This window comes from Capra hircus, chromosome 7, assembly GCF_001704415.2.
Source record: "Capra hircus breed San Clemente chromosome 7, ASM170441v1, whole genome shotgun sequence".
NCBI lineage: Eukaryota > Metazoa > Chordata > Mammalia > Artiodactyla > Bovidae > Capra > Capra hircus.
Window position 1 is genome coordinate 87,153,290 of NC_030814.1, and position 975,243 is coordinate 88,128,532.

Consider the following 975,243-nt stretch of genomic DNA (forward strand, 5'->3'; position numbering starts at 1 on the left):
TTATAAATATTTGGAAATTTTTACTGGTGAACCATTAATAACCTCAATCAGTAGAGGTTTTGTCATGAAAAGATTAATTTTTACTGCAAATTTAATTTTTAAAGTAAGTATAGAAAATTTTTAATTTTCTGAATCTTCTTGTGTAAGGTTTGGTGCATTATACATTTCAAGCAACTTGTTCTTTTTATGTGAATTTTTAATTTAGTGGATAAAGCTAAATATCTTCTTTTGATCCTTTTAATTTAGTGCATAATGAATCTGGAATGATGTGTTACAGATGAAATGATTCATTTCTCATTTTGGTAATATGTTTGTTCTTTTTCCCTTTTAAATATTTTGCTAGTAACTTATCATTTTTATTAGTCTTTTCCAAAAAATCAACTCGTATTATATACTTTTGTTATATATTTCTTTCTATTTTATTTACTTCTGTTCTCAAAATTATTATCTCCTTTTAACTTCTTTCAGTAAAATTTCATTTATTTTCAAACTTCTTCAGGAAAGATACTTAAATAATTAATTTCAGGATTTTTCCCTTCATATATTTGGTACTATAAATTTTTTTCTAACTGTATCCAAAAAAGTGATATATTTTCATCATTTTTCAGTTTAAAATTTTCTAATGTTCATAATTATTTTCCCATTGATTTAATAAGATATATTAAATATTTTGAAGTATGTTTGTAGAAGTAGTTAGAAATTTTCTCGTTTTTTTGATTCTGTGTGTGCTCCATCTCTTAGTTATGTCTGGCTCTCAGCGACCGCATGGACTGTAGCCCACCAAGCTTCTCTGTCCTTGGAATTTTCCAGACAACAGTACTGGAGCAGACTGGCATTTCCTACTCCAGGGGATCTTCCCAACCCAGGCATCAAACCCACATTTCTTGCTTTGGCAGGTGGATTCTTAAATTTAGCTTAATTCCACAGGGGTCAGAAAACATATCTGAGTTAGTTCAGTTTTTTAAATTGCTGTGACTTTTTCCCTGTGGCCCACCATTTTATCAATATTAGCAAGCTTTTCAGATGCACCTGGAAGGAATGTACACTCTGCCATTCTCAAGAGTAACATTTCATACATGTCATATCAAGTCTGTTAATCTTGTATTCAGATGGATCTTGTCTTCACTGATGTTATCTCATCCTAACGCTTTGTGAGAGAGGTGTGCTAAGCTTTCCTGTTACGTTTGCATATTTGTCTATTTCTGTTTTTAGTTCTTTTAAGATTTACTCTGGTATAATTTGCCTTACGTGTTTTAAAGTTTAGAATTATTACATCTTCCTGAAGGCCTGAACCTTTTAACATTATAGAATGACTTTTTTTAATTTCTAAAAAGGCCTTTTGCTTCCATATTTACAGTTTCTACAATGGTTTTCATTTGGCTTTTTAAGTTACTATTTGTGTTATGTTCCCCTTTTGCCTTTACCTTTTGTTGTTGTTGTTCTTAAGCAACACATAGTTATTTTTAATCTTATCTGAAAAATGTTTGTCCTTTAATGAGAGCATTTAGACCACATACAATTGATGTAATTATTAGCATCTTTAGGCATGTCTACTGCCAGTGGTTTAATTTCTCTTGTTCTGCCTTTACATATTTCGTTTTTGCTTTGCTTTTATTAAACATTATCTTTTTTAATTTATTCATTTTAATTGGAGGCTAATTACTTTACAGTATTGTAGTGGTTTTGCCATACATTGCCGTGAATCAGCCACGGGTGTACATGCGTTCCCATCCTGAACCCCGCCTCCCACCTCCCTCCCCATCCCATCCCTCTGTGTCATCCCAGTGCACCAGCCCCAAGCACCCTGTCCCATGCATCAAACCCGGACTGGCGATCTGTTTCACATATGATAATATACATGTTTCAATACCATTCTCCCAAAACATCCCATCCTCGCCCTCTCCCAAGAGTCTAAAAGACTGTTCTATACATCTGTGTCTCTTTTGCTGTCTTGCACATAGGCCCATCATTACTATCTTTCTATATTATCTTTATTAAGTTCTCTTGTTACACATCCTTTTACTCCTCCTTTGCTTTACCTATATTCTTTATATTTCTCTTTATTTTCAGTAGAGGTTACAACATGAATCCTTAGCTTTATTTAGAATCTAATATAAATAAATATTTTTGCCACTTCCTAAATATTTTCACAGCCTCAGATCCTTCTATTACCATTTACTACAACTGCCTTTTAAAATTAGTATTCCATTGAATTTTAATTTCTGTATATATTTTAAATCCTGCCAAATATTCTTACTCTTTTGTGTGATCATATTTATTTTTATCTGTGAATATTTTTATTCATTCTCTTGGTCTTTATTTCTTTCTACAGTCTTGTATTTCCATCTAGGATCAGGACCGATTTTCTTCTCCCTGAAGAACTGCATTTATTATGTCTTTTAGTACTCTTGCCTGGAGAATCCCAGGGATGGAGGAGCCTGGTGGGCTGCAGTCCATGGGGTCTCTGAGAGTCGGACACGACTGAGCGACTTCACTTTCACTTTTCACTTTCATGCATTGGAGAAGGAAATGGCAACCCACTCCAGTGTTCTTGCCTAGAGAATCTCAGGGACGGGAGAGCCTGGTGGGCTGCCGTCTCTGGGGTCGCACAGAGTGGGACATGACTGAAGTGACTTAGCAGCAGCAGCAGCATATCTAAAGAATATTGGCATCCTGGCTCATATCCACCTCCCATAGCAGCCTAAACCTCAAATTCTGTCTCCGTATTCCTGAGTTTGCTTAAAACTCTGATTACTTCTCCCCCACCCTTGTTCTGTAAGCCTGATACAGGTTTCTAAGAATTGGCAAATCCCCTGAGAGGAAAAGTGGCCTGAAGGAAATTGTGCTTCTCATCTTCTGCAGTGTAGATCCTCTTGTCTTGGTTGATTCATCCAGTGGTCATGTATGGATGTGAGAGTTGGACTGTGAAGAAGGCTGAGCGCTGAAGAATTGATGCTTTTGAACTGTGGTGTTGGAGAAGACTCTTGAGAGTCCCTTGGACTGCAAGGAGATCCAACCAGTCCATTCTGAAGGAGATCAACCCTGGGATTTCTTTGGAAGGAATGATGCTAAAGCTGAAGCTCCAGTACTTTGGCCACCTCATGCGAAGAGTTGACTCATTGGAAAAGACTCTGATGCTGGGAGGGATTGGGGGCAGGAGCAGAAGGGGACGACCCAGGATGAGATGGCTGGATGGCATCACGGACTCGATGGACGTTGAGTCTGAGTGAACTCCGGGAGATGGTGATGGACAGGGAGGCCTGGTGTGATGCGATTCATGGGGTCGCAAGGAGTCGGACACAACTGAGCGACTGAACTGAACTGAACTGAACTGATCCTTCAAATCATTTCTTTTTTGTAGCTTTTTTTTTTTAGTTTTTCTAATTGTTCTCAGTGAAAGCATTGCTCTTCTACAAGCTACTCTATCAAGCCAAAAGCAGATGTCTGTATAGTTACATTTTTTCCTCTATGCATGTTTCAGTTAACTAATGAGTTCTGAAGACTTTATTGTTGCTCCAGACCTCAGGACTCCTAAATGTTCTCTTTGCATAAGAGAGTAAGAGATAATAATTCTTTATAGAACTAAACCCACAATTGCAGATACTGCTCAAGAGTGCCATTAAGGATGTAGGAAGGGTCAGAAGGAAGGCCAGTATTGCCTCACGACATAGGCCAAGAGGGGACATTTGCCTTTCCAACCTCCTGTCTTTATCTTCTATGCTTCCTTTTACCAAACTAATTAGTGTAGTGTCATTCTTTCCAAATTTTATCTTCTAGGGCACAGCCTAGTCTTGGTGACAGGAGATATGTTAAAATTTTTACTTATATAGAGTATTTTCCAACAGATACCAGTTACATAGATTATAATATGAATGGGAACGCCAATGCTCATGCAGTTCAGTCCAGGGTTTTCCTTACTTAGATCATCCTAGCACAGTGTTCTGTGCCCCACACCATGGTCCTTTATATCAGTTCCTCCTTGCCCCTTCCCCTGTTCCTGTCTGTACTTTGCCTTTTGTTTGCCAGTGGCTAGAAGGTTAAATTCTGTAGCTAATAGATAATGTAATCTTAATAGGTTAATATGTTACACTTCTCAATTTAGTTTTTTAAAGAGTTCCATTGATAGTTGAAAATTTTACAGTAAAAAAAAATGACTTTCACATTATCTGATTTTTATCCTGCATAATGATGGAGACAGTAAAGGCTTTAGGTTGAATTTAAACGGTGACTATGTAATCCCAAATAATTCCAAGTGGCGTTAATGGTAAAGAACCCACCTGCCGATGCAGGAAGCTTAAGAGATGTGTGTTCAATCCCTGGGTCAGGAAGATCCCCTGGAGAAGGAAATGGCAACCCGCCCAAGTATTTTTGCCCGGAGAATCCCATGTACAGAGGAGCCTGGTGGGCTACAGTCCATGGGGTCACACAGAGTCAGACATGACTGAAGTTACGTTGCACATTTAATCATACTGGCAACCAATTATGCCATATGTGTCTCTAAGAACTAGCAAGAAGATGGATAGTTATCTGTTTTTAGTTTATTTCTCTTCAGTTTACTTTATTTCTTTTCAGTTCCCAAACAGTCCAAACAGTTGGATTTAACAGAATTTTACTTACAAATTTTTGAGTATGTACGGTAATGTTTAGTTTGTCATATTTTTTACTATACTAAGCATAATAGACATTTATTTTTGAATATTTTGCAGCACATTTGTCAATGTTTGTGATATTTTTAATCATTCCAGTCAACTTTTCAATCACTTGTCCTTCTTTATCCTAGTACTTAATTATTCAGAGTGTCGGAAACTTAATTTAATTGCTGTACAAGGTAAAATTGAATCACAGACTTCATGAGAAGCATATTATGAATGTCCTATTGCATTTAATAAAATGAATAACCTTGTAATCAATTTTGATGGCTTCTGTAAAGAATTATTTAGAACTATTTTTAAAAAAACAGCTACATACAAACCACTAAGTGAAGTAAGTCAAAGACAAATATCATATGATATCACTTATATGCAGAATCTAAAAAAAAAGTTATATAAATGAACTTATTTACAAAACAGAAACAGACTCACAAATTTAGAAAACAAACTTACCAGGGTGGAAGAATGGGGAGTAGGGATAGATGGGGAGCTTGAGATTGACCTGTATACACTGCTGTATTTAAAATAAATAACCAACAAGGACCTACTGTATAGCACAGGGAACTTGGCTCAATATGCTGCAATAGCCTAAATGGGAAAAGGATTTGAAAAAGAATAGATGCATGTATATGTATAACTGAATCATTTTGCTGTATACCTGAAACTAACACAACTTTTTTAATCAACTATATTCCAATATAAAACAAACAGTTTTAGAAAATAGTTGGCAACAACACAAATACTTTATCTAGTTCTATATGTAAATAACAAATGAAAGAAATCGTGTCATCAGAAGTGTATATGCAGATATCTTTTAGTGAATCTGGAAATGGTATGTACCTTAATGTGGTGACATAGGAAGGTACTGAATATCAGGAAAAAGATGGTAAGATCTTTTCCATTCTTCTGAAGGTCAGTTTTCTGCAAAATTAAATGTCGATATATAACCTTTGATGCATATTTATTTATAAAACCATTTTTAAAACACAGATTAAGAAGATTAAACATAGATTAAGAAAACAGCTTATAGCATAATGATTATAATATTATGGATTTTTATAATGCTATAACATGGATTGTTATACATAACATAATGAATTGTTAAGAGGTGAGCCAATGCAAAGATCAAAGAATAGAGCTTTCGCAGCCATTCCAGAAGCTCTCCACATTCTCATTATCAATCACAAATCCTTCTTTCCTTCATAAAATTTACCTGTATTCTGGTTTTCATAGTGAAGCAACAGTTAGAACTGGACATGGAACAACAGACTGGTTCCAAATAGGAAAAGGAGGACGTCAAGGCTGTATATTGTCACCCTGCTTATTTAACTTGCATGCAGAGTACATCATGAGAAACGCTGGCCTGGAAGAAACACAAGCTGGAATCAAGATTGCCGGGAGAAATATCAATAACCTCAGATATGCAGAGGACACCACCCTTATGGCAGAAAGTGAAGAGGAGCTAAAAAGCCTCTTGATGAAAGTGAAAGAGGAGAGTGAAAAAGTTGGCTTAAAGCTCAATATTCAGAAAACGAAGATCATGGCATCCGGTCCCATCACTTCATGGGAAATAGATGGGGAAACAGTGGAAACAGTGTCAGACTTTATTTTTGGGGGCTCCAAAATCACTGCAGATGGTGACTGCAGCCATGAAATTAAAAGACACTTACTCCTTAGAAGAAAAGTTATGACCAACCTAGATAGCATGTTCGAAAGCAGAGACATTACTTTGCCGACTAAGGTCTGTCTAGTCAAGGCTATGGTTTTTCCAGTGTTCATGTATGGATGTGAGAGTTGGACTGTGAAGAAGGCTGAGCGCCGAAGAATTGATGCGTTTGAACTGTGGTGTTGGAGAAGACTCTTGAGAGTCCCTTGGACTGCAAGGAGATCCAACCAGTCCATTCTGAAGGAGATCAACCCTGGGATTTCTTTGGAGGGAATGATGCTAAAGCTGAAGCTCCAGTACTTTGGCCACCTCATGCGAAGAGTTGACTCATTGGAAAAGACTCTGATGCTGGGAGGGATTGGGGGGAGGAGGAGAAGGGGACGACAGAGGATGAGATGGCTGGATGGCATCACGGACTCGATGGACATGAGTCTGAATGAACTCCGGGAGATGGTGATGGATAGGGAGGCCTGGCGTGCTGCAATTCATGGGGTCGCAAAGAGTCGGACACAACTGAACCACTGAACTGAACTGAATGTCTCTGCATTTCTTTAAACATTTCTACCCGAATGTGTGTCTGTGAACACTATAATTAATTTTGCCCATTTTAAAAACAGTATTTAAAAGTATTTCTTAGTCTAAATATTCTCCCCACATCTCTTTTTATGTTCTTTATTAATTGGCTAAACCTAGATTCTTTGACCTGTAGAGATCCTCCACTCTAGATTTTGCTGATTACAATGACATGTCCTTGTTTTGGTGTGTTAATTGCTTCCCAGAATGCTGTTAGGCAATTTGGAAGAGCTGTGAACTTTGGACTAATAAAAGAAGCCATTCATCATTCACTAGCATCTATATATCGTACAAAATCTTTTTGCCCAGTCACTAAAAAGCAGCGAGTGTGATTCAGATGGTCAGTTTGTGTGACACTTTCCAGCAATCCTTTTGTGAGGTGATCATAAATGAATACGATCAATGAAGCTTTCAGTTTAATAAAAGGCTAAGATATGTGTGCTTATGCACATGGACTTGATTTTCTGACTCCCCCTTCTTCCTGGCTGATTGCTCATTGTGTCAGTTAGGGAGACAATAAGAAGTAGATTAACAGAGTGAATTAATATCCCCCGGGACAGTATTTCTCAAAATGTGTGTTGGAGAACACTAATGGCCCTTGGTATATTAATACATGGCCCCCAAAAAAGGGCATCTGTTGTTAAATAAGTTTGGAAAATGCCAAGTGACAGTGCTCTTGAGCATATTAATGTTGCTGAAAAATCCTGCATTAAATAAAATTGTTTAATTTTGGCTAACTTATTTTTCCAAATTTCTTTGGCCAGAAAGGGCTTTGTTTGTCTGTTTACCCTAATTATCTCATGATATCTTATGATACACAAATTAACCATAAATTCAGTTGGAAAATTATGATCAAGATTGTGTTGAATCTATAGAGCAAGTTGAAGAACATGGCCATTTTACCAATATTAAATCTTCTGATCCATGAACACCAGCCTTTCCACTTATTTATATCTTCTTTAATTTCTTTCAACAATGATTTGTGCTTTTCAGGCTACAGGTTTTACACTTTTAGTTAAGTTTATTCCTACATATTTTATTTTTTTTTGATACTCTTGTAAGTGGAACTGTTTTCTTAATTTTCTTTTGGGATTATAAATTATAAGTGTATAGAATCACAATAAACTTTTTGTGTGTTGAGAGTCTTTTCTGCCTCTTTTCAACCTTTTGGACTTACTTGTTGTAATGATTATTAAACAGTTCCCTAGGCTTTTCTATACACAAGGTCATGTCGTCAAGAATGGCATTTTATTTCTTCCTTTCCAATCTGGATGTCATTCACTTCATTTTCTTGCCTAATTGGCTTCATTAGGACCTTCAGTGTAATGTGGCATAGAGGTAATGAAAGTGGACATCCTTGTCTTGTTCCTGATCTTGAAGAGAGAGCATTCAGTATTCACCATTAGGTATGAATATTTTAGCTGGACTATATTCAGCTTAGTCATGGTATATTATCCTCTTTGTGTATTGCTGGACTTAGTTTGCTGGCTATTCTGTGAGTAGTTTTGTACCTATATTCTTAAGAGATACTGGTCTGTAGTGTTTTTCTTGTGATTTTTTTGTCAGGTTTGGATTACTAGAGCTTCATAGAATGAGTTGGGAAGTGTTCCTTCCTGTTCTATTTTGTATGAAGAATTGATATCAATTCTTATTTAAACATTTGGCAGAATTCAGCAGTGAAGCCATCTGGGCTGGGGCTTTCCTTTGTGGATAGTTTTTTGGTTACTAATTCAGTCTCTTTACTTGTTATAGATCTATTCAATTTATTTATTCCTTTTTGAATCAGCTTAAGTAGTTTTTATCTTTTCAGTAATTTGTCCATTTCATCTAAGTTATCTAACTTATTAGCATACAAGGTTCATAGTATTCCATAATAACCACTTTATTTCTGTAAGATGAGTAGTAATGTCCTCTGTGTCATTCCTGATTTTAGCGATTTTAGTCTCTTCTCTTCATTTATTAATAAGTCTTGCTAAAGTTCTGTTCATTTTTTCTATCTTTTTTGAGATATGATTGACATACAATATTGTATAAGTTTAAGGTATGCAGTGTGTTGATTTGATATACTTATTTATTATAAAATGATTACCACAGTAGCATTAGCTAAGATATTCTTCATATCACATAATTATCATCTATTTTTTGTGGTGATAACACTTAAGATGTACAGTTTTAGCAACTTTCAAGTGTAAAATACAGTATTAATAACTATAATCACTATGTTATATGCTAGATATCCATAACTTACTCATTGTGTAGCTGGAAGTTTGTACTCTTAAAGGTTGTCAATTTTGATCTTTTCAAATAACCTACTTTTGGTTTCATTCATCTTATGCATTTTTTTCTATTCATTTCTTTTTACCTCTACTCTGGTCTTTATTCCTATATTCTGTTTGCTTCGGGTTTAGTTTGTCTTTTCTCTCGAGTGTCTTAAGGTAGATGGTTATAGTACTGATTTGAGATCTTTCTTATTTTTTTATTATAGGCATTTATGGCTATAACTGTCTCTCTAAGCACTGCTTTTACAGCTGCGTTTTGTTAGTTTTGGCATTCTGTGTCTTCATTTCCATTTATCTCAAAAGTATTTTGTAATTTCTTTTTTGACATATTGATTATTTAGAACTGTGTCGTTTATCTTCCCTGGTGGCTCAGAGGTTAAAGCATCTGTCTGGAATGTGGGAGACCTGAGTTCGATCCCTGGGTCAGGAAGATCCCCTGGAGAAGGAAATGGCAACCCACCCCAGTACTCTTACCTGGAGAATCCCATGGAGGGAGGAGCCTGGTAGGCTACAGTCCGTGGGGTCGCAAAGAGTCGGACACGACTGAGTTTTGGCATTCTGTGTCTTCATTTCCATTTATCTCAAAAGTATTTTGTAATTTCTTTTTTGACATATTGATTATTTAGAACTGTGTTGTTTAATATCCATGTATTTGTGAACTTCCCAAATTTGTTTCTATTATTGAATTCTGATGTTATTTTATTATGGTTAGAGAATATTATGAGGTTTATTTTATAGCTTAGCATGTCACCTACCCTGAAAATGTTCCGCATGCATTGGGAAAGAATGTATATTCTGTTGTTGTTGAGTGGGGTAGTCTATTGCTAAGTCACTTCAGTCGTGTCCAACTCTGTGCGACTCCATTGATGGCAGCCCACCAAACTCTGCCATCCCTGGGATTCTCCAGGCAAGAACACTGGAGTGGGTTGCCATTTCTTTCTCCAATGCATGAAAGTGAAAAGTGAAAGTGAAGTCACTCAGTCGTGTTCGACCCTCAGCAACCCCATGGACTCCAGCCTTCCAGGCTCCTCTGTCCATTTCCAGTCAAGAGTACTGGAGTGGGGTGCCCTTGCCTTCTCCGGGGGTAGTCTATCAGTTCAGTTCAGTTCAGTCACTCAGTCATGTCCGACTCTTTGCGACCCCGTGAATTGCAGCACGCCAGGCCTCCCTGTCCATCACCAACTCCCGGAGTTCACTCAGACTCACGTCCATCGAGTCGGTGATGCCATCCAGCCATCTAAACCTCGGTCGTCCCCTTCTCCTCCTCCCCCCAATCCCTCCCAGCATCAGAGTCTTTTCCAATGAGTCAACTCTTCACATGAGGTGGCCAAAGTACTGGAGTTTCAGCTTTAGCATCATTCCTTCCAAAGAAATCCCGAGGCTGATCTCCTTCAGAATGGAGTGGTTGGATCTCCTTGCAGTCCAAGGGACTCTCAAGAGTCTTCTCCAACACGCTTCAAACGCATCAATTCTTCGGCGCTCAGCCTTCTTCACAGTCCAACTCACATCCATACATGACTACAGGTTTAAACCATAGCCTTGACTAGATGGACCTTAGTTGGCAAAGTAATGTCTCTGCTTTTCAATATACTGTCTAGGTTGGTCATAACTTTTCTTCCAAGGAGTAAGCATCTTTTAATTTCATGGCTGCAGTCACCATCTGCAGTGATTTTGGAGCCCAAAAAACTAAAGTCTGACACTGTTTCCACTGTTTCCCCATCTATTTCCCATGAAGTGATGGGACCGGATGCCATGATCTTCGTTTTCTGAATGTTGAGCTTTAGGCCAACTTTTTTGCTCCCCTTTTACTTTCATCTAGGGGTGGTCTATAGATGCCTCTTAAGTCTAGTTGCTTTGTAAGTGTTTTGATGTTCTCATTTCCTTGTTCATCTTCTGCCAGTTATTTTATTCATTATTTAAAATGAAATATTGAGGCCTCTAACTATTATTGTTTAATTGTTTACTTCTCCCTTATTTTCTATAAGTTTTTGCCGCATGTATTTTGGTGCTCAGTTACTAGGTACATATCTGTTTATAATTTGTTGTATATGCCTGATGGATTAACCCTTTTATAAAAGAATTTACTCTTATAAAATGCCTGTACTTATCCCTAGTAATATTTTTGTTTTAATGTATATTTTGACTATTAATATAGCCACCTTAGTTTTGTTATGGTTGCTGTTGCATGGTATACAACATGCAACACACCTTCACCTTTTAATCTATTTGTCTCTTTAAGTCTAAAGGATGTCTCTTGTACATAGCACATAGTTTGATATTATTTTTTTATCCAGTTGTCTTTTGCATGAATTGTTTAATCCATACACTTTTCATGTTATATTGATATAGTTAAGATTTGCATTTTCAGTTTTGCTTTTTGTTTTTTGTATGTCTCATGTCTTTTTGTTCTTCTACTTCTTTACTGCTTTCTTTTGCTTAAACATTTTCTAATGTAATGTTTTCATTTCTTTAATGATTTTTTACAGTCCTTATTGGGGTTTTCTTCTTATTTATTGCTGTAGGGCTTAATATATACATCTTAAGATGTCAGCATCTACATCAAATTTATGTTAACTTAATTCCAGTGAGGTACAGAAATTTAATTCTAGGAAATCTGGTTTATTGGTTAGGCTAGTAATTAAGCTACTAGCTTGCTCTTAACTGCTTTCCACCAAAATCTCCATCATTTGTGAGCGCATCCTTAGGCTTAAATTTACTCACATTCTGTCTCAAAAAAATAAGTCCTCTTGGGTAGAGCTTCAGCCCTCTCTAGTCTGTGGCCTGCCTCTTGCCCAGGGCAAAAATCTCTGAGCCATGCGCTAGAGCTGGGTTTAGGGACAAGTGGTATGCTTTTTCTCTGAGTGACACTCCTGCTTTAATGGCTGGGCACTGGATGGAGGGTGGTAGCCTCTGGTCCTCTTTGTTGCCTTTCCTAGTCTAGAACCTCAGACCTATGTATGAACTGGGGACCTAAGTGTTCTTAGGGTGTCATGCATACATAAGTAGGGCCTCTTCCCATGAGTAGGAGCTGGACAGAAAAAGGGAGGCCCCAAATTCTTGCTGGCACTTACCAGGAACTTAGCTATGCCACAAACATCTGTGAGGTGGGATGGGAAATGTGGCTGTTCTGCCCTCCTTGGAAAGACACTATAGCCCTTGACACGTAGCTGCAGCAAGAAGGAGTCCTGTGCTCCTGGCTGCCTAGAGTGGAATTTCTGTTACGTTGGACAGAGAAACAGGGAGAAGGAAGTGGGTTGTGGTTCAGCTAGCACAGATAATTGCTGTTCTTGCTGAGTTTTAGTAGATTTCTTGAAGAAATGATTTTTCCTTTTCTGCATGTCTTTAGGATCATTTTTAGCAACTTTAAATGTTTTTTTCCTAATGACTTCAATAGTATATTGAACACCTATGCCTTTACCAAGAAACCTAAGAATTAAAACATTACAGAGGTGATCATAGTCTTCTCTATTCTTCTTCCTAATCCCATTTCTCTCTCTTTCTCCAGAAATAATCAATACCTTGAATTTAGAGTTTCGCATTCCTAACATATGTTTATCTTTTATTGTATATGTATACATTCTGAAACAGAAAACACATGATTCTTTAAGGTTTATGTATGTATAAAGATATTGAGCCTGTATCATTAAAAAAGAGAAAGAAATTCAGCTCTTGCTTTATAAAACACAGATAAACACAGGAATATTAGCTGAAACTATCCCTTCAAATAAATTGAGCCTTAAAGTTCATCATTTGTGACCTAGAAGTAATTGTCTCATTGTTACGTAAAAATATCTGAAATAACATGATAACCTGCTGTCACTAATTGATAACCACATCTGGACTGTGAAGTGGTAGAGGCTTCCTGGAGTTACAAGGCCCCAGGATGACACTATAGATGGTTAATATGCATCTCTCTCAATACCTACCCAGCAAATTCCACTTTACATGGACACATGAGGCCTCAACATAGCAGTACTAACCTGGGAAAGTGGTGGGTGATGGTTTTCTAGAATAGAAAGCCATTCGAGGGAGACTTATTTTAGGAGGTAAATCAAGCAAGAGAGGAATGTATGGAATTTCAGAGTCAGAACTTTTGAAAAGCTTGAGTTGAGAACCAGAGAAAAAGGGGGATAAGAAAATGACTTAAGATCTCTCTGTGACCTTATTAACCTGTGACATATTAACCTGGCTGAAAAGATAGATGGAGACTGGAGAAGAAAGAAGGTCTATAGTTTGCTGGGCATTTTATGTTTAAGGAAAGGGATGGGAGTCAGTAGCAAGTTCACTGGGAGGGGCCTATGATAGACCTGAGATAATGACCAGTATTCTATTCAATCCCCTAATGTGTACAGAGAAGGCAATGGCACCCCACTCCAGTACTCTTGCCTGGAAAAGCCCATGGACGGAGGAGCCTGGTAGGCCACAGTCCATGGGGTTGCTAAGAGTCGGACATGACTGAGCAACTTCACTTTCACTTTTCACTTTCATGCATTGGAGAAGGAAATGGCAACCCACTCCAGTGTTCTTGCCTGGAGAATCCCGGGGACGGCAGAGCCCGGTAGGCTGCCGTCTATGGGGTTGCACGAAGTTGGACACGACTGAAGCAACTTAGCAGCAGCGGCAATGTGCACAGTGTGAATGGAACCTGTTCATACGATGAGATATTGCTCCTATATTATATGGAAGAGGTGAAGAAATTTTGCAAATGGGCCTGACATTATTAGGTGATCCACTTGAAAGCAAGCTCCCCTGCTGGCCTTGAAGAGGCAAACAACCATATTCTGAACTGCCTATAGAAATGGGTGGCCTCTCAGAGCTGAGGACCTCAGTCCTATAGCTACAAGAAGTTGAATTCCACCAGCAACTTGAGTAAACGAGAGAGGACTCAGCTCCAGAGGAGGATGCTTCCCAGCCAACATTTTGGTTGTAGGTTTGTGACACCCTGAGCAGGAGACCCAGTTAGATTATGCCCAGACTCCTGACCCACAGAAACTGTGAGATAATTAGTGTTGTTTTAAACCACTAAATTTGTAGTAATTTGTTACATAGCAATCAAAAACTAGCACAGATCTCTTTTAAGAAGTTTGCTTGAGACATCAAAGTACCTAATCAGGCATCTAGAAAAAAATATCACAATGACTTGGATCATTTTGAAGTATATTTGACCTATGTGATTATCCCATTGGCCTGTCTATTCCTTTATTCCCAAGGCATGAGAAATGCCAATCTTGAGCTAGTTTTTGAGACCATGTTTTAATTGCTTAGTTTTGTAGTGTTTTACCTATGGCTATCGACAAAAGGTTTCAGAATTTTATAGTAATACTGTATTTTCTATTTACTAAATAATGGTATTTAAAAGTGGTAACTTTATGCCAAGTTGGTTTTTCTTTTGTCAAAGGCTGACATCTTCATTTATGTAATTATATTTTCAGTGGTCTCTCCTGGCTTCTTCCACTCACCCAATGGGTTCTGTCCTACAGCCATTGTTATTGAAGGAAACAAAAGTAAATGTCTTAATGATTTTCCCCCTTAGCACTTCAGGCGATTCTAAGATGGATGGTGGAGAGCTTGGATAAAGACACAAATTCTTGGTGCTGATAAAATAAAAAGAGATATGTGCTTCAGAAATTACTATTCAAAGGATGGTTTCATTCACTTTTACCTTTAATCTTTAAAATTGGATTCTTTTACCCAGAATCTATTGGAAGCTTAACAGTCCCTGTATAACTTTATATATTTAATATAAGGAAGTATTCTTTAATTTGGGTTTTTCATTCATTTGGTATGTGAAAGGAAAACAGGTTTTTCATTAAGGAATAAAGGGATCAGAAAGAACCAGACTTGCTCTGCCCTTTATATCATCTCCTCTTAGACCAGTGAACTAACTTCCAAAGAAACAAGGTTAAACAAATTTCTCTATTGACGAAAATGGTATATTTAGATTTGTCAGGATAAATCTTATGTTTTAAATTTAGACATTTACTGCATGCTGATGACACTGAATGACACTGAATTGAGAGGAGGCTGCTCCATCTATGGTGAGGTTGCTCATGAGTAAAGCAAGTTAACAAGTGGAGTGGCCAGGCATATACAGTTTATATGTGGCTGTCTGCTCTTCCTTCTTTTCTATACCATTTCTTGCAAAGAAGTAAAGGTGGCAAAAATATCTCAAGATCTAGTGCCCCAAAATGCAGTGCAGAATGGCAACAGCAGCTCAGAAAAGCTCTGAGAGGTAGAGGGAAAAGTGCTCAGAAATGATGCTAGATTATCAGCACAAGAATTTTGAGAGAGTCACTAAATTGTAAAGCTGTTTCTAATGCTGCAAGGATTTTTCGAGTTGTAGTTGGATGACTTAAAGTGACATTTGTGGACACTTAGGAGGCATGTGACGGAGAAGGCAATGGCACCCCACTCCAGGGTTCTTGCCTGGAGAATCCCAGGGACGGGGGAGCCTGGTGGGCTGCCGTCTATGGGGTCACACAGAGTCGGACACGACTGAAGTGACTTAGCAGCAGCAGCAGCAGCAGGAGGCATGTGAAACAATTGTCATTGTTAGGATCTTAAAGAAGTTGCTGACCTGAGTACATGTAACCCTCTCATTAGAAAAAAATAAAATAAAATCACCCCAAGTGATCCAGAGACACAGCCTTTCTCTCCAAGGGAAAAAGATACAGCAAAGACAGTGAACTCAAGAGTCAGAAGGTAAGCTGCACCAGAGAGAACTAATGGAGCAGAACAGAATCTTTAGAAACAAGTCCCTGTTTGTTATTCTCGAGTTTCAACAACTCATTCTGCTTCCTTCCTACTTTCTGGTGCATTGGTAGAGACGAAGAACTGTGCCTTCGAAATAACCTGTGAAATAAATAGTTCAGTACCACTGAACTAAATTCACTGCAATTTGTAACAGGTAACATTCTTTGCCAGCCTGTCCTACTTCAGCCAGGAGGATTTAGTGCACTAGTACATATCACGTCAGACCACCTAGAAAGCAATAGTTTAATACTGTCAATGAAAATAATCAATAAAAAACCTATACTAGGAGTAGAAAAGAGTTTGATCTGAGCCACACTGAGGAATATAACTCAGAAGACAGTCTCTCAGAAAATTAGGAGAGTCTACCTCAGAGAAGCATTTTCAGCAGTTTTATATCTTATCAGAACTAAAGAACATCAAACAAGTCAAGAATACATTCCTTCGGGGCTTCAAAAAAAGGAAACACAGATCAACATGTACACAACATTGGCACTGGGGAAGCTAGTCTTATAATACTGAAGGAATACCAACATTGGAATCTCAGGAAGGGAGGCTTTTTATATTTATTTTCAGCATGGATATTCTTTACTTCTGGCCAATGACAGCATATGTACAATGTATGTTTGATAGACCACAAACAGACTGCTTTAGTTAACATAAAATTCAAGTTAATTCATGTATTAGTCAGAATGACTTTCTTGTGCCTCAGTATGTGAACATTTCTTTTATCCATAATACAAGTAGAAAATAAAATTATACTTAGGACTATAAGTACATAAATGTTAATATTTGTAATACTCAAAGATCAAATTAGAGATAGCATGTCAGTCAACTTAAAAAGCTCACAAAAATACTTCATTTCAGAATTTGCATAGCAGATAAAGAAACCTCATTTTGTTGCCTCCCTTTTCTGTGTCCCAGGACAGTAGAGATACATAGAACATCCCAAACCCTAACTTGGTTAGTCAACTCAGAGTGCCTCCAACACAGTGCATCTTGAACCCCAGAAAGAAAACGCCTTGCTTTTTTTATTGTATAATGTTAAGGCTTTTCTTCTCTTGGCATTCTTCAGCTAACAGTGTTGGAAATGACTTTGTTTAGGTAATTTACTTGCTATCACCACGGAGACAACTTGAATCTAAACTTGAATTTTGAAATAAACTTCAGTCTTTATTTTTTGACTTTATCTACAAAGTACACATATTGGATCCAAATAATTGTTTTTTCCTTGATAACATAGGTGAAATGCTTCTCTCTTCATAAATATTAAATGAAAGAAGAAGCCCAATGATGAAATAAATCAGCCATGTGTTTAAGCTTCCAACTTTGTCATTATGTTTTATCACATCAGGATCTTTTCCCAAGAATTCTTTCCCATTTTTATCCCCATGTCAACTCTAATTAATTTATTCAATACAGTTTGTAAAATGTTAGGAGGAAAGGACTTTTCTGGAAGCAGTTTTAGGTTTACAGAGAAATGAATGGAAAGTAGAATTCCCATATACGCTCTCACCACTCCCCTCAGTTTTTACTATTATTACCAGTTTGCATTGGTATGATACAGTTGGTACAAGCAGTGAGACAATGTTGAGACATTATTGACTGAAGTTTATAGTTTACATTAGGGTTCACCTTTGTGTTATACATTATGTTGGTCTTAACAAATATATAATGACGTATCAACCATTACAGTATCATAGAAGGAATCCAGGTATGACTTGAGAGTGTCACTTTTCTGGTTCTATAGATACTGTAAAACTTGTAAACAACAACAACAACAAAAAAAAACCTATATTTGTTGTGATCAAGAAGAGCTATTGTCAAGTTACCTCCAAAGGTTAACTCCAGCACTGTATATTGCTTCTGTTCAATGGAGCAAACACTGATGTAAAAGGAATGATTTTTCTCTAGCTTTTTCTATGCTGGAGATGAAAGCTACCTTGTGTAGGTTATCAGTTCAGTTAAGTTCAGCCATTCAGTCATGTCCGACTCTGCGACTCCATGGATTGCAGTACGCCTGGCCTCCCTGTCCATCACCAACTCCCGGAATTTACTCAAACTCATGTCCATTGAGTTGGTGATGTCATCCAACCATCTCATCCTCTGTCATCCCCTTCTTCTCTTGCCTTCAGTCTTTCCAAGCATCAGGATCTTTTCCAATGCATCAGCTCTTAGCATTAGGTGGCCAAAGTATTGGAGTTTCAGATTCAACATCAGTCCTTCCAATGAACATTCAGGACTTATTTCCTTTAGGATAGACTGGTTGGATCTCCCTGCAGTCCAAGGGATCTGAAGAGTCTTCTCCAACACCACAGTTCAAAAGCATCAATTTCGGTGCTCAGCCTTCTTTATAGTCCAACTGTCACATCAATGCATGACTACTGGAAAAACCATAGCTTTGACTACATGGACCTTTGTTGGCAGAGTAATGTCTCTGGTTTTTAATATGCTGTCTAGGTTGGTCATAACTTTCCTTCCAAGGAGTAAGTGTCTTTTAATTTCATGGCTGCAGTCACCATCTGCAGTCATTTTGGACCCAAAAATATAAAGTCTGTCACTGTTTCCACTGTTTCTTCACCTATTTGCCATGAAGTGGTTAGGACTGGATGCCATGATCTTAGTTTTTTAATGCTGAGCTTTAAGCCAACTTTTCCATTCTTCTCTTTCACTTTCATCAAGAGGCTCTTCAGTTCTTCTTCACTTTCTGCCATAAGGGTGGTGTCTGCCTATCTGAGGTGATTGATATTTCTCCCAGCAATCTTGATTCCAGCTTGTGCTTCATCCAGCCCAGCGTTTCTCATGATGTATGCTGCATATAAGTTAAATAAGCAGGGTGACAATATACAGCCTTGATGTACTCCTTTTCCTATTTGGAACCAGTCTGTTGTTCCACGTCCAGTTCTAACTGTTGCTTCCTGACCTGCATATAGATGTCTCAAGAGGCAGGTCAGGTGGTCTGATATTCCCAACTCTTTCAGAATTTTCCACAGTTTCTGTGATCCATACAGTCAAGGCTTTGACGTAGTCAATAAAGCAGAAATAGATGTTTTTCTGGAACTCTCTTGCTTTTTCGATGATCCAGCAGATTTTGGAATTTTTATCTCTGGTTCCTCTGCCTTTTCTGAAACCAGCTAGAACATCTGGAAGTTCACAGTTCACATATTGTTGAAGCTTGGCTTAGAGAATTTTGAGCATTACTTTACTAGTGTTATGTAGGTTATAAACAGATAACATGAGAATTAAGAAGAACAAAACCATCCCCAAGAAAAAGAAATGCAAAAAGGCAAAATGGAGTCTGAGGAGGCCTTACAAATAGCTGAGAAAAGAAGAGAAGTGAAAGGCAAAGGTGAAAAGGAAGGATATACCCATCTGAATGCAGAGTTCCAAAGAATAGCAAGGAGAGATAAGAAAACCTTCCTAAGTGATCAGTGTAAAGAAATAGAAGAAAAGAATAGAATGAGAAAGACTAGAGATCTCTTCACATAAATTGGATACACCTAGGGAACATTTCATGCAAAGATGGGGACAATAAAAGACAGAAATTGTTTGGACCTAAAAGAAGCAGAAGATGGTAAGAAGAGGTGGCAGGAATACACAGAAGAACTATACAAAAAAGATCTTCATGACCCAGATTACCACAATGGTGTGACCACTCACCTAGAGCCAAACATCCTGGAGTGTGAAGTCAAGTGGGCCTTAGAAAGCATCACTACGAACAAAGCCAGTGGAGGTGATGGAATTCCAGTTGAGCTATTTCAAATCCTAAAAGATGATGCTATGATAAAGTGCTGCGCTCAATATGCCAGCAAATTGGAAAACTCAGCAGTGGCCACAGGACTGGAAAAGGTCAGTTTTCATTCCAATCCCTAAGAAAGGCAATGCCAAAGAATGTTCAGCCTACCACACAATTGCACTCATCTCACACTCTAGCAAAGTCATGCTGAAAATTCTCCAAGACAGAATTCAACAGTGGATGAACCAAGAACTTCCAGATGTTCAAGCTGGATTTAGAAAAGGCAGAGGAACCAGTGATCAAATTTCCAACATCTGTTGGATCATAGAAAAAGCAAGAGAATTCCAGAAAGACATCTACTTCTGCTTCATTGACAACACTAAAGCCTTTGACTGTGTGGATTAAAAGAAAGTGTGGAAAATTCTTAAAGTGATGGGAATACCAGACCACCTTACCTGCCTCCTGTGAAACCTGTATGCAGATCAAGAAGCAACAGTTAGACTGGTTCCAAATTGCAAAAGGAGTACATCAAGGCTGTATATTGTCACCTTGATTATTTAATTTATATGCAGAGTACATCATGTGAAATACTGGACTGATGAAACACAAGCTGGAATCAAGATTGCTGGCAGAAATATCAATAACCTCACATATGTAGATGACACCACCCTTACGGCAGAAAGCGATGAAGAACTAAAGAGCCTCTTGATGAAAGTGAAAGAGGAGAGTGAAAAAACTGGCTTAAAACTCAAAATTCAAAAAACTAAGATCATGGCATCTGGTCCCATCACTTCATGGCAAATAGAAGGGGCAAAAGTGAAAGTAGTGACAGATTTTATTTTGGGGGCTCCAGAATCACTGCCGATGGTGACTGCAGCCATGAAAATACAAGACGCTTGCTCCTTGGAAGGAAGGCTATGACAAACAGATGTATAGAGCAGTCTTTTGGACTCTGTGGGAGAGGGAGAGGGTGGGATCATTTGGGAGAATGGCACTGAAACATGTATAATATCATACAAGAAATGAATCACCCAGTCTAGGTTTGATGCAGGATACAGGATGCTTGGGGCTGGTGCACTGGGATGACCCAGAGGGATGGTATGGGGAGGGAGGTGGGAGGGGGGTTCAGGATTGGGAACACATGTACACCCGTGGCAGATTCATGTTGATGTGTGGTAAAACCAATATGATATTGTAAAGTAAAAATAAAAATAAATAATAAATAAATTAAAAATAAAAACCAGACACATCACTTTGCCAACATAAGTCTGTATAGTTAAAGCTATGGTTTTTCCAGTAGTCATGTATGGATGTGAGAGTTGAACCATAAAGAAAGCTGAGCACTGAAGGATTGATGCTTCTGAACTGTGGTGTTAGAGAAGACTCTTGAGAGTCCCTTGAACAGCTAGGAGATCAAACCAGTCAATCCTAAAGGAAATTGATCCTAAATATTCATTGGAAAGACTGATGCTGAAGCTGAAGCTCCAATACTTTGGCCACCTGATGCAAAGAACTGACTCATTGGAAAAGACCCAGATGCTGGGAACGATTGAAGGCAGGAGGAGAAGGGGATGACAGAGGATGAGATAGATGGAGGGCATCCCTGACTTGATGGGCATGAGTTTGAACAAGCTCCAGGAGTTGATGGTAGGCAGGGAACCCTGGCTTGCTATAGTCTGCAGGGTCACAAAGAGTTGGACAGGACTGAGTGACTGAACTGAACCAATTAAGTCTTGCTTTGCTTATGTGAGGCTTAGTATAAGTGAATCCACTTTGGTCCTGTTATTTCTTTTTAGAAATCCTCCCCCACCCCCACCCCCAAAAATCCTTCCCTTTTGTTCAGACCCTCAACTCAACTGCGAAATGCAATCAAATTATAAGGCAATAGGGGCACTCTCAGCTACTGTTCTGTAGTTCTCAAAGCTTTTGTTGATCCTTTATGTGGTATCCACTGGTCATGACATTTCGCTTAATCTCTGTAATAAATGACAAGCCACAACTTCAGGTTTTTTAATACGGTCATTCTCTTTGTTCTATTTTTGAAGTTCCAGTTATGGAGATCATTTGCTTAGAGGCCAATGGCTATGAGCTTACATTTAAAACCTTTAAGAACCCACAAACTGACAGAAGGTTACTGTGTTTCTTATAAGCAGGATAATTCCAATCTGGATGCAGTTTGGAGCCATTGTCCCCAAGACCCAAACCAATCAAAATCAAATAAGTCAAAGGAAGTCTGCATTGAAGGAGTCACCTTTATAAGCCATGTGACTTGCTCAGTGATGTTATGAAACAGCTTTATCTTGCCCAGAAACATTAAACCAGGTATAGCAGGTAGTATTGGCCACGGCATATATAACTGCTTATTCAGTTAAAAGATAATCAAGGGCTATTGTATTATCAAGAAAACTTAGGCCAGAGAGTCTAAGGATTTTGGGGGTCATTTGTTGCTTTACATTCAAGATTCTGCAAACTTTCAAGAGTTAAGAAAACGTTCCTGGTTATAGCCTTATTTGCATTTACTCCAAACTAAGGAAGTAGGGCCCTGCCATCGGGAGCAAATCCTGAATCATGAATGCCTTGATAATTTCTGTTTAAACCTATGACTCAGGACTGGAAAGGAGACAGCCATGGAGGCCATAAAATTTTAAGGGTCTGTAAACCACACAAGCAGATATCCCTGGTGGTCCAGTGGCCAAGACATCTGTGCTCCCAGTGCAGGGGGCCTGGGTTCAATCCCTGATCAGGAAACTAGATCCTTCTTGCTGCAATTAAAGATCCTGATCACTATCAACAACAACAGAATGATCTCGGTTCATTTCTCATAACTAATTTTTCAGCATGCCACAGAACATATTTACTGATAGATCTTTCTACTTCCCTGTAAAAGGAAAACAAAAGTGGATAAACCTGTGTTTAGTAATTAATAACTCATTTGGAAATGATTTGTATATTTAATGACTTGTTGTTCAGTCCTTCGGTCATGTCTATCTCTTTGTGACCTCATTGATGCCAGGCTTCCCTGTCCTTCACTGTCTCCCAGAGTTTGCTAAAATTCATGTCCATTGAGTCGACGATGCCATCCAACCATCTCAATATTCTCTCGCCCCTATCATTTAATTTAACTTAGCAAAACTTTGTTTCAGGATCTTAAAAAGATTTGTGAAAAGTTCACCTAAAACTCTTTATCGTACTTACATCTATTCAGTACTTGTTCTTCAGCAGTTATGTTTATGTTACCCACAAAAACTTCATGAGCCATTAGACAACATCAGCAATCATCCCAAGTTTTTTGTTGTGTTTAGTTTGACTCACAAATTTTCTAAGCTCTGACATGACCTAATGGACTGTTAATAAAGCTAGGTTAGAATGAAAGTTGTATGTCAGAATTATTTTTAATGTTGATAACCCTAAAGACATACCTATTTAATTTAACCAACAAACAAACTGGCTCTATTTACTAAAGCTTATCATCTCAGGTCATGTGAACCTGAAAAGTATTGGACTACGTTTTATTGTATTTTTAAGAATTTTGTGAATATGTAATTCATATAAGCATTTAATTTTCTTTAGAACAGTTAAATACCTTTACAGATTAGTTTTGGCATTACCAAGCAGAAGTAGAAAATACCACATATATACAACACATATGGAGACACGTGTGAGCATATAGATGCATGAAGAGACCTCATAGCTTCAGTACACTTAAGACATCTCATTTGCCCATGTTTCAAGTGACCTTTCCCCAGCCTCCTTTTCTTTCACTGATAAGAATTGCTTCCTTGAAGTTTGTACTTTATTGTTTACATCTCAAAGGTACAGGGTAAGAACTCAGGTTATAAGTCATTTAAGAGAAATAGAGGAGGTTTTGAAATTGGTGAAAAGGAACAGGTAAACTTTGGATTGCCTCTGCAGCTGCATTTCTAGTTTTGCAAAGATTTTTAAGGACCGTTGCTCTCAATTCCTCAAGGAATTGGCTTGCAACTTAAATGATATCATAGGTTGACCCACCCATAAATTCTTTTACAGGGGCTTTGAAAGGTTTCTCTTTCCCTCTGGATATGTAGTTTTATTTTAGCTTAAGAGAGAAGGCTTTTAAAATGTTTCTAGTAGGCTTTGCAATTTGGCCAATTTCTGACCGCAGAGCTACTTTGTAAGTTTTTTAGCTAGGACAAACAGTAAATATTTCTGGCAGTACTAAACAACTCTTTGGACTCAAGAGGCATTCCCAATGAGGTTGCAAACGATATTCTATTTTCTTCTTTCTACTGAGTACTACAGATAGAGACCCAGGAGAGCTGATTCTGGTAAGGAATCTTACCCTTAGCTGGCTTGTCAGTTTTCTGAGGATCCTGTTGGCAGACTTCAGGCAAGTAAGGTTTAAACTAGGGGGTGTAGCTTCAGTGTTCCAGAATTCAACAAAGTTCTTCATTAACTTTTAGTTTACCTTAGCTGTTTAAGGGAATACCATAGCAATTTACCAGAAAAATCTCTCAGAGTTGTATCAACTCTGAAAGGAGCCAATAGGAAGGTTCTCCTTTGAGGGTAGATAAGAAGGCATGTGAATCTGATGTCAAAAAATTTGCATAACCCTTGGAAGATAATCTCTTTTCATGAGTTCCAGATGATAATAATCGAGACATTGATCCCTGGACCAGCATTTTAAAGATCAACCCCTTGGAGTGTGCAGTGTTGGGGATCCAGGTGTTAATTTTAAGTGTCTGACGGAGCTCTTGTAGCTGTAGAGTTAATGGCTTGCTGCACTTTTGTTTCTGATCTTGTATTTTAAATTCTCATTAGCCTTTAGCAACAAACTTTCTAATAAAGTTCTTTGGGAGTATTTCTTTTGAAATTTTTTGTATACCAATTAAAATAAGTATTTCATTCCGTTTAATATGAAAGCCTATAAAGTACTTTCAGGTACACTACTTAGGCCAATTATCTTGTATATATGAAATATCTACTACTGTGGGCAAGAATCCCTTAGAAGAAATGGAGTAGCCATCATAGTAAACAAAATTTTGAGTCTGACATGCAGTACTTGGATGCAGTCTCAAAAATGACAGAATGATCTCCATTCATTTCCAAGGCAAACCATTCAATAAAACAGTGATCCAAGTCTGTGCCCCGACCAGTAATGCTAAAGAAGCTGAAGTTGAACAGTTCTATGAAGACATACAAGACCTTCTAGAGCTAACACCCTAAAAAGATGTTCTTTTCATTATACGGAACCAGAATGCAAAAGTAGGAAGTCAAGAAATACCTGGGGTAACAGGCAAATTTGGCCTTGGAGTACCAAACGAAGCAGGGCAAAGGCTAATAGAGTTTTGCTGAAAGAACTCACTGGTCATAGTGAACATCCTCTTCCAACAACACAAGAGAAGACTCTACACATGACATCACCAGCTGGTTGATACCAAAATCAGATTGATTATATTCTTTGCAGCCAAAGATGTAGACGCTCTATACAGTCAGCAAAAACAAGACCGGGAGCTGACTGTGTGGCTCAGATCATGAATTCCTTATTGCCAAATTCAGATTTAAATTTAAGAAAGTAAGGAAAAACACTATTCAAGTATGACATAAATCAAATCCCTTACGATTATACCCTGAAAGTGACAAATAGATTCAAGGAATTAGATCTGATAGAGTGCCTGAAGAACTATGGACGGAGGTTCATGACATTGTACGAGAGGCAGTAATAGAGACCATTCCCAAGAAAAAGAAATCCAAAAAGGCAAAATGGTTGTCTGAGGAGGCCTTACAAATAGCTGAGAAAAGAAGAGAAGTGAAAGGCAAAGGAGAAAAGGAAAGATATACCCATTTGAATACAGAGTTCCAAAGAATAGCAAGGAGAGATAAGACAGCCTTCCTTAGTGATCAATGTGAAGAAACAGAGGAAGATAATAAAATGGAAAGACTAGAGATTTCTTCAAGAAAATTAGAGATAAAAAAGGAATGTGTCATGCAAAGATGGGCTCAATAAAGGACACAAACGATATGGACCTAACAGAAGCAGAAAATATTAAGAAGAGGTGGCAAGAATACAGAGAAGAACTATACAAAAAAGATCTTCATGACCCAGATTACCACGACGGTGTGATCACTTACCTAAAGCCAGACATCAGAATGTGAAGTCAGGTGGGCCTTAGGAAACATGACCACGAGCAAAGCTAATGGAAGTGATGGAATTCAAGTTGAGCTATTTCAAATTACAAAAGAAGATGCTGTGATAAAGCGCTGCACTTAATATGCCAGCAAATTTGGAAAACTCAGCAGTGGCCACAGGACTGGAAAAGATCAATTTTCATTCCAATCCCGAAGAAAGGCAATGCCAAAGAATGTTCAGCCTACCACACAATTGCACTCATCTCACACACTAGCAAAGTCATGCTGAAAATTCTCCAAGCCAGGCTTCAACAGTATATGAACCGTGAACTTCCAGATGTTCAAGCTTGTTTTAGAAAAGGCAGAGAAGCCAGAAGTCAAATTGACAAAATCCACTGAATCATTGAAAAAGCAAGAGAGTTCCAGAAAAACATCTGCTTTATTGACTACGCCAAAGCCTTTGACTGTGTGGATCACAACAAACTATGGAAAAATATTCAAGAGATGGAAATACCAGACCACCTGACCTGCGTCTTGAGACATCTGTATGCAGATCAGGAAGCAACAGTTAGAACTGGACATGGAACAATAGACTGGTTCCAAATAGGAAAAGGAGTACGTCAAGGCTATATATTGTCACCCTGCTTATTTAGCTTATATGCAGGGTGCATCATGTGAAATGCCAGGCTGAATGAAGCACCAGCTGAAATCAAGATTGCTGGGAGAAATATCAGTAACCTTAGATATGCAGATGACACCACCTTTATGGCAGAAAGTGAAAAACAACTACAGAGCCTCTTGATGAAAGTGAAAGAGGAGAGTGGAAAAGTTGGCTTAAAACTCACTATTCAGAAAACTAAGATCATGGCATCTGGTCCCATCACTTCATGGGGAATAGATGGGGAAACAGTGGAAACAGTGACAGGCTTTATTTTTCTGGGCTCCAAAATCACTGCAGATGGTGACTGCAGCCATAAAATTAAAAGACACTTGCTTCTTGGAAGAAAAGTTATGACCAACCTAGATAACATATTAAAAAGCAGAGACATTACTCTGCCAACAAAAGTCTGTCTAGTCAAAGCTCTGGTTTTTCCAATAGTCATGTATGGATGTGAGAGTTGGACCATAAGGAAAGCTGAGCACTGAAGAAGTGATGCTTTTGAACTGTGATGTTGAAGACTCTTGAGAATCCCCTGGACTGCAAGGAGTTCCAATCAATCCATCCTGGAGGAAGTCAGTCCTGAATATTCATTGGAAGGACTGATGCTGAAGCGAAACTCCAATGCTTTGGCCACCTGATGAGAACTGACTCATTGGAAAAGACCCTGATGCTGGGAAAGATTGAAGGCAGGAGAAGAAGGGGATGACAGAGGATGAGATGGTTAGATGGCATCACCTACTCAATGGACATGAGTTTGAGCAAGTTCCAGGAGTTGGTGATGGACAGGAAGGCCTGGCGTGCTGCAGTCCATGGGGTCACAAAGAGCCGGACACTACTGAGCAACTGAACCGAACTGAACTGATTTGAAATGTTTCACATAATGGGTGTAGTTTCTAGGTTGTGTCCTTGGTAGGCCTTTGCCATGTTTGTAGATATTTCTAGCTTTGGGGACTGTAGTTCTTAGACAAAATAAGCAGGTGTGCCAGCAGGTGGCATACTTAACATTTTGGATTTTGAGGATCCCATTTTTCACTTTGTTATTATTGTGATTACTTTTAGCTAAGCCTTTGTGTCTCTCAGAGCCAAACTAATACCTTAAAGTGATGTGCCACACAATTAGGAATTGTGTGATGTTTCACAGTTTACCTGGCATGGAAATTTTCTTCAAGTTGGCAGGTGACCTAGGATAAATCCAACTTGTTTCATGACCAACTTATTGTATGTAGTGAATGCTCTATGAACTCTTAAATACTCAACCAGTGCCCCACTTTTGTGGTTTTTTTCCCCAAAGATTTCCATTAACAATAGACCTTGTCTAGACAAACCAAGACAAAGAAACATGCACCTTAACACACCAACAATAATGAAGATGTTAGTGGACTAGACAAGAGAAAACCAGACACACCACCAACAATTTCCAGTGTGAACCAAACCAGCATTCTCCAGCAAATGTGGCCTGGAAACTAAAACTGGGGGAGTTCCAATCCGACTGAACCAAAGGTTTGGGACTCAGATTGCAGATGGAACTGTCTGCCAGCTCAAGCTGATCCGCTAAGCCCTGAACTGGAAAGACAGTTAGATCAGGAGCTTGACACAACAGAGTGGAGCTCAGAACCCTGCTGAACTTAGCCATGGTCCTAGAAAATGGCGATAATAAAGATAGTGAACTCAAAACGGGGTTCTAGGGTGCCACACCTGTGTTTCTCATTGTCCTTGAATGCCGTAAGAAGTTCTCCTTGGATGCCATTGCTGCTACCAAACCTGTTAACAAGAGAAATTCAACTGAATAAAGATAAAATTTACTTCATTAAATGATTCGGGAATGGGGCAGCATCCCATATAGCAAATAGAGAAAGACTCCACCAAGCTGAAGGAAAGGAAAGGCTTTTAAAGGCAGAAAGGGATTGAGTGTAACAGGAAATTATTAGCAAAAAAATGCATTGTTTCAGGCAAGGTCACCCTTCTCAAGGGAATGGGAGGAATCTTTTGGGTAGATTATCTTACTAGTGCTGACTGGGTAATTCCAAGTTGACTGGTTAAAGGTTACATTCTTGACATGGGCTGAAACAGCATTTAGGTTAGGTATTAAGTCTTAGTTTCCTCATGTAGGGCTTAGCAAAAGTGTCTCTGTTTGGGCCTCTTATTTCTTTTTAGCACCATGTTTTATTTTTAGCTTTATTTTCTTACGGTCAGCCTCGGCCAAGTTTCAATATTTCCTTCTGTAAAGCTACTGTGCAAATACCTGTCAAGTTTAATGTGTATCCAGCTCACCTAGATATCTTTTTTAATGCAGATTATGTTTCAATAAGTTTTGATACATGTCTAGCAAGTTCTCAGATAATGCTGATACTTCTGGTTCATAGAATACATTTTGAGTAGCAAGGTCCCATTCCATTATTTCTATAGATTTGATAATAAATCCTGACCTTCTCTTTACCTGTTCCTTACTAAGTGGTCCCAACTTACGTTCACTATAACAGTAGCTAACAGTTTGGTGTTTTTTTAAAAAGGCTCAATCTTATTTAATCCTCACAGTACCATCTCTGGTAGATTGGCAGTTTGGTTGGGTTGCCCAGTGAGAAAAGTGAGCCCAAGAGTCCAGTGACGCTTTCCAGGCCCTTCTCAACCTTGGCTTTTCTCTCATACGTCTCTGTACCAGCTGTTTCCGAAGGAACTGTGGACATGTGCAGAGCATGGACAACTCCACTTGAGGTAATTTGCCTGAGAAGACTGTTTCTCTCAGTCTGTTGTGTCCTTATTTATCTCATGAGCTTGTTCTGTTTGCCTTTGGTGTTTTTTCTTTCAGATTGAGGTGGAAATTGGCTTGACCTCCCATGAAGCCCTCTAGTGACAGTTTTTCTGGGTGTTGATTTAACATTCGGGTGTCTCTTTCCAGCTGACTGGTTGGCATCCGTGAAGCTCCATTTTTTTTTTTTTTTTTTATTACAGCTTTCTCTAGTGGGTTCCTAATGTGTGTTAATATAATGCAAGTTTAAAGAAATCTTCAGTAAAGAAATCCGTTTCCCTATGTTGAAACCTATATATATTTTTTAAGCTTACATGGCCATATAACTCTTGGTTTTGGTGGCAAACACATTCTTTTTCCTTTTGCTAATGTTACTATGTTTTATATACAGATACAAACATATACTTACCAACCACTTTTCTAGATTCTCATTAAGTAACAAACATTATAGTAAGTACTTTAAAAGACATTATGTCTTTTATACTCACAATCACCCTCTGAAGTATTATAAGCTCTTTTTGACAGGAGAGAATTAAATCGAGGCTTAATAACTTACACAAAATATTTAGCTAATTCAGGACAGAGTTTGAATTCAATTTAGGATGACTGGTTCAAGAGTGGTTTATATATCTCTTGGGAATACCTTAGTGCTTTTCAAGTACCCAGCATTGACCCTTTCCTTAGGACTAGGACCATTCAGCTAATTCTGACATTGTTTAAAATAAAAAGATGTCAGGGTGGAGGTACAGTTAGTGAGAGTTGTGGGAGAATATTTGAGCTTTTGAGCATACTTGACTGATAAAATGAATGCCCAGAGGGTGTTTGTCACATAGTAAATGTGGCTCGGTCCCAGAGAAAAATCATTCTCAGAAGAGTTTTTAATGCATTTTGCAGGTGTTTCTCTGCTTGCCATGGCTCTTTCCCAGGGCACCTTTGCAAAACTGATGAATAAGAGGTGACATGGCTGGGGATGTCTGACTGGCACACCTTATGTGAAAAGATGGAGAGCTCTGCTCTTAGCCAGTAAAGTCACATCTAATTTCTAAAAACTAAATAAGAAAAATAGTGACAATAAAAGACCCAGAACACTACTTTATTACAACTCACAGTATTTATAGTTCTTGGCAACAACAGGGGAAAAAAAATCCTGCAATCAAATTAGGGTGATCTGCACGACAAAAGTATCAGCCCAAGACAGCAGAAGCAGGAAATTGTTGATGGTTTTCGTTATCTGTAATACTGCTGAGAGCTTAGTTTGTCTTCACCTTGAAGCTTTGGAAAATCTGACTCTCCTTGGCATCATTAGCTTCTTCGACTGAACCATCTTGCTATTTAATAAGCATCAAGCCCTTGAGGTTCCTTTGGAATGTTTTCCTTTCCCGGTGCCTGGGGTTTTCTGTTCCTAAAAGAGATACATTTGAGAAAATCTGGGAGGTTCTAGGTGCTGTTTATTATTTAGATGAACATTTTTTAAATCACAAGATTCCAGGGAACGTGAATGGGATTAAGAATGTTGGCTTCAACTGCAGTGTCTCACATTATAATGAGAAATGCTGGGTAGTTAACCTGATCTTGATTTCCTCCCTGTGATGTGTGAGCATAGTACCTATCTCACTGGGTCGTGGCAAGTATTTGAAAGCATCTCTGTGATATCTCCAGCCACATTAGGCGTTCCATGATTAGTCACTTGTTTCTTGTAACAAGCCTAGTGAAACTGTACTGAGCGGAAGAACGTGCTCTGTTCTCCTGGACAGAGCTAATAGTCCAGATAATGGCCATGCTTTAGAGATGAACTTGGATGGTTCTTACCAGCTGGTATTTCTGTTTTTTCAGAGGTCAGAGATACGTATATGAGCCAGTTCTGGGAGAAAATTGAATGCAAGAAGAATAAGCAGTTATCAAGATTGACCAGAGAACTGGTTTTACACATATTGGACAGATATTCAGATTACTTTTTGTATCATCTTTTGGGTTATAAGTCTTTACCATTCATGCATTAATAAATTTGTACAGAAGCAGAGTTTTTTCATGATATCTTTCTAAATTTGAAGTTGTCACTATCATAGCATTGGTTTAGATGTAATTAAATGTCTCAGTTCCTTTCTGTTTTTCTACTGTCTCTGATTGAGTTTACCAAAGTTAATAAGGCAGGATTGAAAAGGATGGTTCTAGATAAGATACTCAGGTAAGCTAATTTCTAGTCTTTTTCAACATCTTGCCTTTTCTTTCTATTTTCTAACTTTTGAACATCACAGAGCTCCCTTCTGGGATACAGTTCTTTAAATTATTTATTCTCATTTATCTATAATTTGGGAAACTGTCTGATAAGGTCTTTTTGGCTTAGAGTGGTTCTTTTTCGGAGGAGGTGGTGTCTATCATACCCTCCTCTGCTGCTGCAGGCTGGCCCCCAATTAGCCAACAAAGGCAGAAGAAACTTATACTTTTCATCATTGGAAAGCATGGGCTGAGTTGGACTATCACTTGAAACTGGAAGCTCCTACTTAGCAACTGAAATTTTTCACATGGATCACAACCACCAGAGCTGAGGGTGGGTGTTCCTAGGCCAGATGCTTAGAATTATAAAGGGAAATTTAAAAACTATATTAGGATCCTGAGAGATGCAATAAGATTCTGCTCTTATTTATGGGCTTGAAAGTTCTTCAAGCCCTTGTAAATCCAGATGTTAAGTACCGGAGTGCCTGTATGTGTGTGTACATGTACATGGGTGTGTGGGGGTACATGTACATGAGTGTATGTGTGTACATATGTGTACCTGTATGTAACAGTGTATGAAGTTGGGTGTGTGTACATATGTATCTCTCAGCATGTGCATGGTCCCATATAATTGACCTGTTATTTGGAAAGTTTAAGCTCAGAAGTATCATAAACAGTCCATCTCTGATTCTGAGTATTTACTTTCTCTTTCTGATAATTTACAGTAATTACAAGTATTTCTATGGTTGTTTAGTTTTATGATATATCAGGAAATCAGAGTCCTGTGCCCACCACAGCTCTATTTAGCAACCCCTTTTGCCCCAATATTACCAAATTTCTATCCATATTATCCCCTTGGGAGGCCACATAGCAGTAATGTGTGTGGTCTGTGCCTCGGAGAGCTCTGTGTTAAAATCTCTGCTACTTAATGGTTGTATAATCTTGGACAGAGGTTCATTCATTCTTTACTTCATTAAAATTCACTTTCTTCATTTTCAGAACAGAGGAAAAACTTGCTGTGAATTCTACATTAAAAAAAACCATATAAACTAGCAGAGTGTGGCATATATTAGGTGCCTAATAAATGTTAATTGGACTTCCTAGGTGGCTCAGACAGTAAAGAATCTGCCTGCAATGCAGGAGACCAGGGTTCAATCCCTGGATCAGGATGATCCCCTGGAGATGCCTGGAGAATTCCGGGGACAGAGGAGCCTGGTGGGCTATACTCCCTGGGGTCACAAAGAGTTGGACACAACTGAGTGACTAACAGAAACAACAATATCAAATGTTAATTAACTGTCTCCAATCTCTCTCTGGTATTAAATTTAAACTCACGGAATGCTAATTTTTCCCATATCTTTTTTCCAAAAGGTTAGTTGAGGGTCAGAATGTGTAAGTAAATTTTCCAAGGCCACACAACTTGTAAGAGGAAGATGGATGATTAAAACTGAAGCTTGTCTGATATGAAAGGTTTCTGGTGGCTAAAATGCTGGTCTGAAACACAAACTTAAGGAGTACATATTTACATCTCCTTTTTCAGCAGGCCTATACCTACGCGATCTTAGCATCTTACCTCCCGCTCCAAAGTCTGAGAACATTAGACACAGTTAACCGCTTGCAGATGCAATGGAAGAGGGAGAAGAAAACACTTTAACAAAAGGAATTAGGAAAGGGAAATCAGAATTTAGAGAGAGGCTTTTTTCTGTTTGTTTTTCATTTTCAGTTTCTACAGTCTCCTACTGTTCATTGCTAAAGATTTTCCGCAAATACTGAGAGTTGTTTTTCCCTCCACAGATCTTGTTCACTCTCCATCCCAGTAAAGAAGTATCCTTCTATTGTATTATTTTGATGTATACTTTGAATATGCTTGCATCTAAATACCAGATGCTGTTCATGATGTTACATAGACAGAAGAATGTTTAGTTCTGACCCAAGGTGAAGAACTAGCACTAAAACCTAACTTTTAGGGGGATGAATTTAATAAGGCTGGAATGGCAAGTTAAACTGTTTGTTATCAATTTCCATGGGAAGAAAGAATACCTTTTGTCAGTTTTTGTTCTGTGTCATCTTTAGGTGACAATATCTTTGATAAAGGCATTTTGGTTCTGTTTTCCTGAATTTAATCCCTTCTATTGCCAAGGAGAATCACCAATATGTTAAATGGTAGAATTAAATAGAATTACTCAATTGCCAAGAGTTGCCAATATGTTAAAATAGTCTTTATTTTTGCTTTTTACAATTCTACTTCAGTAAAAAAAAAAAGAGAGAGAGAGAGAAAGACAAGGTTGCTGATAGTACCCAAATATAATACTCTGGTACATAAATATGTGTTTCAAAACAGCCTTTCACAGTACTTTGGTAAGCCTGATATGTATCAGGAGACTGCAGAACCCTGCTAGGTGCGGCTGGGCATTCCCAGTAGACTGTCCATCTCTAATGGTGACTTGTATGTGCTCAGTCATGTCCGACGCTTTGTGACCCCATGGACTGTAGCCTGTCAGGCTCCTCTGTCCACAGAATTCGCCAGGCAAGCAAACTGGAGTAGGTGCCATTTCCTACTCCAAATGGTCACTTGGGGCCAGGAATATTCCTGTGATATTAAGTGTTGTGGAGAGGCTTGCATCACCTGTGAATGTAGTTTTTAGGACGTGGGGTCATGCGGGATGTTACCCTTGAGAGTGGCTAGAAAAGGAAAGCCTAGAGCCAGTGGCTGACCACTGCTAACTTATTGCCTGACCCTACCAGCAAAGTCACAGACTCCTCACTGGTCATAGCATATGCCTCCAAGTGCCTTGGTGTAGCTGAATCCTGGATCCAAACCTCCGGTCAGCGTTTGCCAAGAGAAAGTACTAGAGTTTGGAATAGGCTAGCCTCCAAGGAAGCTTTTGACAGCAGCTCTGCCCATGGCCATGCTTCCTGCTTCCATGTCAGGAGGTGCTTAGGGAGGAAAGGGCAGGAACCTCCTGGATTTCTGTCGCTGTCCCTTTTCTTCCCACCTCCGTTGGCCTCCTGTTCTCTGGGAACTGAAATAACTAGAAATTTGCCTTAAATAATTGATTTCTTTTATTTTAACCCATTAAAGAATAAGAGAGAGGTCATAGTAGTAGGTAGTGGGAGATGTAGGAGAAGGGGAAAAAAATCAGTCTTTGTTGCATTCTTGCTGGTTGTCACACATTTTACATACATGCTTATTAAGGTCTCATATAATGTAGGTAAGCATTCATTCAGTCATCCATTCATCTACATTTATGGTGTGCCTGTTGTATGCCATGCACCACTTTAGGCGCTGATTACTAAAAATTCTAAATTCAAAGAGTAAGAATCTGAGAGGTCAAGTAACTTTTTCAAAATTATACAGATAATAGTGGAGAAGCAAAATTCTAATCCAGGATAGTTCTTTCAAATGACCCCTAAGGATCTCCTCTCTTAAGGTGAGAGGCAGTAATTGTTAAGAAATTGAATGTGAAATTTAACTTGCCTTTATACAAGTTATAAAGACCCCTGTTAGCTGGATCAATTTTTCCTGAATGCTTAAAGCTGAAAAGATATTTCCACGTAGTTTATGCAGTGTGTGAAGAACATGACTGCTTCATTTTCTTACTTTGTTTTCAGTTTCCTTCTACATCATCTCCACTCTCCTGATCTCCACTACTAGGGGCATCTGTGTCTTTAAGACCCCTCAACATCCCCCCATCAACTTTCCATTTCTTCTTCTTAGATGATGCAGATAGGTCACAGATTCTTAATGGAGTACAGAGTGCTTTGCAAGCTTAGCTTCAAGATCCCCTTCCAACCATATTATTAACCCCTAAAACCCTTTTGGGTAGAAGTTTGGAGATCCTATTATGAATTCATTTGACTGATTCACCGAATAAAGTTCCATATCAAACTTTTCATTTAGAACCAAAATAATTTGTAATTTGTTGCTGTGCTGTGCTTAGTCTCTCAGTCATGTCTGACTCTCTGCAACCCCGTGGACTGTAGCCCGCCAGGCTCCTCTGTCCCTGGAGATTCTCTAGGCAAGCGCACTGGAGTGGGTTGCCATGCCCTCCTCCAGGGAATCTTCCCAACCCAGGGATCAAACTGGGATCTCCTGCATTGCAGGTATTTGTTAAGCAAATAATTTCTGAGTCAAACTTGTTGTGTGTTTGAATGATTCTTCTATTGACACTTTTCATCTGTAGTAATAATACTCACTGTGATTTGTGACATGTGGAGAAACGTTAGACAAGTTTTTTTCTGCTTATGTTGTAGAAGAAATGAGATATTTTGTTCACTGTTTTTAAATTTTTTAATTTAAACTCTTGATGCATTTGCTTGGTTTTGATATTACTTATTAGCTACTCTTTCTAGATTAAAACCATTTGACCATGTTTTTTTAATGGATTATTTATTCAGGATTTAGAAGAATGGACCTATTGCTTAGGCATATTGAATAACACAATGACACAGTCAGTCCTTTAAAATGGTAACTTTAAAAAATTTCTTTAGAGATTTAATGGGATTTCTCAACTACTCTGTTTTAATAGCATATCAAGAACAGCTTTGGTAGTACAATTCATAAACAGTTCTTTTATGAACCAAATGAATTTTTTATTGCTTTCAGAAATGAATCTCCACCCAGGAAACACTTATGGTAACAGAACAAATGAAAATTCAGTGTTTTTGAAGTAAAAATGCAGTGTGGGAATAGAACCGTATGGTATTATAGTGAAGGTAAGAAGGTTCCTTAGCATCTAACATACAACAGTAGTTCAAGTTGTTTGACTGTTGGAGAAGAAACAATGCTTGTGAAAAAGTTCGCTGATTCATAAAGCAAGAAAAGGCAGGCAGGGCCTTCTGCCTCAGCTGGAAACCTGAAAGGGACTCTCTAGGTTATTTTTAATTTTTCAGATAAAAGTTATTTTTCACAAAGAAACAGGCAGGTGGTGAAGAACATAGATTTGCCTTGATTTTGCATATCACTTGCATCTCTGTCACACTTATCTCCAGCTTCTGATCCTATCCTACAAGCAATGCTTACGTCATTGCTAACCCATGTCTTTACCAACGCATTAACACATTCTTTATTTCCCCAAACCACCATCACTTGTAAAAGAAATAGAGACCTCCACCTTCTTCTCTGTTGGTCATAAATATGCCACAGTAGCTTCTGAAATATTATCACTGAGACAGGCAATAAGTGTTTTCTGTTATTTTATTCTAAGAATGTTAAACCCTAACTGAATGTTATTATATATAGTATTCATTAATTAAAAGTGAGATATTAGAAGTTTCTGAAATGAACATCTGCCTAAAACCAATATTTAAGTTGTAGTCTGTATCTATTCCAGTATCGTACAGTTTAGATACAAATCCTTCTTCTGTTGACATGGAAGAAATTTTGCCATTCAGTCTTTGACTAGAGTAAATGGAAATCTTCAAAAAGTAAATACAAGGAATTCACAGAAAACATTCTATTTTCTAAAGAAATTAAGCTTATCTTTCTTAACCTAAATTTCTCAATTTGGAATATTCTCTGTGGGGTTTAAATTTAATCAGTAGAATTTTTTAATTTATAAAAAGCTATTTTGGGGGTGATTTTGTCAGGTGACCCAAAGAAAAACTACAGTTGCTTTTATACATTGGGTTAATCTTTTAGGATAAATATGTAGAGTTTGGGAAAGGGTAGAGGAGAGAAAGGTGAGCCCTTACCTCACATCTCATTAGATCTTAACGTGACCTACTGTAGGTGAATTACTTAAGTTCTTATTTTAAACAGAATGAATATTGAAAAATGCTTGCTGAATAAATTAATTAAATACAGGACACAAGCCAATGAGATGTTTGCTTAACTCCATATGACTTATAAAGGGATTTTTTCAGTTTTTTTTTGAGGTGAATAGCCCTTTACGCAAGATATATCACTAAGCTAAAATAAATAAATTTAAAAGGTTTCATATAGACCAACTCTAAATTACTGCCCTATATCCTACCCTTCACTGTATACATAGATTACTGCAGACAGTGTACAATGTTGGTGTTGTTGTATAGAATCAATAATAATTGGATCTGAATATAAAGCACCAAAAAAGATACATAAGTGCACAAGCAGAGGTGTACACATACCCAGGCATGTGTAAAATATGTATTCTCTCCATGTAAGTACATACAGATTACATAGCTGTCATATTTTTCACATATATCTGAATCACTTTATACCAGCATGAGCCTGGCTCAGCAGTTAGGTTGATTTAGACAGCCAGTCTCAAGAAAGTGAGCATTCACTTGGTAAATTTCTGCAGATCCTAGGATAATGGTCTGCATTATCATTTCTTAAACCTAACTGCATACCAGGGGACTTCTTAACATCACAGGATGTTTAGTGATTGGAACCTGGGGCTCTGGGTATTAAAAAAATCTCCAGGTGACCTGGATGCACATTATGTTTGGAATATTTTTTATATCATATCTGAGAATTCTATGAATTCCCTCTTTGACTTCATTTTTGGCCCCTATTTCTTTTGGGGGGGAAAAGGGATCAAATCATTTTAATGAGGGGCTTTGGGTAAGCTCAAATGGCTGGGAGGATAATGAGATCTTATGTCCTCAGCCTGGCTGGGATCTCCCAGCTTCATTGTTGCTGTAAGCCCCTGACCATTTCTTAGTTTCTTGGCAGATCAGGGAAGAATTTATACGGATTAATATTTATTTTCCATACTTTTTTCTTATTTTCAGTGGCCTTGGTAGTGGGCTTGGTACTGATAAACATAGAAGTCTAAGCACATATTCTTGGTGTGCTACCACAGATCGTTTCTGTAGATGACTTGAATGGTGATCTAACCACCTTCCTGGGATGGAGGAGGGGGAATACTTAGGGACAGAGCATATATTTATATTTCACTGAATTATTTAGTCTCAATAAAAATCATAAAAGGAATGAAAATGGCACACGAGAGCAATAACTTTTAGAAATTTGCAAGTATTAAAAAAGTATTAAAAGTATTTAAAAGTATTTCAATCAAAAAAATTAAAGATTAGGGAAAAGAATCATCACTTTATGTGAGTGATGAGAATATTCCCTCAGATCCTTCTTTGTGGCTTCCTTTGGTGTTTCTATTCCAATGTGGCTTGAATTTGTCACATACACGAATTGCTGTAAGTTTTTTTTTATTCTCCACTCTTCATCAGACTTTCTCCTTTTGGCGCCATGTGCTTATTTTTTTTCCAATCTTCTGCTTCCTTTTAATTGATTCTGCTTAAAATTTACGGGGAAGGAGGAGGGAGTGGGGTTCAGGATGGGGAACACGTGTATACCTGTGATGGATACATGTTGATATATGGCAAAACCAATGCAATATTGTAAAGTAATTAACCTCCAATTAAAATAAATAAATTTATATTTTTTAAAAAATTGGTCTCTCAGTCAGTTTCCTTCTCTCTGCCTGTAGTAATTCTCCTTCCATTTGTTTCCTTCTCACTCACAGACACACTAGACAGACAGCTTGATCAGACACTTGCTCTTTCCCTTACCCTGTCTCCAACATCTTTATACTTCTCCTTTTCTTGGAGGAAAAAAATGATTTTTATAGAAATGTTTCTCCTCCTTCTCAATAAAAAGCAGGCAGCATGGAAAAAATCTTAGAAACCTGAAAAAAAATTAAAATCTTGCTGAATAACAGTTATTTTTAGAATGAAGAATGCCTGATAAAAGCACAGATCTCTCAGATTTCAGAGAGTGAAATCAATAGTTTTCTCCATGCTGTTTCAATGTGAAGGTGACAAAAACAAAGATCTAAAGTAACAGCAGCAAGAAGAGAGCTCACGGAACAGAATCGATTCTTACTGCTAACAGTCATGTAAACTGAAATGGTTGCAGGCCTCTGAAAGGATCTTGAAGAATATGGATCGATGCTGAGAGGCAAAAGTGAAAATACTGGACCACCATCTTTGGTCTCCTTGAGAGTAAATGCATTTCTAAGAGTAAAATGTGATTTTAAAAAACTACAATTTTGTGGAATCTTCTGTATAAACATTTAGATGTTTACGGTACTTTGCAAGTCATCGCTGAATTAACACATTTAATTCTCACAGCTACTCCTATAAGACAGATTGTTTTCCTCTCCATTTTTCAGGTGGGGAAACTAAGGCATAGATCTGTTTGCCAACTTACTCAGGATTATGAAGCTGATAGGTGGAAGTGCCAATATTCAGACACAGGTAAAGAAATAGCAACCCACTCCAATATTCTTGCCTGGGAGATCCTATGGACAGAGGAGCCTGGTAGGCTATAGTCCATAGGGTCACGAAAAGAGTCAGACATGACTTAGAAATTAAACAGCAGTAACTGCCTGACTCGTCTCTTCATCAAAATGCTGCCTCAGTCTTAAACCAAGGGTAGAAAAGAAAATGGCATCATGGGTGATGAGTGATTTTATGCCTTCGCACAGGATCGAGTCCTCAGGTGCCATATTTAAACTTAAATGGATCTTAGAGCAAATCTTGTCAGTCCTCATTTCATAGACAAGGAAAATAATTCTCAGAGACTAGAAAGAATTAGCTCAAGGATGTCCTTTGTCTTTGTGAGATTAAAACCCCGAATCCCTCTGATGACAAAGCCTTGACTTTTTCAGGTCCTGTTCCCTGTTCCTTCCCACACACTATCTTCTCCATTGATTTCTTACAACACTAGAAAGCCCACCACTGAGAATACTTTTCAATAAAGGTAGTGGCATTCAGAAATCTTCAACTGACACATGGATTTGTTACCCTGAGGGAACCGCACAGAGTTATTGTTTTTCTCTGGGTTTATAGTTCCATCAGAGGGCCTCTTTTCTGTTTTACTGGAGAAAGAGGCAAGGGAGGACACCCTGGGCCTTTACTGTCCCCCTCCACTCACAGATTTCCTGCCTTGGAAAAAAAAAAATGTACCTATAGTTGCTCTCTCAGTGAACAGGTTACTTGTTGCAAAATTGTTCTTGAACATTCAGAACATTGTGCTTTAGAGAATGGTAGCCTCTTAAGTGCAGGCATTGTACTGCTTGGGTTTTGCTTTTTGTGTTGAAGAGGTTCTTTATTATTGTTTTCAGCAACTACACAGATGAAGGTACAACCAATTCATTCTCACTGCATGACCCCACGGAGAGCTGGAGCATCCATGTTCAAAGAAAACTCTTCGAATTGAGTCCACAAAGACTTCCCTCCAAGGAGACAGAGCTCTGTAAGTTGAACTTTCTGTGTTCACGGAAAGTTGTGAATCAAGTGACATCTTCCAGTGACTTTCTCTGACACCCTCATACTTCCCAAACTTTGTTGGACCTCCAAAGTAGTCGTTTTTTCTATTATAGCTAAAGATGCCAGCCGTATATCCAACAGAAACCAGTACTGTCAGGAAAGGTGCTCTCTGTGGATCTGAGGCTCTATCGTTAGGCCTTTTAGATGGGCAAAGGCATTTCCCAATCAATGGAATGTCTTGATAAAAAGTTCTGACATGTACCAGGGAAACATTCACCAGTCATGACTCCAGGGAGTAGATTTTTACTTTACTTAAATCTGTATCAAGGAATCTGCAAGTTATCCCATATACTCATATACATACATACATCCCATATACTCATTTTTCTTGAACCACTTAGGTAGAATAATTTACATGGTGAGTGAAGGACTAGTTTAAACAGTGTTCTCCTTAGAACTATGACTGCTAACAACACTGCAAAAACAATACATATTGACTCCTTTTTTTGTTGTTTTTTTTTTTTCCTTTTGGCAGATTTCAGCAGGGTAAGATTCCTTCACAATAAAAATGTGATTGAATCATTAACCTTGCTCCACTCCACAGATGAATGTCAGTTATTGTCTGCTCCCAGAACATTGCTAAAACGTCTGAATTACTGTAATTTGGCACTCATCTTTCACAGCCATTCTTCAGGGAGCACAGGGCCGTGGCCAAGGGGCCTCGGCTTCCCTTGAAGAGAAGCACGGGCTGTGGCAGCGAGGCTGAGGCGCTGAGCTCTGTGTTTGTGGTTCCCTTGAGAGCTGCGATATTATCCTCAACTCTTCCCAATTTAAAGTGAAAAGGCCTGCTTTTAAATCTGCGCTGTTGTTGATTTCAGTTCTTTTAAATCCACTAGAGCAGGGATTTTCAAAGTGTGCCCTGTTTCTCTATATGTTGGATTAGGGGAGTAGGAAGAGAGAGGGTCCCAGGAGAATCATTCTGTGAGAAACTACATGTTTACTATATCAATGTATGTATAACTTTTTCTAATAGTTCAAAGTCACTTCTTTTTTATCTTTTTTTTTTAATTTAGGTACACATCTACAGTTTAGTTTTTATCCTATAGCAGACATGCTTAGAATAATCGAACACCACCAGAAAAAGTATAAATAGAGTCACTTACAGACAAGAAATGCAATATTTGTGTGTGTGTTTTTGTTTGTGGGTTGTGTGTGTGCCTTTGTTTGTGGGGTGTGTGTGTGTGTTTGTTTGTGGGTTGTGTGTGTGTGATTCAGATAAAAAGGTTTGCCTTTAACAAGTTGCCAGTCTCACCATAGAGTTTACTTAATATGTAAACTTTTCTTATAAACTTTTCTATAAAATTTTCTTTCTTCTATTATTTCTCTTTGTTTTCCTTCATTTAAAGAAAATTCAGTTCACCCCTTTACAATGAGTCATTGGCTACAAACTATTACTTTATTATGAGTTGTTATACATGTTACTTAAATGGCAATAGATTTTTTAAAAACCTATGTATATAATTAGAATACTGTGGCATAATCAAGTTTCTGAAGACATTTATTTCCAACATAAGGGAAACATTAAACAGTTTGAAAATTCTTGGTCTACAATTCATGTAACTATAGCTTTGGTCTCACAGTCTCTAGTTTAGAAACTTTTTGCACTGGTCTGCTTTCTTTTCACAATCTTTTACCACTTCCTTCTCCATCAAACTGACCTTTTATTTTAATGGGTTTTCCAGAGACAACTTGCTGTAATAGAGGCAATCTATTGTTGGACATGATTTCAGATGACAACTTTGCAATTTTGATGTACTTTATGTTACTTAATTGAACAGGAATAGACAGTTTAATGAGGCATTCTCTATATTATTTTATTTTTAATTGGCAAAACCAGGATGACTCACACCCAGGTTTTAGGTAAATATTAAACTAAAGAGACAGGAGGAGGTTGAAGGAGGAGTGGTTTCTGGTTTTGCCAAGATGATGAAATAACAGGTTTCAAGTTCTGTCCTCCTAAATGAATGCTGGAGAAATCATAGAAGCACAAGGGAACTATGAATTTAAGGAACTAACAGAGGAGAAACACTCTCCCCGGCCTCAAAGATGGAAGACCTTCTGAGAACTAGTCTGCACAGGATAATTGGGTGGTAGCAGCCTGGAGCAGAGGCAGAAAATGGGAGAATGGGATAGAACAGTGGTTCTCCAACGTGCTACAAAGACCAATAGCATCAGTATCCCCTCAAACTTATTAGAAATGCAAATTATTGACTAATTCCAAACTTACTGAATCAGAAAGCTGGTAATACCCAACTATTTATGTTTAAACACGCCTTCCAGGTAATGTGATACATGCTAAAACTTGAAAAAAGAAAGTTTTTATTGTTTATTTTTTTCCCTGTTGAGCTTCACTTGCCTTTTACTTGCTTTGAAGGCCTCATGTTGTGTTTTGCTACAAACACCTGCCTTTCCCTGGCAGCTCAGAGGATCGGTGCTGTTGCCAACTCAGGGAGTAGTTCAGCAGTTTGAGGAAGGCCTGCTCCAGCCATGAGTTACTCACATAGGTGTGGACTGGCCAGCTTTTCTGCTGCATTTAGTTCCCTCTTAACTCTTCAGTTTTCAGCCTCGAGAGCAGAGTGAACCTGCCTCTGTTGATTCACCTCTATCATTCACTTTAAAGAAACCCTGATTGGAGTAGCTGCCAGCTGGAGGGCCAGCCAAAAGGTCACCAGGGATTCTGTATAGCCTGAGATACTCAACTGGGGGGACTCATCTCTGCCTCCTGAACTCACCTGGACTGATGGATTCAGTGTGTAATCTTGTGCCATTTTTCATAAACCAGACAGAATAGCTGATACCCTCAGGAAGACCTGGGTTCAGCAGATCCAAGAATGAGACCTCTGGAGAGTGATGTCAGCACGATGGTGACACAGGTGGTTTCTGACTTGGCTGTCCCTCAGGAGAACTGCTGACAGCTATTTATGAACAGGACACCCCTGAGAAAATCTTGAAACATGGGAGCGTGACACTGAAGCACCCCGCTGCACCACAGAGGCTGAGACAGGCTACATTCCGAGATAAGAGAGGCGGCTGCAGGCTCACCACACTGCCCCTGTTGTGGCCAGCACACGCCACATGGGGAGCTCTGCTCTCAGTCTCTGGAGCCTTTGGGGCACAGCCAGCCCCTAGCCCTGCAGGCCGCATTGAGGGAGTCTCTACCGATGCTGGCCTCACTCCAGCTGGGACTATAGGGGAATCTATGATGGAGACTTCCAAGAACGGGTGGATCCAGGATTATGAGCCCTGTAAATTATACCAGTTTATAGCTTACAAAAAAGAAAAACAAAATTACAAATACACAAAATCAGGTGTGAAAATGATTATCTGTTTAGGCTGATACAAGAAATAGCAATAAAGTACACATATTTAAAAACTGACAGATAACACAAATATCACTAAATCTCAAAAAATAATTTATGTTATTTAACCATGGGTTCAGTCCCTGGGTTGAGAAGATCCCCTGGAGAAAGAAATGGCAGCCCACTTCAGTATTCTTGCCTGGGAAATCCCATGGACAGAGAAGCCTGGCAGACTACAGTCCATGAGGTCACATAAGAGTTGAACATGACTTAGCGACTAAAGAACAACAATAACAGCAATAACTAGGAGACATATTCCTATAAAACTGGTTTGCTTTTTTTTGTTTGTTTGTTTATTCTCTTCATTCACCTCTTTGTCAACAATTGAATTATCAAAGATAATTGCACTCAAAAATAAATATATTTTATCCTTTTCTATATGATTGTTCAAATTTTGATTTTCTTTTTGATACCTGGCCATAAATCATACAGCTTCACAAACTTGACATGTTTTTGGTACTGCAATAGTTTGTGCGTTATAGTCACAGCACATCCGATTAATCCTATTTTGCATGATTGTGTCAAAAAAAGATAAATTGTATGCTGCACTTGAGATTATGTATTTTGAATTTTCAAGTATATTTCTAAGAACAGAGAGCTTCCATTTTGACTAGGCAGTCATTGGAAAACAAATTCTCATATAATTTCACATATCTGATGATTGGAGTCATTGTTCACATATTATTTTCTAGATTTGTGTACTTCAGACCACTTCCTTCATATTCTCAGTACTGGACACTGAAGCACGTTCTCACATTACAGCACGACCTTTTTCACGTCATGATACAGACAGGATGAGTTGGCATGGTGCACTAACCTAGTATTCCCAGAAGCTTTTTTTCTTTTTAATATTTATGTATTTATTTTTGGCTTTGCTGGGTCTCCATTACTGCGTGCGGGCTTTTTATAGTTGTAACACCTTGCAGTGTGAGGGCTTCTCATTGCAGCAGTTCTCTCACTGCAGAGCACAGGCTCCAGGGTGTGTGGTCTCAGTAGCTGGGGTGCACAGGCTCAGCTGTCCCCCAGCATGTGGGATTTTCCTGGACCAGGGACTGAATTATTAACCACTGGACCACCAGGGAAGTCCCCCAGAGCTACTTCTACACAGGTGTAGCTAGTAATGACTGTTCTCAGGATTTATTGTGACTCATATGTTTTAGAATAGAAATGGAAAGAGAGGAAAGAGACAGAACTCTTATCTGGTTCCATATTATATATCTTACTTTTTCAAGATGTACAAAAATATACAACCATTTGGTAGTGAGAGTCCATGACTCAAGCTTTATTAGTGTATTAGTCAGGGTTGAACAGAGAGGCAAAATCCATAGGAGATAAGTATATATGGAGAGGGGGAGAAAAGGGGTGAGAGAGAGAAGAGAGAGTAGGATTTGTTTTAAGGAACTGACTTACTTAATGGTGGAAGCAAGCGCATAATTGGCAGAGTAGCCTGAAGACCCAGGGAAGAGCTGATGTTGCACTTTGAGTTCAGAGGCTGTCTGCTGATGGAATTCCATCTTCCTATAGGGAGGTCAGTCTTTTTATAAAAAGACCTTCAGCTGATTGGATGAGGTCCACCCACATTTTGATCTATTTTACTCAAAGTCTACTGAATTAAATGTTAACCTCATCTTAAAAATTTCCTTAGAGGAAAACAATAGAATGCAAAAGATTAGAGATCTCTTCAAGAAAATTAGAAATACCAAGAGAACATTTCATGCAGAGACAGGCACAATAAAGGATAGAAATGATATGGACCTAAGCAGAAAATATTAAGAAAAGTGGCAAAAATACCCAGAAGAACTATACAAAAAGATCCACATGACCCAGATAACCACGATGGTGTGATCAATCACTTAGAGCTAGACATTGGAATGCGAAGTCACATGATCCTTAGGAAGCAACACTACAAACAAAGCAAGTAGAGGTGATGGAATTCCAGTTGAACTATTTCAAATCCTAAAAGATGATGCTGTGAAAGTGCTGCACTCAATATGCTAGCAAATTTGGAAAACTCAGCAGTGGCCACAGGACTAGAAAAGATCAGTTTCATTCCAATCCCTAAGAAAGGCAATGCCAAAGAATCCTCAAACTACAGCACAGTTGCACTCATCTCACACGCTAGTAAAGTAATGCTCAAAATTCACCAAGCCAGGCTTCAATAATACGTGAACCATGAACTTCCAGATGTTCAAGCTGGTTTTAGAAAAGGCAGAGGAACCAGAGATCAAATTGCCAACCTCCACTAGATCATCAAAAAAGCAAGAAAGTTCCAAAAAAAATCTGCTTTATTGACTACTCCAAAGCTTTTGACAGTGTAGATCACAACAAACTGTGGAAAATTCTTAAAGAGATGGGAATGCCAGACCACCAGACCTGCCTCCTGAGAAATCTGTATGCAGGTCAGGAAGCAGCAGTTAGAACTGGACATGGAACAACAGCCTGGTTCCAAATCTGGAAAGGAGTACAGCAAGGCTGTATATTATCATCCTGCTTATTTAACTTGTATGCAGAGTACATCATGCAAATGCCAGAATGGATGAAGCACAAGCCGGAAACAAGATTTCCGGGAGAAATATCAATAACCTCAGATATGCAGATGACACCACCTTATGGCAGAAAGTGAAGAGGAACTAAAAAGCCTCTTGATGAAAGTGAAAGAGGAGAGTGAAAAAGTTGGCTTAAAATTCAACATTCAGAAAACGAAGATCATGGCATCTGGTTCCATCACTTCATGGCAAATAAATGGGGAAACAATGGAAACAGCTGACAGACTTTATTTTTGGGGGCTCCAAAATCACTGCAGATGGTGACTGCAGCCATGAAATTAAAAGACACTTGCTCCTTGAAAGAAAAGCTATGACCAACCTAGACAGCATATTAAAAAACAGAGACATTACTTTGCCAACAAAGGTCCATCTAGTCAAGGCTATGGTTTTTTCAGTAGTGAGGTATGGATGTGAGAGTTGGACCATAAAGAAAGCTGAGCACTGAAGAGTTGATGCTTTTGAACTGTGGTGTTGGAGAAGACTCTTGAGAGTCCCTTGGACTGCAAGGAAATCAAAGCAGTTAGTCCTAAAGGAAATCAATCCTGAATATTCATTGGAGAACTGATACTGAAGCTGAAACTCCAATACTTTGGCCACCTAATGCGAAGAGCTGACTCACTGGAAAGCACCCTGATGCTGGGAAAGACTGAAGACAGGAGGAGAAAGTGAAGTGAAGTCACTCAGTCGTCTCCAACTCTTTGCAGCCCCATGGACTGTAGCCTACCAGGCTCCTCCCTCCATGGGATTCTCCAGGCAAGAGTACTGGAGTGTGTTGCCATTTCCTTCTCCAGGGGATCTTCCTGACCCAGGGATCGAACTCAGGTCTCCCGCATTCCAGGCAGACGCTTTAACCTCTGTGCCACCAGGGAAGATGAGAAAGAGATGCTGGGAAAGACTGAAGGCAGGAGGAGAAAGGGACGATAAAAGGATGAAATGGTTGGATGGCATCACCAACTCAATGGACATGAGTTTCAGCTAGTGCCTGGTGTTGGTGATGGACAGGAAAGCCTAGTATGCTGCAGTCCATGGGATCAGAAAGAATCAGACACGACTGAGCGACTGAACTGAACTGAACTGAGAAACCTCTAGAATAATGTTTGACCAAATATCTGGGTACTGTGGCCTAGTCAAATGGGCACATTGTTAAGCATTACAATGGTGACCCTTCCTCTTTACCTGACAGGTTCAACTGCCTCAAAAGGAAAGCAATGAATAGAATAGTATATGTAATCTGAAACATAGGCACTGTCACAGAAGGACTCTAGTGGTACGTAATGTTCATCCATATCAACTTCTTCCCTCCAGGTAAATAGAATAATTGCCCATTTCCCCCTTTACAGTTAGGCAGGATCATGTGACCCGTCCTGGGCCACTTCTTTATAAGTCTGAGTTATGATTTATTACTTCTGTATGAAGCTTTTAATTGCCAGTTCAAAATTCTCGAGAGCTCTTTTCCCCTGCTGTGCTGGCCAAATGGATTGCATGCTCTAGACAGTACAACTGCATGGTGGCCAAGCCTCCATCCCTCGGGGTTGGTGAAACACCACATGCTGTTGCCTTGAAGCCCTGTTGGGGCTTGTAATGGACTTTGCTTGCGTTTAACCACTGGGGCTGGGACTTTTTACTACTGCATCATAATATGTTCTAATACATGAACCAATAAATTAAATAGCCATACTAATTTTAAAGAGATAAAGGATGACAATAGCAGTGTAAAACACAACTAGAATTATAAAAGGAGTAACCAAGTAGAAAATTTAGGTATAAAAAAATGAAGTATGGAACCTAATGTATGGGATGAATGTATCTGGTGGATATAGCTGAAGAACAATTTAGTTGAATTGGAAAATCAAATTCAGCAGCCCTCCAGAAGTCATTTGTTGTTGTTATCTAGTCTCTATCTCCAACTGTTTGCGACCGCATGGACTAGAGCACATCAAGCTTCCCTGTCCTCCACTGTCTCCTGGAGTTTGCTCAAACTCATGTCCATTGAGTCGGTGATGCCATCCAACCATCTCATTCTCTGTGGCCCCCTTCTCCTCCTGCCCCCAGTCTTTCATAGCATCAGTGTTTTTTCCAGTAAGTCGGCTCTTCTCATCAGGTGGCCAAAGTATTGGACTTCAGCTTCACCATCAGTCCTTCTAATGAATATTCAGGGTTGATTTCCTTTAGGATTGGCAGGTTTGATCTCCTTGCTGTCCAAGGGACTCAAGAGTTTTCTCTGGCACCACAATGTGAAAGCACCAGAAGTCATTAGGAAACAATAAATAGTTGAAAAATGTAAAAGAAAAGGATGAAAAGGTATGAAGGATTGGAATAGAAGATATAATGGAGGCTTCAGAAGGAAGAAGAAAAAGTAAAACTGGAGAGAAGAAAATATTTGAAGAAATAATAGAAGTAAATTTTCCAGAATGGAAAAAAAATAAGCTTCAGATCAAAAAGGGTTCTATAGAGCATCAAGAGAAGACATAGAGAAAATTGACTATACTAAAGAAACCAAGAGAGTTAGTAATAAGTTTGGATAGTAACAATTTTTACTTATCCCTCTACAGTTTGTTTTTACCTGTTGCTCTGTTTATGTTTCTGAGGTCCATAGATTTTTTATTTTTTCAACACAGGATGAATCCATATGCCCAATTTCTCACTATTTCTGCAGTGGCATGCAGCCTGCCTCTCTCTCTCTCTCTCTCTCTCTCTCTCTCTCTCTCTCTCTCTCACACACACACACACACACACACACACACACACACACACAAATAATGAGGCCAATTATATTTATTTTCCTATCTGGATGATTGGACTGAGTTGAATTCATTTCCATGTGCCCACAGTTAAAGGTTTTCAGACTGACTTGACCCCTCCTTGTCTCATTGAATACATTTATTTTCCATTTAAAAAAAATTATCTATTTATTTTGTCTTTTTGGCTGTCTGAATCTTAATTGTACCACCTTGGATCTTTACTTGCATCATGCAAACTCTTCGTTGTGGTATGTGGCATCTAGTTCCCCGGCCAAGGATTGATCCTACACCCCCTGCACTGGAGACATGGACTCTTAGTCATTGGACCACCAGGGGAATCCCTCCATTTAATTTTTAACGCTAATTCAACAAGACATCAGGGAAGCCAATGAATATAGTTAGCTTCTGAGTGAAAATATTCTCACTAGAGTAGTGAATATAAACCAACCACGGGAACTGCTATAGGGAGTCCTATGTATAATCACTGCAGATATCTGTAATTACAGATACTACTCTATAATCACTATGTGACTACTGTAGATGCTTGCTACTAATATTAAAGGCAGATAAAATTTTTAAATTTATATCTATAAATTCATATAAATACAAAATAAGTAAACAAATATATGGAGAAGGCAATGTCAACCCACTCCAGTACTCTTGCTTGGAAAATCCCATGGACGGAGGAGCCTGGTAGGCTGCAGTCCATGGGGTCGCGAAGAGTCGGGCACGACTGAGCTACTTCCCTTTCACTTTTTACTTTCATGCATTGGAAAAAGAAATGGCAACCCACTCCACCATTCTTGCCTGGAGAATCCCAGGGACGGCAGAGCCTGGTGGGCTGCCATCTATGGGGTTGCACAGAGTCGGCCACGACTGAGGTGACTTAGCAGCAGCAGCAGCAGCAAACAAATATATATAAATTCATACTTTTTATGGGCAGAGAAAGACTGTTTTTGTCAATTTATAGATAAGCAAATTGAAGTTCAGAGTGGTTGCTTTCCTAAGAGTCCAGTGTGAATATAAGACTTTCTGATTTCGAGTTTGATGCTCTTTATCATGCTGTGATTTCACGCAAAGTAGATTGAATATATTTTTACTACTTTTGACCTTTCAAGCCAAATTTAATCAATCTTTAACATTCAGGTTTTCGTTTAAATCTGTGTCTCTGCGACCACATGTGTAAACACAGGCACATACACACCTACACATAAGTTCACATTCTGCCTGAATACATACCCAGAAGATGAAGAGAATGCATAATTTACCTAATGATTTTTTTCTTCCTTTATAATGAAGACCATAATTTACCAGGTGACTTTATATGCCAAATGCTTTATATATTAAATAATTCTTCTATAATCTTAATCCTATATTACTTATAGACATTAAGTCACTTACTCAAAGTCTTTAAGCTAATAAGAAGCAGAGCCAGAATTCAAATCAGTACTGACTCCAAATCCCTTGTGTTTAGTAACTTGGTCCTGCAACCAGCTGAACATAAATATAAAGCTCTGGGGATCAATTTTGTGAATGAGTTGAGAAACAACATACTCAAGAGGTGAGATTTGGACTTGGTCCTAACAGCGACAGTTCTAGGATAAGCCTGTGGCCTGGGCCCTCACAATCGCTGGCATAGACTTAGATCCATGCACAGAAGAAATTCCAGGGTCTGGGCATTGGGACAGAGATAGTGGGGCACACAGCCTGTGGCCTGGGCCCTCACAATCGCTGGCATAGACTTAGATCCATGCACAAAAGACATTCCAGGGTCTGGGCATCGGGACAGAGATAGTGGGGCACACAGACTTTAGGTAGCATGTCCTCTTGGGCCCATGGACTCCTTGCTTTGTAGAGAGAGGTGCAGTCACAGAAGGGCCAGGACCAGTTTCCAGGATAATAGGGGTACATGGTAAATATTTCACTGTCCGATTTTTACTAAATAGAAGGAAATGAGATTTCTAATTCCAGGTGAAAAGACAACTTAATGGGGACTAAAATATTTTAAATTTTTTTACTTAAAAAAACTTCATGTTGTGAAGTTTTCATGTGAAAACTAAGTTTCATGTGAAACTAACAATGCTGTGTTAGTTTCAGGTACACAGCACAGTGATTCAGTTATACATGTACACATATCTATTCTTATTCAAATTCTTTTCCCTTTTAGGTTATTACAGAATGTTGAGCAGAGTTCCCTGTGCTATACAATAGGTCTTTGTTGATTACCTGTTTTAAATATAGTACTGGGTACATACATGTCAATTGCAAACTCCCAGTCTATCCCTACTCCCTAGCTTTGCCCCTTGGTAGCTAGTTCTTTCTCTAAGTCAGTGAATCTGTTTCTATTTTGTAAATAAGTTCATTTGTATCATTTTTGGATAGACTATTTTATTTTATTTTTTTTAATTTTTAGTTTTACTTTATTTTACTTTACAATACTGTATTGGTTTTGCCATACATTGACATGAATCCGCCATGGGTGTACATGAGTTCCCAATCCTGAACCCCCCTCCCACCTCCCACCCCATATCATCTCTATGGATCATCCCCGTGCACCAGCCCTAAGCATCCTGTATCCTGTATCGAACATAGACTGGCGATTCGTTTCTTACATGATAGTATACATGTTTCAGTGCCACTCTCCCAAATCATCCCACCCTCTCCCTCTCCCTCTGAGTCCAAAAGTCCGTTCTATACATCTGTGTGGATAGACTATTTTAATTTCAAGAAATCTTTTTTGGAAATTAGATAATCAGAGATAGAACATTTACCATATATAAATAATCATTAAGATAAATTAACCTCATTAGTGATGAAAGAAATGTAGATGAAAGCAATAATGATGTCATTTCTCCTCTTTCAGATCAACAGTCTTCTTTAGAATAAAACTAAGGCTTCCCGGGTGGCTCAGACAGTAAAGATTCTGCCTGCAGTGCAGGAGACCCAGGTTCAATCCCTCAGTTGGGACTATCCCCTGGAAAAGGGAACAGCAACCCACTCCAGTATTCTTGCCAGAGAATCTGATGGACAGAGGATCTTGGTGAGCTACAGTTAGTGGGGTCACAAAGAGTCAGACACTACTGAGTGACTAACACTTTAACTTTCAAATGCTAGTGAGATGGAAATGAGGCTGTCACTCAAATGAAAAATTAGTAGAAGAATTATCGGTCATAAATTCATTTGGAAGGTAATTTGGGAATTTGAACATGTCTGAAAATTTCCCTTGTTTTTTGGCCCAATAATTTCACTTATGAGATGTAGCCTAAGAAAACTATCTGAAATGCCTAAAACCATAATATAGGTAGATATGTGCACCATAGTACTATATATAATGACTTAAAATGGAAGTAACCTAGTAAATGATAATTAGTAAGTAGGTATATAGGATTTAGTAAACAAACTAAAAGATGACTTATAAAAGTTGTTAATAATGAATATTGATATTCTAAATTTAAATTTCAAAAGCAATGATAGCTCTTTTTGTGTACAATATATATCTACTCCATAAAGATATTGATAGATTAAAAAAACTAGAAGCAATTATATTAAAATCATAAATAAAGAGGATAATAATTAAACTCCATAAATGGTGGCCAGTGAAGCAGTTGTGGATCATGAAGTCTGTGTTTTCCACTGTTAGGTATCCATGAAATAAAGAACATATTGAGATTTTAATTTTGTGAACAACAACAGCAACAAAATGGGTGTACTACTAAACATTTAAGCCACTTTAATCATTAGGATAAGTTTCCATTGATTTGTATAGGATGATGTATGAGAAATGATCATTTTTATTGCCTATTTGCCTCTTAGAATAAGGGTTTCATGATTGATATCATAGATAGCAAGCTACCCTTTATTTGCTATTCATATTATACCGACATTAAAGCCATTGTAAAAATCCATGTTCTTTGACTGTTGAAACTTTATTTAAAATTTTGAGACTAGTTGGTCTTCAGTAGTTTTTATTATTTTATTCAACAAATCTTTATGAATATTTAGCAAATCTTATGAAGCATTACATTCCAGTTACCTATAAAATACAAACAGAAATGGTCTGCATATTTTGGAACTCTTTAGAATTAATCTACCAAATGTAAAACTATTCCTAATAAGCTCTGTAATCGTATTAATTATTCCTCACAATTGTTTGATAGTGTCACATTTTGTGGGGACAAAAATTACCAGATGAAAACTGCCAGGTGTCATGGTGGGCAGAGAGAGGTGGTCTTGTCTGCCTCACTCAAAGGCAGTAGCTTCAGCATCTACAGACTGGGCTTCAGAGAGATTGCTTTTTCTTTTAATTAATTTATTTAATTGGTGGATAAGTACTTTATTATATTTGATAGTTTTTGCCATACATCAGCATGAATTGGCCATGGGCGTACATATGTCCCCCCTCATCCTGAACCCCCCGCACCTCCCTCCCCACCCTAGCCCTCTGGGTTGGCCCGGAGCACTGTGATGGTAATGAACTGGCTACTGAAAAAGACAGAAAACCTTGATTTTTTGTTGTTCATAAGTGACCTTCACTGTGATCTTTTTTAGCTTGAGTTCCTCCGTAAATCAAATCTGTAAGTATATATCAATAAAGAAAAATTTTTTAGAAAGCTGAAGGGAAATATCATAAATGAAATTATTAATTAAAGCATGAAAAAGATCTGGAAGAGTGGTAATTTTTCAATGATTCAGTTCTTAAAATTCAGTGTATTCTCTATGTGGATGCTCTATGTATTCGCTATGACTTTCACTACGTATATTCTTCACTACAGTCTGAAGCTCTAAAAATGTGACATAATTGAAGCATCAAAAACAATTTTTAACCATTTTTATACTGAAGCATAGTTGATTTACAGTGTTGTGTTAGTTTCAGATATACAGGAAATTCAGTTATACGTACCTGTTGTTGTTGTTGTTGTTTAATTGCTAAGTCATGTCATCTGCCATGCTCCTCTATCCATGGGATTCCCCAGGCAAGAATACTGGAGTGTGTTGCCATTCTCTTCTCCAGGGGATCTTCCTACCCAGGGACTAAACCTGCGTCTCCTGCATTAGCAGGTGGATTCTTTACCACTGAGCCACCAAGGAAGCCCTATACATACATACATGTATATATGTTATTTTCAGATTATTTTCCATTTGACATTATTAAATGGACTTTATACATATTAAATATAATGCCTTGTGCAATACAGTAGGTCCTTGTGGTTTTTCTATTTTTTATATAGTAGTTCAGTTCAGTTCAGTCGCTCAGTCGTGTCCAACTATTTGCGACCCCATGAATCGCAGCACGCCAGGCACCACTGTCCGTCACCAACTACCAGAGTTCACTCAAACTCATGTCCATCGAGTCAGTGATGCCATCCATCCATCTCATCCTCTGTCATCCCCTTCTCCTCCTGCCCGCAGTCCATCCCAGCATCAGGGTCTTTTCCAATGAGTCAACTCTTCGCATGAGGTGGCCAAAGTATTGGAGTTTCAGCTTCAGCATCAGTCCTTCCAATGAACACCAGGACTGACCTCTTTTAGGATGGACCTCTTTGCAGTCCAAGGGATTCTCAAGAATCTTCTCCAGCACCGCAGTTCAAAAGCATCAATTCTTCAGTGCTCAGCTTTCTTCACAGTCCCAACTCTCACATCCATACATGACCACTGGAAAAACCATAGCCTTGAGTAGACAGACCTTTGTTGGCAAAGTAATAGCTCTGCTTTTTAGTATGCTATCTAGGTTAGTTATAACTTTCCTTCCAAGGAGTGAGCGTCTTTTAATTTCATGGCTGTAATCACCAAAGTTTAAGCCAACTTTTTCACTCTCCTCTTTCACTTTCATCGAGAGGCTTTTTAGTTCCTCTTCACTTTCTGCCATAAGGGTGGTGTCATCTGCATATCTGAGGTTATTGATTTTCTCCCGGCAATCTTGATTCCAGCTTGTGCTTCTTCCAGCCCAGCATTTCTCATGGTGTACTCTTCATAGAAGTTAAATAAGCAGGGTGACTGTAAACAGCCTTGATGTACTCCTTTTCCTATTTGGAACCAGTCTGTTGTTCCATGTCCAGTTCTAACTGTTGCCTCCTGACCTGCATATAGGTTTCTCAAGAGGCAGGTCAGGTGGTCTGGTATTCCCATCTCTTGAAGAATTTTCCACAGTTGATTGTGATCCACACAGTCAAAGGCTTTTGTGGTTTTTCTATTTTTTTTACAGTAATATGTATATGTTAATCCCAAACTCCTAATTTTTCTCTCTCCCCAACCCACACCCCCGCCTTTTTCGCTTTGGTAACCATAAATTTGTTTTCTATGTCTATGAGTCTACTCCTGTTTTGGAAGTAAGTTCATTTATATTCTTTTTTTCAGATTTCTCATATAAGTGATATCATATGATATTTGTCTTTGTCTGACTTGCTTCACTTAGTATGATCATCTCTAGGTCCATCCATGTTGCTGCAAATGGTACTATTTCATTCTTTTTATGGCTGAGGAAAATTCCATCATGTATATGTACCATGTCTTCTTTATCCATTCATCTGTTGATGGATACTTAGGTTGCTTCCATGTCTTGGCTAAAAAACAATTTAACATTCATTTTCTTAATATTTGTTACTTCATCTAGCAATGATAAGAGAGTAAGTAGCCCTTTTATTTTTTAATTTTTTAAAAAAATATTTCAAATGATTAAAACATACTTAATGATTTCTTTGGTATTAACATATTCTAACCAAGTAGTTACAAATGAAGTACTAATTTACTTCAGAGGAGAAACTTAGATTTTTTTGTCTCCAGCAAGGTGGAACAATAAACTAAATTCCAATTTTTTGGCAGTTCAATGATAAATACATTTACTCAGCAAAAGTATATCGTGTAGCTGTGAGTGTAGCAGAAGTTATGCTGCTTGTCAATTTAAATCATATTATTTGAAGAGCTCCTACATTGTGAAATTTAGAGTGTCATAAGTTGGAATAGTTTATTTTGAAATAAAAGTAAGTCTCATCATTGAAATATCCTTGTAAGCTCACCAACAATATTGACAAAAACAAACACAAAAATAAAAGAAAAACCCTAAGCTTTTTCCCTATTGAATTGACTTCTTAAACTATCATGAAAGAATATTTTTTGTGAATCATATCTTATCACAATTACTTGGTAGAGAGTCATGACACTTTATTAATAAGCAGATGGCACAGCATTAAAAAATATGCATTTTATACATACACAACACACAGAGCTTAGTGATGAACACATCTTATTAGTTGAAATTCTATTGAACTGAAACTTTTAAGCTCTTTGGTATTCATCCAGCTTCACCCATTACATCTTTTTTTTTTTATGAGTTATAAACATTTATCTACTTCTCTAAATGAGATTCCTTTAAAAACACTGCTTGTAGTCAATTTTCATCAATCAAGTTCTATGTCTTTCTTATCAGTTCTCTCCTAAAAAAAAAAAAAACCATTATTTTGGATTACATTTGGTTCCTCTCAAAAATGTAATCACTTAAAGGAATTTTTTTTTGCTAATTTTTTTATTTTTTTATTTTTTTAATTTTAAAATCTTTAATTCTTACATGCGTTCCCAAACATGAACCCCCCTCCCACCTCCCTCCCCATAACATCTCTCTGGGTCATCCCCATGCACCAGCCCCAAGCATGCTGTATCCTGCGTCAGACATAGACTGGCGATTCAATTCTTACATGATAGTATACATGTTAGAATGCCATTCTCCCAAATCATCCCACCCTCTCCCTCTCCCTCTGAGTCCAAAAGTCCGTTATACACGTCTGTGTCTTTTTTGCTGTCTTGCATACAGGGTCGTCATTGCCATCTTTCTAAATTCCATATATATGTGTTAGTATACTGTATTGGTGTTTTTCTTTCTGGCTTACTTCACTCTGTATAATTGGCTCCAGTTTCATCCATCTCATCAGAACTGATTCAAATAAATTCTTTTTAATGGCTGAGTAATACTCCATTGTGTATATGTACCACAGCTTTCTTATCCATTCATCTGCTGATGGACATCTAGGTTGTTTCCATGTCCTGGCTATTATAAACAGTGCTGCGGTGAACATTGGGGTACATGTGTCTCTTTCAATTCTGGTTTCCTTGGTGTGTATGCCCAGCAGTGGGATTGCTGGGTCATAAGGTAGTTCTATTTGCAATTTTTTAAGGAATCTCCACACTGTTCTCCATAGTGGCTGTACTAGTTTGCATTCCCACCAACAGTGTAGGAGGGTTCCCTTTTCTCCACACCCTCTCCAGCATTTATTGCTTGTAGATTTTTGGATCGCAGCCATTCTGACTGACTGGTGTGAAGTGGTACCTCATTGTGGTTTTGATTTGCATTTCTCTAATAATGAGTGATGTTGAGCATCTTTTCATGTGTTTGTTAGCCATCTGTATGTCTTCTTTGGAGAAATGTCTATTTAGTTCTTTGGCCCATTTTTTGATTGGGTCGTTTATTTTTCTGGACTTGAGCTGCATAAGTTGCTTGAATATTTTTGAGATTAGTTGTTTGTCAGTTGCTTCATTTGCTATTATTTTCTCCCATTCAGAAGGCTGTCTCTTCACCTTGCTTATATTTTCCTTTGTTGTGCAGAAGCTTTTAATTTTAATTAGATCCCATTTGTTTATTTTTGCTTTTATTTCCAGAATTCTGGGAGGTGGATCATAGAGGATCCTGCTGTGATTTATGTCGGAGAGTGTTTTGCCTATGTTCTCCTCTAGGAGTTTTATAGTTTCTGGTCTTACATTTAGATCTTTAATCCATTTTGAGTTTATTTTTGTGTGTGGTGTTAGAAAGTGATCTAGTTTCATTCTTTTACAAGTGGTTGACCAGTTTTCCCAGCACCACTTGTTAAAGAGATTGTCTTTACTCCATTGTATATTCTTGCCTCCTTTGTCAAAGATAAGGTGTCCATATGTGTGTGGATTTATCTCTGGGCTTTCTATTTTGTTCCATTGATCTATATGTCTGTCTTTGTGCCCACTTGAAGGAATTTTAAAGAATATGAAAGAATTTGTTGTGAGCTTCATCCATGGTAGATTTGACTACAAATAATATACTTTTATAAAAACTCTAATTTATTCCAATACATTATGCTATGGTAGACTGGATTATTAGTCCAGCTCCTCACTTAGCATCTCTCCCATCCCTGCTCTGGCTGCTGCCAGTTCCCGAGAGGGCTGTACCTCTTCATCCTTGGCCACAGTACTTTTCAGTGACACCTCCCTCTATGACTGGAGTATATTTTCTTATCCTAGTGATGCTGGGATTGAGCATGTAACTTGTTTTGGCCAATAGAAATATTTAAAAGGCATCATGTGTTTTTACTTGCCCTCTTATGCCAAGGTCATCACCATGAGATGGACATTCTTTAGTTAATTCACTGGTCCTGGGAAAAGGATAAGAATGAAGCAGAGCCATCCCAATTGACCTGCAGAGCTGTGAGAACAAATGACTTGTTTTAAGCCACTGAAAACAAGTGGGTAGTTTGTGGGTGGTTTCTTTCACAGCATTCTTGTGGCAATATCTAACAGATTCCCTTGCTGATAAGCAACATTGAAGAAATTTCTGCAGTGTATTTTTTCTTTCGGTAGATATTTTAAGTAACCCCTTTCCATGGAGTTTAAAAAAAGAGTAACTTTTAGGAAACAAGGGACCTGGATTCTTGTCTTTTCTTAGAAAATAAGTGGGGTGATCTCAGCTAAGTCTCTTAATCTCCCTTTGCTGCACTTGTAAAATGGAGATAGTAGTACTTTGCCATCTAAAGGCCAAGACCCTAAATTTGGTGATGTCCAGAGACAGATTTTGTGACTTGAATATTTTTATGAAATGAAGCCATATTGTTATTTAAGGACAGTCCAGCTCTGTTACTTGATATGGTTGCATAGCAAATTAGTCTTTTGGAACTGCAGGAGTCCCGAAGCAAGACTTCAGGGTGGGTGTGAAGTAGGAATACCCACCAGATAGGGCCAACCACAGACATTGAACTGAGATTTAGGGAACCAAGGTGAACAAAACTATTCTGGTGTCTGTTATAAGATCCAAGATCAGATTTGGCAGGAGGAGATATAGTTTTCTGAACCTTGCTTCTGACACTTCCAAATCTATGATATATGCTTTCTTAACTCCTGTCTCATCTCAGAAGAGCATGGATGTCTTCTGAGAAGTATATTGTAGCAGAAGATCATCTTTAGAGTTACAAAGCTGATTCCAGACGTGTTTCCTTTTTTTTGTCTTTTTGGTTAAGGTTCATGGGAAGAAATGAGCGTATATGCATATGTTAAGGTAAAACAAACTTATTTTGCCAACCTCCATCACCCCTTGTTCCAGAGGTCAGGCTAATGCGGTTCTTGGCTGAAAAGTAAGATATTACCATCTTTCTGATGACCCTATATGCGAGACAGCAAAAGAGACACAGATGTATAGAACGGACTTTTGGACTCTGAGGGAGAGGGAGAAGGTGGGATGATTTGGGAGAATGGCATTAAAACATGTATACTATCTCGTAAGAAACGAAGTGCCAGTCTATGTTCGATACAGGATACAGGATGCTTGGGGCTGGTGCATGGGGATGATCCAGAGTGATGATCTGGGGTGGGAGGTGGGAGGGGGGTTCAGGATTGGGAGCTTGTATACACCCGTGGTGGATTCATGTCAATGTATGGCAAAACCAATACAGTATTGTAAAGTAAAGTAAAGTAATAAATAAATAAATAAATAAATAAAATTTAAAAATAAAAATAAAAAATTAAAAGACACACAGCAAAAAAAAAAAAAAAAAAGATATTACCATCTTTCTAGGCTGGTATATCAAAGAGGTAAGCTTACAGATAATTTTTTCACATATATTTATTCATCCTCCATTAGATTTTGTAGAAGATTTGAGGCAGGGAATTGCCACACGTTAGGGAGACTAGGGAATATAGGCTTTTAGCTAAGTGGCAAGCTGCCCAGATAAAAATGAGCAGGAAAGGAGAATGGGGATTGAAAAGCAATTAACCATTTCTTCCATAGTGATAAATCTCTTATGTTTTGCTCCTAAATTTATGGCACTGTAAAAAAAGAAAAAAATCTTACTTTGCTCTGACCTAAATTTCCATTTATTCAACATGTTCATTCTTTCAGATTGTAGCAGTTCGTAAGGGTGCACACCTACGGTGCTATATTCTTATCCTGCATAGGTACTTCTCATCACACTAAACACATATAAGAGATGCCTGAGCAAAACAGTCATTCAGGTTAGGACTTTTTAAGTCTTTTGTAGCACACTATAGACATTTAGCTAGGTGACTTTATTTGCGATCACCTGCAGAGTGCTAGAAACAAAAGGAGGTTACCTGTAGCCATTTAATAGACATTATGAATGCTAAAGGCTACCGTGTACATTGGTATAATGCAGGCAGAGCATAAGCCAATGAACTGTTGATTTTCTAACTAAATTGTGGAATAATTTTACAGTTTGACCCACTACAGACAATTGTGAAGAGCCATTCTTTTCCCCTAATTTCACAGGGGAGATTTCTCTTCCCTCTGCAAGAGAATCCTAAGATGTTATACCTATCACACAGTCTCTGGTTTAGTCTTATGAAATTAATGGCATGGGACAGAAAACTCACATTATAAGCAGTGAAGTTATTGTAGGAATGTGCTCTAGGATACTTCCAATATAGGACAAGTTAGGAAAGGCTTTAGGACACCATGAAGCACAGCCTTAGGAAAGAACATGGTGCAGTAAAAAGCTGAAAAAGTGTAGTAGATGTGATTTTGATTGCTTTGTGAACATGGAGAGGGGTGAGTCCTACAAACAGAAATGTGGGTCTTGTTCTAGATCAGTGTAGTTACCCAGAACGGCAGTAGTAAATAACTTAATACTACTTTACATGTGTAAGAGTCCTTTCACATATATCATTTCAGGTTATGTGTTGTTATTTACAGATCACAGCTAAGGAAATTGAGGTCCCTTGCCTTTTCCAAGATCATGTAAATATCAACCAGTGCTTTGACAACATCTTGCCAAAATAGAGCCAGCCAGTGCCCAGGGTGCCTGTTGAAAACACCAGGCACCAGAGACTCAATCTCTTGCAGAATTAAGTTTTATCATCCTGTGTCTTTTCGGATTCTGAACCCCAACTTTTATCTACACAATTTCTGGCTCTCCACACTGAACTTCCATAGTAACTCAGTCCATTGCCCCCGTGGACTCTGGTGCTATGCCTTCTCTCCTGCTCCCCAGCCCAAGCTCAGTGAGCACTAGGTGCTTTCGGACCTTTTGTGTCTGTTACCCTACCTTTTTGGCACCAAAGACTGGTTTCATGGAAGACAGCTTTCCACAAACCAGGGGTTAGGGGATGTTTTCAGGATAATTCAAGCACATTGCATTATTGTGCACTTTATTTCTATTATTGCATCAACTCTACCTCAGATCATAGGCATTGGATCCTGGAGGTTGGAGACCCCTGTGTTATAGCATTAGCTACAAAATGATTAAGTGAAAGAGCTAAGCACCGACCCAAATCATAAACACCAAATCTGGTGTTTTTGCTGATTTATCATTATACTTTTCCGGGTCAGCAATATGATTGCCATTACTATTTTAAACAGAAGTATGACTTTGAGCAGATTTTGATTCACAGATGAAGGCAAACAATTATGCATTCTTATGTCATTTAAGTTGAATATCCTGCCGTTGCATTTTCAGTCTTCCAGTCTATCTTTTTCCCCTTCAAAGTAACATTTTAAATGTTTTTGAAATCAAGTCATGATCAGAGCCAAAGCCTGCATTCACTTAATCACTCATGTAGTTACCTATCACAATTTATATTTTTGTTTTAGTCAGTTTCCAGTTTTTATTCCTTTTTGAAGCTGTATTGTATTCCATTGTATAGATATGCATAATTAATATCATCAGTCTCCTACTATTGAATATTTAGATTGTTTTCTTCTGTTTTAGCTGTGAATAATGCTGTACTGGTATATGTATAAGATAAATTCCTAGAAGTTAAATTTCTGGTTAAGAGGGTATATGCATTTGTATTTTTTAAAGGAATGCATTTTACTTTATTTTTAGATGGAATATAAATTTGTCCTTTATTCTTGGATGAGATATAAATGCATAATATATAAATTCAAAAGGTTAACAAAAAAGAAATAGTAAAAATATTTCTAGTTCTTCTTTTGACAAGCAACCACTGTTACCAGCTCCTTAAATATCCTGACAGAGATAATCTATGCAAATACAAACACTTATGTATATTAGGAATTAGTAAACTCCTCTTGTTTTGAAATATTTATGTTTTCTTCTGAGTTGGGCTTGTGAGAGCCCAAAGGGTCTTGCTAAGACGTTGGCTGAGAGAGAAGTACTCGGGCTTTTATGTTGCCATTCAGTTAGAAGCATATTTCTGTATTGTTTCATCAGTCAGTGTCTGACATACGTCATAATTATTGAAGATCCGATTTTTTAAAGTTGATCCACTGATCTGCACTATATCTGTCTATTCACTCTGGAGGGAAGGATGGCCATGGATACAGGGAGCAACAATGCTTGTCCACAAGTTTTAAAACATTGTCCAGGCTAGACTGTTCTCTATGGCAGATTCTATATACAATATCACAAAGCCTTCTTTTCCTTTCTTCAATAATAGAAGAATTTAAACTGGACACATTGTAGAGCTAGGAAGTATATTTTGTAAGCTCACTTCTGATAGATGTGATTGTGTGACTAAGTTATTACTTACGGTCTGAGAGTGGAAGTGAGATGTGTAAACGACTACTCTAATTGTTTAATCTGAATTTATGCTCATTCTCTCTCCACAAGCTAATACATAGATATATCCTCAAGCTTTGAGTGTTTAGAATTGTCCAACAATCTGGATGAGCAACAAGGCAGATGGAAAGAGGGTCCCTGTATGACTGTGTGAAGCACAGATGTTCCACCAACCTTCATTGCTCAACTTGGAGTGTTACATGGGAGAGAAATAAATTTCTGTCATTTTAAGGCCACTATATTTGGGAGACTAGTTTATTACAGAACCCATCCTGTACCTTAAATAATTCAGAGCCATGCCTGGTTCTCAGCGGACAACCTAGGATTCATTTGTCTCTGCTGTATCTCTCTTAATCTGCTTCCTCACTTTGAAAGTGGAATGCAAAATATTGTCATTGTTTTTGTTTGTGCATGTTTGAAAATATCTTTATTTGACACTTCTACTAGGTGGATAGTTTGATTAAGCCTGGAATTCTAGCTGGAAAATGATTTCCCTTCAGATTTGTGAAGTTATTACTATTTTCTTTGTTATTCTAGAAAAGTTCATTTTGATTTATTAATCTTATTTCTCACTTTAATAGGAGGTTTCAAGATCTTCTTATTCTGAAATTTCTTGGTACTATATTTTAGTATGGTTCTATCTTTATCCATTGTGTTTGGTGTTCAGTGGGCCCTTTCATAATGCCCTTTAATCCTAGGAAATTGACTTTAATTACTTGATGGATTATTTTCTCCTGTTTTCTTAGTTCTTTCCTTCTGAACTACTATTTTTTGGATGTTGAAACTCTTAAATTGCTCCTATTTTCTTAATTTTCCCTATCCCTTTCATCTCTTTGTCTTTTTTGCTCTACTTTCTATAAGACTTCCTCAAACTAACCTTCCATCCTGTCCGTTAATGTTTTTCTTTTCTGTCATCAAGTTTTTAATTTCTAAAATCTACTTTTCTGTTCTTTGAGTACTATTCCTTCCTGATTATTCCCTGATGTGGTCATGCCATCCTTATATTTAACAAGGTATCAGTAATAGTTGTTTTTCTTTTGTTTCCTTTTCCCATACAGTTCTTGTCCTCTAAGTGGCTTTTTTTCCTTAGTGATTATGACTATTTGATTGCTAACTTCTTATTTGGAGAAGGAAATGACAACCCAGTCCAGTATTCTTGCCTGGAGAATCCCTTGGACAGGGAAGCCCGAGGGACTACAGTCCACGGGGTCGGAGTACAGGCATGACTGAGCAACTGAACAACAACTTCTTGTTCAGTTCAGTTCAGTTCAGTTCAGTCGCTCAGTTGTGTCCGACTTTTTGCGACTCCATGAACCATAGCATGCCAGGCCTCCCTGTACATCACCAACTACCAGAGTCTACCCAAACCCATGTCCATTGAGTGATGCAATCCAACCATCTCATCCTCTGTCAACCCCTTCTCCTCCTGCCCTCAATCTTTCCCAGCATCAGTGTCTTTTCAAATGAGTCAGCTCTTCGCATCAGATGGCCAAAGCATTGGAGTTTCAGCTTCAACATCAGTCCTTCCAATGAACACCCAGGACTGGATCTCCTTTAGGATGGACTGATTGGATCTCCTTGCAGCCCAAGGGACTCTCAAGAGTCTTCTCCAACACCACAGTTCAAAAGCATCAATTCTTCGGCGCTCAGCTTTCTTTATAGTCCAACTCTCACATCCATACATGACTACTGGAAAAACCGTAGCCTTGACTAAATGGTCCTTTGTTGACAAAATAATGTCTCTGCTTTTTAATATGCTGTCTAGGTTGGTCATAACTTTCCTTCCAAGAAGTAAGCGTCTTTTAATTTCATGGCTGCAATCACCATCTTCAGTGATTTGGGAGCCCAAGAAAATAAAGTCAGCCACTGTTTCCACTGTTTCCCCATCTATTTCCCATGAATTTATGGGACCAGATGCCATGATCTTTGTTTTCTGAATGTTGAGTTTTAAGCCACCTCTTTCACTCTCCTCTTGTACTTTCATCAAGAGGCTTTTTAGTTCTCCCTCACTTTCTGCCATAAGGGTGGTGTCATCTGCATATCTGAGGTTATTGATATTTCTCCTGGCAATCTTGATTCCAGCTTGTGCTTCTTCCAGCCCAGCGTTTCTCATGATGTACTCTGCATATAAGTTAAATAAGGATGGTGACAATATTCAGCCTTGACGTACTCCTTTTCCTATTTGGAACCAGTCTGTTGTTCCATGTCCAGTTCTAACTGTTGCTTCCTGACCTGCATACAGGTTTCTCAAGAGGCAGGTCAGGTGGTCTGGGAATCCTTATTCCTTCAGAATTTTCCGCAGTTAGCTTTCCTTAAATGTTTGAGATCCTTTCTTGTCTACTTACAAAATGAGGGTTTAAAAGCTGATGGAATGCTGTGAGTATGGGAACGGAGCTTGCAGATTTATAGTTTCACAGTAGGGTGGTCTTGACAGATCATTAGCTGCCAAGATCCAGATGTCAATGTCTTTATAAATTTCCTTCTGAATTGAGCAGATGTCCCAGAGAAAGATCTCCCAGTCTCCAACCTAGATGTTAGATTTAGCTGCCAGAGTTCTGGGAGGTGAGGAGAGGATGAGGGCAGGGCTGGTGTTTCCAGCATTCAATAGTCTCTGTTTATCCTCCACTTAGTCCCCCTACTCTTTTATTTTATTAATTTTTTTATTTTAACCATGCTGGGTCTTCTTTGCTGTGTGGACTTGTCTCTAGTTGCAGCGAGTGGGGGCCACTGTCTAGTTGCACGGGCTTCTCACTGCTGTGGTTTCTCTCACTGCAGAGCACAGGCTCTAGGGCACGCAGGCTTCAGTATTTGCAGTGTGAAGGCTCAGTAGTTGCAGCTCTTGGGCGCTAGAGTACAGGCTCAGTAATTGTGGACCGCAGGCTTAGTTGTTTCACAGCATGTGAGATCTAACCATATTGCACATTGAACCTATATCTCCTGTGTTGGCAGGTGGATTCTTTACCACTGAGCCACCAGGGAGGCCCAGTGCCCCTGCTTTCATTATTTTCCAGGCCCACAACTGTGCTGAGTATGACCAGTCCAGAGATCCAGAGATTCTCCACTTAAAACTTTTCTGAAGAATAATCTTTCATATTTCTGTTGGGGTAGGGGAGGTGCATTCACTCTATAGAGTGGAGTCTGGAAGGACATCTAGGGTTTTAAAAGATTCTCAACTTTTGCCATGTTTTTATTGCATTCTTTCACCCACTCAATGTTCCCTTCACTGTCATTTCCAGAAACACTGGAGGTCCCTGACACTGCCAGTCCTGAACCTTTTGAGTGTAAGTTAGATATGTTTCTAGCTATTCTTCACTGCAGCTTTTGGAGTTTGTCTGTATTACATCTACTTAATTAGTGGCCATTCATTTATTTGACTTTCAATTCAAAAATTAGTAGCTATTTTCCTGACATCCTTTTTGTTTGTATTTGGGGTTTTGGTTGTTTTTTTGCTGTTGTTGTTTTTAAGATCCCATTTTGTTCTACTTCAGAAAGGAGTGAATTTAAGTATGTATTTTCCATCTACCATTTTAACCTAGAACCTTAGTTATTGCTTTTATTAGTCATTCATTTTTCTCTTAGACTAGCAGAAAAGTTTAAAATGATTTACGTTGCTTTCCATATATTCATCTATGAAAAAAGAAAGTGAAATTTTATTATGAAAGCTGATGGAGAGTATTAAGTAATAGTTATGTTCTCTTATTCAGAGAATTAATTTTGGACAAGAAGAATGCTATGAATGGGGATGATAAAATCTTAATCAATCTTTAATAACTTTCAGAATCTACCATTTAGTTGTCCATTTATTTAAAAGGACAGAACTTGTGCTAAACATATACTTGGGATAAGAAATGAAACCAGAAGGTTGACAGTAAACTGGCCAAATACAGAAATTCACTCAGATAAAAATTATGTAAAAGAAGTTAATCAAATGGATCAAAACTCAGAAAATGGGTTTGTTTGCAGGCAGTAGTACCTCTACAGCTGACAAATTTGCAATAAAGTCTAAAGATATTGGGAATGCTTTCTCTGTTCATTAGTAATGTGCCTTCTAGAAAGAGCCTACCTGTATGGATCCAAGTGAAAGAGAACCAGATCTATTTCTTCTACTTTTCTCTAAATTTTTTGTCTTTGTTAGTATTAGCACCTAAATGTTTCTCTGTTTTAGTTCCATGGTGAGGCTACTGAATCACACTGACCAATGGAAATAAAGTTTCCATATCCACTTGCTGCTTTCAAATGAGAGGTTCCATGGTGTTCAGAATTACCTGACTTTCTGAAACCCATTAAAAAGCATGTGAGGTAGAGAGGCTGTAATCACCCAGGTCCAGTATAATGAGCTGTCCAACTACTCACAGCTTTAACAGCAGCTATGCCCCCACTGCCTCCTTGCTTCTGAGAAGCCTCTCTGAGGATCAGTCACATCTGCCAGGCCAGGAAGGAGAATGGATGAACTGGACTGTAGTGTGCAAGCCAGCTATCCCGCACAGGATGAGACCATTTCTAACAGAGGAGTAGGTGGGCCTTCTGATATTTGCAGGCTGTTAACCATTGGCATATTTGAAGTGGGCTCTGGGAACTTGAAACAGAGAAACCTAACATGGAATCCATTTACAGTCTCATTCCAGGCTTTTGAAGTATCAGTGAAGCGTAGTTCATCATGATAACACTCTTTCTAAAACTGTATGAATGATTCACATGATCATTCAATAGGACCCACTAGAATCTGTATTGTGTCCTGTTAATCCCCCTTTCCTGTGAGTGTTGTTCCAGAAAATCTGGCTACTTGGCTACTGAAAGGAGATAAAGTATAATTCAAAAGGACCATTTGCCTTCAGGAACCCAATATATTTGGTGGAATATTTAGAATATTTGGAACACAGAGACATAGATTATGCCACTTGGAAAGACATTTTTAACCCAGACCTACCATAGTATTTTGTGCTTTTCAGTGCTTCAAGGTCTAACAGAACCTATTTACTGGTGGCTCTGACGGTAAAGAACCTGCCTACAATGTGGGACACCTGGGTTCAATTCCTGGGTGAGGAAGGTCCCCCAGAAGGGAATGGCTACCCACTCCAGTATTCTTGCCTGGAGAATTCCATGAGCAGAGGAGCCTGGCAGGCTATAGTCCATGGAATTGCAAAGAGTCGGACATGACTGAGCCACTAACACTCACTTTCAGAGTCTATTTCCAGCAATCTTAGAACAGTTTTAACTAATCCCAGGCTGGCACCATCTGGAATGAAAAAGAAAAACAGCCTATACTTTTCACCATAGTAGTCTGCCCTTGTAGGTTGTCCAGGGTTGAAGAACCTCCCTTTGTACCTTGTGCAGACTGGCTTTTCCCTCTCTCTCTCCTTCTGTGACCCCTATAGCGTGAATATTAGTATAGTCGATGTCCCAGCGGTCTCTTAACCTGTCCTCATTTCTTTTCATTCTTTTTTCTGTTCAGTTTCAGTGACTTCCACTACTCTGTCCTCCAGCTCACTGATCAATTCCTCGGTGTCCTCTAGGCTACCATTAATTTCTTCTAGTGTACTTTTCACTTTAGTTATCGTGTTCTTCATCCCCATTTGGTTGTTCTCTATATTTTCTAACTCCTTGTTTAAAACTTCTAACTTCTCATTCTGTACATCCATTCTTCTCCTGACTTCTTTGATTTTCTTTACGGTCATTACTCTGAACCCTTACTTGGGTAGATATCGTATCTCCACTTCACTTAGTCCTTCCCCTGGGGTTTATCGTCTTCCTTCATCTGGAACCTATTCCTCTGCTTCATCATTTTGTCTGCACTGCTATTTATATTTTTATGTATGTATGTGTTAGTTACATTTCTCATCCTTTTATGTATGTGTTAGTTACATTTCGCAACTTTGGAGAAGTGGCCTTCCGTGGGAAAGGTCCTACACATCCATGCGGTGCACTTTTTTCCTCTTGTTGCCCCAGGTGTATGCTCTATGGGTTCCCCTTATGAGGACTATGTGGGTCCCTCTATTGTGGTGGGCTGACTAGGTCGGTGGTCTGGTAGGCTTGATTGGCCCTGAGCCTGGTTGGTTGCCAAGCCCTGCCTTGTATGGATGCTGCTGGCTGCTGTTTAGTGGGGCCTAGTCATGAGGCAACTGGGTGCAGAACCCTAGGAGGCCAAGGGGCTAGAGCTAGCTCACTGGTGGGAAGAGTCAGGGTCCTGAAGACTCTGGGGCTGTTGTCTACAGACTGGCAGGTGAAGCAGGACCTGGGGTTAATGCTGGATTACTGGGATAAAGACTGGTTGCAGTGCCCGAAGATCCCAGAGTTCATTTCAAGTCATCAGGGATTGCAGAGGGAGTTCCTGACACAGTTGGGCATGAGGTCTGGGATATCCCACTAGAGGACAAGGCCAGGGCCCAGCTGGTCCTAAGGTAGGATCTGGCCTGCTGTGGACAGACTGTGTGCGCAGGCTACAGGATCACAGCTTTCTTGTGTCTAGTTTCTACCCCCTGCTTTGTGAGGCTGGTCTAGAGTCTTGTGCAGGCTTCCTGGTAGGAAAGGCCAGGGCCTGCCCACTGGTAGGTGGTTCTGGGTCTTGGTCCTCTAGTGGGCAGAGCTGTGTCTAGGGTCATGTCTAGAGGTGTCTGTGGGCTCAGGAAGTCTTCAGGCAGCCTGTCTGCTGATGAGGGGGACTGTGTCCCCACCCAGTGAGGTGTTTGGCCTCAGGTGTCCCAGCATTGGTGCCTATAGGCTATTGGGTGGGGCCAGCTCCTGGTGCTAATGAATCAGTACAGCAGGAACCAGCAACAGTATTCACATGGTAGAATGGTCCTACGTATGGCTGCCACCAGTGTCTGTGTCCCCAGAAAGGGCCACAACTGTCCCTTATCCCTCTGAGAGACTCTCCAAAGACTAGCAAGTGGTCTATCCCAGACTTCTATCAAATTAATGCTTTGAACCTGGGTCCTAGTGCTCATGAGATTCTGTGTGTGCCCTGTAAGAGTGAAGTCTTTTATTTCTCCCAGTCCTGTGGGGCTGGCAAAATTAAGTCCCACTGACCTTCACAGCCAAATGTTCTGGGGACTTGTCTTCCCCGTGCAGGATCCTTGGTCTGGGGAGCCTAATGTAGGGCTCAGAACTCTCACTTCTATGGAGAAACCTCTGTAATATAATTATTCTCCAATTTATGGGTATGGGATTTGATTATATCCCAAGTCTACCCCTACCTGTCTTATTGTGGCTCCTTCTTTATATGTTTAGTTGTAGAAAATCTTTTCTGGTAGATTCTGGTCTTGCTCATCGATGGTCATTCTGCAGAGTGTTGAGATATTCATGTGCTTGTGAGAGGAGTTGAGCTCAGGGTTTTTCTACTCTGCCATCTTTGCCATTCTCTGTAATGTGATAATTTGAGGCTGTGTGAATACCTGTTCCTCAACAAATTTCCATTCAGTGGGTTGAGCATTCATTAAGGAGGACTTTCCAGAATCCGTTATCAAATTAGTAGCTATAAAACTGTGATTTTATACTTTATCATTTATTGTATATTTATTAGTTTATATTCTTCTGTAAGTAACTTTTTCATCTTACTAAGACTCATGAATTTTTTTATGCAACATGTCATAATCTATTATTCTTTTTTTTAATATTCAAATTGTCGAATAGGAGCTCTTACAACAGAATTCCTTTGCCCTTTTGACATCTCTTCATCAGTGTTTTGACACTGCCTTAGTTTCTTTACAATTTATTTCAGGCTTACTTTTAACATTTCCTATCTCATATCTGGTATTAATTCCAAGGGGTCCTGGTTCCTTTTAGTGAGGCATTATATTTAGAATCATATATATATATATATATTTCACAACTTTCTTGCAGAAGAGATAGAATAAAGTTTGATCCTTTTTCCTTATATACTTTGTTTAAAAATATATTCCAGCAATTGCTTTGTTTCTGTTCTTAGAGATCATTTTTATTTTTATATACAGCTGAACTGCATCCCATGAATCATAGTTTTTTCTCCTGTGTTTGGGCTTTTAGGTTATTTCCAATATTTTTCTATCGCAAATAAACTAAAATCAGTAAATATGTGCTGCTAAGTCACTTCAGTCATGTCTGACTCTGTGCGACCCCATACATGGCAGCCCACCAGGCACCCCCATCCCTGGAATTCTCCAGGCAAGAACACTGGAGTGGGTTGCCATTTGCTTCTCCAATGCATGAAAGTGAAATGTGAAAGTGAAGTCGGTCAGTCATGTCCGACTTTTAGCAACCCCATGGACTGCAGCCTACCAGGCTCCTCTGTCCATGGGATTTTCCAGGCAAGAGTACTGGAGTGGGGTGCCATTGCCTTCTCCAAGTAAATATGTACATAAGTATTTTTAGATTATAGAAGTTACAAATCATCAGTTCAGTTGAGTCGCTCAGTCGCTCACCGACTCTTTGTGACCCCATGAATTGCAGCACGCCAGGCCTCCCTGTCCATCACCAACTCCCAGAGTTCGCTCAAACTCGGGTCCATCGAGTCGGTGATGCCATCCAGCCATCTCATCCTCTATCGTCCCCTTCTCCTCCTGCCCCCAATCCCTCCCAGAATCAGGGTCTTTTCCAATGAGTCAACTCTTCACATGAGGTGGCCAAAGTACTGGAGTTTCAGCCTTAGCATCATTCCTTCCAAAGAACACCCAGGGCTGATATCCTTTAAAATGCACTGGTTGGATCTCCTTGCAGTCCAAGGGACTCTCAAGAGTCTTCTCCAGCACCACACTTCAAAAGCATCAATTCTTCGGCGCTCAGCTTTCTTTGCAGTCCAACTCTCACATCCATACATGACCACTGGAAAAACCATAGCCTTGACTAGACGGACCTTTGTTGGCAAAGTAATGTCTCTGCTTTTCAATATGCTGTCTAGGTTGATCATAACTTTTCTTCCAAGGAGTAAGTGTCTTTTAATTTCATGGCTGCAGTCACCATCTGCAGTGATTTTGGAGCCCAAAAAAATAAAGTCTGACACTGTTTCCACTGTTTCTCCATCTAATGTCCTGAAGTGATGGGACCAGATGCCATGATCTTCATTTTCTGAATGTTGAGCTTTAAGCCAGCTTTTTCACTCTCCTCTTTCACTTTCATCAAGAGGCTTTTTAGTTCCTCTGCACTTTCTGCCATAAGGGTGGTGTCATCTGCATATATGCGGTTATTAATATTTCTCCGGGCAATCTTGATTCCAGCTTGTGCTTCTTCCAGCCCAGCGTTTCACATGATGTACTCTGCATAGAAGTTAAATAACCAGGGCAACGATATACAGCCTTGACGTCCTCCTTTTCCTATTTGGAACCAGTCTGTTGTTCCATGTCCAGTTCTAACTGTTGCTTCCTGACCTGCATATAGGTTCGCAAGAGGCAGGTCAGGTGGTCTGGTATTCCTGTCTCTTTTAGAATTTTCCAGTTTTTTGTGATCTACACAGTCAAAGGCTTTGGCATAGTCAATAAAGCAGAAGTAGATATTTTTCTGGAATTCTCTTGCTTTTTCCATGATCCAGCAGATGTTAGCAATTTGATCTCTGGTTCCTCTGCCTTTTCTAAAACCAACTTGAACATCTGGAAGTTCACGGTTCACATATTGCTGAAGCCTGGCTTGGAGAATTTTGAGCATTACTTTACTAGCGTGTGAGATAAGTGCAGTTGTGTGGTAGTTTGAGAATTCTTTGGCATTGCCTTCTTTGGAATTGGAATGAAAACTGACCTTTTCCAGTCCTGTGGCCACTGCTGAGTTTTCCAAATTTGCTGGCATATTGAATGCAGCACTTTCACAGCATCATCTTTCAGGACTTGAAATAGTTCAACTGGAATGCTATCACCTCCACTACCTTTGTTCGTAGTAATGCTTTCTAAGACCCACTTGACTTCACATTCCAGAATGTCTGGCTCTAGGTGAGTGATCACACCATCGTGATTATCTTGGTCATGACAATCTGTTTTGTGCAGTTCTTCTGTGTATTCCTGCCACCTCTTCTTAATATCTTCTGCTTCTTTTAGGTCCCTACCATTTCTGTCCTTTATCGAGCCCATCTTTGCATGAAATATTCCCTTGGTATCTCTACTTTTCTTGAAGAGCTCTCTAGTCTTTCCCATTCTGTTGTTTTCCTCTATTTCTTTGCACTGATCACTAAAGAAGGCTTTCTTACCTCTTCTTGCTATTCTTTGGAACTCTGCTTTCAGATGCTTATATCTTTCCTTTTCCCCTTTGCTTTTCACTTCTCTTCTTTTCACAGCTATTTGTAAGGCCTCCTCAGACAGCCACTTTGCTTTTTTGCATTTCTTTTTCTTGAGGATGGTCTTGATCCCTGTCTCTTGTACAATGTCACGAACCTCCGTCCATAGTTCATCAGGTACTTTGTCTATCAGATCTAGTCCCTTGAATCTATTTCTCACTTCCACTGTATAATCACAAGGGATTTGATTTAGGTCATACCTGAATGGTCTAGTGGTTTTCCCTACTTTCTTCAATTTAAGTCTGATTTGGTAATAAGGAGTTCATGATCTGAGCCAGTCAGCTCCTGGTCTTGTTTTTGCTGACTGTATAGAGCTTCTCCACCTTTGGCTGCAAAAAATATAATCAATCTTATTTCAGTGTTGACCATGTGTAGAGTCTTCTCTTGTGTTGTTGGAAGAGGGTGTTTACTATGACCAGTGTGTTCTCTTGGCAAAACTCTATTAGCCTTTGCCCTGCTTCATTCTGTACTCCAAGGCCAAATTTGCTTGTTACTCCAGGTGTTTCTTGACTTCCTACTTTTGCATTCCAGTCCCCTGTAGTGAAAAGGACATCTTTTTTGGGTGTTAGTTCTAAAAGGTCTTGTAGGTCTTCATAGAACCATTCCACTTCAGCTTCTTCAGCATTACTGTTTGAGGCCTAGACTTGGATTACTGTGATATTGAATGGTTTGCCTTGCATATCATGGTAGGGTCATAACTGTGGGATTTATGGGTGAACAAATACATGTTTATCTAGTTTGCTAGATATTTCCAAGTTCACCTTCATAGGAATTGCACAATTTGTACTCCAGCAAGTACATATAAGCAAGTGCTGTTTCTTTACAACCTAATCAGCAAAATGTATAATCAAGCTTTTAAATTTTTGCTAACTTGATAAGTGAGAAATGGTATTGGTGTGGTTTAAATATGCATTTCTTTTACAGTGGGTCAAGTGCAGCAGCTTTTCATATATCTGAGCTATCTGTATGAAGTATAAATTATACCATACTAGAGATCTTTATGGGACTTTCAAAGTGGCACAGTGGTAAAGAATATGCCTGCCCATGTAAGGGGCAAAGGTTTGATCTCTGGGTTGGGAAGATCCCTTGGAGAAGGAAATGGCAGCCCACTCCCAATGTTCTTGCCTGGAAAAGGAGGCAAGGTGAGCAGCAGTCCATGAGGTCACAAAGAGTCAGACATGACTGAGTACAGTGTACTTGCCAACACCAGCATTTACTTCTAATTAAACTTAAAAGCTTTTGCACAGCAAAGAAAACTATAAACATGGTGAAAAGACAACCCTCAGAATGGGAGAAAATAATAGCAAGTGAAACAACTGACAAATGTTTAATTTCCAAAATATACAAGCAGCTCATTTAACTCAATACCAGAAAAACAAACAACCCAATCAAAAAGTGGGTGGAAGACCTAAACAGACATTTCTCCAAAGAAGACATAGAGATGACTAATAAAAACAAGAAAAGATGCTCAACATTGCTCATTATTAGAAAAATGCAAATCAAAACTACCCTATCTTACTCAAACTCTGCCAGAAAATAGCAGAGGAAGGTAAACTGCCAAACTCATTCTATGAGGCCACCATCACCCTAATACCAAAAGACAAAGATGCCACAAAAAAAAAGAAAACTACAGGCCAATATCACTGATGAACATAGATGCAAAAATCCTCAACCAAATTCTAGCAAACAGAATCCAACAACATATTAAAAGGATCATACAGCATGACCAAGTGGGCTTTATCCCAGGAATGCAAGGATTCAGTATTTCCAAATCAATCAATGTGATACACCACATTAACAAATTGAAAGATAAAAACCATGTGACTATCTCAATAGATGCAGAGAAAGCCTTTGACAAAATTCAACATCCATTTATGATAAAAACCCTCCAGAAAGCAGGCATAGAAGGAACATACCTCAACATAGTAAAAGCCATATATGATAAACCCACAGCAAACATTATCCTCAATGGTGAAAAATTGAAAGCATTTCCCCTAAAGTCAGGAACAAGACAAGGGTGCCCACTCTCACCACTACTGTTCAACATAGTTTTGGAAGTTTTGGCCATAGCAGTCAGAGCAGAAAATGAAATAAAAGGAATCCAGATTGGAAAAGAAGTAAAACTGTCACTGTTTGCAGATGACATGATCCTCTACATAGAAAACCCTAAAGACTCCCCCAGAAAACTACTAGAGCTAATCAATGAATATACTAAAGTTGCAGGATATAAAATTAATACACAGAAATCCCTTGCATTCCTATACACTAACAAAGAGAAAACAGAAAGAGAAATTAAGGAAACAATTCCATTCACCATTGCAATGAAAAGAATAAAATATTTTAAGTAGGTAGGAATAAATCTACCTAAAGAAACAAAAGACCTGTATATAGAAAACTATGAAACACTGATGAAAGAAATAAAAGATGACACTAATAGATGGAGAAATATACCGTGTTTGTGGATTGGAAGAATCAATACAGTGAAAATGAGTATACTACCCAAAGCAATCTATAGATTCAATGCAATCCCTATCAAGCTACCAACAATATTTTTTGGAGAACTAGAACAAATAATTTCACAATTTGTATGGAAATACAAAAAACCTCGAATAGCCAAAGCAATCTTGAGAAAGAAGAATGGAACTGGAAGAATCAACCTGCCTGGCTTCAGACTATACTACAAAGCCATAGTCATCAAGACAGCATGGTACTGGCACAAAGACAGAAATATTGATCACTGGAACAAAATAGAAAGCCCAGAGATAAATCCACACACCTATGGACACCTTATCTTTGACAAAGGAGGCAAGAATATACAATGAAGAAAAGACGATCTCTTTAACAAGTGGTGCTGGGAAAACTGATCAACCACTTGTAAAGGAATGAAACTAGAACACTTTCTAACACCATATACAAAAATAAACTCAAAATGGATTAAAGATCTAACTGTAAGACCAGAAACTATAAAACTCCTAGAGGAAAACATAGGCAAAACACTCTCCGACATAAATCACAGCAGAATCCTCTATGACCCACGTCCCAGAGTAATGGAAATAAAAGCAAAAATAAACAAATGGGACCTAATTAAACTTAAAAGCTTTTGCACAATAAAGGAAACTACAAGCAAGGTGAAAAGACAGCCTTCACAATGGGAGAAAATAATAGCAAATGAAGCAACTGACAAAGAATTGATCTCAAAAATATACAAGAAGCTCATGCAGCTCAATTCCAGAAAAATAAATGACCCAAGCGAAAAATGGAACAAAGAACTGAACAGACGTTTCTCCAAAGAAGACATACAGATGGCTAACCAACACATGAAAAGATGCTCAACATCACTCATTATCAGAGAAATGCAAATCAAAACCACAATGAGGGACCATCTCACTCTGGTCAGAATGGCTGCTATCAAAAAGTCTACAAGCAATAAATACTGGAGAGGGTGCAGAGAAAGGGGAATCCTCTTACACAGTTGGTGAGAATGCAAACTAGTACAGCCACTATGGAGAACAGTGTGGAGATTCCTTAAAAAACTGGAAATAGAACTACCGTATGACCCAGCAATCCCACTGCTGGGCATACACACCGAGGAAACCAGAATTGAAAGAGACACATGTACCCCAATGTTCTCTGCAGTACTGTTTATAATAGCTAGGACATGGAAGCAACCTAGATGTCCATTGGCAGATGAATGGATAAGAAAGCTACAGTGCATATACACTACTCAGCTATTAAAAAGAATGCATTTGAATCAGTTCTAATGAGGTGGATGAAACTGGAGTCTATTATACAGAGTGAAGTAAGCCAGAAAGAAAAACACCAATACAGTAAATTAACGCATATATGAAATTTAGAAAGATGGTAATGATGACCCTATACATGAAACAGCAAAAGAGACATAGATATAAAGAACAGACTTTTGGACTCTGTGGGAGAAGGCGAGGGTGGGATGATTTGAGAGAATAGCATTGAAACATGTATATTATCATATGTGAAATAGATCACCCATCCAGGTTCGATGCATGAGACAAGGTGCTCGGGGCTGGTGCACTGGGATGACCCTGAGGGATAGGATGGGGAGGGAGGTGGGAGTGGGGTTCAGGATGGGGACACATGTACACCCATGGCTGATTCATGTCAATGTATGACAAAAACCACGATAACATTGTAAAGTAATTAGCCTCCAATTAAAGTAAATAAATTAACTTACAAAAAAAAAAAAGACTACAAGGAGATATCACCCCACACTGGTCACAATGTTCATCATCAAAATATCTATAAGCGATAAATGCTGGAGAGGGTGTGGAGGAAAGAGAACCTTTTTGCACTATTAGTGGACATGTAAATTGATATACTGTTTTAATTACAGATAATTTCTAGCTTGCTTTACTATCTTACAAGGTTAGTCCTAGAGTTTGCCTACCTTTTCTCATATATTTTTTACACATGAAATCACAATGAATCTGTTCAGATCTAGAAAAAATAGTATTTTTATTTAGATCACAGAAAATTCATATATAAATTCAGGAATAATTGCTCTTTTTATGATGCTGAATCTTTCTGTCCAAGAAAAAGGAATGCATTTATTATATCTCTCAGAAGTGTTTCCTAGTTTCCTCATTAACTGTTATACATTTCTTAAGTGTATTTCTAAAGATTTTCAGTTGGTATTGTAAATGGGATTTTTTTTCTTCTTTGTAACTTCTAATTGATCATTTTTCCATAAGTGAAGGCTTTTAGTTTTTGTATGTTAAATTTATACACTTCTAACTTAGTTAATTTACTGAGTAATGTTTACCTTTGATTTGTTGAGTTCTCCTGTTAGAATGTCATATCATCTTCAAAGAGATCTATTTAATTCTTCATTTCCAATTCTTTTTCCTCTGTTTTTTTCTTATTTGATTTCATTGATCAGTACCCCAAGTACAATGTTTAATAGAGACAGAGATGGGGAGTATGCTTACTTTGTTCCTTACTTTAGTAAGAATGACTGTTGTTTCCCACTAAGTGAGGTACCAACATTAAATAAAAAGTCTCTAAATCTGGCTTTGTATAAAATCTCCATTTCCACCTCCACCTTTATTCCTATACCTATCTCTACCCCTGTCAGTATTGTCCTCATTGTCTTCCTTCTAAATGGATAGATAATATCCAGAGTGGGATTGTAAAAGCATGCTCTATACAAAGTGTAGAACCTATGCAGTAAAATTATTAATAACTAAAATAGTGTAGACAATAGCAAAATATAGGTTCTGTTTTTGGAATGATCTGAGACTGTCAACACAATCCTCAAAATGTCCTTTCTCTCCCTTATAAAGGTGTCTTCTGGTTTGGATTTAGCATACAGACTTTTAAGCAGCGTATATGTAACATTACTTGAACAGAAAATCATTTCAGCCAAAGCAGACCCATCGTGTGCCCCTTTAAGTAGCTTGTGTAACTTTTTCCAATAAATCATGCCCTACAAATCCATATCTGAATCGACATAAAATAAACAGTTATTCTACTGAAAGATCTATTCTTATAAAAGTATTTTATAGATGAAGACTCTTTATGGTCTTTTTGCTAGGAAGTACCACAGTTGTGTTTGTAGCAGATCAGCTTGTTGGCTGATCATTGGCTGAGATTGACTGGGTCACTTTTTTTTTTTCCTTTCTCAAAAATCTCCAGTAAAAAAAGAAGAATATGGTACAAACTTGTTGCTTTTTTTTTTTAAACAGGACAAAGAAGTACCCTGTTGTTGAATGCTTCCATAAGGAATAGATGTTGAATTTTTTCAAAGACCTTTAAGCATCTTTTCAGATAATTATCTCATTTTTCTCCTTAAGTCTCTTAATTTAATGTATTAGTAGACTTCTACTGTTGAACTGTAGTCATTATAATTAGTTCATTGTGTGTTAATGGTGTTTGTGTGAGTGTGTGAGAGAGGAGATCTTACTCGAGTTTAGGTATTAGTGTTATATTAATATTAGCTTCATGGAAGGAATTTAGGAGTTATTTTTCATTTTTCTATCCTCTGGAACAATGTTTAAAATGTATTTTTTAGTTGTTCAGTTGCATAGTCATGTCTGACTCTTTTGTGACTCCATGGACTGCAACACGCCAGGCCCCCCTGTCCCTCACCATCTCCTGAAGTTTGCCCAAGTTCATATCCATTGCATTGGTGATTCCATCCAGCCATCTCATCCTTTACCACCCTCTTCTGCCCTCAGTCTTTCCCAGCATCAGAAACTTTTCCAGTGAGTTGGCTGTTTGCATCAGGTGGCCAAAATACTGGAGCTTCAGCATCAGTCCTTCCAGTGAGTACTCAGGTTCCTTAAGATTGACTGGTTTGATCTCCTTGCCTTCCAAGGGATTCTCAGGAGTCCTCTCCAACACCACAGTTCAAAGGCATCAATTCTTTGGCACTCTGCCTTCTTTATGGTCCAGCTCTCAACAACCATACATGACCGCTGGGAGACCATAGCCTTGACTATACATACCTTTGTTGGCAGAGTAATGTCTCTGCTTTTCAACACATTGTCTAGGTTTACCATATCTTTCCTGCCAAGAAGCAATCATCTTCTGATTTCATGGCTATAGTCACCATATACCATGATTTTAGAGCTTCTAAGAAGAGGAAATCTGTCACTGCTTCCACATTTTCCCCTTCTATTTGCCATGAAGTAATGGGGCCAGATACCATGGTCTTAGCTTTTTAAATGTTTAGTTTTAAGCCAGTTCTTTCACTCTCCTCCTTCAACATCATCAAGAAAGTTCCTCTTCACTTTCTGCCAGTAGAGTGGTATTATTTGCATATCTGAGGTTGTTGATGTTTCTCCCACCTATCTTGATTCCAGCTTGTAACTCATCCAGCCCAGCATTTCCCATGATGTGCTCTGGGTATAAATTAAATAAAGGGTGCAGCAGACAGCCCTGTTGTACTCCTTTCTCAATCCTGAACCAACCAGTTGTTTCACATAGGGCTCTAACTATTGCTTCTTGACCTGCACACAGGTTTCTCAGGAGACAGGTAAGATGATCTGGTATTCCCATCTCTTTAAGAGCTTTCCACAGTTTGTTATGATCCACACATTCAAAGGCTTTACCATAGCCTATGAAACAGAGGTAGGTGTTTTTCTGGAATTCCCTTGCTTTCTCTGTGATCCAGTGAATGTTGGGAATTCACTCTGGTTCCTCTGCCTTTTCTAAACCCAGCTTGGACATCTGGAAGTTTCTTGGTTCATGTAATGCTGAAGCCTAGCATGCCAGATTTTAAGCCTGACCTTACTAGCATGGGAGATGAGTGCAACTGTCTGATGGTTAGAATATTTTTTAGTACTACCCTTCTTGGGAATTAGGATGAGGATTGACTTTTTTCCAGTCCTGTGGCCACTGCTGGGTCTTCCAGATTTGCTGACATGTTGAGTGAACACTTTGATAGCTTCATATTTTTTAAAACTAGGTTATATTTCCCTGTGAAATCATCTGGACCTTGTGCTTATTTGGTAGGGTAGAAATTTGATAACTTTATTTCTTCTGTGGAAAATGATTTGCTCAAGCTATCTTTATTGGACTCAATTTTAGTAAATTGTACTTTCTTAGACAGTCATGGGTTGTTTTACATTGATATTAATTTTTTGCATAAGCTATATAGTCTATTTTGATTGCTTTATAGCATAGAAATTTCCGATTTTATTACCCCTTTTAAGAATTATTTCACACAGTGCTTCCATCAATAAACATCGAAGAATTTTCTGATTTTGTTATTAATTTTCTGTTTTCATTGCATTGTCATCAAAGAATTTTTTTTCTATTTTTTTTTAATTTTATTTTATTATTTTTTAAATATAAATTTATTTATTTTAATTGGAGGCTAATTACTTTACAATATTGTATTGGTTTTGCCATACATCAACATGAATCCGCCACAAGTATACATGTGTTCCCCATCCTGAACCCCCCCTCCCCCCTCCCTCCCCGTACCATCCCTCTGGGTCATCCAGTGCACCAGCCCCAAGCATCCTGTATACTGCATCGAACCTGGACTGGTGATTCGTTTCATATATGATATTATACATGTTTCAGTGCCATTCTCCCAAATCATCCCACCTTCTCCCTCTCCCACAGAGTCCAAAAGACTGTTCTATCCATCTGTGTCTCTTTTGCTGTCTCGCATACAGGGTTATCGTTACTATCTTTCTAAATTCTGTACATATGCGTTAGTATACTGTATTGGTGTTTTTCTTTCTGGCTTACTTCACTCTGTATAATAGGCTCCAGTTTCATCCACCTCATTAGAACTGATTCAAATGTATTCTTTTTAACGGCTGAGTAATACTCCATTGTGTACATGTACCACAGCTTTCTTATCAATTCATCTGCCAATGGACATCTAGGTTGCTTCCATGTCCTGGCTATTATAAACAGTGCTGCGATGAACATTGGGGTACATGTGTCTCTTTCAATTCTGGTTTCCTCAATGTGTATGCCCAGCAGTGGGATTGCTGGGTCACAAGGCAGTTCTATTTGAAATTTTTTAAGGAACCTCCACACTGTTCTCCATAGTGGCTGTACTAGTTTGCATTCCTACCAACAGTGTAAAAGGGTTCCCTTTTCTCCACACCCTCTTCAGAATGGGAGAAAAAATAGCAAATGAAGCAACTGACAAACAACTAATCTCAAAAATATACAAGCAACTCCTGCAGCTCAATTCCAGAAAAATAAACGACCCAATCAAAAAAATGGGCCAAAGAACTAAACAGACATTTCTCCAAAGAAGACATACAGATGACTAACAAACACAAGAAAAGATGCACAACATCACTCATTATCAGAGGAATGCAAATCAAAACCACAATGAGGTACCATTTTTTTCTATTCTTATGTTATGGAACTTACTGAGATTTCTTTATGACTTGATATTTAGTAAATTGCTGTGCATATTTCATTTGGGTTGAAGAAAAGATATTCACTATTTGGACTTGAAAGTGAAAGTGAAGTCGCTCAGTCGTGTCCAACTCTTTGCGACCCGTAGACTGTAGCTCACCAAGCTCCTCTGTCCATGGGATTCTCCAGGCAAGAATACTGGAGTGGGTTGCCATTTCCTTCTCCAGGGGATCTTCCCAACCCAGAGATCAAACCCAGGTCTCCCATATTGCAGGCAGACGCTTTAACCTCTGCACCACCAGGGAAGCCCTTAAATACAAGAATATAGTCTCTCAGAAAACCTCCTATAGAGACACAGAACTTCAGATCCAAGTACTAACATCAAAGATTTCAAGGGAGGAAAGGAAGCCAGGTTGAAAGAAGAAGGGAGAGGAGGCGGGAGACGGGGGGATGAAACAGGTGGCCTTACAGACATCTCCTGCCACCTACAGATACCCAGGCATTATGGGACTTTTCCCTGGGCCTCCAGAGAAGGGAGGACTGGAACTCGGCCCTACCAGAATTCGAGTTCTCTGCCAAGAGGAGGTGATCAGTCTCCAATCCTCAGCTCAGGCTGAGGGCCCTTCGACCAGATTCCTGCATCCAGGACTGGGGGACTAGAAAAACAGGGAAGAATAGGAAGGGTTAAAGAGAGGAAAGAGAGAGGGAAGGGGAGAGAGATCAATAAAGTCTCTTGTTCCTTACAGATCGGAGCATTCTGGCCAGTTGTCCACGTCAGGAGGAGACCAGGGACAAAAGGGTCCCAGTTGTGGCCGCTGGGTCTGGTCCATTGGCAGGCAAGCTGGTCCCTGAGTACCCCAAGTGGTCAGGATGTTCAGTGTCAGCGAAGAAGAGTCCCCGCCAGAGTCGCCATTTGTTGCAGGAAAGGGGACCCATTCCAGGGCCTGAAACTGGGTTCTTGTCTAACACTCAGAAATTAATTTTCCGAGGAGACACATATGCTGACAAAGCAAGAGATTTTATTGGGAAAGGGCACCTGGGTGGAGAGCAGTAGGGTAAGGGAACCCAGGAGAACTGCTCTGCCGCATGGCTCGCAATGTCGGGTTTTATGGTGATGTGATTAGTTTCTGGGTGGTCTTTGGCCAATCATTCTAATTCAGAGTCTTTCCTGGTGGCGCATGCATCGCTCAGCCAAGATGGATGCTAGTGAGAGGGATTCATTTGTGTTGAAGAAGAGATATTCTCTATTTGGACTTACATAGTATCTGTTCTAATATGTTGACAGTGTTGCATAGGTCTTATGTATCCTTACCTACTTACTGTCTACTTGATTTTAGACTGAGAGTTTAGACAGGAGAGTTACGACACTCCCCTTTTTAGTGGTTTCTCTCTGTTTACCCTTTACTTCCTTTCAATTTTTGCTTTATGAAAATGATTTCTGTGTACATAGATTTCATGATTATTGTATCTTCTTTATGAATTTTGGCTTTTAGTTTGTCCAAAAAAAGTTCAGAGAGCTTTGCTTGATGTGAATTTTTTATTGAGCAAGGAACAAACTGTTCACAAAGAGGAAGACTTTAGATGGGAAAGTGGTATGAACTTCAGAGGCTTGTTATTACAGGATGGCTTATAAAATGAAAATGAATAACGTATTTAACTTCACAGTGATTGCTTTTCAGAATGATATTTCCAGACAGCAAAGAATTGGTGAAAAGTGATTTTCTTCTATCACTTTAGGCTGATGACTTATGTTTCCTTTGTGATTGTCAGAGGTATTTATAAGAAATAATCTAAGTTCCACTTTCATTCATTTACAGTAACCTATGTAAGTTTCACATGCATTAATTAGATTAAGTTTTGCATATGTGGCTAAACTAGTTTTGTCTGCTTGTGGGTCTTCAAGCCTAATTTCCACTTTATTTTAACAAGTGTTACATGTTGAATTTTTTTAATTTCCAATGCCTTTTGGTCTGAATTTTAGTCTATTTGACTAAAATAGACTATTTGACTAGTCCTTTCCTGATGGAAACAACTCCTATTTTCAATTGTTTTCATTTATCTTTCATACCTTTGTTCATCACTTTAAGCATTCTGAATTACTTTATTAAGGGTAGTATCTCTTACATACAATGTGAAGTTGGGTTTTGCTTTGCAAAAATTCCATGTTTTATTAAACAGATATCTAGGCAGTTGTCATTTTGTCTTATGGCAAGGAGGTGTAGGGAATTGCAGGAATCCTGATAATTGCAGGGTTATCAATTACTTGCACTAAGAAGAATGCATTATCTTACCACGTTGCACTGTTTCTTTCCCTTAATATATGTTATGTACTTGGTTTTAATTGAGTCAATTTAAAGGCAGAGTGAATTTTTTTAAGTTTTCATTTTGCAGGAAAATAAGCACCCAAAAAAAAGAATGAAAAATGGATTTGGAACATATTGCTCTTTTATATGAATATAAGGAGCTTAGAATAAGGGTGAATCTCAAGGGATATAAAGGGCTTGAAAGTTGGGAGATCAATATCTACTTCTGTACTCTCTATTTACTATCAATAATCTTTGGATAATCACTTTAACTCTCTAAACTTCAGTTTCATTATAGAGAAACTGAGGATAAATTTTGTCCTGCTACCTTCCTTTCAAAAAGTGTGTACCCAACAAAATGTCCGTGCTCGTTATCCATTTTTCTTTTCTTTTCTTTTTTTTTTAAGGTGTCATTCGGTTACCCAAACTCAGGTCTGGCTGCTTGCAGCCCAAAAATCAATACCTGAGAGGCAGTTGTTGATCGAGAGAAAAGTTCACATTTCATCAGAATGCCAGCAATCTAGGGGAGAAAGGTAGACTCATGCCCCTCAAAAAAACAACTCCAAAGATTCTACTCAGCCATGAAAGTTTTAAAGGGAAAGGGGAAAGTAATCTCAGCTAATCGTCAAGACAGAGGATCAGACTGGGAGCCATCTCTCACTGCATGGAGGTTTGTGAGCTCCTCACCATCTTTATTTAGATGCTGTCCCTCGTGGCTTAGAGGATAAAACGTCTGCCCACAGTGCAGGAGACCCAGGTTCGATCCCTGGGTAGGGAAGATCCCCTGGAGAAGGAAATGGCAACCCACTCCAGTACTCTTGCCTGGAAAATCCCATGGACAGAGGAGCCTGGTGGGCTGCAGTCCATTGGGTTGCAGAGTCGGACACGACTGAGCGATATCACTTCACTTCTTCACTTCTTGTTCACACAGTTTGTTCATGAGATTACTGAAGGGGAAGTCTGGGAAGAAAATTGATCATCTGTTAATTACTTATTCCTCATTTCTACTTCTTTGATCGAAGGGAAAAGTCAACAAGTTAGGCAAGGTATTCTGTGATCAAAAGATTTGAAAACTATGTTTGGGCCAGACCTGAGTGGAGTGTGAGAGTGTCTGGTTTAAGGTTAGTCATAATATAGCTTTGCTAAGGTGACGGGAGAAAACAGGTTTTCTGCTGAGGGTGGTTTCCTGCAAACAGCTGCTTACAAGTTCCTCCCATCAGATATCATTCCTGTGGAATGGAGGAATTTCTGTGGGATGAGGATGAAGGTATATCTTATGTAGCTGTTAACTGCTTCAAGCTGAGAAAGGACATTGAGGTCTTAGAGCGAAAGATACTGACATGGGTTTGAGGCATCTCTTTGCTGACAGTTTTAATTGCCCACTTAACATACAGGCAGAAAAAAAACTACAATTATTTTGATGCCCACAAAGGTATAGATTGTCATGAGTAGTGTTAATCCCATTCTCTTAACACCAGTTCTTAGAATTGTGCTAGGCACAGATGCAGTACTATTCAAGATGGAGCAGTTTATGTCATGGCTATCATCTGGTCAACTTGCAGTTAGCTTTTTCCCTCTGGTGGCAGTTATATGTGTGCTCAGTCACTTCAGTTGTGTCCAACTCTCTGCTACACACTGGACGGTAGCCTGCCAGGCTCCTCTGTTCATGGGAATCTCCAAGCAAGAATACTGGAGTGCGTTGCTTTGCTCTCCTCTATAGGATCTTCCCAACCCAGGGATCAAATCCACAGCACCTGCATTGCAGGCAGATTCTTTACTGCTGAGCCACCAGGGAAACCAAGTGGCAGTTCTAGTATCTATAAAATAACTCAGGAATATGCATCTGTGATTCTGTTTTCCTAACCATTAACTGCAGTCCACAACTGAGCAACTTCACTTTCACTCTTCACTTTCATGCATTGGAGAAGGAGGTGGCAACCCACTCCAGTGTTCTTGCCTGGAGAATCCCAGGGATAGGGGAGCCTGGTGGGCTGCCATCTATGAGGTCGCGCAGAGTTGGACACAACTGAAGCGACTTAGCAGCAGCAGCAACCATTAACTGCTTGAGCCTGCTCTTTTGTAACTCAGGGAGGCCTGGTAGATTTCAGCTTTTCTACAAACAACGGGCCAGGGAACATAGAGGCATAGAGGGCCTTTGTAACTAGTCAGGGCAGGGTGGTGGGGAGCGGGTATGTTGGGAGTTACAGGGTTCCACTTGGTTCCAATTCCCCAGCAAAGATTTGGTCATGCTACTCATCAATCTCCTATAATGACTTTCCTTTGTCCTTATGTGTCTAAAAAATTAAAATATTTTTATGAAGTAGTAAATCTAAACACCTTATCCTTGGTAATATTCTGCTTTGCACTTTTTCTGAGCTCTAGTCCTCTGGAGGTAAATAATCAGAATTTTCTGTTTTTAGTTTGGGAGAGGCAGAAGGGGTGCTCATTTACCTTCATTCCTCTAAGTAATATAAACATACTACTATACTTTGGCTTATCAGTTGGAGATAGTTGCTTCCTATTGCTTCTCTACTATGGAAAATGAGGTTTAACTCAAATGGAATAACATTTTTCCTTCCCTTCCCAATATTTAATAGTTATAATATTGTTTTTATTTTTATTTTTCCTACTTCTAACTTTAAATAATGTGCTTATATCTCTCCTTATTGCTCTATCAGCTTATAGGCACAGGCAAACATTTTCCTTGCTCCCTTCCATTTACTGTCAGCATCCCTTCTGAATTATGTCTTCAACTCTTTCAGCTCTACCAGCCACAAATATTGTTATGGTTGATACAATCCACATTCTCCTCTGTTATCATAAATAATTATTTATGGAAGAGTCTTAAGAAGAGATTGTTTTTAAAGGATGAGCTCAGATGAACAGTACTTATATTATTGCCGTATTTTTATATTAGTAATATGTTCCAGTTACATTCCCTTTGCTGGGTTCTAATACTTGTGCATCTCAAAGGAGCATGTTCCTAGCATCAAGGTTAAATACTCTTTTCTTTGAAAATCTTCTTTCTTAGCTTGCTTCATTTTTGGACTAGGAGTTTCTTACATTTCTGTTTTCTTGTTGAGAGAAGTGATTTTATTGTATCCCAAATATCTTCCAGCAGTTTTTCAGGAGTTACCAACTGTTTGACTCCATTTCATCTTTCTTCTTGAACTTCACTTTCTCTTCAAAATTGGATCCATTCAAAGCTGCTGTTCACCAGTACAACTGTACCCATTTTAAAATAATAAAATACTTGTGTATCAGAAGCAAAATACTTTAACAGTATCCATAAAAAATGGTAAAATTAGTTAGTAACATAAGTTTACATACAAATGCATTAATTCAAGCATTGTCACGAATGTTGTGATAACCACTGTAAATGGACCTGCCTTGTATCAGAGCAACATCTAAGAAGCTGCCTGTCGCTCAGACCCAGGTTGGCAGTATAGCATTCTTTACATATGGTTTAAGCTAATTGTTCATTTTTATATTCTAAATAATTTTATACTTTGTGTGTTAATATTGTAATCCTGGCACAAAATTGATAGTGAATTGTTTTAATATTTGTAAAATCATTAGAAAAGTACTGTATTTTCCATTTTTTTTTTTTCTTTTTTTGCCTCCTGGGTTAGTGCCACCATTTCACTTAATCTTCAGATTTTCCTTTTATTTTCCAAGAGTATACCTGAGGTCTTCTCTTCATTAAAAAAAATGAATAGATGATAAAATCTGAATCTTTGCTTTTTTGAAAATGTTTATCAAATATTCAAACAACTGATAGTGGGCTAAACATAGAATCATAGGTAAAATATCTTTTTTTTTCACACTCTAAAGGTATCACTTCATCATTTTTTAGCATCCATTGTTGGTAATTCTCTTAGCGGATCCAGACTGTTTACCTACTATATTTTAGGTGCTGATGCTAATCTGATCCTGATGGTTTTGATGGCATTGCTCAATGGGCCCTTTCAGTATAAATATTATGACTGAGATATTTTCTTGTATTCAGTTCAGTTCAGTCACTCAGTCGTGTCCGACTCTTTGCGACCCCATGAATCACACACAGCCACGCCAGCCTCCCTGTCCATCCCCAACTCCCGGAGTTCACTCAGACTCACGTCCATTGAGTCAGTGATGCCATCCAGCCATCTCATCCTCTGTCGTCCCTTTCTCCTCCTCCCCCCAATCCCTCCCAGCATCAGAGTCTTTTCCAATGAGTCAACTCTTCGCATGAGGTGGCCAAAGTACTGGAGCTTCAGCTTTAGCATCATTCCTTCCAAAAAAATCCCAGGGCTGATCTCTTCAGAATGGACTGGTTGGATCTCCTTGCAGTCCAAAGGACTCTCAAGAGTCTTCTCCAACACCACACTTCAAAAGCATCAATTCTTTAGCACTCAGCCTTCTTCACTGTCCAACTCTCACATTCATACATGAACACTGGAAAAACCATAGCCTTGACTAGACGGACCTTTGTTGGCAAAGTAATGTCTCTGCTTTTGAATATGCTATCTAGGTTGGTCATAACTTTCCTTCCAAGGAGTAAGCGTCTTTTAATTTCATGGCTGCAGTCACCATCTGCAGTGATTTTGGAGCCCCCCAAAATAAAGTCTGACACTGTTTCCACTGTTTCCCCATCTATTTCCCATGAAGTGATGGGACCGGATGCCATGATCTTCTTTTTCTGAATGTTGAGCTTTAAGCCAACTTTTTCACTCTCTTCTTTCACTTTCATCAAGAGGCTTTTAGTTCCTCTTCACTTTCTGCCATAAGGGTGGTGTCATCTGCATATCTTGTATTACTTGTTTGATAAATTCCTCCCTCTTTTTTTCTCCCTTCTTTCTTTTAGACTTCCTAACAGTTGAATGATGAAGTGAGATCCTATCTCTCATGATGATATATTTCTCAATATTTTCATTGTGTTTCAGTTCTTCCTTCACATGCTGAGAAATAGGTGCCATGAAATTATCCTGTTTTTTGTTAAATTTTTCATTTTGGAAATCATTACTTCTAGTTAATTATCCACTTTCTCATTGTCCCCTTTCCACAGCACAATGTAGAGATAAGCAGTAGTCCACTTACGTGCTACCTGAATTTGAAACCAGGCCACAAGTCAGCAGAATGAGAAGTATCCTAGTAAGAGTGTTTCACAACTTCTTTTCTTATGCACATTATCTGCTTTTCCTTTTCATCTAACTCCTTCATTTACTCTGCTTTTTAATTTTTTTTTCTTTCTTCATCTAAGATCTCTAGTTTCCTTTCACTCTCTATAGAATTCTCTTATCCATTTTTTTTTGTTTATTTCTTTAATGTTTGCACATAGTGGAATATCATGAAATCCAGAGTAGTGGCTATCTTAAAATCATTATGTATTCTGCATTTTATTTTTTTAGTATAACTTGACACAGCCTCTTCCTTTTTCTCCTTCCTCCTTTCAGTTTGAGTGTGAGTGAATCTTTGTGTGGAATTTTAGGCTTCCAGTGTCCCAGTGTTGTTTTGCAAAACACTTAGCAAATTTTCTGTAAAAGATGACTTAAGGACAGTTATAATATACATACTTTAGGTAACCTAAGGAAGCTTGGAAGCATTGAAAATGAGTACTGTTTGGGACTTCCCTGGAATCCAGTGGTTAAGACTCTGTGCTTCCAGTGCAGGGGGCACAGGTTTGATCCCTTGTCGAGGAACTAAGATTCCGCATGCCACACAATGCGCAAAAAGAAAAAATGAGTACAACTGATTTTAGATTAATTGTGAATCAGGAAGGGCATTTTCTGTTGAAACAGTGCATTTAATTTTAGAAGTTTGAGTCGTTTTTAACTCTGTTATCATGCCTTTGGAAAATCTGAATAAAGACGTAGGAAGTGACTTTAATAAATTGAATTTAATTATACATATAACTTTTTTATTTTCCTGGAAAAGTCATAATTATCTATTGAATATTATCTTCAATTAAGAATAGTTTTTTTCCCATTTCTGTCCACATTAATTTACATCACTGTTTTGCAATAAAGTAAGATCAGAGAACCACTGAGGAGAATAATCTTTTCTAACATACGTTAGTTGAAAATTGCCTTAATTAAGTCCAAATTACATACCTAAACACAAAATGACAGGTATCATAGCAGGCCTAACTGAAGGCCAAATGCAGTCCATGCATCATAATTACTAAATGTTGGCGTTCAAATGTCTCCTTCCTTTCTTTCCCTCTAAAAGTTGTTGCTCCTTTGATGGTCCTTCTGCAAGAGGTGAAATAAATGCACCAAAAAACGATTCGATAAGAAACCAACCTTTTGACTCCACTGCTTCACAGAGTGTTAACAGGAAAATTCACAAGAAAGCAGTACCATTAATCGTTGCCTCAAATGCCTCAGGACCCCACCAGAGCCTGCCAAAGGTCATCGTAAAGAACATACATCACAGTGCCATCTGATATCTCTTTATAGCCTGTTAAATAGAAGTTACCTATTTCAGTTGAGCCACAAATTCAATTCCCTGCAGTAATTTGGGATAAATTTCTTTAGTGCTCCTTTGTATTTTCCCCAGTTTGTCATTTAAGACAGAGCAAAGAGGAATAGTTTGTGTAGCTGAATGCTTGGACAAATTTAAAATGAGGCAATGTATATGATTATTCCTCCTCCATTTGTGATATCGTCTGGCCCACAAAAGATGGTAATTCTTTGCTAGTTGGAGCCATGAATTCTGCCACCAGATGAAAACTGCAATAACTGTCTGATGGACCCATCACCCAAACCTCAAAAGAGATGGAAACACCTTTCACCCCCAAGGTCCTTGAAATGTAATAGAGATACTAGCTGAGGGCATAGGTTTCTTTGTATTGTTTTAAGAAGAAAGATGTCTTTCTTCAGGACAAAGATGAGGGGAGTTTGTAGCACTGTGATCTCTTACATAGAAACTGAAAAACTTATTTCCTAGGGTACAGGGAAAGGGGAGTAAGAGAAAACTTGGCAAGAATCAGTGTCTGTGTTTCATAACTCAAAGAACAAGATGCAGTATCTTTCACTAGAAGATAAATGATTAAACTACCACTGCTCCTTTCTCTTCTCTTCATCTGGGTTCAAATTAATTATGGTTTTAGTTCAGGTCTATGATGCAGTGAACCTAAAATTCTCTTATCTACAGAGTCAGGCATTCAGGTCTAGGGTCTGGTGAGAAGTGCTTATCATGCTATATATTTCTCTTTAAAACCATCTGTGCATGTGTGCCAAGTCATTTCGGTCATGTCCAACTCTTTGCAACCCTATGGACTGGAGCCCACCAAGGTTCTCTGTCAGTGGGATTCTCCAGGCACGAATACTGGTGTGGGTTGCTGGGCCCTCCTCTGGGGATCTTCCTAGCCCAAGTATCGAACCCACATCTCTTAATGTCTCTTGGGTTCTTTAAATCATCTGTATTCATTTCAAATTTAGAGATTCCCCCCCTCCACCAAGATTTTGCTGGTCATAATTCTCAGGTAAAACCCCAGTCAGTGCCTATTTGAGCATCAGATAATCATATGAAAACCTGGGCACAGGGATTTTCAAACTGATGATCTGGATACGTTATCACTACAGACACACTGACCACATTGAATGTTTCTACCTCACCCACACTGACAAGTTTAGATGCCATAGGCCTGACCTGGTAGTTGATGCCAAGCATCCAGTATGAGTGTCCCCTGGACAGTAAGGGGAATCCCTTCCTGTCTCAGCTGGATCCAACACCTGATGTTGGAGAAGTTGTTGAGTCTGAGATTGCTCAAAATCTTCAGGAGCACAACTTCTCTCTATTTGTATTTGTAGAGAAAAAAAAAATGTGGTTCTCAGTTATTCTAGGCTCTGAATGCAAAAGCCTCCAGGAATCACATGAAAACAGTGCCTGGTTTTCTTTCTTTCTTTCTTCTTTTCTTTTTTATTAAAGTTGCTGCTTTCAGGACTCTGACAGGTAGTGTTTGGCTTGAGACATGAGTACAATTCAGAATATTTATTTATTCAGTCTTTTAGAAATCAATCTTGGAAGCTTTATGAAGATGACTCCTATTTTAAACTTAATGATACTTAAATATAAGAATTGGGTGTTTTTGATAGAGACTCCTCTGTAAATTGTTTTTAATAATGGAAAAGTATATGACCCTATGTCAAAATTTTAATCATTGGACTCAAATGTGATGTCTTAGAAGAATTACATTGCTGATTGTGTTTTTAGTGAAATATATTCATTCACTTATTTGATTAATATTTAGAAAGCAGTGAAATAAACACTTTTTGTTTGTGTACTATGCTAAGTTGCTTCAGTCATGTCCAGCTTTTTGTGGCCTGATGGACTGTCACCTGCCAGGCTCCTCTGTCCATGGAACTTTCCAGGCAAGAAGACTGGAATGGGTTGCCATTTCCCTCTCCAGGGGAATCTTCTTGACCCAGGGATTCAACCCATGTCTCTTGTGTCTCCCGCATTGGCAGACTAGTGGTTTCTTTAGCGCTAGCGACACCTGGGAAACCCCGTAAAGAGCTCTAGTATGGGTATAATTTCTGTTTCTTACAGGTAGCTCAGAGGAACCAATTCGAGCAGCAATTGCTTTCTGTTTGCTGTACCATCATTTCATTTCTTTGTTATAGAAGGAATTATAGGATCCCTGGCAGACCTTCATCAACCTCGCCCACGGAATACTGACTGCTTTGCTAGTAGCATGATTGGTATTACGTTTAACATGTTTGATGAATTCTAGCTGTGACAACTGAGTTTTTATGTTCCTGTAAAATGGAAGGTCTCTGTAAACAGAAAGATGATTTGTTCTGTCTGAGAAGGAACAGACAAATGTTTTCACAGGCCTTCTTTTTCTTTCTTCTTTTTCTGAGTGGGAATGAAAAAAGAAACTGCCTAGGTGGGTGCTGTTCAGATTACACTGCCACCATTACCCTGCATACTCTCAAACTCAGGTGCGGGCATGCATGTATTCTTGGCAAGTTAGAGCCAGTATCACCTAGCTGAGTACTGCTTTTCACAAAATACAGGGATAAAACAGCTTACCACCTTAACTAACTTCCTAAGCAAGAGCATAAACACATGGCATAAATAGTAATTCAGAATTGACCTTCACAAAATATCTCTATGAACTAATGCTTCACCCAGATGTTCTAAATTTAAAGATCAAGTGGTTTATAGTAACACAAAAGTACTAGACTCTGGTTAAACATTAGAAATCACTCATCAAGTCTATTATTCTTTCCCATCCTAAGAACAAATAATTTAGATCATGTTCTTGTTCCAGCTTCTCTACAATACGATCTCTAGGATATCTAGTTTTACCTCCACACATAGTAAGAGCTCTCTCTCAAGGCACGTCAGAAAGTATTTTCTATGAAATTTTGTGATAAACACTGTAATAGAAATTCTGTTACTGTAATAAGGATAATAGACATCTTCTAGTTGACAACTCTGATGTATTAGTGGGAAAATGAATTGTGATTTCGAGTACAGTGAGTTAAATCAGCTGTAGATTTGACTTCTGTTTGCTATGTCACTGAATATTATTTTCAAACAGTATAAATTACTAAGAACAACTAATAATTTTAAAAGATTTAATATCATACAATGACAGGAAAAATACGGAACATGTTTAATGGCTCATTCATTTGTGCTGAATTCAAATTGAATTCTGTAAGAATCTACAGATTCATTGGGGAGTTGGTTTTAATCTTTGCCACCATAGTGAATGAAATAAATCAATGATGGGGCACTGAGGATGCTGTCACAAGTGTTATTATGTCCTATAGGAAAGCAGCTGCTCATGAAAAAAATTTCTTTGCAGGCAAAATGAAATTCATAATTGACAGCAAAAAGGTAGAAAGAAAGACAGTGTTTTGGAAGCCTTTTGCTCAGAATTCTAAATTAGAAAATCTTTCCTACCACACTTTAACACCGTGGAACCTATTGAACCTCTATTTTTGTATCTGAAGTTCACTAATGGGAAGGTGCTGCAAAAAAAGGTAGAAATTTAGACTGCAAGTTTTAGGACAGAATATTCACATACATGCAGAGGCAAACAAATGCAAAGCATTTGAGGGCAATTGTGAGAGATTCTGGCTATCAAGCAGGCCCTACTCTAAGGTCAGGCCCTTCCAAGGAACAAACGCACCTCTTTGACCCCAAAGTTCTGACTTCTTTCTTCTGATCCCATCAGCTTTTAAAATTTGATTAAAACTGGCAGGCCATCTCTCCTTTCTGTGATCAGACTCCTGGATTTTAATTTGTTGTCCTGTTCTCTTTGCTTCCCTTTCTTTGTTTTCTCTTGAAAGTCTTATCTGTCCTTGACCTGATACAAACTCATCCGCTCAGATTCTTCCTTTCCAAGGAACCTGTGCCTCTGACCAGGTGTCTCTACACAACTATGTGTATGGTTGTAGCCACTGGGGCTTCCTGTTCTCCTCTGGTATCTCCACCTCTCTTGAATGAATTCTTCAGGCTTAGTTTGGTGTTAACTCTAACTACACAAGGGTATAGCTGGAAATGAGAAGCAACTAATACAAAAATAAAGGCTTGTGGGAAAGATGTGTAAATTCACTTAGAAATGTTAAGCAAATGTCAGTTTATTATTTTAAGCTGAAATGCAAATACATCCCTTCTTGATTTCACCTTAACCACTTGCTGAAACTTAGTGAAATTACTGGCATGTTAATGGATTTTCTGGCAGGTATTTCCCTTCTTCCATGAAACAACCTAGGCTATTAAAGCTTTCAGTAAATGATTGTGAGTCACTTACACAGGTTTAAATATGCATAATTAAGGCTTTTCTTATACTACATGGATTGCATAGAGATATAGGTATAGTTGGCAGTTTAAATATTCCCTGAGTGGTTCCTTTATGAATTAGGACAGTGATAACATTTTCACTTTGAAATGGAGAGGAACAAACCTCACATTCAGCCATTGTTTTTCACTCATTTTGAGTTTGTGGATCTGTATGTTTAGTATTTTGTAAGAATAAAAACAAAGTATGAGAAAAAAGCTTAACAGGGAGGAAAATTAAAGAAATATTTGCTACTAGTAAGTTAGTTATTTTCTGTAACAAATGTATACATATATATTTTTTTAATATATGTATTTGTTTGTCTGCGCTGGGTCTTAGTACTGTCATGCAGGATCTTTGATATTCGTTGCAGCATGCAGGCTCTTTAGTTGTGGTATCTAGTTCCCTGACCAGGGATTGAACCTGGGCCCCCTGCATTGGGAGCATGGAGTCTTAGCCATTGAACCACCAGGGCAGTCCCTAGGTATATATTTTAACAAGCTTTCTCAATTTAAACTCACCATATAAAACTTATCAGTTCAGTTCAGTTCAGTCGCTCAGTCGTGTCTGACTCTTTGCGACCCCATGAATTGCAGCACGCCAGGCCTCCCTGTCCATCACCAACTCTGGAGTTGGCAAAGTAATAGAAACTGACTATTTCTGGAATATATCCCAGGATGGTACTTACTAACATTTTCCTAGGAAAATCTGTTTTGACTTAAGCCTAAACTCTGGATCAGATATGTCTAAAAGCTATGAATATATGGATTCTTTGCCAGAGTAGGACTTTTTAGAAGTTGTACATACATAAATGTCCCATCCTTCATACATAAACCTGAACTGAAACTAAACCTGCAGGGTATTCATGACAATTCATGCAGTCACAATTATGCAAAAAAAAAAAGTGCACCCTTGCATACTAAAAATGGAAAACACTGTCTCTACCCAAGTCCCTGCTCACTTATAAGACAGGCAGCCTTTAGCAGTAAAAAGCTTTTCTTAAAGAAACTCAATATGCTTATTAAGCATCTGCACTTGGTGTCCCTTAGGGAAAGTTTACCTTCTTAGACTCCTCCTCCGTCTTCCTTCAGATTCTTAACTCTTCTTGATTACTTTCCCTCATTTTTCTGGGAATGTGCTGATTTTTTTCTGCCTGTGCATTTTTCTCAAACCATATGGAGTGCTTCATCATTAAAAGACCTGCTTATATTTTTCCTCTACCATGAAGCTCTGGCAGATCAACCCAGAGCTTGTTCCCCCAGCTGCATGGATGGGCTCCTGTGGTCTACGCAGATCATTTATCGGCCCTTTATCATTAATGCCTAAGTATCACTAGATGTTTTGGCATTAGATTTTCTCTCCATTCAGATGGTAAAATTCCTAAAGTGGGCAAGGATCCTGATTTTTAAAATCACCACCACCTTCTGTTATAGTGCCTTATTTGTTATGTATACAGAATAGACTCTAGTTTTTTGATTGATTCCAAGAAAGGATTAAAAACACCCTGACCATGTTGAGTCTAGCTTGAACTCTGCTTAGACTAAAATGTTAGGTATTTATTCAAACCCTGTGTGTGCAGTGTTACTCCAAGAGTGCCCTGCAGACCCCTACCAGCATGAAGGGTTTGCTAGCCATCCCCACCTGGATAAGGAGCTTCATCAGAATGTACATAGACTATGTCACTAAACACACGGTAGTGTTCAGCTAACTTTTTTTTTTTTAAGCAGGACTTTCTCAGTGAAGAAAGCAATGACACACTGAGATAGAAATTCTGCTTTTATAATGAGGATAACAGACGCCCTCTAGTTGACAATTCTGATATATTAAAGGGACAGTGAATTGTGATTGATTTGATTCACATTCCTGAACAGACTTAGCTCATGGTGAACCCATAATAAGTGGTTCACCACTGCCACTTGAACAGCGCTGGTCTTACCTGATGAGTGCACTAGAGGGTGAACATACCACGTATAATTTGCACAACGCTGTGTGTAAATTGTACTTTCTTGAGTGTATAATTTCTTAAACCTCATTTCTTCATCTGTAAAATAAGGATAATCATACTTTCTTTACAGAATTTTCTTAAGGATAAATAATGTTTGAATATGTGAATAGCTTTTAGCCTGGGATCTGATATGTATTAACACTAAGTGAATAGACTCTATCTTTTTTGATTGATTGCAAGAAAGGATTAAAAATACCCTGAACATGTTGAGCCCAGCTTGAACTCTGCTTAGACTGAAGTGTTAGGTATTTATTCAAATCCTATGTGTACAGTGTTATTCCAAGAGTAACACTAGAGTGTTACTATGATTACTACTATTATTATTCATCATAACCTATGATTATTATTCAAGTTATATCCTATGTGCCATGTGCCATCCTAGCAGAATATGTGTTAGTTATGGAATGTTAACATATTTATTATTATATTTAATTATTAACATAATTAAAAGAAAACATTTAAGTCTACTGAATATGCTTTTGAGAAATCAGTGAACGGTTTCTCACTGCAAGATACATCCTTTAGAATATGTGAACAGATTCCATCAAATCTTAACCTTGTTTTTATAAAAAGGAAATCCTGCCATATGCAACAATATGAATAAATTTGGAAGACATTATACTAAGTGAAATAAGCCAGTCACAGAAGGACAGATACTACATGATTCTACTTACATGAAGTGTCTAAAGTAGCCTTACTCATAGAAATATCAAGTAGAATTGTGGCTGCCATGAGCTAGGAAAAGGGGAAGTGGAGTGTTGCTGTTCAGCAAGTATGAAATGTCAGCCTTGCAAGATGATTTAGTTCTAGAGATCTGCTGTGCAACATTGTGCATATAGTTTAAAAGACTTTATTGTACATTTAAGATTTTGTTAAAAGGGTATATTTCATGTTGAATGTTCTTACCACAGTTGTTTTGAAAGGTGTGTACAGCATTGTAGGCACCTTTATGCAGTACCTCAGGTTCAAAAATAGGTGAAACTATACTATGTATTGTAGAAATTCTAAAGTAAATTTTTAAATTTAATTTTTATTTTTAATGAGGTATGATTAACATATAGCACTGTATCAGTTTCAGGTGTACAGCATGATAATTCCATAGTTGCAGATATCATGAAATGATCACCCCAGTAAGTCTAGTTAACATCAGGTTAACATCCATTGCCATACATAGTTATAGAATTTTTTTTCTTCTGTTAACCTTTAAGATGGCTCTTTTTTGTACTTGTATTGCAAATTTCAAATATGCAGTACAGTATTATTAGCTGTAGTCACCATGCTGAATATTATATCCCCATGATTTATTTACTGCATAACTTAGACTTTTGTACTTTAGACTCCCATCACCCTTTTGCCCCACCCCCCACATCTAGCAGCCATCAATATATTCTATATATCTGAGTTTGGTGTTTTGTTACTTTATTTAGATTTTACATATAAGGGAAATTGTACAGTATTTCTCTTTTCTCTGTCTGACATTTCATTTGGCACAGTACCCTCATAATTCCATCTATGTTATCACAAATGGCAAGATTTCATTCTTTTTATAGTTGAATAATATTTCATTGTGTATGTGTTTCTGTGTATGTGTGTATACACACCACATCTTCTTTATTCATTCATCTATTAATGGACATGTAGGTTGTTTCCAGATCTTGGCTATTGTAAATAATGCTGCAGTGAACATACAGGTGCATATATCTTTTTGAATTTAGTTTTTCCAAAAGTGGAATAGCTAGACTATTTGATAGTTCTATTTCTGATTTTTTGAGGACCTCTATACTGTTTTTCTGCTTTATTGACTTTGCCAAAGACTTTGACTGTGTGGATCACAATAAACTCTGGAAAATTCTGAGAGAGATGGGAGTACCAGACCACCTGACCTGCCTCTTAAGAAATCTGTATGCAGGTCAGGAAGCAACAGTTAGAACTGGACATGGAACAACAGACTGGTTCCAAATAGAAAAAGGAGTACATCAAGGCTGTATATTGTCACCCTGCTTATTTAACTTCTATGCAGAGTACATCATGAGAAACGCTGGACTGGAAGAAACACAAGCTGGAATCAAGATTGCTGGGGGAAATATCAATAACCTCAGATATGCAGATGACACCACCCTTTTGGCAGAAAGTGAAGAGGAACTAAAAAGCCTCTTGATGAAAGTGAAAGAGGAGAGTGAAAAAGTTGACTTAAAGCTCAACATTCAGAAAACGAAGATCATGGCATCCGGTCCCATCACTTCATGGGGAATAGATAGGGAAACGGTGGAAACAGTGTCAGACTTTATTTTGGGGGGCTCCAAAATCACTGCAGATGGTGACTGCAGCCATGAAATTAAAAGACACTTACTCCTTGGAAGGAAAGTTATGACCAACCTAGATAGCATGTTCAAAAGCAGAGACATTACTTTGCCGACTAAGGTCCGTCTAGTCAAGGCTATGGTTTTTCCAGTGGTCATGTATGGATGTGAGAGTTGGACTGTGAAGAAGGCTGAACGCTGAAGAGTTGATGATTTTGAAGTGTGGTGTTGGAGAAGACTCTTGAGAGTCCCTTGGACTGCAAGGAGATCCAACCAGTCCATTCTGAAGGAGATCAGCCCTGGGATTTCTTTGGAAGGACTGATGCTAAAGCTGAAACTCCAGTACTTTGGCCACCTCATGCAAAGAGTTGACTCATTAGAAAAGACTCTGATGCTGGGAGGGATTGGGGGCAGGAGGAAAAGGGGACGACAGAGGATGAGATGGCTGGATGGCATCACTGACTCGATGGACGTGAGTCTGAGTGAACTCCAGGAGCTGGTGATGGACAGGGAGGCCTGGCGTGCTGCGATTCATGGGGTCGCAAAGAGTCGGACACGACTGAGTGACTGAACTGATCTGAACTGAATACTGTTTTTCATGGAGAAGGCAATGGCACCCCACTCCAGTACTCTTGCCTGGAAAATCCCATGGATGGAGGAGCCTGGTGACCTGCAGTTCATGGGGTCGCTAAGAGTCGGACACGACTGAGCGATTTCACTTTCACCTTTCACTTTCATGCATTGGAGAAGGAAATGGCAACCCACTCCAGTGTTCTTGCCTGGAGAATCCCAGGGATGGGGGACCCTGGTGGGCTGCCATCTATGGGGTCGCACAGAGTCGGACATGACTGAAGCGACTTAGCAGCAGCAGCATACTGTTTGTCATAATGGCTGCACCAATTTACATTCCCACTGACAGTGCACAAGTGTTGCGTTTTGCTCCACATTCTCACCAGTAGCTGTTATATCTTGTCTTTTTGAAGATAGCAGTTGTAATAGGCGTGAGGTGATATCTCATTTTGATTTGCATTTCTCTGATGATTAATGATATTGAGCATCTTTTCATGTTCCTGTTTGCCATGTGTATGCTTTCTTTGAAAAAATGTATATTCAAGTCCTCTCCCCATTTTTTAATCAGATTGTTCAGGTTTTTTTCTGGGCCATGTGTGTCCTTTATGTATTTTGGATATTAGTGCCTTATCAGATATGTGATTCTAAAATATTTTCTCCCATTGGGTAGGTTGCCTTTTCATTTTGTTGATGGTTTCCTTGTCTGTGTAGAAGCTTTTATAGTTTGATATAGTTCTAACTTGTTTATTTTTGCTCTTTGATTTTGGTGTCAAATCCAAAACAATGTATTGCCAAAGGCTGATATCAAGGAGCTAACTGTCTATGTTTTACTTAGAGGTTTTATTGGTTTTAATACATTTTGAGTTAATTTTTGTATATGATGTAAGACAGTGATTGTTTCTTTCTATTGTATGTGTTGTATGCTTAGTTGCTCAGTCGTGTCCGACTCTTTGCAATCCTGTGGACTGTAGCCCACCAGGCTCCTCTGTCCATGGGATTCTCCAGGCAAGAATACTAGAGTGGGTTGCCATGCCCTCCTCCAAGGGATCTTCCCAACCCAGGGATTGAACCCAGGTCTCCCACATTGTAGGCGGAATCTTTACCGTCTGAGCCACCTGGGAAGCACAAGCACAGCACACATTTACTGAAGAGACTGTCCTTTTCCCATTGTATTAGGTTCATTAAAGAAACACATACCCAATATGTCTGTGTATCTGAAATTGCTGGGTAACCATCATGCCTCAGACATTTAATGTGTATAAAGCAGACATTGTATAATGCCTATCAGTGTGGCTAGACTGGTTGTTATGTAGAAGGTAGAGATTTAATCATAAGATATTTATTGAATACCTATTCTGTGCCAGGCATTATTCTGGGACCTTCCTAGTGAATAAAGTCCTAAGTCCCTTCCCTCACACAGCCACTCTCATCATTTTTGCATCTGCAGTGGGTTACGGTGGCCACCAACAGCCCTTGCGCCTAGACTCATTAGTGTCTGGAAGATTTAGCCTGGGCTAGTGAGGTTTGGGCCTTGTCTTTGTATTTCTGTCTGTTCGGCTACTAGGCCTGGATGAAGTGTCCTTCTTGGCTGGTGGGCTGGTGGGACTGTAGACCAAAGACAGCCATTGCTGGGGTGTGGGGATGGAGGTGTAAGGCTTCAGGTTCCCACAGGGACTCAATTCCATGCCTTCCCTGTCGCATCCACTTAGCTCAACCCAAAGCAACCCCTTATTCCCAAATCAAATTCCTTTAGTCCTTTTCTTTTTGCCCTAGTGAAGGTTAAAGTACTTTTTCAGGTGGCCATTTGTAGACCATATCATCTCTTCTAATGCACTGTATTTGATGATATATGATTATGTATACTGGCTCCTGGATGTTTTAAGGATCATGCTTTGCCCCACAGAGCAGCGGTTTGATGGTATATTAAGCCCATCAATGAGATCAGACTAGTTATTATGTAAAAGTAAAGATTGCTTTCTTTGCTAAAAAACAGTGTTTATTTCCTAAGCCAATGGAATCTCTTGGATTTTAAGTCTATTCACATGAAATCACTAGGAAGTAATATCTATGGATATATATTTGTATCTCCATTGTGCAATTTAGAAAATTGATAAACATATATATACATACAGAATTTCTCCCTCCATGCATATTACATCTTGTCCAGAACTATTGAAAATTTTATTTTACAAGTCAACTATGAATCAAATGCTAGGATACAAGAACCTAGGAGTAAGCATGTGTTTCTCTGATTTCTAGTTGGTTATAATATTTAAAAATATACATTTTAAGCTGTAAATAAATTACTGCAGTGATTTTGTATGTTTTCCCTTTGTAACTGAAAATTTTTAACTTGGGTAAATGTCATCTTTGCTAGTTTCCTTTTCTCTCCTTATTGGAACATATGTCACACACTCAAAGTGAGAGACTCCTCAAAGAAGATACATGAGTATCTGTGGCTTACCTCCAAAAGTGTGACAAAATCTGTGTTAATGGACGTCTCTGGTGACAGTTCAGGGAAACAAAATAAGTAGAATATTGTCAGATAGTGTGTTACAGTCATAATGATACTTTCAGAATTACATAATACCAAAGTAAATGTCATTGTAAGCAGGGGGATAACAAAGAATGAGTATCTACTTTTTCATTGGTAATTAAACAAAATCAAAGTCATTGAGATCTCTGGGGATTATTATAGGCTAGAAGCACTGAAGACTAGGTTACAGGAACAGGCTGATTAGAATTTTAAAATATCTAATTACCAGTCCTGTTGTTACACTGCATACTGCCGACACACATCCACCAAGTTTTAGTGTTTCTTTACAACAAAGCAAAACCATAAAGGAAATAGGAAGGTATTTACAATCTGTGTTAAGGACTCTGATACCCAGAGATAGACTCTAAGCTCAAATGCCAGGGCCTTGACCAAGCTGTAGATAACATTTCACACATTTGAGAAGTTCCACCCAGGTGCAAGTGTGTGTTTCAGCATCCTTCTAGAAACATACGTCCCTCAAGGAAATCATGACATTTATGAAAAGGACTGCTGTCTGATATGCTCAAGTATAAACAAGGTAGAATGAGTCACCCCTGGAGGATGAGTGACTGAGGGGCCATTTGGAAGAAGGCATAAGAGCATGAGTCGTTTGTGGGTGTCTTGGAAAAGGAAGAATACATCATATGAGGTCCTAATTTTGAGACCTAGAATCTGACCGCCGCAGATGTTGCTGTCTTTTAGCATTCGCAGTGCACCACTGCAGTCTACCATAAGTCAGGATTGCTTTTAGTCATCAATTTTCAATCCTGAGACTCACACTCTAGCACACAGGATTTAAATCCAGTCTTCCACTGGGTCCTAGGTGGACCAGTCTTCCACTGGGTCCTCCTTTTTTTCCACTTATGGAAAATGCAGGAGAAAGCCTGGAAATTCTTGAAATACTACCCTGAGAGTAGCAGCAAATTTGAGAGATCGGTAACCCTTAAATATAAGGTCAAAAATATGAGCCTCACCAGATAAGTTGTAGAGTGTATCACAAAATAAATTATGATTAACATCCTTAAGTGACTCAGTAATGGCATGCTGCATGCTGAGCTCAGTCGCTTCAATCGTGTCCAACTCTGTGTGACCCCATGGACTATAGCCCACCAGGCTCCTCTGTCCATGGGATTCTCCAGGCAAGAATACTGGGGAGTGGGCTGCCATGCCCTCTTCCAGGGGATCTTCCCAACTCAGGGATTGAATCCACTTCTCCTGTGTCTTCTGCATTTGCAGACAAATTCTTTACCGCTGAACCATCAGGGAAGCTCCAGTAATCCCATATATGTGTGCAAATGGCACATTATTATCCATATTCCACATTATTATTCAATTTCCCTATCTCCGCTCCAAGCCTAACTGGAGAATATTCATAACTCAGCAACTCAACAACCACACTCTCTCTTCTCCTGTTCCTGGGATCCCTGAAACACCTCACTTATGCTCCAAGTCAGCAGCCTCATGCCCTCCTTTCAGTGATTACCCCTCTACCTCCCACTCCCCAGGTGCTGAATAATGCACCACCTTGTCACCTTCCCTCTGCTCCTGGAGCTGTCTTGCATTTGATTTTTTTTTTTTATTTCTCCTATCTGATTTCAATGGCCACAGTGTTGCATTTGATTTAGAAATGGGACAGTGGCTGCCCCGAAGTTGCTCTTAAGCTTGAACCCTTGAATTCCAAAGCAGCATGGGCCCTGAGTCTGTTGTAAAAAAAACCTTCATCTGCTTACTGCTCTCTCTGAGAATCAGACCTAGTACCTGAGACCGCCTAGTGGTCTTCATGGGCATAGCTTCCTTATCTGTTACCTGGCATCCACACACTAATGACAGATTTTACCCAGGGACCCCCTTACCCCCTGCTCACTAACTGAAACCAAGTTGGGCCCCAGTGATACCCTGCTGTCAGTTCAGCATAGTAAGCTGATGCCACTGAGCCTACACTAAGATGTAAAATCCACAGATCCATGTGGACCAGTAAACTTTTGTTGTGGCTGGGGTTAGGCAAGCATGGAATGAATGAGGAAGGAGAAATGATAAAATATGGGGTGAGAAAATGAATTAATTTGAGGCAACACTATTAAGGCCTTGAACACCATGCTGTGCTTGAATATTATATCTGGTAGATAAATGGAAATCATTAAAAACTTTTCATACAGGTAACTATTATGGTTAATTCATTTTTCGTTAAAAAAAAAAAAAGAAAGATATTCTTGGCAGCAGTGTGAGAATGATTAACCTGGGGACATGGAAGGAGATTAATACAAATACTTATGTGATAGTGCAAGTAACAAATGATGAAATTTGATAAAAGGCATGTGTTTGTATTAATAAGAATGCTGATATTTATTGTTTACTACATGGTAGATATCAAGCTGAAAGCCCAAAATAAAAAATGAAGGGTAGACTAGGTTTGAATTCTGGCTGAACAGAATTACTATTTATGTGACCTTTGTCAAGCTCTTCAACCTCTGTTTATCAGTTTTCTAACCTATAAGATGAGATTATCAATAGGATCTATCTCATAACTTATAATAATTGAATTGATATGTGTGAAGTATTTAGAATAGTGCCTGGCACAGAGCCTCATTCTTATTTGTATTCTTATTTTAATTATTACCATTATTTCCCAAGATCATGTAGCTCATAAACAGTGGGACTGGGATTTACATTTTGGTTGTCTTGATTTCAAGTCTCCACTCTTAAATCCTCTGCTTTATAGTAAGACAAATCAGAGAGAGAATTAAAGTAGTAACATACACCAAATATAAAACCTAAGCCAAAGGGAGGTGTCCTGAATACCTTAAGGTTTCTTATTTGGGCGGCTTTCCAAAAGATAAGTGAAAATAGAAAACCAAGGGGGGAAAAATACTCATTAAAAAATGAATTGATTAACCATGTCATATGCAGTGGCATATGGCAAGTTCAATTAGTGCTAACAAGTGACTAGATTTCCGAAAGGATAGATGGAAAGAGAAGTAGGTGTCCTTGATCAAAGAATCCCATTATATGTATGTATACCATGTTTTCTTTATCTGCTGATGGGCATTTAGGTTGCTTCCATGTCTAGGCTATTATGAATAATGCCGCAGTGAACACGAGAGTGTGGATAGCTCTCTGAGATCCTAATATTAATTCTTTTGGATATATCCCCAGAAGTGGGTAGGCTAGATCATATGGTAGTTCTATTTTTAATTTTTTGAGGAATCTCTGAACTGTTTTCCATAGTGGCTGCACCAATTTATATTCCCACCAAGCAAATTATCTTGCCACTTGCATTGTTTTTGTAATGAACCCTCATGAGATCTTTAACCATAGCCATTTTAAGTCTGATGTCATCCGCAGACTTTTTTTACTCTGATGTTTCCCTGAATTTGGACTGAGTCCAGATTTCCTTAACTGTAGTAGAGATGCTGATGGGCTCATGAGAATGCTAACCTAGGACAAGAATGCTAACCTAGCAGGGCAAGAATTAGTTACATAGTACTGAATGAACTGATGAAGGAAGGGTTTTGTTTGGAATATTGTTGATATTTTCATGTTCTCTTTTCTCTTAATCTATCTGTAACATAACAATTTAGTAGAATATAGTTGTATAAACAGAAAAAAAAATTCATCTTTCTCTCCCTGGCTGATTCCTCCAGAATTCAGCAACTCTTATTGAGATTACTTATTTTCATTGCAATATAATTATTTTCATTGGTTCAATAAGAATCTGTCATCCTTGTAGCAGGACATAATTGGAAACATTGGTTATGTAACCAAGGCTTTAACTGGAATGGCAAATCTGAGAATGATGTGCATAGAATTAGATATGAACAAAGATATTTAAGAAAACAGGGTTTACTTTATGGAGCCAATGCTTACAAAACTCTCTTAGGAACTCTGGCCTGGTGTCTAGCTTACAGGATGCCCAGCCTTAAAGTGAGTGAGAAAGATCATTTCCTCTCAGGAACAGGATTCTTAGGGTATTTAGGGAACCCCAAGAAGAGAGAGAGTCACCCAAATCTATAGGTGCGTGCATGCTAAGTCACTTCAGTCATGTCCAACTCTTTGTGACTCTATAGACTGTGACCCACCAGGCTCCTCTGTCCCTAAGACTCCCTAGACAAGAATACTAGAGTGGGTTGCCATGCCCTCCTCCAGGGGATCTTCCCAACCCAGGGATCAAACCCATGTCTCTTAAACCTTCTGCACTGGCAGGCAGCTCTTTACCACTAACTAACGCCACTACTGCAGGTGAAACCTAGTGATAAGTTTTTGCTTAGCTTTCTAGTCTCACTGCTTTAAAAGACCAATCTGAGAATTTTTTGTGACAAATCCCAGGAAAGTAAATTTTAAAAGGTCTATGTAGTCAATTACATATGGGAATACCAGAGCACCTGACCTGCCTCTTGAGAAACCTATACACAGGTCAGGAAGCAACAGTTAGAACTGGACATGGAACAACAGACTGGTTCCAAATAGGAAAAGGAGTACGTCAAGGCTGTATATTGTCACCCTGCTTATTTAACTTATACGCAGAGTACATCATGAGAAACCCTGGGCTGGAAGAAGCACAAGCTGGAATCAAGATTGCTGGGGGAAATATCAATAACCTCAGATGTGCAGATGACACCACCCTTATGGCAGAAAGTGAAGAGGAGCTAAAAAGCCTCTTGATGAAAGTGAAAGAGGAGAGCGAAAAAGTTGGCTTAAAGCTCAACATTCAGAAAACGAAAATCATGGCATCTGGTCCCATCACTTCATGCCAAATAGATGGGGAAACAGTAGAAACAGTGGCTGACTATTTTTGTGGGCTCCAAAATCACTGCAGGTGGTGATTGTAGCCATGAAATTAAAAGACGCTTACTCCTTGGAAGGAAAGTTATGACCAACCTAGATAGCATATTCAAAAGCAGAGACATTACTTTGCCAACTAAGGTCCGTCTAGTCAAGGCTATGGTTTTTCCAGTGGTCATGTATGGATGTGAGAGTTGGACTGTGAAGAAGGCTGAACGCCGAAGAGTTGATGATTTTGAAGTGTGGTGTTGGAGAAGACTCTTGAGAGTCCCTTGGACTGCAAGGAGATCCAACCAGTCCATTCTGAAGAAGATCAGCCCTGGGTTTTCTTTGGAAGGAATGATTCTAAGGCTGAAACTCCAGTACTTTGGCCATCTCATGCAAAGAGTTGACTCATTAGAAAAGACTCTGATGCTGGGAGGGATTGGGGGCAGGAGGAGAAGGGGACGACAGAGGATGAGCTGGCTGGATGGCATCACTGACTCGATGGACGTGAGTCTGAGTGAACTCCGGGAGTTGGTGATGGACAGGGAGGCCTGGCATGCTGCGATTCATGGGGTTGCAGAGTCAGACACGACTGAGTGACTGAATTGAACTGATATAGTCAATTACCATTCTTGCTGCATCTACACAAATAATCAAATCTAATGAGACTAGACTTTACTTTGAGGATAACCTTACTTTATCTTTAAATGAAAGCTGGACTGTCAAGAGAAATTTTATATTTCAATGGAAAAACTATAGCTTGCCCTTGTGAGTTATTAAATTCTAGTCCTGGTCATTGCCTTTGATCTATTATTTACCTCTCTGTAAGTAAAATTATTTTGTTACCTACCTGTACATTTTACATGAATTGTCAATTCTTATCAAATTTATATTTTTTACAGTTGCCTTCAATATCAGACTCTAGGTCTACAGACTGATGTTTCCAAATTTTCTCCCACTCTCCTGACTTGGCATCATTGAGAACTAAAATCTGCCCAGATCTTTATTGGGATTCTGTAGTGTTTCACAGCTGGCCTGTCCCTCCAAGACCAGAAGTAGTCCTGAGAACTGAAGCTGGCTGACTTGAGGTTTATATCAGAGCAGATCACGTAAGGGCAGATTTTATGCCTGAAGTTGCTGTTCTGTGGGCCACTCAAGAAGTCCATAGGAACTGTTTGCATCTTCCATTCTCTGCTGCAGAAAACCCAGGCCTCTCTGATGTTTCTGTCCTCACCAAAAACTTTCAGAGTGCAAATCAGAAAATGCACTGAAGCACCACTGAATCTTTTCAACTATGTCAGCTTTGGTCTCCAAAACTAGGTTTGTTTTTTCCCAAACTTTTAACTTTTCATTTTGTACTGGGGTATAGCCAATTAACAATGTTGTGGTAGTTTCAGGTGAACAGTGAAGGGACTCAGGCATACATACGCATGTATCCATTCTCCCTCAAACTCCCCTCCCATCCAGGCTGGCACATAACATTGAGCAGAGTCCCATGTGCTATACAGTAGGTCCTTGTTGGTTATCCATTCTAAATATAGCGGTGTGTACATGACCTTCCCAAAGTCCCTGACTGTCCTTTCCCCCCGGCAACCGTAAGTTCGTTTTGTAAGTCTATGAGTCTCTTTCTGCGTTAAAGTTTGCTCCAACCACTAATGCTTGTTTTTCATTGAATTTCTACTGAAACCCCTTCATTAAATGCTTCATTGCTTGTACCATCCAGCAAATATTCTCTACTATCCGGGCTCAGCAGATGGTCCAACTAGGTCCTCAACAACAGAAATGTGCTGAAATCAACTCCATGAACTAGCTTTTCTCAGAAGTTCAATGGGGAACTTAAATTCCCTTGAGCAAAAAAACGGGACTAACCAAGATGATATTAACCTTCTCCTCAGCTTGGCCAGTCTTTGGATAGGATTTTTTTCTGCCTCTAGATCCCTGACCTCTCTTTGCTTAGAGCATTTACTTCAGAATACTGATAATTTTAAATTATTTTCTGTTCCTTTAAGTTGTAAATATTATTCAAAAGCCTCTTGTCAGTTTTACAATCCAGAACTGTCTTTCTCAAGGACCTGGGAGTCATCCTTTTGAAATGTAATCATCAGTGAAGATAGCAAACTATTTTCCAGTGAAGATAGAAACTATTTTCCAGTTTCTGTGGAAGAGTAGGAGCCTGACTTCGGTTATTACTTTCATTCAAATTATAAAACTACTTTCTGTCACAAAGATGCAAGAAAGTTTATTTTTCCTTTGAGTAAAGTCAGTTAGCAAACACAGCTGGCCAATGTTCTGCTGCTCACCTCAACATTTAAAAACCCTCCTGCCCTTTATTTCAGTAGGGGTGAGTTCAGACAGCTTGTGGTCTCTCTTCCATATTGGTAATAAACTTGAATAAATTCTCTCTTGCCTGCTAACTTTGTCAACTTTTGCTTTGACATCATGAAACCCACAGGACCTTTTGGTTGTCCTCAGATGTCCTTAGGTGTTATATCAAACATATAAATTATTTGGGATCCTCAAGTCTAGAGTTTAAAATTTAGCCAACTATAGGCAATGAACATTTCTAATTCAAATAAAGGAAATTACTCACAAGACAGGTAATTTTTTTCTTTCATTTACTTGTGGCTCCATATTACCATATGGAGTGCTGTTTTTCAATCCAAGCAGGATTCTTTGTGATTTGGACAAAAATATTTGTACTTCCTTTTTTCTCTAAATGATGGGGTTGAGGTTTTTGAAACCCTGAATGCTGCTTCTTCATAAGCATCACCACCCACCTGGGTCCCTGAAAATCCTGTGGGATGTGATCACATACCTGGACTCCTACTTTGGCTAGTTGTGATGGCATATATATATATATGTATATATATGTATGTATGTATGTATATGTTTGTATGTATATATATAAGCCCCGATTTTTCCTTTCAATCTTGATTATAAAGCTTAACATGAAGGCAGACTCATGAAATCAGCCTTAAGGTTTAACACCAGCAATATACAAAGGATAAGGGAGCAGGTAGGTGGAATGATGCAGGAGAGAACAGTAGGGGAATGTATACTGTGCAGTGACATAGCTCCTTCAGCTCAGTTCAATTTATAACTCATTTCCACTGCCCCCTTCATTTAACACCCAGGCATAATTTCTTTTCTGTAAGGGTTGAAAGTTTGATTTTGTAGAATGCATCATGAATAACATTTGAACAATCTTCCATGAGAAACTACTTCTAAGACTTTTGTAATAGTAATATTCATTACCTGTTTTTAGTGTTTCGTGTTGTTCTTTAATGCTTAATTTTCTGTCCTAGCTTATACCCTCTTAAATTTTTTACTTGCTCTACTCCATCTTCTGAATGCAAGATTTTTTTCACTGTTATTTAGTTATATTAATTGAATCCTAAAATTAAAATGAATTTTTCTAAATGTTATTTAGTATAAATATAAATTTGGTTTTCCCATAGGTGTTCATAGGAAAGACTACATGATCAATGCTTTATGAAAAAAAGTCAGCATAATCAAACTACAAATGCCATTCTAACAAGCAGCAAGGCAGCTGCAATGATTCATTCCCTTGAGAGTGGAAATCTTCACAGAATTCAACACTTGCCAAGAGAGACTTTGAAAGATATAGTTTTGTTTTCTTTGCAGCTTTATTTCTTAAACTACACAAACTACTTAAGCAATTATTCATTGCTTCTTCACAGCCATTTCCTTCTTGATGAACAGTTGACTTGTCTGATAATTTCATTAGTCAATGCATTTAAATGGACATGCTTTGAGAAATATTAAAGGAAAAAGCCAAACCAAATGATTTTTCATTGATTAGCACATTGCTTTCTCCTAAACTTGTTGATCTCATTCTCTTCCTACCTCCTCTCCTATTTTCTTGTAATACCTATTTATACCGTGCAGTTATAGTATTCTAAAAAACATGCTTCTGGAAACACTGAATTAGATACAGTCAGTCAAAAAATAGAATAACTTCAGGCACATTTTTTCATTAACATTCTTTTGTTGAAAATATGCAATTTCAGTTCAAAATTACCTGACAGCATTGTAGCAAAGATAGTAAGGAGAGAGAAAAACACAGTGCATTTGTTACGCAACTGTGACTGAATCTTCAGGGTGTTTGTACTTTACTGGGAAACTAAAGATTCAAAATTGGATCGTCAGCATTGTGCATTCAGTTGTTCAGTTTTATCAGCTTCATTCATGCCCTGTGAACATGAGTCACATGACCAAGCTCTTGAGACTTCAATTTAGAAAATGAATTATTACTCATAATTAATGATATATTTTTCTAGTTCATAAAAATGCTTTATATAATACATATTTTTCAAAATGTTTCTTTTATCTATAATAAAAACATTTCTTTATTAAATGATCCATTAGAGATTTTATTTCATTAATCGCACTGTGATTTTCCAGGAAGAAATATCAAATATGCAACTTTAGCAGTTTTTGTGGGATAGACTAGAAAATATCTCTGATAACATTTGGGAGTTAAAGAAGTCACTGATGTTAACTTCAGACCTTTCTTTTCATTTTTGTCAGTGAAATTAAATCTGAAATCTAAGGCCTAATTAGAAAACAAAAATTAGAATGGGAAGTAGTCCTGTAACAACTGGCATGACATTTTGAAAGGCCTTGAGAACAAAATGAGGCAGGCCCCAAGTAAACTTATGGCCTTCCAGATCAAAAAGGTAGGTGACCCACTTCCTAACAGACCACCTGTTAACTAGGACAGCTATAGATATTATAAATAAAAAGAGCACTAGGTAAAAAACACTGATCCATTTTACAGAAGAAAACCAAGACAGAAAAATCCCTCAATTCAGATCAATGAGAATACTCCAGGAAAGGAAAAAGCACCCAACATACTGCCTTCATCTGATACACTTAGGTGAATTAACTATAAATGTAAATGGTCAGCTTCATCAGTACTTGGTAGATACTAGCACTGCTCTTTCTATAGCAAATCCTGCCCACTTTGCTCAAGCTTTTCCTTGGAGTAAACATACCACACAGGTCATGGATATTTTAAATAACCCACAGACCCTTCCTTTTTTCTAAGTCCTTGGGTAATGACTAAAAAATATTTCTTTCTGCTTCATGACAAAACTCCTCCAATAGAGATAGGCTTGCTTTGCAAATGGAATTCTCACACTAGCTACACACCAAAGGGATTGTTTCTAGGGGTTCCAAAGGACTCTTCTATCCATAGTCAAATGTGTCTGCTTTGTTTTCTTTCTTTCTTTTTTTTAAGTTTATTTTTTTGGCTGCAAGGCATATGGGATCCTAGTTCCCCAAACAGGAATCGAACCCACACACTCTGCATTGAAAGTGTGACATCTTAACCAGTGGACCACTAGGGAAGTCCCAAGTGTGTCTGCTCTGGATATACCTTTGTCTTCTCAATTACATTTGACCCCTGTTGTTGTTCATCTGTAATTACCCTATTTCTCTTTTCTTTTCTCTCTCTGCTAACTGTTAGGTCAGAACAGAGTTATTCTAATGCCTTTCTTAGATCATCCCAAACAGTAGCCACTACTTTTAATCTAACCAACTGCTGGATATGCCATCAGACCCCCATGACAAGGGGAAAAAAAAAAAAACTGCACAATTCTGGTCCCATTAAATGAGACCACAGGAAATTGTAGCCAGTAGCATTTCCACTTGCACCTACATAAACAAATGACCTTAAAAATCTACCTGTGGACTTTGATGGTGACCCCCTCTCAGAAAATGGACCAATTATTACAACTAATCAGTTAGAGGTACTTTTAAATCTCAGTTCAACAACCTCCACTGAATGATGAGCCAAGAAATTGTCGCTTAGAACAGACTAATAGAGATCCAAATATGTAATCAAATTAGTGGAAGGCCCGAGTTCTGATCTCATGTACGGGACAGCTCCTTTTCTCCTGTGCTCCTCCTGGCTACCAATTCCTTTACAGCCAGAACCTCTGGTCCAGTTTGCCTCAGAGTAGCACCTCGTGTGCTTTAGGAACACTCTGAAATGTAATTCTATAAATCACCAAAGATGAAAATTCCGACTTAGACGTGAGTTCCAAAATGTGACTACCCCTGATTATTCAGACACTCTACCTGAAGGAGTTACTAACTCAGTGTTTGTACGGTAAGAGCAGCATTCCCAGTGGTGAGCATCTTACAAATAGAAGAGTCTGAAAGAAACTTGTCGCGAAGTCTGGCAGAAGTTATTAATGGTACCACCTCTTCCTTAGATGGACTATAAATCATTCTCAATGGATTGGCATGAGTAATTCTAGATTTCTTGTTGACTAGTCATGGTGACATTTGTGCCATTGCTAAAATTTCTGTGGTGGTTGGTCCGTTAGGAGCTTACTCTGATATGCCAAAGAAGACACTCCTGGAATAGATATACTATAGATTGGAGATGCTTAGATTTATTATTTTTTCATTTGTTTATTAATTGTTCATCTGAAGTTTGGGGAAAATACTGTTCTTTTCTAGCTGTTCTGGAGTGAAACAGCATATAGACTAACCCTATAGGTGTTTGTTATTTTTTATTCAGCTTCTTATTCTGTTTTGTTGTTCAGTTTATCAATGCTCATTTAATATCACACTGTCATATTTACAGTGAATGTCATAGTCACTTTCTCTTTGCAATAAGTCTTGATATCTGGAAATACAATATCTCAAGCTTTATTCTGCTTTTTCAGGGTTATCTTTATTCCTTTTAGTCCTTTGCATTTCCATATACATTTAGAAAGAGCTTGCTAATTTCTGCCCAAAAAAATCCTACTTGGATTTTGGTTGAGATTATACTGAATCTATAGACTTCTCATTTTTGAATCTCCCAATTCATGCATCTGGTATATCCATCTAAGTCTTTGGTAGGTTTTTTAAAACTATGTAGTGTCTGTCTCCAACAAACTACCTTTATTTTCCTTTTTGTTGACTTATTTTTATATGTCCTTCTGCTGAAAGTTTAAAAAGCTGATTGAAAGCCCATAATGAGTAAATTAACTTGTGGAGTTTAACCTTTTTAAGTGCAGTGATCTAAGAAGTTGTTCACAAAACTCTGATGTACAGTATTTGTTGTTGAGAGACACTTATTTGTTTGTTGAGATCCTCTGAGGTACAGTATTCCTTATATTTAGGAAAATGGATTAGGCCTTGCCCAAATCAAACTCTGGGCCTAATCCGTTTTCCTAAATACAAGACTTTTACCTTCTCTTCGGAGGGTACAGTGCTGTCTATTAGAGTTCTAGGGGATGAGGGAAATTGAGGTCTCAGTAAACAATCTGCATAAGATCACTTAAGCTACCTATTTTTGTTACGGTCCCAATGCCATTAACTCTGCCTGATGTTCCCTAGGCTAGAGGCCCTGTATTTTACTCTCTCCAGTCCTGAACTATCGTGGGTAGAGTGGAATCCATTGCCCAGAAGCATATAATGGTAAGTTCAGAAATATCTTTTTCATTCAGTTTTCATCAAATCAGTATTATTTAACATTCTCTTTGAGCTCCATTTCAGAGGTATTTTGTACTTCCAGTTTATGAGTCTTTGAATACCCTGCAATGAAAATCAGATTGTTTCTCAGTTTTTGCTCTTACTGGCTTAGTATTCAGCTCTGTACTCTGCTGAGTTGCTTACCATGTATCTGTCTCTTTTCTAGCTTCCAAAATTTTGTGTATGTTTTCTCTTTTCTTTTGTTCTCACTGTCTTTCTTTATCTTTTAAATCCCTTTAAAGCATTCCTTGCTGTTTAAGCATGCTAAAAAAAATGTTAACCCCTTACTGAATTTTTAGTTGCATTTGAGGAAGAGTAAAATGTGATACCTTTGTTCAGTTAGCCGCCTTAATTTGGAATATAACATCTCCATTATCAGGGATGTTCCTAAGACTCCTTACTGAGATGTGCTTAACATCCTAGTCATACCATTGTTGTGCTTACAAATTGATGTTTAAATTAGCTATATTCTTTTAACAGGGAGTCAGATATCCATATTACAATCACCTCTATGCTGTTTAAAAGGGGACAGTTTCTGACCTTTCTCTAAAATTTCAGATGTATGATGAGGTTAGCTCTTATATTTCCCTCAGCACTGCCTGCACACTCACACACCAACACACAGACGCACACACACACACCCCATATAGATTGTCATTTTTGACTACCACTTACTTTTTAGTTTTTATTGCTATTGTAATTATATGAGATTAAATAATCATTTCAGAGGTCACTAGTATTAAAAACATACTATTTCTGAAGTAAATAAATAATTGATCAAATCATAGTTGTTTATATTATTTACACATAGCAAGAGTATGTCATATTGAAGATGTTGAGTTATAATTGTCCATCAGTAATACTGTCTTGTTTAACAAAGTAGTGATTATAGAGGTCAGGATAAAAAATTATATAAGATAGATTATAAAAGGCTTTCCTCATAACTCAGTTGATAAAGAATCTGCCTGCAATGCAGGAGACCTCAGTTCGATTTCTGGGTCAAGAAGACCCCTGGGAGAAGGGAACAGCCCACTCCAGTATTCTGGCCTGGAGAATTCCATGGACTATACAGTCCATGGGGTCAGAAAGTCAGACACGACTGAGCAACTTTCACTAAGATAGAAAAAAACGTAGTTTGGGCAAAGAGTGAGGTGGGCAAATTCAAGAGGTATTTTGGAGGTAGACCCCAAAGTATTTGCTGATGGATGTGGAAGGTGATAAATGGAGAGAATACAAGGATAACACCTAGCTTTTAGTCCTTGCCATTGAGGGGACGGTGCTACCATTTATTAGAATGGAATAGACTGTGAAAAGATAACCTGGGAAGGGATTAAATTAACACTTTGTTGTACTGATAATTACATTTAATGTGCTTTTTAGACACTAAGAGATGTGAATAAGGATCTTAGGGGAATGGGACTGGAATTTAGAGACAATCTCCTCCTCTCTTTTTCTCTCTCACCTATGTATGTAATATATATATAATACATATAATTTGCTGCCTTTATAAGTATATTAATAGAAACTACAACTTCTGTCTTCCCACACACACAAGAGACAGCTTCCCAGGTGTGGTAAATCAGATGCGGTGCTACTCAGAATAGCAAAACCATATGAGCACACAAGCCCGAGGAGGGTGACAATGATATATAATGAGGCAAATTTTAAAAAAGGAAACTGCTCCCACACACAGTCACTGTTTGCCTAAAACCAGTTTTCTATGTCCTTTAGTACAGATCAATACAAAGTTTATATGAAAACTTTAACAGCAAATATCAGGCTGAGTTTCAAGCAAATCCTGCATCGTGAGATCTGGGCTGATAATATAAAACTCATTATTGTTCTAGGAGAAAAAAAAAATGAGAAGTCCCCCAAATCTGCATGCATCAGATGAGTTTAGAATCAGTCTTGCCTTGTCTCTTATTCCTCCATTTATTTGACTATGTGAATTATAAAATTTATATTAATAACTTCAAGTTGAAAGCAACTAACTTGTGATTAAGACATATTACAACTACTGGCATTTAAGACATTAAAATAGATCCCAATTTACACAATAAAAGTGCATTTATTCGTTCCTTTTACAGCTAAAGAATAGAAATGAGTACGGTGGCTGTACCTACCTTTTTGGTTTTTACTGTTTAGTATTTCACTCTTTCCGCACATCCAGAGTTTTATGGTTACTCACTCCAGATAATTGCATAGACTAAGAGTTAAGCACAATTCCCTGAAAAATAGTTATAACCCAAGCCCTTCCTCAAGCCTGATTCCAACACCTTACTGGGCTAGGATACTTCTGTGGAGGACTGCTGATCTAGGTGAGAGAAACAAGCATGTAAATAATTCCAATAAAGTGTTAAAAGTTCAAGGGCATTGCAACCAAAATCAATAGAATCTCTCAGCCCAGCCCACTTAGACATTTCTGGCATGTGCCTTCCCTCCCTGCCACTTCAACGCTGTTAGACAGAAGCAAGTAATAAGTCAGGGTATGGGACGAAGAAATCTGACCAGAAACTCATCTACAGAAGCATCTGTGGAGCTATGAGGGAGCTGGGGAGTGAGAAGACTGCAAAAGTGGCTTGTCTGAAAAGCAGTCCTATGGATTTTGAATTGAAAGTGAAAGTTGCTCAGTTGTGTCCAACTCTTTTCAACCCCATGGACTATATACTCCATAGAATTCTCCAGGCCAAAATACTGAAGTGGGTAGCCTTTTGCTTCTCCAAGGGACTTTCCCAAGCCAGGAATCGAACACAGGTCTCCCCCAATTTCAGGCAGATTCTTTACCAGCTAAGCTATCAGGGAAGCCTGAATTTTGAATTGGGTCTCCTTTAATGTTCTTCTTGAGACATAAATGAAGATTCAAAGTAATTTCCATTACTTCTGGTTGATCCAGTTCTTTGAATGTAACAGTGCTGAGGATGGCAATGAGGAGCCTTTGGATTCATTCAGGTTATAAAATAAATACATACGAAGGTCTAGGACATGATGAAGAGAAAGAGTGGAAAGGAAAAGTCAAGAAGAGCAAGTCAGGTTCTTCAACATGAGCAGTGGCAGAGGCGAAGAGGCAAAGAATGGTGAGCTATGACTCAGCTTCATGGTTCATGGCTCAAGCCAGACACAGCGAAAGAGATAGGGGAGTAACAAGTCAACAAGCCTAGCAACAATCGATAATGTTCCTTTTCCCACCTCCTCTTTAGAAAAGCACATATTTGAGTGTTCTGGGAACACTCTAGACTTAGCAAGAAGCCAAGCCACCTAGAAGGACAGATAGTGGAGACAAGCATGGGTGAGACTAACCTATGTCTATTTGATTGCCCTAATCCACTCCAGTACTCTTGCCTGGAAAATCCCATGGGTGGAGGAGCCTGGTAGGCTACAGTCCATGGGGTCACCAAGAGTCAGACATGACTGAGCGGCTTCACTCTTCACTCTTCAGTGTGTTTTAACTAGAGCATTTGTAAGCCCGACAGGACAAACTCAGATTTTGCTCTTCCTTTGAAGAAATAACTCTCTATAAAATACCAAAAACTCATTGGAGAATGAAGAAGAAACTAAAGTTCTGTCTCTAGAGGAAGCTAAAACTGCTGTAATAGGATCCTGGGCATCCATCCCAGTTGCTTTTAATGGCACCAGGAAACAAAGATAATCCTCTTCCTCCTCACTTTGGCTAATTTTACCAGCCCTGAGTCTTGCTGAAAACCAGCCCTTTCCACTTTTGTCCAATAGCATTTCTTTGTGCTTAGCTGACCAGTTTAGGTTATTTCCTACCTCCTTGGGATTTCTCACTCCAACTCCCCTATAGTTTTAAAATTACATTCTTACAACCAACATTTATCTTTCATTTTCATAATCAACTTTTATTCACACTTTACACCTAATCACACAAACTAGAAACCAAAGAGTCATCTTTGCCTTGCCTTTCTCTGTTGCTGGACTTCTTCAGTCAAGGGAATTTAACCTCCTGAGTATCTCAGATTTATCCCCCTGCCCCCACTGCCTTGATTTAGTTCATCATTGCCCCTGGTCTGAATAGCTGCGACACTGTTGTTGAGTGCAGCCACAATCATGTCACTGACCTTTAAATCCTCTAATACTCTCCCACCCTACAGGGCAAAATCTCAGGCCTGGTCCCTGTATCTTCTGACACACTCCCTCTGTGAGTCAGTAATACTGAACCTCTGGAGATTCTCCACGTGCACCCTGCTCCTTCCTAAGCCCTGTGCTTTTGCACATGCTCTTCCCACAGCCCAAAGTGCCCAGCCTCAATTGTCTGCCTTCAGGTGACAACTTAAAACCAGCCTAGTTGCTCAAGTGGATTTAGGAATGTCCCCCTGAACTCCTCTCACCTCATGTCTACTCTGCTGCTGCAGCACTCGTCACCAGTGGTGTCATTATCTGATTGTGAACTTGGGTTTTTCTCGCACCGTGACCTCCTTAAGGGCAGAGACAGCGTGCTGCACAGCACAGTTGTAGACTGAGTAAATAAAAGCAGAAAGGGGAACACATAGAACTCATAAAGGCAGTTTTATCACAGACCCAAAGCCTCAGTTCAGAGTCCCCAGAGATCAGTGACACATCAGAGTGATGGCTTAGGGTTGTCCCTATGTCTTTAAGGAATAAAATCTAGACAGATGGTCTCTGACATGAGGTTCTATATGGCTCTTGTTTGAGTCTATTAGATCATTTTTATGGTCTCTTGTTCCTTGCTCATATTTTCAGGTCACCCTTTTTTTTTTTTTTTTTGAGGGAAAATTTATAATAAAAACATACCTTGTCTCTTCTACCTGCTGTAGCAATCACAATAAAAGTTCACAGTCACTAAGGTTGAATAGATTCCTTCAGGCTAAACCACCCCCCAGGATTTCTTCTTTCACTTTATTTTTTGGCTTCTTGGATTTTTTAATTTCTTGCCATCTCAGCAACTCGTTTAACATGGTGGTTGTGTTTTATTATGTAGTTTTGCAGTCATTTCATTGGAAAACTCCTTTGGATAGCTAATCCACAAGCTTGCCTTCCATTTATCCTTGTAAACAGACCCAGACCATCCTAACCGTGGAATAGACACATAACTGAGACTGAGACACATAGCCATGGGATAGACACATAACACAGACTGAGACTTAGTCTCCAATCTCTGAGCCCTTGATTGCTCCAGACTGAGTATGTGTCCCAAGTGGAAACAATCAGAGACCTTCCCCAGGAATTTTCTAACCCCGGCCGAGAGGTAAAGGATGTTTTTTTCCTTCCCTCTTGTTTTAAGCTGTGAGAATGTGATACCAGTCCTTTTGGTACTCATGTTTCCCCTGCCATGAGACATCATTTAGCAATATATACATATATCAAATCCTTATGTTGTGTATGCTTTAAATGAATACAGTGTTACTTGTCAATTATATCTCAGTAAAACTGGGGGATAAAGAAAATAATTTAAAAGCTTTTTCTAAAGGCTCAGGAAACTTCAGACTAAAAACTTCTTTTGCAATCTCATATTATATATGTGTATGTGAGTCTGGGATAAAAAAGACAGGGATTTTTTTTCTAAAAGTCCCCAGGCAACCAAAATAAAAAATAAACTGTAACATAGTATATGTCTAAGAGGCCTTTTACTGAAAAAGCATCTACCAAGAAAATGGACAGAGGAGTCTTACAGGCTACACAGTCCATGGGGTCGCAGTCAGACATGACTGAACGGCCAACGCAAGAAAATGTGAATATTGCTAAATTGAGAGGGACGGGAAGCCCCACACAGTAAGGCAGGCAAGACAGGTTTGGCCCAGGAAATAATAGGAGGGGTGGTTTGTAAGGGGTGCTCAGGGTTCTTGATGGGCACCACAGGGAGAAAGGCTTGTTTGATCACCAACGTGTAAAAGGTGTGGGGGGGGGGGGTGGTGCGGGGGGTGGCAGCAAGAAAAGAACTACTAAACAATTTGTGAGTGAAGCAATCTGACCGTCAATCCAGATGTTTGTCCTACGAAATTGCTTCTGAGTGAGGAATAAGGCTTTGCATAACTCTAGGAACTCATTTTGCGTAAATGTCCATATTTTACATAAATCACAAGAGACTATGAAGTCTATGAAGACTTCCATTCACAGAGAAAGGAAGAGAAACAGTACGGTTGATGATCCTAGACGAGAACCCAAAATCTCAATTACTCTAGATTGGTACCCAGCTACTTAAGCTTGGAAAAGAAATGAATTCTATATTTCATGCTGTCCAAATCTGTGGGAGAGCAAACTGTCCCATAATAGGATTTTTACTGCATTAAGCTTTGTTGCAATCCATAAGGCTAAGCAATTGATGTAGGGTGTGTGTGTCGTGTTTGGGGAAATAGTGCAAACCTACTACATGCAGAAGCAATTTGAGATTTCACAATTTGTTGTGGATAAGTCATGGATTGGATAACAAACCTACTGGTAATTTTGGTTTGGTTGTCTTAACATTTCCAAGGGCCCATGAGAGATTGGGATAAAATTACTATGGAAAGTTGAAATTAATAAAATATATTGGTTCAATTGCAGGGGCTTTGGGTTTTGTTTTTCTCCTTTCTATTTCAAGTATAGAAATAGGATATACTCTTTTTTTTCTGGTGTACATGCTTAACTCCACTTCTTTGATGGGTAATTTTCACCTCAAAAACATCAAAGGACTTTCCCACCCCATCTAAAACTAGAAAACTTGTAACCTATGTTTTCAGAGATTTTGAAGTATAAACTACATCCAGCTGTAGGAGCAATGTGGAAATGGATTGATCACAGTTTGAAAAAATCAAGCTAGAAAAATCTCTAGCCAAAACCTGTAGTTGATTCAACTGTCCCATTGGTATTATGAGCTGTTAAAAAGTGAAGAGTCTCCCTGACTGCAAAATAAGTATGCCAGTTCCCCACTTCATTCCATTTCTGGAAACTTCACAAAAATATAAATGCACAGAGGGAGAAAATATAATAAATGTGCTCCCTTGGTGAGAATGGAGGAAAATTTAGGCAGTAAATAACTCAGTGAGTTCACTGTAAATAAAACCTCTCAGAATCATATTCTTTTAAATGCAAACTCAAAGCAAAAAGGGAAGTTTATCTCAGATTTGTCATTCATGACAGCAGTATAGGGGGATTAATAGTGTTATGAGACTTCCTGAAAAATAAAGGCACTTTTCAGAGTGAATAAAAAGTACTTTTAATAGATACCATTTTCATCTAAGTTTTGGATTTCCCCCAAGGTGAATACAGAGATAAAGGAGACAGCCAGGATAAATAGTTGTAGTATATACTCCAATATGAGTGGCAGTTCAGGGGTTCAGTTTTCAGTATTAATTGACATTGTACCTTCTCCATCTCCACACTCCCTGTTTCTAACAGCTTCTCCCTTCTAACCAAGTTGATGCTTGAGAAGTGAAGCCCAGAACGCTTGCTTCAAACCTCCACATATATTCTTTTTTGAGGTGGTGTGTTGCATAGAGAAGTTTTGCAAACCTCTGGACCACATAACGATTATCCCCGTGGCCTGGGATCCTTGCATGAACATTCTCACCTCTACGTGAGGCTTTGTTGTCAGCTCAAATGAGGCTTGTTAGTTGATTCTCTGCAATTTAAGCCTGTGGTCTCAGATGGAGGACTCTTAGAGCTCTTTTTTTTTTCTTTTATATTCTTCATGATTTAATGTCACCAAATGAATATGCTTCAGTTGCATGGAACTTTTACTTGCTTACTTTGGGATGCATCTGAAGGTGATTCATTACTGTCTTTATTTTCTTCAGAATATTTACTAACATGTACCATTCAAACATCCACGTAAACCCTCTTAGGAGGGTTTTTCATGTATATATTTCAATTGCTTGGGAATTATTCCAAATTATACAGAGCCAAACAAGATCTGCTAGTGTATGACAAGGTCGGTATGGGGCTGAAAGGCTCAGTTATCTAAGAAGCATTCTTGAAGTACCAATACACCCTAATTTATTGCATATTTGTCTCTTCTGTAATCTTTCTTGAAATTGGTATGTCTGGATTCATTCATTCTCACTCAGGGGAAAATTGAATTGGGTGAAGCTGGAAAGGAGTCACTGTGAGTGATATTTCCTGCTTATGTGGAAGTAAAGCAACAGATAAAACAGCTTAGTGAATACAACCCATAAAGTCAACTTATATGTTTTTGTATACATATTTTTAGCATGATGTAATCTATATGCCATAAAATGCACAATTTTAATGTGTGCAATTCAGTAGTTTACTAGCACATTCACAAAGTTGTACAACCATTACCACTATTTAGTTCCAGAACATTTCATCATCCTAGACTTCTTTTTGACAAAGTATACATGCTTTGCAGTGGCTTAGGTAGAAGATCGTGTTTTTGAAAAAGGATGCACCCCACCCTAAATGTCTATGCTCCTGATTCCCAGAGCCTGTGAAGGTGTTAGGTTACATGGAAAAGGGAGGTTAAGATTGCAGATGGAATTAAGGTTGCTAATCCGCTAACCTTGAGTTGGGGAAATTACCCCAGTTTAACTGGCATGGGCCCAGTGTAGTCATGAAGGTTCTTAAAAGTGAGAAAGGAAATCAGAAGAGTCTTTGTCAAAGTCAGAGAAGATGTGATGACGAAAGTAGAGGTCAGAATGTTGCAGTTGCTGATTGGAAGATGGCTGGAGAGGCCAAGAACCAAGGAGGACAGGTGACCTGTGGAAATTGAAAAAGCTGAAGGGAAATATTCACCTCTAGAGCTTCCAGAAGGAACGCAGCCTTGCCAACATCTCGGTTTCTTCCAGCAAGGCCCATTTTTTGATCTCTCACCTGTAACATAACACATCTGTGTCATTTTTAGCCACCAAGTTTGTGGTAGTTTGTATAAGAAACCAGTACCAATGGGGAAGAATAGTAGGTGGGAGAGCAAAGAAAGGAGAGAGAGAGACAGCGTCAGGTACTCTTTGCATATCTAGCCCCTTTGATGATGTCCCAGACTAGGAGCTGGCTTTGTCTTTCACTTAATCCTGTGGATCTTTGGGAGAGTGCGCAAGAGTAGAGTCACTTTCTTCATAGGCTTGTAGATCATTTGATGTGCTTTGCCTGGTGAGGGTGTAGGAACTCCACAAATGGTGGTGAAAAATGAACTAGAATTTTGACTGGCCTTGAGCATTTACTGGATCTCTCAGAAGCTGTTAGGAAATTGAGCAAATTAGTCAAGGAGAAGAAAGCGGTACACACTTCCGTCTCCACCTACTGACTCCACTTCATGTGACGCTAACTGCACGAGGGAAACCCCTGACAGCATAGGGGGTCAGGTAGCTAACTTGATTATGACACTGTGACTCAGTTCATCAACTGTCTAAAACCTCAAATCTGAAAAACTTAGACTTAGGTTAAACTTAAAGTAGAAGCAATGTGACTACTGATGTAATGTGCTTCTCATTTCTTTTTGAGAAAATCTGAAAGGCTTTGTGAAAAATCTAGTGTTCTTTTTTCTAAAAGCAAAAAAGAAAAAAAGGAATAATCTTGAAATTAATTATTTATATACTTTTGAAAACATGTTAAATATTCATCATGAATCAAGATAATACTTAACAGTCACCATGTTAAGTGAGTGGTTGAGATGGCAACAAAGTAAAGAATCTACAAAAGGCAGAAAAACAGTGAAAGAAGAAAATATAAGGAATGATTTAGCCTGAAAAAATTCGTCTGAGCCTGGTGATCTAGTGCTTCAAACAAGCATACTGGGTTAGGGAAACTAAGGATTGCAGGAACCCAGGCTGACAGCATCAGAGCTGTTATCAAGGGGTGAGGACAGTAAAAGGTTAGCAGAACCCAAAGAAGAAAGAATCATGAAGAGGAAGCCATTCAGTGGAAGCAAGGACCTTAGTTAAGGCACATAGCCCTTGCAGAAAAGAATCCATGTGAATAATTAGCCTCAGTCTCTCTCTCTGATCTCCAAGTGAGTCTTGGTCAAACTCTACTGAAGCCAGTGGGTATGGGAACACTGTTGAAGTAACTCATAATCAGTTTGGACACAAAGAACAAGTCAGGTTATAAGGTAAATCTTTAGGGGCAAACAGAAGATGTTCAGTACATATATGTCCTAACTGGCCTGTTTCTAACCTTCCCTGTTCCCACATCTTAACAGCAACCAGAATGATCTTTCAAAATAAAGTTTACTTCCTACCATAACCCTGATTAAAACCATTAGTCTTTGCGTTTTACCTTGAATTCCATAAAGAGCAATTTCTATACCTTGTCCTTCAAGATTCAATAAACATAATTTAGATCATCCCCACTTTTCCCATTTCCCTTAAGATCCAGCTTATCCAGTTTCACTTTTCCTTTAAGATCTTGGGAATCTTTTCCTTGGCTTTTCACATGTCTAGCTTCTTTATAGCCATCAAGTCTCAGTATAAATGTCCTCTCCTCAGAGAAGTCTTCTGTGACCATCCAGTTGAAATGTAGAATTATTTCCTTCATTTCAGTTCACTTCAGTTCAGTCGCTCAGTCGTGTCTGACTCTTTGCAATCCCATGGACTGCAGCACACCAGGCCTCCCTGTCCATCACCAACTCCCGGAATTTACCCACACTCATGTCCTTTGAGTTGGTGATGCCATCCAACCATCTAATCCTCTGTCATCACCCTTTCCTCCTGCCTTCAATCTTTCCCAGCATCAGGGTCTTTTCAAATGAGTGAGTTCTTCCAATCAGGTGGCCGAAGTATTGGAGTTTCAGCTTCAAAATTAATGAACACTCAGGACTGATCTCCTTTAAGATGAACTGGCTGGATCTCCTTGGAGTCCAAGGGACTCTCAAGAGTCTTCTGCAACACCACAGTTCAAAAGCATCAATTCTTCAGCACTCAATTTCTTTATAGTCCAACTCACATCTATACATGACTATTGGAAAAACTATAGCCTTGACTAGACAGAGCTTTGTTGTGAAACAACGTCTCTCCTTTATAATATGTTGTCTAGGTTGGTCATGATTTTCCTCCCAAGGAGTAAGCATCTTTTAATTTCATGGCTGCAGTCACCATCTGCAGTGATTTTGTAGCCCCCAAAAATAAAGTCAGCCACTGTTTCCACTGTTTCCCCATCTATTTCCCATGAAGTGATGAGACCAGGGCCGTGATCTTAGTTTTCTGAATGTTGAGTTTTAAGCCAACTTTTCCACTCTCCTCTTTCACTTTCATCAAGAAGGTTTTTAGTTCTTCTTCACTTTTTGCCATAAGGGTGGTATCATCTGCATATCTGAGGTTATTGATATTTCTCCCAGCAATCTGGATTCCAGCTGTGCTTCATCCACCCAGAGTTTCTCATGATGTACTCTGCATAAAAGTTAAATAAGTTAATACAGCCTTGACGTACTCCTTTTCCTATTTGGAACCAGTCTGTTGTTCCATGTCTGGTTCTAACTGTTGCTTCCTGACCTGCATACAGATTTCTCCTGAGGCAGGTCAGGTGGTCTGATATTCCCATCTCTTTCAGAATTTTCCACAGTCTTTTGTGATCCACACAGTCAAAGGCTTTGACATAGTCAATAAAGCAGAAATAGACGTTTTCTGGAACTCTCTTGCTGTTTTGATGATCCAGTGGATGTTGGCAATTTGATCTCTGGTTCCTCTGCTTTTTCTAAAATCAGTTTGAACATCTGGAAGTTCAGGGTTCACGTATTGTTGAAGCCTGGCTTGGAAAATTTTGAGCATTACTTTGCTAGCGTGTGAGATGAGTGCAATTGTGCAGTAGTTTGAGCATTCTTTGGCATTGCCTTTCTTTGGGATTGGAATGAAAACCGACCTTTTCCAGTCCTGTGGCCACTGCTGAGTCTTCCAAATTTGCTGGCATATTAAGTGCAGCACTTTCACAGCATCATCTTTCAGGATTTGAAATAGCTCAACTGGAATTCCATCACCTCCACAAGCTTTGTTCATAGTGATGCTTCCTCCTAAGGCCCACTGACTTTGCATTCCAGGATGTCTGGCTCTGTTAGTGATCACACCATTGTGATTATCTGGGTTGTGAAGATCATTTTTGCATAGTTCTTCTGGGTATTCTTGCCATCTCTTCTCAATATCTTTTGCCTCTGTTAGGTCCATACCATTTCTGTCCTTTATTGAGCCCATCTTTGCATGAAATGTTCCCTTGGTATCTCTAATTTTCTTGAAGCGATCTCTAGTCTTTCCCATTCTATTGGTTTCCTCTACTTCTTTGCACTAATCACTGAGGAAGGCTGTCTTATCTCTCCTTGCTATTCTTTGGAACTCTGCATTCAAATGCATATGTCTTTCCTTTTCTGCTTTGCCTTTCACTTCTCTTCTTTCCTCAGCTATTTGTAAGGCCTCCTTAGCCATTTTGCTTTTTTGCATTTCTTTTTGGGGGATGGTCTTGATCCCTGTCTCCTGTACAATGTCACGAACCTCCATCCATAGTTCATCGGGCACTCTGTCTATCAGATCTAGTCCCTTAAATCTGTTTCTCACTTCTACTGTATAATCATAAGGGATTTGATTTAGGTCATACCTGAATGGTCTAGTGGTTTTCCCTACTTTCTTCAATTTCAGTCTGAATTTGGCAATAATGAGTTCATGATCTGAGCCACAGACAGCTCGATAACACATAAAACAATGTGGAGTTATCTTATTTATTCCCTTCCTGCCTGCCTATAATCTAACTTGCATGGTACAGCATAGATCCATGAAGGCAAGGAATTTTCTTACTTTATTCAACATTGTATCCCCAGTTGCTCTAATGGTACTTGGCACAAAGTAAGTGCTAAGGAATTATTTGTAGAATGAATGAATAGATGATTCCTTGTCAAAATGATTATCTTTAGTATCCCATACTTTGTGTCAATCATTTATTAATATTGCTGATTTTTTCATGTGCTTCTGTCACCATGATGGTGCTGATATTAAGCGGTCATCTGTTTCAAACTGACAGACTCATCAGAAATCATAGCACCCTGGAAATCCTTCAAGACTAGGAACCGTAGTACAGTTCTTCAGGAAGATTTTTTTAGAGGAAGAGGCTGAGCAAACACATTGCTTTTGCTTGGGCTTTAAAGCAGCAGCAAAAGCAGAGGTTCAGATACAGTGACCTTCAGTGAATTTCCTAAGAAAAGGAAAATTTACAGGATCAGAATACCTGCTGCTGAGAACATATAAATCATGTATTTATTCTTTGTTTATTGTGGAAGCCCAGCCTCACACTAATTATTGTCAAAGTGTCAATAAGGGCTCCTTTCCTTCCCAAACAAGAAATGTGTGAAGGGGGAAAGGAAATCCCCTTTATCCCACTGTATAGAAAGGCAGCATAATTAGAACTCCTACAAGTCAATTTATTCAATCAATAACCTCACAGATCAAAGCAGTGCTGCTTATGAAAAGTTGGCCAAGGGGAAATATCCTAACCATGTACACAGATAACTGGTTAGTAATGGAATGAAGATCTTCAGTCAGATTCTTTATTTCCGTTTTGGAACCTCAGTACAGTAAAACAATCTAAAAATTAAATAGAATAAAATAACTTTTTAATATTTCATCATGCTTACTCTATACAAACGTACAAGCCTAAATGATCAATAAAGAAGATGCAAAGTAAGTTAATCAAGTTCCCTTTCAATCCCATTACCCTTATGAAGTTATTCAGCAAACGTTCATGTACTCTGTGGACTGCTATGGTGTGCTAATCCAGGCAGATAAACTCTTAGCCTTGTACCCTAAAGTAATTCTCATCACACCATGCCCTTGGACATGGCATGCCCTAATGACAAAGTGTTCCATACTGAAGCTGACAGCTCTAGTGATGAGTATTCAACACAGGTCAGTGGATTTTTGTCAAAATTTCTTGACCGAATGCGGAGGGAGGCTTGGTGCCTTCATGGTAGAGGCATTTCCCAGAAGCCTGGGAAGAAGATCAAGGATATTAAATTTTGGTTTTTGATTTTCTGGGCAGGGCAAAGGCAAATCTTGAGCTCTTTATTTCTCTGTGAATGTTTTGTATTCTTTGCTGATTCTTCAGAGACTTGAGGCTCAGAGAGATCTAGGACTACAAGTATTCCTTGGGCACTCCAGCAGAAATTTCCTAACTGACTCCCCAAACCTTTCATTTCCTTCAGAAGAACGGGTGATGCCTTCTTCCTGACTTGATTACAGTCCAGTCAAAGCATTTGGGGAAAACATAAAGCCATTCTTGAAGTTTTAAGTGGTCAAAATCATATGCAAGACTTTGAATTCAAGTCAGTTTAGCCTAAGTCTTCATTCATTTTCTTTCAGTTGGCTGATCAACAGGTACATGCTGAGAGCTGCTTTATGTGCAACAGAGGATATAATGAGCGATGGAAAGTCTCCATTTAAATAGGAGAACTATAAACATCATACATACCAAAAAAAAAAAAAGCCATATATAAGCACAGGCATTGCTATTGATTCTGCCAATGGGAAAAGATCACTGCAAACAGAGCGGTTAAAGAAGATTCAACTGACTTCCCTGGTGGCTCAGATGGTAAAGCGTCTGTCTACAATGCGGGAGACCTGGGTTCGATCCCTGGGTCGGGAAGATCCCCTGGAGAAGGAAATGGCAATCCACTCTAGTACTATTGCCTGGAAAATCCCATGGACAGAGGAGCCTGGTAGGCTACAGTCTATGGGGTCGCAAAGAGTCAGACACGACTAAGCGACTTCACTTTCACTTTTCACTTTCAACTGAAAAAAGCAAAAACAAAAATGATACCAGGGATCTGCTTGGACAGATGATTAATATGTAAATGCAGAGAAAAAAAAACAACAGATAAGCAAAATGGGGAAGAGTTCTAGGGCACGAATGTGCTGTCAGACACGTTGCAGAGAGTCCTGATGTGGGCACAGTGGAGGACAGTATTAGAGATATGTGTTGGAACCAGACTGGAAATCCTTGAATGCCAATTTACGCTTGATCTTCTAAATAACAGGGAAATTCTAAATGTTCTTGAATAATGGAATTATAGTATCTTTGAACTAGAGGTACCTTTAGAAGTCTAAGTAGTGCTCTCAGAAGATTGCTGTGAAAAGGATGGCTAACGAGATTAAAGGACAGAGTGGAAGTGAGGGGATAAGACAGATGATAGGAGCTTAAACTTAGAGTGGGGACTCCAGAAGTCAAAAGGAGTCTAATACGAGAGAAGTTGTGAATTAAGAATTGACAGTCTTTAATGACAGATCATGAGATATAAGGAAGAAGAAGGAGTCTAAGATAACTCCAAAGTTTCAACCTTAGATGAGTACAACAATGGTAGTACTCATCATCAGAGAAGTCTGTTGGGGACCGGGGCTGGGGGCAGACAATAATGATACTTATAGTAAGTTCAGCTGAGGTGAGCAAGGATATCCAAATGTATTTCCACAGAGTGGTTGAATCTTTTTACTGGAATTCAGATGTGTTCAAAGCTAGGGATGTGGATTTGGAAGTCATTTGTGTGGAGGATTGTGCCAATATTGAAATTACAGTCTGAGAATAACCTCTGACTTCCAAGAAGCCACAGATATTGTGGCTCTCTTATGTGGACACACAAGAGAATCATTTCCTATGTTTTTGTTATCCCAAGAGAGAGAATAGTAGGTAGAGTATATTCCACAGTTAGTACTTTTCCTTAGAAATCACAATAAATACAATAAAGTCAATACATATTATATAGAATAGTAAAACCTATTTCATATTTGTCTTTGCATTCCCTGTACCTTGTACACAGTATGGCCCCCCAAAAAATGTGTTGATTAACTGAAAAGCTAGCTTTTAAGATAGTATACTTTGAAAAGGCATTAGGAAGGGTTTACATTGCTCAGTTTTTATCCTAAGTACTTTTTGTTGAGAATATAGTAAAAAGTCCACAGAAAATGGAAAAACTCTGGTTATTTTTTCCAAACGGAATGAGAAATATGAAAATTCTTTCTTTTACATCTTAATTTATAGTTAGTAAGAGTTTGAGGGGCCAGAAAAATCAACCTTGAATCTTTATTGTTACTGTTAATTTTCCACGGTAATGCTAATGCTTTGCCATAAAAGTTAGGACCTGCTTATATATTCTTTTTATTTGCCCTATAAATCATAGAATCAAAATTTTTGAACTGGAAAAATCTTAGTGCTTGTCCACTTTCAATGGTAAAAAATGTAGAATGCTAATAAATGTTTGACATCTATAAGACTTACCTCCTGTGTCTTATCTCTCAACCCTAATCTGGACATTTTTAAAGTCTACATTCTTTGCTTGTTTGAAACCCCCTGTATTAGCAGTGTATTTAATACATGGTGTTTAACAAACACTTGTTGACTTGTATGCAAGTCTGCCAGACAGGCCCTAAACATGTAATCACACACATACACACCAGGATACACACAGTAAAACTTGCCCAAAATAGGGACTAGAAAACCATTAAGGGTGGCTTTTAATTAAACAGTAGTAAAATACTGTTGGTGTCAGTGAAGGTCCTAGACTTTTTGGAGAACAGGGTAGCAAATAAAACACTATCTTTCACAGGAACTTTTCTGAAAGCATTGCCAAGCAGGATTGAAAAAATAAGTTTCATGATATGGTTTATAGCTTGTCATTGAAAAATTTTGCCCATATATTTTCATTTATATAGTTACTTTTTATTTTTTTTAATTTACCAGTGTTTCCAGAGAAACCTACCTACAGATTGCTCTAGAAGTAGCAAGTTGATAGTTTCTCAAACGAATGCTCTCAGTCACAAAAGCAAAGGCAGTGGCTCTCCCAAGCATGAGGCCGGGTTTCTGTTACCTTCCATGGAGGATTGCATCAGACAAAATGAAAGGCAGTTCTACATACTAAACAGTAAATTGTCGTCCTCTGATTCTGTTGAACATATACACACACAAAATGCTCAGAGGGTATGAACATTTTTCAGAAGGACCTGTGACTTTAATAAGCACAGCTTCAGACAAAGCATTTGCAGGGTCTCCTATGAGCCTGCAGAATCCAGTAAGGTGAGGGCCAGCCGACACGTGTTCTAACGGCTCAGCCTGACTAGTGTTCATTTTATGGTGCTGCTCTGCCCTGCTGTGGGAACACTGAGAAGTACATGAGGGGATGGTGCTCAGAACTCGGAATCAGTGAAAATAGATGCCTTTCGTCAGAGACAGAGGCAGAGCACAAATTAAAAAACAGAAGCTTCTCTTTTAATCAGAAATCCACACTAAATATTCACATTTTCTGAGTATAGTATTACTATATGCAAAAAGATAAAATACAGGTAACTTAGAGGAAAAGTGATTTGCCAACATCAGATGGCTTTTAAGTCAGCCACTTACAAAGCTGAATTCAATGTTCAACTTATCTTCTGATTTTCCCAAGGTGAAATGTTTTTTGATGGTGTACAAAACAAGGTATGGGTTTAAATGTAAGAAGTAAGGAGAATAAAGATAATTAACGTGTGCTGCACAATGGCTACACATCAGGCACCAAATAAATGCTAATTTGTTTAATCTTCACAGCAAACCCATGAGATGAGTACTACCTCTCTGTACTTTTCCAAGTGTTTTCACTTAAGTGTTTCCTGTTGCTCCGTACACAGTCCTCTGAGGGAGATCAAGAATCTCATGGTGCACAAGACACCTCGAAGACCCTGAGACAAATAAGTAGGACCCAAACTTGCCGTGAGATTCCGAATCTGAGTTCCGGTACCCTAGTTCCCAGCGCAGCATTTACTTAACTTACACCAAGATGTACGGTTTACAGCCCTGAAGAAAAACTGTTTACCAGACTATCTTAATTAGGAAACACCTATCAAAATCAAATAAACAAAAAGCATTATGACTGCATCTTACATGTTTTCTGTGTACTATGTTTAATTTTTACCATTGTCGGAAAAATGATGCAGACTAAGCTATGAAAACAGTAAACCATAATTATTTATTTATTATTTACTAAGCAGACTTGTTTTCAGGTAAGTTAAGTAGCATTAAGTCCCATATAAAGGCCAACAGTAAACTTTTGAACTTTCTCAAAGCTCCTCCCCCCGCCCTATTAGTCTGACCTATTTACTTCAACCCTGTTCCTAAAATCTAGACATGAGATTTCCAAGGGACTAATATGGCTTGATGCTAACCAGCTATTCACTTCCAACCTGGTTTTTGTTGATTTGGAGGTTTGTTTATATTTTTGTTTTGTTTTGGTTTGATTTTCTGTTGCATTGGAATGAACAACTACCACCGTTTAGATTTGTAACCTTCAATCTTGTGGTAATTGTATTTGAAAACTGCATTCTAAATTTAGCTTGATTTCACCAGCAAGCTTCTCAAGATCAAGATAGTTTATATATTTTCAGACAGACTGTGCTCATGTGAGAGTTTACAGTGACAGCCACATATTAACAAATGTGAGGGTAAGGATCAAATTAACATGGACTTGACAGAGCAGGGTTCCGCACTTATAACTGGGTTATGAAAGGTTATCTGCAGGTTAACTGTATGGAAACTGTTATGTGTTTCCCACCTAAAAGTTAGTATTAAAAAACATTTATTTTAGCATAGCATTTTGTGTTACAAAATTATTAACCACTGGATCCCTGCAAGACCTCTGCAACAAGGGGCCCTGTGTGAACTCTGAACCTTCATTTGGTTCACCTTTCTGCGAGGGGCATGGAGCAATGTGTCCACAGGGCCACGAGGATGAGCCCACCCAGAGTCTGTTACCGTCTACTGGTACCTGGCTCCCAGTTCACTGGGGATGAGGGTGAAGGGATCTTTGTAGGGAGGTGGAAGGAGTGTGGTTATGAGAGCCAGGGTATAGACACCCTGTGCACTGCCTCAGGGGAAAAGGGAAAGAAGTGGGAAGCCTGTAGACCTAAAGCCAGGCTGAGGACCAGCCCTCCATGCAGTGCCACGCTCTAGGAAACTGAACTTAGCCTTCCAGGTCCTTAGGAAGGTGTATCAGCCAAGAAGAAGGCCAGAACAGAATATTTTGTTGAAATTTTATTAGATTTTAAAAAAAGGAGCAAACCAACAAAACTTGGCAAAATACAGAACCAGGCAACATACATTAGAAGCACTCATAATACCTAGTAAGTACATAAAAATGTGTTCAACCTGGACAAAGTGCAATACGAATCAGTCAGTGAGACACTTTTTCTGCCTATCAGATTGGCAGCAATGAAAAGATTGATAAAATATAATATTGGAGTGAAAATACCTCACTCAGAATGGGAAAAAAATATTTGTAAGCCATATATCTGATAAGGGACTTGTATCCAGAATGTATAAAGAACTTAAAACTCACTAGTAAAAAGATCACCCAAATGGTCAGCTGTCATTGAGGGGTGTATGTGTGCTGTGTAATCAGCAAAAAGAAACACAGGAATACACACAGTAATAAGTCTTAACTAGGTTCATTGGCTAAAGTACCTGGTAATAAGCAATTCATAGTGGGGGAGAGAAGAGTCCCGAATCTGCCACTTAGCCTCTGAGGAAGAGGAGGAAGAAAGTAAAGGTGACCAACTGGCCAGATGGGCAGCCTCGGGCGAGCCCCCCGACCTGGGCGTGCTGCGTGTCTCCCCGACGTTGTGGGTCACCCAGGTGAGCAGCTGGTCCTGCACCCCTTCCTTCCTGAGGTTTGCTCCTCTATTTAGTCTCTCACTTGAACCTCACAAGATGCTACATTTCTAGCCTCTTCTCTGAAGAAAAGCAGAGGTTAATTACAGCTTCCTATCAGATCTAGTAGTGAGGAGCCTGGCAGGCTACACCCGTGTGGTCACAAAAAGTCAAACATGACTGAGAAACTAACACACACACGCACACACACATGAAATTTAATGAGACCCCAAAGTACATGACTATGGTTTATGAATAGCACTCACCAAAAGTGTACTTGTTCTGTATAAGAAGTGGCCTACTAGAGCTTCTAACCGTATACTGCACTTGGAAAAAAATTACACTCTAGAAAATTGACACTCTGCTACAAACTGTGAACAAAATAAAGCCTTCTTTGCTCTACTTTGAGTTATATCTTTATTAATTATTAAGGCTCAGTCTTCCAGTTTGCAGCGGAAGCAGAAATTCTCTAACCTCATTAGCCATTCGGGGAAACTAAAGGAGTTCACAAAGCCTCCGGGGATGATTCCCTCCATCTAAAGACTGGCGTTATCTATAAGGTGAAAATCACTGTTGACAAGTGAAAAGATGTCTATAACCTGCAATGCAATTGATATAACAAGAAAGATGTCCTCTCGAGGCACAGACACACCCTCTCCGAGATAAGAGCTCCAGAAAGCATAGGGCTTCCCTAGTGGCTCAGTGGTTAAAAAAAAAAAAAAAAAAAAAAAAATCTGCCTGCAAATGCAGAATCAAACCCTGGGTTTGATTCCTGGGTTGGAAAGAGCCCCTGGAGGGAGGCATGGCAACACACTCCAGTATGCTTGCTTGGAAATCCCATGGACAGAAGCGTCTGGTGATGCTACAGTCCATGGGGTCACGAAGAGTCTGGCTTGGCTTAGCGACTAAACAACAAGCATCAGTTCAGTCACTCAATCATGACCGACTCTTTGTGACCCCATGGACTGTAGCATGCCAGGCTTCCCTGTCCTTCACCATCTCCTGGAACTTGCTCAAACTCATGTCCACAGAGTCGGTGATGCCATCCAACCATCTCATCCTCTCTTGTCACCTTCTCCTCCTGCCTTCAGTCTTTCCCAGCATCAGGGTCTTTTCCAATGAATCAGTTCTTCGCATCAGGTGGCCGAAGTTTTGGAGTTTCAGCTTCAGTCAGCATCAGTCCTTCCAATGAATATTCAGGACTGATTTCCTTTAGGATTGACTGGTTGGATCTCCTTGCAGTCCAACAGACTCTCAAGAGTCTTTTGAACACAACAGTTCAATAGTATCAATTCTTCGGCACTCAGCCTTCTTTGTGATCCAACTCTCTCATCCATACACGGCTACTATAAAAGCCATAGTTTGACTAGACAGACCTCTGTTGGCAAAGTAATGTCTCTGCTTTTTAATATACTGTCTAAGTTTGTCATACCTTTTCTTCTAAGGAACAAGGATCTTTTTTAATTTCATGGCTACAGTCACCATCTGCAGTGATTTTGGAGTCCAAGAAAATAAAGTCTGTCACTGTTTCCATTGTTTCCCCATCTATTTGCCATGAAGTGATGGGACCAGGTGCCATGATCTTAGTTTTCTGAATGTTGAGTTTTAAGCCAGCTTTTTCACTCATCAAGAGGCTGTTTAGTTCCTCTTCACTTTCTACCATTAGGGTAGTTATCATTTGCATATCTGAGGCTGTTGATATTTCTCCCAGCAATCTTGATTCCAGATTGAGCTTCATCCAGCCTGGAATTTTTCATGATGTACTCTGCATAGAAATTAAATAAGCAGGGTGACAATATACAGCCTTGAAGTACTTCTTTCCCAATTTGGAACCAGTCTGTTGTTCCATGTCCAGTTCTAACTTGCTTCTTGACCTGCATACAGATTTCTCAGGAGGCAGGTAATGTGGTCTGGTATTCCCATCTCTAAGAATTTTCCACAGTGTGCTGTGATCCATACAGTCAAAGGCTTTGGTGTAGTGAATAAAGGAGAAGTAGACGTTTTTCTGGAACTTTCTTGCTTTGTTGATGATCCAGCAGATGTTGGCAATTTGATCTCTGATTCCTCTGCCTTTTCTAATTCTAGCTTGAACATCTGGAAGTTCTCGGTTCATGTACTGTTGAAGCCTGGCTTGGAGAATTTTGAGTATTACTTTGCTAGCGTGTGAGATGAGTGCAATTGTGCGGTAGTTTGAACATTCTTTGGCATTGCCTTTCTTTGGTATTGGAATGAAAACTGACCTTTTCCAGTCCTGTGGCCACTGCTGAGTTTTCCAAATTTGCTGGCATATTGAGTGCAGCACTTTCACAGCATTGTCTTTTAGGACTTGAAATAGCTCAACTGGAATTCTGTCACCTCCTAGGGCCCACTTGACTTCACATTCCAGGATGTCTGGCTCTAGGTGCATGATCACACCATCGTGGTTATCTGGGTCATTAAGATCTTTTTTATATAATTCTTCTGTGTATTCTTGCCACTTCTTAATATCTTCTGCTTCTGTTAGGTCCATACCATTTCTGTCCTTTACTGTACCCAACTTTGCATGAAATGTTCTCTTGGTATCTCTAATTTTGTTGAAGACATCTCTGGTCTTTCCCATTCTGTTGTTTTTCTCTATTTCTTTGCATTGATCACTGAGGATTGCTTTCTTATCTGTCCTTGCTAACAAGCATAGAGCCCAGTATTAACAAATCATCCTTCTATGAAAGGAGACAGGAATTCTGTTGCTGACTATCAGAAACATCCTTGCAAAACGTACAAGGACAAGATGCTGAACTGTCAGGGACACTGGGCCCGTCTCCAAAGATCAACCTCAAGAATGTAGAGAAGGAAAATTATGAGAAATCCTTTATAGCAGGAGTGGTTTAAACTGGCCAGTGCAGGGTACAGTGGCTTTAGCCTTAAACAGAAGGCAGCCCCAAATGGGACACATTAGAGCTCTGGTTCTATTATTATCTCCTCTGCTGTTGTCTTGGAAGAAATACTGCACATTCCCATGCCTGAAGTGACTCAGATCCACTGGTGTGCTGAAGCTGGTACAGTGGTTCTCAATAGCCAATTGTTAAATTGTCAGTAATTTTGCAAACTAGTTTTTAAACACAGCCATTGTTAAAAATTAAATTATACAAACTTACAATTAAATAAGTTATATTAAAAACAAAGGCAACACTCATGTTCATAACAGCATTATTTACAATAGCCAAAAGTAGAAACAACCCATGTAGCTATCAATAGTTTATGTATAAATAAAGCATGGTATATACATGCAATGGGATAGTATTCAGCCTTAAAAGGAAGGAAGTTCTGACACATCCTACAACATGAATGAACCTTGAGGACATTATGCCAGTGAAATATGACCGACACAAAAAAGACAAATTCTATCTTTTCTGCTTAAGTGACATATACAGAGCAGTTGAAAAACCATCGCATAGAATGGCTTGCCAGGGCTCAAGAGGTAAGAGGAATGGGGAGTTGTTGAATGGGTATAGTGTTTCAGTTTTGCAAGGGAAAAATTCTGGGGATTGGTTACACAATAATGTGAATCAACTTAAAACTTACTGAACTATCCACTGAAAATGGTCAAAATACTGTTTTCTATTATGTGTATTTTCCAGCAGTTAAAAATTTAACAATTTTTTAAAAGCAAAGGTAATACAATCTCAATTTCCTGGTTTCATAATAGTTGATAGTTATGTAAGGTATTACCTTGGGGGAAATGGGTAATGGGTACACAGAACCCTCCTCTGCTATTTTGCAACTTCTGTGAGTCTATAATTATTTTTAAAAGATTTTTTAAACAATATATACTCAAAAGTTATCACTTCCTAATTATTATACTACAGTTTGCAATAATCTATATTCTTGAGATTATTTATAACTAGGTGGAAACTCTAAATGTAATGCTACTGCACCTCTCAGTTGGCAGCTTAAAACTGGCCCTGATTTTACACCATGAAAATCAGCAAACCCTACTGATCAGGGCTTCCACCTATCAACCCCTAACTGGTTGTTACACCTTTACCAGCAGCCCATGGTCCAGGGGCCCTCATATGAAGTCCTGGGCTTTTAAGAGGATGAGACAAATAAGGGGACTAACAACCTCAAGCAGTTGCTTAGAAACTTCAGAGTTGGAGAATTACAGCCAAGTTAATAGTTAATTAAGCTGTGATAGTTAATTCTGTGTGTCAACTTGACTGAGGTAAGGGATGCCGAAAGAGCTGAAAAAAAAAAACATTATTCAGGGTGCATCTGTGAGGGTGTTTCTGGGAGAGACTAGCATTTGAATCAGAAGACTTAGGAAAGAAGACTCTTGCTCAGGTATCATTTTATCATATCATTTTTCAAGAATTCTCTCTCCTCCTCTATCTTTCCCATCTGTCTACAGGAGCTCGGACTTCTGTCTTTTCCTGCCTTTGAGTGTTAGGCTATCAGAGCTCCTGGTTCTCCAGCCTTTGACATTGGGATTTATACCAGTCTCCCCCTTGTTTCTTAGGGTTTTGTATGCAGACTGAATCATACAGCCATCTCAGTGGTTCTCCAGCTGGCAAATGACAGATCATGGGCCTTCTCGGCCTCCATAACCATGGTGAGTCAACTCTTATATTAAATCTCCTCTTAATCTCTTTATCTACATATATTCTATTGGCTCTGTTCCTCTGGATGATTAGTAGAGGCAAAAGAGAAAGACCTGACAAGCAGGTTTGTGACAGGTGAGGGCCGACTGACTGTGGGTTTTCTCGGCAGTGGGTTTTCTCCTGCTCAGAGCTTTGTACCCTGGGGCTCATCCACTCCCTACCCCGACTTCACTGGCACTAAAGCAGTGTATCTGGCTTCCCCCTATTTCCTGCTTTTGGAGTGGATATAATCTTTTTAAAATTTTGGTTATGATGGGGCCTATGGACACTTTCGGAGAAGGCAATGGCACCCCACTCCAGTACTCTTGCCTGGAAAATCCCATGGACGGAGGAGCCTGGTGGGCTGCAGTCCATGGGGTCACGAAGAGTCGGACACGACTGAGCGACTTCACTTTCACTTTTCACTTCCATGCATTGGAGAAGGAAATGGCAACCCACTCCAGTGTTCTTACCTGGAGAATCCCAGGGACAGGGGAGCCTGGTGGGCTGCCGTCTATGGGGTCGCACAGAGTCAGACACGACTAAAGCGACTTAGCAGCAGCAGCATGGACACTTTAAACTTTCTAAAGTAGGAGATTCAGGAGAAATTTGGCTCTGAACAGGGATTATTTCTGAAATTCTGAAGAAAATATACTCCTTCCATGAGAGCTTCCCAAAACCATAGCTATAGAAGGAACCCCAGTCCTGCTCAAGCATCTAGTCCCTCACTAAAACCAGCAGGAAAAGAAACTTGAATAATTTTAAACTTTGTGGACTTTTAAATCACAAGACCAAGAGATTTGATTTTGGGTTTTAATTCCTTTATTCAAATTGTCTCTGGGCTTAAACTTATTAGACTTTCATTTCGAGAATTTGATAAGAAAAGACTAATATTCACATTATATATAGTTCCATATTTTTAGAGTTTTTATTATTAGAAGACCTTACTATTTTTATTCAGTCTTATGCAGAACCTCTGATGTGCTATGTTGGCGATATAACTGGACACAGTTTGGCATGGAAATATGAAATTATTTTCAGCCTTTGAAATGAATTATCTTTAGTGTTGACTGATTAGTGTATTTTCTTACCCATTTCCTAGCCTTCTCGGATCAAAATCTACACTCCCACCAACAAATCCAGAATAGTGCCTAAAACAGAAGTAGTTAGTTTGGCAAGAGCAGCTTATGAAAGGGCAACAAAACTGCGAACAGCCTATGGTGGACCACAGGCTTAATAATTCAGCCAGTGGATTAGAAAAACAAAAAGCCAAGGAACATGGGAATGGAATTCCTTTCTTCTACTCCTGGCTTCCATGAGGAGGGCTGAGGTTGGAGCGATTTCTCTGATTGGTAAATCTGTAAATAACCACTAATGCAAGTTCTCAGCTCTGCTGTTCTTCCTCTTACAAGCCAACTGCCCTCAAGAGGCTCACATCCCCTGCTAACCCACCAAATCCCTTTAACCCTCTTTGGGTTAATCTCCTTAATTGTGGGTTAAGTATTAGCAGGGATACATGGTTACAGACCTAGAGCCACATCCTCCAACCTCCTCTCTAACAAAAATGAAGATGTGATTAAAATGTTGGCCTCTATATTTACTCTTTTGTTTTCTCAGTTTGCCCAAAAGTTGGGCAAGGGAAAGGGGTGTTAGTTATTTGGAATCCTCTAGGGAACTTAATGCAAAGTATTTCCTATCTTCCAAAGAGAAATGCTATTCATTAGGCTTTCAAGAGAGTAAATAACAAAAGCTATTATAGAATCATAAATACACCTCGTAACTGAATCTCGACACACAGTGTCTTGAGTGAGAAGGGTTATGTCCTCCATTTAGCAAACATGAGCTTTCTCTGATAGCCATCTTCTTTCTCTGAAACATTTATAACATATTTAATGAAATAATATAAACTGCAAAATCATCCTACATGCAGAATATGCTTAATTATTTCCAACAGAAAAAAAAATCATCCTTTGTCTTCTGCCTAACCATAGTTAGTAGGAAACAAGTATTTGAATGAGACATTTCATAAACTTTAGAAAAGAAAATGCAACTCCTATTTACTAATAATATAGCATATTTTTTTAAATTCACAGCATTAACAAAAGTTCTGAGAAAGACCTTTTGAAGTAGAACATAATTTATTTTAATAACAAAAATGTGCTCCATTAAAGTTTTACTGAATGACAAAATGCAGTCCACCAAAAACCTTAATGCCCTCCTGAATCAAACCTGTACTGTGTGGCCAAATATAAGGTGATGTGATAAAATACAATTTTAAAAGGATAAACTCTTGCTCTCAAGAGTAACACTCTTATCAGTCTCATAGCTGGTGATGACCTTTGGACCGCTTTATTTTTAGATGCTGCTGATGCTGTTCACAGAAGAGCAGATACATCATATAAAGAGGAAACAGGAGAAAGAATAGTGACAGGATGTCTTTTTAATTTTATTGGAGTGTAGTTAATTTACAGTGTTGTGTTAGTTTTGGACATAAAGTTACTCAGTTATACATATACATATATTCATTCTTTTCAGAGTCTTTTCTCATATAAGTTATCACAGAATACTGAGTAAAGTTCCCTGTGCTACACAGTAGGTCCTTGTTGGTTCTCTCTCTTACATGTAGAAGTGTGTGTATGTTCATCCCAACCTCCTGCTTCATTCATCCCCATCGTGCTTCCCATTTGGTAACCATGTTTGTTTTTGGTATCTAAGTCTGTTTCTGTTTTGTAAGTAAGTTCATTTGTGTTTTTAAAATTAGACTCCACCTATGAGTGATATCATGTGACATTTGTCTTTGACTTACTTCGCTTAGTATGATCATCTCTAGGTCCATCCATGAGCTTGCAAATGGCACTATTTCGTTCTTTTTATGGCTGAGTAATACTCCATTGTGTATGTGTACATCTTCTTAATCCATTCCTCTGTCAGTGGACATTTAGGTTGCTTCCATGCCTTGGCTATTGTGAATAGTGCTGCAGTGAAATCACATGGTTTTTATTCTTCAGTTAATGTGGTTATGTCATGCTAACTGATTTGCAGATATTTAAGAATCCTTGCATCTCTGAAATAGAATTAAATCTCACTTGATCATGGCACATGATCTTTTAATGTACTGTTGGATTCAGTTTTCTAGCATTTTGTTGATTTTTTTTGTGTCCGTGTTCATCAGTGATATTGGCCTTTAATTTTCATTTTTAGTGGTATCTTTGTCTGGTTTTGGTATCAGGATGATGGTGGCCCCATAGAAGGTCATTCTTTCTTTCTCAGATGTTCAGCAGTATTAGAAGCAATCACAACACCTGTACAATCCTGAATTCTGCTCACCTTTCATATCTTCCTGTGGCAGTAGGACGTGAAGTCCAGTCTTGCCCTCATTTGACATATTTAGTACAGGTGCTCCATGGAATGTTTTAGCTATTTTAGTACTAGTTACCATGGGCTGTGAAAATCCATTTTGTTAATGGTATCTGGATTCTCCTTGTCTTCATCTTAAAATTGGCCAAGTAACTAATCTCAAGTCTCCACCACCTCACCCCATCCTTCCTTGAGTATCTACTGCGTGCAACCTTTCATGGCAAAAATTTCTCCAACATTTAAGTACGTATATCAATTTTTAATGGCTAGCTCACAGATTACTGGTAAAACAGGCAAGAATCAAGAGAACCTGTGCAGATAATACCACAGCCAAAAACAGAGCCAGAAAGGTCGTCTGTTGGGGCCCTGCTGCTGCTGCCACTGCACACAGGAACTGCAGCTTGCCCTGCTGTCATTCCTGGATCTAATACTGGATCCGACAGTTGGCAGCACAAACACTGTTGTGTCTGCCAACTGGATGCTGCTGCCACTGACACCAGAAAGCAATCTCCACTGTCTTTGTTTCTTTGTGTCATTAGTTTCAAATTCAAAATCTCAGGTGAATCCATCTGATTGGCAGGGCCTAAGTGAAGGGCTTACATCCTAGCTGGCAGAGGAGCTAGAATACTAGATGTCTTTTCACTTGGGAGATAAGGAATCCCTTAAATTCAAAGGGAGTTCAACTGGTGAACATCAGAGATTACAAGTATCCATTACGCATTTGGGCTTCCCCGGTGGCTCAGAAGTTAAAGAACCCACCTACAATGCAGGAAATCTGGGTCTGATCCCTGGATCAGGAAGATCCCCTGAAGAAGGGAACGGCAACCCACTTCAGTATTCTTTCCTGAATAATACCATGGACAGAAGAGCCTGGTGGGCTGCAGTCCATGGGGTCACGAAGAGTCAGATACAACTGAGCAACTGACACTTTCACATTACACATATAATTTCTGAGTAAATGCTGCAGGATGTAATAAGATGAACACAGTTTGGTTTTTATCAATAATATATTTAATACATAGAGCATAGTGCATTATCTTGTTGGTGGTGGTGTTCAGTTGCTAAGACCTGTCTGACTCTGTGACTCTGTGGACTGTCGCATGCCAGGTCTCCCTGTCCCTCACCATCTCCCAGAATTCACCCAAGTTCATGTCCATTGAATCAATGATTCCATCCAACCATCTCATCCTCTGTCGTCTCCTCCTGCCTTCAATCTTTCCCAGCATCAGGGCCTTTTCTGATGAGCCATCTCTTCACATTGGTAGCCAAAGTATTGGAGCTTCAGCATCAGTCCTTACAATGAATATTCAGGGTTGACTTCCCTTAAGATTGACTGGTTTGATCTCTTTGCTTGGACTCTCCTTGAGGGTCCAGCACCACAATTCTAAAGCATCAATTCTTCAGCGCTCAGCCTTCCTTATGGTCCAACTCTCACATCCATACATGACCATAGCTTTGACTATACAGACCTTTGTCAACAATGTGATGTCTCTGCTTTTTAATACACTGTCTAGATTTGTCATAGCCTTCCTTCCAAGAAGCAAGTGTCTTCTAATTACATGGCTACAGTCACCATATGCAGTGATTTTGGACCCCAAGAAGAGAAAATTCGTCACTGCTTCCACATTTTCCCATTTGCCATGAAGTGATGAGACCAGATGCCATGATCTTAGTTTTTTGAAAGTTGAGTGTTAACCCACCTTTTTCACTCCTCTTGCACTTTCATCAAGAGGCTCTTTAGTTCCTTTACTTTCTACCATTAGGGTAGTTATCATTTGCATATCTGAGGTTGTTGATATTTCTCCCAGCAGTCTTGATTCCAGCTTGTACTTCATCCAGCCTGGCATTTCACATAATGTACTCTGCATAGAAGTTAAATAAGCAGGGTGACAGTATACAGCCTTGACATACTTTTCAATTTGGGACCAGTCCATTGTTCCATGTCCAGTTCTAACTGTTGCTTCTTGAACTGCATATAGGTTTCTCAGGAGGCAGGTAATGTGGTCTGGTATTCCCATCTCTTTAAGATTTCCAGCTTGTGATTCACACTATCAAAGGCTTTTGTGTACTCAATGAACCAGATGTTTTCTGAAATTCTCTTGCTTTTTCTATGATTCAACAGGTGTTGACAATTTGACCTCTGGTTCCTCTTCCTTTTCAAAATCTAGCATTGGAGAGGGAAATGGCAACCCACTCGTGTTCTTGCCTGGACAATCCCAGAGAGAGGGGAGCCTGGTGGGCTGCCGTCTATGGGGTCACACAGAGTCAGACACGACTGAAGTGACTTAGCAGCAGCAGCAGCAGCTTGTACATTTGGAAGTTCTTGATTCATGTACTGTTGAAGCCTAGCTTCAAAGATTTGGGGCATTATTACATTTCAAAATTTTGTATTTTTATTTATGTGGGGGGCTGCACTGGGTATTTGTTGCACGTGGCTTTTCTCTAGTTGGGGGGGGGCGGCTACTCTCTAGTTACAGTACACAGGCTTCTCACTGTGGTGGCTTCTCTTGTTGCAGAGCATGGTTTATAGGCACCTGGGCTTTAGCAGTTGTGGTACATCAATTTAGTTGTTCCGCTGCATGTGGGATCTTCCCAGACCGGGGATTGAACCTGTGTACCCTGCACTAACAGGTGGATTTTTTAACCACTGGGCCACCAGGGAAGTCCCATCATTATTACATTTTTTACAGTGGCACAAATCCCTCCAAAAGTCCTCCCCTACCCTAGACCTTCCCTCACAAAGTCAGTCATAAAAATACATAAAGCTATACAGTATCAGGGGAAAAAAATTTTTTTTTAATAAATCCTCCTAGAGTGGGAAAGACTTTTAAAAATGTGAACTGAATTAAAATTTGATACATTAACTTTATATTTTAAATACCATAAACAAAATAAAAATGACAGAAAAAAATTCCCTTGTAAGATATACAGCTAGTATCTCTAATCCTCCCCCCAAATTTTTTTAAATCACCAATAAATTAAAAATCTAGAAGAAAAACAATTTGTAATAAAATGTGTCAAAATCTACTAAAATGGTCTTGGGGATTAAAAATGGAAGGAACTTATAAAGAAAATGAGCAAAGAGACAAAAGCAGACAAGGAATATTAAATAAATTTTAGAAGCTGGAAAGTGCCTATGTTAAGGAAAGCAGAGAAACAAAGCCATCTGCCCTGTACAACCTCAGAAAGGCTAGGGTATGTGGCAAGACCAAAAATAAGTGTCAGTCTACATAAGATCTCAGATCCTGAGATTTACCTACCTCAATTCTACGTAGCCAGATTCGTGCAAAACTTAAAAATATTTTTGCTAGTGTGCACATATACATTCAAAACAATGAGTTTTCAATTTGGAGAATTAATTCTAAATAATATATTTTCAAAGTCTTTATAATAAATACTCAGGGTAATAAGGAAACACTACTGTATACCTTCATATGATCATCAAAGTTTCTGTGAGAAACCTACTTTCATCCCTTCCAAATTATCTCCAATAGTCCGGGGAAAACATGTGAGCTGGACACCAAGCATTTGTAGTGCCTCAACTGTCACTTTCTAGATCAATCACATCACTTCCTTTGTTCTTAGAAAAAAAAAAAAAATTGGATTAGATAATCTTCTCCTGGACTGATATTTTACTCTAAAAAGCATATTTCAAAGATGAAGCTAAGTTTATGAAATTTTTTAATTTGTCTTCAAAGATCAGTCACACCATTATAACCACATACACAATGCTGAGTCCTCCCTGGGGAGAAGAAACAAAACCTTCTCAGGTATGAACTCTACCTTCAAACATTCCAACAAACATATTTTTAAAAGTAAGTCAAATACAGAATTCAGGCCATGCAATGGTGTCTTTTATTATGTATGGGTTTTTTTAAATTATTTTTGCAATATCTCCATACACAGGCAGAAAAAAAAAATTGTTTAGCATATTGGAACTTGCAAACCTGATCACTGCCTAGAGAAGGCAAAATTATCCCTATAGCACACTTAACCAGGAGGCCAGTTCATCTGCCGACCTCCTAGAACATGGAGATGAACATGATAGACAGACTGGCCCCCATCTGAACCTTCATTCACCACCATTCGATAGCCCTTCTTCAGGCCCAGATCAGCAGCACATTTCTTGCCAACAATCATCAAATGCCCAAGAAGCTGGAAAAAAAAAAAAAAAGTTTCTTAAGCACTAGTAATTTATAGCTTTATAGTTTCTTGTCCTCATGTAACAAACTACCAAGTTGAAAAATTTAAAAGCTACTAAATTGAAACAGACTTTGGGCAAGTATTTGGAAACATTTTTAATCCTAATATAATCCTATTAGGTATTTATTAATTACTAATTTCAATAAATTACAGGCATAAATCTGCTCAATTAAAACAATTTTAAGATCATACTCCAAGTGGTAATTTACATGTTCTTAGTAAAGCAGACACCTTGCTTGCTTGTTATGGGAGCATATTATCAGTTGGGACAGATTTGGTTATGCTGTGGTAACAAACCACCCAAAAACCTGGTTTACATCAAAGATACATTTCTTGTGTTTACTCCATGTTGATCACAAGTTGACCAGGCTATATATTGCAGATCTTTTTCACTTTGAAACCCAGGTTGATGGAACAGTCTCTATATGATCACAGTGGCAGAGGTTACAGGGAATACGGCAGACCAGGTATTAACTTCTTTCAAAAGACATGTATCACTTCTGCTTGTACTCATTGGTCAGATTAAGTCACAAAACCAGGCCCAACATCAATGAGGCCAGAAGTATAATGCACCCCTACAGAGAAGAGTGAGCAGTTATGAACAATTACATGATCTACCACAAAGAGCACTAAGAAAAATTTTAATTGAGGCCTGTACATCCTGGTAAAGTCAAATTAATTTTCTTTCCTTTAATGGCATTAATAGAAGAGCTATTGAACTCTCTCCTGTATGATACACTATTTCTTATTAAGGAAAAATGAGTCTCACCAACTAATCCTTGCTTAGAATCCTTTTTGTTTAAGAATTTGTGGTGACAGATGTTAAGAAGACTTGCTGTGATAATTTTGTTGTATATACATAAATCAATATGTTGTATACCTAAATCTAATATAATGTCATATGTCAATTATATCTCACTTTAAAAAATGACACTATTTATACATTGCATTGAAATCCTAATGATTTTCTATTTTTCCTCAGTATGCCCTTAGAAAAACAAACATGTGACATAACCTTAAGGGCGATATTTTGTCTCCCAATTTAAAAAGCAAAAAAAAATTAATGATGTTAGTAAATGTACTTACACTTTCATCATCATCTTCTGCTGCAGAAATCTGGGATATATATTTCTTGGGTATCACCAGAAAATGTGTTGGTGCTTGAGGGGAAATGTCATGGAAAGCAAGACACTGGAAAAAAAGGGGGAAACAAATCAAAATTTCCATATATAGTCTTACAGCCTAAATTTATCACTTTCACACTAACCCCATGGGAGAAACTCTGGGGTTCCCCAGTGGTAGGAGATCAGAAGTGGACATAATACTTTTCATGGAACTTTTCATGGAACTTACAGTCTAATGGGAAGACTGACTTTTTTTTTTTAACTTTATTTTACTTTACAATACTGTATTGGTTTTGCCATACATTGACATGAATCCACCACGGGTGTACATGTGATCCCAAACATGAACCCCCCTCCCACCTCCCTCCCCACAACATCCCTCTGGGTCATCCCCGTGCACCAGACCCAAGCATGCTGTATCCTGCATCGGACATAGACTGGTGATTCGATTCTTACATGATAGTATACATGTTTCAATGCCATTCTCCCAAATCCTCCCACCCTCTCCCTCTCCCTCTGAGTCCAAAAGTCCCCTATACACATCTGTGGAAGACTGACTTTAAACACATAAAAGTACACTTAACCAAAGTTTCGACATGTTAACACATAAAAGTATACTTAACCAAAGATTCGACATGTTATAAAATACAACAACAAAGATCCTACAAGTTACAAAGGAAAAGTAACAAGTTCAGTAAATGATTATCACAGAAAAACCTAATTTTGATTGGGTGGTCAAGGGCAACCATTCTGAGATAGCTACATTTTAACCAAGATCCAAAGGTTAAGAAGCAATTAGGCATGCTAATCATTGTCTACTATTCCAATATATTCTCATGCAACTTTTCCTGCTCAAGTCACACTGTCCACCTCTCTCCACCCTCAAGGCTTTCTCAACTGATTTTCCCTCTACTGCGAAGATCCTCTTTTTCCACAACCCCAACTTTTGTCTAACTTAAACTACTATTCATTCCTCAGCTAGTAGCATATACATCATTTCTAAAGGAGATTTTTTTTAAAATTTTGAATTTCATATTTTTTATTGTAGTTTGGGGGGGGGGGGGCTTTCCTGATAGCTTAGTTGGTAAAGAATCTGCCTGCAATGCAGGAGACCCTGGTTCAATTACTGAGTCAGGAAGATCTGCTGGAGAAGGGATGGGCTACCCACTCCAGTATTCTTAGGCTTCCCTTATGGCTCAGCTGATAAAAATCCACCTGCAATGCAGGAGACCTGGATTCAGTTCCTGGGTTGGGAAGATCCTCTGGAGAAGGGAATGGCTACCCACTCCAGTATTCTGGCCTGGAGTAGTCCATGGACGTATAGTCCATGGGGTCACAAACAGTTGGACAGGATTGAGCGACTTTCACTTTCACAGTTGATTTATAGTGTTGTGCCAGTCTCTGCTGGACGGCAAAATGATTCAGCTATACACATACACATTCTTAATACTCGTTTCCATTATAGTTTATCCCAGGATACTGGATATAGTTCTCTGTGCTATACAGAGTAGGACCTCGTTTATCCATTCTAAATGTAACAGTTTGCATCTACAAATCCCAAACTCCCATTCTACCGCCTCCCTCCCCTCTTCTCCTTGGCAACCATAAGTCTGGATCTCTATGTCTGTGAGTCTTATTTCTGTTTTGTAGATAGGTTCATTTGTGCCATATTTTAGATTGCACGTATAAGCGACATCACATGGTATTTGTCTTTCTCTGACTTAATTCACTTAATGTGGCGATCTCTAGTTGCGTCCATGTTGCTGCAAATGGCATTATTTCCCTCCTTTCGTGGCTGAATAGTCTTCCTTGTATATACATGCACCACATCCTTATCCATTCACCCGTTGATGAACATTTAGGTTGTTTCCCTGTCTTGGCTACTGTGAATAGTTTTGCTATGAACACAGGGGTGTATTTATCTTTTTGAATTATGGTTTTGTCTAGGTATATGCCCAGCAGTGGGATTGCTGGATCATATGGTAATTCCATTTTTAGTTTTCTGAGAAACCTCCATACTGTTTTCCATATGGCCATACTGACAGTCTAAGACAGTTCCCTTTTCCCCATACCTTCTCCAGCATTTTTCACAGAGTTTTTAATGACAGTCATTCCGATTCATTACAGTTTTGATTTGCATTTTTTAAATACTTAATGATGTTGAACATCTTTTCATGTGCCTACTGGCCATCTGTATGTCTTTGGAGAAATGTCCCTTAAGGCCTTCTGCCATTTTTTGACTGGGGTATTTTCTGTTGTTGAGTTGTATGAGCTATTCGTCTATTTTGGAAATTAAGCCCTTGTCAGTTGCATAGTTTGCAAATATCTTCTCTTAGACATAGGTTGTCTTTGTTATGGTTCCTTTGCTACACAAAAGCTTGTAAATTTGATTAGGTTCCATTTATTTTTTTATTATTTATTTATATGGTTGTGCTGGTCTTTGCTGCTGCATGCAGGATCTTTAGCTGCGGCATGCAAACTTTTAGTTGCAGCATGTGAGATCTGTTGTGCGTGTGCTTAGTCACTTAGTCGTGTCTGACTCCTTGTGACCCCATGGGCCCCATGGACTACACAGCCCGCCAGGCCCCTCTGTCCATGAGGATTCTCCAGGCAAGAATACTGGAGTGGGTTTCCATGCCTTTCTCCAGAGGATCTTCCCAACCCAGGGATCAAACCCAGGTCTCCTGCAATGCAAGCAGATTCTTTACCATCTGAGCCAGCAGGGAAGCCCATTCCCCGATTAGGGATCAAACCCAGGCTCCCAACATTGTGAGTGCAAAGTCTTAAACCACTGTATCTGTTTATTATTTTTATTTCTATTGCCTTGGGAGACTGACCTAGGAAGACATTGGTATGATTTATGTCAGAGAATGTTTTGCCTATGTTCTCTTCTAGGAGTTTTATGGCGTCATGTCTTAGGTTTAGGTTTAAGTCTTTTAATATATTTTGAGTTTATTTTTGAGTATGGTGTGAGGAGGTGTGGTCACCTTCATTGATTTACATGCAGCTGTCCAACTTTCCCACAGAGTCCAACATGACTGAAGCGACTTAGCAGCAGCAGCAGCAGTCCAACTTTCCCAGCAGCACTCAAAGCAAATCTTTTGATTCCAGTGCCCCCCTTCCAGAGGGTGGGAGCCCTAGTTGTGCAATTTCCTGGTTTTTTCCTTTATGGCAGTGGTCACTTTTATAATGAGAAATTTGCTGATTATCTAACACTGATTTCTTCCCACTTTACTCAACTACTTAGGAAATATATCTATTTTGTAGAAATGAAGAGGATAGATAACATTTAGACTAATTACATACCCCTTGAATAGTTTTGAATCTTGTTCTCTAGTGAAGGCAGAAGCTTCTTAATAGAACCTTTTCCTGCTTAACTGTCTCCAGGTAATTATACTTGGTGCTCTGTACAAATATGCTGTATCATGATTGCTTCTTGCTGTTATACTGTTGGAACTCAGATGATTCAAAAGTCAGTATTTCAACGATCACTTATTAAAAGCAACCAGAAGTATTTTTGGAGAAGGCAATGCCCACTCCAATACTCTTGCCTGGAAAATCCGATGGACCGAGGAGCCTGGTAGGCTGCAGTCCATGGGGTCGCTAAGAGTCAGACACGACTGAGCGACCTCACTTTCATGCATTGGAGAAGGAAATGGCAACCCACTCCAGTGTTCTTGCCTGGAGAATCCCAGGGATGGGGGAGCCTGGTGGGCTGCCGTCTATGGGTTCGCACAGAGTCGGACACGACTGAAGCGACCTAGCAGCAGCAGCAAAAGTATTTTTAAAGAAATACACATTTTCTAAAACAAAAGCATTTCCCTAACAGATAAAAAGGGTATTTAAATAAATTCACCTCGAGGAATTACAACTTAGGTGTTTTGAATCTAAGAACACTACTAGTAGCATGTTTCCTTATAGTCTGTATTTCATAGTGAATTTATTAAAAAGTTTACAAAACTTTTATGTAAATCAGCCATCCTGTCCAGCTTTATCTGAGATCCAAAATATAACCTCCCACCAAATATTTTACACAACATGTCTCAAAGTCAAATGAACTCGGCCTTTCTAAAACAATTTCAACCTACAGTAAGGTCAAGAAAAACGACACTCTTAATCTTTTGGCATAAAACTACTTCCTGTAAAATACTGAAGGAATACTTCGGTATTCCTTCCTGGGAGGGACTAAAGGAAAGCAAATCCCAGAAGCAGGTTCACTCTTGGGAGTTCGAGGCCCGAGAAGAGGAGGGGAAGGAGAGTGGGGGTCAAGGGGTGGCTGTCGGTGAGCGTCCCTCGCGGAGGCCCAGGGCGTCTGCGCCGCCCCCAGGCCGTGCGCCCCCGGCCTCTAGCGCAATGCGGCGGGGAGAGGCGCCCGGAAACGTCCCCGGCTGTGAGCGGGAGATCGCGGAGATTGGGCCCGAGTCAGGGTGCGATCGGGTTTCTCCCTGTCAGGCAGAGCGCTGGCGAGATTGTCAGATTCCTTAAACAGTCGAAGTACGAGGCAGCCCGGGAGCCGGCGGGCGCCCATGCCGAGGACCCGGAGCGGTCCCCCCACCCCCAGCCCAAAGCGCCCAGACCCCGCGTTGCGGGCCCGCGAGCGCCCGGCGGCCTGGCCCGCGCCCCGGGCTGATAACGCGTAACCGGAGCGCCGGCACGCGCCGGCCGGCCACCTCGGAGCGACCGCGGCCCTGCCCGCTGGCTGGGGGCCCGAGGCCGAGGCCGCAGGAGAGGGCCCCGTGTCTTCCCTTCTCCCCGGCGCCCGCCGACCCTTCCCATCCCTCCCCTCCGCGGGAAACCCGCGTGTCCACAGGCGCCTGCCCCGCCTCAGCCCACGAGCGCGGCGGCGCCCGGAGCCTACCTGGTCATCCTCATAAATGATTTTGGCTGGGATTTCCTTGCGAATGATCTTCCCGAAGATCGTGTCGCCGCCAGGCCGGGCGACCTGAGCCTTGGCAATCTCATCTGCCATCTCTGCCTCCCTCCCGTGCAGCCGGCGGGGGAGAAGGCCGGGAGGAGGGAGGAGCCGAGGGCGCGGGCCGAGGGCGGGAGCGCGCAGACAAGCTTGCGCAGGGATCGCCGCTAGCACGCCCCAGCAACTCGTGCGCATGCGCACTGGCGACTTGCGCTTGGGTGTTGCCTTGCGCGCCGGAGCTCTAGGGGAACCCGGGAGTGAGACCCAGCCAAAGAGAGGTTCTCGGTGACAGGACCCAGCAATCGGCACCAAGGTCGTTTTTCTTTCTTCCTTTCTTGTCTCTCGAGGAGCGTAGTTACTGCAGTAAGCCCCTCGCTTGTCTTATGGACGCTTGTAGGAAAAATTGGATACTGTAACTGAAAAGATTTGAAACCTAAGCAGTGCTGGCCGTTTTTGCTGGCAGAGACACCGTGATACTTGGTTTCTCAGCTACATAGGTCTTAGCTCCAGCAAGTAAGCCCCCTGCATTAATTTTCCTTTTCTAGCAGTGGTTCACGACTGCACGTTACAGTTAGCTGGATAGCATGTAAAAAAATCTCTGAACTTCGCCACACCCCAGATGAGTTAAATCAAACTCTGGAGGCATCAGTAGTTTGTAAACCTCCCTAGGTGGTGGTGGTGGTTTAGTCACGAAGTCTTGTCCGACTCTTGTGACCCCATGGACTTAGCCCACCAGGCTCCATGGGATTCTCCAGATAAGAATACTGGAGTAGGTTGTCATTACCTTCTGCAGGGGATCTTCCCCACCCAGAGATGGAACCCGTGTCTCCAGCGTTGCAGGCAGATTCTTTACAGATTCAGCCACTAGGGAAGCCAAACCTCCGTGGACTGTTCTGCAAAGAATTATTCCCAGCGGTAATCAACATAATGTAAGATGCCCCACCGTAAAGGAGCAACACCTTTCTTAACCCCCACATACCCCTCCATATCTTTGCTCCTTTTAGGAAGAGTTTTCTATATATTGTGTCTACTTTATAGTTCTTTTTTGAAATTATTTGCCTTTTATCAAGATCACTAAGGACCTCCACTTACAATATCCTATTCAGTTCAGTCGCTTGGTCCTGTCTGACTTTGCGACCCCATGGACTGCAGCATGCTTCTCTGTCCATCACCAACTCCCAGAGCTTCCTCAAATTCATGTCCATAGAGATGGTGATGCCATCCAACCATCTCATCCTGTCATCCCCTTCTCCTCCTGCCTTCAATCTTTCCCAGCATCAGGGTCTTTTCCAATGAGTAAATTATTTGCACCAGGTGGCCAAAGTATTGGAGTTTCAGCTTCAGTATCAGCCCTTCCAATGAATATTCAGGACTGAATTCCTTTAGTATGGACTGGTTGGATCTCCTTGCAGTCCAAGGGATTCTCAAGAGTCTTCTCCAATACCACAGTTCAAAAGCATCAATTCTTCAGCACTCAGCTTTCTTTAGAGTCCAACTCTCACATCCATACATGACCACTGGAAAGACCATAGCTTTGACTATATGGACCTTTGTTGGCACAGTAATCTCTCTACTTTTTAATATGCTGTCTAGGTTGGTCATCGCTTTTCTTCCAAGGAGCAAGCGTCTTTTAATTTCACAGCTGCAGTGATTTTGGAGCCCCCCAAAATAAAGTCAGTCACTGTTTCTCTTATTTCCCCATCTATTTGCCATGAAGTGATGGGACCAGATGCCACGATCTTCGTTTTTTGAATTTTGAGTTTTAAGCCAACTTTTTCACTCTCCTCTTTCACTTTCATCAGGAGGCTCTTTAGTTCTTTGCTTTCTGCTATAAGGGTAGTGTCATCTGTGTATCTGAAGTTATTGATATTTCTTCTGGCAATCTTGATTCCAGTTTGTGCTTCATCCAGCCTAGCATTTTGCGTGATGTACTCTGGATATAAGTTAAATAAGCAGGGTGACAACATACAGCCTTGACGTGCTCCTTTCCCAATTTGGAACCAGGTCACACAACATCCTATAGGCAATTCCAATTGCCATTATACTTGACCTCTTGGCAACATTTGCCTCTGTGACCATTCCTTCTTTTCAGCAACAGCCTTTACCCTCCTACCTCTCTGGATGCTTTTTTTCCTTCAGAGTGAGCCTTCTGTTCCAGGCCTCTCAGTGTGGATTCCATTCCTGGCCCTCTTCTCTAGCTAACCCTAATCTCCAAGTGTCCATATTATGAAAAATTACACCTTTACCACTTTGCCCTGGTGAAATTATTGATGGTAGCCCTCTTTAATCACAAAAGTGTCTCATTTGGTATTTTTGGTATCAAAGACATTCCTGGAACAATTTGTGAAAGCTAAATAATGTGTACCAATTAGGAAACAGTTGTTTTGAAAATCTTGTGAATTTTCCCACAGACATACAGCAAAATTATCAAAATCAGTTGATGTGGGGTGGGGCCCTGTAATTTATTAGTAGGTTTCTAACAGTTTCCAGGTGATACAGTTGCTGCTAGCTTGGGAACTACACTTTGAGAACCACTGATGCCAGAGAATGTCTTTTTTTTTCTGTCAGAAAGACACCTACTGAAGTGTTTAGAAGTAGAGGGGTATGGTGTGTGCAATTCACTGTACAAACAGTGAAAGTGTTAGTTGCTTAGTCATGTCCAATTCTTTTCGACCCATGGGCTGTATTCCCCGAGGCTCCTCTGTCCATGGAATTCTCTGGGCAAGAATACCGGAGTGGGTTGCCATTCCCTCCTCCAGGGATCAAACAGTAAAGACATCCTCAAAAATGTCAAGAAACAGATAAGTAGAGAGAAGAGGACAAAGCAACTGTTGTAAAATGTTGACATTAGGGAAAACTGAGGGAAAGGTGTTTGCACATTCTATCATTCCTGCAACTTTACGACTGAAATTGTCAGAGTTAAAAATGGAAGAGTTTGTACGGGTTTGTGTAATAAATATTATGGTCGTCTTTCACTAAATCAGAGGCTTTATCATCTACAGAGTAATGACTGTCTAGTATTTATCTCCCAACCTCTTAATTCCAGATTGGTGTATGAAGCATATTTCTGCCTACTCACTACCTTCAGTAGGATGTCTGCCAAGCACTTCCAATTTATTTTTACTCCCTCCACAACAATCTAAAAACCTATTCCAGCAGCCTTCTGCCTCTGCTGTAGTACCATTCACCAAAGATTGCTCAAGCCCAAATCCTTGAAGTCATCAACTCTTCTTTGTGGATTTTCGACATAGGTGAATCTAATCACTTCTCACCTACTCTTCTCACTCCTTCTTTCCAAGTCACTACCATATCTTGCTTCAAGAGCCTCCTGGTTTGCCTATTTGCTTCTACTATAGTCCATTTGCTATATACTACCCAAAATGATTTTTATATAATATAAATCATGATGTCAGTCTCTTGCCTGTAAGGCATTTCATCATAGAATTAAATATAAAGTCCTCAACTTGGCTAATAAGCTCTTAAGTGATCAGGCCCATTGCTGCTTCTCCTACTTCATTTCCTTCCATTTCATCTTTATTGATAAGCTTCTCCCAAACTGGTATGGTAGGCACATGATTTCCATGTTTTAATCCCTGGAGCCTGTGAAAATGTTACTTTACATGGTAGAGGGGATGTGCAGATACAATTAAGTTAAAGGTCTTCAGGTGGGGAGATTCCTCAGTTATCCAGATAGGCCAAATATAATCACAGGGACGCCTTTAAATAAAAGAGGGATACAGGAGAGTGAGACTCAGACAAGGAGATTTGATGATGGAAGCAGGTGTGAGAGTCAATGATTGAAGATACTCTGCTGTTGGCTTTGAAGATGGAAGGGGCCACAAGCCAGTGACATTCTGGAAGTCAGAAGTTCAAATTGGGTTTTACTGGGCTTAAAATCTTGGTGTCCACAGGGCTGCATTCCTTCTAAAGTCTCTAAGGAAGAATGGTTCTCTTGCCTTTTCTGGCTTCTAGAGGCCACCTGCATCCTTCTTCCACTTCCTCCATCTTCCAAGACCACAGGGGAGCATCTGCAAACCTCTCCCTGACTCTGCTTCCTGCTTCCACTTACAGGTATCCTTGTGATTATTACATTGTGCCCATCAGACAACCCAGGATAAACTTCCCATCTTAGCACATTATCGACTGGGGATTTTTGCAGAAACTAACTTAACGCCTGTAACCAGAGATTTATTATGAAAGTGAATATTGAAACACTCCAGTCAGTAATGTTTGGGTAACCAAAGGCGTCATAATATCTCTCTGGTCAATAAGTTGTTAAAATACTTAATCATATCTGCAAAGTCCATCTTGTCATGCATGGTAGTAATATATTCAGAAGTTCCTAGGATTTAAAGAGGGGCATCTTTTGGAGGCCATTATCCTGCCTACCACATAGTTCCATGACTTCCTATAATTAATATGTTGGAATTTCTTATTCAGTTCTGGGTCCTACACTTAGAGATGCCAGCAAACCAGGACCTATTCCCAGAACAAGCAGAATAGTCATCTCATTTATGGAACAGTTCAAGAAACCATACAGATTTACTGAAGAGAAGAAAAGCTTGAACTGAATTGATTTGGGCACTATGAAAACTATACTTTCAAATTTTGGCACATAAGTAGTTTTGAGTAACTGAATACAGGACCCTGCTGCAGCTGCTGCTAAGTCGCTTCAGTCATGTCCAACTCTGTGCGACCCCATAGAGGGCAGCCCACCAGGCTCCCCCATCCCTGGGATTCTCTAGGCAAGAACACTGGAGTGGGTTGCCATTTCCTTCTCCAGTGCGTGAAAGTGAAAAGTGAAAGTGAAGTCGCTCAGTCGTGTCCAACTCTTAGCGACCCCATGGACTGCAGCCTACCAGGCTCCTCCATCCATGGGATTTTCCAGCCAAGAGTACTGCAGTGGGGTGCCATTGCCTTCTCCATACAGGACTCTAGTTAGCCAGAAATTATAACAATAAATTATGAATTTCAGGAAACTGGGCTGTGATTCTAGACTGAAAATGAAAATAAGCATCTTTGAATCATTCATTAGCAATCAAAAGGCAGTACTATACAGTATCAGAAGATCATCTAATTTATTGTTTCCTGAATAAGACTGTATTCAGTATATTTGGCTTAATTGCTTATGGTTAAACACTCTTTTGCAACTCTGGTGCATTTTATTTTTAAAAAAATAATATTATCTTGTTATTCTCATGATGACTTGCAATATTCTGTAAAATGACATAAATCACAGAGAAGGAAAGGGGTCTTAAAGATCCATTGGTCCAAATCTTCATTTCTAATAAAAAGCCAATTTTACCTAAAGGTTAAGCTGAAAAAAAGTTAATTTTACCTAAAAGTTTAACTGCAGGGAGTAGGCAAGACAATGATTATGCAGTGGGAGAAAGGTTGAGATTTTTTTTCTTGATGCTTGCAAAGTCATAAGTTACATGTAGTTAAACGTTTTATGATATTTTATGATCGTGATGCTTCTAATAAACTATTTCCAACCTCTTGACCAGCAAAACGGAATAGGGCATGTTGAGTAGAGAAGTAACTCAGACTCACCCTCTAGAGGAATGAAGTGGGATAAAGTGTGAACAGTGCTTTTGGAAGCCGGCGTTCCAATCAACACCTGCGATAGTTGTTAGGGCTTGGCTCTTATTTGTGCACTTTTGCAAAGACAAAATCTGAAACTCCGAAACGTTAAAATAATGGTTCCTTAATAGATTACCCCAACCCCCAAACAAGAGGTAAGGTCATAAAGGTACCGAAGCTATTTATCAACCAACACTCTACCACGAGAAGTTGCTTCAGAAACGGCCGGAAGTGCCTCTGCCCCTAACTAATATGGCGTTCATTTTATTTCCGTTCTTGTCTTTGCCGTAAATAAGCTCGGCGGCTTCTCGCGGTTTTCCCAGAGGCCACGGTCTTACCCAACTCCCTTAGCCTGTTCCTTCGCGGGGGGGCGGGGCTACGAAGGAGATGCTTTGTGGTGATTGGTTGCGGTGAGTTAGGAACAATACTACGGGGCGGGGACCGGCGGATGATGAGCGGTGATTGGTTGCCGGGAGGCGGGGCGACTCCACCGCTGGAGAAGTGGCCGCAAGCGGAGGCGAGAGCCATGGGTCAGGCGGCCAAGGTGACTGGGTTCGGGGAGGGGTTGAATGCGATGCCAGTGGGGAGGGTAAGAGAGCGGCCTTGCGAACATAGTCTGTAGTCTCTGTAACTGAGGTTCAGGACCCTCCGCGGAGGATGTGGCCTTTACACCTGAGAAGCCTGTAACCAGCCCTGGAGGGCAGGCGAGGGTTTGTGCAGGTGCGGAGGAGGGAGGGCGGTACAGGTAGTCCTACTTCCTCGTCTACCAAGTACAGAAGGTTTATCCGTGATGCACGCCAGTGACTTGGGTCCTGCCCCCTTTCCATCTCCACACCGGGCGTTTCTGTGAGGGACCCATTTCGCGTCCTTGCGAATTGTACAGGACCCCAAAGTCCTACGCTGAAACCATCAGATGAGGTAAAAGATTTCGTCAAATAACCAAAATGTGCATAGGTAACCAAGGATACCGAATCCCGGCAAAAACACTTGTCTAAAGTAGCACTTAACGAGACAGAGCAGAGACCTGAGATTCCTGAGTGCTCTGAACGAGCTTTGGGAGGTGATGCCCCCTTCAGGATCGAGATCGCAAGTTTCTTATCAAACTGATGCGCATTCCTGGCCAGCGTACAATTCTCTGGGATCAGCCATCCCTAGCCAACATTAAGTATTATCAGTATGGCCGGTTGAGACATAAACATGGAAAAGGGAAATTGACCTGTATAGTGAGAAAAAAACAAACAGTGCTTATAATTGGTTGGTCAATAACAGGGAGCTGCCAAGAGTTCTCTTATACTACTGAACTCTGTTCCTAGTACATTTTAATATATGTCACAGGACTGATAGAATTGTAAAGGGTTATTCTTTCAAAAAACTTTCGGAGTGTCCATAATAGCTTTTAGTAGCACTTAATGGCCAGCATTTAGCTTGTACTTTCTAGGCATGGTGGATGCAACAGTAACTTCATACAGAAGTCTGGCAGGTAGGAAGAGTTTAAACAATTACTTAATTACGAGTATTTATTCACTGTATTTTGAATTGAAAATACAGTGTATTTTTGTGAGCATACAACAGGTTTATCCTGTCTGGAGAGATGCAAAAGGAAAAAAAAATCCCTCATGTAAATTGAGACCTGAAGTGTTATTAGAAATTAAGTAGGACTGGGAGAGAGGTTTAAGAGGGAGGGAACATATGCATACCTATGGCTGATTGATGTTGATGTATGGCACAAACCAACACAATATTGTAAAGCAATTATCCTCCAATTTAAAATAAATAGTTTTGGGGGTTTTTTTAATAAATTACCTAGGAGAAGAGAGGAAGGAGTATTCTGTAAAGAGGAAGTAGCGTATGGACCATCCTTTAAGTGGGAAGTTGCTTGGAAAACTTGAATACAATGAAATTAAATAGAATTCATTCCTAAAGTGCTTTTGATGAGAACGATCTTGTGTAGAAGACACTTGTGCTAAGTGGAAGATACAAGGTGACTGAGAAGCCTTTCAGGAAGTAGGGGACACTTCAAGAAAGTGTAGTAAGTGCCTAGTACTGTGGATGTATTCATGAGGGGTATATAACCCATACTTAGAAGACAGAAATGATAACCAGCTAAAGTGAAACCTAGTACAGAAATTATATCACCCACCCTTAAAACTAGCCTATTATTCAAGAAAATTGAAGCAAAAGGCTAATTTGCCTAAGCTTAGAATAAGTGGTAACGTCAGATTTAAACTGATCTTACTGCAAAGAATTGACTTTCCATATACACTACCTAAATTTGTCTAATCAATATAAGTACATCAAAACAAGAAGACAGTCTGACCTAGGTTTCTTTACTTTAATAAAAGTTTATTAACTCCAAGGTGATATTAGTTCCAAGGCGGTAATGAAGACATTTTCTTAATAGTAGTTCTTAAAGTAGGGATACTGGTTGTTGTACTAAGTGAATTACTTTCTTTTTTCCCTAAATAGCATGTAAAATAATTAGGCATACTTACTTTTCACCTCCTTCTTAATCCCTTGCAGCCTCTTCGACTACTCTTGTAGTATTAAACTCCCTGGTTTTCTCTGACGTTCCACTACCTTTAACAACCCTGTGTTTGCCAACAGTCTTTTTCAAGATAATCTCGGCCTTCACTATCAACCGCCTCAAAAATTTTCCTGTCTCTACGTATTGCTCAGTTTCAAAGTCACTGCTACATTTTTAGATAGTTGTTAAAGAAGCATCCCACTTCCAGTAGTAAAATATGCATTAGTTTCCTATGGCTACTCCAACAAGTTACCACAGTTTTTATCTTGAAAATACAAAATAAGGTCACATTTACGTGTACTGAGGATTAGAACTTCAACATGTCTTTTGTGGGGACACACAATTCAAGCCATAACAAAATAGATACACCACATTTTATTTATCCATTTGTGAGTTGGTGGACATTTGGGTTCTTTCATGCTACTATGTATGAACATATGTTTTCATCTTGGTTGTATACCTAGGTGTGGAATTGCTGGGTCATATGATAACTGTGTTTAACTCTCTGAACAACTGCTAAACTGTTTTCTAAAGCAGCTGCAAGGTTTTCCATTCCTATCAGCAATGTGTAATAGTTTCAGTTTTCCCACATCTTTGCCAACACATGTCACTGACTATCTTTTTGATTGTAGACATTCTACTGGGATGAAGTAGTATCTCACTGAGATTTAGATTTGTATTTTTCAAATGGCAAATTATGTGGAGCATCTTTTCATGGCCTTAATAGCTGTTTGTCTGTCTTCTTCTGAGAAATGTCTATTCAAATCCTTACCTGTTTTTAAATTAGTTTTTTTTTTTTAAAGTTCTTTATATGCTCTATGGATAGTAGGTCGCTATCAGATATATGACATAAATATTTTCTTTCATTCTATGGGTTGTCTTTTCTTTTTGTTGATAAGTGTCCTTTCTCTTTCTCTTTTTAAATTATGTATATTTTTAGTTTTTATAAAGGAAATAAGTGTATAAAATTTAAGAAGTCAAATGGTGTTATGCAGAAACCAGTAGGTATCTACTTCTTTCTATATACTCCCAATTCCTGCTCCCCAGATAAGCACTTTTTAATCATTTTAGTTATTTCTTCTTAGATTTCCCTCCATGTTTATAAATAACATGTTTAAACTACTATTGTTTTTTTTTTTTCCTCTTTGGAGTTATTTACTGACCTTTGTCTGCAAAAGTTGAGGATTTTGTTGTTCAATTGCTCAGTTGTATCTGACTCTTTGTGACCCCATGGACTACAGCACACCAGGCTTCTCTGTCCTTCACTGTCTCCCAGAGTTTGCCCAGACTCATGTCCATCACTTCTCTTCCAAGTGATGCCATCCAATGATCTCATCCTCTGCTGCCCCCTTCTCCTTTTGCCTTCAATCTTTCCCAACATCGGGATCTTTTCCAATGAGTTAGCTCTTCTCATCAGGTGGCCAAAGTATTGGAGCTTCAACTTCAGCATCAGTCCTTCAAATGAATATTCAGCGTTGATTTCCTTTAGAATTGACTGGGTTTGATCTCCTTGTAGTCCGTGGACTCTCAACAGTCTTCTCTAGCATTACAATTCGAAAGCATCAGTACTTTGGTGCTCAGCCTTCTCTATGGTCCCACTCTCACATCCATACATGCCTGCTGGAAAAACCATAACTTTGAATATGTGGACCTTTGTTGTCAAAGTGATGTCTCGGCTTTTTAATGCCTTGTCTAGGTTTGCTATAGCTTCTCTTCCAAGGAGAAAGCGTCTTTTAGTTTCATAGCTGCCATCACCGTCTGCAGCGAGTTTGAAGACTGCTGCTCCTGCTAAGTCACTTCAGTCGTGTCCGACTCTGTGCGACCCCATAGGTGGCAGCCCACCAGGCTCCCCCGTCCCTGGGATTCTCCATGCAAGAACACTGGAGTGGGTTGCCATTTCCTTCTCCAATGCATGAAAGTGAAAAGGGAAAGTGAAGTTGCTCAGTCGTGTCCTACTCTTAGCAACCCCATGGACTGCAGCCTACCAGGCTCCTCCTACCCAGGCTCCGTCCATGGGATTTTCCAGGCAAGAGTACTGGAGTGGGTTGCCATTGCCTTCTCCATTTGAGGACTAAGTTCCCCCTAATACCCTGTTTCTCTCAGTATACAAATTTTGGTGAATCTGTTTTCATCTTTCATATAATTATACAAAATTTGTCCAAAGCTGAGCCTTCTAATATAAATATATGATTATGTTGACTTTTTTTCCTAAGTTTTAGTGTTTCTTGAAGTTAATAACTGCTTTGTTTTTATTATTGGTTTTCCTTCTTATCTGTTCCCAAACTATGAGCAAAACTATTATCTACTAGCTTCATTTTTTTTCCTAGCATCATCATTTCTGAATCCAGTCTTTTGCTCTAGTCCAGAATAGTTGCTTTCTTTGCTGGCTACACAAATGCTGACCTATATTTGTCCTTTACCATCCTTTGTCTCATTTGTGTTGGATCACCTGTCTCCCTCATTCCCACTGTGTGTGTGCCCGCGTGTGTGTGTTAGAGAGAAAGAGAGAGCCCCTTGTTTTGATGGAGCACAGTCGTCTTCTATAGCATTCCAAGAAAGAGCATATAGCAAATAAGAGACTTTGCATTTCTGAAAATAGCAATTTGTAATTGTAGTTAGGTGATAGTTTGGATATGTAGCTTGAAGATTTTATACCATTGTCTTCTCACAGTGATGCTGTTTAGAAACCAGGTGGCTTTCTAATTTTCTTTTTTTTATACGTGGACTGTTTTTTTCCTCCAAGATGTCTTTATTAGCATTGTGCTGCACTTACATCATGATAGGCTGCAGCACGGGTTTGTGTTGAGCACTTGGTGGAATCTGTGTTCTCTGTTCTCTCTTGTTGGAGATCCTGTGACTGTAACTGTTGGGCCAACTCCTTTAATTTTATTGTCCTTTCCTCAACTGCCCATTCTACTTTCTGGGCAGTTTTTCTGAACTTAATCCTTGCTGTCACTCATTTGATATCCAAGAGCTTTGGGGCATTTTCTGAACAATCCTTTTTAGATTTACTATAACTTCTTTTTGTTGTTATTCTGTGTTTGCAAAAACTTATGTTTCTGAGAAAGTTCTTTGGTTAATCTTTGTTTAATTTTTATGTTTTCTGCCTCCTATTTCTCTTTTGGTATCTGCCTATGATGCTGTAAGTTTTCTCATATACGTAAAATGCTTGAATAGTGCCTAGCACATAGGATACACTCAGTCAAGTTTCAGTATTGTTATCTGGTGAATGGACTGGGGGAAAGGAGGGAACGGTGGCAGAGTGGCAAATCTTTGTCAGTAGTCCAAGCACAAGATAGGGAGAGATCTGAATTTAAATTGTTTTGGGTGATGGAGAATATCCAAAAGATTAGAGAGAAATCCCTACGATTTCTCCGTGAGGAGTAAGGTAGATTTAAAGAATGACCTAGAGATTTCTGGCTTCAGAAATTCATTGTTTTCCATACTGAAATTGAGAAGACAGAAGAGAGAACAGTGTTGGGGGGACAGTATTGCATACGCTTTTGTTGTTATTGTTTAGCACAGTCTAAAATATTCAGAAGTCTCAGCATTCTACTTCTCTTTTGAGAAATCACAATTAAACTTTCCTAAATTATCTAAAACATCTTCCTTCTGGGCTCTTTTAAGATGTAGTATATTCTTGAGTTTGTATGCATGTGTACATGACTTTTACAGCAGATGAAGGTCTATGTTAAGAAAAATGAAAACAAATACATACCACACTAGCAAAGTTGGTTACCTTAGCAAACTAATTTTGGCAGGGGGATCATTAACTTTTTAACCATTCTCATATTATTTTGTTTGAAAGAATTTTGTTTTATTTTTGTAAATACATAAGGCTAATTTTTTCTTAATCTAAAGATAAATAATCAAGGGAGTTATTTTGACCAACTCTTGTTTTCACCAGCTACTTTGAAAAATAATCTAAGAAATAAATGCTGTTTAATCCTTGTAATTATGTAAAATGTGAAAATTTTTTCTTTTGAGGTGTGAATTCTGATTTTCTTTCCAGGTTTTACAGCTCTTTAAAACATTGCACAGGACCAGACAACAGGTTTTTAAAAATGATGCTAGAGCATTAGAAGGTAAGTTTATACTTTGCCACTATGAAGCAAGTCCAATTTTCAGTTGGCTGCTAGTAGTCCAAAGAGACCCTGTATGGTTAAGACCTGCCTTGGGCGATGAACCTTCACTATCTCTCTCTTTATGTTTGTTTTAATGAGTTTATATTACACTTGTTTGAGAAGTATTTACTTAAAGAAAAATTGTAAAAGATCATGTTTTCATAAAGAATAAGGAAAAAAAAAAGGATCAGAATTTCACTGTGCTCCATTGCTTACCTTACATTTAAGCCATGAAACTCATTTCTCTATTATATAATCAAATTTTCACATTGTCTAGGACCAGATACTACCATATTGTTAATGCCTGTGTCTTTCTAGAAGTGGCAGCAGCTATGAAACTATGAAAGGGAATCTATCACAAATGGTTCCAGATTCAATATTTCACTGTTTAAAGTGGTTTCTGTCTTTTCTGGAACTCAGAGCTCTAAAGTTTAAGTTCTATGTTGGTCATACTCAGTTTCTAAAGCTGTTTAAGAGGATACCTTAGGAGGGAGAGTATATAAGTTGGGAGATTGTTACTGACATATGCATACTACTGTATATAAAATAGATAAATAATAAGGTATGGGATAACTAGTATAACACAAAGAACTTTACTCAACGCTCTGTAACGACCTGTATGGGGAAAGAATCTAAAAAAGGGTAGATACATGTATGTGTATAAGTGATTCACTTTGCTGTACAGCAGAAACTAATATAACATTGTAAATCAACTGTACTCCAATAAAATTTGTTTTTAAAAATTCAGCCTCCATTTTAAAAAAGGGAAAAAGAAAAGGGCATCTAGGTAAAGTGTCCCCACTGTCCCTATGAATTCAAGTTTTTGTAATTTACCAAAACATTTCTTGAATATTAAAGTATATGCTTCATATTATATGTATGTTACACAAATTCCTTATTTAACTCTTATCACAGACCTGTTAGGTAGTCACTATTATAATTTCTAGTTTTGCAGATGAGAAAACTGACAGTAATGCGAAAAGATAGGTGGAGCTGGGATTTAGCCTCAGCATTCTGGCTCCAAAGCCTGAACTCTTAACCACATTACATGTTGACATGTATTGAGCATAAAAGGAAGGTTCCATGGCTTATCTCCATCACCATAGCATATTTTTGTGCCTTTAAATGTTTTTAAGTGAAATAATTATAAGAATAGCTAACAGTACATATTTACTATCAAATGCTCACAGCAGTAATATAAGGTAATTTATCACTTATATTAAATTATTCTGCTGTAGTGATGCCAAAGCACTGGATTATATGAACAAAAGTTTCATTTGTTCATCACTTTACTTGTCAGCCAAGGCACTCAAAATTATTTACATATCCTCTTTGCCGCCGTATCTTCATTTTAAGTGTTTTGGAGGAGGGATAGTTAAACATGCTTATATGTATTGAGTTTTGCCATCTTAGAAACAAAAAGCATTTTAATTCAGATCCTTATATTTACAAAAGCAAAGTATTAATTTGAATTTATTAGGATCTCACAGCTAGAGGGTCAAATGAAATTAGAAATAAAAAGCAGGAAACAAAAATATTAGAATGCTGAAAATATTTATTAGGTTTAATTACAAATTGCCAACCTGTAAAAAGCTCTCCAAAAGACTTTTAAAATAAATTTCTTAGTTTTTACTTTGTTTTACACAGGGCAAAATTACTTTTTTCTGTTAGAGAAATAATAGATATATATGTATATAGCATATTGTACTGTAATATAATGAGTACTATGTAAATTATTGGGACAGGAATTAGAAAAGCAGATAACTATATGCATATTTTTTTCATTTTTCTAGCAGCCCGAATAAAGATAAATGAAGAATTCAAATGTAATAAAACTGAAACTTCTCCTAAGAAAATAGAAGAGGTACAGTATTAAATGTTTCAATTACAATAAAACTCAAATTTTAGCAACTAGAGGAAATGATAAAAACGGAGAGACTTTATGAAATAAAAACCATTAGTTGGTAGTTAAAGCCATCACAACTATAAATGACCTTCACTTGTTTGGTATGGCTCACCTCCTCAAGGGTCATGTGCCTACAACTATAAGATAGCAAGTTGCCTAGTGAAAGGAACATAAGTGTAACCATGATCAAAGCCAGAACGGCTGAACCAACCTAGAAACTCACAGAGATGCTCTCTTTGTCTAAGGCAAGTGACAAACCAAGAAGAGTGAGTGTGATAACTCTCTCAAGTTATGCAGAGAAAACTTCTACTCACTTAGCTCAGCTGGACAGAATTTTTTTTAATTCATATCTTCGCTGTGGAAGTTGAATAGCCAGGGTTTATGAACTGTTCTCACTTTACCTTCTGTATTTGCGTTTTAGTCACTTCCTTAGTGGAAGATAGTCTACTAACATTATTCTGTGAGCTCCCTAGTATTCCCAATGCTTGTTCATTGAAAAAGTGCACACTGATTCTTTTCTTGTATAAAGTCATATGCATACATACATTGTCTCTGTCTTAGGAAGGAACACTGCTTCCTAAGTGGTCCTGGACCTAACTTTGTATAAATGTAGGGGAAAGGACCCTTAGGAAGAAAATGAAAAATTATTTGCTGGGTTAATTAAGATTCCAAGAATTGGTTTAGTAAAGAAGAAGGTACAATTTAGAGAAATTCTTCTATGTTTAATAGAATTTCCACATAATGAAACAAAAAATTTTATGCAAATACTTTTATACTTAGTAGAGAAAATGCTATTTTTGAAGTAGTGAATATCTGTAATACAATAATGAGACAAAATGAGATAGCCTAAGGATTTCTTTCCCTTTAACACAAAACAGGAGAGATTTAACCTAATCTTATGATAGGACAAATGGGGACTATGTAATTTTTATCTATGGAAGCAGTTAAAATGACATTATAATCAAGTCATGACTTGAAAAGAAGTTTAAAGATGTATGCCAAGGTTTGTACTATTTTGCTGTTCAGAAAACTGATTATTAACAATACGGTACATGTATACCTCATTTTATTGTGCTTTGCTTTATTGCACTTCACACAATCTGCGTTTTATACAAATTGAAGGTTTGGGGCAATCCTGCATTGTCAGATGCTGGTTAGCATTTTTTAATAATAAAGTGTTTTTTAAGTAAGATATGAATATTGTCTTATTTATTTAGCCACGTCAGATTTTATTTGTGGGATCTTTTATTGCAGAGCGCAGACTTAGTTGCCCCAGGGCGTGTGTGATCCTAGTTCCCTAGGGACGGAACCCACATCCCGTGCACTGGAAGGTGGATTCTTAACCACTGGACCGCCAGGAAGTCCCCATTATTTTCTTTTACACGTAATGCTGTTGCATACTTAATAGACTAGTGTATATTGTAAATATAACTTTTATAGACAGTTGGAAACCAGAAAATTCATGTGACTCACATTATTGTGATATTTGTTTTATTGTGGTGGTCTGGAACTGAACCCACAATATCTCTTGAGATATGCCTGTGTTTCTAAATTTTGAGGTCATGATTTTAAAAATACTGCAGTCAGTTTATATCAACTAAACTGGAAAAGTGAACTATAATCTCCAGATTAATTTCACATATAGAGCACTAACAGTAAGCACTCTTGAAATTAGATACTTGTTATATGTATATATATATACACATACACACACGTGTGTGTGTACATATATGTATATATTTTGTACTTTCATATATTACATATTTAGTAATTTGTAGGTAATTAATTACATTGTCACATATTGTGATGAGGTCTTGGCACCAAAAGGAATCCTAGGTGGCCTCTCAATCAGCAGTTTTCAGACTTTTGGGTCTCAAGACCACTTTACCTTCTAAAAAACTGAAGACTCCAAAAAGTGTTGTATGTATGTTATACCTATCAATATTTACCATAATAGAATTTAAAACTGAGAAATTTTTAAAACATATGTTAATTAAATAATTAAAATTGATAAGTTTATTATATGCTAACATATACAGTCTTCATGAAAAATAACTATTTTCAGAAAAATATAGTGAGAAGAATGGCATTATTTTATGTTTTTGCAAATCTCTGTAACGCCTGGCTTAATAGGAGTCAGCTAAATTCTCGTATCTGCTTCCTTATTCAACCTGGTGCAATGTGTTTTTCAGACTCAATTATGCAAAGAAAATTCAGCCTTATATAGATACATAGTTGGAAGATGGTAGGTGTATATATTATCCTTTTCAAATAATTGTGAATATTCTTTGATACCATACCTAAACAAGCAGTAACTTTCTTCAAAGGTTAGTTGCAGTGTAGAACTCTGTTATCTGTTAGACCAATGGATGGGTGTGCGTATTTACTTCCTTGGCTGGGGGGGTTGGGGGGGAGTTCCAGTTCTCATACATAACCACATCCTGCTTATCCCCTCTCTTATCCCCTAATCCCTTGTTTCTGATCTAGCTTTGTTTCCAGCCTTAAACCTAAACCTCAGCTCAATTTATGCACCTCCAGTTAGTGAGAAGGCTCATTGTTTTGCTTTCTCTACCCTACTAAGCCCCTTCTCAGGTCTGTCAGGAGGTGAGGCTTTGCCCCCTACAGCATTCTCCATGTCTATTAATGGCAGCTCCCTCCTTTTTATGTTCAGACCAAAAACCTTGGTGTTCTCTTTTGTGACTACTTTCCTTCTCTCACATCTACATACAATCTGACAGCAAATCCTATTGACTTAACCTTCAAAATATACCCAGACTTTGACCATTTCTTATCTTCCCAGTATTATTTCCTATTTCAAGCCACCATTATTTCTCACTGGATTTTTACAACAGCCTCCTAGCAGCTGTTATTGCTTCTGCTCTAACTCCCTGCATCCCAGTCTCGATACTTAAAGACAGTGAGCCTTTTAAAAAGGCATAGCCCATGGCTCCTCATCCCATTCAAAGTAAAGCCTAAAGTCTCTGCCAGCCGTGACCTTTAGCACTGCATCATCTGACTCCTGTTAACTTCCCACCTCAACTCACCACGTACCTTACTCATCCAGCTTAGTGCCTTCTTTGAGGATGCTTTAATTTACCAAGAGCTTTCTTGTCTGAGGCCATTTATGCTGTGGCTTCTTTCTAGGATATTCTTTCATATGTCCTCATGTCTTCATTTCGTAGACCAGTAGATTTTAATGTTTTTCCTGTTGAGTGGGTCTTTTACCCATGCATGGCTTTGTAATGTCATGCACTAATGATTTGAAAAACATAGGTTTACCACGTAATGCAGACCTTCCAAATATTGACATAGTTCAGTATGTAATATTTTTAAATTGCATCTGTTAATATCCATCTCATCAGAAAAATCTTGAAGTATTGAGAATTTGTCAGCCTTAAAATTACAGATAGAAGTTCTCCAGAATTGTGATTTTTTTGCTTAAAAGCTTAAATTTTGTCATTGTAAGCAAATGACTGTCAGTTGTTTTCTTGAAGTAAGGTACTCATATCACTCATCTTCAAGAAAACTTCTGCCAGTTACCCAAATCTGAATAATCAGAGTTTGTCTGTCAGTGGTTCATTCAAGTAGAAATGGTTTTCCAAAGAAAAAGCTCTACTGCTCACAGCTCAAACAGTACAGATGGCTCTAGTATTATGAGAATAATTTTGACATTATGCCTTCCCTGAAAGGGTCTCAAGATCCTCCCAAGGATCCACTGCTCTGAGAATCACTGTTTTAGCCCATTCTTCATTTTGGGATGATGAGGTCTGAAACTTAAAGAGAGTAGATATTAACCCACGGCCACACACTCAATGACAGAGCCAGAGCTGGAGTCCAAATATTCTGACTCCTAATACAATGCTTTTATTAGTGTTCAGAACATCCAACTCTATAGTATAAGAAAGATTCAGATGCACTCAAAAGAGTAACAAGAAAACTGCACATTTTAAGCGTATTGTAAAATATATGTTATAACAAAAAATATTCCAAATCTGTTCTGGATCAAAATATGGAATGGATAGATAAAAGGTAAAAGTATATGCATGTCTAAGCTTTCTATAAGCTTGGAATGGTTACAGAAAGTTAAAGGCAAGGAAATTCCCCGTCAGTCCGATGGTTAGGCTCCACACTCCACTTTTGGGGACTTAGGTTTGATCCCTGGTGGGGAACTAAGATCTCACAGGCTGCAAAGCACAGCCAAAAAAAAAAGGTTAAAAGCAAGTATCACCTAAAAAGAAATTGTAGTAGTAAACCTGTAGTTTTCAAAAACAGTACATTAATGTGAACCATTGAAAAAATATGCAAAGGATTTATTCTTTTTGTTTTATTTTCTTAACAGCTAATAAAAATAGGTTCTGATGTTGAATTGATACTCAGAACATCTGTTATACAAGGTATTCACACAGACCACAATACACTGAGTAAGTAATATTAAAAAAGAATGTTGCTTGCAATGCATTTTAAACTATTGAGCAATTACAGTGCTTTTAATGCTAATTAGTAAAACAGTTTGATTTTGCCAGTGTGGTATATATTGTACACATTTGTAAGGCTATATTTAAAAGTGCTAAATTACGAAACTTTGCTTTACTAGACATTTTTCTTTTTCTTTTGTTGTTTTTTCTTTTTAATCTTAACCACTGGTTGTATTGCAAAACTTCAGTTACAAAGACAGTACAGGCATACTTCAATTTATTGTACTTCCCAGAGAATGCATTATTACAAACTGTCAAGCAGGCTAGTCAAGTAAGTCTGCTGGTGCCATTTTTCCAACAACATTTGTTCACTTGTGTCCCGGTGTGACATTTTAGTAATTCTTGGAGTATTTCAAACTTTTTCCTTATTAACTGTGTTTGTTATAGTGATCCATGATCAGTGCTCTTTTATGTTACTAATACAACTTGCTGAAGTCTCAGAATATGGTTAGTATATTATAATAAAGTCTTTTTAAATTAAAGTATTTGGACATAATACTATTAGACATTCAGTAGACTATTAGTATAATGCAAGCATAACTCTTACATGGTTCAGGAAACCAAAAAATTTTTGTGATTTGCTTTATTGAGATACTTTATTTGTAGTGGTCTGGTACCAAACCGGCAATATATAATGGGTTTGCCTGTAGGACTGTTTTTGTAATAATTTATTTGGCATTCTTAATTTTCATAGTATAATTTGTCACCTATCTAGACTAAATCTGTTTCTTTATCTTTTCTTCTGTGATTCAAGTTATTTTAATTTAGGAGAATTGGGGTTATACAAAATGGGAATATAGTTGAGGATCCTCTATTATACCTCCGGACTCCTGGTGGGGCTTCTCATTTTATATAATACTTGGTTTTCTTGGTTTTCATTCCTTAAAGTATTTGAGGGGACAATAGCAAAGATACAAACAACATAAAAACAGAAAAGTACACAGTTTATAATAGTACAGCTCAGTGAATTTTCACAAACTAAGATGCCTATGTAACCAATCTCCACATCAAGTTATATAATGTTACTGCTATCCCCAGAGACCCCTCATGCCCCTCTAGTCAGCCCTTCCCCCGCAAGTATAACCACGGTCTTGACTTTCAACAGTATCAGTTTTTAACCCAATATAATAAATTGGAATCATATAGGATTTCTATATTCTCTGGCTTCTTTCTCTTTCTTTGTGCCATTCATCTTTATTATTGGATATAGCAACATTTCTATGAATATTATATGAGTGAAATGTCCGTGTCATATGGTATATGTTGATTCAGCTTGAATAGATACTGCTGACCAGCTTTCCAAAGTAATTAGACTAATTTACATTTCCAGGAGCAGTGTCTGAGAACTCAAGTTGCTTTATATCCTAACCAGCTCTTGATACTGCTGGTGCTGCTGCTAAGTCACTTCAGTCGTGTCCGACTCTGTGCAACCCCAGGGACGGCAGCCCACCAGGCTCCCCTATCCCTGGGATTCTCCAGGCAAGAACATTGGAGTGGGTTGCCATTTCCTTCTCCAATGCATGAAAGTGAAGTCGCTCAGTCTTGTCCGACTCCTAGCGACCCCATGGACTGTAGCCCACAGGCTCCTCCGTCCACGGGATATTCCAGGCAAGAGTACTGGAGTGGGGTGCCATTGCCTTCTCTGGCTCTTAATACTAGGCATCTCTTAATTTTATTATTTCTAGTAGTTGTATAATGGTACCACATTGTGATTTTAATTAGCATTTCTCTGGTAATTAACAAAGTACTAGCACTTTTTCAGGTGTTCAGTTGTCATTTGGATATGGCTGTTCAGGTCTTTTGTTCGTTTTTCTAAGAGGTTACCTGCCTCTTTATTATTGCTTTGAAGGAATTCTTAATATGTTCTGAATATAAATCCTTTGTTGGATATATATATATATTACAAGAATCTACTTTGAGCTTTTTCATTTTGCTATTTATTTTTTATTTTTGTTCTCTGTTTTTTATCTTTTGGCCACACCACATGGCACGTGGGATCTTAATTCCCCAACCAGGGATAGAACCTGCACGCCCTGCGTTGGCAGCACGAAGTCTTAAACACTGACCGCCAGGGGAGTCCCTTGTTTTGCTGTTTTTATCTTTTGATGAGAAGTTCTTAATTTTAATGTAGTCCAGTTTAATCTCATTCTTCTTTTATGGTTTTTTGTCTTGTTTAAGAAAATTTTGTCCATCTCAAGCAAGGTCATGAAGTGATCATCCTGTGCTTTCTTCCAAAGCTTTATTGTTTGATATTTTTCATTGGTTGTATCAACTAGCGTTGATTTTTTTATATGGAATAAGATAGGAATCAAGATGTAGTTTTTAAATATCTGAATATTCAGTTGATCCAGCATTATTTATTGAAAAGACCACTCTTCCACTGCACTATAGGGTCACCTTTAGCATAAAATCAAATAATAAATATTTGTGCGTCTGTTCCTTGACTTCATAATTGCTCAGTTAGTTTGCTTTTCTGTCCTTGTATCGCTCCCGTAATGTCTTGATTACTGCAGCTTGATAAATCTGAATGGGCTTCCCTGGTAGTTCAGTGGCAAAGAATCTGCCTGCCAGTGTAGATGTTTGATCCCTGGGTTGGGAAGATTCTTTGGAGAAGGAAGTGGCAGCCTACTCCGGTATTATTGCCTGAGAAATTCCATGGACAGAGGAGCCTGGGGGACTGTAGTCCACATAGTCACAAAAGATTTGGATACAACTTAACTAAACAGCAACAGTAAATCTGAATGTCCAGTATTCTAATTCCTGTACAGCTTTCAAAGTTATTTTTAGTTTATGAGCATCATCAGAAATTATTTGATCTAAGTAATATTTCTAAGGGCAGCAAACATGGTTAATCCTAAACTGAAAATTTATAGTCATTAGCTTTAGTCTTAATAATAATCTTTAGAGTTTCTGTGTACTATAGCAATTATAGCAAAATGTAATCTTTATTATATGAATAAAAGTTTAGATAATATCAGATAGCTAAATTTGATAACTATATTTAAGAAGCCTAGTTTTAAGAATGATAATATTCGTTTAAATTTCTTTTTTTTTTCTTTTACCTTTCTGTATATTTAATTTTCCCCCAGGATAGAAAACTTTTGACTCTTACATGATTATAGGGTATAATGCTATATTGCCTTAATAATGTCCTCCTTCTTTCTGTTAAATTATATATGGATCTCTTCTTTCTACTTAATGCCTGTGGGTTCAAGACAGAACAAATTTGATTCTCTAATCTCTGTTTTAAAAAGTTACTCTAGCCATGAAATCATTCATTTCATGAACACCTTCAAGAAAACAGTGGTGCTTTTTTATAAAGCTGAAGTTCTGAGTGAAGCACGCATTCTGAAGTGGTATAAAGATGAACGAGAGGAAGTGACTGGTTTCATGCTTCTGCATGTGACTGTCCAGTTTCCCCAGCCCTGTGCATTGAGGAGACTCTTCTTGCCCAACTGCACATTCCTTACTCCTCTGGTGTAAATGAATTGACCATGTATGAGTGGGTTTATTGCCAGACCCTCTGTTCTGTTCCATGGATCTATATGTCTGTTTTTATGCCAGTACCATACTGTTTTGATTGTGACTGATTTGTAGTAAAGTCTGAAAGAAGAAGTGTGATGTCACCAGTCTTGTTCTTCTTTCTAAAGATTTGTTTTGGCTTTTTAGAGTGTTTGTGTCTCAAATTTAGGATTGTTTGTTCTGTTTCTGTAGAAAATGCCATTGAAATTTTGATAGGGATGGCATAAAATATGTAGACAGGTTTTGGTAGTGTGGACATTTCAATAACACTATTAATTCTTCCCATCCGTGAAAACACAGTATCTTTCCATTTGTTTGTGTTTTCAGTTTGTTTCATCAGTGGCTTATAGTTTTCAGGTTAATAGTCTTTCACCTCCTTGGTTAAATTTATTCCTAGCTATTTTATCCGTATGTACGTAAATAGAATGTTTTTCTTAATTTCCCTTTCTGATATTTATTCTGTTCATTATTAGTATATAGAAATGCAGCAGGTTTTTTTGGTATTGTTTTTGTTATCTCACAACTTTACCAAATTTATTACTTCTAACAGTTTTTTGGTGGAATATTTAGGATTTGCTATATGTTATGTCATGTCATCTTCAGCTAGTGACAGTTTTACTTGTTTCCAATTTGGTTGCCTTTATTTCTTTTTCTTGCCTGTTTACTCTGGCTAGGACTTGCAAAATTGTATTGAATAAAAGTGGTGAGAAGGCATCCCTGTCTCATTCCAGATTTCGGAGGGAAAGCTTTTGGGTTTTCACCATTCAGTATGATGTTAGCTTGTCATACATGGCCTTTATTATGTTGAGGTTTATTCCCTCTTTACTCACTTTGTTGAGAAGTTTTTGCATAAATGGATGTTGGATTTTGTCAAATGCTTTTTTGGCGTCTGTGGACATGATCATATGATTTTTATTCTTCATTTTATTAATGTGGTGTATCACATTGATTTATTTGTGGGTATTGAAAAATCCATGCATCTCTGTAGTAAATCCCTTTTGATCATGGTGTATGATCTTTTTAATATGTTTTATTTTGGATATTTACTAGTTTTTAAATAACCTTGTTGTATTTCAGGGATTTCCATCTCTATGAGTTCTAAATTCCCAAAACAGAATCTAGAATATTCATTTCCTTAGTTCCCTTTGCAGCTCAGGCATGGATATGTAGCACACTACATTACCCTTATTCCTAAATGAGCTTGAGAAAAGAAGCTTGGCACAAAACCCATTTTTCTGGCAAGAGTTAGCGTCAGTGGTTGCAGAGTCAAGTTACTGTTCCAGAAGTGTCATTGGTATAGCAGGAACAGATGTATTAAAGTTGAGTTTCTGGCAACATCCTAAATATAGTGAGTTGTGCTCCATGAGCACAGAAATGGTGGTAGTTTTTTCTAGTGCCCTGTAGGCAGTAGCAGTTTTCATCATCAGGCCAGTTCGTGGTATTGCTTTGGACAGTGTTCCTGAAAGCTTAGCCTCAAGCCTGCCTGATTCTTAAGCCCTCACAGTAATTCCTTGAGTTAGACCAATAAACTGTTAATAAATGCCTTTTCTGCCTAATTAGCCAGTCAGCTTTTGTTACTTTTAACTAAGAACGGTAAAAGTTGTTGCCAAGAAGTGAGATACTTGAGATTACACAACATAAAATATGAAATGAAAGCAGGGGTTGGGGGGAGTGTTGTTAACATGGACCTGACCATCACAGGCCTTAAGCTGGTGGCCCTTGTTATGTAGTGATGAACATACCACTTCCTGTTTCTTAGGAGTACAGCTAACAGCAATAAGCAGTGTAATCAGAATGTCAGTATGTGCTCGTTATTTCTTTCTACTTTCAGCAAAATATTGAAAAAGAGGATTAATGCAGATTAAGCTAGTCAGTCTGTGAAGCAAAGATGAAAAGAAGTACAGCTTTGCTGAGGGACATTTCTCGCCCCATCCTAAACTCTAATTGATTGAGAGCCCTTATAATTTAGAGCCTTACAGGCCTGAAAAAATGCCAGCTGCTACAAAACTAAAGCCAGTACAAGCAAGGGACCTCTTAGCTCTAATATGAAATAAGATCGGTATCCCAAATCTTTCTCATTTGCTGGACAAAGATCAGATATAGGGTACATTTATTCACCTGAGCCTGTAGATTTTCATTGTGTTAAGACATGTCCATTAAACGACGGGGTAGGGAGGTTTGGGACAACACAGAGACCATTGCCAAAGGATGAAAATATTCATGCTTAGTAATTGTCAGGATGTTTGCCTGTGGCTACTTGTACATGAGAATGACTGGGAGAAAATAGATGTGTAGCTTATAAAATTTTTGAGTAAATTGTGTTGTCAGAAACCCCAAGCATAGCTAGGTCTCTTCAGCTCTTAAAGGCTATCCTGATCCCTTAACTCATATCAACAGGACGTAAACTATGAAAACTTCCGAGTGTCAAAGAAGAGCATTTTCCCTAATATCCCCGCATCTGGATCCCCTAGAAGACAGACCAGGAGCCTTGAAGGACAGTGGATAATAGAGGGTCTTTGGGTCTCCCAGAAAACAGGATGAGCTATTGCCAGTTTGGCTGACCAGAATTTATTGCTTTGCCATGAGCAAGGAGCTCTTGCTCTTCCTGTCCAGAGGATTTAGGATTTGCTATGGAGCAGTAACTGCCATGTATTTTCCATTCCAGGTTTTTATTGCTGTGTCCTGTTTGTTCTTTACTGTGGTCCAGTAGGCAGCTACTGTGTGAACCACAGCTGGACCTAATGGAAAGGCCATAGCACATCATCTGCAGATCCTGGTTTTGAACCTGGATGAGACCTTAGGGGTCAGGTAGCAAACAGATGTATCTTTCTGCGTATGGGAAGAAGGGTGTCTATTCACGTTGTGCAGCCAAAAGGGTGGTAGACTTGTTGCCTCTCCAGTGTCTATTCTTTCTTACTAACTGAAAAACTGTGTTCAGAGTAGAGTATGACAGGCAGGGAGAGGAGGGGGATGATTTTTCAGACCATGTAACACCTTTCTGGCCAGTGCAAGCAGCTGTCTGCTGAATGTTGCTTCCAATAAAGCTATTGTTTTTCAGTTAAAAAGGCATAGGCCAAGCCAGCACTCCGCTTTTTGGCCTTTCCCCCCTTCCTGCCTGGAATGCAGAGGTGATCTGGCAGCAGCATTGAAGGCAGACACCACACACGAAGAAAAGGAAGGGAGCCTGGGTCCTTGGAGGTGGCACTAAGGACCTGCCTTAGCCTAGGGTTGCCTTAATCTGTATTTCCTGATAAGTGAGAAAATTAAATCTCTTACTTACTTAAACCATTTTTTGTTGGACTTTTGGTTAATCTGTCTTTTCCACTAGCTTGTGAACTATTTAAAGCTGAGGAGGCTTTTTTTTAATATATAATTGAGGTATAGTTAACATGTAACATTATATTAGTGTCAGGCATACAACATAATGATTCTATATTTATATATATTTTGAAATAATCACCACAATAAAGTGAGTTAATCTGTCCCCATACATACTAACAAAATTTTTTTTCTCATGATGAGGGCTTTTAAGACTCTCTTAAGCAAGTTTCAAATATGCAATACAATGTTATTAACTGCAGTCACTGTGCTGTACTGAGGTGACTATTATATATTCATCTGTGTATCTTTCTTTCTTGATGAAATGCCCAGGAAAAAATAAGCACCTATATGTTTGATAAGTGAAACAATTCACTGTCGTTAAAAAGTTAAAACCTAAACTGTAATATGCTCTCTGATGAAAGCTGCAAAGATTTGGAAGCAGCAAGTGAGATATAAAAAATGGTTAAATAACACTTATTTAACGGGTTCTCATTTCAGTAAGCCAGATTTACCATGTGGCTCATAAGAGTATTTTCTCTAGTCAGATCACTTCTCTTTTTTGTAAGAATTTCAGTTTTCCTTTTGAATTGAATTCATTATAAGAGTTTTTTAATGATTCAACTTTATAGAAAAGATACAAGAAAAGTTGAAGAATATGTCCATTCCCTTTATCCAGATTCTACAAATTCTAGCAGTTTACCACATTTGCTTTATCATCTCGTCCTCATTTTTTCCCTGAAGTTTCTGAAGGTAAATTGCAGACATAATGTGGCTTTTTTTCCCCCAAATGAGCATTTTTCAGACCATAACAGCCTGCTTGAGTTTAGAGCTAGAGAAATACTTCAGTGTATATTTCTTTAAAATACTTCTTTGTGTATTTCCTAAATTAGCAAAGGCATTCTCTTACATAACAACAGTATAATTATCAAAGTCAGTATATTAATGTTGATTCAGTTCTTTTATTCAAATTTTTCTGTTTGTCCTAACAGTGTCCTTTATAGCAGAAGAAAAAAAAAAATGGATTGGATAGATCTCTGGTCTAAGATCCAGTTGAGGATCACACAAATGGCATTTAATCATCATGTTTTTTAGTCTTCCTTTAATCTGGAGCAGTTCCTTGGTCTTTCTTTGTCTTTCACAATCTTGTTGTTTTTGAAGAATATAAGCAAGTTACTTCATAGAATTTGGTGTGAGCAGCTTTGATTGTAACAGTTCACTTGATTCCACTTGATTCAGTTCTTCTAAAAGTTTTGTATCTTACAGGCTTTACCTCTGTTGACTTCAGCAGGATGTCTTACCTAGGGCTCAGCATTCGTTGTCATCATCATCATCATCGTTGTTGAACAGTGTTTCCCAGTCAGGCCCTACTGTCATTTTAAACAGCGAGTTATTCACTCCACAGCCTGTCCCGCACATACCTCGCTCCTCCCTGCTAAATTCCAGGAGCACTCTTCAGTTACTATGACCACCCAGAACACCTCCAGTTGAGAGCCACAGTTCCGTCAAATTTGCAATTGCGTGTGGGATCTTAGTTGCACCAGGCAGGGAAGTGGCACCCTGCAGTGAAAGTGCAGAGTCCTAACCCCTGGACTGACAGGGAATTCCCTGAAATCTTTAAATTAGAAAAGTCGTCGTGCTTTTTATAGAGTTGGTACTATAAACTAATTTTCCAGTTGATAGTTTTAATTATCATTAACCTGCAATCTGCTACTGACAAGGTGTTTTGTTGTTATTTAATTATAGTTAATAATGATAAAACGTTAAGTTGGCTGTGTATGTTTTTATATAACCTGAAATGATAATCCTATTAAACTATCCATTTAACATAAAGAACACCACCTTAGAAGGTAACTGAAATAAAATATCACTGGGAAGACTTATCTTATAACTAGATATTTTACTATTACAAATTTTAGAGTTTATTTGAATTTAATTTTAATGATATTAAACGCTCTCTTTGTTTTTCTTTCAGAATTGGTCCCTAGGAAAGACCTTCTTATAGAAAATGTGCCATATTGTGATGCACCAACTCAGAAGCAGTGACTTTTACTAAAAAAAAATAAAATTAAGTCTTTGTCGTTTTTTAATTTTAAAATATACAACTCTAACCAAACTCCTGGAAATGCAGATATTTTCCTCTAAAATGGCATATTGAAAATGAGTGAATTATAGTTTCATAACTAGCTTTCATGTTGAAAGGACATTGCTGAAAACTGTGGAACATAGTTAAGTATTTCTAAAGAACATTAGGTAAGAAGACATTTCATTTTCATTGAAAATCAAACTGCATAAAGTGAAATATATGGCTGGGGAGTTATATGCACTTCTCTTTGACCTTGATGAGCATTTTGGTTTTATCATAGCTATTTGAGAATGAAGTGTTTTGGCAGCCTGGTGGCTTTTTTCCCACGTGAACGGAAACTATTAGATTAAAATTACTAGATTAAATGAATGTTTAGTCTCCCAAAAGATTAAATGGGTCTAAAAGTCACAGTTGTGCCAACACTCCATAGAAGGTGGCCTTTGTTTCCTAAAAGACTGAAGTTATTTCAGTAGCTAAGAAATAACAATACAGTTTCGTTTTAGAGACAGAGTGTATCTCTGTGTTCCTAAAAGAAAACTTTGAATCAGTCTTCTGAAGATAGATGAATAAAATGTCAAAATCATGTATGATAAAAGGAATAAAGAAATCCTAATTTCTTAAGGAAATAGCGGCCCTTGATCAAACTACATAATATAGGCTTAGTAGAGTTAGCTGCACTTAGACCACAGCTAGACCTTATTGTGAAAATATAATATGTGGTACATCCTCTTCATTATAATCAATAAGATCTAAATAGCTTTTTTTCTTCAATGTGTTTCTTTCCTGACAAGACTGACAGTATCACACAGCAGCTTGGCATCCTACCATCTGATGGTAGGAGCTACAGAATTGTATTTAATATTCTTCTTGTTTCTCTTTTATCTGTACATCTTTACCATTCTGTTTGCTCAGTGAACAGTGTGTTCTCTTCATTCACTGGTCAGTTCTCCCGTTTGATGACACAGGGTTTTTAATTTTTACAAGATTCTTAATGCAAAATGCTTTGTTTGTTGGCAAAAACATATTGGTGTAGTCATACTGAATATAAATGTCATATTTTGAAAATTATTTAATTTTAGTAAGTAAATTGTTGAAATTATTTTGACATAGGATGCTTAACAGTAAACCAGAGACTACCCTTTATGTTACCTAATAATTTGAAGATTAGTTAGTATATGAAATGAATTATATAGAAGATTCATTACATAATTTTTATCTCTCATACATATTTCTTATTGTGTGTGTGGAAATTAAACCTACATAAAAGTAAAAGTTGCTTCACATTTGAAATTTGCCCTTTTAAGAAGATGCTGAAAGTCTTCTTATACAATCACTGAATTCTCTGACTTACTATTATTATTACCATTATTATCTCTCTAAATGTATTTTATATATTGGGGAAAGTTGAAGAAGTTTGATATATATTTTCATTGTTCAGTATTATTTAACATTTTTAGAAGTTTCTATCTAGCTTTTTTCTTTAATCTGAATCCCCTTGTTCTGTTCTTCACTCATGTTAATTTAAATATCTCATCAAAAAGTAGTTCTTTATTTTGTAGTTTGCATTAGGAACAATAGAGATTAATAATTAACATGTAAAATAAAGTAGTCATTTAAATGTTTATTAAAGGTAGTAGCTTAGACATTTTAAGACATATACTATATGTGTATAATATATTCATCATATATATGTATATACATTACATATGTGTGCATGTGTGTATATACATGTGTGTATGCATTATGTCTCTGTGCCTTAAGACTCTGCCATAAATTTCATTTGTAATAGACCAGGATATCAACAATAGGTTTCACTGTCATGAAATTTTAGACTTGGCACCCCATCCTTAAATAGCATGTATTTATATTTCAAATGAATTTTAACATTATTTAATAGTTTTATTAGTTCAGTTAAAACAATTTATGAGATTTTGGCCTGTTGTGAAACAAAGATTTTCCGTACTCTAGAGAGAAAATTTTGAGAATGATGAATATCTTAGTGCCTCACTTCTCAGGTACGATGTCAAATTTAATTAAATCTCTTTTAGTTAGTTTAAAAAAAACTTCCTATGTTTCCAAAGGGAATTACCCACATCTAACATTTCACTTTGACTGTTGAAACCTATTGAAAGAAGATGGTACAAACTCTGATTGCAGATATCTAGACTCAGAGGCCCAGCAGGACTTTGTAAAACAATCTTTTGGCAAAAGTTAGAAAGGGTGTATGGCAGGAGAATCAGATTTGGCAGGCATGTGTGAGGAAGAATCCTTCACTAAAGATTTGAAGCTAAGGGAAATACGAGAGAGAGCTTGCATAACATTTGGTCCAGAACATTGAAATAAAGACTTGAGTCTAATTGTGTTTAACTTGGTCCTCATTTTGCCTGCAGTTGCACATTTTAACATTAGTACAATGTCCAAAAAAATGCAAAGTAATAAGAATAGATAGAATAACAATCATTTCCCTGTAAGCACAAAGCCATAGATCAACAAAGAAATGAAAATTCTAATTCTTAAGCAGAATTTTCTAAAGTGAAAGTAGATAAATACAACATTAATTTAACTTTACTATATATCAGGAGTAACCTATGAGAAGTGAAATGGAAAAAAGATCCTATTTATAATAGCAAACAAAACTATAAAATAAGAAGCAACTTAAAATATATATATAGAACTAAAAAATGAAAGACAAACTCTGTATTCCTAGATGGGATAATTTGTAGTTGGTGGATATCATTCCCATACTTATTTTATACTTTTATTAAATGTGTGTGTATTTAGAACAATATGTAGTTTTGTTCTGTGGCTTTAAAATGAAAATGAATAGTGTTATGCCTCATATATTCTGCAGCTTACTTTTTACCACACATTAAGTTTTGAGATTTATCTATATTGTTGGATAAGTATCTAGGTATTTCAGTTTTATGTCTTATTCCATTGTAACAATAAGCTAATTTATTTATCTATGTCTTTTGATAAGCAATAGCATTGTTTCTTTTTTTTTTTTTTTTGATATTGCAAACAAATTTGCTGAAAATGCTGGCACATGGATTCTTGCACCAATGTAAAAGTTTATCTGAATATATACCAAGAAGCAGAACTGTTAGGCATAGTGTATGTACATATTTTAGTCTTCTAGGAATTTAGTAACTTTACCAATTGATTCTCCAATAACATGTGTAAGATTCCTTTTCTCCATATCCCCACTGTTGTTATGTATGACTTTTCTCGCTTTTGTCAAACTGATACATATGAAAAGGTATCACATTGTTTTAATTTGCATTTCTGGATTACTGATGAGGTGGATCGTCCTGTCATGTTTATGGTCATTACAGTTTTCCATTATGAATGTGTACTCGTATCCTTTGTTCACCTTGCTCTGTTGGGCTATCTGACTTTTCTTACTGCTTCCTTATATACTCTTGCTATTACTCCTGTGTTGGTTATCTGTGATGCAACTGCCTTTTTCCAGTATGTAATTTTTCTTTGAATTCTATGATAAGCCTGTAGTTTGGGGCTTTATTTTTAGTGTATTCCTTTAAAAAATATTTTCCTTTATTAATTTTGCATTTATAGCTTTTTAAGAAATTCTTTTCTACTCCAAAGCCATTATAATGTTCTAGTGTACGTTTTCCTATGAATATTGATATTTTGCTTTTTATGTTTGGGCCTTCCATCTAGAATTTATTTTTGTTTATGATATGAGCAGGATATATATATATATATTTTTTTTTAATAAGGTGACAGTTTGCTTCACCATCATTTATTGAATAGCCCCCTTTTTTTTCTGGTACCATGTAAAACTACTTTGATCATATCCCAAGTTGCTATTGAACTCAGTCTAACCCTCTTAGCTATTCAGGGACTTTGCTCCTACAATTCTCCTCTGTCCTTTGCCAAATATTTTTTCCCCTCTGTTGACTGGATTGTTCTCAACAGCATTCAACAATCTGAAATATTTCCCATCTAAAAAATTTTTTCTTGAAACCCACCCTCAAGCTTCAGTACCACTATTCTGCTCTTCCTTGTCCTAAGAAGTTTCTATATTTACTGTCTCTTCTCCATACCCATTCTCTCTTACACAGACCTCAGTCAGAATTTAATCCCAACCACTCCACTAAAACTCTTCTTGTCCCAGTTACTGTTGACCTCTGCTTGGAAAGTCTAAAGGTCAGTTCTCAATTCTTATTTCATTCATTCTATCATCAGCAACTGGCATCAGTTGGTCATTCCCTCTCTCTTGAACAAAGACCTAGACACATGTCTATTGTAGACTTACCACAAGTAGGATACAGCCATGAACCAAAGCAAAAAAAATGCCTACCTTGTCATCTGTTTATAATTTTAGATATACTCTCAGCCTTTCTTGATGCTGCTCTTAGCCTTCTCTGGGAAGAATCACCTGTATGAACTGCCTGAAATGGCTCCTGTACCCTATGAGCTGTGGTTGGTTCAGCCAATGGGGGACCCTGAACCAGAGATCAGAAGGAGGGAAGAGAGCAACGGCAGGTATTTCTTTTCCTGGCTCTGTCCCTGAGAGATTGCCTCACGGGGTGTCCCTCAAAGTTTCTCTCAGGGCGACCTCTGTGCAGTTCTTTCCTTCCTGCTTGGATGAAAACTTCCCTCTCATCTTCAGATCTGGGGGAGCAACATCTTATCTGCTACTATCCATGTGAGTTCCTTTACACATACAGTTTTGTAAACAGTCCCTTTATAAATAAATCTTCCACAAACATATATACAAGTAATCATTATTTCCTTTTGAGACTGTCACTAATGCACTTCCCTGGGAGAACTTAACTTTCTGTAGGTGAGAGACATATAATAAACACAATTTTAAAATAAATCAGAAGGTGATAAGTAATATGGAGACAGATAAGGCAGAAAAGGGAGAGAGGAAACCTAGAAGAACAGTGTTGCAATTTTAAGTCCTGAGATCAGGAAAGGTCCAACCAAGGAAGTGATAGTTGAACCAAGATGAAGGATCTGAGAATCGAGCCCTGCAGATATCTAAGGGATGAGCTTTCCAAGCAGAGGAAACTGCTAATACAATGTTCCTGAGACAGGTTCTCGTCTGCTGTGTTTTAGGAGTCAGGAGCAAAATGATTATAAGTGGGGAGTAGTAGGAGACAAAGTCATAGAAATGATACGGCCGAGGAGAGTAGATGCCAGATTATATAGGCCGTTTTTAAGGACTGGTTTTTGCTCTGAGTGAAATGCAGAGCCATTAGATGGTTTGGGGAAGAGGAGCAATGTGATCTGATTTTAAGTTTTAAAAACATCATTCTGGCTGTTGTGCTGAGAATAGATCATGGTGGCAAAGATGAATGCAGGGATTCCAACTAAAAGTTTCTCACATATTATTCTAGGTAAGAGATGATAGTGGCTTATACCAGAGTGGCAGTATTAATGGTGGTAAGAAGTGGCTGAATTCTGGGTATATTTCAATAGAGCTCCTAGATTTACTGATGGATTGAAATGAGGCGAAAGAAAGGAGTCAGGCCTGAATCCCAAGGGTTTTGGCCTGAGCAGGTGAAAGGATATTGTTGCCATCAATTGTAATGTTGAAAAAGAACAAGATTTGTGAAAAAAAGATGAGGTGTTTCATTTTGGGCATGTATTAACTGGGTCAGGAAGATCTGGAGTAAGAAATGGCAACCCACTCCAGTATTCTTGCCTGGAAAAATCCATGGACAGAGGAGCCTGGCAGGCCACAGTCCATGGGATTGCAGTGTCGGACACTACTGAGCACGTGCATACATTATTCTTTGAAATACCTGAAAGATGATCCAAGTGTAGATGTTAATAAGACATTGGGTTAAGATCTGTAGTTCAGAAAGTGGTCTGGGCTGGAGATACAAATTTGGGAGCCATTAATATAAAAATATTTGCAATCATGATACTGCATATAATCACCAAGAAATTGATTTTATATATATAGAAGAAGAAATGGAGAAGGAAATGGCTACTCACTCGAGTATTCTTGCCTGGGAAATCTTACGGACAGAGGAGCCTGGCAAGCTATAGTCCATGGGGTTGCAAAGAGTCAGACATGACTGAGCAACTGAGAACGCATGTATAGGAGAAGAAAAGTCAATGATTGAGTCTTTTGGGGCACTCTGATGTTAAAAGTTAAAAACATAAGAAATAACAAGCATAAGAGACAAAGAAGTTTCCAATAAGGTAGGATGAAAACAAAGAGAATGTAGAGCAAAAGTTATCAAACTATGTCTCACAGGGGCCAAATCTGACCCACTGTCTTTTTTTGTAAATAAACTTTTATTGGAATACTACCAAACCTAACTCATTTACATCTTCTCTTTGGCTGTTTTCATACTACAGTGGCATAGTTGAGTCATTTCAACAGAAACTGTATGATCCACAAAGCCCAAAATTGCTCTCTGGCTCCCTTACAGAAAATGTTTGTTGGCCTCTGGTGTATAGAATCTTGGAAGTCAAGTCAAAACAGTGTTTCATTGAGAGGGAGTGACTGCATTGTGATCACGATTAAAATTCCATTAGAAAAACCAACATGGAGCTGACTTTGGTGACTTCAGCAAGATAGTATCCGTGAAATAATTGGAGAAACATACTCTTTTTGATTATTCCCACGTCTCTAAATTTATTGTAGTCACAGTTAAAATTGCAGTAGCTTTTTTGTAAGAAACTGGTAAAATTTACTCAACTTTATGAGGAATAATAAAGGTTCTTAATCAGCTAAATCAGCTATGACAAAAGAGTAAAATTGGGTATCTATATGCAAAAAAATGGAGCTCTGGTCCATGCTTGGCACCATATACAAAATAATCTCAAAATCAATCGTAGATCTAAATATGAAACCTCAAACTGTAAAACTTACTGAATTAACAGGAGGAAATCTTTGTGACTTTCTTTAGGCCAAGATTTCTGAGCTATGACACCGAAAGCACATACATAAAAGCAAAATGAATGGAATTTTGTCAAAATTTAAAAAAAACTTTACTTTGTAAAAGATAGCTGTTAATGAGAGAAAAAGCCACAGACTGGGAGAAAATATTTATAAATCATAAACTAATAATAAACTTTTATCCAGAAAATATAAAGAACTTTTAATCATAAGATAATAAAAAATATTTTAATAAATATTTAAGTAGATACTTCATCAGAAAATATATAAATGGAAAGCACATAAAAAGATCTCAACATCATTTGTCATTACAAATTAAAATCAATGAGATACTTCTACATATTTAGAAGAGCTAAAATTAGAATGACTGAACATATCAAGTCTTTGCAAAGATGTGAAAGAACTGAAATCTTCATTACTGGGAGAAATATAAAGTGGCAGAACAACTTTGGAAAAATATTCAGCTATTTCTTACAAAGTTAAATGTTCACTTCCTTTATAAGTGAAACCTCTCACTCCTAGATACTTACCTAAGAGAAGTGAAAGCATAAAGATTTACATGTTTATATTACACCACAAAGGAAACCATCAACTAAATAAAAAGGCAACTTCCAGAATGAGGGAAATGTTTACAAATAATTTATTGATAAGACGTTATAATATAAAGAACTCCTACAACTGAATAGCAAAGAAAAGTAATTTTAAAATGGGCAGTGAATCTGAATGGATGTTTTTCTCCAAAGAAGACGTTCAGATGGACAACAGGTACATGAAAAGATGGTTTGGGGGGGGTTTTGTTGTTGTTGTTGTTTTTGCTGAGCTATGTGGCTTAAGGGATCTTAATTCCTCAACCAGGTTTGAGCCTAGGCTCTCATCAGTGAAAGTATGGACTCCTAACCACTGGACCACGAGGGAATTTCTGAAAAGATATCCCATATCACTAATCATCAGGGTAATGCAAATCAAAACCACAGTGAACTATCATCTCACATCTGTTAGAATAGCTGTTAACAAAAAGGTAAGAAATAGCAAGTGTTGGCAAAGGCAGCTCTTGTGCACTGTTAGTGGGAACGTAACTTGGTGCAGCCACTACGGAAAACAGTATGGAGGATTCTCAAAACATTAGTACAACTGTATGACCCAACTACTACATTTCTGGGTATTTATCTGAAGAACATGGAAACACTAATTTGAAAAGATACGTGCACCCCTTTGTTTATTGTACCGTTATTTATAATAATCAAGATATTAAAACAGCATATGTGTGTATCAGTGGGTGAATGGATAAAGATGTGACTTACATATACAAAGAATGAAATCCTGTTGCAACAACATGGATGGACATTCCTTGAAGGTATTATGTTAAGTAAGTTGGAGAAAGACAAAACACTTATGATTTCACTAGTATGTGGAATCTTAAAAAGTAAAACAAAAATGAACTCCTAGATACAGAGATTAAATTAGTGGTTACCAGAGGGAAAGGGGGCCAACTTATGGTGATGAATGGTAACTAAATTTGTGATGGTGCTCATTTTGTAGTTTATACAGATGTTGAAGTATAATGCTATACTCTTGAAGTGTATATACCTTTTTAAAAATAGGCCTACACCATATGATCCAGCAATTCTGTTTCTGGATGTTTATCTGAAGGAAGTGAAAATGCTAACTGGAAAAAAATATACTCATCCCCATGTTTGTTGCATTATTTATTATAGCCAAGACATTGAAGCAACTTAAGTGTCTTTTAATGAATGACTGGATGAAGAAAATGTAAATATGTGTATATATGTACATGTGTGTGTGCATATAGACAATGGAATATGATTCAGCCATTAGAAAGAAATCTTGCCATTTATGAAAACTTGGGTGGACCCTGTCTGCTGAGTCAAATGGAGAAAGACAGATATCAGATGTGCTTACTTATATGTGAAATCTAAGAAGAAGACAAAAAACTCAAACTCATAGTAATGGGTTCTTGGTTTGAGGAGTGGGAGAAATGATTGAAGAGAATCAAAAGATACAAACTTAGAGTTATAAAATAAACCATGGGTTTGTAATGTACAGCATGGTGACTATAGTGAATGATATCGTATATTTGAAAGTTGCTAAGGGTATGTCTTAAAAGTTTTCATCACAAGAAAAAAAGAATCTGCAGCTATGCATGAACTTATATGTACAAACTGAATCATATTGTGTGCCTAATATTAGTATAATGTTGAATATCAATTATATCTCAATTTTTTAAAAAAAAACTTGCTTATAGCAACTTTGTTTGTAATGGCCCCAAACTGGAAACAATACAAATATCCATCAGCAGATGAAGAAAGAAACAAATTAGTATATCTATACACTGGAATACTTCTCACAAATAAAAACAAATGAACTATTGCTCAGTTCAGTTCAGTCACTCAGGCATGTCCAACTCTTTGCAACCCCATGAACTGTAGCACGCCAGGCCTCCCTGTCCATCACCAACTCCTGGAGTCCACCCAAACCCATCTCCATTGAGTCGGTGATGCCATCTAACCATCTCATCCTCTGTCATCCACTTCTCCTCCTGCCCCCAATCCCTCCCAGCATCAGAATCTTTTCCAGTGAGTCAGCTCTTAACATCAGGTGGCCAAAGTATTGGAGTTTCAGCATCAACATCAGTCCTTCCAATGAACACCCGGGACTGCTCTCCTTTAGGATGGACTAGTTGGATCTCCTTGCAGTCCAAGGGACTTTCAAGAGTCTTCTCCAGCACCACAGTTCAAAAGCATCCATAATTCTGCGCTCAGCTTTCTTCATGGTTCAACTCTCACATCCATACATGACCACTGGAAAAACCATAACCTTGACTAGATGGACCTTTGTTGGCAAAGTAATATCTCTGCTTTTTAATATGCTGTCTAGATTGGTCATAACTTTCCTTCTAAGTAGTAAGCTTCTTTTAATTTCATGGCTGCAATCACCGTCTGCAGTGATTTTGGAACTATTGCTATAAACAAGAAAATAGATGAATCTCAAAATACTTACCCTGAGTGAAAGAAACCAGACAAAAACAAGTACATATTTTATGATTCCATTTATGTAAAGTTCTAGAAAACGAGAATTAATTCGTAATCACTGAAAGCAGATCAGTAGTTGCCAGAGAAAGAGCAGGGAGATGGGTGGAGGGAGGGATTGAAAAGGTTCATGAGGAAATGTCAAAGGGTGATGGATTTTTTTATTTTGATTGTGGTGATGGTTTCATGGGTGTATGTACATTTTTAATATGTACAGTTAGCTATTTCAATCATAATAAAACTGTTTAAAAAGTACTGCAAAGGTGTAATGATCTTTTTTTTTTTAAACTGTAGTCTTGGTGAAAGAACTAAAGAATGGTTAAGCAGTTGACCAGAAAAGAGAGCTCAGGGGTAAACTTATATACTCTCTTTCTGTACTAATATATACATTTTATATTCTATACATTGTTAATAGTTCTTTCAGTGAATCTGTATGTGAAAACATCTGTTTTCACCCTTCCTCTTGAATAATAGTTTCACTAAGTACAGAATTCTATGGCACCATTATTTCCCTTAGCACTTCACAGATACTGTGGCATTGTCTTTTAAACTCTTATTTTACTGCTGAGAAGTCTATTGGCAATCTAATTGCAGTTCGTTTTGGCTAATTTGCCCTTTTTTAATGATTGCTTTAAAGATTTTTGCCTTGTCTTTGGTAGTTTAGGCAGCGATTTTCTTTTCATTTATCCTGCTCAACACTTGGTGTACTTCATCGTTCTGAAGATTGATGTGTATCAATTATGCAAATTTCTTGCCATAATATATTCAAATGCTGCCTCACACGCACCCTCTCTTTCCTCTTACTGGAGCTCCTGTGAGGCCTCTCGTGCTGTGCTTCCCTCTGGTCACTTTCCTTACTTTCACTGGTTTTCTCTCTGTTCTGGTTCACTACCGCTTTCTTCGTGGCTCAGAGGTTAAAGTGCCTGCCTGGAATGCAGGAGACCTGGGTTCGATCCCTGGGTTGGGAAGATCCCCTGGAGAAGGAAATGGCAACCCACTCCAGTACTCTTGCCTGGAGAATCCCATGGAGGGAGGAGCCTGGTAGGCTATAGTCCATGGGGTGGCAAAGAGTCGGACACGACTGAGCGACTTCACTTTCACTTTCACCGCTTTCTTCAGCTGCAGCTGTCTTATCTGGTGTTTGTCCACCCCATATATTTCTCTTTTAATTTCAGTAACTTTATTTTTCGTTTCTAGGCACTGTGTATGCTTTTTATATCAAATGCATTGTTCCTTTTTCACAGTAATATGTTCCTTATATCTTTTACATCTTTCATCACTTAAAGATAATTTTGTACTCTTTCAGAACATACTGTTTTGTCAAGCATTTAGGTTGTCTCTTTCCTCATGTGTTTTATAGTTTTTGATCGTATGTCTATCTTGAAGAGCGATTCCTAATTCACTGAGGATCCTATATGGAGCTGTGGGCTGTGATATAGGTGCTAGAGATTCAAAGAGAAGATAGTTTAGCAGGAAAGACTCTCAGAAGGTAGACAATTACAGTGTAATTAATGCTACACAGGAAATAAATAAAAATTTAAGAATATAAATGTATTAGTGGTTTGCAAAATATACAAGATAGTACACTTTTAATCTCTTAAAGAAGTAAATGTAAAATAACTCATACCTAACACCGTTTAAAATATATAAATTGGAATGAAAAAAATAGATTTTGTGAGGCAGGCAGAAGTTTGGGGGAACCTTAAGCTTTATGCCACAAACATCTTTTGTACCTTTTTTGTCCCCTTGTATCTTTTACTCTGGCAACAGAGTGAAAAGCATACTGTTTTCAGTAAGATTTCCAGAGAAACAGATGTCGAGACAGATGTTGAGGCAGGAGGTTTAAATTAGAGAGTACAGTCAGGAATAACCTCTGTGAGAGAGTGAGAATAGCAAGATTGGGCAGAGGGAGTTGCTGAATTCTGCAGTGCAGCTACACTGGAGGCCTGGAACTAAAGTGGCTGTCAGACTTGTTCTGAACTAAGGACTGGGCTATTATTCTTTAGTATCAATAGTCATTGAAGGTGGGGCAACGCCAGGGAAAAGAAAAAACCTTAGTAAGGCAGTTTCCTTCAATGGGACAACTCCTAGAAAGAACAGTAGCTATTAACAGCCCCAGAACTAGGGAAAAGAATGCCTCCTTCTGAAGGGGACATCTGGGCCATGCACAGAATCCACTATACCAAATAAGGCTTTTCCGTAATTAGCTCAAACTGCTTGAGCAAGAGAGGCAAAATTCTAAAGCTGGGTGTTTCTCTTCTGAGAAATAAGTATCCCAGGGATAGTTTAGTACCTATTCAGACCAAAAGAAGATGGCACGCCCATAAAAAGAAAAAAAGCTAATTATGAGTTGAGATTCAAAGTGAGATAATGTATGGGGTCATTATTCATTTAGCAAATTATCTAACATCATCTGGAGATAAGCCTACTATAGAGTGAACAGGAAACTAAGTTCTGATAATAGCTCTTCCAGTGAAAATTGGGTCTTTGAATAAATCATTTATCATCCCTAATTTCAGTTTTTTTGAGGAATCGCTACTGTTTTTCATGGCTGCGGTATCAATTTACACCCTACTAAAAGTTTTTAAGGGTTCCCTTATCTCCACATCCATGCCCACATTTATTTGTCATCTTCTTGTTGCTAGCTAGTCTGACAAGTGTGAAGTGGTATCTCAGTGTGGTTTTGATTTGCAAAGTGATTAATCATCATTTTGATGATTAATTATTTCAAGCATTTCTTCATGTGCCTGTTGGCCATTTGTCTTTCTTGTGTGAAAAAAAAAAAAAAACAAACCTCTTCTGAGCTTCTGCCCATTTTTATTTCATTTGGTTTTTTGATGTTGAGCTCTTTGAGCTGTTTCTACATTTTGGATATTTGGGTATTGGTCATATCATTTGCAAATATTTTTTTCCCATTCAGTAGATTGTCTTTTCATTTTGTCAATGGTTTCCTTTGCTGTGCAAAAACTTTCAAATTTTATTACGTCCTATTGGTTTGTTTTTGCTTTTCTTTCTTTTACTTTAGGAGACATGCAAAAAAATATTGCTACAATTTATGTCAGTGTTACACCTATCTTTTTTCTAGGAGTTTTATGGGTCTTTATCTCAAGTTTATTTTTGTGTATGGTGTAAGAAAATGTCCTAATTTCATTATGCTACATATTTTCCCGGAACTTCTTATTAAAGAGCCTGTCTTTTCTTCATTGTATAGTCTCATCTTTGCTGCAGTTGAACTGATCATAAATGTGTGGATTTATTTATTTCTATCCCATTCCACTGGTCTGAATTTCTGTTTTTGTGCCAGTACCATTCTGTTTTGATTACGGTAGTTTTGTAGTCACTCAATGGCTTATTATTTTCTCTTTGTGATATACTTGTCTGATTTTGGTATGAAGGTGATGCTGGCCTCGTAGAATGAGTTTGGAAGTCTTCTTTCCTCTGCAGTTTTTTGGAATAGCTTGAGAAAGATAGGTGTTAACACTAAATGTTTGGTAGTGAAGCCTTAACCTGTGAAGCCTTCTGGTCCTGGACTTTTGTTTGTTGGGAGTTTTTCAATTACTGATTGAATTTCACTATTGGTAATTGGTCTGTTCGGATTTTCTGTTTCTTCTTGGTTCAATCTTACAAGATTGTACATTTCTAGGAATTTGTCCATTTCTCCTAGGTTGTCCATTTTATTGGTATATAGTTGTTCTTACCAATGTCTAATGATCCTTTGTATTTCTGTGGCACCAGTTGTAACTTCTTTTTTCATTTCTGATTCTATTGGTTTGGGCCCTCTTCTTTTCTTGATGAGCCAGGCTAAAGGTTTATCAATTTTGTTTGTCTTTTCAAAGAATCAGCTTTTAATTTCATTCATCTTTTATATGTTTTTTTTTTAGTCTCTATTTCATTTGTTTATGCTCTGATCTTTATTATTTCTTTCCTTCTCTAACTTTGGATTTTGTTTCCTGTTCTTCTAGTTTCTGTAGATATAATGTTAGTTTGTTTATTTGAATTTCTCCTTGTTTGCTGAGATAGGCTTGTGTCACTATGATAAACTTCCCTCTTAATAACTGCACACAACATAAGCAGAAATCCATGAGACACTAAAAGGCCCATGGAGTTTTGAGGCTACTGCTGGCTCACTGGTGGGCAGACCAAGGCCCCTGGATCTCTGACTTCAGGATCCCAGGGGTCCTGGAGCTACTGTTGGTCCACTCGTGGGCTGGGCAAGTTCCTGACACAGCTGGCTGCAGAGTCTGAGTGTTCTGGAGCTTCTGTCAGCCCACTAGTGAATGAGGCCAGGTCCTGGGGCAGCTGGGTGAGGACTCCAAGGTGTCTCAGAGCTGGTGTTGGCCTCTTGAAGGGTGGGCTAGGTCCTCTCACAGGAGGCTGTGGGGCTGTAGTGGTCCTGGAATCAGTGTCTGCCTGCTGGGTGGGGCCTGAGCCCAGGAAATCCTGGGCCTGGTGCCTGCCAGTGGTGGGTGGAGCTGGGTCCCAGGCTCTCTGGCTTCAGGGCCCATTGCTGGATCAGGCTGAGGCCCGAGGGTCTAATCCCAGGGTTACTGCCACCTTGCTGGTAGGCAGAGGAGGGCCAGATCCTATAGCTTAAGCTAGAGGGAGGATTCTAAAGTGGTTCTTGCCGGAACCAGTGTCCACGTGGTTGAACAAGCTCCCCAAAATGGCTGCTACCAGAATCTCTGTCCCCAGGGTGACTCCAGTTGCCTCCATGTGTCTCTGGGAGACTCTCCAAGATCAGCAGGTGGGTCTGACCCAGGCTCCTTTCCAATAACTGCTTCTGCCCTAGCTCCCTAAGCATGTGAGATTTTGTGTGCATCCTTTAAGAAAAGAGACTTATTTTCTACAGCCCTCTGAGTGTCCTGAATGTAAGCCCCACTGGCCTTCAAAGTCGAACGTCCTGGGGATTCATCTTCCCGGTGCAGGACCTCTGGAATGGGGAGCCCAGTGTGGTGCTTGGACCACTCACTCCTTGAAGGAAACCTCTGCAGTTGTCATCATCCTCCCATTTGTGGGTCACCTGCTCAGGGAATGGGTATTGACTATTCTGCATCTCTGCCCCTCCCCTGCACATCTTGTTGTGGTTCCTTTATAACTTTAATTGTAAACCATCCTTTCTACTAGATTCCAGTCTTTCTCATATTGATGAGAATATGAGACTGATCTCATTCACAGCTGCTCTGTGAATAGTTGTCATTTTGCTGTGCCCATGACAGGAGGTGAACTCAGGGTCTTCCTACTCCACCATCTAGGCCAATGAAAGTTTTTATTTAAAAACAAAAAAAGCACAAGTATGTTACATTGTAAGTCCCTATGATCTTGGCATAGTGACTTGAACATGATGTAGTTTAAAAACAAAAGAAATTGTTGTTATTAATAATGGTGACAAAATAATGATGTACATTATACCAGTAAGTGGTCAACTCAACTATATCTATTATATAGATATAATCCTGCTGTGTTTCAAAATTTTAAAATAATAAATTACCATTCAACTAGGTCTGGCACCAGGAAGCTCCCTGATTGATAGCAGCTTATATATAAGCCCACATTTGTTTCTAATTCTGAATGTATCTCAGTATCCCCTTTCTGAAGCCTGAAGTTCTGACCTTTTACATTAAAACATAAGGTCTGGCCATTTTTCCAGAAACTAGAGATTTATTACTTCCCTCCATAATAGCGAACCAGTAAGGCTGAAAAATAAGAATTTGGTGAGATGGGTCAGTAACAGTTGTATTCAGGACTTAAACTGCAATAGACACCATTTGCAAACACGTCTTGTTATAGCTTTGATACACAGTGCAGGAAAAGAAAAGCTGTGGGTGGCCACAGCATCTATGATGTTAGTGTCAACTGGAATAAGATCTTGATTAATTCTGCTTATGATTTCTCTAATTCATCTGTATTTTATATCAGTGTGGCTGCGTAATGTTTGGTACAGGAATTAGTTAGAAGTACTGAATTTCTGTAAACGAAACCTATCAGCGCATCATGCTCTGATCACATGCTTGCATTTAATGATGTCATTTGTTTTAGGAATAACCCAACTTAAAAAATACTTTTGACTTTTTTCTCGGAAAGTATTTCCAAGCAAGCAGCACATAACACTTCATCTGCAGTGGCACATTTAGCTAATGTGACTTTCAAGCACCTTTATAGAACATCTAATTATAGATATAGAAAATGGGGTAGCATGGCGGGAGATAATAAATCATTTAAGATCACAAAGTGAATCAGGGCAGAACTCTGTTGCTGGTTTTGTTCAGGACAAGCCATTCTCAAAGTGGTAGTTTGTGAAACATGTCCGATGCCTGATCGCTTGAGCGGAGGTCTACGTTATCCATGCCCCTGTGTATTTGACTTTAATCGTCAAGTTGTACACACTTTGTGTGTCTCCAAGGCAGAAGTATTTCCAGGAGTGCCTCACTTGAGACTTAAGTGTTTTGCTCATCCAATCTTATCCAGTGTAAATTAGTCAGGGTTTTCTAGAGAAATAGAGTGATACATCTAAATCCTGATATTTATTATAGGAATTGGCTCATGCCAAGTTATGGAGGCCAAGTCCCATGATCTGCCATCTCCAGGCTGGAGAACCAGGAAAGCCGGTGATATGGATTCAGTCCCAGTCCAAAGGCCTAAGAATAGGAGTGGGAGAAGCATGTGGTGTCAGTCCAGATTGGAGTCTGACCAGGACCAGGAAGTCCGTGTCTGAGGACAGGAGAGGATGGATATCTCAGCTCCAGCAGAAAGCAGATTCGTCCTTCTACCTTTTGTTCTGTTGGCGCCTACCTCATTGGTAAGGAAAACCATCTTTACTCACACTGCCGACTCAAATTCTAGTCTCTTCTGGAGACATCCTCACAGAAATACCCAGAAATAGGGTCTTACCAACTATCTGGACATCCTTTAGCAAATCAGGTTGACCCTTGAAATTAATCATCGCACCCAGCCAACTCAGCATTTATTAACTACACCCTCTCCTATGCAAAGTACCAGATACTATGCAAAATATGCATGAAGTGAGAAATGTAAACCTTAATTACCCTCAGAATTTACAATGCAGTACCCCTTTGTGTGAGCGCACCATCAGTGGAAAAAACAGTCACAAGGCCCAGAATACCCACAGTTTCCCCAGAAAATGACCCTTTCATGAACTGCTTGTGTTACAGGCAGGAGGAGCTTCATGCCCAGCAGAATATCCCCTGACTTCTTTGTTTCGTTTTTCCACCTCTATCTATAGTTTATAAGATAGGAAAATATTTTTACTTACTTGCAGAAAATGAGCTTTTCTTTCTCAATTTTTTTCCTCTATTTGTAGCCGTCTTTTTTCCCCACTTGGCATCAGTTGTTTTCCATAGGTGAACTGCGTGAATTTTAATGTTTTATTAATTGTTAAATACTGGTAATTGAAAAAACACAGCAAGTTAGCATTGATTCACATGTATACATAAAGTCAGAAATAGTTTGAATAGTTAAACTGCACCTGAAGCATTATTCACAATAAACGTTGTACCACATTGTAAGTTTAGTGTGATAATTAGCAATATAAATAATGTGTCACCCCCAAACCTTTCAAGCAGTTCTGACTCATCATTACATAAGGCTCACAATGGTTAACACTCCCAGAAAATTGTTTGGATGCATAAGAAACAGTTGCTAAGTTTTTCTACCTTTAAATCTCGGTGAAGACAAGAAATTTCCACTCAGTCAAATTTCAGTATTAAAGTGGAATCTCATAATACAAACATAAAACAGATTGTTCACAAACCCACAAAGTAGTAAGAAGTTCTTAGCAATCTGGAAGTCCCTGAGTCCTGAGATAGACTATTCCAGAGTAGATGAGATCACTGGCTTTTGTCACTAGGCTGCATGGACTACTCCCAGCTTACCCACCAGCTCTGCGTGCAGTGTCTGGTTATCTAACCTCTCTGTTCCTCAGCTTCCTCATCTATAAAGGAGAATAATGGTCCTACTTGGAATTAATTAAATACATTTTAACTACTTAGAGCAGTGCCTGGTGCTGTTCCTAATATGTTAGCTGTTATTTGTGTTATTTGATGACAGTTAAAGAGAACAGAGCGATTGCTAAATTAAATTTTAAACAAGATAAATGCAGGTGAAGACTCACACATCACTGCACTTGTATTTGCATTTCTACTCTTTGTCTGTTGCAGATGAGTACCCTGTGATCCCGTTTGGTATCAGATGACATACTGTCTGCTTCTTGTCCAGATCTTGTACTTCGTCAGGCTTCTTTAACAGAGTGACGGTGACTGGCATGAAAGCAGGGAGGACGTGAGTGTGGGGCACAGCACCCTTCACTTCTCAGTACCGTTTCCAGTGTTTCCCTCAGAAAGACAATTACAGATTGCGGTGTCATTTTCTACCTTCATCCTACGGCTTATCCAGCCTTGGCTTCTTACTCTGCGTGCTACCAAGCTTCTAGATTTGTCCAAGACTCAAGTCTTCAGGCCTCTCTCCCTGAAAGGTACAATAGCACTGACTGGTTCCTTAGCTAATGTGATGATGTCATTGTTGCCCCATCCATTTTCTCAAAATAGCAGGTTATTTTCTTTCCTTCCTAGCAGTGTTTCTTAGCTAATTTATTGACTCATCATCACCCTGTCTATTTACTTAAAATAGAAAATTGTTTCTTTCTTCTTCCTTTCTAGTCCTAAATGGAACTCAATTGACTGTAAAACTTAAGTGTTTCTCTCCTCGTTTTCACTTGATGTTTTAATCAGCTCAGGAGCATCTTCAAACCAGAAGTGAATGTCAGTGTTCACCGTAAAGACCTTTCTTTGGCCTTCCCTAAGTGTGCCTGGGGCCTCGACCTCCCCTCCTGGAACTGGGCATGTATGTGCAGGGTGAGTGCTGGGGGAGGGTGTGTAGGGGCACAGCTGCCAACTTGAAAAGCTGACTGTCCATGGATCTGACAAACACTCTGCTTGCTTAGGACCAGTAGGATAAACCATATTTTAAAAATACAATTTTCCATATAAAGAAAAATGTCCTCCCCAGTAACTTATTACCATAGATGAATTATTCATGCTCTGTTTGAGTCCATTCCCTCAGCTTATGCACCAGGTCTTATTCCCTCTCACCCAATAAAAGATATCATGCTAATAGTTTCTGTTCCCAAGGCCCTGTTACCAACTTTTCACTCTCTACTAAGTCATTCCCATAAGCCTACAAGGGTGCTAATATTTTTACTGTCTTCAATAAAATGAGCAAAACACCTTTGACCTACTTTTCCTTCCACCTGTCCAATTCTCGTCACATTTCTTTACGGTTAAACTCCTCAATAGCCATTTGTAGATTCCCTCTAATTTTTCCCTTTACACTCTGTATTGAGCCAACTTTTGTGAAGGTTCTGCCTACACTACTCCACCAAAATTGTTCTTGTCGAGGCCATCCAGTGACCTCATATTGATCATTCCACTGGTCAATTATCAGCCCTCATCTTTCCTGACCAGCAGCATTTTATGGCACTGGTCACGCTCTTCTCTTTGAAGTACTTTCTTTCGGCCTCCAGAATACCACAGTCTCTTAGTTTTCCTCCTACCTTCCTGGCTATTTCTTCTCAGTTTCTACCCAAGTTGATGTCTTCTCTCTAATCTTGTAATGTTGGAGTGCCCCAGGCTCAGTTGTTGGGCCCTTTCTTCTTTATCCAAGCTCACTACCTTCATGATCTCATCTGTTCTCTGGGCTATAAATGCCACCTCTTATCTGACAACTCCCAGATCCCTCTCTTCAGCCCAGTTCTCCCTCCTGAGTTAAATATCCAACTGCCTGTTTAACATCTGCCTGAATATCTAAGAGGCATCTCATACTTTACAGGTCTCCAACAGAACTCCAGATTTTTCTTTTTAAACTTGGCCTACCGGCAGCGTTCCCAGTCTTGGCATCTTGAAAGTTCATGATGGTGCCTTCCTTCCAACTGCTCAGGTAAAAACCCTCGAGTTAGCTTTGACTCCTATCTGTCTCTTATGTCCAGGTTGTTGGACTATGTGACTATCCCTTCAAATATTATCAGAATCTGAGTGCTCATCAGCTCTTTGGTTACTCCCTTGGTCTGAGCCATGATCCTCCATCATTTGGACTAATCTCATAACTTCTTCACTCTCTCTCTTCCTATAACCTGTAAACCTCACAGTTAGAAGCCAGAGCTTTAAAAAATGTAAGACAGATTATATAATTTGCTTGCTCAAAGCCCTCTAAAACTTCCCATTTTAGTCAGAGTAAAAGTGAAAAACTTTATAACAGGTTCAAGGTCCAGCTAAAGCTGGCATCCCGTCCTCTCTCTGACCATGTTTCTTTCTGCTCTGCCCTCCTCTCTGCTTCCCTCCTCTTCACCAGCTCCCTTGCTGTCCCTCCGTTACTCCACACGCACGCTCTTGGGGAATGACTGCTCCGGCTGTGCCCTCTCCCTGAGATGGTCTTCTGAGCTAACTTTCTCTTTTCCCTCTTGTCTTCCCTCAGTGAGGGAATCTTCTCAGTGAGACTTGCCCTAACCAGGTGGTTCACTACTGCAGGTCTGTCTGTGCATGCAGGCACACACTCACACACGTGTACACACACCGCTGGCACTTCTGGCTATCCTTAACCCTGTTCTACTGTTAACATTTTTTTCTACATCCATCAGCTACTAATACATACTCTACTTATTTATGGTTGTTGTTGCTGTTTAGTCTCAGCTGTGTCCAGCTTTTATGATGCCATGGACTGCAGCATGCTAGACTTCCCTGTTCCTCACCATCTCCTGGAGTTTGCCCAAGTTCATGTCCACAAGTTCATGGTGATGCTGTCTAACCAGTCTCATCCTCTGCCACCCTCTTCTCTTTTTGCCTTCAATCATTCCCAGCATCAGGGTCTTTTCCAATGATTCGGCTGTTTACATGAGGTGGCCAAAGTATTGCAGCTTCAGCTTCAGCATCAGTCCTTTCATTGAAGGACTTATTGCATTTGTTATTTATTGTCTGTATTCCCACTAAATGTAAGCTCTTTTTACATAAAGAGCTAGTAAGATGAAACAAAGGTCTTTGTTTTGCTGTGGATATACTTGGAGCATCTGTCACAATCCATGTATTTGACAAATGATTGTTGATATACACACAGATAGACATACACACACATACATATAAAATACAGTCATTTCCTTCTGATAAAGCCTAATGAGAGTTTCAGATCCCACTGTGGAGTGATTGTCCATATTCTAGAGTGGAGCGAGGCCCTCGCACAGCACTGGGTCTGTTTGTATACACTGGCATCTTCGAGGACAAGCATTTGAATTGTGTTCATGACGGGAATTCAAAGTGAGTAGAAAGTAGGTAAAAGAGAAGTAGGTTATGCAGCTCCTGTTAAGAAATCTGGCGCAGTCTTAAAGGAAAGAAGCCTAGCACAATAAACTATGCTCAGTCATAAGTGAGTCAACCAAACTAAACTAAACTCAGTAACAAGACCTGTGATTTCAGGAGGATTTCTGGCTGTAGCGCAGTGCCTCTGACACAGACTCCCCACAAGCTCTACTGCTGTCCTGATAACCAGCACGATTACCCTGTCCATGTCACCGTACAAAGACAGGGAAGTGCGCAGATAACACCGAAGACGTCTTAAACCGTTTCACACCTCAGGCCCCAAGCAGCCGTGAGGCAGGATTCTGTAAGAGGACAGAACACAGGCAAGAGGAAAGTGTTTTTCTGCCCATTTTATACAAGGTGGGTACTAGCAGCGTAAGGCAGGTTGGCGAGGACAGTGAAGGGTGTTGACTGGCTGCAAAACACAGGGTGACCACAGCAGAAGCAGGAGCCGAAGCCGGAGGCCCGGCGGTGAGTAGGACAGAGCAGCAGAGCACACAGAAGGAGCACAGCGGGCCCAGCAGCAGCCCGCATGGAAAGGCCGGCTGCACCAGCATGAACAGCAGCCCAGGGGAAAGGGCTTGGGTATCTGGGGGAAGCAGCTATGGCAGGCAAGACAGTGTGTGAGGACTGGCCCCGTGTCATCAGTGGCTTAGGGGGAGCTCAGGGCGCTTTCAGAGGAGGGCCGCGGTGCCAGCTCCAGCCGCAGTCTGCTGGGAGTATGGCGTGGTGGCCCAGAGCCAACTGAAAGCAGTGCCACACACAGTGGCCAAGCATGCCTTGTGACACTGTGTGACAGCCTGCAAAAACCCCAGAGACATGTCTGTAAGAGAGAACCTCAGCAGAGGCCCAAGGTTTTACAATTATATATGTGAGAGCTTTCAAACTAGGGGAATTTGGTTTTTAATATTAAGGTAACTGTTTCTACAAGCCAGGGAATTCTAGGGAAGTTCAGAATTACAAACTTGTTTATGACTGTCCTGAAAGAAACTCTATCTCATGCAGAAGCAAAAGTTTCTGAATTTTTTCTGAAAAACAAAAGGCTAATCCTGTGGGTAATTAAACTAGAAGGCAAATTGAACTTATCACTCTCATGGGGTCTATTTTTGTTCAAGTTGGAGCATTGATTGGGAAGAAGAGGGACTTTGAAAATTGCTAAAGAGGCTTAATGGGCAGATTTGAATGAAACTTAGTCCACGACCTTTAAATTCTGCCATACCTTCTATTCTAGTAGAAATAGCCCTTCTTTCTGCACAAGAAGGTCAGTCTCCCCTTGCCCAAAGAACCTGAGAGAGTGGTTTTGCAGGAGGCAGAGCCTCCTTAGGACTTATCCCCACCCATCCCTCATTGTTTCTCAAAGTAGATTTAGACTATAATCCTGGCAGACCTCAGGAGGTCACGTATAAAATAACCTATAAAATGAGGTCAGTTATAACATGAGAAAGAACCAAAAACACCAAAAGAATAGCAAGATTTTGCCAATTTCAACTGATAAAAATGTAGAATATGTTTTGGATTCTAAGTGTTAGATCAGGGTTTAAAGAATGTAAAGAAGGATCAGGTCAAATTTATTAATTTGGGTGTACAAAGGAGACATTCTGGATCTGATTTGTTAGGCTAAGAAACTAAGAGTGTTATGGGGAGGGAGGTGGGAGGGGGGTTCATGTTTGGGAACGCATGTAAGAATTAAAGATTTTAAAATTAAAAAAATAAAAAACTAAAAAAAAAAGAAAGAAACTAAGAGTGGATTTCCAATAGGTGACTCATTGGTTCACTAAAACCTGGAACCAAAGGATGATAGGATGAAATGACAATGCTTCATTGCCAAAGACAGGGTGGGCATGGTTAATATAAAAGGTGGATGTGGTTAATATAATGGCAGCAAAGCTCAAAGCAGTCATCAGAATGAGATGACCCCTAGAGATCTTTGTGTGCCTGTGTGCTAAACCACTTCAGTCGTGTCTGACTCTTGGCAACCCTATGGACTGTGGCCCTGCAGGCTCCTCTGTCCATAGGATTCTCCAGGCAAGAATACTGGAGTGGGTTGCCATGTCTTCTCCAGGGAATCTTCCTGACTCAGGGGTTGAACCTGAGTCTCCTGCATTGGCAGGCGGGTTCTTTACCTCTAGCACCACTTGGGATGCCCCATAGAGATCTTTGGTGTTGGCTAATTGCTCACGGTGTCCTTCAGTCAGAATTAGATAAGCAGTGTACTGAAATCTTCCTTCAGTAAATTACTGTCATTTGTATTTAATATGATTTGGATAAGCAGGAAACTCTAGCTCTGATGAGTCAAAGTCACCTAATACAGAATCTTGGCTCCTGAAGCAATCCCCAGACCTGAGCCAATTCACAGACCCAGAGGCCCTTAAATAAATGGAAGACCAGGTTCCCCTGGGAACAACCCTAATACACAGCCAAAATATACACTGTAAATCTTGCTCCTAAACTTACCCAAAGGGACCTGCAGTCATTTACCAGGGTGATGTGCATTGAGGAAGGTGAAATAATGAAACTTTCATTGGCTCTGAACTGTCACTAATTCTTAGAAAACCAAAGTACCAACTGTGGTCCATCAGTCAGAGTAGGGGCTTGTGAAGGTCAGATGTTTATTGGAACTGGGTCTCTAGTCCATTTCACTGCAAGCTCAGTTCAGTTCAGTTCAGTCGCCCAGTCGTGTCCGACTCTTTGTGATCCCATGAATTGCAGCACGCCAGGCCTCCCTGTCCATCACCAACTCCCGGAGTCCACTCAGACTCACGTCCATCGAGTCAGTGATGCCATCCAGCCATCTCATCCTCTGTCATCCCCTTCTCCTCCTGCCCCCAATCCCTCCCAGCATCAGAATCTTTTCCAATGAGTCAACTCTTCGCATGAGGTGGCCAAAGGACTGGAGTTTCAGCTTTAGCATCATTCCTTCCAAAGAAATCCCAGGGCTGATCTCCTTCAGAATGGACTGGTTGGATCTCCTTGCAGTCCAAGGGACTCTCCAGAGTCTTCTCCAACACCACACTTCAAAAGCATCAATTCTTTGGCACTCAGCCTTCCTCGCAGTCCAACTCTCACATCCATACATGACCACAGGAAAAACCATAGCCTTGACTAGACGGACCTTAGTCGGCAAAGTAATGTCTCTGCTTTTCAATATACTATCTAAGTTGGTCATAACTTTTCTTCCAAGGAGTAAGCATCTTTTAATTTCACGGCTGCAATCACCATCTGCAGTGATTTTGGAGCCCCCAAAAATAGAGTCTGACACTGTTTCCACTGTTTCCCCATCTATTTCCCATGGAGTGATGGGGCCGGATGCCATGATCTTCGTTTTCTGAATGTTGAGCTTTAAGCCAACTTTTTCACTCTCCTCTTTCACTTTCATCAAGAGGCTTTTTAGTTCCTCTTTACTTTCTGCCATAAGGGTGGTGTCATCTGCATATCTGAGGTGATTGATATTTCTCCCGGCAATCTTGATTCCAGCTTGTGTTTCTTCCAGTCCAGTGTTTCTCATGGTGTACTCTGCATATAAGTTAAATAAGCAGGGTGACAATATACAGTCTTGATGTACTCCTTTTCCTATTTGGAACCAGTCTATTGTTCCACGTCCACTTCTAACTGCTGCTTCCTGACCTGCATGCAGATTTCTCAAGAGGCAGGTCAGGTGGTCTGGTATTCCCATCTCTTTCAGAATTTTCCACAGTTTATTGTGATCCACACAGTCAAAGGCTTTGGCATAGTCAATAAAGCAGAAATAGATGTTTTTCTGGAATTCTCTTGCTTTTTCCATGATCCAGCAGATGTTGGCAATTTGATCTCTGGTTCCTCTGCCTTTTCTAAAACTAGCTTGAACATCAGGAAGTTCATGGTTCATGTATTGCTGAAATTCACTCTATGGTTATTTCTTCAGTTCTGACATGCACCATTGGAATAGACATACTCAGGTGCTAACAGTAGCCCCACTTTGGTTGCTGTATTCTTGGAATAAAGACTGTTGTAGTAGGAAAGGCCAAATGGAAATCCCCACAAACTCACCTCTACTTACCAAATAGATACTTACTGGTTTGCTTGTCTGAGCAAACCCTAACTTATACAATTACTCAGACCACTTTAAAGCTGACTTGGAATGCTAACATTATTCTGGCTACATATATTTAGAATATCAGTCAGCTCAGGAACTGGCCATTCAGAAGGGCACCATTACCATCAGTAATGTGGTATTTTTAAAAAAGATCCTTTTACAAGATGTGGTCTTATAAAGAAGTAGTACTTTATAGTTATGAAATCTAACTTCTATATTTGGTAGTTAATGACTCGTCATCAGGTTGAATACATTGCTTTATAAAAACTAAAACTGAGCATTAATTTATAGACTTTTATTTTGTACTTTTGTATTTGTCTCCATTAGCAACCTTTCTCACCAAGTATAAAAGTGAAAATTTCTGTTTATTTGAATTATTAAAATCTTGTGTCTTTCGAATATGGTATAGTTCACCAGTTTCTAGAATCCTGGAATTAAAGGTAGTACAAAGAAGTTTGGAAAAGGAAACTTTAGAATTAGCAATAGCAGCCACTGTTTTACTAATATTATAGTAATTGTGAGTAAGTTGAATATTTGTTAGAAGTTCATAACCAACTTCGTGGTTAGTAACGGTGTTAAACGTGTCTTGTATTTTCTGCCCAACCTACAGCACCGTATAAAGCTGCTCCATAGACTGTAAACGTAGAGCAGCCCTGGTTTCTGGTGGCTCTCTAGTTCCCATGAAATCCATTGGAATTTTGGCTTTGGTCTTTGGTTTCTGTGAGACTTACATCCTTTATCTGAGTTATTCAGGGTCTCTGCTCCCTTCAGTAAAGGACACTTGCCTCTAAAGGTAATAAAAAAATTCCTTAGTTTTAGAGTGCAAACACAAACAGCCTAGCTCCTTGCCCGTTTTCAGGGCACATATCCTTGCTATGATTGTGTCCCCCTCAAATTCATACTGATGCCCTAACCCCTGGTGTGGCATACTTAGGACCTCTGAGGAAGTAATTGAGGTTGAATGAAGTTATCGGGGCAGGGCCTTGATCCTGTCAGCTGTTTCCTAGAGAGCCCCTGTGCTCCCCCTAATCACTAATGGTGCTTGTTGCAGAGTCTGGTGGATACCTGTATCAGTTATTAGTCAATTTGAAAAACAGAAACTAGTTAGGGATGTTCAGAGGGACGTTAACATGGGGAACTAATTACAGAATTTTTGGAAAGGTTAAGGAGCAAAAAGGTGAAAGTGCTGTTAACTCAGAGCCCAGGAATGCTGTGCTTCTGGGCAGCTGGACTCCAGCTGTTCCAGCTGCTCCTGCTGCTAAAGCTAGAAGCAGGAGAAGGAAACAAATAGCTTCTCTCGCTTTGCCCCCTTTTAAATCCTCACCATTGTCTCCATTGGCAGAATCTAACCAAACCACAGCAAGGGTGCACAGGAAATAACAGTTGTCAGTCTTCCAGCTCTCCTGTGATATAGAGAAGAGAAGCAGGAATGAAGCTAACAGCTAAAAGTGAGAAAAGCTGTACAATGTCCTTACTGAGATTAGGAAAGTTTCTATTTATTTATAGTCTTCTAAGAGTTTTCTTTTCCTGCACCTAATGAGATAAAGTGACTTTAAAAAAAAATCTTTTAATGAGGACAATAATGAATTATGTTAAAGAGTTGTCATTGTTGAATCTGCTTTGCATTCTTGCTATAATATCGACTTTCTCATGATAGATGTATAAACATATATACACATATATTAAGGGTTCGGTCCCTGGGTTGGGAAGATCCCCGGAAAAGGAAATGGCAACCCACTCCAGTATTACTGCCTGAAAAATCCCACAGACAGAGGAGCCTGGTGGGCTACAGTCCATTGGGTCACAAGAATTAGATATGACTGAATGACTAAACAGTACACATATATATGTTTTCTGTATATATATGTGTGTGTATGCTAGATTTTATTTGCTAATATATTGTTTAGGACTTTTGCATCCATGTTTATCAGCAGAATTGACCTTTAAGTTTTCTTTCTCCATATTCTTCTTGTTTAAATTTATAACAAAGCTACACCAGTTATACCAGGTTGTGCCTTTTCCCTACTTTTTAATTCTCTGGGAAGTAACTGTTACTGACTTTTGATTTTTTAAAAATCTCATGTAAACTCTAAACCTAGTGTTTTGAATGAAGATACATTTTTAGATTAATAGCTTATATTTGTTTATAGTTTCACTTTCTTTTTGAATCTGTTTCTGGCTGGAATTAATCATTTTCCCCCAAATTGTCTTTTTTACAGATTTTTAAAACGTACAAGCACAAAACTGTGACAAGTATTTTATTATAATTTTTAAAGTCCGAACTCTATAACTTCTACTGCAAAACATAATGGCTTACCATATATTATTGTTCTGATTTGTGGGGACTTTTCTTGCATCTTTGGTGATTGGCAGCCTGCTCAATCAAAAAGAGCCTATTTGAAGTTACCTTGTCTTCTGCTTGTGACTTTCCATCAGCTCACACTCATTTTGATTTCTGATATATTTGACTGTATTACTACCAGTCCTATTCTGTCCCTTTTATTTGGTTCTTCCTTTTTGCCTTCTGCTGAAGTAATTAACCTTTTTTCACTCATTTTCTACTTTAAAATTGTACATTTTATATCTGTTCTTAGCAATTGCCTTATAATTTTATCCCGCATACATGTCTTTAAATTATTTCAGGTTTAAAAAGGTGTCTACTCTCTTCTTGGTTCTTTCTCATAACTGCATTTCTGCTTAACTCCCACCATCTTTCAAATTATTATTGTCTGGTATTTTCGTATATTTTTACATATTTTGTTTTGACTAGGATGTACGTAATGAAAATTTTTTTATTGATTGTTGGCTGTGCTGGGTCTTCTGTTGCTGCGTGCAGGCTTTCTCTAGTCGTGCTGCGCAGGGGGCTACTCTCCAATTAAGGAGCATGGGCTCTTGGACACGTGGGCTTCAGTAGCTACAGCCCCTGGGAAGGCTCAGTAGTTGTGGCACATAGGCTGTGATCCTGGACCAGGAAGGAGCCCGTGTCCTCTGCACTGGCAGGTGGCTTCTTAACCACTGGCCCACCAGGGAAGTCCAAAACCATTTTTTTTTTTAAAGCTACCAAAAGCTATACAGTGAAAAGTTTATTCTCATCTCTGCCCCTTGCCTTCTAGGACCCCTCCCTAGAGGCAATTGTTAGTATCAGTTTCTTGTATATCTATCCAGAAGCAATATATGCATATACAAGCATATAAGGTGTGTACACATTTTTCTTTTTTTTTTTCACTTTACAATATACATTTTTCTTTCTAATGTAAATGATAGCATATTACCCACACTGTTCTGCATGTTGTTTTTAATCTGAAAAGATTTCTTTGAAATTATTTCACATCAGTACATATTCAGACCCTTCATTCCTTGTAGTGATTTACATAATTATTATTTATAATATAAATATATATATTTCATACTAATTATATAAATATAGTATAATGGCTTTGTAATTCTTATAATAGCCATCAGATACATGTATCGTAATATATTGAGCCAGTCACCCTACTTTGGATATTTAGGTTGTTTAATGTTTTTTGCTACTGAAAACAATTTTGTAGTGAGTATATTTCTATAGACTTTGTTTTCCACATGTGTAAATATAGTATAAATTCTATGATATTTCTGTAGTATAAATTCCTCTAAGGGCATGCATTGACAGGCATGTGTTTTTTTAGTTCAATAAATTCTTCTCCAAAAACATTTAATTGTCTTCCTATCAGTGCCCCATTAAAATGCCCTATTGTGAACTGAATGTTTGCAAACAGTCAAGATTTGTTAAGTTGAAAGCCTAATCTCAGTGCAGTGGTAATTGAGATGAGATTTGGGGAGGGGACTGGATCATGAGGATGGAGCACTCATAAACAAGATTAATACCCTTATAAGAGCCCTGAGAAGTAGCTCCCTCTTCTTCTGCCATACCAGAAGTGAGCCATTTGGAATCCAGAAGAGGGTCTTATCAGAACCCAGCCACGTGGGCATCTTCTTGATCTCAGACTTTGCAGCTTCTGGAGCTATGAGAAGAAAAATTTTGATGCCAAAGTCACCCAATATATAGTATTTTGTTAGAGCAGCCCAAGCTGGCTAAGACATTTCCCATTCAGTCTTCTCCATGTTCTTTCTGCTTTCTTTGGCTGGGTGTCACTACTCCGGGCAATTTGGAAAGCCGCTTTTTGAAGAAACAGAATTACTGTCAACCTAGGTCCCTGAGTGACTTCATGAATGATCAGACCTCCACTCCTTTACCTCCCTTGCTCCCCTCACTAGGAAATCCTGCACTGGACTATTTCATGTATAAGAAGTATACTTCTCTTGTAAGAAAATGAAATTATGGATTCTGTCTGAAGCAGCAATTAACATTTCCCCATCAAGTTACTTTCAGTTTATCAAGTACATTTTAAGCAGAAATGAAGGAATGAATGGATAAAAATTTAAAAAACAGATTTACCTATTCCCTTGTTAACACTGTGCTAGAAACTCTTTTGTTGTTTACGAATTAAATAGGCAAACAATCCATCATATAAATTTCAAGTTGCATTTCTTTTATTATAACTCAAGTCAGAAGTCTTTTTGGGAAGTTCCCTGGTTCAGTGGTTAAGACACCACACTGCCAATGCAGGACGCCTTGGTTCCATCCCCGGTCAGGGAACTAGATCCTGCAAGCTGCAACTAAAGATGCCGTCTGCTACAACTAAGATCAGATGCAGCCAAATAAATAAATAAATAATTTAAAAGTTTTTTGTATGTTTACATATGTTGACAACCATTGGAATTTCCTTCTCTGTGAGCTGTCAGTTCACGCCTTGTGGCCATTGCCCATTTTTCTATAGGATTGTTGGGTTTTCTTTTGTTTATATGAATTGCAGGTATTTTTTTCCTGTTTGTCACTTGTCTCTTTATGTATTTTTTTAATCAATTTCTTTTAGTGTCTGAGGTGTTTTTTTTTTTTTTTTTTGTCAGTTAAAAATGTCTTCTCCACTTCAGAGTTTTTAATAAGTATTCTCTCATATTTTCTTAAAGATTTTTTTTTTCATTTTGGTCACACTGCACGGCATGCGGGCTCTTAGTTCCCTGACCAGGGGTTGAACCTGTACTGCCTGTGAAGTGTGAAGTGTGAAGTCTTAACCACTAGACTGCAGGTAAGTCCCTCTTACAGTAGTTTTATAGTTTATTTTTTTTCACATGGAAATCTTTGATCAACATAAATTTTATTTTGCTGTGGAGTTTCAGGTAGATAGAAATTGAGTTTATTTTTCCCCGATAGCTAACAGTTATTCTTGCACACTAATTGTTTAATCTCGCTTTTCCACAAGACTTAAAGTGCTACCATTGTCATATACTGAAATCCAGCATATGATACAGCAGTTTCTGTGCTTTCTAATCTGCTCCACTGACTTGTCTGTGTCACATTATTCTGTTATCTCTATGATAATATTTGAATGTCTTGTAGAGTGAGTTCCCACACTGTTCTTCTACTGTATAATTTTACCAACTCTTTTGGCTTATTTTCCATATAAACTTTCAAAACGGTTTATCTAGTCATCTCAGATGCTAGTAAAGTAATGCTCAAAATTCTCCAAGCCAGGCTTCAGCAATACGTGAACCGTGAACTTCCTGATGTACAAGCTGGTTTTAGAAAAGGCAGAGGAACTATAGATCAAATTGCCAACATCCGCTGGATCGTGGAAAAAGCAAGAGAGTTCCAGAAAACCATCTTTTCTTCTTTATTGACTATGCCAAAGCCTTTGACTGTGTGGGTCACAATAAACTGTGGAAAATTCTGAAAGAGATGGAAATACCAGACCACCTGACCTGTCTCTTGAGAAATCTGTATGCAGGTCAGGAAGCAACAGTTAGAACTGGACATGGAACAACAGACTGGTTCCAAATAGGAAAAGGAGTATGTCAAGGCTGTATATTGTCACCCTGCTTATTTAACTTCTATGCAGAGTACACCATGAGAAACACTGGACTGGAAGAAACACAAGCTGGAATCAAGATTGCCGGGAGAAATATCAATCACCTCAGATATGCAGATGACACCACCCTTATGGCAGAAAGTAAAGAGGAACTAAAAAGCCTCTTGATGAAAGTGAAAGAGGAGAGTGAACAAGTTGGCTTAAAGCTCAACATTCAGAAAACGAAGATCATGGCCTCCGGTCCCATCACTTCATGGGAAATAGATGGCGAAACAGTGGAAACAGTGTCAGACTATTTTTTTGGGCTCCAAAATCACTGCAGATGGTGATTGCAGCCATGAAATTAAAAGACGCTTACTCCTTGGAAGAAAAGTTATGACCAACCTAGATAGCATATTGAAAAGCAGAGACGTTACTTTGCCGACTAAGGTCCGTCTAGTCAAGGCTATGGTTTTACCTGTGGTCATGTATGGATGTGAGAGTTGGACTGCGAAGAAGGATGAGCGCCGAAGAATTGATGCTTTTGAGCTGTGGTGTTGGAGAAGACTCTTGAGAGTCCCTTGGACTGCAAGGAGATCCAACCAGTCCATTCTGAAGGAGATCAGCCCTGGGATTTCTTTGGAAGGACTGATGCTAAAGCTGAAACTCCAGTCCTTTGGCCACCTCATGCAAAGAGTTGACTCATTGGAAAAGATTCTGATGCTGGTAGAGATTGGGGGCAGGAGGAGAAGGGGATGACTGAGGATGAGATAGCTGGATGGCATCACGGACTCGATGGATGTGAGTCTGAGTGAACTCCGGGAGTTGGTGATGGACAGGGAGGCCTGGCATGCTGCGATTCATGGGGTCGCAAAGAGTCGGACATAACTGAGCGACTGAACTGAACTGAACTGAACTGAGTTCTCGAGAAAATAGCACCTGTTTTTTTGTAAGGGAGGGGGAGTCACCTTATTTTAAACATCCAAATTAGTGATTTTTGTTGCTTTCTTTGGTCAACTGTTTCCAGTCCTTTGATAACTGTTATTTCTCACATCTTACTCTTCCTTAATTCAGTTTTCTTTTTTGTTAACAAAGTTCTTTCTATGAGCCTCTGTGAGAGGCAAACGCCCTTAACCCACCTGTCTAAAATGCCATTATTTCTCTTTCTCTTGAGAAGAAAAGTCTTACTTGATAGAGACTTGTATTCTGACAGTTATTTATCTTCAAGACTTTGAAAGTATTTATTATGCTCTGCTCTCTGGTTTTTGTAGTGGCCATTGATATATCATTTGTCAATGATATTGTTCTTCCATTGCCTTTCAGGGTTTTCTTTTTATCTGAGAAATTTTGTAGTAATCATTTATCTCTTTTGTACTATCACTGTTACGTGTCTGGATATGATTTACTTTTATTTATTTACTTTATTTATTCTTCATCAGTCTTCTCTGATTTGGAAATTTATATATTTCATCATTTCTGGAAAATCTCTTCCACTATGTTTTTATATACAGCCTCTCCTGTATTTATTCTGGTCTCTCTAAAACACTTTTCAGACTGTATTGGGGCTTTCAGTATATTCTTCATGTCTCTTAATCCCACATTCTTACTTTCTATCCTTTATCACTCCATAACATATTTTGAAAATTTCCCCTACTCCATCATCCATTTTGCTATTTTGTTTCAGCTGTGTGTAATCTGTAATTTATTAACAACAGTAATAGTAAATGTATTGCATTTTTCAATTCAAATGACTGTTCTTCATTTCTAGAAATCATATTTTTAAAATCAAAGTTACCCATTCTCTTTCATATGTATTATCCTATAATTTTGGTTCATGTTTTTTCTTTAAAGATTCTTTATTATTCTTTAAAAATTAATTTTATATAATTTTTAAAACACTTTGAAAGGTAATAGTTTTGCAAAATATTTTTCTGTAACTAAGTTCATAAGGTTGCTTGTGTTCCTGTTTGTTATGTTTTTGTAAACTGTAATCTAATTGCATATGTTTTGTCATTTTTTATTGTGAACGCTGAGTGCAAATATCATGTGACCACTGTTGCAGAAGCATCCTTGTAGAGTGATTTGGGGTTTGTTACTGCTGGACATGGAACAACAGACTGGTTCCAAATAGGAAAAGGAGTATGTCGAGGCTGTATATTGTCACCCTGCTTATTTAACTTCTATGCAGAGTACATCATGAGAAACGCTGGACTGGAAGAAACACAAGCTGGAATCAAGATTGCCGGGAGAAATATCAATCACCTCAGATATGCAGATGACACCACCCTTATAGCAGAAAGTAAAGAGGAACTAAAAAGCCTCTTGATGAAAGTGAAAGAGGAGAGTGAACAAGTTGGCTTAAAGCTCAACATTCAGAAAACGAAGATCATGGCCTCCGGTCCCATCACTTCATGGGAAATAGATGGCGAAACAGTGGAAACAGTGTCAGACTTTATTTTTGGGGGCTCCAAAATCACTGCAGATGGTGATTGCAGCCGTGAAATTAAAAGATGCTTACTCCTTGGAAGAAAAGTTATGACCAACCTAGATAGTATATTGAAAAGCAGAGACATTACTTTGCCGACTAAGGTCCGTCTAGTCAAGGCTATGGTTTTTCCTGTGGTCATGTATGGATGTGAGAGTTGGACTGTGAAGAAGGCTGAGTGCCAAAGAACTGATGCTTTTGAACTGTGGTGTTGGAGAAGACTCTGGAGAGTCCCTTGGACTGCAAGGAGATCCAACCAGTCCATTCTGAAGGAGATCAGCCCTGGGATTTCTTTGGAAGGACTGATGCTAAAGCTGAAACTCCAGTACTTTGGCCACCTCATGCGAAGAGTTGACTCATTGGAAAAGATTCTGATGCTGGGAGGGATTGGGGGCAGGAGGAGAAAGGGATGACAGAGGATGAGATGGCTGGATGGCATCACTGGCTCGATGGACGTGAGTCTGAGTGAACTCCGGGAGATGGTGATGGACAGGGAGGCCTGGGGTGCTGCGATTCATGGGGTCACAAAGAGTCGGACACGACTGAGCAACTGAACTGAACTGAACTGCCAGGTGCCCTCAGTGGTTTTCACTAGGGTCCAGCTCCAGTGTTAATGTCTCAGCAGGGAGTTTCCACACTACAGGTGTAGAATAAATTCAGATTCCATATCTGAGAGAGAAGCTTAGCTTCATTTTGCTTTCTCAGTTGGGGAATGGGATCTTTATCCCAGAGTCCTGCTAAGAGTAAACTTCCTTCACTCTTCTCTGATATGACAGTGTTTCTACTCAGAGAGGAAATCCTTCTGCGGGTCGTTGCTTTTTTATAGGAAGCACCAGTTTCACAATTCTGCTTTGAAAGGGTGAAGGCGTCTGTTGTTGCTACATTCTCTTATGATTATTAAACCTCAGTCTCTGGTTATGAGAGTCAGCATTTTTATCCAGTAATCTGCCTTAGTATCACTTAATACACTTCCCACTCTATACATGAGTTATCTTTAATTTCTGGCACCTGGAAATTTCTCTCTCTGTGTTATAAGCTTAATTACAGATTTTAAACATTTCTCTGTTTTATGCAACATTTTTTCTGAATTTCAAAATTCATGTTATGGATTTTTATTATGTCCTGTCTTAGCTCAGAATATAGTAATAAATACTTTTTAATTTTATTCTTTTATTCATAAACACAGCAGAATTATGTTTTTCTACTGTTAACATTCCTTTGTGTGTTTATTTTTGCCTAGTTACCTCTCAAACTGCATGTATAATTTTTACTGACAGTTTTTTTCAGGGACGTTATAAAAGCTATAAAAGTGCATTTATATATACTGAGGGGTAACTGGCTAGATCTTATTCAGAATTTAGGAAGATTCTCTAAGAGTAAACACTGCTATATTGTGTGATCGTCACAAAACATGTGACTTAGATCCTTGTTTACCTGTAATCTGATGTTGTGTCCTCTGGTTTATAAAATTTTATATACCAATTCCCTAATTTTAATTAAATTATGGTAAAAATACTATCTATTATGTTATCTAATTCCCCTTTAACATAAAAGGCTTATGGTAGATTTGTCCTACAGTTAATTCTAACAAAATAAGTACTTATATCAATAATTTTACATATATTCTTATAGAATAAAATGAATAATATATGCCATAATGTATGTAATTTTTGCCTTCACTGCCAGGGACCATGGAATCCACACCAGCGTTTATCGACAATAAATAAATTTCTGTTGCATGCTAGATAATTTCTGCCCCCTGAATTTCCTTTATATATTTTATGTTTTTCTTTTTTTGACTTAATGTTATTGTAAAACAGTTGACTTACAATGTTGTGTTGATTTCTGATATATAGCAAAGGATTCAGTTTTATATATACATATATATACTCTTTTTCATATTCTTTCCCATTATGGTTTATCTTAGTTTCCTATGCTATGCAGTAGGATCTTGCTGTTTATCCATCCTATATATACTTATTTGCATCTGCTAATCCCAGACTCCCAATCCTTTCCTCCCCCATATGTTTTTCTTTAGATTATAAAATTATGGTCTGATTTTACGTGATGCTTCTTTTATAAGCTGTGGTACTAATAATTCATTAAACACTGTCTTTGCCTTTATTATTCTCAATAAGCTCATTTTTCCTTTATTCCTTTCCTTATTCTAAAGTCAGCTCTCAAATTATATATTCTTATATTATTACCTAATGCATTTTCTTTTCTCTACTAATATCATCCTTTTTTCCTTGGCCTTTGTCTTAGGTCAGATAGGATTAAGGTTGCCAATATCACCTTAACTCTGTATGAAAGTCAGTAATCTACAATTCCCCTTTTAATTCTGAATTCATTTTTAGGTCAATTTCTCTGATCTCAGAAAATGAATTGTCTTTCTCTTTACAGGGCCAGATCCTTAATCTATATGTCCCTTGTTCCACGCCCTTACCCCCTCGCAGACCATCTTTCATGATTTATCTCTTTTCTTTCAATCTCTTCATATCCACAAACGTACTCAAAATTCTCATAGTACCTACATCTACTTCAAGCATTTCCTCAAATGTCATCTTCTCAGTAAAACCTACCTTGACTATCACCCCTTTAATCCTTCTTTGCTTCCTATTCCTTTTAACTGCTTGTTTTTCTTATCACACTAATATCTGATACATACATTTATATACCTACATATATGTGTAGTGGTGGTGGTTGTGTTGTTGCTAAGTCATGTCCAACTCTTTTGCGACTGCGTGGACTGTAGTTATTATTTCCACAGTGAAATCCAAAGAAGTAGTAGCTATGGGGAAATGTTTAAAAAAACATAATTGAATTCCAAGATATTTTTTCCTTCCACCTTCTACTAAGTGATAATAGTTGTAGTAAATTAATCTCTTCACCTCTTTAACATTTCTGCTTATTTACTGTAATTAGGATAAGTTGTCTTCTGAAGTCAGTAGCTGAGAATTCATTTGTGTATTCTTTCTAGAGAAGTCCATGTATGTTTACAAGAAGGTTATCAATTGCTTTCCAAAGAGTTTTATGACACATTTTTTAGTATCAGCTTTCTTCTTTGAATTTCACTCAATTCCTAATGGAACAAATGGCTCCGTTTGTACAGAAAGGGGATTCAGCTCAGCAAGCAGTGTCCATCTCACTCGGGGCCAATCTCGTGGTATGCATCCTGTACAGTCACATAGGCCCCGTGTTCAGAAGGAGGCTAAACGTGGTTTAATGTTCTGCTGTCACTGTCTTGATATTCTTAGTTTTTTAACAAAAAGTCACACATTTTCATTTTGCAGAGGGCTGCACAAATTATGTAACCAATTCTGACCTCACAACTTAGTCATTTCTACCATATTTGTTTTTCTGGTTTAGCTCAGCAGGCTTATTATAACTTTAGCCCATAAGAAAGTACATTTTTTTATCTATGAACGGTTGTTCTGAATTGTCTGCTGCCCAAGTTTACACCTGCAGTGTTTAGCCTTTAAAGGAGCCACAGTTAGATCCCTACAACAACAGTAGTCAGCAAACAATGAAATGATAGATTTTATGTACTGATCCAAATAGCTGTTAAATTAGAATTCAATAAACTCCCATTGTTCTGAACAGAGATCTTAACGTTGAAAGCAAAATAATGGCAAAAGTTAGACCATACAAATACTAACCAAATGAAAGCTGATGTAGCTTTAATATCAGGCTTTAAAACAAAAAGTACTACTAGAGATAGAGATACACTACTTAACGATAAAAAGTCCAGGCCCCGTTTGCTAAGAAGTACACCATGACTTCATAAGGGACAATCAAAGTTATTCCTGTAATACACAAAAAAAAGAGAGAGAAAGAAAAAAAATTGACTATTGATGACTCCAACTTGAGCCAGCCAAATAGGTTGATACAAATAGCTGGAATGGATTTTGTTGCTTCTGTAGAGCACATCCACAGACAAGCAAATAAGCTGATGGGAAGACCCAGAACAGAGTAAGAAAATTATGGGACTAGGAAAGAAAGGACAAGGATTAAGTTAGTCCTCAACTCCTCTTCTTCCAAGAGGAGACCGCAAAGACATTCTTAAATTTGAAATTTGCTGGATACCAGGGCTTACAGATGATTACCTCTGTGTTTTTGTTTGTTTTCTAACTTATTTGATTTTTGGTCCTGTCTATGCTCACTGTTTCTTTTTTTTTTTTTTAATCAGTCTCCATGATATGGATGTTCCAGATATAGGGCATACTGTTTGGATTTACTCATTGTAACTCTTATTGGTGATTTTTATAAAACTGTCCAGATTCATAATCAAGAACAGCTTATTCTTGCCAAGATTGTATACTAAAATAATATCTCATACAAAGGAGGAAAAAATACTTAGTTTTCTCATACAAGATTTTACTTATGGATTGTTACACATTGGTATCTCCTTGTTCAACTGCCCGGAGACTGGTAGAAATCAATAGTGTTTGATGTACTTACCATGTACAATTGAGGCTTGAAAAGAAGAGTAAATAACATTATTCCCATAGTTCATAGTGGTTCCTAAATCTAGCTACCTATTAGAATCACATGGACACATTTTAAAAATTCCCAATGCCAGATGAATTTTCTTAAACATATTACTTGAGTCTTTACCTTTTCCCTTCCTGTCCCAACTGAAAAAGCAGTTTAAAAGCAGTTGTACTTCTCTTGCTTTTATACCTGAAAAGCAATTTACTGGGCATAAAATTCTTGAGTCACACTTTCTTTCCATAAGGACTTTGAGTTCTTGAGGACATTATTTTACTGACTTTAATCAGGGCTATGGAGAAATCTGAGACTGTTATTGTACCTTAAACTTTTGTCTGGCAAACTAAGGTTTTCTTTCTTCATCTTTGATTCTCAGTAACTTTTTTGCTAGGAATATGTCTCATATTATTTGATCCATAACAGTCAAAATACCTTTTATTTGGAGAAAAAGTTGTCTTGATTTATGTCTTTAAAAACTTAGGATGGTCATTTGTGGGGGAAGAGTTTTTAATCTTTGAGGATGCCAATTATATATATGTTGGGTATACTTTCTTATCTTCCTTAACTTGATTAAGAGTACTATAGATGATCTAATGGAGAAGGCGATGGCACCCCACTCCAGTACTCTTGCCTGGAAAATCCCATGGGCGGAGGAGCCTGGCAGGCTGCAGTCCATGGGGTCGCGAAGAGTCGGACACAACTGAGCAACTTGACTTTCACTTTTCACTTTCACGCATTGGCTAAGGAAATGGCAGCCCACTCCAGTGTTCTTGCCTGGAGAATCCCAGGGACGGGGGAGCCTGGTGGGCTGCCGTCTATGGGGTCGCACAGAGTCGGACACGACTGAAGCGACTTAGCAGCAGCAGCAGCAGCAGCAGCAGATGATGATCTAAAGCAAGCATCAGTCCAAGTGGAAAAATATGAGAAACATTCCCTTACAAAACAGGTATAGAAAAAAATGTTTTTCTCTGCTAAACCTTAGACTGGTAGTCCTAAGCAGTGTGGAGGCATAAGAGTTGGCAAGGAAGAAATTAAGTGGTCAGTTGATATGCCATTAATATGATTATTTACGTAGACAACCTAAAATAATCTAAAATTAACAAGATGTTTTATGTAAAAATGAGTTGCATTCCTATATACTACTAGTAGCAAACAACTAGAAACATAAAGAAAAGTAACTTCTAATGTAATATTAGAGAATATCAAGTGTGTGTGTGTGTGTGTGTGTGTGTGTCTGCGCATGCACTCAGTTGTGGCCGACTCTTTGCTACCTGGTGGAGTGTTGCCCCCCAGGTTCCTCTGTCCTTGAAATTTTCCAGGCAAGAATACTGGAATGAATTGCCATTTCCTAATCCAGGGGATCTTTCCGACCCCAGGGATCAAAGCCTCATCTCTTGCATTGCAGGCAGATTCTTTCCTGTTGAGCCACCAGGGAAGCCCTAAGGAGTAAAACTAACAGAAGGTATCCAAGAACTCTTAAGAGAAAAATTTAAAACTTTGTTGAGAAAAATATCATTCGTAACAAATTACACCACACTAATGCAAGGTGTTAATAACAGGGGAAGCTGGGGTGGAGGATGAGAACTACATGGGAACTCTGTAGTTTTCAGTCAGTTTTTCTGTAGCCCATAAAAGAAAAAAAAAGCTCGGTTAATTTTTTTGTTGTTCATTTTAGAAATGCACTTTTAAAGACTATGTAGAGATGCATAAAACAAAGAGAAAAATAATGAATAAACATAGCTGCTTATCACAATTCTTAACAGTGACTTTTAATATTTTGTATCTCTTTCTTATTGATTTAATATATATCAGTTAATGGAATATAAAAGTAGAACTGAGTAATTTTTGATGAGCAAAAGAATATGTTGGGCAGATCTTGTCTGGAGCAGGAAGGTGTAATTAACATCTTTGAGTCTCTTTCACTTTTCTAAACCAGCAAATGACTATGGAAATCATTCTTTTTATTAAGGATAACTAGAAAAAGGAAACAAACTTTCATTTTCCCCAGTTGAGGAAATTCCCATGAATTTGTCAAATGGCTAAGATGTTAATATCACCCACCCCCAAATAAGTTAGTTTTCTTTCTAAGATACCATTCTCTTTTCAGAGAGTCTCATATTTTTTTTCTATTTGTATTTAACCTATTTTTAATAGAGTATGCAATTTATACCATGATAGAAGAGAAAAATGAAAAAGAAAAAAAATGTCTAGGAGACAATACATGAATAGCAAAGTAACTCATGGAATTGACATTGACCCCTGAATTTCAGGTATGTACAATTATTGTTCATAAGGAGACAAACGTTAGTTAATAATAAAAACTGTTCAGATTAATGGGAAATTAGGAAGAAATCAACCTTCACACGCTTTTTTAAAAGCAAAACAGATAAGCATGAAATAATTGTGTCGGTACTATAATTCCATTTCAGGTTTTCACATACTGCCCTTTATGAGTAAATGCTACATGCAGCTTGTCAAGTAAGTTATCAAAACAAGGATATTTTGAAGTTCAAAGGTTATATATGATACACTGATGATATGTCCATATATGTAAACTTTATTCTTTTAAAGCAGCATCTTTGGTACATTTTGTCTTTCTGCTCTACTTCTTATCATCTTCTGAAAAAATCCAAACTCCTTCACACGCTCTAGCCTCTTTCGGTAGGTCCAGAATCATTTCCTCTCTGTGCCCACAGTAACCCTTCTCTGAACTGCTCTCATTCTCTGGTTCCCTAAAGGCATCGTACTCTCATCTCACCCTGATTTCAATCAGGTTGTTTTTCTATGCCAAAAAAAAAAAAAAAAAATCTCACCCTTCCTTTCATTCATGGATAATTCTTCTCAAGCATCTGCTCTTTTTGGAATTCCTTTCGTATCATCACAGGCTGAGTCAAATGTCCTCCACTAGAACTATGTCTGTGATAATACTTAGCAAACTGTGCCCAACTTCCTCTTCACACCAGGGTAATGCTGGAGCCGGAAGCTGTGGTGGCAGCTTCTTGCTTCTGTAGCTTCCTGACTAGAGCTAGAGCCGGAGCTGGGGGTGAGCACAGTCTGTGTGATTGCATGGTGAGGGATCAGAGGATGAAATACCTCTTATTCTGGAATCCCACATCTTATTCTAGATGAAAGGTCAGAAGCAGAGAAAGAGATAAGAAGTTGTTTGTAGGTTCCAGAGGCAGAGCCTTGAGAGACTTCAGAGGCCGAGGGACGTCAGAGGCAATGTGAGATGGAGAAAGTGATTGGAATCCAGAGCAGTGCTGTATTGCTGGTTTTACTTGTCCTGTACCATTCCTCACTCCCATCCAGCTTAAATGCAGACTTGCATCAATAGATCCTCCCTGCCTACAATGGTGCCTGCCACACAGTAGGTTGGCAACAAGTATCTGTTGAATTGAACCCTATTGACCATCCTTTAAAGACCATTCTTTAAAACCGCCCACAAAGAATTCTTTGCTAGGAAACCTTTCCTAATCCCCACCGAGAAGGATTCTGTTTTTACCAGTACTTGTGGTGTGTTTTTTGGGTATCTCTCATTTTCTTGCCGTGTTATACCTTGTATTATATGTGTTTGGCTATATCCTGTTTCTTCCTATGTATCTGCTCTAGGAGCAAGATCGCTGTCTGGATCATCTTTGAAGATCCTCGTAGAAGTGTCACAGAGTTCTGGCAAGTCCTTCCATGGTTGCTGTGCAGTGCCTGCTGGTTTCTATAGTTCTGATTTGCTTTAGTCCTCATTCTCACATAACAGAGACAATGACTTGGAAAGGAAAAAAAAAAAAAGCTTCTGTAGAATCCAAAAGTCTATACCATTGTCTTCAGAGAAAAAGCAAAGGAAATAAATATATAATCTTTTATTAGAGTTACTTTGAAAATCAACAAGTATTCTTTTATGTGAGATAGGTTTTTGTTTTAACCCAGTTCTCATGGTTGCCCGGTATTACTTTGACTGTGTAGCTCTGATTTGTGGTATGTTTTGGAATTTAAAATTAGAAACCCATGCACCACTGATACCCTGCTCCGCTGACTGAAATATGACTCACTGCAACTAAGAACTGATGGTAAAACAACAATGACAAAAACCCAAATCATCTGGGTTTGGTATGTGCCAGAGTATAATGTATGTGCATATATGTTCTCATACCTCTGTAATTACCTATCAGTCACCTATTTATGTTTATTTTAGATTATTCCAAAGAGTAGAAGAGAACTAAGTGAAATATTTATTTAGAGGTCTAGTACTGAGCCTTCCAGCACTGTAGCCACTGGCTACACGTTGCTATTGAATACTTGAAACACGGCTGTACTGAATTGAGATGTGGTATTAGTTCCATATTTTTGCTTTTTTCTTCATGTGACTACTAGAAAATTTTAAAGTAAAGTGTGGCATGCATTATATTTCTGTAGGATGGCATTAATTTCATATATGCCATAATAACTAGAAACATCGCAAAAGGCACTGTGAAAAGGGTGGCCAGTGGTGAAAAAAATCCACCTGCCAATGCAGGAGACACTGGTTTCATCCCTGGGTCAGGAAGATTCCCTGAAGAAGGAAATGGCAACCCACTGCGGTGTTCTTGCCTAGAGGAGCTTGGCGGGCTACAGTCCATGGAATTGCAAAGAGTCAGATGTGACTTAGTGACTGAAAAACAATGGAGATAAACTATTGATAATCTGCTGTGCACAGGCACTGAGGTTTTACATGAGCTATTTTGTTTAATTCTCCCCAATCTTATTAGATACTTATTTACATACTTTAAGATAAATAGTCTTGGGTTTGAAGAGGTTAAGAACATTTCCAATAAGTCCATGATCAGACAGCTACTAATCTGCAAAACATACTCATATCCACTTGTCCCAGGAGATCATTCTCTTTTTACTGGAGAACATCACCTTTCCTCTGTCTTTTCTTTCTCTTATGCTACCTGAAATTCTAATAGCACCCAAAACTGGTATTCTCACCATCTAGTTATTTCAAAATAAGGTCATATTTCCTTTTTTACCCAAGTGAAAATAATATATAAGTCCCTCCCAAGCCAAGTTATCAGGAATTCCAATCTTTTCCCTTAATCCCCCTCCTCGTATATTCATAAGTGACACAGGCTTATTTACTAATGCCTGAGAATTGATCCATTTGTCTGTGGATTGACCAGTGGCAGTTCCTAGAGTCTTGAGGCTGGAGCCTGTCTAGAGAAGGGTTAATTCAGTGACAGGCATTATGTTAGTTTTCTATTGCTGTGTAACAAATTACCATTGGTGGCTGAAAACAACACTCATTTATTAGCTCATATTATCTGTAGGTCAGAAGTCCAGCATGGTATGGGGTTGCTGAATTTTCTGCTCATAGTATCACACAGCTGAAGTCAAGGTGCCTGCCAGTCAGAGTTCTCATCTAGAGACTTGAGGGGGTGGAATTGTTTCAAAGCGCATTTGTGTTGTTGACAGAATTCAGTTTCTTATGGGTATAGGACTTAGGTCCCTGTGTCCTTGCTGGCTACCAGCCAGGGGCCACACTCTGCTTCTAGAAGCCTTCTGTATTCCTTTTCTTTTTTTAAATTTTTTTATTTTATTTTATTTTTTTGTATTCCTTTCCATGTGCCCCATTCCCTGTCTTCATGCCAGCAATGGCAAATTGAATCTGTTTTGTGCTTTAAATCTCTCTGGCTTCTTTTTCTGAAACCAGCCATAGAAAATTCTTTGCTTTTAAGGGCTCAGGTAATGGGATCAGGTCCACCCGGACTGTCTTACTTTAAGGTCAACTATGACGTAACTCCCAGGTAGTGCAGTGGTAAGGAATCCGCCTGCCAATGCAGGAGATGCAAGAGACACAGGTTTAAACCCTGGGTTGAGAAGATCCCCTGGAGAAGGGAACGGCAACCCACTCTAGTATTCTTGCCTGGAGAATCCCATGGACACAAGAGCCTGGAAGTCTACACAGTCCTTGGGGTGGGCCACAGAGTCAGACGTCACTGAGCATCCGCGTATGAGGTGTGACATAACATCACTGTGGGAATGATATCTCATTCTGCTTACAGGCTCCCAAATTTAGGGAATGGGATATTGAGGGTGGAGTGGGTGATGTGTTCTCAGCCAACTGCCTGCCTACTACAATCCCAGGGATACACAGCACATGGACCCTACTACAGAGGTAATGACAGAAAGCAAGCAGTGAGAGTCCTCCCAGCTGCTTAGCTTAGCTAATCCCAGGGCCAGAAGCAAGAGCTGAAACACTATTAGGCAGTAACACTCACTGGAGGAGAATGGAGGATGGGATGTGAAAGTTCCTAGCTTGGCCACCTTCTATTTCTTTCAGCTATACTGCCAAATTTTACTCATCACAACCTTTCTTTATGAAAACACACATAGTTCTCTGTGCTAGGGGGGAGGTGTACCATGTCTGTCCTGCCTATTTTAAGTGCAGCAGTGTGCAGGCACTTTGAGGTATGTGGAGTCTCCATGTCCCATCTTGCTGGAGCCCTGATAAAACACAGAGATGGGAGTCCCCCTGGTGTCTGCTGAATGGCTTCCCAGCAGGTTCCGGGGGCCAGTTCTGCTAGTTCCTCTGGGCCAAGGAGCTTCCTCCAGGTGCAGAAGGAGCACTCCCCCGGCCTGTGGCAGACTTCACCCCCTCTAGGTTACCCGAACTTTGAAATCTTGCTTTCTTCATGCTTGCATGCCAGTACTCAGCTCAAGATTCAATATGGCTCCCGCTCTCCCTGGGAACACACCTTTAATGTGCCAATTACGGAGCCTTGGCTCGCCAAGCTTTGTACTCCCTAAAATGCCACATCCCCTTTCTCTTTATTGCCTCTCTTGTTGACTTGAGAGATTTCTTTTAGCTGATTCATATTTTAACCTTAACAGACATATAAAAGAACCTTTGATCGCTATCACATGTGGGAAGTCTGAATTACCTGCCATATATAACAGTTATCTATAAAAGAGAAACAAAAAAAGAAATTCTTCATTCCTTGTGGTCTCTCACCTGACACAGCAGAGTGATTCTCAAAAGGTTCCATTCCTCCTCTCTGGTTGTCCCTAGAAGGCATTTCTATTACAATTCCTAGCTCTCTTTCTGTTTGTTTCTGTTGTGTTGTAAGCTAAGGAGCTACAATGTGATTATATTACAGGCTGCATATTGAAGCTCTGTGAGCTGCATGTATCCCAGGCTACTTCCCCTCTTCTTTTTACCCCTACCCCTCTTAAGTGTGCTACCTGAAGTCATCTCCCACACCACCAGAGATATACAATCCACAGTTTAGAAAACACAGACCTGGCCTTTCTTCTTCCCAGAGACGCACCTCAAATTCCTCTCCCTCTAAGAAACCGATATAGACCTCAGCGATCCCCTCAGCTACTACACTATCTAATTATTAAAATGTTGCTATGTGACATTTCATTAAGGACAAAGACCATGCTTTATACTAAGTTTCCCCACAGCATTTGGTATGCCACCTGGCAAACAGCAGGCATGCAACGGATATTTGTGGTTTGATGAGCAGCAAGGGTCAACTCTGGGTAAGAGTGTGAAGCGGGAGTCTGACTTAGGTTCCTCTCCTACCTGGTTGCTCCACTCACAGAAGGGCCATGGCCTGTGGTCCTCCTTTGAGGCATATTCTCCTTTCTCAGTAAGTTCCGTGTGCTTTGTGATTTTCCTCAGTCTTCCCAAACCACACTTTGTGTGCTGTGTCCCATTATCTTGTTGACGAATTAGCTAAGGAATGTGGTGTTGACAACTAGATTTTATATTGCTTGATTCTGTCTTGTAAATCTTTTTGGTATCCTCTATCACACCAAAGACAGATCACATATACTTAGTAGATGCTCAATAGATATTTGTTGTGTAAATAAATGAATACCAGTTGTGTAGTTCATGTTTTGGAGTGTCCATGATATACCTTCAGGAAAAAAATACAAGATCCTCAAGCTAAGTCATATAACATTGGTCAAAGGGATTCCCTAAGTTTGTTTACAAGTATGGAAAAGTTTTGACTCAAAACAGAACAAATGAAATCTTCCCTCTGCCTCTTCTCCCTCCTTTGATCCACTTCGCCAAGTTAGATATTCATTTCAAGGAGCTAAAGCCTCTTCAGCTTTACATGAAACTTATGGTTCCTTCTCTGTACACCAAGCAATTTATACATGCTTGTCATTCAAACCTGGACGTATTGAGAATGAGAGTGAGCACAAATAACTTTTAAGCCAGGTCGAGAAGTACACTGACCAACAAGGAAGTATGGCCATACTATTTTGAAAGTAGTTATTTGGTAGTGGTATGTCTCCTTTCAGTTAACCGTTAAGCTATTCCAGGTCTGGGCCTTATTTCTTTTAGCTTCTTTTGTTGCCTAGAACTGTGCCTGGGATGTAGTGGTGGTAAAAGAAATGTTAGTGCAGTTTTTAAAAATATTCATGTAATTGCATATAATGCTATCTTGATGTAGAACTCAAACAGTCCCATTTGGGGCCTATTATGAACCATTTTCTCAGTATTACAAATATAGGGGAATGAGCTTAATTACATGCTTGTGTGAGGATAATAGCTAGCATTTACCAGCACTGAGCATGTGCCAGGCCCAGGGCTAAGAATTTTGCTTGAGTTTTCTCATTGATTTCCTGCAACAACTCTTGGAGGTAAGTACTACCCCCCATTAAATGAGAAGAAAAGACAGGTTTAGAAAGGTTAAGAACTTTGGTCAGGGTCACCCCGCTAATTATGCATCAGAGTTTGAACTCCAGACTCTAACCCTATATACCATCTCTCCTATATGTGATAAATAGCTGGTACTGAATTTTGGAAAGCAGTTAAAAAAAAAATACTAGTATACTTCTAGGAAAAATCTACTTCCTGTAAAAATTTTAAAGGAAAATTTGCTTAACTAAGACATTGCATCATTAGGCTAGTGTGGTAGCTACATGAGCTCATGAGTAGTGATAGCAGTTCGTTAGACCAACAGATTGCTTTCTGTTGTCCTTGGTATTAATGTTTCCATTGGTTAAGGCACAAATACACCATGTTAGTTTTGTTGAGATCATTTTCTTGTTTGTGGACTAGTACGTGTGGAAAACATTTTATTTTGTACTGTAACAGTTGCATTTAACTTTAGCAGTATGTGGATGAATTATGAACACTGTCTATTTTCTATTGTGTCTTTTTAAAATTTATTTTTGGTTGTGCCATGTCCTCATTGCTGTGCAGGCTTTTGTCTAGTTGCAGCAAGCAGCCGCTACTCTTCCTTGCAGGGAGCAAGGTTCTCATTGCAGTGGCTTCTCCTGTGGCAGAGCACGGGCTCCAGAGTGAGCTCAGTAGTTGCAACCTGGGGGCTAAGAGTTCCCCGGCTCAAGAGCGCAGGATGAGTCATTGTGGCGCAGGGGCTTAGTTGCTCCAAGGCATGTGGGATCCTCCCGGACCAGGGATCAAACTCTCTTCTGCATTGGCAGGTGGATCCTTTACCGCTGAGCCACCAGGGAAGGCCCCTACTCGGTCCTCTTCAGATAAGCTTTTACTTGTCAACAATTTAAAGAACAGTACAGACACATCATCATAATGACTTCAGAAAAAATTGTTTGGTACTATTGTAATTACAAACCATATTTTTACATTAATGAAATATAAAATCAGTGTTTTTTCAAATAAAAGCAGTTTATTCAATTTTATATAAAAGTAATCTAAATTATAAGGGATCATCTGTAGCCTTAGTTTTAAATCAGAAAGGATAAATTATATACATGAAGAGACTATGCCATAAGTATAATACTGAGCAAATAATCATGCACAGACTTTCATACAAAATGTATCCTTTGATTGAATGGAATTGTCTTCTTAACTAACTTTTTTTTCTACTGGCAAGCGGTATATAGGAATAGCTATAGCAACTGAAATTGTGTTGATATTTGATCACACATGATGTGTTATAAACTAAGTATGAAATATCTGGAAATAAATAATTTTACATAATAATTTTACATAATAAATTCTATCATGAATAAATGATAGGAAATGTTATTACTTAAGGCCTTCACACAAAATGACTACATTTGTAATTCAAAGGAAGGATTATAAATGTATATATCAAGTTCAGGAATTAGCTGTTTTCTTTTTGTCATAGGACTTTTTTAAATTTTATTTTTTAATTGAAGTATAGTTGATTTACAATGGTGTGGCAATCTCTGCTGCACAGCAGAGTGACTCATATATATATACACACACACACATATATATATACATATATATATTCTTTTTTTAATATTCTTTTCCATTATGGCAAGATATGGACATTTTTACAATTAATATGTCTTTTTAAGTTTTACACCAGAAAGTTTCCTCTAATTTATGTTTGTCTTCTCCAGTGAAATAGGATACCATGATCTCAGTGGTTAGAAAAACTGCATTGAAGGTCAAGTCATCACTGTACTCAGAGTAATCAGAAAATCAAAATGCTTGTTTTATGATGTAGATAGGAGTCTTCTGGTTAATTGATATAAACAGGAAAATATAAAATTGGTCATTTTTTGATGCTTTGTACTTTTTATTACCTAGAAGATTTTAATTTTTTTTTTTCCATTTACTCTAGGCCCTTGGGATAGATCAGTTGAACAGAACAGACGAAAATCTCATCTTCTGTTGGGGAAGACAGACATTAAAAAATAAACATACATAGATAAATTATAAAGATTTTTGTAAGATTTTAAGTGTCATGGGAAGAGAAGGAGCAAGCTGGGAGGATTGAGAGTTGGGTTTGAGGTGGTTACAGTTTTTTTATTTTGGCTGCTCTGGGTCTTAGTTCTGGCTTGCCCGATCTTTACTTGTGGCATGTGGGATCTCTAGCTGCGGCATGCAAACTCTTAGTTATGGCATGTGGGATCTACTTTCCTGACCAGGGATCAAACCCGACCTGCTGCATTGGGAGCATGGTCTCTTAGCCAGTGGATAACCAGGAGAATCCCTTGGTTACAGTTTTAAATAGTGTGGTCAGGCTAAGCATCATCATTTAAGATAAGATTTGAGCCATGGGAAGAATGTTACCTGCTGAGAGAAAGCTCTGCCAAAGACCCTGTCCTGGAGTATACAGGCGATTGGAACTGGAGTCAGAAAATAAAGCAAAAGACCAAATCTAAGGGCTTTGTAGGTCACTGTAAAGACCTTAGCTTTTACAGTTTAGGAAATAGGGAGGCAGTGGAGGATTGTGACCAGATGAAACAGCAGCTGACTTTTCCTGTAGGAGGATATTCTGGTGGTGGTGGTCCTTGTTTTTTAGTTCTACCAGTTTATTGCTACCAACCCAAATCCCTCCAACCCTCCTCAGGCGTGCCTGCTCAGTCGCCTAACCCCATGGACTGCAGCCCCGCTAGGCTCCTGTCCATGGACTTTTCCAGGCAAGAATACTGGTTGGGTTGCCATTTCCTTTCCATTTGTCTCTCTCTCTTTTTTTGGTGGTGGTTGTTTTTAAATTAATTATTTTGACTGCCTGGGCTCTCCATTGCAGTTTGTGGGCTTCTCTGTGTACCAGCTCAGTAGTTGCCTGGGCAGATTTAGTTCCCCCTGTCCTATTTGAGCGTGGGACCTTAGTTCCCCTGCTGCTGGCTGCTGCTGCTGTTAAGTCGCTTCAGTCGTGTCCGACTCTGTGCGATCCCATAGACAGGGGCCCAGTCTCTGGGATTCTCCAGGAAAGAACACTGGAGTGGGTTGCCATTTCCTTCTCATGAAAGTGAAAAGCCAAAGTGAAGTCGCTCAGTCGTGCCTGACTCTTAGCGACCCCGTGGACTGCAGCCTACCAGGCTCCTCCCCTACCAGGGATCAAATTCTGTGTCCCTGCATTGGAAGGTGGATTTTTAACCCCTGAACCACCAGGGAAGTCCTTTTGATTGTTGTTTGATAATAGACTGCAGTAACAGTGGGCAAGAAGATCATGTAGTAGGCCACCAAAATATAGGTCAGAGAAGATAAAAGTGATGCAAGTGAGAAGTGGTCTGAGTCTGATTTATTACAACCAAGAGACCTTCATGACAGTTTGGAGCTGAAGAGAGAATGAGGAGCCAAAGACCAAAGTTTTTGACTTCAGTAACTAACCAGAAGGACTGCAGCATCGTTTTGAGTTGCTTTTTGAACAAGGGAGAACTGACTATAATTTAGGGGGAAAAGAAAACTCATGTACTAACATCAGTCAAGATGGGGAAGACGTACTACGTTATATTCCAAGTATTGTAGGCATTTTGGTGGAGGGTTGGCTGCTAGAAAGGGGCACTCTTGTGTTTGATTTCTAAGACATATAAAATATTACAGATAAGGAAGTCTCACAGATCCAGTGTGTGCGTGTGTTCGTCACTCAGTCGTGTCCGACTCCACGAACTGTAGTAGCCCCCCAGGCTTCTCTGTCCGCGGAATTCTCCAGGCAGAAATACTGGAGTGGATTGCCATTCCCTTCCCCATTGGATCTTCCCGACCCAGGGATTCGACCCTGGTCTCCTGCATCGCAGGCAGATTCTTTTATCCCCCGAGCTACAGGGAAGTCCTAATTTTATGCATATCAAATGCCAGGTGGATATTCTCGGCCTTAAGACAGGTAATGATGGATGCAACAATTCTTAAGTTTCCTTTTTTTTTTTTTAAAGCGTGGTTTAGTGATTTCAGGGCATGTACCTCTCAACTGCTACTGAGAGGCAGACGGCTCAGCGCCGACCCTCGCCCGCCTGGGAACGTCTGCACTACGAGTGCAGGCGCCGCCTCTCCGCGCTGTCTGGGGAAGGGGCGCGAGCCGCCGCTGCGGGCCGCCGGCCTGAGCGTGGGGAGGGGCTCTCGAACGTTCCCACCCAGCCCCGGTCGCCATCTTCCGGCGCGTTCTTTCCCGCGCGGGCTCCAGCCCGGACTCTGCCCTCTGCTTGTCCAGGAAGGGGCTTCTAGCCCGCGGAGGTCGCGGGCGGGGCGCATCGCGGAGGTGCGGGCCAGAGCCCATCCCCGCAGGCGGGGCAGGGGGCGGGGCCAGCCCGGCGGCAGCTGCGCGGCGGCGCGGCCCTCCCGCGGCTCCCGGAGCGCGCGCCGCCTCTCGCCCCGCCTGCGCGCGAGCCTGGGCGTGGAGGGAGGGGCCAGGAAGCGGCGAGCGCGCCGGGGAGCGCAGCTGCGGGCGTGGGGGGACAGCAGCCGCGGAGCCGGCGCCTAGAGCGGCTGCTGCCGGAGCGAGCGGCGGAGACAAAAGGCTACGGTGAGTGCATCTCCGGCCCGGGGCGCGCCCCGGGCCTCCCACCTCGCCCTCGCGGCCCCTGGGGCGGAGGCCCGACGCCCCGAACCCCTACTGCCTAGGGCTCCGGGGCGAGTGCGGCCCGGCCCTGCCCGCCGTGCGCTGCGGGCTGAGCCTGCGGCTCCATTTTCAGGTTTGGGCGACGTCCTCCTGCGGACCCTGGCTTTGGTTTTTCTTCCATTCCTTCTGGGAGAGGGTTCCAGACTCTGTTCCGGATTCAAGACTGGCGGACGGGTGAGAGCCCACTGCCCCCCTGTTGTAAAATGGAAATGAGGGCTCCCCCTCCCCCAAACTTTGCGGGTCTGGAAGTCGGGAGGGTGGTGCAGGGGGCGGGTGGAGAGGGCCCGGGTCCTCCAGGTGAGAGTTTCGGCGGGGCGGGGCCCGCGGCTCGGAGTCGGACTCTGGCCAGGGGCGTCCGGCGCGAGCCGCCCGCGGGTCTCGCCGCGGTTCGCTTTGGGCAGCGGAGAAAAAGCCCTGACCACCTCCGAAGAGGAGCTCGTCCTACTCTTACAGGTTGTTTTACCCAGCGCTTGCCGCTTTGCTAGTGATTTTTTGGTAGCGGGTGTGGTAGTTAGCGGCTCGCTGATGCCGCATGAATAGTGAAAAGAGCCTCGATACATTGACTTAAGGTGTACCGGAAACATTGAGAGTCCTCTTTAGCTGCTGCTCTTATTTTAAGTGACACATTTTTAAAGGGGACTTTGGTGCTAATGTTCAGTTTACAAAATTAACATTTTGTTAAAGGGCCTGACGTATAGTAGATATTCAGTAAAACGCATGAAAGTGAATTTTGAAATGTCAGACAAAGCTGATCTCATAGCTAGTAAAAATTTAGGCACAGAGCCTCTAGCTTCAGATGAAGGAAAAAATTGGCAAACACGTTATTTTGGTTTATAAGCTTGTTTTTTTATTTCATCCAAGATAGTGTTGAAAAATCAGTTATTTTCAATATTAGGAGCGTAGAGAATACGTTTGAAATGTGAATTTTTTTTTAATTTTGAGGAAAGTTTTGGTAGACATTTTGATATTTCTTAAAAATCAGCATTATTGATCTAATTTTGTTTTGAAAGAATAGAGAAGGTGAAGAAGAGTGGCTTGTTTTCTATTGATATTTGATTCTTTTGAGACCCAGCTTTATATCTTATTATGAATAGAGAAGTTTATGTGCTTTTGAGGGAATCTGGCATGGTTTTGAGTTGCTTTTTTGAGCAAGGGAGAACTCTAAAGGGAAGAAAGCTAATGTTGCTGTAATATAATTAAACCTCACCACTTACTCTACAGATATTCATTAAGCACCTATTTTATGCTGGCACCTGTGTTGGGTGCTGATTCTTCGGAGCAGACAAAACCCACAATTATCTTTTTCTTAAGCTTAAGCTGAGTGTGTTCTTTCCTCATTATTGATGTTGCAAGGACTGTCTGTCTTACACCCTTAGTGCCTATTTAAAATTGGAAAAGATGGCAGGTGAACAGGAGGAAGTGTAGATTCATAGCAGTCTATTTAAAGGTTAATAAGTAACTTTATAGGGCTAAGATTATTACTGGGTTACATTTTCCTATTGTCAGTTTAATAAAATACATGTTTTTTTAATGAAGGGAAGAAGACTTTTAACAAACTAGTATTTCTATTCTCTATCCCATATTAGATGTTTTTGATACAGTGTATTTACTGAATAGTAATATATTTCTGGTTCTGTTTTCTGTAAATAATCTTTGCAGTACAACACGTTCTGCTTTTAAAAATCTCCCAGGGGCACTAGTGGATTCCTTTTCTATAAGAAGTATTTTTAAATAAAGCACTTTTTCAAAAGTTTTATTTTGACGTTTTGTTTGCAAATAAATGTAGTATTGCATTGATAGTAGTGACAAGTGAAGGACTCTGAGTAATGATTTGTGGTTCCACATTTGAACTTTCCATCTAGTATTAAAACTGGTGAAACGTGCTAAAAAGAGAATGATTTGTAGTATTGCATTTATTAATTCTAGAAAAGAGAATGGTAGTACTGCATTTATTCTTAACATAAAGGTTGTGTTGTCTGCCTTTTTCTTATTTACATATAAGAAGAAGGTACTTATTTTTATTTGGATTCTTCAGAAATCCAAATTAATGTGGTGCAAAGTCCGCCTTGATAATTACAGTATAATTATCTATTAATCTAATCTATTATCTATTAATTTTTTTTACAGATAACTTTTGAATTTAGGTGGACATTTTTGATGTGTTAACACCTTATTTGTTGAAGATTTTGTGTGCATTTAAATAGAATTTTCAGATTTTTAGACTTTACTGATAGTTTTTTATGGTTCCTACACATAATAGGGAGAGTAATCTCTTAAACTTTACTGTTAGAGTGGTGTATTAGTTTTTCTTTAAATATGTAGTTCTTACAGAAAGAATGAGTTGGTAATGCACATGTGTACTCCTTGTAGTCTGTTGAGAAACCTAGTGACAAATGATAATAGTGACGGTAGGAATAATGTAAGCATTATATGTTGAGCAAAAAGTGCTTACTCTATTTTATTTGGGGTAAGAATTTTATCAGGGTTCTTGACAGCAGCATTGAGACACGTTAAAATAATTTTACCAGTAAATTATAACTCATAATGACTGGGTTTTTTATTGTACCTTAAAAAAAATACTGTATTTTCAAGGCATTATTCCTACCTTGGAGTAATTTATAATGTTTTCAGGCTAAATAAATCTGAGGATCATTCCGCTTCATAATTGTTGGAACACTTGAAGTGTGTTGATGCTTTTTTCGTCAAGATATGTTCGGCTTGTAGGCAGTTGTCTTTTTTGTTGTTGTAATATCCTTTAGAATAATTTAGAAGGTGTGTTCTTTATCAGATGTAGTTAGTAAAGTTATTAAGAAGCACACTGGTGAGACATTGCAACTGTGCCCATGTTGTCGGAATAGATTGTGAGAGACTATCAATTAACATTCATAAAGTGCTTTAACCTGATGTCACATTTATTCAGTAGGATCGGTTGTTAGTGTGTTTTTAGGTCCCAGTTGTGTCTATTGTGAAAGAAGATAATCATGAAAGATAACGCGTTTAGATTTCTCATCTGCTCTAGATGAGTCTCAAATACTTTGTTAAGGCTCCATAAGACTTTTCTCTCAGTTGCAATATTGCTTTTCATCTATTTCAGTGTTCTTAATCTCAGTTCTTATGAAAATAATATTTTAACATTTATTGAATGTTAATTGTTAGTAAAGTTTTAGGTCTGTTTCAGAGGGGGACGTTATGGGTTCCGTGTGCATTCTTGAGAGGAACTGAGTGAAACGTGGTGCTTATCTTCAATAGTTTGGTGAGGGCTTTTATTCTTATTTTTTTCGTACTACCTGGAAAAACTTGGAATTTAGCTTGTTAATTATTAACTTTATACATTCTGCTACCTCAGTTCAAAGCTTAAGTATAGTTGCACTTTCTATAATACTGACAAGTAATGAACAGGGCAAGATTTAGCTGAAACTGCTCTGGGACCTCATCCAAAAGGAGTTTTTGAACGGAAAGCCCCAAATTTGATGATGAGTTATCTTTATCATGACACCATTAAAATACCTGCAAATCTGTTTTAGTCAAAATGGATTGTAATAGAACAAACTCCCTCTTTTTCCTAGAAAGCGTTAGATAATGCCGTATTCAGTTCATCAATTTAGGTGTATTTGAGGATGACTGAATTTTGAGCACTGTTTCCATTTGGAAGCTTACCCAGAAATTCATGCTAAGATTGCCTTTTTTTTTTTTGAGTCTGTTACAATTTCTTAAATAAGTATTGATTATTTTATTTTTTAATGAGCATTTCTTTTTTTAAAGTTATTTCCTTATTTATGTGCATCAGGTCTTAGTTGTGGCATGCAGGATCTTTAGTTGCAGCATGTGGGATCTGGTTCCCTGACTAGGGATCAGATTCGGGCCCCCTGCATTGGGAGAGAGTGTCGTCTCAGCCACTGGATCACCGGAGAAGTCCCAACAAATAAGTATTGATTTTAAATGTGTTTAAATTAAGCTTGTAATTCACAAAGTTAGAAAAATAACAAAACAGTTTCAAGAAAGGAGAAGACTAAGATTTTTTGTTAAATCTTTAGAATTGAATATATGTAAGCATCTTGTACTAAACCAAAATCGTTTTGTTTCATTTAATTTAGTCTGTGTTTACTTTTTGCTCAGTAAAGCAAAAATGAATTTTTTGGATATATTTAGTACCTAATAGTGGGAGCCCTTGGATATTTGTAGGGTTGCAATGGATGGGACTTGATAAGAGTTTAAGCAGAAAACAACTTTACTTTCTCTCACTGTACCTTCAAGGCCTCCCTAGAGATTGTCTTTCCCTGAATTGCCGGCCCTTAGAAAAACCAGGTAGCTTGTCTAGTTCTAGGTGGTAAAAAGTCTGCTTATTTGTCAGTAATAGTCTTATTTTAGGGGCTTCCTTAGTGGCCCAGACAGTATAAAAGCTGCCTGCAATGCAGGAGACATGGGTTTGATCCTCGGATCAGGAAGGCCCCCTGGAAAAGGGAATGTCTACTCACTCCAGTATTCTTGCCTGGAGAATTCCATGGACAGGGGAGTCTGATGGGATCGCAAAAAGTCGGACATAACTGAGTGACGAACATGTACACAGTCTTATTTTTGTCATTAGAAGCCGTGTGTTCAGAATAACAATGTATTCAAACTCTTACATGCCATAGAACTTTTCTTCGTGGCTCCGAACTGCTTCAGAGCAAGAGGTCTACTTTGGAGGAAAAGTCCTGAGAATCAGCTTCTCTTTTTTACTTTGCCAGTTCCTCTTTACTATGCTGTTGGAATCACCTGTCCGGGGTCCAGCTCAGTGGGGAAAGGGGCCTGGGGGGACAGGTGTGGTTTTCATGTGGCCGCTGTGCCTTCTGAGTTGGACCGTTTGTTAAAAACTGGCTCCAGAGGAGTGCTGGAAATGGTTTTCTTGGGGATTCCATGTGTGGGAACCTCCAGCTATGATTCCTGTGGTATTCTTCAGCTCCAGTCCCTTAGGCTTCTAGTTACCCTCATCTGCAGGCTCACTTTGCCTGGGGAGAGGTTTTGCTTTAGTCTTTAAAGTAGTTCTGTTACATTTTAACCAGACCCGCCTGTACTTTATTATTTCACGGGACACACTTTCAAGCATTCCATCAGGGCTTCAGCCTGCTCTCTCTCTAGCTCCTTCTGTTGAGGACCCCCCAACTTGAACTGTACTTCTGTGTCTGGGACCTACGATTCATTGCTGCTGCTCCCTTTTTAAGTGCCCTGAGCCCCTTTCTTCTACATGCTTACTTGATTATTTACTGTACTTTGAATCCATAGTCCACTGTTAAATTTTTCGGTTTTGTATATCAGTTATCTTTTGGACTTCCCAGGTGTCAAAGAATTCACCTGCCAATGCAGGAAATGCAAGACGCGTGGGTTCAATCCCTGGGAAGATTCCCTGGAGGAGGGCTGGCAACCCACTCCAGAATTCTTGCCTGGAGAATCCCATGGACAAAGGAACCTGGTGGGCTACAGTTCATGAGGTTGCAGAGGGTCTGGCACGACTGAGCACGCAGATCCAGCTCTTATTTAGCGCCTCTCATTTCATGTGTACCTGGTAATCACCAACCTCCCTCCTCCCCCCCCCCGGCCCCCCCCGCCCCATCCAGTTCTCCTTCCAGTCCAGCTGATACCTGGCAGGTGGGCTTGAATCAAGGAAGACATTCCTATGCTGACTTGTTCTCCATTTCTGTTGGCCAAGGAAGGTCCTTTGTGCTTAATCGTAGTATCAATGGATCCCTGGTGGAATTACTCTGCCAGCTGCCCAAATGACTATTTTGCACATCTCCACAAACCTTTGGTGCCTCTTTTCTCTTCATTTTCAGCTGATGACCTTGTTTCCTGTGTATTAAAAATGAAAGCAATCAGGTGAAAACTTTGCATGTCTCCTCGCATCGATACCCAGGCTGTATGCACTTCCTGTTTGCTATGATCATCGCCTCTCTTGCTCTTGGTTCTGTCCACTTCCTGTCAGGGCCATTGCATTGCCTCAGGATTCATCCCATTCTCCTGCCAGCCAATGAGCTGTCTCATTAGTGTTTCCCATTTGTATTGCATTATTCCTGTCAGCATGTAGATACGCTAAAATATCTCCCATCTTTAAAAACAAATGTACTCCAATAGCACATTTTTTTTCAGCTGCTGTTCCTCAAAAGAGTTGTTATTTGTGGCCACCAGCACTCCCTCTCTGTCTTGGATGCAGCACAAAATTTCTATCTTTTTTTTTTTTTTCCATCTTCCCTGCTACCTAAACAGTTCTTGTTGAGATGGCTTACTGGTGACCTCCTTGGTAACAAATTGCCTAGTCCTCAATCTTAATCTCACTGGATGTAGCAGCTAAAGCGTTCTTTGAAATCTTTCCTCCCTTTGTTTCTGGGGCACTACTGCTTATTTTCACTTTCTTTAACTGGTTCCTTTTTGTTGCCCCAACTTCTGAAAAATAAGGCAGTGTCCTAGACCTCTATGTTTGGACCTCTTCTGTATTTATACATAGTCTTCTGTGATTTCATCTCAGCCTCTAGCTGGAATTATCATGTATTTCAAGCTAAGAATGTTATCTCTCACCTGGATCTCTTTCCTAACCTTCAGCTGGCTAGTCAACATTTTCAGTTAGATATCCCAGATTTAACCTGTCAGAACTGAACTCCTCATTCTCCTTCTCCCTCTCCCACTCCAGTGGTTGTTCGTATTCCAGTTTGCCTTATTTTATTAAATGTCAACTGAATCCAAGCCAGGCTTCAACAGTACATGAACCGGGAACTTCCAGATGTTCAAGCTGGATTTAGAAAAGGCAGAGGAACCAGAGATCAAATTGACAGCATCCGATGGATCACCAAAAAAGCAAGAGAGTTCCAGAAAAACATCTACTTCTGCTTTGTTGACTATACCAAAGCCTTTGATTGTGTGGATCACAGCAAATTGTGGAAAACTCTTAAAGAGATGGGAATACCAGACCACCTGACCTGCCTCTTGAGAAATATGTATGCAGGTCAGGAAGCAACAGTTAGAACTGGACATGGAACAACAGACTGGTTCCCAGTTGGGAAAGGAGTATGTCAAGGCTGTATATTGTCACCCTGGTTATTTAACTTACATGCAGAGAACATCATGAGAAATGCTGGGGTGGATGAAGCACAAGCTGGAATCAAGATTTCCGGGAGAAATATCAATAACCTCAGACATGCAAATAACACCACCCTTATGGTAGAAAATAAAGGAGAACTAAAGAGCCTCTTGATGAAAGTGAAAGAGGAGAGTGGAAAAGTTGGCTTAAAATTCAACATTTAGAAAACTTAAGATCATGGCATCTAGTCCCATCACTTCCTGGCAAATAGGTGGGGAAACAGTGGCAGACTTTATATTTTTGGGGTCTCCAAAATCACTGCAGATGGTGACTGCAGCCATGAAATTAAAAGACACTTGTTCCTTGGGAAAAAAGTTATGACCAACCTAGACAGCATGACAAAAAGCAGAGACAGACATTACTTTGCCAGCAAAGGTCTATCTGGTCAAAGCAATGGTTTTTTCAGTAGTCATGTATGGATGTGAGAGTTGGACTATAAAAAAGCTAAGTGCCTAAGAATTGATGCTTGTGAACTGTGGTGTTGGAGAAGACTCTTGAGAGTCTCTTGGACTGTAAGGAGATCCAACCAGTCCATCCTAAAAGAAATCAGTCCTGAATATTCACTGGAAGGACTGATGTTGAAGCTGAAACTCCAGTGCTTTGGCCACCTGATGGGAAGAGTTGACTCATTTGAAAAGACCCTGATGCTGGGAAAGATTGAGGGCAGGAGGAGAAGGGGGCGACAGAGGATGAGATGGTTGGATGGCATCCCTGGCTCAATGGACATGAGTTTGAGTAAGCTCCAGGAGTTGGTGTTGGACAGGGAGGCCTGGCATGCTGCAGTCCCATGGGGTCACAAAGAGTCTGACACAACTGACTGAAGTGAACTGAATCTTTAGTTTCTCTGACTGTAACCTTGTAGACATTCTTGATTCCTCTTTCTTACACATTCACGCTAATTCAAAATAGTGTATCACGAGAATGTGTCCTTTATTTACCTTAAAATCTACCATAAGAATAAATATGGGAACTTCCTGGTGATAACAGTGGTTAAGAATCCTTCCAATGTAGGGGATGTGGGTTTGATTCCTGCCCCGGGGGAGTAAGATTCCATATGCCATGGGGCCCATGTGCCACAATGAAATTTTGTGTGTTTTGCCAGTACAGCAAAAATACAAAAAGACTTTTTAAAAATTAAAAAATAAACATGACCACAGCTTTCTGTCTTCATCTGCGCCCCCCCCCCATCCCCACCCCCGCCCCGAACCCCTCGTCTCTCACTGTGTTATTAGTCATCTCCTGTCTGGTCTCCCTGCTGCTTTTGCTCTTCTCTTTTCTCATGAACATAGCAACCTGGGCAGTCCATTTGAAATGAAAGTCTAATTATTTTGCTCCTGTATTCAAAACACTTTGGTGATTTTCCCATATCATTTAGAGTAAATGCCAGAATACAACAGTGCCTACCAGGTCTTCCATCATCTGTGTGGCTGACCTCTCTGATGACGTGTCCTACTAGTTTCTCCTTGGCTTGTCCCACACGAGAAATGTAGGTTTCCCGGTACCTTCCAAGCACAACCCTGTACCTGATGGGCAGTCACATTTGCTAAGTGAATGGTTGCTTGTTACTCATGTCTTTGATAACAGTTTATATGTATGTTTCTCTCAAGTAAAAGTATTTCAATTAAAAGTATTTCACCTAAAACCATATAGTCCCATCAGAATTAAGTAAACACAAATTTAGATACAAGAGAAAATGGTAAGTTTGAAATGAATTTTTATGTGTAGAAGGTGAGAATACCCAGGAAAATGGTAAACAACAGAGGCGATGAGAACGGAATGGAGAGAGAGTAAGGTAAATGGAATAAAGAAAAGGAAAGCCAGATTTCAAAGTAGGGACCCACTTTAAAAAGAAAACTATTGTTGGCTTGCCGCATATTTCTTTTGGGCTTCCCTGGTGGCCTGCGGTGCAGGAGACACAGTGCAGTGTCCTGCAGTTAGAAGACACAGGTTCGATCCCTGGGTCGGGAAGATCCCCTGGAGGAGGAAATGGCAACCCACTCCAGTATTCTTGCCAGGAAAGTCCCATGGACAGAGGAGCCTGGTGGCGTGCAGTCCATGGGGTCGAAGAGAGTTGGATGCGACTGAGCACGTATTTCTTTAGGCTTTGTTTCTTGAATGCTGAGTCTTGTTATTTACGTGGATGTAGACACTGGGACTGCACTTACCTTTGTCTTATCAGGAATATGGGCTCAAATGAGACTTGAAGCCAAAACTAACTGTTTTTCTGTTGCCAAACTCCTTTTATTAAAGGAAGGCAGTTGCCATTACCAAAAGAGTAGTTTTCCTGATAGTATTCTTAGCTCTTTTTTTTTTCCTTCTGTAGACCGCTCAAGCAGAAATCTCAAGATTTGCAGGAGGGATGTTTAGGGTACAAACAAAAATTTGCTACTGGGTCTTCTCCTTTCGGTACTGCGCTGCCTGTTTACTCACCCTCCATGGCGAGGGGGAATCTCTCAGCACCGTTAACTGTATTCAGTGGTAAAGCAGCAGCTAGGTATGTTAGTCATACTATATGTATATTTGTGTTCTTAATGAAAGATACTGAATATATTTAAACTTCAGCTTACCTGCTATTTAGGTAGGAAATGAGAGTTCAAGAGTATATGCAAACTATTTCATTCTGATGAGACAAGATTTAAAAAGAATTTTTTTTTCTGAGTTACAGGTCTCATTTCCTATTGATTTAAAGAAATCTTTTAAAATAAATTATTGAGATAGGTGGCTTAGATGCTCCTGAATGAGTAATTTTTTATGTGCAAGCATATTTTCCCTATAGACCAGTCTTAATTTGTGTAATATGTAGTAATTTCTGTCTTGATTGTCTTGTCTGACAGATTGTTCTGTGGCCAATAATATGGAATTAATTTTCATGATCACAGAGGTGTAGACATGTATGTATCTTTACAGATTTTGTAGTATGCAAGTATAATTTAACTTGTTTATGCTTGTTACATACTTTAACTCCTAAACAATAATATCTATAAATCAGGCTTGGTATTTTGTTTTTCTTTCACATTAAATATGAAATTAAAATATAATTTATACAAACACATACGACTATTATAATTTTTTAAAAACTTACCTACTGTGTAAAGTCATTTCAGATGACATGCTAGCAAATGTTTTCCTACAGTACTGAATTTGTCATTCTGTACTTTTAGCAGCTATCTGAATTCATGTTAGTATTTCACATATGAAATAACCGTCTTGGATTAATAAGATAATTATTTCTGAACTGATAGATAGTCTTTTTTGTTTTGTTTTGTTTTCAACTTATTTCTGATGGATAGTCTCAACCACTACATTTATTTCAGCTATATTCATAGGTTGATGCCCATCATACTTACACTGCTTTAACTTCATAGCGTTCTACATAGATTGTAAAGTAACCAGAATGATTATATTGAGAAGGGTAATAAGATTAACAGGCTTTGACCTAAGTCTCATAAGGGATTGTTAAAATGATTCACTGAAGTGTGCGTTCATTCATTCTTTTAACATTTATTGAACTACTGTGTGAAAGTGCCTCCAGTCTACTCAGTAGAGTACAAGCTGTACTCATCCGGGAAAGAGAACCACGCTGTGTATACGCCGCAGCCCTGCCACCCTCTCAGGAGTATTTCATCCGTGCTCACTACATGCTTGCCACGTTAACGCTTGTTTTCTTAAACATGTCCTGCTTGTTCTTTCCTTATTAAGGCTTTTACATGGGTTGTTTCCTCTGCCTGAAATAGTCTTCCCCCTACGGTTGGCCTCTTATCTTTAAGATCTCACTTAAATATCAACTCATTTCCTCACTGCTCAGTTTAAAATAGCCCCTGCCCCCTCATCACTGTTTTACTTTCTTCATAGCATAAGTGGGAAACTGGATAATTCAGGCAACAGATTGTTTTAGAGAAGGAGAAGATTTTAGGAGCCATGCTGATGATCCTTTGATCAGAGCATTCGGTGGAACCAGTGGTGTTTTGGAGCTGGTGAACTGATGGTGTGATTGTGTATGTCTCTCCAGCTTCCTGTTCAGTGATGGTGTATTGACAAGCTACAATGGAAAATGGGCAAAAGCTATAAACCAGGGCCTTTTTTCCCCCAGAGAGATGGTTGTTAAATATCGATCACTAGACCTCTTGAGTGGGACCATATGAAATTGCTGTTTTCATAGATTTTTTAAAAATGCTTGAATATTGGCAGTTTCTTATGGTTTATCTTAGTGGAGTTACTTCTTATGGTTGAAAGATATTTTCTTTATGTGAGTCAATAAAATTACCTTTGTGCTTTTACCCTGTGTGTTTTTTCAAAATTGGGTTCCCTTCACATCTGACGATTACTTCTAGATTGATTTAATATGTAAACATTGGCTGTTTACATGTTAATTGCTTAGCTGTTTACCTCGTTTTTAACTAGTTTTTTTCCAAAAGTAGGCACAAAAGGTCTTGAGACATTTCTTAGGGTGTTGTTGGCTCTGCTACTGAGTCTTAATTGAAAGGCATGCTTTTTCTGGTGAAGAAACCAGAGTTGGTTCAATTTGAGTTATAAATTTTTAGATAATTTTTAAAATTTGCTTTTCAGAATGATTTGCATAAATATACAGGCATTCTGTTCTTTCTGGCTTTTTCTTTTTCCCATTATCATCCTGTAGGTATTTACTATCTCTAATTTATTTATTTTCTGCTCTTCTGTGATTTCCTTTATGAATCAGTGTCTAAATCAATGAAGATATTTTGTCTTGTTTCTCCAGTGTTAGTAGTTTTTCCCTATGGTCTTCCTTATCTCTGGTCACCTGGGCATTCCAAGCCGTTTTCCACCTTTACCCCCCCAGTTGTAAACACAGACATGAAGTTACATCTTTCTTATAGGCACCATTTTCCTGTTTGAAGGAATTTATTGTTTAAAAACTGAACCTTATTGACTGAGGAGATTTCAGTAACATTTCTTGAGTTGCATCATCTTAACTCTGAATATGTGGGTTTGAATTGGTGGTATTGAATAAAATGTGGCTCACAGGTTTCTTTTAATTCAAATTGTTCTGTGTTATGAACAAGCTTAAAAAAATAACGTGTTAAATGCAGATAATCAGAATACACACAAAATCTAAAAAATAAAAGCACATCCATAATCCTTAAGATAACTGCTAAGATAACTGTTACTTAGTCAACATAACTACCTGAGATATCTACTAGTTTTGATGAATGTCCTTCCAGACAAATCAGCAAATAAGTATTTTTCTACAAAAGCAAGATCTTAGTACATATACTATTCTATAATGTCGTACGTTACCAGATAGTGTGATCTTTATAAAAGCATTACTTTTTATTATTTGTTTGAAAGGATCTCACAGAGTGGAAATTTTGTTGATACAGGGTACAGCTAAAGTTGTGATTGAAAACAGTGGTGCTTATGGAGAGTAGAATGTAGAAAGTTACCTCAAGACAAGAATTATTTCAGCATTAATTTTTATCTTAAGAGCCCTCTTACCATTGCACAACAGCCTGATTATATTATACCAGCTCAGGAAAACAGTACCTGAGTCTATGAATTATTTTAATAATAGCCCTAGTATAAAGTAGGGGGCTGTACATAAGTTCCTATGTTTTGGTTTGCCCCAAATCATATTGATACTTTAATACTAAGATATTTTAAAAGAAAAATGTGTTTTATTGAAGGACTTCATCTAATTTTATCAGATAATGCTACCCTTTTTAAATGAAGAGGGAATGAGTTCTTGGAAAATGAAAATGTTGGTATATGGACTCTTGTCTTAATGCTCAGGTTACTTTTTTGTTTCATGAGTGTGAAAATCTTTGTGGGATTGTAAACTGGTGTCTTGTATCCTTTGGATGTCAGTCCTACTCTTGTTAGGTAGATGGTTTGGTCTTAAAATAGCAGTTTTTAAAGCTAATGAAGGGTCCTGTAAGAGCTGTATAATTCAAATGGCTTCTCCGTTACCACAGTGGTATCCGTTACGTAGGGTAGAGTAGATGATTTCTTGGTTTGATTTTGTTCCTCTCGACCTTGTCCTGTTCTGTGTTGTGTTACTGCTTGCTCACCAGGCCCTGAAGTCTCTATCTCTTAGGTAGGTAATGTAGCCATTTCTGCTTCTCCACACGGTGCTACTTCCTGGATGGCACATATATTGCTGAAAACATCTGTCATGTGGTAAAGGAGAATAAAAAGCAATGTAGTTGATGTGGCTTTTTCTGCTGAAAAAATGATGCATTGGTTGGCTACAATGAGCACTGGCAGTCAGTCCCTAAAAAACGGTTTTTCACTGAGTGATCCACATGTTTGTAAATGGATATGCAAGGACCTTTGCTTGTTGGTAGGTATCTTGAATCTTGATAAATTCAAGAAAAGTGTTTAGAATTATTCCATCTTTCTGTTTTAAAAATTAGTATTTTTAAAAAGTTCCATTTTGCAGTGAGTTTTTAAACCTCCCATTTTTATATTTGTTTTGTGACTAATGACTTTGTTTTTGTAAAAATTGTACATATACACTGAGGAAGCTTAGAAATAATTAGTCACGTTGTAATTGGCAGAACTCGTATTCAAAGTCTTGTCTGATAGTGAGCTTGGGAAGAGCTATAAAGTGGCACAGAGAATGTGGACTTTAGAATCAGGCACACCTCAGTTTGATTCATAACTTTGCTGTATATTTTCTGAATGGCAGGATCTTACCCTGGATTTTTATGTTCTTTTTAGATTAAGTGAGGGTAGTAGGTTTGTTAGGATTAAATGAAGTACACAGTACTTCTGCTTTGGCCTGTAGAAGATGTCAATGGTTTTTTCTCTTTTACTGCTCGGTATTATTTGAGAGTATCTCTGCAGGTCACTTTGGACAATTACCTTAACAGTGATTTGCGTTCAGGAAAGTGGAAATACATGTAATCCAAGTGAACTCACGTTGTAGTACCACATCATCCTGCCTGTTTGAGGGGGAGAGTGGTTATTGCAACTTTTTTAAGGAGTATTTTGACCTCAGTTCAGTCGCTCAGTCGTGTCCGACTTTGCGACCCCATGAATTGCAGCACGCCAGGCCTCCCTGTCTATCACCATCTCCCGGAGTTCACTCAAACTCACCTCAGGGAAAACTTTAAAGTTAAAGGCTGAAGTAGAACTCAGGATGAGTTAATTATTGCTGACCAGAATGGTAAGAAAGTAACTGATTTCTCTGTTTAGTGAGAAATAAAAATGTTTATGTGTAACAGTTGCATACATAAAGATGTCTGTATTAAAGGCCAGCAACTAACCAGCTGACCCTTTGCAAAAGAAAAATGTGACTGAAATAGGGAAGAAGTGTTCAACTTTAATAATAATCAATAGCCAGTCTCTTTTTTTCATCTTTGAGAAATGGTGCTTTTTCACCCCAGTGCAGTGACGTAGATACTAAATACTTTGCTGGAGAGAACATATAAATCTGTAGAACCCTTTATGAATACAGTTTGGCACATATCATATTTGCTAGTCGTATTTCTGCCTCTAAGAGTAAACCCTCAGGAAGTAACCTTCCTTTAACGCCGCACCCTTTTTTTTTTTTTTTGGAGGGAGGATGTTAATGTCTTTTTTTGTAACAGCTTTATTCGGATACTGTGATTTGTAATAAATATTTATTTGGTCTTAGTCCCTGTTTCTGGCACTGAGCTCCTAAAACCATTGGGATTTCGAAGAGTGAGGAGAGCGGGTAAGGTATCTTTTGTTATGTTAATGAATGACTTTGAAAGGCTTGTGAGGTTGGGGACTGGTTGCCAGGGAAACCGAAGGAGTGATTAGAGGAGGGTTGGAACTTTCAGTCCTACACCCCTCTGACCTGGAGAGGAAGGGGGTTGGAGGTTGAATCACCAGTGCCATGATTCAGTCAATTTCCATATAGTGAAACTTCCATAAAAATCTGAAAAGATGGGATTCGGTGAACACGTGGAGGTGCTGAATGCATGGAGTCCTCAGAACGTGGAAATGCTGTGCCCTTTGCCCCATGACTTGCCCAGTGTATCACAGGACGGTTCTTGAATTATACCTTTTTTTTTTTTTTTTTTTTAACAAGCTGGTAGTCTAGTAAGTGAAATATTTCTCAGAATTCTGTGAGTAGATCTAGCAAATTAATCAAACCTTTGAGGAGTTTCGTGGGAAGCTCAGAAACACAGTGACAACCAGGGTTTATAATTTGGCTTCTGAAGGGCAGGGGAGCCTTCTTAAAGAACTGAGCCCTTAACTCACAGGGTGTGATGCTGTCTGTAGGTAGATGCTGTCAGAATTGAAAGTGTTGGAGAATTGCTTGATGTTGGTGTTCTCTTCACATTGCAGTTGGTGTCAGAATTGTAATTTATAAATCATAATTCACCTTTTAAGAGTATATATGTAAGTTCTGTGCGTGTATCACCACTATCTAATTTCAGAATATTTTTATCACGTCTAAAAGAAGTCAGCAGTCATTCCCCATTCCCCCCTTCCTCCCAGCCGTGACAGCCACTAGTCTGTTTTCTATCTGGGTTTACCTCGTGTGGACATTTTATGTGAGTGAGTTCATACCATTTGTGGCCTGTTGTGCGTGGCTTTCTTCACGTAGCGTTATGTTTCAAGGTTCATCTCTCCTTACCATGTATCAGCACTTCATTCTCTAATATGGCTGAATGTTACTCATTTGTATGAATCTATACCACATTTTGTTAATCCGTGCATCAGTTAATGGATATTTGGTTTGTTTCCACATTTTGGCTATTATGAATAATAGTGCTATGAATATTTACTTCGAACTTAGTGTGGATGTATGTTTTAATTTATCTTAGATATATACTTAGGAGTAGAAATGCTAGGTTATGTTGTGACTTGATGTTTAACATTCTGAGGTACTACTGAACTTTTTCAAAGTGATTGTACCGTTTGCGTTTTTTATAACTGGCTTCTTTCATTTAATGTTTGTTTTTCAAGGTTCAGCCATGTTTTAGCGTGTGTAAGTAATCATCCCTTTTTGTAGTGAATATTATTCCTTTGCATGGATCAACCATGTTTCTTTTATCCTGAAAAAAGCTTTCGATCCAAAAATGTTCAATGATGCATTATTTATATTGAAGAACATTGAAGATTACCTTAGAGTTTTAGTAAAGAGAAGTGGTTAAATTAGGTACACCTCATGTACCATCTATTTTGGAGCGTTTCAAGGGGAAGTCGTCATCAGAGTGCTATGGTAGGTACAAGGTTGTACACGTACAACTGTTATTCAGTGTCTATAGCTTTGGGGGATAGTGAATACCAAACTTTAAAACATTTCTGTATTTTCACAATATACAATAAAAAGTATATTTCTTTACTTATCATAGCATCTATTTCTTTATCAGAGTAAAAGAAACATTAGAAAAAAATGACCATAGCTATAGCTCTGTATGTTACTGATACAAATTTGTTCAGCCAAGAAAAGCAAGATCACTCACTGTTTGGAATGTTACTGTTTTGTGTTCAGCCAGTATCATATTATCATATTATAGCATTTCAGACTACTGTTAAAAAAGAACTTTTGATTCTTCATAATTACACCAGATTGTTAATTCATAACTGTAGTGTGGAACAACTCTAATTCTTGGGAATTTTATTTCTAAAATGGGGAGGAGGAGGATAAATATAGGCTGTGCACTTGTTTGTTTATTGGCCACACTACTTAGCCTACAGGAATCTTAGTTCCCCAACCAGGGATTGAATCCATGCCTCCTGCATTGGAAGCCTGGAGTCTTAACTGCTGGACTGCCAGGGAGGTCCAGGCAATGCATTTTTAAAAAGAAATTATTGGAGTATAGTTGATTTATAATGTTGTGTTAGTTTCTGCTGCACCAAAGTGAATCGGTTTTTATATATATATACACACACACTCACACACATATCCACTCTCTTTTAAAGATTCTTTTCCCCACCTGTGTCATTAGGGAATATTGAGGAGAGTTCCTTGTGCTATGCAGTAGGTCCTTATTAGTTATCCATTTTATATATAGTAGTGTGTATATGTCAGTCCCAATTTATCCCTCCCACTGCTCTTTCCCTCTTGGTAACCAAATAACAAATACAGAAAACAAACAAATGTAAGTGTGTTTTTGACAACTGTGGCTGTTTCTATTGATATTTTGTAAATAAGTTCATTTGTACCATTTTTTTAGCTCCCACACCCATGGTATTTGTCTTCCACTGTCTGACTGACTTCTCTCGGTTTGACAGTCTCTAGGTCCATTCAGGGAGAAGGCAACGGCACCCCACTCCAGTACTCTTGCCTGGAAAATCCCATGGATGGAGGAGCCTGGTAGGCTGCAGTCCATGGGATCGTGAAGAGTCGGACATGACTGAGAGACTTTACTTTCACTTTTCACTTTCACCCATTGGAGAAGGAGATGGCAACCCACTCCAGTGTTCTTGCCTGGAGAATCCCAGGGACGGCGGAGCCTGGTGGACTGCCGTCTGTGGGGTCGCACAGAGTCGGACACGACTGAAGCGACTTAGCAGCAGCAGCAGGTCCATTCATGTTGTTGCAAATGGCATTATTTTGTTCTATTTTATGGCTGAGTAATATTCCACTGTATATATGGACTTCATCTTTATTTCTTCCTCTGTGAAAGAATTTAACTTGCGTCCATATCATGGCTGTTGTAAATAGTGTTGCAGTGAACATCGGGGTGCATATATCATTTTGAAGTTACGTTTTCTCTGGATATAGGCCCCAGAGTGGGATTACCTACAGTTCTATTTTAGTGTTCTGTGTTTCCTTTTTACTTTTTGCTCTTCTCCATAGCAGTTGTACCGGTTTACATTCTCATCACACTTTCCCCAGCATATTTTATTTGTAGATTTTTTGATGGGCATTCTGATTGGTATGAAATTATACTTTCATGTGCTTTTGATTTGCATTTCTCTCATAATTAGTGATGTTGAACATCTTTTCATATGCTTTTTGGCCATCTGTATGTCTTTGGAGAAATATCGGTTTAGATCTTCCACCCATTTTTTGATTGCACTTTTTTTTTTGTTTTTGTTTTTTTTAATATTGAGCTGTGTGAGCTGTTTGTATATTTTGGAGATTAATCCCTTGTCAATTCCTCCATTTTCACCCATCCTCTGGGTTGTCTTTTCGTTTTATTTCTGGTTTCCTTTGCTGTGCAAAGGCTTTTAAGTTCAGTTAGGTCTCATTTTTTGTTTTGTTTTTATTTTCATGTCTCTTGGAGGTGGATCAAAAGAGATCTTGCTGCAATTTATGTCAAATAGTGTTCTGCCTTTGTCTCCCTCTAAGAGTTTTGTAGTATCCAACCTTTATTTCAGGTTTTAGTCCATTTTGAGTTTATTTCTGTGTATAGTGTTAGAGAGTATTCTAATTTTATTCTTTCACGTGTAGCTGTCCAGTGTTCCTAGCACTGCCTGTTGAAGAGATTGTCTTTTCTGCATTGTATATTCTTACTTCCTTTAACCATAGGTGCATACGGTTATCTCTGAACTTTCTATCCTTTTCCATTGATTTGTATTTCTGTTTTTGTGCCAGTACCACACTGTCTTGATCACTGTAGCTTAATAGTGTAGTCTGAAGTCAGGGAACCTGATTCTCCAGCTGTTTTTTTCCCCCCCTCAAGATTGCTTTGGCTATTATTCATGGCCTTTTGTGTTTCCATACAATTTGTAAATTTTTAAATTCTAATTCTGTGGAAAATTAAGCAGTGCATATTTTGATCTTGAAATACCATATGCATCAGAGTTCGTCGCAAAAAACAAACACTATTTGCTAACAACCTTGACCTCATGGGTTCTGCTGACTCATTTTCATGGAAAATGTTGCTATGAAACTTGTTAGTCCTTGTTGTCAAACCAGCCAAAGTGGATATGTTTTCTTGTCAGAAATATCTACTTTTTCAGTTTTAATAAAAATGACAATTTCTGCACTGAACAACCACTGGATAACTACTTTCACTTGTGAATTCTAACACTGATTGATTAGGTAAGGAGTCTTGCCATTAATTGATTGATCAGGTAAGGAGTTTTTTGCCATGAGTTTCTTTCAGTATTTCTTGCTTTGCTTATATGAGACTCTTCCTTATCCTCCCAGTTATCCCTTTGGTGCCCTGGCAATTTCTTGGAAGCAAAGTTCCTTACTAAGCTTTATGACAGGTAAAAAGTATGACTGTCTTCTGTCACGTTGGGAGAGCTACTGTGAAAGGGGAGGTGGTAAGAGAATGAATGATGCGCATCAGGTTTAGGAAAGGGTACAGGAGGGAGTTGGAGATCTGGAGATTGAGTTCCTTAAAGCTGTCCAGGCCTGTGTACCTCCTGGAAAGTACCACACCTTGCGCTAGGTTGCAGATCCTTGAGTTAGCAGAACAACATTATCTTCTGCTTTAATTGGTGTTGTGCGTTTATCCTTCTAAGTAAATTATCTCATTTGCTTTAAAAATTTGCCTGGAAAGCTTTGACAAATTTATACTTGACCTTTATGGTGAGATAGAATAGTCTTTATAGTAGTTCATGGAGCATTACTTTCCCAACAAAGGTCTGTCTAGTCAAGGCTGTGGTTTTTCCTGTGGTCATGTATGGATGTGAGAGTTGGACTGTGAAGAAGGCTGAGCGCCGAAGAATTGATGCTTTTGAACTGTGGTGTTGGAGAAGACTCTTGAGAGTCCCCTGGACTGCAAGGAGATCCAACCAGTCCATTCTGAAGGAGATCAGCCCTGGGATTTCTTTGGAAGGAATGATGCTAAAGCTGAAACTCCAGTCCTTTGGCCACCTCATGCGAAGAGTTGACTCATTGGAAAAGACTCTGATGCTGGGAGGGATTGGGGGCAGGAGGAGAAGGTGACGGCAGAGAATGAGATGGCTGGATGGCATCGCTGACTCGATGGACGTGAGTCTGAGTGCACTCTGGGAGTTGGTGATAGACAGGGAGGCCTGGCGTGCTGCAATTCATGGGGTCACAAGGAATCGGACACGACCGAGTGACTGAACTGAACTGATGGAGCAGTGAACATGGTAATCAGAACCTCATGGAAGAGATTGCTAAAATAGAAAAATTAGGAGAAGAAGAAAAGAAACTGGATCTCTACCTCATATGGGACAGCAGGATGAATTTTTGATTTTCCAGAGATGAGTATAAAAAAAGAAAACCTTAAACATATTAGATGGAAATGTATCAGCATAAAAACTTTTGGGTGTTGGGAAAGCCTTCATAAGCAATCCAGTACACTCCTTTTTCTCATCAAAAAAGTCTCTAAGTTATTGTTATGTGGCCATAATTGTTTTCAAAAATATGTGAATTATTTTTCAGAAATCCAATTTTCAGAATGCATATGAGATCAAGATTGTCGTTTACATCTAAGTTACCTTGCAGTTTCTTATATCATGTTTTCCCTTCTGCTCTTAAGCATAAAGAACTTTTCAAAGTGCTGCTGTTGTAATAAACATGACCCAATACCCATGAACCTTCCTAATGATTGCTTTGCTAGATCTAGGGGTTACTTGGCTCTTGGTTGCAGACATGATTGGTTGTATTTGTGCAGAAATGTGTGGAATTAAAGTTGTTAGGAAGCCAGTCTGCTGCATTCTCTTGAAATAAACTATTGGTTGCTGGTCTTCTTTCAAATGGAGATCTTCGTAGTAAATAATAATAATATATATACCTATAAAGTTGTATATTGGACAGTTGAACCTTTAGAGAGTTTTATAGTACAAGCAGCAGGTTTGTCAGATTTTAATCTAAAAATGGCTAAGAATCTATTTTCCGTTTGTTGTTATTTTTGTTAAAAGTCTCCTCCTGGCCCCCACAACTTTCAGTTCTCAATGAACAATTTGTTGTACTTTTAGGCCCTCGTGTGCTTCTCTGCAAGACAATGATGCGATTTATCACATCTTCATTCCTTGTTAGGCAATTGGGACAAATTAAAGATGTACTGACTTTCTCAAGATAAGTTGAGATTTCAGCCCCCTCTGCATTTACCAGAAATAATACCATACTGAGTCACTCTCTGAGAAAGCACAGCTGGTAGAAGAAATTGCATGCTAATGATATTGTCAGTGGAGGAGGGCCACTGCATATAGCGAAGCAGGCTCAATTAAGTGCCTGTTATTTGGGTTAATATTCTGAAGGGGCAGAAAACATTATCCTTGGTCAGATGGGCTCAATTAAGTTCACAGGGTATATCAAATCTGAGTCAAACTGAAATGTAACAGTTTCATTTGACACTATGGAAAATTAATACAAGATAAAGAGGACAAGTTACTGATGAGTTTGGGAACTGTGACTTATTTTGCCTTGAAAGGAAGATGTAGTTTCTAGTTACATAGTGGTTTTTTTTTGGTATATGTGCTCCCTAAGTGAGCACTGTGTTTTTCTTATGTGGGCTTAAATAAAACATTCAGTTATTCAGTAAACACTAACTGCTTTAGCTGTGTGGGAGTCACTCAGGTATTAGGTGTTCAGCTGCAAACTATAATAAAAATATGTCTCTTCATAAGACCCTACATTCTGGGGGGTGATGAAAATAAGTGAGTTGTATTTAATACATACATTATATATAATGCATTTATAGTGCCAAACAAAAATTAAAGCACTGTGAAGAAAAAGGAAAGCATAGGAGCAAGATAAGGAGGGCCAGGCTAGGGAATAGGGAATGCCATTTTAAATAGGCCAGCAAAGAAAGGACTCAGTGGAAAGATAATAGAAATGGCATCATTTGTGATTACTGTTGGAGACACTGGCGGCGATCTAGATAGCTGTCCCTGTGACATTGGTTGCATGTGCGGTGCATCTGTAGAGTGGAGTACTGCGCGGCAGATAAGTCCTCCATACACAGAACGATCGCCACGTGCACGAAGCAGTAAGAACAAGGTGCAGAATAACACGCGGAGTAGGTTACCATGATGTCCGTCAGGTTCATGATACATTTTTCCGAAAGAAGGGAGTATCAGAGGAAAGATACATAACCGATTAATGGTCATCTTTGGAACGAAGGGTGTTCTGTGGGCAGGAGAATAAGGGTGAAACACGTTATATCCCATTTTACTATGTATTTGTACCGTCTAGTCAAAATAAGCGATTAAGATATAAGTACCTGGAAAACTGTCCAAATAGAAGACGATGGAAAAACACACACATTTGTAAAACCTAGTGGCCTAGATAGCCATCTCTCCTAGATGATGAGTAAATAGGATAGTGAATAGAAACGTGCGTTCACTTCTGTGATGAGCTGGAGACCTTGTTGACGGTGACTGTTCAAAAGGAAGGCCAAGTCCTGTTTTAGTGGGCTGATGAGTTACAGTGATTATGACTGTAACATTGAGCTTTCTCTTGACTTTTTTCACTCTTCTAATCAAATGGAAGCTATATTTATTTCCTGGAGTTTCCACAGTGAAGTATCACAGAAACTTGTTCTCTCACCATTGTGGAGGCTGGAGGTCAAAAATGAAGGTGTCAGCTGAGCCACGTTTCTCCTGAAACCTGTCGGAGAGCCCTTCCTTGCCTTGCCCTAACCTCTGGTGGGTTGCTGGCAATCTTTGGTATTCCCCAGGCTTGCAGTTGCATAATTCAACCTCTGATGTCAGCGTGTGGTTTTTCTGTTAGTGTGTCTTGTTCCCTTCACAAGGCCAGCTTCTCATAATGACACTGATCATATTGGATTTAGGGGCCCACCCTACTCCAGTATTACATCACTAACAACCCTGTTTCCACATAAGGTCACATTCAGAGGTACTGGGGGTTAGGACTTCAACATATTTGAGGTGGGAGGGGTGGGCTTAGACAGAGAATGGGACAAAATTCAACCCAAAGCAGTCTTTCCCAGTGTAGGTTGCTTCTGTGTTACAGCCTGTCTTATATGCAGAAGTGTTTTGGAAAGTTGTACAGAAAGATAATGTTTTACAGTTTATTTTACTGTAAAGTTGTTCTCGTGGAGAGAAAAAAAAAAATCTCATCATGCTTAAGAGTGCAGCATATTTATTGAAGCTGATGTTTTCATGAAAATAAATTTTTTTTCCTATGTGGTAAAAGGAGAGTATGGAGATTATAAGTAGTAATGCGGTAAACATGACAGTGAGTTACTAACTTAGACATTCTGTGTGCTTTTTTTCCTTAAGTCATACCATGAGGATAAATACCTTATATTCTTTTTTTGCGTTTTTATTCTCACTCATGCAAAAATGGCTTCCTTTTCAGAAAGGACAAACCCCCTCCCCCCCCATTCTTAGTAGTTTTTCTTGTGCCCATAGCCATTACACTTCTGTGAAACATTAGGAAACCTTTTAAAATTCTCCCTTGCCTTTTTCCTCTTTCCCGTGTATAAATCAGAAACCAAATATTTGTTAGCCTCCAAAATCTTCTTAAAAGTTAGTATGTCCCAAATAAGCCTTTTTAGATGCTGTTTTACTCTTGGAGAAATGTGTTGTATATAAACAGATTGACAAATTGGCATTTCGGTGTCTTTTTTTTTTCCACAGAGTCAAAAGAGAAAGGAGATTCTCCTTTCTTTCATTGTAATTGAAAATGTCTCATTTTTTTCCTTTAAAAAGTTCATTTAAAAACAATGTATTTAGTTATTTTTATGATTAATAATTTCTCTGATTTTTTTTATGAAACAGGCAGTTAAATCTCACGTCTTAGAAAGTTACTCTTATTTGGGAGGGCTAAGTAATGTAGTTTAATTCAGTTGCTACCTAGTGATGTTCTAAATACTTTATGAATTTAGGTGTCTTAAAATCTTGAGGATTCATTTGGTCTTTAGATATTGTCTAGTCTGACATGTAGGAATATTTTTAGTGTCCCTGATCTATAAAACTTCTAGTGACTGTGAATTCACTACTTCTCTAGACAACCCAGTATCTTTTGGAGGCCTCTCTGAAACTTGTACGTTAATGGCTCTTGATCCATCTTCTTTGACAGTCAACCCACAGTAAGTCTTTTTTTTCTCTTTTCACATGCTGTATACTAAGACCCATGATTATTTGAAGGCTGTCGTATCTCTCCCTGTGCTTTTTGCCAGGCTCTCTTACGTGACACAGCTTTCAGACTCTGCACAATCCTGCTTTCTCTTCTTTGGATGCATTCTAGTTTGTTAATGTCTCTGAAGATGGGGCACCCAAAACAGGATGGCATGTTCTCGAACTTCTATATCAGAAATTCTGGGCCTAAGTAACACCTCCTTTCCCAGTTTGTAGATACAGCCAGAACTGATAAACTCTGCAGTGTAAGTGCCCACATGATACATGGAAAGAGTGCCCATCATAGGTTTGGAGGGTTGGAGAAGGCTTCCTAAAGGAAGTGATGGCCATGTCAAGTCCTGAAGAGTATGTCCTGCAGAGGTGGTCAGCAAATATGATGCTCCAGAAGCGAGCGAGCGAGAGAGTGAGCCTAGTGTTTTTGAGAAGCAAAAAGAAATTGAGAATGGTTGAATACTGAAGAGGCAGTAAATGAGGTTGAAGACCAAAATGGGGACCAAATCATAAAGGCCCTTGGAAATCATATTAAGGAACTGAACTGTTCTTAAGGATAATGGGGAGTCATTAAAGGGTGTATTAAAGTAGGGAGAAAACACAATCAGACATTGATTTTAGAAGGATCATTCTAGCTGAAATGGGAATGAATTGGAGGGACCGAGACAGGCAACCAGGAGATCAGTTCGCAATTATTATGGAACTTTTCAGACATAGTGGTGGTGCCCAGACCTTGACTAGTGGCTTTGGGGTTGAGAAGAAACAGGTTAGAAAAACAGTTGAGAGGATTTGGTGACTTGGCTCTGGAGGGAGAAAATGAAGGGCAGGAGGCAAGGATAATAAATACCCTTGTTTTTGATGTGGGGAACTGGGTAGATGAGGGAGCTGAGTGGGAATGCAGTAGAGCTGGCAGGGAGGAAGCTCAGTGAAGCTAGAGGCAGGGCTAAAGCTGGGTATGTGAGGCTGCAGAGCTCTGTGCTGGAGATGGGACTTGCATCAGTATCTAAATAGTAGTTGAACTCGGGAGTGACTGAAATGACCAGGGGAGCGTTTGTAGCATGAAAGAAGGAGGGCCCTGGACACAGCCGTCAAGAACTGTTGTCTAGTATTTGAGCTGCAGCCTTTGGTGTCTTTGGATTATTTGGGAACCTGCAAAGAAGGAGGAAATCCAGGCTTATGACATATGTATTTCGTAGAAACCCACCTAAATTTTTTGATTTGTGGAAAGAAAATGGTCCTCAAATGATCTTCCCTACTCACCTGTCACAGTTACTGAAATTCATGTTATTAAACATTCTCTACTTTGGATTAAGGTATCATCTCTCTAGGAGTTAAAATGCAGATATCCCTAAAGAGCGCTAAGGTTTTAATACTTTGGTGGTGTTTTTAGGTTCTTCAGTTCAGTCGCTCAGTTGTGTCCGACTCTTTGTGACCCCATGAATCGCAGCACGCGGCTCCCTCTCCACTGATCTCCAGTAGTGTGTTGGACACCTACTGACCTGGGGAGTTCCTCTTTCAGTATCCTATTATTTTGCCTTTTCATACTGTTCATGGGGTTCTCGAGGCAAGAATACTGAAGTGGTTTGCCATTCCCTTCTCCAGTGGACCACATTCTGTCAGACCTCTCCACCATGACCCGCCCGTCTTGGGTTGCCCCGCGGGCGTGGCTTAGCTTCATTGAGGTTTTATTTATTTATTTTTTAATTAAAAAAATTTTTTTTGGCCGTGCAGCTTGGCATGTGGGTTCTTAACTCCCCTGACCAGAGACTGAACCACCACCGCTGCAGTGGAAGCACAGAGTACTAACCACTGGATGGCCAGGGAAATCCCAGCTCCCCAAGTTTGGCTCTGGAATTCAAATCAGAAGAACAGATAGGGATTTCAGAAAGATTGGTATCACGAAGTGTGACCTTGCTGAGGTGTATGAGACCAGAGAGGGAGCGGGACTTGAAGCACTGAGGTCACCAGTCACTTGGATAAGGAGATGAGAGCCTGAGTGAGTGCGTGCGTGTGTGCGTATTTGTGTGTGGAAAGTGGATGGTGCTTTGAATAGCAAAGAGCTAGTGTCCCTAAAAAGGGAATAAGGGCACATTAAGAGGATGAAGATCTAGATAGAGGGAAAATGTTGAAAGTATTTTAGTTACATATTAGGGTGATCATATAATGTATCATCTAAACTGGGACGTACTGAGATAGTTTATCATCTTAAACTGGGACATACTGTGATAGAAAGGGGAGTGGCTTTTAATAATTACTTTGTGAAAATCTGTGCAAACTGGGACAATCTAAGCAAATAAGGACTGGATGGACAGTTAGTAATGCTCTAGTTGTAATGTGCCCACACAGTATATACATATTATATATATGGACCTGTATACAATAATAGCATAATGAGATAGTATCAGTTTGTAGGCACCATGTGCCAAGCGTGTAAACACTTGATACGTGTTATTTCATTCTTACAAGAATTCTCTGAAGTGGCCTTGTCCCCATTTATAGTTGATGAAACTGTCATGAAAGTAAAATATTTTGCTGCAGTTCCCTATGGCAGTCAAAATTGAAAATAATGAAATGGCTCAATACTAACCATAAACAAAATACAGGCAAGCTCTTATCAAACACTACATCCTACTGCAGTTGCTGCAAATCTGTATATGTATTTAAAAATGTCCTGTGACTTGCTGGGAAAATTACTCTCGTAATGTTGTATCCTGTGTTAAACCCTGTTCCCCTCTGATGTCCACATTCCTGAGGGCTTACTTTATGCCAGACCATGTTTCAAGCACTTTACTTGTATTAACCTAATTGAGACTGCAAAATTGCCTTATGAATTATACCCTATTTTACAGTTTAGCAAAGTGAGGCATGGTGAATAACTTGCCAAAAATCAACATATCTAATAAGTGGCAAAGCCAGAACTCAAACTTTGACAGTTTGACTCCAGGATCTATTTTCTTATTGAAGTGTAATTGATTTACAGTGTTGTGTTAATTTCTGCTGTGCGTCAGAGTGGTTCAGTTACACATATGTACTTCTTTGTATTCTTTTCCATTACGACTTGTCATAATGGAATTACGACAGGACATTGAATGTAGCTCCATGTGCTGTGCAGTAAGACCTTGTTTATTCATTCTGTATATGACAGTTGGTGTCTGCTGATCCGAGCTCCCAGTCCTTCCCTCTCCCATCCCTCCTCCCCCTTGGTAACCACTAGTCTGTTCTCTGTGACTGAGTCTGTTTCTTCGGTATGTTCACGTGTATTTTAGGTTCCACATATAAGTGATATCATGTGGTATTTGTGTTCCTGTGACTTACTTTGCTTAGTATGAAATCTCCGGGTCCATCCGTGTTGCTGCATGTGACATAGTTCCTTTTTATGGCCAAGTAATACTCCATTGCGTATACATTACCACATCTTCTCTATCTGCTCACCTGTCAGTGGACATTATACTGCTGCAGCGTCTTGGCTGTTGTGAGTAGTGCTGCTGTGAATACAGGGGCCTGGATATATGCTCATGAATGGGATTGCTGGATCACATGGTAGTTCTGTTTTTAGTTTTTCGAGGAACCTCTGTACTGTTTTTCATAGTGACAGCACTAATTTACATTTTTACCAAAAGTGTAGTAAGGTTCCCTCTTCTCAACACCCTTGCCAACATCTTTTAATGGTAGAATTTTTGACGATGGCCATTCTGACTGGTGCGAAGTGAAATCTCATTGTAATTTTGGTTTGTATTTCTCTAATAATTAGCAATGTTGAGCATCTTTTCATGTGCCTGTTGGCCATCTGTATGTCTTTGGAGAAATGTCTGTTTAGATTTGTTCTTTTTTTATTGAGTTGTTTGTTTTTTGTTGTTGTTGAGTTGTATGAGCTGTTTATATATATTTTGGAAATTAAGCCCTCAACGGTCACATCATTTGCAAATATTTTCTCCCAGTTTGTAGATTGTCTTTTTGTTTACGCTATGCAAAAGCTTGTAAGCTTGATTAGGTCTTGCTTATTTAGTTTGCTTTTATTTCTATTGCCGTGGGAGACTGACCTAAAAGAATATTGATATGATTTATGTCAGAGAATGTGTTGCCTCTCTTTTCTAGAAGTTTTTGGTGTTTTATATTTAAGTTTCTAAGTCATTTCGAGTTTTTTTTTATGTTCAGTGTGAGGGTGTGTTCTAACTTAATTGATTTACATGCATGAAATATATATATATAACTTCTGAAAGAGTTATTTCTGAAGAGAGATTGTGACCATACTTTTCTTTCTTTTTAGTTTTTCTAAAAAAATTTTTAAGTTTTATATTGGAGTGTAGTTGATTAACAATGTTGTGTTAGCTTCAGGTGTACATGTGGCCATGATTTTCAAACTTAATGCATTAAAAGGGTTCTATTTTTCATATTAATCAGTCTTGCTACCAATTACTGACTTGCAATGAATTAATTTATCTTAAAATTAATTACATATATTGAAAGTATGCCATTTGGTTAATTTATACACACACACCCACACCCACACACACCTTCCCCCCCCCCCCCCGCCCCATGAAACTATCACCACACTCAATGTAATAAAAATATCTCCAGCAAAAGCTGTTTGTAGGCCTTTCCTCTTCTCTTGGCCACATACCCTGCCTGTTTCCAGGCAGTCAGCTGAACTGCTTTCTGTCACTTGTGGTTCTGGAATTTTATATAAATGGATTCTATACTGTATACTCTTGGCTTCTCAGCGTAATAATTTTGAGATCCATTCATGTCAGTGAATGTATAATATTTTTTACTGCAAGTAGTACTAAATTGAATGTCTTTATATTTTGTTTATGTACTCATCTGTTGGTGGAAAGATGATGAGTTTCTAGTTTTTGGCTCTTAAAAATAAAGCTGCTTTGTAGATGTACACTTTTTCTTAGATAAATACCTAGGAGTGTAATGGCTGGGATATAGAGTGAGTGAACAAATGTTCTATAGAAAAGAATTGATTTTTGAGTATTGATTTTGTATCCATTAGTTCTGGTCATCTTTCTGTTTGCTTAATTATTCAAATTAAGCATAATGACCCATCTTATTGTCAGCTTAGCTTCCCTGGTGGCTCAGATGGTAAAGCATCTGCCTGCAGTGTGGGAGACCTGGGTTCGATCCCTGGGTTGGGAAGATCCCCTAGAGAAGGAAATGGCAACCCACTCCAGAACTCTTGCCTGGAAAATTCCATGGACAGAGGAGCCTGGTAGGCTACAGTTCATAGGGTCACAAAGAGTCAGACACGACTGAGCGATTTCATTTCACTATAAGCTTATAAAATGTAATGTGTCACTTTGATATGTAACATCCCCAGTATTTTCTTTTTATGGAATACTAAATATTCCTTACAATATAGGACCTTGAAATTTCAAGCTATCATTATTTAAATAGTTGAATTTATAGGCAGTTTCAAGAAGGTAACTGATTCTGAGGGAGGAATTGCTGTTTGTTTTTATGGTTTTTATGAGACTCTTAGAATCTGTTCAAATTATATATCTAGAGAATCAACCATTTTGATGATTTTTGGGAGGATGAGGGAGAGTATACGATAAAGACTTTGAGGTTTGCGTCTGGAACTGAAACTGCAAGGATTCCAGGCCAGTTTACTGAAATGAGAAAGACTGTCAGAAAGCAGTGGATTTGGGGTTACCAGTTCAGCCTGGACATGTTGGATTTTAGACCTGTTGTTTGTTGACTGTTCTAAGTGCTTATATGTTTATTTGGAGGACTATAAATGAAGAAGTATATACTTTAGGTTAAAAACAGACCTGAGATCACATAAATAGTTACTTTGCAGCATTAGATCTCAAACCTAGCGACCTCTGACTCCCAAGCCAACGTGGTTATTCTTATGCTGTATTGTATCCACAAGCAGAAAAACAGATTTGGCTTTGATAGTAATAAATATTTCCCATGAGCTATTATAAATATATAGCAGAGTTTGCAAGTTCAGATGCTAGCAGACTCCAGACAGATAACCGTGAGCTGGATTATGATAGAAGAGAGTGATGACATGTATGCTGCTGCTGCTAAGTCGCTTCAGTCGTGTCCGACTCTGTGCGACCCCACAGACAGCAGCCCACCAGGCTCCCCTGTCCCTGGGATTCTCCAGGCAAGAACACTGGAGTGGGTTGCCGTTTCCTTCTCCAATGCATGAAAGTGAAAAGTGAAAGTGAAGTCGCTCAGTCGTGTCCGACTCTTAGCGACCCCATGGACTGCAGCTCACCAGGCTCCTCTGTCCATGGGATTTTCCAGGCAAGAGTACTGGAGTGGGGTGCCATTGCCTTCTCCGGATGACATGTATGGAGAACTGCAAAACCCATGTCTCATCTGAAAGATTAGCTGCTGATCAGCTCCAACAGATTATTACCAGGTGGGAAAGTGGGCCCAATATTGCCAGATCTTCTGGGTTTTTTTCTTTTTTCCTCCAAGAGAGATCAGATAATTTGATTTTTATGTGAAGTCTTCTAAGTGTCGGCAGCTCTCCTTTAGCCCCCTATGTAAGCCAACCCTGTGTGCTGCCACCAAACACAAATGTGTATTGGATTCCACCCGGCACACGAGAGTTCCACCTGGTATATTGTGGACACTACAGTAAATTTACATGATGGGAAAGGGTGGTAACCGTAATAAGCACATTACACCCTTTGAAGTATAAGTTGCTTAGTTTGAACATTGGACTTCGTGAATCTGGTGTTTAAATTCAGTTTTCACGTGGATCAGTTAATCATAGGTGGGTGGGGGAGGAAGGAATTGCTCCCGGCAGCTTTTTGCCTCCTAATTGCATGCTTTCATTTGCAGATAGGACCAGCTGTGAGTGTGTGGATTTTTGAGTAAAACCTCGAACCCAAATGAACAGAAACCATCAAGGAACAGCTCCCACTGACAGTGAGTCTGCAGTCATCTGTATGCATAATACGGAATGTTCTCAACCCAGAGAGAGCTCTTTTGAAAGGAGTGAGTGGTGAGTCTGACTATCCCCACTGGTGATTAATCTAAATCCTTCCCATAAAGAGAGGGCTACTCCTCGTGCATGCTTAGCGTTTACTGACTGTCGAACAGTAAGCTAGTTTTTGTGTTACAGAGAATGACTCCAGCATGGTTTAAGAGAATTCTTTACTGCTAACAGTATGTTTAATGTTTGTTTGCAATTCGACTTTCTTTTTCAGTTAGACACATCCCTTCCTTTGCCTGTGTATTTTCTGTCTTTTTTTTTTTTTTTGTCACCAGTCCAAATCATACCATCTTCCAAGGCTTGTCTTCTTGATATATTCAGCCATCTTTAAAGAGATGGTCCTCATAGTTATAGCATCCAGTCTAATCTTCCTTACGTAGGTCTCATTGCCTTGGGAAGTGATTGTTCCAAAGGACTGGGCATGAGATCCAGTTTTGGAAATAAAAGGAAAGTCAGAGAGAAGCTATTGGGAAAGGTTTTCTTGCTTTTGAGAAAAAGGAAAAGAAGTGGTCCCTCCTCCAGAGTTTGTTTTGTTTGAATGTGGCATCTGGAACTGTTGCAGCTCTTGTGCTGCCAGCCTGAAGGGTTATTCTCTTACCTGAAGGAGGGCAGAGTTAGGAGAATTACAGAGAAGTAGAACCGGGCCACCGGAGAAGGCAGTGGCACCCCACTCCAGTACTCTTGCCTGGAAAATCCCATGGACGGAGGAGCCTGGTGGGCTGCAGTCCATGGGGTTGCGAAGTCGGACACGACTGAGCGACTTCACTTTCACTTTTCACTTTCCTGCATTGGAGAAGGAAATGGCAACCCACTCCAGTGTTCTTGCCTGGAGAATCCCAGGGACAGGGGAGCCTGGTGGGCTGCCGTCTGTGGGGTCGCACAGAGTCAGACACGACTGAAGCAACTTAGCAGCAGCACTGGGCCACGTTCACTATTCCTTCACATTCAGTACTCTTCACAGTAGACTCCTTTATTATGTGGTAAAGGAAACTGTCTTATTGTTTAAGCAGTTGTGCTTTTAGATTTTCTGTTACTTGCTGTGGAAATCATCCCAGTTCACTGATTCTCCTCTTTGTTTTTACGCACTGGCATTTATACGTCATTATGTTCTGAACTGTCTAGTAACGTTTGTGTGTATTGCCTTTGTAGCACATTACACGCTCTGTGATGTCAAGGACTGTGTTTATGTCCCTGATGTGTGTGACACATTTATGTTGTCTTAAAAAAGTCATCATTGTACATTTAACTGAACTAAATTATTTGAACAGTAGAGAATTTGGAAAGTCAGTTCATAGATTTAAATCATTATGTTCTTTTTATGCACGTTTCTTTAACCACACTTCTTTTCTCTAGTGAAGTTTGGCTTATGATTTAAGATGACTTGTGTGTAACACATTTCCAAGTGGTTAGTTCTACTCAATTTGCTGTTTGTTTTTATTCAACTTTGCCATGAAAATCACCTCCTCTCTTATATGTTTGGAAATTGGCTTTTAATCCCATGAGGTGAAGAGGTGAGGTCGCTCAGTCATGTCCGACCCTTTGCGACCCCATGGACAGTAGCCTGCACCAGGCTCCTCCATCCATGGGATTTTCTAGGCAAGAGTACTGCAGTGGGTTGCCATTTCCTTCTCCAGGGAATCTTCCCGACCCAGGGATTGAACCCAGGTCTCCCGCATTGTAGACAGAAGCTTCACCATCTGAGCCACCAGGGTTTTGCGATCTTCTCTGTCAGTAGAGATGGAATCGTTTACCTTCTGTTTTCTGTGCTAGTTATAGGAATGAGACATAGTAAGAACATCATAAATGAGGAATAATTTGCATTTGGCTTTGCAATGCACATTGACAAAAAGACTTCATGACGTGTGCATCTCTGTTCTGTTTTTGTGCACAGGGATTGAGGAAGGAGGGTTGATGATGATCTAGTGTCTTTGAGGAGCCTTGAGTCACAGGATGGAGTATTTAACTGATTCTATTTTAAATTTATTTATTTTATTTTTTAATTTTTTGGCTGCTTCTGGTGGCAGGCAGGATCTCAGTTCCCCAACTAGGGAACAAACGTGTCTCCTGCAGTGGAAGTGGAGTTTTAACCACTGGACCCAGGGAAGCCCCAAGATGATTCTATTTTAAAACTCATTAAAACCTCCTTTCCTCCTCCTCTAACTCAAGATATCCATGTAGTTGTTTTCTTTAGATTCTGCTATTATAATCTTGAAAAAGTGAAATAAGAACCTTGTTTTCTCCCTGAAAATCTAGTTTTGATTTCAGCTTTGTTAAGGAATATCATAAACCTTTGTTGTAATCTGCCAATATATTCTGAATCCTTCAAAATGATTTATATTCAGGGAAGAATTTACTTTTTTATTGTTGTTCTGTGATTAAATGGGGGGTAATAACTTTTTAAGAAGATAGGGAAAGTTGAATAATGTGCTTGAACCATCATTTTTAATTCAATAATGTCATTATTTAGTAGAATAAGTTCAGATCACCACAGTACTTTATTTCATGTAGGAATAAAACGTGTCTTAACTTCTGGCAGTCATGGCAGACATGATCGAAATCAATCAGAATGATCTTCGGACATTTGCTAGAAATACTGGGGTCAAGGTCCCTTTTTTCCTGCTGAATTTCAGCCCGGCAGCTATCTTCCAACCATAAAAGGAAAGTGAGTTGAGTAAGAAGCCAACTGGGAAGGAGGAGATAGAGCAGAAACACACCCTGATCACCTTTGTTGAGATGCTGAAGCAAGTCTTTAAAGATAGTGTGAGTGAAGTTGCTCAGTCGTGTCTGACTCTGTGACTCCATGGACTGTAGCCTACCAGGCTCCTCAGTCCATGGAATTTTCCAGGCAGGAGTGCTGGAGTGGGTTGCCATTTCCCTTTCCAGATGGTTTACCTAGACTTTATTCAGTTACATGCGCCAATAAGTCCCAAAGCATTATAGCATCAGTTCAGTTCAGTGCAGTGCAGTTTGGACTCTCTGTGACCCCGTTGACTGCAACACGTCAGGCTTCTCTGACCATCATCAACTCCTGGAGCTTGCTCATACTCATGTCCATGGAGTCGGTGATGCCATCCAACCATCTCATCCTCTGTTGTCCCCTTCTTCTCCTGTCTTCGATCTTTCCCAGCATCAGGGTCTTTTCCAGTGAGTCAGTTCTTCACATCAGGTGGCCAAAATATTGGAACATACACATCATAGCATATACATCTTTATTATAACCTAGTCTATACCATATAATGATAACTCAAAGGACTTGCTAAGACTTGAATTGTGAATTAGGCAAGTCTCTGATACGGGTGTGCAAGGTGGCAGATAATGCAGTCCTTTCTTTGGTTTTTTTCAGGTATTAAGTACAAGAGTTAAGGTGGTAAACAAATATGTAATGTGTACCATTACTGGTGGAGCTTAATGTGACAGAAAGAGGCTGACAGTATCAGAACAGCCTCCTAGTGAATAGGTTCCTAACTGTGGTTTAGTCCTAGAGGAGAGGAAGTAGCCATCATCCATACTAATTTAGCTCTTTGGGGGAGACACGTGCTGAACCCTTGACTCCTTTGGAACTGTAAAACAGTTGTGCAGAACCAGGGTTTTGGTTGACTTTTAAAAAAAGTAATATGTTGTTATTGGGTTTTTTTGTAAGAAGACATGAGAAGCGTACAGGACAATCCTTTATTCCAGATCTTGGGGCTAGCTATAGTTTGAAATTTTGTACTTCTTTAGATTTTAGAAAGGTTCGTGTATGTTTAACGTAATACCTCTTTTATTTATGGAAGGGACATGTAGCTTTCTATTATTGATAATACGAATAATAATGTCTTTCATTAAATGACAGGCTTGGTGTACTTTTCAGCATTGTCTTAACTGTTTGATAAATTATATTCATTTTTACACTTGAGAAAATTAAAGGCGTTAGGTGACTTCAGCTAGGAAGTAGTAGAGTTGAGATTTCAACTCATACCTGCTTGACTCTGAGGTCTGTGTCCTTAACTACAGCTCTACTGTCCCTTTAGTGTGCTATTACAGCTTAAATTTTTCTGTGTATTGCTAACATTAGGAAGATTATTACTTTTCGATAAATTTCATCTGTTAATTAAATTCATTTAGAATTTCTGATACACTTAGCTTTTCTGGGAGTGCAGTCCTTATTTGTAATGAAACATAATTTGCTTTGTCCTTTCCAGATTTTATATCTTACGTGGTTTGCTTACCAGCTGCATTGGCTGGAGCTCATAGAACATTGTGATTACAATGAGCATCTTGTCTTGTTCATTAATTTAATGCCTCTGATGTTTCACAAAACATTGCATTAATTGGAACGTCTGCAGTGTTCACCACTGAGCATGAAGCCAGCCTTTTGGTTTTCTTTATAAATCAAATGTTAAAGAGATCAATTTACTTCCATTTTATTAAGAATTTTTTAAAATTCTGTTTTAACTTCTGTAAGGGCCATATTTCAAAGTGTTGATTGTTGCCATGTCATAATTGCTCAAAATTAAAAGTTCAGTTATTTCTATCTACTTACCCTGTGTTTCCATTTTAATCTCTGGTAGTCTTTAAACGTATCTTTGGTAAATTATTAGTATGCATTAAAAATGTTTATTATACTTTATAATTTGCTGACTTATATTTACATATTGTTTTTTAAATATGTGAGCCTAGCATATAATAGGAGCTCAACAAATATATGTTGAATAAGTTAATTTTTGTGATTATCTAATTAGTGAGGCACCATGATAGCATGTTTTCGTTAGTGATAGGGAAATGTTATATTAATTTTACCGAGTGAAAAAAATCAAGAAAATACATGTTTAATATTAAATTGTGGTTTTCTGATTTTTTTGTTCATGTGACTGATTTCTCATCCTATAATTTTCATTCTGAGTGATAGCACCTTGCTATAGGGTACTAGCCTACTTGAAACTGTCAGGTGGTTTTAGGAATCACACACACACACACACACGAGGAATAATTTGCTCACCAAATGTGAAAGAATGAAGAAATGTGTACATTATAGAAAATGATTAAGCTGTGAAGGTTGAATAGTATATTCATTTAAACAGTGCCTCTGAATGGCTCCAAGTTTCTCCTATAACTTGCAAATATCAATCAAGAAGGAGCTTAGGTTGCCTGGAAAATCCCATGGACGGAGGAACCTGGAAGGCTGCAGTCCATGGGGTCGCTGAGGGTCGGACACAAATGAGCGACTTTACTTTCACTTTTCACTTTCATGCATTGGAGAAGGAAATGGCAACCCACTCCAGTGTCCTGCCTGGAGAATCCCAGGGACTGAGGAGCCTGGTGGGCTACTGTCTGTGGGGTCGCACAGGGTCGGACACGACTGAAGCGACTTAGCAGCAGCAGCAGCTCTTCAGTTTTGGCAATGGGAGCCAAAATATCTATCCTTATTTTCGGCTAGAAAATATTATTGAAAGTCTGATTAATTTTTTTTAGTTTTGGGAAATGGCAATTGATACTAAATCTCTAGTATTTTGGTTAATGGTCCAGGTATAAGCACCCAGAAATAACTGCCATCTGAGGCGCAATGCCATGCTTATGTAAATAGAATTGGTAGCCCTAATGTTGGACCACTTAGCAACTAATATACATATATATAATAAGCCTTACCACAAGAGAAGACTCTACACATGGGCATCACCAGATAGTCAACACCAAAATCAGACTGATTATATCCTTTGCAGCCAAAGATGGAGAAGCTCTATACAGTCAGCAAAAACAAGACCAGGAGCTGACTGTGGCTTGGATCATGAACCCCTTATTGCCAAATTCAGACTTAAAATGAAGAAAGTAGGGTAAACCGCTAGACCATTCAGGTATGACCTAAATCAAATCCCTTGTGATTATACAGTGGAAGTGAGAAATAGATTTAAGGGACTAGATCTGATAGACAAGAGTGCCTGATGAACTATGGACTGAGGTTTGTGACACTGTACAGGAGACAGGGATCAAGACCATCCCCATGGGAAAGAAATATAAAAGACGCAAAATGGCTGTCTGGGGAGGCCTTACAAATAGCTGTGAAAAGAAGAGACGCCAAAAGCAAGGGAGAAAAGGAAAGATATAAGCATCTGAATGCAGAGTTCCAAAGAATAGCTAGGAGAGATAAGAAAGCCTCCCTCAGCGATCAGTGGAGAGAAATAGAGGAAAACAACAGAATGGGAAAGACTAGAGATCTCTTCAAGAAAATCAGAGATACCAAGGGAACATTTCATGCAAATATGGGCTCAATAAAGGACAGAAGTGGTATGGACCTAACAGAAGCAGAAGATATTAAGAAGAGGTGGCAAGAATACACAGAAGAACTGTACGAAAAAGATCTTCACAACCCAGATAATCACGAAGGTGTGATCACTCACACTCACCTAGAGCCAGACATCCTGGAATATGAAGGCAGGTGGGCCTTAGAAAGCATCACTAGGAACAAAGCTATTGGAGGTGTGGAATTCCAGTTGAGCTATTTCAAATCCTGAAAGATGATGCTGTGAAAGTGCTGCACTTAATATGCCAGCAAATTTGGAAAACTCAGCAGTGGCCACAGGACTGGAAAAGGTCAGTTTTCATTCCAGTCCCAAAGAAAGGTAATGCCAAAGAATGCTCAGACTACCGCACAATTGCACTCATCTCACATGCTAGTAAAGTAATGCTGAGAATTCTCCAAGCCAGGCTTCAGCAATATGTGAACCATGAACTTCCAAATGTTCAAGCCGGTTTTAGAAAAGGCAGAGGAACCAGAGATCAAATTGCCAACATCCGCTGGATCATGGAAAAAGCAAGAGAGTTCCAGAAAAACATCTATTTCTGCTTTATTGACTATGCCAAAGCCTTTGACTGTGTGGATCACAATAAACTGTGGAAAATTCTTCAAGAGATGGGAATACCAGACCACCTGACCTGCCTCTTGAGAAACCCGTATGCAGGTCAGGAAGCAACAGTTAGAACTGGACATGGAACAACAGACTGGTTCCAGATAGGAAAAGGAGTACGTCAAGGCTGTATATTGTCACCCTGCTTATTTAACTTATATGCAGAGTACATCATGAGAAACGCTGGACTGGAGGAATCACAAGCTGGAATCAAGATTGCCAGGAGAAATATCAGTAACTTCAGATATGCAGATGACACCACCCTTATGGCAGAAAGTGAAGGGGAACTAAAAAAGCCGCTTGGTGAAAGTGAAAGAGAAGAGTGGAAAAGTCGACTTAAAGCTCAGCATTCAGAAAACGAAGATCATGGCATCCGGTCCTATCACTGCATGGGAAATAGATGGGGAAACAGTGGAAACAGTGGCTGCCTGTATTTTTCTGAGCTCCAAAATCACTGCAGATGGTGATTGCAGCTATGATATTAAAAGACGTTTACTCCTTGGAAGGAAAGTTATAACCAACCTAGATAGCACATTAAAAAGCAGAGACATTACTTTGTGAACAAAGGTCCATCTAGTCAAGGCTGTGGTTTTTCCAGTAAGTCATATATGGATGTGAGAATTGAACTATAAAGAAAGGTGAGCGCCAAAGAATTGATGCTTTTGAACTGTGGTGTTGGAGAAGACTCTTGAGAGACCCTTGGACTGAAAGGAGATCCAACCAGTCCATCCTAAAGGAGATCAGTCCTGGGTGTTCATTGGAGGGACTTAGTAGAAGCTGAAACTCCAATACTTTGGCCACCTGATGCGGAGAGCTGGCTCATTTGAAAAGACGCCAGTGCTGGGGAAGATTGAGGGCAGGAGGAGACAGGAATGACAGAGGATGAGATGGTTGGATGGCATCACTGACACAATGGACATGGGTTTCGGTGGACTCCGGGAGTTGGTGATGGACAGGGACGCCTGGCGTGCTGCGGTTCATGGTGTCGCAAAGAGTCAGACACTGCTGAGCAACTGAACTGACAGCACCTGGGTTTTATTGTAGCTGTTGCTCTATGTCGTTAGTGTAAAGGCCGTGATTTCCATGAGGAAATCAAAAAAGCAGCCCTCCTTTGGTTTTGATTAAGGAGTGTTTTCTGGCAGCATGAGAAAATACACTCTTCTGTGCTTTATGGATGGAAGACATCCATTTCTTCTTTGAAGAGTAGTCATGCAGGATACCTATTTTCATTTATCACTACTATTTGTGAATGCTTTTAGTGCACATGTTTGCTAAAAAATGCTTGTAGGGAATGATACTAAATGAAATGTGTTAATCTTAAGGTAGAGATAGGCATTTCCTGTCCAAGATCGTATTCCCATGGTTCTCTATTTCTGTAGTTCTCTTTAAAGATGGTTGCCTTAAAAAATAAAAAGTTGATCTGTAAAACTCAATGAAAAGTTCAGTGCTGTATATTGTCATTGAGTTTTAATGCCCAATAAGAAAGACTAAATATTGCAGCGCTTTCATACCTAATTATTTAACATCTTTAGACCTTCAGACTTAACTGTTCTCTGATTCCCTCAGGTACTTCAAGCAGTTAACAAGACAAGATTTATCAGTAGAGCAGACAAATCTTTTTAAAATTTATAATTCTGAAAAGTTTTAATAAATTAAACTTGGAAATTTAGCATATCAAATTTTGTTGTCTTTCAAATATCTTAGTAGATAGAGCATAAAGTACGATAATAAAAATGTTACTACGGATACATTTAATAGCACGTGACTATTAATACTGATTGATTTCTATACTTTCCCAGAGTTAGAGATTTATCCACCCAAATGTAAACAGTTACTGTCTTAGGCCAGTTAAATCAGTTTGATTAAAAATCATAACTATGATGCTGATGTAAATAAAACTGTTTGGGTCAAAAACTATAGAATAAGAGTAGATTTCTGGGGAAAGAAATGTGAGACTAGCAGAGGCCTAGCCAAGACTTAGCTGGCGATTGTTAGGATGAGTGCTTTTCTTAGGCTGCAGATCAACCCTTGTAGTCTTACTCAGAATTGTAGATTTTAATTTTATGGAACTCAGTATATTTACCTGATATACTGGTGTGTTTTTTTCGTTCTCCAGGGAAGAAGTTTTTTTCCCTTTAAAATGCTGAAGTCAGGGGAGCCTTTTAGGATTGGTAATACAGATGTTCTAATGTGTTGCTTTTTTTTGTTTTTTAATGTATTTGTTAATTTTTGGCTGCATCGAGTCTGTGGCATGTGGGCCTGTTAGTTCCAGGGATTGAACCCAAGTCCTTGCACTGGAAAGGCAGATTCTTAACCACTGGACCAAGGCAAGTCCCTCTGATGCCATGTTAGTAGGAGTGTATGTATGTACATTTTCTTAGAAGAAGATTTGGAAAATATCTGTCAAAACTTAAAATGTCTCCCCCAAATTAAAATATATAAACAGACCCTTTGATTCATCAGTTTCACTCCTTGAATTTATCCTAGAGATAAATCCCACTGTCTCATATCCCACATTTGTGAATTTACAAGATGATTTCTTGCAGCAGGATTGTAGTCGTAAAAAAAATTAGAAACAACACAACTTCTCACCTGTTGACAGTGGGTTACACCTGTAAGATAAAATACAGCCTTTCAGAAGTGAGAGAGGCAGTATTTTTTAAAGTTTCTGAAACTGCCTGATTTCCAAGATAAAGCGTTGAATCAAAAAGCAGGGTGACAAATAATGTATTTGGGCCCTTGAAAATATGTTTTAAAGGAAAAAATATATATTTATATTCTTGTGTATCATTAGAATTTCTGTGAAAGGCTATTTATACCAGAAGCTAATATTGGCAGCTGTGTCTTGGGAAGAGAATTTTTGTGGCTAGGGATAGAGATGAGAAGAAAATTTAGTTTTCATGATATACTTTTGTTTCCTTTGAGTTTTATACCATGATGGTATATTACCTACATACCTGACCAAAAGAAGCAAAAACCCAGATTAATATGCAGTACTTAGTTTAAAAAAAAGTTCATTCCATTTTTCATGTTTACTAACTCATGAAAGTCTGTAAGGATGAGACCTCCAATTACTTTAAAAATGCTTTTTATTGTGGTAAAAGACATGTAACATAGAATTTACCATTTTAGTTTTAAGTGTATAGTTGAGTAGTGCCAAGTATAGTCACATTGTTGAGAAAGAGATCTCCGTAACTGTTTCATCTTGCAAAGCTGAAACTCTAGCCCCATTAAACAACTCCCTTTTTCCTCCTGTTGCCAGCCCATGGTAACTACCATTCTTACCCGTTTTCTGTGAATTTGACCATTTTAGCTTGGGCCTGGGTTCCATCCCTGGTCAAAGCGCTAAGATCCTACAAGCCATGCACGCAGTGTGGCCAAAAAGAAAAGAAAACAAAACAACTTTGAGTATTTTACACCTCGTGTAAGTGGAATCAGATGGCATCTGTCTTTTTACGACTGGTTTATTTCACTTAGCATAATATCCTCAAGCTTCATCCATCCATGTGATAGGATTTCCTCCTTTTTAAGACTCCTCTGTATGTTTGTATATATCACGATAATACTTTGTGTATATCGAATTTCGTTTATCTGTTCATTGGCTCAAAGACATTTGCCTTGAGGCAGCCTCTTGTCTTAGGTGAATAGTGCTGGTAACAACATGGGTGCACAGTACTCTTCCAGATCCTGCCCTCGGTTCTTCTGAATACGTGGCCGGACGTGGGAGTGCTGCACCATACAACAGAATTATTTCTACATTTTTGAGGAACCGCCTTATTGTTTACCATAGGAGCTGCACTGCTTTGCCATTTTACTAACAGTGCACAAGGGTTCCTTCCAGACTTTTCACATCCTCATCAACACTGTTGTTATCTGTTTAATTTTTTTGATAGTGGTCATGAAAATGGACATGAATTGATCTCAGGCAGCATTTTTTAACAAGTTTAAAGTCGTTATATAATGTACTTCTTCTGGTACATTTATTTAATTTCAGTTCAGTCATCAAAAATGAAACGAGTGGTTACTTTTTAGAACTCTTTTTTCTTTTTTCTCCAATGTGATTTGTTGCTGTAACTTCAGGTCTGTGTTGTATAATGAGAGCCTCAAAGGTCTCTGCCTCCCTTTCTGCCTCCCCTATTTTTTTCTCCTATTTAACCAGGAATGAAATACGCAGGGAACAGACTAGCTATGTTAACCCCAATGAATTTTGCTAACTTTACTTCTTTTCTCTAATATAGTTAAAATTTGAAGGTTCTGCATGTTACAAGAATCCCAATGGTGTATCAGCATTAAAAATGTTACGTTTTAATTTTAAAAGAAACCTCAATTTTACTTTGCAACAGACTGACTAACCACTCTTAATAGTTTTCATTGAAAATAGTTTTACCTTCATGATCTTGACAATCTTGTGTTAACTTTTCTCATAAGATGAATTTAGTCATAAATTGTCTTTTAAAAGTACAGTTAAGCAGTGTTTAAGCAGGGGATTTTTTATCCAGAGCACGAAAGTACATGAGATTCTATTCTAGTAAGAAAAGGAAAAATAGTGTAAATTGTTCTTCAGGTTTTTTCTTCTTTTACAAAAAAATTTTAGAGGCATGAGTAGTTCTACAACAAAATTAAGAAGAGCTAATAAGGTATTTTACAATTTGAGTAAGTTACTTGCGGTTTTTTTCTTAACTTGAAGTTTCTGAAATTATCATCACATAAGTGTGTATTGTCTTGCAAATGTTTGTTCTTTAGAATTATTTAGTAGTAGTGTTTAGAAGTGTTATTACTCACATTGTGTGAGTATCCAGCTATATAATTACATCATACTCACTGGAAGTCACTTTGAAATAATTATTATACATCGTATGTATTTGAAGTCATTTAAAAGTATTTTTTGCTAGACATTAAGTTCTTTATTATGCAGTTCTACTCCTTTATGAGTTATTTGAGTTATTTAAAACAGCTGCTGCATTTGTTATATTTGATGTGTGAGTTGATGGAGAAGGCTGCTAAGTAGTGGAATGGCTTGGAAAGGTTGGGGATGTAATCCTCGCTGTGAGTTTTGAGAAAAGATAATGAAATCCTTTATGTCCCTTTCCATAGACCTGCATTTCAAAGACTTACATTTTAATAAGAATTGGTTGTGCAGCTGCAACCCTGGCAACAAGGCCTGGGAGAGAAGAATTGGGGCAGCCTTCCAGAAATCGAAGGCAGGCAGTAGTCTCGTGTGGAGCCGAGCTAATGAAAATTATAAAACTATAAAGCACTTGGTAGAAATAAGACCAAGTACTTTCTTTGGCAGAGTAGATGTTGAAATTTTCCATACAGTATTTTATTAGTTATAAAGTCCAAAAGCTGCCATAAGCTACTCCTGTGCAATAAAGAGTAGCTATATTATATTCTCCTTTAGTATAAAGATACCATAAATACTTTCAGAAGCTAATGTTTCTGTAAATTCTATCTGAAATACGATTGTTATTGGCTGTTTCTTGATGAAGTCTAGACATTATCAAAACACAAGCTACCAAGCTTATCAGATTTTTAAAAGCAAACTTTTAAGTTTTAATAATTAGAAAATTAAATACTCATAGTAGTTTTAATGTAAACTTCTCATGTTGTTTGGATTTTTTAGATCCCACTCAAATAGTAAAATTTGTTAGACATACCCTCTTTTCAACACTATGACGATGGCTATAAATACATCCTTAAACCATGAATTATTGCCTGGTTGTTAGGTATTTAGGTTGTATCTGGGAGTTTCCCTCTTACCGTAGTAAGTATTGCAATAAAACATTTTTTGACATATAGGGTTGTTGTTTTTTTTTCTGAATTACTTGGGATCACTTCCGGATTTCCAAAAGTGATATTTCTGTATTACATGTAAACTTTTAAAAGTACTGTCAACTCACACAGTATTCTTAATATTACTGATGGCTCAGATGGTTAAAAATCCTCCTGCAGTGCATGAGATCTGGGTTCGATCCTTGGGTTGGGAAGAACCCCTGGAGAAGGGCATGACAACCCATTCCAGTGTTCTTGTCTGGGAAATCCCATGGACAGAGGAGCCTGGCAGGCTATGGTCCATGGGGTCTCAGCGTCAGGCATAACTGAGCAACTAAACATTTGCACTTTCAAGCTCAATATTTCTAGGAATGAGCTTTTTTCTTACATGTTTGGCTCTTGACACACCTAAATCTTCACTTCTGTCTTTAATTCTGGGAAATTTATTCTCATTGTTTCCTAATATGTTTGTTGTTTTTTTTGAAATGTTTTGTTTTTTCCCTTCCTTCTGAAACGCCTATTATCTTGATGTCGTCTTTTCATACTCAGTACTTCCCCTTGATTCTTCTTTTTTCTAAGGTTATCTTTTAAAAAAATATTATTTAATTTGGGTACTCCAGTTCCTAGTTATGGCACTCAGGATCTTTTATCTTTGCTGTGGCTCTTGGGATCTATCTTCTCAACCAGGGATCAAAGCCGGGCCCCCTGTGTCGGACATGTGGAGTCTTAGCCACTGGACCATTAGGGAGGTCCCTCCACTTGATTCTTTTCCCTAGATTCTTCTGAGTTCATACTGCTCATATCCCCCCTCGGTCTCTTCATTCCTGGAGCATCTAATCCACTAATTCTGCATTAGTGGTTGGGTTGTTTGGTGTATTATATGCCTTTTATAACTGTTTTATGGCTTGCTCCAAATACTTACTTTAGCTAGTAAGCTAATAATTCTTTGGGAAGGAATATTATCCACTTAGTCTAATAATATGGATTAGGGAATGGCCAACAGCCAGACCTTCGTTTGTGTTGGTCTGAGTGAGTTTAAGAGAGGAAGGGCTTGATCTCGGGTCAAATAGCCACCTGGCATTGAATTGCTGTTGTTTTTCTGTTGGCTGCTACTGCGTTAGGCTGCTTCGGATCGGGGTTTGTTTTTTAAACTCTTAGAAATTTTAAGAGGTAGTTTCCTTGTATCCTAATTCACCGCCAGTTCTCTAGTGTTTTCTGAGAGGAGAAGGACTGAGAAGAGTAAATGGCTTCAGGGTAGTCTGTTTGTACCAGTTTTCATGAACTTTCCCCTCATAGGCCTTTTGTGCTGTCCTGATTTCACCCTGCTGACAAAGATATGAGCTGTTCTGCTAATTTCTGGTAAGGGGCAATCAAGGGAAGGATACAGGCAGACTGAAAAAAGCTTTTTAGTTTTTTAAAAACTAAAAAAAAACAAAAACGAAAAATCTTGCCTTTTGACTCCTGCCGCCCTTTGCTCCTGACTAGAGGACTCAACACAATCAGTGGAAATTTATCCCCATCAGTTTTTGTGCTTTTTGTTATGCTGGTCCTGGAATCCAGACTGACTGCTTCTTTCTTCCCTCAGGGCTTTATTTTGGGGGGATGAGGCCAGTAGCACATGATGGTTTGTCATCTTGATAGAAATTGGGTGACCTCATCTGAGTTAATAACGATAAATTTTGAAGATCTTCTTTAAAACATGTGAAACTCTTCAGTGGGAAGGTAGAACTTCGCTAGTACTCCAGTGATGGTGAGTCTGCCTGCCATTGCAGGGGACGCGGGTTCAGTGCCTGGTCCAGGAAGATCCCACATGCTGTGGGGCAGGCAAGCCCGCACGCCACAGCGGCTGAAGCCGATGCCCCTAGAGGCTGAGCTCTGCAGCAAGAGAAGGCACCACAATGAGAAGCTTGTACACTGCAGCTGGAGAGCACTCGCACAACTGGGAAAAGCCCGCGCACCGTGGTGAAGCCCAGCGCAGCCGTAAATCAATAAGTAAAGTTGGGGAGGCAAATGTCTCTTGGGGGGAAAAAAGAAGACAAGTATATGCATGAAAAATAGAACAAATTATGTGAAAACAATTTATCTGAAACCTTAGTGGTTTAAAATGACAGCTATTTTATTAAATTTAGAGGATCAGGAATTTGAGCAGGTCTTGGCAAGTCTTCTCTTATATGAGGCATCAATGAAGGTCATTGGATAGTCTTAGCTAGCACGTGGTCTGGACTGGAGGCTCATCCACCTGTTGCTCTGGCTAAGGAGGCTGGCAGTCCGGGCTCAGCTGGGACTCCTAACCTCTGTGCCTACACTTGTGGCCTTCCCAGCATGGCAGTCTTAGTGTTGTTGGACTTCTGAGCACAAGGTACCAGGCTTTTTGTGACCTCATCAGTTCGAGATCATGCCATCAGCTTCATTCTTTTGGTGAAAGAAGTCACCTAGGTTGTTTGAATTTAAGGTAGGGAATTTCTTTCTCTCTCATTTGGAGACATAATCAAGAACTTGCCATCTTTACTAGACCACATAAAGTTACTCGAATTTTGTGTTGCTAATTGTTGTTTTCAGGAGTATTTATCATTAGCGGCTTGGCTCAGGAAATTTTGCCCTTCTCCCATCTCAAGGGGATTCTCTAGAGTAGAGAAAATCACATACTTTTCCAGTTCGTTTTTATAATTCTTTTACCTACAGCAGTGGTTCTTGAATACTCCAGTCTCCATCATTTTGACTGCAGACAATTTGGTTGTCACAACTGGTAGAGAGGGATGCTACCAGCTTTTTGCCAGATAAGGGCTAGTGAAAGTGAAAGAAAGCGAAGGCGCTCAGTCGTGGCCGACTCTTTGCAACCCTATGGACTGTAGCCTACCAGGTTCCTCTGTCCATGGGATTTTCCAGGCAGTAGTCCTGGAGTGGGTTGCCATTTCCTTCTCCAGGGGATCTTCCCCCAGGGATCGAACCTGGGTCTCCCGCATTGTAGACAGACACTTTACCGTCTGAGCCACCAGGGAAGTCAGATAAGGGCTAGAGACGTTGCTAAGTGCCTTTCAGTGCACAAGACAGTACCCACCCCCACCAAAAAAAAGAATTATCTGGCCCCAAAAACAGTAGCGTGGAGGTAGAGAAACTAACCCTTTGCTGTTGTTGTTCAGTTGCTCAGTCGTGTCCTTACTCTTTGTGCCCTATGGCTGCAGCACGCCAGGCTTCCCTGTCCTTCATCTCCTGGAGCTTGCTCAGACTCGTGTCCATTGAGTTGATGATGTCATGCAACCATCCCATTCTCTGTCGTCCCCTTCTCCTCCTGCCTTCAGTCTTTCTCAGCATCAGGGTCTTTTCTAATGAGTCAGTTCTTCGTATCAGGTGGTCAAAGTATTGAAGTTCCAGCTTCAGCATCAGTCCTTCCGGTGAATATTCAGGATTGATTTCCTTTAGGATTGACTGGTTTGATCTCCTTGCTGCCCAAGGGACTCTCAAGAGCCTTCTCCAGCACCACAGTTCAGAAGCATCAGTGATTTGGTGCTCATCCTTCTTTATGGTCCAACTCTCACATCCATACATAACTACTGCAAAAACCGTAGCTTTGACACTGTGGACCTCTGTCAGCAAAGAAACCAACCCTGTCTCACAGTAATCTTGAGTGTTGGTATAATCCTTATGAGAGAGAACTTTTAACGCAGAGAGGTTATAGACTAATGCCACTCAACTAATAAGTGGTAGAACCTAGTTTTAATTCATTGTTGTTTGGTTTTTTTTTGTAAATATTGGGGCGCATTACCATGTTAAGTGCTATAAGAGATAATAGTTTGGAGTCTGTCTTGATGGAGTTTACAAGAATCTGTATGTCATAAATGTTATTTAATACAGCATTAAACTATACCTTAAAAAAGTAAGAGAAAGTGGTCTGCCATTAAGTTACTTAACATATCTGAGCTGTGGTTTCTTTATTTCCAAAGGAAGGATGATACTTAACCTCTTAAGATTATGGAAATTAGATAGTGTTTATTGAAATACACAGTGTAATATCTGACTAGTGCTCTTTTTTCTTTTCTTTATTAGGGGTTTACAATTTAGTTGAACCTTTCTTTATAATTTTCTATCAGTGATTTTTCTTATATAAAACAAAAACAGACTGGAAAAATCCAAGAATATTGAATTTCTCATGTATGACCTGCTATGATTTAAGTTTATGGACCAGAAATAGTCCAAATTTTTTTCATTTTTTAAAAAAGATTGAAGTATAGTTGGTTAACATTTTTTTTGGCCGTGCCACACTCCTTGTGGGATTTCAGTTTCCCATTAGGGATTAAACCTGGGCATGGCAGTGAGAGCCCAGAATCATAACCACTAGGCTACCGGGGATCTCGATGAACAATATCACATCAGTGTCAGGTGTACAAAATAGTGAATCCAAGAAAAAGTAGTGTTTTTATAACTTGAACTCAATTTAAAGTCACTACAAAATAAAGCTATATTTCCCTGTGCTGTTCAGGATATGCTTGGTGCTTGTCTGGTCCATGTTGTTGGGTGGTATTTTCTGTTTCTGAAATCATTTCCATCATCATACCATCGTTATGAAAGCTTCTATTATTACGTGCTTTCCTTTGAATATAAAAATGAAGATATTGTTTTAAGCGGAAGTAGAAAACTCCCGCCATTACTGTTGAGAGTTATTTTATAAGGTGATTCAAAAGGTTTGAACATTTTAAACATTTATTATTTAGTTACCGGTGTTATACTTCGGCAAGTAATCACACTTGTACTAAGGAACTACCATGGTTTCTGTAATGCTCATTCGGTGCCTTGTGTGAAACACAGCACGTGGCTGTCCTGTGGTCTGATTCCTCTCAGGCTTCTTGTCGGTAGCACATGACCTTTGATGGTTGAAATGGCAGCCAGGTTGAAGGCCTTCAGTTCCTCAAGTCTGTAAGGAATATGTGGTCCCAACTCGATGGTTTTCTTTTTACATATCCCCGCTAGAAGTATGGTGTAGTAGTTGTGAATGCTGATGGCTGTTATTTCAAAGGCAATCCAAACTGTGGATCAGAATGGCCAGTCCAGCGTGATGATGGGTATTCATTAAAGAGCCCCAGGATTGTGTGAGGCAGGAGAAATTTTCCTGTTGGAAAATGAAGTTGTGGAGACTTACATAGTCGTAGAAAAAAAATAGCATTTTTTTTTCTCATTGTGTTTTTCTCTACAAAAAAGAATGATTGAAAACCCAGCATGCAGTATTACATGGCCCCAAAGCAGTAACTTTTTGGTGAATTGCTTGTATGCTCAGTTGCGTTCAGTTCTCTTTCATTGCCACATATGCAGGTATTCTGGAGATTTACTTGTCCCCTTAAATAGAGCTTTGTCTTCTCTTTGAACCTTGAGCAACCCTACAGTTATCCATATGATTTTTATCTTATCTGACTCCATCAGGGGCTGAAACAGATGGGAATACCAAGAATTCTACGTCCGTACTTTAGTGAATATGCCCCAACTGTGAACTACTTGAATGCCTAGCTCTCCTTGTCAGAGTCCTGGGACTTAACCGAATAAAACCTAAAAGTGAATTAGAAGCAGAAGGCGACCCTGCAGTTTGGTGCTTACTGCGTATTTATGTTCAGCCTGGTTAGTGAGTAATAAAATTTTTAAAACTTTTAGTTCTGTTCTGACTACTCCCTTTTGATCATTACCATGTTCAGAGGGCCTAGTACATAGCAGTTGCTCAATAGTATCTGTCAGATACAGGCATGTGGTCAGTTGACCCTTGAACATGGATTTGAACTGCTTGGGTCCACTTATATGGGGATTTTTTCCCCAGTAAATATGTTCTACATGATCCATGGTTGACTGAATCTGTGGATGTGGAATTGTGTATGAAGCGCTGAGTCTAAAGTTATACTCGGATTTTCTACTATGGGAAGGATCTCAACCCCCTAACTCTTTGCCTTGTTTAAGGGTCAAATGTATTATATCAATAATACATGTATCCGTGTATGGTGAAATCCTGCATTCAGAATGCATGCTAAAGTTTATTTCTGTTATTCAGTTAACAGGTGTTATCACAAAGTTATTGATTACCTGCTTTAATTTGAAGAAAGAAATACCAAAAAAAGAAGCTAAATGTACATGTGCTTTTTAATTTCCTTATGGTTACACTGCACTTACAGTTTAATAGAGCAATGGAAGACCCTTTTTTCAATAGATAATACACACAAGTATTATAAATTTTCTTTGTGGCAAGGTGTTCTTTGTGTTGCCCCCAAGTTGAACTACCTTCACATTACATTTGAGATTAGCATTCTTTAAGATGACCTGTTTTAAAACATCATTCCTGTATTTATGTTTACATGTAAACTGTTAACACTTTTTATAGAAATATATTAAGTTTCATTCTGGACCTGGAAGATAAAAAGGTGATAGAGAAGTATTTTTACCTTACATTGTTTTGTTTAAGCAACCAAAAAGACTTTTAAACCATCAGCTGGAACCCCACATAGATATATTTTCAACTTTTTGTTTAACGTCACAGCACTAACTTGTCCGTAGTCAAGTCTGTGAATGCTTTCATAAGGCCTTTCAAGTCTCTTTTATATAGTATGGATGCTCAGTGTTGGTTTATGTAAATTCCTTTTTTTTAGTTAAAAGTACACCTTATTCTTGAAATTCTGTTTGGGCTTAGCAAGGAGAATAGCAGATTGGTTTAATAATTTTTTTCAAGGTATTCTGAAGATCATTTAAAATGTGAAAATACCTTATTTTAACTTTTGGGAATGTTATTTTACCCTGTTTTTTAAAAATAATTATATAACTTGACTTATGGTTTTGATAAGAAAACTTTTAAAAGCTAAAATAACAGCAAGTTTTCCCCTGAAGAGCTTAGTGATTCTTCTTTTGGAGAAACACAAACTCATTCTGAGTAAGGGCAGCCTATTTCTTCTGTGTGCACCTTAGAACACAGGTCAGAATACCAGGTGCCTATTCGTAATTGAAAGCATTGATTCACATTTTCTCTGGAAAATTCCCAAGGGGTTTTGGTGTGGTATTTTCTAGATTTTTTTTTTTAACCTGTAGATTCAGTTCTGTATGTATGTGTGGATACTTTCTTGTTCCTTTTTTAAAGTCATTTGGCTCTTTTAAACTGTAAATTTTATCTTAGTACTTGAAGCAGTAGTCCAGTGACCATTATTGATTTTGTTTGAGGATTCTAATGGTTTGTATTTGCAATCAGAGTTTGACTTATTTTGATAGGTTTTATTTGTAGTGAAGTTAATGGCAGTGTATTTGTTGAAATCTTCTGAAATTTTCCCCACTTGTCACTTCAGTCCCATGTGACTCTACTAAGGGCTTATTTTTTCTGCATTGATTATCTTTCCTCCACACTAAGAATAGGAAAACCTGTTTAGTCTTAAGGATAAGCTTGTGGAGACCTAAGCAACTGTGGGAAAAAATGATAATTTATGGTAAGTTTGAGAGCGCCAAAGCTGTATGTAAATTGGTAGTCTGACTAGTCTTCAGCAAAGGACATATGTTTGTCTTGGGTATTGTCATTGTTCATCTGTGTGAACTGTATAAGTAAAATGTATTCTATGTGGCTTTTTTGTTTGTGCTAGACGTTTGGCTTGAGAAGAAACTTGATAACCTAATAACCTTAGTCATCTCTTGTAGGGTATTACAGCCACTTTGATAATACAGTTTGAAGCTAATTTTTGTGGCAGTGTTGGAGCGAAGAAATTTGAACAACTAAGTGTACTCTTTAGCTTGACATAGTTCTGTTATTATAACAAATCATGTAAACTTTTTTCTCAGCCAGAAAATATCACTGGTTGCTGAAAATATATCATCCCACCTCCTCCAGGAAAAATAGCAGGTTAACAAAAAGTCCCGAGGCAGTAGTCCCAAGGCAAGTAGCAGTCAAATGGAAATCACAGTGAGGTTTGATGCTCTCTGGGGATGAATCTGAAACACCGTATCAAAGCCTGGTCTGAACCTTACCTTGTTCCACACCCAGATAAATGATTGTACTTTGTGCCTAATCAGCTTTCACATTCCCAAGGGATGGATGGGGTGGTACTCCATGCTGGACCAGGAAGCTTGGATTACATACTCCTCATTCTTCAAGCCTTTAATTAACTGCCCTCCTCCTCTTGCAAAACAGACAAGGCAGCCAGTTCAGGTAGTAAGTAGGTATTGTATGCATTCCCCTCAACAAGTTTAATCTTCTGATATACATAGCCTTCTACACTAAGTGAAAAACCTTACTAAATATAATTTATTATGAGTGCACTTTTTTTGTACTTAGTAAGTGATAGGTAGAGTAAGGTAGAATTCCTTATTCAGCTATCAACTGAAAACCCTCTGTTGTTAATCTTACTGTGTGCTCTACTACCTTAGTACCGCCTTTGCTTTATTTATCTTAATACTTGCCCTCTTAAATATAAAATTGTAATAAACATACTCATGTAGTTCTGTATGCATGCTGCTTTGTCTCAGAAAGATAGATGAACTAGAAAATCTTTGTCTGCTTGCCTAGAGAAGCATCAAGGAAACTCGTCTCTGCTCAGTTCTCTGGGCCTCCCTGGTAGCTGAGCTGGTAAAGAATCTGCCTGCAGTGCAGGAGACACTGGTTTGATTCCTGGGTCGGGAAGATCTGCTGGAGAAGGGATAGGCTACCCACTCCAGTGTTCTTGGGCTTCCCTTGTGGCTCAGCTGGTAAAGAATCTGCCTGCAATGCAGGAGACCTGGGTTTGATCCCTGGGTTGGGAAGATCCCCTGGAGAAGGGAACGGCTACCCACTCCAAAGAGTCGGACACAACTGAGTGACTTTCACTCTCACTGGGGGAAGGGGAAGAAAGAATGATGCAGTTGTGATGACAATGATGATCATTTGTTTTTTGTTCAGTTGCTAAGCCATGGGATTCTATGTGACCCCCATGGACCGTAGCACTCCAGGCTCCTCTGCTCTTCACTATCTCCTGGAGTTTGCTCAGATTCATAGCCGTTGAGTCAGGGATGCTATCTAACCATTTCATTCTCTCCTTCCCCCTTCTCCTTTTGCCTTAAGTCTTTCCCAATATCAGGTCTTTTCCAGTGAGTCAACTCTTGACATCAGGTGCCCATAGTATTGGAGCTTCAGCTTCAGCAACGTCCTTCCAGTGAATATTCAGGGTTGATTTCCTTTAGAACTGATTAGCGTGATCTGATCATGCTAACAGTGAAAACCTATGCTGTTTTTTTAAATTTGCTGTATACGAGGCACTATTCTAAGCAGTTTAAAGTTATTCATTTAATCCTCACACACACCTTTAAGGCAGATAGTTAAAAACTCCATTTTATAAAATTGTGAACTGAGATACACGGAGGTTACGTAACCTGCCGAGGATCATTCATCCAAAGCATGGAGGAATGCAGGATTCCTATGTAGCTCTCTAGTATCTGAGCCTAAATTCTAAGTCACTACATTATTACTCTTTATGAGCTTGCATGTAGATAACAGTGTGTAATATGAATGTGACTGTACATGTGATGTGAGAATCTCAAGCTGAGAAATTAAATTAAAAAATGTAAACTTGAATTTTATACTTCACTTTATGGGTTTCTAAGCACTAGAAAGTGCGTACGGTGTTTCATGGGTTGTTCCTCAACCAGGCAATGCTAGGCTTTAACAGAATAATCTGAAAAACACTGTAAGTCTAAACTGTCTGAATGAAAGACAGACACTGAAGGAAATTAAAATTGTGATTATTGAAATGAAAGTCACTAGCTGGGGGAAAATATTAATAGCAAAAGTTAAATAGCAGTAGAAACAGGTAAAAGAATCATACATATATAGAAATGAATCTGAAGCTAGAGAGTCAGTGAAATTGGAGTCAAATGCAGACAATCTTAAGCGCCTTCGTAGCGAAAAAGTAAATTTATGTTTAAAGGATGGTAAATTAGATTGACAGTTGACTTCTCATCAACAACAGTAGTGGTCAGAATAACATGTGTAAAGGACTGAAGGAAAAACACTGTCAGCCAAGAATTCTGTACTTAGCTAAACTGTCACACCAGACTAAGGACAAAATACAGATCTTGAGTTAACAGTGTCGACTGAGTGAAGGGTACATGACATATTTCTGTTCTGTTTTAATAGTTGTATAAATTATTTCAAAATTAAAATGAGAAAGAAAATCCACAGTGTTAGAGAGACAACTGAGAAGCTTACCACTTGTAGCTAGATATTTAAAAAGATGTCCTTCCCAGATGGCGTTAGTGGTAAAGAACCGACCTGCCAATGCAGGAGACGAGAGGTGTGGGCTCAGTCCCTGGGTGGGAGATCCTCTGGAGAAGGGCCTGGTAACCCGTTCCAGCATTCTTGTCTGGAGAACCTGATGGACAGAGGAGCCTGCTGGGCTACAGTAGAGTCTCAAGAAGTGGACACATCTTAAGAGACTTAGCATGCACACACTACTGGAAAAAAAGTCTTAAAGCAGAAGAAGGAAGTTGAAAGGAAAAATTGGGAGGCAAGAAGAAATGGTGATCTAAAAATTGGTAAATGTGGATAAATATTGATAATCATCAATATCATTTACACCTACCTATGCTAAGCATGGGCTTCCCTGGTGGCTCAGAGGTTAAAGCGTCTGCCTGCAATGCAGGAGACCTGGGTTTGATCCCTGGGTCGGGAAGATCCCCTGGAGAAGGAAATGGCAACCCACTCTAGTACTCTTACCTGGAGAATCCCATGGAGGGAGGAGCCTGGTAGGCTACAGTCCATGGGGTCGCAAAGAGTCGGACACGACTGAGCGACAAAGTGCTAACTACTATGCTAAGCATAAGTACTTCGTGTAATTCTCTCAACAACCATGTAGTATACTTACTAATATTTTTCTTCAGTTTGAAAGAACTCATCCAGTTCCCAGCACAATGAATGAAAAGGACCAAACCAAGTTACATCGCTGAAAAACTTGAGAATTCCAAAAGTAAAGAGAAAATATTTCAACTTCCCAGAGAAGGGAGAAATATGTCACCAGAAAAGAAAAGACATTATGTCCCCAGACTTATTAGCAGCTACTCTTGAAAGTAGTTAATAGTGAAACAATGCCTTTAATATCCTGAGTAAAAGATCCTTAACTTGATATTCTGTGTTTAACCAGTCAATTAGATGTCAAATACAAGCGTTTAAAGTGTTTTTCTTCCCGGTACCCTTTCTTAAGAAGCTACTAGAATGTGTTGTTCACTCGCCAAGTCATGTCAGATTCTTTGCCACACCACGGACTGCAGCATGCCAGGCTGCCCTTCACTAGGGAGATAGTGAACTGGAATGTGTGATTCTCTACAAAATAAGCTGAGGAGGATGAAAAAAAGGAAGAGGTGCTTCTCAGAAAGAGGCCATCAACCTAGGAAGGGGACCAAAGGAAGTATGCCTGGAGAGCAGCTAGTAAAGACTGAAGCAAGAGGCTAGATAGTCACGTGACGAAATCGAAAGAAAGTTTGACTCCGTGCATCTACTCACATGTTCAGGTATTTGGAAATTACAGGTCTTGTGGAGAGCTAATTAAAGTGTTTAGCAGTCCCTGGTGCCTCAGTGGTAAAGAATCCTCTTGCCAGTGCAGGAGATGCGGGGTCAATCCTTGGGTCAGGAATCTTCCCTGGGAGAAAGTGGAAACTGTTAGTTGCTCAGTCGTGTCTCTTTTGTGACCCCGCTGAGCTATAGTCTACCAGGCCCCTCTGTCCATGGGATTTTCCAGGTAAGAATACCGGAGTGGGTAGCCATTCCTTCTCTAGGGGATCTTCCCCACTCAGGGATCAGACCTGGATCTCCTGCACTGCAGGCAGATTCTTTACCATCTGAAGGAAATGGCAACCACTCCACTATTCTTGCCTGGAAAATCCCAGAGAGAGAGGGACCTGGTGGACTACAGTCCCTAGGGTCACAAAAGCATTGGACATGACTTAGTGACTGAACAGTTCTGGTATATGTACATAGAAAAACCAAGCAAACACAAATTCTCAGGAGTTATTAACCACAGAAAAAACAATGATTATTTAAGAAAAAATAGCTAATTCTAATAGATGACTTGTTTCAGCAGTGGCAGTTCTAGTAACAAACATTGATTATTGATTCAACCAAAAACTATTAATTATCAGTGTTGATAAGTAAAAGGGTGCTTGAGGGTAGGCAGTGATTTTAAAAAAGACATATTCTAATCTATTTTAACAGAAAATCAGGTTAAATTATCTAAAAGTCAATAACAAGAATTAGCAGTTGTCGTCTTATTCATAAATACCAGAAGAAACCCCTTGATAACTTAAAAATGCCTACGAACAGAGAGGTACGTGCTAAGCCGCTTTAGTCGTGTCCAACTCTTTGTGACCCTGTGGACTGTAGCCCTTTCAGTCTGCTCTGTCCATGGGATTCTCCAGGCGAGAATACTGGAATGAGTTGCCATTTCCTCCTTAATCGAGCTCATATCTCTTATTTCTCCTGCGTTAGCAGGCAGGTTCTTTACCATGAGCACCACCTGGGAAGCCCAAAGAATTGTATTAGAACATTTCCTATGCCATGACTGTGAAGGTGAAAGTACTAGTTGCTCAGTCGTGTCCTACTTTTTGCGACCCCATAGCTGTAGTCCACTAGGCTTCTCTGTCCATGGAATTCTCCAGGCAAGAATGCTGGAGTGAGTAGCCATTCCCTTCTCCAGGGGGTCCTCCCAGTCCAGGGATTGACCCAGGTCTCCCGCATCGCAAGCAGATTCTTTACCATCTGTGCCACCAGGGAAGCCCATGAAGTGTTGGTCGCTGTATGTCATGCTTGCCATTTTAAACAGCTTCTTATTGCTCACCAATACTTTAACGATCTTTGCGCTTGTATTAATTTTTTAGTAAGAGTAAGGTAATATGGATGTGCTCAGTCGTGTCTGACTCTCTGCAACCCCATGGACTGTAGCCCACCAGGCTCCTCTGTCCATGGGATTTTCCAGACAAGAATACTGGAGTGGGTTGCCATTTCCTTCTCCAGGGGATCTTCCCAGCCCAGAGGTCGAAACCATGTTTCCTGCATTGACAGGTAGATTCTTTACAACTGCGCCAGCTGCGAAGCCCTGAATAAGAGTAAAAATTTGCTTAAATATAAGAAAGTATTTTACAGTATGATTTTTAATTCCCTGAACTGCTGGTAGTCGAATAGAATTTGAGTATGTATTGGCTTGGTAAACCTTGTATGATGATGCCACCCACCAAGAAAGGTAACATAGGCACAGATGTGGGGGGAAAGACAGTGAATTCAGTGTCACAGATAATGTTAGCAAGGCGACCACAAGAGATGTTCATTAGGAGGTGGGTATAAATATCTACCTAGACTCAGGAGAAAAGATAGCTTTCAATCCATGAACTAATAACTGAGAACCTACTCTGTCACAGAATTGTTATTTCTAACTCTGTATCGCTAATGAACGGTTTTAGGACAATGGATGAAGAGATAGAAAAGGGAGAGAGAGAAACTGGAAAAAGGAAAGAAGGAGCGTAGCAGGAAAGGAAAAGGAGGATTTATTGTTAAAGCTAGAAAAGAGGGGCGTGGTGTTTGTTCTTATATGAGGGTGAGAGGTGTGGGCGTTCAGAAGGGAACAGTAGTTTTCTTGTGTATTTCTCTGTTTACATCGCAGACTGTGTCAGGTTTGAGCCAACATAAGAAGCCCTCCCGTACATATGTATATGTTTAGGTTAAGTACTTGAGTTTTAATTAAGGGGAAAAGGAAGATGTCAGAAAGGAAAAGCCTGGGTAGACTGAAAATGCTAGCTAACTACACCTGTAAAATATTGATGTCCGAGATAATTTGTAAAAGTAAACCTAAATGAAACTATGTGGGGTGATAGCTTCATTATCCTGGGAAAGGTAAAATAAACCAATTCATGATGAAAATTTGTCAAAAGTAAGATAAACCCCCTAATCTGTCATGAAAATCAACTTTTGACTTTCTGACTGTCGAGCTTTCATACGGAGAGTTCCCTGGCTGTCCAGTGGTTAGGACTCTGCACTTTCATCCAGATTCAGTCCCTGGTCAGGGAACTAAGATCCATAAATTACACAGTGCAGCCAAAAAAGGAAAAAGAGAAGCTTTCTGAGGAAGGCTGTAAACAAAGTTCAAAAAACAAAAGTGATGCAACGGAAAATACATAGGAAACCTGTACAGTCCACAGACTTTTGGATGCGCCATGTTAACGGACTGCTGTTGTTTAGTTGCTGAGTTGTGTCTGACTCCTTTGCAGCCCTGTGAACTGCAGATGCTAGGTTCCTTTCTCTCTGGAATTTTCCAGGCAAGAATGCTGGAGTGAGTTTTGCTCTTTCCTCCTCTAGGAGATCCTCCCAGCTTAGGGATAGAACCCATGCCTCCCCCATTGGCTGGTGGATACTTTACTGCTGAGCCACCAGGGAAGCCCCGTGTTAATGGTTTAGATACTCAATATTGTTAAAATGTAAATTTCCAAATGTCAGGAAAAAATGCACTCTCAGATTCAGAGGCGATTTTTTCTATTTTAGACATTGACAAACTGATCCTCAAACGTGTATGGAAATGTGAAGCATCTAGACAATCCAAAGTAATCTTGTAAAAGAATGCTTGGGAAGATTCATCACTGTCTGACTACAGTCGTAGTATAAAACTACAGCGGGCTTCCCAGGTGGCGCTAGGGGTAGAGAACCTGCCTGCCAGCGCAGGAGGCATAAGACACAGGTTTGGTCCTTGAGTCAAACCCTTGGGTTGGGAAGATTCCCTGGAGGAGGGCAGAGCAACCAACTCCAATATTCTTGCTTGAAGAATCCCATGAATGGCGGAGCCTGGCAGGCTACAGTCCATGGGGTCGCAGAGAGTCGGACACAACTGAAGAGACTTAGCATTCGCAAACATGTATCAGAAAGGCAGTCTGGTTCTGGTATAGGAATAGGTCAATGTAATTAATAATCAGCCCAGAAATGGACCCAAACTTAACAGTTATTTGATTTTCAGTAAAAGGTACCAAATCAAGTCAATAGGCAAAGGGATGCATCAGGAAATGATCTGGAGCAATTGTATATCCATGTCAAAAAAAGGAATCATTAACCTTTGCTTTGTACTACCACTAATAACTAAAAGAGGATTATAGACTGAACGTAAAAAATGAAAGTTGTGGGTGAAAAAATAACTGAAGAAAAGCTGTTTGGGGGAATATGCAAACATTTCTTAGAACACAGATCATAAAAGATGAAATAGATAAACTTGACTTTATTAAAAAATAAACTTAAACTGTCTGAGATCTCTTGTTTTTTGAAAAGCGGAAAGACAAAGACCAGGAAAAAAATACTCACAATATACTGTCAGACAAAGGACTAGATCTAGAATATGGAAATAGCACAACTGAAAAAACACATAAATTTAAAAAATGGGCAAAAGATCTGATTATACCTAGCCAAAGAAGAAAATATATGAATGGCTTGCTATCACAGCAAGATAGTACCTCATACACAGGGAATGACTGAAATTAACAAGATTAACGACACAGCGTGTTGGTAGGAAGTGGAACTCTCATACGTTGCTGGTACAAATGCAAGATAGCCAATCCATTCTCAAGGAGATCAGCCCTGGGATTTCTTTGGAAGGAATGATGCTAAAGCTGGCCACCTCATGCGAAGAGTTGACTCATTGGAAAAGACTCTGATGCTGGGAGGGATTGGGGGCAGGAGGAGAAGGGGACGACAGAGGATGAGATGGCTGGATGGCATCGCTGACTCGATGGACGTGAGTCTGAGTGAACTCCGGGAGTTGGTGATGGACAGGGAGGCCTGTCATGCTGTGATTCATGGGGTCGCAAAGAGTCAGACACGACTGAGCGACTGAACTGAATAACCGAATTGGAAAACTGGAAAACAGTTTAAAGTTCAAACTGTTCTTAAAATATGACTCAGTAGTTCTCTTTCTAAATATTTACCCAGGAGAAATGAAAATTTCTGTTCACATGAATATTTATATATACTAATTCATAGAGGCATTTCTAATAGCCAAAAACTGGAAATAACAAGTAGAAGCAGTTACATTGTGCTGTGTCTATACAGTGGAAGTCTATATGAATTGGCGGGTGGAGGCATCATGGAAAATCTCAGAAACGTGCAGAATGAAAAAAGCCAGATTTTTTTTAATACTATGTGATTATATTTACATGAAACAATGGGAAAGAATAAACTTTAATCAGTCATTCTAAGAAGAAAAACTAACCTTACTTCAGTAGTTGCATATGCCCCCAAAAGTGTGCCTTTTATAACTGAGTTCAGGGAACAGTGGCGTAATTTTGAACTTTAGCCACAGAATAGTAGGTCTGTGATAAATGCATAGTTTGAAAGTTCTTTTCAGAATGTTCCCCCCTGCCCCCCACCCCCCACCCCCCACCCCCCACCCCCCACCGCTGCTGGAAGAACTTTGTACCACGAGTCACTATCCAAAGAATGATTTTAACTAGATTGAGACAGATTCAGTGCTGGTGAAGCTATGATATAGCTTTACTAAGAACTCAGACTTGGTCATGGGTTAGTAGGTTCTGCATTTCTGTTGGAGACCTCTTTGGCATCTGGTAGAATTTCAGATCTTACTACCCCTCTCCCCACCCAAACATCCCAAATTTTACCAGGTCCTTCAGAGTCTCTAGTAAGGATGTTCATTTTTATTTGATATATATATATATTTTTTTTGCATTTCCATGACTCCCAACAACTTAAAATTGTTAGTACTTTCTTCTTTTACCTACATATTTAAATTTTTATTTAAAGATATATGTAGAAGATTGCATGGACCATAAATGTACATTTAACACAAAATTATAAAGCAAGTACTTGAGTAACTACCACCTAGATCAAGAGGTAGAATGTTATCAGCATTCCAAGAGCCCTTGTGCATTCTTCCTATTCTTAATTCCTGCCCTCGGCCGTAGAGATAGCCACTTTCCTGACTTGCATTGTAATTTCCTAGCTTTCCTTTTTACACTTCCTTATGCATCTCTACACAAAATAGTTTAGTTGAAGTTTTCTTTTTGAACTTGTGTTTTGAAATTCATATACATGAGGTCTTTCCATGTGCATTATTTTGTCCTCAGTAACATGGCAGTGAGAATTGACCAGTGTGTTAGATGAAGCTACCACTTATTGTAGTATTCTTTTGTATGAATGAAGTACAGTTCATTTTTCTTCCAGTTTTCTATTGAGGTATAGGTGATTTACAGTATTGTGTCAGTCTCTGCTGTACAGCTAAGGGACTCAGTTATACGCAGTTACATATTCTTCTTTATATTAGTCTCCATTGTGGTTATTTAGGATGTATAGTTCCTGCGCTGTACAGTAGGGCCTTGTTGTTTATCCTTTCTATGTGTAATAGTTTGCGTCTACTAACTCTAAAGTCCCAGTCCAGTCCTCCCCAGCCCCCATCCCTCTGGCAGCCACAAGCCTCTTTGTGTCTGAGTCTTGCGACATAGATACGTTCGTTCGTACAGTGTTTTCGGTTCCACATAGAAGCGATAGCATACAGTATTTCTCTTTTTGACTTACTTCACGTAGTGTGATGATCTCGTTGTGTCCGTGTTGCTGCATTTGGCATGATTTTGTTCTTTTCTGTGTCTGTAGTATTCCATTGTATGTATGCACCACGTCATCTTTACGCACTCATCTCTCGATGAAATTTTGGTTGTTTTCATGTCTTGGCTATTGGAAATAGTGCTGCTGTAGAGATGGGAGTGCGTGTGTCTTTTTGAATTATAGTTTTTTCAGGTATATGTGCAGGAGTGGGATTGCTAGATTATATGGTAATTCTATTTTTAGTTTTCTGAGGAACTTCCATACTGTTTTCCGTAGGAAAGTGAAAGTGAAGTCGCTCAGTCGGGTCCAACTCTCTGCGACCCCATGGACTGTAGCCTATCAGGCTCCTCCGTCCATGGGATTTTCCAGGCAAGAGTGCTGGAGTGCATTTCCGTTTCCTTCTCCAGGGGACCTTCCCAACCCAGGAATGGAACCTGGGTCTCCCACATTGCAGGCAGACACTTTACCGTCTGAGCCACCAGGGAAGCCCGTTTTCCATAGTGGCTGTGCTAATTTGCATCCTTCCTACAGTGGAGGAGGGTTGCCTTTTCTCCATACCCTCTCCAAAGTTGGTAGCCTTCTTGATGGTGGCCATTCTGACTGGTGTGAGTTGGTGCTTCACTGTAGTTCTGGTGTGCATTTCTCTAATGATAGCAGTGTCAGGCATCTTTTCATGCACTTATTTCCTGTGCCTGTGTTTCTTCTTTGGAGAAATGTCTCTTGAGTCTTCTGCCCATTTTTTGATTAATCTGTTTTTGTTGTTGTTGAGTTGTATGAACTGTTAGTACATTTTGGAAACTAAGGCCTTGTGGGTTGCATTGTTTGCAAATATTTTTTCCCACTCTGTAGATTGTGTCAGTTCTTTAAAAAATTTTTTATTCTTTTTTTTTTTTTGGTGTGGTGGGGAATGTATACTTTCAGGTTGTTTGCTAAAAATTCACGACTGTTACACATTCTTTTTGTTACGTCATTGTACTGTTTGCTATTTTAATTTTCATAACAAGTAAGAGCATCTTATATCAGTGTAACTCTTTGTAATATATGCACTACCCTTACGTACATCCTAATTTAGCCCTCATTTCAGACCTGTGACATTGGCAGTGTAGTATTCCATTTTTATAACTAACAGAGTTTGTCAGTTCCTCAGGCTAACATTGTGAAAAATTAAGATAGCTTTAACAATCGCCACCGTTATTTTATTTCAAAGTCTGAATTCTAAATTTTATCCAATTCTGTTTCACACAAACTAAGCATGCTCTGTACCTCAACTGAGTCAAAGTATTTCACAAAAAAAGGAAAAGAAATTATTTGGTTAGAAGTATGCCTCATTGCCTTGTTTTTATTTTTCCGAGTCATGGCCTTACTGTTTCTTTGGAAGTTGACCTAAGAAGTTTTGTTTTATTGATTTGTGTGTAGGATGTTGGGATATAAATTCTTTAAATTGTCAGCAGTGACACTGTTGACACAAGTATGAAGCTTATATCTGCAGCATTTGATTTAGGTGTGGAAAGGGAGGACAAGGGGAAGGGGCTGAGGAGGTTATATTTTCGCCGGAGCATACTGCTTACTTCTATACTTTTTTTGCTCAACACCAGTCTCTGAAAGTCAACAGACTGAGCTTTTAATGCAAGGAAGCTCTGCAAATCACTAACTAGCCTGACAGTTCACATAAGCTTTTCTGAAACCTTGTGTCTAATGAAACTATGGTTTGTGAAATGCTCTGGTGCTGTAGTCCAGTATGACCCCTAATTTATGTGTGGAATCTGCTGAGTTGTGTTTAAAGCCAAGTTTAGTTGTTGATGTTGCGAAGTGACACGTCTTTTGTTATCTTAAGGTATTAAAAGTAAGGTTTTCAGTGTGGATGTGATTTAAGCAACACTGAGCTCAGGAAGTGAAAGTAACTATGAGTATATTTATTATTAGTGTCTGGAAATTTTTGTGACAAATTCAGTACTTCTCTAAAAGTGTTATGTATAAATGTGTTTTAAGAATATACACATTTGTAAAAAATTCTAAAAAGAACTTTTGTTTAGAAAAGCAAGAAGATGGAAAGTATATTGGTATGATATTCCAAGGCGTGTTTGAAACATTTTTAGACTAAAATGTTTACTTAACAAATAAAAACCTGTGGAGCTGCAAACATCCCCTTGGTTTGAAAATATATTTCATCCTATCTGTTTTCTAGGTGATACATTTAAGTATCTTTTATGTCTTATCTCTAGCAATACAAATTCTTATACTTTAAGCAGTCATTCTTCAACTAAACATTAAGAATTGTTGTGAATATCACTTTCAGAGTAGTATATGTAGTGGGAAAATGTGTATTTTAAAATTTTCAAAATAAGGAATAGCTTTACTCTGGGAAGGAAATTCAAATTTGTGGAAATGTGGATTTCTAAATAGGGAAGCCATTGATTAATTTTAAGTGTTAAACAGAAGGAACATTTACTTAGTTAAAAGGTGAAGAAAATAAAACACCTTCCATTGTGAAATTAATTTGACAGTGGTTTCTGGCAAAGATAAATTATAAGTAAAAAAAGGGTGTTGCCTGGCATTGTATGTATGTAGATGAGAAAATATGATGATAAAATAAATCATATAATAGATTTTAAAACTTCAGATTTCAAATCCAGTAGAGTTGAAACATTAGAGTAATTCAGTGTTTGCATGTGCTACAATAGCAATGGTGAGCATAAAGAATTTCGGTGTCAAACAAAGGCATGTTTGTTTTCATAGAATTGGTTAAAAGAGATTTCACAGTAATTTTTTAATGGCCAAGATCTTTGATTCAGGGTGGAATTAAGCTTGTCAAGTAAATAATAGCTGAAATAATGTTGATGATGTTGTAAGTACAACCCTTTGCTCTAATACTCTTGCTGCGGAAATACACGCACTTTTCTTTTGAGCTTATAAACCTTGATAGTATTTACTCGCTTCATTGGACAGAGTCAGTTGCAAGACTGCTACTTCTTTGTTTCAGAGATTGGGAGAGGTGAGAAAAGTTCCTCTCTCCTTGAAAATGCATTCCAGTTTCTGAGTTTTAAGTGTGGTGATAGCGTATGTTTTCTTCCTTCTTATCGTCTCTGAACATATGCTTAAAACTTAATGTGTCATTTTCCTATAATATAAGGCACGTCCTCTGGACTGTGTAGAATGAGGGTCCCAAATTCATGCCTTGTTACGGCCTACGTTTGTGCCATTGAACGTGTATGCATTAATCTTCACTGAAGATCTTCTATGCAAATATAAAAACAGCAGTCATTTATGTCTTCCTGGTTTAGAGTCATGGCTTTGGGAAAAGCTTTTATAGCCACAAAACAGAATGCTCTGTGAAGGCAAGGATTACTGTTTCCTTTGAGTTCCTATGTTACTAATACACAACACTCAGTACTTAAATATTTTTTTGTTGAGTGACTTATCAAAGTCTTGATTTTTTTTCAGTGTTTAGTTTTTTTGAAATATTTTTAATTTTATAAGAGATTTAAGAAATAAGCTTCTAAGGATAAGTAAAGTAACTTGTTTTCTTTCCTTCTTTTTTCTTTTTCTAGACCACCTGTTGAGGCCCTGAGTCAAGACAACAATTTTTATACTTTTCCTGGTGGTTCAGAAACAAGTCTCTGTAGAACCAGAAACAAAGAAAGGAAATAATCTGACCTTTTCTTTATTAGACTGACTGTAAAAGATACTTGACTTCCAGGAACAAGCACAGAGAAGTAATAATTATTTTGGCATCATTGGACGTTGATCACATTGAGAAACGTGCTTTGTGAAGCTTCCCGAGTTGAGATTTGGAAACCTCATTGGTGCTCGTTTATAACTTGGACTATCAGCATGAGTGAATTCTGGTTGTGTTTCAACTGCTGTATCGCAGAACAGCCTCAACCCGTAAGTATGAAGTGATATACATACAAATTGGGTGGGGTACTTGTTATGCGTACTGTCGATTCTGAGGTTAAAACCAGGATCCCAGTAGTGATTGCAGGGCAGTTCCAAGGCCTGTCAGTGAAATCATAAACATCTGGTTAAAGAAAGAAAAAAGTAAGTTTGCTTTTGAGTAAATGCTATGTGTGAAGAACTGTGCTAGACTACCGTGTGTGATTGAGAAGTTGTAGACCACCTTCTGGTGGACCCGTGGGAGGGGAGGGAGACACCCTGCGGCAGAACAGCCGAGTCGGCTTCGGAGATCAGTGGCTGGAAGACGGCGAGCCAGGACTGACCGTCTCCTCTTCCTCACAGCAGTTCTCGGGGGAAGATGCCGTTACCCTTATTTCTCTGTAGACGTAGGTTCCAGTTTTTTTGCCCTGAGTGGACAGTAAGTTGTCTTCGCTGGCCATTTCTTGGTACCTGCCTCACTTTTGTCCCTTCTGACCTGTGCATTTTGTCACCTCTACCAAAATTCTTCCTCCCCCTCCGGTGTCCTCTTCATCTTTTAAGATACCTGTGTCGAATGTCAACTCTGTGAAATCTTCCCTAGCCTTTTCCTGACGTAGGGGAACATCCCTCAGCAATATTTCCAGCAGCTCCTTTAGTTCATTTTCCTGTGCTAGGATGGAACTTCTTGCACAGTAACCACCTTGGTCTCTTCTTTAGGGGCTCTGACCATGTTTACCCTGTGTCTTCAGGATCGCATCTGATGCCTTGGAGAATGTGGTCATACATGCTAGCTGGTTTGCTGGCTGACTGGCTGAATAAATGAATTTCTATTGTATTCTGCTTGGCTTAACATTTGTAACAATGTGAAAGGAAGAATGAGGTGTAATCTTAAGGTCTCTTCAAATCTTTTCTGAGCCTTTCCCTGGTCATACATACACAGTCACTTTTTAATTTTCCTTGTATATGCGATTGTTTTTGAATGTCCTAGTCTTTAATGTCTGGCTCTGGAAAAGGGAAAATATGAAAAAGTGAGGGCAGGGAGGAGAAGAAAGGGCACTGGCTTTTTAAACCCTCTGGAAGTCACTGCAGCTAGAGGATGAGGGTCTTGCAGCAGTTGCGGAGTTGAGCACCAGCAGTGGCGGCCCATCTGCTGGTCTGGTCCTCTGCGATCAGAAGCGGAGATGTTGGGAGGCCAGGCTCCTTTTTGCCCACCCTGGCTCCCCAGAGGTGGTGTGCAAGCTCTGCAGAGACCTCAGCTATAGGAGGAGGGGAGCCCTGCTCTGCTCCTTTGCTGAGAGCTGACGCCGACTAAAACTAGCTGCAATTTACCTTTCAAGTTTTCCCCGGAAGTTGCCAGCCTTAAAGAGACTCCAGAGTTCCAGAATAGATACAGCAGAAAGATAATGCCTGTACAGTGGTGGTGGGGATGCAGATTCCACCATCTTCCCTTTTACTACTTTCGTAATACTGTTTTTTACATTTAGTTCTTTGGTCCATGAAGTATGGAGAGTTGCTTTGTGTGGGATGAGGTAGGGGTCTGACTATTCTTTCATGTTAAGTCAGCTATCTAAAAACAGTTTATTAAATAGCCAGTCTTTTTATTAGAGATATGAAATGTCACCATTATTATACACTACATTTTCATACATTTAAAGAGGCTACTCTTAAAGCCTGTTCTGTTCTTTTGGTTACATATGTTTACAGCTGTGCCATTGTGCCTGCTGCTGTTACTTAGTACGTAGCTCTTCTTTTTAAACTATCTTGATATGTCTTATTTTTAAGCTGGATTGTTATGACATGGGTTTTTGCTGTGTTATGTTTTGTATTTTTTTTCTTTGAATGAGATATATCATGCATCTTTTAAATCATTTAGGTGTTTACTTTAGACTTGCATTGAATCTAGATGTAATTGGATGAGAATTGACACCTTTCAAATTTTGAGTAATTCCATTGAGAAGCATAGCATACATCTTCATTTGTACAGACCTTTTCATATTCTTTTAGTAAGTTAAATTTTTCATCATGTAAGTTCTGCATATTTCTTGCTCAGTTTTTTATAGATTTTTTAAAATGAATTTTCCTTGCTATTCTGAATGAAATTGTTTTGCTATTACATTTCCTAGTGGCTTTTTTTTTTTTACTATTTTGTAAGCAGTTAATTTTATACACCAATTTTTTATCCAGATACTATAGTGAGCACTTTATATTTCTTAAATTTCTCTATATAGTGACACTTTGTCTGTCTTAATTCTCATATGTAAACTTTTTTCCCTATTGAAATCTTTCTGCATTGCTTAGACCTCCAATATAATATTGAATAGTGTCAATGATGGTAGAACGTTCTTGCTTCTCCTGACTTTTAATGAGAAAGGTTCAAATTTACTTAAGCATAAAATGAATATTTATTCCAGTAACCACGTTTACCTGTGCATTTGTTATTGTACATAATTTATCATTTATGACTTATATTACCAATGGTTGCATTTTCAGCAGTTCTGAAAGATTTTAGAATGCTTGAATCCTGTCACTGTACTGTTTTTACTATGCCTTGTAATTTTTGTTGAAAGTCGTTTGTGATAATATGCTGAGTGAAAGAAACTGAGGGAAACAGGTTTTTATATTTATCTGCGGGGGATTAGGCTTTGCTTATTCTTTGCCGTAGTTGTAGGTGTCCCAGGATAACATTTTCTGTGGTGTCCTTGCTTTGTGCCCTGTTGTCTTAGGTTTCCCTAGGACTTCTCTCTAAGGAAGGTCTGAGAGGTCCAGCGCTTTCGGTCGTATTTCCCTGCATTTTCACACAGGAGTGTTGTTGATGTACTGGTGAGGTGTTGGAGACGGGGAAGCGTGACACTGCTCTGGTTAGGTCTCAGTCTTTTAGTGAGCCTGTGCCCCTGTACTGTGACCTACACAAGAGCTTCTCAGTTTTGTTTTTTCACTCCTTAGTTGAGACAGGCTGGAGGAGGCTGCAGTTGGATGTTTCCCTTCCCCAAGGCTGGTTAGTTTCTGATACAACCCCAGTCAATTAGGAGCTGGCAAAATAGGTTTAGACGGGTGTTACATATTACGCTTCCCTGGTGGCTCAGTGCTAAAGAACCTGCCTGCCCATGCAAGAGACGTGGGTTTGGTCCCGGAAGGTCCCCTGAAGAAGGAATGGCACCTCCCTCTAGTATTCTTGCCTGGAAGAGTTCCCATGGACAGAGGAGCTTGGTGGACTACAGTCCGTGGGGCTGTGAAGAGTCGGACACGACTGAAGTGACTGAACAGCAGCAACGATTGTAAGTTGCTGTGAGAACCCTACCTAGGGCCTGTGTGTGGCAGTGGTCTAGGTGTGGTTTTTAGGTGTGGGCTGAGTCAGAGTTCAGGCGAAGTGTCAAACCTCCCCTGATCGCCTTTAGTTCACTGAGAATATGGAGATTGGATTGGGTGAAGTGTTAGCTACCTAAGATGATGCAAGTTAGCCTAAACCGTAGTGGCTTAAAACAGACTTACTACCTCACAGATTCACTTAGTTGGTGTTAGTCGCTGAGTCTTATCTGACTCTTCGCTGCCCCATGAACTGCAGCCTGCCAGGCTCCTCTGTCCATGGGATTTCCCAGGCAAGAGTACTGGAGTGGGTTGCTAGTTCCTTGTCCATAACTAAGATGATGCAAGTTAATCTAAACTATGGTGGTTTGAAACAGACTTTCATTATTTCGCAGATTCTGTGGGTCAGGAATCCAGGCAGTGTGCAGCCAAGTCCCCTGACTTAAGGTATCTTTGAGGTGACAGGGTGTCAGCTGAGGCCATAATTACCTCAGGGTTCAGTGCCAAGTGGACCTGCTTTCTAGGTTACTGAGCAGTTATTGGCAGGGTTTGCTGCTGCTACTGCTAAGTCACTTCAGTCTTGTCTGACTCTGTGTGACCCCATAGACGGCAGCCCACCAGGCTCCGCCGTCCCTGGGATTCTCCAGGCAAGAACACTGGAGTGGGGTGCCATTGCCTTCTCCGGTTGGCAGGGTTTAGTTCCTCTCTGAATCCTGACAAGAGTCTCGGTTGGAATAAGGGCCTCGGTTCCTTGTTGGCTGGAGGCCTCCCTCAGTTTGTCGCCCACTGGTCTCGCCATCGGAGAAGGCGATGGCAACCCACTCCAGTACTCTTGCCTGGAGAATCCCAGGGACGGGGGAGCCTGGTGGGCTGCCGTCTGGGGGGTCGCACAGAGTCGGACGCGACTGAAGTGACTTAGCAGCAGCAGCAGCAGGTCTCGCCACAGAACAGCTCACAGCGTGGTGACTGGCTTCCGCTAGCGTGAGGAAGAGGGCAGGCATGGTAGACGTCAGAATCTTTGTGACTTGCCACCACTTTTTGCTGTACTCTGGCCTGTAGAATTAACTTGCTAAATCTAGTCACACCCAAGGGAAGGGAGTAGACAGAGGCATGGATTCCAGGAGACGGGGATCGTTGGGACCAACTTCACAGGCTGCCTACCACAGATTCCCTCCAAGGCCCCTCCCAGCGCTCACATTCTGTGAATGCTTCCCTCTCTCCCCCAGAAAGAGGCCACACATTCCGTTTCCAGCCCCAACTTCAGAGACTCCCAGTCAAGTGCCTGGATAGCTGTGACACATTCTTTAACTGTAGCTAGCCAGCATGAAAAATGTAGTCAGAGAAGAAAATCATCTTATCTAAAAGAGTTAGACTGTGGCAGGATAGAGGTTGGATCTGATCTGTTTCAGTGGCATAGCTCTCATCACAGTACTCTCTGCATAGAAAAAATACCCTTTTAGAGGAGACGGGGAAGGTAGGCCTGTCTCTGTTCAGATAACAGCAGAACCAAGCGCACTGAACCAGCGTATAGTGTTGTAGCTTATTTTAAAATGTCTGCCTTCCCCTCCACTTGGCTGAAGGAGAAGGAGAGTTTTCTCTGGCATTCACTTTGAGAACACGGTCGAGTTCCTGGTGGTGAAACTCGCAGGAGCTTGGGGGCTCTCCTGAGACAGGCCCTCCTAACGGCTCCAGCTGCCCGCATTCCTCACCCAGCAGCTCCTCAGACAGTCTTTGGCTGTCCTGTGCTGGTTCTGCATGACCTGGAGGTTTCCACTCTAGACCCTGGTGGTTTTCTGTGCAGGCCTGTCTCTCCAGTTCTGGAGGCAGCGGTTGGTTCTGTGATCTCAGTTTTCTAAAGGACCTGAGAATTGTTGATTTTCAGTTCAGCTTTTTGATTGTGTGGATTGGCACGACATCTTCTAAGCCCCTTACATGTCAGACAGGAAACCACAAGTTCTGTTTCCATATTGTTTAAGGTTGATTTGTTTATTGCCAGCATTCATAATGCGTATAACATTCTGTTTTAGAGGTATACTCAAACTAGAAAGGTACAGATTGGGAATTTTAAAGAGTGGGCGCATGAGACTTTAGAATTGTAAGTACAGGACATTAGAAATACATTTTCTGATACACAAAGTGTTTGCAGTTTGAGTGTTTCTGTGCACATATAACATGTCTGTCTTGTGTTATTGTTTAATAATATGTAATTGTTTGAAACATTCCACATTTTTGACTCGCTGAGAAAAATGACAACACTTCACGGGGCCACATGGTTACTGTAGTGGAAAAACAGCTGGCTTGTTGGCATTAGGAAAAAAATGGGTGCGTTAATAATTTTGTGTGTGCTTAGAGCCTACAAAAGCATACCTTGCAGCTCTAGTCGACAGTATCAAGAGTGCCTTATTGGGAAGCTGCTTGGTCATCTCTAAAGCTTCCTAAAGTCTGTACCAAAATCGAGTGCTATGCGCCGACTCTCCCACTCCGTTACCACCCCTGCTCTTGCGCATTCCATGTGTGGAAAAGGAACAACTCAGTATTGCGAAGAACTTGGAATGCATTTTTCTGAGTAGTAGCATAAGAATCATACTTTCCCTTCCTACTCTTTAGTTTTAGCACAGTATAGTACAGCATAAAATAGAGTCCCATTTTTTTGAGCCATCTAAACCTTTAAAATTGGCGTAGTGTAAATGCTGCGGTTGTTGCTGCTACGTATATGCTAAGGTAGGAATCTTTAAATGGTTGCTGCTTTGCACCTTAATCTTTTTAAAAAACAAGATCTGTCAGCTGTTTACAGGACTTTAGTGAATTTTTCACCTACTTCTTATTGTGCTTTAAAATGCTAGTGGACTTTTTCACCAGCTTTTTTTGGAGTTATAGTTGGTATAGCCGAAAAACTGTGCGCAATTACTGTATTCTATCTGAGTGTGAATGTATGTACACACATGCTGCCATCACCATGGTTAAGGTAATAAACTTCTGAGTTATCCTCAGAAACAATAAATACTGATTTACAATCTCCCCCCTTTCTATTCACATTATATGCTTTCCCTATATAGTGTTTCCCCACACGGTACTGATGTTTTGTAGTGGTGTTTATCTCTGAAATGTGTTATTTAGACACCTATGCCAGTCGTCATATATTAACACCGATACTTTTCCAGCAAGCCAGGTTCTGGTGAAATAACAGTGGGCAAAACAGACCTTATGACTTAATTCACTGTCATTCTAGTGGAGGAGATATTCAGTGAATCGATAAGTGTCTGTGATGTCAGGTGATGGTAAATGTTCTGTGGGAAAAGAAAGCAGAAAAAAAGGTAGAGAAGGGGAAATGGGGGAGGGATTAAGAGTGTACAGGAAAGACCTCTTTGATGAAATGGTATTTAAGCTAAGATTTGAGGCACACAGGTAGGTAGGGAAGCGCGTTTCAGTCTGAGGGACTTGAGAGTACGAGAGTTCTGGAAGCGCAAGGGTTGTAGGTATAAGAGGAATATCAAAGAGGGCGGAGCGGCTGTGAGCCAAGGCCGCAGTGGTGGGAAGTGAGGTCCGAGATAGTGAAGGGCCACGTCATGTATGGCCTTCCAGGCCACGGAAAGACTGGTTTTTACACTTTGGAAATGGGAAATCATTGGATGGCTTTGTTCTTTAAGCGGAGCGCGTGTGCTTTTCTCAGTGGTTTGTTCCTGTGTGCCCAGACGGAGAGGCAGCGCTGCTTGACCGTGCTGCGTCCTGCAGCAGCGCGTTACCTGCTCCTCCTGCGCTGCCAGCCAGGGAGTCCTCGGCTGCCGTCCTCAGTCGTGTGCCTAGCATGTTCTGAAATAAGATTGCTTATTTCCTGCAGTAACTTTTCTTACTTCCACCTTTATTGTTATTTTGATGTGCAGTTCTAATCCATAATAGTAGGGGTTGTGAATGTAAGTGATGAAGTGGTTACTGCCATTAAAAAAAAAATGAAGGACACTGTTCTCTGTGTATTAGAGTCTGAGGTTTCTTCAAGGGACATAGGTGAAGAGTTGGAGGAAGATGGGGTGGGTCAGTAGACAGAGGCTGCTTGCAGACCTTAGACCTAGAGGAAGAGCCAGTAATAGTTCAATGAAAGGTGGCTAGAGGAAGCTCTCAGTAAGGGCACTCTGGAATTCCAGAGGATTTATGCCAGGCAAGACTGTTTGCTCAAGTGTGATGCGTCTCCATCAATACTGTGCGATGATGACCCCAGATGGCATGATTCATGTAGAACTTCCTTTTTCAGGAATCACATTCCCAAACACCCTAAATGAGGTGTGAATTTGATTGATATGGTGTCATTTTTCCCTTTTCTGAAAATGCACATATGCATGCTCTTAATTTGTTCAACTAAAAAATTCACATGTAACTCTAGTCCTCTCAAACCATTTAACAGATGAAGTTATGTAAATGAAAATTAAAAATCACCCTTATCAGGAGAAAAATAAAAAAATGTTCCTATGTTGTAGAAAGGGAGTGCAGAGGACTGATTCAAATGTCTTAACCATCTGCTAAACCTGGAAATGAAGCAAGATTATCTTACTCACTGGAACTGCCTGTCCTGTCTGAGGAGCAGCTTCTGATTTCCTCCTAGAGACAGTAAGCTGCTCTCAGATACGGTGGGTGGTACTCCCTGTGTCCTTTCATATACCTGTGGGGAAAGTGTGGATTTGTGTACATAAACTTTGAGGACAAACCAGAAAGGCTCTTGGCATGAGGTGCCCCTGTCCCGTTTTGTGCCGAGAGCACGGTCAGGAAGTGCTCAGTTCGTGTCCCTAGCATTCCATGTGGATGCCAGCTGGAGAAGTGCAGGGGTGCTGGCGGGTGAGAGGCGGGAGGAACATGGTAGCAGAAGGCCATTTTTCTTAGAAACTAGAAGGCCTTTATGTTTGTTGATGTCAGAAAGGAAATTGTTTTCTTTAATGCTTTTATTAAGCTGCTCTTGATTTAATTTCAGTTGGAGTTTTTTGATATATACAAGAAAGTAAAGCAAGCTATTCCTTAGCAAGCCATGAGGTTGCTGCCATTTATCATTTCTTAAAAAGTGACATCAGCAAAAATAATAATTCAAAAGTAGACGGTGGTATACTCAACCTCATGCACTCAGCTTCAGCAACATCCGTTCTTATCTGATCAGTGCATCTGCTTTGCCTTGTTTATATTTTGAAGTCAAATTCCAAGCATTATTTCATCTTACCTATAAATATCTATAGTTTTTATCTCTGAGGTAATGACTGTTGTTTAACATAAGCACAGTAACATTATCATACCAAAAAATAATTTAAAAGTTTCTTTTACTTATAAATGTACTATATAATAAACAGTTATAAAACAATTGTATTATGAATCAACCCAAGTCAGAAAGTGGAGCATTGCCAACACCCCTGGAAGGACCCTAACATTCTCATTTATATCTCTTCTCCAACACTTGGAGGAGCTGCTGCCCTGCTTCTTATGGAAATCATTTCCTTACTGTGTTTTATGATTTTACCATTTGTGTGTGCCCTGAACACTATAGTTGGTTTACCTGTTTTAACTTTAAATGAGTGGTGTTGCACTGGATATAATTGTGTTTTCTTCTTTAATTCAATATTAAATTTAAAAGACTAATCTGTATTGAGATCGTTCAGTTCAGTTCAGTCGCTCAGTCGTGTCCGACTCTTTGTGACCCCATGAATTGCAGCACACGAGGCCTCCCTGTCCATTGCCAACTCCAGGAGTTCACGCAAACTCACGTCCATCGAGTCGGTAATGCCATCCAGCCATCTCATCCTCTGTCATCCGCTTCTGCTCCTGCCCCCAATCCCTCCCAACCTCAGAGTCTTTTCCAATGAGTCAACTCTTCACATCAGGTAGCCAAAGTATTGGAGTTTCAGCTTTAGCATTTGTCCTTCCAAAGAACACCCAGGACTGATCTCCTTTAGAATGGACTGGTTGGATCTCCTTGCAGTCCAAGGGACTCTCAAGAGTCTTCTCCAACACCACAGTTCAAAAGCATCAATTCTTCAGCGCCCAGCTTTCTTCACAGTCCAACTCTCACATCTATACATGACCACTGGAAAAACCATAGCCTTGACTAGACGGACCTTTGTTGGCAAAGTAATGTCTCTACTTTTGAACATGCTATCTACGTTGGTCATAACTTTCCTTCCAAGGAGTAAGTGTCTTTTAATTTCATGGCTGCAGTCACCATCTGCAGTGATTTTGGAGCCCAAAAATATAAAGTCTGACAGTTTCCACTGTTTCCCCATCTATTTGCCAAGAAGTGATGGGACCGGATGCCATGATCTTCGTTTTCTGAATGTTGAGCTTTAAGCCAACTTTTCACTCTCCTCTTTCACTTTCATCAAGAGGCTTTTTAGCTCTTCACTTTCTGCCATAAGGGTGGTGTCATCTGCATATCTGAGGTTACTGATATTTCTCCTGGCAATCTTGATTCCAGCTTCTGTCTCTTCCAGTCCAGCGTTTCTCATGATGTACTCTGCGTAGAAGTTAAATAAGCAGGGTGACAATATACAGCCTTGCTGTACTCCTTTTCCTATTTGGAACCAGTCTGTTGTTCCATGTCCAGTTCTAACTGTTGCTCCCTGACCTGCATACAGGTTTCTCAAGAGGCAGGTCAGGTGGTCTGGTATTCCCATCTCTTTCAGAATTTTCCACAGTTTATTGTGATCCACACAGTCAAAGGCTTTGGCATAGTCAATAAAGCAGAAATAGATGTTTTTCTGGAACTCTCTTGCTTTTTCCATGATCCAGCGGATGTTGGCAATTTGATGTCTGGTTCCTCTGCCTTTTCTAAAACCAGCTTGAACATCTGGAAGTTCACGGTTCACATATTGTTGAAGCCTGGCTTGGAGAATTTTCAGCATTACTTTACTAGCATATGAGATGAGTGCAATTGTGTGGTAGTTGGAGCATTCTTTGGCATTGCCTTTCTTTGGGATTGGAATGAAAACTGACCTTTTCCAGTCCTGTGGCCACTGCTGAGTTTTCCAAATTTGCTGGCATATTGAGTGCAGCACTTCACAGCATCATCTTTCAGGATTTGAAATAGCTCAACTGGAATTCCATCACCTCCACTAGCTTTGTTTGTAGTGATGATTTCTAAGGCCCACTTGACTTCACATTCCAGGATGTCTGGCTCCAGATGAGTGATCAGACCATCGTGATTATCTGGGTTGTGAAGATCTTTTTTGTACAGTTCTTCTGTGTATTCTTGCCACCTCTTCTTAATATTTTCTGCTTCTGTTAGGTCCATACCATTTCTGTCCTTTATTGAGCCCATCTTTGCATGAAATGTTCCCTTGGTGTCTCTAATTTTCTTGAAGAGATCTCTAGTCTTTCCCATTCTGTTGTTTTCCTCTATTTCTCTGCACTGATCACTGAGGAAGGCTTTCTTATCTCTTCCTGCTATTCTTTGGAACTCTGCATTCAGATGCTTATATCTTTCCTTTTCTCTTTTCTTCTTTTCACAGCTATCTGTAAGGCCTCCCCAGACAGCCATTTTGCGTCTTTAATATTTCTTTCCCATGGGGATGGTCTTGATCCCTGTCTCCTGTACGATGTCGCAAACCTCCGTCCATAGTTCATCAGGCACTCTTGTCTATCAGATCTAGCCCCTTAAATCTATTTCTCACTTCCACTGTGTAATCACAAGGGATTTGATTTAGGTCATACCTGAATGGTCTAGTGGTTTACCCTACTTTCTTCATTTTAAGTCTGAATTTGGCAATAAGGGGTTCATGATCCGAGCCACAGTCAGCTCCCGGTCTTGTTTTTCCTGACTGTATAGAGCTTCTCCATCTTTGGCTGCAAAGAATATAATCAGTCTGATTTCGGTGTTGACCATCTGGTTAGGTCCATGTGTAGAGTCTTTGCTTATGTTGTTGGAAGAGGGTGTTTGCTGTAACCAGTGTATTCTCTTGGCAAAAGTCTGTTAGCCTTTACCCTGCTTCATTCCGCATTCCAAGGCCAAATCTGCCTGTTACTCCAGGTGTTTCTTGACTTCCTGCTTTTGTATTCCAGTCCCGTATAATGAAAAGGACATCTTTTTTGGGTGTTAGTTCTAAAAGGTCTTTTAGGTCTTCATAGAACTGTTCAGCTTCTTCAGCGTTACTGGTTGGGGCATAGACTTGGATTACTGTGATATTGAATAGTTTGCCTTGGAAACGAGCAGAGATCATTCTGTCGTTTTTGAGATTGCATCCAAGTACTGCATTTTTGAATTTTTAGTTGACCATGATGGCTACTCCTTGAGGCAGTTAGCTGAACTTAATTTCCTCTTCTCTAACGTGTTCTGTTGTATGACTACACCATGTACATCCATATAGTCCTTTTGAAATTCTGAATTGTTACCAATATGGGGCTATTATGAATAATGCTCTTTTGGGCCTTTTTGAATGTGTTGCCTGGTGAACACATGTAAAAGTTTCTCTAGAGTTTAATGGGTGAAATTCCTGTTTCTAAAGTCTTAAGGACACTAGTGTTTACCATATAAGACACAATTGTTTTAAATGTTATTGTTGTTAATTCAAGTTGCTAAGTCATGTCCAGCTCTTTGTGACACCATGGACCGTAGCATGCCAGGCATCCCTGTCCTTCACTATCTCCCAGAGTTTGTTCAGTTTCATGTCCGTTGAATCAGTGATGCCATCCAACTATCTCATCCTCTGTCACCCCCTTCTCCTCCTCCAGTCAGTCTTTCCATATCAGGATCTTTTCCAATGAGTTGGCTCTTTGCATCAGTTAGTCAAAGGATTGGAGCTTCAGCTTTAGCATCAGTCCTTTCAATGAATAGTCAGGGTTGATTTCCTTTAGGATTGACTGGTTTTATCTCCTTGCAGTCCAAGGAACTCTTAAGAGTGTTCTCCAGCACAATTGAAAAGCATCAATTCTTTGACGCTCAGTGTGGTCCAACTCACACATCTGTACGTGACTACTGGAAAAACCAGAGCTTGGACTATTCAGACCTTTGTCACCAAAGTGATTTTTAATATGCTATCTAGATTCATCATAGCTTTCCTTCCAAGGAGCAAGCATTTTTAATTTCATGGCTGCAGTCACCTTCCTCAGTGATTTTGGAGCCCAAGAAAACAAAATCTGCCACTGTTTCTAATTTTTCCCTATCTATTTGTGTTAAAGTGATGGGACCAGATGTCATGGTCTTTTGTTTTGAATGTTTAGTTTTAAGCCAGCTTTTTCACTCTCCTCTTTGACCCTCATCAAGAGGCTTGTTAGTTCCTCTTCACTTTCTGCCATTAGAGTGGTATCATCTGCATTTCTGACATTGTTGCTATTTCTCCTGGTAATCTTAATTCCAGCTTGTGATTCATGCAGCCTCGCATTTTGCATGATGTACCCTGCATGTAAGTTAAATAAGCAGGGTGTGACATATGACCTTGATGTACTCCTTTCCCCGTTTTGAAACCAGTCTGTTGTCCTGTGTCTGGTTCTAACTTGCTTCTTATCCTGCATAAAGATTTCTCAGGAGACAGGTAAAGTGGTCTTATATTCCCATCTCTTTAAGGATTTTCCAGTTTTGTTGTGATCCACTCAGTCAAAGGCTTTGGTGTGGTCAGTGAAGCAGAAGTAGGTGTTTTTCAGGAATTCCTTTGCTTTCTCTATGATACCCAGAGGATGTTGGGAATTTGATTTCTGGTTCCTCTGCCTTTTCTAAACGCAGCTTGTATATCTGAAAGTTCTTGATTCATGTATTGTTGAAGCCTAGCTTGAAGGATTTTAAGTATTACCTTGCTAACATGTGAAATGACTGCAATGGGGCAGTAGTTTGAATATTCTTTGGCATTCCCTTTCTTTGGAACTTGGATGAAAACAACCCTTTTCCAGTCCTGTGGAAAACGCCAGTGCTGAGTTTTCCAAATTTGCTGGCATATTGAGTGCAGCACTTTAACAGCATCATCTTTTAGAATTTGAAATAGCTCAGCTGGAATTCTATCACCTCCACTAGCTTTGTGTATAGTAATGTTTCCTAAGGCCCACTAAGCTTGACACTCCAGGATGTCTGGCTCTGGGTTTTTGACCACACTGTCATCATTACCCAGGTCATTAAGGACTCTTGGTATTCTTGCCACCTCTTCTTAATCTCTTTGCTTCTGTTTTAAATGTGTTTTTACCAAATTTCGTTCTTGCCAGCAGTTTGAGCAGACCAACCATTGTTCCATAAACTCATCAAATGCATGATATTTTCAGACTTTCAGTTTTTATCAGTCTGAGAGGAAATGTTTAATTTTGCATTTTAATTTGATGAGAATGAAAAGTAACCTGATTTTTTTTTTAACTTCTTGTTGTGAGTTTCAGGATTATACATAAATCAGAGATTTCTTGAAATAAAATTCTCCGATCTAGCTCTTCCACACTGTCCCCTCTGCATATTGGTATTATACCATGAGTTCTTTGAGAGTACGCAGGAAGACACATTTAGATGATTTGAAGCAGAGTAAGTCAAGATATTATGCTATAGGAGCTTTCATTCTTTCATTCTTAGATTCAAGTATGATTAAGTATCAGTCTGAGTGTGTTCTATTTACTGTGTTTCTAGTAACTGTTATAGAAGTGCACTGAGAAACCACCAGGCATGTCTGTCATCCTGTATACCAAATATTAGTAAAATTTAATTTAAAAAAAAAGATGAAAAGTAAAAATAGAAGGTTAAGTCTTTCCCTCTAACATTACAACACTCCCAGGTGAGCGCATTCACATTTGAGACCTGAATACAGAACAAGTCAGGACGTGGAGCTCTGGAGGTGAGAAGCTGGATAATTTTACCTTTTTTGTGATAAAAATAATTATCACTGGGGGAAAAAAATAGGAAAGAAACTCAAGGAAATATTTTTTCGTGGAGTAGGAAGAGAAAAAAATATTGTGGTCAAATAGTTAAAAAAATATATATATATATAATATATATGTATGGTGGATAAGTCCTAACAATGTTTTTCTCTATGCTCATTACAAAATACTGCCTCTATCTTCATAAAGAAAATGTTCCTCATCTTTGAGGTCATTTTTTTGGGGGGGGGGAGGTCATGTTAAGTAGCTATCGTGAGTGAGCGCCTATGAACTGGCAGCTTATGTGAATGCTGAAACATTTCTTAAAAGATCCTTTTTGCAAATCATCTCACCACCTGAGAGAAGATAGGAAATCCTTTCTTCAGTACATGGTCTGTCGTTTGTGTAAATGCTGTGAAAGTCTGCATCTTTTCATAAGGCATGGAATTTTTAAAATGGCTAAAACTAAGGTTCTTCTGAAACGTCAGTAGCATGAACCTCTGCATTGTTTTGTTTTTACTGATTATTGGGTTTTATAAACGCAGAAACAGCAAGGATAAAGAGGATTAAGCCTTTATTTGTCCAGAGTTGGTGGTTTGGGTCCTGATTCTCACATGGCCTTGGTATATACAAATGGGATAGAAAGTTAAGGGCCTCAATTGTATTATTTTTAAAATCAGAAGAAAAAAGAAAGAAAAGAAGGCAATGGCACCCACTCCAGTGCTCTTGCCTGGAAAATCCCATGGATGGAGGAGCTTGGTGTGCTGCCGTCCATGGGGTCGCTGAGAATTGAACACGACTCAGTGACTTCACTTTCACTTTTCACTTCCATGCATTGGAGAAGGAAATGGCAACCCACTCCAGTGTTCTTGCCTGGAGAATCCCAGGGACAGGGGAGCCTGGTGGGCTGCCGTCTATGGGGTCACACAGAGTCAGACACGACTGAAGCGACTTAGCAGCAGCAAAGTCTAGGTAATAAACTGTTCATAGTTGTAGAAGAGTAAAATGTTTATGCAAACTTTATATAGTTTGTGGTTAAAGAGGAATTAGAATTTAAGTAATTTCTGGGACCTCATATTGTACTGTAGTAATATTTTAGTAATTTATGGGACATATTTATAAGTACCATGTAAGACCTTTTTAAAAGCACTTAATCTGTTCATCTGCGACATAAACACATAAAAGCCATTCTGTTTTTCATCTCTCTCTGCTTTAAACATGTTTATGATGGGTAGAAAATGCTACAGATCAATTTTGTTAGCTCTTGTATGCAAAACAGATTCTAAGATCTCACCCAGTAGCCCCTTTCAGTACTGAGTGAAGTTTGGTTTCTTATCACCTTTGTACATAGCGAAAGTGCTTCCCGTTTTTTAGGAATTCCCAGGGCTTGTGTGCCACCTAGTCTTGTGGACTCACCATTCTTTCAGTTGTTTGAAGAGGTGTTTCAGTGCTTATGTCCCTGTTTTAACTGGTTGGACCACATTTGTTTTATTTTTATGTGTTACTTGTCACTTGTTTTCATTTGTGAGTTGAGAATAATTTTCATACAATCATAAAATTATATGCACTACACACAGATTTGGAAACTACTAAGTGAACTAGTAGACTGGATTAAGGCGGGTGAATTAATGGGCGGAACCCTACCATTTTCAGACTAGTTTTTTACTAGTATGTGTTTCAATAAATTAAATGGAAGTTATAAACACATTGGATATCGACCTTGAGCAAATTAGTTAAACCTCAGCAAACAGAAATATTGACATAGTAGACTTCAGTATATTAAAGTAGATGTTGTATTTGTGACCCCATGGACTGTAGCCCACAAGGCTCCTCTTGTCCACGGGATTCTGTAGGCAGAAATACTGGAGTGGGTAGCCAAACCCTTCTCCAGAGAATCTTTCCTGCCCAGGGATCCTTATCTCCTCCAGCCCCCGCATCGGCAGGCAGATTAAGTACTTAGCATAGTGCTTGGCTTGCAGTTAAGTGCTCTTTTGTTTTTCTTAATCTGTATTTATTTGGCCGCATCAGGTCTTAGTTGAGGCAGGCTGGATCTTTGTTGCGGTGTGCAGGCTCTAAGAACTGGGGTTCAGTAGTTGGGCTGCATTGGGCTTAGTTGCCCCGTGGCACACGGGCTCTTAACTCCCTGACCCCGGGGATCAGAGCCGCACCCCTGCGCTGGAAGGCGGATTCTTAGCCCCGGGCCATCAGGGAAGCCCCATTAGTGCGCTTTTTATGGGTGTTGAGTTGATGGATTGTAGTTTGCTCTCATTTTAAATAATGGTTGGTTTTGTTTTGTTGTGCTTTAAATCTCCATTGGTAATTTTCAAGCACATTCTATCTGAAATGAGTGGGACCTTCAAAGCTTGAAAAATTGGCCTCTTTCTAGAAGTATTTTGCTTCGGTTTGGTTTTCAGTTACCAGGAAGGGAGATCCAGGTATGTAACAGAGAGAGGATATTGGACCAAACACATACACACTCAATCCTCTCCCTCCTGAAACTGCACTTTGTATGACAGTAAAGGAGTCTGAGGACTTCCCTGGTGACTCAGTGGTAAGGAACCTGCCTGCCCACACAAGAGACACAGGTCTGATCCCTGGGTTGGGAAGATCCTCTGGAGAAGGAAATGGCAACCTACTCTAGTGCTCTTACCTAGGGAATTCCGTGGACAGAGGAGCGTGGAGGTCTACAGTCCACGGGGTCACAAAAAGTCGGACTTACGGACTAAACAGTAGTGACCACAGAGGAGTCTAAAATACAGAATGGAATTCTTTTCCACCAGGAAGAGAATTCAGAGACAGCAGTAAGCATGAATGAAAGGTGATAAAACAGATGATAGACTGGGAGTTTACAGAACATAGCCACACCCAGTTGTCTGCAGAGAGGGATACTGACCTGAAGCAAACTGGAGGCTTTAACTGCCTTGTTCCTTCAAGGCCTGAGCTAGGTTTGAGCTGCCCAGGCTGGCCTGAAGCAGGTTGTTCCCTAGAGAACTGACTCTACAGAAAAGACCCAGTGATGTGTGTAGTTGTGGACTCCCCAAAGGAAAAGTCAGTTCACCATTATTTCATCTGTTGTTGAACTCAACAGTCAGCATGCCTAGAGCCATGTGTACTAACCCTCGTGCACGGCCCAAATAATCCTCAGGCATGAGGAAAGCTAAAGGAAATTCACTGAAAGCACGGAGGAAATTGATGATACAGGAAATAAAAAAAGAACTACAATGAAACTGTCAGTATTCCTCAGATGATTGAGATGTTAGGCCCATGAAACAAGAACAGTGTGCCTCCAAAGGAGGGAGGGCGACGAGAGAAAGAACAAGTTGAGAAGAACACATAGTATTTGGAAATGATCACTATAGCTGAAGTAAGCCTTGTAGGAGGACTAGAAGATAAATCTTTTTCTAAAAAGTAAAAAGTAGAAACACAATTTAATAAAAAGAAATAGGTGGGAAGTACAAGGGAAAGGTTAAGAAAATTAGATGATCAATCCTGAAAGTTCAAGTCTGCCACAGAATTGCACAAAGTAGAAAATAGTCATTAAGGAGAATAAGTTATCAAAGTAATAATACAGGAACATTACCCTGAAGTTTTTTTTTTTTTTTTTTAAGACGTTTGGGGCCTTTTTAAAGGTCACTTGAGTGAAAGATACTCATTCATTTAGTGAAATTTCAGACTATATGGGTTAGTTGTTTAGCGTTTTAACTGCAAGAAATTTGTGGATGGTGTTGAAACAATATGTTGGTTTCATAGGAAGTTAAGCAAATAAAAAGAAATTCAACACAAAACGTAGTACAAGAAAAGTAATTAAAGAACATTGCTTGACTTAATTGTGAATAATATTTACAAAAAGTTAATGCAAGCATTTTATTTTCTTTTTCTATTTTACATATATGTTTGGGGGGATTACTTGACTGTTTCTGAAACACCAAGGTGTTTACTTTTGAGTAACTGTGCATGTGGTGGTGGAAAGAAAAGAACAGAGGACAGGGGAGACTCCCAGACCTGCTTTCGTTGCTGTGGGTCCTTGGCCAGCGCTATGCCCTCTCTTGGTACAGTATTGTCCTGTGGCTTGCAGTAGGGGATTATCACAAGCTTAGTGGCGTAAACAACATGGATTTATTATCTTTACTTCCAGAGGTAAGAAGTCCAGTTAACGGTTCACTGCTGTAATATCAGTGTGTTACTCCACGTTTTCTTTGCTCAGTATGCAGTCATTTCCTGAAGTTAGCTCTTCTTGGTTAGTTGCTGAGTCATTTCTGACTCTCTTGTGACCCCCTGGACTATATCCCCGGGCTCCTCTGTCCGTGGGGTTTCCCAGTCAAGAATATTGGGAGTGGGTTGCCATTTCCTTCTCCAGGGGATCTTCCTGACCCAGGGATCAAACTTGTGTCTCCTGCCTCGGCTGGTGGGTTCTTTACCACTGAGCCACCAGGGAAGTAACTATGTAACTCAGATTGGGACTCCAACCTGGCCAAAACCCACACACCCGATTGCAGGACTTAATGAAGCTGAGGTTCTCGGTTGTCTCATCGCAGAAATAATTCAGTAAGAAACAAAGTGATAGGTAAAAATGGATTTATTTAGTGAGAAACATACTCCACCGACAGTGTGGGCCATCTCGGAAGGTGAGAACATCCCCGAGATATGGCTGGTTAGTTATTATGGGTTGGCGTGGGAGGATTATCCCCACTGTTTCAGGGAGGGGGGTAGCGGGGATTCCCAGGAATTGGACCACTGCCCACTTTGATTAGCCTCGAAACTGTCGTGGCATAGGGCGTCAGTTAGCTTGCTGATGCGTTACAGTGAGCGTACACTGAGGCTCAAGGTCGAGTGAAAGCTGACTCGCCTGCCCTTCTGTACCTGTTTGGTTCTGATCAGCTATGTCGTGTCCTCAGGCTTTACCAGTCTTCTGATGTGCCTGCCCTGCCCCCTTCCCTCCTATCGCTTGCGCATGCGTGCGCTCACACGCACCCCCGTATACATATGCTTACATGTACAGGAACAGTCTCAGGTGGACGTGTGGTAGCAGAAACCAGTGTAAAGACTTCAGCACTCTTGAGATTGCAGAGTATATCACTAGTACTTAGAAAAGCTGTTTCAGGCTTGTTTTGAAGCCTGTTTTGAGTTTCAGTATTCATACTTGCAGTGTGTGGCTTAAGCCAGACACTAACTGAAGAGAAAAGGAAGTCACTGTTCACTTGAGGTTTCTCACTGAGAGATGAGAACAGCCAATTCCTCCAGTTTTGCATTTAGCAGTTCTGCCCTTGAAAAGATCCCTGTAAACTCACCTTGAGATTCCCTATAAAAAACAAATTTGGGGGCCTCCTGTGAACTTCTCATCTGTTACCAGCTTTGAAATTTATACTAGGTGGGAAAAGGCTGTTTCTCTGCTCAGCTCTGAAGGGCCAGATGAAGACAGCACTGCACTTAGGACTCTGAATTTTGAGTGTGTTACCAGCAACCCACCTGTCCCTTGCCTTTCTGTGCCTTGGCTTAGGTCTCAGTCCCTGTTTGTACCGCTAGCTGGGAGTTTGGATTTCTCTGTGGTGATTGATGACATGCCTCTCATCTTCTGCAGAACTCGCTCTTACGTAAGCCTCTGCACCTGAGGACCACTGCCGGCGTTCCAGCGAGTGCGCACACTCTGGAAACCAGCGAAGTAGAATTACCGCTTATTCCCAGAGTGTATCTTCATACAGTACAAGTCGGCATTCCGAAAAGGTTTATTATTTTCTGAAACTTTGGCAGATTTTTTTCCCTTCAGTCTTTGCAGTCTACTGCTTGCTTCTCTCCATTTTTCTTACTTATCAAGGATCAGTACTAATTCTGACATATTAATTAGAGATTTTTCATTATGATCTTAGAAACCAAACTCCCATAGGTGGTGGTATCAGTGTATAGACTACCCACAGGAAGGCTGGATCTAGCTACCTAAACATTTGTTTAAGAAAAAGAAACATTTGTTTAATAAGAATCCCCAAGACCTGGGGCTTCTCAACACTCTTTCTTGATTCTTTGCACTCTGGGTTCTTACTTTCTGACAAGAGGCGAGTGTTCTGTTTTCCATGGTTGCCCTCAGCTCCAGGCTCATCATCTCATTTTAGCAACCATGAGGAGGAAAGGGCATCTCCCTGCTGGATAGTCCTTCCCGGGGAAGGATTCTGGCGCAGATTGTGTCCTGTGCACACACCGTGGTTATGGTTGTGGACTGCTCTGGTTGACACCCTATCAAAATCGTATGGTTGGAGTCAGGAAGAGGTGATTTCTCCAAAGGAAAGGAAGTGGGTTTTTGCTTCTAGAAGAAAGTATACAGAAAGAAATGGCATATGTCCACAATAAAGACTTATGCTTATTTATGCAGGATAGAAATAAAATGTCACTTTGTTGGTCTAAATATCTATTAACTATTCTGGTAAACAGATTATATAGGGGACTGGAATGCAAAAGTAGGAAGTCAAGAAACACCTGGAGTAACAGGCAAATTTGGCCTTGGAGTACAGAATGAAGCAGGGCAAAGGCTTGTAGAGTTCTGCCAAGAGAATGCACTGGTCATAGCAAACACCCTCTTCCAACAACACAAAGAGAAGACTCTACACATGGACATCACCAGATGGTCAACACCGAAATCAGATTGATTATATTCTTTGAAGCCAAAGATGGAGAAGTTCTATACAGTCAGCAAAAACAAGACCGGGAGCTGACTGTGGCTCAGATCATGAACTCCTTATTGCAAAATTCAGACTGAAATTGAAGAAAGTGGAGAAAACCACTAGACCATTCAGGTATGACCTAAATCAAATCCCTTATGACTATACAGTGGAAGTGAGAAATAGATTTAAGGGACTAGATCTGATAGAGTGCCTGATGAACTATGGATGAAAGTTCGTGACATTGTACAGGAGACAGGAATCAAGACTGTCCCCGAGAAAAATGCAAAAAACAAAGTGGTTCTCTGAGAAGGCCTTACAAATAGCTGTCAAAAGATGGGAAGCGAAAAGCAAAGGCGAAAAGGAATGATATACCCTGCATTTGAATGCAGAGTTCCAAAGAATTGCAAGGAGAGATAAGAAAGCCTTCCTCAGCTATCAATGCAAAGAAATAGGGGAAAACAATAGAATAGGAAAGACTAGAGATCTCTTCAAGAAAATTAGAGATACCAAGAGAACACTTCATGCAGACATGGGCTCGATAAAGGACAGAAATGGTATGGACCTAACAGAAGCAGAAAATATTAAGAAAGGTGGCAAGAATACACAGAAGAATTGTACAAAAACGACCCAGATAATCACGATGGAGTGATCACTCACCTAGAGCCAGACATCCTGGAATGGGAAGTCAAGTGAGCCTTAGACATCACTACGAATAAAGCTAGTGGAGGTGATAGAATTCCAGTTGAGCTACTTCAAATGCTGAAAGATGATGCTGTGAAAGTGCTGCACTCAATATGCTAGCAAATTTGGAAAACTCAGCAGTGGCCACAGGACTGGAAAAGGTCAGTTTTCATTCCAGTCCCAAAGAAAGGTAATGCCAAAGAATGCTCAGACTACCGCACAATTGCACTCATCTCACAGGCTAGTAAGGTAATGCTGAAAATTCTCCAAGCCAGGCTTCAGCAATACGTGAACCATGAACTTGCAGATGTTCAAGCTGATTTTAGAAAAGGCAGAGGAACCAGAGATCAAATTGCCAACATCCGCTGGATCATGGAAAAAGCAAGAGAGTTCCAGAAGAACATCTATTTCTGCTTTATTGACTATGCCAAAGCCTTTGACTGTGTGCATCACAATAAACTGTGGAAAATTCCTTAAGAGATGGGAATATCAGACCACCTGACCTGCCTCTTGAGAAACCTATATGCAGGTCAGGAAGCAACAGTGAGAACTGGACATGGAACAACAGACTGGTTCCAAATAGGAAAAGGAGCACGTCAAGGCTGTATATTGTCACTGTGCTTATATAACTTATATGCAGAGTACATCATGAGAAATGCTGGGCTGGAGGAAGCACAAGCTGGAATCAAGATTGCCAGGAGAAATATCAGTAACCTCAGATATGCAGATGACACCACCCTTATGGCAGAAAGTGAAGAGGAACTAAAAAGCCTCTTGATGAAAGTGAAAGAGGAGAGTGAAAAGTTGGCTTAAAGCTCAACATTCAGAAAACGAAGATCATGGCATCTGGTCCCACCACTTCATGGGAAATGGATGGAAACAGTGGCTATTTTTCTGAGCTGCAAAATCACTGCAGATGGTGACTGCAGCCATGAAATTAAAAGATGCTTACTCCTTGGAAGGAAAGTTATGACCAACCTAGATAGCATATTAAAAAGCAGAGACATTATTTTGCCAACAAAGGTCCATCTAGTCAAGGCTATGGTTTTTCCAGTGGTCATGTATGAATGTGAGAGTTGGACTATAAAGAAAGCTGAACACCATAGAATTGATGCTTTTGAACTGTGGTGTTGGAGAAGACTCTTGAGAGTCCCTTGGACTGCAAGGAGATCCAACCAGTCCATTCTAAAGGAGATCAGTCCTGGGTGTTCATTGGAAGGACTGATGCTGAAGCTGAAACTCCAGTACTTTGGCCACCTGATGCGAACAGCTGACTCATTGGAAAAGCCCCTGATGCTGGGAAAGATTGAGAGCAGGAGGAGAAGGGGATGACAGAGGATGAGATGGTTGGATGGCATCGACTCAATGGAGATGGGTTTGGGTGGACTCCGGGAGTTGGTGATGGACAGGGAGGCCTGGCTTGCTGCAGTTCATGGGGTCTTGCAGAGTCGGACACGACAGAGCGACTGAACTGAACTCTGGTAAAATGTTATAGTGAAAGTGAAAGTGAAAGTCGCTCAGTCATGTCTGACTCTTTGCAACCCCATGGACTATACAGTCCATGGAATTCTCCAGGCCAGAACACTGGAGTGGGTAGCCTTTCCCTTCTCCAGGGGATTTTCCCAACCCAGTATTGATAGCAGGTCTCCCACATTGCAGGCAGATTCTTTACCAACTGAGCCACAAGGGAAGCAAAAAATGTTACAAAGTTGCTTCAAATCCTTTAAGAACTATTTAAAAATTTTAATCACTGTAGGTCTAGAATACCCTAAGCTATTGTTTAGGTGTAAAAAATAAAATGAGAAGTTAATCCAAATCAGTAAAATAAATTAAAAAACCAAGGCTATGAGAATTATACAGCTTTAAGAAAGAACAGTTTTGAATGTCAGAACGTTGAATATCTAGCAAATGCTGAAGTAAACATGGATAGAATTGTTCAGTTCTAAGTTGTGTCTCTTTGTGACCCCATGAATTGCAGCATGCCAAGCTTTCCTGCCCTTCACCATCTCCCAGAGTTTGCTCAAGCTCATGTCCATTGTGCCAGTGATGCCATCCAGCCATCACATCCTCTGCCGTCCCCCTCTCCTCCTGCCCCCAGTCTTTCCCAGCAGCGGGGTATGTCCTTTGTGTCAATGACACCATCCAGCCATCTCACCCTCTGCTGTCCCCTTCTCCTCCTGCCCTCAGTCTCTTCCAGCAGCGGGGTCTTTTCCAGTGAGTGGGCGTTTCACATCATGTGGCCGAAGTATTGGAGGTTCAGCTTCAGCATGAATACTCAGGGTTGTTTTCCTTTAGGATTGATTAGCGTGACCTCTTTCTGTCCAGAGGACTCTAAGTCTTTTCCAGCACCTTTCAACGCAAGTTGAAAGCATCCAGCCTTCTTTATGGTCCAAATCTCACATCCATCCATGACCGCTGGGAAAATCGCAACTTTGACGATACTCACCTTTGTTGGCAAAGGTGTGTCTGCTTTTTAATATGCATTCTCGGTTTGTCATAATTTTTCTTCCAAGGGGCAGCCCTCTTCTGTGTTCATGGCTGCAGTCACCAGAGTGAGAAGTAAAAGAGGGCTGTATTCAGTGCTGGGTATGTACAGCCTCATCAGCATTCTAGCTAAGCTCAGGTCCATAAGCAGTTACTTCAGTTGTCTGTTGGCTTTCGTGCCCTATTAATTAAACTTGATATAAAGATAATGAGCAAAAGGTAGAGGCCTATATTAAGCTGTTTCTTCACATGGTTTTCATCCTCTCCCCCAAATCATAACCACTGCATGTCATTTTGAACACTCTTACCAGAGCTCATCAAATATTAATAGGTAATAAAATCCTCTGTCAATCATTTATTTTTGTATATTTAAAAGTCATGGTAATCATGTCTTTTCCCCACAGTACTTTATTATGTCTAATGGTTTTTTTATGTTTCCTTTCTCTGTTATAATATGTTTTGCTTACTATTTATAGAATATGAGATAATGTATTTTATATATTGCCTCCAGTGTTCATCAGACTTGGCATGAACTTGGAGTTTGTGGACACAGATAGGAGATAGTGAGTTTAGTAACTCAAGTCATCACTGATACCTGTAAATAGATACATGAACTCTGTAATCATCTTGGTATGCTTAGGACTTATCCAGTCGTTACTGGAATAAAACCATGACTCACGCTTATGGTGTGTTTGTAGAAATCTTGGTAGAGTCCAGAGGTAAGGAATGAATATGGTGAGAAGCAGATCCTATGAGGGTGATGGAGCTAAAGTTTATTTCACTACTTCCGATCTGTAAGTAGGACAAGGTCCCCACATTCCAGTTTTATTGAAGTAATTAACATATAGCATTGTGTTTGTTTAAAGCGTACAACATAATGATTTGATATATGAATATATTGTGAGATGCTTACCACAGTAAATTCAGTTGACACTCAACACCTCATATAAATTTTTTTTTACTTTTTATGACAACTTTTTAAAGATTTATTCTTAGCAACAATCAAATATGCAAGACAGGATTGCTAATTACAGTCATGTGCTGTGCTTCATATCCCAGAACTTACAATGGGGAGTTTGTACCTTCTGGCCCCTTTAACCCATTTCTGCCACCTCCACCCCCACCCCCGTCCCTAACCTCCTGCCTCTGGCCACCACCAGTCTGTTCGCTGTTTCTGTGTTAGTTTTTTTTTTATTTTCAGATTTCAGGTAGCAGTGAGATTGCACAGCACTCATTATTTCTTTCTAACTTAGTTTCACTTAGCATCATGGCCTCCAGTTTCGTCAGTGCTGTTGTGAGTGGCGGTGTTTCCATCTTCTGTTTTATGGCTGAATAAAATTCCAAAAAATCATTGCCAGGAGTGATGTGAAGGAACTTATTCCTGGTTTCTTCTAGAGTTTTATGGCTTCAGGTCTGGCATTCAAGTATTTAATCCATCTTGAATAGATTTTTGGATGTAGTGTAGGGTATTGGTCCAGTTGGATTCTTGTGCATGTGGCTGTTCAGTTTTCCCAGCACCATTCATTGAAGAGACTATCTTTTCCATTGTTCCATTCCCCCGTTCATAATTTGCTTATGAGTTCCAGCAGTTTTTTGGTGGCGTCTTTAGGGTTTTCTGTATATAATATCATGTCATTTGCAAATAGAGACAGTTTACTTTTTCCTTTCCAGTTTGGATGCCTTCACCCCTCTCCCCTTGCCTAATTTCTCTGCCTAGGATTTTCAATACTATATTGAAAAAATAGTGGTAAGAGTGGGCATCTTTGTCTTGTTTCTGATCTTAGAGGAAAAGCTTCTTGCTTATCACCACTGAGTAAATGTTAGCTGTGGGTTTGTCACCTACAGGCATAATAATGGAAAAATATATTGTGAAAATTGCCAAGATATGATACAGAAACACGAAGTGAACAGATGTTGTTGGGATAATGGTGCCAATACATTTGGTCAATGCCTAGTTGCCACAAACCTTTAATTTGTGAAAAATGTGGTATCTGTAGGGTACAGTAAAGCACAAAGTACAATGAAATGAGACATATCTGTACAGTCTTTTTTATGTCAGAGTATGTTCTTGCTGCTTACCTACTTTGTTTGAGTATCCCATCATAAATGGATGCTGAGTTTTACCAGATGCTTTTTCTTCCTTGAGATCATGTGACTTTTTCCCTTCATTTTGTTAACGTGGTATGTCTTATTTTGTGATTGCAGATGCTGAACTATCCTTCTGTCTCTGTAATAAATCCCACTTGACTATTGAATTCAGTTTTTTAAGATCTTTACATCTGTTTTCATCAAGATTATCGGCTTATAATTTACTTCCCTTCCTGGCCTTGTGTGGTTCTGGTATCAGGATTATGCTGGCCCTGTAAAACGAGTTGAGATGTACGCTTTTATTTTTTTTTGAAGACTTGGAAAGGATTGATATTGATTCCTTTCGCTTATTTTTTAATCCACTATTTGCTCTGGGCTGTGTTGGAGCACGCAGGGTCGTCTGTGGCGTCGCGCAGCCTCTCCGGATGTGGTGCGTGGGCCCAGTGGCTGTGGCATGTGGCCTTAGCTGCTCCAAGCCTGTGCGCTCTTACTTCCCTGACGAGGGATCAGACCTGTGTCCCCTGGATTGCAAGGTGGGGGCTTAACCACTGGGCCACCAGGGAAGTCCTGGTATTAATTCTTTTTAAATGTTGGTAGAGTTCACTGGTGAATCATCTGGTCCTGTAGTTTGTTGGGCGGTTTACTGATTCAGTCTCCTTACTTGCTGTTAGTCTGTTTGCTGCTGCTGCTGCTAAGTCGCTTCAGTCGTGTCCGACTCTGTGTGACCCTGTAGATGGCAGCCCACCAGGCTCCCCTGTCCCTGGGATTCTCCAGGCAAGAATGCTGGAGTGGGTTGCCATTTCCTTCTCCAGTGCATGAAAGTGAAAAGTGAAAGTGAAGTCGCTCAGCCATGCCCGACTCTTTGCGACCCCATGGACTGCAGCCTACCAGGCTCCCCCGTCCACTGCTTAGATGTTCTGTGTCTTCATGTTTTAGGCTTGGTAGATTTGCATGTTTCTGGGAAGTTACTCGTTTCTTCTGGGTTGTCCAGTTTTTTCACATGTAATTGTTCTTAGTAATCTTTGTGATTCTTTGTATTTCTATGGTTTCAGTTGTGATGTCTCCTCTTTTGTAACTTTAATTCTTTTTTTGGTAAGTTTAAAGAGTTTCCTATTTTTTAAAGTAGCTCTTTGTTTTGCTAATCTTTTCTGTTGCCTTTTTATTTTATTTTTCATCTATTTCCACTCTTATTTCCTTCCTTCTGCTAACGGTGGGCTAATTTATTCTTTTTCTAACTACTTGAGGTGTGTGTGTGTGTGTGTGTGTGTGTGTGTGTTGAGTTGCTCAGTCGTGTCCAAGTCTTTGAGACCTCATGGACTGTAGCCTGCCAGGCTCCTGTGTCCATGGAATTCTCCAGGCAAGAATACTGGAATGGGTTGCCATTCCCTTCTCCAGGGGATCTTCCCAACCCAGGGATCGAACCCTGGTCTCCTAAATTGCAGGCAGATTCTTTACCATCTGAGCTACCAGGGAGGTGTCTCAGCTGGTAAAGAATCCACTTGCAGTGTGGGAGACCTGGGTTCGATCCCTGGGTTGGGAAGATCCCCTGGAGAAGAGAACAGCTACCCTCTCCAGTATTCTGACCTGGAGAATTCCGTGGACTGTATATTCCATGGGGTCTCAGAGAGTGGGACACGGCTGAGCGACTTGAGGTATAAAGTTACTTTATGTGTTTGAGTTCTGTTGTTGTTAGCGTAGTTGTTTCTATGAACTTTTTTCTTAGTACTGCTTTTGCTGCATCCCAGAAGATTGGCATGTAATATATCCATTTTTGTCTCAAAATGTTTTTTGATTTCCCTTGGAAAAGTTTTGTAAAATTTATTTTGTTTTGACTTTGCTAGGCTGAGCCTGGCGGGCTACCTTCCGGGAGGGCTTATTCTGGCTGTGGCAAGCAGGCTCCTCATTGTGGGGGCGGCTTCCGTGGCGCACCGGCTCTAGGCGCGTGACTTCAGGAGCTGTGGGGCCTGGGTTTGGTTACCTTGCGCCATGTGGCACCTTCCGGGGCCAGGATCCAGTGCCACCTGCGTTGGCTTGGTTTCTCTCTCAATTTTTTCGGTGACCTGTTGGTTAGTTAGTAGTATGTTAAGTGAGTTTCCACTTTTTTTTGTAATTGATTTCTCATTTCATATTTTCATGGTCAGATAAGAATGCTTGATAGGACCTCAGTCTTTTTAATTCATTAATACTTGAACTGTGATGTAACACATGACCTGTCCTGTAGACTGATCCATGTGTACTGTTAGAGAAGAACGTGTGTTCTGTTACCGCTGCATGGAGTGTCTGCAAAGGTCTGTGAAGGCCGTCGGACCTAAAGGGGCATCTAAGCCCAGTGTTTCCTGGCTGATTTTCTACCTAGGTGATCTCTCTATATTTGAACGTGGGTTATTGAAGTCTCCTACTATTATTGTATTGCTGTTTCTCTCTTCAGGTCTGTTAATATTTATATATTATAAATATATATAAATTTATATATAATATAAATAAAGATTTATATAAATATATTAAGCTTTATATATGTTAGGGGCTTCCATGTTTGGTGCATAAATACTTAGAAGTATTGTATCCTCTGGCTGGATTGACTCCTTTTAATGACCTTCTTTGTCTCTCATAACAACCTTACCTGTTTTGTTTGATATAAGCATAGCTATCCCTGCTTCCTTTTGGGTTTTATTTGAGCAGGACACCTTTTTCTCTTCTCACTCTCAGAGCTGAAGTGTTCTTGTCACTAGTATATAGCTGAGTCTGTGGTTTCTGTTTTCTTCAGCTCCTCTGCGTCTTTTGACAGGAATGTTTAGTTCATTTACATTTAAAGTAATTATAGGCATGAACTTAGTATTGCCATTTGGTGGTTTTCTGGCTCTTTCATAGCTCTGGTTTCTTCTATTTCTCTTCCTTTGTGACCTGATGATTTTTTTTACAGTGCTGTGCTATAGATCCATTCTCTCTCTGTCGTGTGCATCCATTGCAGGGTTTTGTTTTTGGTTTGTGGTTATGATGAGGCTTGTTTAAGACATCTCACATTTATCACAGTCTGTTTTAAGCAGGTGACGACTGTAGACTGAATGCATCCTAAAGCCTAATATTGTTTTTCTCCCCATTTTATGTTTTTGATGTCATAATTTATATATTTTTACCTTGCATAATGTTTTAAAAATTATGATAGTTCTAGTTCTTTTTATTAATTTTGTCTTCTAATGTCTGTACTAGATTTATAAGTATTTATAAGTATAAATTATTGGTTTATCCACCATCATTAATCGTGTATTTACCTTTACCAGTGACAATTACACGTTAATATGCTTGTCTGTTAGTAGCTATCATTCTTTTGTTTCAGCTTTAACAACTCCCTGTAACTTCTTTTTGTCTGTCCTAGTGATGATGAATTTCTGCAACTTTTGTTTGACTGGAAAATTCTTTGTCTCTTCCACTTCTGAAAGACAGGCTTGCTGGTAGAATAGTCTTGGTTAACGGTCTTTTGTTTTTTTCTTTTAGCACCTAAAATATACCTTCCCACTAGATTCTCTAACATTTCTATAAGGGATGGAGGACTTTATATTACAAGTTGCTTTTCAAAAATAATTTTTTTGGGGGGGGGGTTCTTGCTCCTTGTGTGTATCTGTATGTCTTTAAGGTTTGGCAGTTTAATTGTAATATATCTCAGTGTGGGTCTTTTTATATTAATTTATTTGCAGCTCTCTAGGTTTCCTGCATCTGGATATCTGTCTCTTTCACCAAGGCTGCAGACTTTTCAGTGTTTCTTCAGATAAGCTTTCTGCCTTGGACTCCGTCGTCTTCTGGCTCTGTATAACACACACACTGGCCTGCTGGATTTTGTCTCTTGTTCATTAATCTGTCTTCACTTTTCCTTCCTTATTTTCTTCTCCTTCCGTCGAATTCCACTGCACTGTCTTTGCGTTTGCTGATCCCATCTTTCACATGAGCTTGTCTTTCGTTGACCCCTTCTGTTGAATTTTTCAGTTTAATAATTGTGTTCTTTCAGCTTTGTGATTTCTGTTTGGTACTTACATTTTCTGTTGCTGTTAAAACTCTCACTGTTTTTCGGTGCTGCCCTCCTGATGTCAGCCAGCGTCTTTATGACTCTCAGTTTGAATTCATTATCAGGTAACTCACTTATCTCCATTTTGCGAAGGTCTGTTTTTCGGGTTCTACTTTGCTGTTTTCTTAGGGACACATTTCTTGATTTTCCTGGACACTCTTGGTTTCTTCGGTGCGTTTTATGCCGCCTCTTCCGGGTGTGATGTGCTGGCCACGTGCAGGGGTTGAACATTATCCTCAGCCTGGTCCAGGTTCTTGGCTGGCTCTCAAACCTAGCGATTGTCCAAAGCCAACATTCTTTGTTGTTGAGGGTATGCCAAAACCTCTCAGTGTTCAGAGGGGAGGATCTCAGTCAGCACCTCGCAGTCACCTGGATGCAGGCAAACTGGAAGTCAGACCCTCAGGCAGCATCTTCTGAGCTACAGAAAAGCTGGGAGCTAGGGATCTGTCTGTTCTCTATGCACTGAGACGTTGCGGTGATAGCTAGGAAAGAATTAGTCGATTGCTTTCTTGTTCCGGGACCCACGACCTGGAGCCCAGCTGGCCACCAAAGCCAGGCAATCAAAAAGTGTGTCCTCTGGGAGACACTTGGGCCTGGAACAGGCAAGAGGAAAACTGTGGAGATGGTGCCCACTGGCCTCATTTCTGAGCAGTATCTTAATCTGTCTGTGTGTGTGCTAAATTAGAAGCTTGACCCCCAGGTAGCAGCTGTTAAAGTATGCAAGTAGCCCTCTCCTCGGGAAGGACTTGGGAGATGGGCAGGCCTGACTGCTGCCTGCGCCCTGAGCCCTGTGGAGTCCGCAGGTTCGGAAGTGTTTCTTTGCTACAGTGAACAGGCTTTTCTTTTTGGTGGAAACTGTGGATTAAAACACATTCTTTGGTGGCTAGGTTCTTGTTTTTAATGAAAAACACCATTCAACCCAATGGCTTTCCAAATAATTTAAACACACACAAACTTTAAAATAGTGTTTAAGAGTTCAAGGGGTTAACTAATGTGAATATAAGGTGGGAACGTGAGCGCTGGCCGAGAGATTCCAAGTGAGGGTTTGCCAGAGTTTCTTGGATTTGAAGGGAGTGTTAAAACGTAGCATACTTCTTTTCAAGGTATTATCAGATGAGTTCCTGTATTTAAAGTGCTTAGAAATATGCCTAGCATATAGTAATACTCTTAAGAATTGCCTATTGTTTTAAAATATTCAGCTGTAAATCTTCAGAGTCAGTATTTCTAAACCATTGAGCCATTGATATCACTGTTAGCCTTGAACGTTCCGGGACCTGCCCCAAACTTGGTGAATCTGAAATTCTGCAAGGAGAGGTCAGCAGCCTGTGTTCTAACAAACCCTCACAGAGATTCTGATGCAGAGTAAAGCTTGCTTTCCTATTAATAGCCAGCATAAAAGCTGAGACAGTAATGATGGTGCAGCTACTCTCTGGGAGATAGCATTATTGTGACGCAAAAGCAAAAACCCCAACAAAACAGATAAGTAATTTTCTTGTGTGGAAATATAAAATCCACTAGAATTTTCATCTTTTTTTTTTTTTTTAACATCTTCCATATGTGGTAGGTCCTTGAGAAATATTTGGTCATACTATTGGATAAGACAAACAGTTTTTAGAGAACTGAGCTGACATTGTTTCTTTAAAATCCTTTTATTCAGCAGCCATTGTCCAATGTGTCAGGCACAGCTGTGGTCAAAGAACTCTTAGCATGGTAGGAGAGTCCAGCTGTGGGCAGATAAATTATAAGCAGTATTTTTAAGCATTAAAATTGAAATAATGAGCCTTATGCTCTAAATGCTTAGACCAAGGAACGCCCAGCAGCCTCATCTCCGAAGGTCGTGTTTGAGCTGAGTCTTAGGAGTGAATAGGCAGTGCCACACAGCGGGGGTTTGGGAGAGGGCGTTTCACATAGTTCGTTGATGTTACCGCCGTAGCTGCTACTTTCATTTTTGTGTGAGACCCACTAGTAAAATCATTTTCCTTCACTATAAAAAATACCAGATCTCTTTTTGTGTTACAGCTTTTGTGTAGCTTTCGTTAGTTGTATAAACTGGATGGATAATAGGGTGTAGTTTGAAAGTACTTAGGGCATCATGTACTGTCAGTGGCATCATAGGAAAAGTTACTGTTTGCTTTAGAAATGCCCAGTGCCTAGTGACATTGTCGATACTTCAGAAGGTTAACTTAGCTTATTTCAGGGGCTCCCAGACTTTTGTTTTTGTTTCCCATAACACTTCAGTAATTTTTTCATGGTGTTCGCAGGGCATTTGCTTATTAGGTTTGGTCTAAACAACTTAGTATTTATGTTCTAAAAACTGAGCTGTCATTTGAAAAAGTTATACACATACATAGGAAGAAAATAAGTTTTTATTTCCCTCCCAAATAACCATGATTACTTACGTGTGTGCGTGTGCGGCGTGATAGAGCTCTTCAAACTCTGGGATCAGATGGAACACCACCAGCGCCTTCTCCAGTTCCATACCTACTTCTCTCCAGTACTGGACTTCATGCACAGCAGCTGCTGAATAACTCTGCTTTGCACATACATGTCATTGTGAAAAGTGTGTGCTCTAAGATTGGAATTTTGAGTTATCTTGGACTAGTTCACACAGCGTTGTACATATGTTAAGTATCATTGTGCTTCCCTCACTCTGAAGATATCCCACGGGGCCCCTGGATGTTTGCCTACTGCTCAACACAGTCTGGGAATCATGGGTTACTTGATACATTCACAGGTAGGGGATTTGGTTATACTTCTCTCTCAACTTTCTCTCTGCAGGTCATAAAGTTAAGTCAGTAGTATGTCTTTGTCTTTTAGCCTTCCGAATACTTAGTCCACATTGGGTCAGTGATTGCTGTCTTACAGCCTGAAAGGGCGAGCCTTTTTCGCCTGCTCCGGATGGCAGGCTCTCGTGTTCTTCCTTCATATTTCGTGTGCGTTTCCTGAAGGACCCGAGGCTCTTCCACCTGTGCTTTTGCCTCAGGCCTCCTGTTGCCTCTGGAACCTGGCCTTCAACTGCTCCTCAGTGGCATGAGTTTGTGAATGAAGCTGTCCAGAGAAAAGTCTTAGAGGGACTAGTAAGTGATTAATCACTTCCTGGAAGCTATATTTGATCAATATGGGCTTCCCAGGTGGCGCTAATGGTAAAGAATCCACCTGCCAACGCCGGAGCTATAAGAGAAGCAGGTCCGATCCCTGAGTCGGGAAGACCCTCTGGAGGAGGGCATGGCAACCTGCCCCAGTATTCTTGTCTGGAGAATCCCATGGACAGAGGAGCCTGGCAGGTTACAGTCTGTGGGGTTGCAAAGAATTGGACACGACCAAAGGGACTTATCACGCATGCATGCACATAGAAATGTGAGGGAGGTGGGACGTTTTCATGACTCCAAAAATGTTTAAAAAGTTAGGCCTAAAAAAGCATGTGATTGTGATGTTTATATATTCATAAAAAACCATGTAACTGTGATGTTTATATAGTCATAACAGTATTCATTCAGAAAACGTGCGTTGATGAGTTGCTCTGTGCTGTGGATGGCGCTGGCCCTCTCCGTGAGGAACACATGTGCCATCCAGTGGACATTTTAAATTTGGTGTGAGATGCAGATTTCACTTTGGTAGAGGTGAACACAAGGTTCTGTGGGTACAGAGAGGAGGAGCATGGAACCTCAGAGCAAGGGTATAGAGAAGAGGTGCCCGAGTTAGCCGCGGAGCAGTAGGAAGGGGCCTTCAGGTCGAGGGCAGAGAAGAGAGAAAGTTTGACCATAGCGTATTTAAGGAACTTCGAGTAGCAGACCGAAGCTTAGAATGCAAGAAAACATGAAAGGATGAGGCTGGAGAGAGAAACAGGATTTCATAGGCTTCGAGATTTTCAGTTTAGCCTGCAGGTTTCGGAAAGCCATCGAGGGATTTTTAAAGTGGTGTGTGCCGTCAGTTTTGTACTGTGGAAAGGCAGATCTAAGTACAGGGCAAGGAGCGTCGGGCGGGAAGGCAGGCTGTGAAGCTCTGGCGAATCAGTTAGGCAGCGACTGCGGCGATGTAGGTGGAAGGCGGTGGGGGCTGAAGGAAGGCTCTGGCAGTGCCGGGGGGGTGGGGGTGGGGGTGGGGGTGGAGAGAGTAAGGGGAGCCTGGAGTCGCATCCCCAGGATGTGCTGTGACCTGATGATGTGAGGAGGAGCAGGAGCGAGGCAGAGCCCTCAGCCCCGGCTTGGAGTGCTGCTAGGAGTGTTGCCTACCCCAGGGGGCATGGAAAGGAGGGCCAGGCTGCAGAAGCAAGGTTACACGCTCACTTGTGGACACCGGACGAGATGGTGGCCCCCTCCAGCATCCTCGCCTGGCAATCCCACAGACAGAGGAGCCTCGCGGGCGGCGGTCCATGGCGGCGCAGGAATTGGACACGAGCTAGTGGCTAAATCACCATCACAAAGTGGGATTCCCTGGCCACTCAGGGACCCTGCCTGCAATGCAGGAGACCCAGGTTTGACCCTGGGACATCCCCTGGAGGAGGGCATGGCAGCCCACTCCAGTGTTCTTCCCTGGAGAATCCCATGGACAGAGGAGCCTGGAGGGCTGCCGTCCGTGGGTCACAAAGAGTTGGGCATGACTGAGCGACTAACGCTTTATGCTTTTTGAACATAGGAAGTTTGAGTATCCTGTCAGCATTCACACGGGCGTGTCCAGTAAGCAGTTGAATGTGTGTCTGATGCTCAGAGAAGAGAAAGCAGACTCATGAATCACCAGCGTAGAGTTAATAAGGTGAAGACATGGGGAGGAGGGAAAACGGACCCTAGGACACCCTGGAGAAGGCCGCCGCGCACAGGGCGCACAGGCCGCACAGGCGCAGAGGGACGGAGCGGGCATCAGAGACGAGCGGGAGAGCAGAGAGGAGAGATCCTTTGGAAACATAGTCTCAGCATGATCCTTTGTCCGAATTTTATATTCCAGATTTTTACTTTTGTATTGGCCTGTTGCTGCTGCTGCTAATATTGGCCTAGTAATTTTTATTTTCAAAGAAGGAACATGTGATGGGAGTGCGTGAATGATGCATATAGATAGCAGCGTTTTAAACTAAATGGGTACTGCAGTTCACCGTGTGTTGATGTGGTAGCTCCACAGTGTATTTTTTAAAAACTTCAAATATATCTCCTAAATATCTATATGTCTCTTAGAGTTAAGGGAGGAAGACAGGAAGTGCATAGTGAATTTTAGAATTGTAAGGCCTGAGAAAGAGTACAGATAAGATTATGTTCTAATGAAAATCAGACCTGAAAGTAAATGTTTACTGTTCATATTTGTGACATAACCATTTTTGCTAGTACTCAGTGCATACGTTTTTATGTAAGTTGTAGACTAGGAGGAAGACAGAATGAACCAGCACATCTTTTTAAAAACTTATTTTTGAAGACTAATGAGGGAAAGGAGCGCCTCCCCCCACCCACGTGTATGTCCAGCTTCAGTTGTTATTGATGGGGGAATCTGGTTTCACCTGTGAACCCTCACCCACTCTGGATACATAAAGCAAATTCTGGATATCACATTTCCTTGAACGAGTGTTTAGGATGTAGGATTTCGTCTCTAAGATTGAAGTAAAGGTGGTGGCGGTAGTGGTGTAGTCGCTAGCCATGTCTGACTCTTGTGACCCCGTGGCCTGTAGCCTGCCAGGCCTCTCTGTCCATGGGATTCTCCAGGAGGGACAGAGTACTGGAGTGGGTCGCCATTCCTTTCTCCAGGGGATCGTTCCAACCTAGAGCCCAAACCCGGGTGTCCTGCATTGAAAGTGGATTCTTTTATCAGCGGCGCCACCAGGGAAGTCCTGAAGAGGTTTGATGAAGCGTAGTTGACACGCATTGAATGGGAAGAGACGTTTTCCCTAATACAGCTGCTGGTTGGTTTTACCCTTTGGGCCTTGGCCTTACGCAGAATAACAGTTAATATTTTAAGGGTGGCAGGAATTATTCAGAAGGTTGACAGTTTTAGTAAAGTTCCCTATAAGGAATAAAGAAGAATAAAGTGTTTCCAGGAAAAACTGTGACTCTGCTGCTGACAACAGTGAGTGCGTACTGAGTGGGGCACAGCGTTTCCTGTTTTTCTCTGCAGAGGCCTGACTCTGGAATTCCCCGTTTGCCCACGGTTTAATCCTAGTCTCTGCCCTGTGCTCTCAGCACAGCACACCGGAGCAGTGGGCTTTTCTTCACATGTCTGACTTGTGCCTGAGAAATATTTCAGTTTTGTGTCTTTAAATATTTAGTTATACTCAGAATCTAGGTTTTTGACTCAGAAAGTAGTAACAGAAGTCTGAACAACACCTCAGCCCGGGTCTGGAACCTGTCCTTCCTACCTTCTCTGGAGCACTTATAATATTGATAACCCTTCATTTTTCTTTACCTTCTGTTTCTTTTCTGATCTATCACATCAGAAACGAAGCAAAATCAAGTCTTTCTCATCTTGAAGGGAAAAAAATCCAGTCTGTGCTGGTTTCCTCTTCTCCCTTGAACTACAGCTGTCTCCTCCCTGTTCAGAGGCCAGACTCTGTCCCATCCTCTGTGTTGGAGTTCTCATTTCCCCGTCTCCTCGAAGCCCCTCACTCCCCTGATGTCTGGAGCTCCCGTCACTGTGGGCACAGGATCACTGATGTGCTGAGTAGGTGCTGAGTCCAGGGAACATGCTTCTCTTCACCTGACCTCCCTCCAGCTTTGCAGCGTGCCACCTAATCCCCCCGTAACGCTTGGAAGAACCCACATCTGACTTTGCTCCTGACTTTTAGACTGTTCCTTGCTGGCTTCCTTTAATGGCTTATTTTCCTCATCCAGCCTTATAGGGAGTGTTTTCTGTGCACTTTTCTTCCTGGGAAGTCTCATCAACTCAGAGCGCTTTATTCTGGCGACTGCTTCTCATCCATCTCTAGTTAGCCCTTCTCAGAACCCTGTATCTGTGTACTCAGGGCACTTGAACGTGAGGCTCGCTGAATATCGTTTGACAGGCCTCACTTAAATGCCTCAGATATCTCAGACTCCGTGTGTCTTTTCTTCCCATTTGTTTGTTTGGCTCCCGGGTCTCAGTTGTGGCCCGTGGGATTGTCCGTCTTCGTTGCAGCGTGCGCAGTTTTTGACTGTGGCACGGGGATTCTTGGTTGTGTAGAAGCTAGTTCCCTGACCAGGGATGGAGCCCAGGCCGTCTGCACTGGGAGAGCAGAGTCTTAGCCATGGGCCCCGGGGAAGTCCCCAATTCAGTGCGTCTTAAACGGAGTCTTTCATCTCCTTCCAGTGTGACCCTTCCGGCAAGGCTCTCCCAGTCTTATCTAATCCACTGAATCCTGTGCTCTGTATTCAGATCTGAAAGCTGTGCATCTTTCACAACTCTCACCTTTCCCTCGTTCTCAAATCCAGTCAGCAACCAAATGTTTTTGATTTTAGCTTCAATCTGAATTAGTTTCAGTTTCTGCTACTGTTAGTTGAAATTAAGCAATCTCCTTTAACCAGCATCATTATAATGACTTTTCCGTTGGTGCCCTCCACCGTGCTTTCCGTTATAGCTATCATGGAGTAGCCTTGTAGAACCATTCTGACCATTCATTCCCCTGCTTAACAAGCTGGGCTCCTTCTAGCCTTTAAAGAAGGGAGGACTGAAACTTCTGCTTTTTTACCCTAAAATCAAGGTTAGACTAGATGTCATGAAGTAAAGTCTAAAGGAAAAGTGTGATGCCCAGCTCCATAAAGTTCAAGTTGAAAAGTAGTCATTATTTTCAGATTATGAATTAGCCACCCAACATAATTACTATGATACAAGCAGGTTGATGTCTTCCTGTCCTTTGAGTCAGTTCAGTTGTCCCCTCCTGAGCCTCCCCTTTATTCAGCATGCCTGTGGTGTCGCTGTTTATGAGTGCATATTACTACACCTGCTTCAGAAGCACACCGATCTACAAGCACACTGTTCACTAACCTTTCAGGGGACGTTTCTGGGTGAGATGGCTGGTGGCCTCAGTGCACCATGGCGACTGCTCTCTCCCTGCATCTCGCAATAAGTCAGCTATTGGAATAACTCACGTAATGTGGATTCATGGGCCCGGTGTAGCCACCTGCTAAGCCCCAGACACACCCTTCTGAAGGAGAAGATGTGGATTCGGAACTTGAGGAGTCTCGTGTATTCCTGGGGCAAGAATGATATGGAAGTAGATCTTACTCTCTGAAATGCACCGGTCTATTGCCTGCTTTAGAGGGCCCTCTGGCTGAGCCAGGTGGCACCCTCTGTACTTGGGAGCTGCGGCCCCTTCAGGCTGGGGTCTGCACAAAGTCCGCAGTCCCCAGATGCCACGAGTCCAGCGAACGTAACTGCTGACCGTTGTCTTCATCTGTAGACATCTCCCCTTTCCTGCTTATGTCTGGAGTGTGCCAAGAACCTGGAAGCCGCCTACTTTACTGTCAGTCAAGGGGCATCCTGGGGAAGAAACCCCAGCAGTTTGTCCTGATCTGGTGTCAAGAAAGTTCGTGTCCTGTTCTGGTGCAGGTGCACTTGGATGTAGAAACATGGTTTTCTAAGAAGACGAGTTTACTGAAAACGTAGCAGTGTATTATCGAGAAAAAATAGGCACAAAACTAGTATCTGCATTGCCTTTTCCCTTCCTTAATCCCAGGAGAGAGAGGCAGCACCCCTTCTCAAGGATCAGTCAGGGACTTGCGCTGTAGCGTTTCGGATGGGAATAGTATGAGGGGAACTTGTTGAATTTGGTGGATAGAAATAGACTCAGAGTCTAGGGGCAAAATAGGGAACCGGGTGGAAGAGACTGCGTTGTGGCACTTGGCCTCTCGCCTCGAAGGAGGGCTGCGGGTGCCAAGTCTGTGGTCGGGGCGTCTGTGAGCTTCCTTAAGTGGCACTGCATGGAAGATAGCAGCAAGGTGGTATGTTTGCCAAGAAATAGAAGATTGAAGAACACAGACAAAGGCTCTAGACCTGTGTCTGGCTTGCTGCCAAGCCTTTTAACCTGAAGTCTCTGTATAACCCCAGGGGACAGGGCCCCAAGGATGGATCGACTCTTAACCCTTTAAAAGGGGGCTAGGAGTACTTAAATTCGGAGAAGTAAAGGAATGGATATTTGACTCCTAGGTGTTACTGTTGTTGTTCAGTCGTGTCTGACTCTTTGCGACCCCGTGGACTGCTGCGTATCAGGCTTCCCTGTTACCAGCTCGTCTGATCAAACTCATGTGCATTGAGTTGATCTTGTCATCCAACCATCTTACCCCCTGGCACCCCCTTCTCCTCCTGCCCTCAGTCTTTCTACCATCAGGTTCTTTTCCAGTGAGTTGGTTCTGAGGTTGTTATAGTCTGTAATACCTATTGTTACAGACTCTTAATTTATTCAATCAGGCATTTTTGCAAGAAAATCGGAAATCATATAATACAAAGTCTCAGATTAGAAAATAACTGCAAACAAAGAACTTCCCCCCAAAATTATAATGGAGAAAATAATAACGTATCTACCACTGAAAAAAAATCCTGATCTAGGGCTAAGGCCACTAAACCAGAACTTGCGAGCCACCCTTTTTTGTGCTTAAAAGTTAAATGGAGCACTGCTACTCTCACTTGCTCTCTCATTGTCTCTAGCTCCTTACCTGCTGTGATAACCGCGGGGTCAAAGCTCTGGCAGACTGTGTGGCCTGCAGGCTTGAAATATTTACTCTCTGGCCTACAAGAACACATGTGGATTCCTAAAGAGGATGAAGTGGAGTTATTTTCTAATACAGTGAAATACACAAAGGACACAAATAACTGATGAAACTAGGAAAATCACACACACTCTCCCTTCCTCCTCACCCCTGCCCTCCTTAGGCACACAAGCACATTCAGATAACAGAAGCTCTAGAAATTGCAAACAAAGAACATAAGGAGAAGTATCAAAGGAACAAGAAACTTTCGTACACTGTAGCAAAATTTGTGTGCAACTAGAGAGGGATCCCCGTATGCCATGCAGAATACTGGAAGGGGAATCGGTGAGCCTGGAGACGGTCGAGTCACTGTTGAACTCCGAGACTTCTTTTGGGATTCTGTGGCAGTACAACGCAGAGACGGTAAAATAATGCCTATTCCAGCTCTAAAAGCGACGTGTGAACACGCCACTTCCGTGGTTCTATAGAAAGTCACATTCTGGCCCTGAAGAGCTGTCACTTGGATAAGTTTTTAGGGTTTATCTCATGCATAGCAACATTTCAGGGGATGGCGACATGAAATACTATGTTCGGAGGCAGCCTGACCTAGTTCCACTAGTTTGCAACTTGCCTGAGTTTTGATGCAGGTGATGTTTTCAGGAGAAGTATTCTGTTGAAAGGGAAGAAGATGGGGCTACTCAGAGTTGGCACTGGGACACTAAGCGAGCTGTGCCCATGGCCTCTTTCAGTCGATCACAGAATCTAAGGTGTCATGGAAAACTTGGGTCTACTTTAAAATTACCTTCATTTCTTGAAAAATCTTGCATGGTTCAGTTGAACACAGCAGCAGGGTGAGGAAGTGTCCCTAGTGCGGTGGAGGGCGCGTTGGTGGAGCAAGGACGGCCGCAGCCTGCAGCTGAAGTCCTGGGGGGCTGCTGGGACGCGGGTGTCAGGAATGCAGGGGAGGCGGTTCGTAACTTAACAGCCAGAAGAGACTGGAAGTCACTGGCTGGACTAGAACCGAACCCCGGCCGCCCCCCCACCCTGCCCCAGCTGACAGATTCACTCCAGCAGGAAAGGGCAGTTGGCTACAATCTAAGTAATAACCATCAGAATAGCTCAGTGTTTAATGATGGGATGTAGAATTAAGTACTTACATCATACTGTCGTCTTTGTTATGAACGATGGTTACAGATGATACTTTTACATATCTTTTTTTTTTTTAGGAGTAAAACTTAAATGGTTATTATACAAATACATAGATGGCCAAAGTTAGATCAAATAATCTATTTTAAATTCTAAATAGTACTTTGCTTTACCTTTTATTTATTTATTTTTTTTGGTGCATATATTTCTCTTGGGGGTTCACCGTAGGAGATGGTTGTGGTGATACCAAGATTTAGGTATTTTTCTGTCCTGGGCAAAAACATTTTTCATAGAGAGTCATTTGTGCATAAAGTATAAATCTACCAGAATAAGTTTTTGTTAACAAGACCATTTTCTGAACATTATTTCTTATATTTTAGAAGAGGCGCCGGCGGATTGACCGAAGTATGATTGGAGAGCCCACAAACTTCGTGCACACAGCTCACGTGGGGTCAGGTGACCTGTTCAGTGGGATGAACTCTGTAAGTACAAGGGTGGAACAAGGGGGTGGGGCCTTGGGGCGAGGTCACATGTGCCTGTCTGGCAAGTGCGTACATTCTTAATGACTGCACTGTGCCCAGTGAGTTACAGACGTTTACTACACGTGCTTAATGTGAGCGTGAAGAGAAGGAAATGAACAGTGGGGAAATCTCTTATTTAGTTTGCAAAGCCATGTGTTTTTCTGTTTTTACTAAATTCTTTGTAGCTACATTTCTTCTGAATAACTGCTTTAAAATTTTTAAAGGATTTGAGTTCAGAAAGGAAGTTACTGTCACGTGGATTCTCATGCCACCATTCCCCCATCCCTTCTACCCCCCACCCCCCCAGCAACTTTGAGGTCAGCTTTTTAGTAATATTTAAGCTCCTTTTTGTTCTCTTAAGTTCAGTTGGTTGCCTTTGCAAATGTGTTTGTCCCATTTACCTTAGAAAATACTGGCCTTTATCTGATGTTACAATGCTTGCAACTTATTTATTACTGTAACATGACTTCTCGTGCACTTAGCAGAGGATTAAAATTTGTACATATTTGCTCTCTGTTTCAGAGGTTTCGGTGGACTTCAGAAGAGACTTTAGATACACTCAGTTGAACTCTTACTCCCTAATTTGCATCTAAGAGAAACAGAGAGTAGTAGTACAGAAGCCAGTCTCTACTGGGGTTTTGATCGGGGCTGTGCCTCATCCTTGCCCTGAAGCAAATGACCGTGTATCCAGAGCTGCTTTCCCCCCAGATCTCAAGTACACACGTGTCTGAATGTTCCTCAAGTGTTTAGCACCAGAGTCAGTAAGCCTTTCCTAACACAGATACGCTGCATTGTGTGCTCACTGCCTGGACACTGTTCACAAAAAACTGAACAGGAGAACAGACTTGTAAAATAGGTAGATGGGTATCCTGGATACAGCAAACAAGTTGGTCACTGCAGTTACTGAGTAAGCTAAGGGATGACATTTGTAGCTTCCTGGAAAGGAAACAGCTTGTTTGTTTTAAGTCTGTAGGAAAAGTACACTGAACGGCGTTTGTGGAAATGTAAGAGGCGTCAGGTTGCTGTTAAAATACAATTTAGTAGCTTTGTTTCCTGGATCAGTGTGGAATGATGAGCCGTTGTTAATATTAAGGTCATTGTGACAAAGATAAATAGAATGAATGGTTTCAAATGTTTTATAACTGATGAATTTTATTTCTCATCAGCACGTCTTCTTCCCTACTTGTGTTCATAAAAATCTAACTGTGTAGGCAAAAAAGAGCTTCCCTTGTAGCCCAGTTGGTAAGGAATCCACCTGCAGCACAGGAGACCCGGGTTCGATCCCTGAGTCAGGAATATTCCCCTGGAGAAGGAAATGGTAACCCAGTCCAGTATCCTTGCCCGGGACATCTAATGGACAGAGGAGCCCGGTGGGCTCCAGTCCACGGGGTCGCAGGAGTCAGAAGAGCCCAAGAAGAGGAAATCTGTCCTGTCCCTGCTTCCACGTTTTCCCCTTCTACCTGCCATGAAATGATGGAACTGGGTGCCGTGATCTGACTTTTTTTAATATTGAGTCTTAAGCCAGCTTTTTCACTCCTCTCCTTCATGCTCACCAAGAGGCTCTTTAGTTCCTCTTCACTTTCTGCCCTTAGAGTGATGTCATCCACTTACCTGAGGTTGTTGATATTTTTCTTGGGAATCTTGATTCCAGCTTGTAACTTATCCAGCCCGACGTTTCACAGGAGTGATGAGGGTTACCTATTGGAAATCCAAAGTCTTTTGTTTGAAATTAAAGAATTGACTTTTGGAAGAACCAAGTTTGTGCCACAAAACCTGGTGTTCACAAAACCTGGTGTTGCCAAAAAGGAGCAGAAAGTGAACTGGCGGTGGGCCTTAGCCTCCTCGGGCGGAGCAGGTTTGCTTAAGCAGCCCTGTAGATTTTAGTTTCTTTTTTAGGGTACTCTTACCTAAACTAGTTGTTTAGTCATGTGACTATAGATGTTGCAGTAACTCATGTGGTATCACTGGAGTTAATTCCACATAAGTGAATTTTTCTGTAAATGAGTGCACTTACCCATTTAAGATCCAATCACATGTTCTCGCCTTAAACATACTGGACCCGAATAAGCTGTGCACTTTATGTCCTGTTATTATCTTCAGTTAGAATGTGTTTAAACCTGCCTCACTCTGAATCTGTTAGGCCATCACCTCCTGTTCCTCCTGCTCCTAGCAATCTAGCGTGATTCTCATTCTCTGTTTCCAAAAAGCTTCTGACTGATAACAGACTAAGATAGGATATACTAAGAGCACTTTCGAGTTTGCAGATAACCTTGTGCCTTTGTTTTGGTGAAGTAAGAAAATACCCCACTGGGACTTCCCCGGTGGCCCAGCGGTTGAGACCCCACTCTGCCACTGCCAGGGGCCATGGGTTTCATCCCTGCCTGGGGAATTACGATTCCATGTGCCACACAGCACGGCCGGAATAAAAAAGAAGATAGCCCAGCATTTTTACATCTCACTAGAATGGTTAGGAGAGATTATCATCTTTAATCACTTTACAACTAGGAAACCTGATATTCACAGAAGATAAATAGTTCATCCAGAGTTACAGTATTAATGAATAAATCAGGATTACAGTTGAAGTCTTTGGATTCTACTTTTGGAGTGTAGTTGGTTTACAATATTCTGTTAGTTTCGGGTGTAGAACGAGGTGATTCAGTTATATGTATATTCTGTTTTACAGTCTTTTCTCGTATAGATCATCATGGAATATTGAGCAGACGCCCCTGTGCTGTTCAGTCGGTTCTTGCTGGTGACCTGTCTTAAATACACTAGTGTGTGCGATTTATCCTTTCCTCCTGTGTTTCCCCTTTGGGAACCATTAGTTTGTTTTTGGTATCTGTCAATCTTTCTGTTTTATCAATAAGTTCATTTTTTTAATTAGATTCCACATGAGTGATAATATTTGTCTCTGATTGACTTCACTAAGTATGATAATCTCTTGTCCGTTCTTTGTACTGTGAATGGCATTATTTCATTATTAAAATTACTTTATTGGAATATAATTGATTTACCTTGTAGTAGTTTCAGGTATACAGCAGAATGAGTAAGTTATACACATATCCACTTTTTTAGATTCTTTTCCCATATAGGCCATTATTTTTAAGTTATCTATTTTTTACATAGTCCCAGCATCCCAGTTTATCCTTCTCGCCCCCTTCCCCCTTGGTAACCATAACATAGTTTTTTCTACACCTGTGACTGTTTTGTATATAAGTTCATTTGTACCATTTTTTAAAAAGATTCTGCATATAAGAGATAGCATATGCTTGTCTTTCTTATTTTGCTCAGCATGACAATCTCTAGGTCCATCCATGTTTCTGCAAATGGCAGTTTTATTCTCTTAAACGGCTGAGTAATAAAAATCCGTTGCACATATACACCATGTACTCAGTACCCACCCCTGTCAGTGGACACTCAGGTCGCTTCCGTGTCTGGGCTGTTGTAAACGCTGCTGCTGCGGACACAGGGGCACATGTGTCCTTTTCTGCTCATCTCCCCGGGATAGATGCCCAGCCGGGGGTGGGGTTGCCGGGCCACACAGTAGCTCTGCTAGTCTCCAAGGAGCCTCCGTACTGGCCTCTGTAGTGGCTGTGCCAGCTTACATTCCCATAAACAGCAGGAGGGTTCCCTCCCCCCACTCCCTTCCCAGCAGTTATTGTTTGAAGACTTTCTCCAATGATGGCCATTCTGACCCTTGTGAAGTGGTAGCCTCGTTGTAGTTTTGATTTGCATTTCTCTGATAGTTAGCAGTGTTGAGCACCTTTAAATGTGCTTTTTGGCCATCTGTGTGTCGTCTTTGGAAAAAGGTCTGTTTATATCTTCTGCCCACTTTTTGTTTGGTTGTTTTTTTTTTTTACATACAACTGCATGAGCTGTTTGTATATTTTGGAAATTAATCCCTTGTTGGTTGCCACATTTGCAAATATTTGCTCCCATTCTGTGGTTGTCTTTTCATTTTGTTTATGGTTTCCTTTGCTGTGTAGAAGTTTTTGAGTTTAATTAGTTAGGTACCATTCATTCATTTTCTTTAGAAGGTGGATTCAAAAAGATCTTGCTGCAATTTAGGTCAATGTTCTATCTTTTCTTCTAAGACTTTTATAGTGTTTGGCCTTACTGCATTTAAGTCTTGACCCATTTCCAGTTCATCTTTGTGAGCGGCGTTAGGGAGTGTTCTGATTTCATTCTTTTACGTGTAGCTGTCCAGTTTTCCCAGCACCACTTACTGAGGAGACTGTCTTTTCTCCAGGCTGCACTCCTGCCTCCTGTGGTGGATCAGGTGGCCACACACGGGTGGATTTATTTCTGGCTTTTTATCCTGTCCCACTGATCTGTGTTTCTGGGCCGTGCCATACTGCTTCGATTACTCTTGCTTTATAGTATAGTCTGAAGGCAGGGAACCTGTTTCTTCCAGCTTTGATTTTCTTTCTCAGGATTGCTTTGGCTATTTTGGGTCTTTCCTGTATCCATATAAATTTAATAACTTTGTTACTAGTTCTGTGAAAAATGACACTGCTAATTTAATAGGAATTGGATTGAATATGTAGATTGCCTTGGGCAGTATTCTCATTTTGACAGTGCTGATTCTTCCAAGAACATGGTACATATCCTTCTATCTGTGTCATCTCTGATTTCTTTCATCAGCATGGTACAGTTCTTCGAGCAGAGGCCTTTTTTCTCCTTAGGTGGACTTACTCCTGTGTTTTTCATTGTTTTTGATGTGGTGGTAAATGGGACTCCTTATTTTCTCCTTTTGGTCTTCGTTGTTGGTGTATGGGAATGAAAGAGATGCTGTGTGCTCCCTTTGTACCCTGCAGCTTTACTGGACTCATTGATGAGCTCTAGTAGTTTTCTGGTGGCATCTTTAGGATTTTCTGTGTATCATGTCATCTGCAAACAGTGATAGTCTTACTTGTTTTCCAGTTTGGATTCCTTTTATTTCTTTTTCTTCTCTGTCATGGTTAGGACTTCTGAAACTATGTTGAATAAATGTGACAATGGATTGTGACATAGATTTACAGATGTTTAAAAAGTCTTTTAACCCTGGGATAAATGTCACTTGATCATAGTATATGATCCTTTTAATATAGTTGGAGTATTTTTGCATCTGTGTTCATCAGTGATATTGGCCTGTAATTTTCTTTCCTTTTTTTGTGTGTGGTATCTTTGTCTGGTTTTGTTATTAGGGTGAAGTTTGCCTCATAAAATGACCTTGGGAGTATTTTTCCTCTCCATTCTTTTGGAAGGAGTTTCAAAAGGATAGGTGTTGACTCTTTTCTCAACATGTGATGTAATTTGTCTGTGAAGCCATTAGGTCCTGGACTTCTGTTTGTTAAACATTTTCTAATCATTGTTTCATTTTCATACTCATGATTGGGTCTAAGGTTTCCTTGCTGCTGCTGCTGCTAAGTTGCTTCAGTCGTGTCTGACTCTGTGAGACCCCATAGATGGCAGCCCACCAGGCTCCGCTGTCCTTGGGATTCTCCAGGCAAGAACACTGGAGTGGGTTGCCATTTCCTTCTCCAATGCAGGAAAGTGAAAAGTGAAAGTGAAGTCTCTCAGTCGTGACCCCATGGACTGCAGCCCACCAGACTCCTCCGTCCATGGGATTTTCCAGGCAAGAGTACTGGAGTGGGGTGCCATTGCCTCCTTAGACAACCACTTTGCCTGGCTGGATTTCTTTTTCTTGGGGATGGTTTTGATCATGGCCGCCTCCTGTATGGTGCTACGAACCTCCATCCACAGTTCCTTAGCCACTCTGTCTGTCAGATCTATTTCTCACTTCCACTGTATAATCTAAGGGATTTGATTTAGGTCATACCTGAATGGCCTAGTGGTTTTCCCTACTTTCTTCAATTTAAGCATGAATTTTGTGATCAGGAGTTCATGATCTGAGCCACAGTCAGCTCCTGGTCTTGTTTTTGCTGAATGTATAGAGATTTTTCCATCTCTGTCTTTCATTACTTTGAATATATAATGCTACTCCCTCTATATTGAAGAATCAGTGGATACATTTACGGGGGTTTCCTCATATAGCATGTGTTGCCCTTCCTTTTTGTGTTGATATTTTATCTTTTGTCAGTTTGATCAGTGTGTCTCAGTGTGTTTCTCCTTGCGTTCATCTCCTGTGAGCCACTCTGCACTTCCTAGACGTGAGTGTCTCCTTTCTCATTAGGGAAGTCTTCAGCTATAACGTCCTCGGGTATTTTCTCAGGCTGTCTCTGTCTTCTCCCTGTAGCACCCCTGTAATGTACGTGCTGCTGTGTTTTATGTCCCAGAGGTATCTGAGACTCTCCTTGTTTCCTTCCACTGCTTTCTCTTCGGTTTGTTCCTTAACAGTGATTCTTACCATTCTGTTTCCAGCTATTTATTTTTCATGCCTCATTTATCCTGCCGTTGATTGCTTCTAGTGTATTTTTCATTCCAGGTATTGTATTCTTTGTATCTTTGTCTTTACATCTTGTAGCTCTTTGTCAAACATCTCTTGTAAGTTCTCAATCTGTGCCTTATTCTTTTTCCAAGATCTTGGACCATTTTCACCATCATTACTCTAAATTCTTTTTTTTTTTTTGGTAGTTGTCTCTTCATTTAGCGGTTTCCTGTTTTTATCTTGTTCCTTCATCCCAAACATTTCTCTGCCATCTCGTTTTGTCTGTGTTGATGGACTCCTTTATGCTGGCTGCAGGATCATAGTTCCACTTCCCCGAGTGGTCCTGAGGCTTGTGGAAGCCTCCTGGCGGCAAGACCGGTGCTTTCCGCCTGGTGGGTGGAGCAGGGGCTTGTCCCTCTGGTGGGCAGGGCTGTGTCAAGGGTTTGTCCTGGAGGGTATATGGCACACCTGGGGCCACACAGCACGGTCACAGGTAGAGGGAGTGTGCAGGCCTAGGGTTCTGCCTTTATCAGGGTTGAGGGTAAAATGCCTAGGCTTTCACAGGTTCACTCTTCACTGCTTCCCCTTGGCACTGTTGTGAGGGTTACATGATGTCATATTTTGAAGGGATTCTGTAAACCTGAGAGCAGCCTATTCTGAGGGGATTAACTCATTATTGACTAGAGATGTTTCAGTCTTCTCTTACATAACCAATTGCTGGCCACAGGTTTCTGCAGGAATGCCCCAGTGTATTAAGGAGACATCATAGGCTCAGCAGAGGATGAGTCGAATAAAGTTCAGGGGCTCTAATCATGTGATAAAAGCTGGAGAGGATGATTCCCCTGGGCTCAGAGGAGAAAAGGGTATACCACTCAGCTCCTCAGTATGCAGACTCGGCTCTTGGGGTGTGGCCTCTGGCTAAGCTTCTTTTGAATATTCCACGTCTTTGAATCCTCATTTGAATTCTTACACTTTTTCATTGTATTAATTTTACTGACTATATTAGGGCTTCCCAGGTGGCACTAGTAGTAAAGAACCCACATACCAATGCAGGAGATTCCTGAGAGATGCAGGTTCGATTCTTGGGTCGGGAAGATTCCCCTGGAGGAGGGCATGGCACCGCATGCCAGTATTCTTGCCTGAAGAATCCCAGGGATGGAGGAGCCTGGCAGGCTGCAGTCCATAGCATTGCAGAGGGGAGGACATGACTGAAGTCATTTACAGAATAAGAATACTTCTATTATGTGAATTTTACCACGTGGATTTTTAAAATTTATCTTAGGTTCACTTTCCTACTTTATTTTTGTATCTGATTCTAATCCAAGAAATTGAGGTGATTGAATATGTGAGGTGGTTGTAAATTAAGGTGGTTGAGGAACAAAGTTGAATTCATCAGTTCATCTTTATCCTTTTGACTGGTTTTGAAATGTAGCCAAGTACCTTGTGAACTACAAAACTTTTTTGTAATAGGGAAGTGGAGTTGGGGGCTGTTTCGGCAAAAAAAAAAAAAAAAAAAAAAGTTCAACCACCAGCACTCCCCATATAATGAAAACAATTTCTAAGTCTATAAAAAGATTTTATATATATATATATATATATAAATTTTTTTTTTTTTTCTATAAAACGTACCCTTCTGGGAAAAGCAGCCCAGCCAAACTGTTAAAAGCACTGACTGGTTACACTGGCCCCAGTTCCTGACCCGTGCTTCTCCTTTCTTGTCTCAGGTTAGCTCCATTCAGAACCAGATGCAGTCCAAGGGAGGCTATGGGGGTGGCATGGCTGCCAACGTGCAGATGCAGCTGGTGGACACGAAGGCCGGATAGCCCCGGACTCCTCCTCAGTGAGTACCTCAGAGCCCCATGGCCCCTGACTACAAGGAGAAGCTTGGTTCAGACTCCAGCTCAAAAAATAAAAGTCTTATTAAAAAAAATTTGTGAACTTACTGGAAAAGGCAAAAACAGTTTGTTCATAGTCAGTTACAGCATTTGGGTATTAGTTTCATATTGTTGTTTCCCTTATGAGAAACTTTAAATGCTTTCAGATGTCTTGCTCTGAGGGAGCCTCTGACTGAGATTCTAGTGACAAGATCTCTCTTATGTGTTCTTTAAAGATGAATGAAGTTACTGAGTGAAATCCCATGTGTGGTGAAGTAATTTTATATTTAACACCATTATGGTAAATCATTCATAATAAATTTTTCAAATTTAAAAGACAACTTCTAAATGGAAGTGTGAAACCCCTAAAGTATAAAAATAATTTGGCTTTTTCTTTTGGTTTTATAGGTCATTGTGAATTTCTGTGTTTTGTTCCAACTGTTAATTTTTTTTTTTGTCACGGTTGCTTTTCTTTCAATTACAAAAAAAGAAGTGTGACGGCGTCTTGTTCACCCTGTTGTGATTGCTCCAGTGACACGCTCCTGTTCTGCTCTGAAGAAACTTGTCAGAAGAATCCTGCATTTCCTTCAGCTGGCATGCATGCCTTTGGACTCATGGACAGAGTTCTTTGGATTGTGGCTTAATTCTTGATTTTTATGAATATGGGTCTGATTTTAGCATGATCTTCTTTTGTGAATGCTAGCACTGTTTTGCATTCTTCCCCCACATTTTTCTTTCCGCCCTCAACCCCTCTGCCTTATTGATTTTATTGGTAAGCAAAGACCTGCTTTTATTTGTTAATTTGTCGTCATTTATGTATATTTTGGAAGGTATGCGGCCCGTAAGCACAATGGTCATTTCTATTCACATGAAACTGCAGCAGAGTAGCGTCTGCATGCTCTATGAAACTGCTTGTGTGGGACCCCACAGGATGCCAGAGAGGGAGAGTGCCTGGCGGCCATGGGTGGATGATACTGCTGCTATTAGAGAAAGGTGAGCTGTGGCACCGAGTCACATCAGTTTCACAGAAAAAGGCAACTTGTAGCTTAGTTTAGAAGTATGACTTTTATTTAGTTAGAATTATAATAAAAGAAAAGCTTGCATTCATAAGGCATTCATTCTGTTGTAAATGTTCGATCTATTTATTTGTGAGCAAGGACCTGGGATTGTAAACAAGTGTGTTTGAGTGTGTGGTAATACCTTCTTCCAGTCTGACTCTGAGCATCATGTTCTTAGTAGCTGTCCATTTCTTTGTGTGCTTGGTCGCAGTTTTTACTTGTTTATGTTGAATACTGTGGTATCCAGCTGGCTTCCAGTAGCTGAGTTTCTTAGCCTCCACTTCTAAGCACGGACCCTGGAGTCACTGGCCTCTCCATGTTCACATTTTGGGACAGTGGAAATTGCCAGGAGCAGCGGTTGATCTGGCTGTGTGGTTGCCTGTGAGAACAACCTGCCTGGTGGCTTAAGGTTTTGCCAAGAATGCTTGGGCTTCAAAGTGTGTGTTCTTCACAAATTGTATTTCTATAAATGCTCCTCCTAAGGGTGTAGTGCTAACCATTAGAAATTTAAAACCCTATGTCCAGAAAACAGTAAGGAATTAGGTAACTGCATAGAGCGAGATCGATCTACATCTGTTCTCTTCACCTTAGTCATAAGTTCTTATTAAATAGGTAAGTGAATAAATACTGGGTTTATAGAGGTGAAACATGGCAGGGTTTCTTCCCCCAGTTCTTCCAAGTTACCCTACACAGCAGGCACTAGATTATTCAGTCCTTTATTTCTGCAGTTTTGATCTCCATAGGTGTCAGTCTCAGAGAATCTGTCAAGAAAAAACATTTATGCTTAGCAATCAGAATAGGCATTTTGCAATTTAATAACTTCTAAACTTGAATTCATTTAATGCCATCAGTTGTGTTGATACGACGTTCGGGATGTTGCCTGACTGCCAGTGTCCTTGTGTCCAGCAGTCAGGGTCCTGACGGGGACGCTGCAGTGTGCGCGCTCTTTGGGTTGTTTTAGTGTTGTCAGTGATAATGCTAGTCAGTCTGCTTCTGTTTTGACTTTAATACAGAGTTTATAATTGTGTAACTCCTAGAACAGTACAGGGAGCCCTGGTCCCTTTTCCCTACTTGATGATTTGACGTTAGTCTTTTTCTCAATCGCTCACTTTCCTGATTCTCCAAGGACCAAATTCTCCAGTGAGCACTGGAGTGTGTCTCCATGGTGAGCCGAAGGCTGCACTCTTCAGCCTCCAATTGTTCTGCAGCTGCCTCTGGCAGGCATAAGTAGCCACACTGTGCGCAGGAACACATGCCAAGGAAGGTGCCAATAATGACTCAAGAAAATTACCAAGAATTTTAAGATACTAACCTTGGACACAGTTTTTTAAGGGAGTCCACTTTCCCCTGTTGATAAGTAGGTTTTTAAACCTTGGGATGTCATTTGCTCCTGATAACAATGTGTCTCCTTTGAAAATTGAAGCTAACTAAATAGAATTGACTGTTAATATTTTGCTGAAACATGTGCTAACAACTGTTAACTAATGACAGCATTCTTAAAAGAGGTGCTTTCCTGTGATGTAGGCGTGAAGTGGTGCCAATGAGCATAGAGTGGAAATGTGAACTGTGCTGATTGGGTGCAGCATTATCAGTGGGCCTTTAAAGATACTTTGTGAGTATATATTAGCTCTCACTTTTGTTATTAAATTATAGCAGTTCTATTATAGAAAGCAAGTTTGCCTTGATTTTGTTTAAAATGACTTCTGCTCAGCACCCAGGAGATAAAATTGACATATTTTTATAATATAAGCATACTTTTTTTGTACATTGTGTTCATTCTTGAATAAAGTAAGTTCAGTGTTGGCTTGTAGATAATAAAAAAGTATTTGATTTTGATTCAATAAATGTTTTTCAATCCTGACTTGGTTATTTTCTTTTTAGGAGATAAATGCTGAAACGGTGCTGTAAGTGAATTTTGAGTTAAGACTACTAAACAAGGTAGCTACCTCAGTGTTTCATGCTGAAGCATTTTGTCCTCACAGTATAAATGTAGGATTTAATAGTAAAGGTAAGAATTCTATTTCCCAGTCACATTATCGTATTAGAGAGTTACAGAATATTTCCATTGTCATAGAAAGTATGGGCAGTTTTGAAAATGGCTGGAGGTACTTTTTGTTGTCGGAGTGCCCTAGTTGGGAAACTGTGATTTAAAACAGAGCACATCTATATACTCACCAGATCCTGTTAGAGAATCTTTAATGTGTGGTTGGTCAGGTATTGGGACCAGATCACTTAGGTGTGCCGTATCATGATATTCTAAAATAAAAGCATCAGAAAATGGTTTCTCAAATCTTTCCTCATCTCACGGCCAGGGACTCTAAAGGGAAACTGGGTTAAGTGAAAGGATCTGAAGAAAGTCCTGTTGGTATATTAATGAAGAACTCTATTTGGAGTGCATGTTTTCAAGGCATACGCATAACATGTGTGCAAAAAGTAGGACAATCTATAAACAGTATCAGAATGCAAAATTCTTACATGCCTTCTGCTTCAAAAGATGCTTTTAGCAGACTGGTGAAAAAGCAATTTAAATTTCACCTTTAACTTACTGTCTCCATCCAGACTGGTCCAGTAAGAGAACATAATCTGACTATTAATATTTAAGCACCTAAGCTTTGAGGATGTTTCTGAGACGAGGGTTTTGTTGTTGATACTTTTACCAGCTACAAGGAGCCTGTGGGTTGCTTTCGCCCCTACCCTTCTCTTCTCCATCTCCTCCTCTTGATAGTTTTTTTAGCTGATCTGTGTACTACAGGATCAGAAGATCTGAGTGTTTGATCTGGGACTTAACACTTGCTGTAAGAATGGTGATTCTGGTATTAAAGGATGGTTTTAGGCTCACTGAAAGGTAAGAGCAAGAGAATAAACTCAATTCTAACCCCAGATTCTCTCCTCTGTAAATCCAGGCTCCTGAGTTCACTACACCTCTGTTCACCACCTTTAGACCAATGGTACACTGAACACCTAGGCACTGGTTTTTACTCCTTTACAGGAGCAGAAAGTAAGATGCTTTTCTAGAAAGAGCTTGGCCTGATTACCTTTTTTTGTAAAGTTGCTACTAGAAGCCATCTAAACACATCCAGCTGTTAAAAATCTGTGTGCCTTGCCAATGTCTTACCTTTACCCCAGCCCACCCACCTCTGAGGAGGTGCCAGGAAACATTAAAAACGTTGTACTTTTCAGAAATAGCAAAAAAAATTTTTTGTTAGGGATCTTGAAATAACCTAGATTTGGGTGGCTTAGGAACAAAGTTACTTCTTACAGCTCTGGAGGTGTCCATGATCAGGGTGCCAGTGCAGTGAGGGCCCTCTGCCAGGCACTAACCCCATTCTTGAGAGTTACTTATGACTGAAGCACTCCCAAAGGCCATACCTCAAGAACTTCAGTGTGAGCTCCAGGGACGGGGCACACTAACATTCAGATCATAGCAAAACAGGAATACCAAAAAAAAAAAAAGGTTAAAAAACTCAAAGTAGGATACAGGAAAAGGCAAAGTTAACAGCTCTCACATCACACATGGCATGATCTGGTAAGTAGAAAGTCCTGACAATCAGATCACACACACACTTGTTAGAACAAATAAAGTGACAGGATACAGGATCAACACGAAAATTATGTTTTTGTATACTAAGGAATAAATTTAACGAAGGAGGCAAAGCTAGTGGAGGGGATGGAATTCCAGTTGAGCTATTTCAAATCTTGAAAGACAACGCTGTGAAAGTGCTGTTCTCAATATGCCAGCAGTGGCCATGGGACTCGAAAAGGTCAGTTTTCATTCCAATCCAGAGAAAGGCAATGCCAGAGAATGTTCTAACTGCCGCACAAATGCACTCATCTCACACATGCTACTAAAGTAATGCTCAAAATTCTCCAAGCCAGGCTTCAACAGTATGTGAACTTTCAGATTTTCAAGTTGGATTTAGAAAAGGCAGAGGAACCAGAGATCAAATTGCCAACATCTGCTGGACATGGAAAAAGCAAGAGAGTGCCAGAAAAACATCTATTTCTGCTTTATTGACTATGCCAAAGCCTTTGACTGTGTGGATCACAATAAACTCTGGAAAATTCTGAAAGAGATGCGAATACTAGACCACCCAACCTGCCTCTTGAGAAATCTGTATGCAGGTCAGGAAGCAACAATAAGAACTGGACATGGAACAACAGACTGGTTCCAAATAGGAAAAGGAGTACGTCAAGGCTGTCTATTGTCACCCTGCTTCTTTAACTTCTATGCAGAGTTCATCATGCAAAATGCCGGGCTGGAGGAAGCACAAGCTGGAATCAAGATTGCCGGGAGAAATATCAGTAACCTCAGATATGCAGATGACACCAGCCTTATGGCAGAAAGTGAAGAGGAGCTAAAAAGCCTCTTGATGATAGTGAAGGAAGAGAGTGAAAAGGTTGGCTTAAAGCTCAGCATTTAGAAAACTAAGATCATGGCATCTGGTCCCATCACATCATGGCAAACAGATGGAGGAACAGTGGTACAATTTATTTTGGGGGGCTCCAAAATGACTGCAGATGGTGATTGCAGCCATGAAATGAAAAGATGCTTATTCCTTGGAAGAAAAGTTATGACCAACCTAGACAGCATATTAAAAAGCAGAGACATTACTTTGCCAACAAAGGTCCATCTAGTCAAACTATGGTTTTTCCAGTTGTCATGTATGGATGTGACAGTTGGACTATAAAGAAGGCTGAATGCTGAAGAATTGATGCTTTTGAACTGTGGTGTTGAAGACTCTTTAGAGCCCCTTGGACTGCAAGGAGATCCAACCAGTCCATCCTAAATGATGAAGCTGAAACTCCAGTACTTTGGCCACCTCATGCAGAGAGTTGACTCATTGGAAAAGACTCTGATGCTGTGCTGGGAAAGATTGAATGTGGGAGGAGAAGGGAACAACAGACGATGAGATGATTGGATGTTATCACTGACCCAGTGGACATGAGTTTGGGTAAATTCCAGGAGTTGGTGATGGACAGGGAGGCCTGGCATGTGCAGTCCATGGGGTCGCAAAGAGCTGAATGTGACTGAGTGACTGAACTGAACTGAAGGAGGCAAAAGACTTGTATGTTGAAAACTACAAACCATTAGTGAAAGAAAGTTAAGACTCGAAGAAATGAAAAGATATCTTGTGTTCATGTACTCTATAAAAATCGATCGTTACATTCATGTGGAATCTCAAGGGACCCTTGAGAGAGCCAGAATAATCTTCAAAAAGAACAAAGTTGGAGGTATGATACTTCAAAACTTCATACAAGTCTACAGTAATTACCACAATGTAGTACTATCATAAAGCGAGAGATAGACCAGTAGAACAGGAAGCCCAGAAATAAACTTTCCTGTCTGGTTCAGTGACTTTCAACAAGGATGCTAAGGCCAGTCTTTTCAACAGATGGTGCTGGGGAAGTTGGATATGCATACAGAGAAGAAAGGTGAACCATGTCAATCTGTTCAGGCTACTACAGCAAAATACCACAGACTAGATACCGTATATAAACAACAGAAACACATTTCTTACCGTTCTGGATGCTGGGAAGTCAAAGATCGGTGCCAGCATGGCTCCTGCTGAGGGCCCTCCTTCCTGGCTCACGGCAGGTGCCCTCTTCTGCATCTTCACGGGGTGGAAGAGCAAGGGATCTCCCTGGAGCCTCTGAGAGCAGCAGTTCCATTCAGGGCAAAGTCCCCAGGATGTAAACAATTCCCGAAGGCTGACCTACTAATACCCTCACGTTGGGCATTAGGGTTTCAGCATACCAATTTTGAGGAGGACACAAGAGTGGACTATCAAATACACGACACACAGAAATTGGATCAAATACATTAACCTAAGATCTAGAACAATGAGACTCTTAGAAGAAAACATGAAAGAGAAGGTTCATGGCGTAAATTTGCAGTGACATTTTTGGGTAAGACAAAGCTCAGGCAACGAAAGTAAACAAAAACCAGACCACTTCAAAATTACCTTCTGTATATCAAAAACATACAATCAACAGAAAAAAGTAACCTACAGAATGGGAGAACATTGCAAAGCTTATATCTGACAGAAGATTACATCCATTATATACAAAGAAGTACAAGTCAATAACAAAAAACATAAAAAGCGGTTAAAGAGTAGACATTTCTCTAAAGATAAATGGCTAATAAGCACATAAAAAGATGCTTAACATCACTAATCATGAGGGAAATGCAAGTCAAAATCATGAGAGAGCACCTCACACTCAATAAGAAACATGGCTTTGGTTAAAAACAAAATTAAAAAACCCAGAAAATAATGTGTTAGTGAAGATATGGAGAAATTGGAACCCTGTGCATGCTGCTGGGAATGTAAAATGGTGCAAATGCCATGGAAAACTACAGAGGGTCCTCAGATAAAACTCGAAAATACCACTGTATGATCTTCTGGTTACATATTCAGAAGAACTGAGCAGAGTCTCAGACATATTTGCACACAAGAATATAGCAGCATTATATACAACAGCCAAGCTACAGAGGTGGCACAAGGGTTCACTGACAGCTGAATGGAAAATGTGCAGTATATACTAAACAAGGAAACACTCAGCGTTAAGGAAAAGCCTGACACATCCAACCATGTGAGTGGACTCTGAGGATGTGACCCTGAGATTGTAAGTGACTGAACTGGAGCAGGAGCCACTGGGGTAACCAAACAGCGAGCAAGGGCACCGCCAAGTGGGGGACAGGCTGCCCACGTTCTGCCTGCTCTCCAGTCCATGAACCTACCTTGGTGTTGCTCCATTTAAGGACCCAAGCAGCTCCTCCTGGGGAGGCAGGCAAGGATATGTTTCTTGCTTTGACTTGCTTGTGCTACAACGTGAGCTCTGATAAAGCCTTGCTTGAAATTCTCTGGCCACTTACCAATGTGAATTGATTGGAGTCCAAGAGCCCAGGTTGGTAACAATTTTCACTTAAGCCAGTTGCCTCAGGAACTCCGTGAGTGGCATGTAACAGACCTTCTTGACTTGGGTTTTACAATGCGGGCCATTCATTCTGTCCCCTGATGCTGGCTCCTCTTTCTCTGCTTGGTAGTGGTGACTGCATCCTGCCTCGCAGCCTCTGCTATGGCTCTCAGATACAGCCACCACCCAGAGAGCAGCAGGTGTGAGAGTCTAGCTCAGCGCCACCCTTGGTGGTTCTCAGAATGAAGGACTTACCAGGCTTTGTATGAGAGAAAGTCAGTAGCGTAGGCTTCCGGTGAAATAGGTGGTAAAAACAAAACTATGATTTCTGTTTTCTTGCCAAATTTAAGAAACATACAGGTTCAATTTTTATCTTACCTATCAGACTTCAGTTAGTTCCAGATTGCCAAAAGCACTTTACATTCCTAGCCTCACAGGGAAGGGAGGATGGTCTGGCTGTGGGTCTATGTAAGAGGATGGGACACTGGAGGGAGAAGCTGAGGAGACATTTAGTAAATACTGGTCGCCTGTTAGGCTTGGGCTTGGCTCATTCTCCAATCCATCCTCGTACAGAGTTTTACTCTTCCAATGTCATATATAGGTGATGGAACGGATGATTACAGGATAAATGACTTGCTCAAGGTCAAATAGCCAATAGCTGGTCATAGTTATCTTACCGTTTCTGATTCAACATCACGGGGTCACACAGAAAACTGGTCTTGACCTCCAGGCTAGGAATTCTAAGGAACACCTCACACAGACCCGCATGCAGCCACACACCCACGTGTGTGTATAGGGGCAGGTGACTTTGACTCAGTCCCACCCAAACCCCATGGACTGGGAAAAGAATAGTTGCCTTTAAAAGAATGGAGAGTTCTAGTAAGACAAGCACAGGAAATCTTGTAGGGCAACATGCAGGAGGGGGTTAAGACCTTATCTGCCAGCTGTCTGTTAGTGCTTGTTTCAAAGGAGACAAGATTTACAGGTGAGAAGAAAGACAAAGAGGATTCTAAGCTACTCTGCTGGACTCTCAGCTCTCCCTCCCTGTCACCTGGATGAAAAACACCCAGCTCTGAGGCCTCAAACCCTTTGCTTCTCAGGAGCCCAGATCTAACACTGTATTCAGACCCTGGAGACCTGGGAAGATGTCATACTCTTTAAACCAAAAGGTATCAACAAGATAGGGTTCAGGATGTACCAATGCAAAATATTTTTTAAATTGGAAAATTAAAAATACTGAAAAGAAAATGAGCAGTAACCCAGAATGCCAGGAACCACCTAGCAGCTGAACCTACCCTGAGTTCCAGGTCGCAGTGGGCTTGCCAGCTGTGGGAAGGTCAGAAGCCAGAAAGGAGGCACAGTGTTTGGGTGCCAGCAGTGAGAGAGTCCACACGGGATCCCCAGCCTCCCACCATGCTGAGCACTTGGGTCCCCAGCCAATCTCCATACGACGACTCAACACCTACCCCTTGTGTGCACTTCCTGGGACAGAAAACCGTTCTTTAGTTCATCTTGCTTATTACTCTGCCTCTCAAAGGAAGTCGTGAGCTCAAATAGGATTTAAATATCTAACATTGGTGATGATAGAAAAATACTGCTTTCAGGTTTATTGGCTCCTCAGCATTATGAAGCCCCAGGGTCTTAGTGAAATGAGTGCTTGACAAGCTGAAGTTAAAACCCAAGGTCAAATTTCCCTATGAGTTTTGGCCCTTGCTGCAAATCTCAGTGCTGACCAGCAACTTGATCTCTAGTGCCCTACAGATTTTATGGATGAGACCCAGGAGGAGAGAGCGTTTGGGGTTTGGATTTATTAGGTGTATACAAACTGCCCTTAACATACTTCTGGTCTCCCAGGAGTTGAAACCCTCTGTTAATGCGATGAGTTTTCCTCTCCTCTAGCAGCCACCACAAATATTTCATTTGTTAATCTTTCTTGGGTCAGATTTTAAGGGGGCATTTTTAAAAAAACTGGTAAAATACAATCTGATTTCGGTGTTGACCATCTGGTGATGTCCATGTGTAGAGTCTTCTCTCGTGTTCTTGGGAGAGGGTGTTTGCTATGACCAGTGCATTTTCTTTGCCCTGCTTCATTCCGCATTCCAAGGCCAAATTTGCTGGTTACTCCAGGTGTTTCTGGACTTCCTACTTTTGCATTCCAGTCCCCTAAAATGAAAAGGACATCTTTTTGGGTGTTAGTTCTAAAAGGTCTTGTAGGTCTTCATAGAACCGTTCAACTTCAGCTTCTTCAGTGTTACTGGTCGGGACATAGACTTGGATAACTGTGATACTGAATGGTTTGCCTTGGAAACGAACAGAGATCATTCTGTCGTTTTTGAGATTGCATCCAAGTACTGCATTTCGGACTCTTTTGATGACCATGATGGCTACTCCATTTCTTCTAAGGTATTCCTGTCCACAGTAGTAGATATAATGGTCATCTGAGTTAAATTCACCCATTCCAGTCCATTTTAGTTCGCTGATTCCTAGAATGTCGACGTTCACTCTCGCTATCTCTTGTTTGACCACTTCCAGTTTGCCTTGATTCATGGACCTGACATTCCAGGTTCCTGTGCAGTATTGCAACAAAAACAAGACCAGGAGCTGACTGTGGCTCAGATCGTGAACCCCTTATTGCCAAATTCACTTAAACTGAAGAAAGTAGGGAAAACCACTAGACCATTCAGGTATGTCCTAAATCAAATCCCTTATGATTATACAGTGGAAGTGAGAAATAGATTTAAGGGACTAGATCTGATTGAGTTCCTAATGAACTATGGACTGAAGTTCATGACATTGTACAGGAGATAGGGATCAAAGACCATCTCCATGGAAAAGAAATGCAAAAAAGCAAAATGGCTGTCTGAGGAGACCTTACAAATAGCTGTGAAAAGAAGCGAAGTGAAAAGCAAATGAGAAAAGGAAAGATATAAGCATCTGAATGCAGAGTTCCAAGGAATAGCAAGAAGAGATAAGAAAGTTTTCCTTAGCGATCAATGCAAAGAAATAGAGGAAAACAACAGAATGGTAAAGACTAGAGATGTCTTCAAGAAAATGAGAAATATCAAGGGAACATTTCACACAAAGATTGGTTCAATAAAGGACAGAAATGGTCTGGACCTAACAGAAGCAGAAGATATTAAGAAGAGGTGGCAAGAATACACAGAAGAACTGTACAAAAAAGATCTTCAAGACCAAGATAATCACAATGGTGTGATCACTCACCTAGAGCCAGACATCCTGGAATGGGAAGTCAAGTGGGCTTTAGAAAGCATCACTATGAACAAAGCTAGTAGAAGTGGTGGAATTCCAATGGAGCTGTTTCAAATCCTGAAAGAAGATGCCGTGAAAGTACATATGCCAGCAAATTTGGAAAATTCAGCAGTGGCCACAGGACTGGAAAAGGTCAGTTTTCATTCCAATCCCAAAGAAAGGCAATGCCAAAGAATGCTCCAACTACCACACAATTGCACTCATCTCACATGCTAGTAAAGTAATGCTCAAAATTCTCCAAGCCAGGCTTCAGCAATACATGAACCATGAACTTCCAGATGTTCAAGCTCGTTTTAGAAAAGGCAGAGGAACCAGAGTTCAAATTGCCAACATCTGCTGGATCATGGAAAAAGCAAGAGTTCCAGAAAAACATCTATTTCTGCTTTATGGACTATGCCAAAGCCTTTGACTGTGTGGATCACAATAAACTCTGGAAAATTCTGAAAGAGGTGCGAATACTAGACCACCCAACCTGCCTCTTGAGAAATCTGTATGCAGGTCAGGAAGCAACAGTAAGAGCTGGACATGGAACAACAGACTGGTTCCAAATAGGAAAAGGAGTACGTCAAGGCTATTGTCACCCTGCTTCTTTAACTTCTATGCAGAGTACATCATGAGAAACGCTGGACTGGAAGAAGCACAAGCTGGAATCAAGATTGCTAGGAGAAATATCAATAACCTCAGATACGCAGATGACACCACCCTTACGGCAGAAAGTGAAGAAGAACTAAAAAGCCTCTTGATGAAAGTGAAAGTGGAGAGTGAAAAAGTTGGCTCAACAGTCAGAAAATGAAGTTCATGGCATCCGGTCTCATCACTTCATGGCAAACAGATGGGGAAACAGTGGAAACCGTGTCAGACTTTATTTTTGGGGGCTTCAAAATCACTTCAGATGGTGATTGCAGCCATGAAATTAAAAGACGCTTGCTCCTTGGAAGGAAAGTTATGACCAACCTAGATAGCATATTAAAAAGCAGAGAGACATTACTTTGTCAACAAAGGTCTGTCTAGTCAAGGCTATGGTTTTTCCAGTGGTCATGTATGGATGTGAGAGTTGGACTGTGAAGAAGGCTGAGCGCTGAAGAATTGAGGCTTTTGAACTGTGGTGTTGGAGAAGACTCTTGAGAGTCCCTTGGACTGCAAGGAGATCCAACCAGTCCATTCTGAAGGAGATCAGCCCTGGGATTTCCTTGGAAGGAATGATGCTAAAGCTGAAACTCCAGTACTTTGGCCACCTCATGCGAAGAGTTGACTCATTGGAAAAGACTGATGCTGGGAGGGATTGGGGGCAGGAGGAGAAGGGGATGACAGAGGATGAGATGGCTGGATGCCATCACTGACTCGATGGACGTGAGTCTGAGTGCACTCCGGGAGTTGGTGATGGACAGGGAGGCCTGGCATGCTGCGATTCGTGGGGTTGCAAAGAGTCGGACACGACTGCGCGACTGAACTGAACTGAAGGTGTCAGCTGGGCTGTGCTTAATCTGGAGGCTTCACTAGGGGAAAAGCCACTTCCAAGTTCAGGCAGGTGGTTGGCAGGATTTATTTGCTTGTAGAACTGAGGGTCCCAGCTCATCGCTGACTGCTGGCTGAAGAGATACCTGCCTCTCCATCTTCATTGCAGCGTTACTGACAAAAACTGCCAAGATTTGGAAACAACGCAACTGTCCGCTGACAGACGAATGGATAAAAAGTATGGGGCACGTGTACGTAGTTTGCTGTGCATACACACAGTAATGTTATTCTGCCTTAGAAAAAATCCTGCAATTTGTGACAACATGCTTGAACCTGGAGAACAATATGCTGAGCAAATAAGCCAAGCACAGAAAAATCCTGCATAATGTCACTAACATATGCAATCTGGTGTTTACTCAGGGGTGAGGGGTGAAGGGAAATGGAGATGTTGATCAAAATGTGCAGAGACTTAGTTATGTGGGATGAGTAAGTTCTGGAGTGGTTCTGTATACCATGATGACCACGGTCACTACTACTGTGTTACATACTTGAAATCTGCTAAAGAGTTGACCTTGAGTGTTCTCACCACACACACAAACGGTAACTATGTGAAGCGATGGATATGTTAATTAGCTTAACTATAACAATCATTTTACAATGTATACATGTATAAAATCATCACACTGTACAGTGTACACTGCTATACAATAAATCTTTGTGACTCCTGCCCCCAGTTTCATATGTTGATATCCTAATCTCTGAAGGTGATGTTAGAAAGTAGGGCCTTTGGAGGTGATTAGGTCATTATGGTGGAGCCCTCATGAATGGGGTTAGTGCCCTTTATAAAAGAGGTCACAGAGAGATCCCTCACTTCTTCTGTTCCCTGAGGACATACTATTTATGAACCAGAAAGCAAGTTCTCACCAGACCCCAAATCTACCAGCATCTTGATCTTCGACGTCTCAGCCTTGAGAACTGTGACAAATTTCTTTGTTCATAAGCCATCCAGTCTGTAGCATTTTGTTACACCAGCCCAAATGAACTAAGACACACATCTAAAGCATACACAAATATTTATCCGCCAAGTATTTAACTCAATAAAGCAGGACAAGAAAAAAAATACTTCGAACACTTAAAAATAAATCTTATATGAGAATATGAAACCCTTAACCCAAAACAGTTAGAACAGTGACAGCAATAGCAAATCTGCGTAAATGGAGACATACACCGGGATATGGGAGACTACATTTTATAATGATGGCAATTTCCTTCAAGCTGATATACAATTTCAGGAAAATCCCACTCAAAACTTCACACGCTTGTGTGTGCATATGTATGTATATAAGCTGATAAGCTGGTTGTAAAATTCATTTGGAAATGCAGTGATACAAGAATAGCTAACATATCCTTGAAAAAGAACAGTGTCAGAAAACTTTCTCTACCAGGTATTAGTATGTATTATAATACTAGAGTAACTAAGACAATGAGGTATTGGGAAATGGAAGAACAAACAGGCTGAGAAAAGAGAACACACCCCAGATGTATTCTCATATACATATGGACAGCTGACGTCATTCAAGTGCCAAGAACTTATCTTTTCAACCTGGCCTCTACCTCACAATACACACAAAAACCTATTCCAGATATATTTCGGAGCTAAATTTAAAAGGCAAAACGTCCAAGTATCTAAAAAATACAAATATGTTGGAGTAGAGGAAGACTTCTTAAACAGACCACAATGCACTACCCATAAAGGAGAGTAAATTTCTCTAGTCCAAAGTTAAGAACTTCATCAAATGACACTATTAAGGCTATGAGAAACAAGCCGAGAGTGAGCGAGGATATCTGCCACAGATATAACAGATGAAGCAGCCATATCCAGAAACATATATATATATATATATATATACACATAGAATAGTTACGAATTGATAAGAAAAATACTCACAAAGCAGTTCATAACAGTACAAATTAAGTGGTTCACATAAATATGAAAAGCTCAACTCCGCTAACAATAATGGAAATGAAAACTAAAACCACAATAAAACACCATTACATACCCACTAAAATGGTCAATGTTAAAAAAATAAAAAATACCAAGTAGGCAGAACAGATGAGCAGCTGCCAGGAGTCTGTGGAGATGTTGGTCAGTGTAGATTTTTAGAAGTTTAATTGGCTCCTTTGTCTGCTTCTCATTCCTGTTCAGAGTTGGCCATTTGTATTTTCTGGAAAATTTCCCTTGGGGGGCCTGGAAAAAACCACCACTCATTAAATATTGCAAGTCCTATGTTTAAATGTACAAACTGTATTAGGAAATAGCTATATTCACTCACATTGACCATTATCATCTGAAGATTATCCAAACAGAATATCTAAAATTCTGTATTTCCTCACTGGAAATGCTTTATTTCATTACCTCTGTGAAGAAGTCTTCTGAAATATTTCACTACGGAACACAGACATATCTGGAAACATCATTAAGAAATTACCTTGTTCTACCTTTTTTGTTTTTGATGAATTACATCACTTAGCAAGCAATCTGAGGAAGGTGAGCTTGCTAAAGAGATGAAAAAATTATTAGTGTATGTACACACACATTTTCCTTATCCATTCACCCAGGAATAGATACTTAGCTAGTCTCCTCCTACTGTGAATAATGCTGCAAAAACAAACAAAAACGATAACTATGTGAGATGATGAAATGTACTGACTGTGGTTATCCATTTCCCAATGTGTATGTAAATAAAATTACATTATAAACTTTAACAATTCACACTGCACAACCTAAAATAAACAAACTTAAATATAAGGACAAGTCTGGCTCTCACTTTTTTAAACTTAAGACCCCAGGCAGAGTCACATTGTAGCGTGGCGCCATCTGGTGGTTCCTGTGCACTGTACAACATCCCCTAAATTTAGCCCTGTTACTGTTTCTTCCAAGAGTAACTTTGGACTCACCATCAGTTCAGTTCAGTCGCGTCCAACTCTTTGCAATCCCATGGACCGCAGCACGCCAGGCCTCCCTGTTCATCACCAACTCCCAGAGTCCACCTAAACCCCATGTCCATCGAGTTGGTGATGCCATCCAACCACCTTATCCTCTGTCGTCCCCTTCTCCTTCCGGCCTCAATCTTTCCTAGCATCAGGGTCTTTTCTAATGAGTCAGCTCTTTGCATGAGGTGGACAAAATATTGGAGTTTTAGCTTCAGCATCAGTCCTTCCAATGAACACCCAGGACTGATCTCCTTTAGGATGGACTGGTTGGATCTCCTTGCAGACCAAGGGACTCTCCAGAGTCTTCTCCAACACCATAGTTCAAAAGCATCAGTTCTTCTGTGCTCAGCTTTCTTTATAGTCCAACTCTCACATCCATACATGACCACTGGAAAAACCACAGCCTTGACTAGACGGACCTTTGTTGGCAGAGTAATGTCTCTGCTTTTTAATATGCTGTCTAGGTTGGTTGTAACTTTCCTTCCAAGGAGTAAGCATCTTTTAATTTCATGGCTGCAATCACCATCTGCAGTGATTTTGGAGCTCAGAAAAATAAAGTCAGCCACTGTTTCCACTGTTTCCCCATCTATTTCCCATGAAGTGATGGGACCAGATGCCATGATCTTAGTTTTCTGAATGTTGACCTTTAAGCCAACTTTTCCCCTCTCTTCTTTCACTTTCATCAAGAGACTCTATTTTTTGTTTAATGGAATGCATTTTTTAAAATTGGAGGTTAATTACTTTACAATATTGCATTGGTTTTGCCATACATCAACATGAATCCACCACAGGTATACACGTGTTCCCCATCCTGAACCCCCCTCCCACTTCCCTCCCCGTACCATCCTTCTGGGTTGTCCCAGTGCACCAGCCCCAAGCATCCAGTATCATGCATTGAACCTGGACTGGCGATTTGTTTCATATATTATACATGTTTCAATGCCATTTTCCCAAATCATCCCACCCTCTCCCTCTCCCACAGAGTACAAAGACTGCTCTATACACCTGTGTCTCTTTCGCTGTCTCGCATACAGAGTTATTGTTACTATCTTTCTAAATTCCATACCTAAGACCAGAAACTATAAAACTCCTAGAGGAGACCATAGGCTAAACACTCTCCGACATAAATCACAGCAGGATCCTCTGTGACCCACCTCCCAGAATATTGGAAATAAAAACAAAAATAAACCAATGGGACCTAATTAAATTTAAAAGCTTCTGCACAACAGAGGAAACTATAAGCAAGGTGAAAAGACAGCCTTCAGAATGGGACAAAATAATAGCAAATGAAGCAACTGACAACTAATCTCAAACATATACAAGCAACTCCTGCAGCTCAACTCCAGAAAAATAAACAACCCAATCAAAAAATGGGCCAAAGAACTAAATAGACATTTCTCCAAAGAAGACATACAGATGGTTAACAAACACATGTAAAGATGCTTAACATCACTCATTACCAGAGAAATGCAAATCAAAACCACAATGAGGTACCATTTCACGCCAGTCAGAATAGCTGTGATCCAAAAGTCTACAAGCAATACATGCTGGAGAGGGTATGGAGAAAAGGGAACCCTCTTACACTGTTGGTGGGAATGCAAACTAGTACAGTCACTATGGAGAACAGTGTGGAGATTCCTTCAAAAACTGGAAAAAGAACTGCCTTATGACCCAGCAATCCCACTGCTGGGCATACACACTGAGGAAACCAGAATTGAAAGAGACACGTGTACCCCAATGTTCATCGCAGCACTGTTTGTAATAGCCAGGACAGGGAAGCAACCTAGATGTCCATCAGCAGATGAATGTACATATACACAATGCAGTATTACTCAGCCATTAAAAAGAATACATTTGAATCAGTTCTAATGAGATGGATGAAACTGGACCCGATTATACGGAGTGAAAAAAGCCAGAAAGAAAAACACCAATACAGTATACTAACGCATATATATGTAATTTAGAAAGAGGCTCTTTAGTTCTTCTTCACTTTCTACCATAAGGGTGGTGTCCTCTGCATATTTGAAGTTATTGGTATTTCTCCCGGCAATCCTGATTCCTGCTTGTGCTTCCTCCAGCCCAGTGTCTCTCATGACGTACTCTGCATAGAAGTTAAATAAGCAGGGTGACAATATACGGCCTTGACGTACTCCTTTTCCTATTTCGAACCAGTTGTTGTTCTATGTCCAGTTCTAACTGTTGCTTCTTGACCTGCATACAGGTTTCTCAAGAGGCAGGTCAGGTATTCCTCTCTTTAAGAATTTTCCACAGTTTATTGGGATCCACACAGTCAAAGGCTTTGGCATAGTCAATAAAGCAGAAATAGATGTTTTTCTGGAACACTCTTGCTTTTTTGATGATCCAGCAGATGTTGGCAATTTGATCTCTGGTTCCTCTGCCTTTTCTAAAACCAGCTTGAAGATCCGATCATCTGCCACCAAACTTTAAACAGGAGGCAGCATGGCTAATACTTCCTTCATCATTAATTCCAAACTTATACAGAGCTTTTCATTAGAAGACTAAGCACTTCTTCATGTTTATTGGACAGTCTTGCCTCTTAATGAAGTGCTTATTTCTTTTACCCATTTTTTTTTTAATTTAGGTGCTCTTCTTTTGATAGAAAGAAGTACTTTATATATTTTGGATACCTGTGTGCTGAAGTGGAGAAGGCAATGGCACCCCACTCCAATACTCTTGCCTGGAAAATCCCATGGATGGAGGAGCCTGGTAGGCTGCAGTCCATGGGGTCGCGAAGAGTCGGACACGACTGAGTGACTTCCCTTTCACTTTTCACTTTCACGCATTGGCGAAGGAAATGGCAACCCACTCCAGTATTCTTGCCTGGAGAATCTCAGGAACGGGGGGAGCCTGGTGGGCTGCCGTTTATGGGGTCGCACAGAGTCGGACACGACTGAAGTGACTTAGCAGCAGCAGCAGTATGCTGAAGGGCATATGAATTACAATATATTTTCCAACTCTGGCTCTTTGTTCTTTTAAATGGTTATTTTTTGATGAACATGTTTTTAAGACAGTGAAATATACCATTTCCTTTATTGTTAGTACTTTCTCATGAGAATCTTGTTTAAGAAATCCCTACTGTCGCTGAGATTTTGTTAGCAATACCAGTGTTCCTTCTAAGTGTTGGGTTTAAGTTACAGACAGTGCCATCCAGGACAAGTTTTCTCAATGGAAAAGCTTTTAAATGAGACTCAACTTTAGCAGTTATGGGCAAACTGAATTTTCCTTATTACGGTGTTGCTAACTTTTGTTTTCCTGTGTTTATTTCATCCACATTTTATTCAAAGTGTCTTTCTAATGACTATAATAATGTTTTGTTTCTAACATTGGTTTTGCCTTTTTTCTTTTTCCTTGATCATTCTCACCAAGAGTTTAGAAATTGTATCAGTCTTACTGCTTTGCTGGTCTTTTTTTGTCATGTTACATATTTCACTAGTTGCTATTATTTTTTTCCATCTATTTGAATTTAATTTGCTATTATCCTGGCTTCTTGAGGTTTTGCTAATTCATTTTTAGCCTTTCTGCTTTCCTAATATGTGCACTTTAATGCTACACTGTTCCCTTTAATCACATCCAAAAGGTTGTGACTTGATATTCCTGTTTTCATTTGGTTCAAAATAATTTCTACTTTCTCCTGGTTATTGGGAGGTATATCCTCTTTAACTTTCAAATTTTGTCATTTTTGTTACCAATTTCCCATTAATTCTGCTGCAGCGAGCCTTCTCTATGAGAATCCAATTCTTTGAAATTTGTTAATAGTTTCTTTATGGCCTAACGGATAGTCAGCTTTGATAAATGCTCCATAATCACCTCAAAGTAATTATCCTTACACTTTTTTTGGGGGGTGGTGGTGGGGGAAGACTGTGTCTGCTCTCATTTACTGAGAGAGCTGTATTAAAATTTTATTATTTTTATATTTAAATATGAACTTCTGCTTCTGATCAGTATGGAGAAATTAGCACTTTATCTTCCTCCCTAAAACAAAATACTAGACAAAATATATAAAACAAAGCCACAACCACTTAAGACCCTTGACACGAGGCACTAAAGCATGTAATCCTTCAGCGCATAAGCCCTCCACAGCCCCAGCTCACTACCTGTAGAAAATTTCCAGGAGAATACAGAAAATTCAGAAGACTCTAAAAGCTGCTAGAATCAATAAATGAATCGAGCAAGTCATTATAAAACAACTGTATTTCACTACATTAGCAACAAATAAAAAACAAAAGACCTAGAGACACCTCACAAAACACAGTATCCAGATGGCCAATAAATTTGAAAAGATGTGGCTTCCCTGGTGGCTCAGAGGTTAAAGCGTCTGCCTGGAATGCGGGATACCCAGGTTCGATCCCTGGGTTGGGAAGATCCCCTAGAGAAGGAAATGGAAACTCACTCCAGTACTCTTATCTGGAGAATCCCATGGGAGGAGGAGCCTGGTAGGCTACAGTCCATGGGGTCACAAAGAGTCGGACACGACTGAGCGACTTTCCTTACTTTTACTTTACTTATTAGCATTACTAGTAATTATGGAAATTAAAGTTAAAACCACATAAAGATAGCAGTACATACTTACCAGAACTCGTGAAAGTAGAAAAACAAAAAATATTAAGCGTGGCAAGCACGATAGCAAATGTCCCTTCTGTAAACACTTGGAAACACAACAGGCTGACCAGCCAGTTGGAAAGGAAGCCTCTGGGCCTCTCTTACCTTTGTTTAACAAATGCTTCTTGAAGGCAGTGAGATGGGGTGGTTCCCGTGGTGTACTTATGAACACTATATCCTTTAATTTAGACAAAACCAGTAGCAGCCATTAGTTTTCTAGGGTGGCCATTAACACAACACAGAAAGCTGAGTGGTTAAAATAACAGGCCAGAAGACCAACAGCAAGGTGTTGGCTGGGTGGCACTTCCTCTGAGGCTCCAAGGAGGGATCTCTTCCTAGTTTCTGCTCCTTCCTGGTGACTGTAGGCATTCTTCCACCAGTGGCCACAACTCTCTGCAGACTTCAAGTTGCCTTCCCCTCTGCGTTACCTTCCTTTGCCTCTCTAAGGACACTCAGTACGACAGTTTTGAGGTGACAGGTAAACAGAAATTATGCAAGTGGAGTTCTTGAAAAGCTGTTTTGCTAATAAAAGGGACACACGTTTGCACCTTTGCAGCAAATCCTTTCTTCTTGAAACACCTGGTGGCGTCCTCAGGTGTCTCAATAGCATGCAGAATCTCTGTACCAGCCCAACAGAGTCCGCTGGCAGACTCTTCTGTTATAAAAGAAAAACAAGCTCCAACAGGGTTTAAGCCACTGATAGAGCTGGTTTGTAGTTGAATACACTTTTTAAACCATACTTGGCTGCATCAGGTCTCAGGGGCACCATGTAGGCTCTCTGGTTGAAGGCATGGACTCTCTAGTTGTGGCACGTGGGCTTCAGCTGCTGTGGCCCTCGGGCTCTGGGTCACAGGAGCTGAGCAGCTGTGGTGCGTGGGGTGCGTTGTTCCCCAGCAAGTGGGATCTCAGTTCCCTGACCAGGGGTCAGACCTGTGTCCCCTGCACTGCAAGGTGGATTCCCAACCACCAGACCACCTGGGAAGTCCCCGAACACACTTTTAAAAAACTAAACAACAGCTAGGTGTTTGACAGATACCATAATGTCAACTGTAATTGGACAATTCCAATTTCTCTGGAGACTAAAAACAAAAAATGCCTTCATACCAAGGCAGGTCCCAGACTGGTCCTCTTGAGTGACTGGGTGTAATTACCTGACCGGCTCCCACACATTAGCAATAACGTGCAGAGACGACTGATTAGATTCTTTATTGATTCCACCAACGTATTAGTAGATATGATAATAAATGGTACTTTTACATTCTCTTAACCAAAAATATAACAAATATTTACACTCAATAAAAATACAAAAAGCATACAGAGGCACTGTCTTTCTAAAAGACATAAGTTTAAGAGGTATCAAAAAATAGGAGACAAACATTGCTTGTTACAGGATACTTTACAATCACTGAATTGTGCAGTATAATTGCTATTTGATTATTATGACTGTGCAGTTTTGTCTTTTGCTGATAAGCTCACGTTTCAATTTTAAAAGGTCAAGTACAACTGCATTCTGTGTATCAAAAGAAGCCTTAAAAAAGCACAACAAAAATTAAAGATGAACTGGGGTTCAAATTTGAATCTGAAAGTGTACTTTAACACTTTTGAAGATTTATCCCTTTGCTCTAGCCTTTATGGTAATACTAAAGGGATACATCTATTTTAATATCACATGTTTTAGAAACATTTATCAGAATAACAATCAGTTTTAAATACACAAGGAAACTCTCCCCTTCTTCTTGAAGGGGAGAGAACACTTTATAAAACTTAGGTTTGGATATCTCCATGATTACTGTCAGATTTCAAGCCTGGGAGATTTTCAAGGTGGTTATGCAGACTCATCACCCTCACAAAAAATCATTTAAAGGTTTTTCTCTCCCCAAATATCATACTGAAAGTAATCATTTGGAGAAAGTAATAATCTACTAAATTACAATAAACTTTTATGGAAGTACATATTGGAGTTATTAATTCTCCATATCTTTCATTATGAAGAGTTTTTTTGTTGTTGAAATTCATTATTTGGCAAAAGTTGCAGCTTCAATATTCCTGGCTGATTCAGAGTTGTGGTGCGATGAGGGCACAAGTCTCTTTAGTATGCTTATAAATTCATAACATAAAAACAAAAACAAATGGGGACTTAGAACTGGAACAACTACAGTTTAAGGCTTCTCTTGTTCTAGTCATGTGACAAACTAAGAGAAGGCAGGAATGTACCCGATATCAAAACATAAAGATCAAAATGCCATGACGTTTCTAAGGGATACATACATATCAAACTACAGAGCATTTGGCTAGTTCCTGATCAATGTGATCAGCTGATCCAAACACTCACAGTTCAAGCTACAGGAAAACAAAGGCAGCTACAAGGTGCAAGTCCAAAACCACAAGCCTCTGACTCTGTGCAAGATGATTATCGATAACATTAAGGACAACAATTTGAAAAGACCTGTTAAAAAAACAGATACTGTGCAAACAGCACATTTTTCTGGGGAGTGGATACAAAATGGTGAGAATAAATACCTAAACTTGAAAAAGATGGTTATAGCAAAAATATCTCTCACTTTCTTTGTTTTGTTCTGGACATGAAAATAATATTGTATAAACCAGTGAAAGAAAAATTTATGATCAAAGGACCACTGTTTATAGATCACACCTTTACAGTGTGACTTTCAAACTATTATTAGATTTTTGATCCAGGTTACTTTCCATTTCAATGGGCCAAGATAGCTATGGAGCCAACTAGCCTCATTCTAACATACCTTAAATTTCTAAGGCTTAAGTTTCTGATTTACAATTTTTTGCCCATGGTAATTTTTCAGACATGTGATCTTTCCTAAGATGAAGAAACTGTCATCTTGATAGAAAAGATGGGACTCCTGCCATTTACCAGCTGGAACTGATTTATGATTTTAAAATAAAGGAAATAGGAGGATGATAGAAGGGAGAGAGAGCTAGGAAAAAAATGAGAACAAACTTTTCAAAAGGAAGTCATAAGACAACTAAATCCTATAAATTCACATATGGACAACCACTCAGAAGGAAACCTATTTTTGGTTGCAAGTTGATCCGGGTAGTGCACATTAATGGCTTTGGCTTTTGTTTTTTTGGTAGTCACAGAAGTTTCTTAAACTTTCATTTGCCTTTATACTAAAAAACAAATGAAAATATGTAAACTAAACATATAGAAAACATTATACCTAATTTTTTTAAATGTTGGAAAGTCTGCTTCATCCAGTAAACAATTACTGAAATTTTAATTAAATATTTAAGCGTGTCATGCCCAACAGGAGATACATTTTATATACATATACATGTGTATACATATACATTTTGTATGCATATTATGTATATATGCATATAAAATGTATCTCCTTCCTCTCAAGGCCTGAAGTGAGAACCAAGAAATAATCATTTCCATAATTCTAGCTCCTCTTTCCCCCACAAAATTTTCAACCAATCATTGGCTCTGGCATGCTGAGCTTTATCTACAGTCAGCTGGGAGCTGCAGTGTTTACCAAGATTGAAAACAGCCTTGTGCTTTGAGATGGGGGTGGGGGTGGGGAATGATGCAGAACACTTAGCACAAAGCTAAATTGATCTTCATGATTACTCTGCCAACACTAACACATCCATTAAGAACGAACTCCATATCTGAGTTGTAAAAAATTTTAGTTACAGGTTCCTACAGAGTGGAACTGTCTAGAACTCAGTTTCCATTTATTGGATTTATACTTACAGTTAGATAGAGCATGACGTTCACTTCAGAAAGAATTTCTGTACGTGTTACGTAAGATAAAAATTTCATTCTTTGGAAATTAGAATTGCTACACATGCCATCATACCCCCTCCTTTTCCTAAAACGCTGTTGACTCTGTGGTAGCTTCATTTGGCTTTCCAAATCCTAACCAGCAGATGGCAGTATTTTTCCTTCCTAACATCTCAACAGCAAAAGGATTCCTGTTCCATTCAAACAGACCCACACTGCATTGGTGCTATACATGATTACATATAGTCAAAGGTATTATCATCCTGTAAAGATGGCTTCTGTTTGGTCAGATCAGAGACAGTTTTATGGCCTCAAACGTGAACATCAATTAACAAGAGCTCCCAAATACAAAGAAAACCAGAAAACTTCAAATAATAAGTTACTTTTCAAATACATAAAAATATCCTTGGCATTGGCAGACATTCTGAATTTGTCTGTTAACCCAAGCTATGGCTGGAAAATACTACCACTCTACTATCTTAAAAATAATGTGTTAAAGGAAAATCTATAGTGATATATATATGGGGAGGACTCGAGTTTGAATTTGTTCTAGTAACTGTGGTCCCAAGGCAGATCTGGTGTGCAAAGCGGAGACTGGTATCCAGGCACAACATCCATAGCTGAGGAAACTATGCATCTGCAGGGATTAAATAAAAGGAAGCATGATTCAGGTTGTCTCATTGCTCAGAGTACAGGAACAAAACCTCTGGGTTAGCAGCAGGAGCAGCGTGCTATGGGCTGGCAACGGCCTGCAGAATCACGAGATGGTTCTGCCCACTCCTTCTTCCAGGACTTTCAGTAGACTTCAACCAGGTCAATACAAAGGCTACACTGCTGAAACTTGTTCATTTTCTGAAAACCAGAGAAACACAGTTAAGTGGTAGATCCACATATTAATAAAGGTCAACTAACAATCTAGTTATCTTTTAGAAAATTAGTCAATTTCAACAAAGAAATCTTCTCAAATATCCCATCAGAGGCCAGATTTTACTGTAATGTCGTTTTTGAGTTCTGACCACATTGAAGACTGACAATCAATTGGAATTCCAAAGTGCTTTGTAACCACTTTATTACTACAGTTTAAAAGGATAGAATTCATTTATTGCCAACTTTGTCAAGTCAGTCAAGTTTTGCTAATAAGAGGAACTCTATCAAACAGCACGACTTCAGATAATTTGACATTGTGATACTTGCAGTTTCAAGTGCCCAAGCATTAACATATAATACAACTCCACCAATGTCATGTGTCTTTTAAAATTATCCCTTTTGGCTGAGCTGCCATCTGAAATATAAGAATACTCCATTTGAGCTGGGAAAAGGGTATTGGGCACAGAGAGACAACAAGCTTATTCTCTGTTTACAAAAACACACCATCATATTTAGGCTTTTCTCTTTTTTTAAACAGAGATTTCTAAAGCAGTGAAGAAAACATTTCTGATTACATGAATACCAGAGTAAAGATCATTCAAAGTGTTAAGCAATTTATTTAAGAGCTACTAAGGTAGTTTGTCAACATACCATCTGCTTCACTATCTGCATCAGTCACATCTGGTTTATGCCTCTGAGGCTGAATTACAATCTTCGATGGAACACAGGCCACAGGGCTGCTACTGAGAGAAGCTGGTGGCAGTCTAGAGAGGCTGTTATGCATCATCTTTGACCTCTGCACAGCCACACTATACTCTGGAGGTTTTAGGTGGAGGTGGGGTCCTTCCTTTAGGTCCGCTAAAGAAATCCCCATGTATCCTGGAGGAGTGGGAGGTGGCTCCCTATACCTATCCTCCTTCTTGGGTGAGGTGACACAGTACACTGGCATGAAAAATAAGCAATGGAAACGTTAATGAAAAACAGAAGAAATGAAAATAAAAAACACAAAACTTATTACGATGATAAAACAGAACTTAAAAAACTGACAAAATGAATATATTTGAACACAATGGCAGTAGATTAAAAACTTTTTAATAAGCTTAATAAACTTGATACTTAAATGTGTTTAAAATACATAAATTACACTGGGTTTTACAAACATTAAACAGCGAGACAGTTGAAAGCGATGACCCTGACGACAAACTTCTTCTTTCACAGGTCGGCCTGCGAATCACAGAGGTGCGTGACAGACTCCTCAGGACACCAGCCCCAAAGGGAGTCAGAAACACTTACGAATTCATCCTGAATATCTAAAGTGCATTTAATGGGGAGATGTTCAGAGAAATGACATTTAGGCTCTCTACTTCAGTGCTATTTTCCCCTTTCTCTGACATGAAACACAGTTTCCTGGCACTCCAGGGTAGATAAGTTGTCATTGCTGGCATATAAATAACTTTAGAGAGGAACTAATTCCTTCTAGGACCTTATTCCTAACCTCTGCTTTGTGCTTAAGTGAAGAAGAAAAACCGTAATTTTAGGAAATCTACTTTAAGTTAACTTTCTCTGATTTTCTCAGTGGGCATTAAAAATAATAGTGACTTAAAATCTTTTCCCCTACGTTTGTACACCCTCAGTCTAAAGCAAAGCTTCAAAAAGCACCAGAAATAGGTTAAACAGGAAGGTTTCATGAAATTAAGACCAATCCGTAAGACTCATAGGACCAGTAACTCTGAATGTCTTGATGATATCAGTAACTTTTAAAATACAAACACTATCTATATATGGGGAAAGAAATGGCTGCCTACTCCAGTATTCTTGCCTGGAGAATTCCAAGGATAGAGGAGCCTGGTGAAGAGTCGAAAATAACTGAGCGACTAACACAAATCTATATGCAATAAGAAGAGACTAAATTCAAAAGGATCATTAAAATCCTCCCTACAGAGAATCAAGTTTATCCATGCTGAAATTTCTACAACTCTACCAGTAAAATCTGCAGATAATATCAAAGTCAGAAGGATTTCCATTCCCATCTGAGGAGAATGGAGTGAGGAGAGGGTAGAGAGGTTGTTAAGAGAACACAAGCATGAAGAACATTAAGAGATTTGCCCAGAGTCAACTAGAAATGAACAACAACAAAAGAACACAAAAAAACATTTTAAATCTATTTTCCCAAATGGATAAGAGAAAGATTTTACATCCATGCACACACATGCTTGCATATCAGTACAGTGGTTACCTAAAAGGCTTTAATAAAAAAAAAAAACCCTTGGAAAAATGAATGAACTAAAAACCCAATGTATAATGAAATGAGCAAAAAAATATGCTATAAAAACCACATCTTTTACATTTAGTAATTTAAATTGATACCATGAGTATGACATAAAAGAGTTGATTATAATATTGATTCAAAACAGTCACTTCACACAAAAGAAAACCAGGTGCTATTATGTCCCAGGACTTACATAACTCAAGAAAGAAAGGGGAAAATGTATTTGATAGGCAAATACTACAAGAATACACCAAGAAAGCTGTGTGCAGTTACAACAGAATCCACCACAGGAGTTGGCACAGGCATAATATGCACTAGGCAGGTATAATGAAAAATGTTTTGGACTTCTTTCTTTGCTTTTGTTGGCCACGCTGCGCAGCATGCGCGATCTAAATTCCCTGACCAGGGATCGAAACTGTGGTCCTTGCAGTGGAAGCTCAGAGTGTTGACCACTAGACTGCCAGAGAAGTCCCTGCTTCAGACTTCTTTATCACACATTTTCCCCCACCTGTAATACCTAGAAGTTTTATCAAATTCAAAGCTTCTAACCATGTATGCAAAGCAAGAGGGGTTCAAACAATTTAAGAGGTAGCAAAGAGAATAATCCCTTTATTACTACTGCACAGTAATGTAATATTTCTTAATGAAACCAAAGCCCTTGAGAAATCATGAACTTTTTGAAAATAATTTGCATATGGAGGGAGGAAAGAGAGAGTAGAATAAGAGAGAGGAATTTTGCAAGAATAAAGTTCTGGGCCAAGGTCACGGTTTACCACTTAAATTCTAGACGCCACACATATGACAAAGAACACATAACTTACCAATCAAGCCCTTTTCTGTACTTGAAGTAACAGTTTTATAAACTGGATCGATGCCCTCTTTGTGGTCCAAGCCTTCAGATGATTCAGCTGGGGTGTTCTCCAGCACTCTCCGTTTAACTGTCCCATAGTTTGGTTCATATGTGTCAGACAGAGAACTAGAGGAAGCCCAACTCTGTCTCATCTGATTAGTCTCTAGGCTTCCTTTACACTGACCACAAGTTCGAGAACAGCCTTTGGGACAGCTGTAGTGCTCACAGTCAGCGGGTTCAACTTCAGCTATGGGACCATCCAAATGGGTAGGTCGGTAAGAGTTCAAAAACTCCCAGCCTTTGGGGTTTGGAAGACTTTGGAAGTTGTCATGGGAACTGCTTGAGCAGGAAGTCCAACTTCCACGACCACTATCAGCTGTTTCTATAATGATGTGCTCATGAGAAATCTCTTCACTGCTCACAGAAGATGAGACAGCAAAACTCTTGTTGATTAGAGATTGCTTTGAGAGTGTCCACCTAAAATCAGAGACACACAATTAAAAGTAATTTACTGGCTTAAAGGAAAAACTGCCTTCTAACAACTGCCAACAAGAGACTATAGAACACAGATCACAAGTCCTTAATGGCCACATAACCTTGTGAAAAAAATGTCACTGTAATCAATCATCACTTAACTTCTACTGGCATTAATGTTTATACTTAGCTAGAAACTCAAATACTTAGCAAGGTTTCCTCAGCATTCTTCTTGAATAAAATTAAGTATACATTTTCATTCTGGGTCACACAATGCTAGATTCTCTCTATGCACACAGAATTAAGAATTTCAATTACAGGAACCACGTTTTATTTTTCAGCATGTCTCTGAGGTACCAAGTAAACAGCAACTTCCCCAATTACCTACTACTAAATGAGTTCTATCATTTCTAGCAAGGGTTCTCAAACTTACATTCATGGGCCAAATTCAGTCAAGACTGTTTTATTATGGTCTTGGGCAAAGCATGGGGTTTTTTTTTACATTTTTAAACAGTTTAAACAAAATAGAACAAAATACTCCAAAGATTTTGAGACAGGGACTGTCTGCAGTCTGCAAAGCCTAAAATTTGTACTCCTTTAAATGGGCGTTTACCCGCTCATCCCGGATAAGGTTTGTGAAGTCCTGATATTTGGTAGAGGATAGACCAGGATCTGCAAAGTGGAGCCCAGGGGTAAATCTGGGCCTCAAAACCTGCTTTTGCATATAAAGTTTTACTGGGACACAGTAAAACTGTTTGTTTACAAACTGTCAAAGGCTATTGTGATCCAACAAGAGCAAGGTTGAGCAATTGCAACAGAGACCTTACCACCTGCTACGTCTAATGTATTTACTAACTTTTACAGAAAAAGTTTGCCGATTCCTGGTCTAGATAACCACAGTTTAGAAACCTTACAAATATGATAACGCTTTACTATTTAAAGTATACCAGATTTAACAATATCAATTTACAGTAGACTTTCTCAATGCTTTCTGAAGACTTCCATTTTGTTTGATTCGAAATAGAAATTTAGAGTTCACTTTTTTTGGGGGGGGGATTGCCTTTTCATAGCTGGTAATTCTTATGCTCCAAATCACACTTCGCAATAACAGGGATCAAGGACTAGTCCTACTCTCCCAATCTGTCCACAGTGTGTATAGCACTTTGAGGGTACTTCCCATTACACACTCTGTTTCCGAGCAGTCTCTAACCTTACAGCCAGAATGCAAGACACTTCCCACATACCAATAGCATCTTCACATGGAATTCTTGTGGATCAAAAAAATATGTGAGTTATGTGATTTCGGTAACACTTAAAAAATGAGCACCAACACATCTTTCAAAACGGTACTTATTTTCATACAAGTATATATAAGATATCCCCTTTGGCGGGGGCGTCCATGGTCAAATTAGGGAGCACTACTTGCTGTGGCCACTTGGCTTGAGTTTCGTGATGTGAACACAGGCAAGGATGTTTACCCAGGGCCAAGCTGACTATGGTCTCCTATCCCTGAGGAGTGCTCTGTCTTTTCCAATGCTCCAGTGGATTCAGGGACTGCCACAGCCTGGGAGGAACACCGTTCATCCTGTAGAGCTGTAGACATGGAGTCAACAGAACAGTTGCTCACAATGCTGGACCGTGAAGAAATCTCACTGTGGCTGGAGTCAGACAAGTTGTCAGATTTAGCTGATGGTATAAGTGTATAACCTGAATGAGAGAAGACAGCTGATCAGACTACAGAACAACTGAACTGGAGTGGGGAGGGTCAGGGAGAGGATTAAAAAAACATAAAAAAGAACAAAAACATAAAGTGAGTATCAGTGTCAATTTCCATCTACGCAGAAGCAATGGTGCCAATCTTCTATCCATGTCCCCTTACATATCCATTCACCTACCTAACTTCATGGCACCAATCTAATTCAAAATTCAAGAAACAGAACATTAAAACACAGTATTACTGGGAAAACTAGTTCAAAGGTAAATCTGCCCCTGGCTCTCACAGAGCTACAAGCATTTAATAGAATAAGAGGCATTAAATATATTACAGAACATTAGAAAGAAGACATCCTGAACGTCTCAGCTTCTTCTTAACTCTATGTCCCCTCCCCTATGATTAACATAAATATTTCAAGGCCTGACTTAAGTGTTCAAAACACCACCTTGGGCTGGGGGTATGTAAGGGGAGTTAGGACTCAAGGGAAATAATTTTTTTTTTCAAACTGCAAATACTTACCCTAGATACTTTGCTTTAGTCACCTAAGAAGTCGTGCCCGAGCTGAAAGCCACTTGTTTTAGTATTTGTAAAGAAATTGTTTTAGATTTGTATTAATTTACACCTAGTTTCCTTTTTCTTCACCAATTTAGCAGAGTATTAAACAGCTGAACTGACAGATTTAGAAAAATGCATCATGAAAAAAACCAGCATCTACCTGTTTTAATTAGTTCTATGACTTACTGCACAGCAGATATAACTAGAGAGATTTTCTTTAGTGTTTCCTGGAATGAAGGGGTGAAGATGGAGTAAAGTAGAAGGATCCAAAATCAAATCTGCAGTGTGATACTTAATGTACTCAGTCATCTGTTTTGGTAATTGTTAGGAAAGTGCCAAACTTCTGTTGTTGTGAAGTAAAAGAAAATGCTGTAGTAATCCCAGCAAGGAGTAGGTCGCAAAGAAGTAAGCAATTATCTTCTGGTTCACTATGAGAATGAGGTTCTATTAGATGCATGACCTTTGGGTCCACTCCTAGAAACCTTAAAAACTATAGCCTCTATACTCACATACAGTTCAACAACCAAAAAATGTGTTAATCAATAACCTAATTAAGTAGTTTCTTTAACTATTTCAAAAAAGAAAAATTAACACTCAGAAAATGCATGCCAGGCACAGGACAAGCCAAGACAAGTCAATCATTTGACTCCTCCCCAGTTCTCTGATCATGGGATCACTGCTATTCCTCAGTGTCCCTCATGAAGTGATGGGTCAATTTTCAAGAGGACCAAGAAAATGGATGTGGTAAATTAAAAACAAAATTAAAAAATTCTTCCTCAAAAGAAAAAGTCACTATTCTTTTATCCTGGGGCACAGACTTGCTCTACTGTTTTAAAAATAATTTCATTCCTATGTCTGTTAGATCAGTATTTCTCAAATATAATTAATTTTAAGAATCATCTGGAAGGCTTATTAAAATACACATTCTTGGGCCAACTTCTAGCAATTCAAATTTATGAGGTCTGCAGTGGGATAGTAACTGTATTTTTTTAAAACAAGTCTCCCATATATTTTTTAACTTGCCAGGTTAGACTATCTCCTCCTCCTCTGACCAGAGTGTATATGAAAAGTGGATGATTAAAACAAAAAGTTTACGTGGACAAGATATTATATAGTTTCTTGCCTTCCAAACACTTCTCTTTAGCTTATAACGTAGTTGCAGTAATAAGAAAGCAACACACTTATGCAAGGCAAAGGTTTTGATCAGATCATTACCACAGTTTTAATGTAAAAGTAAATACTGGTTCCTAGAAAGCCTCCTCTACTTGCTGCACTCACAGACCCAGCTGTTACCAGTAGAAAATAAAGCCAACCACAGAAAACGAGAATATTAAGTTTACTAACATTAGCAAAATAACATACATACAAATAAGGCACTTTAAATGAATACGATTTGGTTGCTGGAGGATACTAATCCATAAAATGCTCAGAGAAAATATTTTAGTAGGTTGGCTGCCTCAGCCTTGTTTGAAAAATGACTTAATTTAAGCTACATTTACATTAATAAATGAAAACAAATTTCACACTAAAATTAAGTAAAGAACTTCATCAGAGTGTCTTTCTCCTTTTAGACGTGAATCGCGTATAGAAGCAGTTTAAAGTGTTACTGTTGCCTCGGCTATTTGAATTGAAGACGTCATTCCCTTTCTCATCTTTGATGTTGCTTCCAACATCCTTCTCTTTCTCATAGCTTTCTGTAGCTTGATTGTGATCTGCGTCCTCTTTTCTGCTGTTGGCTAGTCTCTCCCTTGAAAGAGTTCTTTCCCTAAATCTTCTAAACGGGGATGTCATTCTTTTTCTGGCTGTGTTCTCACAGCTTGTCCTGTCTCTATTCTCCTCAGTGGCCTTCTCAGTCCTGTCTGTTCTTTTGGCTGTGCTCCTGGTAATCTGAAGGATTTTCTTTTGCAAGTAAACCCCACCTATTCCGGGGCAGTTCTGGCCACTGATGTTGGTGCTGGACTCACGGGGAGGGGATGAGGAAGACCCTGAGAGGCGCAGCAGGATGCTGTGATCAGATAGGATACTGCCAACTGGAGGGAGAGATGCAAAAACCCTGTCATGGTCAATTAATTCTTTCCAATTAATCACAATTTACCTGGTTTATATAACATTTTACTATTAAAAAATTTTAACATCTTGACAATATCTGAAAAATTAAAGTTTAGTAACATACTTATACTACATGGAGTCTCTACTACATAGCATAAATAAGACAGAACACAGGAGAAAGGTTACCTTGATTAGAATAAGCTGGTAATAAAAAACTGCTGAAAGTAACCCAAGCTGCTAAAATCATAAGCTAAAATATGACAAGAGTACCCAATAACCAGAAATATTTCTTGAAAGTAACTATGTCTAGAATTTCCAGGCAGATTCTACTAACAAAAATTAGACAGGACTCATCAGAGTCTCTTTCTTCTTTTAGACTTGAATCGTGTATAGAAGCAAAAATCAGAAAAGATATATAAACAGGACATACAATATATGTATTTATAAAGCACAATGTCCGATCCAATTTTCTCTCCAAGGTGGAGAGGTTCTCTGCCTTAAGCATCAGGGAAGATAAAGGTTAAGGCCTCTTGACGTCTCACTTTTTCAATTCTTTGTTTAAATTCTCCTGTTAAAAATCATGAGTGTAGGCCTTTTCTCTTTTTTTTGGTTGAAAAAAAATTTTGGCTTATTTTCTCAATTGTTGGAAAACAAAGAACTATTTCAAAGCATAGCAAGAACCAAGAACAGATTCTAATAACGTTTAGTTTAATGGCATTAGTTTAATTCTAATACTTTTAGTTTAATGGCATTTTTGTTCAGTCACTGACCACTGGCAAAAATCTGTCTATGGAAATAAACCACCAGAAATCGTTTTGAAGAAAAGAGTTTCTTCAGATTTCTAAGACTTTGAAACATCACTATGTTTCTCACAAATCTATAAATATCATGGTCACAAATCTATAAATATCATGATCAATTGTTGGCCACCCACTGAAAGATACAACAGAGAGAAGCCTTCTCTATTCCAGTGGTTAAAATGGATTTCTGTTGGGAATAAAAGCAGTGGGGAAATTCCTGTTCTTGACCTCTTCCCTCAAGTCACACTGATGCATAAAACAAAAAATCCAATTCAACTAGTTTCCCGGTTAGAGAATTGTCTATAATGAGACCACTGGAGGGTGTAAAGGTGTTCGTGAAAGAGCATTAAAAGCTTACAAACACTGTTCATCTGGACCATGTGTGTGAATAAGGCACTGTTCCCAGCCCCAATCCTTGGGACCTGATTACCCACTCGATATTGCCTGGAGAATTCCTTGGACAGAGGAGCCTGACAGGCTGCAGTCCATGGGGTTGCAAAAAGTCAGACACAACTGAGTGACAAGTGCTTTCACACACACACAAGGGATACTCTGGCCAGGAAACACACACAACAGGAGAGGAAAGAGATCTGTGTACTTTCCTAAATCATATACAAGCTACATACAACAGGAACAGAAAACTGTGCTTTATAAACACATCTATCGTGAATACTTTTATATTGTCCTATGTGATTTTTTACTAAGTTTTTCTTAGTAAAATCTGAAAGAAAATTCTAGCCAGTCTCAGCTATGCGAAGAAGGTCAGTAATGGAGTTATATTGCCCTGGTGTGGCAGCAGTGATAAAGAAGAGAAATTCCAACTTACTAAATACCCATCATCTATCAGACATTACAGGTATTATTTCATTTAAACTTTAAATAAGGTCCCTAAAATAGGTGGTCCCTATCCCATCTTGCAGACAGAAGACCTGACCTTATAAATCTGTTGTTTCTAGTAACACAGCTATGACCGGGGACAGAGTCAGGAATCAAACTAAGGTCTGACATCACTTTACCACACTGCTGTCACAGAGGTAGCAAAAATAAAAAAGAACCCTCAAAAGTGAAAGGAAACTTAGAACACAGGAGCTAAGGAAAGCTCTGCAAGTTTTCCTTCCTGCTAGAATTCATAAGCTTGTCCTCCCTCTGACCATGTACTATTCTGTACTGTGATTATTCAAAGATGTAAATCTTTTATATCTGTGAAATTCCCACAAATCATGTTCATGCATATACACCAAATCCAATTCAACTAGTTTCCGGTTACGAAACTAAGGAGTCTTTTCACCAGGGTACACAGAGAATGTGGAGGGGCCAGTGGAAGAAACATACACATTATTTAGAATGCTACATTTGGAGCTGGTGTGAAATGGCTTCTTACATTCATACTACCCAGGCTAGTCAGAAAAAAAAAAAGAGCAAAGCCTCGGTCTGAATTATGACAATATAGGTAAATAAGCAAGAGAAATTTCACATTTTTTTTTAAACTCAAGAGGTTCTATATTAGCATAAATGTAAAAATCCACAAGGGTACTGTGCAGATTATTGTAAATTTTGATTAATAAAAAAGACTAATGACTTCTAATCCATTTTAACATGATTTTATATTCAAAAGTGATAAGTAAAAAATGTCCTTAGAAAATTATACTGAAAATGTTAACCTGATTTTTCATTAAAAATTCTTAAACCTAAAAAAAAAAATAAAATAAAAAAAAAATAAAATAATATTTACCAGATGCCAAAAAAAAAAAAAAAAAAAAAGGCAGCAGTAACACTCCATTAGAAAGAAAGGAATGTATTACCCTAAATATTAGTTTCATTTCCTAAATCTTGTAAATGGGTTATAAACAATTTCCTAAAGAAATTCTTACTTTAAAATACTTCATAGAATTATCTGAATTAATTGGTAATTTGAATAACAACATCAAGAATCTGCACAGACCAAAACAACTGACTTCTGTCCTCATTCTTATCCATGCTTGTCCTCTACCAAAGAAGGACCGCACGCTGAGTGCAGGAGTCCTAGCTCCACGCTGCACAACACCTGGGAGCCATGGAAATGATGCAGTCCAAAACATGGAAATTCAGGAGGTATTATGAGCTTCACTTTTCTTCACACTTTCTAAATATTATCACCATAGACCAAAAGCAAACTGTGTGCCCCACAGTGTTGTCTGGTGTTAACAAGAGCTCAAAGTGTTTTCCCTCACCTTTGCGGGGGGAACCCTGAGGAGACACAGGAGGGCTGGAATGTAAGGACGATGCCACAGAAATAGTATCTTCTGTGTGTTTCTTACCACCACTTACTTCTTCAGCTGTTCCTAAAACTTTCTGAGGTAAACCTGCACCTAAAAATGAAATCAAAGAGGTAAATAAGCATCACTTCACAATTAAAATGTCTACAGTTGCCTCAATTACTACATAACTAAAGCCACGATCCACAATGGCTAGTGCAGTCAACTGAAATGCGTACATGACAAACGGGACTAAATGACTGGGTAATGGCACACAGAGATTCTCACCTCTAGGTCATTTGTTCAAATTCAGCCAGTCAGCACAGATCAGATTAGAATAGCTCTTTCTTTGCTTGTTGTGCGGCATAAGGGACATGGATTTAACAGTCTGGGTATAGTGTGCCACCCCCCACCACTGACACACGTGTTGGAAGTCTCAATAGAGAATGAATAGATTCAGACTCTTCCTTCCCCTCTAGAGGTGGCCTCTCCAAGTCAGGGCGAGGCATGTGGCAGGGGCAGCGGAGGGATGTTGGCACTGTCACTACCTGTGGTGCATCTGTGCTGTGGGGATACAGAAGAAGCTGCAGGGCTGCCAGTCCAGCCCTTTTCAAGAGCACTAAATTCACACTACAGGAAAGAAGTAGACAACAGAAAGAATCATGAATTTATAGGAAAAGAGTATGGAGCCTACTGGAAACATTCCTGCAAAGTTCTGTCATCACTCCTGTCCAACAGCTGGTCCATTTTGGCATAGGTCAAACTTACCAATGTTTCCACTGTTGAACCAGTAAAGAAAGCCCAACTCTGATGAGTACCCAGCATAGTAACAAGCACTCCTTTAATACTGAAAAAATTTAAAACTTGGTATACTAACACTACTGTTAGTGAAGTGCCATTTTAATATATTTATCACATAACTAATAGGCATATTATAGGAAGAAGGAAGATGGCTACCTGGCACAAATTATTCTGCCTCTCAGGTGATGACGTCTAAGTAAGAAATCAGAGTTAGACTATTCTCATCACCAAATCAACTTCACCCATTTTGCATCCAATTTTCTCTTCATATCCACAGTCACCAAACTAGATCAGGTTTTGGTCAACTTCCCATTGCTATATCAGCTTTCCACTCAGACTCCCCATCTCCAATCTCACGCCACTTTCCTACTATACACCTCCTGAAACATAAACTGGACCAGACCCTGCCTTGCTCAAACTGCTTCCTATAGGTATCTATTGACAACTTTCCTTCAGCATGTCATGTTCTAATTCTGGCATGTCTATGGCTTGACTTCTCTTCATCCTGGGACACTGTTTGTTTAGTACAGTGTTAAACGTAAGGACTTTGAGCCAGTTAACCTGAGCTCAACTTCCAGTTCCATCTCTTACTGAGGATGCTTTAAGTTATTTCGATCTTCTATGGAATGAGAGTATTCTTTATCTTTAGAGTTCTTAAGATTCAATGAACATATATACATAAAATAGTAAATGCACTTGAACTGTGTCTGGCATTCAGTAAGTGTTCTCTAAGTGTTAGCATTAATTATTATTGTCCCTCAACACTCTGCAGCTTGGTACTCAGAATAAATCACCTGTAGCTCCATGTAGCTATCAAATTCTTCCTCTGCCTGAAGCAACTTCTCTGGAATTTTTGCTTAATTACCTCCTTCCTAAGCTAAGCTAAGTCACTTTAGTCGTGTCCGACTCTGTGCGATCCCATAGATGGCAGCCCACCAGGCTCCCCCGTCCCTGGGATTCTCCAGGCAAGAACACTGGAGTGGGTTGCCACTTCCTTCTCCTCCTTCCTAGTCAACCTTTAATACTCTGCTTAGGTGTTACCTCCAAAAAGTCTTCTCTAGAGCACTGTCTTACCTCTCTCAACCCTAAGAGCCCGCTCTCTTTTGTTCTTTTCTATGCTCTATACATGCTCCTGTGGACACATCACATATACTGAAGTTATCTATTTATGTGAATGTCTTTACCACCAGACTGAAAACCTGGCAAAGGAAGAGGAATTCCTTATTTACCTTTGGATTTCAAAGGAAAATCAAGTTAAATTCTCAAGGTTCTACTGAGTATATTCTATGTATAATGCATGGGCTAAATGATAATATTGGGAACCAAATGTAATCTAGCTTTCCACCTGAAAGCTAAAATAGTGATACTGCTAAAACAAGTAATGAAAGTAATTTGGACAACATCTTGTGGTCCAACAGAGGAAAAAAGAGTGTGGCCTATACTTTGTGTATTTTACCCTTGCTTCTTTCTTGTTTCCTAGCTAGGTTTTCATAAGTGGTCATTAATGAAAAACAAACATACAGGCTTTTTTTTTTTTTAAAGAAATAAGCAATTTCATTCTCACAGGTTGCATTTTCATTAGATAACTGAGTATATATACCACTAAAAGCAGTAAGCCCTTGGTACTCAAGTAAAAATAAGTTTTTGGTTGATATAGGAACTCCCACATCAACATTTAAAATATGCACGCAGTCATCAAAGACTTATAGGCAAAAAGAAGCATTTCTTGACTCATGAGTGCTGCTTATACTACACAAACCATGACAGCAGATCTCCAAAGCATTTATAATTACTTTCCAAACTAACCTGCCTGGAAATTTCAGTTAAATGAATGCAGTATTAATTGTGTATACTCACTCAATGTGGCAGGGTCTTTTCCTTGGCCCTTCTTCCTGATAGGGTGCAAATTTACAGCTGGCACCTGAAGCACCTGGCTTACTCTGTGGGGCTGATGCAAATGAGCTTTAGTTGTTTGGCCAGCTGACCTCAATGGCACCGGAGACATTTCTGATGACTTCATTGATTTTTTCTCATTTAAATTCTTGGTCACTAATAGGAGAGAGTAACAAAAACATACCTCTGTACTTTATAAGGCCAAGTTATATGGGATGTTTTTGTGGTGTGGCTCCTAAACTTGGGCATGTGTGCACCAAAGCCCTGAAGCACTTGAGACCCAAGTAGTTAACATCTTCTCATTTATACTGTTGAAATGCTCTTTTCACTCTATCAATTCTAGCATGCCTTCAAGCCATTCTCCATACATCAGCATGATGACCCTTCCATCATGAAAATCTGATCTGATAATGCTACTTTCCTTCTACAAATGCCCTGCACAAACCTTCAGATGACTTGCCACGGCTCTCAGGATAAAGACAAATCCTTAAAGCAAGGTCTATTAGACCCTGCATGATCCAGCTTCCGCAATAACCCACACTCTGTTCTCAAGACATCCTGAATCCTTCCTTCACAGCACTGATAATTATAATACAATTATCTGTGCAATTAATCAATCAGTGCCTCTTCCCTCCACAAGGCTATAACTAACAAGGTTATAAGGATGGTATATCTTGTTTACAACTGTATGCCTATGTGTTCAGTGATACAAACAGATGTTCAATAAGTAGGTACTGAATAAGTGAAATTATTTCAACAGCTATACACAGGAATACCAAATTTGCTAGAAGTGTTCAAGATATTGTTTTTATAACAACATTTACTGAATGGCTCATTACCCTACATTTGAAAGTTAACTGTGAATCTGAATTTTAAAACCACTACTTAGTTGTATTTCCATTTTATCTTTTCTACTCTATTGACATACTTGTCCCATTACTATGCAAATACTATACCATTTATCAATCTCAGGGTCAACTCATGATGACTGCCATTTCTCCCTATTAACTAGGAACACGGAAATAGAAAATCTGAACCTACCCGCCCCCTATACTCTGTCAACACTTAAATCAATTTCTATCCATTATATTGGGATTTTCACTGGTGTAACATTTAATCACATATCCAGATAAGTAACACTCATAACAGATGTACGGTCTTTGATTTCTTCTTTCACAACTCATAATGTCTTTGACCCAGAGATACAGGCATTCTACTGTTTGTACTTAATTTAAATAACTGAGTATTGAGAATAGGATCTATTTTGTTCATCACATTTTCTATTCATAAATAACATCAGAAAAGCTAAGATTTTTCTTGTTTTTACCTTCGGTACTGATACCTAAAATTTATTGTATTTTTTCAGTTGGTAAATATCTGTAAAATTCTTAGTAGAGGGGAAATTTTCACTTATTTTACTCTTCATTTAGGGATGAAAGTAAGAACATTCTCAAAGAGAAGGACTCCTCTATAATGTTTCAGTCTCTGAGATTTTATAATGCTTTTCAAAGAACTCTATTTAGATTCCATTTCCTGCACAGAGAAACCATCAGGAATGGATAAGAATTCAGTATCTGACTAACATGATGACATGATGCTTGAGGTACGTCAGTAAACTTTTGTGAGCGAAAGTTAATTTTCTTGGGACTTCAGCATAATACTAGAAAAATAAATTTCTATTTTGCTGTGCTGTTTAGTATCACATAAGTGAAAGCCTGTACTTACAGGTACCATATGCAGGCTCCCACTGCAATGACATCATCTGGAACTTCTCTTCATCTGTCTCCACATCCAGACTGGAAAGATACTGCTTCACTTTTCTTGCCATTTGGGCATCTTCATAAAGCTTCTTGGCATTAAGCAGAGAGCTACGGCGTGCCCTCTTTTTGTGACCACCTCCCTGAACATCCAGCATGTTTGAATTTGTGCTGCCTTGACTCAGTGACCTATAAGATGAAGATCACAATAATGGACTATAAAGATGAGAATTAAGTATGGCAGACTGAAGATTAAAAGAACTCTGTTCTGTTAATGCGATTGCATGCTGATGCAAATGAGTTAAAAGATGAAAAGCATTAATGCAAAGTAATATGTCACACACGGCAATGTTCTGAGTTTTAAGATTCAGCAAAGTGAAGAACTCAAAAGGATAAGTTGACAATCCCCCACAAAGCAACAAATTCCATCAGACCTATGTTTGGTGCCTTCCAACCCATAGGACAATTGTGACAACTGAAAGCATTCCTTGGCCCTGTGGCCATCCACACTCTGAAGATATGTCAAGAGCCTAACTGGGCAAGTGCACCCTGAGCCAGATCTCTGCATCAGTGTTCTTCGGCACGGGAGTTTCTAGAGTAGCTCTGGTTGTATGTGCTGCTTTGGACGTGCTACTGCCATCATCATTTCTGTGTACAGCAGACCTACTCTGAGCACGCTCCAATGTTACCTGTAACCAGATTTTGGCCAAACTTTAAAGAGAACAACCAATAAGAAAAATAACACCAGTTATAGTCAAGTCAATATAGTCAGAGATCAGAAATAGCAGTAAAAAGCTATTCAACATTTCCACTCACATATGAATTGGTGAGGCAACATGTGACCTCTAGGGCTGGGGATATGGGATCTTTCTTCTGTAGTGCCTCTAAATGTGATGGAACTACAAGCTGGGTAGGAATTACTACAATTCAAACAACCTAATAAAGTTTCACATACAACTCTACTGTTTTCAGCAAGCTTTCTTCTACAATAACTATATCTAGAACCACAGGAAAACAAGAATTGCAATGCTATTTGTCCTTTGTAACAAAGATAGCAAACACAAGGTTCTAGATGATTTTTATTTTAAAGGCAGTTGCCGTTCTAAAATAATAAAGGTATCTATGGGTTTTCAATGTTAGCCTCCCAATTACCCAAAGATATTAAAAATTGGACCACAATCATATAATGTTTTTTCCGTGTTCATATAGCCCATTTTAAAAACACACTAAAATCCTAATATTTTCACTTCAGATTAAGTGAAATAAAGCTGTAAAAAATGTTATTTTTTCTTTCACAATTTTAAGATCTTTAAAAGACTGTCTTACAATGGATGGAAACTTGGAATTGTTACTGGTCAGGCAGAAACTGTGACATGTTTGTTGCTACTTACACAGCAGAAATTTCAAAATCTGCAGAATAGTTTGGAAAAAATCCAACAGCATTAGTGAATACTCCCGTAACCTTCAGGAACCAAAGGATTATAAGGCTGTAGTGACTCTAAAGTTCAATAAGATTCCTGAATCAAGTGTCAAAAGGAAGCTAGCCCTGAATATTTGCAAAGCCAGCCTAAGAGCCCAGCATCAGCAGCTTTTTGTTCTTTTACGGCTTGTTTAAAGAAATGTGGCATTACCTAGGGCTCTGATGGCACAAAAGGCAACACTGTGCATGGGAAAAAACCCCAGAAACTAACAACTCTAAAAGTGATTCAGAAGATTCATATTCTAAATAGCAAAAAGTTTTAGAAAGACCTAAACCAATTTAATTTGCTTAATTTTTCCTTTTTATTAATGCAAAAAAGGTGTTATGTGACAAAAATACACACCTAATTTATATAAGAACTCTTAACAAGTAAAAAATTCTCAGTATTAAGAAGGCATTGCAGTGATTTTTCTTAGTGGTACATAAAATAGTAGTGGTCCTGACAACTGATGTTGTCTTAGATTCAAAGAAATGAAGTAAAATCAATTCCCAATATTTGAGTACAAATTTTAATACAAATATTTAATAATTTTACCTAAGTTGATATAAAAAGGTGCCTAGAAATCTAGGATACAGACAAAATTTCAATAAATGAAACACTGATAAATGACAAAGAAACGTCTTTTAATCTACTTTCAAAATGCTTTGATATAAAAAAGAAAATGTCCAGTGTCTGTAAACACCATACAATGCAATCAAATGTTGAATGAATAGTGAGTGTGTTACACAAGTCACTGAAACATCCCAAATACCCACTAAGATACAGTGTCCAAGTATTCTTCTTCATCACAGTAATGTTAGGAATCAATTTCTGTTTTCAATTAGAAGAACCAGAAAGACCAAGACATAAATGTACAGTATAGAAGAAAACACACGAGAAACACACAAAGAAGGGAAGAAGAAAGAAGAAGAAAATTCAAGTTTACCAAGCTTCAACAGAAAACAAAAGACCACAAATAAGACAAGACTCAAAGTGGCTCACAAAAAACCCTTCATATATGTATTATAAAAGCATCTAACTTCATGATTCACTGTAATCTTAAAATAGCACATTCTTATTTAATCCATTCATCCACAAAACCCATCTTTTCCTTCAACTGAAACTGAAAAGACTAGATATATGACTTATAAGATACCTAACGAACTATGACAGATCTGTAAGTGGAGATCCGAAACTACTTGAAAAACAAAAGGTGTCATTTTCTCAATCTATTTCAGTTTAAAGAGAGGTAAGGGAGCCTTTAATTAAAAGTGGTAGGAATTTAAAATAAAATTCTATCAATGCTGTATATCTCATAGTATTAGTGGATCTGAGAAATTAAAATAATCTTCTATTTCAATTATTTACTATCTCAATTCTATAGTATAGTTTGGATAAAGGCTATAGCTGATGGAAAACATACCCTTTATAAACAACTTTCTTATCCATTTTAATTCACTTAAATATTTATTTTTATAAACATGGCATGTGAATAAAATGGTGTGGACTCTGGAATCAGACTATCACCAATAATGAATTAGAATCCACTATAGTGAGCACTAGGAATTAGGACAATTCTGTCTTCCCCAATTGTACCACGGGAATACCAGTATCTATTTCACAGAGCAGCTACAGAATTCATATAGAGTGCTTAGAAAAGTATATAGGAAGCACACAACAATGTATGCTATCATCATCATAGAACTGACCGCTAAATTAGAATCTAAAGGGACTTACGGGGTGTCAATAATGGAAAAGTAAAGGGAGAAAAAAGCTAGTTCTGTCACTGTGTTCTCCTTGTTAGCAAAAGGCATTTGGTCAGGAAGGTAGGTTGACAGGGTTAATAGAATACATGCTACTTTACGTGCGTGCATTAATGAAGAGGATGCAGGATGCGTTAAGAGCTGAGCAACCTTCATCCCAGGTGCATTCATCTCTACACTTACCCCAGACTCCGCCACCTCTTCTTCCTGTAAGCAAGAGCCACAAACATTGAAGCGTGTGTTTGAATAGGAAAGCACAGAAAAAAGACAACAGTTGAAAGTCAGAGAAACTATGGAGACAGAACAGAACAGAAAAATTTTACTAGAAAAAAATGGTAGCTTAACAGTTAAATGACTTTAATGGAATACAAGGTGGTAAAATGAATTATGACATGTACTGAAGGCCAAAAAACTCCACAATATTTAAAAGTGTGCTTTTAGACCAATTATGTTTTTAATACCTAATTAATTTAGAGGCTTATGTTAATAACAAGCTTAACGGAAAATATTTATTACAAGTTTCCAGGGAAACTTTAAAAGCTAGAACTTTTGAATTTTTTTCAAAGGTATTTTTGAGCCATTCATTTAAGTCAGAGGATAAAATTACAAGGAACATAAAGATTTATAATTTCATTTTTAACTGCAGAAATTTCTCTGACAATGTATTTGTTCAAGAAATTTTGAACAAAGCCAACTTAAAATGTAAGTATTAATATATCATGAAAATCTTTATGATCCTGTATCTCCTTATACTATAATTGGGCTGAATCAAGATTCTTTATAACATTTTTCTCATTTTTTTGGCACTTTCCTCTCTACCACCTGATTGGTCTGAGCATATCCCAGGCTTGTACCCAATAAGCTTCAGCTGTGGCCAGCCCCAAATCTGTTTTTCCAGTCAGCACACTGACTACTGTTGCGTTACTTTGTCCACACTATATATTACCAAAATGGCCAAATATTTGCTTAAAGAAAGCTACACGTTTCAGTACTAGCTGACAAAATCAATTTATGAAAAGCTCAGTCTAATCTAACTATAAATGTTTTATTTTTTCCTATACTGTATTCTACTCTAGGCTAGGCCATTCAAGGGAACAGTCAAGTTTATTGATTTTCTCCTTTGCTCATTTCTGAGACATAGCTGGTACCTAGAAAATTATCAACTGGTCTGGCAGGCTCACAAATTCATTCAGGAACCAGGCTGCTAAAATACACGAGTAGACGAATGTCTGTGTAAGGTAACAGGGAGCGGTGGAGCCACTGTACAGGGACATATAACAGAAACAAAAACTCAGAAACAAAGAAACAAACAAATCCTCCAGGTTTGCTTTGCCCTGGTTCTTAAGTCTTCTGCTTCTACGCTGCTGAGCAATGGCACCTCTCATTACATGCAGTGATTCTCAGGGGCAAAAGTGGGCAACCGGGTAGGGATGAGGAGACATGACACACTCCTTCCTTCATACTTTGAAGAATTTCTACACTAGAGCAACCATCAGGTCAACTACTCCTAAAAACAGACTCCTGAACTGTGTTTAAACAAAACAAAAATTAAGAAAACAATCCTGACATACGCTGATTCTACCTGGTTACAACAACTCCATGTCTAACTTTTTGTTTCCTTAGCAGACTGTATTTATTTTAAGCCACTGAAATTGTGTCTGCTCTGGCAAACATTTTGTTTTTAAAGTCCTTAGATACTAAAGCTATACACACAGGCCCAGAAGAAAATCAGATAAAAAATTAAAACCCTAGTATCTTTTCATCCTGAAAATTACTAGGAAAAATAATTTAAGTTTTATATAATTTGAGGAGGCATTTGTTACTACATGAAAGGTGAATTTTAAAAAGCATTCATAGAAGATCAGGTTAATAGTGAACACAATATTTTCATTTTTATTAAAGATACAGCATCCTTAAATCTGCACTTTCTAAACTGCTGAAGAATTTACATAAGCACCATGACTTGAGACAAAGGAATATATTTTAGAAGAATAAAGCAGAACTTATATAGATATGGAACTTTAAAAATATTTGATAAAAATCAAAGACATGCAGACTAATACTTCACATATTTGGCTAGAACCAGATGAAAGTGTCTGTTTTCTCTGACAACTTCAGTAAAGATCAGCAACTTACTTATATTTAGGTTAGATGACATTTTAAGTAACAATAACAATACAGAACTATCTATGTACTCAAAAAAATTAATAGAGAAGCAGGGTTCAAATCTCAGTAATTTATGTCATCCTGGACACATTATCTAATTGCTCTGAGCTTCAGTTTCTTTGTATGTAAAGGACAGGCCAATACTACCAACCTTTAAAGGTTTTTATAATACACTATTATTTGAGATTGACATCTATAAAGCACTTAATACAGTGCACAATAAAAGGCAGATGGTCAATAAATGAAAAAGATCACTTTCAATGCCACTCTGTAACACTTACACACTTCAGTGCCATACCTCTGTCGGAACATCATAGCTGGGTCCATGTTAGCAGAAGTCATTCGAACAACCTGACGAATTTCCTTGGCAATCATTCTGAGTTTCTCAAAATTTACCAAACCATCAACTTTGGAATCATTTCCTATAGAATAAAAGTAATTTTTTTAACTCCCAAAATTAAAATATCTATATAAAGGTAGCAGAAGTCAAGTCATTATTCCGGGAGGCACAAATCAGAACCTTTATTAAACTGCCACTTTTGGGTTTAAGAATTGATAAACCCATATATGGTTTAATCTTGCTCCCAAGGAATGACCTAATAGGAGGAATTCTATTCCAATGGAAATAATGATTACGAATATTGGAAAGTGTTGAACTGTGTATAGCTTCTAAAAGCCATTTCTTCACTGCATTGCAGGCACACCTAGTAAAAACTGCAGCTCCTCAATTCTAGCTCTCCAGATGCTTGGCTCACTCAGGCAGGTAACTGCATCTATTTTTTTGGCAGCAAAGTTAATAAGCACTTGAAAACTTAGGTTTCCATCAGGGGTCATAAAGAGTGACCTTTGGGCTTACCTAGTCCAGTATGGTTGCTACGGTTTACAATGATTTAAAAAATTGTAAAATGATTTGTCGACAGTTAAGAAGTGGAAGGTATGCCATGAAAATAAGAATTTCTGCGTTATATGGAAGAAAAAGAGAGCGGAATGTATGTGGGGGATTAAATAATAGTACATCTGTTTTCCAAGTGGTAATAATTTGTTAAAATTAAGAGAGGGATGGCTCATAGGGACAGACATCTTCAAGTCTACCATGCACATGCCCTTCCCCAGAATTTGAATTTACAATCATGACTTTAACCATTAAATACAAATTTGCTTGTTCATAAGTTACATAATTTTTGTTTATTAAGTAGTTCTCTGAGAAAAAAATTCACACAACTTTCAAAATGGTCTACTTTTCTTTGATAAGAACAGGAATGACACCAGACTTAACCCACACGTGGGCTTATGCAGTTCAAACCACAAGGCAAAATATTATATGTTCAAAGGGTAATCTAACTGTCTTTTTTCCACACCTGTCTTTAACACTTGGTGTGACCCTATTTATTTCCCATGGTGGGCCCTGAGGTGTCCCTGTGGAACACCAAGTCCCTGAAGCCAAGATGGAAAAAGACATGGGTCTGAACACACGTGGGCTCCCTTTTTGTAGTAAATGGTACCTATCTATTGGACATATAAACTGTTCAGGGTCTCAAAATGAGATGGAAACAAAATGACAACGCAAAATACTTTCAAGTCATATAAACATGTTTTGAGGGAACATGTAAGGAAATATATATTTAAAGCCTCTAGTAATATTTTCTTAAGAAAAAGAAGTAATAATGAAATTAGGGGCAGTATAATTAGTTAATTGGTACAACACACCTGATGAGAACAGTTCAAAAAGTTCAACAAAAATAGAAGAAATATGCTGAGTCATAAAAAAAAGCTGTGAAGGCAGTGAGGATCTGAAGAAATAATGAGGACGTGTGGCAAGTCGAGCATTTCCAGTGCTCCACCTACAGGCCTCTGCTGATTTCAGAAAAGTGATCCTGAGCTGCAAAACTGAGCAGTGCCACCCTGACTTCTGAAGTTAGGGAAGAACTGAAGTCTAGATAAATCTTCAATTCTTTGGGTTGGGGTCTTTAAGAGATACACACACACACACACACAGACACACACACACACACACAGACACATACACACACACACACACAGACACACACACACAGAAACACAGACACACACACACACGTATATCCTGGAACTAAAGAGTAACGAAATGTAGACTGGATAAAAGTTCAGTGTTACATTATCTCAAAATGTGAAAATGGTTTAAAGTGATTTTTGCGTTGCTAGCACTCCTAGCTGCCTGGCAGAATCAAGTTTTAATTCTCTTTGGAGAAAGAGAATATTGTCTGAAATCCTAGATTATTTCTGTAATTTTTTTTATATACAACATCCATTTGGCCAAAAATAACCAGGTACATTTGGTGAAAATTTAACATGATTGAAATGCAAGGGGGAAAAAAAAAGACAACAGAAAGACTCATTAAAAAAAAACACACACACCTAGATTACGGAGTTACTAGAGACAGACATTAAAGTAACTGGTGAATATGTGCAAGGTTATAAAAAACAACACTGACAACTCTGGTAGAAAACATGAAGATAAAAAATGAATTTAAATTTTAAGTCTGGGGGGAAAGCCCAATAACTTAAATAAGGAATATGATGTTGAATTTAACAGTAAGTCAGACATAGCTGAAGAAATAATTTAAAAACTGGTTATTAGGCTAGGAGAAAATTCCAGAATAAATAAAAATATCCAGGTGAGACAAAATCAAAGTGCTGTACACAGTCATATAATAGCAAAACTAGAGAAAAACAGAGATAGAGAGAAGAGAATATTTTCAAGCAGCTATTAAAGGAGGGTCGATTATTGTCAAAGGAACAACAAATAAGACTGACAGTTGACTTCTAAAAAAACAGTGGAAGTCAGGAGATAATTTTGTTATCTTAAAATGTTGAAAGATAACTGCCAATCAAAATTGTGCCTTAAGAATGAATATTAATTAAAGACATTTTTTCAGATAAACAAAAACTAAGATCTTATCACCAGCAGACTTGCATATAAGAAAATAATAATCAGTGTTCTTACAGGGAGAAGAGTTCTCAACCATAGGCAAACTCTGAAATTCAAGAAGGGGAAAAAACAGTAATAATATCATCACACTAAATAAATATCGACTTTACTAACCAATATTAGTACCAAGTGGGATTTAAAGGCATGGCAACAACTGTATATAAATTGAGAGGTGACAGAATGGGTATTTGAATGGTCTAAGTTCTTGCACTGCCTGACACACAGAAAAGTACTAATGGATACTACTCAAATTAGTATAAGTATCAATGTTGTAATGTATAGTGTAACACTAGAAAATTAGCAACATAGTGTGTAGTCAGCAAGTTAATGGAGGACAAATACCACTCACAAAAAAACAATTAAGAGAAGTATAAACTACACGGCTGACTCAGTGGACATGAGTCTGAGCAAGCTCCAGGGTTTGGTGATGGACAGGGAAGCCTGGCATGCTGCAGTCCATGGGGTCAAAGAGTCAGACACAACTGAGCGACTGAACTGAGACTACATGGCAAAAGACTAACGAATTAGGTTTTTAAAACTCAAAACGTGTTGTTCATCAGAAGATAATCTTAAGAGAGCTAAAGGCAAGTCATACTATATATATATATACACATATAGGACTTACACAAAATCCTTAAAAGGTGTATTAGAGAAAGAGAACCTTATGAAACATAGGCAAGAAATTATATAATTTTGTTAATTATATTGAACAAAAATGCATGTGTACTACGAGATATGTGAAAGAATATTCACAGCAGCATTATTTGCAACAAGTAAACAGTGGAAGCTATCCAATGCTCATCAACAGATTGAATGAATCCACTGTATTGCATTTATGTAATGCAATGTCAAATAGTTTTGAATAATGAATTACAACTGCACTCAAAAACATGCAAGAATCTCATCACACAAGTCTAATGTTCACCAAAATAATCCAGAAGCCAAACCAAAAACTAAAAAAACAAATGTACTCTGTGGACATATAAAGCTCAAGAACAGGTAAAACCACCGTATTAGAAGTCGACACAAGTATCTTTGGGGAAGATGAAGGTGGTAACTGGAAAGGGGCACAAGTGGGGCTGCTGGGAGGGAGGCAATGTTTTTTCTTTACTGGGTGTTGGTTACCCGGGTGTTTGCTTTGTCATAATCCATTAAGTTGTTCACTTGTTTGCGGTACTTTTCTGTATATGTTCAGTAACTAAAAAAAGAAGTTGGGAGTCTGATCTTGGTTATGTGTGAACTGCATTGGGTAAACACCGACATCTGTTCTTATCAATAATGTGGGTTTTTCCTAAGATTTACTACATTTAATCGGGTAAAGCTTTTAGTGACTTATAATCAATAGACTGAAAAATATATTAAATACATTATAATTCTGTAGAACTAGCTGAAGTTAAGCATGCTAATTTTCAAGTAACTTTCAAATACCTTCATGTAGAAATGTCATATCTTTCTTGACAACAGGGAAGAGTGGAATAATTGGAGGCTGCATGCTTTGACTACTAAGAATATTTCTGTATTTTGCCATGTTTCTGGATGGATCAAAAAGGTCTTGCAGATCTTGGAAGTGTTTCTCATACTTGCTTGGTAACTTTTCCCAAGTACCTCTGAGTCGTGCTACAGATGCCAAGTTCAAACCACTGCCAAAGATGAAAATAAAAACATTAAAGAGAGGCTTGCAAGAGAGGCAGGACGCAGGTCAGGTTAAGTGGATAAAGCAATTTTTTTGAATGAAGCTAAAATAAGTAGACACATTTTATATAAACAGTAGAACCATAAAAATAAATAAATAAATAAAAGGGACCCCTTGATCTTAAAACAAGAAAAACTTTCTTCAAAGGAACTACATTATGTGCCAATGGTTGTATATAGCCTTTTTTTAAGGGTGCATGTAAATGACAAATATGGTAAATCCATTAAACATACATTTAACTTAAAAATAAACTTCAAGCATCACAATGTTTTTGTATGTTTTACTTAGGAATAATTTTATGGAGACATTATTTATTTGAAAGTGGTATAAGCGATAACAAGTGCTATATAAATATAAGTGAGTCAAGTTCTGAGACTGAAAACCTTTCTTTGAGATTTTGGCCATTCATGTCCCTGATTTCAATACTTCCATAGGTTTTAATCCTGTTGTCTGTCAGGCGTCTATACACTCAATGTCTCTTTTGTTCTTGGCTACCTAACTTTTACCTATACCACAGAATTTAAAATGTTCTCTTGACTTATGATTTTAAACTGTGGAATTAGGATATCTTTGTTTCCTCTGTTTCTCAGAAATCATCTCAAAAACTATAAGGATGAAAAAGAGAAATGCAGACTTCATTTCCACCAAAACTCAAGAGATATGTGTAACTCCTAAACACATTAGAATGGCTATCAAAAAACAGTCAAGTCAAATCTAAGTATGCAAAATGCTGAAAAAGGAGGCCTGCCGCTGAAGATTTCAATGAAAGCTATTAACGATAGCGCTCCAAAGCAGGTAACTTACTCCAAAGACAAAACCAGCAATCCCCTATTTGGAACAACAAAGCAGGGTCCACAGACTGATAGAATTAGGAAGGGGCTGGACTCTTGTTCTTCCCCAGGGAATGTCAGGAAAAGTAAGATTTAAAACAGTGTAGGCAGTGATATAACATCTTGGCAAGAAGCAGTTTAATAGTGACACAAGACAGCAGAGAGAAACTGAGTTGTAAGCAGCCACAAAACTGTGTATCTCCATTTGCTGAAGAGAAGTTATGGGTAAAAAAAAAATTCACATACAAGCTCTACTTCTGCTAGCCTGGAATACTTCCCTGGCTCTTCTCCCATGTGAATCTCCTGCAGATAAGATGGTATAGGAAAACTCACGTCCTTCAAAAACAAAGAATGAATAAAGGAGCCATAACATGCTGCTACGAGGAAAAACACAGACCATAAAGAATCCGACAATAAAAACTGGAACTGACTAATGACCCTAGTATCCATGATTCAAATGAATTAATAAAGTAAACAAAGAGCAATGAAGTAATATAAGAGTTTAGGGAAACTATTGATTTAAAAAATTAACAAGTTCAGGAAAAACTGGAAGAAAAACCACAACTATCAGAAAAATGAAGGCAATACTGGAACCTACATAAAGAAAAAGATACTGCTAAAATCTTGAGCAAGTATCTTAAAAGGACTGACAAAACCAATCAATGGAAATGGTCAGAGTTGAGAAGAACGACAGAGAAAATGGGCTTCACTGGTGGCTCGGATGGTAAAGACTCTGCCTGCAGTGAAGCAGACCTGGGTACGATCCCTGGGTCAGGAAGTTCCCCTGGAGAGGGAAACAGCACCCCACTCCAGCATTCTTGCCTGGAGAATCCCATGGACAGAGGAGCCTGGCGGGCTACAGTCCATGGGGTTGAAAAGAGTCGGACACGACTGAGTGACTAACACTTTCACTTTCTTTTCAGAGAAAAAATAATGGATATGGAAGACAAAGGCAATCTAAAATTTATATAATTGGTATCCTTGAAGCAGGAAACAAAAATAAGGGAACTGAAAAAAATCTTCAAAAGTACAATTTGAGAAAACCATCCAGGAACAAAAGAACTTAATCTATAGAATAGGTACCACAGTTTCAGAGAACCTGACACAGAACTAAATGAGATGTAGAAACACCCATGTGAAGGTAAATGACTTCAGAGATAAGGGAATAAAATGAGAAGTAAACTCTGAAACCTGCACAACTATATAAAACACTAGCTGTAGAGCAATTATCTATGAGGTTCCCAAGAAATGACAAGTTAGAAAAGAACTTTAAAGCCAGATAAAGTGACAGCGAAGTTCAAAAGCAACAGAAAAATATTTTGAATATGCTTAGGATAAATCATTTCCAAAAGCACTTTTAAGAAATCACTAGAAAACAAAATCCAATCAGGAGATAAGGGGAGAGAGTGATGTCAACATTATAGTGTCATAAGACATCCCTACCCCAACAACAAAAATTGAGCATCTATCCACGAACAGTGGGACCCCGAAGCATGGACCAAGGGACCGGAGAGGAGACTTACCCCCCAGTGTACTGGGTAATAGGCAGGCAGATTTGGGTATGGGAGTGGGGAATCTAGAGGAGATTATGAAATGGTTCTGGCCCCTTTCAGCTATGGACTGGGAACATACGCAGAACACTGACTTGGGTGGTCACCTTCAGACAAGAGGGACTTCGTGAAGTCCAGGTTTCCAGAGGAGAAGTTTGAGCACTCCGCTGAAGTAGACCAGAACAGAAGAGTGTGAGTGCAACGGGATAGGAACAGCTTGACTTTGTTGGCATCACTCCTCACCCAAGAAGCATTATTGTTGTTGTTCAGTTGCTTAGTCATGTCTGACCCTTTGCGACCCCATGACTGCAGCACGCCAGCCTTCCCTGTCCTTCACCACCTCCCGGAGCTTGCTCAAAATCATGTCCATAGAGTTGGTGATGCCATCCAACCATCTCATCCTCTGTCGGCCCTTCTCCTCCTGCCTTTGGTCTTTCCCAGCATTAGGGTCTTTTGTAACGAGCCAGCTCTTCTCATCAGGTGGCCAAATTATTGACGCTTCAGCATTAGTCCCTCCAATGAATATTCAGGATGATTTTCCTTTAGGATGGACTGATTTGATCTTGCAGTCCAAGGGAGTCTCAAGAGTCTTCTCCAACACCACAGTTCAAAACCATCAATTCTTTGGCACTCAGCCTTTTTTATGGTCCAAATCTCACAATTGTACATGACCACTGCAAAAACCACAGCTTTGACTATACGGGCCTTTGTCAGCAAAGTAATGTCTCTGCTTTCTAATATATTGTCTAGGTGTGTCATAGCTATTTTTCCAAGGAGCAAGCATCTTTTAATTTCATGGCTGCAGTCACCATCTGCAGTGATTTTGGAGCCCAAGAAAATAAATTCTGTCACTGATTCCACGTTTCCTCTTCTATTTGCCATGAATTTGATGGAACTGGATGCCATCTTAGAGTTTTGAATGTTGAGTTTTAAAGCCCACTTTTTCACTCTCCTCTTTCACCTTCATCAACAGGCTCTTTAGTTCCTCTTCACTTTCTGACATAAAAGTGATGTCATCTGCATATCTGAGGCTGTTGATCTTTCTCCCAGCAACCTTGATTCCAGCTTGTGCTTCATCCAGCCAGGTATTTCACGTGATATATTTTGCATATAAGTTAAATAAGCAGGGTGACAATACACGGCCCTGATGTGCTCCTTTCCCAATTTGGAACCAGTCTTTTGTTCCATGTCTGGTTCTAACTCTTGCTTCTTGACCTGCACGCAGGTTTTGCAAGAGGCAGGTAAGGTGGTCTGGTAGTCCCATCTCTAAGAATTTTCTGGTATGTTGTGATCCACACAGTCAAAGGCTTTAGTGTAGTCAATGAAGCAGAAGTAGATGCTTTTCTGGAATTCTCTTCCTTTTTCTATGATCCAATGGAGGCTGGCAATTTGACCTCTGGTTCCTCTGCCTTTTCTAAATCCAGCTTGAACATCTGAAAGTTCACATACTGTTGAAGCCCAGCTTGGAGGATTTTGAGCATTATTTGCTAGAATGTGAAATGAGTGCAATTGTGTGGTAGTTTGCACATTCTTTGGCATTGCCCTTCTTTGGGACTGGAATGAAAACTGACCTTTTCCAGTCCTGTGGCCACTGCTGAGTTTTCCAAATTTGCTGGCATATTGAGTGTAGCACTTTAATACCAGCATCTTTTAGGATTTCAAATAGTTCAGCTGGAATTCCATCACCTCCACTAGCTTTGTTCATAGTGATGCTTCCTAAGGCCCACTTAACTTTGCACTCCAAGACGGCTGGCTCTAGGTTAGTGATTCCCACCATTGTGGTTATCTGGGTCATTAGATCTTTTTAATATAGTTCTTCTGTGTATTCTTGCCACCTCTTTTAATAGCTTTTGCTTCTGTTATATCCATACCATTTCTGTCCTTTATTGTGCCCATCTTAGCATGAAATGTACCCTTGATATCTCTAATTTTCTTGAAGAGATCTCTAGTCTTTCCCAGTCTATTGTTTTCCTTTATTTCTTTGCATTGTTCACTTAGGAAGGCTTTCTTCTCTCTCCTTGCTTCTCTTTGCAACTCTGCATTCAGATGGGTATATCATTCCTTTTCTCCTTTGCTTTTTGTGAAAGGCAAAGCAAAAGGCAAGAAAGCATAACTCAAGCCTAAACTAGATGGCTCTTGATCTCTCCAACAGGGGAAGGGGAGAACAAGTTGGGAATGTCTGGCTGCTCAAGCCATGTGGGGTGTTGCTAAAGACACTCATTCTCTCTTCCAGCATCCAGAACACTAAAGCGGGAGCTCCATGAGTGGGAGGAGGGAACAGATCAGAAGAGTAGCAGGTAAGATTCCAAAAGGATATTAAAGGAATGAGGTTCCTGCTAACTGCCTCTGGATTCCAACAGGAAGCCCATCCAGAAGACACAGAAAGTGAGTGTTAGCTGCTCAGTTGTGTCTGACTCTTTGCAACCCTAAGGACTGTAGGCCACCAGGCTCTTCTGTCCCTGGGATTCTCCAGGCAATAGTACTGGTGTGGGTTGCCATTCACTTCTCCAGGGAATCTTCCCGATCCAGGAATTGAACTCAGGTCTCCTATTTCAGGCAGATTCTTCACCATCTAAGCCACCAGCGAAGCTCCCCAGGAGACACAGGAAAACCTCAATTGTAAATCCTCCTGATGTACCCAAGAGTAACTGCAGCTCACTGTGCTCAAACCCACACCTTCCACCCCTCTGATACTGGCTCCTGTGCAAGGTGCCAAAAGAAAGCTCTGGAAGAGAGGAAAAACATACAGAAAACAGGCTGGAGTCTGTGGGTGAAGAAGAAACCACAAATCTGAGCTGTAGCAATACCTTTAGGAAAATAAAAGAGACATACTGGCATTTGACATGGTACATCCTAGGATACAGAGAAAACATACAAGGTTCAGAATTCTGCCCAAGAGGGAACAAGAAGCCTGGAGCAGGTGTATCTACACAATGCCAGAGAGAAAGTCTCAGAATCTGTATTAGGAATGACAAAAGGATTTTTTTCTCCTGAAGGCAACTCATAAAAATTAGAGAAGATGAAAGCAATTTCAAATGGAGAAAAAGCAATGCAAAACTCCCTGAAACATGAAAAAACAAGGAAACATGACATCACCAAAAGTTCACAATGATCTTCCAGTAATCAAAGGCACGGCAATCCACAATTTACCTAATAAAGAATTTAAAATAGGTGTTTTAAGAAAACTCAATCAGCTATAAGAAAACAGAAAGATGAGTCAATGAAATCAGAAAAACAATACATAATCAAAATACAGACATCACAAGAAAGAATCATGTGAGTACTCTGGAATGGAAGATTCAGTGAATGAAATGAAAAAAACTGCAATAGAGAGTAGCAACATCAAGGAGACCAAAGAGAAGGAAAAATCATAAATGATAGGAACTTTGAAATAACTCAGTGTGAGGAGGGAAAAAAGCATGAAAAAAAGAAAAAAATGAAGAAAGCCAATGAAGAGAAAAAAGAAAAAGAATGAAGAAAGTTGGGAAACCATTATGGAAGAAAACCCAAAACACCCAAGATACAAACCCCTGGGGTTCCAGAGGGAGAAGTGAGGATAAAGAAGACCACTAAAGAGGCACAGCTGAGAAATCTCCAAACCCGGGAAGAGGCCTCGACATCCAAGTTCATGAACCTAACAGATGACCCCATTATTTCGATCCAAGACAACTTTCTCCAAGACACATTATAATAAAACTGTCAACGTGAAAGAAAGAATTCTACAGGCAGCAAGAGAAAAGAAGACTGTAACTTACAAGGGAACTCCGGTTAGACTACCAGTAGACTTTTCAGCAGAAAACTTACAAGCAGGAGAGTGGACTAATACACTCAAAGTGCAGAAAGGAAAAAATTATCAGTCAAGAGTACTCTATCTGGCAAAGTTATCCTAGAGAAACAGAAGACTTTCCCCAGAAATCAAGAGCTGAGAAGTTCATAATTACTAGATCTGCCTTATAAGAAATGCTAAAAGAAGTTCTTAAAATGAAATGACACTAATAATGTGAAAACATATGAAAATATACAAAGCTCTGATAAACATAAGTATACAGTTAAGTTAAAAAATACTCTCAACAATGAAATATGATGTCATATTAACCACTAAACTAGAGAAAAAAGGTTAAATGATGAGAATATAAAAAACAACACTTGCTATTACAATCTGCAAATGAATACACTACATAAAAAGGCAAACTGTGACAATGAAAACATAAAAGAGGGGTAGAGTTGGATGTGACTGGAATTTTATCAGTGTCAAATAGACTGTTACATCTCTAGGAGGTTTCATGTAGGTGTCATGGTAACTAACCACAAAGCAAAAACCCACAGTGGATTCACAAAAGGTGAAGAAAATAAAATCAGAGCATACCACCAGGAAAATCAGTTCACAAAGGAACACAGCAACAGAGTAAAGAAGAAAGAAGGGAATTACAGAACATCCAGGAAACAGTACGATGGCAGCAGGAAGCGCTTACATAGCAACAGCTGCTCTAAGACCCCCCAGCAATGCAGTGGGCAAGAATCCACCTGCCAGTGGCGGGGACTTGGATTTGATGACTGGTCTTCGAGGATTCCACATGCTGCACAGTGGCTGGGCCTCAGCGCCACAAATACTGAGCCCACGCTCCAGAGTTGTGAGCCTCAGCCATTTAAATCTGCTTGCCCTCCCATGGGCTCCAACTACTGAGCCTGTGTGCTACAACTCTGAAACCCACGTGCCCAGAGCCTGTGCTCCGAAACAAGAGCAACCACAAGGAGAAGCCTACACACGGCAACAAAGTGCAGCCCCCACATGCTGCAATCAGGGAAAGCCCGCAAGTAGCAGAGGAAACTAAATCCAACCAAAAATAAATGAATAAATAATTTTTAAAAATTACTCTAAATGTCAGTGGACCGAATTTTCCAATCAAATGGCACAATTACTGGTAAATAAAAAAGGATCCAACTATATACTGCCTACTCAGCTCAGCCCAAAGGATACAATCAGGTTCAAAGTGAAAGGATGCAAAATTATATTCAATGCAAATGGAAACCAAAAGAGAAGACTGATTTATACCAGATAAAATAGACTTTAAGCCAAAAATGGTAATTCGAGACAAAGAAGGTCATTACATACTGATAAAGGGGCCATCTCAGCAAGACATAACAAATGTAAATATGTATGCACTCAACAGCACAGCACCTAATTATCTTAAAGCAAATACCAACAGATCTGAAAGGAGAAAAAAACAATACAGCAATAGCAAGGGACTTCAACACCACACTTTCAGCAATGCATCAATCACCCAGACAAAAATACCAACAAGGAATTGCTGTGGATTTCAGCCGTACTCTAGATCAATGGACCTATCGGATGCTGGAAAGATTGAGGGCAAGAAGCCAAGGGGTCGACAGAGGATATGATTGGGTGGCATCACCGACTCAATGGCCATGAGTCTGAGCAAACTCTGGGAGACAGTGAAGGACAGGGAAGCCTGGCGTGCTGCAGTCCATGGGGTCACAAACAGTTGGACACAACTGAGTGACTGAACAACAGATACATAAAGGGTATTCCATTCAATAGCAGCAGAACACACATTCTTCTCAAGCACACACAGAACATCTTTCAGGTTAGGTCATGTAGGCCAAAAACAAGTCTCAGCAAATTTAAGAAGACTGAAATCATACCAACTATCTTTTCTGACCACAATTTGTGAACTAGTTAGTAACAGCAAGAGGAAAAATAAAACATCTACAAATATATGGAAATTAAACAATACTCCCTTGAACAAACAATGGGTCAGAGAAATCAAAGGGGCAATTAAAATCGGGGGGATACTTCAAGAGCAGTTCCAGGACCTCAAATAAATTACTTAACATATGTATCAAGAAAAAGGAGAAACTAAGCCCATTTGAGAAATAACAAAAATCCAAGTAGAAATAAATAAAAGATCAGAAAAAAACAATAGAAAAGATCAATGAAACTAAGAAAAAGTTATCGGAAACAGTAAATAAAACTGACAATTCTTTGGCTAGACTTAGGAAAACGAGAACTCAAATAAATAGAACATGCTATAAATTCCAGTAATAGGTGACTGATTCACCTGTTTCATCTCAGCTGTAAAGTTAATATGTCCTTTATATGTTGTAATGCATTGTGATATAAAATGTAGGAATACTAAGCAATTAACTTTACATGAATTTAATGTTCTTCATAACAAAACCAACCTAACCGAAACAAAGCTTCCTAACCAAAGGTCTGGCCTTTTTTATACCCATCTTGGGGCTGCTCTCCACCATCCTCTCTCATTCTACTTCCTTGATTTTAATGACACTATCCTAACTATGCTGTCTACTATCTCTTGTATTAGTACTCTAGTTCTTTGGATGGACTCGCTTCTTTACCCTCACCTTGAGGATGGCCTCTAAGATACGGTTTTTAGCCCTTTGCCATATTCTTTGGACACTCTACACAGAGATCTCTTCTGGAGACAATCAGGTTTTTTGGGGTTTTTTGTTTGTTTTTTTAATGGAGTACTCCAAAACTGAGCTGGTAACTCTCAGATTCTTTACTCCATGTTTCCTATACGAACAGTTTCAATTTCTACCCTTCTAATTGTTTTATCGATGGCGTCTGTGTTCCCTTGTTTTAGACTCAGCTGTTAAAAACTGTGAGGTAGTTGGTATAAGTCCTGAATTCCACAAATGAGAAACTGGTCTTCAGTTTTCCCTTGACACACCGCTACCACATGGAAGAGGCAAGATTCAAATACAGATGCATCAGATTCTAAAGGCCACTCTATTAATCTCTAGTCAACACTTCTTCCACAATGTCTAGTTCTACTGCATCCACTGGTTAAATTTCATAAAGGAATTTTCTATTACCATGACAGATTTATGATTTAGAAGTTGCTATAAAGAGTTTAATTTTATCTCTTATGAGTACTAGAAAGAAATCATAAGTAATTTTTGGGAGAGTGCGCACAGATGGGATTAGTTACAGTAGTTATTATGCTACCACATACAAGTACATGACCTTTAAAAGGACCACACTACTACTACCGTCCACCTTTAAAATTAGACTTGTTTTAGGAGGAATCCTTCTGTGATCAGCACTGTGCTGGATGAGGGTCAGAAAATAAAGTACCTACACCTAGATTCTCATAATAAGTGAAGAGAAGGAGGAAGGTTCCTAGAAGCTCATGTAACCACCCACACTTCCTGGGTTTATAAACTTTGAAGGATTTTCATAATTCTAATGGTCCAGCTTGTCTAGTCTGTGAGAAACAGGAAGAGGTCACCAAATGGTTACCGTTATCATCTGTTGCTGCTGTGGTCACTTCAAAATAGCAGTTTTAAATTAGTGCATTAATATCAACAATTTGTAGTGCATTGATTTTTCAATGTCAAATCACAGTGAATCAGGTAATGCCTCATGCACAGTACAGAAGTCTGATGATAAAGACCAGGTATCGGGCATATACCCAAGAGCGTATAATCCCTCACGGGGGAAAAATGAAGAACACTGGGCAGGGAACCACCTATACTTACCAAAATTGTTTAAGTGACTGAAAGATGGAAGAAACAAAAGGAGAAAAAACCAGTATCGCCAAAGCGGAAAATATGTTCAATCTAACAACACTTATATAAAAATATATTCATTGAACTTTTCTTCTCCTGCTCATTTAATACCTAAGAAGAAAACCAGCTTCAAGTTCAGTATCATGACAAAATCATACAGAAATATTTGTACAAACTTACCTTATTATTGCAAACATGGAATTGAAGTTCTTACATTCTCGACAATGAAGTGCAATTTTAATAAAATGTTTAATAATCTTCATTCGTTTAAGCTGATTTGATTCAGTTAAAATTTCTGAGGCAACCCAGAATGTCTCTTGGTTTACAATGTCTTCAAATTCTTTCAAGTGAGTATTTCCTGTTTTGGACTCTAACTTAAAAAGGTCATCAATATATTCAGTAGGCTCAATATTACGAAATAAATCAAAGTCCCTCATTGACAGCTGAGTGGCCACCTCAATAGTACTTAGTTGTAGCATGGATAGCTGGCTTTCCTTAACTAGTTCTTGAGCATCTTCATCTGAACATAGGGTTTCTGTTTCCATATTATTTTTCAAATAATACCTAAAAGGAAAAAATTGCTTTTATAAGTGATTTCACATTTATAAGGGCACATTTCCTCTTTATCACTGTTGTCAAAACATCATTATACTGTTAATGACTTTTTGTCAGAAATGACAGCAGAATATTTATTTTAAAATAAAATGGAAAATTAACATTTTAAATGAGAAGACTTTGAAGAAGTTATTCTCTTATTCTACCATTTAACATCTATGAATTTAAAGTGTAAACGTAATGTTGATTACACTGTAAAACTTAATGATTTTAAGAAATTATTCACATGTTGTGTGAACAATCACGTGTATACTCTTGAGAGCCAAAGTTTTAATGAGGGCTCTCTAAGGATGCAGGACACATAATAGGTACTGTACAAAATACTTGTTCATGGACAGCATGAGTAAACTCCTGAATCAAGACTGTCTACAGCTCTATTTGGAAGGTGTTGCTACGCTCACTTTCTTCTTAACTTTAAATTTTCAAGAAAAGCAAAGAAGAATAACACCCATACAGAACGGAAACTTCCACTACTGATTTCTCCCTTGATAAATCCAAAAATTCATTCCAGCAAACGGCATTGATTGGTAGCCATAAAAAAGATCTTCATTTGCCTTTCATCTTTTTAGATGAACAATTTTATGACACTTAAAAGCTAAGAGACAAGTAAAGAATTCATAATTAGGAAATATCTTCTACAGGACTGTTGCTGCAGAAGAGGTTACATTTTGTATCACAAGTGGTTTTTACTTCATTCTTTTCTATTAATAATATACAACTTGATCTAAGCCTGAGTTGTGTCCATCTATTTTATACTGTCAAGGAACTATATTTATTTTTCTTCTACCTTTTAACTATTCACATGCCTAAGAGATTACCATAAATAATGAGTTGAAACTCATACTGTAGATAGTAAAATCAGATCTAATTATGTTATGTTTATTAACTCAATTCTCTTAACATTCCTCTGCAGTTGGTTCTATTACTATCATCCCATTTTATGATGAGAAAATTCAGGCACAGAGGAACTAAATAACTTGCTCAAGATCACACAGCCAGACCAGGGATTTGAATCTGGGCAGTCTTGCTCCAGGATACAATCAGCAAAAGCAGAGTTAACCTATTCTCTCTTAACAGCAACCACGATGGATAGTCATTTTAAGGCTTCTAAGGATCTCACCCTACATATGAATCTGGGTTCACTAAAAAAGATTGTATTATTGCCAGAAAAAATCACGAAAATACAAATGTTACTGCAACTATTTCCAAGTTGATCAAATAATTTTCAGAGCACATTTAAAACATTTTTAGAGTTTTCATATATTCATAAAAGGAAAAATACTTAACACAATTATGTAAACTATGGTTTCTTTTCCCCAAAGTACATACTGATCATTTAAAAAGCAAATGTATAAATTAATATACATATATATTACTCAGATACATATAATAAAGATATGTATCATCTCCCTCTGTAAAAAACAGAGTTTGGACTATACCACTGGTTCAAAGACTTTATTTTAGCAGGAGGGCTAGAACATTTTGATCCTTTCTCTCACTTCTGGGTAGCACTTATGAGTGCTAACACTCTTAAGATCCTATTTACATAATCATGGAGACAACAGAAGGCTAATAAAAAAAAAACTACTATGTTTATTTTAGAGAGAACTCAGTGGCCCTAAAACATGATGTTCCTATTCAACATTATGTCTTTTAACATGGAATCTTCAAAAACACATGCAGAAATGAGTACATTCATTAATAAGCACATTCACCTTCCATTGAGCTGAATTCTATCAGCTAATTTGGAGAATTGGTCTGGAAGTCTTCTCTGTTTTATAACACCCTCAGGAGTAACAGAAACTTCACAGAGAGAGTATGTGTCAGATGCACCAGTCAAACCAAATTCATGAATAGCTTGACAAACAACTTCTTTAGCTGTAGTGTCTTTACTGATGATAATGTAGCAACTTTGCTGATCTGCTTTGAAAACTCTTATAACTTGATCAGGAATATCTGTATAAATACAAAACAGAATTCTGTTATTTTACAGAAAATGACTCAAACTCTTCAAAACATAATTTAGAAAACAATGATCTCTCTAAACAGTTAAATATATATTTCTCTTTCAAGGACGTTAAAAGAAATCATAGCTGCACTTATTAATAAATCAATGTACCTTTTCTGGTGTCAAAATACTAGTGTATGTTCACAGAAAAACACCAAGAAAAACAAAATAAAGCCATACTATGCATATGATTTGAAAGCCATGAAATTTTCATTTTTAGAAACATTTTATGTCATAAAATATTCTTCAACAAAATTTTTTATGGAGGCATAGGACTCCACAATCTGTATTTCATAATTTGAAATGAATCAAATCCTTAATCACAAACATTTAGCTTGCATATCACATTCCTTTATCATAAGTAAATTATGATAAATAATTTCCCTCCATCTCAAACTCTCCCTGTAGATAAATCTTTGTAATCAATCTGATTTATTTCCTCAGGGAAAATCCAAAACAAAGAGAAATGTTGAGTTAGAGGGCATGCATACTGTTACGGTTTTGGAAATATACTTCTGAACTGTTCTCAAAACATTATAATGTTTTATCATCCTAGGGTATAAAGACAGCAATTTTAGTCACATTCTTACCAAAACTGTTTATGAATTTTTTTTTCCCATTTTGAAAGCCCTATGCATTTCTGCCCTCCAAAAATGTGTCATTATTTTGTATTTCACTTCTTTGGTTCATGGTGAAACTCACTGGTTTAATGAAACATTATTCCTTTTTAAAAATATTTTTTGTTATTCTTTATGCTTTTTCCTACCGAATTATACTAGGTGCCAATAGAATCTGCTATAAAGTGGCCAATGTCTTTTCAGATTTTATATTTATATATTTTAACACAGGAACATTTAAAATATTCATGTGGTTAAATCTCAGTGTTTGTGATGTTTGCTATTAGTAGATTAATCCTACTTTAAAATAAATGTTCATGCAGTACAAACATGTAAATAATGATACTCCCCCTTCCTACTCTACGTTATTGCTTTTTCTATTCATATGGCATTGGCTAAAGCTTCCAAAACAAAGCTTCTTGAACAATTAGCCCATATGATGACAGTGGGCTAATTTTTAACATAATTAAATTGAAAAGTGATTTTACAACACAAACAACTGCTAAATATTTCTTCATGATGATAAATTACAAAAATTTCTTCCATTTTTAATTAGGAAAAATGTATTGTTGTGGATATTCATATCATGTGTGTAATAGCGATGAGCTAGGGATATTTTGGTGGCTCAGGTCACTGTATATCATTTGTGTAGCATTACCTTCTTAGCACTGTATACACTGTAAGAGGAAAAGAAAAATTAGAAATTTGTCTCAAAACCACCAGAGGCATAATTCTAGCTAAATGAAAGAGAAAAGTAATGAAACAGATGTGGGAGGAAATAATTTCACGGAATAAAGTTCGCAGTGAGGCTACCACACAAAGACTGACCCTCAGTATTGGAAGAGTCAACTGAATACATATGAATACAATTCCAGGAAAAGGATTCTTAGCTGACAAATGTTGAATGTTCTGGGTTTACTGTCAAACTGGAAGCACAATGCTTCATCTATTCAGGCCCCTTTTGTAAGATATACGCGCCAAACTGCCTTTTTTTGAGGCATGCAAAGATCTGAGTCACCAAACACCTCTTTGCCTCCTGTTCATACATCTCTGAAAATGAGTCAGTCCTTCAGATGTTGCTGACATTATCAGGTTTCTAAGTCTACAGGCATAAGGTAGGCTCTTATGGCATGCTAACGAGATTGCTTCTCTATTCTGGGCTAGAAAATGCAGGAAGTTGGAAATTTCAGTTTTCCAAAAGAAAGATACTGGACAAGAGTTTCATTATCCCTTTTAACCCAATAAAAGATGTCAAAAAACTACTTATTATCTGTATTGTTCCTATCCTCTTCACAAAAATAGGTCTCAGTTGTCCAGGGCTTAGAGGTACATTTGTTTACTAGGTTTTTAGGGGTTGAGCATCTGCCAGCCAAACTGGCTGACCATGAGGGAATGAAGAGATGCTCTGATTCCTTTTATTAATTTCTTCAGAGAAATTTATTCAAACAGACAGATTGGGAGTTTGCACACATTTCTTCTCTTGCTGCTAACATACTACGACATCAGGGAAGGAACCTTGTGCATCCTTCCAAACGCTGTATTCTGTTACATTCTCTTATATTCACACTGTTAAAACCACTTGTTTCACATGCAAAGGACAAACTGTCATAGAGTCATATAAGAAGGATTCAGGCATCATAAATGGATAGCTCTAGAACAGATCTGCAAATGGAATTACCCAAAGGATATTACATAACCCAAATCCCGGTGAATTTGCCAAGATAATAAATGCCAATTTTGAAAACCAAACTTGAAAATTTGAGACACATTAGAGGAAAAAATATCTCCACACTGATATCAGTGTTGGGGTAAATCTCTCTTTCCATTTTAGAACTGTTACCTGTATAATACATATATTTTCTTCACAAAAGTATTAGTGGGAAGATACCATAATTAATGCTAAACATAATATTTGAAACACGGCAGACACTCAAACATTAAATGATTAGTTAAATGATAAATATGAAGTTAGAATAAAGTTGAATCAAGAACAAAAATGATCTAATCATTTCAAATTTTAGGTATGAAGCTACAATACACATAAAAATATAATCCTGTAAGGAAAACAGACATTTAAAAACAATCTTGGAGAAGTACAGCATTTATTAGTCTTATGATTAATATTCGATACTAAAATTCTTACATAATAGGTAAATGAATTCAAGAACTGAAATTCACATATATCCATACTTTCAACCCAAGGCAAAATTTCTAGTGTTAAGTAAAATTTAAAAGTGAGATAAGGACACATGTTTTGACCCTGTTGTTATTTAGTTGCTAAGTCGTGTCTGACTCTTTTGCAACCCCATTGACTGTAGTCTGCTGATGACGTAACAGGTACTCCATAAATATTTGTATAGTGATTAACAACTTAAAGCAGAATGAAGAGGCAGTCTTTTGCTGTATTTTTTTAAAGATCATCTAAAATACCTAAAAAGTTCTTCTATTTTTAGTGTCTGACCCTGACATTATACTAAAAATGGAAGAAGTTTTTAGGTATTTAAGATGACCATTAAAAGAAAAACAAAAAAACAAAGGAATACCTCTTCATTCTGCTTTAAACTGTTAATCCCTGTACAAGTATTTATGGAGTACCTGTTACATCATCAGTGTTCCAGATGATGAAGCCAAAGTAACAAATGAGATGGAGAAAGTCTCTGTTTTGCAGAGATTTTCTTATATTCAAGAGAGTAGGTGGTAGTTCAAGGAAAGACACAATAATGAAGTAAATAAGACAATCCATACAGTAAAAAGTTCACAAAGCAAACACAAGGTACAAGTATAATGATATGGTTTAAGGACTGGCAAACTCGTTCTATGAAGGGTCAAAAAGCAAATATTTTAAGTTCTGGAGGAACTTAGATAGATAGATAATATTTCATAGATACTTATATAACAAGAAAGAAATTTATGACAAGATTTTTGACAAAATTCAAAGTATATTAATAATGTAAATCTAAAGCATGTAAAGATATGTAATCCCAGAGGTTTAGGCAAACATCCACTAAAACAGAAATGGTTAAACAGAATGTTCAAGATATTGTGGCAAAATACATCCTGCTGCAGAAAGGCATTTAGGGTATATTACTAGGTGAAATGGGCTAAATGGAAAAGAAATTATATCATTTGGGGTGAAAGAAACAGTACATACATTTTATGTGCTCTGAAATTTCTGAAAGGATATAGAAGCAAATGAACAACTGTTAATTCTGGAAAGCAGAGACTTTTATATTTTATCCTTTCTCTGCAAATAAAAACTGTAATATATGTTCCTTTACAATTAAAAATTAGTTAAAATAACTCAGACTTGCAATGCAAAATGAGTATGAAGTTTACTGAATATTAAAAATGTCAAATTAAAAGTTTGTGCTATTAAATGAAAAAGAGTAAGCAAAAAGTTCCATATGCAAACTTAGAAAAAAAAATCAGTTTTCAAATCCTTTTAGCTACACTCTGAATTATTTTAGGCCTCATGTCACATTAAACCCCAAAATTCTGAAACACTTTTTACAAGTTACAGAACAGCATGTCTACTCTGAGTCAATGGGTATAAAAGACATATATATTCAAAGAAAATGGCTGAAAGAATATATGCCAGTTTACACGGGCAACCTTTGCAGTGTATGGAGTTCTGATGCCTACTTCATTCAATTCTGTATCATTTGACTTTTAATCATATAGTAAAACACTACACACAAACATAAGCAAGAAAATACCAAGTCTTCAAGATACTTACAGTACAAACCAACAGCTGTAGGCAGCAAAAACAAAGCAAAACCATAAAATAGTCAGCAAACAAAAGCAAAGTATTAAACAGTTCTGTAGCTTTGTCCTTACTTTCTAATAACAATTTAAAATATGCAGCAAAAACATAACTGAGATGTAGACCGATAAAAGTTAGTCATACTTGGCTGATGTCACACATGTACTACAATATACATATGTGATGTACACAGCTAAACTAAAATTCAGTGCTGTCATTTATGATTCACCAAGCTGAATTTGGAATTAATTGGTAATAAATATTTTATTTTCCATAAATATAAACAGCACTGCAGAAGGCTTTAAATAAAGTTGCTCATCTGGAGATTTAAAAATATAATTTGAAGTTAAATTCCTCTTCTATGTGTTCATTCATATTGCTGATATGGACAAAGGCTGCAGACTGAGCTTTGCAGACTGACTTTCTCTGAACAGACAGTAAAAGGGCATCTCCAACACTTTCAACATGTTCTCAAAGAAGGAATTATGCCATCAATCTTGAATAGTATATCCTCTTCAGAGATCAGAACTTCAGTGCCATGGGGTTTACAGTTTCTCAATTTTAATAATTCCAATCTCTTTCATTTCCCTAGCTAAATCCCCAAATTCTCTCTCTCCTCTCTACCCATCCTTTACCTCCCACCCTGCCTCACTTCTAAACACACCAGTGGCAAAAATACAAATGTATATCAATAACTGTAAGTCAATCAAGTTATAAATCATACATCCCTTAATACTTGTCTTATGAAAGTACAGATGAATATTTAATTTGTGCTTTGGTAGTATTTAAAATTTTATTTGTGAATGCAGTTTAAGAAATACTGCTATGGAACATATGCACACAGACACAGAAATAAATTCCCATACTACCACAGGACAAAGTCAGACAGACAATGATAATTTGCTAGAAAAGGAGAGAGCAATTCTGCATCAGAGGAACCTGAGATCCCCAGATGAGGTAACCCTTGGGCTCAGCACTGAGGAATAATAAAAATTTCCTGGGATATGCAAGGAGAAAACACTAGAGGTAGCAAACAATATATGCAAAGGAAGAGAGTTCTGAAGGTACGTCCCATACTCAGGAGAGACAGAGAAGTAACAGTTTGGAGAACGGTATAACAGGAGGCTAGAAAAGGGGTTTATAATTATCCTGTAAAAACTGGATACCAACTGTTATTAAGTTACTGTGTTTAGGCTCCAAACCTATAACTACCCTGCTACAATGGGGCTGGGACTCTGCAAACCATATTTTTTTCTTGCCAAAAGGGGGCACCGAAGGTAGACTGCAAGGTTAAAGGACGCGACCTGCTGCCTTATTTTCTTACGTGTGGGTATGTGGCTCCTGTATCGTTCAAACGATACTCCTTCACCCTGGTGGTGGCATTTCCTTCATGCACCAGAAGCTGAATCCACTTTGCAGCTTCCTCACTGTGACACTTTAGTGCTTGCTTTCTTACCTTTTTATGTAAAACAGTTTACTTTATACTTGGTAACAATATCTGATATTAACTTCTGATCAAATACATGGAGTGGTTTCCATCTCATGACTGAATCCAGAACAAATAAAAATCACTAGACATTTCTAAGTCAAGTAACAGCTCATTAAAACCTTCATTCCAGAACAGGGGTCCTCAGCCTCCAGAACCTAATGCCTGATGCTCTGGGGTGGAGCTAATGTAATAACAGAAATAAAGTGCACAAAAATGTAATGTGTTTGAATCATCCCATAACCATCCCTGCCCCCTAGTCTATGGGAAAACTGTCTCCCACGAAACCAGTCCCTGGTGTAGAAAAAGCTGGAGACTGCTGCTCTAGAAAGGATGCTGGTAGTCACGTAGAGAGTAGGATGTATCAAAGACAGATCATTGGGCCTAGGAATCTCTCGAAAGAGGTGAAGAATAACAGAATTCTTCCCTTTTCCCACTAGCTGTTAGAGCTTTAACATCAAAACTGAAGCTTATCATAACTATATGCATCTTTGAGGAGGTGCTTTTTTCCCTCCTCTCCTTGGATCAAATATATGCTTCAGTTTTTAATTGTATGCATCTTTTATTGAAAGCCATCTCAAACCCATTCAAATAGTAGATATATAAATAAATCTTCAAAATGTTCCATCCTTATAAAGAAATCTTAGGCTACATAGTTAGATGACAATTTCTGCCTCTGAGCGTAAATAGATACAGAGAAATAAACTCGATGCCCCACACCGAAAGTCTGAACACCAATGAAAAAGATGCTACAGTACTTTAACAATATTGGATGTAAAAAAAACGTTGCAGGTAGTGGAGAGAAAAATCAGTGTTTCTAAAAAACTGTTAACACATTTCTGTACATCGCAGAGGAAGGTAAGTGAGACAAGTTAGATTAAAATAATTTGCTTTATTCCTTTCCACACTCTGGGTAACATGTTTCTTGATTGAGAAGAAGTATCCCTGTTTTCATCCACTGCTTGGATTAGGGTTACCAAAAGATATGTACTTCTCTTTCATACTGAAAGTACCATCACTCCAGTTTAGAGAAAAAGGCATCATCTTTTTAGCGTTTCTGCATTAAGTCAAAATATGGAGGTGAAAAAAGAGGGCTGCCAGCAAATCTAGTATTTGTTACACATAGCTCAACCATCTACTTATCTATTCAGTACAAATATGGCTGTCTAAAATAAGCAACAATTACCTGAGGGATTAGAAAAATCCAGCATGCTGGTGGTAGGCTGGAGGAGGTCGGGGCTGCTGGACGAGAGTGTTCCAGGGATAGGCATTATGGCCAGACTGTGCCTGCAGTGTCTCGTCCCCACAATGCTGTCATCCTGTGACTGGCTCAGGCCTCCATCACTTCAAAAGAATGCCACATATCACTTTAAAGTATTTGAGGAGCCTTAATAGTAAACATTTTTGTTCTCTGTGCACAAGGCATAACAGGACCAATTCAAAGTGGTGATTTTAAAAAAAAGGCCACCCCAAACGCAGCAATATAACCAAAAAAAATAAATAAATAATAAATAAATAAAATAGTATAGCAATTAAAAAAAACAGGACAGGGATAATACTGAAAACAACACTAAATTTTTTTTAATAATTATACTCAAATAAAATTTTATTTATACATCTAGATAATTCTATTATGGCTGACCCCTGAACAATCCAAGTATGAACTAAGCAGGTCCACTTATGCACGGATATTTCTCAGTGGTAGTCAACATTACAGTACTACACAGTCCCTGGCTGGTTGAATCCACAGATGTGAGGAACCACAGGTGAGCAGGGCCAACTATAGATTTTACATAATTAACTCCTGTGTTTTTCAAAGGTGGGATCTACATGACACAGAAATGCTTCTATTTCGTATTTAGTTTCTGCTGGTTTTGGTAGAGAAAATGAACCTGAATAGGAAGTTCTTGAGATTTGCCAGCTTCATTAGACACTAAGATATGTATCCAACAATGCACAGCCACACCACTGCAAGGTTCTTCCTTTCGAAGGAAAAGCTTGGCAACCTTTGAGGCAAAGGATAGAGCTGGTCTGAACCCAAGACAAAAATATGGCAGGTTGTAGAAAACAAGGGGGCTAGGCTCAAGTGACAAAGTAAGATAGGTCTTCAAACATATGAGTAACCTGGGAACCGCTTCAGTCACCAAGTACAGAGAAGAGAAAACAGGAAGATGACACAGAGAACAGCAGCAAAGGACAGTGGCGGTATATGTGACAAACCGAAAGCAGAAGAGAAAAGGCGACCAAGAGAGAGAGACACGAAGAGTTTCACAGGCTCTAGCTTATTCTAAGGGAGCATTATTTCTTGTGTGATCTCTCAAGTCTAATTACTTGGCTGTTCCCTAGATGACACGATCAAAACCAAAGCAGAAAGCCAGCCATTGAAAGTTAATTCCCTTTAAAGGTTTCAAAAACAAGTAACATTTATTAAATGGCCATGTTAAGCAAATACCCTTCCTTTAAAATATTTCAGAGGTGTTAAACAGGCAATTCTAAAACCAAGAGAAAAAATAAAACCGAACATAACCCTGTTACTTAAAGTTTAGATACCCCTCAAATTCTATAAAACACAGGGTAAGAAAAACAGTTCTATACAAACACAGGACAGTAGTGAAAAGCAGATTCCATTATCATCAACAAGCAAAATACTACTTATTTCTAAGCACTGGTTAAAATCAATGTTTTAGGTTAATATTAATTGCCATCTATGTATTTTTTTTTTCAGTGTAGCATTCTACCCAGTATTTGCTACATATACAAATAATTATCACAGAATACTTACCTATGATCTTGGGATGGATTAAGATCTGAATAATATAGGGTACTTCCCAGATATGTTAGGAGTTAAAAATAGGACTTAGACAGATTAGAAAATTATGCAAGATGGAATTTAGAGAATTGCTAAATAAACAGCTAAAGGACTGTTAGTAGCCAGCAAAGGAAGAGAGCCAGGATAAGACAAAGAGAAGTCAGGGAGAAGCATGAGAACACGGAAAAAAGCAGTTAAGTGTCTCAAGAGCAAGCTATGTCAAACAGACCTAGGTTATTAGCTGTGTGACCTCAAGGAAATTTCTTTGTTTCTTGGTTACCTCATCTAAAATTGTGAATACTACTACTGATCCCCTAGGACTACGGCAAAGATTAAATAAAATAATGTAGGTGAACATTTTGGCACAGAGAAAAATAGGATTCCTACTTTTTAGAAGATAGTAGCACTTTTACTGAAATGAAAATAGAACAATACATATCTAGAAAGGATTTTACCTAATTCAAAATGAAAAACGGAGGGGGTAGTATGTGCATAACAGGTAAAGGCACTACAGAGAGAGGAAATGCTTTCCTGGGGGGAAAGAATGCAGTCTAATCTTATGATAAGGCAAAGGGAATCAAATTTCTTATTTGATAAGAAATTTTTATTTCTGCTAAGTTGGTTCCTTATAATTAGGGGTATATCCCTAAAGATCAGAGCTAAATAGCTCATGATAAGAGAAAATACAGGGGGGTGGGGCTTTCGCACACATCTTATAGTTTTGTTTAAATATTTCGGCAACAATTCACATTTGCTGCTGTTGTTGTTTAGTTGCTAGGTCATGTCCAACTCTTTTGCAACCCCATGGACTGCAGGCTGCCACCAGGCTCCTCTGTCCATGGGCTTTTCCAAGCAAGAATACTGGAGTGGGTGGCTATTTCCTTCTCCAGGGGATCTTCCCAATTCAGGAATCAAACCCATGTGTCCTGCATTGGCGAGTGGATTCTTTACCACTAAGCCCAGGGAAGCCCTACAATTCACATTACATAAATAATATAGAATTTTAAAAAATACAAGTCTTTCTTTGATTTCTGAAAATAACCTGCCAGTTCTTGGACATAGTCAGGTTAACTAAATCCAAGGAAGGAAACTGTTAAAAAGATTAGCTGTTTCTACTAATAATCAAAGTCTAAACAATTTTAACAATATTAAAAAGTTACAATTTACTATTTCGGGAATTGGCTGTCACTTGCAATAAACTCAGAGAAGGCAATGGCAACCCACTCCAGTACTCTTGCCTGGAAAATCCCATGGATGGAGGAGCCTGGTAGGCTGCAGTCCATGGGGTCGCTAAGAGTCAGGTACGACTGAGCGACTTCACTTTTTTTTCACTTTTGCAATAAACTAGAATTTACTACAGAGACTAAGAAGTACATGAAATACTAAAAGTCTTTTTCTCTCTTACTGATGTTATTTAACATTACTTTTGCTTTTTAATAAGCAATAGATATGACATGGAAAAGCTATAATAAAGTAAAGCTGGTAACAAATTCATGGTAACTAAGGTGAAAGCATATACAAATGAAAACTATACTAATGTTATGTACAACCCATGCTATGACATGAAACAGTATCTAATTGGCAAAATATCCATGCTTGTTTGGAAGCTGAATTAATAATGCCTATTTGCAAACATGTCATTTCTTACCAAAACAGTCTCCTGAGAAGATGATGCAGTAACAGAAACAAGATAGTTTTGAAAAATTCCTCAGTAATTCTTGATACTGAATTTACTTAAAAGTATATTTTAGTTTCAGAGTATGAAACCAAAAAGGCTGCATAAACATCAACAGTTTGCAAACAAAAATAATACCAATATTAAAAACAAACACAGAATGAAAGCTAACAATAAATGGAGAGGAAAAAAGTAATTTCTAATAACCAAACAAGGCAATCTACTTCTGGGACTGTTACAATGAATTAGATACTTGATTGGACAATCCGTGATTAAATAAAACAAAATAAAAGCTATAATTAAAAAAATAATAGATCATCAGATTTCCTGATTTTCAGGCCAAGAAAATTCACATTGCTATGTCTTAATTTGAGGATATTATTCAAAATCAGTTAGACCTTTTTTTCCACCTGTAATTTTTAGGAGCATTCTTTCATTTTAAAATGTCATGGTTAGCTATTTGGGGAATTACTGAGTCTTATCTCAACTACTCACTCCTTCCTTATATTCAGTATCCTTACTCCTCTTACAGATGTGGACATTCTCTCTTACAGTATTTCTATGACAACTCTCGTGCTGCAAAAGGCAGAGCCAAGTGCCCATTCCAGAAAGTCCAGACACAGAGAAGCCATACTGGAAACTGTGGAATTAAACTCATGAAAAATTCTTCCTAATTAAAAAATAAATATTCAAACCAAAAAAAAATTTTAATACAAAAAACAAGGAAGCAAGCAAGAAATGGAAAATTTACCTATAAAGCTACTTAGAGAAAACTATAATCAACCTTTTTCCTTCTAGTCATTTCACAGTAAATAGCACAATTTAATTTAACCAGTTTCTTGTAGCTGGACATCTCCCGAAAATTTTGCAATTTTATTATACTATGGATAAAGAACAACTAATGATGACGATGATCATTTTAATTTTTTGGCCTTGCTGTGCAGTTTGTGGGATCTTAGTTCCCTGATATGGGGTTGAACCAGGGCCCAGAGTCTCAGGGCTGTGAAAGCGCTGAGTCCTAACCACTGGACCACCAGCAAATTCCCTATTCTTGATTATTACTGATGCAGAACATCTCATTCGTGTTCTGTGCCTACTGAACTTCTACTCATCTCCGTGTGTGCATGTGTGTGTAGCAAAAGAGGTTGTCTGAATTCATCTAATGATTAAGTACCAAGAAATATGACATATATAAGTATCTAATCTAAAACAAATTCATTTTCCCTGCAAAATAGGGTCTAGTAGAAAACTGTTATGATTGCTACCAAAATAATCTGGTTTTTTGGGGGGTATTTTTACAGTTGAAATTATTAGCATTATGTTTAGAAGAGATGATCCGTTTAATGTTAACTCCTGAAAGGCAGCATTTTATTCATATTTTATTCACAGCAAACAAACTTCTGCTGCCACAAGGGAGAGACTCAATAAATGCTTGCTGACTAACAACAAAAATCCCTCTGAGTTTAAGTAAAATAATTTTTACTAGATCTTTCATTTTGGAGGGGTCCTAATATAAACAAACAGTGCTTGAACACACTCAAAAGACTGCTCCCAGCCAACTCAATTTCCATGCCTCCTGCTGTAGGCAAAGATAGACACCAACTGGAGTAACCAATTCCCACTTCCTGAAGGAAACACTATAGAGATGAGATATTGATTTAGATGCCTGACAACTGAATATAGCTGGGTGAAACGTGACAAACTAATTGCAATCATGGTGTTCTCTGGCTTTTGATGACACATGTCACAACTATGCCACGAAGTGCTCAAAATGAGACTCTGTTACAGGAAATACATGTTTTCCAGATCAAACACCCCAAGGGCTTCTGGAAATGGAACTCTGGGCATTACTCCTGAGGAACGCCCTGTGTGAATTCTTCTCCCTTCTGACCTTCCACTCCTTTTCCTTTTCCTCAGTGTGTTCATGCAGACTTCTGGTCATCCCAAACTGTCTCCAATCTCTTCAGTGTGAGCTGGTCCCTCTAATAATTTCGTTATTGAAATCTCATTTATGAGAAAAAGTTTAGTCTTATATAAAAGTGTTTCCCATGCTGCTATCATACTACAGTATGCTCATATTAAAATAATTTTGCTAAAGTTATGATTTTTTAAAGCCTCAAGGAGAACAGTCACTCAAAAAAGAATGACTAATAAATTTTATAAAAACAAGAAACATTATGAACACAGCTCAGGATGTTTCAATTTTCTGTGAGCTCCAAATTAAATGAAGAATAAATGTGTTTCCCAGAGTTGAAAATAAAAACTGATGAAGCATTTTCTGATCAGAAAATTCTTAAACATTTTTAAGTAAAAGATAAGAGCTGACATTCACCTCGTTCCTAATTAATCTTGCTGTTATTGCTATACTGTGTTGCACTGTCAACCCCAAATCACTACCACAGCTAAAAGATCTTCAAAGAGTAAATCTTACCACATCACATGTCTTTGATGGCCCCCTATTATGACATGAAGTCCATACCTTTAGCATAATATTCAGTCATTCACTAACCTATCTATAATGCTTCATCGTTAGGTATGCACTGAGAAACACAGTCTACCCAAATCTGCCAAGCTTGTTTCTGCCTTTGTACGTATCAAAATAATTACCACCCTGTAATGGACCACTTGCTCATTTTCCGTTTTAGATGACCAGGTCTCACAAGGGTAAAAAACTCATTCTACTTTCACTATTTCTATCTCTGGATATTGTGCCTAGTTTATAATAAATGTGTGAAGAATAAAAGGTTCCTGCTATGAATCCCCTAAAGGCAGGGACTACCTCTTTACAGCTCTGTAATTATCACCTGGCACAGTACAAGGTACTCTCAAGAGCCAAACTCAGTATTTTCTTTGAATACGCTTTCTTTCCTTTCACTGATTCATTGCCTTACTTCAGCAAATATTGAGTGACTACTATGTGCTAAGTACTTTATTTGATTTTAACTTTTCTGATTACTTTAGAAAGTGGACACTATAAAATATACACAGATATAATATATATTACAGTAATTCCCAGTCATGACACTGGATTCATTTTATCAGTATTTTAAGAATTTAATCTGCATTTAAAATCCTGAGGTTCTACTCAGATTTGGTGATATTTTGTTTTGAAAACAGAAATAGATTTGATATAAAAGGTTAGCTTTAGAATTCAAGAGGGAATAAATAGTGCAATAAAAGAAAGATTTGAAAGACAAAAAAAAAAAAATAGTAATATCAGTGAATATGTCTCAAGTTTGAAGATGTCCAAATTTGTAGATCATGGGACTGACAGTGGACCAAATGTATACAAAAAAAGAGATTTCATAAAATAAAATGAACAGTCTTTTCTAAAATTCAGATCAAGGTTAATGGAAGACTATATAATCTAACAATGATAACTTCATGGAAGTAATGAGACATTTAGAATTTATTCTTAACTATTTATGGATTGCTTATAGATTGCATGATGCAATAGCTGTATAAAAATTAAAAGTGACCCAACTTCCCTTTTTCCATAAAAAACTTTATAGTCAATAGGAACATGCCTACATTAGAGATTGTCATTACCTACCTAAACAGTTTTGGAGGCAAGATACTAAATCGTGTTTTATCCAAAATTTTCCTGATTTTGTTTCTTCCACCTGAAACAGTATTTGCTTTTATTTTCTTATTTCCTTTCTCCTGTGATGTCTGTTCAAGATCTCCTGGTACATCCTGGATTGAGTGGCGATTACTTTTTTTTTCAGCAATTTTGGGAATATGAGGAACACCAGATTTCTCTTGTTCAGTCCTACTAAGTAACTCTTTGAACACTGTGGAAATAAATTTAAAAAACTGTCATTTCTTTTCATTAGAAAGTTTTTATATCAATGACAAATTTTAGATAAACATAGTTGTTTTCTATCATCTGGCCTTTCATAGCATTATTCATTAAATCTCACTGCATTATAAAATTTATACTCACTCTTCATTAATCAGCTATATTCACTTTTCATCTTTTATACCTGACTGCAATTCTGATGCTGACCAATAGTGATAAAAGAAATTCACTGGTGAAAACAGAAGTGAAGTGGGCAGATTGCCAGCATGTTTCAAAAGCCCAAGGTCTCCTATTTAGGTAATGAACAATTTAATTGCTAATCAATTCAGATTTTATAGAAGAAGGTACTTAGATTCTATGATTTATATTTTATCCCTTATCATTTGAGATGAGATGTAAATACTACAGTCAGGCCTCATTTTGCAAACTTTAACCATCAAAATACAAAAAAAGAGGAGGAGCCCTTCTGGACCTGCTTTTACCAGAAACAAATAATACTAAATTTTGTAATATATGACAATTTCCTCAATGTAACATCTGTGAGACTTAAGTCACTCAGCAAAGTGAAAGTCACTAACAAGCATTTACTATAGTGGTCTGAAGTAAAAAACCAAGCATTTGTAGATAACTCTCTATCAATCCTAAGTCTGGTGAGTTATATTTCATCCTCAAGGAGGGTGCAAGCACAGTGGAGAACTTGCCTTTCCAGCAATCTCTTTGCTGAGATCCAGTTTTTCACCTTGTAAGAGGGCCTGTACCTCCCTGGGATGAGATAAAACAAAGATAAATCTTTATAAAGCTCTATATCTAGAAGTTTTAGGCATCTCATTTACCAGTTAGGAAAATCTATGTGAACTGCTTTTCATTAACTAATGTCACAATAGTTATTCTTTGGCTGTCCTGTCCTAAATGTGTTCTCAAAGAAGACAGATCAACTGCTACAGGGGAAGGAAAACAACAACAACAACTAAAAAGATAAATGCTAAAGTAGAAGACAACAGTCCTGAAGACTGATGATACCTGGGAGGGATGGTGGCTGCATACTTTTGAACATGCAGGTCTTTAGCCACCTAAGACTCAGACCTCAGCTTAACAGGAAGTACAGCTATGAGTAGTATGACTCTGTACCTTTATAAAAGAAAAGCTATAAATTATATAAATGTACCCACTGAAATCTCAAACACAGAAAATTGTCATCTTTTCTGTTGTTTCTGGAATAAATCCATAGTTTCCTAGAACATCAAAGGACTTACTAGTAAGACTCAAGTAGAGAAAGCCACTGAAACATTACAACATGAACAGCTTGGTATTTAATTACTGACGACCATTTTAGAAAGTTTCAACCAGGATGATATCACATTACCAAAGTACATTGAAAGCTTATGAAAAAGCACGTTTTCTGTCTTCAAGAAGCTGGAAACCTTTAGGAGTCACCTTTCAAAGATAGGTCAACTTCTAGAACTAACACCAAAAACAGATGTCCTTTTCATCATACGGAAATTGGAATGCAAAAGTAGGAAGTAAAGAGATTCTGGAGTAACAGGAAAGTTTGGCCTTGGGAGTATAAAATGAAGCAGGGCAAAGGCTAAGAGAGTGTTGCCAAGAGAACACACTGGTCATAGCAAACATCCTTTTCCAACAACACAACAGAAGACTATACACATGGATGTCACCAGATGGTCAACACCAAAATCAGACTGATTATATTCTTTGCAGCCGAAGATGGAGCAGCTCTATAACAGTCAGCAAAAACAAGACTGGGAGCTGACTGTGGCTCAAATCATGAACTTATTGCAAAACTGAGACTTGAATAAAGTAGGGAAAGCCACTAGGTCCTTCACGTATGACCGAAATCAAATCCCTTACAATTATACAGCGGAAATGACAAATAGGTTCAAGGCATTAAATCTGGTAGACAGAGTGCCTTAAGAACTGTGCATGGAGGCTCATAACACTGTGCAAGAGACGGTGATCAAAACCATCCCCAAGAAAAAGAAATGCAAAAAAGGCAAAATGGTTATCTGAAGAGCCTTACAAATAGCTGGGAAAAGAAGAGAAGTGAAAGGCAAAGGAGAAAAGGAAAGATATACCAATCTGAATGAGGAGCAAGGAGAAATAAGAAAGCCTTCCTAAGTGAACAATGTGAAGAAATAGAGGAAAAAAATAAAATGGGAAGATGAGAGATCTATTCAAGAAAATCAGAGATAGTAAAGAAACATTTCATGCAAAGATGGGCACAATAAAGGACAGAAATGGTATGGACCTAACAGAAGCAGAAGATATTAAGAAGAGGTAGCAAGAATACACAGAAAAACTATACAAAAAAGATCTTTATAACCCAGATAACCAAGATGGTCTGATAGCTCACCTCGAACCAGACAGCCTGGAGTGCAAAGTCAAGTAGACATTAGGAAGCACCACTACAAACAAAGCTACTGGAGGTGATGGAACTCTAGTTGAGCTGTTTCAAATCCTAAAAGATGATGCTATCAAAGTGCAGCACTCAATATGCCAGCAAATTTGGAAAACTCAGCAGTGGCCACAGGACTGGAAAAGGTCAGCTTTCATTCCAATTCCAAAGAAAGGCAATGCCAAACAATGTTCAAACTAACGCACAATTGCACTCATCTCACACACTAGTAAAGTAATGCTCAAAATCCTTCAAGCGAGGGTTCAACAGTAAGTGAATGGAGAACTTCTAGATGTTTAAGCTGAATTTAGAACCAGAACCAGATGTTTAAGCAGAAGAACCAGAGATCAAATTGCTAACATCTGCTGAATCACAGAAAAAGCAAGAAAATTCCAGAAAAAACATCTACTTTTGCTTCAATGACTATGCTAAGGCCTTTGTGTGGATTACAACAAACTGGAAAATTCTTCAAGAGATGGGAATACCAGACCACCTTACCTACCTTTTGAGAAACCCGTAGCAGGTCAAGAAGCAAAAGCCTGAACTAGACATGGAACAACAGACTGGTTGAAAACTGGGAAAGGAGTATGTCAAGGCTGTATATTGCCACACTGCTTATTTAACATAAATTCAGAGTACCTCATGTGAAATGCTGGGCTGGTAGAAGCACAAGCTGGATTCAAGATTGCCGGGGGAAAATAGCAATAACTTCAGGTATGTAGATGACACCACTCTTATGGCAGAAAGTGAAGAGAAACTAAAGAGCCTACTGATGAAGGTGAAAGAGCAAAGTGCAAAAGCTGGCTTAAAACTCAACATTTAAAAAACTAAGATCATAACATCTGGTCCCATCACTTCATGGCAAATAGATGGGGAAACAATGGAAACAGAGACAGACTTTATTTCTTGGGCTCTGTTCTCTGGAAGGAATGATGCTAAAGCTGAAACTCCAGTACTTTGGCCACCTCATGAGAAGAGCTGACTCATTGGAAAAGACTCTGATGCTGGGAGAGATTGGGGGCAGGAGGAAAAGGGGATGACAGAGGATGAGATGGCTGGATGGCATCACCGACTCAATGGATGTGAGTTTGAGTGAATTCCGGGAGTTGGTGCTGGACAGGGAGGCCTGCCGTGCTGCAATTCATGGGGTCGCAAGAAGTCGGACACGACTGAGCGACTAAACTGAACTGAACTGAAAGTCACTTCAGATGGTGACTGCAGCCGTGAAATTAAAAGACTTGCTCCTTGGAAGAAAGCTATGACCAACCTAAATAGCATATTAAAAAGCAGAGACATTACTTTGCCAACAAAGGTCTGTACAGTCAAAGCTATGATTTTTCCAGTAGTCATATTTGGATGTGAGAGTTGGACCATAAATCAGGCTGAGCGCTCAACAACTGATGCTTTTGAATTGTGGCTTTGGAGAAGATTTTTGAGAGTCCTTTGGACTGCAAAGAGACCAAACCAGTCAATCCTAAAGGAAATCAACCCTGAATAGTCACTGGAAGAACTGATGCTGAAGCTGAAGCTCTAATTCTTTGGCCACCTGATGCAAACAGCTGACTCATTAGAAAAGACCTTGATGCTGGGAAAGACCAAAGGCAGGAGGAGAAGGGGATGAAAGAGGACGAGATGGTTAGATGGCATCACCAACTCAATAACATGAGTTTGAACAAGCTCCGGGAGAAGGTGATGGACAGGGAAGCCCTGCATGCTGCAGTCCGGGGGTCACAAAGAGTCGGACACAACTCAGCAACTGAACAACAACAACAATGCAGTTTCTAAAAAAAATTCACTTTAAGCCATGTGGTAAAAATAAAAATGCTTTTTTGAGCTAAAGTCAAGATACTGATTCATTCCAAAAATATTTACTGACCTTTGAATAGTCGAAGACTATGCTTGATGTTTGCAGATTGTTTCAGTTATGAAACATACAATCAGTCAATGATAAATGGATTGGACAGAACACAACTAGAGGAACTAGTTAAGACAGCAAGAAAAAGAAAATCTTCCTTCATTAAGTCACCATGTAAGAAGAGATCAGGAAAGTGAGTTGATTTTAACTAGGCAAAGGGAGTAGGAGGAGTAATTCTAGGTAGAGGAAATCTCAAGTTTAAAGCACCTGTGGCAGAAGGAAAGTTTAAGAAAAAAGATGACTGAAGAACAAGGAAGAAAAAGGGCCTGATAAAGTTACTGTAAGGTGTTTGAACTTCCTGTTAAGAGCAACAGGAGTTTGCAGGCAGCAGATATCGCTGGCTGCAGAGTGTATGTAAGGTGATTCAAGAGTTTACAAGGTAGTTTGTATCTTTACTGGACTTACGTATATAATATTAAGTAAAAATCTGCATCTTTTGTGGATAAAGAAATGATTATGTTAAACTAAAAAAATAGTGAGGAACAAAAATTAATGGATGGAAAACTAACATAATTAGAAAACATTAAGCATCAATATTAGATATAATATATGAACGTAAGATGAAAGTGTCCAAGAATAAACGAAATGCTTAATAAATTTGACTATACAAAAACTAAAGATTTCTTAGTGTCTATATATATGTTTATATGTATTTATACACACAAACCAAAACAAATGAACATGGAAAGTCAAAAGATAACCTGGGGAAAATATGTGCAACCTACAGACACAAGAAAACTTTTCTTTACTTATTAGACATTCAAACAAATCAATAAAAGATGAATAACTTAACATATAATGGACAAGTCAAAAAGACTGTTTGTAAAAAAGAAATGTTAACACATAAAAACAGAGAAGGCAATGGCAACCCACTCCAGTACTCTTGCCTGGAAACTCCCATGGACGGAGGAGCCTGGTGGGCTGCAGTCCACGGGGTTGTGAAGAGTCAGACACGACTGAAGCGACTTCACTTTCACTTTTAAAAAATTTTTTTATTTATTTTTTTAAATATTTATTTATTTATTTGGCTACAACATGTCTTAACTACAGCATGTGGGATCTTCAGTCTTCACTGCAGCATACAGGATTTTTTAGTTGCAGCATGTGGGATCTAGTTCCCTGACCAGGGCTTGAACAGGGGTCCTCTACATTATGAGTGCAGAGTCTTAACCACTGGACCACCAGAGAAGTCCCCACTTTCACTTTTCACTTTCATGCACTGGAGAAGGAAGTGGCAACCCACTCCAGCGTTCTTGCCTAGAGAATCCCTAGAACGGAGGAGCCTGGTGGGCTGCCGTCTACAGGGTCGTGCAGAGTCAGACACGACTGAAGCGACTTAGCAGCACATAAAAAAGGTGCTCAACTTCCCTCATTATTAAAGGCAGTAATATGAGAAATTAAAAAGCTTGTTAAACCCACTGCAGAGGCATTCTTATACACTGATGAATGAAGTTTATAAACAGATTGGGGAACTTTAACAAAGTAAAACCAAAGTAACTATAAAGGTAATTCCACTCAGAGAAATTTATCTTATGTCTATATCTACATAAACATAAAAGATAAATACAAAGGATATTTATTACATCATTGTAAACAGGAAAAACTATGAACAATCCTAAAACATCCAGCAGCATGAAACACCAGATCAATAGATTATGGTATCAGTGTGATGGAATTTGATGCAGTAACAATTATAAAAGAAATAAACTGGTATAAACTACTGTGGAAAGGTATAACACACTGTATACCCAATATGGTCCCACTGGGTGTCTTTCTTTAGTATAATCTGTAAAACATGTATGTATTACTTTTACTAAACGATTAAAATGCTTATCATAAATTATCTGAGTGGTGGGATATTTACAGATGTTAGAAAGTTACAGAAAGTAAGAGGAACAGATGAATGCAAACTCCAGAGCAGGAAGAGGGTAAACAGAGACTGCCAGCTGTTTTCTTCTCTGGGGACATTTGCTGAGTCTAAACATAAACAGCAGGTGAGGATCAGGTAGAGGGACTCCTAGAGGCAAAAGAAGCTTTGATGGATGCAAGTAATGGCAACAAAACTGGAACACAGAGAAGCACCAAAGCAGCGTCACTTCTCTTCATGAAATATCTCTACTGTAAGACAAGGCATGAGGCTGGAAATTTCTTAGAATCTCATGGTACTCGGGAAACAAAATCATACAACAGGGAGAGACGACCAACAAACACACAACAGATTTATTGGCTTGGGGTGGGAGGCTGAAGAGCTAGGCTCAAAATCTCTGAAGGAAAGAATTATGAAAAAGGAGACAAAGCTACCAGATTCTGAATCAAGAGACTGGAGGTGGGGAAGTGGTTGGGAAGACAAGGGTGAAAAAGCAGTGAAATTTTTCAGTCTCTGCTTAGAGACCAAGTTCCACTAGAGAAGGGGCCTACATCAAGCACATGACAAGTTTGCTGTCATCTTGAAACCAATGGACACAGCCTAAGTAATTCTGCAACTCAGCCTGACCCAGCTCAATTCCCCTTACTCTATGTGATTAAACAAAGGAAATGGCAAATCCTATCTGTGAAAACATAACTAACTTTACTACTAAGGTTTCTTTATATACAAAGTACAGCATACAGTAAAAAATTTTAAGATTCAAGGAAAGAAAATAGCCAGAGGGAAAAAAAGAGTAAAAGATAATCCAAATGTTAGAGTTAATTCACAAGGACTTTATAATCTTTACATTGAAGAACACAGAGGAAAAGAGATAAAATGGATTAAAAGATGAAGAAGTGCAACAAAGAACTGAAGTTTATAAGAGATTCAAGTAAATATTCCAGAACTGAAAAATATCTAAAATTAAATTCAAGGCATGCATTTATCATCAGACTGGGTACAGCAGAAAATGGTGTAACTTTCTTAAACACAGGTCATTAGAAAATATCCAAACTGAAACACAAAGCTAAAGTTAGAAAGAACAGAACAGAATGTAATAAATAGTTGGGACACAAGTCTCCTATTATATCAGTGACTGATTTCCCACATGCAAAGGAAAGAAAGAGGGGCAGTAGTAATTAATAATGGCCATGAAATTTTGAAAACTGATGAGTAACATCAATGCAAAATTCAAATGCTGAGCAAACCCCATATAAAATAAATACAAAGAAAACTGTAACGAGGACTCCTTGCTACTGTCAAAACTGCTGAGTCCTATTTGCAACCTATGGAAAAATGTGGGTATTTTTGCTTAGCCTCCTTTGAGTTGCGGTCCACTGTTTAATTTTCAAACCCACTGCAGTGCTATACAGATGAGTCCACTTTGTACCACCTAGTGCTCAGGTGGGGACCTAAGTAGAGGTCTGCTTGTGCCAGTTCTCAAAGTCCATGATACGCTTAACAGAACCAGATTCATGTACCTATACCACGTGGGTGAGCCTAGGATTTCATAAACAACTTTATGGGATTGCTTCCTTCTTGTCAGTTAACAACCTGGTACACTTTCTAGTTCCTTAGGCCTCCAAACTGTCTGCTGCAGTGCCTCAGGGGCCAAACAGAAGAGGACAGTGTGTGTGTGTGTGGTGGGGGGGTGGGGCGGGGGGACAGGGGGGCGGGAGGGGGTGTGAAGGGGGAGAAGCAGTGACCTTGGCCTTGCTTTCTTGAAGCCTCAGCTCCACTAAGGGGTGAAGAACATTTTGTGAGGCAATGCCACTGGATTGCTTGGAGGCTGGGGCCTGAGAGAATGGAAAAACAAGAGTCGGGGAAGGAAAAAAAAAAAACCTGTGGGAATTTTCTAACTCTGTCTGAGCTTTAGGAGTTTCCCTTCCCATTCCTTGTCAGGCTTCTTCTGGGTCCTTTTTGGTCTGCATTATAATATTCACATCCGGGTTTCATGTTGCCTTGAGTATAGCCCTGGGGAAAAAACATCCTTTTGAGGGGGAGTGTACAGTCTTAGACAAGTGGTTAACAGATCAGACACATCCAGTTGCTTTTAGCAACTACAGGATTCAAAATCTTTGCCCTTTTCCTGGGAGTCTATTGCTAAAAAAAAAAAAAAAAGGCTCGGTCTCTTAGTTGCTTTCCCTGTATTATACTGGTAAATGCTCTGCAGCAGATTTAATGGCTCCAGTTTACCTCTCTGAGGTCTAATTTCTCTGTTTAATAACACGTAGCTCTTCGCTAGCCAGCCCTTTCAGTTGTTCTCAGTCAACACCAGAAACAGTAAGTTGACAAGTTTTTTTAAATTAATTTTGCTCAGATTACAGGTGGCTCTTTGAATTGGGAGTCACGTCCTGATTTTTCATTCTGACATGGCCTCTGCCATTGTTTTCTAAATACTTTCTTCTTCATATTTTCTTTTAGATCTCTTGGAATAGTACTCAATTGCATTTTGTATTTTTTTGTTCCATAAAGGTGATTTCTTCAACTCATCTTTTCCTTCTATTCAGTGTCTGTCTTTTTTTACTAAAATATGTCTCTGCATGCTTTAAGACTTATTTTTCTCAGTAACTGTCTTTCATGTAATGCCAGAGTTACTGGGACTTTATTCCAGACATCACAGCCAGACTAAAATACTTCCTTTCAGCAAGTGTTTTACTTATATTACTTTGAGATACTCTTCAGCATTCTGCATGGGGAGAACGTTGGCTGACTACACTCTGGCTGGGGCAAGTAGGGAGCTCTTGAGGGTATGGGCCGCCTTCTGTGGCACCACAGAACTCTCACGCTCTGCAACATTCAGTCTAGGGTTCTTTGGGCAATTGTTTCTCACTATTCAAAGAGTTCGGAGGCTGTGGTTTCTCTTCCTCTTGCATCCTTCAGATCAATTTTGTTTCCCAGGGTCTATGATGTTAACCACTACATTATACTATCTCCATGTTTTTATATACAACCACATTTGATACTAGTTAATTATTATATGCCAGGAACAAAAAAACTTTAAAAGATATTGATGTTTTTAAACCTATGAAACAGAGCTGCAGAAACGGAATTGAGAAACTAATTTGTTTTAAGTGTCAGAATAACCTCTGCTTCCATATTTTTCAAAATTAGAATCCTTTCAGTTTAACCCAAAAGATGGCACTTCTAGATACTAGCCCAAAGTCTAGGAAATTCAAAAACTATGAATTTTTAGCATAGGTTTATTATGCTAAAAATAAGTAAGCTTATACAATATTTGTAAATTCCTAATAGACTGCTATATGCCAGATTTAGCATGATGTCATTTAATAAAAGGGACTCAAGTAAAAAGAGGAAAACCACCAAATGTTTCCTTTTCCATTATGACTAAGTGCAGTATTAGGAGAAGCCAAAGTAAGGGGAAACGTACACACACACACTTTTCCATAGGCAGAGCTTTCAAATTCAACTCTTATTTCTCAAAATTCAACCTAAATAATGTAGAGAATTTTTTCATTCTTACTACATAAAGACTCTTAAATTTTCTTTGATAGTTTCCAACTGTTATATTGTTTTTACTGTTGCCCTTCTCAAAATTTGAGAGAAAATCCTATGAAGACTAAGTTGCAGTCTTTCTCAAAAGCTTAAAAAAAAAAAAAACAAAAAAAACCACCACCAAATAGATTAAGTTAAAAGCAGAAGCTTAGACTTGCTGAATTCAAATAGTTACAAAATCAAAACACACTTAAAGTACCATACTGAAATCAGATTGATTATATTCTTTGCAGCTAAAGATGGAGAAGCTCTATACAGTCAGCAAAAACAAGAACAGGAGATGATTGTGGCTCAGATCATGAACCACATGATCTGCCCAAATTGCCAACTTAGGACTTAAATTGAAGAAAGTGGGGAAAACCACTAGACCATTCAGGTATGACCTAAATTAAATCCCTTATGATTATACAGTGGAAGTGAGAAATAGATTTAAGGGACTAGATCTGACAGACAAGAGTACCTGATGAACTATGGGTGGAGGTTCCTGACACTGTACAGGAGACAGGGATCAAGACCATCCCCATGGAAAAGAAATGCAAAAAAGCAACATGGCTGTCTGGGGAGGCCTTACAAATAGCTGTGAAAAGAAGAGAAGTGAAAAGCAAAGGAGAAAAGGAAAGATATAAGCATCTGAATGCAGAGTTCCAGAGAATAGCAAGGAGAGATAAGAAAGCCTTCCTCAGCGATCAATGCAAAGAAATAGAGGAAAACAACAGAATGGAAAAGACTAGGGATCTCTTCAAGAAAATTACAGATACCAAGGGAACATTTCATGCAAAGATGGGCTCAGTAAAGGACAGAAATGGTATGGACCTAACAGAAGCAGAAGATATTAAGAAAGGTGGCAAGAACACACAGAGGAACTGTATTAAAAAGATCTTCACGAACCTGATAATCATGACGGTGTGATCACTCACCTAGAGCCAGACATCCTGGAATGTGAAGTCAAGTGGGCTTTAGAAAGCATCACTAAGAACAAAGCTAGTGGAGGTGATGGAATTCCAGTGGAGCTATTTCAAATCCTGAAAGATGATGCTGTGAAAGTGCTGCACTCAATATGCCAGCAAATTTGGAAAACTCAGCAGTGGCCACAGGACTGGAAAAGGTCAGTTTTCATTCCAGTCCCAAAGAAAGGCAATGCCAAAGAATGCTCCAACTACCACACAATTGCACTCATCTCACATGTTAGCAAAGTAATGCTCAAAATTCTCCAAGCGAGGCTTCAGCAATACATGACCCGTGAACTTCCAGATGCTCAAGCTGGATTTAGAAAAGGCAGAGGAACCAGAGATCAAATTGCCAACATCTGCTGGATCATCAAAAAGGCAAGAGAGTTTAAGAAAAACATATATTTCTGCTTTGACTGTGTGGATCACAACAGACTGTGGAAAATTCTTAAAGAGATGGGAATAGCAGACCACCTGACCTGCCTCTTGAAAAACCTGTATGCAGGTCAGGAAGCAACAGTTAGAACTGGACATGGAACAACAGACTGGTTCCAAATAGGAAAAGGAGTACGTCAAGGCTGTATATTGTCACCCTGCTTCTTTAACTTATATGCAGAGTACATCATGAGAAATGCTGGGCTGGAGGAAGCACAAGCTGGAATCAAGATCGCCGGGAAAAATATCAATAACCTCAGATATGCAGATGACACCACCCTTATGGCAGAAAGTGAAGAAGAACTAAAGAGTCTCTTGATGAAAGTCAAAGCAGAGAGTGAAAAAGTTGGCTTAAAGCTCAACATTCAGAAAATGAAGATCATGGCATCCGGTCCCATCACTTCTTGGCAAATAGATGGGGAAACAGTGGAAACAGTGGCTGACTTTATTTTTGGGGGCTCCAAAATCACTGCAGATGGTGATTACAGCCATGAAATTAAAAGATATTTGTTCCTTGGTAAGAAAAGCTATGACCAACCTAGACAGCATATTAAAAAGCAGAGACATTACTTTGTCAACAAAGGGTCATCTAGTCAAGGCTATGGTTTTTCCAGTAGTCATTTATGGATGTGGGAGTTGGACTATAAAGAAAGCTGAGCACCAAAGGATTGATGCTTTTGAACTGTGGTGTTGGAGAAGACTCTTGAGAGTCCCTTAGACTGCAAGGAGATCCAACCAGTCCATCCTAAAGGAGATCAGTCCTGGGTGTTCACTGGAAGGACTGATGTTGAAGCTGAAACTCCAGTATTTTGGCCACCTGATGTAGAGAGTGGACTCACTGGAAAAGACCCTGATGCTGGGAAAGATTGAGGGCAGGAGGAGAAGGGGACGACAGAGGACGAGATGGTTGGATGGCATCACTAACTGAATGGACATGAGTTTGAGTCAACTCAAGTTGCTGATCGACAGGGAGGACTGGCGAGCTGCGGTTCATGGGGTTGCAAAGAGTCAGACACAACTGAGCGACTGAACTGAAGTGAACCAACAGTTTGACAAAGAAAGGCAGAGTATATTGCTCTTAAAAATCAGCAATTCACTGATTAATTACTTCAATGTTTTACTCTATTCATTTCCATAAAACAGCTAACTGGCACTGATACTGCTATTTCACTAGAGGTAGACTGATTTGCACTTTAGCAGGAAGAAAAAAAAGCCTATGACTTCTATGTTTCATTGAGTATTTCCAGGCGAAGTACAGTCCATAATACTGAGTAGACATTTTATAAATGACTAAGTGCAGTTGTATACTTATTTTAACGAAGAATTCAAAATAATTAAATACAAATAAAAAATGAAAATTCTAGAATACAGAATATTATATTCAAACATTAAAGATCCTATAATTTTCAAAAAGCTTAGATGGGAACATGTTTTAAGTATTTTTACTATCCTCCTTATCATTGTTGACTTTTTCTATTACCAAAAAAAGGGCTCAAATAGATTTTTACAACAAAACTCACCAAAAATGTTGGTCTTTACAGTAAGTGCAAGATGAGTATTATTCCTCAAAATTTCAAGGGCCTTCACAAACGTTATATTCTCAAAATTTTGTCCATTTACTTCCATTATCTTGAAGAAAGTGTTCAAAAAATACAAAGAAAGACAGAAACAGTATTAGTTATTTCTGCAGCCTTAAGTTTAATGGGTAAAAAAATAAAACTTAAATAAAATGTACCTATATGTGAACAATAGTTATCTGTGAGAAGTTGAATTACTGTCTAATAGCTTTTCTCTATATTGTGGTATTTTCCTAAATCTCTACTAAAAACATTTTTTTTTTTTTCAGTTCATTTCCTCTGGGATAATACTGGAAAAAAATTTAAAACATAATGTTATCAGCTCATAAAAATTATCACCTGTGTGTATGTGTATACAAATTTTAGTGAATTATTCTAAATGCAAATTTATTGCATTTAAAAAAAAGGTAAATTCATTTAAAAGTGGTATTCTAATTACAGCTCATACCATTTCCTGCCACTGACTGAATCAGGCAGTCAAAAAGCAACAAGCACAACTGTTACGGGCTCTTGTTCCATCTGACATTGTTGATCGTTCATACCGGGGCTTCACAAATCTAGCTGTACCTCAGAATCATCAGGAGTTTATTTAAAAAGTACTGATTCCAAGGAAAAAGGATAAAGAGACAAGACATGATGAGGGAAAAAAAGGCAGCACAGAGGATAGATCTTGAGGGCTGACACAGAGATTTCAAAAGGATAAAAAGGAGTGAAAAAAAATATTAGGAAAAGAAAAAGAAAAAAAAAATCACAGAAGTTAAATTTCCAGAGTTTAAAAAAGTCTACATACTGTCATGGATCATCTAATATCAGGGAATAAAATAAAAAGATCTATTTTTTTGTTTTTAACAGATCACTTGAATATTCTGAATTCCAGGGACTTAGAATAAAGACTCTATAAGCATCACTCTTGGGGATTTGTGGAGGTGGCCAAAGGCACCTAAAAAAGAAACAGAATGGCTTAGGCTTCTTTGGGACCATATTAAGATGATGTGATACCTTTCTGTGATATCAATATTCTGAGAGAAAAATGACTGTGATCAAAGATTTTTATCCTTCATTGAACAAAGATATCATTAGACATGTAAGGGACACAAAGCTAGAGTACTCATTCGCCCTTTCTGAAAGAAGTCCTAGAAAAGGTTACCAGAAGTACAGGAAGACAACTATGAAATAAATAAAAATAATGGCACCATGTGGCATAGACGAAGTAGAGGTGATCAATGTAAGCAGTAAGCAGGTGCAAAATGATTCTTAGTAATAAGCTTATGAAACTTTATGCAGATGCCAAAGTACTCTTAAAAAAGAATATTCACAATATTAAAAAATGACTTATTGAAAATCTCAGATAATTTCAACCATACTTGGCAGGCCTGAGGGAAGAAGTAAAGTAACAATAAATTTCTCTCCTCTCTCAGGAATGAAACTGCTGAAGTATTCTTTTCTTTTTCTTCTTTGAAGAATGAGATTCTTCAACATATTTACCAAAAAATACTTGACCAATAAATATATGACTCCAAATTCCTGGCAACTAGATATTCTTAATGAGTAGTCTGAGTAAAGCCCAGAAATCTCTATTCTAAAAAGCTCCCTTAGAGGAAGGAGAGTATCATTAAAACTTTGTGTCAGAGTTTCTTTTTTAAAAGTATATCATTTATTCTTAAATTTTAAAGTATTTTATTATAACATATGATTCACTTATATTAGTTTCTTAACTCCCTGCACTACTGATATTTAGATACTGATATTTGGGCTGGATAACTGCCATGTGGCTGCTTTGTCACGGGGTGTTCCTGGCTATTCAGCAGTATTCCTGGCCTCTATCCACTACATGCCAGTAGTAATTCCCAAGTCATGACAATCAAAAATAACTCCAGACATTACCAAATGTCTCCTGGGTGACAAAATTACTGCTGGTTGAAAGCCACTGTTTTAAAGTACAGAACTTTTAATAATGTGAATGCATGCCTGCTTGCTTGATTTATGTCATGCCATGTGGCATGTGGGATCTTAGTTCCCTGACAAGGGATTGAACCTGTGCCCCTTGCAGTAGAAGCACAGACTCTTTTAACCAGTGAACCACCAGAGAAGTCCCTGTGAATGCCTTCTTAATTAAAAAACAAAACCCACCACGGTGTGGTTATAAGTAAAATAAAGTCACATTCTAAATGAATGCATAAACAAACAAAAACTTTAAGTGGAAGAAAGTCAGCTTTCCAAATGATTTAGCTAGAAGAGAAACCACTCTGGTATACATGAGACTTTGAGAGCTTTGTTCAAAATACAAATGCCCAGTCCTTAACTCTGCAGAATGTGATTACTATGATTACTAAGACTGAGGTATTATATTTTTTTTAGTAACAAAGTTGTCAGCAATTTCATTTTTGAAAATATATTTTTCTATAGTTTACTAATGCCTCCATGGAGAGAATAAATCCCTATCTACTTACTCCCAGTATCTCCCCTTCCTTTTCCTAATCCTTCAACCAGCTCACTCTACTTAACGGATGTACCGAATAGTTTTGTTACCATATGAACATTATTTAAAACAAAACCATCATTTATGATAAATCTTTGGCCACTTAATTTTAGAGTGGTATGGATAAAAGTGCTTACTCCTTTTAAACATGCAAGGGTGCTAACTCTCTTACTGATCTTTCTGGAATACTGCGAAGTTGCCAAATGACAGAGTTTCCTAATACTAGGAGGATGGGCAGGACCATTCAGATTGATAGTGGCCAGACTACCAGGCTGTTTCTGGACCTGCTATATCGAATTTTCCATTAAGAGTAATAGATATATGACAAACACATTTTAAAAATAAACCATTTAAAAATACCACCTCTAAAAAAAGGTTTCAAAGGTATTTCCTTAAATTGATCATGCTTACTAGAATATTATCATATAAGAAAAGTAGCACTCCTATTACTTATAAAAAGGCTTTAAATGGTTGTTATTTACTTACTTGATCACCACGTTTCAGTCCTGCATCAGCAGCTTTGCTACTAGGTTCCACACTTTCAACAAAAATACCAAATCCCTTCTCACTCCCTCCACTTAGGCTGAAATGCAGAGGTGACTCCCGGGAAGCTTTCTGCAGAACAACCTGTCTCCATTTAGCCTTTGCAGCACACGCAATATTCAATAACCGGAGATGACCATTCATTTTCTACAAAGTAGAAAGGGGTAACATATATATATATATAAATGTATATTATTTTTTTCTATAGGCTTTAAAAAATATAACCTAAAATTATTACAACTAGAGTAAATAAAGAATATATAAGTATGGGTAAATAAAACTGAAAGAAAGAAACCTTCCACCCTAGAGCACTCTCAAGAATAAAGATCCCTTGATATGGTTTTTTAAAATTTCTTGATAATCACAAGTTAGAAAAGATTTCAAAGTGATGTCTTACTCAGATAGTGATGACAAAAAAATTTCTTCATTTTCTGAATCTAATAACACATTCTGTATTACTATCCTGCTTATCTCCTAGCTGTTACATAAAACCAGAATATTTTTACACTTTTATTTAAAACCTTAAAGGACTTCAACCACCTTCCCAAACACTGTCTAATACTCACACACATGCAAGTCTCCATCTCTTTCAGAAATATTATTCTTATAATTTAGATCTTCCTATATTATTTTAGATCTTCATTAAACTCAGCAATATTTTAACTTTCAAGTTCTATATCACGTTAATGTACCAGCTGAGAATTCAACTATTCTCAAATAGTGTATCAAATTAAATCTCATGTCCATAACAAAAAGCTAAAGTTTTTCTCAGGGTAGAAACCAAGTTTTACACCTCTTCTGATCCTATATAACAGCTTGGAGTATACAGCAGAATTCAGTAAATATTTGATGACTGACTTAATAACTGGGGGAAAAAAATCCCATGATTGCAAGATAGTTTCTATTTTTCATAAGTCCCTTGAATATTTATAGAGCCAGCAATGGAAGCACCAAATGATGTTGGTGAGCCTCAATGGGCCTCTTAATCAAGTTCCCTGTTCACTCTCCCCATTTTGCATAGAGCAGATGTGCTGCTGAATAGGCTACAGGAACCAAGAGGTAAGGAAAGAGACAAAACTATCTGAAATTTCCCCTTCTTTATTCAACTTAATCCACTTCTACTCTGTAATAACAATGGTGCCGCGCCAGGTTTTGTTTGCAGATTCTTATATTCAGAGCTCACTATAACCCTCAAGACAATCCCAACAACCTAGAGGCTACTACCCATAAAATAAGACAATGGAGGCATATAAGGTTGGACAATCTTTCCAAGTTCACGTATCTACCAAGTGGTAAAGTCTGAATGTTGTTAATTCAGGCAATCTAACTCCTGAGCTGCATTATTATTTATTTCCTAAAAATTCAAGTTGCTTGGAACAGACAACTGAGTTGCAGTTCAAAATTTTTATATCTAATATGAAGAATAAATAGATTTACAAACAGCTACCATCAAAGTTAAGAAGACCTTGAGGGTATTATCTGAGGTGTTGTATATTAAAAACAAATGAAATCACATGCAGAAGGGAGATTTAGAAAGTCTAATGTAGGTCTGATAAATATGTGTATTTGAATGCCTAAATCAGTGAAGACTCTGGAAGAAGCATGATCTTTGTTTGGGTTGAAGCAGCAGAGGATGAGCCCAAGTTTAGAATACAAATTTGAAAGTTCTCAGAAGACAGGAAAAGATGAAAGCTATTCTGAGTTGCAATTCTTCAGCAGGGGGACAGAAGAGATTGGTAAGAATCCCCAAACCCTGAAGAAGATAAAATTCGGAGCCTTACTGTATCTTCCAGATTTTTTTCAAATTCCTCTAGAAATCGAGTCATAGCAGGATCACCTTCAAAATCATTGAAATGATTATTTACCCATAATAATACAATCCGTGTCACCTGTGGAAACATGGAAGAAGCAGCATACGATTATATGAGAGGAATTCTTCCTGCAAAAATAAAGTCCTAAAAGCAAGTCCTAAACTGAGGAACAACTGAGCTTTATGGCTAAGCCCTCTGCCCACCCTCTCACATATGAAAGGCTCATTCTAACAGAGAGGAACATTTTAGTTTGAGCTTTTGCTTCCTTATATAATAGAGAGAACCAAGCCTCTGCTTTCACTGAGAAGACAAGCCTGTATACTAACATGTAAGAAGTACATGGGAATGCAAACTTCTAAGGGCAGGCAAATGTCAAGTATTTCTTTAGCTGAGACCATTTCACTGAAACTATAACAAAAATTTGAAATCTCCTTAGTAAACACTATAATTTTCAAAGTTGGGAATTTATTACTTTGTTAACCTGTGTTACAGATTAACAAAAAAGTTAAAAACAAACAAATTAATGTTCAATTAAATAATGTGCTTACAGTGAACTCTATCTACTCAATGCTCTGTGGTGAACTAATATTGGAAAGAAATCCAAAAAAGGGGGAGATATAGGTATACTTATATCTGACTCACTGTGCTGAATCAGTACAGCAGAAACTAATACAACACTATAAAGCAACTATAGTCCAACAAACATAAAAAAAATTAAGAACATTAAGAAACATTCTGAGCATTAAGAAAACACAGGAGCCAAGATAAATCTAAAGAAATAAAACCAGAGATTTCTCCAAAATCTAAATTTTAAAAAAAAGTGCCTAACAATAGAAATAATTTAAGTCATACACTTTAAAACTGTGGTAAAATAACACATAAAATCCACTATTTTAACCATTTTTAAGCGTACAACCCAGTGGCATTTAGCCCATTCTCAGTCGTGGACAGTCATCCCCAAGTGACCTAGTTCCAGAGCACTATCACCACCACAAAAGAAAATCCCATTCCCAATAAGCAGCCACCTACCATTCTGGCCTCTTTCCAGCCCAGAACAGCTTCTGTTTGCTTTTCTGCCTCTCTGATTTGTCACTCAATATGTGATCTTTTATGACTGGCTTGACTTAGTACATTTTCAAGGCTTATAACATGTTGCAGCATGTATCAGTATTTCATTTTTTTTAATGGTGGTGGTTTAGTTGCTCTGTGTCCAACTCTTGTGACCCCATGGACTGCAGCCCGCCAGGATCCTCTGTCCATGGGATTTTCTAGGCAAGAATACTGGAGTGGGTTGCCATGTTCTTCTCCAGGGAATCTTCCCGACTCAGGGATTGAACCTGGGTCTCCTGCACTGCAGATTCTTTATCAACTTTTTTATAGCTGAATAATATTTCATTATATAGTATGCAATATTTTGCTTATCCATTCATCAGCTGATGGACATTTGGGTTGTTTCCACCTTTTGGCCATCATCAATAGTGCTACTATGAACACTTGTTTACAAACTTTTGCTTGCACACCTATTACCTATTTTGGCTATATACTTCAGGAGTAGAACTACTGGATTACACCGTAATTCTATGCTTAACTTTTGGGAGAACTGCTGAGCTGTTTTCCATAGCAGCTATACCATTTTACATTACTACAAGCAATGTATGGAAATTTCATTTCCTCCACATCAACATCCTCGAAATCATTGGTATTTCCTTTAAGTCATCTTAGTAGGTATGAAGCAGAATATCACTGTGGTTTTGATTTGCATTTCCCATGTCTAATGACACTGAACACCTATTGCATGTGATTGCTGGCCATTCATATCTCTTCTTGGGAGAAATACCTATTTGAGTCCTTTGTCTATTTTTAAATCATACTGGCTTTTTGTTGTTGAGTTGTAAGAGTTTTTTCATACATTCTGAATACTAGATCCTTGTCAGACATACGATTTGCAAACATATTTTCCTATTCCATGTGTTGTTCTGCTTTTCCTGATAGTTCCTTTAATGTGAAAATGTTTTAATTTTGATGAAATTCTATATATCCATTGCTCAAGTCTGTGCTTTGCACTAAAAAACTATCGTTTAATCCAAAGTCGTTTTTTTTTTTAACTCCTTCTTTTCTTTGAAGAATATTATAGTTTTAGCTCTTACATTAAGTCTCTGATCCATTTTGAGCCAACACTGAATATGGTATAAGGTAAAGGTTAAACTTCATCCTTTTACACATGAATATTGAGCTGTCCCTAAGTCATGTTTTTGTTCATTCTCTAGCATGCCTTTATTTCCTCAGCAATCTAAGTAACTATATATAATTTCAAAAACAAGGGAAAGGCAAGCCTGTAGTTTTGGACACTTACTGTATCTAACGTATTTCCTTTAAAGTATAACTCAGAGCTTCCCAGGTGGTACTAGTGGTAAAGAACTCGCCTGCCAATGCAGGATACAAAAGAGATTAGGGTTTGATCCCTGGGTTGGGAAGATTCCCTGGAGGAGGGCATGGCAACCCATTCCAGTATTCTTGCTTAGAGAATCCCATGGACAGAGGAGCCTGGGAGGCTACTGTCCATAGGGTTGCATAGAGTTGGACAGGACTAAAGCGATTTAGCAAAAACTAGAACTCAGAAAGATATGCCAGGCAACTATGGCTCTACTTTTATTTTTCTTAAAATAACTAACTTCCTGAGGTAGTTTATCGGTAGTTATGTACCAGTAAGCTGAAGTATTACTAGTTTTTCCATGAAAAGTATAAACACTCCATTAAAAAAGTTAAGATAATCTATTTAAATGTTAAATGCAAAAAAAAAAAAAAAAAATCCTCAATGCCACAACTAAATGTGTTACAGCAGTGATAAACTAAAAAAGATAAAATTTTTAAATGATTATGAAGTCTTTTAACTCAGAAAAATCAATGTTTTTCTATTTAGATTGTTTCTAAGCCCTCTTGAAAAAATGTACTTGGTGAATATTCTTTCTAAACTTTTAAATGTTTTACTGATTTCTGAAACCACCAAGTATTTTGATTGCTGCTGCTGCTAAGTCACTTCAGTCATGTCTGACTGTGTGTGACCCCACAGATGACAGCCTACCAGGATCCTCCGCCCCTGGGATTCTCCAGGAAACAACACTGGAGTGGGTGGCCATTTCCTTCTCCAATGCATGAAAGTGAAAAGTGAAAGTGAAGTCACTCAGTCATGACCGGCCCTTCGTGACTCTGGACTGCAGCCCATCAGGCTCCTCCATCCAGGTGATTTTCCAGGCAAGAGTACTGGAGCGGGTTCCCACTGCCTTCTCCAAAAGTGCAAGACTATTATCCTGCATCTTCTGAATTTATAACTACACCACAGCCTGATTTCAGTTTCTGCCTTTTAGAAGGCAAAATAATCTACTTTTTACAAGCTATTTTGTCATAAAAGTAACCAGATATGTCTACTGATTCACTATTTTTTTAGGTGAATTGAATCTTATCAAAATAAGCATTTAATTTGTCAACTGCAAAAGGTTTTGGGGGAATATAAAGGTTAAAATCACTTTCATGCCCTTTATAATACCAACCTTATCCCTTAAGCTGTCAATTTTAAACCATTCCAACAGTTTGGTCCCAACATCCAAAGGACTTGCAAGAAATGTTCTATAAGTTAATAGGAAATCTTCTATATAAGTTGGGTCCACAATGGAATGTTCTTCTATTAAATGCATGATGAGACGCTCAGGTGTTCCCTAAAAATCAAAACAAAGAAAGAATTAGAAAATAAAAAAGTAGCTCAGGAACCAAGTAACTCCTATTGATTACTTCCCTTTGTAGCTCTCGATTATAAAGTCCTCAAAGTAAAGTTTCATCTTTAAAACTCTCAGCACTGGAAGCAGGTAGTGTCTCTAGGTTGTAGACCATCATCACGGAGAAGTTTAGAGAGAAATAAGGCAGAGGAATAAACATGCACAACAGCATTACCTTGGCTGTAGCGGTTTCATCCGTATTTCATTATAGCTATGGGGTGATGATATAATGACTATCTTGAGTAAAGAGAAGGAAGAGGGACGCCTCTGCTAGTCCAGGGATTAAGAATCTGCCTTGCAAAGCAAGGGAAATCAGTTCAATCCCTGGTCTAGGAAGATCCCACATGACATGTTGCAACTAAGCCTGTGCACCACAACTACTAGCCGTGCTCTAGAGTCTGAGAGCCCTAACTACTGAACCCACGCACAGCAACCGCTGAAACCTGTAAGCCTGCAGCCTGTGTTCCACAACAAGAGAAGTCACCACATGACAATAAGAAGCCTGCACGGAACAATGAAGGGCAGTCCCCTACTTCCACAACTAGAGAAAGCCCCCGTGCATCAACAAAGATCCTCCACAGGCAAAAAGTAAAATAAATAAATAAGAGAAGAAAGAGGTGAGAGTTAAAGAAAATAAATAAGCAAAGCTTTCTTCCGAATTTAATCATCCTAAATTCCCTTCTGTTCCAGGTTATGGGAACACACAGTTCAAGACAGCTTGTTTTATTACTGTCACTTCTTGAACAGAGGTTTCCTCTTCTGTGGTTTCTCCATTCCCGTTTGCCAGAGGAACCAGAAGTCCTACAGACATTTTTTACATGCACTCAGTTTAACTGCTTGCCTGTTTCCCAATTTATAAAAAGGAATGAAAGTAAAATTTATCTATTGCTCCTCTCTGAATTCCTGAATCACTGTTAAAATTTATTACCCTAGCAGCATCTTAAAAAATGGGTATGCAGAACAAATACAGAAATAAACCAGGTATTAAGCCAAATATAAAAACCAATTGTTGCCCATAATGTGAGATTTCAATTTGGTGCATTCATCCTAACGATTTCATTGGCCAGAATTACTGCATGACAAATATACATTACTACTAACAATGTTCTTGTTTAAAAATTTATTACAAGATTAAAAAAGGGTACCCACTGCCAATCAGGTATGTAAATCATTTCTCTAGAAGGAAGTCAGAGGAAAGGCTCTTCAAGTTACCTATTTAAGGGACAAGACAATCACAGGTCATTCCTATTCTTCTCCCACCTTCAAAAACATTCTAAGAATTCCAAATTGTGTCTGTCATTCTGGCAAATCACAATTTGACATCACTTAAATCCGGTTCTCAGATCATACATAGCTATGCCAGTGGTGAAAATGACTGACATATTAAAGAAAAGCTGTTATTCTGATTAAGTAAATAACTGAGGAGGGATATCTGTGGAGATTAGGTTGTATTTTAAAAAGCAGTATTTAATGCCAAGTTCCATAATCATGCAGAGGCACCTACCAAACTGCTCACTAGCATCCAATACGGTGGGATGCTGGGAGACAGGTATGCCAAGTGGGCAGGTGAAGGAGATGGCTAGCTGGTAGGGTTTGGTTACGATGAGCAAGCAAGTAAATATACAGAGCATAACAAGAGTCACTGTTATTTACAACGAAGGAAAGGAAAAGGCTACAAAACTGACTCTGTGGGACAGTACTAGAACTGGGAGTCCTGGTATAAGCTCATGACTGAGACAGACAGATATATAAAGGTACAGATGTGCATGAATTTACAGCAGTTAGATACATATTCCTACCTCCCTGAGGAAAGGCTTTAGAAGTAATGACACCACAGTAGCAGTGAACAGAGTGAGTGCCCCGATTTAGGTTTTTAAATGCTATTAGCTACTAGGAGGATCCAGGGCTCTTTGGAGCAATGATTGATTTCTAAGCAGGGGCAGGAAAAGTAAAAGATGACCCTGGAACATCTTGTTTTGCCAGGTAACAAAGAAGCTCTCAAAAATGATGGGAACATATCAGAAGAATATAGGAATCAACAACCTTAAGAGGGTCCCACCAGCTAAATCTGGGACAATCAGACAATCAGAACAATGCTGATGGTAAAGAAATACATGAGGCCAATATAATCAAAGAGGAGAGAATGCCCATTCTTAGAGCAGAATGACAATAAAATAATGGAAATAGAAAATCACCATTTCAGGCAGGAGTAGTCAATCTAAGAAAGACTGGTGAATAGAGGTCTGCAAGACATACTGACACTATCCTAGAACATAAATGCTTCAAATGTTTATCAATTACAATGGGTAAAATGGTGATTTCACAGTAAGGAAACTTGACAGACACCAACAGGACCAGGTGATTAAGATTAACTTCACTAGTGGTAGCAGGGGTGGACACTGTGCCCCCTGAGAAGATGTACTGAGAAGAGCAGGACATTATTTCTGCAGGGTTCCAGCCAGGAAAGTATAACTTTAGTCTGGGCATGAGGAAACACCGCACAGATCTAGTCGGGGATCATACTGCACACTATAAGGTCTATATTCATCAAAATTGCTGAGAATGTGACAAAGGAATAACTATTCCTGGAGTAGACTTAAGTGACATGACAACTAAATGCAACTGTGTGCCTGGATGAGACTGAGCCAAAAATGAAAAAAACCCATTTTGGGGAGAACTGGTGAAAATCTAAACGCGGTCTGTGGGCTGAATGGCTTTACTTTATCAATGTTCATTTCCTAACTTGAAGGGTTCCATGGTGTTTATGTAGGAGACTGTTCTTCTTCTTAGGAAGTACACAATGAAATATTTTGGATTAATTATGCATCACATTTGCAGATTGCTCTCAAAAGACTGGAAAAAAAACTGATGAAAATGGAGAAAATGCAAGGAAATGTTAACAGTGGGGGAATCTGAGTCAGGATACTCTATACTGTTCTTGCAACTTTTCTGTAAGTTTGAAATTATTAAAAAAAAGGGGGGGCCTCAACATGCGCCTTCATAAAGAGACAGCCTGTGACAATCCACACATATATTCGAATTTTTTCCTACACAGAAAGCTTACACTCATCAGCTTAGGAAAAGGAGTGTTTAGAAATAGCCTGACTCTTAAAGAATATCTGATCTGACCAACCAGTCCCTCTTATTGTTAAATAAACAGCTGCACTTACAATGAAAAATAACACATTTAGTTATTTTGCAACCAAGACTAGCTTGAAAAGAAAAAAAAAAAGGTCAAGCATTTATTTCCTGTCTTCCAACTATAATTGCTCTATTTTACATCTGTGTGTGCTCAGTCATGTCTGACTCTTTGTGATCCATGGACTGTAGCCCGCCAGGCTCCTCTGTCCATGGTATTTTCAAGGCAAGAATACTGGAGTGGGTTCCCATTTCCTTCTCGAGATTCAGATGCCATTAAGACAGGCAGATGGGAGAGTGGAAGGCAAGGGGGCAAGGATCAGAGGGGAGAGGGCATCAGAGAAGGGAAAACAACATGGGTATTAATACTTAGACTTACAGCATGCTAAGGCTTTTGATTTGCCACATTTAGCCCTAATAAAGACCTGCCATAGCATCCCCATTTTCAGATAAGAAAACTGAGGTTCAGAGACGCTAATGTCTGTTTCAGTGACACAGAGATCCCATAAGCACTCTCCATCTTCATCTAGGATTCTTGTACGCTGATGGCTGCTCCTTTCAATTTCTGTTTTGTTTCTAAATATTGCTATCTTTGATGAAATTAACTCCCATTATTGATGAATCATAAATTTGAGAAGGAAAATTTTGACTGGTATATTCTAAGTAATATCCTTTCATACTGATATTACATGGCAGTGCCTTCCTTACCCAATAAAATACTGTGAAAAACCAACTAAGAAAAAGTCAAAATTTCACATTTATATACACTGGATCCCAAAGTTAGTGAATTACCTTGCACTACTTAATAAGCACTTCAAAGTCTTTTAAACAAGATGAAGGTTTTATTCTATCAATAAGAATAGTAAGTAAAACACACTCACCTTAATTACAATGTGTCCTTTCCTGGTTCCACTTCGATCCAGTTCACGATGCTCATGTACCATAACAATTTCTCCCTTTTCCTCAACTTTATGGGTATTTTTTTCAACATGATTCAAAATTCTCCAATAATCCTGCTGGGCTATGCAGACAAACTGTCCAAGAACAACGTGGGGACAATTAATAAACCTATAATACATAAATATATCACTATGCACCAAGGCAGAGCACAAAGGTAAGAACTCAAGTGACATCAGTTCTTTTTTATTTATCCCCTTTACTCCTTAACAAAAATCAAGGTAAAAAAGAAAAATAAATCATGCACAAAGAGACCAAAGAAGTTAAATCCGTGTGAATTCTGTTCTAAAAGGAGAAGTAAGCATATACTTCTTTCAAAACTGACACTATGCAAAGAAAACATGAAGCAGGAGTAAGTTAGAAACAAACAACTCAGAAGTTCCTATTTCTTCCTCTACTGGAAAAAAACAAAACAAAACAAAAAGGAGACTGAGCTGGCTAATATCACATAGATATTTAACAAATAAATTATTGGGTATACTCTCTTTAAAATATGTATAGTTTAATTCCACAAATATTTGGATCAGATATAAAATCTACTTTCCTTTATTAACTGTGAGTTTTTCAAACTTATAATTCTCAAATCAAGCTATTTTATTTTGAGGAAGGAAAAAGGCTCAGCCATTTAAAATCAAGAAACAGGAGAACCAAAAAAAAAACCAAAACACCCCAGAAACAAAAGAACATACACTGCTATATTTAAAATGGATAACCAACAAGGACCTGCTGTACAGCACAGGGAACTTGGCTCAATGTTATGTGGCAGCCAGGGTGGGAGTGCAGTTTGAGGGAGAGTAGATACAACATTTATGTGCAACTGAAACTATCCTTCACTGTCTACCTGAAACTATCCTAAATAATCCCCTTTACTCCAATATAAAATAAAAAAATTAAAAAAAAAAAAAAAAGAAACAAGAGAACATGACCAGAGATAAGCTTACCTGACAGTCATCTACTTTAGTCCTAACAACTCCATGCATGTACTGTTTATCCAGAGTGGGTGTGATTCCAAAACTATTTCCCATAAAGAGATTGTCAACTTTTCCATCTGGATAACTGATTTCCACAGTGCCATTTAAAATAACATACCATGAATCAAGCTATAGAGAAGACGACAGGTTTTAAGAATCGTTGAGAAAAGATGATTATATGTTAACTTTGAAAAATAATCAATACATATAACTCGTAAAATTTATAAAAGATCTCATTATATTATCAAATATTCCATCAGATCAGAATATATTACTAAATAACACCCTGTTTCTGTTAAGGAAACGACTACAGTTTATTTTACTCTTTCTTCTTTTAGTCACCCAATGAAATCAGGGACCCTTATAACTGACCAAAATACTCTAAGACAAAATAACGTTATGGCTAAGGCCACAGTTTAGTCACTTAGTCTTGTCTAACTCTTTGAGACCCCATGGACTGCAGCATGCAAGGCTTCCCTGTCCATCACCAACTCCCGAGCTTGCTCAAACTCATGAGCAAGCTTATCACCATTGAGTCGGTGATGCCATCCAACCATCTCATCCTCTGTTGTCCCCTTCTCCTCCTGCCCTCAATCTTTCCCAGCATCAGAGTCTTTTCCAGTGAGTCAGCTCTTCACATCAGGTGGCCAAAGTGTTGGAGTTTCAGCTTCAGCATCAGTCCTTCCAACAAATATTCAGGACTGATTTCCGTGAGGACTGAGTAGTTTCATCTCCTTGCAGTCTCAAGAGTCTTCTCCAACACCACAGTTTAGAAGCATCAATTTTTGGTGCTTTCTTTATAGTCCAACTCTCATATCCATACATGACCACTGCAAAAACCATAGCCTTGACTAGACGGACCTTTGTTGGCAAAGTAATGTCTCTGCCTTTTAATATGCTGTCTAGGTTGGTCATAGCTTTTCTTCGAAGGAGCAAGTGTCTTTTAATTTCATGGCTGCAGTCACCATCTGCAGCGATTTTGAAAATCACCAAGAAAATAAATTCTGTCACTGTTGCCATTGTTTCTCCATCTATTTGTGATGGACCGGATTCCATGATCTTAATTTTTTGAGTGTTGAGCTTTAAGCCAGCTTTTTCACTCTCCTCTTTCACTTTCATCAAGAGGCACTTTAGTTTCTCTCCACTTTCTGTTATTAGGGATGTATCATTTGCGTATGTGAAGTTATTGATACTTCTCCCAGAAATCTTGATTCCAGCTTGTGCTTCATCCAGCCCAGCATTTCACAAGATGTATTCTGTATATAAGTTAAATAAGCAGGGTGACAATATGCAGCCTTGACAGACTCCTTCCCATTTTGGAACCAGTCTGCTGTTCCATGTCCAATTCTAACTTGCTTCTTGACCTGCATACAGATTTCTCTGGAGGCAGGTAAGATGGTCTGGTATTCCCATTTCTTAAAGAATTTTCCTCAGTTTGTTGTGATCTACACAGTCAAAGGCTTTGGCATAATCAATAAAGCAGAAGTAGATGTTTTTCTGGAATTGTCTTGCTTTTTTGATGATCCAACAGATGTTGGTCATTTGATCTCTAGTTCCTCTGCCTTTTCTAAATCCAGCTTGAACATCTGGAAGTTCAGGGTTCAAGAACTGTTGAAGCCTGGCTTGGAGAATTTTGGCATTACTTTGCTAGCATGTAAGATGAATGCTATCGTGTGGAAGTTTGAACATTCTTTGGCACTACCCTTTTTTGGGATTGGAATTAAAACTGACCTTTTCCAGTTCTGCGGCCACTGCTGAGTTTTCCAGATTTGCTGGCATATTGAGTGCAGCACTTTCCCAGCATCATCTTGTAGGATTTGAAATAGCTCAACTGGAATTCCATCACCTCCACTAGCTTTGTTCATGGTGATGCTTCCTAAAGCCCACTTGACTTCACATTTCAGGATGTCTGGTTCCAGGTGAGTGATCACACCATCGTGGTTTTCTGGGACATGAAAATCTTTTTTTGTATAGTTCTTCTGTGTATTCTTGCCACCGCTTGTTAATATCTTCTGCTTCTGTTAGGCCCATACCATTTCTGTCCTTTATTGTGCTCATCTTTGCATGATATGTTCCCGTGGTATCTCTAATTTTCTGGAAGAGATCTCTAGTCTTTCCCATTCTATTGTTTTCCTCTACTTCTTTGCATTGATCACTCAGGAAGGCATTCTTATCTCTCCTCCTTGTTTCTGGAACTCTGCATTCAAATGGTATATCTTTCCTTTTCTCCTTTGCCTTTAGTTTCTCTTGACATACTCCTCTGGAAGTAAGGCCACAAACTCTTGGAATTTGAATCCATTGACCAGCTGAATGAGTCTGGGAAAGTTGCTTCAGTTTCTCTACTGCTATAATGGGTGTAACAATATCACCTATCACAGAACATTTGTGTCAATTAAAAATGAGTTTATTACAAATCAAGTAATAAATAGCAATAAATTCCAGACTGGAATAATGTCTGGCAACATTATTAATAGCAAACATTGAAAAGGAAAAAGAAAAAAAGGAGCTACTGATTAAGAAAAGCTATTAAAAACCTGAATTTTAAGGTATACCTAAAAATATATCAAAAATTTCTAATGTTAAGAAAATACTGCTCTCAGTTTATACCAAAGTATTTAATGCTCTAAAGAGACATATTGTAATGCCTACTGCATATCCATGAAAGACTACTTGTTCTCATTTAATATCCCTTTTATTAGTCTAAACTTTCAACAATTTTAATGTGATTTAAGGAAAATCTGGATTATCAATTCTTAAGAAGAATCAGTGGCAACAAGAAATATTTTTTCAAAACTGTGGGGTTTTGTTATTTCAAATATAAAATATAATTATTGTGAAATTTTACAATTATACAAATTACTTAAGGACAGGGCCCGTGTTGGGTTTTCCACCACTATCCTCAGTGTTTAGAATAGTAACTGGCAAAAGCAGGCACACAACAAAGTTTTGCTGACAGAACTGTAAAAAATTAAAAGACAAAATTTGTGGAAAAGCTTTTTAAAATCCTACTGTTTGTATAGTTGTCATTAAAAGCTTAGTATTTTCCTCCTATGCTTATCTTATCTCACACTGTTGAACTATTTATTCTATGCTTTGAAAAAAATTTAATACTATATTCATTTAAGCTTTTTTTTTTTAGTATATCCCATGTGCTAAATGTTTTCTAGGATACGGGGAGAAAGCATGTAAATGAAGCTAGAGGTAAGGCCCCACCTTCAAAGACTTCTATCAAATCAAAGATTTCTATTATGATAATTTGAAAATCTATATGATATTATAACCTTGGCCATATACTCATTTAGTTAACCACTGCTTATTTGGGGGATATATTTTGGTTATTTTCAATTTTTAATATTATACATACGTCACAATGAATACCTTTTGCCATAACTGAGTTTTATATTGTCTGGAGGAGAGACAGTCAGAAGGGTAATAATAGATCAGAGACTGTTAAAAGCCCATGTTAAAAATTGCTAAATGATTTTCCAGAAATACTGCTTATATTCCTATTAACAGTATCTATGACAATGTTCACTGACTGATATCTCACTATCAATTTTTATCAGTTCAATAAGAAAACCAGTGAAGTGCCACCTAATAGCAGTAACACATTTCAATTCCTCTGAATCCTCCCCTCCACCCATCCATAAGCTGCCATCCAAGCATTTTTGAAAACAAAACTGCCACATAAATGCCTCAACTTACAGAAGTTCACTAGAAGGCACAGGTATGAATACACTTCCTTCGTTTAAAAAGAAAATGGGTAAAATAAAAACGGTAAGGAGATTAAATATTTGATAAACATTTAATAATACTATAAATATACTAATAAAATAATAAGTAAGAATATCTTCAAGTCCTACAACTTAATTTGAGAAGTTAAAAACAAATTTGGTCTAATGAATAACTGAACATCTATTCTGTGTAAGGTCCATGGCCAGGAAATCGAAATTTAGACAAAATCAAACAAAATGAAACTCATCTCTTCAGAAATTGTAACTACCCCCAAATCAGCATTCATTTAAAAAACTGTATAACTTTTAAGTCAAGATTTATACAAGTTTATGAAAATTAAACATTCTAAAAATTAGCTCCCACAACCAAGTTATGTGTAACAGTTATTTGCTAACCTACCTCTTGCCCATCTTCAAGAATAACAGCTCCAGCCTGCTCTACCACTTCAAAAATCATCACTGAGCAGAGTTCTCTCCTTACAGACATAGTCATATTTGCAAAAGCAGGGAGCTGGTGCATAAACTCCAGCAATTGCTCTGTTAAAACACAGAAATTCTAGTTTAGTGCTCATCAAGGACTACAGTTTAAAGATACAATAAAATCTAGAATCCAATACCCAATTTCCTAATCAACTTAGGAATTCATGATGCTTAACTAGAGAAGCCAAGATGCAAGATGACTGTTGCTTAAAAAAGTCTGGTTAATGGATACATTCTGACTCACACAAAAATATAGGCATAATGGAAGACACCAGAATTCACAACCTCCAGAGAAAACCTGGAAACTACAGGTTCAAATGAGGCTGGAGAGTTTAGCTAATTTTCCTTGCAGGAGATGCTATTTCATGGTGGTTAGCTTTAGTGATACCCTTTGAGCTAATAAATTACTGAAAAGAGCTTTTGTCTGTTTCTTATGGGCTAGAGTTTTAAGTAGTTATTAATAAATGTCAGTAAGTAATTAAATCAGGGATAACAAATGTGAATACTACTCTAAGATTTGTCAAAGCAAATACAAGGTAACTGTCTAATTTAACCAAGAAATGTTTGAGTGCCTGAGTCCCTTTCCTTGTATAGATATGTGAGCAATAAAGACAAATATAAAGAAAAAAAAGATACATTTAAGCAGTCAGCTAAAGCTGAAATAGAGGAAAATTATAAGAAGTTATCAACCCACAGAAAACTGTAAGTTAATTATATTTCATTTTTTAAATAAACCTTGTAAAAAGTGCACAGTGTACAATTCTTTATCACCACTGAAAATGCACTTACAGTTTCTGTCCAGAAAGCATTCACAACATGAGTCTCAACTGTAGGCTGCATAACTATATGTTATTACCATGATAAGGAATGTTTAAACGTACTGATCTTCACTCCCAGACTATAATTATTACCAGCAGTATTTCCTGATTTGAATCACAGCAATATAACTCTTTTAAAAGAGAAATCTAGGATAAAATCTTAAATGAATCATAATATATAATGATACTAAGTAATCTTTGTCCTTAAAGATGACATTAGCATCTTTAGTATTATTCACTCTCTAATGTAAAGTACAAGAAATTAAAGAAAAATTCATAAAATTTGAGCTGGAGAGGCAAAACTATGATTTCTTTTTTTAAATAATATTTGAAATCTTTTAAAATTCACAGACACTGGACATTGATGTCCTGTGTTGTAAATGTCTTATGGACATGAAAGGGAAAACCACTTTAATGCAATCAAAGCTTTTGTTTTATAAACTGGGGCAAACAGAATGTTAGGCCTCTCATCACCCAAAGATCATCAGGGTTGATTCAGCTGATCTGGTTGTCCAGGCCAAGTGTCCCCTTCCTCCCTCACCGCTTCAAGCATGTGTCCCTCCTGAAGTTGTATGCTTAGTCAAGCTGCCCGATACAGGAGTATCTTGAAGAGAACATTCCCTGACAAAGGGGAACTGTCCTTTGGTTACGGGTAGAGGAGGAGCTGTGTTCCACAGCTATTACCTCCGAACAAGCTCTCCTATCAGGGCAGCTAGCCTCAAAGATGTCCCTAAACAAATCCGGCCTCTTGATGGTCATGTCTGGATGCAGTCCCCTCCCTTACTGCATGAGGGTTGCTTTGTGTGACAAACATAATTGGGAAGACGCAATGACGTGTCATTCCTGAGGCCAGATCAAAAAAGACACTGTGGCATCTTCCTACTTCTCCCCTGAATTATGGCTTTGGGAGAAACCAACTGCCATGTTGTGAGAATTTTTAAGCCATCTCTGGAGGGGCCTGCGTGGAGAGGAACTGAGGTTCTATGACCAAAGCCATATGGGCACCCACCTTGGAAGTAGATCCTCTAGCTCAGCCCAGTGAAGCCTCAGATGACTGTAATCCCTTCCACATTCTGACTACAACCATATGAGACAGAATGAGCCAGAATCACTCAGCTAGGCTACTGCTGAATTTCTGACCCACAAAAAATTTTCAGCAATAATGTGTCATCCACCAACAGGTTAACTATATATAAATTAAACTATAAAATTCCTATTGTGAACAGATGTATTTCTTACCAATGTCATCATCAGTTTTATCTGCAGGTTCTTTTTCAAGACATTCTCGGACAAGATCCCGCCCCTGCAGAGGATCTGTTCGATCAATGTCTTCATCTTCCTCTTCTTCATCTTCAGAATCAACAGGTCCTTCTGGAAGACGTGTTAAATCGACATCTCCTACCTCACTTTCGGTAGCCTATAGGAAGAAATCTTGATCACTTATCACTTCATGTTATAAAAATTATGTATTACAATTATGAATAAAATAAAACTATCCCTTCCACTAAATATCATCAAGAATTAGGCAACACTGTATGTTGTACCAAAAACAAAATACTTATTAATAAATGGTTCTCTGCCCAAAATATAGGCCATCATTTCAGTGTGACATCTAAATTGATAAGTCTAAGCCAGTAAGTATAAAATGGTCAAGAGATTAACACATCACTAAATATATTAATACTTTTTTCCAAAAAAACACTTATATTCCTTAAAAGTACATTTCTTAAAATATGAAGTAAAAGAAAAAGACAGTTTACTAACAATCATTTTAGGAGTACCTTGTTAGTTTACGTTGGCTATTTTAAATAAGGTTATTATTCTCTCACCACAGGTTTAAAGTCTAGTAGAGGAGGAAGTCACATAAATTAAGTAATAAGTATAAAACAGGTAAATAACAGTACTGAAAACTGCTAAAATGCAACAACTATGAAGGACTGAACAAATACTTATCTCTTTTCAATACCTTATTACGCAATCTAATAATAAGCGCTACTCTAGGCAATCTTGAAGAAAATAAACTTATACAAACAAGCTGAACTTTGCAAATATACTAGTCTCAGATATATTTGTAAAAGGATTACCAGATTGTAAAAAAAACTGTAAATTTAAATGTCACTCATAGAAAACAATGAGAATGTATTTTGGGAAATAAAACTCTGCTGAAGTGGACTATTTGGCAATATTTCTAAACATTATACTCACTTGATTCATATTATAACTGAAAAAGCATGAATACTGAAGCAGATATGAAAAAAAGTGAGTAGAACATACAGGAATTTTCATAACAAATAAGCACTCATATATGAGTATTAACTGAAAACTACAGAACCTTCATTCAAATATTTAAGTCTCATCTCCTGTGTCAAACATCCACTCACTTGTTCCTCTCCAACTTAACCCACATATTTCAAAAGGAAACAGTGCCCTGTTTCCAGCTAGGTAAGCTAAGGGAGAAAGTCCTTTCCTATGGATTTTTGTAACTGGAGCTGGAGAGTAGAGCATCTTTTTTTCCCTGGTTGATGAACTGGAAGAATGTGATGCAGGGCAGCCCACAGCCACATGGGAATGCCTTTCTGTGGTAGGAGAAAATGGAATCAGCTGGCAGAGAAAGGGGTAGAGGAAGGCAGAGGAAGAACATTGAACAAGAGAGCAGACAAAAAAGAAATCAAGACAGACACAAAGCAACAAAAATAAAAAATAAAAAATGTGTCATGCAGGACAGAGATGGACAGAGCAGAGCATGTGCAGCAAAGATGACCTCTGACAGCAAATGTCACAGAGGGCGAGGGAGGAAGAGCAATCAAGCTTCCGGGATGAAACGACTAGACAGACAGGGGCAGACACACTTGCAAGCGTCCAGGTTCCTTGAGGTCGGAGCTGCCTCTGCTTTCTCTGGGGATCAATAAATTATCCTTTCTGGCTTTTGTTAATACAAGTTAAGGCTCTGATACCTCCAACTGAAAGAGTTCTGATTTGTTTTATAAGACCATGTTCTATACTTCCTGCACAGCTTTCAGTAAAAGTTTTAACGAACAGTTAAACTAGATTAAAACACTTAGCTTGAAATCTTTAAGATTAGACAAGCTGGCTCTTAAGGATCATAGAGGGGCAATCCAATCTTACATTGACTAGCATGTTCTCTTAAGTCATTTTGACTATGAAATGTTAGTATTCAAGTGAAATGCATTTCTAAATGGTGTATCTTTGGAACTAAAAACTTGCTAGCAAGTTACAACCTCTTTTCAAAAATAAGTAGTTTTAATTTAAATGTGTAGATACTAAAATGCCTTTTCCAAAACCCAATCTATTTACAAACACTGATTTTAACCTAAGAAATGAGTGTTAGAAAACCACTGAAGTAATATTTTTCAAACAATTAAATTTTTCAGAATTTAAACACTCACCTCTGGTATAATAGTCTTTTTCTCTTCTATCAAGTTTTAAGGATAATCTACCTTAAATTTGAGTTCTTAACTACCTTGTCTTCAACTCAAGCTCAGGTTTTCATCCTCTGATCCAGATTATTTCAACCTCATCTCATTCTTACCTTTTAGATTTTTTGTGATAAATAGATGGATAACTCACAATATTAATAAAGGCAAGATGCAATTCAGTTCTGTGGACAACAAGTAAGTCACTTGCATCACTTGCATGAAAAATGAAGGTACTAAGGAAAATAACTTTTTAGGGAGAATGAAAATCATGGGTAGGGATTGGGAGAAGGCTACTAAGATAACTCTTCAGAACTTTTTAAGGCCATCTGAAAAGGAAAGAATATAACCATTTTATCATGTCTTCTTTTACTTGAACAGTTTTTCAAAAGAAAAAGAATAAATAAAATTGGTTAAGAGAATATATTTAACTGCTAAAGCATTCAGAGCCTATAAGAGGGATGATGTGGTAAAATAAGAATTAAGAATAAAAAATAATCAAAGAGTGACCAGAAAAATGCTAGAAAATTACAAAGGTTTTCTAATAAGCAAACAAAAAGTTCGATGTAGAGTCCAAGGTCTTAATCCCTGACTAAACAAAGAGAACCCAAATCTTTAAGGTAAAGGTAGGTATGATGACCGTCAAGACTGGAAGTCACTATATGATGCTGCTCAAGATGCAGTTCCTAGGAATGAAGTTTCTTTAATAATTAAATAAGATTTTTTTAAAATGTAGTATCCAGTGTCCAGCATACAATATAAAATTATTAGACAAATGAAGAAGCTAGAAAATGTGACCATAACCTGGAGAAAAACCAACATAAAAATATCCAAGAATGATGAAATTAGGAGACTTGAATTTTTGACATTTAAGTAAATTCAGGGATTTAAGGTCTGGCCTTTGAACTATTTTATCCCAGCAGCTGGGATATAGCAGACCCTCAGAAAGATGATGATAAATGGATTAAGCCCAGGGGGAAAAAAGGTATATTGGTCAAAGGGCTAAAAAGTATTACACGTTTTATGTTTTTCTTTTCTCATAGTATGAATGTGTCTCTGTGTATATGTATAAATATAATTTGGTGAGGTAGACAGTCTGAGATGGTTTTCTCTTGACTTGGCCTTCTCCAAATAAACCACCAGAGGATATTCTTTCTCTGTCTGCATCTACATAAACAAGAAGCTACTATGAGAAGAACAGATTAGAATGAGAAGTTACACAAATTATAGAAGCCACATTTTCAAATTTAGAGCAAAGATTAAGCAGAACCTGAGATTTTCAGTGCTTATCTTTACTGAATTCCCATTTGCAATATTTCATTCAATCTTTTTCATGGATCATTTACTCCTTAAGTTTCCTCTTAGTCTTTCTAGTCAGGGCAACATGAAATTAATCCTTCACAGTAATGCATTCTAGGCTGGCCCAGTCCAGTATCTCTACAACAGGTCAGGTAGGAAGGCAAGGTCTCCTTTGTTCTGGATTATCAATCAGTTAGTAGTATCCTATGCATTTTCCCTGGAAACAATATTGATTTCTATTTTCAAATGTAATTCAACTAAAAACATTTCTAAATTGCTTCTTAACTGCCAACACTGTGCTTAACTCAGCATGAGATACAAAAGGAAGAAACTGCACACTAAAAATAAATTATGATGATGAAAAGATCAAGCTTACAGGTCACTACACTAAAAAGTTACACTATAAAGTTTCATATAGTCAAACCTATGGTTTTTCCAGTAGACATGGACAGATGTGAAAGTTGGACCATTAAGGCTGAGTGCCAAAGAAATGAGAGTCCCTTGGACTGCAAGGAGAGTAAACCAGTCAATCTTAAAGGAAATCAACCCTGAATATCCACTGGAAGGACGGATGCTGAAGTTCTAATACTCTGACCACCTGCGGTAAAGAGCTAACTCATCGGAAAAGACCCTGATGCTGGAAAAGAACTGAAGGCAGGAGAAGGGGATGACAGAGGATGAGATGGTTGGATGGCATCACCAACTCAAGGGACATGAGACTGAGCAAACCCCAGGAGATGGTGATGGATGCCAGGGAAGCTCGGTGTGCTGCAGTCCCTGGGGTCGCAAAGAATCAGACTCAACTTAGTGAATGAACAACATCAACAACAGCAGCACAACATAAAAAAGCAGAGTGAAAAAACTGATAAGACCCACAGAAAAACTGCTGTGGGCTGCAACATGTGAGAGGCAATACAAAAATGTCATCTACATGGAGCTGCAGGAAGGACAAAATTACAAAAGTAGGACTAGGTAAAGATAAGCTCATTCGGGGAATAGCATATGTATTTGTCATGGACTAGAATTTAGAATGTGTTAAGTGGAAAACAGTGGAATATAAAACCAGACTTGCAGATTGTGGTTAGAAATTTTGAACTGGAACTGAGGCTTGTGATTTGAATACAAATTTAAAATGAAGAGTGTGAATTAGATAATGGTGAAGCACTGAAGATTTTTAAGTAGAGAAGGAAAGTCATGTTCTTCTTACAATGAAAGTGGAAGTTTAAGAAATGGAGATAGGCAAAGGTAACTGAGACTTTGACACAGATAATATTCTTCATAGAAATATTAAAGACAAGTGGAAGAAAACATGTAGCAGCTCAAAGTTAGCTGAAGTATCAAGGAACTTCCTGGTGGAAATGTGGCACCAGAGTTTTGGAGAGACTGGCAGCAGAACTCTGAGTTAAGGAATCATGCTGCCATGAAGGGGGATTTTAGCATCACATTTCCTTTCTACATCGAAATCAAAAAGCTAAGTGGGGGATGTATGCGTACCTCAAGTTATTTAAAAATAGACTGATGCAAAGTGGTTTAGTTCAATAATTAACTTTTATATTCATCCAGCTCTTAGAAAAGGAATCCAGAAGGTAACACTTACACTCCTTATTTCTCCTCAGTATTCTTTTAAGATACATAAAATACTCTATCCAAGAACCTTCTAACATCTTAATGCATCCTCTTGGCTAAATTTTAAGTTAATCTGATTAAAAACATATTCATACTGAACCAATTACTTGCATTTTTTCCAAACTGTGATAAATGCTTTATTTTGAACTTTGAGACCTACGAGCTTTTTATTTTTAAACAAGAACACATGAAAGCTCTCAAGGAGGAAATGCATAGGTACATAGTCACTCATTCAGTTCAGTTGCTCAGTCGTATCCAACTCTTTGCGACCCCATGAATCACAGCATGCCAGGCTTCCCTGTCCATCATTAACTCCCAGAATTTACCCAAACTCATGTCCATTGAGTCAGTGATGCCATCCAGCCATCTCATCCTCTGTTGTCCCCTTCTCCTCCTGCCCCCAATCCCTCCCAGCATCAGGGTCTTTTCCAATGAGTCAACTCTTCGCATGAGGTGGCCAAAGTATTGGGGTTTCACCTTCAGCATCAGTCCTTCCAATGAACACCCAGGACTGATATCCTTTAGAATGGACTGGTTGGATCTCCTTGCAGTCCAAGGGACTCTCAAGAGTCTTCTCCAACACCACAGTTCAAATGCATCAATTCTTCGGTGCTCAGCTTTCTTCATAGTCCAACTCTCACATCCATACATGACCACAGGAAAAACCATCGCCTTGACTAGACGGACCTTTGTTGGCAAAGTAATGTCTCTGCTTTTTAATATGCTATCTAGGTTGGTCATAACTTTCCTTCCAAGGAATAAGTGTCTTTTAATTTCATGGCTGCAATCACCATCTGCAGTGATTTTGGAGCCCAGAATTATAAAGTCTGACACTGTTTCCACTGTTTCCCCATCTATTCACACATTAGGTCATAGAAAATGGTATAAATGATGTTCCTGTTAAGAACTGTTCTTAGGAAGTATCTCTTCTCTTTCCCTCATTCCTCCAAATTAAAAATACAGCTGACTCTTGAAACAAGACTGGTATTAGTAGCACCAATCCCCCCACCCCAATTTGAAAATCTACATATAACTTTACACTCCATCCCCTGTATCTGCGGTTCAGTACATGTAGCATCTATTTACTGAAAGAAAAAAAAAAAATCCACTTATAAGTGGACACGTGTAGTTCAAACCTATTTTGTTCAAGGGGTAAATGTACCTGCACATTTTGAAAGGCTCTGCTTAGACTGTTACAAGCCATGACTGATAGAGGAACTCACTTTTAAAATCTCTCAAATGCTGAAATTTGGATAACCAGGAAAACTACTTCACATGATGTTGGCCAAGTATATCAGGCAAAAGTCTGGGCTAGATGAATCACAAGCTGGAATCAAGATTGCCAGGAGAAATATCAACCACCTCAGATATGCAGATGACACCATTCTAATGGCAGAAAGTGAAAAGGAGCTAAACAGCCTCTTGATGAGAATGAAAGAGGAGAGTGAAAAAGCTGTCTTAAAATTCAACTTTCAAAAACTAATATGGCATCCAGTCCCATCACGTCACAGCAAATAGATGGGGAAACAATGGAAACAGTGGCTGACTTTCTTTTCTTGGGTTCGAAAATCACTGTAGATGATGACTGTAGCCACGAAATTAAAAGATGCTTGCTCTTTGGAAAGAAAGCTATGACAAACGTAAACAGCACATTAAAGCAAAAATACCACTTTGTTAACAAAGGTCCATCTAGTCAAAGCTATGATTTTTCCAGTAGCCATGTCCGGATATGAGGATTAGCCCAAAAAGAAGGCTAAGCGCCAAAGAACTGATGCTTCTGAACTGTGGTGATGTAGAAGGCTCTTGAGAGTCCCCTGGACTGCAAGGAGATCACACCAGTCAATCCTAAAGGAAAGCAACCCTGAATATTTACTGGAAGAACTGATGCTGAAGCTCCAATATTTTGGCTACCTGATTCAAAGAGCTGACTTGCTGGAAAAGACCCTGATGCTGGGAAAGACTGAAGACAAAAGGAGAAGAGGGTGGCAGAGAATGAGATGGTTAGATAGCCTCACGGATTCAATGAACATGAATCTGAAAAACTCCAACGAGAGAGTGAAGGACAGGGAAGCCTGGTGTGTTGCAGTCCATGGGGTTGCAGAGTTGGATATGACTTAGTAACTGAAAAACAACTATAATTCCACAATTTTATTCAACTTTTATTTTTAACTATATACTCTATGCCCTCCTTAAAAAATTTTAAATGTAAAAATAATAAAGTCCATTGAGAAAAATACAAGAAAAGCTCAAGAAACATACTAAAGACTATCCACAAACCTACCATTAGCAGAAAACAGGTATCATTCGGTAACACATCTCTTGAATTCATATTTACATTCCATGTATATAAGACAAATATGTATATACTTAAGATTCTGATTTCTTTTCCTTCTGTTTTTATTTTTGTACTTTTGTTTAGTTTCAACCTTTACACTGTTTCTATCCTTTGGCTACTATTCTGTGCTTACCTTCTTTGGCTACACTTCAAAGAGCTTATCTTACATTTTTGCATATCTTACTTTAGTATAGTTTTCTTCTTTAAAATTTCTGAATTTCTGGTTTAGTTCTTGACTTTCATTATTTTGGCTCATCTGTTTACTCTCCCTCAATTATTAAAACTTATCTTATTGGTTACTTTCTTTGTTTCCAATACCATCTTTTACCTATGTTTTCATTTATGTGACCTTCTGGAAAATGTTAAACTAAAAGGGCAGAATACAGATTGATGGCTGCCAGCGCTGAGGGATCAGGAGAAGGAACTGAAAAAAGGAGAATACAAGATACTTTTTCAGGTGATAGAAATACTGTATGTCTTCATGTAGGCTATACTACAGAGGGTAAATTTTGTTATTTGTAAATTATATCACGGCATCAATCATATATACAAACACACTGATGCAAGAAGAAGTTATATAACTTAATGGTGAATTATGATGATCAGGGGATGAGGCCAACGCTAACTTTCAGGTTTCTGGGGACATGAAATGGTACCTTCTTCATTTTGCAATGAAGGGACTTCTTTGCTGTGCAGGAAAGCTGGCAAAGGTATCTGTCCACATTTTATGCTATGTTAAAATGAATCACTTTAAAGGTAGAATGAACTGTGGAAAGTACTACTGAGGAAGGAAAACATACAAAAGGTTGAAGCAGGGCAGCCATACTCATGGTCAGGGTCCTACAGGAGAAGACTTCAACCACCCAGCAAACAGGCTCTAGCCCCAGCCTCAGGTGGGCCATTCTGTAGGCGAACATCCTATAGATGCTCATGTAAGCACAATTCTTCAGAGGCTCCTCCAAAATCTTGCCAACGATACAGAATCCTGTTGTGTACAGCCCATCTTTTATTAATAGCTCAGGGTAAAGAACTGGTCTTTCCAGGTGACCTTGAACTTCAATTTGGTGCACTATGCTTTTGTCCCTTTTCTCATAACCATCGAGGGCTCTGCTCCTTGCTCCAAAAAGGGGATCACACCTGGTCAGAGATGGATATACTAGTGAGATCAGGTATCATTAACACTACATCTCTGCTTTATGGTCTCTTTTTGCAAGGTCCAGACATTCTCACCAATCTTGAGAAAAATCTACAACCACATCCCTTAACTTCATTAACCCAGGGTCAATCTTCCTTAGGGTTCCTTCTCTAGGAAAAACAGAGTCCAGAGAAGCACAACTCTACTCTGACTTTTAGGTAAGCAACAATTCTAACTTAATGCACAAGATATGTCTTTTTGGGAGAAGGTGGGAAACGCACGAAATCCAACAACTCCATGAACACAGTAAGTGGCCCCTGAACCACCACACTGTCTTTAAGGTAATTTTTTAAAAATTCCCTGTTCTATCTACAATAAAATGCTGAAGAAGGAGAATTCCTTGTTCTACTAATAAAGGGCCAAACAATGGGACATAGATGGCAAGATCACAATAATCTTTGTAGAGAAAAACCTCACACGAATCAAACACAGAGGCTTTTTTCCATTTTGCACCTGCCTGAAAACTTCCCTTAACAGAGGAATGTAAATTTTCAAAAAAAAACCAGCTAAATCCAGGTAACTGAACAGAACCACAGTCTAAAACGTTTCCCTTAGATAGCAATGGTTGTATTTCAAAGATCAGTACTATATGGTAACCATTAGTCACATGTGGTGCTCAAAATGTGCCTCATCTGAACTGAGACATGCTGTACGTCAATATTCTTTGCCTTTTGAAGACTTAGTTTGAAAAAAATAAAGTATCACATTCATAATTCTTAAAAACTGATTACATGTTGAAATAATAATATCCAAATTACTATGCTAAAAATATATATTATTCAAATCAATTTTATTTGTTTTAAACTGTAGCTACTACAAAATTCAACAGTCTCTACAATACAAAGGCAACTCTAATTTTCTTCATGACTTTACTTACGGAAGACTTAAATAAATCAACTATCATAAAAATCAGTCTTTTTATAAGTTCAGTTGTCTCAAGAATCATTTTCTAATGAAAACAAATATATATTAATACAGATTCACCTGGGTAGAAGAAATTAAGAACACTATATTCACATACTGTTGGACCATATTTAATCACTTTCAAAAGATAGATCACCTCTTTCATTAGGCTTGTAAATCTGAAACGTAAATAAAGCACATTTTCTCAAATACTTTATCTCTGAATTTCATAATCTAATTAAAAGATACATGAACACCTGAGGCATAAGCACAAGGTATTTTTCAGAATTTAGAAAAAACATAAGCATAGCATATAAACTCCTAAAGTATTACCTGATAGATATCAGATAAACTGCTGCTTCCAGAGTCACTGGCGATGCTACAACCAGACTGACTAGAAGACACATGAGTCACCTGTGGATGAGGGTTGTCTGCAATGTGCATCTTGGTAAGATCGGCTGGAAGCTGAAGACGAAAAAAAATAGTTTACAATAATCTAAATATCAAACATTAGCATTAGAGAGTTCTTGACACACTGTGTAACTTCTGCAACAAATTTATATGTACATTTCTCTGCAACCTAATTTCTAATCTAAATTCTCCATTTTTAGAAAAATCTCAAAAAATGGTAAGAACCAAATTAGTATTCTATTAAGCAAGCCTACAGTGGAAGCTCATTGATCAGTTTTCAAAGAGATTACCATAAATAAGGGTATTTTAGAGGGAAAAGCTGCCTTTTCCTTTTCTTCAAATAAAAATAATTGGCTGTTGCTTCTTAAAGTATAAGAATACTATCCCGTCCCCACCCATAAGCACACACACCCCTAATACAAAATGGTTGGAATACCAGAATAAAATAGCAATATCTTGGATTAAAGTACAGCATCTAACATCAGGACTTCAGAAAAGCAAGCATTCAATATCCCAAAATTTTAGTAAGCCTTTTTTTTCATTTAATACTGTATTAGCTTATAGTTGGCCCCTAAAAAAACTTGTTAGTAATCATAATGATGTAATGAATGTCTGTGCTAGGTATATGGCTACAGAGACACAGAACTCAATGCTTAATCCCTCCATCTCATCTTTCATATGATTATGCTTTTATCAGGGATTAAAGTTGTACAATATAATTCACACCATAAAACATTAATAAAAAATTTTTACAAAATAAATGCTATAGGAATTGAGACAAGATACAAACCACTGCGCTCCAAAGCAGTGAGAGCTTTACACTGCAATTTGATGACATATTTTCCAAATAATTTCTCTGCAACTTGCTATTCAGGACCATTGAGAGAAATCTACATTTTAGAGCAGGGTTTCTCACTGCTTTATTATACAAAAATGTTAAAGAAACATGTGAATGATAGTGGAAGCTAAATATACTCTAAAGAAGAAAACGTCCAAACCTATGGTCAAATACTAAAATTTACACACAAAAAACCTACATCACTAATGTCCCCTGCTGGGACAGGTGATACAGATGAATCCTGTAATGCTTTGGATTTGGACCCCAGGCGCTATTTGTTGCTGTTGTTTAGTCGCTATGTCATGTCCAACTCTTTTGTGACCCCATGGACTGTAGCTGGCCAGGATTCACTGTCCATGCGATTTCCATGGGGTGGGTTGTCATTTTCTTCTCCAGGGGGTCTTCCAGAACCAAGGCTCAAATCTGAGTCTCCTGCACTGGCAGGCAGGTTCTCTACCACTGCAACACTCAGAAAGCATGTTATACCCTATCTGGAACCAAGATTGCTAGGAGAAATATCATCAGTCTCAGACATGCAGATGATACGACCCTTATGGCAGAAAGCAAAGAGGAACTGAAGAGCCTCCTTCCTGATGAAGGTCAAAGAGGAGAATGAAAAAGTTGGCTTAAAACTAAACATTCAAAAAACTAAGATTATGGCATCTGGTTCCATCACTTCATGGTAAATGGATGGGGAAAAAAATGGAAACAGTACCATTTTTTTAATTGGGCTTTATCTTCTTGGGCTCCCTGCTGTTCATGACTACAATCACAAAATTAAAAGACATTTGTCTGCTCCTTGGAAGAAAAGCTATGACAAACCTAGACAGCATATTAAAAAGTAGACATCTCTTTGCTGACAAAGGTCTGTATACCCAAAGCTATGGTTTTCCCAGTAGTCATGTATGGATATGAGAGTTGGACCATAAAGAAGGCTGCGTACCGAAGAAGTGATGCTTTCAAACTCTAGTGCTGGAGGAGATTCTTTAGAGTATCTTGAACTGCAAGGAGATCAAACCAGTCAATCTCAAAGGAAATCAACCCTGAATATTCATTAGAAGGACTGATGCTGAAACTGAAGCTCAAATCCTTTGGCCACCTGATGTGAAGAGCCAACTCACTGGAAAAGACCCCGATGCTAGGAAAGACTGAGGGCAAGAGAAGGGGGCAGCAAAGAATGAGACAGTTAGATAGCACCACCGATTCAATGAACATGAGTCTGAGCAAGTTACGGGAGATAGTGAAGGACAGGGAAGCCTGGTGTGCTTTAGCCCATGGGGTCGCAAAGAGTTGGACATGACTTAGTGACTGTACAACAAGAACAAAATAAGTGTGATCCAAAAGAAAACTAATGTTCAATTTAAAATCATCTCAATCCCTGATTTTGAATTAAAGTTACATAGGATTAATAGTGCTTCCAGTTAGCTACTGAAAGCAAACACAAAACTTCACCGTAGGAAAAAAAATCATCCTGGGCTATCAAGATAACAGGACTGCCTGGTGGCTCAGCTCCTCCAATGCAGGAGGCAGTGGTTTCATCCCTGGGTTGGGAGATCCCCTAGAGAAGGAAAAGGCAACCCACTCCAGTATTGTCTAGAAGATCCTATGGACAGAGGCGCCTGGTGGGTTACAGACCATGGAGTTGCAAAAGAGTAGGACACGACTTAACAGCTAAACAACAGGCCTCAGATTAATTAAAAAAAAAATTCATGCACAATATCCATTGCTCAAATAAAACCAGGCACATTAAGAGACAAGATGGCATTCATGCAAACTAAGTAATAAAATCTAGAAATCCATGAAGAAAAAACTTTCAAATAATGGAGTTATCAGATACAGATTCTAAAACAACTGTATTTAATAACATATCAGGGGTAGACAGTAAAAGCATCTGCTAGCAATGCAGGAGACCTGGGTTCAATCCGTGGGTCAGGAAGATGCCCTGGAGATGGAAATGGCAAACCCAAGCAGTTTTCCACTACTCTTGCCTGGGAAATTCCATGGATGGAGGAGCCTTATAAGCTACTATCCATGGGGGTCGCAAAGAGTAGGACATGACTGAGCAACTTCACTTTCACCTTCACCAGGGGTTGGCAAACACTGTCTTTAGAGGACTGAAGAGTATGCATTTTAGGTTTTTGTAGGCCACGTAACAACTCTGTGGCATTACTTCTTCTGACATTTTTTTTTTTTTTTAAGAAATCAGCAAAATGGAATTCCGATTTACTGTTGAACAACATTGTCTCACAAACACATCAAACAGGCCCAAAAATAGAAGGCAACTTCAGAGACGAAAAAAAAAAAAAAAGAACCTTTTTATCTTTGGCCTTTCTAGCCATCTCAGACAAACTAACTACTTATTGTACAGCTAAGTACATACACAAAATGCTCAGAATAAAACTGTTTTGTTATTGCTTTTTTTGCTTTTTTTTCACAAGATGTTTTTCTCCTCTGAGATCATAATGAACATGATCACACCACAAGTGAAGTCAGAGGTAGGACAGAGACTGCTCCTAAGGCTGGTTTGGTCATCCGGGGTCATTAAAAATGACTCACTCCTAACAACATGATCAAAAATATAAAATGTAAATGAAAACACAAATTTTCCTTCAAAAAGTACTTTAAGAAGAAAAGCAGGGCCTTGGAAATTTGGGTTCTTTTTTCCTTCCCTGCTGCAGATTCATGTTACGGTTTTGGCCGGGTTGGAGAGAACGTGTGTCACCTGCAGGGGGCGCTGGCATGGCAGGAGGGCAGGCCGGCAGGACTCTACTGGAAGCCGACCATGTTTAGACTGAGACAGGAAGTGGAGGGTGAACAGGTAGGTCATGGTGGCCTGTTTCTTTAAACTTTTGGTTTTTTTTAATGTGGACCATTTTAAACGTTTTTGTTTTTTAATTGAATTTGTTACCACCTCACTTCTGTTGCTTATGTTCCAGGTTTCTGCCCTGAAGCATGTGGGATCTTAGCCCCCCAACCAGGGACTGAACCCATACCCCTTGCACTGGAATGGAGAGCTTTAATCACTGGACCACGAGGGAAGTCTCACAGGTAAGTTTAACTTTTCCTTTTTTTTTTTTTTTGCTGTCTAGTCATCCTCATCAGTCTTGGTGTCAACACCATCCTCCTCATCATCTTCAGCTGCCCCTTTGACGGTAGCTGCTTCAGCCTCCTCACCTTCATCTCCTTCCTCTTCCCCACCGTCACTTTCCTCCTCCTGCTCTCCCCTCCACACCTTCTTCCTCTTTTTCATTTACCTCTTTGTCAACCTCCTGCTCCCCACTTTACTCATTAGCAGGTGCTTCTCCCCCATTCTCTGCCTCCTCCACAGCTCCCCTCTTCTACTTTGAGTCCCTGTTGTTATGCTGAAGCTGCTGTCCACAGCCACAGCTGACATGATGGGGCAGGCCAGTGATCCTATGCAGTGGTTTAAGAGGAAAGAAAGCTAGAGTCTGAGGAGGCTCTCCAGAAAGCTGCTGGAGGCCAAGGCAGAGGTGGCTGAAGCACATGCGAAATCAGACAAGGGAACAATGTAAAGATGGCATTTCAAAGCAGCCAGTGGGGCAACATATTTTTTTTAAACAATCTTTAACAAAAAACGAAAAAAAACAACTTGGCTGTGCCACGCAGCATGTGGGATCTTAGGTCCCTGACCAGGAATTGAACTTGTGACCCCTGAATTGGAAGAGAGGAGTCTTAAGCACTGGCCCACCAGGAAAGTTTCATAAACAACCTTTCAAAAACGTAAAAACTGGGCTTCCCTGATGGCCAGTGTTCAGGAGTCTGCCTGCTCGTGCAGCAAACATAGGTTCAATCCCTGGTCCGGGCAGGTCCCACATGCTGAGAGGCAGTTAAGCCCATGTGCCACGACTACTGAGCCCGTGCACAGTAACTGCTGAGCCTGTCTGCTGCGACTACTGGGCCTGTGTGCCTAGAACCCACGCTCTGCAATCTGAGAAGCCACCGTACTGCAACGAAGAGCATATCCCATTCAGAGCAGCTACAGAAATCCCATAGACAGCAGCAAAGAACTAGCAGAGCCATTCGTTAATTAATTTAGATGGGCACTGTCCTTTAAAATATAAAACTAAATAAAAATGTTAAAGTCATTCTTAGCTCAAAAGTAATTAACAGCTCAATGGCAATATCTGGCCCAGGTTAGCAATTGGGACATACATAAAGAAACATAGGTCTAAGAACTTAAGCAAAGAAAAAAACTAACAAAGAATGAAATGAAAGTTTTAGAATTCAGAAATACAATTACGCAAATTTTAAAAGTCAACAGCTAGATTTGGTAACAAATTTGACAGAGCTAAGAAAGAAAAAAAGAAAATAAAGATTGGTTTCAAAAAATGTTAAGAGACATGAAGAGGAAGAAGAATGAAGTTAGGAAAGAAGGGGCAAGAGCCACAGGAGATACAGTGAGAAAGTAGCATCAGAATAAGCAGAGTCACAGAAACAGAAGAATACTTAATGCACAGAAATGATGGCAGAGCAACTTGCAAAGTTAACAAAAGATACAAAGCCATGGATCAAGTAGCTTTAAAAATTACCAGTAACATACATAAAAGCCAAACCATATTATATACATCAGGGTAAAAGTGTCGAGGAGGGGAGGGGGGCAGTCAGAGAAGAAGTCTTAAAAGTAGTCTACAAAAAGAGAGATTACTTTGACAAGAACAAAATTAAACTGACAGCTGACTACTCAACAATTTGGAAGCCAGACAATGGAGTGTTATCTTCACGAGCTAAAATTCTACACCCAGTAAAAACAGTTCTCAAGATGAACAAGATAGTAATTTTCAGAGAAACAAAAATGAAGAGAAATACTCCCACAGTATACCTACAGTGAAGAAAATCCACTAGGAGACAGAAAATGATTCTAAATGAAAACTTCTAGATGAAGGAAAGAAGGAAAACCAATGAAAATTGGCAATGTGTGGGTAAATCAACATGAATATTGATTATATGAAACAGTAACACAAACCAAAAGAAAGTTTATGTAGTTTTATTAATGTCAGATAAAGTAGACTTGGAGGCAAAAGCATTAACAGAAACAAAAGAGGACATTTCATAATGATAAAAAGTTTGACACTAAATAGATATGCACTTAGTGAGTAATATAGCCTCAAACTGTATTAGATAAAATAATGATAATAATAAAAGGAGAACTACATGATTCTACAAATATGCTATAAAAACTTTACCACAGATCTCTCATTAACAGAATAAATGAATAAAAAAACAAGTAAAGATACAGAAGATATGAACAAAATACACAAACTTAAAGGGTATATACATAAAACGCTGCAATCAAAAACTACGTATTTTTTTTTAGGATTCATACATAAACATTCATAAAAATTGACAATAAGGCAGGCCCCAACATAATTCAAAAGGTTAAAATCACAGAGAGACTATCCCATGATTACAGAGCAAGTAAGGCAAAATAATAAAATGATAACTAGAAAATTATTATGCACTGGGAAAGTATAAAACAAACCTCTAAATAGCCCAATTTGACTGTGTGAATCACAACAAACTGTGGAAAATTCTTAAAGAGATGGGAATACCAGACCACCTGACCTGCCTTTTGAGAAATCTGTATGCAGGTCAGGAAGCAACAGTTAAAACTGGACATGGAACAACAGACTGGTTCCAAATTGGGAAAGGAGTAACCATCTCATCCTCTGTCGTCCCCTTCTCCTCCCTCCTTCCTGGCATCACCGACTCAATGGACATAAGTTTGAGTAAACCCTGGGAGTTGGTGATGGACAGGGAGGCCTGGCGTGCTGCAGTCCATGGGGTCATAAAGAGTCGGACATGACTGAGTGACTAAACTGAATACTGAAATAGCCCACAGGTAACAAAGTCACATCAGAAATCAGAAAATATTTAAACAGAATAAAAATTAAAATGCCATATATCAAAACTTGTAGAATAAGCTACAAGTTATTAATGATGAGAACTAAAAAAAGAAGCAGAAAAACAAAGAGCTGCAAATAATACAGATATGGTTTCAATAATATGGTTTCAATAATACAGAAGATAGGAGTATATTTAAGCCCAAAGATCTTCCTCTACTTAGTTTCTACTGTTTAGATACAAAGAAAAGAATCTTATCTAGTCGTGAGATAGATAGAAAGGCAAAGACTGAACATATTAACAGTTTTAAAATGACAAATGACAGGTTGGGGTTTTGGGATAAGAAGATAGAATTCTATATTCCAAGATTCCTACAGAGGTAAGACCAAGGAGGAGGTCATCCGTAAAAGTAACACAGTGAACCAAAGCCACAAGAGCATGTCTACAAACTAGCTTGGTAATGATGCTTATACTGTACTGAGTAACTGTCATCCTTACTAGGTCCTAAACCTCAAGCATTGTTATCATCATCCCTACCTTTCTGATGAGGAACTGAGGCAATCAGATTAACCGACCTGCCCTAGATCACACACTCAGGAAAGCTGTGTAGCTGGAATTCAAATCCAAGTTTATCTGATTTTAGTACTCTCCGCTATTCTCTTACTTAATGCCAGAACTCTGCTGGTAACATAAAGATGAAAACAGACGGTTCTTATCTTTAAGGAGCTCAGTCTAATAGTGGAGAGAACAAATTGAGTTATATGCTTTCTAATTCATGAAGAAAATGCAGATCTTCATATAGGAATCCCCTTAATCTTGGCTACCCGATGGGAATAATGATGATGGTGAGAAAAGCTAACATTTGAGTGCTCATTATATTTACCAGATATGTAAATTATAGCAATTAAATCCTTCTACATGCTTTTTACCAATCATTTAATCTGAGTAATGAAATGAAAGTGAAAGTTAGTCGCTCAGTTGTGTCCGACTCTTCATGACCCCATGGACTAAAGCCATCAGGCTCCTCAGTTCATGGGATTTCCCAGGCAAGAATACTGGAGTGGGGGAGTGGGTTGCCATTTCCTTCTCCAAGGGATCTTCTTGAACCGGGGACTGAACCTGGGTCTCCTGCTTTGCAGGTGATTGTTTACTAACTGAGCCACCAGTAAGGGTTATTGCAAATTCAAGCACAGTGAGTAAAACAAGAATGATAAATGTGATAAATGAATAAATGTGAAAAATGAAGGCTGTAGTAATGATTATAAAGGCTAGGGTTGCCCAGATAATTATTATTATTTTACCCAATTTACAGATTAAGAAACCAACACCCAGAGAAGTTTATAAAGGTTGCCCATCATCACATAGCTAGGAAGCAGGAGTATTAAAATCTGAAACTCAGGCTGCCTGACTATAAATCTGTTGCTCTTTCCGATGAAGTTGTTTCCTGATATTAAGTTGAAAGTTCATAACACCCAGAACTTACTATTTTCTTTATAACAAAGAAAACACAAAGGAAAAAGTTTTCTTCCCATAGGAATTCTTGATTTCTTAAATCTTCTCCACTGTCTTTCAGCTCATCTGCCCTTTTTCCTTTCCTGACTGCAGCCAGGACTTAATAGCTGACTTTTCATTAGCAACCTCAATTCACTTACCCCACATCTTCCAGCCTACCACATCTGGCAAAATCTCTCATTTTTCCACACACATTTTCTATACCTGAGCTTCTGAGCTCTGTTGGAGCTCACTAATCCATGAAGACTAGTGTCAAAGTTTTGTTCGGAGGTTGAGAAGGCAGCTTAGCTAATGGCTTAAATACAGACACAGATTATGAAAGTACATAGTTTTTTGAAGGGAAATGCTTATTACATGAAAAGGGAAAGCGATGTATTAAGAAGAGGCTAAGAGGCAGAACATAAAAAATGTCAAGCTACGTATTATGAAATTCATTTCTATAGCCAACAGAGAACTATTGCAATTTCTGTGAAAAGCAGTGATGTAAGATCTACATACTATGTCTCTGACAGGCTTAACTCAGCAAAATGTATTACTCTGCTGACTCAAAATACCCTATCAGTTCAGTCGCTCAGTCGTGTCCGACTCTTTGCGACCCCTTGAACCGCAGCACGCCAGGCGTCCCTGTCCATCACCAACTCCCGGAGTTCACTCAGACTCACACCCATCGAGTCAGTGATAGATCCAAGTAATTCTCTGGGCAACTGTTTCACATGCAGATACTCAGACATCCGGGCTGCTTTGGTTTCTTGGCTCTGCCATCTTAATATGGGGTCACTTGGAAAAAAAGCTGGAAAAGAGTCAACACTGCCATCAATCACAGAAATAAAAATTAATACAAATAAGCTTTTCCCCCATCAGAATGGGAGAAAGAAAATTTGACACTACAAAATATGGGCAAGATAATGGAGGAAAACAATATTCTTATAAATTGCCAGTGGGAGTTATGAACTGATACAGCTACTCACAGCTACTCTGGAGAGTCATTTGGGGAGTAGCCACTTTGAGGGAGAAAATGTAAGGAAATGGGCTTATTACATTTAAAATATATAAACTTTAATCCTCAAGAACTCCTCTTTGGGTACCTACTCTAAAGCAGCATACATGTGTCTAAGAGGGAATGTACCAAGACATTCATTACAATGTCAGTAATACTTCAAAAAAAGAGATAAATTTAACAGGAAGAACAGCTTAATTACTATATAGCTCATTATGGAATAAAAGTAATATTTCAAGGTATAAAATAGATCTATATGTTCAAACCTGGATAGTTCTCAACTGAAAAACCAAGATTCATGATAAATGTAGACAATATGACTCGTTTTTTAAAAAACATAAACACAGTATCATGTATTTTCTGGATATATACTTATCTAGATTTAGGGGGAAAGATTTGGAGGAAAGTATACTAGACAGACCAACAGGAGCACTCTATAGTGAAGGTGGAAGATTGGGGCTGGTGGTCTAAAAGGAATTTTAGTTTTATTTGCAAAATCTAGCTGATATGTTATTACTTCCATATGGAGGAAAAACTTCCCTATTAATTTCTAAAAATAAACCATTTGAAAAGTTTCAGAACTGAAAACAAATATATACAAGTGAGTACAATAATTTCCCACCTTCCCATTTAAAAGTGTCCACAAACACTGGAATGTGCTGAAATTCTGTAACCCTTAGCAACTAGGGGTTGCTATACACACAGTATACATTTTTTATAACTGTTGAAATATTAAGATCCAAAGATGAGTTTTATCAGAATGCCTTGTGAGAACATGACAAATACTGATATACTTTATTGAAAGTAGAGCCCAGAATGAACATTTAACTTAAAAGCACTGGAAACAAAATAGAAAGTGATATAAAATTAGATTTACAACACAAACTCCCAACATGAGGACTTGAATGTGAAGCTGAGAAATGAAGTGAAATAACCCTACGTTTTCACTTCACTCCTTTGAATGCAGCATTCACTGTATATATTCCTATTATATATCACATGTATAAACATTAACATATTGTTATACATATATATTTCACTTTTACTACCTAATGAAAGCCTACCATAGTGATGCCTACCCCATATATATCACCTGCTCATTAAGTATCTGTAGAAGAACGGAGGGAATATTTGACTTCTAAACACTGTCACTATTGCTCAGATGGTTTCTATGGATATCTGAATAGATAAAGTCTTAGCACATACACATTCAGTATTTCAGGGTGAGTAGCATTTCCTAACCTGTGTACTGAGTTTTCTGGATCTATTGGGGAGGTGGGGGAAGGGCAGGGTTTGATGGCTGAATAAATCAGCAAATAATGGTATAGTGGTATACTTAGCTCTTGACAGCAAGCATAAGTGTATTTATGGAGGGTCAAAAAGTTCATTACTTTGCCAACAAAGGTCCATCTAGTCAAAGCTATGGTTTTTCCACTAGTCATGTATGGATGTAAGAGTTGGACTATAAAGAAAGCTGAGGGCCAAAGAACTGACGTTTTTGAACTATGGTGTTGGAGAAGATTCTTGAGAGTCCCTTGGGCTGCAAGGAGATCCAACTAGTTCATCCTAAAGGAAATCAGTCTTGAATATTCATTGGAAGGACTGATGCTGAAGCTGAAACTCTAATACTTTGGCCACCTGATGCAAAAAACTGACTCATCTAAAAAGACCCTGATGCTGGGAAAGATTGAAGGTGGGAGGAGAAGGAGACAAGAGAGGATGAGATGGTTAGATGGCATCACCAACTCGATGGACATGAGTTTGAGCAAGCTTTGGGAGGTGGTGATGAACAGGGAGACCTGGCATACTGCAGTCCATGGGGTTGCAAAGAGTTGGACACAACTGAGAGACTGAACTGAAAGAAGTCTGACAAAGTAGAAATTTGTTTCACCCAGCATTTTCAAAACTTCTTTTCCCCCAATATTCATCTTATCAACATTCTGTCAATATAAGAAATCATGCTATGGGCCAATACCATCCATCTATCCAAGAAACATTTATAGGGCAATTAGTTTGGGGAGCAGTGGCAAGGATCTACTTGAACTTAGACTGGCATGAATACAGGTGTAAGTATAGCATAATAATACACAAATGAACACAGTACATATATATACATCTATCTATCTATCTATCTATCTATCTATATACTGTATACTTGCCAAAACTCAGGGGTACCTGGCAAGTATTACACAAATGTTCAAGACTGTACTACATATATTAAAACTTGGTCTGCAGGAATAACCTGCCACAGCTAACAATCATAGTAGGGAAGATGTACCCTTTAGCAAACTGCTATCTGAAACATTTTGCCCCTTATAATCCATACCCAAGAGTTATTTTATTTAGAGAAGGGCATTCAAAGGGCTTCATTAAGTACAAAATAATATTTACTATTAACTTTAAAAATAATGTTTAAAAATTATACAATTTCCCAACAGAACATTATTCCTCAAAAGTTACTATTAAATTCCAAACTGCACTGTTATTACTTTCTTTTCAAAGTGTAGCTACATGTTACAGAGGAACTGTGCCTATCCAGAAATCACTTATCCATTAACTTTAAAACTGTCAAAGAACAAAGATGATTTGTGGGCACATTGAGAAGACTTTAAGCTCCTTGTGCTACTCACAGTAAGACATTTCAGAACCACATACTCATTTACTGAATATATAAATAAATTTCTAACAAGCTTAGTGGTCTAATTTCCTAATTACTCAATAAACAGCACTTTGTGTATATCTAATGCTAGTCATAACATTAGTTGGTATCATGGGTTTGGGGAGACTTTAAGAAACAATTGAAATACTAAAATAACAAATGCAACTTAGGAAGAAAGACCTCATTCTCACTGAAGGTAAAGAGCAGATTAAATGTACTAAAGAGTCCTGACAAAGACCCAGAATCACAATGTTCATTGTGGTAGCCCTAGTCAAACAGGGCTAAGTGAAATGTGACTAGTCAAACTGAGACATGTTCTAAGTATAAAATGCAAATTTGGATTTACTAAAAACAAACAAAAAGCAAAATCTCATTAATAATTACATTACATATTTTAAAAACTCAAATTTCACCTTAAAGTTATCTTAGAAAATAAGGCAACCAGAAGGTTTAAAATTACATATGCAATCCACATTAGGCCAGGAAACAGTACGCAAACCGGTATAGCTCAGGTAGAGATGTATACTACAGCAGCATACAGGAGACGAAGGGCCGGACACAGCATTTTGGGGTGCTTGGATTCCCGGTACTAGAAAAGAGCGATTGTAGGGTGTTAAGTAAAAAAATGACTACAAGAAATATAGCTTTAGAACATATTACTCTGGAAGCATAGAATATGAAATGGAAGAAAATCATACATACAGGAGACAAGAAAATTAGTCAAGGCACAAGAAGATGGAAGTCTTACAGTTAAAAAGCAAGACACCAAATTATACAGTACTAGACGAGAATATCAAGTGTTAGCTGACAGTGAGAGAGAGAGAGTTAAAAACAGATCCTAAGGCCCCCAAAGCCGTCTGGAGCCTGTTTTACGGAAACTGAAGTGTAAACTTCTCAAAAGCCCTGAAGGAAACAGCTATAACTAATCACAGCAGCCTGGGGTATATACAGCAGCACTGTGCCTGAGGCATGTAAAATTGCATTTCTAACTCATTATTTTTACTGAAAGATGAGGATGGGGGGGTATCACTGTTAAATAACAATAAATATTAGTTATTCAAATTTGAGACACATTTCTCCCCACTTTTTAACATTTTTAAAACCACAGAATTCAATCAATATTTGCAGTTAACAGTGGGTTTGTTTAAAGGGCAAATAGAATTTTTGTGAAAATAGAAATCAGTTTAAGAGTACCTGGCAATATTAGGGAGACACAAGGAAACTGATATAGTTGGAGTGAACAAGGAGAAGCGTAGGGGAAGATGAAGGGAAGAAGAGACCACATTGTCTGGCAAGTCATGGTTGATTTCTACTCAAAAGAAAGAGTGTCAAGGAGGAAGAAGTCATCAACTGTTCAAATGCTGCAGATAGGTAAAATAAGGGAAAGGTCAAGAAACAACCTATAGAAAAAAAAAGAAACAAGCTATATAGATTTAGCTGTGTATAAAAGTGAAAATGGCAGCACTTTCTAAACCGGTGACTGCAGGCGCCCCTCAAGAAAGAAGATGGAAGCCAAGGCAGTAACGCCTCTCTTGTCCAGCAGTCACCTGGGGCAAGCAACTGTAACAGAGCGGATGGTGAGCTCTTAACTAGCAATCAGTCGAGAAAGGTCAACCTCGTGAAAGAAAAACAAAAACAAAAAAGCTCAACTAAGAGAAAAATTTAAACTTGAAGAAAGAGCTAGTAGACAATCAGGAAAAAAGAACAGCATCCATAAAATGAAAACAAGTTATTAATCAAAGGTGGTTATAATGAAGCATCACTAAGAGATTTCAGAAATGAATAACACAATTATTAAATTTAGAAACTTAAAAAATACACAGCAGGACAGAAACTGATCACAAGTGGAGGATAAGTTAATGAGCTATAATATCAAACCAGGAACACACAGAATGAGAAAAAGTACGAAACAAACGTTGAGAGACATTATGGACAGTCCAGAGTTCCAACATACAGAGTGACAAGAGAAAAAAAAAAAAAGTTGCTGCTTTCAAAAAATAACATAGTTCCCACAACTGAAGACAAATGGGAAATCTTCAGCGTGAGAGAGACTTCCAAATGTCAAGAAGGAAAAAGAAAACAAAAAATTAGATAATCCATAATAAAACTTTATGGCATCAAGGATAAAAAAAAAAAAAGGCAAAACACAACTAACAACCAACTAGGAGAAAAGCAGATTTCTTAACACAGGAACAAGAATTACAAAGATCCCAGACTTCTCATCTCTAGTAATGGATGCCAGAAAACAGTGCATTAACTTTTTCAAAGCACTAAAGGGAAAAGACTTTAGATTTATTATTTCACACACAAATAAGCAACTGTTTGAAGGGTAAACATAAAAGATGGCATTTGAACATTACTGCTAAAACTATTTATTGATCAAGACAATAAATCAATTCAGAAGTAATGAATCTGAGTACTAAAATGGGCAAAACACATGAATTAATGAATAAAATGTATTAGAAAACCAAAAGCAACAAGTATGAAAAATTAATCACAAGTTTAATTAATCACAATCCAGAGTTAAAATTCCATCAACAGTGAAATGAGAGTTGGGGGCAAGGGTAGGAGACATGTACTTTATCCTAAATACTTAATTTACTCAGTAAAGTAACAATCACAAAATCCAGCTCAGATAATATCTGCTGTCATTTAATGAAACCTTAGAATTTAATGTTTAAAATCCTCTTTGGGTCTTCTATACTTGTTCAATCTTAAATCAAATGTAGATTATCAGTATCTCAAAAGGCTATTTTTTGTTAGTATTCTAAAGAATAACCTCTATATCTCATTCTTTTGTTTCAATCTTTCACCTGGTTTCCTCCATTTCCTTTCTATGTGTCATTTTAAACCTCAGTGCCAAGTACCAGCAATGCATGGGCCCCACAGGTGGCATCTGCACTGAAAAGATCATCCAGATTACAGTACAAATGAAGTGTGAACGTAGGCATCTTTCTATTCTTTACATTTCAGTCAGCTGTTTGCCAAAATGGACAGTGAATTTAAATGTCCTTCCAGAAGCTGCCTTTAAGAGAGATACCCAATGAGCTATCTTTCAGATGAAACAGTACACCATGATGCTATCATAGTATTTCTTCCTTAGTCACCATCAATAGGACAACCTTTAAACAAAGACATGATTTCAGATCATCCTAAGAGATGCTTCCATTGTGTCTGTCTCTATCCAACAGAACCATAAAGCAATCTTTAACATAGTTACTGTTACAATTAAAGTGTTTTCCAAAACACTGGGTTTTATACAAAACTAAAAATTTAGATTTTACTGTTTTTGTTTTGAAATTTATATAACAGGAAAGATAACTTGAGTGGCATCAAATTCCAGATCTCTATATTAATAACCACTGTGAATACAATTTATTAAATTACAGTGTATACTTTCCTAAAACCTAGCAAATCCTTCTGTGTAGCAATTTTGCTTTTTTGTGAGTTAACATGCTTGCTTTAACATGACAAGTATAATAGACAGTCCTGAGCAATTCCAAACTACTAATGGTTCATTTACTACTATTTTGAAAATAATTAAGATCATTATTAAAAGATTTTTATATAATTACTCTTCATAATGAGTATTCTTCATACCATTTGGCTGCATATGAATTATTATCCAATATTTGTAAAATAATACAATTCAACAATTTATTTGATAGTACCATATTACCGGAAAATGTTGTATAACACAGACTAAAGATTAGACTAACATAGCTAAATATATCAACCCTTGAAGAAAATGAGGAAATACAATATATTCAAGTTAGAGTATGATCACAGAGATGTATAGAAATAGGCATAAACAAATGATCATTCAGTCTGAAAACAGTATACTTCAAATGCACTACACATTTTGAGTCTACAGATTAATTAAGAAAGTATTTTCAAATCCTCTTAGAGGTACATGAAAATATTTAAGAGATTCTTACAAACTGAAAAACAAAAATGGCCACGAGAATGAGTTTTTTAAACTGCTCTGCAGTTCTTAAAGTTTAAAAAATGTAACAGTATAATACAGCTTATTTAAAATTCAAAATAGAATTTAAATGTAATAGTGAGATTATATCACTCTCAAAGAAAACAATAATTACTTACTTTGGAGGCCCATGGCTGAAGACAATTGGCATAACAGCGAACAAGAAAAGCCATTTCCTGAGCTGCAAAGGATAGTTTCCTTTTCAAACCAGAGCCACACCGACGAGTATGTTGACAAAATTCTGTTAAGTTTCCTTTTTATAAATCATACACCATTTACAGTGTAAACTGCAGTATAAAGACAGCTTCTCCAAATCCCTTTCAAACTGAAATCAGGATCTTTCAGTACCTTAGAACTGAGCTTCTAAATTACTGGAGCAGTTTTCATCAAAATGTTCACTTTTAATAAGCAAGTCACAGTAAATCAAGATGTTTGCGTTTCTGGCTCAGAACACAGAGACATACACATGCTTCTTCAGGCACCTGGCACAGACACGCACACAGTGGTAACACAACAGTTAATACTGTATCAATCAAAGCAAATCAGGCAACATGCACCAAATCTGTGTTGCTAGATTCTGAGAAACCTTTCCAAAGACAGCTTTGTCTTTTCTTCAATTTATTTCATTCTGTAGAGCAAGCACTGCAGTAATTCTTCTGCCTCAGAAGCAAACCAGAACACTGTATCCTTAAGATGAAAGTTTCTTCTTTATATTGTTAACCATCAGAGGTTAAAAAAAAAAATCAACCACTGAGCAAGCGGTAGTTAGAAGATGTATGTTCTAACAGGTTTGTCCCAAAGAATGCCTGAGAATCTTCAAAATTAAAAATTTCTCTATGCACAAGCACTATTTACAGCTCTGCAGCATTGCTCCTTGTTCTAATGCATCAGTAAGACAGTACTGTGGATCTGACGTGCTGGTTGAAATTTTATATATGATAGGGTACAAAAACACTACATCGTCTGCTCAAGCAAGACTATATGTTAGCGTCGTAATTCCTACTGTCCTTGCCTGTTTCACAGCAGCTCCCTAAGGAGAAGCTCCTATTGATTCTATGCTCTGCAGTAAGATGAAATATCTAATAAGAAGGAAAGAGAGTGGGAGGAGAATAGAGCTAAAAGGATGACATCACCTGTATAGAAAGCCTTCAGAAACTGCATTAGATCAATTGGCTACTGTATCTGCAGATGTAGCCCAAAGAGCAGTTTACTGAAAACACACACACACCCTTCTATGAGACCTGTCAACAAGCTAAATTCTATAAGAAAAAAATTGGCTCAAGCATCTCTGTTTCAGTTTTAAAATTCATTTTTATTTTTAATTCTGTTCACTGATGCACAGATTTATTTGGGAAGCCATATTTCCTAATATTACTATTCAAATTTAACATAGGCTTATCCTCCCAAGAGAAAAACAATCAGCTCTAGTAAGATACTCTTGCACTGCAAATACAGAAGGCAGCCTAGTTCGCAGATGTCACATATGTATTCTGCTTGTAAAACTTCCTATTTATCAAGTAACTGTTCTGAAAGGTGTAACCCTCAAGATTATTCTAAATTAACACTAAAAACATCAAAATTGGCATGAAGATTTATATGTGAATAATAAATTTAAATGGAAACAACAGAATTTCATTGTGCAAAGGGAAACTGGAAAAAAAAAATCACAAGCAAAACAGCTGACATGTAGCATTTACCAACTCCCTCTGAGGAAAAATCATCTATGCAATATGGTACTTTCCTACAGCCCAATGCTAGATTCCTAGAAAGAGACAAGCAGTAAGTAAAATTCAGAAACAATCAGAAAAGAAAATGATTCAACCTGCTTCCAAATTGAGCTTGGACTAAAAGGAAGCATCATTTTTCTATAAAAATTATAGGAAAAAATGAATTCTTGTCACACCCTCTCCAATCTGAAAACACAATTCCTCTAGTACCCACCCTACTCTTCAAGATTTTGTCACAAGGCATCTAAATGCAGGTACTACCACAAAGAGTTTCCACTAAGCTATAATGGTGCTTTCCAATAGCCAAAGTAAAACATAGTTTCCAGCGGTTAAAAAAAAAAAAAAGGTACCACCCCTCCAGGCAGTAAAATTATAAGAATAACATCAGTATATAACTCAAAGTAATAGAACTACCTTGCTTTATTGACCTAACACCATTTTAAGGGGAAGAGTATGTGCAACATTAGAGAAATTATTACCTGAGAGACAGGTGTTATTACAAAGGACTCTACTGTCAAAGGGATAAATACCTCATTATTAGCCACAAAGAAAGAGGCAAAGTAACAAAAGATTTCCAATACCCCTGGGCAAGGTATAAGTCACTTTCTGAACAACACATTTCTGCCAATCTGAATTATGTTGCTACTTACAAGAATAGAACTGACTTTAGTAAAACTGTTATTCTGACCAAAATCGTATTTTCACAATAAGTGATTATAAATGAATCTGGGTTTCCATAAAACTTAAGAATTACTTGCTTTCTGAAAATATTTCAGAAGAACATACAAAATGTACATATAAACATATAACTAAGTCTAGCAAATGAACATGGCTCTGGCTTTCAAAGCCTGAAACGCAGGAAACATTGACAGGCTGACTTTCCAGCACCAATGTATTTTTTCAACCCAATTAATTTAAATAAACTACAATGAGTTGGAATTTCAACAAAAAGTTAAGTATTCAAGAATAAATTAACTAAAATCTAATTTTAACAGTCATTTTTAAAAACAGGATAATGATAGTAGGTATCTTGTATGTAAATGAAGCCGAACATTTTCTAAAGATAATTTCTAAAAGATATTTTGTACATAAACATTAATGCCGCTGAAGAACATTTTAGTTTCAATGTGAGCTAATAATTCTATTCATGTATAGAACCAACAGGATAAATTACAACCAAATCAAAAAGCAAAATCCTAAAGGGCACCTTTTCCCCTTTTTATAAATCATGATGATAGCGCACAAAGAAGGACCTCAAGCTGAGCGAGAGAGAGACAGCCATCTCTTAGCTGCTTTAAAAAAACACCCTGCCCTGTGTCTGAAATGCAATCCACTAAGGCCATATGTTAGAATTACTGTAGTAAACACTGGCTCAATAAAGGAACAACTCTCTTTTCCTTTAGTTTGGCCTGGGAGTGAAGATGACATCATCCTTTCCCTTGTTCTACCAATCGTCTCACAGCATCTGCCATTCTAGGGAGCTGTGCGGTGAGCCTGGCATGAAGACTCTCCCTGTGCAAGAACACTATGAGAGAAGCAGGTCAAATTATATAGTTAGCATGTGAGCCCATCGCCCCTCTGATGATGCACTATACCACAGTTTCTTCAGAAATAATGACTCACTCTCTTAACTACTGATCAAAAATATAAGCATCCCTTAAAAAGTCAGTAATTTATCAAATAACTAAAATATATGATTAGGTGAATAAATGACTTTTCACTTTCATTACTTAAAAATTTTTATCATGGAGGTCATTCCGTTACCTCATCAATTCAAATAATTGAAGTAACTCAGGCAAGGGAGAATGCCCTGATGTACACATTGTCTAGGAATCATCAACATAGGATAACTATTCAAAAACACATTTTCCCTGCACGTGAAATGCCATAACGATGCTAAGCCACACTGACGAAATCTTTAGTTTTAAAAAAAATCTTTCAAACTACTACCAAATAAAGCAATCAATGTATGCATCTGCAAAGCTTCAAACCATTTAAAACAGATTTATAAAAATGTAAATGCTATATAGTTAATAATTATTCATATTATAAATTACACTGTGTAAACTAATTAAAATATATTACCTAAACCATTTCTAAATAAAAATACAAAGCAGAACATTTGAAATCATATTGTATAGAAAGCCAAATATGAAGTTCTAATAGTTATTATTAGTTATTAGAGTTATTATTAGAGTTATTAGTTATAATAGTTATTATTATAGTTCTAATAGTTAAACTATAAATATACCTTTTATTTCAATAAGTAACAACATAGAAAAGGAACAGAAAAAAGGTAATCATGGAAAAAGCGATCAGAAAATTAAAAATGAGAATAAGTTATCATTTTGAGACATTATGGAAAACAAAAACCCAACATTAACAAAAACCAGGTTTACAGTAATCTCAGGCACAGTCATACATAACACTTTATTCCTTATCTGCAAAGTGAAATATTATAACCGAGTTTAGAGAAGTCAAACTCAAAAGGAGATGAAGATTAAAAGAAAAATTATGTAGTTTTACAAAACAAAACACACAGGCCACTCAGTTCTGTATTTTAGTTGTAAGCATTTGGCCTTTAAAATATAAACTGTTAAATGTGCTTATATATATAGTAAAAAAATACTTTAATCCTTTTGAAAAATGAATGAATAGATGACACTACCATAACATCTGAGGCAACATGCAAGCCCGTTTAAAGGATCACAGTAAGCTTTCCTGCTCCCCCCCAGCTCCTGTCCCTTGCTTAACTTCAACATTTTGAAATGAATTTTTATAGTTATCAGACATGGTTAACTCTAATTACTGGTGCCCTTCAGGAATTCCTGCTTTGAAACTGCATCCCCTCTGTTCCTCAGCCTTTTTGGAGACAGAAAAGCCACAGTGGCAACCCTCTCCTTCTATTCTATAAGGAATAGTGTGCTGCAGCGTCCTGTCATCTACGCCCACTAAACGACCAGCACCGCGCTGCTGAAAGCCCTGTCAGAGCCACCAGCAGGACACACATGCACTATGAAATATCATCCTCCCTTCGGGAGTGATGGAGGAAGAAAAACCAAAGAGGGAGAGGGAAGCCTTCATCATCAACTAAGGTGATGTAAGCTTCTATAATTAGAATCAGTGAAACCGAAGGAACAATAAAAACGCACCACTAAGCTTCTACTTCCACTATAGAGTGCAGTCGAAGCAAGCATTTTTTTTCACTCACACACACATACAAAAATACACTATGTATTTACAGTAATCAGTCAAGTATGCTATATACTGTATGCAAAGTTAATGCAAAGTTTTAATCAAAGGTATTGTTGTCTACAAAAAACGAGACCTGCCCAACAATGAAAAAGATACCTGTATCTATAAACATGAATGAAAAAAGAAATCTCACTAAAAAAATTAAACTATTGAGAATATTCTGTCCATCTGTAAATTCCTGGAATATATTAGAGACTATTTTTGTTATCACTTCTGTAATTTTAAATACTGCATTTTCTGATAATACAAAAGCTAAATGTTAAACAGTACAGTTACTGAGTAGATAACAAATCAAATTAAAAGGCAGTAACAGTCAGGATTATTAATCTATTTGCAATGTCTGAGTAGTTATTTCCCTTGGAATGCTCTAAAAAATCATTATCTTAGGCCATTGGTATGTGTATATAGTACCAGACTTGTTTCACACAATCTTCCAAAGAGCTTTCTATACAGTGTTTCATGTGTGATAAATATCTTTCCAATTCTGGTTCCCTGGGCAGATCCACAGGAATCAGTGTCATCTTAACAAAAGAGGGAACTGTCTCAGAAAAGCAGAGGGGCATGCCCCTGCCCTCCTTCCAATGCTCCTGAAGCTCATACAGGGTGAATGATAAAAATTTTTTTTAAACTACTAATTAGAAGTTAGAAATATTTATGTAAAGCATTAAAAATAACTTTCATACCCATATGAAAAATAATTTTCATACACTGTGAATCAATCCTAAGGGGAAAAAAAATCAGTCACAGATATATTCATACAAGTTGTAGTAGGAGGGAAATGAAACTGCATGAGAATACTCTGTTGTAATATTAATATTAAAAATAATGTTCAGGGAAAAATTTAATTCCTTGAGAAGTAGAAAGACAGGATAACTAAATATTCAGCATTATCTAAATTAGTCAAAAAGATATTGATGATTTAATCAAGAAACATACATTTAAAAATCATTAGCCACATTTGCTATCTCTGGTTTTGAGGATTACAGTAAACTTATTTCCTTTTTAATATTCTTCTATATTTTTCGACATTACTACAAGAAACTTTTTTCCCCCTGTGAGACACAAATTTTTAAAATCTGATTTAGGCAGGCATTTGTCCTACTTAGTTTGATTACAATAACACCCCTTTGCTTTTTCTCTGTCCATGTCTGAATTCATGACCCTGTAACTAGGTACAAAAACCTTCTATTGAGAATTCTACATTGTTTCGCATAAGACAATTGAGAAAAATTCTCCTAGGAGACGATAAATGCCCATGAATAAAAAGAGAAAAATCCTGCTCTTTTTTTTTAGGTATAAAGCACCATAAAGAACTTATCTGTCCAGAGCACTTTGGCTTGCAAATAGGGTGAAAAGCAATACTGAAAAGCTGCAGATTCTCAGAGGTTGGACTCCAAATTTCTCAATAGTAACCTGGTCAACACTCACTGTGTTATACACAAGTCAGACTGGCAAAGGCTACAGATATATAATCTTTACTTCAGAAGTGATAGAAGATTGTTTACTCACTTATCCTTTCATTCTACAAGTATTTACCAAATACAAAATATTTATTTAAGAACAATCAGGATCCATCAAGTGTACAAATAAAGTTCACACTGTTGGACAGTTTCTTTATCAATCAGTGACTATGACTTTAGCAGATCAAGCTTGAAATTATAATAATATATGCAACAAGAGTGTATATACTTCCTCCATTTTGACCTGAATAAATGATTAAACTAGTCGTTCGCTGGTGCTGTGCTACGGTCTAAAGGCCTGCATTCTACTCCCACCCCTCTCCCCAACCCCCCTACCTCCTTCTGCAAATTCCAGTGTCAAAAATCTAATCTCCAAAATCATGGCATTAGGAGGTGGGGCCTTTGGGAGGTAATTAGGCCATGAGAGATCTGTAACTAGGATTGCATATAAGTGCTAAGTCACTTCAGTCATGTCCAGCTCTTTGTGACTCCTTGGACTGTAACCCACCAGGCTCCTCTGTCCATAGGATTCTCCAGGCAAGAATACTGGAGTGGGTTGCCAGGCCCTACTTCTGGGGATCTTCCAGACCCAGGGATCGAACCTGTGTCTCCTGCAGCTCCTGTACTGCAGGCAGATTCTTTACCACTGAGCCACTGGGGAAGCTGAAGCTGGGATTAGTGCCTGTATAAAAAATGCCTCAGGGAGCTTCCTAGCTCTGTTCTACCACGTGGACACAGAAAGGGGTTGGCAGTCCATAATTAAAAGGGACCTGGTAGCTAGTTCAATTCCTATACATGATGCAGGGACTGAGGGTCTTAAAAACATTGAAAATTAGCACTTGAAATAGAAAAGGAATTCATATTATCTGATTCCTTGTTTAACGTCTATTATATCATATTAAATTGAGGGATTTGGCTCTTATAAACCTGACCATTTCAAGGATGTGATTTATTTGAAAGTCCAAATGGGTGATCCTGAGACAAATACTGAGATGCCCCTATGAAGGTCTGTGTTCCTGCATAATTCACATACTGAAATTCTAATTCTCAAGATGATGGTATAAGGAGCTGGGGTCTATAGAAGGTGATCAGATTATAAGGAAGGAGCCCTCATGACTAGGGTTAGTGCCCTTAAAAAGGAGGCTCCACAAAGCTCCCTAGCTCTTTCCACCATGTGAGCAGAAAGCAAGAGGTAAGCAGTCTACTATCCAGAAGAGGGCCTTTACCAGAACCTGAACATGATAACTGCTAGAACCATGATCTTGGGCTTCTTAGCCTTCGTAATTGTGAGAAATAAAGTTCTGTCATTTTTTAAGTCACTCAGTCTGCTACCATGTTATAGCAGCCTAAACGGACTAAGACTCATTCCATGAGGTGATCTCAGCAATCACCCTCAAACTCTTATTCAGGAGCACTGACAAATGTCTTAAATCTCTCTCTGTACACTATAAATCCAAACAAAACAAGGAGCACTGCAGGAGAGAAAGGAATATAAGGCACAATTACATAAGCAGCAAATGAGAAAGAAACACTTGTTGCATTACTAATTTGTAAGCCTAAAATGAAACCCTAAAGACTCCACCAGAAAATTACTAGAGCTAATCAATGAATATAGTAAAGTTGTAGGATATAAAATCAGCACACAGAAATCCCTTGCATATATATACTAATAATGAGAAAACAGAAAGAGAAATTAAGGAAACAATTCCATTCACCATTGCAACGAAAAGAATAAAATACTTAGGAATATATCTACCTAAAGAAACTAAAGACCTATATACAGAAAACTATAAAACACTGCTTTCGAAATCGAAGAGGACACTAATAGATGGAGAAATATACCATGTTCATGGAATGGAAGAATCAATACAGTGAAAATGAGTATACTACCCAAAGTAATCTATAGATTCAATGCAATCCCTATCAAGCTACCAACGTTATTTTTCACAGAGATAGAACAAATAATTTCAAAATTTGTATGGAAATTAAAAAAACCTTGCATAGCCAAAGCAATCTTGAGAAAGAAGAATGGAACTGGAAGAATCAACCTGCCTGACTTCAGGCTCTACTACAAATCCACAGTCATCAAGACAGTATGGTTCTGGCACAAAGACAGAAATGTAGATCAATGGAACAAAATAGAAAGCCCAGAGATAAATCCACACACATATGGACACCTTACCTTTGACAAAGGAGGCAAGAATATACAATGGAGAAAAGACAATCTCTTTAACAAGTAGTGCTGGGAAAACTGGTCAACATTTGTAAAAGAATGAAACTAGATCACTTTCTAACACCATACACAAAAATAAACTCAAAATGGATTAAAGATCTAAATTTAAGACCAGAAACTATTAAACTCCTAGAGGAGAACATAGGCAAAACACTCTCCGACATAAATCACAGCAGGATCCTCTGTGACCCACCTCCCAGAATACTTGAAATAAAAGCGAAAATAAACAAATGGGACCTAATTAAACTTAAAAGCTTCTGCATAACAAAGGAAACTATAAGCAAGGTGAAAAGACAGCCTTCTGAATGGGAGAAAATAATAGCAAATGAAGCAACTGACAAACAACTAATCTCAAAAATATACAAGCAACTCCCGCAGCTCAATTCCATTAAAATAAACAACCCAATCAAAAAATGGGCCAAAGAACTAAATAAACATTTCTCCAAAGAAGACATACAGATGGCTAACAAACACATGAAAAGATGCTCAACATCACTCATTATCAGAGAAATGCAAATCAAAACCACAATGAGGTACCATTTCACCCCAGTCAGAATAGCTGCTATCCAAAAGTCTACAAGCAATAAATGCTGGAAAGGGTGTGGTTAAAAGGGAACCCTCTTACACTGTTGGTGGGAATGCAAACTAGTTCAGCCACTATGGAGAACAGTGTGGAGATTCCTTAAAAAACTGGAAATTGAATTGCCTTATGACGCAGCAATCCCACTGCTGGGTATACACACTGAGGAAACCAGAATTGAAAGAGACACGTGTACCCCAATGTTCATCGCAGCATTGTTTATAATAGTCAGGACATGGAAGCAACCTAGATGTCTATTAGCAAACGAATGGATAAGAAAGCTGTGGTACATATACACAATGGAGTATTACTCAGCCATTAAAAAGAATACATCTGAATCAGTTCTAATGAGGTGGATGAAGCTGGAGCCGATTATACAGAGTGAAGTCAGAAAGAAAAACACCAATACAGTATACTAAAGCATATATATGGAATTTAGAAAGATGGTAATGATAACCCTGTATGCAAGACAGCAAAAGAGACACAGATGTATAGAACAGTCTTTTGGACTCTGTGGGAGAGGGAGAGGGTGGGATGATTTGGGAGAATGGCAATGAAACATGTACAATATCATATATGAAACGAATCGCCAGTCCAGGTTTGATGCAGGATACAGGATGCTTGGGGCTGGTGCACTGGGATGACCAGAGGGATGGTACGGGGAAGGAGGTGGGAGGGGGGTTCAGGATGGGGAACATGTGTACACCCGTGGCGGATTCCTGTTGTTGTATGGCAAAACCAATACAATATTGTAATTAGCCTCCAATTAAAATAAATTTATATTTAAAAAAATAAAATGAAACAGTAGATTCTAGAGTATCACACCATGCTTACCACCTGCCATACTATGCTAAAACAATGAACTGGGTGGTAGAAAACATGTAAAGGAGGGTGAGCAAAACAGCAGAGGATGCGATGGTTAGACAGCATCACTGACTCAATGCACATGAATCTGAGCAAACTCCAAGACACAATGAAGGAAAGGGAAACCTGGTATGCTGCAGTCCATGGGGTCTCAAAGAGTTGGACATGACTTAGTGACTGAACAACAATTAAAAATTCAACTCATTACCTATGAAAAATGTTCACCACTGTAGGTTATTTAAAACACAGTAGTCAACTTTCCATAAAAAACACATACACTTAAATTCTTAAGTAAGTTGTGGTGGCTCAGATGGTAAAGAATCCGCCTGCAATGGACATGATCTGGGTTCGATCCCTGGGTTGGGAAGATCTACTGGAGAAGGGAACGGCTACCCTCTCCAATATTCTTGCCTGGAGAATTCCATGAATAGAGGAGGCTGGCAGGCTATAGCCCATGGGGTCGTGAAGAGCAGGACATGACTGATCGACTTTCCCTACTCTATCTTCAGAAGAGAACATAATTATGAGCAAATGCATGTAAGTATGTATATCATCTTATGGGTTCTACTTCAATCAGAAGCAGCACAGTCTAGGAACATGGAAGTGTTAGGGAAGGCTTCTCTAAAGAGTTCATGGATGACTGGAGTTGTAGGAGCTGAGCAAGACTTTGTCAGGAGGACATGGTAGAGGCCATTCTGGATAAAAGGAGCAAATAGCACGCTAATATTCAAACTGAATCATCAAAGGACAGAATTACATTAACAAAGAGGACTGTAAGAAACTACCAGGGTGAGAGAAGAACCAAAGGAAGGAACAACCTACAAAATAATGGGGCCAGAAGGTTGAGAAGGTAGGCTGGGGGCAGATGAGAAAGGGATTTACATATCAATTAATCTCAGTACTTTAAAAATTAAATATTTCTGAGCTATATTTCTAAGATATATAACTTACTCATAAATTAATACATTACCAATATATAATTTATTTATTAACACATAATTAATATAAATATTCTAAAATATATAATCTATTTATAAATTAATACATGTAAAAACATGGTTAAATATTTATAAATTAATATATGTGAATTTATACATGCATTAATACATGTAGTATCAGCAAAAATGCTTTGTGTTCACTGTAAGTAAACAGAAAAATGTACACAAAATCTTAAGAGGATTACAGTACACATAAAGTCTATTTTCTTCCCATGTCCCATTTTGCAAACTACATTTTAATGACCTAATTACTAAAAGAAAAAAGGTCTTCAAGTCAATAATTCCAAAACCAGTCATCAGTTTCCAGCAGACATCCTTTGTCATCATTTAATTGGCTTCTAGTCATTTATTATTATACGTTGTAAGGCAATTAATTCAGTGACTTTCATATACATTTATATAAGCACTCTATCTTGTAGGGTTGAAAAAATAAATTATTTAAAGTGAACCACAGAAAGTACAGGCTACAAGAAAATTGTGAAAGGCATAGGTGGCTGATTGCTGCCTGCCTGATTTTATATTTCCTACCTTTTTTCTCCCTTTGATACTTTATCCTACATTTTTCAGTTATCTTTACATTTATACATATTTTGATAAATATGTTTTATGGCCAGGAATCAATAAATAATAAAATTAATTTGTTAGTAACAGGAACAAACATATTTTTTGAGTATTTTAAATAACAGTAACAGGAACAGGAACTGTTGACATTACTGCATGTTTTTCAATGCACGAGACAATGAGCAGAGCCTCTTATACATAAAAAATCACTAAGAAGGATACACAACTTGCCCAAGTTACACAAGAAACCTCAACAAGCTTATAAAAACAGGCACTCTCTTTTCTTTAACAGGCAATATGCTCTGAGGAATATAAGCATGATGGTTCCCATTTTCAAAGCATGTACACTCTGATGGGAGAAACAGACATATGAATTAAAAAAAGTACAATGCAGTATAATAAATGGTAACAGGTATATACACGGGATACTACAGCAATGTAGATATGTATACCTAATCCTACCAAGAAAAAATCATGGATTCCTCCCATGAGATGATATAAAGTATTTAAATTAAAAATTTTAATTTTAAATTAAAATTCTCAGTCATACCAGCCACATTTTAAATGCTCAAAAGCCACATGTGGCTGGTTACTATCAGTTTGAAAACCACAGATATAAAACATTTGCATCATTGCAGAAAGTTCTATTAGACAGAACTGGTTTAGCCTACATGCCAGATAAATATTCTAGATCATTAGACTTTCTAATAGGTGGTAGTAGGCCATAAAAAGACTTAAGAGTTTAAAAGAAATAACACTGTTAAAAGATTCTTTTAGGACTGATAAAAGTAAAATGAATGAATTATTTGGTAGCAGGGGATAGTGGAGTACATAAAGAATAGGGCTAGGAGTACACACCAGAGAGAAGAGAAAAACAGAACTTGAAATAAACAAAATGATTAAACAATATTTTAAAATGCCAAAATTATATAATACTTTTCAATTAAAAAAATTCTCCTAAGTTCTTAAAATGAAAAATTATTGCTTTTACAATAAAAGTTGTTGGTGGGGGGGGGTGGGTTGTTGGGAGATGCTACTACAACATTTCTAAAAAGAATGACAGTGAACACTAAAGCAATGACATGTGGAAACTGAGATAAGGGCACAAACATCTGACAGAAAGAACCTAGAGATATCATTAACTGATTAAACCTTGAGTGTGCACATATGTTCTATCAGACCATCATGCAAGACAGGCAAACTCAATACTGTCATCCTCATTACTAGAGCAAAGCAACCAAAGCATTAACAGTTCAGATAATATGCCCCAATCACATAATAAATGAAAGAAGAATTCAGAGAGATGGCTCATCTAAATAAAAGACTATTTTTACTTGTCTTAATTACCTATCCTATTCACTGAATATTGCTCCCAATCACCTTTATGCTATTTTCAAATATCAAGTACATCCTCCCCAAAGATTAAAGTCCTGAATCACTGAAAATATCTGAAGATATTTAAATGTGTTGTGAGCTCTGAGCGCAATACCCAAAGGAGTTTCAATAATGTTATTATTATTATAGAAGTGCTCTTTTAACACTAAAAAAGAAAAACTTTTCAAGTTTAGAGTGCGGTTCTCATCTTTATACAAAGCAATGTACATGAGTAGACTGAAAATATTTCATAAAAATGAATCATTTTTTTCAATCATTCTAGGCATTCACTTAGAAAGTATCTTTCAAACACATGCAAAATTTTTAATGCTCATAAAATCTGATGTACAGGTTTGGATTAATGATACTTAAGAAAACTACTATAACAAAATATTCCATACATCTTTAATAATTTTTGACCTTCAGCACTCTAGCAAGAAAAAGTTGATGGCTCGCAAGGGCAAAAAGAAACTGTCAAATTTCCACCGCTATCTTAAATAATGATTCTGGGACTTACATGGTGGTCCAGTGGCTAAAAACTCCATGCTCCCAATGCAAGGGGCCCAAGTTCAATCCCTGGTGGGGTAACTAGACCCCACATGCCACAAGTTAAGACTGAACATGCATGTGCCTCAACTAAGACCTGATGTAGTCAAATAAATAAATATATATATTTTTAAATGAGTCCTCCTGATCTCTCTGAACTGCTGATAATACCCACAAAAGAAATAAAGATCCTATGGTAATCATAAAACCAATTATCTACTGTATCAATACTGATTAAGATTTTTGCTATTAAAACTTATACCCATCCTTATTTAACTATTCCAAAATAGAAGGAGAAACACTGCCAAATTCACTGTAGTAAGCCACAATCACACTGCTATCAAAAGCAGCCAAATACACTACAAGAAAAGAAAATTACAGGCCAATATCTTTGATGAATACAGATGTTAAAACCCTCAAAAAATATTAGCAAATCTAATCCAAAAATATATTAAAAGGATCATACAGAATGATGAAGCTGGATTCATTTCAGGGTTTCAAGGATGGTTCAACATACACAAATCAATCACTGTGATATACCACATTAAACAAAAGCAGAGAAAAAAAAATGATGGAAAAAAAAGCATTTGACAAAATTCAACATCCCTTCATGCAAAAACTCTCACCAAAGAGGGTAGAGAAAGAACATAGCTCGACATAACAAGAGTCATTTATAACTCTTATAACAAAATTCATCACACTCAACAGTGAAAAGCTGAAAATCTTCCCACTAAATTCAGGAATAACAGGAGGATGCCCACTCACCACTTCTGGACAACACACTATTGGAAGTCCCAGTCATAGAAATAAGACAAGAAAAAAAAAATAAAAGGTATCCAAACTGGAAGGGAAGAGGTAAAACTGTTACTATTTCCAGATGACATAATACTTTCTATAAAGAGCCCTAACTTTTCCACACATAAACCCTTTTAGAACTAATAAATATATCTGGCAAGGCAGTAGTATACAAGATTAAAATATAGATATTGGTAAAGGAAAAAATTCCTGTTTAAAATTATGTTAAATAAGCAAAATACCTAAGAATAAATTTAACCAAGGAAATGAATGACCTATACACTGGTAACTATAAAACACTGATAAGGGAAAATGAAGATGACACAAAGAAGTGGAAAGATAGCTCATGCTCTTAGACTGCAAGAATTAATATTGTTAAAATGGCCACACTATCCAAAGCAATCTACAGATTTAATGTAATCTCTACCAAAATACATAGGAAATTCTTCGTAAAATTAGGGGAAAAAATCCTAAAATTCATATGGAACCACAAAAGACCCAGAAAGTTCTATCCAAGAATATACAAAATGTCATTAGTAGTCCCATAAGTGACTGATGGGACTAATCAACTTTTAATTTTTCAAAAACAGACAAGAATCATTTGTGCAATAAGTCCAAACTTAATTAAAACTTGAATTAGCTAAAATTAATTAGTGACAGGGAAAGTTACTATATAAAAAGTGGCAATTCCCTGGCAGTCCAGTGGTTAAGACTCGGCACTTTCACTGCCATGGTCCCGAGTTCAATCCCTGTTCTGCAAACTAAATGGTACAGCCAAAAAACAAAACAAAACAAAAATCATTAAATAATAAAAACAGGAAATGAACTTTTATGTAATAAAAATGTGAGGACTACTTCATATGTTATTGCTTGTTGTCAGAATGTGTTCAATCAAAGAAATTAAGCAAATAATGACTAAATCCTTCAGTTTAGTCGCTCAGTCGTGTCCGACTCTTTGCGAGCCCATGAATCGCAGCACGCCAGGCCTCTCTGTCCATCACCAACTCGCGGAGTTCACTCAAACTCACATCCATTGAGTTGGTGATGCCATCCAGCCATCTCATCCTCTGTCGTCCCCTTTCCCTCCTGCCCCCAATCCCTCCTAGCATCAGATCCTTACAGCTGCTCAAATTTAACACTCTAACACAAACAACTCCCTAAATAATCCTCTTTATTCCTAAAGATGGAATGAATTTCTGTTTCTGACAACCAAAAGAACATATACCCTTGGGAATTTTGATACCCTAAATCTCTAGGCTGTTTTTATATTTTGGGGGATCAAGTTTCCTTTGAAAACTTATAAAACACACCTGGATTTATTCTTTCTTAAATTATCCTTATTCCTTGATTCAACTATTGGATCACTCAAAAAGTTTCTTCAAGTATTTCCCATAAGATCATATGGGAAATTCTGAAAAAACTTTTTGGCCAACTCAATACTTTTCAATCTGAAAAGCAGCATCTATCATTACAATATTAAAGACTTAAGAAGATTTTCTGGTTTTATGGAAGTTGTTTATTTCATCGTCATCTTTCAGTATTTGCCTGTGAAAACATACCTTTAACAATTGCATATATTTCTGCACTAGCATACAGTAGCATAACTGTCCCACACCTGAAGGGAAGAACCGACATTTTCTAAATTTCTTTGGCATGCCTTAGTTCATAAAACAAAAAAGCTCCCAAATGAGTCTGTTTTCTGAGTTCTCTTGGCACACATACACTCAGGGAACACCGTTCAAGCAACAGAAAGGTAAGAAAATCCACAAGCATGTCTAAAAAGATACATTAAAAAAATTCTTTTACACCATTTAAACAAAAACAAATACCCCACTGGTAAGACTATTTCTATCAAAGCCAACACAACAGAAACATTTTTAAAAATTATATAGATATCTTTACGTGCCCCAAACTTTTATCTGTAGTGCCCAAGTGTTGATATTACCAAAAATATATGCTGATATTACCAAAAATATGTTATGTTCATACTGTATATGAACATTAAGGAATATCAATGAAATGTTCGTAAATATACTCACAGAAAGATAGTTGTTAACATCCACATCATCAGTAATAGTCTGGCGTTCTCCTTTACAATTAATTTTCCGAAACCTTCTTCGAGACTGTCTGGCAGGAATTTCTCTTTGTAGAATACTATCTTCATTATCTTTGGAATTCTCTACCTGAAACACATGTTCACATTCCTGATTAAACATCCAATTTTTCCATATTACTGACAATCTGTGGAGTTTTAACAGGCTCATAAGGAGGCTTCATTTACTTCAAGCAAGAAAACTGCCTCAAGAAAACAGTCTGTATAGCACAATGCTCATGAGTACAAAAAGATTAAAGGTGACATTATAAAGATCTGGAGACCACAATTTCCTCCCAGGAAATAGTCTCTCTTGCTTACATGAGCATACATCCTCCTAAGTAAAGTCACTTACCAGAAATGAAGGCTGTTAACTACACCTACACATATCACAACATCTGAGTTAGTCTAATTACAAACTGCCTGGTTATACACGTTTTATTTAGCAAACAATCATGGTTATGCCTTCAGTGAACTGCTAAACAATGAAACAAAAATGCTTTATGTGTTATTCTTTGATGTCCATCTTAATGTGTGAAAACAGTCAAGAGTAACTAAGGCTGGCATCTTCTACAGAGGAAGGGAAAACTAACATTTACTGAGGGCTTTAGGCCAGCATGTATATACATTATACTATATAGTTTACACAACAGCCCTGTAATCAGATATTCAGTGCAGTTGCTCAGTTGTGTCCAACTCTTTGCGATCTCATGAATCGCAGCACGCCAGGCCTCCCTGTCCATCACCAACTCCTGGAGTTCACTCAAACTCATGTCCATCAAGTCCGTGATGCCATCCAGCCATCTCTGTCATCCCCTTCTCTTCCTGCCCCTAATCCCTCCCAGCATTCAGGGTCTTTTCCAATGAGTCAAATCTTCGCATGAGGTAGACAAAGTATTGGAGTTTCAGCTTCAGCATCAATCCTTCCAATGAACACCCAGGACTGACCTCCTTTAGGATGGACTGGTTGGATCTCCTTGCAGTCCAAGGGACTCTCAAGAGTCTTCTCCAACACCACACTTCAAAAGCATCAATTCTTTGGTGCTCAGCTTTCTTCACAGTCCAACTCTCACATCCATACATGACCATAGGAAAAACCATAGCCTTGACTAGACGGACCTTTGTTGGCAAAGTAATGTCTCTGATTTTGAATAGGCTATCTAGGTTGGTCATAACTTTCCTTCCAAGGAGTAAGCATCTTTTAATTTCATGGCTTCAATCACCATCTACAGTGATTTTGGAGCCCAAAAGAATAAAGTCCGCCACTGTTTTCACTGTTTCCCCATTTATTTCCCATGAAGGGATGGGACCAGATGCCATGATCTTAAGTTTTCTGAATGTTGAGCTTTAAGTCAACTTTTTCACTCTCCTCTTTGACTTTCATTAAGAGACTCTAGTTCTTCTTCACTTTCTGTCATAAGGGTGGTGTAATCTGCATATCTGAGGTTATTGATATTTCTCCCAGCAATCATGATTCCAGCTTGTGCTTCTTCCAGCCCAGCGTTTCTCATGATGTACTCTGCATAGAAGTTGCAGGGTGACAATATACAGCCTTGACGTACTCAGGTGTTACTATTTCCAATTTAAAGGTGAACAAGGGAAAATCCAAAAAGATCAATGACTTCCAAGTCTCATAACAGCGATACTTATTAAAGGTGATCTAGAATACAAGCCTGTTTCCAAAACTGATGCCACTGATACAAGACTACATTGCCAAGGGAGGAGGGGAAGGATAGAAATAGCTCAGGGATATTAACAGGTACAAACATCCAGCTGTAAAATAAATGACTCATGGATATGAAATGCACAGGGTGAAGAATATAGTCAATAAATCTGTAATAACATTGTGTGATGACAGATGGTAATAGGACTTATTGTGGTGATTATTTTGAAATGTACAGAAATACCAAATCACTACTTTGGGTAAGAGGAACTAACCTAACACTTAAGTTAGTTTAACCTCAGTGTTCTGGGTTGATTTTACTTCAAAAACAAACAAACTCACAGTAAAAGAGATCAGATTTGTGGTTCCTAAAGATGAGGGCTGAGGGAAGAAGAACGGAACTGGAGGAATCAACCTTCCCAAATTCATACTATACTACAAAGCTACAGTCAACAAAACAGTATGGTACTGGCACAAAAATAAAAAAATAGATCAATGGAACAAAACAGAAAGCCTGGAGATAAATCCTTGCACCTATGGATACCTTAACTTTGACAAAAGAGGTAAAAATATACAATGGAGAAAAGACAGTTTCTTCAACAATTGGTGTGGGAAAACTGGTGAATTACGTGTAAAAGAATGAAATTAGAACACTTTCTAACACCGTACACAAAAATAAACTCTAAATGGGTTAAAGACCTAAATGTAAGACTAGAAGCTATAAAACTCTTAGAAGAAAATATAGGCAGAACATTCTCTGACATAAATCACAGCAACATCCTCTATGACCCACAACCCAGAGTAATGGAAATAAAACCAAACAAATGGGACCTAATTAAGCTTAACAGATTTTGCATAACAAAGGAAACTATAAGCAAGGTAAAAAGATGGCACTCAGAACGGGAGAAAATAACAACAATGGAAACATCTGCAAAGAATTAATCTCCAAAATATGCAAGCAGCTTACGCAGCTTAATATCAGAAAAACAAACAAGCCAATCAAAAAAGTGGGCAGAAGACCCAAACAGATGACATACAGATGGCCAATAAACACATGAAAAGATCCTCAACATTGCTTATTATTAGAGAAATGCAAATCAAAACCACCGTGAGGAATCATCTCACACTGGTCAGAATGGCCATTATCAAAAAGTCTACAAACAATAAATGCTGGAGAGTGCCCAGGAAAAAGTTGTAGAGAAAAGGGAACCCTCTTACACTGCTGGTGGGAATGCAAACTGATAAAACCACTATGCAGAACAGTATGAAGTTTCCTTAAAAAAACTAGGACTAAAACTGCCACACAACTTAGCAATCCCACTACTGGGCATATACCCTGAGGAAACCAGAATTGGAAAAGACACATCACATGTATCCCGATGTTCACTGCAGCACTATTTACAATGGCTAGGACATGGAAGCAACCTAGATGTCTACTAGCAGATGAATGGGTAAGGAAGTTGTCATACATACACAAAATGGAATATTACTAAAAAGGATGAAAATGCAAAAGGAATATTACTCAAAAGCTATAAAAAGGAACACATTCTAGTCAGTTTTAATGAGGCAGATGAATCTAGAGACTATTAAAGTGAAGCAAGTCAGAAACAAAGATAAATACTGTAAATTAATGCATGTATATGAAATCTAGAAAGATGGCATCAGTGATCCTACATGCAGAGTAGCAAAGGAAACACAGATATAGAGAACAGACCTTTGGACTCGGTGGGAGAAGGAGAAGGTGAGATGATTTGACAGAATAGCACTGAGACATATATGCTACCATATGTAAAATAGATAATCAGTGTGAGTTTGATATATGACACAGGGCACCCAAATCCAGTGCTCTGTCACAACCTGGAGGGATAGGGTGGGGGGAGGTGGAAGGGACACATGTATAACTATGGTTGATTCATACTGATGTATGACAAAAACCATCACAATATTTTAATTATCCTCCAATTAAAATAAATAGATTTTAAAAAAGAAAAAGTAAAGCAGAAACTTCCAGTTATAAGGCAAATAAGTACTAGGGATGTGATGTCAACACGATAAATAAACACTATTGTATACAACTCAGTGACACACATGTTATATATGAAAGCTGTTAAGAGTAAATCCTAAGCATTCTCATCACAAGAAAAACATTTTTTTCTATTTAACTTTCTATCTACATGAGATGATGGTCAGTCATTAAATTTATTGTAAAATAAATATTTATTATTATCTCTCAATATAACTGGAAGGAAAGAAAAAAACTATCTTGCCTATCTACTAAAAATTACAAATTACATCATAACTTTAAAAAATCACTTTTGCAAAGGTATACTGACATGTTCTAAAGTAGACTTATAATTAACCTCACATTCAATAAATAACAAACAACAATTGCAGCTTTTTCCCACAACTACTTCTCCTGCTAATATTGTATCACTTGCTGATGATATCAAAAATACCCGAGTCATCCAAGAATGAAATTTCAACATTTCCAATTCCTCTGCTTATCTTCCAAATCTTATCTTCAATCATTTCTTCAAAACTGTCGAATGGTTTTTTAGAAATCCCTTTCATGATGCCTTTTCATTCCCACTATCACCATTCCTTAGTCAAGCCTTCACCACTTCAGTCCTAAACTTACTGCTTCTGTCACGGTCTTCTCCAATTCCATCTGGCAAGGTCAGGTAAATCACCTAGATAAAACAGTATGTTGTCCCCTGTTCAAAATGCTACAGTGGACCTCTAATGCATACCAAATAAATTTAAACTATTACATTTGCTATCCCAAGCCATATTTGCTCCATTGCCGAAGTATTTTTAGCACTTTATCTTACACAAGGAAGTCTGGAGAAACTGCTCGCACATCCTCCTCCTCACAAAAAATCCTCTCACTTAAAAGCCCCAATGAGATATGCAAAACTTCCTGATGATTTCTCAGAAAGAATCAATGTCTAAACAGTTCTGTTTCCAATGTGAGTGTTCAGGAGTAAGTAGCAGTCAAAACACTGTGACTATTCATGGTTCCCTACTTTGGCCACCTGATGTGAAGAACTGATTCATTTGAAAAGACCCTGATGCCAGGAAAGATTGAAGGCGGGAGGAGAAGGGGATGACAGAGGATGAGATCGTTGGATGGCATCACGGACTTGATGGAAGTAAGTTTGAATAAATCCCAGCAGTTGGTGGCGGAGAGGGAGGCTTGGCATGCCCAGTCCATGGGGTTGCAAAGAGTCAGACATGACGGAGCAACTGAACTGAAACATTAATAAGTTACATTCTGCTAAACAAGTTTACCTACTTCAATTTCTGTTATTCTATTCATTTTATCTTCATATGCTACCAATCATGTGAGAACATCTCAACTGCCATCTCTTCAATGACCACGAGACATTCCTTTGACTGGTTTACTATGTGTACCTGACCCAGAGTTCTCATAAATAGGACTGCTTTCAGGCCTTTGCATTCATTTGTATTATTTCTGCCTAAGAGTCATTCCTCCTCTGCTAAAATCTTGGCAAGCTATGTATTCCTCATAACCCAGTTCAACTAACCCTACCTCTGCCCCAAGAAGGTATCACCCCTTCTACAGCACTAAGTATATTAGCCGTAATTATTAGATAAGCCCACCTCACTACAAGTTCTCTAGTATAAGAACTGTATTATATTAATCTTTGCTCACTTATTAAAAATCTTTGCCAAAATGGGCATTAAATTCTTTCTTTCTCCCTACAGATTTTAAGCCCTTTCAAGTATGTGTAAGATACTCAACAAATACACAGGCAGGCAGGATAATTTACTGAATATTATTTTTTTGAAAGGTAAAATCCAGAAGACTCATGTGTTGACAGCCTAATTCAAAACTACAGAATTTTGCACAGGTAGTAAATACATGTCACCTCTTTGAGATTAAATTTCTTCTTTTAAAACATGATCTTATTTACTAAATCACTACCTTGGGCCAAGTATCAGAAACTATAAGTTATATCCTTTAAGGCTCACAGCACAGCTACTCTTTCTGTTAACAGATGCTATGGAGCCTCATAAAGCTTTTTATTTCACAAAAATGGATGAGCAAAAATTCAAAAATTAAGTGTGACTGAAAAGTTCATTGCCTTCATACCATCCTATTCCACAGGATGTTCTAGATTATTTAGGTGAAATTCCAGTATAATGATTCTTAGATCTTTTATTATCTACCATTTATCTAGCAAAAACAGTGATTTAAATGATAAAGGATTTTCAAGACAGAAATAGTAGTAAATTAAAATTAGGAAAGGAGTTTCTAAGCCTCAAAAATGTGGGGGAAAGTACCAAATAAAAAAAGCAAACAATGTATAAATGATTAAAAGCTCACTGAACACAACTGAAATGTGAGATTAGATTTTAAAAGTGAAATCTCATAAACACATACTGAAATGGCACAAAAGTAGGAATCCTAATGCAAAGAATGAAGTGAAGGCAAAATACCAGGAAACAGGCGAGCAACAAAGACCCAATCTATCAGATGATTTCACAACTTTAAAGGCAAGACTTTCCACTTTGATGGTTAGTTCAGTACAGTTGCTCAGTCATGTCCGACTGTTTGTAACCTGATTAATCATAGCATGCCAGGCCTCCATGTCCATCACCAACTACAGGAATTCACTCAGACTCAGGTCCATCGAATCAGTAATGCCATCCAGCCATCTCATCCTCTGTCGTTTCCTTCTCCTCCTGCCCGCAATCCCTCCCAGCATCAGAGTCTTTTCCAATGAGTCAGCTCTTCGCAAGAGGTGGCCAAAGTACTGGAGTTTCAGCTTAGCATCATTCCTTCCAAAGAAATCCCAGGGTTGATCTCCTTCAGAATGGACTGGTTGGATCTCCTTGCAATCCAAGGGACTCTCAAGAGTCTTCTCCAACACCGCAGTTCAAAAGCATCAATTCTTCAGCGCTCAGCCTTCTTCACAGTCCAACTCTCACATCCATACATGACCACAGGAGAAACCACAGCCTTGACTAGACAGACCTCAGTCAGCAAAGTAATGTCTCTGCCTTTCAATATGCTATCTAGGTTGGTCATAACTTTTCTTCCAAGGAGTAAGGGTCTTTTAATTTCATGGCCGCAGGCACCATCTGCAGTGATTTTGGAGCCCACAAAAATAAAGTCTGACACTGTTTCCACTGTTTCCCCATCTATTTCCCATGAAGTGATGGGACCCGATGCCATGATCTTCGTTTTCTGGATGTTGAGCTTTAAGCCGACTTTTTCACTCTCCTCTTTCACTTTCGTCAAGAGGCTTTTTAGCTCCTCTTCACTTTCTGCCATAAGGGTGGTGTCATCTGCGTATCTGAGGTTTTTGATATTTCTCCCGGCAATCCTGATTCCAGCTTGTGCTTCTTCCAGCCCAGCGTTTCTCATGATGTACTCTGCATAGAAGTTAAATAAGCAGGGTGACAATATACAGCCTTGACATACTCCTTTTTCTATTTGGAACCAGTCTGTTGTTCCATGTCCAGTTCTAACTGTTGCTTCCTGACCTGCATATAGAGTTCTCAGGAGGCACGTGAGGTGGTCTGGTATTCCCATCTCTTTCAGAATTTTCTACAGTTTATTGTGATCCACACAGTCAAAGGCTTTGGCATAGTCAATAAAGCAGAAATAGATGTTTTTCTGGAACTCTCTTGCTTTTTCGATGATCCAGCGGATGTTGGCAATTTGATCTCTGGTTCCCCTGCCTTTCCTAAAACCAGTTTGAACATCGGGAAGTTCGCGGTTCACGTATTGCTGAAGCCTGGCTTGGAGAATTTTGAGCATTACTTTACTAGCATATGAGATGAGTGCAATTGTGCGGTAGTCTGAGCATTCTTTGGCATTGCCTTTCTTAGGGATTGGAATGAAAACTGACCTTTTCCAGTCCTGTGGCCACTGCTGAGTTTTCCAAATTTGCTGGCATATTGAGTGCAGCACTTTCACAGCATCATCTTTCAGGATTTGAAATAGCTCCACTGGAATTCCATCACCTCCACTAGCTTTGTTCGTAGTGATGCTTTCTAAGGCCCACTTGACTTCACATTCCAGGATATCTGGCTCTAGATGAGTGATCACGCCATTGTGATTATCCGGGTCGTGTCTTTTTTGTACAGTTCTTCTGTGTATTCTTGCCACCTCTTCTTAATATCTTCTGCTTCTGTTAGGTCCATACCATTTCTGTCCTTTATTTTACCCTTCTTTGCATGAAGTGTTCCCTTGGTATCTCTGATTTTCTTGAAGAGATCTCTAGTCTTTCCCATTCTGTTCTTTTCCTCTACTTCTTTGCATTGATCGCTGAAGAAGGCTTTCTTATCTCTTCTTGCTATGCTTTGGAATTCTGCATTCAGATGCTTATATCTTTCCTTTTCTCCTTTGCTTTTCTCCTCTCTTCTTTTCACAGCTGTTTGTAAGGCCTCCCCAGACTGCCATTTTGCTTTTTTGCATTTCTTTTCCATGGGGATGGTCTTGATCCCTGTCTCCTGTACAATGTCACGAACCTCATTCCATAGTTCATCAGGCACTCTATCTATCAGATCTAGGCCCTTAAATCTATTTCTCACTTCCACTGTATAATCATAAGGGATTTGATTTAGGTCATACCTGTATGGTCTAGTGGTTTTCCCTGTTTTCTTCAATTTGAGTCTGAATTTGGTAATAAGGAGTTCATGATCTGAGCCACAGTCAGCTCCTGGTCTTGTTTTTGTTGACTGTATAGAGCTTCTCCATCTTTGGCTGCAAAGAATATAATCAGTCTGATTTCGGTTAGTACCATGTTTTTGTTTCTGAAATTGTCATTTTGCTCTAATACCTTTCTTAAGGCTGCTCCATCTGTCTAGTTATATTGTCCACATTTTCTGCTGAACCATTACCATATTAATTATGGTTTTAAATTCTGTCTGATGTTGATCTGGGTGTTAATTTTCATCAATGCTCTGTTGATTGCTTTGTCTCTTGGCAGTGGATTGAGTAGTTTTTTAAAAATTGTTTTTATTTTTATGTGAGTTACTGTTTTGTATTTGATCCTAGATATTGTGTGTTAGGGCAGTAAAGACACAAGGTAGATAGTGTTTAGGCCTGGAGAGGAACACATCTTTTCTGATAGAATTGAGGTACATCAGTAGTTTCAATTTTCTCTACTGTTACTTTTGTGTTCAGGGCTGAGACTGGTTTTTTGAAAAATTTTTCTGAGTGTTCGTCTTCCACCCTCACTTTTAGGCCTTCTCTGTGCCCTTGTGTTTCAGACAGGATATATCTCCATGTTCTCATCCTTCTTTCTAATGTAGACGGCTATTTCTTGTTACTCACCATTTGCTAGCCTGACGGTTGGGAGGGAGGGCACTTGGGGAGGATTTTTTTTTCTGGTCTTTATCTGTTTGGTTGCTATTTATAATCTCTGGCTCATTTTCAACTTTTTGTTTGTTTGTTTAAAGTTGTTTTTTTCTTTATCATAGCTTTATATTTTCTGATACTTCCAATATATTGGGATATTTGCAGATGTGATTCTTTTACCTTTTCTGTCCATAGTTGTTCATCATGTCTCTTAGGTTTTCTTGTAGTTGAGGTTGTGTGTGTGTTTTTTTTTTCTTTCTGTTTTTAGTTTTGGGGTTTTTGAGGGGATCAGTTATTTGTGACTTCATGTGTCTTGAACTTTTAGGTGTGGGGATTCTTTGGTTTGGGTTAAAGTTGCATTCTTGCAAAGAGGTTTTAGATTTGCTTTTCTCTCTTGCATGTATGTATTTTTTTTTGTCCTAAAATTCTTTGCGTTTTCTTATACACTTAAAGTATAATGAATTGAAAATATAGACCTGCACTAAGGATGGCCTCTCTCTTGAATTTCCCCTACCCTCAGCAGGTCTTTTCTCAGTGCCAAGCAGTTTTTCTTCCACTCCCTTCTTCAGGATAGACTTAAACCTTACAGTGAGCATGTAGCTCTTTGAGATGAGTGAGTCTCTTATGCATTCCCTGTCTTTGGTGGATTCTCTAACCATCAGTGTGGGATAGCTCCTCTAGGCCTTCCTGCGCCCGCACAGTGGTGGCTGTGCGGGCGCAGGAAGGCCTAGAGGAGCTACCCACGTTGAAGGTCAGGAAGGGCGGTGGTGAGGAGATACCCCTCGTCCAAGGTAAGGATCAGTGGCTGCGCTTTACTAGAGCAGCCGTGAAGAGATACCTCACTCCCAAGGTAAGAGAAACCCAAGTAAGATGGTAGGTGTTGCAAGAGGGCATCAGAGGGTAGACACACTGAAACCATACTCACAGAAAACTAGTCAATCTAATCACACTAGGACCACAGCCTTGTCTAACTCAATGAAACTAAGCCATGCCTGCAGGGCAACCCAAGATGGGCGGGTCATGGTGGAAAGATCTGACAGAATGTGGTCCACTGGAAAAGGGAATGGCAAAACACTTCAGTATTCTTGCCTCAAGAACCCCGTGAACAGTATGAAAAGGCAAAATGATAGGATACTGAAAGAGGAACTCCCCAGGTCAGTAGGTGCCCAATATGCTACTGGAGATCAGTGGAAAGAATGAAGAAAGAAAGAAGAAAGAAAGAATGAAGGGATGGAGCGAAAGCAAAAACAATACCCAGCTGTGGATGTGACTGGTGATAGAAGCAAAGTCCGATGCTGTAAAGAGCAATATTGCATAGCAACCTGGAATGTCAGGTCCGTGAATCAAGGCAAATTGGAAGTGGTCAAACAAGAGATGGCAAGAGTGAACGTCAACATTCTAGGAATCAGCGAACTAAAATGGACTGGAATGGGTGAATTTAACTCAGATGACCATTATACCTACTACTGTGGGCAGGAATCCCTCAGAAGAAATGGAGTAGCCATCATGGTCAACAAAAGAGTCTGAAATGCAGTACTTGGATGCAATCTCAAAAACGACAGAATGATCTCTGTTCGTTTCCAAGGCAAACCATTCAGTATCACAGTAATCCAAGTCTATGCCCCAACCTGTAACACTGAAGAAGCTGAAGTTGAACGGTTTTATGAAGACCTACAAGACCTTTTAGAACTAACACCCCAAAAAGATATCCTTTTCATTATAGGGGACTGGAATGCAAAAGTAGGAAGTCCAGAAACCCCTGGAGTAACAGGCAAATTTGGCCTTAGAATGCGAAACGAAGCATGGCAAAGACTCATAGAGTTTTGCCAGGAAAATGCACTGGTCATAGCAAACACCCTCTTTCAAAAACACAAGAGAAGACTCTACACATGGACATCACCAGATGGTCAACACCGAAATCAGACTGATTATATTCTTTGCAGCCAAAGATGGAGAAGCTCTATACAGTCAACAAAAACAAGACCAGGAGCTGACTGTGGCTCAGATCATGAACTCCTTATTACCAAATTCAGACTCAAATTGAAGAAAACAGGGAAAACCACTAGACCATACAGGTATGACCTAAATCAAATCCCTTATGATTATACAGTGGAAGTGAGAAATAGATTTAAGGGCCTAGATCTGATAGATAGAGTGCCTGATGAACTATGGAATGAGGTTCGTGACATTGTACAGGAGACAGGGATCAAGACCATCCCCATGGAAAAGAAATGCAAAAAAGCAAAATGGCAGTCTGGGGAGGCCTTACAAACAGCTGTGAAAAGAAGAGAGGAGAAAAGCAAAGGAGAAAAGGAAAGATATAAGCATCTGAATGCAGAATTCCAAAGCATAGCAAGAAGAGATAAGAAAGCCTTCTTCAGCGATCAATGCAAAGAAGTAGAGGAAAAGAACAGAATGGGAAAGACTAGAGATCTCTTCAAGAAAATCAGAGATACCAAGGGAACACTTCATGCAAAGAAGGGCAAAATAAAGGACAGAAATGGTATGGACCTAACAGAAGCAGAAGATATTAAGAAGAGGTGGCAAGAATACACAGAAGAACTGTACAAAAAAGACACGACCCGGATAATCACAATGGCGTGATCACTCATCTAGAGCCAGATATCCTGGAATGTGAAGTCAAGTGGGCCTTAGAAAGCATCACTACGAACAAAGCTAGTGGAGGTGATGGAATTCCAGTGGAGCTATTTCAAATCCTGAAAGATGATGCTGTGAAAGTGCTGCACTCAATATGCCAGCAAATTTGGAAAACTCAGCAGTGGCCACAGGACTGGAAAAGGTCAGTTTTCATTCCAATCCCTAAGAAAGGCAATGCCAAAGAATGCTCAGACTACCGCACAATTGCACTCATCTCATATGCTAGTAAAGTAATGCTCAAAATTCTCCAAGCCAGGCTTCAGCAATACGTGAACCGCGAACTTCCCGATGTTCAAACTGGTTTTAGGAAAGGCAGAGGAACCAGAGATCAAATTGCCAACATCCGCTGGATCATCGAAAAAGCAAGAGAGTTCCAGAAAAACATCTATTTCTGCTTTATTGACTATGCCAAAGCCTTTGACTGTGTGGATCACAATAAACTGTAGAAAATTCTGAAAGAGATGGGAATACCAGACCACCTCACGTGCCTCCTGAGAACTCTATATGCAGGTCAGGAAGCAACAGTTAGAACTGGACATGGAACAACAGACTGGTTCCAAATAGAAAAAGGAGTATGTCAAGGCTGTATATTGTCACCCTGCTTATTTAACTTCTATGCAGAGTACATCATGAGAAACGCTGGGCTGGAAGAAGCACAAGCTGGAATCAGGATTGCCGGGAGAAATATCAAAAACCTCAGATACGCAGATGACACCACCCTTATGGCAGAAAGTGAAGAGGAGCTAAAAAGCCTCTTGACGAAAGTGAAAGAGGAGAGTGAAAAAGTCGGCTTAAAGCTCAACATCCAGAAAACGAAGATCATGGCATCGGGTCCCATCACTTCATGGGAAATAGATGGGGAAACAGTGGAAACAGTGTCAGACTTTATTTTTGTGGGCTCCAAAATCACTGCAGATGGTGCCTGCGGCCATGAAATTAAAAGACCCTTACTCCTTGGAAGAAAAGTTATGACCAACCTAGACAGCATATTGAAAGGCAGAGACATTACTTTGCTGACTGAGGTCTGTCTAGTCAAGGCTGTGGTTTCTCCTGTGGTCATGTATGGATGTGAGAGTTGGACTGTGAAGAAGGCTGAGCGCTGAAGAATTGATGCTTTTGAACTGCGGTGTTGGAGAAGACTCTTGAGAGTCCCTTGGATTGCAAGGAGATCCAACCAGTCCATTCTGAAGGAGATCAACCCTGGGATTTCTTTGGAAGGAATGATGCTAAGCTGAAACTCCAGTACTTTGGCCACCTCTTGCGAAGAGCTGACTCATTGGAAAAGACTCTGATGCTGGGAGGGATTGCGGGCAGGAGGAGAAGGAAACGACAGAGGATGAGATGGCTGGATGGCATTACTGATTCGATGGACCTGAGTCTGAGTGAACTCCTGTAGTTGATGATGGACAGGGAGGCCTGGCATGCTGCAGTTCATGGGGTCGCAAAGAGTCGGACACGAATGAGTGACTGAACTGAAAGATGAGGAATGCCTTTGATCACTAGACCTGATGCAATCAAGTCAACTGAAATTACCCAAAGTGAGAGAGAGAAAGTAAATAAAAATGAAGAATAGGTCTTTAGATAGTCAGATACTTACAGCAGCCAATTTTATGAGCCCATTTCTTATATCTCATATCCAGAAAAACACTAACATCCTCATGAGGAGCTTCAGACTAGCTCCTCTAGCAGACTAGAGGAGTCAGTCTGCTCCTCCTGACTAGCAGAAAGCTTCTGCACAATAACACATGCTTGACTGCAAGGATTCTCCCTTCATCCAAATCACCAACATACTGACCTCCTCCCTGCCTCTTTGGAGCAGTTTATCAGAGCTATCTGAGGTACTATCTCCTGGGTTACAGTCCTCATTTTGCCCAAATAAAACTTAACTCGAAACCCTCACATTGTACATTTTTTAAGTCGACGTTAAGAAGTAACTAAACAGAGAATTCGAAGAAGGCGATGGCACCCCACTCCAGTACTCTTGCCTGGAAAATCCCATGGACAGAGGAGCCTGGTAGGCTACGGTCCATGGGGTCACGAAGAGTCGGACACGACTGAGCGACTTCCCTTTCACTTTCATGCACTGCAGAAGGAAATGGCAACCCACTTCAGCGTTCTTGCCTGGAGAATCCCAGGGACAGGGAAGCCTGGTGGGCTGCCGTCTATGGGGTCACACAGAGTCGGACATGACTGAAGTGACTTAGCAAACAGAGAATTAGTGAACTAGGAAAACAGAGCTAAAAAATAGCAGTATGGAGTACAAAGTGAGAATGAGATGAAAAAGAAGAAAAAAAAATCTTAAATACAGAGAATTAGCTGAAAATATTTAACATATTTAAACAAAGTTCAAGAAGGTGATAATAGAAAAATGAAGATGATGTCCAAAGAGAAAATGAGATTATTTTTACTAAGCTATTCTAAAATGTCCATGAAAGGGAATTCCCTGGTGGTTCAGGGGTTGAGAATCCACCTTCAAGCACAGGGAATGTGTGTTTAGTCACTGGTTAGGGAATTAAGACCACACGCTCTGGGGTAACTAAGACCACGTGCTCTAGAGCCAGTGCTCCATAACTATAGAAGGCCCTGTGCCACGACAATGACCTAGCACAGTCAAAGTAAAAAATAAAACAGCTCAAAACTCTCCAACAAATCTGAAGCAGTGTACTTATGTTAGGTAGTTAGAATAGGAAACAGTAATCCAAACCGGAGGACCAGAGTGAGGATCTTGGGGAGAACAAACAGCACTCCTGGCTAGCCCAATTTACATAGGGCAGGCCCAGGGGGAGGAAAAAGCATATAAAGAGAGGAGCCAAAGGGCTCTCGCTCTCTCTCTCCCTCTCTCCCGTGCGCTGGTTCACGTTTTTGGGTCGGCATCCCCTCACGCCTGGAGGATGGCATTCTCTTGCTATTTTCTAAATAAAATAGAGCTGTAACACTGATTTGTCTAAGAACTATAACACAGTCTATTCGAGACCTAAGAGCTATAACATGGTCCGTCCAAAACCCAAGAGCTGTGACGTGCCGAGGGCTTTAATGTCTGTCACTTCAAATCTTTGTTGTGACGAAACAGAACCAAGGAGAATACACTCACCTGACACTTATAAACTACAAATGCAAATTCACACAGAAAAGATAAACAGATTTTCAGTGCAGCCAGAAAAAAAATAAAGATAAGCTATAAAGGAAGGGCAATTAAAGTAATAACTGACTTCTCAAAAAACAATGGATACCAGAAAACAGAATACATTGACTGCTGATTAAAAAAAAGATTTTTTTCTCCTAAAAGTGCATTCATAGCAAAATAATCCTTAATACAAAATAAAGGTATTTCCAGGCAAAAGAAAGAAAAAGTAAAAAACAATATACCCAACTGAAATGTTTACCAACAAAACCCTTTTATTAAAGAAAAATTTAAAAGGATGTGCCTCAAGATGTAACACAAATGGCACCATAAGTAAAGTCTCAAGTCCAAGAAATAACTAAAAGCAAAGAAACGTTAAATACATGGTTAAACTGAGCAAACAAAGGCTGCATAAAATAATACTATCAGACAAAATTTGTGAAATCAGTATGTATTACTAAAATACTGGTCAAAAGCAATTATGTTTTGTTAATAGTTCCCAGTAATAACCTTTTATCAACTTTGCTAACTTATTAACTTTAGTTATTTTTAAGTAGCCTAGAATTAGCATGAAAAGAACAGACCAAATACACTGTGTATCTAAAGGACTATTGGGGGAGGGAGTTGAGAGTGGAAAAAAGAACACACTATCTTATATAGAGAACAAAAATAATAAGAGAGAAAAAAACAGAATATATACAAATGACATAATGTGTTAAAAGTAAACCCAAACCTGTCAGCAATCACAATGGACATAAATGGAAGAATCTTTTCAAGCTAAAAAAATAAATCTTCCATCAAATGCAGAAGAAGAGTTAACAGCCTTCAAGCACTAAGGCTGACAGAAACTGTTGTTTAGCTGCTAAGACGTGTCCGACTCTATGCAACCCATGGACTGTAGCTCGCCAGGTTCCTCTGGTCCATGGGGTTTTTCAGACAAGAACACTACAATGTGTTGCCATTTTTTTTCCTCCAATAGATCGTTCCAACCAAGGGATCAAACCAAAGTCTCCTACATTAGCAGACAGATTCTTTACCACTAAGTCACCTCTGAAGCCCCAAGGCCCACAGAATCTGAATACATAAATGAAAGAGAGTCCTAGAAAGTAAATCACAAGGTCACATCTCACTACGAAATAATCAATGCAAGAATCCTAAACTCAGTTATCAAGTTAAGCCTAGAAGAACAGAAAAAATATAACAAATAGCTCAGGTCAAGCCTTTACTGGGTATGTAAGGGGCTTTCCTGGTGGTTCACTGGTAAAGAATACACTTGTCAATGCAGGAGATATAGCTTTGACCTCCCAGTTGGCAAGACCCCCTGGAGACGGAAATGGTAATTCACTTCAGTATTCTTGCCTGGGAATTTCCATGAGCAGAGGAACCTGGCAGAGTGCAGTCCATGGGATCACAAAGAGTTGGAGACGACTTAACAACTAACCACAGCACATTCCCCATCACTAAAAACAGACTACTCAATGTTGAAAACTAGAGTTACCATTAACAGTCATGGTCTGCGTTATGGGATTTGTGTCTGTTAAATTACACCACAGCCTTTAAGCAGTACAAGAACAAAGGGTAGTTTAATATTATAAAAATCTATTAATACTAATATTAAGAAATCAAAGGAGAAAAAGGCACAGATCACTGTAACAAATGTAGAAAAAAGGTTTTAATCAATTTCAATATCCCCTCTTGCTAAAAGCTGCCCTGGTGGCTCAGACAATAAAGAATCTGCCTGCAAAGTGGGAGACTCAGGTTTGATCCCTGGACTGGGAAGATCCCCTGGAAAAGGACATGGCAACCCATTCCAGTATTCTTGCCTGGAGAATTCTATGGACAGAGGAGCCTGGCCGGCTACAGTCCAAGAAGTCACAGAGTCAGACACCACTGAGTGACTAACACTTTCTGCTAAAAAATTTTAACGCTATTTTTTGATAGTCAAGCTATCCCTTTTAAGTTACAAACTTCTGACGAATTCTCAATGGTTTTTTAATGTTTCTTTGCTTTCTGACACGAATTGCTAGCCTAATACATTTCCTACTCCACATGTGATATATAATCTATAATTTCCTTGGTGGCTCAATTGGTAAAGAATCTGCCTGCAATGTGGGAGACCTGGGTTCGATCCCTGGGTTGGGAAGATCCCCTGGAGAAGGGAAAGGCTACCCACTCCAGTATTCTGGCCTGGAGAATTCCATGGACTGTATAGTCCATGGGGTCGCAAAGTCGGACACGACTGAGAGACTTTCACTCTCACTATATCCTTTTAGTGGGGAAATAATACTTACCAACCATAATCTGGGCTTGCTCTTATAGCCACAAAGAATTAATAAAACTACTTCTAAGCTTTTTCAATGAACAGCCCTAAGAAACACACTTTTTCATAAAGTGAACCAACCTGGGAAATAATTTTAAGACAAATGATGATATATTCAAATTTTGCCCTATAGCTTTACTTAGTCATTGGGGAAAAATGACTCTTAAAGATCTTAACATATATATTACTAACTGTATTATACTAATTACAAATCTTAATGACAAATCATTTCTCTTCATACTATACACATGTATATTTACATATGTAATAGCTTTAACCATATTAACATTACCATCAATTTCCTGATACTACATAATCTTGGTTCCTAGTGATGTATGTATAGATGATTTATAAGTTTATGTATATATTGATTATAATTACATGTGACATACACATATGTAATTATGTATAATGTGTCTCTACAGACATATAAAAAACTTCTATAATACTGCCATTACTACTAAAAATTAAACTACTGACTCCTTCACTCCTCATGGATACCCCATTAAAAAGACATGGACAAAATAGTGTTTTTTAAAGTCAGCAGACTACATCATGCGAAATGACAGGCTGGATAAAGCAAAGCTAGAATCAAGATTGCCAGGAGAAATATCAATAACCTCAGATATGCCGATGACACCACCCTTACGGCAGAAAGTGAAGAGGAACTAAAGAGCCTCTTGATAAAGGTAAAAGAGGAGTAAAAAGGTGGCTTAAAACTCAACATTCAAAAAACTAAGATCAAAGCATCTGGTCCCATGACTTCATGGCAAACAGATGGGAAATAAATGGAAACAGTGACAGACTTTTATTTTCTTGGGCTCCAAAATCACTGCAGACAGTGACTGCAGCCATGAAATTAGAAGACGCTTGCTCCTCGGAAGAAAAACTGTAACAAACCTAGACAGCATCCTAAAAAGCAGAGACATCACTTTGCCCACAAAGGTCCATATATTCTAAGTTATGGTTTTTCCAGTAGTCATGTACAGATGTGAGAATTGGACCATGAAGAAGGCTGAGTGCTGAAGAATTGATGCTTTTGAACTGTGGTGTTGGAGAAGACTCTTGAGAGTGCCTTGGACTGCAAGGAGATCAAACTAGTGAATCCTGAAGGAAATCAAACTGAGTATTCATTGGAAGGACTGAAGCTGAAGCTCCAATGCGTTGGCCGCCGGATGCAAAGAGCCAACCCATTGGAAAAGACTGATGCTGGGAAAGATTGACAGCAGGATGAAAAGGGGATGACAAGATGAAAGGGCTGGATGGCATCATCGACTCAATGGACATGAGTCTGAGCAAATTCCAGGAGTTACTGAAAAACAGGGAAGCCTGGCACAGTGCAGTCCATGGGGTTGCAAAGAGTCAGACATAACGGAGCAACTGAACAACAACAAAGTCACCAGAAATAAAAATTCCCAGTAGAATTAAACCAACTATTTTACATATATTAAATTCACTCAGGTTTTTTAAGAGTACATTTTTTCCCCTTTTTTTTCTGAATTATTTTAACTATTTTAAAAACTTACTAGGTCCCACAAAAGAGCTCCTCTTTCTCAGGTTTGTTCAAGCTCTTGCTTTTTTATTGTTCCAAATGTATTAGGCACTAAACCACCACCATTCTGATGGTAGTTTTCACTGGACTCTAATTAAATTTACAAGATAATCTAAGGAAAAGAAATACCTTTATGAATGATAAAGGTCCTCCTTATTTGAGGACGTGGCATCTCATTTTTTATTCAAGCTGAATTTTTTGAGAGTATTTAAAAGCAAAGTTTTTGAAAACTGTTTGGTTTACGCTAAAGTATTATATATGCATGCATGCATGCCTGCGAAGTCGCTGCAATTGTGTCTGACTCTACGGCCCCAAGGACCGTACCAGGCTCCTCTGTCCATGAGATTCTACAGGCAAGAATACTAGAGTGGGTTGCCACGCCCCACTCCAAGGTATCTTCCAAGACCCAAAGACTGAACCTGTGTCTCTTTTATCTCCTTCATTGGCAGGCAGGTTCTTTACCACTAGTGCCACCTGGGAAGCTCAGTATTAAATACAGTTACTATAGAAACTATTACCTGACATAAACATTGGGTTGGCCAAAAAGTTCACATTTTTCTGTAAGACATTATGGGAAAACCCAGGCAAACTTTTTGGTCAACCCAATTTTATGTCAGGTCAATTTCTTAATCTCCATAAGACAATCTGCTGGAATTTTCATGGGGATTACATTGAATTTTATATCAATATGGAGACAATTTATATCATAAAAATGGATTCTTTCAACTGACTTAGAGCTAAGAGCCCAAATTTTGTTTATGGTTTTCTTCATAGAGATCTCCTATACTTTTGTTAGATTTAGTCTGATGAATATGGATGTTTTGGCATAAGTGATTTGCTTACTAAATTCTATTTTTCTAATATTTTATTACTCGTAAATACAAATAGAATTGATTTCTGTATATGAACAAGTACTGAAAGACCTTGCTGAAATGATTATTAATTCCTAGAGTTCGCATGTGGCTTTTGATTTTCTATATGCAAATCACATCATTTGTGACAGTTTTATATTTTCATTTCAAATCTTTTTCCTCTTGCCTAAGTGCACTCTATAAGGTTTTTAGCCATTCGATTTGGAACTGGTGAGCTCTAACATATTCCCAAGTGCCAGGAGAAGGTTTTGAATGTTTACTGTAGAGTTTGTGCAGATACTTTCAATAAGGTTCTGAATATTTCCCTCTTTTCCTAGCCTGCTAAAAATTTTAAAAGTCTTCATGAATGAACTTGGAGTATTATCAAGTGATTGTTTTTCTATCAATAGAGATGATCATCTCACTTTTCCCCCTATTGATATTAATATAATGAATCACACTGATTTTGAAATGCTAAATCAATCCCATAGCTCTGGAAATAAACTCAACTCTGCCGTATGTATGGATATATGTATCACTAGGATTTGATTTTCTAGTATTTGAGAATTTTAAAATATACTTTCATCAAAAAAAAAATGACCTGTAATACTTTTTGAGTAATATTGCTACGTTTTGCTTTCAAAGTATTTCAATTAAAAGAAATTAAACTGGGCTAAGGAAACATATTCAATTTTTCTGTTTTCTGTTAGACTTTATGTGTCATTTCTTCTTTAAATGTTTGTTTAAAAAATTTATCAGTGAAACCATGTGGGTCTGAATTTCTAAATGAGAAGCTATTTAATTTCAGGTTCATTTTCTTTCTAGATATTGGATTATGCAGATTTTCTATTTGTGTAAGGGTGTGTGCCAGTTCTGTTAAGCTGTGTACTTTGAGGAATTTGACTCTAAAATTTCAAACTTATTTGCTTAAAATATTCATAATATCCTTTATTACTTTTTTAAGTTCATTAGATCCATAGCACTATATTCTTTTTTACTCCTGACACTGGTTATGTAATATCTGTTTTGTTCTTGATTATATTTGACAGGGATTTATCAATTTTATTATTCTTTTTGGAGAACCAACTTATGCCTTTGCTGATTCTTAAGTCTGCTTGACAGGTCATTGATTTTAATATTTATCTTTATTATTTCTTTGCTTCTCATTTATGTTGGTATAGTTTGCTGCTCTCTAATTTCATGATGTGAAAACTCATTTAATGTCAGCCTTTAATCCTCATAGCATTAAGGTTTAAATGCTACCTTTCTTGCTCAGCAAGAACGATGTAAGCTGAATTCCACGTTTTGATATGTCATCTTCATTCAGCTAAAAATATTTTCTCATTTTCACAGTGATTCTTCTTTGACAACTGATTTAATATACACTCCTAAATTTCAAGTTGTATTCTGTTGCAGTTCTGTTTTTGTAATTGTTTTTTAAATTAATTCCATGGTGGTCAAAAACTATAAATTGTAAAATTTAAAATCTTTTTTGAGTCTGATGTTCCACCTATGGTCAACTTTTAAAAATATTCCATGTGTACTTGAAAAGCAGATGTAGTCTACTGTTGATATAGTGTTCTCTATATAACTATTATGCAGAGTGTTGTTTCCCTAACTTCATGAACCAACCTCTGCTAGCCTCAAACATGTCTTCTGCATCTTTCTCACTTCTTTTAGCCTTTTAGCTAAAAGAAGAATTCACAGAATTAAAGACAGTTCGGACCTTGCGCTAGATTATGTTTTGGCTTAAGGGAATGCCACAGTTGGTTTGATATTCTCTACAGACCACTAAAACTTTCACCTTATAAGCAATAAGGCAGTTTCATTTTCTTACTGTTCATATGTTCACTGTAAAGATTTTTCATTTCCTTTGAGAACTTGTCCTTTGCCATCACAACTTGGGTGTTTGTAAGAAGCCTAGCTTCCAGCCTATCTTAATTTCAACATGCCCTCCTCATTAAGCTTAATGATTTCCAGCTTTTGATTTAATATGAGAGATGGACAACTGTTCCTTTCACTTGAGCACACAGAGGCCATAGAAGAGTCGTTAAATGACCTAATTTCAATATTGTTGTGTCTTAGGGAAGAGGGAAGCCTGGGCATAGGAAGAGAGATGGGGGAACAGTCAGTTTGGTAGAACAGTCAAAACACAACATTTACCGGCCATCTTATATGGCTGTGGTTCATGGCGCCCCAAAACAAGCATAATAGTAACATCAAAGATCACTGTAACAAATATAATAATAAAAAATGGCACCAATGGACTAGGTTGATGTGGGGCTGCTACAAACCTTCAATTTAAAAAAAATTATTAGGAATACGCAATTAAAAAAAAAAAGCATACCTGTAGGCAACACACATTTGAAAGCAAAAAGTGTTAGTTATTCAGTCGTGTCTGACTCTTTTTGACCCCATGGACTGTAGCCCACCAGGCTCCTCTGTCTGTGGGATTTTCCATGCAAGAATACTGGAGTGGGTTGCTATTTGCTTCTCCACAGGATCTTCCCAACCCAGGGATTGAACCCAGGTCTTCTGCATTGCAGGCAGATTCTGTACTCCCTGAGCTACCAGGGAAGCCCAACACACATTTACATGTACCCATATATTTATTTTGTCCACTGTCCTTTGTTCCACATCTCTGTGCTTCCATCTGAGATTCTCTTCTGCCTGAAAAATTTTCTTTTAGTAAAATGAGTTCTGGTCTACTAATGAAACATTGGATGTGAGAGTTGGACTGTGAAGAAGGCTGAGCGCTGAAGAATTGATGCTTTTGAACTGTGGTGTTGGAGAAGACTCTTGAGAGTCCCTTGGACTGCAAGGAGATCCAACCAGTCCATTCTGAAGGAGATCAGCCCTGGGATTTCTTTGGAAGGAATGATGCTAAAGCTGAAACTCCAGTACTCTGGCCACCTCATGCAAAGAGTTGACTCATTGGAAAAGACTCTGATGCTGGGAGGGATTGGGGGCAGGAGGAGAAGGGGACGACCGAGGATGAGATGGCTGGATGGCGTCACTGACTCGATGGACGTGAATCTGAGTGAACTCCGGGAGTTGGTGATGGACAGGGAGGCCTGGCGTGCTGCGGTTCATGGGGTCGCAAGAGTCGGACACGACTGAGCAACTGAACTGAACTGAATGAAACATTTTCTTAGCATCTATGTGAAAATCTTTAAATTCTGTAACTAATGAAGGTAAAATCACTGCTGTATTTTACCACTGTTCCTTTGGAAGTGTTTTTTCTTCTTTCTAGCTTTATGACTTTCTCTTTACTTTTGTTTTCAATAGTTTTACTATGATGTGCTTACACGTAGCTTGTATTTATCCTGTTAGAGTTTATGTTCATCCTGTAGAGTTTTAAAATCCGTGAGATGACATCTTTTTGGTTTTGGAAAAATCTCTTACTTATAATAATATGGTTATTCCCTCCTGTCCTCTATGACTCCAATTATACAAGGATATGACCTTTTCACTCTGAGTCTCCCAAGGAATAGAAATAAAAATGAAAACAAACAACTGGGACCTAATCAAACAAGCTTTTGCACAGCAAAGAAAACCATAAACAAAACAAAAAGACAACCTATAGGATGGGAGAAAATATTTGCAAATGATGTGACCGACAAGGGCTTAATTTCCAAATTATACAAACAGGTCATACAACTTGACAACAAAACAACCCAACAGATCTGGAGACATTTCTCCAAAGAAGACATACACATGGCCAACAAGCATGTGAACAGATGCTCAACGCTACTAATTATTAGAGAAATATAAATCAAAACTATAATGAGTTGTCATCTCAGAATGGCCAAATAAGTCTACAAATAAATGCTGGAGAGGGTGTTGAGAAAAGTGAACCTTCCTACGGTATTGCGGAAGACAGTACAGATGTTCCTCAGAAAACGGAAAATAGAATTACTATATGATCCAGCATTCCCACTCATGGGTATCTAGCCAAACAAAACTATAATTCAAAGCATACATACATGCATCCCCCTGTATTCACAGCAATACTATTTACAACAGCCAAAACATGGACGCAATCTAAATGTCCATCAATGAATGAATAAGGAAGATGCGGTACATACACACAATGGAATACTCATGCAGCCATAACGAGTAAAATGCCATCTGCAGTAACATGGATACAACTGAAGATTATCATACTGAGTGAAGTAAGAAAAAGACAAATATCACGATATCACTTACATATGGAATCTAAAATAGGACACAAATAAACTTATCTATGAAACAGAAACAAAATCATAGAGAGAGATTAGACTGGTGGTTGCCAAGGGGGGCAGTGTGGGAGAGGGATTAACTGGGAGTTTGGGATCAGCATATATCAACTGGTGTATGTAGAATGGGTAAACAACAAGGTCCTACTGTATGGCACAGAGAACTGTATTTAATATTCTACAATAAACCATAATGGAAAATAATATGAAAAAGAATGCATATATGTATAACTGAGTCACTTTGCTATACAGCACTAACTATAAAATTAACTATATTTCAATGTTTTAAAAAATTAGTCCAGAAAATAAAATGAGGGGGGAAAAAAAAAAACGACTTTTTCACTGTATTGCCTGTCTATCTTCCATTCTATTTTATTTTTCCTTGGACCTGTATACAGTTGACCCTTCAGCATTGCGGGGCATAGTAGCACTTGACCCTCCATGCAGTTTAAAATCTGTGTATAACTTTACAGCTGGTCCTCTGTATCCTTAGCTCTTACATTCACAGATTCAAGCAACTGTGGATCACGTAGTACTGTAGTATGCACAAAATGAAAATATACATGTAAGCGGACCTGCCCAGTTCAAACCACTATTGTTTAAAGAGGTGACTCTTATCTTCTTCCTGCTTATCATTCAATTCCCTAAGTCTCTATTCAGCTAAGTTTTACCTTCTCTTTAACCTAGATGAGATTTTAAGTTATGTTTCAAGTTGTAGAGTTTGGGATTAATTTTTTCACTTTATATTTTCTAATCTTCCGCTAAAATGTCTATGTGTTATCTGTAATATTTGGATCTCCTGAGAGTTGGTTCATATTGTCTGCTTTTTATTCCCTTTAGTTTCTGAGCACTTTTAGATGTATTCCATAGGTTGATATATTCCATAGGTTGATAGTATATTTTTACTATGGTTATTTTGCAAATTCTATCAATTCAGTGTGTATTCACTTATCCTTTGACAGAAAGTTGTTTGATAGGTTTAAAATTTTCAAGGTGTAGCCTTAAGGTGGATTAAGCACATTCGCATTTATTGGTATGACTAATCTATTTTCACTCTCAATTCTGTGACAATATTTTAGGTGTATTTTGTTATATTTATCTCTCTGAGAAACAGGTATTCCTTGCTTTTTAATAAAAAAAATATTTTTTGGTGCCTAGGAAGACCTGTATTTTTATTTTAGGATCACTTCTGTACTTAAACATTTAAAATGTCCTTTAATCCTTGTATTGTTTTCCTTATTTATTACAATTATTTCTCACAATTATTTCTCACACTATTTTCTCTGACACTTTTTTTCCAGTTTTAAGACTAACAGAACAATGTATAAACTTAAGGTGTACAACACTGTTGATATATTTACACATTACAAGGTGATTACCACCATAGCTTTAACTAATAGCTCTATGTCACACAATTACCATTTTTGTAGTGAGATGGTTTAAGATTTGCTCTCTTAGTGACTTTCAAGTATGTAACCATATTTCTGACACTTTTACTTTATCCTGTGTGTCATTTTCATTTACTTGGTTCTTTCCTTACCTTCTTCGATACACCTTATTAAATTTTCATTTGACTTGATTTTCCCTGGGAGAAGCTTACAATTTATTTTTTTCTAAAAGATTTGTTATCCATTCCTTACTAAATGTATACTCTTTTTACTCTTTTTTTGGAGGGGGAGGGGAAGCATTTTCTTTTCTTGGTTTTTAAATTTCTGATTCTACATGCTTTTTGTTTTTTAATACTTCAATTAGTTGACTGAATATATTTAATTCTGTCTGGAGTGCAGCCATACTTTTCATCTGCATGACTAGGATAGGGAGAAACTTTTTCTTAGCTGACATGTAAGAATTATCATTTTTATAATATTGATACATAGATTTGTCAAGTTTCCTTTTTTACCTTTTTGTGATACTAGGATATCTTATGAAATCCCTCATTTAATAGCACCTCTTTTGTCAAACAGGCCTCCTTGATAGCTCAGTTGGTAAAGAATCTGCCTGCAATGCAGGAGACCCCAGTTCAATTCCTGGGTTGGGAAGATCCCCTGGAGAAGGGATAGGATATCCATTCCAGTATTCTTGGGCTTCCCTTATGGCTCAGCTGGTAAGCAATCCACCTGCAACACAGAAGACCTGGGTTCCATCCCTGGGTTGGGAAGATCCCCTGGAGAAGGGAAGAGCTGCCCACTTCCAGTATTCTGGCCTGGAGAATTCCATGGACTCTATAGTCCATGAGGTCACAAAGAGTCAGATATGACTGAGTGACTAAGCACACTCCACTTTTGTCAAATACTTTGAGGGACAGATGTTTTAAGCTATTTTTTTCATTTTGCTAGTGGAAGCAGAGGTGCAAAACCTGATTTTGTGTTCACTTCAGCTTGCAGGAAACTAAAATTTACCCATGTGCTTCTTTAGCACTTAAATGCCAAAGGGAGCTTGTTCCCTTTTTTAAACCTTTTGTCTTAATCCTGAACTCTGCATGTAGATGACTATTCTGCAATCACTCATAATTTCAAATAACGTAGTTTCTGTTCTGACACACGCACAGGTACACGCATATATCACACTTAGTGTACAATTAGTCTTCTTGCAATGTAAGCCAACCATTTCTCCATTTACTAGCTTCCATTTTCTGGGTTTTCTATAGATCTGGATGGTTGGCCTTTACTCATCATAAAGTTTTGTTGGAGGGTTGGGAGTAGAGATGAAGTGAGAGAGATAGCAAGCTGGGAACTGGTGATTTCTCTCTTTATATTTACAACTATTTTCAAGCTTGTGGGCACGGTTTGTGCATAGATTTCTTACACCCTGCTTTTAGTACTACATTGCTTTTGGAGGAAATTTATTTGGAGACAGTTAAGTGTTTACCACTGTCTTCAGTTGCCCAGAAGAAGTAAGACTTAAACGTTTACTTAAAACAATGAATTGATAAAATTCAATAAAGTAATACAGATTTTAAAACTTCAATAATCCTGTCATCAGGTCTTTCTAGTATGACTTCAAACCAAAAAGCTGTAAGAGTTAAAAAACTCAGTAGATTAAAAAAAATAAATTGTAATAAACACAAAATTCACTTTAATTTTTTGAGAGTTATGTTTTACTTGGTAGGAATTTTTTAGGACTTCAAGCCCGGGAGACAGCATCTCAAGTAACCCTGAGAGAACCTCTTCAAGGAGCAAAATTCACTTTAGACTAGTTATAAAATGATAAACAACCTCTTATAACAAAAGTGTTCATTTATACAGTAATAAAAAGTTCTTATGAACACAAATAAAGAGTAACCCAAGTAGAAAAACTGGAAAGAGACATGGATAATAAAAATAAGTCTTCTGTAAAGCGTATGAGAATATGCACAAATTAAAATAAGATTTCATTATTATGTATCAGATTGAGATGATTAACCTATCAGGTAACAAGGAAGGTGTTCAGAAACAGGCATTTCCAATCACCAGCGGTTACTCACGACATTTGTAGAAATGTATACATAATAAAACCATTTGATAGCACTTGTCAAAATAGTAAACATGTTACTTTATGTATACTCAGACCAAATACATATGTACATACTTGTCCAAGTACACACTGGGACCAAGCATTTTTACGAACTGTAAATAATTTCACCTAAAAGATACACTGAGGTATCAAAGATCTGTACTGTTGCAAAATGTTAAGTACAATTTTCTATTTCAAGGATGTAACAGTAGTGAAAAACTAAAAAACAAAATTAAGATTCATCAAATGGTGGAATGAAAATAAAATCCTCAATAACTTCAGAAAGAAAAATCTTAATATTATTTTAGATTACTTTCTATTACTCATAATGCATTTTTACCTAGGCTGCTCATCAATATGATAGAGTTATGGAATTAAAAAATTACCAATCATAAATATATACAGTTGATGTGACTTTTGGGGTGATTTTTAAAATTGTATATATGCACATACTTTTTCTGAAACACTGAGTATAAATTGAAGAGAAAGTGATTCTTGACCCAAAAATGTATCAACATGTATTTCCTTAAAACAAAGACTTTACCTTATACAACCCCCAAAAAATAATCAAAAAGAGAAAATTCAATAGTATCTAACTCAGGTACCCCCAACCTCTGGGATTTAATGCCTGATGATCTGAGGTGGAGATGATGTAGTAATATTAAGAGAAATAAAGTGTACAATAAATGTAATAGTTTGAATAATCTCAAAACCATCACCACCAACCCCAGTGGCTGGAAAAATTTCATGAAACTGGTGCCAAAAAGGCTGGGGACCACTGACCACAGTCCAAGTTCAGATCTCAACTGTGCCAACATCATCATTTATAGCTACGAACCTCTCCTGCCTCCAAGATTTAAAGCAAGATAAAAAGCATTCCATTTAGTTATATCTTTTTTTCTCCTTTAACATGAAACAATTTCTCAGTCTTTCTGTGATGTTTCTTGACATTGGGATATTTGAAGAACATAAGCCAGCAATTTGAAAAACGTCTTTTTGGTCTGATATTTCTTAGTGATTAGTTTCAGGCATGCACTTCCAGCAGGCATATTTCTCAGACATAATGTCCTGTCCTCTTCAGTGCACTGTATCAGGAGTAGTATGGTATCACGATGTCTATACTGATGGCAGGAGCAATAATTTTTGTTACAGTGGTATCATATCCTTCTGTTTCCCCATCAAAAATTTGGTAATTTTTCCCTTCATAAATGATTTGTGGGGAGATAAAAATGAGATTATGTAAGTATCCCATTTCTCAACGAACATTTCCTTCCCTTGTAGCTCAGTCGGTAAAGAATTTGCCTGCAGTACAGAAGACCCGGGTTCGATCCCTGGGTTGGGAAGATCCCCTGGAGAAGGAAATGGCAACCCACTCCAGTATCCTTGCCTGGAAAATCTCATGGACAGAGGAACCTAGTGGACTGCAGTCCATGAGGTTGCAAAGAGTCGGGCACGACTGAGCGACTAACACACAATTATTTTCTAACTAGTCATTCCTTTAAGACATATTAGTTGGCATTTGACTATCAGGAAGAAATTCTCCTTTTCATTCATTCACATTAGAATTTATAAATTCTTTATTATACAGGAAGGTACCATTAATTACTACACATTTTTATTTGGATTCTCATAGTTCCATATTTGGCCAAAGGGAGATCCTTTAATCTAGTTCTCTCACTGGCCTTTCTCTGTCCTTCTGCAAGGCCCCTATAATTCTCTGAGTATTTCCTTACTTTGTAAGGTAGGTGATGCAAATATTTTATATTCTGAGAGACAGATAGGTGGTACACATTTGTAGTATCAATAAATTGTACACTTGAAATAAGTATATATGTATATGTTAATACTCTAGCTAGTGGTGCTTTCTACACTGTTATGAGCAAGCAATTTTAAAACTGTCTTAGGTAAATATTTTGATGATAATGGAGACCAAGTTTCTCACCATTTAGTGAAAGAAGGTACAAATAAAAGAATATGAGAATTAACTCTAGGTTTTATAGATATATATAAAAGAAATAAATACAGAGGTGTATATGTAAGTGTGTATGTATGTGTGTGTATATATATACACTCAGATGTATATTTTCTAGCTCTGTTCACTGAAAGGCCTTACAAGCACTGAGGCACCTGAAGCAATGAAAACAATCAGCTGCCAGATCTTGGCATCTTAATACTGCTTTCCACTAAAAGCAAGCAGATCTCCTCATAGAAAAGGTTAACTCCAGGCTTGGGGCAACATAAGTACAATTCTTCCCTTTAATTAAAAATGAAAATTGATAGATATAAATTTAATAATTAACTTAATAAATTGAACTCTACATTTAAAAATGGCTAAGATAGTAAATTCCCTAAGTGTATTTTACCACAATAAAACAAAAGTATGTACAAGGTGTTGCTTAATCCACATATAACTTCTGGTCTGCCCTCTGTATACATGATTCAACCAACCACACTGTAGTAGTGCAGAATTTACTGCTGAAAAATACCTGCATAAGTGGACTGAGCAGTTCAAATCCATGTTGTCTAAGGGTTAACTGCATATGAAAACACTATGGCAAAAGCACCATTCTTTTTCCATAAAGCATGAGAAATACACATCACAAATAAATGAGAAAACCCTACTGCCTGAAGCAGTTTTCCTAGCATGTCTCTCAATGCACTTATTTAAAAGAAAGAGTTCTGAGGCCTTAATAGATATGCCATGTATACCAACACTTAAAGAAAATAAACATAATACAATACACAGTTTAAGCCTTGAACAAACTTGAGAACCAGTAAAATTTACTGAACATTTATTTACTATATTGGAAGTACTCTGCAATACTATCGAAGACACAAATGGAAAAAAAAAAACTGATCTCAGCCTTTTAGGAGCTTGAAATCCAGTTGCTTATATGAAATTTAGGACACTAAGCTCATGACAATGTAGATGATCCAATTTGGCAAAGAGAGCACAGAATCTAGCTGAAGATGTCAATCTGACTGTAACACTATGAAATAAAGTAGTTTAGTTTTGAACCCTGATATTAAAAGGCTATATTAAGAATTCAGCCTCATTTCTCAATAGTTTAAATCAAATCAGATGACATGATCATCTACATGAGATGCTAGTAGGACAAAGCGTCCATTCAGTATTAGCTGTTTCCTAGCAAGGTCATCTCAGAACAAGGTAAAAGAGAGCTGTGTTCTGGATTCTTCAAATGGCGAGGGAAAAAAGTCTTATTTTCTAAAGTTAAATCAACTACCTAGCTTTCTTGGGAAAAAGTAAAGAACTAATCCTTCAATATACTCTTAAAATATTAAAATGTAAAGCATTTCTTAGATATAATTGTCTCTTTTTTTCTATCTCTTTCTCTCAAGTCCAGGGTACAGAACACAGATGCTCAAAGATTATTACCTATATTGAATAGGAAAGTCAGGGTTCCCTTTCAGAGCTCTTATTTAAATTTTCTGGTGAATGTAGTAAAGGAATTACCAAATTGGTAATACTTTAGATATAACTGCATCATGTTTCAAATTCTCTCAAGAATCAGAAAAAATATTCTAAGTGGGTGAAAATGCATCAAACTAGGTATATATAAATATATATGGTTTGATGCTGCTTAGTAAAACATTTTAAAAGTCACATTAATGGAACCTTTTTGAGTATTTAAAAGATCACTACATTTAAAGATGAAAGTCAAGCGTAACAAAAAGGAATTCAACATTTTTTAAAGTTCTTACCACAATCATTTCTGAAGGTTCTAATACAAGACAATCACATCCTCTTTTTCCTCCAAACTGCTTACCAAAACTATAAAAACAGAAAAATATTTCTTTAGCAAAGGTTATAAAATGTATCAATACAGAAAAAAAAATGAACCAAAAAAACTTAGATGTTAACCAAAAAATTGTGATTCTATCACTTCAAGATTTTCTTAAAAACAAACAAAAAACCCCCCTTCTTTTACTTGCCCAGATATGTGGCCTCAATACACAGTGTGATAATTATTTTAAAAATTCTGCCTTTAACCAGTCTCTAAAACTGATTATAAAAGATATCTATCTAATCTCAAATTTTGAACATCTATTAGTGTGTGTTGAATTAAAGAAAAACCACACTTGCTGCTGCTGCTGAGTCGCTCAGTCATGTCCGACTCTGCGACCCCATGGACTGTGGCCCACCAGGCTCCTCTGCCCATGGGGTTTCTCCAGGCAAGAACACTGGAGTGGGTTGCCATGCCCTCCTCCAGGGGATCTTCCCCACCCAGGAATTGAACCTGGGTCTCCTGCATTGCAGACCGATTCTTTACCACTGAGCCACCAGGGGAGCCCCAAAACCACACCTACTGAAGAGTAACGCTAAAATTATGGAAGATTTTTTTTAATAACAAATTTTTGAAACTGATATTAGATAACAGACATAAAAAAACTTTAAAGATATTATCACTTGAATATATTAAAAAATCAAGTAAAATACAGAAGTGACTCATTAAAAAAAAAAAATAGTGTTAGAGGTCCTGGATAGCTCTTTGGAAAAAATAAAAACTGCAGCAGTACTCAAAGAAAATTTGAGTTTTTATGTATTTGTCTGGAAGAAAGAATTCTACACAAATCAAAAGAAGAAAGCACTCAAAGAAAATACTGGTATTTTCATTTGAAAAGATGAACTGAATTTTTTTAAAAGGTGGGGTATAAAAAAAATACTAGACACACAAAAGGTTAACATACTTAATATGTAATAAAAGCAATCTAAAATACTATAAAATAGAAATTAAGTACCATGGTTAATTATAAAATATATAAATAAAACACTATAAAAAGTAACTTTAAAATTCCACTAATAATGTAAGCAAAACTATAAATACCAAAATATAAACTATTTAATAAGGAAATACAGAAATCACTTATAAAAAACTATACAATTTTATTGATGAATTGAAAATAGGGCTTAATAAAAGAAGTGATACAGCATATACTTACAAGGAAGCTATTATAAAAATATCAACTTTCCACAAAGTATATGATTATATACAAATATTAGTTTACAACAAAATACTAATCAAAATCCAAATGAACTTACTTTTTAACATAACAAAAAAATCCCTGCTGTTTTTTCTTAAGCACCTGCCTGTATTTTTTTGTTGTTGTTCTTCCTCCCACCAAAACTCCTACCTTATGTAATACATAAAACAATAAAAGCAAATATGTAAAAGTTTACTTTCAAGATGGAATAACAGGGAATAGATTTACTCTCCTACATGAAAGAAAAAACAAAAAAAAAAAGGAAAATCAGACAAAACACATTAAGCAACAGTTTCAAGATTTTGGAAAGTAGGCAGGGCATGTATATGGATGCTTTAGAGAGGAAATTAAAAACCTAAGATGACCCTTACAATATCCCAATTTTACTAATTACAGGTAATCTCCAGGCCACAATGCAAAAAGGGAGAAACCGAGCACAGTCTGCCAGTGTCACTGAATTGAAAAGACAGAGACAGATTTGGGGTGTGGAAAGACCGGGCTTCCCGGTGGCTCGGATGGTAAAGAGCCTGTATTATGTATTCTACATAACTTGTATTATGTGGAAGACCACATAATACACGGGACATTGGGTAGGATCTTCAGAAATCTATTTCCTTTGCAATGTGATAAATTAGTCTAAAGAAGTGCTGCTAAGTCACCCCAGTCGTGTCCAACTCTGTGAGACCCCATAGATTGTAGCCCATCAGGCTCCCCAGTCCCTGGGATTCTCCAGGTAAGAACACTGGAGTGGGTTGCCATTTCCTTCTCCAATTTATGAATGTGAAAAGTGAAAGTGAAGTCTCTCAGTCGTGTCCGACCCTTAGCGACCCCATGGACTGCAGGCCACCAGACTCCTCCGTCCATAGGATTTTCCAGGCGAGAGTACTGGAGTGGGGTGCCATTGCCTTCTCCAAAGAAGTGCTACACTCACTCAAACAAATTCCAATTAAGTGAACTACATGTCAGAAGAAAGCCTAATACTACTCTGCTGCTAAGTCACTTCAGTTGTGTATGACTCTGTGCGACCCCATAGATAGCAGCCCACCAGGCTCCCCCATCCCTGGGATTCTCCAGGCAAGAACCCTGGACTGGGTTGCCATTTCCTTCTCCAATGCATGATAGTGAAGTCGCTCAGTCGTGTCTGACCCTCAGCGACCCCATGGACCGCAGCCTTCCAAGGTCCTCCATCCACTGGATTTTCCAGGCAAGAGTACTGGAGTGGGGTGCCATTGCCTTCTAAAATACAGCAACACAGAAATCTGTTTTGGAATACAGCAACACAGAAATCTGACATCCAGTAAAACAAAAAAATATCATGCAAAGAGGACTATATGATCCATAGCCAAAGAAAAACCAATCTATAAAAACAGATCTACAGCTGTCAGCAGTGAGAGAATCAACAGACAACACTGAAACAGCTATTTCTAAGTATGCTCCAAATGTTTAAGAAAGTGAGATAAACATGAATTCAACAGAGAAACAGAAGTTTTTCTTTTTTTTTTAAGACCTAGTGGAATATTCTACCACATCACATAGGTAGACACACAGTGTCTGATTGTGCCAGTTTTTAGTAGTGTTAACAACAGTGAGTGGTTTCAGACACTGTCAATTTAATATGCTCACAATACTATAAATCTTCCTATCAATTTTCCATCTATTAGATTTAGTATCCTTTTTTGATTGGTGACCAGACCTCAAGTGTTATTAGGGGCTACTGAAAAAGCCATTTTATAATTGTATCATTCCTTCTGAATTTATCAGCTAAAGTACTGACGTAAAGCAACATACTCCAACTATTTGAATTCCTAGAACAATAACTTAAACAAGAAAGGCATGAGAAAAGCTGCACTGGAGATGACATGACTGTACATTAAGCAGATTCTATACATTCTGTTTTCAGGGAATTCCAGTCCAGTGGTTAGCGCTCGGGGCTTTCACTGCTGTGGCCTAGGTTTGATCCCTGGTCAAGGAACTAAGACGCTGACTGCAAGCAGTGTGGCACAAATTAAATTGGTACGGACAAATTATTATTATTATTTTTTAAAGAAACAAGTGAATTTACCAAGATTGAAGGATTCAAGCTCAATATTAAAAAATTAATGCTTTTATTGTATATTATCAATGAACAATCTGAAAACAAATTAATTCCATTAAAGATAGAATGAAAACCAGAATACTTGAGATAAGTTTATAAAAACATGCACAAAATCTCTATAAAACTGCCAACTAAAAAATCTATAAAACACTCACAAGAAAATTAAGATGTCCTAAATAAGATACACCTCATTTATGGGTGGAAATGTTCTACAAACTCAATGTAATCAACAAGTTGCCTTAGAGACACTGACATGATGATTATAAAATTTACACAGAAATGTAAAAGATCTAAAATAACTAAACTAATTTTGGAAAACAAGAAGATGGAATATTTATGTTACATTTCATGGTAATTTTATAAAGCTAGATGGTAACCCACTCCAGTGTTCTTGCCTGGAGAATCCCAGGGATGGGGGAGCCTGGTGGGCTGCCGTCTCTGGGGTCGCACAGAGTTGGACACGGCTGAAGCGACTTGGCAGCAGCAGAATACTCAAGACAGTATGGCATCAGATTATTTTATAGATCAATAACAAAGGACTGAGAGAACAAAATCAGACCGACACATATATGTTCAACTGATTTTTGATAAAAGTGCCAAGGGAATTCAATGAGGGAAAAGATACTATCTACAAGTAGTAATCCATTCCAGTGTTCTTGCCTGGAGAATCCCAGGGACGGCTGAGCCCGGTGGGCTGCCGTCTATGGGGTCGCACAGAGTCGGACATGACTGAAGCGACTTAGCAGCAGCAAGTGACAAAACAACCATATATCAATACAGAAAAAAGGAAGATTTTAATACCATAATCAAAAATTAGAAATGGATCAGAGATATAAATGAAAAAATGGAAATTAAAAACTTCTCACAGCAAAGAATTTTTGTACATGTCCTAGACAAGGGTTACTGAAGAAGTTTCCTTCCATATAGTTAAATTTAAAAAATTTTATCAAGAACGAGTTTTGAGTTTTGTCAAATATTTTTTTTTTCCTGCTTTCTGAAAGGATCATGTAGCTTCTGTCCACTCTTTTACTAATGGAGAATACTACATTAATTGTTTTATGGATTTTAAACTTCCTTGCATTCCTAGGATAAACCTAACCTGATCACAAATGTCTAATACTTCTAATATATTCATGGGTTTGGTCTGCTATTATTTTGTTAATTTCTACATGTATGTTCATGAGAAATGCAGTTTTCTTACAATAGTACATCATCATGATAATACTATATTCATAAAGGAGATTGAAAAATTCCTTCTTCCATTTCTCAAAAAAGTTTACATATGTATTAATGTTAATAATAATGCTTCATTAAATATTTCTCTGTGGGGCCAAGCTGGCGTGAGCGTTCGAGGCCCATTTCCAGCGTTGTCCCATTGGTAGAGCCTCTGGCTATCCCCAGGAGGGTGAGTTGGCACTAATGGTGAAGTATTAGTGGGTCGGGGCAGCCCACATGGTCCTCGCCCTCTGGCTAAGAGGTCTCCTACCCACCCTTGGGTCCTCCCACCTCCGCTGCTGAGGGCCCCGTGCTCCCCCAGCCTCTCCACAGGGAAGCACTGGTGAACAGGGTGGCTCTCAGAGCCCACTGGCTCTGAGAATTAAAACTGAGTCAACCTGGAATCAAGATGCTGGAAGAAATATCAATAACCTCAGATATACAGATGACACCACCCTTATGGCACAAAGTGAAGAAAAACTAAAGAGCCTCTTGATGAAAGTGAAAGAGGAGAGTACATGTTTTAACTACTTGAGTATCACCGACTCAAGGGACATGAGTTTGGGCAAGCTCTGGGAGTTGGTGATGGACAGGGAAGCCTGGCGTGCAGAGTCAGACACGACTGAGTGATTGAACTGAACTGAGTTCTGATAAAAGCTTGTTGTCTAAAACATATAAATAACTCTTAAAACAAAGATACAAAAACAAACAACATAATTTAAAAATGGGTGAAAGACCTTAACAGACACTCAAGCAAAGAATGCAAATTAAAGTAACAAGATACACTTTGTCAGAAACACCAAAATCCAGATCCCTGACAATACCAAATGCTGCAAAGGACGTGGAGGAACAAGAACTCTCATTCATTGCTGCTAATAATGCAAAATGGTACAGCCACTTTGGAAGACAGTTTGGCAATTTCTTACACAACTAAAAATACTCTTACCATATGATTCTGTAATCATGTTCCCTGGTATTTACCCAAAGGAGCTGAAAATTTATATCCACAGAAACACTTGTACCTTGATGTTTATAGCAACTATTCACAATTGGCAAAATATGGAGGCAACCAAGATACTCTTCAGCATGTGACTGGATAAACAAACTGTGGTACATTCAGATGACAGACTATTATTCAGTGCTATAAGAAATGCGCTATTAAGCTATGAAGAGACACGGAGGAAACATATTATGTATTTCTAAGTGAAAGAATCCAATCTGAAAACACTATACATGGTATGATTTCAACTATATGACACCGTGGAAAACGCAAACCTATAAAAAAGCCAGGGGTTGGTAGAAAGGTAGAATTCAGAGGAATCTGAGGACTGGGAAACGACTCTGTATACTACTATAATGGTGAAAATACAGCTTTATATGTTTGTCCAAACACAAAGAATGTACATTACCAAGAGTGAACCCTGATATAAACTGTACTTTGGGTGAAGTTCATCACCTCTAACAAACGTGCCACTTCTGTGAGAGTAGCTCATAATGGTGTAGACTAGGCATGAGCAGGGGCAGAAAGTACATGAAAAATCTGGACACCTTCCACTCCATGGTGTAAACCTAAAACTGCTGTAAAAAAGTCCATTATGAAATAAACAATAATTTTTTTTATGAGAATCCTATCAGGATTTATAAAACAAGCATATCCTTACATTCATATGTAAAAACAAAGAACCTAAAATAAGCAAAATCACTCTAAAAATGAACAAAGCTGTAAGACTCAAGGTACTGATTTGACAACTTACAACAAGCCACAATCATTAAGGTAGAAGATCAGTACCAAAATAGAAAAATAGTTAAATGAAACAGAGTAAACATTAGTTCAGCAAAAGCAAACAAACAGACATACATATGGTCAACTGATTTTTAACAAAAGCAATTCAATGCCTTCTAAAATGGCAATGGGTCAACCGGCTATTCTTAAGCAAAAACACACAAAAAAGAGAAACAAAACCAAAACCAAAAATGAAGTCATAATGGACTAGACCAAACTATAATAGCTCAAACTGAAAACCATCCAGAAAAAGTCATAAGAGAAAACTATGCAATTAGGCTAAACAAATATTTCCTAGATACACCACCAAAATCTAGGTCCTCAAAAGAAAAAAAAAAACTGAATCTCATGAAAACATAAAACACTCGTGCTTCAAAAGACACTATTAAGAAAAGGAAAAAACAAGCCACAGAAAAAAGAAAATACATGCATATCATATATCTGACAAAGAACCTGTAACTTTTATCTAAAATATCTAAGTTCTTAAAACTTGCTAAAAACAAACACAATTAAAAATCATACATCTCATGAAGAACTTATATCTAAAACATAAATTCTTACAACTTAAGACATAATATAAATGAAAAATGGAGAAACGCTTTGAACAGACATTTCAACAAAGGTACAGGAATGCTTAATAAGCACATAAGAGCCTCAACAGTAATAGTCACTATACTGAAATACAAGTTAAAATCACTGAGATAGTTAAACACATACTAGAAGAGTAATAATCAAAAGACTGTCAATACCAAGTGAAGGAGAGGATGCAAAAAATGATATCCATGGTACGTTCTTGGTCCATATGTAACATAATAGTGATCTTTTAAGCAATTTGGACCTTTCCTCAAAAATTAAATATATATTTATATGACATAGCAATCCTCTCCTGCATATCTACAAAAGAAAAAATAAATACACAGCCCATGTAAAGACATGTATTTGAATCTTTATAGCAGCATTATTCATAAAAGCCCCTAAACTAAAACAATAAAATTTCTAACTTTTCATCTTCTCATGAATGGCTAGACAAAATGTGAAATCTTCTTAGAATGAAATACAATTTAACAATTGAAAAAAATACACATGCTACAACTGTTATAGTCTAAAACAGCGATGAACCTCAAAGACATTATGCTAAGTGAAAAATGCCAAAACAAAGACTACTTTTAAATATCTGCACAAGGTAGATATTGAGACAGAAAGTCTGTCAGATTTTAACTGCAAAAGAGCATGCAGAACTTTTTCAGGTAAAGAAGTCTAAAACTATGGTGTACCAATGTATATATGAATCATAAATTATTAGAGTAAAAATTTATGGGTGAATTTTATGGTATGTAAATTATACACCAGTAAAGCTAGTTTAAGAAAACTGTCTAAGAATACACAGAAGAGAATATTTACAAACTTGGAATAAACAAAGATTAGCAGAACACGTTTAAGTACTTCAAATAAATTAGTAGAACACTTAAGTACTTTGGACCTCTCACACTTAAAGAAGTTATCATTGAAAAACAAAAAGGCAAGACATAATCTGGGAAAAATACTGAAGAATTGATGCTTTCAAACTGCGGTGGTGGAGAAGCCTCTTAAGAGTCCCTTGGACAGCAAAAAGATTAAACCAGTCCATCCTAAAGGAAATCAACCTGAATATTCATTGCAAGGACTGATGCCAAAGCTCCAATACTTTGGCCACCTCTTGCAAAGAGCCAACTCATTGGAAAAGACCCTGATGATGGGGGAAAGATTGAGGGCAGGAAGAGAAGGGGGTGATGGAGGATGGGATGGTTGGATGGCATCACCTACTCAATGAACTTGAGTTTGAGCAAACTCTGGGACACAGTGAAGGACAGGGAGGCCTGGCATGCTGCAGTCCATGGACTGCAGAGTCTGACATGACTGAGCGACTGAAGAGTTAACTACTTCAAATTCAGAATGACAATGGGTCACAGTTTAAAGGTGAGTTAATACAGGAGTTGCCCGGGAACATAATATACCATGGATCTTTCATATTTCTTATCCTCAAGCTGCTGGTTTGAAAGAATGAATGGTCTGCTTACACAGCAACTCATTAAACTTGGAGAGGGCTCTTATAAAAACCAGAGGACTAACTTAAATACTGACTTCAATATTTCAAGTAACAGACCTATAAGAGAATCATAAACTCCTTGGATGAAGATGACTATACAAAACTCACAAATTCATAGAACAGACTTTTGTCCTGAAACAACTGAGTACTGAGAAATTATCCCAGGGGCATTAGCTTCTTTCTGAGCTACTCCTGAGGCCACTGGGCTGGATTTGACTCCATATCCAAACTTGGCTTTATTAAAGTTTTGATATGGGCTATTCCAACTGGTATAGGAATTAGAATGCCTTGGGGGCACTTTGGATTAATAAAAAGAACACTTCAGTTTAGTATTAAAAGGGATCTGTGTCCATGGGGGCAGTTACAGACCCAAGCTACAGACCCCATTTCTCCTTACTACCAAGGAGAAATCCGAGTAATTCTACAAAATGAAGGAAAAGATGATTTACTATAAACATGATTTACCAACTGCTCATTCTTCCACATGTAACTGACAAAGTACAAAAAGGAGAATGTTCCTCCTTACTAACAGAGGTGATGGAGGGTTTGGATCCACAAATGAAATACATGTAATTGAAGCTAAAGTCTGAGTAAAGCAGCCTAACAGTCCTCCCTTACCTGCTGATTTTACTGAGCAGGGGAAGGATAATACCATATTAGTAACGATTCCTGGACAAGAAAAATGAAAATACGTGCCACTAACCCACTACTATTCTTGTGAACAGACATTCTTGGAAGTCTGACCGTAATGTGGAATGTCATCCACGTCTGAACTTCTGGCCACTGTGCTAAGAGAACATAAAGAAAGTCACCGGGGAACCTATAGCTGGAGAAATGTGAACCAGACCTCAACTCAAGGTAACTCTGCCTGCCCTGCAAGCAAGGCCTGTCCTTTCTTAACTTTGACTTTTTATGGACAAAACTTATGTCTACTAGATGACACTAATTTCACATGTTATCCATTGTACCTGGGGAAGAGTACTGGTTGACATATTTTGCTGGAAATTATCTGGACTTTATTAGTCACACCCACTTACTGATAAGAGTATGACAAGGCTAGCAAGGGATTGCTATGTGGATCAAGATCTTGCATTTGGGAACCCTAATTATAGGAGAACTCCATCAACTATTGTGAATGGACTATCTTCCCTAAATCCTATGGTGTTTGAAATAGCCCCTTAATTTGTATGTACTGTAACCAATGAGGTAGAAACTACTACTACCTATCAGGAACCCCTGTTTCCAGATGCCTAACACATGCTGATCATTTGTATTGGAAGAGAACCACCTACTACTGTCCCCTCATGAGAACTCAAGTATTATGGATTCAAACATTATTCCCTACTCTTTCTGTTCCCAATATTAGCTTCCTCTTAGAACCATTATGGAAGATTTTGCAAGGAACCAAATAGTTGAAAAATGTCACAGATACACATAATCATATCTTGATAGAACATTCTGTTCTTACTATTATTGCTATCAGTAAGTTAATGGGTGTAGGAATTGATGCACAAAAACATACTTCTCATTCATGGTGGAACTTTTTCTTTACTAAATCCTCTACTGCTGAAAAATTGTTTTCTGCATTATTTAACCCATTACTTGTTTCTCTGATCACTTTATTTCTACTGACTCTCTGGAACTGTTATTTGACTTACAGAATTAAGGAGACTTCTCATGTTACTTAGCTTATTTCTATGCTCTTCAGCCTGAACAACCGTGAGGCCGTCTGTTAAGGAAATTAAAATGGAGGAAGTCTTGTTCAGAAGCGAAGAGCAGACCTCTGACCTGCTTCTGACCTTCCTGGACAATGCCCATATTCTGTGCCTGCCCACAAGCACAGAAAGTCAGATGGCACTTTAGATAAGAAAGGGAGTGGGTTTTGGAATTCTTGAGCCCCTGGAAGTCTGGCCAACATCCCTGGGGAATATCAAAATCCTGTGACTCATAAGATTAAACATACAGCACTGTAACAAGGTTAAAGTAAAAGGAGAGCTGCAGTTTTGCTTGTAAACTGATAATGATATCAGTTTGTGGCCTGAGATTATAAATCAAAGCCCCCAAAGCTGCAATTTGAAGTCTCACCCATGGGGTGGATGAACTACCCAGACTGCTGTTAACAAGGGACTTCCCAGCACTGTTCAAGGCTGAATGCAGATTATTTATGCTGGACCTTTTCTATCATGGAGGAGGAATATATTTGTCCTCACTGGAACAAACACATATTCTGGACGTGATTGGCTTTTGCCATCCACAATGCTTCTGCCAGAAGCGCTGTCCACAGGCTCACAAAATGCCATTGATAGCCTCAGCACTCTAGACAGCATCATTTTCAATCAAGGTATTCATTTTGCAGCAGCAGAAGTACAGCAATAATTTCTGTCTGTCCCAACAGGCAGAATACATGGATTTCATATTCAAGGCATGGAAGTAACAGTGGTTCTTCTCACCGTTATACTTAATAACTCATTCACAGAATTTATACTTCCTCTTCCTAAAACTTTGAGCTCTGCTGGTTTTGAGTCTTAGTCCTGCTAGATTATTTCTAGCAGGAAACACAGCAAGTCACTGAATTAGTGACTTCCACCTGGGCACTGAACCGAAAGGCAGAAAAGGGGCTTATTCTACTAGCCTGAGTGATTGATTACAATCACCAAGGAGAAACTGAGTTGCTGCATAAAACGGAGGCCAGCAGAACTACATCTGAAGCCCAGGAGGTTCTTTTGGACTCTGTCCAGTGCTTTCAAGTCCACTATTAAAGTTAATGGAAAACTAACAGCAACCCCAAGTGGCGGGTGAGGGGTGGGGTGGGCAGGGAAGAACCAAACAAGGGATAATTAAGGACCCTTAAGAAATGAAGGTTCTGTGCCCATTATCAGGTAAAGAACCCAGAACAGCTGAAATTCTGGTTGAAGGCAGAAGTACTGAATGGGTGGTAAAAAGAGGAAGCAAGATCAACTACGGATTTGTGACCAATGATGGAAACAGGACTATATGTGGTATACATGGTCCGGGGTTGTATATGTTAACCATTTTCTTCTTCCCTCTCTTCCCCATATCTATTTTATATATAAGTTGTTGGAAGTGAACTTTATAAGGTAGTCTGGAGTTAACAATATTCAGAGGCACTGTGATGAAAAGTATAACTAATACAGCGAACACTGACGATTGGGACTGTGCATCCCCTTGTTTCAGGGAGATGGTAAGAACTTTACTTACATGAAGGATAGCTGTATCTTGTTAAATGAAAAGAGAATTGGGTAGAAGCTCAAATGTGTTCAGAAGCATTCATATGAAAACTGAGTAACCAAGGGAGTGGACTGTACCAGGGTCCCCAACCTCTGGCATCTAACGCCTGATGATCTGAGGTGGAGCTGATGTAATTATAGAAACAAAGTGCCCAATAAACATAATATGCTTGAATCATCCTGAAACCACCTTCTCCACTCTGGTCTATGGGAAAACTGTCTTGCACAAAATCTGTCCCTGGTGCTAAAAAGGTTGGAAAGCATGGCACTGTACCATTTATTTATTGCCTCTCAAGTTCAAATGTATTTGCTCTCAGTTTCAAATTTACTTTATAATAAAGGATCTGGATTTAATCAAGATTCTCCTTTGGCTGGCTGTTAATATCAAAGCTTCGTCAGTAGAGGGGGCTAGTACAAAGAAACGGCAAATACTTTCCTACACTTGGCAGGGTAGGCGTGTGTAAGGCAAAGGGAGGTCCCATCTCCAGCCTCAGGACCCATCTGCACCCTGAGTGGGCTGGGGGTCAGGAAGGACTATACTGTTTACCAGTCCTAGTCAGACTTTCTCTCCCTGACAGCCTTGATTCACTAACCATGGACAGCTCTGGCCCAGAGCAACCAGGGGAACTTTGTCATTAGCTACTGGGCTACAAGCAACATATTCACCAACAAAAGTTCTGAATTTCAGTTTTGGGGAGAAAGCTCCCCTTTCAAGTTTATTCCTTCCTGGGGTACTCTCCCTTAGCACCTTTATTCTTCTTAGTACCTAATTTCTTGAAAATGAATAATTCTTTGAAGGGTCCCTGTTCAAATGACCATGTGGTTTCTGTCTATTCACTGATAAAGCAGTAACAGACAGCTTGATAGCTAAAGAAACAGTTTATACTTTTATAAACAATACTATTATTCCTCTTATATTCAGTTCAGTTGCTCGGTCGTGTCCGACTCTTTGCGACCCCACGAATCGCAGCACGCCAGGCCTCCCTGTCCATCACCATCTCCAGGAGTTCACTCAAACCCACGTCCATTGAGTCGGTGATGCCATCCAGCCATCTCATCCTCTGTCGTCCCCTTCTCCTCCTGCCCCCAATCCCTCCCAGCATCAGAGTCTTTTCTTTTATTAGGGAGTGCTATATTCTATAGGTTATCATAATCATGACATCTCAATGCCATTATATTTGCAGAAGCCAAAAATCATTTGATGTTTACTATATGCTAAATCATCTAAATCATAAGATGGCAGAGCAGAAGGTCGTGTGCTCATCTTCTTGTGCAAGAACCTCAAAACTGCAACTGGCTGCTGAACAACCATCGACAGGAGAAAAAGAACTGCAAAAACATAAAATGGTTGTCTCAGGAGGCCTTACAAATAGCTGAGAAAAGAAGAGAAGAGAAAGGCAAAGGAGAAAAGGAAAGATATACCCATTTGAATGCATAGTTCCAAAGAATAGCAAGGAGAGATAAAAAAGCCTTCCTCAGGGATCAGAGCAAAGAAATAGAGGGAAAAAACAGAATGAGAAAGGACTAGAGATCTCTTCAAGAAAATTAGAGATACCAAGGGAACATTCCATGCAAAGACGGGCTCAATAAAGGAAAACAGTATGGACCTAACAGAAGCAAAAGATATTAAGAAGAGGTGGCAAGAATACACAGAAGAACTATACAAAAAAGATCTTAATGACCCAAAAAAGATCTTAATAACCATGATGGTGTGATCATTCACCTAGAGCCAGACATCCTAGAATGAAAAGTCAAGTGGGCCTTAGGAAACATCACTGTGAACAAAGCTAGTGGAGGCAATGGGATTCCAGTTGAGCTATTTCAAATCCTAAAAGATGCTGCTGTGAAAGTGATACACTCATATGCCAGCAAATTTGGAAAACTCAGCAGTGGCCACAGGACTGGAAAACATCAGTTTTCATTCCAAACCCAAAAAAAGGCGATGCCAAAAAATGTTCAAACTACCACACAATTACATTCATCTCAAATGCTAGCAAAGTAATGCTCAAAATTCTCCAAGCCAGGCTTCAGCAATACGTGAACCGTGAACTTCCAGATGTTCAAGCTGGATTTAGAAAAGGCAGAGGAACCAGAGGTCAAATTGCCAACATCTGTCAGATCACAGAAAAAGCAAGAGAGTTCCAGAAAAACATCTACTTCTGCTTTATTGACTACACCAAAGTCTTTGACTGTGTGGATCAAAACGAACTGCGGAAAATTCTTAAAGAGATGGGAATATCAAACCACCTTACCTGCTTCCTGAGATATTTGTATGCAGGTCAAGAAGCAACAGTTAGAATCGGACATGGAACAATTAGTTCCAATTTGGGAAAGGAGAACATCAAGGCTGTATACTGTCACCCTGTTTAACTTATATGCAGAGTACATCATGAGAAATGCTGGGCCGGATGAAGCACAAGCTGTAATCAAGATTGCCGGGAGAAATACCAATAACCTCAGAAGCAAAGAGGAACTAGAGAGCCTCTTGATGAAAGTGAAAGGGGAGAGTGAAAAAGCTGGCTTAAAACTCAACATTCAAAAAACTAAGAATCATGGCATTCAGTCCCATCACTTCATGGCAAATAGATGAGGAAACAATGACAGACTATTTTGAGGGGCTCCAAAATCACTGCAGCCATGAAACTAAAAGATGCTTGCTCCTTGGAAGAAATGCTATGATAAACTTAGAAAGCAAAAACATTACTTTGCCAACAAAGGTCCACCTAATCAAAGCTATCGTTTTTCCAGTAGTCATGTATGGATGTGAGCGTTGGACCATAAAGAAAGCTAAGTGCCAAAAAATGATGCTTTTGAACTGCGGTGTTGGAGAAGATTCTTCAGAGTCCCTTGGACGGCAAGGAGGTCAAACCAGCCAATTCTAAAGGAAATCACTTCTGAATATTCATTGCAAGGACTGAGGTTGAAGCCCCAATACTTGGGCCACCTGATGGGAAGAACTGACTCATCAGAAAAGACCCTGATGCTGGGAGAGATTGAAGGTAGGAGGAGACTGGGATGACAGAGAACAAGATGGTTGGATGGCATCACCGACTCGATGGGCATGAGTTTGAGCAAGCTCCAGGAGTTGGTGATGGACAGGGAAGCCGGCACGATGCAGTCCATGAGGTTGCAATGAGTTGGACACGACTGAGCAACTGAACTGATATGCTAAATATTAATCTAGGTTATTTTATTTGCATTGACTCATTTAATCCTAACAATCACCCTCCAATAACCTCTCAAACAAACATCTCCCAAACACAAAATATAAATCTCCTACACAGGAACTGTTCTCTAAATGACAATTAAATACACTTCTATAATCATCTTTGCTGTGAAGTTCATGATGGTTACATTAAAGCATACCATGACTTTGTTTTAAAAATCTCATATTATTGGGAGTTCCCTGGTGGTTCCATGATTAGGATTTGGTGCTTTCATTGCCATGGGCCCAAGCTCAATACCTGGTCAGGGAACTAATATTCCACGGGCCGAGTGGTACAGCCAAAAAAAAAAAAAAAAATTCAAACAAAAAAACAAAACACTAACAAAAAAGAAAACCTCATACTATCCATTATTTAAAACAAACTTCAATGTCTTGGTTACAAACTAACGGTGAATCATTGTGGCTGATTAATGGCTTCATAAAGTGATCACAACAAATTCTTAACCACTCATTAACAGCAGAAAAGAGTGATAAAATAGTCAAAAGAACAGTACTAATAATCCTAAAATAGAACTGTAATCCACATCAACCAAGCTTATTCTATTTCATGAACTAATTCACTCACTACAAAGCACTCAAGTGTCTTTCAGAAACATAGGGGAAAGGAACAACAGCCAAAAGGGTTAAATAGGCAAGAATTATTATGTATTTTATTTGTAAAAATAGTCAACAATATGTTTTATACTACTAGTCAAGAAGTACATATTTCATTTAACCAAATATTGATGATAAAGTTTCAAGACTAAAGACATAGCTTTAAAAATGGCCTCAGAACTGAGATGTTCTGTACTATCTATCTAATAGAATGTACCTTGATACTTAAAACATTTTTAAAACTAAATTAATTGAGCTGCAATTAGAAGTCCTACCTTAAAAGCCTAAAAATCTCTTCTCAACATTACTAGGGAAAAGTCACCAAAAAGTTGTATTTTTATGTCACCAAATTATAATTTCAGGCCCCCAAATCGTAACTAACAGACCACATTCTCTAAGAATATTATATCTAATCATCTTGCCAATGACTCTTCTTTTACTTACTAATTCTGGTGATAATTAAAAATTACTTATAAAAGCCAGGCACTGTTCTAAGAGCTATAGATATATAAACTCACTTATTTCCCAAAACTGGCTTATGAAATACATCTTATTATTGTTCCTATTTTAGAAGTGAGGAAACTGAGCCACAAGACAATTAAGTAATTAACCCAAAAAGCAGTAAAGCAAAGAGATGAACTCAAGCAGTCTAGCTCTAAAATATCAACTTGTACAAACTTCCACTGAGAAGTATGAGTAGTAGCTTGCTATAACCTCATAAAACACATAAGTGGGTACTATTAGTATCCTTATTTACACAGGAAAACCAAAATTTGTCCAGATTCAAACATCTAATAAGTGACAGAATCAAGACACTAGCCAAACTCCTGTTAGTCTAAAAGCTGATTTCTTAACTATAAAGCTATATTGCCTCCCTATAACTAAGAGCAATGAATCCATGAAACATCAGATAAATGATATCAAATCTCAAATAATACAATAATATGTCATGGGATAAACAAAAGATTACACCCCAGACACAGGTGAAAGAGGAGAGTCATAGAGCTGGCTTAAAATTCAACACTCAAAAAACTAAGATAACGGCAACTGGTCCCACCACTTCATGGAAAATAGATGGGGAAACAATGAAAACAATGACAGACTTCATTTTCCTGGTCTCCAAAATCACTGCAGATGGTGACTGCAGCAATGAAATTAAAAGATGCTTGCTCCTTGGAAGAAAAGCGATGACAAACCTAGACTACTAAAAAGCAGAGACATTACTTTGCCAACAAAGGTCCATCTATTCAAAGCTATGGTTTTTCCAGTAGCCATGTATGGATGTGAGAGTTGGACCATAAACAAGGATGAGTGCTGAAGAATTGATGCTTTTGGACTGTGGTGTGGGAGGAAACTCTTGAGAGTCCTGTGGACAGCAAGGAAATCAAACCAGTCAATCTGATAGGGAATCAATCCTAAACATTTTTTGGAAGGACTGAGGCTGAAGCTCCAATACTTTGGCCACCTGATGCGAAGAGCCGACTCATTAGAAAAGACCCTGATACTGGGAAAGATTGAAGGCAGGCAAAGAACAAGTGAGATGGTTGTATGGCATCACTGACTCAATGGACATGAATTTGAGCAAGCTCCAGGTGGGGGATGGTGAAGGACAGGGAAGCTGGCGTGCTACAGTCCATGGGGTCACAAAGAGTCAGACACAACTGAGCCACTGAACAACAACATACTCCAGAAATATGAACTATCAGTTGATTCTTGCCAAGTACTTCGTGTATTATCAAAAGGCAAAGACATCTATAAAATGTATCATCTACTAAGAGAAAATACATATTCTACATAAAATAGTTTAACATAAGAAATAAAACATTTGTAAACTTTGTCTATCAAATACACTAAGCGGCCAATGTAAACATACCTGCAAGGAGGCAAAACCATGGAGTCTTTCATAAGCACAGATCCAGAAAGCAGGATATACCAACATCTGGCAATAGTTTCTGAACTGTTTAAGTGAATAAATAGATGAGTAAATAAAGATACATATTCACGTGTATATATGAATACAAAATACAAAACATGAAAAAAATTCAAGTATTATTATAAGTAGTTAAAAATTAACAGTCCTTGGAAATTTTGCTTATCGCCGAAGGTTTCATACAGACCGTGTTCACATCTTACATAATAACTATCCTAAGGTATAGGTTTCAGAAATACATTTTTTTGGTTCTTCATTGTTAACTTATATCAGTAACTTCCCGTTCCTCATTTTTGTGTACTGGATCACCATATTTGATGAAGATCAACTCAAATAGTATACTAGATGTACATATTAAAAAGTTCTATTTCTGGTAAGTTTAACGTATATTAAGGACAGTATTGTTTCGAATTCACATCAATGTTCCATCTTCATGTTCAACTATAATATGGGTCATAATGATCTACTTCTTTCACTTTAATTCTATTCTGACATAAAAAAATGTCTACCCAACCTTTCATTTTATGTGTTTCTGAAGGATAAAAAATATCAGATACTTGAGTTCATCATCAGTTTTAGTTCAGTTAAATCACCAATGGAAACCCAGAATACCGTTAGATGTTAAGTTCATAATCTAATCATTTTGTCTTTCATATATTTTAAATTTACCATACCTACAACTTCAATTAATTCCAATATGTAGACAATTCTTAATTTTATATAAAAGAAACATTCCCTCTGAGCTGGAGAACTGTATATCTACCTAGCTATTGATACGTCAACTTGCAACTCAACCTCAACATGTTCAAAATCTACCTATCATTTCCCTCAAGCTTGATTTTCTTCTAGGGTTCTCTGTTCCCAGTGAATAATAGCATTCATCGTCCAGAAATCTAAGCATCCGAACCATTCTACACAACACCCAGGGTGAGCTTTCCAGGTAAATCCTATTGCTTACCATGAGAAGGAAAAATTAACATCAACTTTCCAGAAGATATTTTAAAGTTCTTAATATCCCTCCCCTCTGTCTTCACAGGGAAAACACAAATGGCTGAAACTCTCCTACTTAAAGTTCTTTGTTTGGAAATTCCTTCTAATTCTTTTGAAATATGACTTTCATACAATCATAAAGGAATTAAAATCAATAAAAGAAAAATTTGCCCAAATCAACACGTAAGAAAGTTACGATTAAATGCTACCACAAGTCTTCAATTTTTATCTCTTTACTGAAACAGTCAGAGTTGTCAGTAAATTCTACTATAAATACAAGAAAACTCCTGATGTTCACTCCTAACACCAAGAGAGCCATGCCAGCTCGTCAATCAGAAACCGTTCAGACCTTGCAGAGAACTCCACCCTTCGAGCACAGTTTGGCACTGTATCGGATGAGTAAACATAAGGAAAGTGAAAGTTTTTAAACATGGGTCCACCTATCTCCTTTCTTTGCACAAGTGAATAAATCTAACAATAACCTAGCCTGGCGAAAAGTGCCATACATAATCTTGACAGATTTTATTCCTGCAAAGGCTTCACACTGCTTCTAAAATAAAGAACAAAAACTATTACGGTGGCCTCTACCTACCTCTCTCCAGATCTCTCTCTTCCCATTTCCTCCTCTCTGCTGGTGGCACTGATCATAGTGGTTTATTTTCACTTTTTCTATCATGCTGCTTCCCAGTTAAGGTCAACTATATGTATTTTTTCCTCTGCTTCCACTAATCTCTGAATTTAAACTCTTTAATTTACATATTCATTTTTCTAAAAATTCTTTGGTTTATGATTAGCCAGATAGATTTGGATAATTCTTAATATTAATTTTTAAACAGTTAACTGAGGTATAATCTACAAACCATAAACTCACCATTTTGAGTATATGATTCAATGCTTTTTATGAAGCTGAAAAGGACTGTGCAAACATCCTCACAGGGAGACCCCTCATGCCTTGTTTGCAGTCTATCCCTGCCCCAGGTAAACAATAATCTGCTCTGTCTCTACAGATTTCTATTCTGGATAGTTCATGCAAATAGAATCATGTAATGTGATGCTTCTAACATACATCTTCCATTTAGCATAATTTGTGTGAGCTTTGTCCATATTGTAGTATTTATCACTTTATTTGCTTTTACTGACAAATAGTATTCCACTAACCAGATGCAGAGTATTTTATCTACCCATTCACTGGACAATTTCCAGTTTTAGGCTACAATGAATATTGCTACTAAGAAAAAACATCTGTGTACAGTCTCTGTACGCACATTTTCATATTTCCTTGTAAACATATAAAGGCGGACTTACTGTGTTACATGGTAATATTTTAAGAAACTGCCAAACCATTGCCTAAAGTGGCTTTGTTGACACTTGGGATTGTCATATATCTGTACCACAAATATAGGACAACCCCAGGTGTCAACAAATCCTAATCAAAACTTGTTACTGTCTACCTTTTTGACTATAGCTATTTTTCAAAATTTGTTTTTAACTGAAGTAATATTGGTTTATCAGTTCAGTCGCTCAGTCGTGTCTGACTCTTTGCGACCCCATGAATCGCAGCACACCAGGCCTCCCTGTCCATCACCAACTCCCGGAGTTCACTCAAACTCACGTCCATAGAGTCCGTGATGCCATCCAGCCATCTCATCCTCTGTCGTCCCCTTCTCCTCCTGCCCCCAATCCCTCCCAGCATCAGTCTTTTCCAATGAGTCAACTCTTCGCATGAGGTGGCCAAAATACTGGAGTTTCAGCTTTAGCATCATTCCTTCCAAAGAACTCCCAGGGCTGATCTCCTTCAGAATGGACTGGGTGGATCTCCTGGCAGTCCAAGGGACTCTCAAGAGTCTTCTCCAACACCGCAGTTCAAAAGCATCAATTCTTCAGTGCTCAGCCTTCTTCGCAGTCCAACTCTCACATCCATACATGACCACAGGAAAAACCACAGCCTTGACTAGACGGACCTTAGTCAGAAAAGTAATGTCTCTGCTTTTGAATATGCCATCTAGGTTGGTCATAACTTTTCTTCCAGGGAGTAAGTGTCTTTTAATTTCATGGCTGCAGTCACCATCTGTAGTGATTTTGGAGCACCAAAAAATAAAGTCTGACACTGTTTCTACTGTTTCCCCATCGATTTCCCATGAAGTGATGGGACCCGATGCCATGATCTTCGTTTTCTGAATGTTGAGCTTTAAGCCAACTTTTTCACTCTCCACTTTCACTTTCATCAAGAGGCTTTTTAGCTCCTCTTCACTTTCTGCCGTAAGGGCAGTGTCATCTGCATATCTGAGGTTATTGAGATTTCTCTCGGCAATCTTGATTCCAGCTTGTGCTTCTTCCAGCCCAGCATTTCTCATGATGTACTCTGCATAGAAGTTAAACAAACAGGGTGACAACATACAGCCATGACATACTCCTTTTCCTATTTGGAACCAGTCTGTTGTTCCATGTCCAGTTCTAACTGTTGCTTCCTGACCTGCATACAGATTTCTCAAGAGGCAGGTCAGGTGGTCTGGTATTCCCATCTCTTTAAGAATTTTCCACAGTTTATTGTGATCCACACACTCAAAGGCTTTGGCATAGTCAAAAAAGCAGAAAGAGATGTTTTTCTGGAACTCTCTTGCTTTTTCCATGATCCAGTAGATGTTGGCAATTTGATCTGTGGTTCCTCTGCCTTTTCTAAAACCAGCTTGAACATCAGGAAGTTCACGGTTCACGTATTGCTGAAGCCTGGCTTGGAGAATTTTGAGCATTACTTTACTAGCGCGTGAATATTGGTTTATAGCACTGTGTGTTTCTATTTCTGTATATCCTATAGCATGCTCACCATCATAGAAACACACAGTGATATTGGTCTCTAGCACTGTGTTTCTATTTCTGTATATCCTACAGCATGCTCACCATCACAAGTTTACTTTCCACCTATTACCATACATATGATCCCTTTTACTCATTTTGAACCCCTGCAACTGTAGCTATTCTACTGGGTTTAAAGTGGTATCTCAGATTAACTTTCTGTATGTAAATACTCTGTACCATTTATTGAAAAAACTGTGCCTTCCCAACTGAAATGCTTTAGTACCTTCATCAAAAACTGTTCACTGGTGGTTCCTTTTTAATACTCAGTTGTGTTATACCCACATTGTGTGCATATAGCTTAGCTAGGTAGCTAGAGGTCCATTTAAAAAAAAAGCAGAGACTATTTATAAATATAGGAGGTTATTTTGGGGCTCTCAATTCTGTTCCATTTATCTATAAATCTATACTTTTCCTTGATAGCTCTTATATATGTGTAGTTATTTTAATGAACTTTTTCTCCTCCATTACATGTTAGACTCTAAGGACAAATCTCATATCTTTTCACCATTTTATACCAGCCTAAGCATAATATAAATAAACATTTACTAATAAGTTAATGAATCAACAACTGAACTAATAAAACTATAAAAATCCATATGAATCCAGAAAATACTAATGATATATGCAATGTGCAATGAAACACTGCATTCAATACCAGAAAAGGCAGAGGAACCAGAAGTCAAACTGTCAACATTTGCTAGACCACAGAGAAAGCAATGGAATTCCAGAAAAACATCTATTTCTACTTAATTGACTATGCTAAAAGGCTTTGACTGTGTGGGTCACAACGAACTGTGGAAAATTCTTAAAAAGATGGAAGTACCAGACCATTTTACCTGCCTCCTGAGAAACGTGTATGCAGGTCAAGAAGCAACAGTTAGAACTGGACATGGAACAAAGGACTGGTTCAAAACTGGGAAAAGAGTATGAGAAGGCCACATATTGTCACTCTGCTTATTTAACTTATATGCAGAGTACATCACGGGAAATGACGGGCTGGAGGAATCACAACTAGTATCAAGACTGTCACAAGCTGGAATCAAGATAGCCAGGAGACACATCAACAACCTCAGATATACAGATGATACCACTCTAACGTGAGAAAGTGAAGAACTAAAGAGCCTATTAATGAGGGTGAAAAGAGAAGAGTGGAAAAGCTGCCTTAAAACTCAACATTCGAAAAACTAAGATGATGGCATTCAGTCCCATCACTTCATGGCAAACAGAAGAGGAAAAGTGAAAGCAGTGACAGACTTTATTTTCTTGGGCTCCAAGATCACTGCAGACCATGACTACAGCCATGAAATTAAAAGATCCTTGCTCCTTGTAAGGAAAGCCATGACAAACCTAGACAGCATATTAAAAAGCACAGACATCCCTTTGCTGACAAAGGTCCATACAGCCAAAGATGGTTTTTCCAGTAGTCAAATATGGACGTGAGAGCTGGACCATCAAGAAGGCTGAGCAGTGAAAAATTGATGCTTTTGACTTGGTAGTGCTGGAGAAGACTCTTGAGAGTCCCTTGGACTGCAAGGAGATCAAACCAATCAATCCTAAAACAAATCAACTCTCAATATTCACTGGATGGACTTATGATAAAGTTCCAATACTGTGGCCACCTGATGCGAACAGCCAACTCACTGGGAAAGACCCAGATGCTAGGAAAGACCGAAGGCAAAAAGAGAAGGGCATGGCATTAGATGAGATGGTTAGATAGCATTACTGACTCAATGGACATGAATTTGAACAAACTCCAGAAGACAGTGCAGGACAGAGGAGCCCGGCGTGCTGCAGGCAATGGAGTTGCAAAGAGTTGGATACGACTTAGTGACTGAACAACAGCAACAAATCAGCTGCATACCTAAAGTAAAAGAGGTCCCTGCTGCCAAAAACTATGGAAGAAACACAGAGAAGAATTATCTTCATAATCTGAGGAACATAAAGATTTTGTTTTTTTAAATAGGACATGAGATGCACTAATCACACAGGAAAAAACAGAGAATCTCTTTCTTCAAAAGACGCCGTTAATGGAATAAAAAAAGCAAGCCACACAATGGAAGAAGACATTTGCAACTTGCGCACCCAACAAAGGACTTAGATATAGCATTCATAAAAATTTTATACAAACTGATAGAAATAAGATAGCCCAATTAAAAAATTCAAAAACATGAATCAAGATTTCAGAAAATAGCTATCCAAATAGACTATAAGAATAGGAAAATCATTCATCATCATTGAGCAGGAAAACAAAAAATTAAATCACGATGAGATAACAAAATGAAATATATATTTTAGATTCTAATTCACTAGAATCTTCTAAATTTGAGTACATGTATTTCCAATGCTTATTCCTAAGAATATTCCCCAAAGGAATGAGTACATAAGGGTACAAGAAGACATGAACAAAATATTCATAGAAACTTACTATTTATGATAGGAAAAATACTGTAAACAATCCAAACATTTATTAGTAGTGGGAAAGTTAAATTATTGTTTCCACATAATTGTATACTGTAAAGCACTGGAAAAGAACAAATGCAAGAACATGGAAGAATCGACATGTGTGAGGTATATGAAGCCTGACCAAAAGGTTTTGTGTGCAATTTTATATGAATTTTTGTATGAAATTCAGAGACAAAACTAATCTAAGGTGACAGCCATCAGAGCTAGACTATCTTCCCAAGATGGCTGACTGAGCCCTGTGCAAAGCTAGCATGTGCTGTGCACTCACTGTATAGTAGCCACACATAGTAGTGTGTTGCTTATTAAACTTTATTGCACTTACTTCTTCCCTGAGCTCTCTGTATGTTATATTTCACAGTTCAGGAATGTATTTCAATCTCTTCCACAGAAACTTTCAGAATCAAATGAGTTTCCCTGCTAATAGTCCAAAGCTGAAACACTGTTAAGTTAATTAAGAAGTGAAGTTAAGTCGCTCCGTCGTGTCCAACTCTTTGCGACCCCATGGACTGTAGCCCACCAGGCTCCTCTGTCCATGGGATTTTCCAGGCAAGAGTACTGGAGCGGGTTGCCATTTCCTTCTCCAAAATACTTACCAAAAAAGAACTTGATTGCCACTGTATCTCTCATAGCGTGCTCTTGTAGACATCAATCTATTTTTTAAAAAGCAAAAAATTTTTAAATTATCTTAAATTGTTTTAATAATTAACAGCTACCACAACAGAAAGTTATCAGATCTACCACTGAGTTTTTCCCTAGAGTTTAAAAATATAAACATCACACACATACAAATCTGTTTAATAAATACAAATTTGCTTACATTTAAAAATACTCTATTACTAACATTCTAGTTTTCAATTTTCTTCTTTCTTCTTGATACACTTATTTGACATATACTAACATCTGAATTGATGCTTTTCAACTGTGGTGTTGGAGAAGACTCTTGAGAGTCCCTTGGACTGCAAGGAGATCCAACCAGTCCATTCTGAAGGAGATCAGCCCTGGGAGTTCTTTGGAAGGAATGATGCTAAAGCTGAAACTCCAATACTTTGGCCACCTCATGCGAAGAGCTGACTCAATGGAAAAGACTCTGATGCTGGGAGGGATTGGGGGCAGGAGGAGAAGGGGACGACAGAGGATGAGATGGCTGGATGGCATCACCGACACGATGGACGTGAGTTTGAGTGAACTCCGGGAGCTGATAATGGACAGGGAGGCCTGGTGTGCTGCGATTCATGGGGTCGCAAAGAGTCGGACACGACTGAGCGACTGAACTGAACTGAACATCTGAATAATGTTACACAGAAAACAGAAAATAATAAATCCTAAACAGTCATATTTTAGCAATTTGGTCCATAGTCAGAAACTTAAAGAACAGCCAGAAAAGTTATGGTTGAGCTGGCCATTGGAAAGAAAACACAGTTTAATCAAAATTTATGCAAAGTTACAACAGTTAGTACTTACAGCACTCAAAAGTGCTTTTACAAATATAATCACAATGATACAAGGTGGCAAGAGAGTGAACTCATTTTATAGAACAGAAAAATGAGGTTCAGAAAGTTCATGGGTACTGTCCATAGGAGCTTATACCCAATCAAGAATCTCGCTCCTTCTACTTTAATAAAATACCACATCATACCAAGTCCATCTTAAGCATTTTATATAATAAATATCAATACAAAGTACAAAAAGAAAACAGTTCTGTTTTCTCTAGATAGCACAGACTGAGCACTGTACATTGCTTTAAATATTCTCATTTAATCCTCAAAATGTTGTATCAAAGTTAATCTTTTTATCCCTATTTTATGGAAGACTAAACTATAGCTTAGATGTTAAGACTTGCTCAAGGTCCCCTGACTAAGAAAAACTGGAATGAGAAGGGCCAATTGCTATGCATAGCCTATAAAAAGCCCCTAAATGATTTGGCCCCTGCAACTATCTATCTGAACTCATTTGAATAAACCTCTTAGCACATGCTCTCAGAGCATCACACTTACCGAAGCTGATGTTCCCTGAGATTTGATAATATTTCCATTCCATGAAGATAAGAATAAATAGTATTTAAGTCCTGTAAAACAGAGAAGATTTTAGATTAGTAACTTTGAATACTTCTAAAAATATTTTCCCTGGTGTGATTCTGGCCTGTGTGGCTGTTTTCCTCAACAGTAGTTGTTTATTTCCATCTGGCTTCTCTCCCACCTAAGTGCATGCCTCCAACCCATGGACATGAACCCCTTGAGGCCCAGAACTATCTTTTTGGTTGTGAACTAAAGGCTGACAAAGACTATCACTTTAAGGTGGATAATGATGAAAATGAGCACCAGTTATCTTTAAGAATGGTCAGTTTAGGGGCTGGTGCAAAGGATGACTGCACAGTGCTGAAGAAGAGGCAATGAATCATGAAGGCAGTCCAATTAAAGTAACACTGGCAACTTTGAAAATGTCTATATAGTCAAAGGTTTCCCTTGGGGGCTTTGAAATAACACCACCTGTGGTCTTACAGTTGAAGTGTGGTTCAGGGCCTGTGCATATTAGTGGACAGCACTTAGTAGCTATGGAGGAAGATGCAGTCAGAAGATGAAGAGGAGGAGGATGTGAAACTCTAAGTATATCTGGAAGGCGCTCTGCCCCTGGAAGTGGTAGCAAGGTTCCCCACAAAAAAGTAAAGTTTGCTGCTGATGAAGATGATGATGAAGATGGTAATGGTTGACAACTTTGATGAGGAAGCTGAAGAAAAGGCTCCAGTAAAGACATCTGTATGAAATATTCCATCCCAAAATGCACAAAAATTAAACCAGAATGGAAAAGACTCAAAACCGTCAACACCAAGATTAAAAGGTCAAGAACCCTTCAAAAACAAAAAAAAACAAAAACAAAAAAAAAGAGAGAGAGAAAAAACTCTAAAACATTGAAAGGACCTAGCTCTGTAGAAGACATTAAAGCAAAAATGCAAGCAAGCGAACAATCTTGGGCAGTACTAGTAAATTAAACCCAAAGATGGGGAGAGAGGAAAAAGACAGACAAATATAGTCTAAACTGAGTATCAACAACAATCCAGACTGAAGTCTTCTATTTTAATCTCAATCCCCTTTCCTGATCAGCCACCCAACCACGCTCCCTTCCAAGCTGGAAGCAATTTCTTGATCTCCTAAAACTCTTCTGACTGCTGTGATTCAGTGAACCTTACACTTTGCTTTCTATTATTTGTGCAACTGCCTCACTTCTGACCATGTTTTAATCACCTTTGCATTTCCCTAGCTGCTCAATAAATATTTAATCAAAAAATTAAAAATATAATAGAAAGAAAAGAAGTCGCTCAGTCATGTCCGACTCTTTGCAAGCCCATGGACTGTAGCCTACCAGGCTCCTCCATCCATGGAATTTTCCAGGTAAGAGTACTGGAGTGGGTTGCCATTTCCTTCCCCAGGGGATCTTCCCAACCCGGGGATCAAACCCAGGTCTCCCACATTACAGGTAGACACTTTACCATCTGAGCCACCAGGGAAGCACTATATACATATATATATACACACACACACACACACACACACCCAGTGAACAGTGAAGTCGCTCAGTTGTGTCCAGCTTTTTGCAACCCCATGGACTGTAGCCTACCAAGCTTGTCTGTCCATGGGATTCTCCAGACAAGAATACTGGAGTGGGTTACCATTTCCTTCTCCAGGGGATCTTCCCGACCCAGAGATCAAACCCAGGTCTCCCGCATTGGAGGCAGACGCTTTAACCTCTGAGCCACCAGGGAAGCCCCTATATATATATATATATATATATATATATATATGTATAAAATATATATATAATGATATCCCACAATTATGTAAGCTACAACCACTTATGACACAATTGTTACCATGGAAGAGTCACAAAAATCTCTGAATAACAACAGATCTGAAAAGGTTGAGAATTCCCTCAACTCATACAGGAATCCCTCCTCAGCATGGTTGACAGACAATGCCAGAAATCAAAATTTCACTATTTCATACCAAGGTCTATTTCACTTTGAAATGTAATCTCTCTTCTTTAGTGACCTTCAAACATTCGAAAAGTTGCCCCATCCTCTTAAATCTTTTTTTTTTAACCTCCAGATAACATAGTCTCAGTATATGCAGGTTCCAGATCTTTAAGCATCCTAACTGATCTCCTCTGTGGAGATGACTCTGCTTGTTCTTACTCCTCTTAAAATATGGCTTTCTTAAAAAAAAAGTCTCTTTCAAACAGACTGAAGGGGCTTACCAGGTGGGGCATTGGTCAAGAACCTGCCTGCCAATGCAGGAAATGCAGCAAATGCAAAAGATGTGGGTTCAACCCCAGGTGGGGAGGATCCCCTGGAATAGGAAATGGCAACCCACTCCACTATTCTTGCCTGGAAAATCCCACAGACAGAGGAGCCTGGTGGGCCAGTCCATGGGGGTCACAAAGAGTTGGACCCAACTAAGCATGCACGCACACACGACACAGCGTGATTAGTCAAGCGAAGGGTTAGGTGCCCAGTCATGTTCTTTTCCTCTCTGAAAGAACTGGGAAATGTGTCTCTAGCCCTTATTCAGATAATTAGATATTAATAAATCCAGGTTAATACAGAGGTACAGTATAACTTCTGCTAAGTGCAATGGCATAGCAAAAGGAAAATGTAGAAGCAGGGAATATTCCTGACGGAACACAGGATTTTACTACAGAATGCTAGTGCACAGTGATTACAAATAAGCTTAAGTTCCTTAGAAAAAAATGTACTTCCTTATTTTCTTACAAGGAGTAATGTCTTTATACCAAGGCAGACTGCTCCCAAACACCACCCTCCCTCTTACTGACATGTAACTATCCAAGAATTATCAGATGACAAAGAAGAAAAAGACAACACAACAGTTTTTTTCCCAACTAAGAAAACATGCAACTAAGACAACAAGAAGTCCTAAGGAAAAAAGCAATAATCTCTGATTCCAAAGATTACAACTGCCAATTAACCATAATGGATTCCATGACTACACATATCGCTGTTAAACCCTTAGCAAAATAAGAGTGAAAAAGATTAAGTATATTTTTTTAAAAAAGAGACATGAACAGATTAAAAGAGGAAGCTAACAAATTAGTCTACAGACCTAAATAAGGTCTATAAAATTCTATAAGACAGCAGATGGAGCAGTGATATGATAAACTGTACTTTCAAAGAGGGCTACAATGACAAGTCTTATCCCATATGCTCTTTTGCAATCAGACTTTGTCACCCCCTCATCAAAACTGACAACTAGGCACCCTCCCCACGGATCTCAGTTTGGTCCTGTAATTTGTTCTGATTCAAAGAATGTGGTAGAAATGAGGTTGTGTAACTTCTAAGATTCAAATACCCTGAGACCATCAACATTGTGAGGAAGCCCAAAATAGCCTCACTGAGAGAAAAAGGCCAATGGAACAGCACCAAAGTACCCGATATGTGATTTTTTCTGAGACCAGACCAGCGGAATGGAACTAAGAGAATGATCAAAGTCAAGGTTCTATGGGGCAAAAGAAATAACCTCCCAGCCAAAACCTTCTGAGTTGGGATAATAAGCAGAGTATTGGCAAAAGTCTGGTTCACAGTGAGCTCTCACTGAGCCTGCAGACCCACCCTAATAGTCTCTCTCCACTCCCAAAGTTTATAACTAGATTTATACAACTGGCAGTTAGAATAACCCTCACAAAGGATCCTATGAGTAAAAGCTGTCATGGTGGAAAGGGCTAAGTAGACCCTCTGTGTGCATGCATGCTAAGAAGTCGCTTCAGTCATTTACAACTCTGTGTGAGACTCTATGGACTGTAGCCCGCCGGGTTCCTCTGGCTGTGGGATTCTCCAGACACGAGCACTGGAGTGCACTGCTGTGCCCTCTTCCAGGGGATCATCCCTACCAGGGATCAAACCTCTCTGAGGTCTACCTGCACTGGGAGGTGAGTTCTTTACCACGAGCACCACCTGGGAAGCCCTCTGAAACTGCCCCCTTCCCCAGAACAAGACAGCAAATAAAAGACAATACTGCTTATTCAAAGGGGCAAAGAGGCAAAGACTAATGCCACCAGTAAAGACTTTAAAGTATGCAGGGTGCCGGTACTTCCCATGCATAATCTGCAAAAAGCAGATAGGTCCTAAAAACTGACTACAGACTGCCAGACACTTAACCAAATTTAAGCCCTGGGCACAACTGCAAGTCCCAAACACAATACTGTTGAAGGAACTGTTTAATTAAGCTTCGGGTGTTGATTTGGTCAATGTATTCTTTTCCATTCCAGTTAGTAAAGTAAAAAGTACAAAAAACAGCAACTGTGTAGAACCATATTAATTTACAGTTTTGCCTACGGGCTATTTTAACTTTCTCAAGTTTCTGTCGTAATATAACCTAAAAACATCTAGACCATCTGACACATATACATATTTTGCTCACTGGACAGAACCAACAAGGAAATAAGCAAGAGGTACCTGGTATTGTGGAGTCTTGGAGAACACACTCAACTCCAGAAAGTGAGATATTAATTCTATGAGGGCTCCAAGACCTGCAACTTTAATGTCTAAGGGGTGCAGTGGTCAAGAGCATTCCAAGACATCCCTCCAAAGTGAAATACAAACTGACGAGACTTAAGCTTTCATTCAAGGTGGGAAAAAAGGGGCTGGACTTACCTTCCACCTAAAACAACAAAAAGTCATAATAAATAAATAAAACAACATTTTTCAAGAGATAAAGACATCAACTTAAAAAACAGAAAAAAAGACAGTGACACGTCAAGAGAGGGGAAAAAAATGCTTGGTGGTGTCTTGAGAAGAGGGATTCCCAGTGGCTGAGTGGTAAAGACTCTGCCTGCAATATGGGAGACCTGGGTTCGATCCCTGGGTCGGGAAGATCCCATGGAGGAGGGCAGGGCAACCCACTCCAGTATTCCTGCCTGTAGAAACCCATGGAGAGAGGGGCCTGGCAGGCTACAATCCATAGGGTCACAAAGACATGACTGAAGTGACTGAGCACATCTTGAGGATTACCTGGCCACCAGGGAGGAGAATGTAGCTGAAGTTTGCAAAGCAGGATAGAGGAAGTGCATACTATACAGAAAAAAAGAATGTTCTGCAAACTTACAGAGGGTTTCACTTGAGTCTGAGGTTGAGTACCAACCATTTTAAGCACAGGAAGAAATTTCTGAATTCAGGGAAAGAATCACCTTAAGGGATTAGAATAGTGGTCCTCAATCAAGACTGATTTTGCTCCTTGGGTGACAGTTATGTCTGGAGACATTTGGGACTGTCATCATTTTTGAAGGGGTAGGGGAAGTGCTCCTAGCATCCACTGACCATAAGCCAGAGGTGCTGCTAAATATCCTGTGATGCCCAAGACAAAGCCTTAGAATAAAGAATTCTCTGCACCAAAACAATAGTTCTCAGGTTGAAATTTCCTGGATTAGAGGAACAATACCCAAAACTCACACTGGAACCAGAAGAGTTGCTACTCCCACCAGGGAGACTGAAACAATCTCATAATTCAGAACACATTTAGTAGAATACTCAGGAGCCTTTGGATTCAGTATTGGGGCAAAATTAATGCCTCATTAAATGCTACTCTGGTGCTACACAGCATAGTTCAAAAAACAGCCCCAAAAGGGTCAAAAGAATTTCCAAAGTACTTAACTCTGCCCCAGAAAAATATTTACAAGAAATAAAAAATACCTAGCACGTAAAAAAGTAAACTTCACAATCTCTGGTAGTCCATCAAAGATCATCAGGCATGCAAAGAAACAGGAAAAATGACCCATAATGAGAAAAAATAAAAAAAAAAAAACAAAATCAACTTGATAATTATCAAATAACAGAATTCATACAAAAAGACATTTAAAAACTTATTAAAACTATACTCCTTATGTTCAGGAAAATATAGAAAAGATCAACCATATAAGAAGGGGTATTAAAAAAAACTCCAGGACTTCCCTGGTGGTCCAGTGATTAAGAATCTGCCTGCCAAAGCAAGGCAGATGGGTTCAGTCCCTGGCCCTGAAGATTTCACATGCCGTGGAGCAACTACTGAGCCACAGTTACTGAGCTCACGCTTTAGAGTCTGTGAGCTGCAGCTACTGAAGCTTGTGCACCGCAGAGCCAGTGCTCTGCAACAAGCAGCCCATGCACCACAGCTCGAGTAGGCCCCACACGCCCCAACTAGAGAAAGCCCAAGGGCAGCAACAAAGACCCAGTGCAGGCAAAATAAATTACTTTTTTAAAAACCAAGGGGAAGGAAATCAAAATGGCAGATTAGGAGGAGTCTGAACTCACCTCCCCCAACGAACACATCAAAAATATCTATCTACATGGGGAACAATTCTCACTGAAAACAAACTGGAGACTGGCAGAAAGGCTCATACAACCAAGGCTGTAAAGAAAGATCCACATGAAGTCAGGTAAGAAGGGAAGAATCAGGTCAAGACCTGAAACACAAATTGGGAAACCTAGCGCTGGGGTCCAGCACCAGACAGATAAGTCCACATGGCTGGCTAGAAGACCAGTGGGACTAGCAGGGGGTGCTGCGAGAAATCTAGACTCTGCTAGTGAAGAGCATGCACATGCTTGCTTGCTCTCAAAACAAGATGGAGAAAGCAAATGAAAATGTCAGAGACTCCAGCTGGCTTCCTACATCGGTCCCAGAGTGTACCCTGGCCCATGCTGGGGGCAATTTCAGCCCCTCTTGCTCCACAGCACAGCTCCCCACTAGGGCAAAGGCTGACACTGTCAAGGAGATTAAGTCACTGTGACAGAGTCAGTTCAGACCCAGCACTGCATCTGAATGGGGTGAAGGCAGTCACTACTGGCGTTCGTGGGGACAGAAGGTCAGAAGCCGCCTGAATCCAGTGTGCTGGGACTGCCCCAGCATGCACCTGGACCCACACTGACTGCCCACTCTGGCCCCTTGTGCTTCAACACTGCTACCCTCTGGGGTGAAAATGCCAAAGCTGGGAGGGATGAGGAGACATGCTTAGAGAAAACAGAACCAGCTCAGACCTAACCTTAAGCACTTCTGCTTCAGTACCTTGGAAACTCTAGGCACAGCAACCAGACAAGAAAAAAGAAATATAAGACTAAACTGGAAGAGAAGAAAAACTGTCCCTATCTGCAGATGGCATCATACTTTAGAAAACTCTATAAAGATTCCACCAAAAAACTGTTAGAACAATGAATTCAGTAAAGTTGCAAGATACAAGATTAACATATAGAAACCTGTTGCTTTTCTATACACTAATAATGAACTACTACAAAGAGAAAACAAGGTAAACAATCACATTTGAAACTGCATGAAAAGAATAAAATACCTAGGAATAAACTTAACCAAGGAGGTGAAAGGCCCATACATTCAAAATCATAAAACACCGATAAAGGACACTGAAGACAATAAAAAGAAATGGAAAGATGTTTTGTGCTCATGGACTGGAAGAACTAATATTGTTCAAGTGTCCATACTACCCAAAACAATCTACAGACTTAATGCAGACCCTATCAAAATAACCATGATATTCTTCACAGAACTAGAAAAAATAATCCTAAAATTTATATGAACTGCAAAAGAACCTGAATAGCCAAAGCAATCTTGAGAAAGAAGAACAAAGCTTGAGGTATCATGTTCCCTAACTTCAAACTATACTACAAAGTAACAATAATCAAAACAGTATGGTACTGGCTCCAAAAAAAGACACAATAGATCAAGGAAATAGAATCGAATTTCTGGGTTAGAGAACCCAAAAGTAAAGCCATACACCTATAGTCAATTAATCTAAGTCAAAGGGAGCAAGAACATAAAATCAGAAAAAAGACACTCTCTGCAATAAACTGTGCTGGGAAAACTGGACAGCTACATGTAAAAGAATGAAATTAAAACATTTCCTCAAACCATATACAAAGAAAACTCAAAATGGATTGAAGACCTAAACGTAAAATCTGAAACCATAAACTCCTAGAAGAGAATATAGGCAGAACACTGAATACAGAACACTCTGTAAATCAAAGCAATAATTCTTTTGTATCTGTCTCCTATGGCAACGAAAACCAAAGCAAAACTACATGAGACCTAATTAAACATTCAGTTCAGTCACTCAGTCGTGTCCGACTCTTTGCAACCCCATGAATCGCAGCACGCCAGGCCTCCCTGTCCATCACCAACTCCCGGAGTTCACTCAGACTCATGTCCATCCAGTCGGTGATGCCATCATTAAAAGTTAATAAAAAAACTTTCTATTTTATGTTGGAGTATAGCCGATTACCAATGTTGTAATGTTTCTGGTGAACAGGGAAGGGACTCAGTCATACATATAAATGTATCCATTCTCCCCCAAACTCCCCTCCCATCCAGGCTGCCACATAACAGTGAGCAGAGTTCCATGTGCTACACAGTAGGCCTTGTTGGTTATTCATTTCAAACACAGTGTACATGTGCATCCCAAACTCCAAACTATCCCTTCCCTCATCCTTCCCCCACCCAAACCATAAATTCATTCTCTAAGTCTGTAAGGCTCTTCCTGTTTTGCAAATTCATTTGGATAACTTCTTTTGAGATTTCACCTATAGGGGATGTGATATAATGTTTCTCCTTCTCTGTCTGATTTACCTCACTCTGTATGACCATCTAAAGGTAAGAGCTTTTGCACAACAAAGGAACCCATCCATGAAACAAAAACAATCAACTGCTCAATGAGAGAAAATATTTACAAATGATATGACTGACAAGGACTTAATATCCTAAATATATAAATAGCTTATATAATTAATTATCAAAGAATTAAAACTCAGAAAATGGACAGAAGATATGTAAGACATTTTTCCAAAGAAGATATACAGGTGGCCAATAGGCATATGACGAGGTGCACAACATCACTAATTCAGCAGAGAAATGCACATCAAACCACAATTAAACACTACCTCAGTTCTGTCAGAATGGCTATCACCAGAAATATCACAAATAACAAATGCTGGCAAGGATGTGGGAATAAGAGTCCTAGCAAGGAAAGGGAATATAAATTAGTGCAGCCACTATGAAAAACTATCATAGGGCTTCCCTGATAGCTCAGTTGGTAAAAAATCCATCTGCAACGCAAGAGAACCTGGTTCAATTCCTGGGTCAGGAAGATCTGCTGGAGAAGGGATAGGCGACCCACTCCAGAATTCTTGGGCTTCCCCTGTGGCTCAGCAGGTAAAGAATCCACCTGCAATACAGGAGACCTGGGTTGGATCCCTCGGTTAGGAAGATCCCCTGGAGAAGGGAAAGGCTACCCACTGCATTATTCTGGCCTGGAGAATTCCATGGACTCTATATATAGTCCATGGGGTTGCAAAGAGTCAGACACAAATGAGCGACTTTCACTATGAAAAACAATATGGAGGTCCCTCAAAAAAAGAAAAATAGAGCTACCATATGATCCAGCAATTCCACTCCCAAGTATACATCTGAAGAAAATGAAAACACTAACTCAAAGAGATACATGCACCCAATGTTTATAGCACTATTATTTACATACAATAGCCAAGATACTGAAGCAACTAAGTGTCCATCAACAGATGAATAAAGATGTGGTATGTGAATGTGTGTGCACACACACATATACACACAATGGAATACTGCTCAACCATGAAAGGAGTGAAACTTTGCCATTTTAAAGAACACAGATGGTATTATGCCTAGTGACATAAATCATACAGAAAAAGACAAATATTATATATTATCATTTACATGTGGAATCTAAAAAATAAAACTAATGAATACATATAACAAAACAGAAACAGACTCACAGATATAGAGAACAAACCAGCTGTTACTGGCGGGGAGAGAGGCAAAATAGGGCTAGTAGACGACTAAGAAGTGCAAACTACTAAGTATCAAACAAAGAAGATGCAAGGATGTAATGTACAGCATAGGAATAGAGCCAATATATTATAATGACTGTAAATGGAGGATAACCTACAAAAATACTGAATGGCTATGTTGTATGTATAAACTAATACTATAAATCAGTTATATTTAAATTTAAAAGAATAATATAAATAATTAAAACACAGGGAGAAAAGACAAAAAAAAATCTGAACAGAGCACCAGTGAGACAGGAAACAACTTCAAACAGTCCAACAAAAGTATAATTGGAGTTGCTGTGAAGAAAAAGAACAAAAAAATAATTTGAAAAATGGTGGAAAGTTCTCCTTATTTGATAAAAACTATGAGCTTGCACATCCATAAGGCTCAACAAAACTCAAGCACAAGAAATATGAAATAAACAATAGCAAAGCACCTGAACTGCTTAATAAATGATAAAGCACAAATTGTAAAAGCAGGTAAAGGACATCCCTAGTGGTACAGTGGATAAGAATTCGCCTGCCAACACAGGGACACAGGTTCGATTTCTGGTCTGGGAAGATCCCACATGCCACAGAGCAACTAAGCCCAAGTGCCACAACTACCGAGGCCGCACTCTAGGGTTCGTGAGCCACAACTACCAAAGTCCACGTGCCTACAGCCTGTACACTGCAACAAGAGAAGCAACTGCGATGAGAAGTCCATGCACCACAATCAAGAGCAGTCCTCACTCACCACAACTAGAGAGAGCCTGTGTGTGGCAACAAAGACTCAGGACAGAAAAAAGAAAAGCAGCAGCTAGAGAAAGAAGGTAAATTACACAGTGTGAATAATAATTAGAATTACAGAACACTTCTAGGCAGAAACAATGCAATCCACACAATACTATAGTAACACACCTTTAAAGTCACAAGAGAAAAAAAAAAAATATCTAGAATACTCTTCCAGTCAACATACCTTTCAAATAGGAAAGCAAGTATTTTTCATATATACAAAGATTGAATCAATCAATCACCAGCAGACCTGCTCTACAAAAATTAAAGTCATTTCCATAAAAGAGGAAAACAATACCAGATGGAAATCTGGAGCTATACAAAGGAATGAAGAAAACTGGAAATGGAAACTACAAATATAAATCTTTTTCATTATTAAAAAAAATTGGCTATTTAAAGAAACAGCAACAACAATGATAACAACATATTATGAGGTTTATAATATGTGTACAAGTTAAATGCATCACAATAGCAAAGGGCAGGAGCTAAAAATGTAGGTATAATATTGTAAGGTTCTTTATTATATGAGGAACAGTATAGTATCACTTGAAGGTTGTGGTAAGTTTAAGATATATACTATAAACCTTAACAAAACTGATAGTTTGCAGATTCTTTTGGATTTTTTACTATACAATAAAATCTCCTGTGAACAAGAACAGTATTGTTTCCTCCTCCATATATATAATGCAGGTAATTTTTTCCCCTAGCTTTAATGCATGAGCTAGGGCTTCCAAAACAATGGCTGGTAGGTGTGGTCATAGACTACAAACACAGCTGCTGGGGCCCCACCCTTTTAGTTAAGAGTCATCATAACCTGGCTAGACACTCACAAAATGCCTATCTCATGGAAATGTGCTTGTTAATTTCTGACATCAAGACAACTTTTAGTGGCAAACAAGTTTTCAAAACTGTAACACAAAAGGTTATGTCATGACAAACAAAATTAGAAGTCCCAAAACCTGATCTGCCAGATGAGGGCAGACTAGAGTCCAGGAGTCCCAGAGTTTTCTGAGATTCTCAAATGAACTATGTCATATAATTTCCTGTTTTCAAGTCAGAGGATATCTTTGGTACGTCACTGGCGATGGTACATCAGTAGCTGACAATCAGGAATTCACTTTTCAATTTTAAAGTCTGTGAGAATATAATTCACAAGTTTTTTAATACATATGGTTCTCCAGTTCTCTGCCTGAATAAAGGCTGACAAAGTTTCTGAACTTTAGATTCTGCAAGTCCTTCTTCAAATATCTAAAAGTTCACCCTTTATTTGTCTCCAATCTTCTCTTCAACAATTTGGTCACTTTACATTCTGTTCTCCAATGGCATCTGTAAATGGTGACCGCAAGGATTTGCAGAGAAGTATTAGGATTATTCCTATCAGGAGTTAGCAAACTTTTTCTATAAAGGGTCAGATGGTAAACATTCTAAGTTTTCTGGGCCATAGGGTTTTTGTCACTACTACTAACCTACCTTGCCTTTGCAGCATAAAAACTACCAAAAAAAAAAAAAAAAAAAGGTAAATGAGTAGGGGTGGGTACATTCCAACAAAACTTTAGTTACAAAACACCTGGTAGTCTAAATTTGGTCCCTAGGGAATACTCTGTAAAGTCCTAATGTGTGTTTGTGTGTTCGGTCATACAGTCGTGTCCGACTCTTCGGGATCCCATGGACTGTAGCCCATCAGGTTCCTCTGTCCGTGGGATTTTCCAGGCAAGAATACTGGAGTGGGTTGCCATTTTCTACTCTAGGGGATCTTCCCAATCTAGGGATCAAACCTATGTCTTGGGTCTCCCGCATTGGCAGGAGGATTCTTTACCACTGTGTCACCTGGGAAGCCCAACTTCTAATGCATATGGTCAAAAATATCTACCAAGGAAGTCAAGCCATGAATGAGGTGGAAACTGCAAACATCAGATTTCCACCTTTCCAAGCTTCCATAAAACTACGGCACAGGCATATGACCCAAGTGCTACCCATCAGATATACTCATCACAGACTTTTAATCGAGTGATACCAAGAAGCAGGACTGTGGTTGAGGCTCTGCCAACACGTGCACTGCTCAGCACTGCAAGCTACGGTATCCATGCGTTCAATGCCAGCAGCAGTATGTCTTTACCAAATATGCCGTAAGGAGTATGGACCATGACTGTCCAGCTCCACGTCTATTTCTCCAGCATTCCCACTATCCTTTCAATAAATTCCTTTTCTCTAAATTGACCAGAACTGGGTTTTTCTGCATGTAAGTTACAACCTAAAAGACTCTTACAGTAGCACCATCATCATCACTTGGGAACTTGGCAAAAATTAGGAATTTCCATACCTAATGAATCAGAATCTCTGGGGCAGGCACTAGCAGTCTGTGGTTTAATGAGACCTACAGGTGGTTCTGATACACATTAAAGTTTAGAACAAGTGGTTTATTCGTAGGATTTATGCCACTCTGGGGGATTCCCAGGTGGCCCAGTGGTAAAGAACCTGCCTGCCAATGGAGTTGCCACAAGAGACATGGGTTCGATCCCTGGGTTGGGAGGATTCCCTGAAATAGGAAATGGCAACCCACTCCAGTAATCCTGCCTGGAAAATACCATGGACAGAGGAGCCTGGAGGCTACAGTCCATGGGGTCAAAAGAGAGTCAGACATGACTCAGCAATTGAACACACGCGCATACACGCCATTCCGGGTTATCTAGCTGATAACCTATCAGAGGAGGGACACAGCACTGAGATGTCTAGTAAACCCTGGTCCCTCCAGAGCACCTGGTTTTAGGGTCACAAGATGCTAAGCATTTATGAAACAACAGAAAATCATCTTTCAGAACAAAGGATGGTTTTAATAGCAAACTGATAAATTCTCTCATATGATGTGGTTGGTTATGGGTTTTGGTCTCCATGGGACAGTAAGTATTTATAGTTGTTGACTGTGTAATGTTGGTCTTAGAAAGGGGTTTCTTGTGGTTTCTGCACCAATTATTGCTGACACAGGCTTAAGGTACTGCATTGTTTGTCAGGCTGCTGGTGTGTCCAAGATCAATAAAAGCTATTATAGATACCAAAACAACCCCGACAGAGGCAGACTGGAAGTCTTACAGACATTTTTTGGTAATAAAAATGTAAATGCTATATTTAAAGCAATGTTATTTACATTGTGCACTTCAAAGTTGCTCTACTGAAACTCAAAAAGGGAAATCATGAAGAAGATGGAAAACTAGGAATTTATGACATTCCAGATCAGTAACACCTACATCAGACCCTGGTTCTGTAACTACAAAGTAGTGAAGAAATTATCCAGGGGCATGAGGTCACAAAGAGTCAGACAGGACTGAGTGCACACAAATTAGAAGAACAAATACCAACTCAGGATTAGAGAATAAAAATAATTAGTCCCATTTGGGCAAAAAGGTGAGGAAATGGTGATGACTCAGCACGTCATAAAACACATCAGCAATACCCTCTCAGCCAGTCAGTTATGCGAGTGAGTGAAGGTGGACAAGCTGAGGTAGGTGAGACCAATGTCATCCTACAAGCTGCCCTTCAACGACCCACACCTAATGCATTCACTGTAGGTATATTCTATGGCTTTTCAATTTCACTGTAAAACGACATATTCAATTCATGTTTGTAGCTCTGTATGTATGAGGAATTAATAATTCTGTTAAGTTCAGTCGCTTAGTTTTGTTCGACTCTTTGTGACCCCATGAATCGCAGCACACCAGGCCTCCCTGTCCATCATCAACTCCCAGAGTCCACCCAAATCCATGTCCGTCGAGTTGATGCCATCCAACCATCTCATCCTCTGTCGTCCCCTTCTCCTCCTGCCCTCAATCTTTCCCAGCATGAGGGTCTTTTCCAATAATTCAGCTCTTTGCATCAGGTGGCCAAAGCATTGGAGCTTCAGCCTCAACATCAGTCCTTCCAATGAACAACCAGGACTGATCTCCTTTAGGATGGACTGGTTGGATCTCCTTGCAGTCCAAGGGACTCTCAAGAGTCTTCTCCAACACCACAGTTCAAAAGCATCAATTCTTCGGTGCTCAGCTTTCTTCACCATCCAACTCTCATATCCATACATGACTACTGGAAAAACCATAGCCTCGACTAGATGGACCTTTGCTGGCAAAGTAATGTCTCTGCTTTTTAATATGCTATCTAGGTTGGTCATAACTTTCCCTCCAAGGAGTAAGCGTCTTTAATTTCATGGCTGCAGTCTCCACTTCTGCTAAGTACATACTTCTAGTTAAGTGCTATGGGACTTCTATCCCCTTCCTCAATGCTGTACCGAGCAGTGTGCTGCTCTCAACAGCTGTATATCTCAGTTCAGCTGTTCCACACACGCTTATAAAACTAAACTTGGAAAACTCAAATTGGAATGCTTAGAGCGAGTCTGAATTTTTCTATTTCTCAAAGTCTAAATCTAGTGAATTTCTTACCTATGAAATGCTTGTGATCACAGACAACATTCAATACAACATCAATTATCTAAATCATTCATCAACCAAGGTATTTTACTCATTACCTCAGCAATTAAAAAGAAAACTCTCAGGGGATTCTCTGGTGGCCCAGTGGTTGAGAATCTGCCTTACAATGCGGGAAATATGGGTTCAATCTCTGGTTGGGGAACTAAGATCCCACATGCCATGAAGCAACTAATAAGCCCATGCCCTAAAACTACCGATCCCGCGTGACACAACCAGAGAGCCTGTGTGCCACAACTAAGACCCAATGCAGCCCAGTGACTAAGCGCTGAAGAACAAAACAGAAACCCTCTCAGGATGGATCTCCACGGCCAATACAAACTCAAACTCAAGATACACATATTCTGCAGCTACAGTTCTATAATCAAAAGTTATGCTGAAGGATCTTCTCCAGATTATTTTTAGGCTGCCTTCAGCTAACAGTGCAGCTAAAAAGTTGGAGACAGCTGTGTTTCAAATCCTGCCTCTATCAGTTATTAACCATATAACAATAGATAATCTGCTTAACATTTATTTTTTGTACAATTGGGAATGTAAACAGCTTCTTTTCAAACATAAATTTTTAAAATAAATCTACTAAATGTGTAGCACAGACACACATTAAAGGTTAACAAATATTAGTCATATGTTTTATGTTTCATTATGAAATTACAAGTTAAATTATATCAGCAGACTATTAAAACTATTTGAAAGATTTGCAGCAATATCTCCAAGTTAACATGCCCATACATTAAAGATAGAATTCCATTCCATTGGTTTTATCATCCATGAAGGTATAAATATATTCTGCAAAATGGCAATGAAAAGCTGTAACACTTACCACACCTGAAGCTCACACCACAGATTCTAAATGCCATTTCCTACTAAAAGGTACCTGTTTCTAGATATATGGCTAATTTCTAGTAGTAGGGCAAGGAAAGTAAAAGCCTGGAACACTTTTTGGGCCAGAAAGTAGGGTATTACTTAAAGACTCTTTCTTGTTGTTGTTTAGTTACTGAGCTGTGTCTGACTCTTGCAATCCTACAGACTGTAGCCCACCAGGCTCCTCCGTCCACGGGATTTCTCAGGCAAGAATACTGGAGAGGGTTGCCATTTCCTGCACCGGGGATCTTCCCGACCCAGGGACTGAACGCGCATCTTCTGCTTGGCAGACAGATTCTTTACCACTGAGCCACCTGGGAAGTCCTAAAGACTACTGGATCATGCCCAAGTTCTCAGGAGGAGGAGGAGGAGGAGAGTGTAAAGTAGGAAAGGTTCTTCCAAACAGAACATCAGCTAATAAACGGATGGAAGGAACAAACAGCCTACCCTTTCCACTGCTCACTGAACACTGTTCCTGGTGGCCCCGCAGCACCTCAAATGCAATGTACCCAAAGCTAAACTGACTGTCCATCCCCCAGCTGTGTCTTGCTCCTAGGTTCCCTCATTTAGGTGACAATACTCACCTTCAACAGCTCATGTGAGCAATCTGTCAATTCTACTTTTTAAACATCTCCGTTCACCATCTCAGCTGAAGCGATTTAGAGTCCTTCCCTGGTGGCTCAGACAAGAGTCTGCTTGCAGTGCCGCAGACCCAGGTTTGATCCCTGGGTCAGGAAAATTCCCTGGAGAAAGGAATGGCTACCCACTCCAGTATTCTTGCCTTGAGAATTCCATGGACAGAGGAGCCTGGTGGGCTACAGTCCATGTTTATACATCATCCAATGTTTATCTGCCTTCTTAGCACAGTAGGCAGCACTTCAGTCTCATAATGTGAAGGTCCTGAGTTCCAACCTCAGTGAGCACCGTTTGGGCTTCCCTGGTAGCTCAGCTGGTAAAGAATCCACCAGAAATGCAGGAGACCCTGAGGTCAGGAAGATGTGTGGGAGAAGGGATAGGCTACCCACTCCAGTATTCTTGGGCTTTCCTGGTGGCTCAGACGGTAAAGAATTCACCTGCAATGCGAGAGACCTGGGTTCAATCCCTGGGTTCAATCCCTGGGTTGGGAAGATTCCCCTGGAGAAGAGAATGGCAATCCACTCCAGTTTCTGGCCTAGAGAATTCCATGGACCAGGGAGTCTTGCAGGCCACAGTCCATGGGGTCATAGAGAGTCAGACACGACTGAGCAACTTTCATTCACAACAGAAAACAGCCTTCTTGCCTCTAGTCTGGCACCCTATAATCCATTCTTCAGAGCGCTCCCAGAGTGATCTTTCTAAAAAGAAAATACAAACTTAACAAGGAGAACACAGTCCTTCATGTTCCGAATTCTGACCATGCCTCCAGCCTCATCTATTTTACTACTTAGTCTTGTCCCAATATTCCAGCTACCCAGGCAATGTGCATGTTCATACCAAGCTCATCTGTGGCCCTGAAAATGCTGCTCCCTTTTCTGGAAAAACATTCAGTTCCTTCTTCACCTAACTTTTATATATTCTAATTTACACTCAAGTCAGGGTTCCCTTTCGAAAACAGTTTGAATGGCACGTGCCTAGCCTTTATTCCTCTCCCCCAACAGCCCTCCTACAAACTCCTGGGCATCTGATATGTGCAACTGTCATGGTACTTAACCAGGCGCTATTTTAATTGTCTGTGTACTTGTCTATCTCCCCCTCTAAGAATCTTTTATTCCTAGCACTTAAAAACGGGACTTGAAAAATACATATCACACATACATTCATTAGGAAGTCTTCTACAAAAATGTATGCTTTCAAGTCTGCCTCAGAGAGTCATCTGAGGAGCTCATAAGCAATCCAAACTTCAGTTGGCACCTGTGACACTTATGAACTCTTCTTTACGATAAAGTCTTCTTGTATTAGTTGAATGCTCTTAAAAAACCAAACTAGAATAGACTATCAACTTCTGAAAACAAGTCATAAAACAGAACGGTATTAAAAAAAAATCATGTAACAAACACACCTGTTTTCATTCTACATAAAACTTGAGAAATATACACTTAAATAGACACAGGCACCTTAAAATATTATACTTCATACAATACAGGCAAGATTAAATAAGAGGCATTTATTTAGGAAAATATTAGGCTCTGTATAGTTGTCAATAAAAAACAAACAAAGAAGTTCAAAGCTTAAAATGTAACCTAAAGTTCACTGATAAAGAGAAAGCACTGGGGCACTACTGGACAAAGGAAGTAAATGATGAATCATGTGACCCTGAGCAAGACATTTTACCTCTCACAAGTTTAGTTCCTTTATCTGTATGTAATCCACTTCACCAGCTCTTGAACCATCAGCTAAAGTATTTTTGGAAATCATATATACGTACATTCACAAATACTTGCTAGGTGGTGCTGCTGCTTCTGCTACGTACTAAGTGCCCCGTCCACCAAGTCCCACGGTCTCTGCTACATGTCAAAGCTGCCAAAGTTTCCGTTTGGGGCAAATAACGGAGAACATCAAACAAGGGCTGCTCATGCCTTCGCAACCTCAAGTTCTTAACAACGAAGGGGCTCCTTCAGTTTTTATCTAAGCCAGATCTCAGTTTACACCAGCTAGTTCAAGGTAAAGCCAAAAGGCAACTACAATGTTACAGAGCTCACAACTGTACATGCAAGAATATGACTTTGTCAGAGTCAAGTTCACCACACCTGGCTGCTACTGCTCTGCAGAATTCTCTCTCAGGGAAGCTCCTTATCACTCAAAACCAAGATTTTATGGTGTCGAAACTACTGAATGGCCAGAGTTTTGTTATTGTTTTTGCTTTTTTCTCATGTTGGGGATCTCCAATACAGATATGAGGTGTCTTGGAAGAGCAATTATCCAATAAAGGCCCCATCCGGGTCTAGTATTCCCTTTCTATACAGTTTAGTTTACAGATGAAGGTCAGAGGGCCCCGGTTGCATAAATAAGTTCTTGCTTTCCAAGGAGCTCTCTAAATGTGCACCTGCTGTTTTAGAAAAGCACAACAGATCTCTGTTCTGCCACCCTTAACGATGCACACAGTGACTCCCTCAAAATTCTGAGTACAATGGTGCTCTTTTGCCAATTCAGAAGGAAAAAAAACCCTAAACTGTACATTTAAAGACCATTATTCTAAACTATGAAAAAGATTTAATAATTATAAGAACACTAAACTTTATATTCTTTCAGTCCAAGCCCCCTCTAAATTTTGGCAACACAAACAAGCTAGATTTTTTATAAAATGATTTTCTGGATTGTAAATAGGCAATTACATTAACATCTAGCTGAGCATGAAGTATTCGCCCAACTAAAGTTTAAAGTCATATGCTTCAAAACACATGGAAAGGTAAAACTGGCACTGCAGGTAAAGCTGCAAATGTGTTTTAAAGCCATACAAAAAGTAGTTCCTCTTTCAAAGTATGACTTAAGTTCCTCTATCTGAACTGTCTTTGAAGAACTGCCAGGTAAAACACATAGTTTCTTTATGGTCACTGTACATTATTTACATCTTAATAAGAGAATATTAACAGCAAATTTTGCTCTGTGCCAAACTTCAGTCTTTTTTCCCCAGCACTTCAAGTATCAGACCAACAGAAATTACTACTAGAAAAACACGAAAACAGTGTTGTTCAGATTCTTTTCCTTTTTAGAGTCATTCACTCTACAAATATTTGGCTACCTACCACGTAACAAGTATTGCATGCTGGAACTGGGAGATAAAGATACAGTCACTGTCTTCAAGACGCTTACAATCCAGCCAGGGTGAACGAGCCAGCAACCCTAACACAGAACAGGAAATGCTCTGAGACAGGAAGGGACACAGAGAAGGAGTGGGAGATCAGATTTCAGCGAGCCGTCTGCGTTTGTCAAGCGAGAGGATGGTGTTCAAGACAAAGGAAATAGCAAACTAGCATGTACGGCTACTGCTGAGTGTTCATTATGGTTGGCACCTCGTTAACTACTCTGGGGCTTCCCTGGTGGCTCAGAAGGTAAAGAATCCAGCTGAAACACAGGTGACCTGGGCTGGATCTCTGGGTCAGGAAGATCCCCTGGAGAAGGGAATGGCTACTCACTCAAGTATTCTTGCTTGAAGAATTCCATGGACAGAGGAGCCTGGTGGGGCTATATAGTTCACTGGGCAGCAAAACTTTACATATCTCATTTAGTCCACATAACAATCCCCCAAAGATTAAAATTAGGTAACTTTTCCAAGGTCACTAAAATTCTCAGTGCTATAGCCCAGCTCTGAAGTAGGCATGTTTAAATGCAAAATTCCATGACTGTAAACACTTTTCCATCCTACATAAAAGCAGAGACAGGGAAAATGGCACAATGGACATGTTTCTAACCACTATCTATATATCATAATTACTTAAGGAGTATAGAATTACTTCTATAAATACCAATGCTTGACACTCCATTCCAGAAGACTTTACTTCAAGAAATGAAAGATGGGCCTCAGCATTATTTAAAAAAAAAAAAAAAATTCCCTAGGCTGAGAGACATATGAAGCCCAGGTTGAAAAATACCGTTATGACACTCACATTTCTCTGATCATCAGTGATGCTCACCATCTTTTCATGTTTGTTGGCCATCTGTGTGTCTTCTGTGGAGATATGTCTCTTTAAGCCTTCTGCCCATTTTTTCATTTGAGTTTTTTTTTTAATTGAGTTGCATGAGCTGTTTATATATTTTGGAGATTAGTCCTTTGTCAGTCAACTCATTTGCAAATATTTTCCCCCATTCCGAGGGTTGGCTTTTCACCTCATTTATGGTTTCCTTTGCTTGCAAAAGCTTTTAAGTCTAACTAGGTCCCAACTGTTTATTTTTGTTTTTATTTTCATTACTCTAGGAAGTGGGTCAAAAAAAGACCTTGCTGCGATTTACGTCAAAGAGTGCTTTACCTATGTTTTCCTCTAAGCTTTGTAGTGTCTGGACTCACATTTAAGTCTTTAATCCATTCTGAGTTTATTTTTGTGTATGGTGTTAGGGAATGTTCTAATTTTTTTTTAATTGAAGGATAATTACTTTACAGAATTAACCTCAACAGTCATAGGTATACATATATACCTTCCCTTTAGAACCTCCCTCACATCTTCCTCCCCAGGAGTGTTCTAATTTCATTCTCTTACATGTAGCTGTGAAATTAAAAGACGCTTGCTCCTTGGAAGAAAAGCTATGACAAACCTAGACAGCATATTAAAAAGCAGAGACATTACTGACAAAGGTCCATATACTCAAAGCTATGGTTTTCCCAGTAGTCATGTGTGGATGTGAGAGTTGGACCGTAAGGAAAGCTGAGTGCCAAAGAATTGATACTTTTAAACTGCGGTGTTAGAGAAGACTCTTAAGAGTCCCTTGGACTGCAAGGAGATCAAACCAGTCTATTCTAAAGGAAATCAGTCCTGAATATTCACTGGAGGAACTGATGCTGAAGCTAACGCTCCAATACTTAAGGCCATCTGATGAGAAGAACTGACTCACTGAAAAAGACCCTATGCTGGGAAAGACTGAAGTCAGGAGGAGAAGGGGACAACAGAGGATGAGATGGCTGGATGGCATCACCGCCTCGATGGGCATGAGTTTGAGCAAGCTCCAGGAGTTGGTGATGGACAGGGAAGCCTGGTGTGCTGCAGTCTATGAGGTCACAAAGGGTCGGACACGACTGAGCGACGGAACTGAACTGTCCAGTTTTCCCAAGACCACTTACTGAAGAGACTAAGTCTTCTCTCCATTGTATATTCTTGCCTCATTTGTCATAGATTAGGTGACCACAGGAGCATGGGTTTACTTCTGGGCTTTCTGTTCTGTTCAGTTGATCTAAACTACAATGAGCTATCACCTCACACTGGTCAGAACAGTCATCATAAAAAAATCTACAAACAATAAATGCTGGAAAGGGTGTGGAGAGAAGAGAATCCTCCTACACTGTTGGTGGGAATATAAAACAGTACAGCTACTATAGAGAACAGTACAAAGTTTCCTTAAAAACAGAGCTACCGTGTGTCCCAGCCATCCGACTCCTGGGCATACCTGAGGAAAACCATAATTCAAAAAGATACATATACCCCAATGTTCATTGCAGCACTATTCAGATTGGGCAGGACATGCACGCAACCTAAACATCCATCAACAGAGGAATAGACAAAGAGTATGTAGTATAAATGGCAACCCACTCCAGTATTCTTGCCTGGAGAATCCCAGGGACGGAGGAGCCTGGCGGGCTGCCATCTATGGGGTCGTACAGAGTCAGACACGACTGAAGCAACTTAGCAGTATATATATACAACGAAATATTTCTCAGCCATATAAAGGGACAAAACAGTGCTGTTTGCAGGGACGTGGCTGCATCTAGAGACTGATGTAAAGAGTGAAGTGAGTCAGAAAGAGAAAAACAAATATTTTATATCACTTATATGTGGAGACTTCCCCAGTGGCTCAGACGGTAAAAGCGTCTGCCTACAATGCGGGAGACCTAGGTTCGATCCCTGGGTTGGGAAGATCTCCTGGAGAAGGAAATGGCAAGCCACTCCAGTATTCTTGCCTGGAAAATTCCATGGACGGAGGAGCCTGGCAGGCTGCAGTCCATGGGGTCACGAAGAGTCGGACACAACTGAGCGACATTTACTTTACTTTACTTACATGTGGAATCTAGATAAATAGTACAAATGAACTTATCTGCCAATCAGAAATAGAGACACAGATGTAGAGAACTTACTTACAGGAGGAAGGGGAGCAGGGCAGGTGTGGGATGAACTGGGAGACTGGAATTGACATACGCGCACTACTACGTTTAAACTGACACATACGCACTACTACATATACGTAAGGTCACGACAGAGCACCAAGTAGAGCTCCTTGTACCATACAGTAGATTCTCATTAGTTATCTATTTTCTACACAGTAGTGTATGTATGCATGGTTTGAACCCAATCAGAAGTGGGCAGAAGACCTGAACAGACATTCACCAAAGAAGACATGCAGATGGCTAAGAAACATGAAAAGATGCTCAACATCACTCATTATCAGAGAAATGCAGATCAAAACTACAATGAGGTTTTCACCTCACACCAGTCTGAATGGCCATGGTCAAAAAAATCTACAAACAATAAATGCTGGAGAGGGTGTGGAGAAAAGGGTACCCTCTTGCACTGTTGGTGGGAATGCAAATTGGTACAGCCACTATGGAGAAGAATATGGAAATTCCTTTTAAAAAACTAGGAATAAAACTACCATATGACCCAAGAATTCCACTAGTCAGCATATACCCTGAAGAAACCATACTGAAAAAGACATATGTACCCCAGTGTTCACTGTAGCACTATTAACAATAGCTAGGTCATGGAAGCAACCTAGATGCCCACTTACAGAAAAATGGGTAAAGAAGCATATATACAATGGAATATGACTCAGCCATAAAAACAAGTGCATTTGAATCAGTTCTAATGATGTGGATGAACCTAGAGACTATTACACAGAGTGAAGGAAGTCAGAGAAAAACAAATATCGTATTATGCACATAAATGAACTCTAGAAAGAAAGTACTGATGAACCTATTTGCAGGGCAGCAATGGAGACCCAGACACAGAAAACAGACTTGTGGACACAGTAGGAGAAGGAGAGGGTGTGCCCAATAAAGAAATTAGCACTGAAACATACACATTACCATATGTGAAACAGATAGCTGGAGCTGGTGGGAATTTGCTATATGATGAAGGGAGCTCAAACATGGTGCTCTGTGACTACCTAGAGGGGTGGGATGGGGTGGGAGGTGAGAGAGCTTCAATAGGGAGCAGACACGTGTATATGCCTATAGCTGATTCATGTTGACGTATGCCAGAAACTAACACAATACTGTAAAGCAATTATCCTTCAATTAAAAATAAATAAACTCAAGTAACTCCAAAAAAAAAAAGAAAGCCGTGTGTCTGGGGGTGTGGGATGATAAGGCTGGAGTGCAAGGCAGAAGATAACGGAGGACTCTACATCTTTCCCATTCCCATCAGAGCCAAATTCATGAACTTGCAGCCTTCACTTTCTTGGGTCTTATTCTCTAATCCACCGCAGTCAGGCTCTGTATTCAGTCCACTGAAAGCATTCTGATGGAAGCAACCTGAAGAATATAGGAATCTTCACCTTTCTTGAACTCTCTATAATACCTGATGTTAATAATTAGGGATTTCTTTATGAAATGTCTTCCTGTAAGTTCTTCTCCCACCTCTATAAACACCTTCTTTTCATTGTCTGGCAGTTTTCTTTTCCTTCCCTCATCCCTTTAATATCAGAGCACTCAGAGTCTGTCCTCCTTTTCTCAGCTGACTTCACCTATGACCCATAAGCTGTAGACTCTCAGACCAACTCAGACCATTAGCTAGTTTGATCTGAAGCTCCAAATGCTTTCTGAACATCTCTGTGTCCCCTGCAGGGAGCCTCAAACCTTCTCTAAAACTGAATTCTCTTCCGACCCTAATTCTGCCTTTTAATAATGTGCTATTATTCACAGTTACCCAAACGAGAAACTAAGAAATTATCTGAACTTCTGCTTTGCTCTGAACAGACCCAATCCAAGTCTGTCCCAACAAGCAAAAGACAGAAAAGTTTGCCACATTTGCCCCAGAGCTACTGTGGACACTTAAAAGAACATAAAGACAGAGTGTCTCCTGGCCTGAAGTGCAGCATCTGAAGTTTGAGGCAGTTGCCACAAGAGTAGGGTTGGAAAGAATGAGGTGGCCATTCCAAAAAGGGTCAGGTGAGTCAAGGTATAAAGGATAAGCAGACGAAGATCAAGAAAAGCCAAGATAGGAGGTTCAAAGTCCAGCCCAGAGATTAAAATGCAAAGAAGCAAGATAGTTTCCTAGTTCTCTTTTATTGAAAGAATACACACTGTATGATCCCACTCAAATGAATGCAAAAACATCTTTCATGGCGAAAGATATTAGAACAGTTTCCTTTGGGAAAAGGTACTGAGTGGGAGAGGCAAAGGGGGAGTTTCTGGAGGGCTGCTAATACTCTATAATAATGATTTGGAAGGTACCTAAATATATTTGTGAAAATTAGGCTGGCTATACACTTGAAAGCATGTGGAATTTACCGTATGTGTATTACGTTGTTGTTTAGTTGCTAAGCCATGTCTGATTTTGTGAACCCAAGGACTGTAGCCAGCCAAGTTCCTTTCTCCATGGGATTTCCCACTCAAGAACAATGGAGTGAGCTGCCATTTCTTTCTCCAGGGAATCTTTCCAATGCAAGGACTAACCCCGTGTCTCCTGCATTGGCAGGCAGATTCTTTACCACTGAGCCACCAGGGAAGCCCCCATGTGTGTTATAGTCAATTTCAAAGACTAAAAAAAAAAGTCTGGCGGGATGTACAAACTCGCATTTCAATCAATGACCATGTTGAGACAACTCTACTTCACTATTCCACTATCTCATATTCTGCTACCTTATTTCACTCCTAAACTATTGCATTTGTTTCCTATAACTAGATCCGTATCTCCTGATTTCCCAGTTATCCTGATATAATCATTAACAGTCTTGCCTTTCACACTGAAAAATACTCTGGTGCAGACAAAATGTTGTTTGTTCATCCTACTGAAAACCACCTGCCTCTAGTGTAGCCAGCCTGTACCGCTTCTTTACCCATCCCCTGGCTTCACCTACACCTTCAACAATGCCCACAGAGTAATCTTTGTAAAAGTGACCCTATTTCTGGGCTAAATAGCTGTTCAAGCCTCCAACAGTTCTCCTTTATTTACAACATCCAGTCCAAATCCCTGAAATGATCCAACCCTGCCATTATATGCAGCTTCAACATTTAACATCCAACACCACACACTGTCTCCTTATACACACAAACCACCATACACTAGTCCAGTGTTTTGCGACCTTTCTTCATTATCACTTCTCTCCAAAGAGTATTTTTCTTAATCGCCACCCCATCTCCAATTAAACATTAAGGAATAAGACACTGTCCAGTAACGATGAGCTTCCTGTGATATTACTACACAAACCATAGATCTAAGTTTTTTTTCATTTTCCATTCCCCTAAAGGACCCAATTTTTGTCCCACTGGGAACGCCATCATCCCCACTGGGAATGCATGCTCACAGACTGGCTACTTGTTCTACAAATGCACCTGGCTTGTCACCATTAGTGCCTTTGCTCCTGCTGCCCTCTGCCTGGAATGACCTCCCTTCTGGATATCATCAAGAAAGCTATTCGTGATACTATGGATTTACTTTAAAGGTCCTCCACAGAGCCTTTCCTTTTCTCACTTGCAGCTGTAAAGTGCCCTATTCACATCTTCGTTACCAGTAATCTTAACGTTTTACTAATGTCTTGACTGTCTCCTAAATCATTGAAGAATAGGGACCATGTCCAATTTCTCCCTACAACCTTGGCTTTTAGTATTCTAACATATCTGCTTACTGAATGGATAAATTAATGTTATCATCTGCATGCGGTAACCAAACATCTCAGTTTGCTGGAGACAAATGACTTCTTTAATCTGTTTTCCGGGTGTACGTAGTAATCCACCTCTTCTAATTCTCAAAAATAATTTGGATGACAATTTATACTGCTAACCTATCTAGGCAATGGGAAATAATTCTGAGCAAGAATAGAAGATGATCAGATCTCAGTATTAGAAAGATCACTCTAACCAAATATAACAATAAGTAAAATGACTCAAAAATTCAGGGGTGAAATGATAAAAGTGTGAACTAGGGTAGTTGAGCTGGACAGGAAGTAGAGAGAGACTCAAGATGTAAAATCAATAAGGTTTAGTGATCAGTTAGATATAGAGAAGAGGACAGCAGGGAAAACTGAGTAAAGACGCTAATTCTGAACTGAGAAACTGAGGCAGTCAGCAGGAGAATATTAAAGAGTAAGAATGATGATGGTTTCTATTTCAGACAAATGGCTTAAGAACCTGGAGGACAATTTAGTAGTTATATAATGAATCTGAAGCACATGAAAGGTGGTAAGATGCGACAGACTTATGTGACAGACTCAACCTATTAAAAACTAACAGAAGTCACACTGCTGAGTGAGACCACCCAGGTGTACAAAATCAGCAGTTCTAATGAACAGAAAGTATTATCTTTTAAAATGAGGTCTTTACAAAATTAATTCTAAATTTTGTTCTGTTTAACATATTGATTGTTTAATATGTGCAAAGCGTGGTATTAAGCAGTTAGAGATGGAAATATAAGAGAAATATTGTGCTCACTCTGAGGTAGAAAAGAAATACTACAGAAAAAGAATGGCATTGAATATGAACTGAGTTGAGAGAAACGCAAACTCAGGTCTCAATTTTGACTGTGGTGTCTTTAATTTTGGTATAAGGACTCAAAATGAGTACCTTAACAGCTTTCATTGCTTCAGAGCACTTAGCTTCCCACAGAGTAGTTAAGCCTAAAATTTTCCATTAAAAAAAACAAAAACACTTTGTAAAGTGAAAAAGGAAATCAGAGGACTAGCTCAAGAAAGCCAATGTGCTATGGAAGTTGAATCTACAAAGTAGGATAACTGGCCAGAAAAGTAAAAACTGCTTTAGAACACAGTTCTAAATGGCATTCTTCACAAAACTTTCCATTCTCAGCGTCTGGCTCACTAGGATTATGCTTGAGTTGATAGTTTCATGTAAGGACAACAGATGGCTCAAAATAAAGGAACCATTAATTTTGCCCAGAAACAGAAGAATTCTTTATTCATTAATTACATGATGCAAACATCTGATTACAAGATTGTAAGACACAGATTCTTACAGTATCTATTTGTATACTTTTCATAATGCTTTGTACCCAGTAGGTATTCAAGGAAAAGTAAGCTGAATGAACGCATTTCACCCCTTCTATTATACACTCTCTTGACTTAGCTCCCAGGACATCACCCCTCAAGCCTGGCTTTCCTTCGGCTGCACTGCTGGCTCCCACGCACTCTCCTTCGCTGGCCTCTGCTCTTCTCCCAGGCACTGTCTTTGGTCCTCTTCTATTCCCATGTATGCTCACCACTTTGGGAATTTCATCTAGTCTCATGACTTTAAACATTATCCTTAAGCTAATAACTATAAAGCTTCTATCTGCAGCCCAGCCTTCTCTTTAGAAATAATTATAAATTGTATATGTGACTCCTTACTCAACATTTCTAACAGACAGTTCAAATGTGACATGTTTGTGTGACTCAATTTCTGATCCATTCCCATTCCCCACACTACTCATCCTGCAGCATTCCCGGGCTCTTTGACACAGCTCAAACTCTTTGATTGTTAACTCCAACACTCCAGTTATTCTGGCTAAAAACTTTGAAATCATGCTTGATGGCTTTCCTTTCCCTCAAAGCACAAATCTAATCCATTAACAATCATGTCTGCTAAACCTTCAAAATATTTCCATAATTGACAACTGCTGGCGACCCACTCCAGTACTCCTGCCTGGAAAATCCCATGGACAGAGGAGCCTGGTAGGCTGCAGTCCATGGGGTCGCTAAGAGTCAGACACGACTGAGCTTTGACTTTTCACTTTCCTGCACTGGAGAAGGAAATGGCAACCCACTCCAGTGTTCTTGCCTGGAGAATCCCAGGGATGGAGGAGCCTGGTGGGCTGCTGTCTGTGGGGTCGCACAGAGTCGGACACGACTGAAGCAACTTAGCAGCAGCAGCAGCACCACCACCACCACCAGCATTATTATCCTTTAGTCTGAGCTATGATCATCTCTTCCCTACTTTAATGTGATAACCTCTAACTGATGTTCCTGTTTCTTTCTATCCTTGCTCCCACAATCTATTCCCAACCCAGCAAGCAGCCAAGGGATGCGTTAAAAAGTAGGATTACATTGCTCCTCTGCTTCAAAACATTTTGGTGGAAAACAGAACTCTTTTTCATTCAAAATAAAAGTCAAAAATATACAATTAAGAGTCCTGCATGATAAGCTCCATCTTACATCAGCATTGCCTCTCTGACTTCATCTCTTACCACTCTGCACTAGTCGCTCAGAGCTCCCTGCTATTCCTTGAATGCACCAAACACTCTCTCATCTAAGGACCTTTGCAATGACTATTCTACTTGGAAAGCTATTTCCCAATATATTCCTATGGCTAATTCTATCACATGAATCAAAGCTTTAATAAAAATTCATCTCAATCAAGACACCAACTACTTTAAACTGCACCCAGTCCTTGTCCATTTCTTCCAATTCCTTTATACTGATCTTTTTAAAATTTGCAATTATCAGCTAATGTATTATGTAGCATACTTGTTTCCTGTATTTATCTGTCCATCTCCCTCCCTCTTCAGTTAGAATATTAATAAAAACTCCAGCAGGGTAGGCCTGTTTAGTTCACTGATACACCCTAGTACACAAAATAATGCCTTGAATTGGTAAGCTTTCAATAACTGAATATATTTATAACAGATGCTTAACAGTCCACTAAAAAGAATAAGGAACTTCTGAAAGCAGAAATGATCTTGTGAGAATTTCATCAAATTATTTACCACAAATAAATCATCACTAGAATTCAATTTATCACTTCTTTATTGATACTTCTGTGCCCCACCCCCAAACAAATTCTACACTCAATCAAAAGCACTGCCAAAGATGAAACTTCCCTTAGGACTCTACACTTTCCCTGCTAAGGGCCAGAGTTCAATCCCTGGTCGGGGAACTAAGATCCCACAAGTCACCTGGTATGGCCATAAATAAATAAAGATAGTTTAAAAAGCACTGCCAATGAATCAAGAAGTTAACGTGTTATATGCTGCTAGATGTCAGAGCTCCAGTCTGGGTACTGTGGGCAGCTGTTTCAGCATTCATTCCCTTAAACAATGCTGCTGTTCCAGTAAAACAAGATGAAGTACTTAACACAGCAAACACTAGCCAACATAACTTTGTGAACGGTTCAGAAAACTTCCTAAGGCTCAAAAATAAGCAAACTAGGTAATTTTGTTAATAAAGAGAATTAGGATTTTCCCATTAACATGCTCTCTTATCACTGTGGAATTATGTTAGGTATCAGAATGTATGTGAAAAATAACCCATTTATTTTCAAGTGCAATGTGACAGTTACCGAAAGAGATCTGACTGAGCCACTGAAAGCCTCAAAAAAGTCAGAGGGTGAATGAGAAGACAGAAGAAAGTATTACTAACACAGATACTTTAGAAACTTCACGCATTGGAAAATCAAATGTCCACTTTTAAATGACGGGTATTATCTAAGAAGCCATAAAAAGGAAAATCAGAAAATATTTTTAACAGAATAAAAAGGAAAAGAAAATTTACCAGAATTTGTTGCATGCAGCTGAAGCTGCTTGATACTTTCTAATGATATAGAGACTATGGTAGGTTCACCTGTTCAAAATGAACGCTTTCAATTAACTCACAATGACCTCAAGAATCATCAGGGAAACTAAGACACCTAGAATTACAAATTCAAGTCTTGAAAAGAGGGCTGTGGCAAGTGGTAGAATTTGCTTTGTTTCTATGCAAAGATCAGGATCTCCAACAACAAAGTCTGATCCATCAGCTAAAATTACAGCTTGACTGTCAAGTCACAAAAGGTCAGTCCAAATTACTGAAATCTACTATGCAAAACATTATAAACCTGAAAAACACAAAAGTGAATTCGGAAGAACTAACCTAAAGCACTTTCTTTCATTTATTTCAATTACACACAAGACAATCCAACAATAATTCACAACATTGTTTTTGCCTTTTGGTTTAAGAAACATAGCACTTATTATGGAAATTTCTCCAAATCAAGGAAAACCTCACTCCGCCCCCTAAGCACTCTACACCGACCGGCAAGGTTAACAGGTTTTAGTTATTTGCCTGAAAACTAGCCTGCAGGTCAAATGAAAACCATTGAAGCTGATGCCATTACTACTAATTCAATACAGCAGGTTTTGGATCCAAGCACAAAATACTGTAAAATTTGCCAATGACACAGTCTGAAAAATTACCTCCTGAACTGATCTTTAAATACGCAGAATTCTCCACTAGAGTTCATCACCTGAACTGGACGCAAAGTTTTAAACTGATGTTGAAAACTTCATCGTTCAGGCAACCGAACAGTATTTAAAGCGCCTATACGGTAACTTTAAGAGAAATTATTAAATTTTAAGTAACCTTAACAGAGGTTTTTGGCTTTTCTCGTTGTTATTGTTAATGACACGGCAGTTACATTTCACTTACAACTTCCACCTCCTTTTTATAGTCTACCTAGTTACGGGACAATCTCACTCCGAGAACCGGCATTTTACCCTGAAAAAATACCATTTAGTAATGGGGCTTTCTTATCGAAAACACTGGAAGTCACCGGGTGTGCGGGGAAGGCAGCTTTTCGAGAAGGAAAGACGGCCGTCACCGCCCGCGTAAAGGGCCCGGTTTAGGGCCGGGAACGCAGAGAACAGATAGCCTAGCAGCAGGTGCGAGGCTCTGGCAAGGGGACAGTCGCGGCAAGTTTCGGACCGACAGCGGGATGCCGTCCGTTGGACAGCGGGAGGCTCGACGGGTCAGCTGGCCTTACCTCGGGCGTCCGCTCTGGCGGCTTCTTCTTCAGCGCCTGCCTAGCGCCAGGGTCCACAGGTGAGTTCATGGTCGCGGCCCCGGCCCCCGTGCTCCGCAGCCTGCCCTTAGCAGCCCATGCGACAGGCCATTTACCCTAGGTAGCGGGGGGCTACACCCTCCCCCGCGCAACTCCCCTGAAGAAGGGAACTCCGAACTGCGCCGGGGACCTAGCTTTGGCAAACAAACCTTCGCAACGCCCGCCCACGGCCTCAGCCCACGCGCGACTGGCCAGAGGGAAGCCCGCGCGGGGGCGGAGGGAAGGCGAATGCGCGTGCGCAGCACGCGCAAGCGCGCAAACGAACGCCTAAAGGCGTGACTCCGCGGTGACGTAAAAACTGGGGCGGTGCCCCGAAGCCGCTCCCAAAGCTTCTAAGTGAGAGTTGAGGAAACGTCGCGAGACTTCACTTGAACCTGTCACTGCATCTGCCTCGGAGTGGCGGTTTCAGCCGCTCCAGCTTCCGGTGGCGGGGCCGGAAACGGGTTGTGACCGACTGAGAGAAAATAGTGTGTGGAGGATCAAACCGTGGGGTAGGCGTCCTGGGTGGAGAGTTGTTTGTGTCAAAATCCGGAAGTTCAGGGCGTGGCCAGGCTCCGGGCCGACTTCCAGTTCTGCAGCTCCGACACCGCTCCTCTGGAGAATGTGCGGAAGTCGAAGCTGCCATTCAGCAAACGAGGAAGTTCCTACCCTGTCTTCCCTCCCTGTCTTCTAATAAAACGAGTCTCTTGTGGAAGGGGCCCGCCAAGAACCTACCCTAAGACGGACGCCCTGACATCAGCGCAGAGAAATAGAAGCTTCGTGGCCTTGAGCAGGAGTGGGCAGTCGCCGAGTCTGCAGCCAGCTCAGAACTAAGCGCTGGTTGGCGAAGTCAGTCTGGACTAAGTTCACATAACCAATGCTGAAGCCAGCCCTCCCTCCGTTCAACCCCTTCTCAGGAGTGTGCGTTTTTTACATTTTGTACACTAGTCTGTTTACCAACAGGCCGAATAATGCAAATGAACATTTATTAGCTAGTACCTTGGTAAGAAAAACATCTTTTCTCCAGGGCAGCCAGACATCTGTAGAGGCTGTTTCCACTGGAACGTCACTGACAGAAGTCCAGAATCCATCCTTCCAACAATCCTATCTCAGCGCACAGATGGGCCGCACTAAGTCACACAGTTTTCCTTGGAGTGTCATAATCATGTCCTTTCCACTGAATATGGCTTTTTTTTTAAACAGTACTTATGGTTCACTAAGTAACTCTGATATAAGATTATGACGTTGTTCCCATTAATTTTTTAATGACATGGTAAGAAAATTTTAGCGTAACAAAAGGGAAAAGAGTTCAGGCTGCAACATTCACCATTTCGGGATCCAGTAATGATGGATGACGGTAAGGGGCTTTGTTTTCCGTTGATCATTCAGCTTGCCCAAACTTGGAAGTTTACAACATAATAATAGTTGAAGTTTACAACATAATTTCTTTTTTGAGTAGAAGGCAAAAACTTTATCACGGAAGTTACGGCTCAGCCACTCAAAATTTTCAGTTGGTCACAAATAACTGCAATAACCCACTTTCGTCATTCTTGTGTGTGTTTATTCTCTCAAAAATCTTACTAAGATCACAAAAGTTACCCCATTTTTCAAGCATGTTTCCAAAGCCACATCAGTTATTTTGAAAACAGGGAAAAGGAATTAAAAGTATGACAACCATGAGCTTGGACTTATAAGGGCAAACATTTATATTTGTGTCTTTAATAGGCCGTTTCTAGTTAAATAACTTGGTTATTTCTGAACTTCAGTTTTCTTATCTGTAAAATGGGACTAGTAAAAGAACTTTTACTTTGGAATTTTCTGAGGATTTCATACATAGAGTTCCCTGGTGGCTCAGACGGTAAAGCATCTAACTACAACGAGGGAGACCGGGGTTCAGTCCCTGGGTTGGGAAGATCGCCTCAAAAAGGAAATGGCAACCCATTCCAGTATTCTTGCCTAGAAAATCCCATGGGCAAAGGAACCTGGTAGGCTACAGTCCATGGGGTTGCCGAGTTGGACATGACTGAGTGACTTAACTTTCTTTCTACATACATGAAATAATTTACGTGAACAATCTGCACAATCCAAGCACTCCTATTATTTCTTTTACCTCTAAGAAATGATTTCTCTAAAGCATAAATTCAAATTTGAAGAACTGGATAGGGTTTTTTCCATCTGCTGTTTTTTTTCACCAGAACTATTCAGAAACACATTTAAGTATTCATGAAGATGTGGAGCAACAGGAACTCACACAAACTGCCAGTTAAGCGTATATTGGGAAACCACTTAGAAAAAAGAAGTTATCTAGTAAAGCTGAAATTTAACATACCCTTTGACAGCAAGCCCACTCCTTGATGTTTGTCCTAAAGAACACTCAGAAAAGATGAACAGAAACGGTCACTGTTCGTATTAGCCAAAAATCTGAATAATCCACTTGTCCATCAACTATAGAATGGGTAAGTTGTTGTATATTCCTTCAATGGAATACCAGCCACAGAGCACAAGAATGAATCTCCAACATAATGCTCACAGGGAAAAAAAAAAGCAAAATATGGAGTATCACTACACAAAGTTCAAACACAAGCAAATCTGAAGAATACCACTTAGGGATGCATACAAAGAAGTAAAACTAAGAGAGAAGAGCAAGGAAATGTTCATGAAAGTCAGGTTGGAAGTCACAAAATGAGAAGGCAGAGTATTATGATCAGGATAGGGCACGTGGAGATGGGGTGGGGTGGGATTCTGGGTTACTGAAAAGGACTTAAATCTTCATCTAAGTGACGGTTACAATAGTGTATATTTATTCATCTCGTACTTGACAAGGAAAATGAATTAAGTCTACAAAAATAATTATTAATATACTTTATTGTGATAAGACAGCAACAGTAAAAACAGTTTATTAATATCCATAGTAACTACACCCAGCTAAATTTGAGCATATTTTCAAAGTCTATATTGTCCTTTACCATCCTGTATTATGATTTGGTATGCTAAAAAAAAGTGAAGAGACGAGAGTGAGAGCTCTAGTAACTATTTTCAGAGAAAAGCCAACCTCCAGGACAGGATTCACCAGTATTAACATACATCTCAAAGGAAAAAATAATGGTTCTTAAATTCTAGGTGCTTAAATCTTTAAAGATGGTTAAATATTGCTTCCCTGGTGTCTCAGTAGTAAGGAATGCGCCTGCCAATGCAGGAGGTGGAAGGTTCAATCCGTGGATTCAAAAGATTCCCTTGAGAAGGAAATGGCCACCCACTCCAGTAGTCTTGCCTGGAAAAATCCCATGGACAGAGGAGCCTGGCAGGTTACAGTCCATGGGGTCGCAAAAGAGTCAGACACAACTTTGCATGGACAGAGGAGCCTGGCGGGCTACAATCGATGGGGTTGCAAGAGAGTCAGACACAACTTTGCTATGAAACAGAAACAAGTCTTTAAAAAAAGAAAAAGTAGCTTAACTCTTTACCCAATCTTAATTTTTGTCATATTTGGCACAACCTGACAGCTTAATATTTTTGTCTGTCTCAGCCACCTGCAGGAAATATGTAAACTTCATGAGAAACTTTGTTATTTACTGACTTATTCCTGGTACCCAGATCTGTGTCTAGCACACAACAGGTATTCAATCAATATCTGCTAAATGAATAGAACTATCTAAAGACTAAGTGATTAAGAGAAGATTTTGCTGTTAGAAAGATAGGAACTTGATTGCTCTCCTATGGAAAAGATATATGTCTGGCTAAGCAACTACTCTATTATGTAAAACTGAATGCATACACAATCATATTACCATCTTTGCAGAACAACAGCAGACCAACAAAAAGTTAAGAGCACTGGTTTTATGTCTGGAGAATCCCAGGGACGAGGGAGCCTGGTGGGCTGCCGTCTATGGAGTCGCACAGTCGGATACGACTGAAGCGACTGAGCAGCAGCAGAAATGGCATAGAAGTGAGATTTGGGGTTGCTGGGAGACTGAGTCACTACTACTGGGAAAGTAAGAGCACTTGCTGGCCTAAATCCAGAAGGTCACTTTCTATCACTGAATAAGAATCTTTGAGGGTGGGGTCTAGAAATACTTTCCAAGCACTATCTAGATGTTTCTCATACGAAACCAGGTTTGAAAACTACTTTAAATTATCTCAGGTTCTGGCTAGTCAGACCCATCTTAATTCCAACGTTGAAAAAGATATTGACTTCTGAGTGCTGAACCAAATGTGTGACACAAAAATGGCATCAAAAGTTTCTTGAGGATATAACAGTATCTTCCTTATATTTACATGAGACGTCAACAATGTTATTCCCTTTCAGAAAATTTAGGTTAACACTGCTTTTATCAATATTACTTTGAGTGCTCGGGTGAATATAAAGACATGTTTTGGAACCCTCCTTGATACAATGGTTACTTGGAAAGGAAGGCATCTCAAACCTCTTCAACTTAATATCCTCCTTAGAGTAAATACACATGTATCTATGGGAGGTCTAGTCAGATAGTGTTAACCTGGGCAGAGAGCTGTGTGCAATCTAATAAAGGAATCAGTCTAGGCTCACACTTTTATGAAAAGTGGAGTTCCTTTTAAAGGAAAGGTTATAAGAGGACAAAGTCCTGGGGTGTGGGCAAGAAAGGAGCCTCTGACCCAAGCATATGTTTTAAGACCAAAAGTTCTCCTGAAAAAAAAAAAAAAAAAAAAGGATGGAAATTTCATCCACTTAAAAAATCTGTTTAAAATTTCTTTTAAAACTTTAAAAATCTTTGAAAAACTCTTTTGGATTGCCAGTATTTTCTTTCTTTAGGGAAGTTTAGAACAAACATAGTCAAGTTCACAATCTGAACTATAAAGCAACAACAGGAAGCACTACACTTTCCAACTTCCCTCTTTTCTATCTGCCTAAATCCTTCTCACTCAGAGTTACAATTCCCCAGCCCCCAGTGCACCTTCAGCTCATGTTTGGTTCCACTTGCCATCCCCCCCCCCCACCTCCTACAATGGCAAAGACAAACAAAAGGAATCTCAGATAGCTTTACAATGCATTTGTCACCACATCCTAGTTGGAAGCATTCTGGTCTGAGATAGGAATTTAAAATAAGTAGTAATTTTAATTGGGCTTCCCCTGGTGGATCACAGGTTAAAGCATCTGCCTGCATTGTGGGAGACCTGGGTTCGATCCCTGGGTCAGGAAGATTCCCCAGGTTTACATGGCTTCTTCTAGGTTTTAAGTAATTTTCAGTTGTTTTTATAAAAGCATTTAAAGAAATTTCCAATTTGTTGTCATGAAGATTAGGTTAAATATAAGAATATATTGTATTTTTTGGTTACTATATTTTAACTCAAAAGAATGTATGTTAAATTCTGCCCACAATAAAACAAATAGGGGCTATACAGGAAAGGCTGGACAGATTACCTAGCAACCGTGCTGTGTGTGCGCGAAGTCACTACAGTCATGTCCGACTCTTTGCAACCCCATGAACCATAGCCCACCAGGCTCCTCTGTCCATGGGGATTCTCCAGGCAAGGATACTGGAATGGGTCGCCATGCCCTCCTCCACCTAGCAACATACCAACATTACTGAGTGTACCGTCAAGCATTGAGATAAATTCTTGATATTCATTATTTCATTTGATTCTTACCACCTCATAAAGCAGATTCAACTAAATTACCAATATAGAAATTTTGGATTAGAGAAGGACAAACTTAGAGGACATTTGAACAAGGTCCCTGCCTATAGGTGTCACACATGGGAAAAGAATCCAGATGGGCCGGCAACAGAGTCCACAATGTTACATATACCTTATTAAATGTGAAAAAAAGACCCAAGATCATCCATCAAATTGACATGTGTATTTATTGCACAAATATCCCCTAGAACTGGGAGGTTATTATAATACAGGCGTACATTTGAGAAATGTATACAGAACAAGGAACACGTATTTACATTTTACATCTCCCACCATCTAAATAACTTAGAGAAAGCAAAACAATCTCATAAGACATCTAGCAGAAGTAGGCATTGTATAAAATGTTTGTTTTTTTTAAGTGATCATCCCCAGTGTATGCCAATTGCAACAAAATGAAATCTGTGCTACTGTGTTTATTGCACTTAACATTGTCAAACTCAAAATTAAGACACATTAATAAAAGCCAGGAACATTTAAAATCAAAACAGTTAGTTTATATACAGGAAAAATTAGTTTTAAATCTATAATGTAAAAGATTCCTTTTTCATTTCCTGCTGCAACAAATAGGTTTTTAAAATGTGTACTACATATCTGTCTGTACCATAAGAGGTTGAAAAATTATTTTGAAAAGGCCAAAATTCTTTTCACATTCATCATAATGACTATACTTCAAAGAAGTAGCAGTTCATTGCTTGGGCTTTGTGTAATGAAAGAATAACTATAACAAACAGAGCAAAAATTACAGGATGGTAAATTGTAAAACTCAGGAATCCTATAAGGATTAATGATTCTATACGAAGCTTAGTTTTAAGAATTACAGTAGCATGAGCCATCCATTTGTTGAAAACCAGATTTCCAAAATGGTAATTTATTACAGATTTCAAATAAATAGGACTGTGAATAGTTTGATGATTAATTTAAAAAATAAGACACAATAACAGACATTGTTTACCTGCTACGTATCCTGAACTATAATGAGAAAAAATGTAAGTGGCCCACATATAATCTTTTCCATATTCTGAATTCAGAAAAAGAGATTGATTCATAAAACTCAAAACAACAGATCAGATAATTTCTTTAATGAATAGACTAAAAAAACTATGCCAATGAAAATATATCCACAAACACTCTTTGACAGCAAGTCACCCATGGGAGACTCAGGCACTAAAACAGCTGATAGGATACGGGGGCCAAACTGCCTGCAGGCACACCAACTTCAGGTTTACATTCCATTAAAATAACCATTTCATCTCAGTCTAGCTGAAGATTAGAACAAGGTAAAATGTGACCCAATGCTATAAATTTGAGGTCAAAAACTAAATAAACCACAGAAATTTCCTTAATTACTGAAAATTTAAATAGCAAGAATGGATGCATTAGACAGAAAAGATACTTAGTAACAGAATAAGCAAGTGGTTTTCAATTTTAAGCTAATCAGCTGATTATGATGAAAATAGTTCATGAAAGCAGAAACCAGTTTCACTTCTTACATTAAGAGCATCTTAGACCAGATAAGTAAAGGATAAACTATTAATATAATGTAGTATTTCAAGTAAACTGAGGTAGTAGAGCATATTGAAAACTTTATCTACCCATCTTTCTATTTACATTACTTACAAGAGTTTGGTTCCATATTAGCCTTTCGCACAAACAACCCTCCCCAGTATATACAAAAACAATTACAACTGAAAAGTTGAAATCTTTGAAAAAAACAAATAGCTATTGGAAGGGAGGAGCTATTAGAGAAAAGAAAATTTTAAGAATTAATGAGTTTTGTTAGTGTAAATTGAATATTATGAAGCAGTGAAACAAATATTCAGTTCCTATGGGTTCAAGAAGGGCTTGATACCGAAAACCAAGGGCCTCGGCTACCTGAGCACTTTTAAAGAAAATAGTATTATTTCTGCCAATGCTTTGGTGCAATTTTTAATCCCAATTTTAATTTATTAAATTAGATGCAAATATGTAAATATTAACATTCATAAGAATTAGCTTATACTTATAAACAAAACAAATGGTATAAAGTAGTATTCTTATTTTGGGAATCTACATTCCTCAACCTTAAAAAAAGATTGGCTTTACTTATAGTTTAGGGTGTGTGAAACAGAAAAATCACCGGAAAGTAATATTTCAACACTATATACAATTACTACTAGTTGAAAATATATCTTTAAAAAGGCATGTTTACCAATCTTGTATTTCTACCTCTGGTTTTTTAAAAAATAGATACATATGTACACTTGGGTGGATAACATAACACAAATTTATATACTTTATTCTGAGTTTATTTTAATTAAAAGTTGTTTAAAATATTGAGAAATACTTAGAAATTAGCTATTTTGAATTGAAAAACAAACAAACAAAACCAAATAATCACAACTCTATAGATCTTTGTACCTTAGAAACAAAGAAAACTAGTGAAATGACTATTTCTGAGCCATTTAGTGAGATATCTGTTGCTACTTATGAGCTATGGCAAGACTGTAGTGATCATAATCAAATTCTTCAACGTTACTCATTTTATAGAAACTTCTAAGTTACAATGTGGCTTCTTTGAATGCTTGTCCCCCAAATGCTTTTTTTAGTTTCACTTGGTTAAAAATCTACCACCATCCAGAAGTCCAATTAAAATGAAAAAGTCATCCAGTGGTGACACGGTATGCACTGCAATGCAGAATACCAAGGTGACTGACTCATTCAGATGAAAGTCTGAAGGAGAAAAAAACTGCCATAAATGCATGTTGTGACTGCTTCCTTGGTTTCTACTTAACTTTTCACTGAAGTTAATTTCCAACAGCCTTTATGTTAAAGTAGTATCTGAGCAACATACGGGGAGTGAGTGCTTGCTACAGCAGCCAAGAGAGGAAGATCACTGGATTCAATCCTAGAAAAAAAAAAAAAATCTCAGTTCAGGTTTTTTGTGCCCAGTACATAAGTCCTACAGGCAAAAGACTGCTACCTGTAAGATCACTATACATCTCCAATCAAGGACACTGGCTACCATGGTCAAAATGAAAAGGGGAAGAGAACTCAAGATAATGAAAATAAGAAATTTTTCCATAAGTAAAAACCATAACCAAAGATTTTTTTTAAAAAGGAAACCTCTGAAATGCAACAGAAACGAAGTCTTAATGTAGAAAACCATCTCGGTGATCTGCTGATGGGCCATGCATCAGGGAAAGTGATGATGTCTATGAAATACTATATAATAACAGAATGATAGTATGCAGCCCTATTATTCTGGATACAAATGTTTCTATAGTAAGATTCACTGGGAAGAAGTAATGGAAGCCTCTTAAAAGTGTAATCTACCACAAATAATGTACAGGAAAAGAAAACTAGCCAATAAACATCAAAATAAGTTATGTAGACTCACTCATGGTTAAAGAATAAATCTGAATAAAATCAGATTTCATTTTTCAGCAAATAGCTTAGCAAAAATTAAAAAGTTTAGTAATAAAAGTAGTAGGAAGAGTGTGCTTCCCACTGTTTGTGGGAATTTATTCTGGTACTTTCTGAATAGAATTTACTATTGCTTGTCAAAATAAATACCAAGATCTATCAACAATTTAATACGCATGTCCTTTAATTCAAAAATTCTACTTCAAATAATGTATCCTATATACTTTAAAGAATTATACTGATTCCAGCACTGATTTGTAATAGCAAACTACTGAAAATAATCTAAACACTATATAATGGAATGCAATATAGCCTTTAAAAATTATATAGACCAGTATGTGTGGGATGTGCTTAAATGAACATTCAAGATTCATTAAAAGGCAAGTTGCAGAATGGCAAATAAGAGTACAGACGAATTTGTACTTTTAACCCTACACATTTAAAAATTCTAGAAGAAACAATCATTAACTGTGTTTGGATGAAAACATAAATTTTGGAAAAGATAATACAACTTACTTTTCACTTTATGCCAAAATGCATGTATACTGTACATACATTACCTTAAAAATTAGTTTAAACTTTTAAAAAATAAAAAGCTTCTCACACACAGAATCATTTCCAATCTGGATGCTAAGGAATAACATTAATGAAAGAATTTAATCTGGTTTCAGACATACAGTAGTAGCTCAATATTGGCTGTTTCTCCCTTCATAAAAGCTAAAACTAGACAAAAGTTCCAGCTTGTTTTAATTTAGTCAACCAGCATTTCAAGAAATAATTCATGCACCTGTGTGTGCGCGCACACGCGCGCACACACACACACACACACACACGAAAAGTGGGCAAAGAACACAGGGAAAGTGGCCACAGGACATAATGAAAGGGGCTATACTCTGACTCCCGCCAGCTTCCTCTCTGTCCTTCAGTTAGCGTTTTACATAACTGGCTTCTTCCCAGGAATAACTGCAGAGCATTAAGACATAATATATAAAAAATGGAGAAGGAACAATAAATACGTAGATAATATACCACCATCCACAGAGGGCCATTACTTCTTCAATTAGTTCATCTGGATAACAGGGCAAATGCTGGGAATGATGAGTTTATAATATATTTACTAAATAAAAATGAATATTCAACTTTTCTAATGCAAACATTTATATTTTAATTCATTTCTATTAAACTATATTCTCAATCTAGTGAACTGCACAGGGACACTGCCTTTCACATCAGTCCAAGACAAGGTTCTGCTTTTATACTGTAGAGCACAACCCAGATGATAATACTGTACAGCTTCTAACAAGACAACAATTTAAAAAGAAAAAGGCAATTTTGGTGAATGTTCCTTGCCTAAATAAAGACAGTGCAATGAAAAAGCAAAGCCAGAGAAAATCAGGAACATACCCTAGAACCACTCCTAGCTCCTTGACATGAACACGCATCTGCCCCCTCAGGTACTCAGACAGCATTTTGCTCTTGAAGTACAGCTCCTGTAACCGATCTTCAAGATGCATTACACACTGCAGTTAGGAGGGAACCAAGAACAAGGTCAGAAAACGCACAACTCAAAGTAATGGCAAATTCCAAAGCATTATACTTTGACAATTCTACTTAGCTATTCCAATATAATCTAAAATTTGGAGCATATTTTTAAAGCATGCAATTTTAGCTAAAGGAGTGTAAACTCACTAGCTTGTATCAAAGATTTAGATTCTACAGAACTATTTTTTTTAATGTGGTAAATTACATATAATATAAAGTTAACCATTTTACATATGAGTTACCATTTTAACTACTTTATACAACTGAGAGGCATTAAGTACATTCAAAAGGTTACGCAACTTATCACCACCATCCATATCCAGAACTTTGAAAAATAAGTTTTTATTCCAAATTTGATAACATAACACTCTTATAAATTAATATACTTCAAATATATTTACATTAGAAGGCTACATTCTCCTATGGAAAGCAAAAGAAAACATTTCCAGCAGCTCATAGAGAATGCTCTATAGGCCTCACTAGAAGAAATGTTTCTAGGCTGGAATATTAAAAACTAACACAGATACATTTTGTTTCTTGCCAATTAACTTGCACAAGTCACTAAAATAAGTGTCTTTTTATGTGAATTGTTAGTATATATATATATATATATGAAGAATTGTTAGTATATATATATGAAGAAAAAGCATGAGGGGTAGGTGCTAAAATACTAAATTCCTGCAGAGTATTTCTCTCGAATGAAAACTGGCTGCTGTTAAAGCTCCTAATAAAAACACATTTTCTTTTTCTTCAGGAAAAAAAAAACTGAATAGATTTCTTGGCACACATTCTTTTGTGGTGTATTTTTGGTAGTATTAATATAATACTCATGTAGACTGAAAATGCCTTAAGTGAAAAAGAAAATATCTATAAAACATATGTTAATAATAGGATTCATACACACAAACTTGCCATATCACCTGTCAGGCACACAATTCAATGTTATTAAGTATATTCACAATGTTGTACACCATCATCACTATCCATTTCCAGAAGATTTTCATTATCCCAAACAGAAACTCTATACCCAGTATTCAATAGCCCTTTATGCCCTCCTTCCCCCACTCCTAGTAATCTATCTATTCTGTTTCTATGAACATGCCTATTCCAGACACCTTACGTTAGTGGCAGAGAAGGCAATGGCACCCCACTCCAGTACTCTTGCCTGGAAAATCCCATGGATGGAGGAGCCTGGTAGGCTACAGTCCATGGGGTCGCTAAGAGTTGGATACGACTGAGCGACTTCACTTTCACTTTTCATTTTCATGCATTGGAGAAGGAAATGGCAACCCACTCCAGTGTTCTTGCCTGGAGAATCCCAGGGATGGGGGAGCCTGGCGGGCTGCCATCTCTGGGGTCGCACAGAGTCGGACACGACTAAAGTGACTCAGCAGTATGTAAGTGGACCACATAATATCTGTCCTTTTTTATTTTGCTTATTTCACTTAGCATAACGTTCCAGCCCTGCTGTACCATTTATCAGAATTTTCTTCCGCTTTATAGCTGAAATATTCCACTCTGTGTATTATACATCATTTACTGGTGGACATGAGTTGTTTCCAATTTTGTCTACTGTAAGTTATACTGCTGTGAAAAACAGGGAACAACTGTTCAGCCCCTGCCTTCAGTTATTTTGATTATAAATATAGAAGCAGACCTGCTGGACCACATGACATTTAATACAATGTTAAACTTTTTGAGGAACTGCCAAACTGTTTCCACACCAGCTAAACCATTTTACATTCCCACCAGCAATGCATAACAGTTCTGATTTCTCTGTATTCAATATTTGTTATTTTGGGGGTTTATTTGATCAAAACCATCCTTATGGGTGTGAAATGGTATCTCAATGTGGTTTTGATTTTCACTTTCCTAATAACTAATGGATGTTATTGAATTATCTTCTCATGTATTTACTGGCTATTTGTTTATCTTCTTTAAAGTGTCTACTCAGGTCCTTTGCCTATTTTTTGACTTGTTTCTTTGCTGAATTGTACGAGTTCTCTATGTATTCTGGATATCAATCTCTTTTCAGATGTATGATTAGTAAATATTTTCTCCTGTCCTGTCATTGTCTTTTCCCTCTGTTGATACACAAAAGTTTTTAGCTCGATGAAGTCCCAATTTATCTACTTTTCCTTTACTGTCTGTCCTTTTGATGCCACGTCCAAGGAATCACTGCTAACTCCAGTATCATGAAGATTATCCCCTGTATTTTCTTTAGAGAGTTTTACAGTTTAATATTTAAATTTAGTTGGTTTTTTTAAGTTTAGATTTAAGTTAAAGTCCATTTTTATTAATGGCGTAAAGTAATGATTCAACTTCATTCTTTTGCATGTGGATATCCACTTTTCTCTAGGCTGGACTACTGGAGTGGGTAGCCTTTCCCTTCTCTAGGGACACGCACACATCCTGTTTTCTCAGTAGGATTTGCTGCAAAGACTCCTTTTCCCCTTTGAATGGTCTTGGCTTCCTTGTCAAAAATCGATTGACCATATGTTAGGGTTTATTTGGGGGATACTATAATCAATTGGTCTATATGTCTGTCCTTATGATACTAACACACTGTTTTGATTACTGTCCCTTTATATAAAGTCTTAAAATTAGGAGGAGTAACTCCCGCAGTTTCATTCTTAGAGTCTTCCAAACAATGTGAAATGACTTTCATTTATTTATGTCTTTAATTTCTATCAGAGATGTTTTGTAGTTTTCAATGTAGAAGTATTTTGCCTCCTTGGTGAAATATATTCCTAAGTAATTTATTCTTTTAATGCTACTGTAATTGCTTTCTTCATTTCTTCTTCAAGACTGTTCATTCCTAGCATATGTGAATGCAACTATCTTTACATGCTGATTTATCTTACATCTTTGCTAAATCCATTTACTAACTCTATCAGAGTTTTTTGGTGGAATCTTAGTTTCCTACGTATAAGATCATATCTGCAAACAGAGATAGTTTTCTTTTTTTCCAATTAGGATACCTTTTGCTTCTTTTCTTGCCTAACTGCTCTGGTTATGACTTTCCAATACTATGTTGAGAAACAGTGGTGAAGGTGAACAACCACATTTTCTCCCTGTTCTTAAGGATAAAACTTTCACTAGTCTTTAATCACTGAGTATAACGCCAGCTCTGGGTCTATCGTTCATAGCTTTTGTCTTGTTGATCTACAAAGGTCTTTAACTATGCTGTATTACAGTTCTCCTAACCAAAAAAGGAAAGAATCTTGAAATCTTAGAAATGGCATCTTCAGAAAAAGGTTATCAGTGTTATAAAAAAGGATCACCCAGGGACTTCCCTGGTGGTTCAGTGGCTAAGACTCCACACTCCTAGTGCAGGGGCCCTGGATTCAATCCCTGGTCAGGGAACTAAATCCCAAATACTGCAACTAAGACTTGGCACAGCCAAATAAATAAATAAATAATTTTTTAAAAAAATCATCCAAAGTCCTAATATGAAAATGATGCTACACAATGCACTGACATTCTGCACAGAGCTTAGGGCTTATTACATGTCATTACTTCACATAATACTAAGCCAGGTACTGCAGAAGTAGACTATATAGACAAGTACGTGTACATATCCTTTTGTCTTAGCTTGAGTTGCAATAACAAAGTACCACAGACTCAATGGCTTAAATAACAGATAATTATTTTCTCACAGCTCTGGAAACTGGGAGTCTGAGATCAGGGTGCCAGCATGGCTGAGTTTTAGTGAGATCTCTCTTCCTGGCTAGCAGAGGGCTCCCTTCTCCCTGTGTCCTCACACGGTAGAGTAAATGGAATCGCTCTCTTCCTCTTCTTTTAAGGCCACTAATCTCATAATGAGAGTCCCACTCTCATAACCTGCTGCTAAGTCACTTCAGTTGTATCCGACTCTGTGCGACCCCATAGACGGCAGCCCATCAGGCTCCCCATCCCTGGGATTCTCCAGGCAAGAACACTGGAGTGTGTTGCCATTTCCTTCTCCAATGCATGAAAGTGAAAAGTGAAAGTGAAGTCGCTCAGTTGTGCCCGACTCTTAGCGACCCCATGGACTGCAGCCCACCAGGCTCCCCCGTCCATGGGATTTTCCAGGCAAGAGTACTGGAGTGGGGTGCCATTGCCTTCTCCGTAACCTAATCTAACCCTAATTATTTCTCAAAGGCCATCACATTGCAGAGTATGGCTTCAACATATTGATTTTAGAGGAACACGAACACTGTAGTCCATAACACCTTCTTTCAAGAAAATAATAATGAAGATAACAGTAGTATTCAATGTAGGCACATGAATAACAATAGGGTTAAGTTAGCTATCACAGTGCCCACAGTAATTCAAGCCTTACACATACTTACAAAATTTGGAGACAGGTTATGTTTATAAAGCTGAAGAGTGGAATGAAGCAGATTGGAAACAAGACTAGAAACCAACACTTCTTTTCCCAATTTATTATCTGTCATTCGTCTCTGGCTACTGGCCACTTGAACAGTCCATTTATCCATATCTGCTATAATACAGACAGCTTCTGCTATTGGTTCATCCAATACTGGATGCTGGAAAAAAAAAAAAGAAAAAGAAATCATCTTAAAAAAAGAAAAGTTTTCAAAGATACTGTTAATGGGATGGGCAAGGAAGAGAAACTAGACAAAAACAAAACAAAGGAATATGAAACTTCTGAGAGCTACTGCCAAAGAATCCTTGACGGTGAAGAAAGTAGCTCAATAACAAATACCCTGAGATATCTTATAAAAATCATAAAACATTCATTACCAGAATTTTAATCCAGAACTTGAATTTTACCAGTATTTTGATCATTCATTCAACAGATTTACTGAGTGCCAACTATGCGCCAGACAACTGAAAGAAAATACTTTTACTTTGAAAGAGCTAAATATTTTAAAAATAGGAAGGAAATAAATTCACATGAAAGGTCAATGGTAAGGTTCTGTGCTAACTATCCCATCTAGTCAGGCATCAATTTGTTTGAGCACCTCAGAGGCTATCCCTTGATTATCTCTTCCTCGGTATGTGTGCTAGGTTTTTATATTTTAAAAAAATATATATCCAGAGTACAGATACAGCAGTTAAAAAGGAGACAAATCAACACATACTAACATGTTTCATCTCAGGATACTTGGTTAAATGGGTGGGAGAAAAGTCACCACACGCAGCTTCCCAGGTAGTATAGTAGTAAAGAATCCACCCGCCAAGCAAGGCAGGAGACACAAGAGATGAGGGTTTAATCCCTAGTTTGGGAAGATTCCCTAGGAGAGGAAATGGCAACCCACTCCAGTATTCCTGCCTGGAAAATTCCACAGACAGAGGAGCCTGTTGGGCTACAACGGAGCTGCAAAGAATCAGACACGACTGAGCATGTGCACGCACACACTATATCCCAGTTATGTTCTTAAAAATTCAGATCTTTATCTAAATGAAAATGTATAGAAAAAGAAAATACTCAAATCAAACATTATAAAGTTTTCTGTGAAGAACTATGAAATATTAAGAGTATAGAGAATTTTCACTTTTTGCTTTGTATATCTTTATATTGCTTAAATTTCTATCAGAAGCATTCACCTAAATGATATTTAAATAAGAAAATTTAAGAAATAGAGAGAAAAACATTTTTAGCTCACATATGTGGATAAAACAACCACAGGCATATGCCTGTGCCCTTGGGTTCCCATGGTTTACCCACGAAGAATTAAGTACATAGTACCAGCATAAATAAGAGATGCTCAATACATCTTTCTGTATTCAGAAAGGTAAGGCTTTCTTCACCATTGGCCATATGAATTAACATATTGGCAGTAAGACTGAAATATAAACTACAACCTGAAATACTTAAACCCTATGGCTTTTCTCCTTTATAACTCTCACTATTACTAAAATTTCACAGCAAGAATGTAACAAGTTTACTCCTGGAAAAACCCAAGTTTGGCACCCCCGCCCACCCCCCACAGGGATATCTCCTGGTCCAGAATAAAGCTTTTTGCTTGATGCTAAGGAAACAAAGAGAAGGGAGCTCACAGTCCTATGAAGGAGATAAAAAGAAATACATATGCAGCTATGAAAATACTTGTGTAATAAATTAAACAGTCACCAAGTGCTGGGGTACCAGAGGAGGGCAACAGTGGGTTCTCTATGACTGGAAGTTACACAGTAGAAGGAACACAAGGATATGACACTGAAGTATGAATAGCATTCCTAATGAAAAATGGAAGAGGATTATGGATAATTCTGTAAAGGGGAATACCATGAAAAGACTCAAAATGAGAAGTACATGCATGTAACCAAATTTGTGAAAAATGATACTGAGAAGTGGGAAACAAAAGAATGCAAAGGAGGAGGCTAGAAAGCTAACACTGTGAAGACTTCCCATGGAACTCTAAATTCTGTATTTATTTTTATAAATGGTAGTTAAATATTTCTTATTCAACTCTTACCAAGGATATAATACTTTTCATCAACTTCAATACTGAAACATAATTTTGGAAATGGTATATACATGTAAAGAGATAAGGTAAATCTTACATTTTTAAGAAACAAGAAAAGAGTGAATATATATTCAATGTAACTACTTTTGTTCTTATAAAAGAAAAATACAGTGGGAGATAGGATAAAATAATTTAAGTGGAAAACAAGCTGTTAAAGGAAGATACTTCTTGCAAAAGCAGAGGGCATCTTCAGGAGATGAGAATTACAATGGAAGTCCATCTACTAGCCTCACAAGGAAATGCCTAAACAGGTAATGAGGAAACTGCTATGAAATAAACATATCTCTTTTTTAAAGGCTTAAAAATTACTTTAGAAATTCACTTTATAGCTCCTCAATCAAAAGTCACATGGCTAAGATTTTAAAAGCCATTTTTTCTGTTAAGATAAAGGAAAATGAGCCCACATCAGTAGTTTCCGAAGAAGTATTAGTTTCTCAGTCATGTCCAACTCTTTGCAACGCCATGGACTCTACAAGCTCCTCTGTCATGGAATTCTCCAAGCAAGAATACTGGAATGGGTTGCCATGCCCTTCTCCAGGGGATCATTCTGACCCCAGGATCAAACCCGGGTCTCCCACATTGCAGGCAGATTCTTTACCCTCTGAGCCACCAGGGAAGCCCAGTTTCCCAAGAAAGAAGGGCCTAAAACCCAAGTCTGAGACTACAACTGATCCAAATCAAACTCACTTACAGTTCAGTTCAGTCACTGAGTCGGGTCCGACTCTGCCACCCCAAGCACTGCAGCACACCAGGCTCCCCTATCCATCACCAACTCCCGTACCTTGCTCAAACTCATGGTGATGCCATCTAACCAACTCATTCTCTGTCATCTGCTTCTCCTGCTGCTTTCAATCTTTCCCAGCATCATGGTCTTTTACAATGAGTCAGTTCTTCACATCAGGTGGCCAAAGTACTGGAGTTTCAGCTTCAGCATCAGTTCCTCTGTTGAATATTTGGGATTGATTTCCTTTAGGATAGACTGGTTTGATCTCCTTGCATTCCAAGGGACTCTCAAGAGTCTTCTCCAACACCACAATTTAAAAGCATCATTCTTTAGCGCTCAGCTTTCTTTATGGTCCAACTCTCACATCCATACATGACTACTAGAAAAACCATAGCTTTGACTATATGAACCTTTGTCAGTAAAGTAATGTCTCTGCTTTTTAATATGCTGTCTAGGTTTGTCATCATTTTTCTTAAAAAGAGCAACTGTCTTTTAATTTCATGGCTGGAGTCACCATCTGCATTGAGTTTGGAGTCCAAGAAAATAAAAATAAAGACTGTCACAGTTTCCATTGTTTCCCCATCTATTTGCCATGAAGTGATGGGACCAGATGCCACGATCTTAGTTTTCTGAATGTGGAATTTTAATAAAGCCACTTTTTCACTCTCCTCTTTCACTTTCATCAAGAAACTCTTTTAGTTCCTCTTCACTTTCTGCCATAAGGGTGGTGTCATCTGCATATCTGAGGTTATTGATATTTCTCCCGGCAATCCTGATTCTAGCTTGTGCTTCATCCAGTCTGGCAGTTCACATGATGTACTCTGCTTATAGTTAAATAGCAAGGTGACAATATACGTACTCCTTTCTCAACTTGAAACCTGTCAGTTGTTCCATGTCCAGTTCTAACTGCTGCTTTTTGACCTGTATCAGGTTTCACAGGAGGCAGGTCAGGTGGTCTTGTATTCTCATCTCTTTAAGAATTTTCCAGTTTGTTATGATCCACACAGTCAAAAGCTTCAGCATAGTCAATGATGTAGATGATTTTCTGAATTCTCTTGCTTATTCTATGATCCAACGGATGGTGGCTGGTTCCTCTGCCTTTTCTAAATACATTTTGAACATCTCGAAGTTCTTAGTTCACATAGTGTTGAAGCCTACCATGGAGAATTTTGAGCATTACTTTGCTAGCGTGTGAGATGAGTGCAATTGTGTGTTAATTTGAACATTCTTTGTCATTACCTTTCTTTGGGATGGCTTCCCTAGTTGCTCAGCTGGTAAAGAATCCGCCTGCAATGCGGGAGACCTGGGTTTGATCCCAGATTGGGAAGAAGAAGGGAAAGGCTCCCCACTCCAGTATTCTGGCCTGGAAAATTCCATGGACTATATAGTCAATGGGGTTGCAAAAAGACAGACAAGACTGACTGATTGACTTGCACTTTCTCTTCTTTGGGATTGGAATGAAAACTAACCTTTTCCAGTCCTGTGGCCACTGCCGAGTTTTCCTAATTTGCTGGCATATTGACTGCAGCACTTTAACAGCATCATCTTTTAGGATTTCATATAGCTCAGCTGAAATTCCATTACCTCCACTAGTTTTGTTCATAGTGATGCTTCCTAAGGACAACCTGACTTCACAGTTCCGGATGCCTGGCTCTAGGTGAGTGATCACACAATCATGCTTAGCTAAGTGATTAAGATCTTTTTTGTATAGTTCTTGCCACCTCTTCTTAATATCATCTGCTTCTGTTAGGTCCATACCATTTCTGTCCTTTAGTGTGCCTGTCTCTCTGCATGATATGTTCCCTTGGTATCAATTTTTTGAAGAGATCTCTAGTCTTGCCCATTTTATTGTTTTCCTCTATTTGCATTGATCACTTACTTAGGAAGGCTTTTTTATCTCTCCTTGCTAGTCTTTGGAAATTCTGCATTCAGATGGATATATCTTTCCTCTTCTCCTTTGCCTTTTGCTTTTCTTCTTTTCTCAGCTATTTGTAAGGTCTCCTCAGACAACCATTTTACCTTTTTGCATTTCTTCTTCTTGGGGATGGTTTTGATCACTGCCTCCTGTACAGTGTTACATAGTTCTTTAAGTACTCTATCAGATCTAATCCCTTGAATCTATTTGTCATTTCCACTGTATAACAGTATAAATTCATTTTAGGGGTTGTTAAAGTACCAAGGGGGCAGTACCAGTGATTTATTATGAAGCTACTTCTTTTCACTCAATGGATTATCATAAGCAATGTCCTAATCTGATAAAATTTCAAGTTAGTCAAATTCAGTCCTTTCCTTAACCATCAACTTCTGGAAAGAAACAGCCTATACCCAATAGGAACATATTCTTACTTGAGAATACATTTCCTATTTTGTGACCTGGAAGTATTTGAGGTTGGATACAAATACTTTCCTCAAAACTAATCAGTTTTCTTCATTTATCTTTTTTTTTTTTAAGAGAGAGAACCCCAATATTTTAAAGGAAACAGGTTTTAGGGACATTACAAACTGCTGTTCAAACTAGCATTGTCTTTGGAGAAGAAAATACCAAACATGCAACAAGAACATGAAAATAGTTCTAAATTTAAAAATTGGTCAATATCTTCATTTCTGGGAATCTAGCCTAAAGAAATAACCTTAAATTTATAAAACGCAGCAACAGTATCAATGTTATTTGTAACAATAAAAGGAAGAAAAGTTGTTTTTTAAATTTGAGCAATAAGAGACTAAAGAGCACAGAAATAAGCCCATGTATATATGCTCAATTAATTTGACTAAGGACTCATGAATAGTTTCTTCAATAAATAGTGCTTAATGAAACTGGACCACTATCTTACACCACACACAAAGTCAATTCATATGCTAAATGAGTTCTATACACCATAACCAAATGGGATTTTTCCCCCTAGGAATACAAAGATTGGATTAACATCTAAAAATCAGTCAATGTAATCGATCACATTAACAGAAAAACCCACATGATCATTTCAACAGAGTCACAAAAGTATTTGACAAAACCCCACACTAGGTCATGATTTAAGGGGGTAGGGCACAGAAAACTCAAAACACTAGGAATAGAACTTTATCCAGCTGATAAAAGAGCATTGTATAAGAATCCAACAGCTAACATCATTACACTTAATAATTAAATGCTTGATGCCTTTTCCCTAAGAAAAAGAACAAGATAGAGATGTCTGACATCAGCACTTCAATGCAACACTGTACTAAACGCTCTAGGCTATATTATCAGGCCAGGGCAAAAAAGAGGCACCCAGACTGGAAAGGAAGACAGTAACATGAAGCTGTATGTAGAAAACCTCAAAGAAGCCACACAAAGAACTATGAAAACTAATAAAAGAGCTCAGCAAAGCATCAGGATACAACAGCAATATATAAAAAATCAACTGCAATACTATATGCCAGAAATGAAAATTAATTCCATTCACATTTATGCATTTGCAATATTTTGATGTTATAAATAACTTGGTGATGAACACCTAAGAATACACATAGTATTTTCTGTATTTTCAGATTTCCAATTTGACAGATTCAGTAATTTTCACAATGACAGGTACAAACATACAGGTAACCACATATAAAGTGATGGATTTAGAGAACAATTGTGTTCTGTGTGTGCATCCGTGTGTGTTCAGTCGTGTTCAACTCTTTGAGACCACCAGGCTCCTCTGTCCATGGAATTTTCCAGGCAAGAATACTGGAGGGGGTTGCCATTTCCTTCTCCAATTATACACTGAAGTGTGACCAAAAAAAGGCAACTCTGGGTTCTACTGGTTAATAGTTTGTCCAAATAAATTTAAGAGCAGTGAAGGCCACTCACCTGCACAGCATGAGATAAATCTGACACCAGACACTGACGGAGCCTCTCATCATTCCCGATTCCTTGAAGAACAAAGTCAGGGACATAAGAAGAGCAATAGCCACCCAGCAAGGATCTCCCAAAGTTGGCAATGTTGGGCTGAACAGCACTCACTTCAATTAACTTCGACCTGGGAGAAAAGTTCCAAAAGAAGGCGCATCTATTCAGTAATAAATATATTTTACAAACATACAAAAAAAATTTGGACTCTACTAATCCACATTTCCAGTACCATCATTCTCTATAAAATATACTAAAAGTAAAATCATCCTTAAATAAAAACTGGCCTAAAAACAAACAAAAAAAACACACTGGCTTAAGGGCTCAATGAGAACACAAAACACTCCTTCATATCCAAAAAGGGTTTGATGGACAACTGTAATGAGATGAGCATGAATCTTTCACAACAGACTTTAGGAAGGCTATCCCTTGTGTATATGTAACACACCCTTAATACAATCAAATTACAGAAACCATCACCTAAAACCAAGTATAAATAATTCACAAACCCAAAGCTTGGTGTGTAACATCTCAGGTATGAATCTCTTCCTTGTATTCTTGACTGAGAGTATATGTTCTATGCTTTCCTCTTATCTCCAAAATGATTTCTAACAGCTATTTCCTACCTTCTCTCAGTGATCACCTCTCCCTAGTTGCCAGGCTCAGCACAGGTTCTCTCTGAGGAGCATAATTCTATCCTAAATGGCTTGAAAACTCCTAGACAGTAGGGAATCTCCCATACACCAACATAACTTTTCTTTAATGTCCTCACAAAGCTTTTCCACAGTACCTATGAGTCTTAGCCTTTAATCCTTCTTGCAAGAGCACATCATAATCAAAGAAAATTTGTCCAGAACAATAATCTCTTCTTTCATATTAGCTACAACCAACTTTCAGAGACCAGTTAAAAAAAAGAATGGTACATATTTTTATAAGTTATATGAAAGGTTAAAACTGTGTACTCACCCAGGAAAAGGTATCTCATCTTCTTCTGCCCAATCCTCCTGCTCTCCTCCATAATAACTGTTTCCTTGTCTGGCTACATCTTGACCTGTATCTTCACTTTCACTGTCCCCAAGGGCACTATCTGAACTTTCATTTCTTGGAATGTCCCATTCAGCTCCCACAGCAATTTTTTTCTCTGAACTCTCTTTATCCCCATGGGGGACAAGAATGGAGAGTGTATCTCTTTGGTCTTGTTGAGGAAAACAGGTTTTACATGAATCTTGGTGAACTGTTCCTACACATTTGCAACATTCATTGTTTGGTTTGCTATTTTTTGTACACAATCTTTTTGAAAACTCTAACATACAGCAGTGTTGTTTACTGTCTGTACTTGTTTTAAGTGGAATATCATCAATAGTCCTGGTTTCAATTGAATCATCATTAAAATATTCATCAAATAAACTCATGCTTTCTAGGTCAGAATGATTCCAGCAAGGGCGTTCACAGGGTTCTCCAGATACTATGTTCGGTATATCAGACTCTTCAGATTTAGTTGTTTGTTTAGTTTCTTGATGCTGATCAACAGCCCCTCTTTCTTCTTTTGGTGATTTGGTGTGATGCCTGGTAATCTGATCCACTACTGCCTGACTCCGAAGTTCAGTATCTGAGTCAGGTGACATAGAATCTCCAATCAAGAAAGTAACCTTTGTCTGGGTTGCCTCACAAGAAAATGCAGCTGTCACAAGCTTATCTGGAGGTTTTTTTTCCACAACCATTCCTGCAGATCTCAACACTTTACCTGCGTGATTACCTGAATCTAGCAACTCCTCATTCTGCCACGTTTCCTCTGCTAGGTCTAAGCCTGACTTTGACAATGCACATCTGTCTACTGGAGCAGATCCTGTGCAAACAACTGTTTCTAACTTGGTATCAAGGCAAGTTCTTGACTTATCTCTGTACTGTTTAACATCGGGAGCATTTTCTTCTTGGCAGTCCGGAGAAATCATTTGGCACTCATTTGAAATTCCAAGCAGCTCCTTAGAGCTGTTCTGAATATCTTCTCTCTCTTGTCGCAAAACATTCTCTGTATTTTGCCCAAGGAGTGGACGACTGCAATATTTACAGTTACAATTAGGAGTCCTTGTCTCTTCTGACTCTTTAAAGAGCAAACTGCTTTTGTTTCTATGCATTGTGATCAGCACATACTCAGATTCTTCTATTTCCCCTTTCTCCAAAGTGGTAGTAATTACTGTGCCTGGCATAACAATGGCTTCATCTTCTCCATTTTCTAAAAGATGGGTTTCTTGAAGTTCAGAGCATCTTATGAAATAAGTAAGAAAATAAAGTAGCCTCTGGACCATGTCTTGTCGTTTGCCAACTACCACAGTCCTTGCTAACCGTACAGGAGAGCCAATAGCGCCATATAAGTCTCCTGAAATAGAAAAATCAGTTAATGGACATATCCTCTACTTATACAGCTAAGCAGCCTATTTTCAATTAACAGAAACCTACTCTTGTTGTCTGAGGGGTAGGTCAGGTTTTACTTTGGATACTTCAGAGATGAGTGATTATTCAGGAGTAGGATGACATGAATGATCTTAACCAAAAAGAAAGGTGAATGGAGGGGCTTCTAGCTTCCTCCTGAAGCAGCTGCTTTGGTGCTGAAACCACAACCAGTCAGTCAGTTATGAAAGTCACATTTACCAAGAACATGTTCCATGCCAGTCCCCTTGCAGAGTACAGGGTAGACAAGTACTGACTAAAGTACTTATGTGCAAAAGCACATCTGTTGAGGACCAAGGAGAGGAAGGCAGTAGAAGTAAGAATGAGCAGAGCTGAAGTAGTCACATCACATACTTAACTTTCCTTCACTGAAATTATATTCCTGAACCTCAACTGTTGCTGTCCTACTCAGGACCTCACATTAACTTCCATGTTTTTAAAAGTTCATTTTCCTTTCCATTCCATTCCCCAGAGAGCTGGATACTCACAACAGACCCAAAAGGGCAACATGTTCAGCTTCATCATTCATTTTCACCTCTGTATCCAAACTATACATGAACAGCTATTACATTTTAAAAGGGGGGGAGTGGAATTTAATTCAGCTTTTGAAAAACCTCTATTTTTACTTTACAAAAATCTCATACTTTTTAAAGGAACGAACATAAACAGGTCTCAAATAATATATAGACTGTATTAACATGATACATTTTCTCCTCTAGCTAAGACACTGGCTCTAGCACCATGATGCCACTGTTCAAACTACTCCCGAGGTTTCCACTAACAAGCAACTACATTGAAACTGCTTTGGCATGGAGTCTTTCATGACTGGTTCCACTTTACTTTTCCAGGTTTATCTTCTGGTAATTACCTTTTCTCATCTTTATTCATCCAAAGTCCAAGTTAAAGTGGGGTACTTAAACTGGACCCCTGAATACGCTCAGCACTTTAACACCTAGGCCCCTTTACTCATGCTGTGTACTTTCAGGTCCCTTTGTATCTCTGTCAGCTCAAAGTTTCCCACCCAAGCATCTTCCCTGGGACAAAAGTAAGCTTCTGTAACTGAACTCCCACTAAACTTTTAACTTCTTATAGCTCCTATCTGAATTATCCTCATTGTCCATATACATTTTACCTAAAGTATAAGACTATCATTTCTTAAAGACAGTCATCTTTATATCCTCCAATGCTCTTTGTACAGAGCCTTAGATATATTGTGCATTCAATAAATGACTGTGAAACCAAAAACAGATTTGAAATGTTCAAATTAAAAAAAAAAAACTAAAAAAAAAACTACTGAATCACTTGATTTGGAAAAACATATGTTAAATATTCATACAATGAAATACTAGTTAGCATTTATAAAGAATGAATTAGTAATACATATAGTATAGGTGAATCTCAAAATAATTATCCTGAATGAAAGAATTCAGACCAAAGAAAAACACTTGAGTGTTTGATTCCATCTATATAAAATTCTAGAAAATGCAAACTTATCTACAGTGATAGAAAGCAGATGAATGGTTGCCTGAGTATAAGGGAAAGTGAACAGGCAGAGTAGGGAGGAAGTGATTACAAGGGGCATGAGGAAAATTTGTAATGATGAGTAAGTTCACCATAATGATTTTGGTGACGGTTTCATATATATTTTGCATATATATATCAAAACTTACAAAACTGTATACTTTATACATGTGTTTGTTGTATGCCAATTATTCCTTAATTATGTAGAAGAAAGAAAAGGGAGGGAGGGAGGGAGATAGGGAGGGAAGGAAGAAATAGAGTGGGAATGAGGGAGGGAGGTTGATTGGTCATATGATTAATAAGCCACATGACAATCTGCCTGGCAAGCTCACGCACCCTAAGCTCACACACCCTAACAACTAAGAGAAGTTAAAAGTTTCTACCATAACATTCTCACTAGTTCTTTCCCCATCACCAAATAGCACCAGAGTAACAGCAGGGATAACATCAACTACATGTATTTACCAGCCACTGTCCTAAATACTATACTCATATTATTTCATTTCCTTTCCACATTATGAAGTATGTACTATTTATTTTTTATTTTATATATTTTTGGCCACTCCATGCATCTTGTGGGATCTCAGTTCCCCAACTAGGGACTGAACTCAGGCCAAGGCAGTGAAAGCACCAAATGCTAACCACCAAACCACCAGGGAATCCCTATACTATTTATTATCCCTACTTTATAAACAGGGTAACTGTGATTCAAACATGGTATGCCTGACTCCCCAGCCTATGCTTAAATTTAAGCTCCAGGCTACACTGCCTTTCTAACGACTGTCAACTCATCAGTTAAACCCTTTCTCCTGTTACCCATTTATTTAGTGGGGTGTGCAGCACTAACGGCAACATTTTCAAAGTTTACTCAACAAAAGAAACAAACATGGTACAATGGAAAATTCGATGACTGCTTCTCAGTTAACCAGATTTATTCTAGAGATCACAGGTAACTTTGTTCATTCATTCTTTCTAGGCAAAGTACTGATACGAAAAATCCAGAAGACCCCAAAGTTAGTAGTAAATTCTGCTCCTTTGTTGCAGTTGCAGGTCTCTATCCATAAGGAATATTATACATAAGACGGGGATAAGACAATGTAGCAGTCATGAAACAACAAGGAAGAAGTGCTTTAGAAAGGAAAGGGAAAAGAGAGCACTTAGTTTTTCTCTATTTATTTTTGCTATAAAATAACTCCAGATAGTTATACAAAAGTCTAAGTATAATGCATTAGGTAAAGGTTTTTAGAATACATACCCAATTGTGCCCAAAGTGGATTATACGGATGAGTCTTTGCCAACATGTCCACACTCTGAGAGGAATGTTTTTCTAAAAATATTTTTATAGGTGGCTGTCCATTTGGCATGACTGTTGGAACCCAGGCAAGATGATTGGTCAAAACTGCAGTAATGAGTGCTGGCAAGAATCTGAAAACAAAATGCATCCTATCAGATTCTAACCTGCTTTCATAAAACCTCAAGCAAAAAGCAGGTGATAGAATAAAGCAGAGAGGGTACATGGCCAATCATCATAAAAAAGGGAAAGAATAGAGGAAAGGATAGCTAAAGGATAGGTATATCACCAAGATGAAAACAAAAGTTAATAAATTTTTTGTTGTACTAGTTAAAAGAAAATTCCTCAAAATAAAGATAGCATTCACAAGGAGCTATTTTGACTCATAATTAAAAAACAAAAATGCCATTTTATTGGAAAAACTATGGATTCTTTTCAGTGTTTATGAATCAACCAGTACATCTATACATTTCCCAATTAGTGAAAAGGAAAATGAAGGAAAGTATTAAGAAAACTTTGTTTAGAGAATATAAACATTTAAATTACTCATCTAGAGTCGAAGAATTTGATGAATGATTAGAAGAAAGCAATATGATAAAGTACCATACTGAAAACATTGTTATTGGCATTCTGGCACTTACCTATATATTTTTTAAGTTATTTTCTATAGAATGAAACTGCATATATAGATGTAATTATGAAAAATGAGAAGCCTCACACAGTTTCGTAAGATGTCAGGAGTTTTAATACAGAAACACATTTCTACTGTTTCTCAACATAAGGTTCTTTGGCCTTCTTCTATATCTTTTAATTAATTACCTTTTATAATTCTGTCTTGCTCATTAATAATATGAAAACTTCCAAAGGCAATGATTAACTCTTTCATTTTTATAACTGAACTTGATCACAATCTAGATATCCAGTTATTATAAATAACAGCTAAGACAGTTAAGATAGCTTAGATGGATGAATAGATGCAAGAAAGGGAGGATGGGAGGGAGCGAGGACCATACTGATTTTTTGAAGCATTTTCCATTAGAAAAGTGAACTCCTTCATGAAACGATGGCAAAGCTGGTTCTTTTCTGGAGTCCCCGACATCATTGTAAGCCAGACAGGCTCTCCAATTCGTGGCATTGTATAAAGATTACAAATTGTTGTTCTAAAAAAAGAGGAAATCACATTATAAAACTCAGTTCACAGAATTACATACTCTTAATGTTGCTGGCTCCCACCTAGGTTATTAAAAGATTTAGAAAAGAGGTAATGAGTAAATCAAGCCTTTCCTTCTTTGTCCTCAGCATAGTACCAAGGGAAAGGGGGAACATGAACTCAAAATGTTTTGGTCCTAGAACTGGATCTGTGCTCAAAGACTGTGTGCCTTTGGATAAATTACTGCCCTACTTTAAGCATCAGTTACCCTTACCTGTAAAATGAAAGGAAAGGACTAGATGATTTCTAGACCCTTTCTAGCTGTACACTTCTAAGGTATAAAGCTATACTTACATCTATATTACAAATAATCAATAACATAGAAAATTATTTTAAATGGAGTAACAGCTTGCCAATAGTACCCACTCAGAACAATAGTTTATCAGCATCATTTTGTTGCCTGTGCTGAGACTCTTCCACTGGGATGAACCGGAAGGATGGTACGAGGAGGGAGGTGGGAGGAGGGTTCAGGATGGGGAACTCGTGTATGTCCGTGGCCGATTCATGTTGATGTGTGGCAGAACCAATACAATATTGTAAAGTAATTAGCCTCCAATGAAAATAAATAAATCTAAATTTTTTAAAAAAAGAATACCTTTAAGATGGCAATTATTATTTTTTTTACATTAATATGTTTGGTGAAGTACTATACGGTCACCAGGGTAAGCAACTCCCACAACGTTGGGGCTTAAGAAACAGATCAGTCTCGTAGAAGTCACAGAATGGTATCTGACTTCCTACTCTCTCAAACGGTCCTCTCTAATAGAACTTTTAGCACTAATGGGTATGTTCTATTATCTGCACTATCCAACTTGGTAGCCACTAGCTAGCCATATGTAATTACAAAATAACTAAAATATGGTCAATGTAACTGTGGAATTGGATTTTAAATTTTATTTTGTTGTAATTGAATTAATTTAAATAGCCACAGGTAGCTAATGGTTATTAATGTATTAGAAAGGCTCTAGAGATTTCCACAAAGCTCCAATACCTACCTTAATATAATTTAAAATAACTAGAATTCTGGTGGCTTCCCTGGTGGCTCAGAGGTTAAAGTGTCTGCCTGCAATGTGGGAGACCTAGGTTGATTCCTGGGTTGGGAAGATCTCCTGGAGAAGGAAATGGCAACCTACCCCAGTATTCTTGCCTAGAGAATCCCATGGACAGAGAAGCCTGGTAGGGGCTACAGTCCATGGATTGCAAAGAGTCAGACACGACTTCACTTTCACAATTCACAAAGAAAAAGAATTCTGTTCCTTGTTCAAGTTTTACTGAATCTCAACCTAATATGAATAGGATATATTACCATAAAGTGACAAATACAGGTCACATTAATGAATTATTGGTAGGGCACAAAATAACCGCTGAGAACTTAAAAATGTATGAATGGAAAAAACTACAGGCATCTTAAAGAGAAAAATAGGAGTAGGATATAAATGAGGGATATGCGATAATGCTTATTTTTAAATGACTATTAAGGATATCCAGATAGGATAAAACATTGAAAACAAAAGTTTATCCACTTTTAGTTCTTATGCCCCAAATGAACATTACCTTAATGATTTAAAAATCAAATGAACCACTACAACAGATAGAACTTTAGTGCATTTTACTGAAACTTTAGTGAAAATTAAAATTACAGATCTAATAAGATTCTAGAAGACAAAACAGAGAAGAAATGTTCACTGAAGTAGCAGGGTAGAGAAAGATGATGGATTATGGTGCTCATAACGGGCGACATGTACAAAGAGAAGCTAATTTGCCCCAGTGAAGCGAAGAGAGTCTGAGTTTTCAAAAGCAGGTCAGGAGTAATATAGGACTATAAACTGACAGACTAATTCAAGTCCATAAATGGTTTGTTACCCCTACCTTTTACCCCATCAGAGGTAGCAACGGACCTGCCCAGGGAAATGACATCCCCAAACCCTCCCTGATATTTGAATCTTTCATAGTACATAAATACATATATAGTAAATCTTGTGGTATTAAAATTTCATGGCAGAGGCAGCAATTATGGGGGAAAAAATGTTTAAATATGCTCCTTTAGGCAGTGAAAATGAAAAAAGTTGAGCAACACTGCTCTAAAGTAAGGTTCTCCAATCTGTTCTCCCAACCTTTATTTTGGTTCCTCGCTCTCAATTCTTAATGGGCAACCAACATTTGATACTAATACATAGGTAAAGCCTCCAAGGAGAGAGGGACACAAACAAAGACAGAAACAGGCACACAAAGGACTCCAGAGGAAATAGGAAATAATATATTCAGAAAAAGAAAAGAAAAATATGAAAGAAAGACATACAGATGATCAATTCAGGAGTGTCAATTTCTAATAAAACAAACTCAAGAGAGAAAATAGAGGAAAATAAATTATCAGAGAAACTAATTTACCAAAGCTGAAAGACAGTGCTAAAACCATACTGAAAGGCTAAAGGAACAAAGATCAAGTATGAATTCATGGCAGGAGATAAATGTGCCCTACAATTGATTAATCAGGAAACAGCTGCATTAAGTATACTGTTTAATAATATGGAGATAAATAACAAAATAAATACTTAAAGAGTTAAAAGAGAATGTTCTTCAGAAAAAAGAATGGGGATAGGAGAGGTAGGATAGGGTTCATTTACTTTTCATTATTGGAACTGTCAGTATGTAATTTTTGTTTCTTAACCATGTGAATATCCTTTTTGATTAAATGAATGAACAAGCTGATCAACTCATTTTTCAGAAGTTTCTTCAGAATAACGGTGTCTACCATTCAGTTCAGTTCAGTCACTCAGTCCTGTCCGACTCTTTGCGACCCCATGAACTGCAGCATGCCAGGCCTACCTGTCCATAACCAACTCCCGGAGTCCACCCAAACCCATGTTCATTGAGTCGGTGATGCCATTCAACCATCTCATCCTCTGTTGTCCCCTTCTGCCCTCACTCTTTCCCAATATCAGGGTCTTTTCCAGTGAGTCAGCTCTTCACAGCAGGTGGCCAAAGTATTGGAGTTTCAGCTTCAACATCAGTCCTTCCAATGAACAGTCAGGACTGATTTCCTTTAGGATGGACTGGCTGGATCTCCTTGCAGTCCAAGGGAGTCTTTTCCAACACCACAGTTCAAAAGCATCAATTCTTCGGCATTCAGCTTTCTTCACAGTCCAACTCTCACATCCATACATGACCACTGGAAAAACCATAGCCTTGACTAGACGGACCTTTGTTGACAAAGTAATGTCCTATTTTTTAATATGCTGTCTACCATTAGGTTGGTGCAAACACAACTGCGATTTTGGACTGTGGATTTTAAATTATAACCAGGCTCAAACACATCTTTATTAATCAAAACAAGAACCACTGCAATCAACACATTTTTGCCAATGATAACTAAGTTTGTTTATTCCTACAGTGTAAAACTCCATGTCAGGATTCAACGAACACTTAGAAGGCATTTTCTGCCTTCTGCTGGTTGTGGAAGCATTTTCTCTGTAAATAGTTCTCAAGAGGCTTGAAGAAATGGTTGTCAGTTGGCGAGAGGTCAAGTGAAATGGCAGATGAGGCAAAACTTTGTAGTCCAGTTCATTCAACTTTTCAACTGTTGGTTGTGCAATGTGGGGGTAGGCGTTTTCATGGAGAAGAACTGAGTCCATTCTGTTGACCAAAGCTGGCTACAGGCACTGCAGTTTTCAGTGAATCTTATTGATCTGTTGAGCATACTTCTCAGATATAATGGTTTCACTTGGATTCATAAAGCTGCAATGGATCAGACCAGCAGCAGACCACCAAACAGTGACCATGACCTGTTTTTGTGTAAGCTGGACTCTGGGAAGTGCTTGCAGCTTCTTCTCGGTCCAACCACTGAGCTGGTCGTCACATAAAATCCACTTTTCATCACACGTCACAATCTGATCAAGAGATGGTTTGTCGTTGTGTAGAATTAGAGAAGACAACACTTCAAACCGATAATTTTTTTGATTTGTGGTCAGCTCATGAGGCACCCATCTATCGAGCTTTTCTCACCTTTCCAACTTGCCTCAAATACCAAATGACCATAGTATGGTCAATGCTGCGTTCTTCAGCAACTTCTCATGTAGTTTTAAGAGGATCAGCTTTGATGATCCTATCAGTTGGTGATTGTCAACTTCTGATGGTTGGCCACTAGGCTCCTCATCTTCAAGGCAATTGTCTCCTTTGCAAAACTTCTTGAACCACCACTGCACTGTACGTTCATTAGCAATTCCTGGGCAAAATGAGTTGTTGATGTTGTGAGTTCTCACCACTGCTTTATGACTTATTTTGAACTCAAATAAGAAAGTCCTTCAAAATTGCTTTTTGTCTAACATCACTTCCCTAGTCTAAAATAAATATAAAATAAATAGCAAGTAAAAAGTCATTAGCAAAAAATAAAGAAATGCACATTAAAATGATATATAACCCACCACATTTATTTAAGGATGTACTCCAATACCAAATAGTAAAGTTCAACAATCCAAAATAGCAATAAAATTGCTTTTGTACCAACCTAATACAAGTCTATGCCACAGTCATACTGTTAACATTAGCATAGCCGAGTGTCTGAAGACATTCTTTTTAGAGTTTTGATATATAAAACTATGCACCATGACTTTGAAGTGTATCAAGTGAAAAGAAGGCAAAAAAATTACATGATACAGCTCTCACTACACAAAATTCTGTGTTATCATTAACAACCTAGAAATAATAGTACTTGCTCTCTAGCCCCTCTAATGATTATTCCCTACTGATGAATGGTAAGAAAGGCAAGTATTTTCAGTCCTCTGACCCTTTATTTTTCTTCATCTGTCCCTAGAGAATGAAAAATTCTATTTACTTAGAAGGGAACTATGACATGATTTAGTTTTCATTGATATACATAAAATCTAAGTAAAAATCCAAGGACTTCAATGTATACATATGGCTGATTCACTTTGCTGTACAGCAGAAAATAATACCGCACTGTAAAGCAACTATACGCCAATTAAAGTTAAAAAAAAAAAAAAAAATCCAAGGACTTCATGTCTGCCAGGCAGCAGTGCTAACTAAACATAGTTCTCAATTCTTTAGCTTACAGGACTTCAATACACATGTGAATCATTTCCTTCCTCTTCCTTCTCAACTACCCAAAATTCATTAATCATCTCATTTCAAATAAACACATACTTTAAAATGCTTCTCATTATTTCCAGCAATGATCTATGAAGTCAACAGAAACACTGAATTAGTGAACAATGAATCATTGTTCATGAGGAAAATACAGGGTCATGTTCTTGTGATCCACTGGTCACAGCACTTTTGTCTATCAGTATATAATCTTGTTTGATGTTTTTGTTTAGACACTTTATTTAATATTCTGTCAAGTCATTAATAATGAATTCACAGCCAACAGCACTATGATGCATACCTTGAAAAAGCTTATCTAACACATATTTTCTCTGTAAGGCACATCATAACCTTCTTGCATTTATGAACATTAGCTAGCATTTCAGCAATGTGCTTATGGATCATTTTTTAATATAAATTTATTTTAATTGGAGGCTAATTACTTTACAATATTGTGTGGTTTAGCCATACACTGACATGAATCCATCACGCATGTACATGCGTTCCCCATCCTGAACCCTCTCCCACCTCACTCCCCATACCATCCCTCTGGGTCATCCCAGTGCACCAGCCCTGAGCACCCTGTCTCATGCATCGAACCAGAACTGGCAGTTCATTTCAGATACGATAAATGTTTCAATGCCACTCTCCCAAATCATCCCGCCCTCGCCCTCTCCCTCAGAGTCCAAAAGACTGTTCTATACATCTGTGTCTCCTTTGCGGTCTCGCATACAGAGTTATTGTTGCCATCTTTCTAAATTCCAAATTCTAGTAAGTGTTAGCATACTGTATTGGTGTTTTTCTTTCTGGCTTACTTCACTCTGTATAATAGGCTCCAGTTTCATCCACCTCATTAGAACTGATTAAAATGCATTCTTTTTAATGGGTGAGTAATACTCCATTGTGTATATGTGTACCACAGCTTTCTTATCCATTCATCTGCTGATAGACATCTAGGTTGCTTCCATGTCCTGGCGATTATAAACAGTGCTGCAATGAACACTGGGGTACACGTTTCTTTCGATTCTGGTTTCCTCCGTGTGTATACCCAGCAGTGGGATTGCTGGGTCGTATGTCAGTTCAATTTCCAGTTTTTCAAGGAATCTCCACACTGTTCTCCAGAGTGGCTGTACTCGTTTGCATTCCCACCAACAGTGTAAGAGGCTTCCCTTTACTCCACACCCTCTCCAGCATTTATTGCTTGTACACTTTTGGATAGCAGCCATTCTGACTGGTGTGAGATGGTTCCTCATTGTGGTTTTGATTTGCATTTCTCTGATAATGAGTGATGTTGAGCATCTTTTCATGCGTTTGTTAGACATCTGTATGTCTTCTTTGGAGAAATGTCTATTTAGTTCTTTGGCCCATTTTTTGATTGGGTCATTTATTTTTCTGGAATTGAGCTGAAGGAGTTGCCTGTATAATTTTGAGATTAATTCTTTGTCAGCTGCTTCATTTGCTATTATTTTCTCCCATTCTGAAGGCTGTCTTTTTACTTTGTTTATAGTTTCCTTCATCATGCAAAAGCTTTTAATTAGGTCCCATTTGATTATTTTTGCTTTTATTTCCAATACTCTGAGAGGTTGGGTCATACAGGATTCTGCTGTGTTTTATGTTGGAGAGTGTTTTGCCTATGTTTTTCTCTAGGAGTTTTATAGTTTCTGGTCTTACATTTAGATCTTTAATCCATTTTGAATTTACTTTTGTGTATGGTGTTAGAAAGTGTTCTAGTTTTATTCTTTTACAAGTGTTGACCAGTTTTCCCAGCACCACTTGTTAAGTTCAGTTCAGCTCAGTCGCTCAGTCATGTCCGACTCTTTGCGACCTCATGAATCACAGCACGCCAGGCCTCCCTGTCCATCACCATCTCCCGGAGTTCACTCAGACTCATGTCCATCGAGTCAGTGATGCCACCCAGCCATCTCATCCTCTGTCCGTCCCCTTCTCCTCCTGCCCCCAATCCCTCCCAGCATCAGAGTCTTTTCCAGTGAGTCAACTCTTCACATGAGCTGGCCAAAGTATTGGAGTTTCAGCTTCAGCATTATTCCCTCCAAAGAAATCCCAGGGCTGATCTCCTTCAGAATGGACTCGTTGGATCTCCTTGCAGTCCAAGGGACTCTCAAGAGTCTTCTCCAACACCACAGTTCAAAAGCATCAATTCTTTGGTGCTCAGCCTTCTTCACAGTCCAACTCTCACATCCATACATGACCACTGGAAAAACTATAGCCTTGACTAGATGGATCTTTGTTGGCAAAGTAATGAAGAGATTGTCTTTTATCCATTGTATATTCTTGCCTCCTTTGTCAAAGATAAGGTGTTCATAGGTGCGTGGATTTATCTCTGGGCTTTCTATTTTGTTCCATTGATCTATAGTTCTGTCTTTGTGCCAGTACCATACTGTCTTGATGACTGTGGCTTTGTAGTATAGTCTGAAGTCAGGCAACTTGATGCCTCCATTCCATTCTTCATTCTCAAGACTGCTTTGGCTATTCCAGGTTTTTTGTCTTTCCATACCAATTGTTAAATATTTGTTCTAGTTCTCTGAAAAAATACCATTGGTAGCTTGATAGGGATTGCCTTGAATCTATAGATTGCTTTGGGTAGTATACTCATTTTCACTATACTGATTCTTCTGATCCATGAACATGGTATATTTCTCCACCTATTTGTGTCATCTTTTGATTTCTTTCACCAGTGTTTTATAATTTTCTATATACAGGTCTTTTGTTTCTTTAGGTAGATTTATTGCTAGGTACTTTATTCTTTTAGTTACAATGGTGAACGATATTGTTTCCTTGATCTCTCTGTTTTCTCACTGTTAGTGTATAGGAATGCAAGAGATTTCTGTTTGTTAATTTTATATCCTGCAACTTTACTATATTCATTGATTAGCTCTAGTAATTTTCTAGTGGAGTTTTTAGGGTTTTCTATGTAGAGAATCATGTTATCTGCAAACGGTGAGAGTTTTAATTCTTCTTTTCCAATCTGAATTCCTTTTATTTCTTTTTCTGCTCTGATTGCTTGGCCAAAACTTCTAAAACTATATTGAATAGTAGTGATGAGAGTGGGTACCCTTGACTTGTTCCTGACTTTAGGGAAAATGCTTTCAATTTTTCACTATTGAGGATAACGTTTGCTGTGGGTTTGTCATATATAGCTTTTATTATGTTGAGGTATGTTCCTTCTACTCCTGCTTTCTGGAGAGTTTTTACCATAAATGGATGTTGAATTTTGTGAAAGGCTTTCTCTGCATCCATCAAGATAATCATATGGTTTTTATCTTTCAATTTGTTAATGTGGTGTATTATATTGATTGATTTGTGGATATTGAAGAATCCTTGCATCCCTGAGATAAAGCCCACTTGGTCATGGTGTATGATCTTTTTAATGTGTGGTTGGATCCTGTTTGCTAGAATTTTGTTACGGAGTTTTGCATCTATGTTCATCAGTGATATTGGTCTGTAGTTTTCTTTTTTTGTGGCATCTTTGTCTGGTTTTGATATTAGGGTGATGGTGGCCTTGTAGAATGAGTTTGGAAGTTTACCTTCCTCTGCAATTTTCTGGAAGAGTTTGAGTAGGATAGGTGTTAGCTCTTCTCTAAATTTCTGGTAGAATTCAGCTCTGAAGCCATCTGGACCTGGGCTTCTGTTTGCTGGAAGATTTCTGATTACAGTTTCAATTTCTGTGCTTGTGATGGGTCTCTTAAGATTTTCTATTTCTTCCTGGTTCAGTTTTAGAAAGTTGTGCTTTTCTAGGAATTTTCCATTTCTTCCAAGTTGTCCATTTTATTGGCATATAGTTGCTGACAGCAGTCTCTTATGATCCTTTGTATTTCTGTGTTGTCTGTTGTGATTTCTCCATTTTCCTTTCTAATTTTGTTGATTTGATTCTTCTCCCTTTGTTTCTTGATGAGTCTGGCAAATGGTTTGTCAAAATTTTATTTATCTTCTCAGAGAACCAGCTTTTGGCTTTCTTAATTTTTGCTATGGTCTCTTTTGTTTCTTTTGCATTTATTCCGCCCTATATTTTACGATTTCTTTCCTTCTACTAACCCTGGGATTCTTCATTTCTTCCTTTTCTAGTTGCTTTAGGTATAGAGTTAGGTTATTTGGACCATACCTTTTTAAAGTGAAGTACAGCTGATTTACAAAGTTGTATTAGTTTCTGGTACACAGTAAAGTGATTCCTAGATATATACATATAGATATACATATATATGTATATATCTAGGAATCAATATATATATACACACACACACATATGTATATATACATATTCTTTTCCACTCTAGTTTAATCACACAATACTGAATATACTTTCATGTGCTATAACAGTAGGACTGTGCTGTTTATGTATCATTTTTCATATAGTAGTGTGTATCTACTAATCCGAAACGCCCAATTTTATCCTTCCCCTCTACCTTTCCTCTTTGTTAACTTTAAGTTTGTTTTCTGTCCATGAATGTGTTTCTGATTTGTAAACAAGTCACTTGTGACATATTTTAGATTCCACATGTAAGTGATAGCACATAATAATTGCCCTTCTCTTTCTGACTTATTTCACTTAGTATGATAATCTCTAGGTTCATTCATGTTGCTGCAAATGGCATTACTTCATTCTTTTTTTTCTTTACAAGCAGTAGTCCACTGTGTATATATACCACACCTCCTTTATCCATTCATCTATCTATGGACATTTAGATGTTTCTATTCCTTGGCTACTGTAAATAGTGATGCTCTGAACACTGGGGTACATGTATCTTTTAAAATTAGAATTTTCTCTGGATATATGCCCACAAGTGGGATTGCTGGATCATATGGCAATCATATGGTTGATTCCCTGGTGGCTCAGACAGTACAGCATCTACTCACAATGCGGGAGACTCTGGTTCGATCCCTGGGTCGGTAAGATCCCCTGGAGAAGGAAATGGCAACCCACTCCAGTACTCTTGCCTAGAAAATTCCATGGATTGAGGAGCCTGGTGGGCTATAGTCCATGGGGACGCAAAGACTTGGACACGACTGAGAGACTTCACTTTATGGCAACTCTATTTTCAGTTTTTTAAGGAACCTCCATACTGTTCTCCATAGCAACTGCACTAATATAAATTTCCACCAACAGTGTAGGAAGGCTCCCTTTTCTCCACACCCTCTCCAGTGTTTATTAAAAGCCTCTTAAATGATGGCCATTCTGACCAGTAACTCGTCATTTCAGTTTGCATTTCTCTAATAATTAGTGATATTAAGCATCTTTTCATGTGTTTCTTGGCCAGCTATGCATCTTTTTCAGAAAACTGTCTTTGGGGCCAATTTTAATTGCAAAATCACTAATAAATAAATAAATAAATAAAGGTACAAAACGCTATGAAAAAAGCAGCACTATATAGACCATGAAAAGTACACTTGTTATAAAACTGAGAGCTGAAACAAGGAAGAGTACTCCAAAGAAGATATACAACCAACCAAAAAAACACATGAAAAGGTGCTCAACATCACTCTATTAGAGAAATGCAAATCAAAACTACAATAAGGTATTATTACCTCACATTGGTTAGAATGGCCATCATCAAAAAATCTACAAACAACAAATGTTGGAGATGATATGGAGAAAAGGGGACCTTCCTGCACTGTTGGTGGAAACATAACTGACACCACCACTACAGAGAACAGGATGGAGGTTCCTTAAGGAGCCAGGAATAAAACTACCGTATAAGCCAGCAAGCCTAACTACTGGGAATATACCATAGGAAAACCATAATTCAGAAAGATACATGGACCCCAATGTTCATTGCAGCACTATTTACAACAGCAAGGACACAGAAGCAATATAGAAGTCCACTGACAGAGGAACAGATACATAAGCTGTGGTGTGTATATATATATATATATATATATATATATATACACACATATATACATATATATGTGTGTGTGTGTGTATATATATAATGGAGTGTGTGTATGTGTGTGTGTGTATATATATAATGGAATATTACACAGCCATAAACAGGACCAAAATTGGGTCATTTTTGTGATGTGAATGAACCTAGAGTCTGTTAAACAGAGTGAAGCAAGCCAGAAAGAGAAAAATAAATATCATATATTAATGTATATGTATGGAATCCAAAAAAAAAAATGGTACTGATGAACCTATATGCAGGGTAGGAACAGACACATAGACACAGAAAACAGACTTGGGGACACAGGCCAGGGAAGGACAGGGTGGGATGAATTGAGAGAGTGGCACAGATACATATACTCTACCATGTGTAAACAGACAGCTAGTGAGAAGCTGCTGTAGAGAACTCAGCTAAGGGTTCTATGATGACCTAGAGGAGTGGGATGGGTGGGTGGAGAGACTTAGGAGGGAGGAGATATATGTATACTTATATTTTATTCACTTTGTTGTACAGTACACACCAACACAACACTGTAAAGCAATTATACTCCAATTAAAATAAACAAAAAGAAGGGAGAATACTGTCTTATTTGACTTCATCTGGAAATGCGTGTGTCACAGCACTCAAAATTTTCACTGCTCTGCACATGTCCACAAATCATCATATAATCACTATATTTTAGGTTTGTAAATAAATTTCAGCAAGCAGACTAATTCACAAATACAGAATGTGTAAATAATGAGGATCAACTGTACATATTAAAAGTACGTCTACAGATAGATTGCTTAAAAAAACTGTAAGCATTTCATAAAGTATTTTTTAAATATTATAAGAATGTTTAACTGATATCATGCAGTCATTCAGATTTTCACAGACTGAAGTAAAACATCAGACTAATACAAAAAGGAAAATATACAATCAGGACATACATTTACAATGGTTTTCTGATTTTTTTTCTTTTTGTTTGTTTTGTTGCCTGCTCTGTGCAGCATGTGGAATCTGTGTTCCCTAACCAGGGATCGAATCCAAGCCCTTAGCAGTGAGAGCATAGAGACCTAACCCACTGGAATGGCTAGGGAATTTCCTACAATGATTTTATAATTCATACATGTTGTAAATTCCAGGCAATGTTAACATTTTAAGGGGAGGCAATTCACACTACTTTACATCACAGCAATTATCTTGTAGGTATTTAACTCAAAAATTCATTAATCAAAATGCTGAGTTTAACCTAAGAGCAGAAACAGTATTATACCAGGAATGAGTCCCATGACAATATTTACTATTCTGGTAACCTCAGCTGGACCTATGATGACAGTGCCTCCTCAGAGCTCAAAAACAGACTCTTGGCCTTTTGCCACAAAGCTTGTGACTAAAGAAAAGAAACTAATCCAATAATGAAAGATACAGCTCAAAGTACAAGGGCAATGATTCAATGCTGGGTAATATCATAAAATGTGAATGTCAAAAAAAAAAAAAAAAGGCAGGGTTATTTTTGGCAATAAGCAAAAAGAATTATTCAAAACATATAACAATCCCAGTCCAAAGTCAACGAAACCTTTAATTAAACCATATTCAGGCTCATTTGACAACATGTATAATAAAAATGAAACAATACAGAGAAGATTAGCAAGGCTACCTGCCCAAGATGACACACAAATTCTTGAAACATTCCATAATTTTAAAAAAACAAACAATAAAAAATCATGTTCATACTATCCAAAGCAATCTACATATTTAATGCAACCCCTAACAAGATTCCAATCTCATTTTTCACAAAAATAGAAGAGACAATCCTAAAACTTGTATGGGACCACATAAAACGCTGAATAGTCAAAGCAATCTTGAGAAAGAAGAACAGAAGTGAAAGCAACATGCTCCCTGGTTTAAAATTGTTTTACAAAGCTATAATAATCAAACAGTATACTATTGAAATAAAAACAGAAATAAATCAGTGGAACAGAGAGCCCAGAAATATACCCTTGCATATATATGGTCAATTAATTTATGACAGAGGAGCCAAAAACGTAATATGGAGATAGGATAGGCTCTTCAATAAATGGTTCTCTGAAAACTGGACAACCACATATAGAAGAATGACTGGACCTTTATCTTATACCACAAACAAAAATCAATTCAAAATGGACTAAAGACTTAAACTCAAGACCTGAAATCATAAAGCCCCTAAAAGAAAACAAAAGGGGTAAACTCCTTGCCATCCATCTTGGCAATAACTGAAGATAACAAACCTTAACATGTATGTACTTAAGAGAGCACTGACATATGTAAGCTGTAAGGAAGGAGAGGAACTGGAATGAAGGCAGTCAAAAGGTACTACAAACTTCCATTTATAAGATAAATAAGAACTCAGGATATAAATGTACAAGATTAATATGATTACCACTGCTGTATGTCATATATGAAAGCTGTTACGAGTGAATCCAGAGTTCTCATCACAAGAAAAATATATTTTTTAAGTTCTTCTATTTTTTATCTATAGGAGATGATGGATGTTCACTAAACTTGCTGTGATAATGATCTCATGATGTGTGAACATGCGTATCACCAAGTCATGTCTGACTCTTGGCAACCCCATGGACTGCAGCCCACCAGGCTCCTCTGTCCATGGGATTTCCCAGGCAAGTATACTGGAGTCGGTTGCCATTTCCTTCTCCAGGGGATCTTCCCAACCCAAGGATTGAACCCATGACTCCTGCTTGGCAGGTGGATTCTTTGCCACTGAGGCACAGGGGAAGCCATGAAACTATTAGAGGAAAATGAAGGCATTAACACTCTTTGACATATATCGCAGCAATACCTTTTGCAATCTGTCTCCTAGAGAGAGTAAGAGAAATAAAAGTAAAAATAAACAAATGGGATCTAATCAAATTCAAAAGCTTTTGCACAGCAAAAGAAACCATGAACAAAATGAAAAGACAATCCACAGAACGGGAGAGAATATTGACAACACTGTGACCCACCTGGGATTAATCTTCAAAATTTACAAACAGCTCACGTAGCTCTAGGTCAAAAAATGAAGTGAAAGTCAAAGTGCGAGTCACTCAGTTGTGTCCAACTCTTTGCGACACTGAGGACTACACAGTCCATGGAATTCTTCAGGCCAGAATACTGGAGTGGGTAGCCTTTCCCTTCTCTAGGGGATCTTCCCAACCCAGGGATCGAACCCAGGTCTCCACATTGCAGGTGGATTCTTTACCTGCTGAGTCATAAGGGAAGCCCAAGAATACTGGAGTGGGTAGCCTACCCCTTCTCCAGTGGATTCTTTCCAACCCAGGAACTGAACTGGGGTCTCCTGCTTTGCAGGTGGATTCTTTACCAACTGAACTATCAGGGAAACCCTATGTAAAAACAAACAATCCAATAAAAAAATAGGCAGAAGACCTAAATAGCCATTTCTCCAAAGAAATCATACAGATGACCAAGAATTATAAGAAAAGATGCTCAACACTGCTAATTATAGAGAAATGCAAATGAAAACTACATTGAGGTATCATCTCAAACCAACCAGAATAGTCTACAAACATTAAATGCTGGAGATAGTGAGGAGGAAAGGAAACCCTCCTACACTTCTGGGGCAAATGTAAATTGGTGGAGCCACTATGGAGAACAGCACAGAGGTTCATTAAGAAACTAAATATAGAGCTACTATATGGTCCGGCAATTTCATTCCTGGGCATATATCTGGAGAAAAACATGGTTCAAAGGATACATGGACCCCAATATTCACAGCAGGGCTATTTACAATAGCCAAGATATGGAAGCAACCTAAATGTCCATCGATAGAGGAATGGATAAAGACACGGAAGTAAATACAGACAATAGAATATTACTCAGCCATTAAAATGAATGAAATAGTGCCATTTGCAAAAGTATGAATGGACCTGGAGATTAACATACTAAGTGAAGTCAGTCAGACTGAGAAAGACAAATATTATATATCACATCACTTATTTGTAGAATCTTAAAAAAAAATGGTACAAATGAACTCACTTATAAAACAGAAACAGACTCACAGACTTAAGAGAATGAACTTATGTGCTACTGCACAGCACAGGAACACTGCTCAATACTCTATAAAAACCTGAATGGGCAAAGAACTTAAAAAAAGAATATATATATATATAACATGTATATATATAATATATATAGAACATGTATATATATAACTGAATCATTTTTCTGTTCACCTGAAATTAACAACTTCACTCCCTTATAAAATAAAAATTTAAAAAAAGAGAAAGATATGTGGAAAATCTCCAAATACTTAAAAAAGATTTTTAAAATATATATTTTTAACGTAACAGTCAAAGAAGAAATCTCAAGAGAAATTTTAAAATTTTTGAATTAAACTTTCATTCAATATAACAAAACCTGTGGAATCCAGCAAAAGCAGTGTTTAGAGGGAAATTTATAGCACTGAATGCATATATTAGAGAAGAAGATAATTTGAAAGCAATAATCTAAGGTTTAACTTCAGGAAACTAGAGAAAGATGAAAAACATAAAACTAAAGCAAACAGGAAAAAATAAATTAAAATTCGATTAAAAATTATTGAAATTAAAGATAAAAATCAATAGATTAAAAATCAATAAAATAAAACCTGGTTCTTTGAAATGATCAAAGGTTCTTTGAAAATTTATACATTTCTATCCAAGATAACCAAGTAAAAAAGAGAAATGACACAAATTACTAATATTAGAAATAAAAAAGGGTCCATCACTATTAACCTATGGACATCAAAAGTATAATTAAGAAATAATATGAACAACTCTATGCTTGCAAATTTGATGATTTAGATGAACCAGAACAATTCCTTGAAAGATACAAGCTACCAAAACTCACACAAGAAGAAGTAGATAACCTGAAGAGTCCTATACCTATTTTTACAATTGAATCAATAATTAATAATATCTCAGCAAGCCAGGAATAAAGAGGGAACTTCTTCAGTTTGATAGACTGTGTAAGAAACTTAACTTCATATTTAATGGTGAAAAAGTTGAAGCTTTTTCATTCAGATCTGGTATAACGTAAGGATGAACCTTCTCATCATTGCTTTTCTACATCATACTGGAAGCCCTTGCTAATCCAGTAAGGCAAGAAAAAGAAATTAGAGGTAAACAGATTGGGATGGAAGACATATAAATCTGTCTCTATTCACAGATGAGCACTTATGCAGAAAATTTTAAAGAAATGGCAAAAATCTCCTAGAATTAATAAGCAGTTATAACAAGGCTGCGTAATATAAGGTTAATATATAAAAGTCAATTGATTTCTTATGTATCATCAATGAACAGTTGAAATTTGAAATTATAAACAAGGTATCACCAATATTAACAACCAAAAAAACCACCCTGAGATATTTACGCATAAATTTTTAAATGTATAAGATTTACAGGAGGAAAATCATAAAACTCTGATTAAAGAAATCAGAGAACATACAAATAAAGAGCAAGCTATTTCATGTTAATGGACAGGAAGTATTACTATTGGTGAGATGTCAACTTTTCCCAATCTAGTTTCAATGCAATCTCAATCAAAATCCCAGTAAGTTATTTTGTAAATATCAACAAACTGATGTGTTGGAGATTTGATAAAGTTTGGAGAGGCAAATGATCCAGAATAGTCAACACAACACTGTAGGAAAAGAACAAACATGAGGACTCATATAATCTGATTTTAAGAATTATTATAAAGTTACATTAATCAGTACGGCGTGGTACTACTGAAAGAACAGACAAATAGATCAATAAAACAGAAAGCTCAAAAATAGAGCCCCTGAAATATATTCAACTGATACCTGATAAAGGAATAAAAGTAATACAAAGCAAAGACAGACTTTTCAACAAATGATGCTGGAACAAGTGGACATTCATACACAAAAATACGCACCTAGACAAAGGCCTTATAGCTTTCACAAAAGATAAATAAATAAAAATGGATCATAGACCTAAATTGTAAATGTGAAATCATAATACTTCTAGAGTATAACATGGCTGAAACTTAATGATCTTATGTTTTATTTCATCATAAATTCAAAGATTCTAGAATATGGCTGAAGCAATGAGATCTCTCCTTTGAGAGAGGATTAAAAGAGGACAGCAGATTTACTTTCACTGTGGTTTAACACAAAAAGAGAAAAATTAAGAATATAAAAGGATCAAAGTTGAAAACAAACGAGTTCTCCTATTGTCAAATTTACTAAATACATGACTTCCTAGCCATTTCCATTAAAAAAAAAATATATATATATATATACACATGACATGTCTACAGTTTCACAGTAGCAATCTTGCAGTATCACAGGCTAAAACAGCCTTTTACTTCAAAATGCAGTAACTCATATTTAAACAAATAATCCAGAAGATCCCTGACCCAATAAGGTGCCATACAAGACGAGCCAATGAACAAAAGCGAGGTACATAGACTACTGGAGAATAAACTTTAGGTGGTACACAGATACATATTTTAAATTTTAATTATTATGCATGCATTTTATAGCTTACTTATCATAGCAAAGGATGTTGATTTCCCATTTAGGGTAATAATGCATCAAGTTTCATTTTTTAATACATTTATTTAGGTAGCAAAACAGGATCAATTTAGATCTGGCAATACTATGAACATCAACTATGAATGACCTTTGAAAATCACTGATATAGGTTATATCTGGCATGTATAATAGTGATCACATCAATGTTGGGCATTCTGCTAAGTACTTTACATATATTATTTTATTCTATCTTTACAACAATCTATTCAATCATCACTAAATTGAATTCACAGATTTTATGTTAGAAAACTAAGGGTCAAGAAAAGGCTAAAAAATCCACCCAAGGTCATCAGGGATAATAAAAGGCAAAGCCACAGGTCTAGATACTAAAGTCTTGAGTTCTTGCCCTACATGTTATACTATTTCTCTAGTGTAAAGGAGGAAAGACTGAGAATATAAGAGGACAAAGTAAAACTGAAGTGAATCTCTCTGAGACAGAAACACATCAGTCACTTAGTGTGATTCCCGACATAAGGTCATATGCAACATGTTTCCTTGCCTTAACTACAGTGCAGTTACAGCACTTGCTTGAACTTCAGGGAACAAGTTTTGTTGTGCCAGAAAATACTGCTAGAGAAAGGATTAAGCAACAAAGTTATATGGAACATCAAAGTTCATACTCCTTATATCCATGTATATTTTTGTATTCCATGTATCTAAGAATGTGTGATTACCGTCACTTAACCAGTCCCTACATTTAGGAGCCCAACAAAGGACAAAGCACATTTCTGCTAAAACAAGGGTCTCTTCTGGTTATAGCGGTCCAATGCTAGCAACAATACTACTGACTCCTCCCAAGTGTGCTTGAATTCCAAGCACTTTTGATATTTAATAATAAAAGGAGTCAATGGCCTACTGAATTACACCCTCATTTGACTATGGGACACAAAAGTTCAAAGAATTATATTTTATCAGAGTAAGTAAAGAAAATAAGTAAATTTTCCAGTGTACACCATGAAATAATTCTATATTATGAAAGGCTAGAGAAAATGTACCTGAATTCATTTAGTGCATCAACTATTCGATTATATGCCAAACTCCTCTGACTGGCATCAGCTGATCTCCGGCTCATTTTCATAGCCTTGAAAGCAATCAAATAGTTAATTCTTATACTGACCATGGGCAAAATATGGGGGGAAAAAGTAAAAGACAAAATCACATATTTCTATAACATTTTACCTACCATTCTTAACTAGAGATGTATAAAGAAGGCACACATATTTCTAGTGGCTTGTTTTTGCACTTTGGGTCATTAATGAGTATAATAAAATTCAAATTTTTCTGACGTTGGGCCTCTTAATTGAAAGAGAATATCAAAACACAAAGAATCTGACGTTGACAGTTTCTGAGTTACATAAAACTTTTCTCCCAAACAGATCCTAAAATGCTAACTCAGTAACAACAACTCCTGAGTTTCGCCAATATTCCATAAACAGTGGTTCTGTTAAGTAAATCCTTTTTTTAAACCTAAAACATAAATATTCTACTGAAAGAAATCTCAAGTTATTAGTAATGTTTGCTTTCTTAAAAAGACACTTAGCCAACGTTGAGAAGTCCTACTTTAGGTAGACAAAAAGATCAGGATTAGAATATGGTTATCCGAAAGAACTTTGAAATTTTTAAAAGTTTTTCAAAGAGAATGTAATTCTACATTACTTATGTAATTACACATTAATTTTTTAAATGTTCAAATATATATTTAAGAGAAGGTTAGACTACCTCAGGCTAGAATCATACATCTGAAAGCTTCATAAGGTAAAAGTGACAATTTTTGTTTTCACAAACTGCTGAGAGACTCCTAATTTATAAAGAAGTAAATATTCTTTGGCTAGAATTGAGCAATATTCTTCCTTAACTTTATGAAATAAAAAAATTTAACATTATAGATCTCAAAAGGTAGTACAGACTTTGAAATAACTCCCACAGTGCTCAGAAACAGAATCTATAGTTTTTCATTTAAAATATAAATAAGTGATAATTTGAAAACAGCCCTAGAATATAACTTATGTAGGTGTTTCAATGTTTACTATAGTCTATGATTAATTAACTATAGAATAACTTCTATTCATTTATATGAAAGTATTCACTCAGCTCTTTCAGTTTTATAAAGAAATGAGTTGTTAAAACATGAACAAATATACAACTGCAATGTGCCCTTTAGGGTGCAGAATGAACAAAGCATTAAAACATTTAAAAAGTAACCTCTAACAAGTTCTGTATTGCTTGATTATTTCAAGTTTTACACAAAGTTTAAACACTTTTCCCTGTAACTGAAATGTCAGTTCAGCCACGGCTTAATATTCTGTGTACTGACTTTGGCAAAAACTGACTACAAAAAACACAGTAGCAAACTGAAGAAAATGTCAGGAGTGTTGAACTTCTGAGAAACGAAGATGGACTTTACTCATCGCTCACTAAAAAGGTATTGCTAATGATCTATTTGTCTTTTAACAGATTTAATGTGAATAACTAACATAGTGCCTTCTTTAGAGGCACATGATCCTCAGGCACTAACGAGTTACTGAAATGTACCCTCTGCTTTCTAGACCATTCTAATTGCTCCTGCATCTCTTGTTTCTTTTACTAGTCTCTTTCAAACACGCTGCCACAATAACCTTAGAGCACAATTTGAAGACAGTCTAACAAAGTCAAAAATCCTTGCAAGCATTCTAGACTCCTTGCGATCTGGTCCACATTAACTCTGTTAGCCACACCAATTACTACTACTCACTGTATCCTTTCCTTTCTGAATTTTGTCACAAGGATTAAGAAATATAGTTATTTTCAATGATTCAACTTATAGGAATCTCATAAAACATAATCTGGAAAATTCACCAAGATGTTAACTGAAGTGTAGCTATAGCTGAGAAAAAGCAGATATGGCCTAATTAACTTAAATGGAGGGAAGCCACTAAAATGTATTTAAGAACCATTTATAATGAGAAATGTACATGTTAACAAGGATGAATTTTTCAAAACAGGCACATAATAAAAACAATATGAACACAGCACAGTCCCAATCAAGTAAAATACAATACGCATAGAAAAGGTCTGAGTAACAGTTTCAGCAAAATGTTAATGAGTTATCTTTGGGTGGCAACGATAGCAATTTTCCCTGTTACTCTGCTGTATCCATTTTTCAAAGCATTATGTTTAAAAAATTCTACAACTCCTTTAAGATGCAGTCCAAATGAAATATCTTCCCAGAAGGAAGTCATTTTTCTTCCCTATGAACTCCTTAAACACTATGGTTTTCCTTCTTTTTTATTTACTCTTACGTTCTTATATTCACAATTTTCTTTACATCAATTTATTACATGCACTATCAGCAGCATTTGACAGAATTGATCACTCCTACCTTCTCCGACCACTTTCTTCACCAGGCTTACACTGAAAGTACTCTCTTGTTTTTCCTTCTATTTAAATGGGCAATCCTTAGTCTCCCTGGCTAGTTCTCAGCTCCTCCAAATTTAACCACTGAAATGCCCCACAAATTAGGATCTCCTCTCCCTCTCAATCAGCTTCTCAGATTAAAATACCATCTATATACTGGTGACTGCTCAGCCTGGACCCTAAACTCTAGACTCACAATTACCTGGATGTCCAGGAGGCATCACAAACAAACTCCTGATCTTCCTCCACCAAACCTGTTCCATTTGTAGTTTTCCCATTTTAGTTCTGGCAATTCCATCCATCTTACTGCTCAGAAGAAAAATCCCAGTCCATCTCCATGATTCTTCCTTTTACAGCTCCAACTCAGTCCATCAGCTAATCTCATTAGCTCTATTTTCAAATATATCCAGAATCCAACCATTTCTCACCAATTCCATCATGAAACTGGTTGGACTACCCATCATCTCTCACTTGAATTATATTTCAATAGTCTTGTAACTTGGAGACAGCAATGGCAACCCACTCCAGTCCTCTTGCCTGGAGAATCCCATGGACAGAGGAGTCTGTTAGGCTATAGTCCATGGGGTCGCTAGGAGTCGGACACGACTGAATGACTTCACTTTCACTTTTCACTTTCATGCAATGGAGAAGGAAATGGCAACCCACTCCAGTGTTCTTACCTGGAGAATCCCAGGGACAGAGGAGCCTGTTGGGCTGCCATCTATGGGGTTGCACAGAGTCAGACTCGACTGACCAGACTTAGCAGCAGCAGCAGCAACAGCCTTGTAACTGATTCCAAAGCATCCAACATCACCCCTGGAAAATCTTTCTCCACCAACAGTAAGACTGATTCTCATGAATCATGTCATTTTCCTGCTCAAAACACTCCCATGGCTTCCTATCTTTCTTAAGTGCATATGCCCATGCTCATACAATGGTATCCTGTAAGGCCCTACATCACTTAGTCCGACTTCTAACCTAGCCATCTTGGCCTCCTTACTCCTCCTTACTGATGCTCAAGCATCAGGCTTACTTCTTTCCCTCTACCTGTAAAGTTCTTGTCTCAGACGGTTATACCAAATTTCCTCTGTATCTCTGGGTCATATGTGACTTTATCAGGAGCTTTCTTGACGATCCTATAAAAATTTGTAATCCTCCATCCAGCACTCCTTTAAAACCTTTCTCTTCTTTTTCTTCATAGTACTTATTACCATCTAAAATCTTATACATTCATTTGTTTATTTGCTGCCCCATGATCTAGAGAGTTGCTTTTTTCCACTCTTATCCTCAGTTGCTAGAAGAGGCCTGCCACATTACAGGCCCTCAAATATTTATTTATTGAATGGATAAATGACCTTAGATCTTTTTTTAGGCAAAAAGCTCCTTAAAAAGAGCTAAAGTCAATATTATGTGGCAGCCTGGATGGGAGGGGAGTTTTGGAGAATGGATACATATATGTATGGCTGAATCCCTTTGCTCTTCACCTAAAATTATCATAGCATTGTTAAATTGGCTATACCCCAATACACAATAAAAAGTTTAATAAAAAAAAAAAGAACTGAAGTCTACTTTGCGTCTCCCAGGTCACTTTGTAGGGTACCTGCACAGAGTCTGTTAATTTCTCTGCCAAATGAATAAAGACAATGCTTAAGCAAGAGAATAAGATTCAAAGGAAAATAAAAAATAAAAACAAACCATAAACATGGTTATGCTTACCTGTTCTATTGCACTCTTTAATTTGTTCATGTGGCTTTCAAACAGAGGAAAATGTGAAAAAAAGAATTCATTAAACTTGTTACTTTCATCTTCGTCTTTGGATAATGAAAAGATTACCCCAATTGCAATCTTCTTTTTCCTCACAATTCCTGGGTTAGGGCCACAGCTTTCATCTGACAGATTAAAGCTTTCTTCTACAGACCTTAAAGATAAATTTTTTTTTGAATTTTAAAAATATGAAAATGATTAAATTCACAATTCAATCTCCTTGGTAATTAAATGTAGACAAACTAAAGGTCTTGTAGTGTTTTATCAAGTAAATATAATTCATATCAATTATATATATCTTTGAGAAATATACTGGCTATTCCTTTATATTCATATTTTTCTAAGAAACTTTAACAGAGTCAGATTGGAAACATTTTTGTTCAATTATGGAAACAGTGACAGACTTAATTTTGGGGGGCTCCAAAATCACTGCAGATGGTGACTGTAGCCATGAAATTAAAAGACACTTGCTCCCTGGAAGAAAAGTTATGACCAACCTAGACAGCATATTAAAAAACAAAGACATTATTTTACCAACAAAGGTCCAACCAATCAAGGTATGGTTTTTCCAGTAGTCGTGTATGGATGTAAGAGTTGGACTATAAAGGAAGTTGAGTGCCGAAGAATTGATGCTTTTGAACTGCGGTGTTGGAGAAGACTCTTCAGAGTCCCTTGGACTGCAGGGAGATCAAACCAGTCCATCCTAAAGGAAATCACTCCTGAATATTCATTGGTAGGACTGATGCTGATGCTGAAACTCCAATACTTTGGCCAGCTGATACAAAGAACTGACTCACTGGAAAAGACCCTGATGCTGGGAAAGACTGAAGGTGGGAGGAAAAGGGGGTGACAGAGGATGATATGGTTGGATGGCATCACCAACTCAATGGACGTGAATCTGAGTAAACTTTGGGAGTTGGTGATAGACAAGAGAGGCCTGGCGTGCTGCAGTCCATGGGGTCGCAAAGAATCAGACACAACTGAGCGACTAAACTGAACTTAAAAAAAGTAAGTAACTCCAGTGCAAAACCAACCTAAAAGAGCCTGAATTTCAAGGTTTATAGACGAGTGTAATCTCTTCACTGTTCAAGAATCTACTTCTCCCCTTTTGATTCCAGAAGTAAAGTCAAAGATGAAGGAATAAAGGGAGTGAATAAAAAAGGAATCAAGCTTCATCATCTTTACTTATACTTAACATAGATTAAAAACAAAATTTTAAGAATGAATTAATTGGCCTGAATAGAAACATAAAAAACTAGAATATCAAAGCATGCAATAAATGGACCAATGACCAAAACAGAAGAGTTAAAACTATAAAACCTTTAAAAGAAAATATAGGATAAAAGCTTCATGATGTTTGATTTGGCAGTGATTTCTTGCCTGGAAAATCCCATGGATGGAGGAGCCTGGAAGGCTGCAGTCCATGAGGTCGCTGAGGGTCGGACATGACTGAGCGACTTCACTTTCATGTTCAGGATAACACCAAAAGTAAGGCAGCAAAGGAAAAAAATAAATCGGGCAACACAGAAATTAAGAACTGCTGTGTACAAAAAAGATCTTCACGACCCAGATAATCATGATGATGTATTCACTAATCTAGAGCCAGACATCTTGGAATGTGAAGTCAAGTGGGCCTTAGAAAGCGTCACTATGAACAAAGCTAGTGGAGGTGATGGAATTCCAGTTGAGCTATTTCAAATCCTGAAAGATGATGCTGTGAAAGTGCTGCACTCAATATGCCAGCAAATTTGGAAAACTCAGCAGTGGCCACAGGACTGGAAAAGGTCAGTTTTCATTCCAATCCCTAAGAAAGGCAATGCCAAAGAATGCTCAAACTACCACACAATTGCACTCATCTCACATGCTAGTAAAGTAATGATCAAAACTCTCCAATCCAGGCTTCAGCAGTACGTGAACCGTGAACCCCCTGATGTTCAAGCTGGTTTTAGCAAAGGCAGAGGAACCAGAGATCAAATTGCCAACATCCACTGGATCATCGAGAAAGCAAGAGAGTTCCAGAAAAACATCTATTTCTGCTTTATTGACTATGCCAAAGCCTTTGACTGTGTGGATCACAATAAACTGTGGAAAATTCTGAAAGAGATGGGAATACCAGACCACCTGACCTGCCTCTTGAGAAATCTGTATGCAGGTCAGGAAGCAACAGTTAGACTGGACATGGAACAACACACTGGCTCCAAATAGGAAAAGGAGTACGTCAAGGCTGTATATTGTCACTGTGCTTATTTCACTTATATGCAGAGTACATCACGAGAAATGCTGGACTGGAAGAAACACAAGCTGGAATCAAGATTGCTGGGAGAAATATCAATAACCTCAGATATGCAGATGACACCACCCTTATGGCAGAAAGTGAAGAGGAGCTAAAAAGCCTCTTGATGAAAGTCAAACAGGAGAGCGAAAAAGTTGGCTTAAAGCACAACATTCAGAAAACGAAGATCATGGCATCTGGTCCCATCACTTTATGGGAAATAGATGGGGAAACAGTGGAAACAGTGTCAGACTTTATTTTTTTGGGCTCCAAAATCACTGCAGATGGTGACTGCAGCCATGAAATTAAAAGACGCTTACTCCTTGGAAGAAAAGTTATGACCAACCTAGATAGCATATTCAAAAGCAGAGACATTACTTTGCCGACTAAGGTCCGTCTAGTCAAGGCTATGGTTTTTCCTGTGGTCATGTATGGATGTGAGAGTTGGACTGTGAAGAAGGCTGAGCGCCAAAGAACTGATGCTTTTGAACTGTGGTGTTGGAGAAGACTCTTGAGAGCCCCTTGGACTGCAAGGAGATCCAACCAGTCCATTCTGAAGGAGATCAACCCTGGGATTTCTTTGGAAGGAATGATGCTAAAGCTGAAGCTCCAGTACTTTGGCCACCTCTTGCCAAGAGCTGACTTATTGGAAAAGACTCTGATGCTGGGAAGGATTCGGGGCAGGAGGAGAAGGGGACGACCGAGGATGAGATGGCTGGATGGCATCGCTGACCCGATGGACGTGAGTCTGAGTGAACTCCGGGAGCTGGTGATGAACAGGGAGGCCTGGCGTGCTGCGATTCATGGAGTCGCAGAGTCGGACACAACTGAGCGACTGAACTGAACTGAACTGAATTGAACTGTGTATCTAAAGCAGTTTCCCAGGTAGCTCAGTGATAAAGAATCTGGCTGCCAGTGTAGGAGATGCAGGTTCAAGCCCTGGGTCAGGAAGATCTGGAGGAGGGAATGGCAACCCACTCCAGTATTCTTGCTTGGGAAATCTCACGGACAGAGGAGCCTGGCGGGCTACAGTCCATAGGGTCACAGAGTCCAGAGTCAGATACGACTGAGTGACTGAACACAAACGCACAAGTAGCAAAGTCGTATCAACAAAATAAAATGGCAACCAATGGAATGGTATAAAATATTTCAAAACATGTATCTGATAAGGGATTGATATTCATTCGTATATAAAGAACTACCACAACAACAACAATACACGTCTGAACAGACATATCTCCAAAGAAAACATAAACATGGCCAATAAGCATATGAAAACAATATCACTAGCTATTAGAGAAATGCAAATCAAAATTACAATGAGATATCATTCTACACCCATACAGATGGTTATTAATTTAAAAAAATGGAAATTAACTACTGATGAGGATGTGAAGAAATTAGAACTCTTGCGCATTTCTAGTGGTCGGGCGGGGGGGTGAAGAGGTGGGACGGGGGAGTGAAATTCCCTGGCAGTCCACCAGTTAGGACTTCATGCTTCCAATGAAAGGGGCACAGATTCAATCCCTAGTCAGAGAACTAAGATCCATCATGCAGCTTGGCACAATTAAAAAAAAAAAAACCCTGGCCATTTTTAGTGAGAATGTAAGTAAAACAGTGGGGCGTTTTGGTGAAAAATATAGCAGTTCCTCAAAAACAAAGAATTACGATACAATGCAGGAATTCCACTTCTGGGTATATAAGGATAAATTATGATTCCACTTAAACGATATGTAGTCAAATTTAAAAAGAAAAAGTTGCATAGTAGCGGCCAGGGGTAAAGGGAGGAAGGAATGGGGGAATTACTGCCTAATGTCTACAGAGGTTCAGTTCAGTTCAGTCGCTCAGTCGTGATCCGCTCTTTGCGATCCCATGGACTCATGCAGGGTTCAGTTGGGGGAGATAAAAAAAGTTCTGAATGTGAATGGTCATGGATGCACAACAATGTGAAGGTACTTAACACCACTGAACTACACTGATAATAATGGTTAAAATGGTATATTGTATGTTATGCATAACATAACACAATTTTTAAAAAAGTAATACACTTTAAAATTTTCCAGTTGCAGACTTTAAAAATACTAAATACATGTCCAGGCTCTTAACATACAAAATTGTGTTTAAGGAACTATTCAATCTTGTGGTAAAGTAAAAGTTCCAACTTACCATCTAGGAAATACCCCATTCTCTAAACTTGTTGTTTGGCTACGTCGCCAGCGTCGCTGGTAGCTGCTGGCACAACTTCGGGTAAGTGAGGAGTTTGGAGAGGGAAATGGTGTAATAAGCAAGCTGCTGAGAGATGCTGTCAAGTCAGAATAAGAACAAGTACAAAGTTAATAATAACTAAAAACAGGAACACATTTCTTTTTAATAAATTTAAACGGTGACTCAAAATTTCCATTTTGCTGAATGAAGCTCTAAAATCTCCATTAAAAAAAATATATATCATTGTTGGAGCAAGGTCCCAGAAAAAAAATCACTTAATAAAAGTGATTCAGCAAGAGATCCTGATATCCTTTTGCCATCCTCACTTTTTCCCACCCCACTCCAGAAGAAAATGCTATTTTGAAATAAATCTTTATTCCTTTGGTGATGACACTGTCTCCAAGCTTAGATGAACCTCTCTGCACAGGTTTATCTCAGAACACCTCATACAATAAACTAAGATTATTTTTCTCGCTAATCTCTCATTAGAACCTGTGCTCTTTAAGGATATAATCTGAGTGGGTGTTTTTTTGTTTTTTCTTAAATCCTCAGAATGTTTCAATAAAACTTCGTCAGACAAATTTTGGAAGAGTACATATCTCAAAGAAATATGTATAACACTGGTTCAAAATACCTAAGTTTCTCTGGGCAAGAGACAGTCTGACATTTTAAACCCAGTTAGGAGAAAACACGGAGAAGGAGATGGCAGCCCACTCCAGTGTTCTTGCCTGGAGAATCCCAGGGACGGGGGAGGCTGGTGGGCTGCCGTCTATGGGGTCGCACAGAGTCGGACACGACTGAAGCGACTTAGCAGCAGCAGGAGGGAGAAAACAGATGTAAGCAAATGTATTTTTTCTACTATGCTATTTAAGTAGTCTCTTGAGCAATATTATTTTTCTGACTGAGTGTGTATTCATCCAGGCCATGTTCCAACAGGCACATTTTTACTATTAAACATGAAAAAAAATTTAATTTAAAATACTCATCTCTGCTGTTTCTACAATTCTCGTTAGGCTAATATCAACACCAACGAACTGTACACATAAAATTAAATGATTAAAACAGATTAAAAAGGAAATCAATGTCAGGTAACAGTGATCTCATAAAAACCGGATTAACACATGAACCTATCATTACCAGAGCGTGCTATGCCACTGTCTCTGTCCTCATTCAGGTCTCTTCCAGGCATGTCCATTGGGTTGCTGTGAACTGTGAATCAAGACAAAAGTGTGACTTATAAAACATAGTGCTGTTCAGGTTGATGTTCCTTTTAAAATAGCAAACTAAATCATGCTCATCTCATTGCATTCCTTTATTTTTTTCAATAGCATGGCACAAACCCAACACCAAGAGCTATTCTTCAGTTGAACAAGCTTTGAGATCTATGTGTAAACAATCTGTGACATAATATATAAAGAAGCAAAGGGTGACTAAAATAAGCATTTTAGAAGCACATTCAATGACATGAATATATTCACAATATACTACTACATGATAAAAAGGCGAGCTACTGACCAGTAAGAACAATGGCTGCTGAGGCTAAGTGATTGGCATATGATGGTTAATCTACTGTTCTGTCTATATAAATGTATGCTTTAAACTTCTATAATAAAAATTAAGAAAACTGAACAGTATAATCCCAATTTCGTTTTAAAACAAACAAAAACTAAGGAGGTATTTCTGGTTGACAAGATGGCTAATACATATTTTTTGCCTATTTCTCGTATTTTCCAAATTTTCTATACTGTATATACATTGTTTATATTTCTAAGAAAAATACATACTAATTAAAACAGGAAGTTGGATACAACTTCCTGGATACAGAAGCATGAACACAGTCTACAATCATCTATTTAGTGATATCAATATAAACAAATATAGTCAGAGATGTCTTTTATAGAATATAATGGTGCTTGTTCATCTGAATCTTAGCTCCAAGAGAAATCATTTTTATGGAATAGTGTAGATCAGAAATTGCACAACAACAGTATTTTCTGTGATTGATGAACTATATGATACAAAAGCTACTCAGCCATGGAAACAAGATAGTATCACATTAGAAATTCAACTGGTATTTTAAGAAATAATGTTCATACTATATTTTGGTTTAGGATTCTAAAGTTAAAATCATTATTACATAATAAGTCAAGAAATCACAAACTGAAATTTCATGAAAATGTCATTTCTACTCATAAGTTAGTTTCTGGAAACCTTAACAACATATTCAATAGAAAGATATTAAGTTCTTAACTGCACACCTTCCCCAAATGCATTTCTCTACTCTCTTGTTTCCACAGCATAACTATGAATTCTAGCCGCTGGGGCACACCAACTAGTCTACCCACACAGCACATGGCAAACCTGCAAAGAAAGAGGCGCTCCTGATCAGGCGGAGCGGACCCTGTTCAGAGAACGCCCGCCTGGGGCTGCAGAACTGTGAAAGACCTACACGGCAAAAACGTAAAATACATATGAAAGAGGGCTGTTAGAGAAGCCACAATGCGTCAGGAATAAAAGGTGAGCTAAGGCAGCACAAAAGCAGACCAACAGATATGAATGGAAATCTTTAAGTAAGAATAATTCAAGCTGACTTCCTATTTTTGAAACAGGATGGTTTCCCTCTGGCCATGGCTTATGACACCGTAACAATTTCATGCCTATTAAGTCCACATACAGTAATAAAATAAGCTTCCACTATGTAAGGTAAAAATTATTTTATAAGCTTCCACTATATAAGGTAAAAATTATTTTAAATGTTCAATCCTTTCTCATCTAAAACAATATTTTTAAAGATTAAAAAAGCACAGTGATGTTATATACATAATTTGATATTTGCCAAATGAATTTATCCTTTAAAAAATCAATTTTAATATTATAGTACTATGTAACTAAAATTAAGAAGAAAACCTCCTAAGCGCTTGGCTAAAAAAACTGTACACAACATAAAACAAAGGGCAAATAAAGAAAAGCGGTCTACTGACAAATAAGTATGGATCTGATTTTTCTAAACTAGTGCTAAATTATAAATTAATGGGAGAAACCAGAGCTCCTAGAGCAGAGGTCAGCCACTATGGAAGCAGGAAAGCCAATGCACCTGTCAGGGCCAGACTCCCAGCTGCTCAAGGCAGTAGCTGCCACACACTTGACCAAGAGAAGGCAAGAGTCTGAAGACCAAGAGAGCGTAACATTAGAGCCTGAAAGCAAGCACCTGAGTTACTTATTAGTTAGGGTTAGTCCAGATGGCCTGAAGAGCCACCTAGGAGGTTGATCCAGGACAGAACTGACAGCTTTACTGTTTTAAAAAAGTGACAAATGCATTTTTAAATTGTTAACAGGTATTTTTCTATAACAAGAGTTTCTATAATTACAGCGAATGTGCAGCAATCCTTCCATGTTTCATTGTTCAGTTCTTCCTTCAACTTTTCCTATTTACCTCAAAACTTACCTGCTCTCTTTAATCTCATTCCTTACTCTTCCTTACTCTGAGTATATGACTTTGTCTCCTACAGTATGCGTATGTATATGTGAGTACACAACAAGAATCACCATATGGGAACTCTCGTTTTCCTACACTGCTATCTCCAGACTTAATTCTTACTCATCCCTGCCTCCTTCCTGCCTGAGCAGTAATAATAGGTAACATCATGCAAGCCTTTCTTTGTGCGAGGCCTTAGTGAAAAATCCCAAGATGGGTCTCTCTCCCTCCCTTTCAAAGCTAATTCTAAATCAGCTAGACCCTTCAAAAATTTTACTTTACCAGTATCACCTCTATTTCCAACCTCATTTTCCTTACAAACCTTTTCCATCAACATTTAAATACTGTCAGAACTCTTTTCCCTTCTCCCCATATATCTAATCCTGTAGTTCAACAGTTCTTAAAATGTGGTCCAAGCACCCTCTTCAGGGACCCTGCAACCCTTTCATGGGATTACATTTTATTACTGGTGTACTTCTCCCAACAAACTTCTCAACAACTCTTTATCCTCACTGACACAATCTTATTCTAGGTCCCCATTATGTGTCACTGGACTATTATAAGCAGTCTTCTAATATGGGTCTTTTCTCAATCCCACTGGCTCATCTGAGTCCTTTCCCAAAGCAATTAGAATATTCTTTTGCAGATACAAATCTGACCTGATCATGTTTCTATATTCTGAAAACTCCTCTGTGGTGGCCTTGAGAATGCACCACAAAGCTCTCCAGCTATAAGAATGGAAATTGGCCAAGCACCCCAGCTGCTGTGTTTTTAAATCCATTGCCAGATTTGGGCAAGGTCACATACCCCATAGCCTGCTCCTAGTCAATGACTGAAGACAGCAGGTATAACAAGGTAAAGCCCACTTTAGCAAGACATGGGTCACTTCTGACAACCAAGTATAACTCAAAGACTTGTCCACAGCCTTATCAAACCTTCCCTGGACTAGTGTGGCATGCTAAAACATGTCCACTCAAGCTTTTATTCCTCTCCTTCAATTAAGGTCAAACTTACACCATAATCTGAGGGCTCTCTGAACCCTTCCCAGCTTCCTCTTTATTTCTCTCATGAAATAATAATAAATGTTATTATTTATTAATACTAAAATCTGTGCATGTTTAATCTTATTTTGGGACCTGTTAAAAATCAGGTGGAAGACCCAAACTAACACATTCTTCCTGGCACCCAACTGCTCAAAGAATAACTTGAAACTTCTCAGTGTGGCGGCCCACTATCTCCGTCATGATCTGACTCGTGCTCATTTCTTTACTTCTTTTCACTTCCTTTAACTCATATTCACACCGTGCTCCACCCACACTGATGTATTCACACTCTCTACATTCACTGTACCTACTGCACTTAGGTCTATGAACATACTATTCCTTTTTCCTAGGACATTTCTTCTCCCAACTGTCAGGCAAATTCTTCAAGTTTAAGCTCACTTATTTAAGAAAGCCTTTTTTGACTCTCTAAAACTGAACACGGTGTTCCTGCTCATTTCTAACACATCATGCTCTTATTCTTACCCAAGAATTAACTACAGTATACTGTAACTGAATACAGTATCACAGTATATAATTTCGCTAACTATAAATCCAATGAGGCAGGAACTGTGTTCACCAGTTTTCTCATGGCCTAGCAGAGTGCCTGGCATATAATAAGCGCTTGATAAGTATTTGCTGATTAATTGAAAATTTAAAGAAAAAAAGAAATGATATTCAAAGATCCTTGATTCAATTAAGAATGTACAAGAAAAAGCTGTTCATGAAAAAGTCTATGCTTTGTTAAATGTATTACTTTTGTATTCCATATTAAAACAGAAAAGCTGAGTATATCTAGCATCTATGGTGTACTTTACCTTTATACGTGATAATGGATTTGTATTATTAAACAGCTTTTAATAAGCCCCTTTAACTTTGAAAAGTGTCAAATTATTTAAAAAAAGCACTTCTGTCATATTTTTACTTTATTAAAATGAATGAAATAATCGAGTTAAGAAAAAGTAGAACTTCTATTTTTCTATAAAATGCATGCTTTCTAAATCACATGCCATACATTGTAACTAGCCCACAGTAGGTAGTTAATAAATGGTTGCTATTTGAATGAACATGAGTTATTAAAAATATATAATGCTATAATGTTAGAGTTGGGAGAAAAAACTTTTCAACTAACATGTATAACTGATATCTATTGACTGAAATTACAAATAAAAGTTTTTAGTAAACAGGGAATGAGGAAAATATTCATCCTATGCTAACTGCTGTCTACTCTGACACACTACAGTTCTTTATGCACTGGAAATATGGTCAGAAGTAATTTAGCTGATCTTTGTAAGATACAACAAAGGACCAGATATTTTAGAAATAGTTTGTCTCTTTAAAATGCTGAACTTAAATAACAAATGGCTTCCCCAGTAGCTCAGTTGGTAAAGAATCTGCCTGCAATGCAGGAGACCCCAGTTCAATTCCTGGGTCGGGAAGATCTCCTGGAGAAGGGACAGGCTACTCACTCCAGTATTCCTGGGCTTTCCTGGTGGCTCAATTGGTAAAGAATCCGCCTGTAATGGGTTTGATTCCTAGGTTGGGAAGATCCCCTGGAGGAGGACATGGCAACCCAGTCCAGTATCCTTGCCTGATGAATTCCATGGACACAGGAGCTTGGCAGGCTACAGTCCATGGGGTGGTAGAGCCAGACACGACTCAGAGACTTTCACTTTCAAATAATAAAAACAAACTAACCAAATTACCAAATGTTCTCTTAAGAAACATCAAATTTTGAATATCTGCTCATCTGAATTACAAGTCACAAAAACAAGCACCATTTTAAAATTACTTTATATGGTTGTAGAAAAGGAAAGGGTGAAAGTATAATCCCTGTCTCCCTCAGCTGAACTATTCAAGAGAACTAGTAAGGGCTTTTTACCCCAACAAAAGCACTTTTCAAGACGCATCAAAATTAAAAACAAAAAACAAATCAGATATTTCTTCAGCTGTTCCCTTTTTTCAGACACAAAATAAACACTAACTTCAAATATAAGAAAATCATATTTTTCAAATAATACAAATATTATAAAACTTGCAATTTAAATCCCTTTTCCACTTCTAATATTTGAAATCCTTTGGTGTTCTAAGAGATCTACATTAGTAAGAAGATTTTCAAAACATACAAAACCATTTTACCTATATTTCCAAGTAGTCCATTAATGACTGTATTATCGGCTTTTAATGTACTGTTGTCCTGATTAATGAATTCAAGACTGTCTTGAAGCCTAAGGGGAAGGAGGAAAAAAATGAATACCGAATCTATTTTATGCTCTTAATGGCAATTCTTTGTATACCTCAATAAAATTTTAAGTGTAAAACACTGTATTTAAGTTTCCCTATCAGTACTATAAATTAGTCATTTAAATTAGGGGTTGGGTACAGCATGAGGGTTAAATTAAGCCTGCTGCCTGTTTCTATAAATTAAATTTTATTGGAATACAGTTACACCCGAGTGTTTGTCAACAGGTGAATGAATAAAAAAGACTGTCATGTTTATGTATGTGTATAGACACTGGACTAGTATTCAGTCATGAAAAAAGAGGAAAGCCTGCCATTTGCAACAACATAGTTGTTCCTGCAGAATGTAGAGCTAACATACTGGGAGCTATGAGGCACAACCAAAAAATTAAAATAAATACAAATTTTAAACTTATTTTAATTTAAAAATTAAAAAAAAAAACATGAAAAAGTGATGGTTACCAAGGATTGGGAGGAATGGAAAAGAGAACATAATGGTCAAAGGATACAAACTTTCAGTTATAAAATTAACAAGTTCTGGGAGTCAATGTACCACTAACTAATAATACCACATTATCAATACTGGAAAGCTGCTAACAGAGTAAATCTTAAAAAATTCTCACCATAGAAAAAAGAAACGGTAATTATGTGACAATGGCAGTGTTAGCTAAGGCTATGGTAGTAATTATTCTGCAACATTTAATTGTATCGAATCATGGTATGTTTCAACAGAGCTAGAAGGGAAAATCTGGCTACCATTAACTTTCAAACTTAAGGGATAGAAGAAAATCTGAATTTACGCTGCAGTCCTAAAAGCAGCCTATTAGCTTTCATACTTTGCAGATCTTAAACAATTCCTTTCTCCTTTCACCCATAACTACTTACGTATTGAGACTTCCACAGATGCTGCTGCCAGTCCGTGCAGTAAAAACTTTGCTGAGCATGAGCTGTGGAGGGGAACTATGAAGAAAAAGAGAGGGATAGACAGAAATCAAAACTGAAACACAAGGATCTCTTCAATTTATTATCAATAAAAATGTTTAAGTCACAGAGATGTTATAGCGTAGTTATAACAGCCATGAAGTAGCATTAAACCCATAAAACATCATAAACTGAGTATCTGGCATGCTCTGAGTGGAGGCTATAAGAAATTCTCCCATCTTTAAGAAAAACTGAGTATTTTTAAACGGATTCATTAAGAAAAATCAGAAAATCCCTCACCGGATCTGATGAATTTTTAAGGTGGATCCTTTGTAGCTCATTGCTACTGAGCCAAACATCATCTCTCCAAGCATATTGGCATCAGAAGAGCACCGAGAACCCTGAACAATAAGCATAAACATTAACAAAATCATTGAATTTAAAACCTATTTCAAATACTAATTTTTATTAAAAATTTCTCCCCGATGGCTCAGTGGAAAAGGATCTGCCTGTACTGCAGGAGACGCAGGAGATCCAGGTTCAGTCCCTGGGTTAGGAAGATACCTGGAGAGGAAAATGGCAACCTACTGCAGTATTCTTGCCTGGAAAATACCATGGACAGAGAAGCCTGTCAGGCTACAGTCCATATGGTCGCAAAGAGCTGGACACGACTGAGCACACACACAGTTCCACAGCTCTCACTGCAGTTATTCTACACAGTGTTTTTTTTTAAGTTATTTGACATTGTATATATACTGCTCTGCAGCTTAATTTTCTTCATTTTACGCTGTCTTACAGATCTAAGCATACTGTTACACACAGAGTCTTTTTAAGAGCTGCATAGTGTTCTGCTATATGAAAATACCAGTTTACCAAGCCAGTTCCCCTTACTGACATACTGACAGGTATTTCAGTCACTTTCTGTTTTTTGCTACTACAAATAATGCTCAAATATCCTTAACCATATATCATGCATATGCAATGTTCCTCCACGACAGATAACAAGAAGTAGAATTCACTGAACATGCAGAACAGATTTTATCATTCCTACCATGCAAAAACAGGCAATCACAAAAAGGGTAATTTGGACATATTCCGCATCCTTTAAAAAACATTTACTTTAAACATCAGAACGTCTTGTTTATAAAGAATTCTGTTTTTTAAATTATTTCTTTCAATTATTCTTTAATTGTCCTCATAGGAGTCAAAAAATCTAAAAACTGACTCAGGCACTGGTTACTATTTAGATACTATAGCAAATACTACTAGTTACCCAACAACCCACCAAATATCTTATTTCTTATTTTCTGAAGTCTAATTTGTTTCAGGGAAGCAATGTGCCCAAGGGAAAAAAAATTGCATTTCAGAGCCTCCCATGCAGGTAGAAGGTTTAGAGTTGGTCTCTATATTCAAAGAGTTAAACCAATGGTTATAGTGGTAGCTTTCAGAACTATCCATTTGTATGCATCCAACACAGTCCTGGTCAATGGAATATAAATAGAAATCACTGTAGATAGAGATGCTACAAGAGGACCACAAGCCAACAAGTATGTACCTGTTAGCTCTAAGTAGAAAGATAAGCAAGCATCAGTCTCTGAGGCCATCCTGAAGCCCATACATTATCGTGCCTAGATGGCCTCTCTCCAGACTTGCCATATGTAGAAAATCACTGTTTCACAGGATGACCCAATGCAATTACTAACCAATACAATTATATAATAAAACAACTGATAAGGAAGAGGACCTATAACTAAGATAGCAAATAAGGCTCATGCACAAATTTCACTAAGCCATCCTACCACAGGAAATCAAAAATTAAAGGAGTTTTTAAAAATAACTAAAAGATTCTTCTGAAGGTAACAATAAAGTGATGAGGACCACGATTTTACAAGTGGAAGCCAGGGAATAAATATAATGTGATTCTCTTTTACTCTTTTGCTTGTTACTACCTGCCTTGGGTTCAAAAATCTGTGTATTTACATTCTGTCATCTTTCTTAAGAGCATCTTCAAACAGCAATCCATTTCATTATACATATTATTTTTTATATTTGTTTCTATACATTCATTAACATTTTTTCTTTCTTAGTGCTGTAGTCTTAACTTTGTTTTAATAAAGGCACAAAGTTATTTTTTAAGGAAAAAAAGTCACTTTTACACACCTAGGTTACTAAAAGAAGCAACTCATCTATTCTTGGGATTTGGTTAAGACAACATTTTTTTTCCAGGCACAGAAGTTTGGGAATTAAGAACAGTTTAGAAAGAGTAGGATAATTGTTTAAATGATGAAGTGGTTTGTTTTTCTTTTAAGATCAACAATGTCAATCTTTCTTGGCAACCTAAATTGCTTCTGGATAACGAGAGAAATGAGAATTTTCTCTTACAAGCTCATTTCTGTCACAATGCATCTAATACATTTTATTTTGACTAAAAATAGTATTTCTTATATTAAGCAAGCTACACAAATTTAAATATCAAAGCATTTATACATTTTAACACAAAAGTAGAAAAGAATCCTCAGGAGGCAAAATTCAGTAAAAATTAACTGGTACCTAAATTTTATAAAACCAGGTATCAATAGCTTGCTATCAAAGGTTCTCTCTACCTGTTCTAATACATACCAAATGTTATCATGACTGTCACTGATGTGTTATATATTTTAATGTGTCATAATTTATAATTAAGGTTATAATTAAGAAAATTTTTTTAGAAAGTTTTTTTAATTTGAAAGGTCAATTCTTTGTAAGTACTCATTGCTGAATCCAATAATCTGCAATACCCTATAAATCAAAGATGATATTCTACTTACCTGAAATAACATTTTATCAAGTGTAGTGAACTATGTTATAATAATTCAATGCCTTCTTGCTTTAAAAAAAAAAAAGAAAAGCGGATTTCCAAGACCATGAACCTACTCTCAAAACATCTGGACATATGACCTGGGAATCGGTACTTAAAAAACTTTAGGAATTTTTAATGCAAAATGAGAATTACAATCACACACTGCTTCAGAGTTTCTACTATCTGGATCCATTTGTTAATACTCATATTTAACTGCATAACATTAGAAAGAAAGGAAAGTTTCTACAATTGATCAAATGAGAAAACTTGCAAACTGGTGTAAGTATGATGATCCTATATAACATAGCACAGCACTATTAAGAACTTGTTAGGGTGTCATACCTAAGATGGAAGAGGAACAGAGAAGAGCAGAGAGAACTATGTAGTACCTCGTAATATCTGGATTTTTATGACTCAGATCTCTTTCATATATGCCATTTATGTTGATGTTGTATAAGGGTTAGTTTCTATCCAGACACAATTACCTAACTATAAACAATTTAAAAATCCAGGATTCTATTTTAGTACTGCTAAATATAATATACCTGTGTTTCATTCATGTAAGCCTGAATGACACATTAGATGACATTTGCTTAGTTTGATCATATGTGAAATAAAACAACTTGTTCCTATTTAGTCACTAAATCGTAAGTTTATACAGAAGTTCCTATGTAGTCAACTGGCTGGTTAATTTTATATTTTAAAAGAAGAGCCACACTAATTTTCAAAAATGAAAACTTATTTCATACCAAAGCTGAACTCTATTATTTTATATTTATCTTAATATTTCAATAATTTAAAAGTACATAAAGTAAGGAATGATTCTGGTGGTCTGAAAAATATGAAATGGGAAATTAAGAGGAGCAAATACCCCTGGCTACCTGTGCCTGAAGCTCTCTATACTTCCCCTATCCTATCAAAGTTCATAAACTTACTTATTTAATATGTCTCTCCAGCTATACTACAAGCTCCAGAAGGGTAAGGACTAGTCCCAGCTATATCCTCAGTCCCGAGGATGATACACAACATATTGTAGGTACTCAAAAATACTTGTGAATAAATAAGTAAATGGCATCAGCGATCTTACCTGATACTTAGGACACTGGTCTTTCACATCTGAAGATGCAGTCAGGGAACTGTCTAAAGAGGAAGAACTGTCTCCTCCAGGTTTCAGCTGGCAGCATTTCCCAAAGACTTTAACTTGAGCGTCGCTACAGAGCTTCTGAAATGGAGACATTATTCCCGTTCATATTTTAACATATCTTCCACCATATTAAATTACAGTATAAAAATTTTTGGAAAAACCAAGGATGAAATAATGTAAAATAATATAACTACATCATAATGGTTAATTGCATTTTACTGTATTTTCTCCAGAACAGTTTTCTATTCTTTACCTCATAACTATGATATTTGTGGAGTTCTTTTTTACTGTATTTTTCTCATAAAAATTATTAAACCAGGAGAAATTTTCTATATTATAATGGTCTACACAATGCTCACTGCTAGGGACTTAATTATATACTGCAGCAGTTTTCAAACTATTTGATCTCAAAAACCTCTTCATGCTCTTAAAAACTGTTTAGAATCCCAAAGGCATTTTTTGTTTATGTGACATATATTTACCAGTATTTTCCCATATTGGAAATAAAAAGAGAAAACTTAAGTATTTATAAATTTATTTAAATATAACAATATATCCATTATAAGCTAATATAAGTAACATATTTTTATGGAAACAAATTTGGAAGATGTAGGAATCTGAAGAGAAATGCAAAGGAGACATATTTTAACATATGTACATATATAGATGTGGGCTTCTCTGGTGGCTCAGTGGTAAAGAACCTGCCTGCCAATGCAGGAAACATGGGATTGATCCCTGGGTTGGGAAGATCTCCTAGAAAAGGAAATGGTTAACTCACTCCAGTGTTCTTGCCTCGGAAACCCCATGGACAGAGACGCCTGAGGGCTACAGTCCATGGGGACACAAAGAGACAAACATGACCAAGTGACTGAGCACACACATACATATGTAAGTCTAAACTTTTGAAATAAGAATGTATCCACGTACTGGACAGTTACATTTTCAGTAAGAGTTGAGGTAGGACCAGAAGGTTGTACTGTCTAGTATGGAAGAAGAATGTATTTCAATTTTTTGCTTTATTCATCTTATTTTCCTATCCCTCCGCAACAGGTTCTAGAGCTTTCAGTACTCATAACTACCAAAGTTGCAATCCATCAAGGTCCTTGATACTCCTAAAAGAACTGAAATGTTAATCACATTTACCAATTGTTCATTCTTCAAACCCAGTTGGCCTAACTTATTTACTATTGCAAACCACCATTTATCAGTCAACAAAACTGGTGGCTCAGACGGTAAAGAATCTGCCTGCAATACAGGAAACCTGAGTTCAATCCCTGGGTCAGGAAGATCCCTTAGGGAAGGGAATGGCAATCCACTCCAGTATTCTTGCCTAGAGAATCCCATGAACAGTCTCAGTGACTAACACTTTCACTTTTGGGGGCTTCCCAGGTGACACTAGAGGTAAAGAATCCGCCTACCAGGCAAGAGACATAAGATATGTGGGTCTGATCCCTGCATCAGGAAGATCCCCTGGAGGAGGAAATGGCAACCCACTCCAGTATTCTTGCCTGGAGAATCCCATGGACAGAGGAGCCTAGTGGGCTACAGTCCATTGAGTCGCAAAGAGTCAGACGCCACTGAAAGTGACTTAGCACACATACAAAAGTAGTAGAGTACTGTGTGTACCAAGTACTAGACAAAAGAAGTGAATAAAACAGTTCTTTTCCTTGTAGAACTAAAAATCTAACAGGCGAAAGAGACATTTAACAAACAGCCAGACAAATTAGTATAGTTAAATATATATTTCAAATATGTCTAATAACAGTAATAATAATGATAGCAACTGCTAACTCATATAGCACCTAGTATTTATTCTAGGTATTATTCTGTTTTACATATATCTACTTTTATTCCTCACAATTCTATGAAGTAGGTACTAATACTAATCCCATTTTACAGATGAAGATGTTAAAGAGCAACGATGTTTATATAAACCTTCCAAGAAAGAACTTAAGTTAATCTAGGCAGATGAATGAAGTGACATTTAAACTGGGACTACAAAAAAGCATTGGAGTTAAACTGAAAGAAGAATGAGAAGGCAAGAAAGACATTCCACACTGAGGTAACTATGTATGTCCAGTCTCTTAATCAAAAAGCAATTTGCTAGAGGCAAGAAAGGGACAAACGTACATGAATTCCAAGACTAAAGCATGACTTCTGATGCTAGAAGGTTAATGTCTACCATGCCATGTCCCCTCACTAGACCATCATACAATGAAGTTGCTGCTGTTTAGTTTCAAAAAAATTACAACTTCAGAATAGGAAAGAGAAAAGATACTGTATAGCTGGGAAGTTGATGGGAGAAAGGGGGGGGGGGTGGGGGGTGGGGTGTGTGTGTGTGTGTGTGTGAGAGAGAGAGAGAGAGAGAGAGAGAGAGAGAGAGCACGCTGTTACGTATATATCTATGCACAATATCTTATCTTCTCTACAACAGGATAATGAAACTAAGTCAGAATTTACATACAGTATACCTTCCCCAATGTTCAATGTGTATCTGCATTATACATTAACCAGATTCCCTCAAGGTAGGAGGATGCAATCAACCTTTGAGAAAACAGTCCCTTTCTTCTGATGCCAGCACTATAATTTTTAAGATTATTATTTCTTTCTCATCTTGTACAGGGGATCACACTGACTAAAGGCTCATTCTATGCATTCATACCTGACTCTAAAAAAAAAAATCTCTGATGAAGTTTATTTATAATTTTAACTTGCCAATATGATACATGATTGTCTCAAAAATGTGTAAGAGCTGAGCAGCAGAACAATTCTCAAAATTTTTGAAAATCTGTCTCCCAGGTTAAAATCCCCAATTTGGCTCAAATAAAATTCTCTTTATTTCTTCTTGACTGTTAACTGAATTTTCATTGACACAAAGGAATCTAGGTCCCACTCTGTCTTTAACTACCCTTTTCCCCCTCTCCGTACACTGCTGGTAAGTAAAATCAGTTTTATTGGTTTACTATTGTTCTTCCAGTATTCTTTTTTCAAATATAAGCATATTCTTTTTCCTCTTCTCTTTCAGAAAAAGTGATTCAGTTCTGCCCTTGCTTCATTTTCCACTAATATCATAGAGAATCATTTCATCTGTCTTTAGAAATCTTCCTCATTCTTTCTGTTTTAAATACAGTTGCATAGTATTCCAGTGTGGAAATATACTATAGCTTATTTAACCAGGATTCTGTTAATGACATTGCCAATGGAACTGCTGGGTCAAAACATAAATACATAAAATTTTGGTAGATACTGCCAGATTATCCTCCATGGATATCATTTCATTTACTTTAACAGCAAGGTACTGTCACTTAATAATTGGGTTTTTCCCAATCTAAAAGAAAAGCACTAAAACCATGATACAGTTTTTCTTTTCATTTCCTTTACTATGACAAAGAGGAAGAATCTCATTGAACGTGGAAGGCCAACTGTACGTGAACTCCAGTTTTCTGAGCAGTTCCTCTGTCTTGATTTACAGGAATTCGTTATATAGAAACATTACCAGCTGGTCTTATATCCCATACAAGTATTTTCCCAGGGTATCATTTGTCTTTTAATTTTCCTTATGGTAGGCTTTTTCCTTTTTGGCTTGTTTGCCTTTACTCTGTTTTGTTCATCATCCAAGTTACTTCCTTTTCTATCAGGTTGTCAAATTTACAAGCCTTTTCCTTATGGCTTCTGCATTTTGAATAATAGTTAAAAGGTGTTTTCCACTACACAGATACATAGAAACTCATGTTTTCTTGGTAATGTTCGTTTTATTTTTTACATTTAAATGTCTGATACACTTGAGACATGAATCTAAGTTGATTTCTCTTATAACTGGCTAATTATCCCAATACCATTTATTAATCTTTACCCTACTGATTCAAGGATGTCTTTATCATATACTAAATTCCTACATGGATTTAATCTATCTGATCTTTTATTTCCATTAGTCTGTTGGCCTACTTATGCTCCAATAAAATACTGTTTTAATTATTGAGACTTTATAATGTATTTTTCAAATCTGATAGAATTAACTCAACCTTACAAGTCTTCTTTTTCAGTTTTCCAACCTATTATTGCTATTTTTTTTTTCCATTTGAACTTTAGAATCTGCTGCCTAGTTCCAGAAATGACCACCCACCAATAATATTAATAGTTAAGGTTGGTATTTTTATTGAGATACATTTTTTAAAAAGCACTTAGAACAGACAACGTTATAAACAAAAGTACATTACCGAGAAACATATTTTGCCTTTTGATTTGTTCAAGCTTTTATGTACTTCAGCAGACTTAAAGTTTTAAACATAAAGATTTTGTTAAGTTTATGAAAAGGAACTTTCAAAAATTGCTGTTTTAAATGGAGCCTTAGACTCCTTCATACTTCCAACTGGAAGTTATTTGCATATACTGAGTTCACTGATTTCTGTATATCAACACTGAAGAAGATTCAATAACCTAACCAAATCCTATGTTCTAAATCTGGAATCACAATTACGATTCTACTATTGGCACTTGTAGAATTTCAGTGTGCAACACTCTGACATGTTGAAATTTATATTCACCTTTCCAAAGATAATATGAGCCTGTGAATGTGAAGGCTGAAACATGAGTTACAATGCAACTTCACTGGCAGTATGTAAAAAAGCATTAGATTATTAACACAAAAACAATGTCCAGGATAAAGATAGCAGCATATGATCAAATCACACTTGATCCATCTGCCTACATCAGTGTTCAAAGAAACCACATCTCAATAAGTTTCACACTTCCAACTAGATGATGAATAAGGTCTGAGGATCAAATGTAAAAAAATAAAAATAAACTTTTACAAACATGTGAACTCTCTGGATTAAATCCACTGAATACCTGACTCATTTGTCACAGAATATAACAGAGCTGGAATGAATAAATGTTCTGAGAAAGTTATACATTAATAAAATTTTATTTCAGCATTTTAAGACAATAATCAGGAAGCTGCTGATGCCCAAACTATCTCATCATTATGCACAGACCCAAATGTCGTGTAAAAAGTTCAAAATTAGCATTTACATCACACTCTTTGCCTATACAGAACTCATAATTTAATGCTCTTTTTCCCAGTAGATGAAAAAAAAAACTCTTAAATTATTCCAACAGCTCACAATTGGGGGGGGGAGGGGAGACATGCTCTCTGTTGTTCAAAAGGAATATATAAAATCTTCATGAAAGTATTTATAGGATTTTGATAATAAACTTCCTAACTTATAACCTACTTGCAGGTCAGGAAGCAACAGTTAGAACTGGACATGGAACAACAGACTGGTTCCAAACAGGAAAAAAGAGTACATCAAGACTGTATATAGTCACCCTTCTTACTTAACTTATATGCAGAGTACATCATGAGAAACGCTGGGGTGGAAAAAGCACAAGCTGGAATCAAGATTGCCGGGAGAAATATCAATAACCTCAGATATGCAGATGACACCACCCTTATGGCAGAAAGTGAAGAGGAACTAAAAAGCCTCTTGATGAAAGTGAAAGAGGAGAGTGAAAAGTTGGCTTAAAGCTCAACATTCAGAAAACGAAGATCATGGCACCTGGTCCTATCACTTCATAGGAAACAGACGGGGAAAACAGTGGAAATAGTGTCAGACTTTGGGGGGGGGGGGCTCCAAAATCACTGCAGATGGTGACTGCAGCCATGAAATTAAAAGACATTTACTCTTTGGAAGGACAGTTATGACCAACCTAGATAGCATTTTAAAAAGCAGAGATATTACTTTGTCAACAAAGTTCCGTCTAGTCAAGGCTATGGTTTTTCCAGTGGTCATGTCTGGAGGATGTGAGAGTTGGACTGTGAAGAAAGCTGAGCACCGAAGAATTGATGCTTTTGAACTGCGGTGTTGGAGAAGACTCTTGGAGAGTCCCTTGGACTGCAAGGAGATCCAACTAGTCCATCCTAAAGGAGACTAGTCCTGGGTGTTCACTGGAAAGACTGATGTTGAAGCTGAAACTCCAATACTTTGGCCACCTCATGGGAACAGCTGACTCATTGGAAAAGACTCTGATGCTGGGAGGGATTGGGGGCAGGACAAAAAGGGGACGACAGAGGATGAGATGGCTGGATGGCATCACCGACTTGATGCACATGAGTTCGAGTCAACTCGGGGAGTTGGTGATGGACAGGGAGGCCTCGCGTGCTGTGATTCATGGGGTCTCAAAGAGTTGGACACGACTGAGTGACTGAACTGAACTTATAATTAAAGCTGATCAAAAATATGTACTGAATAATTAACACATGTGAGGCAGGGTACAGTTTAGGAAACGAAAGTGAATAACAGACAAACTTTTTACTTTTTTTTGCAATTTAAAACAAATACAGCTATGACACAGAAGTCTATGAAAGGCTATCAATATAAAAAAGGACCATGAGAATTCTGATGTAGGAGAAAAGATATATACCTGGAACAATCAGAAAGGATTCATAAAATTGTGATAAAATAAACCTGAAACAGGGTAGATCTTCATCTAGGTTGACAGCACATAAGATGAGGATATATAAAACAAATGAGACTGCAAGTACTCAAGGTTGTTTGATTTCCAGTCACTGATGAGCCTAGACAAAAGTTCAAAAAGAAGAAGCAGGCTTATAAGAAAATTTCAGAAGACTGAATGGATAGTATGAGATTAGAGCCAGTAGACAGACTGAGAAACACAGAGACTAAGAGACTCAGAGATAAGACCAAGAGATACTGAAGAGATACAAAGAGATACAAAGGAGAGACTGAGATGAGACACTGAGGAGAGCCTGAAAGACAGTGAGGCAGAGAAACTAAGAGACACAAACACACACTGAGAAGGACAAAAAAAAGAAAGACAGAGACACAAAAAGACAGGACATATATACAAGAAAGTAAAAGGATAATCACATATTTGGTGTTGGGTAATGAGACTTTGTGAAGACTTGCAGGGAAAGAAAAAGAGCTAACCAACAGAGGAGATAGAAGACTAATCAGACTAATGAAGCATCATCTCAGAAAAGGTGGACAGGAAGGGTTCAAGAAACACCATGAAAAGAAGATTCATAGCGATGTTTAAAACAGAAGGGAAGAATGCTACAGAAATACAATGAATAGCATTAATCAAGAGAAACAGTAAAGAGGTCATATCCTGCAATTCAATGGAACATCATCAAGAAGCACACAAAAAATTTCAATAAATATTTGCTAAAGAAATAATGAAGAGAGTATTAATTAATCAATCATTGTCAACCTGTCAAGTCTTAGCCAAGTTCTGCTGAACTATTAGCATTCTAAATACAAAGATGGCTTCCTTATCACATTTGCAGCTAGATTTAGATTTCAACCGTCTGCTTGACCAGCTACAACTTTGACTCTTAGGCATCTCAGTTCAGTTCAGTTCAGTTCAGTTCAGTTCAGTCACTTAGTTGCGTCCAACTCTTTGCGACCCCATGAACTGCAGCACGCCAGGCCTCCCTGTCCATCACCAACTCCCGGAGTCGACCCAAACCCACGTCCATTGAGTCGGTGATGCCATCCAACCATCTCATCCTCTGTCACCCCCTTCTCCTTCTGCCCTCAATCTTTTCCAGCATCAGGGTCTTTTCAAATGAGTCAGCTCTTCACATCAGGTGGCCAAAGTATTGGAGTTTCAGCTTCAATATCAGTCCTTCTAATGAACACCCAGGACTGATCTCCTTTAGGATGGACTGGCTGGATTTCCTTGCAGTTCAAGGGATTCTCAAGAGTCTTCTGCAACACCACAGTTCAAAAGCATCAATTCTTTGGTGCTCAGCTTTCTTTATAGTCCAACTCTCATATCCATACATGACCACTGGAAAAACCACAGCCTTGACTAGACGGACCTTTGTTGACAAACTAATGTCTCTGCTTTTTAATATGCTGCCTAGGTTGGTCGTAACTTTCCTTCCAAGGAGTACGCGTCTTTTAATTTCATGGCTGCAATCACCATCTGCAGTCATTTTGGAGCCCAGAAAAATAGTCAGCTACTATTTCCACCGTTTCCCCATCTATCTCCCATGAAGTGACGGGACCGGATGCCATGATCTTCGTTTTCTGAATGTTGAGCTTTAAGCCAACTTTTTCACTCTCCTCTTTCACTTTCATCAAGAGATTCTTCAGTTCTTCTTCACTTTCTGCCATAAGGGTGGTGTCACCTGCATACCTGAGGTTATTGATATTTCTCCCGGCAATCTTGATTCCAGCTTGTGCTTCCTCCAGCCTAGCATTTCTCATGACGTACTCTGCATAGAAGTTAAATAAGCAGGGTGACAATATACAGCCTTGATATACTCCTTTTCCTATTTGGAACCACTCTGTTGTTCCGTGTACAGTTCTAACTCTTGCTTTCTGACCTGCATACAGGTTTCTCAACAGGCAGGTCAGGTGGTCTGGTATTTCCATCTCTTTCAGAATTTTCTACAGTGTATTGTGATCCACACAGTCAAAGCCTTTGGCTCCCACTACTCAGCTATTCAACCATTTTGGTTGAATTCACCAAACACTTCCTTCTCCCTCACTCCTCCCACAACCAACATGGTGGTGTTTTTCAGTATATTTAAAAAACTGACATATAAGTGAGAACAGAATCATATTCCATTCAGATGTATGGCATAATGATGATGCGGTGGTTGTATGCATTATGAAAAGACCTCTACAGTAAGTCTAGCTAATAGCTCCAGAGACGACATACAGATAGCCAACAAGTACATGAGAAGAGGCTCAACATCACTCATTATCAGAGAAATGCAAATCAAAACCACAATGAGGGACCATCTCACGCCAGTCAGAATGGCTGCTATCAAAAAGTCTACAAACAATAAATGCTGGAGAGGGTGTAGAGAAAAGTGAACCCTCTTACACTGTTGAGAATGCAAACTAGCACAGACACTATGGAGAACACGTGGAGATTCCTTAAAAAAATGGAAAAAGAAATGCCATACGACCCAGCAATCCCACTGCTGGGCATACACACCGAGGAAACCAGAACTGAGAGAGACATATGTACCCCAGTGTTCATCACAGCACTGTTTACAACAGCTAGCACATGGAAGCAATCTAGATGTCCATCAGAAGACGAATGGATAACAAAGTTGTGGTACATACACACATGGCTAAGCAGTCAGTTCTAATGAGGTGGATGAAATGGGAGCCTATTATATAGAGTGAAGTAAATCAGAAAGAAAAACACCAGTATATTAACGCATATATATTTTCAAATTTAAAAAGATGGTAATGACGACCCTATATGCAAGGCAGCAAAAGAGACACAGGTGTAAAGAACAGACTTTCGGACTCTGTGGGAGAAGGCGAGGGTGGGAAGATTGGAGAGAACAGCACTGAAACAGGTACATCACCATATGTGAAACAGACTGCCAGTCCAAGTCTGATGCATGAAACAGGGCACTCACAGCCTGTGCACTGGCACAACCCAGAGGGATGGGGTGGGGAGGGAGGTGGGAGGGGGCTTCAGGATGGGGGGACACATGTACACCCATGGCTGATTCATGTCAATGTATGGCAAAAACCACCACAATACTGTAAAGTAATTAGCTCCAATTAAAATTAATTAAAAAATGTAAGTCTAGTTAACATCCATCATTATGCATAGTTATGAAAATTTTTCCTGTTATGTGACCTTTTACATTTTAGCAACTTTCAAATATACACTATAGTGTCATTACCTACAGTGATCACAATGTACATGTCATGTATAGCCCCATGACTTATTTTTTTTAATAACTGGAAATCTGTACATTTTGATGCCCCTTCACTCATTTTCCCCACTCCCCACACCCTGTCTCTTGCAACAACCTATTTGTTCTCTGTATCTGTTTTTTTTTTTTTTTACGTTCTACCTATAAGTGAGATCATACAGAATTGCCTTTCTGCATCTGACTCCTTTCACTTAGCATAATGGCCTCAAGGTCTATCCAAGTTAACAAAAAGAGCAAGGCTTCCTTTTTTTTTTTGGCTGAATTATATTCATTCATCCATTAGTGGGTGCTTAAGCTTCACCCATGTTGGCTATTATAAATAATGGTGCAATAAACATGAGAGTGCAATGCACGTATCTTTTCAGGTTAGTGTTCTTATTTTCTTCTGATAAATACAGAAGCATAACTGCTGAACCACGTGGCAGTTCTATTTTCAATTTTCTAAGGGATCTCCTCATTGTTTTCAATTGTGGCTACACCAATTTCCATGCCCACAAATAGTATACAGGGGTTCCCTTTTCTCCACACCCTCGTCAACATTTGTCATTTCTTGTCTTTTTGGTAATAGTCATCCGACAAGATGATACATCACTGTGGTTTTCATTTGTATTTCCCTGATTATTAGATGCTGAGCACCTTTTCATGTATCTGCTGGTCAACACTATGCCTTCTTCGGAAACTGTCCATTCAGATCTTCAGCTCACTTTTTAATTACACTGTTTGTTTTCTGCTACTGAGTTACATGAATTCTTCATATATATTTGATATTAACCCCTTATCTGATATATGATTTATAAATATTTTCTCCCATTTGGTACATTGCCTTTTCATTTTGTTGATGGTTTCTGCTGTGTGGAAGCGTTATAGTTTGATGTAGTCTCATTTGTTAATTTTTACTTTTGTCATCTTCGTTATCAGTCTCATATCCAAAAAAAAAAAATCACACCAAAGACAATGTCAAGGAGTTTACTGCTTGTTTTACTCTAGGGGTTTTATGGTTTTAGGTCTTATATTTAACTCTTTAACCCATTTTGAGTTAGCTTTTGTGTACAGTATTAGAGAGCAATCTAGTTTCATTTTTTTGCATGTGGCTGTCCAGTTTTCCAGCATCATTTATTGAAGAGACCATCCTATCCCACTGTATAGGTCTTGGCTCCTTTGCTGTAAGTTAATTGACCACATATGTGTGAATCTATTTCTCGACTCTCTATCAAAGTGAGTTTTTGGAACATGAACCAGATCCCTACAATGGTTTCCCTCTGCACAGGATATAATCTAAACTTCTAGCTCAAAGACCTATAAGGCCCTAAATACTCTGGCTCCTATTCTACCTTGCTCCAATTTCATCTCTCAACAAAGTTACATACTACTTTACTATCATTCCAGCCAGACTGGTCTTGTTTTACATCCTTCAATTCACTAAAGTCACTCTATAAAATGCATTTGCTGATTCTGCTAAAAGGAATACTCATCTCCTATACCATGCCTTTAATTTCTTCAGATCCCACGTTGAATGTCACTTCCTCACTGAGACCTTCCTTAATACTCCTACACCCAAACTGATAAGAAATAGGTTCCTTCCTGTGGAATCTCATAAGAATTCTGTATGTTTCTCTCACAGTTGTTGTTATTGTTGTCGTTTAGTCTCTCAGTTGTGTCCGATCCTTGGTGAACCCATGGCCAAGGACCCCACACAGCACGCCAGGCCTCCCTATTCTTCACCATCTCCCACAGTTTGTCCAAGTTCATGTCCATCGCATCAGTGATGCCATACAACCATCTCATTCTCTGCTGCTCTCTTCTCCTTTTGCCTGCAATCATTCCCAGCATCAGGGACTTTTCCAATGAGTCGGCTGTTCTCATCAGATGACCCAAATATTGGCGCTTCAGCATCAGTCCTTCCAATGAGTATACAGGGTTGATTTCCCTTTGGAATTATTTATTTGTTCAATCTTTATCTCTGTAAGAATGTCTAATTGCAGGCAACAAGAGAGGTAGGGACATAAATCTCCAAGTGCCTAATGCTTTATAGATACTTAGTTATATGCACAACTAAATAATACTTTAAGAAAATGTTGCCATTTTATTTGTCAGACTGAAAAAAAAAATTCAGGTAACAGCTAAGAAATCTAAACAAATCACAATCTCCAGAAAACTAAATGTGTTACTGATCAGAGGAACATCATAAAACCTGACAATCAAAATAACTCAAAAATTACCAAGTACTTATTATATGCCACTTAAATAGACCATGAAGATGTTACTATAAATAAGACAATAGACTGCATGCAATAAATCAGATTTTTATAAGAACACAAAACCTCAAGTACAAACTCCCAAGTAGCTGTATGCCTATTAAAAAATAACTCTTTGTCTATTATAAGTCAATTCTATTGGTAGAAAAATCTTTCTCAAAGTATTCTGCTTTGAGTTGTTTACTGAAATATTAGTGAAAATTGTCAATTTAGGGGAGGAGAGAAAAGACAGTTCCAGGCTTCCACTTCCAGATTACAGATCCAGGAGATGGGACAGTCCTTATGCTTGAAATGGCAACAGAAGTAGCAATAGCAAAATGACAGCCATCACTTGCATTTACTTGGATGACTAAGCGAATGGCCATGTACTCCTGCTAAACTAGTCATAAAATATTTCAAAATATGATAGTCAAAGTCAACCGAATAGACATTCTTGCTACTGCTGTATAGAACGGGAAAATATGATGGACTAGGGCCTAAGATTTAACTTGCTTTGTACCTTCAGACAAATAATGTCTGGTCACACTTTCCACAGCTATATAAGATGGGAGATTTATACAGGTCCTCTTTAAGAATCCCTGTAGCTCTGGTCATACCTCACAATACAAGTATATAAGTCAATGTCAAACTAAAATTTTCTCTGGTACTAGACCAATCAATGCAAATAAGGCAAATATTTTTTCCTTTAAAAATTCTCAAAATCAGTGCTCTAAATTTTAATAACATGCTAAAGATGTTTTATATTGACAGATAAAAAGTACCATAATTGAAATCTGACTCACTCTTTCTTGAATTAGAATATTTGGCATTAAACATGAACCAAACCAATAACAATGCTCACCGATACTGATATGTCCTCATTTTTTCTCTTAACACTGGAGTCAAACAAGACATTTCTCCCTCGTCTTTCACAGTCTTGATATACAATCAGTCGAATCTGGCTTGGATCAAATTCTGGCAAAGGCCAACTTTAAAGAAAAATAAAGATTCATTAGAATTACTTTAATAAATGTTCCACATAAACACCTGGAAATAAAAACCTATATAATGAAACCCTAAGTTGTAGTACTGCTGCTCAAGGTAATACAGAGGATCTTTATAGAAAATACTACCATTTAGTTTAGGGCTGAAAATTTACACAACTATGGCACTTTAGGTTAAAAAGAAAGAACAGTTGTGGCAAGTATCATTCAGTGTATATAAAATATAGTTATCCCACATGAATCTAAATATAGCTAATAAAAATATGTAAAAACATTTACTATAATGAAAATATATACTTATTTCATGGCATGGACTCAGATGGCACGAGATTAATAATCCTTATTTTTAAATACTTTTGTTACTGTTTTTTTAATATGGAAATGAAAAAAACAGATCCAGTTTTCAGTTTAAATAACAAAAGCTAATTACTTATAAAACAAAAACATGTAAAAAGGTGGTGAACATCCAAATGGGATAGAAATTCCTCATATATATTTGATACGAGTGAAAACAGCATAATCTTTTTGAAGAATAGGTTTTAAAATATATACACTAATTAGACAACATCTAGTAAAAATGAAGTTGACCCAACAATTCTATTCCAGAAAAGTATGCCATTATACAAGAATGTTCAGAGCAGCACTGTTCATAATAGTTGAAAACTGCAAACTATTCATATACTTACCAACAGAATGGGTAAATATTCATACTATGAAACGCTACACATCAAACATAATGAATGAATCTCAGTTGCAGGCAAAAACACCGATAGACCATGAGCAAAAGAAATTAAAACAATTACACACATACACACAGTAGTGTATTTTGTCATTTATAGAAAGATTCAAATCAAGTAAAGCTTTGTCAAGTAATGCACATTTAGTTTTTTAAACTATCAGGAAAACAAAAGAAATGATGGCTTCAAAAGCTTGGAGAGTGGTTATAGCTCAGAGTTAGGTGAGGGTGGTGAGATTTCACCAGGAAGGGACATACCATGGGGACTGGGGCACTGATGATGTTCTATTTTTGACCAGATAATGTTTACACAGATACGGTACCAAAAAGAAAAAAGAAAAATGCCACTGCATTTGTTCTGTGTACTTTTATACAGGCATTGTATTTCACAACTTAAAAAACTAATGGAATGAGTGAGATGAGGAGGGGAAAAGAGAGGAAGCAATGAACTGTATGACAGAGATACTAATCTCGTAAACTGCATGCACCACAACTTACGGGACAGCTGCTGAGAAAGGAGAGAACTGTCCTTCCAGGAGCTGCCTGTTGTTGGTTAGGCCAAGTGCTCAATTCCTCACAGTCACGGCTTTTGATTACATTCCTTCATTTCCTTAAGAGAATCTTAACCCTAATCCTAGTACTTCCCTGGTGGCTCAGTGGTAAACAATTCACCTGCCAATGCAGGTTCAATCCCTGAGTTAGGAAGATCCCCGAGAAAAGGAAATGGCAACCCACTCCAGTATTCCTGCCTGAGAAATTCCCCATGGACAGAGGAGCCTGTCCATGGGCTTACAGTCCATGGGGTCGCAAAAAAGTCGGACACAACCTAGCAACTGAACAACAACAGCAACTCTAACCCTGTCAATGAATGTTAAAAAAAAAAATCCATAACCGGCAACATAAAACATCTTCACCCCAATCTTGACAGAAAATATAATTTTAGTTTTCTTCTATTTAATCCTTAGCAAATGTCTATGAGTTGATGAAAAACTTATCCCGGACAATCAAACTAAACCAGGGATTCATCCTTAGATCACAATGATTTGCATCCCGCTGAACAGCTTTTATTGAACTATGCTTTGATGTTATGCAAAGGAAACCATAAAAGGACAGACTGATAGAGAAAATCAGGAGGGTAGTCTCAAGGAAACTAAGACAGAGGAACACTTAAGAGAGGAAGAAGAAATATCATGGCTGTTACTAAAAAGTACCCACTAGTTTTAGAAACAAGTCACTGGTGACCATGATAAAGACACTTCTAAGTACAGGGGTCAGACTGCAGAGATTTGAGGACCGAATGAGGGTAGAGAAAATAGAGATTTTATGATAAATGTCAAAGAAAATGAAAAAGAAAAGGAATCATGAACTAGAAGACAGCTATTTTGTTATTAAAAAGGACACATGAACATGTTTACATATTGATGACAAAAGTGTGAAGTGGATGGGAGAGGCAGACTGACAAAGTAAGGTGTCTACGGAAATGGATGAGGATAGAATATAGAGTACAGATGAAAGAACTACCTCCGAAGAAAGGATAATCACTGCGCTAGGACAAGAAGAAAAGATGGACACAGATAAAGGAAGATTCATAGATATGAGGGTAAGAATGGGGGAGTTCATATCTAGAAGCCCTGTATACTTTCTAAAGCAGGTGAAGGAAAATAAAGGACGGGTTGTAAAATGTGGGGACAGTAGACAGCAAAAGAGAGCAGTCTTTGTAGCAAAAGAAAATATGCTGACTGGGAAACATAAGATTTCTTGGCAATTATGAAAGTCTACCTGAGACTGAAGGCTACGAAAATATACCAGTCACAAACTACACAGTTGGGTCATTTTCTCCAGCAATCATTCACATTCATGTGCTTGGATATGGATCAGACTGAGATAAACTGCAATCAGGGGACATGGGTTCAATCCCTGGTCAGGGAAATAAGATCCCACTTGCTGTGGAGCAACTAAGCCCTTGCACCACAACCACTGAGCTGGTGTGCTCCTGCCCTCCACAGCTAGAGAGCCGGCATGCTGGAACTACACATTTTAAATGGATGCATTTTACAGTACGTAAAATTTACTTCAATAATAATAAAAACAAGTTAGAATGCTTTGCTCCTTTTCTTATCTAAGTATTTGTATTCTTCCAGTGAGTACATGGATTAAACTATCATATTCCACAACCTAAAAAAATAAAACGGAAACTTCCTTTGAAAAGTTTAAAGGTATGCCCATCAACTGATGAATGAACAAACAAAATGTTATACCTATACAATGGAATATTACTTGGCTATAAAAAGCTGCAATATGGCTGACTCTAAACATTAAGCCAAATGAAAGAAACCAGACACAAAAGGCCATACACCATAAAATTCCATTTATTCCCTCTGACTTGTCCAGAGTAGTCAGATCCACTGTGGCAGAAAGTAAATTAGTGGTTTCCCAGGAAGGATGCCAGGGGAGAAGGGAGATGACTGCAATGTATAAGGAGGTTTTTTTTTTAACTGAGGTATAGTTGATTTACAATATTTTACAAGTTTCAAGTGTACAACATACTGATTCACACTTTGTAGAGGTTATTCTCCATTTATAGTTTAAGATTCCTTGTGCTGTACAATATTCCCTTGTAGCTCACTTACTTTATATGCAGTAGTCTGTACCTCTTAACTCCCTACTCCTCATCTTGCCCCTCTCCTTTCCCCACTGGTAACCACTAGATTGTTCTCTGTATCTGTGAGTTTGTCTCTTTTTGTTATATTCAGTGGTATATTTTATTTTTTACATTCCATATATAAATGATATCATATAATATTTGTCTTTCTCTCTCTGACTTCATAAGCATGTGGAGTGATGAAATGTTCTGGAATTTGATAGCCAGTGATAGCTGGATAACTGCTTGACTATACTAAAAAACCCACAGGATTGTACATGGTTAAAAGGTAAATTTTACAGTGCATGAAATTTATCTCAACAATAATAAAGAGTAAGAATGCTTTCTCCTGAACTTACCTAAGCATTTGTAACTTAAAATGTTCTCCATTAACTCAAAAAAGACTACACAAAAGCTTAAATTCTAAAGCTTCTAGAAACACAGAGTATCTATACAATCAAGGGGTGCAAAGAATTCTCATACAAGTGACAAAAGTTATTATGCATAAAAAATTTAATAAATTGGAGTTCATTAAAATTTAAAACCAGCAAATTAAAAGGCAAAGTTTTTTTAGAAAGGCTAGTCATAAACTGGAAGAAAATATTTGCTATATAAATGACAAAGAACTCGTACATAGCCTATACAAAGAACTCCCATAAAGCAGTTAAGATGAACCATTTGTCCAATTTTAAAATGGGTGAAAGGCTTGGGCATTTCAGATAAGGAGTATATGAATGATGAAGGAACAAAGCACGTGGAAAGGATGCTAACAAGATTAACTATCAGATAAATGCATATGAAAACACTTCCACAAAAGACCAGTAACATTTGTTGTTGGTAAAAATATGAGGCATGTGGAATCTTTCACATTGCTGGCATGAGTATAAAAGGGTATAACCATTTTAGAAAAAATTTTGGCGCTATAACCAAGCAATTCTTTTCAAAGATATTTACCCAGTAGAAATGAGAACATACGTTCAAAGAAAAAGTTTTTGCAGCTTTATTCCTAATGGCAAAAAAACTGGGAACACCACAATGACCATCGATGTGAAAATGGATAAACAAGCTGTGGTACATTCTCATACTGAAATACTGCGCAGAAATAACAAGGAATGAACTACTTACTAGTCATAACATAGATGAACTCTGAAACAACGCTGGGTGAAAAAAATTTAAGACACAGAAGCATACATATTGGTAATCCCATTTATATGTAGTTATAGACCAGGTAAAACTAATCTATGGTGATAGAAATCAGAGCAGTGCTTGGCCAGGGGCAGGATGGAAGGGAATGGGCTAGAAGGGTTTTTGGACTGACTGATATGTTCTATATATTTACTGGGGTTGTAGCTAAACAGATGCATACATTTTTCAAAATTAATCAAATTATACACTTAAAATGTGTGCTTTTTACATAAACTGTACCTCAATCTTTAAAAAGGAGGATTATGGGGGAAAACCACTATACATATAGTGTATATGCTGAAGTTAAAGCTCCAATACTTTGGTCACCTGATGTAAACAGCTGACTCACTGGAAAAGACCCTGATGTTGGGAAAGACTGAAGGCAGAGGGAGAAGAGGGTGACAGAGGATAAGATGGTTGGATGACATCACCAATTCAATGGGCATGAAATTGGGCACTCTCTGGGAGATGCTGAAGGACAGGAAGGCCTGGTCTCAAAGAGTCAGGAATGACTTGGCAACTGCGCGCGCGCGCGCGCACACACACACACACACACACACACACACACACACACACACACACACACACACACACACACACACACACACACACACACGCTTCCCTGGTGGCTCAGACAGTAAAGAATCTGTCTACAACACAGGAGACTCAGGTTCCACACACACACACACACACACACACACACACACACACACACACACACACACACGCTTCCCTGGTGGCTCAGACAGTAAAGAATCTGTCTACAACACAGGAGACTCAGGTTCCACACACACACACACACACACGCTTCCCTGGTGGCTCAGACAGTAAAGAATCTGTCTACAACACAGGAGACTCAGGTTCCACACACACACACACACACACACACACGCTTCCCTGGTGGCTCAGACAGTAAAGAATCTGTCTACAACACAGGAGACTCAGGTTACACACACACACACGCTTCCCTGGTGGCTCAGACAGTAAAAAATCTGTCTACAACACAGGAGACTCAGGTTCCACACACACACACACACACACACACACACATACACACACACACACACACACACACACACACACACACACTCGCTTCCCTGGTGGCTCAGACAGTAAAAAATCTGTCTACAACACATGAGACTCAGGTTCGATCCCCGGGTCAGGAAGATCCCCTGAAAAAGGGATGGGCCACCTACACTCCAGTATTCTTGCCTAGAGAATTCCATGGACAGAGGAGCCTGGCGGGCTATATAGTCCATGGAGTTGCAGAGTCAGACATGACTGAGTGACTTGACACTTTCACTTTTCATAGGGTATTTATATTATTTACATTTTAGACATCTCAATAAAACAGAGATTAAATATTTACCATCCTCAGAAGCACAATGCCAGGCCCTGGGAATATTTCTGTGCATTCATTCACTGACTTAAAAGCATTCATTAAGTATGAAAAGAAAAACATGACTGTGAAAGATTCACAGTCTAATAGGAAGGCAAATAATTTTATCACTGTAACACAGTCTGTAACTGAGGTAAGATTATAATGTAGACAAGAGGTCTGCATAGGAAGGTCAGGTACAGCCTCACTAAAGAACAATAATAAACGATATACAATGGATAATAAATCATAGGTAACAGTTATTATCTACTGTATACCAATTACTATCCTAAGGGCATTACACATGTTAATTCATTTACTCTTCACAGCATCAATTCATCGTCACAACTTCATTCCTATTTAACAGGCAAGAAAACTAAGGCATAGAGAGATTAAGTAGCCTGCCCCAAATAACAGAGCTAAATATACACAGTAATTGGCAAAGTTCAGTTTAGATTCCAGGCACTAGGCCTCTGGAATCCATGATCATAACCATTATTCTCTATCAATGAAGTACTTAAAGTCTGTATGAGCTCCAAGTTGAGAAGAAGGGATTCTCTTCCCTGCAAGAAGAAAACATCATACGTTATAATCCTTAGTGACCCTTGCTCTGGAGTATGCAGTGAAGTAACAAAAGCTGGAAAGGCAGACTGGCGCCAGATCAAAACTCAGAACTATTTCACACAAACACGTAAGGACTTCATTCAGACAATGAGTAAACAGCGTGTTAAAATGACAGTAAGATCATCTGTGCCTTTTAGAAAATCACATTTACAAAAACTTAGAGAACTGACTAGAGAGGAAGGTGTGAAGGTAAGAATAATGTTCTAACCTGAACCAAATATAGCACTGAAGACAGCAAGGGAGGGAGCCAGATGTTATTTAGGAGACCAAGAAAGGACTTGGAGACTGGATATGGGGAATGAGGGGAAAAAAGGATGCCTGATTCTCAGGTTTCAGATTTGATGAAGAGAGTAGTAGAGAAAGAATACAGGAGGGAAAGCAAGTTTGGAATAAGGGTGTTTACAGATTTAGTTCAGTGGGCCTATGAGATGCTACAGAAGAAACACCTCTGATATTTTGATGAAAAAAAAATGCTCTGGAATTCAGGTGAAAGGCTTAGACTAGAGTTCTAGATAGAGGAGTTATTGAAACATAGTTGGTAGTGAAATTATTCAGGGAGAACATGTTAGTGGAAAAGAGAAAAGATACACATAAACAACAAGTTCCTACATGGAACTACATTGAAAATCCTGTAATAAGTGATAATGGGAAAGAATATGAAAAAGCATGCCTACATAAGTGTGTGTGTGTGTGTGTGTGTGTGTGTAAACTGAATCACTTTGCTATACACCAGAAACCAACACAACGTTATAAATCAATTATACTTCAGTAAAATAAATTTTAAAAACGGAAAAGAGAAAGCAAAGAATCAATAAGCTAGAATTTTACGACACAGTAATATCTTAAGGACAGAGAGTAGAGAAATCAGGGAAGATCAGTAAACACAGACCACAAAAGAGAAAAGAGAAAATCAATGGTAAAATATTATTTCAAAAGTCAAGGAAGATGAAGATGAAAAAAGGAACAGGGCATAGTGACAAAGGCTGCAGAAAAGCCAAAACATTTATAAAGACTACACGCATCCATGGGATTTTCTAATTTGGTGGTCTTTGGAACTCTTGCAAGAACCATTTCAGTGCAGAGTTGGAGTCAGGGTAGTTACACGACAAGAGCAACTAGAAAAAAGAAATGAGAAAGTGAGATGGTAAACATATACTATTCAGAAAGTATATACAGAAGTATATACTATCCCTTTAAAAGGGGTAGAGAGAAAAATAATGTGACCATACAAATGACCATCTAAACTGTAAAATTTTGAAAGCAAAGGAGAGCCCTAAATGCACAAAAGACACCTGAGACGATCTTGGGCAACCAAGATCCATGGTCACCCAGATAAGTAGAAAAAGTAAGGCCACAAAAGGCTATCTCTTAAAGGAAAAAGACATACACAAATATATATTATTGTTTGCATTTATGTATGTATGTATCTATCTACCTAAAGAAAAAAGGTACATACTTAAATGTATTTCCAAACTGAATGGAAGAAATCAGCGAAAGAGTCTAACTGGACAGCTATGTGTAAATCAATGAAATCAGAACATTCCCTCATACCATATGGGGCTTCCCTGGTGGTTCAGACAGTAAAGAATCCACCTGCAATGCAGGTTCAATTCCTGGTGATCAGGAAGATCCCCTGGAGAAGGGAATGGCTATCCACTCCAGTATTCTTGCCTGGAGAATCCCACAAACAAAGGACCCCGGAGGGCTACAGTCCACGGAGTCATTAAGAGTCAGACATGACCGAGGGACTAAGCACACGTGTGTCATCGCTCAGTCGTGTCCTACTCTTTACGACCCCATGGATTGCAGCCTACCAGGCTCCTCCATCCATGGGATTTTCCAGGCAAGAGTACTGGAGTGGGTTGCCACTTCCTTCTCCAGGGGATCTTCCCGACCCAGGGATAGAACCTGGGTCTCCTGCATGTACTCCATACAATATACACACATAAACTCAAAATGGTTTAATACCTAAATATAAGACATAACACCATAAAACTAGAACAGAACAAAAGCTAAACATTCTTTGACACAAACTGTAGCAAAATTTTCTTAGATCAGTCTTCCAAATCAAAAGAAATCAAAGTGAAAATAAACAAATGGAGCCTAGTGAAAGTCACTCAGTCATGTCCGACTCTTTGCAACCCCATGGACCATACAAGTCCATGGAATTCTACAGGCCAGAATAATGGAGTAGGTAGCCGTTCCCTTCTTCAGGGGATCTTCCCAACCCAGGGATCGAATCCAGATCTCCCACATCGCAGGCGGATTCTTTACCAGCTGAGCCACCGGGAAGCCCCAAATGGAGCCTAACCAAACGTAAAAGCTTTTGTACAGCGAAGGAGACAATCAACAAGACAAAAAGACAACCTACATACTGAGAGAAAAATACTTGCAAATGATGCAACTGACAAGGAATTATTATCCAAATTACACAAGCTCAATCATCTCAATATCTAGAAAAACCAAAACCCAAACAACTCAATCAACAAATGGACAGAAAACCTATAGACATTTCTTCAAGGAAGACATACATTGCCTCATCAGTGTGGATGAACCTAGAAATTATAACACCAAGGGAAGCAAGTGAGATACAGAAAGACAAATATCATATCACCCACATGCAGAATCTAATTTTTTTTAATGATACAACTGAACCTATTTACAAAATAGAAGCAAATTTACATATATTGAAAACGAACTTATGGTTACCAAAGGGGAAATGTGGTGTGGAGAAATGAAATCAGAAGCCTGGAATTAACATACACACACTACTAAACAGATAAGCAACAAGGACCTACTGTATATCACAGGGAACTCTACTCAATATTCTATGATAATCTGATAAGAAAAGAATCTGAAAAAGAATATATATACATGTATGTGAATCACTTTGCTGTACACCTAAAAATATTAATTATACAACATTGAAAATCAACTATTTTCCAATAAAATTAAAAATAAAAATAAATAAATTTACAGGGAAAAAATATTTTTAAAAAACATACAGATGAAAGATGTTCAACTTCACTAATTATTAGAAAAATGTAAATCAAACAACAAAGAGGTATCATCTCACACCGGTCAGAATGGCCGTCTACAAAAAATAAATGCTGGAGAGGGTGTGGAGAAAAGGACCCCTTCTACACTATGTATGATGGGAATATCTACTGGTGCAGCCACTCTGGAAAATATATAGAGGTTTCTTAAAAAACTAAAAATGGAGCTACCATATAATCCAAGAATCCACTCTCCTGGGCATATACCTGAAAAAAAAAAAAAAACTCTAATTCAAAAAGATTATTCACCCCAATATTCACAATACCACTATTTACAAAAGCTAAGACATGGTAAGACAAAGACTTAAGAATGATCTTTTATTAACTGGAAACTAAATTCTGATATCTAATTCACCATATTTTCCACTTTATCAGGCTGCCTTTTATCAAAATTTAACTGAAGATATGATTAAGCCTCATCATTAAGAGTGGTAAGCACACTATCACTATTCACAAAAACTGTCTATACACAATAGCAAAGCTATCCTCAGTAAACACATCTGACCTATGTGGTTTTTAACTTTCTGACATTCATCCTACATACCTGAGAACTTAAACTGCAGTGAAACACTGCAAAAAGTTTAAAATGAGATGAAACAATTGAGAGAGCCTGTATCCATGTTGTTCATCTGGGTAACATATATTGAAAAAAGTATTTTTAAGTATTTTTAATCCTACTTTCATAGCAGGATTTATTTAAAACATAGAAACAATGTACTAAATTCACTACTAATTCAAATTAAGTCAAGTCATAAATGATTAAATGGAGACACACAGTTAAGATGTTTACAAAAGCATCAAAAATACTACCTGATAAATTCAGGTCTATATCTGTAAAATTTAAGAACATCAACTATAAAATAATTGAATTATGATCAATAAGTTAATACAATGTCCAGTTTTTAATTTAAATTTTACTTATATATATGAGATACACAAAAGCACACTGCTCTTCAAATAGCTGTATTGAGTTTTCCTATGTAATGAGTATGAGAAGGGCAGTAAATGACAAAGAGAATAAGGCATACATACACCAGGGACTGATATGTAGTGTCTATAAATTAGACTTTAAAATAATGATTACCACCTGTTTTAAACATTCTCAAGTCCTTCTAATTAATCACCATAATTCTAATCAACTATTCATAAAATAAGTCTATCTAAAAACTCAGCATTAAAATTGTTACATCACTAAATTTACACCTGATTTGGGCTGATTTTGATGTTAACAACATTTGAAAATAAAATCTTAAGCTGTATGTTAGTAGCATCTCTGTTTCTCTTAGGCAATTCTGTTTTTCAAAATCCCTAAAAACTCCAGTTATGTACAACTGCCAACCCAGGTTAATAACAGCAATGAACCACATTCATCTGAAACCACAAGACTGTCCCGTGACATACCAAGAAGTCTGAATTAAGTCAAAAGCCCCTCCATGCTGCAATGCTAAAAGGCTTAATCCTAACAACAGGACCATGGGGGCCTGGGAACTTTTAAGAAACATACTGCCAATGACAATATCTATTTCTGAAAAGGTTCATCTACCCAGTTCTGTCATTTCACAAGTGACATCCTGTTCTCTAGTTCCATCAAAGACTCTGCTATTTTTACAAAAGCAAACCATGACTACTTTTCAATTCCTCATCTCTTCTACTAAAAATATGCGATTAAAGAAAATCAACCTAAGTATTCAATAAACCAAGTGCTGTCCTGGCAGCTGGTACAGACTAGAAATGCAAACATGTTTTAAGGGTTCTTTAACTCAACAAAGGCAGGTCCCAGGCAGAGGACTCAGTCGACCCACAGCTAGAACCCAGCTCTTCAACCATTCCCATTTATAAAGAACTCAGGAACATTTAGTGAACAAGAAAACAGAATAGCTCCTCTCTCAACTTCCATGTCCCAACCCTGTCATTTCAAACAAGTGTACACACACACACACACACACACACACACACACACACACACACACACACCTGAAAGCCACAAGGTTGTGTTCCACCCAGATCACAATCAACCTAAAAGCAGGCCCTAATGATCACAGAAAGGTTAATATGAAAACTGGTTCACGAATCTGAACCCTATGTTAAATTTAGACAGACAAGTCTGACACAAATTACTACCTCTGAATTTATAATCTTCAATACAACTACCAAGTTATATTATTTGGCTGGTTCATGAAATAAACATATTTCAACTTGCTTTAAAAACAATGTCTTTCACTGAGTTTTTGCACTTTTATATCAGCAAGATCTTCCAGGAAAAAAAAAACAAAACAGAGGGTACATCTGGGGTATTATGCTGATGTGATAAATGCAATAAGCAACAGAAATGCCTTAATGTAGTGGGCTATTATCCCAAATCCTAGCAGACAATATACTAAAACCAAACTCATTCCCCACACCCAACATGAAACAAACAGAATGAGCTCTGAATCAGCCAAACTTGAATTTAAATCCCAACTCAGCCACATACTGACTGTGATCTTAGAAAAGTGTCTTAATTTCTATAGTCCTCAGATTCTCCATCTATTAATATAACAGAGGACCAGCTCTGTGATTAGTATAGGGAGACTGTTTTATCTCAACACTTAAAACACTGTGTCACACATATCAAAATTTCAATAAACACTTGAATTACTGACATTGTTACTAGAAGTGTCTCTTCCATGTACAATGCCTTCTTGTCCTAGTTACAAAAACTGTAACTTCCTTTATTTTAATTGCAATAGTTTATAATTCTAATAATCCTGGCACTTGTTAGGATATATAAATATCTGGCATAATGGTTTTAGAGTTTCACCATAATTCATCAGATAGAAACTTCTAAAATCCATCTTTCATATGTGGGGGGCAGAGGATATATGGGAAATCTCTATCTTCCGCTAAATTTTGCTAGGACATAAAATTGCTCTAAAAATTTAAGTTTATATTTTTCAGTTGTATTCATATTTTTCAATTATTTTCCATTATAGATTATAAGATACTGAATAAAGCTCCCTATGCTATATAGTAAATCCTTGTTGCTTATCCATTTTATAGCAGTGTACATCTGTTAATTCCATACTCCTAGTTTATCCTCCACCCTTTTCCCTTTGGTAACCATAAGTTTGTTTTCTACGTTTGTGAGTCTGTTTCCATTTTGTAAATAGATTCATTTGCATTACTTTTTAGATTCCACATAGATATCATACAGTATTTGTCTTTTTCTATCTGACTTACTTCATTTAAAACTTGTTGCTGCTGCTGCTGCTGCTAAGTCGCTTCAGTCGTGTCCATCTCTGTGCGACCCCATAGACAGCAGCCCACCAGGCTTCCCGTCCTGGGATTCTCCAGGCAAGAACACTGGAGTGGGTATTTAAAACTTAGGTCTAATTTAAAAAACCCATCCTTGATTGTTGAAGTTAGAAGCCTACATAAAGACATAAAAGTTCACTGAATAATTTTACAGACCTAACCAATCTAACATTTCAGGGTTCATTCTTGACAGACTTGTGATACGAATTTGGATTTAACATAATCAGGGTATAAGCATGTTTGCTGAGGCACTAAATGTATTAAAAGGAAAAAGCAAAAAAACTAAAATGCCCATCAAAAAGAGACTGATAAATATGCTGCAGTATATTCATTCAAGTGGAACGCTGGTAACTGTTTAAAAGCATAAGAGCTATATATAAAGATCTCTAAGATAATTTATTACATGAAGAAAACAAGGTTCAAAAGGGCATGTATAGCATCAGACTTTCCTCGAAGGAATACAAAGTAACTTGATAACTTGCATAATCTTATGGCAGAACATGATCTGCTTTTCCACTGCAAAGTTTCAGATCAGAAATGAACTACCCAGAAAAAAAGTCTGATGCCCACCAATTCAAAAACCACCAAAGTACCATAACACTAAGAAACAGCGGAAGAAAAAGGACATGTTCCAAAACAGGAAAGCCAACAGTTTCTCTAATGTCAACCTACAAAATCTCTGTTCACCTAGATGCTCAAACAAAAATCCAGAATTCATCAAGTTCTGTTTATCCTATCTCCTAAATGTCTTGAGTCAGACCACTATCACTCGAGACTTCCCTGGTGGTCCAGGGGCTGAGAATCCATGCTCTCAATGCAGGGGAGCCCAGGTTCAGTCCCTGGTCAGGAAACTGGATCCCATATGCTGCACCTAAGAGTTCACATGCTGCAAACAAGAGTCAAGATCCTATGTGTCACAACCAAGACAGTGCAACCAAATAAATAAACATATTTTTAAAAAATTTTCAAAAGACCACCACCATTACCACACTGCCACCATCCTAGTCTGAGCTACCATAATATCTCACTGCTTAAATTAGTCTCCCAGTCTTTCCTGCTTCCCTCCAGTTTATTCTCCAGTGTACCTAAAGTGGGAAAACCTCAACATGCCACTCACCTACTTAAAAATTCTTGGTTAATAACCTCATTGCTCTCAGGATAAAGATCTAACTTTTTAATAGATTTGGCTCTTGCCTAGTCTCTCCTCCCACCTCCTGTCATATCCACTTAAACAAGTTCTTTAAATGATTCTTTCACTTCAGCCTTTTACACTGTGCTTTTTCTTTGGTCTAGCACACTTTTTCTTGTCTTCCCCCATTAGCCCGATTCATTCTTCAGGTTTCAGTTAATGCTTCTTCTCATGAGAAGTATTCCTTGTCATTCCATCCTCCACCCTACATCTGGAATAGGTTCCCTTCCCATTTGCCTCCACAGCATCCCTTTCTCTACCTCAATAGAGCTCTAAACTGACATTCTGTACATCCCTCATTCTGGCACTTAGCAGACTACTGTCATAATTTCCTGCTTATTATCTCCATTTCTACTGGACCACAGGCTCTATGAGAATGGGACCATACTTCTCTTGTGCACAGCTGTATTCTAGTGTCTAGTACCATGGCTGACATTTAGTAGCCTGTCAATAGGCGAGTGGTAAAGAATTTGCCTGCCATTGCAGGAGACACAGGTTTGATACCCGGGTTGGGAAGATTCCCGGAGGAGGAAATGGCAACCCCCTCCAGTACTCTTGCCTGGAAAATCTCATGCAGAGAGGAACCTGGTGGGCTATAGTCCACAGGATCGCAAAAAGGTGGATGGGACTGAGAGACTGAGCATGCACACACACAACAGGTCAAAACTAAAAACTAAACTCTGACAAATTTCTTTAATCTTGAGATCAGTGTAATGTTAACAAAACATGAAATAGGATTTTATTATTATTTTTCAATGTGAATGAAATATCTCAGTACTTATTTGCTTATACTTACTCTGAAGTACACAGTCATTTCAGGGGGTAATGCATTCAGTGTTCTCTCCCAACTCAATCCTCAAAAAGGAGAATAATTTTTCTAAACATAATATAAACTGACTATACAAACCTATGAGAAGCTAACCGAATGTTTAACTTTATTTTTTGATGTGGATCATTTTTAAAGTCTTTAAAAGTTGTGAGGTGAATCAAATAAGATAATATACATGAAAGCAATCTATAAATTACTACTTCTGGTTTTGCCTATGTGGGGACACAGCATTCATTCTATAAGAAACCTAGAAAACCAGCGTGAATAAAGCCAGTGAAGAACATCCAGAGAGGACTTAACGTGGCAAGTTTAAGACTGAGATCCTGAGAAAGGCCTGCTTGTAAAACTGGCCTTTATCTGGCATCTGGGAACTTGACTAGTAAATAGTTTTCTACAATGATGTGAAACTTTCTTTAAGTGATATGTGGCTTACTATAACTAAACAACTGTACAAAATGGTTTATGCTCATGATCTGCTTTTCTTCTGAGAGTCTGGATTTGGTACATGCTGTCAGAGGTTCCGTGACCAGTATCTAATAAAAACCTTGGGTACTATCTGATCAGTCCCCAATAATAGGACATCACTGCTAAAGAGTTTAAATGCTTCTTGGGTGACTCCACTGGTAGAGGGTACTTTGTCTGCCCTGGTTTTCTCTGGCCCTTGCTCCAGGTGCCTTCTCCTTTGCTGATTTGTATGAGCTTTATATCCTTTCACTGTAATAAACTTTAGCTCTGAGTCTGACTATATGCTGAGTACTGTGAGTTCTTCTAGTTAATCAATGAACCTGGGGTGGTCTTCAGAGCCCCTAGAACAATAAAGAAAATGTATTCACAGGGTAAACACATCTGTCTGTCTGGAATGAGAATACAGCTGGCAACACAAAAACAGGAGTCTTCTTTTGCCCAGTGTCATTAAAAAGCAAAAGCAAAAAGTGGGGAATGGAAATTGATGCAGCCCCTATGCAAAACAGTACTGCAGTTCTTCAAAAAACTAAAAAAAAAAAAATCACTACCATATATGATTCAGCAATCACTACCATATATGATTCAGCAATCTCACTCCTAGGCATATATCCAAAGAAAATGAAAACACGAATTCAGGATCTTCCCAGATCAGGGGTTGAACCCATGTCTCCTGCACTGGTAGGCAGATTCTTCACCACTGTGCCATCAGGGTAGATCACTACCTAGCTAGAGACAAGATTTTCCAGCGTCCTTTCCATCTACGTGTGGCCATATTACTAAATTCAAGTTAGCAGACAAGAGGAACTGGCATGTGCAACTTCAAGGCCATCTCCCTGAATACAAACTGTGTCGTCTTCTCTCTTTGCCCCTTTGATAGCTGGGAAACAGCAACAATTAGTGCAGCCCCCTTAGACTCAGAAAGGGAGATCACAGGGTAAAGAGGCAGAGCTGTCCTAACAGACCTACCAGTTTGGATCACTGGGTAACTTCCTGCAACTGCACTGTCTACTGGCCAAGAACTACCTATCTCTTTTTTAAAAATTAATATACATGAAAGAGGTTATTTTATTTTACTGTATCTTGCTATTTCTATTATAAACCTTAGCTTATACCCCAATACACAATCACATAGTCTGGGTCTGAGTCTCACTTCTTAGGCAAATTTTCCCTTTCGAGGGTCAGAATCCCTAGAAGACCACTTCTAATTCTAAAGTTACGACTAGTATACACTGCCCTCTGATACTGATCAAATCAGACTTTTTATTAACAGTGCAATGAGCAGGCAGATCACTATGTTTTATTTCAGGAGTGTAAATTTACAGAGTAAGCCTCATATTTATGATCATGCACTTAAATATGAGAGTGTCTTAGGATAATAAAAATTTAGGAATTTTAAAACCATAAATTCACATAAACACATTTTTTATGAGGAGTATAGCAATTAAGTGGTTTTAAAACAGAGAGACCAAGGTATAAGTCCAAGTTCAGTCATGTATTAGCTGTATAGGGACATATTATAACTATTAATGTAAATAACAATACATACTTCATGCTGCTGTTACTTAGATAAACTAATAAATTAAATTATTAAATTTCATAAACATAATGCATTTAGTACAATGCCTGGCATATTGTAAATACACAATAAAAAGTGGCTATTCACAGCAATCAAAGAAAGAGAAGTGAAAGGAATCCAGATTGGAAAAGAAGTAAAACTCTGTTAGCAGATGACATGATTCTTTACACAGAAAATACTAAAGATGTCATCAGAAAATTACCAGCATTAATCAATGAATATAGTAAAGTTGCAGGATATAAAGTTAATACATGGAAATCCCTTGGATTTCTATACACTAACAAAGAAAAATCAGAAAGAAAAATTAAGGAAACAATCCCATTCAACACACAAAAAAAAGATACTTAGGAATAAACTTAACTGAAGAGACAAAACACCTGTATGCAGAAAACTATGAGACACTGATGAAAGAAATTAAAGATGACACAAACAGATGGAGAGATTATACCATGTTCTTGGATAGGAAGAACCAATACTGTGAAAATGACTATACTACCAAAGCAATCTAAAGATTCATCGCATTCCCTATCAAATGACCAATGGTATTTCTCACAGAACTAGAATAATTTCACAATTTGTATGGAAACACAAAAGACCCTGAAGAGACAAAGCAATCTTGACAAAGAAGAATGGAACTAGAGGAATCAACCTTCCTGACTTCAGACCTTACTACAAAGCTACAGTCATCAGGACAGTATGGTACTGGCACAAAAACAGAAATACAGGTTAACTGAACAAGACAGAAACCCCAGAGATTAATCCACACACCTATGGGCACCTTATGTTTGACAAAAGAGGCAAATATATACAATGGAGAAAAGAGAGTCCCTTCAATAAGTGGTGCTGGGAAAACAAGGCAGCTACATGTAACAGAATGAAATTAGAAAACTTTTTAACACCACACACAAAAATAAACTCAAACTGAATTAAAGACCTAACTGTAAGACCAGCAACTATAAAACTCTTAGAGGAAAACACAGGCAGAACACTTTCTGACATAAATCAGAGCAAGATCCTCTATGACCCACCTCCTCCTAGAGTAACAGAAATAACACAAATAAACAAATGGGATCTAATTAAACTTAAAAGCTTTGCATATTGAAGGAAACTACTAGCAAGGTGAAAAGACAATCCTCAGAATGGGAGAAAATAACAGCAAATGAAACAACTGACAAAGAACTAATATCCAAAATATATAAGCAGCTCATGAACTTCAATACCAAAAAAACAACCCAATCAAAAGTGGACAGAAGTCTTAGAAGTTTCTCCAAAGAAGACATATCAGTTCAATTCAGTCGCTCAGTCGTGTCTGACTCTTTGCGACCCCATGAATTGCAGCACGCCAGGCCTCCCTGTCCATCACCAACTCCTGGAGTTCACTCAGACTCACGTCCACTGAGTCAGTGATGCCATCCAGCCATCTCATCCTCTGTCATCCCCTTCTCCTCCTGCCCCCAATCCCTCCCAGCATCAGGGTCTTTTCCAATGAGTTAACTCTTCGCATGAGGTGGCCAAAGTACTGGACTTTCAGCTTTAGCATCATTCCTTCCAAAGAACTCCCAGGGCTGATCTCCTTCAGAATGGACTGGTTGGATCTCCTTGCAGTCCAAGGGACTCTCAAGAGTCTTCTTCAACACCACAGTTCAAAAGCATCAATTCTTTGGCACTCAGCCTTTTTCACAGTCCAACTCTCACATCCAGACATGACTACAGGAAAAACCATAGCCTTGACTAGACGGACCTTAGTCAGAAAAGTAAGGTCTCTGCTTTTGAATATGCTGTCTAGGTTGGTCATAACTTTTCTTCCAGGGAGTAAGTGTCTTTTAATTTCATGGCTGCAGTCACCATCTGCAGTGATTTTGGAGCCCCAAAAAATAAAGTCTGACACTGTTTCCACTGTTTCCCCATCTATTTCCCATGGAGTGATGGGACCCGATGCCATGATCTTCGTTTTCTGAATGTTGAGCTTTAAGCCAACTTTTTCACTCTCCTTTTTCACTTTCATCAAGAGGCTTTTTAGTTCCTCTTCACTTTCTGCCATAAGGGTGGTGTCATCTGCATATCTGAGGTTATTGATATTTCTCCCGGCAATCTTGATTCCAGCTTGTGTTTCTTCCAGTCCAACGTTTCTCATGATGTACTCTGCATATAAGTTAAATAAGCAGGGTGACAATATATAGCCTTGACGTACTCCTTTTCCTATTTGGAACCAGTCTGTTGTTCCATGTCCAGTCTAACTGTTGCTTCCTGACCTGCATACAGATTTCTCAAGAGGCAGGTCAGGTGATCTGGTATTCCCATCTCTTTCAGAATTTTCCACAGTTTATTGTGATCCACACAGTCAAAGGCTTTGGCATAGTCAATAAAGCAGAAATAGATGTTTTTCTGGAACTCTCTTGCTTTCTCGATGATCCAGCAGATGTTGGCAGTTTGATCTCTGGTTCCTCTGCCATTTCTAAAACTAGCTTGAACATCAGGGGGTTCACGGTTCACGTACTGCTGAAGCCTGGCTTGGAGAATTTTGATCATTACTTTACTAGCGTGTGAGATGAGTACAACTGTTCGGTAGTTTGAAAATTCTTTGGCATTGCCTTTCTTAGGGATTGGAATGAAAACTGACCTTTTCCAGTCCTGTGGCCACTGCTGAGTTTTCCAAATTTGCTGGCATATTGAGTGCAGCACTTTCACAGCATCATCTTTCAGGATTTGAAATAGCTCCACTGAAATGCCATCACCTCCACTAGCTTTGTTCGTAGTGATGCTTTCTAAGGCCCACTTGACTTCACATTCCAGGACGTCTGGCTCTAGATGAGTGTTCACACCATCGTGATTATCCGGGTCGTGAAGATCTTTTTTGTACAGTTCTTCTGTGTATGCTTGCTACCTCTTCTTAATATCTTCTGCTTCTGTTAGGTCCAGACCAAAGAAGACATATAGATGGCTAATAAACACTTGAAAAGATGCTCAACACTGCTCATTATTACAGAAACACAAATCAAAACTACAATGAAGTATCATCTCACATGGGTAAGAACATCCATCACCAAAAAATCCACTAACAATAAATGCTAGAGAGGATGGGGAGAAAAAGGAACCCTCTCACTGTTGGTGGGAAGGCAAACTGATACAGCCACTGTGGAAAACAGTATGGAGATTCCTTTAAAAACTAGGGATAAAACTACCATATAACCCAGCAATCCCACTACTGAGCATATGCCCTGAAGAAACCAAAACTGAAAAAGGCACACAGACCCCAACATTCACTGCAGCACTTTAACAGTAGCTAGGACTTGGAAGCAAGCTACATGTCCATCAACAGATGAATGGATGAAGTTGTGGTACATATACACAGTGGAATATTACTCAACTATAAAAAGGAATGCATTTCGGTTGGTTCTAATGAGGTGGATGAACCTCTGCTCTCTGCTAAGCCACCAGTCGTGTCCAACTCTGTGCGACCCCATAGACGGCAGCCCACCAGGCTCCCCCATCCCTGGGATTCTCCAGGCAAGAGTACTGGAGTGGGTTGCCATTGCCTTCTCTGCGGATGAACCTCTAGCCTCACACAAAGTGAAATAAGTCAGAAAGACAAAGTATCATATATTTATGCATACATATGGAATCTATAAAGACGGTACCGATGAACCTATTTAAAAGGCAGCAATGGAGAAGCAGACACAAAGAACAGACTTCTGGACACAGTGGGGGAAAGAGAAGGTGGGATTATTTGAAAGAGTAGCACTGAAACGTACAGATTACTATATGTAAAGTAGATAGCCAGCGGAAACCTGCTGTGTGACACACAGAACCCAAAGCCAGTGCTCTTTGATAACCTAGAGGGGTGGGATGGGGAGGGAAGTGGAAAGGAAGTTTAAGAGGAGGGGACATGCATATACCTATGGCTGATTCGTGCTGACGTATGGCAGTGTGTGTGTGTCGCTCAGTCATATCCAACTCTTTGCGACCCCATGGATCGTACAGTCCATGGAATTCTCCAGGCCAGAATACTGGAGTGGGTAGCCTTTCCCTTCTCCAGGGGATCTTCCCAACCCAGGGATTGAATCCAGGTCTCCCTCACGGCCATTACATCTATAAAAGTCCATTTTGACTTTTATGTATAATAATAATAAACGTAGATAATTACAATGCTAATATTTCTGGAAGCATAAAATAGATATATGTATTTTTGTATCTTTAAGCTTATTGTTGTGTCTGGTACAGAACAGGTCCCTAGTTTAGGTGTGTTCAGTGAGTAAAAATGAATTAATTAGTTAATAGCCACTTCTTTTTAATTTAGTCTTTTATTTTTACTGGAGGATAATTATTTTACAATATTGTGATGGGATGTATGGCAGAAATCATCACTATTCCTCAAAATAACCCAATGATAGAAATAAGAAGCCTAAACAAATTGATTCTGTTATTATCCTAAGGCACTGGAAGGATGTCAAAATGAAGATGTCATCCTAAAGGAAGCTAAAATGTGTGTCCAGATGCATCTCTGCTATGAAGTCAGGGTCAAAGTAATTTTGAAAATCAGCATCAGGGAACTGACAGCCTCTACAGTAAAATCTTTTTTTGTTTCTCTTCCTGTTATTACCTCCACTTCTAAAATGATCACCACATTATTTTTAGGTTGAGAAAATCTTAGCATTTTTGAAGCTATGGAAAAATGAACAAAACAGACAGATAAACCAAGTAGCATTCTTTTCTTAAGCTAGAGTATGCCAGTAAGTTTAACTTACAGGTTACAGAAGAAACAGAACTGTTCAAAACAGCCTGCTGGAATTTCATTAGGAAGTGTCAGTTGCTCAACTGCGTCCACCTCTTTGCCACCCCATGGGCTGTAGCCTGCCAGACTCCTCTGTCCATGGGATCTCCCTGGCAAGAATGCTGGAGTAGGTTGCCATTTCCTTCCCCAGGGAATCTTCCTGACCCAGGAATCGAACCCCATTCTCCCTCATTGCAGGCAGACACTTTACCAGCTGAGCCACCGGGGAGTGTTAGTCGCTCAGTCGTGCCTGACTTCTTTGCGACCCCATGGACTGCAGCCCACCAGGCTCCTCTGTCCATGAGATTTTCCAGGCAAGGATACTGGAGTGGGTTGCCATTTCCTTCTCCAGGGGATCTTTCCAACTCAGGGATCGAACCCGGGTCTCCTGCACTGCAGGCAGATTCTTTACCCACTGAGCCACCTGGGAAGCTCCATATAATTATTAATTTCATATATTTTTAAATAATAGTCAACCTGAAGGCCACTGTTTGTCTGGATTCAAACACATTTATTATGTTTCCATCCAACACCTTTATTGTCCTGTTATTTTTTTAAGATTTTTTTCAGGACTTCTCTGGTGGTACAGTGTGTAAGAATCTGTCTGCCAATGCTGGGGACACAGATTCGATCCCTGGTGCAGGAAGATTCCACATGTGGTAAAGCAACTAAGCCCATGTGCCGCAACTACTGAGCCTGGGTTCTAGAGCCTGCAAGCCGCAACTGGGCTCAGGTGCTATAACTACTGAAGTCCGAGCACCCTAGAGCCAGTGCTATGCAACAAGAGAAGCCACTGTAATAAGCCTGCACACCGCAACTAGAGAAAGCCTGTGCACAGCAACAAAGACCCAGCACAACCAAAAAAAATAAAATTTTTTTGTGCGAACCATTTACTGAATTTATTACAACATTGCTTCTGCTTTAAATTTTGGTTCTTTGGCCTTGAGGCATGTAAGATCCTAGCTGCCTGACCAGAGACTGACCCCACGCCCTCTGCACTGGAAGGCAGTCTTCCATGGAACTGCCATGGAAGTCCCCTGTCATTAGTGTTGAGGTTCAAATTATCCCAAATTTGTCTTGGGGGAGGCTTTTGAAGTTAGCTCTTGAATTCCCTTGACCTGTTACAAGGAGTCTTTGGTAGCCTTCTTTATTTGGGGAGGACAAGATTTTCTATGTTCATTTTGTACATTTTCTGCCCCAGACCTGAAATCATCTATTTCTCCAAAGAGCCCTGATTCTGAAGGCCATTGTTTTCAATGGTCTTTTAATTCACAAAATGCATCTGGGACTTATGAGAATCAAGAGGTTAGAAAAAGAAAGCAAACATCACTCAATCATCATATTAAAGTATTTTGAATTCTCAAAAAGGAAAAATTAAAAGGATTCTTTTTTCATTATCAGTCTAAAGTTAATTCTTGAAAATTGAGATGTCTAAAATATGGGAACAGATTTTAGAGGAGTCTGTGTACTATAGGTCACTCACAAATAGGAACTAAAACAAGTCAATTTAGAATCACACTGATATCTCTATAAGCACATATAACAAAAGCAAATGCTTGGAAAATTAAGCATCATCTCAAGAATGACCTCAATTCTATTAGGTCATTCAATCTTCCTTCACCATAAGTTTTTAGCTAATAGCTTAAACTGCTAACAATTCTCAAAATAACCTCCAAGCCACACACAAAAAAATTCAAATAACTCTAGTATCTGTCCAGAGAAGGCAATGGCACCCCACTCCAGTACTCTTGCCTGGAAAATCCCATGGATGGAGGAGCCTGGTGGGCTGCAGTTCATGGGGTCACTAAGAGTCGGACACGATTGAGCGACTTCACTTTCATGCATTGGAGAAGGAAATAGCAACCCACTCCAGTGTTCTTGCCTGGAGAATCCCAGGAACAGGGGAGCCTGGTGGGCTGCCATCTATGGGGTCACACAGAGTCAGACACGACTGAAGTGACTTGCAGCAGCAGCAGTATCTGTCACTTTCATTTCTCACGACAATTCTAAAAGGCCAAACCCTCAAGATGTCATATGTAGATATAGTCATTTTTTTAACTTTAGGCTCTCCTATTCCAACTCATTTCAGGCTCACCTTCCAGGAATATAATGATTCATCAAGTCATTCCATTACTTCGAATCTACTGATGATTCTTTATTTCCTTTCATATCAATGGTCACAAGTTTTCTAAGATAACCACGCCATCATGGTAACAGAGCCCAATCCTATCACCTTTCCTTTACCTTAATGTCTACAGAGTTGATTCTACCCTTTCTGGTCTCTTGTTCAATCCTGCCTGTTGTTTGTTAACTCTGGTTTGTTTCTTCCACCCGTTTATCTCTAAAAATCTCCCTGCTGTGTTATTGCCACTTTTCCCTCCCTTCTAAATCGATGTTGAAAAATCTGGGTTACCTAAAAGCAGCCTCTTTAATGCCCTATTCAACCTTTGAACGTGCACATTTGACACTGTCACCGCTATTCCCTGATAGTCTCATCTCATCCAATTTCCAACGTATTACCATTTTAAAGCTATCATTTTTAATTCATATAAAATATTTGGGGCCCTGGTATACATGTTTTTCAAAAACTTTCACACACATATTACAATACTATTCAGCAACAAAAACAAATTACTTAATATACACAATAACATGAATGAATAACAAGAACGTTTAAGTGAAACAAACTGATACAAAAGGCTACAAATACATGACTTTATTTATATGACATAAATGAACAACACTATAGGGACAAAAACCAGATGAATGGTTAGTTGTCAGGAACTGGAGTGGAGGAGGGGAGAACCACAACAAAAGAGTTACAAGGGAATTTTCTGATGTGACAAGAATGGTCTATACCTCTATTGTGGTGGTAACTGTATGACTATATATCTGATGCAAAGAACTGACTCATTGGCAAAGACCCTGATGCTGGGAAAGATTGAGGGCAGGAGGAGAAGGGGATGACAGAGGATGAGATGGCTGGATGGCACCACCGACTCGATGGACATGAGTTTGAGTAAGCTCCAGGAGTTGGTGATGGACAGGGAGGCCTGGCGTGCTGCAGTCCATGGGGTCACAAAGAGTCGGACATGACTGAGCAACTCAATTGAACTGAACATTTGTCAAACCTTAAAAAAAAAAAATGAAAACCTAAAAAAGAGAATTTTAATACACGTTAATTATATCTCAGTAAGTGTGTTAGTTGCTCAGTCATGTCCAACACTGTGTGACCCCATGAACTGTAGCCTGCCAGGATCCTCTGTCCATGGAATTCTCTAGGCAAGAATACTGAAGTGGGTTGCCATGTCCTTCTCCAGGGGATTTTCCCAACCCAGGGACTGAACCCAGGTTGACTTCCCTGGTGGCTCAGATGGTAAAGCGTCTGTCGACAATGCAGGAGACCCGGGTTCGAGCCCAGGGTTGGGAAGATCCCCTGGAGAAGGAAATGGCAATGCACTCCAGTACTGCTGCCTGGAAAATCCCATGGACAGAGGAGCCTGGTAGGCTACAGTCTATGGGGTCACAAAGAGTCGGACACAACTGAGCGATTTCACTTTCTGCATTTCAGGCATATTCTTTACCATCTGAACCACTGGGAAGCCCATACTGCAATAAAACATGCCTTAAAAAAGAATATTTCCCAGATGATTGCAATGCACTGATCTAAAGATTTCAAAATCTCTATCTCCAGCCCCAATTATCTGCCTGAGAAACTTCTACCTGAACCTCAAGGTAGCTCAAGCTTACTGAGTACAGCTAAACTTCCTTATTTATTCCACCATGCCTACTCTTCCCTCTTGTATTCCTTACCTCAGTTAACGGCACTACCATCACCCACATCCCAGTCTCCCAACAGAGTAGATTCAGCCGCAACTCATCTTCCTTCACATTTCATATCAAACACTGAATCCTTTTCTCCCAGATATACAGCACCTCCTTTCCCATCCTTCTGCTACTGTTATGATCTACTTTCTCTAACCTGTAATAAATTTAATAGTGCCTTCAGTGGTATCTGCTTCCAGACTCTCCTCATTCTGTCCCATCTGTCACAATGCCATCTGAGATAGCATCCTAAAACACAAAGCTGATTACAGTATATGCAACATCAGTTCCTAGCTACATAGTATACAGAGAACTCTGCTTATAATGTGAGCTCCAGCAGGATCCCCCAACTTCTCATTTCCTGTCATTCCCTTACATGCATATCCTGAAACTCACTAATCACTAAATTTGCTATAGTCTTTCCGTAGGCTATGCCTATGAGCATATATAGCTTTTCCATAGGCTATGCCTATGCCTATGAGCCACAGGACTTCCCTACAGCTCAGATGGTAAAGAATTTGCCTGCAACGCAGGAGATCTGGGTTCGATCCCTGGGTCAGGAAGATCCCCTGGAGAAGGAAATGGCAATCCACTCCAGTACTCTTGCCTGGAAAATCCCATGGACAGAGGAGTCTGGCAGGCCACAGTCCATGGGGTCACAAAGAGTCAGACACAACCAAGTGACTAACACACATGAGCACAGACTAACACACATGAGCATACCTACACCTCCCTTACTTCATTCAACCTGAAATTCTAGGGTGTCTTAAATTTAGGATGAAGCTCAGTGTCATCTCCTCTAACAAAAACAGACGTAACCACTAAACTAAACCACTAAACAAAGGTAACGTTCCCTTATGCAGCCTCAGAATTACTTACATAGCTATATCAGAGCACATTATAGTCATCTGATTATCACTTACTGGGCATTGTGGGATTATGAAAATACAAAGATGGATGAAACAAAATCCCTGCTCAGATCTCAGCTTTAACTACCTATTCAAGTATTCCTTTGGCAGCTTGAAAAGCCTTACAGATCTGTTTTGTTTTGTTTTCAGGACTGTAAAGGAAACTCATATGGAAATAGTTGTAAAAACGTTAAGTTTGTGGTATAATAATGTGTTCTGAATATTAACTCAAATATTGAGAACAATTAGTGGATCTAGTAAGTACTGTAATTTTGAAATAATGAGCATAAAGAATTTTTCTCAAATATCTGCATCAATCAACTGTAGTGTGTTAAAACTATCTACGATTCCTCTTGGTGATCAAAAGTTATAGGAACTACTAATACTATTGAGGTTTGTTGCTTACATTTTAACTGAAGAAATTGCTAAATAGTGGTTAGAGTTAGTAAAAGTAAATATGTCATTTTCCCCCTCTATCCAAGTCCCTTTTGCACAGTGAACCACAGATCCTTTGTGCGCTTGTAAACTTGACATTACGGACTCCTCCTTTAGGAGCTCTTAGTTTAGGCTGTGAGACTGATCTATAAGCCTTTCCAAGCTGCCAAAGGAATAATTGGTAGGAAAAATGATTAAGAATCCCTGCCTTAGAGAATCTCATTGTTTTTCTTAGGCTCTTCACTGAATCTGGCATTTAAAAACAAAACAAAACCAAAAAAAAGTGCACAAAAGGTACTTACCAAATGAATGAACCAATATATGTTTGAAGTTAATTTTTTAGTTCCTTTGCATTTTTAAAACAAAGTCAAGTCTTTATTTTATGAATAATATAAAGGCAGGTTATCAGACACAACATCTTCAGTTACCTCTAAAAAAGTTACACTGAACAAGTTTTGGGTGATATCTTTTTAAGAGCTCTAACTTTGTCAACTTTGAAAGTGACACAAGTGATGTCTTTTCATACTTTTCCACTATGTAAGATTTTGGAAAATTCATTCATAAACACTCTTTCTTACTGTGAAGGAGTAATGAGGAGTAATGAGGCCAGCTAACAAAGGTGACTCCCAGCACAGGTCTGCATGTTAGAGGTAAGCAGGGTCAGATGATAAATAAATTCCAAGAAAAGAATAAATGCAAGATTAAAATTATATAGCGATATGATTTTTAAACAGCCACAAATTCTTACAACTCTAGAATATTTAAATATACCTGAAATATTTTAATAAATACAGTCATCAGATTTGTGATTCCTCCCAGCAAAAACTCTTTTTCTGGAGAGAAAGAAGGGTCTGAGAACCATCTACAGCCAGACAAGTAATAATGTTTTCTCATGATCTCTCTCCCAATTAACTACTAAGAATCATTAAGTATCTTCTATTAATTTACACCTTGTTATAAAATTACAAAACTTTTACAAATATCATCTAAACAAATAAGTACATTTAAATATGCTATATATTGTTTCTGTATTAAGGTATATAGGAATGGACTGAACTCAAGCAAGTTGCCAGTTTCTCAGAAGTTCCTAGTTTCATGAAAGTATGTGTACAAGTAAAAATAATTATGACCAAAGAAAGACTCTAATGCATAGTTAAGCTACAGTGGAACATTAGTGTTTGTTTAGTATCTAGTTTCCAGCTCTGAACTACTATAAATAAGATATGAGACACCAAACAAACCTACGTAATACCAACTGGTACTAGAAGACAACAGGGCTTTTTTTTTCCTGGCAAACAGTTATTTTATTGTGCATGCTATGTTTTCAGAAAGCTGAACAATCTTTCCTCTCAGTTTTTAAAAAAACACGTAAAACATATCAACATATATTTAACTGAAGAATTTGGCAGTTAGAAAATATAAAATCCCAAGATATTTTTTGTATACAACCAAACAAAACAGTAAGGATAAGGAACAGATCACTTGAAAAAAAAAATCCAATCTAATAATTTCATGTTGAATCTATGAAATATTTTAAGATAGCATTCTTGATAGTAAACTCTGCTCTAAGTACAGAGTTTCATGCTAGTAATTTTAATCTACTCCTTATAATAATAAGTTGGAAAAATTGAATTTAGTAAATATATATAAGTATTTCTAACCTCTGGCTTCTAAAACATTATCTCCAATTCTAAAAATTTACCTCCTCAGAAATCCATCACATGCTTAAGGAAAGAAGTAGCTGAGATATTATTTAAATGTACTTAAATACACAGCTGAGATATTAGTTAAATTTCCTACTCCTGTAGAACCATCTGCGGTTGTCAGCAGTTACAAGGAAGAAGGTCAGACTACAGTGGAGCAGCAGAAGGGAATTCTTTGAGGCACAGGAATTATTCTGTGTTGGTGGTAGTAGTTGTAATAATCTAGTCATGTATTTGAAATGAAAATAAATACATGTGGAGGTTCTTACCAGCACTATTCACAATTGCCAAGAGATGGAAAAAGCCTAAATGTCCACCAACAAGTGAATGGATAACAATCTGTGGTATATAAATACAATGGAATGCTATTCAGCCATAAAAAGGAATGATACACGCTATAACATGGATGAACCTGGATACATTACACTAAGTGAAAGTCATTATTATACAATTCTATTAATATGAAATATTCAACATAGATAAATCCAGAGACAGACAACAGACTGGTGGTTGCCAGTGGCTAAGGGGGAAGGAAAGAAGAAACCACTTAATGGATGAAGTGTTTGCTTCGGAGATGTGGAAATGTCTGGAACTACTTAAAAAAGTAGGTGATGGTTGTACAATATATGATGAATGTACTAAATGCTACTGAACTGACTTTAAAAATGGTTAATTTTATGTTATATGAACTTCACATCAGTAAATTATATACATATACATGAAGCTTCATACAGAAGCAAAATGGTGATAATGATGGTGTCAGTGAAAATGATGATGGTACAGCTGCAGCAATATGGTACAGCCTGTGGCGCTTCAACAAAACTTAGGAGGATATAGCATCTGCCTTCAACATGCTTACCATTTAAGGTATATGCACAATACCTGAACAGTTAAACTAACACTTTTAAAAATTTCCATCCCTCTGAAAATATAGCCACAGATTCTCATTTGACCAGCAAGTCTTGTTTAAATGACAAAGCTTGAAAACAGTTTCAGTAAATCTCTGCTACCACAGTTACTGACATTTGGCCTTGACAGTTGTGTCACTTCATGAAACTCATCAAGAACATGAACACATGGCCTTGTCTGGAGACCATTAAGCTGTTGGTGATGGTGGGAAAGGAGACCTTGTCATCAACATAGAAAAGAGCAAGTCTGATGGGTAACTAACTGCTTCCCAAATGCCAGAGCTGAGGCATATGTCATCAAGATCACAGGACAGTAAAACAGAAGGCCATGCCTTCATTCCCTCAGCAACTGGCATCTTCTGCATATGCCATCCAATGGGTACACTAAAAAGAATAAAACCCAGGCCCTAACCTGCAAAACAACATAGTTCAAATTCAAGCCTTGTGAGAATGTGGGAAATGGAATTCTTATATACGACTGGTAAAATGAAAATTGGTACAATCACTTTGGAAAACAGTGCGATAAAATCCAATAAAGCTAAACGTAACATATCTTATGACCTATAAATTCAGTTCAAAGTACATATGCAACAGAAATGAGGACATATCTTCCCCAAAAAAACTTATACAATAACATTCATAGCAACATCATTCTGTACAACCTTAAACTGGAAACGATCCAAATATCCATCAACAAAGTAGCCTGGGTAAATAATCTGTGGCATACTCACACAAAGGGAAGACTGTACTTTGGCAGTTCTCAACTAGATTCTGCCCCCTCTCCAGGGACATCCAGCAACATTTAGAGACATTTTAGGTTGTCATTATGGGTGGTAGGGGGTGGGGGTTGGGGAGGCTGCTACTCACATCTTGTGGTTCGAGTGGGGGATGCTGGTAAAATCCTTCAGTGCACAGAAGAACCCCCCATAACAAAAAAATTACCCCATCCAAATGTCAATAGGGAAATTCTAGCCTACAGGAAGGAGAAGGAACTAGACTACATACACTACAAAGGAAAATGCAAACATAACACTGAGCGAAAAAGAAGCCAGACAAGCAGAGAGTTTGTAAATGGTCCCATTAATATAAAGCTCAACATCAGACATCCCTGAGGTATGAAGTCAGGATAGTAGGGGTTGAAAGGGTCAGGAAGAAGATTATAGAAACACAAGCAACATTCTACTTCTTGAACCGGGTACCAGTCACCTGGCAGCATGTCTAAATTCATTGAGCTGAATAGTCAAAATGTAGACACTTTTCTTAATTATATTATTCTTCAATAAAAAGTTTAAGAAATTCATAGGACTTTATACCACAGAAAGGGAATTACTGCATGTAAATTTTTAAATAAAAAATTTTTCAATGCTTTTCTACTACAAATCAGTTAAAATTCATTATCACATTGGTTAATATTTCTCTGAAAAATTTCTCCTTTGGACTCTGATAATTCCAAGTCCTAGCTACACCACTTTATCGTTTGTGTTGATCTTGATCAAATTACATATTTCATTTTATATCTTTTTAAAATTACAGAAGCTACAGATCTTATTGCCAGGTGAATACAAAATAACAAACAAGTATAAAATATGAAAAACCCATCCTAGCAATCCTTCTTCTCAGACCTAGCCACTTTCAACATTCAACACTTCTCTGTTTCCACCTAGACTTTTTCCTATGTATGTACAAATAAACACAATAATAGTGCTGAACGTTTAAGTCTAATGCAACATCACATTGCACACTATCTTATAACTTTTAAAACTTTAATATATGTGTAAATCTCCACACCAGGGAATACAGATTACCATGTTCTATTTAATAGCTACACAGTATTCCAATATATAGCCATAACTTATTTAATAAATCTAATTATGGCCACAGTAACAAATTGGAAATAACTTCAAATAAAATTTTAATAAACATCAGAATATGCTTACATGATCACTTTTGCACAACTGCAGCACTCTAAAATAGTTGTACCCATATACACTCTCACAATCACAGAACAGGGCTTGCTTTACCACTCCTGCTGTAACAATATATCACTGTTTTTAACCCTTATTGGACTGACAGCTTAGTGAATTGGAGATACAATATCTTGATTTATAATTTTTAATTAATGAGGTTAACCATCATTCAGAATGTTTAAAGGTCATTTTTTTTAATGCCTTTGTAATTTTCTTGTTTATATCCCTTGTGGAGAAAGCTATAAAATCACATTAAGTTTTACCTTCTTCATGTGCAAACTGAGCTGAAACTACTTATCTCTTAGGATGATTGAGAAATTAAATGAGAAAACGGGAGTATAATCAGTGAGTGATAACTTGGGCTTTACATCAAAATCATGCTGGAGAGTTTCAAAGCAAAGCAAAATAATCACCTGTCCAAAATCCTACCCTATAAGATTAAGAATTAATTCCAAGTAGGGCAATCTGACGGAGAAGGCGATGGCACCCCACTCCAGCACTCTTGCCTGGAGAATCCCATGGACGGAGGAGCCTGGCAGGCTGCAGTCCATGGGGTCGCCAAGAGTCGGACACGACTGAGCGACTTCCCTTTCACTTTTCACTTTCACACATTGGAGAAGGAAATGGCAACCCACTCCAGTGTTCTTGCCTGGAGAATTCCAGGGATGGCGGAGCCTGGTGGGCTGCCGTCTATGGGGTCGCACAGAGTCGGACACGACTGAAGCGACTTAGCAGCAGCAGCGGCAGCAGCAGGGCAATCTGAAAGTTTTAAAGAAGGTCACAGGTGATTCTAATGTATACATCAGCTTGAGAATCTAATTTGCTGATGAGCAAATGAGAAAATGAAGGTCACTCCTTTTCTGACATGCTACCTATGTGTTCTCTTTTAGATATACACAGAATCCCTGCCACTGGATTCAACCTTTCTTGGGAGTTGGAAATTCTACTAAAAGCAGTCTCTTACTGCTTTTCACTCCCTAGACCACTAAAACAAAATAAAAATATTTTCAGTGTTTATGTACAGCTAAGACCAAATCCCAAAGTAAACATTCTTACTTACTAAACACATTATGTAAAAGGGCATTGTGCTTTGGTTGATTATCAGAATAAAATTTCATAATTTACCGTACCATATGTATGTTTCAAAAACATGCATAATCTTATACTCTATTATTGCAAGTGTAGAATGGATGGCATTTATTATTGTTTACTGGGAAATTCCTCCAGAATCGGAATGTATCAGCACAAAGAAAGACATGTTAACACACAGTAATTAAGCAAAAATCAAAAGATAGCTTCTCCACAGATGGTACTGGATAAGCTAGATATTTGTGGGGAAAATATTAAGCTCAGCCTATATGTAAAAATTAACTCAAAATGTGTTGTAGACCTAAACATAAAACCTCAAAAACTATAAAATTTATAAAAGAAAACGAGAAAAATCTTGTTGACCTTAAGGGAGGACAAAATTGCTTAGAACACATACACACATAAATATACATATAAAATCTTTAAAATATAATGAACTAGAAATTTCACCAAATAAGACTTCTGACCTTTGAAAGTAGATATCATTAAAAGAAGAGATGCAAACCAGAGATGGGAGAAAATAAGCTAACAAAGAATTTTTATCCAAATAAAGAAGTCTATAATACATAAGAACCACTCCAATTTTTAAATGGACAAAGTAGTTGGAGACTTTACAAAAGAATGCATACAATTAGGCAATGAACACCAAAATCTTTGCTCAACATCACCAGGCATGAAAGAAAGGCAAATTAAACCACAAGATGCCACTACACACACCCACAAGTATTGATAATAACTGGAATTATCATACACATTTTTAGGGAAAAAGTAACTGGGGCAACCGCTTTGGAGAACAGTTTGGTGGTTTCTTATTAAGTTAAATACACATTTGCTTAAAAACCAGCAATTCCACTCCTAGGTATCTATCCAACAGAAGTAAAAATATTCTCATACAAAGAGTTATACATGAATGTTCATAGCAGCTTTCTACATAATACCTCCTCAAGCCAGAAGTAATCCAAATATTCATCAACTGGTATATCAATAAACAAATTTTAGCATATTGATAAAGTGAGATATTGGAATACGATAATAGAATAAAAAGCAATGAGCTACTGAAATAAGCAGAAACATGGATGAATCTCAGAAACATTCTGCTGAGTGAAAGAAACCAGATATGAAAAAGTATATATGGTAGGATTTCATTTACATGAAATTTTAAGATATGCAAAATTAATCTGCAGTGACAGGAAGCAGATTAGAAACTGTCTGCTGGCAGGGTAGGCAGGGGTTGGCTACTGACTACAGAAGATACAAGGGAACCTTTCACGGTCATACAGAGCTCTACATCTTGATTGTAGTGGTTGTCAACACAGCTGTATACATCTGTTCTAACTCATAAAACTATACCGGCTTTAAAATGAACAAGGATTTGTTTTAATGAAGTATGGTAAGACACAGACATGGAAATAACTACCATGAAGGAAGAAATTTATACTCACAATTCCCTAGAATTAGGAAGAATGCCACACCACACCTGGCCATCATGGGTGGGTAAGGAGGCGGAAGGAAAGACAGAAAAAAGTGGCAAGAACTTTTATTGTGTTTTCACAGGAAAGAATGGCAAAGTAAACAAGCTTAGCAGGTTTAGGATTGACTAGTTTGAGTAATTTTAGTGGTCTCCACAGTACAGAAACTGTCCCCACTTGGCTGGTACCTGGCCCTGGGTGATCAGAGCAGGGAGACAGTGGCCCAGGAGTGTAAGAACTCAATAAAGGAGGTGGTTGAGGGGTTCCTCAATCAATCCTCCAACCAAAGGAGGACTGGCTGGTTTGCATGTGAAAGGCACACTCCTGGAGTTGTCCTTTGCTATCTCTAAGAATTAGTTAGCCCTGGAAGGGGCAGTTGACCATTCAACTAACTGAAATAATCTGATAATCAGCATAAATAGACAATAAATCCATTAGGTAAACAGTCGATGGACAACTTTAAAATGGAAGAATGAATTAGGCACATACTACCTGAATCTGTTGATCAAACTTAGCACCACTTAAAGTGGGACAACCAAAGTTATGTGCTTTGTAATAAAATGCAGTAACAAGTACACATCACATCTAAACACAAAACTCTGCACCTAAATTCAATCAAGTCTCTAGATCTAACTCTCAATTTAAAGAAAATAAGGTGGAGAGAGGAACAAGGAAAAGAACACAGTGAAGATGAAATCAGATCCAAATCAAAGTGTACAATATTCTACCAACAAATTGGGCTTCCCTGGTGGCTCTGTCAGTAAAGAATCCACCCGCAACATGGGAGACCTGGGTTTCATCCCTGGGTTGGGAAGATCCCCTGGAGGAGAGCATGGCAACCCACTCTAGTATTCTTGCCTGGAGAATTCCCATGGACAGAGGAGCCTGGCAGATTACAGTCTATGGGGCTGCAAAGAGTCAGACACAACTGAATGACTAAGCACAAAAACAAATTAGAATCCTACGTCAAACTCTAAAAAGACATTTCCAAGACAATCAGGGGAAACTGAACATGGACTGAGTGTTAAATACTAAGGAATCACTGCTCACTTTCAGGGTAACAGTAATGTTTTAGAGATTCATACTCAAGTTTTCATGAATGAAATGACAGAACGTCTGGAGTTTAAAATATTCCAGCAGTAACAAGCAACAGTATTAAGTCCCTTGTGCCTCAGATAATAAAGGATCCGCCTGCAATGAAAGAGCCCAGGTTGATATTGTTATTAATTGTCTCTTCACTTTTCTGTTTGGAATTTTTCACAAGAAAAAGTTTAAAAAACTTTTTTAAGAAATCCAAGTTAAACACTGGTGCAGCACTGGTGTGCGGATATATTAAAAGCCCATTCAAATGATGGTAAATGAAGTGTGTGTGCAAATGTGTGTAAATACACACACACACATACACACACACACCACACAGATATATACACATATTTAAGACAAAGAGAATATGAAAGGAAAAATTTCAAGGATAAAGAGACTTCAATAAACATTTGAAAGATGAAAAGCAGCAACTGACTTTTCAAAAACATAAGCAGTTACAACCTAAATGTCAATGAATGTCCTGGAGCAACCAAAGAATTCATCTCCTCAGAGTATCTAAGAAGCAAAGACCTTGGAAACATAAGGTCCTTTGGAAGGTGAAGGAGAGGCAAAGGAGCAAAATGCATATCCTCCACAGGATGTGAAAGTGAGTTTCTCCATCCTCTCTTAACTCACTCCTTATACATAACAAATCTTTATTTCCTAGGGAAACCTGTCCAAGTTGCAGCAGCCTCACAGTGTCTCTAGATTGAAAGGCCCATCAGGTATAAACAAATGAATTTTTTTTTTTAAAAAAGGTATATCACTGTGAAATTCCAGAACAAAATAAAGAGAAAACTGAGAAAATTCCAAAAGTTTCCCAAGGGTTGAGAGTTATGGCTCTGACCTTCTCAGCAGCAATACTGGGAGTCAGAAGACCAGGGAGCAATACCTTCCCATTTCTGAGTTAAAATGATTCTCCACACAGAACTCCACACCTACTAGATGGGCCAAACATAAAAATAAACACTTTTTCAGATGGGCAAATCTCAAAAAACTTATCTCAAGCAATCACTCTCAGGAAGCTCCTAAAGGGATAGGTACTACAAAAACAAGGGAACAATTCAAAAAGGAAGAAGTCATGGAAGCCAGTCTACAAGAGATCCTAACTTTAAAAGGTCAAAGGAATTTCCAGGAGGAAGGCTTATAACAATGCTATGGAGCAGAACTACAGGACAGCAACCCAAGCTAGAGCCAGAAAAGGTCAGAGGTCTCCAAGACGGATATATCCATGAGGAAAAAAAAATAACTAACCAATTATTGAGAAGCTTTCACTAAAAGAAATAAGTTGTTTTGAGAGATATTATGGAGTTCTTAAGCTCAAGATTCCAAAGAAAATAAGGTGAACCAAAAAAGTAAAAAGAAAAATAAAGGCAATTAACTCCAAGAGATTTTTTTTAATACAATAAAACACATAAAATATATTTAGTTCAGCAGTGAATGTTTTATAATACAACAAAATAGTTAACCTTGATTATTTAAACTAACCAAAAATTGTAATATTGGAAGAATGAAGAAGAAAGGAAAGGGCATACATGGGTATGTGTATATGTATGCATGCTTAAGACCTAAATCTTTACCAATACAGGAAATTGATAATGTCTAAAATGAATAAATTTTTTATAAAACAGTATATTCATATTATTTATAAACATAAAAACAACTACTCAAAGAAACACCAAACAATTAAAAAAGCAGTTGAATCAGGACTGGATTGGAGGAATTTACTCTTAAGTAAATTCCTGTCATAATATTGTTGGGCTGGGGGCAAAACATTTCATCTCTTAATTTAGAATCAGAGTCACAAGTGAAGAGCATGCCAAGCTAGCCAGTCAGAAGTTCCAAGGGTCCAGAAGTCATTCAAGGAATACTATATACTGGGTAATGTAAGTACAAGTGGTGCATTAACATGGGGTTTTACTGTCTGATGGTTAAACTATGTTCAGAAATTTCTCTGAGAAAATTTAAAACATGACTTTATTTTCTTGGGCTCCAAAATCACTGCAGAGGGGGACTGCAGCCATGAAATTAAAAGACGCTTGCTCCTTGGAAGAAAAGCTATGACAAACCTAGACAGCACAGTCAAAGTTATGGTTTTTCCAGGAGTTATGTATGGATGTGAGAATTGGACCATAAAGAAAGCTGTGAAAGCGAAAGCGAAGTTGCTCAGTTGTGCCCGACTCTTTGCTACCCCATGGACTGTAGTCTACCAGGCTCCTCAGTCCATGGGATTTTCCAGGCAAGAGTACTGGAGTGGGGTGCCATTTCCTTCTCCAGGGGATCTTCCCGACCCAGGGATTGAACCTGGGTCTCGCACATTGCAGGCAGACGCTTTACCGTCTAAGCCACCAGGGAAGTCAAACTGTGGTGTTGGAGAAGACTCTTGAGAGTCCCTTGGACTGCAAGGAGATCAAACCAGTCCATCCTAAAGGAAATCAGTCCTGAATATCCATTGGAAGGACTGATGCTAAAGCTGAAGCTCCAATACTTTGTCCACCTGATGTGAAGAACTAACTCACTGGAAAAGACCCTGATGCTGGGAAAGATTGAAGGCAGGAGGAGAAGGGGACAATAGAGAATGAGATGGTTAGATGGCATCACCAACTCAATGGACCTGAGTTTGAGCAAGCTCCAGGAGTTGATGACGGACAGAGAAGGCTAGCATACTGCAGTCCATGAGGTCGCAAGGAGTTGGGCACAACTGAGCAACTGAAATGAACTGAAGTTGTTCACAAATAATTTTATTATATTTCTGCATTCTATAAATGTATAGTATATATGTTTTATATTCTAATCAGGAATTAACAGAAGTCAATATAACACTAAATATCGCTATCTGTGGGAATCCTATCACAATTCAACTTTACTCACCTTGCATTAACGTCACAATCTATAGTTTCTTGCTATAAATAGAAAACTTTTAAAAGTCATATAACAGACCACAACAGGGTGGAAAAGCAGGCCAAAAAGTTGCAAAGAGCCTGCCAGCTACATCCTACAAATGCAATCACAAACATAAAACAGTACAAACTGAAATGGCTCATAATCCCACACACTCTTAACACCAACTCTGCCACTCTAACTATCAGGATTATACTAAGGTGTAATCTCTCTGGGGTGACTTGGGATAAAATGCTATTGTGTCAAGGGATACTATATACTGGGTGATGGGAGTACAAGGAAGTAGATCCCTAGAGCTCTGGCTGTGTCCCCAAAGATCTACGTTAAATTGTTGCCCCATTTCCCCATAAGGTCTGCTTAACAATCAAAAGGCCTAAGGACAAAGAATGCTCAGATGGAAAAGAAATTCCATGGTACCTCAAAACCTCTTGTGTTCTTGAAATAAACTCCCGCTACCAAAAAAAAGTACTTGAGTTCATTTATTCAGTTTTTTATCCACTCAGCATATACTGAGTATGTCAGAAAAGACTCTGTGTACATACACATACACAAATTTTGAAAGTGAAAAATGGTAGAAAGGGAAAGTATGAGGTGTTATAGGGGATATAAATAGAGAACCTAACCTATTTCTGCGAAATCAGACCATTCTTGCCATCTTAAAAAGATCAAAATAATAATGAAATTTTCCTTTAAATCAGTAAACATTGAGTCAAAGAAATATGTGCTTAAATTACAGAGAAATGATTAGGCAAATAACCCAAAACAGAAACATCTTTGTTAAAGGAAATGAAATTTCTTCAATTCAGTGACTATTTTTATTCATCACTCATTCATCAAATATTTATTGAATGCCTTCTGTGAATCAAACACCAGGAATAAAGCACGAAACAAGTTATACCATGGAACTTGGTCCTAAGTACCCTATGGAACTTAAAATCTTCTAAAGCATTCAGATACGTAAGAAGCAGTTGCCACCCAAGAAACTGTCATAATGGTAAATACGGTTTCTATTGGAGCTTCAAAGACAGATGTGTTGTAACCATATAATTCCAAGGAATGTGCAAACATATGAACCAGAATAGTCTAAAGAAACATCAAACTTCTAGTTAATTCAGAGCCCACAGCTGGAGGAAAAATTAGAAAGAAGACTGGAAAGAATAAACTGACGGGTGAGGAAGTGTGAGAAGGAATTCTACCATTTAAGAGACTACCATGCCATTAAATCCTCAAAACAACTCTAAGATGGTAGGTACAATGGGTATTGGGACTCTCTCTTCAGTATCCACTCCTCTACTCTGACATGTGTACACACACAGCATCTTTAATGACGACACGATACTATTTCCCAAGGTTACACATACAGGACACATTGGGAACAACTCTACAGGAGGCTGACATGACAAGCTGAAAAATTTGGACATTATTACAAACAAAGGCATGGGTGTCTGTGCCAAGTTGCTCCAGTTGTGTCTGACTTTTTGCAACTCCATGAACCACGGCCCACCAGTCTCCTCTGTCCATGGGATTCTCCCTGCAACAATACTGGAGTGGGTTGCCATGCCCTCCTCCAGGGAATCTCCCCACCCATGTACTGAACTCGCATCTCTTACATCTTGTGCCTTGGGGAGGGGGGTTCGTTACCACTAGCACCACTCGGGAAGCAAAGGTGCTGGAACTCAAATGTCTGAATTTGTATCTTAATTATTTGTATCTTGATCACTTACTGTGTGATCCTGAACAAGGTCCTTAACTTCTCTCTCTGCCTCCATTCCCTCATCTATGAAAGAGGAATAATCAGACCTACTTTATAAAGCTACTGTGATAAATAAATGAATTAGTATGTGTAAAACACTTAAAACAGTGCCTGGCACAGAGCAATCCTCTATTAAGCAACAGGGAGTCAAAGGAGATTTCTGAGTGCACTGATCAGAGCATGGTTTAAGAAAGTCAATTTAGCAGAATGGTATAGAGGGGAATACACACAAGGTGGGCAAGTTATGCCAAGTTTTTATGAAACCCATTCAAGGTCTAAATGAGATGGTGGCAGTGGGAAATGGAGAAGAACTAAGATACTGCAGAATCGGAAGTGACAGGATTTAACAAATGACCAAATGAAGCAACCAGAGAGAAGAAAGAAGAAAAGATGATTCTCTGACTTTCAACTTGGGAGACTAAGAGAACGGCAGTGTCAGCAATAGAAATAAGATTGTGTAAGGAGAGTTTAGGAATCCTGTTTTTTGTTTTAGTTGGAGGATAATTGCTATGCAATGCTGTGCGAGCTTCTGCCACACATCAACATGAATCAGCCACAGATACACACATGTGGCTGTTATGTTTTACATGGGGAGTTTTTTTTTTTTTCCAAACAAGTCTTTCCAAAAAGATAACTTAAAACTCAGCAAGATTTAAGACAATAATTATTATATTAGTAAGAAATAAGGTCCAAAATTTATAAGTTGAATATTAAAGCTATATTTTTATTAAACTATGTTCTTTCAATAAATATGGTTCTAAAAAACTAATCTAATACAACTACTTTGAGATGGAATAGTAAATCAACAAAATATCTGCATTTCCTAGAACAAAATTAGATTCTTAGAACCAAATATTGATACCACAGAGCATTAACATGAAGTTTAACTTAAAATTTTTAGCTTCTACTTTAATAAGAAAGATATGATCTCACAGAATTCTCTGTAAAGAATATTATAACTTTCTACTATTTCTAACATAAGAATAAAAGGTATAATTTAAGGAGGGGTGTTATTTTTTAAACATAAAATCTTGTGAATAAACAAACATTTAAAATCATATTTTAAAAACTTCTGAAATATGATTTTTATGAACACTGATAATATTAGGAAACCAGTCTTTAAGAACTTCAGAAGTTCAAAATGTAATCTAAAATCAGAATACTGAAAGCTTAGATAACACAGCACTACAGATTGTTTTCCCTACAGAAATAGAAAGCTTTAGCAGTGAAACCATTTCCTCCCTTTTCATTTAATACACATCTCACTTTTCCCCCAAAACATGGCCCCCTCAAAAAAATAAATAAAACCATTAAGGTCACTAGTTATCTCCAACTTGACAAATCCAACAGATACATTTCTGTTTCTCACCTCACAAAACCTGTCAGCAACCAGTTAACACAACAGTTTATCACTTCACCATTTTTTAAACGCTTCCCTTTCTGAGCTTTCCCAACACCACACAGCACTGGCCTCTCCCTATGTCTCTGGCCATTTTTTCTTTGCAGACTCTCCTCTCCCACATTTGTACATTTTAGATTTCCTCAGGACAAAATCTGTTCTTTGCAATTCTCTATCTACATACACCCCTTTTCCTATATTATCTCATCTGTTCCCTTAGTGTTAATATTGACCATTGACCATAAGCCCAAGTTCATTATCTCCAAGCCCAACCTCTATCATGAACTCTGGATATACTTTATTAAACTATCAAATAAATCTCTCAACAGCAATTAAAACTAGACCAAATCTCCAAAACAGAACTTCCGATTCTCTCTGTTCTTAAAATTAATATGTTCATTCTAAAAATATTTACTGAGCACAGACATAGGCATTGTGCTATATACACTGACTCAACAATGTGAACTTGAGGGAGAGAGATGATAAACTGAAAAGAACCATGGAGGATATAAACAGTGTCCTCTGATAGAGACTAGGGGAGAGGGCTCCTCCTTCGGACAAGGAGTTCAAGACAGGCCTCCACAGTATTATAGTCTCTCCCTGGAAAACGGTGTCTTACCTGAGCTGCTCCAGACAGAACCTAGGCATTTGTTCCCCACAAACAACTCATCATGTGGCTTACAAAGTTCTAACTCTACAATATACCTTGAAGTTGAAAAGTGCTCTCAAGCAAGCAAAGGAGAGAGATGTGGACAAGTAATGGCAGCTGTGATACATGTCACAGAAGGAAATACAGAAAAATATGGAAGAAAACTAAAGTGAAATCTAACTTAGACAGGGAGAAATCAGAATAGGTTTCCTGGAGAAAGAATAATTAGGATAAGCCCAGATGATCACTCCAAGAAGCTAAACAAAAAGCTATGTAAAATTATGCCCAAAACAAAGAACAACACAGCATGGCACCCCAGAACCTAAAACAAATCCATAGTGATAAAATCATAGAAAAGGGAGAGGGCTAGATTAAGACAAGGCCAGAAAAAAGCAACAAATTATCAAAGATTAATGAGATCAGATCACGTCAACTTAAGAAGTCTTGCTCTGGCCAAATATGTGGCCAATTTGACTGTAATGGATTAAAACACATCCAAGAGGTGATACTAAAACATGATAATTAAAATGGAGACATTCATCTAACTCAATATAAATTATTCTAAAAAGTGATACACAAACTTTGGCTCTGACTTTCCTATAGCAAATAACCAAGTAAGTGGTAAGAGAAAGTTCACCAAGAAATAAACACAGAAAGAACTAAAGAATCAGGATATTACCATTCTGCATCCCCTGATGCTGGGAGGGATTGGGGGCAGGAGGAGAAGAGGACAACAGCGGAAGAGATGACTGGATGGCATCAATGACTCGACGGACATGAGTCTGAGCAAATTCTGGGAGTTGGTGATGGACAGGGAGGCCTGGCGTGCTGCGATTCATGGGGTCGCAAAGAGTCGGACATGACTGAGCGACTGAACTGAACTGAACTGAACAAGATAGTGGTTTCAGGCAATAATCAATAAAAAATGCTAAAACCAATAGTGAAAGAGGAATTTTATAATGTAAGAATAGTCTGAAACCAACTAATCAACCTTAGCACCACTAAAAATGGGGCAACCAGACACTGTATGCAATACAAAGTACACTGCAAAATCTGTTGAATATTTTAAATTTAAAAAAAAAAAAACCCTGAACCCAAGTACCCAAGTTTTCAGGAAAGAGAGGGTAAGTTGTAGCAGTGGTTCTCAAACTTGAGCATTCAGAATCACCTGGAGGGTCTGGTTAAAATATGGACTGCTGGGAACCAGTGAATTAAAGGAAATCATTAGAGATGAAACAGTCAAAAAGAGAACATGGGAAATTTCATAGAAAAAAGGATCCATTTTAAAAACAAAAATGTTTTTAGGCACATAGTTACAAACTCAATATGCAGACTGATTCAAACAAACCTACTATAAAAAGACATCTTGAGAAAATCTGAATATAGACTAAGAATAGATAATATTAATAGATATATAAATAATATACAATATTAATAAGTAATAAAACATAATAATAGAATAATAGCTATGTTAAAAATAACCTCATTTTTAAAAATTAAGAACTCAAGGCTACAGATTTCACAAAAGCCACATGACAAGCCACGTTAAGGAGTTTGGTCCTAAACTGAATGGCTTTATACATAAGCATGAAATCATCATAGTAACAACTTCTGGTTGTGAAAGCCATGTGCTAAGCACTGCAGTAAGTGTTCAACATGACTTACCTCTTTGAATCCTTAAAATAACTCTGTGTTGTAGAGATTTTAAATTCTACATCATTTTGCCTGCTTATCATGATCTGAATTAGCATTTTTTTTAAGGGATGAATGTTGAAAACAGTTTGCAGAAAAGCAACAGTGATGACAGAAAAACCAATTAAGAGGTTGTTACTCCTGCTACAGACAGTGTAAGAACAAATGTTCATGCATTAGGAATAAAATGAAAATACAGAAACTGCTTTTCGAACAAAACATGAATTATATCCTACAGACATTTACCTTTAAACAATCTTCTTCATGAAATTAGACTTCTTTCAAGAATTTTTTTAAGACTTAGTTTATTAACACAACACAATTCACTGTTACCTTCACTAATATACCTCATGACAATGCCACACAGTTGCTATTATTAACACCATTTTTAGATGAAGATAATTTTTTTTAATATTTATTTGTGCTTCCCTGGTGGCTCAGAATGTAAATTAATCTGTCTACAATTCAGGAGACCCAGGTTCAATCCCTGGGTGAAGATTCCTCAAATAAGGAAATGGCAACCCACTCCAGTACTCTTGCCTGGAGAATCCCATGGACAGAGGAGCCTGGCAGACTACAGTCCATGGGGTCGCAGAGTCAGACATGACTGAGCGACTAACACACACATTTATTTGGCTATGCCAGGTCTTAGTTGAGGCATAAAGGATCACTGATTTTTGTTGCAGCATGTCAGATTTTTAGCTGAGGCATGTGAGATCCAATTCCCTGACCAGGGATCAAACCCAGGCCCCCTGCATCGAGAGTGTGGAGTCTTACCCACTGGACCACCAGGGAACTCCCCAGAATTCTATTTACTCATGTGCTAATTTTTATAATTTTATTTATTTTCAGCTGTGCTGAGTCTTCGCTGCTGAGTGGGCTTTTCTCTCGTTGCAGTGAGCAGGAGTCACTCTCTCGAAGTGCGCAGGGTTCTCATCGTGGTGACTTCTGTTGCAGAGCGCAGGGTTTAGGGCTCCAGGCTTCAGCAGTTGCAGCTCCAGGCTCTAGAACACAGACTCAATAGTTGTGTCTCACAGGCTCAGGTGCTCCACAGCATGAGGCATCTGCCCAGATAAGGGACTGATCTGTGTCTCCTGCACTGGCAGGTGGGTTCTTTACCACTGAGCCGCCAGGGAAGCCCCTGAGAATTTTATTTTTAAAGTAATTATTTTATGTGTACTGAAGTTATTGAACTTACACTGAATTCTTACTTCCACTGAAAAGTATCCTGGTGGAGAAAATATAAAGAGTATCTTCCCCTAGAAAGCACTGTCTTTCCCAAATTCTTTAAAAGATGAAAACAAATTACTGTTTCACTCCTATAAATGATTACAGTAATATTCTTGTGATATGCTACACTCATCTCGAGCTCTGGAAGCTTAGAAAGGACAAGCACCAGAAATTTGTCAGGTAAGGAACTTAAAACCGAAAGGAAGTAGGTAATGCCTGACCATATTTTTCAATGAAGTAACTATGAAAGGCAATATTGAAAAGCTCCTAAGGCTTCTCTGTCTCAAGTCTTTCCTATCCTTTCCTGGCTTATCACCAATGGACCTTGTATATTGCTTACTCTAGGAACTGACTCTTACAGGCTGAGCTATAGTTAGCTGCCAATGGCTAACTGTGTCCAAGCCTGATTTAACAACTTAAGCTGACTAAAACAAAACCAAAAAAGGATTCTAGAAAGGAAAGCATTGTGCACTGGTATAAAAACTGAATTTTAGTCTATTCAAAAAATTGAGCTACATAAAAAGATGCTAAACATCATTTATTATTTAGGAAAGGCAAATTAAAACCACAAGATACCACTAGACCAATTAGCATAGGAAACGAATCTAAAAAGAGTGGCTGTATGTATATGTATAACATTCACTTTGCTGTACACCTGAAATTAACACTAACACTGTAAATCTACTATACTCCAAGGGAAAAAAAAAGTTAAAAGATTCTAAAATGGTTAACAAGGAAAACTTTATGTTAGATATTTTTTACAATACAAAAAAAGTTTTTTAATTTAAAAAACCAGACTAATGGGATTTCACTGGTAGTCCAGTGTCCAAGACTCTAAACTCCCAATGGAGGGGGCCCTGGTTCGATCCCTGGTCAGGTAGCTAAATCCCACATGCCACAACTAAGATCCAGTGAAACCAAGTAAATAAATTAACTTAAAAAAAAACCAACAGACTAACGATATCTGGTTTTGAAGAGAATCTGAAGCAACTGTAACCTTCCTACATTACTAGTGGGACTATGAATAGTACAACTACTTTGGGAAAAGTTTGGCATATTTTTTTTTAAGTGAAGCATATGACCCAGCAATCCCACTCCAAGAGAAACGAAAATGCACTTCCACATAAAGATTTGTTCACAAACATTCACCAGCAGCACTCTTCAATACACCCCAAATTTGAAAAGAACCCAAAATGTCTGCCAACCAGCAAATGGATAAACAAATTGTGGTATACTATACAGCACCAGCACCCCCCCCAACCAAAAAAACTGAAGGAACTACAGAAAAAAAAACCCAACAACTTGGATGAATCTCAAAATCACTCTGAGTTAAAGTAGCCAGACACAGAAGCCTATAAACAGTATGTTTACATTTACATGAAATTTTTTAAAAAATCGAAACTTCTGTCATTAAACAGAAAGCAGGTCAGTGATTGCCCTGGGTGAGAAGGAGTTAAGGAATGATAGCAAAGGGGCATGAGGAAATTCTTTGGGTGATGAAGTGTTCTAAAAATTCATTGGGGTTGTGGGCACACAACTGTGTGTATATGTGTGTGTGTATATAAACAATAAAATTGTTTAAAAAAAACACACACAAGGCTTAGGTTGATCAAATTTGCAAGTTGCTAGGTATATATATGACATTACTCAGTTTTCATTTTCTCACATGTACACTTCTACATTTTTTAAAGTACTACCTTCCATATTGCACTGCAGTTATTGTGCTTACACATCATTCTTAACACAGAAAAAAGGATCATGTAGTTATCTATACTGCTACTTGCCCTATCTCACATGGTTGTTGTGAAACATCACATGAGATAAGTGATGAGAAAGTGCTTCGGCAACTCTAAAGTAGTATTACACAACCATATTGTAGACTTACATTAAAAAAAATAATAACCTTTTTTTCACAATTACTTGAGATGCTTGGAAATCTAGATACCTCAAAGTAAATCTTCGCCTAGAAATAGAAAGCCTATTCAAATGTCACCTTTTTAATATAGCCCCCAAACTTGCTTTCTACTGACCCTTGATTTACTAGATGGCTCGATGTAGTACTATCTAAACTGCAGTTTCAGTTTTCAAAAGAAAATCACTCAAGAAATCTTTAAAGAAAGTCATTAGATCATGGCAAGACACACACTTCCCAGTAGAAAAAAACAAAAGCTAGATAACTGTCTTTATTAAGTAGTTTCAAAATGTTCACCTCTGAGATTTTTTTCCCCTCTAAAAGTCAGTGAAATTTCTTTCCATTTAGTACTTCAATTCTACATATTACATAATGTTCTACTAACGGGGCTTGCATTAGTGAGAAAGGGTGAATAATTTTAAAGTTAGCAAAACCTTTTAAACCGGTGCGGTACAGTCATTTCAGAACGTGGCTGTTCCAAAATTTAACAGATTCTCATTTTTTCCTAGTACTACCGTACCACTAGGCTCTTTGCTATCCTACCAGGTTTGAGTGATATTTGACATTCAGCCTACTTACGTTCACAAGTTTCCACACTGCAACAAGGCTGTGGAAAGACATAATTAAGGCTGTCTGAAAGACATAATCCCTTCATCAAATGAAGTTTCGAAACTAAACTTTATCTAGAAGTCAGGTTTATATTACAGGGTCTTACAATCTTAAAAAAGTTTTTTTTTTTTTTTTTACCAGCAACAGGTACTGTAACAAAAAAATAACCAAGCCTGTAGTACCACAAAATATCTTGGTATCGTTGTCAATTTTTATAGACTCGTTTTTAGGAACGGGTCATCCAGTTCCAACGGGATGGTCAATTCTAGGGCCATGCTTCATTTGACTCAGCGCAGCTTCATTCTAGTCACAACCTCTTAGGTTTCACATTTCTCCTTCGACAATATTCAGGCCACAATATTCGGTCCGGTATCTGCACACCTCTAATTTAGATTTACAAGAAATCTGAAAGAACGGCAGCTTGCCGACACGCTCCTCCAGCCTTCTCTACACTCCGAAGGCTGGCCAAAACGTGCTGCTCTCTCCACAAAAGCGACCAAGCTGGAACCGAGCACCCAGAGGACGACCGGCCGCGGGGAGGAGGGGAGAACTTTTCGGCCCGGAGGACGGCGGTTGAGGTCCAATCCAGCCCGCGCCCAACTCTACGCGTCGCCAGGAGGGCGTGTGGCCCCTAAGCTCAGGCCGCGATGCTCCGCCTGGAGTGGCAGAGCCGCGCGTGGCCGCCGAGCAAGACGTAAACAAACCGCCCGGGACAAGGAGGTAAGGGGCGACCGTGGGGGAGGGGGCAGAGGACCGCGCTCGAACCCGCCAGCGCTGGTCTGCAGCTGCCCTGCCCCTCCCGACCCAGGCCCTGATCCCGGTCCCGGGGCGACGCTACTGCGCGAGCGTGAACTTCGAGAAAGCCTCAGCTCCTCTGGAAGCCGGAGCCCACTAGGCCATCGGCTCCGCGCCCCTCGCCCCTCGCCCTGCGGCGACCTACCTGAACGCGCAATCCGGGTCCCTCGCATCCCGACCGGGCGCTCCCAGGCCGTTCCTCTTGCTGAAGAGCTTCTGGAACAGGGTAGGGGCCATGGTGGCCACGGCCAGGCCGGGGTCGCTCCTCAGGGAACTCGCCAGGCCCCCGCTGCTAGAGCTGCCCCGCCACCCCCATAGGCGCCTCAGTCATATGACAGAAATTAGTCACTTCAAACGGCCACGGCGCGCGGGGCGGGGCGCGAGGCAAAGCCGGCGTCCATTGGCTGGCGATGAGCCGCATCACGTGGCGGCGCGCGGAGCAGAGTGCAAGGCGGGGATCCTGGGCGGAGTTGGCGCCCATAGGCTGGCTGGTGGAGGGCCTCACGTGGCAGCTCACGGGGCGGGGCATGCGCGGAGGGGAGGGGCGGGGGGCTGGTTGTGTCTGAGGATGTGGAGGAGGGACGAGCTCCGGTCCTGGTCTTTCTCCGTGACGCCTTCAGTTGCTAGCTGAGCCTGAGGCGGCGTGCTGCGAGGACCACGCCAGGGCCTGTGGAGTACAGAAGCCTTCACCTCCCGCACCGATGACACAAGAGAAGTTAGGGGCACCACTAGCAACCGACCCTTTCCCGCCGTCCCCTCCTCAATCTATGTGGCTTCGCACCTCCGTACATAGGCGCCAGGTGGAGTCTGGCGGCCCCCGGAGCAGAAAAGGCGCGCGAGCCTACCCCGGGGACTGCGGCAAGGGCTGGACTTTAAGCCCGAGGCCACAGGCCCGCCCAGGCGGGCCACGGAGTGGTTTATCCTCAGAGCTTGACTGTGCAAGACTGGCCCTTGGGTCTGGTAGAGGACCCTGCCGCGACACTCCGCGGGCAGCGGGCCGCCCCACCCCCCCATGTTTCCGGCTAACGCCTCAACCCTGACAAACCAGGAATTAGCCCCTTGGAAGAGTTAACCGTAGAAGGCTCGAGATTTACACTCAGTGACGAGGTATGGAGAAAGGAACTGTGAAATTGTGAGCAAATGAGTTTTAATTGGCAGAATACCTTTTCCAAAGAAAAACATTGCTCATAAATGACCTTACAGCCTACTTAAATTTGGCTTCCCTGGTGGCTCAGACGGTAAAGAATCTGCCTGCAATGCAGGAGACCCGGGTTTGATCCCTGGGCCGAGAAGATCCCCTGGAGAAGGAAATGGCAACCCACTCCAGTATTCTTGCCTGGAGAATCCCATGGACAGAGGAGCCTGGCCAGCTGCTGTCCATGGAGTCGCAAAGAGTCGGACACCACTGAGCGACAAACATTTGAACTTCCACACTACTTAAACCTAGGGAACCAAAGTTTATCAGGATTTGGATCAAATTGGTCTTACAGATCTTAAGTACCCCTACCCTTTCACCCACTGCCACTCCAGGATGAGGAATTTTGTACCATGGGGATGCAATTCTCTAACAGAGATGGATGTCAGGAAATTACTGGTATGTGGTTTGGAAGGTCATATTGAAACACTTCGTTGAGAATTTCATTTACTTAAGCATACAAATCAAATTGTTTTTTCTTTAAGTGGCTACCAACTCACATGATTTGCAGCTTGAGTTTATGCTATAAAATAAGTGGTCTCATATAGAAAAAAAGAAAAGTAATAGGCAGAGTATATATCAGAGAATATATCAGTGGTCATATAACAATCAAGTTTCAATGTTCAGTTCAGTTCAGTTCAGTCGTTCAGTCGTGTCCGGCTCTTTGGGACCCCATGAATCGCAGCAGGCTAGGCCTCCCTGTCCATCACCAACTCCCGGAGTTCACTCAGACTCACGTCCTTCGAGTCAGTGATGCCATCCAGCCATCTCATCCTCTGTCGTCCCCTTCTCCTCCTGCCCCCAATCCCTCCCAGCATCAGAGTCTTTTCCAATGAGTCAACTCTTCGCATGAGGTGGCCACAGTACTGGAGTTTCAGCTTTAGCATCATTCCTTCCGAAGAAATCCCAGGGCTGATTTCCTTCAGAATGGACTGGTTGGATCTCCTTGCAGTCCAAGGGACTCTCAAGAGTCTTCTCCAACACCACAGTTCAAGAGCATCAGTTCTTCGGTGCTCAGCCTTCTTCACAGTACAACTCTCACATCCATACATGACCACAGGAAAAACCATAGTTTCAATGTTAATAATTTTTAAAATGCTATTTGTAGGCAGTTAAGAAACTAATTTGGAGACTTCCCTGGTGATCCAGTGAAGAATCCGCCTAACAACATGGGATAAGGGTTAGACTCCAGAGAGGGTCCACATGCCCTGGGACCATGCTAAACCCATGTGCCACAACTACTGAGCCAGTGTTCTGCAATAAGAGAAGCCGCTTCAATGAGAAGCCTGTGTCTCACAAATAGAGAGCAGCCCTGCATGCTGCAACTAGAGAAAAGCCCACATGCAGCAAGGAAGAGCCAGCACAGCCATAAAGAAATAATTTTTAAAAAAACTAATATATTCATTCCACAATGTTTAAGTGCCCCTGGCCTAGGCACTGGGGATCCAAAGTAAACAAAAAAGACAGGGCTAAATTTCTATATGTTTTTGGGTTTTGGAGATTTGATTTAGTTGCCAAGTTGTGTCTGACTCTGTGATGTGCCCCCCTCCGCCCCCACCCCTCCATGGACTGTAGCCAACCAGGCTCCTCCAACCATGGAATTCTCCAGGCGATAGTATGGGAGTTGGGCTGCCATTTCCTTCTCCAGGGGATCTTCTATATGAGGAAACAGGTAAAAGGTAAAAGGTAGTTTGAAACTACTACTGTTGTGAGTGAAAATTGCACAATAAAATGAGTGAGGAGGGGAGGCCTCTTTGAGGAGGTGACATCTGAAGTGCTCGGGTTAAGAATCACTCAAAGTTCCTCCATACATTGCTCAAGCTCCAGAATTACTGAGCAATACAAGCTCAAAATAGTAAGACTGTATTCCCCTATAAACTGAAGATATCTTAATTCTATAGTGCCAAACACTGAAAGATTTCTAATGAGGCAAAATACACTATGTATATTTTTCTCACAAAATATGAATGCAGAATAAAACTTTTATAAACAAAAAATGAAGTCAGTGCAATTTTTTAAAGTGAGAAAATGCACATTCTATAAGTCAATTAATGAAGCAGTCATTTTGGGAAGTTTTGTTTTTACACTAGCAAGTATCACTAAATGAGTGTTAGTGGAAATGGACTCAAGTCTGTCTATATAGGGCAAATGACATGATGAGAAATCATGGCTGATTCATGGCTGGCACAGAGAAGTCTAGAAGTTCCATGTCCCCTCAGAAGTTTCTAAATACAATAACCTTTTGTCCTTTCATCTTGGGAAAAAGTTACTTCATGGATAATTATAGGTAATAGTAAGGAAAAGAACATAAACTTGCATAAGAGATACTTACGTTTAGTATTATCTATGAAAGTGAAAGTGCAGAGTGAAAAAGTTGGCTTAAAGCTCAACATTCAGAAAATGAAGATCATGGCATTTGGTCCCATCATTTCATGGGAAATAGATGGGGAAACAGTGGAAACAGTGTCAGACTTTATTTGGGGGGGCTCCAAAATCACTGCAGATGGTGATTGCAGCCATAAAATTAAAAGACACTTACTCATTGGAAGAAAAGTTATGATCAACCTAGATAGCATATTCAAAAGCAGAGACATTACTTTGCCAACAAAGGTCCGTCTAGTCAAGCCTATGGTTTTTCCAGTGGTCATGAATGGATGTGAGAGTTGGACTGTGAAGAAAGCTGAGCACCAAAGAATTGATGCTTTTGAACTGTGGTGTTGGAGAAGACTCTTGAGAGTCCCTTGGACTGCAAGGAGATCCAACCAGTCCATTCTGAAGGAGATCAGCCCTGGGATTTCTTCGGAAGGAATGATGCTAAAGCTGAAACTCCAGTACTGTGACCACTTTATGCAAAGAGTTGACTCACTGGAAAAGACTCTGATGCTGGGAGGGATTGGGAGTAGGAGGAGAAGGGGATGACAGAGGATGAGATGGCTGGATGGCATCACTGACTCGATGGACGTGAGTCTGAGTGAACTCCGGGAATTGGTGATGGACAGGGAGGCCTGACGTGCTGCAATTCATGGGGTCGCAAAGAGTCGGACACGACTGAGCGACTGAACTGAACTGAATCAAGTAACATCTTCATTTCTGTGGTCTCATTTTATCTTATACTTGAAAGGTACAGAAAAAAGACAAAATTTATTGCGTTGGCCAAAAGGTTCATTCGTTTTTTCCCATACAATGGCTCTAGCAATGCTTAGTTATCTTTAACTTAAAACAGTTTTATTAGATTGTACTGTGACAACTGTCATATCAGCATGTGTTTTTTAAAAAAACATAAAAATTGGTGAAATTTTTGTAGTGATTTTAATATTGAAGATGGAAGGAAAAAGCAACATTTTGACATATTATGCTTTATTATTTGAAGAAAGGTAAAAACAACTGAAATGGAAAAAAAAATGTATGCATAATTATTTTTGTATGGAGAAGCTGCTATGACTGATTGAATGTTTCAAAAGTGGTTTGCTGTGTTTTGTGCTGGAGATTTCTCACTGGATAATGCTCCACAGTTGGTTGGACAAGTTGTAGTTGATACGAATCAAACTGAGACATTAATTGAGAATAACCAATGTTATACTACATGGAAGATAGCTGACATGCTCAAAATATCCAAATCAAGTGACGAAATCATTTGTACCTGCTCAGTTATGTTAATTACTTTGATGTTTGGGTTCCACATAAGTTGAGCGAAAAAAAACTTCTTGACCGTATTTCCTCATGCAATTCTCTACTTAAAAATAATGAAAATGTTCTGTTTTAAAAATAAAATGAAATGGGCAATGAGTGGAAGAGATCATAGGGCAAGTGAAATGAACCACCACCAAACATGCCAAAGGCTGGTTTTCATCCAAGGTGTTGTAAAAATGGTGGGATTGGAAAAGAGTCCACTATTATGAGCTCCTTCCAGAAAGCCAAATGATTAATTGCAATAAGTACTGCCAATAAGTACTCCCAATTAGACAAGCTGAAAAGCATCTGCAATTAGTCAACAGAAAACGCATAATCCTCCATCAGGGTAACAAAAGACCGCACATTTCTTCGATGACAAGGCAAAAACTTTTACACTTAACTGGGAAGTTCTGTCATTCACTGTATTCACCAGACATTGGACCTTTAGATTTCCATTTATTTCAGTCTTTGCAAAATTCTCTCAGTATCATGGTAATCCAAGTCTATGCCCCAACCAGTAACGCTGAAGAAGCTGAAGTTGAATGGTTCTATGAAGAGGTCCAAGAACTTCTAGAACTAACACCCCAAAAATGATGTCCTTTTCATTATAGGGGACTGGAATGCAAAAGTAGGAAGTCAAGAAACACCTGGAGTAACAGGCAAATTTGGCCTTGGAATACGGAATGAAGCAGGGCAAAGGCTAATAGAGTTCTGCCAAGAGAACACACTGATCATAGCAAACATCCTCTTCCAACCACACAAGAGAAGACTCTACACATGGACATCATCAGATGGTCAACACTGAAATCAGAGTGATTATATTCTTTGCAGCCAAAGATGGAGAGCTCTATACAGTCAGCATAAACAAGACCAGGAGCTGACTGTGGCTCAGATCATGAACTTCTTATTGCCAAATTCAGACTTAAATTAAAGAATGTGGGGAAAACCACTAGACCATTCTGCTGCTACTGCTAAGTCACTTCAGTCGTGTCCGACTCTGTGTGACTCCATAGACGGCAGCCCACCAGCCTCCCCCATCCCTGGGATTCTCCAGGCAAGAACACTGGAGTGGGTTGCCATTTCCTTCTTCAATACATGAAAGTGAAAAGTGAAAGGGAAGTTGCACAGTCATGTCCAACTCTTCGCGACCCCATAGACTGCAGCAGACCAGGCTCCTCAGTCCATGGGATTTTCCAGGCAAGAATACTGGAGTGGGGTGCCATTGCCTTCTCCGAGACCATTCTGGTATGACCTAAATCAAATCCCTTATGACTATACAGTGGAAGTGAGAAATGGATTTAAGGGACTAGATCTGATAGAGTGCCTGATGAACTATGGACAGAGGTTCATGACATTGTACAGGAGACAGGAATCAACACTATCCCCAAGAAAAAGAAATGCAAACAAGCAAAAGGGCGTCTGAGGACACCTTACAAATATCTGTGAAAAGAAGAGAAGTGAAAAGCAAAGGAGAAAAGGAAAGATACACCCATTTGAATGCAGAGTTTCAAAGAATAGCAAGGAGAGATAAGAAAGCCTTCCTCAGTGATCAATACAAAGAAACAGAGGAAAACAATAGAATGGGAAAGACTAGAGATCTATTCAAGAAAATTAGAGATACCAAGGAAACATTTCATGCAAAGATGGACTCAGTAAAGGACAGAAATGGTATGGACCTAACAGAAGCAGAAGATATCAAGAGGAGGTGGCAAGAATACATAGAAGACTGTACAAAAAAGATCTTCACAACCCAGATAATCATGATGGTGTGATCACTCACACTTACCTAGAGCCAGACATTCTGAAATGTGAAGTCAAGTGGGCCTTAGGAAACATCATTATGAACAAAGCTGGTGGAGGTGATGGAATTCCAGTTGAGCTGTTTCAAATCCTGAAAGATGATGCTGTGAAACTGCTGCACTCAATATGCCAGCAAATTTGGAAAACTCAGCAGTGGCCACAGGACTGGAAAAGGTCAGTTTTCATTCCAATCCCAAAGAAAGGCAATGCTAAAGAATGCTCAAACTACCACACAATTGCACTCATCTCACATGCTAGTAAAGTAATGCTCCAAATTCTCCAAGCCAGGCTTCAGCAATATGTGAACTGGGAAATTCCAGATGTTCAACCTGGTTTTAGAAAAGGCAGAGGAACCAGAGATCAAATTGCCAACATCCACTGGATCATCGAGAAAGCAAGAGAGTTCCAGAAAAACATCTATTTCTGCTTTACTGACTATGCCAAAGCCTTTGACTGTGTGGATCACAATAAACTGTGGAAAATTCTGAAAGAGATGGGAATACCAGACCACCTAATCTGCTTCTTGAGGAACCTGTATGCAGGTCAGGAAGCAACAGTTAGAACTGGACATGGAACAACAGACTGGTTCCAAATATGAAAAGGAGTACGTCAAGGCTATATATTGTCACCCTGCTTATTTAACTTATATGCAGAGTACATCATGAGAAATGCTGGGCTGGAAGAAGCACAAGCTGGAATCAAGATTGCCAGGAGAAATATCAATAACCTCAGATATGCACATGACACCACCCTTTTGGCAGAAAGTGAAGAACTAAAGAGCCTCTCGATGAAAGTGAAAGAGATTGAAAGAGTTGGCTACAGCGCAACATTCAGAAAACAAAGAACATGACATCCAGTCCCATGAGTTCATGGCAAATAGATGGTGAAACAGTGGCTGACTTTATTTTTGGGGGGCTCCAAAATCACTGCAGATGGTGACTGGAACCATGAAATTAAAAGACACTTACTCCATGGAAGGAAAGTTATGACCAACCTCAGTTCAGTTCAGTTCAGTTCAATCACTCAGTCGTGTCCAACTCTTTGCGACCCCATGAATTGTAGCATGCCAGGCCTCCCTGTCCATCACCAACTCCCAGAGTTTACTCAAACTCATGTTCATCGAGTTGGTGATGCCATCCAGCCATCTCATCCTCTGTCATCCCCTTATCCTCCTACCCCCAATCCCTCCCAGAATCAGTCTTTCCCAATGAGTCACTGTTCGCATGAGGTGGCCAAGTATTGGAGTTTAAGCTTCAGCAACAGTCCTTCCAATGAACACCCACGATAGATCTCCTTTAGAATGGACTGGTTGGATCTCCTTGCCATCCAAGGGACTCTCAAGAGTCTTCTCCAACACCACAGTTCAAAAGCATCAATTATTCGGCGCTCAGCGTTCTTCACAGTCCATCTCTCACATCCATTCATGACCACTGGAAAAACCATAGGCTTGACTAGACGGACCTTTGTTGGCAAAGTAATGTCTCTGCCTTTTAATATGCTGTCTAGGTTGTTCATAACTTTCCTTCCAAGGAGTAAGTGTCTTTTAATTTCATGGCTGCAATCACCATCTGCAGTGATTTTGGAGCCCCCCAAAAATAAAGTCTGACACTGTTTCCACTGTTTCCCCATCTATTTCCCATGAAGTGATGGGACCAGATGCCATGATCTTCATTTTCTGAATGTTGAGCTTTAAGCCAACTTTTTCTCTCTCCTCTTTCACTTTCATCGAGAGGCTCTTTAGCTCCTCTTCACTTTCTGCCATAAGGGTGGTGTCATCTGCATATCTGAGGTTATTGATATTTCTCCTGGCAATCTTGATTCCAGCTTGTGCTTCTTCCAGCCCAGCATTTCTCATGATGTACTCTGCATATAAGTTAAATAAGCAGGGTGACAATATATAGCCTTGACGTACTCCTTTTCATATTTGGAACCAGTCTGTTGTTCCATGTCCAGTTCTAACTGTTGCTTCCTGGCCTGCATACAGATTTCTCAAGAGGCAGGTTAGATGGTCTGGTATTCCCATCTCTTTCAGAATTTTCCACAGTTTATTGTGATCCACACAGTCAAAGGCTTTGGCATAGTCAATAAAGCAGAAATAGATGTTTTTCTGGAACTCTCTTGCTTTCTCGATGATCCAGTGGATGTTGGCAATTTGATCTCTGGTTCCTCTGCCTTTTCTAAAACCAGGTTGAACATCTGGAATTTCCCAGTTCACATATTGCTGAAGCCTGGCTTGGAGAATTTGGAGCATTACTTTACTAGCGTGTGAGATGAGTGCAATTGTGCGGTAGTTTGAGCATTCTTTAGCATTGCCTTTCTTTGGGATTGGAATGAAAACTGACCTTTTCCAGTCCTGTGCCCACTGCTGAGCTTTCCAAATCTGGTGACATACTGAGTGCAGCACTTTCACAGCATTATCTTCCAGGATTTGAAATAGCTCAACTGGAATTCCTTCACCTCCACTAGCTTTGTTCGTAGTGATGCTTTCTAAGGCCCACTTCACTTCTCATTCCAGGATAGACAGCATATTAGAAAGCAGAGACATTACTTTGTCAACAAAGTCCATCTAGTCAAGGCTTTCGTTTTTCCAGTAGTCATGTATGGATTTGAGAGTTGGACTATAAAGAAAGCTGAGCACCAAAGAATTGCTGCTTTTGAACTGTGGTGTTGGAGAAGACTCTTGAGAGTCCCTGGGACTACAAGGAGATTCAACCAGTCCATCCTAAAGGAGATCATGTGTGTGTTCATTGGAAGGACTGATGTTGAAGCTGAAACTCCAATACTTTGGCCATGTGATGCGAAGAACTGACTCATTGGAAAAGACCCTGATGCTGGGAAAGATTGAGGGCAGGAGGAGAAGGGGACGACAGAGGATGAGATACCTGCATGGCATCACTGACTCCATTGATATGGGTTTGGATAGACCCTGGCAGTTGGTGATGGACAGGGAGGCCTGGCGTGCTGCTGTTCATGGGGTTGCAAAGAGTTGGACACGACTGAGTTACTGAACTAACTAATTAAGGGAAAAAATTTCAATTCCTGAAGACTGTAAAAGGCACCTGTAACAGTTTTGCTCAAAAAGATAAAAAGTTTGGGGAAGATGAAATTATGAAGCTGCCTGAAAAATAGCAGAAGGTAGTGGAATAAAACATTGAATTCATTGTACAATGAAGTTCTTAGTAAAAATGATAAAGTATCGTTTATTTTTATTTTAAAACTGAAGGAACTTTTTGGCCAACCCAATACTTGCTATCATTCATCACATTTCCTTTACGTTATAGTGTAATATTCAAATTGTAGACTTAGAGGGCACTGAAATGATACAGGTTTGCCATAAAAGAGGACATATAACTATACCTAATTATGCAGATTAAACTGAAAATATTTTCAAGTTCAGTGACAGTGTAGATTATCTTTGTTTCCCCTTTTACTCAACATGACCTCTTTTCACAGAGAAACTGAGGTGTCTTAAAGTAGCCTCTTTATATTTAGGGGCAAGAAGGAAGTGTGAGAAATAAAATAAAATAATTATTCATTAAGAACATATACATGTGGAGCTGTTGGGTTAGAAAGTTAGACATAAGGCCCACACTCAGGAGTAGAAAATTTAGCCTCTGTGCAAACCCCAGCGGCCTTTGAGTCTCTGTCCACCTGATTCCAATAACATAGAAAAGAGGCACACTCCTCCCTACAGCCATTTTCTAGTTATCAGATACAGCGAAAGGTGCCAATAAAACAGCAATCTTGCTCCTTTAACCACCATGCTAACAAGCACAACCCCAATTGTGCTGAATTCTTCTGAAACAAATTAGATTTCATTGATAACATCTCAGAACAAGATAGTTGAATCAAGACGATCAAGTAAAACTTCTTGAATGACACTTAGATGGACTCAGAGTACCTCAGTTTTAAAAACTCTTAAGCCAACCAGTGATTTACTGCTGTATAATATAGGAATGGCAGTCGTTTGAGGCAACAGAAAACAAACAATCATTATTTAACAAATATTTCTTCAGTCCCTCAAAGGTCTTACTTCGATGTTCTGGCTGTCTATTCCTACTTTCAGAAACTTAGTTCTTAGTGGGAAGAGGTGAAGTAAACAAAATGTTTGCAAGTAGTGCTAAAAGTTAGGAAAGAAAGAGTTAATAGCATACAACTGGAGGGAGCCAAATTTAGATACGGTGGTCAGGAAAGTCCTCTCCAAAGATGTGGGATTTGAACTGAGGTCTAAAGAATGAAAAGGGACAAGCCATGGGAAGATGATGGTAAATAACATTATAGAAGAGAGATGAAAAATACAAACATTCTGAGACAGGAAGGGGTTTCTCCTCTCTGAAGAGAAAAAAAAAAAGAGGCTAATACAGCTGAATATACTCTGGGAGGGAGAAGATGTTTGAGATATGGTTTAAATGGCGACATGGAGCCAGATTATATAGAACCTTGTAAATCATGCAAAAGAGATCGGATCAAGTGTGATATAAACTACTAAAGGAATTTAAAAACAGGAAAGGGACATGATAGAATTTATGATTTTAGAAGATTACTCAGGTTGCTCTGTGGAGAAAGAAGTATAAAAGAATAAGAATGGTAAGAGAGAAACTATATAGGGGTAGACCATGTATTTTAGGCAAGAGTTGATGTTAGCTTACTATTTTGAAGACAGAACTAATAGGATTTATAGTAGAAGTGAAAGAAAGATAAACTAAAGATTGACTCCTAGGTTTTTGCCTTGAGCAACCAGCTGGAAGTAATTTCCTGATGGAAAGATGAGTGAAATTATAGGTTTAAAGAGGAAAATCTAGCATATTCAGTTTGGCTATATTAAGTTTGAATGACTACTAGCTATCCACCTGGAGATTCTGAGTCGAATATATGAGAAGAAGGCAGGACTGAAGAAAAATTTGCTAGACATCAGCTCATACACAGAATTCAAAATAACAGAATGAATGAGTTTTCCTAGAAAGAATATGTATGTGTAGTAAAGAGTCCAGCACTAATATTCAGAGAGGACACCACTTACAAGTCTTCACGAGAAGGACTCAACAAAGAAGGATGAGTAGTAGTAAGACAAAAGAAGGAAATAACCCCCAAAAGGAAGAAGACATCAACTGTGTTGAATGTTACTGAAAGTTTAAGTGTCCATTAGAATTGTCAACATAGACATCTTGACAAGAACAGTTTCAATAGAAAGCAGAGCAAAAGCCAGAATGGAGGGAACTCAAAAAAGAAAGAGTAGGGAGGGAGTAATAAAGCAAGTATAGAGAACTACTCTGCTTCACTGAGATAAGGAGCAGAAAAAATGGGGATTGAGAGGAGATGGAAAGAGGGAAATTTGTCTTTTTTTTTTTTTTGAGATGGAAGATATTAGAGAACTTCATATGGTAATCTAATAAAGATGATGAAATCAAACACCTGCTTAGTTCCAGGTGCTAAGAATGCAATAATGTACAAGACAGTTAGAGCCCTCACCCTTAAGAAACCAAGTAAATAAGTTATTACAGATTGTGATAAGTGCTTTTAAGGAATCAAACTTTTATCTTCAACATAAAATTGGCTTGAAATCTTCACATGGAATTCTACTGGAAGTATACAAAAGGAAACAGACAGGCAATTACATGATGTTATATTATAATAAATGCTATGATATGGGCAAGTACAGGATGAAAATAAGGAAAAACAAGTAACCTTTTGGAGGAATTAAGGGGAGTTTTCTGAAAGGGGGAATAAATCTGGATTAAAAATTAAAATGGGATATGCTAAAAAAAGAAGATGTGGGCATAGAAAGTGTGTACCAGGCAGATGGAGCAGCACATTCAGGGCTTGGAGGCAAGAGAGAATTTAAAAATCCAGTGACCTACAATATAATTTAATGGTAAAATTGAACTAGATTAATAAAACTATGTAAAAATCATTTAAAAGACTTTACCTAGAGGACATGGGGAGCTATCAAGGGATTTTAAGCAGAAAACAACATGATCAGATGAGCATTTTAGAAAGTTCTCTCTAGATGCATTGTGAAAAATTGACTATAGCGTACAAGAATAATGACTGAGAAACAAGTGAAGAGGTTTTTATTCTAAGCCAGGCAAGAAAATACTGGCATGAACTCAGAGAACAGCCACAGGAATGGAGGAATATGGAAAATACTGAGGACTTTTAGGATTCAAAATCAGCAGGACTTCATGATTGCCTGCCTGTGAGGAAGTAAGAGAAAAAGGGTGATAGCAACTTTCTAGCTCAGGTAACTTGGATAGATGAAACTATCTAACACTGAAACAGATGACAGAAGACATAACTGCTTCAAGGCGATAAAAATTCAATTTGGGATATGTTGAGTATGAGATACCATGAGAATCCCTGTGGTGATTACAAGTAAGCAGTTGGCTACAGAGACTTAGAACTCAAGAAATATCTCATGTAAGTCGATTAGTCAGGATGTTCTGTGTTGCACATGATAGAAAACCCAAACTAAGCTAGCCTAAGCAAAAAAAAAAAAAAAAAACTGATTAGCTAGCATAACTGAAGCTAAAGTACAGAACAGTTCAGGCACAGCTGTATCCAAAGACTCAACAATAATATCAAGAATCTAGCTTCTCTATTCCAGTTCTAATTCCTCTGTGTGAACTCCATTCCCAGACAGTGCCTCCATTTGTGGACACAAGATGGCTGCCAGCAGCTCTCCTTAGAGGAATAATATAATAAAAAGGCTGTATCCAGTATTCCCAGAAAAACCACTGAGATTTAACCCAATACATTATTTTAGGCCTTGCCCCTAATCCTGAACCAATCCCTGTGCCTGAGTTAGGGGGGCCATGTAATTGATTTAAGCCATTAAAGGCCCACCTCTAGAACTAAAGATGGGATCAATCCCACCTAAATCATGTGACTTGGAAACTCAAAATCCAATTATAAGGGAGGTAGAAGGGAACAGAAATACAGTGGTGAACAAGATGTAGTTTCTACATTCAAGAATCTTATAGTCGAAGGGAGAAAGTATAGAATTTGAAAGGCAATTACAGTACATTGTGATAAATAGTATGATGTAGACAAGTACAAGATGCTGTGGGAACACAAGGAAAGACAATAAACTTCTGGGGGACACAGGCAGGGCCAGTCACCACACATATTCACTACCAATATCCATGGCAGTTACTGACAAAGATTTGGGGTCAACTGCACAGAGATAATAACCAATGGCAGTGGTAGATGAGATCACCAAGAGAGACAGTGTAATATAAGAAGCCCTAGAATATGGGACTTCCCTGGTGGTTCAGTGGCTAAGATTCTGCACTCCCAATACAGGGGGCCTGGGTTCAGTCCCTGGTCAGGGAACTAGATCCCACATGCTTCAACTAATTGTTCACAGGTCACAACCAGAGATCCCAGTGCAGACCAACAAATGAAGATAAACTAAGAGGAAAAAAAAAAAAAGATGTCCTAGATTATAACTCAAAGAAACAACAAAATTTAAAGACCGGACAAAGGAAAGTAAGGAGAAATAGAAGAGAAAGAGATCAAAGATGGGATGAGATAAGAGATGAGATGAAAGCCTGCAGAGTAATGTTTCAGAGAAGTCATTCCTTACTGTAGGATTTCAAGAGGAAAGTAATAGCCTACAACATCATTAGCTAGGAGAGGCTGGGTAAGATGAGAACTGAGAAATACTCCATCAAAGGAGTCCTAGTAGCCTTGAGGGGACCAGTGTCAGTGAAGGGTCCAAGGTGAAACCAGACTTTCTGTGTGTTGAGGGTAGGGGAAGGAAGAGGAGAAAGGACTGAGCAGTGAAGGGAATCAGTGAAAAAGCAGAAAGGACTCTTTTCAGGAAACATGGATACAAACAGGTAAGGAATTATTACATAAGTAGAAGAATATATAGAATCAAGGGAGCATTTAAGATATAAGATGATCCAGTATTTTTAAATGAAGGTTAGAAAGCTACAGTAGAGCCGGAGACTGAAGATAACTTCTACCTGGAAAGTCTAGGCATCACACCCTTCATATAAACATACGTGCTGTATGCACAATATGAGATAAAGAAGCTATTCATAACTGAACAAACCTTGGAAAGGTGAAAAAAAACTTTAGTTAAAAATTTTTTGATGCAAAAGGCATCATGATTGCTTGGCCTTTCATGAATTTTTAACTGAATTTTCTGGGTACTTGTGACATGAGGGTTTGTTTTTTCTTTTCATGAACTTGAAAATATAATTTTAAGTGCTTAGAAATGAAATGTAATTAGTTGTATGCTAAAATAAAGTGGCCCAGTCCCATTGTTAACCTTTTAAAAAACATAGACCACTTTGAAAATATGATGAAAACTATGGAGACACTTTCCCCAGAAAGATATGAACTCCTTTCCTGATAGTCTTCCAGGGAGGTTCACTGAAAGATGTCTGGAGCCTACCCACCAGTGTAAAGTTATGAGTATAACCTTCTAGGATTTGCCAACAGGAATCTTCCTGGAACTTCTCACGTCTGGCAGATAACAAGTCGGGTTATTCTATTTTCCTTCCTCTTAATCATAACTAAAGTTATGTCCTTTACTAGTAAGCCTTGAACTTCAATTGCAACTCTTTCCTCCCTCCCACCTTTCCCTGTGCTTCAACTGATAAAAATAGTGGATTCACATAGTCCTACCTTCATTTCCTGGCTATCTCACTTTCTAAATCACATCAGCCTGGCCAAGTCTTTATCTCTCTAAGATAGTTTTATTTTTCTTATCAGCAATATGAAACTATCAAATGTTTATTTCCTCCAGCCCCACTAGGCCCAGTCTAAGAATCAGGTACCATTTTTTCTCACAAGAACCTACCACCTGTTTAGAAACTATCAAATACTTTGTTCTCATTCTCACCCGTCTCCCTTGGATTATAAACTCCTTGAATGCAGGGAATAAGCCTTCTATTTAATTTCATATTCCCCCACTGCTTATCACATTTCTGCTTTTTAAAACGACCACAAGAGTTGCTGACTTAGTTGAGTACTGATTGAGAAATCAGTTCTAAATTTGGTTCTAACCTCCATCATTAATGATCTCTTCTATATTTCCTAACAGCTTTCCTGTATTTTACTTCCAAATTAGAATATGAAACCAAAATCACAAGTAATTTTTGTTAATGGCTTAGGGCCTTGTGAAATTATTTACAAGAATATCTTCATGAGACTCCTATTTTAAAATGAGTATTATATGGGTTATGTAACCTCCGTTAATTCTTCAATTTTAGAATTTTCTTTCATACTGAAGCAGCTCTGAAATTTTGCCTCACTTACTTTTATGTCTAATAACATTAGTAAAACTATCAGAATTAAAACCTCACCACCAGTTATACACTATACTGTGTTCACTGACAACAGGATTGCTGCTTTTTAGGAAGGTCATTTCCAAGATACCATAATTAGCTATATTACCCCTCAAAAAAATCCTACAGATAGATAGTATTAGCTAAAGAAGGTTGTTTGGGATGAGGTAATATATTAAATACTTAGTATCTGATTGATTGAAAGTATTACACAATCCCTGCTTCAGCAAACCTTGAGTATAGAGTTTCTTTCAGTCAGACCTGGAATTAGGTCTCTCACTCATGTGGTTTCAATTAAGTTCTGTTAAAAATAGCTTGTAATATAAGCATCAACAATTTTACTACTGTTAATCCATACAAAGGATAAACTTGGGAAAAAACCATCAAAGGAAGTTACCTGGTATCCTGGTATTGCATCTTTATAAATAGCTGAAGTTATCTATTTAGTGTACAGTCTTCTAATATAAGCTGTTTGTTATTTTATAATACAAATATATATATATATATTTAAGAAGCAGATAGAAGAATGATTCTTTCTCAGCTCATTAAAAGTAATTTATAAGACTCTCAGTAGAATTTCAACATCAAGATATAGCACAAATAATTAGAGAATTTTGATTTTTTAATTTTATATAATTTCAAGCAGATATTCTGCTTCACGGACTTTGACTTCACATCCAAGTCTTCAAAGCAGTGAAAATTCAGCCACACGTGCTACATCCTTCCACTTGTTTTTATTATAATATCTGGAGAAAAAAATAACAATAGATTATTTTATATACATCACAAGCATGTGTCCAATAGTTATTAACAATCAGTCCCTAGGGGAGAGAACACTTGATGTCCAAGCAACTCTAGTTTCAATCCATCAATCCTTAGGAAACAAATCTAGAGGTCATTAAAAAAGGAAAAAAAGAAAAAGGAAAAGCTGGCTCACTCCCTCCTGGACATACTGAGGATACTTCTCTTTGGAGACACAAAGAGACCTGTCTGACATTCCAACAGAAAGCCCAGCAAAGACAGCTGTCAGTGGCCATCACAGCCTGCTAACTCCAGCCTGGTAACCTGGTGGAATCCATCCAGTTGTGGTTCCCATCCCAGTCCTCCACAGCCACCAGCTAGTCAGAATCTCCTTTTCCAGGCTATCTCTCCTTTCATTCTCCTTCTGACCTGTTGTAGCTGAACCCAGGTTCTTTCCAATACAGGATTCTGAGGACTTTCTTCTTCCCAATATCTTGTACCTTTTGGAAAATCAAACAAAACCTATAGCTATCCTTAGATTTTGAGATTTTTATTTTCTTTTTCAGAAAAAATGATAAATGGTATGTTATAAATTCATATCTTAAGCTAATAGAATAACAACTTTTACCTGGATATATATCTTTAGTGAGAATTTGAATTTTTAGATGATAATAACAGGTGGAGTCAACTTTATGTATTTCCATTGTCACACTCATACTATGATACACCTTATGCCTGGCCTAATCAGCCTATATCAATGGTTTTCAAGCTCTGCTGCACCTTAGAATTATTTGAGCTTTTAAAAATGCTGATATCCAGGCTACACTCCATACCAAATAGGACAGAACCTCTGAATAAGGGACTCAAATATCCAGGAAAGTCTGATGTACAGCTGTTTGAGCACCAGAGATGTGTATCTTTAGTGGTCCATGGATCAGTAACTTCAATGTCATCTAGGAGTTGATTAGAAATGTAGAATCTTGGGTTCCATTCCAGACCAAGAGAATCATAAATCTCCATTTTTAATAAGATCCTCAAGCAAGTCACAAGTAAAGTAAAGTTTGGAAAGTACTGGCTATTCTACCCTCTACTCTTCCTTATTGTTATCTTCACTGACCTCAGATACTGTTTGCTCACTTGTTGACCACTTTGGAAACTGGGCCACAGTCATTCTCTCCATACAACTTAAACTTTCCAAGTGGCAACCAGCCCATCCAACTATGTAGTCTCCTCCACTCCTCCTTGGCCTTTATATATACATCCAGGGGCATGCTCTATATTTCCCCCTGACATCACCTACAGCATATCAGCTCTAAAACTTTATAATACTAGAGACCTAGGAGTCATCCCTCTAACTGCCCTTCTCTCTCACTACCCTGAACCAGTACCTAAACAGTCACTAAATCCTGGTAATTATATCAATGAACATTTTAGGTTACACCGGTTCTCAGTTCCCAGAAGTCTTGAATCAGGCTTCTGAAGCAATGACACAGGAGTCTGCATAATTTATAAATTTCCAATGTGGTTCCATACTTAATCGTATTTCTGTGTGATACTTCTGCCTGCTAATATTATCTAAAAATTCAAACTCTCACTTAAGATATATATCCAGGTAAAAGCTGTTACTATACTAGCTTAAGATATAAATTTTTAACATATCATTTATGTTAAAAAAAATGAAGAAAATAAAAATCTTCTGAAGAAAATAAAAATCTCAAAATCTAAGGATAGCTACAGGTTTTGTTTGATTTTCCAAAAGGTACTGTTACCTTGGAAGTCTTCCCTGACACTTCAAAGGTAAAACCATCCTCTCCTGGGCTCCTAGGATGCTTTGCTCCACTTCTAACTTATCACTTTAGAGAGAAGACTGTGAAGTCTACCTCATGACGAGTTTGTAAGCTCTAGAGGACAAAAGCTGTATTCATATCCCTAGCTAATAATCCAATGCCTAATGCATGCTTGCTGGCTGAATTAAAGCAACAATAACTTAGACCTCCACTGCTGTAACTGTGACAGTATAAAGCAATGATTGGCCGGTTCTTCTTATTGGTTTAAAAAAAAGTTAAGTCTCTGTTTAAATAGAGTATAGAAATCCAATGTGTAAAGCAAAGAAAAGCAAGACTGCTCTGTCTGGATGAGCTGAGAAACTCAGAGCCCTATCTACTCTTACATTCCCTATATGACAGCTACCCAGTCAAATATCAATAATCTCAGATATGCAGATGATACCACGCTAAAGGCAGACAGTGAAGAGGAACTAAAGAGCCTCTTGATGAGGGTGAAAGAGGAGAGTGAAAAGTCTGGCTTCAAACTCAACATTCATGGCAAATAGCTGGGGGAAAAGTGAAAACAGTGACAGATTTTATTTTCTTGGGCCCCCAAATCACTGCAAATGGTGACTGCAGCCATGAAATTAAAAGATGCTTGCTCCTTGGAAGAAAAGCTATGACAAACTATACAGCAAATTAAAAAGCACAGACATCACTTTCCCAACAAAGGTCCATATAGTCAAAGCTATGGTTTTCCCAGTAGTCACGAATGGATGTGAGAGTTGGGCCATAAAGAAGGCTGAGCACTGAAAAATTAATGCTTTCAAATTGTGGTGCTGGAGAACTCTTGAGAGTCCCTTGCACAGCAAGAAGATCAAACCAGTCAATCCTAAAGGAAATCAACTCTGAATACTCATTGGAAGGACTGATGCAGAAGCTGAAGCTCCAATACTCTGGCCCATGATGCAAAATTGGAAAAGACTGATGCTAGGAAAGACTGAGGGCAGGTGGAGAAGGGGGTGACAGAGGATGAGATGGTTGGATGGAATCACTGACTCAATGGACATGAGTTTGAGCAAACTCTGGGAGATAATGAAAGACAGGGAAGCCTGGTATACTGCAGTCCATGGGTCACAAAGAATTGGACATAACTTAGCTACTAAACAACAACAGTCAAACTTAGCAAGAACCAGGAAAGTTAAGTTCTAGTTCTGATTCTGCCAGTAACTACCTGTGTGACCTTGGACAAGTTACTAATCAATATAGCCAGGTCATTTTTGTTGTATGCAAAATGAGTAAAACAAACTAGATTATCGTGTGGTTCTCAAATTTTAGTGCTTATTGGGATCACATAGAAAGCTCATCAAATTGTAGATACTTGTGCCATATCTCTAGAGATTATAATTTATCAGGTCTACAGTGATTCTGGTACAGGTAGTCAGAGGACCACACAATGAGAAGCCTTGGACTGGATGTTTTATAAGGCCTCTTCTATCTGTCTGTCTGTAACCATTCTCAGATCTCTACTTACCCACACCACCTCTTCAACCATATCTGTTTTGGACTCATGGCTTACTTTCACCAATTTTTTTCTGTAATCAGCATAATACCAGTTATAAATGAACAGGCAGCATACTGAGCAGGGGTCCTAGACCATCAAAAGTGAGCTTCGCTCTGTCCCTGATTAGATTACTGCCAAACTAGCTAAACTGTTAAATGCCAGGACTAAAAATAGGCTGCTGCATGTTTAAAATAACATGCTCACAGTTAGCTTGGGGCCTTGCTATTTTTACAAAAGGAAAGACAGAGACAAGTGCCCAGAGGTTGAAAGGGAATTACTTAAATATGGAGGCTGCTGTATGAGATGAGAGCCTAGAAAGAAGCCAGGAGGTGGCACAACTGGTTCAATATGCATCAGTGGGACTCTCTGAATTAAACTAAAAAATTTTGTCTTAACACTAGAAAGAACCTCCTAGACACAATTTAGTTTTGGTTTGTTGCATAATTAAACCCTGAATTATGACATTGCCTGATGAATTATTATGACAGGCCAAAAAGATCAAGTTAAGAGATTATTTTAATGTTTTATCAATTTACTGATATCAATTTATCAATTTTTTATCAATTTATATACACACAGAAAAGTACTATACAGCTTCTTGGGCCTTCAGAAACTTAACACATCCATATAACTACCATTGGGATAATGAAACAGAACACTACCGGGACCCTAGAATTCCCTCTTATAACTCTTTCCAATTAATACAGCTCCCTGACAAGGACATCTACCATAGTGATTTCCATCATAGTTTATTTTTGCCTAGTTTTGTACTAAATATAAGTGATATTAAATGTACTCTATTGTGTTTGGCTTCTTATGTGGGACTCATCAATACTCTTGCAAGTAACTGTATACTGTTGATTCTCAGTATTATATAGCTCTTTAATCAGTGACTATATCACAGTTTATTTATCCATTCTACTGTTGATGGGCATATTCAAATAGTTTCTGGTTTGAAGGTGTTACTAATAGTGCTGCTATGAACATTATAGTATATTTCTTATGAGGAATATATGTACACACTACAGTGGATATATTCCTCAGAATAGAAATTCTGGGTCTCTAGGGCACAAAGAGTCGGACACGACTGAGCGACTGAACTGAACTGAACTGAGGGCCCAGGGAAATGGAATTGCTGGGTTTCTTTCCATTTCAGTGAAACTTCTAGGGGTCCAGTGGTATGAGAGATCTGCCTTACAAGGTAAAGGATAAATTGTTGCATCTGGACCCTCCAACAACCAAAAACCAGACAGAATACGTAGATGGCCATTTTAGATTTTGGAGTCAACATATCCCTCATTTGTGTGTACAACTCCAGCCCACTTACTGAGTGACCTAAAAAGTTGCTGGTTTTGAGGGGGTCTCAGAACAAAGAGAAGAGTCTGCAAAAGGTCCAGGCTACTGTACTGCTTGTGCCATAATGGTCCAGAAGATCAAATGGTGTTTGAAGTGGCAGTGGCAAAAAGAGAAGCTGTTTGGGGCTTGCAGATGAATAATCACAGTATAGGCCCTGAGGATTTTTCAACAGAGTGCTACCATCCTCTGTGGATAATCACTCTCTTTTTGAGAAATAGCTTATGCTCTGCTACTAAGTCTTAGTAGAGATCAAACACTTAACCATGGACCACCAAGTTACAATCAGAGCTGAGCTGCCCACCATGAATTGTGTGTTGTCTGATGCACCAAGCCATGAAGTTGGGTGTGAAGAGCAGCACACTGTTAGCAAATAGAAACATGTTTATGAGATTGGGCTCAAGCAGGCCCTGAAGGCAAAAGTAAGTTATATGAGGAAGTGAGCCACACACCATGTCCATTATTCCTGATACTTTATCTTCTCTTTCCCTGCTTGCTTTAATGGTATCATAGGGAGTTCTGGACAGGTAACTGAGGAAAAGAAAGCTCAGGCTTCATCTACAGATGGTTCTCCATGATATGCAGACACCACCTGAAAGTGGACAGCTTTAGCACCTATCGTTTCTTTCTGGGACATCCCTGAAGGAAATTGGTGAAGGAATATCCTTCAAGTGGGCAGAACTTCAAGGACTAAATCCGGTTATTCACTTTATTGGAAGAAATGGCCAAATGTGTGATTATATACGAGGTGGCTCAGATGGTAAAGAAGCTGCCTGCAATGCAGGAGACCTGGGTTTTTATCCCTAGGTCAAGAAGATCCCCTGGAAAAGGTAATGGCTACCCATTCCAGTATTCTTGCCTGGAGAGTCCCATGAACAGAGGAGCCTGGCGGGGCTACACTCCACGGGGTCGCAAAGAATTGGACACGACTGAGTAACTAACACTTTCACTTTCATTGGCTGTGACCAATAATTTGGCTAGGTAGTCAGGTCCTTGGAAGATACATGATTTGAAAATTGATGACAAGAAAATATGAGAAGAGGTATGAGGCTAGAACTCTCTGAATGGGCCAAAAAACATGATAATATCAGTATCCCACACAAACACTCACCAAATGTTACCTAAGCAGAGGACAATTTTCATAATCAAGTGGATAAGATTACCTGTTATGTGGACACCAGTTAGATTCTGTCCCCAAGTACCCCTGTTATCACCCAATAAGGCAATGAACAAAGTGGCCATGGTGACAGGGATAGAGATTATGCATGGTCTCAGCAAAACAGACTGCCACTCACCAAAGTCAGCCTGGCTGCAGCCACTGCTGAGTACCCAATCTGTCAGCAGCAAAGACCAACACCTAGTGAAGATACCCTAGAGAAAGGAAAGGCTACCCACTCCAGTATTCTGGCCTGGAGAATTCCATGGACTGTATAGTCCATGGGGTCACAAAGAGCAGACACAACTAAGCGACTTTTACTTTCCCTGGAATGGTCAGCGAGCTATGTGGTGGGTTGAGTACATTGGTCCACTTCCATCATGAATGGGGAAACATTTTATTCTTACTGGAATAGACAATGATTCTGGATATGGGTTTGCCTTCCCTGTAAATAATGCTTCTGCCAATACTCACCAACCAAGGATTTACAGAAGGCCTTATAAACCATCATGTTATCCCAAAACATGGTTTCTGATCACGGAACTCACTTCACAGAAAAAATAGTTTGGCAATAGGCCCAAGCTCTTGGAATTTACTGGTCTTATCATGTTCCCCACCACTCTGAAGCAGCTGGCTTGACAAAATGGTGGAAAGGCCTTTAGAAGATTCATTATGGCATCAACCTGCAGATCTGGGGCAAGGTTCTGCCTAAGGCTGTGTATGCTCTGATTCAGCATCCAATATATGGTGGTACTGTTTCCCCATAACCATGATTCACAGGCCCAGGAATCAAGTGGTAGAAATGGAAGTGAGACCATTCAACCTTGTGACCCACGAGGAGAATTTTTGCCTCCTGTGGCCATAACTTTATGCTGTACAGGTCTAGATGTCTTAGTTCAAAAGGGAGAAATGCTGTTACCAGGAGTCACAACAATGATTCTATTGAACTGGAAATTAAGACAGCCACCTAGCCACTTTGGGCTTCTCACACCTCTGAGTCAACAGGCAAAGAAGAAACTTCTTTGTGCTGGCTGGGGTGATTGATCCTGACTACCAAGGGGAAATCGGACTACTGTGCCATGATGGAGGTAAGGAAGAGGATGTCTGGAATATAGGAGATCATTTAGAACATCTCTGGGCTTCCTGGTGTAGCTCAGTCAGTAAAGCATCTGTCTGCAATGTGGGAGAGACCTGGGTTCAATTCCTGGGTTTAGAAGTTCCCCTGGAGAAGGAAATAGCAACCCACTCCAGTATTCTTGCCTGGAGAATCCCATGGACAGAGGAGCCTGGCAGTACTAAGAGCATCTCTTAGTACTACCATGCTCCATCATTAAGGACTATAATAACACAATCTAAGTGGGACTACTGATGGCACAGGCCCTTCAGAAATGAGGGTTGTGTCACCTGACCAGTAAAAGAACCACACCCAGCTGAGGTGGTTGCAGATGGTAGAGGTAGTATGAAATAAGTAGTGGAAGAAGGTAGTTATAAGTACCTGTTATGACCACACCACTAGTTAAGCAAATATCTTTGTTTTCTTCCCTCTTTCATGCCTATATCATGTAACATAAGTTTTATTAATAGCACTTAACTTTATGTCATAGTACCTAAGTTACAGGATATCAAGGAGGAAAAACAAACATCACCCAAGGACTTTATCCTCTTCTGGGGAAGGAGTGATCACATTTTCAGTTTTATTTAGAGTAGCTTTAGTATGTTAGGCAGAAGTATTACTTTGTTATTGTCTTTATTTAGACATTAAATATGGCTTAAGGAGATGTGTATGAATGCATAGTTGACATGGAGTGGACTGTGATGGTAAGTTGTATGCATCAACTTGGCTAGGTAACATTACCTAATTAAATTAAATACTAATCTTGGTGCTTCTACAAAGGTATTATGGTTAACATATGTGATAAATAACTTTAAGTAAAGGAGATTATCCTTGATAATGTGGGTAGGCCTCATACAATCAACTGAAAGGCCTTAAGAACAAAACTGAAGTTTCTCTGAAGAAAGAAGACTTACTGTATCATTGGCTCCTGCCCAAGAGTTGTTAGCCTGCCCTACAGGTTGCAATCAGACCTTCCAATTGCATAAGTCAATTCTGTAAAATAAATCTCTTTATATACCTATACATATATGTGTCTCTCTATATATACCACTTGTCCTGTTTCTTTGGTAGAACCCTGATTGATACAGCATCTACTATTCCCTACCACTTTGCAAAGTTATCAGAGATTGAGGTAGAAAGAAGTCTATTATGTGATATCTGTCATTTGAAACTTCATAACCCAAAGAATATAAAAAGTTAGCATTATGAATTATGTCAGGCAGACTGCCAGGCTCCTCAATCTATGGAATTCTCCAGGGAAGAATACTGGCATGGGTAGCCATTCCCTTCACCGGGGGATCTTCCCAACCCAGGAATTGAACCCAGGTCTCCTGCACTGCAGGCAGATTCTTCACCATCTGAGTCACCAGGGAAGCCCAGTAGTGTATTATTAAGTGTCAAATGAGCATCACTAAAGCAAGTAGTCAAGGAACTTAATGAAAAAGATCTCTGTGGACTTCAGGAGTGCTCTGGGCATGTTCTGTGGAGGAAACGGGGGCAAGGATCAAGTTATACATAACCTATTAAGTTTCAGTTTCTTTACTGCTTGCTTACCTTTCAAAGGTTCCCAAGCTTCATTGAGTAATTAGAGATTCTGTCTGATATGCAGTGAGAGAAGTACAGAAAAATCTAAATTTGGAGCGTACAAGCCTTGAGAGATTGAATTCCTCTCCATTACTTGGTACCAGTATAAGAGCAAGGATACTAGATAAATACACTTTAAATCAATGGCATAACCTAATTTTTTAAGAGATGACAGTAATAGACTTTCAAAAACCTATTTTACTCAGGTTCTGAAAACTGACCAAGCTTTTTAATAATTTTACCATTTCCACTTCATGGAAGAACTCTCAGAACACAATTTATAACTAATTCCCGGGTACATAAGGAATTTACAATGAAAAAATCTTTTGTATCTTTCAAAAAGTAGGTTCTACATTCATATTATAGTACCTTGAGGTATATCTTTAGGAAGAGAATATTTCTTCTTTACAATAATTCCTTTACTTTCCACTTGTCTAGTTCCTGGTGATGCTTTAATAATATAACATATTTCTGATGCATTTGAAGGAACCTGAAAAAACATATTACATAATTTTTTCAGGTAATAAACCTATAGATTGTTTTATTTCAAAGGCAAATAGTCTCAATATTGATATATTTCATAGACATTCACAATATAAAGCATTTAGGAAGTGCTTACTTCACTCCAGACACTATATAATTGGTTTTAAAACATTTGCTTATTTAATATTCACAAGAACCAGCAAAGGAGATTATATTATTCCCATTTGTAAAACAAGGAAACTTAAGTTCAGAGAGGCTGGATAACTTATTTAAAAAACATAGAGAAAAGTAATGGTAGAGTTGAGATTCAAGCACTCCAAAGTTGAAGAGAAAGTTTATAGGATTTACTGAATTAAAACATGAATTTAAGTATGAGTCAAACAATAGATTCCTTGATTTCCTAACTCAGTTAATTTTTTGGAAATTTTATGAAGATATTTATTTATTCTATAATTGATGGATTAAATTAAATAAGCCTTATATACCACTTTACATCTCTTCCCCCAAAGCACTAATGTTTAGTCTTTCTAGTGGTTACTTTTATAACTTTTTAAAAAGTTGAAGTATAGTTATTTACAATAACATGTTAGTTTTAGGTATACAGTACAGTGATTCAGCACAGAAAAGTACATAGTACAGAAAAGAATCTGAAAAGGAATATATATATAGTATAGAATCCTTTTCAGATTCTTTTCCCTTATAGGTTTTTACAAAATATTGAATATACTTCCTAGTGCTTTACAGTGGGTCCTTATTGGTTGTCTATTTTATATATTTAGTACTGTATATATGTTTAACCCAACTTCCTAATTTGTCCCTCCTCTCACCCCCTTTAACCACTGGTAACCATAAATTTGTCTTTTCTACATCTGTGAGTCTCTTTCTGTTTTGTAAATAAGTTCATCTGTATCACTTTTTTAGATTCCACATGTAAGTTATATCATATGATGTTTGTCTTTCTCTGTCTGGCTTACTTCACTTTGTATGATAATCTCTAGGTCCATTAATGTTACTGCAAATGGCATTATTTCATTCTTTTTAAAATGTTTTTTATTTTCTATAGGCATATAGCCGATTAACAATATTGTGATAGTTTCAGGTGAACAGTAAAGGGACTCAGCCTTACACATATATGTATCCATTCTCCCCCAAACTCCCCTCCCATCCAGGCTGCCACATAACATTGAGCAGAGTTCCATGTGCTATACAGTAGGTCCTTATTGGTTATCCATTTTAAATGTAGCAGTGTGTACATGTTCATCCCAAACTCCCTAACTATCCCTCACCCCATCCTTCCCCTGGCAACCATAAATTCCTTCTCTGAGTCTGTGAGTCTGTTTTTTAAATAAGTTTATGTGTATCATTTATTTTTAGATTCAACATATAAGGGATGTCCAGAGAGGGCAATGGCAACTCACTCCAGTACTCTTGCCTGGGAAATCCCATGGATGGAGAAGCCTGGTAGGCTACAGTCCATGGGGTCACGAAGAGTCAGACACAACTGAGCGACTTCACTTTCACTTTTCACTTTCATGCATTGGAGAAGGAAATGGCAACCCACTCCAGCGTTCTTGCCTGGAGAATCCCAGGGACGGAGGATCCTGGTGGAGTGCCATCTACAGGGTCACACAGAGTCGTTGGACATGACTGACGTGACAGCAGCAGCAGCATAAGGGATATCATATGAGATTTCTCCTTCTTTGTCTGACTTACTTCACTCAGTGTGACAATCTCTAGGTCCATCCATGTAGCTGCAAATGGCATTATTTCATTCTTTTTAATGGCTGAGTAATATTCCATCGTATATATGTATCACATCTTTATCCATTCCTCTGTTGATGGCTATTTAGGTTGATTCCATGTATTGGCTATTGTAAACAGTGCTACAGTGAACACTGGGGTGCATGTATCCTTTCAGATCATGTTTTTCTCCAGATATACGCCCAGGAGTAGAACTTCAGGGTCATATGGTAGCTCTATTTTTAGTTTTTAAGGAATCACCATACTGTTCTCCACAGTGGCTGTACCAATTTACATTCCCAAGAACATTGAGGGGTGGCTTCCCAGCTGGTACTAGTGGTAAAGAACCTGTCTACCAATGCAAGAGACACACGAGACATGGGTTAGATCCCTGGAGGAGGGCATGACAACCCACTCCAGTATACTTGCCTGGAGAATCCTATGGATAGAGAAGCCTAGAGGGCTACAGTCCATAGGGTCACATAAAGTGGGATACAACGGAAGCAACTGAACATGCATTCACAACAGTGAGGGAGGGTTCCCTCTCTCCACACCCTCTCCAAGATTTATTGTTTGTGGACTTTTTGATATCAATTCTGGCTGGTGTGAGGTGATACCTCACTGTAGTCTTTGCATTTGCATTTCTCTAATAATTAGTGATGTTGAACATCTTTTCATGTGCCTGTCGGCCATCTGTGTGTCTTCTTTGGAGAAATGTCTATTTAGGTCTTCTGCCTATTTCGTTCTTTTTAATGGCCAAGTTATATTCCATTGTATAAATATACCGCATCTTCTTTATTCATTCATCTTCCCCTGGGCAACCATAAGTTGGACATTTAAGTTACTTAATGTCTAGCTACTGTAAATAGTGCTGCAATGAACACTGGGATGCATGTATCTTTTCAAATTATAGCTTGCTCTAGGCATATGCCCAGGGGTGGAATTGTAGGATCATTCGTTCAGTTCACTTGCTCAGTCATGTCTGACTCTTTGGAACCCCAGGGACTTCAGCATGCTAGGTTTCCCTGTCCATCACCAACTCCCTGAGCTTACTCAAACTCATGTCCATTGAGTCGGTGATGCTATCCAACCATCTCATCCTCTTTCATCCCCTTCTCCTCCTGCCTTCAATCCTTCCCCACATCAGGGTCTTTTCAAATGAGTCAGTTCTTCACATCAGGTGGCCTAAGTATTAGAGTTTTAGCTTCAGCATCAGTCCTTCCAATGAATATTCAGGACTGATTTCTTTTAGGATGGACTGGTTTTATCTCCTTGCAGTCCAAGGGATTCTCAAGAGTCTTCTCCAACACCACAGTTCAAAAGCATAAATTCTTTAGTGCTCAGCTTTCTTTATAGTTCAACTCTCACATCTGTACATGACTCCGGGAAAAACCATCGCTTTGACTAGATGGACCTTTGTTGGCAAAGTAATGTCTCTGCTTTTTAATATGCCATCTAGGTTGGTCATAACTTCTCTTCCAAGAAGCAAGTGTCTTTTAATTTCAAGGCTGCAGTCACCATCTGCAGTGATTTCGGAGCCCCCCAAAATAAAGTCTGTTACTGTTTCTATTGTCTCCCAATCTATTTGCCACGAAGTGATGGTACCAGATGCCTTGATCTTAGTTTTCTGAATATTGAGCTTTAAGCCAACTTTTTCACTCTCCTCTTTCACTTCCATCAAGAGGTTCTTCTTTATCTTTATTCTTCTTTATTCTTCACTTTCTGTAGGATCATATGGGAGCTCTATTTTTAGTTTTTAAAGGAAACTCCATACTGTTCCCCATAGTGGCTATATCAATTTAGATTTTCATCAACAATGTGGGGGGAGAAGGCAATGGCATCCCACTCCAGTACTCTTACCTGGAAAATCCCATGGATGGAGGAGCCTGGTAGGTTGCAGTCCATGGGGTCGGTAAGAGTTGGACACGACTGAGCGACTTCACTTTCACTCTTCACTTTCATGCATCGGAGAAGGAAATGGCAACCCACGCCAGTGTTCTTGCCTGGAGAATCTCAGGGACAGGGGAGCCTGGTGGGCTGCTGTCTATGGGGTCGCACAGAGTCGGACACGACCAAAGCGACTTAGCAGCAGCAGCAGCAACAATGTAGGAGGGTTTCATTGTAGTTTTGATTTGCATTTCTCTAATTAGTGATATGGAACCTCTTTTCATGTGCTTTTTAGTCACCCATATATCTTCTTTTGAGAAAAGTCTGTTTAGGTTTTCTGCCCATTTTTTGATTGGGTTGTTTTGTTTTTTGATATTGAGCTGTGTGAGCTGTTTTTATATTTTGGAGATTAATCCCTTGTCACTTGCATTATTTGCAAATACCTTCTCTCATTTTTTGGGTTATCTCTTCGTTTTGTTTATAGTTTCCTTAGCTGTGCAAAAAGCTTTTAAGTTTAATTAGATCCCATTTTTTGTTGTTGTTGTTGTTGTTGTTCTTATCTCCATTACTCTAGGAGAGGATCCAAAAAGACATAAATACAACTTATGTCAAGAGTATTCTGCCTGTGTTTTACTCTAGGAATTCTATAGTATCTGATCTTACATTTTGTTCTTTAAATCATTTTTAGTTTATTTTGTGCATGGTGTTAGAGAATATTCAAATTTAATTCTTTTACATGTAGTTTTCCAGTTTTCCCGGCACCACTGATAATACTTCGAAGCATCAACATGGTCACAAGACCCAGTCTAAACAATCGATGTATTCTATGCCCCTGGACATAGTGACTGGCTCAGTAAGGGGCTAACAGAAAGAAGGGAATACTGAACATGAGATTCTGACACAAAACCAGAATCACTAAAGGGGGGCAGAGAGGTCCTAAATTGATACACAACCTGGGCCACGCCTGTTGTAGTAGAAACAGATACAGATCTTAGGAGGATGAGATCATCAATTAGATCTACAAGATTCTCATCAAATAAGAACAACAAAATAGTGGGTTAAATGATCAGGGTCAAGGTCAATGTCAGAGTCATTCTTTAAGATTCAGCTCAGAATAGTTTTAAGCAGAAATAGTGACAAAATATACTTCACATCTTCCTATAATTTCACTATAACAACAAAAAAGCAAGTACCAAAAGTGCTGTGGAAAATGCCACTGGTAATTTAATAGTAATTGTCAGTTAATTTTGACAATATCCCATCAAGCAGACCATCTCTAGATTAAAGAAATGCCATTTCTTTCAAACATATCTTATCTCTTAGAATTCAGAAGCAGAGATACATATGTATGAAGAGCACCTCATATTTTAAATAAAGTTTATATAGAAGCCTATTCTAATGTAAAATTTATACTCTGAGGTGGACATCTACAATTTTCCTGCCCAGTATTCATTTTCCATCCTTCTGATATGGAACAGTACCAGAGTCTTCTTGGGAGAACCTAGTCATTTGGTCCCTTTGGCTGGTTGGAGAACCACTGGAAGAGATAGGAAGGTTGGAGAAACCTGGACTTCACTCATGAGGAGTGTGTGGGAACTGGCTTGATGCCAGGCAGGGAAGACAAAGGTCTGCCCCAGCAAGTGCTGGGTTTCCAACAACTGCCTCACAGTACTCTCCAGTTGAGTCAAGTGAGCACCCTGGTCCAGCTCACTCCATGTCACAGAGTGGTACTGGATCTGTGACAGCCAGCACAGGGGAAAAGACTCCACCTTGGGATGCAAAGGTGACCCAGTTCTAGGGTAGAGCCCAGGTGGGACAGTGGCGGCGGCTGCTGGCGCTTACTCAAGCAGTACCCCAGAAGCAGTCTAGATTTCTGACGACAGCAGAGTCACTGGGTTTGCCCAGATGGGCAGTTCACCCAGATGAACTCAAACAGACCCTTGCCAGGACATGTCATACCTAAAATGGCAAAAGTTAAAGAGAGAATTTCAAATGTAGCAAGAGAAAAACAAAAGAGTCATACACAAGTGAATTTCGATTCAGCTATCCCCTGATTTCTTTGCAGAAACTTTGCAGGTCAGAGGAGAGCAGCATTATATTTTCAAAGTCTTAAAAGGAAAAAAAAACCTGCAACCAAGGATACTTTACTCAGCAAGATTATCATTTACAATAGAAAGAGAGAAAAAGATCTTCTCAGACAAGGAAAAGCAGTAAGAATTTATCAATATTAAACCTACCCTAAAAGAAATGTTGAAAGGTCTCTAAATGAAAAAGAAGTAAGAATCTAGAGGAAAGAGAAAATTCCAGTGAGAAAGACAGATACATAGTAAGCAGTGAAGATTATTTAATTAAGCCAGTGTGCAGATTAAAAGACAAAATATAATGGTAAAAGCAACTACAATTATCAGCAAAAAGATAAACATGAAGATGCAAAATATGATATCAAAAACACAATGTTGGGGAGAAGAGTAAAAAAAATTTAGATCTTTCAGAATGTGTTTGAACTTAAATGAATACAAATTTAAAACAAATCGATATAATTATAGGTCAATATTATTTCTACGGTAAAGTGCTAGTTGCTCAGGCATGTGTGACTCTCTGCAACCCCATGGACTGTAGCCCTCCAGGTTCTTCTGTCCATGGGATTGTCCAGGCAAGAATACTGGAGTGGGTTCCATTTCCTTCTCCAGGGATAACCACAGATCAGAAACCTACAATGGACAGAGAAACCAAAAAGAAATGTACTAAAAACACCACTAAAGAAAATCATCAAAATATAATGGTAGAAACAAAAAGAAGAAAAAAATGAACAGAAAGCAACTACGGAAACAACTGTAAAAATGTAATAAAATGGTAATAAGTACATACCTATAATAATTACTTCATATGTCAGTGAAATAAATGTGCCAACCAAAAGACACAGGGTGGATGATTGGAATAATAAAGTCTCTTCAATATGCTGCCTACCTGAGGCTCACTTCAGTGTTAAAGACACACACAGACTGAAAGTGAGAGGATAGAAAAAATATTTCATGCAAACAGCAAGAATGTAGGGGTAGTAATACTCATATCAGATGAAAGATTTTAAAACAAATCCTATACTAAAAAAGGATTAATTATCATGTATAATGATAAAGGAAACAATACAAGAAGATGATATTATATCATTAACATATACAAACCCATACAGGAGCACCTAAATATATAAGCAGACATAACTAACAGGCATAAAGGGGAAAATTGGCAATAATACAGTAATATTAATAGAAGAGGACTTTTAACATCCCATTGACATCAATGGACAGATCATCCTTACAGAAAATCAATAAAGAAACAGTGGTCTTAAATGGCCTAATGGACCAGGTGTACTTAATAGACATTTATAGGATATTAAATCCCCAAACAGCAGAATACACATTCTTTTTAAGTGCATATAGCAAGTGCTCCAGGATAAATCACGTACTGGGCCACAAAAGAAGCCTCAAAAAATTTAAAGGGACAGAAATTAGATCATGCATTTTTTTCCCAATCACAATGGAATATAAATAGAAATCAACTATAGAAAGAAAAATGGAGAAAGAACCAATGCGTGGAGACTAAACAACATGTTACTAAACCAGTGAGTCAATTATGAAATCAAAGAGAAGACCAAAAAAAATCTCAAGACAAATTAAATGGAAACAATTTCCCAAAACCAATTAGATGCAACAAAAAACATCTATATGAGGGAAATTTATAGCAATAAAGGCCTTCCTCAAGAAATAAGAAAAATCTTAAATAAACAATGTAATCTTTCACTTAAAAGAATTAAAGGACTTCCTTGGTGATCCAATAGTAAAGAATCCTCCTGCCAATGCAGGGGATACAGTTTAATCCCTGGTCAGGGAAGATTCCACATACTGCAGGACAGCTAAGCATGTGTGTCACAACTACTGAGCCCACCTAGAGCCCATGAGCCACAATTACTGAAGCCCACTTATCCTAGAGCTGGTGCTCCACAACAAGAGAAGCCCTTGCAGTGAGAAGTCTACAAAACCACAACTAGAGACCAGCCCCTACTCACTGCAAGTAGAATAAACCCATGTACGGCAATGCAGACATAAATAAATAAATAAATATTAAAAAATTTCACTCTTTATTTAAAGATTTTGAAATGTAAAAGAAAAAAACATTTAAAAAAGAAGAAAAGGCAAAGCCCAAAAACAGCTGAAGGAAGTAAATAATAAAGACGAGATGAAATAAGTAAAAACAGAGATAAAAAAGATCAATAAAACCAAGAGCTGTTTTTAAAAAAAGATGAAATTGATAAACTTTTTAGCTGAGTTCATCAAGAAGAAAAGAGGCCTCTGCCTCAAAATAAATAATGAAAGAGTAGAAATAATAACTGATAACACAGAGACATAAAAAGAAAAAAAAACATAATACTATGAACAGGAGAAGCAATGGAAATAGAAACAGACTGTATTTTGGGGGGCTCCAAAATCACTGCAGATGGTGATTGCACCCTTGAAATTAAAAGACGCTTGCTCCTTGGAAGAAAAGTTATGACCAACCTAGACCGCATATTAAAAAGCAGAGACCTTATTCTGCCAGTAAAGGTCCATCTAATCAAAGCTATGGTTTTTCCAGTAGTCATGTATGGATGTGAGAGTTAGACTATAAGAAAGCTGGGTGCCAAAGAATTGATGCTTTTGAACTGAGGTGTTGGAGAAGACTCTTGAGAGTCCCTTGGACTGCAAGGAGATCAAACCAGTCCATTCTAAAAGAAATCAATCCTGAACATTCATTGGAAGGACTGATGCTGAAGCTGAAACTCCAATACTTTGGCCACCTGATGCAAAGAACTGACTCATTTGAAAAAACTGTGATGCTGGGAAAGATTGAAGGCAGGAGGAGAAGGGGACAACAGAGGATGAGGTGGTTTGATGGCATCACTGACTCAATGGACATGAGTTTGAGTAAGCTCCAGGAGTTGATGATAGACAGGGAGGCCTGGCATGCTGTACCGTGTTGGGAGCCGCATTAGGCATTACTGACAAAATGGAGGAATGGCCCCAACTCCCTCTCTTTGTCCCGCAGGCACGAACCCAGGATGAAGGAGCTAGGTCTTGTGATTCTGACTTGTGTTTTCCTTTCCTTGGCTAAGTTGACTGAAAAGAATATTAAGGTGCTTATTGCTCTTGAGAGAAGCATGAGAAGGCACAAAGCCTTCTGCAGTTGTGCTCAGAGAATAATTCATTAAGTTAATCATTGTCATTTGTTCAAGGATCTTTACAAAAGTGTTCCAGGATGAGCACGTAGGCTGCAGCTTGAGGTCATGGGAAGGATTGTTATCTGAAACTTATTTGTGAAGGAAATGTATATAGCAAAGGAGTCTGCTGAATTTAGGGCTTAGGAATAATTAAAAATAGTTAGAAGCTAAAGATTTAAGGAATGTTGTAATGTTAGCATATTCTACTATAGCTTATAGAGATTAGGAATTTTAGATATATTAATAGCTAGAAGCCTTCTTAAGAGATAGTGAGATCAGGACACTAGGGGCAAACAGGATTTAGAAAGATAAGAAATAAACTGAGGTTTGTGGTATGCAGCCCAGATATAAGCACGAGTTACAATGTAATCACAAGTTAAAGTAAACACAATTCTGAGAGAACCACTGAAGCAGAAACTCTGCTTGAAGGGCAACAATGATTTATGGAGACAATAAATGTGGGTGAGGGGAAATTGAAAATGTCAAACCTCTGACCTAATGCTTTTGTCGAAGTATAAAAGAGAACCTAAAGCTTGAAATAAAAAAAAAAAAAGAAAGCTGAATGAGAGGCTGCATCGTCACTTGCTGACACCGCTCATCCCTTCAGGCTGATTCCCTGGCTGCTAGAGCTGGACTCCAGCAGTACCCACAGGGTTGCAAAGAGTCGGACACAACTGAGCAACTGAACTGAACTGAACTGAACTGAATGAACAGTTAGTATGCCCACAAATTGAACAACCTGGAAGAAATTAACAAATTTATAGAAGCACACAACTTGCCAAGGCTGAACCAAAACGAAACAAATAACTTAAAAAAACAAATCATTAGGAGTGACATACCTTTTATTTAAAAAGCTTCCATCAAACAAAAATCTAGGACAAGACAGCTGCACAAGGGAACTTTACCAAACATACAAAGAACTAATAGTTATCCTTCTCAAACTATTCAAAACAATTGAAGAGGAATGAATACTCCCAAGTTCATTCTATTATAAGGCCCCCGTTGCCCTGACACCAAAACTAGATAAACACTTCAAAAAAAAAGAAAATTACAGACTAGTATCCTTGATGAATAAAAAAGCAAAAATCCTCAACAAAATTTTAGCAAACCAAATCCAACAATATATAAAAAGAATCATATACCATGATCAATTTAGTCTAGGATTTGGATTTTAGCCTAGGATCACAAAAACAGTTTATCATTCATGAATTAATCAGTGTGATACAGCACAGTAACCAAAATAAGGATAAAAATCATGTCATCATCTAAACAGATGCAGAAAAAACATTTGGCAAAAATCAACATCCATTCATGATAAAAACTCTCATCAAAAACTCTCAACTTACTTAAAGTCATTTATAACAAGCCCACTCAATATCATATTCAATGGTAAAAAGCTGAAAGTCTTTCCTCTAAAGTGAGAAACAAGACAAAGATGCCCACTCACACCAATTTCATTCGCTCAGTCGTGTCCGACTCTTAGTGACCCCATGGACTGCAGCCTACCAGGCTCCTCTGTCCATGGGATTTTCCAGGCAAGAGTACTGGAGTGGGTTGCCATTGCCTTCTTTGAAAGTTGCATTATGTGAGATTAAAACACAGAAACCTGTTTTTTATAGAACAGATTTTTATTTCTATACAAAAATAATGAAATAATGGAAAGAAAAAAATCCTGTTTAAAACTGCATCAAAGAGAATAAAATACATAGGAATGAAATTAACCAAGGAGGTAAAAGATCTATACTCTAAAAACTATAAAACACTGTTGAAAGAAACTGAGGATTATACAAAGAAATGGGAAGATTTCCCATGCTCTTGGTTTGAAAGAATTAATATTTTTTAAATGGCCATATTACCCAAAGCAATCTATAGATTTAATGCAATTCCTATCAAAATTAACAATATTTTTCACATAGCTAGAACAAGTGATTGTAAAAATCATATGGAACCACAAAAGATCTCAAGTTGCCAAAATAATCTTGAGATAAAAGAATAAACATGGAGGTATAACCCTTCCAGACTTCAGACTATACTACACAGCTATAGCAATCAAATGGCAGAGTACCAGCACAAAAATACACACATAGATCAATGGAACAGAATAAAAAGCCCAGAAACAAACCTACACACCAATGATCAATTAATCTATGACAAAGGACACAAGAATACACAGTGGAGAAAAGACAATCTCTTCAACTAGTGGTTCTGAGGGAAAATGGAAAACTACATGTAAAAGAATGAGATTAGAACATTTTCTAACATCATTTACAAGATAAACTCAAAATGGATTAAAGATATAAATCTAAGACCAGAAACTGTAAAACTCCTAGAAGAAAACAAACGTAGAACACTTTTTCACATAAATAGTAGCAATATTTTTTTAATTTTTTTTAAAATTTTATTTTTACTTTATTTTACTTTACAATACTGTATTGGTATTGCCATACATTGACATGAATCCACCACGGGTGTATACAAGCTCCCAATCCTGAATCCCCCTCTCACCTCCCACCCCATATCATCTCTCTGGATCTTATTTTTTTTTAATCTGTCTCCTAAGGCAGAAGAAGTAGAAGCAAAAAGAAATTAACAAGACCTAATTAAAAAGCTTTTGCATAATAAAGGAAACCATAAACAAAATGAAAAGACAACCTATAGAATAGGAGAAAGTTTTCTCAAATGATATGGGTTAATATCCAAAATATATAAACAGCTCATATAACTTAGTATCAATAAAAACAAACAACTCAATAAAAAAAAAGGCTTAGAAGACCTAACTAGACATTTTTCCAAAGACGATGAACAAATGGCTAACAAGCACATGAAGAGATGATCATCTTGGCTACTTATCAGAGAAATGCAGATTGAAACAACAATGAGACATTACCTCACATTTGTCAGAATGGCTATCATCAAAAAGTCTACAAAAAGCAAATATTGGAGAGGATGTAGAGAAAAAGGAACTCTTGCACACTGTTGGTGGGAATGTAAATTGGTGCAGCCACTATGGAAACCAGTATGGAGACTTCTCAAAAAACTAAAAATTGAACTACCATCTGATCCAGTAATTCCATTCCTGGGAATACCTGCAGAAAAAATGAAAAGATACATGCACCCGTGTGTTCACAGCAGCACTATTTGCAATATCCAAGACATGTGAAGGGCCTATCAACAGACAAATGGAAAAAGAAGATGCAATACATATACACAAAGGACCAATAGCCATAAAAAAAGAATGAAATTCTGTCATTTGCAGCAACGTGGATGGACCTAGAGAATATTATGCTTCGTGAAGTTAAGTCAGACAAAGACAAATACTCTATGATATCATTGATATATGGAATCTAAAAAATAATAATACAAACTGATATATAAATGTAAAACAGAAACAGGTTCACAGATACAGAAAGCAAACTTGTGGTTATCAAAGTGAAGATGGTAGAGAAGGACAAACTAGGGGGATTGGATTAACAGATGAAAACTACTATGTCGTAAGTAGATTAGCAACAAGGATACGTTATATAGCACAGGAATGGGAGCCAATGTCTTATAATAACTTATAGTGGAATACTGTTTCTGAGGTGCAGTGGTCAGCACATTCACCTTACTTATAGTAGAATGAGTGAGTGAGTGAGTGAGTGAAGTCGCTCAGTTGTGTCGGACTCTTTGCGACCCAGTGGACTGTAGCCTGCCAGGCTTCTCCGTCCACGGGATTCTCCAGGCAAGAATACTGGAGTGGGTTATCATTTCCTTCTCCAGGGGATCTTCCCGACCTACAAAAATACTGAATCACTAGCTATATAACTGAAAACAGTATATTTTAAGTCAACTCTACTTCAATTTAAACAGTTACTTTAAAAAAATTAAAACAAGATAAAATCAGCAAAAGGAAAAGGCACATAAGGTGGAGTCCAGAAGAAAAGGCATACAGATTTGAATTCAGGAGGATAAGCTTCCAGTTGTCCACTCATTGCTGAAGTCAAATGGAGAACATTTATTTCTCCCGAGTGCAAAGTACTGCCAACCAGGGAAGCTCAGTGAGCCTTATGGTATCAGGGTTTCTATTTAGAGTCAGTCACATAAGTACGCAGTGCCTGCAGGACTGACCTCAGCTACTCAGACCCCAGTCCCCCAGAGGTCAAACTGATTCAAGGTGGCCCAAAACCTCAGGCAACAAAAGCAGGTGTTTACCATAAATCACTTGTTAGCATAAACTATCTGGCCTGGCTCAGGACATACAAAAACATTGTTATCCTAGTATCCACTGGTATTCCAAGGCCTTAGAGGTCATCTCCCAGGAGCCTCATCCCAGGATAAGCCTGAGGAACTTGGGAATGTGCAGGCCTGATATTTTTAACCCTCTCCTGCATACATATAGTTTACAAGGAAATGACATTAGGCTATCAGAAGTCATAGAAAACTTGAAATAGAGGTAAGTTCTCAACCTAGTAAAGGATGGTGATGGTCCTGAGGTATCGTTTCTCAAAGACTTTTTGTTTTTCTGGAGAAGATGTGCCTCCAGCCCCCTTCTGATTCAGTAAGGTCATATGAGTATTTCTGGCCACCGAGTTTTGAGCAGAGGTAATGAATGTCACTTCCAAGCCAGAACATTTAATTGCCAGTGTAAGGCATTTCAGAGCTTTCTTTTTCACTGGCATAATTTCTAGAAATATTCAAGATGGGGCTGCTCTATGAGCAGGGCCCTACGTCAACTCAATGGAGGTATGTATAGCATGAACAAGAAATGAAACTTTGTTGTTTTAGCTGCTAAAAATTTTAGTTATTTCTTACTACAGGTTATCCTGCTTAATACAAGTTGTCTATAAAATAAGTTTGTACAAGCTTTAAGCTTAACAATGAAACTTTTTAAACAATTTCCTTTTAGATCTTAAATAAGAAATATGTTGTACTAGAGGTCTTATCCAAGACAATAAGGGACATTTCTCATGGAAGAAACAAAACTGTTATTATTCAAAAATGATATGATTGTCTACATAGAAAATCAAAAAGAATTCAACATATATTAGCATTAACAAGATTCATCAGGGTTCTGCATATACACAAATATACACAAATCATTTGTATTTCTATACTCCATTAACAAATTTTTAAAATATAATGATAAAAAGACACAATTTGCCAAAGAATCAAATAATATACCTAGGAATATATTTAACAACAACAAAAATACAAGGTTATTCTGGTTAAAATAATAAAACTTTATTGAAAAATATTGAGTAGCACTTAAATAAGGAAATATATGATGCTCATGGAATGAAATATTTAGTAAAGATTCAGTTGTAAAAATAAAAAGAAATTAGAGGAATGAATGGCACAAATCTCAGGACAGTCATTACTTATAGGACAGGGTTCATGGAATCATAGTGAGATTCCTTGGGTTTCGGGGAGACAGTATTTGTAATGTTCTATTTCATTGTCTGCATAGTGGGTAAGCACAAGGGTATCCATCTAATTTTTTCTTTAAACTACACATACTCTCTCCAGTTGTGGTGCACAGGCTTCTCATTGTGGTGACTTCTCTTGTTGTGGAGCACAGGCTTTAGGGCACGCAGGGTTCAGTAGTTCCAACTCTCAAGCTCTGGAGAGTGAGCTCAGTAGTTGTGGCTCAAGGGCTTAGTTACTCCCTGGCACGTGGGATCTTCCCATACCAGGAACTGAACCTGTGTCCCTATCATTGGCAGGTGGATTCTGAGCCACAACATTAATACAAAATTGTCAATAAAAGATGTGGAAGATAAAACTGAGAACATCTCCCAGAGAGCAGAACAAAAGGATAAAGATATTATTTTAAAGATAAGAAATTGAGACGGCTAGTATAGGAAGTCCACTATGCAAATAATATATGTTCCAGAAAAAGGGGAAAATGCAGAGAGGAGATTATTGAAGAAATAATATGAAAAAATTCCCCAAACCAAAGTATTTGTTTCCAGGTTAAAAGAAATCCACTGTGTTCTACCACATGCATGAACAAAAACATATACCAAAGTGTTAATACATGATCATGAAATTTCAAGACACCAAGGATAAGGAAAAGATCCTTTAACCCTCACAGAGAAAAAAATATTTAAAAAAATTTTTTATTTAGTTTTAGGCTGGCATTTCACATGATGTACTCTGCATATAAGTTAAATAAGCAGGTTGACAATATACAGCCTTGCAGTACCCCCTTCTCAATTTTGAACCAATCAGTTGTTCCATGTAAGGTTTTAACTGTTGCTTCTTGACCCCCATACAAGTTTCTCAGGAGACAGGTAAGGTGGTCTGTTATTCCTCTCTTTAAGAATTTTCCACAGTTTGTTGTGATTAACCCAGTCAAACGCTTTCATGTAGACAATGAAGCAGAAGTAGATGTTTTCCTGGAATTCCCTTGGTTTCTCTATGATCCAATGAATGTGGGCAATTTCATTTCTTGTTCTTCTGACACTTTTCTAAACCCAGATTGTATATCTGAAAATTCTTGGTTCACATACTGCTAAAGCCTAGCTTGAAGGATTTTGAGCATAACCCTACTAGCATTTGAAAAGACTGCAATTCTCTGGTAGTTTGAACATTCTTTGGCATTGCCTTTCTTTGAGACTGGAATGAAAACTGACATTTTCCAGTCCTGTGGCCATTGCTGAGTTTTCCAAATTTGCTGACATATTGAGTACAGCACTTTAACAGCATCATCTTTTAGGATTTGAAATAGTTCAGCTGGAATTCCATCACTTCCACTAGCTTTGTTTGCAATAATGTTTCCTAAGGCCCACTTGACTTCATACTCCAGGATGTCTGGCTCTAGGTGAGTGACTACACCATTGTGGTTATTCTGGTCATTAAAACTTTTTTTGTATAGTTCTGTGAATTCTTGCCACCTCTTCATAATATCTTCCGCATCTGATAGGTCCTTAACATTTCTGACCTTTACTGTGCCAATCCTTGCATGAAATGTTCCCTTGATACCTCCAATGTTTTTGAAGAGATCTCTAGTTGGTCGCACAGAGTTAAACACGACTGAAACAACTTAACAGCAGCAGCAGCAATTAGTCTTTCCCATTCCATTGATTTCTTCTACTTCTTTGTATTGTTCATTTAAGAAGACCTTCTTACCTCTCCTCGCTATTCTCTGGAACTCTACAATCAGTTGGATATATCTTTCCCCTTCTCCCTTGCTTTCACTTCTCTCCTTTCCTCAGCTATTTGTAAAGCTTCCTCAGACAACCACTGTGCTTTCTTGCAATTCTTTTTCTCTGGAATGGTTTTGGTCATGGCCTCCTGCACAGTGTTACAAATCTCTGTCCAGAGTTCTTCAGGAACTCTATCCACCAGATCTAATCCTTAGAATCTATTCATCACCTCTACTGTATAATGATAAGGGATTTGACTTAGGTCATATCTAAATGGCCTAGTGGTTTTCCCTGCTTTCTTCAATTTAAGCCTGAATTTTGCAATAAGGAGCTGATGAACTGAGCTACAGTCAGCTCCCAGTCTTGTTTTTGCTGGCTGTTTAGAGCTTCTCCATCTTCAGCTGCAAAGAATATAATCTATCTGATTTCAGTATTGATCATTTGGTGATGTCCATGTGTAGAGTCATCTCTCATATTGTTGGAAAGGGTGTTTGCTATGACCAATGTGTTCTCTTGACAAAACTCTGCTAGCCTTTGCACTGCTTCACTTTGTACTCCAAGGCCAAACTTGCCTGTTACTCCAGGTATCTCTTGACTTCCTACTTTTGCATTCCAATTACCTATGATGAAAATGACATCTTTTTTTTTTAAATGTTAGTTCTAGGAGGTCTTCCAGGCATAGACTTGTGATCTTGAATGGTTTGCCTTGGAAACGAACTGAGATCATTCTGTCATTTTTGAGATTGCACCCAAGTACTGCATTTTGGACTCTTTTGTTGACTATCAGGGCTACTCCATTTCTTCTCAGCTATTCTTGCCCACAGTAGTAAATATAATGGTTGTATGAATTAAATTTTCCCATTCCTATCCATTTTAGTTCACTGATTCCTAAGATGTTAATGTTCACTCTTGCCATCTCCTCCTTGACCACATCCAATTTACCTTGATTCATGGACTTAACATTCCAGGTTCCTATGCAATATTGTTTTTTATAGCATCGGACTTTACTCTCACCACCAGACACATCCACAACTGAGGGTCGCTTCTGCTTTGGCCCAGCCTTTTCATTCTTTCATGAGCTATTATTAATTGCTCTCCACCCTTTCCCAGTAGCATATTAGATACCTTCCAGCCTGGGGGGCCCTCATCTTCCAATTTTATATATTTTTGTCTTTTCATACCTTTCATGGGGTTCTCACAGCATGTATACTGAAGTGGTTTGCCATTACCTCCTCTAGTGGGCCATGTTCTATCAGAACTCTTCACTATGACCCATCCATCTTGGGTGGCCTTGCACAGATGGCTCATAGCTTCATTGAGTTACATAAGCCCCTTTGCCATGACAAGGCTGTGATCCATGAAGGAAATAAATCAAACTAACAAAATTAGGTACAAAAAATATTAAAAGCAGCAAGAAGAAGAGCAACAAATAATATACAAGGGAATCTCTATAAGGTTACCAGCTGATTTTTTCAGGGAAAACTCTGAAGGCCAAAAGGGACTGATATCAATTTAAAGTAATTAAAGGGAAAAATCTACAACCAAGAATACTCTACCCAAAAAGGCTCTCATTCAGATTTAATGGAGAAATCAAAATTTTTACAAACAGGCAAAAGTTAAGACAATTCAGCACCACCAAACCAGCTTTCCAACAAATGCTAAAGGAACTTCTCTAGGCAGGAAACACAGAGAAGATAGCAAAAAATAAAGGGAAGAAAAAAGGCCTACAGAAATAAACCCAAAACAATTAAGAAAATTGCAATAGGAACCTATATCTGGATAATAATCTTAAATGTAAATGGATTACATGCTGCAACAAAAATACACAGGCTGGATGAATGAATACCAAACAAGACCTGAATATATGCTATCTACAAGAGAATCACTTCAGACCTAGGGACACATACAGACTGAACGTGAGGGACAGAAAAATATATTCCATGTAAATGGAAATCAAAAGAAAGCTGGAGTAGCAATACCCAGACAAAATACACTTTAAGATAAAGAATGTTGTAAGAGACAAACAAGGCCACTACATAATGATCAAGGGATCAATACAGGAAGAAGACATAACAATCATAAATATATGTGCACCCAACATAGGAGCATCTCAATATATAAGGCAAATGCTAACAGCCATAAATGTGATATTCAACAGTAAAACAATAATAGTAGAGGATGTAAACAACCCATTTATGCCAATGGACAGATCATCCAGATAGAAAATTAATAAGGAAACATAACCCACGAGTGGGAGAAGGCAATGGCACTCCACTCCAGTACTCTTGCCTGGAGAATCCCATGGACGGAGGAGCCTGGTGGGCTGCAGTCCACGGGGTCGCTGAGGGTCGGACACGACTGAGCGACTTCACTTTCTCTTTTCACTTTCATGCATTGGAGAAGGAAATGGTAACCCACTCCAGTGTTCTTGCCTGGAGAATCCCAGGGACGGGGGAGCCTGGTGAGCTGCCATCTATGGGGTCACACAGAGTCGGACATGACTGAAGCAACTTAGCAGCAGCAGCAACCCTTAAGTGACACATTAGACCAAACAGAATTAACTGATATTTATAGGATATTCCAATCAAAAGTGGCAAAACATACTTTCTTCTCAAGTGCACACAGAACATTCTCCAGGATAGATCCCATCTTGGGCCATAAATCAAGCCTCAGTAAATTTAAGAAAACTGAAATCATATCAAGCATCTTTTCCAACCACAATGCTGTAAGATTAGAAATCAATTAATTGAAAAAAAAATCCACAAGCACATGGAGCCTAAGCAGTATGTTACTAAATAATCAATGGATCACAGAGGAAATCAAAGCGGAAATTTAAAAAATACCTAGAGACATCAGATACAGGAACAAGACAAGGATGTCCACTCTTGTTATTATTATTCACCATAGTTTTGAAAGTCCTAGCCCAAAGACAAATGACAATAAAAACATGATGATCCAAAATCTACAGGACATAGCAAAAACAATTCTAAGAGGGAAGAACATACAGAACAATCTTAAGAAATAACAAAAATTTCATATAAGCAACCTACCCTTATATCTACAGCAACCAGAGAAGAAGAACAAACAAAACCCAAAGTTAGTAGAGGGAAAGAAATCATAAAACTTAGAGCAAAAATAAATGAAATACAAAGAACACAATAGCAAAGATCAATGAAACGAAAAACTGGTTCTTTGAGAAGCTCAACAAAACTGGTAAACCTTTAGCTAGACACATCAAGGAAAAAAGGAGAAGGCCCAAATCAATAAAATTAGAAATGAAAAAGAAAAAGTTACAACAGACACCAAAGAAATACAAAGGATTTTTATTTGCCATAAAAGCAAATATATAAGCAACTATACGCCATAAGAGACTACTATGAGCAACTGTACACCAAAAAAATGGATAACCTAGAAGAAATGACAAATTCTTATAAATGTACAACCTTCCAAGACTGAACCAGGAAAAAGTAGAAAATATGAACAGACCAGTAACAAATATTGAAATTGAAACTGTAAGTAAAAATCTTCCAACAAACAGAAGTTCAGGACCAGATGGCTTTACAGGCAAATTCTGTGAAACATTTAGAGAAGAATTAATACTTATCCTTCTGAAATTCTTCCAAAACCCTGCAGAGGAAGAAAGACTCCCAAGCTCATTCTACAAGCCCATTATCACTCTGATACCAAAATCAGACAAAGATATCACAAAAAAAGGAAATTACAGGCCACTGATGAATATATCATATAGACAAACAAGTCCTTAACAAAATACTAGAAAACCAAATTCAACAAAAAGTTAAAAACATTGCATACAATGATCAGGTGGAATTTATCCTAAGGATACAAAGATTTTTCAATGTCTGCAAATCAATCAATGTGTACATTACATCAACAAACTGAAGAATAAAGACCATATGATCATTTCAATAGAAGCAGAAAAAGCTTATGACAAAATTCAGTACTTATTTATGATTAAAACACTCCATAGAGTATACACAGAGGAAATCCAAAAAAAGGAGGGGCTACCTCATCATAATAAAGCCATATATGACAAACCTACTGCAAACATCATTCTCAGTGATAAAAAGCTGAAAGTATTTCCTCTGACATCAGGAACAACACAAGGATGACTACTCTTGCCACTGTTATACAACACAGTTTTGAAAGTCCTAGCCACAACAATTAGAGAAGAAAAAGAAATAAAAGCAATCCAAATTGGAAAGGAAGAAGTAAAATTGTTACTGTTTGTGGATGACATGATGCTATACACAGAAAATCCTAAAAATGCTACCAGAAAACTACTAGAATTTATCAATGCGTTTAGTAAAGTTGCAAAATACAAAATTAATACACAGAAATCTCTTGCATTCCTATACACTAGAAACAAAAGATAAGAAAAATAAATCAAGGAAAGCAATCCTATGTACCATCACATCAAAAAGTATAAAATACCTAGGAATAAACCTATCTAAGGAGGAAAATGACCTGTACTCAGAAAACTATAAGGTACTTTTTTCCTGTAAAATTATTTATTGGAGAAAAATATTAATTTTTCAAGATATTCCCAGTAGTTTAAGGTATATTTAACTTTTTAAAAAATTTGAGTATAATTGCTTTATAATATTGTGTTAGTTTTTTCTGTTCAGCAAAGTAAATCAGCTGTATGTATACATATATCCCTTCCTTTTTTGGATTTCCTTCCCATGTAGGTGACCACAGAGCATTGAGTAGAGTTTACTGTCCTTTACAGTCCTATACAGTTTACTGTCCTATACAGTCTGTTCTCATTAGTTGTGTATTTTATACATAGTAGTATATATAGTTAGGTTTCTCAGGTGGCTCAGTGATAAACCAATGCAGGAGGGGCAGGTTCAATCTCTGGGTGGGGAAGATTCCCTGGAGAAGGAAATGGCAACCCACTCCAGTATTCTTTCCTGGGAAATCCCATGGACAGAGGAGTCTGGTGGGCTACAGTCCATGGGGTCTCAAAAGAGTTGGACATAACTCAGCAACTAAACTATATGTTAATCCCAATCTCTCAATCCAGCTCTACCCCTCTTCCTCCTTTGGTATCCATATGAATGTTCTCTACTGCTACTGCTAAGTCACTTCAGTCATGTCCGACTCTGTGCGACCCCATAGACGGCAGCCCACCAGGCTCCCCCATCCCTGGGATTCTCCAGGCAAGAACACTGGAGTGGGTTTCCGTTTCCTTCTCCAATGCAGGAAAGTGAAAAGTGAAAGTGAAGTCGCTCAGTCGTGTCTGACCCTCAGCGACCCCATGGACTGCAGCCTTCCAGGCTACTCCATCCATGGGATTTTCCAGGCAAGAGTACTGGAGTGGGTTGCCATTGCCCTCTCCGAAATGTTCTCTACATCTGACCTATTAATTTTTAAAAGAATGATAATTCTATCATGATAACTGCAATATCATTCCTGCAACCATATACATAGATGTGGTATCACAAGTGTTTAAGAGGTTGATGGAGTCAGCCAGCATGATTATCAGAGCATAACTTCTCTGACACGTCCTTTTCATGGCCAAAGTCAAGAAAAGACCTCAGTCCTTGGATTCTGCCAACTTCCTAGTTGCTTTATTTCTGGGAAAACTTACATAGTTGAGAATACGTCAGAGTGTAAAGCACTTGAAAGTCATAAAGCCTGACAACTCATATATTCAACAGCAATATCTAATTGATGATACTAATAATGTTTATTAAGACTAAGTGGCAACATCAAAATGCCTATGTTGTACTGAATTCACAAAGAACAACACAAGGATGCAAAATATTAGGGCATGAAACAATAATAAGAGTGTGTTGTTAATTGAGTGTTATGATTAATGTCTGATTCTTAACATCTGTAGTCCTAAAAACATCATTATGTGTATAATTTGATTGCAATTACAGTTAAAACTGCACTTGAAAATTTAACAAGAAAGAAAGAAGACAGGTATTAAAATTAAAAAAGAGAGCTGTAATGTCAAGATGCTGGGATATGTGTGATTATAACATGTGTAAACAAGTTTCACCATTTAAGGGCATTTTTTGGAAGGTGATCATTAATCATTTGATTGTTAAATAATGATTCTATGTAAGTAGAAACTGAATCCTTGGGTACAGCAAACATCTTTTATGTTGTAGGCTGAAATATAAAATGAGGAAATTAAGCCCAGAAATTTGCTTAAGTTCTATCATCAGTAAAACCAGTACTAATATGCAAAGCTCAGGTCTTAATTCTTTTCTTGGGGAAACATTTCTAACATTGAATGTCCCAGATCTTATTGAAATTCTTACCTATAGACCTCACTAGATTGTAAGTAATGTTCTTCTGAATCATTTCTATGTCACCAGTACTCAACCTGGTCCTGATACATAACAAATACCCAATAAACAAACAAATGGTTTCTATTCAATAGCAAAAAAAAAAAAAAAAAGAAGAAGAAAAGAAAACTATAAAACACTGATGAAAGTAATTAAAGATGACACAAACAAAAGGAAAGATATACCATATTCTTGGATTAGAAGAATCAATATTGTGAAAATGATTATACTACCCAAAGCAATCTATAGATTCAATGTAATCTCTTTCAAATTACCAAGGGCATTTTTCACAGAATTAGAATTTTTTTTTTACTATCTGTATGGAAACACAAAACACCATAAATAGCCAAAGCAATCTTAAGAAAGAGAAACAGAGCTGGAGAAATCAGGCTCCCTGACTTAAGACTATACTACAATACAAAGCTACAGTAATAAAAACAATATGGAACTGACACAAAATCAGAAATACAGATCAACAGAACAAGAGAGAAAGTCCAGAGATAAACCCATGGACCTGATCTATGATAAAGGAGGCAAGAATATACAATGGAGAAAAGACAGTCTCTTCAGTAAGTGGTGCTGGGAAAACTGGACAGTTACATGTAAAAGAATGAAATTAGAACACTCCCTAGGGGCATCCCTGGTGGATCAGTGGTAAAAAACCTTGACTGCCAATGCAGGAGACATGGGTTTGAACCCTGGTTTGAGAAGATCCTACATGCTGTGGAGCAACTAAGCCCATGGGTCACAACTGTTGAGCCTATGCTCTAGAGCCCAGGAACTGCAACTACGGAGCCCACATGTCACAACTACTGCAGCCTGCACCCTAGAGCCCATGCTCTGCAGCAAAAGAAGCCTCCATAATGAGAAATCCACACACCACAACTACAGAGTAGCCCCCATTACTGCAACTAGAGAAACCCTGTGCAGCAATGATGACCCAGTACAGTCATATATATAATTAAAAAAGAAAACTCCCTAACACCATACACAAAAATAAACTCAAAATGGATTAAAGACCAATGTAAGGCCAAAAACTATAAAACTCTTAAAAGAAAACATAGGCAGAACATTCTCTGATATAAATTACAGCAATATATTTTCCAATCCACCTCCTAGAGTAACAAAAATAAAACAAAAATAAACAGATGGGATCTAATTAAACTTAAAATTTTCTGCATAGCAAAGGGAACCATAAACAAAATAAAAAGACAACTCTCAGAATAGTAGAGAATATTTGCAAATGAAGCAACCAACAAGGGATTAATCTTCAAAATATACAAATGGCTAATGCAGCTCAATATTAAAAACAAACAATCAAAGTTAGAAGATCTAGAGACATTTCTCCAAGGAAGACATATGGATGGTTAAAAACCACATGAAAAGATGCTCAATATAACTAAATATTAGAGAAATGCAAATCAAAATTACAATGCAGTTATCACTTCCACTAGTCAGAATGGTCAACATCATAAAATCTACAAACAAATGCTGGAGAGAGTGTGGGGAAAAGGAAACCTTCCTACACTGCTGCTGGGTACAGCCACTAGGGAGAACAGTATGGTGGTTCCTTAAAAAAACAAAAAATAAAATAGAGGTACCATATGATCCAGCAATCCCACTCCTGGGCATATATCCAGAGAAAACCATAATTTGAAAAGATTCATTCACCCCAATGTTCATTGCAGCACTATTTATAACAGCCAGAACATGGAAGCAACCTAAATGTCCATCAACAGAGGAATGGATAAAGAAGACATGATACATATATACAATGGAATGTTGCTGCTGCTGCTGCTAAGTCGCGTCAGTCATGTCCAGCTCTGTGCAACCCCATAGACGACAACCCACCAGGCTCCCCCGTCCCTGGGATTCTCCAGGCAAGTACACTGGAATGGGTTGCCATTTCCCTCTCCAATGCATGAAAATGAAAAGTGAAAGTGAAGTCACTCAGTCGTATCCAACTCTTTGTGACCCCATGGACTGCAGCCTACCAGGCTCCTCCGTCCATGGGATTTTCCAGGCAAGGGTACTGGAGTGGGGTGCCATTGCCTTCTCCAATGGAATGTTACTCAGCCATAAAAAGAACAAAATATTATAATGCCATTTGCAAGAACATGGATAGACCTAGAGACTGTCATACTGAATGAAGTAAGTCAAATATGATATCTCACTTATATGTGGAATCTAAAAAAGAATAGAAATGAACTTATCTATAAAACAAATATAGTTATAGATATAGAAAATAAACATGGTTACGATGGCTTCCCTTATAGCTCAGTTGGTAAATCTGCCTGCAGTGCAGAAGACCCAGGTTCAATCCCTAGGTCAGGAAGATATCCTGGAGAAGGAAATGACAACCCACTCCAGCACCCTTGCCTGGAAAGTCCCATGGACAGAGGAGCTTGGTGGACTACAGGGGTCGGGCACTAGTGAGCAACTAACACACTGGAGAAGACTGGGATTGACATATACACACTACTATATATAACACAGATAACTAATAAGGATTACTGTATAGAACAGGGAACTCTATTCAATACTCTGTAATGGCCTATATAGGAAAAGAATCTAAAAATGAGTGGATATATGTATAACATATTCACTTTGCTGTGCACCTGGAACTATTCAATAATACAACATTGTAAATCAACTATACTCCAACAAAATTTTAAAAAAATTAAATGGAGGAAGATAAAACATGCTAACACTAATCAAAATAAAGTGGGAGTACTTATATTAATACAGATAAAGAAGACTTCAAAGTAAGGAAAGTTATAAGGGTTAGAGTAAGGCATTCAGTTCAGTTCAGTTCAGTCGCTCAGTTGTGTCTGACTCTTTGCGACCCCATGAATCACAGCACGCCAGGCCTCCCTGTCCATCACCAACTCCAGGAGTTCACCCAAACTCATGTCCATCAAGTCGGTGATGCCATCCAGCCATCTCATCCTCTGTCATCCCCTTTGCCTCCTGCTCCCAATCCCTCCCAAGCATCAAGGTCTTTTCCAATGAGTCAACTCTTCACATGAGGTGGCCAAAGTATTGGAGTTTCAGCCTCAGCATCAGTCCTTCCAATGAACACCCAGGACTGATCTCCTTCAGAATGGACTGGTTGGATCTCCTTGCAGTCCAAGGGACTCTCAAGAGTCTTCTCCAACACCACACTTCAAAAGCATCAATTCTTCGGCACTCAGCTTTCTTCACAATCCAACTCTCACATCCATACAGGACCACAGGAAAGACCATAGCCTTGACTAGATGGACCTATGTTGGCAAAGTAATGTCTCTGCTTTTTAATATGCTATCTAGGTTGGTCATAACTTTCCTTCCAAGGAGTAAGCATCTTTTAATTTCATGGCTGCAGTCACCATCTGCAGTGATTTTGGAGCCCCAAAAAATAAAGTCTGACACTGTTTCCATTGTTTCCCCATCTATTTCCTATGAAGTGATGGGACCAGATGCCATGATCTTAGTTTTCTGAATGTTGAGCTGGCATTACCTGAGATAAATAAGTCAATTCTTCATTAACACATAAAAAATCTTAATGTGTATGTACCCAACAAAAGAGGATCAAACAACATGAGGCAAAACTGGATAGAACAGAAAGGAGAAATGGATAAATCCACTATAGTACCTGGTGATTAAAATCCTCTCTCAGAAATAGATCCAGTAGGCAGAAAATCAGTAAAGACATAGTTGAACTCAATAGCACCATTAATCAACTGGATACAATAAACATCTACAGATTATTTCATCCAACAACAGCAGGTTAAACATTTTTATCAAGTTCACGTAGAACATTTGCCAAGATAAATCACATTCAAGGCAAGAAAACATATTTTAACAAGTTTAAGATGATAGAAATCATACAGTATGTACTAACAGACCACAATGGAATGAATCCAGAAATCAGTAACAGAAAGACAGCTGAAAAATTCTCAAATACGTAGAGATTAAATAACACACTTATAAATAATACACAGGTCAAAGAAGAAATCTCACATCTATTTTAAACAAGTTTGAACTAAATGAAAATGAAAACACAACCTATCAAAATTTGAGGGATACAGCAAAAGTGGTACTTAGAGGGAAATTGATAGCATTAAATATTCACATCAGAAAAGAAGAAAGACCTAAAATAAAGAATCTATGTTTCCACCTAGAAAAATAGAAAGAAAAAAAGACCAAATTAAGTCCAAAGTAAGTAGAAGAAAAGAGATAAAAATTAAAGCAAAAAAACCCCCAGTGAAATTGAAAAGAGAAAAGCAATAGAGAAAATGAAAAAAAAAAAAAAAAGCTAGTTCTTTGGAAAGGTCAATAAAATTGATAAGCTATATAGGCTAATGAGGAAAAAATAGAAATGAAACAAATTATTACTATCAAAAATGAAAGAGAAGACAGCACTACAATACAGCCCACAAAATTTAAAATGATGAGAAAGGAATACTGTGAACAACTTTATGCCTACACATTTGATAACTCAAAAGAAATGGACCAGTTTCTTGAAAGGTACAATCTTCCAATGATTGCACACGAGAAAAAACAGATGACCTGGATAGCCCTATATCTATTTAAGATATTGAGTCTATAAGCAACAATCTTCCAAAACAGAAAGCATCAGGCCCAGATGAGTTCAATGGTGAATTACACCAAACATTTAAGGAATAAAGTATACCAATCCTCTACAGTCTTTATTAGAGGACAGAAAAAGAGGGGACACTTCCCAACTTATCCTCCAAGGCCAGTATAATCCTAACGCATGCATGCTCAGTTGCTCAGTTTTGTCCAACAACTCTGTTAATGTGATGCTCCGTTGTTTAGTCAGTAAATCACGTCTGACTCTTTGCGACCCCATGGACTGTGCCATGCCAGGCTCTCTGTCCATGGGATTTCCCAGGCAAGAATACTGGAGTGGGATGCCATTTTCTTCTCCAGGGAATCTTCCCAACCCAGGGGTTGAACACCTGTCTCTTGCATTAGCAGGCAGATTCTTTACCACGGAGCCATCAGTTCAGTTCAGTTCAGTAGCTCAGTCATGTCCGACTCTTTGCGACCCCATGAATCACAGCACGCCAGGCCTCCCTGTCCATCACCAACTCCAGGAGTTCACTCAGACTCACATCCATCGAGTCAGTGATGCCATCCAGCCATCTCATCCTCTGTCGTCCCCTTATCCTCCTGCCCCCAATCCTTCCCAGCATCAGTGTCTTTTCCAATGAGTCAACTCTTCACATGAGGTGGCCAAAGTATTGGAGTTTCAGCCTTAGCATCATTCCTTCCAAGGATTTCCCAGGGTTGATCTCCTTCAGAATGGACTGGTTGGATCTCCTTGCAGTCCAAGGGACTCTCAAGAGTCTTCTCCAACACCACAGCTCAAAAGCATCAATTCTTCAGCACTCAGCTTTCCTCACAGTCCAACTCTCACATCCATACATGACCACAGGAAAAACTATAACCTTGACTAGATGGACCTATGTTGGCAAAGTAATGTCTCTGCTTTTGAATATGCCATCTAGGTTGGTCATAACTTTCCTTTCCAAGCGTCTTTTAATTTCATGGCTGAAGTACCATCTGCAGTGATTTTGGAGCCCCAAAAAATAAAGTCTGACACTGCTTCCACTGTTTCCCCATCTATTTCCCATGAAGTGATGGGACCAGATGCCATGATCTTTGTTTTCTGAATGTTGAGCTTTAAGCCAACTTTTTCACTCTCAACTTTCACTTTCATCAAGAGGCTTTTTAGTTCCTCTTCACTTTCTGCCATAAGGGTGGTATCATCTGCATATCTGAGGTTATTGATATTCCTCCCAGGAATCTTGATTCCAGCTTGAGCTTATTCCAGCCCAGTGTTTCTCAGGATGTACTCTGCATATAAGTTAAATAAGCAGGGTGACAATATACAGCCTTGATGTACTCCTTTTCCTATTTGGAACCAGTCTGTTGTTCCATGTCCACTTCTAACTGTTGCTTCCTGACCTGCATATCGGTTTCTCAAGAGGCAGGTCAGGTGGTCTGGTATTTCCGTCTCTTTCAGAGTTTTCCACAGTTTATTGTGATCCACACAGTCAAAGGCTTTGGCATAGTCAATAAAGCAGAAATAGATGTTTTTCTGGAACTCTCTTGCTTTCTTGATGATCCAGTGGATGTTGGCAATTTGATCTCTGGTTCCTCTGCCTTTTCTAAAGCCAGCTTGAACATCTGGAAGTTCACAGTTCACGTATTGTTGAAGCCTGGCTTGGAGAATTTTGAGCACTACTTTACTAACATGTGAGATGAGTGCAATTGTGCGGTAGTTTGAGCATTCTTTGGCATTGCCTTTCTTAGGGATTTGAATGAAAACTGACTTTTTCCAGTCCTGTGGCCACTGCTGAGCTTTCCAAATTTGCTGGCATATTGAGTGCAACACTTTCACAGCATCATCTTTCAGGATTTGAAATAGCTCAACTGGAATTCTATCACCTCCACTAGCTTTGTTCTTAGTGATGCTTTCTAAGGCCCAGTTGACTTCACATGCCAGGATGTCTGGCTCTAAGTGAGTGATCACACCATCGTGATTATCTTGGTCTTGAAGATCTTTTTGTACAGTTCTTCTGTGTATTCTTGCCACCTCTTCTTAATATCTTCTGCTTCTGTTAGGTCCATACCATTTCTGTCCGTTATCAAGCCCATCTTTGCATGAAATGTTCCCTTGGTATCTCTAATTTTCATGAAGAGATCTCTAGTCTTTCCCATTTTGTTGTTTTCCTCTCTGCATTGATCGCTGAGGAAGGCTTTCTTATCTCTTCTTGCTATTCTTTGGAACTCTGCATTCAGATGCTTATATCTTTCCTTTTCTCCTTTGCTTTTCACTTCTCTTCTTTTCACAGCTATTTGTAAGGCCTCTCCAGACAGCCATTTTGCTTTTTTGCATCTCTTTTCCATGAGCCATCAGGGATGCCCATAATCCTAACACCAACACTAAAAAAAGACATTACAAGAAGAAAACTATAGACCAAAGTCTCTCACATAGATGCAAAAATCTTCAGCAAAATATTAACAAATCAAATGAAACAATATATAGAAAGAGTTATACATCAAGACCAAGAGGGATTTAACCCAGGTATGCAAGGCCAGTTCATCATTTAAAAATCAATTAATGGAATCTATCACATTAACAGGCTTCCCTGCTGGCTCAGTGGTAAGAATCCACCTGCCAGTGCAGGAAATGTGGGTTCAATCTCCGGGTCAGGAAGAGCCCCTGGAGAATGAAATGGAAGCCTACTCCAGTATTCTTGCTGTGGAAATCCCATGGACAGAGGACCTGGCAGGCTATAGTCCATGGTGTTGCAAAACAATTGGACATGACTTAGTGACTACATAACAGCAACACATTAACAGACTAAGGAAGAAAAACCACATAACCATATCAACAGATGCTGAAAAGCATTTGACACAATACAATACTCATTTATGATTAATTTTTATTGACTATGCCAAAGCCTTTGACTGTGTGGATCACAATAAACTGCGGAAAACTCTGAAAGAGACGGAAATACCAGACCACCTGACCTGCCTCTTGAGAAACCTATATGCAGGTCAGGAAGCAACAGTTAGAACTGGACATGGAAAAACAGACTGGCTCCAAATAGGAAAAGGAGTACATCAAGGCTGTATATTGTCACCCTGCTTATTTAACTTCTATGCAGAGTACATCATGAAAAATGCTGGGCTGGAAGAAGCACAGGCTGGAATCAAGATTCCTGGGAGGAATATCAATAACCTCAGATATGCAGATGACACCACCCTTATGGCAGAAAGTGAAGAGGAACTAAAAAGCCTCTTGATGAAAGTGAAAGTTGAGAGTGAAAAAGTTGGCTTAAAGCTGAACATTCAGAAAATGAAGATCATGGCATCTGGTCCTATCATTTCATGGGAAATAGATGGGGAAACAGTGTCAGACTTTATTTTGGGGGGGGCTCCAAAATCACTGCAGATGGTGATTGCAGCCATGAAATTTAAAAGACGCTTACTCCTTGGAAGGAAAGTTATGACCAACCTAGATAGCATATTGAAAAGCAGAGACAATACTTTGCCAACAAAAGTCCATCTAGTGAAGGCTATGGTTTTTCCAGTGGTCATGTATGGATGTGAGAGTTGGACTGTGAAGAAAGCTGAGCGCCGAAGAATTGATGCTTTTGAACTGGGGTGTTGGAGAATACTCTTGAGAGTCCCTTGGACTGCCAGGAGATCCAACAAGTCCATCCTAAAGGAGATCAGTCCTGGGTGTTCATTGGAAGGACTGATGCTGAGGCTGAAATTCCAATACTTTGGCCACCTCATGCGAAGAGTTGACTCATTGGAAAAGACCCTGATGCTGGGAGGGATTGGGAGCAGGAGGCAAAGAGGATGACAGAGGATGAGATGGCTGGATGGCATCACCGAGTTGATGGACATGAGTTTGGGTGAACTCCGGGAGTTGGTGATGGACAGGGCGGCCTGGCGTGCTGTGATTCATGGGGTTGCAAAGAGTCGGACATGACTGAGTGACTGAACTGAACTGAACTGAGGAATAAAGGGAAACTTCAACTTGCTATTAATAAATAACATCTATTAATATTAATAAAAATGCTTACAGCTAACATCATGCTTAATGATGAAAAACCTGAACCTTTCCCACTAAGATCAGGTACAGGCAAGAACGTTCCCTTTTAACACTGTTTTTCAACATCATACTGGAAGTCTTTGCTAATGCAATAAAGACAAGAAAGAAAATAAAAGAAATACAGAGTGTAAAGAAGGAATAAAACTGTCATTATTTACAGATGACAGAATTATCTATGTAGAAAATCCAAAAGAGTCAACAACAATAAAAACTCCTGGAGCTAATAAGCAATTATAGCAAGGTTGCAGGATACAAAGTTAATATAGAAAAATCAATTGCTTTCTTTAATAACAACAATGCAGAACTAGAATTTGAAATTTAAAACACATTACCAATTATATTAGCATGCCCAAAATGAATTATTTAGGTATAAATCTAACAAAATATGTATAAGATCTACATGAGAAAAACTATAAAACTCTGATAAAAGATATCAAAAAAGAGTGAAATAAATGGAGATATAACCTATAGTCATACATGACTCAATGTTGTCAAAATGGCAGTTAATCCCAACTGAATCTACTGATTCAGTACAATCCCAATAAAAATCTCAGCAAGTTATTTTGTGAATATTGAAAAACTGATTGAAGAAGCAAAAGACCCAAAATACAGAACACAATATTGAAGAAGAACAAAGTTAGAGGACTTTAAGTGAAATGAAGTGAAGTGAAGTCGCTCAGTCATGTCCGACTCTTTGCGACCCGATGGACTGTAGCCTATCAGGCTCCTCCGTCCATGGGATTTTCCAGGCAAGAGTGCTGGAGTGGATTGCCAACTTTCAGACTTAATTATAAAGTCTTTATAATAACTTTAAGTCATTATAAAGCTATAGTAATCAAGGAAGTGTGATATTGGCAAAAAAAAAAAAAAAAAAAAAAGGACAAACAGATCAATGGAACAGGAGAACCCAGAAACAGACATTCATATATACTCAACTGATTTTTGACAAAGGAGCAGAGGCAATACAATGAAGCAAAATAGTCTATTCAACAAATGGTGTCAGTACAATGTTCAGCCACCTACAAAGAAAAAAAAATGAATATAAACACAGACCTTACAACCTTCACAAAAATTAACTCAAAATGGATCAGAGGTCTAACTGTAAAATGCAAAACTATGAAAAACTCTAAAGATAACATAGGGGAAAACCTAGAAGATCCTGGGTATGGTAATGTCTTTTTTTGATTAACATCTTTTTAGACATAACATCAAAGACATGATCCATGAAAGAAATCATTGATAAGCTAGATTTACTTAAGATTTAAAGCTTCTGCTTTGCAAAAGTGTATATCAAGAGAATTAGAAAAAAAGGCACAAGTGAGAAGAAAATATTTGGAAAAGATACATCTGATAAAGGACTGTTACCAAAATATACAAAGAACTGTTAACAGTAAGAAACAGCACAATTTAAAAAATGGGCCAAAGACCTTAACAAACACCTCACCAAAGAAGATATTCAGATGGCAAGTAAGCATATGAAAGGATGCTCCATATTTCCACATCAGGGATATGCAAATTAAGACAACAGTGAGATGCCACTACACACCTATTAGAATGGCCAAACTCCAAAACATTGAAAACAGTATATGTTATGAAGATGTGGAACAAGATGAACTCTCATTCCTTGCTGGTGGGCCTAAGAAATGGTATAGCCATTTTGTGTTTTTTTAAAAAACTAAACATACGCTTACCATTTGAGCTAGCAATTTTACTCCATAGTATTTATCCAAATCATTTGAAAGCTTATGTTTACACAAAAATCTGCACATGGGACTTCCTTGGAGGTCCAGTGGCTAAAGCTCCACACTCCCAATGCAGAGGACCCAGTCAGGGAACTAAATCCCGCATGCTGGAGGTGGGACCACTTTCTTCCCCACAAATTCACCAAAAGATCATCTGAACACTGAGCAAATTCCACAGAACAACTTGTGAATGCTAGCAGAGGACACCAGGCAAGGCAGCCTGCAAGGCAAGGTAGGACCCAGAAAGGCAGCCCATTGTCTTCAAAAAGAGGTAGGACAAAATATAAAAGGTAAAAAGAGAGACAAAAGAGTTAGGGATGGAGACTCGTCCCAGGGAGGGAGTTGTGAAAGAGGAGAAGTTTCCAAACACCAGGAAACCCTCTCACCGGCAGGTCTGTAGTGATTTTTGGAATCTTAGAGGGCAACATAACTGGGAGGAAAAAAATAAATAAATAAAACCCACAGATTATGCGCCTAACCGCAACTCCCGCAACTACTTCTACTTGGAGAAGTAGCCCAGACGCTAGTGTCCACCACCAGCAAGCAGGGGCTGAACTGGGAGGCATGGGCTGCATTGCTTAGGGTAAGGACCGGGCCTGAATGCCCTGAGGACAATCTGAGGGTGTTAATGTGAGATAGCAACCCAAACTGTGGGATAGCCAGAGAGAGAGAGAAAAAAGAAAGAAAGAGAAAGAACTTTCTCACTAAAAGCTCTAACCTAAGGCACTGGCGGGCCTCACACAGAACAAAGGACTGAGTGAATACCAGAGGAGAGCTAGCTGGCTGCAGACTGGCCCATCCCCCACCAGAGGCATAGAGGCAGGGGGTCGACAGCCAGAGCCAGAATGAGAGGGGCAATCTCAGCCCCAGAGACCGCATCCTCTTCCAAACTGCGAGCAGGTCCCCAGTTGCTAACCAAGTCTTCCTGGGATACTGGACGGTTGACATCCACCAGGAAGGTTGCAGCCAGAGATCAACTCCCCAGAGGAGACATATGGCACACCTGAGATGGCGCTCCCATTGCGTACCCAGGAAACTGAGCAGCTGGGACTGCGGAGGTGATAAGACACACTGCCCACCTGGGGAGAGTGCTCTCACCAAGCACCTGGTTGCCTGAGCTGCTCAGACCTGGGAAGGGCACAAAACACAGGCCCAACTGAGTCTGTGCCTTTGTGTAGTACCCAAGAACCTGAACCTGAGTGGCTTAGACCTGGGAAGTGCACGCAACCCAGGGCCCACTTTAGACAATTCCCCTGCAGAGCAACCAGGAGCCTGAGCAGTATACACAGGGAAAGCACACACGCCATGAGCAGGGGCAAACCCAGTGTGGCCCAGACACTGTGAGCATTCCCCACACACGTCAGTGATATTTGTTTGCAGTGTTCCTCCTCCCCACAGCATGACTGAACAAGTGAGCCCAAATAAGTGACCACCTTTGCCCCCTTGTGTCAGGGACACTGAAGAGACTTGCAAATAGAAGAAGCCAAAATAAACAGAGGGAACTGCTTTGGAAGTGACAGGTGCAATAGATTAAACCCTTGTAGATAGTACCGACTACATTGGAAGGGACGTATAGACCTTGAGTAGAAGTATAAGCTGGAACTATCTGAAACTGAACTGAACCCACACTGCCCACAACAATTCCAGAGAAATTCCTAGATATATTTTACTATTACCATTTGTTACATTAAAAAAATTTTTTTTTAATTTTTAACTCCTTTATTACTCCTTTAATTTTCATTTTATAACCTACTCTTACCTTGCCAAAAAAGACCCTATTTTTAAAGCAAATTTCATATATAATTTTTTATAATTTTTGTGATTTTTTTTCATATTGTATTTTTGAGAGTCTAAACTCTAGATTTTTAATCTTTGCTTTTTGGTGTTTGTTATCAAATTTATACCTTTAAGAATCCAATCTTCAGTACCCATTTTTACTTAGGACTGTGATTACTGGCTTGATTGTCCTCTCCCCCTTTTGACTTTCTTTTTTCTCCCCCAGGGCACCTCTATCTCCTCCCACCCCCATCTCTTCTCTACCCAACTCTGTGAATCTCTTTGGGTATTCTGGGCTGTGGAGAACACTCAGATAACAGATTACTGGCCAGATCTGTCTCTCTCCTTTTGACTCCCCCTCTTCTCCTCCTAGTCATCTCTATCTCCTTCCTCCCTCTTCTCTATGTAACTCTGTGAACCTCTCCAGGTGTTCCAGACTGTGGAGAGCACATAGGAAATTGATTACTGGGTAGATTGCTTTCTCCTCTTTTGATTCCCCCTCTTCTCCTCCTGGTCACCTCTATCTCCCTCCTCCCTATTCTCTTCTCCATGTAACTTTGTGAACCTCTCTGGGTGTCCCTCACTGTGGAGAATCTTTTCTCCATTAACCTAGACATTTTATCAGTATGCATGGAGAAGTCTTGAGGCTATTGTAAGAATAAGACTGAAAACCAGAGGCACGAGGCTTAAATCCAAAACTTGAGAACACCACAAAACTCCTGACTCCAGGGAACATCAATTGACAAGAGCTCATCCAAAAGCCTCCATACCTACACTGAAACCAAGCTCCACCCAAAAGCCAACAAGTTCCAGAGCAAGACATACCACGCTAATTCTCCAGCAATGCAGGAACATAACCCTGAGCATTAATATACAGGCTGCCCGAAGTCACATCAAACCCACAGACACCTCAGAACTCATTACTAGATATTTCATTGCACTCCAGAGAGAAGAGATCCAGCTCCACCCACCAAACACCGACACAAGCTTTCCTAACCAGGAAACCTTGACAAACCACTCACCCAACCCCACCCACAGGGAGGAACCTCCACAATAAAGAGGAACCACACACTTCCATCATACAGAAAGGCCACCCCAAACACAGCAATCTAAAGAAGATGAAAAGGCAGAGAAATACTCAGCAGGTAAAGTGCCCACCAAACCAAACAAAAGAGGAGGAGATAGGAAGTCTACCAGACAAAGAATTCAGAATAATGATAGTAAAAATGATCCAAAATCTCGAAAACAAAATGGAGTTATGGATAAATAGTCTGGAGACAAGGATCGAGAAGATGCAAGAAATGTTTAACAAGGACCTAGAAGAGAAAAAAAAGTCAATCAATAATGAATAATGAAATAACTGAGATCAAAAACACTCTGGAGGGAATCAACAGTAGAATAAATGAGGCAGAAGATAGGATAAGTGAGGTGGAAGATAGAATGGCAGAAATAATGAAGCAGAGAGGAAAAAAGAAAAAGAATTAAAAGAAATGAGGACAACCTCAGGGACCTCTGGGGCAAAGTCAAGTGCCCCAAATTTCAAATCATAGGAGTCCCAGAAGAAGAAGACAAAAAGAAAGGCCATGAGAAAATACTTGAGGAGATAATAGTTGAAAATTTCCCTAAAATGGGGAAGGAAATAGCCACCCAAGTCCAAGAAACCCAGACAGTCCCAAACAGTATAAACCCAAGGCAAAACACCCCAAGACCCATATTAATAAAATTAACAAAGATAAAACACAAAGAACAAATATTAAAAGCAGCAAGGGAAAAACAACAAATAACACACAAGGGGATTCCCATAAGGATAACAGCTGATCTTTCAACAGAAACTCTCCAGTCCAGAAGGGAATGGCAGGACATACTTAAAGTGATGAAAGAGAAAAACCTACAACCCAGATTACTGTACCCAGCAAAGATCTCATTCAAATATGAAGGAGAAATCAAAAGTGTTACAGACAAGCAAAAGCTCGGAGAATTCAGCACCACCAAACCAGCTCTTCAACAAATGCTAAAGGATCTTCTCTAGACAGGAAACACAGAAAAGGTGTATAAACTCGAACCCAAAACAACAAAGTAAATGGCAACGGGATCATACTTCTCAATAATTACCTTAAATGTAAATGGGTTAAATGCCCCAACCAAAAGACAAAGACTGGCTGAATGGATACAAAAACAAGACCCCTATATATGCTGTCTACAAGAGACCCACCTCAAAATAAGGAACACATACAGACTGCAAGTGAAGGGCTGGAAAAAGATATTTCACACAAATGAAGACTAAAAGAAAGCAGGAGTAGCAATACTCATAGCAGATAAAATAGACTTTGAAATAAAAGCTGTGAAAAGAGACAAAGAAGGACTCTACATAATGATCAAAGAATCAATCCAAGAAGAAATATAACAATTATTAACATATATGCACCCTACATAGGAGCACTGTAATATGTAAGGCAAAAGCTAACAAGTATGAAAGGGGAAATTAACAATAACACAATAATAGTGGGAGACTTTAATATCCCACTCACACCTATGGATAGATCAACTAAACAGAAAATTGGCAAGGAAACATGAACTTTAAATAATACAATGGACCAGTTAGACCTAATTGATATCTATAGGACATTTCACCCCAAAACAATGAATTTCACCTTTTTCTAAAGTGCACATGGAACCTTCTCCAGGATAGATCACACCCTGGGACATAAATCTAGCCTTGGTAAATTAAAAAAAAAATTTAGACCATTCCAAGCATCTTTTCTGACCACAATGCAGTAAGATTAGATGTCAATTACAGGAGAAAAACTATTAAAAATTCCAGTATATAGAGGCTGAACAACATGGTGCTGAATAACCAACAAATCACAGAAGAAATCAAAAAAGAAATCAAAATATGCATAAAAACAAATGAAAATGAAAACACAACAACCCCAAACCTATCAGTTTAGTTCAGTTCAATGTATGGCAATGTATGCCAAAAACCACTACAATTTTGTAAAGGAATTAGCCTCCAATTAAAATAAATAAATTAATTTAAAAATAAATAAATAAATTCCATATGCCACAACTACAGATCCCACATCATGCAACTAAAGATCCTTCATACCAAAATGAAGACTGAAGATCCCACATGCTGCAACTAAGACTCAGAGCAGTCAAACAAGTAAATTAATTTTAACAACCTGCACATCTATATTAAAAGGAGAATTATTCATTTTTTTAAAATTTATTTTACTTTATAATATTGTATTGGTTTTTGCCGTACATTTACTTGAATCCACCATGAGTGTGCATGTGTTCTCAATCCTGAACCCCCCTCTCACCTCCCTCCCCATCCCATCCCTCTGGGTCATTCCAGTGCACCAGCCCCAAGCACCCTGTATCATGCATCAAATCTGGACTGGCAATTCGTTTCACATATGATATTTTACATGTTTCAATGCCATTCTCCCATATCATCCCACCCTCGCCCTCTCCCACAGAGTCCAAAAAACTGCTCAATACATCTGTGTCTCTTTTGCTGTCTTGCATACAGGGTTATCGCTACCTTCTTTCTAAATTCCATATGTATGTGTTAGTATACTGTATTGGTGTTTTTCTTTCTGGCTTACTTCACTCTACATAATAGGCTTCAGTTTCATCCACCTCAATAGAACTGATTCAAATGTATTCTTTTTAATGACTGAGTAATATTCCATTCTGTATATGTACGACAGCTTTCTTATCCATTCATCTGCTGATGGACATCTAGGTTGCTTCCATGTCCTGGCTATAATAAACAGTGGCATGATGAACACTGGGGTACACGTGTCTCTTTCAGTTCTGGTTTCATCAGTGTGTATGTACAGCAGTGGGATTGCTGGGTCATACGGCAGTTCTTTTTCCAGTTTTTTAAGGAATCTCCACACTGTTCTCCATAGTGGCTGTACTGGTTTGCATCCCCACCAACAGTGTAAGAGGCTTCCCTTTTCTCCACACCCTCTCCAGCATTTATTGCTTGTAGACTTTTGGATAGCACCCATTCTGACTGGTGTGCAATGGTACCTCATTGTGGTTTTGATTTGCATTTCTCTGATAATGAGTGATGTTGAGAATCTTTTCATGTGTTTGTTGACATCTGTATGTCTTCTTTGGAGAAATGTCTGTTTAGTTCTTTGGCCCACTTTTCGATTGGGTCTTTTATTTTTCTGGAATTGAGCTGCAGGAGTTGCTTGTATATTTTTGAGATTAATTCTTTGTCAGTTGCTTCATTTGCTATTATTTTGTCCCATTCTGAAGGCTGTCTTTTCACCTTGCTTATAGTTTCCTTTGTTGTGCAGAAGCTTTTAATTTTAATTAGGTCCCATTTGTTTGTTTTTGCTTTTATTTCCAATATTCTGGGAGGTGGGTCACAGAGGATCCTGCTGTGGTTTACGTTGGAGAGTGTTTTGCCTATGTTCTCCTCTAGGAGTTTCTGGTCTTAAATGTTTAGATCTTTAATCCATTTTGAGTTTATTTTTGTGTATGGTGTTAGAAAGTGTTCTAGTTTCATTCTCTTACAAGTGGTTGACCAATTTTCCCAGAACTACTTGTTAAAGAGATTGTCTTGAATCTAATGTATATTCTTGCCTCCTTTGTCGAAGATAAGGTGTCCATAGGTGTGTGGATTTATCTCTGGGCTTTCTATTTTGTTCCATTGATCTATATTTCTGTCTTTGTGCCAGTACCATACTATCTTGATGACTGTGGCTTTGTAGTAGAGACTGAAGTCAGGCAGGTTGATTCCTCCAGTTCCATTCTTCTTTCTCAAGATTTCTTTGGCTATTTGAGGTTTTTTGTATTTCCATACAAATTGTGAAATTATTTGTTCTAGTTCTCTGAAAAATACCATTGGCAGCTTGATAGGGATTGCATGGAATCTATAGATTGCTTTGGGGAGTATACTCATTTTCACTATATTGCTTCTTCCAATCCATGAACATGGTATATTTCTCCATCTATTTGTGTCCTCTTTGATTTCTTTCACCAGTGCTTTATAGTTTTCTATATATAGATCTTTTGTTTCTTTAGGTAGATATATTCCTAAGTGTTTTATTCTTTTCATTGCAATGGTGAATGGAATTGTTTCCTTAATTTCTCTTCCTGTTTTCTCATTATTAGGGTATAGGAATGCAAGGGATTTCTGTGTGTTGATTTTATATCCTGCAACTTTACTATATTCATTGATTAGCTCTAGTAATTTTCTGGTGGAGTCTTTAGGGTTTTCTATGTAGAGGATCATGTCATCTGCAGTGAGAGTTTTACTTCTTCTTTTCCAATCTGGATTCCTTTTATTTCTTTTTCTGCTCTGATTGCTGTGGCTAAAACTTCCAAAACTATGTTGAATAGTAGTGGTGAGAGTGGGTACCTTTGTCTTGTTCCTGACTTTAGGGGAAATGCTTTCAATTTTTCACCATTGAGGATAAGGTTTGCTGAGGGTTTGTCATATATGGCTTTCATTATGTTGAGGTATGTTCCTTCTATTCCTGCTTTATGGAGGGTATTTTAATCATAAATGGATATTTAATTTTGTCAAAGGCTTTCTCTGCATCTATTGAGATAATCATATGGTTTTTATTTTTCAATTTGTTAATTGGTGTATTACACTGATTGATTTGTAGATATTGAAGAATCCTTGCATCCCTGGGATAAAGCCCACTTGGTCATGATGTATGATCTTTTTAATATGTTGTTGGATTTTGTTTGCTAGAATTTTGTTAAGGATTTTTGCCTCTATGTTCATCAGTGATATTGGCCTGTAGTTTTCTAAAAGGAGCTTTATTCTTAATTGCCAAAACCTGAAAGTAATCAAGATGTCTTTCCATAGGTGAGTGGATAAACATCCAGACAATGGGATATTATTCAGCCCTAAAAAAGAAATGAACTATTAAGCCTAGAAAAGACATGGAGGAACCTGAAATACACACTAATAAGTGAAAGGCACCAAACAGAAAAGGCTACATACTGTGTGATTGCAACTATACAAAATTTTGGAAAAGGCAAAACTGTGGAGATAATTAAAAGATCAATGTCTGTCAGCAGTACGTGAGGGGAGATGAATAGGTAGGACAAGAGGTTGTTTAAGGCACTGAAAATACCCTATCAGTTAAGTTCAGTCACTCAGTCATGTCCGACTCTTTGCGACTCCATGAATCGCAGCATGCCAGGCCTCCCTGTCCATCACCAACTCCCGAAGTTTACCCAAACTCATGTCCATTGAGTCGGTGATGCCATCCAGCCATCTCATCCTCTGTCATCCCATTCGCTTCCTTCTCCCAATCCCTTCCAGCATCAGGGTCTTTTCCAATGAGTCAACACTTCGCATGAGGTGGCCAAAGTATTGGAGTTTCAGCCTCAGCATCAGTCCTTCCAATGAACACTCAGACTGATGTCCTTTAGGATGGACTGGTTGGATCTCCTTGCAGTCCAAGGATCTCTAAAGAGTCTTCTCCAACAACACAATTCAAAAGCATCAATTCTTCTGCTCTCAGCTTTCTTCACAGTCCAACTCTCACATCCATACATGACCACAGGAAAAACCATAGTCTTGACTAGATGGACCTTTGTTGGAAAAGTAATGTCTCTGCTTTTTAATATGCTATCTAGGTTGGTCATAACTTTCCTTCCAAGGAGTAAGTGTCTTTTAATTTCATGGCTGCAGTCACCATCTGCAGTGATTTTAGAGCCAAAAGAAAATAAAGTCTGACACTGTTTCCACTGTTTCCCTATATATTTCCCATGAAGTGATGGGACCCGATGCCATGATCTTCGTTTTCTGAATGTTGAGTTTTAAGCCAACTTTTTTACTCTCCTCTTTCACTTTCATCAAGAGGCTTTTTAGCTCCTCTTCACTTTCTGCCATAAGGGTGGTGTCATCTGCATATCTGAGGTTATTGATGTTTTTCCTGGCGATCTTGATTCCAGCTTGTGCTTCCTCCAGCCCAGCGCTTCTCATGATGTATTCTGCATATAAGTTAAATAAGCAGGGTGATAACATACAGCCTTGATATACTCCTTTTCCTATTTGGAACCAGTCTGTTTTTCCATGTCCACTTCTAACTGTTGCTTCCTGACCTGCATATAGGTTTCTCAAGAGGCAGGTCAGGTGGTCTGGTATTCCCATCTCTTTCAGAATTTCCCACAGTTTATTGTGATCCACACAGTCAAAGGCTTTGGCATAGTCAGTAAAGCAGAAATAGATGTTTTTCTGGAACTCTCTTGCTTTGTTGATGATCCAGAGGATGTTGGCAATTTGATCTCTGGTTCCTCTGCCTTTTCTAAAACCAGCTTGAACATCTGGAAGTTCACGGTTCATGTATTGCTGAAGCCTGGCTTGGAGAATTTTGATCATTACTTTACTAGCGTGTAAGATGAGTGCAATTGTGTGGTAGTTTGAGCATTCTTTGGCATTGCCTTTCTTAGGGATTAGAATGAAAACTGACCTTTTCCAGTGCTGTGGCCACTGCTGAGTTTTCCAAATCTGCTGGCATGCTGAGTGCAGCACTTTCACAGCATTATCTTCTAGGATTTGAAACAGCTCAGCTGGAATTCCATCACCTCCACTAGCTTTGTTTGTAGTGATGCTTTCTAAGGCCCACTTGACTTCACATTACAGTATGTCTGGCTCTAGGTGAGTGATCACACCATCATGATTATCTCTGATATTATAATTACAGAATACCTAGTTTTATTGCTTCCTGCTTTACTGCATTTTGCTAGTACTATATATAAATTTTTTTTTACAAATTGAAGTTTTGTGGTGACCCTCTGTTTAGCAAGTCTTTTGGCACCATTATCCAATAGCATTTGCTTACATAATGTCTGTGTGTCACATTTTGGTAATTCATACATTTTTCAAATGTTTTCATTATTATTATATTTGTTATGGTGATCAGTGACCTTTGATGTTACTATTACAATTGTTTTGTCATTTTTGGCCAATAAAATTCTTTTTGCAGCCATTAAATTAAAATATGCTTGCTCCTTGGGAGGAAAGCTATGGCAAACCTAGACAACATATTAAAAAGCAGAAATATCACTTTGCAGACAAAGTTCTGTATAGTGAAAGCTATGATTTTTCCAGTAGTCTTGTACAAATGTGAGAGTTGAATTACCATAAAGAAAGCTGAATGCCAAAGAATTGATGCTTTCAAATTGTGGTACTAGAGAAGACTCTTGAGAGTCTCTTAGACTGCAAGGAGATCAAATTAGTCAATAATAAAGGAAATGAACCCTGAATATTCATTGGAAGGACTGTTGATGAAGCTGATGCTCCAATATTTTGGCCACCTGATGTGAAAGGCTGACTCATTGGAGAAGAGTGTGATGTTGGGAAAGATTAAAGGCAAAAGGAGGAGGTGGCAGAGGATGAGATGGTTAGATATCATCACTGACAAATGGACATGAATTGGAGCAAACTCCGGAAGATAGTGGAGGACAGAAGAGACTGGTGTGCTGCAGTCCATGGGGTTGCAAAGAGCTGGATGTGACTTAGTGACTGAACAACTTTCAATTAAGATACATAAAACAATTGCAGGACTTCCCTGGGGGCTTAGATGGTAAAGAATCTGCCCACAAAGCGGGAGACCCAGGTTTGATCCTTGGGTCAGGAAGATCCCCTGGAGGAGGAAATGGCAACCTACTCTAATATGCTTGCCTGGAGAATTTTGTGAACAGAGGAGCCTGGTGGGCTACAGTCCATGGGGTCGCAAAGAGTTGGACACAACTGAGCAACTAACACACACAGAAAGGTATTGCATACTTAAATGACTACTGTATATTATAAACATAATTTTATATACACCATGAAACCAAAAAATTTGTGTAACTCACTTTATTGTGATATTCACTTTACTGCTGTGGTCTGGGACTGAACCTGCAATACCTCTGAGGTATACCTATAATATTCTTATACTTTTGTCCAAACCCACAGAATATACAACACCATGAATGAAGTCTAATTTAAACTATGGACTTTGGATGATTATGATATGTTAATGTGGGCTCATTCGTGATTTTAAAATGTACATTCTGATGAATGATATTAATAATAATTATGGCTATGCATGTGTGGGAATAGTGAATATATGAGAGTTCACTGAATTTTCCTCTCAATTTTGCTATAAAAGTAAAACTTTTCTAAAAAAAAATTTAAAGTAAAAAGATACAAAAATAGACACCATGTTAACAACAGTCAAAAGAAAGCTAGAGTAGCTATATTAACTTCAGACAAAGGAGATTTCTATGCAAAGAATATTACTAGGGATAAATAAGGCCTTTCATGATAAACAGGATGAATTAATCAAGAGGATATAACAATCCTAACCACTCTTAAATGTTTATACATCTAGTAACAGAGGTTTTGTTTCACATATAAAACATTTTTCACATGTAAAATATTCACATATTTTACATGTGAAACAAAAAAGGATAGGACTAAAAGGAGAAAGAGACAAATCTACCATTACAGTAAGAGATTTCAATATCTCTTAATAATCAATAGACCAAGTAGGCAAAGGATGTAGTCTACTTGAACATCACTACCAATCAACCCAACTGATTGACATTCATAGACCACTTTACCCAACAAAAGCAGAATACACATGATTCTCACATACACAGAACATTCACCAAAATAAACCATATGGGTTATAAAACATATCTCAACACTTTATGGCAAACAGATGGAGAAAAAATGGAAATAGTGACAGATTTCATTCTCTGGGCTCCAAAATCACTTTGGATGGAGACTGCAGCCATGAAATTAAAAGATGCTTGCTCCTTGGAAGAAAAGCTATGACAAACCTATACAGTATATTAAAAAGCAGAGACATCACTTTGCTGACAAAGGTCCATCTAGTCAAAGGTATGATTTTTCCAATAGTCATGTACAGATGTGAGATTTGGTACATAAAGGAGGCTAAGCACCAAAAAATGGATTCTTTTGAACTGTGGTGCTGGAAAAGATTCTTGAGAGCCCCTTGAACAACAAGGAGATCAAACCAGTCAATCCTAAAGGAAATCAACCCTGAATATTCACTGAAAAGACTGATGCTGAAACAGAAGCTCCAATACTGTGGCCACCTGATACAAAGAGCTGACTCATTGGAAAAGACCCTGATGCTGGGAAGGATTGAGGGCAGAATGAGAAGTGGGTGACAGAGGATGAGATGGTTGGATGGCATCACTGATTGAATGGACATGAGTTTGAGCAAATTCCAGGAAATGGTGAAGGACAGGGAAGCCTGATGTGCTGCAGTCCATGGGGTCACAGAATTGGACATGACTTAGCAACTGAACAAAAACAACAAATTTAAAAGGAATCTAGGCATATAAAGTATAGTCTCAGATCACCATGGAATGAAATTTAAAATCTGTAACAGAAATATCTCTGGAAATTTTTCAGATACTTATATAATAGCACACTTTTAAATGGCCCAAGGATGAAAGAATAAATACATAGGGAAAATGGGAAGTATTTGAACTTCATGAAAATGAAAACACATTGTGTCAAAACTTGTGGGATGCATCTGAGCAGTAGTTGAAGTAAATGTATAGTTGAAGTAAACTGTGCTGTGCTTAGTCACTCAGTCATGTCCAACTCTTTGCAACCCCATGGACTATAGTCTGCCAGGCTCCTCTGTCCATGGGGATTCTCCAGGCAAGAACACTGGAGTGGGTTGCCATGCCCTCCTCCAGGGAATCTTCTCAACCCAGGGATCGAACCCAGGTCTCCCAAATTGAAAGGTGGATCCTTTCCCACTTGAGCCATAGGGAAGCCCATGAATACTGGAGTGGGTAGCCTGTCCCTTCTTCAGAGGATCTTCCCAATCCAGGAATTGGACTGGGATCTCCTGCATTGCAGGTGGATTCTTTACCAGCTGAGCTACCAGGCAAGCTCAGCATTAAAACTACTATATTAGAAAAGAAGAAAGGTCTCATATCAATGACCTCAGCTTTCATCTTAAAAAAGTAAAAAAAGAAGAGCTAATTAAACCTAAACTAAACAGGCTAAAAAAAATAACATCAGAGTAGAAACCAGATTGCTCAGAAAAAAGAGAGAGAAGACATAAATTATCAATACCAGGAATGAGAAAGATTATATCACTACAGATGCCCATATATTAAAGAATAATAGGAGAATATTATAAATATTTGACAATAAATTTACAGGAAATGGAAAAATTCCTTGAAATACACAAACTACCAAAGTTTTCTCAAGAAGAAAGAGATAAGTTGAATAGCCCTAAAGAGGTTATACATGCTAAGTCGCTTTAGTCATGTCTGACCCTTTGTGACCATATGGACTGTAGCCCACCAGGCTCTTCTGTCCATGGGATTCTCCAGGCAAGAATACTAGAGTGGGTAACCATGTCCTCCTCCAGAAAAAGGTAGTAATTGTAACATTTCTTTTCAACAAAGAAAATTCCAGGCCTATATGGCTTCAATAGTGAATTCTGCCGAATAAAAATAATTTAAGACAGAAATAATACTATCTCTTCTCCAGAAAATTGAAGAGGAATAAATACTTTCCAACTTGTTTTATGAGCTTAATCATTACTCTGACACCAAACCCAGACATACACTTTATTTTTTTAATTAATTAATTTTAATTGGAAGCTAATTACTTTACAATATTGTAGTGGTTTTCGCCAAACATCCACATGAATCAGCCACAGGCACACATATGTTCCCCATCCAGAATCCCCCTCCCACCTCCTTCCCCATTCCATCCCCCAGGGTCATCCCAGTGTACCAGCCCTGAGCGCCCTGTCTCATGCATCGAACCTGGACCGGCAATCCACTTCACATATGATAATATACACATTTCAATGCTGCTGCTAAGTCGCTTAAGTCGTGTCCGACTCTGTGTGACCCCATAGACAGCAGCCCACCAGGCTCTGCCGTCCCTGGGATTCTCCAGGCAAGAACACTGGAGTGGGTTGCCATTTCCTTCTCCAAGGCATGAAAGTGAAGTTTCTCAGTCCTGTCCGACTGTTCATAACCCCATGGACTACAGCCCACCAGGCTCCTCCATCCATGGGGTTTTCCAGGCAACACTGCATACACTTTAAGAGAAAACTACAGACCCTCATGAACACTGATGCAAAAATTGAAGCAAATCAAATCCAACAATATATAAAAAGAAGAATACATTACAACCAAATAGGGTTTACTTCAGGATGCAGAGTTGGCTTAACACTAGAACATTAATCAATACATTATGTTCAATTTGCAATCATCAATTCACCATATTAACAAACTGAACAAGAAAAACCCTACAATCACCTTAACAGACACAAAGCTATATTTGGCAAAATCTAGCATCTATTTCTGATAAACTCCTCAAGCATATTAGGAATAGAAGGTAACTTCCCCAAACTAAGAGAAAATATACAGAAAACCTACAGATAATCTCATACTTGAGAGTGAACTACTAAATGCTTTTCATCAAAATACAGAAACAAGGCAAGCATGTCTGCTCTCCTTACAGCTCTCTTTCAACATTGTACAGGAGGATGGAATCAGTGCAATTATGTAAGAAAAAACAAAAGGCATCCATATTGGAAAGGAAGAAGTACAACTGTTTTTATTTACAGATGATGTAATTGCCTATGGTCAAACAGAAACTTTAGGGGGAAATACTACTAGAGCTAATAATTAAGATTAGCAAGTTTACAATATCTTTATCATGAAATGAGTGTTTGTGTCCCTCCAAAGTTTATATGTTCAAGTCATAACCTTCAATGAGATTGTATTTGGAGATAGAGTCTATGAGAGGGTGATATGAGTTCATATAGGTTAGGCCCAATCTGAGAGATCTGGTGCCCTCATTTAAGAAAGAAATACCAGAGCCCTCTCTTTCTTTGCGTGGAGAGAAAAGGTCATGTGAAGTCATAGCAAGATGGTGGTCACCTACAAGACAAGAAAAGAGCCCTACCAGGAAATGAATAGGCCAGCACTTTGGTTGTGGACTTCCTGGCCTCTAAAACTTTGAAAAAATAAACTTCTGTTGTTTAATCCCCCTCCTATTGTATTTTGTTATGGTAGTCCAAGAAGACTAATATAAAGATCAACAAACAAAAAGATATATTTATTGGACTTCTTGGTGGTGCAGTGGATAAGAATTTGCCTGCCAATGCAAGGGACAGGGGTTCAATCCCTGGTCCAGGAAGATTCCACATGTCTCAGAGCAACTGAGCAACTCAAGCTCAGTGCTCAGAGCACAGAGCAACTCAAGCCGATGTGCCACAATTTTTGAGACCATGCTCTAGAGCCTGCAAGCCACAACTACTGAGACTCATGCTGCGGCTACTGAAGCCCACATCCCTAAGACCTGTATCTGTGAGAAGAGAAGTCTCTGTGATGAGAAGTATGTGCACTTCAACAAACAGTAGACACCACTCATTGCAACTAGAAAACACCTGGGCAGCAACAAAGACCCAGTGCAAACAAAAATACATAATTCTTTTTAAAAAGGAATCAGTTGGATGGGAGGGGAATTTGGGGAGAGAATGGATATATGTGTATGTATGGCTGAGTCCCTTCACTGTTCACTTGAAGCTATCACAACATTATTAATCAGCTACACCCCAATACAAAATAAAAAGTTAAAAAAATAAAAAAGGAATCATTTTTTAAAAAGGTATATCTCTATATGTTAGCAATGAATAGTGAGAAATAGAAATTAATAGCATAAAAATATGAAATATTAAAATTAGATGAGAAATAATGACATTAGGTGGGAATAATGACCTGTACAGTAAAAATTTTAAGATATTAAAAAAGACCTAAATAAAATGGACAGATGCCCTTTTTTCTTAAGATAGGAAACTCAGTCTTGTTATGATGTCAATTATCCTCAAATTAACCTATAGATTCAATGCAATCCAAATTAAAATCCCATTAGAGTTTCTTGTTTTTTTTTGTAAAAATTGACAAGCTGATCCTAAAATTCATATACAAGTGCAAAGGACCTAAAAGCCAAACCAACTGAAAAAGAATAACAAAGTAGAGAGCTAATACCATCTGATATCAAGAATTACTATAGTGCCACATTATTCAATACTGCATGGTACTGGTATAAAGATAGACAAGTAGATGAATGAAATGATATAGAGAATCCAGACAGAAACCCATACATATATATGGATAACTTTTTGTCAGCAAAGGTGCAAAGGCAATATAGTGAAGAAAGGATAGCATTTTCATAAATGGTGCTAGAATAATTGAATGTCAATATAAAAAAAAGGAACTTGAATCCATATCTTACATCATTTAATAAAATTAACTCATAGACAAAAATGTAAAACTTTAAGAAACTTCTGGAAGAAACCACAGAAGACCTTTGTGACCCTAGGTTAGGCAAAGATTTCTCAGATATGACAACAAAGGCATATCCCAATAACAAAGTGACAAGTTGGACTTCATCAAAGTTAAAAATTTATGTTCTTCAAACTGTTTCACAAGCAATTACATATTATATGATTCCACTTATATGAAATGCCCAGAAAAGGAAACTCGAGAGACATAAAGTAGATCAGTATTTGCCTGGGGCTGAGAACGGGGCTTAAGTGTAAATGGGCATAAGGGATCTTATTGTGGGTAAAAAAATGTTCTAAAACTGACATATGGTGATGCTTAAACTCTCTAAATTTACAAAAAATCATTTAATTGTAAAACTTTAAGTAGGTAAGTTTTATTATATGTAAAATATACTACATTAAGGTTTTTTTTTTTTTTTAAGAAGACAGTAGAAATAGTGTGAAAAGACAAGGTGCCCACTGGAAGAATATTCTTCAAAACATATATCTCATAAAGGATTTGCATCCAGAATATGCAAAGAACTCTCAAAATTCTACAATGAGAAAATCAAATAATTTTTTAAATAGACAAAATATTGGAACAGATATATCACCAAAAAGGATATGCAGATATCAAATAAGTACCTGCTATGTCGCTTCAGTCGTGTCCGACTCTGTGTGACCCCACAGACAGCAGCCCACCAGGTTCCTCTGTCCCTGGGATTCTCCAGGCAAGAATATGGGAGTGGGTTGCCATTTCATTCTCCAATGCATGCATGCATGCTAAGTCACTTTAGTTGTGTCCGACTCTGTGCAACCCTATGGACAGCAGCCCACCAGGCACCTCTGTCCATGGGATTCTCCAGGAAAGAATACTGGAGTGGGTTGCCATTTCCTTTTCCAAAATAAGTACATCAAAAAGTGATTAACATCATTAGTCCTTAGGGAAATATAAATTAAAATCACATTACGATATCACTTCATATCTATTAGAATGGTTCAAATTAAAAGACTGGCCATACTAAGTGTCACATGTAAAGAAACAAGTTTCAAACACTGCTAGTAGAAATGTAAGATGGTATAACTACTTGGAAAACAGCTTGGCAATTTCCACTTTTAGGTATTTATCCAAGAGGAAAGAAAATCTATACCCATAGTATAAAAGAGTGTGTATTATAACACTTACTAAAACAATAAGGAAAGTTTTATACAAAACTTGCAATAGTGGTATTGCAATAGCAGAGAGAGGTTGTGTCCAACTCCAAATACAGCAAAGATAGCTGGGGATTTAAAGCCAATGAACAATGAAAGCGCCAGAGGATGGGGAAACTGCTAAGAGGAGAGACATCAAAGGTAAGGTGATTCTTGCTAAACTGATCTAAGATACTATGATTTATGATAGGAAATATATATTTGATCTTTGCCCCCATTTCTGGCATAGAGCTGAAATTCCCTAGGTGATAAGAGAAATGAGGTGTCTTTTGTTACATTAATAAAGTGACTTTCAAACTATAGTTAAGATAGGGGCTGGTTGTGAGGGAAACCATCTATGTAATTAGAGGATTGGGACTTTCAGGCCTGTACCATAACATCTTTTCATAAGGGAGGAGAGAGTAGCTAGAGGTTGAATGAATCACCAATGACCATTGATTTAATCAATCATGCCTATGCAATGAAGTCTCCATAAAATTCCAAAAGGACAAGGTTCAAAGAGCATCTTGGTTGGTGAGATTGGGGAGAATGGCACTCCAAGAGAATGCATGGAACCTCTGCACCCTTCCACGATACTTTGCTCTACGCACCTCGTCTATCTGGCTGTTCCTGAACCATATCCTTTTAAAATAAACCAGTAATTTAGTGAGTAAAACGTTTTTCTGAGTTCTATGAGCCACTATAGAAAATTAATCAAACCCAAGGAGAGTTGTGAGAACTTCTGATTTACAGCCAGTAAGTTAGAAGTAAAGGACTTGTGACTGGAGTCTGACGTCTCGGGAGACAGGTCATGGGAACCTCCAATTTATAGCCAGCCTGTCAGAAACACAGGTAATAACCTGGGCTTGGAATTGGTGTCTGAAGTATAAGGTGTTCCTGTAGGACAGAGCCCTTTACCTGTGGAATCTGTTGCTGTTTCTGGATAGATAGTGTCAGAATTGGGTTGAATTTCATCCACCGCAATGTAGAAGACTTGGGTTCAATCCTTGGGTTGGGATGATCCCCTGGAGAAGGGAAAGGCTGCCCACTCCAATATTCTGGCCTGGAGAATTCCATGGACTGTATAGCCCAAGGGGCCACAAACAGTAGGATACAATTGAGTGACTTTCACTTTCACTTTCTAGGATACCCAGCTGGTGCCTGGAGATTGCTTGTTGTTAAGTGTGGGAAAACCCTTCCCATCAATACACTCATTGAAACTGGGTCCAGGAACTGAATTAGACTTAATATGCCAGCGTGCTAAAGGCAGCCAGAATGATCAGATATCAGAGGTGGAGGACTTTCTGTAAACTGGTGAGCAGAATTCTTGCTAAAATCATATTCAAGGATGGACATGGAAGCCCAAGGTCAAGGCCTAGTTTAGAAGAGAGCTCAGGATAGCCTCACTAAAGTTTGATTATGGGGAGATTCTTTGTTAATACAAATACTTCACTGAAATGTTCCCAGCAGCTAAATAATCTAAATGTTCATAAATAGATGAATGGGTAAATAAATTATGGTATACCATGCAATGAAGTATTTAGCAATCAAAAGGAACAAACTATTCATACACTCAAACACAACAAACTGATACACAACAAAATGTGGAAAATTCTTCAAGAAATGGATACCAGATCACCTGACCTGGTTCCTGAGAACTGTATGTAGGTCAAGAAGCAACAGTTAAAACTGGACATGAAACAACAGACGGGTTCCAAAATGAGAAAGAAGTACATAAATGTTGTATACTGTCACCCTGCTTCTTTAACTCATATGCAGAGTACATCATGAGAAATGCTGGACTGGATGAGCACAAGCTGGAATCAAGATTGCCAGGAGAAACATCAATAACCTCAGATATGCAGATGACACCACCCTTATGGCAGAAAGGGAAGAAAAACTAAAGAGCCTCTTGATGAAAGTGAAAGACAAGAGTAAAAAAGTTGGCTTAAAACTCAACATTCAGAAAACTAAGATCATGGCATCCAGTCCCATCACTTCATGGCAAATAGATGGGGAAACAGTGGAAAGAGTGACAGACTTTATTATTTGGGGTCCACAATCACTTCAGATGGTGACTGCAGCCATGAAATTAAAAGACACTTACTCCTTGGAAGAAAAGTTATGACCAACATAGACAGCATATTAAAAAGTAGATATATTACTTTGCCAACAAAGGTCCATCTAGTCAAGGCTATGGTTTTTCCCATAGTGATGTATGGATATGCGAGTTGGACTATAAAGAAAGCTGAGTGCCAAAGAATTGATGCTTTTGAACTGTGGTGTTGGAGAAGATTGTTGAGAGTCTGGACAGCAAGGAGATCCAACCAGTCCATCCAAAAGGAAATCTTTGCTGAATATTCATTGGAAGGACTGATGCTGAAGCTGAAACTCCAATCCTTTGGCCACCTGATGTGAAGAACTGACTCATTGGAAAAGACCCTGATGCTGGGAACGATTGAAGGTGGGAGGAGAAGGGGACAACAAGGGATGAGATGGTTGAATGGCATCACTGACTCAATGAACATGAGCTTGAGTAAACACTGGGAGTTGGTGATGGACAGGGATGCCTGGCGTGCTGCAGTCCATGGGGTCACAAAGAGTCAGATACGACTGAGCAACTGAACTGAAACTGATTGATATACTCAACAATATGGCTGAATCTCAAAATAGCTATGCTGAGTGAAAGAAGTCAGACTTAAAAAAAAAAACTCTCTCTTTCTTGAAGGACTCCAAAATCCAATCTGTTATGATAGTAACTAGATAAGTAGTTGCTTGGGGTGCCTGAAGAAAGAAATTGTAATATTATAGGAGGAAACTTCTGGTGATGAATATTTTCACTATCTTGATTGTGGTGGTGGTTTCAAAGATGCTTATATACAGGAAAACTTTTTTTTTTAACTTTTATTAGAGTATAGTCACTTTATAATATTGTGTTAGTGTCTACTGTACAGCAAAGTGAATCAGCTATATATATAGATATATTCCATTTTTTAGATTTTCTTCCCATTTAGATCACCATACAGCATTGAGTAGAGTTCCCTGGGCTATACAGAAGGTTCTCATTAGTTATCTATTATATACGGTATCACTAGTATGGGCTTCCCTGGTGGCTCAGACCGTAAAGCATCTGTCTGCAATGTGGGAGACCTAGGTTTGATCCCTGGGTCAGGAAGATCCCCTGGAGAAGGAAATGGCAACCCACTCCAGTACTCTTGCATGGAAAATTCCACAGACAGAGGAGCCTTGTAAGCTACAGTCCATGGGGTCGCAAAGAGTTGGACACGACTGAGAGACTTCACTTCTTCATCACTAGTATATCTATGTCAATCCTAAATTCCCAATTCACTCCATTCCCTTCTTTTCCCCTTGGTATCCATAGGCTTGTTCTCTATGTCTGTGTCTCTATTTCTGATTTGTAAATATGATTGTGTATATCAATACCAGGCTTTCCTGGTGGCTCAGTTGGTAAAGAAAACGCATGCAATATAGGAGACTGCCTGCAATACAGGAGACCCAGATTCGATCCCTGGGTTGGGAAGATCCCCTGGAGAAAGAAATGGCAACCCACTCCAGTATTCTTGCCTGGGAAATCCCATGAACAGAGGAATCTGGTGGGCTACCATCTATGGGTCACAAGAGTCAGATATGACTTAGTGACTAAACCACCACCATACCAATGTCAACTTTTGGTGATGAATATTTTCACTATCTTGATTGTGCTGATGGTTTCTAGGGTGCTCATACATGTAGGAAATTTAAATTGCACACTTTAAATATGTGTAGCTCATTGTATATCAATTATATCATGGCTCACAAAGAGTATTTTTTTTCAAAGCAAGAGTTCCCAGTCTCAACAAGGCTCTCAGCAATGGGCTATAATCTTGGATTTCCCTAGTTCTTCCATTCCCCTAAACTCCTATTTTAAACCCTTTTTAATATCCTTAAGGCTCTTATCCTATATTCTTTCTTTTTCTTCCTTTCTCTGGAAGATTATCCTTCAAGTTGCCTCTAGTCTCAGCCTTTCTCCACCCTGGGAGCCAAAATAAACTTTATACAAGAACATTCATATCTCTTGTTTACAAGCTCTTACCAGCAGCCCCTCCAGAAAAAATCCAAATTCCTTCAGTTCAGTTCAGTTCAGTTGCTCACTCGTGTCCGACTCCTTGCAACCCCATGAATTGCAGCACGCCAGGCCTCCCTGTCCATCACCAACTCCCAGAGTTCACTCAGACTCATGTCCATCAAGTCAGTGATGCCATCCAGCCATCTCATCCTCAGTCATCCCCTTCTCCTCCTGCCCCCAATCCCTCCCAGCATCAGAGTCTTTTCCAATGAGTCAACTCTTCGCATGAGGTGGCCAAAGTACTGGAGTTTCAGCTTTAGCACCAAATTCCTTAACAAGGATTATAAGACCATCTTTAATGTTGGCCTCTCCTTATCTCTAAAATTTCATCTCTAGCTTTTTCCTCACCATCTGCATCCCCATCTTCACTTTAGGGTCACACTGGGGTCTAGCTACAATAAACTACTACCCATTCCTAAGTTCTGCATTTTTATTTCTTCATCTCTCTGCCCTTTTCTTGTCTTATTCTTTCTGTCTCTCTTGTCTGCCCTCTCTCCCTTTTTTCTGTCTCTTTCTCTCTCTCTCTCTCTCCCCCTCTCTCTCTTCTGTTCTCCTCTCTTTTTCCAGTCATCCTCTCTCTTTACTCCCATCCCCCCATCCCCCCGGCCATGGCTCTTAAGAGTTATGAATTTTATTAGTACTTCCATATATTCTTGCTAATACAACTAAGTTGATGTCAACAATTTCTATGCACAGACATACTGAGTTTTGGATCCAAGTAGGATAATACTATTTCCTCTGGGTTATTTATATTCCTAGGTCTTGATGACGCAAAGTGACAGCCTAATATCCTTTATTTGGAATTATATCTGATAGCTGACTCCACATGTAGATGATGAGTCTACTAGCCTCAACTGAGTTACAGATCTCTTAAAGTATCTCATATACAAAGTATCCAATATAAAAGTAATTATTTCTTTTAGTAAGTGAAGGAAAATTTGAAAGTACTACCTCATTTGAAGAACTGTCTTGCAAAGTTGACACAGGAACAATTTCATTTGAATTAACATAAGTGCTGACATTTGGAAATAGTTCTTCAAAAGATGCTTTTTGCACTGAGGACAAATCAATCTATAAGAGAATACATTACTCTTGTAGAAGTACAATACTGCAAAACAATCATTTTTAAGTAACCAAAGAAAAGTTGAATTACTCTCTCAGTTGAATGATTTTCTTGTGAGCTTGACATATGAATAATTTGATCTGAATTAATATAATTGCTGATATTTAGAAATACCTCTTCAAAAGATGCATGTTTAACTGGGAACAAATGAAACTATAAAGAATAATACAAGGTTCTTTAGCTTTAAAATTATTTTTAAATAAGAATTTTCATTTGCTAAAATATCATTTAATTTATACATATCAAGTGGTCCCATCACTTCATGGCAAATAGATGCGAAAACAGTGGAAACAGTAACAGACTTTATTTTGGGGGTTCCAAAATCACTGCAGATGGTAATTGCAGCCATGAAATTAAAAGACGCTTACTCCTCAGAAGGAAGGTTATGACCAACCTAGACAGCATATTAAAAAGCAGAGACATTTGTCAACAAAGGTCTGTCTAGTCAAGGCTATGGTTCTTCCAGTGGTCATGTATGGATGTGAGAGTTGGACTATAAAGAGGGCTGAGAGCAGAAGAATTGATGTTTTTGAATTGTGGTGTTGGAGAAGACTCTTGAGAGTCCCTTGGACTGCAAGGAGATCCAACCAGGCCATCCTAAGGGAAATTGCTCCTCGGTGTTCATTGGAAGGACAAATGTTAAAGCTGAAACTCCAGTATTTTGGCCACCTGATGCAAAGAGCTGACTCATTTGAAAAGACCCTGATGTTAGAAAAGATTGAAGTCAGGAGCAGAAGGGGACGACAGGATGAGATGGCTGGATGGCATCACTGACTCAATGGGCATGAGTTTGGGTAAACTCTGGGAGCTGGTGATGGACAGGGAGGCCTGGCATGCTGCGGTTCATGGGGTCACAAAGAGTCGGACAAAACTGAGTGACTGAACTGCTCCAGGCAAGAATACTGGAGTGGGTTACCATTTCCTTCTCCAGGGGATCTTCCTGACCCAGGGATCGAACCCGGGTCTCCCGTATTGGAGGCAGATGCTTTAACCTCTGAGCCACCAGGGAAGCCCCCTAAATGAAATTCACCTACCCAGCAACTACGCCTCATGGACTAATTTCCCTGATCTTCCCTTAACTGTTAGCCTTCCTCAGTGTTCTGCCTTTGCCTTCTTTTTGCCTACCATTGTACACTAGAGATTTTAAAATCTCTACCTTGCTACAGAGCACCATACCCATATCATTATCAGGTTTCTCAACTTACCACATATTTCTACATCAAAATCAAAATATTTAAAGCCAAATTCATGATCCATACTCCTTAGTTTTGGATTTCAAGAAGCTCTGTCATGTTGACACTCCAGATCTGACTAGAGGAAGATCTGGCCTGAACCTAGGCTATACTACATGTATGAGTGCCCAGAATGAATTATCGACTGACTGGGTGGGGATTGGGGGCATCTGCCCTTGCCCAGCTCCTCTTCCTCGTAGGGAGACAGAACAACTTGAGACCTATCAATGTGTATTTTGAAACAGTGTTAAGAAGGTCACCTGAAAGTGAGACCCTAGAAAATGAAAATCCTTAGAAGTCCTTGAGTTAACTAGCCTCCTTTCAGGGAAGCCAGCCAAGGAATGACAGCTTGGAATTGAGGGGAATCTAAATGACTCATTTGGTGGCAGCAAGCTATGGAATAAACCAAAGGGCAAATAGACTCATTCAATAAAAAAAAAGAAAAAAAATGTAGACCTTAAAATGTCAAGCCATTAAGTGCTCTCAAAAGTATTTTCATTTATTAAAAGACACTAAATATTTACCTACAAAATGGGAGAAAACATTTGAAAATTATTTATCTGATAAGGGTCTAGTATCTGGAACATATAAATAACACTTACAACTCAACAATAAAAAGACTAATAGCCTAACTTTAAATGGCAGAGAATCTGAGTAGACATTTCTCCGAAGAAGATATATATATATGTAAGGCCAATAAGCTCTATTGCAAAATCACAATGCGATACTACTTCACATGCCAAAAGATGGATGATAGTAAGTGTTGGTAAGAATACAGACAATCAAGACACTCCTACTGCTGCTGGGAATGTAAATTGTTCAACCACTTTGGAAAACAGTCTATCAAACTTCTAATTATTAACCACAGAGTCACCGTATAACTCTGCAATTTTACTTCTAGCTATATGCTCAAGAGAAATGAAAACACACATCCACATAAAAGTTGTATCTGAATGTTTATAGCTCCTCATTATTAATAATAGTTCAAAGGCAGAAACAACTCAAATGGCCATGAATACATTACTATTATTAGGCCACAAAAAGGAACGTACTGGTATATACTAACCTTGAAAATATGCTAAACTAAGAGAAGTTAGTCACAAAAGGCTACATATGATTTTATTCACATAAATGTGAATAAATATCTAGGAAATCTATTGAAATAAAAGTGGATTAGTGGTTGCTTGGGATCAGATAGTGGGATGGAAGAATAAAGTGAAAATGGCAATGGTTGAAAAGAATGGGTTTTTTTTTTTGTGAGGTGATAAAAATGTTCTAAATTGACTGGGGTGATGATGGTATATATTTGTGTATATACTAAAAAACATTTTATACTTTAAATAGGAGAACTGAACCTCAATAAACCTGTTTCTAAAAGTCCATCACAAAAACATGTTAAATGTACAGTTACCATGTAACCCATTAATTCAACTTCTACTTCTAGGTATACACCCAAGAAAACTGAAAACATATATCCACACAAAGACTTGTCAATGAACACTCATAGCACTGCTACACATTCAAATACCCATAAACTGATGAATTAGTAAATAAAATGTGGTGATAGTAAGTGTTACTTACTATCATATAACCTTTATATGAGATGTTATTCAGCCATAAATAAACAAAATACTGATAAATGCTGTAACATGGATGAATCTTAAAAATATTATGGTAAGTGAAAGCAATTAGACACAAAAAGCCACATACTATATGATACAATTTATATGGAACAGCCACAATAAGCAAACTTTAAAGAGACAGAAAGTAGATTAGTAACTTCTAGAAGCTAGAGGATGAGATGGGAGGAATGATAAGTGACTGCTAAGGGGGAGAGCCGTTACAAATAGCTGTGAAAAGAAGAGAGGCGAGAAGCAAAGGAGAAAAGGAAAGATATAAGCATCTGAATGCAGAGTTCCAGAGAATAGCAAGGAGAGATAAGAAAGCCTTCTTCAGCGATCAATGCAAAGAAATAGAGGAAAAGAACAGAATGGGAAAGACTAGAGATCTCTTCAAGAAACTTAGAGATACCAACGGAACATTTCATGCAAAGATGGGCTCAATAAAGGACAGAAATGGTAGGGACCTAACAGAAGCAGAAGATATTAAGAAGAGGTGGCAAGAATACACAGAAGAACTGTACAAAAAGATCTTCACGACCCAAATAATCACAATGGTGTGATCACTAATCTAGAGCCAGACATCCTGGAATGTGAAGTCAAGTGGGCCTTGGAAAGCATCGCTACGAACAAAGCAAGTGGAGGTAATGGAATTCCAGTTGAGCTGCTTCAAATCCTGAAAGATGATGCTGTGAAAGTGCTGCACTTAATATGCCAGCAAATTTGGAAAACTCAGCAGTGGCCACAGGACTGGAAAAGGTCAGTTTTCATTCCAGTCCCAAAGAAAGGCAATGCCAAAGAATGCTCTAACTACTGCACAATTGCACTCATCTCACATGCTAGTAAAGTAATGCTCAAAATTCTCCAAGCCAGGCTTCAGCAATACATGAACTGTGAACTTCCTGATATTCAAGCTGGTTTCAGAAAAGGCAGAGGAACCAGAGATCAAATTGCCAACATCTGCTGGATCATGGAAAAAAGCAAGAGAGTTCCAGAAAAACATCTATTTCTGCTTTACTGACTATGCCAAAGCCTTTGACTGTATGGATCACAATAAACTGTGGAAAATTCTTACAGAGATGGGAATACCAGACCACCTAACCTGCCTCTTGAGAAATCTGTATGCAGGTCAGGAAGCAACAGTTAGAACTGGACATGGAACAACAGACTGGTTCCAAATAGGAAAAGGAGTATGTCAAGGCTGTATATTGTCACCCTGCTTATTTAATTTCTATGCAGAATACATCATGAGAAACACTGGGCCGGAAGAAACACAAGCTGGAATCAAGATTGCTGGGAGAAATATCAATAACCTCAGATATGCAGATGACACCACCCTTATGGCAGAAAGTGAAGAGAAACTAAAAAGCCTCTTGATGAAAGTGAAAGAGGAGAGTGAAAAAGTTGGCCTAAAGCTCAACATTCAGAAAACAAAGATCATGGCATCCGGTCCCATCACTTCATGGGAAATCGATGGGGAAACAGTGGAAACAGTGTCAGACTTTATTTTTGTGGGCTCCAAAATCACTGCAGATAGTGAGTGCAGCCATGAAATTAAAAGACGCTTAGTCCTTGGAAGAAAAGTTATGAGCAACCTAGACAGCATATTCAAAAGCAGAGACATTACTTTGCTTGACTAAGTCTAGTCAAGGCTATGGTTTTTCCTGTGGTCATGTATGGATGTGAGAGTTGGACTGTGAAGAAGGCTGAATGCCGAAGAATTGATGCTTTTGAACTGTGGTGTTGGAGAAGACTCTTGGGAGTCCCTTGGACTGCAAGGAGATCCAACCAGTCCATTCTGAAGGAGATCAGCCCTGGGAGTTCTTTGGAAGGAATGATGCTAAGGCTGAAACTTCAGTACTTCAGCCACCTCATGCAAAGAGTTGACTCATTGGAAAAGACTCTGATGCTGGGAGGGATTGGGGGCAGGAGGAGAAGGGGACGACAGAGGATGAGATGGCTGGATGGCATCACTGACTCGATGGACATGAGTCTGAGTGAACTCTGGGAGTTGGTGATGGACAGGGAGGCCTGGCGTGCTGCGACTCATGGGGTAGCAAAGAGTCAGACACGACTGAGCGACTGAACTGAACTGAACTGAAGGGGGTGATGAAAAATGTTCTTTAATTAGATTGTAGTAGTGGTTGCACAAGCTTATGAGTATACTAAAAGTCACTGAATTCATACTTCAGCAAGGTGAATTTTAAAAATGTGAATTATAGCTCAATTTAAAAAAGATGTTGGTATTTACAAAATAGTCAATTAATTAGTTTTGTAGGGGAAAAATCATTTTTAAACACATTTCTCATATATATATATTAACCCAAAAGATAAAACAAAAATGAATAAAAAACAGTCATTTTCTAGGAAAAATATTAATCTTTAGAATACTGGAAAGACTGTGACCAGAGTGTTCACAGAATACCTTTCTCCCATCTTGCAAAAGTGATCTTTGGTTAACTCTCCAGCTCTGTTCCACTAAGAATCTGATAAAGGTAAGAATGTCAACTATATTACTAGGTGACACTGCTTAGGGTAAAAATGATACCTAATTGTGAGGAATTATACATGCAATGTAAATTTTAAAAATGCTAGAAAACACACATTTTGGGCTTCCCTGACTCTTGTAATTTGGCATGTCCCTTGTGGGGACCCTGGATGCTACATCTCGGTGTTATTATAAAAGATACAGAATCTCATCTTCTTGTATCTGAGCTCTCTCCAGACTACTATGCAAGCTACAGTATGAGCTTCTGTGAGGACTGCTTGCACTGAAGAGGCACACCTGATCTTGCTCTACTTGCAAGCTGTATACCTGCTGTTCAGCTGAACCTCAGAAGAACTCTGGTTGGATAAGAGGCAAATTATAAATTCTTAGAAGAAAATACAGGGAGAAATCTTCATGAAATTGTACTTAATAATGACTTCTTTGATATGTCACAAAAGCACATGCAACAAAAACAAGAACAAAAGATAAACTGGACTACATGTCAATGTATGGCAAAACCCACCACAATATTGTAAAGTAATTAGCCTCCAATTAAATTAAATAAATTAATTTAAAAATTAAATTTAAAAAATTTAAAAATTTGTGCATCAAAGGGTACTATCAACAGAATGAAAAGGTAACCCACAGAATGGGAGAAAATATTTGTAAACCATATATCTGAAAAGGGCTTCATATCTAGAATATATTAAGAACTCTAACAACTCAACAACAAAAAAATTAACAACCTGATTTTAAAAATGAACACAGGACTTGAACTGACATTTCTCAAAAGAAGATATAAAATGACCAATAAGCATGTGAAAAGATGCTCAGCATCATTAGCCATTAGAGAAATACAAATTGAAACCACAAGGAGATACCATCTTACACCTGTTTTTTAAAAAACGAAAAACACGGAAAATAATAAGTGTTGACAAGGATGTAGAGAAATTGGAACCCTTGTAAATTGGTGGGAATGTAAAATAGTGCAGCTGACATGGAAAAAAGTATGGTGGTTCCTCAAAAAGCTACAATGAGAGTTACCAAAGGACCAGCAATTCCACTTCAAATAATATACCAAATGAATTCAAAACAAGGTTACAAAGAGATATTTGTATACCCATGTCCATAGCAACATTATTTACAATAGCCAAAAGATGGAAGCAACCAAATGTCCAACAACAGAAGAATGGACAAACAAAATGTGGTACCTTCATACAATGGAATATCATTCAGCCTTAAATAAGGATGTAAGTTCTGACATATTCTTCAACATGGATGAACCGTGAAGACATTATGCTGAGTGAAATAAGTCAGTCACAAAAAAGACAAATACCATATGGTTCATTTATATGAAATGCCTAGAACAGTCAAATTCATAGAGACAAAAAGTACAATGGTGGTTACAAGGGACTGGAGGAGGAAGGAATGGGGAATTTACTATTCAATGGGTATGAAATTTCAGCTTTGCAAGATGAAAAATTTCTGAGTATGGATGATGGTTACAACAATGTGAATGTACTTGAACTTTACATTTAAAAATGATTACAAGGGCAAATTTTATGTTATGTATTTTTGCCACAGTAAAAAAAAATTTTAAAAGAAGAAAAATATTTCTTTCATGTATAACAGTATATAGAGTACTTCCAGAGAAAATATGTTTATGCAACAGAAAATACAGACATTACTGACTATGTGCAGTATTCCCCTAGTCTAGGAGGAACAGAAAAAGAGCGAGAACAGAGAGCCAGAAAATAGATACTACAAGTGCTAAATGATAGTAATAACACTTACCACTAAACCAGGTGTTTGCGAAGATGGAGTACTTGTTAACAGGCCTCTGCTTTTCTTATCAGAAGTACTGGAATGTGTGTTCTATCAATATTTTGTGAAACAGAGAATTGAACAGCAGAAAGAAATAAATTAATACGGTAAACACAAAATTTTATAATTTTATACTAGACCATAATGTGTCACAGTAATAACATTTTAATCTACTAATTCAATTTTAAACCACTAGACAGGTAACTAAAGAACTGTTTGACTTGAGCTAGGTTAAACAACTTCAAAAAAAACTCCAAGTGGTACAAATGATAAACCTCTTTGAAACGGTGTCAGTATATGCTGAGAAGCCTGGAACCCAAACTCATAAAATTTGAACATCATAGGGAAGTTGTGTTAGGTTTCTTTTTTTCTTTCACCTTTTCTTCCTTTCACTCTTCTGGCTTAGAAATCTCTTAAACTAGTTGTTCAAGACATAATTTGGAATATTTATTAGGAAACTTTTATCAAAAAATTTATAGGTACATTTACCTAGTACACTAAATCTGTTAGCTCTCTAATTTATTAGCTATATAATCTTTTAATATGTTCATCTGAACAACAGGGATTATTCTACCCTAGGAATTGTCATGCAAATATTACATATGATACACGCTGCTCCACTGAAGGAGCATAGTTACCTGATGATAGCTCCCAGCAGCAACATCTTTAGAATCTGCTTCAGCTTTTAGGTTGAGGCCATTACCTTCTTGGGCAAGCCTCAGCCAACATTTGAACATAGCAGCCCAGTGTAAGATTCCTGTAATGGACAATCTATGCTCCAGACCTCCCCACTGGGAGAGCTTTTGTCAGCTCTGCATTGAAGACTAAGGCTATTTCACCCCAATCTTCCTTCCTCCCTGCTTTCCTTTCTCCAATATTACCCCCTCCAATATGGCACTTGAACTCTTAATTCTGCTGAATAATCTTTCCCAGTGGTCTCAAGCAAACCAATTGTCAACTGTCAGTCCATTTAAAACATACCTGCCTATATATAGCTGTAAGTAGATAGATTCTCTGCAATTTTTCCTAGCTTTGCTGAGAAATTATGTACATCTAAATCTTTCTAATAAGCACATTTTCATTTTAAAATCTTTTCAAGAATCAGCTAATAAAAGAACAGTGCTTACCGATGCAGGTTTGAGAGGCTGCGGCAGCAGAACCTTAGCAACTGATTTACCTGCACTGCTTTCCACAACAGACCTCTGGTGAGATGATGGAACCTTGATTTTTAGATGACGAGAGCTTAAAGTTGTTTGAAAATTTGTATCTCTAGGCTCAGGATCTTTTTCAGGCTGAAACAAATTCAGAATCCTAAGACACATTTCACAGTGCTATAAAAACATTTGTATCACTTCTCAGATGTCCTATTTTTGTTATATGGATGTGTGTTATAATTTAAATGGGATATGTATTTCTATCTGTAATTCTCTCAACTTCAAAGTTTAAAGATAAAACTTTTTCTTAAAATAGGTAAAGTATTCTTCATTTCTGCTATAGTATTTTTGATCTCAAGCGTTCCTTTTCTGATTATTTCTTAGAATTTCCATCTCTCTGCTTATATTGCATGTTGTCTACTTTTTCTTGTAACTGCCTTAGCATATTAATTACAGTTATTTTATATTTCTGGTCTGATAATTCTAACACGACTGTAATATCTGACTCTGGTCCCAGTGCTTATTCAGTCTCCTTAAACAGTAATTTCTGGCCTTTAGTATGGCTTGTAGTTTTTGCTAGAAGGTGGACATGTTGTACTGAGTAATAACAACTGTGGTGAGTAGTCTTTAATAATGCACTGATAAATCGTGGGGGGAGAGGGGAAGCCTTCTACAATTCTATGATTAAATCAGTATTTTATTGAGCCTATGCCCCTGGACTGTGAACATCACCAGTCCTTCTTAGTTCCCCTCCCCGCAAATTGAGACAGGATGGCTAAAAAGGACCATCCTACAGTAGTTGGACACTTCCATTCCCCGATGTAGAAGGCTAGAGGGAGCTCAGTTCAGTCGCTCAGTCGTGTCCGACTCTTTGCGACCCCATGAATCGCAGCACGCCAGGCCTCCCTGTCCATCACCAACTCCCGGAGTTCACTCAGACTCACGCCCATTGAGTCAGTGATGCCATCCAGCCATCTCATCCTCTGTCGTCCCCTTCTCCTCCTGCCCCCAATCCCTCCGAGAGGGAGCTAGAATTGGGTAATTTCCTTTCTCTACTTGGAAGGGCAGAGCTGGCTGGAATCAGGTATTTCCTTTCCCCAGGTAGGTTAGGCTCTGCTAAAACCCCAGCAAGTTAGGATCTTAAACACCTTCTGTTGAGAGCAGGCTTTGTTAAGAAGAACAGAATATTTTTAAATGATTGAGGTATTTCAACATGGTTTCTTTTCCCTTCTCACTACCAGAACCATGAGGGTATTCTTCACTGATATTCTTTATGAGGATCTGGAACAGTTTCTGCAGGTAAAACTCACAGAAGTGTGCAGGTTCCTCTGATGAATGGATTCCTCTTGAGTTGTCCACAATGAGCTTTCAGAAATTCATCAGTGACATTTTTGGTTTTCCCACCCCAGCACTGGTTCTCAGGGAGGTTGCTGTTCATGTGTTTCTGCTCTGGTAAGTCAACATTCTCTGTATCCACCTGTCTGTCTTTCCATGATCTGGTGTAGCAGTTTACCAAGTGACCTTACTTCTTTGACAGATCTACAAAGCATTGCTGATTTTTCAGTTTGTTCAGGTTTCTACTTGCTAGGACAGAGTAATGATTTCTAAATTCCTTTCATGTTAGATCAGAAACTGGAAGTCCTTCAATTTTCCAAAATTCTTTATAACATGACCAGCAAGCAGCACTTGGCAAAACTGGCCACTCTCCTTTTTAGAAGCAAAAGTCCTCCTCCCTTATCTTCTATGATACCATATGCTGTTTATTCTCCCCTCCTCTCTGTCCACTCTTTCTTTTCCCCTGACTGTAGAATTTTCCAAGAATTGATCCTGGATCCCTTTCTCTTCCTTACTCTGTAGATACTCTTTCCCAGGTGATTTTGTCCAATACTATACATTCTAAAATATCTATAATATTGTACACTCCTCTTTTATTTTTCTGACCTGAAAACTTGCAGCCAGTGGTGCTTCCAACGTTTTCACCTTCATGTGCCTTCAGACCTCCTGCTTTTCCTGTCACATTATATAGCACTTTTATCCATCAAAGCTGCTTAAGACACAAACCTAGAAGTCCTTCTTGACACCACTCACTCTTTCTGCCTCTATATCCAATCCATGAACTCTACAGGCAAAATATCTTGAATCCATGCATATTTTTTCATATCTCCTACAAAACATCCTAGTTAAAGCTACCACACTTTCCCACCAAAAATCTTTGTAACTTTGTATTTATGAATCTTCTTGCTGACACTCTTGCCCTCTTTCAATCTGCTCTCCAGTTATACAATGATAGTATGGTAGAGTGAAAAAACTATAGGCTTCAGATCAAGGAAGACTTGCCATAAATTCCTCAAGCATATTGGTTAACAATTAAACCTCATTTTTCTCAGCTATCAAATAGCTAAAAAATAAAACAAATGAAAAAGTTACCTAACAGGAATGCTATAAAAACATATAATTAACAAAAACTGCTTAGAATAATGCTTACATTGAGTAGCCACTCAAATAGTAGCTACTGCTATATATAAAGTCAAGTCCGAATTCCTCCCCAAAGACCACTAGATTCCAGGCCTAATGTACTGATTTATAATTCCTTAACACAGAACACTGTTTTGACTACAAAGCAAATGCATTATTGTCACTTTAAATTACTAACAGATATCCAATTATCCAAAAAGCAATTGGAAAAATTGTACATTTTAATCTTCTTTCATTAAATTTATATAGAGCATATACGCATGCAACAATAATGTAATCTGATAAATTCCAAAAATGTTTTCAATAATTGGTTTAAATAGCTGAAAAATAATTCGTATAAAGTATTGTCTAAAAGAAAAAAGTATTTTCTATATTAACAAAATTTATGGTTTATAAGGTTATTCTGCTTCAATACTTACTTTTTCTCTTTTTTCCCCAGGGGTCGAAGGGTAATTTTTCTCAGCAGGTAAAACTCCACAAGATGCATTATCTAAAACAATAATATATGTTAGTGTTAATTATTTCACCTGTTGTTACATCTAAAGTACAGAAAAGAGAACTCAAATTTAAAAACAAAATTGATTTTAATGACTGATTTTGTAATAGTTTTAGAACAACCTAACTTGAACAACGTGACAGGAGAAAGAATTCTTAAAAATATCTTTATCTCAAAACCTCCAGGTTTCACAGGAATAAATAAACTGTATATAAAAGATTTAGCTTTCAATTAGTAGAAAAAGTTGAATGTAACTTGAATTCTTAATTATCCTTCCATTTCCACTCTCTTTCTACTATCACTTTTTTTACTAGCATTTAAAACAAACTCAGGCATCTTTATTTTTAAAAAATTTATTTTTTAATTGAAGGATATGGAGATGCAGATATGCAGATGACACCATCCTTATGGCATAAAGTGAAGAGGTACTAAAGAGCCTCTTGATGAAAGTGAAAGAGGAGAGTGAAAAAGTTGGCTTAAAGCTCAACAGTCAGAAAACAAAGATCATGGTATCCGGTCCCATCACTTCATGGCAGATAGATGGGGAAACAGTGAAAACAGTGGCTGACTTTATTTTTCTGGGCTCCAAAATCACTGCAGATGGTGATTGCAGCCATGAAATTAAAAGACACTCCTTGGAAGGAAAGTTATGACCAAACTAGACAACATATTGAAAAGAGAGACATTACTTTGTAAACAAAGGTCCGTCTAGTCAAAACTAGGTTTTTCCAGTGGTCATGTATGGATGTGAGAATTGGACTATAAAGAAAGCTGAGCACCGAAAAATTGATGCTTTTGAACTGTGGTGTTGGAGAAGACTCTTGAGAGTCCCTTGGACTGCAAGGAGATCCAACAAGTCCATCCTAAAGGAGACCAGTCCTGGGGGTTCATTGGAAGAACTGATGTTGAGGCTGAAACTCCAATACTTTGGCCACTTGGTGCGAAGAGCTGACTCATTTGAAAAGACCCTGATGCTGGGAAAGATTGAGCGTAGGAGGAGAAGGGGATGACAGAGGATGAGATGGTTGGATGGCATCATCAACTCGATGGACATGGGTTTGGGTGGACTCCAGGAGTTGGTGATGGACAGGGAGGCCTGGCGTGCTGCTGTTCATGGGGTTGCAAAGAGTCGGACACGACTGAGCAACTGAACTGAACTGAAGGATAATTGCTTTACAGAATTTTGTAGTTTTCTGTCAAATGTCAGCATGAATCAGCCATAGGTATACATATACCCCCTCCTTTTTGAACTTCCCTCCCACCTCCCTACCCATCCCACCCCACTAGGTTGATACAGAGCCCCCTGTTTGAGTTTCCTGAGGTATACAGTAAATTGCCATCGGCTATCAATTTTACATATGGGAATGTAAGTTTCCATGTGACTCTGTCCATACATCTCACCCTCTCCCCTCGTCCATAAGTCTATTCTCTATGTCTGTCTGTCCACTGCTCCCTGTAAATAAATTCTTCAGTACCATTTTTCTAGATTCCGTATATATGGGTTAGAATACGATATTTATCTTTTTCTTTCTGACTTACTTCACTCTGTGTAATTGGCTCTAGGTTCATCCACCTCATTAGAACTGACTCAAATGTGTTCCTTTCTATGGCTGAGTAAAATTCTATTGTGTATATGTACCACAACTTCTTTATCCATTCATCTGTCGATGGACATCGAGGTTGCTTCCATGTTCTGGCTATTGTAAATAGTACTGCAATGAACAATGGGATTACATGTGTCTTTTTCAAGTTCGGTTTCCTCAGGGTATATGCCTAGGAGTGGGATTGCTGGGTCATATGGTGGTTTTATTACTAGTTTTTTAAGCAATCTCCATACCATCTTCCATAGTGGCTATATCAATTTACATTCCCACCAACAGTGCAAGAGCGTTCCCTTTTCTCCACTCTCTCTCCAGTATTTATTGTTCGTAGACTTTTTGATGATGGCCATTCTGACTGGTGTGAGGTGATACCTCATTGTAGTTTTGATTTGCATTTCTCTAATAATGAGCGATACTGAGCATCTTTTTATGTGTTTATTCGCCATCTGTATGTCTTCTCTGGAGAAATGTCTGTTTCAGTCTTTTTCCCACTTTTTGACTGGGTTGTTTGTTTTTCTGGCTTTGACTTGTATGAGCTGCTTGTATAGTTTAGAAATTAATCCTTTGTCAGTTGTTCCATTTGCTATTATTTTTTCCCATTCCGAGGGTTGTCTTTTCATCTTGCTTGTAGTTTCCTTTGCTGTGCAAAAGCTTTTAAATTTAATCAGGTCCCACTTGTTTACTTTTGTTTTTGTTTCCATTACTCTAGGAGGTGGATCATAGAGGATCTTGCTTTGATTTATGTCATCGAGTGTTCTGCCTATGTTTTCCTCTAAGAGTTTTATAGTTTCTGGTCTTACATTTAGGTCTTTAATCCATTTCCACAACTGAATATTGTTTTTTGCTTTGGTTCCATCCCTTCATTCTTTCTGGAGTTATTTCTCCACTGATCTCCAGTAGCATATTGGGCACCTAATGACCTGGGGAGTTCTTCTTTCGGTATCCTATCATTTTGCCTTTTCATACTGTTCATGGGGTTCTCAAGGCAAGAATACTGATGTGGCTTGCCATTTCCTTCTCCAGTGGACCACATTCTGTCAGATCTCTCCACCATGACCCACCCGTCTTGGGTTGCCCCACAGGCATGGCTTGGTTTCATTGAGTTAGACAAGGCTGTGGTCCTAGTGTGATTAGATTGACTAGTTTTCTGTGAGTATGGTTTCAGTGTGTCTGCCCGCTGATGCCCTCTTGCAACACCTACCATCTTATTTGGGTTTCTCTTACCTTGGGCTTGGGGTATCTCTTCACAGCTGCTCCAGCAAAGCACAGCCACTGCTCCTTACCTTGGATGAGGTGTATCTCCTTACTGCCCCCGTTCCTGACCTTCAACATGGGATAGCTCCTCTAGGCCCTGCTGTGCCTGCTCAGCCACTGCTTCTCGGCCCTGGCTTCGGGCGTGGGTGGCTCCTCCCAGCTGTGGCCCCTGGCCTTGGGCTCGGGGTGGCTCCTCAGGGTCACCGCGCCTGGCCTCGGGCGCAAGGTGGCTTCTCCCAGCTGATGCTGGCCTCGGACACTGGATGTCTCCTCCTGACTGCCACTGGCCTCGGATGCGGGGTGTCTCCTCCTGGCCGTTCCTGCGCCATCGCAGCCTGGCACTCTGGGCCGCTGTCCCTGACTTCGGACGTGGGATAGCTCTCTGCCACGCTTAGTGTGCCGGCCCGCCACCGCTGTCTGCGCTTAGTGTCCATGAATCAAGGCAAATTGGAAGTGGTCAAACAAGAGATGGCAAGGGTGAACGTCAACATTCTAGGGATCAGCAAACTCAAATGGACTGGAATGGGTGAATTTAACTCAGATGACCATTATATCTACTACTGTGGGCAGGAATCCCTCAGAAGAAATGGAGTAGCCATCATGATCAACAAGAGTCCGAAATGCAGTACTTGGATGCAATCTCAAAAATGACAGAATGATCTCTGTTCGTCTCTAAGGCAAACCACTCAATATCACAGTTATCCAAGTCTATGCCCCAATGAGTAATGCTGAAGAAACTGAAGTTGAAAGGTTTTATGAAGACCTACAAGACCTTTTAGAACTAACACCCAAAAAAGATGTCCTTTTCATTATAGGGGACTGGAATGCAAAAGTAGAAAGTCAAGAAACACCTGGAGTAACAGGCAAATTTAGCCTTGGAATGCAGAATGAAGCACGGCAAAGACTAATAGAGTTTTGTCAAGAAAATGCACTAGTCATAGCAAACACCCTCTTCCAACAACACAAGAGAAGACTCTACACATGCACATCATCAGATGGTCAACACCAAAATCAGATTGATTATATTCTTTGCAGCCAAAGATGGAGAAGCTCTATACAGTCAACAAAAACAAGACCAGGAGCTGACTGTGGCTCAGATCATGAACTCCTTATTACCAAATTCAGGCTCAAAATGAAGAAAGTAGGGAAAACCATTAGACCATTCAGGTATGACCTAAATCAAATCCCTTATATTTATACAGTGGAAGTGAGAAATAGATTTAAGGGCCTAGATCTGATAGATAGATAGAGTGCCTGATGAACTATGGAATGAAGTTCATGACATTGTACAGGAGACAGGGATCAAGACCATCCCCATGGAAAAGAAATGCAAAAAAGCAAAATGGCCGTCTGGGGAGGCCTTACAAATAGCTGTGAAAAGAAGAGAGGCGAAAAGCCAAGGAGAAAAGGAAAGATATAAGCATCTGAATGCAGAGTTCCAAAGAATAGCAAGGAGAGATAAGAAAGTCTTCTTCAGCAATCAATGCAAAGAAATAGAGGAAAACAATAGGATGGGAAAGACTAGAGATCTCTTTAAGAAAATTAGAGATACCAAGAGAACATTCCATGCAAAGATGGGCTCGATAAAGGACAGAAATGGTATGGACCTAACAGAAGCAGAAGATATTAAGAAGAGGTGGCAAGAATACATGGAAGAACTGTACAAAAAAATCTTGATGACCCAGATAATCATGATGGTGTGATCACTCATCTAGAGCCAGACATCTTGGAATATGAAGTCAAGTGGGCCTTAGAAAGCATCACTACAAACAAAGCTAGTGGAGGTGATGGAATTCCAGTTGAGCTATTTCAAATCCTGAAAGATGATGCTGTGAAAGTGCTGCACTCAATATGCCAGCAAATTTGGAAAACTCAGCAGTGGCCACAGGACTGGAAAAGGTCAGTTTTCATTCCAATCCCAAAGAGAGGCAATGCAAAAGAATGCTCAAACTACTGTATAATTGCACTCATCTCACATGCTAGTAAAGTAATGCTCAAAATTCTCCAAGCCAGGCTTCAACAATATGTGAACTGGGAAATTCCAGATGTTCAACCTGGTTTTAGAAAAGGCAGAGGAACCAGAGATCAAACTGCCAACATCCCCTGGATCATGGAAAAAAGCAAGAGAGTTCCAGAAAAACATCTATTTCTGCTTTATTGACTATGCCAAAGCCTTTGACTGTATGGATCACAATAAACTGTGGAAAATTCTGAAAGAGATGGGAATACCAGATCACCTAACCTGCCTCTTGAGAAATCTGTATGCAGATCAGGAAGCAACAGTTAGAACTGGACATAGAACAACAGACTGGTTCCAAATAGGAAAAGGAGTTCATCAAGGCTGTATATTGTCACCCTGCTTATTTAACTTCTATGCAGAATACATCATGAGAAACGCTGGGCTGGAAGAAGCACAAGTTGGAATCAAGATTGCCGGGAGAAATATCAATAACCTCAGATATGCAGATGACACCACCCTTATGGCAGAAAGTGAAGAGGAGCTAAAAAGCCTCTTGATGAAAGTGAAAGAGGAGAGTGAAAAAGTTGACTTAAAGCTCAACATTCAGAAAATGAAGATCATGGCATCTGGTTCCAGCACTTCATGGGAAATAGATGGAGAAACAGTGGAAACAGTGTCAGACTTTATTTTTGTGGGCTCCAAAATCACTGCAGATAGTGACTGCAGCCATGAAATTAAAAGATGCTTACTCCTTGGAAGAAAAGTTATGAGCAACCTAGACAGCATATTCAAAAGCAGAGACATTACTTTGCTGACTAAGGTCCGTCTAGTCAAGGCTATGGTTTTTCCTGTGGTCATGTATGGATGTTAGAGTTGGACTGTGAAGAAGGCTGAGCCCCAAAGAATTGATGCTTTTGAACTGTGGTGTTGGAGAAAACTCTTGAGGGTCCCTTGGACTGCAAGGAGATCCAATCAGTCCATTCTGAAGGAGATCAGCCCTGGGATTTCTTTGGAAGGAATGATGCTAAAGCTGAAACTCCAGTACTTTGGCCACCTCATGCAAAGAGTTGACTCATTGGAAAAGACTCTGATGCTGGGAGGGATTGGGGTCAGGAGAAGGGGACGACCAAGGATGAGATGGCTGGATGGCATCACTGACTCAATGGACATGAGTCTGAGTGAACTCCGGGAGTTGGTGATGGACATGGAGGCCTGGTGTGCTGCGATTCATGGGGTCACAAAGAGTCGGACATGACTGAGCGACTGAACTGAACTGAACTGAATCCATTTCCAGTTTATCTTTGTGTATGGTGTTAGGAAGTGTTCTAATTTCATTCTTTTACATGTAGCTGTCCAGTTTTCCCAGCACCATTTGTTGAAGAGGTCTTTGCCACATTGTCTTTACCCCATTGTATATTTTTGCCTCCTTTGTCAACAACAAAAAAAGATACCCATAGGTACATGGGTTTATATCTGGGCTTTCTATCTTGTTCCATTGGTCTATATTTCTGTTTTTGTGCCAGTACCATACTGTCTTGATGAATGTAGCTTTGTAGTATCATCTGAAGTCAGGAAGATTGATTCCTCCAGCACCATTTTTCTTTCTCAAGACTCCTTTGGCTATTCGGGGTCTTTTGTGTTTCCATATGTTTGTGAAATTTTTTGTTCTATTTCTGTTAAAAATGCCATTGGTAATTTAACAGGGATCTCATTGAGTCTGTATTTTGCATTTGGTAGTATAATCATTTTCACAATATTGAAATATGGAACATGGAATATCTCTACACCTGTTCATGTCATCTTTAATTTCTTTCATCAGTGTCTTATAATTTTCTGTGTACAGTTCTTTTGTCTCCTTAGGGGAGTTTATTCCTAGATATTTTATTCTTTTTGTTGCAGTGGTGAATGGGATTGATTCCTTAATTTCTCTTTCTGATTTTTCATTGTTAGTATATAGAAATGCAAGTGATTTCTGTGTACTGATTTTGTATCCTGTGACTTTGCTGAATTCACTGATTAGCTCTAGTAATTTTCTGATAGGATCTTTGGGGTTTTCTATGTACACTATCTATCATGTCATCTGCAAACAGTGAGAGCTTTACTTCTTCTTTTCTAATCTGGATTCCTTTTATTTCTTTTTCTTCTCTGATTGCTGTAGCTAGGACTTCCAGAACTATGTTGATTAACAGTGGTGAAAGTGGGGACACGCTTGTCTTTTCCTGATATTAGGGGGAATGCTTTCAGTTTTTCATCATTGAGAATAATGTTAACTTTATCTGTACCCCACACTCACCAGTTACATAGCTTCCAATAATCACCTCCCTGTAAAGTCCACTGTCCACATTGTATACCCAAAATATTAATACAAATCCAAAACTTGCTTAAAACCCTTCAGAGGTTTTTTTTATTACCCTCAAGTTAAAACTTAACCTCTTCAAACTGGCATACAAACTATTGTTTTTCTAATCCTTGTATTACATATTATAGCCTCATTGCAGAGGCTAATATGTTGCTAAATTAAATACAGGATGCCCAACTAAATTTCAGATGAATGACAAATTTTTTTTTTTACTAAAATTATTTTCCATGTAACAGTGCAATTTATGCAACGTTTATGATACAATTCTATTAAAAATTATTTGCTGCTTTTCTGAAGTTTCAGGCATTGTGTAATTTTGTTTGCTAAATCTGGCAACATTTGAGGCTAATTATTCCTCTCACCTTCATCTTCCAATGTAAAGAGAAGCTGTAGGTTTGACAGTTCTGTAAAAGATAAAATTAGTACCAGGACTTGGAAATAGATTAGAGACAGGAATGACAAAGCAGAAGGTTTTGAGGATGGTCCCATGTTTCAGTTTACTAAGCTACATTTGCTGAGTTGGAGGACACTGGACAAGGAAGACTAGGCTAAGTCTTGGTTGTGACAACTCATCGACTCTTTCTGTTTAACCTCTTGGAAGCTTCTGTTATAGCTGCTTCTAACTGTTGAAGTGTTCCATTCACATTCTTTCTTACATGTCTTTTTAAAAATTTTCTCTTCATACATGACTCAACTACTCTTATGGCTTCGAACCTCTATGCTGCTGCTGCTGCTAAGTCGCTTCAGTCGTGTCCTAATCTGTGTGACCCCACAGACGGCAGCCCACTTGGCTCCCCCATCCCTGGGATTCTCCAGGCAAGAACACTGAAGTGGGTTGCCATTTCCTTCTCCAATGCATGAAAGTGAAAAGTGAAAGTGAAGTCATTCAGCCGTCTCCAACTCCTCCCGACCCCATGGACTGCAGCCTACCAGGCTCCTCCGTCCATGGGATTTTCCAGGCAAGATTACTGGGGTGGGTTGCCATTGCCTTCTCCCGAAACCTCTATATTGGACTCTAAATGTTTATCTACAGCCACAGTCTCTGCCTTGAACTCTGGGCTCTTGTGTCACAAATTGTTTTCATGACATCCCCAACTGAAGGTTAATAAGCCTCTTGAAGTTTTAATATTTTCCAACATAATCCATATATACAGTAGTGGGAACAACTCTTGTATTTACATGGATTCATCCACATAGTTACCCCCTAGGTCAAGATAAAAATATTTCCAACACCGCAGAAGTTTCCTACATTTTCTTTCCCAGTTAGTATCTCCCCAAGAGAAAGAAATGCAAAAAAGCAAAATGGCTGTCTGAGGAGGCCTTACAAATAGCTGTGAAAGGAAGAGAACTGAAAAGCAAAAGAGAAAAGGAAAGTTATACCCATTTGAATGCAGAGTTCCAAAGAATAGCACGGAGAGATAAGAAAGCCTTCCTCGGTGATCAGTGCAAAGAAATAGAGGAAAACAATAGGATGGGAAAGACTAGAGATCTCTTCAAGAAAATTAGAGATACCAAGGGAACATTTCATGCAAAGATGGGCTCAATAAAGGACAGAAATGGTAGGGACCTAATAGAAGCAGAAGATATTAAGAAGAGGTGGCAAGAATACACAGAAGGACTGTACAAAAAAAATTTTCGCAACCCAGATAATCAAGATGGTGTGATCACTCACCTGGAGCCAGACATCTTGGAATGTGAAGTCAAGTTGGCCTTAGAAAGCATCACTATGAACAAAGCTAGTGGAGGTGATGGAATTCCAGTTGAGCTATTTCAAATCCTGAAAGATGATGCTGTGAAAGTGCTGCACTCAATATGCCAGCAAATTTGGAAAACTCAGCAGTGGCTACAGGACTGGAAAAGGTCAGTTTTCATTCCAATCCCAAATAAAGGCAATGCAAAAGAATGCTCAAACTACCGCACAATTACACTCATCTCACATGCTAGTAAAGTAATGCTCAAAATTCTCCAAGCCAGGCTTCAACAATACATGAACTGGGAACTTCCAGATGTTCAAGCTGGTTTTAGAAAAGGCAGAGGAACCAGAGGTCAAATTGCCAACATCCGCTGGATCATGGAAAAAAGCAAGAGAGTTCCAGAAAAACATCTATTTCTGCTTTATTGACTATGCCAAAGCCTCTGACTGTGTGGATCCCAATAAACTGTGGAAAATTCTGAAAAAGATGGGAATACCAGACCACCTGACCTGCCTCTTGAGAAATCTGTATACAGGTCAGGAAGCAACAGTTAGAACTGGACGTGGAACAACAGACTGGTTCCAAATAGGAAAAGGAGTACGTCAAGGCTGTATATTGTCACCCTGCTTATTTAACTTATATGCAGAGTATATAATGAGAAATTCTGGGCTGGAAGAAGCACAAGCTGGAATCAAGATTGCTGGGAGAAATATCAATAACCTCAGATATGCAGATGACACCACCCTTATGGCAGAAAGGGAAGAGGAACTAAAGAGCCTCTTGATGAAAGTGAAAAAGGAGAAGTGAAAGAGTTGGCTTAAATCTCAACATTCAGAAAACAAAGATCATGACATCCAGTCCCATCACTTCATGGGAAATAGATGGGGAAACAGTGTCAGACTTTATTTTTTTGGCTCCAAAATCACTGCAGATGGTGATTGTAGCAATGAAATTAAAAGATGCTTATTCTTTGGAAGAAACATTAGGAACAACCTAGACAGCATATTAAAAAACAGAGATATTACTTTGTCAACAAAGGTCCATTTAGTCAAGGCTATGGTTTTTCCAGTAGTCATGTATGGATGTGAGAGTTGGACTATAAAGAAAGCTGAGCGACAAATAATTGATGCTTTTGCATATGGTGTTGGAGAGGACTCTTGAGAGTCCCTTGAACTGCAGGGAGATCCAACTAGTCTATCGTAAAAGAAATCAGTCCTTAGTGTTCATTGGAAGGACTGATGCTGAAGCTGAAACTCCAATACTTTGGTCACCTGATATGAAGAGCTGACTCATAAGGGGATGACAGAGGAGGAGATGATTGGAGGGCATCACTGACTCAATGGACATGAATTTGAGTAAACTCTGGGTGTTGGTGATGGGCAGGGAGGCCTGGCATGCTGCAGTCCATGCTGCAGTTGCAAAGAGTCAGACACGACTGCGTGACTGAACTGTACTGATCTCCCTTTCTAAAGATTATCATTATTCTGACTTCTGTCTTCCAGAATAATCTTGCCTGATCTTGAGCTTCATATATATTGAATATATTGAGTATATGTATATTTGTTTATTTATTCTTTCATGGAACATTATGTACATGAGCTGACAGAAAAAAGTTATATGTGCAAATCAAAGTCTCTTAGTCACTCTCCTAACTTGCTCAGCCCTACAATGTCCCTATTGCAAGAAATGATACCAATAGTCATCTAGTTGCTCAAACTAATAATTTAAGAGTCATTCTTGACTTTTCTCTCTTACCCATTAAGGAGTCTAATCAGAAAATCCTGGCCCATCTGCCTTTAAAATATATTTCAAATCAGACCACTGCTACCACTTAAGTCTCAAACACTATTATTTGACCATTCCAGTAGTTTATCTGACAATGTTTTCTTGCCTCTACTCTTGCCCCCTTAGTCTATTCTCCACACAGTAGCCAGAAAATAATTCTAAAATATGTACCTTATCGTGTCCTTCCTCTACTCTAAATGTACTTATCAGAACATTCAGAAAAAAATTCCTCCTCCTTGTGATGGCATATAAGACTACCTTATACTACTTGCTCTGTGACCACAATTCATCCATTCTTTTTTTTTTAAGATTAACACTCCATCAGAAATTTTTAAAAAATATTTTTTAATTAATTATTTTTATTTTTGGCTGCTCTGTGTCTTTGTTGCTGCACATGGGCTTTCCTTGGTTGCAGCAAGCAGGGTCTACTCTTCTTGTCATGAGTGGGTTTGTCATTGCAGTGGCTTCTCTTGTTGAGGAGCACAGGCTCTAGGGGTACTGGCTTCAGTACACACCGGCCCACTAATTGTGGCCTGCAGGTTCCAGAGCCTGGGCTCAGTAGTTGTAGCACATGGGCTTAGCTGCTCTGTGGCATGTGGAATCTTCTCAGGCCAGGGACTGAACCCATGTTCCCTGTATTGGCAGGTAGATGCTTATCCACCGAGTCACCAGGGATGTCCTCAACTATTCGTTTTTACTTCCTTATTTTGCTCCTCTTTTCACACTAACCTCTTTACTTCAAACATGCTAAACACATTCCCATCTCATGGCCTTTCCTCTTATTATTCCCTTCGCCTGGCATGCTCTGCCCTCAGATTTTTCACATAGCCCACTCTCTCACTTCATTCAAGCTCTGTGCAAATGTCCCGTCCTCAGAAAGGCCTACCCTGATTAACTTGTCCAAAACAGCATCCCTAGCCACACTCTGTGTTTGTACCTTCCTTTTTGTCCTACATTACTCTTATTTCTGACATTGTTATATGTACTTGTTTATCTGTTTATTATATTTCTTTCTCTACTATAACATATACTATGTTAGGGCAAGGAATTTGTCATGTTCCCCAGCAACTAGAATAGTTTGTGTTACACCATGAGTGCTTAATAAATATTTGCTGAATGAGGGAAATTAATGAATGATGAGATAAGGTATCTCTACATCATCCAAGGGGAGATGTCCAGAGGCAGCTGCATCCAGAGAAGAGAGTCTAGAATGGAAAATTTGGAAGTCCTGCCTTTTATAGGACACTTATACATATCAATGGGTAGACTGAAAGGAGATTAAAATCAAGGAATCAGCCTTTAAGAACTCCCACATTTAATAACCAATAGCAGTAGGTAAGTTTGCAAAGAAGGTTGAGCAGAAGTCTGAGAAGTAATTTCTTGTTTGTTTCTATTACTAGACTATTGGATCCTTGAGGTCAGAAATATAGCCATTTCTTGGTTTCCTAACATTTAGTTTAGAGCCTGACAAACAACTGGAACAAACGGATATGTTGAATTAAGGAATATGTGAAGAATACCGCTAGAGCAAAATGTGATTTATTTAATTTTAAAATTTAAGTCAATCAACCACATAATAATAAGAATACAAAAGCATACGTAATTACAGAATGACTATTCAGCCTTACTGCCAGGCTTTATAGATATTTTCCACTGCAAATCGAAACTTTTTATTTGCCAAGATCTAGATAAAATCATGATTGTTTTTGGTACCCTTACCAACTTTCCCTTTCATACCTTTCTTCTCTTGTTCACAAGCTCCTTAATCTTTGATCTATAAAACAAATCTTTCTTCTAATGCTCATCCTCCAGGGTAGTAGGTGTTACTCTTTTCAAGGATGTGTGCTTTTACAAGTTTAGTTTTTATCACCAGATCTATTTCCCTTAGGATGGAAACCACCTTAATCATTTTTATGCCCATACTTCTTAATACCTAGCATTTTCTAAATGCTCATTAAGATACCTGCTTAAAGTAAAGATAACACCAAAAATTCTTTTTTTTCCAGCTTATACAGACTTTTATAACCATCAGGAACAAACCAAGCAATTCTTTAAATTTATCCCTAAACAAATGCTATAAAACTTACTGCAGGAAATAAAGAAAATAGAAATCTGAAATGAAGCAGATGTTAATAAGGTTGTAAATGTCTTGTCAAGTTCATTCTAATAATAAACTGCATAATAGAGGGCCAAAAAATGCAAGGCATTTTGTTGTTTCTTTTATTTTTCAATCATCACACATAACTTCAATGTATCTGTTAACTGATTACCTTCTTCTCCTATGATTGAAATTTACAAGGACAGGAAAAATATATCATTCCCTGTTGGTATATATCAGTAATGCCTAGTATAGAATATATACCCAGTAGATGTTTATTAAATGAATTAATGAGAGGTACTGTGGGGATAGTTAAGACCTAACCTCACGCATCTTCATTTCTTAAATACAACCACACACTAAAAAGCACTCAATTTCCTGGGCTACCAGTTTTCTTAACATATATCATACTGTGACAAAAATAAAGAAATAGACGATTATAAAAATGATTAGTTACATTATTAATTACATGATTCTGAATGTGAACCTGATTCAAATTTCTTTATTAATTACCTGATTCTGCCTTTGGTTCTGGAGAAATACTTTGGTCTGCTAACATCGTCATGCTAGAACAAGAACAAATTAATGGAATTCTTTTACTGTTTGAGTAACTTTTGAGAATCTTCAAATAATACTTAAAGTAAGGACATTCCTATGCAATCAATTATCCTGTAGAAAAAATACAACTAGTTAGAAAAATGTTAATATATCTATATGAACTAATAGTTTTTTGAAAAGGCAATATGTGTATCCATCAGTGTGAGACAACAGGTACAAAGCATAGTATTTATTTTTTTATTTTTTTATTAATTAATTTATTTTAATTGGAGGCTAATTACTTTACAATATTATAGTGGCTTTTGCCATACATCAACACAAATCAGCCACGAGTGTACACATGTCCCCCATCCTGAACTCCCCTCCCACTTCCATCCCCATCCCATCCCTCAGGGTTGTCCCAGTGCACTGGCCCTGAGCGCCCTGTCTCATGCATCGAACCTGGACTGGCGATCTGTTTCACATATGGTAATATACATGTTTCAAAGCTATTCTTTCAAATCATCCCACCCTCACCTTCTCCCACAGAGTCCAAAAGTCTGTTCTTTATCTCTGTGTCTCTTTTGCTGTCTCGCATACAGGGTCATTGTTATCATCTTTCTAAATCCCATATATATGCATTAATGTACTGTATTGGTGTTTTTCTTTCTGACTTACTTCACTCTGTATAATAGGCTCCAGTTTCATCCACCTCATTAGAACTGATTCAAAGGCGTTCTTTTTTAATGGCTGAGTAATATTCCATTCTGTATATGTACCACAGCTTTCTTATCCATTCGTCTGCTGATGGACATTTGGTTGCTTCCATGTCCTGGCTATTGTAAACAGTGCTGTGATAAACACTGGGGTGCACATATGTCTTTCAATTCTGGTTTCCTCGGTGTATATGCCCAGCAGTGGGATTGCTTGGGTCGTATGGCAGTTCTATTTCCAGTTTATTAAGGAATCTCCACACTGTTCTCTATAGTGACTGTACTAGTTTGCATTCCCACCAACAGAGGGTTCCCTTTTCTCCACCCTCTCTCCAGCATTTAGAATCAGACAGATCTCAATTTAAAGCTCAGGTCTGCTACTCACACTTAAGAGTCCTTGGGAAAGTTACTTAACCTGTTTTGAGTCATGATTGTCTCATTTATGCAAAACGAATAGCAGTCTTGTCTTCTAGGATTCTCCTGGTAAGGATCTCAAGTTTTAAAAAATTAATATTCTTTTTCTATTTCATACTTTCATAAATGAGACTGCCCCCAATCAAATGTGTGAAAGAGGATTATTTATTATAAGAATACAAAAAGACTAAAGCTCAGCCTTTGATCACCAAAGTGGGATTTCTGAGTCCCCAGTGGACTTGAAAACTAAATGTGAAAAGATTATTTTAAAATTCCTATTACTGCTTTAGCGAAAAGTTGAACTCAGTAAGCAAAAAGAATTTTACTCCTTCATATTTCCCCTTTAAATTCATCCTGTCAAAAAGACAAATTTAAAACTATAATGCAATTCATTGGGACGCAAAGAGTCGGACACGACTGAGTGACTGAACTGAATTGAACTGAAAACTATAATTCAAAGACGCACATACCCCTGTGTTCATAGCAGCAGTATTCACAATAACCAAGACACGGAAACAACCTAAACGTCCATCAACAGCTGAACGGATAGAGAAGATGTGGTGTGTGTATACCACGGAATACACATATATAAAATACTACTCAACCATAAAAAAGGATAAAGTAATGCCATTTGCAGCAACATGGATGCAACCAGAGATTACCATATAACTTATATACGGAATCTAAACTATGACACAAACGAGCCTATCTATGAACTAGCAGAATCAGAGACACAGAGAACAGACTGGCGATTGCCAAGCAGCAAGGGGTTATAGGAGGAATAGAGTGGAAGGCTGAGCTTAGCAGATGTAAGCTTTTACATATTGAATGAATAAACAACTGCATAGAGAACATACTGTATAGAATAGAGAACTACTAATGTATTTAATATCCTATGATAAAGCATAAAGGAAAATAATACTTAAAAAACAATATGTATGTAAAACCGAATAAATTTGTTGCACAGCAGAAATTAACACAACACTGTAAGTCAACTATACTTCAATTGTAAAAATAAAAAAAAAAGGAAACAAATACAATACAATACAAATACAATAAATTCATCCTGTCAAAAATAGTACTTTTTTGCCCCCAAATGAAATTTCATGTGTATTCTACTGTATTTGTGGTACTCTCCGGTAATAAACACACACTTTTAAGTAATAAAAACCCCACTATTAAGTCTTCTTCAAAACTAGAGGCACTGAAACACAGTCGGAAAATAAAAACCCAGCCTTTTAGCACAAGCAGCTTGAGAAGCACTGCACTATTATGGTGATGCCTGCTGAAGAGAGGGTGTGTTACCCATGCCCACACAGAGAGCTTGCTCTCACTGCCTACCTACCGTTCAGCCTGTCTACTCATATTAACAGCATAAAACATTCCTCATTACTTTAGCCTCTTTAACCTGCTGGATGTCTTCAGAATATGTCACAAGAAAACCTGGATTCTGCACTATCACCGTCTAGTGGCTAAAAGAGGACAATGTCAACTTCTACAGGCTTCTCAGGAAGCTTACTCAGGAAAACTGTTTTGGATTTCCAAAACTGCACTGGGGTAACAAGGAGAAACTCCTGTGCCAGGTTTGTGACAACTGTAAATCACAGAACTTGGCTGCAAAGCAAAGACAAATGAGCACATCCTTACCTGGGACTTAAGTACTAAAGCAAAATTACCAGTTACAGTGTTTCCCTGGTGGCTCAGATGGTAAAGGATCTGCCAGCAATGCAGGAGACTGAGGTTCAGTCCCTGGGTTGGGAAGATCCCCTGGAGAAGGAAATGGCAATCCACTCCAGTATTCTTGCCTGGAGAATTCCATGGACAGGGGCCTGGCAGGCTATGGTTCATGGGGCTGCAAAGAGTCGGACATGACTGAGCAACTAAAATACATAATATCACAACACCAAACTCTTATTATTTAATTTAAACCTCTTCCTTTTCCCAACCTAGCTCTGAGTTAGACTCCTGAAGTGAGGAAAGCAACTATAGTTTTTTTTTTCCCCCTTCTATTTTTTGTTCTTTTTCCTCCCCCATTTGTTAACTACTCTTTAGGATTCTCTGGCATTGGAGCAGCAGGAAGGAATTGTAAGAAAAAATAGGAAAGGTCTATCCTGATCTTAATTGATATTATTATAACATGTCCTTGGTGCCCTTTGAGCATGACAGATAACCAAATGCTGACTCTTTCAAACCTGAAGTATTATATTTTGAAGGGTTCAAGGTAAAATTTCCCTACATTTCATGCAAAGATGGGCTCCATAACGGACATAAATGGTATGGACCTAACAGAAGCAGAAGATGTTAAGAAGAGGTGGCAAGAATACACAGAAGAACTGTACAAAAAAGATTTTCACAACCCAGATAATCACGATGGTGTGATCACTCATCTAGAGCCAGACATCCTGGAATGTGAAGTCAAGTGGGCCTTAGAAAGCATCACTATGAACAAAGCTAGTGGAGGTGATGAAATTCCAGTTGAGCTATTTCAAATCCTGAAAGATGATGCTGTGAAAGTGCTGCACTCAATATGCCAGCAAATTTGGAAAACTCAGCAGTGGCCACAGCACTGGAAAAGGTCAGTTTTCATTCCAATCCCAAAGAAACGCAATGCAAAAGAATGCTCAAACTACCGCACAATTACACTCATCTCACATGCTAGTAAAGTAATGCTCAAAATTCTCCAAGCCAGGCTTCAACAATACGTGAACCGTGAACTTCCAGATGTTCAAGCTGGCTTTAGAAAAGGCAGAGGAACCAGAAATCAAATTGCCAACATTCGCTGGATCATGGAAAAAGCAAGAGAGTTCCAGAAAAACATCTATTTCTGCTTTATTGACTATGCCAAAGCCTTTGACTGTGTGGATCCCAATAAACTGTGGAAAATTCTGAAAGAGATGGAAATACCAGACCACCTGACCTGCCTCTTGAGAAACCTATATGCAAGTCAGGAAGCAACGGTTAGAACTGGACATGGAACAACAGACTGGCTCCAAATAGGAAAAGGAGTATGTCAAGGCTGTATATTGTCACCCTGCTTATTTAACTTCTATGCAGAGTAGATCATGAGAAACGCTGGGCTGGAAGAAGCACAAGCTGGAATCAAGATTGCCAGGAGAAATATCAATCACCTCAGATATGCAGATGACACCACCCTTATGGCAGAAAGTGAAGAGGAATTAAAGAGCCTCTCGATGAAAGTGAAAGAGGAAAGTGAAAAAGTTGGCTTAAATCTCAACATTCAGAAAACTAACATCATGGCATCTGGTCCCATCACTTCATCGCAAATAGATGAGGAAACAGGGGAAACAGTGTCAGACTTCATTTTTTTGGGCTCCGAAATCACTGCAGATGGTGACTGGAGCCATGAAATTAAAAGACGCTTACTCCTTGGAAGAAAAGTTATGACCAAACCAGATAGCATATTGAAAAGCAGAGACACTACTTTGCCAACAAAGGTCCATCTAGTTAAGGCTATGGTTTTTCCTGTGGTCATGTATGGATGTTAGAGTTGGACTGTGAAGAAGGCTGAGCGCCAAAGAATTGATGATTTTGAACTGTGGTGTTGGAGAAGACTCGTGAGGGTCCCTTGGACTGCAAGGAGATCCAACCAGTTCATTCTGAAGGAGATCAGCCCTGGGATTTCCTTGGAAGGAATGATGCTAAAGCTGAAACTCCAATACTTTGGCCACCTCATGCGAAGAGTTGACTCATTGGAAAAGACTCTGATGCTGGGAGGGATTGGGGGCAGGAGGAGAAGGGGACGACAGAGGATGAGATGGCTGGATGGCATCACTGACTCGATGGACGCGAGTCTGAGTGAACTCCGGGAGTTGGTGATGGATAGGGAGGCCTGGCGTGCTGCGATTCATGGGGTCACAAAAAGTCGGACACGACTAAGCGACTGAACTGAACTGAACTGAGGACGCTCTCACTTGCTGCTTTTATGATGGTCTCAGATTTTGCATTTGATGATACAATTTCCAGCCTTGTTTTTTTAAAATACATTTTTCATTGTGTTTTTAAAAGTTTTTATTTATTTGGCTGCACCAGGTCTTAACTGTGGCATGCAGGATCTTTAGTTGTAGCATGTGGAATTAGGTCTCTGACCAGGGATTGAGCCCAGAGCCCCTGCATTAGGAGCCTGAAGTCTTACCACTGGACCACCACGGAAGTCCCTCCAACCTCTTTCAGTAAAGTTTATTTTGTCTTTTCTAAGAAGTCATACTGGACATCATCCCTTTCAAGATGATCCATTCTGCGGGATCTATGTCTGACATTTGGGCAATTTGCACAAATCTTTGCTGTGCAAAACTCTGAAAGTATATCTAGCGTCCTCTTTATCAGCCACTCCACAGCATCTAACTGACCTTGCTTTGAACCTTTCCAGATGTGAGTCAGAAACCAAATTCCAGAGAATACATGCTGAACTTTCCAAATGGTTCTCTGGGGGCTTCTTCTCTTGTGTTGTAGTGAGGGAGAAGTTTCTTTCTCTCCTTGCATATGACACCATCAACTCTTATCAAAGAAATAAACATTTTTTAAATATTATTCTTTTTTTTTAATTGAAGGATAACTGTTTTACACAATTTTGTTGGTTTCTGCCAAACATCAACATAAACATTCTCAATCATTTCATTCTCTCAGTGCATTCTTATTCTTTTTTAAAATAACTCGGAGGTTGGTGATGAGCTAATGATGAAAGAATTAGGTTTTGATCTCATCTATTACAAGCTTGACATACATCGTTCTACACAGAATGGGGGATAGAGTAGTTGTCATTTTATTTTGTTCTCATCTATTGAGGTCACTTTCCAAACTCTAAGACTACATGAAAGTACATTTAACATCTTGCTAGTTCAAAAGGTTTCACAAACCAAAGGCAATGCAGAGAAGGTGGTCAAATTTAGAACCAAAATACCTGGGACAGGACTATTGTGTCTAGGAGAATTTGCCATGAAGGTTGCAGAAAGAAAATGAAGCCAAAGTCTGGGTGGAGAACTTCAGTGAGACTTAAGGGGTTTAGGGTGGTAATGAAAGCTAAGGTGAGGAAGAATCAGCAATGGAGAAATTCAGGCCCAAAAAAAGGCTGTAAGTTCATCAATGACTTTATCAGTAGAGTCCAGCCCAGGTATAGAACTAAGCTTGAAACCTGCAGCACAAATGAGTAAAAATTCAGAGACAACTCATGGGTCCCAGACACTCTCAAGACCCAACTTCACTTCTCTCCCACCTCTGGCCTATACATCTATATTTACAGCGATTATTTGTCCAAACTGGGACCTTTCTGAGAGTAAAAGTCAGCTCTATTAAAGATTATGTCACAATAGCAGGTACATACTGGGACTGTCTCAGGTAAATCATGAGGCATGACCATCCTCAGGAATAGTTTCATACTTCCCCATTCAGCACTTCAGTGGATTCTGTTAGCCCTGCTTTGAAAATATATCCAAACTCTGACCTCTCACTATCTCTTCTCTTGCCACTCTGGTCTGTAGTCCAATATTTCTTGCCTAGTTAGGGCAGTATTCTCCTAACTATAATTTCCCTAACTCTTTGCCTTATCATAGTCTGTTCTCAACACAGCAGCTTGGATGATTCTTTCAAAACATAAGCCATATTACATCATCCTTCTAAACCATTCAACATCCTTAAAATTCACTTATACTTGCCTAAAATGCTTTATATGATCTGGCATCTTGATTCTCTCACTTATCTCCTAACTCACTACTCTGCCTCACTTTACACCAGGAGCCCGAGCCTTCCTGCCTTGGGTATGGCTCCAGCTAGTCCCTCTACCTGGAATGTTCTTTTCGCCAATGAATTACACAGCTTGGTATATCTACTTCTTATGTCTCTGCTCAAATACTACCTTTTCAATGGTAAGTCTCTGACCACAATACTTAAAAGAGCAAATCTACCCTAATACGCTGTAGTCCCCAATCATGCTTTATTTTTCTCCATAGCATTTATTACCATATGAAGTGAAGTGAAGTCACTCAGTCGTGTCCGACTCTTTGCGACCCCATGGACTGTAGCCTACCAGGCTTCTCCATCCATGGGACTTTCCAGGCAAGAATACTGGAGTGGGTTGCTGTTTCCTTCTCCAGGGGATCTTCCTGACCTAGGAATCGAACCCAGGTTTCCTGCACTGCAGGAAGACACTTTACCCTCTGAGCCACCAGGGAAGCCCAAGTGAAAGTGAAAGTCACTCAGTTATGTCCAACTCTTTGGGACCCCATGGACTATACAGTCCATGGAATTCTGCAGGGCAGTATACTGGAGTGGGTAGACTTTCTCCTTCTCCAGGGGATCTTCCCAACCCAGGGATTGAACCCAGGTCTTCCACATTGTAGGCGGATTCTTTACCAGCTGAGCCACAAGGGAAGCCCCAGTAGCATGGTATAAATTTACTTGCTTATTAATTTCTTGTTAATATCCTCCAACTAGAATGTGGACTCAATTAAGGCAGAAATTTTGTTTCTAATCAATTTTGTTACAACAATTATATAGTCAGACAGACAGACAGATGGATAGATAGAAAATATACTCTGGTAATCAGAACAGTCCTGGCATATAGTGAGTCCTCAACAAATACTGAATAAACAAACACCTGAATTTCTGGGCTACTAATCATACTTGCTATATAACTATGAGAACAAAAAGCATTAAAAACACAACAACTTTTAAAAATGTTAGTTCTTACACTTTTCTGTGGCATTTCTGATAGTCTTCTGAAGAGGTACCTAAGGGGGAAAAAAGATCTATTAGGAATATAATTCGGGGGGAGGGGAATCAAGATGGCAGAATACGAGAAGATGGAGTTCACCTCCCACAGCAAACATATAAAAAAATATATCCACATGTGGAATAATTCTCATGGAAAACTAACTGGAAACTGGCAGGAAAATGTTTATACAAACAAAGCTGCAAGAAGGATCTCCACACAATCAGCTGGGATGGGAAAAAAAAAAAAAAGAAGGCATCAGGTCAGGACCTGTGCCCCTGGAAGGAATCTGTAATGAAATAAAACATCTGTGTGGGTAGACCCTTCCCCTGGGGAGCATTAAGTTAAGCCCAACCTGGGCATCACAGTCCTGGGGTCCTGTGTGCATGAGACAAACTTCCTTTCCTACTCAGAAATCCACTGAGATGACAGTAGGGCTGGAATGATGAGTACCCACATGCTGGCTTGCCAAAAATCAGGGCAAAGAGAACTTCATGGCACTTCCCAATCCAAAAGGGGAAGTACCCCAGCCCCACTCACTCTGCCTCACAGCCTGAACCAGGTTTGGGCAAAGACTTGGTCTAGCTACACAGAGACACACTGGAGTGCCTGGGGTGTGATCTGGATGGAGCTGCGGTGGCCACTATCTTGCATGCATGTAGGGTGGCATCAAAAGAGTGTGAAGAAAGGCTTTGGGACCCAGGAGGACCACACAGGTCCCACCGGATTTCAAAATCTTCAAATCACCAGAGGATCATCTAAGAGAGAGGGCTATTCATCAAGGAGGCTGACTTTAAGGGATGACTTCAGCTGGAGGACACAGATCTTGATGCCAGTAAAAGGGTCTGCAGAAGTGGCACAGCATGCCTTCAGAGTAGGTGTTGTCACCACTCCTTCTTGACTACTGAGGAAACTCAAGCACAGGGGACTTCAGAGATCAAGCCCTGAGCCTTTGGAATGGGAGCACTCACTCCAACACCCTAGACTAACAGAGAACAAACCCCAGGGAGTATCAAACAGTGAGAACTCACACAAAAGAAACCACTTGAATACAAGACCCAGCATCACCCAAACACCAGTAGCACCCTGTGCAGGACACCTCATCTAAACAACAAACAAAACAAAAATACAAACCCAATCATTATCATACAGGATTACCACCTCACTCAGCCTTGCCAATCAGAGGGAAAACAAACAAACAAACAAACACTCAGCACAAATCTCACCCTATACAAAGCTTACACAAACCACTGGACCAACCTTAGGAGGGCAGAAACCAAAAGGAAGAAAGAATTTAAACTTAAAGCCTGGGAAAAGGAGACCTCAAACCCAATAAGTTTTTTAAGAAATGAGAAGACAGAGAAATACTACACAAATGAAGGAACAACCTAGAAACACAGAAGTCCAAATAAATGAAGAGGAAATAGGCAAACTACCTGAAAAAAAAATCAGAATAATGGTAGTAAAGATGGTCAAAAACCTTGAAAACAAAATGGAGAAAATGCAAGAATTAATTAAGACAGACCTAGAAGAATTAAAGAATAAACATACAGAGACAAACACCACCATTAATGAAATTAAAAATACTCTAGAAGGAACCAGTAGCAGAATATCTGAAGCAGAATGAATCAGTGAGCTGGAAGATAAAATGATGGAAATAACTTCTGAAGAGCAGAATAAAGTAAAAAGCATGAAAAGAATAGAGGATATTCTCAGAGACTTCTGGGACAATATCAAACACACCAACATTCAAATTATAGGGGTCCCAGAAGAAGAAGAGAAGAAGAAAGGGTATGAGAAAATCTTTGAAGAGATTATAGTTGAAAATTACCCCAACATGGAAAACGAAATAGTCAATCAAATCCAAGAGGCACAAAGAGTCCCATACAGGATAAACCCAAGGAGAAACACACCAAGACACATACTAATCAAACTAACAAAAATTAAGCACAGAGAAAGAATATTAAAAGTAGCAAGGGAAAAGCAACAAGTAACATACAAGGGAAACTCATACATTTTACAGCTGATCTTTCAGCAGAAACTCTGCAGGGCAGAAGGGAATGGCAGGATATATTTAAAGTACTGAAAGGGAAAAATCTATAACCAAGATTACTGTACCCGGCAAGGATCTCATTCAAAATTGATGGAGAAATCAAAAGCTTTTCAGACAAGCAAATGTTTAGAGAATTCAGAACCACCAAGCCGGCTTTACAACAAATGTTAAAGGGACTTATATAGTCAAGGAGGAGAAGGGGACGACCCAGGATGAGATGGCTGGATGGCATCACAGACTCGATGGACGTGAGTCTGAGTGAACTCCGGGAGATGGTGATGGACAGGGAGGCCTGGCGTGCTGCAATTCATGGGGTCGCAAAGAGTCGGACATGACTGAGCGACTGAACTGAACTGAACTGATAGTCAAGAAATATAAGAGAAGAAAAAGATCTACAAAATCAAACTCCAAACAATTAAGAAAAGGGCAATAGGAACATATATATCCATAATTACTTTAAATGTAAATGGATTAAATGTTCCATCTAAAAGGCATAGCGGAGAAGGCAATGGCACTCCACTCCAGTAATTCTTGCCTGGAAAATTCCATGGACGGAGGAGCCTCGTAGGCTGCAGTCCATGGGGTCGCAAAGAGTCAGACATGACTGAATGACTTCACTTTCACTTTTCACTTTCCTGCATTGGAGAAGGAAACGGCACCCCGCTCCAGTGTTCTTGCCTGGAGAATCCCAGGGACGGGGGAATCTGGTGGGCTTCCATCTATGGGGTCGCATAGAGTCGGACACAACTGACGCGACTTAGCAGCAGCAGCAAAAGGCATAGACTGACTGAATGGATACAAAAATAAGACCTATATATATGCTGTCTACAAGAAACCCACTTCAGACCTAAAGACACATATAGACTGAAAGCGAGAGGATGGAAAAATATATTCCATGAAAATAGGAATCAAAAGAAAACTGGAGGAGCAATCCTTATATCAGACAAAATAGACCTTAAAATAAAGAAGATTACAAGAGATAAGGAAGGACACTACATAATGATCAAGGGATCAATCCAAGAGGAAGACATAACAGTTGTAAATATCTATGCACCCAATATAGGAGCACCTCAATACATAAGAGAAACACTAACAGACATAAAGGAGGCAATTGACAGTAACACAATAATAGTAGGAGGCTTTAACACCCCACTCACACCAGTGAAGAGATCATCAAAACAGATAATTAATAAGGAAACACAAGTATTAAATAATACATTAGATGATATGGATCTCATTGATATCTTCAGGACATTTCATCCCAAAGTTGAAGAATAAACCTTCTTCTAAAGTGCACATGGAATATTCTCCAGAATAGACCACATCTTGGGTCACAAATCAAACCTGAGTAAATTTAAGAAAATTGAAATTGTATCAAGCATCTTCTCTGACCACAATGCTATGAGACTAGATATCAATTACAAGAAAAAAAGAAAACCCTTAAGAAACACAAACACATGGAGATTAAACAATATGTTTCTAAATAACCAGCAGGTTACTGAAGAAATCAAAAGGGAAATAAAAAAATTTCTAGAAACAAATGACAATGAAAACATGACAACTCAAAACCTGTGGGATGCAGCAAAAGCAGTCCTAAAGGGGAAGTTTACAGCAGTACAATCCTACCTTGAGAAACAAGAAAAACATCGAATAGACAACCTAACTTTACACCAAAAACAACTGGAAAAAGAAGAACAAAAAAACCTCCAAAACTAGTAGAAGGAAAAGAAATCATAAAGATCCAAGCAGAAAGAAATGAAAAACAGTAATAAAGATTAATAAAACTAAAAGCTGGTTCTTTGAGAAGATAAGCAAAATTGACAAACCTTTAGCCAGACTCATCAAGCAAAAAATTGAGAAGAATCAAATCAACAAAATTAGAAATGAAAAAGGAGAGATTACAACAGACAATGCAGAAATACAAAGGATTCTAAGAGACTATTATGAACAACTATTTGGCAATAAAATGGATAACCTGAAAGAAATGGACAGATTCTTAGAATAGTTCAATCTTCTAAGACTGAACCAGGAAGAAATAGAAAGTATGAAAAACCCAATTACAAGCACTGAAATTGAAGCTGTGAAAAAAAAAAAATCTCCCCCCAAACAAAAGCCCAGGACTAGATGGCTTCACAGAAGATTTCTGTCAAACGTTCAGAGAAAAGCTAATGCCTATTCTTCTAAAACTCATTCAAAAATTGCAGAAAAAGGAACATTTCCAAACTCATTGTATAAGGCCACCATCACCCTAATACCAAAACCAGACAAAGACAACACACACAAAAAAAACTACAGGCCAATGTCACTGATGAACATAGATGCAAAAATGCTCAACAAAATTTTAGCCAACAGAATTCAGCAACATATCAAAAAGCTCATACACCATGATCAAGTTGGGTTTATTCCAGGGATGCAAGGATTCTTCAATATACACAAATCAATCAATGTGATACACTGTATTAACAAATTGAAAGATAGAAACCATACGACATTCTCAATAGATGCAGAAAAAGCCTTTGACAAAATTCAGCACCCATTGATGATTAAAACTCTTCAAAAAATGGGCACAGAAGGAACCTACCTCAACATAGTAAAGGCCATATATGAGAAGGCTACAGCAAACATTATTCTCAATGGTGAAAAACTGAAAGCATTCCCCCTAACATCAGGAACAAGACAAGCGTGTCCACTTTCACCACTGTTAATCAACATAGTTCTGGAAGTCCTAGCTACAGCAATCAGAGAAGAAAAAGAAATAAAAGGAATCCAGATTAGAAAAGAAGAAGTAAAGCTCTCACTGTTTGCAGATGACATGATAGATAGTGTACATAGAAAACCCCAAAGATCCTATCAGAAAATTACTAGAGCTAATCAGTGAATTCAGCAAAGTCACAGGATACAAAATCAGTACACAGAAATCACTTGCATTTCTATATACTAACAATGAAAAATCAGAAAGAGAAATTAAGGAATCAATCCCATTCACCACTGCAACAAAAAGAATAAAATATCTAGGAATAAACTCCCCTAAGGAGACAAAAGAACTATACACAGAAAATTAAGACACTGATGAAAGAAATCAAAGATGACATGAACAGGTGTAGAGATATTCCATGTTCCATGTTTCAATATTGTGAAAATGATTATACTACCAAATGCAAAATACAGACTCAGTGAGATCCCTATTAAATTACCAATGGCATTTTTAACAGAAATAGAACAAAAAATTTCACAAACATATGGAAACACAAAAGACCCCGAATAGCCAAAGGAGTCTTGAGAAAGAAGAATGGCACTGGAGGAATCAACCTTCCTGACTTCAGATGATACTATAAAGCTACATTCAACAAGACAGTATGGTACTGGCACAAAAACAGAAATATATAGACCAATGGAACAAGATAGAAAGCCCAGATATAAACCCATGCACCTATGGGTATCTTTTTTTCGTTGACAAAGGAGGCAAAAATATACAATGGGGCAAAGACAATGTGGCAAAGACCTCTTCAACAAATGGTGCTGGGAAAACTGGACAGCTACATGTAAAAGAATGAAATTAGAACACTTCCTAACACCATATACAAAGATAAACTGGAAATGGATTAAAGACCTAAATGTAAGACCAGAAACTATAAAACTCTTAGAGGAAAACATAGGCAGAACACTTGATGACATAAATCCAAGCAAGATCCTCTATGACCCACCTTCTAGAGTAATGGAAACAAAAACAAAAGTAAACAAGTGGGACCTGATTAAATTTAAAAGCTTTTGCACAGCAAAGGAAACTACAAGCAAGGTGAAAAGACAAGCCTCAGAATGGGAGAAAATAATAGCAAATGAAACAACTGACAAGGATTAATTTCTAAACTATGAATAATAGCAAATGAAACAACGGACAAGGATTAATTTCTAAACTATACAAGCAGCTCATACAAGTCAATGCCAGAAAAACAAACAACCCAGTCAAAAAGTGGGAAAAAAAAACAAAACAGACATTTTTCCAAAGAAGACATACAGATGGCTAATAAACACATGAAAAGATGCTCAATATCACTCATTATTAGAGAAATGCAAATCAAAACTACAATGAGGTATCACCTCACACCAGTCAGAATGGCCATCATCAAAAAGTCTACAAACAATAAATGCTGGAGAGAGAGTGGAGAAAAGGGAACGCTCTTGCACTGTTAGTGGGAATGTAAATTGATATAGCCACTATGGAAGATGGTATGGAGATTGCTTAAAAAACTAGGCATAAAACCACCATATGACCCAGCAATCCCACTCCTAGGCATAACACATGAAAAACACTCAATATCACTAATTATTGGAGAAATGAAAATCAAAACCACAATGAAGTATTACCTCACACCTGTTAAAATGGCTATCATGAAAAAGTATATCCAAAAAAATGTTGGAGAGAGTATGGAGAAAAGGAACCCTTCTACACTGTTGGTGGGAATGTAAATTGCCACAATTAAAATGTAGCCACTATAGAAAACAGTATGTAGATTCCTCAAAAAAACTTAAAATTGAGCTACATATGATCCTGCAATCCCATTCCTGGGTATATACCCAGAAAAGATGAAAATTCTAATTTAAAAAGATACATGCTGTTGAAAAGCAGAGACATTACTTTGTCAACAAAGGTCCGTCTAGTCAAAGCTATGGTTTTTCCAGTAGTCATGTATGGATGTGAAAGTTGGACTATAAAGACAGCTGAGCACCAAAGAATTGATACTTTTGAATGGTGGTGTTGGAGAAGACTCTTGAGAGTCCCGTGGACTGCAAGGAGATCCAACCAGTCCATCCTAAAGGAGATCAGTCCTGGGTGTTTATTGGAAGGACTGATATTGAAGCTGAAACTCCAATACCTTGGCCACCTGATGGAAGTGCTGACTCATTTGAAAAGACCCTGATGCTGGGAAAGATTGAGGGCAGGAGGAGAACAGGACGACAGAGGACGAGATGGTTGGATGCCATCACCGACTCAATGGACATGGGTTTGGGTGGACTCCAGGAGTTGGTGATGGACAGGGAGGCCTGGAGTGCCGAGATTCATGGGGTTGCAAATAGTTGGACACCACTGAGCGACTAAACTGATTCAGCTAATGGACATTTAGTCTGTTTCCTCTTTTTAGCTACCATGTAACTGTGCTACACAGAACTTTATGTACACTTACAAAGGCAATCTGAATGGTTAATCCCATGAAGTGAAATTAATGAATCAAAGACCTGTAATTTGGCAAAATTATCCTCCAAAAATGTAAACCAAATGCAAGGTATGAGTGCCATTTTGTTATACCTTCACAAGCTCTGAATGTTACCAAGCTGAAAGGTATTTGCAATACAATCAGAGAAAAGTAAAAAAAAAAAAAAAAAAAAAAAGACACATGCATCCTAACATTCACAGGAGCACTATTTATGATAGTCAAGACATGGAAACAACCCAAGTGCCTATCAACAGACGACTAGCTTAAGATGTAATATGTATGTGTGTGTATATACATACATACACACACACATACACATATATATAATGGAATATTACTCAGCCATAAAAAGAATGTAATATTGCCATGTGCAGCAACATGGATGGATCTAGAGAATATTATATTTAGTGAGGTAAGTCAGACAGAGAAAGACAAATATATGGCATCTCTTATATGTGGTATCTAAAAAATAATACAAATGAATCTATTTACAAAACAGAAACAGACTCACAGACATAGAAAACAAACTTATGGCTATAAAAGGGGAAAGGGAAGAGGGACAGGGACAAATTCAGAGTATGGGATTAACAGAAATAAACTATCATACCTAAAATAGATAAGTAACAAGGATTTACTCTATAGCATAGAGAATTATATTCAATATCTTGTAATAATATATAATGGAAAATAATCTGAAAAATACATATATACATCAACTATACCTCAATTTAAAAAAGAAAGAAAATACACAGGGCTTTGTTCATTTGTGTAAAAGAAACACAAAAAAGATAAAGCATAAATTAAAGAGACTCCTTACCAAAAAGGGGTGGGTGGAAATGGGTAGAAAGAAGAGGACAAAAGCATCATGGTAGCAGTAGAAGAAGATAAAGCAATACTCTTCTGATAACATTTTTTTGTATAATTCTTAGAACCACAGTAATGTTTCACATACCTTCAACAGCCCTCTCCCCCTGAATAAATAAACAAAACCAAACAGGAAGGGGGACTCAAAAACTGAATTCAACACTACCAAAGGAATGTATTAATTACTACATAACAACTGAATAATAATTTCAGTGAAAGTGGAGGAAAAGAACTAACCTACCTAATTTTGGAAAAGAGTCTGTTGATAGGACACTGTAATGCTAAAGACAAATAGAACCGTACATAAATGCTGTAGTAATCTACTAGTAAATGTATTTCTCACAGGATCTGGGTTAACAAATCTGAAACTTCTCTGTGTGTATAATAGGATAAAGGAAGGAAGGGAGGGAGGGAGGGAGAGAGAGAGAGAGACAAAGCAAGAAAGAAGTGGATTTTAACCCATAAACTAAATATCCATGAGTTCATACTGGTATAAATAACTGAATAAATAAATGGCAGAAAATAGTTATTTTACAAAAAGAAATTTCAATTAATAAATGTAACAGGTAACAACAAAGTATTTATTGAAAATCACCATTACATGAACACCACAGTAAGAACTGTTGCAGTCAAGTGGATAAAACTTTGAGGAGAAACAGGACTTATGGAGTCATAAACTATCTTTTTTTTAAGGTATTTATTAATTACAGAGGGAAACTAGTAACTTTACAGTGGAGAAAACCAGGTATCACATTAATATGACCAATAATAACATAAATGCACTAACATTAAGAATTCCTTAATACAACATCATTTCTGTGGTATTCTTATCAAAAATTACATAATCTCTTTCTAATCATGAGAAAACACTAGACAAATTCAAATGGAGGGACATTCTACAAAATAACTGATTAGTAATCTTCAAAAGTATCAAGCTTACAAAAGACAAAGACTGAAGATCTGTCACAGTAGATTAAGGAAGAAATAACAATCTAATTTAACTTATATGCAGAGTACATCATCAGAAACGCTGGGCTGGAAGAAGCACAAGCTGGAATCAAGATTGCCGGGAGAAATATCAATAACCTTAGATATGCAGATGACACCACCTTTATGGCAGAAAGTGAAGAGCTAAAGAGCCTCCTGATGAAAGTGAAGGAGGAGAGTGAAAAAGTTGGCTTAAAACTCAACATTCAGAAAACTACGATCATAGCATCCAGTCCCATCACTTCATTGCAAATAGATGGAAAAACAGTGGAAACAGTAGCTGACTATTTTTCTGGGCTCCAAAATGACTGCAGATGGTGATTGCAGCCATGAAATTAAAAGACACTTACTCCTTGGAAGGAAAGTTATGACCAATGTAGACCATATTAAAAAGCAGAGATATTACTTTGTCAACAAAGGTCCATCTAGTCAAGACTAAGGTTTTTCCAGTGGTCACGTATGGATGTGAGAGATGAACTATAAAGAAAGCTGAGTGCTGAAGAGTTGATGCTTTTGAACTGTGGTGTTGAAGAAGACTCTTGAGAGTCCCTTGGACTGCAAGGAGATCCAACCAGTCCATCCTAAAGGAGATCAGTCCTGGGTGTTCATTGGAAGGACTGATGTTGAAGCTGAAACTTCAATACTTTGGCCACCTGATGTGAAGAGCTGACTCATTGGAAAAGACCCTGATGCTGGGAAAGATTGAGGGCAGAAGGAGAAAGGGACAACAGAGGATGAGATGGTTGGATGGCATCACTGACCCAATGGACATGGGTTTGGGTAGACTCCGGAAGTTGGTAACAGACAGGGAGGCCTGGAGTGCTGCGGTTCATGAGGAGGAAAGAGTCAGACATGACTGAGCAACTGAACTGAACTGAACAATCTAATGTAATGTAGGATCTGAGATAGGATCCTGAATCAAAGAAAAGACAGTGGAAAAACTGATGAAATGTGAATAAGGTCTGTAGCTAACAGTTTAACACCAATGTTAACTTCCTAATTATGACCATTGTATTATGCTGAAGAATTGATGCTTTTGAACTGTGGTGTTGGAGAAGATTCTTGAGAGTCCCTTGGACTGCAAGGAGATCCAACCAGTTCATCCTAAAGGAAATAAGTCCTGAATATTCACTGGAAGGACTGATGCTGAAGCTGAAACTCCAATACTTTGGCCACCTGATGCAAAGACCCTGATGCTAGGAAAGATTGAAAGCAGGAGAGAAGGGGACGACACAGGATGAGATGGTTGGATGGCATCACCAACTCAATGGACCTGAGTTTGAGCAAGCTCCAGGAGTTGGTGATAGACAGGGAAGCCTGGCGTGCTGCAGTCCATGGGGTCACAAAGAGTCGGACATGACTGAGCAACTGAACTGACCTGATTACGGTTATAGAAGATAACATTTCAGAAAGCTGGATGGGAGGTATATGGGAACCCTTTTTATTATTTTCACAACTTTTCTGCAAGTATATTAATAAAATTCAAAATAAATATTTTTAAAAAGTAAACCCATATATGCTTAAGTTACTTACTATTAGTCAGATACTATGTGTAGCCAAAAGTAATCCTAATTGATTAATTTAGCTAAAAAATCATTCAAGAGAAAAAATACTTTGCTTTTTCAATACTGACAAGGGTTTTTCCCTTTGTGACATGAGGAAAAAGAATGTGAAACTTACCTAAAATTGCAGAGAGATTTGAAAACTCAGGTACCTTCTCTATTGCTACTGCTTTACTTATGTCCAAAAGAGTAGAATTCTTACATGGCATGTTTTCTTCCAACATGGGACGCTCCCATTCTAAAAGAAGCAGGGAGAAATGGCACAAAATTTTGAACAGCACACAAGTGGCAGGTTACCTTTTTCTCCCCAACTTAGGTTCCTAGCCCATACAAAGCTATGGTAATTGAAGAAAGTTTAGGTGAAGCATAAAAAAAAGCTTTGAGGACATCAGGATATTAAATAATCTTTGGGCTATTGCAATGCCCAAATACTCTTATTTCCTTTTCCCCACTTTTCCCATTATCCTCATATTATTATATGGCATATTTAGGTAGGCCAGTATTCACTGCAAACGTTATGATGATAAATTGTCATAAAAATGCTGTCTTTAACTCTTTTGGTATATATACAATGATCACCTCTTGTTTTTCCTGGAGCCAATAAAGTGTTGTTTGTTTAGATTTCTCTGTATTCTTCATCTATTTAATCCTAAACCCTACCAAACTGTATAAATCCATTCTATTTATTCCATTCTCTGATGTTCTAAAATTTCATATTGTTCTGTCTTGGTGTTTTTCATCTATGTGCTAGACACTGTATGGCCCTTTCAACCCAGAAATCATACTTCTTAGATCTTGAGAAGAAAGAACTGCTCTTGAGTTATATTTTTGCAATTTTCTTCCTCCTGTTTATTTCATTATCTTTTTCTGAGACTCCTATTATTTGATATAAGATTTCATATACTACTTCTCTAACTAATCTTTTTTCTCCTTTTTTTCCCTTCTGACTTTTACCCCCCCTGGGAAATCTCAATTTATTTTCTAATCCTTCTACCGAGTTTTCCATTCTGCTATTGCATTTAATTTATTCTCTGAATATTCTCACTCCCTTTTTTTTTTAAACAGCATCCTGTTCCTATTCAATGGATGCAATATACATATTTTTATCTCAAGGAAAACTTTTCCCTGCAGTATCTTTATTGTATTCCTATTTCTGTTTGGTTTCTTCTCTCATTTTTAATTTTGCTGTGGTGGGAACACTTAACATGAGACCTACCCTCAAATTTGAGAGTATAATAAGAGTATTGTTAACTATAGGCACAATGTTGTGCAACACATCTCTAGAACCTATTATTCATCTTGCATAACTAAAACTCTACCTGTTGATTAGCAGCTCCCCACATCTCCTTTTCCTTGGGCCCTGGCAACCAACATTCTACTCTCAACTGCTATAAATCTAACTACTTTAGATATCTCATACAAGTGGAATCATACAGTATTTTTCTTCCTGTGACTGGCTTATTTCACTTGCCATAATGTCCTTGAGGTTCTTCTATAGTGTTGCATAGAGCAGGATATCCTTTTTAAAGGCTGAATGATATTCCATTGTATGCATATACCATATTTTCTTTATCTATTTATCCATCAACGGTCACTGGGCTATTGTGAAAAGTCTGCAATGTACATGGGAGTTCAAATATCTCTTCTAGATCCTGTCAGTAATTATTTTGAATAAATACCCAGAAGTGGGATTGCTGGATCACATGTTACTTATATTTTAAATTTTTTGAGTAACTGCCATACTCTTTCATTGCAGCTTCACTATTTTACATTCCTATCAACAGTGTAAAAAAGGAAATTCAATTTCTCTACATCATTGCCAACACTTACCTTTTAAAAAAAATAATAACAACCATCCTAATAGTTGTGAGGTGGTATCTCACTGTGATCTTGATTTGCATTTCCCTGACAGTTAGTGAGTGATCTTTTCATATACCTATTGGCCACGTGACTGTCTTCTCTGGGGGGAATATGTTTATTCAAGTTCTCTGTCATTTTTAAAAATCAAGGTATTTGGATTTTTTCCTATTGAATTGTGGGAGTTTCTGATATATTTTGGATATTAATCCCTTATCAGATATGTGGTTTCTAAATATTCTCCCTTTTTATAGGTTGTTTATAGGTTATTCACTTTGTTGTTTCTTGTGCTGTACAGAAGCTTTTCAGTTTTATCTAGGCCTGCTTGCTTGTCTAATTTTGCTTCTGTTGCCTGTGTTTTCGTGTCACATCCAAGAAATAACTGCCAAGACCAACTGTCATGAAGCTTTTCCCCTATGTTTCTCCTAGGAGTTTTATAGTTTCTGGTCTCACATATAAGTTCTGACTATATTTTGAGCTGACTTTTTTGTATAAGGTAAGGGCCAAATTTCATTCTTTTGTATATGGCTATCCAGTTTTGTCAGCATCATTTGTTGAAGAGACTATTTCTCCCACATTGTGTATTCTCGGCACTCTTGTTAAAGATCAAATGTCTTTATGGATTTAGTTCTGGGCCCTCTACTCTGTCCTACTGGTCTATATCTCTGCCTTTATTCCAGTACTATAATGTTATGTTTACTACAGCTTTGCAATATACTTGGAAATCAGTTAAGTGTTAATTTTCTGTCCAGATGTTCTATCCATTATTAAAAGTAGGAGTAGTGAAGTCTCCTACTATGACTGTATGCCTATTCCTACCCTCAGTTCTGCCAGTGTTTACCTTATATGTTAGGTGCTTTGATGTTGAGTGGATATTTATTCATAACTGTTGAGTGTTTTTGATGAATTGATCCTTTCATAATTATGCAACATTCTTGCTTTTCTCTTATAAAAGCTTCTGACTTAGTCTATTTTTTATCTGATATAAGTATAGCCCCTTGTGCTCTCTTTTGGTCACAATTTACATGGAGTGCCTTTCCCCACCCATTTACTTTCAGTCTATGTGTGCCCTTAAATCTTAAGTGAGTCTTTTGTAGAGAGCATACAGTTATTTCTTCAACCCATTCAGTCACTCTTTGTCTTTTGATTGGGTTTAATTCATTTATATTTTTGATAGAGGAGGATTTACTATTACAATTTTGTTAACTGTTTTCTGTTTTATAGTTATTTTGCCCCTCTTTGCTCTCTTGCTATGCTCCTCTGTCTTTCATTGATTCTTTTATATTGATATGCTTTTACTCCTTTCTATTTTTCTTTTATGTGCCTTCTATAGGTACTTTTTGTGTGTGGTTACCATGGGGCTTACATAAAACATAGTTTTAATATTTGGGGATAACCAAAGAATGGACTCTTCATTTATTAAGAGATATCCCCTCTTCATTTATTAAGGACAGTTTTGCAGGTTTGGGTATTATTGGTTGGAAGTTTCTTTCTTTCAGCACTGTCTATTTACTTCCACTCTCTTCTAGCCTGCAAGGTTTCTGCTGAGAAATCCATAAACAGTCTAATGAGGTCTCACTGTATATATCAAGTTGCTTTTTAAATTGCTGCTTTCAAAGTGCTTTTTCTTTGACTTTTGACAGTTTGACTATGTGCCCCCATATGAATTTCTTTGGTTCATCTTATTTGAGGTTTGTTGGGGTTCTCCAGATTTAGGAAGTTTTCAGCAACCATTTCTATGAAGAAACCTTCTGGCCCTTTCCCTCTCCGTCCCTCCCTCCCCACTTCCCTTTTCCCCTTAGGACTCTCACAATGCATATACTGATCTGTTTTCTTGTGTTCTGTAAGTCTCAAACTTTCTTCATTCTTTTATATTATTTTTCCTTTTAGCTCCTGTGACTGGATAATTTCAAGTGACTTATTTTTGAATTTGCTGATTCTTCTGATTGATCTTTTACTGTTTGTTTGTTTTTTTTTTTTTTTTCTTAGTGCATTTATTGTTTTTCTCAGCTCTAAAATTTCTTTTTGGTTCTTTTTAAAAAATCTCTTTCTTAAAATTCTCACTTTTTCCATACATTGTTCTCCTGAGTTCTTTATGAACATTTGTTGAACATCTTTATGACAATCATTTAAAATTCTCTGTCAGGTAGTTCATATATTTCCATTTAATTAGAGTCACTTTCTGGAGCTTTATCTTATTCTCATATTTTGGACCATGTTTCTCTGTTTCTTCTTTCTCTTTAATCATTTGTGTTGGTGTCTGCACATTAGATAAAACAGCCAGCTTTCCCAGTCTGTAAACAGATAGGCCGCATACAGGAGAAGACCTTTATCAGTCTTTCCAACCAGGATCTTCTCAAACCTTCTTGCTAGTTCAAACCAGAGTCTTTGTTTTCAGTGGCCACGAGGCATCTAGAATATAACAAGTCCTATCACTGCTCTAAGACAGATGAGACAAAAGCTAGTCCCTTGGGCAGCCCCAGAAATGTTGGAATGTTGAACACAGTCCAAATCTTTCCCTCCCCAAAGAGAAGCCGGGATCTAGTGAATGTTCTCATGCTAGGACAAACTGGTATCTTTGTTTCAGCACTCATCAGACTTCGAGAGTATGTCAGGTCCCACCAGCACTCTGAGGCAGACAAGTCAGTAGTCCATTCTTTGGTTATCCCCAAATAATTGAGAGCATTTGGCACATGGTTCAGTCCTTTCCCTTCCTCCCTAGGGAAAATCTGGGAGCTGAAGGTTTCCTGCCAATTGTATGGTGCTGTATGGCAGATGTGAATTTGATGAAAGAGTGTCTTGAATTTTTCTACTTGCTTTGATGTGACCGGTTTCAAGCTTGCCTGGGGGTGCAGGAGTCACTCAACTAGTTTTGAGATTTCACACAAAGGGAAATCTCACAAAGGGAAATACATGGACACAAATTAGTCCGTGTATTGTTGTTGAACTGGTATGTCCATGGGGTAAGGCAAGTCTACGGTTTACTACTCCAACACCTTACTGACTTACTACCATATTTTTCTGTTTTGACCTCTGCTTTATGTTAGAGAATTCATCAGAAGTCTGGTAGTCCTTGTCTTCTGCTCATATTTGAGAGGGGGCCCTAAATGGCTAGGTGGGATCTCTATGGCTTAGCTGGGGCTGGCCACATAGGCAACTTCACTGTAGGGTTCCTGTCAGTTTCACTGAAGCACTACTGAAGTCAGTATCTTTTGATATTTTCTTTAGGGTTGATCAGATTTCTCAGGAAAAAAATCTTCCATTTTCCTGCCTGGAAGTTTCAATTCTGGATGCTAGCATCCTAGAAGCTGAATAGAGAAATGGACTATTGGGCTAGGATGAGACTAAGCATTTGGTGAGCAGTCCCACAATTTGGAATATACATTTGCATTTAACTACCCCTTTCTTCATTCACTGACTTTCCTGGTAGCTCAGACAGTAAAGTGTCTGCCTACAATGCGGGAGACCCGGGTTCAATCCCTGGGTTGGGAAGATCTCCTGGAGAAGGAAATGGCAACTCACTCCAGTATTCTTGCCTGAAGAATCCCATGGATGGGGAAGCCTGGTAGGCTACAGTCCATGGGGTCGCAGAGTCGGATACGACTGAGCGACTTCACTTCACTTCTGCATTCACTACAGTATCTGAAGCAGTTGGCTTTTTCTATATAATAAATAAAGCTGAAATCTCAGTGGCATAAAATGAAAGCATTTCTTTCTTACACCTGTCTACTATTTGGCTCAAGTAGCTCCGCTTCAGGCTAAAGGTTGGCTAATCAACTGGGGCAGCTCTCTGAAGTCTGCAGTCTGCCCAGGGCTATCCTGCTCTGTATCTCTTATTCTGGAGTTCAATAATAGAGGTAGAAGCTAATTAGGATGTGCATATGGTCCCTGACTCACAATGGTTCAGCTTAAGAGTTTTTTCCATCATAAGTGGAAGAAGATTTGTATTTTCCTCATGATAGCAAAAGGATACGGAGACAAAACCAATTATGTATGCACATATCAAAAGTTTGCTTCTGTTTCACTTACTGATATCCATGTTGCCCAAAGTCATATGGCCAACCCCAGAGCCAAAGAGTGAGAAAGCAAACTTCACCCACCATGAGGCTATGACAAGGTAAATGACAACATTTCAAAATACCATGGTATCCCTGCTATTAACAGTGCTTAGTTCAGGGTCCCTCTGTTTCAAAACACCCCAAAGAATAAATTTCTAGGAAAGGAGAGAGAAGTCACAATAATTTTTGCATTTTGGATACAGCTTTTTACAAGTATTTTACAAGCCACATTGAAAGCTTTTCTGGGATACTATAGTATTGTACAAACTAGCTTGTTTCAGGGGTATTCCCATTGTTGATTCAGGATTCAGCTTTTTCAAGTCCACTTTATCAGACCATTTGCTCTCTAGCTTTCCAAACTTTATGCTTTATTCTTTCTCATTCTCTTTACTCTTATGTGTTTATGTCTTTTTTGAAAAAGTCATTTTCTGCCATTGCACAAAATTGTGGAGGAAGGCATATGTTCAATCTGCATCATTAACCAAAGGCTGTTAATTATATACATGGCGAACATAAATAACTGATAATTTGTAGAAAAAATTCAAGCAGGGAGATGGTCCAGTCAACCTCTGATTTACTGAAAAGTAAGAGAAGCATAGGAAATAAAAGATAACCCATAGTTCAAGAGAACAAATAAACATATGTTATGTATAAAGCTGCTCAATATTAATAACTGGATATGTATTACATGTAAATGCTAATCTCTTCATCTTTTCCTGATCTGGGGGGTTTTATCTATAGTCCTATGTGACTGAGTGTGGAACACAATGGATACTGGGCAGAGAGGTTTTGGTGAGGAAGATAAGCATACCTTCTCAAAAGCAACATTATTCATTGCAGCATTTGTAGACAAAGGAGTGGTTTCTATGGGGGAGCAACTTAAGGTTGAAATTTTCTCACCTAAATAATCTGATCCTCTGAAGAGCTCAGGTGATGGGAAGCTACTTAAATTCTCTTCAGAACTGTTGTATTCTGTAGAAGAGTCTGTAAATGAATAACTTAGAAGAGAGCCAGAAATATCGTGCTGCAAACTTAGTCCTATAGAATAAACAAGCAAAAGGGGTAAAATGTTTCAACAGTAAACAGATTCAAAATCCTAAGAACTTAAACTTGTAGAAATATACATGCAGTTGTATACTAGCAATGTAAAATTACACATACAACTGAAACGGCACGCAATTGTATATAATCTTAAATTGTACGTGAATTTCAATCTTAGAAAAGAAGTCTATTTTTGATATGAAGAAAATGCAATATAAACCCCTTCCATTGTTTTTCAAAGTTTTATAAATTTATTCCTTCCCTACTTTGGTTCAGTTATCATTCTTGACTCAAAAATACAAATTTTATCAAGTATACCTTAATAATAAATATAAATAAATAAAATGTACAACTAATTTTTCAAGTCCAAGTTTTATATATAAGTAACCCATTAACTGTAAGCTGACTAGCTGAGAAGAAGAAAGGATGATTCTAGTTATTCCACTTAAAAAACAATGAGCATAAACATAGATTCAAGGGAACATAGATCAAAGGAAGTGAACAGAGTCCAGAAATAGACTTACATGGATAAGAATAATTTATTTTTGACCAAGATGCAAAGGCATTTCAATGGAGAAGGGATATTCTTTCAAACAAATTATGTTGGAACAACTGTATATCCACATGCAAAAGCAAAACCAAATAAAATAACTTGCACTCATATCTTCCATCATATAAAAAATTAACTATAAATGCATCGTGATTCTAAATGCAAATCTTAAAACTACAAAACTTCTACAAAAAATAGAGGATAAAATCTTCATGACACTGAGTTAGGTAACAATTTCTTTAATGTAAAATTAAAGAATGATTCATAAAACAAAAGCAGTGATAAACTGGGCTTCATCAAAGTTTAAACCTTCTATTTCAAAGAGACAAGCCACAGAGTAAGAGAAAACATTTGTAAATGGACTGGAATCCAAAATATAAAGAACTCTGAAAATTCAATAATAAGAAAACAAACATCTCAATAGGAAATTGGGGGAAATATATGAACAGAAAATCTCTCTAATTCAGGAGTCTTAAAGTCATCCCTGTGAGAATAGACTAGAATGAAAATCTTTCCAATAAATGACAGGGATAGAACTTATTTACTTGAAGAACCAGAAGGTCAAGTAAGAAGAGAGAAAATATACTCTACTATAGACAGCCAGCATTTATGAAACATTCCTAACATGATAAAACAGAGGTCAACACTAACAGAAACTGGTGGAGTGTGGGATAACAGATGAAAGGAGAGCATCACTCTTAAAACCCATTATCTTCTGCCCTGGAGTTGACTTATATCTATCTCTGCTCATTCATTACCTACCCGAGACTACTAACTCTTTATCCTTCCCACTTTGATCTCACCACATCTTTTTCTTTCGCTCCAACCCTCTCTTTAATGTTGACAACTGTTCCCAATGTGCCCACCTCCTCCAGCCACCAGTGCACCACTTAAATTGACTGACTCAAGCTACCATCCTTCTTCCCCTCTTCAGATGTCAGAGTCAGGCTATTCCTCTGAGTATGTTTCTCTTCCCATACTTCAGCTGTCCCAGAGTGGCCTTCCCTGTCCTTGCTACTTTTCTCACCGTCTTCATCCTTCTCATTCTCGGTTGCTGCATCTCTCGTGCCTTCTACCTCTCAAAATTCTATGAATACCACTCTCAGGAGAGAAAATCCTTCCACCAAACTCCAGAACTCAAACTGGGCTCAGAAACTAGGAAAGCTCTGTACTCACCCCCTGGGTAACTTGGCAGAGAAAAGAATAAACAAATGTTCCTGACTATAATAATAGAAGGCTGCTCCTGGTGTCACAAGTAAGAAATGTAAATGCATTTTAAAATTACATTTATATCAAATTATACTATACATTTAAAAAAGTCAGTTCTACAAGCTTTTATCAAAAACTACCACCTCTTAAAGGAATTAAAAAAAAATTGCAACCTCTTGTCTCATAACTCCCATCATAAGGAGACAACTGTTTTCAACCCCATTAACTCTATTGTTTTTATATGTTTATATTTATAAATTAAATGTATTCAATGATTCTGTTATTATAATTGCTTAAATATATTTACAGCTGAACCATGTACTATGAGCTCTATTATTTATGTTACATTTTTGCTATAAGTTCTTATTTTTCCTTTGAGTTATTGATTACCTAATTTTCAATTAGTTTTCTAAGTACCTATTTCAAATCAACTTTTTGCAAAAGTATAAATTTCCTCTCAATAATTTTTTTTTTAATGCCAGGTTATCTATCAGTTCTTTTTTTCCCTTCCTTTCTTCTTCCCTTCCTCTTTCTCCTCCTTTTTCTTTCCTTCCTTTTTTTCTTTTTTTAAAGTACTGCTACTGGAGATCTCAACACACTTGCTCAAATTGGGATTGATTGTCTGCTAGATGTGCTGCACAGGTGTCTTCCTGGGATTTCCCTTTACCATGATCCTAAGAAATTCTTTTATATATTTCATGATTTCTTCCTTATAGATTTCCTTTCTTGTTTTATTGGAATATCTTCTTCACTTCCTGAGAAAAGGTGCATACAAGACCTGTTTGAAAATTTCTTTATACTATCTTCATATCTGAGGGATTGTTTAGCTGAGTACAGAATTCTAGGCAGTATATTAAAAAGACTGATGCAGTCTTTGGTGTTTGATAGATTTAAACCTCACTGTTCCAAGTTCCCCTTCTGTCCCATATCTGTACTAGTTGATGAGCCCTGGTGTTCCATATTCTGGCAACAGTGGCAAGTTAAAGCCTCATCCCAGCCCCACTCTAACCACCTAAACATCCCAACCCAATCTCCTTTCCCTGCTCTCTCAAGCCGTTTTCAGTCCTGTTCAGGAAGAGAGTCTCCTCTCTAGGTGGTCTCATTATATCAGTAATAAACTTTTTCACACCCTCTTGGTATGTGAGTGGCATCATTAATCTTGAAATTTAAAACAAATTTTTGGTGAGGATTTATCCTGTCTCTGCAAATCAGTTCTCTTCAGAAAAAGTGCACTTTTCCACCATGTTTTAGCCTCTAGAGTTGCTTCCAATATGTTCAATGTTATTCACATTCTTGATTGCTTATTTGCAATAGGTAACTTTTTTTATCTGAAAAACTGAAGGATTTCTCTCTTTATCCTGAAGATTTTAAAATTATACGACATTGTGTCTTGGTATAGGTCTTTTTCATTCATTGTGATGGGCAGTTGGTGGGCTCTTTCAGTATGTACACTCATGAAGATAGCGGAGGAATAGGATGGGGAGGCCACTTTCTCCCCCACAAATTCATCAAAAGAACATTTGAACTCTGAGTAAATTCCACAAAATTACTTCTGAATGCTGCCAGAGGACATCAGGCACCCAGAAAAGCAGCCCATTGTCTTAGAAAGGAGGTAGGAAAAAATACAAAAGATAAAAAGAGAGACAAAAGAGGTAGGGACGGAGATCCGTCCTGGAAAGGGAGTCTTAAAAAAGAGAAGTTTCCAAACACCAGGAAACACTCTCACTGGCGAGTCTGTGGTGAGCCTTGGAACCTCAGAGGGCAACATAACTGGGAGGGAAAAAAATTAATAATTAAAATCCACAGATTACATGCCCAATGGTAACTCCCAGCAGAGAAGCAGCACAGATGCCCACATCCGCCACGAGCAAGTGGGGGCTGGACAGGGAGGCGCGGGCTTCATTGCTTAGAGTAAGAACCAGGCCTGAATGCCCCAAGGGCAACCTGAGGGAACTAACTTGAGATAGCAAACCAGACTGTGGGATAGCTATCCAGCAAAAAGCCCTAACCTAAGACACCGCCAGGCCGGCTCACAGAACAAAGGACTGAACGGAGCTAGCCGGCTGTGGACCGGCCCATCCCCCGCCGGAGACAGGCAGGCGAGGGCAGCCAGAGCCGGAAGTGGGTAATCACGGCCCCAGAGAGGCATCATCCACCTTCGTTGCTAACCAAGACTTCTTGGGATTCTACACGGTCGACATCCGCCAGGAGAGCCACAGCCAGAGATCAGCTCCTCAGAAGAGACACAAGGCACACCTGAGAAAGGGTGCCGGTTGTACACCCAGAAAACCAAGTGACAGGGACAGGGGAGGTGATAAGTCGAAGCGACTGTGCTCGCCAAGTTCCTGGTCACCTGAGCTGCTCTGACCTGGGAAGGGCACAAAATGTAGGCCCAACCGAGTCTGCGCCTTTGTGGAGTTCCCGAGTACCTGAACCTGAGCGGCTTAGACCTGGGAAGTGCATACAACCCAGGGCCGGCCTCAGACAGTTCCCGGCAGGGCAACATACAGCCTAAGCAGTGTAGACAGGGAAAGCACACACGCCGTGAGCGGGGGCAAACTCAGTGTGGCCGAGTCACTGTGAGCACACGCCAGTATTATTTGTGTGCAGTGTTCTTCCCTCCCCACAGCACGACTGAAAAGTGAGCCTAAAAAAGTGTCCACCACAGCCCCCTTGTGTCAGGGCAGAAATTAGACACTGAAGAAACCAGCAAACAGAAGAAGCTAAAACAAACAGGGAACTGCCTTGGATATGACAGGTACAATAGATTAAAACCCTGTAGTTAGCACTGACTACATAGGAAGGAGCCTACAGATCTTGAGAAGTATAAGCTGGATCAAGGAACTATCTGAAAATGAACTGATCCCACACTGTCCACAACAACACCAGAGAAAGTCCTAGATATATATTTACTATTACCATTTTTTTAATTAAAAAAATTTTAAGTCCTCTATTACACCTTTAATTTTCATTTTTATAAACTACTATTACTTTGCAAAAAAAAAAAGGCCCTATTTTTTAAAGCAAACTTCATATATATGCTGCTGCTGCTGCTGCTAAGTCACTTCACTCGTGTCCAACTTTGTGCAACCCCATAGATGGCAGCCCACCAGGTTCCACCATCCCTGGGATTCTCCAGGCAAGAATACTGGAGTGGGTTGCCATTTCCTTCTCCAGTGCATGAAAGTGAAAAGTGAAAGTAAAGTCGCTCAGTCATGTATGACTCTTAGCGACCCCATGGACTGCAGCCTACCAGGTTCCTCCATTCATGGATTTTCCAGGCAAGAGTACTGGAGTGGGGTGCCATGCCTTCTCAATTCATATATATATATACACTATAATTTTTATGGCTTTGTTTTTTTCTTTAATATTGTATTTTTGAGAATCCAACCTCTCCTCTAGATTTTTAAGCTTTGCCTTTTGGTATTTGTTATCAATTTTGTACCTTTAAGAACCCAATTTTCAGTACCATTTTTACTTGGGAGCGAGATCACTGGCTTGACTGCTCTCTCCTCCTTTGGACTCTCCTTTTTCTCAACCAAGTCATCTCTATCTTCTCCCTCCCCCTTCTCTTCTCTGCCCGACTTTGTTAATCTCTTTGTGTGTTCCAGACTGTGGAGAACACATAGGGAACTGATTACTGGCTGGATCTGTCTCTCTCCTTTTCATTCACCCCTTTATCCTCCTGGCCACCTCTGTCTCCCTCCTCCCTCTTCTCTTCTCTGTATAACTCCGTGAACATCTCTGAGCTGTCCAGACTGTGGAGAGCACATAAGGAAGTGATTACTGGCTAGCTTGCTCTCCCCTCTTTTGATTCCCCCTCTTCTCCTCTTGGTCACCTCTATCTCCCTCCTCCCTCTTCTCTTCTCCATGTAACTCTGTGAACCTCTCTGGGTGTCCCTCACTGTGGAGAAACTTTTCACCTTTAACCTAGATGTTTTATCATCAGTGCTGCATAGATGGAGAAGTCTTGAGGCTACTGTAAGAATAAGACTGAAAACCAGAAGCAGGAGGCTTAAGTCCAAATCCTGAGAACACCAGAGAACTCCTGACTCCAGGGAACATTAATCAATAGGAGCTCATCAAACGCCTCCATATCTACACTGAAACCAAGCACCACCCAAGGGCCAACAAGTTCCAGAGCAAGACATACCATACAAATTCTCCCACAACACAGGAACACAGCCCTGAGCTTCAATATACAGGCTGCCCAAAGTCACACCAAACTCATTGACATCTCATAACTCATTACTGGACACTTCATTGCACTCCAGAGAGAAGAAACCCAGCTCCACCCACCAGAACACCGACACAAGCTTCCCTAACCAGGAAACCTTGACAAACCACCCATCCAACCTCTCCCACAGTGAGGAAACTCCACAATAAAGAGAACTCCACAAACTGCCAGAATACAGAAAGGCCACTCCAAACACAGCAATATAAACAAGATGAAAAGGCAGAGAAATACCCAGCAGGTAAAGCAACAGGATAAATTCCCACCAAACCAAACAAAAGAGGAAGAGATAGGGGATCTACCTGATAAAGAATTCTGAATAATGCTAGTGAAAATGATCCAAAATCTTGAAAACAAAATGGAGTTACAGATAAATAGCCTGGAGACAAGGATCGAGAAGATGCAAGAAAGGTTTAACAAGGGCCTAGAAGAAATAAAAAAGAGTCAATATATAATGAATAATGCAATAAATGAGACCAAAAACACTCTGGAGGGAATCAACAGTAGAATAACAGAGGCAGAAGATAGGATAAGTGAGGTAGAAGATAGAATGGTAGAAATAAATGAAACAGAGAGGAAAAAACAAAAACGATTTAAAAGAAATGAGGACAATCTCAGAGACTCTCTGAGACAATGTTAACAATCTCTGGAACAATGATAAATGCCCCAGCATTCGAATCATAGGAGTCCCAGAAGAAGAAGACAAAAGAAAGACCATGAAAAAATACTTGAGGAGAGAATATAGTTGAAAACTTCCCTAAAATGGGGAAGGAAATAATCACCCAAGTCCAAGAAACCCAGAGAGTCCCAAACAGGATAAACCCAAGGCAAAACACCCCAAGGCACATATTAATCAAAAGAACAAAGATCAAACACAAAGAACAAATATTAAAAGCAGCAAGGGAAAAACAACAAATAACACACAAGGGGATTCCCATAAGGATAACAGCTGATCTTTCAACAGAAGCTCTCCAGTCCAGAAGGGAATGGCAGGACATACTTAAAGTGATAAAAGAAAATAACTACAGCCCAGATTACTGTACCCAGCAAGGATCTCATTCAAATATGAAGGAGAAATCAAAAGCATTACAGACAAGCAAAAGCTGAGAGAATTCAGCACCACCAGACCAGCTCTCCAGCAAATGCTGAAGGATCTTCTCTAGACAGGAAACACAGAAAGGGTGTATAAACTCGAACCCAAAACAATAAATGTCAATGGGATCATACTTATCAATAATTACCCTAAATGTAAATGGGCTAAATGCCACAACCAAAAGACAAAGATTGGCTGAATGGATACAAAAACAAGACCCCTATATATGTTGCCTACAAGAGACCCACATCAAAACAAGGGACACATACAGACTGAAAGTGAAGGGCTGGAAAAAGATATTCCATGCAAATGGAGACCAAAAGAAAGCAGGAGTAGCAATACTCATAGCAGATGAAATAGACTTTAAAACAAAGGCTGTGAAAAGAGACAAAGGACACTACATAATGATCAAAGGATCAATCCAAGAAGAAGATATAATAATTATAAATATATATGTACCCAACATAGGAGCCCTGCAATATGTAAGACAAATGCTAACAAGTATGAAAGGGGAAATTAGCAATAACACAATAATAGTGGGAGACTTTAATACCCCACTCACACCTATGGATAGATCAACTAAACAGAAAATTAACAGGGAAACAAACTGTAAATGATACAATAGATCAGTTAGACCTAATTGATATCTATAGGACATTTCACCCCAAAACAATAAATTTCACTTTTTTCTCAAGCACACAAGGAACCTTCTCCAGGATAGATCATATCCTGGGCCATAAATCTAGCCTTGGTAAATTTTTAAAAATTGAAATCATTCCAAGCATCTTTTCTGACCACAATGCAGTAAGATTAGATCTCAATTACCAGAGAAAAACTATTAAAAATTCCAACACATGAAGGCTGAACAACACACTGCTGAGTAACCAACAAATCACAGAGGAAATCAAAAAGGAAATCAAAATATGCATAGAAATGAATGAAAATGAAAACACAACATCCCAAAACCTGTGGGTCACTGTAAAAGCAGTGTTAAAGGGATGGTTCATAGCAATACAAGCAATACCTCAAGAAACAAGAAAAAAGTCAAATAAATAACCTAACTTAACACCTAAAGCAACTAGAAAATGAAGAAATGAAAAACTCCAGGGTTAGGAGAAGGAAAGAAATCTGAAAAATTAGGGCAGAAATAAATGCAAAACACACAAAAGAGATCATAGCAAAAATCAACAAAGCCAAAAGCTGCTTCTTTGAGAAGATAAATAAAATTGACAAACCATTTGCCAGACTCATCAAGAAACAAAGGGAGAAAAATCAAATCAATAAAATTAGAAATGAAAATGGAGAGATCACAACAGACAACACAGAAATACAAAGGACCAAAGAGACTACTATCAGCAACTATAGGCCAATAAAATGGACAACTTGGAAGAAATGGACAAATTCCTAGAAAAGCACAACTTTCCAAAACTGAACCAGGAAGAAACATAAAATCTTAGCAGACCCATCACAAGCACGGAAATTGAAACTGTAATCAGAAATCTTTCAGCAAACAAAAGCCCAGGGCCAGACAGTTTCACAGCTGAATTCTACCAAAAATTTAGGAAGAGCTAAATTCCTACTCAAACTCTTCCAGAAAATTGCAGAGGAAGATAAACTTCCAAACTCATTCTATCAGGCCACCATCACCCTAATACCAAAACCTGACAAAGATGCCACAAAAAAAGAAAACTACAGACCAATGTCACTGATGAACATAGATGCAAAAATCCTTAACAAAATTCTAGCAAACAGAATCCAACAACACATTAAAAAGATCATACATCATGACCAAGTGGGCTTTATCCCAGGGATGCAAGGATTCTTCAATATCCGCAAATCAATCAAGGTGATACACCATATTAAGTAATTGAAAAATAAAAACCATATGATTATCTCAATAGATGCAGAGAAAGCCTTTGACAAAATTCAACATTCATTTATGATAAAAACTTTCCAGAAAGCAGGACTAGAAGGAACATACCTCAATATAATAAAAGCTATATATGACAAACCCTCAGCAAACATTATCCTCAATGGTGAAAAATTGAAAGCATTTCCCCTAAAGTCAGGAACAAGACAAGGGTGCCCACTTTCACCGCTACTATTCAACATAGTTCTGGAAGTTTTGGCCACAGCAATCAGAGCAGAAAAAGAAATGAAAGGAATCCAAATTGGAAAAGAAGAAGTAAAACTCTCACTGTTTGCAGATAACATGAAAACCCTAAAGACTCCACCAGAAAATTACTAGAGCTAATCAATGAATATAGTAAAGTTGTAGGATATAAAATCAACACACAGAAATCCCTTGCATTCCTATACACTAATAATGAGAAAACAGAAAGAGAAATTAAGGAAACAATTCCATTCACCATTGCAACAAAAGGAATAAAATACTTAGGAATATATCTACCCAAAGAAACAAAAGACCTATATATAGAAAACTATTAAACACTGGTGAAAGAAATCAAAGAGGACACTAATAGATGGAGAAATATACCATGTTCATGGATCGGAAGAAGCAATATAGTGAAAATGAGTATACTCCCCAAAGCAATCTATAGATTCCATGCAATCCCTATCAAGCTACCAATGGTATTTTTCAGAGAGCTAGAACAAATAATTTCACAATTTATATGGAAATACAAAAAACCTCGAATACCCAAAGCAATCTTGAGAAAGAAGAATGGACTGACTTCAGGCTCTACAACAAAGCCACAGTCATAAGACAGTATGGTACTGGCACAAAGACAGAAATATAGATCAATGGAACAAAATAGAAAGCCCAGAGATAAATCCACGCACCTATGGACACCTTATCTTTGACAAAGGAGGCAAGAATATACAATGGAGAAAAGACAATCTCTTTAACAAGTAGTGCTGGGAAAACTGGTCAACCACTTGTAAGAGAATGAAACTAGAACATTTTCTAACACCATACACAAAAATAAACTCAAAATGGATTAAACGTAAGACCAGATCTAAACGTAAGACCAGAAACTATAAAATTCCTAGAGGAGAACATAGGCAAAATACTCTCCAACATAAATCACAGCAGGATCCGCTGTGACCCACCTCCCAGAATATTGGAAATAAAAGCAAAAACAAACAAATGGGACCTAATTAAAATTAAAAGCTTCTGCACAACAAAGGAAACTATAAGCAAGGTGAAAAGACAGCCTTCAGAATGGGACAAAATAATAGCAAACGAAGCAACTGACAAAGAATTAATCTCAAAAATATACAAGCAACTCCTGCAGCTCAATTCCAGAAAAATAAAAGACCCAATCGAAAAGTGGGCCAAAGAACTAAACAGACATTTCTCCAAAGAAGACATATAGATGTCTAACAAATACATGAACATTCAGAAAACGAAGATCATGGCATCCGGTCCCATCACTTCATGGGAAATAGACGGGGAAACTGTGGAAACAGTGTCAGACTTTATCTTTTGGGGCTCCAAAATCACTGCAGATGGTGACTGCAGCCATGAAATTAAAAGACGCTTACTCCTTGGAAGAAAAGTTATGACCAACCTAGATAGCATATTCAAAAGCAGAGACATTACTTTTCCGACTAAGGTCCATCTAGTCAAGGCTATGGCTTCTCCTGTGGTCATGTATGGATGTGAGAGTTGGACTGTGAAGAAGGCTGAGCACTGAAGAATTGATGCTTTTGAACTGCGGTGTTGGAGAAGACTCTTGAGAGTCCCTTGGACTGCAAGGAGATCCAACCAGCCCATTCTGAAGGAGATCAACCCTGGGATTTCTTTGGAGGGAATGATGCTGAAGCTGAAACTCCTGTACTTTGGCCATGTCATGTGAAAAGCTGACTCATTGGAAAAGACTCTGATGCTGGGAGGGATTGGGGGCAGGAGGAGAAGGGGACAACCAAGGATGGGATAGCTGGATGGCATCACTGACTCAATGGACATGAGTCTGAGTGAACTCTGGGAGATGGTGATGGACAGGGAGGCCTGGCGTGCTGTGATTCATGGGGTCGCAAAGAGTCGGACACGACTGAGTGACTGAACTGAACTGAACAAACATGAAAAGATGCTCAACATCACTCATTATCAGAGAAATGCAAATCAAAACCACAGTGAGGTATCATTTCACGTCAGTCAGAATGGCTGCTAGCCAAAAGTCTACAAGCAATAAATGCTAGAGAGGGTATGGAGAAAAGGGAAGCCTCTTACACTGCTGGTGGGAATGCAAACTAGTACAGCTACTATGGAGAACAGTGTGGAGATTCCTTAACTGGCATATGACCCAGCAATCTCACTGCTAGGCATACACACCAAGGAAACCAGAATTGAAACAGACACAATGTTCATCGCAGCACTGTTTATAATAGCCAGGAAATGGAAGCAACCTAGATGTCCCTCAGCAGATGAATGGATAAGAAAGGTGTGGTACATATATACAATGGAGTATTACTCAGCCATTAAAAAGAATACATTTGAATCAGTTCTGATGAGGTGGATAAAACTGTAGCCTAGTATGTAGAGTGAAGTAAGCCAGAAAGAAAAACACCAATACAGTATAATAACACATATATGTGGAATTTAGAAAGATGGTAATGATAATGCTGTATGCAAGACTGCAAACGAGACACAGGTGTATAGAACAGTCTTTTGGACTCTGGGAGAGGGCGAGGATGGGATGATTTGGGAGAATGGCATTAAAACATGTATATTATCATATGTGAAACGAATCACCAGTCCAGGTTCGATGCATGATACAGGATGCTCAGGGCTGGTGCACTGGGATGACCCAGAGGGATGGGATGGGGAGGGAGGTGGGTTCAGGATGGGGAACACATGTACACCCATGGTGGATTCATGTCAATGTATGGCAAAACCAATACAATATTGTAAAGTATTAGCCTCCAATTAAAATATATAAATTTATATTAAAAAATTAAAATGAAAAATATGTACACTCATCATCATTTTTAATTCTAAAAAATTTCTAGTTTTATGTGGTTAATAATTCCATCCAGTTTACTTTATAATTTCTGGAACTACTGTTTTTCAGATATTAGAATGCCTGGGCTCAGGTTATAATTTTTCTTTTTAAAATTATAAAAATTTTTATAAAAATTTATAAAAATTATAAAGCAGCTTTATTGAAATACAATTCATATTCCATAAATCCCAATCTTTTAAAGGATACAATTTTGTGGGTTTTAGTTTACTCACAGAGTTGTGTCACCACTATTTCTTTTATCTTCTCTTTAACATCTGTACAAATTTTGGAGTTTTTCCTTAAATTGATCACCCAATCCTTCATAGAATATTTTATTCCTGATTTCATATTTTTAAGTTTTCTTTTTGTTCCCTGAATGTTCCTTTTTTTGTAACCTACACTCATTTCATGGACATGTTTCTTCGTCACACTGAGAATAATAATGAAAATATGACTTAAAAGGTTTTTTTCTTGCATTGTCTGTGTTCTTCAAGTTTCTTTTTATTTGGTATCTAACTTTTATTTTATACATATTAAATTTGTATAATTCCTTAAATGTCTGGTAATTCTTGAATGTTTAAGAATGAGGCACTAAAGAGCTGCTGGAAACTGGATTCATAAGTGAGGTTTAGGAAGCAGTATGGGCTTTACTGAAGTGTACTTGGACAGGAGCCAGGTCATTACTGCCAGAATATAGGTCTTCTCCTGGTCAGAGAAGTTTCCAAGAGAGGAACTCTCCAGGCTTTTAACTAGGGTGTATTTTCCTGAGTGTAATGAGTCTGAGGTAAGTAAACAGACTTTACTTAATTCCCTTCCCTCCTCCTCTCACCTCTCACTGCTAGTTTTCAGTATAGCACCCCTGCTCTCAAGAGTACTGAAGATCCCTTTGCTTTAATGTCTCTGGACAGCCATGGTGAGAATAAGAGTAGCTGCCTGGCTACATCGTCCTGGGGGAGGGATCATAGTATCTAACTGCTACTTTTAAAGATTTCCAAAAATCCTATTTTCAACATTATCTCTACCTATTCCTTCACAAATATGTGGAATATGTGATGTCTCTAATTCCTGAACCTTCAGCCTGCGTCATTTCACTTCGTGGTTTGTCCTAGTTTCAGCCTTTTTTTATCATTAGGACTATTAAACTTAATTCATTTATATTGCAAATTCCAAACTTTGGTTGATTATCTCTTGTTAGCTAAGGTTTCTTCTCTTTTTCTCTACATTTTGGCCTCATGCCTTTTTTATGCCTTTATTGATATTTTAGTGTTTTCAGAAGGAATAAATAAATCTGTTCAATCCTTCATATTAAATATGAAATCCTGAGTTAATTTTAATCATGTTGCAAAACTTCTAGATTCCAAGACAGAATTAAAACAATTATATGTTAAATAGAATTCTGTGGGTTGCTCAAAACCTAACTATTTATATTTTATTGTAGTATAAAGTATTCTATGTCTCAAATATCAATCAAATATCAAACAAACTCAGATACAGCTAGTTTGTTAATTAGAGACAGTCTATCTTCTATTTTCTCATACCTTTCACACATCAACTTGATAAAGCTAGTAACCAAGGACATTTATCATATATTTAAACTATAATTTCTTAAAATATTGATTATGATAAAATTGTTTATTTCCTTTAAATAGAGTAGAAAACTCATTCAACAAACATTTAAAATTATATTATGTCTCAAGCATGGAATAGGAAGATAAAAGGCAGTGCTTATTCTTAACAGCTTTAGGGCCTAGAGGAACAAATATTATACTGTTGTTTTGAGTCCTATGACAGTGCCATGGAACTACCAGGGGAGAACAACTCATCTAGAAAGAGAGAAGAGCAGTCAGGAGAGGCTTCCAAAAGAGATGGCACCTGAAACTGTATCTGAAGAAGTAGCGGAAGTTAACTAGGCAAAGAAGGAAGAAGGAGGGAAAAGCATTTGTCTAGATCTGATAAATAGAGTGCCTGATGAACTATGGACTGAGGTTCATGACACTGTGCAGGAGACAGGGATTAAAACCATCCTCATGGAAAAGAAATGCAAAAGAGCAAAATGGCTGTCTGGGGAGGCCTTACAAATAGCTGTGAAAAGAAAAGAAGTGAAAAGCAAAGGAGAAAAGGAAAGATACAAGCATCTGAATGCAGAGTTCCAAAGAATAGCAAGAAGAGATGAGAAAGCCTTCCTCAGCAATCAATGCAAAGAAATAGAGGAAAACAACAGAATGGGAAAGCCTAGAGATCTCTTCAAGAAAATTAGAGATACCAAGGGAACATTTCATGCAAAGATAGACTCAATAAAGGACAGAAATGATATGGACCTAACAGAAGCAGAAGATATTCAGAAGAGGTGGCAAGAATACACAGAAGAACTGTACAAAAAAGATCTTCAAAACCAAGATAATCACGATGGTGTGATCACTCACCTAGAGCCAGACATCCTGGAATGTGAAGTCAAGTGGGCCTTGGAAAGCATCACTACGAACAAAGCTGGTGGAGGTGATAGAATTCCAGTGGAGCTATTTCAAATCCTGAAAGATGATGCTGTGAAGTGCTGCAGTCAATATGCCAGCAAATTTGGAAAACTCAGCAGTGGCCACAGGACTGGAAAAGGTCAGTTTTCATTCCAATCCCAAAGAAAGGCAATGCCAAAGAATGCTCAAACTACTGCACAATTGCACTCATCTCACATGCTAGTAAAGTAATGCTCAAAATTCTCCAAGCCAGGCTTCAGCAATATGTGAACCGGAAACTTCCAGATGTTCAAGCTGGTTTTAGAAAAGGCAGAGGAACTGCCTCTGGATCATGGAAAAAGCAAGAGAGTTCCAGAAAAACATCTATTTCTGCTTTATTGATTATGCCAAAGCCTTTGACTGTGTGGATCACAATAAACTGTGGAAAATTCTGAAAGAGATGGGAATACCAGACCACCTGACCTGCCTCTTGAGAACCCTATATGCAGGTCAGGAAGCAACAGTTAGAACTGGATATGGAACAACAGACTGGTTCCAAATAGGAAAAGGAGTACATCAAGGCTGTATATTGTCACCCTGCTTATTTAACTTCTATGCAGAGTAGATCATGAGAAACGCTGGCTGGAAGAAGCAAAAGCTGGAATCAAGATTGCCAGGAGAAATATCAATCACCTCAGATATGCAGATGACACCACCCTTATGGCAGAAAGTGAAGAGGAACAAAAGAGCCTCTTGATGAAAGTGAAAGAGGAGAGTGAAAAAGTTGGCTTAAAGCTCAACATTCTGAAAACTAAGATCATGGTATCTGGTCCCATCACTTCATGTAAAATAGATGGGGAAACTGTGGAAACAGTGTCAGACTTTATCTTTTGGGGCTCCAAAATCACTGCAAATGGTGACTGCAGCCATGAAAGTAAAAGACGCTTACTCCTTGGAAGGAAAGTTATGACCAACCTAGATAGCATATTGAAAAGCAGAGACATTACTTTGCCAACAAAGGTCCGTCTGGTCAAGGCTATGGTTTTTCCTGTGGTCATGTATGGATGCGAGAGCTGGACTGTGAAGAAAGCTGAGCACCGAAGAATTGATGTTTTGAACTGTGATGTTGGAGAAGACTCTTGAGAGTCCCTTGGACTGCAAGGAGATCCAACAAGTCCATCCTAAAGGAGATCAGTCCTGGGTGTTCATTGGAAGGAATGATGCTAAAGCTGAAAGTCCAGTACTTTGGCCACGTCATGTGAAGAGTTGACTCATTGGAAAAGACTCTGATGTTGGGAGGGATTGGGGGCAGGAGGAGAAGGGGACAACAGAGGATGAGATGGCTGGATGGCATCACCGACTCGATGGACGTGAGTTTGAGTGAACTCCGGGAGTTGGTGATGGACATGGAGGCCTGGTGTGCTGCGATTCATGGGGTCGCAAAGAATCGGACACGACTGAGCGACTGAACTGAACTGAAGCACTTTCCATGTTCTTTTACACTATATTTTAAGAAAATTCCTGTATTTTCTACCTAGCTAATTTGATTTTCAGCTGAATACATCCCAATATTAGGTTGATTTCTTGTTTTAAAATTTTATATTTTTAGTTTCCTGGGACTATAATTTTTTATAGCAGCCTATTATATTATAGATTCAATTACCTCTTGTCTCTAAAGAGTTATTTAAAGTTTACTATCATCCCTTCAGGTTTTGATTCTTTTGTTTGGTGCATTTGTGATCTCTCTTCCATGGCATTGGTATTCTTCAAAGATTTGACTGTTTTTGATTGTCTGTTCATATGTCCAGTTGAGAATTTCTGTTTTTATGGCAGAGAATATAAATTCCAAAAAAACAACCTACCTCTGGAGATTTTAGAAGAGTGATGAGACATTCTGGGGACTTATGTTCTGAGTGGGGATGTTCTCCTGTATTTTCTGGGCATTGTAGGCTACACGGAAGTGCCTGGAGGCTCAGTTGCTAAGCTGTGTCTGACTCTTTGTGACCCTATAGATTGTAGCCCACCAGGCTCCTCTGTTCATTGGATTTTCTAGACAAGAATACTGGAGGAGGTTGCCATTTCCTCCTCCAGGGGATCTTCTCGACTGAGGGAATGAACCCACATCTCCTAAGTTGGCTGGCAGGTTCTTTACCACTGAGCCACCTGGGAAGCCCTAGGTTACATGGGGGCACTGCCCTATTTGGTTAGTATCCACACTGGAAGTCTCCAATATCAGAATTCCCACTTCAGAGAGCCATTATGTATCTTTTCCCTGGGATTAACAAGTATAGCATAATCTATATTTTTTAATTTTTCTGCCCCTTTGCTATCCGTATGGCAATCTGGAGTTACTTCAGACTCTTCTGGTTCTCTCTCCAGCTCCAACATGGATCCTAAGGAGCCAAAATGAAGTCTTAATTCACTTTGCTAGGCAGTAATTCCTAGGGTTCTGACCTGGCAGCAAGCACTAAGTTGTCAGTGTTTCCAATATAAGAAGGGGATGAGTAGGGGGCCAGGTCATACACTGCCTAAATGTAGTGCTTAATCCATCATTTTGACAACTCCTTCAGGGTCCCATCTATTATAGTGTTTCACATTTATTGACCAAGTGTTTTGAGTTAAGTGTATCTCCAGAGCTACTCTTACCTTTTCAGTGGTTTTTCTCTGCTCTTCATATATGTATCAGTCTGATCTCATTTGTCTTTAAGAATTCCTCAGGCTTTCTGGTGTAGTAAGGACATCCTTTTTTGTTTTCAAAAATAAGTTCAATTACACCAAATTTTTATCAGCAGCCCTCCATATTCAACTCCCTATTTCAATTACTAGTCATCTTAAAGGCACCCATTACTTAATATATTAAAGAGAGAATTTATGACTTTTCCCTCAAACAAGATTTTTTTCAATGAATGGCAGCACCACCTTACACTCAGTTATGCAGATCAGAAACACGTGTCACCTTTGACACCTCCATCTTCAAACTTCATCTGTAAATTCTGTCAATTTCATTTCCTACAATAACCATACATATATCCACTTCTTTCCATTTCCAGTGTCATCTGTTGGTATAAAGTGCCATCATTCCTCCCCTTTACTATTGCAGCAGCCTCCCAAACGACACCTATTTACATCCACTCCTGCTTCTTCGCATACAGTAACGAATATGATCATATTATTCCCTATTTAAAAGACTTCAGCAGCTTCCTGCTGCTCCGAAGATAAATATCTTTGGCATGGCCTACAGGGCTATGGAAGGTCTTGTCTGTCCAAACTTATCTTATTATCACATTTCCTCCTCTGTTCCCTCTGCCTGGATTTCTCTTTATTCATCTTTCTGTTTAGTTAAGCTCTACTTTTCTTCAGATCTCAAGTAAATTACCACTCCCTCATGAAAGCCTTCCCTAATCTCTTCAACTAAATTCAGTTACAGTCAAGTCTACCTCACTTTTGTAACACTTATCACAATTGTGTTTGAAGGCTTTGAGGATGAAGTCCAGAGCACAGGCAGAAGGACCAGGAGAAAGACATCTTTTCTACTGAGATGGGAAGATAAGACAGATACAAATGGATGTTTATGTTTGTAAGAAAGTAAGTTAAAGGAGTTCACATTGCCAGTCTTACCTGTTACTTGTTTACTATTTGATGAACTACTGTCAGCCTGGAGGTCATCTGTCACTGACTCCTATGTGAAATAAGAATTAAACATACAGCACAAATTATGAGATGGAATATTTTTATATTATAAAAACATTGATTTGGTTATTTAAAAAATGCAAAACTAATGTTAACTTTGTGTATCACTTTCATATTTAAAACATTTTTCAGCTTATTGATATAAATGTAATCTGATATATAATATTAAATCTTAAAATATAATACTGTGAACATATCCAGGTTGTCAAAAATATACTAGTCAGTAACTATTGTTGGATAAACCAGCAAAGTGAAAATGAAAGTCACTCAGTTATGAAAATCAAAGTCACTCAGTCATGTCCAACTCTTTGTGACCCCATGGACTTATACAGTCCATGGAATCCTCCAGACCAGAATACTGGAGTGGGTAGACTTTCCCTTCAGGGGATCTTCCCAGCCCAGGGATAGAACCCAGGTCTCCCACATTGCACGAGGATTCTTTACTGTCTGAAACACCAGGGAAGCTCAAGAATACTGAAGTGGGCAGCCTAGCCCTTCTCCAGTGATCTTCCTGACCCAGAAATCCAACTGGGATTCCCTGCATTGCAGGCAGATTCTTTACCAGCTGAGCTACCAGGGAAGGGAAGTCCCTGATAAACCAGCAACAAGAAGATAAAGATGAATATTTTTCTGATCCCCTAGGCAAGAAGGAATTTTTTCCCCTCTAAATACAAAAGCAGAATAAATAAAAAGAAAATGATTGATAAATAAGTCTAAAATACCAAAAGTAAAATAAAAGGCAAACAAACAAATGTGGAAATATTTGTTACATGTGTGTGTAAAGTACAACTATCTTCAATATATAACAAATGAGTATTTCAAAAAATATATATAACAAATAAGTATTTCAAAAAGTTACACAAATGACCAATAAAATGAGAAAAAGTATCAACTTTACTAGCATTCAAAGAAATGGAAAGTAAACAACATGTTATTTTTCATTTATCAAATATATCTATATATCTACATCTATATATATTTTTAAGTTTCAGATAAGATGGTGCCAACTGGACAGAATGAAATAAATAAAATAAAAAGTTTAAACATAATCCAACCCTTGACCCATTACAACATATTTATCTTAGGATAACAATTTGAGGTATATAAAAACAATTTCTGTGGTAGGATATCTACTGATATCTAAAACAGCAAAACCTTGGAAACAATCTCAACCTCTCAATCACAAAAAATAATTATAGAAATTAGAGTATGCTTGCTGCTAAGTTGCTTCAGTTGTGTCCGACTCTGTGCGACCCCATAGACGGCAGCCCACCAGGCTCTGCCGACCCTGGGATTCTCCAGGCAAGAACACTGGAGTGGGTTGCCATTGCCTTCTCCATGATGACTTCTATCACAGCACAAGTGAGCTTGGCTGTCTCTGTGCTCTGCATCAATGCTGCTGCTGCCAAGTAGCTTCAGTCGGGTCCGACTCTGTGCGACCCCATACTTAACACTGTTAAAATCTGGGGAAATGCATTTTGTCAAAGTTGCCCTCCCCAAAAAAACATGTCATAGAGAAATATGCAAGCTAAAATGCTGGATTGTGACTATCAAATTTAATGCTAATATCATATGCTGCTGCTACTGCTGCTAAGTTGCTTCAGTTGTGCTTCAGAGTACTGGAGTGGGTTGCCATTGCCTTCTCCAACGTCACATGAGTCACAAGAATTTTAAAATCTGAGTTTCTCCAAACTACTGCTCCAGGCACGAACACTAGAGTGGGTAGACATTTCCTTCTCCAGGGGATCTTCCCCACCCAGGGATCAAACCCAGGTCTCCTGCATTACAGGCAGATTCTTTACCATATGAACCACCAGGGAAGCCCAAACTACTGCTATACATCTGTAAAATATTTACAGAATCCATATTAAGTACATTAGATCAGGAAGTTGTATAATATTCTAATGATAATGAATCCTGTTTCTAATTGTTAATGTAAGTCAAATGAGAAAACATGAAAATGGCTTTAAAATGTGCGCTACCAAACATAGCAGAAATACTGCTGCTACTGCTGCTAAGTCACTTCAGTCGTGTCTGACTCTGTGCGACCCCATAGACGGAAGACCACCAGGCTCCCCCCGTCCCTGGGATTCTCCAGGCAAGAACACTGGAGTGGGTTGCCATTTCCTTCTCCAATGCAGGAAAGTGAAAAGTGAAAGTGAAGTAGTTCAGTCGTGTCTGACTCTTAGCGACCCCATGGACTGCAGCCTACCAGACTCCTCCGTCCAAGAAGCACTTTATATCTGTCACACAGAAAATTAGCCAGTAATGAATATTTCTTAAATCTTTGACAAAGGAAAGAAAAATAAAAATGCATGGCTATGAGTCTACCAGAATCAGAAAAAGGCCCTATCTAAAGCCACAGCATCAGCATGTATAAAAACACTGGAAACTTATGTAGTCTCTATTGAACAAAGATCATACTATACTTTCTTTCAGAGGTACATTAGGTATCACTAGTCTCTACACTAAATTTATCTAAGGACCAGAGGAGAAACATACATACACTCAATAGAGCAATCTTCTCATCCTGGGTCTCTTCACTAGTGCTATTTTCAGGCAGGCTTTTCTCTCCTGTAACTCTTAATTTAGTGCTAACAAACAAACAACACAATTAGTTTGTAGTGTCTGGACTTGGCTCTCCACACTCCTGATCACTGTTCACACTGTTTAGAATCTGAAAGGCTCTATGGGAGTCATCATTAGCCACAAGAACATAGTGCGTGAATTGTATCAACACCCAATACCCCGGGAAGGCTTTCCTGGAGATTATATCTCACTTGCCTTTAGGCAACTTGGCCAAATTTCCCTCTTTAAAACAAAATATCTCTCTTTCCTAAGTCAGATTCCCGGTTTCGTGTTCTGAGAAGAGCCAAATCAGAACACATTTCCTTCACTTGACTCTTCTCCTTCATTGACTCTTAGAATGAGGTTATTAGGATCAAATCAGGACTGAAATTTTGAGGTGGCCAGAGGCATGGGGCTGTTACTTGTGTATACACACCTCGGTGGCCGAGAGCTGACACCTCCCTGACCACTCCGCTCAGATTTTTCCGCGATTTTCTGCAAACCACGCGTTTTGCCGTTTCTTTTCAGGCCTACAGATAGGGTGACACGTTTCAGGATAAAAGCCCCAGAGGCCTGCCTGCAGGCCTTGGGGAGCCTTGGGGCTGAGGCCCAACCGCCCCCGCCCTTGGCTCTTGCCCACCCCTCATCCTGCGCCATGAGCCAGCCCCGCGGAGCTTACAGTGGGCAAAGAGCTTTCGGCCGGGCCGTGACGGGGCCTCCGCCTTGGCCCGGGCACCTACACCTGGCGTTGGGGTTAGGTTGAGCCTACCGCCGGCCTGCTTTTTGCGGGTATAGACCCCTAGTGACCACATTGCCACCCCACTGCCAGGCCCCAGAGGCCTCTTAGCCCTGGACGGCCTGTCTCGTCGTCTTTCTGCGGAACCGAGCTACAGTCCTATGGAACCAGAGTCCAGGCCTGCGAGGCAGCCAGAGAGGAACGGAAAAAGTGAGAAAAACCAAAAGGCCTACAGCGCCAACCCCCACCCTGGCCTGGAGCGGCCTGCCTCACTCCCGCCTTTTTATCTCCGCGTAGTCGCGCGGCGGCTTCTGGGAAGACGCAGTAACGTGGTGGCTTATGGGAAGACGTAGTTATCTGGGCCCAACACCTGGTACTGATACTTGGGCCAGTCTCCTTAGCAACATTACCAGGAAGGCCATGGTAATGGAGTTTGAGGTCTCTAAGCACACAGAGTCTCTCCAGGGGGAAGCCTGACTCAGTGCAGGAAGGTGAGAGAGGAATGAAAGCACATTACAGTGACAGGGAATGTTTTCTGAGCACCTCAGTCCCTAGAGCCGCCAATTTGCTGTGGAGCCTTGGTAACTTGAGAGTCTAACCAAGCATTAGAAGTGCTTAGGTTCCAGGAGGTTTCTTCTCAGGGACAAGCAGAATCTCTGAGCCCCTGCCTAGAAGCTACCTCCTGGACATCTCTGAGTAGCTTTGTGGTTAAGGTAGAGAGTTCCACAAGGGCTCCCCATCTAGTGCCCTGAGGCTCAGGTCTCTTTCTCTGCCCAAAGGGAGTAACATGGGAATGACCACTCACTCCATACACTGAGGATAGACCATCTGGCTGCATCTGATAACATACTGTGTATACAATAACCATCTTCTTATCTTAAAAAAATGACATTTCACAACATTAAAACACACTATCTGTACAGATAAAATTAGAAAAACTCAGACTTCTTCTGTGATGCTCCAATATTGTTTATGTTCATTGGAAGGACTGATGCTAACGCTGAAACTCCAATTCTTTGGCCACCTCATGTGAAGAGTTGACTCATTGGAGAAGACCCTGATGCTGGGAGGGATTGGGGGCAGGAGGAAAAGGGGACGACAGAGGAAGAGATGGCTGGATGGCATCACCAACTCTATGGACATGAGTTTGAGTAAACTCTGGGAGTTGCTGATGGACAGGGAGGCCTGGCGTGCTGTGGTTCATGGGGTCACAAAGAGTCGGACACAACTGAACAACTGAACTGAACTGAAGCACACATATAGCCACAATATTTTCATAATAAAATCACTGGATTTTTTAATTCAAAATCTGATCATAGAAAGTTATTAATAATTAATCATTAAAACTTAACTTTGTAAAGAATAGAGGGCAGTCATTCTTACTTTATTACATATAGTGCTTTGAGTTACTGAATTAGTACTTACTCAGCACCTTACTCTGTGTCAGGCATTATGGTAGGTCATAGGGTACAGAAGTGAATTAGAAATGGTTCTAAATAGTCAAGGACCTCACAGTTTTGTTGTTGTATGAAGCAATTATCATATTTCAACATCCTTTCTCTAGTCACATCCATACATGCTGACAGGCAGTCTGTAGTTTACAAGCCAGGTTTCCAGGCTGCCTTATCTCCCATTGGAGAATGTTTTTTTAAAAAATTGTGGCATCCTTAAATGAATTTTAGGAGGTATGGATCCTGGAATGCCTAAGACATAGAAATGGAAGAAATGGTGAAAAAGGAAAACAGCTTGAAGCAAAAGCTGATCTGCCTTTTGGTGGCCCTATTCTCTAGAACCCTCTCTATACTTAATTACATTTGCTGAGGTGCCATCAAGTTAAAATTTATAGGAGTTAATGCCCAGGGCTTCAAAACTTGAAATAACCTTCGGTGTCATTTCTTGAGCCAAAAGTGTCCTTAGAGATGATCTGGTTGTCCCCTCAACTCAAAGGTGAACAATTAGGACACCTATCTTAGAAGGCTCATTAGGACAGGAGGTTGGCATAGGTAGCATGAGTCTCCTAACATGTGGCTAGTGTGCTTGTCATGCTCCCATTCCCCCCAATACATGGCTGGGAAAGGGATAGGGGAGGAGAGCAAGGAAAAGAGCTTGAAGCCTTAAGTAGTAAGGGGAGAAGAGACTACAGTCAGACTTGGTCAATTTAAAGCTCCGCTTGCCCAGCCTACACAAGGAGAAAGAAATGTGTCCCCTACAAAAGGGTGAAGTAGGGCGGAGATATCTCAACACAGTCATCTATCTCCCTCCACTCTATCCTAAATCACACAAATGCTATTTCAAGCATTCAGTCCTAAGTGTTAAATTGAACATCTTCCATTTCCCTGTTATATTGCTTCCATATCTATACTTAGAATTCTGCTTTCAGTGTTTCAGTTCAGTCATATGATTGTTTTGACTAGATTTGGAAGTCATGGAAATGCTAACTTCTATGGGCAAACAGATTCAAAATTTTAAAGAGATTTCTGAAGAAAGCTTTTGGGAAAACAGCCAGTTCATGGATATAGGATTCCCTGGAGCCCAGAGGAAATCTTTCAGAATACCATTTTCTTATCAAGTGACCCCCGCCTCCCCAAACCCCTGCAACCTGAGCTCTGAGCAGTTCCATTTGTGGTATCATCCACAGGATTTAGGGTTCAACTGAAAATCAGCTTATTTTTGCTTAGTCCACAGGACTGGGAAAAAATAAGTGATAAATGAAAAGTATCTTCAAGTATTGCAGTCTTAATACTATGCAACATATGTAAAAGGGCCAAGGGGATTTTTATTCAACAGACGTTTCTTGAGTCTCCAAGATGGAACAGACTTTCTGTGCTGGGGCTACAACCACAAGCAACATAGTCTTACCACTAAGGTGGCAGAGGGTCAGTCAACCATATGGGAAGCAACCATATGGGAAGCTTCTTAGAGAAAAGGGTAGTTGGACTGAGATATAAGAGATGAATAATAGAATTAGGGAGATTAAAGGAAAGGGTATTCTATCAAAAGGAGACTAAAATCATGACGCTTTTAGGCCACTGCAAAAAGTAGTTGGCATAACTGGAACCAAGACTCTTTGGAAGAAGGACTGGAGAAGAGACCCTGGGCCTTATGTGCTGAACCAGGGAGTCTGAACTTTATCCTAGAAACTATGGGAAGTCATTGAAGGAATACTAAGCAGGAGAGTGGCATGACCAGATTTTCAATTTAGAAACACTGCCCTGACTCAAATGTGAGGAAGCTGACGTGGAAACAGAAAGACTAACTTTAAAAGCACTGTAATATGTCAGACAAGAGATGAGAGGGGCCCCAGCTACACTAAAAGCTTTGAAAATAGAGGAGTAGATGGTAGCAAATATATGGAGAAGGCAAAATCTGCATAATTTAGACACTGCAGAATATACCATTTTAAGAGTGTACTCACTGTGTATGAGTAAAAGACATGGAAATACTGTTTAAGGACCATCGTGATGGAAAATTTGAATACAATCATGTGTTCTTTTAAAATATAAAAATGAATTAAATCCTGGATACACTTAAATCCAGGACACATTTGATAATAGCAAATGTGCAAAGCACAGGAGAGCTTCTCTGGGGGGACCATAAGTCTTTGGAGTTTGGGGATCCTTACAAAGGATGTAGAGTATGTTGCCTAGTGATATAGCTTGATTCTATGTTTACCATAAGCACTATGACCAGTGATCACCAAATATACTAACATCAGAGGATTATGCTAAATAAATTTATAAAATAATAAGAAACTTTGAGAAACAAAAAAAATCTTTATTTTTTACAAAAGTTTTCATAAATGCATCGTATATTTGATATGCATGCTATTATAACAAAGCAACTAAAAATATAATTACAGTTAATATTCTTTTAGGCATATTTAAAAGGTAACTTTTAAATTTCCTCAATTTTTAAAAATTGAAAGTAGAATAAGCAATTCTTCAAAAAATATCCATTTCCCCTTCATGCAACTGCTGCAATGACTTAACAAGAAAAATAAAAATAATCAGTCAAATGAATGTTTAAAAGCCACTGTCACCCCATGAAAACCTTTTGTTTGGACCAAGTTTAGAAATGCTTGCCTCCAGGTAATACGTATCTATTGCCTCTGGGTTATAAGCACTTTTGTGTTCTCATTAGGCCTTTGTCCTCACTTGAACGCTAATTCCATTCCTACTGTGGTTAACTGTCGATTCACAGAAAGGACTGCGCAGCATACTTGAGAGAAAATCCTGACTACCGGGATCATTTTTTTCTTTTCACGTATATGCGTTCTTAAAATGGAAACAGGCAAGAAAATATACCAACTTAATTCAACATACAGTTTATCAATTTTATATATAATTTTTCATTTTTCCTGAGATATTAAGTTTGTAAGTGGTTTGTTTTCATGCAAAAATAGTTTTCCATTCTTTACATTCATTTCATAGTATTTTGTATTCTAAGTAACTACATCACATTTGTGCTTTATATTAATACATTTGGAAAATAAAGAATAATTCCTTTACTGCTAGAAACAGAAAAGATTAGAGACTCTTTGATGGGTAATACAATCAAATTAAGTGCTGACTTCAAGTTGCTAAAACATTACCTGACTATAAAAATTGCAATGAAAAATTCTATTTTTTTTATGCTTGCAGTTTTACCTAAATTTAGAATGGAAAGTTGACCTGCTCATGTGAGGGAAACTGGGTTATTTATTCCTTAGATTCCTGAGTTCTTGAGTTCCTAATATGTGAGGCTAGGCCTGCACACCACACCTGGTCAGTTTCCTCTCTCACTTGGAGGAAAATCACAATACAATACAAAGATGACTTTTATGGCAAAAGGAAAGAAAATGGTATATATTCTACTTTATATCTTTATAAACAACATCAGTTTGTAAAATGCGAGAATTACCAACAAATTTGAATGAGAAACAGAAAAAAGGCCAAACATTTAAGAACATGTTTATGCTTAAGTAATTGATTGCTGTTATACTTTTGGATTTAAATTGGATCTGATGTCCACTATGAATGTAAATATCTTAAGTACATAGCCTTTTTCTATATTGGTTAAAAAGAAATACCAACTTTTTCCCCTCAAAATTAAGTTGGGAAATCTGAGGCAAGAAGGATTTTCTTTCGTTAACACAACTGTTTCATTTCTATTTTATTAAAAAATTCAGTAGTCAAACAGAGGAAAAAATAAATGTACATGCAATATATTTAAGGCTTGCTGTTTACTTTTCTCAGCACAGCTTCAAGAACCTGTTTATATGCCGAAGTGTGACGATTTTCATGAGGATTAGGAAGGCTAAATAGAAACTTAAGATCTTTAAAGTGAGGAAAAGAAATCTTAAGTTACCCATAATCCATTATCTCTATTATTAGGTAAAAGTGGAATCAAAATAAAATCGAAATTATTTGCTTAAAATTACACTGTCTAAAATCCTTTGTAAACAAAGATAAACATGAAATTTAGTTGAGTGGAAGGACAAAGGGAAACAGCTTCATTTTCTTCAAGATGTGAAGCTACTCGCCTTTAAGATAGTATGAATATCCAATTCAGGTAGCGATTTTTTTTTATTAGTCAAATATATATTAAATATAAAAAATTAATGTTATATAGATGTGGCCTTGGACATTTTTAGTATTTGTTTGTTTAGAAATGCCTTTAAAGTTAATGTGCATAGAACTGGGTTATTTACCATAAGTCAAATCTTAAGTGCGAGCAGTGGGACTGCAGAGAGACTGCAGAGTAAAGGAATATGTAGAAGACTGGATAAATACATCAAACAAAACTGGGGTTGGTCCACTATTGCAAAGACCGAAATGTATCATTTCTGGTGCAGATTCATCTAGTAAGCCTGTGTGATTATGCAGTTTCTAACCCACAGCCTTATTGACAGTATGGATTTGCTCCTAGTGAAAGGAGCTTCTGGACTGGGACCACTGCCCCCGTCTGTTTTCAGATCCTGGCTCTACAGATTAAAACACTTTAAAAACACTTTCCTAGGGACAGTTTCTTCTTCAGATGCAGTCTGTAGCTTGGGACTTAATTGCTGTTCATGCTGGGCTTTAATTATATGACATTGTTGGCACCCACGTACAAGAAGTATTTAAGCACATAATACGAGAGAGGAGGTTTTCATGGGTACTTAGAAGCATTTAGAGATTCTATGCATGAAATTATTCCCCAAGGAGACAGTTATCTATGATGGACTTGAGTAGTTTTCTAGGGGTATTTTGAAGAGGTTCTTCAAACTTACATTGTTGAAAAATTATTTTATTTGGAGATGACATTCCCCTCCTCCCTACATCCTGCCTTGACAGTCTTATTGGAAGAAAGAGAAACTGTTCAGAATTATTGCCACCTATGTCTCCCAGACCTGGCATAGACATGTTGAAAATGGAAGACTGGAAGAACCCAGCAAGGAAATTTGGTATATTAATTGCTGCCCACCATGAGAAATAATTCTGGGTTTTTATCCCAAGTCTTCCCTAAAGCTCCATCCAATGTAGAGTCAACAGACATCTTTCATAATACATGTGGTAAGACATCCGTGAATATACACATACTATCCTTGAAATAGTTGTATATTACTTTACTTCTGGGTAGTTCCTAATATTTTAATAAGCTTAATAAATAAGGAAATGGATTGAAAAGTCTTTGTAAAATGTTATGTAAATATAACATTTGTTTTAAGAATGTTTGAATTTGCATTCATCATAAATAAAAGTAAAAATTGGACAGAAAACGTTTTCACACCAATAAGGATTATTATGTTTAAAGAATCTGATGTAGCTATGAAGTTATGTAGAAGTTATGTATCTTGTCTGTTTCAGCAAGATTCTGTATTAGTTTTCATTTAAGTCTGATTTAATTGTGATTTTGTCCATCAGTTATCGAATAAGGCAGTCCACCTTGCCTCAATATTTGCCATACCTGTTTACTATTTCAAAAATAATTAAGTACAATGTATCAGTTATGTTTTTCCTTTATATTTAATAGAAGTTCTGTGAACATTGAGAATATATTACTTTTAGTGGTACACAGTTCTTAAGAAAAGTCGATTTTTTTACAATGCCACTTGTGATATTTTTAGCAGCTTGCTACAATATCATTGTAATAAAAATAAAGTGTACTCAGTGATGAGAGAAAATATTGTTAAAGACCTCTAGAGACAGGAAAAGGCTCAGGCATAAGGTCACGTGCTTCTCATTTTCGGCTGCATCATTCTGACTTGTTACTTTCAAGAACAACTATAATATTGCTACATCATCCATTATACCGGGAAGAACTTTCCTTGAACTTCACATGGAGGTTGAGTAAAGCTCTTCTATTTGTTTTTTGAAGTACTCTCTCAGCTCAGGTCTCTTAGCCTTTAGGGTCGGTGTCAGCAAGCCATTTTGAACTGAGAACATATCAGAATGGATGTGAATGGCTTTAACCTAAAAACCAAATGCAGAATACATCTTTATCAGGAGTATAACAGCATTCACAGCATACATGGCAGAAGTAGACAGGCATGTGGGAATAGAAACAGTAATATAAAAACAGGCCTATTTAAAAAGTCAGAGTTACTGTAAAACCATGTCAGCTTATTTGATATATCTGAAAGCTACCTCATCCCCTTCTTACTCCTCCATTTAGCCAGTCAACAGAAATGAATGAGTTCCTCACTCTGTGCCAGGCACCGAGGGCACAAAGAGGAATCACGAGTGCCCCTGCCCTTGGGGAGTGCACATTGGCATTCAGCAGAGCAGACACATTGGGCAATTATTAGAGAGAATGGAATACACAGGAGGAAGGGCACCTAACTCAGGGAAGCCTTCCCAAATTAGGGGGGTGTTGAAGAATAAGCAGGAGTTAGCCAGCTAAGAAGGAGAGGTGGCTGAAGGGCATTCCAGGCAGAGGCAACCCCATGAACACAGCTACAGGAGTGAGAAATGGCAGAGTATGAAAAAGAAATCCAAGTGGTTTCTTTTGTAGTTTCGTGAAATAGGAGGCCAAGGAGGTGACAGATGAAGCTGAATTGGTAGACGGGGCAGTTTTAGAGGAAGATAGTAGGAAGACACTGAAGATTTTTATACAGGGCAGTAACACAGCTGAATACACATTTTATAAAGTTCTTTCCAAGAGAAACGTGAACATGGTTTTTAAGAATGTTAAGACTAGACGCAGGGAAACCAATCAGAAGGATCTGACCAGTCCATAGGAGAGCAGATAAGGGCCTACGCTTAGAGTGGTGGCAGAGACAGAGTCAGGTAAGCAGTTCTAAAAGAGATTCAGAGAGAAATGAGATGAAATAAGGAAGAGGCAGTTTTGAGGACTCCCAGGCTTCCAGTTTGGAGGGCTGCATGGAAGAGATGCTATTCACAGGAGGAATATAAAATCTAGGTGGGACATGGTGAGTAAATGTTAAAAAAAAAAAAAAAAAGTTCTGCCAGAAAATGTTATAGCATTATTGGAAGGAGGAATGGAGAGACCAGGTTTAGTGTTCATAGTGCTTATTTCCATGAGGCAGATCCCAAGCCTCCTCATACAAAGTCTGTTTGCAATGCTGAATGGGGGGCCAGATAGATAGATCAACTATTCTGGGAAGGCCTGGACAGGCTCCTCTTATGTGGGATTCCAGCTGAAAAGGACACTGTCAATTCAACGAGAACTTTTATCATCTGGGCTTGAGCTGAATCCTGGAATGACAGTCTCTCCAAAAAATTGTATCCTGACTGACAACTGGGTCTATCTTCAGTTATTTTGTTGAGATAACAGATCCATATTATTAAAGAGCAAAGGAATCACTATATAAAGACTTAAAAAATTAAATATGCTAAATACACTTATACTTTCACTTGCTGTTTCACTGAACTGATCATTTATTGAGCAACTACTATGTGTCAGGTATGGTATAAGGCACCAGGGATACAAAGAACAAGACACAGTCTCTGCCCACATGGGCTTACAGTCTAATGAGAGATGCTGCCATGAGAATATTACTACTATAGGGACAAGCAGTGGTCCATTGCTTTGCTAGTATCATTCCCCATCTTCCATGCTAATAAAACCAGGTTTTGTTTGGGGCCAAAATGGTCTATATGTAAACTGCTGCTGCTGCTGCCAAGTCGCTTCAGTCGTGTCCGACTCTGTACGACCCCACAGATGGCAGCCCACCAGGCTCCGCCATCTCTGGGGTTCTCCAGGCAAGAACACTGGAGTGGGTTGCCATTTCCTTCTCCAATGCATGAAAGTGAAAAGTGAAAGTGAAGTCGCTCAGTCGTGTCCGACTCTTTGAGACCCCATGGACTGCAGCCCACCAGGCTCCTCCATCCATGGGATTCTCCAGGCAAGAGTACTGGAGTGGGGTGCCATTGCCTTCTCCAATATGTAAACTATGACAATCCTATTCCCTATTTCCAAGCCTCCCTTGAGACTAAGTGGGTAATCATCAGATCCATTTTTGGCTACTGAAAAGGGAAAGTTTTTGCCTTCCTTATTAAAGTTTCAGATATACCTATTTCTACCCACTCCCCTTTTTTCCTTCCTTGAATATGGACAATGTCCAAAGCTGTAGCAGCCACCTTGTGACCATAAGGTGATATGCCAACATACCCAGAATGGAGAGTGGGAAGAGAGACAGAGTGCCTAGGGTGTTGAAGACCTGTACCTGCCTTGGACATCTTATCTTTGGACTTCTTATGTGAGAAAACCACAAAAACACACCCTATGTATGTAACATACTGAGGGTTTTCTTTTAGAGCTGAATGCATTTCTGACATAGCACCTAACCCCACCTGGGTCAGGATTCACTGGAAAGGGATGCTTGAGTTAAACTCTGAAGGATAAGTAGGCTTTGGCCAGATGAAGATAGCAAGGGGATGGGAGAGGCTGCTCTACGGCTCCAATAATGGGGGTGTGGGTTACAGAAGCCAGGAGAACAAGAGTGCAAGGTCCCTGTGGCACACGCTACTGCCATGGGAGAACTGTTACTTAAACTCTATGGATACAATCAGGAAATGACTTATTTAAAAACAAAACAAAACACTCTCACACCCATTAGGATGGCTATTATCCAAAAAAGAGAAAATAACAAGCGTTGGTGAGGATATAGAGAAATGGAATCCTTGTGCACTGTTGGTAGGAATACAAAATAGTGCAGCCACTATGGAAAACAGTACGGCAGCTCCTCCGAAAACTAAAAACGGAATTACCACACGACCCAGCAGTTCCACTTCGGGGAGTGCGTGTGTGTATCCAAAAGAATTGACAGCAGGATCTCGAAAAGGTATTTGTACATCCCGTGTTCACAGCAGCATTATTCACAACAGCTAAAATGGAGAAGCAACCCAAACGTCCACAGACAGGTGAATGGATAAGCAAAGTGTGACAGAGATATACGGTGAAATTTTATTTCATAAAGAAGGAAATTCTGACACATGCTACAACATGGGATGAACTTTGAGGGCATTATGCTAAGTGAAATAAGCCAGTCACGAAAAGGTAAGATACCTAGAGTAGTCAGAGTCACAGAGACAGAAAGTGAAATGGTGGTTTCCAGAGACTGGGAGTAAGGAAGGGATTAAGAGTTACTGTTCAGTGGGTACAGAGTTTCATTCTACAAGATGAAAAGAGTTACAGAGATGGATGGTGATAACGGTTGTACGTTATGAATGTACTAATGCCACTGAACTACACATTTAAAAATGGTTAAGATGGTAAACTTTATGTTATGCATATTTAACAATCAAAAAAGCTTGGGGAAAAAAATCAATGCATGCAAACAGTCACAAAAAATTCAACATGTCAAGGATTGTTTTCAAAATCTCTGATGCCAATTGTCTAGTGTTGTGGCAGGTGGATACTGTGATATGACAAAGAATTCTTTGCCCAGAAAATTCTCCATTGCATTCACTGATTTTTCAGATCAAAGACTCAATATTCAAAGAAGACCCCTAAAACAGCTACACTTTCTACTTCTTGAAAAGCTTTCAAGAAAAATTCTAACAAATTCTGGCATTTTTTAAATGCATGCTTGTAATTTTAAAATGTGATGATTTTTAAATGAGCACAACATTAACAAATGAGACTCTTCTTTGCCTCTCAGAAATTTGTTCAAATGAAGGATTCACTTTTGCTACAGAAAGAATAGCATTTGAAGGGAACCATGTGTGGTGAGAAGGGGAGGACAGGGCTACACTAAAACTAAAGCTGGCATTACATGTAGCCGCTTCCACTTTACTTCACAAATCTGAAGGATTTCTACCAGGATATCCAATATAAACAGGTGGAAATCTGAGGCACCTGCCCCAAAAAGAGGCATTATCTAATGTTTCAAAATTTGTAAAGATCCTCGTAATGAGTGTTTTGTTTGAAAATTCCCTCAGTGATCTTGATATTCAAAGAAGCAAGTAAGTTGGTTGCTGAAGTTGGTAAGGAATAGGGCTGCCAGTTTTTGTACCCTCTGGAATATACTTTTTTCCTAATTTGCTTTTATCAAACACAAACCATCGTAGGGGATCCGAAAGTCACTGGAAACAGGTCCCAAGGGAGATGTTTTTGGACCACAGTACACTGAGAACCAGGGGTTCTGCAGTGGCCACTGATGATGGGTGTGTGGAGGCGGGCGTGGGCATGAAGGTGGGGTGCTGACAGGCAGGGGGGGATGGGGTGGGGGAAAAGCAGAGGTGCATGAAGGTGGGGTGGGGAGGGGCAAGTGAGGGGGTTGGGTTGAAAGTGGGGGTAGAAGACAGGCTCTGCCTCAAGCCCTGGGTCTACTAGAGCAGCTCTGCTCTTATGTCTGGTACATGTTAGCTAAGTTCTGCTACTTAAGTTTGGAAATCACCATTTGGTAACAAGACGAGTTAGCATGAAGAAAATATGAACAAAATCCAAATAAAACTTAATCCAGGATACAGTGATTTAACTTAGCAACTCATGTTTACTGTCATGAAATGAAAACCTGAGAAAGTGACAGAGCTAACATCCTTAGCTCCTTCTGATAGAAACGGTACCGCGGGAAGACTTCTGACAAGTGTAAACAACGTGCCCACCTTCTTCTGTAAATGAAAACAATAATATAATTTTAAAAGGAGATGCCAATGCCAAAATATAAACGTCTACAGTGTCCCTGCAGCCTGGGTTTCAGCTTACGCGCCTTCCTAACAGCATGTGGAGGACATGTGTGTCTGAAACAAGAGTCTACATTCACTACAGGGACCTGGGTGAACACCGCTGAAAATCCAGCAGTGATAAGCAGAAGCTTCAGACAGAACAGTACGGGGAAGATGACTCTCACAGGGAGAGCTACCAGTGCTATTATGCTATTAAGATGCTAAGTAGAACGTAAAAGAAACATTATGATCTTAGGAAGAAAGAACTGCATCAGCTGGCAGATTCCGAGTATCTGTCAAACCAGCTACCTGCAGCAAGCCTAAAGTGCTGACTGGGGCATCTGCAGTTTAGTGTGGCTCTCTGCAACACAGTCTCCTCCTGAGGAGAGGAAACAAATACAGTCTCGCAGGAAGCCAAGCAACATGGCACTCAGCGCGCCTTTCAGCCACTTAACAAGCAGGTCAAAGTGGCACTGCTGCCAGTCCCTGCTCCACTGTGACATACAGCCCTGGGTCTATTTAAATCCTGCCATGAAGATGCCTGTACAAACTGCTCCAGTAACTAATCTAATCAGTAATTGGGAAAAAATGAGTCAAAATAGTTCTTTAGCTAACACTGACCTTAACTGTGGGTCGCCAACCTAGGCTTTTTTTTTTCCCCAGAAAAAAAAAAAATTTCTCAAAACTTACTGATTTTCATTTTTTATAAATAATTACATATTTTCTAATAAAACCAAATTGTTGAATTGTGGTGGGGAAAAAAGGGAGAAATCTTTATTCTCCCATTATGCCTAACACAATATAAAACGCGTTTTCCAGTTTGCAATAAACAAAGTTTTTGTTGTGCAAAGAAGGAAGGAGATACTTGATGTTAGCTCCCTTTCTGAAACTATACGGTATCAGTGATTTCATATATTTTTTTAAATTTAAAGACACTGTAACATTTAAATTTCATATTGGAATATAATGTTTCACAAGTGTCAATTTATGCCAACTCACTAAAGCATAGAAATTTTCGTAATCCTGAAAAACCATTCAATGGAATTACTCAGTGAAACACTTTAACACAGAATATTGCATGTAGATAGTAAATACAAAATAAATAATTTAGGACAAGAGAAATTTTTAAATAATTAATTAGGGAAATGCTCAATTAATTTCTGATTTAAAGGCCAACTGATTAGGTAAGTATTCATTTCAATGACAGAAAATACAGTAAAAGATATTTAGCAAGGGCTCTGCAGTCAGGATTTGAAAAATCTATTAAGTTTCAAAGTTCACTTTATATTTATATGCCTATAAAAACTAATAAGCCATATAAATGTCAAGAAAATGGTTAAATCATGGTTAAGTATGCTCAAATACTTTCCAAGAACCTGTATGTTTCAATTATTGATACAGTTATTTTAAATGCTTCCTATCTACTCATTAAGAAATATCTCCCAAAGATCTCCATAAATTAATGATAGTTGGCCTAGTTTTAGGAATTGTTTCTGAAAATTAAATTACATTAAATTTTCATCTAATTCAAAGCTTAATTCAGATCAATCCTCCCTAGTAGGTCTCAACTCCTAATGTTTCTGTTGAATGATTTCAGCCTCGGACTTGGGTATGTATTTGGGGTGGGGGCAGCAGGGGAGGGTGCTGTTAAAAAATTAGCAAAAGCCTTAATTGATCATTCTTTTATGAGGAAAGGGAAAAGGACTAGCTGACAACAGATTATGGCTTAACTGGAATAATTTATGTCAAGCTTTAGAATACAACTAGGAGCATACCCTTCTCAGGCATGAAGCCTGGTTTTCGCTTGCCTGTGGTCAGCTGAGGGTACACACTGACTCCCCACACTGCGGTGGGGAGGATGCCACCGACCAACACAGAGGAGAATGAGAACAGAGAAAATGAAGAGGTAACAAACAGCCCTGGCAATGAAACTCAGGCCTTTGGGATGCCACGTGACTTCTCTGTATGTGAGGTTACCATGGCAAGGACAGATTAATAGAGCAGAAACTCTGCTTAAGGCATATGCAAAGTCAAGAATATGCTCTAATTTGAGCAATGGTTAACGATGGAAATTTAACCAAAAGGTAATTTAAACATAATCTTGAGTGGTAGTCTCTTCCAGGAAAGAGAATCAGTTACAATTCTCCATGTACCCTGAGGCAGGTCACACAGCCCACATCCAGCAGGGGGCGTGCAAGCCTTGGGAATCACAAGGATATCTGTAGGATCCCAGCGCATCCCCAGTTCCCCCACCAGCGCCCTGACCGCCAGCCATTCAGGTAACAGAGAGGCCTAGACACACCAAGTCTCCAACCATTCTGTGGCCCCTGCTCTACATACAGGCTCATGTCTGTAGTCACACAGCTTCCCTTAATAGAGAAGCAATGAAGTCAGTTCTAGCAAATTTAAAAATTTAAATAATTATCATGCCAGAACTGACTTTGCATTCAGAAAGATATATATGGCTTCCCTGAATGCCTTAGATTTTATAATTTTTTAAAATAAGGATCTATTTATCCAGGTCTTATCTGCCCAAAAACATGCTGACAGATGCAGGCAAAGCAGTGTTTCTCAACCTAGATTAATGTAAAGATCTATTTCAAAAGAAAAACATTTCTCTCAAACTCTGAAACTGTGTTTACTTAAGAAATTAAAGTCTTAATCTATGGAACTGTTTTCTAATTGCCAAATAATTGCTGTAAGAATTTTAGCAATATATTTAAAACTGGTTTAAAAATGGTTTTAGGTTAACATCAAAATGAACATAATTTTATATTTTTTATATTATATGTTTTTTAATTTTATAAAAAATTCTCATAAACCTTACAGACTCTGTTGGAGAAACATTTTATGAAAAACAATTATATTAAATGCATACTGGGGAATTTTTCAAAATCCATATTAATATTTTTCTGTTTAAAGAATTGTGTTTTTGAATTTTTGACTACAGAGGATTATAAATGGTATGTGTAAGAAGGACCAAGTATGCTCATGGAATTCAGTTACAAAAAAGAGGCCCAACCTTGCAAAGTCAAAAAGTCTTAAGAGGTTTGCTGGGTCCACCTCCAGCACACTCTTTGTTTCCTCCTCTTTGTAAAGAGCACACTGGGCTGACAGATCCCTGGCCCCAGAAGTGCAATCTTTGCCATGTCCCAGCAAGGAAGATCCCTGGCTGCAGCCAAGACAGTCCCCGTAAAAATAAAAATGAGACAGGGCTCTGCTGCTCTTGAGTACTGCACACAGCTCGGAGACACACCATGTAGACATGCTCTATCAGTGACAGCTAGGAAAATATTTCAGCTTTATGGACATTTGTTACTATGAGGACAATGAGCGCAGTCTCACTTAGCATACAACGTCTTTTAGTGAGATTGCAGGTTGTTGCAAAGTCAGCTTGGAATAGGCTTTCGGAGGTCTGCTGGTACACAGCCTGTCTGCAGGCCACAGTGTGGAGGATAGGGAATCTAGGTTAGGGTCACCGTCAGCTGTTTTAATTTTCATCCCTACATAAAGGGCCGTAACAAGTATGGAAAAGGTAACAGTTACCTGTTCAAAAGAGTGGAGTCCACTTTCTTTTCCTAACCTCAACATATCTTCCAAAATGGCTTTCTTCAGCTCCTGAATCAAACCATATAGGTAAAATTACAAGGCAAAATCACATTTCAAAATGGAGATAAAAGAATCAGTGAGTTTTGAGCAAAGTACAACTAGTAACCATACCAACAGGTGCCCCTACCGTTTGAACCCCCAGCTGTGGCTGACACTCCCTGGCAGCAAGCCAATCACCACCTCTCATCTGGTAAGTAAGTGCCGGCAAGGCCTAAGGAGCGCCCGAGAGCAGGCTAAGGGACTACTCAGCTTTTTAAAAAATCTGCCCTCTGGTCAGCCTGCTGAGTCCCTGGTGCCTGTCACCCCCAGAAGAGCCCAGGGCCCGGTGGGAGCTCTAGAGTTCACACTGCTAAGAAACAGACCATGTGCCTGAAGAGCTGATGCTGAGTCAGGGCAGAGAGGACCTCTTCCATAGAGCCATGCACGTGCCAGGAGGTTTCTGGAAGGGGTGAGCAGCTAATGCTCTCAGCAGGAAGAACTGTGCTCCTTTTGCAATTCGATGATCGTCTCTCTAAGCCCAGTAGACACAAAATCTACCTCCCATCAGGAAAGAACAGGGCTGTCAGAAGGCCTACGCTCACATCTGACACTACTGTTAACCAGTTGTGTGGCTCTGGGCAAGCCCCCTCACTCCCTGGACTCTCCTGCAAGCTGCAAAACAGGGCTGGACATGCTTTCTGTGATGTCTCCTGGCTGGAAAATTCAAACGTTTATCAAGTATCAAGTATTCTAAGAGGAGTTAAGGTTCTTCTACAACAATAACAAAAGACAGAGCTCTGGTTTAGGACTCCCACCACTTATAAAATGAAGTTGGAAATTTCCCTACTGGCTCAAATTTCACTCAGGCTACTGTTTTTGTGTTCTCTCATTATGCAGTATCATAGAAGGTCCAGCAGGCTTTGAGGAAAGAGCCCCCAGGTACAGACCTTATTTGTGCAGAGCTCTGCATACGTCCCTTCAATTCCTCTCTTCTGGGCCCAAGAGGGCATGACTTCTGGGTCGGGCACGACAATGCCCACCAAAAAGGCCTGTGATCCCACCAGAGGAAAACATAGTTACGACGTTTTTAAAGTGGTTATTTGTGGTCCACCATTAAAACTTATCTTGGTATTCTCAGACTCCATTCTTTTCTAAAAATATGTATATGCTTATGAAACATTTCCACTAAGATATCACACATTCTTGACAGAAATATTCTTGAATGTTTCTGATATATTTCCCTAACTTGGTAAAAGATTGATTAATAAAAAAAATAAGCTTAAAGGAGATTAAAAATCAGTAAGGTTAGTCCTGTATGTACCTTTAATTCTCATGACAAATTTAAATGAGACCATCTTTAGGATACTAAATCAACCAACTCTACAATCGAAAACACATACATTTCCAAGGATTTCCAGACCATTTTGAAATTGATTCATTAATATGGTCCTCATCCATCAAGAACACAATTTTAATTTTCAAAGTATTTCCTTAAAAAAATAATAGTCTTTAACTACATAAATCTAATGACAGCACACGGGCTTCCCAGGTGACGCAGTGTCAAAGAATCTGCCTGCCAGTACAGGAGAAGCAAGAGACTCAGGTTCGATCCCTGGGTTGGGAAGATCCCCTAGAGTAGGAAATGGCAACCCACTCCAGTATTTTCGCCTGGGAAATCCCATGGACAGAGGAGCCTTGGAGGGTTAAGGTCCACGGGGTTGTAAAGAGTCAGCCACGACTGAGTAACTGAGCATGCAATGACAGCACAGAATATATCCACAGTGATCTTTCTGACTTCAGATCTAAATGATACTGAAAAGTAGAATAAATAGAAATTCCCTCCAAATAATTTAATCCTAAACTGTATTAGTATACTAGCTTAATACATTAAGTATTAAGCTTAATGCATTGTACATTATAATCAGTACAATTACTTGCAATATTGCACCTATTTATCTGTAAAGTTCACTTACATATTTTAAAACCAAAACAGCAGAAACCCTGAATCTTGCTTCACCATATTACCTCGAAATTCCTCTTGGAAGCAGATGAAGTATAAGTTAAAAGTCGTGGGAATGGACATTACTACTACTTCAAGCAACTTATTTACCTAATTGCAAATTTATCAAACTATAAGCAATTAAGATCTCTCCCTTAGAAAGGCATTTTCTCTCCTGATCTTATATGCCAGATAATACCAATGTCTGATTGGAAACGAATGGTCATCATTTAAAATCAAATACCAGATACTTAGGAAATCATTCCCTAAATTCTGGCCCGGCACGTGTGGGAAGGCAGGAGCCTGGGGACTCACCTTTAAGCTGTCCCCGTGGACATAGACTTGGGCAACAGGCTCGCTCCGGATGTAGATGTTCTCAATCATCTCAGGCGCAACGTATTCTCCCTGAGCAAGTTTAAATATATGCTTCTTCCGATCAATAATTTTAAGAGTACCAGTCTGTGGAGTTGGACAAGCAGCTTCATAAAGAGATGGCATTCCCAAGCTTGAGCCCCTCACTTATTCATGCCAACCCCCGGCCTGCACCACCCTGCACGCCCCACTGGATCTGCTCGTGCACCTGACGTCTCTGCCCTCACGAAGTCACCGTGTGGCCACAGAGGGACAGTGTGCACACAAGCGGACAGCTCTCAAGCTCTGCTGGGCCCTGAGTGTCCACTGTCCTCTCTGCTCAGCATGTGCCCCATTCCCCCTCCCACCCCGGTCAGCCAGGTGCCCAGCAACAGGTGCCTCCTCCTCAGAAGGCTCCCCACCTTCCCATCGGGGCTCCTCTCACCAAGGCCCTCGCTCCAGCTGTCCCTCTTCTCATCTGCATCTTCAGATTTGCCCCCGTGAACCACGCTTAGGCCACCACTCCCAAAGGGTGGACGCTCCATCCATCAGCACACAGCACAGCGCTGGTGGAGGCCCCCAGACGGCAGGAGGGGCCCTCTCTCTCCAAGACTTCTGCGGCAGGCAGGCCACCCCTGGGCAGTGAGTGCTTGAGCCCCTGGCTTCCAGGACCCCCACCCACTTCCCTGACTCCCTTACATCTCTCTGAATTTCCAAGGTGAATAGGTTGGTCTCTCTCCTTTGGCTCAACCCTTGAATGCTGTCATGCCCTCACTTCCACTGAAAATCTCCCTTGAGGTGACTACCATTTATCTCCACAGTGGCCACTCTTGCATCTGTCCGAGCTTCCTGCCAGAGCTCTTCACTGAGTTCCAGCCTCAGAACCTGACTATCCTCAAAAGACTAAAAAACCCAAAAAACCCAGGCCGTGCCTTAAAGGATGACCCTCCTCCTCAAGCCTGCCCCATTCCCCAAGCCCCAAACCTAGAGATGGCCTTGCCACTGGGCTCTCCTGGGACTTCCAGCAGTCAGGCTCACCCGTCCTCACGCATAAATCCTCCTTACAGTTGACTCTTCCTCTCATCAAACCCACTTCCTTATCTAACGTGTGCACACACTCTGGCCCTGCTCTATCTGTTCAATTATCAGAACCACAGTAATTTCACCAGAAGAGAAAAACACGCAGCCCTTGTTTGGCTCAAAATCCAGCCTGGACATCAAGTACGTTCACTACACTGGCTTCTTTGGTCCTCGTGGTGCCCCATGAGTTGGGTGTCATCACCTCCACTTCACAAATGGTGAAGGTGAGGATTAGAGGGGTCAGTCAGCTCCTCCAAAGCCATGCAGGTAGGAGGTGAGAGAAGCAGGGCGCATGTCAGGTCTTTCTGGATCACAAACTTGGAACTTTTTCCCTGACCTATCTAATGCTATTCCAACATAATAATAATTTTAAAAATTGACTCCCATAGACTGCCTGCCTACTGCGTTGGGCTGTGAGTTCAAGCATGCATCAATTTACTTGCTTCTCACAACATCCTGCAAGGTGGGTGGTTTCATCTGAGTTACAGGGCATCAGTGGCAGATGCAGTTTTGTGGGACTTTTTCCCCAATTTTGAGGATTTCCCCCCTAATATTAAATGAAGTACAGAGCCTTGAAAGGGGCCTATACAAGCAAGGGCTGAAGCCTGGGCTTCGTTAGCTGACGGGACAATCTACCCTCTGCCAGCGTCCAGGGCCCTGCTTGCTTCTCCAGCCTCTCTCCTCCACTGTGGGCCCTCGGCTAGAAGTGCTTGCCTCACGCCCTACTTTTCCTCAACTTAGTGCAGCTACTACTCCTGCCCTGACTGTCCTTCTTGCTCTCCCCTCTCTTGGAACAGGACTTACATCCTGAGACTCAGAGCCAGTGGGTGCCTGTTCCTCTCTGCCTCTCCCCCAGGTGAGCATGGCCATCATCTCATGCCCATCACACTGGGTTGGGAAGTGTCTAAAGATGCGTCTCTCTTCCCTGAGCAGAGTCCCTGGTCCTGGGTGCACGGTGGGGGCACATGCATGTCTGCTGCGGGAGTGAGGGTATCTCCCAGTGAAGTGCACAGTTCCAAGCAGGGGCAAATCAGCTCACCAGCCCCTGGAGGGCTCAACCATCACTAACCTGCCCGATAAACTCGACATCTCAGAACATCCACCCAAGGCCTTAGCAATTTCCCAGAGACACAGGAATGGTTTCCTAGGGTGGGCTGCAGCAGGTGGGGGCTCTTAGTTTCAGGGATGGAGCCTTTTTGTGGTCACAGCTTTCACCTAAGCATATCCTATGTGCCAGGTAGTGTGTTAAGGGCTTTACAGGTACACTGTAATCTCATTTCTTCCTTACAACATGACCACAGAGGTAAGCAATGTTATTACCCTCATTTTACAATTGATGGAATGAATCACCATAACTGGTTTTAACTAAAAGTTGGGGGCCACAGCTAAAGAATGCCACGTAACTTACTTTCTTATTCTACAAGTAAGTTAATACGAAGCCACGGGGAGGGATAAAGCTTTGTTCAAGGTCACCGGAGTAGCTGCTAGCAGAGACAAAAGAACCCTAGAATCCTCCTGCCCAGCTCCAAGCTTTTCACATCGCTCAGTGTCACCTCTCAGCTGGAGGCCAGTGTCCCAGGCCCTGCCTTTCTCAGGTCTCCTAGAGCTATGAACCCCTTGTTCCATGTATAGTACTTTATCCATCAGATTCCCGAGCACTGTCAGACTTCTAGGAAGCCACATAAGGGTAGGCAGAGGGCCTCAAACTCCAGTTCTACGCTCCCCAAAGATCCCTGTCACCTTCATCAGGAGGATGAAGGAAGCTTTGGGGGCAAGGTAAGGAAGAACCTCCCAGCTCCCTGAGGTTTTCTGGAATGACTGATTGTCGGGGTGGACATAAAGACGCCTGCCTCGGGCGTGAACCAGATGACACACACTCCCACCAGAACGCGTGGGGGCCCACGGTCCCAGCGCACGCACCGGCAGCCACTTCCCGATGTCTCCAGTGTGAAGCCAGCCGTCATCATCCAGGGCTTCCTTGGTCCTCTCTGGGTCTTTCAAGTAACCTTTGAACACATTTGGTCCTCTCACACATATCTGTAGGGACAAAGACCTGGTTTTTCTCAGGACGCAGCAGAGGGAACCCTGATAGGAGGCTGTCACGAGGCATGTGTAGAAAAATGTACACTATCCCTCAGGAAGTCCACTGCGGAAACCACAGTGGTGGAAAGAGAGGACACGAATGGCCACCGGCGTTCTCTCAAGCGGTGACTTCTCTGCTCTGGCTACCCCAGGCCCGCCTCTGCCATCCCCTCTTCCTCAGGAACCCAGTGGCCTTTGGTATGTGCTGGATGGTGTCTCCCTGGAGACAGAATGCTGGCTAATTCTGCCAGAGATGCCTGGCACCCTGCCACATGACCAGGCACTCAGCACTCCCATCCACTCCCATGGGATCAGCAAGTGCAGGCAAGCTCTATCTACGCCATCTGGCCTGTCTCCAAATGGTCACGTTTCTGTTTGGACAGATACACAGCAGCAGGCCATGCCAGTTAAGAAAAAAAAAAAAAATGGATTAAAAAAAAGTTTAGCAATCCCAGATCTTATTTTAGATCAGCCCAGTCCCATCCTTGGGGGTTGGTTACTTCATAAACAGGAGAGGAAATGCTCAGTTTAGTTGGGCTTAAATTAATCAGGAATATGAAATGACTCTACACATAGAGTGAAAGGAAAATAATTCCATTTTTTTTCCTTTTACTCCCTACATAATAAAGCATCCACAGACATGAATGGCTAAACACTCGAGGTTACCTCTCCTTCTCCTTTGCTGGTCCAGTAGTTCAGTTCCTCGACGTCGACGAGCTTGATATGATTGCAGGGCAGAGGTGCCCCTACGTGTCCTAAAACACCAGAACAAAGAGGCATTTGTCAGTGTTCATTTCAATTTCAGCACTGAAGATGCCATGTAAAAGCCCTCAGGTGGTCAAAGTGGGGAATTGTGGATGGAAAGCAACACACCTTTAGACAGGCGTTTGTCACAAGCAAGCACTGATGATAAAGTTTTGGAGCAACGTGAGGCCAACCAACCCCTGCGGGGCTTTTGTTCTACATCCGTCCAGTTGGACAGACTCACAGGGCCCAGATCGGAGGCTCACACCCACACCAACCACATAGTCAGGATTTTTTATATTAAGACATTTCCCCATTATTAGATCGTATCTTTTGGTTTTGTTTCAGTTCAGTTCATTTCAGTCACTTAATCATATCCAACTCTTTGAGACCCCTGGACTGCAGCACACCAGGCTTCTTTGTCCATCACCAACTCCCGGAGCTTACTCAAACTCATGTCTATCAAGTGAGTCAGTGATGCCATCCAACCATCTCATCCTCTGTCATCCCCTCTTCCCACCTTCAATCTTTCCCAGCAACAGGGTCTTTTCTAATGCGTCAGTTCTTCCCATCAGGTAGCCAAAGTATTGGAGTTTCAGCTTCAGCATCAGTCCTTCCAATGAATATTCAGGACTGATTTTCTTGAAGATTGACTGGTTGGATCTCCTTGCAGTCCAAGGGACTCTCAAGAGTCTTCTCCAATACCACAGTTCAAAAGGATCAATTCTTTGGTGCTCAGCTTTCTTTATAGTCCAACTCTCACATCCATACATGACTACTTGAAAAACCATAGCTTTGACTAGATGGACCTTTGTTGGCAAAGTAATGTCTCTGCTTTTTAATACGCTGTCTAGGTTGGTCATAACTTTTCTTCCAAGGAGCAACAATCTTTTAATTTCATGGTGGCAGTCACCATCTGCTGAGTTTTCCAAATTTGCTGGCATATTGCGTGCAGCACTTTCACAGCATCATCTTTAAGATTTGGAATAGCTCCACTGGAATTCCATCACCTCTACTAGCTTTGTTCTTTTGGTTTGAGCATCATAAAATAGTCATTATTGCTTTTCCCCCAGTCACAAAACTGTTGATTAATGTACATAATAATCATCTACAATTCTCTTTCCTCCACCATCCCAAATAAGACTTTACATTTTCTTGGTCTTCTGTATTCCAATCACAAAACTACATCTAAGCTATGTTCTAATAACTGGTTGTTTTTGGCAAAGCAGAGGATTTTTATGCAAGTGCTGGCCAAGGTCCTGAAATAAAGTGAGCTACGAAAACAAAAGGAGGCTTTGCCACTTTCTCTTTTAAATGAGACGTTGTCAAATCTTTCATAGTATTGTACAAAGACAGCTATTGTCTCATACTCAATAAACTTTTATATGTTTTTATGGTAAGGATGCCTAAAAAAGGTAAAACCTCCAAACTTTCACATGTGATAATGCAGAGGATATCACAAGAGGGAAGAAAGTGTCCAAAAGGAAGTGTACATATGTAAGCAATCATATAATATGGCATACTACATATAATATGGCATAACAAGAAAAAAGTAAATGAGCCAGAATCTCAGAATACAGTCCTTGTAGTAAATCTGCCAGTGGTAGGGAGACCAAAAACTTTGCATATAAGAGATACTTTACTCAGCAGGAGTTTAAGGAGATAAAACTCAGAAGAAAAAAAAATGCCTCTGTACCTCACTTGGCCAAATGTGATTTCAATTTAGAATCCACCTATCATGTTTCTTCTGACTGCCTCAAGGTGCTCAGAAAATAGTTGCATTACTAAGCATTTTTCTTTCCTATGCACATCATTCCAAGTTTTCTAGTTACAGTTGAGCAAACTTAGGCATGAAGGGTAGCCCCAGGCTCACAGAGGAAGGTGGTATCTGGAAGGAGTCTTTTGACGAACATTTTTCATATTCTTCTAGCATCTGGTCTAAATTTGGTGATGGCCAATACATATATAGACCAATACCTACAGCCTCCTCCTTGTCCTGAAAAGTAAGTCTCTTCTGAATGAGGGTGTGGGCAGCAGTTGCTCCTCTTTGAGGTTGCCACTGTCTTCTAGATGTTGTAGTCACAGGAGACCATAGTTCCAAAGAGCCTCTGAAATGGCCTTTCAAGAAATAGCACATTGGCTGCTATAAACTTGCCTCTCCCTCTTAGGTTATATCCAATTTGCAGCCTGCTTCCTTCATTCTAAAATGACTATAGGCTAGACTGTCATATTTAGAAACTATAAAATCCAATATATGGATATTATAGGTATTTTTCTATCTGGAGCTGTATTTTGTGATCTGTTACTTTTCTCTTAAAATGTGACTTCTAATTATCTATGGAAGAAATAGGAAAATACAAAAAAAAGGAAGTACAAAAATATGTAACAAAAAAAACAGATCCATAATGCCACAACACAGACAAAACCACCATCAATGTTTTTCTTCTATTTCTTAAGTGCCCTTGTAAGTTTATTCTCCAAGAGGAAGTTTTCGAGCTTGCTGTTCTAACTCGTTCCCACATCTCCAGCCCATCCTACCTGAGGTCCAGTCCCCAGGTGTGGTGAAGGTACATCCCGCCGTGCACTCAGTTTGGCCGTAACCTTCATAAACCTTCAAGCAAAACACAGGAACTGCACTGTAGCTGTGCACCCTCCTGCAGGTAACTGGCTGCCCTTTTCAGTCAGCTAACCTCCCACTGAGCATCTGGCTGCTCTTGGCGGAGGACAGTGCCCTGAAATTAGGCAACTCCAGGAGAAACTGGACACAGATAACAGGCATCGCTACTCTGCTTGGAAGAAATGCTATTTTTACCAGAGACACTTAGTAGATAAGGTTATGTGGTTTGGGATAAAGACTTCTATTTTCAACCACTCACTTTATTTTCAGTTTGAATAATACATAGTAAAGACAAACATTTTAAAATCCACTGGAGGTTTTCTTCTGTCTCTGTAAGATATTCCCCTTCAGAGCCCCATGTGCTGGCATGACTAGACCATGTAGGAGAGCTGCCTTTCGGAGAGGTCAGCTCATGTTGCTGTATAACAGGAAGGTCAGTGTAAGAAGCCATGGCTTCTTTTTTCCTTCCTTTTTTTTTGTGTGTGTGGGGTGGGGAGGCTTGCAGGATCTTAGTTCCCTGACCAGGGATCGAAACCAGGATCCCAGCAGTGAAAGCACTGAGTCCTAAACACAGGACTGCCAGGGAAGTCTCAAGAAGCCCACGGCTTCTAAAGCATAAAATTTTAAGTGTGCACATTTATGAAATAGATGTGCCTACTTTACTGAAAACGCACCAGTCACAACTATGTTACTGTATAGTCTGCATGAGCCCGGAGAAGGCAATGGCACCCCACTCCAGCACTCTTGCCTGGAAAATCCCATGGACAGAGGAGCCTGGTAGGCTGCAGTCCATGGGGTTGCTAAGAGTCGGACATGACTGAGCGACTTCACTTTCACTTTTCACTTTCATGCATTGGAGAAGGAAATGGCAACCCACTCCAGTGTTCTTGCCTGGAGAATCCCAGGGACGGGGGAGCCTGGTGGGCTGCCGTCTATGGGATCGCACAGAGTCAGACACGACTGAAGCAACTTAGCAGCAGCAGCAGTTTGCATAAGTAGCAACTTAATAAACATTAATTGAATGGATAAATAAAGGAATGAATTTTTTTAGCAATGACAAAATCTACCCAATCAAATAAAAGCACACAAATGAACTTTCATCCCCCTCCCCAACGCTCCTTCTCTGGGCTGGGGGACAGTCTGCAGGCTGGAGAATGCAGAGATGCCAGTACAGGTGTGGGACAGATTCTCCAGCACATTGATGATCCATGTAGTTTTCTCCCAGAGTGGATACACGCCTAGGCTTTCTACAATGTCACAAGGCTATCCTGGCTTTCAGTGACCCATAGGCTTTTTACATCTTCAAAGCAGGGAGCTTTTACCCCACAAAAATCTTGCCCCTAGGATATTTCTCTATACAGAAGAGGGAACAATGGGTTCCCTGCCCTGTCCTAATGTACACCCCACTGCCCCCAGGGAAGGCCACATAAAGGCAATCAATACCTGGCAGCCCAGAGCTGCCCGGAGGAATCCCAGGACGGTTGGTGATGCGGGGGCTGCTCCAGTAACAATCATCCTCACGCACCCACCAAGACTGGCCTGTGGGGAGAGAGAAAAACGTGCCAGAGTCTGTGCTGCTACAGATGACACGCAGCTCACCTGGATCTCACTTAACGAAAACACATCACAGTTGCACCCTAACCTGGACACTGAGGTTGGGATCAGAGAGGCAGCCTGAGGTTGTACAACCCAAGAGCTGAGGTGAGGAAGGCCCTTCTCCTTCCAAATGAATCAATCCAAATGGCTTTGCAACCCAAGCCACAGTATGGCTGGCTATCTCTTTTATGTATTTTGAGACATGAGCCATTAATCTGTGTGGCATTCTGTAATTTTGGTTCTCCCTTTCTTAAAATACACAGCTGTTCCCTCACTCTCTCACTGTTTGCCAGCATCCAAAACAACTACTTAGGACAATTTCTTCCCGCTTGAACCTTAATGGCATGGCCTTTTTTTTTTTAATTTCTAAATCAATGCCATGAGCTATTCACCTATGCACAGCGGAGGACAATGAATTCTTTAAGCACTTTGTTTCTGTAAGTTGAGCCAAGAGATTTTAAATATTCATTTTCATAGCTAAAAATAGAGTAGTAAGGAAAAATGAGTAATGCTCACTCCTCTAATTAACTACCAATTCTTTGTGTGATGCAGAGCTTTACAACTTTAGTGGGGATACAGGACTGAGTAGTTCATATACGGCTTGGTTTGGGAGAAGTTGCAGGCATGGGAAACAGGGAGGGAAAGGAAGATTCTTGGTCATCATGCTAGAGCCTTGTGCTGCTTGGAAAGGCACCGTGGCCAAGGTTACAGGGAGGGGGCGAGAGAATCCTCAGGTCCCAGGAGTTCCCTGGTGAACCCGACTACCCATGGGCAAAGTTGTCATACTGCCTACAAAGGTCGAGGAACTCACTTTCCAAGAATTCACTCCAAGAATTCTTGCTGGTTGCCTCAGGCAAATATAACGCAACTCCAAAGAACGAAAAAGAGTCCTTTAAAATTTCAATGGCAGCTGAAGCTTTGATTTCATTGGCAAATAAGTTACTGTTTTATAAGATTACGTGCCATGCCACTGGGCTAGAACTTCTCCAGTTCTTCTATACAGTCACCCCCTGGACACTTGGGTGCCACTCCATCATCACTTGTTCATTTTCTCACCTGAATCTTATTAAAGAAGAGTTCATCCCAGATACTGTCATTCCTGATGATCCCACTCCGGACCTCGGCCTGTTTACGCTTTGCTGCAAATTCCAGGAGCCAGCGCTTTAATGGGGTGTCTGCCTGGCTGAAGATCTGAGGAACAGAAGTTGGGAACAGCTGTAGGGACTGCATACCCCATCTCGAGACACACTCCCAGGAAGAAAGCTCAGACCGGTCAGCAGAGAAGCCACACTATTTTTGGCCCTGCACGTGAAAGTATTAATCAGTCAGTCATGTCCGACTCTTCGTGACCCTGTGGACTGTAGCCCACCAGGCTCCTCTGTCCATGGAATTCTCCAGGCAAGAATACTGGAGTGGGTTGCCATTCCCTTCTCCGGCGGATCTTCACAACCCAGGGATGGAACACACGTCTCCCGCGTTGCAGGCAGACTTTACCAACTGAGCTACCAGAGAAAAAGGGGCTTCACTGAACGTGTGACATCCAGTTCAAGGTTAACACTACCAAGGCCCAGGCACACAGCTGAGAAGGAAGCTTCCTCCCCCTCAAAATCTCCCAGCCAGGGTTTTGGAGAGCAGGAAGAAAACGGAAGAACGGGCGGGAGTCAGGAAATACGAGAGGAGGCGACTTTCAGGACCTGGGGTTAGAGGTGTAGAAAGCCTGCCTGGGGCTCCAGCCTCTGTCCGAACAAGCAAAGACACCCCACGAGGCTCACCTTGTCGTACATGCGGTTCAGCAGTCGGGGGACCACTGGGAAGATGGTGGGGCACAGGGCCTTCATGTCATCTGAGAGGAGGCGGATGTCTCCCTGGAAGAAGCCAACACGCCCTCCATGGCAGTAGACGACGGACTGGAGGAAGAGGACAGGGAGGAAGGAGTCCCTCAGGGCGGTCACTCCTGGGAGCAGTCCAGAGCTGTCCAAAGCTGTCCATACGGAGGCACCTGTGACCCCCAAAGCCAGCTCTGGCTACTGCCACAGGACACTGAAGAAAGCCATCTGAGGTGAAATATCGCCCTCCAAAGCTCCCCACCTCCCCAGAAAGTCCCACTCAGACATGAAGCGAAGCAGGAGACAGGGTGGAATCCTGAGCCTTTGGGGGATGCCAGAGCAGCCAGACTCACTGGTGGCCACCCCTTCGTGCTCACTCCCAAAGCCTGGACAGCGGCTCCATGGGGACTCAGTCCCTGAGCTGTACTGCCTCATCAGTGTGTCTGCTCCAGGTCTTAAGAGTGCCTGCGCACTTCCCCAGGGACACCTCGGCAACTCTGGGAGGGTCTGCAGTACCCACGAGTACTGGGGATGCTGCTGATGTTGTTGGCTAAGGGAGGCCAAGGTGGAGCCTGACTGGTTGCTAATGGCACTAGGAATATGCCAAGGGCTCCTTTCTTTCATATTCATAGCAATTATGTAAGGGAGACAGAATTCTTATCAGTTTTACAGATGAGGAATGCAAAGGCCTCAGAGGTAAAGGGATTTGCCCAGAGCCACAAGTGATAATTGCTGGCACTGGAATCCAGGTCTGAAAAGCTGGAAAGCCCTCCCTAGTAGACCAGATCTCCCCCAAGGCCAAATGGGAGAGGCTTAGGAGATAATGCTTCTGCTGCACCCAGAAGTAGGGCAAAGGCTAACAGAGTTTTGCCAAAAGAACATACTGGTCACAGCAAACACCCTCTTCCAACAACACAAGAGACAACTCTACACGTGGACATCACCAGATGGTCAATATCGAAATCAGGCAGATTCTATTCCTTGCAGCCAAAGACGGAGAAGCTCTATACAGTCAGCAAAAACACGACCGGGTGCTGACTGTGGCTCAGATCATGAACTCCTTATTGCCAAATTCAGACTTAAATGGAAGAAAATAGGGTAAGGCACTAGACCATTCAGGTAAGACCTAAATCAAATCCCTCACAATTATACAGTAGAAGTGACAAATAGATTCAAGGGATTAGATCTGACAGACAAAGTGCCTGAAAAACTATAGATGGAGGTTCATGACATTGTACAGGAGGCGGTGATCAAGACCATCCCCAGGAAAAAGAAATACAAAAAGGCAAAACGGTTGTAGGCAGAGGCCTTACAAGTAGCTGAGAAAAGAAGAGAAGCTAAAAGCAAAGGAGAAAAGGAAAGTTATACCCATTTGAATGCAGATTTCCAAAGAACAGCGAGGAGAATAAGAAAGCCTTCCGCGGTGATCAATGCAAGGAAATAGAGGAAAACAATAGAATGGAAAAGACTAGAGATCTCTTTAAGAAAATTATAGATACCAAGGGAACATTTCACACAAAGATGGGCACAAAGAAGACAAAATGGTATGGACCTAACAGAAGCAGAAGATACTAAGAAGAGGTGGCAAGAATACACAGAAGAACTGTACAAAAAAGAGCTTCATGATCCAGATAATCACAATTGTGTGATGACTCACCTAGAGCCAGACATCCTGGAATGTGAAGTCAAGTGGGCCTTAGGAAGCATCACTATGAACAAAGCTAGTGGAGGTGATGGAATTCCAGTTAAGCTATTTCAAATCCTAAAAGATGTTGCTGTTAAAGTGCTGGATTCAATATGCCAGCAAATTTGGAAAACTCAGCAGTGGCCACAGGACTGGAAAAGGTCAGTTTTCATTCCAATTCCAAAGAAGGGCAATGCCAAAGAATGTTCAAACTACACTCAATTGTACTCATCTCACAGGCTAGCAAAGTAATGCTCAAAATTCTCCAAGCCAGGCTTCAACAGTACATGAACCGTGAACTTCCAGATGTTCAAGCTGGTTTTAGAAAAGGCAGAGAAACCAGAGATCAAATTGCCAACATCTGCTGGATCACTGAAAAAGCAAGAGAGTTCCAGAAAAACATCTATGTCTGCTTTATTGACTATGCCAAAGCCTTTGACTGGGTGGATCACAATAAACTGTGGAAAATTCTGAGAGAGATGAGAATACCAAACCACCTGACCTGCCTCCTGAGATATCTGTATGCAGGTCAAGAAGCAACAGTTAGAACTGGACATGGAACAACAGACTGGTTCCAAATTGGGAAAGGAGTACATCAAGGCTGTATATTGTCACCCTGCTTATTTAACTTCTATGCAGAGTACATCATGTGAAATGCCAGGCTGGATGAAGCACAAGGTGGAATCAAGATTGCTGGGAGAAATATCAATAATCTCAGATACACAGATGACACCACCCTTATGGCAGAAAGTGAAGAGGAACTGAAGAGCTTCTTGAGGAAAGTGAAAGGAGAGTGACAAAGCTGGCTTAAAGCTCAACATTCAGAAAACTAAGATCATGGCATCTGGTCCCATCACTTCATGGGAAATAGATGGGGAAACAATGGAAACAGTGAGAAACCTTATTTGGGGGGACTCCAAAATCACTGCAGATGGGGACTGCAGCCTTGAAATTAAAAGACGCTTACTCCTTGGAAGGAAAGCTATGACCAACCTAGATAGCATATTAAAAAGCAGAGACATTACTTTGCCGACAAAGGTCCATCTAGTCAAAGCCATGGTGTTTCCAGTGGTCATGTATGGATGTGAGAACTGGACTTTAAAGAAAGCTGAGCGCCGAAGAATTGATGCCTTTGTACTGTGGTGTTGGAGAAGACTCTTGAGAGTCCCTGGGACTGAAGGAGATCAAACCAGTCAAACTCAAGGAAATCAGTCCTCCTGAATATTCATTGGAATGACTGATGCTAAAGCTGAAGCTCCAATACTTTGGCCACCTGATGTGAACAGCTGACTCATTAGAAAAGACCCTGATGGTGGGAAAGATTGAGGGCAGGAGGAGAAGGGGACGACAAGAGGATGCGATGGCTGGATGGCATCACTGACTCAACAGACGTAAGTTTGAGCAAGCTCCGAGAGTTCGTGATGGACAGGGAAGCCTGGCATGCTGCAGTCCATGGGGTTGCAAAAGTCGGCCATGACTGAGCAACTGAAGTGACTGACTGACTAGGAAATAATGTATGCCAAGGCTGGTTCCTTAGGTGACACACACAGATGTTTCTCTGTCCCCAGGAGGTCTGTCCTAGTGCTCAATCACAATGGCAGTGCCATCTATAGCCTGAGGGGCTGTGAGAGTTTGATTCCCCAACTTTACTGTCTTGTTTTCTGTTTTAGAGTTTGTGAGTGATGGAAGATACAAAATATAGGTGTGTTGGCCACAAACGGAGCCACACTGCACAGAGGTTGACCACTAAAGCACTCCTGCAGAGCAGCAATGCTCTCTGAGCAGATGCCATCAGCTGGGACCTCTCTCAGCCAAGGGGTGTCCACAGGTGGGGCAGGCAGGTCCCCAGAGAGACAGGTCGAGGGGCCACGGTCCTCTGACCCCTTGTGGCACCTTCCAAAGACAGGCCAGTTTAGTTCTATTTCACGCTGCCACTGACAAAGCGACACCCTGCTAGGGTTGCGGGTTCAGGGCACAGACTGTGCCTCCCTGAAGCCAGGGCCTTACCTGTACCATTCGCTCAAACATGTGTGCTAAAGGCAAATAGGAAATGTGTACATCCGCACAAGTGGGAGACCACTGACTCTGTAAGAAAACAGAAGGAGCCCAGGCAAGGCCCGGTCAGTCAGGCGGGCGTCTTACCTGGATGACTCTCTCAAACATGTGAGCCAGAGGCAGGAAGGAGATGAGCACATCGTCCTGTCTCGGAAAGATCACTTTCTGCAGGTGCCGGGCATGGGAGACAGAAAGGAAAGAAACACTGACAGGAAGACAACAAGAGAGTCATAAAACAATAAAGAGAAAATGACCTGGAGGGGCACAAAGGAAGAGGGGGAGGGCTGGGTGGGGGAGGAGGAGAAGAGACAGAGGAGAGAGACAGAGAGAGAGAAAGTGAGAAGGGGGAGGGTGAGAGGAAGACAGAAGGCGCAGAAGGAAAAGTGGGAGAGGGCAGCAGAGGAAGCCGAGCGTTAGGTCGAAGCGCCAGTGGGTCTAGGTTATCTGCAGAAGCAAGGAGCCAGGTGAAGCACACGTAAGCCAGCAGAGTCAGCTGCGCAGGGGAGTCTCCCCCGGGAGGGCCTGCACCTCACACACAGTCTTCCTGCCACCAAGGGCACCTCCCCCTCCCCACAGCTGCAGGGGCTTCACCTGCATCCCTGGGCCACCTGGGTAGGGATTCAGAGGGTCTCAGCCTGTCGGCATTTTCCAGTCCTTCTTGGAGAAAGGGGCCCAGAGAACCCTAGGTCTGTGCCCACGAGGGCTGGGGACAGAGGTGTGGCGGGTGGAGCCAGGCCTCAGAAGCCACAGCCTGAGAACAGGGCTTCACAGGGGATGCCAGAGCAGGATCCCCCCTCTCTGGGCCAGGTTTGACCTCAGGGACAGGAGCTGCCCTGGTCAGGGGGCTGTGCTCAGGGACGAGCTCTCCTGGGCTGACTTCCCTGCTCTCTGCCCCTTTTCAGAGGTCCTCAGTCTCCTGCGCTGGCTTTCGGACGAGTCTGGACAAGCCCTGGGAAACTTGCTCCTGGCTCCTGGCCTGGGCTCAGCTACCAACAATCTCTCAGTTTCCTACCAAGATGTAGGAACTTTCCTACTATTTGGGCATATGCTCCATAATGCCATCTGGCATAAATATGGATAGCGGTTTTCTCTACAGTGGAGAAAAAGCTTAATTTATTTGAAAACGTTATGTCCCTTCCTCCTTAAGGAAACTGTAGGACGTTCAGATACTCACCACTTGTGGTAAAAGGTCCTTCCTTCTTAGCTGGTTAAAAATGCTACCATGCTTTTGTCAGGCCAAGATATCAAGCTTTTTTAATTTTAGATTTACCTTTTTTAGTACAGCCTTATAAATTAGCAGTTGCCGTTGTTTCTCAGACTCTAGTAGTCCTTAAACACAAAATGATTGAATTAAACCCTGACTTAGTTGGAAAAACATACTTTTTAGATAAAGGTATACATTACCCACTCCAGTACTCTTGCCTAGAAAATCCCATGGACCAAGGAGGCTGGTAGGCTAGAGTCCGTGAGGTCGCAAAGAGTCAGACATGACTGAGCGACTTCACTTCATACATTAAACCACAGGTATCTCAATTTTTGAAGTTAAAAATGGAAAACAGTTTTCCATGGTTTTTCTTTCTGGGATCTCAGCGCTATTAGAAATCAACTGAATATTTACCAGGTATGGATCATTTCAGTGTTTGTGGTTCGAAGTATCTGTGAAAGTGGGCTTGCTCTAATGAAAACAGAAACTCCTGCCTGAGAAAGGCAGCCTAGATTATATCAGGGGAAAAAAAAAGAGAGCACAAAAAAAGCCTCTGAGGCTTGAGGGTGACCTTGAGAGTAAACCTGCATTAGAGTCTACTTTATTCACCTCTGTCACTTTCAGAAAGCCTGAGAAATCAGCCACCACGTTCCCATGGGTGAGCATCGCACCTTTTGGGTTCCCTGAAAGGAGAGAGCAAGAAGGAAAATTAGTTGGAAGCTCATCAGCCACTCCTTGAGAAAAGCGTCCGAGTCGTCAGTCCCAGACACCCAGTGCTGTCCACGCAAACCTCTGGCCTTCGTCCACAGCCACCATCAGAGTCCCACACAGATGAATGCTGTGAAGGACCATGATTCTGCAGACACTCAAAGCTCACCCACCTTGAGGCTCCCAGCGGCTTGATATCCCAGAAGGCAGCGGACACGGCGCACAGGAGGGGTGCCTCGAGGCCTGATGGGCTGGCCCGTGCCTTCCCTTCTGCCTTCCTCAGGGAGCACAGGCTCTTGGCCCCCAGTCTCCTCAGGCATATCCCCAGGAACCCATGCTGCTCTCTGGGCCTGTGCTGTTCCAGCCTCCAGCTGCCAACTGTGCTGGCAGAGGGCTTCCCCGCTGTAACTGACACCCGGAAAGGCCCCAGTCCAGGCCAGGCTGGAGGCCCGGACTGCGGGGAGAGCCCTCCCATTTCTCATTGGCAGAGAAGGGACACGGGTGTTCGTGCTCTGTCTTGACACGACCTTCCACTGCTGCACCTGCGGAAGCCGGGGGCTGCCTGGATGGCTCAGAGGCCAGGAGGGGACAGAAGACACAGCAGGCTGTGGAGGGAGGCCATTGGTTACCACGCCCTGCGAGGGCGGCCACGCACTGCTGGTGCTCCAGGACAGATCTGACCAGGCTCGAATCCTGGCCTTGCCCCTCACTGCCAGCACAACACTGGCAGGTTGCTTTCCCTTTCTCAGTTTCCTAACCTGTAAAATGGGGCTTATCTAAGTTCTGAGGACCTAGCCAGGTACAAAAGATATTAAATTACAAGTTTCCACTGAGGCAGGAGATACACGATCTGTTAAACTCCAAAAGTGACGGGTCAGACCATGTGCAGAATTTATCCCCCAAATACCAAATAAACTAAAATGTTACGTTTTCAACCCTCACCCAGAAAAGAGGTAATAAAAGGGCTGAGTTGAGGTTAAAAGAGTATTGCAGTAAATGCCACTGAACTGTTCACTTTAAAAAGGTTAATTTTATGCTATGTGAATTTCACTTTAATAAGAGAGAGAGAATATGAATGAACGAGGGAGAATTTGTGAGGATTTCTTCGGAGAGCTGTTGAGTCCTACAGCTCATCAAAAGGGAAGGAATGACGGGTCCTCTCTCCCAACTGCAGTCTGAAACCCACGCTAACTCAGGCCCTAATGAGACTATTTGAAAAGCACAATCATGTTCCCTACAGCTTGGGGTTCCCAATAAGAAAGGTGAAGACGGCTGTGGCTGAAAATCAGACAATAAATCCCAGAAACTGAACACGGAGTCTACAGCAGGAACATCAGGTGGTGATGGAAATGGTGTCTTAAAAAGGAATCTTACCTGAAGGCCAGTACCCGCCCTCCAATCAGAGGGGCAGTAAAGTATATACCAGCAACAGAAGTGGTGTGAAGCGGGGAGCAAACAGCCAAAGGAAGGGCACTGCCTGTTTCAACAAACCTCCTAAAAGTATCCATGAAACAACAGACTGAATTGTAAACATCTGCCCAAAGCCATTCTCCCTCCCTACTTTCATCTGGTGGGAGAGGGCAGAAACCTTTATCAGCCAGTGGAGGAAGGGGAGGACCACCAGGTAGGAAGGCATGAGCTCATACCTTTCCCACCCAGCCTGCAGCCAGCCCTGGCCTGGGTTGGGAAATCTCAAATGAAGTGGACACATTCATATTTTGGACCTACGCTTGTAACTCTGAATTAAGACTGAGTTTGTGACTTACAATGCCCAAGGGACTCACCTAAGAGGGACCAGAAAAGGCATGGATGCCTAAGTTTTATCCCAGGGGCAGACAAAGAGCTATCGCCACCAAGCAATTGTAAAAGAATAGATGGAGAGAAAAATAAAGTTGCTCTCACAATTAGAATCTGTGAGGCTCACCCTATTGGTGACCTATTTGTCAATAATGGCATCACCTCTGTCTGACCAAGATGTGGCATGTTTTAACATGTGATCGGGCACCTACATCCATATTGCAAGTCACAGAGGTGATTTTGGGGACACAGAAAGTAACAGGATTGAGAAAACATTATTTTCTAATAGGTGGCCATTAAAATACCCTCCTTTTGTTTACTGATTCTCTTTCTTTCATCCCAGCATCTTTTCTCAAACCCAAGCCCTTATTAAGAAATTTCCCTGAATTGTCTCTTATGTACAAATCACGGAAGAGTTTCTGGGCCCACAAACAATTCTGAGAGTATTATCTAGAAATTTTCACCTGTGGAGTCACAAATCCTGGATTTTTTCTAAGGAACACCCCCAAAATACCAAGTATGAAATCGGAACTGTCACAAAATATGATACTATGCTACACAGCTTTAGACCTACTAGACTGGATAATTTGCTCACATCTAATAATAATCTCAGTGGAGAGTTTGAGAACTTCAAGAGAAATTTGTCTAAAGGCTCCATTCAGTACAGGCCAGAATACACACAATGGTAGCAGCTACTCAATTCTGCTTAGTTGGACATGCCCCTTTCCTCTTCAACATGATAAGAAAAGCTTACAGCTTTAAGAAACAAATGTTTTCTTGTAGACATAAATGAAATTTTACAAACTTCCAGTGAGTTTCAGAATTTTAAAATATTCCTTAAGAAATGCTCAAATTATTTCCTCAAGTCCTCTCTAGATGTGGCCCCAGAGGATAAAAGAGAGGCAAACACTGACAACAAATCCTGGGCGAAGACTCCAAGGTCTGAGCTGGGAGGTGAGAGGTGAGCCTTCGGAAAGGCTCTGCTTGCTTCTCTGATTCAGGACATGGACACATCCCTGGTAGCATTTGTTTTAAATGTGATACGGAAATGTTTCCAACTTGCTCACATGGAGGAACGGGGGGGTGGGTAAGCATTCCCAGCTAGACCTATGTGCAATCAAAGTTGCAAAAGCATGTCCTCTGGTTATCTCCTTTCCTGGTGCAACATCAGTGACATGGGGGGCTCTCCAGGCCCTCACGTCTTGGCAGAACGAAACCTGTGGCCCATTTCCCACCTTGTACTTATAAACTCGCCATCCTTGCACTTCATTTTCTCCCCAGCTGCTGAAGGAAGAAAACTCTCTGAGTTTCAGATTCTGCCAATAGCATTTTGGCTTGAGCCAGTGCTCCTGGGTGGGCCACCCATGGCTGGCGAGCAGAAGGGCATTTCACTGGGTGAAGATCTGCCCTGGATGGATGCTGGCCCTGAGATGCAGCAGCTGTGGGATGAAGCTGAGCTCAAGGTCTCTCCTCTAGGAATGGATGGGAGAGGGACTGGGAGCAGTGTCGGGTCCTCTGGCTGGGGGCTTCTCCAGCTCTTTCTTTCTGCTTTCACACAAAAGTGGGTTACGAAAGATACCACTGACAGAAGTGCTTTAGAAGTTGTATAACACAGATAAGAGTGTTCATCTCCCTGCTAAAGGTTCCCAAATCTTTTTAAGAACTGAGTCTTACTTTCATCAACCCCACATTCACCGATATTTTTTTAAATATCAGACTTGAGGACTAGCAGGAATACAAATAATAACTGTAACAGCAGGCAATTACTGAACACCAATGTGGGCACTGTGCTAGGCATTTCATACACGGGAGCTCAGTTATTTCTTGGAACAAGTCTATGCTATAGGTATCAGATGTATTCATTTCCTACCCAAGGAAACTGAGGCCTAACAGAGCTTAAGAAACTCCCTTAAAGCTGCACAGCACAAGTGCCATGATGTAATCTTAGCCCTGTGGTCACACAAATCATGAATGGGATGCTGCAAAAAGCAAAAGTCAAGGTGAGCCTTTGCCCAGAGAGCCCACCCCTGAGCAGGCACAGCTGTAGGGCCGATGGACACTTAATGCACTAGGCTAAATGACAGGCTTCCCTGGGCATCCTCAGCTGGAACAGAGGGGATACTCCAGTTCCGCGGCCTCCACCTCCTCCTCAGCCTCCCAGCCCCACTGCCACCACTAAGAACTAACCTGGCATGCTGAGACCCTTTCCTATGACTCCAGACACGTAATGCTCCCCAGTACCCCCTCCCTCCCAAGCTGGACTCCAGGGTCCCTCACCCCAGCCACTCTCCCGCCAAGTCCTTCAGTGCCCAGGCATCCCCTGGAGGACCCTACTCAGGTAACCCCACCGAGTCAATCCAGCTGCCCACCTTTTCCACTCCTCCCACAATGTGACCCCAGAGGCTCATGGTCTCCAGCCCCAGAGAGGTGTGTTCCTCACAGAAACTCACATGGCACCCCCTAAGACTCTGGTCCATTCATGACACACAGCACCCTCGGGCAGGACCCTGACTCCTCCACGGAGGAGGTCTCCCAGCCTCCTGGCCTCCCAGAAGCCTTTCTTCCTCCTTTCGTTCCCCCCAAGGTAGGTATCTCTCTACAGTACTTAGAAGCCTGCTCTCTCCCCCGACCCAAAGAAGAGCTTTGGGGGCTTTGCTCCACTGAGCTTCACCTTCCTTTCTCTGTCTCCAGTGGCACTCTCCCAACTGCTCAGAACACTTTCAGCTATTTCCGGGAAAACAACAAAAGCCCCACCTTCCCTGAACCCCATGGCTTCCACCAGCTGCCACTCTGTTCGCTGTCATCCCTTCACAGCTGATCTTTTTTCAAAAAAATAAACTCTCAGTTCCAATATAACATACACATGGTAAAGTGCCCAAATACATACACAGTTCAGTAGATTTTTTTCAAAGTGAAAAAAATTATCCAGGTACTAGTTATCTGGGTACAAGTTATCCAGCCAACTAGTACCCAGATCAAGAAACAGAACATCACCAGCTTTCCACGGCAGCAGAATCCCAGGAGGCAACCACAATCCTTGACTTCGGAAACCAGAGAATCCTTTACTGTGCTTTGTCATTTAATATAAAAGAAATCATACAATATTTTGTGTCTTTTTTCTTTCACTTGAGTTATGACTTCCTATGTGTAGATATACCATCCTATTGCTGACAGGCATTTTAAGTTGTTTCCAGATTTCAACTTCTCAAGTTTGTGTTGCTAGGAACATTATGGAGCATGCCTCTGGGTGACACAGCCACGGCTCTTGAAAGAATTGTCCCCACTTGCTGAACTGACATCCTCCTGTCTCACCCACTCCTCAGGCCATCACCATCAGCTTCTGCGCCCAGCACTACCCCCACCACACGGGCACTAGCCGGCGCTCTGCGGCAGCATCCCGTGGGCACAGCTGAGCCACCCGACCATGCTGGCAGCTTCTATCCTCCTCTGGCCTCTTGGGCTGCTTCCTCACAGCTTTGATTTGGAACTCTGACCCCCATCACTCCTCTCCTGTCAGCATTCCTGCCCCTGCAACCAGACCCCTCTCTTCCTCAGTCGACTCTCCCTCGCAGAAGCATTTTCCTTCTTGCTGCTGGTCCTCTCTGCACATGCTGTTCCCTCTCCACCCCTCTCTTCTCCTCCAGCCACCAGTCCTTCAAGACTCTGCTTAGACCTGGAGTCCTTTCCATCCTGCTGTGCTGACCTCTGGGTGGCCTAGCACTCCACGCACCCTGGGACACAGGCCCTCAAGGCAGAGAACTGCCTCACGACGTGAGCCGTGAGCCCATGAGGGCAGGGCGGTGTCTTCTCCATCCCTGTGTCCTTGGCCTCTAACACCAGGTCTGATGCAAAGTGGTAACTGAGCTGAATGAATGAATCCACATACATCAGAAAAGGACTGCTAAAGACCCACAGACTAACAAGGACATGTTTTAAAAGACCACTGTATTTTCTTCTCTGGGAAGACAGTGTACATGAACCCATAAGGATACATCTGTACTATCATTCATGGGGCCCAAGACCCCAGATTAGGCTACGTTATGCCCACGGAGTATACAAAAGTATCTTTCATTTGGGAAAGGCAGTTCAATCTCATCCAGCTAACACTTACTCTGAAATGAACAACCAAGGATGCCGGGAGCCAGCATGGGAGATCCCACCCATGACAAGGTCATGTGGAGAGAGCTGATGGGGCAAGGTGAGTCAGGTCTCAAGGGGGCCTCTGCCTGAGCATCTACCCCGAAACCAAAATCTGTCTGTTGACTGTCTGCTGTACTATACTCTTCTGACATTACAGGGGGCTATCCCCGACCACCTTTCTCTGGAAAAAGTTAACTTAGAGCTCCAACTGGTCTCCTGCATATGAAAGGAGTATCTCAGCTCAAATCCCTCTGATGGCTCTCTAACTTGCCTGACACTTAGAGACTTTTACAACTTGTGATTGTTTAGAGCTCCCCAACCTCAAGAGGCACGAAGCTTAAAACATCTTAAAGATATAGAGCCTTTTCTAAAGAGCTAAAAATTATATTGGTGATGGGTTTCACTGTTGAGTCAATGACTGCTGCCAGGCCTCCATATTCTTTATCTATTAGGCACGTGGAGGATATTAATCAATGTAATTGGGATATAGAAAAAGGAATATAGTAGTTTCGATGTTAGCAACACTAGACTTTCGAGTTAGTGAACCTTCTCTTTGTTATAAATCACTGTACTCCTCTTTCTTTGTTATAAATTGTTGTGTCCTTGCTATATAAGAATATAACCTTAATTAGTGCTTTCTGAGAGTGGCACCAGACTTTAGTAAGAACAACACTTTTAAGGCAAATAAGTTTTCTGGTTGATGGACCCTTATCAGAAAAGGGCCATAAAATGCTAACAGGCCTCCTGGCCAGAAAATGATGTAAATCACCTAAGACCTGTGTATACAGCTAAGTATGCAGAGGGAAAGCCTGGTCTTGATAAGGGTCAGGGCTGCTGACCCTGCATGACTTTGCATTATCCATTGATATCTATGTACAACTTAAGTATAAAAGCTTTTCCTGGAAAATAAAGGATGGACCAGTTTCTCGGGCCAGTTCCTGGAAAGACTGGTTCCCCCGTGTCTTCTTTTCTTTCTAACTCTATTTTCTGGCTGATTCCTGTCTGGAGCATAGAGGCTAGCTGCATCTACTTATTTGCCTGGGCTTCTAAGACCCACACGAGAGGGAGCCCAAGGCGGGGCACCCTCCGCTATTCAAGCAGGCGCCTATGGCCCTACGTAGAAGGTTCAAGTCCCTTGTCTCGGGGCTTTATTGGCTTTCTATGTAAACCAAGGAATACAGCCTCTTTCTCTCCTCTATTCTCTTAACTGCAAACTCTTTCTTTATCTCTCTTTAAATCTATATATCTCTCTCACCATGCCATCCCTGCTTCAAATTACCCTGGATCCAACCGGGGCTGGTCTCTGATAGAACCACATGCCCACCCATTAGCCATCCTTGAGTGAAGACAAACCTCAAGCTTTCACCTCTTCCAGGGCCTTCTTGGCCCGACAAGTAGCTCCAAAGCACTGGCTTATTCTGGTAAATGTCCACAGACGTTTCCATCACACACCAAGAGAAAAATCTTCCCAGAGTGATTCCACCAGAATTATGATTTCAAATGTCAGGTTCAGAGAGTATTTCCCATCTTTCCTCACTGAAAGAACAATGTGGCTCTCAACGAAGCCAAGGCCAGGATGCTTAGCGTGGAAGGGAAGCTGTCTCCTCAGCCGTGGTGCACTGGACAAGAGGACAGCCATCAGGGACACAGCTCAGGCTCAGGCTGATGCCACAGAAGTCCGAGTGTGCGGCCAGGTGGGGTGACACCAGCTAAGGGGCCTGCTCCCCCACCAGCTCCCCTCTAGCATCCAGCACAACTCTGGAGTGGGAGCTCTGGGCACCAAATCATGGCCTGTTTTCTAGGCTCCATGCACTCCGTTTCCTCCATGTAGAGCTTGGGCCGGTGGCTCAGCTTCCAGCTGTGATTCCATAGTCTGAAAAAGCCCTGGACACCAGGCCTGTCCTCCACAGCTAGGCAACAGCACTGTTTCTGCATCATGAAGTTCTTTTCCAGATACAAGGAGGCAGCAGTTGTGACTAAGTGACTCATTTTGGTGACTAAGTGACTTAGTCACATAGTTGTGACTAAGTGATCCTGTGCTTCAAAGCTCGAGGACACTCTTGAACACCAAGAATCCAAAGTTAAAGGCCAGAGTAGTGACCTGCTCCCAAACCCAGGGTGGAGGTACAGGTTATCAAAATTTCACACTGTGAAACTCTCTAACAAAAAGAAATATAAACCTGAAGGGCATATTTTTAAATTCTGGGTTGGCTCTGGATATCATTTCCTGGGGAGCAGAGGCTGTGTTATCTTTCTTCTGACAGGGTTTAGCAGTAAGATGGAAATTCTCATACCCACTTGTGTGCGTGCAAGCTATGTCATCTCAGTCACATCTGACTCTTTGCAGCCCTATGGACTATGTAGCCTGCCAGGCTCCTCTGTCCAGACTGTGTTGCCATGCCCTCCTCCAGAGGATCTTCCCGACCCAGGGATAGAACCCGGGTCTCCTGCATTGCAGGCAGATACTTTACTACTGAGCCATCAGGGAAACCCCAAACCCACGTGAATTAATGGCAAAACACATTTTGATTTAATAAAGTCACACTTGTCATGCTCTACCCACAAGGATAGTCCTGCCTGTGGGAATGGTCAAGGATCTGCCAAATGCCTTAGAGGCTGCATCTGGAGAAGGCATGGGGAGCCCTAGTTCACTGCCCATCAAGAAATAACAACAAAGTAGGCCAGTCCTAGGTCTGGGGAAGAGGCTGGAAACTTGCCACCCATTCCCAAGTTACCAGATGAGGCAGAGAGGAACACCGGGCGGGGCTGGGGGGAGAAGAGGGCACAAGCCTTTTGCATCCACTGTCTGCTGTTGCTCCCTTGGACAGTCCCCACACTGCCTGTCTCACAGGCTGTGCTGAAGACTCAGGGGCACAGTTATAGGGTGGACAGGCCACTGAAGACTGCAAAATGCCATGCCTGTGGAACTGGTCCTCAAGCGTGTCCCGCCTCCTCTAAGAAATGTGTCCTGCCTCCTTCAGGAAGACTTCCTTGGCTGTTTCTGCCAACGCTGATGCACATACTCCTCTGCCAGCACCAGGCATGGAGTGCGTTATTTCCTCTTCCTGACACCTTTGCCCACAGCACACCAGCCACAGATCCTCTGCACTGCCTTCTAACACATCTTCCCCATTTCCTATTTGGCACCTTTGACCACTCAGGTGAGAAACTGGGGACAGTGGTCTCAGAGAGGTTAAGTGACCATCCTGTGCCCCTCCAGCAAGTGGTGGAGATGGGGCTCAAAACCAGACTCTCCAACACCAAACTCCACACTCCTTCCCCAGTCCCTGACACAAAGGCCAAGCAGGGACAGGAAGCAGAGGGGTGAGAGCCCTGCCTCCGAGTCACACGTGACCCCACTGCCTAGACTGCCTCTGGTCCCCACTCTGGGAAGTTTGTAGCCCCCACCCTAGTTCTCCCTAGTCCACACCGTCCAGCCACCCCACGCTGCCTCGTGTTGGCTGCTGGGAGCAGCAGGGAGGAGCCAGCGTCTGGAGCCAGGCACAGGACAAGGCTCAGTCCGCCCCACAGAGGGTGCCAGAGAGCCCTCGGTCACCCTGTCCAGGGTGCCAGGAAGAAGCAGGTGGCCCTGGCTGATGAGCTAGAAGCCTCACTTACCTGTCGTGCCGCTCGTGAAACACACAATGGAGAGGTCACTGGGTTTCGGGGGCTACAGAGGTGAGAAGAGGAGTGTGTTAGAGACCCTGCTGGTGTGACTGCCTGGACTCCTTCCCGGCCAGCCCCTCTGTGCACACCCTGCCCCACCTCATGTGTGTATGCATGGGATGAGGTGCAGGCATGTGCTGGCACACGTGTGTGGCCCTGCATGCTCTCATCAGAAAGGTGAGCAGGCAAGTCCCCAGGAAAGAGGCGGAAAAGCCAAGGAAACCCAGCCAGGCATGGCCACATACCTGTCTCACCCACCTCACATTTGCTCCTGCCACCTCCCCCACTTGTGTCTGAGTTGAATTCTAATGGGATTACGCTGCAGTGGCCACATACAGGCCTTCGTCAAAGATCTCAACTTCCTAGGCAATGTGACCCATTTCCTCCTTTCTTCCCACTTTTCCCCCAAAAGTCTGGGTTTAGGCTTGGGAACAGAACATGGAGCCCAGAGCTGAGCTGCCCACTCTGTCACTAAGCTTGCTCTACATCTGGCCCTTGCCCTGTGCATGTAGTCCTGGGGTCACCAGGAGGAGCCCACCATGACCACCTGCATGTAGAAGACGGCATCCCAGAAGAGGTGACATGAGTTGAGACTGAAGGATAAGCCACATCTCTCCAGATAAAGTGAGAGTGGGCATTCCGGGAGAGGAAACCAGCCTGGGCACAGACAGGTGCAAGAAACAGGGCATGCTGCTGTGTCAGAAAGGAGTTCTCTAAGGCTAGTGGGAGGGGCACAGCGTGTAGAGGTAGGAACATATCAGGAGCTACAGGGAAGGTAAGGGCCCTGGGAAGAGGGATGTGACCTGCTGCTGCCTGTGCATGAGAAGGCTCACAGGGTGGTGAAGTGAGTGGGAAGGGCTGAGCTGCAGAGGGGGCTGGAGGTAAGGGCCTGGTTAGGAAGCTGAAAGTCCCCACACGGCCCCCCCAGAGGGTAGTGACCCTCACTGGTGATTCCAGCTCAGGCAGGATCACTTGGGGATGACACTCAGAAAAGTTCAGAGAGCAAAGATGAACAAAGACAGCAGATGCCACAAGGCATCCACTTCCGGTTCTGTTGCTGCTCCTGTCCATCCCATTCTCTGGAGAGTTCACTACATTGAAAGGGAAAACATCAGGTCACCCAAAGAAAGTTACTGGAGACCCAAGGGATTGGCTGCCCTTTTTCCTCTTTCCCGAACATCCAACTCCTGTTCCAGGTCCCTCTCTGGATCCTCACTCACAGAAGTCCTCAGCACCCAAGGAAATGGACATTTCCTCAGTTGCTTATTAACACGGGGGTGCTACTCTGGCCTCTCTACCAAGCCTTGTGCATGGTGAGGAAGGTCTGTAAGGATGTGCCCTGGGCACCATTTTGCTCAATCAAGACCTGCTGGAAAATGAGCTTACCACAGGATCACAGTGATTCTGCTGGCCACAGTCCTGAAAGAGGAAAACATTGATTTTAAATGCTCAAAAGTTCTAATCAAAAAAAGATAAATAAATAAACACAGTATGCCTTGACCCTGCACCAAGCCCAGAGTCCAAGATTCCCAATTCAGGGAATACAAAGATACACACCCAGGCTCTGGCCACCCCACATCACACACAGGGCTCTGCAGCTCACTGTATACATGCACAACGGGGAGATGGCCTGAGGGGTGCACGGTACATCAAGATGGAGTGGCTAGGTGGCCTGGGCCTCCTGCTACGTGGTCAGGGCTGGAGGGGCAGATTGGGGCTACCAGCTTAGGTGTGACCCCTAAAACCATGGCAGGGCACAGGCATTCAATAGCACACAGGGAAACAGGCAGAGAACTGGAAGGCCCACGGGTCTAGGACACAGTGGGGGTCAGCTTCTACTGAGTAAGGCCCAAGGCCCTGCAGGATGCCCTGTGTCACTCCGGCAGGCCACTGGCTGCCACCAGCCCGCTGTCTCTGGGGAGGCCATGCAAAGGAAACCAGCTCTGTTGGCTGCTGGTGGCCTGGGAGACATCTACGGGAACCTCTTCAGGACTCCAGTTTACTATAGTCCTCCAGCTCAGACAGGCTAGCCGTTAGCAGGAAATGAGGAGACTCCAGAGGCTGTGGGAGAAGCCCTGGGGCAAGCTGGCACTACCATCACCTACTGGCACGTGTGTCATTAACTGTGCCAACCAGCTGAGCCCATACCAAAGAGGATGCCAGCGGGGACCAAGTCTACTACCCAGCACCAGCCCCCGGGAAGCCTCCCCTGTTTGAACCCTGGCACATGAAACATCCTGATGGCCTCAGACATCCATCCCAGGGTCATAAGATGGGCAGATAACCAGCAGCTCTGGCTCAGGGGCCAACTAGCTGTGGCCCAGGAAACAGCCCAGAAGCAGACCCTCACCTCCACATCCTGCATGGACTTAATGACCACCCCACACTCTTGCCCTCTGTCTTTCAGGGCCTCCTCGAATGGCTCCATGAGGATGATGAGCTTGAGCCCCGGCGTCTCCTTCCTCTCCACGTGCTCCAGGAGAACCACAGCTTTCTGAGGTTTATCCACGATCACGGTGCTGATGTCAGCTGTAGGGGTTGTCAGGGAGAGTCAGGCTGTGCAGGCACAGGCTGTGACTGCGGGCAGCATGTGCCAAGTAGAACCACCACGGGCTGTGTTTGCCACAAGACAAGCTTGTGTGTAAATGAACACGTATGACAGGTCACATGGGACATGTTTCCAGAGGAAAACTGCCCAGAGCCTGGATGAAGCCGAGGGCAGGAAATCTCTTAGAAGGAATGCTTGAAATCTACCCTCAAGAGATTCCCTGGGGTAGATTCCAAACATTCCTTTTTGTCCAGGTTCAGCTACTATCATCGCTGGTCTAAGATACTGATCACACCCCAAACACCTGCCTTAAGCTGAAGGGAACTCAGAGGGTTGGCAGCCTACGTTGGGGGCTGGTGTGGAAGCTCCTTCTTGGCAGCCCTACTGTGTGGAAGGAGCCTTCAGGTAAAGTCCAGCTGGGGACTCAGGAAGCCAATTCAAGGGCCAAAACGGAAGCCCCCAGTGCTCTCTGAGAATGGCAGCAAAGTGCTTACTAGTGTCAGACAGTCAGCATAAGCTGAAGGCTGGGAAGGGGAAGTGGGACTGGCACCAGGGGCAGGAGGGGCAGCTGGGCTCACCTGTGTTGATGATGTAGCGGACTGCCCCAGGGCCCAGGGTATCATATAGAGGGACCACCACCATAGAGTATGTGTAACAGGCAAGCTCCGCGATGATCCACTGTGGAGAGAAGTGGGGTGGGGTCGGGGGAGCACAGAGCAGATAGCAGGGCTGCACTGCCCTCAGCCCAGGCAACCAGGATCCTTGCTTGGGGCCCTGTGACAAGAGTGCTCTGTTCTGGCCCTGTACACAAGGCAAGGGTCCCATGTAGCTAATGAGCTGTGCCTGCTCACCCACAGCCTTCTAGTCCACGCTTGCTCCAGGGGATCATGGACTCCAAATTACCCCAAGCCCACCTCCGGGGTTTGTACAGGCTTCTTCCCCAGGTCCTTTCTCTCCCATGGCTCAGGGAGTCAGCTGTTTGTGCAGCTGGGTTGGGTGTGGATGGAGCTTGGCTGAAATGTCCACCCCGATTAGGGGCAATGCCAAAGGAGTGAGAGATGGCATGGATGAAGGATCTCCATTTTTCCTCTTGCCCCAGTCCCTTCAGGCAGTGGGAGCTGGGCTATCCTATGGTACCCAATCCTGTATTTCACTGATGCCTCTAAAACCAGTTAAGGCTGATGCTCACCTCTGGTCGATTTTGTGCAAAAACGCCAATAAACTGATCTGTACATGGTTTACAATTGTGCTGGAGAAGTCCAGACCCTAGAAATTCAGCCCTGTCGGCCACCTGCACAGAGACACAGAGCAGTGAAGGGAAAGCAAGGGTTCTTCAGCAGGGAAGGGAGAAGTGCAGGTGGGATTTCTATGGTCTGAGGGAGCTCCCCAACTCCCTACTCAGGTGTGTTGGAAGTCTTGAAAGATTGCTGCCAGGAGTTTGACAGACAGGCCAGACAAAGAAAAAGTAACTGAGACCCTCCAGGGTGCCCCCAAACCCACCCTCCCACCTCGTTCCAAGCGCCAGGTCTGTGTAGGTAGACAGGGTGGGGGCTGTCTTCTATTACTCACCTCCTGGTAGGACAGCCACTGATAAGGCTGCTTGGGATTCCTGAAGCCAAGACAGGGTCCATTCCCTGCAGAGAGATAAACAGACCTCGTGCCAGGGAGGAGGGCAGGGTGGCAGTGCCACCTGCACCCACTCAGTAGACACCTGGATGAACCTCCCACCCTGGGAGGCGGTCCATGGGCCCCACCTGCCTGTCTAAACCTGCTGAAGTGCAACAAGGCCTGAAGTACACAAGCATGGCATCTCCCCAGGGAGATCAGGGAGGCCCAGGAATGGGAACTGACACAATGCCAGTTAGTTCCCACCGTGACCTGTGTGATGCAGCCCCAGGAGGACACGCAGACCCGGGGGCCACTGGGCAGAGGTGGCGCTTTGCCTCTCTGTGACAACTCCCTTCACCCAGACCTCCTGGAAGTTGGGTTCAGAACCATGCCTGCCAGTAGCCTGGTAGTTCAAGGCTCACCAGGGGCTGCCAATGGGAGACAGGGAGGATGTGCTAAGAGACAGCTTAAGGTCAGCAGTTCCAGGGCTGGACAAAAGCTGAGGTCAGCCCTTGACCGCATTAGCAGTTATCTGTGTGACTGGGTGGCAGGAGGGCTAAGAATGGCTTCTCTCTCCTGACCCTGAGAACGCCTCACCCACCGCACCCCTGGAACCACACTTACTCACTCCCACCCTCGCACCTGCTCAACCCCTGCCACAACCCTTCCATACTCCCACGGCCCCTCTCACCTGAGATCCTAAGCCCACGGCGGAACACCTCGTACATGGTCCTGGCGTCGTCATAGTAGTGGGTGAACAGCTGCTGGCTATCCCCTATTACGGATCGCCGGGCCCCTCCACTGCCCTACGAACCAAGCACAGAACGGAGAGGCAGGCGGGGTGTCAGGAGAGGACAGGGTCATGCACAGTGTGGGTGCACACCTGGGCCACATGGCTGGAACCGGGACACGCTTTGTGCGCACTCACCCACATGGCCTACACACACCCGGGCTGTACACACACAACCTCTACACACGTTCATGGACACACGGCTTGTACACACTGTGACAGGCAGCTCATGCCCAAGGGTCCAGTATAGTGGTCTCCTACACAGGCACACACAGCACCCACACACCAGGTCAGCGCACACTAACTGCCCATGATCGTTAGTTACTGTGCACACACACCCATGGTCCACTCATACAACAGAGTGGTGGATGCTGGCTGGAGTCAGGCCTCAGGACCAACCTGCCCAGGTACTGCTGCCATGCATGTGGGTGAAGAAGCATGGCTGCCATCCATCACTCACGTAACAGTGTGATTAGCCTGAGAACCCACTGCAGGTACTTTCCCGGGAAAAGAGGCCTAGAAGGCTGTGAAGGGAACAGCCCGGACCTTCGGTGAATCGCGTGGGAAGGCAGCAAACGCCACGTGTGCTGGGGGCTGGGAAAGGAGCTGGGCTTCTCCTGCCTCTTCCCCTTCCTCGTGCCACCCCCTCCTCAGGCTCCCAAGCCCAGTACTCTCCAGAATCACTGCTCCAACTCTTCTCTGAGCACTGTTTGGGCTGTGCTGGGCTGGCCCACAGTCCGCTACCTCTTGGAACACCAAGTCTGAGGAACAGTGTGAGAGCTACAAAGCAAACAGCCGGACTCTAAACCACAGGCAGCACTCAGCTGTTTTGCAGTGGACAGTTCTGTTTGGCCAGTGCCTCCTGAGCACCAGGCCCATGGAGGACCTGTGTGGGAATCTGGGGCCCGACACAATCAGACCTGGTGAGCACTCGGGGGGACAGAAATGATGAAGCAAGGGACTGTGTGCCAGGGACAGAAGGAGCTCGCGTGGGCAGGTGTGTCAGAGTGTGGCTGCTGAGCTGGGTTTTAAAGGATACCAAGGGGTTTACTGGGCAGAATGAGGAACAAGGACTGACAGTCTCACCAGAGGCAACAAGTGCACACACTTGGGGCAGGAGGGCACCTGGGGGCTGGAGGCAACTCATGCCACTCCAAGTGGTAAATGGAGGGGTCCAGAGAGGCAGCAGATCAAGGCGAGGCACTTCAGCTTTAGGTGGAGGGCAGTGGGGAGCTGGGAAGGATTTTAAGCCAGGGTAAGAGACATGATCTGAATCATTCCCTACCAGGTAGCACACAAGAGTAAATGCTACCAGGCCCTCTATGATCTGGATCCCTCTTACCTCTCTCATCTCACCTCCTACCACTCTCTCCTCGCCTCCTTCACTATAGTCGCTCTGGATTCCTGCACTCCTGGACGATGAGGCAAGGGAGGGCACCACCCTCCCAGGAAGAGAGGCCTTGGCTGTGCCCATGACCTGTCCTCCCCGCCAGACCCATGAGGGACTCATTCTCTGGCCCTCAACCTGTCCGCATCCAGATCACTGTCACCTCTAAGCCCAGAAGCCCCAGGTGCCTCCCCACACATGGCCCCTGCAAAGCCACAGCAAAAATGGCCGTCTCTCCTACTACTGAAAACCGCAAATAGATCCAGGCTGTCCACTCCAAGAGTCCCTCTCCAGTTCATGGGGCTTTGTCCTTGCTGGCCTCTCCAGGTGGGTTAATTCATCTTAGTGCTTCCTCTGCGTCATCTCACCAAATCCTTACCATAACGTTAGGAGGCAGGTTCTCTTTCTATTGCCCACTTGACACATGAGGAAACAGGCTCAGAGAGTTTATAAAAAAAAAAAACTGCCAAGGACCACAAGGCTAGTAAGAGGCACAGCTGGGCTGCGAATCCAGAACTGCTGGTCACCACAGGCAACTAAGTTATATACCCACAGCCCTTCCCCACCTCCCAGCCACACCATGTGAATCGCCACTTCCCAAAACCACCAGGTCGCAGTCACACACCTGCACCTCTGCACACATTTCCAAAGCATTTTCTGGAAAAATGCTCTACAGGTCCCACTCCTATCTCGGCCTGTGCCCTCTCCCACCAGGCAAAACTCTGTCATGCTTATGATCAGTACCTACAAGATATACCGTCAAGAGCAAAAGCAAGGTGTTGCATGGTATATGTGGTGTATTATCATTTTAAAACATAGGCAGATGTCTATACGTTTGCTTGTGGACAACAGCTAACACAGTTCTCAGGTGAACAGAACTGGGAGGAAAGGGGAAGAAGGTGGAAGCTTATCATTCTATGTTCTTTGGTTGCTTTTGAACTGTATGAATACACTAACTATTCAAAATAACTAAAAGAAGATCCTCTGGAGGAGGGCCTAGCAACCCACTCCAGTATTCTTGCCTGGAGAATCCCATGGACAGTCACAATGAGTCAAATACAACTGAGTCACTAACACTTTTACTTTCAAAGATTTTTTAAAAAGCAAAATAAATTCCATAAACTTAAGAAACAAATCTTACAGGTCCTTCTAGACTGAGCCTGAAACCCCTTGACCAGGTCGGGCCGCCATCCCTTCTTCCCTCAGTGGCTCTGCCTGTGAGTTGTGTGCTCTGGAAGGGCAGGGCCCTGCGGTCAGGCCCCTCTGGGTCCCAGCTCCAGACCAGGGTTGGGCACAGGGAGAATCTGGGAGGAAATTTACCCAGCACCTCCTTGAGAACATGCTTAGGCCTCCTACTGAGGCAACCATAAGCCAAGGCCCCCTCCCCAAGAAGCAGGCAAACCAGAGGCCCAGAGCAAGGGCCAAGGTCAGTCTCCGGCCAACCAGAGGCCCAGGGCAAGGGCCAAGGTCAGTCTCCAGCCGGGTGTCGGCTCCTGGGAGAGGCAGAAGGCGCATCTGGTAGGAGAGCCTGTCCAGGGCCGCTTCAGAGCTTCCTGGCTGGCTGCCCAGGGAAGAAACCAAGATTCTCTGGGCCATCTGAGGTCAAATAAGCCACAAGTTTGGGTTCTACCTTCAAGACGCCTGTCCCCTGCCCACTACTTCCCACAGCCCAGCTGCTCACACGCTGCTCACCTCCACCTCCTCTGACTGCATCAGGAGATTGCAAGGTGGCTGTAAGGCCTTCGGTCGGTGAGTGAACCAGTAGGCGAGGATGGCGGCTAGCGCACCCATACTCACGAGGGTGGTGGCCGAGAGGCTGCGGAAAAACTGGCTCAAGTCACCCAGCTCGGGCAGCCGCAGCATCCTCAGGATCTCCTGAGCCTGCATCTTCTCCAGAAGTGAGAGGAAGAACTCTGCGGGGAACGAGAGGCAGGTGAGGGAGGCGGCCTGGCAGGAGGCAAGGGAGGGGCGGTCTGGGGCCTCTCCTCCCACTTGAGTCAGAAGCCACACGCTGATCCTGGCCAGGCCCCGAGCGTGGTGAGATGTGCAGTCTCCTGGAGCAGCACAGCATATACTAGGAGCTGGATGCCAGGAAGGGCCCTTCCTGGTGACAGGCCAGAAGCCCTTAGCAGCCATACCAGACAGTCGGACATCCGGCCCAGCTCTCCTGAGAAACATATGCTCAGGCCCTGGGCCATGCCTGACATGTGCTTCCGCATCTCCCAGGGGTAGAGCGTGCTCTGACAGCTCTGGAGTTAATGCCTCCGGAGCCCCAGCGCCTGGGTGTACTGCCTCTCCTGTGTGGTCACAGCATCTTGCTTATCCTTGCTCCCGCGGTGTGGACTGGATGGAGGGGCAGCAGATGTGCCTGGCACCGTGCCCAGGAGGAGTTGGGGTGAAAGGATGCAGACGCCTTTCACGCCACCTCAAAGCTGCCAACACCCGGCTCTCACCCTGAGGGACACAGAGAAGGTGAGGGGGCAGGGCCCACAGAGCAGCCCCGACAGATGTGAGGGGAGTGAAGCAGAAGGCGAGGGTTCAGTGCACAACACACAGCAGAGTCCCCTCAGACCCACGAGGGGGCTCTCCTTGAAGAGAAGCTATAACCAAAGGCCTGCCAGGGGCAGAGGTGATACTGGGGCCAACTTTCTTCGGAACGGCAGTGCTCCCAAGAGCAGCCAGGCTGAGGTGCGGACCCGGCTCTCCAGCCCCGGACTGCTGACCACTACACACTGCGGCTCTGCACCACCACGGACCAAGAAGCCAATGGCTGGAGGAAGAGGTGGCCCGCCATGAACAACGGCCCTGTGCTGTGCTCCCTGGGATCCCATCTGCTAATGTTCAGAGGAGAAAGGAGGCAACAGAGAGGGAGCGAGAGTTAAGCTGGTGGGAAGGAAAAGGAATGAAGGCTCAGAGAGAAAGGGTTCAGCAACGTGCTGGATCCCTCCAAAGCATCCCTCGTGACACTGCATATGGTGGTCAGGGTGCCACGATGGGATAAAGCATGCGGTCCTAGTGGACACTGTGGGCCTACTAGGGGCACACGGAGGATGCCCTAAGGTGGCCAGTGGGGGCTTTTCTGTGACCATCACTGGGGGCTTAATTTGGTTCAAAAAGGGAAGCCCCCGAGTGCTACCAGGCCCTCCTGTTAACTGCTAGGTGAAGTAACGCTGGCAAGACATGCACATGGCTAGCTGGGCTCAGGGGTCTGCACTTCGCCCAGGCCTGAGGAAGGCAGCAAGGGTGGGCCAGGTGTTGGACACTCTGCCCCCACAGGGGCTTTCTTGTGTCCCTGCCTACCTGGAGGGCCCAGAGCTAGGAGTGCTGTATGCCATCTATGGTCTGCAGCTCAGGGAGGGCTGTATGGGCGCCTGGCTGCCATGCACTGGCCCTTCACCCCATCTCTGGATGCACGACTGTTGTTTCCCTTCTTGGGAAAGAATGAGAAAGGCCAACAGCAGCTACTCTGCAGCCACAGGATATGAGCCAAATCGCGAATGCTTGACCCCAAGGAGAGGAGAGAGCTGCTGAAGTTCCAACAAATGGCATCTGTGCTAAACATCACCACACCAAAGATGAGGTCAATGCTGTGCAAAGTCACTGCAGAGGAACTGGGCAAAGCTCCAGAGTCCAAGTCCCTTCTCCTTCACTTGTGAGCTATGCTAGGTTGAGCACACCTCACTTCTCTGGACCTCTCCTTCCCCATCTTTAAAATGGGGACAGTATCACTCATGCATGTAAAGCTCCTCATTCTGGGTGTGGTGTAGCTAGAGGCATGATGGGACTAAAGAGATGGCCAGCGGTATGCTTGTCAGAACAAGGAGGCTGTTCAGCCCAGGCTGAAATACACTGGACACAGGTGTCTGAAACCAGGTACGTGGACCCACAGGAGTTTATGCTCTATGGATGACATGGCAGGCAGTGTGAGCCCAGGTTATACTCATCAACCACACACAGGGTCTGGATGAGAGAAGCGAGCCCCTACCTAGCCAGAGCGTCCTGAGTCCCTGAGCCAGAAATCCAGTTTTACCAGCAGCCTGCTTGAGTTGGATCAGTTTTGGGGGCCACCCCACAGGAACAAATAACTGCTGGCAAACTGGAGAAATTAAGGTTCTGCGTCAGCAACGCAGAGGACAGGCTATGGACCAAGGTAAATCCACTAAGGAAAATTGCTCTGAGGAGGACCCTGGGCAGGAGGCCAGCTGGCTTTCTTAGGATATTTACTTCCTTAAGCTGCAAATAAGAGACTAAGTTACAGCCAGGTCCATCAGATAAAAAATGACTCACTACATAGTGGAAAATCTAGATATGTCCGCTAGCTCCTTGGGTGAGCTCTGAGAGCTGAATGATAGCAGCAGACTCAACTGACTCCATCGGCTGGGAAGGCAAGGCTCAAGAAGTCCCTGTCCAGCCCTGGGGCTCAACTATGCAGTCCCAAAAGTTTCAGAGAAAACCCTGGAAGTATGCCTTACTACCTCCAGTGTCCTTGCCTGGAGAATCCCATGGACAGAGGGGCCTGGTGGGCTGTGGTCTATGGGGCTGCAAAGAGTCGGACATGACTAAGCAACTAACACACACACATGCCTTACTACCACCAGTCTCTGGCCCTTGGCAGTTCCTTGCAGGCCCCAGGCTGCAGCCAAACGTGGGCATCGGTTGCAATGCTGGGGCTGTCACAGAGCACAGAAAAGAATGCCTAAGCCGTCCATTCACTTACCCATCTACCCACCCACTCACCTAGCAGACCCTCATACGGCCCCACTCTGATCTAGTTCAGTGCTAGGCACAGGGCCAAGCCAGATGTGGGCCTGCCGCAGTCTCATCAGGGAGATCCAAAAGGGAATGGACAGTGCTGTGAGGGCAGTTTGGGCTGTGATCAGACATAGGGCACCAGAAAAGATGCCCAACTCAGGTCCAGAGAGTGAGGGCAGACTTCCTGTAGGAAGTAGCACTGATGCCGAGATTGAAGGATAAAGAAGAAAGGTGTCCCAAGCAGAGGGAAGCAAATATGCAAAGGCTAGAGCTGAGGGAGACCACGGAGCACTTAGCAAACTAAATATTATACCCAGGAAAGAAGTCTGGAGCCCTTGAACTCTGGTACGAGGTCCAGGGCCACAAGTCTGAGGCTGGTTTCCTGGATGTGCCAAGCTTTCAGTCATCACCAAAGCACCACAGACCCCAGGAGAGGGAAAAACAGAACCTGCGTAAACTCCCTGAAATGTTGGTATACCCAGGAGTCCACACCTCCACACTGCACCGCTCGGTCCTCATGACTCCTTATGAGGTGGAGACACAGAGACTCCACCGAAGAAGTTACCTGCCATTGACAGGTGCAGTAAGCGAGCAGGGGAGCCAGGACCTGAGCCCCAGATGACCACAGCCTCTAAACCACCGCCTTGCCATGCACTGCCACCCCAACGCCGGCCTACGCTGTGCTGCCCACACCCACAACTCGTGCTCTCCTCTGCGACAGTGCTGAACACACAGAAAGGGCTTCCCAGGAGGCACTGGCAGTAGAGAATCCACCTGCCAATGCAGGCAGATGTAAGACGTGGCTTCAACCCCTGCGTTGGGAAGATCCCCTGGAGGAGGGCGTGGCAACCCACTCTAGTATTCTTGCCTGGAGAATCCCATGGACAGAGGAGCCTGATAGGCGGAAGTCCATAGAGGCACAAACAGTCAGACACAACTGAAGCGACTCTGCATGCAAATCCACAGAAAACCAGCTTCAGACCTGGTCAGAAGAGTCCAAGCCCAGGTCGGGGGGTGGGTAGGGGGCAGCACATGACCACCGGAGCCTGTAAGCAGGGAGCAAGCCAGCCAGGCCAGCCACTTGCATGTCACCATGCACACACTATAGGGGGGTGCTCCCTCTTGGCCTCACATTACGAACTTGCCATTTTCCCACAGTTGGGTTCCCTTCCAGGAAGCCCACTAGCCTGGGACGCTGGAGGGTGGTGGGAAAAGGGCTTGGCCACCCACTCCTCCCCAGGCTCCCACTCAGGTGCCCACCCTACGGAGGCAATTCAAGTGACTTCAGGTCCTATAGTGCTAAGGCTGGGCCTGTGCCACTTCCTGGCTGGGCAGCGACCAGAGGGTGTCATTCCTGCAGGCTCACCAATCTCAGATAGTCAGAGGTGCTTTCACATGCCCTGAGAATGCTTCAGATCGGGACCCACCAGAGGGGAGAGCTGCAAATTCAGGTCCTCTAAGGACACGGACCTCAGAGCCAGCCTGTGTCACCAGGCTTTTGGCTTGAGGCAGGGCCTGGGAGTCTGGTCTCATCTCATTACTTAATATGGCCTTGGCCTCTTTTGACCTCTGCTCCTTCTCTGTCAAGCTGGTGTAGCACTTGGTGGTCCCTGGGGTCTGAGCCATTGGTGCCTCATTCCCTGTCCCCAGGAGGCTCTTGTGGTTGCAGCAGCATTGGGCATGGGTAGGGGGCGTGGGGGAGGCGGACAGCAGCTAAGGGAATCAGCGGTGGTGCTGGTGTTGCCAAGAGAGCAGCTGTGTTTGTAAATATTCACCTGGCAAGGGTTCCCAGCCCTCAGCATCAACTAGCCTCCTCTCCTTCCGCATATCCTATGCCTCCTTCTCCAGTTCAGAATACCAAGTAGTGGCACCAGGCCCCTCCTCACCCCCATGGACAGTGGGGAGTGAGAGGCACAGCTGTTAAAACCCAGGAAAGAGAGAGAGTAGGAGGAAGGGGACCCTGGTCGGAAGCATTCTGACTTCAAGGTGGCAGAGGCAGAGCCCCAGGGCCCATTTCCAGTGCAGATGACCCCCAAACCCATGGCTCCACTCCAAGAGCCCTCTGCTGGTCCAGCTTCCTAACCCCACCCCAGTACTCTAGACTTTCACGATCTGGGAAGATGGCTCTGTCAGGACTGCTTCCTAAACATCTCCCAAATCTGACCACTCCTTCCCACCCTGCTACCCTCCCCCTCCCCTCAGCCTGGTCTGGTCCAGCCATCACCAAGTGCAGCCCAGACTCCCACACCAGTCTCCCCACAAGCCACCCTGCTCTGTGCAGTGTTTACACCGACACCAGAGTTATGTTCCTGATACACAAATATGACCAAATCGTGCCAATGCTCAAAAACGTTACCTGGCTCCCTCCTACCTGAGGACAAAACTTCGAAGTCAGCACCCTGGTACTGAGACCCTCCATGATCCTCAGATTCTTCCTTCCCCTTAGAAACACATTGGCTTCCCTCTATATCTGCCTGGAGGCAGGTCGGGGGCGGGAGGGGGGGTGGTCCGTGCAATGGGTTTATACAAACCTCTGAGGGCTTCAGAAATGGGGATGCACAAGGCAAGCCAGGAGATCATTAAAGGACTTCCTTAACTCCCAGTGAAGGGCTCTGAAACAAAATTATAAATTCCTAGGGTCCAGGGCTCCTGCAAACAAGCCAGGAAAAAGGCCCATAGGAGAGTTCTGGTGCTGGACTGACTGGGTCCAAGTCCTGACTCATACTGATAGCTGTATGACCTCAGACAAGTCACTTTACCCCTGTGCCTCTTTCAAAAATTCTCGTGGACAGAGACTATAGTGCCCGGTGCATCGAAAGGAAATATTCAATAGACAGAAGCTAGCTCAAGCAATTACTCTGTCTCTGCCAAACGAAAGGGCTCAAAGACAACCTGGAGAATGACATGCATTCACACCCTACCTTTCCAGCAGGCTCCTGGCACTGGGCAGGCAGCGAGCTGGTCCCGCCAGTACCAGTCTCCCTTTATAAAGGGTATGTGGGGTTGGGGAGCACTTACCACATCTTGATCAAAACACAAAGGTGCTGAAGGCCCTGCCCCAAGTCTGCCCTCCTGGGGAGGGCTGATGGCAACAAATGCCTGCTCTGAGGAGCCAGCTGGTGGTGGGAGCTCTAGGAGTGGTGGCAGAGGCTCCCCAGCAGCTGTGGCAGTGGGTCTGGTAGGGGACGGGGTGCAGAACAGTCTATGGGGAGCTGATGGCCCCTCAAGGCCTCCGCTGCCCCCCACCCCCAATCTGCATGCAGGGCAGCATTGGCTCAGATCAGCTCAGAGGCAAGCACCCCAGCCTTAACCCCCATTCTGCCAGGTTGCCAAGAGCCTCAGATTATACCCCTCTGCTTCTCCCCACCTCCACCCTGTCTTCAGTTCTAGAGAGCGGTTTGTCAGAAGGGTTGCTTAAGGACAAGTCTTCTTACACATCTATCTGTGGCCAGGCCCTCAGCCGTGGGCTGGGGGCCTGCAGGCAGCAAGAGCGGTGGGGGCGGTGGGAAACAGTGGGAGTCGGGGAGGGGATGCCAGATCTCCTGGCAGAGGGAAGCCTGCACCATTGCCCAGGAATCTCCTCCAGCTCCTTCCAGGGGCTGCCTCCACCCCCACCAGGTCACACCCAGTCTACTTGGGGGAGAGGAAAGAGATTAGGCACAGTCCCAGAAAAAAACATTTGCTTAGAGACGTTCTGGGCAGTGGGGACACTCCAGACCAAATACCAGTATTGGCAGGTAAAAGATAATGGCCGAGCTTCCCCACGAGACCCCAGCACAGCAGCACACCAGCCCCTTCTCAAGGCCTGCCCTGAGATGCTTTCCCAGTTTGCTGGTGTGGGGTGGGGGGCAGAGGAGGAGTGGGTGGCCACCCTGGAGCCAGAATCCACACCTTGGCCTGCTGAAACCAAAGCTGAGCCCCGAAACTCCCTCAACACCTTTGGCAGGCAGCCTGGGACAGTGAAGTCCCAGGATGTGCAGGGCCTCAATCCTGCAAGTTTTCTTCACAGGGGAAGGAGTGGGGGTGGGGATCAGCTACAGCCTTTTTCACTCTTCCTTCCCAAGCCAAGATGTGACAGGGCCACTGCCGGACAGTAAAAGGCAGGTCTGGCCCAAAGGACCCACCGCACCACCCTCAAGCCCTACTCACACTCGGTGCTTCTGAATTTTTCAGAACAGGGCCTTCCCAACACCGTCCACCTCCTCAGCTCGCAGCACAGCACTCTGAGCTCCCTCTTGAGAGCTATGGGCTCAGCCTGCCTGGAAACTCTAGTGCCTGCAGGCCTTGCAACACCTTCCCTGGAGCTGATTCGGCTTCCCCTGCTGGCCCCACTATTGGGGGAAGGGCTGCGTGGAGAGCTTCCTGACTCAGCAGCCCTTACCTGGAACCTGGCTCCCAGGCCCCAGGCTCTGGCAACCCCCACCTGCAGGGAGCTCTAAAATGTACAAATGCCTGAGGAACCACCCCTAGCCCCCAAAGCCCTTTTCTCTTCTTTCCTGGGGGGGACCCTTACTTATCTATGCACATTTTCAGAGATATCTTTAAGGTGAAAGCCTCCTTTGATGCTTCTCAGGGTAGCTTCTGGGGCAGAAAGTTCAGTGGACAGAACCCCGGTCCTGGCTGACAGAAAACCACACGGGGTGCCAAAGGCGGGGAGTCCTGGCCCAGCAGTGCTGACCCAGAAAGCACATGGCCCAGGAGCCAGGTCAAGAGAAGCACAAACCTCACCATCCCACCTCGGTGGCCTGGTCTGTTGAGACGAAGACACAACAACTCTCCCCCAGCCCGGTACCCTCCCCGTCCACACAGGCATTCAAGCTATGTGCTGAGAGAGGGGCCGCCTTCCTCCTGGGTTTTAATTAGACTCACAGGACCACAGACGACTGGGGCAGACACAGGGCCGAGGGCCTCCCCAAGCTGGGAATTGCTAGGTGAGGCCCACTGCATGATCCCCCATGAGACACAGGCCCAGGATTCAGGGTTGCTGGGTTACAGAGTGGCTCACCTGCCGAACCTCCCTGAGGAGCCTGAGTGTAGTTCTGAAGGTTCAACTCAGACTCCTGATGTAGAAAGGCCTAACTAAAGGTTGGCTGCGCCCGACCACTGCACAGGGCCGGTCTCAATAGCCTGAACCCGCCTCGGACAGGCTTCCCTTCAGCAGTTCACTTGGGGGCTGCCTGCATCCCCCCATCCTCAGTCCAGCACCTCTCAGGAATCTCACTCACCCTAAGCCCTGGTCAGGGAACATGGGCTCGCATTCCTGACAGCCATACCGGGAAGCCAGGCTCAAACAATAGTTAATCAGACACTTAAAAATACAAATAGCCTTGAGCGCAGAGGAGCAAAGAGAAACACAGTGTCTTTTACGAGCTCTGAGATAAAAGTTGTCCTCACCACAAATCAGGCCGGACAAAAATTCTCAGAATGAGGAGGGGCAGCAGATGTTAAGACAATGGCAATGTTCCCTTCAGCAGTATTTCCAGCGGACGCCGACTAGGAGCCTCGGGCCTCACCGTCCTTCCTTCCACACCAGTTCTGGCGGCGGGTGGCAGACAGGGAAAGTGGCGAGGGCCTTGAGTGCTACACAGGCGGAGGCTACACCCTGGCCGGGCCCCACTGTGCAGGAAGCCAAGTCCTGTGGCTGCAACATGATCATTTCCCCGCCCCGCCCGTCCAGGTTAGGGCTACCAGGGCCCTGCCTGGCCTTGGGAGCAGTGATCCCCAAGGGAGGATCAAGGGGCAAACCCTACAGGTCCAAGCTCAGAAAGAGAACGCGGGCTGCTCCCGGCAGGGCCATGCTGTCCTGCTGACAGAGCTCAACCGCCGGTGGCCAGGGTTACAGGTGGGACAGGATGTGCCTCCCTCCAGCTCCGGGAAGTTCCTCGGAGGCGGGTTGAGGGTCGTTAAGAGGTGGGTGGGGTCACTGAGGTGAGGGGAGCAAGAGAGCAGTGGGCTCGCTTGCCCACCTGTTCACTCAGGAGCAGCTTGGAGACATTCTGCTCGGGGTGAGAGTCACGAGGCAGAACCTGAAACATCCTCAGTCAGGGACAGGGAGCAAGAGATTAGGAGCAAGGTGGGAAGGAGAGTTCCGAGAAGGCAACAGAGTCCTAGAATGAGGCCTGTAACGTGTGGGGACTTCTGGGGAGGAGGCACCGAGGCTGAGAAGACGGCACGTGGCTGCCCAGAGCAAAAGCCGATGGTCTGCGCTATACATCACCCTGTGCCTTACACATTAGCCACAGGCCGATGGTGTCCGCCAGCTCACCCGACCTAGCACCGCAGGGTTTGAGGATGCCAGAGTGTCCCAGGCAAGCCGTGCCTCCAGATCCAAGCCAGAGGGACCACGACCACAGGCAGGAGCCAACAACGAGCCTATCCCCACCGTTTCCCGGGTCACGGCTTATTTCACAGGAATGACACCGAGCAGCGAAAAGGGAGTTCTGCTTTTGGTGCAAGTTCTCTGGGACTCTGATAAACAGCTCAATTTTCTGGCTTCCTCATTTTTTGACCAAGTTCCTCTTGAGAACTGTACAAGAAGAAACAAATCTGAATCTCGCTCAGTTCAGCACAAAGTCTGTGCTGGTCAGTGGGACCCTGCCACCTCCTGAATCGTCCCCTCTGGAGTGACTCAGGGCCATGGAGAGGCGACTGACTTCCACTGCCCTCCAGTCACCAAGACATGTTGTTGGCTGGGGAGAGCTGGTGGCGTCCACAGAGTTAAGGCAGCCCAGCCCGCTGCTGGTCAGGGAGGACTGAGAACTCAGGCCTCCTTTTCAAGGCCAGGATGAATGGGGACTATGCAAATCACTGCCTCCGGAGGAGCTGCAGCAGGGGAGGGCCTGCTGCTGGCAGGCCTGCACCTCTCTACTTGGGTCTGTCACATGAAAGGGTTTGTATTCCTACCGCTGCCTCTGGCACTTGGCCAAACTGGGGCTGTTCTCACCAGAAAACAAAAATCTCTTTCAGACCAAAGCTAAACCAGGTCCCGGCTGGCCCAGGGAGGCTGACAGACGTTGTTCACACTGACCCACTGAGGAGTCATCACCTGGATTCTCACTGAACCCCCCCAGCTCTCCAGAGGGAGCTGAAGGCCCCTGTGGCTGCTTAGAAAATCACTGCGTCAGGTCAGGGAAGGCAGGGCCAAGAGATGGGATCGGCCCATTCTGAGGCTCTGGCTGTATGTCCTTCTCAGAAATAGTCATGACTGGGCCTCAGGAAGCAAACTTTTGGTACGAGGGAACTTCAGTAATTCTCATGGAGTTGATGCGAAATGCGGAGAAAGAAATGGGAAGAAATATGTGACAGTAAACAAGAGCCCTTGCAGGGCACAGAGAAGACCTTTAAGAATGGGGGTCTCAGGTACCCCTGCCTGCTGCCACAAGCACCCCTGGGCTGTGGGTGGGGTCGTAACCCAGAACCCAACGTGCACAATCACACTCCAGAGCTGGGACTCCATCTCCCACAGAGCTACACTACAAGGTCAGACTTCAACCCTGTTCAGACTTTCAGAGCTGCCTGTCTGACAACCAGGCGCTGTCCATTAACCATGGCACAAATATCTGTATCTACCTACTTATTTTTAAAAGAATATATCGATAAAAAAACAAAACCCCAACCAGATTCCCACCATATTTTATTACAAGACAGATGGAAGAACATCATCTCAGAATAGAGGACAGTCGTGTAACTTGAAAAACTCTCAGTACTGCCTTCATCCTCCACACTGTGTGCAACATGTGGTTGCAGATCTCCTCTGCAGAGGATGACACTGAGTGAAGAAACGAGGTACAAAACAGCGCACACCCTGGGCATCCACCTAGAGTCAGGACCCACAGCGAGGCTAACCTATGTGGCCAGCACAAACCCTGTAAGCTACGCAGGACGGATGCTGCACAGACGCCCATCGACAGGTGACAATGACACAGCAAGATCTCAAACACACATGTGACCATTTAGCCTGGGAGAGGATTTAGGACAAAACCACCTCGGAGCTGATTCGGAACCGATAGGAGGGCTTGTGGGTGTTCCACAGGTATTCTCAACCCAAGGCAAACAGGCCTCGTCTGCCTCTTAATCTCTGATGACCATCCACCCTCCTTGGTCATCCTCCTCCTGCTGTCAGCTGGGAGCATACACCATGCCCAAGAAGTCCTGAGAGAGTTCATGGGGCTGCCCCACTGGGGAGAGGCAGGAAGTAGGGAAGGAAGAGAAACGAAACTTCAATCCAGATGGAGAAGGGGGCTTCACAGGTCACAGCCTTCCCTGCTGCCTGACCTGTGGCAAGGGGATCAGGGACACATATCCCCAAACCTCCCAACAGCCCACTGGGCCAAGGGAAAGGTGCCTTCCCTTTCTCTGTGCCACTCCAGGCAGAGCCAGGCTGAGGAGGAGGCAGCCGGCAGGCTGAGCGGGGGCTGGGTACAGGTGAGTCGGTGGCGTCCCCCCGAGAAGCACCCCCATCACACCTGCTGGGAGGTACGTTCTCCAGCATCCTGGCGTAAAGCTGGCTTCACGCAGAAGAATGGCCAGAGCACCACCGCTGCCACAGCCAAGGGGTCACGGCAGGCCTGGATAGGTCCTTTCGGAGGCCCCCTTCTCCATGTGGACACCTGCGTTCCTCTTACTGACCTCTAGGCCCTCACCATCCACCCTCAGGTCAACCTTACTCTCCAGTCTCACTGGCTGGCCCACAGTCCATCTTGCTGCGTTCTCTGTCCCAGCTCTGACTACCTTTCCATCCCCATCTCTGACTACCTTTCCATCCCCATCTCTGACTGTCCCTGCTGTGTGGCTCCAGCTGGCCATGCTGTCCAATCTCTGGCTGACCTTACTGTCTGCCCCCCCAACCCCATAGCCCTCCTGTCCATGTGGCAGGACCCGCAGTCAGTCCCCAGAATGGTTTACAGCCAAAGCTGGGGGAAGGGTTAGTGGTCAGGAGGAACCCCACTGGGGATTCTTGGCCACGAGAACAATCTAGAGAAAACAAAAATCAAATCAAACAACGAAAATGCACTAGTGGGAAAAACAGGGCTACCAAGGGCTAATCCTGGTAGCCACCTCCTGTGCTGGTGGGCCAAACTGTGGTGGTACACAGAGAGTGGGTCAGGGTTCCTGGTGTCGACTGGTGGGCACTGTCCCAGAGCTGCCCATTCAACCCGGGCCAGCCTGTCCTCTCTCTCCATTCCTCCAACAGCCATTGTCACTAGAGCTATTCCCGGCCCTGAGAGATACCAGCCCAGGTGTGCTTACCCCAGGATCTGGCAACAGATGCCGACTGTTACCTCACTGGCACCATCCTGTCCTGGCTTCCTGCTCTAAAGCCCCAGGTGGCAGTTACCTTGGAATGCAGGCCTGAATGAGCAGATGACAGATCAGAAGCCAGCCACCTCCAACTCTCCATGGCCACCCCCAAGCACCCCTACTCCCTAGAGTAGCTGTCAGGAGAGGAGAGTATCTCCAGGAAGAGCTGGTGAATGGTACAGATGGGACTTCTCGGGATCTGAAATCTTTCAGGCTCTGAGATTACACATTGAACTTCTGAACAGACAGCTTGGCTTGGCTCACATTTGTCCCAGCCCATTTCCCATCTTCCTACTTCTACCTGTCATGGACCCCCAAGCCTCACATAAATCAGGAAACCACACCAAGCAGCTAGGTCAGAGAATGACCACACCAACCACAGGATCCCAGAGCAACTGAGCAATTATGTGGCACCACCTCTGGGCCTAACCTGAAGGCCAACCCCAAAGGCCCAAAACAGTACCTCAGTCACAATGCTCCCATCCTAGGGCTCAATGAGTGGTTGGTGGGGACTCTGACCAGGCCAACACAGGGCATGGGACCATCAGACGAGATCCTCCAGTGAGCTGAGGACCGGGGCTAGGGCCTCCTTTCAGCTCTGCTTGGCCAGAGTGAGTTCCCAGCCTACTGGGAGACTGGAAACTTGGAGCTCTACGGAAATGATAGGATCTCGTCCTCAGAGAAGACTACCGTCCACAAAACCCATCACCCTGCAGCTGTAAGTGCAGCCATTCACTCATTCGTGAACTCACTTCTGGAGCATCTCTTTCTGTTCTGAGCGCTCCAGTGAGGGCTGCTACGGCTCTGGGTGCAAGGGGCTCGCACCTGCTTTCCCCTAGGACTCCCCCCATATTGACGACATCCCGCAGCTAGGCAGAGCGCCTGGTGCCCAGCAGGAGCACATTCAAGGTCTGCTGTCAGTCAGTGGACTCGTGTTGAGACAAAAGATTATAAAGCACATCATTATTAAGACAAATTATTCTCAGGAATTTTTCTTATCATTCAATTATGCAATCAACACTGACATACACTGTGTACTGGCCCTGGCTTGGGGCACAGGCAGGAGACACCCTGGTTCTGCCCTCAGGAGATCACGTAGGAGGCCAAAGACTGTAGTTTAGTGGAAGCTGTGCCCCCAGGAGATGCGTGTGGCTTGAAGGGTGCAGGGACAGTTCACCTTGGCCATCCACATGCTCAGTTTTGGCCATATGCCCTTGATACGGCTACCACACAGAATAAAGCCTCTCCTGCCTGGTCTCCTAGGCCTGAAGAGCCCAGCCCCGGAGACCTCACTGGCTGAGTAGAGATTGTGCCAAGCTCTCATTCAGCTGTCTTCTCAGTCTTTCCTCTCATGGATCCTTCTGCCTGGAATGTCTGTTCTTTCCCTACTCCCTTTTGGCATGTCAGAGTCCTGCATCTCCTTTGAGGAAGGCTTGGCTCAAGGCGTTATAGCTTTAGCTAACATTCAGTTAGCCTTTCCCTATGGGCCAGCTCCTGCTCTTTGCTCTTTACACCTGTCCTCTCCTTAAACACGCCCCGTCCAAGGACTGCTCCCTTGTCTGTGGCCACCGACCAGCCTGCTGGAGGGGGCTGGGTCCCTTCCAATCCTCCAGGTCCCTCTGTGGCCTACAGTCTGAGAATGTGGTCTGACTCACAGCTCTCAGGGTTGGCTTCACCACTGAACCTTCTTGTGTCTTGCTGCCGCATCTGCTAAAGGGGGCTAACAGCACCACAGTGTCAGGGGTGAAATTAAACGAAAGCTTGTGGACTGTAGAACATGGTGCTGGACACATAATATACGCTCAAGAAAACAGCAGTCAAGTCAGCACGTTTCCAACACCACTTCTGCCATGAAAACACTGCTTCTCCCCAACAGTACTTCATCCGGTGAATGTTTTGAGGGCCTACTATATGCCAGGCACTGGCTAACTACATATTGCAGCTTCTGTTACACAAATGCCTGCAACTTCAGCCCCTTTTTGCAAAAGAGTCAGAGCCTCATGCTCACTTATCCTGCATGCTGTGTCGGGGGGACAACCCTGGATCCCATCCGGGGCTGTAGCTGAGCCAGATTCGGCCTTCTGAAGGTCAACCCAAGAGCCCTTGTAATCTCAAGGGACAGAAAACCAGTCAGGGAGCAGAGTGGCTAGGTTCTGCTGCCCCCTGGTGTCAGCATGCTCTCATCGGGAGGACCCCCCTACCCCACCATGGGCTGGGGAGTGAGAGAGGGCACTAAGGTCAGAATTCTCCCGCAGAGAGGTGCGCCACATGCAAATCCAGGCCTTCTTTTGTGAGGTGTGCCCTACATGTTCTGCCCAGAGTCCACTGTCTGTCCGATTCCTGGCTGCTGTCCTGGGCCCCCTGGGACGGCCCCAGACCTCACACCAGTCCTTTACCCTAATGGGAGCAGAGATGGAGGGAGAATCTGATTGGGCTGAGCTGAGCTAGGCTGGGCAAGACTGCACCTGCCCTGGACACCCATAGCCAGACTGCTGCCACACCAGTCTCTGCCACCATTCCTCTTCCGGGAACCTAGCCTCAACTGGGCCATCTTTGGCCAGACTTATTCTTATCCATAGTATCGCAACAGCTTCCCACTGCTCTCCCAGCCTCCACTCTCCTCCTGCTGGCTCAGCCTGGCCACTGCAGATAAATCAAGGGCTTTTCTGCCCCAGAAATAAAACCCTCTTCTCTAGAATCCCCTCCCATCCAGACTCCAGCCCCTCTGACAACCCACAATACTCGGGCAAAAGACCCTAAAAGACCCATCTCCCGCCACAGTTCTTCCTGCACATCTTTGCTGACCTGACTTTCTCTACCTGGGGTTTGGCCTACCTGCCTCTGACAAACACCCCTGTATGCTGCAGAAGCCCACTCAGACGTCACCAGTGGTCGGGTATATGGTTGCGCAGACTGGATCCTGTAGAAGGACACAGGGTTGCATCAGCCTAGAAGTTCATCCACCCAGAGGGGAGCCTCTTTCTATTCTGTACAAGGGTGCCATTTGGCACGCAGAAGTGCCAATCCATTGTTCTCAAAGTCCTCTGAGTGCTCACAGCACTGAGACCATGTTTTCCTGGGCCAGGCACGGCATCTGACTCACCGCACCGGGTCTATTTTGTTTTCTTGTTCATTACTCGACACACAGGTGGGATCTGGGTTGGCCTCAGTATAGCCGTTGCTCTCCCAAGGCTCAGAGCACATGGTTGCTTCCCCCAGATAGGCAGTTCCTCCTCCAGGTGGTTCTCCTCTATCCTTCCCTTGTCTCTGTAGGGCCAGACTGGGTGGTAAACGGCACATCACTCTACATACTATCACTTCAGAGGGGGCCTCTCCTAGCTCCAGCTGAGCCAGAGGATTCTGGAAGCTGCCATGGGATCAGAATGTGTTCTCAGTGTTAGCCCAGGTGTCCTCCCTGCCCTCAGAGAAAGGCTGGGTCCAGGCAGAGTCCCAAGGAAGGTAGACATGATCTGGGACATGCCATGACGTGTGGCTGGAGTGAGCGCCACACACCAACCTCAGTGTTTCACACTTACACCAACTGTGGCATCTTTTGAGAAATTTCCTGTACTCATTGAGAAATCTGGCCTCTAGGGAAGCAGCTGCCCCCCTGTACCAAGAGCCTCCCTGCTTGACATTCCAAGGCCCCTCAAAAGCCCTTCAGTGAGGCAGTTTCCCCACCCTAGGCGGCACCTGATCACTTTGCAAAACACTCTGCACCGAAGCAGGACTGAAGGCCAGTTTGAGTTAGTGTTGGCTGAATCCCACTTTCAGATGAGCATCTTGCACCGAAAGGATTTTTGTTCCTCAGAGTCTGCTGATGACTCCTGCAGTTCTCAGGCACCTCCCTGTAGCCACAGAAGACCAAGGCTCCAGAGAGCTACCCTTGGATTTATGGCGGGGGGGTTGTTGGTGGTGGTGGTGGTGGTGGTGATGGGGTCTCCTAAGGGTAGGGTGACGGGGTTCTTGCACAGGGAAAGGGCTCTGAGAGCATCATCCACACAGTAAGCAGGGGCTATTACTATCATCATCGTTATTTTGATACCTCCGGCCCTCTGATCCTAACCCCAGCCCTAGCTCCAACCCCGTCTGCTGGATGCGCACATCAGACCCAGAGGGCCCTGCCTGGCTTGTCCTCAGACCCGGCAGACAGAAGGAGCTTAGGGAGCTGAGGGGATTATGGAGGCCTCACTCTCTCCCCAGCTCAGGGGAGCTGCCCCTGTGGCCTGACACAGGGCAATGGTGGCAGGGGATGCCCACCAACCCTCCAGTTCAAGCCTGATGCCACGAAGCACTTAGCAACGATGGATCAATTAAAACTTCAGATCAAGCCCTAATCTTTCAGATATTATCCATGTGACACTGGCAAGTCATTAACCTCTGAACCTCAGTTAAAAAAAAAAAACCAGCACCACCAACCTCCTAGGATTTGCCGTGAATATTAAATAATAGGCAAAGTTTCAGTTAAGAATTTCAAAAGGGTCGACTTCCTCCCCTTCTGCTCAGAAAGAACCTTACTACTTCCTCTGATACTGCTGTTTGAATGTGAAATAACAATAAAACTATTTCATAAAGCATTTGCTCTGGGCTAGGTCAGCTTAAAGCCAGTTTAAGGTTCAAGCACAGCACGTACATTATTAGGCTGAATTTGTACAAGCGGGTAGGTGGAGACCCTTTAGTGGTATCATAACCTAGAGGAAATCAAAGCTCACAGAGGACTGACTGATGCAGGCAGGAAAACTGGTGGATGAATGGGTCCTGGGTGAGAGCCCAGGTTCTGTGTAGGGGAGGAAGAGTGTTGGGCAGGGACTTAGGTGGGGTCCTCAAAGTTTCTTGAGAGGATGCAGAGGTAAGAAGCTGACTCCTGTGAGGGGGAGAGGTTGTGGGCCGGCACAGTGGGGACACAAGCCCTGGGCATAGCTGAGGAGCCAGGTGAACCCTGCTTTACAGAGGGTCAAAGGTGGGCAGGGAGGGGTTGTGGGGAGACCGTCTCAACCAGGATCGGGATGCCCCAGGTCAGTCTGGGTCGTGTCCTTGACCTGCTGTGGGACCTCAGGGCCCAACACCCTCCATTTCTGGACTCTGGAGATGAACAAGGATAAACTGTCTGTCCCTGGACTTGGTCTTGGGGGACGACTGGGCTCAGGCCTCGTCTGCTCAGTGGATGGTCCTCGCCATATTGGGGGTGGGGGTGGGGGGAGGCCACGAGAACTAGAGGGAAGTTGTGGGGTCGCAAAGACGAGGCTGTTGTGGGGTCGCAGTGAGCAAGGTCTCTCATTTTTACTGACACAGCTGCTTCCCAAACGCGGCCCGGAGCCCGCCAGAATTTGGAAGGGGGAGACCTGGGCGACCCAGCGGAGTCCTGAAAGGATGGCTCAGGAGCCGGGGCTGGGGGCTCAGCCAACCCAGGACCAAGAACCCACAGTGTGCTGGTGATGGGGGTCACGGACGAGGACGGGGATGGAGGGACTCACCCGAGAACAGCCAGAGGGAGCCCCCCGACAAGAGGAAGAAGGTCAGCATATCGGTCAGCGGGACCCAGCCTGGCCCCGCACGGCCTCCCCGGCCCGCAGCCCCGCAGCCCCAGCAGTCGCCGCGCCGCCGCCGCCGCCGCCGCCGCCGGGTATTTTTAGCCCCCGCCCCTCGGCTCCGCAGCGCCCCGCCTTCCCGCGCGGCTGCGGCGTCTCGGCGGGAGGGGGAGGGCCGGGAGCGCGCTCTGCACTGGCGCTCGCAGCCAGTTCCGCCGCGGGCCAGGTCCGGGCGCCCGGTGCGCTCAGCCCCGCGTCGGAACCGCCGAGTCCCCGGGCGGGGGAGGGGCCCGGCTGCAGAGCCGACCGGCCCTCTCCACCCCAGCCCAACGTCAGGACTCGGCGTTCTGGGGAAACGGGCAGGAGAGGGGCGCACGGGCGACGCGCGCAGGGTGGTGACGCCGCGCACCTCGCCAATGCGCGACTCTTACCCCTACGCGCGCGATCCTGGCTTTTAAGGCTGGGCAGACTCGGTGGCAGAGAGGTTGTGGTCACCTGTTCCAGTAGGCGCACGTGCTGCTGCGCCGCTTCCCGCTGACGCTAACGCCCCCTAGGACCTCAGTTTGCAGACACTGGGAGCCTCTGGGTGTCAAGCCCTCTAAGGAAAGAAGAGAGAGGGCGATAAGGGTCTAAGTAGGATCTGGAAAAGTGGCTGTTAGGACGGATAGTACCCATATTCGCTGAGAACCCCAGATCGCACATCTCTCCTTCTGGGAAGATTGAATCTGAGGCTACCCAAGGTCACAGGAGGCTCCATGTGGTCACAGGCTGCCACACGGGGTCACATGAGGTCACAGGAAGCCACGTGGAATCACAGGTGATTCACCGAAACACAGGTAATCCTGGTCTTCAGACACAATCATATGTGGCACATGAGGCCTTAAGACGCCCCTCACAGCTACAAAGGCACCCGAAGACCGGGACGGCTCCACAGCTCGGCGACCAGTTGTGTTGCCAAACTGAACTCACCCAGCCTGAGGCACCGCAAACCTAATCTACTGACACCAGGTTTTGGTGAGGGAAAATACAGTGTTTATCGCGGTGTTCAAAGCGAGGGAGTGGAAGATAAACCCCAGAGCTACTTTCAGTTCGTCTTTGAGTTAGGGTTTTTTTCTTAAGGGATATGAACAAACAGGCTGAAATTGATCATCTTGTGACATTTCTGTGACATTTCTTCATCACAGTTTTGAAATAGAGAAGGGGCCAGGGCACAGCCTTTGAAAGAATGGCATTTCCTGAGGACAACATGGGGCTTCCAGGTGGTCCTAGTGGTAAAGAACCCACCTGTCAATGCAGGAGACTAAGAGACATGGGTTCAATCCCCAGGTTGGGAAGATCCCCTGAGAAGGGCATGGCAACCCACTCCAGTATTCTTGCCTGAAGAATCCCATGGACAGAGGAGCCTGTGTGGAGTCTTCCATCCATAGGCTACCATCCATAGGCTCTCAAAGAGTCAGACATGACTGAAGCAAATTAGCGCACATGCAGGAGGGCAACATAAACTATTAGAATCAAACGGGTCCAAGATGGTAGTCAGTTCCACCAGACCTTAATCCTCAGTACACACTGGTTGTAACAAATCAGCAAGCTAAGTGACACACCCATAGGTGCCAGGACAGTTCCAAGACTGACCATCAAAGACCCAAAAGAAGCCGATGGCCCAATTCCTGGAAACCTCCACCCCTTCCCCAAAATAACTGGAATAACCCTGCCTATTAAATTACCCAGCCCATAAAAATTAACCAGGCCATATTTCAAGGCCTTCTTGCCAGAGATGGACCACCTTCTTTCTGTGGAGTGTTCTTCTCTCTAAATAAATCCATTTCTTTCCTGAAACCAGGTGTGTGATTCAGTTTCAAGAGTTAGGATGTTCCTGGTTTATGGTACTCTGGCCAGGTGATCCATGGCTTGCAGTCTGTTAGCTCATCTTGCCCTGGAGAAACAACCTGAGTTTGTATATTAATGGTGATCTCTCTAACAGCTTTGAGTACATTAATGATATCAACAACAGCAATTTTAGTCATCTGACTCTGGTTGATTACTGTTTAGTTAGCACAGGGTTAGTGTCAGAGGGGACAAGAAAGGGGACAAAGTTTTGGATAGAGAGATTAATCATAAACTCGGTAAGGAAATTTGATTTTAGGGAGACACAGCTTCAATCCCCACTCTGTTTTAACTTTCTGCCAAATCTTTGAGGGAAGAGAGTGATGACCATTCTGGCTATTTCCTGCTGAAATGGGGGCATAGTCCTGACTCAACTGGAAATGGAAACGTTGCATACCAAGTAGGAAATATTTCTGAGATCCAGGTCTCGCACATTTGGTACAATAGCTTACAGTACGTTTTATAACCAGGTACCCAGTTAGAAGCAGGAAGAGGAGTGACAACCCAAACTTAAATGCACCTTGGTAAACAGACCTCATTCACTGAGGAATTCAGGAGAATAAGCCTGAAAACCAGCCTGAACCTGGTGCTACTGGGGAGACTTGTCACCAGGTAATGAACTTCCTAATTTTATCTAAGTAGGTCTTAACTTCTGATGTGGTATTACATATACATAACAGATTCTATTAGCTACTATATACTTATGTTTCCTTTTTCTGCTAAAATCTAAACGCACTGGTCATTGCAAACACCCTCTTTCAACAACACAAGAGAAGACTCTACACATGGACATCACCAGATGGTCAACACCAAAATCAGATTGATTATATTCTTTGCAGCCAAAGATGGAGAAGCTCTATACAGTTAGCGAAAACAAGACCGGGAGCTGACTATGGCTCAGATCATGAATTCCTTATTGCCAAATTCAGACTGAAATTGAAGAAAGTAGGGAAAACCACAAGACCATTCAGGTATGACCTAAATCAAATCCCTTATGATTATACAGTGGAATTGAGAAATAGATTTAAGGGACTAGATCTGATAGATAGAGTGCCTGACGAACTATGGATGGAGGTTCGTGACATTATGTAGGAGACAGGGATCAAGACCATCCCCATGGAAAAGAAATGCAAAAAAGCAAAATGGCTGTCTGGGGAGGCCTTACAAATAGCTGTGAAAAGAAGAGAAGCAAAAAGCAAAGGAGAAAAGGAGAGATATAAGCATCTGATGCAGAGTTCCAAAGAATAGCAAGGAAAGATAAGAAAGCCTTCCTCAGCAATCAATGCAAAGAAATAGAGGAAAACAACAGAATGGGAAAGACTAGAGATCGTTTCATGAAAATTAGAGATACCAAGGGGACATTTCATGTAAAGATGGGCTCAATAAAAGACAGAAATGATATGGACCTAACAGAAGCAGAAGATATTAAGAAGAGGTGGCGAGAATACACAGAAGAACTGTACAAAAAAGATCTTCACAACCCAAATAATCACGATGGTGTGATCACTCACCTAGAGTCAGACATCATAGAATGTGAAGTCAAGTGAGCCTAGAAAGCATCACTACAAACAAAGCTAGTGGAGGTGATGGAATTCCAGTTGAGCTGCTTCAAATCCTGAAGATGATGCTGTGAAACTGCTGCACTCAATATGCCAGCAAATTTGGAAAACTCAGCAATGGCCACAGGACTGGAAAAGTTCAGTTTCATTCCAATCCCTAAGAAAGGCAATACCAAAGAATCCTCAAACCAGTGCACAATTGTACTCATCTCAAATGCTAGTGAAGTAATGCTCAACATTCTCCAGCCAGGCTTCAGCAATATGTGAACTGGGAACTTCCAGATGTTCAAACTGGTTTTAGCAAAGGCAGAGGAACCAGAGATCAAATTGCCAACATCCGCTAGATCATGGAAAAAGCAAGAGAGTTCCAGAAAAACATCTATTTCTGCTTTATTGACTATGCCAAAGCCTTTGACTGTGTGGATCACAATAAACTGTGGAAAATTCTCAAAGAGATGGGAATACCAGACCATGTGACCTGCCTCTTGAGAAACCTATATGCAGGTCAGGAAGCAACAGTTAGAATTGGACATGGAACAACGACTGGTTCCAAATAGGAAAAGGAGTACAGCAAGGCTGTATGTTGTCACGCTGCTTATTTAACTTATATGCAGAGTACATCATGAAAAATGCTGGACTGGATGAAGCACAAGCTGGAATCAAGATTGCCGGGAGAAACAGCAATAACCTCAGATATGCAGATGACACCACCCTTATGGCAGAAAGTGAAGAGGAACTAAAAAGCCTCTTGATGAAAGTGAAAGGAGAGTGAAAAAGTCGGCTTAAAGCTCAACATTCAGAAAACAAAGATCATGGCATCAGGTCCCATCACTTCATGGCAAATAGATGGGGAAACAGTGGAAACAGTGTCAGGCTTTATTTTGGGGGCTCCAAAATCACTACAGATGGTGATGGCAGCCATGAAATTAAAAGACACTCCTTGGAAGGAAATTTATGACCAACCTAGATAGCATATGAAAAAGCAGAGACATTACTTTGCCAACAAAGGTCCGTCTAGTCAAGGCTATGGTTTTTCCAGTGGTCATGTATGGATGTGAGAGTTGGACTGTGAAGAAATCTGAGCACTGAAGAATTGGTGCTTTTGAACTGTGGTGTTAGAGAAGACTCTTGAGAGTCCCTTGGACTGCAAGGAGATCCAACAAGTCCATCCTAAAGGACATCAGTCCTGAGTGTTCATTGGAGGGACTGATGCTAAAGCTGAAACTCCAGTACTTTGGCCACCGCATGCGAAGAGTTGACTCATTGGAAAAGACTCTGATGCTGGGAGGGATTGGGGGCAGGAGGAGAAGGGGTCGACAGAGGATGAGATGGCTGGATGGCATCACCAACTCGATGGACATGAGTTTGAGTGAACTCTGGGAGTTGGTGATGGACAGGGGGGCCTGGTGTGCTGCGATTCATGGGGTCGCAAAGAGTCAGACATGACTGAGCAACTGAACTGAACTGAATCTAAAGCAATTTTTGTCTAGTATTAATCTGGCTATAGAATCTAATGCCTTCTGCTGGGAGGCGATGGCTTGAGTTGTTTCATCTGTCACTAACATTCCTAAATTAAGAGGAAGCTTTCATAAGGTTGAGTTGGCAGCTGCTAGCAGATATTGTTTTGAGAGCAGCTGATGGTGTCCTTGAGTCTGATATGGTTAGTTCAGAAAATTCAAATTCTCAGTAATATAGGAACCAGTCTGAAACCATGTCCACGAATGGCCACCCAGCTCTGTTTTGAATGCTTGAACCAGTTACTCTATTTTCACTTCTAAATGTATTTTTTCCTTAATGGTTAAAGCAGATGTACAATGTATGTTCAATAAGCCACAGAATACTGTTCCAATTTAATTTAAGTGATGTGTAAGCCAGAATGACTTTCCCAGACCTCAATATGTGAACAATTTTTTGGTCATTTACCCTTTTGTTTGCAAATCTTTCAACAGATCAAAATAGTTGTCCGTATTAGTTGTCCCTAATAGATGCCAGGATGATTACTGCCTCCCTGAATCCATCATGTCCCTCAATGCTAGACCTTCTTGTTTACATACATGTCTACATAGATATCTATATCTGCTATATCTATCTATCTACTTAGAGAGAGGGATCTTCCTAGTTGTCTACATTGGAGGAAAACTAATCAGACACAGTGAACAAGTTCAGAGGTCTGATTATGGGGAAACATAGGATATGCATTTTATCCATTATACCAAGTTATCACACCATCATTGTACATGTATTTTTAGCGGTAGACTTACAGCAAGCAGTGATATATGTCATGAGTAGTTATACTCTGATAATTTCACTAGAGAATTTTCCTTCTATCCTGAACACTGGGGACAACAGTATGGTTAGAAGTAAAACAATAACTTTCAATTTTGACAGTAGACAAACATTTGGTAAACAGTTCAATTGAATTAGTAGGATGGGTCTTACAGATCTGGTCTAGATTCTTGGCTCAGCAGTCTACCACTGTGTTCATCTTCTTCTTCTTGTCTGGATGTGGGTGTCATTTGCAGTTAGTAGTCCTTTCCATAGATCAGTCCAGTGAAGAAACTCTTCTTAAATGGGAAATATTAATTCAAGAGTCAATTCCCTTCAGTTTTGCTGTTCATGAGCTAGTTAGGAGTCCCTAATAAGGATCTTTTCATCTGGGTTGGAGACAGTCCTTTGACTGATGCCTTTTCCAGTAGGCATAATTTCCTGGTTGCAGGTCATGGGGCATCTGCTCTTCACCCAAAGACAGACTGCTGTGATAAGCTTCAGAAACAAATTTAGAGTGTCCTTTTAATAATTCAATAAAACTTACAATAATGTAACATAAGAACAAAGAATTATCTGGGAAATGAGTCTTAGGCAGTAAATACAGACCTCAACTGGTGACTCAGTCGGTAAAGAGTCTGCCTACAATGTGGGAGACCCAGGTTTGACCCAGGGGAAGATCCCCTGGAGAAGGAAATGGCAACCCACTCCAGTATTCTTGCCTGGATAATTCCATGGACAGAGGAGCCTGGCAGGCTTACAGTCTGTGGGGCTGCAAAGAGTCAGACACTACTGAACAACTAACACTTTCACTTTTCACTTTCACAGACATCAACTAACAGAACCAGAATCCGATATTCACTGAAACATAATCTTTTTCTCTCTAAAATCACTCTCCTGTCTACCAAATATAGCCAAATTAAAACTAATTTGTTTGCAAAATGCATCTGGTTTTAATAAACTTGGCCTGATTATTTATATAAGTGTAATTGACCATATGCTTACCTAGTAGCACAGTTGTAAAGACTCTGCTTTCCAATGCAGGAGACATGGGTTTGACGTTCATGAGCTGGGAATATTCCCTGGAGAAGGAAATGACAACCCACTCCAGTATTCTTGCCTGTGAAATCCCATGGACAGAGGAGCCTGGCCAGCTACAGTCCGTGAGGTTGCAAAAGAGCTGGGCATGACTTAGCAACTAAGACAACAACAACTGATCATATACACTCTTTTAAATTGGCTGTCCTGGAACTTTTCATAAGGAATCTTAAATTGAACTTTTAAAAAGGATTCTCAAGGCCAGGAAAGTCATGCCAAGGGCTTGTCACAGATTCTGCTTATGATATCTATAGATCTGGGTGAATTCTTCTCAAGTCCCCCTCTCCCGCCAAATACCTTGCAATTCCTGCACCTGTCAGGAGGTGATCTTCCTTATTCACCTAATAAGGCTGCTGGAAAGCTAAGAGTTTACGATTTCTAGAGGGATCAGGGAGAGAGAAAAGATAAATGTTTCGGTTCTGCTTATAAAGGTGTAATTTATCAAGCTGCTGGAAGTCATCATTATCTTAAGGGGAAAGCTTTCCTTGTATCTAAAAAACATAGATTAAAAGTCAGTAATATTTCAGATAAAGACCATAAAAATATTATATTCAGCAGCTCACTCAGTGCTATGTGACAAATCCTTTTTGTTAGCAGTTTTATACAGCCATTGGGATTCTTTAATTTCTTACCCAGTTCAGTGGCATAATCTGAAAGTTATCAGAAAACTGTATTTTCTATGAATCTTCTTGAAGATGAAGCATTTTTGCAAAAGCATCAGAGTACAACAATAACTGTCTATAAATGATAAAAACTTCAAAAGGCATTAAAGATCTTACTTACTACAATGCAACTGACAAAGAAACCTGGATAGTGCTATGACAGACACCATTGGAAGATAATAATTAGAATTATGACTGACAACACTTTATCAGGACATATCAGATTTTTTTAAGAATTCCATATAATTAAATATATATATTAATAATATTTACCCAAACAGTATAACCTGAGAAGGTTTATCACTATTTGACAATGCTTCCCATGTAATTTAACATACCAAATAATCCTACTTAGTTTAACATCTCTTTCTGAGTTGCTTCTCTGAGGAACCAGAGATCACATTGCCAACATCTGTTGGATCATAGAAAAAGCAAGAGAGTTCCAGAAAAATATCTACTTCTGCTTCATTGACTCTGCTAAAGCCTTTGACTGTGTGGATCACAACAAACTGTGAAAAATTCTTCAAGAGATGGGAATACCAGACCATCTTACTTGCCTCCTGAGAAATCTGTATGCAGCTCAAGAAGCAACAGTTAGACCTGGACACGGAACAATGGACTGGCTGCAAATTGGGAAAGGAGTATGTCAAAGCTGTATATTGTCATCTTGCTTATTTAACTTATATGCAGAGTACATGTGACATGCTGGACTGGATGAAGCACAAGCTTGAAGTAAGATTGCAAGGAGAAATATAAATAATCTCAGATATGCAGATGACACTAGCTTTATGGCAGAAAGCAAAGAGGAACTGAAGAGCTTCTTGAGGAAAGTGAAAAAGCTGGCTTAAAATTCAATATTCAAAAAACTAAGATCATGACATCTGGTCTCATCACTTCATGGCAAATAGATGGGGAAACAGTGGGAGACTTTATTTTTTTGGGCTCCAAAATCACTGCAGATGGTGACTGCAGCCATGAAATGAAAAGACACTTGCTCCTTGGAAGAAAAGCTATGACAAACCTAGACAGTATATTAAAAAGCAGAGACATCACTTTGCTTACAAAGGTCCATCTAGTCAAAGCTATGGTTTTTCCAGTAGTCACGTATGGATGTGAGAGTTGGACCAAAAGAAAGCTGAGTACTGAAGAATTGATGCTTTTGAACTGTGGTGTTGGAGAAGACTCTTGAAAGTCCGTTGGACAGCAAGGAGATCAAACCAGTCAATCCTAAGGGAAATCAGTCCTGAATATTCATTGGAAGGACTGATGCTGGAGTTGAAACTCTAATACTTTGGCCACCTGATGTGAAGAGCTGACTCATTTGAAAAAACCCTGATCCTGGGAAAGATTGAAGGCAGGAGGAGAAGGGGATGACAGAGGAGGAGATGGTTGAATGGTATCACCGACTCGATGGACATGATTTTGAGTAAGCTCCGGGAGTTGGTGAACGACAGGGAAAGTTGGACATGACTGAGCTACTGAACTGAACTGAGATGCTTCAGGGGCCCTTTGGAAAACTCAAGGTTAGCTAGAGGTCAGATCATTTTCAATTAGAATTTGATCTCTCAGAAGTTTGTCAAGCATAACAAAAAGTTTCAAAATACTTGATCAAATAGGGACATAGGTCACTGTGAAGTAGTACTTACCTACTTGACCAAACTGACAATGTGTGTGAAGTCACTCAGTCGTGTCTGACTCTTTGTGACCCCCTGGACTGTAGCCCACCAGGCTCCTCTGTCCATGGGATTCTCCAGGCAAGAATACTGGAGTGGGTTGCCATTTCCTTCTCCAGGGGATCTTCCCAACCCAGGGATTGAACCTGGGTCTCCTGCATTGCAGGCAGACGCTTTATCCTCTGAGCCACCAGGGAAGCCAAACTGATAATGATAGTCATCAAAAGCAAATATAAAAATTTACAACAAATTTCTTGGAAGCTTGTAAAGAAGCTTACAATCTGTTATCAAAAGCAGCTCAATATTAAAACACAAAACAAAACAAAAATCTATGGGGACTTCCATGGTGGCTCAGTGATAAAGAAACCCCTAGTCATTGCAGGAGTCACGGGTCCAGTCCCTGGCCCAGGAAGAATCCACATGCCCAGGGGCAGCTAAGCCCATGTGCCACAATTATTGAGACCATACTCTAGAGCCTGGTGAGCACAACTGCTGAGCCCACATGCCACGGCGACTGAAGCCCGTGCGCTTTAGAGCGTGTGCTCCGCAGCAAGAGAAGCCACCTCAGAGAGCAGCCCTTGCATCACAACCAGAGAGTAATCCTGCTGACTGCAACTAGAGAAAAACCCGAGCAAAGCAATGAAGACCCAGGACAGCCAAAAATAAATAAGTAAAAAATAAAATGAAAAACAGAAATAAAAACCCCCAAAATTCCTTTGCTCTCTTAACTGAGAAATTAAATTCAGGAATTTTACTATCTTCTCTTTAATATTAAAGTTGATTTACTTAATTAAATTCATGCTAATCTTAGTTAGTCCTGACCACACATAGAATTCTTTTCTAAAGATGTTTTTTTCTCCCACAAACCTTCTACAACTTATATTTTCTTTCCTATTTAGAAATAAATAGCTTTCAGACATAATTATTTTCCCTTAACAAAATGGGTTTCCATTCCTCATACTTTCTTTTACCTTGCATACAAAGATGTTTTTCTTATTAATTTTTAGTTTTAATTACATACATTAATGAGAATTCTCAACGCTTAAAAACCTTAATTTCCAGTGAAAACAAAGAAGCAAGCAATTGTGACCTGTCTCTCATTAGCATTCTGTAGGTTGGCCAACTTATAAATATTATTTGTAATTTCTAAAAACATGTGTGTATTATTTACCAAAAATGTCTTGGTGTGATAATGAACTTATTTATTAATAGTTCTAAATACCTTTCAGTTCAGTTCAGTCGCTCAGCCATGTCCAACTCTTTGCGACTCCACGGACTGCAGCATGCCAGGCTTCCCTGTCCTTCACCAACTCCCAGAGCTTGCTCAAACTCATGTCCATTGAGTCGGTGATGCCTTCCAACCATCTCCAGCTGTCGTCCCCTTCTCCCACCTTCAGTCTTTTGTAGCATCAAGGTCTTTTCCAATGAGTCAGTTCTTCACATCACATGACCAAAGTATTGGAGTTTCAGCTTCAGCATCAGTCCTTGCAATGAATATTCAGGGCTGATTTCCTTTAGGATGGACTGGTTGGATCTCCCTGCAGTCCAAGGGACTCTCAAGAGTCCTCTCCAACATTGCAGTTCAAAAGCATCAATTCTTCGGCACTCAGCTTTCTTCATAGTCCAACTCTCACATCCATACATGACCACTGGAAACACCACAGCTTTGACTAGATGGACCTTTGCTGGCAAAGTAATGTCTCTGCTTTTTAATATGCTGTCTAGGTTGGGCATAGCTTTTTTTCCAAGGAGCAAGCGTTTTTTTAATTTTATGGCTGCAGTCACCATCTGTAGTGATTTTGGAGCGCTCCCCCCACCCCCAAATAAAGTCTCTCACTGTTTCCATCATTTCCCCATCTATTTGCCATGAAGTGATGGGACCAGATGCCATGATCTTGGTTTTCTGAATGTTGAGTTTTAAGACAGCTTTTTCACTCTCCGCTTTCACTTTCATCAAGAGGCTCAGCAGGCTCTTTAGTTCATCTTCGCTTTTTGACTTAAGGGTGGTGTCATCTGCATATCTGAGGTTATTGTTATTTCTCCCGGCAATCTTAATTCCAACATGCTTCATCCAGCCTGGCGTTTCGGGTGATGTTTTCTGCATATAAGCTAAATAAGCAGGGTGACAACATATAGCCTTGATGTACTCCTTTCCCAATTTGGAACCAGTCTGTTGTTCCATGTCCAGTTCTAACTGGTACTTCTTGACCTGCATGCAGATTTCTCAGGAGGCAGGTAACGTGATCTGGTATTCCCATCTCTTGAAGAATTTTCCACAGTTTGTTTTGATCCACACAGTCAAAGGCTTTGTCATAGCCAATAAAGCAGATGTTTTTCTGATACTTTTAATGTGTCTGTAAAAGGAAGCCTATGTTCAACAATTAATGTTCCAGTATCTTATTTTATTTAGAAATGACCTAGATATTTTAAAAACTTTCAACACTTAATTAAGCAAAACTTTAAAGTTTCACATTACCCAAATCTGGAGATACTATTTTTAAGTAGACAATCCTAAAACATGATAATTCCTAAAGAGTTTACCTAAAAGCTTTTCTCTCCTTTATATTTAATTTACTTATAAAAATTTCATCATGGACTTCCCTGGTGGTCCAGTGTTAAGACTCCATGAATCCAGTGCAGGGATGCAGGCGCCATGGATTCAACCCCTCGTCAGGAAACTAAGATCCCACATGCCATGTGGCTTGGCCAAAAAATAAATAAATGAATAATATTTTTAAATTTTCATCATACCAAGTTATTATCTGTTTCTTGACAAATTTTGCAACAGATATAGTAATCTTATTTGATATCTAGTAAACCTAGGTACAATAAAACTATTATACTTAATGTTGGTGCCTCTAAAGATATGTCTATATTAATTAAACCAATAAATTTAAACTAATTTTAATACCAAATACCAATTTTAAATGGAATATTTCCCAGTTCATGTGAACTGAAAATTCATCTGGGTTACTTTTATTTTTATATTTCCTTAAAGCTAATTAAACAGAGCTTATTTAGAAATTAATTTTGGTAAGACCATCCAAATACAAAGACATATATTTATAACACATACATGGACATATACATAAACACAACCAGAGATTTCATAGCTTCGTTTTAAAACTTAGTTATGAAATGCATATTGCAATATAAAACTCATTAGTTTATAAGTAACAGTTGGAATAAGTGTTAAAAGACCTCTTTTTCCCTTTTTTCTTCAGTTGAAAAAGAAGTAGAGAGAGTCTAGACAAGACAAAGATGAGTTCCTGAGAGCCCATCACAAAGGCACAGGGAGAGAAAAGCAAGTTCCTTTCAGAAGGACTTGTTCCCTTAAAGTAAAAGTTCTGAAAAATGATGTTTTATCAAGCCGGCAAAATCAGTTTTAGACTGTCAAATGAACCTCATTTTGTTCATATTTTCTCCAGAGCCTAAAGAATATCATGACCATGCGGTGTTAACCAATGTAAGTCTGGCTTCAGTCACAGAACCATAAATAAAGGTGGTCCCATTTCCTAGGCTGCAACATAAAGGGCTATATTTAGGAACTGAACTTTTGTTGCCCATGTCTGCCAACTAAAATAGTGCACCTCCTTTAACACAAATATACCCTCACACATGTATATAAGATAAAAATCAAACCAACTCCAAAGCCTCAAAGAAAAACCATTTTCCAAAGCCTCACTTCAATCCAATAGCATAAAAACCCACCCAGAAGGAATTTCCTCATGTGTCCTTCTTTTTCACAGTTCTAGCTGGTAGATGGCATTATAATTTAGAGAGCCATTAGGGATCATTGTTCTCCTGATTTTAAAGAGTACTGAAGTCAAGCAGTGTTACAATAAAATACATTTTTTTTCCTTTTCACATTTTTTTTCCTTTTTTTCCTTTTCCATTTTTTCCCTTAGTGCACAACTAAAAATTTCTCAGTTCTGCAAAATACACCCTAGAGGGCTACAAGATGGAAAAGAGACCCGATTATCCATTATTAGCTGTTCACAGCTGGTGTTGTCAAATATCAAGCAAACAAACAAATCAATGCACAGTGGTCTCTCAGGGTCACAGTTTCCTAATCCAAAAGGGAAAATCCAAATCAATGTCCTGCCAAAGATGAAACCAAATACAACAGAGAAGAATACCCTGTCGCTATCACACATGAGCTCTGCTACTTGCCAGAGACATCTCAACAAGTCAATGCCTTGCATTTTTCATCACAAAATTGAGAGTTCCATGGGTCAACAATGCCTGGTCAGCAGTAAGCCCGGGGGACTGTCCATGAGACAGAAGCACTCAAGTAGCTGCTACGAAGGATTTGAGAGCCACCACTGGCCAGCAGCCAATGTGCCATGGTCAAGATGCCTACACGGGATGGTGGTCCCTTTGTGGTTGTGAAAATTGTAACTTAACCAAACTTGGGGCCTGTCACCTAATGCTCAACAAAACCAACCTACTGATGCCAGGCTGTAGTAAAGGAAAGTACAGCATTTGTTGCAGAGTGCCAAGCAAAAGAGTGGAAAATAAGCCTCAAATCTACTCCAGCTTGGTCTTTGAGTTAGGGTTGATTTTTTTTTGTTGTTGTTATTGTTTTTTTTTAAGGGGAAGAACAAAGAGGATGGTATTAATCATCATCCACTTCTTAATCCAAGTTTTCAGAGTCAGGATGACTCTAGTTTTTGATTCTCTGTCCATGATTCAGGGTCTGTTAGCTCATCTTGCCTTGGAGAAAAAACTTGTGTTTGTACACTAGTGATGATATCTAATAATAGCATTTTTAGTACATTAATGATGTTATTGACATCATAATCATCTGACTCTGGCTGATGAATATTCCAGTCAGTGCAAGATTGAGCTCGGACAGGACAAGAAAGGGGATAAAGATTTGGATAGTGAGATTAACCATAAACTCAGTAAGAGAACTCAGTTTTAGTGGGACTTGGTTTCGGCTGAACACCTTCTGTCTCAGTGTCTGGGACTGAAAGGAAGCCCAGCTGCACATTCTTCTGGGAGAATAAATGTAGTTATTTTGGTAGACTCCAGTGAACACCCACGCTGGATTTCAAGGTTACTTTTTCCAACACTCTTGCTTATTCTCAAAACATGCATGTACCACCAGGCGTCCAGCACCGAGGACAGCGCTCAGGCAGCTCAGGCCTGTCTACATGCAGCCATCCCAAGCCGGGCAGTAGCTGACCCAGGCAGAAAAGGGGAGGAAATCAGAGAGCAGAGGTCAGGTAGCAGACGGTGGAAGGGCCAGAGCTCTCTTCAGACCCACCAGAACCTGCCTACCCTGTGTGCATGTGTGCTCACAGCTCAGCAGCTAGGGTGTGAGTTTGTGTACAGGCACCGGCCTGTTTGCTAAGTCACTTCAGTCGTGTCTGACTCTGTGCAACCCCATAGATGGCAGGCCACCAGGCTCCCCCGTCCCTGGGATTCTCCAGGCAAGGACACTGGAGTGGGTTGCCATTTCCTCCAATGCATGAAAGTGAAAAGTGAAAGTGAAGTCACTCAGTCGTGTCTGACTCTTGGCGACCCCATGGACTGCAGCCTACCAGGCTCCTCCGTCCATGGAGTTTTCCAGGCGAGAGTACTGGACTGGAGTGCCATTGCCTTCTCCAGTACAGGCTTGTAGTAGCAATATATGTCATGTGTGTGCCCAGCCTGTCTATACATGTGTTGTGGGTGCAAGTGTGCAGGTGTATATCTCTGAGACACTTCCTGTGTTTACAATAGGCATTTCCACCTTCTTCCCTATTATAAAGTTGGGACTCCAGGGAGAGATGCTCCTGCTGGAACTCAGGCACAGCCTGGCAGGGACTATGGAATTGTTCATGTTCCCAGATTGGCAGGGATCCTCCAAGAGGGTCTCATATGGCTGTCAGAATATACTCGCTTTACTCCCACTGGCAGCAGATTAACTAAAGACCTTCTTTAGTTACGAACTCAGGAGGAAACTCAGGGGAAGGTAGAATGCTGGGCAGAAAGAAAGCATCTCCCCAGACCAGGCAGTCTTACAGAGGTGAGCAGGCAATGGAACCAACAAAGCATTTCTTTGTAGAGCGAGGAGCCCAAAAGCCAAGCCTCAAGCCGGACACCCAGCCCTCCTCTGCAGCACTCACCTGCAGAAGTGTTCCAGGTCTTTGCACAAGTCCAGGCGGCCTCCTCTCCAGAGTGATGTCATGGGATACATTTAGTCTGACCTCCTTCAGGATATAACATCCAGTTACTATTCTTACAGATGCCTCTGCTACTTGTGAATATTTTAATTCATAAACCTGTGCTAAAGCTGTGACACATTACAGCTTCACTGTGTTCTCCTTTTTTTTTTTTTTTTTTCACTGAGCATGGTTTGGTCCTCCCTGAAGAATGGGGATAGAAAGACCAGTTCCCCTTCTCTATGGATCTGTTCCTATCACTAGGTAAGGGGTCTTGTTCTTTCCTGTCCTGGGCTTCAGAGATTTCCTTTCCACTCTGTGGTTTTCCATCTATGCACCATTTGTTAGCTTGGAAAGTTGTGACTCTACATGAGTGTGGCAATCATGGAACCCAACAGGAGTGAACTGGGGGCCCACAGATACCTAGGCAGAGCTGGGGGACCCTTGGATTTCTCTCTTTGTTAGCAAGGTCAGCCAGCTGCAGGAGTGGTCAGTCAGTGCTGTTTATGCCATCTCCTCTCAGATCAGCATCTCTGAGAGGGCAGGCAGGCAGGATCCTGATCATATTTTCAGCCTTGGCACAGGGCCTGACCCAAAGAACGCAGAGAACATTATCACATGTAACAGCAGGAAACTGAAGCGATGAGAGCGTCTTCCTCAGGCCACAGAGCAGTTCTCGCCCCTAGACTTTCATTTGTTAATTCATTCAGCTCCTGTTTACTAATAATGTGCCTGCCCCCTGCTGGGCACTGAAGGGGCAGGAGAGACAAGTAGGAAGCAGCAGTAATAGCAGTCCAGGGTGGTGAACATGATGACATATATCCAACCCAGGGGAGACATCCTGGGGAGAGGGAAATATCTGAGTAGGGCTCTAGATCTTGCCAGGCATAAGGAGTGGGATGCAGGACGCCGCTCCCAGTCCTGGCTCTGCTTCTGTCATGCGGAGCAGCCCTGAGCAAGTTTCTATCCCTCTCTGTGTTCACTGGTATAAGAAGAGGTGGATCTAGAGGCCTCTGGGCATCAAAACTAACTAGCAATAATTCTGAGGCCTCTTCATCATCACAAGCGGCCACTTTCTGTTCTGCAGGGCCTCACGTCCGTTCTAAGTCCAGCCTTCTAGTAACCCTGACAGCCAGTCAAGGATGGACTTAGTTACTCTGGACCCAGGTTTTCCTACACTTAGGACATCTGGGCCATGCTTCTCCGACAGTGATGGACCCTCTGTTATTTGAGCTCTCCAGTATTTTTGAACACTCTCCTATTTTTGGATAGTTCCCCACATTGTAAGTACCTCCTTCCCAAGGTAGAATCCAGAAAACTCTCCTATCCAGCCGCTCTTGCAGGAAGAGGTAGCTAAGTGACTTAGACTATACCAGTGAGATGAACCCTCATGAGCCTTTGATTCAAAAGCCAGCAATGAGCAGGTGAGAGTCCTACATGTGGGCTCTATCTTGCTGACACAAGGCAGGTAGCAGAAGTGATGAGTAATAGATAGATTTGGGAGCTGTTTCTGAAAGTTGAGATTTAACCCTGCTTCTTGATCCCTACCAACTATGCTGTAAGCTTCCTAACATTTTAAAATATATTCTCTTTCTGCTTAAAGTAGTGAGTATGAATTTTGTTGTTTGCAACCAAGTACTCAGGCTGACCCACTCACTGCCCCATTGTTAAAGGTCTTTCCAGCCCTCTAGAGGGTGGGCGTGGGACTGGGCACACAGCACAAGGCACACCACCCCCACCACTGCACACACTAGGAGACAGAGATGCTGGCTGCTGGGCCTGCTTGAGCCAAGCTCTTTACTGTGACAACCACAAATCTGGACAGCTGAGCCAAGAACTTGAAATTCCTATCCAGAGCAAAGGTTTTGAATATATGATGAAATGGTTGCAAACCATGTTCAACTCATGTCTTTTATTGAATAGTAGTGCTTTTCCCCCCAAATTAATAAAATTGTTCAACATAGAAATGTTTGGAAATTATCCCCAAGGATAATAACCAGTGCAATTTTGTGTATTTCATAATAATAATGTTTATATAGTGCTTAGGATTAATATGGGTCAGCCATTATTTCTAAGCATTTCTGATACATGATTTACATGTGAGTTAGGGACTGAATTGTGTCTTCCCAAAATTTACATGTTGAAGTCCCCTATATGACTATATTTGGAAACAGGGCCTTTGAAGGGATAATTAAGGGAAAATGAGTTCATAAGGGTAGAATCCTAATCCAGGAGAGCTGGTGTCCTTACAGGAAGAGGAAAGGACACCAGGAGGACACGCATTCAGAGGAAGGTCTTGTCAAGAATCAGCAAGAAGGCAGCCATCTGCAAGGCGAGAGAGGCCTCACCAGAAACCAACCTTACCAACACCTTAACCTTGGACTTCTAGCCTCCAGATACATGAGAAAATTAATTTCTTTTGTTTACACCACCCAATATGTGGTATTTTGTTATGGCAGTACAGAAAGACTAACACAATATGTTAACTCATTTAATCATTACATCAATCATTTTTCCCATGCATAGGATAATTCAATAAATATTTGCTAAATGAATGAAGGATAAATTTATTTGGTATCATATGCTGCTTTTTAAAACCTGACCACATGAGTACTTTCCTTATTTTATTACCTCTTTAAATAAAAAAAAAAAAAAAGGATACATAATGTCCATGCATTCATTCAGTTAACTATTTAGTTAACAAGTACTATGCTGAGTCCCCTCTAAGTGCAAAGCATTGTGTAAGTACTGGGGATATAGCAATGAACAAAAAAAAAAAAGTCAGCTCACATGAAATGTACTTGTGCTACGGAAGTGCCATTGCCAAACTGTCAGAAATCAATTAACCCATTTATTGGGGTTTCTTTTGATTGGAAGTTCTCTGATGAGCCAATCAGACAAAGGCAGCTATATTCTTTTCTCTTAAAAAGGTCAACTAGATAACTTAAGGGCTCCTGGGAGCCAGAGAAAGATAGAAATGAAGCCCTTGGAATTTGTCCTGCATCCACAGGGCTGATCAAGTCACTAGCACTGATCCCTGAGACACCGGTGCACATGTCTCCAGCTCACACAAGGTCAGGACTGATGGAAAACAAACCATACCTTAAAGATTTTGGAAATGAAACGAATCATTTCAAAGAAAATTTGGTTGAATGCTTATACCATCTGGGGGTAGGGAAAATCTTTTTCATCACAACAAAGCAGGCAGAAACCACAAAGGAAAAGACTGGTAGATCTGAAGATCTGACTACATGCAAATTCTAAATGTCTCCATGTTAAAAAACCACCATTAAAAAATCTAAAAGATAAATAGAAAACTTGCAAAAACTGTAACACTGGCAACAGAAGAAGGGTTTGATCTGTAACTGAAATCAAGAAGAAAAAGACAAATAGGCAAAGGACAAAGACAGGGAATTCCAGGAAGAAGAAATGCTGCCCTTCTCTGCCTAGCAGCTCATTCAGGTGAGATGTGAAGTAGCTGCCTTAATGCCGCCACCTGTTTTTCCCGTCTCCTTCTTCCAAAGTCTAGGTCATAGGGGTGCTGATCCCTCCAAGAGGAGGAAGGACCAGGCTTCCATAAGCCACACCTCACTCACCTGGAAGTCCCTTCCTTCTATCACTCTTCCCATCTAGCCAGAAGCCAGCCCCTTTTTCCTGGTGGCAACCTAGGCAGCTTAGCCCACCGCCAGGCCAGATGAACTCAACAATAAAAGCAGGGTAAAGATCAGGAGAAAATGTGGACACCTAAGTGTCTGACATCCTGCAAACCCTTTCTGATGGGAAGCTTGGCAAGCTGTGTCACAAACCTCAAAAAATTCTTAAACTCTGACTACCACCAGCAGGTTTGCTTAGAAATTAACATGGAGAAAAAAAAAATCATGATTTTTTTTGTCCATGAGGATTGTCACTGCAGTGTTATTTACAATAATGCCAAGGCGGAAACTATCCAAAAGTCCAATCCCAAAGTGGAATTCATTTTTGTACGTCTGTAGGATGCTCTGCTGCCCATAAAAATGATGATACAGAAGACTGTGGAATGACACAGAGAGATGTTCACGGCATGTGGCCATGTAAAAAAATGCAGGTTACAAAACAACATATTCAGGATGATTTTCATGTGTTGTAGTGTGAAGTCACTTAGTCGTGTCCGACTCTTGGTGACCTGATGGACTGTAGCCCGTCATGCTCCTCTGTCCATGGAATTCTCCAGGCAGGTATACTGGAGTGGGTTGCCATTTCCTTCTCCAGGGGATTCTCCAACCCAGGAATTGAACCCAGATCTCCTGCACTGCAGGCAGATTCTTTACCATCTGAGCCACCTATGTTTAAAAGCATGTATTGTGGTTTAGTCATTAAGTCATGTCCAACTCTTGCGACCCCATGGACTGTAGCCTGCCAGGCTCCTGTGTCAATAGGATTTTCTAGGCAATATACATTCATGGAAAAAATCAAAGAAAAGTTAATAGTGATTATCATTGACTGCTGGGATTATAGGAGTTTGTTTGTTTTCCTCTTCTTTGAATTTACCTGTATTTTCCAATTTTTCTACAATGAATAGGCATTTCTATAACAAGGAAAAATCTCTTTCAACAAGAAGCATTTCCAGAGCTCTCTCTTGGCTCAGAAAGGGTTGGAATGCTGGAGAGGGAGAAGCATGTCATGGGAAGATGATGACAGAATGATGTCCCCACCTATATGGCATGAATTGCAAGGTGTGAGTAGAGGGTCAGTGCTACCAGACTCCTCATATCCTGATTTGTGGTCTCCCTGCATGTGCCCAAGTCTTTCCCTTCTCTGGTGGCCACTAGAAGTCCACGTGGTCAGGACTGGAGGTGGCCATGAGGCCCTTAAGAGAGGCTCATGTTAGCCCAGGAAGATGTTAGATAGTATAGGGAGGCAGGCAGAGGCAGGCCTTTCTAGAGGTGATGGAAGAGTTCTTGGGGAGGGGCCAGTGCTGGGAAGTCTAAGGAGAAGTGAATTTTCAGAACAGGACAGTACATTCCCTGGAGGGAGTCAGGCTGCTTCCCAGTCTCAGAGCTTATTACAGGGAACCAAGAAAATCAATGCTAAAGACACTGCCCAGTGGGCTCAGACCCACAGATAACAAAAACAGTACTTTAAGAGGCTGCCCTCAGGGCCAGGAAAGAAACAAGAGCACAACATAGAGGGAAAGGTAGGGAAAACACTACTGGCTAGAAATCTGCTGGAAGGCACCAGAAAGGCAGAGAAGGGGACTGCCAAAAGAACCAACCCCAGTGACCAGTGGCTGACTCCCCAGAAGAACCAGCTAAGTGGGGGCTCAACACATCTGAGCCACTGTCCTGTCCTCCCTAATCACATAGAACCCCAGGAGGAACAGGGGCTTGCTTGAGGTCACACAGAAAATTAAGACAAAGACCAAAATGTGGACACTCTGACTCCCAGTCTAATATGTTAACCATTACTCCCTAAAGAGGACTTCCCAGGTAGCTCAGTGATAAAGAATCCACCTGCTTGCCAATGCAGGAAACACAGGAGACTCAGGTTCAAACCCTGGGTCAGGAAGACCCTCTGGAGAAGGAAATGGCACCCCACTCCAGTATTCTTGTCCGGGAAATTCCATGGACAGAGGAGCCTGGCGGCTTCAGTTCATGGGGTTGCAAAGAGTTGGACATGACTGAGCACACGTACACCCTCTAAGGAGAATTTCATTTCATTTGAAGGTATAAATAATGTCTATAGCATATAAAGTATTTGAAACTATAAAAAAGTTATCATTTAATTTATGAAGTAAATACAGATAGAATTCCAAAAGTTGATGTGACATCAAATTTTTAAACGACACAAAATAGATAGGCTAATATCAGATATAAATATAGGCACAAAATCTCCTAAACAAAATTTTAACTGATGATTAAATATGTAACTTGAATTTCCGCTAAAATAAAACAACATCTATCTCTAGTGTGCCAGGCTGATATCGAACAAGCAATCAGGGCAGTACCTAAAGATTTGTTGAGCACCATCCAGGTGTAATTATATGATGAGCTCATATTCTACCATAGCAACTCTATAAGGATGCCAGGATTATCTCTGCAACAGTTGCACTGTGACTTTCAATCCATCCATAGCTTTACAAGAGCTGCCATGTTCAAACAGGTGACTCTACCCTTGTCACCGATGATTGGTCCAAATGACCAACAACTGGTACAATAGCTGAACCTAATGTAGTTCATCCAAGGGAATTTGGAATTGGAATTTTAGTCCTTTTCTGCAGAGTGCACATCTGCAGAGAACATGAAAAATGAAGCAAATACTTCCAGAGAAGCAACGATGAGAAACAAAGAGAAATTCATTGTTGAGTGCTCCTTGGGCCAGTGAGGGGTGAAGGAAGTCAGTGCAAAAAACCAGACCAGAAGAGGCCTCAGGCCCAACTGTGTTGCATCTCAAAAAAATCCCCAGGGAAAGGTTTTTTTTTTTAGCCAGTCCTTGACAGATTATGAACTTGTGACCTGCATTTCCAACTGTGGGTGTATTCCTGATTCTGGTGTACCCTGGAGGCCCAGCTACATTCCTGCATTTGGAGCAAGTGAGGTACTTCCCAGTGACCTCTAGTCAATCTTTATCTGGCTTGAGTAGGTTACTATCGCTTGTGATCATTTTTACTAAAATATCTAATTTTGCAGATGAGGATATTGAGGCTCAGAAGGCTGAAGGAACTTGTCCAAGATTTCATAGCTAACCTGAGATCTGTCCAAAGCCATCTGACTCCAAAGCCCGTGTCCTTTGTCATATTAAAGAGGAGTCCACAACAATTTAATATCTTTTCTCAGTAAAATTAGAAATAGAGGATTTTCTAGGTAAAAAGGAAAAAGTGAAAGTGAAGTTGCTCAGTCGTGTCCGACTCTTTTCGACCCCATCGACTGTAGCCTACCACGCTTCCTCTGTCCATGGGATTTTCCAGGCAAGAGTACTGGAGTGGGTTGCCATTTCCTTCTCCAGAGGATCTTCCTGACCCAGGGATCGAATCCAGGTCTCTTGCATTGTACGCAGATGCTTTAAAAGCAAGAGTTAATTTCTTGAAAAGAAGAGATTTGAATTCAGGAGCCAATCTACTTTCTAATGGGAAAAGATAGCAAATATAAGCCAAGTCTTTGCTGTCATCCCCGAAGCTATTAAAAGCTTCAGTGTGGTTTGTGTGGGGGCAAACCTTGGAGAGAAAGAAAGGGAATATCCCCCGCATTTGTAGAAACCCTGGTTGAACCACGAGGTCTCAGTGATGACACACAGCAGGGAATCCACCTAAAATACCAATGCATCCTGCATACATGTGCTGTATGACTCCACCCTCCCTCGAAATAATTTCAAAAAAATATTTTTAATCAGTAGAATTAAAGTTCCCCCAAAAGAAAAAAAAGGCGATGGAATCTAAAACACGCAGGATGGACGTGCTGGGCCCAAGTGTGTAGTGAAGAGAGGACAGTTTTAGAAGGTGAATTTCCAGAGAATGTGGGGTAAGGAGTGAGGGCGGTGATTCAGCCACTGACACCTGTGGGAGCATCAGACTGAAACCCACAAGGCCTGCCACCTGCCACCTCCTCCACCCAGCACACAGGCTGGTATGTGCTCATCATTTGGTATTCAGAAGACACTCAGTAATTAAGTCCGGTGTTGTAGGATTTCAGAATGAAAATCTTAAAGCAGCAGTTGTAAATATCAACAAGACCTGTTTAAGTGGAGAAGTAGACACAATTTGTGCTGGGGACAACATTTTGTGTGTGTGTGTGTTCCTGAGTCAGCATGAGCCCTTTAGGAGCCAGGAGGATGGACCTCTAAACTTATGCCTATGGAAAGGCTCAGGAAGGATGCCTTCGGGTGTAAGAGCAGACATGGGCACTTGAAGGAAGGAGATTGGCAGACAGGTCCTCTCCTTCCAAGCACCTCTGCTCCCTCTGGAGCTCTTCCACAGATCCTACCCCACGACATTTGCACATTCAGTCCCTATTCTCCCTTGGGCTCTCCCATTCCCATTCCCATGTTCCTCAAGATCTGGCAGATCTTCCTGCCAGATGAGGAATTCAGGGCCTCCAGTAGCTCCAAACACCCACAGCCAGTTTCTATACTGAACCTCTGGCCATATTACCTACAACTCCCCCCAGGTGCTCTCTGCTTCACCTACTTTTTGCTCCTCCCAAGAGACCTGTTTCCGAAGTTCCTCGGCTGGGCAAACTGTGTCCCTCCTGTCTCACTCTGGACATCTTTCCTCCAGATTAGACTCGTAAGCACAAATGATCCCACTGGGAGAAGATCATCCATATTCCTCTGAGGACAGGGGCCCATGATGACCTGTCCTCTGATTTGAGGTATTCAAACAGTTCTGCCTCCACCTGTATGTAAATGGAAGAGAGAAGGAGGAAAGACCAAAAGTGAGCACCTAGAGGGTAGAAACTCCAAGAGAAGAAACTAAAAACTATTGTACTACACAGGAGTGTCTGTAAGGTGATTGAATATTTATGAAGTGTGAAAACAAACATTACAGGAAAATATTTCCTTTACTAAAGCAACAACAACAACAAAAAATAGAAAATGGGAATAAATGAGGTATGTTCAGGATTGAGATGAAGAGCACTATAAAACTTTATAGAAGAACATAAAAGAAGGCTCCAATGAATTAAGAGATGAATGATATTCTTAGATTACAACACTAGATACTACAAAGACACCAATTCTCTCCAAAGTTTATATTTATATTTAATGCACTCTCATTTTAAAACTTCACAAAATGGGTTTCAATTTAATTCAAAGAATGTTCATGGACAATACTGACCAAGAGACATTTTTGAAAGTAGAATAATACTAAAAACTAAAATACTACAATAAATAATATAATGAGTAACACAAAAATCAAATCTGTGGCACAGAAATAGATCAATTATCAGAAAGCTGAAACACTAAACAAAAATACAACATGAAGTTTTAAAATTTTGCCACTCAGAAATATTTATTATATGAGGAGCTCTTAGAAATCAATTTGAAAAAGAAGAGAGTCTGAAAAAAATAAGGGGCAAGAAGAAAACTAAGTAAGATGGAAAAGAAAAATATATATATAGCTTGTAAACATAAAAATTAGCCAATTTCACAAGTAATCAAAGAAAATTCAGTAAAAATAAGGTACATCTTTACTATCAATTATCAAAGTTTAAAACATGATAATAGATTCCACTGAAAAGGGTTAAGGACATGTATGCAAATCAGCCTTTTGGGGTGGGAGAGCAATTAGACAAAAGTACAGAAGCACATTGAATCCAGCAATTTCACTTCTAGAAATCTATCTTCTGAAAGTAACGTGTAGAAATAGCTATATATGAATACTCAAAGATATTCAGCCAGATATTACCTGTAGTATAAAAAATTCAAGGCAACTTCAACATCTACTAACAGTGGGTTAGATTAAAAAATATTGTATACAGATAGGATAAAATACCATGCAGCAGTTAAAAATAACAGCATAAGAGAATACACAAAAAAATGCCAGAAAATGGTTACATTGCATTAAGTGAAAACAAATTATAAAATCCACTCTTCTAACAAATATTTATTGAGTGACCACCACGTGCTACTGAACAGCAATGAACAAAATAGATAACATTCCTACTCTCATGAAATCTTCAGTTTCATAAAATTTATAAACTGGACTGCAAGCATAGTTCCAACTAAAAAAATAAATACATAAAAGAAGACGTGTTTGTAAGGGTGTCAAAAAAAGACACAAAATGATGTGTCAGGAGAAAGTGACTGCCTCCAAGTTTGGCACTGAAGGTGGTTTTTGTACTCCCTTTGGTACTTTTCTGAGTTTTCCAAGTCATTTGTAATGAATATATATCACATCTGTAGCCCAGAATGAAAATCAAAGAATGTCATCTTTTTTCAAAGAAGGTGAGTGGGACCTGTGTAGGAGGTGGTGAAGAGCAGACAGGCTGGGTAGGGGTGGGCTGGCAGCTCTGGGGCTGGAGTGTGGAGACACTGGGGAAGGGCCACATGAGCAGGAGTGGGTGTGGAATCCAGATAGTGGGAGGAAAGAAAAGTCCAGGCAAAGGAACATCTTATAGGTCTTTCTCTTAATATCCTCCCCCACAAAATCATATTGATCCTGATTAGTGTCTTTCCCATGAGTCAGGGGATGTCCTCTCATCCCCAGGCATGGCTGAGGCCCTAGCCTCCCCTGAGGACAGAGGTTGTTCACTATTTGACTCAACCGTTCCTAACCTGGCTTTTTTCTTTTTTCCTTTGAACCTGTGCTGCCTTTTTGAAAATTAGGTTTCAGAATTGATCACTCATTATCTGATCGTTTGTTCACTTTCATTTATCAAATGCTGTCACTTTTAGACTCCTTCTAGTATCCAGGCAAATGGCAACCCACTCCAGTGTTCTTGTCTGGAGAATCCCAGGGACAGGGGAGCCTGGTGGGCTGCCATCTATGGGGTCGCACAGAGTTGGACAAGACTGACGCGACTTAGCAGCAGCAGTATCCAGGCAATGGGTGGCCAAGATTCTTTCCCACATGTTGGGCTGTTATAGATATCCCCCTTTCACCCTCAAGACAATCAGTCTATCCAAGTCTCTCTTCCCAAGAGACCTGAGGTCCCAGAGTCAGTCATGGATAGATCTTACCCCTGGGTCTTTGCACACTGACCATCTCCAATGTGGCTTCTTTCACCGAATGAAGCTCTGTATTGGAGATTGGTATTCCAATGGCACCCCACCCCAGTACTCTTGCCTGGAAAATCCAATGGACGGAGGAGCCTGGTGGGCTGCAGTCCATGGGGTCGCTAAGAGTTGGACACGACTGAGCGACTTCACTTTCACTTTTCACTTTCATGCATTGGAGAAGGAAATGGCAACCCATTCCAGTGTTCTTGCCTGGAGAATCCCAGGGATAGGGGAGCCTGGTGGGCTGCCATCTATGGGGTCGCACAGAGTTGGACACGACTGACGCGACTTAGCAGCAGCATTTCCTCTTCGTGGGGCTTCCCAGGTGGTTCAGTGGGTAAAGAATCCACCTGCAATGCAGGGGACGCAGGTTCGATTCCTGGGTCAGGAAGACCCCCTTGAGGTAGGCATGGCAAACCACACCAGTATTCTTGCCTGGAGAACCCCTTGGACAGAGGAGCCTAGTGGGCCACAGTCCATGGGGTCTCAAAGAGTCAGAGATGACTGAAGTGACTGAGCATTCATTTCCTCTTTATGGCATGAGCTAAGAGACAACAGCGCTCAGAAGATCAATACTTCAGAATGTGATCGTGACACATGCGATAGCTTAGACTACTTATAGGACTTCTCCCAGGGAAGTACCACCATCGTCTTAGTGCAGACTCCAGTATGACCTGGACCTTTAGGATGCTGTTCCTGCCTTCCCCTTCCGGTCAATCCCTTCAGTGACCCCAGCTCTGCCCTTTCATCACCCTTAAACATACACATCCCACACAAACAGGGTCTCATGACTTTTCAGAACTCATGCTGTCTGGCCACCGAGCTGGCCACTGGAGGTTTACTGTCCCTCACTCTTTCCTTCAGTTCCTGTCCAGCCCCATATGCACGGCTGCCCAGCCCTTCCACTCCCCAGCCCTTCCTACTCCCTATCAGCCTTTTTTGTCAACATGCAAGACTCTGCTCCTGCGCTGATGCCACAGTGAATGGGGTTCAGTCCTTTATCCTTGTGCCAGCCTGGGGTGTTGGGAGGAGATGGGTATGTGGGTGGTCACAACATGGCAGGCTGCATGCTCTGACACCAAGCGGTCTGAGGGGCAACAGGGCTCCTAGCCCAGGGCTGCTCCAAGTCCACATCCAACCCAAAACAGAGAAGAAAATGACCATCCTGTGGTCTGGCTGCTCCTCTCGGATTGCAGCTATGAACCACGTGGGCACTGGACCCAATCACGATGGACTAAGCTTGACTTGATTCCATGACCCCCCCACGTCGCGCCTTTTTCCTTTCCCACTGACAGCCAAAAGTCTTGAAACAGTCATCTATACTCTATTTCCTTACCTGTAGCTTGTCTTCCTGTGAGTCGCTTGTCAAGGCTGTCAGATCCAGCATCCAGGTCTTTGTTCTCATGTTGCTTTTTTGTTCCGCAGCTTTCGACTCAGCTGAAGGAAAGCGTTCCCCTGTATACTTTCCTCTCTTAAGCTCGTGACGACAGTTCCCCCAGGCCTTCCTTCTACCCTTCTGGCTGCAACTTTGTTCTCCTTTGCTGGCTTCTCTTCAGAAGCAGTCCTTCCTCTGAATGTTCGCATACCCCAGGGATGGACGATCATATTTCCATTTACACTCCTCAGGTATCCTCTTCTAGGCTCACACTACAAGCACTATCTATGTTGTTGTTGTTTAGTCGCTAGGTCATGTCTGATTCTTTGCAACCTCATGGACTGTAGCCCACCATAAGACTCTGTCCATGAGATTTCCTAGGCGAGAATACGGGAGTGGGCTGCCATTTTCTTCTTTAGGGGATCTTCCTGACTCAGGGATCACACCCAGGTATTCTGCAATGGCAGGTGGATTCTTTTTCACTGTGCCACCAGGGAAGCTCCATAAGTACTATCTGCGATTCATGGGGTCACAAAGAGTCAAACACGACTGAGCGACTGAACTGAACTTACATGCCAATGACAAATGTTTATTTCCCAGTCTGACCTCTCTCCTGAGCTTCAGATCCTACATCCAGCTTTCCCCTTGGTAGTTCCCATTGTACATCTAAGAGACATCTCCAATGAACCATGGTTCTGTGGACCTTAGGGGTGCTTTCTCAGCATCCATTCCATCCCTCCCCCCACGTTTTGTAAGCATACACTCCTGCCCACAGCTCCAGAAACTCTCTGATTGGTGAAGAAAATTAGTATAACCCTATTCCCACTTGCGACAGTGATTGGTATCCTAAATTGATCCAATCAAATTGGACAAAAGTTCAGAAACTCTGTTTAATGGTTGGGTAGTAGAAGCTCCTTCTTCTGGTGGGTGTACAGCCATTTTACTCCACTCCAGGAAGCCAGATTGAGGACAAAGCCAGATTGAGGATTCAAGGATCAAAACATGCCTGAATTCTGGACTTCTCAGGAATCAGAGTCAATACATTCCACCTGATGTTTAGACCAGTTTTACTTGTACTTTCAGAAGCAGAAGATATTAAGAAGAGGTGGCAAGAATACGCAGAAGAACTGTACAAAAAAGATCTTCACAACCCAGATAATCACAATGGTGTGATCACTCATCTACAGCCAGACATCCTGGAATGTGAAGTCAAGTGGGCCTTAGAAAGCATCACTACGAACAAAGCTAGTGGAGGTGATGGAATTCCAGGTGAGCTATTTCAAATCCTAAAAGATGATGCTGTGAAAGTGCTGCACTCAATAGGCCAGCAAATTTGGAAAACTCAGCAGTGGCCACAGGACTGGAAAAGGTCAGTTTCATTCCAATCCCAAAGAAAGACAATGCCAAAGAATGCTCAAACTACTGTACAATTGCACTCATCTCACATGCTAGTAAAGTAATGCTCAAAATTCTCCAAGCCAGGCTTTAGCAATATGTGAACCGTGAACTTCCTGATGTTCAAGCTGGTTTTAGAAAAGGCAGAGGAACCAGAGATCAAATTGCCAACATCCACTGGATCATGGAAAAAGCAAAAGAGTTCCAGAAAAACATCTATTTCTGCCAAAGCCTCTGACTGTGTGGATCACAATAAACTGTGGAAAATTCTGAAAAAGATGGGAGTACCAGACCACCTGACCTGCCTCTTGAGAAATCTGTATGCAGGTCAGGAAGCAATAGTTAGAACTGGTCATGGAACAACAGACTGGTTTCAAATAGGAAAAGGTGTACATCAAGGCTGTATATTGTCACCCTGCTTATTTAACTTCTATGCAGAGTACATCATGAGAAACGCTGGGCTGGAAGAAGCACAAGCTGGAATCAAGATTGCCAGGAGAAATATCAATCACCTCAGATATGCAGATGACACCACCCTTATGGCAGAAAGTGAAGAGGAACTAAAAAGCCTCTTGATGAAAGTGAAAGGAGAGTGAAAAAGTCGGCTTAAAGCTCAACATTCAGAAAACAAAGATCATGGCATCAGGTCCCATCACTTCATGGGAAATAGATGGGGAAACAGTGGAAACAGTGTCAGACTTTATTTTTGGGGGCTCCAAAATCACTGCAGATGGTGACTGCAGCCATGAAATTAAAAGACGGTTATTCCTTGGAAGAAAAGTTATGACCAACCTAGACAGCATATTGAAAAGCAGAGACATTACTTTGCCGACTAAGGTCCATCTAGTCAAGGCTATGGTTTTTCCTGTGGTCATGTATGGATGTGAGAGTTGGACTGTGAAGAAGGCTGAGCGCCAAAGAATTGATGCTTTTGAAGTGTGGTGTTGGAGAAGACTCTTGAGAGTCCCTTGGACTGCATGGAGATCCAACTAGCCCATTCTGAAGGAGATCAGCCCTGGGATTTCTTTGGAAGGAATGATGCTAAAGCTGAAACTCCAGTACTTTGGCCACCTCATGCGAAGAGTTGACTCATTGGAAAAGACCCTGATGCTGGGAGGGATTGGGGACAGGAGGAGAAGGGGACGACAGAGGATGAGATGGCTGGATGGCATCACTGACTCGATGGACGTGAGTCTGAGTGAACTCCGGGAGTTGGTGATGGACAGGGAGGCCTGGCGTGCTGCGATTCATGGGGCCGCAAAGAGTCGGACACGATTGGGCGACTGAACTGAACTGAACTTGTACTTTCTGTTATTTGCTAACTGAAGCAGCATGAACATATGAGAGAAAACACAGAACTCTCATGTTCCTACCACTCTTCAATCCACTTTTTTTGCCCATTTCAGTTCATGGCACCCCAAGCCATTCAATGGTTCAGTCAAAATCTTCCAGCTCACCCCTGACTCCTTTCATACTCCTCTCACACCCTTTGTCTGTCAGCAGCTCTTTCAGTTCTGTTTTCAAAATATATATAGAGTTTATCCTCTCCTATTCTTGGCCCACTACTGTCTACTTTCTCTCAGCAGCCAGATGAATCTTTGATAGACCTAAATTAGATTACATCATGATCCTGCTTTAAAATCCTGCAACTTGGAATAGAATTCAGAGTCCTTACCAGGCCAACAGGCTGTTTGGGCTCTAGCCCAGCCTACCTTTCTGACACATCCCCTTCCACTGCCCCCTCCCAGCTGCACTGGCTCCCTCTTCCTCACTGTCTCCCCATACTCCCATGGAAGGCCTTGGCACTGCCCTTCTGTACCCTCACTTCTTGGTATAGGGGCTTCTCTATTTGTCCCTCAGGTCTGAACTCAGATGTTCCCCGCCTCAGGAGGACTTATCTGAGGACCTCGTCTCATGGTGCTTACCCAGTCAAACCCTATCGTAGTGCCTTATTTTATTAACAGCACTTATCCCTGTAGGAAATTGTCTTGTTTGTGTGTGTGTTCATTTCCTTATTGTCTGTCTCTCTCCCTCTCCTGGTTGCTCCTTGATGGCAGGCCCAGTCTTAGTAACTGTTACATCCCAAGAGCTAACCTTCACAGAGTGTGAATCTCTGCAGTGCTTCTGGCCATGATAGAAGCAGGAGATGGCTGAGGCCCACTGCAATGGAAGACCTGAGTCCTTGACGAGGCTTCTGGACAGAGTGCGGGTGTGGAGGCAGATGACGGGGAGCAGGGGAGAATCCGTGAGGCTTTCAGAGACCTGGGCTCCAGATAGTGGTTCACATTAGTTCCTAGCTGTTCTATGGAAAAAGCGTCAGAGGAAAAGGGCCTGAGAAACATCTGTGGCTCAGTCATGGGAAGCCCCAACTCGGAGAGGCCTTGGGGCGGGGTGTGTGTGGGGAGGTCTCCAGTCACCCTGAGGCCTTTGGTCACAGATTCCACTACTGCTGGGGCCCAGAGGCTTTGGCGTCACCAACCACCTTGACCACTGTCACCCGGAAAGCAAGCATTCTGTTGCGGAGGGAGGGAGTGAGTGGGCAGTGCTGCCATCACAAGGCCTCTGGTCAGATCCAGGAACTGGCCAGACTGAGGCCACTCAGGCCCAGGCCAGGGAGGGGCTGCTGTACACATTTCCTGGCACACACTTCCTTTCTCCTTTTAGAGGAGCAAATGTCGCTGGGGCCTTGGCCACAGCTTCCTGCCTCCTTCTGAGATCAGAAGCCACAGCTACAGACTCAGTGGCTACCCTGCCACACTAGCTTCAGAGACTGAGGGCCAGGCACCCTGTCCCCACCCCCACCTTTCCCAAGGTGTGTGCTCTATGAGCAGGGAATGACTAGTGACAGTTACCTTGGTATCTTGGGGAGGGGAAGCTCTGGCTCTGAGGGACCAGATAGCTCTGGCAGAACTGCACTCAACACAGGCCAGGCAGAGCTCTCCACTACTCCAACTCCCGGCTCTGGGAAAAAAGAAAAAGAAAAAAATCACTGATCTGCTAAGCAATGAGCACAGACGCAATTACTGTGATGAGGGCCCGTCTGTAGTCTGACATTCCTGGGCCGTGAGCTTCACTCAAGTTGTCTCTGGTTCCAGGAAGGACTCTGCTCCCCCACCTGCCCCTGCCCTCCAGCCATAGTGAGCCATCTGTGGTGCTCTATGGAGCCACTCTCTGTCATGGTTGCTACGCTGCTTTCTCTGCCTAGAACAGCCTTCCCTGTTGTCTTCTTTCCCGTCAGCTGACTTCCCATCATATCCTTCAGGAGTCGCTGGAAGCCCTCCATCACCCTCACCAGCTGGGTGGGGACACTTCTCTTGGCTCCCTCTGTCCTGGCACTACAGTGTGTTCTCAAGGTGGCTGCCACCAAGATCCTCAAGGGTCCACCTTGGCCACCATATTGTAATTCATTGTCCCTCCCTCCTCACCATTCCAAGATCCCTTATCTGCTCTACTTTTTCCAAAGCATTTATCACCTTCTAACATACCATATGTATACTTTTTATTAGGATCTCATCACTGTATTGTCTTTCTCCCTGCCAAGCTGCACAAGGGCAGGGATCTTTGGCTATTTTGTTCACTTATGCATCCTAAGCCCTCAGAAGAGCATTTGGCATTTAGTGAGTGGTCAATGAATATTAGGGCTTCCTAGGTGGTGGTAGTGGTAAAGAATCTGCCTGCCAATGCAAGAGATGCAAGAGACACAGGTTCTATCCCTGGGTCAGGAAGATCCCTTGGAGAAGGAAATGGCAACCCATTTTAGTATTCTTGTCTGGAAAATTCCACAGACAGAGGAGCCTGGCAGGCTATACTCATGGATATCAAAGAGTCAGACATGACTGAGCGTGCTTGCACGCACATACACACTGCATATAAATGGAATGAATGAATGAACCACAGTTGCCTATTTACTTGTTGGTGAGCTCCTTGAGTGCAGAGCTTAAAGATAAGGAATCTCTATATCCTCAGTACCCAGTGAAGGATTGTGCACAGAGCAGGACATTCAGCCCGGCATGCAAGACTCTCATCATCTCTCACCAAGATTCTTGCCAGCCTCATCCTGCAAAGTAAAGCAGAAAGGAAGTGGTTATGGCTAAAACAGTGGCCTCATGAGTTGGCTTTGCCATCCTCACCATGGGTCACTCTTGTCTGCCCGCTCTGACAATGTCTGGATCACTTCACAAATGGGACAGATGCCCAGATCTCTTCCCAATCAGTGGAGAGTTGAACTTGGGCATGAATGACTCTAATATCTGAGCAAGTGTGTGAACTTTATCAGCATGAGTTGTGTGACCACAAGATATGCCATGGATACACTCAGAATTAATTGAGGGATATTGCAGGGGACTGGATGTGTGTGGGAAGGGAATTTCCTACAATTGTCCCAATTACTAGAACAACAGCAGGGAGGGGAACTACATATTATAAATCATGGAGGAAGGAAACAATTCTTTATTAAATGGTGATAGAGAAAATGGCTATTTTTGGGGGGGAAAGCCTGTTAAAATCCCTACCTCACACTACCCAACAAAATTAACTCCAGCTGATTAAAATGAAATATAAAAAAAAAAAAGAAGATAAAACATATATCCTCTCATTTCGGGAGAGGATTTTCTAAGAATAAAAATCAGTGAAAGAATTTATCCAAGAGAAATCAAAGTATATATCCACATATGGACTTGCACTTGAATTGTAGCAGTTTTATGTGTAGTAGCCCCCAAACTGGAAACAACCCACATCTACACTACTAGATAAATGGTTAAACAAATTACACGAAGCGCTACTCAGCAATATAAAGGAAGGCTCAGTTGGTAAAGAATCTGCCTGCGACGCAGGAGACCTGGGTTCGATTCCTGGGTCGGGAAGATCCCCTGGAGAAGGAAATGGCAACCCACTCCAGTATCCTTGCCTGGAAAATCCCATGGACAGAGGAGTCTGGCGGGCTACAGTCCACGGGGTTGCAAGAGTCGGACACGACTTAGCAACTAAACCACCATACAATTGTAGCAACATGGCTGGACCTAGAGACTGTCATACTGAGGGAATTAAGTCATAATCGTATGATATCACTTACATGTAGAATCTTAAAAAATGACACAAATGAACTTATTTACAAAACAGAAATAGACTCACAGACATAGAAAACAAACATGGTTACCAAAGGAGAGACCGGGCTGGAGGGGCAGAGACAAATTAGGAGTTTGAGATTAAGACATACACACTACTATATATAAAACAGGTAAACAGCAAAGACCTGCTGTGCAGCACAGGGAACTATAGGCAATATTTTGTAATAAGCTATAATGGAAAAGAATCTGAAAAAGAAGAGGAACAAAAGAGCATCTTAAAGAAGGTGAAATAGAGAGAGAAAAAGTTGGCTTAAAACTCAACATTTAGAAAACTAAGATCATGGCATCTGGTCCCATTCAGTACAGTTCAGTTCAGTCGCTCAGTCGTGTCCTTCTCTTTGCGACCCCATGAATCACAGCACGCCAGGCCTCCCTGTCCATCACCAACTCCCGGAGTTCACTCAGACTCACGTCCATCGAGTCGGTGATGCCATCCAGCCATCTCATCCTCTGTCATCCCCTTCTCCTCCTGTCCCCAATCCCTCCCAGCATCAGGGTCTTTTCCAATGAGTCAACTCTTCACATGAGGTGGCCAAAGTACTGGAGTTTCAGCTTTAGCATCATTCCTTCCAAAGAAATCCCAGGGCTGATCTCCTTCAGAATGGACTGGTTGGATCTCCTTGCAGTCCAAGGGACTCTCACTTCATGGCAAATAGATGGGGGAAAAATGTAAACAATGACAGACTATTTTCTTGGGCTCCAAAATCACTACAGACAGTGACTACAGCCATGAAATTAAAAGACGCTTGCTCCTTTGAAGAAAAGCTATGACAAACCTAGACAGTGTATTAAAAAGCAGAGACATCACTTTGCTGACAAAGGTCCGTCTAGTCAAAGCTATGGTTTTTCCAGTAGTCATATACAGATGTGAGAGTTGGACCATAAAGAAGGCTGAGCACTGAAGAATTGATGCTTTCAAACTGTAGTATTAGAGAAGACTTTTGAGAGTCCCTTGGACAGCAAGGAGATCAAATCAGTCAATCCTAAAGGAAATCAACCCTGAATATACATTGGAAGGACTGATGCTGAAGCTGAAGCTCCAATGCTTTGGCTACCTGATGTGAAGAGCCAAAACTCACTGAAAAAAACCCTGATGCTGGGAAAGATTGAGGGCAGGAGGAGAAGAGGGTGACAGAGAACAAGATGGTTGGATGGCATCACCGATTCAATGGACATGAGTTTGAGCAAACTCCAAGAGAATACGAAGGAGAGGGAAGCCTAGTGTGCTGCAGTCCATGGGGTCACAAAGAGGCAGACACGACTGAGTGACTGAACATAACAAAACATTGTGTGTGTGTGTGTGTGTGTATATATATATATATATATAAACAATCACTTTGCTGTGTACTTTAAAACAATCTTATAAATTAACTATACTTCAATAAAAAAAATCATTAAAAAAAGGACGGCACTATTGATACGTACAACAGCACAGCTAAATCTCAAAATACTTATGCTGACTAAAAGAAGCCAGACAAAGAAGACTACACACTGTTTGAGTCTATTTACGTAAAATTCTAGAAAACGTAAATAGTGATGAATGGGTAGGAGGAAGAGATTATAAATGAGTATGGGGAAACTTCTTGGGGTGATGCATATGTTCACAATCTTGATTATGGTTGTGCGCCGTGCTCAGTCGTTCAGTCATGTCTGACTCTTTGCAACCCCATGGACTGTAGCCCTAGAGCCCAAGAGACGCTACTGCTGACGCCCACACTCCCTGTAGCCAGTGCTCTTCAGTAAGAGAAGCCAACTCAATGAGAAGCCTGTGCGCCACAACTCGAGAGAAGCCCCCACTTACTGCAACTAGAAGAAGCTCACACACGGCAATGGAGATTCAGTGCAGACAAAAATAACAAACTTTTAAAAATTATTTTTTAAAAATGTGTGTCAGTAGTATGTAAATAAAACTGCTTTTAAAAAAATCAGTGAACAAAAATCACAAGTAAAAAGGGAAACGGATTTTTAAACTTCTTTTCAAGTTATACCTTATATATAATAATATGTACAGGTATTATGTGTGCAATTCAATGATTTTTTTTATATATGTATACACTTCTGTAAGCGACACTCAGGTCAGCATCCAGGATATTTCCAGTACTCCAGAAGGCTTCCTAATGGTCCCCCATTGCCTAATATCTCTCTGAAAGTAACCCAGAAAGGCCAGTATACATTCTAGCATACAAATTTAAAACATATGCATCACCCCAAGAAGTTTCCTCATACTCATGTATGAAATATCAATCACCATGAATTACATTAATAAGTAATTAACATGCTGTATAAAATGATTTGTACAAATATCACATACAAAGTGCTGCTAACCTTAATATATGGAAAGCTCTTACAAGGAGAACACTTGACCTGCCAGTGAAAAAATGGACAAAAGACACGAATGAACAAGACAGGAGGGAAGAAAGGAAGGAGAGAGAGGGGAGAAAAAGAACAGAGAGAAAGGAAAGAAGACATTCAACTACTCAATTAATCAACAAGAATTTATGATGTGACTGTTGTCACCTAGACATTGAGTTAAGATTATACAAGCAAAGAAGACACAACCCTAACAGTGTAGTGAGAAGGGTGGACAAATGACCATTAGAAGTGGCAGTCCAGTGGTTAGGACTCCACGCTTTCACTACTGAAGATGAAGGTTCAATCCCTGGTCGAGGAACTAAGATCCCACAAACTGCGTGGAGTAGGGGAAAAAGGAAGAACAAAGTCTTCAATCCGCTGAGGAAAAGCACAGGGGCTTTTCTGAGCCCAGAACAGGAATCCGACCCAGCTGTCGAGGTTTCCTGGAGGAAGAAGTATCTCAGCTAAAGCCTGAGAGAGCAGGAGGAGGGAGACGTGGGAAGTGGGGGTGGGGGGAGGGGAGGACACCAGCATTCATCCTGGAGTGCAAGAACAACAGAAGAAAGGCCCGGATAGGAGAGAAAGGAGCGTGAGCTGCAGGGGCGATGAGGCTGGAGGGATAAAGCACCGTGGCCTTGAGCACCAGTAACAGAGAAACCCTGGAGCATTTGAGGAGCAGGAGTGTGAAATCTCTAGACTTGAATGCCCACATGCTTCAGCTGGAGCAAAGCCTCCAGCAGTGCCCTCTTTGAGGGCAGCCTTCTTGGGTAGTGGGCTCCCAGCACACACTGGCACAGAAAAAATGGAAGAGATGAGACTGGGCGGAAGAACGAAACTGCGACCCAGACCTCACTCCCCTCCTTTGTCACTCGAGGTCCCTGGGCTCCTGGCTTTCCTTATTAACTTCCTTTATTTCCCAAGACACCAAAGAAAGAAGACGAGATGACAATTATATAAAAGGAGAACATTTGAAAATACTAAGCTAGCTGTGTTTGCCCAGTAAATTCTTCTGCCCCACAAGGCTTCCCCAATTCCAGCAGCTGGAATATGAAGCACATAGGACTTTCAAGGAGAGCTGTTACCTCAGAAACACAGAAAAAGCTTTAGACTTTCAAAAGCTCAGACTCTTAATGTATTCAGGACACAGGGAACAAATGCAAGAAGATTTAGGGCCAGGTCTCTTGCCCAAATTGATAAAGGTCTCCGGGGCTGGTGGGAAGGAGTGTTTGGGGTAGATGGAGCCAAAGTCCTGTGCCTTCCTTAAGTTTGGCCAGAGGGATTTAAGGGATCTCAGTGTATGAGGGTACTTCTCTTTGGTTTGGCTAGAGGTCTTCCAAACTAGTAGAGGAGAAAACTTGATTCTTTTTTTAAAAAAGAACTAACCCAAAAGAACAAAAATAAATAAATAAGGCAGGACAAATGAAAGTCACTATGTAAAATGATAAAATTTATCCAGAATATGACAGCAATATTAGATTCAAATTAAAAGCAGCTAAACATTCCAGTAAAGATAGACTATCTGACTAGATTACAAAGCAAAAGGGGTGAGACTCCCCTGGCTGTCCAGGGGTTGAGACTCTTGAGTTCCCACGGCAGGGTGCACGGGTTTGAACCCTGGTCAGGGAACTAGGATCCTTCATGCAGCTTGGTGCAGCCAAACAAAAAGGCAAAAAGGGAGATATATCTAAAGTGTAAAAGAAGTTGAAAGCAAAAGACTAAAGAAGGATATAACATACAAGCAATAAATAGCAAAGACAGTGAAGTAAGACAAAATTGACTTTAAGACAAATCTGTTTAGGAACAAGAGGATTTTAAAATCCATTGTCCCTCTATAACAATGAACAGTTCAAGAAGTGTACAATCTAAATATTACATGTATAACTTCAAAATATATTAAAGGTAACTGACAGAACTATAAGGATAATTAGACAAACTCACAATCATGGTAGAGACTTTTCACATACCACTCTGTGACTGACAGAACAATATACCCAAAATTAAGTAAGGATATAAAGATGTGAACAACATAGTCAGAAAATGTCCCAAATTTAGATAAATGCATTTTGTATAAAAATGCTTTACTCAGTAACTAAAGAAAATAGAATCTTTTCAAGTATACATGGAATAGTTATAAAAATTGACTATATACTAAGCCATAAAGTAAGTCTTACTTTACCTGGTAGCTCAGCTGGTAAAGGATTCACCTGTAATGCAGGAGACCCCAGTTTGATTCCTGGGTCAGGAAGATCCCCTGGAGAAGGGATAGGCCTCCCACTCCAGTATTCTTGGGCTTCCTTGGTGACTCAGATTGTAAAGAATCCTCCTGCAATGCGACAGACCTGGGTGCCATTCCTGGGTTGGGAAGACCCCCTGGAGGAGGAAATGGCAACCCACTCCAGTATTCTTGCCTAGAGATTCCCATGGACAGAGGAGCCCGCGGGCTACAATCCATGAGGTCGCAAAGAGTTGGACACAACTGAGCGACTAAGCACATAGGACAAAGTAAGTCTCAACAGATTTCCAAGGGTGGCATAATATGGAGCTACGCTA

At 39.5% G+C, this 975,243-nt stretch overlaps 7 protein-coding genes, 1 long non-coding RNA gene and 1 other non-coding gene across 25 annotated transcripts; 3 read left to right on the forward strand and 6 right to left on the reverse strand.

Annotated features, from left to right (window-relative positions):
* HINT1 (histidine triad nucleotide binding protein 1) lies at nucleotides 146,263–152,866 on the reverse strand. The gene is made up of 3 exons (XM_018050711.1): nucleotides 152,616–152,866; nucleotides 147,720–147,824; nucleotides 146,263–146,585 (listed from the first exon to the last, which is right to left on the reverse strand). Exons 1-3 carry the CDS (start codon nucleotides 152,862–152,864, stop codon nucleotides 146,421–146,423), a joined length of 519 nt encoding a protein of 172 aa, XP_017906200.1. The 5' UTR covers nucleotides 152,865–152,866; the 3' UTR covers nucleotides 146,263–146,420.
* LYRM7 (LYR motif containing 7) lies at nucleotides 158,717–183,776 on the forward strand. Of its 2 annotated transcripts, none has more exons than XM_005682641.3 (5): nucleotides 158,717–158,796; nucleotides 164,789–164,861; nucleotides 166,694–166,764; nucleotides 171,146–171,227; nucleotides 180,097–183,776. In XM_005682641.3, exons 1-5 carry the CDS (start codon nucleotides 158,779–158,781, stop codon nucleotides 180,165–180,167), a joined length of 315 nt encoding a protein of 104 aa, XP_005682698.2. In that variant the 5' UTR covers nucleotides 158,717–158,778; the 3' UTR covers nucleotides 180,168–183,776. The 2 variants fall into 2 exon arrangements, with proteins under 2 accessions (XP_005682698.2, XP_005682699.2); XM_005682642.3 differs by having other exon boundaries at nucleotides 166,697–166,764.
* LOC108636383 lies at nucleotides 187,326–189,333 on the forward strand. The gene is made up of 2 exons (XR_001918326.1): nucleotides 187,326–187,858; nucleotides 187,949–189,333. It is a non-coding gene; the product is annotated as an uncharacterized LOC108636383 (long non-coding RNA).
* On the forward strand, nucleotides 231,485–349,313 carry CDC42SE2 (CDC42 small effector 2). Of its 7 annotated transcripts, XM_018050715.1 has the most exons (8): nucleotides 231,487–231,629; nucleotides 231,799–231,899; nucleotides 262,024–262,141; nucleotides 262,570–262,732; nucleotides 296,476–296,812; nucleotides 338,010–338,111; nucleotides 346,245–346,360; nucleotides 346,885–349,313. In XM_018050715.1, exons 5-7 carry the CDS (start codon nucleotides 296,759–296,761, stop codon nucleotides 346,341–346,343), a joined length of 255 nt encoding a protein of 84 aa, XP_017906204.1. In that variant the 5' UTR covers nucleotides 231,487–231,629; nucleotides 231,799–231,899; nucleotides 262,024–262,141; nucleotides 262,570–262,732; nucleotides 296,476–296,758; the 3' UTR covers nucleotides 346,344–346,360; nucleotides 346,885–349,313. The 7 variants fall into 7 exon arrangements, with proteins under 7 accessions (XP_017906205.1, XP_017906204.1, XP_017906203.1 ...); XM_018050714.1 differs by lacking the exon at nucleotides 262,024–262,141; XM_018050716.1 differs by lacking the exons at nucleotides 231,799–231,899; nucleotides 262,024–262,141 and having other exon boundaries at nucleotides 231,485–231,629; nucleotides 346,803–349,313.
* RAPGEF6 (Rap guanine nucleotide exchange factor 6) lies at nucleotides 367,897–586,976 on the reverse strand. 8 transcript variants are annotated; one of them, XM_013965339.2, is made up of 30 exons: nucleotides 586,681–586,976; nucleotides 555,161–555,231; nucleotides 553,760–553,816; nucleotides 546,801–546,884; nucleotides 529,400–529,469; nucleotides 498,393–498,536; nucleotides 466,030–466,161; nucleotides 456,144–456,321; nucleotides 454,007–454,143; nucleotides 449,843–450,001; nucleotides 448,826–448,978; nucleotides 444,585–444,749; nucleotides 441,007–441,114; nucleotides 439,169–439,372; nucleotides 436,147–436,255; nucleotides 423,249–423,489; nucleotides 416,398–416,555; nucleotides 413,699–413,713; nucleotides 409,053–409,293; nucleotides 406,903–407,286; nucleotides 396,521–396,732; nucleotides 392,423–392,546; nucleotides 390,142–390,165; nucleotides 386,704–386,924; nucleotides 384,943–385,134; nucleotides 382,261–382,398; nucleotides 376,411–376,639; nucleotides 374,430–374,935; nucleotides 371,991–372,281; nucleotides 367,897–371,324 (listed from the first exon to the last, which is right to left on the reverse strand). In XM_013965339.2, exons 1-30 carry the CDS (start codon nucleotides 586,747–586,749, stop codon nucleotides 371,299–371,301), a joined length of 4,842 nt encoding a protein of 1,613 aa, XP_013820793.1. In that variant the 5' UTR covers nucleotides 586,750–586,976; the 3' UTR covers nucleotides 367,897–371,298. The 8 variants fall into 8 exon arrangements, with proteins under 8 accessions (XP_013820793.1, XP_005682689.1, XP_005682690.1 ...); XM_005682632.3 differs by lacking the exon at nucleotides 413,699–413,713; XM_005682633.3 differs by lacking the exon at nucleotides 390,142–390,165.
* On the reverse strand, nucleotides 592,559–715,117 carry FNIP1 (folliculin interacting protein 1). Of its 2 annotated transcripts, XM_018050722.1 has the most exons (18): nucleotides 714,933–715,114; nucleotides 666,575–666,701; nucleotides 653,704–653,838; nucleotides 650,078–650,178; nucleotides 649,742–649,816; nucleotides 648,755–648,843; nucleotides 644,462–644,545; nucleotides 643,238–643,309; nucleotides 642,062–642,197; nucleotides 637,576–637,777; nucleotides 633,462–633,547; nucleotides 614,699–614,845; nucleotides 613,650–613,819; nucleotides 609,392–610,802; nucleotides 608,387–608,555; nucleotides 601,689–601,886; nucleotides 597,217–597,332; nucleotides 592,559–595,294 (listed from the first exon to the last, which is right to left on the reverse strand). In XM_018050722.1, exons 1-18 carry the CDS (start codon nucleotides 715,022–715,024, stop codon nucleotides 595,216–595,218), a joined length of 3,489 nt encoding a protein of 1,162 aa, XP_017906211.1. In that variant the 5' UTR covers nucleotides 715,025–715,114; the 3' UTR covers nucleotides 592,559–595,215. The 2 variants fall into 2 exon arrangements, with proteins under 2 accessions (XP_017906211.1, XP_017906212.1); XM_018050723.1 differs by lacking the exon at nucleotides 644,462–644,545 and having other exon boundaries at nucleotides 593,842–595,294; nucleotides 714,933–715,117.
* On the reverse strand, nucleotides 715,856–867,397 carry MEIKIN (meiotic kinetochore factor). The gene is made up of 13 exons (XM_018051667.1): nucleotides 867,286–867,397; nucleotides 867,022–867,115; nucleotides 866,524–866,611; nucleotides 863,946–864,006; nucleotides 845,684–845,821; nucleotides 838,987–839,106; nucleotides 828,169–828,208; nucleotides 820,315–820,367; nucleotides 806,974–807,044; nucleotides 802,896–802,976; nucleotides 795,591–795,710; nucleotides 740,401–740,521; nucleotides 715,856–715,950 (listed from the first exon to the last, which is right to left on the reverse strand). The coding sequence occupies exons 1-13, from the start codon at nucleotides 867,395–867,397 to the stop codon at nucleotides 715,856–715,858; spliced, it is 1,194 nt and encodes a 397-aa protein (XP_017907156.1).
* On the reverse strand, nucleotides 871,075–936,530 carry ACSL6 (acyl-CoA synthetase long-chain family member 6). Of its 2 annotated transcripts, none has more exons than XM_018050725.1 (21): nucleotides 936,410–936,530; nucleotides 918,576–918,796; nucleotides 915,398–915,512; nucleotides 914,668–914,732; nucleotides 914,288–914,389; nucleotides 913,677–913,776; nucleotides 912,901–913,079; nucleotides 911,937–911,969; nucleotides 910,503–910,554; nucleotides 900,849–900,922; nucleotides 898,988–899,065; nucleotides 895,243–895,377; nucleotides 894,527–894,661; nucleotides 893,318–893,413; nucleotides 891,796–891,868; nucleotides 889,180–889,268; nucleotides 888,352–888,468; nucleotides 885,316–885,459; nucleotides 883,949–884,050; nucleotides 882,960–883,031; nucleotides 871,075–874,754 (listed from the first exon to the last, which is right to left on the reverse strand). In XM_018050725.1, exons 1-21 carry the CDS (start codon nucleotides 936,456–936,458, stop codon nucleotides 874,617–874,619), a joined length of 2,169 nt encoding a protein of 722 aa, XP_017906214.1. In that variant the 5' UTR covers nucleotides 936,459–936,530; the 3' UTR covers nucleotides 871,075–874,616. The 2 variants fall into 2 exon arrangements, with proteins under 2 accessions (XP_017906214.1, XP_017906213.1); XM_018050724.1 differs by lacking the exon at nucleotides 898,988–899,065 and adding an exon at nucleotides 899,123–899,200 and having other exon boundaries at nucleotides 874,289–874,754.
* Nucleotides 945,730–945,801, reverse strand: TRNAC-GCA. Its single transcript has one exon. It is a non-coding gene; the product is annotated as a tRNA-Cys (tRNA).

Coding starts and splice junctions, on each gene's coding strand:
- HINT1 (XM_018050711.1), bottom strand. CDS start 152,864: ATGCGCACGAGTTGCTGGGGCGTGCTAGCGGCGATCCCTGCGCAAGCT. Junction 147,825..152,615: donor TCATTTATGAGGATGACCAG/GTAGGCTCCGGG, acceptor CTTTTTTTCCAG/TGTCTTGCTTTCCATGACAT. Junction 146,586..147,719: donor CAGAAGATGATGATGAAAGT/GTAAGTACATTT, acceptor TTTTTTTTCCAG/CTTCTTGGGCATTTGATGAT.
- LYRM7 (XM_005682641.3), top strand. Junction 164,862..166,693: donor TGATGCTAGAGCATTAGAAG/GTAAGTTTATAC, acceptor TCATTTTTCTAG/CAGCCCGAATAAAGATAAAT. Junction 166,765..171,145: donor CTCCTAAGAAAATAGAAGAG/GTACAGTATTAA, acceptor TTTTCTTAACAG/CTAATAAAAATAGGTTCTGA.
- CDC42SE2 (XM_018050716.1), top strand. CDS start 296,759: ATGAGTGAATTCTGGTTGTGTTTCAACTGCTGTATCGCAGAACAGCCT. Junction 296,813..338,009: donor TCGCAGAACAGCCTCAACCC/GTAAGTATGAAG, acceptor CTTATATTTTAG/AAGAGGCGCCGGCGGATTGA. Junction 338,112..346,244: donor TGTTCAGTGGGATGAACTCT/GTAAGTACAAGG, acceptor TTCTTGTCTCAG/GTTAGCTCCATTCAGAACCA.
- RAPGEF6 (XM_013965339.2), bottom strand. CDS start 586,749: ATGAACTCACCTGTGGACCCTGGCGCTAGGCAGGCGCTGAAGAAGAAG. Junction 396,733..406,902: donor TCCATGTTTGCAATAATAAG/GTAAGTTTGTAC, acceptor CATCTTTGGCAG/TGGTTTGAACTTGGCATCTG. Junction 390,166..392,422: donor GCTATGATGTTCCGACAGAG/GTATGGCACTGA, acceptor TCTTGCTTACAG/GAAGAAGAGGTGGCGGAGTC.
- FNIP1 (XM_018050722.1), bottom strand. CDS start 715,024: ATGGCCCCTACCCTGTTCCAGAAGCTCTTCAGCAAGAGGAACGGCCTG. Junction 644,546..648,754: donor TGGACTACTTGGAAATATAG/GTAAAATGGTTT, acceptor TTTGCCGTGTAG/GTCTTTCACAGTTCTGCAGC. Junction 595,295..597,216: donor GAGCTAGGAGTGGTTCTAGG/GTATGTTCCTGA, acceptor TTTTTTTTCTAG/GATTGAATCCAGTGATCTTC.
- MEIKIN (XM_018051667.1), bottom strand. CDS start 867,397: ATGTGGTCACTAGGGGTCTATACCCGCAAAAAGCAGGCCGGCGGTAGG. Junction 740,522..795,590: donor AAGACAGTTCTTCAAATGAG/GTAGTACTTTCA, acceptor ATGTTTTTTCAG/GTTCCTTCAAATGCATCAGA. Junction 715,951..740,400: donor TCCTAAAGATATACCTCAAG/GTACTATAATAT, acceptor TCTTTGGAAAAG/GTATTCTGCCAATTAAAACT.
- ACSL6 (XM_018050725.1), bottom strand. CDS start 936,458: ATGCTGACCTTCTTCCTCTTGTCGGGGGGCTCCCTCTGGCTGTTCTCG. Junction 914,390..914,667: donor AGTGGCTGTCCTACCAGGAG/GTGAGTAATAGA, acceptor GTCTCTGTGCAG/GTGGCCGACAGGGCTGAATT. Junction 885,460..888,351: donor ACATCGGGAAGTGGCTGCCG/GTGCGTGCGCTG, acceptor CCAACTCCACAG/ACTGGTACTCTTAAAATTAT.